The sequence below is a fragment of the Anolis carolinensis genome, chromosome 1 (genome assembly GCF_035594765.1).
Source record: "Anolis carolinensis isolate JA03-04 chromosome 1, rAnoCar3.1.pri, whole genome shotgun sequence".
NCBI lineage: Eukaryota > Metazoa > Chordata > Lepidosauria > Squamata > Dactyloidae > Anolis > Anolis carolinensis.
In genome coordinates, this window is record NC_085841.1 from 202455463 (window position 1) to 203608895 (window position 1153433).

Sequence of the window (1153433 nt, forward strand, 5' to 3'; positions counted from 1 at the left end):
TGACATCCTGGTTGTGACATTCACCCTCTGGGATAATATTCTCTATGGAACTCATCACAAAAGACTGGGATTCACTACACATCTTGGCAAATCCAGTGGGGCCCAATGTGGGGCATGGAAAACTTGTCACCCCACACCCAGCAAGCCAGGCAGGCTTCCCCCTCATCCCACTCCATGGGGGGAGGCATTTGCTGCTCAGCTTCCCCCCATTGTTGAAGTCTCCCATGTTGCCGCCATTGTGGCTTATAGCACTACCTCTTCACTTGTGCCACAGAGCCCTGCCAGAAGTAGATCTATATTGCTGGATGAGAGCTGGTAGCCTCAGTGCCACAAGTGAAGAGGAGGCATCATTACCGCAGCGTTTGACACCGTTGACAACGATCTAATGATTCACCATCTCATCATGTCCGGAGTTTGCGGTCAGACCCTCAATTGGTTCAACTCATTTCTGCGAAACCGGAGCCAGTGCGTGGAGTTTATGGATCAAGTCTCTGACAGATCTCCTCTCCTATGTGGGGTACCCCAAGGTGCAATTCTCTCCCCTCTTCTCTTCAACATGTACGTTAGACCCCTTGCTAGTTTGGCTCGGAGTTTCGGCCTAGACTGCTATCAATATGCGGACGACACCCAACTCCTTCTGCGCTTGGAGCCTGGAGCAACGTCAATACCAGACAATTTCACCTTACGTCTGGAGGCTCTGTCGAACTAGCTACGTGCTAGTAGACTGAAGGTGAACCCAGCGAAGACTGAGATTCTCTGGCATAGGCTGGACTATTGCAACGCCCTGTATGTTGGCCTTCCGATGTCCACGACCCGAAAGCTCTGTATTGTTCAGAATGCGGCAGCCAGGCTACTCACAAGAACACCCATGAAATGCCACATAACACCAGTGCTGCACCATCTGCATTGGCTTCCAACTGATTACCGTGGTCTATACAAGATACTAGTTCTGACCTTTAAAACTCTTTACGGCCAGGGCCTATCGTACCTTAGGGACCGTCTCTCCTTCTCCCATCATCGGAGGTCGCAACGACCATCCCAATGAGACCTTTATGTACCGGGTCCTAGAGAAGTGCACTTGGAAAGGACCAGACACAGAGCTTTTTCTATTTCTGTCCCTGCCTTATGGAATGCCTTGCCGCCCTATATGAGAGCCATGTGTGAGTTAGGGCCTTTTACCCTAGCACTCAGGACCTGGCTCTTTACTAGAGCTTTTAATCTATGTTAATTTTATCAATATTTGTATGTATGTATTTTTATCCTTTACAATTTTATCTTGTAAATCGCCTAGAGCATCGTGGATGAAGGGCGATTAATAAGTAATTAAATGATGATGATGATGATGATGATGATGATCATACAATGGGCAATTTTGCCTGTCTGATGAAGTTGAAAGTAAAGATGTACAATTTGGCCAAAAGGCATGCCATTTTGGGGTCCATTTTTGGCTAACCCCTCATTCTGTTTTCCAGGAAGTTACTCGAATTGGGAGAAGTGATGCCATTTTCATTCGGCAAAGATTCATTCCATTGGCTATAATGAGAAACTTTAAAGGCTCAATCCTCAGTCATTTTAAGGTCTATCTGCATGAAACCTACCTCCGTTTTCAACCCCATTTACAACTGCAAGCCTGCCAAGTTTCAGAACAATTCACCAATCTACTGAAGTTTTAGAATTATTTTAAGTCTTTACCATAACATTTTTAAAATAAGACAAACTGCAAGAGGGGGTTCTTGGAATTGCCATCGCCAGCTGTGGCAATTCTCAGCCATTCAGAACATGGACATAACCAGTAGGCTTGTGCATTTCGGGTAAATCACAATCCGTTTCAGTGTCTCAGATTTTGGTGGGAGCACCAATCCATTTTTGGGATGGCAGATATCTGTTTTTGCTCTGGGGTGCCAAATGATTTGTTTTCTATACAGCCCATTATTGGGGGGGGGGGCTCCCAGGCTCCCCTTCGACTTATTTTAGGCATTTAAGTTGTTTCTAACTCTAGAGGAGAAACGCTGCAGGCATGAGCACATGCTTTAAGGAGGCTTTTTACCTGTTTAGAGAAGAGGAGTTGCAGGCAGGCATGTACGTACTTTCTCTCCTGGGCCTCTGCACCACTCTTTCCAAGGCATTTTAAGGAGGTTTTCCCCACTTCCATGTAAGGAAGAGCGATGACTTCCTGGAGCTATCCTCCCTGAGCTTCCTTTAAAAACCCCTCTTTTTTCCTGGCACACTTCAATCTCCTTTCTGCTTTGGATGTAATGATTCCTTACAGCTGTTTCTACTAGTTTCTACTCTAGAGGAGAGGTAACTGGTAGGGGTTTTCAGGGTAGTTTGTTGGGACTAATAAAAAAAGATTAAACTGTGATGCCGAATAGGGGAGGAGGAGCCGAGATCAGCTCCCACTTGCTATTGTTGTGGGCGGTTTTTCATACTGGGAGGGCCCTTGCCGTTATGGGCTCTTGAAGGTATAAAAAGTACCAGAGGAAATTGAAAAAACAATTTTGCAACAAGTCTAACAACCAAATTTTTTATTGGCTGAGAAACAGAGAGAAAAAAAACTTCAACTCCCATCATACTCCAAGAGGATCTCAGAGACATTTCAATGTCCACCCCATGCAAGTACTGATGGGAAACTGAGTTCCCAGCAGGACCCTCTCTGGAGAATGAGCCTAGGGAACTTTTCTGCTGCTGGGGAAGGAGATCTTTTCCAGGAGCCCTGTAGCAGACCTCTGACTCAGGTATAATGCATACTTAACCCCGTTCTCGCCAGTAGCTGATAAATTAATCTCTCTTGATCCATTTTGCCGAGCTTTTCGGTTTCCTCCTCTCCGTTCTGTTTTCGGGTATTACACGAAATGTACCACCAAATATTACAAATCACTTTCAGTCAAACTGATTCGGGCTTAAGTCTAGCTGAAAGTACTATCAAGTTTCTAATCAATTTTGCTCATAAAAGAATGCTATTCATTCAATCAGTCAGTCAGCCAACTGATAATTTATACCTTGCTTTTTCCCAATATGGGGCCTACTCAAAGTGGCTTACAGCATATCAAAATAGAAATATAGCTAGAATCTCATTTTGCATATCTTTTATAAACAACAATCTTCAAAAGTATTACATATAACTAAGTAACCTCTCCAGGTCAACTCACCCATTCTCCAATTATCAGTAAATTAGATCTCCTTTCCCCATGCAAGTGATGGTCAGTAAAGTAGGTAGTGGTAGTAGTTACAATTGTGGCAACAGTGTCAAAAGCTTGAGAGTTACAGACAAGTAAATCCAAATAACTGTTCCACGTTTGTGATTGTTACTTACAGTGATAACTTCTCATGAAACCTACTTTATTGAGCATCACCTGCATGGGAAGAAGGGGATCCATTCTGCTGCTGATCAAAGCATGGGTAAATGACATTTCCATTAGGAATTGGGAAGCAAGGTGGAATTGGGGCAGAAGAAGTTAGTTAGGTAAACTAAGTAGCTGATATAGAATCTTCAATGGTAGTGATAAAAACAAGTTTAAAAATGGATTAAACATAATTGACAATATACAAAATAAAACCACAATACACCAATTTCAACACCTTTCAACTGACAATCAGGTGATATTCATGATTGTCCATATCACAAAGGAAAGAGAAATTGGTGTTTCAGGGAGAGAAACAGGCAGATGCTGGAGAACACAAACCTTGTGCCCTTAGGTGTGATTTACAGTGATTCCCAAATTTTAATCTTCCAAGTATCAAATGTATCAGCTCTCAAAAACCCAAGTTAACTTGGCCAACAAACAGGTAGAAGATGCTTTTCCTTCAGTATTCCTGTAAAATTCATCTCACACTGGGGTCTGCTTCTCCATATGGAACTGTTTGGAGCTATGGAGAATACTTTTTTCCCCTTGGGCATCAAAATATCTTGGGCCAACACAAAATATTGAAATGCTTTTTTAAAAAGACTAGTTTAACAAATGAGAACCTGATCTTTCAGGAAAAATTTACAAAAGTTTGAGGCAGGGTGTGTGTGCCGTCCGCCGGACAATAAAAAACTATAAAACTGAAACGTGCTGTCCTTTATCCGGGCGAACTGCAAATCCCTATAAGCTGTCCTATAGATATTGAACGACTGAGTCTGGATAACTTCAAAAAAGGATGTTTATTCATACAAGGTTGTAAACCTGGCACAGATCTTAAAGTTGCAGAAAATGAAACAAATTTCTATAGGTTTTAGTCACAGAATTATCCCTGGTTCCAGAAGGCAAAGGTGATTATAAAACCACTATACCCTAATCACGCTGCCTATATTAGAAGGAGAAACTCTTTCCTTCCCTATCTTTACAGCAAAGATTAGTTCTAGAAGCGATGGAATAACTCTGCTCCTCTAACTAGATTTCCTATTCCAGATCAATATAATTCAATACTTATCTAATTTGGATAGGCTTAGATTGGCCTGGTTTTGAGGATGATTTGTCCCAGTTAGCCTTGCACAGCTCCAGCACGTTGGAAGACTATAGCCAGAATGAAACTCTAAAATGGAGACTAGACCCTGGTAAAAAGGGCGGTCCTAAGATGTTGTACTCTTTGACCAATCATTGCAAAGAAAACTGCAGCCAGCTCTTGCAGACTTCAAGCCACCTTTCCTGGGCTTTTGCAGCCAGAGGCTGAAACAAAATGCAAAGGAGGGAAAACAAACAAACGACCAATAAGTAAGGCAAACCATCGTCCTGGGGGACGGAACACTCCCCGCTTAAATTCCCAGGATGTGGGAATTTACCACTCAAAAACATACAAACACCTTTGCACATATGACAATACGAACACTAGAACTTTAAACATCTCCAATAAGCAACACGAGGTCACTAATTGGTCTGTCCAAAATGGACACTTTGTCTCTGTTGCAAGTCTTTAATTGAACTTTCCTGACCTTACCATCCGGGCAAGGAAAGGTCTTTAATACAATGCCCATGGGCCACGCATGGCGGGGCAAGTCTTTGTCCTTTAACAACACAACGTTGTTAACCTCAATGTTGTCCTGTGGGCTTTGCCAGATTCTTCTAGCTTGAAGCTGGCTTAAGTACTCAGCTTTCCACCTTTTCCAAAAGTGGTTGGCCAAGGACTGCACCTGTTTCCACAGGGCACGGTGAGTTCCGTCCGGAACTGGCAACATGATGTCCTTCCATCCTGGCACCTTTTGTGTCAAAATAAGTGCAGGAGTCAGTGGTTGTAAGTTCTCAGGGTCACTGGTAAGGGGAACCAGCGGCCGGTTGTTGATAATTGCGGTAACTTCCGCCATAAGTGTCACCAAAACATCATGCGTCAATGACCTATGACTCAAAAACATGGCATTAAGGATTTTGCGACTAATACCAATCATCCTCTCCCAAACACCACCCATGTGGGAGGCGTGAGGAACATTGAAAGTCCACATAATTTGTTCAGTATTCGTAAAGTTCTGAACCTTTGGGTCTCTCCCAAACCTAGACACACAATTGAGTTCTTTGGTCGCACCTACAAAATTGGTGCCACAGTCCGACCGAATTGACTTAATTGGCCCTCTGAGGGCTATGAACCTTTTTAATGCGTTTAAAAATGATGAAGTGTCCATCCCTTCTATGACTTCTATATGGACAGCTCGTATTACTAAACAAGTAAACAAAACTGCCCACCTCTTGTTATTTACAACACCACCCCTGGTTTTCCTAGTGACAACCTCCCAAGGACCAAACACATCGATTCCCACATGGGAAAAGGGTGGGTCTGTCAAAGTCCTATCCTGAGGTAGTTCTGCCATCAACTGACTTTGACAGTTTCGCCTAAGGCGCCTGCATTTAACACATTTGAAAATACAACTGTTGACCAACCTTTTGGCATTAACTACCCACAGACCTTCATTTCTAAGGGCTGCCTCAGTTAGAGTTCTACCCTGATGATGGATCCTTTCATGGTGATGCCGAACGAGCAGCAATGCAGTGTGACTATTAGGGGGTATGATGATGGGGTTTTTTATGCACGCCTTGAGTTTAGCTTTGGCTAACCTTCCTCCAACTCTCAAAATACCCTCCTTGTCTAGAAATGGGTTTAACTCATTTAGAAGACTTTGATTAGGGATGTTGAGCCCTTGCTCTAGCCTAGCTATTTCCTGCTTGAAAGCAGATCTCTGTACTGACTTGAATGACGCTCTTAGCCTTTATCATATCCTGGACCTGTAAAGGCTCACTATCTTTGCAAGCTAAACGATGTATAAGCCTAGCAACTGCTCTAAGAAGACTGTGCCACTCCGAAAAACATTCAAAACGGTGTGGTTCCAGGCAAGATCTTTGGCCCATCTTGATTTCTGTGGTCATCTTGCAAACTTTCACCTCTGCACTTCGTGAGACTTGAGCATTCATAATGTCCGAAAACCTTTGCTCATCTTTCGAGAGCGCTGTGGCTTCGTCTCTCTCAGAGACTTTGAAGATGGAGGAATACTCTGGAGTTATTGCTTGGCAGTAGACCGAGATATGACTTAGGCAACTGCGCACAAGTGTAGGACGTCCACCTTTAAGCACCTGTGCTTGATTGGAGTCCAACGACGATGGTGGGTGCATCTTGTTTATGCACACTGGGCCTATGACTGTCCAGCCTAATGGCAATTGTTGTGCGATAGGTGCACCTGGAGGTCCTTTAACTTGGTCGTTCACACAGAACAAGCTCGGGCAGTCCGAGCCAAGCAAAAGGGCAATGTCCACATCTGGCCGAAAGGCTGGTATAGCATTCTTTAACCGTCGCAAATGTGGATGAGCCTCCACAACTTCTCTAGTTACAATTTGTTTTCTGTTCCGAGGGATGGAGGAACACTCAATCAGGTCTGGCAACTTGAACTGTCTCTTCTGGTCGCAAGAGGAGACAACAAAGCCAGATGCTATGCGACCCTGCAACTTCTTTTTTCCTGCACACGTAGTCATAGTGTAGTCGACCATCTTGGTTTTAAGGTCAAACATGCGGAAGAACTCTGGAGTAGCCAGGGAGGCATCGCTCTGTGAATCTAGGGCCACATAGAGTCTCTTTTTAAGCCAAGGGCTCTTGGATGGATATACATCCGCTAGGCAGATAGGATGACAGACTCTGAACTGGTGCACGTTAGAGCATAGTTCAGTGCAGGCGACCGATGGAGCATCCTCCTGCATCCGTGACGCGGCCTGCATGTTGGTGGCTTCAGTAGATGACCCTTCTTTGGAAAACGTGTCCCCTTTGGCGTGGGAGACAGCGTCAGAGTTGTGCATCGCGGTGCAATGCTTAAGGCTGTTACACCTTGCGCATTTGACATCCTCTTTGCAGTTGGATGCAAAGTGAAGAGTTGCTCCACAGCACCTAAAACATATGCCCAGCTTCTGTACAATCTGTTGTCTTTCTTTATAAGGCTTCTTGCCAAATTCCCGGCAGTTGGCCAAACTGTGAGGCTTTTGGTGAATGGGGCAGAGCACCTCCTTCACCTCTGACTTGGATTCGTTGGCCCTGTGCTGAGTTTCAACAGCCTTAACACTAACCGGTCTTTTGGCCTCTCTGGATGGTTTTTTCTCCACTTTAGGTGCCTTCTCTGGCTGGGTCCCTTGGTATAAGGTGGGGAGGCCCGTCTGCGGATCATTCCTTTCTCTGGCCGCCCTGGTGATGAACTGGACCAAATGTGAAAATGGAGGGTATGCCTGGGAGTGGGCCTCCTTGTAGTTGAAGACCTCCTGTCCCCAGCGTTCTTGCAAAGTGAAGGGCAGCTTGGTCAAGATCTGCCTCTGGGACAGGTGCTGATCGAGGCACTTCAAACCGGGCAGTTCTGGATTCTCCTTGGCCGACTCTAATTCCGTAAGGAGATCGCTGAGGTCCCACAAGAGTTTGAAGTCTTTGAGTTTCAAAGCTGGGAACCTTTGGAGCTTGTCCATAAGAGATGCTTCAATCTCTGTGCTGGCCCCATACCTCTGCTGCAACCTGGCCCAGGCCTTTTCCAGGGCTTTGTCGGGATCGGCTACGTGGGCTGCGTAGATCTTCTTAACTTGTGAGGATGAGGCTGGGCCCAACCATGCAGCCAGAAGAGTCAGTTCTTCCTCAGGCAATAACTTTAAGTCTCTGATTGCTCTCTGGAAGGTGGCCTTCCAGAGAAGAAATTCCTCAGGCTTGTCCGAAAACTTTTCGACACCCTTGTCCTTAAGATCTCTTCTGGGGCTTCTGATGATGGAGACAAGCTGGGACTCTGGCGTCGAAGGGAACAATTGAGGAGTTTGCTGTTGTGGAGTGGACTCCCACCGTGCACCTTGCGTCAACCTTTGGCCTCTTGGAGGGATGACATCGACCACTGACGAATCGGTGGCTCCCTGTGCAGCTGTCTGTAAGGGCCAACTAGCACTTGGCCTTGAGGCCCTGATTGACTGACCTAGGGATTTAGCAGGAGGCAAAGGTAGCTCGGGCAAGGGTGAGCTCCCCGCTATGACGCTCTGCTCTGCAGGAAACTCAAAAGTGACTTTGGGGCCCTGCTCTGGGTAAGGAGAGAAGTCTTCCTGTTCCTCATCCGAAAACTGGCTGTTTAAGCTATTAAGATGCACAAGCACCTTGGAAGAAGGGTCCTGCTTCGGCAACTGACTTACATTTTCTTCTGTGAGTGGCTCAATTAGGGCCTTGGCCAAAGTCTCAGCCCTTACCTTTTTGGCAGTAGCATCCATCCTTATTCTAAGCATTTCTATTTCACCTTGCCTTTGGGCCTGTTCCATTTGCATTTCGCTTTGTCTACGGGCCTGTTCTATTTGCATTCGTTGCTCTTCTTCTTTAAAGGGAAGGGTGAGATCAGCTGCCTTAGCATCAGCCTCCGCCCCCGCTACCTTGCTCTTTAGCTCTAGACGTGCAGCCTCCTTAATGTGCAAGGCAGCTAGGGAAGAGATGGCACTCCCAGCAGCAGAAGACTTGCTAGAGTGGCTATGTTTAGATGATGCACACTCCCTTAGCTTAGATACCTGGCTAGAGCGGTTGGACTTAAGACTAAGTGCCACAGCAGGTGATTTTAAAAGATTGGTCTCATGGCTGCATAAGGAAGACTGATTTCCTTTTGGCTCAGACCTTAGATTAACAGATGGAGAACTAAATTCCAAGGCATCTAGAATTGCCCTCACCTTATTTTCTTTCTCATTAGTGTCAGCTAAGACACTCACTATTTCTAACTCTGAATCCTTGGCGTTAATGCGCTCGAGGACCTGGACTATCTTAGACACCAAACCCCTCCAAATACCGAAGGTCTCTTCAAGGTCTATCTGTAATATGGATGGCACCCTTGTAATACCCAAGCTCTCAATTCTGTCCATTAATGTTACAATTCGCTCCCATGCCGAACCTAACCTCACATGGAGGAGCTCCTTTTCATCTATTAGATGGGCTAGCATCTTGGCTGAAGGGTGCTTTATCCTTTGGGGCCTTTCATTCCTACTTTCAGCCTCAGAAGGAGGTATACCATCTGCATCATCTTGAAATTGCATAGACATTATGTATTCTTAATAGCAAGTAAATTTACAACAAAGGCAAATGCAATATACCTGCAAGTAAATTTACAATAAAAGCAAATTCAATATATAATACAATTCACAGCACTTAACCATAGCAATATATATCACTAAGTAACTATACTTTACAAAGATTGTGACCTTTGGCGCCAAACTTTGGTAGGCAAGCTGCAAAATGCCAACTGACAGCAACTTGCCACTTGATACCTCCCTTGCCCGAGTGACGTAAACTGCCAAAATGGCGACTTCGCCAAATTTTCAAGCACCTTGTGCTCCGCGGCTCGAGGCCTGCCGCCGAAGGAGCACCGAGGCTGGCTTTGGAAAGGAGGAGAGAAGAGACGCCTCCTCCCCGCTGTGAAGGGAGGTCACCACCGCAGGACGATGAGACAGGTCACCACCGCAGGTCAATGAGGCAGGTCACCACCGCAGGATGATGAGACAGGTCACCGCCGCAGGTCAATGAGGCAGGTCACCACCGCAGGATGATGAGGCAGGTCACCACCGCCGGACCATGAGGCAGGTCACCACCGCCGGGCGACTGTCCCGGCCGAGATCCTAGCCACTGTGAAGACTCAGCCAGAACTTTCTTTTGGAGTTGCCAGGCTTATCTGGGTCCCGGCCTGGTGCTTCTGGACTCACCACCTCTGTGTGAGCCCAAAGACTGCTGCTGGAGCTCCGCGGCTCGATACCTGCCACCGAAGGAGCTCGGGGTAGATTGCTGGGTTTTGCACAGCCGTGCAATTGCAGAAACAGCCGCAGCTGAAGAGCAGGATACTGCAGAGGCTGAAGGAATGGCAGCAAGCTTCACTGCAACAGACCAACAAAATCAAAGTCTCTATGGCCGTGCAGGCTAGCTCAAGCGGAAAACCGCTGATCGTCCTCAAAACTGTGCCGTCCGCCGGACAATAAAAAACTATAAAACTGAAACGTGCTGTCCTTTATCCGGGCGAACTGCAAATCCCTATAAGCTGTCCTATAGATATTGAACGACTGAGTCTGGATAACTTCAAAAAAGGATGTTTATTCATACAAGGTTGTAAACCTGGCACAGATCTTAAAGTTGCAGAAAATGAAACAAATTTCTATAGGTTTTAGTCACAGAATTATCCCTGGTTCCAGAAGGCAAAGGTGATTATAAAACCACTATACCCTAATCACGCTGCCTATATTAGAAGGAGAAACTCTTTCCTTCCCTATCTTTACAGCAAAGATTAGTTCTAGAAGCGATGGAATAACTCTGCTCCTCTAACTAGATTTCCTATTCCAGATCAATATAATTCAATACTTATCTAATTTGGATAGGCTTAGATTGGCCTGGTTTTGAGGATGATTTGTCCCAGTTAGCCTTGCACAGCTCCAGCACGTTGGAAGACTATAGCCAGAATGAAACTCTAAAATGGAGACTAGACCCTGGTAAAAAGGGCGGTCCTAAGATGTTGTACTCTTTGACCAATCATTGCAAAGAAAACTGCAGCCAGCTCTTGCAGACTTCAAGCCACCTTTCCTGGGCTTTTGCAGCCAGAGGCTGAAACAAAATGCAAAGGAGGGAAAACAAACAAACGACCAATAAGTAAGGCAAACCATCGTCCTGGGGGACGGAACAGTGTGTTTTTATTTTTGTTTAGAAAAGAAAATAGTTTCATACTTACAGAGAATAAAAATAAATATGGAGAGTGCTAGCCCTTGATATATAAAAAAGATTCTTTTTACCATAAACTACATTATCTTACTGAGACCCATGTTTATATTAGTAATCTCTGGACATGTGTAACATTGTTAACTTAAGGACACATCCTTGAGAATATTTCTAGACAATGTAATTGCAGGGTTTCTATTTTCCAATTTCATTTAACAATTGAAATATCTTTGGCACGTTTTATTGAAGATTGACTACATGACTGCAGAATGAACTTATGTTCCTAAGAAAATATGAAATTCTATTGAATGACCATTGTTTGTCATTTATTGGACTGAGAGTGTGGATAGCAGTTGTTTAGAAAATATTTTCATGAAACAATTGTCAATGAATTGCGTATACCGTTACTGTATAGTTGCATTTGCATCTATGTGTTTTTTTTAGTGGACATTTTCCAGTAGATGAAGCACAGAGAGCAGACCTACATAAAAATCATTTTCTCCTGTCATTTATACAACTCACATAATCCCTAGTCATTGGCCGTGCTGATTGAAGATGATGGAAATAACGTCTGCATGATCACATTTCCCCCTTCTGAAAAAGTCCATGTCATTATTTATGTATTTACTTCATTTATATATTTATTGCAAAATTGTTAAGTAGTAGGAACATAGCATTCATATTTCAGTTGTAATGCCCAATTGCCCTTCATTTTGCAAGTAATGCAGTTTGAATGCAGATTAATCATACTTCATTCCAGTAGCTTCATACACACATTAGACCAGGAAAGGATAGTTTCACTGAAATAACGCCTCATGGCCATTTTGTTCCTCATGAACAGGATCACAAAAGCATGAGGCTATGCTCTAATATACTCAGATAGAAACTATTGACACCATCCATGGAAAGTTAACTAAACCTCACTGATTCTAAGTAGGTAATATCTATGTCTGGCAATGGGGACACAGCCAGAAGCTTCCCTGGTCTCATTCTCCAGCAGCAAAGGAATAGTGTTCTGTCACGCGCTGGGCCTATAACTGATTGTCTATTGTATAGGACGTACACTTTATGCCCAGCGGGAAGCCAGGGTGCCTAAAGAAAGGTTGTTGAGGATTTCCTTGAAAAGATGGCCTTTGAGTCTTTAATGATATACCAAAGTCTTTATTGATAAACAAATAATAACTCTTCAAGGAGTCTTGTCCCCAAGGGACAGGCGATTGGCTTTGAATAACTGTGAAAACCCTCTTATAACCTCTCCCAGGCTGTCTATTATCTGGGCCTAGCTGATCTGGGACCCACTGCCGACTCCAAATGCGTCTGGGTATCGAGTGGACCTACCAGCCAAAGCTTGCAGATGTTTCAACTGGGGTTCCGTGGATCTGTGCTGCTGTTCTCTCTTTGAATCTTCAGAAACTTGGGGCTGTTTCCCTCAGGAGCTGTGAGGCTGAGAGGCTGCGAGCTCTCAGCCAGAGCTTTTGGGACCTTTCCCCTGGAATTCCTGTCTCTGATTTCTCGGATGTTCTGTATCCCCGGACGGTCTTGAAATATGAAGCTTTTCTACGGGACGAGCTGGTCTACGTCCTATAGCTGAGCTTCCTAAGTGAGACTAACTTAAAAATGGCTCCTTCCCTCCCAGAGCCCTGAACAAGGGGCAGAACCAAACTTAATGGTGATTGACAGGTGGCCTGTCCTATGATTGCAAACATTTGCAGCAAGAAAATGAAGTTTCTAGTACAGCTGTACCAGCACAAATAGTCATTATCACTAAGTCCTCTGATGTTGTTAGGAAAGATGTAGTATGCTCTTCATGTTGAACTCTTACATTATGGTCAACATTGTGGGATCTCAGCAATATCTTATCTGAAATTCCAAAATTCAAAATACTAAAAAATCCAAAAATTGTCCACCTGGGTGGCTGAAATAGTGACACTTTTGCTTTCTGATAGTTCAATGTATACACACTTTGTTTCATGCACAAAATTATTCAAAATATTATCTCAAATTACTGTTCAGCTATGTGTATAAAGTATATATGAAATATATATTAATTTCATGTCCTATTTCCAAGATATTTCACTATGTATAAGCAAGTATTCCAAAATCCAAAGGATCTGAAGTATGGAACCCTTCAAGTTCCAAATATTTTGGATGAGGAATAGTGAGTGTGTATTGTGTTATTTCTATGATGCACACCACCTTCTATTACTAGACAAAAAAGGTGAGATGTAAATATCACAACTGGCCATTATTTCCGAGGTCAATGTTGGGATCTAAAAGTTCATGAATTGGATAAGGCTGTTCTAGAAGGACGAGTCAAATTGCAACAATTTCAAGCCACTGTCATGATTCCCAGCCTGAGAGAAAAGCGGGTTACAAATAAAGTGGCATATGATAAGTTGCCACCTGTTTTTTTTCCCTCTTGCAGATCAGAATATACGCATGGATGAGCAGGTCAGGATATTAATTCTATGCCTCAGTTAACAAACTAGATGTGTTTCAGGGTATTTTTTTTCTTCAACAGGAAGGTTGATACCAGAGGAAGAGGTGGCTTGGAAAAAGGTGAAATATATTCCTACATTGCAAAAAAGAAAGGCACTTCAAAGATATTTCAACAAAGCTTTTAATTCAAAACTAACGGTATGCATATGTGAAATGAATCAACCCCATCAGGTAAGCCTTGCATAAGGAAATAAAAACATTTTGGACCTTCCAAAGACTACTTGAAGGCTTCTTCCAAAATTCACAAAGCAATCTTTCACTAATTATACATTTTTGTTACGGTTTCCAAGTTTAGTGGCCAAACATGCATCTTAAAGTAGATATTAAGGACTGCTGTTGAGACAGACTTATTGGCTCTTTCCTTTTGTCTCTGATATTCTGTTCATGAATTGTAAGGAACATCTGTTGTTGGCTTTGACTGGTGTAGGTAGGCACAACATATGAAAACAAGATTTACTAAAACAGAATTGTGACTTCTCACCTCAAGCTTTGTTTAATGCATTGCTTACTACAGATATGCTGCTGCAAACTGACCCTAAATTCTGTATTTACCCAGCCCTCCTTCAATGCTGATGCTGCTAAAATTCTTCCAGGTAAAAAGAAAACGAGGAGGGGAAAGGGCTGAGTTAGTGTAAAAAGACTTTGTCAATGGATTTGTAACTAAAGTTAGTCTGTATTTTAAAATACTTTTGTATATTCATATTATTTTTATTCTTATTATTTTGAAATAACTTATTTCCCACATTAACTCACTTTGAATCACTGAGGATGTCAGGTGAAAAAAATATCAATTAATAAAGTTTTGTTGGCTTGTTCCTACTTAATGAAATCTGCTCCAGAGGATTGTACATCATGAGAATACAGTTTCTTTTCAGAAGGAGGGCAATGAAATGGCATAATACATTTACAGCTTTTCTCTTCTTCATGTGTTATGATGAACTGTAGTGTGATTAAATATTTGGGCATCTCTCCAAATATGTTCTAATCTCATTTTTTTATGATGAACAGCAAAAAATATGAAGCCATACCCACCCCTTCTGTGACATATAACGCATACAAAGACTACATTAACACTGTTTATTTGCTTTTACTTAAGTCAAATACTCCTAATCAGTCTTTGCTCAAATTATCTGGATGCCTGGAGCAGAATCACAAATTATTACCTCCCCGCACTTTTAGTTCCAGTACTGCACCCTACAAATAGTTCTGAAAGTTTTTGTTTATTTTTCAAGTTCTTCCATTGTATGGCCTTTTTGTGAAAAATTAGCTTCCTGCAAAATGCAATTTGTGTAAACACCAAGTTTTATACAGAAAGCCTTGTCATTTCTATAAGAGGAGCTGCTTTTTGCAGAAAGCTATTTGTTAAAAAATAAAAATCCTCAACCAGAAATATCTTGATACAGTTGGCCATTTCTTTTCAGCAGAGTCTCTTGATAAGTCAAAGCACCCTTGTAGAGAATGAGAAATGTACACATATTTTTCATATCTCTATATGCCATTATTGCTTTAAAAATCCTATTGTGTTCAACAGGACTTTCTGCCAGGCAAATATGAATCAAATCTTGTAACTTAGAAACATTATTCCCACTCACATCCTTATTGTCTCTTTAAAATATTAGAATATCTAATTGAGCATTGTGGACATGATACTCTTCAGTTACCTTCTTTCCCAGTTCGCTTAAACATGTACCTTCCTTACTATCTTTTCATAAGCTGGTAAAAATATTTATTTTCCTTACTACATTTATATCCTGCCCTCAATCACCCCAATGGGGACTCAGAGGGGCTTACAATTTGACAAAATTCAAAATTCAATGCCGCATACAAATAACATTAACTAAATCAATAACATATAAATATGAATTAAAACTATTAAAACATTATAATACAGTAGAGTCTCGCTTATCCAACGTAAACGGGCCAGCAGGATGTTGGACAAGCGAATATGTTGGATAATAAGGAGAGATTAAGGAAAAGCCTATTAAACATCAAATTAGGTTATGATTTTACAAATTAAGCATCAAAACATTATGTTATACAACAAATTTGACAGAAAAAGTAGTTCAATACATAGTAATGTTATGTAGTAATTACTGTATTTAGCACCAAAATATCACGATGTATTGAAAACATTGACTACAAAAATGCGTTGGATAATCCAGAATGTTGGATAAGCGAGTGTTCGATAAGTGAGACTCTATAAACATCATGACATAGAACATATTAAACATTTTCTGCTTTAGTAGATCTTTGGAGACTCTTTTGATCTCATTGCACTCACTAAACTGTTTCACTCAAAAGAAATGATTTATGTCTCACAAGAAGTAGCTACAATTGTATCAGAACTGGCAGATATTAATCTCTACAGGGCAATGGCATATTCTGTCAACTAATCCTCTCCTTTTTGTTGTTGAAGCACATATTCAGATGCTTTCCAGAAAGACACTGTATTGATAAAGACACTGTTGTGATAAAATGCTATGGGATGTATTTGAAATAAATGATTGTAACTGTTAAATAATCATTACCATATTTTTCATACAGTCATTGCTCCTGGTTCATAAACTAGTGCTTGTGCAAGCAAATGCTTGTCTGGTTTCCAATCTATATATATATAAAAGAGTGATGGCATCAGGGCAGCGGACAAAACAACAAAACTAAAGGCCCCCCAACCTCGAAATTTGACAACACAACCCATCATTCACGGCTCTAGGTTGATACAACAAAAAGGAAAAGAAAAATAAAGTCCCAATTACAGGGAGAGGAATAATAGTTTTTATCCAATTGCTGCCAGTTTGAAGGCTAAGCTCCGCCCACTTGGTCTCCTAGCAACCTACTCAGCCCAGGGGACAGGCACAGTTAGGCCTCACTTAGGCCTCTTCCACAGATTATCAGATTTTAACTGGATTATATGGCAATGTAGACTCAAGGCTCTTCCACACAGCTATATAACCTATTTAGAATCTTATATTATCTGCTTTGAACTGGATTATCTTGACTCCACACTGCCATATAATACACTTCAGTGTGCATACTAAACATAAAGACAACCATAAAACAGACATTCAATACCACCACTACCTCAACAATTTCTCACCAACACCATCAGACATCGCCACAGCAACACATGGCCGGGCACAGCTAGTATGCATATAAAGGTCCTATGCCATCTTATGCTTTGAAGACTGATGGCTGTTGGAGGCAGAAGAGTGAATATACATTTCATAGGTTTCTTCACTGGGAAAGATACATTGAACGGAAGATCTAACTCAACTGAATTAACATTACATATATGCAGCTGACAACCAATACCATGCACATAAAATGAGAGAGAGAGGAAAGGAGTCAGTATATCTATTGTTGGGATTCCATTCAACCTTGATGGAACATAAAGCTTAGCTGATGTATATTTGCTAAGTTTTTCCTTCATCCTGTGCACAACCTTCACTTGAAGAACCAGACGGAATGCCTTCAACCATCAACAGCTGGAGGATATGGAGTTCTTAGCTAACACTCAGTTACAATGAGTGTCACAAGCAAGGGGGATGTCTTGTGCAAGTAAATGTTGAGTGTGTCATTCAGCAAGAAGTGAGAAGTCAAGTGTGTTGCTCCAATGGTTACTGTTACCTGCTTTGAGTCCTTATATCAGAAGAAAGGTGGGATAAAAATAAAGTATGTAAATAAATAAGTATGCCACGAACATAATACCTAGAATTGCATAAAGATGTGTAATACAAATTTCCAACATTTTGCAGCTAGAGTAAAAACAGAAAGCTTTTGGAACAACATATTAAGTGAAATAGTTTTTAATTAATTGAGGGTACTATATTTTATTTATATGAATATTTTCCCAATAAGTCACCTATCTTATTTATTTATTTATTTATTTTATATATTGCTCTTCTCCCCCAGGGGGACCCATATTTATTAGGAATGCACAATTTTGCACAGGTCAAAGACCAGGGGTCCGAGCAGGAATCTTCCAACTTCACCAACTGGGTATGATGAGTTGGCTGCGAGCGAGTAGACTAAAAGTGAATGCCGCAAAAACTGAGATACTCTGGCCCGGCCAGCCACCAGAGTTAATCCAGTCACTGCCTGATTTTGATGGGGAAGTTCTGGTTCCATCTGCTACTGTTAAAAGCCTTGGGGTTGTGTTGGACTCATCGCTGACGATGGAGGCCCAGATCACTGCCATAAGTAAGCAGGCTTTTTTTCATCTTCGCCAGGCAAGGAAATTGGCATCCTACCTTTCGACAGAAGCATTGGCAATGGTAATCCATGCAGCAGTCAACACTAGGTTGGATTATTGTAATGCCTTATACGCCAGCCTTCCGAAGACAAAAACCCAGAAAATCCGAATGGTCCAAAATGCGGCGGCCAGGCTGCTAGTGGGATCATCTATAAGATCCCATATTACACTGATTCTGAAACAACTGCATTGGCTACCAATAGAACATTGGATCTCTTACAAGATAATGATCCTGACATTTAGAGCTCGAAATGGCCAAGGACCATTATATCTTAGGGACCGCCTCATTCCTTTTTTTCATCAGTGGTCACCTCGATCCTCCCAGGAAAATCTCCTATACGTACTGGGACCTAGGGAGGTACACCTGGAAGCTACAAGGCATAGAGCCTTTTCGAGCTATGCTCCAATTCTGTGGAACTCTGTCTCCATATGTTAGAGCAATGTTGGAGTTGCGACCTTTTGTAAAAGCGCTCAAGACTTGGCTGTTTGGCTGTGCATTTAAGTAAATCAGATCTAATTTGCCAAATAGTCACTGTTGAATGTTTTTATGTTGAATGTTTTTATTTTGTGGAATGATATTTTAAATTGTAAGTCGCTCGGAGCACTCTGGTCTAGAGCGACTAATTAAGAAATAAAGTGAAGTGAAGTGAAGAAGTGAAGGTACAACCCTCCGGGAAGGAGTGGAGCCACTACAGAGCCAAGCTCCCAATACCCATTCTAATTTTTTTAATACAATTTTTTTATTTTTTTAAAACACAAAAAATATATACCATAGACATACAAAACATTTACAATACCCACCACCAACACGAGGATTGTTTTCTTTTTACATATTCGTTTCTTTGTGAGACAATCTTTATATCTTTATTTTTATCCATTTCCATCCTATTGTCACGACCCAGGCTGCAGAGCACCAATAACCATACACAGAGGCCAGAATCTATCTAATATCTTTATTAAGGGAATAAGTAAAGGAAATAAAAATAAGTGTAGAATATAGTTCAGAAGAAGACCTTTCAGGAAAGGTCAATTATAGTCCAGGAAAACAATGTCCAATATAAAATATTAAGGTCCAAAGTTGTAATCCAGTAACCGAAACACTCACTTTGCCAAGCAAAGTGAGGGGAGATGACAAGGTTCTTAGTCCAAGGAACTTGATGTAAGGCTAGGAAGTAAACTTGATTCTTGGAACACAAGGCTTGATACAAGGTAACAAGGAACGAGGAACAGGGACAAGATCCGTGGTAAATACTTGGCAAGGTCCGGGAAGCAAGGCAAGGTCCTGGAAAGCAAGGCTGAGTCCTAGGTAGCAAGGCAAGGTCCGTGAAGCAAAACAAGGCTGGAAACAGGAACGAAGGCTTGGAAACGGGAACGAAGGCTTGGAAACGGGAGTAGCGCTGTCCACACACAACCTACTCCGGTAGCTGACGAATTGACTCCGCAAGATTCCTACAGGGCAAAGAACCTAAATAGGGTCTCGTTTTCCCACCAAAGAACACTTCTCTGGGGAACCAGAACCGAAAGTCAATCTCTGTGTCCAGATGCATGACTCCCTAAAGTTTCTCATGAAAGCAGTCTTAATCAGCTGAATGCCTGGCTGCGATTCTCAGGCTTCTGCGATTAGCCTGTTGAACTCCTTTTTGTTGTTGATAATAATTACGGCGAGAAAATGGGGGAGATTTTGACTCAGGGCTTGTTTGGCAGATTTCTGGAAGACAAACCTCCTGCAGGTGCAAAGGCTCCAATTCAGGCTGGGAAAGTTCCAATTCTGGCTGAAACAGTGGAAAACCCAAGTTTTCCTCTTCATCTGTCACAACAGCGCTAGGAACGGGACTACATGGCCCATGAGTCATCACACCTATATACTATATAACATTTGTATCTTATTTCTTATGGGTTGATCTCCAGATTGATTCATGATATAGTTCTTTACCCTTGTACATCTTTCTTCAATTTCTCTTGTTCTATTTTCATTAGTTTTTACATTTAGTTTCACATCCCCAATACCCATTCTAGAGAGCCATCCCAATTGTGTTTTTATTTTAAAAATATTCTAATTTTCCCTGACAGGTTAGAATTCACAAAAACAAAAAATGAAATTCAAATGTGGGTAAACGTATTCCTGACAGGTTTGCCCATTTCTCATAGTGATTTGCTGGGATTTCATTTCAAACTGTTCAAAGAATGTCACCTCAAGAGAAAAAAGATTCCTTGTTTCTATGAGCCAGAGACCAAACAAAACGATCTGAGTGGTTTCAAATGAAGAAGGATCTATTTGCAGTTTTCAAAGAATAGTGCCTCTCCTCAAGAAGGAGGGGGACCCTGAAAAAGTGTTATACTTTTTGTTGGCTGGGATTTGTCTATTGACTAATGGGATTTGTCTATTGACTAATGGCTGGGATTTGTCTATTGACTAATGACTAATACATACATTCATCACTCTTTGCCATCGTGATGCAGACAGTGATGCTTTGTTGTTGTAACATGTAATTTCTGCAGATACACTGATACACAAGGAAGGGGTCATGCAGAGGAGAGGCAAACTGCATAAACCCTGTATGCACCCTGTTATCATTTGGGAGTCAGGCCCCTGAAACAGTCTTGCTTACAGGAATACAGTTTGTAGTTCAGGTCTCCCAAGAATGTAACAAACATGTGCAAACTTTGAATGGGGATGAAAGTAAATCTGGCACATATACTATGCTGATCTCTGTTCTTGCCTGGCACATTGAAATAAACATTACATCTCATTTGACCAAGGACACAGAGTTACGAATGGACGAGGTTGAGACATCGTCTGAACCAACAAAACTTGATCAATATCTTTGTATACAATCTAAACATACTATCCAGTTAGATTAATCCGCACATTGTATTAATGAACAATATACTCATAATTATCAAAGTTCTTGAAGATATCCAATTGTACTGCACAAAAAGTGTGGTCATTCCTTTTTCCATTTTTAAATAGAGGCATAAGAAAAAGAAAATGCATTTATTGGCTTTTGCCTTCTTAGCACTGTAATGCATAAAACAAAAGCTCTGCAGATGAAACATGCAATAAAACATTTTAAAATGCTAATAAAATGAAATTGCCTAGCTTGTAAGGAAATATTTATTTTACTGGAGAAATTCATGACTAGCATTAGAATGATTTAGTTAATGTTTGAAAATGGGAGTGCTGATTATAAAGTATAAAGAAATTAATGTTCACCAAACTGCCAAATTTATGATGTTAGATTTGAATGGAGATTTGCTTAAAATTTCAGGCTATTGCATAGTTAAAGTATTCAAAATATCTATCATAGTTCAGACTAACCAATAGGAGTTCGACGATAGTGTGGTAGAGACATCAATATTATGTTGGCATTCTTTTCATTAGTCTTAACTAATTTTTTCAATCAAGTGTTGACTATTGAGCTGACACATAGCTAAATCTAATTGATTCAATGGGTTTACTTTATTCAGGACTAACAAAATAGTTTAGTAGAGATGAGAGAAAGAGAGAGGGGGGGAATGACCAAGTAGAGTGGGTGTTATGTTTGCATTTTGTATTCTCATTGTTTAAAACAACGTGTTGTAACTGAATGCACAAATTAATGCTTTTCTAACTATTGCATTTATACTGTAAATAAATTGCATTGATTCCTTTTTTTCTTAAGGGAAAACTTTATTGAGCATTTCGATAACAAAACGTGATTTTATGACCTGGGCCTCTCCTTTTTGCCTTTGTACAAGACTAGTTAGAGAAACATTTGCTACTTTGACAACCTTGAAACAAACTCCAGGAATGTCACCAACAGCATAGAATCATAGAATCATAGAATGGTAGAGTTGGAAGAGACCTCATGGGCCATCCAGTCCAACCCCCTGCCAAGTAGCAGGAAATCGCATTCAAAGCACCCCCGACAGGTGGCCATCCAGCCTCTGCTTAAAAGCCTCCAAAGAAGGAGCCTCTACCACAGTCCGGAGCAGAGAGTTCCACTGCTGAACAGCTCTCACAGTGAGGAAGTTCTTCCTGATGTTCAGGTGGAATCTCCTTTCCTGTAGTTTGAAGCCATTGTTCCGTGTCCTAGTCTGCAGGGCAGCAGAAAACAAGCTTGCTCCCTCCTCTCTATGAATTCCCTTCACATATTTGTACATGGCTATCATGTCTCTGCTCAGCCTTCTCTTCTGCAGGCTAAACATGCCCAGTTCTTTAAGCCACTTCTCATAGGGCTTGTTCTCCAGACCCTTGATCATTTTAGTTGCCCTCCTCTGGACGCTTTCCAGCTTGTCAACATCTCCCTTTAAATGTGGTGCCCAGAATTGGACACAGTATTCTAGGTGTGGTCTGACCAAGGCAGAATATAGGGGTAGCATGACTTTCCTGGATCTAGATACTATACCCCTATTTATGCAGGCCAGAATCCCATTGGCTTTTTTTGCAGCCACATCACATTGCTGGCTCATGTTTAACTTGTTGTCCACGAGGACTCCAAGATCCTTTTCACGTGTACTGCTATCGAGCCAGGCGTCCCCCATTCTGTATATTTGCATTCCATTTTTTCTGCCGAAGTGGAGTATCTTGCATTTGTCCCTGTTAAAAGCATGATCCTTTCGACCAAAGCCAGCAACCAGGACCTCATCATTCTCCTCAATGAAGTTTTAACAACCATACTTAGGAACAAAGGCTGTTATCTTCTTGCCATTCTTGATAAGCTGGACTCGGACACACTTCCTGATGGAAGAATTTGGCTGCTTAGCTTCTACACCAACTTTTTCCAGGACAATGCCTTTGTCATGAGAAGCTCCTCCAAAAGAGTTGGACTTCAGAGCAGTATCCAAATGGGCCTTCTTATGCCATTTCTGGTCACGGCGGTGATTACGCAGTTTCCTGGCTGTATGAAGCCCACAACACTTACACATCATGCCGCTCTCACGCCGAGGAGGAAAGAAAGAAATTATATTGATTCCTGTTCAGGAAAAAAGTGGGATTATATCTCTTTCTTTGTGTATGAATCACTAATGGCCACTTTCCCTGGAAAGGTTTGTCTCTTGCCTGGAGGGCATCTTTTGTTCAAATGAGACAAACCTTTCCAATGCTAATTAAGGTGATTAATTGCAACATTCACACTGACTTCCAACTGACAAAGAACCCGTCTCACACCCTGGACTCTCCACAGATATATATTAACCTTCCTTGCCTAGTTTCTCCATGCCTCACAACCTCTGAGGATGCCTGCCATAGATGTGGGTGAAACGTCAGGAGAGAATACTTCTAGAATATGGCCATACAGCCTGGAATACATACAACAACCCAATGCCTCTGCTGTTCTCCAGCTTCAGGACTTCAATGTGATGAGGTTCAAGAAAATGAGCCCCAAGATACCCATCTGGCTTTAAGAATACAAACATTTGTGGTCAGGGAAGAAAGGAAAAATTGCAATAGGTGGGAAATACCAACAAATATATGGTGAAAAGAGAACTTGAAAATAAAAACACAAATCATAGCAATGAAATCTGCAATGCTCCAACACATTTGGCCAGTCTGAATGAGTGAATTCTCTTTCTCTCTCTCAATCGGTTTCTCTTTTAAATGGAATCACTTTCTACTTACCCAAATGTCATTTTGGTGATATGACTGTTTTGTTACTCCACACAAATTTCGCACATGGATTACAACAAATAAAAGCAAAGGAAGGCATTTTAATTGTTCACTGTGGTTTTAAAATGGGCATCTGTTAACAGCAACTATGCTGCTTAGCCGTCCCGACAATGGAGTGAAACTACAAGGCATCACACGTAAACAGGAATCAATGTTGAAATGAGTGTCATCTGCTTGTGACTGACCTGCACCAAGCTGGCTGCCTTTTTTGTGCTTGTAGAATTACACATAGGGTATCGTATCAAGTGTCAAACAAAGCCTGGTTGCCTTAAGTCAATCAAAATAAATATTAAAAAGCATCAGATAGGAGCACCTTGCTGCTCTGTTTTGGTAGCAGGATTCTGTGTTTTTGGTTCTGTTTAAGTGACGTTTATTTAATAATGAAAAGTGGGCAGAATGATGAATGGACTGTATCGTGTCTCTGTAGAAATGGGTTTATAAACAAGCACCTGCAATAAATCACCAAAACAGCTTTGTCAAAAGTAACTAGGGGCCAGATGCATCTTTATAATTACCTGTGACATCCTCTGTCCCACTTTCATATCCACCACTTGTCACTCAAAACATTTCTTTTTATTTCACTTTTGGTTTGCATGATACCCATTTTGTCTTGAAATGACTTAATATCAAAGCAAACATACAGGGCAAACCATTAAAATTGCATTAAAGTAGGGAGAGGGTGGATATGTTCATTTTGGCTAAAGGGCAGAAGCATTTCTTCTGTAGTATCGAATGTAGATATATACAGACACAGATTTGGTTAAAAACAGCCACATATGCACACTGAAATATCATCTTGATGCACATAGTGGCTGTGAAATGTAGAAGAAAAATCTGATACTAATGAGAACCAGAATGTGGCCACTCCAGAGGGGAAAGGTTCAATGTTTTAATCTCATTATCTTTGTGACGCTATCAATGTCTCACTGTATCAGATTGGAATACTTCAAGCTCGAAACAAACTTCCTGATATAATATTCTGCTATATATCAAGCTGAAAAGACCTCACATTATATTTTTATGTAGTGAATGAAGGTAGTGCAGTTTGAAAAGGAACTAGGCAAGTACCTACTGGTGGGATCCTTTCTATATCCACAAACTCCTATTTACTAGTGGCACTAAGGGTCACCTTCCTCTCATCTTAGCACTCAAACTTGGCACAATAGCTCTCAGACTCCCTAATCTCAATGAGATATGTAGTCCAAAACTCTACCTCTCCAGATTCTAAGTCACAGTTATGGGTAGGCAAATCTGTCAGCTTTGCTTTCAGTCACAATCAAATAGTGTGCATTAGAGCAAAAGGACAGACAAATTTCTTATTTTTACTTCCTTTCATATTAAATGTTGCATTGTTTTCACATTGTCAGGCTCTACACTATAGAAACTGACACAGTTTGGCACCACTTTAATTGCAATGGGATCCTAGAATTTGTAGTTTGGTGAGGAAGCAGCACTCTTTGTCAGAGAAGGCTTTGTAAAACATTTTGTGAACCTTGTGATTCCATAGTATTAAGCTATGGCAGATGCTGTGGTCAAGCTGCATTAATTCTATGGTGTAGATGCACCCATTACTAGAAAAAATAACTGAAGCAAAAGTCATCGCCAGATCCAGGTGCCCAGAGATGGTTCAGCATCAGCAACTAGCTTAATGATTTGTACAACCCAGGTTCTGTGGCTCTGGCAGTTGTGCAACAATGGAAGTCCTGACTGAAGTCATCTTGTGTTAGTCTGAAACACGTGGAGAGCAATGATAGCTTTGGGTGGGTTGACGGGGAGAGTGAGAGAAGAATATCTGATGCTTTTATGTGCAGATGTCCCCTATTCACATTCCTTTAAACTAGGGGAAACCATGAAACGGGATTAATGGCATCTGTGCTATTAATCCACTTTCCCTTGGAGACATTTAATATTTTTGTTTAAGAAAAGGAAAGTAGCATGTGGACACCAGGATCCCATTTCCCATCCCAAAGCCCCTACTACAAAACCATCTGAACCTATCTGAAATGCTGTCCTGTCCACCTCAATCTGAAATTGTGCTAAATTTCATCATCTGATGGTGTATATACAAGTGTCATGCCACCAGGCCAAACCAGCTTGTAAACAACACATCCTCCCACTATAGCCATTTCCATGTTGTTCAGAAAACAATGGCAACAATGGCAACAATATTCTCCAAAGTGAGATCCCTGAAGTTAATATCTTTATTTAAATGCTTGTGCAGTGGATTGAGGTGAGAGGGTTGAATAGAACATAATTCCAATCTCCATAGCAAATAAAAAAGTTTGTTGCAATTTTAAGAGCATACTTAGGAGCACCATTTCCCTCTGAAGACCCTGGCACTTGCCCTCTCTTCTTCCAGGATTAAATCTTGAGGTTTAGAAAAGTGAAACTCACTGCTGTGCAATAAAACATTATGACTAGAAAACATGGGAAGTATATTTATCTGAGAGGCATAAGGAACTGCAATATACATACTCCTTACTTCCCACCTCCTGTAGAAAATGATTCTTTTCCAAGAACATAAAAGGAATACCGTTCCAGTTATGGTGGTTTTAGGAAAGTAATTTTCCACTTCCCTTTTCAGAGGGAGCGGGTTTTGCTTGAGAATGGGCCAAGGAAGAAAACCTTTAGAGTATCCTTAGAGAAAACTCAACATTTGTTCCCAAGCGTTTTCCAATAAAGACAGAAACCCAAGACACTTTGAAGGTGATCTGAAAGGGATCCATCCAATACAGTAGAGTCTCACTTATCCAACATAAATGGGCTGGCTGAACGTTGGATAAGCGAATATGTTGGATAATAAGGAGGGATTAAGGAAAAGCCTATTAAACATCAAATTAGGTTATGATCTTACAAATTAAGCACCAAAACATCATGTTATACAACAAATTTGATAGAAAAAGTAGTTCAATACGCAGTAATGTTATGTAGTAATTACTATATTTATGAATTTAGCAACAAAATATCATGATGTATTGAAAACATTGACTACAAAAATGCGTTGGATAATCCAGAACGTTGGATAAGTGAGACTCTACTGTACTTAGATTTGTTGAGCAACCCACTGCTTTAAGCTGTTACTCTTTATTTTATATTCTTTTTATAAATACATACATACATACATCATTTTGCATTTGTCAGAGGTAATTGGTTGAAACAAGGGTTATGCATCTACAAACAACAAACGGTATTATTTGTGGAAGCAATTATTTTATTTTATCAGCAATTATTTTATCAGGAGGTGATTTCTATTTTGAGTTGCACCAGGCTAGATTATTAATTTACACTGACTTGTGGTCATCTGATAATTTGCCTTCTCTGTGCTGTTATCAGGAGATGGCATTACTGAGAACAATACTTGATTTCAAATATGCCTCATACAGGGAGAGGAAGAAAGAGATTAAAAGAAAACAAAATATAACAGCTTGAAAGTACAAGGTGATTGAGCTTGACTTTTTACAAATATATTTATATTTCCAACTGTGCTTTCCCTACTTTAATTGATGCTTAATCACAATGCCCGCATGCTTTCCTATTGCTGGGTTATTGGGGAGGGAAAATCTTTGCAGTAAGTCTGGAACAGAGAGCACTGAGATAGACAATAAATGCATCTGCACTCAGGTCAGCCCATTTAATTTCCCTTTCAAATCCAATTGTTCGCCCGCTGTGCTTATTAGATACAAGGATACTGTCTGTGTTTGAATGCACCGTCTGTGCTACTTTGGCACTGTTTACCTGCTGCCTTTGCCATTGCAGCTGCATGTGCCTCTGCTCAGCTGAGCTGTACATGTTTGACTATGGCACATGTAAACACAGAAATCCATTTTGGCCCACATAAGTGCAACATAGACACGCACACTCACAAACTCTAAATCACTTCTGACCTCACTGACTACTTTGCCAAATGACATTGCAAGAAGCACACTAAGTGAGATATAGCCTTGAAATGTTAGTCTTCCAGTTAGTCTTAATATCCATAGATTCTGTATCCATAGATTCAACCATCCTGCCAACCTAGCAGTTCAAAAACATGCCAATGTGAGTAGATCAATAGGTGCCGCTCCGGCGGGAAGGTAACGGTGCTCCATGCAGTCATGCTGGCCACATGACCTTGGAGGTGTCTACGGACAATGCCAGCTCTTTGGCTTAGAAATGGAGATGAGCACCAAGCCCCAGAGTCAGACATGACTGGACTTAACGTCAGGGGAGACCTTTACCTTTACCTTACTGCAACCAAAGCTCAGCAGGCCTACTGTACACATAACTCAAGGCATCTTAGTTAAATTGTAAAATATGAAAAATATATATGTTAGTGTTATTAACAATCCCTACTAGCATGTCCAGGAAGGTGAAATTTGGTTCACACGGAATTCAAAGGTGCACACTCCTTTTCTGGCATTCATTATCCATGCAATCATCCTTGCAATCCAATGTAGGAGGAAAGTGAGTCTGTGTTCATGGGCTCTATCCCTTTCATTGATTTTTGAACATATAACTTCATTATCACTTTACACACCGGAGGAGTAATTTTTGAAGCTCCCAATCTTCTCTTGAACTGATCAGAGTGCTGATTAAATTAAAAAAGCGGGGGGACTGAGGAAGGGCAACAGTTTGGCAAAATGAGGTTATTAGTGCATGTGAAAATATGATCATTAGTCCATGAATTAGTGAACTGGTGCAACTGTGTGACTGAAGAGTGATGTGATATTGAAGGTGCTCAACATGGTATGTATCTATCAATGATAATGCAACTACTGGAATAGAGGGCTCATGAGATAAAGTCCTGAGGCTCAGGGTCAGGTCGTATGATTCTTCTCTAAGACTGCAACAATTTTCTGCTTGCTGTGAGAAAGTCTTTGAAGGCTATGTACTATTTGGAACTTATTCAGCCACCAACTCCCATTTGCTTGTTTGTTTTCTGTCCAGGACAAAAACCTTTTCTGTGTGAAAATTGGATTTCAATACAGAAATACTGCTTTCTCTTGTTGCTACTAGAGGTTTACAATAGGCTTTTTCTAAGTAACAGGGAGGATCAGAACCTTTTCTGTTACAGCTGCCACAAGTTAATTGGGTGTGTTATCAACTTCTGCATAAAACAAAGCTTTATGCTTTGCATTTGGCTTAGCTTGATGGCTCATTGAGAGCTGAAGCAGCTGTTGCTGGGAGTGGTTATGCAGTGTCCTGAGCAAGAAGCTGTTTGGAGTGCCAAGGAAGGCAAGATAAGAACATTCTCCAAAAAACAAAGTTGCAGTTTGTTTGCATGCTGCCGTTTGAAGACGGAGACTCAGCAGAGATATTGTTTGTTATTGGTGAGAACAACTCTTCTGTTTTGTTTTGTGTTTTTGTACAGTGAATAGAACTAAATTTTCTTTTCTACTTTAAAGCAACAGACTCACGTGTATTTTTGAGTTCTTTTATCACACTAAGAGTTAAAAAGGTCTGAGATATTATGTGGGCTGCTATCATTATCCTGACACCTCTGTAGTAAGTCCTGTAATTGGAGAATTAGTTGATGTAAAATTAACACATGGCTAATTTGCGTACAAAACAGCATTTTCTATGCAGGAATTAATATTTCTTCATGGAAACACATTTTCCTCACTGTAAAGCAGTGAAGGTGGGGTAAATCAATTTGGTGGCATCCAGGAATGGCCAGAAAGCATTATATTGTAAGTATAGGGCCCCTGGTGGTGGGCGCAGTGTGTTAAAGCGCTGAGCTTGCAGACCGAAAGGTCCCAGGTTCAAATCCTGGGAGCGGAATGAGCGCCTGCTGTTAGCCCCAGCTCCTGCCAACCTAGCAGTTCAAAAACATGTAAATGTGAGTAGATCAATAGGCACTGCTCCGGCGGGAAGGTAATGGCGCTGCATGCTGTTGGAGGTGTCTACAGAAAACGTCGGCTCTTCGGCTTAGAAATTGACATGAGCACCAACCCCCAGAGTCGATCACGACTAGACTTAATGTCAGGGGAAAACCTTTACCTTTACCTATGGGGTGAGGGACATGGCCTGTGTAGTGTATTTAAGTTAACTATGCCCTCTCATCTTCCTCTTCGTCCCACCCACCTGCCTCCTTTCTCAGTGTAGTATGGTGTAGCCTCCTCAGGGGCTGGATAGGAATTTGTTTCCCTCTTTTGGTTGTTTTTTCCCCCACCTACCCTACACTGTCATGGAGATTAAACAATTAACTTTGAGTGATGTCGAGTAAAAAGGTTTCTTCCTAGCATGCATTTAGGGACTTACACCCTTTGATTAGCTTTTCAGTATATGAACTGGACCTTTTAGCCACCATGTTAATCAGGGATTGCTCTTAGGGGCTTTGCCCACTGGGGTAAGGGGTGAATGATTGCCCAAGCTGCTCCCATATCAGATTGCTCTCCCAAATAGTTATTGGCTATCTACAAGAAACAGCATAAAATAGATAACTAGTTAATAAAAGTTGCCCTTAGTTCAATCCACTACTGTTGTCTGGTCTCTTATTTATCTGGTTTGTCAGCAAAAGGCTGTTTCGTGTGCATAAAATACTGATTTCTGCACACACAAAACCCGCTAGTGAATTTTATGCAGTATATGTTCTGGCCTGAGAAGATTATTGTAAGACAAGGACTTTTCTCCTTAAAGTTTTTCAACACTCAAAAAGCACGTTTTTAAAAATCTTTTGAATATTCATTTCATCCCTAGAAGTTACCTCTCTAAAAGAGGCTTGCAAATGATACTCCCAAATTTGCCCCTTCTTGATCAGAGAGACTGAAAATATTGAGGCATCCTATTGAAAATAAATTTGCCAAGTACTCTGAAATATATTTTATACAAACATTTTGAGTTTCTTTTTGGTAAAAAAAATGTGTGCACAAAAATTTATTTTATATGAAAGATTATTTTTGTGCAAAAATATTTGCCTTTGCAAACCCAAACATGTCATTTAAAAAAAAAAAGCTCAGAAATTGAGAAGGAGGAAGAGGAGAGCAAAATTTATTAACTGTTCCTGCTCCCAGGGAGGATTTTTTTTTTTCGTGTCAGGAGCAACTTGAGTCGCTTCTGGAGTGAGAGAATTGGCCGTCTGCAAGGACGTTGCCCAGGGGACGGCCGGATGTTTTTGATGTTTTTACCATCCCTGTGGGAGGCTTCTCTCATGTCCCCGCATGAAGCTGGAGCTGATAGAGGGAGCTCATCCGCACTCTCCCCGGGTGGAATTCGAACCTGGAAGCTTTCAGGTCAGCAACCCATCCTTCAAGTCACTTAGTCTACTATGCCATCTGGGGGCTCCTTTAAAAATCATTCAACCTATCTTACTGTAGCATTCTGGGTTTGTTACTTAGGGGTATTTTACAGAATTTCTATGCCATTGATCTTTAAAAAAAGCATTTTAGATGGCATTTCAGCACAGGGCAAACTTTTGGAATAGAGCAGTTGTTTACAAAGAAGACAGGAGACAAAGCAATGAGTTGCTTTGGAGAGTTGGGAGCTTTTATGTTACTTCTACTTCAAGCACACAATTTTTTTCCTTTATGCGTTCATTGCTGTATTGAGTTGTTTTCATATACTTTGTTTCCTCCAAATACCCTGATCCTGTTAACTGTCGGAACAACTCAGCTTCAGCTTATAAGAAAATTCTAGCAGTATATTGTTTTCAGGAAAAACCCAAATCACTATGATTTCAATCCCCACATCCAGAAAGACTTATTCTACTGTGCAATTGTCTTAGTGACTGTTAATGGAATCAATTTCCATAGCCGAATATGAAAATACTGGTAACTTGTTGGTTTTGATATTCTTGATTCCTCTTTCCAAGAATACATTTGTGAACCTCATTCTGTTTAGTGGATTAATTTCTTTTTGGTCATAGAATCAAAGACTCATAGAATTGGAAGAATTGCTGTAGTAGATTTTTTAAAATGTTATTGGTAAAAACTTTTTAAAATTCCCAAAAATCAGTGGATTAGCAAAATGTTCTGAAATATACGTGGCTTACAATTGTTAAAGTTTCCTAAAAGAATAGCAAGTTTCATCCTGATAGCCCTAAAATTCTGGAGAATACGTGAGAGGGCTGTGTGGACCGCCCCCTCAGAAGATCCAGAATGTAGGGGTTTTCAAGATAGTGGCCATACTGGATTAGTCCTGGATCTTTCAGGAAGACCTGGGTCTAATTGAGGACCTAATTTTAATTAGGGTTTTCCTGTTTTGTGCTGAATTAATTTGCTTTTACTTTAGGCATTGTTTGGATGCCCAGGTAAAAGTGTAGGAGCTTGTGCTTTTTGTGAGCTGTCTGGATGCTCCCTGAGTCCCTTTCCAATGTAGCCAGTAGGCTTGAGCGATCCATGAAAAATTTGATTCTAAACTCGCTTCAAAAGTAGGGGGCGCTAGCGTTTCGTTTCTGATGTCATTTCCGAATTTTGCCTTCAAAAATTTCAAAATTTAACAAAAATTAGTTAATTTCAAAAGTAATTCGTTAATGGTGGACATGCATGCGCAGTGGCCAAAAAAAAAAAAACAGCACCGGGGGGGGGGGGGGGGACTTTACAGGACTCTCCCACCCTCATTTTTTGAGCTATCTTCTTAAAACTTGGTACAGCCAGTAATTCACCCAGTAATTGAATCCTGCAAAGTACCTGTCCCAGTACAGGTTGAGTATCCCTTATTAAAATGTTTTGGGCTAGAAGTGTTTTGGCTTTGGGGTGGAATTGGGGGAGGTGGATTTTGGAATTGCTTTTTTTGCATATACATACATAAAAAGATATCTTGGGGATAGGACCCAAGCTGAAATACAAAATTCATTTATGTTTCATGTACACCTTATTCACATAACCTGAAGGCAATTTTATACAATTTAAATACTTTTATACATGATACAAAATTTTTGTACATTGAACCACAACAACAATAACAGCAACAACAACAACATCAACAACATATATTACAGTCTATAGACCCATCAGAAAATGAAAACGAACCACCAAAAATCAAAGGTGTCACTTTCTCATTCAACCATTTGTAAAATTTTGTACTTTAGAATATGTCGGATATCAAAATTCTGGATAAGGAATTCTCAGTCTGTAGTATGATACCTGCTGATTGAATGGTGTGGGCCAGAGGAATCCTATTGCTTGCTATCCAGACGTTGACTGGCCAGAAACATCTCAGGAAAGTCTGTATAACGCTTTCTCAGATCTTGTGGAATAAGACCCTTTTTTGCTATGTGTGCTGCTTACCCAGTTGGGGAGAAGACAATGTGGATGCCATACCAGACACAATCACACTGGACAGATCACACATAGTATTAGACATGTGACAGGGCAGATGAAAGCCACTGTGGGCTCCTTATTGTGATAAAATTGAAATATAAATCAACTAAATTAAATTTTAAATAATCTGTCAATAGAATGACATCAGTGACTAGACACTGACCATTCTTTGGCCCATTGTTCAATAAAAAGATTTTGATGAGCTCAAGTCCAAAGCTTGAAATTACAGAGTTTCAACTAGCTCACTGAGCTCAATAGTACACTTGAAGGGTTCACCTACTCATCACCATGGTTTCCTTTAATAGTATTCCAGCAGTGTATAAAAATGCCTGGCCATCTGATTTGCCTGTTGTATGTATTTATGTCAATAGTAAGAATCTTCTTGCACCCTGAGCTGTAAAACAAAGAACCAAGGTAGACGAGATAATTGTGATTTTCATATAGATGTGTTGTATTGCAACTGGAAACATATTGTTATGATTGAGCCTCATGGCTCTGTTACTGACAGACGTGGGTGTAAGACTCCTCGAGAGTCAGATACTCTCGAGGAGCGAGAAAGAAAAAGACTGCGAGACATTTTTGCAGCACCATCTGACGAAGAGTCTTTTGAGGGGTTTACGGAGAGAATGGAGGAGGGGCTGGTTAGCTCGGAGGAGGATGAGATGGATTGGACTCGGGTAAGGGAGGAATTGGGTGCCACTGGTCATGATGGGATAGAAGATGAATGGGGACCTTCAGGATTAGACCCATGGCTTAGCTGGAGGGATGGGACGGGATCCACAGCTGGAGATGCTGTGGGGCGTAGTCAGAGGTGTTCCAGCTCTGATGAGGAAAGTGATGAGGAAACGCCCGGGTTAAGGAGGACAGCTGACAGTGATGAGGATTTGTAACTGGCATAAAATGGGGCTTGGGAGCAATTGCAAATTGCGTTGGGCAAGGTAATCTGGACAAACGCTTGGGATCTGTGTGGGACGCTTTCCTGAAGACTGGTGTGTTTTCCTGTGCTGAGACGTAAGTTGTTTTGGAATTCAGGGTCAGACGGCGGGAGGAATTGTGTGGGCATTTGTTTGTGCAAACCTGTGCTTACTCTTATTAGCTTGACCTTCCGTCGTCTTCTTGACGGACGCCATCTCCTGCTTTGAAAACTCGGACTGAACTGACCACGGCTTGTCTTCCCCCCTTCTTGGACTTGGAATCTACAAACGTCTGCTTCTGGCTTTGATCTACGGAAAGGAACTGGGTCTACTCTACTGCTACAATCCTTGGCTGATCTGTTCGTGTTGGAAATCCTGTCTGCTGTGTGTGTGGGAGCGACGCAAGTTACTCTAAGCACAGTGTTGGCAGCAGAGAGGAATCTGCTGCCAATTAGTTGCATTCTTTTGTATCTTTTGTTCCTCGGCTTTTGTTTTGTTTATCTCCAGGCTGAAGCAAGCAGTTTGTTTTTACCCGGATTAAACTCCGGTTTAATCCGGTTTATCTTTTGAACGTTTTTCCTTGTCCCTTTTTGCTCCTAAAGGCTAATACTGCCTGGCCCTTGTATTTTACGGGCATTTTTGAGTTCTGTAATCCAATAAACTCTGTTATCTTGAACCTTGTGGCGTTCTGTCCTTGACAGATTGCCCAACGCCCATAAAAAGTTTATTGCAGCAATAAACCCGTCAGGAAGACGATGGAGGAGTTAAGGGCCAAATTTGACCAATTACAAACGGCTTTTACCGTCAGCCAAGCAGCTCATGCTGTGAAAGGACATGTTTTGACTCCTGAACGCTTTGACGGAACCAGGTGCAAGTTGCCAACCTTTTTGGCACAAGTGGAGCTTTATTTTTCCCAGCTCAGTGCTCATGCTTTTCCTACAGACACTAGCAAGGTGGCATTTATTTTGAGTTTGTTGACCGGTCCCGCAGGACAATGGGCCACTAATTTAATTTTGGGAAATGACCCAGTCAAGGACAATTTGAATAATTTCAAACAGTTATTAATTGACACTTTTGGGGATCCTCTCCGCACGGAGAATGCTGGGTGGGCTCTGTATCGGTTGAAACAGGGAAAGGGGACTGTTTTGGATTACTTAAATAAGTTTAACTTGTATCGCCACCAGCTGGATTGGGGGGAAAATGCATTCATGCTTTTATTTACTGCCGGGTTAAGTGATATGCTCCAGGATGAATTAGCACGCTTGGAGCCGGCTGAAAATTGGGACGCCTTAGTAGCTAAGGTGCTGCGTTTAGACGCAAGGTTCGAGGCTCGTAAACACTCGAAAGCAATGTGTGCGCCACCCATGCATATTACCAGGGCACCTGTGGTGATGGGGGAAGAGCCTATGGAGCTTGGGGTCTTTAAAAAGCTGTCTACAGAGGAAAAGAGCCGTAGGAGGCAGCTGGGGTTGTGTTTGTACTGTGGGAATGCGGGGCATTTTGCCAAAAACTGTAATGTGAAACCTTCTCAGCTTTCGGGAAAAGGCCAGCCCTAGTGCGACGTGAGTCCAACGCACTAGGGCTCCTCAAGCAGTCAACTGAGGGGAGGAAGCATGTTTTCGTACCCATTACATTATCTGTTGGGGGAAGGGAACTTGTTTCTACTTTGGCACTGCTGGACTCAGGGGCTACGGTCTCTTATGTAGATATTGAGTTTGCTAAGAAGCATGGCATTCCTAGAGTGCGCAAGGCATGCGACGTGTGGGTGGAAGGAGCAGATGGGAGACTGCTGGAGACTGGGGTGGTTAACCATGAAACCTCAGCAGTAATGTGGGAGGTGCAGGGAGTAACGGGAACGTTTGTGTGGGATATTACGAGCTTGCCTAGATATGATGTGATCCTGGGGATGGATTGGCTAGCTGTAGTAAACCCACAAGTAGATTGGGCGACACGTAAAGTGATCTTAAAGAGGCAGGATTGTTGCACTCTGAATGTTACTCAATCTGATATGGAGGGAGTGCCTGCTGAGTATGGGGAGTTCTCTGATGTATTTTGTAAAAGAGAAGCGGACAAATTACCACTGCACAGGCCATATGATTGCGCCATCAAGTTAGCAGAAGGTGCGAAATTGCCAGCAGGAAGGCTGTATGCCTTGACTGTACCGGAAAGGCAAGCTTTGCGGGAGTTTCTAGATGAAAATTTAGCCAAGGGGTTTATTCGCCCATCTAGCTCTCCAACTGCGGCACCAGTATTCTTTGTGGCCAAGAAGACTGGGGAACTTAGGCTGGTCTGCGACTATCGGATCCTAAACAAATACACCATTCGGGATAGGTACCCGCTACCTTTAATCTCGGAACTGTTATCAAGGGTGCAAGGGGCTAAGGTCTTTACCAAGCTTGACCTGCGGGGGGCATATAACTTAATCCGTATACGGGAAGGGGATGAATGGAAGACGGCATTTAACACCTGTTTCGGATGCCACGAGTTCCGAGTCATGCCTTTCGGACTTTGCAACGCTCCTGCGGTCTTCCAGAGGTTCATGAACGATGTGTTCAGGGACCTAATTGACCAATTTTTAGTGATTTATTTGGATGATATCTTGATTTTTTCTAAGGACGAGAAAGAACATCGTCAACATGTCAAGCAGGTTCTGCACCGTCTGCGGGCTAATGGGCTTTTCGCCAAGGCTTCCAAGTGCGTCTTTCATGTGCCTGAAGTGGAATTCCTAGGTCATGTAGTGTCAGGTAGGGAACTTAAAATGGATCCACATAAGGTCGACGCCGTCAACTCATGGCAGGAGCTAAAGACTAAGAAGGATGTACAAAGGTTCTTAGGTTTTGCTAATTACTACCGGGAGTTTATTCCGAATTTTGCAAAGCTCACGGTACCTTTGACGCAGCTCCTGCGTAAGAAACAGCCATTTGTGTGGGGACGGGAAGCTCACGATGCGTTTCTACAACTTAAGTCTAGTTTTCAATCGGACAACATACTAACACATCCTGATGTTGACAAACCGTTCGTGGTAGAAGCGGACGCTTCTAGCTACGCGTTGGGGGCTGTATTGTCTCAGAAGGATTCCTCAGGGACCTTGCGTCCCTGTGGATTTTACTCGCGGCAACTAACACCCTTCGAGCAGAACTATACCATATGGGAGAAGGAGTTGTTGGCGATTAAGGTGGCGTTTGAGGTGTGACGGCACTGGCTTGAAGGGGCACGGCACCAGATTGTGGTCAGATCTGATCACAAGAATTTAGAGCACTTACAAACAGCAAAGAAGTTAAACCAGCGTCAAATCCGATGGGCTTTGTTTTCTCCAGGTTTAACTTCAAGGTGCAGTTCGTGGAGGGGAAAGCAAACTTGCGGGCCGATGCTTTATCCCGCAAGCCGGAGTTTAAGACCAATGAGCAGGTAGTATGTCAGACCATCTTGCCTACTGCCTCTCTATGTGTTGTAGATAATGAGCTCGGGTTACATGACCAGATCCTTGAGGCTCAGAGGGATGATGTGTGGACTCAGGAGCAACTGATGCTGCTATCAGCAGGTAACCGTACAATACTGATCAATACTGATCTACAAGATCAAGACGGAGTATTGGTACGCAGGGGGCAGGTCTACGTACCAGTGGGGGCCCTCAGGTTGGAGGTGATTAGAGCCCACCATGACGAACCCATGGCTGGGCACTTTGGCAGGTTCAAGACCGTACAGCTTATCACCAGGAGCTACTGGTGGCCAAAGATGCGGCAAGACATTCTGCGCTTTTGTGACAGCTGCGCTGTTTGCCAGCAGAGTAAGACGCCTGTTGGGCGCCCTAGAGGGTTGCTGTCGTCTCTACCTGTTCCGGAGAGGCCATGGCAAATCATTTCCATGGATTTTATTTCAGATTTGCCTAAGTCTGGGGGTTATACTTGTATTTGGGTGGTGGTGGATTTATTTAGCAAACTGGCTCATTTTATTCCTTGTTCAACCATTCCGGCGGCCCCTACGTTGGCCTTACTATTTACTAAGCACATCTATCGTTTGCACGGAGCACCCGAGGTGATTATTTCAGATAGGGCTCCGCAATTTGTGTCACGCTTTTGGAAACATTTCCATGAGTGCTTAGGGACTAAGTTAAACGTTTCTTCAGCCTTTCATCCGCAGACGGATGGACAGTCGGAACGGGTTAATGGGCTCTTAGAGCAGTATTTGCGTTGTTTTTGTTTAGATCAACCCACGGCTTGGGTGAAGTGGTTACCGGTGGCGAAGTTCGCTTACAATAATGCGGTGCACACGTCTAGTCAGCATACGCCATTTGAGCTAACTTATGGTTTTCACCCACGGGGAGGTGTGGCGCCGTCGACCAATGTGGTCTCTTCGGACCCTGTATACCGCTCTTCGGAAATGGCTGCACTGCATGATGTTGCCCGTCGCTTACTGTTGGAAGCTAAGGCAACGCAAAAGACTCAGGCTGACCGCCACAGGCAGGCAGGGGAGGAGTTGGAAGAAGGGGATTTGGTGTGGTTATCTTCCAAACATATTAAACAGGCTGGGGGAAAGTTTGCGCCGCGATATTTGGGTCCCTTTCCTATCGTTAAAAAGATTTCTTCCGTTGCGTTTCGTTTGCGTTTACCGTCTAGTTTAAAGGTCCATCCAGTCTTTCATCGTTCGCTGTTGAAACTAGATACCTCTAGTCGTCGTGGTGCTATAGCGGAGGGTATCACTGCCACTTCTCCGCCATCGGGGGAGGAGGCCTTTGTGAGAGGGGATAGTGTTATGATTGAGCCTCATGGCTCTGTTACTGACAGACGTGGGCGTAAGACTCCTCGAGAGTCAGATACGCTCGAGGAGCGAGAAAGAAAAAGACTGCGAGACATTTTTGCAGCACCATCTGACGAAGAGTCTTTTGAGGGGTTTACGGAGAGAATGGAGGAGGGGCTGGTTAGCTCGGAGGAGGATGAGATGGATTGGACTCGGGTAAGGGAGGAATTGGGTGCCACTGGTCATGATGGGATAGAAGATGAATGGGGACCTTCAGGATTAGACCCATGGCTTAGCTGGAGGGATGGGACGGGATCCACAGCTGGAGATGCTGTGGGGCGTAGTCAGAGGTGTTCCAGCTCTGATGAGGAAAGTGATGAGGAAACGCCCGGGTTAAGGAGGACAGCTGACAGTGATGAGGATTTGTAACTGGCATAAAATGGGGCTTGGGAGCAATTGCAAATTGCGTTGGGCAAGGTAATCTGGACAAACGCTTGGGATCTGTGTGGGACGCTTTCCTGAAGACTGGTGTGTTTTCCTGTGCTGAGACGTAAGTTGTTTTGGAATTCAGGGTCAGACGGCGGGAGGAATTGTGTGGGCATTTGTTTGTGCAAACCTGTGCTTACTCTTATTAGCTTGACCTTCCGTCGTCTTCTTGACGGACGCCATCTCCTGCTTTGAAAACTCGGACTGAACTGACCACGGCTTGTCTTCCCCCCTTCTTGGACTTGGAATCTACAAACGTCTGCTTCTGGCTTTGATCTACGGAAAGGAACTGGGTCTACTCTACTGCTACAATCCTTGGCTGATCTGTTCGTGTTGGAAATCCTGTCTGCTGTGTGTGTGGGAGCGACGCAAGTTACTCTAAGCACAGTGTTGGCAGCAGAGAGGAATCTGCTGCCAATTAGTTGCATTCTTTTGTATCTTTTGTTCCTCGGCTTTTGTTTTGTTTATCTCCAGGCTGAAGCAAGCAGTTTGTTTTTACCCGGATTAAACTCCGGTTTAATCCGGTTTATCTTTTGAACATTTTTCCTTGTCCCTTTTTGCTCCTAAAGGCTAATACTGCCTGGCCCTTGTATTTTACGGGCATTTTTGAGTTCTGTAATCCAATAAACTCTGTTATCTTGAACCTTGTGGCGTTCTGTCCTTGACACATATCATATTGCCATTTTAGGACTAAGGCATTCATATCACTGACACATGTAATTCTTCTTTGGACTTCTATTTGCTCCAAAATATTTTGCACAATATTCTGAAATGTGTGGAATGAACACATAACAAGATACTATAAACATTGTGCATTGCACATAAACACTTGACATTAAAGCAAAGCCTGCTTTCATCCATGTTGTCCTTTCCTGATGAGCCAAGGAGCTGGGCTATGACATTTTTGCAGTAGATTAAGTGCTCAATGCATGTATTTCATTTATAAGATGTATTTTATATGATGCATTTAATTCAGGATCCATGTTTCTTTTGGATTGGGGTCATTAAGAAAGTGATGCTATCATTCATGGAGGCATGCCATTTGTGACAAATGACAGACATTAGACAAATGGGCAAGACGCTAGAACATAAGCATAAAATCTGTCTCCTTCTTCTATGCTTCTGCTCCTTTGTAGCCTCTTTCACAAAAATGTCCATTTTTATTAGGGTTTGGACTAGAAGGAATGCAGTTATTGAAAAAACTCAAAGTGCAGTCATTTGGAAAGGATTAGAAAATTACTCGAGGAGCTCAGTATGTGTGAAGCAGAGTTCACTCTAATTTTTGCAGAGTTTGAGGATTAAGCTGCATGGTAGATTATTCAGCTGAGTCTGAATAATATTGAGAAAGTGATATAAATGGTATAGGTAAGTAGGATTTTATTATTAACTGAGAAAATTTCATTGGTGTACATAGTGATTTACAGGCTATAGTGACTCACCACATCCCCCCTCAATAAAAATAAAGATAGATGATAATCTAACCTTGTTCAAAGAAGGAAACAAGAAGACTTGTTAGGCAAAGTGTAGCTCTGAGGACACATACAATAAATACTATTTAAATAAATGTAGCTATGAGGAAAAGGAATATTCTTACTACCAAACACTACACTATCAATGTCAATTTAATAATTTATATAAGGCCCATTCATACTGTTTTAGTTGGGAACTCTCAATAGGATTCAGGACCAGATATCTTGGATGAAAGCAGCCAGGAAGGTCTTCTTGGCTGCCTGCATTACATCCGCAGTCAGTAGACTGGCAGAGTTGTTTTGGGTGGTCGGGAAGCTCCTCCATCCTCCTGAAGGTGGGGGGATTCCCAACCATCCAACAACTCGATGTGGTGAGTTCACTCATCATTTTGTGGACAAAGTCGCTCGGATACGTTGACTTAGACACCCACCTTGGAGCAGAGCCAAGTGATGTAATAAATGCACATGTTTGTCCAGTTTTGATGGATTCATTTCAGCTTGTTCAGCCTTATGGCATTGACAAGATCCTTGGGGCTGTTAGGGCAACTGCCTGTGTGTTAGAGCCTGGCTTATCAAATTTACCAGCAGGGGATTAGTAGATTGGTTTGTGAGGAATATAGATGGTCCAAGAACAATTTCCATCCAGGCAACTTAAACAGGCAATTTTAAGACCAATCCTGAAATATGCGTCCCTGGACTCTTTGGTTCTTAACAACTACTGGCCTGTCTCTAATTTCCATCTTTTTGGCAAGGTTCTGGAGTGGGTGGTGTTCTCTCAGATCCAGGGGTTCTTGGAAGAAACTGACCATTTACATCCATCACAGTCTGGCTTCAGGTCTGGTCACAACACAGAGATGGCTTTCGTCGCCTTGGTGGATGACCTCTGCACAGAGCTTGACAGGGGGAGTGTGTCCCTGTTGGTTATCTTGGATATCTCAGCAGCTTTCAATACTATCGACCATGGTATCCTTGTGGGGAAGCTTTCCGGAATGGGCCTACGGGGCACTGCATTGCAGTGGCTCCGCTCCTTCATGGCGGGTTGCACCCAGTCGGTGAAGCTGGGGGACACTTGCTCGGATCTGCTGGCACTTGACCTGTGGGGCACCGTAAGGTTCTATTCTATCCCCTATGCTTTTCAACATCTACATGAAACTTCTGGGTGAGGTCATCCCGAGTTTTGGAGTTCGGTGCCATCTCTATGCAGATGACACTCAACTTTACTACTCTTTTCCACCAAATTCCAAGAGAGCCCCCAGTGCCTGGCTGCTGTGAAGGGCTGGATGAGGACTAACAAGCTGAAGCTTAATCCTGACAAGTCAGAGATTTTCCAGGTCAGTCACGCGGTGGATCGGAGTTACACTACCCTGAAGACATAGATCCACAGTCTGGGGGTCTTCTTGGACTCAGCACTGATGCTTGATGCTTGATGCTTAGATATCAGCGGTGGCTGGGAGGGCTTTTGCACAGCTAAAACTTGTGCGCCAGCTGCGACCAGACTTCGAGAAGTCTGTCTTGGCCATGGTGGTCCACACATTGGTTACATCAAGACTGGACTACTGCAATGTACTTTACATGGGGCTGCCTTTGAAGACGGTCCAGAAAATGCAATTGGTGCAAAGGTCAACAGCCAGGTTGTTAACAGGATCTAGTTACAGAGAGCGTACTATGCCTCTCCTGAAGCAACTCCACTGGCTGCTAATAAGTTTCCAGGACCAATTCAAAGAGCAGGTTATAACTCACAAAGCCCTAAATGGTTCGGGTCCTGCTTATCTTCATGATCATATCTCTCCCTATGAACCAGTGCAAGTGCTAAGATCTGCCAGGGAGGCCCTTCTCTTGCTCCCTCCACAGTCACAGGCATGGTTGGTGGGGATGGGGGAAAGGTCCTTCTTGGTGGTGGCCCTCTGGCTCTGGAACTCTCTCCCCAGGGATATCAGATTAGCACTCATCCTGGCCACATTCCATAAAGACTTGAAAACATGGATGTTTCAATGTGCTTTTGAATAAATAAGCTTGCACTATCACCGTACAGTCCTAATTTACTTTTGTTCGTGTTACGACCCAGGGTAGCATGAGCACTGTAAACCAGACAGCGACCAATAAACATCTTATATCTTTATTAAAACAATAATCCAGGAATGAATAGGGGATAAGGTTGAGCAGAAGACAGTCCCTTATGAATAGATAGGAATAAGTTCAAAAAGTTGAAGGGAATTGTCCAATATTATTGTCCAAAGTCTAGAAACCGAAACATACTCAAAACTGTTGGACAGTTTCTGAGCGGGGAAAAATCAAGGAAGCAATGCTAAATAACAAAGTCCAAAGTCACTAGACAGTCTTCATATCTAGGCAGAAACGTGATGAAGCTGATGCAAAACTTGGTTCAGGAACAAGGCTAGAAAATGGACTTAATCCGGGTCTACTCGGGAGTCGCAGCTCAGCTTGGCCGCCAGGATCAGGAAACTTGGAGCTAGAGACGGTGTCCCTTTCTCAGGAAATGGCAATGTTGAGACTGCGAAGTGCCCACGGTGCAAAGCACTTTTATGGAACTTAGATTGATCACAACAAGGAAAGCCAAACTCCTTAAAGTTTCCCAAGGGGAAAACCTTCTATCCATTATCCCCTCGAGATGCCAAGCGGTTACTCCTGCAGAGTTCTTGCTTCTCAGATCTCTGGCGATACAGAAACTCCCTTCTGTTGAAGGACATATTCTCTGGAGAACTGAGAACACCTGGCTCCTCCGTGGGAGTATTTTTACTTTCTCTCCCAATTAAGGAATCATCCGAGCTATCAACAGCTGGAAGCTGTAATTGGAGAGATCTCTGTGAACTAGGTAAAAAGTCAGAATAAGCTCCATCCTGGTCATAGTTCATTTCTGGATCAGGTTCAGGGGGCAATGGTGGCTGGGGTATGACAGTTCAGTTCCCAGCACCTTATCCTGCTTCTGGTCCTTGAACTTGAAGGAGCTGGGGATGGCCTCAGCTGACAGGGAGCTCTGGCGTGGGCTGGTCCATGAGGTCATGAAAGTCAGAAGTGACTGAACAAATAAACAACAGGAACTTTCAAAGTGGGGATGGGAGAAGGAAATATTGATTAATGATGTGTGTAATTATCCATGTTTAGACCGAATCTACCTTAAATACAATCCAGCATTATTTTTCCTGTTTTTTTTCATGTATTATAATTAGCAAACACTCCCCGCCGCCCCATGTTTTCCCCTAATTTTTCTCTCTCCAGGAAAGCCATCTCTCAGGTCTTCCATTTGCCTCTTGACATTTATTTTGCCCTTTCCACCAATTCTATGGAGAAATTCTAGTCCTAATGAAACTCTTGTATGGTACTATTTTTTCAAATACAGCTCCCCAGGCATCTTTGTTCTGGTAGACAGAGGAGTAGTCTAGTATGACAGCAATAAATTTGGCCTCTACTGCTTCAGCAATCTAGCCTTTTGTAGAATTCCTCTCTAGGGCTCTCTTAAAAGCTGTCACACATGTTCTTGCGCCCCCATTATCTCCTGGATGATATGCAGCATCTCCGATATGCTTCAGTACATTCAATTTTTAAAAAACCCACCAGAAATTGTCCTTCACCCACAGATATATACCAAGAAATTATGTATTAAGATGCTCTGGGAATGTATTCATCCAAAGGGTTATTCTCACTATAAAAGTAAAACGAATGCACTGTGAATGAACTAAAGTATCAGCCACACTATTTGCTGTAACAGTTGCTGTGACAACTGCAATGGCAGGTTTCTTGCCACAAGGCCCTGTCATAGGACCTTTTCATGTCACACAATTATAGTGCTATGATTCAAATTTAATTGTCATGGAAAGATTCTATGGTATCCTGGGATATGTTGGGGGATGAGGGCAAGCCTGTAGCTGTGTGGGGGGGGGAGGGGGGGCGTTAGGGGTTTAACCCCTCATTTTTCAGGTTAAATAGACCTGGTTTACTCATGAATTTTAACTGGTTAACCAAATCCCTATTCTAGAGATGCAAAAAATTAAGAGTCCTTCCAGAACTGCAAGCATTATTCCAAACAAATGTTGACAATTTATTCTCAGTCATTGCCTATCTTTCCACCAATTTACATTGCAATAGCAGGAACAGCATATAGTGGAAGCAACCAAGTTGGCCCACCTACAACTGGCAGGCAAAGCCTAAGTCACATGAGGGAATGTGTAGGCCCCATGAAGGAGACCAGACTTGATGGAGGTGGTTAACAGGGGCAGAGCTGCAGTTAAGACTACTCCACCCCGCTTTTTTTTTTTCGTGACAGGAGTAACCAGAGTTGCTTCTGGAGTGAGAGAATTGGCCGTCTGCAAGGACGTTGCCCAGGGGACGCCCAGATGTTTTGATGTTTTACCATCCTTGTGGGAGGCTTCTCTCATGTCCCCGCATGGAGCTGGAGCTGATAGAGGGAGCTCACCCGTGCTCTCCCCGGGTGGGATTCGAACCTGGCAGCCTTCAGATCAGCAACCCAACCTTCAAGTCACAAGGCTTTTATCCCCTAGGCCACCGGAGGCTCCTAGGTGAAGGTGGTTAACAGGGGCAGAGCTGCAGTTAAGACTACTCCACCCCCACTGATGGTTCTCTTTGCTTCAGTTTAAGGTAGGAGACAGGTTTATAATGGGGGATTAGGCCTTTTCCTCCTTGCTCCCTCCCTGCCTCTTTTACAGAAGATTATAGTGTTCCCATTGACATGCCTTTGCCTTGGGAATTCACCCTACAATTTGGGTAGTTTCTGCCCTTGGCATTTATTGGCAGGGATTTCCCAGCAGAAGTTGCCTAAACGTATATCAAAGCAAATGAATGTTTTTGAGTTCATGGCAAACAAGAAAAAAAGCCAAATACATCAAAAGACTGTTTAAGATCTTACATAAATATCCACAACCTGAAGAAGGACTTCCCGAAACGAGGCATTGTACCCGGGATTACTTGTTGTTGCATAGTTTTGTTTGTATACACACAATAGTTGTGGACTGTTTTCCTTTGAGATTGATGTATGCTTTGTTGCATAGTTTTGTTTGTATACACACAATAGTTGTGGACTGTTTTCCGTTGAGATTGATGTATGCTTTGCTTTATATGTTACATAATAAGGTTGTATAATTGTACTTGTATATACACCATATTTGTGGACTGTTTTCAGTTGGAGATTGATGTGTGTTTTGCTTTATATGTTACATAATAAGATAGTACCCAGTTGGGACTGTAAAGAAAATACTCAACAATACTAGCACACTAATTACACACGTTAAAACCTGCATGAGAGTATATACATTTAAGTTGTTGTTATATATATATATACACACATACCACTCTTATAGCATTTTGATATAGATATCTGTGCCCTACTGAAACAAGAAAAAAAGCCAAATATTGAAGACTAAGAAGGCAGCAGTTTGAGAACCATTAAAGCAGCTGGTACTGGAGAAGACCCAGAACATTCATACTTGGATTGAGGTGAAAAGTGAGGAAACTGTGGAAACCGAGTACCACAGATTCATCTAATTCAAGCACTGCCAAAGTAATTATGGAATAGGAGCAAAGACAAGAAGCTGTGTCATTGTTAGACTTTGGATTTATATGAATAAGATTGTTTCTGATGACCAAGTGAAAGCTCAATTAGTGCAAAATCCACAGACTCTATTGCCAGGATATGTATTTCCTGTGGACAAGAAGAAGCAGGAGCCCAAGGGGCAAAGTGCATTAAAGCGCTGAGCTGCTGAACTTGCAGACCGAAAGATCCCAGGTTCAAATCCCGGGAGCGGCTTGAGCACCCGCTGTTAGCTCCAGCTCCTGCCAACCTAGCAGTTCGAAAACATGATAATGTGAGTAGGTACTGCTCCGGCGGGAAGGTAACGGCGCTCCATGCAGTCATGCCGGCCACATGACCTTGGAGGTGTCTACGGACAACACCAGCTCTTCGGCTTAGAAATGGAGATGAACATCAACCCCCAGAGTCAGACATGACTGGACTTAACATCAAGGGAAACCTTTACCTTTACCTAAGAAGAGGCATCTTTCACAGAATCTGTGAAAGAATTTCAAAAGATCTTTGGCACAGCAAGACTAGTGATGGAGTCTATGGGTGGAGAAATTATGATTCCTCACATCTGTTGAAGGCAATCTTGTAAAAGCATCATCCAGGCAGCTTCAACAGAACATTATAGGCTAAATGTGTACATCTCATTTCTGGACTTTTTCTGCAGTCAGTTTAAAGAAAGGCTTACAAGGCACAGGGAAGTAGTTCAGGAACCTCAAGTGTTCCTCTCTATTAATTGTAGCCATTTAAAATCCAACTTGAATAAGTGCACATCACTTTTCAACGAATTCCTTCACAATACTGACACACTGATGGAAGAATTTGACCTGTGGTGTAGAAAATGGAAAATGATTGCACCTGCAGAAAAACCATCAAATGCACTGGAAGCATATCTTGTCTGTTGTAGACAGTTTTTTCTGAATGTGAAGAAACTTATTCAGATTTCTGCAACATTGCCAGTGTCAACAGCTACAAATAAAAGATTGTTTTCAACTCTGAAACATCATACATAAGAAACACAATGGGGCAAGAAAGACTGACTGGATTTATAGATTTCTATCAAAGTATATTGACACTGTTTTCAAGTGTTTCCAACAGATGTTGGGGTATTCTTTTGTAACCATAAATTACCAATTAAGAGTAATCTTAAGTTTTTTAAGACTTGAAACTTTGTAACAAAAATAGAAATTTTATTTCATGAAGTCTATATAAAATATAGAATGACTCATATAATTTAAATTGATTTGTGTTTACCTACTCTTCATGATTCACTTAAAATGTTCAAACCCCCCCCCCCCCATTTCTTCTACAGGCAATCCCCTTGTTATGAACAAGATAGGTTCTGTAGATTTGTTCTTAAGTTGGATTTGTTTGTAAGTTGGAATAGGTACTTTTTAAGTGTAACTCCAGCCATACACACACACACACACACATACATATGTACAGAGAGAGAGAAAGAGAAAGAGAGATAGCACATGGAAGGGTTAACACTCCTGTGGTGTTTGTTTTGTTGTCTGTGCCCCTGAACATTTCCTCTCACTTTCTGTTTCAGTGATAATTGTATTTTGAAAAATGTGGCTTATTGTAGAAGGAAGGATTGGTGAGAAAGCTTCAGTTGAGCCACTTTTCCCCCATGATAATTCTTTCAGGAGTAAATTTTCCTTCCGAGTGCTAGATTTTTCTTACTTCCTGTTGTCTCACTCCTGTTCTTAACTAGAAGTCATTTGTAAGTTGGATGTTTTTAACTTGGGGACTGTCTGTACAAACCATGGAAGAATTTCACAGAAGGCAGCTATGACAATTATTTATTTATTTATAGCATTTATATTCTGCCCTTCTCACCCTGAAAGGGACTCAGGGCAGATCACATTACACATATAGGCAAACATTCAATGCCTTTTAACATTGAACAAAGATAGACAAACATAGGCTCCGAGCGGGCCTCGAACTCATGACCTCCTGGTCAGAGTGATTCATTGCAGCTGCTCTCCAGCCTGCGCCACAGCCCGAGCCTAGTGGAATCATAGTGCTATAACTGTGTAATGTGAAAGGTTTCGTAAAGTCATTGAAGCAAAGAATTGGAAAGGACGTTAGTGTCTTCTAGTCCAGCTCCCCTACCATGCAAGAATATATATTAATAAAGGATTCTCAAAAGACAGTAATCCAGAAATGAAATCTTTTAAAATTTCTACGTCTTTAAAATAAAATGACAAAAGGAGGAAACAAGGAAATGTAGAATAAAACATCTTCTCCAAATAGTGACCTTTAGAGACAAAATAAGAGCGAATAAATAATAATAATAATAATAATAATAATAATAATAATAATAATAATCTTTATTTATATCCCACCCCTTCGTCCTGAGGGGACTTGGGAAGGTATACAGATCTTCTGAGAAAAGTTTGGAGTAGGCCCATATACAAGTGCTAATCTGTGAACATAGGCATTGTCTAGGTAGATCTAGTCTTGACAATCATTTTCTGAATCACTGGCATCAAATCTGAGATTTTTTACTTCTCATAAAACCTATCAAAGTAGTACAAGCATGGGAATTACTTTTTAGAGAAAACAGTTTAGCTAAGACATTCATCAAGGTAAACAGGTTATGAAAAAGAAAGAATTTCCCCAGTAATCTTCAGCAGGAAATTCCTCAACAATCTTTCATTCCAAATTTCATAAAGCATATTTAAAGCTCTCCTGATTTTATGTTTCCACTTCGTTATTTATGAATATTATTTCAGGATGGCAACTCAATATTGCTCAGAAATATTTCTGGGTAAGCCAACACCAACAACTCTTTATAAAATGCTTTTGTTCTTTTAAAAAAAAATGCTTGCATTCTTGTTATCTCCCATTCCAGCTTCTTTATGTGAGCTGGCCAAGGGAAACTCTTAAAACAGAATGTTTTTCTGGATCACATCCCAGACTATGAAAAACACTAAGGGAACACTAAACCACCACTGTGATGCCCTCCAGAAGTTAGAGCAACTTTCTTATCAGTAGCAACAGCAGAAAATGAAGCTATAAAAAAAGGGAGGGGAAAACTATTTTAACAAATAGAGCACATTAAGTCTGAACTTTCCCTGTTATCCAGCCAAATATACAAGTAATTCACATCCAGTTTGTCCTTCCACAGGGAAGAGAGGTGTTCTTCCATATTTTGAAATATGTATTTCTTAGTGAAAGGTTTGTTTGAAGTAGATCTTTTTATTCTGTTTGCCTTCCGTGAAGCTCACTTTCTTCTGGAACAAGATCTGCCTTGGGTGCTTTAAATAAATTTGGATAAATACCTAATACTAGTTCTATCATTAGGAAAAGTGAGGTGCTCTGGAGTTGGTGGTGTCACCAAACAAGAAAAAATACATCACCCCAATATGTGACACACATTGGGGGTGGGGGAAACATCATATTACCCTGGCATTTAGTCCTGTTACATTAAAAAGTGAATCGTATTATTTATCACTACCCATCACATGGTGTCGTTTGCCTTTTCTCCCAAAATTATCAATTCTTGGATTTGTCCCATGACCGAGTGCAGGCAGGCACCATTTCTCTCCATGGGCTTCATCGTTCTTTATATTTTAAACATTTCCGACTTGTTATTTTAAACTGTTTATGGTTCAGCAGATTCTCTGTTATAATATAATCTCCATATTCATAGTAGATATGTTTCGAGATCCCCTCATGGACTGCAGAGCAGAAAAATCTGATATTTTAGAAAGTTATATATATATATTTATTTGTGTGTGTGTGTGTGTGTGTGTGTATATATATATATATATATATATATATATATATATATTTACAGGAGCCCCGGTGGCGAAGTGTGTTAAAGCACTAAGCTGGAGACCGAAAGGTCCCAGGTTCAAACCCTGGGAGCGGTGTGAGCGGCCACTGTTAGTTCCAGCTCCTGCCAACCTAGCAGTTCGAAAACATGTCAATGTGAGTAGATCAATAGGTACCGCTCTGGCGAGAAGGTAACGGCGCTCCATGCAGTCATGCTGGCCACATGACCTTGGAGATGTCTATGGACAACACTGGCTCTTCGGCTTAGAAATGGAGATGAGCACCAACCCCCAGAGTTGGTCACGACTGGACTTAATGTCAGGGGAAACCTTTACCTTATTTATTTACAGCATTTATACCCTGCCCTTCTCACCTGAGGGAACTGTTGTCATGCAGGACATAGAACATTCCTAGAAATGTATTCCCTTGAGGAATTTGCTATGTTCTCCAAAATGACTCCACGATAATGTCTGGCAGAATGGAGGACCAAGAAAATTGATAGACATTTTATATTTTTTCAGATACAGGAAGGCAAAACTGTGAATACCAGTCCAGCAAATACAGTGTTTGTACTGTACCTGTGGAAAATTAGTTGCAAAATAAATCTCCTAGGGACAGTTTATACACAAATGTCTATAGAAAACATGCACATGGAAACATAAACTTAATCCAAATCTTATTCCCATTGAATGAACAGGATTTATGTAATTATTATGATTATCATGTTCAGTCCATATATCATATGTTAACATGAACAAATGAATTTCTTGGTACTAAATTGTGAAGAGGAAATATGTGTACTAATTTGTTAGGTTAATTATTATTAGCACATTAATAATACAGTCATTAATATTTTTAAAAATAGCCAAAAACCATCTTTCACGCCTTCCATTTAACCCCTGAGAGTTGTAATTGAAGTTAGCCTACAATATGATTTTTTAGTCTGAGGTTAACATTTTTGGTGTTTAGCAATTTAAAAAACTACATTTTATATTAGATATTGAAATGTTTAATGAATTACTATTAACATTTGGACATCAGCAAAAACCCTTTATGCACATGAAACTACCACATCCATTTAGTCCATGCTATCTGTTCCAAATGGAGAGACAGTTTCTACATGATCCAAAGTAGAACCACCTGAAGTCCTTTTAATCATTTTAAATTATGAGATAAATAAAAAATGGGTCTACTAATAACATTTTACTATTTATTTATTTTAAAAAATATCAATATCAGGGGGGAGGGGGAGGGGGAGGACTCACTCATCCTTGACCATAAATCTACCCTAAGAATTTCCTGACTCCTTTTTAATATCTTGCAGAGAGCATTGTATTTCTTACAGACCGATGAAATGTTACTTCTCTTCTAGTCCTAGGGTTGCAGCAGGGCTTGCAATGATATGATCTGTGAGTTGCATGTGGCTTCTGCAAGGCCAAAAAAAATTCTTTAAAAAAAAGAGTCATGGGATACCATTCTGAATTTTTTTTTAGCTCTTTGGACCATCTAAGTCCGAGGAGAGAGAATTTTCCACCAAATAATATCCTAGGGCCCCCTGGTGGTGCTGTGGATTAACCTGCCGAGCTGCTGAACTTGCTGACCAAAAGGTCAGCAGTTGGAATTCAGGGAGCAGGGTGAGCTCCTGCTGTTAGCCCCAGCTTCTGCCAACCGAGCAGTTCGAAAACATGCAAATGTGTGTAGATCAATAGGTACCACCTTTGTGGGAAGGTAAGTCACGCTGGCCTCATGACCTTGAAGGTGTCTACAGACAATGCCGGCTTAGAAATGGAGATGAGCACCAACCCCCAGAGTCAGACACGATTAGACTTAATGTCAGGAGAAATCTTTACCTTTACTAATGTCTTAGAGGTTGTCCCAAAAAAACCCAGAATTTAAAGACATTCCCTCCTGTGTCTCCTAAGTAGGATTTATTTGGGGGGGGGGGCATTTTGAGAGTTGTGGTTCTGCAATATCTCCTGCTGGATCAATATATCCCTGAACCACCAACAGTTCCCTAATACTGCATTATAGTAACCATGAAGAAGAGACTCCAGTGATTATATTCCATGGAAAAGTCAGACTTCTAATAATACTGAATCTTCCTTGTGTGGTCATTCACTTCCAATTCTGAAGCTCAACTGTTCATTCTGAGAATGTTGCAGTTCTTACAGGTATAAGGGCTGCATAGAGTGGTAGAACAGTCTGTACACTTCAGCACTTAAAAGACAAGAACAGTGTTTGAGTCACGGTTAGATTAGAGGTTCCATTTTCAGGAAAGATGAGAAAGCTTGAAACCCCTGTGGTTATCAACAATCTTCTAGAATTATGCAAAATTGTGGGTGGATGGATATTATCCTCACTTTCCTGTTGAAACTTGAGCTGTCATTGTGACTAGTACTTACCAACCTAAGCTTCTTGGTTTTTCTAGGGATGTGGAACTGCTCAGTCTTTGGGCAAATATCCAAAACCCTGAAGGCTCCTTTTACAGGAGCTGAAAAGATAGTTTTCAGACTAAGGTTTCTGAAATTGGAACCTGACATTGTAGGGGATTTTATTTCCTATTTTGCAATGTAGCTCTCAGCTTAACAAAAGAAGCAAAAGTACACCAACATGCATATTTTGGAATTGATAATAATAATACTAAAAAGTAGCAGTAGTACCCTGTTTCCCTGAAAATAAGACATTCCCAGAAAATAAGACCTAGTAGAGGTTTTGCTGAATTGCTAAATATAAGCCCTCCCCCAAAAGTAAGACGTAGTAAAGTTTTTGTTTGGAAGCATGCAGGATCGGTAAATGTACATACCATAGATCAGGGGTCCTCAAACTTTTGAAGCAGAGGGCCGGTCCACAACCCTTCAGACTGTGGAGGGGCCAAATTATCATTTGAAAAAAAACCCCGAACAAATTCCTATGCACACTGCACATGTCTTATTTGTAGTGCAAAACAGCAACAACAATGAAAGAACAATACAATATTTAAAAATGAAAATAATTGTAACCAACATAAACCTATCAGGATTTCAATGGGAAGTGTGGGCCTGCTTCTGGCCAATGAGATAGTCAAGTTAATTAGGATTGTTGTTGTTGTGTGCCTTCAAGTCATTTCAGACTTTGGGCGAGCCTAAGTCTAAAATTATTTATTTATTCATTTACTACATTTATTTACTACATTTATATCCCACCCTTCTCACCCCGAAGGGGACTCAGAGCAACTGTATGTACATACAATATATGTTATGGTTGAGCCTTCGGGCTCCGGTAATGAAAGAAGGGGTCGTAAGACTCCTCGAGAGTCAGACACTCTCGAGGAGCGTGAAAGGAAACTGCTCCAGGATTTGTTTGCAGAGCCGACAGATGAGGACTCATTTGAGGGTTTTTCTCAGGGTTTGGAGGAAGAGATGGCCAGCTCGGAGGAGGATGATATGGAATGGACTCGTGTGAGGGAGGATTTGGGTGTTGGGGAAACAGGCAATGAAAGCATGGGAGGTGATTGGCGGGTTGCAGGATCAGACCCATGGACTGGTTGGAGGGATGGAACGGGATCCACAGCTGGGGATGCTGTGGGGCGTAGTCGAAGGTGCTTAAGCTCTGATGAGGATAATGATGTTGGGGCGTCTGGAATTGGGATGGCAGCTGACAGCGATGATGAGCTTGAACTGTAATAAAATGGGGTTTGGGACCAATGTCTAATTGTGTTGGGCAAGGTAATCTGGACGGACGCTTGGGCTCTTGCTGGGGAATTTCCTGAAGACGGGTGTGATTCATTACTGGATACGTAAGTTTACCAAGGACACTGGGCATTGACGGCGGGAGGAACTGTGCGGGGTTTTTCTCTGTGCAACTTGTGTTTAATCTTGATAGCTTGGACCTCCGTCGTCTTTTTGACGGGCAATACCTACTTTCACTGGATTGACGCTGGACTGACTGACTACGATTCCGGATTAACCCTTCTGCTGGCTATCGGTGTGACCTTTGGATTCCTTGACGACTACGCTTGGCTATTGATCTTCTGGACCGGATTGGGACCCTGCTGACTGCCGTTACCCTAAACCTGAATCTTGACTACGACCACGCTTTCGTTCGCTGCAGGAAGGAGTAAACAAGCCTAGTTTACTCCCCTGCTGTTCCTCAGTAGCAGAGAGGAATCTGCCGCCAGTCTTTTGTTTACATTCCAACTCCTGTTGTTCCTCTTTTGTTTGCATTGTTTGCCAAACTGAAGTAAGCTCTTTGATTTAATCCGGATTATACTCCTGTTTAACCCGGTTTTTCCCTTTGAACTGTTTAAGCTCAAACTGAGCTGCTTTTTGTTATTTAGCACACTGAAGTCAAGTGTTTGCCCTGTTCTTTGTTTCTTACGGGCGTTTTTAGTTCTGTAACCTCAATAAACTGAGTTTTGTTTTACTTGCTGGCGTTCTGTCTCTGACAATATATTATTAGCATAGCACAATATTAGCATTATACATTACTATATTGAACTATACCACTATACTGTAATATTATATGTAATATATAACATATAATCATTATTATATGGTATTATTATTAGTATTATATTGTATAACATTAAAATATTATTATAAATATTATATGTATATACTATATATTATATTATTTAAAATGATATAAAATATTATATTATAAAACTGAGGGCGGGGGCCAGGTAAATGACCTTGGAGGGCCGCATCCGGGTCCCGGGCCTTAGTTTGGGGACCCCTCCCATAGGTAGTAACAAGAAATAATAATATAATAATAACTTTATTCTTGTATCCCACCTCCATCTCCCAGAAGGGACTCAGGGCAGCTTACACAGGGACAAACCCAACAACAACATAAATGTACATGCGAACAGAAATTTAAAACAGTAATTTAAAAACAATATAGCAATAAAATATAATATAGAAATTCTTGAAAGGATTCACAGTTTGGTTATGCTGGTTTGTGATGATAACTACTGTACAGTAGATAATAAATTTTCATTTTTTAAAAAAATTCAACCATAAATCTGAATTCTTCTTTGTGGAAAAATAAGACATCCCCTGAAAATAAGACCTAGCGCATCTTTGGGAGCAAAAATTAATATAAGACACTGTCTTATTTTCGGGGAAACAGGGTAGTAGTATTTTATTTCTTACACGATTCCTCTTGTGGCTCAAGGCAGGTTACAACATAGCTAAAACACATAATCATTATATAAATACACATCATAATAATAATAATAATAATAATAATAATAATAATAATAATAATGAGGAGGAGGAGGAGGAGGAGGAGGAGAAGGAGAAGGAGGAGGTACTCAGGGCAGATTCCAGCATACACAAACACAAAGGCAAACATTCAATGCCAAGAGACAATGAAACATAGATAAAACCCATACATTAAACATATATTAAAACCTACTTCTACAAAATACATACACTGTATTAAAATACACAGAATAATTATTAAACTATAGTGGACACAAGACACATGTTTAAAATTCATGATTAAAACTGGCTGGGTAGGCCTGCCAGAAAAGATGGGTCTTCAATTGTGTTTTAAATTTCGATAGCTCATTTAGCAAGCTTTTCTGGCAGTTCATTCCCCAGCCTTGGGGCAGCCGGGTTCTGGCAGGCAGAAGTTGCCACCCCACAGAGGAACTCAGTGTTCAGGGAAGATTGTACAGGAGAAGGCAATCTTGTAGGTAACCTGAACCCAAACCATGTAGGGCTTTAAAGGTCAAAACCAATACTTTGTACTTTGCCCAGAAACTAATTTGCAACCAGCGGGGTGACTTTAGTATGGGTGTAATATGCTTACTCCTGGATGTTCCCGTAACCAATCTGGCTGCCATATTTTGAAACAGCTGAGTTTCCAAATTGGGTACAATTATAAAGTCCAACCTTGAGGTTTCCAGCACATGCAGTGCCATCTTTAGATCCCCCAAATCTAAGAAGGGTGCAGCTGGCGTATCAGCTGAAGCTGGTAGTAAGCACTCCTGACTGTCACTTCTTCCTGGGCTGACATTTGGAGAGACTGATCCAGGAGCACTCCCAAGCTGCAAACACAGTCTTTCGGGAGGAGTGTAACCCCATCCAGAACTGGCTGACACACCTCCATCCCTAGATTAGGACCCTTGATACACATCTGTTTTGTCTGGATTCAGTTTCAGTTTGTTTTCCCTCATCCAACCCATTACCTCCTTCAGGCATTCATTCGAGAAGACACAGTATCCTTAACTGAGGTTGTTTGTGAAGGCATAGAGAATATATTTGGGTGTCATCAGCATACTGATAACACCCCGCCCCATGCCTCTGGATGATCTCTCCCAGCGGTTTCATGAAAACATTGAAAGGCATTGGGGATAGAATGGTGCACTATAGGATGCCACATGACAGATCCTTTCTTGAGGAGCAACTATCCCCAAGCATCACCATCTGGAACCCGCCTGAGAGGTATGACTGGAGTAGCACAGTGCCTCCGATTCCCAGCCCCTCCAAGCATTCCAAAAGGATATCATGATCAATGGTATTGAAAGCTGCTGAGAGGTCTATCAGCACCAAAAGGGACATACTCTTCCTGTCGGTGTTGACATGGAGATCATCCACTAAGGATACCATAGGAGTCCCAACTCCATATCCTGCTCTGAAGTTGGTTTGAAATGGGTCAAGAAATTGTGTGTCATCCAAGACTGCCTGGAGGGCAACTGCCTTCTCAATAATTTTTAAAAATGCATACATTTAGATAATGTACTTTTTAAATATTATGTTTTAAGGAAATAAATATTCAAAAATACATATGTAATAATATAAATGTGAATCTGGATTTAAAAAATTAGAATGTAACAAACTTATATATATATATAGCCATGAAAGTGAGTGTTTTAGCCTGTTGGGCTGTGGCGCAGGCTGGTTAGCAGCCAGCTGCAACAAATCACTCTGACCAAGAGGTCACGAGTTCGAGGCCAACCCGTGCCTGCGTCTGTCTCTGTCTCTGTTCTATGTTGTGGCATTGAATGTTTGCCTTATATGTGTGCAATGTGATCTGCCCTGAGTCCCCTTCGGGGTGAGAAGGACGTAATATAAATATTGCAAATAAATAAATAAATAAATAATCCACCTCAATGCAAAGTCCCCATGATACAGATCATTCTTCACTGGCATGGCTCTGTACTGGAACTGTCATGGAATCTCACCAGAAAGTGTGGCTCTCTCTGATGGTCAAAATATTCATTTACTGGTTTAGAAGGAGTGGTCATCTTCAGCAGATGGGGCATTTGACTGGGACGGCCCACATTGGAAAAAAATAGAAAAAGGAATACACATTTTTTTAATTTAAAAAATAGACAACATTTTTAAATGTTGCAGTTTCTATTGGGGGAGGGACACAAAATAGCCTTAAAGCCATATATGGCCTTAAGGTTGTACATTATTGCCCTTGGTTTTGTCTTAAGTGATCCATTTATACGCTGCCTCTTTAAAACTTCAGGACTTTGGAGATAGTCACAGGTGTCAGAGAGGCAAAGAGCAGTGAAAACACTGGCAGGAAGGAGCAAGTCTTTCCTCCTGAGACATTATTCTGGAGAACAACATGTTTGTGTTACTGGGAGGAGCAACTGAGACAGGTTAAGGAGACACCTATATGCCCTGACAATCTCTGAAAATCACTTAAACAAAAATCAAAATCCCAGGAATAGGATCAAGTGGTACATTTCGAATTCTCCCCGACTGGTATTATTTTCATGTTCAACAGTACAGGGATGACCTAAAGGATACATTATTATAATTGTGGAATCACAGAGTTAGATGGCAGAGAGGTGGGCCATCCAGTCCAACTCTCTGCCATACAGGAAAAGCACAAACAAAAGCCACCCAGCTTCTGTTTCAAAGCTTCCTAAGAAGGAGGTTCCACTAGATCCCGAGGCAGAGAGCTCTACTCTTGAACAGCTTTCATGATCATGAAGTTCTTCCTAATGTTCAGGTGGAATCTCCTTTCCTGTAATATGAACTCATTGCTCTGAGTCCAAGTCTCCAGGGCAGCAGGAAACAAAACTGTTCTCTCTCCCTTCATATAGTTGAATGTGTCAAGGAACACTAATTGACCCACTCTTCCTCCTTCTCCTTCTCCTCTTCTTCCCAAAAAAGCAGCCTCCTGATTCTGAACATATAAAAGGCTTAAAAAATCATTCTTGGGAAGGACCATATGCAAATACAGTTTAATCAAAGCAACACTGCCTCTTTTTCCCTTTCTTTTTTGCATTTTACTTTGTATCAAGCAAGGTGTTTCAGGATGTGAAAGAAGAAGTCATAGTGTAAAATATTAAATATCAGACTGTTGAGTTGTTGTTATAATTCTTAAGCCCTTGAGGTATTTTGAATATACTTACAGGAAACTTTACTTCTCAGCAGGTGAAAGCACTGGAGTACAAGATTATAGCATGGTATAGAGCAAAGGAATTACTTGTAAGTGTATGGTATGAAATGGAAATTTTGAGACCTCACTGCACATTACATAATAATAATGCATCAATGTATTCAGTAGCAAGCATAATAACCAAGGCAGTAGAGTCGTCATGATTCCACAGATGTGGGAAATTTATCAGAAAAAAGCATGGATTTTTACATCTGTGAAGTTTGCATGAGCAATTGTATGAATGGCTGGATATATAGGTGAAAAATATACATTGAGTGCAATAAGAATTTATGGGCAATGAGAACTATCCTGAGAGGAGACATGATAGCCATGTACAAATACGTGAGGGGAAGTCATAGGGAGGAGGGAGCAAGCTTATTTTCTGCTGCCCTGCAGACTAGGACGCGGAACAATGGCTTCAAACTACAGGAAAGGAGATTCCACCTGAACATTAGGAAGAACTTCCTCACAGTGAGGGCTGTTTGGCAGTGGAACTCTCTCCCCCAGACTGTGGTGGAGGCTCCTTCTTTGGAAGCTTTTAAGCAGAGGCTGGATGGCCATCTGTCGGGGGTGCTTTGAATGCGATTTCCTGCTTCTTAGCGGGGGGTTGGACTAGATGGCCCATGAGGTCTCTTCGAACTCTACTATTCTATGATTCTATGATTCTATGAATTTGGATTACTTTCCATAAATAGTTTCTCAGTAATTAAATATTTCTGTGAAAATTTTTCTCATGTTCCATAGATTTCCTTTGGAATCAAGTATAGGGAAAATATATAATTCAAGCCTACTCACAGTTACAGATTTTGAGTTCATCTCAAAATGCTCTTAACATTTCACAGAAAAAAGAAAGAAAAAGGAAGGGGGCAAACTTTTATACAGGGTCTCAAATTTTGTTTGGTGCCTGCTTCAACAACTGAGATCCCAACATGATTTGGTCAAACTAGTCTTGTGCTCAAAATAATCTGATCTTAAATACAATTACTGAATCTCAACCAAAACTGGACAATCTTAATCTACAGTTCTGCCCCATGACACTGAAATCTAACCCATATGTCAGCTAGCAGGATAATCAAGGGTATCTTGTTAATGCTATTACATTAGTTCCTATGTTGGCTGCCTGTTTAAATTTAGTTGAAACAATTTGCATTTTTCTATAGAGCAAAAATTTCTATACATAGAACAGAGCAGATTTTTTCTTATGAATGCTTGTATTTTCAAATGATTATGTTAAAGCACCAATAAGGATTACCACTTTTGTTGTAAAGTTACAGCTCTATTAAATTACTGGCATTTGTAATCTTGATCTAGATTAGGTATTCATGATTTTTCAAGAGAAAATTATTTAAAGATATAATGAATTCCCAGCTAATTTTCCTCACAATGATGCTATTTTTTGTGGTGTGTGAGCTCAGCTGGGTTCAGCTTTGGTTACTGAGACTAATTCAGTTTAAAACAGATTTGATTAAAATAAATGGTGGGGTTTATTTCATGTAATGTACGATTTGTGCAAAGCAATGTTGATTAAAGTGTCACTGGCATTATAAAACACACCCCTGTGGTTTGATCCTTATAAGATATAACAGGATGAAGTTTGCTTTTAATAGATGAGAGGGAAGGAAGGAAGGGAGGGAGAGAGGAAGGGAGGCTTTTTAACATCTGCTTTTAATGGTCACTACTGGTTGGGGCCCATGGTGGCACAGTGTGTTAAAGCGCTGAGCTGCTGAACTTGCGGACCAAAAGGTCCCAGGTTCAAACCCCGGGAGTGCAATGAGCGCCCACAGTTAGCCCCAGCTCCTGCCAACCTAGCAGTTCGAAAACATGGAAATGTGAGTAGATCAATAGGTACCGCTCTAGCAGGAAGGTAACAGTGCTACATGCAGTCATGCCAGCCACATGGCCTTGGAGGTGTCTATGGACAACACCGGCTCTTCAGCTTAGAAATGGAGATGAGCATCAGCCCCCAGAGTCGGTTATGGCTGGATTTAACGTCAGGGAAAACTTTTACCTTTACCTTTAATGGTCATCTTGGCTTATTAGCTTGTATTATCTTGAACTCTGCTCTTGCCTGGATGAATTATTTCCGGTTATCATCTGTTCTGTTTACACAATAAAGAGGCAGCCTACAAAATGTTCTGAAATGAATGCAGGTTGTCTGGATAAAAGCACTCCAGATGCCATTACACATAAAAACACAATTTGGATCTAGCCAGTCTTTGGTTGCATCTACCTGGGCTAAATAAAATGGACTCATGTTTCAATGCTGTGGGAAGTCCACATGGTTTACAGTTTGATTTGCAGCAAAAGCCCTGCATACAGGCATTAATCTAGCACAAGGGAGAATGGGATTTCAGTGATCCCAATATTTTGAGGATGTTGACAGCTGGATCTGGATAGATTTGGCTTGACCTGATCCAGTACCCACACATCCAACTGATCCACTGCAGCATTGTTGGCCAGAAGAAGTTTCCTGTCAGACACTTGCTGGCAACACTACTTCAGGTAAGGCCACAAGAGAGAGCCCAGTCATGTGGCCAGGAGGAGCAATATCACCAGTAAGCCTCTGCAAGGGAATTGAATTGACTGAATTGACTGTTGCATAGTCAGCAGTGCCAATGCACCCGTCCCATACGGTGGTTGTGGTTCAGCCAGATGAAGATGAGGGGATTGTGGTTTCAAAGCTTGGGAAAATGATAAACGGCTCTTTAGATGAGGCAAAGGAGGGGATTTCAGAGCAAGATGGAGATGGAGTTTGAAAGTGGAACTGTTTTGGAAGAGGACCTTTCACCCACATGGAGTTTAGCAACCCATGATAATAACTTGAAAGATAGCTCATTTGAGGGAGCAGCTGGGTTAGACAGAGATACCAGGCTGCTTCTGAGGGGGGAGAACCTTACGCACAGGAAATCTGAAAGAATCAGTGAGAAAGAAATGCAGCAGAAGAGACCTCATGGTCAAATACATGCTTTCATGTTTTGCAACTCTCAAATCAGTGTGTCCCATTGAGATTTTAGATCAGGCAACGTCCCTGAACGAGTGAGGATCTCAAGTCTTGTTTCCAATTCATACCTTGTCCAAGATTCAAGGTTATGGATGCATAGTATAAGAGGTTATTATAGTCTGGCTTTTGGATTCATGTTCATGTTTTGATCCTTGTTTTCTGGATTTACTCTCATTTTGGATTTTGAGATTTGTGTCCTTTGTTCCCTGAAACAGCTTTGAACTGTTTGAATTATTACCTTTGGATTGTATTCCTGCTGCTAGTTTGGTCTGGCTTATTGCTTGTATGACTATTTTTCCTCATTATCTCATGAATTTTGCCTTTCCCATTTCCTATGGTGATTTTCCCTTTTTATATGTGGTTTTATCAATAAACTGTTTTACTATTACATTTGTATTTCTGGTTGGTGTTGAAGGCAAGGTGAACTACTGCTGGGGTGCAATGAAAATAATTAAAGGTTTGGAGACCACGCCTTATGAGGAGTGTCTTAAAGAACTGGGCATGTTTAGTCTTCAGAAGAGAAGGTTGAGAGGAGACATGATCGCCATGCATAGGAAGAAGAAGATTTGTTTTCTGCTTCCCTAGGAACTTGGACTTGGAGCAATGGGTTCAAATTACATTAAAGGAGATTACAACTGAACATTAGGAAGGACTACCTGATTTTAAGAGATATTCAGCAGTGGAACTCTCTGCCTGTGTGGTGGAACATTTTCCTTGGAAGCTTTTAAACAAAGGCTGAATGGCCATCCATCAGGGGTACTTTGATTGTGCTTTTCCTGCATGGCAGGGGGTTGGACAAGATGGCTCATGTGGTCTCTTCCAACTCTATTATTCTATAATTCATGATTCTATGATTTCCTTCCCTGGCTTGGAGAAATATATGTTATAATCAGAACATTTTATCATGGTTTTCAAAAGGAAATGACCTTCAGAGTATGCAAATTACCTCAATCAAGTAGATATATGTAAGAGTGTGTAACAACTAAGCATTATTTGAGACTCATTGAGATGCAACATATCATCATTCCCATTGTTAGTTCCTAGCCTGTTTGCACTCCCTGTGGCATTTCTTTTATCTCCTGCAGTCTCTGTTTCCTATGATTTATCTCTGTTTTGTTGTTTTATCTTTGTTACTGTCAATCAGTCTGACAATAATGTACATGAAGGTATTAAAGAACCAAAGAGTTATAAGGGCATCTGTTGGACTGATAACTAAAGAAGGGGGAGGGCTATATCTTTCTGTAATTCACTGACAACATAATTAAGAGTGTCTTCTTAGACTCCAGGCTTTGGAAGGAACAATAAGCTTCTGTTTAAAAGTACCAGACAATGGAGCTAGAAAATAAAGGTGCCGAAACCCAAAATATCTTGAAAGGTCATACAAATGTGTGGACATTCAAACATAGAAAATATTAAGAGGCTACTTTATGTGAAAAGCAATAAGTTTTGAGTTTTCCTTGCCCTACCCCCATGATGTGCTGTGATTAATTTACCATTTATCTAACAAGGTTATAGAAGATCAGAAGACATTCACTTTGCCAAACAATTTTTGTGCAAGTAGATGGTGTCAAAAAGTTTGGAATATTCAAAGTGAGTACATACAGAGAACACAATGTCTACTTCAGTGTTTCCGAAACATTGGTTTTCCAGATGTATTGGTCTTCAGCTCCAAGAATTCCTGACTGTTGGTCAAGCTGGCTGGTGCTTCTGGGAGTCAATCTCCAAAACACCTGGAGGATCAAAGTTTAGGAACCATTGGTCTACTTGTGTGTAAGTTGGCATAGAATCCCCTTCAGACAGTTAATCTCTAATGCACGTGTATTATATAAGCTAAAATCAATCTTCACAGTTATCAGAGTCACATTTGATGTAATGGATAACAGTCACATTGATGGCAATGGATGGATTGGTCTGGAACATCCCTAAAGTCCACCTTCATGTACTTTTCATGTGAGAGTTTATCTAACCTCACCTTCCATTACAAATAGGTGTTTCGGGAACGGGGGTAGCTTTAAAATTCATTTTCCTTTCAGTCCATTTCAGGCAAGACGTGAGTCCCTTGAGGCAATGATTCATGTTGGTTTTCCAAATGTTCAGGTACCTCCGTCATCAATGACTGCATGAAACCTGTCACTGTCAACATGAATGGCAATTCTTTGGAAGGTTCCTATCATGGTAGCAGTTGGAAAGGGAAATAAAAGCTGTATCTTCCAAAAGTGATTAGGTATGCCAAGCCTATGAGCAATAGTATTTGTAATGAAGTATGAGTTTTGTATTCATGTTTGTTGTGTTTAACTATGTGCTTGTGGTTTGGTTGGGTAGAGGTGAGATGGCAGCAGCCATTTAGTGGCTCTCCTCTGAGGCAGTTGCCATGGAGATGTGGGCGGAGCCATCTGCCAAAGGGAGGAGAAGTGAAGTGGTTTTTAAAAGTGAAGCCTCAGTCTGTGCTCTGTTGAGGCACAGGGAAGATTGATTCAAGGTTGATGGGATCAAGGAGACTCAATTGTTCATTTTGAGTTGGTTTCAAATAAATTTGGTGACTTATTTAATGTAGTGTCCTGGAAAGGCACAGAGGATCTGTGATAGTATATCACAGGGGTGACTGTGATTTGAAGTCACTGGATAGTCCAAGTTTCAGACTTTGGGAACCAATCCCAGCTGGACTCACAGAAATCCATTGAAGTAACAGTTTTAAAGGAGCAGAAGAAGAAGTTTTAACTACTTTAAGTAAAAAAAAGTGATACTTTAGAGAGTTTGATTCATCTCATTCTAGTATTGTAACTGTTAATAAGAATACCTCTAAGTGAAACATCTTTTGTAACCACCAAGCTTGTGCCTGAATAAACTTGATATTGTTCTTTTTACATCAAAGCCTCTGTTGTCTATAGACTCCCTCAGCACAATTGCGCTACCATTTTAACACTGAATAAAGTAAAAAGCTTCCTCTGAGCTATTGGGTGGTTGAGCACTTTTATAATCTAAAGGTGTCTCTCCACACAGTGGTGGCTGCATTTCCACTAATTGGTGGCAGTTATCCTTTATTATTTGGGACATCTATTCATTATTAATTGGGTCTTCTACGCTACCCTCTTTTACAGTATTCTTTCCAGGGGTGAGTTTTCTACTATATTCTTCAAACAACCATTTGCCTTATTAACAAAAAGCATATGTTTCACTTAACTAGGATCAGTGTCCATCCATTTGTCCTTATTCTGGGCCATATTTCATACTTCATCATCCACAAAATCATATTTATACTTTTATACTTTTGCACCAGACAAAATCTGTTAAAATAATGTACTGCTACCTTGGGAATACATATATACAGACCTGAAGACATTTTAAGCGGTGCAGGGCTATGATGTGATATTCTGCCATTATTGATATGCTCCTGCATTTAAATGTGACATTAAGAGTAGAATTACACCAGTCCAGAAGGAGAAATCTTAAATATGGATATGCTCCCCAAACACTATAACTGAGAAAAGAAAATGAGATTACCTGAACTGTAAATGCTGTACTTTATTTCAGTATTGTTACACTAACTCATAGTAACTAGAGTAGTGACTGCAGAATACAATGCAACCATATTTTCCTATTCTTATTTACAGGTTTCCATTTGTTTATGAAATGAAGATTATAAATTTCTGGGGCTTGGAATTCTCAATTAAAAATACCCCAAATTTGTAGCCTGAAATATACAACTGGAAATTATGCAAGTTAGACACATTTGCATAAATGTATAGCAGTTGTAGACTATACATTATGAGATGTGAACGGGATGAGAGACAATGTAATTGAAATTATATTCTATATTTGTAAAGAGGGAGAAGAATGTGTAATGTGTAGGATACAGACAATAGGGGTAGATGGTTGCATTTGAAAAAGAGCCTGAACTCAAATAAATATCATGGGGATTCTGGGAACCATAGCCAATAGGCATGTGTGATCCATTAAAAATGGTACTTACAAAACTAGGGGGCTCTGGTGCTTCATTTCTAAAGTGTTTCTAAAGTTTTGGAGGTGAAAAATTCATAACTCCAACGAGACTAGTGAAATATCATTATTATTTTGTTAATGGCAATTGTACATGCACATTAATGCAATAATTACCATTGGGGAAAATTTAGGGGCTCCTATCTCCCTCATTTTTAAAACTATTGAGGTGAAACTTGCTACAATAGTAGAACACATTTACCACTGTTATTCCAGCAAATTTCAGAATGTTTGACTTATCCATAGGTATTTGGGGAATTTTCAAACTTTTTATAAAAAAAACATTTTGAAATAATAAAGAAAATTTGTTTCTGGTTTGAAAGTGTTATTTCCTGTTTCATTATGTGGTCTTTATTCTGAAAATAGTTGTTCTACTCCAGAAACTTTGTTTTTGTGGCAGAAACTTTGTTCAATTGGTTGAGCTATTGGGGTGAAACTTGCTACAATAGTAGAAGAAATTTACCACTCATTGCCCATCAAGTTTCATAATGTTTCACTTACTCTTGGATTTTTGGGAATGTTCAAAGTTTTTTAAACAGCATTTTTTGTTAAAAAAAACAAACCTACAAGACCTACCTCCTTTAATTTTCTATCCAATGACACAAGATAACAGGAGATAATACCCCCCAACTTTTAGAAATACTCACCCATCTACTAATTTTAGGGAATTTTTAAAAGTTTTGATTAAAAACTGACTGTTTTGGGAGGGACAAATCTCTCTCTTCTCTCCTGATTGGTCCTTTCTCATTCTGATGCATACTGGGAAATGTAGTTTAGGGCAGAGCCTTTTGAATTCTTTGGCATAGGGTAGGGCTCCTCCCCTTCCCAAATTAAAAGGCAATGTGGTGGCAGTTCCGCCTTCCCCTCCCTCCTCTGTCAGCCCTGATTGGTTGAGAGGCATGCTATAATAAAATGGCGGCAGGGATGAATCTTTTTTATAATATCCCACCGCGTCCACCAATATAATAGACTGAGCGATGCAGAGAGGAAAGAGAGGCTGGAGAGGTTACTTCATCAGGCAGGGGGGGAAATCTTTTATAATCCCACCTCTGCCACCAATATAACGAAAGGAGCTGAGACACCAAATATAACGTACCCACTCTACTCATGCTCACGCAAGCACACATATGTGAGAGGCGAGGATATACCGTTTGATTTTAGATTTTCTTTTAAAATGGTAGCTGCCACCAACCTAAAATGTCTTTACGATTTTTGTTGTTAAATGTGTCTGAGGCAAGCTTCTCCCATTTCCTGCCCTCACTGTTTCCACCCCTGACTCCCAAACTGATGTTCACTATGAGGCTTTTCTGTGGTATTTTATTGTTGTATTGTTGGAACTTTTATTAAGGCTTCTCGATGGAAATATACACTGTGGAGGCTCTTGAATGTTGAAAATAGAATAAAAATTTATTTTCTTAAAAACAGGCAAATGATTACTTCAGAGAGGTTCATAAGCTTAATCGGTTACAGACGTTCTTCAGCTTAACTTAGTTGTATCGTTCAGATTACTTCACTTAGTTTCAAACAGTTCCAACCAACCAAATTATCTATTGGTCACAAAAACTCTCGCTCTATTTGCTGAGAATAGACACGGGTTCCCCTGGGTTGTTAATTAACTCTAACCTAGAGTCCTTCTATTAACCAGCCCAGTAGTGAGAGTCAATCCCTTGAGTTATCTTCCTCTCAAGAGATCCAAACTGCCTGACTTAGCCTGTCAGTTTCCACAGCTTCCAGTTCTCTCTCACACACACACTCTAAACTCTAAAACTGAACTGCTCTCTTCAAACCCTAAAACAGAACTCTCTGGAGCTCTTTTTTTTCTCTGCACTCTAAGACTTGGCTCCTCCCCTCTGCTCTGGTTGGCCAATCCTAGGAGTCTCTCTCTAAGCTCCTCCCCCTTTCTAACCACACTCAAGATGGCTGCCTGGCATTCCTCTACAAAATGGATGCCTGCCCCACTCACTGTTACCCAGGCTTCATCCAAGGCCTAATAGGTAAGGTTCACTACACATGTCAACAGATTTGGCTTTGCCTCTCAGCAGGGCTTGGAATACACGTTGTAAGTACAAAACATATGAAATAGATCCGAGTTACGATGAAATCCAATATATTTGCACACCTCTAATAGCCAAACTTCTGGTAGAAGCACCAGAATTAGATTTCTCAGTCCTTGGTGGTTTGTTAATTTATCACAAGTAACTTGTTGAACTGATTTTCAGCAGATTTGTAAGATCTGTTTGGAACGGCTTGATTAACATGTAGGTTATGCTGCCCTGGGAAGTACCCAAATTGTTTCTTCACTCGCACAGAATAATGTATTTGACAGCTGATTTTAGAGGCCAGCTTTGTCAAGAACAATTGTGGCTGATTCACGATGTGAAGAACATATGAAAGAGATGGCAGTCATCTTCCACAATGGTTGAAGCTGAGTGATTATTAATGATAGTTAATGATTCTCCTAAGAAATGCTTGGTGCTAAGGGTAGTATAGATAAGACTGTGTATCCTTGACTGCAACAGTCCTTGTTGCTGAAGAGGAAGTCAATTAGTGAAGGAGAATCATGGGTTTTCTCTCTGTTAAGCACTGCAATGATAATCAGAAGCAAAACGCAAGCTGAGCATGAGGTTCTTTTATCAGGACCAAACTCAGAATGCTGAAAACGGTTCTAGCCACTGAAACATAGGGGATGTTTTCCTACTATGGCCCCATCTATATTGCCATACAACGCAGTCTCAAATGTCACTCCCTCTTTCAATGTATATTCATATAATGCAGCTTAACTGCATTGAATTGCATTATATAAGTCTACACTGATTATATAATGAAGTTTGAAATTGCACATGGTTGTGTAGATGGGGCCTATAAGAGTAAAGTAATAAATCCACCAGAGTAATGGAAACTGAACAGTCATTTACAATGGTTAATAATTTCCCTGAACAATGCTGGATGTTACAGCTAGTATACTAATATATTCATAATTAAGAAGACTATTTAATATTTTAAAATCTTGATAGATATGTTATACTGAAATATTAGATCTATGATGGATTGGAAGAAATAAGAACATCAGTCCAGCCAAATTACCCATGGAGTAGGACAAGGATATTTTGTTCTGTTAGCTGTTTGAAACATTTGTTTCTTAGATTGGCTAGATCCAATTTTATGTTTTCCTACAACTAGGAAATATTTATTTACCAAAGTAAAAATTTCATTGCAAAATTTCATAGCCTAGGAATTAAGGCTATCATTATATTTGTTAGCTCAGTGCATCATAAAAGGTTTGATTTTTTCAATAAAACTCTTTTGTTCTCTGCCTTTCATCTTGTAACTTATAAGAGATTAGTTTATTGGTAAAATCTATGGACCATTTCCCTTGAAATTATTTAATTATAATGGGTGCAGTTTGCGTGTATGTTTGTTTCATAACAGCTGAGCAAATCTTCATGGCAGTTGAAAAAAATTAATCAGTATTCATTCTAGATCTTCAATGGTGACTATTTCTTTTAAGCAGCTCAGTGGGTACCATGTACAAATGAGAATTAGATACCTACCTTTTTCCATTAACAGACTTACAATCTAGATCAAAAATACCTTGCTAAGATGTAAGAAGACTAAATAAAATGTCAAAAAATCATTTGTTAAAATGTATGAATTTTTCCACCCATTCAGTTATCAAATAGTGAAATTAGATGGTAAAAATGCTGCTGTAAGATTTAACAATGTTTAGTATCACATTAAAAACAGGCAAACCCATTTTCATTCATTCTCAATGTCTTCTGATCCTTATCATCTGCTAGGAGGCTGGTGATGGCACACATGCTTTTTAGTGGCACCAAGGTCAGGGAAATCTTTGCTGTAAACATCTAATTCCTTTATTTTCTTTCTTCCACTTAACTGTGATTTTTTCAACTGGATACATTTGCATATTAACTATTTTGGAGTTTGGTTTTGGGAGGGGAGCATTGCATTGTTTTAATTTCTTGGTTAGGTCTCATCTTGTTATTGGCTGATCAGTTTTACAGTGGGTTTTTTTCCCTTCTGTATTGGTATGTTCATAATATTAATTGGTTTGGTTTTGTTTCTGTCTCCCACTCTGTGTAATACATATAAATGAATAGATGATGAACAGATATACATTTATATCTATTCATCACTTTGATACCTATGTGTAATGAAGTATGAGTTTTGTATTCATGTTTGTTGTGTTTAACTATGTGCTTGTGGTTTGGTTGGGTAGAGGTGAGACGGCGGCAGCCATTTAGTGGCTCTCCTCTGAGGCAGTTGCCATGGAGATGTGGGCGGAGCCATTTGCCGAGGGGAGGAGAAGTGAAGAGGTTGTTAAGAGTGAAGCCTCAGTCTGTGCTCTGTTGAGGCACAGGGAAGATTGATTCCAGGTTGATGGGATCAAGGAGACTCAATTGTTCATTTTGAGTCGGTTTCAAATAAATTTGGTGACTTATTTAATGTAGTCTGTGTCCTGGAAAGGCACAGAGAATCTGTGATAGTATATCACAGGGGTGACTGTGGTTTGAAGTCACTGGATAGTCCAAATTTCAGAATTTGGGAACCAGTCTCAGCTGGACTCACAGAGATCCATTGAAGTAACAGTTTAAAATGAGCAGAGGAAGAAATTTTAACTACTTTAAGTAAAAGAAGTGATACTTTAGAGAGTTTGATTCATCTCATTCTAGTGTTTTAACTGTTAATAAGAATAACTCTAAGTAAAACATCTTTTGTAACTACCAAGCTTGTGCCTGAATAAACTTGATATTGTTCTTTTTACATCAAAGCCTCTGTTGTCTATAGACTCCCTCAGCACAATTGCGCTACCATTTTAACACCGAATAAAGTAAAAGGCTTCCTCTGAGCTATTGGGTGGTTGAGCACTTTTATAATCTAAAGGTGTCTCTCCACACAGTGGTGGCTGCATTTCCACTAATTGGTGGCAGTTATCCTTTATTATTTGGGACATCTATTCGTTATTAATTGGGTCTTCTACGCTACCCTCTTTTACACAATGCATGTCCAAAAATGTTTATATATAAAAATATAACTAACACATGCTTATTTTTAATATAACTCATCCATTCCCCTATATAGTTTTTCCCAACTATGTTTTCTTCCAAACTTAGTAGGCAAGTCTTTCCTGGTAAACTTTTGGTCCCCCCCCCCCCCCCACAGTTCTCACTACTGAAATTTGAGAGTTTTCTCTCTCATTCTCTTTGTATTTTACACATGTTAGCAAAAATGTATTGTGCCATGTTAAACAATCAGCAGCAACATCATATTCAGTGAAAAAAAATCATGAAGAGAAAAATAGTTTTAAAACCAGCTTGTTTATTTCATGAAGAAGGACAAAGCAGCTATTGGTGCTACTTCAGGAAACAAAAGCATATAGAATATATTTGTGGTAGGATAACGGTATATAGAGGTTAACATCTGCAGTGGAAAGGCTCTTCTTAAAGTGCCTTTTATGTTCTGTGAGACAATGCATAGAGGAAGAGAGACAATGCACAAAATTGTTTACTATGAGATGAAATTTAAAGAATATTTTATCATGTAATTAAGTTTCCTCCCTCAGATACCCCAATAACTGTTCAAGAGAATTGGAAGATAAGAAATAGAACATTGGGGGGCTCAAAGGGGGAAGAGGATAAAAGAGAAGTCTGCTCATACAATATTGGGTACAGCGTGTATATTTTTACACATTATAATTGTGTTATCTCTTCGCAACGCCCACCTGCCAAGCCTTTCTTCACACGGTGTCTATTTAATCATCTATGCATGATTAGTAATGTGAAATAAAGTAGTTGACATTTGGCTTACCCATATCCTCCACTAGAAAAATGGAACAAAGAAAACAAGTTTTAGAACAAAATAATATGTTTTAAATTCTGAATTATTCATTGCACCCTGAGAAGGATGGAGTTCAGCACTTTGAAAAGCCTGAATTAAATGGAAGTTTTAATGCAAAACTGCACAGAATTGCAGAGATCAGTCTCATTTAGAATCAGATTATTGGTAGCTTTTCAACTTTCCATAAGGTCACCTTGTAATAAATGACCATTTGAGTTGTAAGTGCCACTTGAGGTAATGTGACAGTCACATATAAGTGTTATGACATTAATTCAAGAGTTGGTTGACTGGCCAGATGCTTTACAGGCAAGAGAGAGAGAGAAAGAGAGAGCGAAGAAAGGAAGGAAAAACTAAAGACTAAATTGTGTTTAAAAGGTCACAAAATGTGGGAAATAACTCAAAAGATGGTTTCTAACCATTAATGAAGAGAGTTTTAAAAGCCCATTCTGGCCGATCCACCTGGAAAATATGATATAAAGGTGTTGCCATATTAATGTGAGAAACGGCGTTTATTTAGACACCACTGGTACACCACTGGAAACCAAGCCTAGTTATATTGTGGTGATTAACTGAACTGTATTTATACACTGGATGAAATATGATAAAAGATAATATTTTCATCAGCATGTAAATGGCAGAGCATATGCTGACCAAAAATTTAACTTATGACCTCATTAGAAGGGGCCGCCATACGTTTGTTCTCCCCTTTCAGGACGAAGCCCATTACACGATGCAAATGTACTTCTGGCCAGGCTTCACCCAGAAAGGAGAGAACAAGCAGCCTACGTGTGATGTCTCATGGGTCTCAGAGTTCTGATCCTAGCGCCATCATGGATAATGATGACGAAAACATGGGTTTTCTGCCGTTTCAGCAGGAGACGGATTTCTTCCAGATGCCTGTTGTTGACGAATCTACCCAGGACTTAATTAAAAGGGACCTTGAACAGGTTTCTCCCAGTGCCTCTCCTCCCTTTTCGAGAAAAGATTCCTATGCTGCGAGTCGGGGCCAGAAAGAAATAACAAGGAGAAGCCTCAGATTAGCAGCCAAACAAGACATTAATTAGCTAAGTTAATTAGCTAATTAGGGAGGAGGGAGCAAGCTTGTTTTCTGCTGCCCTGCAGACTAGGACACGGAACAATGGCTTCAAACTACAGGAAAGGAGATTCCACCTGAACATCAGGAAGAACTTCCTGGACTTCCGGTGAGCGTTTGATGGCGGCGGACGTGGTGTACCAGGCTCCTGGTAACCGTCTCGATGTCGCGTTAAGGGGTCACTAAAACCCCTCTCCCTACCGTGGATCGAAGCGGAGGGAGATTGCAGAACCCAGCTAGACACCCGATGGCCCCGGTAGCGTTCCTCCCCTCAAGGTGGGATTGCTGAGTGGGTCCGGGAAGGAAAGCTGGTGGCAGACGCGACACGGGGAGCGGTAGATCGACCGCACAAGCCAACCGTCCCGCTCACTTAAAAGCTAGAAAAGGATGTTTCCACAAGAAAGAAGCCGGTCTAGGGGGGACCGACGGTGAAACGTAAGTTTCCATAAATCTTCTGTTATTCCAGTGGGAGAAAGAGAAATGGAGAGGAGAAAGAAGGAAGGAGTGGGTGGTAGAAAGGAGGGGTTATCCCCCACAAAACTCGGAGACGAAAGATTTGGCTGGAAGAGCGGAGAGTAAGAAAGGAGGTCTCGGGAGAGAGTTATCCTTGCAAACCATATAAATACTCTGGAGGCTTATTCAAAAGATCAACTCTCACCGTCAGCCCAGCCAGTTACGTAATAAATAAAAGGAGGAAAAAAAAAAAGACGGAAGAATTAAAAATCTGGATTTGGCAAACGGGAGACTTCAGAGAGGCAGAAACTAAGTATACACAACGATATAAAGTCTGCAGCAACCGCGGATCGTGGATCTGGGAGTTATGGAAAGGACAATTTGAAAATTTGTATAGCGGTGGATTAACTACAAAATATTAAATGTTATGGAAGTAGAAATGATAAGTGGATTGAGTTATAAATAAATTAACAAGAGGAAGGGCAAAAGGGAAAAACCAACATTGACCTTGGAACTACATGTGGTGTCTCCAGAGCAGATAGCGCGAGGGGGAGGTAACCCCCGCAGTTGCAAGAAAGGCTGAGGCCAAGACGTGGTGGCCTTGGAGGATAGGATAAACGACAACCCGAGGGGAAGCTTTTACAGGGGACACCATCAATAGAGATGGCAGCATAGAAGGGTCAAACTTCCAGAACAAGAGAGGCCCTTTAAGAAAACGGTCCAGGAGGACTAATACACAGAGAAAACAGGACTGGAACTAAAATTACAGAAGGAAGAAGGAGGAGGAGGAGGAAGCGAAGGAGGAGGAGGAAGCGAAGAAAAGAAAACAGAAGAATTGAGAAAATAAGAAGTAGGCTGAACAGGGGAAAGAAAGAAACTCTGGAGGCCTCTAGAGAAAAATAAGGAGGTAGGAAATAAGAAAAAGAGAAGGACCAGCAAGACTGGCATAGCAGAATGAGTGAATCCAGAAAGTGAAAATTAATTATAGTTTTATATATAAACCCTTTCTCATCGCTTCCCTTATTTTACATATATTATACAATCAAATATAATCAAATCTTTGGGAATTAATAAATTAATAATTACTTAATTAATTGGAAATATCAGAAATTAATTGGAGACGAAGACAATAATTAATTAATTAATGAGAACTAATTACACAGAGACACCTATTGACTTATTGGAAGGAACTTCAAGCAGCTAAGTATTAAGTGGAATAAGGATAGGAGTAAAACAAACAACATCACCCATCGATATCAAAGTTAGGGAAATAAAGAAATAAACAAAACAAAACAAAATAAAAAAGGGGGAAAAAATAACACAAAATAATAAGCAAAGGGATGAATACACCAAAATCAAGAATAGAAAAAGAACCGAAAGATTGGAGGACAATGACAAGGAGAAATTCATTAAATGATGACGTCAATTTAAAAGATCTTTTACGGGAATTACAGAATATCTCCAACAAACAGGACACTTTACAAAGAGAAGTGAGGAACATTGCGACTAGTCAAGATGCATTACAGAAAGAAGTTCAAGCTATAGCAGCGAGCCAAGAACAACAGAAAAAATTATTACAAGAAGAAATGATGGAATTAAAAAAAGAAATGAGAGAAGAACTGGGTTCTATGAGAAAAGAACTGGCACAAAATTCAAAGGACATAAACACACTGAAAATGGAAAAAAAGACAATAGACAAGTCTCAATCAAAAATACAAAAAAAATGGAAGATTTGGATTTTAAAAATACAAAATTAGAAAAAATACAAGAAAAATTGGAACAGAGCGAATTAGAATATCAATTAAGATTTAGAAACGTCCAGGAAGAAACAAGAGAGAACATCAATGTAGTGATCACTCAAATAATTGCAAAGATATTACATTGCACAGAAGAAGAAGCAATTGGACAACTGGACAGAGTATATAGAATACAGACATACTTTTCAAAACAAAACCGAGGAATCAGAGATGTCATAGTACACTTTGTGAAGAAAAGTACCCGAGATGAAGTTTTGCGAAAAAATGTGTCCAACCCAGTGCTCTACAAAGAAAGAAGAATAGTAATTCTGAAGGAAGTTTCTCAATCAATAATGAACAGAAGGAAAAAATATTATTTCCTAACGGATGAATTGAAGAGACGTAACATCCGATTTAGATGGGAAAAGTATGAGGGAATAATGACGACATATAATGGGGAAAAGTTCTGGCTGACGACGGAGGAAAAGGCGAGGGACTTCTATAAAAAACTAAGGAAAGACCGCGAACCAGGATTACCAGAAACTTCCCCGGAAGAGATGAAAAATCCGAAACAAACAAAGAAAAGAAGATTTGACTCACCAAGAGAAACATCAAGAGAAACTGAAGAAGCATCAGGACACCAATCAAAGGATGAGGAACAAGACGGAATGACAGAGGAAGAAGAGGTGGAGGAGGAGGAAGGAGAAGATATCTTGGCAGATGAGTAATTTCACACAATCAATAAAATGTTTTTCCAATAATATTAACGGTCTAAATGAACCCAGTAAAAGGAAAAGATTATTTAACTATTTAAGAAAAGGGAGATACAGTATAATAGCATTACAAGAAACACATATAGCCCAGAAACATGCAAAATATCTAATTAATAACCAATTAGGACAAGAATACTATTCACTAGACCAAGGAAAAAAAAGAGGGGTAGTACTTTATATAGACAAGAAATTTAAATCAGAAGAATCATTTAAAGATAAAGAAGGAAGGATAATAGCGGTAAAAATCGATCTAGGAGGTAAAAAGATTCTCTTTTGTAATATCTACGTACCGAACGGCCCCAAAACAAAATTCATTAAATTGTTAAAGGAAAAATTAAATCAATCAGAATGCGATCAATTAGTGATTATGGGAGATTTTAATGGAATATTAGACAAAAATTTGGATAAAACTTAGAAAAAGGAAAGTAAAAAGAATTCTGGCCTCCTTCCCAAAAATTTTATATCTTTAAAAAAAGAATTTGACATGCAAGATGCATGGAGAGAACACAACCCTAACCAGAAAGACTATACCTTCTTTTCAAATCGGCATAGCATATGGTCTAGGATCGATATGATCTGGACTTCGAAAACAATTACAACCAAAATCAGTAAAATCCAAATATTGCCAAGAGATCTTTCTGACCACTGCCCAATAATTATGGAGATAAACAATAATAGATATCCAAGAACATGGAGGCTAAACGATAATCTACTAAAACAGGAGGAGGATATAAAGAAACTTAAATTGGTGACACGTGAATTTTTTATGATAAATAACACCCCGGAAGTCAAACCACAAGTAATATGGGACACATTTAAAGCAGTAGCAAGAGGGTTTTTCATCCAACAAGAGGCGATTAAAAATAAGAGGAAACACAAAGAGCTAGATAATTTGAAGAAAGAAATTGAAAGGAAGGAAAAGGATTTGAAAGCAAACCCAAACAATCAAAAAGTGAAAAGGAGTCTGGAATTACTTAAAAAAAATAAAAATAATTGGGAATTGGAGAAACTAGCCAAGCAAATGAAGTGGGTTAAACAAAACCATTTTGAGAATGCAAACAAACCGGGTAGATGGTTAGCTAGACTAATAAGGAAAAAAAGACAAAGCCAACAAATTACAAGGATCAGAACAAAGGATAAAATTGCAGTAAGAGAAGAAGAAATAAGAGAGGAATTTAAGGACTTTTACCAAAAATTATATATTGGGGACAATATTAAAATGGAGGAAATAGTATCTTATATTAGTAAACAAGGTTTAGAAAAGATAACGGAGGAACAAAGGCAAAATTTAAATAAAGAAATCACAGTTGAAGAAATCCAAAAAGTGATTAAAGAATTAAAGGTCAATAAATCCCCCGGACCTGATGGCCTAATAGCGGGCTTCTATAAAGTACTGCAAAATGATATAGTCAACTTTCTGAAAAAGATAATGAATCTGGCTTTAATAAACGGAAGCATCCCAGAATCATGGAAAGAGGCAGAAATTACAATGATCTATAAAGAAGATACAAACCCAGAGGAAGTACAAAACTATAGACCCATCTCGCTACTAAACAATGATTATAAAATATTTACAAAAATATTAGCAAATCGCTTTAAAGACTTCCTGAAAGATTGGGTATCAGAAGAACAGACAGCGTTTCTACCCAACCGAAGTATAAGAGATAATGTTAGAACAATAATTGATACGTTAGAATACTATGAAGTTAATCAACAAAAAGAATTGGGACTATTATCATTGGATGCGGAAAAGGCTTTCGATAAATTGAATTGGGATTTTTTTAAAGTATTGCTGCAGGAATTGGATGTAGGGTGGCAGTTCCAAAATGGTATCAAGGCTATATATAATGAGCAATCAGCTAAAATTCGGATTAACGGTCAAACAACGGAAACCCTATCAATAAATAAAGGGACTAGACAAGGTTGTCCCCTCTCTCCCCTTATATTTATTTTTGCGTTGGAAATACTAATCCGCAACTTAAAAGAGGACAAAAACCTAAAAGGATTGAGAATAGATAAGCAAGAATTCAAGGTACGGGCTTTTGCGGATGATATAATTTGTATTATAGAAAACCCCAAACATAATATTCAAAAATGGCTAGATAAGATAGAAGATTTTGGGAAAGTAGCGGGATTTAAAATTAACAAAAAGAAGACAAAGCTCTTAACAAAAAATATGACAAGAAGCAGCAAGGATGAATTGAAAGAAGAATCAGGATTAGAGACTCCCTCAAAAATAAAATATTTAGGAATTTGGATTTCAGCCAGAAATAACCAATTATTAGAACTAAATTACATCACAAAATGGAAGGAAATAAGGAAAGATTTAGACGTGTGGAAAAATCTAAACTTGTCTCTTTTAGGAAGAGTAGCCACAATTAAGATGATCGTTTTGCCTAAGATTCTCTACCTTTTTCAAAACATACCCATAATAAGGAATAACAACATATTTAAAGAATGGCAACGGGACATTTCTAGATTTATATGGAACAACAAAAGACCCAGGATTAAACACAGTACGATGATTACCCCTAAAACTAAAGGAGGTGTAGGGCTCCCAGACTTAAGATTGTATCACGAGGCCTGTGTTTTAGACTGGATAAAAGACTGGACAAATCTCCAAAAAATAAAAATTCTAACTTTGGAAGGCCATGATCTACGTAGAGGATGGCACGGATACCTGTGGTACAACAAAGTGAGTGTGGAAAAGAATTTCCGAAACCACTTTGTGAGGTCCTCCCTGATAAAAGTCTGGGACAAATATAAAAACTATCTATACACAAAAACACCACTGTGGCTTTCCCCCTTAGAAGCCAATCAGAGAAGGCTGCTAGGGTGGACAGAGTGGCCGACTTACAAGGAGATCCTAAAGAAAGACAGTCTAATTCAAAAATCCCCTCAAATTAAGGAGTTGAGTGAAATACAACAAATTAATAAAAATGTTTCATGGTTCCAATATTTGCAAATTAAAGAAGCTTTTAAAATGATATAAAGATAGGCTTTACAATGGATAATGGTTTTTGGGATATTGTGACCCAAAGAAAGAACAAAGTAGTATCAATAATATATAAAAAATTATTAGAATGGGAAACGGCAGACGCAGAGATTACTAACTCAATGACAAAATGGGCCCAAAACATAGGTAGATCAATAAAATTACATGAATGGGAAGAAATCTGGACAAAAAAAATGAAATACACATATGCAACAGATCTTAAAGAAAATTGGTTAAAAGTAATTCACAGATGGTATCTGACTCCAAAAAAAATAGGTCTAATGTGGAAAAATGCAAATAATAACTGCTGGAGATGTAAAGAACAAGTCGGTTCCTATTTCCATATGTGGTGGAATTGCAAAAAAGTAACTAGTTATTGGAAGGTAATACAAAAAGAATGTAATAAAATCTTAAAATTAAATTTGGAGCTGAAGCCAGAAATCTTCCTATTAGGCCTTGTAGATTCAAAAGAAAAATTGGACACAAACAAAGATAAACTTTTCACTTATTTTATAACTGCAGCGAGAATCATAATCGCCAAATATTGGAAATCAGATTCTCCACCTACAAAAGATCTGTGGATAGATAAAATTGTAGAGATAAAAGACATGGACAGATTAACCTTTTTAGTTAAAGAAAATACAGATAATAGAATGAAGAAAACTGACTGGACGGATCTAGAAGATTATCTAAAGGAAAACTATACGTAAGAGAAACCAGAAAACTGGAAGAAAGAAGAAAGGAAGTCAACCCCCCCCCCCTAATACACCCCAACCATTAGTTTACCCCTCCTCTCCCCCCTTTCCTTCAAACTACATACCTTAGGGACCTACCCTCTCCCCACTCCCCCCTCACCCAGCACCCATTCCCCCCCTTCCCTAGTCGTAGGTTAACCTCCCTCCCTCGGACGATCCTTTCCCAACTTTCCTATAGGGCCTCCTATGTAACTTAAAAGCATCAATAAAAAGTATCAAAATAGGAAGAACTTCCTCACTGTGAGAGCTGTTCGACAGTGGAACTCTTTCCCCAGGGCCGTGGTGGAGGCTCCTTCTTTGGAGGCTTTTAAGCAGAGGCTGGATGGCCATCTGTCGGGGGTGCTTTGAATGCAATTTCCTGCTTCTTAGCAGGGGGTTGGACTGAATGGCCCATGTGGTCTCTTCCAACTCTACTATTCTATGATTCTATGATTCTATGATTTTAAGTTTCTCTTGGGAAATTGCAGGGAGGAATGCAGCTGCAGGAAGATGTGTTTCGCTTCTCTTTCCCTTGGGAAAGGAAGCTTTGGACACCTGCTTTGCAGGAAGATTGAAGCTCTTAAAAATTACCCACACAGGGAAATCCGTGCGGAGTCAACTGATCAACTTCAGGAGTAACTTCGGCTCCATTTCTAGTGTGGACTGCGTTAAGTCTGCAAATCCAGTTACCTTGCCTTGCTGTGCCTTGATTTGCCTTGTCAAGTTTTCAAGAACTATCTAGTCTCTTTTCCAGCCTTGGATTTTGTCTCAAGTATCTAGCCTTGTTTCCAGTTCTTGCTTTGGACTTATTTTGAACTTGGAATTACTTTGGATGTTTCCCCACTCTACTGCTTTGGAAGTAAAGTGTGTTTCGGTTTTGGGATTACAACTTTGAACTCTAATATTATATATTGGACAAAATATTTCTGGACTATATTTGACCTTATCTGAAAGGTCTATTGCTGGACTACATTTTCTACTTGTTTTTATTCTACTATAATATTTCTTTAATAAAGATATTAGATTGTATTTGGCCTCCGTGTCTGGTTCTTAGTGTTCCACTGCCTGGGCGTGACACTACGCTACTGCTGCAGCAACACGGGAATCTTCCTGTGTTGCCTTCCCAGCAATAGGGGAAGCAGAGGGGATGCTTTCCCCTGTGGGATAATGTGATACGGGGCATGTAACAACTGGTTCTCCACACCCCTGACTGGGAGCCCATGGATTTGTCATGATACATAGTGAATCCATGGGCCTTTGTGATTCTTACACTGACACAATTCAACAAAGCCACAAAAGAACACAGATATCAACCACGCCATCACTCTTTTAGTAGGCCGTATCCATAGTTTCTGCATACATGGATTCAACTATTCATGGTTTAAAAATAAATGTTGATCTTGCCATTTTATATAAAATACACTATTTTACCAAGGCATTGTATGTAATAGGACTTGAGCATTCAGGCTGGGGGTGGGGTGGGCTTGAAACCAAACTTCTGTGGATACCAAGGGCCCAGTAGAACAGAGAATTAAAAAGATCTCTAGAGGGTTATTCAATATGGAGAACTTGCTTTAAAGCATTGGTTCTCAACCTGGGTCCCCCAGATGTTTTTGGCCTTCAACTCCCAGAAATCCGAACAGCTGGTAAACTGGCTGAGATTTCTGCAAGCTGTAGGCCAAAAACATCTGGGGACTCCAGGTTGAGAACCACTGCTTTAAAGGATCTCTGTAGTATCCAATGAAATGATTTGGTAGTTTGTAAAGGGGCCGGGCTGTGGCGCAGCTGTTGAGCAGCTGCCTTAAATCACTCTGACCATGAGGTCATGAGTTCAAGGCCAGCCCGTGGCGGGGTGAGCACCCGTCAATTAAAAATAAAAAATAGCCCCTGCTCGTTGCTGACATAGCAACCCGAAAGATAGTTGCATCTATCAAGTAGGAGATAAGGTACCACTTATAAAGTGGGGAGGCAAGATTAACTAATTTACGACCTGGAATGAGGAAGTGCCGTCAGTGTGGATGATGAAGCAGCTGCTCCCCCCTGTGGCCAGAATCGAACATCCCCTCAGAAGAAGGTTAACTTGCCTCTGCGTGTGTCTCTCAGTCTCTGTTTGATGTGTTTATGGGCATTGAATGTTTGTGTATTATAATGTGATCCGCCCTGAGTCCCCTTCGGGGTGAGAAGGGCGGAATATAAATACTGTAAATAAATAAATAGACACAAAGAGTTGACCTTCAGGAGTGGACATTTTCTACAGAAGGGACTATTTTACTGTTGCGGTAGAAAATTATCCTGTGATTATCCAAGGTCTTCCAGAAAAATTTCTTAGCATTTTTCATCCCAAATATCCATATGCATTTTCAGTTGAAAATACTAATGCTAGTATTTTCAGTTGAAAATACTAATGCTAGACAAGTGGAGTGCCGCAGGGCTCCGTCCTGGGCCCGGTTCTGTTCAACATCTTTATTAACGACTTAGACAAAGGGTTAGAAGGCACGATCATCAAGTTTGCAGATGACACCAAACTGGGAGGGATAGCTAACACTCCAGAAGACAGGAGCAGAATTCAAAATGATCTTGACAGACTAGAGAGATGGGCCGAAACTAACAAAATGAAGTTCAGCAGGGACAAATGCAAGATACTTCACTTCGGCAGAAAAAATGGAAATCAAAGATACAGAATGGGGACGCCTGGCTTGACATCAGTGTGTGCGAAAAAGACCTTGGAGTCGTTGTGGACAACAAGTTAAACATGAGCCAACAATGTGATGCGGCAGCTAAAAAAGCCAACGGGATTCTGGCCTGCATCAATAGGGGTATAGCGTCTAGATCCAGGGAAGTCATGCTCCCCCTCTATTCTGCCTTGGTCAGACCACACCTGGAATACTGTGTCCAATTTTGGGCACCGCAGTTGAAGGGAGATGTTGACAAGCTGGAAAGCGTCCAGAGGAGGGCGACTAAAATGATTAAGGGTCTGGAGAACAAGCCCTATGATGAGCGGCTTAAAGAGCTGGGCATGTTTAGCCTGCAGAAGAGAAGGCTGAGAGTAGACATGATAGCCATGTACAAATACATGAAGGGAAGTCATAGGGAGGAGGGAGCAAGCTTGTTTTCTGCTGCCCTGCAGACTAGGATACGGCTTCAAACTACAGGAAAGGAGATTCCACCTGAACATCAGGAAGAACTTCCTCACTGTGAGAGCTGTTTGACAGTGGAACTCTTTCCCCCGGGCCGTGGTGGAGGCTCCTTCTTTGGAGGCTTTTAAGCAGAGGCTGGATGGCCATCTGTCGGGGGTGCTTTGAATGCGATTTCCTACTTCTTAGCAGGGGGTTGGACTGGATGGCCCATGAGGTCTCTTCCAACTCTACTATTCTATGATTCTATGATTCTATGGTCATTTCCAGTTGGAAATGTGAATAATAGTGTTTTTAGGATATAAACATTATATCGTTTGTCTGCTTTTGTAGAAAAACAACTCTGTCATCTACTCAAAGAAAATGTGAACATATATTTTCTGGCTCTGGTTGCCTAGGTATTGTGAAATACCCTTCATTCGGTACACATAAATATTTTTTTCTGGACATTGGACATTTATATCCCCTTAAATACACTAGGGACCTCTTAACATGGCCTTTTGGGCTGTGCTGTTGCATTGACAACCGCCAGCTAAAAGGAAGGCATGTGCATCCTTCTACCTCCCCTCATCACACAGAGGGGTGGGAAAGGGTGTTTTGGCACCCTTTCCCTCCTCTCATCAGATGGCAGAAAGTTCAGCAATACTCAGCAATGTGCATTGACCTACCGCCTTTTCTGCCATCACATGGGGATTTGGGGAAGAAAGTATGGGTAGCTCCGTATGGGAAAGTATGGGAGCTACCCGAACAACACTTTCCTCCCTGTGGTGGAGGACACAGTGCTTCACCTCCACTTTAGGAGGTAAGTGGGCAGGACTTTCCATGCATTATTTATTTATTTATTTACAGTATTTATATTCTGCCCTTCTCATCCCAAAGGGGACTCAGGGCGGATCACATTATACACACATAGGGCAAACATTCAATGCCCATAAACACATCAAACCGAGACCGAGACAGACAGACGCAGAGGCAATTTAACCTTCTTCTGAGGGGATGTTTGATTCTGGCCACAGGGGGGAGCAGCTGCTTCATCATCCACTCTGACGGCACTTCCTCATTCCAGGTCGTAAATTAGTTAAACTTGCCTCCCCACTTTTATAAGTGGTACCTTATTTTCTACTTGATAGATGCAACTATCTTTCGGGTTGCTAGGTCAGCAACGAGCAGGGGCTATTTTTTATTTTTAATTGATGGGTGCTCACCCTGCCACGGGCTGGCCTCGAACTCATGACCTCATGGTCAGAGTGATTTATTGCCTCTGCTCAACAGCCTGCACCACAGCCCAGCCCCCCTGTGATGATGGCGCACAGCAGGCACTGTTCAAGCCACAAAATAAAGCAGCAAAACAGGCCATTTTTGACCTGTGTTTAGAGGTCCTAGGATTCCCATGGGGTCAAAAAACATTCTAGATGTTGCTCAGTTATAATAATAATAATAATAATAATAATAATAATAATAATAATAATAACTTTATTTATATCCCGCCGCCATCTCCCTGCAGGGACTCGGGGCGGCTCACAATGTTACAAAAGTAACAGCGCAAATACATTAACAATATACACAGTTTAAAACACAAGAAGATGATAAAACAGAAGTTAAAACAAAGGTTTATACAACAGTAATAATATCAAACAACCACCAATGCAATTCAGTCAACTTCAAAGGTGTGTGTGTGTGGGGGGGGGGGGGGGGGGGAACTATAGCAGCAATATAAGATAAAATCATTAGATTATAATACCCCTATGAAAGGAACCTAATAACATTCAGAATAGAATTATAATGAGGCTGGTCATCCAATAGCTGTCTCTCCAAAGGCCAGCCCAAACATCCAGATTTTCAATTGTTTCTTAAATAATAATAATAATAATAATAATAATAATAATAATAATAATTGTCATGGAACCAAGTCCCAGGGCTGAATTTCCAAGCCCTGGACTTGGAGTCATAACATAAATAATCCTGGAAGCACCTGGCAGAAGAAGATAGAAGAGCCTGGGAACTCGGGGTTGAAAGTATAAACAATTATAATTGGTAGAGTGTGTGGGAATAGTAGAAATGTAATACAGGGGGTGGGGTTTGATGATGATATTTACGTGTGGTGTTACGTTGCATCAGAGGTGATAAAAATGATTGTATGTAAACATTAGGTCATTCTCGACTTTTTCCAAAGTCATGTATTCTTCAATAAAGATTGGATTTGAGAGCAGCTATCTTTGATCTGCGTTCAGACTAGTCCTTTGTAGTGAGCCTGACAAATAAAAATAATAATAATTTGGACAGAAAAACAAGAAAACTCATGACCATTCATTATTCACTGCACCCTCGCAGTGATGTTGACCGGCTGTATCTGCCTCGAAGATCAGGGGGCAGAGGACTCTTACAAGTAAAACAAGCAGTCAAAGAAGAAGAACATGCCCTGGCAGAATATGTAAAGCAAAGTGAAGAACCTGCTTTGATTGAAGTCAAAAATCAGAAACTCCTTAAAGCACAGCAGACAAAAAACCAGTACAAGAAAGCCACACTACAAACTAGAGCTGACAGCTGGCACAACAAAACATTGCATGGAAAGTTCCTTGACAAAATTGAAGGAAAAGCTGAAAAGGAGAAGACCTGGCTCTGGCTCACAAATGGGACCCTGAAGAAGGAGACAGAAGGCCTGATCCTTGCAGCCCAGGAGCAAGCCATCAGAACAAATGCAGCAAGGCCAAGATCGAAAAATCAGCTGATGATCAAAAAATGCAGACTGTGCAAGGAAACCGATGAAACCATTGATCATATCCTCAGCTGCTGTAAGAAAATTGCACAGACAGACTACAAACAGAGGCACAACTATGTGGCCCAAATGATTCATTGGAACTTATGCCTCAAGTACCACCTGCCAGCAGCAAAGAACTGGTGGGATCACAAACCTGCAAAAGTATTGGAAAATGAGCATGCAAAGATACTGTGGGACTTCCGAATCCAGACTGACAAAGTTCTGGAACACAACACACCAGCCATCACAGTTGTGGAAAAGAAAAAGGGTTGGATCATTGATGTTGCCATCCCAGGTGCCAGCCGCATTGACGAAAAACAACAGGAAAAACTCAACCGCTATCAGGACCTCAAGATTGAACTCCAAAGACTCTGGCAGAAACCAGTGCAGGTGGTCCCAGTGGTGATGGGCACATTGGGTGCCGTGCCAAAAGATCTCAGCCAGCATTTGGAAACAATAGACATTGACAAAATTACGATCTGCCAGCTACAAAAGGCCACCCTGCTGGGATCTGCACGCATCATCCGAAAATACATCACACAGTCCTAGACACTTGGGAAGTGTTCGACTTGTGATTTTGTGATATGAAATCCAGCATATCTATCTTGTTTGCTGTGTCATAATAAAATAATAATAATAATAATAATAATAATAATAATAATAATAATAATAAAAAAAGAACTGGTGGGATCACAAACCTGCAAAAGTATTGGAAAATGAGCACGCAAAGATACTGTGGGACGAATCTAGACTGACAAAGTTCTGGAACACAACACACCAGACATCACAGTTGTGGAAAAGAAAAAGGTTTGGATCATTGATGTCGCCATCCCAGGTGACAGTCGCATTGACAAAAAACAACAGGAAAAACTCAGCCACTATCAGGACCTCAAGATTGAACTTCAAAGACTCTGTCAGAAACCAGTGCAGGTGGTCCCGGTGGTGATGGGCACACTGGGTGCCGTGCCAAAAGGTATTTGGAAACAATAGACATTGACAAAATTACGATCTGCAAGCTGCAAAAGGCCACCCTGCTGGGATCTGCGCGCATCATCCGAAAATACATCACACAGTCCTAGACACTTGGGAAGTGTTCAACTTGTGATTTTGTGATACGAAATACAGCATATCTATCTTGTTTGTTGTGTCATAATAAAATAATAATAATAATAATAATAATAATAATAATAATAATAATAATAATAATAATAATAATAATAAACTTTATTTATACCCCGCCACCATCTCCCCAATGGGGACTCGGGGCAGCTTACATGGGGCCATGCCCAGAACAATACAATATAACAGAATATAAAAAGAACAACAAATCATAACACATTGAACAATACAATAAATGATAATATACATTACAACGCAAAATCAGAAGAACAATAAAAACAAGGGCGGGCCACATGAACACTAAGTTAAAACTCGGGGTGAGAAAAGAAATAAGAATAAAAACCACAAAGAACAGGGTCATAAAATAAAGGACGGTAGGGAGGGCGCCAACCAAATCTCCCTAGGGAGGGAGTTCCAGAGCCGAGGGGCCACAGCCAAGAAGACCCTCTCAGTTCAATTTAAAGAAGTACTTATGGAAATTCAAAACCACATACCACCTGTTGACATACGAGGCCATTATGTCAGTTATTTGACATTTTTGCAACTCACACACACATCCAGGACCTCACTACATTTCATTTTCCAGTGGCAATAGCTGAAGATGTAACAGCAAATGATCTCAAGTCACTATTGCAGCAAGGTTTTTATTGGGATTGTTTGGTTTTTTTTTTTTTTTTGCTCTAACAGCTTTCTATAGGATCCCAGTTCCAGCTCTTCTCTCTCTCAATCTCTCTCTCTCTCTCTCTCTCTCCCTTCTCCCCTCCTCTCTTCCTTGTCACCCATAATAATGTGCATCCCTGACATTTTATGAAGAGAAAACAAACATTTTGCTGCATAATGTGCAGTTGCAGCTTGCTTTTTAGAAATGGCACCAACACAGAAAAGGTCAATAAGCACGAAGTACTCTGCATTCAAATCATGTGTATATGTGAATTTTATGTGGGAGCCTCATTAATTAAGATCTGATAGACAATTTTTATGCTTCTCACAAATTAACCTAATGTGCTACCTTTTAACAAATGGAGATGTGTGTATATGTGTGTTCTCTCCAATATAGGAAGATATTAAGTGAAATGTTTTTTCCCATTAACAAATAAAATTTCACAGCAGAAGGAGGAAGCATTTATAGCCCTATGTCCTTTTCAAAATGAGATATATGTCACTGAAGGCCTTCAAAACAGATGGATGAAATCAAAGAGGAAGTTTTAAAAGTGCATCTAATATATTAGAAATATAATTTTATTATTACTGTTATTGACCAAATAGGCTTTTAGCTAGTCCTTCATTCCAAACTGGGTTTTTTTCCTGAAGGTTTCTGATAGTTTTTTATACTTGAGGTTTGTTTCTAATATTGAAGGACTTTGATGATATGGAATGGCTTGTGATTTTGCTTTAAAACTGTATTCTGTTCTCTTTATTTTTAAATGTTGTTTTATGATTTCATATGCAGTTTATCTAGGTAAAAGGTAAAGGTTTTCCCCTGATGTTAAGTCCAGTCGTGACCGACTCTGGGGGTTGGTGCTCATCTCCATTTCTAAGCCGAAGAGCCAGAGTTGTCCATAGACACCTCCAAGGTCATGTGGTCGGCATGACTGCATGGAGCGCCATTACCTTCCCGCCGGAGCGGTACCTATTGATCTACTCACCTATGCATGTTTTCGAACTGCTAGGTTGGCAGAAGCTGGGGCTAACAGCGGGCGCTCATTCCACTCCCGGGATTTGAACCTGGGACCTTTCAGTCTGCAAGTTCAGTAGCTCAGCGCTTTAACACACTGCGCCACTACCAGGGGCCCATGCAATTTATCTAAGATGTCTAAAATGTACCCTTGGACCTACAGGTTGGGGCAACCAGCATGTTGTTGCTATTTTTACACAGTACTTTTGCTACCCAAATGCATAGAGCCATTTCTCCTTTTATTTGCTTAAAAGAAAAGCTGCAGTGCTGAAATAAATCTGTAGGAAGGGGAGCCAATTGCCTTCCAGTGACCAAACTGGTAAAGATGGGCTTTCTCACAACAGTTAATCTTTAGTAGCACAACATCACTCTCAGTTCAGGTCATGAGGGATATTACCCCACTGACTCACTGTAGATTGGTAGAAAGAAGTTGTAGAAGCTTTCATAGACTGAGAGGTTGTTTGCATGGACCAATTAGATGCCCAGTTTACCTGTCCGAACGCATCTCCCTCTATGAACCACCGCGGAAATTAAGATCTTCCGAGGAGGCCTTGCTTTCAGTCCCACCACCGTCACAGCCGCGATTGGCAGAGACGACAGACAAGGTCTTGTCAGTGATCCCCTCCCCCCCCCCCCCCCCCGCCGGCTAGACAAAACTACGGTTAGGTGGATCTGTAATTGGCTAAGTGAACGAACCCAAAGGGTGCTCACCAATGCATCTTCTTCATCTTGGAAAGAAGTCACGAGTGGAGTGCCACAGGGTTCTGTCCTGGGTCCGGTTTTGTTCAACATCTTTATTAACGACTTGACGAAGGGTTAGAAGGCATGATCATCAAGTTTGCAGATGACACCAAATTGGGAGGGATAGCTAACTCTCCAGAAGACAGGAACAGAATTCAAAATGATCTTGACAGACTAGAGAGATGGGCTGAAACTAACAAAATGAAGTTCAACAGGGATAAATGCAAGATACTCCACTTCGGTAGAAAAAATGGAATGCAAAGATACAGAATGGGGGACGCCTGGCTCGACAGCAGTACACATGAAAAAGACTTTGGAATCCTCTTGGACAACAAGTTAAACATGAGCCTACAATGAGCCTACAATGTGATGCGGCTGCTAAAAAAGCCAATGGGATTTTGGCCTGCATAAATAGGGGCATAGCATCTAGATCCAGGGAAGTCAGGCTACCCCTCTATTCTGCCTTGGTCAGACCACACCTGGAATACTGTGTCCAATTCTGGGCATCTCAATTGAAGGGAGATGTTGACAAGCTGGAAAGCGTCCAGAGGAGGGCAACTAAAACGATCAAATGTCTGGAAAACAAGCCCTATGAGGAGCGGCTTAAAGAACTGGGCATGTTTAGCCTGCAGAAGAGAAGGCTGAGAGGAGACATGATAGCCATGTACAAATATGTGAGGGGAAGTCATAGGGAGGAGGGAGCAAGCTTGTTTTCTGCTGCCCTGCAGACTAGGACGTGGAACAATGGCTTCAAACTACAGGAAAGGAGATTTCACCTGAACATCAGGAAGAACTTCCTCACTGTGAGAGCTATTCGGCAGTGGAACTCTCTGCCCCGGACTGTGGTGGAGGCTCCTTCTTTGGAGGCTTTTAAGCAGAGGCTGGATGACCATCTGTCGGGGGTGCTTTGAACTTGATTTCCTGCTACTTGGCAGGGGGTTGGACTGTTTGGCCCATGAGGTCTCTTCCAAATCTACTATTCTATGATTCTATGGAACTCCCTCCCTGGCGAGATTAGATCAGCTCCCTCCCTCCTGTCCTTTAGAAAGATGGTAAAGACTTGGTTGTTGAACCAAGCCTTTGGAGCAATGCAATAATTGCAGCAATAGGAAATTTCCCCTGCTGACCAGATACGATGCGGCTGACTTGTGATGGTTTTAAATAATGGTTTTAATGTGAAGATGACTGATTTTAGTGTTTATGTATATTTATGGTTTATTTTATGTTATGACATTGAATGTTTGCCTTATATATGTCCCCTTCGGGGTGAGAAGGGTGGAATATAAATGTTTTAAATAAACAAATAAATAAATGTGCTCACCATGAATTTTTTTTTTTTCGTGTCAAGAGCAACCGGAGTTGCTTCTAGAGTGAGAGAATTGGCCATCTGCAAGGACGTTGCCCAGGGGACGCCCGGATGTTTTTGATGTTTTACCATCCTTGTGGGAGGCTTCTCTCCTGTCCCCGCATGGAGCTGGAGCTGAAAGAGGGAGCTCATCCACGCTCTCCCCGGGTGGGATTCGAACCTGGCAGCTTTCAGGTCAGCAACCCAACCTTCAAGTCACGAGGCTTTTATCCCCTAGGCCACCGGAGGCTCCTCTCACCATGAATGAACCTCTGACAAGCTTTAGCTTCTAGTGAGTATCTCAGGCTTTGTGAAGGTACACTGGCTTCAAGCATAGTTGAGGAATACTCCCCCTACTGCCGCCAAAAAATAGCCAGCGGTGAAAGATGGGAGGCATCCAGTCTTCCCTTAGACATCTACTGGGAGAAACAGTTGCCTGGCACTTCCCTCAATGTGATGAGGTAGCAGGGAAGCCAGGACGGTGTGGGACAAGGGGTAACAGGATCCCACTCCCCCATGGTGGGCACTGCCATAGTCACCACAATACACGTCGATTCTGGCAGCGCGTGTGAGGAGCTCCATGGTCACTGCATGCAGACAGCTTCTGGTCATTGATGCAGGCGAACCCTGAGTCTACTTCTCCAGATGCATGGTGTAAACAATAATCTAGAACAGGGGTCCCCAAACTAAGGCCCGGGGGCCAGATGCGGCCCTCCAAGGTCATTTACCTGGCCCCCGCCCTCAGTTTTATAATATAATATATTGTATATACATATAATATTGATAATAATATTATAATGTAATACAATATAACACTAATAATAATACCATATAATAATATTAATTATATATTCTATATTACATATAATATTACTAATAATATTACAATATAGTGGTATAGTTCAATATAGTAATATATAATGCTAATATTGTGCAATGCTAATAATATAATATATTGTGTGTACATATAATTTGTAAGCCACTCTGAGTCCCCTTTGGGGTGAGAAGGGTGTGATACAAATGTAGTAAATAAAGGCAGTAAATAAATAAATAATAAATAAATACATTTTAGACTTAGGCTCACCCAAAGTCTGAAATGACTTGAAGGCACACAACAACAACCAACAACAACAACAACAATCTTAATTAACTTGACTATCTCATTGGCCAGAAGCAGGACCACACTTCCCATTGAAATCCTGATAAATGTATGTTGGTTAAAATTGTTTTTATTTTTAAATATTGTATTGTTCTTTCATTGTTCTTGTTGTTGTTGTTGTTGTTGTTGTTTTTGCACTACAAATAAGACATGTGCAGTGTGCATCAGAATTTATTTGTTTTTGTTTTTTCAAATGATAATCCTGCCCCTCAACAGTCTGAAGGATTGTGGACCGGCCCTCGGCTTAAAAAGTTTGAGGACCCCTGATCTAGAAGGTAAAAAGGTAAAGGTTTTCCCCTGATGTTAAGTCCTGTCGTAACCGACTCTGGAGGTTGGAGCTCATCTCCATTTCTAAGCTGAAGAGCCGGCGTTGTCCATAGACACCTCCAAGGTCATGTGGCCGGCATGACTGCATGGAGCGCTGTTACCTTCCTGCTGGAGTGGTACCTATTGATCTACTCACATTTGCATATTTCCAACTGCTAGGTTGGCAGGAGCTGGGGCTAACAGTGGGCGCTCATTCAGCTCCCAGGGTTTGAACCCGGCACCTTTTGGTCTGCAAGTTCAGCAGCTTAGCGCTTTAACACACTGTGCCACCAGGGGACCCATCATCTAGAAACAGGCCATTAATTATAGGCAAACTGTAGGTTTAGCATAGAAATACAAAACTTGCATTGGAAATAGCAACCTTCTTCAAGCCTCCACTAGTAATTTGTTTTGTATATGAATCTGTTTGCTTACTGTATTGTATATGTATGTTTTGATATGCAGCTTTATTTTTATGTTTCTTCAGGTTGTGGGAGGGGCTGCAGACCACATGATCAGCTATGAGACTGCTCAGATCTCAGACTCCATTTTAAAACACACAGATGCCATGAGACTTTGGACTGTTAAGAGCAAACTCATGTTGCTGTGCATTGTAAGAAAGATGCCCTGTGTTATCTGAAACCACTTCAAATCTACCTGTAACTGGATTGACAAGTTATCCATACAGGTATGCTGAATACATGAAGGCTGTGAGTAAACCAAATATGTTACTTTTAACAATGTCTATTTTTGTATCTTGAGAGCATGATATAGAAACAAGGTATTTTATGGGAAAATAGATGTTTTTGGGCACTGAAAAGAACATTTCTGAAGAACTGCTATATTTTGTGCATTGGCATAATCTCTGTTCCTAACAGATCAGAGACAACTAGGTTATCAGTCTAACAACTCAAAACCAAATTGTTTTGCATAAGTACATGTGTTTATATACCACTGAATAGAAGATTTTTCTCAAATGAGTTTTTTGGCTCTTCTCTGGAAGATCACACTTTTACAAAAGATTCTAATTTTCAAATGGTTGTGAATGCCATTTTTCTCTAAGAGGTTATGGAGATTCTGGTTTTCCAAAAACTTGTTGGTAATAATAATAATAATAATAATAATAATAATAATAATAATAATAATAATAATGACCATTCATCATTCACTGCACCCTCGCAGTGATGTTGACCGGCTATATCTGCCTAGAAGATCAGGGGGCAGAGGACTCCTACAAGTAAAACAAGCAGTCAAAGAAGAAGAACATGCCCTGGCAGAATATGTAAAGCAAAGTGAAGAACCTGCTTTGATTGAAGTCAAAAATCAGAAACTCCTCAAAGCACAGCAGACAAAAAACCAGTACAAGAAAACCACACTACAAACTAGAGCTGACAACTGGCACAACAAAACATTGCATGGAAAGTTCCTTGACAAAACTGAAGGAAAAGCTGATAAGGAGAAGACCTGGCTATGGCTCACGAATGGGACCCTGAAGAAGGAGACACTAGGCCTGATCCTTGCAGCCCAGGAGCAAGCCATCAGGACAAATGCAATTAAGGCCAAGATCGAAAAATCAGCTGATGACCCAAAATGCAGACTGTGCAAGGAAACCGATGAAACCATTGATCATATCCTCAGCTGCTGTAAGAAAATTGCACAGACAGACTACAAACAGAGGCACAACTATGTGGCCCAAATGATTCATTGGAACTTATGCCTCAAGTACCACCTGCCAGCAGCAAAGAACTGGTGGGATCACAAACCTGCAAAAGTATTGGAAAATGAGCACGCAAAGATACTGTGGGACTTCCGAATCCAGACTGACAAAGTTCTGGAACACGATACACCAGACATCACAGTTGTGGAAAAGAACAAGGTTTGGATCATTGATGTTGCCATCCCAGGTGACAGTCGCATTGACGAAAAACAACAGGAAAAACTCAGCCGCTATCAGGACCTCAAGATTGAACTGCAAAGACTCTGGCAGAAACCAGTGCAGGTGGTCCCGGTGGTGATGGGCACACTGGGTGCCGTGCCGAAAGATCTCAGCCGGCATTTGGAAACAATAGACATTGACAAAATCACGATCTGCCAACTGCAAAAAGCCACCCTGCTGGGATCTGCACGCATCATCCGAAAATACATCACACAGTCCTAGACACTTGGGAAGTGTTCGACTTGTGATTTTGTGAAACGAAACCCAGCATATCTATCTTGTTTGCTGTGTCATACAACGTCGTTGTGTCAATAATAATAATAATAATAATAATAATAATAATAATAATAATAATAATAACTTTATTTTTATACCCCGCCCCATCTCCCCGAAGGGACTCGGGGCGGCTTACATGGGGCCTAGCCCGATAAAACAATCAAATATCAATGATACAACAATAAAACATACCAATAAAACATCAATTATCAGTAAAACAATCGATAAAATCGACATAAAACATACAATATTAAAACAGGAGACTAGTTCATAAAACCCAGTACAGAATGTATGGTGATGAGATGACAAGTGGTATGGTGATGAGATGACAAGTTCAGTTTTAATTATGATCATTAGGAAACAAAGGCAGGGGGGAAATGTTGCCCAAAGGCAAGCTGATTACATGACCACTTGAATAGTGGAGGGAGAATTGAAATGTGGTATGATGCTGGCTAAAAATCAGAAAGGGGGTGTGGTAAACTGGCCAATGGGAATCTCATGAGTTTGGGATATTATCTAATGTTGTGTTGCATAGTGTTTCAGAAAGTATTTCATTGTCTATGGACTGGAGTTTATGGATATATTCCAATCCCGCTGTCTCTTTTTCCAATCTTCCTTTGTAGTTTTTTTCTTTTTGTGACAGCTGTTCTAAGGTCAGAGATAGAATTCTGTCATGCTGTGTTTTCTTTGTATATGTTTCTTTTACAGAGAAGAAACATGAAGAATGAAAGAAGGAACAGTCTCCAAACAGTATAACTAACCACAATTACAGGATAGCCATTTTGTAACTGGGTAGGCAGTCCCACCATCTCATAGAAGTGTTCATTCTCCCAGGACCCTATCCAAGCTTAAATTTAAATGTAATATAATCATAAGGAGAAGTATACCCCCCCCCCCAAAAGAAATAGGGACATGGCAAAAAGTGTAGAGGGGGTCAGCACTTCTTTTAGGTTCTCCTGGGATGGACCAAGGTTTTGCCACTCTAATATGTTGATCCAGGTTTTTGGGGGGCAACATTATGTATACATATGCATATACATGCACTAGGGCTGTGCAATTCGGTTAAACCCCATGTCATTTTTGGTGTCCAGATTTCAGTGTCCCCTCTCCGATCCATTTTTCAGGAGCCTCCCAAATTCCATGTTTTGATCTGGCAGCTGAAAGATCCATTTTCGTCCCAGGAAGTTCCAATCCACTGGTGACAATGGGGGAATGTTAGAGGCTCCCCTTTCCGTCATTTAAGGGCATCAGTCTTAAGAAACCATTTTTTTCTGGGATTGTTTCCCCTAATATCCTTTAAGTAGATCTGGGTTAAGGCATCAGACTCAAGAAACCACCTTTTTTGGGGTCGTCTCCCCTCATATACTTCAACTAGAACTGGGTTAAGGTATCAGACTTAAGAAACCACTTATTCTGGGGCTATCTCCCCTAATATCCTAGTATACCTCGGTTAAGCCATCATTATCAAGAAACCACTTTTTCTGGAGTCGTCTCCCCTCATATCCTTCAACTAGACTTGGAGAGGAATTACATTCTCCCTGTGGGGACTCAAGGGAGTCAGGCTATCCCTTCTCTTCAGTAAACCACCCCAATATTTAAACACCCCCCATGCCCTTTCACAGTCCCCCCCCAAACGCACACCCACCCTCACTTCCCTAGCAAAATAGTAAAAAAAAGAAGGAATGAAAGATATTAAACTAAGAAAAATAAATGAAATTGCCAAAGGGAAAGATTTGAATTGAGTCCAAAAGCAAGCAAATTGATCTTAAGAGCAGCGATGGCATTGAAATGGAATATGGAGCATGTGAGTGTCTTTCTTCTTCTGATTGACTCAGGCAGGCAGCAGGGCTCACAGTGAAACCCATGTGGGTGCATGGCTGCTTCTCCACATGTAGTTGAAAAAAATGGAAAACAGACATTTTCAGCAGCCACATGGTCTGTTGCGGCCGAAAAAAATGGTGGTGGTGGCCGTGTTGTTATGGCTGGCTGAAAGAGCCAAAGGAGCCAAAAGAGTCGAAACAGCCAGAACCCATTTAAAAAACAGGTCCATGCACAGCCCTAATATACACACACATACAGTGTTGGTTGGCATTTTACAAGTGTATTGCCTTGACCATTGGTTAAAGTGGAGATCAAATATTCAAATTATTTTGATATAGGCAATTTGCCTGTACTAATATAAAAAACAAAGCATCTGCTTGCTGGGCCTTTTTCTTCCATACATATATGGCTGCTCTATTTCTATCCATATTCATTCAGCAAAAGATAAGATTCTGATATCACTCATTGAAAAGAAAAAAGTCATCAGATGCTGACCTTCCTTTGTCATTCTCCCATGACAAAGGCATTTTTGTGAATGTAACTCCTCCGGGTCAGATTTATAGTTTATTGCATCTGGAAGAAAGGTACATGCTGATAACTTCTCAGAACATAACTAAATATAAATCTGACTCAATGGAATTGAATTCACAGGAAAAATTCACCTTGGGATGGGTGAAAAAAGGTCAACATGTGGTGACCTTTTACTGTCATAAAGTATTGTATCACGTTGCCCTTTTAGCTGAACAGCACCTTGTCACAAACAACACAAAAAGTGGGCATAAATCCACTGTACCACTCCATAGGGAGACATAACTAATCAAGAAAGTTAAAATATGTTCTACAGACTATATATCTGAATGAGACATAATTACTAATTTTTACCTAATTAAGAGCAATCACATTCTGTAGAGAGTCACACTTTTGTTGCTTAGTTGTTTCTTTGAAAAATTATGGACCACCATAAGAACTTGTGTAAGTCCACGCAGAACTATCTTTATCTGATAGGGATGTACATGGATGGGAAGATGTTCATCAGATGCTTTGGGAAGCAGACCTTGATAAGGTTACCCTTTGGACCGCAATTCCCACAACATCTATGATTCTCTCCTGACTGGGGCTTTCTGGGAGTTAGGATCTAACAAAAGAAACTTTTCAATGTTACAAAGCAGCATGGGCTAATTTGGAGAATTTCATTTTATCTAGTGTCCAAAACCCAACTGAAAATTCAAAAATCAGATTGGTTTTTCCTGCATGTGATTACTTTAAGGAATTAGAAAGATGTTGCAGCATGTCCTCTTTCTTTGCCATCCTATTAGAAGTAACTTTTCATGTTTAGCAGGCTAGGATTTGTAGACATGTTTGTATAGAGTGTATACAGATAGAATCATAGAGTTGGAAGAGACCTTGCGGATCATCCAGGCCAACTCCCTGCCAAGAAGCAGGAAATAGCATTCAAAACACGCCCGACAAATGGCCATCCAGCCTCTGCTTAAAAGCTTCCAGAGAAGGTGTCTCCACCACAGTCTGGGGCAGAGAGATCCACTGCCAAACAGCTCTCACAGTGAGGAAGTTATTCCTAATGTTCAGGTGGAATCTCCTTTCCTGAAGTTTAAAGTCATTGGTCTGCTTCCTAGTCTCCAGGGCAGCAGAAAACAAGCTTGATCCCTGTGACTTTCCTTCACACATTTATACATGGCCCTCATAATGTCTTCTCTCAGCCTTCTCTTCTGCAGGCTAAGAGAAAGCTCTTCTGTCCAACTCTTTCAGCCGCTCCTCGTAGGGCTTGTACTCCAGACCCTTGATCATTTTAGTTGCCATCCTCTAGACACATTCCAGCTTGTCAACATCTCCCTTCAATTGAGATGCCCAGAATTGGACACAGTATTCCAGGTGTGGTCTGACCAAGGCAGAATAGAGGGGTAGCCTGACTTCCCTGGATCTAGACACTAGACTCCTATTGAAGCAGGCCTAAATCCCCTTGGCTTTTTTAGCTGCCACATCACATTGTTGGCTTATGTTTAACTTGTCCATGAAGACTCCAAGATCTTTTCCACATGTATTGCTGTCGAGCCAGGCATCCCCATTCTGTGTCCTTGCATTTTGTTCTTTCTGCCTAAGTGAAGTATCTTGCATTTGTCCCTCATGAACTTCATTTCATTAGTTTTGGCCCATCTCTAATCTGTTAAGATTGTTTTGAATTCTTCTCATGATCGGGGGTGTCTCTCTCAGGGATATAGTTTCATTGTATTCAACTGTTGAGACTCAGTGCTTTGATGTATCAATTATTTCAAGGTGGAGGAATATAAGTGGAGCTCCCATGTCCTCAGAGAACTTCTCCTGTTTTACTTGGTCAACACCAAATGTATTTTTTGCTTAATGTACACTTTTCCCCATTATTTTTTCCATTGAGGGTGTTTGGATACATATTTATTTAATCATGCACATGCTGCTTATAATTCAAAAAGGGAAAATGATTTTTTTTTTGTCCTCACTTTCCTCTTTGCAGGGAAGGGAAGCCACAAAATATGTGTTCATTTTTGTAATGGAGCTTTCATAACACAAATTGGAATAAGTCCATTAAAACAATTTCAATTAATATCAGTTTATTTTCCAAGCCTTGGTTCATCTCCCCGCCCCCCAAAATATCATAGGTAAAGGTAAAGGTTTCCCCTGACGTTAAGTCCAGTCATTTCTGACTCTGGCGGTTGGTGCTCATCTCCATTTCTAAGCCAAAGAGCCGGCGTTGTCCGTAGACACCTCCAAGGTCATGTGGCTGGCATGACTGCATGGAGTACCATTACCTTCCCACCGGAGCAGTAACTATTGATCTACTCACATTGGCATGTTTTCAAACTGCTAGGTTGACAGAAGCTGGAGCTAACAGCGGGCACTCACTGCGCTCCCGAGATTTGAACCTGGGACCTTTCGGTCTACAAGTTCAGCAGCTCAGTGCTTTAACACACTTCACCACCAGGGCTCCTACATAACATAAAAGTATCATACATAACATAAAAAATTATAATTCCCTATTAGCTAACACATATTAGGCAGATGATGAAAAATGTTGATGCCACAAAGGAATGTTCTCACTTGAGTTTGGCTCAATCTTTGCAAATTCCCCCTTTAATTTTTTTTTGTTATAATCTGATGTGAATCTGATATGAATATGATATTATAAATTATACATTTATAAATAACACTATGTAACAAAATTTGAAAAAAAAGTCTGTTCCTGGTTTGGAAGTGTAATTTCCTGTTTAATTGTGAAGTACTTTGAAAGTAGTTGTTCTACTCCAGAATCCTTGGTTTTTTGGATGCCACAAACTATACTAAGACTCAATGAAATATTCATTGAAAAACTATAGCAAAATGTGTTGCAAAATGTCCCTCAAAGACAAAATTATTGCAGTTCAAGAAGCCTTTTCCTTGTTCTTATGATAGAACCATTTAAGAAATGACATTTATAACCTAGGAATTGGAATTTTTAATTTGTTATTTGTTTATATTATTTTATTTTTACTTTATTTTAATTGTTACGTCGACATCGTTTTTACTACTGATGCTTCTTATTTATTATGCTTTGTTTCATTTTTGGGCTTGGCCCCATGTTAGCCACCCCGAGCCCCTTCGGGGAGATGGTTGGAGGGATAGAAAAATAAAGTATTATTATTTTATTATGACACAGCAAACAAGATAGGTATGCTGGATTTCATATCACAAAATCACAAGTTGAACACTTCCCAAATGGCTAGGACTGTGTGATGTATTTTCGGATGATGCGCGCAGATCCCAGCAGGGTGGCCTTTTGCAGATCGTAATTTTGTCAATGTCTATTGTTTCCAAATGCCGGCTGAGATCTTTTGGCACGGCACCCAATGTGCCCATCACCACAGAGGATATAATTATAATATTTATAATATTTATAATATGTATATTTATATTTATATTATAATATTTATAATAATTATATTATATTATTATTATTATTATTATTATTATTATTATTATTATTATTATTATTATTATTATTAGGAACAAAAATTGTGTTACATAGTGTAATATATTATGCCATTTTATGGTAGTTTTAATAATATTAATTACATGACTTAGTAGCACATAGGTAAAGATTTTAGATGAAAGCTTCAAATATTAGTTGTTGTTTGTGAGTAATAGATAACATGAAATGAAATATTTTATCTTACATATACACTTGTGGGAACATTTGTTATTATTCCAACTTATGACAATCCTAAGGCAAATCTGTTGTGAGATTTTCTTGACAAGGCTTGTTTAGTGGGGTTGTCATTGGCTTCTTCTAAGACAGAGAGTGTGTGGCTTGCGAAGTATCACACAGTGACCTCCTATGGCTGAGTAGAAATCTAATCCTAGACCAACATTTTATGTTTTCATATACTGATAGCATTTTAAAAAAAATTCTTTGTGAGCATTAAAATTAAAAAAATAGTTATGCTTTTATGAGTTATGCCTACAGTAAACTATTTAATATACAGCTATTGGAATCATTTATAAGACTAAAGAGACATACTTTGGTAGGTAAAATGATAGAAGTGATCATTAAAATGCCATAAAAGCAGGATTCTGGCAAGTGGGTGGGGGTTAAATTTGACCTTATAAAGATGTTAGCTGAAGGTTGGATACATAAACATGTCTGAGAGAGTTTATATATAGTAGATAGTTATACACCTCAATTTCCACAATACTGGGATTCAATCTTTAGCTCCACAAGCTCAATGGCTTGTCTTTGCCAGCCCTAAAACCTGAAGTGGATCAGTAGTCACTCCTGGATGTTCAAATAAAATTTGTGTCATATAGGCAGCTCATTTTTGTTAGTGGGAACCAAATACAAAAATGAGACGACACGAATAAAACTACACAAAACGAACAGCAATTCCATACAAAAGCACAACACTACTGCCTGTACTCCACAGTTTTCTGATCTCAGAAGACAACCAAGGATCATTTTGGTTGGCAAAAAAGTACCCAATCCTAAACCTTTACTGTTATCACATCTTTGATTCAGTATTGCATTTTATAGATAAGCAACTGTGATGCTTTGATGTATCAGTGGTGTTGGAGAGTTATCTGGCTTCATTCAGGTACTATTTTTTGCAAAACACCATTATATCACTTTTTATAGCCTGGAACTAAGGAGAACTGTCTTTTAACATTGATTTTTCTCAGCTTTGACACATGTGTTTTTAAATGATGAAGTGTATGAGCTAGTGACATGTGCAGCTCTTACAATGATAAAGGCTTACGTGACATTTTAAAAAGGACATTCACTCAAGGACAAAAATAATAAAAAGAAAACTAGATCTTTATAGGTGTCTGTCACTTCTTCATAGTAAAGGTTTCATGTTTTGTCTTTCAAGGATCAAAAAGCCATACTTTTTGTAATAGCGTAAATCCTTATGGAGCTCAACAATCACAGGCATGTAAATACAGAAAGCATTTTATTAGGCTAACTGCAGTATCTATACATAAGGTAAAGGTTTCCCTTGACGGTAAGTCCAGTCATGTCTGACTCTGGGGGCTGGTGCTCATCTCCATTTCTAAGCCAAAGAGCCAGCGTTGTCCGTAGACACCTCCAAGGTCATGTGGCCGGCATGACTGCATGGAGTGCCATTACCTTTCCGCCGGAGCGGTACCTATTGATCTACTCACATTGGCATGTTTTCGAACTGCTAGGTTGGCAGATGCTGGAGCTAACAACGGGCTTCCACTCCTCTCCTGGGATTTGAACCGGGGACCTTTCGGTCTGCAAGTTCAGCAGTTCAGTACTTTAACACACTTCACTACCGGGGCTCTATACATATGTGCATACATATAAAGGAGAAATTTAGCCCAATAGAAATATGCATGCTGTCTGAAATTTGATGGTCCAATTGGATATTAGTAAGAATGGGTTAATGTCTGTTGTAGATAGTTTTGCTTGTGTATTTCTCCATGGCACAGGGTTGGATTAGATGCAGTTTCTTGCAGAATCTATGTTTCTTTAAAAAAACAAATAAAACATGACTTCTTTTTGTCTTGACAGTTTCTTCGTTTAAAATATAGCTTACAGCATGTGTTATTCATTATCAATCTCCCATCCAAGTACTTACCTTCCATGCTTAGCTTCCATGCTACTTGCATTTAATTCATTTCCCCAGAAAGAAAACTATAACATTACATTGCAGTAGCATGCCTATAACTTTTCAGTTACTTTTACAGGTATGGACTATGGTCTCATTAAATGGTATTTATTTATTTATTTACAGTATTTATATTCCGCCCTTCTCACCCCGAAGGGGACTCAGGGCGGATCACATTACACATATAAGGCAAACATTCAATGCCTTTAACATAGAACAAAGACAAGACAAACATAGGCTCCGAGCTGGCCTCGAACTCATGACCTCTTGGTCAGAGTAATTTGTTGCAGCTGGCTGCAGCTGGCTGGCTGCTCACCAGCCTGCACCTAGAGGAATAACTTCAAATGGTTCAGGTGCTTTCTATAATATCATTGTCCATTGTTCTGTTGGAAATGTTGAGGTGGTGAAAAGGTGAATGGTAGCAGAGTGTGTCTTGTACTACAGATCATCAGCTTATAGCATTGAGCTGTGTGTGTGCTTTTAAAGGAAAGAAAAATATAATTATAAAGATATCAAACTGTGCCTGGGTACCTTGGAATTTCAAAAGGAACTAATTATTTCTAAAGTAACTTTTCAAGGTTTTGAAAAGGTAGTAACTATGGGTGCATCTACACTAAAATTAATGCAATGTAGCCACTTAAGTGCCATGGCTCTATGCTATGGAATGATGGGAATTGTAGACTGATGAAGCACGAGAACTTTTTGGCAAAGAAGGCTAAAGACCTTGTAAATCTACAATTCCCATGATTTCATAGCATTGAACGCTGACAGTTAAAGTGGTATCAAACTGCAGTAATGCTATTGTGTAGATGCACCTCAGTCACACCTCTGTGGTCTCTTGAGTCAGCCTTGCAGCAATAGAAACCAATAGATGTGTGTTGGAACTACAGTACATACATAGCACTATCTGGTTTCTTGCACATTCCTCTGTACATTTTTGTCACATTCTCAGTCTACCACCCAACAATACAGGCTGAAGTGTTTTGTTTTGCTCTGAATGTGACATTACCAATAATGTTTTACTGTGTATGGCTCCATAGGGGTCATCCAATTAGACTGCAAGTTGTGTTGATGCAATCCATAAGACTTTGCAGAATACTATCTGCAAATGGATCAGAATAACCCCATAGGCAATTGTTTCCCCTTGATTGGAAATTTATTTATATCGATTGGAGATTTCACCCGGTGTCATGTTCCCTACAAGGACAGGAGGGCCAATGTCGATCAATAATCAACTTTAGATGTCTAGGCAGTTTACACTATGAATAATATTCTTCCCCTCACCTAAATATGCATGCAATCAAGATAGAGAGAAAATAGACAAAATGAGCTCATTTACAAAGAGTATTGTGTGATTGTCCAAATTAGTGTCCATCCTTCACTATAACTTTGAAATACTTAGTTTAAATACTTCAAGAGAAAATCTGTGCACAACACATTCCTATTTTTAGACATTTTATAGCTAAGGTAGGCAAACTTTATGCAAGGTGGTGAAATCTTACACCTAAAAAAGAGATTTCAGCTTTTCTGGATCACTGTCCTAAATGGATTCTTGGAACACAACAATGATATTTTTAAATTCACTGTTTATTCTATTCTTGGTGAAAAGAAAAGTGGGCATACAAAAACCAACAACAAATGGAATGGAATTATTTGGAGATAAGTAATTTTTTTGAATCATTCTCTAACCAGTACTTAGACAAATTACCTTTTGGACTACAACTCACAGAATCCTTCAGTCAGACTGTTGCTCCTGTTAGTTGGAGGATTTTGGTTGGTCTAATCCCCAGATTCATATTCCCATGTTTTGGTCTGTGCCTATTTTTCATTTCCCTGCTTCTCCATACTTTGCTTAATATAGGTGTCTAGAAAACAGGAAATTTGAATTATCCTCTTTCTTCATTTTTCACAGGGGTCAACATATAACTGAGCATGCAGAAAAATATAATTAGAGTGATTGTGGTTGGGTCGGCTTAATTAGGGACAACAGCTATGGTTCATTCTCTGATGTTAAATTTGCAAAATGTTCAGCTTTTTCAAAAATACAACAGAAAGATTAAAGCAAACTGAATGCATGGGGAAAAAGAGAAAGATCTACCCAGGCAGAGAACTATCAATATTAATTTAAAGGCTTAGCTTTCCATTCCTATATATTCCACTATATTTTTGATGGTGACATATCTGGTGCCACACTCTTTTCTCTGAGTCTTAATCTTAAAATTGAAGATACACTTTTGTTTCTCCATCTGGGAATAGTTCTTAATTTGGCCAATGCATATGGTTGAAAAATAATGCCAGCCTAGTTCTTTTATAATGATAAGAACCATAGAGTTGGACGGCACCCCACAAGCAACTGAGTCCAACTCTCTCTCATAACAGGAACTCTGTCCAGAGTATTCACCAGAAGATAGCTGGCAATCTCTTTTGGAAGATGTCCAGAGAAAGAAACCCCACTACTATTTGAGGTTATTGGCTTTATCGCCAAACTGCCAAACCATTCTCACCACCAAGAAGAAAAATATGTTAGAGTATTGTAGCGCAGCAGCAGTAGTATGAAAAGCAATGGAGTGCAGAATGAAGCAACACTTCGAGACGTCAGTAAAAGCAATATACAAAGCTTTACTGAATGAAGCAGTAAACAGCACAAACAGACTCTTGCAGACGACAAACAAAACACAGGACTGATCTGTTCTCCAACAGATCTCAAACTCGACTCGAACTCAAGACAGACTGAACTGATGCAATAGATATGCACATACTCTTGTGTCTGAATCCTCCCTAGTTCCAGCCACACACCAAGGTCATCATAGCTCATTAGTGATTAACTCTTTACACACTATCACACACTCTGGATGATGCAATCTGACTGCAATACAAGCATGGCACAAATTACATTTAAACACTCTCATTACACAAATCTCACATTGACAGAATCCCCAATTTTGGTTTACAAATTTTATGAAAATTGTTTCCTCCCCTGTGTATGTGGGAAAAATCAAAATTGACAGGTCCATCCATCACTATCCCTTTAGCTGATGTACAACAATGTTTTGAAGGGGTGGATGAATCATCATGACAAAGAAGCCACTGGAGCAAGCTCTCAATGGAGTCAACAGAACTACATTTTGTTTCCATATTCTGCCCACTAAAAGTGTGCACAAGAGAAAGAGGCTGGGAGAGAAGAAAAAAGATGAAAAAAAGAGAGGGACATAGGTAGAGAAAGAGAGAAACCACAGCAGGGCAGCAATATAAATAGCAACATGAAGTACCTTGGGAGAAAAAGGTAATTTAGCTTCTTTGATAAAAAATGAGGATGATCTGAATTTCAAGCTCCATTTCCCTCTCACTGCCTCAGGCTTTCATAGTAGGTACTCTCAGCTGAAGTAGGGAGTTTTGCTGGGACCGAAACACATCTTTGCCAAGTTTATCTGTAGTAATGTAGGAACAGCATTATGTTCTACTTTTATAACTATTGCAATCAACTATAAAATAAGCACTACAGGACAGAATCTCTGCATTGCTGCAGGCATGGTGTACTTACAATAGCAGCATCATATAAAAGATGTGGGAAGTTCTGATCTATCTTGGAGCCACAATGCTACAACAACCAACCAAGGAGATCACACCACTGGAGAAAATATGAAGTGATATTTCCCGTGCTTGTCATTGTCTGTTGAATTTTAATTAATGTAATGCTGAATATTTTAAAAATGAAGAAGAATACAAAATTCAATATGTACTTATCTTTACAGCAAAATTGTGACAGTGATAAGAAAGTAAAGGATTAATGGAAATAGAATACATGCCACTAGTCCCAGTGGCAGTTGGTCTGGCTACCATGGGAGTAGAACAATTAAATTATATTTGGTACTGAAGGAGCTATCCGCGATGCGGAATTCTTTTACTAAGATAGGTTCAGAAATTGGATAGTTCCTTGATTTCAGATTAAGCTTCACAATTCACTATTTATTTATTTATTTACAGTATTTATATTCCACCCTTCTCACCCCGAAGGGGACTCAGGGCGGATCACAATATATATACATATAGGGCAAACATTCAGTGCCCATCAACACATCGAACAGAGACACAGACAGACAGATGCAGAGGCAATTTAACCTTCTCCTGAGGGGATGTTCGATTCTGGCCACCGGGGGGAGCAGCTGCTTCATCATCCACTCTGATAGCACTTCCTCACTTCCTCATTCCAACGTTGTAAATTAGTTCCATTGCCATAGGCGATATCAGTCATCATTGACAAATACTAGTAGAAAATAGAATGATCAAGAATTTCAGTAATAGCAGAAAAATGATTATGTTTTGAGTTTTATAGCAATGTCATTCTTGAAGGAAGCAGAGAGTGATTTTAGAAAATTTCTTCCCTCTGCGAGATATTTTTCAAACATTGTGTAATTTGTAACAGTGACCATTCAGGAATCATTATGTCCAAAAATTCAAAGCATTTTCAGTGCAGCAAACAGCATTTTTCACCATGTGAAAATTCTGTACCAAAAAAGTCCAGATCTGCACACAGTTTCTCCACACTAAAATCTCCCAGTACTAGAGGAACACATTTTTGTAAATTAAAATTAATATACTACCCATCCTAGTTTTTATTGTAGTAGTGGCTTCAGTCCAGAAGACACTGTTAAAATCCTTGTTCAATCACAGAAACCCACTAGGTTAACCCCCTCTTAAGAAATCCTGCAATGAAAATTCAGTGATAGGTCACTTTGGGTCACCATGGAGGCATCTACATTATAGGATTAATGCAGTTTGACACCATTTTAATGGCTCAGTGCTGTGGAATCTTGGGATTTGTAGAATGCAGTGATACTAGTACTTTTGGCAGAGAGAATTAAAATACAAAATACAACTCCCATGATTCCATATCATAAAGCCATGGCAAGTAAAGTGGTTTCAAACAATACCCCTAGAAATTGGGTTGTGTTTAGCAGGTCTCCAGTCCATAACAATACTTTATTAGAAACGTGTGTATCAAAGTTAAAGTTGTGTCAGACTGCATTAATTTTACAGTGTAGATGCCCTCTAAGGTTAAGGGTGGGAAATTACAAGGTTTGTGTCTGCTACATTTTGTGAAAGGCAACTTTATATGTTGTTTTTTTCCCCCCAGAGTGGATTAGACTCTCTATCACATCACTATAAAATACATTACTGAGCATAATTTACATTATTCCCTCAATCATAACCCTGTGGTTTAATTTTCTACCTTCTTTCTCACCATAATGAACACTTTGCTAAATTCCCTAAGAAAAAAGAACAGAGGAGGGAGACCATCAATGAGACGAAACTTGTGAAGCAAAAAAGTCACAACAAAAGGAAATGGTTGTGTTTGTTCCTATTGATAAAACAAGCTTCTGTCATCCTCAGAAGTCAGCCACAGGCTTTCTTTTTGTGAGACTGTGTGGGTAACACAAACAGCAAGTCTTTTTTTGTGATAACACATCAGCGGGAAAGAGGACAGCAATATACCTGGCGGCATCAAGCGCTTAGGTTGCACATAGGTTGGTGGGAAGGGTGGCTCAGGGAGATAGGGAATGAGGTTGTTTATTGGGGAAGGAAATGCTTGTGTCAGGTGCAAAAGTCATCTAATGATGGAAATACTTGTTACATTAACAAGCTTTACTGACAGACTCCATCTGTGTCTTAGCCACCAAACAAGGTCACTCAGTCGGAACCTTAGAAGCCTAATGAGCAAAATGCCAAGTCTCCAGAGTGATAATGGAGGTTTGCTCTGATTCACGCCTGAGGCAGAAGCAATATTTTCGTGCAGGGGGAAAAAAATTAAAAAGATGGGGTGCAGGAGGTCATAATTTTTATCAAGTTACTTCACCTTCAGAGATATCAAGTGTGTTTGTCTGAGATTTGTGCTCTCCATGATTCACGTCTTGTTTTTTTCCTCTTTCTTTCCACTGTACCTGAACATTTTCAGTCACTCAGTTGCAAGAACCTTCTACCATATACACACCTCTTGGCCAGAAGAACCTGTCTTTACTCCATGTCAAGGGGCACATTAAGTGTAAAGATTACTATTCTAATGGAAATAGTGAGTAGCTGAACATCATTCTTATTCATTATTAAATTCATTCAGATTTTCACCTCACAGATGTTGTTTTATGTGTTGTCGAAGGCTTTCATGGCCGGGATCACAGGGTTGTTGTATGTCTTTCGGGCTGTGTGGCCATGTTCCAGAAGTATTCTCTCCTGACGTTTCGCCCACATCTATGGCAGGCATCCGCAGAGGTTGTGAGATATGGATAAACTAAGTAAGGAAAGGAAAGAATATATATCTGTGTAGAGTCCAGGGTGTGGCAAGAGTCCTTTGTCACTGGGAAGCCAGCATTAATGTTTCAGTTAATCACCCTAATTAGCATTTGTCTCTTGCCTGGGGGCATCCTTTGTTCAGTCATTAGCTGTCCTCTGAGGGACATAGATGTGGGTGAAACGTCAGGAGAGAATACTTCTGGAACATGGCCACACAGCCTGAAAGACATACAACAACCCTCAGATGTTGTTTTAGTTGCAGACATATCTAAGACACTACCATCCTGCTTTGATACTATTCTTCTCCAGTATCTCAAACAAATGTGTTTCTCAACTTTGCAACACTTAAGAGAGAATTGAGATAGTGATACCACAGAAGCTATTTTTCTGAGAAGGTTCTCTTGCACACTCTTCCCCAAAGGACACCTTCCAAAAGTTTCACTGAAGCCCCCCCACCATTTTTGTGTGTGTGTGTGTGTGTGTCAGGAGCAACCGGAGTTGCTTCTGGAGTGAGAGAATTGGCCGTCTGCAAGGATATTGCCCAGGGAACGCCTGGATGTTTTGATGTTTTACCATCCTTGTGGGAGGCTTCTCTCATGTCCCCGCATGGAGCTGGAGCTGATAGAGGGAGCTCATCCGCGCTCTCCCTGGGTGGGATTCGAACCTGGCAGCCTTCAGGTCAGCAACCCAACCTTTAAGTCACAAGGCTTTTATCCCCCTATGCCATCAGATGATTATCATCCTTTGATGATGCTAGCTATCTCACTTGGCTGCCTATTCAATGTTCTGGGATCAAATTTATGGATGCAGCATTTCACAGGACACAACATGGTGTCCTGGGGCACTTTCACACTATACAATTTTAGCACTATAATGTCATTTTAAGTGCTATGAAAACAACCTATAGGATTTTGGAACTGGAAATTTATGGAGATGAATTTAAAATCCTCAGCTGGAAACACTGTGGTATCTCTCACTGTACAACATACCTCAAAATTTAAATAAAAAGGGATCCTGACACTATAATGATGCAATGTTTATTTATTTTGTGCCAAAAGCATTGCATACTAAATAAGTTTAAAAGTGATAAAATAAAGGAATTACAAGCAGCTAAATGGTTTTAGACCAAAAGCGGATAACAGCGACCGCATTGTCCATAGCTTTAAACAACTCCTCCTCCGTACATGAGGCAGGACGTTGTGGGCAAGCATACATATGCGGAGTTGTTCGTTCTTCTCCACAGTCACAAGGTGGAGGATTTCTCCAGGTAGTGCCATTTTGCCAGGTTGTTTTTTGATCTGTCACTCCACTTCTGAGTCTTTTTAGGGACTTCCAAGTTGACCATTCTTGGTTTGCCCCTGGAGGCAGACCCTCATGGAATTGCATGGTTTTGCTGCCCAGAGGGATACTCTTGCTATTGTTGGGGAAACATTAAGATTGTTCACATGATGCAATGTGAACAATCTCTAGGTTGTCCAATGGTGTCCAGTTACTGCTCTGGTTAGTCATTTATGGTCACAGGAAAAACAAGAAAAAAAAACATGGAAATAGAAAGGAACTATGCTATTTCCCCCTCATTTTCTCTGTGTGGAATCTGAGAGGCCTTTTGTGCATAGCACCTTTGAAGTAGGTATTTCTCCTTCCACTTGCATCTAAATAACTGGACACCATGGTGGAAGCTGCAGATACACCCTTTGTCTACTTTTTGAAGCATGAAGCATACAATAACGTTATGGTTATTGTTGATTAGGAGGAAAGCCTGTTGAATCTTACAAAATACCATAACAGGAGCCAAATTAATCTAGAACGTTGGGCCTTATCAAAATCTAGTGTGCATATTTGGATGACATTTCTGAATTTCACTATGTCCTGATCCAAAAATATATGTTGTTCTCATCCATTACATCAACTAAATTCAACATGCATAACTATTCAAAGCATGGAGAGGGTTCTGTTTTATCTTGTATTAAGTCAACCTGAACAACCCTGTTCCCTGTGTCTTCTGCATCTATCTACCCATCCATCCTGATGTCTGTCCATCCAGTCATCCATCCATCCATCCATCCATCTGCGTTCATCCATCTGGCTGGCTGGCTGGCTGCCTATCCTAGCCTGGGCTGTGGCGCAAGCTGGTGAGCAGCCAGCTGCAGCCAGCTGAGAGCAATCACTCTGACCAAGAGGTTATGAATTCGAGGCCAGCTCAGAGCCTGCGTTTGTCTTCTGTCTTTGTTCTATGTCAAGGCATTGAATGTTTGCCTTATATGTGTAATGTGATCTGCCCTGAGTCCCCTTCGGGGGTGAGAAGGGCGGAATATAAATACTGTAAATAAATGAATAAGTAAATAAATAAATATATCCATCCATCCATCAATCCTCCATCCATTTTTCCACCTGTGTCTGTTCATCCATCCATCCATTTGTCCATCTGTCTGCCCATCCATCAGCTCATCCATCCATCTGATCATACATTTATCCTTTTGCTATGCAAATGTTAAAGATCCAGAGATTAATTTTAAAAGCCTAAGATACTGTTTCACAATAGTTAAGTGCTCTAATATAGAACCACAAACCTGGTCGAAGGCATCAAAATATCACTCATTTTTCTAAGGATTATATACTCAAAAGTCTTTGCCTAGAATAATATCTGTCCATTCATAGCACTATGATAAGGGCAGCATGAGATGTCACAGTAAAAAGTTTTACTGACAAAATTGCTTCTAAGTTATCCAGCTTATCTATTTAGAAAGTTTTGTTTCATTGAATATTTTTATATTAATACAATCCTCATTAACAGAAAGTGCCAGTTGAGAGGAGTCTTTAATGTCTTTGGTCTTCAATTAACAGTAGTGTTTTTAGTGGTCACAGCTGATGTTTATAGCTAGCTAGCAACAAACATTAATTGCTATGATGCCTGTCAACCAATTAAAGGTGTTTGGTCAATTAACTGTTGTGCTTTTTAAACTATAAATTGAACTAATTAATACATTAAAATATTACAGTATGCTAATTATGTTTTATTTGAAGATATTGAGCATTTCTCTCAACTGAATATGAATATACTTTGTGAACAATTTCCATGTATTGCTCTGGTGAGTGATATGTTTCCATAGGGTAGGCAACTGTCAAGCTTGCTCCTTAAAATAAGGCATTTATTTATGCCCTTTTAGGAATCTTTTTGGTCACTGTCCTGATATATTCATGGTGACATAATTCATTTTCAGCCACCATGACAACTGCACTCTTGTAGAGGTTGTTAAAGGCAATGCTTATATCTATAAATAATATCCCAAATACTCTCTGTTAATTGCTGTCTTCTGTTTACACTGAGTTATAACACCTGTCACCCCACTGGTGCTTTAAACCAATGTGCTTGAAACAGGACAGCATGTTCTAAAATAATTGCTTCTTTTCCTGCTTAAATTATCTGCTTCCCCACCTCATTTTTCTGTCACTTTATGGTGGGTTGGAATATACCAGACCAAAATGATTAGTTGGCCATTTGGGAAATGGCAGTCAGTCTCACATGGATAGGGTCACTGTCCATTTTGCCTCTAAATGATGTAGAAAGAGTGATCAAATGCTGACGGTGATGTGAACATGTCATCAGAATTCATCTGTGTTTATTTATTGAGGTTTCCTTCAGACATCTAAGATACTTCCAACATATCCACAGAGGTTTGGTTCAAGGATTCTCCACCACCATGGGTACCAAGATCCATGGATGTTCAAGTCCCATTATACACAATGTCATAGAAAAAATGTGTCCCTTATAAAATATCAAGGTAACTGCGCTCCATGCAGTCATGCCGGCCACATGACCTTAGAGGTGTCTACAGACAACGCCGGCTCTTCAGCTTAGAAATGGAGATGAGCACCAACCCCCAGAGTTAGACATGACTGGACTTAATGTCAGGAGAAACCTTTACCTTTTTTATAAATTATCAATATTTGCTTTTGAGATTTGTTGAAAGCCATGGATGTTTCCACAATTACAGAATCCTTGGATAAGGAGGGCTGACCGTATACACATTAAAATACAAGTGAACCGGTCAAAACCTTAAACCATACAATTAAAATAGCTTTTAAAACTTATTACAGTAGCGTCTCACTTATCCAACACTCGCTTATCCAACATTCTGGATTATCCAACACATTTTTGTAGTCAATGTTTTCAATACATCGTGATATTTTGGTGCTAAATTCGTAAATACAGTAATTACTACATAGCATTACTGTGTATTGAACTACTTTTTCTGTCAAATTTGTTGTATAACATGATGTTTTGGTGCTTAATTTGTAAAATCATAACCTAATTTAATGTTTAATAAGCTTTTCCTTAATCTTTCCTTATTATCCAACATATTCGTTTATCCAACGTTCTGCCGGCCCATTTATGTTGGATAAGCGAGACTCTACTGTAATAACACTAAATAGCATTAAAATTTTAAAAGATCCACATGTCCATTCCAGACTCTAATCCATATCAATAGCTGAAAGCCTCCTGAATAGAAATGGCTTGCTTCTTCAATTCTTCCATTCTTACATGCTGGAATAAAGATTTCAAAAACAAATGTAGAATCATCAGATATTTGTGTTGATATCCTCAGATGATTACAACTTCAGATGATGATATGCCACCCTTACTATATTGTCCCTTTCTATTGCCAGCAGGGAAAGCCACAACAATAGGCACAGTCGAACTTTCCCATGTATTGCTAACTGATGACATTACCAATTATATTATGCTCAACTTGTGAAGTTCTCAAGTTATTATAAAAGTTCACTGGGATTCTTGGGATTCATCATCACAATATTCAGGGTCATAAAATTTGGACCACTCACAGCAAAGCAATGCTCAATTTTAGTATGGTAATTAATGATAAATAGTTTGTTATTTTGATTCCACAGGTCTTTATGTGAAAAGCCCATTCAAATGCATTTGCTGAATTCTAGTTTGGAAAAGTTCAGTATGGTGAAAAAAGTCAATCAACCCCCATAGGCATTGAGTCAGATCTGGAAGATTTTGTAGAAAAATATTAAAAGTTAGCTAATGTGTATTACAACTGTGTTAATGGGATGTTAGCCTGCATTGGGCTAATGTGTATCATCCAATCATATGTTTTGGATTCAATTCCCATCCTTTGTTCCCTGCCTTCCCATGGTCCCATGTGTTTTAATCTCATGTTTGGTTAAAATGTATTTTCAATTGGAGCAGAAAGCTGCCAATATTAAACTAAACTTAAAAACTAGGGGACAACTATCAGCTGAACGGAATGTCTAGAAAAATGCAGACACTCAATAATTGCCACTTCCACTAAAAATTGCAACATTTTTATTTTGTCTTTTAAATGCTAACATTTGATCCAGGGATTTTCAAGCCTAGCTATGAAAGACAAGTGAGTGACTTGATGAAATCCCATGGAAGTACTTCCTTTGTAAATATACACTCTGCTCTCTTCGTATAAGGGGCATAAAGGGAATTACAGACTCAGATGGAGCCATTTTGACATACATGCTATAAAATACTTTAATTAAATTGTGGACAGAACTATTTCCTCCAGGATTTTATTTAGTTTTCAACAGGGTAATTGTTTACGAGTAGACAAGACAAAGAGGCAACTGTACCTCTCTGAGCTGAAGCCTGCCAAAAATGCTTGGAAAACAGTCCTCCATGGGATTGGCCTAAGGATTTCAGAAGCAAAATTGTGTTGGGTTGCTTCTGATTGGCATTTGTTTTTGTTTTGTTTTTTCAAAATAAATGCTTCCCTGATGGCACTAATTTGAAGCTTTGCACCCCTGACTTCCACATTTTGAGTTGCTTTGTCTGGAAGCTCTTAACATCAACCATCAGGTGGAAGTATACACAGAGCCTTGAATCCTTGGGGTTGATTGGAATTAGATTAAACAAATGGAAGCAAAACATGGAAAACATCTTTTCACTAGAGTGCTAAGTTACTTGAAATGACTCCCCTGTGAGCACTCACCTTCTCACCTAATATTGCTGGCCTTAGTATAGTGGTTACTGGTACAGTAGAGTCTCACTTATCCAACGTTCTGGATTATCCAACGCATTTTTGTAGTCAATGTTTTCAATGCATTGTGATATTTTGGTGCTAAATTCGTAAATACAGTAATTACTACATAGCATTAATGTGTAATGAACTACTTTTTCTGTCAAATTTGTTGTATAACATGATGTTTTGGTGCTTAATTTGTAAAATCATAACCTATTTTGATGTTTAATAGGCTTTTTCTTAATCTCTCCTCATTATCCAACATATTCACTTAACCAGTGTTTTGCCGGCCCGTTTATATTGGATAAATGAGACTCTACTGTATTCAATCTGTTCTGGAGTTTGGATTGTGCTTCAAAGAAGCTTGAGAATATGGTTTATCAGCTTGGATGAATCTTTTAAAGTTCAGGAATACAAACAGAATGGATTAACTGCTGTACAGTCACCACTGCTGTTGGGTTCATACCACAGTGTAGGAACCAAATGGGCCCTCTAATTCACTCTTCCTTTCTTTTTCTCTTCTCTTTTCTCACAATGCTGCAGTCTATAATGTTCCTGTTTATTGGAAGAGGTATCAATCTCTTCTACACCATCCCTTACACTGGTAACAATGCTACAATTATGTGCCCCAGGTTATGCGTTTTCTCAATATGTGTCTAAGGCTCCTTCTACACTGCCATATAGTCCAGATTATCAAAGCAGATGATGTACATCATCTACTTTGAACTGGGTTATATGAGTCTACACTACCATATAATCCAGTTCAAATCAGATAATCTGGATTTTATATGGCAGTGTAAAAGGAGCCTAAGACAAATGTGTAGTGAGTGCTGTTCGCCATCTTCCAACCGGTTTCTGAGCCTAAAAATGTGTGTGTTTTCTGAGAATTTTCTGAGAATTTAATGCTGACAGTATTTCACTCACCAGAAAGATTTAAATATTCTAAATTCAGTGGTGCAAAGTCCCCTTTCTTGTAAAAATCACCACCACTGGAGCAGCACCAAAGACAGTATGCATTGGTCCCTTGTATGTTTGTCTGGAAGAGCTCTTTTGGGGATGATATTGGAAAGGGCCAATTGGAGTGATGTGAGGAGGAGACCACTCATAGACAGACAGATATAGACATTCAGGCCCCTTCTACACTGTCATATAAAATCCAAATTATCTGCTTAGAATGCAATTATATGGTAGTGTAGAAGGGGACACAGACACTTTAACTAAAAGTAAAGTAAACTCGGTGGAGTGCGTAAAAGCACTGAGCTGGAGACGGAAAGGTCCCAGGTTCAAACCCCAGGAGCGGCAGGAGGTGTCTATGGACAACGCCGGCTCTTCGGCTTAGAAATGGAGATGAGCACCAACCCCCAGAGCCAGACATGACTGGACTTAACGTCAGGGGAAAACCTTTACCTTTACCTAAACCCTTTTAAGTTAAATTAATTTCAAGAAGCCTTAGTCTGTTTGCTTTATACACCACCTTCCATGTGGATTAGGACATGGAAGTCAATGGTTTCCCCACTGAAGCACGATTACAAATTCAACTACCCTGATACTTCTTAGTCCCAAACCATTATGTATCTCCCAACAATTCAGCCTTCCTATCTCTTTCTTGATTCACAGGTTCAGGAAAGAAGCAAGGCCTTTCAAGCTCTCTTTCTACATGACAGGGAATCTCAAATTGTGTTAAGGTCAGAGGTGGGTAATAAGATTTTGCGCTGTTCTCATGACTCTAGGCCCATCCAGACAGCCCAAAAATAGGCTCTCCAGATGATGTTTCTGGAAACCATGAATTAATTTGCCACAAGCCAGGAAAACCCTAGTTTGTGGCGAATTTATAATGAGTGATCCATGCAAAACAGCTGACGTTTTTGTGCCAAGTAATTCAACACGAGCAGATTTAAATCAAACACCACCACCACCAGTATTAAGACACCATCTTAGATCCCCGCTTCAATTCTATGTGTGATCTCAGTGTCAAGTGTTGCGTACAATGATAATTGGTTCTGAGCTCAAGATTAATGCTATTTCTGAGGGATTGATATAGAGGCTGGAAGATCACAAGGTGACCCTGATGATAGCTGCAACACCAGGCAGAGGCTCAGATTTGCATTGATAATGTTGACAGAGAGATCAACAATGGTGTGAGGTGGGTTGACAACATGGGCCTTTATGATCCCATATCATGATCTCTGGCACCGGACATGATAGCAGATATTCTATGGCCTGGTGGGAATCTTTTTTCCCTTTTAAATAAAAGGCAAATTGATGAATTTATTCATATATATATATATACAGTAGAGTCTCACTTATCCAACATAAACTGGCCGGCAGAATGTTGGATAAGCAAATATGTTGGATAATAAGGAGGCATTAAGGAAAAGCCTATTAAACATCAAATTAGGTTATGATTTTACAAATTAAGCACCAAAACATCATGTTATACAACAAATTTGGCAGAAAAAGTAGTTCAATACGCAGTAATGCTATGTAGTAATTATTGTATTTACGAATTTAGCACCAAAATATCACAATGTATTGAAAACATTGACTACAAAAATGTGTTGGATAATCCAGAATGTTGGATAAGCGAGTGTTGGATAAGTGAGACTCTACTGTGTGTGTGTGTATATATATATATATATATATATATATATATATATATATATATATATATATATCTCATCAATGTTCTGTTTAATACATCTGTCCTTGAGTGAAGGATGTGCAAAATATACAGACTTATTCTCTTTGAAGCTTACATAATAGTGGGAGGCATTGTCTTATGCCATTTATCCTTACAAAACTCCTCTTATGTAAGACCATTACTGTTCCTAGTGTTGGAAAATGCAAAAACGCTTAGCACTGAAGAATGAAAAATATCTATTTAGGAACAGTAGTAATAGGGTTAGATAACTGAGTAACTTAAAGTGTCTTCCATCAACATCTACCTATCTTAACTCCTCTGTGATATAAACTGATACTCTTAAGGGATGTTTCCCCTTCTTCCTACAAGTCCTCTCTTGACCTTGTGAGATAGAGCTGGGTTAGATCAGGACTCCGAGTAACTTTTCTATTTTAGTTTGGCTTTCTTTCCCCAATGGCTTAGAAAAATAAAGCTTAGTTTGAGTTTCTTTATCCAAGCCATTGGTGTGTTTACTCCTTAAATCAAGATTTCTAATGGCTGCAACACCTAGTTCACAGATGGAGAGGTACATCAAAGCCATGGCTTGGTTTGCCTTTTCAGGCTTTGTTTCAGGTGAACTCAAATGTTAGCACAACATTCTTCAAGGAAGTCATGTAAACAAACATTTAAGCTTCTAGACATGTAATTAACACTGAAGGGGGCGTTTCTTCACCATAACTGACCTAAGGCCAAGAAAAAGAAAATTTTCATGTTGACAGGGCATCTCATGATTCCCCAATTCTATGGGTGAACAACCAAACATGTCCTTGTTATGGATGCAAGTCAGAAAACATATGCTGCATTTTTAGTAGTAGATTTTCTTTTATAAAGTGTTTAAAGTCAAGTTGTACAGATTGTGTAGCTTTTTATATCTGGCTCTTCTAGTCTATCCCCATCTTGTACAACTTTTAAAAATGTAATTAATGCTGCCCCATCTGTTAAGACAACTACAAATCTCTACTCTTTCTTTTTGATTGATTGTGAAGTGGGAGCCTCAACTACCCTTTCTCCATTTACCAAACTGAACAACAAAGCTAGGTAAGACATTGGACATTCTGGCAAGTAGCATCATGAATTCACTTGTCTGTCCCCAAAGTGGAGCAGATAACCTCATAGCTGAGATCTGCAAATCTCTGTCTGTTCATCTCTCACTCTGATTTGTGCTTCTCTGACTTGTGATGTCGTCTAGACCTTTCTTTGTGCTGAGGCCAGCTGGCTAGGTATTGCGCAGCTAATGACATTTTTGGCTCACAGTCTTGTACTTTATCTTGACATAAATGTGGAAAGTGGATAAATGTGGACAGTGATGCTGTATCTTAATCCATACTTATGAAAGCTGACATGGAAGACAAGATATATAGAACATGTAAACATAGAAACATGGAAAATATTTGTTGAATTCTTGGAGCTAATATAGATTAGTCAATTATTCTTTTCATCTTGAACTAATTGTTATTCATTCAATCCGTCAGACTTCATCCTGGGACATGGCAAGTTTTTCATTACAGAATTTTGGCAAATGAATTTTTTTAATTGCCTTCTATAGTCCTGTTGCTACATTCTCTATAGCAATGATGGGCAACCTTTTGCGCTTGGTGTGTCAAAATTCACCAAAAACCTAGCATGACTTGGGTGGTGTGTCACTTTGAGAAAAAAACATAATTTCACAATATATATATATATAGTTTAAATAACAAAAATATATAATTGTAATATATAACTGTATTCAATAAATCAAAAGCTATTTACTACCATTATTTCCATGTACAACAATCTATGGTACCTCTTGCAGTTTCCATGCTGATTTCTCTCTATTCTAGTTTCAATGTAGTCATGAGCAATGAATAATATAATAATAATATAATAGCAATAATATGATAATATACTACAATAATAGTAGAATAATAATAGAAATTATATATATATTATATATATATATATAAATATAATGTGCATAATTCCCATGGAGTAAACAACAAAACCACTGGACCAAATCACACCAAATTTGGCCACAAAAGACATAGTCATCCAATCAATCTGCATGCAGCAGCGTGTCAGCAAAAATGGCTAGGCGTGTCAGTGCTGACACGTGTGTCACAGGTTGGCCATCACTGCTCTATAGTTTTCATTGGGTGAATTCTGATAAACATCCACAAATGATAAACTAGTGTTTGGAATGTTTCCTTTAAGATGTAATTCATTCCTCTTATCCATTGCAAACTCTGAAAGTAACTTAGGAATAAAGAAGGAACTAATTGCACTACTTATAACATTACTCAATTGTTTTGGAACAAGAGGATTGTTACCAGTTGTAGCTGGTAACCCATTGCTTCCATATCTGTGGGTCTGTGAATCTCCTTTGAGGTTTCATCTGACCTTTAAAGGAGTTATTCAAAGTGGTAAATCTGTGAGGAGAAATTGGGTTCAGTACCTTGGATAGCTCCTACAGTGAATTTTAAAGGAGGGGTTATCCAAGGTGTTAAACCTGGGAGGGATTGGGTTCATTGCCTTCAAAGGCTCTTTTCACTGTACTTAAAAGAAACTACCTCCTAAGCAGAATTGTGTTCAGCAGCCTGGATAGCATCTTCAATTAAAAGGAGTGGAATCAACTTCCAGCTTACATAGCAGCCTTCAGCTACCACTTATTGTCCCTACTAAATTGGTCTGGTGCAGATGGTTCTCATTTTTAAAGATGAACATTGCAAAACTTGTCAAGTTTCTTCATAAACAGGAGAGAAAGAACTTCATTTTAAGGGGTGAGGGATAAAGCAAAACTGGCAGATCTGTTCCTCCTGAATGACAAATAGTTTTAGCTCAGATCTATGTGTCACAGACTATCTTGTTGGCAAAAGAAAAGGGAACAAATTCAGACATGTCGAACTGACATACAATGGTGTCATTAAAAAAAGGAAATATTTTGTTATCTTTTTGTCCATCATGGTTCTATGTGGGTATCCATAGGATTGTATAGATAGTTATGCACACAATCTTATCTAATCCTGACGTGCCAGGTTTAGCTTAAAGAATAAATAAGTTTCATGACAGTGTTGCCAAGCTGAACCAATTTGATCTTGAGAGCCAGTGGAAACTTAAGGCACCCCCTTCCTCATTAGCTGGGAACTTTCTGAGAAGGAAACATGATGTGGGGAGCTCATTAGCAGCAGCCTTCCTGTATCTGAAGGTGTACACAGTGACAGGCTGACATAGGCGACAAAAGAGAGAGACTGCAGTGATGCATGTCAAGATATCCCTTCCAGCACCACTGTAAAATATTAATTTGACTAACAGAGTTCTCAAAATCAGTTATGTTGAATTAGTGTAGGAATGAGATGATTATTTAATGCATTTTTGCAAAAGTAATATGTCCTTGGTGGCTCCTCTGCCACAATGAACTGAAGTGACATTTTGAATATGATTTCCTTTGATTAGCGACCTCGTCACACTCACCAAATTCAGTGTCCTAGGATGCTTCCAAAATGTCTTGGGGGGGAAAAAGCCCCACACCTGTAACACTCCTAAGCGGCACGAACACTGGGAACCAACACAACAGCCAATAACAATATAATATCTTTATTAAAGCAATAAAAGTTCCAAATGGAAATAAGCAGTTATATAGAAGTAGCAATTGACCTTCCAGGAAAGATCAATTTTAGTCCAATAATATAAAGTCTTATGTCCGGTATTAGAGTTCAAAATCCAATATCCGAAACACACTCAAACTCCGTCTGAGTTTTGAGTGGGGAAACAAGCAGAGCAAGAAGAGTCCTTTAGAAGTAATGTTCCAAACAGGGTTTCAAGGCAAGACAAGATGTAAGTTCAGGAGCTGAAATGAAGTCCCATCATGGCAAGAAGGTGAACCAACACCCGGTCTACTCCAGAGTAAGCGCACCGTCAGGCCACTTGGAAAATCAGGAACGAGAGACGATGCTACTTCTTAGTCCAAAGTTAAGTTGCCATCGCACAGAAGATTCTCCACGCACAACTTTTATTGAAGTTCATAGCTTCCCCAAACCAGGTGTTAAACTCCCCAAAACTTCCCAAGAGAACTGGACCTCCAAAACATCATGCCAGGTGCCTGCCTCCCTAATTCTTCCCAAGAGAACTGGGTTCAGCCACAATCGCCTCGCTCTGCTAATCTGACACTTCTCCTTACAGATTGCCTTAGAGAGAGGTCTGTTTTCAAAAAAGCCCTTCTATCAAACAGTAACTCCTCCGGAGAGCTGGGAAGAGCCGGCTCCTCCTCAAGGCCATCTTTAATTGGCTCTGGCGTGGAAATGTCAACAGAAGGCATCTGGAAAGGAACTGAATCCTGCTCACTTGGGAAAAAACCCAAATCCTCTTCATTTTAGACAGCAATGGCTGCGGGGTCAGGGGCCAAAGGTGCCTGAGACATCACAACACCGGCCATCACACAATGTCATGTGACTTCTGATGGATCCACCCCCAATCAGGCTTCTTGTGTTGTGCTGGCTCCAATGGGCAACACTTCCCATGTGTTATGGGAGAAGCGTTGCCCCTCTCTTTCCTCCACGAAGGTTATGTGATTAGGTTGTATGAATGCATGTTTGATTATGATGATGACTGAACTATGTGCATTCATTATAGGATGTTTCTTGGAAAAGTGTAAAGTGTAAGTGTAGTTGTCAAGAAAAGTAATGCATGCCTAATTGTAAAACTAGCTTGTACAGTTCATTGTCCTAATAAACCAAAAGGGTGGGCAGAGCTTAAAAGATTATTTAATTGTTACAATTACAGTTCTATATTATCAGATTAATTGATTACTATTATGGGTACAGTTTTAAATATCAACAATTTATTTTCTGTTTTTTAAAAAGAACTACTGTATATACTCAAGTATAAGCCTAGTTTTTCAGCCCTTTTTTTAAGACTGAAAAAGCCCCCCTCGGCTTATACACGGTTGAGGGTACTGGTTGGCTTATATTTGGGTCAGCTTATACTCAAGAATATATGGTACATTTATTATTTTTCTCTATTATTATTGATATTATTACATTTATTATTTTTCTCTATTATTGTTGCTACTATTACATTTATTTTACTCTATTATTATTATTATTATTATTATTATTATTATTATTATTATTATTTTATGACACAGCAAACAAAATAGATATGCTGGATTTCGTATCACAAAATCACAAGTTGAACACTTCCCAAGTGTCTAGGGCTGTGTGATGTATTTTCAGATGATGCGTGCAGATCCCAGTAGGGTGGCCTTTTGCAGTTGGCAGATCGTAATTTTGTCAATGTCTATTGTATCCAAATGCCGGCTGAGATCTTTTGGCATGGCACCCAGCGTGCCCATGACCACCTGGACCACCTGCACTGGTTTCTGCCAGAGTCTATGAAGTTCAATCTTGAGGTCCTGATAGTGGCTGAGTTTTTTCTATTGTTTTTCGTCAATGCAACTGTCACCTGGTTGTTGTTGTTGTTGTTGTTGTTGTTGTTGTTGTTGTTGTTGTTATTATTATTATTATTATTATTATTATTATTATTATTAATACATTTATTATTTCACTCTGATCTTATTATTATTATTGCATTTATTATTTACTCTATTTATTATTACATGTATTATTTTACTCTATTACAGTAGAGTCTCACTTATCCAACGTTCTGGATTATCTAACGCATTTTTGTAGTCAATGTTTTCAATATATCGTGATATTTTGGTGCTAGATTCGTAAATACAGTAATTACTACATAGCATTAATGTGTAATGAACTATTTTTTCTGTCAAATTTGTTGTGTGACATGATGTTTTGGTGCTTAATTTGTAAAATCATAACCTATTTTGATGTTTAATAGGCTTTTTCTTAATCTCTCCTTATTATCCAACATATTTGCCTATCCAACGTTCTGCCAGCCCGTTTATGTTGGATAAGTGAGACTCTACTGTATTATTAAAAGGATACATAAGCACATTTACATTGAAGAAGATGAGGATAATGATTTGATCAGAGTTGGACAGTCTTATCTTAAATTTGAACTTTATGTAAATATTCAAAAACATTTAACCTACTGATTCCTCAATTAATATAATTTTATTGGTATCTATTTGTATTTCTGAAATTTACCATCGTCGGTTTATACTGGAGTCAATGTTTTCCCAGGTTTTTTTGTGGTAAAATTAGGTGCCTCGGCTTATATTCGGGTCGGCTTATACTCGAGTATATACGGTAAAATAGATACAATGCTAAAAGCTATTGGCTTGTATCAAGACATTCTTCTCTCATTCACATCTTTTTGATATCAACTCCTGCTGTCCTGCATAACACAATCCAGTGATTGGCTCATGTTAGATTTCTCCTACAAGATTTGGTGAGGCCAGATCCCATTAATTATACTTTAATGTTGTCAAAGCTTTGTAGGACTCCTTTTTTGGACTAAAATTCCCAGACTGCCCTTGGAACAATATAATTCCAGCTAATATAATTAACCATAACCTTTTCAATTTTGAACATTGTTGTTCCTTCTTTTAATTAATTGTAAATACAGTAGAGTCTCACTTATCCAACACTCGCTTATCCAACGTTCTGGATTATCCAACGCATTTTTGTAGTCAATGTTTTCAATAAATCGTGATATTTTGGTGCTAAATTCGTAAATACAGTAATTACTACATAGTATTATTTTGTACTGAACTACTTTTTCTGTCAAATTTGTTGTATAACATGATGTTTTGGTGCTTAATTTGTAAAATCATAACCTAATTTGATGTTTAATAGGCTTTTCCTTAATCCCTCCTTATTATCCAACATATTCACTTATCCAACGTTCTGCTGGCCCGTTTATGTTGGATAAGTGAGACTCTACTGTAAATAGATATTTGTAAGAAGTTCCTTCCAAACTATGAATGAGAGTTTGTGGTAGTGGATTACATTCATGGATGTTGTGATCATCAACAAGACAAGTGCCTCTAAATCTATCTGGGCAAAACATTTTCTTTTCTCTAATGTTCCAAAGCCTGGTACATGAATGCCCATTGGTTACAATTTTGATGTTGTTGCTATTGTTGTATTTCCTGGAAAAGTCACAAAAAAGTGGTAGACATTGATTTTTGGACCAGCACTGAAGTACAGACCACTGCCTTGAGTTGAACTGCACTAGAATTACCATTTAATAACATTTGTAAATATAGGTGTGTCACAAATTAACACAATAAAAGTGAGAGGCTTTTTATCACACTTGTGATTTTGTCATGCAATATTGTTCATCCAATGATGTCCCTGCCTATTATTATCACCCTACTAGGATAAAACAGCATGAGCCCATGTTAAGTGAACTCCCAATATGGAGACCTCACCTAAATATAGTATTTCCTAGACTCATCTGCAAAAATTACCTTGCCACAGATCTTAGTATTTAAACAGGAATTGATGCAGGGGGAAGCTGAACTCAAGCTGGAGATTCAAACTGCCCAATTCTGTGTTTGGGAGGGAAACAGTTACATAATTTTCACTTTCCTTTTTAAATTGGAACAAGTACAATTTGAATATATGCTTAAACTTTACCTATTAAGTTTTGTAAGATTAGTAGACAGTTAATAAGTACTAACAGATTTTTAAACACTGCTAAAGAATGCTTAAGTAACAATAATGCAATGGTAGAAAATGAAGCCAAGGAGAAGCAGAAAATTAAGACACTGAAGGTTAATTAGAACAAACGTTTTGGTAATAGTGTGGGAAAATGGGATCATGTTTTTCACAAATGAACTAGCATTTTCTACTTGTTCAGTTTCAGAAGAGAAGAGCTTTACATTTGGTATTTAAAGTAGCATTTAAGGCTGAAAAAAGCTATGATCACATATCTAGGAATTAGTTGTATTGATTTCAATTAGACATCCCTCTGAATTGTCATACTGTATCTTCCCATTTTAACCTACCTAATGTCTTTGAGAGGGGCCTCCAGTGGCTCAGTGTGTTAAAGCGCTGAGCTGCTGAACTTGCGGACCAAAAGGTTCGAATCCGGGGAGCGGAATGAGCACCTGCTATTAGCCCCAGCTCCTGCCAACCTAGAAGTTCGAAAACATGCCAATGTGAGTAGATCAATACTTCCGGCGGGAAGGTAACGGCGCTCCATGCAGTCATGCTGGCCACATGACCTTGGAGGTGTCTACAGCCAACGCCGGCTCTTTGGCTTAGAAATTGAGATGAGCACCAACCCCTCAGAGTCAGACATGACTGGACAACATCAGGGGAAACCTTTACCTTTTAATGTCTTTGAGAGGCACTGCTCTCGATCCCACAATCTTTGTAGGCTTGTTTGGTGGGAACACAAGATAAGGCCTTTTCTATGGTTATATCCATGATTTGAAATTCTTATTTGAGGAAAGCTTATTTTTTTTGTTATTTTTCTTTAGTAACTGGTGAAGATCTTTTTATTCCAGAAAGCTTTTGGGAATGTATCATTTTACAAGAGAGAGGCTTTTATGGTGTGGTAGTGCTTTTAATTTTGATGTTAGGTTAATACAGTCAACCCTCCCCACAGAACACATATTGGGCAAACATTCAATGCCAGCTGTACAGTGACAAGACAGACAACAGATTATATTATATTGGCTTTCCTCCAATCTTTTCAGCATCTTTGGAGGCTGTGCTCACTTCCAGCCACTGGGGCGGGGGTGTCTCTCCATCTTCTTGCCAAAGAGCTTTTTCTTTGTTCATAAACTTTTCTTCCTTATTTGCTGTGTCTAATATACCTCCCCACTTTTAATGTGGTTCCTATTTGTAAAGGTGCTAAGAACAACTGAGGTTCTATCAGGCAAGGGAGGAATCTTTTTATCCCACCGCTGCCACCAATTTGTAATGATTTTATAACGACTGCCACCAATTTGTAAAGAACTAATATCGACCAACACCAATTTGGAAAGATGCAAACCACCAAAGACTCAGGGAAGAGACCTTTTACTTTAAAGGGTAGTGTAACTTGGTTTAGAATATATGCGACAGAGGCTTAGATGTTGGAAGAAAAATAACAAGTTTATTCAGGCACAGAGCTTAGTGGTTACAATGTTGTTTCTCACGTAGAGGTATTCTTATTAACAGTTACAATACTAGAATGAGATGAATCAAACTCTCTAAAGTATCACTTCTTTTGCTTAAAGTAGTTAAAACTTCTTCCTCTGCTACTTTTAAACCGTAACTCCAATGGATCTCTGTGAGTCCAACTGGGATTCGTTCCCAAAATCTGAAACTTGGACTATCCAGTGACTTCAAACAACAGTCACCCCTGTGATATACTATCACAGATTTTCTGTGTCTTATCAGGACACAGACTACATTAAATAAGTCACCAAACTTATTTAAAACCGACTCAAAATGAACAATTGAGTCTCATTGATCCCATCAACCTGGAATCAATCTTCCCTGTGCTTCATCAGAGCACAGACTGACTTTCTTTTTTAAACTCTGCACTTCTTCAACTAAACGGCAGTTGGCTCCGCATACTTCTCCATGGCAACCAGCCTCTGAGTGCTGAGATGCAATAACTGTAATACTTATCGTTTAAAAACATAAACACACAATTAAACATAACATGTGTAAACCAGAATTCGTACTTCATTACACTATTTATCTACTTACATTGCTGTTTTCAATCCACTAGGTGGGCGGGGAGCTGGGCTAATGGTCAGGAGCTCACCCTGACCCAGCTTTCAATTGTCAACCTTTTGGTTGGCAAGATTTACTGCAGCTGCAGCTGGTGATTAACCTGCTGTGCTAATTTTTTTTACTTTTAAAGGCTTTTTGGGGGAGTTTTTCTTGCTGTCCAGATGCCCTGCTGGACGGTCTGGCAGGGCATCTGGACACCTCCACTAGGAAAGCGTGTGTTTTCTGCTAATGTGGGGTCAGAAGACCGGAGTTTTCCCGTGTGAAACTGGACTGTGGAAAAAACACACATTTAAAAAGCTTGAGATTTCTAGGAGAGTTGATCGCAGTAGGAATCTCCAGGTTCTCTTGCACAACTCTACCTGAAATTGAACATAAAATCACACTGGAACACCCAGAAATTCTTAGCAAGACCATATTAGCTAAATCTGCAAAATTTAGACTCGCAAATGTGAAGTTCCAACTGTACTGTTGCCATCCCAAATTTTGAAAGCTTTTATCTGAATATGTTTTTCCTTGCAATTTTCTTTCTTTTCTTTTCTTTTTTGTAAACTGGCTTGGGCACCAATTTGGGAGAGGGTAGAATATAAATTAAGAAATAGTTTAATGGATTTGTTTTTCGTGTCAGGAGCAACCAGAGTTGCTTCTGGAGTGAGAGAATTGGCCGTCTGCAAGGACATTGCCCAGGGGACGCCCAGATGTTTTTGTTTTTCTTTTTATGTTTTACCATCCTTGTGGGAGGCTTCTCTCATGTCCCCGCATGGAGCTGGAGCTGATAGAGGGAGCTCATCCGCGCTCTCCCCGGGTGGGATTCGAACCTGGCAGCTTTCAGGTCAGCAACCCAACCTTCAAGTCACGAGGCTTTTATCCCCTTGGCCACCGGAGGCTCCTAGTTTAATGGATGGAGTCCATGGATGGATGAAAGTGTCCTGTAGCATTGGTGTCCATCACAGAATCTGTGTGTTTGTGGAAAAATCAAAGTTTAGAGAAAAATCATTCAATCCTTATAACAATAAAATGTCTGGATGCCAATGATATTTCTTTAGGATGTATTCATGATCTGTTGAGGAGTTTGATACAAAATCAGAATGGCTCAAAGTGGAATAATAAATCAATGGAGAGGGAGGGTAGTAGTGATAATGTATTAAATGAGCTTTAGAGTTTTAAACATGCTGTAACAACTGGCTAAAGTTGGGATTTGTAGCTGGTGTCAAACTGCATTCATGTATTTGGAGAATACACAAAAAAGTATAGACTTACTACAAAAGAGACAAAACTTCAGTTCCTGAGTATACTAAAGCTATCAAATATTAGAATTAGGGAAGGCAATAGAGTGTGTTCCAAGGCTATAGTAATGAGCTTCATCCTGCAGTGAGAGAAAGCCAGGAAACTCTCATGGCACGAACAGAGTCTCCCTTTTGCTTCTCTGGATCCACCTTAATTATATTTAGCTGGATGAATGATGTGTGTGTTACCTGACTGTGGATACCTGTAGCAAGCTACCTTTGTAAACACAATTACTGAAGATGTAGATGATACCTATTCTCCAAAATGGTATTGGTGCTGAAATGAGTTCAGTTCATTTCTTGGGAAACCGGTTTAGGATAATGATACAAAATATTGCACCATATCCTGAAGGAACATCAAATAAACTTTCACACTACAGAGTCTTGTGGAGCTCTAGTTGCTGGATAGTGGCATAGGGAAAAAAGACTTGTGACAAAGGATTGATGTATGAAAGGAAGTGAAAATGCTGCCTTAATAATCAGATTGGGCAAACTAAGAAAAAAAGGAAGGCTTTGTCACACACAAATACATAAGTAATTATATTCTGAGGAAGGCTGACATTTCAAATGGAAAATAAGATGACCCAAGGAAATAACGTTTTGTGAGGTTAATAAGAAATGTCTACAGTTAGTTTGATTTTAAAGAGAATAATTTCCCTAGACCAATTATTTTCTGCCAAACCTTTGCCATACGTAGAGAGAGGGAAGAGAAGAGAAGAAGCAATGCATTTTCTTAAAAGATTCTACTTTGCAGCTGGAATAACTGATTAAAACAAATGCTTTGCACTAACAATGTTGAAAATGCTGCAATTAATTTCCCTTTTGTAGTATGAGCTTTTGAGGCTCAATATAAGCATCTCTTTCAAAAGAAAGTGTGATACAGATTGAAAATCCCTTATCTGGAATATTGTAACCCAGAATATTCCAAAATTCCAAATTGCCCACATGGGTGGCTTAAATATTGACACACCTTTGGTTTCTGATATTTTATTGTACACAGATTTTGTTTCAGGCAAGAAATTGTTTAAAATATTATATTAAATTACTTTTGGGCTATATGCATAAGGTGCGCATGAAATATAAATGAATTTTATGTGTAGACTTTGGTCTCATCTACAAGATATCTCATTATGTACATATATGCAAATACATGTCTTCTGAAATGAAACAAAATCAAAATTCAAAACATTTCTAGTTCAAAGCATTTCAGTTAAGGGTAACTCAACTTGTATATTTATATACAAGAAATCAATCCTTGTTGGACTAAATTCCATTAGTCTTAATGCACGGATGAGCAATTATAAAAGGCTTGGTGAACCTCAAGAGCCTACAGAAAACCTTGTAGGGCAGCAAGTCTTTCACTACACCTACTCTCACAAAAAAGTTACTTAAATCAATAGGGTTGTCCAAATATTCATTATGTTTCTCGTTTCGTAATTATTTCGGATTGTTCTCATTTTTTGAAAAGAGTATTGAAACGTTTTCCCTGGGAGCAACTGGCAATGTAATTCGAACCATCGTTGGCCCATTCTCTAATTGTTTCTTAAAATTTTCGTTAAATTTTTTCCTTCCAATTTTTTTTTAAATATTTTTTTAAAAAAAATGTTTTAATTTTTTTTTGTTTCTGCAACCTAACATGAATGGGAGCCTAGCGCAGCCTAACATGGCTACCGCTCCCTGGCCAATCAGAGACTTCCACAATGGCTGAAAAAGGTGGGGGCTAGCGTCCTCCACGTCCACGTGGAGGATCTCTATAAAAATCCCCTCCCCAACTGAGCCAAGCCATTCTGGGTTGGGATACCGAGGAGAGAGGGTGTTTCACGCGCGCTGGGAAGCTGCTTGCTTGCTTGGGGGAGAGAGGGCTAAGTGACTGGGAGTAGAGTGTTTCTGTTGTTGCTGGTTCGATATTGTGTTTTTTGGGGGGGAAATTGGCTGGGGGCTTGGGGCAGAGTCCTTGCTGTGGCTGGCTTTAGGGAACTTTTTTTTCCCAAAGGACGTCTGCGTCCCTGCTAGTGCTGAGCTTGGGGTGCTTTCCATCTACTCCCGAGGGAGACCTTTTGCCTTTCTGTTTTCTTTTTTGGAATTTAGCAATCACCACATCAGCCCTTCTTTGCAATCCTGAAAGGGGGGGACTTGAAAATAATAGTTTCCAAAGGACGTCTGCGTTCCTGCAAGTGCATTGCTTCCCTCCTGCTCCGTTTGTAATCCCAAGCCCCCGGGCTGAGTGTTATTGCAGCAATCACAAAGACACACATTGTTTTCAAACCTAAAGGGTACATTGGAAGAAATAGTTTCCAAAGGACGTGGGGCACCCGCCAAGGCATTGCTTCCCTCACGCTCCATTTCTATTCCCAAGCCTTGGGCTGAGTTTTATTTCTGCAATCACAAAGTCAGACATTGATTTGATTCAATAGAGAGTCCACAGCAATTTATAGTTTCCAAAGGACGTTGCCAATCCTGTCAAGGCATTGCTTGGCGTGTGCTGCATTTCTAATCCAAAGTCCTCAGCCAGAGTTTCATTTTTGCAATCACTAGGTCAGCCAGTGGCACCATTGATCAAAAGGTTCAAAGGCAATTTATAGTTTCCAAAGGACGTTGCTTGGCGTGTGCTGCATTTCTAATCCAAAGTCTACACAAGTAGAAGAGGGACTTTTACAGTGATAAGAACCCAATTGAACAGGAAATAAGACTTTCAAACCAGGAACAGGTTTCTTCAAATATTGAAAAATAGTGTATTATTAAAAGTTATGAAAATTCGCCAAAAATCATAGGAGACAGGAAATATTCTGCAATTTGTTGAGCAAAGAGTGTGGAATGTGTTCTCCCACTGTACCAAATTTGATGAGAATAGCTCAAGAAATGAGGGCGGGAGACCCCCAGAAAAGTCCCCCCCGGTTTCCTGTTTTTTGGCGATTGCGCATGCGTGTCTGCCATTTTAGAAACATTTTAGAAACATTACGAATTTTCGGAAATATCCGAAAATTTTGGGTGAAACATTAAGAAATAATTTCTATATCGAAGAGCCAGCACCCCCTACTTTAGAAACGAGAATTGAAACATTTTTTCCATCGATCGGACAAGCCTATAAATCAATAAATGCCCACAAGCACCTGAAGAATTCCCACTTTAGACCCAGGAGAGGCCTGTTGAAATATATTTCCATCCATTCATGCCAACCTTTGTTGTCAACCAAATCAGAACATGGGTGTTCAAAAGATTTCACAGACCACTTATTGATTCAACAAGTCAGCATCCAGAATGGTACTTGCCAGCTGAATAATGAAGAATGCTTCTTCATTAACAAACCAAGACAGCCTATCTTTTCTCAATAACTCCTTTCCTTTTTTTTCATGTCAGGAGCAACTGGAGTTGCTTCTGGAGTGAGAAAATTGACCGTCTGCAAGGACGTTGCCCAGGGAACGCCCGGATGTTTTTGATGTTTTACCATCCTTGTGGGAGGCTTCTCTCATGTCCCCGCATGGAGCTGGAGCTGATAGAGGGAGCTCATCCGCGCTCTCCCCAGGTGGGATTTGAACCTGGCAGCCTTCAGGTCAGCAACCCAACCTTCAAGTTGCGAGGCTTTTATCCCCTAAGCCACCGAAGGCTCCTACTCCTTTCCTTATCCACATTCTTTCTCTAACATTGCTTCTACTTAAAATCAGTCACTCATTCCTCTTTTACAAGTAAAATTTCAAAGAAAAAAATATTATAAGACACATACTGTGTATGTGCACGATAGGATTGAAGTGGTTTACTCAGTTACAATTACTACTCATGCGTAGAGATGGGAAGGTCTGGGGAAAAAACCCCAGAAAAAATGGGGAAAAAACAGGGTTTTTCTCATTTTTTCCAAAGCCATTTTCCCAGAAAAAAACTGAAATAATGTGTAGAAACAAAAAGTACCAGAAATATTGCATTTGAGTAGATCAGATCTAGTTTGCCAAATAGTCACTGTTGAATGTTTTTATGTTGAGTGGAATGATATTTTAAATTGTAAGTCGCTCGGAGCACTCTGGTGGAGAGCGACTAATTAAGAAATAAAGTGAAGTGAAGTGAAATATTTCATTAAGATTTTCATGTTATATAATTTGAATACCATGCCATAGATATATTATTTATCATTGAAAAAGAACATAATATACACACTTTTCAATTTTTCCACAAAAAATGGCTATGAAAAGAAAAACAAAAAAACCCAGAAAAAATGGTGGAAAATCTATGGAAAATCCCATCTCTACTTGTGTTTCATTAATTTAGTTATCCACTCTTCCAGAATAAAAGCCATGCCTGCATGCCAGTCTAGGTTACTCTCAAAGGTTAGGTTTATCAAGGCTAACCAAATGTTCTACCTTGAATCAGATGCCAGAAGTGGAAATCAAGAAGCTATTTTAATGTGGGCAAATGGATTTTGTTTTTGGGATATGTAACCTTGAAATTACTCGGAGTGGAGGACAGATACTGTTTTAGCAAGATTAGTGATTCTTATGTAGGTGTTATTTCACACATCATCATGAATATAAACTATACATATCAGGAAGGGGATACGTTTTTGCTAAAAGCTTTGAAAGTTGATAGGAGCCTTTATTCATGAATGGTCATGCAAGTACAATAGAACCCTCATACATGCAGGACTGGCATCTGCAGTTTCACCTACCTGTATCTCACAAAAGATGTCTTCCCTAGGATTTTTCTAGGTTCTCCGGGTGTTTCTATTGTATGCTTCTGCAGAAATTACCATAGGCCTGCCATATAGTCATCCTGGACAATCTAGCAAATTCATAGGGAGGAAATTTCTCCAGGAATTTTCCAGATCCTTCAAGGCACCTTTATGGTAACTTCTATCATTTCTATAGGATTCGCTGTTTCCTGTTTTCATCTTAAGTTCACATTTTCCTGTTTTCATCTTAAGTTCAGGAAAAGGGATGTATGGATATTTGGGTAATAGACCTACTGTGGAAATAATGAATTGATGACATGTCAGGGTGCAACAAAGAACAGCATCATCAAAGCTGGTCTTCTCGCAACCTGACTACAAGAGGACAGAGGAAGGAGACCATTTGGCGGGATAGGCTGATTTATGACAGGGTCTGGTCTTCAAACGTGGGAAAGGACAAAAGGAAAGGGAGGTGTGGATGGAGAAGGAGGAGGGGGGAGGCAACAACCCCATATACTGAGGGGAAAAGCGGAAGAGGGTCAGTAAAAGCTTTTGCAGTCATCTTGGCAAGGCGGATTCAATAAAGTTTTCCATTGCGACCAGCGGTGTGAGCCTATTTCTTGGGTCCTACACCTTCCAGGAACGGACATTAAGCTTTTACTCCCTTTTTTTTTTTCGGCTCATCCCGTGAGGAAAGGTCTCTCCGGTGAGAGCATGAACCCTGATGGAGGAGAAACCATGAAGGAATTCCTCTTCCTGGAAGAAGAACAGGCAAACCCTCGAGGTGCCGAGGAGTTGAGAGAGGAAAGGAACCCATCGCCAGCGTTGAGCGAAGGGGGGACAGACCCCTCGGACCCGTCGTGGAAGCCGCTGACCTCCACCCAGTTACCCGCAGGAAGGGGAGTGACGGTGAGACGGAAGATCCAGATGGGAGGAGATTGGCAGCGAGACGGAGAGGGAGCCCCGGAGATGAGAAGGATGGAGAGGAGATTAGATGTGATGGAGAAAATGTTTGAAACTTTCTCTCGACAGATGGATCTGATGCAGCGGCAGGTAAACGAGTCCTGGAGGGCGACAGTCGAGCAAAGGGAGCAGAGGAGAGGGCTGCCCGGGAGAGGCACTGGACCCCGTCCCTTTGCCGGGGAGGGTCCACAGGACTATGAGGATGAGATGCCTCAGCAGGGGACATCAGTTTTCCCCACGGGCCTGTCAGGAAGGAGCCAAATGCCTGGGAAGGGAGAATTTCGGGTGAAGTTCAACGGGGACCCCAAACAGCTGTCTTATTTCATTACAAACGTAAGACACTTCATGGAGGATTTTGGGGACCACTTCCCTTCAGAAAGCGCAAAAATCCACACGGTGGGGGCAAACTTGAAAGAAGCAGCTGCAGACTGGCTAATGCAGATGTATGATACTGGTGCCCGGGAGCTGGCCTGCCTGGAGGATTTCCTAAGAGCCCTCCGTGAGAGATTCGAAGACCCTTTGGCAGAGGAGAGGGCGAAGGCCCAACTCAAAAGGATATACCAGGGAGGAAGGACGGTGTCAGAATACGCCCTGGAATTTAAAGCCACAGCGGGGAAGATTAGGGACTGGTCCGACACCACCAAACTGGAATATTTCAGGGCTGGTTTACGCTCTGAGGTGCTCGAGTGGGCTTTACACAGAGGAAATCCAAGAGACTTGGAGGACTGGATTTTGTTAGCGGGGCGCGTGGAGGTGGACCAACAGCAAATCTCTCGTCGTCCAAGGGAGAGCAACAGAATCAAACCCCCGACAGCAGCAACACGGCGCTTCTCCCCTCGTCGCGGAAGGTCGACCAGCAGGGAGAGGAGAGCAGGGAGGGGGGCCTGCTTCGCTTGCGGCCGCGAGGGACATCGAGCGGCAGAGTGTCCGAAAGGGACAGGCGTGGAGACAAAAGGAGAGAGGCTTCACAGCCAGAAGCCGCCCCACCAGAACTCCAAACTAGCAAAAGGGAAAGCTGCCATGGCAACGGAAACGGCTTTAGCCCCAGGGCAGCTTCAGGCAGAAGAGATGGAGGAAGCGGAGGACCTGGAGTTACCGGGAAACGACTGGGATCTGTTTTGAACGCCCGGAAACAGATCGAACCACCAGAGGGCGAAGGGGGTGAGTTGAGAAGAGTAAATTGTGACATTGTGAGAGTCAGAGTGAGGCTGTTGAACCCAGAGACAGGGATTCAGGTAGAGGCAGATGCTATGTTGGACTGTGGGTGCACGAGATGCCTAATTACTCCCGAACTAGCAAACAGGTTGGGGGTGGAGCCAAACCCACTAAAGACACCAGTAGTCTTCGCACAATTGGATGGAAGCCCAGCATACGGAGTCCCAGTAACAGAAAAAACAGGGTTTTTAAGAATGACTATGGGTTCTCATGCTGAGACATTGCAATTTGTGATTTCAACAATGGCACATCAGCCAGTCATTTTGGGCGTTCCTTGGCTGAGATGGCAAAACCCTCAGATTGACTGGAAAAGGGAGACATTTACTTTCTGGGATGGGAATTGCAATTTTGAGAGTACCCCGAAAGACATAGAGGTACTGGAGCCAGAGGGGGCGATAGCAGCCATGTCACAGGGGGTACCATTGGAAAGCGTTCCCAGAGTCTACCATGAATTCGCAGAGGTGTTCAGTGAGAAGGAGTGTGACCAGTTGCCCCCTCATAGGAAGACGGACTGTGCAATTGAAATAGACCCCAATGCCAAACTACCTAAGCCAAAACTCTATGCAATGTCGGAACCAGAGAAAAGGGCACTCAGAGAATTTATTGACAAAAATATAGAGAGAGGCTTCATCGAGCCATCTCAGTCCCCCATGGCAGCGCCAGTATTTTTCAGGCCAAAAGCAGACGGCCTAAGATTGGTCGTGGATTATAGAGGTCTTAACGCAATATCCACCACAAACCAATACCCGCTTCCCCTAATGTCAGAGATGTTGGCGCAATTGGGCGAGGCACGCATCTTTACCAAACTGGACTTGCGGGAGGCTTTTTATAGGATTCGAATCAAAGATGAAGACTGTTGGAAGACGGCTTTTAATTGTCACCTTGGGCAGTACCATTTTAAAGTTTTACCTTTTGGCTTGTGCGGAGGTCCAAAGGTGTTCATGCAGTTCATAAATGAGACCTTTCGTGACATGCTATATAAGGGGGTTATTATATATCTCGATGACATCCTTTTGTACAGTAAATCACTGGCTGAACACATTAGGCTGACTCGAGAAGTCTTGCGGAGATTAAAGGAGAATCAGCTTTATGCCAAACTCTCCAAGTGTGAATTCCACAAAACGGAGTTAGACTACTTGGGGTTCCGCATTTCCACAAAAGGCATAGCTATGGACCCCGCCAAGGTGCAGGATGTATTGGCGTGGGAGCCTCCAAGGACTCGAAGACAGCTGCAGGGATTCCTAGGCTTTGCAAATTTCTATAGACAGTTCATCAAAGACTTTGCCAAGCTGTCTTTGCCTTTGACAGAATTACTAAAGACTAAGGGAGTGGGGGAGACTCGTAAGACTAAGACTCCGGGTGCAAAACTGAACTGGACGCCTGAGTGCCAAGAGGCGTTTGAGGAATTAAAAAGGAGGTTCACAAGTCAACCCATATTAGTTCATGCCCAACGGGACAAACCTTTCGTGGTTCATTGTGATGCATCAGAGGCGGCCTATGGAGCAATACTGTTGCAGGCCGATTGTCACGACCCAGGCTGCAGAGCACCAATAACCATACACAGAGGCCAGAATCTATCTAATATCTTTATTGAAGGAATATATAAAGTTAATAAAAACAAGTGTAGAAAATAGTTCAGAATTAGACCCTTCAGGAAAGGTCAGAATTAGTCCAAAAAAGCAATGTCCAATAAGAAATATTAAGGTCCAAAGTTGTAATCCAATAACCGAAACACTCACTTTGCCAAGCAAAGTGAGGGGAGATGACAAGGTCCTTTAGTCCATGAAACTTGAGCGAGGCTAGGAAATAACTTGATACTTGAAACAAGGCTTGAACGTGGAACAAGGTAACTAAGAACAAGAACAAGGTCCGTGGAATAACTTGATAAATCCGTGGAACAAGGCAAGGATTGATCCTGGGAAACAAGGCAAAGTCCGTAGATAAACAAGGCTGGGAAGCAAGGCGAAGGCTGGATAGCAAGGCAAGGCTTGAGCAGGAGCGAGGCTTGAATCGGAGCGCGCTGTCCAGACACAACTCGCTCCGAAGGCTGACGAATTGACTCCGCGAAGTTACTACGCGGGTAAAACACCTAAATAGAGTCTAGCTTTCCCGCCGAAGCAGTTCTCTGGGAATCAGAACCGAAAGCTAACTCTGAGACCAGATGTGAGACTCCCCAAAGATTCTCACGAGAAGCAGTCTTAATTGGCCACATTCTTAGCTGCAATCCTCGCACTCCTGCACGAAGCTGAATCCAAACTTCTCTGTTGTTTACAAAACTCCCGGCGCAAGAATACGGGAGAAGTAGGCTCTGGGCTTGTTTGACATACTTCTGGGAGACAACTTTCTTGCAGGTGCAAGGTTCCCAGATCTGCCTGGGAAAGATCTGGCTGAGAGGAATCCAGTTCAGACTGGGAAGGTAAAAAACTCAAGTTTTCATCTTCATCAGGAATTACAATGTCCTGAGCAGGACTACAAGGCCCATGGGTCATCACACTATCCCCCTCCTCAAGGCCCCTCCCAAACTGGGGCCCTCTCCCCGAGGCGCGAGGTCGTGGTTTGGTGGGATAGGTCTGATGAAAGCGACGGGTTAGATCAGGAGCATGGACTGTGGAGGCGTCTTCCCAAGAGCGTTCCTCAGGGCCAAAACCCACCCAGTCAATGAGATATTGTAGGCGGCGGCGGTGAAAGCGAGAATCCAAAATGTCCTCAACCTCGAACTCCTCCTCCCCATTCATCAAAACAGGAGGGGGGGCCGGTTGGTCTGTATCAGGTCGCACACCATCCGCCGGAAGGAGCAGGGAACGGTGAAACACTGGGTGAATGCGCATTGAACGCGGAAGTTGGAGTTTGAAAGTCACGGGGTTTAATTGCGCCACCACTGGATAGGGACCAATGAAACGGGCATCTAACTTCCGGCAAGGGCGGTGGGAGGGCAGAAAGCGAGTGGACAGGAAAACCCGATCTCCTACCTTGATTTCGGGGCCCGGCTGGCGATGTTTGTCAGCGTGGCGTTTATAGTCCTCCTTGGCTTGATCCAGTTGCTGGAGCAAAAGTTGTTGCACCGCTGTGAGTTCCTGCAGCCAATCCTCTGCTGCGGGAACCTCTGAAGTTTCAATGACGGGGGGGAAGAAACGTGGATGGAAGCCGTAGTTTGCAAAGAACGGCGTTTCTTTTGTAGAAGCTTGAACTCCATTGTTGTAGGCAAACTCAGACAGTGGTAACAGAGAAGCCCAATTGTCCTGTTGATAGTTTACATAACAGCGAAGATACTGCTCCAAAGTGGCATTGGTGCGCTCCGTTTGCCCATCTGTTTGGGGATGATGAGCTGAAGATAAGCGAGAGTCTATGCCCAATAGTTTTTGTAGTGCCTTCCAAAAACGAGAGGTGAATTGAGATCCACGGTCTGTGACTAAACTCTTGGGCAATCCATGTAGTCTGAAAACATGTTGAAGAAATAGATCCGCAGTTTCCTTGGCCGTGGGGAGGCCTTCGCAGGGAATGAAATGGGCTAACTTGGTGAATAGGTCCACCACCACTAAGATCGTGGTGAATCCACAGGAAGGTGGTAGGTCAGTGATGAAATCCGCGGAAATTATTTCCCATGGGCGAGATGGGGTAGGAAGGGGGTGTAAAAGCCCTGAGGGCTTCTCCCTTCGTATCTTGGAGCGCTGGCATACTGGGCAGGTGTTGACATATTTTTCCACATCCTTGCGGATCTTGGGCCACCAAAAATCCCTTAGGATCAAATGCATGGTTTTAAATAGTCCGAAGTGTCCTGCTGGTTTGCAGTCATGACACAGACGAAGCGCTTTTTCCCTGCCCGGTCCGGGTGGGATATAAACATGATTTCTATAGCAGAGCAGCCCATCTTTAAGCGAAAAGGGGAAATGCAGACCTTGGCGAAGTTGGTCCTGCGCCCAGGCATCTGCTTGCTGACTAGCCCTGATTTCTTGAGCACAGATGGGTCCTGGAGTAGGGGAAGTTGAACCAATGGGAATGGATTTGGTGTTCCCCACCGTGAGCGTGGCAAAGTTCTCAGGTTGTAGCAGTTGGGATTCAAAGGTCTCCTTGCGTCCTGCAGCGTATTCCGGTTTACGTGACAGGGCGTCTGCTTGCTTGGTTTGGGCTGGGGTCACATAATGGATCTGGAAGTTGAAACGTTCAAAGAATAAAGCCCAACGTTGCTGCCTCTGATTTAGTTTGCGGGCAGTTCTTAGATGTTCTAGATTACGATGATCAGTGTGGACCTCAATGGGAAATTTGGCCCCTTCTAGCCAATGTCTCCAAGTTTCAAAGGCTGCCTTTATGGCCAGTAGTTCTTTTTCCCAAATGGTGTAATTCCTCTCTGGTGTGGTTAGTTGACGAGAATAAAAGGCACAGGGGTGGAGGTGATCTCCCACCGGTTGTAAGAGTACAGCCCCAATTGCCACATCAGAAGCGTCCGCTTGCACCACAAAAGGGGTTCCAGGATTTGGGTGCTGTAGAATTGGCTGGGAGGTGAATAGTTTCTTTAGTTGCTGGAACCCTTTCTCTGCTTGATCAGTCCAGCGGAAAGGCTGCTTTCCACGGATGCAGCTAGTGATGGGGTCGGACCAGCGGGCAAAATCTGGAATGAACTTGCGGTAGTAGTTCGCGAACCCCAAGAAACGCTGCACCTCTTTCTTGTTAGTTGGCGCCCGCCATTCCAATACTGCTGAAACTTTGGCTGGATCCATGGAAAGCCCTAGAGGCGAGATGCGGTAACCAAGGAAATCTACCTCTTGTAGATCAAAAGCGCATTTTTCCAGCTTGGCATAAAGTCCATGATCCCGCAATCGTTGTAACACCATTTTGACGTGGTTCTCATGTTCTGATTGTGATCTGGAAAACACCAAAAAATCGTCCAGGTAGATTATCAAGAACCTGTCTAGATAGTCCTGAAAAATGTCATTGACAAAATGCTGGAACGTTGCGGGGGCTCCGCATAAACCGAAATTCATAACTCGGGACTCAAATAATCCGAATTTGGTCTGGAAGGCGGTCTTCCACTCGTCCCCTTCCCTGATGCGAACTAAGTTGTAAGCCCCCCGAAGATCCAGCTTGGTGTAAACCTTGGCTCCTCGAAGCCGATCCAGTAGATCCGAGATTAAGGGCAGGGGATAGCTGTTCCGCTTGGTGATATTGTTCAATGCTCTGTAGTCCACCACCAAGCGTAGTTCCCCTGACTTCTTCTTCACAAACATCACTGGGGAGGCGGCTGGGGATTGAGAGGGTCTGATGAATCCCTTGCGAAGGTTTGTCTCTAGGAATTCCCTGAGAGCTTCTTGCTCTGGTTCAGTCAGGGAGTAGAGATGCCCTCGCGGGATCGGGGCCCCCTCCACCAAGTCAATGGCACAGTCATAAGGTCTATGTGGGGGTAATTTTTCGGCTTCTTTCTCATTGAATACATCCCAATACTCGGAGTACTTCTTTGGCAAGGTGATGATGGGCTCGGTGTCTGTGGCATGGCATACCTTGGCTACGAGGCAATGGTTTTGGCAATACGGTGAAGCAAACTGCAGTTCTCTGTTGGACCAGGAGATGTTAGGGTCGTGGAGAGTCAGCCATGGAATTCCCAAAATCACAGGGAAATGGGGAACCTCGGTAACAAAGAAGGAAATCTCTTCCATATGTTCCCTTATCCACATCCTGGTGGGTTCCGACCACTGACTTACGGGGCCCGTCTTGAGGGGACGGCCGTCTATGGCTTGCACCACACGGGCATTCTTGAAATCATGATTTTGTAATCCCAGAGAGTCGGCATACTCTCTATCGATGAAATTGTTGGTAGCTCCAGAGTCTATCATGGCGTGGATCATGACGGGTCCCCTTTTTGCTGACCATAATGTGACCACGAGAAGGAACAGGACCCCGGTTGGCGGCTCTTGGATGGATTTTTTGACCGGGTTGGCGAGCCTCTCTACACCCGGTCGTTGGCTTCCCCCGCCGGCTGTGTGCCAGTCGGCTCAGACGCCTTCGTCTCCGTGGAGGACGCCGCCGCAAGACGGGCGGCAGGCTTCCCTTTGGCTGGGCACTCTCTGGCGAAGTGGCCCCCGTTCCCGCAGTACCAGCAGAGGTTTAAGCGTTGACGACGGGCCTTCTCGGCGGCATCTAGTCTGGGACGCACATTGCCCAACTGCATCGGCACCTCCTCGCCTCCTCTGGGGTATGGGGTTGGCGGTGGGGGTCTCCACACCGGACGTGGCTGAACGCTGGCGGGAGCGGGGGGTTTTGCCCCGGCTCTACTGCCCTGGCCTCGAACCCACTGTTTCCTGTTGGCAATCATGACTTCAGCCCGTAAACATTGATCAATGAGTGCCTCGAGGGTCTGGGGAGGATCCACCTTGGAGATTTCTTCCAGCATTTCAATGTTGAGACCCTCCCGGAATTGTCCCCTGAGGGCTACATCGTTCCAGCCGGTGTTGTGGGCCAGCACTCGGAACTCGGCTATATACTGAGACATAGGTCTGTCTCCTTGGAAAAGGCGACGGAGTTTGTGACCGGCTGCCTCCAAATTGTCCTCGATTCCCCAAGTCTCCTTGAGGTGGTCCAAGAAGTGTTGCGCTGATCTTAGGTGTGGAGAGGCTTGGTCGAACAGTGCCGTCGCCCAGCTGGCCGCTGGCCCGTCTAGAAGACTGTAAACCCATGCCACTTTGATGTCTTCTTGGGGAAACTCGGCAGCACGGGCCTCCAGATAAGCTTGACATTGGCGACGGAAGACATGAACCTTAGAAGCTTCTCCAGTAAACTTGGTTGGCAACGCCATGGCCGGAAGACGAACTCCGCGTTCCTTCAAACCCCTTATTTCTCCATCCTGTGCATTGAGCTTATCACGGATTCGGTCCACCTCTTCCTTGTCGATGGTGTAGGTAATCGGCTGGCCGCTCGGCCCAGGTACGACTCCGGTAGACATTCTGGCCGAGGTTAATTGGTGCTTAGGGTGGCGGAGTCAAACTGTCACGACCCAGGCTGCAGAGCACCAATAACCATACACAGAGGCCAGAATCTATCTAATATCTTTATTGAAGGAATATATAAAGTTAATAAAAACAAGTGTAGAAAATAGTTCAGAATTAGACCTTTCAGGAAAGGTCAGAATTAGTCCAAAAAAGCAATGTCCAATAAGAAATATTAAGGTCCAAAGTTGTAATCCAATAACCGAAACACTCACTTTGCCAAGCAAAGTGAGGGGAGATGACAAGGTCCTTTAGTCCATGAAACTTGAGCGAGGCTAGGAAATAACTTGATACTTGAAACAAGGCTTGAACGTGGAACAAGGTAACTAAGAACAAGAACAAGGTCCGTGGAATAACTTGATAAATCCGTGGAACAAGGCAGGGATTGATCCTGGGAAACAAGGCAAAGTCCGTAGATAAACAAGGCTGGGAAGCAAGGCGAAGGCTGGATAGCAAGGCAAGGCTTGAGCAGGAGCGAGGCTTGAATCGGAGCGCGCTGTCCAGACACAACTCGCTCCGAAGGCTGACGAATTGACTCCGCGAAGTTACTACGCGGGTAAAACACCTAAATAGAGTCTAGCTTTCCCGCCGAAGCAGTTCTCTGGGAATCAGAACCGAAAGCTAACTCTGAGACCAGATGTGAGACTCCCCAAAGATTCTCACGAGAAGCAGTCTTAATTGGCCACATTCTTAGCTGCAATCCTCGCACTCCTGCGCGAAGCTGAATCCAAACTTCTCTGTTGTTTACAAAACTCCCGGCGCAAGAATACGGGAGAAGTAGGCTCTGGGCTTGTTTGACATACTTCTGGGAGACAACTTTCTTGCAGGTGCAAGGTTCCCAGATCTGCCTGGGAAAGATCTGGCTGAGAGGAATCCAGTTCAGACTGGGAAGGTAAAAAACCCAAGTTTTCATCTTCATCAGGAATTACAATGTCCTGAGCAGGACTACAAGGCCCATGGGTCATCACAATCTCCCTCGTCCTCCTCTCCTGCTAATCTACTTATCTCCCATCGCGTCTGTTGTTCTTTAAACGCCAGGCTCTTCCCTCTCCAATCTACTTCAGGGTTTGCCTGTTCAAGCCACGGTATCCCTAGTATCACGTGGTATGAGGCAATAGGGGCTATCACAAAGGATATTCTCCCTTCCCATTTGCCTATTTTACATGGGACCCCTTGCATTTCCTTTGTAGATACTTCCCCAGCAGCAACTGATCCATCTAGCTGCGAAAATGCAATTGGGGAGTCAAGAAATGTCTGCTGGCATTTCAGTGCTTCTGCTAGTTCCGGAGTTATAATGTTCCTAGAGCAACCGCAATCCACGAATGCCCTGCAGGTGGCCCGATTCTCTAGCCCCGATAGGCAGATTGGCACTACTAGCATGCGTTTGTCTCGACTCACCAGCCTCTCCGGAGATTCTGGGGCTCGCACCTCCTCCTCCGCTCGCCTCCCGACTGCTGGCTTGGGCTTTGAGGGTTTTGGCGGCTCCCCCTTCCGGGCCCAACATTCTGCTGCTCGATGGCCCGTCTTCCCACATACAAAGCACCCCGGTTTGGGTTTGTTATCATCTCCTTTGAAGGGAATCCCCGGCCTTGCTCCGGGCCTTTCCTGCTTCCTCGTTTCTCCTCGACCTCTCGCCGTCGGTCTTTGCTGGCCGCTGCCGCCCCTGAAACGCTTCACTTGGGCTAGGGTGGATTCAACGCGCCCCGCTAGTTGTATCCAGCCCCTTAGTGTTTCTGGGTCGTCTCTATGTGCCGCCCAACTAAAAATCTCGGGGCGTAGTCCCTCCTTGAATATTTCCACTTTGGTCACTTCAGACCACTCTGGTACCTTTTCTGCGAGATGGAGGAATTCCTCTGCGTACTCAGGCACCGTTTTGTCCCTCTGCTTTATTCCTTTAAGCTGGTCTCGAGCCCTCAATTGCTCCAGCCGGTCTCGGAACCGGTTTTCCAGCGCGGCGAGGAAGCGGGGCACTGACCTCAGGCACGGGTCGCTTCTGGCATGTAGTTGTACATACCAGCTGGCCGCTCCTCTCTTTAGTGTGTTGCCGATGGCCCGAACCATGCTTGCTTCAGAGGGGAATGTGTGTGCATTGTCTTCTATATATCCTCTGACGCTAATGAGGAAAAAGTTCAGTTCAGATGATTCCCCTCCGTATTCCAGTTTGAGATCTTCCCTCCTTTGCATCCATTCTACGGCCCGCTGCTGCTGTCTGGGAGGCATGGGGAAGGGTTGCATCGGGTTTCCTTGGACGGCTCCTTTTAACACGCCGCGCCCCACTCCGGCGGTCGTCCTGCGCGGCTCCCGAAATTCTGCCGCTGCTGTCGGTCCTTCCACCCACCCGAACTCGGGCCTCGCTGTAGCCCCCGCATCTCGCCGTTCCTCGCCGTACGGCACATTCTCCTCCCCTTCCTGGATCTCCGGCTCCTCTCCGCCTTCATCTGCTAATCCACTGGACCCAATTCCTCGCCCCAGTGGTCTTTCCACCCCGACGCCCATCCGGGGGGTTGGAAGCTGGACAGGAAGTTCTATTGGAGTCGGTGGTCTCAGAGTTCCCCGAGCGTGCTGGTGCTCCACTTCGCGCGCCATTCTGTCCCGGAACTCCAGTTCCTGCCAGTATTCTTCATCCTCTTCACTCCTCGCCGCCATGGGACTCTGCGTTGAGGCGCGCTGGCCTCTTTGGCTCCAAACTCCTTCCTTACGTGGCTCTGTCTTGGTGCCATATCGGGTGGGTTCCTTCTGGAGATTTTCTTCCAACAGTGGCACCAACCTCCCCACGGTTTCCGACAGCCTGGATAAATTCGTTTCCAGGATGGATAACCGCAGGGCCACGGTCTCCGGCATGCTTCCTCCAGATCCCCAACTGGTTTCCGCCGCCGCCGGAACGCCTCTTCCTCCTCTGGGAATCCTCTGGGTCACGCCGTCCGGCTTGGGGTACCCCGTAGAGGAAGCTATGGCTTGCAACGTCTCTTCCGCCAACGGCCGAGCTCCTAGCAAAGGCCTCTCTGCTCCGTCATGGCTTTGATCTCCTTCTCCACTCATTATCACTTCACTGCGAATTCGCAGGAGGGTGAGAACGGGATTCTTGACTTAATTGTCCTGCTCACTTCAAAGGATCAGTCTGAACGCAGATCAGAGATAGCTGCTCTCAAATCCAATCTTTATTGAAGAACACATGACTTTGGAAAAGTCAAGAATGACCCAATGTTTACATACAATCATTTTTATCACCTCTGATGCTACGTAACACCACACGTAAATATCATCATCAATTCCCACCCCCAATATCACATTACTACCATTTTCACACACTAGACCAATTATAATTGTTTATATTTTCAACCCCAAGTTCCCAGGCATATTCTATCTTCTTCTGCCAGGTGCTTCTAGGATTGTTTATGTTATGACTCCCAGTTCAGGGCTTGGTAATTCAGCCCTGTAACTGGGTTCCATGACAAACAGATTTCTGCAATTATTAAAATGGTTTCTTATATAAGCTATGTAAATCCGTCAAAAATCAGAGGATAAGGGAAATGTTCTGAATTTTGGTGAGCTAGCAGTGTTAAATGTGTTCCACCACTGTACCAAGTTTGAAGAGGATAGGTCAAAAAATTAGGGTGGGAGATTCCTGTAAATTTCCCCCCAGTGCTGTTTTTGGCATGCGCCTCTGCCATTAACAAATTAATTATGAATATTCATAATATCTGTTAAGTTGCAAAAAAAAATTGGGTCAAAATTTGGAAGTAGTTTCAGAAATGAAGCACCAGTGCCCCCTACTTTAGAAGCGAGTATTGAACCATTTTTTCATGGACTGCACATGCCTAGTAGCTGGGACATCTCTGTCATTCCATTAAGTGAAAAAAGAAGATTTTGAAAATCATTTTACCAACTCAGTATAAGCAGCTGTGGGACATGTTCAATGTTTCTGGCAGTCAGTGTCCAAAACTAGATTGATGTAGTTACATAGGAAAAAATATGTAGGCTGGGAAATTTTGAGATATCTTGAAGGACAGTGGAAGGCTATTTTATGGTGGTTGTCCATGCTAGACTATGGCAAGATATGAATGACAGAAGAGAAAGTGAAAAGACCAAAGAGGGTCATCTACTTGGGACTGTGGTGCTTTGGAGCAAGAGATGGCAATGGGATAACAACCTTGTTATCCTCCTGGTGTGACTCTTGGGTAGATTGGCAACATATGATCCTTCTTTATGCATTCTGAACTGCCATGTGCAAAAGATGCTTAACTTGGCTTCTGCACAAGCTAGTTCAGCAGCAAACCAGACATATTTGAAATATTTGAGCATTGGCACCAAAGAGTACTATCACGCTAAAAAATTAAATTGGCACATTTCATTTTAATAGTCATGATTCCATCCTATGGGTTACTCGGGTTTGCAGTTTGGTGGAGTCCTAGAATTCCCTGTCTGAAAATTCTAAATTTTCCTTAAACCCAGAATGCCATGGGATGCAGACAGGACAGTTCAAAAGACAGTTCATAACATTATTGCAATTATGTAGAGTGAAAGGGTCACAGTTATTTCACAATAATTTGAAAAATCTAGTCTTTGAGAGTTCTTGCTTGATTAGATTTGTGAGCTGGATTCTATAAATCAAGAATTCATAACCAGGGAGATTCCAGATGTTGTTGCACTTCCAACTCCAGGTTTCTCTGATCATTAGTTATTCTGGCCTCCAACACCTGCAGATTCCTGGTTGATCAATACTATGATATGTCTTTATTCAAAACCAGCAGCTATCCCATGAGCAGAGAGCTGCTGTCATGAGAAGTGAGCACACATATAAGGGACCAGCTGTATGTGTTGTTCTATGTCAGAACCAGCACCTGCTGCAGAGGCAATAAGCCTATGGTGGAGGGAGAGATAAGATATCTATAAAGACCCTATAAAAGTATTTTGTGTGGGACACAGCATCTGTTAGGCATATAATCTTGAGGAAAATCTTACTGTGACCCTATGGTCAACCATCCAGGGAAAATAATACCATCCTCCTCAGAGTATTTATTTCCCCTTCCACATTTCTTTCACTACATTAAAGAGCTACAATATAGACAGGAGTGCTTGTTAAGTTGAATTGCAAATGAAATTTCAGAACAGTGCCATGAAGAATTTAAGTATCATCTTCTTTCCACAAAACTCACACCTGTGATGATGATAGTAATGACGATCTTTTATGTCACTCAGTTGCTCTAAGAACACTCTATCAATAAAATGAAAATACAATTTGGGAAATCTAATGAATTAAATGGCATAGTATAATCCAATAAGATTTTTTATTAAAACTATCTAATGAAATAATTAAACAGTAGGGATTTCCACTTAGGTATTAGCACCTGTTTCATGAACTCTCTTCAGATCAAATCCTGAATCCTAAGATACTTTATAATGCTTTCATTGCTGTTTATCAAAATGTCGAGATTTCAAATTATAAAATAATATTGAATGGTCCTGTTGTTCTCTACCCTGCAGGTGCTTTTTATTATATAAAATATTGCACTATAGTTTTTTCTGAGGTTTTGAGCTATTATCAGGAAGGCTTACATCTCTTTTCTGATTTCTGCACTTTTTTGACTTTATCAGGAGAAAATGTATTTTAACTTGCTTTTGTGTCAATGCCAGAAGATGCCAATTTTGAAGACATTATAATGTCTCCTAACTGGACTCAATTCAAAGTCAATTTTTAAATTCAATGTACTGCTTCCATGTACTATGCTTTGCATAGTGTCCCTTCACTCCTATCCTTGTACAAATTTATTTCTTCATTTATTCATTCATTCATTCATTTATTCATTTATTTACAGTATTTATATTCCGCCCTTCTCACCCCGAAGGGAACTCAGGGCGGATCACATTACACATATAAGGCAAACATTCAATGCCATAACATAGAACAGAGACAGAGACAGACGCAGGCACCAGGCTGGCCTTGAACTGAGGACCTTTTGGTCAGAGTGATTTGTTGCAGCTGGCTGCTAACCAGCCTGCGTCACAGCCCGGCCTTGTACACAGTGCATTTCCCATCTTTCCCAGATGATGGAAATACCACACCTAAATACCACTACTGCTGCTGCTGCTGCTGCTGCTGCTACTACTAACAATAATAATAATGAATGTATTACCCTCCTCTCCCTACAGCTCGAGGTGGGATGCAACATCATTAAAACAAGAGATGAAACACTATTAAAATACATACAATACAGTTAAAATACAAGTTAATATCTACTAATGAAATGCAAAATTCATAGTGAAAATTAAAAATTGACCAGGTAGGTCTGCCAGAAGAGATGGTTCTTAAATGCCAACAGCTGATCTAGCTCTTGAATCTCTTCCAGTAGGTTGTTCCACAGACTTGGAGCAGCTGATGAAAAGGTCCTCTGGGTTATACAGTTTGACACATTCTATGCCATACCCAAAAAATAGCTAATTCTGTGTTCACATTTCCCCTTCCCCTAGGATGTTCGTTCACATGTAACATATGTAATCAAAATAGTCCAGAGCAAAGTTATATTTATACTTTTGTATGGATCTTAAAGGTAAAGGTTGCCCCTGACATTAAGTCCAGTCATGTCTGACTCTGGGGGTTGGTGCTCATCTCCATTTCTAAGCCGAAGAGCTGGGATTGTCCGTAGACACCTCCAAGGTCATGTGGCCAGCATGACTGCATGGAGCGCCGTTACCTTCCCGCTGGAGCGGTACCTATTGATCTACTCACATTTGCATGTTTTCAAACTGCTAGGTTGGCAGGAGCTGGAGCTAACAGCGGCCGCTCACGCCGCTTCCGGGGCTTGAACCTGGGACCTTTCGGTCTGCAGCTCAATGCTTTAACACACTTTGCCACCGGGGCTCCTTGTATGGATCTTAGCTGTGCATTTATAAAGATTTTCAATTCATGGATGTGGTACCAGCCAAATTTCTGCATTCCATTCTTGATGGTCCCTCTCAAAACATGAACTTTGGTTCTACACCAGCTACTGCATTAATTGGAATCTTACTCCTGCTGGTTAATTGTCTCTGACTTTAATTGTCTACTTTTCCTGTGATATGGATAAGAACAAAGATCTAAAATGGAGTCTGATAAATCCACATACACAAAAAGGATGGGCTGTCTCGAGACAGCTCTAGCTATCCTCAATTACATGCCTTGTCTATTAGATGATATTATTAGGTAATTTCCATAGTTAGAAAACAGGAAATGATGAGACCAAGCAAAGCCATACCCTTTCCCCTCTCATTGGCCAAAAAGGTTGTTTGATGTGGCTAACTAGTTGATAGAGATAAGATGAACTAGAAAGCTATAATTCTAAATGACATCAGGGTCCTTCCTATATGAGACGGCATGCATGTGATTTGGTTTTTTTTTCTTTTTCCTTTTGTTTTTTTTTCTTCTCCTTAAGCCTAAATGAACTCTTTTCTGTTGATCCAAGAAACACCTGTGTCATTTTACCTGTCCTTGAACTGGGGAACTGTTTTTCCTGCCTGATGGGTAACAGGCAAAGAGCACAATTCAAGGTGCTGGCTTTAGCCTATAAAGCTCTAAACGGTTCCGGTCCAGCTTATCTGTCTGAACGTGTCTCCCTCTACGACCCACCTTGAAGCTTAAGATCATCAGATGAGGCCCTGCTCACGGTCCCATCAGCCTCACAGGTGCGGCTGGCGGGGACGAGAGACAGGGCCTTTTCAGTAGTGGCTCCCCACCTATGGAATGCCCTCCCCATTGAAGTCAGGCAGGCTCCCTCCCTCCTATCCTTCCGTAGGAAGGTTAAAACTTGGTTGTGGGGCCAGGTCTTTGAATAAGAATCAGCAGCATTAATTACTATTATGTACGCTGGAACTCAATTGACAGACCCAGTCTTTTAAACTTGAACACGCCTATCTGTATTTTATAATGCATTTTATGAATGTTTTATGTAAGTTAATTTATAGTGTATTGTACAGGTTTTATATGTGTGTTTTATTGTAAGTCGCCCTGAGTCCCCTGTTGGGTGAGAAGGGCGGGATATAAATATTGTAATAAATAAATAAATAAATAAATAAATGTTTTTTTCTTTTCTTTTTGGCTTGAAGCCTTCTAGGGTCAAAGTGAAAATCAACCAAAATTTCTGGGGCATATATGATCAGTGAAGCTGAACAGGCTTCCCTTCAAGAGGGCATCCAGAGGAGCTGCACCATGAGTTACCTCACTAGGAGACAACTAATGATATCACTGGCAAGAAGTTATCCAGAACCTCCTTGTGCAAATGTTTCTTCCCAGTTGCCCAACAGTTATTAGACATCTGCTGGGAAGAGCACTAGCCTACTGCCACCAAAAGCGCAGATATGCCATGGAGAGGGGTAGCAGGAAGTATCAATTCATGTCTCTTATCTTCTTGGCAGCTTCTTCCATTTTAAATGTCTGCCTTAAAGAAGCTCCACCAAAAATATTCCTGGGCAAGATAGATAGATAGATAGATAGATAGATAGATAGATAGATAGATAGATAGATAGATAACCCATGTCTTGAAAGGCAAAAAAGCATAGCTTTCTCCAGGTCAAAAGGCACTGCTGTTTTCCCTCTCCATTGCTGGTATTTAATGCCAGCCTTGCCTGGAAACAAGTAAGCAACTGTAATATGAATTTCCCCTCCAGCTACCTTGAAAAAATAATGTTGCCTCCCAAGATAGAATCAACAGCATCTGATCTGCTATAACTGAAGATTCAGGCTCAGACTGTTTTTGCTTCTAGATGTGATTGATTATTATTTATTTATTGAGTGCTATTCTCTTTTTTTCTGCCAAATAAAATTTCTTTCTCAGGTCTTTCCTTTTGCAATAGAAATGAACCTAATGCCACAGGCCCTTCCCTGCCCCCTTTTTCCTATGTCACATTTTTCCCAAATCTGCACATTTTCACGGTTCTACTCCTTCTTTTCCCTGAGGAAAAGAAAAAAAATGATGTTTTTTAATGTTATCTCTCATTTATTTTCTGACTTTCCATCACTGAATGCTAATGTGATATTTTGCTGTCATTTTCTGGTTCTTGAACAGTCTATCTTTCAGGCAGAGCTTGCTTCATGAAATAAATTCTAACTGTGCCAAAGAGGCCTCAGATCTTATGGGCATAGCTAGTTTCTGCTGACTAAAGGAGCCTCACAACAATTGAGGCCTGAGGCTGTGTGCATTCATCTCAGGAGACAGGAGCAGGGGAAAAATGAACCCCAAATGCTCTTTCTATCTGCTTTCTCAAGTTGGCCCAAGATGAAAATAATTCTTGATCTCAAATTAACAGACATCAAAATAGAAGGCTTTGCTCTGCTTGCAGCAATCAACAATGGGAATGGATATCTAATTATATTGTTGCTTAGCAACATCTGGGAAAGTTGGGGGTCTGTCAGCAGTTTCCCAATTCTGCTTTCTTGGCTAGTTTCAACTTTATCATTGGAAGATATAAAATCAAAAGTTTTGGCAAATATTAAGTCACAGGCATACAAACCTCCTTACATTTGTATCTTGCCTTTCATCCAAGCACTAGGCATAGCTCTCCACTATTATAACCACTTCGTGAAGTAGATTAGGCTATGATATTGTACTGGGAAGAAGGTTACATCACTGGGAATAAATTCCATTGAATCCAATGGAGCATACCTCTGAGTGGAGACACAAATATACAGCCAGTACACTCATGACTTTGATATGAAGTTGTATAACATCAAAGTGCTAGGGCCCTTTCACACTACACCATCTTAGCATTGTAATTCCACTTTACTTTCTTACGAAATTAAGGGATTGGCAATATAGAGAAGTGGATTTGCAATCCTCATCCAAGGAGTTCCTCTGGTTCCAAAAAACAAACCCCAGGAATCCACTGCAGATCATGTGGCATACATTCCCTGGGCAAAATCTGCACCTCAGTCTGCCAAATATTGGGTCTTTCTTAGCAAAATGTTCCAGTCTCTATCCCTTTCTAAATGTGTTCTTCCTTAGCATAATTGTCTCCATGTGCTATCATGATATTTTCTAAAGGCACAAGTCCAACACAATGTTTAGGACAGTGGTTCTCAACCAGTTTGCCAGCTGTTAGGATTTCTGGGAGTTGAAGGCCAAAAACATCTGGGGACCCCAGGTTGAGAATTTATTTATTTACAGTATTTATATTCCGCCCTTCTCACCCCAAAGGGGACTCAGGGCAGATCACATTATGTACATATAGAGCAAACCTTCAATGCCCATAAACACATCGAGACAGAGACAACAGACAGACAGATGCAGAGGCAATTTAACCTTCTCCTGAGGGGATGTTCGATTCTGGCCACAGGGGGGAGCAGCTGCTTCATCATCCACTCTGATGGCACTTCCTCACTTCCTCATTCCAATGTTGTAAATTAGTTAAACATGCCTCCCCACTTTTTATAAGTGGTACCTTATTTCCTACTTGATAGATGCAACTATCTTTTGGGTTGCTAGGTCACCAACAAGCAGGGGCTATATTTTATTTTTAATTGATGGGTGCTCACCCCGCTGGCCTCGAACTCATGACCTCATGGTCAGAGTGATTTATTGCAGCAGCTGTTTACCAGCCTGCACCACAGCCCAACCCCAGAAGCACTGGTTTAGGAAGTGGTAGCCAGTGTCACTAGTACAGTTCCATCATTAAAGTGCTGAACCAAAATCCCTTTTATGTTATACAATTACAGCACTGCATGATTCTATTTGAACTGTCATGGCTACCTTAACATTTGTCCAAGTGAGGTATTCATCTCAGGTAGGAGATGCAGGATTAATATGGGAGTGTGTGTTATGTGGCATGCCACAAAACTTGAGTTACCCTGCTTCATTCAGATAGAGTGGAGCACATTGTTTCATTGCACAAATCAAAGAAAAATTCAGTTGATCATATTTGTTTTCATAGAAGATGTGCCATCCACTTCAACTGGTAGTCCCATGTTGGGTTTTTGTGTGTGTGTGTGTGTGTGTCAGGAGCAACCAGAGTTGCTTCTGGAGTGAGAGAATTGGCCATCTGCAAGGACATTGCCCAGGGGACACCCAGATGTTTTTGATGTTTTACCATCCTTGTGGGAGGCTCTCATGTCCCCGCATGGAGCTGGAGCTGATAGAGAGAGCTCATCCATGCTCTCCCCGGGTGGGATTCGAACCTGGCAGCTTTCAGGTCAGCAACCCAACCTACAAGTCACAAGGCTTTTATCCCCTAGGCCACCGGAGGCTCCATGTCCCATGTTGGTGAGGCATAACATTAACCTGAACTTTAGAAGAGTTGCCCATAATGCTGAATACAATTTAGAGATAGGGTTTAGCACATTGGCTAGTTTGGAAGTTATTGTTCAGCACCTTGGAGAGCTCCTTTAATTTGTATTGGAAAACCTAGACTAAGGGCTGACCTAGAATGGAATGCTGGCTGTCTTAATGACACACAGCTATTGCCAGTATAGTGGGGTTTTCTGGTTTAAACTGACTTTCCCTGTTTCAGGGAAAGTCAGTTTGTTTTGTTTTTGAAACTCTCAAGTATCCCATAGCTTTGGGGCAAACTGGACAGTTGAACTGAGTTTGATTTGGCTTGATCTGCTGTCCAAACTGAACACCAGAACTATTACACTTGCTCTGTTCTTGTCAGCACAGGGAAAGGGGATGGATTATGGCTGTGTTACTGCTTCTCCTAGCTGGCCACAAAACTGTGTGTGAGCTCTGACCATCAAGTAATATGTGCTGATATCAGAATATTGTACCTATGCAACTAGCGTGAAAGGAGGGGATGCTCATGTGACCAAGCAGTCTCACCACCTTACACCTGGTCATCTGCCAATATCAGAATGAGGCATGCACCTCTATTGATATCAGAATGGGACCCGCACTATCAAGAAGAAGAAGCAGGGATTGCCTCTCTCTTCTCCATACTGGTTAGTCAGACACTCCATTCTGCCATTCCCTCTCCTTCTCTCTGGTTATGCAGGTGACCTATTCTGTCATTGACAAAAGTGCCTATGACTGTCAAGAGCTTGCATGGATCTCTGTGTCTAGTTAGAAGTGGCATCAACACAACGAAGATAAGATTCACACCACCCTAGCAGAGTGGGTGCACTCCTCAGCTGTGGAAACAACGTTTCAGAGCTGTTCTGGGTATATTAACACTGGGTTGAATTACCTAGTGTAGCTGAATCCTATATTCCCCACTTCTCTGGCATAAGAGTCATCAGAAACTTCTGCCATCTGGGCAATCATCTCAGGTAGCAATGTTTTGGTTCACCCCTCTTTGTGTAAAGGACTCTTCTACACCCTCAGAGTGCTCCAAGTCAACAAATTAGAGAGTCATTGAACCTAAAATGCAACTATCTGATGGCAAAATCTGCAAAATCAATAACACACCAATGTTTTAGTAAGGTTTCTAATATTTTCTGGTTTCAGCACTGTTGCTTTTTGATTTATTGGCATAATGCAAGAGCAATATTAAAATCTAACCTTCTATATGAGAATGCAGAAACTGAATGACAAGGCGAAGCAGGGGGAAAAAAGCACACTTTGTCTATGCTACAGTTTGATCACATAGATAAAAATCTTGCAAGTATGCACTTGGATTGATTTTTGGCTTATGCCTTTTGTTTTGACACAAAACATGCCTATACCTTTGTTCAGAAAATGGAGTTCTTATTCTAGTTTCTGCTTGATGGCACCTAATCTTAACAGAGAAAGAAAGGGAGTGGCAATACTATGTGGTTCTTTTTGTGATAGGTGTTTTTGTTTTAACCTACCTCATTTCAGTGTCATAACTGCTGCTTTGTTCTCCCAAAACAAAGCAGGGGGAAAATCTCACTGACAATTTGAGATGGGCTAAATCCACAGAGATTTCCCTGTTGCCTGTATTCTATATTCACTCAGTAAAAGGTAAAGGTAGGTAAAGGTTTTCCCCTGATGTTAAGTCCAGTCGTGACCGACTCTGGGGGTTGGTGCTCATCTCCAGTTCTAAGTCGGAGAGCCGGCGTTGTCCATAGACACCTCCAAGGTCATGTGGCCAGCATGACTGCATGGAGCGCCGTTTCCTTCCCGCCGGAGCGGTACCTATTGATCTACTCACATTTGCATATTTTCGAACTGCTAGGTTGGCAGGAGCTGGGACTAACAGCGGGCGCTCATTCTGCTCCCAGAATTTGAACCTGGGACCTTTCTGTCTGCAAGTTCAGCAGCTCAGCGCTTTAACACACTGCATCACCACCAGGGGCCCACTCACTCAGAACACCACTAAAAGCATATATTATGCATATCGCTGTTTTCCTACAATTATGAGTTCTTTTGTGTCGTTATTGCTGATCCTGTGTTCAAGTTTATATTATTGTGCTTAGTTTTTCATTGAAAAGTACAAACCTAATTTATTTGTGGATTGTAAATAGTGAATGGGGGGGAGTACAAAAATGTATCCTGTCATTCAATAATAACGTATAGTGTGGTATTAGATATGTGAGTGCTACTTCTGTTGAATCCAATTGCAGCATCTCTCTACAGCTACGTTAAGGGTGGGCGAGTATTTCATTTCAGATAATTTTGATCAAAGTTTACGAAAATTCAAATGAGAGAGAAGAGCAAATTGGCAGCTTTGTCCAGTCTTAAGGATAGTTAATAATTTTTCCCAGTTCATTGTTAATTATAATTCACCAAAGTAAGAAAAATTGAATATGGGAGAAAGCATGTGCATCCATTCTTATGGATTGCTCTGTTTGGCACACCTGCCTGGTTTCTTTCTTATTTTAATTACTTTTCTGAATGAAAAAGAGATGCACTCCTTGCGACTTCTGTTCAATGGTCAGTAGTTCCAAAAATGGATAGCAATATTTTCAGTAACCCTTTTCATTGCTTTCAGTACAGCTGAAGCTATCTGTACTGTCATGGATACTACCATACAATCTTGTGTGCACTAATTACTTCTGATTTAGAAGCCAAAAAGAATTGGATCTGGTTGATGTTGGGGTGAGAAATCAGCAATCTCCAGTTAGAGTCTGGACAGATCTTTCCATAGCCCTAGAGAGCTAGGCTAGGCTAGATTAAATAGCAGCCTGACTCAGTATGACAGCTTCTGTACTTCCTATAATACAGCTTTTTTCTGTAGCAGCAAGCAGTGGAAGTATCATTTCTACTAGAAGCAGTCATTTTATTTAGCTAGAATAACCTAGAGGCTGCTGTCTGTGCCCAGCCCTCTGTTTTGTGCAGACATCATTTTAAGCACAGTTGGCTTGAGGAATAAGAATGGCAGAAACCAAGTGCTACTTCCATGGAAAACATTTTTGCTATCCTCTGACCACAGGCCCCGGCGAACAACTTTTTAAAAGAGAATAAAGACAAAGAGGAAGAACAGAAGTATGAGCATTAAGTTGAATAAAACATACAGCAATAATTTAAAAAAGATATGATGAGAGTACCAGGAGAAACAAATGAAATCAAAAAATGAAATGCTCCTGGATTTTTTTCAGTTCTCCCCCACCCAACCGTATTCTTAACTGGAAAGTTCTTGAATTCTCCCACTACTTTTGGCTGGGGACTTAACATTATGATCAGTTTTAAGTTAAATTAGGACTGTGTATCAGGCTTGAGGAGCCCCTGGTGGCGCAGCAGGTTAAACCACTGAGCTGCTGAATTTGCTGATCAAAAGATTGGTGGTTCAAATCCCAGGAGCAGGGTGAGCTCACACTGTTAGCCCCAGATTCTGCCAACCTAGCAGTTCGAAAACATGCAAATATAAGTAGATCAATAGCTATCACTCCAGCAGAAAGGTAATGGTGCTCCATGCAGTCATGCTGGCCACATGACCTTGGAGGTGTCTATGGAGAATGGCAGCTCTTCAGCTTAGAAATGGAGATGAGCACCAACCTCCAGAGTCAGACACAACTATATATAATGTCAGCGGAAAACCTTTACCTTTACCTTATCAGCCTTGATCAAAAAAAGTATAGACTTGGCACACTTTCCAATACATTGTTTAATTGTGTGAGAAAACGGAATGTGATGTTCTGATGCTCTTTCCTCCACAGCTCAGATTATGGATCTTTATTCTGACATACGGGAATGTTTGGGTTGATATTTTTATACGTTGCATTGCAAACGTTTCTCTTCTAAACAGATGCTGCTTCCCATTTCATAAGCTAAAGAGCAGCAAGAGGCATTGCTTTTGGAAAGTCAGCTCGCTCCACATCTATCAGCATTCAGCAGTGAGGATCCAGAAAAAAAACTGTAAAACTGTGTCCACTGATATGGCAAATTTCTCTCCTCCCGTTGCTTCCCGTGTTTTAACATCATCAAAGGCTCGGCTTTCCTTTTCAAAGACTTCCGGGCCTATTTTTCTCCTTTCAAATCCTCAAGTCAATGCACCAGCTTAGCAGCTCTTGATAAGACAAACGTCTCTTTCATATGTGTGTAGCATGAATGAAATGCAGCCATTCAATTTCCTAGAGATCCTGACACTTTATTCTTTCCCAGTCTTTAAAAGAAAAGTGCTATAGCGCTGGAGGGGAATGTGGCCTTATACACCAGCTGGAATGTTGCTTATAATTGATTCAATTGTCTTGAAGTATTACCAGGAAATGTCAACATAAGTGATGCTGTGGTGTTGTGGAACTCTGGAGGCCACATTTAAACCTGACCAATGCTTAAGCCAACAGAACTTTTCTACACTTAAATCCCAATTGCAGAAATGAGTATTGAAAGCTGGAAACTAGGCTACGTCTGATGGATTTTAAACTACGCATCCCCAGTGAATGGTCTCTTGCAAGGATTTGGAGGCAGCCATCCATCTAAATCCTGGTAAATCTGCCAATTTTAAGGAATTAATAATGGATCAGTTTGGGTCACTGAAGCTGAAAGCTAAAAGACACTATGTACAATCTGAATGCTATCTACATAGTATTTTGCAGTGAAGCTTCAGTGGTGGTAACTGCAGTTTATGGCATCATACATTTGGGATAGGAGGAGAGGTTTAAAACTTCTGTCATTAATGTCTATGGGGCAACTATCACTTGAGGTCAATGTAACGTTAATGGCACTCAGAGACACAAATCACATTTGCTGTATTATATGCTACTTCCAGGCAAAGAAGTGAAGGAAGGTTGCATTTTAATACAAAATGGGTTTTAACGACAAGGACTGGAGCCTCCGGTGGCCTAGGGGATAAAAGCCTCATGACTTGAAGGTTGGGTTGCTGATCTGAAAGCTGCCAGGTTCGAATCCCACATGGGGAGAGCGTGGATGAGCTCCCTCTATCAGCTCCAGCTCCGTGCGGAGACATGAGAAAAGCCTCCCACAAGGATGGTAAAACATCAAAACATCCGGGCGTTCCCTGGGCAATATCCTTGCAGATGGCCAATTCTCTCACTCCAGAAGCAACTCCGGTTGCTCCTGACACGAAAAAAACAAAACAAAAAAACCGACAAGGACATTTTCTGGTATAAAGTGCTCCTCATGGATAAGAAGAATATAACATGCATCTCCGACAAATTATTAGAATGGTCCAGTGAAACGGAATTAGTAAAAAATTTGCATGATTAAGTGGGCCACATACATTGGGAGGCCCATAAGTTTAAAGGAATGGGACCAGATGTGGAATAGGAAATTGAAATGTACATATGCAAAAGATCTACAAGAAAATTGGTATAAGATGTTTTACCAATGGTACATCACTCCACAGAAACTAGGTAATATGTATAAGAAAACACAGAACAAATGCTGAAAGTGCAAAACCACGGTCATTTTACCGTATGTGGTAGACTCGTAAAAAAGCAAGAAATTATTGGAAAATGATACAGGACGCATGCCAGAAGATTTTGAAAATAAAAATTCCAATGAAACCTGAATATTTTTATTAGGGCTGACAGATAGTGATTTGGATACAAATAAAGACATCTTGTTTATCTATCTGACAACAGCAGCAAAGATGCCATATGCATGGCCCTGTAAAATGTAAGAAATACCAACAGAAGATCACTGGTTAGACAAAATCATGAAAATAATGGACATGGATAGACTAACATTTTAATTAAGAAACATACAAGAAGACCCACAAAGGTAACCGACTGGAAGCCATTGAAGGACTATATGAATTTGCAAATATAAATCTAAAGAAGACGGAAACAAAAGGTCCCTCAAAATGGACTAAGATAAGGGGAAAGACAATTTTAAAAAAATACAAAAAGAATTAAAAATATAAAATAATGCAAAGAAGAAGACTGGAAGACAAAAAAAATCCCCTTCTTTTTTCCCTTTCCCCCCCCCCCCCTATGTACTCACACCTTCCCCTTTTCTCATCCTTTTTTAAAACCTTTTTTCACATTTTTTCCTACCTTCCCTTTCCCAAACCAACACCCCCCTTCCCAACCTCCTGTACCTTTTAATTATACCTGGTTCAAAAACTTTCAATAAAGATTTTTTTAAAAATAGAATAGGGAACTTTTAGATGTATAGATTTAAAAAAAAACAAAAAAAAAACACCTGGCGACTGGGCAGATTGGCATGGAGTGATGGGATTTCCTTAATATCAAGGTCAGAGGGCTCATATATTCTGAAGTCCCATTTTGAAAATGACTTATAACTTTACTAGCTGTGCCCGGCCATGCGTTGCTGTGGCGAAGTATGGTGGTATGGGAAATAAAGTATTGAGGAATTGGTGGTAGTTAAGGTAAAGGGTCCCTTGGGCTGAGTGGGTTGCAAGGAGACCAAGTGAGCGGAGCTAAGCCTTTTAACTGGCAGCAATTGGATAAAAACAATTATTCCTCTCCCTCTAATTAGGACTTTATTTTTCTTTTCTTTTTGTTGTATCAACCTAGAGGCATGGATGAGGGGTTGTGATGTCAATTTTCAAGGTTGTGGGGTGTTTACTTATGTTGTTTTGTCCGCTGCCGTGATGCCATCATTCTTTTATATATATAGATAATGACTTCTAAAAGACATGGTGTAAAGAAGTGTGTGTTTTATTTTGATTTATGGATGACATGTTTATTTGATTTTGTTTAAACAGTCAGGTTTGGCTAAGTTTAAAATGGTATGTATTGGAGTTGATAATACAGGAAGGTAACCATCTTAGCATTCTAAGGCAGGTTACCCTAGCAACGGGGGCAGAGCCAACCGCTGTTTGAAGGAAAAAGGAGGGAACATTTTAAAAACCCAGTCAGTCAGTGAGAGTCTGTAATGGTGAAATTACAGTGAGGACTGATTCTCAAGTGGAGGATCAGGGTGGCTCAAATGAGGGAATTTGAGTCAATTCTAAAATAAGGTGACTTATTTTAGGGAGTCTGTGATTTCTAGTCACAGGGAACAGACTGGTTTCAGATAAGGAAACCAGGGAGGCAGACCTCTAGTAGGCCAGACTAAGCAAGTTAGGTGACTTGTTTAGGGTTATTTATAGAGGCTGTGGATTAGGGGAAGCTAATCCCAGTGGATCCAAGAGGATCAGGTTTTAGTTTAGTCTTGAGTAACGGAAGTATTTTGAAAGTTGGAACACCTCACATCTATTTGTAACCGTTAATCTAAGTGCCTTTAAGAAGTTATTGAAACCACTAAGCTCTGTACATGCAATAAACTTGTTTTGATTTTTATTCCATCTAAGTCTCTGTCACAATCATATTCTAAGTTAAGTAACATCACCTTCTGAAGTAAATAAAGCATAAAAAGAATAAGTGCCATCTGCCTGACATCTCCATTTGGTGGCAGAGAAGATAATTAAATATATAATAATATAATTAACATCATCAACAAGACATCTTTATAATTGGTGGTAACTGTGTGTGGTGGGATCAAAAGGGATTCATCTCTGTCACACACCAGTACACATGGTATTAAAGGCACAAGGTAAGCAAAGAGATAGTCTAGCAAATAGAGGTACGAAGTCTTGGAGGAGAAAAGTTGGAAATAGTCAGGTCAAGGGAAAGACCTCCACATCTCACTTTTTCCTCAGACAAATGCAAATGTGGAGAGTTATGGGAGGATATGACATTAGGGGTTCCTGCTATCTTTTGTTACAGAATTTATACAGATGCACACCTAAAAGTAATTTCAAATATACCTCAGCAAACTCAGGCCATCTTATGTTGATGATTTTTCCTTCTCATTCTCTGTGCTGAGAGAAGAAAGTGTGTCAGCCTTTCATAGATAGTACAGCCAGGATGTCAGCTCTGCAAGTCTTTATTCCCATGTAATCTTTACCCAGTGACTCGTTTAAGTGACCCGCTGGAAAACCAACAATATAGCAAAAGCAAATCTCTTCCTGCATTTGCTTCAGCGGGAACAGTATGCATATAACACACTCTTTAATCTAGACCTCTACAATGCTTTTTCCTTTCCCTAAGCAGTGACGAATGGCATACAACCAATATAGTTTTGGCCAAAGGCAACAGAAATGTTGAACTCGACATTGCAAAAGCAGGGATGATGAAAACCGACATTACAATAGGTTTTGAACATAGGGCACTATGTAAAATAAATAAAACAGAATCTGCCTGGAATTATGGAATAAAGGTGGTAACAGATGGGATGAATCAAGGTGTTCTGCCACCTTTTCTGAGACAAACTGTCTTTGAATCACTCCCACCAACCATAAGGCATTTGCCTGTGGCGCCATCGTCCCGGGGGCACCATCGTCCTGGGAGGAGGGCACCACTCTCCACCTCCTTCTCTTTCGGGCCTTCCGGCCAGCGCAGACCCACCTTCGCACCATGCAAGCCCACCTTTGTGGCCTTCAGAGATTGTGAGGTCTGTAGGAACTTGGAAGCTAGGCATGTGGGGTTTATATATCTGTAGAAGGTCCAGGGTGGGAGAAAGAACTTTTCTTTGAAGCAGGTGTGAATGTTGTAATTAATCACCTTGATTAGCATTTAATGGCCCTGTGGCTTCAAGGCCTGGCTTCTTCTTCTTCAACTATTTCTACACATGAAATAATTTTCAATCTCTTATTATTCATATAAGCAACTTTCAGCAAAAGCATAACTTTTCTGCAATAAGATTCGGCAAAGTAGTAGTTCACTGCCCACTCTGCGTTTGTCCATATCTAACCTAGTCAATTTACAACAACCAATAAGTTCACCACCATTCCATCTATATGGGACTGAATCCCACCCTATAACAAGGCTGAATCAGAAAGTATATATTATAGTAAATGTAACCATGGGTGAAATATATATTCAAAATATTTCTATTTACTTCAGTTCATGAAATTTAGAGTAAAATTTAAGTAAGGAAGAAAGCATGATTGCCTAATCTAACGATCTTTATTAAAACAATAATAAATTCAGGAAAGGATAAGTGGAAAGGATGAGTAAGCAATAGTCCTTTTAGGAATGGTATGAATTAGTCCAAAGAGTTGAAGAAATATGTCCAATATTATTGTCCGAAGTCCAGAACCGAAACACGCTCAAAACTGTTGAGCAGTTCTTGAGTGGGGAAACAACAAGGAAGCAGGAGTGGATAACAAGGTCCAAAGTCACTAGGAAGTCTTGGATTTCAAGGCAGGCAGAAGACGAAGCTAAAAGCAATCTGGATTCAGGAACAAGGCAAGGACGTGAATTCACTCCGGATTAAACCGGGAGTTGCTGCTCAGCTTGGCCGCCTGGAACAGGAGACTCAGCTTGGTGAAATCAGGGAACTGGAAACGATGAAGTCACTACGTTGACACCACAACTTGTTCACAGTGCAAGACATTTTTATAGAAGTTCGATCTAATAACAGCGAAGGGAAAGCAACTCCCCAAAGGTTCCCAAGGCAATCTGCTATCCAGTATCCCCTCTAGATACCAATAGTTGACTCCTTCGAAGCTGCTGTGTCTGAGATCTCTGTTGCTGCAAAAACTGCCTTCTGTTAAAGGATATATTCCCTGGGAGCTCAGAACATCTGGTTCTTCCACGGGAGTAATGTTATCAGTATCTCTCCCAATTAATGACAGCTCGGAGCTATCCACAGCTGGGGTCTGTAATTGGAAGGAACTCGGAGGGGAACTGGGTGAAAAGTCAGAGTAAGCTTCATCCTGGTCAAAGTTCATTTCTGAACCAGGTTCAGAACCCAAAGGTGGCTGGGATATAACACCGGTAGAGCTACTCATGTTTTTTGGGCTTTCCCCCATCTGATGGGGGAAATGGAAATGCACCAAGGCATCTTGCCATGCTTTCCCCTGTCTGGTTGGAAAAGGGACAGGGCACCAATGCTTCCATGTGATAGGGGAAGGAGGGAGGGTGCATAGCTTGCCGCAAGGTGCTATGCATGCCTTCCATTTTGCAGGTTATTGCTGGTGAAACAGGACAATAAGTTCATCAGTATGATGGGGTCACAAGACTGCATATCCTTTTGAAGAAAATACCATTTCACTTGAGACTGTTCATTGTAAATGATAGCTCACTGATTCTAAATTAGGATTGGGAGTGGAGAACAGAAAAGGACTGAGGAGGATTTGCGGAGTTGTGGCTCACAAAATCAACCAAACAAGGAAATCATTCAAAGTCTATACCCGCCAACATCTCACAAATGAAAACCAGGACTAGGGTGGCCAAGCAATATCAGAATGTGCTCAGAATGGCAAACGTTACTCATGAAGAAGAACACAGAGAAGGTTGGAGAGACTGCAGCAGTTTGCTTTTGCCTGAATTTACTGGTCTACTTCTTCTTCTCTCCCTTTCCTTGCTGTGCTGAGTGCAAACTTCTGTTGTTTTGAACTCACAGCTGGAAAAAGTAGAGGACAAAGGGGGGAAGTGGAAGAGGAATAAAAAGAATTAGGACATTTTAAAAGCAGCTGAAAATGTGGGGTGATAGGCAGGGGTTTTGAAATTTTGGGGGGGGGGGGTTGAACCCCTAGCACGCACCCCTCCCCACTACAAACCTGTCAATATCTGCTTGAGATAGTGCCTGGAGGGACTCTTAATGTTTTGCATCTCATAGACTTAGCATGGGGATTTGGTTAACCAGTTAAAATTCATGAGTAAACCAGATTTTTTTTATAACCTGAAAAATTTCGGGGGGGGGGGTTGAACCCCCAAAACCACCCCCTCGTTACAGGCCTGGTGATAGGATTAATCAGGACTGTCCTTGCCAAGCTGAGAAAATCTCTCACCTCATCTTTACTTTAAAACTGAACAAGATTACAGAATGAAGAAAAAGAGAAAGGACTCTTCTCTCTTTCACAGAGATTAAACTCTCTGGTTTGGAAGGAAGGCGTAATCTTTGACTGCTAGGGCCTATATATGCTGCTAGCTGATGGGCTTACACTCCTTCATGCATACAGACCCTTATTTACCCAACTAATTTTGTACTAACAGGGAAGTTTAAATCCCTTCCCACCCAGTGGAAGTGGTAAGATTGAAGGGGCAAGGGTTTCTTCCATCTCCCAGTGATCTGGAACAAAACAAAAACAAGAACATCTGCTACATTGAGATCATGGGGGTGGGGATAATGCTTTCCCATTCCACAGCAATTCTAATCAAGATTTCTGTTCTGGTTTTGCTAGTAAAAATAGCTGCTCCATCAAGTTGTGATGCTCCATGAGCATCACAGTCCACTTGAAGGCCCCAACAGGCTAAATAAACAAAATAAAGATAAACAAAATAAAAATGATTTAAATGAACTTTCTCATGCTCCTGTTTTTGTAGAATGTTTTATAGTATTTGTGTGTCTTTGACTGTGTTGCGACCTGCTTTGAGCCATGGGGAGAGGTGAGTAAAAAAATAAAATTATTATTATATTATTATAAAATCTAGCCAATACATAGGAAATTTTTATAAGACTTCCAAAAGCCATAGAAACTAACAAATGAATAGGGAAGGCTTCTTGATATGCAAGGGATAGTTACATAGTGCTAGTCACCAAGAGCATCTTTCTCCATGTCTTTTGCTGTTTGAAGTTGGCATATGCATAATATAGACAAGGAAACCCTACTGGATAATGTTATAATAGAAAGATGTGGGAGATAGATTTGTAGGGCTCAGACTATTGAAGAATTTGTAGTTGAAGCCAACCCAGCAGCTTGAATTGTAATAATAGGAAACAATACAGGTACTGGGGTTCATATTTATTAATCTCTTTGGCAACTTAACTCTGGCAGTAAGTGGACTACATCACCTGGTATTTCAGTGCTGTATAAAAGGATAACTTTGTTTTACCTGTGTACTATTATTTGCATTTGATTTTATGTTTGAAATGTATATTTTTAATTCATAATGTATTTTAATAGTTTTAACTGTTTTATGTGTTGTTTTATATTGGTTTGTATGGGCATCTAATTGTTGCCACTGTTGTAAGCCGCCCTGAGTCCCTTCGGGTGAGAAGGGCAGGATATAAATGTGAGAAATAAATAAGGCCATATTTGGGGAAGTAGACCTTCCTTGCTCTTTGCCCAAATCGTTTTAGTCCTGAAGCGAAGGAGGGGAAGTGAAGGAAGAGGATTGGAGAAAAGTCTGACATACTCTGCCACAGAGAGGCCTTTAGTTAACAATCAAAGTGGTTTTGATCCTGCATCAGTATTGCATTACACAATGATGCTTACAACCCTTGTATTTAATTGCAATGCTGCACAATGGTATCATATGTGCAATACATTTTCTGTAGCCTGAAATTAAATACAGATGAAAATTTCCAACGATTTCCATCAGGAAAATTATGCCAGCAAAACAGGATTCCAGACCCAGTTTCTTGCCCGCCTCCCTTTTCCTTTTCTCTCTCTTTGCTCCTTGAGGAGTGGTGCTTTTGCCCTTTAATAGCTAACATTACTTCTTGACCTTGCAGGTCAGACAGATCCTGAGAATTCAAGCTGCCTTAAAGTGGAAAACATCCCTAAAATAAGTCATGTGTGACATTCAGTCATTGTTATTCTGCTGTTTAATTCAAAAAGAGAAAGAAAAGGTCTCCAAATGCCTACAATGAGTTACGTGAGATACCTCTAGAGATTTTTTTGCCCTTTCTAGAAGCAAACCTTAAAAGAAAGTGTTGAAAGATATCACCTTCTTTTCTCCATTAGATTTTTCAGTCTAAGGGCAAGCAATCTCTGTGCTGGTAATCTTCTGTGGATTTGAACCTGAAGTCTTCTGGATAAATAGGATATCATGTTTGAGCGAGTATATCCAGTCCCTGTGGATATTCATTCTCTTGTTTTCCGTTAAGTGAACCAGGCTTGTATGGATGCTATTGTTGTTACTTCCTGATTTTGTGCCTTTACTTCAGAGTATGTCAGCCATTGTTACAACAGAGGTATGCATGTATAGATTCTATATCTTTTATCATTCATTTTGTTTACCATGTACTTAGGAAAAATAATACATTAGAAGCAGAATGTGCTCTGTGTATAAGCAAAATAAAAGGGCAGATGTAAACTTTAAACAACAACAGTAATTCTAAAAAAAGTCTTTGTGGTCAGAAATGGAAAAGGTGCAGTGTCTAAGAAATGGGCCAACCTTTTGCATGTACCAAAAAGTTCATATTCTTGGAAAAATAGAAACAGATCAAAGCTGCAAACTAAGGTCATGTAGCTAGAAATAATCTCTGTCTAACTCAGTGAGCTAGTTGCAATTATGTCATTGCACTAGTCCAAAGCCTGTTGTCCTAATAGTGGCATGTGACCAGAAATACTACATGAGTGTTGCATAAACAGTTTTCCAAGGCAGTTGTATAGCCAGCAGAAAAGTCTCCCACATCCTCTTGCATAGTATTTTTGCAACAGTTTACATCACCACTTCTGCAAAGGTGTTGTACAGCAAAAAGACATTATTTTGTGCGAAGAAACTTTGCAGAAATTACAGGTAAACAATTAAAAATTGCATTTTTCTCATTTTTGTGCAGGAGGCAAATCCCTGAGCTGTTTTGCAAAAACACAACCTCTCAGAGAACATCACCCTCTCCAATAAAAATGAGGACCACACCTGGATGGGATACAAACCATTAAGAGTATCAGTCTGAATGAGGTCACAGCAGATCTGTACTCTGTCATTTTGGGGAATAACATTTATCTCGAAGTCAATGTGAATGGAGCCACAGCATGGAAACATTTTCGTAACTTCTGTAAACAGTGCTTCCTCAATATATTCATTCAACAACCTATTCTCTATTGATGACATTTTGATGGCATTTTTCTCTTTGGCCAGATGGAAAGCAAACACTTGAGAAGTTTCATTAGGATTTCAACAACTTCCACCTGATCCTGAAACAATTTACACAATGAATTTACTTCCTTGATTCCACTATGTAACTGAACAATAGACTCTACCAAAAACCCACTGAATGCCATACTTACATACAGTAGAGTCTCACTTATCCAACATAAACAGGCCGGCAGAACATTGGATAAGTGAATATGTTGGATAATAAGGAGAGATTAAGGAAAAGCCTATTAAACATCAAATTAGGTTATGATTTTACAAATTAAGCACCAAAACATCATGTTATACAACAAATTTGGCAGAAAAAGTAGTTCAATATGCAGTAATGCTATGTAGTAATTACTGTATTTACGAATTTAGTACCAAAATATCACGATGTATTAAAACATTGACTACAAAAATGTGTTGGATAATCCAGAACGTTGGATAAGCGAGTGTTGGATAAGTGAGACGCTACTGTACATACATGCCTCCACTTTCCACCCAGAACACACTATCAAATTTATAACTTACATCCAAGACTTCTGATACAACTGCATTGGCCCAGGGCCACAAAACACAGATTCAAAACTCCTGGATTTGCCACAGGCATTTCTCAAGCTATGGTACATACCAAAGGATCTGAAGAAACAAGATTAATACCCCAGAACTATTTACACTAAAATGACAGAACACTATTAGTGGTCACAGTCCACAGCCGAAACTTCTCAAACGCATGATCACTGAGCACCGATTTTGGAGAATAACACAACCCTTTTTAAAAAGTCTGCATATATGTTTCATATATTGATTTTTTTCTGTCAATAGCAAAGAATGAGAGAATCAAAAGAAGGAGGCAGACCTGCAGTGGAATGTGCATGGCATGTGATAGGGTGTTCTGCCTCCATGCTTAACTAAATGAACTGAAAGGACCCATAGCACGAAGGACAGATTGGAAACTGTAGTTGGTGAAAAAATATTTTATTAATAGACAAAATTGATCTCTTTTCCTCTTGTTGCCACTATGAAGTCTCTTGTGAGGAAAGAAATCTTTACGTCTATGCAGTTCTGGATAGATATTGCCACAGAGTATAAAGTCTTGGAATGATTGGATTCTTTGTATCTTTGAGATGACTTCAATGCAATGTTGACATGACTTTCTCTATTGCTGTAGTCTATGGCTTTTTAATCTAATTTGAATACAGTTCCAACGTGACGTGAATTTCTGTGATCCTTTTACTTCCTACACTTCCTTCCAATGCCTCACCAACTGACAAAATTCTAACTGACAAAAAATAACTGCCATTTCAGGCTGGCAGGAGCCAAGGCTAAGCTCCGCCCCTTTGGAACCTTAAAGAGACATGGCAGCAGGTAATGTTTTGCCTGCTCGTGGCATGACACTCCCCACCTAAAACTTATTAAGTTTTACCCCCTTATTAATAACAAATAACTAACACAAAATATCAACTATTAACTAATATAATGCAGATTATAGTCACACTAGCAAATAACTAACACAAAATATCAACTATTAACTAATCTAATGCAGATTATAGTCACACTAGCTTATGGGTTCATTCCTGTGAAACATTAATACAAGGTCTGTGATCGGCCTCTCTAAGATTCTGGATCCTGTTGTCTTTGTAGTCTTCACTCTTACCTTACGTACCTGATGGTCTCCACCTGGAATTACCTGGGTTATTACTGCCAATGACCACTTCCTTCTAGGCGTGTCCTTTTCCTTCATCAAAACTATATCGCCTATGCGAAGGTTCTCTTGGACTTGCTCCCACTTGGATCTTCTTTGAAGTAGAGGCAGATATTCTCTTTTCCATCGTTTCCAAAATGTATTGGCTAATGATTGCACTTGCTGCCACTGTTTACGATGGATGTTCTTCAGCTCTGCTGCAATAGTAATGTCCTTCCATTCTGGTGTCTTGAAGGTCAACAAGGTCGCTGGTGTCAACACATTTGGATCCTCTGGATCTGTTGATATTGGTGTTAGAGGACGGCTGTTAATTATAGACATCACTTCTGCCATAAGGGTGACGAGAATCTCGTGAGTAAGAATGGTAATATTTAACAACATGGCATCAAGAATTCTTCTGACGATACCTATCATCCTTTCCCATGCTCCCCCCATGTGAGATGCATGTGGAGGATTGAATAGCCATTTGCAACCTTCTTGCTTGAGGAATACTTGAATATCTGGATCTAACATAGACCTCTCTGGACATTCTAGATCTTTACATGCGCCTTTAAAATTCGTACCACAGTCCGATCTCAGAAGTTTCACTGGACCTCTGATTGCGAAAAAACGTTGTAGAGCATAAATGAATGATGTTGAATCCATGGATTCTACAAGTTCGATGTGAACAGCTCGTAAGGATAGACAAGTAAACATTACTGCCCACCTTTTGTTGCTTACTACTCCTCCTCTTGTTCTTCTAGTTACTATTTCCCATGGACCAAAAATGTCGACACCAACATTGGTGAATGGTGGTTGTATAGTGACACGATCCCTTGGTAAGTCAGCCATGATTTGATGGGGATGTTCAGCCCTAAGTCTTTTACAAATAACACAGTCATTAACAACTTTAGTGATCAACCTTTTCATTCCCACTATCCAAATTCCAGCACTTCTCACTGCTCCTTCTGTGAAGTGTCTGCCTTGGTGATATATTTTAGCATGATAATGTCTTATGAGGAGTAGTGAGATATGATGTTTAGCCGGCAGTATGTAAGGATGTTTCTCTCCCAACTTAAGTTTGGCCTGGGCTAAGCGACCCCCAACCTTTATTAGACCGGAACTGTCCAAAAAGGGGTTGAGATACCTTAAGGTACTTGACTTTGGTATAGGCCTGTGATGTCTAAGGCACTGTAGTTCACTTTTGTACACTTCTGACTGCACAATCTGGATAATCTTTGATTCTGCTTCTTTTCTATCCTCTACAGAAGTAGGTTCGTTGTTTTTATAGTTGACGAAGTGTAAGATCTTAGCTATACTTATAACTAGTCGTTTCCAGGATGAGAATTTAATGAATCTTCTTGAGAACAGATCTTCCTGAGACTTTGATATGTTGGTGCTAAGTGTTCTTATCTCTTTATCTTCTTCTGGGTTACAGAGTTTGAATACTTGGTCCTTTGGAGGCACATATTTTGGATCCTTTAAAAAGTCAGGACCTTTCAACCAATGCGAATTCATAAGCTCGTGAGCATAAATCTCTCTTGTGGCTTGGTCTGCTGGATTTGATTCTGAAGATATGTAGCACCACTGATTAGGTTTAGTTATCTGGAGTATTTGGTCTACTCTATTGCTAACGTATACATGGAATCTTCGTTGGGTGTTATATATATAACCCAAAACAATTTTACTATCTGTATATAGTGTGATATCACTGAAAGATAAGTCTATTTCTCTTTTAATTATTTCTACAAGTTGTGTAGCTAACACTGCTGCACACAGTTCTAATCGTGGCATTGTATGACCATGTAATGGTGTCAACTTGGCTTTTCCCATTACAAATCCTAAATAGGGCTGGTCTCCTTGCAACACTCTAAGATAAGCTACAGCGGCAATTGCTTTGTTGGAAGCATCCGAAAAAACATGAAGCTGTTTTAAGTTGCCTGAGACAGGCACATATTTCCTAAGGACTCCAACTTGTTCTAAAGCTATAAGAGAAGACGTCCACTTTTCCCATATAGACCTCTCTTTTTCTGAAAGAGGTTGATCCCAATGTTTCACTGCATGGGTTAATTCTCTCATCAGGCATTTTCCTTTAATAACGACTGGTGCAGCAAAACCAAGTGGATCATAGATGCTGTTTATGACAGATAATATACCTCTGCGTGTAAAGCTCTTTTGGGTGTTTGGTACTCGAAAGATGAATTTATCTTCCAGGATGTGCCAACATAAGCCTAGACTTCTTTGAACTGGCATAAACTCTTGTCCCAGTTCTAGTGTTTCCATCCCCTTTGCTCTATCTTCTTTGGGAAAGGCTAATAAAACTTCGAGGCAGTTCGAAACTATTTTATGTAATTTTATGTTGGCTGTGGCTAACATTTGTTTGGCTTTCTTAAGAAGGTAGATTGCTTCTTGAGGAGTAGATGTTGACTTTAAAGCATCATCTACATAGAAATCTCTACAAACAAACTCACATACTTCTGATCCATATTCATGTTCTAAGAGTTGAGCTGTTCTTTTTAGCGCATAGTTCGCTATGGCTGGTGATGGACTATTACCAAAGACATGAACACACATCCGGTATTCCTGTATTTCAGACATTTGCTGGGGGTCCTTGAACCACAGGAAACGAAGAAAGTCTCTATGGTCATTTCTGACCCAAAAGGAATAGAACATTTGTTGGATGTCTGCCATAATTGCAACTGCTTCTTTCCTAAAACGTAGAAGTACGCTAAGAAGATTGTTGATTAAATCTAGGCCTGTCAATAGAACTTTATTTAGAGATGTTCCTTTAAATAGGGCACTAAAGTCAAACACTACTCTGACTTGTTGGGGCTTTTGTGGATGGTACACCCCAAAGAACGGTAGGTACCAACATTCTTGCTGCTCTTTGAGGTTAGGAGCCCTCTCTGCATGACCTCTATCTATCATAGTGTTAATGAATGCAATAACATCTTTCTTTAATTGAGGTTTTTTCTCCATGTTCCTCTGGAGAGCATTGAGGCGTTGCATCGCCATGATGCGATTATTAGGCAGTCTGTTTCTATCCTCTTTGAGGGGTAAGGGTGCAACCCAGTTACCTTTTTTATCTCGAACACATTCTTTCTCCATTATGTCTAGGAAACGCCGGTTTTCTTTGGACAAAGCTATTAGGTTGTCATGAACTGTAGTCCTAAATACTGAAGATTCTGAACTCTCGGTGTTTTGGAAACGTATTTGGATGTGATTCGGACAATCTAACATCTGTGTAGGACGTCCATTTGGCATGAAGCCTGTGCAAAAGGTTCGAGCATGAGAAGGCAACCTTTTGCGGTTTAAACATACTGGACCTAGGATAGTCCAGCCTATCTCTAGTTCTTGAGCTATTGGTGCTCCTGGTCGACCTTTTATTTGCTTTTTAACTGAAAACAGGTCTGGACAGTCTATACCAATAAGCAAAAGAATCTTTGCGCCAGGGTCGAATCTTGGTAACTTATGTGCCATGGATCTTAGGTGTGCATGACTCATAGCTATTTCTCTTGTAGGGATTTGTCTTTCATCTTTAGGTATATTTTGGCATTCTATGAACGTTGGTAACCTAAATTGTTTCATGCCATCAATAGTCCGGAGGATGAATCCAGATGCTACTCTCCCCACCATGACCTGATCTCCACCACAAGTAGTCATAACGTATTCTACCTCTTTTGATTGAATTTGAAAGATGTTAAAGAATTCAGGTGTTGCTAGGGAGGTGTCACTTTGAGAATCTAAGGCAACGTACATGCGTTTAACTTGATCTGGAGAGTTTTCAGGGTAGACATCTACCAAGCAAATAGGATGACATGTTCGTTCTTTTCCTGCTTCTCCACACAAAGCTGTGCAAGTTGATGTTGCTATCTTAATCTCCTTAGGTTGTGGTGTTTCCACAAGAATACATTCTGACTTTTCAGAGTTCTTTCCTTTCTGATGAAGTGTTGTTTCGCGGTGTAGTGCAGAGCAGTGTTTTTCACTAAAGCATTCTTGACATTTCACTTTTCTCCTGCACTCCTTGGCTATGTGGTTTCTAAAAGTACCACATTTAAAACAAAGTCTTTGATCTCTGGCAAAGGTTAAACGCTCTTCATAAGGTTTGCTCCTGAATTCTTTGCAGTTATTCAAATCATGTGCTATTTGGTGTACTGGACATATTACTCCTGCTGATGTCTTTGTGTGATGTTCAACTGATTTGACCTTGGTTTCAGTTTTTCTAACTGTGACTTGTGGTTTGCTTTTGGTTTCTATGAAATGTTTCTGATCCTTTTTATTACTTTGATATAAAAGAGGAAACCCCGTTTGCAAATCATTCTTCTCTCTAGCTGATCTTAAGAGAAACTTCACGAGATGTGTAAATGGTGGGTATTTCCGTTGATGAGTTTCTTTATAAGAGAAAACTTCCCGGCCCCATACCTCCTTCAGTGAGAAAGGCAGTTTATCAATAATCTCTTGTTGTGTTAAATATTGATCTAAACATGCAAGCCCTGGTAAATCTGGATTTCCCTTAGCTGCTTCCAATTCTTCAAGCAAATCTGCACAATCCCATAATTTCTCATATTCCCCTTTTGTAAATGCAGGAAATGATTTAAGCTTTTGCAGAAGCAACATTTCTATCTGTGCAGATGATCCATAACATTCATTGAGACGGTCCCACACTCGATTTAAAGCTGCATGTGGGTTATTTATGTTTGATGCATAAATTCTCTTCACCTGTATGGAAGAAGCAGGTCCCAACCAGGCAATCAATAAATTTAACTCTTCCTCTACAGGCAATTTTAGTTGCTTGAGAGCTGACTGAAATGTATTCTTCCACAACATATAATCTTCTGGCTTATCAGAGAATTTTTGAATGCCTCTGTCTGCTAAGTCTCTTCTTGGGTTTCTATAGAAGGTGTAATTTAAAATATCAAGTGGGACTGAGGACTGTTGCAAAGCTGGTTCAGAGTTAGTTTGGATCTGGGGGTTCTCTGGAACCCAACTAGCTGCTTTGGGATTGAGACTGAATGCAGTTGTTGGCATTGTGTAGTATTGAGTCCTGTGTATCTACTGGAAGGCTGTGCTCTAACTTGGTTTGAGATATATCATGCAATGGAACTGCTGCTTGACTTGTTACTTCTGCATACGGCAAATAATGTTCTTTGGGTGCAGAAACCTCTATGATTTCTGGTTGTGACACAAAAGAATTATTTGCTACTGCACTTTCTCTTGTTAGCACAGGAGGGGCTGCGATATTGATAATTTGGGTATTTAAATAAGAATCCACCTTTGTGACAGGATCTTCTGTTGTAACATCTGGAGGGGATGTATTTCCTAAGAGACCTTGCTCTAGGACTGAGGCCTTTATTTGTAACACCTCAGCCTTTGCAACCTGTGCTAACGTTGCTAAAGCAGCTTCTGTTTTAACTTGACGGGCCTTATTTTCTGCATCCAGCCTTGCTTGTTTGGTGGCAGCTGTGGCTTCCATTTCTGCCTTCTTGGCAGCGGCTGCGGCTTCCATTTCTGCCTTCTTGGCAGCGGCCAAGGCATCAAGTTCTGCCTTCTCTGCAACAATTTGCTGTCTTTTCTTAAGAAACTCTATTTGTTTTACTGCGGCAGCTGCCTCGGCCCTAGCCTTTATGACCAGACTAAGGGATTGGCCAGAAGAACCACTATGAACAGAAGTCCCTCTTGTTCTTTCTGTTCTATGGGATGTGTAAGATGATCTTGATTTGCCTGCTAATGTACACACAGACCTGTTTGACTTTGTATCTGTGTCTTTACTAAACATGTGTTGCACTTGTTCTTCATCAACAGTTTCCATAAGGGAGGCAGGGTCTTCTTCTGCCTGACCTTCTGATATTTTGTTAGATAAATCATTCATGATGGTATCAAATTCTAGTTCCCTTCTCTCTCTCTCTGACAACATTTCTTCCTTATTACTTAAAGATTCTGATGTTTTCATATGCTCAAGCAAAGAGATTATATTATCTGAATATGTTATCCATTCACAGTATTGATGTTGTAATCTTTCCTTACAATCTAATTTCTTTCTGCTGCCTGAAGCGATGGCTTGCTTGACTCATATCTAAGATTCTCTGCCATGACTTCTGATATTTAGGTTTCAAGGAATCTAGTTTATCTTGCCAGAAGGACAACATTTTTGAGGTAGGTTTAGATATTCTGCTCTTTTGTGAGGAAGAAGCAGACATCTATAAGTCTTCTGAAGTTTGTGTCACTCTATATTAGACTGAATTGCTTTTGGACAGAAAGGACTGAATAGCCTATTCTCCGTAACTTTGGAATGTAGGTCTTTTATTCTCCTGTTGCTGTCCGTTACTAATAGTCCCTTAAATAAAGTGATCACTAACTTTTAAGATTCTCAGTCCTTTTACTGAGACTTAAAGCTTTTTAGACTTAAAAATAACTATTGTGGTCCTGAAAGCCACATTTTCCTCCGAAAGGGCTTCCCTCAGGTTCCTTCAAAATGGCGCTGCCCTCTATGACTGCACTCTCTCTACAGTCAAAATGGCTGCTTAACTCCTTCTTCTTCTGAGGTAGTTTTCACTTCTCAGGAAGGTCAAAAGAAAGAAATCAACTGCTACTTGGGAAGCTTAAAGAAAAGAAATTCACTTTTACTGGGGAAGCTCAAAGGAAAATAAATTCACTTTTATTCAGGAAGCTTGAAGGAAAGAAATTCACTTTTACTTGGGAAGGTCAAAGGAAAGAAATTCACTTTTACTTGGGAAGGTCAAAGGAAAGCTATGATCTTGCAATTCCAATTCTCTGTCTCTGTTCTAGAGATGTGAAAAATCTCATTAATTGTCTGGTTTTCATTGTCTCATTGACAACCTACTGAGAAATGGCTAGCTAGTTTTCAAAGAAGTAATTTCCCACCCACAACAAAATAATGAGCCAAGATAACTCTGTTGGGGTAACTATGGGCAACTTTTATTAATTGATATCTATTTAAGCCTTCTTTGTGAACTACAACTGACTGTAAGTGGGTTTGTACTTGATGTTGCATAAGCTGAAGCAGTGGTCCTACCAGACATACTCCTCAGCTAACTTGGGCAAGACACATGAGTTCCCTGCATAACTCACCTGAGTTGTAACCAGGGAACTACTTGGGAAACTGCATGGAATATTCAAATCCCCAGTTGAGAGACTTCCAGGATTAGAATTCCCATACAGTTCCAAGGCCATTTCTTTTTGCTCTTACATCAGTTGACCGAACTAACAGGTGAGGGTTCCCATTCCTCCACTTCACCAAAATTGCCTTATGTTCACACTGAGATGTTAAATTACATCCTTGTTACCCGCATGAAAACCTATTTAAGGCAACACCCAATGCAAATTTCCCAGAAACCTCAACAGTGTAGTAGAAATAAACTCTCTGAAGCGGGGACAAAATTTCTACCCAATCTCAAAGTGACCCCCCAAATATCAGGGTACACTGCTATAGAGTGGGATTGAGGGTCAGTAGAGTCTCATTTATCCAACACTCGCTTATCCAACGTGCTGGATTATCCAATGTATTTTTGTAGTCAATGTTTTAAATACATCATGCTATTTTGGTACTAAATTCATAAATACAGTAATTACTACATAGCATTACTGCGTATTGAACTACTTTTTCAGTCAAATTTGTTATATGATGTTTTGGTGCTTAATTTGTAAAATCATAATGTAATTTGATGTTTAATAGGTTTTTCCTTAATCCCTCCTTCTTATCCAACATATTTGCTTATCCAACATTCTGCCAGCCCGTTTATGTTGGATAAGTGAGACTCTACTGTATTTTCTGTTTATTTTATATTTTACATAAATATTTCCCTTTTTTGTTTCTCAAGGCCAAAACTGCAAAATAAAATATTGTACTTGCAGTGGAATAGTGGGTTCGTGCAATAAAGTCCAGGGGAGAAAAAAAACCTGGTCTCTGGTGAGTGTAATTTTATTTGTATAGTTAAATCGTCCTCTTTATTGTTGATTTATTCTTAGCCATATTAGTATATTTCATGCTATCGTGGATGGCATGAAGGAAACTGTGTTTCTTTATATGAAAAAACAAATGCTTCTAAGTCATGAATACAACTAAAACAAATTAGACAAGACTATATAAGCTTTCCTATTCTGTTACACAGGAAGATCTGACCATAAATTCATCTAAAATTCTGTATGAGCTGCTACAACAGAATTGGGAGCAAAATCATTCCTCTGACAGCCTCTACCTTTGTTTCAGAAAGCTGACAATATTGCTGGGTTTTCTGTTGATCACATAAGCATTTGCTTATCCTTCTGGGTATTTCCAGGTGCAATTCAGAGAATGTGTGTGGAGAGATAGCAGCAGATCTATTTCCCATTGCTGGGCAATATGTGTTACGTTATCTGATGAAGAGGATGAGGAAAAGTGGTGGGAGGAAATGAACTGGGGCCAATTGAGTTGATCAAAGATAGCATCAGTCACATTGGTCCATGTAAATATTCTTGTCATCAATATACAGGATGCAGAAAGAGATGAGTTTTTTTTCTTTCATCTTGGATGTCACCTACAGGTAGTTGTGCATGGGTGTGCACAGATACACACACACATACACACACGAGATTATCACACAAAACTGTTGTCTTGCAAACAGTGATTTTTCTGTAAATATAAATATTCAATCAAAGATAGTATTCCCATCTTTGCAATACATATGTATCAGTGCTGCTTTGGTGCTGTGTGCTAAAATTACTAGTCCCCTCCATTGCTCCCTTTCCTCCATCTTCCTAAGTATGATTGATGGTGGGCATTTGATTTTTATTTATTTTTGGAGTGAGATACTGTGATCGTACAATTCCTATAGTATGAGCTGTCACCCCACAAGAAGATTCATTTACTCTGTGACAATGAGTAGGTCCCAAGCAAACAGCCTTTTGGACATTTTGATACAAAGCTGGGTGACATCCCAGTGGGGCTGATGTGGTCCTTATCTGTTTGTACCACATAAACTCCATCCATCTCTTCATCATGTGTATGCTAGATCGAGAGCTTCTTCAGGGCAGATATCCACCGGGGTAACTTGCACAGTGTAAAAATGTCCTGAGATAAGTCATATTTCATCATACAGTTGATAGCTTGCAAAGTAAATTTGGGTGGGATGAATTATGCTTGTGGCAATAGTTTCCCAATCATTTCAAGGAGCAACCATGAATACTGAACTGTTATAGATGAGTAAATTTAGACAACTCTTTTGTATTCACAATTTCTACTTGGCGTGATTGTAATACTGTTGCCACAATTACATATCCCATCCTAAACCTATTTTACTGACCTAATTTGCATTGGGAGAAGGAGATCCAATCTGGGGAAAAATATTTTAATCAAGTTTGTGGAGTTTAGCCCACAAAGAGCTTTATATACGCTGATGACCTTGGCCTAACAATACAAGCAAAGAAATTGAAACAGTTGAAAACCAACTTACTAATGCCCTGGAAGATCTCTCCAGCTACTACAAAGTCAATCACCTGAACTCTAACCCTACCAAGACACAAGTGTGTGCTTTCTATCTTTGTAATCGTGAAGCCAACAGAAAACTGAAGGTTACCTGGGAATGCCAAGAGCTTGAACACTGTACCCACCCTAAGTATCTCGGCATCAACTTAGATGGAACGTTAACATTTAGGAAGCACTGTGAAAACACCAAACACAAAGTAGCTGCATGCATTAACATCCTGCGGAAACTTACTAATATTGCATGGGGTGCAGAGCCAAAATTAATAAGAACATCAGCCCTGACCTTGTCTTACTCAACTGTTGAGTATTTCTGCCCTTTCTGGCATAAATCTGCTTATGTGAAGCAGGTGAATATAGCACTGAATGAGACATGTAAAATAATCACAGGATGTCTTAAATTGACATTGATAAACTATTGATAAACTCTATAAGCTTGCTGGCATTGCCCCCCCCCCCCATTATGTGTGATGGGAAGTTGCTGCCAATTGCAAGAGAAATAAGGTTGAACATTCTATGGCTATCAGCCTCCTCACAGTAGATTCAAATCAAGGAAAAGTTCCATGAGAACCACCACTCTTCTAAATGTTCCTCCAGCAACAGCAAGAATATCCCTGTGGGCAGCTAAACCAGGAATACCAACTGCATGCCCCCCCCCCCCCCAGGTCTTCCTCCAGGGGAAAACCAAGAATGTGCAACTTGGAAGTCCCTGAACAGACTCAGAAGTGTAGTTGCCAGATCAAAAGACAATCTGGCAAAATGGGACTATCTAGAAAAATCCTCCACCATGTGTGACTGTGGAGCAGAACTAAAAAATCAGTATCGGTATGCTTGTCCACAATGCCCTGCCTCATGCAGTGGAAGAACTGTTTAAAGCTACAGACAATGCAGTTGCTGTTGCCTGTTTTGGGTCTAAAACAATTTAGCAGCTTGTGATCCCTTTATTTGTGAGTTTTAAACTTATTTATTTATGCAATGCTTTTGACACGAAATAAAAATAACGCCCAGAATATTTCAGCCAGCCATCGGTATGGTCATGGCCTGACAATTTATCTTTATTCATTCATCAACTGTTTACTATGAAGGTATATAGCGAGCCTGAGATCCCTCACATTGCAGTTTTATCAAACGGAGCCCCCAGTGGCGCAATGGGTTAAACCCTTGTGTCAGCAGGAGTGCTGACTTGAAGGTTGGGTTGTGGACCTGAAGGCTGCCAGACCAAAGCCACCCCGGGGCGAACATGGATGAGCTCCTCCTGTCAGCTCCAGCTCCATGCAGGGACATGAGAGAAGCCTCCCACATCAAAATCATCCGGGCGTCCCCTGGGCAACGTCCTTGTAGACAGCCAATTCTTTCACACCGGAAGTGACTTACAATTTCTCAAGTCACTCCTGACACAAAAAAGTCTTGTCAAACAATGTTTTGTCTTCTTTGTTATGACTCAGGTTATGTCTACACTGGATAGGAATGGAGCAGCACCTAACACATCCATCCTGAATCTTGGTGTGCCCAGACCACACTTTCCCTCCTTGACTGTCACCTTGTCTTCTATGTCACCATTGCTGCTCATCCCATTAGCCATGGAGCTTGCTGTGAATGCCACAACATCATCTGTTGCACTTGCTGATGTCAGAATGGGAAACTCAAGTGACTATCATCATCATCATCATCATCATCATCATCATCATCATCATCATCATTTAATTACTTATTAATCGCCCTCCATTCAAGATGCTCTAGGTGATTTACAAGATAAAATTGTAAAGGATAAAAACATACATGCATACAAATATTGATAAAATTAACATAGATCGAAAGCAATAGTAAAGAGCTTTCTAGAAAAAAGGAGGCTATTCTTGAGCTGCATGGCTGGTGGGGACTGGTAGTGTTCCGTCCCCCAGGACGATGGTTTGCCTTACCTATTGGTCGTTTGTTTGTTTTCCCTCCTTTACATTTTGTTTGAGCCTCTGGCTGCAAAAGCCTAGGAAAAATGGCTTGGAATCTGCAAGAGCTGGCTGCAGTTTTCTTTGCAGTGATTGGTCAAAGAATGCAACATCTTAGGACCGCCCTTTTTACCAGGGTCTAGTCTCCATTTTGGAGCTTCATTCTGGCTATAGTCTTCCAACGTGCTGGAGCTGTGCAAGGCTAACTGGGACAAATCATCCTCAAAACCAGGCCAATCTAAGCCTATCCAAATTAGATAAGTATTGAATTATATTGATCTGGAATAGGAAATCTAGTTGGAGGAGCAGGGTTATTCTGTCGCTTCTAGAACTAATCTTTGCTGTAAAGATAGGGAAGGAAAGAGTTTCTCCTTCTAATATAGGCAGCGTGATTAGGGTATAGTGGTTTTATAATCACCTTTGCTTTCTGGAACCAGGGATAATTCTGTACCTAAAACCTATAGAAATTTGTTTCATTTTCTGCAACTTTAAGATCTGTGCCAGGTTTACAACCTTGTATGAATAAACATCCTTTTTTGAAGTTATCCAGACTCAGTCGTTCAATATCTATAGGACAGCTTATAGGGATTTGCAGTTCGCCCGGATAAAGGACAGCACGTTTCAGTTTTATAGTTTTTTATTGTCCGGCGGACGGCACAGTTTTGAGGTAGATCAGCGGTTTTTCCGCTTGAGCTAGCTTGCACGGCTTATAGTTTTTTATAGTTTAGGAAGTTTAGTTTAGGCCGCGGCTTTTCCGCCTGAGCTCAGTCTGCATACCTAAAGACTCTACCAGCGTCTGAGGCAGTGGAGCCCGCTCTCAGACCTGAAGGAGTCAAATAGTGGGGCTCTATTTCCTTGCTATTTGGCTCGCGTGTGCGCACGTGGCCCAGTGGCTTTCTGGGTTTGCACAGGCTGTGCAGTTCCCAGCAACGTCCAGGGCTCCCTCGGCGGTAGACCTCGAGCCGCGGAGCACCAGCGACAGTTCTTTGGCTGGCTCTGAGGCGTGAAGCCCACCAGAACCAGGCTAGAACCTGGACAGGCCTGGCAACGCTGCTGCGAGTTCGGCCGGAGCACTCGGCCGGCTTCGACCTACCTCATCGTCCTGCGGTGGTGACCTGCCTCATCGTCCTGCGGTGGTGACCTGCCTCATCGCCTGGCGGTGGTGACCTGCCTCATCGTCCTGCGGTGGTGACCTGCCTCATCGTCCTGCGGTGGTGACCTGCCTCATCGTCCTGCGGTGGTGACCTGTTTCATCGACCTGCGGTGGTGACCTCCCTTCACAGCGGGGAGGAGGCGTCTTTTCTCTCCTCCTTTCCAAAGCCAGCCTCGGTGCTCCTTCGGCGGCAGGCCTCGAGCCGCAGAGCACGAGGTGCTTGAAAATTTGGCGAAGTCGCCATTTTGGCAGTTTACGTCACTCGGGCAAGGGAGGTATCAAGTGGCAAGTTGCTGTCAGTTGGCATTTTGCAGCTTGCCCACTAAAATCTGGCGCCAAAGGTCACAATCTTTGTAAAGTATAGTTACTTAGTGATATATATTGCTATGGTTAAGTGTTGTGCATTGTATTATATATTGCATTTGCTTTTATTGTAAATTTACTTGCTGGTATGTTGTATTTGCTTTTGTTGTAAATTTACTTGCTATTAAGAATACATAATGTCTATGCAATTTCAAGATGATACAGATGGTATACCTCCTTCTGAGGCTGAAAGTAGGAATGAAAGGCCCCAAAGGATAAAGCACCCTTCAGCCAAGATGCTAGCCCATCTAATAGGTGAAAAGGAGCTCCTCCATGTGAGGTTAGGTTCGGCATGGGAGCGAATTGTAACATTGATGGACAGAATTGAGAGCTTGGGTATTACAAGGGTGCCATCCATATTACAGACCGACCTTGAAGAGACCTTCGGTATTTGGAGGGGTTTGGTGTCTAAGATAGTCCAGGTCCTCGAGCGCATTAACGCCAAGGATTCAGAGTTAGAAATAGTGAGTGTCTTAGCTGACACTAATGAGAAAGAAAATAAGGTGAGGGCAATTCTAGATGCCTTGGAATTTAGTTCTCCACCTGTTAATCTAAGGTCTGAGCCAAAAGGAAATCAGTCTTCCTTATGCAGCCATGAGACCAATCTTTTAAAATCACCTGCTGTGGCACTTAGTCTTAAGTCCAACCGCTCTAGCCAGGTATCTAAGCTAAGGGAGTGTGCATCATCTAAACATAGCCACTCTAGCAAGTCTTCTGCTGCTGGGAGTGCCATCTCTTCCCTAGCTGCCTTGCACATTAAGGAGGCTGCGCGTCTGAAGCTAAAGAGCAAGGTAGCGGGGGCGGAGGCTGATGCTAAGGCAGCTGATCTCACCCTTCCCTTTAAAGAAGAAGAGCAACGACTGCAAATAGAACAGGCCCGTAGACAAAGCGAAATGCAAATGGAACAGGCCCAAAGGCAAGGTGAAATAGAAATGCTTAGAATAAAGATGGATGCCGCAGCCAAAAGGGTAAGGGCTGAGACTTTGGCCAAAGCCCTAATTGAGCCACTCACAGAAGAAAATGTAAGCCAGTTACCAATACAGGATCCTTCTGCCAAAGTGTTTGCGCACCTTGGCAGCATGAACAGCCAGTTTTCGGATGAGGAACAGGAAGACTTCTCTCCTTACCCAGAGCAGGGCCCCAAAGTCACTTTTGAGTTTCCTGCAGAGCAGAGCGTCATAGCGGGGAGCTCACCCTTGCCCGAGCTACCTGTGCCTCCTGCTAAATCCCTAGGTCAGTCAATCAGGGCCTCAAGGCCAAGTGCTAGTTGGCCCTTACAGACAGCTGCACAGGGAGCCACCGATTCGTCAGTGGTCGATGTCATCCCTCCAAGAGGCCAAAGGTTGACGCAAGGTGCACGGTGGGAGTCCACTCCACAACAGCAAACTCCTCAATTGTTCCCTTCGACGCCAGAGTCCCAGCTTGTCTCCATCATCAGAAGCCCCAGAAGAGATCTTAAGGACAAGGGTGTCGAAAAGTTTTCGGACAAGCCTGAGGAATTTCTTCTCTGGAAGGCCACCTTCCAGAGAGCAATCAGAGACTTAAAGTTATTGCCTGAGGAAGAACTGACTCTTCTGGCTGCATGGTTGGGCCCAGCCTCATCCTCACAAGTTAAGAAGATCTACGCAGCCCACGTAGCTGATCCCGACAAAGCCCTGGAAAAGGCCTGGGCCAGGTTGCAGCAGAGGTATGGGGCCAGCACAGAGATTGAAGCATCTCTTATGGACAAGCTCCAAAGGTTCCCAGCTTTAAAACTCAAAGACTTCAAACTCTTGTGGGACCTCAGCGATCTCCTTGCGGAATTAGAGTCGGCCAAGGAGAATCCAGAACTGCCCGGTTTGAAGTGCCTCGATCAGCACCTGTCCCAGAGGCAGATCTTGACCAAGCTGCCCTTCACTTTGCAAGAACGCTGGGGACAGGAGGTCTTCAACTACAAGGAGGCCCACTCCCAGGCATACCCTCCATTTTCTCATTTGGTCCAGTTCATCACCAGGGCAGCCAGAGAAAGGAATGATCCACAGACGGGCCTCCCCACCTTATACCAAGGGACCCAGCCAGAGAAGGCACCTGAAGTGGACAAGAAACCACCTAGAGAGGCCAATAGACCTGTCAGCGTAAAGGCAGTCGAAACTCAACTCAAGACTGACGAACCCAGGTCGGAGGTAAAAGAGTTGCTTTGCCCTATTCACCAAAAGCCTCACAGCTTGGCCAACTGCAGGGAGTTTAGTAGAAAGTCATACAAAGAAAGGCAACAGCTAGTTCAAAAGCAGGGAATCTGCTTTAGATGCTGTGGAGCAACTCCACACTTTGCGTCCAACTGCAAAGAAAACGTCAAGTGTGAGAAATGCAACAGCCTCAAGCATTGCACCGCAATGCACAACTCCAGTGTCATCTCCCACCCCAAAGGGAACGTTTCACCAAAAGAAAAGTCAGCAGTCGAAGACACCGACAAGCCAGTCGTACCAGAGATGCAGGTGGAGGTTTCAGCAGTCGCCTGTACAGAGCTGTGTTCTGACTCGCACCAGTACAGAGTTTGTCATCCTATCTGCCTAGCGGATGTATATCCAGCCAAGAGCCCTTGGCTTAGAAAGAGACTCTATGTGGCCCTGGATTCACAGAGCGACGCCTCCCTGGCTACTCCAGAGTTCTTCCGCATGTTTGACCTTAAAACCAAGATGGTTGACTACACTATGACTACGTGTGCAGGAAAAAAGAAGTTGCAGGGTCGCATAGCATCTGGCTTTGTTGTCTCCTCTTGCGACCAGAAGAGGCAGTTCAAGTTGCCAGACCTGATTGAGTGTTCCTCCATCCCTCGGAACAAAAAACAAATTGTAACTAGAGAAGTTGTGGAGGCTCATCCACATTTGCGACGATTAAAGAATGCCATACCTGCTTTCCGTCCAGATGTGGACATTGCCCTTCTGCTTGGTGCGGACTGTCCGAACTTGTTCTATGTGAACGACCAAGTTAAGGGACCTCCAGGGGCGCCCATTGCTCAGCTGCTACCACTAGGCTGGACAGTTACAGGCCCAGTGTGCATAAACAAGATGCACCCACCATCGTCGTTGGACTCCAATCAAGCACAGGTGCTTAAAGGTGGACGTCCTACACTTGTGCGCAGTTGCCTAAGTCACATCTCAGTCTACTGCCAAGCAATAACTCCAGAGTATTCCTCCATCTTCAAAGTCTCTGAGAGAGACGAAGCCACAGCGCTCTCGAAAGATGAGCAAAGGTTTTCGGACATTATGAATGCTCAAGTCTCACGAAGTGCAGAGGTGAAAGCCTGCAAATCAACCACAGAAATCAAGATGGGCCAAAGATCTTGCCTGGAACCACACCGTTTTGAATGTTTTTCGGAGTGGCACAGTCTTCTTAGAGCAGTTGCTAGGCTTATACATCGTTTAGCTTGCAAAGATAGTGAGCCTTTACAGGTCCAGGATATGATAAAGGCTAAGAGCGTCATATTCAAGTCAGTACAGAGATCTGCTTTCAAGCAGGAAATAGCTAGGCTAGAGCAAGGGCTCAACATCCCTAATCAAAGTCTTCTAAATGAGTTAAACCCATTTCTAGACAAGGAGGGTATTTTGAGAGTTGGAGGAAGGTTAGCCAAAGCTAAACTCAAGGCGTGCATAAAAAACCCCATCATCATACCCCCTAATAGTCACACTGCATTGCTGCTCGTTCGGCATCACCATGAAAGGATCCATCATCAGGGTAGAACTCTAACTGAGGCAGCCCTTAGAAATGAAGGTCTGTGGGTAGTTAATGCCAAAAGGTTGGTCAACAGTTGTATTTTCAAATGTGTTAAATGCAGGCGCCTTAGGCGAAACTGTCAAAGTCAGTTGATGGCAGAACTACCTCAGGATAGGACTTTGACAGACCCACCCTTTTCCCATGTGGGAATCGATGTGTTTGGTCCTTGGGAGGTTGTCACTAGGAAAACCAGGGGTGGTGTTGTAAATAACAAGAGGTGGGCAGTTTTGTTTACTTGTTTAGTAATACGAGCTGTCCATATAGAAGTCATAGAAGGGATGGACACTTCATCATTTTTAAACGCATTAAAAAGGTTCATAGCCCTCAGAGGGCCAATTAAGTCAATTCGGTCGGACTGTGGCACCAATTTTGTAGGTGCGACCAAAGAACTCAATTGTGTGTCTAGGTTTGGGAGAGACCCAAAGGTTCAGAACTTTACGAATACTGAACAAATTATGTGGACTTTCAATGTTCCTCACGCCTCCCATATGGGTGGTGTTTGGGAGAGGATGATTGGTATTAGTCGCAAAATCCTTAATGCCATGTTTTTGAGTCATAGGTCATTGATGCATGATGTTTTGGTGACACTTATGGCGGAAGTTACCGCAATTATCAACAACCGGCCGCTGGTTCCCCTTACCAGTGACCCTGAGAACTTACAACCACTGACTCCTGCACTTATTTTGACACAAAAGGTGCCAGGATGGAAGGACGTCATGTTTCCAGTTCCGGACGGAACTCACCGTGCCCTGTGGAAACAGGTGCAGTCCTTGGCCAACCACTTTTGGAAAAGGTGGAAAGCTGAGTACTTAAGCCAGCTTCAAGCTAGAAGAATCTGGCAAAGCCCACAGGACAACATTGAGGTTAACAACGTTGTGTTGTTAAAGGACAAAGACTTGCCCCGCCATGCGTGGCCCATGGGCATTGTATTAAAGACCTTTCCTTGCCCGGACGGTAAGGTCAGGAAAGTTCAATTAAAGACTTGCAACAGAGGCAAAGTGTCCATTTTGGACAGACCAATTAGTGACCTCGTGTTGCTTATTGGAGATGTTTAAAGTTCTAGTGTTTGTATTGTTGTGTATACAAAGGTGTTTGTATGTTTTTGATTGGTAAATTCCCATATCCTGGGAATTTAGCGGGGAGTGTTCCGTCCCCCAGGACGATGGTTTGCCTTACCTATTGGTCGTTTGTTTGTTTTCCCTCCTTTACATTTTGTTTGAGCCTCTGGCTGCAAAAGCCTAGGAAAAATGGCTTGGAATCTGCAAGAGCTGGCTGCAGTTTTCTTTGCAGTGATTGGTCAAAGAATGCAACATCTTAGGACCGCCCTTTTTACCAGGGTCTAGTCTCCATTTTGGAGCTTCATTCTGGCTATAGTCTTCCAACGTGCTGGAGCTGTGCAAGGCTAACTGGGACAAATCATCCTCAAAACCAGGCCAATCTAAGCCTATCCAAATTAGATAAGTATTGAATTATATTGATCTGGAATAGGAAATCTAGTTGGAGGAGCAGGGTTATTCTGTCGCTTCTAGAACTAATCTTTGCTGTAAAGATAGGGAAGGAAAGAGTTTCTCCTTCTAATATAGGCAGCGTGATTAGGGTATAGTGGTTTTATAATCACCTTTGCTTTCTGGAACCAGGGATAATTCTGTACCTAAAACCTATAGAAATTTGTTTCATTTTCTGCAACTTTAAGATCTGTGCCAGGTTTACAACCTTGTATGAATAAACATCCTTTTTTGAAGTTATCCAGACTCAGTCGTTCAATATCTATAGGACAGCTTATAGGGATTTGCAGTTCGCCCGGATAAAGGACAGCACGTTTCAGTTTTATAGTTTTTTATTGTCCGGCGGACGGCACAGGTAGTAGTTGTGACATTGGGTCAAGCCATTCCCTCTGTCATGGTATTACTAACGTTGCTGGTTTCCTTCTACCTCTAACCTAAAGAATCAAACCCAAACCAAATGGCTCAGTAGCAAATAAAAGTTTTACTGGTTCTTCTATGTGGATATCAATGAACATCAATTCCCATTATGCTTCACCATTGTTCAAGCTAGTTGTGCCTAGTGGCAGTTGCAGACTGAAAACATGTGGGGTCCATGGCCCTATTGTGTTATGTCTTGCAATCTTTTAATAAAAGCATAATGATCATGGCAAGCAGAATCCTTTTTTCTTTTGCATATTGTTTGAGAAGAGAATGAGAAATGATATATTTACAAAACTTTCTTGTGCATTTCTGAAACTTCTTTATCTACATTCCTTTAGCTGTGTAGCTTCAGTAACTATTTGTCAAACAGTTTGTGTGTAATAGGATACTGAGTGAACAGATACAAGGAAACATTTTGTGTCCTCGGGGAACTAATTTTTCAAATGAATATGCAGAGAGTTGCACTGGAGAGATGAAATACAAATTGGCATGTGTATAGTGCAGATGGAGAATATTGGTGATGATGGCAGGCTTTTCAGAAATAATTGTCATGTATTTCAAGTCAAGATTAGGAGGAAGAGAATGCAAACCTGATTGACAAGAAGTGCTATAAGGAAGCAGACACAGAATGAGGAAGCATTGGAAATGATGATGCTAGGTTAGTGTGAGAGAAAGAGAATAAAACCAGAAAGATTGGAGTTTTGCATGTCTGCTTTCCTATCAGAAGAAAAGTCTCTTCTCTCATAAGGGATGAGACCCTCAAAAGCTTCTTTTTAACTTCTGCTCTAGGTTTTGAGATGATTTAAATGTCTCCTATGGCAGTTGCCATTTCAGAGTGAGATGGGCACTCATGGGACTGAAATAAATAGATATCATCTTCAATAAAGAAAACTAGAAAGTCAGGAGAAGGCTTCATAGTCATGTGATAGCAATTCAGACAAAGTTTTGCGTGCTGATATTGATTCTTGAGTTGCACCCCAGAGGTAGAGCACATCTTTTTCCCCTTCACATGCAGAAGATTCAGTGTTGAACCCCAGACATCTTCAGCTGTCTTTCACAATATGTCAGGTTGTGAAAGATGTCTTTAGAAAATCTTCCTCCTTCTTGCTGGTTGTGTGGGCACTCCATTCTAAGACGTGATCATAATAGACAGCCATTCCATTGGGGAGGAATGGCAATGACATTGGGATGACATCTATTTCCTCTACACTGATCAGCACAAGATGTTGGTGGCAGTGATGTCTATATGGACAGTGGAACAGGCAAAAATGGAACTGGTCCAGTTGCCCTGATGGGGTGCAAACCCATGAATACTTACTTTGTATTTCAAAGTAAGTCTCTTTCTGTGTGTATGTGTGAAGCTGCAAGGATTCAGGCGGCTTGTCAAGAATATGATCAAACAATACGTCTAAGCCATTTTTTCAAAAGAGTTTTTTTAGTTACCTGTCAATTTGGAGAACTAGCTTCCTGGGCTGCCATCTTTATTACAGCACATCCAAAACATAACAAGAACCAAACAGCAATTAAGGAGACATGTGTCAGAGCCTGTCCCTTATTTTGGAGTGCCACATATGATGATACTACTGCTTCTGCATGTGAATTCAAAAAGATTCCAAGATACTGCCATAACACTCTCATGAGGATAAGCAGTATGTTATCATAGCAGCAGGGTGAGAAGAGGGAAAATGATGACCTTGCGAGCACTAGAAGAATGAACAAAACTACAGTAGAGTCTCACTTATCCAAGCTAAACGGGCCAGCAGAAGCTTGCATAAGCGAATATCTTGGATAATAAGGAGGGATTAAGGAAAAGCCTATTAAACATCAAATTAGGTTATGATTGTACAAATTAAGAACCAAAACATCATGTTTTACAACAAATTTGATAGAAAAAGCAGTTCAATACGCAGTAATGTTATGTTGTAATTACTGTATTTACGAATTTATCACCAAAATATGATATATTGAAAACATTGACTAAAAAAATGGCTTGGATAATCCTGAAACTTGGATAAACGAGGCTTGGATAAGTGAGACTCTACTGTACTATGGTTATGAATTCATGCACACTGATATACAATGAAACTTCCTTTGCAGTTATTGAGGAAAATATATCCCTAAATAAATCTGAATATTTAGCATAGGAATTTTCAAACTGTGTCTCAAGATACAGTAAAACAAGGTGGGAAACCTGTGGCTCTTTATATCTTGCTAAACGAAAACAATAGTCAACTCCATGGTTGGTGAGAACTGAAATCCAGAGTTTGCTGGAGGATGATACGCATTGTTTAGAAGCCTCTCCGTGATTCCTCAAAGAGAATGATTCAAATCTCTGCATAAAATGAACTCTGTGGGCCATGTGCACCCAAGACCCCATTTTTTTCTACTGATGATGATCATATGTTACCTTAGAGATAATGTAATTCAGAACATGAATGGGTAAGATATTTGAAATAGGGTTTTCCAAGTGGGAAACGTGGCAGGGACAATGCAGGAGTGGTGGAGGTGGAAAAGGGCTGCAAGGTATTTATTTATTTAAAACTTTTAAAATTCTACCCTTCTCACCCGAAGGGGACTCAAGGTGGAGCACAACATATATATGGAAAACATTCAATGCTGGAACATAAAATAAACGATAAATATGCACACACACACCCAACTTTTCAGCATTCCTCTCATCAGTGGCAGACCTACCACTTCCCATCCACCCCATCCATGAGCCATGAGTGGAATCCAAAAGAAAAGAGGAAAGAGGTGAGATGCTCCTTAGCCCAACCAGGTTGCAGAAGCTGGAGGGCCTAACAAAGGGAGACTGACTACAGCACAGCCTGTTTGTGCCCAAAGTCCAGTTGCAAATGGCCAACCATAATTTTGCAGGCTTGTATTTATTTATTTATTTATTTATTTACAGTATTTATATTCCGCCCTTCTCACCCTGAAAGGGACTCAGGGCGGATCACATTATACACACATAGGGCAAACATTCAATGCCCATAAACACATCAAACAGAAACAGACAGACACAGAGGCAATTTAACCTTCTCCTGAGGGGATGTTCGATTCTGGCCACAGGGGGGAGCAGCTGCTTCATCATCCACTCTGATGGCACTTCCTCATTCCAAGTCGTAAATTAGTTAAACTTGCCTCCCCACTTTTATAAGTGGTACCTTATTTCCTACTTGATAGATGCAACTATCTTTCGGGTTGCTAGGTCAGCAACGAGCAGGGGCTATTTTTTTTATTTTTAATTGACGGGTGCTCACCCCGCCACGGGCTGGCCTCGAACTCATGACCTCATGGTCAGAGTGATTTATTGCAGCAGGCTGCTCAACAGCCTGCGCCACAGCCCGGCTCCCCCATCTCAAGTCCTTAGGAAGTCCTATAAGATTTGGATTCACATGAGACTCCACACAAGATTCAGCATAAGATTCACACTGCATCTCATTCTGAAGTTCCACAATGGGACAAACTCAGGTTAGCATAGCTTGAGTGAGATGGTGCTGACCTAGAGGCTCAGCACAACATGCCCCCTCTGTGAAGGTGTAAGGCTGCTTCAGTATAGCAAGGGAAATGAAAAATGCTAATTTTTAGATTCAGACTTGATCCTATGGCCATTCATCTGGGAATGAGAATAATTATTGAGTTAATATGCACAGGATAGCAGCCTTAGGCTATACTGAGGCTGATTTAAACCATTCGTGGCAGTAGCTATTATATAGCAACTCCACTCATTTGGAGAGGATTATAACAAAAGCACCTTCTTTTCCTCCATTACAAGCCTCTTGGATGTCTGCATTGACACACACAAAAATAACTTGCCCAACACTATCAGAAGTGGGTCTTCAAAATCACTGTCATGTGGAGGATTTTCTGTGTACCTACATAGGAACAATGGGGCCCCTGGTGGCACAGTGTGTTAAAGCACTGAGCTGCTGAACTTGCAGACCAAAAGGTCCCAGGTTCAAATCCTGGGAGCGGAATGAGCACCTGCTGTTAGCCCCAGCTCCTGCCAACCTAGCAGTTCGAAAACATGCAAATGTGAGTAGATCAATAGGTACCATTCAGTCGGGAAGGTAATGGCACTCCATGCAGTCATGCTGGCCACATGACCTTGGAGGTGTCTATGGACAATGCCAGCTCTTCAGCTTAGAAATGGAGATGAGCACCCACCCCCAGAGTCGGTCACGACTGGACTTAACGTCAGGGGAAACCTTTACCTTTACGTAGGAACAACTACTGATATCCATAGACAGAAAAAAAACCCTCTAACATGCACATTATTCAATTTCAGGTTATTACTACATAAAGAATACAGTTTTGGATAGATGAATATTATCCAGTAGCATATATGACCAATCAAATAGGCATCTGTTTTAGTAAAAAGTACCAACAATGAGAAGATGGGTTGAGATAATAAATTTATGGCATGCTCATGGTAAGAGGTGAAAGCAATTGTTGCCAACTTACTTATGAGGTTTTTTTTTGGGGGGGGGGTTATGGTACCTGAGCATCCCGCTAAGTAGCCAGGTCACTCTGGGGACAACCTGTACTCTCAAAAATTCCTCTCATATTTTCATTGAGGACCTGGGTGTCATAGAATCATAGAATAGTAGAGTTGGAAGAGACCTCATGGGCCATCCAGTCCAACCTCCTGCCAAGAAGCAGGAAATCACATTCAAAGCACCCCCGACAGATGGCCATCCAGCCTCTACTTAAAAGCCTCCAAAGAAGGAGCCTCCACCACACTGCGGGGCAGAGAGTTCCACTGTTGAATAGCTCTCACAGTGAGGAAGTTCTTCCTGATGTTCAGGTAGAATCTCCTTTCTTGTCACCCCGGATCATTATTTTCCTTACTCATAACTTTATTAAATTATTTAAATATTAAGTAAAAATTACCCGTAAGCCCAAAAACTTGTTAGAAATAACTGACAGAAAATTATGAAAGAAGCCACAACTAATCATCCTTTGTTTCAGAATACTTAACCAGTATTTTGATCATGTTAAATAACCCTGGGAAATGAATCTGCAAGAGCATCAGGGAGTAGGGTGACAATATGACACACTGGAAACTGAGGCCTTCACTTTCTGATAGCAGCTTCAGACATGGACTACTGATTCCTCTATGTTGGATGAGGAGTGATGCTGAGATGGACAAAACTGAGTCTCTAAGCTCAACTTACCTGGTATACACAAGACTCTTTTAATATTTCTGTGGCATATACTGGCTCCATCAGTTCATAGCAATGGTGTATCAAGAATCCTGTATTTCCTTACCACAAGATCTCAAAAAATGTGTAAATTAGGCATGACCAGAACAGTACCGTGCCAATTCCTTATTCTCAACTGGCCATTAGCAGCAACCCTTTCACTTATGGAAAGCTGTTCTGGCCACCTTCTGATGAGGCTGCTTCCTCCCAATGTTAGTTGATATGGACCTTTCAATTGTGATGGTTGAGTACTATCTTCTGTTTCACCTCCATAGTTGTACTTTCTTCTAGTCCAGGAGATGTAAAAGTTCAAAAGAATTTCCAGATTGGCAACCTTATCAACAATCTGATCTCTGTAATAGTATTGTTTCCTTAAACATTTCAAAAAACCTTTCAGTAAAGTCCATTTACCTTGTAGGTTTAGAAATTGTGGAATTTGTCACTCCTGGTCTCTGCACAAAATCCTCTACAATCCTAAATAAGGGTGTTGGTATTTGCCGTGTTAAAAGTGAAGAGATGATGGCAATGATAGTGATGATTTGCAGAAATGCTTAGGTTTTCCAGTAGAGAAATCCATGAAGATTGGTTTTTTTTTAGAGACAACTCATTAACAAGTGTAAAGAAGTATGAATTTTAGTTTACAGATGCCATGTTTAATTGTGTGGTTATGTTTTAAAAGGGTAAGTATTATTGTTATTGCATGAAGGGAATAGCCACCTCAGCACTCAGAGGCTGGTTGCCATGGAGAAGGGGGCGGAGCCAACTGGGTTAGCTGAAGAGAAAGCAGAATTTGGAGGGAAACTCAGTCTGTGGTCAGAGAACCACAGGGAAGGTTGATTTTAGAGTCTGTGTTCTTATGAGACACAGGGAAGGCTGATTTTCAGTTGTTTGATTTTTGAGTCTATTTAAAATAAGTTTGGTGACTTATTTTAAGGTAGTCTGTGTTCTGTTGAAGCACAAGGAAGGCTGATTCTCAGTTGGAGAATCAGGGTGGCTCAAAGGTTGGATTTTGAGTCAAGTTTAAAGTAAGTTTGGTGACTTATTTTAAGGTAGTCTGTTTCCAGATAAGGAACAGATAGTCTGTGACTGAAATTCACAGGGTGACTGCAGGTTAAAGCAGTGGAGAAAGAAGTGACATTTTAGGAAGTTTGAATCACCTCATTCTAGCTTTGCAACTGTCAATCAAAGTGCCTTTAAGTGAGAATTGTAACATGTTATTGTTCTCTCAAACATCTCAGTCTCTGTCATATATACACACATCAAGAATAAACAAGAAGAAGAAAGAAAAAATAAAATTTTAAAAGTCTCATCTCTAAGTAGCCAGTGGCTAAATATTACTATAGTGGTGGCAAGAATTGATGATTCCCTTAACATTTGGTGGCAGCTTTTAAATAAAAACATCTTTAATAACTGCTGGCAGGGGATATAACAATAATAATATAATATATAATTAAAAACAACCTCCATCTCCACATGTCCGCAAATTGGTGTCAGAGGTGTGATTTAAAAAGATTCCCCTCTGCCTGAGTTCTTTACAAATTGGTGGCAGCGGTGGGATTTAAAAAATCCCCCCGTCCCCCCCCCCCCCCCGCCTGAAAGAACCTCAGTCATTCTTAGATCATTACAACAAGCAAATAAGAAGGATCTTTTTGTGTTATACCTGGCAGTTCAACTTATTCAGCTTGTTGTTTCCATCACTAGATAACAAAATGCCCTCAGAATCAGACAAGCAAATGCACAAAGTGGAGGCTTTCCACCTTCATGGGTGTTAGGGGGCAGGGCCCTCATGAAAGTGGGAAAGCCACTTTTTAACAAAAAAAAATTATTTTCTAATCAAAGGACCTCATCATACAGGGCTTGGAAAGCATCCTAGAATGCTTCCCAAGCAATCCAGCAATGGATGAGCACACAACCCAATCCCATGACATCACTGGACATCCAGTGAAGGCCCTGACCACAACTGGAATGGAAGTGCTGTATGACTCTTCCCTCCCAATACAGGAGCTTGCCCATGTTGTGCTACCTTTAATGGAGCCAGCATGGATCCTTGCCACTTGGGCGATGCTTCCCAAATGTGATGGGGAAATGTCGCCATGAGGGAGCGACACAAGGGAACAGTGCCAGGTAGTGGCGTGTGGGGCAACTGATTTGCCCTGCTTCTTCTTTGTTTGTCAGCAAAGCCAGGCAAAGCGTGACACTTCACCTGTCTCATTTGGAAGATTGTAAGAATCACTAGGTACTCTACCATGACTTTATGGTCAACTTCTCATAAAGAAGATATTAATCAAATCTGCAAATAATCAAATCTACAAATGTAAATTCACCAATGGGGAGAGCCAACGGTACTTGATAATTGAAAGCAGGCAACCCACAGTGATATGCTTTTTAAAATAGCTTTAATCACAGCTTGTTTGGAGCATGATTCTAAGTATAAACAACTTACTAGATGCATTTTTTCTATATAGAGGCAGATTTTCAAAGTTTTTAATGCACAAGGGATTTCTTATTTACATCTCTCTGCATGTTCTTGAATGTCAAGTCTTATAATTGCAGTTTCCACCAGGCTTTTCCTTCTAAAAGATATATAGATAGAAGGGAACATAGGCATACACATAAAAAATTAAATGTTGCAGCTGATGACTTTGTGTACAAAGCTCATCATATTTTGGGACATTCAATTAGTGGGTTTTCAGAACAACCAGAAATGGCACATAGTAAATAAACATTAACTCTTTTTTTCCTTATCTTTCTTTGCAAACATTACGCTGCATTTTGTTGAAACTGCTCATAATAGCAACATGTTCCAGTGATGTTGAAATTACATTTCCTAACTGACTATATTAAACTATTCTACTGGAACATGGTTGTACAAATGCAACATGATTAAAGTCTTGATGCAGATGAAAGGGAAGTTGAAGTGACAGAGAATATTTATGTGTGACTGTTAAACAGGGATGCATGCAGCACGAACGAGAATGTAATTATATTTAGAGCAGCAATTGCTGTTGCTCCTTGTTTCTGGGTACTGTATTATGTCGCTCTGGAAGAGACATGGGAGTTTGAAAGAAAATGGAGGAGCTGGTTATAAATGAATTGAAACTCCACTTGCAAAGAGGAATTACCGTATAGCTTGCTCTTTCTCAAATTACTCCCATGCTGCCTTATTATCTTTATGCTTGTTTTGTACTAGTACTAGGTTATATTTATACTACTTTGTACCTCTTAACATGGAACCTCTGCCTTTTGCTAGGCCAATTTTTTGCTGATAATAGTATATAATACCTCTTGTGTAGATTTCCATGTCTGCATCCATCTGGAGCCCCAGTGGTCCTGCAGATTAAAATGCTGACCAAAATGCTTTTGCTGACCAAAATGTTGGCGATTTGAATCTGGGAAGCAGGGTGAGCACCCACTGTTAGCCCCAGCTTCTGCCAACATAGCAAGTTCGAAAACATGCAAATGTGAGTAGATCAATAGATACTCAGGTAACAGTAGAAGGTAACAGCGCTCCATGCAGTCATGCCAGCCACATGACCTTGGAGGTTTTTTATTTGTATTTGCATTTAGTATATGACAAAAATGTTTGGGATTGTTTTTGTGCATGTGTCTGTGTTTTCAAGAAAGATATTTTTAAAAAATAAAAGAAAAGTAAATTCTCTGTTTTCCCTTTTTATTGTCTTGTTCTGCTTTTGAGATGACAACTTCTAGAATCCACAGCAGTGCTAAATTAGGATTGTTACTTCTAACATACACATATACATGATCTTAACTGTCCAGATAATTTGTAAATGCAACACAGGCCTTCCTATGCTAGAGAAAGCTATATGTGTTTGGAATGTGACTAAACGTGGGAGAATTTTGTGTCACTCTCTTTTCAGAAACTTATCAAAATTTACATGCTTAATATTCAGGACAGAAAGTGGACTAAGTGACTTGAAGGTTGGGTTGCTGACCTGAAAGCTGCCAGGTTCGAATCCCACCTGGGGAGAGTGTGGATGAGCTCCCTCTATCAGCTCCAGCTCCATGCGGGGCCATGAGAGAAGCCTCCCACAAGGATGGTAAAAACATCAAAACATCCGGGCGTCCCCTGGGCAACGTCCTTGCAGACGGCCAATTCTCTCACTCCAGAAGCAACTCCGATTGCTCCTGACACGAAAAAAAAAGTGACTGGTGAGAGAAAGCAAAACTGTCAGATTTTTCCCTCCCTGCATAGAGGTTATCAAATACTAATTTGAAATTCAAAGCAAATTTCAACTTAGATGTTTTTGCTTGACCAAAGCAGTAGCTCTCCAAATTCAAACACATAACATGTTTTTCAGGCCAGTTCCTTAATATTTCTATTTAGGCAGCAATGCAGTAGATTAGTTGTTCTATTTTCTATTTTCAGGGCATGCATTTTGGCCTTGAACTCTGTCCCACTCTATTGATTTTTAATGGATCTGAGTGATAATTACATTTTGCTAGGTTTTGGTTGCTAGACATGGAACTTAGCCATACATTCCATTCCACTTAGATTTGCCTCTGTCCAGCACAGTGTGATAGCCTTATAGAAACAGATGTTATCTTGTACATGGAAATCACAACACAATCTAAACTAGAGACTATTTCTATAGCACCTGAAAGAACAAGCTAGCATATACAGGCCTGATTGTGGATGAGTATTATCCTTTGAATTCTTGCATTGCAAATACCATTTGTGCTACCAAAATAACTTTTGTTTTTCTAATTATCTCATCCTTAAAAACTGTAAGACTGGCAGGTAGAACATTACCTTTTGCATGTTGTGTCAAGCTTCTGAATTGAATTTGACTTTGGCACTAATTATTTCAATCAAGTTTAATTTTATGTCTGTGTCTTTTAATATATGTGTTTTATTTTTTGTGCACTAGTGTATATACCAAGCGTTTCCTGGATGTCAGAGGGGCTGCTGTTTCTCTCTTCCACGGCTCTGAGAAGGCCTACCTCACACAATTCCTCCATGGCAATGCTTTGGCAATGTTGGGAAGGTTCTCTTTCTTCCTTCCTTCCCTCCCTCCTTCCTTCCTTCCTTCCTTCCTTCCTTCCTTCCTTCCTTCCTTCCTTCCTTCCTTCCTTCCTTCCTTCCTTCCTTCCCCGCTTCTTCCTTCCTTCCTTCCTTCCTTCCTTCCTTCCTTCCTTCCTTCCTTCCTTCCTTCCTTCCTTCCTTCCCCGCTTCTTTCTTTCTCTTTCTTTCTCTTCTTTCTTTCTTTCTTTCTTTCTTTCTTTCTTTCTTTCTTTCTTTCTTTCTTTCTTTCTTTCTTTCTCTCTCCTTCCTTCCTTCCGTCCTTCCTTCCTTCCTTCCTTCCTTCCTTCCTTCCTTCCTTCCTTCCTTCCTTCCTTCCTTCCTTCCTTCCTTCCTTTCCCACTTGCCTCTTTCGTTCTTTCTTTCTTTCTTTCTTTCTTTCTTTCTTTCTTTCTTTCTTTCTTTCTTTCTTTCTCCTTCCTTCCTTCCTTCCTTCCTTCCTTCCTTCCTTCCTTCCTTCCTTCCTTCCTTTCTTCCTTCCTTCCTTCCTTCCTTCCTTCCTTCCCCGCTTCTTTCTTTCTCTTTCTTTCTTTCTTTCTTTCTTTCTTTCTTTCTTTCTTTCTTTCTTTCTTTCTTTCTTTCTTTCTTTCTCCTTCCTTCCTTCCTTCCTTCCTTCCTTCCTTCCTTCCTTCCTTCCTTCCTTCCTTCCTTCCTTCCTTCCTTTCCCACTTGCCTCTTTCTTTCTTTCTTTCTTTCTTTCTTTTCTTTCTTTCTTTCTTTCTTTCTTTCTTTCTCTTTCATCATTTCCTTTCCCTCATACACTTTCCTTCCTCCTTTTTCTTCCTTTCTTTTTCTCTCTTCTCTCCCCATACCTTTCCCCTTTCCTTCCCTCCTTCTGTCCTCCTTTCTTTCCCCCTCATTTCCTTCCTTTTCCTTTCTTACTTCTTTTTCCTTGCCTTCATATACAGTAGAGTCTCACTTATCCAACACTCGCTTATCCAACATTCTGGATTATCCAACACATTTTTGTAGTCAATGTTTTCAATACATCGTGATATTTTGGTGCTAAATTCGTAAATACAATAATTACTACATAGCATTACTGCGTATTGAACTACTTTTTCTGTCAGATTTGTTGTATAACATGATATTTTGGTGCTTAATTTATAAATTTATAAAATCATAACCTATTTTGATGTTTAATAGGCTTTTCCTTAATCTCTCCTTATTATCCAACATATTCGCTTATCCAACGTTCAGCCAGCCCGTTTACGTTGGATAAGCGAGAATCTACTGTACATATCACCTGGCAGCATCCAAGCCACTTCACTGTCACTTTCCCAGTGACATCACAAATGGCTCCTTCACCTAGTTACAGCCAATCTGCTTTGCTCCTTTTCTTTTCCTTTGTTATAGGCCTGAAAGGGGTATCTGTTTGTTTGTTTAGTTTGAACACCTCAGTTATGTTATGCTGGATAATGAAGAATGTGTGCACCCATTTTGATCCAGATCTATCAAGCCATGTGGTACAAACCAATAACCATGCATACATGCTATGACTTTTTATATCTAGATTTTAACTACGTTGTCCTCTGTCTCAAGACTTGAAAAGAGATGGGTACGAAATTATTATTATTTTATTATGACACAGCAAACAAGATAGATATGCTGGATTTTGTATCATAGAATCACAAGTCGAACACTTCCCAAGTGTCTAGGACTGTGTGATGTATTTTCGGATGATGCGCGCAGATCCCAGTAGGGTGGCCTTTTGCAGTTGGCAGATTGTAATTTTGTCAATGTCTATTGTTTCCAAAATGCTGGCTGAGATCTTTTGGCATGGCAAAAATATCTTAACCCAACTGCCTTCATCACTGCTGTAGAAAGAAATATCATTTCTTTTGTCTTTGAACGTAGGAAAAGAAAAATTGATTCCCTCACCCAGGTATCTCAAATCCTCATTAATACTCTCTATCCTGTAGCACTTTTAAGCATCCCTTTTGGTGGAAAGCTAGGGTAAACATTTATGACCTCATCAGACAGGTTTTTTTTCCTATACTAGCAAATTGCCAGCATGCTACCCGGGATGCAGGGCTACTTCCAGTGGGGCTCTGTTGGGTTCCATGTTGGCAGCAAGCTGACTAAGAGGGAGCCCTGAGGATATGGTTGACTACCCGTATGCTCAGGGAAGAAGCCCGGGACAGCACGGGAGGAAGCCTGGGATAGTCGGGACACATCGTGGGATGACAGCCCATGACCAACTACAGTAAGGGGACGAAGTTGGGCAATGCCCTACAGTTTCCCCCACTGTCCCCCGGCTTTTGGGCCTCCATGTGATGAGGTCCTAAATTAAGTAAATAATAAATTTGACACCTAAAGCACTCCCCTTTCTGCTGAATATCAGGGCCAGCTTTGTTGACCCAAAAGTGAATTCTACAGTTGGCTTCATAACATCCCTGATCTATGGATCCTCATGCATGTGGCCACATTATGCTCTTGCTTATGTCTTTTGAAGTCTAATCTTGAATACATCTAATTTTCACTAATTTTACTCTCACCTCTGAAATTTGTATCACACTCCTGGATCTTGGACTGATCAGGGGAAATGATTATATACATAAAAATCATTGTCTGTCTGCTCTTGGACTTGGGGAGCATCTTAATGAAAGATGTTACTGTTTCTCAGTAAACCAGATGTGGCATTCATGGAACACCGTAAGATAACAAAGGCTACTCTATCTTGGCTGTAAATTCCCCCTCCTTTCCTGTCAAGAAAGAACTGATGACTCTGTGGATGAGGTATTTGTAAGATTAATTTCACACCTTGCATCTGTGCTAGAAATTTATAGTGCATGCTGTGCAGACAAATTCTTTACAGAAAACTGGAGAACACCTTCCAAAGTGCAAACCGATTTATACCAGTGTAAAAAAAAAAAAAAAGTGAAAAATACAAAATGGCCATAGTAGCAATTGATGCTACTTTGATCTCCAGGCCATGATACAATAATGCTGAGAAAAATAGCTGGGTAGGATTAGCTATCTCTCTATATATAAAAGAGTAATGAAATTTCATCCTAGGACAAAGCAACAAAACTACACATCCCAGAAACACTAAACTTGGCAGCATAACCCCTCATCCATGCCTCTACGTTCATACAGAAAAATAAAGTCCTAATTAGAGGGAGAGGAATAATTGTCTTTATCCAATTGCTGCCAGTTAGAAGACTAAGCTCCGCCCACTTGGTCTCCTAGCAACCCACTCAGCCCAGGGGATAGGCAGTTAGGCCTCACTTAGGCCTCTTCCACACTGTCTATCAAATACAGATTATCTGATTTTAACTGTGATTTTAACTTGATTATATGGCAGTGTAGACTCAAGGCCCTTCCACACAGCTATATAACCCATTTATAATGGACTTAATGTAACTTTACCCTTTACCTTAACTACCACCAGTTCCTCAATACTTTATTTCCCATACCACAGCAACGCGTGGCCGAGCACAGCTAGTTATCTATATAAATAACATATTTAAAGTCTCTATGCTATCTATCTGTATTATAATCTTTATTATATGTCTAATGGGTGTGATACAGTTCATGACCCACAGACCCTGGGTTGGCGATTTCATCACTCACCTATCATTCACCTGATTTTATTTCCCAACTCTAATTTATATATTGATAATACTTGCATGCTGACTCAATGTGCCAACTCTCTAATCAGGTTGCAGCTAATAAAGGTGAGGCATTAGTCCATGTGCAGAGCCTTAGTACAAAGTTGCAATTCTCACAACTAAGGATGGAAATTTTGCTTCTTTTCAGTCATCATGTCAATTCTATCTGATTTCCATATTAATGTGTTTTTGAATGCAAAATATTTATATCTAAATATGTACTTACAGATGCTTTTTATCTAAATGTATTCATTTCCAAATGTAATATATGCTGAAGAGTGCATTTTAAAATCTATGTACCATAAATAGACTAAATCATCCACCTCTAGTTAGAAAGCTAGCACAGGAGAAAAGAGAAAGAAAGCAACTTACAATTCCAAGCTATAATCATATGCACACTTACTTGGGAATATGCCTAGTAAAGGTAAAGGTTTCCCCTGACGTTAAGACCAGTCATGACCGACTGGGATTGGTGCTCATCTCCATTTCTAAGCCAAAGAGCCGGCGTTGTCCATAGACACCTCCAAGGTCATGTGGCCGGCATGACTGCATGGAGCACCGTTACCTTCCCGCCGGAGCGGTACCTATTGATTTACTCACATTGGCATGTTTTCGAACTGCTAAGTTGGCAGGAGCTGGGTCTAACAGCGGGCGCTCAAGCCGCTCCCGGGATTTGAACCTGGGACCTTTCGGTCTGCAAGTTCAGCAGCTCAGCACTTTAACACACTGTGCCACCAGGGGCCCCGTAATATATGATATATAATTAATATTATTATATTGTATTATTAGTATTATATTGTATTACATTATAATATTATTATCAATATTATATGTACATACAATATATTAATTATTATTTATTATTGTATATTATATTGTATATTACATACAATATTATATATACATATATACATATGTGTACAGTGTTCGCTCACTACTTCGTGGTACACTTTTTGTGGATTTGCAATTTTCGTGGTTTTTCAATAAACTCTCAAAGTCTATTAGAAATCATAAAAAATTACAATTTACAGCCTAAGGAAGGGAGGAAGGAGAAGCCAAAGGGAGAGAAAAGAAGCCCAAGCGGCAACAGTAGGAGAAGGAGGCGATTTATCAACACATAATTGGTTGATAAAGACTTAAAATAGTGTATAACTATTAAAATAATGTAGAAATATTAAAATACATATAGCGTCCCTACTTAGACAAAATCCCCATTATAATTATCTTTTCCGTTACACCATACATTTTTGCAGTTCTTGGAATGTCCTTAAATTTAAAGGTATTTTAACAGCAGGGAAGTTAAATTGTATCTCTAAATCACTCTAATCTCTAATTGTAGGTAAGAACAGTTTTCCCGTTTGAACTGCATTATATGAGTCTACACTGGCATATAACATACTTCCATGTGGTTAAACTGCATTATGAAACTATATTGTAGGGGAGTGTAGATGAGGCCGAGGTCACTGTCCCATGGTCTTTTTTCTTTTCTTTTCTTTTCTTTTCTTTTTCTTTCTTTCTTTTTTTTTTTTTTTTTTTTTTGCAGAAATTCAAGCTTGTCACCCAAGACCTCTCCAAGTGACTGCCCTGTTATTCTGGAACTCCCTGCCCAGGGAAGTCAGAATTGCTTCTTCCCTGCCACCCTCTTCATGGTAGGCTTAAACTTTTCTTTATCAGGCAGACTTTTAAAGAAAAAAAGCTTTTTAAGAATGAGCTTGCGGGGCAGGAGATTATGTAGTTATTATTATCTTTATTTATCCCTCGCCTTTGTCCCTATGGGGACTCAAGGTGGCTAACAATCCCACACTTAGGGAAAAAAGCACAATACAAAAGTTTAAAAACAATTAAATAGTTACAGTGTAACAGATTAAAATACAATAAATGCACTTAGTTTTGTGATGATCCTAATTGAAAAACTTCATAGTACCACCTATATCTTACCCATGGGTCCCATAGCAATAGAGTGCAGACCTCTAGTATGGCTCATCATATCTTATTGGCACATGTGAACATTATGATTCTCCTGTTTCCATGTCCCAGCACATTCCCACCTAACAGTGGACAAATTAATCTATTTTACAATGGCCACCAAGGTAGGAACTAACCAGACCTAAAGAAAGCTGTGCACAGTTTTTAAAACACATACTGTACACCCAGCCTAAAAGGGGGGACATAAATTCCTTGGAAACCTCCAAAAAGACAGCTTGCACAAATCTGAAAAAGGAAGCAAATGGAGTGATTGAATAAAGAGGTGACTGCTAAAATAACTTGAGATTAAATAACCTACGACTGTCCTCTGACATGTAAATGAGACATGTGAAAGCGCTGGAAGCAACCTTGTCTCCTTTTGGTCTGCCACAAATCGTGTTCCTCTGCTCAGTCTGGTTTGACAGGTGTAGGATAGTAATGTGTACAAGAAAGGAAAAAACACTCTTTCTAAAGGTTCTTGCCAGGAAGACCCCATGATAGGGATAGGGCCTTAAGGTTGCCATAAGTCAGAAAGGACTTGATTGCACACAACTGCATATCTGAGCAATGCCTTTTCATCTGGGCTTCTTTGCATGGAGACTCAGACATAAGTAGTAACCACAGAAGATGCATTATGACAGCATCCAAAATATGTCTAATGTACCTTAAAATTCTTTTTTATATGGAATTGATAACTACCAATCATATCCTGGAAGTTGTTGTTTCATCTTCTCTTTTCATAATGTTTTGACTGAAATGTCTGTCTGAACCTACCTGACATGTCTTGACATATTTTTTGTTTAGCTAGTTAGTTTCTGAGTGACATAGCCTACTTAAGGATGGTGAATATGTCACAAAAGGTGAATCATTTAGATTTGAACTATTCTGACCTGGTCTGCTAAACATATCCATTAAAGAAGACTCTATGGTGAATTTAAGGAAACCTGATAGAGAGAAGTTCATTGACCCTTCTGAGACCTTTTGTACCTGGTGATAATCACTAACCTCCTTTTATTTAATTCTTCCATTTTATAAATGAAATTAATTGTCTCTTAGAGTACAAGATGAGAATGGGCTGTGGGAAAACTTAGATTCATTTTAACAACTCTAAATGTCTCCTAATTCAGGTGTGTCTGCAAGAGGAAGAAAGACGGAGCGATCAGGTAGGGGAGAAGAAAGAAACTGAGACTCTGGCCCATGAATAAAAATGAGGAAAGGGGATTATATGGTTTCATAAAAGTGGAACGGAAAAGTTCAGTGCGAGATTTTACAGAAGAGGGGAATAAATTACACTTTTACTAAAAAAAGAAAAAAGTTTTAAATGGTCTACAGTGACTTGTTGAATCTGCAGATGCTCAGAGTTCCTTGGAATGTGTTCGAAAAGAGTCAAACATTGCAGAAGGATTGTGGGACTCTAAAATCAGAATAAACTATACTGGATTGTTACATTACTTTTAAGACATGAAAAAGTGACTACAAAAGTGAGTTTTGTGTAGAGATTGGGATAAGATAATAATTCATTAACTAAGTCACCGCTTCATCACATTAGGCAGGGAAGTGTGTCGCAGAAAAGAGCTCAGTCTTACTCGGTTTTTTTTTATATATAATGAAAGGGATGTCTTCTCAACATTCTATCACACTGTTAAATGTCTCAGTTTCCTTTCCATATTATTTCACTACAGTTTCCTTCACACTGCAGAGATTTGACCCCACTCACCATTCTTCTCCCAGCTCATTGTTGGAAAAAAAAAACCCTCCTCTCTTTGAAATCCCTACTAACACGAGATCACATAGGCGAGATCTGAGAAGTTCTGAGCATGCTCAGTCTGTACAAACACTACATGCTGCCAAAGGAAGGAACATGAGAACAATGCATGCCATCACACTACACATTTGGCAAACCATCTGTATCATTGAGAGAAATCCACTTCCACACCACATCCTGAAACGTTGGAAAAGAATGCTGGCACCCACACTTAAAAATATGCAAAGGATGCTGTACCCTACACTTGAACTGAAACTAATGTGATAAACATCATGAGCAACCGAATTTTAAATGTAGGATTCCTTGGAATTTAATTAATGTGATGAAGTAGTCAGTATTGATGGTTTCTCTGTCTCCCAGTGCAAAGGATTCTTCTTCCTGCTTTCCAAAGTTGCTAAGGTTCCTTCCACACAGCTGAATAAAATCCCACATTATCTGCTTTGAACTGGAATATATGGTAGTGTGGACTCATATAACCCAGTTCAAAGCAGATATTGTGGGATTTTCTGCCTTGGTGTTCTAGGTTATATGGCTGTATTTGAAGGGTCATGAGAAGCATCCCCAGTTAAGAGTAGGCATGCAATTTCTTTTGCTAAATTAGTTCTTGAAGGAAGCAATGAACTATTTTTGCCATTTTCTTTCCAGTATAAGAAGATTTGCAGAAACAACACAGTTTTCAAAGACTATTTGCAATTTGAGACTTGCATGTTTTTTCGAGAAAAGCAGCATTTTCTGAGAAGGAAGCATCATGTTCTGCACAGAAAATACTATTTTTGCACGGGGGGGGGGGGGGGGTTGTTCAGGGTATGTTCTGAACTATGAAATCTCTCTCTCTCTCTCTAGGATTCTTCTTAGCAGGGTTTCCTAGAACTGAAGAACTAGTATTTTTCGACAATATTTTAACTTTTTCAGAATATTCTTTTTGTCTCTACTTGAGAGGTTGCATGTTCCAGAGCTCTAACATAAAGAAACAAGCAAGACTGACCCTAATGTTGTCCAGATTGAGGCAACAAGTTGAAAATGTTGAAGGACAGTATCAGCAGACCTTTGGTAGTTTCTCCTAGCTTTTCTGTCCATTATCCAATTCTTTGTTGGATAAAAGAGCTGTTTATGCCCTACAGCCTATAACACCATGTAACACATTTTTTGTTTCTGGGTTATAAATGTCATTTTCTAATTGTATCTATCATAAAAACATGGAAAATTTTTATACACAGCAAAAACTTTGCTTTTGTGGGACATCCTACAGCACATTTTGCTAGAGTTTTTCAATGAATATCTCATAGAGCCTCAACCAATTCAACATAATTTGTGGCAGCCACAAAAACAAAGTTTCTGGAGTAGAACAACTACTTTCAAATTTTGGTATGTACTGTTATATTCTTTTAACCTGGCCTTGTAGTAGTCTCTCGCTAGTGTTCAGGTGGCAGATGCTGGAGCAGGGAGGGCACAATCTTGTGTGTCTCAGGCAACATTCTCGGACCCTAAAAGATTACATTGTGCAGCTTTTTTTTAAAAAGGAAACCCTTACAAAATATAAGGTGCTGATTATTATTCTGACTGATCCCTGTAAATATAGTTGCCAGGAAACTGAGATATTGAAAGCTCAAAGAACAAGCTCCATAGATGTAGCATTTTTCCACTTGAATTGTTTTAGCAATGACCTAGATGATACAGATCTATAGTATGTCACTTTGTACAAGCAATGATTACTTTTAAATGGACCATACAAGAAAAAGAACACACTGTGAGAGGATATATATGGGGAAGTGAACTGCTGATGGATTTTCATAGCAGTGCTTACGTGGTTAAGAACATTTTCTGGTTGGAACTGTGTTGCCGCTGATTCATATCTATCCACGCGATTTGTTGATGGAGATGTATGTAAGTTATCACTGGTATTTGGGGAGAGATCTCTGGTTTTTCTGTGTGCTAACAGCAATGTCATATAGACATATATTTATTTTTATTTTTGTCTTATTTGACTTTCATTTATTTTTCTTTGGAAAGAAAATTGCTTCTCTACCCTCCAGGAAGCATTATATGCATTGATGAGTTAATGTGAACCACTTTAAGCACTGTTTAGGCACGGACATCATTTACTATAGGAAAGTAGCCTGTAAATAAATTAAATTCACATTTTAAATTGAATTTCACATTGGCACTTCCTGGAAAGTAGCATCTAATGAAGTAGTATGGGAAGTCCCAGGGGTTGAGTCATGCCTTTTACTGTCCCCTTCCTTCATCTTGCAGCAGAGGGAATAATATATAGTTAGGTGGAGTCACAAATATTTGGGCTTCACTAGACACAGTAGCTTCAACATTGGAAAAGTCAGAACTGAACATTTCAGTGGTCTGGTTTTTGGGACACATAAAAACAATATCAAGCATTTGAACCAAAAGTCAAGGCTTCAGCTTTTGAGGAGTCTCAAAATCCAGAGGAAAATTCTTATTTTTGAGGGGGCCCTCTTATTCGCTATGAGGCTGGTGTCCGCCAGCTATGCCTCCATGTAACTCTGCAGGAAACAAGAGATTCGGGTCCATTAAAAGTTATAGGTAAAGGTAAAGGTAAAGGTTTCCCCTGATGTAAAGTCCAGTCGTGACCGACTCTGGGGGTTGGTGCTCATCTCCATTTGTAAGCTGAAGAGCCACCGTTGTCCGTAGATACCTCCAAGGTCATGTGGCCGGCATGACTGCATGGAACGCCGTTACCTTCCCGCCGGAGCTGTAACTATAGATCTACTCATATTTGCATGTTTTTGAACTGCTAGGTTGGCAGAAGCCAGAGCTAACAGCGGGCGTTCATTCCACTCCCTGGGTTTGAACCTGGGACCTTTCGGTCTGCAAGTTCAGCAGCTCAGTGCTTTAACACACTGAGCCACTGGAGGCTCCATTAAAAGTTATACTGTTTGAAAAAACTGGGTGTTGCACATCCTCAGGGTTCAGATGGTATGCATTCAAAATTTGAAGTGTCTTGGAAGACACACAGTTCTATTTTAATAGATGGTACTATTTTACTGCAAAGGAGATGAAAAAAGTGTCTGTTGGATTTTCTACCTCAAGTGCCAAAATAACTTGTGTGGCTTTAGATGCTCCCCTCAGTTTGGGAGCATGTGCAGAGGATATAACCATTTGCTTTACTTCCCTAGTAACAAAATTTAATGTAGCAGCATAGTTTGGGAAGATATTTTTACGAGAACTGCCCTCAAAACAACAGCAGTCAATTGCAGAACTCAATGGAGTTGCCTCTTAGAGTATCAATCTTAAGTTTATTTTCAGGGCAAAATTATGAATTTTGCTTTGACCTATGGATCAGTGGAGGGTAAAACTCAAGAGGATATTAAAAATGGACAACTGCAGAGAAGCATCAGCAAAAAAAAAAAAAACTATGCCCATCTTAACAATGCCGCTGTTCTTGAGTTCACTTCAAATTAGGTACTTCAAATTGCGGGGGAGGTATTTTACAACATCATAAATAACAAGACTAGAAATGCGGTGACCAAGAGGAAGGTGGAAGGAGGAAGTCCTGATAGCTCTTCGTCATAGAGAATGGAGCAACAGCACCCCCTGTGACTGAATCTGAGTGCAACCTCAACCTCCAAGCCACTAAAAAACTGGACTTCAAGGCTACATATCTCCTTCTGTCTGCCATGTTCTGTCCTGTCCTGTCTCCAAATGGCACTGAATGTCTCCTGTGTATATGTACTGTGATCTGCCCTGAGTCCCCTTGGGGAGATAGGGTGGAATATAAATAAATTGGTATCATCATCATCATCATCATCATCATCATCATCATCATCATCATCCTGACCCCTTCCCAGTTCTAATGTGAAGGTAGTACTTGAGTACAGCTGTTGGAAATCATCTACATTCTGCACAAGTTTATATTCATTTTTTAAAAAGACAGATGAGTTAGCATGTAGAGAAAGCCCTTCCCACACTGCCCTCTGTGTTTGTCTCTCTCCTCCTATCTCATTATAAGGTAGACTGATTGTCTCAGGTTTCACCTACTGGTTTAACAGTTTTTCTGACCTCATGGTCTGTATGCTGCGGTCTTTTCTTCTCTTTTCTTCTCCTAGATGAAAGATGGAGACATCATGGCGATCGTCTCCAAAGTGATAGTCAAAAGCTAGATAGACCTTAACTTTCCTATCTAGAAATGTAGTTCTTTCCAATAAATCCTTTTGTAACTTTAAGGTTTACTGTGCTCCTGTGATTGCCAAAACCAATTGCTCCTCTGCAAACTCTGATACCTCCTACTTTGTACCCTGTTTCCCCTAAAATAAGACATCCCCAGAAAATAAGACCTAGTAGAAGTTTTGCTGAATTGCTAAATATAAGGCTTCCCCCGAAAGTAAGACCTAGCAAAGTTTTTGTTTGGAAGTATTCCCGCCAAACAGAACACCAGAGCATGCAGGATCTGTAAATGTATGTACCATAGAGTGTTTTACATGGAAATAATGGTAGTAACAAGAAACTCTTGATTCTTCACAGTTTGTCTGGTCATGCTGGTTTGTGATGACAACTACTGTACAGTATATAATAAATGTTCATTTTTTTGTTCAACAATAAATGTGAATTCTTTTTCATGGAAAAATAAGACATCCCCTGAAAATAAGACCTAGAGCATCTTTGGGAGCAAAAATTAATATAAGACACTTATTTTCGGGAAAACACGGTAAGTGAATCTGCCATTTAGTTCCTGCTTTGTTTTGTAAAAGCTTTTTTCCTTTCGGGAAATTACTCCAACAACAGCCACATGACAAAAAATCTTGACCTCATCTGGATCCCTGGCCAAACTGCTAGGAAAAAACCAATTTCTAGAAAAGTTGCTTAAGGACAAAATAGGCACATGACATGTGGATCTTCATGAACATCATGTGGCAGAACAGCAACCACTCTAACATGAGCATGAATTTTTAAATCAATGTAGACTGGCTGTGGGACATTGAAAAGGTGGAATTGTAAAGGAGTGATTGGGATTGTCCCTGCCAAATTAAGACAACTAGACGGTATGAACTGTGGGTTTTTGTACCATGTCTAAAAATTGCAACCACATTTGAACATGCATGATAATGAAATGGGTGTACGTGCTGCATTTAACTCTCAACTTTCCTAAAAATTGAGCAGCTAGTTTAGCATTGCCCTATATTATTTTAGCCAATATTATTCGAAGTCTCTGTAAATTCAAGCAATTGGCTATTCAACAACTTCATGTTCATAATCTCTTGGTTTTTCCATCTGCCAAGGGAATGCACCTTAGCAAAATGTCTTTCTTTCACTTGCAGGTCTCATCATAAGCTACCAAAAGATACTGCAACTGAATCAAAGCATGTCTGGAAGGAATGAAATAAAAGAACACATTGAAAGGAAAAGAAAAATGCTTTGGGGGAGAAAATGTAGATTCCACTATGCACTGACAACTCACATGTGGATTTATTCTTTTCTTTTTCTTTTTTAAAGAAAAAAGAGGGAATGAGGATAAAAAAAAATACTGATATGCATCACAATATCGTAACGTAAAATCAAATGCCACAAAGCTTTCTGAAAGGCAATTTAAGATAAAAGCTCTATAACTTGTAAGGTCCGCAGACACACTAAAGGAAAATATGCTTTCAACTGTTCTTCCTTTCAAACAAAATGTTCAGCTTTGTTCAGACAGTTTTGAAAGCTGAAAATATTTTGATGCAGATCACTCTGTCCATCTGTATGTCTTATAGTTAGAAAAATACCCTGTGTTTCAGCAGCTAAGTGGCCAGAGCCATTTTGGAGTAGGCAGGCTGGCCATGATAAAAGAACTTCATAGGCTTTATTTCCTTTTTTTCTCATGTAATTCTGCTTCAAATGTCAAAGAGAAAAAACCCATGTTCCATTTCAAAGTTGCTTGCCTCTTTAGCAACAATTATTGCAGCTAAGATTTATTATTTAAATTACAGTAGAGTCCCATTTATCCGACATAAATGGGCCGGCAGAACGTTGGATAAGCAAATATGTTGGATAATAAGGAGAGATTAAGAAAAAGCCTATTAAACATCAAAATAGGTTTTGATTTTACAAATTAAGCACCGAAACATCATGTTATACAACAAATTTGACAGAAAAAGTAGTCCATTACACATCAATGCTATGTAGTAATTACTGTATTTACAAATTTAGCACCAAAATATCACAATGCATTGAAAACATTGACTACAAAAATGTGTTGGATAATCCAGAACGTTGGATAAGTGAGACTCTACTGTAGCTATAATACCTAGCATTGTTCAGGAGAATTAATGACCATTGTTAAGCATTCTTCAGTTTTAGCTGATCGGCAGGATAACTGTATATCTTTTTGAATACTTGTACATTTTACAGTCTCAGGATGCATCAACACTACTGAATGAATGCAGTTTGTGTTGAAGTCATAAAAGGATTAAAATGCACCAGGGACTGTCTAGAGCAGTGGTTCTCAACCTCAGGTGTCTAGATGTTTTGGCCTTCAACTCCCAGAAATCAGAACAGCTGGTAAACTGGGTGGGATTTCTGGGAGTTGTAGGCCAAAAACATCTGGGGATCTCAGGTTGAGAACCTCTGGTCTAGAGAAGACCAAACCTCTGGTTAAGGCAGGTCATTTCCGGAGGTGTGGAATGCTGAAAAGGGTCTGTTATAAGCTGAGACTATGTGGTCACTCAGCCTCATTTACCATCAATCTCCTGCTGTGACTGTATTTCCCTTAGCAGAGAAAGTCAGTGGTCAAGCATGATTTTTGATTCACATACAAGTTGCAAGGGGTTGCTTGTAATTGCCAGATAGGAAGGGAATCTAGTTCCACTGGTTTTTGGGGACTCCCCTTCACAGTTTGACATCCCATGGAGTTCTGTGATTTGTCGTTTAATGAGACACCAGCACTCTTTCACAGAGAAGGCTAAAGAACTTGTAAAACTACAACTTCCAGGATTCCATAGCAATCAAACTGCATTCACTCTATAGTGTAGATGCACTCTCAACTGCCTATACAAATTGACCATCAATTTGCTATGAATAAAAAAATAGTCATGGTGGCCTCCAGCACTCCTCATTGATTGACATACACACCTATATACACTTTTATGTTGAGTCAGGTAATCCCAAATATCACCTCCAAATATAGAAAAAAACCATCCAGCTATTTGTGTGTGACACAGTAACCAATAGACACTTTAAGATACTTATTGTTACCCATATAATGCAATCAAAGTGTCAACAAGACAATCTATAAACTCGGTTCATAGTAGTGTTCAACAACAACAACAACAATAATGGTCTTAGATCTCTCATCTTCAGTATGCAACCTATATTTTAAGTGAAACCACTGCATATATTCCATCCAAATTAGACCAAAATCCTGTGAAACAAATAATAAGAACTGGGGTACCCACTGGGACCCTTGATATTATTACTGATGTATTAACTCTTGTTTTATTACCTTATTGTGTTTTAACCTGTGTAAATTGTGCTAATGTATTCATGTTGTTCCTTTTTTGAACTATGTTGATTGAGCCTTGCCCCATGTGAGCTGCCCCGAGTCCCCGTGGGGAGATGGTGGTGGGGTATAAATAAAGTTTTATTATTTTATTATTATTGAGCAAATTTCATGCATGTTATTATTTCATTTAAACCAGACCATCCCAAATTTGCGCTCCAACGTTGGCGAAAATCTGGCCAGCACTTTTCACTTCATGCAGTTAGAAAAAGATCCTTACTGTTATTTATGTAGTTGACCAGAAAAACTGTGAAACATTAAACAGAGAAATACCCAAAGAAGGATGTTTAACTACAAGCATTGACATTCAAATGAAATAGACTTGCACAAGTTATTTCCAAATGTTATGTTATTAAGGGGAAAATTATTCAAAGCAAAACAGAATGGGCCTGGCCACATGCAACTCTGTCTCACTTCTTCAGGTCGCATCTATGAATCTCATAATAGGCTTGCGTAAGATTGTAGTTCTCTTCTGTTGAATCAAAATTTTAAGATGACCCCATACTACTAGATGAAAATAGCAAAGATTTGGAATGATGACTGATGAAAGTCAAAGAAGAAAGTGCAAACCTAAAGTAGAGAAAACAATAACTTTTAATAGGCCATGAAATTATTGAGATAGCCAAAGTTTTAGTGTACATTTAGTGCACAGCCATTAATCAGAATGAAGAGTACAGTCAAGCAACCAGAAGGGGACTGCGACTTGAAAGACAGATATGTAGAAACTAGAGAAGATGAGGATATAAATGTGTGTGCGTGTGCGTTTTAAAAATATCAGGATCATTCATGTATTCATGATTACTGTGTATCATGATTGTGAAAGCTGAAAAGTGAAAAAGCTGAGAGAAAAAGAACCAATTCATTTGAACTGTGGTGCTGTAGAAGAATTCTACAGACACTATGGACTGTCAAAAAACAAATACATGCGTCCAAGAGCAAATAAAACCTGAACTTTCCCTAGAAGCCAAAATTAATAAGCTGAGACTTGTAATTTGGTCATTTAATTAGAAAGCCTGACTCGTTAGAAAAGTTAATCATACTTGGTAAGGTATAACAGTAGGAAAAGAGGAATAACAATCTTATTTAAAATATCTATTTCAGAAGAAAATCTAAACACATTCCAATAGATTACACAGAGTGATCAGTTTGGGAAAATAACATTTGGGTTATTACTCCCAGAATCCACAGTGGATGAGAGATTCTGGGAGTTGAAGTCTTAAAAGTAACCATACCAAAGTCAGATTGGCTTAAGTGTTGTGATATGAACTTTAATAGACAACAGTCATCTTAATCAGATTCTTTGCAAGTTTTCTCTTCCATCCCCATATGGTATGCAGAGAAGCAGACTCAAGATGAATACTGTAAATGAGAATAATGTACTCAAGATAGAAATCCTGTGATGTTCGGTTGCAATTATAGTGATGCATTAAAAGGTTTTTTGCCCTCTGGGGTATTCCTGGCAAGTAAAACGGAAGTTAAGTGTTCCTCCTACTGTGAATTGGAAGTCTACTGGGGAAATTTTGCATCGCTGTTGTTAGGGGGCAAGGACACCAATATTAACCAGATGGTTCCTGCTATTTGAAAAGGGTTGCATTTATGGCAAGCATTTCCAGTTTACAGCTAATGATGAAACATTTCAGTCAAAGGAGAATAGGGAATGTTAAAGCTGTTCACTCTCTTTGCTGCGACAATGTGCAGCTTTTAACATAATCTTTTCTGAAGCACTGTAAGAATGCTTTAACATTAAAAAAGGTAATTGCTCAGTGCTGATTATTCAACTGCTGGAGGCATGGTGGTAGGTTTAAAGTTTATATCAAGGCTGAGTTACAAAAGGGAAACAGGGAAGATATAAATTCCCTGTTATAGTGCTATCACTCCTCTGTTCCTGGTGGGCCATTCAAAGAGCTGATTATGACCTAGAAAGCCCTATACAGTTTGGGTCCATGTTATCTAAAAGACTGCATCTCTTTACATAAGGATCCCAGATGAGAACTTTTGCTCAGCCCTACTGAGTCCTACTGAGGCCAAGATTCAGCCACCCACCAGGTTGTGGTCCAGTGCCCAGCACACACCACTACTTTGAGAACCAGATTAACTCACAAACTGGGTTTGAAGGCAAAAGGAACAGAGGTTTATTATGTTCAGGCCTGGAAGGATGTCAGATATAGTCTGCACTCAAAGGGATTGGACATAAAGCATGCAGCACAATAGTAAAAGGTAAAGGTTTCCCCACAATACAAGACATTTTATTCTCTTTGACAGCCACTCAAAATACATGCACCCTCCCCTGATTGGTCAGAAAACCAGACTGGGTTCAATCTGGGCTGCTGTTGGCCAGGGATTGCTCCTGAGATTGTTGAGGTTTCCTTAGTGGCAGGAAAAACAAACAGCTGTAATTTTCTAGTTTGAAGCAAGAGTCATTTGGAAGGTCCACTATGGAAAAGGGGTGGACCGCTAAAATGAGTTGAGGCATTATGTAAAACAGTCTATAATGAGATTATTTGCCAAGTCTGGTTTGCACAAAAGGTGATCCTCAGAGAACACAGTGGGCTGTTTTGTAAATAGGAACAGTACAATGTAAAGTAAAGGGATGTAATCTATATGCTGCTAATGTCTGATGATGCTTCATCTCCAGATTCTCTCGGGAAATTGGAATATCTGATGGAATTAAATTCCCAAGTTAGCATTGTCTTTTCCTGATGAATGTGTCTTACAATAGATGGGGAGCCGGAAAAGTCCCAAGGAGCAAGCACTGGACTTCATAAGCTTAGATATGATTCCTCACTCCAGTGCATCTTTATTACATAACATATATGTGGAGGTCCCAAAGGGTTTTGACCATCTACATTTTATAACTGATTTCTTCACTGTGTCTGGTTGTAATCCCCAGGTTGTGCCAGTCAGCTTTCGTATGATGTATTACTAGCACCCACTTTTTCCTTGATAGTCAAGCAGTGCTTCCTATAAGTCAGAGCATGGTCCAGGGTAACTCCCAAGTATTTTGGTGTGCTGCAATGCTCCAGTGGGGTTCCTTCCCAGGTAATCCTCAGAGCTCGAGATGCTTCTCTGTTCTTAAGGTGGAAAGCACATGTCTGTGTTTTAGATGGATTAGGGATCAGCTGGTTTTCCCTGTAGTAGGCAGAAAGAGCACCTAAAGCTTCTGGGAGCGTCTGTTCAACCATTTCAAACTCCCTGCTTGGGCAGTGATGGCATGATCGTCAGTGGCTGGTCACTGCTTGGGCAGTGATGTCCCTTCTGGCAGTGGCTGGTCATTTGTGTAAATGTTAAACATTGATGGAGCAAGCACGGCCCCCAGAGGGAGGCTGTTCTTCTGTTTTCACCATCAGGGGCCGGGCTGTGGCGCAGGCTGTTGAGCAGCTGCAATATATCACTCTGACCATGAGGTCATGAGTCCGAGGCCAGCCCGTGGCGGGGTGAGCACCCGTCAATTAAAAATAATTAAAAAATAGCCCCTGCTCGTTGCTGACTAGCAACCCGAAAGATAGTTGCGTCTATCAAGTAGGAAATAAGGTACCACTTATAAAAAAGTGGGGAGGCAAGTTTAACTAATTTACAACCTGGAATGAGGAAGTGCTGTCAGAGTGGATGATGAAGCAGCTGCTCCCCCCTGTGGCCAGAATCGAACATCCCCTCAGGAGAAGGTTAAATTGCCTCTGCGTCTATCTGTCTTGGTCTCTGTTTGAAGTGTTTATGGGCACTGAATGTTTGCCCTATGTGATCCACCCTGAGTCCCCTTCGGGGTGAGAAGGGTGGAATATAAATACTGTAAATAAATAAATAAATAAATAAATAAAATCTGCTTCTCTGACCCTGGAATTCAACAAAAAAGCTCCTGTTTTGTAGCAGATTTCCTATGAAGCGGGTAAGGTGGTAGTCCTTTGTGATATTATAGATTTTTCTCAGGAGGAGGCGATGATTTACAGCAGGGGTCCCCAAACTAAGGCCCGGGGGCCGGATGCGGCCCATCGAAACCATTTATCCGGCCCCCACGGCACAAGGGCAGAAGGGGGTTGGGCTAAATGACCCAAGGGGTCTCTTCTTCTCTTACAACCCTTATTATTATTATTATTATTATTATTATTATTATTATTATTATTATTATTATTAACATTGAGGCTGGGTGGACATCTGTCAGGGGCAATACTAATGGCTTTTGGTGCACAAAGGCAGAAGGGGATAGAACTAAATGGCCCAAGGGGTCTCTTCCAACCCTCTTTATTATTATTATTATTATTATTATTATTATTATTATTATTATTATTAACATTGAGGCTGGGTGGCCATCTGTCAGGGATGTTTTGCTTGTGCTTTTGGTGCACAAAGGCAGAAAGGGATTGGACTCAATGGCCCAAGGGGTCTCTTCCAACCCTCTTTATTATTATTATTATTATTATTATTATTATTATTATTATTATTAACATTGAGGCTGGGTGGCCATCTGTCAGGGATGTTTTGCTTGTGCTTTTGGTGCACAAAGGCAGAAAGGGATTGGACTCAATGGCCCAAGGGGTTTCTTCCAACCCTCTTTATTATTATTATTATTATTATTATTATTATTATTATTATTATTATTATTATTAACATTGAGGCTGGGTGGCCATCTGTCAGGGATGTTTTGCTTGTGCTTTTGGTGCACAAAGGCAGAAAGGGATTGGACTCAATGGCCCAAGAGGTCTCTTCCAACCCTCTTTGTTATTATTATTATTATTATTATTATTATTATTATTATTATTATTATTATCATTGAGGCTGGGTGGCCATCTGTCAGGGATGCTTTGCTTGTGCTTTCGGTGCACAAAGGCAGAAGGGGATTGGACTCAATGGCCCAAAGGGTCTCTTCCAACCCTCTTTTTTATTATTATTATTGTTATTGTTGCTGTTGTTGTTGTTATTATTATTATTATTATTATTATTAATTATTATTGCTCGGTGGCCAACTATAGTCCGGCCCTCCAACGGTCCGAAAGATCATGAACTGGCCCCCTGTTTAAAAAGTTTGGGGACCCCTGATTTACAGTGTCATAAGCTGCTGACAGGTCTATGAAGACAGCTCCTGTAATCTGCTGCCTTTCAAACCCATCTATGTGCTAAGTCAGATTCAACACTTGTGATGTGCAGCTTTTGCTTTTCCTGAAGCCAGCTTGCTCCAGAATCAATCATGAGTCTATTTTTTGCATAATTCTATTTAAAACAAGTCTCTCCAGAACTTTGTAAAGATGGCACAACAAGGTCTGTAGTTTTTTGGTCATTAAGGTCTTTATCTGGTTTCAAGATGGCTATGATTCTTGCTTTCCACCAGATTTTGGGAATCTGACAGGATGCAATGCAGTTGTTTATCAGCTTCAGCAGCCAGTACCTTCTTTTGCTTATTCAGTTAAAAGGAAGTAGTTGGCTCTATCTGTGCTGCTCCCCCTGCTCTCCAACCATGGGGGGGGGGGGGGTGCTGCTGCTGAAAAAGTTGGACTTGAAGGGGATTTAGGATGGTGCACTCATAACAAAATGCCAGCCTCTGAAATGATCAGACAGTAGATTGTGTATGTGTGTCTATGTGCCTTCAATGTTGCCTGTAGACGTATGATGACCCCATGCATATCACATGGGTTTCTTAGACTAAGAATACTCATATAGGGTTTTTGCCAGTTCCTTCTTCTAGGCACCTACAGCATTGTTAGTGGTCTCCCATACAAGCACTAAACCGGGTGGATCCTGCTTAGATTCCAAAATCAGGAAAATGGATTACAGTGATATAATGTTATATGTGTGGTGTGTGTGTGTGTGTGTGTGTGTGTGTATGGCATCAAATTGTTGCCTGTTGTAAGGCTGCCCTGAGTCCCCTTCAGGATGAGAAGAGCGGGGTACAAATGTGGCAAATAAATAAATAAATAAATAATATTTACACTGTCTGAATCCATTTGATGGGGTGAGCTCCCATCTGTCAGCCCTAGCTTCCCATGTGGGGACATGAGAGAAGCCTCCCAGCAGGATGGTAACACATCCGGGCATTCCCTGGGCAACGTCTTTGCAGATGGCCGATTCTCTCACACCAGAAGCAATTTGCAGTATGTTAGCTTCTGACACAATAAAAAATGCACTAAAAGAATGTCAACTTATATAAAAAGGTAAAGGTTTCCCTTGACGTTAAGTCCAGTCATGTCTGACTCTGGGGGTTGGTGCTCATCTCCATTTCTAAGCCGAGGAGCCGGCTCCATCAGCTTATATATTTTAAAATAAATACACACAAAGTACATGTTTGTGGAAAAAAATGTACTTAAAATATGCCTGTTAGAAATATGAAGGACATACACACAGTGGAAACAGTACCAAAACACTATGCATTTTCATGTGAGAAGAAAAGTACAAACTAAAATACACATTTCTATCCATCCCAATATGGAATGACAGAAAGATAGAAAAAAGATGGGGCATAGACAAATATAATGAAATCAAGAATGAGAGGATTTCCGCATAAGATATGACAAATCTGGACTGTGAGACACCAAGGCCATTATTTGCCTTTTAATTACTTGCAGGTCGAAGGATCAAGTCATCTGAAGCCACCTCTGATCTTTAAATAATCTGGGGGATTTCATACTCCTTGGCAGGATACATTCTTTGCTGGAGAAGAACCTCTGCCCTTCTTGTGTTTGATAGATGGTTCTTGTTTCTATCTCGGATGCATCCAGGGAAGACTTTAGTCCAAGTGGTTTATTAGGAAGTGAGCACAACTGAGCAACAAGTACACATTGTCTAACCATGCCAATGCTTCCCCTTCTCCCCTGAGAATTGGCATATATAAATGGGGAAAGAAGAAAAGGCAATTATTTCTGAACTCTGTTGGACCAACTGCTGATCAATAATATGTTTGATTTAAATTCTTGGGCTTCCTTCCTTCCTTCCTTCCTGAAATAATATTGCTAATTAGGACTGCCAGGTTGTAAAACAGAGAACAAGCTTTTAGCTTTAAGTGCCCCAATAAAGTGGAAGATGAGAAAGCCATGGTTGTTCTAATTATACACTGGCAAAGCGAGTTTCTTCTTAAATGCATCTTTTGACAGAAGCTCTACAGGCAAAATGAATGGGAGAACAGCATTTGCGATCTCTTTGTGTCAGACTGTAACATTTAGTACCAATCGTCTCTAGGTTTGTCTGGTTTGCCCTTAACCGAGCCAACCCCACTTCTTCTGCGTGGAATAAAATTACAGCAGTAAAGAAAACAGTTTTGATTTTAAAGGACTTTGATGGCAGTGCACTTACTGGGTCGGTAGCATTTGATATGCAGTGAGAAAAGGCTGGGGGTACTTTATGTTTAATCAAATTCTCATTCTCAAATACATAAATAAATGGCCTCTCTTCCCTTCCTAGTGCAACTGATCAACACTGCCTAATGAATATGACATTATTTCAATTATGTTGCTTTTATGGTTTATAGAGTTGGCTTGCTTGCTGCACTTTCCTGAAATCTGTTTTATTTTTATTTTGCCAGTATATTTTTATGGCCTTATTATTAGAATCATGTAGTTAGGAGAAAACTACTGAAGTACATTCTCGGTGAGGAAGAAGGTGGCTGCCACAAGAAGTTGGGAGATGTGTGGGCCATGAATTCCAATGGGAAGCAAGAAATGTAGACTTGAAAGATGTTTCCCAGTGAATACAATCATATATGAACTTTGCTTGAAGAGGCAGCCATTGGCTTCCATGGAAAGCATGAAATGAATCCATTCTGAATTTGAGTCCATCCCTTTTAGTAATAATCCAAGTTTATAAAGCAAAATGTCTGGCATAGAACACATTGGGAATTTGCCACAATCATGGCATAGAAATCTCTGGCTACTTTGCACAAGGAGACAAATATCAGAGAAGCAAGGGGGATTGTTGGTCCAGATAGATATCTACTGAAAGTATGCACTAAAAACAGGACACTGAGTTTTCCATATAGTATGCATCACCACTATTGCACATTTGTCACAGCATTGATGGTTATAATCTTCATCATACCCAAACATGTTATGTTTTTGATAAGAGACCTCTTAAACCCAGATGAGACAATTAAGGACTGAGAAATGATAAAAGACATTTGTGGGCAAAATAACTGGCTTCTTTGGAGTAGACTGAAACAAAGGATTATGAATTGGAAGAAAAAGGAAGGTCCAGAAACAGATTTTGACCAAATTTTAAAATGCAAATTAGAAAAGGAAAAAGGCCTGATGGGTTATATATATAAGAAATTAATTGAAAAACAATATAAATTGAAATAAACATTGGCCGAGATAAGGAAAGCGGACTTGAACATTAATGACTCTGACACAAAATACTGGATCAATTCAATTAAAAAAATCAAGCAGATAAGTGTCATGGGGCCAATTCCCAGAGCTGAGTCTGCAAGCTCTGGAAATTGGAGCCATAACAAAGAGCACTCCTTGACGGCTCACGAAAACACCTGGCAGCAGAGCATGGGAACTTGTGGGGTGAAAATGAAAACAATTATAATGAGTAGTTTGTGTGAAAATGGTAGAAATGTGATACAGGGGGTGGGGTTTTGGTGATGATATTTACGTGTGATGTGACGTAGTAGCAAAGGTAATAAAATTGATTGTATGTAAACATTATGTCATTCTCGACTTTTCCCAAGTCGTGTATTCTTCAATAAAGATTGGTTTTGATAGCAGCTGCCTTTGATCTGCGTTCATGCTGATCGCTTGAAGTGAGCGTGACATTAAGTCGAGAATCCCCATTCTCACCCTCCTGCGGAGTCGCAGTGAAGTGACAATGAGTGGAGGGGGCGACCAGAGCCCGAAGGGGGCAGAGGGGCCCCTGCCAGATGTTCGGCCGATGGGTGAGGAAACGCTACAGGCCATCGCTTCCTCTACCGGCTACCCCAGACTGAATGGAGTGACCCAGAGAATCCCCAGAGGAGGGAGAGGCGTCTCAGCGGCTGCAGAGACCAGTTGGGGGTCCGGAGGGAGCATGCCGGAGACCGTGGCCCTACGGTTATCCATCTTGGAGACCAACTTATCCAGGCTGTTGGAAACCGTGGGAAGATTGGTGCCGTTGTTGGAGGAGAATCTCCAGAGGGAGCCCACTCAATACGGTGCAGAAAGAGAGCCGAGTAAGGATGAGGCTTGGGGCCAAAGGGGCCAGCGTGCATCGACGCAGAGCCCAGCGGCAGCAGGCGGCGACGGAGACGAGGAGTACTGGCAGGAGCTGGAGTTCCGAGAAAGGATGGCGTACGCCAGCAAGGTGGATCGCCAGCAAGCCTTGGGAACTCTGAGGCCGCCAACTCCAACAGGACTCCCAACCCCCCGAATGGGTGTCGGGGTTGAAAGGCCGCTGGGACCAGGGATCGGGTCCAGTGGGTTGGCGGAGGAAGGCGAAGAGGAGCCGGAGATCCATGGAGATGGGGAGGACGCGCCGTACGACGAAGGAGGGCGAAGTGCGGGGGCTACAGCAGGGCCCGCATTCAGATGGGTGGAAGGGCTGACGGCAGCGGCAGAATTTCGAGGGCCGGGCTGGGGCGCGGCGTGGTCAAAGGGTCAGCTCAAGGGAACCCGATGCAACCCCTCCCCAGACCACCCATGCAGAGGCAACGGGCCACAGAATGGATGCCTAGGAGAGAGGAGCTCAAATTGGAATACGGAGGGGAATCATCCGAGCTGAACTTTTTCCTCATTGGCATCAGAGGATACATAGAGGACAATGCGCACACATTCCCCTCCGAAGGAAGCATGATTTGGGCCATTGGTAATACCCTAAAAAGGGGGGCGGCCAGCTGGTATGTGCAATTACATGCCAGACGCGACCCGTGCTTGAGGTCAGTGCCCCAATTCCTGGCCGCGCTAGAGAACCGTTTCAGAGACCCGCTGGAGCAATTAAGAGCTCGCGATCAACTAAAGGTCATAAAACAAAGGGACAAAACGGTGCCCGAGTATGCAGAAGAATTCCTCCATCTCGCGGAAAGGGTACCAGAGTGGTCCGAAGTGACCAAAGTGGAGATATTCAAAGAAGGACTGCGCCCCGAGATATTCAGCTGGGCGGCGCACAGAGATGACCCGGAGTCATTACAGGGATGGATTCAACTGGCAGGGCGCGTTGAATCCACCCTGTCCCAAGTAAGGCGCTTTCGGAGCGGCGGCGCCCAGCAGCGACCGGCAGCGAGGGGTCGGGGAGAAACGCGGAAGCAGGAGCGACCAGGAGGGCGGCCCGGGATCCCCTCCAAAGGAGACGACAACAAACCCAAGCCAGGATGCTTTGTGTGTGGGAAGACGGGCCATCGGGCGGCGGAATGTTGGGCCCGGAATGGGGAACCGCCCAAAGCCACAAAACCCACGCCAGCAGCCGGGAGACGAGCGGAGGAGGAGGTGCGAGCCCCAGAACCTCCGGAGCGGCTGGTGAGTCAAGACAAACGCATGATAGTAGTGCCTATCTGCCTATCGGGGCTAGAGAATCGAGCCACCTGTAGAGCATTCGTGGATTGCGGCTGCTCTAGGAACATTATAACTCCAGAATTAGCGGAGGCGCTAAAATGCCAGCAAACTGCACTTAAAGCTCCGATTGCGTTCGCGCAATTGGACGGGTCGGTTGCTGCTGGGGAGGCATCCACGAAAGAAATACAGGGGATCCCGTGTAAAATAGGCAAATGGGAGGGAACAATATCCTTTGTGGTAGCCCCTATTGCCACGTATAATGTAATACTTGGGATCCCGTGGCTGGAGCAGGCGAACCCCGAAGTAGATTGGAGGGGAAAGAGCATGTCATTTAAAGAGCAACAAACACAATGGGAGATAAGCAAGATAGCAGAAGAAGAGAGCGAGGGAGATGAACCGGAGGAAATAAACCAAGAACTATTGCCCCCTGAATACAGAGACTTTGTGGATGTGTTCAATCAGAAAGAAGCAAGTAAATTACCTCCCAAAAGGAATATAGAAGTGGGAATCGAAATAACCCCAGGGGCAAACTTACCAAAACCAAAGGTTTACCCCATGTCTGTTCAGGAGAAGGAGGAATTGAGGAAATATATTGATAAAAACCTGGCGCGGGGCTTCATTAAGCCATCCAGCTCCCCTTTGGGAGCCCCCGTATTATTTAGGAGAAAGAAAGACAACTCTTTAAGACTGTGCATTGACTATCGAAATTTAAATGCAATTACAAAGGACAATAAATACCCTATGCCATTAGTAAAAGATCTGATTACCGTGTTAAAGAAAGGGAGCATATTTACCAAACTGGATTTAATCGAAGCTTATCATAAATTAAGAATCAAACCCGAGGATACTTGGAAAACTGCATTTTCCTGCGCATTCGGACTTTTTGAATATTTAATTTTGCCTTTTGGATTAAAAAATGGAGGCTCTTGCTTTAAGCAGCTTATAAATGAAATCTTGCACCCACTGTTGTACCGAGGAGTATTCATATTTTTGGATGATATCCTTATCGTAAGCGAGAACAGAGAGCAACACGTGGAACTGGTCCGGGAAGTTTTGCAAAAACTAAGGGAAGCAAAACTGTATGCAAAACTTTCCAAATGTGAATTCAACAAGACACAAATTGACTTTTTGGGGTATCGGATATCTCCGGATGGGTTAGCTATGGACCCGTCTAAAGTATCAGACATAAAGGAATGGGGAGTACCTCAAACAAGGAGGCAATTGCAATCATTTCTGGGATTTGCGAATTTTTATAGATCGTTCATAAAGGGCTTTGCGCAAATAACCGCACCCCTTACAGAACTTTTAAAAACAAAGGGGAAAGGGGAGACGGCGAAAGTGAGAGCCCCTGGCGCCAAACTGAGTTGGACGCCAGAATGCCAAAAGGCTTTTGAAACCCTAAAAGAACGCTTTACGGAAGAACCTGTCCTAAAGCACCCCGACATCCAGAGTCCTTTCATAATCCATTGTGATGCTTCGGATTGTGCATATGGGGCAGTATTATTGCAAAAGGATCAAAATGGGAATTTGAAACCTTGTGGATATTTATCACGAAAATTTAGCGAAACTGAGAAATGCTGGCCCATATGGGAAAAAGAAGCATTAGCTATATTAAAGGCATTGGAATGCTGGCGGCACTTCCTCGAAGGAAGCGAAATCCCATTTGAAGTCTGGTCTGATCATAAGAACCTCCAGTACTTAAAGTCCCCACGAAAATTATCCCCCAAACAAATTAGATGGGCACAATACTTCAGCAGGTTCAATTTCCAATTGAAATTTTTCCAAGGAAAACAGAATGTTTTGGCCGATGCCCTTTCACGCATGCCTCAACACGAGGATGTAGCCGCAGCAAAGGAAGGAACTTTGTTTTCCGAAAGGCAATGGGGTTTAGCTGTCAGTACAAGGGCACAAGCTCAAAGGGAGAGCACGGCCGCTGTCAAATTTGACGAAGGAGATAGTTGGGAAAAGGAGCTGATACAGTCATATGAAAGGGATCAGTGGATTTTATCCAACGCAGAAAAAGGGGAGCAGAAGGGGGGATTTTGGTTTGTGAAAAAGAAACTGTATATTCCAGCAATATTGAGGACTAAGATTTTGCATCGTTTTCATAATAACCAGAGTGCTGGTCATATGGGGATTACAAAGACGACGAAGACGATAGCGAAACATTGTTGGTGGCCAGGGATGAGAAAAGACATAAAAAATTATATTACCCAATGTGATGACTGTGCCATGAATAAATCGAGGGGAGGGAAGCCAATGGGACTATTACAACCGGTGGCAGAACCTACCAGACCTTGGGAATGTGTAGCCATGGACTTTGTGGGGGAATTGCCTGTCAGCAAAGGACATCGCTATATATGGACAGTTTTAGACCTGTTTTCCAAACAGGCTCACTTCATAGCACTTGCGAAATTACCATCAGCAGAGAAACTGGCTGAATTATACATAAACCACATTTACAAACTTCATGGATGTCCTAGTAGAGTGGTCAGTGATAGGGGTGTTCAATTTAAGGCAAAATTCTGGGGGAAATTCTTGGAAATGCTAGGAGCCGAAAGGAGCCTAAGTTCTGCTTTCCACCCCATGACAAACGGGGCTGTATAACGTACCCAACAGACACTTGGGCAGTTCCTTCGCATATACTCTAATATGAGACAAAACGATTGGTCTAAGTGGCTAGCCTTCGCTGAACTAGCCTTTAATTCTACTATCCATTCTGCAACAAATAAAACCCCATTCGAAGTAGTTTATGGATATGAGGTCCAGCCTCTCCCCCAATTGCCAAGGTGGGCAGAGAATGAAGAAACAGGGGCAGGGAAATGGAAAGCCCAAATGCTAGAATGTTGGGGTCAGGTGAATGCATCCTTAAAGGAAGCGCACAAAAATTATAAAACATTCGCAGACAAGAAAAGGATGGAAGGCGATAAACTGGAGGAGGGGGACTTAGTGTGGCTAAGCACACAGAACATCAAACTGGGTCTACCTTCAAAAAAGCTGGGCCCCAAGTTCACTGGACCCTTCAGAATACAGAAAGTCATAAACTAAGTGACTTTCCAATTATTCTTGCCGAAAAGTCTGGGGAAAATACATCCTGTATTCCATCGCAGCTTGTTAAAAAAGTATATGGGTACTTTGGATAAAATGGACGGGGAGAGCACAGAAGAAGAGGTTGGCGAAAGGGGGGGCGCCATGTCATGGGGCCAATTCCCAGAGCTGAGTCTGCAAGCTCTGGAAATTGGAGCCATAACAAAGAGCACTCCTTGACGGCTCACGAAAACACCTGGCAGCAGAGCATGGGAACTTGTGGGGTGAAAATGAAAACAATTATAATGAGTAGTTTGTGTGAAAATGGTAGAAATGTGATACAGGGGGTGGGGTTTTGGTGATGATATTTACGTGTGATGTGACGTAGTAGCAAAGGTAATAAAATTGATTGTATGTAAACATTATGTCATTCTCGACTTTTCCCAAGTCGTGTATTCTTCAATAAAGATTGGTTTTGATAGCAGCTGCCTTTGATCTGCGTTCATGCTGATCGCTTGAAGTGAGCGTGACAGATAAGGATTAGAGAAACCCAAAGGAAAATACTGACCAAATGGTACAGAATCCCAATCCAATTAGCTTATATAACTAAAACAACCACAAAATTGTGTTGGCACGGATGTGGGAAAACTGGCTCATATATTCATATGTGGTGGGAATGTGATAAAGTACAAAAATTTTATAGCAAGGTAAAGAAGGAAATCAAAGATTTAACAGGACATAAATTGGTTTTGAAAAATAAAGAATTCCAGAAATTAGATAAGAACAAAACAAAAACAAAAGAAAAACAAAACCAGTAGACATAAGTGGGAGATAAAGGTGGAATTAGCAAGTGTAATGTTACTGTGAATATATAATTGGATGTGTATATTGAAATGGTGATGGATTTTGTTATTATTCCATTGTATTTACAATAAAAACATATTTAAAAAAACACTATTGCACATTTGTCACAGCATTGATGGTTATAATCTTCATCATACCCAAACATGTTAAGTTTTTGTTTGGTGTCATGGGCATTGATTTTTTTGAACACAAAGGCATCCAGTCATTTGCATTATCATCGAAAGCAGCCAGAGAGAAGTTGACATCTTTTAGAATTAGATTGTTTTGGAAAAGTAAATCATCTGTTAAATCTGAGCTCTAATAAGAAACCACATTTTTCCATAGACCAATCTGGCACCACAGAAAAATCTCTCATGGTGGTGTTGCAAGCCAATGGCCAAGATTTTACATTGGGATGAAATATAATAGGTAGAGTCATGTAGATACACAACTGCTTGTGTGTCTGCAGTTATTCCAGTACAAACTTCCATTGTAAAACATCAAATGCAAAGAAATGCATTAAAATTGATATTGCTCTTCAATTTACAGTGATTAATAAGTATTGACTACTTGACAACTGGTTACACACAGGAAAAACTGATTGCATCATCACTAACTGAATACTGTGTAATGAGCACATTCACTGGGCTATGTCATGAATGGCATTCTGGTTGTTGTGATGAAAGTGTGTGTACATGTGTGTATATATGCATCTCTCCCAAACTAACATACAAATTTCCCTCCCCACACTCCACGTGTAACCAAAAGAAAACAAAAGCAGCCATTTTTTGACAGCCATTGTTCTGTTATGACCAAAAAAATGGCATCAGACCCATGCTGTTATGGGCGTCTGATCTAACTGAACCAAAGACCATTTTTGAAAACAGATCTATGCACAAGTCTACTAAATAGGAAGGAGATTGGATCTCTTTACTAGTATTATCTTATTTGCAGAGGGGAGGAATAGAACAAAGAAATCTATAACAGCCAGAAAATGTGTTATATGAGACAGAAAAAGAGATAATGCTCCTTCCACCAGTCAAGGTACCCAAGGCACCCAAAGCTATCCAGGTTATTTTATTTCATGGTAGCTCATAACACTTGCTGATGGCAGTTAATTTTGTCTATTGGCAAGACTGTTTACTCATAAGGAGATGTGTTATGAAACAGACCAAAAGTGTAATAAAGGACATTCTGTTTCCCAAGTGCAACTACTTGTCTCTAGGAAGGTCACAAGATGATATAAACATAGGACTATTTCCAACTGATGTTATTAATCACCAGGACAAACCCTAACATGAGGGCAAGGATCATTCACCAAAGGCCTGTTGGAAGAGCTAAGTTTTTAGGCTCTTCCTAAAAGTTAGAAGGGTAGGGGCTTGCCTAATCACCCTAGGGAGAGAGTTTCAGAGCTGGGGGGCCACTATGGAGAAGGCCCTCACCAACTGCGATTGTGAAGTTGGTGGGAGCAAGAGGAGGGCTTCCCCCGACAATTAAAGTGGCCGTGCAGGTTCATAGGGGGAAATGTGGTCATGAAGGTAGGTGAGTCCTGAACTGTTTAGGGCTTTGTAGGTGATTACCTGCACCTTGAACTGGGCTCGGAAAATAAATGGCAGCCAATGGAGCTCCTTAAACAGAGGGGTAGACTGCTCCCTGTAGTTCGCTCCAGTTAATAATCTGGTTGCCAAACGCTGGACCAGTTGTAGTTTCTGGGCCATATTCAAGGGCAGCCCCACATAGAGAGCATTGCAACAATCCAATGTAGAGGTAACCAAGGCATGGACCATCATGGCCAGATCCGACTTCATGAGGTATGGTTGCAGCTGGCGCACGTGTTTTAGCTATGCAAAGGCCCTACCAGCCACTGCTGACACCTGAGCCTCAAGCATCAGCACTGAGTCCAAGAGGACCCCCAAGCTGTGGACCTGTGTCTTCAGGGGGATGCGACCCCGTCGAGCACAGGTTGCCACCCTATACCCCGATCAGACATTTGACTGACTTGGATGACCCTTGTCTTGTTAAGATTGAGCTTCAGCTTGTTTGCCCTCATCCAGGCCAACACAGCAGCCAGACACTGGTCCAATATCCAAGGGGCTTCCTTGGATTTCAGTGGAAAAGAGTAGTAGAGTTCGGTGTCATCCGCGTAGAGATGGCACTGAAATCCAAAACTCCAGATGACCTCGCCCAGCAGTTTCATGTAGATGTTAAAGAGCATGGGGGATAGAATATAGCCTTGCAGGACCCCACAGGTCAATGGCCAGAGGTCCGAGCAGTTGTCCCCCAGCTTCACCAACTGGGAACGAACCTCCAGGAAGGACTGGAGCCACAGCAAAGCCGTATCCCCAAGGCCCATTCCAGAGAGCCAAAAAGAACGACTCAGTGTGTGTTGTCTTGTATTTTAGTAGTTCATGCAGCAAGGAACACAAATGGGGCTCTCCCACCACACAGAGAATTTTAAATGAGAATCAAGGACTCTAGTATTTAAGAGACTACAGCAAAACTGTCCGTTCCTGGAAGGTGTAGGACCCAAGAAATAGGCTCACACCGCTGGTCGCAATGGAAAACTTTATTGAATCCGCCTTGCCAAGATGACTGCAAAAGCTTTTACTGACCCTCTTCCGCTTTTCCCCTCAGTATATGGGGTTGTTGCCTCCCCCCTCCTCCTTCTCCATCCACACCTCCCTTTCCTTTTGTCCTTTCCCACGTTTGAAGACCAGACCCTGTCATAAATCAGCCTATCCCGCCAAATGGTCTCCTTCCTCTGTCCTCTTGTAGTCAGGTTGCGAGAAGACCAGCTTTGATGATGCTGTTCTTTGTTGCACCCTGACATGACTCCCCCCTTCGGACGACGACCCTGCGGGGAGAGACAAAGTTCCGACAAGCTAAGGACAACAGCAGCAGAAAAAGCCAGGAGAAGGAAAGAAGAAGGAGAGAGAGAGTCCAACCCCCCCCCCCTTTTCGGGATCATGGTCCAGGTTTATGGGGAAACTTTGTGTGAAACTGTTTTCTCAACTTTGGGGCTTTAACATGCTCTGCTGCTACCCATTCCGGGTGTAAGGTCTGTGAAGACCATTGGACCAAGTAGTACAGCTTCCCCCGAGACTTCTTGGAGTCCAGGATATCCTTGATTTCAAAATGGGTGTGTGCCCCCACCATAATGGGGACCGGATCTGCCCCCGGTTTACTCCATCTGTGAGTGTTTGGCGCTGGTTTCAGCAGGCTAACATGAAACACTGGGTGCACCTTGCGCCATCTATGAGGCAATTGTAACCGTACTGTCACTGGGTTCACAACGGCCGAAATGGGAAAGGGACCAACATATCGTGGGCTCAGCTTCCGGGATGGTTGTGTGGATTTCAGGTGCTTTGTCGACAAGTACACCAACTCCCCCACTTTGTAGTCCGGTGGTGCTGTTCTCTTTCTATCTGCATATTTCTTGTAATCCACTTTGGCGGTGCGCAAGGCCTCCTGAACTGAAGGCCAAGCGGCAGCGATCTTCTCGCCCCAATTCCCTGGCTTCTCGTCAGAAGGCAACTCCTTTTGCAGTGCGGGGAATGGCGGAAAATCTCTGCCGTTCACAACTTTAAACGGCGAGACCCCAGTGGACGCGTGATCCGAATTATTAATGCAATATTCGGCAAGTGGTAGCATCGAGGACCATTGATCTTGCTGGTACGTGCTGTAGCAACGGAGGAACTGCTGAAGGGTCTTCTGAACCCGTTCAGTAGCTCCGTCTGTTTCTGGATGGAAGGCCGTGCTCAGGGCCCTTTCAGTTCCTAAAATACCCAGGAAAGACTTCCAAAACCTCGATGTGAACTGAGAGCCCCTGTCACTTATGATCCGCTTGGGACACCCGTGCAGGCGGAACACGTGTTGCAGAAACAATTTGGCCAACTCGGGTGCCGTTGGAAGTCTCTTAAGGGCCACGAAGTGAGCTTGTTTGGAGAACAGGTCAATTATAGTCCAGATTGTGTTGAAACCATTGCTGTTGGGCAGGTCTACCACAAAGTCCATAGCTATATCCGTCCACGGTCTCGAGGGGTCTGCTACTGATTGCAACAATCCTTCCGGTCTGCCCACCTTTTGTTTTGCCATAGCGCACACTGGGCATTCCTGCAAATAACCCTTTACATCCTTGCGTATGGTTGGCCACCAGAATTGTCTATTCAACAGTTTCAGAGTTTTTGTAAACCCAAAATGACCAGCGAGCTTGGAGTCGTGTGCTTGGGCCAGCACCCTCCCCCGAAGTTCCTCCGGTACATAGTATTTGGAACCGTGAGTCCACAATCCCCCTGTTTGAGACAGTTCATCCCTATGAGACTGGAGCCAGGGGTCTGCATCTGCAGCTAGCCTCAATTCCTGGGACAGTTCGTGTGGTTGGCCACTAGGTGGGGGCTTTTCCTTCGCTGTGGCTCTTGTCTGCACCATCAAACCCAGTTGTTCTTTCGTGAACACAGTTCCGACTTCCCCCAGGGCCGAATAGTTTGCATCGGGCATTCGAGATAGGGCATCTGCCATCCTGTTCTGGGTCCCCGGAAAGAACTTCAGCTTAAAATTGAAACGGTTAAAGAACTGTGCCCATCGCAGTTGTTTTGCATTCAGCCTTTGAGGGGTACGTAAAGCTTGCAGATTCTTGTGATCAGTCCATACCTCAAATTGGGCCTCGGTTCCCTCCAAGAAATGCCTCCAATGGGATAGGGCAGCCTTCACTGCGAAGGCCTCCTTCTCCCACACCCGCCAATTCCGTTCCGTTTCCGTGAACTTTCTTGATAAATAAGCACACGGTCTTAGAGCACCCTCATCATCGGTGTGATGACCCATGGGCCTTGTAGTCCTGCTCAGGACATTGTAATTCCTGATGAAGATGAAAACTTGAGTTTTTTACCTTCCCAGTCTGAACTGGATTCCTCTCAGCCAGATCTTTCCCAGGCAGATCTGGGAACCTTGCACCTGCAAGAAAGTTGTCTCCCAGAAGTATGTCAAACAAGCCCAGAGCCTACTTCTCCCGTATTCTTGCGCCGGGAGTTTTGTAAACAACAGAGAAGTTTGGATTCAGCTTCGCGCAGGAGTGCGAGGATTGCAGCTAAGAATGTGGCCAATTAAGACTGCTTCTCGTGAGAATCTTTGGGGAGTCTCACATCTGGTCTCAGAGTTAGCTTTCGGTTCTGATTCCCAGAGAACTGCTTCGGCGGGAAAGCTAGACTCTATTTAGGTGTTTTACCCGCGTAGTAACTTCGCGGAGTCAATTCGTCAGCCTTCGGAGCGAGTTGTGTCTGGACAGCGCGCTCCGATTCAAGCCTCGCTCCTGCTCAAGCCTTGCCTTGCTATCCAGCCTTCGCCATGCTTCCCAGCCTTGTTTATCTACGGACTTTGCCTTGTTTCCCAGGATCAATCCTTGCCTTGTTCCACGGATTTATCAAGTTATTCCACGGACCTTGTTCTTGTTCTTAGTTACCTTGTTCCACGTTCAAGCCTTGTTTCAAGTATCAAGTTATTTCCTAGCCTCGCTCAAGTTTCATGGACTAAAGGACCTTGTCATCTCCCCTCACTTTGCTTGGCAAAGTGAGTGTTTCGGTTATTGGATTACAACTTTGGACCTTAATATTTCTTATTGGACATTGCTTTTTTGGACTAATTCTGACCTTTCCTGAAGGGTCTAATTCTGAACTATTTTCTACACTTGTTTTTATTAACTTTATATATTCCTTCAATAAAGATATTAGATAGATTCTGGCCTCTGTGTATGGTTATTGGTGCTCTGCAGCCTGGGTCGTGACAGTTTGACTCCGCCACCCTAAGCACCAATTAACCTCGGCCAGAATGTCTACCGGAGTCGTACCTGGGCCGAGCGGCCAGCCGATTACCTACACCATCGACAAGGAAGAGGTGGACCGAATCCGTGATAAGCTCAATGCACAGGATGGAGAAATAAGGGGTTTGAAGGAACGCGGAGTTCGTCTTCCGGCCATGGCGTTGCCAACCAAGTTTACTGGAGAAGCTTCTAAGGTTCATGTCTTCCGTCGCCAATGTCAAGCTTATCTGGAGGCCCGTGCTGCCGAGTTTCCCCAAGAAGACATCAAAGTGGCATGGGTTTACAGTCTTCTAGACGGGCCAGCGGCCAGCTGGGCGACGGCACTGTTCGACCAAGCCTCTCCACACCTAAGATCAGCGCAACACTTCTTGGACCACCTCAAGGAGACTTGGGGAATCGAGGACAATTTGGAGGCAGCCGGTCACAAACTCCGTCGCCTTTTCCAAGGAGACAGACCTATGTCTCAGTATATAGCCGAGTTCCGAGTGCTGGCCCACAACACCGGCTGGAACGATGTAGCCCTCAGGGGACAATTCCGGGAGGGTCTCAACATTGAAATGCTGGAAGAAATCTCCAAGGTGGATCCTCCCCAGACCCTCGAGGCACTCATTGATCAATGTTTACGGGCTGAAGTCATGATTGCCAACAGGAAACAGTGGGTTCGAGGCCAGGGCAGTAGAGCCGGGGCAAAACCCCCCGCTCCCGCCAGCGTTCAGCCACGTCCGGTGTGGAGACCCCCACCGCCAACCCCATACCCCAGAGGAGGCGAGGAGGTGCCGATGCAGTTGGGCAATGTGCGTCCCAGACTAGATGCCGCCGAGAAGGCCCGTCGTCAACGCTTAAACCTCTGCTGGTACTGCGGGAACGGGGGCCACTTCGCCAGAGAGTGCCCAGCCAAAGGGAAGCCTGCCGCCCGTCTTGCGGCGGCGTCCTCCACGGAGACGAAGGCGTCTGAGCCGACTGGCACACAGCCGGCGGGGGAAGCCAACGACCGGGTGTAGAGAGGCTCGCCAATCCGGTCAAAAAATCCATCCAAGAGCCGCCAACCGGGGTCCTGTTCCTTCTCGTGGTCACATTATGGTCAGCAAAAAGGGGACCCGTCATGATCCACGCCATGATAGACTCTGGAGCTACCAACAATTTCATCGATAGAGAGTATGCCGACTCTCTGGGATTACAATATCATGATTTCAAGAATGCCCGTGTGGTGCAAGCCATAGACGGCCGTCCCCTCAAGACGGGCCCCGTAAGTCAGTGGTCGGAACCCACCAGGATGTGGATAAGGGAACATATGGAAGAGATTTCCTTCTTTGTTACCGAGGTCCCCCATTTCCCTGTGATTTTGGGAATTCCATGGCTGACTCTCCACGACCCTAACATCTCCTGGTCCAACAGAGAACTGCAGTTTGCTTCACCGTATTGCCAAAACCATTGCCTCGTAGCCAAGGTATGCCATGCCACAGACACCGAGCCCATCATCACCTTGCCAAAGAAGTACTCCGAGTATTGGGATGTATTCAATGAGAAAGAAGCCGAAAAATTACCCCCACATAGACCTTATGACTGTGCCATTGACTTGGTGGAGGGGGCCCCGATCCCGCGAGGGCATCTCTACTCCCTGACTGAACCAGAGCAAGAAGCTCTCAGGGAATTCCTAGAGACAAACCTTCGCAAGGGATTCATCAGACCCTCTCAATCCCCAGCCGCCTCCCCAGTGATGTTTGTGAAGAAGAAGTCAGGGGAACTACGCTTGGTGGTGGACTACAGAGCATTGAACAATATCACCAAGCGGAACAGCTATCCCCTGCCCTTAATCTCGGATCTACTGGATCGGCTTCGAGGAGCCAAGGTTTACACCAAGCTGGATCTTCGGGGGGCTTACAACTTAGTTCGCATCAGGGAAGGGGACGAGTGGAAGACCGCCTTCCAGACCAAATTCGGATTATTTGAGTCCCGAGTTATGAATTTCGGTTTATGCGGAGCCCCCGCAACGTTCCAGCATTTTGTCAATGACATTTTTCAGGACTATCTAGACAGGTTCTTGATAATCTACCTGGACGATTTTTTGGTGTTTTCCAGATCACAATCAGAACATGAGAACCACGTCAAAATGGTGTTACAACGATTGCGGGATCATGGACTTTATGCCAAGCTGGAAAAATGCGCTTTTGATCTACAAGAGGTAGATTTCCTTGGTTACCGCATCTCGCCTCTAGGGCTTTCCATGGATCCAGCCAAAGTTTCAGCAGTATTGGAATGGCGGGCGCCAACTAACAAGAAAGAGGTGCAGCGTTTCTTGGGGTTCGCGAACTACTACCGCAAGTTCATTCCAGATTTTGCCCGCTGGTCCGACCCCATCACTAGCTGCATCCGTGGAAAGCAGCCTTTCCGCTGGACTGATCAAGCAGAGAAAGGGTTCCAGCAACTAAAGAAACTATTCACCTCCCAGCCAATTCTACAGCACCCAAATCCTGGAACCCCTTTTGTGGTGCAAGCGGACGCCTCTGATGTGGCAATTGGGGCTGTACTCTTACAACCGGTGGGAGATCACCTCCACCCCTGTGCCTTTTATTCTCGTCAACTAACCACACCAGAGAGGAATTACACCATTTGGGAAAAAGAACTACTGGCCATAAAGGCAGCCTTTGAAACTTGGAGACATTGGCTAGAAGGGGCCAAATTTCCCATTGAAGTCCACACTGATCATCGTAATCTAGAACATCTAAGAACTGCCCGCAAACTAAATCAGAGGCAGCAACGTTGGGCTTTATTCTTTGAACGTTTCAACTTCCAGATCCATTACGTGACCCCAGCCCAAACCAAGCAAGCAGACGCCCTGTCACGTAAACCGGAATACGCTGCAGGACGCAAGGAGACCTTTGAATCCCAACTGCTACAACCTGAGAACTTTGCCACGCTCACGGTGGGGAACACCAAATCCATTCCCATTGGTTCAACTTCCCCTACTCCAGGACCCATCTGTGCTCAAGAAATCAGGGCTAGTCAGCAAGCAGATGCCTGGGCGCAGGACCAACTTCGCCAAGGTCTGCATTTCCCCTTTTCGCTTAAAGATGGGCTGCTCTGCTATAGAAATCATGTTTATATCCCACCCGGACCGGGCAGGGAAAAAGCGCTTCGTCTGTGTCATGACTGCAAACCAGCAGGACACTTCGGACTATTTAAAACTATGCATTTGATCCTAAGGGATTTTTGGTGGCCCAAGATCCGCAAGGATGTGGAAAAATATGTCAACACCTGCCCAGTATGCCAGCGCTCCAAGATACGAAGGGAGAAGCCCTCAGGGCTTTTACACCCCCTTCCTACCCCATCTCGCCCATGGGAAATAATTTCCGCGGATTTCATCACTGACCTACCACCTTCCTGTGGATTCACCACGATCTTAGTGGTGGTGGACCTATTCACCAAGTTAGCCCATTTCATTCCCTGCGAAGGCCTCCCCACGGCCAAGGAAACTGCGGATCTATTTCTTCAACATGTTTTCAGACTACATGGATTGCCCAAGAGTTTAGTCACAGACCGTGGATCTCAATTCACCTCCCGTTTTTGGAAGGCACTACAAAAACTATTGGGCATAGACTCTCGCTTATCTTCAGCTCATCATCCCCAAACAGATGGGCAAACGGAGCGCACCAATGCCACTTTGGAGCAGTATCTTCGCTGTTATGTAAACTATCAACAGGACAATTGGGCTTCTCTGTTACCACTGTCTGAGTTTGCCTACAACAATGGAGTTCAAGCTTCTACAAAAGAAACGCCGTTCTTTGCAAACTACGGCTTCCATCCACGTTTCTTCCCCCCTGTCATTGAAACTTCAGAGGTTCCCGCAGCAGAGGATTGGCTGCAGGAACTCACAGCGGTGCAACAACTTTTGCTCCAGCAACTGGATCAAGCCAAGGAGGACTATAAACGCCACGCTGACAAACATCGCCAGCCGGGCCCCGAAATCAAGGTAGGAGATCGGGTTTTCCTGTCCACTCGCTTTCTGCCCTCCCACCGCCCTTGCCGGAAGTTAGATGCCCGTTTCATTGGTCCCTATCCAGTGGTGGCGCAATTAAACCCCGTGACTTTCAAACTCCAACTTCCGCGTTCAATGCGCATTCACCCAGTGTTTCACCGTTCCCTGCTCCTTCCGGCGGATGGTGTGCGACCTGATACAGACCAACCGGCCCCCCCTCCTGTTTTGATGAATGGGGAGGAGGAGTTCGAGGTTGAGGACATTTTGGATTCTCGCTTTCACCGCCGCCGCCTACAATATCTCATTGACTGGGTGGGTTTTGGCCCTGAGGAACGCTCTTGGGAAGACGCCTCCACAGTCCATGCTCCTGATCTAACCCGTCGCTTTCATCAGACCTATCCCACCAAACCACGACCTCGCGCCTCGGGGAGAGGGCCCCAGTTTGGGAGGGGCCTTGAGGAGGGGGATAGTGTGATGACCCATGGGCCTTGTAGTCCTGCTCAGGACATTGTAATTCCTGATGAAGATGAAAACTTGGGTTTTTTACCTTCCCAGTCTGAACTGGATTCCTCTCAGCCAGATCTTTCCCAGGCAGATCTGGGAACCTTGCACCTGCAAGAAAGTTGTCTCCCAGAAGTATGTCAAACAAGCCCAGAGCCTACTTCTCCCGTATTCTTGCGCCGGGAGTTTTGTAAACAACAGAGAAGTTTGGATTCAGCTTCGCGCAGGAGTGCGAGGATTGCAGCTAAGAATGTGGCCAATTAAGACTGCTTCTCGTGAGAATCTTTGGGGAGTCTCACATCTGGTCTCAGAGTTAGCTTTCGGTTCTGATTCCCAGAGAACTGCTTCGGCGGGAAAGCTAGACTCTATTTAGGTGTTTTACCCGCGTAGTAACTTCGCGGAGTCAATTCGTCAGCCTTCGGAGCGAGTTGTGTCTGGACAGCGCGCTCCGATTCAAGCCTCGCTCCTGCTCAAGCCTTGCCTTGCTATCCAGCCTTCGCCTTGCTTCCCAGCCTTGTTTATCTACGGACTTTGCCTTGTTTCCCAGGATCAATCCCTGCCTTGTTCCACGGATTTATCAAGTTATTCCACGGACCTTGTTCTTGTTCTTAGTTACCTTGTTCCACGTTCAAGCCTTGTTTCAAGTATCAAGTTATTTCCTAGCCTCGCTCAAGTTTCATGGACTAAAGGACCTTGTCATCTCCCCTCACTTTGCTTGGCAAAGTGAGTGTTTCGGTTATTGGATTACAACTTTGGACCTTAATATTTCTTATTGGACATTGCTTTTTTGGACTAATTCTGACCTTTCCTGAAAGGTCTAATTCTGAACTATTTTCTACACTTGTTTTTATTAACTTTATATATTCCTTCAATAAAGATATTAGATAGATTCTGGCCTCTGTGTATGGTTATTGGTGCTCTGCAGCCTGGGTCGTGACAGAGATGAAGCGGGCGAAATAGACCCACAGCTATTGCCGCCAGAATACAGAGACTTTGTGGATGTTTTCAATCAGAAAGAGGCGAGTAAATTACCCCCCAAGAGGAATGTAGAAGTAGAAATTGAAATAACCCCAGGAGCAACCTTACCGAAACCAAAAGTATATCCCATGTCTGTTCAGGAGAAGGAGGAATTGAGGAAATATATTGATAAGAACCTGGCGCGAGGCTTCATTAAGCCATCCAATTCTCCTCTCGGAGCCCCAGTGTTATTTAGGAGAAAGAAAGACAACTCCCTAAGATTGTGCATTGACTATAGAAATTTAAATGCAATTACTAAGGACAATAAATACCCTATGCCCTTAGTAAAGGATCTAATTACCGTATTGAAGAAAGGGAGCATATTTACTAAACTTGATTTAATTGAAGCATATCATAAATTAAGAATCAAACCTGAGGATACTTGGAAAACTGCATTTTCCTGCGCATTCGGCCATTTTGAATATAAAATTTTGCCATTCGGATTAAAAAATGGCGGCGGTTGCTTTATGCAGCTCATAAATGAAATACTGCACCCATTATTATATCGAGGGGTATTCATATTTCTTGATGATATCTTGATCGTAACTGAAGATAAAGAAAAGCACGTAGAATTGGTCCGGGAAGTTTTACAAAGACTAAGGGAAGCGAAGCTGTATGCAAAATTATCCAAGTGTGAATTTAATAAGACTCAAATTGACTTTCTGGGATATCGGATATCTCCAGAAGGATTAGCTATGGACCCGTCTAAAGTATCAGACCTAAAAGAATGGGGAGTACCTCAAACAAGGAGGCAGTTGCAATCGTTTCTGGGATTTGCAAATTTTTATCGATCCTTTATAAAAGGCTTCGCACAAATAACCGCGCCACTTACTGAACTTTTAAAAACAAAAGGAAAAGGGGAGACAGCCAAAGTGAAAGCTCCTGGCGCCAAACTGAGTTGGACGCCGGAATGCCAAAAGGCATTTGAAACCCTAAAAGGATGCTTCACAGAAGAACCCATCCTAAAACACCCCGATATCAAAAGCCCTTTCATAATCCATTGCGATGCTTCAGACTTTGCATACGGGGCAGTACTATTGCAAAAGGATCAAAATGGGAACTTAAAACCTTGTGGATATTTGTCCCGGAAGTTCAGTGAAACTGAAAAATGTTGGCCCATATGGGAAAAAGAGGCATTAGCCATATTAAAAGCCTTAGAATGCTGGCGACACTTCCTCGAAGGGAGCGGAATCCCATTTGAAATTTGGTCTGACCATAAGAATCTCCAGTATTTAAAATCTCCTCGAAAATTGTCCCCCAAACAAATTAGATGGGCGCAATACTTCAGCAGGTTCGATTTCCAATTAAAGTTTTTCCAGGGAAAGCAAAATGTCTTGGCAGATGCTCTTTCACGCATGCCTCAACACGAAAGCCTGGCCGCAGCAAAAGAGGGGACAATATTCTCTGATAAACAATGGGGTTTAGCGGTCAGGACAAGAGCGCAAACACAAAAAGAGAACACTGCTATTCTTGAACTCGACGGGGAAAATAATTGGGGAAAAGAACTGAAACAGTCTTATGAGGGAGATCAGTGGATCGCATCCAATTCGGAAAAGGGGGAGCAGAAGAGGGGGTTTTGGTTCGTGAACAAGAAACTATATGTCCCAGCAATATTAAGGATTAAAATTTTGGAGCGTTTTCACAATAACCAGAGCGCTGGTCATCCGGGAATCACAAAAACAACAAAGGCAATAGCAAAACATTGTTGGTGGCCAGGAATGAGGAAGGATATAAAGAATCATGTTGTTCAATGTGATGATTGTGCCAGAAATAAATCGAGAGGAGGGAAGCCAATGGGATTGTTACAAACAGTAGTGGAACCTACCAGACCTTGGGAATGTGTAGCTATGGACTTTGTAGGGGAACTGCCGGTCAGCAAAGGACATCGTTATATTTGGACAGTATTAGATTTATTTTCTAAACAGGCCCACTTTATACCACTGACGAAATTACCATCAGCGGAGAAACTAGCTGAATTATACATAAATCATATTTACAAACTTCATGGATGTCCCAGTAGAGTGGTCAGTGACAGAGGAGTTCAATTCACAGCCAGATTTTGGGAAAAATTTTTGGAAATGCTGGGAGCAGAAAGGAGTCTAAGTTCTGCTTTCCACCCCATGACAAACGGAGCAGTGGAACGTACTCAGCAGACACTTGGGCAGTTCCTTCGAATGTATTCTAACATGAGACAAAATGACTGGTCTAGGTGGTTGGCTTTTGCAGAACTAGCTTTTAATTCGACTATACATTCAGCAACAAATAAAACTCCCTTTGAAATAGTTTACAGGTATGAAATACAACCTCTGCCCCAGTTGCCAAAATGGACAGAGAATGAGGAAACAGGGGCAGGGAAATGGAAAAATCAAATGTTAGAATGCTGGGATCAAGTGACTGCATCATTAAAGGAAGCACACAAAAAGTATAAAACGTTCGCAGACAGAAAAAGGGTGGAAGGCGATAAATTGGAGAAAGGAGATCTAGTATGGTTAAGTACCCAAAACATCAAATTGGGGCTACCTTCGAAAAAATTGGGCCCTAAATATATTGGACCATTCAGAATACAGGGTGTTATCAACGAGGTGACTTTCCAGTTGGCATTGCCAAAAAGTTTAGGGAAAATACACCCTGTATTCCATCGTAGCTTACTGAAAAAGTATAAGGGTACTTTGGACAAAATGGACACATAGAATTATTGTTTGGTTTGTTTCAGATTTGTGATGAAAGAAGAACCGAAGAGGAGGACGAAGAAAAGGAGGGCACCATGTCATGGAACCCAGTTACAGGGCTGAATTACCAAGCCCTGAACTGGGAGTCATAACATAAACAATCCTAGAAGCACCTGGCAGAAGAAGATAGAATATGCCTGGGAACTTGGGGTTGAAAATATAAACAATTATAATTGGTCTAGTGTGTGAAAATGGTAGTAATGTGATATTGGGGGTGGGAATTGATGATGATATTTACGTGTGGTGTTACGTAGCATCAGAGGTGATAAAAATGATTGTATGTAAACATTGGGTCATTCTTGACTTTTCCAAAGTCATGTGTTCTTCAATAAAGATTGGATTTGAGAGCAGCTATCTCTGATCTGCGTTCAGACTGATCCTTTGAAGTGAGCAGGACACTGTTCCTGGTTTGAAAGTCTTATTTCCTGTTTCATTGAGTTGTCTTTACTTTGAAAGTCATTGTTCTATTTCAGAAACTTTGTTTTCATGGCTGAAACTCAGTGAAATTGGTGGACACCCAGCAAACCATAATGTGTTATCATAGCACCATGTCCCCTGCACAAAGACAAAGTTTTGTCAGTGTAATAAAGTTTAGCCATGTTTCTATGACAGAAACAATTAGGAAATGACATTTATCACCCAGGAACAGAAATCATAGTACACCATCAAATCACTCCTGATAGATGGCCATCAACCTCTGAATAAGGAAATCTGTTCCTGGTTAGAAAGTGTTATTTCCTGTTTCATTGGCTTTTCTGGGGCTGAGAGAGTGTGACTTGCCCAAGCGGGTTTCCATGGCTGAGTGGGGAATCAAGCCACAATCTGAGTCCAACTCTCAAACCTCTCCCTCCCTCCCTCCCTCTCTCCCTCCCTCCCCCCTCCTAAACTTCTCATACCTTCTAAGAATTCACATATGAAAGTTTGGTCAGGATGGTCATGTGAGGACAAAAGGGGGTGGGGAATGTCAAGAGCGTATAGCATATGGCTTCTCACTTCCCAGTAAATAAAGGGAAAATTCAGAGGCTCTGTTCTCGTTCATTTTTAAAGCTATTGGGGTGAAATTTGCTACAATCTCAGAAAATATTTACCACTCTTTGCCTATCAAGTTTCATAATGTTTCACCTATCCACTGATTTTTTTTTGGGGGGGGGGGGAATTTTCATTTTTTTAAAAAACATTTTTTTAAAAAAGGCCCTCGCCTCTCCCTCCCTCTTCCTTCAGCCCTAATTGGCTTAGCCCAAGGCTTCTGGGAAATGTAGTTTACTGCCAGCGTGACGTCTCCTCGCTTCCCAATAAATAAATGGGGAAGATTCATAGGCTTCGTTCGCCTTCATTTTTAAAGCTATTGGGGTGAAATTTGCTACAATCGTAGAAAATATTCACCACTCTTTGCCTATCAAATTTCATAATGTTTCACCCATCCACTGATTTTTTTGGAAATTTTCAAAATTTGTTAAAACAACTTTTAAAAAAAAGGCCACTGCCTCTCCCTCTCTAATTGGCTGAGAGGCATGGCAACATGTTTGGCTTCACCTCTCAGTGGGGCTTGGTCACAGCTACATCCGAAGACATTTGAGAAAGAAGAAACAAAGGTGCCTTTTGATTCAAATTCGTAATATTGGGAAGGCATTGAGCAGGTGCATCGTAACCCGCTTCAAAAGTTCTTTAGATCCTAATTTGATACGAATTTAACGAGCATATGAAAAATTCACCCAACCCTACCAGCTACCCATTGATGATTATTTTGAAGTCTAGCTAATTGGCTTCATTGGGAAGCAATAAACGTGACTAAGGACCTCATCACATTAACTTCTTGGAAGTCTAGCACTAAGCCAGGACATAGCCCGCTGGAGCCTATCACATGACACAGGGCTACTTCTGCTGGGGCTTCATCCTGGAAGCTTCCCGTGTTCTCATTACTTAGAACAGCGTCAGCCTAGGGAAAACTGAGCAGTGCCGCTTCCCCCATGTAATGCGGAAAGCAGCCATGCGAGACATGAGGCCACGGTTTTCTCTGCTGCTCTATGGATTTGGTACACTACTTGGCGAATCCTCTCACTGTCACCCACATTTTGGATCTCAGTGTGATGAAATCCTTCATGGGTCTTTATGATTCAGCCTCCCCCACCACCCTTTCCTGGTTCTCATGATATTAAATCAGTATGATCCAAATATGTAACTGTCAATGTAAATGCCAGTTTAGATTGTGCCATAATGTGCACATCTATTGACTGCGTTTTTTAGATGTCAAAACATATATGACACACTTTTATTATGGTTATTTTGTGATCAAATATGAGCCTAAAATATTGCTATTCACAAGGACATAATTCATATTATAATATTATCCAAGTACACTCTTATACTCTCAGTAGGGAGATGTCAGCCACCAGCCTGTTTAATAGAATTTTGTTCTTGTAAGTTTGAATCTGCCCAAACTTATGTTACACCCCCTCCCATAGTCAATTTAAGTGAATATAAATCTTCTTGTTCCACTCCAGGAAACATCAGCTGATCCTGTAGCTACAGCTAATAATGAAATTGTATATCATTTGAAGTTAATTATCTGAGGTGCTGTTGAGATGCCAATTATCTCTCTACTGTGTCTGTCCGCCCAGCATCAGGCACACCTCTCTGTGATGTTTATTGATTTGATTACTTAGTTAGTCAGATATGAAAAGGTGTTCACAAAGGACACCGTGTCTAGATAAGGACAAATGAGCCTAAAACACTGTGGCCAAATACACCCACAGCTACAACTACGGTGCTCCCCCAGAATAGTGATGATGTTACACTACACATAAAAAGATGAACCAAGGCCATAGTGAATAGGCTGTTTTGAGAGCTGGACCAACAGCATCTCTCCAGCCTGAGAGATTTTTATTTTACTATTTTGCATCACAGAATGGAGCCCATGTTCTGGCAAGAGACTTGTCTAACTAAGGGTGCATCCAGGCTGTAGAATTAATGCAGTTGGGCATCACTTTAACTGCCATGGCTCAATGCAACTGAATCATGGGAGTTGTCATCTTACAAGGTCTTTAGCCTTCTCTGTCAAAGAGTGCTGGTGCCTCACCAAACCAGCAATCCCAGTAGTATTCCATAGCACTGAGCTATGGCAGTTAAAGTGATATCAAGCTGCATTAATCCTACAGTAATTGTACCCTAAAACTGTACTCCTATTGATGCACTTTCTTGACACATTTTGAGAAGCAAGATAAAAAAAACATCATAGACAGATCTAATTAGTAGGCTTGGGCCCGAATCCGTTTGAATGAAGATGATTTGTAATATTTGGTGGTCTATTTAATATAATCTCTGAAAATAGAACAGGGAGGAAAGGACTGAAAAGCTGACCAAAATGGGTTAAGAGAGCCAGATTTTATTGGCTACTGGAGAGGAAGAAGTTAAGTCTGCAATATATCTGAGGCAAGGGTCTGCGGCAGGAGTCCTGGAGAAGATGCAGCAGCATCCGTCCATTACTTTTTGGAGTTTCCTAGGCTCCACCTCCAGAGAGGGCCCTGCTGGGAATTCACTTTCCCAGCAGCACTTGCATGGGGTAGGCACCTAAAAGTCCCTGCGTTCCTCTCAGAACATGATGGAAATTGAAGTTTTTCTCTCTGTCTGTTTCTCAGATAAAAAGCCTGGTTGTATCTATATTCTGATTGGTTGAGAATGGACACAACCAATTCTCAGGACCCTTTCTTGCGGTTTGTCTTATTTTAAAAAATGTTATGGTAAAAACTCAAAATAATTATAAAAAATCAGTAGATTGGAGAATTGTTTTGAAGCCTGGCAGGCCTGCAGTTGTAAATGTGGTCTAAAACTGAGATAGGCTTCATGCAGATATGCCTTAAAATGACTGAGGATTGAGTCTTTATAGCCAATGGGCTGAATCTTTGCCAAATGAAAAGGACAACAACCCTTTCGATTTGAGTAACTTCCTGGTAAACAGAATGAGGGGTGAGCTGAAAATGGACCCCGAAACGGCATGCCCTTTGGCCAAATTGCACACCTCTACTAGTTAGAGTTGGTGGGGAGAAACTCCTGTTCATTTCTATGGATACATGAGAATTTTAAACTTTGCAAGTTCCATTACAAACTAACCTAATGAGCACCTTTTCAAATCATTGGACAAAATAAAGCTCAGGTGTCCACTAGTTTTTTGCAGTGATGTAAAATGTTATATATTTGTTGACAATGCAACTATATCAAAGTATATTAAAGTGCTTCCACTTTTATCACTGACTGAGAGGCAAAGTGGCTCACATTTGAAAAGTTTTATATATGTGTAAAGACATTTCTGGCTAAAGCAGAAGCTTGGTCCCCCAGATTCAACACTGAGTCCAGGAGTACCCTAAAACCTATGTCTTCAGGAGGAGTGTAATCCAGCTTGAAATAGATCCCTGTTCCCTGATCAGTATTCTGACCGATCAGGGACACCTCTATCTTATGTGGATTAAGTTTCAATTTGCTTGCCCTCATCCAGTTCATATTGACATGCCAGTGCATATTTGAAAGAAATGTGTGAGCCAGCATGGTGTAGTGGCTTGAACATTGGCTGAGCTCCATCTCTAATGACCAAATTTTTACTCAGCCATGGAAACCCACTGGGCAAACTTTGGCAAGCCACACTCAGCCTCAGAGAAACACAAAGGCAAATTCCCTCTGAACAAATCTTGCCAAGGAAACTCTATGATGATAAGTTCATCTTAGAGTTTCCATAGGCCAAAAATGATTTGAAGCCACAGGGCAACACAGTGTACACGAGAGAAAGGACATTTAGAAATGTACATTTAGAAAATAAGTGTGGACATTTAAAAATCCAGACTGATGCAGAAATTAAGCAACATCCATTTATGGATGAACATAAATATAAATACTGGCTAATTACATTTTGCTGTGTGGGAGGGTGTAAGATGGCATCCCAGCTAGGCTTGTGCACAGATCTGTTTTCAAAAAAAGTCTCCACCTGGTCCGGTTGGTTCAGAGGCCCGTAACGGCATTTTCTCCACTGTCAATATTTTGGCCGCAACAGAACAGCAGCTGTTGAAATCTGGCTGCATTTGGTTTCTTTGGAGTGCAGCCTCTAATAAGGAAAAGATCCCAGAAAGGATCGCAGGAAGGGGGGGGGGGTATTAGGCCCTTGCCTTTAATGTAGGTGTTGTGGCTCAACCATCATGGCCCAGTTTTCAACGAGAGTTGGAGCCAGAAACAGATGAGGAGGCGGAATTCGAAGACATTCCTGCTCAGAATTCAGGTCCCATGGCCTTGTGCCAGAAATCAGGGATCCGCTAATTGGGAAACATTCCGAATTCTCTCCAGTGTTCACCACACCGATGGTATAGACTTTGGAGAGAATGGAAGTTTTAATCGGAGAGATTTAGTTACCAGAGATAGAAGTAAAAAACAGGGGCTGAGAAGAACTCAAAGACTCGCTCTCAAACTAGTTAATGATTAGTTTTCCCATGAGAATTTTTCGTGGGCCCTGTACTCCCTAATTCTTACAGACTTGGGATTCTGTTAAAAGTACTCTGCACTGTATTTTCATTGTGGTGTCAACATTGCTTTTCCTCGGAAGAGGTTCCAGTTTCCAGCTCCTTGCCTTGACTTCTGAATCCGTGCCGAGTTTCCAGTTCCAGGAGAGCCGCGCCGAGCTGAGACTCTCGAGTAGACCTTGCCTTGTTACTGCGACTTCCTTGTTCCTGAATCGAGATTGACTTCGCTTTATTTACCTTGCTCCTCTGACTTTGCTATGGGACTTTCCAAGTGGATTTGCAGTGTTTGTTTTCCACTATTGTTTCATGGACAAATTTTGATATCTAAGGGAAGCTATCGAGCTTCACTTGTGGATTACAAATTGGACATTGATGAACTCTTTCTGAATTACAATAGACTATTTATTATGGACTATTTCTTACTTTGACTTTCCACCTTAAATGCACATAGACCTATATATTTACTCTGCTTCAATAAACAGCTTGTGTGTTATATTGGCTCCTGCCTGGTTTTCGAGTGTTCGCGCTGCCTTGGGGTGCAACATTAGGTCTCCTCTAAAGGGAGACTGGAAAAGATAGCAGGAAGGGGGAAATCTTAAGCCCTTGTCTTTAACCTGAGAAGCCCCCCCCCCCGCCCCGCCGCCCCCAATTGCCACCAATAGGTCGAATTGAAAATGATCTTTCAGCTTCTTGGATCAAAAACAGATTTCAGTCCTCCCAAATTTGAGAGGCTCCCAAAAAATGGATCGGGGCCCCACTGAAATCCAAGACACCGAAACTAATCAAGATTTACCCGGATTACACAAGCCGGTTTTAATGTAATTGTATCTTAATTGCTTTCAGAGTATATGTTGTAATGTTTTATTCATGTTTTAGTTTATTATATCTTATTGGATTGTTTCTGTTTCATTTTCATTTCAATGCTTAATTCTTCTGTTGTAAGTTTACAGTTGTTACTGTGAATTATCTTGCTTTATTTTTTTATTTGTTTGTACTCATTTGAGGCATTAAATGTCATGCCTTTTTTGTGTCTGTAAACTGCCTTGAGTCACTTTGGGGAGAGAGGGCAGTCTAGAAATATTATTATTTATAATAAAATTATTATTATTATTATTATTATTATTATTATTATTATTATTGACACAATGACATTATATGACACAGCAAACAAGATAGATATGCTGGATTTTGTATCACAAAATCACAAGTTGAACACTTCCCAAGTGTTTAGGACTGTGTGATGTATTTTCGGATGATACGTGCAGATCCCAGTAGGGTGGCCTTTTGCAGGTGACAGATCATAATTTTGTCAATGTCTATTGTTTCCAAATGCCGGCTGAGATCTTTTGGGACTGCACCCAATGTGCCAATCACCACCGGGACCATCTGTACTGGTTTCTGGCAGAGTCTTTGAAGTTCAGTCTTGAGGTCTTGATAGCGGCTGAGTTTTTCCTGTTGTTTTTCATCAATCCGACTGCCACCTGATATGGTGATATCAATGATCCAAACCTTTTTCTTTTCCACAACTGTGATGTCTGGTGTATTGTGTTCCAGAACTTTGTCAGTCTGGATTCGGAAATCCCACAGTATCTTTGCGTGTTCATTTTCCATTACCATTGCAGGTTTGTAATCCCACTGGTTCTTTACTGCTGGGAGATGGTACTTGAGGCATAAGTTCTAATGAATCATTTGGGCCACATAGTTGTGCCTCTGTTTATAGTCAGTCTGTGCGATTTTCTTAAAGCAGCTGACGATATGATCAATGGTTTCATCAGCTTCCTTGCACAGTCTGCATTTTGGGTCATCAGCTGATGATGATGATGATGATGATGATGATGATGATGATGATGATTATTATTATTATTATTATTATTATTATTATTATTTTTATCCCAGCATATCTCATGGCTACTGTTTATAAGAGAACATCATATACTACACAGGCCAACTCAATGGGTAGTGGACAAGTCAAGTGACAAATACCTCAATTCCAACCTCTTGCTATCATGTCCCAACATCTGCTTCCTGAGAGCACTGCCACTTTCTGCCTAAATCTAGTCAGGGCAAGGCATAATGTGCATTAAGGAAACACAGACCAGCAACAGACTGATTTTACAATTTCTACTCCTCTTGGCTCCCATTATCTTAAAACAAATATATGACTTTGAAAAATTGTTCATTTTCTCATGCTTTCACCCTAAAGCATAGGAATTAATGGCTATTCGAATCCATCTGTTTTTAGGTAAGCTCTTTATTATTACATAGCTCTGTGTGCTTTCTTGGATGACAGCCAGAATCTTATGACTGTTCAGAATTACTTTTATTTTCTTTCTATATTAAAGTGTGTGTGTGGAGACAGAGGAAGCGCTAGGCAGCAGTTCTTGGAAAAGATAAATTAACAGGCGGTGGAGGGAGGAGAGGGCTCCATTCATCTAACAGTTAGCAGGTTACAAAGAGACGGAAGGCTGCTTTGATGAAAGGAATCTGGGAAAATGAATGAACTAGGACAATTGCTGTATAAAAGATAACAGTCAGTCTTCGTCTTGCTTCTTTTGACCATGCATAAACATACTCACAAGCGGAACTGCAATGAACGATTTCAAGCTATACTTCTGATCAAAGGGAGGGTGATTTTTTTAAAGGCAGTTCTCAAGGGAGAAAAATGTTAATATCTTGTGGCATCTTGTTCTTGAACAAGTAAATTAAAATGGTAAAATTGAGGTATGTATGCATGAATGTGGTTTAAGGACTATAGGTAACACAGGCATAGGGCAGGAAGGGCAAACTGAGGGCATGGAAAAACAAATGAGCAGTGTGACTCTTTCCAATGAAAATTTTCTTTAATCTCCAAACTGCAGTAATTTTAAATTTCAGTTGAGCATTTAGAAATACAACTTATAAATGCATAGCAAATATAAAAGCCCCAGCTGAGAACAGTTATCAGTGCCCGCCTCTCTCAATGCTAGAAATTGAAATGAAAATTTCACGGGGACGCAAAATCCTACTGGGGGTAGTATTGCCCTTCTTTTGCCCTCCATAGCTCCAAGATTGATAGAAGCTTTGAATGTTAACTATCTTTTGCAGATGCTATTTTAATTGGGGTGTGTTATAATTCTTATTCTTATTATATTTTAAATATCTTTCAAAACTTGTTTTAAATTACTGTTTTAATATAATTTCTTATTTAAGTAAAAAAAACTTTGAACAATTAGGAATGGGTGCAATTCAAAAACTTTTTTTAAATGATTTTTTTTTCGCATCAGGAGCAACCGGAGTTGCTTCTGGAGTGAGAGAATTGGCCATCTGCAAGGACGTTGCCCAGGGGACACCCGGATGTTTTTGATGTTTTACCATCCTTGTGGGAGGCTTCTCTCATGTCCCCGCATGGAGCTGGAGCTGATAGAGGGAGCTTCCCAGGTGGGATTCGAACCTGGCAGCCTTCAGGTCAGCAACCCAACCTTCAAGTCACAAGGCTTTTATCCCCTAGGCCAGCGGAGGCTCCTTTTAAAATGATAAAAATGCTTTGTTAAGTGTTGGGGAAAGTTTGACAAGAATAATGCTGTCCTGATGAGAACCTTTTCAGTTTGTTATTCACAAACCTGAAAGATTAACCCCTCTGCAGACAATGCTGTTTTCTGTGCAGAAAATGCTGTAATTGGGGATTTGGCCTGTACAAAATTCACAAATGGTTGATTTGCACACACACAAAAAAACAGCATTTTCTATGCAGGAATGAATAATTATGCATTTAAATATTATTTTCCATGCAGAAAATGTTGTTTTCTGTTCACACGAATACACGTCAATATTGTGAAGAATAAGTACCAGGTTGTGAATATTCTTCAAATATTAGGGGAAAACATTCCCAAATGTATCCAGTATTACCTTCAAGAAGAAATGGTGGGTGTATCTATACTGGAAGCAGTTTGGCAAAAACTGGTTTTGCTGCATTGGTAATCGGATTGCCACATCTAGAACCAGTTTGAGGCCAGTACATTTCCTAAAGAAGTAAAAGGTAAAGGTTTTCCCCTGACATTAAGTCCAGTCGTGACTGACTCTGGGGGTTGGTGCTCATCTCCATTTCTAAGCCAAAGAGCCAGCATTGTCCGTAGACATCTCCAAGGTCATGTGGCCGGCATGACTGCATGGAGCTCCATTACCTTCCCGCTGGAGCGGTACCTATTGATCTACTCACATTTGCATGTTTTCAAACTGCTAGGTTGGCAGGAGCTGGGGCTAACAGCGGGCACTCATTCCGCTCCCAGGATTTGAACCTGGCACCTTTTGGTCCACAAGTCCAGAAGCTCAGGGGTTTAATGCACTGTGCCACCAGGGGCCCCTAAAGAAAGCTGCCTCAAATCCCTGTGCAGGTTTTTCCCATTTCCTGTAGATATATGTGTTAGCACATTGGTGGGATATGAGGTGGGAAAAAGGGAAAATGACAGTCAAGAGCAAAGGTAATCAATTGCCCATCCCAGAGGTCAGTTGTTGCCCAGCCATGCCCTTGGGGCATTTTTCAAATTCTGCCATTCAGGATTCTGTAATGCACTCCAGCAGGAAACTGCATTTACATTTCCCAGATCCAATTTTGCCCAGCATATATTAGGATCCACTACAACAAATTATAGGACTAGTTTTGATCTTTCCTGTGACTTTTTTTAATGTTCTGTATCACCTTTAATGCATCAGCAGCATGCATTGGCAGCATGTATGGGAGCGTATGATGCCTCTTCTGAAGCAGCTCTATTGGCTGTCAATAATTTTCTGGTTCCAATTCAAAGTGCAGGTTATGAACTACAAAGCCCATAACGGTTTGGGTCCTGCTTATCTTCATGACTGTGTCTCTCCCTATTAACCGGGGTGAGCTCTCAGATCTGCCGGGGAGGCCCTTCTATCACTCCCGTTTCTGTCACAAGCGCGGTTGTTGGGGACGAGGGACAGGGCCTTCCCAGTGATGGCCCCCTGGCTCTGGATCTCTCTCCCCAGGGAGATCAGACTAGCCCCCACCCTGTCCACATTCCATAAAGAGTTGAAGACATGGATGTTTCAACGTGCCTTTGAACAATAGATCAGCTCATAATCTGCCCAGTCCAAATTGTTTACTGTCTGGGCTTCCAGCACTTTATTCCAATTCCTGGTTCTATTGCCTTGCATTTTGCACAAGCCCTGCCCTTTCCCTTCCAATTTTATTTATCCCACTTTTCTATCTTTTGGTGCTCATTGATGTATTTTTGATGCTTTTATTCTGTGGTTTTAATTTTTTATTTAATTTTTTTATTCTGTGCTTTTAATTATATTGTTTGTTATCCATTTCATTTTATATCTTGTACATTGTTTTTTGGCATTGGTCCCCATGTAAGCCATCCTGAGTCCCCTCAAGGAGATGGAGGAGAGTTATAAGGATAAAGTTTTTGTTTTGTTTTTTCGTGTCAGGAGAAACTGGAGTTGCTTCTGGAGTGAGAGAATTGGCCGTCTGCAAGGACGTTGCCCAGGGGACGCCCGGATGTTGTTGTTTTTTTAATGTTTTACCGTCCTTGTGGGAGGCTTCTCTCATGTCACCGCATGGAGCTGGAGCTGAAAGAGAGAGCTCATCCATGGGATTAGAACCTGGCATCTTTCAGGTCAGCAACCCAACCTTCAAGTCATGAGGCTTTTATCCCCTAGGCCACCGGAGGCTCCTAGGATTAATTATTATTAATATTTATTATTATTATTAAAGTTCTAAACCAGCCTTGCAGCATAACTCTACCCATGTCCTGCTCAAAAGTAAGTTTTATTGGGTTTAGTGAGGTTACTTTCATTTCAACTTAAAATTTCAACCTAATATGTTAAAAGCCTTCTGAAAGAATGAGATATAACAACATCATCTTTGAAAAAATAAACCTCTAGTGACTGCCCGGAAGGAAGGAGTGCAACTACACCTTGAGTGAGCATTTAATCCATCCTTTCCTGTTACATTTCTAATTGAGTGGGGATTTGCAATCACAGTTCTGTGTCATCATGGCTGTTCTTTGTCCTTATAAATTGCTATGAGATTTTAAACTCAAATATTGATTGTTTTCATTTGATGTTTTTCTATTTTAAGAAAGGCATTTATTGATGTATTTTTGCCTTTTACTTTAGTTGCTTTGAAGAGGTTCAGAAAGTTCTATGGTATAATTAGTTACATTTCATAGCGCCAATTAACCATATTATTACGTTCCCATTCTTATTTAGCAGGAGCCCCAGTAGTGAAGTGTGTTAAAGCACTGAGCTGCTGAACTTGCAGACCGAAAGGTCCCAGGTTCAAATCCCGGGAGCGGAGTGAGCGCCCGCTGTTGCTCCAGCTTCTGCCAACCTAGCAGTTCGAAAACATGCAAATGTGAGTAGATCAATAGGTACCGCTCCGGCGGGAAGGTAACGGCGCTCCATGCAGTCATGCCAGCCACATGACCTTGGAGGTGTCTACGGACAACGCCAGCTCTTCGGCTTAGAAATGGAGATGAGCACCAACCCCCAGAGTCAGACATGACTGGACTTAACATCAGGGGAAACCTTTACCTTTACCTACTTATTTACCTTTACCTACTTATTTACCTACTTATCACCTATTTAGTACAACTGAATTTTATCTTACATGCCCAATCTTATGAAACTTAAGGGACTTGCCAGCCATATAAGGTCATCTCAGTTACAGGTAAAGATAAGACGGCACCACCTCCATTGCATGACCAGAGTGGCAACTGAAACTTCTTTCAACACTGGTTGTAGTAGATTTTTTTTTCCTAATACTAGTATCAAGGATACAAACTGCTTTAGTGTTCAGAACAGACTACACACAAAGTACTGATCTCACATAGAACAGAAAAGTCATGGTACATTGGAGAAATCAAAAGGAAAGGGAGAAACTGACATTATTATTCTGCAGTGTCTTCAGTCTGATGTAACTGCTTTAATCTGCCTAATATTAAGACCAATTCTGCAGACATAGATCCTGGTTGTGGGAGAAAAACTACCATTCTATTACACAATGTGACACATATTTCAAAATAAATAGATAGAAAGAAAACAGATGTAACTAACTTAGTCTCTACAATAATAATAGAATTCCTCAAATATATTACAAAAAGATCAATGGAAGTTATATATCATCCATACCTCTAAAATCTCTGTGTTCATTAGTCATACGTCACACTAAAACACCATCACACAAAATGGCAAAAGTTTTGGACGGAAAAAGATTCCCTGAGTATTCATTAACATAGTTAATAAATGGATAAGCTTTTGTAGATATTATTTATTTATTTATTTATTTATTTATTTACAGTATTTATATTCCGCCCTTCTCACCCCGAAGGGGACTCAGGGCGGATCACATTATATACACATAGGGCAAACATTCAATGCCCATAAAAACATCAAACAGAGACAGAGACAGACAGACACAGAGGCAATTTAACCTTCTCCTGAGGGGATGTTTGATTCTGGCCACAGGGGGGAGCAGCTGCTTCATCATCCACTCTGATGGCACTTCCTCATTCCAAGTCGTAAATTAGTTAAACTTGCCTCCCCACTTTTATAAGTGGTACCTTATTTCCTACTTGATAGATGCAACTATCTTTCGGGTTGCTAGGTCAGCAACGAACAGAGGCTATTTTTTATTTTTTATCACCCCGCCATGGGCTGGCCTCGAACTCATGACCTCATAGTCAGAGTGATTTATTGCAGCAGGCTGCCCAACAGCCTGCGCCACAGCCCGGATTGTGGCTTACTTGTATCTTTTATATATTTTTAGCTCATCCATCAAAGCTAATGTACATCCTCAAGATCTTCATTTCTCCATCATAAAATTGCATGAGCCCTTCCAAACGAAATCAATTTCTAATCTGGCAATTAGGCATTTATGGCAATGCGGTCCTTTAGTTGTTGAGCATTGTCATCCACAAAGGCTAGAATTTTATGTAATCTCAATCATCTGCCCTGCTATTTTATCTACTTGCCATATGTATACAAGACCCCCCCCCCCCCATTTTAAACTGAATTTTGGATTAATATTTGAAAAACAGAACAGAATGCTTTCTATTCTGTACCTGATGGATCATTAAATTTGCAGTCATCTTCCCATGGTTACATGGACAATGCAATAAGTTGTCATTTGAGGAATTTCGGTTCCTCGTTTGATGAAAGAAGTGGCAATCATATCCTCAGTATGGAAATAATGATTAAGATATTTTCTTAGCAATAACTTAACAGTAGTAGTTCATGGGAACACAACATAGGCCATTATTTATTTATTATTCATTTATTTATTTACAGTATTTATATTCCACCCTTCTCATCCCGAAGGGGACTCAGGGTGGATCACATTATACACACATAGGGCAAACATTCAATGCCCATAAACACATCATACAGAGACTGAGACAGACAGATGCAGAGGCAATTTAACCTTCTCCTGAGGGAATGTTCGATTCTGGCCACAGGGGGAGCAGCTGCTTCATCATCCACTCTGACAGCACTTCCTCATTCCAGGTCGTAAATTAGTTAACTTTGCCTCCCCACTTTTTTTTATAAGTGGTACGATATTTCCTACTTGATAGATGCAACTACCTTTCGGGTTGCTAGGTCAGCAACGAGCAGAGGCTATTTTTTATTTTTTATCACCCCGCCATGGGCTGGCCTCGAACTCATGACCTCATGGTCAGAGTGATTTATTGCAGCTGCTCAACAGCCTGCGCCACAGCCCGGCCCCTAATGAGTTGTTTTTTGCTATTGGTTTCTAGAACAGGTTTAGGAGATAACCAGAGCAAGAATTTCCCACATCTTTGATCCATTCTGAGGCTGTAATGGAAGTCCATAATAACAACCAGACTGCCATGGATGGATTAACAATGTAATATGTTACTGCTTGTGCACTGCCTATATATCTGAGGAAATCCTCCCATGAGCACAAGACAGTGACTGCACTTATTTTATTTATTTATTTATTTATTTATTTATTTATTTATTTACAGCATTTATATTCCACCCTTCTCACCCCGAAGGGGACTCAGGGCAGATCACATTACACATATAGGCTCTTTTAACATAGAACAAAGACAAGACAAACATAGGCTCCGAGCGGGCCTCGAACTCATGACCTCCTGGTCAGAGTGATTCATTGCAGTTAATTGCAGCTGGCTTGCTCTCCCGCCTGCGCCACAGCCCGGGCCCACTTGGACTTCTTGTGCTCCCTCTCCACCAGTGTCCAGCATACACCAGATAAAACCTCTTTTTAAGCTTCATTGATAGGGCTTTGAGGTTCAGCAGTGAGAACTATTGCTGCAAAAGAAAGAAACATCAAAGAAGAGCATGAATATGTATGTTCCTTGAGCACTGTGGCTGCAATATCACTACTATTGTGGAGGAAAAAAAAACTCTTATCAACTGCTTCAGTGATCACAATGGCCGAAAGGAGATAACGCTGTGTCAGGAGTCAATAGCTCATCCTGTCATAGGCTTCCCAGGCAAGAACTAGCACTTCTACTTCTATCCAGAAAAGCCAGTGCAGGTCCCATGTAAGTTCAGATAAGGCACTCTTTGACAGAAAGAAATTAGGTCAGAGAAAGAAGGAAAGTAAATCTTAAATGTCAATGAAGAGTCTGAAAGCATTGCCCTGTACCCCTAGAGCAGACATATAGTATGAATAAATGAGTTGATTCTGCAGCTTTCAGCTAAGTGAAGTAGTGCAACAGAAAGAAGCCAAATATTAGAATAAAGAAACATGAATTGGATCTCACCTGGCTCAAAGAAATAACCCAAGTAAACTGTAAAGCAACCGAAATCAAAAGTGGCCACAGAAAATTGGAACACAGGAAACAGAAATAAGGAAGGAAGAGAAAAGACATCAAGCTTTTGAAATCAGTCTGGAGCAGTGAAAGGAACAAATGCTATGCTCTTTTTGTTTATAAAAGTAAGACTGTGTGGAGTGTCAAAAAGAGGAGCATCATGAAGACATGATAAGGCATGTACTTTTTAACCAGGAAGTCCAAGTCCAGTCTTTGGAATTTGTGGCCAATGATCACATGAGAGCTAATCTGGGAATTGAGACTCTTCAGGCTTGCAATAGTGGCTTAAATTGACCAGGACACCTTCCATGTAAAATGGAATCTGGTCCAGTATCAAGAGAAAGCACTCCTATGACATCTTTAAAAGAAATGCTTATTATACAGTAGAATCTCACTTATCCAACATTCGCTTATCCAATGTTCTGGATTATCCAACGCATTTTTGTAGTCAATGTTTTCAATACATCATGATATTTTGGTGCTAAATTTGTAAATACAGTAATTATTACGTAGCATTACTGCATATTGAACTACTTTTTCTGTCAAATTTGTTGTATAACATGATGTTTTGGTGCTTAATTTGTAAAATCATAACCTATTTTGATGTTTAATAGGCTTTTTCTTAATCTCTCCTTATTATCCAACGTATTTGCTTATCCACCGTTCTGCCGGCCCGTTTATGTTGGATAAGTGAGACTCTACTGTATTACAAATAGACTAAAGCCGACTTCATCTGATACATTAATTGTTATGACATTAGCTTTTTAAAAGTTTTGTGTTAACCTTGCTGTACTAAGAAGCTGTTAGTGTGCAGATCTTTGTAGTTGAGACATAACATGAATTCATGTAATGTCCCATTACTTGGTCCTACGATGGCCTTTCTTATTCTGCATCAGTAAGTCTGCAGTTATGCTTAGTCTGTTCACCCATATTGTAGTATTTTGTATTCTTGTTTCTCTCCATGCTTGAAGATCACACATTACAGACCCTTTCACCATGAGATATGAAATTTTGGTATCTGTAAGTAGCCCTTCTTTATGTGTGTCTATCAGTCCATGCTGATGTTATTTCTTTTGTGAGAAAGAGAGTTAGAATATGAGAGGGAGGTGAATAGTGATAGGGTATAGGTTGTTGCTCACCATGTATATGAAAATACTAATTATTTTATTTATGAAATACATTATTATTTGAAACACAACAAGATGAGTCCACAGCAGACACCCTGTTGGCTGTTGTATTGGACCACACGTCGGACACTTCCCAAGTGTCTAGGACTCTGTGATGTAACGGCGAATAATGCGTGCAGATTCCAGTAAGGTGGCCTTCTGCAGCTGGCAGGTGGTAATTTTGTCATCGCCAATTGTGTTTAAGTGCAGGCCAAGGTCTTTAGGCACTGCACCCAGTGTGCCGATCACCACTGGGACCATTATTATTATTATTATTATTATTATTATTATTATTATTATTATTATTATTATTTTATCATGACACAGCAAACAAGATAGATATGCTGGATTTCGTATCACAAAATCACAAGTCGAACACTTCCCAAGTGTCTAGGACTGTGTGATGTATTTTCGGATGATGTGTGCAGATCCCAGTAGGGTGGCCTTTTGCAGTTGGCAGATCATAATTTTGTCAATGTCTATTGTTTCCAAATACTGGCTGAGATCTTTTGGCACAGCACCCAATGTGCCGATCACCACCGGTACCACCTGCACTGGTATCTGCCAGAGTCTTTGAAGTTCAATCTTGAGGTCCTGAGTTTTTCCTGTTGTTTTTCATCAATGCATCATGTCACCTGGGATGGCAATATCAATGATTCAAACCTTTTTCTGTTCCACCACTGTGATGTCTGGTGTGTTGTGTTCCAGAACTTTGTTAGTCTGGATTCGGAAGTCCCACAGTATCTTTGCATGCTCATTTTCCAATACTTTTGCAGGTTTGTGATCCCACCAGTTCTTTGCTGCTGGCAGGTGGTACTTGAGGCATAAGTTCCAATGAATCATTTGGGCCACATAGTTGTGCCTCTGTTTGCAGTCTGTCTGTGCAATTTTCTTACAGCAGCTGAGGATATGATCAATGGTTTCGTCGGTTTCCTTGCACAGTCTGCATTTTGGTTCATCAGCTGATTTTTCGATCTTAGTCTTAATTGCATTTGTTTTGATGACTTGCTCCTGGGCTGCAAGGATTATTATTATTTCTTATCTACCTCTCCCCAAGGCTAGAGGCAAGTTATAATAACTTAAAACATAAACCATTTAAAACATGTAGATATTGGACCTCATCACATTGCTGTGGTCCTCCATGCCGTTTTGCCAGCCTCTGTGTCGAATCAGCTGGGCAACGGGTCAATCCCAGTGCCTTCACCATGCCTGGCCAGCAACAATGTCACACGTGGGGAAGCATAGCCACGTGACTTCCCCCACATTAGCCCCATTGTTCCTAATGGAACACAAGGAGGCCCCCGTGTTGGCGACACAGCATCCTAGGAAGCTGCCACCCCAGTTGAGCAATGGAGCCCCACCTGACGTGAGACTACATTGTGTAATGGGCAGTGTGGTGCTCCATCACTCAACTGGAGCAGAAGCGTCCTAGGACACTAATTTCTTTCATGTGATGAGGTCTTAAAAGACATTGACAAAAGATTAAAACAGACATTGCAATCAAACCCATAAGATGTATAGTTTAAAATTGACTGGATATGCCTGTCTGTCACATTCCCCCCTACAACTTCAAAATTCCCCCAGACAGCACAGCCAGTGCCTTTTCCAAGGTTTGGTATGTATTTCTATGCAAATACACTTATGTACAATGAACTTAGATTAAAGCAGCGTTTGGGCATTATGTCTGAACAAGATGTACAAGTATGTAGAAAAGCGACAGGGTTGTATATGTTGGTCCTGCTCTCAGCATCCCCAACTTCCAGCATAAAATTGTACGTCAGGCAGTGTGTCATCCCTTTTCCATTTTAATTGTGTATGAAATAACTCCTTTGCTGAATATTTCATCTTTGAGCCTCTGAATATCTTGTCTCATCTCTAATCTTCTCTATGCATGACTTCTAATCTTCTACACACGCACTCTCACACACACACATTTGCCTAATGAAACAACTGGACTAAATTGTGCTGGTTGTTAAACAGGAGTGAGAAATCCTATTTAACTGTTATATCTGATTCCTCATGTGTAATGTTAACAATTAACCTTTGTGTGTGTGTGCACTAAGAAAGACGTGGTGTAGAAGAAGTGGCACAAGGAGCAAGATGGTGCTGTTAAATAAAAGCTGCTCTTGGGGCAAATTAGTATCTCAGAAGATAATAGCCTTAGCTTGTTTGGTTGTCATCTCGTCCTGAAGTACAGAGTCAGTACGGTGGAAATCTTTTCATTAACTTAACATGTATAAGAGCTTCCTTGCCATTTTATTAGCAACTAGCTGTGCCCGGCCACGCGTTGCTGTGGCTTAGTCTGGTGGTGTTGGTCAGTCTACATTAGGTTGTATTTATGCTGTGACCTCCACCCTTCTTTATAGTCACATTAGTAGTAGTATTTGAAGTCTGTTACCTTCTTCAATTTTTGTGTTGATTGATAATTGCTTGAGATACTTGTTGTCTTTTGTTTGTTGTTAATCGTGATGTCTGATTCTGCTGAGTGTGGTTTACATCTTATTGTGGTACAATAGTCTTTTTTTTGTTTTGCCTGTGCAGGTGTTTATTATTGTTGTTGTTATAGTGGTCATGAAGGCTGGATAAGTTAGATGGTACTGTATTGTTTTTTGGAGGCCCAGTGTAGCACTGACTGGCCTCTCAGCCTCAGTGCTTGGCTGCTTCTTGCTTATGATGGTGTAGATTCTTATTGTTGTTGTTGTCATTGTTATTATTGTAATTGTTTTTTTGGAGGCCAAGTGTGAATGTAGGGATTGGGGAGGTGGATGAGCACTGAATGGCCTTGTAGACTCAGTGCATGGCTGATTCTTGCCTGTGTAGGTGTTTATTATTAGTGGGTGAGTGGATGGATAGATGAGTGGATGGATAGATAGAGTGGGTGCTCTCCTTGTTTCCTTTATTCCTATGCTGTTCCCTTTCTCTGCTCCGATCCTGAGCTCACTGATAAGAACACACTGGTCAGAAAGGAGGGTAAATATAACCGGATCAATGGTCTTTCTCTCCCTTTTGCCCTTGGCCTTCCGGTCAGAGAGGGAGGGCTCTTGTACTTGACGTTCCTTCGCTTCCCTTCCCTCTCTCCTTCCTTCGTTCTATCCGTCCCAGCCTTTCCTGCCTGCGGATCCATGGAACTGGGTCAATGGGTTGGATGGCGGGGAAAGGGAGAAGGAAGAGGCCTCTAATTGAAATGCATGGACTCCATGCCATGGGGTGCTGGAATTTGTAGTTTGCATCCAGTCCAACCCTTTTCTTTCTTTTTGTCATGGAGGAAGAACCCATCCAAACTTCTCAGACAGATGGCCATCCGGTTTAGTTGTGTTGTTATAGTCACAATGTGTTGTTGTGAGTTTTTTGGGTCCAGATTGTGGTTTTGTGGTGTGGTTGTGTTCTTACAACTGGGAGGCAAGGCTTTTGTGTTGTGTTGTCAAATTTTGTATTTCTGGGGCGTTTAGTTGTGTTGTTATAGTCACGATGCATTGTTGTGAGTTTTGTGGGTCCAGATTGCGGTTTTGTGGTTTGGTTGTGTTGTTACAACTGGGAGGCAAGGCTTTTGCGTTGTGTTGTCAAGTTTTGTATTTCTGAGGCGTTTAGTTGTGTGCCAAGTTTCGTATTTCTGGGGCGTTTAGTTGTGGTGTTATAGTCACGATGCATTGTTGTGAGCTTTGTGGGTCCAGATTGTGTTTTGTGGTGTGATTGTGTTGTTACAACCGGGAGGCAAGGCTTTTGCATTGTTTTGCCAAGTTTCGTATTTCTGGGGCGTTTAGTTTTGTTGTTATAGTCATGATGCGTTGTGAATTTTGTGGGTCTGGATTGTGGTTTTGTGGTGTGATTGTGTTGTTACAACTGGGAGGCAAGGCTTTTGCGTTGTTTTGTCAAATTTTGTATTTCTGGGGCATTTAGTTGTGTTGTAATAGTCACGAAGCGTTGTTGTGAATTTTGTGGGTCCGGATTGTGGTTTTGTGGTGTGGTTGTGTCGTTACAACCAGGAGGAAAGGCTTTTGCATTGTGTTGTCAAGTTTTGTATTTCTGGGGCATTTAGTTGTGTGCCAAGTTTCGTATTTCTGGGGCGTTTAGTTGTGTTGTTATAGTCACGATGCTTTGTTGTGAGCTTTGTGCATCCGGATTGTGGTTTTGTGCAGTGGTTGTGTTGTTACAACCAGGAGGCAAGGCTTTTGCATTGTGTTGTCAAGTTTTGTATTTCTGGGGCATTTAGTTGTGTGCCAAGTTTCGTATTTCTGGGACATTTAGTTGTGTTGTTATAGTCACGATGCATTGTTGTGAGTTTTATGGGTCCGGAGTATGGTTTTGTGGTGTGGTTGTGTTGTTACAACCGGGAGGGAAGGCTTTTGCATTGTGTCGCCAAGTTTCGTATTTCTGGGGCGTTTAGTTGTGTTGTTATAGTCACGATGCGTTGTTGTGAGTTTTGTGGGTCCAGTGTGGTTTTGTGGTGTGATTGTGTTGTTACAACCGGGAGGCAAGGCTTTTGTGTTGTGTTGCCAAGTTTTGTATTTCTAGGGCATTTAGTTGTGTTGTTATAGTCATGATGTGTTGTTGTGATTGTTGTGCGTCCGGATTGTGGTTTTGTGGTGTGGTTGTGTTGTTGTAACCGGGAGGCAAGGCTTTTGCATTGTGTTGCCAAGTGTCAAGACCCAGGCTGCAGAGCACCAATAACCATACACAGAGGCCAGAATCTATCTAATATCTTTATTGAAGGAATATATAAAGTTAATAAAAACAAGTGTAGAAAATAGTCCAGAATTAGACCTTTCAGGAAAGGTCAGAATTAGTCCAAGAAAGCAATGTCCAATAAGAAATATTAAGGTCCAAAGTTGTAATCCAATAACCGAAACACTCACTTTGCCAAGCAAAGTGAGGGGAGATGACAAGGTCCTTTAGTCCATGAAACTTGAGCGAGGCTAGGAAATAACTTGATACTTGAAACAAGGCTTGAACGTGGAACAAGGTAACTAAGAACAAGAACAAGGTCCGTGGAATAACTTGATAAATCCGTGGAACAAGGCAAGGATTGATCCTGGGAAACAAGGCAAGGTCCGTAGATAAACAAAGGCTGGGAAGCAAGGCGAAGGCTGGATAGCAAGGCAAGGCTTGAGCAGGAGCGAGGCTTGAACCGGAGCGCGCTGTCCAGACACAACTCGCTCCGTAGGCTGACGAATTGACTCCGCGAAGTTACTACGCGGGTAAAACACCTAAATAGAGTCTAACTTTCCCGCCGAAGCAGTTCTCTGGGAATCAGAACCGAAAGCTAAACTCTGAGACCAGATGTGAGACTCCCCAAAGATTCTCACGAGAAGCAGTCTTAATTGGCCACATTCTTAGCTGCAATCCTCGCACTCCTGCGCGAAGCTGATTCCAAACTTCTCTGTTGTTTACAAAACTCCCGCCGCAAGAACACGGGAGAAGTAGGCTCTGGGCTTGTTTGACATACTTCTGGGAGACAACTTTCTTGCAGGTGCAAGGTTCCCAGATCTGCCTGGGAAAGATCTGACTGAGAAGAATCCAGTTCAGACTGGGAAGGTAAAAAACCCAAGTTTTCATCTTCATCAGGAATTACAATGTCCTGAGCAGGACTACAAGGCCCATGGGTCATCACACTATCCCCCTCCTCAAGGCCCCTCCCAAACTGGGGCCCTCTCCCCGAGGCGCGAGGTCGCGGTTTGGTGGGATAGGTCTGATGAAAGCGACGGGTTAGATCAGGAGCATGGACTGTGGAGGCGTCTTCCCAAGAGCGTTCCTCAGGGCCAAAACCCACCCAGTCAATGAGATATTGTAGGCGGCGGCGGTGAAAGCGAGAATCCAAAATGTCCTCAACCTCGAACTCCTCCTCCCCATTCATCAAAACAGGAGGGGGGGCCGGTTGGTCTGTATCAGGTCGCACACCATCCGCCGGAAGGAGCAGGGAACGGTGAAACACTGGGTGAATGCGCATTGAACGCGGAAGTTGGAGTTTGAAAGTCACGGGGTTAAGTTGCGCCACCACTGGATAGGGGCCAATGAAACGGGCATCTAACTTCCGGCAGGGGCGGTGGGAGGGCAGGAAGCGAGTGGACAGAAAAACCCGATCTCCTACCTTGATTTCGGGGCCCGGCTGGCGATGTTTGTCAGCGTGGCGTTTATAGTCCTCCTTGGCTTGGTCCAGTTGCTGGAGCAAAAGTTGTTGCACCGCTGTGAGTTCCTGCAGCCAATCCTCTGCTGCGGGAACTTCTGAAGTTTCAATGACAGGGGGAAAGAAACGTGGATGGAAGCCGTAGTTTGCAAAGAACGGCGTTTCTTTTGTAGAAGCTTGAACTCCATTGTTGTAGGCAAACTCAGACAGTGGTAACAGAGAAGCCCAATTGTCCTGTTGGTAGTTTACATAACAGCGAAGATACTGCTCCAAAGTGGCATTGGTGCGCTCCGTTTGCCCATCTGTTTGGGGATGATGAGCTGAAGATAAGCGAGAGTCTATGCCCAATAGTTTTTGTAGTGCCTTCCAAAAACGAGAGGTGAATTGAGATCCACGGTCTGTGACTAAACTCTTGGGCAATCCATGTAGTCTGAAAACATGTTGAAGAAATAGATCCGCAGTTTCTTTGGCCGTGGGGAGGCCTTCACAGGGAATGAAATGGGCTAACTTGGTGAAAAGGTCCACCACCACCAAAATCGTGGTGAATCCACAGGAAGGTGGTAGGTCAGTGATGAAATCCGCGGAAATTATTTCCCATGGGCGAGATGGGGTAGGAAGGGGGTGTAAAAGCCCTGAGGGCTTCTCCCTTCGTATCTTGGAGCGCTGGCATACTGGGCAGGTGTTGACATATTTTTCCACATCCTTGCGGATCTTGGGCCACCAAAAATCCCTTAGGATCAAATGCATAGTTTTAAATAGTCCGAAGTGTCCTGCTGGTTTGCAGTCATGACACAGACGAAGCGCTTTTTCCCTGCCCGGTCCGGGTGGGATATAAACATGATTTCTATAGCAGAGCAGCCCATCTTTAAGCGAAAAGGGAAAGTGCAGACCTTGGCGAAGTTGGTCCTGCGCCCAGGCATCTGCTTGCTGACTAGCCCTGATTTCTTGAGCACAGATGGGTCCTGGAGTAGGGGAAGTTGAACCAATGGGAATGGATTTGGTGTTCCCCACCGTGAGCGTGGCAAAGTTCTCGGGTTGTAGCAGTTGGGATTCAAAGGTCTCCTTGCGTCCTGCAGCGTATTCCGGTTTACGTGACAGGGCGTCTGCTTGCTTGGTTTGGGCTGGGGTCACATAATGGATCTGGAAGTTGAAACGTTCAAAGAATAAAGCCCAACGTTGCTGCCTCTGGTTTAGTTTGCGGGCAGTTCTTAGATGTTCTAGATTACGATGATCAGTGTGGACTTCAATGGGAAATTTGGCCCCTTCTAGCCAATGTCTCCAAGTTTCAAAGGCTGCCTTTATGGCCAGTAGTTCTTTTTCCCAAATGGTGTAATTCCTCTCTGGTGTGGTTAGTTGACGAGAATAAAAGGCACAGGGATGGAGGTGATCTCCCACCGGTTGTAAGAGTACAGCCCCAATTGCCACATCAGAGGCGTCCGCCTGCACCACAAAAGGGGTTCCAGGATTTGGGTGCTGTAGAATTGGCTGGGAGGTGAATAGTTTCTTTAGTTGCTGGAACCCTCTCTCTGCTTGATCAGTCCAGCGGAAAGGCTGCTTTCCACGGATGCAGCTAGTGATGGGGTCGGACCAGCGGGCAAAATCTGGAATGAACTTGCGGTAATAGTTCGCGAACCCCAAGAAACGCTGCACCTCCTTCTTGTTAGTTGGCGCCCGCCATTCCAATACTGCTGAAACCTTGGCTGGATCCATGGAAAGCCCTAGAGGCGAGATGCGGTAACCAAGGAAATCTACCTCTTGTAGATCAAAGGCGCATTTTTCCAGCTTGGCATAAAGTCCATGATCCCGCAATCGTTGTAACACCATTTTGACGTGGTTCTCATGTTCTGATTGTGATCTAGAAAACACCAAAAAATCGTCCAGGTAGATTATCAAGAACCTGTCTAGATAGTCCTGAAAAATGTCGTTGACAAAATGCTGGAACGTTGCGGGGGCTCCGCATAAACCGAAATTCATAACTCGGGACTCGAATAATCCGAATTTGGTCTGGAAGGCGGTCTTCCACTCGTCCCCTTCCCTGATGCGAACTAAGTTGTAAGCCCCCCGAAGATCCAGCTTGGTGTAAACCTTGGCTCCTCGAAGCCGATCCAATAGATCCGAGATTAAGGGCAGGGGATAGCTGTTCCGCTTGGTGATATTGTTCAATGCTCTGTAGTCCACCACCAAGCGTAGTTCCCCTGACTTCTTCTTCACAAACATCACTGGGGAGGCGGCTGGGGATTGAGAGGGTCTGATGAATCCCTTGCGAAGGTTTGTCTCTAGGAATTCCCTGAGAGCTTCTTGCTCTGGTTCAGTCAGGGAGTAGAGATGCCCTCGCGGGATCGGGGCCCCCTCCACCAAGTCAATGGCACAGTCATAAGGTCTATGTGGGGGTAATTTTTCGGCTTCTTTCTCATTGAATACATCCCAATACTCGGAGTACTTCTTTGGCAAGGTGATGATGGGCTCGGTGTCCGTGGCGTGGCATACCTTGGCTACGAGGCAATGGTTTTGGCAGTACGGTGAAGCAAACTGCAGTTCTCTGTTGGACCAGGAGATGTTAGGGTCGTGGAGAGTCAGCCATGGAATTCCCAAAATCACAGGGAAATGAGGAACCTCGGTAACAAAGAAGGAAATCTCTTCCATATGTTCCCTTATCCACATCCTGGTGGGTTCCGACCACTGACTTACGGGGCCCGTCTTGAGGGGGCGGCCGTCTATGGCTTGCACCACACGGGCATTCTTGAAATCATGATATTGTAATCCCAGAGAGTCGGCATACTCTCTATCGATGAAATTGTTGGTAGCTCCAGAGTCTATCATGGCGTGGATCATGACGGGTCCCCTTTTTGCTGACCATAATGTGACCACGAGAAGGAACAGGACCCCGGTTGGCGGCTCTTGGATGGATTTTTTGACCGGGTTGGCGAGCCTCTCTACACCCGGTCGTTGGCTTCCCCCGCCGGCTGTGTGCCAGTCGGCTCAGACGTCTTCGTCTCCGTGGAGGACGCCGCCGCAAGACGGGCGGCAGGCTTCCCTTTGGCTGGGCACTCTCTGGCGAAGTGGCCCCCGTTCCCGCAGTACCAGCAGAGGTTTAAGCGTTGACGACGGGCCTTCTCGGCGGCATCTAGTCTGGGACGCACATTGCCCAACTGCATCGGCACCTCCTCGCTCCCTCTGGGGTATGGGGTTGGCGGTGGGGGTCTCCAGACCGGACGTGGCTGAACGCTGGCGGGAGCGGGGGGTTTTGCCCCGGCTCTACCGCCCTGGCCTCGAACCCACTGTTTCCTGTTGGCAATCATGACTTCAGCCCGTAAACATTGATCAATGAGTGCCTCGAGGGTCTGGGGAGGATCCACCTTGGAGATTTCTTCCAGCATTTCAATGTTGAGACCCTCCCGGAATTGTCCCCTGAGGGCTACATCGTTCCAGCCGGTGTTGTGGGCCAGCACTTGGAACTCGGCTATATACTGAGACATAGGTCTGTCTCCTTGGAAAAGGCGACGGAGTTTGTGACCGGCTGCCTCCAAATTGTCCTCGATTCCCCAAGTCTCCTTGAGGTGGTCCAAGAAGCGTTGCGCTGATCTTAGGTGTGGAGAGGCTTGGTCGTACAGTGCCGTCGCCCAGCTGGCCGCTGGCCCGTCTAGAAGACTGTAAACCCATGCCACTTTGATGTCTTCTTGGGGAAACTCGGCAGCACGGGCCTCTAGATAAGCTTGACATTGGCGACGGAAGACATGAACCTTAGAAGCTTCTCCAGTAAACTTGGTTGGCAACGCCATGGCCGGAAGACGAATTCCGCGTTCCTTCAAACCCCTTATTTCTCCATCCTGTGCATTGAGCTTATCACGGATTCGGTCCACCTCCTCCTTGTCGATGGTGTAGGTAATCGGCTGGCCGCTCGGCCCAGGTACGACTCCGGTAGACATTCTGGCCGAGGTTAATTGGTGCTTAGGGTGGCGGAGTCAAACTGTCAAGACCCAGGCTGCAGAGCACCAATAACCATACACAGAGGCCAGAATCTATCTAATATCTTTATTGAAGGAATATATAAAGTTAATAAAAACAAGTGTAGAAAATAGTCCAGAATTAGACCTTTCAGGAAAGGTCAGAATTAGTCCAAGAAAGCAATGTCCAATAAGAAATATTAAGGTCCAAAGTTGTAATCCAATAACCGAAACACTCACTTTGCCAAGCAAAGTGAGGGGAGATGACAAGGTCCTTTAGTCCATGAAACTTGAGCGAGGCTAGGAAATAACTTGATACTTGAAACAAGGCTTGAACGTGGAACAAGGTAACTAAGAACAAGAACAAGGTCCGTGGAATAACTTGATAAATCCGTGGAACAAGGCAAGGATTGATCCTGGGAAACAAGGCAAAGTCCGTAGATAAACAAAGGCTGGGAAGCAAGGCGAAGGCTGGATAGCAAGGCAAGGCTTGAGCAGGAGCGAGGCTTGAACCGGAGCGCGCTGTCCAGACACAACTCGCTCCGTAGGCTGACGAATTGACTCCGCGAAGTTACTACGCGGGTAAAACACCTAAATAGAGTCTAACTTTCCCGCCGAAGCAGTTCTCTGGGAATCAGAACCGAAAGCTAAACTCTGAGACCAGATGTGAGACTCCCCAAAGATTCTCACGAGAAGCAGTCTTAATTGGCCACATTCTTAGCTGCAATCCTCGCACTCCTGCGCGAAGCTGATTCCAAACTTCTCTGTTGTTTACAAAACTCCCGCCGCAAGAACACGGGAGAAGTAGGCTCTGGGCTTGTTTGACATACTTCTGGGAGACAACTTTCTTGCAGGTGCAAGGTTCCCAGATCTGCCTGGGAAAGATCTGACTGAGAAGAATCCAGTTCAGACTGGGAAGGTAAAAAACCCAAGTTTTCATCTTCATCAGGAATTACAATGTCCTGAGCAGGACTACAAGGCCCATGGGTCATCACACCAAGTTTCGTATTTCTGGGATGTTTAGTTTTGTTGTTATAGACACTGCGCCCGCAACTTTATCCTTTTATATATATAGATGTGTCTCTTATATACACACTTGAGGGTAAATCGAGACTTTGAAGGTACCATACATGAACTGCTGTACTATTATGTCAGTTTGGCCACGCAGAACTTTCGAACTACAACTCCCGTGCTTGCATACCATATACTAAGCTGGATAAAAATGAGAGGAATGTGATGTAAATCTAGAAGTTCCCTATCCCTATTGATAGTAATGATGGTATTGTATATACTGTTTGAAAATCATCAGCAAAAATCCTAAAATCCTTATGTTCATTAGCTGATCAGGAAATACAAGTTGACGTCAACTTGTCTTCTGGCATCTGAAGAGTTGGACACAGAGAAATCAGATAGCTAAGAATTGAGGGCTTCAGATAACAGTGGTCTCTCTGAATCTGAATTGCTAAAGATTGAAACAGTTGTAGGACCATCTCAACTCAGAAGAGCTTGACAGATGCCAAGGACGTACCCTCTTTCTTTAAAGTTTGCCAAAGGGATAAGCAGAAGCAAATAGAAAGTGCTGGCACATTAAGCATCTGGCAACCAAAGGCAGCTGCCTATACAAGTCCTAGAAAATCTGCACTTTATTCCTCTGCCCCAAAGCATCTTAGAATATAACATTGTATTTTAGTTCTAGTGGTCCCTCCAGGCCATCCTCTCCTCCATCCCAGTGGTCTTTTTTCTTTTCAGATTCATATGTTATTTGAGTGATTATATTCCTTCTGTTTATGTGATTGTTTTAGTCAATTGTTATGTTTTGTTTTTGTTTTTAATTCTTATAGCGTTTTATAGTGTTTTCAGTCTTTTATTGTGCAATGTTTTATGCTGATTTTATATTGGAAACTGCCCTGAGTCCCTTTCGGGAGAGAGGGCGGTATTCAAATAAACTTTTACTTACTACTTACTTACTTCGGAATCTTTGTTGCTTGCAACTGTTCTATCTTTGTGGCTGTGTTTGTGTGATGATCATTCATAACTTTTGGACTGCCTACAATTAACAACTCTGTTGTCTTCTCATTCTTTAGATTGACTCATCTGGACTACTGGTCTGGCTTAACTATTCCTAGACTGGCTGAATACCTTCTTTTTGGTCCTCTTTTCATCCTGCTCTGAAAAACTTATCTACTCTATAGCTCTTTGCTTTACAAAGGCAAATCCCAACTACAGACCTCATGGATTACACAATTGACAAATTATATAAGAAGCTGCGGCCTTCCTGTCTCCTGCGCCTTAAATGATCAAGTAAAAAAGAGCGCCAGACAAATATTTTTGGACATAGAAGCACAGAAAGATATAGCTACTCTCAGTGGGGTCGCCAACGTAAAATGGCTGAGCCAATATAAATGTACCTTCCAAATTGCCAACTATTTAAAAATCCAAATGCCAAAACACTTTAGGGAGGTATTTACTCAAGCTAGATTTGATCAGCTTGATACAATGGTTAGATATGGGAGATTCAACAACATCCCTTATAATGAACTATTCTGTATCTGTGGAGCACCTGAAATTGAGGATTTAGCACATATATTATTTGACTGTAAATTGTATCAGAAGGTGAGAGATTTGTTTCTTGGTCCATATATCAAACAGACAATGCACTGGGAATCGCACATCAGAACAACGTATTTTATGTGCGGTCAAGATCCAAAAATAACATATAAAACGGCTCTTTACTTGAGCAAAACAATACGATTGAGATCCACATATGTGGGGCTGATTGGGGTAAACTGTAGGGGTAACAATGACATATGATGTACACACTCAGTTTTGTTATATTTATTTATTGTATGATTACAAGTGTTTTATTTAATATTTGTATAGAATGTAACCAGGTCTTTTCGAGCCTGGTTGTTTGGCTTGGAACTTTGATATGGCCTAAGGGCTAATCAATAAAATGTTGTTGTTGTTGTTGTTGTTCTTCCTCCTCCTCCTCCTCCTCCTCCTCCTCTTCTTCTTCTTCTTCTTCTCCTCCTCCTTCTTCTTCTTCTTCTTCTTCTTCTTCTTCTTCTTCTTCTTCTTCTTCTTCTTCTTCTTCTTCTTTGCCTTACAATTACCTGTTTCTCAGTTAGAGATGGTGTGCATGAAGAAAAAATCAGTGTATTTCAATCCATGTTGAGGAGCTTGGGAAGGCATATTGGATCCAATGCAAGTACACTTTCTCTTCTTGCTCCTTTGTCAGTCATATGGCATGGACCAAGGAAATACTAAGCAGCAGGTAGGTCTTGGACTTTCTGTAATTGGCAGCTGCAGGATGGTGGAGTGGGTGGCAGTTGGACCTTTGTGGTGCTGAACTGGCTTTGGTGAGCAGCAGAAACACTCAAACCACTGAGGAGGTTCAGGGTACTCTTCTCAGGCTACAACGTGGGCTGGAACCTGTGTTTTAGATACCAGTTATAACTTGCATTATGTGTTTGTGTAAAACCGCCCAGTGTCTCTTGCTTCTGGTTAGACCTTTGTACCACTTTCCAGATTTCTTTCCCTATTTTATTGAATACACTTTGTACTAGCCTCCCTGACCTTAGCTTTTCTTTTTTTTGTGCTCTCCAAACCACTTGGGAACACAATGGCTGGCCCATCTCCCAGATACATCAACAATATACAAAACCACAATATCAAATCTGTCCTTTTCCCCTAAACTGTTGATCTGAAGTTCTTTTGTATGTCTTTAAAACATGCAATATGACCCCCATATTCACTGGGGATACTTTTCCAAATTTCACGTGGATATATGAAACTGCAGATAATAGTGGATTCTTATTTCCAATGGGATAAATGATGGAGATGCCAAGAAGAATAGCTTGTACAACAGACCTTATGTATATTGGTTCATGGATATAAGGATTGTACTATACTTGCAATTTCTAAACAAAGAGATAGGAAACACAAATGCATCCTTTACAGCCACAAGTGGCTGAAATAAAAAAGAAATGGAGATATGAGTCTTATACACATACATTGTATACAGAGGCGGTTCAACCACCAGGCCAACTAGGCAGTTGCCTATGGCACCATCTTGTTGGGGGCGCCATCAAGGCAAATCCTATCTCCTGCGGCCTGCCTCCGCAAGGTACTGAACTGCTTTTTCTGTTGATTTGTTGTAAAACATGATGTTTTAGTGCTTAATTTGTAAAATCTTAATGTAATTTGACGTTTAATAGGCTTTTCCTTAATCCCTCCTTATTATCAAATATTTTCGCTTATCCAACGCTTTTATTTTTCAGTGATTGGTTTGGGGGGGGGGCGCCAAAATTCTGTTCGCCTACACTTAAAAAATACCTAGGGCCAGCTCTGATTGTATAGAGTAGGAAGTGTCAACAACAACACCCAATCCTAGTTTCTGGAATGAGTTTTATTCACTGCAGGATGATATAAGCAAGATTATTGAAAGGTCCCGGGTAACATGTCTATTTTGTCCTATGACTTTCAACTCCCCCCTATCTTGCCTTGCAGAAGAGAACTGAGCACTTTAGCTCAAGGGTAATAAATTCCCTTGCAAAAGTAGCTGCATCAGCTTCAGTCGACAACACATTGTAGCTGCATCAGTTTCAGTCTGGTGTTAATCCTGGGTTTGGGTACACAAATGGCTTTAACAACCCAATGGCTGATCTGTCTTAAATGAGGCAAAATTTTGGCTCTTCTTGCTCTCCCAAAGTCAGCTTTGATATCCTTACTGACAGGCTCTTCTGGACAGACTTAGCCTAATCATGACAAATTATCCATGTTACCCCAAGGAATTTTTCAATCACATGTAGCTCAGCTCTATACATCCTTGGTCAAAGGAAAGCTACAATTCGCTAGAACATATTTTCAAGCAAACCTGAAACGCTTTAAAATCAAAGTAAAGTTGCAATCCAATGCAATCTCCCATAGCAAAAAAATCTCCCTGAACTCCATAGGATGGCTGTTCAAAGGATTGGATTGAAAATGACTGGCCTAATCCCAACCGCAGTTAATATTTTAATCACCATGCCTCATCCATTAAACATCTATAGAGTTTTCTATACATTTCTAACTATTCCATGTGACACTGTGATTTAAGAAGTCCACAGTAATGTTGCATCCGGGAATTATTTTTGAAGAATTAGATTCAATTCAAAAGATATTATTAACGTACAAAGGTGTTGAAAATGGAGGGTGTCTGAACAAAGAGATAAGGGTGTCTAATCACAGGGTTTAAAGTCATTTATGAGAAACTAGTTTTGATGCAAATTATAAATGGAATTTGAAGTGTCAAAACTAGAGCATTAGGTGTGAAAATGATGCATTAAGAGTTCTAAGGAAAGCAAATTCCTTTGATCTGAGAAGGTTAGTGGATTTTCCTTGTCTTCAGACAAAGCATCAGTTTGGAAGGATTAGGGAAATGGTAATGAGATGGATTTGCCTTTATTGTCATATTTTCTGCATTTTCAAAAAAAGCTGAAGAATGTCTTTTAATCATTCAATGGCTGTCCTATTACAGCAATTATGGGCTATGTTGTGACACAGGTTTTTTTCTTAAGACACTGAGTATTCCGAAAGTAAATGTTAGGATAAAAGCTCAGTATTGTCATTTAATAAGTTATTAATTTATCACATTTGAACTTTTTTTAAAAATTATTTTTTAGTTACTGAAGGTGTGAGTTGTCTTTTTACTTGATATTTGCATCTGATTTCTCTTTTTCTTTTCCTTTCCCCACATTTTAGCAGAGAAGATCTACAGGAATAGTGTAGTAGCTATATATATTTTTTTGTGTCAGGAGCAAGCAGGGTTGCTTCTGGAGTGAGAGAATTGGCTGTCTGCAAGGACGTTGCCCAGGGGATGCCCGGATGTTTTACCATCCTTGTGGGAGGCTTCTCTCATGTCCCCGCATGGAGCTGGAGCTGAAAGAGGGAGCTCATCCGTGCTCTCCCTGGATGGGATTTGAACCTGGCAGCTTTTAGGTCAGCAACCCAACCTTCAAGTCATGAGGCTTTTATCCCCTAGGCCACCGGAGGCCTAGTAGCTATAATGATGATCTTGGAGTCCCTGCTTCAGTTCTTCCTAAGAAAGCAATCCCATCCTTAGTGTGTGATTGGAATAATATATATGTGTGTGTGTGTGTCTGTATGCTGTTTGTTTGTAGGAACAGGCAAATCACACCAAATTTGGCCACAAAACTAATCACTTTCCAAGGAGTGACCATCAAAAGAAAAAAACATAGACAAGGTCAGAAAAATTTCCCAAAATAAAAAAGCACTATGTGCGTGCACAACAACTCTCCCGCTTCTGACGGCAACCCCATCCGCCATCTTGAAAGCAACCACTATTAGCCAAGCTCCCAGGCCAGCCAAGGCGAAGAGGCAATGTGGACAACACAGAGAAAAGCTTGTTCCCTTTGCTATGGGGCGGGCACAGGTGAAGGATCTGTTTCAGCAAGAGGAAGGCTTCTCCCCCACTAAATCCATGACCTCCTTACCGGGCTCCATCCTCGCTGCCATGGCCTTCCTCCTCCAAGTTGCCTCCATCACCCTTTCTTTCCCCCTTTTCCTCCTTCTCCTCTTTGCCTTCTTCACTGTGCTGCTCTCAGGGACACATCCTCCATCTGCACTGTCCACAGGAAAGGGAACACACCTCCTTCCTCCACTCGGGGAGAAGGCTCGGATGGGGCGCCAAAAGAATAGGAGGAGGAGGAGAAGGAGGAGGAGGAGGAAGAGAAAGAACGGAAGGGGTTGCCCCCGAAACAGCAGCAGCCCCTGTCCCAACAGAAGAGAACCTTGCTCCCTGCAACATCTTTCCTGGAAGAGCTACTATGACAAGTTTTCAGTGCTCTTTGGATGCGGGTGAACTACAACTCCCATATGCCACTCACTACAATCCACTCCCGTTAACAACCTGGCCTCCGCCCGTTGTACTAATTGGAGTTTCCGGGCTGTCTTCAAAGGTAGCCCCACATAGAGTGCATTGCAGTAATCCAGGCCTTCTCTCTTGTCCCTGAAAGATCTTAAGGTCTGTGCCGGTTCATAGGGGAAAATGTGGATTCCATAGGGGAGTGACTGCTATTATTTATTTATTTATTTATTTACAGTATTTATATTCCGCCCTTCTCACCCCGAAGGGGACTCAGGGCGGATTACAATGAACACATATATGGCAAACATTCAATGCCAACAGACAAACAACATACATTAGACAGAGTGAGAGGCATTTTTAACATTTTTCCAGCTTCACGATTCCGGCCACAGGGGGAGCTGTTGCTTCACTGTCCAGTAGTGGCTGTACTTCCTCATTCCTTTCCTCGTGTTTTGCTGACAGTTTTATGGTGTTGTAAATTAGCCTCCCACATAAAGCGCCCTAAATTTCCCTAATTGACAGGTGCAACTGTCTTTCGGGGCTGCATAGGTCAACAGTAAGCCGGGGCTATTAATGGTCGGAGGCTTAACCCGACCCGGGATTTGAACTCATGACCTCTCGGTCAGTAGTGATTTATAGCAGCTGGTTACTAGCCAGCTGCACCACAGCCCGGCCCCCGCCACAGCCCGGCCCCGACTGCTACACCCAGAGTTTTGCTGGTTTGCTGCAGCAAGATATGGTGAAGGCTTTTCAGTAAGAGTTTCCATGTGAACATTTGGATCTCATCACACTTACCTATTTAAGCATCCTAAGATGCTTGCCAGCCAGTTGAAAGATGAATGGGCATACAGCCCATCACATGACATATTTAAACTTCTGTCAAAGGCCCCGCCCCCCAACCAGCATGGAGAAAGTAACTGCTTGCAAACAATGAGTTAAGGTAAAGGTAAAGGTTTTCCCCTGACGTTAAGTCCAGTTGTGACTGACTTTGGGGTTGGTTCTCATCTCCATTTCTAAGCCGAAGAGCCGGCGTTGTCCGTAGACACCTCCAAGGTCATGTGGCCGACATGACTGCATGGAGCGCCATTACCTTCCCGCCGGAGTGGTACCTATTGATCTACTCACATTTGCATGTTTTCGAACTGGGGCTAACAGCGGGCACTCATTCCGCTTCCGGGATTTGAACCTGGGACATTTTGGTCTGCAAGTTCAGCAGCTCAGCACTTTAACACACTGCGCCACCACCAGGGGCCCTGAGATTAATTACAATGAGTTACTTGTAATTAACTCCTCATCCCAAAAAGAAAGGATAATTACTTTATAGTGGATGGTAGTTGCAACTTAACAAGAGATAAGTTCAGTATTTTTGAAAATGTAGCCACAAATTTCACTTACTTTGGTTGTTATGGTGGTTGTGACCCCACTAAACTTTGGAAGGCAAACATCACATGAATAAAGTTTTGGCTTAGACTGAGCCCCATTCTACAAAATCATGCTCAGTTGTGGGCATTGTGTAGGTGGAAAGTATTTTTTACTACAGCAAGAAGCTTGCCACACTTTGATATATTTTAAATTAACTTAAAAATAGACTATTTTAGGTACTTTTGAAAAATGGAAGTAAAGAATAAACTTTAAAAATGAAGTGTAAAATGCTTAGCATAAGGAAAAGTGTTACAAAAAAGTGGTTTATTCTGAGTAAAAAATTGCTTCCAGACTCTATGGGGCAGCTTTTTTTAGCTTGTACTTTTTAATGTTGATGCAAGTTATACACAATTCCAACTTCTTCCAGAAATGTACTTATTAAGGTCATAGATAATAAATAATGCTCATTTTGAGCACGAGTGTGACAATTAATGCACTACTCCCACTGCATCTAAGCTTCAATTTACCATCCTGAAAATTGCTTTCCAGCAAGAGAAGATTGTTTCCAAGTGACAATATAAGAGGAGCATTCAAAAAACATCTCACTCCCTCTCTCTGCACAAAAGATTGGCCCATAAACTATCTTCGCCCCGACTCTCCCTTGCATAAAGTGTGATGTATAGTTTAATGACATGCCTGAATTCCATTAAACTGCAGAATGATCTACATTCATTTGTAGCAGAGAGGGGCAAGGTGTTATTTGTTGGAGTGACATCTTTGCAGACTAGCAAAAGGCAGCAAAATAGATGAGAGCTTGTATGTAAATGCACTTGAATTTTAATTCTGAGCAAATATGGAGATTGCTAACCCATATAGGATAATGAGAGCTCACAACATCAACATCACTTCATTTGTCCTGTGTGTGCTTTTGGCTTGGGGAAATAAGGAGAGCGGAAATGAGTATTTCCCATGAAGTTTGATGCTCACGGAACTGTGCTTATGTTCAGCAATATTTCACCAGCGAGCAAATTGGAAAACTAAGCACTGAGAGGCAACCTGGATCATTGCAACCTGGTGAGTTTAAGAGGCTGCCATCTTTCCTCATTTTGCCTACAGAGGCCAGAAAATTCACAGTTTGATTCCAAATACTCCAAGATAGGGACATTTGAAGGTAGGAGCTTGGAAGTCACTAACTACAAACAACTAGTAATTCATCTATTTGTCAATAATGAGGCTATAACTGCATTATGTTACTATTATAAGTTAATACAGATGATCACCCTCCTTTGGTGGTATTACTCTAACTTCTAAGTTATTTTACAGTTATTGTGTGCATGCCTCACTAAGGCCTGATCGACACTGTCTTATAGCCAGTTTAAAACTGCATATGATACAGTTAAACTGCATTGAACTGCATTATATAAGCCTATATTGACCACATTATGCAGTTTCAAACTGGATTATATGGCAGTGTAGATGGGGACATTATGATAGAGGAGCAATATCATATGATAAAAGTATTGGCTTCGGAGGTGTTTAATGCTCAGTGATTAGTGTCAAGGCAACAACAAGGTGAACATAATTGTTCCCTACTGCAGTGACTTGGACTGTACAAAATTTTAAAACACTAACCAAAATTTACCTATTTGATTTCCTTTTTTTAAAATGAAATAGTTTTTTGTTTTTTTTTTTTGTTTCAGGAGCAACTTGAAAAACTGCAAGTCACTTCTGGTGTGAGAGAATTGGCCATCTGCAAGGATGTTGTCCAGGGTTTGTTGTCCAATTTTTTTTTTGATGTTTTACTATCCTTGTGGGAGGCTTCTCTTATGTCCCTACATGGGGAGCTGGAGCTGATAGAAGAAGCTCATCCTCACTCTCGACGGATTCGAACCTGCAACCTTCAGGTCAGCAACCCAACCTTCAGGTCAGCAGTTCGGTCAGCATAAGGGTTTAAGATACACGTGGTATTATGTTATTGTTATTTTTGAAACATCAATTATGTTATTGCACGACAGGTCTATTGTTTATATACAAAATATACAGGTAAAACTTATCTCTATCCTAAACAAATGTCCTTATTTATATAGATTTCAAATGTGAGACATCAATCTCATCTAAATAAGCACAACAGTCCAATACATTGATAAAATGTCTGATAATTTAAAAAGGCGCTTATAAGTATTTTGAAGGACCATACGTGGCATCCGAGATTGTGATTGTGTGAGAGAAGAGTTCTACTCGGTGACCAAGGTTACAACAAGATGTCCCGGGTCATATCCCTTGTTTCGGTGTTTGGAACACCTTCTTCGGGTAGTTAATTCTTCTCTGTGCCTTATTACTTAGTACTCCAGTAGAAAATAAGTCTCTGGCACTATATTTACATGTATAAAAAGAACAACATACATACATAAAATAAGCAATAGCACCCCTATTAGTGCACTATATTATCATTAAATCAATACATAACTGAATACAAAACTGATCACACTTTCAGTTTAGTGAACCACCTCATAGACAACTCTTCTCAACCCATACATTGCCCCTTGTTGGCTATGCCATTGCTATTTAGTTAGTTTTACAGGAAGAACTCCAAACACATGAAATATACATGAGATAATAAAAATGTACTTTACAATTCCTAGCCTTTTCCTCATTGGCATATTCTAAAATGGGGTGGTGTAGTAATCATTGCCAAACATTGTTTGGGAGTGCAGTATCTAGTAGAAGCAAAAAAATTTGCTAGCATGTATCTGAACATAAATATTTATGAACATGGGGAATCCATAAGGATGCCAGGGATAAATGGCAAAACTTTGACTGGATCAGACACTACTCTATATCCCAAGATCTGACCCCAAATTATCTGCTTTAAACTGAATTATATGGGTCTACACTGCCAGATAATCTGGGATAAGCAGATAGTCTGGGATCAGATCCTGGGATATAGGGCAGTGTTGATCCAAACTGAGTGATTACCTTGAATGTTTATTTAAAGAAAGTAAACAGAATCAGAGTGGAAAGTTATGGCTGTGCAGCCGGAAGTCTTGTGTCAGTTCGCCAGAAGTTAAATGGGAACAGTGAAGTGAAGTGAAGGAAAGTAATGCCCACAACAATAAGTATCTTCCCAAACTCAGTACAACACTTCTGATCTATCACACCAATGCCAACATTTTGCACTTGCTATCAAATTTTGAAACAAATGTGAAGTTTCTTACTTCGCAGAAACACTGAAGGAATGTGGTGAAAGCAGGTCCTGGTACACACGTGAGAGCTGTGCAAGAAAAAAAACTCTTACAATATCTCGGCTCAGTCTCAAGGACTTTTTCTTTATTCTTCAAGATTAGTTTTCTGCCTATTGAACTGTAAATATACACACACACTCTTTTCAGACAGAAACAACTATGAGTCTATACATCAAATTAAGTCCCAATGTTCAATGGGACTTACTTTCAAGTCAGTATAAATGAGTCTGCTACAGTATTTAGTGTAGTTGCACTTTACCATTCTTTTAATTAGCTCAGAATAGTGTTTAGTATTTATTCTTCAGAATGATCATATTTATTAGCATAAACAATTATTATGAGTGGAGCAGAGTCATACAAGTGAGCTTCACAGCTGAGGGTGAAATTGCATTGGACGTTTAACAGGCAGTTTGCTTTCTTTTTTTCTGAAGGCAAACAGTTACTTGTAATGCATAATAAAGAAATAACTATATTACATTGCAACTCCTAATTTTATTTGGCCGCATAACATTTTTTTAAACACCACAAACACACACACACTATAAATGTGTGTGTATGTATAGTAGCCAGCGAGACTAGATAGTAGAAGTAATAGGACATGGTTTGTACATTGCCTCATGCTGTGCTGAGGTGCGAGTGTTGAGATAAAGGAATTGTCTGGTAGGAGACTACTTTATATCCCAGGATGGCATCTTGTGTTCTCAAAATTTTATTTAGTTTATTTATTTATTTAGTTTGGAAAAATGACAAAAACACAAAGAGAGATTAAAAGTTAATTACTATAAAGTAAAACAATTTTATACATGTAATTGTAATTGGTTACTTTTTTTTTAAAGTACCGTATATACTCGAAGATAAGCCGAGTTTTTTTATCTCTTTTTGGGGTCTGAAAAAGCCTCCCCCGTTTATAATCGGGTCAAGGTCAAGCCTGGAGGCCACAGTATATTTTCTTTTCCAAAACCTCCCTTCTCCGCTTCTCCTCCCAGGCTGGAGTTATCTTATTTTTTAAGAGTGAAAGAGACAAGGGAATGTTTTCAAAAGCAAAAGGAGAGTGAGTGAGAGCCTCTTGCAAGCCAGGAAGAAGAAAAACATTGCATGGATGGAAGGGGGGGGGGGGGAGAGAGAGACTTGCAAATTTGCAGGATTTATTATTATTACTATTATTGCAAGAACGTTTGAGTCCAAAGGGAGGGAGGGAGGGAAAGAAGAGCAACAGAAGGTGTGTATTTCTTTTTATTCCTAAGGAAACAAAAATGGGGTGGGTTTTTTGGGAGAGGAAGGGAAGTTTTAAAAAGCCTTTTCTGGCTACTTTTAGAGTTTGAAAAAGGATAAATAAAAGAGGTGGGAAAGGCGAGGAGAAAAGAGGCCAAAGTTGTTTTTAGGAGGGTTTTTGCTTGCATTTCTTCCTTGGGCAAATGCATGCCCCAAAGCTTGTAAATAATATATAGATTTCCCCCTACAAATACATTAATTTAATATATGAATTTTCCCCTCATATGTTTGCAAGTCTCTGCAAGTCCTATAAAGATATAATTCTCTATATATAGAGCAATATCTAGCCTTTTAAATATGCGCGCGCACACACACACACACACACACAGATGTCTAGATAGATGTAAACATAGATAAATGGGACTTGCAAATGTTGCAGGAGGGAAATGTACAGAGGATTTCCAAACTTTTCAGTGGGGAAATGCACATGTGAAATTAATATATATAATTATAGAGCTATATCTAGCTCTGCATTGATTATATAGGCACTGAATGTTTGCCTTTTACTATGTTGGAAGCCAGCCTGAGTCCCCATGGGAAGATAGATAGAGCAGGATACAAAGGAAGTTGTTGTTATTGTTGATGATGATGATAATGATGATGATTATTTTGAAGTTATTGTTGATACCATATTGTTTTTGTTGACCCTACTTATGCACTTACAGAATTAGCTTACTGTTTTTCTTTGAAATACAGTAAATATTCAAAAAACATTTACCCCACTTATGCCTCAGTTAATGTAATTTTATTGGTATCTATTTTTATTTTGAAATTTACCCATAGCTGCTGCATTTCCCACCTTCGGCTTATACTTCAGTCAATAAGTTTTCCCAGTTTTTTGTGGTAAAATTAGGTGCCTCGGCTTATATTCGGGTCGGCTTATACTCGAGTATATATGGTAACTTTAAAAGCACTGAACAGATCTGTATCAGGTTCACAGGTCCATAGCTCATGGGTAAAGGTGGCTTAAGTCTTCCTTCCAGCTGTAATTTCTCTTCTAATCCTCACTCATTCAATCAGGGGAAACATGAAATTACATTGCCCCCTGTGGACAACATTCGGCTTACTCCCCATTGGGGAATGGGTGCAATTTAGTGAAAATAAATAGCTGCTAGAACTGTGTAAAATTTGAAAAGTGGTTAGTAAGTCTCATTAATTTTGGAAAATCCGTATTTAACGATATGACTAATTAACTTGAACTTGAGCCCCCAAAATCCAGACAGAAAGAAACAAGGCTCATTTTGGAAAGGATTGTAAGTTTTTAATAATCTATCCCATATTTATTATGATTTTACCATTTATGTGTTTTAAATGCAGTTTTTTATCCTGTATTTTTGTTTTAATTGATATATTGTATTACTGTTTTATCTTTTTATAGTGTGATTTGTATTATGTTGCTTATATTTTGTCCTATGTTGTTTGGGCCTCTGCCCCATGTAAGCCGCCCCGAGTCCCTGTGGGGAGATGGTGGTGGGGTATAAATAAAGTATTATTATTATTATTATTATTATTATCTCATTAGTATTCTATATATTCTCCTGTCTATTCTTTCTGACCATTTCTTTTGCAATGGTCTGCAGGAAACATCGCCGGGGACCTGTTCAGGATTGACATGGGTCCTGCCAAAAGTACCAGCAGCTTTCTTTGTCCAGGAAGAGAGCTGGGCACCATGTTGAGCCCTCCTAAGCCTCTTCCTCCTCATCATCACTGGGAACCAGCTGTTGGCTGAGGAAGCCACCAGCCTGGCAGAATGGGGTCAGACACAAGCCAGGGTTGGTTGAGGGAGCAAGAAGGAGGAAGCAGCCATGATGGTGGGATGGCGCTGCCTCCACTTTTGGTGCCCGGGGAGTCTTCCTATCCTGGGAAGCCATTCAAATTGTGGACTGGCCACCATGAGCAGCAGAAGCCATTGCCACTTCAGCAGCAAGAGCCACAACAGGCGATGGTGCAAGGGCCAGAAGTCGCCTGGGCCGAGGTAAGGGGCGGGCTCTCTCTTTTCCCAATCTGGTTCCCTTCTCCAGTAAAAATGAGCCTTTCATGTTCCCCCATTGCCACCAATGAAACAAAACTACCAAAACAAGACTTTCAAAATTTGGACTCCAAACAAAACAGATCCCTTAAGATTGTTTAGAAACACTTACGAGACAAAACAGGGGACATATGAATTTTATATTTCAAAACTAAACAGATTTTTTGTGTTTTGCACACCTCTACTAACTGCAGGAAAGGTTCAATTCCCTTTTAGGTCTTTACACACTTCCAAGTAAAGCCGAACAATGGCTCAAAACCTATTGCTAATTCTAACTAGATCAAATATTGAATCAATGGGATTTACTTATACGTTGGAGCCTCCGGTGGCCTAGGGGATAAAAGCCTTGTGACTTGAAGGTTGGGTTGCTGACCTGAAGGCTGCCAGGTTTGAATCCCACCCAGGGAGAGCGCGGATGAGATCCCTCTATCAGCTCCAGCTCCATGCAGGGACATGAGAGAAGCCTCCCACAAGGATGGTAAAACATCAAAACATCAGGGCATTCCCTGGGCAACGTCCTTGCAGACGGCCAATTCTCTCACTCCAGAAGCAACTCCGGTTGCTCCTGACACGAAAAAAAAAAAAACTTATATGTTGATTCACAATTGGTTTAGTTTTTCTATTCTAGTTGGGACTGATCAATGGAATTCAGATCAGTGTTTATGTTTAACTGTATGAACCCAGCATTCATTTTAATCCTAATTAGAACAAAAATAAAAATATGTTACCAGTTACAATATACTTTCCGTCTATAACGCCATGCTGACCTCTATGGCACTGTCTTCTCTTGCTTCAGCTCTGTGCTATAACACTGCATTTTCCAAATCTGTGGCACTTTCCAAAACATGGGGAAATTTGTTTTTAAATTCATTCTTTTTTTAATTTCCTTAACCTTCCATTGAACATTATGGTACTGGATGAAAGGGACTTGAACCCATGATCTCTAACATCTCTTTGTAATTCCATGATTCTATGATTTGGTACTGCAACCAAATGTCAACATTATGTTTTTGTGCTTTGTTCATCACCCATCTCATTTTGTTAGGTTCAAACCCTCAGTCTGTATTGAATTTTCTTGGATTCTTTTGTGTACTCTGTAATACTTTTTATTGAATTATTGACCAAAGTAGCTTGTATTCATTAGATCATCAGATCCCATTGCTACTCTGTATAAAGTTGGGTATTAGTTACTATGCAGTAGCAATTTCATCTGTGACCTTAACATTGTTTTTCTCTTTGTGACACTGTCTTATTTTGCATTACCCACTGTACCTCAGCCTCTCATTTTCTAATATCAGACTCTGCGAACCATTAAGAAGTAAATCAGAAAGCCATGAAAGAATCAATAAGGGGATATTTGCAATATAGTGCAGAGTATTCACTGACTGATAAGCAACATGTGTTTAGAGACCATGCTTAAAAACTAATAATCTTTTTTTTAATGTAATAACTGATCCAGGAGATAAATGTAAAGATGTTGCGATTATATAAACATGAGCTCTACTGAAAACAGAGATAAACATGGGAAATGATTTTTAAATTGAAATCTTCGATGTGACTTGTATTGCCCGATTCAACAAGCATTTACCAGAAGTATGGCCTAATAGGAACAGTTCAATTTACTCCCTCTTGCAGGGTTTTGCAGTACAATAGTTTACTCCTTAGGCATATTTACTCCAAAATAAGTGTAATCTAGGATACTCTTTGCATACATCTTCAATTTGTTCTTTAGGGAGTTTAAAGCTTTTATTTAAGCCCCTATTCTATTTCACACACTCTCAAGCTTTCCTCATTTCCTCCTACATAGATTGTAATAATAATAATAATAATAATAAGAAGAAGAAGAAGAAGAAGAAGAAGAAGAAGAAGAAGAAGTACAAGAAAACCGCACTACAAACTAGAGCTGACAGTTGGCACAACAAAACATTGCATGGAAAGTTCCTTGACAAAATTGAAGGAAAAGCTGATAAGGAGAAGACCTGGCTATGGCTCATGAATGGGACCCTGAAGAAGGAGACAGAAGGCCTGATCCTTGCAGCCCAGGAGCAAGCCATCAGAACAAATGCAATTAAGGCCAATTCAGCTGATGACCCAAAATGCAGACTGTGCAAGGAAACCGATGAAACCATTGATCATATCCTCAGCTGCTGTAAGAAAATCGCACAGACAGACTACAAACAGAGGCACAACTATGTGGCCCAAATGATTCATTGGAACTTATGCCTCAAGTACCAGCTCCCAGCAGCAACTGGTGGGATCACAAACCTGCAAAAGTATTGGAAAATGAGCACACAAAGATACCATGGGACTTCCGAATCCAGACGGACAAAGTTCTGGAACACAACACACCAGACATCACAGTTGTGGAAAAGAAAAAGATTTGGATCATTGATGTCGCCATCCCAGGGCATTGACGAAAAACAACAGGAAAAACTCAGCCGCTATCAGGACCTCAAGATTCAACTTCAAAGACTCTGGCAGAATCCAGTGCAAGTGGTCCTGGTGGGGATGGGCACACTGGGTGCCGTGCCAAAAGATCTCAGCCGGCATTTGGAAACAATAGACATTGACAAAATTATGATCTGCCAACTGCAAAAGGCCACCCTACTGGGATCTGCTCGCATCATCCGAAAATACATCACACAGTCCTAGACACTTGGGAAGTGTTTGACTTGCGATTTTGTGAAACGAAATCCAGCATATCTATCTTGTTTGCTGTGTCATAATAAAATAATAATTTATTTATATACCACCCTATCTTCCAGAAGGTACTCAGGGTGGTTTACAACAGAGATACAGACATACAATACACAACAATAAAAAAACACATTATTACATAAAAAATGAAATTTACATTAAAATAACAATCAGTAAAATCACAGCAGCTTCCAATTGGGGTCAATAATGTTTTAGGTAACATAGACCGTGATCAGGAAAAGATGAGACTGTACAGTATATTTCATGCCAAGTCGGTGGAATAGCCAGAATGGAATTCATTCAAACACCTGCTGAAACCACCAGGTTTTGAGCTCCTTACGGAAAATATGTAGAGTCAGCCTAATCTCCTTAGGGAGAGCATTGTAATGAATGATCATCAATAAGCAATTGAAATTCCCAGGTGTCTATGATCCTTTTTCTTCCTACCATTCTGACTCTCTCTCTTCCTCTCTCTCTCCAGGGGTTTTGCACCTAAACTGTGTGAAATGGCAGGAGCAGGGTCCATATTGTCCAGCCAGGCTGGACCCAGATCAGCCCAGATGGACAGTCCCTTTTACCTGTGTCACTTTTCATCACCATAGAAGTCACTATGAACCATGGGGAAAGTAGGGTGGCCACTGGTCACACATACTCTGAAGTGCAGAGGTGCTTCAGAGCTTAAGGGAAGCTTTGGAGAATTCTCTTTTTTTGCCTAATGCACAGCACAATGGCCTCATGTGGCTATATCCCACATTAAGAGAGAGATTGATCAGTGCATCATGTATATGCCACAGAGTCCATTCTCACTCTCAGAGTAAATTCTCATGTAGATACCCCCCCCCCCATTCTTCCTTCAAAAATGCTAGAGTTCCTCTAGCAATCAAATCTTTATTTTAGCTAGCTCGAACCCACCTAAAATATCCCAATGGCACCAGATCCCATCTGATCTTAGAAGCTAAGAAATGCCCGGTTTATCCATGCCTCACAACCTCTGAGGATGCCTGCCATAGATGTGGGTGAAACGTCAGGAGAGAATACTTCTGAAACGTGGCCAGCCCGAAAGACATACAACAACCTAATGTTTGTTCTGTTTAGTACTTGGATGGGAGACCAACACTAGGTGCTGTACATTGAATTTCAGATTAAGGGACTGGCAAAACAGTTCTTTTAAGTATTATTTTCCTCAATCAGCATATGATGTGAAGAGACCAGGAATACAATTCTTCACCAAGAAATCTCAGAAGTTTTCTTGTATAGTCATGCATAAATATGTGAAGTCATAGGGAGGAGGGAGCAAGCTCGTTTTCTGCTGCCCTGGAGACTAGGACATGGAACAATGGTTTCAAACTCTAAGAAAGGCGATTCCACCTGAACATTAGGAAGAACTTACTCACTGTGAGAGCTGTTCAGCAGTGGAACTCTCTTTCTACCCCAGGGTGTGGTGGAGGTTCCTTCATTGGAGACTTTCAAACAGAGGCTGGATGGCCATCTGTCGGGGGTGCTTTGAATGCGATTTCCTGCTTCTTGGCAGAGGGTTGGACTGGGTGGCCCATGAGGTCTTTTCCAACTCTACAATTCTGTGATTCTATGATTCTTCCTGCTTCAAGAAAATCTTAAAACCTACAGTTTCAAAAATGATTCACGATTCTGGTTTTGTCCTGTGCAAAAACATGATTGTTTTGCATGGAAACCAATATTTCCTATGCATGAAATGACATTTTCAACATGAAAAATAATATTTCAATATAAACATATTAATTCCCATGCAGAAAAAAATTCTAGTCAGAAAAAGCTATAATTTAGGATTTGTTCTGTGCTAATTTTGCATATGCTTGTGCAGAAAATAGCATTTCCTACAAAGGATACGGCATTTCTCCATGAAAAATAATACTTCAATGCAGAAATAAAAATGTCAGTGTTGAACTATTATTTCCCATGCCCAAAATGCCAATTTTTGCACAGAATAATTCTGCAGTAAACGGATTCTTGTCAGTTCCAGAATTCTTCTCATCAGTTTTGTTTGATACTCAAATACATATTTAGACCATTTTAGAATATTCTTTCTATCCCTAGAAGGCATGCATACACACAATTATGTATTCCATGCATATACGTATATTCAGAATGTATGCTTCAATGTGATTAGTAAACTTTTCAATTATCAAACTTTAATGTTACCTGTTTGCCTTGCTCTACTGAAGTTAGTCTCTGAGGACCATGTAAGAAATTCAGAATATTTTTTGTGCAAATTTCACTAAAGGAGACTCTTTCTCTCAATTATACTGCTTTTTATATTTCTCAAAGAGAGCTAACTCCCCAGAAAAGTATCCCTAATCCAACAGTGCTAAAATCTGGCTAAATTATTTTATCACATGGGATAGAAAATCCCACAAGTACTTTCCCCCATTCCTGTAAAGAAAAACAAACAACAGACAGCAATTATAATGTGTTAAATAATTTAATTTTCTTTCATGGCAGCCAGATGTGCTCCTCAACTTACCTCTGCCTAATATTAAGTCCTTACCTTTGTTTTATTCATTCTCTAACTGGTAGGATGAGATTCGAATGAGGATATAATGTCCAGCATTCATAACTATATGTAGAAATAGTAAAGGTAAAGGTTTCCCCTGACATTAAGTCCAACTCTGGGGGTTGGTGCAGGGGAAACCTTTACCTTTACCTATGTGCAACATTATATCTCCATGGAAAGTGACCATGTCAACATTATTTGATATGGCTGGAAATATCAATAAACAAAGACTTATGCAGATGCTTAGCCTGTTTACATAAAGGTTAAAAGTGAGATGATGATCGGATATAGCCACAAAGTTCCCATCATATCCTGCTTTTCATTCTTGCCAGCTTAGGAGTTGAAGCCTCAGCATAACCAGGAACCTTGTTTTATTTGGACTTTTCTTCTAGAGGCTTTTTACTCATGTTTCAGGTGAGAAAGGCTAGCTTAAGTCACATTTCTATATAGAAGTATTCATGTTCGATCTCCTGAGAAATACGGAATACAGTTTTCTGAGGCCCATGATAATTTTCAAAAAAAAAAACTACAAACAAAATGTGTGTGTATATTTAAATTCAATATATATCCGTCCATAAGTGCATGCAACTGTGCTTCAGTTCAGGGAAAAATGTACACACAAATAAGCACATTAGAAAAAAAAAGGCATAAAATATGTGTGCATTGGGCGGGGTGTTACACATAAAGTATGTACATTTCCAAATAAAATGGAAAGCGTATTACAACTTCTTATGGAAACAGAAGAAGAATGTGAGGGAGGCATTGCCATGGACATCAGCAGAAGACCTAGAGCCCAGCAGTGAACAGCAGCTACTTCAGCCATGCCCTGAAGTAACATAGAATCATAGAATAGTAGAGTTGGAAGAGACCTCATGGGCCATCCAGTCCAACCCCCTGCCAAGAAGCAGGAAATCGCATTCAAAGCACCCCCGACAGATGGCCATCCAGCCTCTGTTTAAAAGCCTCCAAAGAAGGAGCCTCCACCACAGTCGGGGGCAGAGAGTTCCACTGCTGAACAGCTCTCACAGTCAGGAAGTTCTTCCTGATGTTCAGGTGGAATCTCCTTTCCTGTAGTTTGAAGCCATTGTTCCACGTCCTAGTCTGCAGGGCAGCAGAAAACAAGCTTGCTCCCTCCTCCCTATGACTTCCCCTCACATATTTGTACATGGCTATCATGTCTCCTCTCAGCCTTCTCTTCTGCAGGCTAAACATGTCCAGCTCTTTAAGCCGCTCCTCATAGGGCTTGTTCTCCAGACCTTTGATCATTTTAGTTGCCCTCCTCTGGACACATTCCAGTTTGTCAACATCTCCCTTCAACCGTGGTGCCCAGAATTGGACGCAGTATTCCAGGTGTGGTCTGACCAAGGCAGAATAGAGGGGGAGCATGACTTCCCTGGATCTAGACGCTATACCCCTATTGATGCAGGCCAAAATCCCATTGACTTTCTTAGCAGCCGCATCACATTGCTGGCTCATGTTTAACTTGTTATCCACAAGGACTCCAAAATCTTTTTCACACGTACTGCTGGCTAGCCAGGTGTCCCCCATTCTGTATCTTTGCATTCCATTTTTTCTGCTGAAGTAAAGTATCTTGCATTTGTTCCTGTTGAACTTCATTTTGTTAGTTTCGGCCCATCTCTCTAGTCTGTCAAGATCGTTTTGAATTCTGCTCCTGTCTTCTGGAGTGTTAGCTATCCCTCCCCAGTTTGGTGTCATCTGCAAACTTGATGATCGTGCCTTCTAACCCTTCGTCTAAGTCGTTAATAAAGATGTTAAAAAGAACCGGGCCCAGGACGGAACCCTGCGGCACTCCACTCGTGACTTCTCTCCAAGATGAAGACAACGCATTGGTGAGCACCCTTTGGGTTCATTTGCTTAGCCAATTACAGATCCACCTAATCGTAGTTTTGTCCAGCCCACATTTCACCAGCTTGTTTGCCAGAAGGTCATGAGGGACTTTGTCGGAGGCCTTACTGAAATCTAGGTACACTACATCCACGGCGTTCCCTGTATCAACCCAACTCATAACTCTATCAAAAAAAGAGATCAGATTAGTCTGGCATGACTTGTTTTTAGTAAATCCGTGTTGACTATTAGCAATGACTGCATTTGTTTCTAAGTGTTCACAGACCACTTCCTTAATGATCTTTTCCAGAATCTTGCCTGGTATCGACGTGAGGCTGACATATATGGAAGGAGCGACTCCTCAGCCCACTGACCAAATGCAACATACTTCTTCTGAGCAGGCAGAGGAGGAGTTAACTGTTCCTGCTTTAAGAAAAAAAAGGTCTCAGTTTTGAAGGTCATTGAGGCTAGCTGAGAAGAGTTCCTGCAACAGGTAACACTTGTGAATTTAGAATTTAAGGGATTGACTATTGTTACCAGGCTGCTGGCTTCAACATTAGGGCTTGAGCCCACTATTGTTCTCTCATGCTCCCTGAACCTTGGTGTACCCTTGGATGTCGGCTTTGGACTTTGACTCAACTTTGTATCTTGGACATTTCTGGTAATTGACTCCTGACCATGGAATTGACATTTGGACTTCTCACTCAATGTTCCTGTGATTGATTGGCATCTCTGTGGATTTATCAGCTTGACCTGGGACTGCTTATACATGTTCTGCTTGTATTTGGGGGTCAAGGTTTGACAGAAATTGAGAAACCCGAGGAGTAAAATAAAGTAGATGGATTTCCACATTTTTGCTTTTAGGTTCACATACACTTATTACATCTGATCACTGCATCTATCTCTGCACTTGGCTTTGTACTTGTTTTATGGACCTTCATATGGTTCAAAGAGCTATGAGCCACTACAACCTATTTAATGTTCATATGTGTGTGTATGTGTATGCTTTAAAACACCTACAATTATTTTATATTGCAAATCTGCACCAAAACTACTATCTGTCTCTGGCTTTTGTTCCTCATTAATCACCTAAGACGACAATAATTTATTGTCTAAATGCCACCAGCTCTGTTGCAGCATGTGATGTATGACTCTCTCACAGTCAATAGGACCCCTACAGAAAATGGATTGCCTATTGACTTCTGTTCTTTCTACCTGTCAGCTTACTGAGTTTTTCTCTCCTATATTTTCCATTGGCATACGTGATCTGTGACTGCCCTGAGGGAGTAGAAAAACTAGTACTTCCCCATGCTTTATTGAGCTGACACACTGTATATACTAAACTCTTGAAATTGATTATTAAGTCCTGAGGGGTTGAATCCAATCTAAATCAAGTTCTTAGTTCTAACTAGAGTAGAACTATTGAATCAATTGAATGTTGACTTAGTAAGTTCCACATGGTTCAGTAGATCTGCAATGGGGTTTAGGACACAGTTACCCTTGGAGCAGATCCAGGATCATTTCAGTTGCTTCCACACGATTACTAGTAAACAATAAAGTCCTTATCTTCAGCAAGATGCCACAGTCTTGTTCTTCAGATGTTGCAGTAACAATGCACCTCCGGCAACTCCAACTTGGACAAATCAGCTCCAGCTCAGCATTCAAACTCTCTCCAATCTCCATCCTCAAGCACCAACCTCAAACCTCAAGCACCAACCTCAAACCTCTAACCTCTTTCCAACCTCGAGTAAAATAATGTGCTTAGTCTCTATTAGTAGTACTCCAACTCTCGCAGGTGGCTTGATTGTTGCTGGCCATACAGTGATTGGTCATGATCCTTACAATCACTTACCCATTTTCACTTAAGAAATGATATAAAACTCTGACATGACAAGGTGATAAATACATACAGTAAAAAAACCAAAAAACAAATGCTTTCAGTTAGCTATCCAAAACGATCACTACTAGAGGACCCCTATGTGGAAGAGGAGTATTATTTATTTATTTATTATTTGCAGTATTTATATTCCGCCCTTCTCACCCCGAAGGGGACTCAGGGCGGATCACATTATATACATATAGGGCAAACATTCAATGCCCATATACACATCGAACCGAGACAGAGACAGATGCAGAGGCAATTTAACCTTCTCCTGAGGGGATGTTCGATTCTGGCCACAGGGGGGAGCAGCTGCTTCATCATCCACTGTGACGGCACTTCCTCATTCCAACATCGTAAATTAGTTAAATTTGCCTCCCCACTTTATAAGTGGTACCTTATTTCCTACTTGATAGATGCAACTATCTTCCAGGTTGCTAGGTCAGCAATGAGCAGGGGCTATTTTTTTTAAAAAAAATAATTGATGGGTGCTCACCCCACCATGAGCTGGCCTCGAACTCATGACCTCATGGTCAGAGTGATTTATTGCAGCAGGCTGCTCACCAGCCTGCACCACAGCCCGGCCCCATAGTATCTGCTATGAGAGTGCCAAATAATCCAAATAAACATCTGTGGACACAAACCAGCTGGTTTAGCCATCAAATATCTTCCACAGTTATAGGATGGCTGATGGACCTCAGTGTGTGGGGCAGATTGTACTCTCTATCTGTTGGAGAAGAAGCAATGTAAGCAAAATGCTCATTGGGGTAAATAGTGTTCTTCCCCAGCAGATAACAGCATCAGCTATTTTAACTACTCATTTCTGTCTTCCTGGATATTAAACCTAGAAAAAACCTGGAAAGTAAATGTTAGTAGGATGTGGGATTATGAATCATATTATGTTTTTCCTTATGTGACTTTCTCTATTTTGAAAATGTGCTACTTCTCAATTACAGTGGAATTTGTCCTGGATGAGCACGATTTGCTGCAAAAGCAGTGGTAGCAGCAAGAAAGACATACCTACAGTACATACAGTACTTTAGGAGCCTCCAGTGGTCTAGGAGATAAAAGCCTTGTGACTTGAAGGTTGGGTTGCTGACCTGAAGGCTGCCAGGTTTGAATCCCACCCAGGGAGAGGGCGGATGAGCTCCCTCTATCAGCTCCAGCTCCATGCAGGGACATGAGAGAAGCCTCCCACAAGGATGGTAAAACATCAAAACATCCGGGCATCCCCTGGGCAACGACCTTGTAGACGACCAATTCTCTCACTCCAGAAGCAACTCCGGTTGCTCCTGACACGAAAAAAAAAAATACAGTACTTGCATATATAAGAGGGAGCCATGAGGACAGTTCCATCTTGTCTTTTTACATCAGCTGAGGCCCCTCCCACCATCTCCAACTGACTCTCGGGTGCCAGAGCTAAGAGGGAGCCATGAGGACAGTTCCATCTTGTCTTTTAACATCAGCTGAGGCCCCTCCCTCCATCTCCAACTGACGCTCGGGTGCCAGAACTAAGAGGGAGCCATGAGGACAGTTCCATCTTGTCTTTTTACATCAGCTGAGGCCCCTCCCACCATCTCCAACTAATGCTCGGGTGCCAGAGCTAAGAGGGAGCCATGAGGACAGTTCCATCTTGTCTTTTTACATCAGCTGAGGCCCCTCCCACCATCTCCAACTGACGCTCGGGTGCCAGAACTAAGAGGGAGCCATGAGGACAGTTCCATCTTGTCATTTTACATCAGCTGAGACCCCTCCCACCATCTCCAACTAACGCTCGGGTGCCAGAGCTAAGAGGGAGCCATGAGGACAGTTCCATCTTGTCTCTTTACATCAGCTAGAGGCCCCTATCCGCAATAACATGCTATGCTAGTTTTATATCTGGAGCATAATGAAGAAGGCGGGGCCGGGAAGACATCTTTCCACCATGTCTCCTGTATCAATTTAATGATATAATGATATATAATAATATTATACTATACTAATATTATAATACATTGTATATACATGTAATATTAATAATAATATTATGATGTAATACAACGTAATAATAATTATAATTCACTATTATAATTGTATATTTATATTACATGCAATATTACTAATAATATTGCAATATAGTTGTATAATATAATAGATTGTATGTATATATACTTGTAAACCGCCCTGAGTCCCCTTCGGGGTGAGAAGGGCGGTATATAAATGTCACAAATAAATAAATAATATATATATATATATATATATAGAGAGAGAGAGAGAGAGAGAGAGAGAGAAACAATAGGATATCTTCTGCTGCAATCTTCTTTCTCAAGTTTCTTTAAGCCTGACTTTAAAAGCAAAAGGTCACTGAAAAAGGCAGATGTCCAAGTGTCATATATCACAGAACATCTGTACCCAGAGATTTCACAGTTTGTCACTCACCCAGAGCTTTAGCATTCCAGGACAGTTGCCCATTAAATCATATATGAAATTGCCTTATTGACCTTCAAAGCACTGTGGTGACTTGATCTCACTACTTCACAGAACTGCTGTGTAATTATCTTACAAGTTGCTCCCCAGGGTCAAGCAAAGCTTGCTCTCCTGTCATTTGAACTGAAATCTTTGGCTAGGATGACTTTATAAATTGTGCTCCATTTTTAGAGTTCATTACCCAAGAACTGTTAACAAGGGGTGGGGTCAAGCATAGGAAGTGTTCCTGTCTGACAATCATTGGCTATAAAACAGTCTGTTACAGCCTAATGGTAAAACTAATGGCATTACAGGTCAGACTGAAAAAAAAGTATGTCTTTCACTCTCAAGGTGCTATGCCTCCCATGACTTGAATCAAAGTTGTATACCAGGCATGAGAGTAATGAGAGAAACTGTGGAGTTCTGCAGAATCTATTGCAATAGATCCAGTCCAGGGGTGTGAATAGTTCTTTATTTCATACTCACATGCAGAAAAAAATGATAATTTCAAATGTTTCCTTCCTGCAGGGTGAGATTATAAGAATATTCAGTGTATTTCTTTCTTTATCAAAAAAAAACTTATTTGGATTTTTTTTGCAGGGGGAAAACATTTGCAAAAAAGTGCATAAAAGAAGAACTCGGTATTCTACATCACCTATATACAGTAGAGTCTCACTTATCCAACCTAAATGGGCCGGCAGAATGTTGGATAAGCATATATGTTGGATAATAAGGAGGATTAAGGAAAAGCCTATTAAACATCAAATTAGGTTATGATTTTACAAATTAAGCACCAAAATATCATGTTATACAACAAATTTGACAGAAAAAGTAGTTCAGTATGCAGTAATGCTATGTAGTAATTACTGTATTTACAAATTTAGCACCAAAATATGATGTATTGAAAACATTGACTACAAAAATGCGTTGGATAATCCAGAACGTTGGATAAGCGAGTGTTGGATAAGTGAGACTCTACTGTAGTTAAATATATACTTAACTAAGTAATCCCAGTTCTCCTAAATAAAGAACATCATTCACCGTTGTTCTGACTGAGCATAGCATGGATCTCTTTCTACTTGTTCAGCTAATACTCAGTAACATTGGGGTGTGTGGGTGTGTGTATGTTACAGTTATGGCAATAATGTCACAACCATGAGTAAATACAGTAGAGTCTCACTTATCCAAGCTAAACGGGCTGGCAGAAGCTTGGATAAGTGAGGCTTGGATAAGTGAGACTCTACTGTAGCAATTATGAATACAAAACAGTTGTGGATAAGTAAATTTAGCTACATTTTCTGACCTCCTCGGGAAAAGCTACAGTGACCCACTGTATCTACAGTAGTTCGGTTCAGCACAGATTCAAAAAGTAGATTATGTCCCATATTATTAAATGGTGGCAGTGTGAATGCACAAAAATAGCAGTTCATGTGACTGCTATTTACTAATGTGATGATCTATGGCAGGGGTCCCCAAACTAAAGCCCGTGGGCCCGATGTGGCCCTCTAAGGTCATTTACCTGGCCCCTGCCTTCCATTTGAAGGCACACAACAACAACAATCCTAATTAACTTGACTGTCTCATTGGCCAGAAGCAGGCCCAAACTTTCCATTGAAATCCTGATAGGTTTATGTTGGTTAAAATTGTGCTTTTTAAAAATATTGTATTGTTCTTTCATTGTTATTGGGGGGTTTTTGCACTGCAATAAGACATGTGCGGTATGCATAGGAATTTGTTAAGGTAAAGGTAAAGATTTTCCCCTGACGTTAAGTCCAGTCGTGACTGACTCTGGGGGTTGGTGCTCATCTCCATTTCTAAGCCGAAGAGCCGGCGTTGTCTGTAGACACCTTTGAGGTCATGTGGCTGGCATGACTGCATGGAGCGCCGTTACCTTCCTGCCGGAGCGGTACCTATTGATCTACTCACATTTGCATGGTTTCGAACTGCTAGGTTGGCAGGAGCTGGGGCTAACAGCGGACGCTCATTCCACTCCCGGGATTTGAACCTGGGACCTTTCAGTCTGCAAGTTCAGCAGCTCAGCGCTTTAACACACTGTGCCACCACCAGGGGCCCCAGAAATTTGTTAGTATTTTTAAAATAATGGTAATTCGCCCCCCGCGATAGTCTGAAGGATTGTGGACTGGCCCTCTGCTTAAAAAGTTTGGTCACTGGAAATTGTGGATCCTGGAGGAAATTGTGGATCCTGTAGCTCATACTGGCCACTGTCTTTTCACAGAATCAACTATTTTCTAGAGAGGAAGAGAATCAGTGACTAACACAAATCTGCAACTAACACAAAATCTGCAAGCAGACATAAAAAGCAGGAATACAAATCATACCGTGTTTCCCCGAAAATAAGACAGTGTCTTATATTAATCTTTACTCCCAAAGATGTGCTAGGTCATATTTTCAGGGGATGTCTTATTTTTCCATGAAGAAGAATTCACATTTATTGTTGAACAAAAAATTGAATGTTTATTATATACTGTACAGTAGTTGTCATCACAAACCAGCATAACCAGACAAACTGAGAATTCTATCAAGAATTTCTTGTTACTACCATTATTTACATGTACATTTACCGATCCTGCATGCTCTGGTGTTCTGTTTGGTGGACATGCTTCAAAATAAAACCTTTGCTAGGTCTTACTTTCAGGGGAGGCCTTATATTTAGCAATTCAGCAAAACCCCTACTAGGTCTTATTTTCAGGGGATGTCTTATTTTCAGAGAAACAGGGTAAGACAAAATACAAAGACCAAAAAAGTAGAAATACATTTTTCTAACATAAGACCCACTACTATTACAACCGCTAAACATGTTACCTTACCCCACCCCAGTCTCGCCCCAGTTTCTTACCATCTTCATACACTGGCAAAATGGATTCCCACGGCCATCCCATGATGCACAGCACCTTCTGGCAGCCTTGCATGGAAATCCATCCTGTCAACATGCAATGATGGTCAGAAGACTTCATTTTCAGGAGTTCCCTGATTCCTGATTGAAGACAGCAGTGGGAAGTGGAGGAAAACCAAAAAAAAGACAAGGAAACATTGTATGTACCTGTCCGGTGTTGGAAAAGTGTCATCCTGCACTGCTTAAGTCTCTATGGTTAGATAGGAAGCCTAGAAAAGAGTTAGGGACACCTTCCCAGTTCCATGCATGCTCTGATTAGGCTTTATTATTGTTTCCTCCTTCCTGTCCTATTTAGGTCAACCCACCCTTTGATGCTTTAGAAATGAGATCTCTCCTAGGGTTGATGTAACTTCCCAATTTGGCCTTTGGAATGTTTATGGCCCTAGAGAAGAAGCAACCCAAGAGATTTGGTCGCCATCCCATCTTCCTGCTTTGTTCCAGAGAGGATGCGCTCTGTCCGCTCCTATTAGTCAAGATGTAGCTATCTAGATCTTTGTTATTTTAATCCGTCTATTTGTATTAGAACAGGATTAGATTAGATAGTTACCTCAGAACCTTTTCTATCCATCAATGGATTTCTTTTTACCTCAATAAATGCTTTTAAACTTTAAAGCTAACTTTGCATTCCTTTGACTTCCTGAAGACACAGAGGCCTTCCGAAACTCACACCGTGCGTAAGTCTCAGTGCTGCATTTTACTCTGCTATTTTAATGGGAATTTACCTCATAAAGAGGGTGATTAGAGCTCAACGGCTCATCAATTCCCAACACCCGGGCCCTGAGATCTTCAGGAGAGGCCCTTCTCTTGGTCCCACCTTCATCTCAAGCTCAGGAATGGTGGGAATGAGCAGGTGGGCCTTCCTTCTCGGTGGCTGCCCCTCAACTCTGAAACTCCCTTCTTCCCATGGAAGCCAGAATGGCCCCCTCCCTGCTATTCTTCCAGCGGTAGGCTAAAACCTTTTTATTCAGGCAGGCTTTTAAAGATTAAGGTATTTAAGACCATCAAAGGCTGCTGTGATTTTGTGATGTGATTTTATATGCTTTAGGTATTTAACCTGGATTGTTTTTAATATTAATGTTGTTTAATACTGTTTTAATATTTGTATATTTTAAGTTGTATTGTGAGCCACTGAGTCTCCGTATGGAGATAAAAAGTCTAATATAAATAAACATAATAATAAATAAATGTTGTGGGATGGCTGGCTATCCCTGAAGATGGACCTTACCAAAGTATATTGGGTTCCCACTCTTAAGAACACTTTCCCTTACTTTCCTCCCCACATGTGATTACATACAAATCTAACCTAATCTAAGGTCTTGACATTCTCTGCCCTGGACCAATTGCAGTTTCTGGACACCTTTTAAGGGCAGTCCCACATGGAGCGCATTGCAGTAGTCCAAACAGTGCATGTACTACCGTAGCCAAGTTACAGTAGTACATACGTGGTTCTCCCTTTGTGGCTGGATTGCAACTCCAATCAGATACACGTGAATCCTACCCATGGTGGATCTGGAACACACTTAGTACACTACACATACTCTTCATGATCCAACTTAACATGCTGATGGGGTTTAGGGGCCCTCATCTGTATTCTCTAATGATGGGAGTTGTAGTCCAGCTACATCCAGAGAGCCTTGTGATTCCCATTCACAACCGAAGGTGCAGCTTTTGTGTGTGTGTAGGCACAACCTACTTATTAAGCTGCATCTCCTAACATCCTTACCCATTCACTAGGCTGGCTGGGGAACATTGGAGTTCCAACTCATCAAGAAGGCTGAGAAGTCAAACCAAGTAGGCGGAGAGCTATGAATTCCAGCCCAATCAGATCTGGGGATGATAGGAATTACAGCTGCTCAGATCTGGGGATGATGGGAGTGGCAGATGTGATGTGAGCCTGATGGGAGTTCCAACCCGCAAGATCTGGAACTTTAGATTTTGATCAGTTTATATTGTGATTTTGATTTGTTACTATATTGTGATATTTTAAAAAATGAAAAAGAAAGCTCAGTGGTGAACTGCTCTGTAATTAAAAGCTGAGAGATGAAGTTACTTCCTCTCTTGGCTATCAGAAAGCCACCAAATTGCACGGTCTTCTGGGGCTGAACTATTGCTGAATAAGGGTATGAAACCTCATTGAGACACACATCGCTGTTTCCAGCCTGACAGTACTTCTGACAAAGAGATGGCAAATTCAAAGTTTTTTATTTGATGATGATGATGATGATAATAATAATAATAATAATAATAATAATAATAATAATAATAATTTATACCCCGCCTCTATCTCCCCAAAGGGAACTCAGGGCGGCTTACATGGGGCCAAGCCTGAATAAAATCAATAGCTATATAAAACACAACAATAGACAAGAGACATGCACAATTTTAAAAATGTAAACATTACCCAATAAAAATAAAGGACAAAAACTAACAAAACCATGGATTAAAACAGAGAGGTTGTAAAAGTAGACTGGGTAAAGTGTACCATATAAATATTATTTGATGGACTTTTGAAAGATGCTCCATCACAGTATCATCCCAGACTTTGTTCTTATCCCTGGACTTTTATGGCTGAGTTCACATTGAATAGCTTCAGTCACTAGAGACATCTCTCCTGAAAAGCACCTGTCAACAAACAGTGCCCATTTTCTTCCAGCCCCTCTTGTCCTTCTCATAACATTTGTGAATTCACATTTCCGTGGTCTGATTGTTAAAAGGCTTTGAAGGAGATGAAATTCTGTAGCTCTCTGCCAGGTCTTTCCCTTTGTATTCCGATAAAATTAATTGGCTCATTTGGGGAGGGGGACATACCTGCTGAGGAAAACGAGAAATGAGAGAAAATACATCTTTGGAACTTGAATAGAGAACAACTACAGGGCAGCAGGTAGGCACTGGGCCGTTCTTTAATTTCACACTCTAGTATTTTCTTTGCATGAAACGTTCATCTGAAATAGTCTTGTTTTTTAGAAATGCAGTTATTACACACTCCAAGTAATCAAACTCAACTGTTAATCAAAATTTGTTTGATTCCGTTGGATCTAATTCACTCAGCAACACATATACACATACTATTCAGAATGGTTTATTTTTTTGTGAGCTGGTTCTTAGGTTCTCCCACAATGATGTCTCATTATTGTAAACACAGAAGTAATTAACAGGCAGCTTGAGGTTATAATTTCTATTTTATCATAGGGAAAAATAATCAACCTTGAAACAAATCTGAAGCTGTGGTTTTTCACACTGAACATTTACCATCACTCATCCATTGGTATATCAGTGGTAGTACTATCACTGTCCCAGAGCAGACACAGTTTGTTAAGAAAATACTCAAATTTCCCACCCTTAATTTCAAAACATACAGATGTTCCCACTTATACCCTTTATATGTATAAAAAACCAGCTAGGAAAAGAAACAAAAGTGTCTATCCATGAACAAAGCTACTAATATTCATTCATGAAACCTGAAATTTTGTAATGGAATTCAGAAAAAGATTTGATTGCTCTATTTTTGTTACTTTATTACCTGCAAATCAAGTGTAACTAAGCTTGCAACCTGCAGTCTCATTTAAAGTCGAAATCTTCCATTTGTGCTACTTTATTCCAGTTCTGTAACTGTTACCAGACTGTGGCTTTAAGGATGAGGTGTATGGTGGTGGTTCTCAACCTGGGGCCCCCAGATGTTTTTGGCCTACAACTCCCAGAAATCCCAGCCAGTTTACCAGCGGTTAGGATTTCTGGGAGTTCAAGGCCAAAAACATCTGGGGACCCCAGGTTGAGAACCACTGGTGTATGGAAATGAGAGCAATGACCTTCTTGAATAAGAATTTCCCCCTCTAGCATCACAGCCGAGGAAATTTCCCTTTAGTACCCAAAAGTCTAGCATTGCACAGCATAAAACATTGGAATGTTTTAATTTAGCCATGCTGGAAACTTGGGAACTGACGAGAAAAAAAAAACAATTTGTGGGAAAATATTCTTATTAGGATGACATTTTTTATTGTGTCAGATGCGACTTGAGGACATACTGCAAGTCGCTTCTGATGTGAGAGAATTGGCCATCTACAGAGACGTTGCCCAGGGGATGCCCAGATGTATTACCATCCCGCTGGGAGCCTCTCTCATGTCCCTGCAAGCTGGAACTGACAGACGGGAGCTCACCCCATCTTGCAGATTCGAACTGGTAATCTTCAGGTCAGCAACCCAAACTTCAGGTCAGCAGTTTAGTCGGCACATGGGTTTAACCCATTGTGCCACTGCAGCTCCACTTTCTGTGAATCCAAAGATCCTCTATAACAGTGGTTCTCAACCCGAGATGTTTTGGCCTTCAACTCCCAGAAATCCTAACAGCTGGTAAACTGGCTAGGATTTCTAGGAGTTGTAGAACAAAATACCTGGGGATCCACAGGTTGAGAACCACTTCTGTATAACTATCATGACTAACAGCAATTCATTATCAGCTATCAGTGCAATTTTATCCATGTGTATTCATATGGATACACTAATGGAACCTAGTCATAGGTGAGTAGACATCAGCAGTCTTTATTACATTTTAGTTTATCAGCCTTATTTTAAATTTAGTTTTTTAAAAAAATGCCAGTTGTAACCTGTTTTATTGCACATTCAAGCTTAGAGAACCAAGAATTCTGTTATTAAAACTCCAAACCTTCAAACCAGTGTATTTTCCTCTTATCACCCACACAATGAATGTGTTTACACACATCTCAAAAATGTCATTTACTTCCCCAGGCCTGCTCCTCATTCGAGATGTGTCACTCTGTATCTCTCCAAATGAAGAGGTACCTGGGTTGTATGATTTGCCAAAAAGCAACATTATCATCCCATGTGGGCATATGGCATGGATTGCATGTGATAACAGCTCAAAAATGGCATTCAGTTAACAGGAATGACATCACATTACCATTAATAGACACTGAGTAGCTGTAGAAGGTGTCAAATGTATTTTCTCATAACCAAAGCCACTAGATGAAGTGTTGCTACAAATGGAGGCATTGTGCTCATATCGATTATATGACATCCTTCTTCACAGAACAGGTAAGGTCTTGAATAGAACATCTCAATGCTTAACAGATAAACAGGAATCTGTTACCAGGTGGGATGCAGTATCAGTCAGGGCTTCACACACAACAAGACATTTTAAATTATCTAGTCCAGTGGTTTCAAACATGTGGCCATGGGACCTGAAGTTTTGAACTTCAGCTCCCAGAGTTCCTGACCATTGAACAAGCTGGCTAGTGCTTTGGGAAGTTGGAAGCCCAAGCACATAGCGGGCCACAAGACTGAAACCACTGCTCTAGTTCCCTATATAAATAAATGTGTGGGCTATTTCCAAACAAAATATTTGGATGCTGGACAAAAAAAATACCTTAAATGTTCAGATAAAAATTCATCTCCCATTTCAGTAAAGCTTGTATCAGCTTGCAGAGCAATCAGGTAAACTTAGTGAAATGTGAATGTGAAGATCAGAACTTTAATGTAAGCTAAAGCTTACATTACCTCCTAATACTCTTGCATAGTTCTGTGCTCAGACTATGTATCAAACTATGTTTCAAAACATCTAATGTTAGCAAACAATGTATTTTGCACATTGAAAGCCAATGTTGTCAGGATTAAAATGAATATTAATATGGGAATTAGACATATCTCGTTTATGTGTGATGTGACACAGACCAGAAATAGACTGATTTGTTTATCATTAATCATTGTTCTCTGAGATTATGCTTTCCTGAATGCTCACAAATACAATTCTAATATGTAGCCTGAAAGCAGACTCATTCATTAGAAAGCATTGGAATCATGAGGAAATTCTCTTTCTTTGCAGTGCCATTTCTGAATAAGCTAATATCTGAAGGTACTGTACTCCTGACTCAGAAAAATAAAAACAAAACAAAACTTGTCCTCTCAAATTACCATTTTGTGAATGACAAACTAACACCTTCACTTTCCAGTCCTCCCAACAGAAACATGCAACTTTTAAAAAAGCATTATTTTAAAATTTAGCTTACTCATCATGCATTAATTTCACTTATGTTTATGGATTACGTTCCAATTTTCTGTTTGTATTTGGCATGTGAGTAAACCTATTCAACATATATTCTTGAAGGAAGACTGCATAGAGTTCAGTATCTCCTGGGTAATCATGAAGGACAGAAGGTTTCAGAATACAGATGTGCCAAATTTATTGGACTTTAGTCAAACATTTGCAGCAGAGAAAGTGAGTTAGTTCTCTGACAAATGTGAATTGTTGGCACAATGCTTATTCATCTTGTCAATATTTCACAAACAGAGCTTTTCTCCCTAATGGCTACTAGCCACAATTTAATATTATTACTATTTATTATTTTATAAAGCAACACAGGAAGAGAAATTTAGAGATAGCTAGTATTCCTAAAGCAAGTATTACCCAACTGAAAGGATAATTGTTTTCTAGAAATGCAGGAAGGAATAAGAATGGGAGTTGACATTTTTGCATCTTGTAGGAATAGCTGTGGAGCTCCAGTGGCACAGTGTGTTAAAGTGCTGAGCTGCTGAACCTGCAGGCCGAAAGGTCCCAGGTTCGAATCTGGGGAGCAGAGTGAGCACCCGCTGTTAGCTCCATCTTCTGCCAACCTAGAAGTTCAAAAACATGCAAATGTGAGTAGATCAATAGGTACCACTCTGGCTGGAAGGTAACGGCGCTCCATGCAGTCATCCTGGCCACATGACCTGGAGGTGTCTACGGACAACGCCGGCTCTTCGGCTTAGAAATGGAGATGAGCACCAACCCCCAGAGTCGGACACAACTGGACTTAACGTCAGGGGAAACCTAAAAAATCAAAACATCCGGGCGTCCCCTGGGCGTCCTTGCAGACGGCCAATTCTCTCACTCCAGAAGCAACTCCGGTTGCTCCTGACACGAAAAAAAAAAATCACCAGTGTATCAGTTACAGCAGTTGCACCCAGAGGCTGACATCTGATGTTCTTCTGGTATTCTTCTTCTTTCAGCAGCTTGGTGACCCTCGCTGATCATAACATTATATAACTCAAGAACTATGAAGCAGCCTGTCATAAGGAGGTATGAATAAGAGAGAAATTAGCCTCTAGGTAAAAGAAATGTCTTCTACAGCAGACTTTTGTTTATAACAAGATTGTCAAGTTGACAAAACAGCATTGCTCTGCTCAGAGACACCAAGGAAACTCTGGCTGACTGCAAAACCAAACTGCAGAAGTCAGCTAGAAATAGGAATGGAAAATCTACTTGCTTCTCTCTTCCCCATATCCGTACATTTAAAAAACTTATATATGTCCCAAATGAATTTTGGTACGTTCCTCAAAAAGGAACCAAAACAAAACCACTCATTTGCACTGGAAACTTTCAATGGTTTGTTTGTTTTATTCAAGAAGAAGACCTCTTTGTAGCTGCCTTTGGTGTCTATATACAACACTATATATAACACTTGGGTTTTCTATTTTTAAAAATGGGACAATGAACACAAATCCGTATCTTTCTTCTTATTAGCCATCCCAGGTATGGCTCCACGTGCAACAGTCACTAGATTGAAAAAATGCATGCCCTGATAATGTCTAATTTAAATTATTGCAAACGTCTTTTTATGAATTTCAGCTTAAGGTTTTACCCTGAGAATATTATTATTATTTATAGTATTATTTATAATATTATTATTTATTATTACTAATAATATTACAATATATTGATACAGTACAATATAGTAATTTATTACCAGTATTGTACTATGCTAATATTATATTGTATGTAAATTTAATTTGTAAGCCGCTCTGAGTCCCCTTCAGGGTGAAAAGGGCAGCATATAAATGTAGCTAATAAATAAATAAATAAATAAATTTCAAGCCCATTTTTGTTTACTTCCCCTTGGACCTGGTTTTTATACCATCCTGCCTGATGAAGAGATCTAGACAGCTAAAAAGCTTGCATATTTTCAAATATTTCAGTGGGTCAAGCTACTCATCGATAATTGATCCAACATAGATATCAGTGGGTTTTAAGACAAACCACCTTGAATTAGATTGACATATTAAGTTTTCCTTGCATAACACCCAAATCCAATGTGTATTGATCCATTATGTATTTCAAGCTGACTGCATTTAAAACGATATGGATCCTAGCAAAGACATCCAACCCCTATAATGCTGTATTGAAAATACAATTAGAGTCCAGCTGGAGATTGCCGAAATGCCCCCAGAATCCATGTGGAGCAAGTATAAGCCTTGTTCTATTTTGAGACGTCTTCGCAAGATCACCTTGTAGCAACAGCTGTTGAGAGAGATGGGACTGGTGTGAATTCCTCCTCTACAGCTTGGCAAGCTTTAATGTTGTAATACATTTTCAGTTCATTTTAGGCCCACATATTCCCATGAGCAATCTCCCTCCTGTTCATCAAAAAGAAACAAGATGCTAGGATTGCACAGTAGAGATTTAGAGAAAACTTAGACACAAGCTGCTCTCAGTTGGAACCCTCGGCCGGGGGGTTTTATTGTGAAAGAGCCATGCATTACATGATCGGCTGCTAAATTAGCCAGAATAAACACTCTGAGGTGCAAGCCTAATGCCAAGCCACTTGTTTCATAACTGACAAGTGGGTTGGCAGTAGGCCTGAGTAGAAGCCTGAGCAAACAAGGACTAATTCACTAAGCAGTATTCCTAGTAGTGATTTACTAACCTGTGATCTCAGCTGGCAGCAGGAAGCCAGCCTGGCTTAAGCTACTTTTCTTGGAGTTGCCTTAGAGAAAACTGTTGTTTTGCATGAAACATGGTCTGCATGCTAATTTTGTTGAGATGAACAATGCACTCAGTGGATCAAAGCAAGATCTGCTGGGTTATTGTGTGCTTCCTACACATTGCTCTTAACACAAATGGTAATAAGATATTACCACTATGTTGCTTTGATGCTGAGCTCAGCCCTTTCGCCCCAACTGAAAGATAATGCTGCTTCAACCATAGAAAAAAAATTGGTCAAAATGTAAATGAACCTAATGAACTTTTCCCAGAATTTCATAGGAGGCTGTTTGGTTCTGTTTTGGTTCTGTTTTGGCCTTCCAGCATTTTGTTTCAGCAGTTTGTATCTACAAATCGCCAAATTTGGTCAAATTCCGAATCAACTGCCATAATTCTGCACACCTCTACTGTCTTATATTATGTTCTGCATCTATATATATAAAAGAGTGATGGAATCATGGCAGCGGACAAAACAACAAAACTAAATACCCCACAACCTCAAAAACTCACAGCACAACCCTTCATCCACGCCTCTAGGTTGATACAACAAAAACTACCACCAATTCCTCAATACTTTATTTCCCATACCACCATACTTCGCCACAGCAATGCGTGGCCGGGCACAGCTAGTAGTAACATATATTAGCAACTTCAGATGGGCCATTAATCAGAAATGACAGGAATATCATATGTTATGGACTGGAGTAGAGTGCAATATATGTCTCGATATGATGAACTTGAATGTATAGTGTAGTTGTTTTTCTTAATCCGTTTATCCTATTATGTTTATATTATTGATGTACTCTGATTGTTGTTTATGTGATTTTAATATGTTGTAAGTCACTTTGGGTCCCATGCGGGAGAAAAGTGAATATAAAGATTTGTTGTTGCTGTTGTTGTGGTTATTATTATTATTATTATTATTATTATTATTATTATTTTATTATGACACAGAAAACAAGATAGATATGCTGGATTTCGTATCACAAAATCACAAGTCGAACACTTCCCAAGTGTCTAGGACTGTGTGATGTATTTTCGGATGATGCGTGCAGATCCCAGTAGGGTGGCCTTTTGCAGTTGGCAGATCGTGATTTTGTCAATGTCTATTGTTTCCAAATGCCGGCTGAGATCTTTTGGCATGACACCTAGTGTGACCATCACCACCAGGACCACCTGCACTAGTTTCTGCCAGAGTCTTTGAAGTTCAATCTTGAGGTCCTGATAGTGGCTGAGTTTTTCCTGTTGTTTTTCGTCAATCCGGCTGTCACCTGGGATGGCAACATCAATGATCCAACCCTTTTTCTTTTCCACAACTGTGATGTCTGGTGTGTTGTGTAACGGAACTTTGTCAGTCTGGATTCAGAAGTCCCACAGTATCTTTGCGTGCTCATTTTCCAATACTTTTGTGTCAGCTCACCACAGCCGCTCCTGAATGAACACACGAGACTCTCTGTGATATCACCAGAAACTTTTACTGTAGGAAACATGAACATCAAAAAAGCCAAGAATGGGAGGCTCCGGCCAACCATCCTTTATATACCCTCCCCCTCATTTGAAAAGTCTCTTCCCGCTCAGCAAAACCCCGCGCAAATTCCCCGCCAAGTCCAGCAGCCGTTTCTTCTCCGAGTCCTGAGCCGCAGGTGTCTTATCAATGTCAGTGACCCTGAAACTCAGAGCCACATCCAGGCTCTAGTAGCAGGGTTCTGACATGGCGTCCTCCTCCCCTTCGTCCTGGAAGGAAAAGATTAAACACAACTATTGTTCTCCGCTGTCCAGAGTTCCTTTATACTTTTTTAACAGGCTGCAATGGAATACCGGGTGTACCTTTCCTAGGTCCTTGGGTAGCCTCAGCTCATAGGTCACTTCGTTTATTCTTTTTGCTACCCTGAACGGCCCTATATAGCGTGGAGCCAATTTTTTAGATGGGAACCCCAATTTCAGGTTTTTGGTGCTCAGCCAAACCAGATCCCCTTCGCCCAATTTGTCCCCCTCTCGGCGCCTACGATCTGCAAAGAGCTTGTACTTCTTTTGTGTTTCCCGCAATGCCTCCACCACGGTCTGCCACCCTTGCTTAATTTTGGCCGGCCATTCCTTGTCGGTCTGGCCCTCTCCTTCCTTCCACTCGGGTAGCCTGGGGAAAGGTGCCACCTCCTGTCCGTATACTATTTCGAATGGGGCACGACCTGTGGCCGAATGTACGGCCCCGTTAAACGCCATCTCAGCAAACGGTAGAAGGTCCGCCCAATCATCCTGTCTATAATTGGTGTACATCCTCAAGAATTGGCACAGTGTTTGTTGGGTGCGTTCAACTCCCCCGTTGGTTGCGGGATGAAAAGCCGAGCTCAGGTTCCTTTCTGCTCCTAACAGCTGTAAGAATTTTCCCCAAAATTTTGCAGTAAATTGGACTCCCCGGTCGCTAATTATTTTGTCGGGACACCCATGTAGGCGATATACATGCTTCACATACAAATCAGCAAGTTTTTCAGCTGAGGGGAGTTTTGGCAGGGCCACAAAGTGTGCCTGTTTTGAGAATAGGTCCAATATTGTCCAAATGTATCTGTGGCCTCTGCTGGGGGGTAGTTCGCCTACAAAATCCATGGCCACGCATTCCCATGGCCTCATGGGCTCCACCACCTTCTGCAATAGCCCCTGGGGCTTCCCCGGTGGTGTTTTTCCCTCTGCACATAATTCACACTGCGTGACGTACCCCCTGGCGTCTTTCCTCATTCCGGGCCACCAGCATTGTTTGGCCAACAGTTTAATAGTCCTGGTGGGGCCTAGATGACCCGCACCCTTGTTATCGTGGCACTTCCTTAACATTTCTCGTCTTAAACATTCAGGAATATACAATTTCTTATTTACAAACACCAAATCCCCACACAATTCTCCCTTTTCTTTGTTAGTTTGTAACCATGTGTCCATTCCATACGCTCGCTTCAACTCTTCCTCCCATATTTCTCCTCCCCCCGTGGAAAGGGCAGTACGTTTGTTTTCTTTGGCCGCTTGTGCTCGAGTTAGTACTGCCAGGCCCCACTGCTTATCTAGGAACAGGCTCCCTTCAGATTCCTGAATTCCTCCCCCGTGCTGAGGCATCCGAGAGAGAGCGTCAGCGAGTATGTTATGTTTCCCCTGGAAGAATCTGAGTCTGAAATCAAAACGGCTGAAATATTGGGCCCATCTAATTTGCTTCGCTGATAGTTTACGAGGGGATCTTAGATACTGTAAATTTCTATGATCAGTCCACACCTCAAACGGTGTTCCACTTCCTTCCAAAAAGTGTCTCCAGCACTCTAGTGCTTTTAGAATCGCTAAGGCTTCTCTCTCCCAAATCGGCCAGTTTTTTTCTGTATCGCTAAACTTTTTTGACAGATAGCCACATGGCTTCAGGTTCCCCCCCTCGTCTTTCTGCAGCAGAACTGCCCCATATGCCCGGTCTGACGCATCGCAATGTAGTACAAAGGCCTTAGACATATCAGGGTGCTGTAGGACAGGTTCCTCAGTAAAACGCTTTTTTAGGGCTTCGAAAGCTTCCTGGCATTCTATTGTCCATGTCAGTTTGGCCCCTGGGGCCTTCACTTTGGCTGTTTCTCCCCTGCCTTTAGTTTTTAACAAATCCGTTAATGGCAAAGTGAGGCGCGCAAAGTCCTTGATAAATGTTCTATAGAAGTTTGCGAACCCTAGGAAGGATTGCAGCTGCTTCCGTGTTTTGGGGGCTTCCCACCCCCTCACGTCTTCCACCTTCGCAGGGTCCATCGCCACTCCCTGGGAGGAAATCCTATACCCCAGAAAGTCTATCTGGTCTTTATTGAACTCGCACTTGGCAAGCTTCGCATACAGTTTCGCTTCCCTCAACTTTTGTAGGACTTCCCTGACTAGTTCTACGTGTTGCTCCTTAGTTCGAGACATTATCAATATGTCATCTAAAAAAATAAAGACTCCCTTGTACAACAATGGATGCAATACTTCGTTGATTAATTGCATGAACGCGGCCCCTCCCCCGCACAAACCGAAGGGGAGCACACGATAATTGAATAATCCGAATGCGCAGGAGAAGGCCGTCTTCCACCTGTCCTCTGGTTTGATCTGCAATTTGTGGTAGGCCTCAATTAAGTCCAATTTAGTGAATATCTGTCCTTCCGATAACTGGGCGATCAAGTCCTTCACTAAGGGTAGGGGGTATTTATTTACAGTACTGATTGCATTTAGGCCCCTGTAGTCAATGCAGAGCCTCAGCGTTTGGTCCTTTTTCTGCCTGAACAACACAGGCGCCCCTAGAGGGGAATTTGAAGGCTCTATGAAACCCCTCGCTAGGTTTTTATCAATGTATTTTCTCAGTTCCTCCTTTTCCCTAGCTGACATCGGGTATATTTTTGCCTTGGGAAGCTCTGCTCCTGGGACTAGCTCTATTTTCACTTCAACTCTCCGCTTCGGTGGGAAATTGTCTGCTTCCTTCTCATCAAACACGTCCACAAAATCCCGATACTCTGGGGGTAATTTATCTGCCAGTTCTGCTATTCTGATAGAGTCTTCCTCCCCCCTTTTCCCTGGCTCCCTCTCAACTTCCTGGCTCCCTTCTTCCAAATTCATCCTGAAGATCATGCTCTTATCCTCCCAGTTGATTTGCGGGTTGGCCTGCCCCAGCCACGGCATGCCTAGTATAACATTATAGCTGGCTATTTGTGATATCACAAATGACACCTTTCCTTCCCAACTCCCTATCTTACACTTTACATCTTCGGCACTGTACTTAGCTAACGATCCCGATGCTGTGGATCCGTCCAACTGCGAAAAAGCTATTGGGGATTCTAGGTTCGTTCTTTCGCATCCCAATCCCTCGGCTAATTCAGGGGAGATGATGTTCCTGGAACATCCACAATCCACAAATGCTTTGCAGGTTGCTTGTTTGCTGCCATTTTCAAGCTGAATGGGGACCACTATCATAGCTTTGTCCTGACTTACCAACCCCCCCGAGTGGTGCCTCATCGGTGGTTCTTCCTCGGCGCGTTTTCCTGCCACGGCTCTGGGTTTGGGCTGGCCTCCGCCTTCCCCTTTTCTCTGCCAGCACTCGGCAGCCCTGTGGCCCAACCGGCCGCACACGAAGCAGCCACTCCTGCTGGCTCTCACGTTCCCTGTCGGCTCCGCTCTCCTCCCGGCTGGGGCTGATCCCTCCTTCCGGCTCCCCTCTTTCATCTGCGGCCGCTGCTGTAGCCCTCCTCGGTGCCTCCTCGCCTGGGCCAGCGATGTCTCGACGCGCCCCGCCAGCTGAATCCATCCGCGCAGTGTGTCAGGCTCATCACGATGCACCGCCCAGGAGAGGATCTCCCGCCTGAGACCCTCTTTGAAGAGTTCTATCTTTGTTACTGCAGACCATTCCGGCACCTTTTCGGCGAGGCATTGGAACTCCTCCGCATACTCAGATACCGACCTCTGCCCCTGGGAGACGGTCTTCAACTTCTCCCTCGCCCGGATCTGCTCCAGTGGATCTCGGAAACGGGTCTCCAGGGCCCCCATAAAGCGTCGGAGTGACCCCAGACATGGGTCGCGCCGCGCGTGCAGCTGAACGTACCAGCTGGCCGCTCCCCTCTTCAACACTGCACCAATGGCCCGTATCCGGCTGGATTCCGTTCTAAAAGTGTGAGCATTGTCCTCCATATAGCCCCTCACCGTGGTCAGGAAAAAATCCAGTTCAGAGGACTCTCCCCCAAACTCGATCCTTAGTTCCTCTCGTCTCGGTAGGGGTCCCTGTGGTGGCAATCCCCAATTCTCCGCCCGTCGCAAGCCCCCTTGCGGACCAGTGGGCCCCGCTGCTGCTTCTCTTGGCCCTGTGCCACGCCCGGCATTCACCAGGGGCACCAGGGTCTCAGCTGGGAGCGTAGCTGGGATTCTCGGAGGTTTTTCCCCTTCGTCGTCACTCTCCTCCACCCGCGTCAGGCTTGTTTGGGTCTTGGGCCGGGCGCCGGGCTCCTTTCGCATTTCCCTTCCCTTCGGTGCTGGGAGGTCTGCAAAGCCCTGGCTGCTTCCCACGCTCACGTCCCACATTGAGCCAGCCCGAAGTTCCCTTCCTCTCTCTGGCTCCGCCAAAAACGCCAGGCGCTCCATCGCCCTCGACATCACTGCCAGGGTGGTCTCCATCGCCGACATCCTCTCCTCCAGAAACACCATCCTTTGTGGGCCTGGGGAAGGTGAACCTTCCTCTCCTCCGGTGCTGTCTCCCCGCACCACTCCACGCCTCTGGGTTACCCCATTTGGCTGGGCATAAGCGGTGGATGACGCCAGGGCCGCCAGCTGGTGGAACTCAGCGTCCGGCTCGGGAGTGGCCCTTTCCGACCTTCCTCCTCCTGCGCCCAAGAGCACTTCATCCTCCACTTGCATGTTACACCTCACCGCTACAGCGGGATGGTGTCCGTATTCTTGGCTTAGTGTCAGCTCACCACAGCCGCTCCTGAATGAACACACGAGACTCTCTGTGATATCACCAGAAACTTTTACTGTAGGAAACATGAACATCAAAAAAGCCAAGAATGGGAGGCTCCGGCCAACCATCCTTTATATACCCTCCCCCTCATTTGAAAAGTCTCTTCCCGCTCAGCAAAACCCCGCGCAAATTCCCCGCCAAGTCCAGCAGCCATTTCTTCTCCGAGTCCTGAGCCGCAGGTGTCTTATCAATGTCAGTGACCCTGAAACTCAGAGCCACATCCAGGCTCTAGTAGCAGGGTTCTGACACTTTTGCAGGTTTGTGATCCCACCGGTTCTTTACTGCTGGGAGGTGGTACTTGAGGCATAAGTTCCAATGAATCATTTGGGCCACATAATTGTGCCTCTGTTTGAGAGGCCTCAGCTGAGGAGTGGAATCAAGTGCACCTAACCCATTAGCATTATGGAGAATCAAACCAAAACAAAGTCTATACTGGCTCGGTCGTCGCCCAGGATAAAAAGGACCACGGTGGATGCTGCTGATTCTGGACATCCATCGACAAGTGGGCTACGGAATCAAAATACAAATGAACAGTCACAGAAGCGGCAAAAATATACAATGCCAGAAAACTGCACTATTGTTGTTGTTGTTGTTGTTGTTGTTGCCCTCAAATGTGTTGCAGCCAATTTATCACTGATGCTGTTTAAAGGTAACGTCATTAAGTTGACAATTTCTAACCATGCATTTAATTTTTTCCCTTTACTTTATAGTAGTGACACATTGCAAAATCTTTTTTAAAAACTTTCCTCAAAAACTACATGGCTGGGTTTAATATCTAGTATCTACCTGTCTATATTTTAAAGGGGAAAATTTTGCATAATTGCTTGTTGCTTGTAACTGGCCTGTATATTATAAAGATAAATATACTTAAAACATTCTCTCTACTTTATTTTCAACTGGCTTTCAGAATTTTGAGTTTCCTGTTATTCCGTGTTTTTTTCACTCTGTCCCAAAACAGTCATTGAAACATTTTTTTTTATCCGTAGACTTTTTTTTGCACCATAGTGTATCATTTAGAACTACTGGTTTCTCTGGCCATGTTTGCAATTCACTCACAGCAAGCTTGTAACAAGAGAGAATGTGTGATTTCTTTCCACCCTTTTTCCAATATAACCTGCCATCAGCCAGCTGGATCCTGCAAACATGTTTATGAATGTGAATACAGTAGGTGCTCACACCTTGATACTCAGTAGGATTCATCATCATCCTTGCAAAACCATATCACACTCGTGCACTGTAAAAAGCTTCTGATAATGGAAAGGTTACATCTGATGGCATTGAAACAATCCATTGTAGTGTCAGTTTCTTCCCTTGTGATTGCTGAGCCACCCGTAACTTGTGTTAGTTTCAGTAAAGAAAGAAGAAGCAAAGCTTCTTCTCCCAAAGTGTGGGAAGCTTATTTCCATTCCAATTGAAAATTGCATGCTCAGGAAGCTCTAAATTCTCTGCCTCTATCTATCTCTATCTCCATAGCAAGATCAACTGTTCCAGCACCACATCAGTCAGGAACTGGAATGCTGCTGCTCTCTCCCCAGTAGCACCATCTCTCCGAGGGCAAATGGCATTGAATCATCATTTAGGATAACTACCTTTCTTAAGAGCTTTCATCTTGGTGAGAAATTATACAAGATACCCAGAAGTGTAGCAACAGAAATAATTTTCTTCCCCATTGAAATTTTCCTTCAGTCCCCAAATTTCTAGCATTGCACAAAGGAGGAAAGCATAAAACCATGCACACACTTCTTACTCCCTTGGTCATGTTGCCTGTCCTTTTTCTTTTGATGCTTTAACTGTATTTCTAAGTAGCCTGGTGAAGATTTAAATTATTATAATTCTAAAAATTTGGAGACTGAGAGAAACTTTCATAAGGTGCAGAATCTCTATGGGAGGTAATGTCCTTATTTTTCCTCCTCTCCCCATAATGTATACATCTGGCCTTCTTTAGCCACCTGCCCCAGTGGCGAAGTGCATTAAAACCGAATGGTCCCAGGTTCAAACCCTGGGAGCGGCGTGAGTGGCCACTGTTAGCTCCAGCTCCTGGCAACCTAGCAGTTCGAAAACATGCCAATGTGAGTAGATCAATAGGTACCGCTCCGGCAAGAAGGTAACAGCGCTCCATGCAGTCATGCCAGCCACCTGACCTTGGAGGTGTCTACAGACAACGCCGGCTCTTCGGCTTAGAAATGGAGATGAGCACCAAACCCCCAGAGTCGGACACGACTGGACTTAACGTCAGGGGAAACTTTTACCTTTACTTCACATTCCATGCATTCAACCATCCATGGCTTGAAAAAAATATTTTTAAAAGATCCAAAATGCAAACCTTGATTTTGCCATTTGATATTAGAGACACCATTTTACTATACTATTATATATAATGGGACTTGAGCATCCACAGGTTTTGGTACCTGGGGCGGGTGGTGTCCTAGTACCAAATTCTAGTGAATACTAAGGGATCACTATATAAAATATATGAAGTAAGTATGAAGTGTATAAGAATGCATGTTCATAAACTGATGCACTTGTGAATGTGTACATACAGCTCTTTGGCAGGTCGCCAGCCAGAAGAGATTATAGCTCTGGGTTAGAGATTCCATAGGATAAAGATTTCCTCATCAGATTTATTTTGTGATCCAAATAATTGTATTGATGCTTTCAACATATAAATAAAATCACACCACCCTATGAGAGGATGGGGGAGGGGGGTGAGGGGAGGATCCGACATTGTGAGGGGAAATAAAGAAAGGAAGAGTACATATATATACATAAATATAAAAGAGAAAGAAAGAAAAAAAAGGGAGAAAATAGAGATATACAAAGGCATGTGTACAGAATTATACTTAAAAATTGACTTCCATCTTAGCACAGTGTCCTATACAAATTTTTGTTCCTTCAACCATTTCCATCTAGTGTCCTTACTATATATTTTCCCATTTATAATCATATACTACTCCTTTGTGAGACTTTTATTCCTATCTAACTAATTACCTTGTGTCCTATTTCTTTCAAGTATTTTATTACCAGTTCCCAGTTTGTCTGTTTTTTTGGTCTCCCTTGATTGTTTTGTAGCAAATAGGTTAGTCTGACCATATTCATCACATCCCAGATTTTTGTTAACCAACAGCTTACATCCGGTACCTCTTTATTTTTCCAGGCTTTGGCAAAGTTCATTCTCGCAGCAGTAGTGAGATAATTAAAAAGGATCTCCTTGTTCTTATCTTTTCCTATATTTAACATCCCCAAGAGGAAGTATTTCGGATTCAGATCAATTCTAATCTGCAACATCTTTTGAATTCTTTGGTGCACTTCTCTCCAGTAGAGCATTGCCTTTTTACATGTCCACCAACAATGAAAAAGGTCCCTACTTCCTCCCCACACTTCCAGCATTTATTTGATGTTTTATTATAGAATTTTGCAATTTTTTGTGGTGTCCAGTACCATCTGTAGAACATCTTTATCCAATTTTCCTTCAGATCCGTGGCGTATGTAAATTTGAGTCTCATGTTCCAGCTTTTTTCCCATTCAGCCAATTGTATTGGTTCCCCAAGATTTTTTGCCCATTCTGTCATACACGTCTTGATCGGTTCTGTTTCTGTTTCCCATTCCAGTAATTTTTTATAAATTTTCGATATTATCTTTTTTTCCGATTGCATTACCTTATCCCAGAAACTCTCTTTGTCCTCAAATCCTAATTTTTTATCTTTATTATAATAGTCTTTTATTTGAATGTATTGGAGCCAACCTATGTTTTTAAATTCTGTATGTAAGTCTTCCTGATTTTTCAATTTGTAAGAGTCGTTTTCCCTGATTAATATATCTTTATATCTTGGCCAGTTTTCCACGCCCAGTTCCCTTCTCTGGCACGCCTCTAACGGGGATATCCATAACGGTGTTTTTAAATATAGTCTCCTCTTGTATTTATCCCATATTTTCAACAGTGATGATCGAATAAAATGATTCCCAAAATTTTTCTCTATTGATTTCTTGTTATACCATAAGTAAGCGTGCCACCCTGATCTTAAATCTGCCCCTTCTAATGCTATAATTTTTGTTTTTTGGAGGGTGGCCCAGTCTTTTACCCACATTAATCCGCAGGCATCATGATAAAGTTGGAGGTTTGGGAAGCCTAGCCCCCCCCCTATTTTTTCCGTCCATCAAATATATTCTTTTAATTCTTGGTTTCTTCCCCCTCCATATGAATTTACTCAAATCTTTATTCCATTTTTTGAATCTTAGAGAATTTCTTATAATTGGGATGTTTTGGAAGAGAAAAATCATTTTTGGCAGTATGGTCATTTTTACTGCGGCCACCCTCCCTAATAATGATAAATTTAAGTGTTTCCATTTTTCTAAATCTTTTTCAATTTCCTTCCACTTGGTATCGTAATTATTTTCTAAAAGCTGGGAGTTTTTAGCAGTTAGAATAATTCCTAAATATTTGATTTTTTTCCTAACTTGGATACCTGTTAATTCTGTTAATTCTCTTTGTCTTGTATTAGTCATATTTTTTGTTAATATCATTGTTTTATCTAGGTTTATTTTTAATCCTGATATCTTTCCGAATTCTTTAAATTTGTCTAGCCAGATATTCATTGTTTTAATTGGGTCTTCAATTATACATATCAAATCGTCAGCGAATGCTCTGATTTTGTATTTATGTTTTCTGATACTTGCTCCTTTTAATTGGGGGTCCTTTCTAATGTTCTTTAGTAACAGTTCCAATGCAAAGATAAATAGAAGAGGAGACAGTGGGCAACCCTGTCTTGTTCCTTTCTGGATTTTAAAGTTTTTAGATTCCAAAGAGTTTATTTTTATTTTAGCTTCTTGTTGGTCGTAAATTTGGTTGATCGCGTTAGTAAATCTGTATCCCATGTCCAATTCCTTTATCATTAGTTTAATAAGGTCCCAATTTAGGTTATCAAAAACTTTTTCCATGTCTACCGCCAGTAATGCCAATTCTTCCTTTTTTGTACCCTCGTAATATTCAATTATATTTATGATTTCCCTCACATTATCTCTCATTTGTCTTCTGGGCAGGAAACCTGTTTGATCTTCCCCTATCCAATCAGACAAAAATTCCTTCAATCTTTCTGCTAGTATATTTGAGAAAATTTTGTAGTCCGAATTTAACAAGGATATGGGTCTATAATTCTTCACTAATCTTGGGTCTTGCCCGTCTTTTGGGATAACTGTTATCGTTGCGTAGTGCCATGAGTCTGGCACTTTTTTATTTTCTAAAATCTCATTCATGATTTTTTTTAAGAGTGGGGTCAGTTCTTCCGCGAATGTCTTGTAATACAGCCCATTTAGTCCATCAGGACCTGGCGCCTTATTACTCTCCATGTTGTTAATTGATCTTTGGATTTCTTTTTCCGTTATTTCTTTGTTTAAAAATTCCCTCTGTTTTTCTGATATTTTGGGTATTTTTTGAATACTAAGAAATTCCCCTATCTTATCCTTTCTAATATTATCTTTGGAGTATAATTTACTGTAGAATTTATTAAATTGATCCGCTATCTCATGCTCTGTTGTATATCTTTTCCCGTCCAAATTTATTTCTGTTATTGTTCTGGCCTTTTTTTCCTTTCTAATTTTCCAGGCTAGCCATTTTCCTGGTTTATTGGCGTTTTGAAAGTGCTGTTGTTTCAGAAATTTTAGTTTGTTGGCCATCTCTTCTAAGTCTATAGAGGTCAATTGTTTCCTCAGGTTTTCCAAATCTTGTTTTACTTTACTATCGTTCGGGTCCTGTTTCAGTTTGTTTTCATTCCGTTTAATTTCTTCTTTTAAATTGGCTCTAATCTTATTCTTAATTTTGTTTTTCTGGGCATTTTGTTGAATAAAATGTCCACGCATAAATGCTTTGCTCGCATCCCAGATTACTTGTGGGGAGACCTCAGTCGTGTTGTTTATCTCAAAGTATTCCTGGAGAATTTTTTTTATTTTTTGTAATATCTCCTTCTGATTTGATGAGATTCCCGTTTAATCTCCAATTATAGTTTCTTTGTTTCCTGTTGATTATGAATTCTATTGGGCAGTGGTCTGAGATATACCGGGGCAAGATATTTATTTTAGACACTTTAAGGATCATTGGGGAGGTCATCCAGACCATATCTATCCTCGTCCAGGTATGATGTCTGTTGGAGAAGTAAGTGAAGTCCCTTTGTTTGTCATGGTGAGTCCTCCACGCATTTTTTAATTCCCAATCTTGTAGGTCCTTCACAAATTTCGTTGGTAATAGGCCTGATCTTGTTCTTACCTTTTTTTTTATTTGTACCACCTCCCTTTTTGTCTATCTCTGGGTCGATTATTCCATTAAAGTCTCCCAATATTATTAGTTCATCGAATTCTTGTTCATCTATTTTCTTTTTTAATTTTTCTAGGAATATTGTTTTTGGACCATTCGGAGCGTAGATATTGCAAATTAGAATTGTCTGATTATCTGTCCTAATCTTTGCACCCACCCATCTGCCATCTTCGTCCTTGAATGCTAATTCTGGGTTCAATTTCTCATTTATATATAACACTACCCCCCTTTTTTTCTCATTAGCTGTTGATGAAAATACCACCCCTAAACCCTTGTGGGATAGTAATGCGTCATGTCTATGGCAGATATGTGTTTCTTGAAGGGCTATTAAATCAAATCTCGACTTCTTTAGATGGTTGAATAATCTATTTCTTTTATTAGGGGAATTTAATCCGTTAATATTGTTTGAGTGACATTTTATTTCCATATTGTTGTCTTAATCTTCTTTTGCTTCCTTTTCCTCTAAATCTATCAAATTTGGGAGTTGTGCGATGGGCTTGATAGCGTGGGTCTCTGGGGAAATGGCTCTGGCTCTTTTCTTATCTCTTTCCAGTTCTTCTTCTAGGGGGTTAATATTTGGATTTGGTTTAGTTTTTTCTTTCATTAGAAATTTGTAAAAATCCTTCACCTTGTCCTCTGTTGTGATCCAGTGCTGTTCTTGTTTGTAGGTGGCCATGATTCCTTCTCTTCTTTCCCATCTAAATCTAATGTTTCTTTTATTTAATTCTTCCGTGAGGAAGAGATATTTCTTCCTTCTTTGCATAGTGCTTGTCGGGTGTTCCCTAAGGATTGTTACTTTTAAACCTTTAAATCTGATAGTATTTTTTTTACTTAGTCTCAATACTTCCTCTCTGGTTTTCCTTCTCTCAAAATGGACCACCACATCTCTTGCTACTTTATTTTGCTTTGAGAAGTTTGTTGTCACTCTGAAGGCTTTTTCTATGTTCTCTTCCATTTCTTCATCTTGTACTTGTAGCAGATCCGCTAAGATTTGAGTTACTATCTGCTTCACATTTTCTCTTGGCTCTTCTACTATATTTCTTATTCTCACTTGGAACTCTAATTCTTTCCTTTCTAGTCTTTCTTGCCTTTCTTCTAATTTGGCGTTTCTCGATTCCAACTTTTCTAATTTTGTCTTGAAATTATCTTGTGTTTTTTCCAGTTTTTTATTGTCTTCCTTTATATCTTTGATGTCTTCCTGCAAGCCTTTCATTTCTTTTTTAATGTCTGTAAACTCTTCAGTTAGGTCCTTTTTCATTGTTGTCAACTGGTCTTGAAACATTCTTTGGTTCTCTGCAATCCTCTGGAGTTCTCTCATTATATCTTTCAGATTCACCTCCTCCGAGATTGATCCTTTTCTTGCAGGGACTTTCTTGTCTTCTATCTTCATTTTTGGGGTAGTCATCTTCAGTGGATTTGTTTTCCGTTTTACTTATTCTGGGATTCTCTTTTCCCGGCAAGGGTCAACGTCACACTCTATCGGCCTTTCCCTCTCCTCTCCAACCTTCATTTAAATTATATTAATCTTCTTTGTCTCTCTTTAATGAGGGGGGGTACCTTATATCCTTGATCTTCTTTGTTCTTCTTTTGTTCTTTTTTATAATCGTCCGACACCAGATCTCTCAACACTGTACTCCGATCCTCTCTCTTGCGATCCTTCGATCAATCTTCAATCTTCCCTAAAGTTTCTTTATATTTGGAAGTGCGGCCGGCGGCTGTACTGGGTCCCTTTTGGGTCCCTCTGCACTCTCCTGACCTGCTACCACCTCCCTTGCCGAACCTCCTGGACGTTCTCCTTGAGGGAGAGCGCCTCTCGGGTCTCTTGGCTAAGGGTCTGGGATGGTTGGCTGTCTCCGGAGCTCAATCCGTCCTGGAGCAGGGGTGTACTCGACCCCAAATTGGTCCTTGAAGAGGCCAGCGCCCGAGAGCACTCAGGACGCTCGACCAGCCGCCATGCTGCCACACCCGGAAGCCTCATCAGATTTATTTTAATCTGAATTATAGCAGCATTGGAAGAAGGGGCTCCCAAGTTAATCTCTCATTTCAAGCCAGCACTACCCATTTCCTTCCCCAAAACCCCTGTTATTCTACTATATGAATATTGGTACTTTGCCTGACATTAGGATCGACAAACACTTGGACACTCACCAGGGGACACTTATAGACTACCCAATTTATGTTTGGGGTTCAGTGAAAAAAATGTTAGAATTCAATGATATATCTTTACATTTTAAAATTTTGTCTTGTTTCTTCATAACTACCTTTACAAGTACTAATCTTTTGTTTTATTGCTTGTTTTTCTTGTCCTTTATTCTTAGTCCCCATATGGCCAAGAAGGGGAGTGGCCTCTCCTGGCATTGAAATCCTTCCAGATCATCTTAATTGACAATGGAGTAACTTCTGAGAAAAAATGTAGACTCTTGACTCTAACATTGTCACCTTTCTTCTCCTGCAAGATTTCTAACATCTTTGCCTGATTAAGAAACCAGTGACTGTCCAAAAGCTTGCATGAGGAATCCTTTGCTTTAGAGTTGGGTCAATAGAGGTATCACAGCTTTGTGGATTTCAGATTTTATGGTATTTTATGTTAATGTAAGATTAATGTACTGTGAATGTTTAAATGTAATTTTGTGCAATGCTTGTGAATGTAATCTGATCGCATTAGCAGAGAGTGTATTGACACTGAAAGGGTTAATCAGTCAAGACTCTAATGAACTGTGAAGATGTGACCCTGAATGTGCCTGGAATGCATAGGGAGGATTTATTTATTTTATTTATTTACAGCATTTATATTCCGCCCTTCTCACCCCGAAGGGGACTCAGGGCGGATCACATTACACATATAGCAAACATTCAATGCCTTTTAACATAGGACAAAGACAAACAACATAGCTCCGAGCGGGCCTCGAACTCATGACCTCCTGGTCAGAGTGATTCATTGCAGTTAATTGCAGCTGGTTTGCCCTCCCGTCTGCGCCACAGCCCCGGGATTCAGAGATAAGATTTTGTTCGTTCCTCTTACTTCAGTGTCTTTTGTTTTGTTTCTGTCTGTTAGGTTGGATGTCAATGCTAGTGTGTACTGTATATTTGCTCTACTCAGTAAAGCCATATGTTTGCTTTTACTGAAGTCTCAAAGTGTCCATTCTTCTGTGCTACAAAGCTTCAAAGCTTCTGCCACACTCTGACATTTTACTCTCTCAGTGGAAGGACTTCATCAGTTTGCCACCGGAATTGTGATGGGTTGTGGCAAATCCAGCGGCACTAAGTGTGGGGAATCTGTCACCCTATGCCCTGCATTGCCCAGCTTCTTCTTACTCCATCCCACTGGGGAAACATCCACCACTCAGCTTCCCCAAGTTGATCCTAATGCAACACGAGAAGCCTCCTGTGTTGCTGCAGCAGTGGCATCCACCAGTTCTTCTTCAGTTTTGCCATAGAGAACTGCCAAAAATTAAATGTATGTCGTGGGATGGCAGCCAGCATTCTCTGTGGCAAAACTGAAGAACAACGGGCCTGCACTGCTGAATTTCGGCCATCTGATGAGGTTGTAAGACATTGAATCACTTCAAATAAGACTAGGTGCTCCAACAGGGATTAACAGAATCCTATATGTCTAGTCCTTCTTCCCTATTAAGTAGGTGCACGGGTGGACATAAGCATAGATAGGCCACTACATTTCATGAGTTCCTTCAAATGCCGGAAAAGTACTGTTTAACTGCAATCTCAATAATTCCATAGCATTTCTAGGGTTGCAAGAGGAAAGGGAAACTTTCCCAAGCTTTAAATCAATTAATCTTAAGCAATTTAACACACTGTGTGGAAAACAGACTGGATGGAATATGGAAGATATGAACAATCTCCCATTTCCTGAAATTATCCTGCCAGTGGCAACATCTATGTACTTGTACAATTGAAGAAAAAGCAGAAAGAGGAGACAGAGCTAGGACATGTCAATGGCCGGGCTGTGGCACAGGTTGTCCGGGAACTTGATCCGGAGCTCCTGGTTCTTGTAGGACCTCTTCTCAAAAGTGAGGATCATTTTCTTCACTGAGCTTTCGTCCAGGGGTTCGTCCTGGAGAAAGAGACATTTCACGCAATGTTCCTTCACTCTCATCACGCAGAAAGGCATGGTTCCCCGTTCCCAGGTCTTGCGAGCCTAGAACTGCCTATCACATCCGCTTTGTGCAATTATCCACCCGTTGGGTTTACTATGGAGGGACATTCAGAGAAGTGTGTCCTGCTCCAAACATCTAAACCGCTCACTCCATCAGCAAGGATTGGACTGCATGGTCCATGAGGTCTCTTCCAACTCTATGATTCTACGAAAAACGTCTCCAAAGTTTATTCATTCTTACTCCAAAAGTGTGACAATGAAGCCCTGAAGCCACGGGGAACCCTCAAAAGTTGTTTTTGTGACCCTTGGGGCCGCTGGTCCCCATGCAGCTCCCACTTTCTGGGCAAAACCAGGAAAAATAAATGTTCTCTAAGCCTACAGGAACTTCGGGCTCCAAGTTAGCAGAAAAATGACTATGAGAGCCTGGTACGTAGACATCCTTCTGCTCTCCATAAGAGTATAGACATATGTACATACATACATATTAGACATATATACTGTATTTCTTCGATTCTAAAACACTTATTTTCCTATATAAACATCTTTAGAAATGGAGTGCATCTTGGAATCACAGGTTTATCTTATGTATTTCTGTAAGTTGATAATGGTGGTGCTGAAATTAGGGCGCGTATTACAATCGATGGTGTACAAGTGAAGAAATACATGTGTATGTGCTACACATACACACACACACACACACACACACACACACACATATCTCCTGCCTTTCTCCTGCAAACATGGGCAAACTTTGGTATTTTGGACTTTAACTCCCAAAATTCCTAATGGGCAGTAAGCTGGCTGGGATTTCTGGTAGTTGGAATCCAAAACACCTGGAGGGCCAAACTTTGCTCATGCCTTGCGATATAGTGACTCCCAGAGGTTAGCATGAGACAACACAATTTTTTTAAAGCAAATAAATAAATCACTCTGACCATGAGGTCATGAGTTCGAGGCCAGCCCATGGCGGGGTGAGCACCCGTCAATTAAAAATAAAAATATAGCCCCTGCTCGTTGCTGACCTAGCAACCCGAAAGATAGTTGCCTCTATCAAGTAGGAAATAAGGTACCACTTATAAAAAGTGGGGAGGCAAGTTTAACTAATTTACAACATTGGAATGAGGAAATGAGGAAGTGCCATCAGAGTGGATGATGAAGCAGCTGCTCCCCCTTGTGGCCAGAATCGAACATCCCCTCAGGAGAAGGTTAAATTGCTTCTGCGTCTGTCTGTCTGTCTGTCTGTCTGTCTCTGTTCGATGTGTTTATGGGCATTGAATGTTTGCCTTATATGTACATAATGTGATCCGCCCTGAGTCCCCTTCGGGGTGAGAAGGGCGGAATATAAATACTGTAAATAAATAAATAAATAAATAAATAATGTATCTATTTTGGGGTGACTTTGCAAGCGCTATTCTAAGCAAAGGCAAAGGCACTGTAGCAATACTCAAAATACTCAATACTCAAGAAATCAATACTTAATATTACTCAGTACTTAAATAGATTGGATCCTATACATTTGCATCGGTATACATTAGTATTATCTAATCATATATCTATGTTTAAGGCAATGGTTGCCACCCAGCAATTTGAAAAAAAAAATAGGTCAAAGAAAGTTTTACAAAGAGCACATTTTCAATGTGGGAGGTACAGTAAGTGAATATAGGGGGTTTTTTTTTCCTTCAGAAGCAAACATGAATAATCCACTCTTGCTGACAAAGATTTGATTCTATGCCTCTCTGGATCACATCAATTTCCTTCTCGTTACAATGATTGACTTTCTTTCACTAACAGCTTAAAATTATCCAACAGACATAATCCTGCAAAAGGAAATATTGAAACTTTTATTGGAAACCAGTAGATATTCATGGGCTGGATTCCTGCCATAAATGTGGGAGGGCATATTTCATAAAAGTTTTTCAACTCTATGATTACTTCTGCAGCTAAATAATTAGCATGAACCATCATGGTTAATTTGGAAACGGATCAAACAAATGTATTTCTTGGTAAGCAGAAGGCACAGTTCTGTACGCGCACACATTCCTCGTGGGCAAAGCCTAAGATTGACCCCTATGTAAACAAATGAACGAGTAAAAATCACTTGAAGCTATTAATATGTTTTTAATAACCATATGTATTAACTTTAACGGCTGTTCAGATACTCCCATATAAGAAAAATTATACAGTATACACTACTGCAATTTTTGAGGTTTTTATTCATAGGGTCACCAAAATTTGATAATTGCTCTCAAAATCAACTTGAGAGGAATTATCAACAACAACAACTCCTGTTGGAAAGAAAAAAAACTTAGGGTAACCAAAAAATACTTGTTTCTCAAACATATAAAACAGACAGACATGGACTGAGAAGGCAGAGACCATGCATACCAGTAGCCATACACCCCTAACTATATGCCACAGAAGGCAATCATTTTTGTACCAACTTATTATCAATGTTTGGATCACAGGCAATTTTCATACAAAACAAATGACTACAAGCAACATGGAGTTGTAGTTTTTCAAGGTCTTTAGGCTTTTCTGCAAAGAATCCTGGTACCTCACCAAACAATAACTCCCAGGATTTCATAGTATTGAGCAATGGAAGTTAAAGTCACAATACATTATTTATTCAGTGTAGATGCACCCTAAAGTAATTATAAACATTAATAGGATGAAAACACCCAAATATAAATAAAATTAGCTAAGAACATCCTCAAAACACTCAATTGTAAAGTCATTCATAAATCTTTTCCACATTGTCATTGCTTCTATGGCAAAAAGAAAAACCTTATGAGTTTTTGTAGTTAGTATCAGACAGGCGGTAGAAAATATTTTCTGGAACACTATCTAAGTGTAGGCATAACAGAATAGATTCCAAACAATATTTCCTGGTTATGCATATAATGAACAAAAAATAGTTATGAGGAAACTACACAATTTCTGGAACTCCACAAATGTGCAAATGAAAGTCCAACACGTCACCAATCAGCGCTGTAGGCATAATTTGAAAGTGAAGAACTGCAAAACCTTACTCAAGTTTAGGAAATGTCCTTTGATGATACAAATTTGAGAAATTAGAACTATTAATAGACTGTCTGTCAAGATGTATACTAGAGCCAAAATATATTCATGGAGCTTCTCTTTTGATTTCAGGATTAAAAATTGTCAATAACAAAAACTTTATTTGTATTCCAGTGTGATGCCTCATGGGCCTTGTAGTCCCGCTCCTAGTGTCACTGTGGCTGACGAAGATGAAAACATGGGGTTTTCTCCGGAACAACAACAGCCGGAATCCTTCCAGATGCCTGATGTTGATGTTCTTGCCCAAGAGCCCATTAAAACAGGCCTTGAACAGCTCTCACCTCCCTTCGCTAGGAGACAGTCCTTTGCTGCAGACAGGGGAGTGAAAGAGCGGGTTCGCAGGAGTTTAAGAATTGCAGCCAAACAAGACACTGATTAGCCATGTTTCCCCTGGGAAAATCCAGGGAGTCTCACATCTGGAAAGTTGGGTTTTGCTTCCCGTTCTCTAGGGAAAGAGAACGCTGGACACCTGTTTGGCGGGAAAACGAGACCCAGTTAAAGGTGCCTGGCACGGTTGATTCCGTGCGGAGACAACAGAGCAGCTTCAGGAGTGAAATCGTGTTCCAGCCTTGTGTGGACTTCGCAAAGTCCGCAAATCCAGTTTCCTTGCCTTGCTTATTCAAGTATTCAAGAATTGCCTTGCCTTGTTCATAGTCACGGACCTTGTTCCTAGAATCAAGTTTTGTTTCCAGCCTTGTTGAAGATTTTACCTTGGACCTTGAAAGACCTTGGACAATTCCCCACACTATTGCTTGGCAATAGTGTGTGTTTCGGTTTATTGGATTTTATCTTTGGACTCTAATATCATTTATTAGATGGGCGGCCAGGACAAATGGGCGGCCAGGACTGGGATGGACCGAGTTATGAGCTCTCAGGCAGGGCTGAGCTTCTACCCCTGTCCTGCAGTGCCTGCCAGGACACAGGGGGTGGGGCTAGAAGAGGGCGCTGGGCGTCTTCCTAAGTGCCTGACAGGGCTGAACCTCTATACCCCGCCCCTGTGTTCTAACAACTGCCTCAGGGGAGGTATACAGAGGCTCAGCCCTGTCTTGGGAAGAGGCTCCACCCCTAAGTCCTAAAAGGCCTCCCAGGAAAGGTATAGAGGCTCAGTCCTGTCTCGGGCTCTTGGAAGGAGGCCCTGCCCCCTTCCCTAGCTCCGCCCTCTGTGTCCCAACAAGCACCTCAGGAGAGGTATAGATTCTTAGCCCTGTCTCGGGCTCTTGGGAAGAATCCACGCCCACTCCTCTACACTGCCCCCTGTGTCCTAACAGGCACATCAGGTGCTCATCCCTGTCTCCGGCACTGGGAAAGAGGCCCTGTCCCTCCCCTGGCACCACCCCCATCTCCTAATAGGTGCCATCACCACCCCGCTGGATCGCTGCAGCACCCACCAGAGGGCGGTAGCGCCCACTTTGGGAATCACTGCTCTAACTGAACCAAAGTGTCAGGTTGAAAAGTATAAAGTTTCTTAAGAAATGTATTCTGAAACACATCCAGTTTAATCATTCTCAGAGAGCAAGATCACACAATATTTGGACAACTTTGCCCTGGAATCATTCTAGAGATGGAACAACTAGGAATCTCTTCACATGGGGTTTTTATGGCCCCTTTTTCCTCTTCAGGATGGGGTCTGCTGAGCACCATCAAATGAAGCTGGCTTGACTTCGCCTCCATTTCTCCCGAAGTGAAGGGGAAGAGTTGCAAGACACTTTCTGTGTCATGACAGAAAGAAAGGTGTTTTTGTTTCTGACAGAGCTACTACCCACATTTTCATCTCCTTTACTCTCCTTTTGCTGCCCTTTCACTTATCTGATGGGAAGAGGGGAATAGTGCCTTGTCCCATCCCTACCATATGATGGGAAAGGAGGGAGGTGCACAGGACGGCACGAGGCACCTGCGTACTTACCTTTTTGCCAGCAACTGCCAGGGAAATGACAAAGTGTGTGAAGAGGTCCTAAGTGATGCCTTTCATTATTGACAATTTAAGGATAGATCTTAAGGCCAGTGCTCTAGTAGCTTCTACTTGATGCTTCCAGGAAATAATTTTTGAAAAATGAATGCTAGGTTATTTTCATACTTGATAGTGTTTTAACTAGTGACCATCCAACAGGAGAGTGCTGTTTTCTGAACACAATCTCTTTAGTTCTAGAATAGATAATGTCCAGCTTTTCTTAAGAAAAAAAAATATTACCAGCCTTCTTAGATTTACACAAATAAGTCATCAGCATATAAAGGGACATAAGTATTTTTGACTCAACTGAAGACAGGAAAAATTCTGGACCAGACCTTTGTTCGGGTATAAATTGAAAAGTGATGGTAGCAACCAGAGCCGGCCCTAGGTAATTTTCAAGAGTAGGCGAACAGAATTTTGGCGCCCCCCCCCCCCCCCCCGAATTTTGGGGCCTCCACACAAACCAATCACTCAATAAAAATAATAAAACTAATATGTGCACAGACAAATATTAATAATATATCACAACAACAATATACAATTATTATTAACACATTCATAATATATTATCACTAATAGTAGTACTATATTCATATTCATAATACTAATAACAGTACATGAGACTATTATGAATAATATATTATTATTTACAATAATACACTATTATTATTAACACAGTATGCACATGTGTGCATGTGGGTCTGCATGTGTGTGTGGATATATAATGTGTGTAGATATAGAATGTCTATATGTGTATCAATAGCAATATGTGGGACTACATCTGTGGACATACTAGATAGACAGTAGGCTTGATCGATCCACGAAAAATTTGATTCTAAACTCGTTTCAAAACTAGAGGGGGGCAGCTTTTCGTTTCTGAAGGTATTTCCGAATTTGGCCCCCCAAAAAATTCAAAATTAACGAAAATTCGTTATTTTCTAAATTGATTCGTTAATGGCGGACGCGCATGCGCAATTCCCAAAAACAGCACAGAGGGAGAGGACTTTACAGGACTCTCCCACCCTCATTTTTTGAGTGATCTTCTTCCAACGTGGTACAGTGGTAGAACACCTTTAACACTGATAGCTCACCAAAATTTGGAACGTTTCCCTTATCCTCTGATTTTTGGCGAATTTTCATAGCTTTTATAATAAACCATTTTTTAATAATTGCAGAAATCTGTTCCTGGTTTGAAAGTCTTATTTCCTGTTAAATTGGGTTGTCTTTACTGTGAAAGTCATTGTTCTACTTCAGAAACTTTGTTTTTGTGGCTGAAACTTTGTTAAATTGGTGTGTGTGTGAAATATACTGTGTATATATATAATATATATATAGTCCCTGCATAATGTGTGTGTGTGTGTGTGTGTGTGTGTGTGTGTGTGTGTATAGGTAAAGGTAAAGGTATCCCTTGACGTTAAGTTCAGTCATGTCTGACTCTGGGGGTTGGTGCTCATCTCCATTTCTAAGCCCAAGAGCCAGTGTTGTCCATAGACACCTCCAAGGTCATGTGGCCGGCATGACTACATGGAGTGCCATTACCTTCCCGCCACAGCGGTACCTATTGATCTACTCACATTGGCATGTTTTCAAGCTGCTAGGTTGGCAGAAGCTGGAGCTAACAGCGGGCACTCACTCTGCTCCCAGGATTTGAACCTGGGACCTTTCGGTCTGCAAGTTCAGCAGCTCAGTGCTTTAACACACTTCGCCATCGGGGCTCATGTATATATAATATACATACACATACACACAATGTGGAGAATATGTGGAAAGGTAGATAGATAAGTTGGGAGCCACAGCGAAGGCACCTTCCTGGGAGCAAGGTCTAATAATAATAATAATAATAATAATAATAATAATAATAATAATAATAAATCCCTTACAATATCCAAGATGGCTCACTGCTACAGAATCTTGGGAGGTTTAGTTTGATATGGTACCATTATTGGCAGAGAAAGCTAAGCTGTAGGAGTTGAAATCCAATCATTTATCCTCCCTATAGAATCAATTTTATATGCATTTTTAGCTACAGAAAAGCTAAAATCAGGACAGTAAAAGAACAACACCCAGAAAATGGGAATTCCAGACAGGAAACAATCAGGGCCAGCTAATACCTCCCAACAAAGGATTCCCACAGGTAGGAAGCAGCCAGGCTTTGAAGCTATTCAATGCTATTCAATGCTAATCAAGGTGACCAATTGCAACATTCACACTTGCCTCCCACAGACAAGAGTTCTTTCTCCCACCCTGGACCTTCCACAGATATATAAACCCCACTTGCCTAGCTTCGCACAGACGTCAAAACCTCTGAGTATCAGGCCTGAGCTGAGGAAAGGCGGCGGCGGCCATTTCCCCCCTCCGTCTTCCTCCTCCTCCTCGGCCTCCTTCCCCCTCACCCCCCTCCCATTGGCTGAGCCCGTGACGCCCCTTTTGCTGAGGGGCAAAAGGAAAGGGCCTGAATGGTGGGAGTTTGGGTGATTTGCAAAAGCTGTTTTTTCCTAACGAAAAAAACGACGACATAACGAAAAACGGCCTCTCGCGATTCGAAACCGCGATATCCAGACGTGTGGACAACCAATGCTTCAAAATTGCTTCAAAACAAAACGAAAATAACGAATTAATAACGGTTAACGGGGAAAACGAATTATTTGAGCAAGCCTAATAGACAGAGTGTATATGAGTATATATAGAGAAAATATAAGTGTCCTGCCCCCCCCAAACTAATTACTGAAAAATAAAAGTGTTGGATAAGCAAAAGTGTTGGATAATAAGGAAGGATTAAGAAAAAGCCTATTAAGTGCCAAATTACATTATGATTTTTACAAATTAAGCACCCAAACATCATGTTTTACAACAAATTGACAGAAAAAGCAGTTCAATACATGGTAATGTTATGCAGTAATTACTATATTTACGAACTTTGCACCAAACATTGCAATGTATTGAAAACATTGACTACAAAAAATTGGCTATTAACAAATTGACTGCAAATAAAGATAGAATTGCATAAAATAAACTTGCAGTAACAACATTGTCAGAAGTCAAATCCTTCAGTCCTTGCTGCCTAAAGAAATAGCTGTGGATCCGGGTGGGAGGCTGAATGTGTTGGATAATCCAGAACGTTGGATAAGTGAAGGTTGGATAAGCAATACTCTACTGTACTAACTATGGCTGACTCTGCTTAGCTTCCAAAATCAGATGGGAGTTGGTACTTTTATGGTACTAAGGTCCTAAAATGTATATATCACCCTCAGTTACCAAGAGTAAAATAAATACAAATTAAAAGTTTAGAAAGCCAGAGTCAATACAAAGAAACACTAATGGGGGGAATTAACATTTTGAAAAAGCAGTGTATTTTTTTGATTGTTGTAGGTTTTTCGGGCTGTAGGTTCTTCCCCAGTCTCCAACAGACCTCAACCTCTGAAGATGCCTGCCATAGATGTGGGCGAAACTTCAGGAGAGAATGCTTCTGGAACATGGCCATACAGCTCGGAAAACTCACAGCAACGCAGTGATTCTGGCCATGAAAGCCTTTGACAACACATTATTATTATTATTATTATTATTATTATTATTATTATTATTATTATTATTTTCTGCCAAAGAGTACTGGGATCTCATCAAACCACAGCTCCATTGATTCCATAGCATTAAGCCACAGCAGTTAAAATGGGGTCAAACTGCATTAATCCTACAGTGTAGATGTCCCCAAAGAGAGAGAGAAAGAAAGAAGAGGCAGAAGGGATGGATAAACTGGTTTTTGGAAAATGCTGTGTGTCTCTGTACAAAGAGAGAAGTCATGTTTAATAATCAGGTATGTTTAATGATAAGTCTTTCTACAAACCTGTCTGTTGGTTTTAAGTGACCCATGCTCTGCTAGCCTTGGCTGCAATGCGGTGATTTTAATCCTTGCCTACTCTTCCACCTAGCTGTATAACCCAGAATATCAAAGCAGATAATCCACAATATCAGCTTTGAACTGGATTATCTGATTCCACGCTGCCATATAATCCAGAGCTGGGCATGTTTAGCCTGCAGAAGAGAGGGCTGAGAGGAGACATGATAGCCATGTATAAAGATGTAAGGGGAAGTCATAGGGAGGAGGGAGCAAGTTTGTTTGCTGCTGCCCTGCAGACTAGGACGCAGAACAATGGCTTCAAACTTCAGGAGGGGAGATTCCACCTGAACATCAGGAAAAACTTTCTCACTGTGAGAGCTGTTCAGGAGTGGAACTCTCTGCCCTGGGGTGTGATGGGGGCTTCTACTTTGGAGGCTTTTAAGCAGAGCCTGGATGGCCATCTGTTGGGGGTGCTTTGAATGAGATTTTCCTGCTTCATAGAATCATAGAATAGTAGAGTTGGAAGAGACCACATGGGCCATCCAGTCCAACCCCCTGCTAAGAAGCAGGAAATCGCATTCAAAGCACCCCCGACAGATGGCCATCCAGCCTCTGCTTAAAAGCCTCCAAAGAAGGAGCCTCCACCACGGCCCCGGGGAGAGAGTTCCACTGTCGAACAGCTCTCACAGTGAGGAAGTTCTTCCTGATGTTCAAGTGGAATCTCCTTTCCTGTAGTTTGAAGCCATTGTTCCGTGTCCTAGTCTGCAGGGCAGCAGAAAACAAGCTTGCTCTCTCCTCCCTTTGACTTCCCTTCACGTATTTGTATATGGCTATCATGTCTCCTCTCAGCCTTCTCTTCTGCAGGCTAAACATGCCCAGCTCTTTAAGCCGCTCCTCATAGGGCTTGTTCTCCAGACCCTTAATCATTTTAGTCGCCCTCCTCTGGACGCTTTCCAGCTTGTCAACATCTCCCTTCAACTGTGGTGCCCAAAATTGGACACAGTATTCCAGGTGTGGTCTGACCAAGGCAGAATAGAGGGGGAGCATAACTTCCCTGGATCTAGACGCTATTCCCCTATTGATGCAGGCCAGAATCCCATTGACTTTTTTAGCAGCCGCATCACATTGTTGGCTCATGTTTAACTTGTTGTCCACAAGGACTCCAAGGTCTTTTTCGCACACACTGCTGTCAAGCCAGGCGTCCCCCATTCTGTATCTTTGATTTCCATTTTTTCTGCCGAAGTGAAGTATTTTGCATTTGTCCCTGTTGAACTTCATTTTGTTAGTTTCGGCCCATCTCTCTAGTCTGTCAAGATCGTTTTGAATTCTGCTCCTGTCTTCTGGAGTGTTAGCTATCCCTCCCAGTTTTGTGTCGTCGAATTGACTGGATGGCCCAAGAGGTCTCTTCCAACTGTAGGATTCTATTTATTTTTTACTAATTGCTTATTATTGATTGATGTTGATTTTATATTGCATTTGTTGTTGATTGTTGTTGGTTTTATTTTGCATTTAATTGCATTATAACAAGCTGGAAGCCGCTTTGGGTCCCTTTATGAGAAAAGCGGGATATAAATAAAGGGTTATTATTTTATTATTATAACATTACCATTATATTATCACATTGTTATATTATATTGTTATTATATTATTATAAATGATATAATATTATGATATTATAGTATTATATATTATTATACATTATATTATTATAATATTACCATTATATTATTATTATTATTATTATTATTATTATTATTATTATTATTATTATACTGTTATACTATATTATGATATTATATATTATATAATATTATATGGTGTTATTATATTATAATATATAATTAAGAATCCCTGCGGGGAGATAGGGTGGAATAAAAATAAAGTTCTATTATTATTATTGTTGTTGTTGTTGTTGTTGTTGTTATTGTTTTATTTTATGGTAATATTATTATATACTATATTATTATATTATTATATATTATAATTATACATTATATTATTATTATATCATCATCATTATTATCATCATTATTATAGAAGGGGCCTGAGTCAAAACAGGGAAAATGCCATACTTTTGAAATGCATATATATGATTGGCAGGGTGTGCTCTATGGCAGGAAGTGGGGGTGAAGGTGGAATGTCCCAGGTGGAGTGTCCAGGCCCCAAAGAGTACCTCCCTCCCCCTCTGCCCATGCTCAGAGGCATGCCCTTGCCTACCTTCTCCTCCTCGTCCTCTCTCTCTCTCCCCTTCCTTCTTCTCTTCCTTTCTTCCCTCAGTCCTCTTTTCAGTGCAGGCGGGCAGGGTCCGGGAGCACATGCGCGGTTGAGGGAGGGAGGGGAGGAAGCAGTTTCTGAGAGCTTTCTCGCCCATAGAAGCAGGCATCCGCTCCTATGGGCTGCAAAGCTCAGAGAAAGGGCTTCCTTTTCGTCAGGAAGCAGTTTCTGGGAACTTTCCAGCCCATAGAAGCAGGCATCCGCTCCTATGGGCTGCAAAGCTCCGAGAAAGGGCTTCCTTTTCGTCAGGTCTTCAAAGCACAGAACGCCTTCCTAGCGGAGCCAGGATTTGCCTGTGGCGCCCTCCACAAGATGGCGCCACAGGCAAATGTCTCCTTTGCCTGGTGAGTGAACCGCCTCTGGTACCAACAGACATCTCATTTTATTCCTTTATTAGTGAGGATAGGAACTTAATGAGCCAGAAATACTTTTATTCTAGCACTCGTGTTGGAGCTTAATTTTTAAATTAAAAACAACAGGCAATTATCTGTATTAGTGGTGCCCAGTTTTTGCTACAATCAGTTTCTATCAATTTAATTAAAAGGTGCAGCTAAGTCAACAAAGGAAATATATAGGTGTTTGATAGGACCAGCAATTTTTTGTTTGGTTAAAAACTAAATAGTCAAATCCTTGCCACAAAGGTGGATATCATGTTCAAAAAAATCCCCATCATCCAATTTATTTACTTAATAATTATTATAGAATTTAGAATCGATGTCCAGAAGATTAGTAACCTAATAATTCTTGGGATCTTGCATATTACTCTTCTTGTAAATAGGGATAACTCAACTTTGTTTCCAACTCATTGGAATTACACCTGTGCTTCTAATTTGAGTAAACACTTTGGCTAATATGAAGGTCCAACACTCAGGAAACACTTCAATATTTTGAAGGCATCATGTTTTCTCCTGGTTTTTTTCTGAAGCAAAAGTTATAATCAGCGTCTTTGTCTCTAACACCAACAGAAGAGATCAATACAGTTGGCCCTCCATACCCATGGATTATGTGTGCAGAGATCCAATCATTCATGGCTTCAAAATATTCAAAATAAATAAATAAATGCATTTCAAAGTGTGAACTTTGATCTTGTATATAAGGGACATCATTTTATTATGATATTACATATAATAGAACTTGAGCTTCCACAAATTTTGAGATCCAAGGGGTCCATTGTAATTTATTTGAGTCAATCATCTGATATATGAAGTACAATGTTTGGAAAGACCTTGGGTAGAACTGTACACCCCACTCCCTTTCTTTCCATAATATCATACAAGTTTTTTTTACACAATCTCTCACATACAATCATATATATATATATATATATATATATATATATATATATATATATATAAATTTTAAATGAACTGACACTAGGAAACCCACTTCAGCTCAGAGTTTGGCTTTCAATTAAATCCAGTGTAAATCTCTAACATGTGCATGCATGAAGGTTTGTGAGAGCATGTGCATACGATCAGCTTCTCCTGACTAAACACATCCGCCTGCATATTTTTTCAATTAAGATCTTTTCATAATTTGTATTTTGAAAACCACATGTTTAATGTTATTATCAAAGCTAGCAAAATCATGTATCCTGATGGATAATTCTATGTACAAATTCAGTAAATATCAATTGATGTTCAAAAACTTAACTTGGAGAAGGGATGATCAAGGAGAGTTATTAGACCCAATTTCAGGGTGGAATATGCCCAATGATTACAGATCTAACAGGATGGATAGCACTAGCAATGTATACAATATCCCAAAACTACTTGTTTTTTTCAGTCCCAGATAAAGGAGAATTGTGATTTAGTATATATGTCTTTTTATCTGTTTTAAAAGTACAGTAGAGTCTCACTAATCCAAGCTAAACGGGCCGGCAGAAGCTTGGATAAGCGAATATCTTGGATTATAAGGCAATCTGTGAGTGAGATTTTCTGGTCACAGCAGTGCTTGGTTTGGCTAACCACAAACTGTCCAGTGCAGCATCTTGTGTGACTTTCTCCCCAAATCTTGGATGGCTTTTTATTTTATACCTTTTTTCCAGATTTCCCTTTTCTCCTGTGAGTGAATAAAAGAAGAGAATTGTTCCAAACGCATGGCTGAGATGTGGTTTCCCATAGCAACAGTCGGTGCAAGCTCCTCTTATAACTTTATCTTCTTGCAATCAGCTAACAGTTTGAGTATTTGTTTCTGGATTTTATCTCAGCTAATGTCATTTCTAATACATCTATGTATGACTCCAGGAAGGAACTGTGTTGTTATGCCAGAGGAAAACCTAGTTTACAACATCTCTGAATTATTTTTAGAAGATTTTTAAACACAGGTTTCTGTCAACACCATGCCACTACAGTTGTATTTTCATATTCAATTTCCTCCTTGTGGAATGACATGATATGTTCAGTTGGAAGCTTCTGGGTGCCTTCCTTCCTTCCTTCCTTCCTTCCTTCCTTCCTTCCTTCCTTCCTTCCTTCCTTCCTTCCTTCCTTTCTTCACCACTAACCTATAAACTATACAATTAGAAATTACTTAAAATGTATGCACTAGAACGTTAAAAAATAAAAACCATCAAAAAACCAATGTACCGGTTTCAGCATGGATTACAACTCTAGACACTGGGGTTCGATTCACTGCTCAGCCATAAAACTAACTAGGTGACCCTAGGCAAGTGATTCTCTCTTGAGACCTTATCACATTCACCACCTGATACTCTTTTCAGTAGGCAGGTTGTGGCTTTTGAGGATATAATACATAGATACATTCAGACCCCATCACACTCACAATTCCCTCTTTTCCATATCTATTGAAGTAATGTGCTTTTGACTGATCATTCGGCAGATAATGACTCCTCCCAATCAATTGAATGATCCCCCATGTCACTGTCTTCTTTTGGGGGTGAGGGCAGGTCTTTCACCATCACGCAAGTCCGTGACCTCTGTCCAAATGGAGAAATGGGAAAACATATTTTTGGTCATGTTGGGCATGTTTAGCCTGCAGAAGAGAAGGCTGAGAGGAGACATGATATCCATGTACAAATATATGAGGGGAAGTCATAGGGAGGAGGGAGCAAGCTTATTTTCTGCTGCCCTGCAGACTAGGACGCGGAACAATGGCTTCAAACTACAGGAAAGGAGATTCCACCTGAACATCAGGAAGAACTTCCTCACTGTGAGGGCTGTTCGGCAGTGGAACTCTCTCCCCCAGGCTCCTTCTTTGGAGGCTTTTAAACAGAGGCTGGATGGCCATCTGTCGGGGGTGCTTTGAATACGATTTCCTGCTTCTTGGCAGGGGGTTGGACTGGATGGCCCATGAGATCTCTTCCAACTCTACTATTCTATGATTCTATGGTCCTATGAAGCTGTGCAATGCAAATGATCTGCTAATCCACTTATTTCAATTGTCAGGTTCTGAGTCCCCTTTGAATAAACACAGCTCACAATGTTCAGGGACACTAGATACTCTTTATTCTTGATAGAAAACAAACAAGACGGTTCTAACCTACCATCACCATGGCAGCTTTTATATTCTCCACACAAGCCCCCCTTCTCCGTACTCTACTTTCGATTCTCCCAACCTGACTCTCAAAACATCAGCCTGGCCAGATGGCCTTTTCAACTTTCTACTTCTTTTCCCTGCATTCTGACATGTCAGAATGACCCAAACAGCCTATTCCTCAAGGCCAGTGTGTGGCATCCTGACATCAATGGGAAACCTAGGATCTGCTAAACTAATTCAAGACAAGCAAACCTCACAATCAGCTAATTCACTAGTTTCAATGGGAAACCCATGATCTGTTAACAGAATACAGGCTCCAAAAAAAATTGAGGATGGGTGTCAGAGGCACCTCAAATGTTGTGCCTCCGACACATGTGGAGAAAAAGGATCTGTGAAAATTATTGGAATTCTGTCTTACAAAATGTATGGTCTACAAGACCTTTGCATATGATTTCCTAAGGGTTACTCATAAATAGACATTGAGATGTGATGGGACCCATAGGAACCAGTATGCATGCAAAGGCTGTCAGAGATGAAGTATTTTACTATGTGATAAGGTCCTCAGTCTCAGAAGAAGACAAAGGCAAACTCCCTCTGAATAAATCTTGCCAAGAAAACCCCATGATAGATTGTCCTTAGAGTGCCTTAAATAACTTGAAGGCACACAACACAGCAACAAAACTTCATCAGTTCTACAAAGCCCATTACAATGATGATGTCTTTGCCAACCAATGGAAGCACATTAAGGAGAAGCCTATTCCAGCTTCCCTATTAAGGGAGTTTGAGAGTGTAGGAGCAACCACTGAGAAGGTATTTGGAATGACTAAGCCTGGTTAAAGAGAGAAAAATAGAAAAAGACATAAGAAAAATGCAAAAGATATATACAAGTGAGGTATAAATTGACTAGAAGAGAAGGTCATCTTTACAAAAGGCATCTGAAATATACACCTTATAACGTGAAGTATTTCCTGACTCACTGAATTCTAGTACCACCCACTAACCAGAGAAAATCGAGCAAGCATACGGTAAACAAAAATACTTCACATCTTATTTTCTGTATCATGGCTCACTTAGTTTTCATCTTTCATGCTTGTGACCATGTATCAACACTGAGAAAAATGGACCAATGACCCGATTTAGTATCATAATTTTGCTCCCGGGGATTTTTTTTGGCTGATTTTTTAGAGTGAAATGACAGGATAGAATCTTTCTGGAACATGACCATACAGCCCAGAAAACTGACAGCAACCCGGTGATTCCGGCCATGAAAGCCTTCAACAACACAATGATGTAGACATTTATCAACTTTGAGATGAATGAATCAAAACAGTCTGGTTTTAAGTGTGCTAACTTTATGGTTTCAAGAGAGTTGATTAGAGATACTAAACAGGAGATACATAATGTTTTTGTAATAGTTTTGTAGTTATGGTATAGTTGTGTAGTCTTGGTAATTTTATTTATCCAAAATGTCCATTTGTGCACTTCATTTTGAGTTTTTCTTTCTGTTGGGGATCAGCCTAACTTTGATAGGGTTCTGAAGACACAGTCTTGATGATGGAGTTCTGTTGTCATAGTTATGGATCTAAAAAAAATTGCCTTCATGTAATTCATCACAAGGGAGCCCCGGTGGCGAAGTACGTTAAAGCACTGAGCTGGAGACCAAAAGGTCCCAGGTTCAAACCCCGGGAACGGCATGAGCAGCCGCTGTTAGCTCCAGCTCCTGCCAACCTAGCAGTTTGAAAACATGCCAATGTGAGTAGATCAATAGGTACCGCTCTGGTGGGAAGGTAACGGGGCTCCATGCAGTCATGCCGGCCACATGACCTTGGAGGTGTCTATGGACAACGCCGGCTCTTCGGCTTTGATGAGCACCAACCCCCAGAGTCAGACATAACTGGACTTAACATCAGGGGAAACCTTTACCTTTACCTTAATTCATCACAAACCTGTAATTTCCAACTACAGATTATATCCAGTTTTGGATGCTTAGTCTAGGAATGCAAATACAGCTAAATCAATTCTTTTTAAAAAAGTGAATTTTGCACACATATTTGTACTTTTTGTATCATCTATGCTTGGTGTGGGTAAAATGGAGCATTATGCAGTAAACATGCAAACTGTGAAGTACAGCCACCCATGTTTTGAAAAACACCAGTCAATCAGAATTCTCAATGGTTTATTATTATCCCTTCTGCATACTGCCATTCAGTATCTCCCAGGTTTCTCACATAATTTACACATTTTTAAAAACTAAAATAACCGTTATAATATACTGTAACAAATAGTAACTAGCATTAAGCATGAACACATACTTGCAGAGGCACGTTTACTATGCTAATACACATTTATCATATTTATTAAGGAAAAAATGGTGTAGTATATACCAAAAAATGGTCCATAATGTGAGCAGCCACTTGTAATAAATTAGGGTCCCCCGGCTTATTCTCCAAGAAATTCCATTTAGTGACTTGCCCCCATCTGCTCCCAAAACCAGTCAGTCATGACATGATTAAATTGTCACAGTGACCTAAATGAAGTCAAGAGTTTTAAAATGTCTGTGCCAGGTCTCTCACTATTCCTGGAGAGGTTATAATAAATCATTATAGTGTGTTCAAAAATAAATTCAGTCTGGCTTTGTTTGTCGGCTTCTTCATAGATTGACGACTTATTTCTCAAAATAAATCAGCAGGTTTAATTCAGTATTCAGTTCATAATTTGATCTATTCAATATGTGTTTCTTTCTCAGCGAACACATTCATGTGCGATTGTCCACGTGATTCTACATACAAACAAACAACAGTAATAATTCAAATGTGGAAAAAGCTGAAAATAATGAGTCAATGCTTTAAAAAAGTATGTATCTGGTAATTGTCCATATTCCATCGTTACACCAGCAAGTCTTGACAATGCCCATCAGATGGCTGTCAGTGTCCACTGTCAGTGATTTATTTTCATGTATTTCTGGGCACTTGTCAGGGGCAGATGGCATTCCCAGCATAGATCCTAACAATTGCAACCATGTATACACATTTGTGCATTCACTGTAAAATGTATCACAAACGTAGCAGACAGATGGATATGCTTACGTATTTTACTTTATTGCACAGAGAAGACAAAGTGGCATTGAACAGAACTGTAAACCCTATCACACACTGCCATGCACATCCTGTTGTCAACCTGCCTTATCCCTGTAATACACCTATCCACTACTATTGATGGTAAAAACTGTCAATACCTGCAGATCACATTATGTTCCCATCACCTGCTTCTGTGCCAGCATGCCAGCAATAAGGTGGCATCGATGGCAGTATTTTCCTCCTTTCCCACTGTCCCCTTCACTATTCCCAAAGGAGCAATTATAAAGGGCTTTCTTGGATTTTTTTTATTGTATTACTTTATTATGAAATTGTTTTTAAAATGGTTAAGAAATTACAGAGTAATATAAGTGTGGGATAGTGGGTTTCTGGGGTTATGTGAAAATAGGAGTGCAGGACCACATAATGAAGAATTTGTGCAGTTGCACAAATATAAATACTTGCAATAGGGCTTATTAGGTGATCCCTCATAGCTCGAGGAGGATTGTCTTCCATCTCTGGTGTCTTGGGGTGGGTTCTTAGGTGGCTGAAGAGATGTATTCTTAATCCGCATGTTCTCCCGCAGTGAGGACATCAGTTTCCAGGTGATAAGCGTTTCCAGTCAGGGTTGGCTTGATGGGCCTTCCTCTTGGCACGTTTCTCCCTTAAGCCCTCCATTCGTGCCTCTTCGAACTCCGCAGCACTGCTGGTCACAGCTGACCTCCAATTAGAGCGCTCAAGGGCCAGGGCTTCCCAGTTCTCAGTGTCTATGCCACAGTTTTTAAGGTTGGCTTTAAGACCATTTTTAAATCTCTTTTCCTGCCCACCAACATTACATTTCCCGTTCTTGAGTTCGGAGTAGAGTAGCTGCTTTGGGAGACAGTGATCGAGCATTCGGACAATGTGGCCAGTCCAGCGGAGTTGATGGCGTAGGAGCATCGCTTCAGTGCTGGTGGTCTTTGCTTCCTCAAGCATGCTGACATTTGTCCGCCTGTCTTCCCAAGAGATTTGCAGAATTTTTCTGAGGCAACGCTGATGGAAACGCTCTAGGAGTTGAGTGTGATGTCTGTAGACCATCCACGTTTCGCAGGCATAGAGCAGGGTTAGGAGGACAATGGCTTTGTAAACAAGCACCTTGGTATCTCTATGGATGTTCCGATCATCAAACACTCTCTGCTTCATTCTGAAAAATGCTGCACTCGCAGAGCTCAGGCAGTGTTGTATTTCAGTGTCGATGTTGTCTTTTGTGGAGAGGTGGCTGCCAAGGTAGCGGAAATGGTCAAAGTTTTCTAATTAAGTTGTATTCCTGGCATTGCAGAGGGATTAGCTGGTGCCTGTTGGAAGAGCACTTTGGTTTTCTCGATGTTCAATGAGAGTCCGAGCTTCTCGTATGCTTCTGCGAAGGTACAGTAGTGAGGGTGCTTACACCAGTATGTTGCTGCTATCAGGAATCACATGACGGCCATGTTCTAGCGCTGGCTTGTTTAACCTGTTTAACAATTTTAAAAGACCCTCCAAATGAAGGATTATTTAAGAGAGGACGCGGGGGGCAGATATCATGAAATTATTCATGTACATTATTTTGCTCATCTGTTATTATTGTGTTAGCATATTTCAATGTGTGGGAAAAGACAATTCCTCTTCTTCCCATGTGGCCCAGGGAAGCAAAAATGTTGGACACCTCGGTATGGATGCTTCATGCAATAAAGTCCATTGAACTATGATGTTATTTCGTTGAATCATCATTATCAAACTCATTGCCATTTTTAAGAAGTATTACTAGGAAAAAAACTCATGGTATCTAGAAAAGTGCAGCATGAAGCTGGTGTCTAACATACACTGTGTGGATTCAAAGTAGAAATTTACTTCTCCAGTATGCAGTCTTCACCTGTAGTATGAATTAATCATGTCTGGTTGATTTCAAGAGTTTCCCCTCCCTGCACACTAATATACAGTTCGCACTCATTGATCAAGCTTTATTGAAATTCTAGAGGGAGTAAAATCCCAATTCCTGTTAGTGTGAAATCCTGGCTGCCAAAACCTTCTTTGACTATTGCAGATGTTCAGGGTTTTCCTTGAAAAGTTCTGGAGGCAGCATATCTTCTCCAGGTGCTTTCTTAGGTTTCAAGGATGCAATTAAAGACTTTACCTCTCCACTAGAGACTGCATCCCACTCAGGTAAAGTAGAGAGGTCATTGACATTATCTAGCCCTGCCACTTCCGATGTGCTTGTCTTCGGGCAGAAGATGCTGGAGAAGTGCTTGATCCATGTGGAGGCAGTGATTGAGGCTTCCGATGTATATCTTACTCCTTGAATTCCTCTGGTGACAAGTTCCCAAAATTTGTCTTCTTTCCGTTCTGTAAGAGCTTGTTCCAGTTCCTGCCACTTGGATTTTGCATGTCTTTCTTGTTTTTGAGTAGGTTCTATATTTTGCCCTACATTTGGTAACGTTTTCTATGTTTTTACTAGATGGTTTTTGGCGAGATTCTCTTATTTTATTTGCCAGTTCTCTTTTGGCTGCCCTACATTCTGCGTCAAACCATCCATACATTGTGGTCTGAGGGTTATTGTATGTAAAAGTTGTTACGCATGGTCTAAGCTTGTTTATAATTTGTTGAAAGAGCTCTAGGTGGTTTGTCGACTTGTTACAGAGATTTTGATGTATGCTCATCAGATAATTACTGTGTAGTTTCTCTATTATAGAACTTCTTAGTTCAATTGACCACTTTACCCTCCTTTCTCCCAGCAATTCTCCAGTTAAGTTTTCTGTTCTTGATAATTCTGTCTGTTCAAAGATCGGACCTAAGGAAAACCCTGAATGGTGGAGCCCCTTCCTTGCAAGCCTGTTTACCAGCATAAACAGCTCAGGACAAATGCCAGGTGGGTGGAAAATGAGCATTATAGTTCCAATCTACAAGAAAGGTGGTAGAAACGACCCACAAAACTACCGCCCAATCAGCTTACTTAATATCACCTCAAAGCTATACGCACAACATTTGCTACAGAAACTGACAGAATGGCTACAAGAAAGACAAATTGTACATGAAGAACAGGCTGGTTTCCGTAATGGATACAGCACTATAGACCAATGCTTTACTCTAAACCATATCATAAGGAAATACACAAAGCAAAACAACAGCTATGTATTTGCTGCTTTCATTGACCTGTCTGCTGCTTTCGACTCCATTAACAGAAACAGATTATGGGGAAAGTTACAAAACTCTGATATAGATCGCAGACTGCTGAGACTGATCCAGGAACTATACACCAACATAGAAATGAGAGTCAGAGTTGGCAGAAATGGGTCGCTGACAGAAGCCTTCTCTACAACAAGCGGAGTAAAACAGGGATGTTTATTGGCTCCCACCCTTTTCAACATCTATGTGAACGATTTAGTGCCATGTTTAGCCAAAATTGACTCACCCTCAATCAGGAACAGAAAGATTTTTGTCCTGATGTATGCAGATGATGTAGTGCTCTTATCCCTTTCTCGCCTGGGTCTCAAAAATCTTCTAAAGGCTTTCAGTAAATACTGCCAAGAAGAATATCTATCGATAAACTACTCCAAGACCAAGGTGATGGTTTTTGGAAGACACTGTCCCAGATACAAATGGACTTCAGACCAACATGACATAGAGCAAACCCACTTATTTAAATATTTGGGAATTGTTTTCAGTGAATCCCTCTCCTGGAAACACCACAGGGATGCAGTGAAGCTGAAAGCCGAGAAAACAATAGGAGCCCTAATGAAATTCTTCTATACACAAGGCGGCCAGCTAATTGAACCCGCCCAAAAAATTTTCAGCAATCAAGTGCTGGCACAAATTCTCTATGGCGCAGAAATCTGGGGCTTAGATACCAACATTTGTAAAACCCTGGAGATTTTGCAGAACAAGTTCTTACGTAAACTTTATTCTCTTCCATCTGGAACGCCTGCAGCTCTGCTGTGCACTGAATCTGGTTGGCCAACAGTAAAAGCAAAAGTAGATTGTGCCCAGTTAAGATACCTCAAGCGAATTGCTACTCTCCATAACGACCGTCTCCCAGCATTGTGCTTTGAGGAAATGAGGATTTGGCAACACAAGAAATTTGGCCTAGAAAACCTCCTACTCAACTACAATCTTCCTGAATTGAATTCTGCCCTGAACATGAATAAGAGGCAACTAAGAGACTGGCTATTTTGGATTGATTCAAGAAGGACTTTGCAATCAACCAGGAATTCAAAATTCTCCCTGTGGTTCCCTTTTTTAAAAAACTGAACATTTCAGAGCCAGATATCTGATTAAGCTCAAGCCACCATCCTTAAGAATTGCCTTTACTGAGCTGCGATTCCAAGTAATGCCTACTGCAGTGTTAGATGGTCGCTATCATAATGTGCCATGGGAAAATAGACTATGTATCTGTGGCCAAAGTCAGGTAGAAGACATTGTGCATTACATGTTAGTTTGTCCATTGTATAGTGCCCCAAGAGAAAGACACCTGGAACCCCTGCTGACTCATGGTAAAGGGAATTGCTTAGCAGAAACTATGCATTTTCTGCTGAGTGACACAAACAACTATGTAACTCACAAAGTAGCCCTGTTTGCTCTATCTGCAAAAAATATCAGAAAGATAGAATTAGATAAAATTGCCATCAACTGCCGAGGAGACTCAAAGGATTAAGTGGACTCACAATATGCATCTATTTCGCAATTTTTTAAAAATTTTTTACTGTTAAATGGCATTGTTTTAACTCCTTGCAGGAGCACGATTATGGCTTCTGCTCAGCATCATTGGAGTCTATTGCTCCGAGGGTACTATTGTGTGCATGCGTTGTTTTTTGTCATGGCCTTGGGCCCATACAATAAACTATTTTGATTGATTGATATTGCTGATGTTTCTGATGCCAAGTTCTTGTTTCACTTCCATGGAGTAGTCTATTTTAGAATCTCATTTTGGGGAAAGGCTTTCTAGGAGTGTCTGCTAGTCCAAAGCAATTTTAATCATTGTGAGCTCTGATCGTTACTTTGAATTTCACCTGACAGTTAATTGGCAAATGATGGGGAAAGCAAGGTAACACCAGCCAGCTGCACTGAAAGATAGAACAGCTGGAAGCATTTCATGCCAAATTGCTATCTTGCTAAGAATCATATACTATCTGGTTCAAAAGGCAAAAGTAGCTACAACAGAAGGACAATTCATTGGTCAGGGATCCAACTCTGCCACTTGCTGAATAGGGATACTAAGCTTTATAACAGGAGTACTCAAGCTTTATAAAGAGAGGGCTAGTTCACAAACCCTTAGACTGTTGGCCAGAGTATATTTTTCTTAAAAGGAACAAATTCCTATGCACACTGCATATATCTTATTTGTGGTGCAAAAAATCATGAATGAACAATACAATGTTTAAAATGAAGAACATAATGAACATAAGATTACCAGTATTTGAATGGGTAGTAGGGCCTGCTTTTGGCTGATGAGATAGTCAAGTTAATTAGGATTGTTGTTGTGTGTCTTCAAGTCATTTCAGACTTAGGCCAACCCTAAGCCTTAAGTTTAGGGCAGGGGGTAAGTAAATGATTGCACCTGGCCCACAGGTCTTAGTTTGGAGACTTCTGCTTTATAATCTAAAATAATGGAATGTTTCTTCTGCTGTTTCTTCAACCTGGGAGTTGAAGGCCAACTAAGCTTATTCCAGTGATGAATGTCAGTTCTATATATCACACAATGCATTACAGAGCCCTAAAATTACAGCAAGTTACAGGGCAAAAACTCCTTGCCACATCTCTACCACCCTCCCTCATGTATATAACACCCATCATTTCCAATACTTTCTCTTGGCTATGAAAGAATTGCAGCAGCCATTCTCCATCATAGTAAAATCACTAAATCTGGGCAACAGTGTGGAAGCACCTTACCACCTCTTCTTCTATGGTCACTGCTGTTTCCATGCAAGCAATGAAGAAAAAGGAGAGGAAGGAATAGGGTTTGGGATAGTAGAGAATGCTCAAATATCCCATTTAAAGTAATTGGCAGCAGACACAATCTCCTGGAAAAAGTAGGCATTAGTCATTTTAATGAATACTTTAATGAATTTTGAAGGATAGTGTGGTTAAGCAGAACCAAGAAGAATAACCTTGTTCCTTCACCATCGGACCGCTCAAAAATGTACCCATGAGCAAACACATTGGGAGTGTGGGGTGGAATCTTTTGTCTAGAGCTGATTCAAAGATGTTGCTGAGAATCACAGTCTTCATTCATCTTCTCAGTCTATTTGGAAAGCCTCCAAATTCTCACCCCTTTCTCCACTACGCTGCCTTTATTTCTCATCAGTAAGGGCCCTTCCAGACAGGGCCTATATCCCAGGATCTGATCCTAGGTTTTCTGTTTATTACATATTATCTGGCAGTGAGGAGTCATATAATCCAGTTTAAAGCAGAAAACCTGGGATCAAATCCTGGGATAAAGGGTCTGTCTAGAAGGGCCCTAAGAGGCAGGATGGGTTTGCCAAGAATGAATCCTGCCAAACTAATCTTGTATTTATTTTAAAAAAAATCAGATTGTTAAATTAGTAGATGGTGGGGATGCTGTGACTGTCATATATCTGGATTATTTTTAAAAAGGCATTTGATAAAGTCCTTGATAATATTTTGATTAGCAATCTGATTAAATATGGAATAGATTGAAATAGCATAAGATGGATCCATTCTTCATGGGAAAGCTATCAATGGTCATGCTTCAAACTGAAAGGAGGTTTTGAGTGGAGTGCTCTGTCTTAGGGCCGTTACTTTTCAACATTATTAATGGTGAATTAAACAATGGGGTGGAAAGAATTCTTAACAAGTTTTCAGATGATATGAAATTAGCTAATACACTGAAATACGGGAATAGAATTTAAATGGACTTTGATTAATGAGATGTCAGCAAAATTGATAAAATGAAATTCAGTAGAGACAAAGCAAAATTCTATATATTTAAAGTAAGGTAAAAGGTAAAGGTTTTCCCCTGACATTAAGTCTAGTCGAGTCCGACCCTGGGGATTGGTGCTCATCTTCGGCATTTATAAGCCGAAGAACCAGCATTTTCCGTAGACACCTCCAAGGTCATGTGGCTAGCATCAGGGCCGTAGCCAGAAAAGAAATTCGGGGGCGGGAGTTGAAATTTGGGGGGGGGTGAATCCCTAGCACCCCCCACCCCCCGCTACAAACCTGTCAATATCTGCTTGAGATAGTGCCTGGAGGGACTCTTAATGTTTTGTGTCTCATAGACTTAGCATGGGGATTTGGTAAACCAGTTAAAATTCATGAGTAAACCAGGTTTTTTTTTTATAACCTGAAAAATTTCGGGGGGGTTTGAACCCCTAACCCCCCTCCCCCTCGCTACAGGCCTGGCTGGCATGACTACATGGAGCGCTGTTACCTTCCTGCCAATAGGAGTAGTACCTATTGATCTATTCACAATTTCAAACTGCTAGGTTAGCAGAAGCTGTGGCTAACAGCAGGAGCTCACCCCGCTCCCCAGATTCGAACCACCAATCTTTCGGTCATCAGGTTCAGCAGCTCAATGGTTTAACCCACTGCGCCACTGGGTTACATGTTTAATTCATAATTAATATTTAAATGTCTATTGATTTTATTTAATTGTTTTATGTATTGTTGTTGTATGTATATTGTGGCATTTTGCCAATTGTAAGCCACTCTGAGTCCCTCTTGTGGTGAGGCAGAGTGGGATAGAAATATAGCAAATAAGAAATAAATACATACATAAATAAATACATTTAGCTGACAAACACAAATGTACATGTACAGACAGAGTATTGTTGATCATAAGTGAGTATGAACCAGCAGTGTGAAGGTGGAAGCTTTTTTTTAACCTGCATTAATAAAAGCATAGTTTCTTTAACATAGTTGAAGTAATAGGCCCACTATTCTGTGCTGGCCAAACCTCATCTGGAGTACGGCCTCATTTTAAAAAGGATAGAGGTGAGTTGGAGCAGTTTTGGAGAGTGGTGATGAAGATAAGGGTTATGAAGAACAAAATATAAAAGCAAATTTTGAAGGAGCTTCGCCTTTTCAGTTTAGTGACAAAAGAACTGCGGAGTGATATGACTGCATGACTGAAATACCTCAAAGAGGAGAATACAGACTTGTACTCGGCTGCTTCAGACATACCTAGGACCAGGTGTAATGGTTTTAAATTATAGGAAACTAGATCTTCATTAATCTTTAGAAGGAACTTTTTAATGGCAAGAGCAGCTCAGCAATAGAACCCATGGCTTAGAGAGGTGATGGGCTCTCCTTCTCTGGACATCTTCATAAAGAGGCTGCAGAGCATTTTTTTTTCCGTGTCAGGAGCAACCAGAGTTGCTTCTGGAGTGACAGAATTGGCCGTCTGCAAGGACGTTGCCCAGGGGACGCCCAGATGTTTTTGATGTTTTACCATCCTTGTGGGAGGCTTCTCTCATGTCCCCGTATGGAGCTGGAGCTGATAGAGGGAGCTCATCCGCACTCTCCCCGGGTGGGATTTGAACCTGGCAGCTTTCAGGTCAGCAACTTTTTTATGTTGAATGTTTTTATGATGAATGTTTTTATATTGTGGAATGATATTTTAAATTGTAAGTCGCTCGGAGCACTCTGGTGGAGAGCGACTAATTAAGAATTAAAGTGAAGTGAAGTGAAGCAACCCAACCTTCAAGTCACAAGGCTTTTATCCCCTAGGCAACCGGAGGCTCGCTGCAGAGCTACCTGCTGGGGATGCTTTTGCTGGAGATTCTGCATCGAGAAAGGATTTAGACCTAATGGCCCTTCCAGCTTTATGATTCTGTGAAATAGTTCTGAAACTGTCATATGAGTATCTTCATTCATCTTGCTTCTGCTGAAACATGCTTCTTCCAACGTCTACCTCATTCTGTTTGCTTCCCCCTTTTTCGCCTTCAGTTCCTCACATCCTGATCAATTGTTTCTTATTTATCTGCCTCCCCACTGAATGTTGATGTGCTAATAAAGAAGTCGACACTGCACTAACTTTCTGCTCTACAGTCTTCCTGGCTAGATATACCAGTGGGAATAACACATTCATTTTTGAAACAGATAGAGTAATTGCTATCACAGCAGAGTTCAGTTCATGTCACATTTATCATTCGCATACACACAAGCACACACACTTCCCATCTCCATTTACTCCCGTGATTCTATAAATGCATTCCGGAAACTCAGTCACTGCCTGATTATTTGCAAAGACGAATACAAGGCAATTCAGTTTGACATGTAATTAATGTGATAAAAAGAAGTAATTTCCATTTTGGATATAGCATATATGAGTGCAGGCTAATGACACCTGACAGGCAGAGAAGCTGACAGATTGTTCCACAAAGAGCTGGCAAAATCCTCAGACGTAAACCTGATGGAGATGGATGATGGTATTGTTATTATTCATGTTATTATCATTATCATTATTATTATTACCACATACTATTATTTGAGCCTCCGGACACAACTCAACTTAATGTCAGGGGAAAAGCTTTACCTTTACCCTAAACACACACATACAATTTTTATATAATGACATGTTGTGTGTCTGGCAAAGTATTTGATACCAATGATTTGTTTTCTGAGAATGGCAGTTTTGTGAATCTGGGCTGCCATCCTCTGGAAAAAGAATCCGTCTTCATTTTATTTCACAAATGTGGCATTTTACACATTCAACTAATGTAAATTAATTTATCTCTACAATGGCCAGATGGAAGAGAGTTCAAAACAAATAAGACATCTCCTGTTCACTCTTGTTTGTGTGGCAAATAAAAAGGATAGCATGACTCACTTGTTTATTGAATTTAATCCATTTCCTATATGTTCATGTAAATCAATCACGAATAAAAGGAATGGCAGATTTCATATAGAAAAGCCATATTATTATTTACTTCTGTGGTTGGGATGCAGTTTTATGCACAATTTTCATAAATATACAACAAGCACCAAGATTATTTTTTGGCTAGAGCCTTCCCAATGATAACCACCCTCATTCAATTTTGGAAGGCATGACATCAGCTTCTATCAACTCCACTATTTATCTTTAAAATAGTATTTAAAATATTTCTCTTCCAAGATGAGCTGGTAGCTGATTTACACACTGAATGTGGTACTGGGACTTAATTCTTATCCAAACAATTTCATCCCCATTTTTTAGTTGCCCTTTACATTTACTTTGACTTTCTAAAAGTATTTCAGAAATATTTCATAGGAAAGAAAAAAGGAAAATGAAAAAGTGTCCTGACTTTCATTTTGCAATAATTTCTCCAGCAGTCTGCAGTTTTTGAACTTGTGCAAAACCTGTTCTCAAAGTCTGCATCAAGTCTTTTATTATCTTTTGAAAATATATCTGCAATTTAAAAGGGAAGTGCAATATCCTTTGCCTTTTCTGCCTCTTCTTTCTATGGCATATCTTTTCCTTTTTCCTTACCAAGCAGCTCTCAGATTGGGACCCCATCTGCACTGCAATATATTGTGGTTTGAAATGGCGTTGTATGGTCACTACAGATTCATATCATGTGGTTAACTGTATTGAACTGCATTATATGAGTCTGCACTGACCTATCAGTGCAGTTTCAAACTTTATTACAGTAGAATCTCACTTATCCAACGTTCTGGATTATCCAACGCATTTTTGTAGTCAATGTTTTCAATATAACGTGATATTTTGGTGCTAATTTTGTAAATACAGTAATTACAACATAACATTACTGCATATTGAACTACTTTTTCTGTCAAATTTGTTGTATAACATGAAGATTTGTAAAATCATAACCTATTTTGATGTTTAATAGGCTTTTTCTTAATCTCTCCTTATTATCCAACATATTTGTTTATCCAACATTCTGCCGGCTCGTTTATGTTGGATAAGTGAGACTCTACTGTATATGGCATTGTAAGATGGGACTCAGCCTGGATTGAGACAGTAGCACTTTCCACCCTGAGTAGAACATCTGTTTACCCAACAAACAATATTCTAATTTTATTAAAATTATTTAAATAGGTTAGAGGCAAGTAGTTAGAACTTGGCTGACATATCCCACTTCCTCCATATTGAATGGTACAACTAAGAGTTTTTTGCCCAATCATGAAATGAAAAGTAACTTTCATTTAATTAATTAAAAATAGCTAATGCTATTTTTATTCTAATTCTTCAAATTTTCCCTTGTTCTACTTCATCGTTTCCTCTTTCACATCTTCCAAAATAACTAGGACAATGAAGCATTAAGAAATTCCATTTCCTTCCATTTATTTCTTGCTGTTCTCAACATATGCTCACTTGGTGAGGCAATTAAAAGCTCCATAGCTATATCAGATATATTTGTCTTATCATGGGGAGCTTACTAAATTATTTCCAGGACCAACCAAAGTTTTAAGAAAGAACTTGCCTTCATAGCATTATTTTTGTCACACATTCTAGACAACCCAGGGACATACTCTGGCCCAAGGATGCAGTGTTTTGAAATGTGTGAGGTGGTACACTGCTGGGGTTGTCAAATAGCTTGAAACATTTCATACAATGAAAAGTTGTTCATTCAAATGTTCCCCTGTGTGAAAGATTCCCTGTCCCGGAGTGGATTAGGTTTTCAAATATATAATTTTCAACATGTGGTCTTTTTACACTATAGTGCTGTATTGAGTTTTAACTGCCACAACAACCTCCCATCTGTTTTTTTTGTAATTTGAGGCACCAAATTCACTCAACTGATAATTCCAGGATTCCATAGTATGTTGGCATGGCAGTGAAAGTGAATCATAGCATTACAATTACCATACACTACAAGTCTGGTGGTTCCCATGCCAAAGGGATTGTCAATCCAGGTTATAGTCTAAATTTTAAACTAATTGTCATGTATAGTGCAACTGATGAGTTGCACCTTTACCTTTCCACAATGGTGGGAGTACATGCTTCTCAGATGCAAGAGCCTATGCTTTTTTTCATGTCAGAAGTGACTTGACAAACTGCAAGTCAATTTTGGTGTCGGAGAATTGGCCGGCTGCAAGGATACTGCCCAGGGGATGCCCAGATGTTTTTACCATCCTTGTGGGAGGCTTCTCTCATGTCCCCGCATGGAGCTGAAGCTGATAGAGGGAGCTCATCTGTACTCTCCTTGGGTTGAATTTGAACCAGCAACCTTCAGGTCAGCAACCCAACCTTCAAGTCAGCAGTCCTGACTTTACACACTCCACCACCAGGGCCTCCAGCCTATGCTGATGATAGCAGTAGTGCTAGTAAGGTATCTCATAGGGTTGTGCATTTTGGTTAAGCCCCAATAATAATAATAATAATAATAATAAATTAAATAAAACTTTATTTATATACCGCCCTATCTCCTGGATGGGACTCAGGGCGGTTTACAGTCATAAAAGCAACACAAACATTACATAACAACATAATAACACATTATTAAACAAAGTAAAATAATACAATTATAACAATAAATAACACTTACATGACCAGATCAAGGGGACGGGAACCATAAACCCAATATATTAAAATGCATCATTTTAGGCTTGGGAAATCTTGTGCAATATTTTCAGTGTCCTGAATTTCAGTGTGGCTTCTGATCCATTTTCGGGAGCTTCTGGAATTTGGCAGGATGATAATCAGTTTTCCCTTACGACAACCGAAAGATCAGTTTTTGATCCGGCCCATTGGCAGCAATGGGGAAGTTACAAGGCTCCCCGTTCTGTCATTTTTAGTGCCAGGGCTTAAGAAACCCAGTTTCTTATGATCCTTTCCCTTCTTTCTTTCAAGGACACCTGGGTTTAAGACAAGGGTTTAAGAAATCCCCTTTGGTGTTGTCGAAGGCTTTCATGGCCAGAATCACTGGGTTGCTGTGAGTTTTCCGGGCTGTATGGCCCTGTTCTAGAAGCATCTCTCCTGACATTTCACCCATATCTATGGCAGGCATACCTCTTTCTGTGATCCTTTCCCTTCTATCTTTAGAGGAGAACTGGGTCTCAGGCAACAGGCTTAAGAAACCACTAGACATGTGCAAAAAATTATTTTTGCATCAAATGCTTTGTTAAAGCTGTTTCTAGAGGAGACAGGAGCCACGAGTGGAGTGTACTCATCACTATCCCTGCAGGAGGCAGTTTTCCAAGGCATTTTAGTGGGGTTTCCGAGGGAAGGAAAAAGAATCGATCTGGAGATATTGTACCCTGAGCTTCCATTAAAAGGTCCTCCCTTCTCTCTTGATTTGGAGGTGCCAGAAAGGATAACTGGTACCTTGCTTAGAATGTCTCCCCCCCCCCCCGTCATGATTCAATTCTGCCTCCAAATTAAGGGAGATTGGAGGGCTTAACAAATCCTGCTTCTTGCAATCCTTTCCCTTCTAGCAGCTGCCTCTCTTCCTGCAACAGCAGGAAATAAACCAACAGCAGCCAGTTTTTGATAGCCACTGTTCTGTTGTGACTGGGAAAAAATGATGGCAGAACCCATGCTATTATGGGTATCCAAACCAGCTGAACTAGCCAAAGACCATTTTTGAAAATGGATCCAAGCACAAGTTTAATATTCCATATTAAACATACTAATAGCCTTATCACATGGGGCAAGAAAAGTGTCCTAGGATGATCTGCCCCAGTTCACCCATGGAGCCCCACGTCACCCATCAGATTATGTATGGTGACTTTCGGTGGGTCTCTATGGGTGAACTGGAATGGCAGCATGGAAGTATTCTGCCACCACAAAGTCTGTGGAGCCATTTATATGCCTTTGCTTTGGCTGAGAATTCTATATGGTTATTTTCTATTTTATATATTTCCATCCTTTGCAAACCCCATAGGATGGATACATCATATGGCAATTAAAGTGAAATAGTAATGCTACAATTACATTTTGTGGAAGGCTTCCCAGGATATGGAATGATGTAAATTATTTTCATGAGAAGCTAAACAATACACGTTACTCTGTTTGTGCATGTGGCTCTGGAGCATATACACACACAAAGCCTTTACTGGCATACAGCAACAAAATTGGCATACAAAACAGGTATGTACAACAAGAGGAAGTCACAGATAAAAAGAAAACATACTTAAAAATTATTAATCTCAACAATAAAATTTGCCACAGTTTCACAGAAGAATGCATCAGTGTTGTTCAGAAGATATGAAATTTTATAACATCTTTACCATTCAGAACACTGTGAAAGAATGGAATTCCTGTATTTCATCTGTATATTATCATATTTGAGGCAAACAAAATAATAATAATAATAATAATAATAATAATAATAATAATAATAATAATAATTTTATTTTTATACCCCGCCCCATCTCTCCAAGGGGACTCGGAGCGGCTTACATGGGGCCAAGCCCAGGCAAAACAGACAATATAAAACACAATAATAAAACAAATCAATCAACAATAAAGCAAGTCATAAAACAAATAAGATCATATAAAACAAACATGCTTGATAAAATCCTGGGTTGGTTCCTAAAATGAACTGGGCCATAAAAGTGCTAGTAGTGTGAGATACAGTCGGGGAGAGGATGATACAAAACCATTATCCCATTAAAGTGCTGGGAAAGGCATAAACAAAGGAGACTATGGCCGGCTAAAAGAATAAAGTGCAGTAAAAATAAAAATGGGCAACAGGTCAATCCTTTACTATGGAAGTCAATCGCCAAAGGCCTGTTGGAAGAGCCAGGCTTTCAGGCTCTTCCAAAAAGTAAGGAGGGTAGGGAATGTTGAAGTGTTCTCACAGAGACCAAGTCGCAAGAACAAACTCTTTTGGAAGGTTTCACTTTTTTATGTCTCCCATCCAAAAGAGCTGATGACAACACATTACATCTTGCAGTTGCCAAAGCTCTCCTCTGAGTGGGATTAATTAAAATGTGAATATATACTGCCATGACTCCACACTCGCATGGAATTCATGATGTGGTAGAGGAATAAGTTGTCTTTGCTGCAAGAGTCAGATTATGGAAGTCAACATCCAAAACTCTGCTGATTTGCAGGCTTCCATATTTGTGAGCAGTAAGCATGCTTTCAAAAACAGGCAAATTACTTCAATCTTTCTGAGAATCATTCTGAAATTTAAAAAAAATGTCTCAGGAGCAACTTGAGAAACTGCTAATCACTTCTGGTGTGAGAGAATTTGCACTCTGCAAGGATGTTGCCCAGGGGACGCCTGGATGTTTTGATGTTTTTGCCAAACCTGTGGGAGGCTTCCCTCATGTCGCCACCTGGGGAGCTATTGCTGACAGACGGGAGCTCACCCCTCTCTCCAGAGGGTTTAACCCATTTCACCACCAGGGGCTCCAATTGAAATAAAATGATCTGATTACAGAGAGAGAATATAGCTATCAGGTCTGCTTGAAAATGTATATGCAACCCAAATTTTATAGCTCTCAATCCATGCCAAGATTTCATACTTCCAATAGACTGTAATTTCAAGAGATATTCTATACACTTGATGTCATCAACAGAGGATCTCAAAGAATCAAAAGAACTTTTGGTCAAGGTTTTTTCTAGAATAAGCTTTTCAATACCTGTGAAGTCTTAAAAGATATATTAACCAATATTATTTTGTAAAGGTTGAATGTGTTTATATTATGTTGGTTGCCAAATCCAATTGGAGTCTTTAGAAACTGTTTAAATAGTGGAGACTACTTGATATGTTTTGACTTTAGTCCACATTTAAGCCTTGATAATTACAGTTTCCTTTAAACATTACAGTCTGGAAGATATTACTGTGAATTACAACAGTTGACTATACTTATTCTTTTCATTATTGTTGTAATAATGTTTGTACATGATGCTCTAAATTACATAGTGCATTTTATGTTTTGAACCGTTATAGTATTTGCTTATCTTTTTCACATAGAAAGAAAATAGCTCTATACTCAGAGAGGCCTGACTATTTCTGTGGCCTTTACATGTCACATCTCTTTTTATGTTTTGAACCTTTATAGTGTTTGCTTATCTCTTCGACATTGTATAGACATTTGTGTGTATTTATCATTATCACACAATTAGGGAGCCCTATTAGTTTCCAGAGAAATGTGGAATGTGGTGTATTGAATGATTTATTGATTGCAGAAATCCAAATAGAGGAGCCATACAGTAATAGAGAAGTAATCCTAGCCTCAAAAACCTTGAGAGCAGCAGGTATATATTGGTTACCCTTACAGCAGAAGAAATTATATATTGCTGAAATGTTGGTATGTTTAGGAGCCATTATGACTTTTTGCACTGAGAGCCATGACAGGTTATATCTATAGCAAATACCAAGATATCGAAAATATTTGATCTGTTCAATTTTGTGGCCCATGATCTGCCAAGACATGCACTTCCACTTTTTGGCAAAAAATGATAATTCTGGATTTAACATAGCTAAAATTATAATTTTTGCCAAAAAAAAGTGGAAGCATACAAAGAAACATCATATGGTTGTGTTTTTAGCAGCCATTATCCATCTTTGATTGAGATACACAAGTGCCGCTTTTAGTAAATCTCCATAAAACACTAACAGTGTTTACTGCTGCTCAGTGGGAATATGCGGCACTTAAAAACAAAGGAATTAAAAGTAGTCTTCCTGTTACCCAAAGCATGCTCAGCATATTGCTTTTAAAAATGGCTCTGTGGTACAGATCACAGATACATTATGAGACCTATTTAATTCAGGCGGGTTGCCAAGAAGCAGCAATGATGCTGCTTACAGTTTATTAATACTGAATAAAAGGAAATTATATTCAATTTCTGCATCTGGAGGACATGGTTTACAAAAAGGTTAGACAATTAAAAGCCTGACCAGGTTCCACAGAATAGAGAAGTGGAGAGACTCTGACCCAGAGGACCGCAATAACAGTATTAAGGGAGGATGTAATTGAAAGGCATCTGATGCAAAATGTTTATCCTCTTGCAAATTGCTGCATCACATCCCATCTCATGTAAATTAATTTGAGCAATGGCATTTTCTGAGCCAGACTTTGGAGGGCTGCATACCAGAAAACTGTGCTTGGAAGAATGACAATTTCTTAAAAGCAAACATTGACACGCCAGACCCCCAAATTACATCTAGACAGCTTGGCAGAGCAAGAGTTCAAGAAAATGGGGGATTCATTTAAACAACCCAATTCTCAGAGGTAACATTACAGCTATGTCTGAAAATATCTACCTACAGTCTAGACTGCTGATGAGTTTGCTATGTGACTGGAGCGTACAACATGAAAGGTAGACACACACAGCAAATAAAACACCCCTTTGAGTCTTCAAAGGCAATTAACATCAAGAGAGTGTTTAAGTTTTGATTTTAGTCATGTGCACAGTTATACATTTATTGGAGTCATTGGGCTTTGGCACAGGGTTGCAATCTAGGGGACTAAGAGGTAAGAGATGCTTCACACCATCACAAAATTATTGAGTACACTGCATATCCTTCTGAACGTGTTGCATGGTGGTGGTTCCAAATCTTTGTTTTTCCCTTTGGTTTTAGTCCCCATGTGGTAATCTGTTGAAAACTACGAACCCTGTTCCCATAACATGGTCACACAAGGGTGTCTGTCCATTATGTGAATATAAACAGTAATGAGACTCAGTGAAAGAGAAAGATCTCGGGTGCTAAAAGCTGCAGTGAGTGATTGAAGGAATACTTTAATAACACAGTTTGACCAAAAAATAATTTACAACAACAATTTTAAGCTGACAAGAAGGAAACTGGAGAGGAAAGCACATTTTTGTCCTCAATTCATGGACCCCTGAAGTTCATTTCTGGATATTAGAGAGTCAGGGAGCTGATGTATGCATATATTTTGATTGCAGTAGGGCTATCTGTACACATTACAGTGACTAAAAAATGTGTGAACATCCTGCAACTCCTCCACGATGACATGATGGCAACTCCCAATGACCCATTTAAGGTGGAATCAGGTGTTAAACAGGGATGTGTTATTGCCCCAACATTATTTTCCATCTTTATCGCTATGATACTTCATTTTGTTGATGAGAAGCTTCCCACCAGAGTGGAAATCATCTATTGGACAGATGGCAAGCTGTTTAGCCTCAGCAGACTGAAAGCCAAAACCAAGGTCACAACAACATCTGTTATAGAACTCCAATATGCCGATGACAATGTAGTCTGTGCGCACTCAGAAGAAGACCTACAATCCAATCTAAACACCTTTGCAGAAGCATACGACAAGTTCAGCCTCTCATTGAACATGGAGAAAACCAAAGCGCTCTTCCAACAGGCACCAGCCAATCCATCTGCAAGGCCAGAAATACAGCTTAATGGTGTAACATTAGAAAATGTCGACCGTTTCCGCTACCTTGGCAGCCACCTCTCCACAAAAGTCAACATTGACACTGAAATACAACACCGCATGAGCTCTGCAAATGCAGCATTTTTTTTTGAATGCGTGAAAATAGGGACATCCATAGAGATACCAAGGTTCTTGTTTATAAAGCCATTGTCCTCCCAACCCTACTATATGCCTGCAAAACGTGGACTGTCTACAGATGTCACACTCAACTCCTGGAGCAACTACATCAGTGTTGCCTCCGAAAAATCCAGCAAATTTCTTGGGAAAACAGGCGGACAAATGTCAGTGTGCTGGAAGAAGCAAAGACTACCAGCACTGAAGTGATGCTCCTACGCCATCAACACCGCTGGACTGACCACATTGTCCGAATGCCTGATCACTGTCTCCCAAAGCAGTTACTATACTCCCACCTCAAGAACGGGAAATGTAATGTTGGTGGACAGAAAAAGATATTTAAAGACGGGCTCAAAGCCAATCTTAAAAGCTGTGGCATAGACACTGAGAACTGGGAAGCCCTGGCCCTTGAGCTCTCTAACTGGAGGTCAGCTGTTGCCAACAGTGCTGCGGAGTTCGAAGAGGTACGAATGGAGGGCTTAAGAGAGAAATGTGCAAAGAAGAAGGTGAGTCAAGCCAACCCTGACCGGGACAGGCTTCCATCTGGAAACTGATGTCTTCGCTGTAGGGGAACATAATGATCAAGAATAAGTCTCTTCGGCCACCTATGGACCCACCCCAAGAGGACCATCATCCTCAGTCTACGAGGGATCGCCTAAGGACAGTGACTTAGGATATGTTCCTAAATTCATTATTTGATTTACATATAATATAAACCACACATGTCAAACTCAAGGCCCATGGTCACCATGTCCTTTTATGTGGCCTTTCAGTTGCTGGACCATAGCTCCTGTATTCCTCATCATTAGACAGCCTGACTAGAGCTGATGGGAGTTGTCATACAGTAACATCTGGAAAACTGCAGTTTGTTTTGTTAGTCAGGATAGTGTGTTTGGATTTAAATACAAAGCTTGTGGATATGATGTCTGACTTTCAAATGTCCTTTAACTTTTCCCCAACCTCACAGCTACAGGTGCTGTTGGGTTATAATTCCCATTATCCCCAGGTTGCATGGTGGATAATGGAAAGTGATGGGAGTTGTCATTCAACTTTACCCAAACCGGGTAAACACGATGTAAAAAAAAAACCCCTATAGTTGGCCATCAGTATCCATGGATTCTCCATCCATGGATTCAATGGCCCTTTAAAGTCAACCATAAGACTGATGTGGCCCTCAAGGAAAATGAGTTTGATACCTTTGATCTAAACAATAGGTTATATTTGCACATTATGCTCCTCATTTTATTTGTATCAGATTTATTTCATGGAAGTGAGGATAACAGACAGTCTCACAGGCAAACACTGGTCATGCAGAGACATTTCAGCTTAAACTAGATATCATTCTGACATGAGCTACAATTATGTGACATGAAAGACTATATCATATGAGGGAGGCAAAAGAGCATTGAAGCTGGTGTGCATCCCACTGTCAGTCTGATAATGTGCATTTTGACACTATGTGACTCTTGCTGCATATCTACCTCCTTCCCATGACTCTCCCATCCCTAGCTATTAACAGAAAAAACTGTCAAAACTCACAATCCCGCAACACTCCTGTCACCTAACTGGGTACAGTGAATCCCTTCCATTTCTGTGCCATCACAATGCATAAAGTATTTTATATTTGTCTATTTTAAAATGCTGGAATTGTGCAATTGTACAAAAAATAAAATTAATAATTAATAAATAAGGAACAATAATAATGTGGGAAGGATGGGGTTACAAGGGTGTGTAGAAGTATGATTCTGGGACCATGGAGTGACAAATCCGTGCAATGGTACTAATGAAGAGAAGTGCAACATTGAGGGTGCTCAACATAGTATGTATCCACCGTCAATAATAATGTGCCTCTGGTGGCACAGTGTGTTAAAGCTCTGAGCTGCTGAACTTGTGGACCAAAAGGTGCCAGGTTCAAATCCTGGGAGCGGAGTGAGCATCCGCTGTTAGCCCCAGCTCCTGCCAACCTAGCAGTTCGAAAACATGCCAATGTGAGTAGATCAATAGGTACCGCTCTGGCCGGAAGGTAACGGCGCTGCATGCAGTCATGCCGGCCACATGACTTTGGAGGTGTCTACAGACAACACCGGCTCTTCGGCTTAGAAATGGAGATGAGCACCAACCCCCAGAGTCGGTCACGACTGGACTTAACATCAGGGGAAAACCTTTAACTTTACCTTAGAGAAATAGAAAGCTAATGTGATAAAGACCTTATTTCCATATAATTGGTACCACCTAAATTGCGCACCTCTGCAGATGGTAGACACCTAAGAATAGGACACCAGCCTGAATCAACAACAGCTAAAGGAAGCTTAGAAAGTATCCAGCACTTGATATTTACTCTGAAATTTAAGGTAAATGCACAGAGCAATCCCTGTATTTATAGAGAATACTTTCCTTAACTTTGAGTGAATACGCAAAGCCACAGATAACAGCAAATCCCATTGAAATGAAGGACATCTAGCCCCAAAATACCATCTTGTATCGGAGAACCTAGAAAATGCCCAGAAATACCATATTTACTGTATATACTGGAGTATAAGCCTGGTTTTTCAGCACTTTTTTTAAGACTTAAAAAGCCCCCTTCGGCTTATATTCGGGTGAGGGTCCTGGTTGGCTTATATTTGGGTCAGCTTATACTCGAGAATATATGGTATATTTATTATTTTTCTCTATTATTGTCACTACTATTACATTTATTTTACTCTATTATTATTATTATTATTATTATTATTATTATTATTATGACACAGCAAACAAGATAGATATGCTGGATTTCGTTTCACAAAATCACAAGTCGAACACTTCTCAAGTGTCTAGGACACTTTTTATTATTATTTATTATTTTTATTATTATTAATACATTTATTATTTCACTCTGATCTGATTATTATTATTATTATTGCATTTATTATTTTACTCTATTTATTATTACATGTATTTTTCCTATATTTATTATTATTATTATTATTATTATTATTACATGTATTATTTTATTATTATTAAAAGGATACATAAGCACATTTACATTGAAGAAGATGAGAATAATGATTTGATCAGAGTTGGACAGTCTTATCTTAAATTTGAGCTTTATGTAAATATTCAAAAACATTTAACCTACTGATAGCTCAATTAATGTAATTTTATTGGTATCTATTTTTATTTGTGAAATTTACCACCCTCGGCTTATACTGGAGTCAATGTTTTCCCAGTTTTTTTGTGGTAAAATTAGGTGTCTCAGCTTATATTCGGGTTGGCTTATACTAGAGTATATACTGTCAAGAGTCAGACGCCAATTAGCGAACAAAAATAGAGTTTATTCAGCAGATAAGCCAAAAAGTAATGTTAACACAGAAAAAACCTTGAAACACTTCACTATCAGTGCTTCAAGAGCAGTTCAAACAAAAATATAATTCAGCAACACAAGCAGGTAAAAACAAAGCTAAACAAACTTAGTGCAAACTGCACTTTCTGAGTCCAAGCCCTGCCAGCCGGCTCTGTAGTTTTCAAAGGAACAGTTCCCAAAAGAAAACACCAAATTGGTCAGGAAACAAACAAACAAACTAAGAATGCAGTAGACTGCTTCCACAATGTGGATAAAGCCGAAGGCTCCAAAAGGATGGTGAAAAGACGTCGTCCGGGATTCCAAGGTCAGGTCAGGAGATAACAGCGGTGTCCAAAGAGCAAGCCAGGAGTCAAAAGCCGATAGTAGTCATCAATCACAGGGCGAAGGCAGTAGCAAGGTCAAATTCCGGTCCAAGGTCTGAAGAGGGTGCAGTCATCCAAAACAGGTCCACGATAAGACACAGCGAGAGCCAAGCTAGGTGATAACAGCAGATTCAAATCATAGTCCAAGTCCAGTCTTCATGGAAACACAGAGATCCCAATGGCGCCTCAGCAACACCTTGCCACACGCAAAGTGCAGTGCCCAAACATTCCCATTTTATTCCCCTTCCTCCTGGGTGACCAAACACTCACACCCAAACACCAGGTGTCCCAAATCTACTCAAAGTCTGAGCTTCACACAGCTAGAGCTCGTGGATCTGGAGTACCTAGCAATTCGTCGGAGTCCCAATCATCCTGCCCACACTTAGCCCCATGAACACTTAAAGAACCATCCTCCCTTCTCCAAGCATCCCAATTGGGATCAGCTCCTGCAGAAACCCCAGGTTCAGAAGTATCCATAGACCCCAAATCCCCAGACATCAGTGCCCGCTTCCCCAGCCACCCGCTTCAGTGCCCGCTTCCCCAGCCACCACCTGTTCCTCAGCATCCATCTCCCCATCTGAATCTTCCTCAGAAGATCCCCCATATAACTCTCTAAGTCGCTTCCTGCACAACTCCTCCAGTGAACCCTCATCACGAGAGTTTTTTCTTCCTCTTCGAATTCCATCCCCATCAACCATAATCCCCGAAGACACAGTCACAACATATACGGTAGTTAGAAGTGGATAAATGAAACCATAGATACAGTACTTGTCTGGTGGATATGAGGATCATACTGTATAGATTCCAGTCTATATCTAATTCCAACTAGAATAGATATTTTGAAATAAATGGGACTTGTTAATCACTACTTATAAAAGACCTACTGGTTTCAATAAGTCTAATTTAGTTGGAGCTGCCATTATATTCTCCTCCTACCGGATTTGGTTGACGTATGTTAAAGTTTTTATGTTCTAGGTCTAAATAATAGAATTAGATCAAGAGACAGGAAATCTATCAGTTTTCCCTTCTTCTGTATTAGATTTTTTGAAACTATAGGTTATTTTGTACTACCAATGAAACCACTGAATTCAATAAATTCTTTAAACATAAACAGAAAGAAAACTCTCATCTATCAGCACCCACCAAATCAATAGCTACAGCTGTTCCCAGCATAGAGACACCTATATTGCACCTACCTGCCAAATAGGCATTAGATGAGAAGCTTCTCAGGAGAAAAAGGTGCCAGCCAAATCCATTTTTAACACTGGTTTGTTCAAAGCTGATTTCAAAAAAATCTCTCAAGTTCTTTATGAAGATTTTTTTCTTTTTTTGAAAATTTTAAAATTGCAATAAAACTTTTACACATTCTCAGGTGTAGCCAAAAAATCAGAAGCAGAATAAAAATAGGAAATGATTACTGGTTTTTATTACCTTAAGAGTTCATTAACTCCACCAGCAAACAATTATCCTCTCACTTATGGATACAGAGAAAAGTATGTGGTGTGTCCCAAAAGTAATGAGAATTATTTAAAATATTGAACATACATGCAATTACAATGTATTCCCTTCAAAATAGGCTCCTTCTGATAATCCAATACTCAAAGCCAAACCTGCCCAGAGGATCAATAAAAGCAGAAAGTAGTCAGGACAGCCAAAGGTTATAAACATAAGAGCTCTTCTGAATATAATACAAGTCCAATACCAATTGGTTTACCAAAGAGAAATACTCCTAGGAGCAAGTTAAAGATCTGAAATTATAGGGCAAGGAATGTGTAATGGTTCTAGATATTTTAAAGTAGTTTATAGAAAAGGAATTACCTATTCCATGCTTCTCTATAGCTAGTAGGCATGTGCGATCCATGAAAAAAATGGTTCAATACTAGCTTCTAAAGTAGGGAGCGCTGGCACATCGTTTCTGAAACTACTTCCAAATTTTGACGCAATTTTTTTGAAACTTAATGAATATTCAGAATATTCGTAATTCATTTGTTAATGGCAAAGGCGCATGCGCAGTGGCCAAAAACAGCACCAAGGGGGAAATTTACAGGAGTCTCCCGCCCTCAACTTTTGAGCTATCCTTTTCAAACTTGGTACAGTGGTAGAACACATTTAATATCAAAATTCAGAATGTTTCCCTTATCTCTGATTTTTGGTGAATTTTCATAGCTTATACAAGAAACAATTTTTTAATAATTGCAGAAATCTGTTCCTGGTGTGAAAGTGTTATTTCCTGTTTCAGTGGGTTGTCTTTACTTTGAAAGTCATTGTTCTACTTCAGAAACTTTGTTTTTGTGGCTGAAACTCAGTGAAATTGGTGGACACCCAGCAAAAAATAATGTGCTATCATAGCACCATGTCCCTTGCGCAAAGACAAAGTCTTGGCAGTGTAATAAAGTTTAGCCATGTTTCTATGACAGAATCAATTAGGAAATGACATTTATCACCCAGGAACAGAAATCATAGTACACCATCAAATCACTCCTGACAGATGGCCATCAGCCTCTGAATAAGGAAATCTGTTCCTGGTTTGAAAGTGTTATTTCCTGTTTCATTGGCTTCTCTGGGGCTGCTTCCCCTTAAATAAATGGGGAAATTCAGAGGCTCCATTCTTTTCCATTTTTAAAGTTATTGGGGTAAAATTTGCAAAGATATTTACCACTCTTTGCCTATCAAGTTTCATAATGTTTCACCCATCCACTGATTTTGGGGAATTTTCAAAGTTTTTTAAAACAACATTTTTTAAAAAGGTTACAAGAATGATGGCCCTACCTCTCCCTCCCTCTTCTGTCAGCCCTGATTGGCTTAGCCCAAGGCTTCTGGGAAATGTAGTTTAGTGCCAGCGCGGCATCTCCTTGCTTCACAGTAAATAAAGGGAAAATGCAGATGCTCCATTCTCCTCCATTTTTAAAGCTATTGGGGTGAAATTTGCCACAATCACAGAAAATATTTACCACTCTTTGCCTATCAAGTTTCATCATGTTTCACCCATCCACTGATGTTTTGGGAATTTTCAAAGTTTTTTAAAACAATATTTTTAAAAGGCTACAAGAACTATTGCCCCGCTTCTCCCTCCCTCTTCTGTCAGCCCTGATTGGCTGACAGGCATGCCAACATGTTTGGCTTCACCTCTCAGCGGGGCTTGGTCACAGCTACATCCGAAGACATCTGAGACTGAAGAAATGAAGGTGGCTTTTGATTCAAATTCTTAGTATTGGGAAGGTAGTGAGCAGGTGCGTCGGAACCCGCTTCAAAAGTGCTTTAGATCCAAATTTGATACGAATTTAAGGGGCATACGAACAATTCGCCCAACCCTAATAGCTAGCATGTGTTGCTTAAGTATGTTAAATCAGTGAGAAAACCCCAGTTCTGCAACTCCATCTCCCATATAGAGAATGTAACAGATCTGCATTGGAGAGCTTCCCATATGCATGGAAATTCTCCATCAGATTTTGAAGTCTGATTTTGGCTGGATCTACACTGCCCTATATCCCAGGATATAATGCCAGATTATCTGTTTATCCCAGATTATCTGGCAGTGTAGTCTATATGATCCAATTCAAAGCAGATAATCTGGGATTAGATCCTGGGATATAGGGCAGTGTAGTTCCAGCCCTAGACTTGTGGAGCATACACACGGGTAGGGAAAGCTCTCCTATTTAGATATATTATTCTGCCGTTGAGGACAGCAATAGAACTAGAGGTAAATAAATAGGTGACTAGTAGCTAGAGACACGATAGTCCATTTTGCAAAAAAAAGCACAAGAGAAGAAGTTTTCAGAAGCTCCAGACATCAACCAACGATATACAAAGAAAGTAAAATCATGGTGTACAAAGAATTCCCACAATCGACATTAAACAACAGGAGGAAATATCTTTTCCTAACGGATGAATTGAAACGACTTCAAATTAAATTTAGATGGGAAAGACAAGAAGGATTGATGCTAACGTATAAGGAGGAGAGAGTCTGGATAAAAAGCGAGGAGAAAGCTGATGAATTCTACAGGAAATTAAAAAAGGACATATCACAAAAAACCAAGCAACAACCACCTAGCCTGGAAAAGAATCCAAAGCAGGCAAAGAAAAGAAGACAAGACTCTCCCAAAGAGGTACAGACAGCCCTATTCAGTGAAGATATTGAAGATAATCCAGAGGAAGATGGGGAGGAGGAGGAAGAAGGCGCAGTGAGTGATATATATTTCGATGACTAATTTATTAGGTGCAATAACAATCTTCACAAACAATGTAAACGGTTTAAATTCAAAAATTAAAAAAAAAAGATTATTTAACAACCTAAGGAAGAATAATTATGACATCGTAGCGCTCCAGGAGACACATATAGCCGTTAAAAATGCTAATTATCTAACAAACAATAGTTTAGGGAAAGCCTTCCACTCCTTAGACAAAAAAAAAAACGGGGAGTAACTCTATATATAGCAGAAAAATTTAACCCGGTGGAAGAATTCAGGGACCATGAAGGTAGGATCATCGCAGTTAAAATATTAATGGGTAAAGAATCCATCTTAATATGTAATATTTATATGTCAAACGGCCCAAAACAGAATTTTATCAAACAATTAAGAACTAAGATCAACGAGATAGAATTTGATCACCTACTGATAATGGGTGATTTTAATGGGGTCATTGACTTTAAACTGGACAAATCATCACACAATAAGAACAACAAAAAAAATATTAAAAACTCTCTTCCGAGAAACCTATTTCAACTCATGAACGAATTCGATTTATGGGACATTTGGAGACTAAAGAACCCCAATCAAAAAGACTATACATATTACTCGAGCAGACATCAGATATGGACCAGAATTGATATGATCTGGGCCTCCAAAAGCCTAGCGCCCAAAATAGAAGAAATAAAAATACAGGCAAGGGATCTCTCGGACCACTGCCCTATAACGATGTCAATAAATAAGAAAAATCATAGAGCAAATTGGAGATTAGATAATAATTTGATTAAACAGAAGCAAGATATTGAAAACTTAAAACAATTAACTAAAGAATACTTCCAGTTAAATGACAATGAAAATGTCACCCCACAAACTGTGTGGGACGCATATAAGGCGGTGGCAAGAGGCTTCTTTATACAACAAAAAGCTAGGAGAAACAAAATTAAAAACCAAAAATTACAATCACTCCAAGAAGAACTAGAGAAACTCGAGCAAAGATTAAAAATAAACCCTAAGGAAACCAACATACTCGCAAAAATAAAACGATTACAAAAAGAAAGGACCAATATACAATTAGAAACCCTAGCCAATCAATTAAAATGGACGAGACAAAATTCATTTGAAAATGCAAATAAACCGGGGAAATGGCTTGCTAGAATAATTAGGAAAAAGAAAAATAAACAACAAATTATTAAAATCAGTGCAATGGAAAAAGAGGTATTTACGGACGATGAAATTAAAATGGAATTCCTGAATTATTATAAGAATTTATACAAAAAAGAAATAGTTAACCCAGAAGAGATAACAAGTTACATATGCAGTCAAAAACTACAAAAAATATCCGATACCCAAAGATTAAACCTGAATAAAGATATTACCGAAGTAGAAATTAAAAAAGCCATCCAGGACTTAAAATCAGGCAAATCACCAGGCCCAGACGGCTTTACAGCCGAATTCTATAAAATTGAACAAATAGAAGTAATCCATTTTTTAAAGAAAATTATGAATACAGCATTAAAGGAAGGTAAAATCCCTGATTCATGGAAACAAGCAGAAATAATTCTAATTCATAAAGACGGAACAGACTCGAGTAATGTAAGGAATTATCGGCCCATATCATTATTGAATAACGATTATAAAATCTATACGAAAATCCTCGCTGGAAGATTCACAAATTTTTTGAGAGACTGGATCTCAGAAGACCAAGCAGGTTTCTTACCTAACCGCAGTACTAAAGATAATATCAGAATTATTCTGGATGCTATAGAATATTATGATCAAAACCATCAAAAGGAAGTGGGATTTTTATCATTAGATGCGGAGAAAGCCTTCGACAACGTCAATTGGGAGTTTTTCAAATTCTTATTTGCAGAGTTAGACATGGGAATCTTCTTCCAAAATGGGATAAATGCAATTTACTCTGATCAATTTGCAAAAATTAAAGTCAATAATGTATATACTGATAATTTTGTAATACAAAAGGGAACAAGGCAAGGCTGTCCGCTTTCCCCCTTAATTTTTATATTCACTCTAGAAATTCTGATGAGAGCAATAAAAGAGGATAAAAACTTAAAGGGCATCAAAATTGGAAATCAAGAGTTAAAATTACGCGCCTTTGCCGACGATGTTATATGCATATTAGAGAACCCCAACGAGACTATAAAGGATTGGCTAAGAAAGATAGAGGAATTTGGTGTATTGGCGGGTTTCAAAATAAATAGCAACAAGACAACAATACTTACAAAAAACATGACAAAAAAGAAACAACACGAATTAAAAGCGACTGCGGGATTAGAAATCGTCAATAAAATCAAATATTTAGGTATCTGGATTACAAATAGAAATAACCAACTATTAGAATTAAATTATAGGACAAAATGGCAAGAGATAAAAAGAGATATTGAGGACTGGAAACATTTAAAGATATCACTCATGGGAAGAATAGCTATAATTAAAATGAACATTCTGCCCAAACTACTATACTTGTTTCGTAATATCCCTATTATTAGAGGGAAAAAATTATTTATCGAATGGAACCGGGAAATTAACAAATTTATTTGGCAAAATAAAAAGCCAAGAATCAAATTTTCTACTATGATCACACCCAAAGAAAGAGGGGGCTTTGATGTACCAAGTCTACAATTATATCACGATGCCTGCGCGCTAGAATGGACAATAGATTGGGTAAAATTAGAAAAAATTAAATTACTAACAATAGAGGGATTTAACCTGCGCTGGGGCTGGCATGGATACCTATGGCAAGAAAAGGAAAAAGTAGATAAACAATTTGGAAACCATTTCGTAAGATCAGCCCTAATTGGAACCTGGAAAAAATACAAGAGATATCTATACGAAAAAACTCCCCTCTGGTTCGCTCCTCTAGAAGCAATCCAACGCAGACTACTAGGTTGGCAAAAATGGCCTACGTACGGAGAAATTATTAAAATAGGTAACATGACGAGTGACGCTCCCCCCTTAAAGGACATAGAGGAAATTAAAAAACACTATAAGAACATTACATGGCTCCAATACTATCAATTAAAAGAGTGTTATAAAATAGATAAGGAAGTTGGCTTTAACACAAACACAAATTTCTGGGATATCTTACTTAAAAGAGAAAAAAAAATTATAACAGCAATTTACAATAAAATACTAGATTGGAATACAGAAACGAACATAATCAAAGATTCGATGTTAAATTGGTCTAGAAATATTGGTAGGCCGATAATGTTGGACGAATGGGAAACTATTTGGAATAAGAACACGAAACTATGCTACTCTATTGAATTAAAGGAGAACTGGCTAAAAACTACACACAGGTGGTATCTAACACCTAAAAAATTAGGTCTTATGTATAAAGATAGTAACAAGAATTGCTGGCATTGTGGCAAACAAGTGGGCTCATATTTCCACATGTGGTGGGGCTGTAAGATAATTAAAAAATTTTGGCTAACAATCCATAGAGAATGTAAAAGAATCTTTAAAGTTAATTTTGAATGTAAACCCGAATACTTCCTTTTAGGCCTATACAATTTTAAAACAGAGAAAATTGATAACCCAGAAGTAGGGAAAAATAACAAACAGAAATTATTTATTTACGTTACCACTGCAGCTAGAATAGTTATAGCCAGGAATTGGAAAGATGGAAAAAACCTCAGCAAAGAAGAATGGATGGAAAAATTATTGGACATCAGAAACATGGACAGACTGACTTTTCTGCTTAAAAAATCGACGGGGCAACCAATGAAGGAAACAAACTGGACACTCTTAGACAACTACCTACAAGAGACAACGCTCTGATGTGGAACACGGACTGGAAGTTAGAAGATCGGAAGTCTCCCTCCAATCTCCCCCCCTCCATACCCCCTCCATACCCCCCCCTCTCCTCCCATCCCACCTTTCCCCCCAACAGATCCCTTTCATCCCTTTCCCCCCCTTTTTGTCTCTACTACCCCTACTCCTACACCTGCCCCCCCCTTCCCATATTTTCCCATGTCCTCCTCTTATGGAAACCTTGTCCTTTCAACCCACCCTCCCTCCCCGCCCCCCTCCCACTCTTTTGCCTCCCCCCCATGTCGATGTTAACCACCAAAACTTAATAAAAATCATTTTTAAAAAAAAAAAAAAATAGGTGACTAGACTACTTATTTATAAGTAGGTGATTCAACCGTTTTTTCAAGTGTTGAATCAACATGCATAAGGATTAAATAAAGATTAAATGTTTATTCATATTTATTTACCACAAACCTGCCTAGGAAGATTATGTTATTTAATCTGCATCTAAAGTTTTACATGTAAATTGAATTTTTATTAAATAATGAGCTGTGTGAATAGCAAGCGTAAACTCCAGTACATTTGATGAATGAAAGTCATGCTAGACATAGACACAGCCTTCTTCTTTTTCTGCACCAAATCTGATGTGAGAAAATCTTTGTGACAGCTTTTCCTCCCAGTTTTTATCTGAAGGTAGCCGAGAGTTTGTCTTTCATGGCAAACCAGCTGTGGCTTTCTTCCCTTCAATCAATAAAAACCACAGACAACTGAAACCTACCATGCTCATTTGAAATCAATATGAGAAAGCTTCCTTTATTTCTGAGAGGAAATGATCTCAGGCTCAGTATTTAACAGAAGAAACAAGAACTCTAATTTAGTTTTCCTTGAAACTTAATTAGCATTTTGGAAGCCATTTCGGCATGGTGCGTTTTTCTTAATACAATATGATCTATATTTCCTTATTTGATTTGATGGACCTTGAACTTGGCTTTGCTTACCAGTTCTATCACAAAGCTAAGGCATAGATTGAGCTTCAGCAGGAAAGCCACGGAGGCTGTGTGTCAAATTGCAAAGAAAGTAAAGCCAATGTTTGTTCTATGAAAATAACTGAGTTAAATCACAAGTACTTTTCTGTAATATTATTATTTCCTATCCTGTCTTTGTCCCAAATGAAACTCAGGGCAGCCCAGGCCCCTTCTGCACAGCTGAATAAAATCCCACATTATCTGCTTTGAACTGGAATATATGGCAGTGTGGACTCTGCCCAGTTCAAAGCAGATAATGTGGGATTTTCTGCCTTGATATTCTGGGTTATATGGCTGTGTGGAAGGGTCCTCACAACATGAATTAAAACAAGTACAAAATTAAAGTTGAATCGTATTTTTTAAACAAACACACTATGACAAACATTAATACTTTTAAAGAATTTGCAATAATTTAAAAACATGCCATGAACAATAAAAATGCAGCAGTGAATACCTTTCCATAGAGCCCATTAATCACTAAATGCTTATTCTAAAAAAAAATTTTTTTTTTACCTGTTAGCAGAAGATCAAAGATGAGGGCAGTCTAATGTCCCATAAAAGTTCCCTTTTTCACTGAGAAGGGAATCAGGCCTAATGGAGGCTTCCTGTGGATAATCTTCAACAATATTTACTTTTTCTGTGGCAAATTTTATAGGTGTTGTGGAGAGGGGACGCATATATTTGAGGGCCCTTCCACACAGCCATATAACCCAGAATAACAAAGCAGAAAATCTCACAATATCTGTTTTGAACTGGGATATCTGAATCCACGCTGCCATATATTCCAGTTCAAAGCAGATAATGTGGGATTTTATTCACTTGTGTGGAAGAGGCCAAAGTTATCTCATTTCTTCTATCAGTTTGTGGTGAGATTCTCTCACTGGCAGAGTGTCATGTAAAATCCAAACCAATAGTTTTTGAGATATTCCATGATGAAGGTAGGCCAGGGCCGGGCTGTGGCGCAGGCTGTTGAGCAGCTGCAATAAATCACTCTGACCATGAGGTCATGAGTTCGAGGCCAGCCCGTGGCGGGGTGAGCACCTGTCAATTAAAAATAAAAATAGGCCCTGCTCGTTGCTGACCCAGCAACCCGAAAGATAATTGCATCTATCAAGTAGGAAATAAGGTACCACTTATAAAAGTGAGGAGGCAAGTTTAACTAATTTATGACCTGGAATGAGGAAGTGCCGTCAGAGTGGATGATGAAGCAGCTGCTCCCCCCTGTGGCCAGAATCGAACATCCCCTCAGGAGAAGGTTAAATTGCCCCTGCGTCTGTCTCTCTCTCTCTGTTTGATGTGTTTATGGGCATTGAATGTTTGCCCTATGTGTGCATAATGTGATCCGCCCTGAGTCCCCTTCGGGGTGAGAAGGGCGGAATATAAATCCTGTAAATAAATAAAAATAAAATAAATAAATAAGGTATCTTGGTCAACTGATAGGGGAATTCCTGTGGTGATGTATTCTTATCTGCCTCAGGGCCTGTTGTAGTAGATCCTGTGAGTAATGTTACAAACAGTAGTATGGGTGCCAGAAGGGGAAAAAGGGTTACCCAGGAGCTGGAATCTGATGACAAGCAGCAGAGAAAGAGGATCCGGGACATACTTACAGCATCTACAGATGAGGAATCGTTTGAGGGATTCTCTAGGGATAATAATGTCACAGACAGTAGTATGGGTGTCAGAAGGGGAGAAAAGGGTTACTCGGGAGCAAGAATCTGATGATGAGCAGCAGAGAAAGAGGATCCGGGACATACTTACAGCACCTACAGATAAAGAGTTGTTTGAGGGATTCTCTGGGGATGATGGGTCAATGAGTGAAAGAGAAGAAGGAGACACCATGGATTGGACTAAGATAAGAGAAGTGCAAGCTATTTGTGAGGCACCAACAACTAGTGATACCTTTATGGGGTTCTCTGGGAGTGAAGACTGGCAATCAGGGGATCCAACTGATTCTTGGGGGATCTAAGTCTTGACAGGAGATGGAAGAATTGGAGGGAGAATCAAGGGAATTCTGGGAGTGAAGAGCTGGGAGCATCATCCCGGTGATGGGGCAGTGGTCAATCCATCTTCTGATGGTGATTTGTAGATAAAAGTGGGTTCAGGGATGAGGAGTCTTTGCAGAAGGCAAGGTGTTGATGTGCATTCGTGTGCTGGGTGCTGTGTATTGGGAAAGTTTCATGTAGTCTTGCTGCTGCCCATTTCATCTTCAGCGTTGGACTTGGATCTGCAGTTTGGACCTGAACCGGTTTGGCTAAAAACGCTGCTTCTGAGGACACTGGAGCAACGCTGTTTGGGATTCCTCCTGCTTCGACCTTGGACTTCAACTGATGACGCTTCTCTTCTTGCAACTCCCTTTGTTAACCATTTGTGTACTGTGCCTTAGAGCACTTTGTTTGACTTGTTGCTCTTGCATCCAGTTAATCTGGATTACATTTCTGTTTACCTTTTGGACCAGGTCTGGTTTGGCTTTTTGAGTTTTGGCCAGTGGCACTGCATTTAAGTATCTCTGTGTCCTTTTTTTTTTTTGTTTCAATAAACTCTGTTTTGAAGTCACTTTTAAGTCTGGCCCTTTAAGGCATCTGTGATTCCAACAGGGCCCTTCCACACAGCCCTATATCCCAGAATAACAAGGCAGAAAATGCCACAATATCTGCATTGAACTAGGTTATCTCAGTCCACACTCAGATAATGTGGGATTTTCTGTCTTGATATTCTGAGATATAAGGCTGTGTGGAAGGGCCATCATATGCCAAAACAAGACCTGGGCAAAGTGTAGGTTTATGTAAGCAGGGATGAAAACCATCACTTATTTCATTGTTGCATACATACCAGAACGAAGAATTTCTGGCATTTTTCCATTTTTTAATGAGATTACAAGAGATTTTTGTGCATTTTCAATTACTTTTCATGTTTCATGTCTTTTTGTGAAACCATGTTTGTAGGACCATTGTTAGTTCAATTCATGGGTGCAGAATGTGCGAAAATGGAAGGTTGACTGTATGAAAACCTCTCTTGTGTTTTATTTTAAATAATGTTGTCTGGGAAATATATATCCCAAATTCAGAGGGGACACTATCTGAAGCCTTACTAGAATGAAATACAAGCTGCTGAATCTTTCAGCTAAATTCGGGAAAATTGGTTGATTAGGAGTTATTTTTTAATCATTAGTGTTCTGATCATTTGTTTGTTTTGCAAACACAAGCAGCAATCTCTCTTTGGTGGGGACGATAGGGCTGAGCAGCGAGCACAGCCACACCTGCATTTCTCAACCACTTGGAGGGTTGGTTCAGTCCAGTCTACTCCCCTCTTGTGACACCCTGTTTTGGATTTTAAATCCCAGAAATCCCTATTGTAGTTATTTTTTAAAAATGTTATTAGTAAAAAATATAAAATTTCCCAAAAATCAGTGGATTAACAAAATGTTCTGAAACTTGAGGGACTTATGGTCATTAATGTGTCCTACAAGTGTGTCAAGTTTCATCCTGATAGGCCTAAAATGACAGAGAAACCAGCCTCTAAAGCTTCCCCATTGGTGCTAATGGACCAAATCTTTCCGAAACAAAAACAGAACTTAGGGTTCTGAATTATGAATCGGAACGCCCCCCCGGTAATCTCCCAGAAACTTCCCAAAAACAGAACAGGGAGGGTCACCCAAAATTCAAAATGAAAACAGAACAGATTTCTGCCGTTTCGTACACCCCTATTAAAGAGATGTCAGAGGATATGATTTTCCTCTCCCATTCTCCACCTTCCTCCCTCAGTATTCCTGAACTATTTATTTCATATGTAATTGTTATGTTTGTCCTTTAAAATATTACCTATTTCTGGAACTGCAAACTAAATATGGAGCAGTGGAAGCACGGGAAAATGGGGTTATGTAGAAGTACGATTGCAATACTACCAATTGGTAATTTGGCCCAATTACACAAATGAAAAGAGATGGGATAATAAAAGTGTTCATCCAGGGAAGTATTGATGATTGCACAACTACTTTGGAATAGCACCTTTGTGCAATAAAAGTCTTCATATTAGCCAATGCTTGATTAGTAGAAGAGCCCTTCAGGTAAAGCAGAGTGTTAGATTAACTCTTTTCTATGCCAAGGAGCACCTAATGGTGCAGCGGGTTAAACCATTGAGCTTCTGAACTTGCTGACCAAAAGGTTGGCAGTTCAAATCTGGGGAGCGGGGTGAGCTCCCACTGTTAGCCCCAGCTTCTGCCAACCTAGCAGTTCAAAAACATGCAAATGTGAGTAGATCAATAGGTACTGCTCCAGCTAGAAGGTAATGACGATGAATGCAGTCATGCTGGCCACATGACCTTGGAGGTGTCTATGGACAACGCCAGCTCTACGGCTTAGAAATGGTGATGAGCACCAACCCCAGAGTCGAACGATTAGACTTAATGTCAGGGGAAAACCTTTACCATTACCTTATGTAAAGATTTCTGGGTAGAGTCCTTGACATCCAGATAGGACTAGGATAGACTAAAACACAGCCAGTATGAATTATCATGTTGTGACTTGTAACATGGCAGCTTCCCACATACCTAAATCTATTGACAGAATATTAACAATGTACAACAAATAACTAAAGCAAAGACGGAGATGCAACATCTCTGCTTGGGTCTAGCTGTTCACCTGCTTGAATATTTGTAAAACCACATGGGAAAAAACAAAGGAAACAAATCCTTCTCCCCCAAACATCTAACAAAACCACGTGAACACATCTCGAAGCAAATGTATTATTTAAGAGCACAGTATTATCACAGATGCATTGCCATAGGTTTAGATTTCATAAGCAGATAAAAAAGCAATTCTGAGGGGGTGTTCTGACAGCTCAATATTTATAATTCATTTATCCCTAGGTGTATCGCTGTATCTGTTATATCTTTTTTCTATGGATGTTAATGGTTATTTAAATGCTGACTTTCAAATAAGATATAGCAAAGAAAAAATTCCACATGCTGTGTGCTCTAAAAAGACCATTGAAAGGGAGATTGTTAATTGGAAGAAAAAGAGGTGAGATAAAAGTTGAGGCACAGTTACTGGCATGTAAAAAAGTGGACTGATTTGACACTAATTACAGGAAGAATTTAATTTGTGGTATAGACACCAAATGCTTAATTATTGCTAGAGATCAACAATGATAAAGGGCCCCAAATTTCTAAAGGAATCGACCCTTTATTCAGAAGATTTTTAGCAGACGGAAACTATAGCTGATTATGATCTCAAAGTGTAATGTGACAAAGCTGGAAAATGGATTTGGCACACCCTTAAAGAACAAAAGACAACTTTTCTATGAAAAGAGTGTGGGTTGGTAGCAACAATAGCAAAGATCTGCTTTTGGACTTCATACATGTGTACATGTGTGTATTTATTTATTTATTACAATATTTATATCCCGCCCTTCTCACCCAACAGGGGACTCAGGGCGGCTTACAATAAAACACATACATAAAAATTGTACAATCTATATATATAAAGGAGTAATGGTGTCTGTTCCTCCCACTAAACAACAAAAGTACAAGCCCCAGAACCTAGAAATTTGGCAACACAACCCACCATCCTTGCCCCTAGGTTCCGACAACAAAAAGAAAAGAAAAATAAAGTCCTAATTAGAGGGAGAAAAATAATTGTTTTTATCCAATTGCTGCCAGTTAGAAGGCTAAGCTCCGCCCACTTGGTCACCTAGCAACCCACTCAGTCCAGTTTTAATAAAAGAATAAAATATAAAATAAATACAAATAATACAATAAAAATAATAAAAAACACTAAAAAATTAATACAATAAAATACTATAATAACAAAATAACTAAAAATAATACAACAAAATAATAAAATATAATAAATAAAAAGATAAGTTACAATAAAATTAATTAAAAATACAAATAACGTCAAATAAAAATTCCACAACAATTTTTAACCAATACCACCACCACTTTGCCACAGCAACGCGTGGCCGGGCACAGCTAGTACACTATAAATCAGTATAAAAATTAACTTACATCGGACATTCATAAAAGTGTATGCAAGGTCCACAACAAAGATCAAGATCTGCTCCAGGTATACTCCACATGAAGCTGCCAGATTAAAATATTTTAAGAACATTTGTTATGGTTGCTTTGAAAGCTTCATTCTAACCATTTGGGTTGTGCAGTCGATGAAAAAAAGTTTCAAAACTCATTACAAAATTAGGCATGCTGGCATTTTGTTTTTAAAGTGTTTCTAAAATGCCATTAGTTAAAATGTTATTACTATAATAGGAGTAACAAAATTTCATTACTTTTTGTTATAGTAATTGTGCAAGTGGGGTTCCTTTTCCCCTTATTTTTACAGCTATTGGTATGAAACTTGCTACAATTGTTGAACACATTTACCACTGTTAGCTCATCAAGTTTCAGAAGGTTTCACTTATCCACAAAGCTTTGGGGAAATTTCAAAGCTTTTATAAACAACATTAAAAAAGAAAAGAAAATTCTCCTTGAATTTTCTATACAACGACACAAGCTAATGGGATCATCCCCCCCTCCCCCTCAAACTTTCAGAAATATTCATACATCTACTGATTTTGGGGAAAAATTTGTAAATTTTGACAATAACTAAAAAAAGCCGCAACAGCAATCTCATTGAATGTCTCTCATAGAACTTCCATTTAGGGTTTTTTTCCCAGCCCAGCACAGAGATTTACTTACTAGAAGTATTAGTCAGTGCTCCTCTTTCCAGATTCAACAATTTATTAGAACTCTGGCTGCTGCTACGGAGGAACAAATCTCTCCCCTCTCCTGATTGGGGCTTTCTGATGCAAGCAGAAAGATGTTCTTTAGAACAGGGTCTTTTGAATTTTCTGGCATAGGGTTTCCTCGCCTTCCCAAACTACATTTCCCAGAATTCTGTGTGTTCTCAGTCTCTTTCCCAGTAAACTTTGCTTTCTCCCTGCTGCTTCCCTCTCCTAATTCCAAGGGGCCACTAATTTAAACAGAAATAGCAGCCTTTTCAACTTGGCTTGCTTGCACTAAACATGAAACTGACTTTGGGAGGCTTCTGAAATTTACAAAATGAAAATGAAAAAGTATTGGGTATGTGTTGTCGAAGGCTTTCATGGCCGGGATTACAAGGTTGTTGTATGTCTTTCGGGCTGTGTGGCCATGTTCCAGAAGTATTCTCTCCTGACGTTTCGCCCACATCTATGGCAGGCATCTTCAGAGGTTGTGAGGCATGGATAAACCCTTCCTTGCATAGTTTATCCATGCCTCACAACCTCTGAGGATGCCTGCCATAGATGTGGGCGAAACGTCAGGAGAGAATACTTCTGGAACATGGCCACACAGCCCGAAAGACATACAACAACCCTATTGGGTATGTTTCAGTTCTAAAGTTTTTGCTGCCCACATGTCGGATATCACATGCTAAGTATTAATTTAACTAATTTGATCCATCTTACAAGGACTAACGATAATTTTGCATAGCTTTAATAGATATGAGTTAGGATTAAAATAATTGTATGCCTCCTGATCTGAAATATATGGGTGTGAGGGAGAAATCATAATCATTCTATATACAAATAACAAAATCATTCTTGGAGATTAGATTCTGGCAGAGCTAAACTGCCATCACCCTTACATGGCAGTTAAGTACAATAGAGTCTCACTTATCCAACACTCGCTTATCCAATGATCTGGATTACCCAACACATTTTTGTAGTCAATGTTTTCAATATATTGTGATATTTTGGTGCTAAAATCGTAAATACAGTAATTACTACATAGCATTATTGCGTATTGAACTACTTTTTCTGTCAAATTTGTTGTATAACATGATGTTTTGGTGCTTAATTTGTAAAATCTTAACCTAATTTGATGTTTAATAAGCTTTTTCTTAATCTCTCCTTATTATCCAACATATTCGCTTATCCAACATTCTGCTGGCCCGTTTACGTTGGATAAGTGAGACTCTACTGTACTATGATTGTGCCATGTGAAAGAACTCCTGGAATTATGTAGAAGACATGCAAAGCAAAGTTTACAAGCTGAGTTTATGATAGGATTTTAAAAGTATTTTTTTTTTAGAAAAATAATTACAATACATATTTTAGTACATCTGCAGATTTGACACCGTACACCTTAAAACTGACATGGTTTGATCCTTCCTAGTATCTTAATTTGGTCCCAAAATGGCACCAAAATGCACTCATGTGTATTTAGGTATAGGTCTTAACTACTGTATATACTCGAGTATAAGCCTAGTTTTTCAGCCCTTTTTTAGGACTGAAAAAGCCCTTCCTGGCTTATACTCGAGTGAGGGTCCTGGCTGGCTTATACTTGAGTATATATGGTACATTTATTATTTTTCTCTATTTTTATTGTTATTATTACATTTATTTTAGTCTATTATTGTTAGTATTACATTTATTTACTCTGTTTTTATTATTAATAATACATTTATTATTTCACTCTGACCTTATTATTATTACTATTATTATTATTACATGTATTATTTTACTCTGTTATTATTAAAAGGATACATTAGCACATTTACATTGAAGAAGATGAGTATAATGATTTAATCAGAGTTGGACAGTCTTATCTTAAATCTGAGCTTTATGTAAATATTCAAAAACATTTAACCTATTGATGCCTCGATTAATGTAATTTTATTGGTTTCTAATTTTATTTCTGAAATTTACCACCCTCGGCTTATACTTGAGTCAATGTTTTCCCAGTTTTCTTGTGATAAAATTAGGTGCCTCGGCTTATATTCGGGTTGGCTTATACTCAAGTATATATGGTACTAGCTGTGCCCGGCCACGCGTTGCTGTGGCTAGGACTTAATTTTTCTTTTCTTTTTGTTGTATGAACGTAGAGGCATGGATGAGAGGTTGTGCTGTCAATTTTTGAGGTTGTGGGGCGTTTAGTTTAGTTGTTTTGTCCGGTGCCGTGATTCCATTACCCTTTTATATATATAGATATAGAATATTGAATACTATACCTGATGGTGGGCCCACAAGGAGGCCTCATTGTTCCCTTTAGGGAACATAGCAGGAGTAGGCTTACTCAATCTTGTTAAACAGCCACTCCCAGTATTCAACACCATTAGCAACTATGTTTACCAACACCACTATCTTGAAGGTTATGTACTCCCCAACCCTGCCTCACATCATCCCTTATGACTTGCAAGGACCCTCCATTTCCCTTCCCCAACATGCCCTACTGAGATATTATTAATCTTCCCCATTTTTTTTCATTGCCATGCCTTTCAGTCAGCTCACTCTCTTTTTATTTCTTGACATTTCAATGTCTTCCGGGAACAAGCATCATTTGAAATGTTAATTGAGAAAGAATGGCAGATAGTGCACACCATCATTTGGCACTGTGCAGTAGACATACCACAGATCAAGGGATCGGTATGTAAAGCAAGTTTTCCTGGGCCAAATGTCAGAACAAATGATCTAAGGCAAACTTGGGAGCACTAATAGAATTGCCCTTTTCTTCTTCCCTTGCCCATAGTGTGAGGGGGGCGGGATTCAATTGGTTTGTATATAACTTCATACTTTATTGAGGAATACTTTTATTTTTGAAATCTAAATACAGTAGAGTCTCACTTATCCAACACTCGCTTATCCAACGTTCTGGATTATCCAACGCATTTTTGTAGTCAATGTTTTCAATATATCATGATATTTTGGTGCTAAATTCATAAATACAGTAATTATTACATAGCATTACTGTGTATTGAACTACTTTTTCTGCCAAATTTGTTGTCTAACATGATGTTTTGGTGCTTAATTTGTAAAATCCTAACCTAATTTGATGTTTAATAGGCTTTTCCTTAATGCCTCCTTATTATCCAACATATTCGCTTATCCAACATTCTGCTGGCCCGTTTATGTTGGATAAGTGAGACTCTACTTAGAAACCACGTTTGGCATTTTCATGCCAAAAACTTTATGTATTTTCATAATAATCTCCTATATCCAAAATGCTTGAAACCAGAAATATGTTGATTTTTTATATTTAGAGGATTTTGGAATACCTGTATTTGTGTACATTATTAGATACTGTATAGGTGGGGCCCAAGTCTAAACACAAAGTTCATTTACTTTAAATACACTTTATACACTTAACCTAAAGCTAATTTTTATAGATTTTTCAAATAATAATTTTGTTCATGAAACAAAGTTGGGATACATTGAGTCATCTGAAGCTACCTACATAGACAGTTTTTCAGAATATTGGATTTTTGAATTTTAGGGGTGCTTAACCTGCAATCCTCCTCCTCCAGTGAAGTAGTAAACTCAGGTTTTAGTATAAATTTTAATGCAGCTGTTCCTAGGGCTGAACCATTTGAAGTACAGTAGAGTCTCACTTATCCAACACTCGCTTATCCAACGTTCTGGATTATCCAACGCATTTTTGTAGTCAATGTTATTATTATCAGGACCCAGGCTGCAGAGCACCAATAACCTTACACAGAGGCCAGAATCTATCTAATATCTTTATTAAAGAAATATATAAAGTCAATAAAAACAAGTGAAGAATATAGTTCAGAAGCAGACCTTTCAGATGAGGTCAAATATAGTCCAGAAATGTATTGTCCAATATAAGATATTAGAGTTCAAAGTTTTAATCCACTTGACCGAAACACACACTTTGCCAAGCAATAGTGTGGGGAAATGACAGAGTCTTTAAAGTCCAATGTAGCTTGACAACAAGGCTGGAAAATAAACTTGATTCTTGGCTAGATCAAAGACTTGAAACGAGGCAAACATGAAGCATGAAACAAGGTCCGTGGCAAAACGTGAAACAAGGCAGGCTTGAAACTTGATCCGGGAAGCAAGGAACTGGGGTTACGAAGTCCACACACGATCTCTCTCCTCAAGCTGATCAATTGACTCCGCAAAGTTCCCCTTGCGACAAACACCTATATTGGGTCTCGTTTTCCCGCCAACAGAACACTTTCCCTAGAGAACGAGAAGCGAAACCCAACTCTGTCCAGATGCATGACTCCTTAGAATTTCCCAAGGGAAGCAGACCTAATCAGCTAGTTTGTTTGGCAGCGATTCTCAGGCTCCGGCGATTAGCCTCTCTGACTCCTCTATCTCTAGTATAATTGTCCCTCCGGGAAAACGGGGGGGAGTTCTGCCCAAGGCCTGTTTGGCTGAATTCTTGAGGGCAAACATCCTCCAGGTGGAGAGGCTCCGGCTCTGGCTGAACCGGCGAAAATCCCATGTTTTCCTCTTCGTCTGCCACAATATTACTAGGAACAGGACTACAAGGCCCATGAGTCATCACAATTATGATATTTTAGTGCTAAATTTGTAAATACAGTAATTACAACATAACATTACTGCGTATTGAATCCTTTATCTGTCAAATTTGTTGTATAACATGATGTTTTGGCGCTTAATTTGTAAAATCATAACCTAATTTGATGTTTAATAGGCTTTTCCTTAATCCTTCCTTATTATCCAAGATATTTGCTTATCCAAGATTCTGCCAGCCTGTTTAGCTTGGATTAGTGAGACTCTACTGTATATGGTTCAGCACCTTGAACAGGTATTTCAGATTTAGAATAAAACTCAAAGAGGACTAACTTGCCACCATCAGCCACAGCATTCCTTTCCAAAATGCACTATTAAGATGCTGCCCAATTCCAGTTAGTTCTTTCCTTTCATAAGCCCAAACAGAGGCTCCTTCTTCTTCTTTGTTTCTCAATTCCACTGATTTCATGCCCACATTAATAATGATATTTCCCTACTAATCTTGAGTTATGAATAGAAATGCATATGGACTATTCAGTCTTCATGAATTCACATACAAGATAATCCACACTTCCCAGACAAATATGTAGATGAGTCTTTGTTGTTCTCCAATCATTAGTGCAATTTTTGGCTCAAGTATGCTCTGCAAAATAATAATAAAAATGTATTTTTAAGAGAAATTGCATTTCAAGATGTGGGTGCTTAAAAAGTGTGATTTGACAGAAAATATTTAAAAGGCATATCTGAGTTTCCAAAATATGTATTTAAAACACATCTGTGTATGGTTTAGAAGCAGATATAAATGGTCTAAAATGAATATAGAAATACCGTGTTTCCCCAAAAATAAGACAGTGTCTTATATTAATTTTTGCTCCCAAAGATGCTCTAGGTCTTATTTTCAGGGGATGTCTTATTTTTCCATGAAGAAGAATTCACATTTATTGTTGAACAAAAAAATGAACATTTATTATATACTGTACAGTAGTTGTCATCAAAAAACCAGCATAACCAGACAAACTGTGAATCCTATCAAGAATTTCTTGTTACTACCACTTTTTCCATGTACAACACTATGGTACGTACATTTACCGATCCTGCATGCTCTGGTGTTCTGTTTGGCGGGCATGTTTCCAAACAAAACTTTGCTAGGTCTTACTTTTGGGGGAGGCCTTATATTTAGCAATTCAGCAAAACCTCTACTAGGACTTCGTTTCTGGGGATGTCTTATTTTAGGGGAAACAGGGTAGAACAGATCTATAGAAATACATGTAAACGATTAAAAAGGTAAAGGTTTCCCCTGACATTAAGTCCAGTCATGTCTGACTCTGGGGGTTGGTGCTCATCTCCATTTCTAAGCCGAAGAACCGGCGTTGTCTGTAGACACCTCCAAGGTCATGTGGCCGGCATGACTGCATGGAGCGCCGTTACCTTCCCGCCTGAGAGGTATCTATTGATTAGGACACAATTTATTCATATACATTACTATCCCGTATCTATGCGGGATATATTTCAAGACTTCCTGTGGATACATGAAACCAGAAATAATAGTGAGCCCTACATTTTGACTACATTTGGACTGAGGACCTAGAGAGGCCCACAAACACTTCCAGGAGGGATTTGCTTTGGAAGTATGGAGAAGTGAAACCATAGATATTGACTCCACAAAGAAGTGGGTCATAATGTATTTGACCAAAGGAATCTTAGAGGATTTTATATGCACAGTAAGTGGAGCATTAAACTTTAAAAATAAAATACTCTATACACAGACATTCTATATCAGAAGTTGCTTTTGAGGATGCTTCTCAAAAATTATCTTTCTTTTTGGTCTCAGGGACTGGTCTTTGTGGAAAGGTCACGCAAAGCATTTTGGTACATGGAACTATTTTAATGGGTCTTTGAATTCTTTTCTCCTATCTCCCATATGTCAGTTTTTTTTATTTAAAAAACTTGAAAATGTCATCCGTGTTTAAGTGCATCATAAAATTTAAGATGATGATGATGATAATGATGATAGAATTGAATGGCATTGATGCAGTTTGACACCACTTTAACTGATATGGCTTAATGCTGTGGAATCTGGAGAGTTGTACTTTTACAAAGAGTGCTGGTGCTTCCCATAATAAATCCAAAGCAGTGGTGTCAAACTGCATTAATTCTATAGTGCAATGAAATCCTAGTGAACTCGGTTTACATCTGATGTCTATAAAGAGAGAAACAACAAGGCAAGTGTGGAACAGCTTGGTGAGAAAGCAAAATAAGAATGTATCACCCTCTTGGATGCACTTCTGAAGCTATTCCAGTACATCCATCTCCAGCCATTATAAAGCCATCCAACTAGAGTTAGCTCCAAGCATCTGAAAATTTGAGAAATACCATCTCAGAATATGAAGATAGTGATACAGTTTGTCTTGATGCATTTATCATGGCTGATTACCATAAACAAAACTTCTCGTCAGAGCTTAACTGTGGTGGGTTTTTTCCTCCCGAAATGTGTTTAGTAGACTGGGGCCACCTTCCCAATGGCAATTTTACAAGGATTTCTGTAAAAGAGATGAACGCAGTCATCCACTCAGACAGTATCTACCTAAATATTCAATTTGAAGGAAACAGTATTCCTGATTGACGAGAATCAACCTTGTGACCAGCTCAGGAGGAATGGCTCTTATTCTAAACTAGCTTCATTTCTTCTCACTGATGCAAATATATCATTTAATAGTTTGGTGTTATTGTAATATTCCATGCACTATATGATTCTTGATTGGCTGGGATCTGTTTCTGAAGGTGAAAGAAAGCCCAACAAAGGAAATAGAATTCTGATGCAGTACAATAAAGGACGGAGCAGAAAGGATTGAAAATAAGGCAAGGTTTTCAGTAATTATGGGCAGTGTCAAGGAATTTATAACGATTAGAACATTCATGTTCTTGCATGCAGTGCAGTTTTAATTCCCATCATAGCTGTGATCCAGATATGGTTGAATCTAATGAAATAGATACACTGCAAGACAGTAGTTGTATCAAAGCTTTGAAAACAAATGGCAACCATATTCCCATTCATGTTCACAATAACAATGGATACCTTACATCTGGATCTCCATTATTCCCATCTGCATGTACAGGCAGTCCCTGTGATGAAATCTTCTGAACAGGGGCACAGACAGCAAAACAAACCCCACAGGGATGCTAACTTTTCCCGATTAATAATATGAATAATACAGTAGAGTCTCACTTATCCAAGCTTCATTTATCCAACGTTCTGGATTATCAAACGCCTTCTGCCTCACGCCTGGATCCACAGCTTTTTCTCTAGGCAGCAAGGACTGAACTTTTTACGAATTTAACTCCCGACAATGTTGTTACTGTAAATTCATTTTATGCAATTCTATCTTTAGTTGTAGTCAATTTATTAGTAGCCAATGTTTTGTAGTCAATGGAATCATAGAATCATAGAATAGTAGAGTTGGAAGAGACCTCATGGGCCATCCAGTCCAACCCCCTGCCAAGAAGCAGGAAATCGCATTCAAAGCACCCCCGACAGATGGCCATCCAGCCTCTGCTTTAAAGCCTCCAAAGCCTCCCCCACAATCCGGGGGAGAGAGTTCCACTGCCGAAGAGCTCTCACAGTCAGGAAGTTCTTCCTGATGTTCAGGTGGAATCTCCTTTCCTGTAGTTTGAAGCCATTGTTCCACGTCGTAGTCTGCAGGGCAGCAGAAAACAAGCTTGCTCCCTCCTCCCTATGACTTCCCCTCACATATTTGTACATGGCTATCATGTCTCCTCTCAGCCTTCTCTTCTGCAGGCTAAACATGCCCAGTTCTTTAAGCTGCTCCTCATAGGGCTTCTTCTCCAGACCTTTGATCATTTTAGTTGCCCTTCTCTGGACACTTTCCAGCTTGTCAACATCTCCCTTCAACTGTGATGCCCAGAATTGGACACAGTATTCCAGGTGTGGTCTGACCAAAGCAGAATAGAGGGGGAGCATGTTTTTAAATACACGGTGATGTTTTGGTGCTAATTTAGTAAATGCAGTAATTACTACATAACGTTATTCATGTATTGAACTTCTTTTTCTGTTGATTTGTTGTAAAACATGATGTTTTGGTGCTTAATTTGTAAAATCATAACGTAATTTGATGTTTAATAGGCTTTTCCTTAACCCTTCCTTATTGTCCAACATTTTCGCTTATCCAATGTTCTGCCAGCCCGTTTATGTTGGATAAGCGAGACTCTACTATAATAATATATTTTATTTATATTCTCCTCTATCTCCTCGAGGGGACTCAGAGCGGATTATAGAGTATATATATGGCAAACATTCAATGCCATTATACAACTGACAATAAAGATAGACAGTACATAAACAGATGCAAGGCTTCTCTCTTTTTTCATCTCTGGCATCTGCAGGCTGTGCTTGACTCATCCATAGGGAGGTGCTTTTGTTTCATTTTTCTATGCCGAGGATCCTGCTGTCCATGGACGCCTTCATGATCAAATTTCTGGCATGCTTTCCAGAGAGCTTTCTGCTTCCCTGCCAAAGTGGTACCTATTTATCTACTCACATTGCTGTTTTCAAACTGCTAGGTAAGTGGAAGCTAGGGCCAATGGTGGGAACTCACCCCAACCCGTGGCTTGAACTGTCAACTTTCCAGTCAGCAAGATCTTCTGTAGCCGGCGCTTCAACCTGCGGCACTTCAACCTGCTTCAACCTGCTGTGCTAGCTTTTATTTTATCAAACGTTTTTCTATCTATATCTATATCTACATCTACATCTACATCTATATGACTCAAGTTACACTTACATATGTACCTTTTCTGACTCGCATACAAATTCAACTTAAGAACAAACATGTAGAGTCTATCTTGTTTGTAGCTTGGGGACTGCCTGTATTTTCTTCTTGCTTGCTTTCCTCCAGTGTCTCTGTGTGGGCATGTATCTATCCCTGAGTTGTTGTTTTTTTATAAGAAGCGAACCATGTTTCTCTTCACTATGTTCACACTGTTCACGATTTAATAAACCTCTTATTGTGTCTACTCTAGCCAAACAATTTAATTTGAGTTTGGGAAAATCCAACCAAAATTTTCCTGCTCAGGTTGCTAAATTGGAAAGCTAAATACAAGCTGGAGAGTCTCTGCTTTTTTGCAGCCAAAATCTTGTCACAAACAGGACACACAGAGGTGGCTTTTTCCATTTGTGGAAGTCATCCCAAAATTGTTGTAAGCCATGAAGCTGGAGCACAAACTGGAAGCTGTCTGAGGACTCAGAGAATATTTTATGTTTGTTTCCAGCTGCTCATGTTTATAAATTTCAGTGCCACGGAAGATGTAGAAGCTTCACTTAGCTTTAAAAAAAGACTATTGCTAGAAATGCATGCATACACACAAGAAAAGCCCACTTTGTAACATCTATTTATTTATTTACCTTATTTCTGCCCTGTCTTTCTCTACCCTGAAGGGAACTCAAGGTGGCTTATATATGGCAATGATTTGATGCCTTAAAGATACATACAGCAGAGACTAAAAGATCAGTTAACATTTAGAATTAATACACATTAAACATTTAAAAATATCACATTTAAAATTAAAATCACATCATCTGAAAATCATAATCCAAGGTTGTTCCATCATCAATTATACATTATTCCAAGTCTATTATTGCACTATACTAATTACAATTCTCTCACACCAAAAGCCACTTGGACTATGTTCTCAAGCCAGGTGAGCTCCCATCTGTCAGCTCTAGCTCATGGAGCCCCCGGTGGAGTAGTGGGTTAAAGCCTTGTGATTTGAAGGTTGGGCTGCTGATCTGCAAGTTGCCAGGTTCGAATCCCACCCAGGGAGAGCATGGATGAGCTCCCTCTATCAGCTCCAGCTCCATGCAGGAACATGAAAGCCTCCCACAAGGATGGTAAAACATCAAAAAACATCCAGGCGTCCCTTGGGCAACGTCCTTGCAGACGGCCAATTCTCTCACTCCAGAAGCGACTTGCAGTTTCTCAAGTCGCTCCTGACACGAAAAAAAAAACCCTGAAAGCATGATCCCAAAGCCATGTTTTTACTTTCCTTCTGAAAGCTAGAAGGGAGGGGACTGATCTGATGTTGCTGGGGAGGGAGTTCCACAGCTGAGGTGCCACCACTGAGAAGGCCCTGTCTCTCATCCCCACCAGCCATACTTGTAAGTCAGGTGGGACCAAGAGCAGGGCTTCGCAGATGATCTTAATTTCCAAAGTGGCTCATAGGGGAAGATATATTTGGACAATAAACTGGGCCAGAACCAGAATCTAGATGTGACTCTAAATATTTTTCTATTATTTCAGAAAGATTGTAAATTTTCAAGGAATAAACTTTAAACTATAAGATATGTTAGCATTATGAAATGCCTTCAGCCAGGATATGACTACTATATGATGAATAACTGAATATATACAAATATTTATTTAGTCTTGGTAACACTGTTTTCTTTCTCATTGGATTAATTTTCCCTCCATTTCCATCTCAGAGCCAGCAGAGAATATTTATTTATTTATTTATTTGCAGTATTTATATTCCGCCCTTCTCACCCCGAAGGGGACTCAGGGCGGATCACATTACACATATAAGGCAAGCATTCAATGCCTTTAACATAGAACAAAGACAAGACAAACATAGGCTCCGAGCTGGCCTCAAACTCATGACCTCTTGGTCAGAGTGATTTGTTGCAGCTGGCTGGCTGCTCACCAGCCTGCGCCACAGCCCGGGCAAGAATACACTTGCCTAATTGGGTTTCCTCTTCCAGTCATGCCTAGAAGGAGAGGGCTATTTACCCACCCCATTGAAGAGACCAAGTAAAGGGAGCAGAGCACAGCAGTGAACATTGACCAATCCTCCCACCCTACAGCAGTGTACCAAGGGGTCACTTTGGGGCCAAGTAGGATTTTTTCCCCCTGAATAGGGTTTTATTTTTGTCTACCCTATACTGTTGAGGTTAATGGGTTGATTGACATTAGGTGGTGTCATTAAATAGGCTGTCATGTGGAGAGCAAGCCAGCTGCAACCAGCTGCAATGAATCACTCTGACCAGGAGGTCATGAGTTCGAGGCCCGCTCGGAGCCTATGTTTGTCTTGTCTTTGTTCTATGTTAAAAGGCATTGGATGTTTGCCTATAGGTGTAATGTGATCCGCCCTGAGTCCCCTTAGGGGTGAGAAGGGCAGAATATAAATGCTGTAAATAAATATAAATGCTGTAAATAAAAAGGGGATACCAGAGAGAAGAAAGAAATAAGAAGGGAAAAACTTAATACGACAAATGCTTTTTTTGAATCAGACACAGCTGTTGCTTGTCATTTCCTGTACTGACTGATAGGCAAACTCACAGAGGGCAGTTCGTGGCTGTAAAATGAAATGTCTACAGCCAGATGAAAAGACTGAAGATGGCCCTTAAATCCCATTAATGCCAGAAACAGGATTCACAGCCTCTTCTGTATGGGGCTAACTACCACTGCAAAATGTTATCTAATATAATGACTCATTTTTATTACCTAAATAAGATGGAGTAACCTTCTAAATCTGCTGCGTTTTAACAAAAAAAAAAAGAGAGAGGGAAGTACATGAAATGAAATATTACAGACTTGGGTTTTTGAAAAAATAGAGATCTGAAAGGTCAAGAAGGGTAAGCAGATGGTGAGCTGCAGAATTGATGGTGCTTTTAGCCATTATTTGGTCCTGCCAGGCAAATTTCAGCTACCTTACAAGATTGTAAAATCCAATGACCCCGCATTAGAAGGGGGAGATGCTGATGGCAGGCAGGCAGCTTCAGCTATCACATTGATCATCCATTTACTACCTGTCAGAAAGACAGAAGATGTTGCAGGATTGAAACCATTCCACTGTAATTTTTACTATTTCCTGCCTTTCCCAAACTCTCCTCCTACCCTGCAGCCCCTGGGAAATACTCTGTGTGTGTGTTTATGCAGATTGTAGGAGAGAAAAGCAGCTGAGCTTGTGCTGATGAAGGAAACACGATAGTTTTGCAAAGGAAAATGATTTCCCCATCATTATTTTTATTCACATTTGCAACTAATAAAGTTTTACAAGGGACATAAAGAAAGGTCTACTTAGCACGAAATAGCAAACACACACACACTGAGCAACTTGGGTAATCAGCAGCAATGTCCTAATGTAGATCAAGGACAGCTGACTATGTTGTAAAACAGCATGCATATTATTAGGTGATTAGAAACTGAAGGTTTTCCAGCCAACCTTGCCCCCCCCCCCCAACCTTATTTTTTTGGCTTGGCTTTGCAATAGGTTCACCATTCACTGGAAATGACTTTAAGGTACAATACAGCAACAATGCAGTTTGGTTTTAATAGTTTTGCATAAATTTGAAAATTATGTTGAAATATTTCTGCATTAGACTGGCTTCTTCAAGAAATGTGTACAGCAATTTTCGTCAACAGGATAATTACCGCTGCACTCCTTGGGGTAATTTGTTTACAATTGCTCTTTGCCTCGTTCTATATATGGTATTTCTTTTTAGGTTCATTCAGTTCTATGTATGGAGTTTCCTCATCAAATGAGCAGTTAGCTAAATGCTAATTAAAACTGGCATGCAACTTTAGCAAGCACAGCAGGAACTAGAGCAAAAGAGCATTTTCCAGAATAAATGTTTGTTTCCATTGCTTCTTTTAAAAGCTTGCAAAAATGTTTGATCAATTGATCTCACTGCAATGGACCATGTTATAGTCAAGTGTGATTTCCTTGTTACCTGAATCATTGGAAGGATTTTGTTGTAAATGGCAATGAAATATTTGTACTGGCAGTAGAAATGTTTCTTGAATTTCTTGCACATAGGCACCATAATAGGATTTTTAAAATTCAGAAAATGGTTCAGTTATGTCAGTAGTTCTCAACCTGGTGTCCCCAGATGTTTTTGGCCTACAACTCCCAGAAACCCCAGCCAGTTTACCAGCTGTTAGGATTTCTGGGAGTTGAAGACCAAAAACATCTGGGGACCCCAGGTTGAGAGCCACATGAGTTATGTCATGTGTTCAAGGTATTCCATATTGCTTTGTCGAAGGCTTTCATGGCCGGGATCACAGGGTTGTTGTATGTCTTTCAGGCTGTGTGGCCATGTTCCAGAAGTATTCTCTCCTGACGTTTCACCCACATCTATGGCAGACATCCTCAGAGGTTGTGAGGTATGGATAAACTAAGTAAGGAAAGGAAAGAATATATATATCTGTGGAGAGTCCAGGGTGTGGCAAGAGTCCTTTGTCACTGGGAAGCCAGCGTTAATGTTTCAGAGGGCAGCTAAAGACTAAACAAAGAATGCCCCCAGGCAAGAGACAAAACCTTTCCAATGCTAATTAAGGTGATTAACTGAAACATTAATGCTGGCTTCCCAGTGACAAAGTACTCTTGCCACACCCTGGACTCTCCATAGATATAAATTCTTTCTTTTCCTTACTTAGTTTATCCATACCTCACAACCTCTGAGGATGCCTGCCATAGATGTAGGCGAAACGTCAGGAGAGAATACTTCTGGAACATGGCCACAAAGCCAGAAAGACATACAACAACCCTGTATTCCATATTATTTGTTGTTATGTGCTTGCAAGTTGTTTCTGACTCATGCCTTCTCTAAAATAACCCTATCTTGGGATTTTCTTGCCAAGCTTTGTTCAGAGGGGGATTGTGTTTTGCCGTCTTCTGAGTCTGAGGATCTCACCCTGTGAGGGAGGGAAAGTAGCAAGAATCATCTTCTTACCATAGCATTTCATTCCATTGTATTTATAAGTAAAATGGAGATTAAATTCACCCCATCACATATGATGTACTTTTGTAAATTTCTACAGCTATTCTTCACATTTTCAGCTATCACATGGGTAAGTGTAGTCCCTGCCCATAGTGCTTTCTTTTTTTCTTTTTAATTAAAAAAGGGAAACCTCAGAATTGCTAAAGTCTGAAATCTAGATCTTAAAAGGGGGAAATATAAGTGATGATATATCAAAATTGCACTATTTCTAACAAATAAATTATTTTTTAAAAAATCACCATAAAAGGATCATGCAGGAGGATTACTGGTGAAAAAAAATAATGTCAATGCTCATTTGGAGACCATCCACAGGAACTCCAATGTCACTCTTCAATGTCACTAAAGTGATCTAACATGGGCAAATCTGACAGATCCCACCATATGTTAAATTAAGTGTCTTCAGCCGTTTCTGCAAAAATCAGAAGCTCTTAAGATGATTGCTCCCTGACTCCGTAATCTTCTGTTTCTATACAACTTTGAAACAGTTTGCAAATGGAGCCCCACAGGCAACAGGTGGAAGTAGTTTTGTGTCATATGATGGGCTTTGTGGGACTCCATCTGTAAACTGTTTCAAAAGTGTGTATAAATGGAGGGAATCCTGTGTCTCATGGGGAAATATCTATTTGAAGGGCTTATAGGTATGTTTTCATTTTTTTAGGACGCTTCCTGAATTCAGGAGGAGCTCCTGTTTTCATGACAAAAAGATTCCATCAATTTCTGCCAACAGGCAAAATTCAGAGGCTCGTTTCTCCTTCATTTTTAGGTCTATCGGCATGAAACTCACCTCACTTGTAGACCACATTTACTTCTGCAAGCCTGCCAACTTTCAGAACATCTCACCAATCTACTGATGTTTTGGAAATTTTTAAAGTTTTTACCATAACATTGTTTTTTTAAAAAAACCCAAAGTCCCAAATGCATGCCACAAGAGGGGAGGAGAATGAACACAGTTGATGATTCACTTGGAATTGCAATTCATGTTTAATGCCTGAGAACTTTAATCGGATGCACAAAAACCCTTATTTTTTTACCCTGCAGTTTCCTGGAAGATTTAGGGATTTTAGCATGCGGTTAAGCCTCTGAGGTGGCATCACTATGGAGTTAATGGTGGGCAGAAGGGGTTGATGGGGAGTTGTTCAAGCCATCTTACTTATGAGAATGCAGATCTGTGGCAAAAATATGTATTTCTTCATCCATAGGGAATTGGAGAGAGAGAGAGAGAGAGAAAGCGGAGTAGTGATGGCTATCTGACCAAAAATAATGTGAAGAATTGGAGATTTCCCCCTTGCACTGAAGTAAGTTTGCCAGGGTGAAATATGTTGCCAGTCATGCCGATCTGTCCATAATTTGTGTGAAAATAACAGGATCACTGTTGTCCAGAAAAAGATTATGTGAAACAGATTTCTTTTTGTTAGTAGAAATACACCCATACAGAGCTGAATTTTAGCAAAATATGTAAGTTACCAGCATCAAGAACTGCAAAGGCTTATATCCCAAAAGAGCAGAAGTCAAGGACTGGCTGTCTGTCTGACTGTTTAAACTTTAGGTGTCCATGTACTCGGTCTTACAAAATCACTTTTAAAGCATTGACTAATGTGCTAAGGCCCTGAGGCTTCTCAATGTTTGGAAAAATATAGAAAATGTTAACATGTTTGCTTCTTCAATCTCAGCCATCAGGAAAACAATGTGATGAAATTAAGGGGGAGGTTTGTTGAATTGAGGGAACAGTGTATTTTGTAATCACTATATTTCCCACAAATCTTCAAACCATGAATATTTTATTGTTAAATACATGCAATGTACTCCAACAGCCCTGCATCACATGATGTATCTTGACTTTTGCATAAATGTTTTTCACTTTACAAACCCAGAATAATGTATAACTGTACTACATATGTAGCTCAATCTGGGCACATTTTTTTGGGTAAAGTGTGTGTGTATATCATTTAGTTCATAGTTTTATATATATACACACAGAGAGAGCAATCTTTGTAATTTGACTGTTTTCTGTGTAGAAAATGCTGGAATTTTGGGATGATTCTGTGTGAATTACACCTGTGATGATTTTGCATATAAAACAGCATTTTTGTGCAAGAATCAGTTTTTTTCTGTGCAAGAATCAGCATTTTCTTTTAAAATTGCTATTTCCTGCACAGAAAATACAGCCAACCCTTTTTTGTGAGAACAATTGCAGTTCTTTTGCCCAGTCTATCTTGATCTTGCCCAGTTATTTTCATTAAACTATTTAATTTACTTTTTAAACAAAGCCCTTCCCTGTTTTCACATTGAACAGCTCTTGCTCATTCATTAAAAGGCTACCCACTACAGAATCGATTAATTTAAAGAAATTTCTATAATCCTTGTTTCCTCTGTAAAAAACAATGTCACCCATTTCATTGGAGTTTATGGCAGACAGACCTATTATCATTGCAGAGGATTCTCAAGAGAGGAGCAACAGCAAACGTAATAGCTGTATTTGTTTCCCATTTTGCAGTTAACCGCATCAGTGGCACGAAAAGGGATTTATTCATGACACACAGCTGAATGTGTTTTCCACAGATGAAATGCCTAAACCCGGATAGGAGTTGTAGAGATACATCCAAAGTCAGAGTGTCCTTAATAACATGGGTCCCTGTTTGGGAGCTGAGCAACTGTGAAATGGAAAGCTAGACTTATTGTATTATTTACTACTATATTGCAAGTTCATTGATGACCAGGACCTATTTTTGTGCATCATTCTAATCTCCATATTGATTTGGAGAGAAGGGTAGACAAAAGACTTTGATAATTTAGCAAACCTTTAGCTTTGATTAATGTAATGAAACATTTAATTCGTCCACAACCTCAGCAACATGGAGTGGATGAAGGATATGGGGAAATCCAACCCCAAATAGGGAAAGAACACATCCAGGATTACCTGGCCGCTCTAAACAAATTCAAGTCCCCAGGGCCAGATCAACTACATCCTAGAGTATTGAAGGAACTAGGGGAAGTTATTTCAAAACCACTGGCAATCATCTTTGAGAGTTCTTGGAGAATGGGAGAAGTTCCAGCAGATTGGAGGAGGGCAAATGTGGTCCCTATCTTCAAGAAGGGGAAAAAAAGGACGACCCAAACAATTACCATCTGGTCAGCCTCACATCGATACCAGGCAAGATTCTGGAAAAAATCGTTAAGGAAGTGGTCTGCAAACACTTAGAAACAAATGCGGTCAATCACTAATAGTCAACACGGATTTATCAAAAACAAATCATGCCAGACTAATCTGATCTCTTTTTTGATAGAGTTACGAGCTGGGTAGATGCAGGGATGCATCTGGGTAGATGCAGGGATGTAGCATATCTGCATTTCAGTAAGGCCTTCAATAAGGTCCCCCATGACCTTCTGGCAAACAAACTAGTCAAATGTGGGCTAGGCAAAACTACGGTTAGGTGGATCTGTAATTGGCTAAGGGAACAAACCGAAAGGGTGCTCACCAATGCGTCTTGTTCATCATGGAAAGAAGTGACAAGTGGAGTGCTGCAGGGTTTTGTCCTGGGCCCAGTTCTGTTCAACAACTTTATTAACAACTTAGACGAAGGCTTAGAAGGCACAATAATCAAGTTTGCAGATGACACCAAACTAGGAGGGATAGCTAATAGGCTTGAGCGATCCATGAAAAAATTGATTCTAAACTCGTTTCAAAAGCAGGGGGCGCCAGCGTTTTGTTTCTGATGTCATTTCCGAATTTTGCCCCCCAAAAAATTCGAAATTAACGAAAATTCATTATTTTCGAAATTATTTCGTTAATGGCGGACGCGCATGCACAGTGGCCAAAAAAAAACAGCACGAGGGGAGATTTTACAGGACTCTCCCACCCTCATTTTTTGAGTGATCTTCTTCAAACTTGGTACAGTGGTAGAACACATTTAACACTGATAGCTCACCAAAATTTGGAAAGTTTCCCTTATCCTCTGATTTTTGGCGAATTTTCATTGCTTTTATAATAAACAATTTTTTAATAATTGCAGAAATCTGTTCCTGGTTTGAAAGTCTTATTTCCTGTTAAATTGGGTTGTCTTTACTGTGAAAGTCATTGTTCTACTTCAGAAACTTTGTTTTTGTGGCTGAAACTTTGTTAAATTGGTGTGTGTGTGATATATACTGTGTGTATATGTATATATATATATATATATATATATATATATATATATATATATATAGTCCCTGCATATGTGTGTGTGTGTGTGTGTGTGTAGGTAAAGGTAAAGGTATCCCTTGACGTTAAGTTCAGTCATGTCTGACTCTGGGGGTTGGTGCTCATCTCCATTTCTAAGCCCAAGAGCCAGTGTTGTCCATAGATACCTCCAAGGTCATGTGGCCGGCATGACTACATGGAGTGCCATTACCTTCCCGCCACAGTGGTACCTATTGATCTACTCACATTGGCATGTTTTCAAGCTGCTAGGTTGGCAGAAGCTGGAGCTAACAGCGGGCACTCACTCTGCTCCCGGGATTTGAACCTGGGACCTTTCGGTCTGCAAGTTCAGCAGCTCAGTGCTTTAACACACTTCGCCATCGGGGCTCATGTATATATAATATACATACACATACACACAATGTGGAGAATATGTGGAAATGTAGATAGATAAGTTGGGAGCCACAGCGAAGGCACCTTCCTGGGAGCAAGGTCTAATAATAATAATAATAATAATAATAATAATAATAATAATAATAACAACAACAATAATAATAATAATAATAATCCCTTACAATATCCAAGATGGCTCACTGCTACAGAATCTTGGGAGGTTTAGTTTGGTATGGTACCATTATTGGCAGAGAAAGCTAAGCTGTAGGAGTTGAAATCCAATCATTTATCCTCCCTATAGAATCAATTTTATATGCATTTTTAGCTACAGAAAAGCTAAAATCAGGACAGTAAAAGAACAACACCCAGAAAATGGGAATTCCAGACAGGAAACAATCAGGGCCAGCTAATACCTCCCAACAAAGGATTCCCCCAGGTAGGAAGCAGCCAGGCTTTGAAGCTGCAAGGCTATTCAATGCTAATCAAGGTGACCAATTGCAACATTCACACTTGCCTCCCACAGACAAGAGTTCTTTCTCCCACCCTGGACCTTCCACAGATATATAAACCCCACTTGCCTAGCTTCGCACAGACGTCAAAACCTCTGAGTATGTCTGCCACAGATGTGGGTGAAACGTCAGGAGAGAATGCTTCTGGCACATGGCCATAGAGCCCGGAATACATACCACAACAGTGTGATCCCGGCCATGAAAGCTTTCGACAACACAACCACAGTATCCATTCAAGTTCATGTAGCGTGGTATGGAGACCTGTATTGGGGGGAGGGAGGGTGCGAATCTGGGCCCCTGGGAGTCGTAGTCCTCCCTCCCTCCCCGGGAGCAGCCGAGGACGGGCCTGGCCCACACCCCCTCACATCCCGGGCCTCTTCCTCCTCACCGCCGGGCCCCTCTCTGTCTCTCTCGGTCTCTCCATTCCCGGCTCCATCCGCCGCCTTCCCGCCTCACAGAGAGACACCAGGCCTGAGCTGAGGCGAGGCGGCGGCGACGGCGGCCATTTCCCCCCTCCGTCTTCCTCCTCCTCCTCGGCCTCCTTCCCCCTCGCCCCCTCCCATTGGCTGAGCCCGTGACGCCCCTTTTGCTGAGAGGCAAAAGGAAAGAGCCTGAATGGTGGGAGTTTGGGTGATTTGCAAAAGCTTTTTTTCCTAACGAAAAAAACGACGACATAACAAAAAACGACCTCTCACGATTCGAAACCGCAATATCCAGACGTGTGGACAATCAAGGTCGTATATTGCTTCAAAACAAACGAAAGTAACGAATTAATAACGGGTAACGGAGAAATCGAATTATTTGAGCAAGCCTAATAGCTAATACTCCACAAGACAGGAGCAGAATTCAGAACTTTCTTAACAGACTAGAGAGATGGGCTGAAACTAACCAAATGAAGTTTAGCAGGGATAAATGCAAGATACTTCACTTCGGCAGAAAAAATGAAATGCAAAGATACAGAATGGGGGATGGCTGGCTTGACAGCAGTACGTGTTAAAAAGATCTTGGAGTCCTTATGGACAACAAGTTAAACATGAGCCGACAATGTGATGCATCAGCGAAAAAAGCCAATGGGGTTTTGGCCTGAACATCAGGAAGAACTTCCTCACTGTGAGAGCTGTTCGACAGTGGAACTCTCTGCTGAAGAGTGTGGTGGAGGCTCCTTCTTTGGAGGCTTTTAAGCAGAGGCTGCATGGCCATTTATCAGGAGTACTTTGAATGTGATTTTCCTGCTTCTTGGCAGGGGGTTGGATTGGATGACCCATGAGGTGTCTTCCAACTCATGATTCTATGAAAGCAAATGACCTGATAAAAATGTGATAGCATATAATTCTGCAAGTTGTGAATGACACAGAATGTAAACACATGGCTATTAATTATAAGATAGAGAGTGACTGTTATATATCCACATTAATTTACTGCTGTGAATCAGAAAAAATAATGCTGAAAGGTCAGAAATGTTGATTTAAAAAAAAAGTATAGAACACAAAGAATGCTGATCTCATACTGTCTTCCCTTCCCTTGAGATTTACTTTGGGGTAAAAATTAATAGAATAAGGCTTCAAGGTTCCTGGTAATTTGAGTCAACCATAGAATTGTAGAATTGAAAAGACCCTAGGACCATCTTTGACCTCATCAGATGAGATACTTTTCGGCGGCATACGCCAATTCATCTTTACTTTTACAGTGAAGTCCAGTGTGGCGGCAACACGGGAGGCTTCCTGTGTTGTATTGAAACAATGAGAAATCAGTTTTTTATATGATCTTCTTAGGGTTACCAAATCATTCTAGCCAGGCAGCCTTCCTATCTCAATTCAAAACCCCCCGAGAAAGGTCAAAGAAGTCAATTTTATAGTTGAACATTTCCTTTCTTTTTTAAAAAATAGTTTTTATTAAAGCAAAACAATACAATAAAATCATAGGTAGAGGGCAATTCTTCTGAACACTTCAGTGGAATCACCCTTCTTGTAACCTGAATCCATTGATTCTCATCTTATGTCCAGAGTAGCAGAAAATAAACTTACTCCATCTTCCACATGGCAGTTCTTCAGAATTTTAGAAATGGGTGCCATATCACCTGTCCATCTTCTCTTCTTCAGGCTAAATGTATCTCACTCAATGTGCCTCTTAAGAATTGCTCGGGGCTTTTTTTAGCATGTTAGTTGTTTTTCTGGCTGCATTCCAGCTTGCCAATATTTTCTTAAATTATGCTCGGAAGTGGAAAGAGTACTCCATGTGCGGTCTGATCAAATAGGGCAGAATAGTGTTATTCCCTTGATATGGACTTGTGTTGATGAAATTGAATATTGGAATGGGTTTCTGCTGGCATATCACATGGTTGATTTGTGTTCAGCTTCTGATTGTCTACCAATTATTTTTGGGGGTAATTCTAAGACATCAGCATGGCATACTTTTCAGCAAACATAGAAGATTGAGGGTCAGAGGAAAAAAATGATTAAAAATAGATTTGGGTAGAAATTACTGTTCAGGTCAACTCTAAGGTGCAACAACCACATCAATTTGGGAGAATGCCAATAATAATAATAATAATAATAATAATAATAATAATAATAATAATAAAAAATAACAACAACAACTTTATTTTTCTATCTCCCTGCATGGATTCAGGGCGGCTAACACAGGGCAAAGCCCAAAAACAATAGAACAGAGTAAAACGGATAAAACAGCATATTCAAATAAGAAAGACACAATTAAATCAGGCATGAATACAAATGCAATACCACAACAGTAAAAACCAATTTAAAACATGAAATGATGAGATAAAAAGACCACCAATTTGGAGAAAGGAGTAACATTGGAGGGCAATTAAAACAAAAGTGCATTGATGCACTTTATAATGTGCCTTTGGGACGAAGAAGACAAAGTGTGAGCATTCTCAACATTGGAGTGAGGTAGGACGTCCACTTGCTTGGGCAAGTTCATCTCTCTGATTACATCTTATAGATTTTGGGATTTTTTTTTGGTTTTTTAGCAAAATGTATTCAGACACCTTTGACCCTGGTGTGATCTGATTGAGAATTCCAAATGCTGCTCCCTACACTGCAATTCCCAGCACCATCTTAGCTCTTACATATAAATGAAGTTATTGAATACCTGTTTTATATGAATCATTCCCATTTTTCATAGGCCTCTCATAAGTCTCACCTCTCCTCCCTCATTCTGAATTGTTTCACGCATTTGCCTAATCCCCAACTGAGGTGTTAAACCTGTCTCTTGACTGTTGAAGCTATTTTGAGTTCAAACTGCAGGTGGTGGGGGAAAAGAGGAAAAATATATGTGCAGAACACTAGCTGGGACAATATTACACTCCTAAAACTTTCTCTGACATGCTCATTTCCTCCATTTCTTTTTTCATTTCTTTTTTGTATAGAAGAGCAAACTGCTATGTGGTAAGAGCTCTCACCTTCAGCCCCAGCACCAATGTAGTCCAGTCACACTGCTACCACTTTGTCTGTTGATATGACAACTTAGCCTGATGCCCTACTTAGTGTGTCTACATCTAGGAATATGTGAGAAATATGTTACAGATCATTAAGAGGGTGCATTTCAAAGGCCTATCACCACAGAACTCCAGGAGAAACAAGTTTTATAGGTGCACACAAACTCTACGTACCACTGTCTCTCCACACTTGTGAGTGTATATTTGGTCTCACATTTGTGGACCTCCACTGTTGTGGATTTAATTATTGGTGGATTTGATTAACATGTTATCTCTAGGAATCTCTAGGTCTTCCAGGGTAACCCAATGGTCAACTGCTCGTGGAAACTGATCATAGAGTCATGCAGGAGGACCCAGTTATTCCAAATTAGGAGACCTCACTAGAAATCCCTAGGTCCTCCAGAGTGATTCTATAGTAAAATAGCAAGAGAAGGGTTATTTGTGTGTGTGTGGGGGGGGGGGGGGGGTGTTTTGTTTTGTTAGAGTTCTGTTCTTCCTTTGGCTATACTGGTTTTAAGTTTTGTTTATTTTTAAATTGCATTTAGCATTTATTATATGTCAAGTTGTTGTTGAATCTTGCTTAGGAACTACAACTGAAAAAAGTGACGCCCAGATTGCTTGCTTGTATATTTCACCGACTAACTATACCACTCAAACCTCAATAGGTCTTGATTCCACTTTGGCCCCATCTACATTGCCATATAATACAGTTTGAAACTGCATTATATAGTAACTGTAGACTCACATAATGTAGTTTGAGAGCATTGAACTGAATTATATTAATTTTTTTCGTGTCAGGAGCAATCGGAGTTGCTTCTAGAGTGAGAGAATTGGCCGTCTGCAAGGACCTTGCCAAGGGGACACCCGGATGTTTTGATGTTTTACCATCCTTGTGGGAGGCTTCTCTCATGTCCCCGCATGGAGCTGGAGCTGATAGAGGGAGCTCATCCGCGCTCTCCCCGGGTGGGATTCGAACCTGGCAGCTTTCAGGTCAGCAACCCTTCAAGTCACAAGGCTTTTATCCCCTAGGCCATCGGAGGCTCCTAATTATATTAGTCTGATCATATAATTCAGTTTTAAAGTGCATTGGCTATGCAAATGGGGCCGCAGTTATAAAAGTGCTGGATCTTATGTATAAAGCAGCAGGGCAATCATGAACTGCCAGATGTTGTCTGCCTTCAACTTCCATAATCCCTCAGCATTGTCCTGGCTATGGCTGATGATGGGACTTGTAATCCAAAGACACTTTTGGAAGACCACATCTTTTTCAATCTTGAGATAAATAATTTGAGGGCAGAGGAATATATGAATACCACAGCCTATCAGATGAACATGAATGCAGGCATAAGTGTATGTTTCTCACAAATATAGTCTAGCCACATTCCTGGGAAATCAAAGCAGTACCCTTTCTATGTCAATATGAATTTCCTCTTTGGAGAACAGATATGGGACCATTCTTTGTTCATTTTCAGGAAAGTAATAGATACCTTGGTTGACGCACATGTTGACAAGCTGGAATGTGTACAGAGAAGGGCAACCAAACTGGGAAAAAGGGTCTAGAAGCCAAGCCCTATGAGAAGCGGCTTAGGGAGTGAGGTATGTTTAGTTTGGAGATGAAAAGATTAAAGAGTGGCATAATAGCCATATATAAATATTTGAAAGAATGTCATATCAAAGAAAGAGAAAGTTTGATTTCTGCTGCTCCAGAGACTAGGACATGGAGCAATTGATTAAAATTGCAGGAGAAGAGATTCAACCTAACCAGAAAAAAATTCACGTGGTAAGAGCTCCTTAACAATGGAATACACAGCTACCTTGGAGACTCCTCCTCTGGAAATTTTGAAACAGAAGCTGGATGGCCATCAGTCAAGGCCTAGGGGATAAAAGCCTTGTGACTTGAAGGTTGGGTTGCTGACCTGAAGGCTGCCAGGTTCGAATCCCACCCGGGGAGAGCACAGATGAGCTCCCTCTTTCAGCTCCAGCTCCATGCGGGGACATGAGAGAAGCCTCCCACAAGGATGGTAAAACATCAAAACATCCGGGCATCCCCTGGGCAACATCCTTGCAGACGGCCAATTCTCTCACTCCAGAAGCAGCTCCGGTTGTTCCTGACACACACAAAAAAAGTCAGGAGCATAGATTATATATTCTCATAATGCAGGGGTGGAACTGGATGGCCCTTGGGGTCTCTTCCAGCTCTATAATTCTATGAGTCTACATTTCTGCTTCATGAAGATTTTGGTAGTTTGTAATATAGTATTTATTCTACTCTCAGGGCTTGAATAAAGATGCTATTGTTAATCTGAGCTGTTATTCTGAATTTGTCTGAAATACTTTTTTACCTTTTTATGCATATATTTGAGATTAGAAAGTGGTTGTAAATATTTGTATAAATAAAGGCAAGAAAATGCAGAAACACTCTACAGTAATCAGTATCAAGAAACAAGTACGGAATACAAAGCTTTTCTTTCAGAACTAAGTAGCTGCTAGAATACAACCTAGTGGTAAGGAATGGAAATGAATTAATTGTCTCCCCAAAAAAAGCCAAACATCCCACCCATGACATGTTCATTTGAAAGCCATGACAGAAGTACATCATGGGGCTTCGCTGATGAACCTTTTCTTTCCCCCCTGTCACAGCTGGAAGAGCTTGATGTATTTATTCAATATATCAGTCAGAGGCTTTCCTCGGGGGGGGGGGGGGGGGTTGTTTAGTGTGAGCTTATTTAGTTTGAAAGGAAATGAAATTCAGTATGACTTGTGCTCTCTCTCTCTCTCTTCTTTGCAAGTAAGGAAAGATTAACACATCCTCCTCTTTCATGTTTATTCAACTGAAAGTGATAGCTCATGGGAGACCCACAGATTCAAAAGGTTTGCTGTAAGAGATTGTTTGAGGAAACAAAATACCCTCAATACTGGCTCTTCCCTGCAGGTAATACAACCGACAGGTGAACACTAACTCCGTGCTGTATGTCAGGCATTTTATTGAAAAAAAAAACATTTTTGATTTTTCCATTTAAAAATGAAAACATTCAAAAGCAATGCTTGCCTACAGGTTATGACATTTATAGACAGATGGATGGATGGATGGATGATGATAGATAGATAGATAGATAGATAGATAGATAGATAGATAGATAGATAGATAGATAGATAGATAGATATTCTTTCAGATGCTTTTTAAGAGCTGAACATCATCATCATCATCATCATCAAGCAACTGTTTGGGGGCTGACATACCTTCAATGTTAATTGAGATTATTGTCATACTTGGTCCTGAAAAGGTCTGTCTTTTTGGTTGATTGCATACTGCAAGTCACTCATGGTATGAGAGAATTGGTCATCTACAAAGATATTGCCCAGGGGACGACCGGATGTGTTATCAAGAACCTCAATAAGTGACTGATGAGAAACTCCTTTCTGGGCACACAGAAGATTGGGAGACTGGGAAGGCACTCAACACAAGATGCAGAGAAATGGGGCTTCAAAGTGGAGTTCACGACATGCATTGTGGAGTGTGGAGAAGAGCAAACCACAGACCACTTATTGCAAGTCTGAGCCCTGCCACATGCACAATGGAGGACCTTCTTATAGCAACACCAGAGGCACTCCAAGTGGCCAGCTTCTTGTCAAAAGATATTTAGTACAATGCCAAGTTTGTAACTTTGTGGTATTTAAATACATTTTGACTGTATTTACAATTTGCTTCTGACATGATAAATCATCATAATCATAGAATTCTAGAGTCAAGAATTAAAATCATCAAGTTGGAAGAAGCCTCATGGGCCGTCACATCCAACACTCTGTTTAATGAAGGATCTCCAGGTAAATCATACCCTGCCAGTAGCTACCCATTCTGTTTCTGAAGAAATCCAAAGAAGGAGACCCCACCACTTCCTTACACAATTGGTTCCATTTTTAAAAAAAATAGTCTTTATTCGTTTTTTGTTTTTTTGTTTTTTTGGGTGACATTAAAAGAAGCACAAAAGGGTGAAGACAGGGTGAGGACTGGTGTTGGGTCTGGGTGGGTTGGGACTGTGATCGGGGAGGGTGGGGGGCTCATGGTAAGGAGGTGAGGAGGTTACGGGGGGGGGGGGGGAAGAGATTAAAATATTGACTTCCGAGTTGCATCCGAGGAGGTATTCACTAAATTCGATGTCTTCCTCTGTAGTCTTCATTCGTTTCTTCGGTTTCTTTGGGTCTCAGGATAGTTCTTTCCCTTTTGATTCTTACTATTCACTATCATTCTACTCTAGATTTTCCATTTTTGAACTGCTCACACCATCAAGAAATTCCTTCTCATATTCATTTGGAATCTACCCTCCTGTAACTTCAACCCATTTGTTTATTGGGGCAGAAGAACGAGACCTTCCCATAAATAGGCAGATGAGGCAAAGTAGAGCCCTTGAGCTGCATTGGACCTGCAGAGCTTCTCATGACAACTTCCTCCCTCCCTCACATACACATTATTTTTTTAAAAAAATTAAAGATCTTATTGGGCCCTGTAAAGAATTTGTAACAATTGCCACCAAATTGTAACGATGCAACCACCAAAGATGCAGGGAGGAGACCTTTTACTTTAAAGGGTAGCGTAACTTGGTTTAGAATATATGCGACAGAGGCTTGGATGTTGAAAGAACAATAACAAGTTTATTCAGGCACAGAGCTTAGTGGTTTCAATGTAGTTTCTCACTTAGAGTTACACTTTCTTCAACAGTTGCAATTATAACATATGATGAATCCACTTTCAAAATAATTTCTCCTTTCCTTGAGCAGTTTAAAACTTTTTCTTCTCTTACAACCGATGCTATCAACTGATCACTTTGGATCTAACTGGGGTTGCTTCCCCTTACCACTCAAACTCTACCAATAAACCCAAAGTCACTTTACTTGCTTAATATGACACAACTAGAGATCTGAGCTTCCCTGGTTTTCCTAACCTGGAACCAGTCTATTCCCTGTGACTCTCAGATCACAAACTGAGATTTGAACTTCCCTGTGATTCCCCTGATCATAGACTGAACTCTCTTCCAAATTCTGCTCTCTTTTCCAAGTGGCAGTTGGCTCCGCCTACGTTTCTATGGCAACCTGCCTCAGAACGCTAAGGTGGCTATTCCCTTCATGTAATAACTATAATACCTACCCTTTTAAAACACAAACACACAATCAAATGTAACATCTGTAAACCAAAATTCATACTTCATTACAGGCCCTCTAGGAAATTTCATAATATCCCAGCTGCTTTTTGTGGGGACTTTTTCGAAAATCAGAAGTAGCTTTTCTCACACCCAAATCAATTTAGAGGCAGGGACAAAAACATGACAAAACTCACCCCCACCTCTTTGAGGGGTATGTCTAGTGTGGCTCTCCAAGGTCCATGAAAGGCTAGTAGATGCCTCAAACCTTGGGAATTATCTATTGATCACACTACTGCTTGGCCAATTTTATCACCATTTATTCATTTAACCAGAATGCACTTATTTAGTTAAAATGTGTATACGCCACCTTCTAGGACAAACCATTCTAAGATTATATATAAGGCACAAAACAGATTAAAACAATAAGAGCGATAAGGAGTTACAAACCATGTCAAACAAAAGATTCCCTAGTATCCACTTGAAGACTGATGAAGATGGAGCCAATGAGAAGTAATGATTTGAGAACTGGACTATGACACTGGAGATGAGGGTTCAAATACCACTGAAATTCCCTGGGTTACCTTGGGCAAGTCACACTTTCTCAGCATCAGACAAAGGCAATGGCAAATCTCTTCTGAACAAATCTTGCTAGGAAAGCCCTATGATATGTTTGGCTTGAGGTTACCATCTTTTGGAAATGACTTAAAGTTACACAAAAACAAGAATCACAACAGTAGTAATCACAACTGCTGTATTCTCATAGACATCAACTAGAACAGAGTTTCAGTAGTGGTTGGAAATTAACAAGAAAATGTGTTCTTTTTTGTGCAGCAACTTAATTGCTCCTACCGATAGATAATTAAATAAGGTGTGCAGACTAGTTGGTCTGGATTAGAGTTGGAAAAGCAGCTTGCTTCCTTGGCATATAATGGCAGTTTGAAAATTCAGAATTTTCAGAATTTTCAGTGTATTGAATGATGTTAACAATCAGTTACATTCATTACTTTGGGAAGCCACTTTAATAGAATTGTAATACACAGTTCAATGTTCAAAGTGTTGTTATTTATTAAGCTTGTTTTGTATGGTTTAGGCCAAAATGTTTTTGCTTATTGTTTATTTGTTTTGGTTGGGGGAATGATGTTGTGCTTGTATCATGTAATTTCTGTTTTTTAACCATTTGTTTGCCACTTTGAGTCCCGACTATGGGAGAAAAGTGGAATAAAATAAATAAATAATATACATGCCAATCAGAAATTCCATCAAGTTCAGTGGATCTATAAGTATGTCTACACTGTATTTATTTATTTACAGCATTTATATTCCGCCCTTCTCACCCCGAAGGGGACTCAGGGCGGATCACATTACACATATAGGCAAACATTCAATGCCTTTTAACATAGAACAAAGACAAGACAAACATACACTCCGAGCGTGCCTCGAACTCATGACCTCCTGATCAGAGTGATTCATTGCAGTGATTCATTGCAACTGGTCTCCAGCCTGCGCCACAGCCCGAGCCAGTACAGTTATTGGATTATGATTCCATTTGAAGTGCCATGGCTCCATCCTATGAAATCCAGGAATGTATAGTCTGATGAGGTATACTTACAACTCTACTAAAGTGAGCTCTAATTTAATTCCCTCCCAAGTTGTACTGCGCTAAATCTCTCTCTAACAGAGCATTCTGAATATACTTCATTAAATTGCAAATTCCAGCATTCTAAAGGTAAAAACCATGCCAGAAAGGTATTTAAAGAGTATTTTAGTATACTTTTAACCCCCACCCCAAAATGGCCTAGTGTTGCAACCTAAGATATGTTTACAGGTCTGTTAAGAAAAACAAAACATACACAGGTTTTTAAAAAACCTACCAAGCATTTTGCCATTTCAAAATAATTTAAGCAAGGCAGGTTAAGTTAGCTATTTCATTTTAAATTACCATTCAGCTATCTGATTATTTTCTAATTTAGTTCTATGTTCCCTACTAGGAAGGTCTCTAGTTTAAACTGCCTTCTTTCCCCTATGGATTGGTTTCCCCCTCTTTTTTTAACCTATGTACTTGAAACGGCATGGCAAATTTCAAGACAATTTAGTGAGAAATAAATTGGAGTCATGCTTACATCAATTTCTCTTCAGGATAATTAAGAAGAACATCTTGGCTAGCTATTGTATCTTGTTTTTTGGAATGTTGTTGGAATGTTTGGCAGCGGTACCAATGGCTGTAAGGCAGTTTTTGAGCAGTTCTTGTTGCAGGCTTGGCAGATGAGGGGCTAATTTTAGCACCAGAGGTGGTTGCCATCAGGAGCTGGAGCTAGTATTGTAATACACCATTGGACACCTGGCCACTTTGGAAAAAGGCAATGAATTAGTCAGTTACTCACAATGTGGTCATTTGGGAATAGACATTAAGAATTCTGGCAGGTAGATGCTTTGTAGATAGAAACAGCATCTGTAGTACCAGGACTTTGTCACTCCAACCCAGTTTTCTCATATAATCTCCTTAGCATAGATAATGGACCCATACTGGGTTGAGCACCTTTGATATTGCACTTCACTTTGGTAGCACAATTATCCCAAAAGGTCCCAGGTTCAAATCCCAGGAGTGGAATGAGCGCCCGCTGTTAGCCCCAGCTCCTGCCAACCTAGCAGTTCGAAAACATGCAAATGTGAATAGATCAATAGGTACAGCTCCGGCGGGAAGGTAACGGCACTCCATGCAGTTATGCTGGCCACATGACCTTGGAGGTGTCTATGGACAACGCCGGCTCTTTGGCTTAGAAATGGAGATGAGCACCAACCCCCAGAGTCGGTCACCACTGGACTTAACGTCAGGGAAAACCTTTACATTTACCTAATAATATATAATGTCCTGCGATCATGCCCCTGCACACCCTCATAACCTCACCTGACTGCAATACCTTTATTTATTTATTTAGAACAATTGTACAATTACAGCATTAAAAACAAAAAAGAAAAACACACACATAAACATACATTACATTACATAAAAGAAAAGAAAATGGGCTGCTTGGGAATAGCAAGAAAGATTACAAGTATAGAAGAGGACAATCCCATGTCCTCATATCATGTTGCTGCTGGCATGCTGGCATAGAAAGAAGAACACTATCACATCAAGACAGAAGATGGGAACATTGCAGGACTGAACTTTGTTGAAAGGTTTTAACTGTTGATAGCTAGGGATGGGAGAATCACAGTGGGGAACGGAGGAACAAACTGTTAGCAAGAACGCTCACATTTGGTGGTGCAATGCCTGTTTGATTGCCTTGTGTGATAAAGTCCTTAGACAGTTTATTGAAAACATCCAAGAAATTGGAGGTGAAGATTCATGGTTCATACAGGTTATCCTGATGGTGACTGGTAGAACAGATCAACTGACTATACAGTAAGGATGGTGAGAGTATTTGAATATGCTTACAATTTTTAAAAAAATATATTGCTAACCTTGAGGAGAAGAGTTTTGGAGTAATTAGAATTTTCAGTTTGGAATTTAAGCACAGTTTGCAAAATTCACACTTTTTTACATTGGAAACACTTCAGCACAGAGAAAATAATACTTCCATGCAGATTTCTTTAAACAAAAAGGCTGCTTCTTGCATAAAATGGTACATTTGGGCATTTATTCTGCATTAAATTTCTGCATGGTGGTTTTGTGCAGAAACAGTATGATTAAATGAGCACCAAATGTTAGGCATAACATAGAACTAGATAAATGAGGACAAATGTGGACTATTGGCTTCAAGAAAATTTGGTGTTACGATGTGAGAGAAAAAAATATATAAAATGACTAGCTGTGCTCGGCCACGTGTTACTGTGGTGAGGTATGGTGGTATGGGAAATAAAGTATTGAGGAATTGGTGGTAGCTAAGGTCAAGGGTCAAGGTTTTTCCCTGACATTAAGTCCAATATAAATGGGTTATATAGCTGTGTGGAAGGGCCTTGAGTCTACACTGCCATATAATCCAGTTCAAATCAGATAATCTGTATTTTATAGGCAGTGTGGAAGAGGCCTAAGTGAGGCCTAACTCTGCCTGTCTCCTGGGCTGAGTGGGTTGCTAGGAGACCAAATGGGCAGAGCTTAGCCTTCCAACTGGCAGCAATTGGATAAAAACAATTATTCATCTCCCTCTAATTAGGAATTCATTTCTCTTTTCTTTTTGTTGTATGAACGTAGAGGCATGGATGAGGGGTTGTGCTGGCAAGTTTAGTGTTTCCAGGATGTGTAGTTTTGTTGTTTTGTCCTAGGGCGAAATTTCATTACCCTTTTATATATAGAGATGAACCAATGGTGCCTGACTCGAGCAAAACTAGATTAATAGTGTCTATGATCATTCACTTGAAGAACTTAATTTCTGTGTCAACACAGACATAGAAAAGGTCCTCAACTTCAGAAGCATCAAGACTCTCTGAGCTGTTTATGATACTTTCCATTGCTTCTAGTCCTTGTCTTTCTAGGTACAACATTACTGTTCTTAACTCCTCACCTTTATCCTCATCATTCTCCATGACTGAGCGGGCCCATACATGTGCTTTGTACAGTTTATGTCTCCGGTCTGGTTTTTCCTGGAACCAGGGAACTTTTTTCACAGGATCACTACAACCCAAACTAGGTGACTGAATATTTGGTACAAATTTCACATTGTCAACAAAGATGAAAGGCTTAAATATGGACCTTGATGGGTCTGGTGGGCCTGTGAAATAATGGATGCACACGGAACTAAGGTTCTGATACCATGCTTTCTGTAGTAAGAAATGTAAAGTACAAAAAGGAACTATCTTCCATATGTGGTGGACTTGTGAAGAATCAAGAGAATTCTGGGGCAAGGTACAAAAAACATTGCAAGAAATTCTGTCACTTCTGGTGTGAGAGAATTGGCCATCTACAAAGGCGTTGCTAAAAGGATGCCCAGATGTGTAACCATCCTGCTGTGAGGCTTCTCTCATGTACTAGGGTGAGAGACAATCAAACAATATGTGAAAAGCAAGTACTTGTTCTATAAAATGAAGGCCATGAGTGAAAAAAAACCTTTTGATTCTTATATATAAAAATTGTGGCAAAATGATTGGCATAAAGAGTATAAGAGTGCTTGGAGAGTGTTAAGGAGCATAAAGTGGTGGGCATTTCTATTAAAATATATAATCTTGAAACCATTTTTTCATGCACTGCAGTATATCCATGGCTTGATGAAATGGATCGAGCATATGCTTCCAATATGATAAGATATGTGTGTGTGTGTGCCAGTGTGTGTAAGCACCCATATCTTAGGTTGCCATGCATCTACTGCAGTACAGGGAAATTTCATTTTGAGATGAAAAAGTAAGAGACTATAATGGAAGGAAAAAGGAAGAGGGGCTGACCAAGGGCAAGATAGATGGATGGTATCCTTGAAGTGACTGGCCTGATCTTGAAGGAACTCGGCGTGGCAACGGCTGACAGAAAGCTCTGGCGTGGACTGGTCCATGAGGTCACAAAGAGTCGGAAATGACTGAATGAATAAACAACAAGCACAAAGTAACAGTCTCCAAAAATTGCACAGTTTTGAATTACTTTATCCAAATCCTTCACTACTAAAAATAAAATAAAAAACCATCAGAGCTGGATATTTAACCACTAGATAAAATCCCAATCATCTGTTATAGAACTCCAGTATGCCGATGACAACATAGTCTGTGCGCACTCAGAAGAAGGCCTACAAGCCACTCTAAACATCTTCACAGAAGCATACGAGAAGCTCAGACTCTCATTGAACATCGAGAAAACCAAAGCGCTCTTCCAACAGGCACCAGCTAGTCCCTCTGCAATGCCAGGAATACAACTTAATGGTGTCACATTAGAAAATGTTGACCATTTCCGCTACCTTGGCAGCCACCTCTCCACAAAAATCAACATCGACACTGAAATACAACACCGCCTGAGCTCTGCGAGCGCAGCATTTTTCAGAATGAAGCAGAGAGTGTTTGATGACCGGGAAATCCGTAGAGATACCAAGGTGCTTGTTTATAAAGCCATTGTCCTCCCAACCCTGCTCTACGCCTGCGAAACGTTTCCATCAGCGTTGCCTCAGAAAAATCCTGCAAATCTCTTGGGAAGACAGGCGGACAATGTCAGCGTGCTGGAAGAAGCAAAGACCACTAGCACTGAAGTGATGCTCCTACGCCATCAACTCCGCTGGACTGGCCACGTTGTCTGAATGCGCGATCACCATCTCCCAAAGCAGTTACTCTACTCTGAACTCAAGAACAGGAAACGTAATGTTGGTGGGCAGGAAAAGAGATTTAAAGATGGGCTTAAAGCCAACCTTAAAAACTGTGGCATAGACACTGAGAACTGGGAAGCCCTGGCCCTTGAGCGCTCTAACCAGCAGTGCTGTGGAGTTCGAAGAGGCACAAATGGAGGGCTTAAGGGAAAAACGTGCCAAGAGGAAAGCCCGTCAAGCCAACCCTGATCGGGAATGCCTTCCAACTGGAAACCGATGTCCTCACTGCAGGAGAACATGCAGATCAAAAATAGGTCTCTTCAGCCATCTACGGACACCCCCCCCAAGACAACAGAAATGGAAGACAATTGTCCTCGAACTATGAGGGATCGCCCAAGTAAGTAAAATCCCAATGAAGTAGAAAAGTTTGGGACTTATTACAGCAATGTTTGCATGTGATGAAACTATTTTCTGTATAAAATAACCATGTATGGCATATGTATAGAATTTCAACTGTGGATTCTCATCAACTCATAATTCCTCTCATCACAGTTTTTCAAAACTATGGAGGCATGGTTAAGCTATTATTTCGATATTTTCAAACATTCTTCTCATCTTTACTAACAATAATGATTCCTCCTTAAACTATAGAAACAATACTCTAAATGACACTAAAGTGCAATTGATAAATGAGGATGCTAAATGTTTAGATTATTATTTTGATCAGCGGACTAAGTGGTTAAAAAAAAATCTGGTCAAGCCATTAAATGAAAAAGTTAATAAGGAGATAGAACTATCTCACACTTCATAAAATAGAACAGCAAAATATAATTTTTCAAGTCTTTGCAATTACGTTGCCTATTGCACCATTACTGATATAATGGGAAGCTAATAAGCCAAGTAATTAGATGCACTAGATCAGTTTTCACCTTAGCATTTGAAGGGTACTACAGAGACAATACCGTATAATATGCAGCATATACCCCTAGCAGCAAGAAATAGAATATAAATGAAGAACCCCTTGGTGTGGGGAGGCAGCAAGATCTTGGAACTGTTTTTGATTATTATATTCACTTACAACCTGAGTCCAGGAAATAATTTCCTAGGCTACCGGCACATATACTTTTCAACAGATACATTGCTCTGTGTTCCCACTGCCAAAACCATAATTTGCCAAGCAGTACCAACATGAAATCATGATATAACAAGATGGGTTCAGTTGCTGGATGTATTGTCATGTTTAATTCAGCTTTTCAAAGCCCAAGTATCATTCGAGTAATGTTTTGTTTTCAGTTTATAGAACACCAATTGACAGATTTCTAATTGAAGAATTCTGGAACATTGATAGGGAAGCACTTTGCCAAAAGCTGATGAATGCATCTTTTTCTGCACCCATTTTTATGATATCCAGCTTTGAAGGAATAATAATAATAATAATAATAATAATAATAATAATAATAATAATAATAATAATAATAAAATAAACTTTATTTATATACCGCCCTATCTCCTCTAGGGACTCAGAGCAGTTTCCAACATAATGGAAAACCATACAACAACTTAAAGTCATACAACAATTAAACATAATGCAATAATAAACATAAATACATAAGACATACAAATCAATCAGACTTAAAAACTAATAACAGAATACCTCCAGGATTAAAAACTGAGACTATGGTCCCATCTACACTGACCTTTTAAGGCAGTTTCAAAGAGGCATTGAAGAAAGTGGTTTCACTGTACAGATGATTACATAGGATATCCTAAAACCAGTTTGAGGACCTGATGGTGACTGATTACACAAACCCCAGAGCACTGATGCTCATTATGGGGTTGTTTTGCATGTTTTTGTGGGAGTTGGTTGCTGCAATTGGAAGCTAGCCTTGAACTACATTAAATGTTCAGTGCAGATGGGGCCCACATCTATTAAACAATCACAAACCTGGAAGAATGCCTTTGTATTACATGGACTTCCCCAGAACTGAATCAACTCGTTTCCTGGTAACTTTGATTCCAATACGATAATAATAAGTACAATCTACATATTGATGTGAGTTTTGAAAGAGCTATCCAAGGTGCTGAAAGAGTTCAGCATTTCTGGATAGCATCTTTAAAATCAAACTAAAATCCAAAATGTTTCAGAGACACCAGATGCCACTGATAACAAACTTAACTTGTTAGCACCCTTGCTACCTTCCTTCAGGAAACAGTTAAAGACCTGGATGTTTCGGTTGGCCTTTGGTTAGCCAGTCATTCGATATTTAGCCCCAGATGGTATTATTCTATCCTGTATTTTATTAGGTCCTTACTGTCTATGCACTTAATTTATCATTCTATTCTTGCATTGCTGCTCCAGTTTCTCCACCTAAGTAGATGATAGAACTGCGCCTGGTGGTTGATTGATACTATCAACTCTTTTATTCTTGTTTTACATTGTATTTCTGTTTTTATCTTTTATACTGTGAATTGTATTGATATTGTTGTTTATTCTGCCAATGTTGTTTGGGTCTTTGTTCCATGTAAGCCGCCCCGAGTCCCCACAGAGAGATAGTGGAGTAGTATAAATAAAGTTTTATTATTATTTATTATTGTGGCTGTGCTGTAGCTTTTCCATGGTTTCAGATTATGCAAGTAGTGAATACATACAAAAAGACAACAAAACACCCACGTTAGACCACAAGCAGACATCAGAGATGAGTTAGGAAATAGAAACGAGGAGGCAAACGAAGGGCAAAGATCAAGTCAAAATTAAAGGCTGAACCAGGAGCAAACTCCATGACCATGCCAGAATTTAGGATTAAATAGTAATCTATTGTTTCAGAAAAAATACTAATGCCCAAGAATTCCTGGCTCCAGCTCGCAAGAGATCTAAAGTGGCCATATCAGCAGATTTTCATAAAGTAGATTTTTTTTCTCACCTAATACTAACGTGAGCAATGAACACCTTTGCTTCTCCATCAGCCAAATCTAAAATGATTCCCCATCATCCAATGAGGTTTTATTCAAGTATTATCCTATTTTGTATTCACTTGAAAGAGCGGCTGATTAGTAGGTATGTCCAAAAAATCGTTTTGAATCTTATATCAGATTGATATCGGAGTGTTCTCGCTTTTTGAGACGCATTCCGATACGTTGTCTCACGGTGTGATGCCTCATGGGCCATGTAGTCCTGTTCCTAGTGTCATCATGGCAGATGAAGACGAAAACATGGGGTTTTCGCCGGTTCAACATGAGCCGGAATCTTTTCACCTGCCGGATGTTGATGTTTGTAACCAAGAATTCAGTAAAACAGACCTTGGGCATTCCTCGCCTCCGTTTCCCAGGAGGGAATCCTACTCTAGAGACAGAGGAGTCAGAGAACAGAATCGCAGGAGTTTACGGATTGCTGCCAAACAACAGGCTGATTAGGCCTACTTCCCTTGGGAAATTCTAAGGAGTCTTGCATCTGGACAGAGTTGGGTTTCGCTTCTCGTTCTCTAGGGAAAGAGATTGTTGGCGGGAAAACGAGACCCCAATATAGGTGCTTGACGCGGGAGAATCTTTGCGGAGTCAACAGAGCAGCTTCAGGAGTAAGATCGTGTGTGGACTTCGTAACCCCAGTTCCTTGCTTCCCGTATTGAGTGCTCAGGACTTGCCTCGCCTTGCTTTTAACCACGGACCTTGTTCTAAGAATCACTGTTTGCCTTGTATCCAGCCTTGTATCCAGCCTTGTATCTAGCCTTGTTTCCTGCCTTGTTGTCAAGCTACCTTGGACTTCAAAGACTCAGACATTTCCCCACACTATTGCTTAGCAATAGTGTGTGTTTCGGTATTGGATTAAAAAACTTTGAACTCTAATATCATTTATTGGACAATACATTTTTGGACTATATTTGACCTCATTTGAAAGGTCTGCTTCTGAACTATATTCTGCATTTGCTTTTATTACTTTTATACATTTTATTAATAAACATATTAGATAGAGACTGGCCTCCGTGTATGGTTCTTGGTGCCCTTGCTGCCAGGGGTCTGACACACGGCGCAACGGGCAATGTATTTTGAACCATTGTTGGCCCATTCTCTAATTGTCTCTTAATGTTTCGTTAATTTTTTTCCCAATTTTTTTAAAATATATTTTTAAAAATATTTTTTAATTTTTTTTGTTTCTGCAACCTACCTTGAATGGGAGCTTAGTGCAGCCTAACATGGCTGCCGCTCCCTGGCCAATCAGAAACTTCCACGATGGACGCAAAGGTGGGGGCTAGGGTCCTCTGCATCCACATGGAAGATTGCCATAGAAACCCGTTGTGTAGCCCGGGGCGAGCCATTCTGGCTGGGCTTTGCACAGAGAGGGTGGTGGTCTGCAAACGGAGAGCAAGCAAGCCTCTTGAGGGAGCGAGAGGGTGAAGGGGCCCTGTCTGGCTGTTCCCACAGAGGGGTTTGGAGAAAGGGTTAGGGTTTTGTTGCTGGTTCTTTCTTTTAGCAAGAGAATTTCAAGTTTTCAAAGTATCTTTGCACTCCTTGCCAGGGCATTGCTTGGCGTGGTGGTCACTGGTCCATTTCTAATTGAAGGCATTGAGTTGAGGCTTGTGGGATCACATAGCCAGAGACAACATTGATTTCCAGTGTCCTTCTTGCTTACAAATATAGCAAGGGAATTTCTAGTTTTCAAAGTATCTTTGCACAACTTGCAAGGGCATTGCAAATTTGATGAGAATAGCTCAAGAAGTGAGGGCAGGAGAGCCCTGTAAAAGTCTCCCCCCCCCCCCCGGGTTCCTTTTTTTTGTGATTGCGCATGGGCATCCACCATTTTAGAAACATTTAGAATCATTACGAATTTTCTTAAATATCTGAAATTTTTGGATGAAAAATTCGGAAATACTTTCTATATTGAAGCACCAGTGCCCCCTACTTTAGAAACAAGAATTGAAACATTTTTTTCATCTATCGGACATGCCTACTGATTAGTTCAAGGTCACCCTATGAACTTATACATTGGACGGTGACATGCCTCCTCAGTTGATTCCTAGTGGTTTATACAGGGTGTTTGAAAAAGAACTCCCTAGTTTTAAGTATAAACACATTAAAACTAGGGAGTTCTTTTTCAAACACCCTATACTATACATCACAGTAGTTAATAATATACTCACTTAAATGAAAAGAAATAAATATGATGCTTCAAACTATAAATCCATGGGCAACAACAGTATGTAAATCAAAATATTTTTTTAAATGATAAAAAAGCAAAAAGGCCATTATTCTTTCAGTAAATTAGTGAGAGGTAGATTAATATATATTCTGTACTATGAACACATGCAAAGGGGCCGTCCAGTCAAAAAAGGTTACCATATGGTATCAGCAGTACACCTGCAGTGTTTGCTGAAGATGATGGATCAGGAGCTCTAGCTGCTAAGAGCATCACAATGTCTAAGAAATAAAACTTCCTTAAACTTCCCTAATAAAAGCCTTCTGTGTCTATTTTTCAAGGCATCACTTTTTTCAAGAGTATCTTAACCCTCCTCAGGTAAACAGTGTCATTCTTCTTGTCATATGCAATTCATCTTAGTCCTATCACTCCAATGAGGTTCTGAAACTATATAGTAGCCTCTTTTGCAGAATGTGGGGCCCACTCCATGATGATTCCGTGAATTTCCTGGGGTTTTATTCGGCTACGATAAGACTATTCATTGCTGGAGATGGGGGGGAGGGTGCCATTTCCGTTCTCTGAAATAGAGCCAGTAGCAACTGGTCTGTCATGCAAGGAACTAACTTGGGCTTACCCTGTTTAGCTTTGCTTCCAATGTCAGACTAGTTGCAGTTCCTTTAGTCTATTTACCATTTCTGAATGTTCAATGCCGACACATTGACAATTGGATCACAAGTCATTACCCCATCTCACCCTGACCAATTTTTCTATGCTTGGATTGAACTCTGTAACAGTGCTTAGTTTTCAGGGCAGGCTTTGAATGTAAGTTATCAATGCAATTCTGATACTACACTGGGGCTTGGTTTCCCCCCTGTGCTGATTGGACTCCAGTTCCTGTTGTGAGACTGTTTCCTTTTGCTCCTGCAGCTCTTGCTGTTTTCCGCAGCTATAAATATTTGTTGCTGTTCTTATATTTGTGTCTGTGTGATTCCTTTGACTTCCATTCTTTCTCTTTCTTCCTGACCTCTGCTGTCACCTAGAACTGGCAAACTGTTTGTTTCATGTTTTACTTGGGTTGCTCACAATAAATAATGGAATATAAGATTTTCACCCACCAGGAACTTTCTCAGTGCTGTTTTTTTTCCCATCTCTTTTATCAATCTCAATTTTGATCAAATCCTATGTTTTAAATTTACAAAATTGGGCAGTAAGAATAAGGATACTAGAACTATATAACTGCCTCAAAGGGACTATGAGCAAAAAGCAAACAGCCTTAAGAAATCCATAGGAAAGGGGACATAGAATGGACAATTTATAGAAATTTTGGGGTTCTAAGTTTCATCAACCATTTCCAATATAACCAGTGGTTAAAAATGATACAACATTCCAATAATATATAAAGTGACACAGAAGTTTCCTCCTGCTGTTGTATAAAGTGAAACTGCAGGATAATTGCTTTTTATTGTAACTTAGGTTTGTCCTATCAGCTGCCAGTTGAAAAATAACCAAAGGAAAAACAGTGTGAAAAAATATTATGCATTCCCCAATGGATAATATGCTAATTTGACTTTGAAATCGATTCAACTGCATCTATATTTATGACCTACATCTCTATGTGGTGCACTTTGCATTTGTGTCATAGTCATGATTTTATTTAAAAAAGAGAAAAGCAAAGAATAGCAAACACAAACTATTTTTGAGTAGTAGGAAGATGAAGAGGAAGACGAAGAAGAGGAGGAGCTACTACTACTATTGCTATTTCCACAGCCGAGGGGACATCACTGAAAAGGTCCTGTCTCTCATCCACACCAGTTGCTCTTGTGAGGGCAGTGGGACCAAGAGCAGGACCTCTTCAGCCAATCTTAATGCTCTAGCTGTCTCATAAAGGGAAATAAGTTCAGATATTAAGTTGGACTAGAACCATTTAGGAATTTATAGGCGAAAGCCAGCACTTTGAATTGTGCTTGGTAGCAAAACGGCAGGCAGTGGAGCTGGCTCAACAGGGGGGTTGTATGCTCCCTGTGTGTCGCTCCAGTTAGAAATCAGTTCAAGCAATGTGTCCCATCCTCCTGATCTTGGTGAAGTATGGAGTTTTTTTGTCTACTCCATGTTTCCTACTGAGTATTATTCATAAACATGAAGTCATTTGACAGGTAACTGGGAGGAGGGGGTTAAGAGTTTGGTGTTCCCTCTGGAATGGCTTTTGTGGACCTTAAGATGGGGGTGGGGTGGGAAAATGTCTACCCTTGAGACAGATCTTGGTATTTCAATCTCATTTATCAGGTCTTGCAATTGGAAGTACTTTCCAGGAAGTGGCCAGTCAAGGAACAACCCAAATATTGGACTTCCCTTGAGGTTCAAGTGCCAAGGAAAGGCTGTGGCAGTTATCTTGGAATAGATGCTTGAGTACAGGTGACCTGCATCAGGCGGTTCTCTCCTCTTGTGCTTTTCAGCTTCAAATATCAGAACCTTTATTAAACCCAAACTCTGTATCTTGTCTTGTTAATCAAATGGATGGAGCTTCCGGTGGCCTAGGGGATAAAAGCCTCATGACTTGAAGGTTGGGTTGCTGACCTGAAAGCTCCCAGGGAGAGTGCGGATGAGCTCCCTCTATCAGCCCCAGCTTCATGCGGGGACATGAGAGAAGCCTCCCACAAGCATGGTAAAACATCAAAACATCTGGGCGTCCCCTGGGCAACGTCCTTGCAGACGACCAATTCACTCACTCCAGAAGCAACTCTGGTTGCTCCTGACAAAAAAAAAAATCAAATGGATGTTGCCACAATCCCGTATTAGTTTTTGAATATGTTATTTCTGAAGGTTGGCACTCTGGAGCAGCCCAGTGGCTTTGAGCTTGTGAAAGAATTTTCCCTTGCCGATGGCCTGGGAGTTCCTCTCTCTTAAAAAACGTTGTAGATTAGGAGGCAGGACCCTGGTTTCACCCTCTTTCAGGCTTAATTTACATTCCATATATCATTGAAATAGCACTGATTAACCCAAATCTTTGTGTACGACTTTTTATTTCATTCGTTATCAACAATTCTATCTTTTAGCTTTTGCCATGCTCCGAAGTGCAATGTATTTATACAGGGATGGCTTTTTGAGGTGCCTCCATTTGCTGTGTAGCATCTCACCACTACATGTGTATTTTTAAAATTACCCGGAAGCCTTTGTTTTCTTTTTAATCATTAAAAAAGCATTACCAGCTCTGAATGGCAGCCATAGTAGGATTTCTTTCCTACGCCAGAACACAGGAAAGTATGGCTCGACAGCAGTACGTGTAAAAAAGATCTTGGAGTCCTTGTGGACAACAAGTTAAACATGAGCCTACAATGTGATGCGGTGGTGAAAAAAGCCAACGGGATTCTGGCCTGCATAAATAGGGGTATAGCATCTAGATCCAGGGAAGTCATGCTACCCCTCTGTGGCCATCTGTCGGGGGTGCTTTGAATGAGATTTTCCTGCTTCTTGCAGGGGGTTGGACTGGATGGCCCGTGAGGTCTCTTCCAACTCTACGATTCTATGAGTCTAAGCAGGTCTGACCTTGCATAGCATATGAAATCAGGAGAGATCATAGGTATTCAGGCTGGTATGAGGTCATTACTGTAACTGTACCAGATATACAATTCTACACAAATTCTGATGTGCAAGGTGTTCAATTTTAAGCTTGGACAGTGATCAAGAGTTGCACATTCAATGGGCATGGCTTAAATGGAAGGGGCAAAGCTCAGCAGGCTTTCTAATGAACACAAATGAGATAAGATAGACTAATTTTCTAATTTTATGCCATTTCAGTTCTTTGTATTTTCATTTCATGAAAATATAAAATCCTCCCTAAACTAATAAAATGATGACCCACTGATATTTCTAGCTCATTAACTGACTAATATTTGTGTGTAAATAACCTTTATATGCTCTTCAACTGGCCTTTATGGAAAGTATAACCATCATATTGACTGTTAAATATGATACTGAATTCTGATTTTGGTTAAAAGGCTGTGTGTAAGTTAACAGTAATTTTCACAATCCTTCATCATGTTGTGTATACAGTCTGTAATGTGATCTAATCCCTGAAGGTAAAGGTAAAGGTTTTCCCCTGACGTTAAGTCCAGTCATGTCTGACTCTGGGGGTTGGTGTTCATCTCCATTTCTAAGCCGAAGAGCTGGCATCGTCTGTAGACACCTGTGGCCGGCATGACTGCATGGAGTGCCGTTACCTTCCTGCCGGAGCAGTACCTATTGATCTACTCACATTTGCATGTTTTCAAACTGCTAGGTTGGCAGGAGCTGGAGCTAACAGCGGGCGTTCAAGCCGCTCCCGGGATTTGAACCTGGGACTTTTCGGTCTGCAAGTTCAGCAGCTCAGCGCTTTAACGCACTGAAGATCACCTTAAAATTTAGGCAAATGCACTGAGGGATGGAGTTCTAAAAGATGACACATGATGTCCCCGCACAACCAATGAGTGGTGGTTTGACCCCTGCAGACTCCAATCACAACTCCTTATTGCACCACCATTTACAGCATTATCATGAGATGAACTATTGTGATATGATGCTCCTGGTGAAGGAAGGAAAGGAGATGTTTTTCAAACATCCTTTCCATTCATCCTTCCTCATGAAATTCCTTGCACCTCTGAAAAACTTCCAGAGAATTATGGATCCTTAAAACAAAATGTCATGATGGACTGGAAGTGAAATATGACCTTCCTCATGTCTAACAGGCACAACTAACTCTTCTGTTAGCAGAAGAAATAGTCTGGATACAACCTTTTGTATGTAGATGCAGAGCCGGTCCAACAATGAGGCAAATTAAGCGGTCGCTTGGGGCGCAAAACATATGGGGGCACAGTCGAGACTGCTTTTTCTGTTGATTTGTTGTAAAACATGATGTTTTGGTGCTTAATTTGTAAAATCTTAATGTAATTTGATGTTTAATAGGCTTTTCCTTAATCCCTCCTTATTATCCAACATTTTCACTTATCGAATGCTTTTATTTTTCAGTGATAGGTTTTTTTGGGGGGGGTGCCAAAATTCTGTTCGCCTACACTTGAAAAATACCTAGGGGTGGCTCTGTGTAGATGACACATGCGACATACCACAATAGGCTCTTCTTCCTGTGTATGACAAGGAAAGAGAAAGCATCTTCCAAAAATGAACAAGACATCCAATTTTTTAAAAAAAAATCATTTTTATTTAGAGTAAATAGACATAGGATACAAAAGCTTTTTCTACAATAAAAGTGGGGGAACATATAAATTCAAGAATAGTAGGGAAAAAAGGAAAAAAAGAGGAAAAAAGAGACATCAATTTTTAGTAGCTATCAAGCACATGATACAAACTCTCAAAACTGATACCACCATAACAATATTATCTCCCTGTGTATGAGAGGGACAGAATCAAGAGTTGCACATCTGGAAAAACCTCTAGGTCAGTGGTTATCAATGTGGGTTCCCCAGATGTTTTTGGCCTTCAACTCCCAGAAATCCTAACAGCTGATAAACTGGTTGGAATTTCTGGGAGTTGTAGGCCAAAAACATCTGGGGACCCCAGATTCTGTATCAGTAAAAGTTGCCAATTGCCATCCAATAAAATAGTTTTACCTTTGTTAAAGGTCAAAAAAAAAACTCAGAATGATGTCCCAAACCATTGCCTCTTCCAGCACAATGATATGAGACATGACCAACTTTGCAAAGGAAAAGTATTTAGGGACAACTTTTCAGGAAAACAACATATGAAATTAGAAGTCTGTTCAAAAATATGAAGCACCTCTGAATTGTCCCTTACTTCTATTTGTTATGAACTGAATGAAAATAAACGCATTAATTACTTCAATAAATGTATATGACTTTATAATCCATGAAGGAATGGAATAAATATATATTCCCACTGTAGTTTGCAAGACGCCATCATAACTACTAAATAAATAAGAAATGCAATTGATATAATAGCTTCTGATTCCAGAATGGGATTTTCCCTATTCACCATTCATAGAATTGTTAGAGGGAGATGAAAAGATAAGTTTATTCATATTTTTACCGTGTATAGTATTATCTGCTTTCACATCTGAATAGCAATTTTTCTATATGCGTTTGTTTTTAACCAGATTTTCTTTGGTGTGTTTATGTGTGCATGCATGTGGCAAGCGGTAGAAATCTAATGAAAAGCTCTGCTATTAGAGTTTGCAGAAATTAAACCTCACCAATTCTAAAATCATATGCAGAAATTAGCATGAAAAGAATATGATCAGAGCTTCAGCCTTTTGGAGTTTTAGTTCATAAATATGCTCTTTGATGGAAGAAATGCAGACCTCTTTTATGTCATTTGAATGTCATCAAGGATATATTCTCATGCTAATTATTACAATTCCTGGCTGCACAGTTCAGAGATAATAAAAGAAAGAAAGCTATGCTTATGTTCTTAATGCTCTATTTTTTGAAAGTTTTGCTAACTAGATTTTCCACTAGCTTTTGCCATTAGGGTACAACTAAGAAGCAACTTTAGAAAGATGAAATGTTTAGTTTTAAGTGTCTGTAAATGAGTGATTAAATATGCAGTTGCCTTTAAAAAAAGAGTGAGGTACAAGATTAAAACCGGTATAATGCTGCCAAACTAATCTCAGCACATGATGAGTTCCACTTAGGCATGACTGCAGTTCCTGGCACCCTTATATCCTCAATTAATTTGCAGTTTTCTGTTTCTCCTGCTAATTCTGTAAGTATGTGACACTTCCAACTTAACCACATGGAACGTTGCACCTGCTAAAGGATTGATGCCGAGGAGGGGAGCAAGGAACTCATAGAAGGGCTTTATACAAATTGTTCAGGTGCCTTGCAGTGATTTTACCTCTAGCCTTCAGATAACTAATCTGAGTATCTAAAGGTAATCTTTAAAAATTAGTGTGTGTGTAAGGGGGGGGGGGGGAAGAGTGGTTGCTATTCTACACACAATCTGGCCTGGGAACAAGACAAGGAGCAAGGTATTGGAACATAGATACTTCTTCCATGTTTGGCAAAGTTGACACCACAATGAGAACAGGAAGCGAGGCACCTTCAAGGAGTTCTCAAGGCTACAAGGACAGTGAGAATTAGGACCCGCAGAATTTCACATGGGAAAGTTACTCATTAGTGCGCCTGAAAGCCAAGCGCCAACTTCATCTCACACCCTCCCTTCAACTCCTTTCCTTCGTGAAAGATTCTCTCTGATCAAAAGCAACATCCTCCCCTGCAACTATATCTGGTGAAACCAACCTTGACTGAGCTTCAGAATGTTCTCCAATTAACGGATCTTCTGTAAACCCAACTTCGGGCACCTGAAAAGCCATTGGGCTTTGGTCCAAGTCCTGGATGAAATCCGAATCTGACTCTGATTCAAACTCCGTCTCCTGGGGGGCAGATCATGATGTCTGAGCTACAACATGCAGTGACAGACAGCAGTATGGTGGGTTTAGAATAGACATGGGAAACTTTTTTGCATTGGGGCTGCATTGTGGGCCCAGCTGAGAGGGCTGGGCCAGGAGGGAGGACAGCCGGGCACATGCTGAGTGGGACAGGCCCAGGAAGGGGAGGGCCTGGGGAAGGACAGGGCCAGGAGAGGGTGTGGCAAGGCAGGGCCCAAGTCATCCTCAAGTTGTCCTCCTGGCATTAAGGTGGAGCTGCTCGCCCTATCCTTATGTTGGGAGGAAAACGAGACATGTGGTGACTGCCCCAATCCTCCTCTCCCGGTCTTTGGGCTGTCCTCTTGGCATTATGGCAGAAGGAGGGTGAGACAGGTGATGGCCAAGATCACTCCAGAAGGCTCTCAGCTGCTACATGCCTTCCTTGGGTCAACCTTTCAGGATGGGGTTGCTCATACCGTCCTTATGCTGGGAGGAGGGCAAGATATTCAGTGACTAAGAGCGCTCCAGAGGGATCTCAGCTGCTGCATGTCTTCCTCCCCCATTTTTTCTGCATAAGCATGTGGCAGGCCACCACGTCCTTATGCCAAAAGGACAGGGAAAATGAGGAGAGCCTGAGGAGAGCCGCATCTGCCCCCCAGGCCCTAGTTTGCCCATGCCTGGTCTAGAAGTATCTCCACTTCTGATACCTCCACCTCCAGCACCACCAGTTGCCTTACAGCACCATCACTGGAGCCAGAGTTTGCCTGGGAACTACATACACAACATGTGAACAAAACAAAAAAGAAAAAGAAAAAGAAACTTCCTTAAGTATAACATAAGAAATCCTTCATTCCCCCCCCCCCCCCCAAGGAAAAAATGCTACAATACTGATAAAAGGCTTATTGAATGCTGATAATTGTGGTGACATGTATAGGTTTTTGTGATTTTAATTGTGAGTAGCTTCCACCAGAAGGAAATCTACAAGAGTCCCCAATACATTCAGAATGTGAGAAAGTTACCGTAAATCCTTTTGTATATACGTATGTAAAACTATGCAAATAATCCTTCAAACCAATAAAATACATGGTGAATGCTAGACCTAAAGATTCATTTTCTCATGCCTTGGGGAGAAAACTATCAGCATCATTCATCTTTGCATGGGAAGATAGAATAATCAAAAGTATACATCACTGGTAAACAGAAGTTTATCCATTACACATCATTACAGATGTTTAAAATTCAAACAAAAAACCTTCTCAAAAATCTGTATTTCTAAACGTTTAACTCCTCAAACTACACATTTCAATACCTTGAGAGTTAAACTGGATCTTCACTGCCATATAATTCAGTTTGATATTGCATTATATACTCTGTGTAGACTCATATAATGCTATTCTATGCAGTTAAACTGCCTTATATGGGTCTACAGTGTAGATCCAGCTTTAGTTTATTAGTTTTTATCACTTCTGCTTTTTTAAAAAGCCGAAATGGCTAAATTTTGTTATTTTTTGAACAGTGAACTGCTTAGTAAATTTAAGAAGCATAAAATTGGATGGATAAACATATTCCAATTTGTAGATTGTTCCAGTGCAAATCAATTCAGTTTATATAAGAAATAAAGAAGATTGAATTCCTCAAGCATTCCTGTTTAAAAGTAAGATCAACTTTGTTCAGTGAAGCCTGTTGTGTGGTGAAAACTGGAGCCTTAGAGAAGCTACATATTCTGTTGACATGCAGTTGCAAAAATCCATAGACTGGAGTTTTTAAGAGAGTGGTTGGAGAGCATTTTTGTTTGCATGTACTGTTGCATGTACCTCAGGCAGCTCTAGTCAAACACAGCTGTTGTTTTTAAACAATACCCAGACAAGCAAACCCTTTATACCAGAGGTGAAAACTGAACGAATGTACGCACACCAAACCACAATCCCTCTTTCAAACCACCTTCAACATTTTAAATGCAACCAGCTATTTCCAGTCCCAAAGACCAACTGCAGGAATACATTCTGAAAGAAAATTGGTCCTACATCTGTAGCAGTAGGATTTCTTTCCCTGCTCTGTTTGGATTGTTCCTGGCATGTTCTTCCAAATCTTCAGCTTTCATAATTTTGAAGAAAAGACCATTTAAGTCAATAGAAACAAAGAGTTTCACAACCGTTTAATATTCCTCTTGGTCCCATAGATTGTCTTCTTCACTTCATGATCTTACTCTTCACTTAAACTTGTATTATATCCTCATCACATGAAAGACCTCATCACATGAAAGTGGAGAAAAGCGGAGTTAATCGTCGACTTTCATTCCCTGCCATCGAGGTCCCGTGCCTTTCCATCTTCAGGGATGGAAGACATCCCACATCCTTTTCCCACTTTTCCCCACTTCTATCTGGATTCTCTCCAACTTCTGTCAGTTGGAGTCAGGTAGCATAAAACTCTTGGAAACACACACTTCCCTCTGTTTCCCTGAGCTGCCACAACGGAGTCCCACAGGCAACCACCGAATGTGGCTTTGCATCATGTGATGGCCTCCATAGGACTCTGTTTCAGCAGGGCAAAGAAACATTAAGAAAATGAAGACAAGACTGCATGGAATGAAGTCCTAAGTCCTAAGTACAAAAGGAGTAAGGCTCCTTATGAATACATTTAGTGACATCACTGGATGCAACATGTGCCCGCCAGCTTGTTGCCTTGCACCAAGTAAACAAATGTCTCTAGCCTCATACTATCTGCACAGTTTTGGATGTGGATTTCAAAACCCTTAACATAGAATCATAGCATTATAGAGTTGGAAGAGACCACATGGTTCATCTGATCGAACCCCTTGCCATGCAGGAAAAGCACAATCAAACTGACTATAATCAGATTACCTTAAAGTTCACATACCTTCCCATGGAAAGCTTTTGGAGATAAGCTACAGAATTTAACTTTGATTAAACCTCTGTGGCATTCATTCAAAATAACTTCTGTGCTACAGACAAAAAAGTCTTCCCTGTTGGGTATAATTTGGACCAAACTGTCTAGTGAAGTGAGGAAGGTTTGCTTGCTGGCCTCAAAGAAAGAAGAGGCCCAGCCTTAATTAAGAAGATAGTAATGAATCCTATTGAATGAACAACTTCGAGTGGAGACATATTTATTTATTTATTTACCATACTTATGCCCCACCTTTCTCACCTCAGAGGGGACTCAAGGCGGCCTTACAACAGGCAACAATTTGATGCCATACACATGTATATTAAATTACATACCATAGCCCAGTGGTTCCCAACCTGTGGGTCCCCAAATGTTTTGGCCTTCAACTCCCAGAAATCCTAACAGCTAGTAAACTGGATGGGATTTCTGGGAGCTGTAGGACAAAACACTTGGAGACCCACAGGTTGAGAACCACTGCCACAGACTCTCACTGGAGAACGTAGGGAATGCCTGGAGAAGATACCTCTCTAGGTCCTCCAGTACTTCTTGATTATTAATTTTCAGCAGGCATTAACCCAGCTCTGCTGTAATATCTAGAAATTGCTTAGAAAGAACATATTTTATCAGATGTAGGTAAATGAAACTCTATAGGTTCTAATCTCATGGATATGGTGGTTGCACTGTCTTTGGTGATTATGTGAAGAAAGCAAAGGAGGACTAATGCTGAAGGAAACTTCAAGAAATCTTGTTGAGTATTTATGATTACCATATCCCAGATGTGGCATGAAAATCAAGGACCAAGCTTAAATAGACAACAAATTTGGATTTAGGAATGGTTTTTCAGTTTTGCTGTCTTGGATCCATACTGAGAGAAAGGCAGGATATGCATTAATTAAATAAATGCCAGTTATTGGAATATTTATATAGAGTTGGGGTGTTAGAATACTCTTAATGTTAAACATAAAAATAATATGATGTCAAAACAACACAAATAAACATGGCTCATCTGAACAATACTCTTCGATTCCTTGTTTAGTTTCACTCTGACTTTTCTAATTCCTGCTTATTCACCAGCCACTTCTCAGCCCTGAGACAATCATAAAGTCTTGCCAAGTTTCCTTATTCCCTCGCCCCTTACATTTTCAGCTTTGTGAGCTTATTGACTCTCTCTCTCTCTCTCTCTCTCTCTCTCTCTCTCTATATATATATATATATATATATATATATATATATAGTAAAGGTAAAGGTTTCCCCTGATGTTAAGTCCAGTTATGTCTAGGGGTTGGTGCTCATCTCCATTTCTAAGACAAAGAGCTGGCGTTGTCCATAGACACCTCCAAGGTCATGTGGCCAGCATGACAGCATGGAGCGCTGTTACCTTCCCGCCGGTGCGGTACCTATTGATCTACTCACATTGGCAGGTTTTTGAACTGCTAGGTTGGCAGAAGCTGGAGCTAACAGCGGGTGCTCACTCCGCTCCCCGGGTTTGAACCTGGGACCTTTCGGTCTGCAAGTTCAGCAGCTCAGCGCTTTAACACACTGAACCACTGCAGGCTCCTAATACACACACACACACACACACTGTATATAAATCCTTTTTCAATATCCTAGAATTAACCAATTCCAAAAGGAAAGCAATCCGTTTATAACCAGCTCCTATCTGGTTTCTTTGCAACTAAGAACCAAGTTTAATTCATGTGTTAGATGCACTAAAACATATGTAAGAAACAGTTTTAAATCCCAAATAAAGTTGACATTTCATATTTTGCCTTCCACTTTAAAGATAAAATCATGGATGTCAGAATGCTACCCGTGTTACATAAGCTGCTTAAGCATCTGGATGATACAAGCCTTCCTTATCTCTGGAAGTATACAAGATATTGCATATTTCAGACACCTGACAGAATGAGGCAATCACCTTTGCTAACATAGGCAACAGCAAGATGTTGGAAGAGAAAACTGTGGTCCCTGAAGTGTGCTTCCTTGGGTATGTAGGTCCAACAGAGTTGAGACTGGTTCAGCCCCACTGGAATATCATCTTACCTTCCCTGTTGCCATTCTGGAAGAGCCCTGAACAGCAGTTTGTGCACACTGTGGCAACTCAACTTGTCCTAATTCGGACAGGTCTGCTGTTTACATGAGCTGCTGACACAACCACCTCCTTTCCCCTGCAATCATTAGTGCAGAGAAAGGGGGACAGATCCAATCTAGCATATGGCTGCAGAGCACTGAGAGAGCTCCTGACTGTTGCCAATGCCTTCTTCTGCTGGCTGGTGCCCCATGCTAACATTAACAGGGGAATTCATACAACAAGGGAGAAGGAGGGGGGAATTGTCTGCTCCTTCTCCTTAGTTAATAGGCACCTCTGCTGGTGTGTTTGTGATGGCCCAGAGTTTCAAGCAAACCTTTCCTTAAAGAAGGGCTAAACCAGGTTAAACTCAAAACAGTTCTAGAATAATAGATCATAAAGTTGGAAGAGGCCTCACGGGACATCCAGTCCAACATCCTGCCAAGAAGTAGGAAAAGCGCATTCACCCCTGAAAGATGGCCATCCAGCCTCTGCTTTAAAGCCTCCAAAGAAGGGGCCTCCACCACACTCCAAGGCAGAGAGTTCCACTGCTGAACAGTTCTCACATTGAGGAAATTCTTCCTAATGTTCAGGTGAAATCTCCTTTCCTGTAGTTTGAAGCCATTGTTCCGTGTCTCCAGGGCAGCAGAAAACAAGCTTGCTTCCTCCTCCCTATGACTTCCCCTCACATAGCTATCGTGTCTCCTCTCAGCCTTCTCTTCTGCAGGCTAAACATGCCCAGTTCTTTAAGCCATCCCTCATAGGACTTGTTCTCCAGACCCTTGATCATTTTAATCCCCCTCCTCTGGACACATTCCAGCTTGTCAACATCTCCCTTCAATTGTGATGCCCACTATTGGACACAGTGTGACTCCAGGTGTGGTCTGACCAAGATGGAATAGAGGGGCAGCATGACTTCCCTGGATCTAGACACTAGACTCCTATTTAAAAAGGTAAAGGTTTCCCCTGATGTTAAGTTCAGTCGCATCTGACTCTGGGGGTTGGTGCTCATCTCCATTTCTAAGCCAAAGAGCCAACGTTGTCCATAGACACCTCCAAGGTCATGTGGCCAGCATGACTGCATGGAACACCGTTACCTTCCTGCCGGAGCGGTACCTATTGATCTACTCACATTTGCATGTTTTCAAACTGCTAGATTGGCAGGAGCTGGGGCTAACAGCGGGCGCTCACTCCACTCTCCGGATTTGAACCTGGGACCTTTCGGTCTGCAAGTTCAGCAGCTCAGCGCTTTAACACACTGAGCCACCGGAGGCTCCAGACTCCTATTTATGCAGGCCAAAATCCCATTGGCTGTGTTAGCTGCCACATTACATTGTTGGCTCATGTTTAATTTGTTGTCCACGAGGACTCCAAGATCTTTTTCACATGTACTGCTGTTGAGCCAGGTATTCCCCATCTTTTTTTCTACACTGACAAATAAAGTAAGCTGGAACCAGCATGTGAGCTGTGCACTCCAAAAGGAACTTGCAAAGAGGGGAGGGGGTGGGAGAGGCCTGAGGGATGTGGGTTGGCATAGGGACAGTTGCAGCTGGTTCCACTTAGGAACCTACTGTAGCTATCTGGACAACCCTAACTCAGCGAAGAAACTGAATTCTGGTGCAGCTTTTCCTGAGTTAATGCGAATCAGACCCCTTTCATTTTGTAGCCACCTACAGGCTAATCTGACCGTACACTGACCTAAATGGTCAGTGTAGATGTGCCCCAGTTTACTTTGTAATAAGGACTGGTAGCCCTTGGACTTCACATATACAGCCAAGAGTGACTTCTCGGTCAGTGTTGCTGCTTATTGAGACCATCTAAACAAGTTTCCAGTCAGAATAAACAGGACTGAGTTCTATGGAGTTATGGTTTGAGGGTCCAATCTAAATCCATTCTTAATTCCCACTGTATCTCCTCTTTGAATACAATAGAATTTCTTTCTATTAATTGTTAGACCTAATGATCTTCAAGAATATAATTCTGTTTTCTTTCTTTTAAAAAAAGAACTCATTTCTTATTCCTTGCCTACCTAACAGTTTGAACAAACAGTCTTCAGTAAAGTTGTGATGGGATATTCTGAAACTAGCCTGGGAGATCTCCAGTTGGCACTAGTTCACATATCCTCCAGGTGTTCAGTGACAGGAGCGAGTGGAGACAGCAACAAAACTTGAGAGAAATATGGGGGCAGTTTCACAGAAGCGTAGAGATTGTCGTTCAAGAAAATCCTAAACTTCTTGTGGACTTTTTTTTAAAAAAGAAAAATGGTTGCAAGAACAAAGGTGCCACTGCGAAGTTCTGAAAAGTGAGATTCAAACTGAAGGTTCATAGTCTCCCTTGCTAAGTGTCTTCAGACTCATATATTATTTACACCTGCAAGCAATAGCATCAGTGCACATAATAGCATTTACTCCTTGATTTCTGTTTTTCTGAAGCTGCCAGTTCCATTTCTTGGGACCTTTGCTCTGCCAATTTGAGGCATGCATCTCAGAGAGTAGCTGAAATGTGCATAAGTGTGTAACAGTAAATGTCAGATTTACAGGTCATTGGGCTTGCACAAAATAAACAGGAAAAATCCTTTTTGTCTGTAAAAGGGCAACAGAAGAATTGACAGGTAGAATCTATAGAAGAATTGTTTGTTTGTTGTTAATTATGCCAGCACGTACTAGACTAACTTGAGTTATTTCGTTTTTCACTTTTACAGACTCGATCCAATACTTTTTCTCCCCAATATCAAAAATTTCCAAAATGAGGAATCGATCTCCAAGAGTTTGGTTCCCAGAATACTTCTCCCATTCAACCATTTCTGCAACAGAGGAGAAGTATGAATGAGGAAAGTTTTATATTTGTGACTAAGACTAATCTCTCCATCATGTTCTTTATTGAAAGAAAACAGCGAGATGATAGTGCAGAGAAGAGGGAATGCAGTATTGTGACTGGCAGCTCCAGTCTGACAAAACTATGGTGAATGGTTTTGTCAGGATTTTCTAATCAGCACTTTGAGGGAGAAATGATATAGTAACATCATAAGACTGATTTAGTATTCAGTGGGTTTTTTAATTCTCTCTTTGACATTTTGGCAGAATCTCTGTCATCTCAGAAAGTATTAAATATTTGCCTGTGAAATGTTCAATGTTCCAGATCTTTTTTCTCTACTGCTATATACTCCTAATCTGTTACATAGCAGCAGTCTATTTCATTTATTTTGATTATAGAGGCAATTGGGCAGAAAACAAAACCCATGAGCTGTGGTGGCGCAATGGGTTAAACTCTTGTACTGGCTGGACTGCTGACCTGAAGGTTGGGTTGTTGACCTGAAGGTTTCCCATTCAAATCTGTGAGATGGGGTGAGCTACCATCTGTCAGCTCTAGCTTGCAGGGATAAGAGAGAAGCCTCCCAGCAGGATGATAACACATCCGTGTCCCCTGGGCAACGTCTCTGTAGACGGCCAATTCTCTCACACCAGTAGTGACTTGCAGTATATTCTCAAGTCGCTTCTGACACAATTAAAAAACTGTTTTAAATATTTTCCCAATAAATACGTAGTGCTGTTTGGATGGGCTGGAATGTCACAAAATTGGAGATGGGCGATTCCTGAAAAGGTTAAATATGTTGGAATGGTGTTGGGGAAGCATTTGACTATGATTTTGAACATCTTGCAATGTATGCAAATTCAGTTTTTATAGTTATCTGTATTGGTGTGTTTGGAACAGTCAGCAGGCTCAAACCACAAGATAATGTTTTGTTGCCTATCCCATTCTTATGAGGTTATTTTTTTATCAATGTGATATGTAAACATGATGTGTTTGGACATGTTTTGAGGTTCTCTTGATCATAGGGATGTATTCCCTGCCTTGCAAGGAGTTTCTTTTCTTTTTTCTTTTAAAAAAAAATACATTAGGATTTCTGCATATGATGTGGAGGGGGGAGAAGTGGCTGGTGGTTTTGCTTTGAAAGTGTTCTGGAGTTGAGGGATGGTAATGTTATACTTATTTATTCGGTACAAGTTGCCATTTGAGTATGGATCTGGACATGTTCCATTGTTTTTGAATGTATATTTTCTTATTGTATATTGGATTGTTTGTGGCAAAAAATTAATAAAAGGGTTTTTTTTAAAGAAAAAAACTGTTTTGCATTCATCATACATCTTCAGTCCAGTATGCTTATGATAGTGTTCAGGTTCCTTGCCTTAGATACATTTCTAGAAATATATTTTCAGAGCTTGCTTCACAATCCATGGATTGGGTTAGGTCACAGTGGGTCCCAACCTGTGGTCCCCAGGTGTTTTGACCTACAACTCCCAGAAATCCAAGCCAGTTTACCAGCTGTCAGGATTTCTGGGAGTTGAAAGCCAAAACATCTGGGGACCCACAAGTTGAGAATCACTGGGTTAGGAGAAGCAAACCAACCCACTGCATAATTTCAATATTTCCTATTCTGCCTCTTTCTCCTGAAATATTACAGTAAGATTGTTCTTGGACCAATCCCTCTTCTGCAGTTGAATAAGCCTGGTATTCTTCTGAACTAGAAATGTTATTTAATTCCATTAATGTTTTTTTTTAAGGAGCAGCTTCTTCTTTATGAAAGTGTATTAACATTTTAAAATGTATAGCACCTGCTTGTCTGAAGTATGACAGGAATAATCTCCTTTTGTTGGGGTAATATGCCTACACATGTAATCTAATTGGTATAACACAACTTTAATTGGGCTGAAATCCAATTAGTTGTCAATTACTGTTATTTTCTTTCAGACTAGTGATACATTACAATAGGACACTTGGATCATTTTTCACCCACACTCAAGAAGGACTCACCAGCATCCTCAATGTCTTTAGAAGCAATGTCGTATCTTGTTCAGTTTCATTTTTGTTTGATTGTCAGTTACTACTGGGGGTTTGAGGTAATGAGGACCAAATTCTTTGCATTTGATGGAGCATATATTACGGTTTGAGAACAATGAAAATACTGGAGGTTTGGAGGAATTTGGAAGGTTTCAAATGATTCAGGATCAGGCTCTGAGGGTCATATCTAGCAGATGGCTGACACCTGCATTAAAGGAAAGGTATAAAATATGTAATTTATTAAAGGATCTGATCAATAGACTCCAACATCGAGATATGCATGCAAAAAATTGGCCTTATGAGACAATTAGATTTTAAAAGCCAACATAGGAAGAGCCATGTTAGATTTATTTATTTACAGTATTTATATTCTGCCCTTCTCACCTCGAAGGGGACTCAGGGCGGATCACATTACACATATAAGGCAAACATTCAATGCGTTAACATAGAACAAAGACAAGACAAACACGGGGCTCCGAGATGGCCTCGAACTCATGACCTCTTGGTCAGAGTGATTTGTTGCAGCTGGTTGCTCAACAGCCTGCACCACAGCCCGGCTGTTAGATTAGACCAAAGCCCTAATTGATGCAGCATTCTATTGTCAGTGAGCCTATAGAAAGACCACAATTAGGACACGCCATCTTACCCATGATACTCTACAAGTTGTAGTTGACGGTTTGCTGCTTCTAATATGAAGGGTAGTTACACAGAAAGCAATACTAGGAGCCATTGGTCGTCTTGTCCTCCTTGAATTTTTCTAATCTCTTTGTAAAGCCATTCAGATCTGCAATGGTGCTGCTCCTTCTTGGAGGATCACACCCAGTTGGTGAAGCTGGGAGATTCCTGCTCGGACCTTTGGCCTTTGACCTGTGGGGTCCCACAAGGTTCCATTCTATCTCCTATGCTCTTCAATATCTACACAAAACCACTGGGCGAAGTCATTTGGAGTTTTGGAGTTAGTTGCCATCTCTACGCAGATGACACACAACTCTACTACTCTTTTCCACCAAATTCCAAGGAAGCCCCGTAAATCCTGGACCAATGCCTGGCCGCTGTGGTGGACTGGATGGGCTAACAAACTGAAGCTTAATCCTGACAAGACAGAGGTCCTCCAGGTCATTCATGTGGCCGATCGGGGTATAGGTTGGCAACCTGTGCTCGATGGGGTTACACTCCCTTAAGGATGGAGATCTGCACTTTGAAGGTCCTCCTGGACTCAGCACTGACGCTTGATGTCAGGTGTCAGTGGTGGTCGGGAGGGCCTTTGCACAACTAAAACTTGTAAACTTGTGTGCCAACTGCAGCCATACCTCATGAAGTCTGATTTCACCATGGTGGTCCATGCCGTAGTTATGTCTAGATTGGACTACTGTAATGCACTCTTCATGGGGCTGCCTTTGAAAACGGTTCGGAAATTGTAGTTGGTATGTGCTGTTGCGCCTGGGGCTATAACTTTAGCGAAAGAGGCATGGACGTGACATCTTTCCCCAGGGGATTGCTTCTTGCCCTCCGTTAGGGAAGCTGGAACTCCCAAGGATCAAAACACTGTCGATAACTCAAAACTGGTTTTATTGTTTCAAAAGGTTATCCCTTTAAGGCAATAAGCTGGAAGTTTCAAAGGGGTAAAGGAAAATATACATTAGTCTCTGATTGTTTTAAGTCCAAGGAGCTCTGCAGCTGAGAAGCTTTTCCAGGTCCCTCTTTCTCAATGGCTGTGAATGCCGAAGCAATCCTCAACCCTGGTCCAAATGGCCTATGCTTGAAGACACTGTTTTCCTCTGGTGCCAAAGAACTGATCTGAAGGCGCTTGAGACTCCTCAACGTCATCCAGGTTGGTTTGAACATGAAGCATAAGTCTCAAGGGTAAGAACCTCACAATTGGTGCTGAGAGGTAACTTAATCAAGGGTTTTTAGAGCCAAGTCTCTCTCTCACGTCCATCCAGAGCCAGCCCTAGGTAATTTTCAAGAGTAGGCGAACAGAATTTTGGCGCCCCCCCCCCGAATTTTGGTGCCTCCCCCCAAACCAATCACTCAATAAAAATAATAAAACTAATATGTGCACAGACAAATATTAATAATATATCACAACAACAATATACAATTATTATTAACACATTCATAATATATTATCACTAATAGTACTATATTCATATTCATAATACTAATAACAGTACATGAGACAATTATGAATAATATATTATTATTTACAATAATACACTATTATTATTAACACAGTATGCACATGTGTGCATGTGGGTCTACATGTGTGTGTGGATATATAATGTGTGTAGATATAGAATGTCTATATGTGTATCAATAGCAATAGGTGGGACTACATCTGTGGACATACTAGATAGACAGAGTGTATATGAGTATATATAGAGAAAATATAAGTGTCCTGCCCCCCCCCCCAAACTAATTACTGAAAAATAAAAGTGTTGGATAAGCAAAAGTGTTGGATAATAAGGAAGGATTAAGAAAAAGCCTATTAAGTGCCAAATTATATTATGATTTTTACAAATTAAGCACCCAAACATCATGTTTTACAACAAATTGACAGAAAAAGCAGTTCAATACATGGTAATGTTATGCAGTAATTACTATATTTACAAACTTTGCACCAAACATTGCAATGTATTGAAAACATTGACTACAAAAAATTGGCTATTAACAAATTGACTGCAAATAAAGATAGAATTGCATAAAATAAACTTGCAGTAACAACATTGTCAGAAGTCAAATCCTTCAGTCCTTGCTGCCTAAAGAAATAGCTGTGGATCCGGGTGGGAGGCCGACTGTGTTGGATAATCCAGAACGTTGGATAAGTGAAGGTTGGATAAGCAACAATCTACTGTACTAACTATGGCTGACTCTGCTTAGCTTCCAAAATCAGATGGGAGTTGGTACTTTTACGGTACTAAGGTCCTAAAATGTATATATCACCCTCAGTTACCAAGAGTAAAATAAATACAAATTAAAAGTTTAGAAAGCCAGAGTCAATACAAAGAAACACTAATGGGGGGAATTAACATTTTGAAAAAGCAGTGTATTTTTTTGATTGCTGTAGGTTTTTCGGGCTGTAGGTTCTTCCCCAGTCTCCAACAGACCTCAACCTCTGAAGATGCCTGCCATAGATGTGGGCGAAACGTCAGGAGAGAATGCTTCTGGAACATGGCCATACAGCTCGGAAAACTCACAGCAACGCAGTGATTCTGGCCATGAAAGCCTTTGACAACACATTATTATTATTATTATTATTATTATTATTATTATTATTATTTTCTGCCAAAGAGTACTGGGATCTCATCAAACCACAGCTCCATTGATTCCATAGCATTAAGCCACAGCAGTTAAAATGGGGTCAAACTGCATTAATCCTACAGTGTGGATGTCCCCAAAGAGAGAGAGAAAGAAAGAAGAGGCAGAAGGGATGGATAAACTGGTTTTTGGAAAATGCTGTACAAAGAGAGAAGTCATGTTTAATAATCAGGTATGTTTAATGATAAGTCTTTCTACAAACCTGTCTGTTGGTTTTAAGTGACCCATGCTCTGCTAGCCTTGGCTGCAATGCGGTGATTTTAATCCTTGCCTACTCTTCCACCTAGCTGTATAACCCAGAATATCAAAGCAGATAATCCTCAATATCAGCTTTGAACTGGATTATCTGATTCCACGCTGCCATATAATCCAGAGCTGGGCATGTTTAGCCTGCAGAAGAGAGGGCTGAGAGGAGACATGATAGCCATGTATAAAGATGTAAGGGGAAGTCATAGGGAGGAGGGAGCAAGTTTGTTTGCTGCTGCCCTGCAGACTAGGATGCAGAACAATGGCTTCAAACTTCAGGAGGGGAGATTCCACCTGAACATCAGGAAAAACTTTCTCATTGTGAGAGCTGTTCAGGAGTGGAACTCTCTGCCCTGGAGTGTGATGGGGGCTTCTACTTTGGAGGCTTTTAAGCAGAGCCTGGATGGCTATCTGTTGGGGGTGCTTTGAATGAGATTTTCCTGCTTCTTGGCCGAATTGACTCGATGGCCCAAGAGGTCTCTTCCAACTGTAGGATTCTATTTATTTTTTACTAATTGCTTATTATTGATTGATGTTGATTTTATATTGCATTTGTTGTTGATTGTTGTTGGTTTTATTTTGCATTTAATTGCATTATAACAAGCTGGAAGCCGCTTTGGGTCCCTTTATGAGAGAAAAGCGGGATATAAATAAAGGGTTATTATTTTATTATTATAACATTACCATTATATTATCACATTGTTATATTATATTGTTATTATATTATTATAAATGATATAATATTATGATATTATAGTATTATATATTATTATACATTATATTATTATAATATTACCATTATATTATTATTATTATTATTATTATACTGTTATACTATATTATGATATTATATATTATATAATATTATATGGTGTTATTATATTATAATATATAATTAAGAATCCCTGCGGGGAGATAGGGTGGAATAAAAATAAAGTTCTATTATTATTATTATTATTATTATTATTGTTGTTGTTGTTGTTGTTGTTTTATTTTATGGTAATATTATTATATACTATATTATTATATTATTATATATTATAATTATACATTATATTATTATTATATCATCATCATTATTATTATCATTATTATAGAAGGGGCCTGAGTCAAAACAGGGAAAATGCCATACTTTTGAAATGCATATATATGATTGGCAGGGTGTGCTCTATGGCAGGAAGTGGGGGTGAAGGTGGAGTGTCCCAGGTGGAGTGTCCCGGCCCCAAAGAGTACCTCCCTCCCCCTCTGCCCATGCTCAGAGGCATGCCCTTGCCTACCTTCTCCTCCTCTTCCTCTCTCTCTCTCCCCTTCCTTCTTCTCTTCCTTTCTTCCCTCAGTCCTCTTTTCAGTGCAGGCGGGCAGGGTCCGGGAGCACATGCGCGGTTGAGGGAGGGAGGGGAGGAAGCAGTTTCTGAGAGCTTTCTCGCCCATAGAAGCAGGCATCCGCTCCTATGGGCTGCAAAGCTCAGAGAAAGGGCTTCCTTTTCATCAGGAAGCAGTTTCTGGGAACTTTCCAGTCCATAGAAGCAGGCATCTGCTCCTATGGGCTGCAAAGCTCAGAGAAAGGGCTTCCTTTTCGTCAGGTCTTCAAAGCACAGAACGCCTTCCTAGCGGAGCCAGGATTTGCCTGTGGCGCCCTCCACAAGATGGCGCCACAGGCAAATGTCTCCTTTGCCTGGTGGGTGAACCGCCTCTGCGTCCATCTGATAGAAAGCTTGATGGTGGAATGAAAAAGGAAACACTGACCCACTCCAGAAAAGGGTGGAGTCAAACAATTGAGCTGAGGGAGCAATATAACTGGTGCAAACAACATTGATTGACAGCTATAAATAACCAATCAATCCAACTACATTTTACAGGGTAAGGGCAAAATCAGGCATGATACAACAATTCAAAGCTTGCAACTTACTGTTCGACATATAGATGGTGCCACTCGCGCCGTCACATGGTACAAAGGTCAACTGCCAGGTTATTAACTGGAGCAAATTACAGGGAGCAGTCAACCCCCCTGTTTAAACACTGGCTGCTGATAAGCTTCCAGGCCCAATTCACGGTACAGATTATTAGCTCCAAAGCCCTAAATGGTTCAGGGAATGCCTATCTTCGCGATCGCATCTTCCCCTATAAACCCACACAGGCTCTAAGACAGGGGTCCTCAAACTTTTTAAGCAGAGGGCCGGTCCACAATCCTTCAGACTGTTGAGGGGCCAAATTATCATTTGAAAAAAAAAACCAACAAATTCCTATGCACACTGCACATATCTTATTTCTAGTGCAAAACAACAACAGTAACAATGAAAGACCAATACAATATTTAGAAATGAAAATAATTTTAACCAACATAAACCTATCAGGATTTCAATAGGAAGTGTGGGCCTGCTTCTGGCCAATGAGATAGTCAGCTTAATTAGGATTGTTGTTGTTGTTATTGTGTGTCTTCAAGTCAATTCAGACTTTGGGTGAGCCTAAGTCCAAAATTATTTATTTATTTATTCATTTACTACATTTATTTACTACATTTATATCCCACCCTTCTCACCCCGAAGGGAACTCAGAGCAGCTGTATGTACATACAATATATTATATTATTAGCATAGCACAATATTAGCATTATATATTACTATATTGAACTATATCACTATACTGTAATATTATATGTAATATAGAACATATAATTAATATTACTATATGGTATTATTATTAGTATTATATTGTATAACATTATAATATTATTATCAATATCATATGCATATACAATATATTATATTATTAAAACTGATATAAAAATATTATATTATAAATGAGGGCGGGGGCCAGGTAAATGACCTTGGAGGGCCGCATCCGGCCCCCGGGCCTTAGTTTGGGGACCCCTGCTCTAAGATCTGCAGGGGAGGTCCTTCTCTCATTTCCACCAGCATCTCAAGCATGTTTGGTGGGGACAAGGGAGAGGGCTTTCTCTGTGGTGGCCCTCCAGCTCTGGAACTCTCTCCCCAGGGAGATTAGACTGGCACCCACCTTGTCCATGTTCCGCAAAGATTTAAAAATGTGGCTGTTCCGTTGTGCTTTCGATTAAACTGTTCACAGGAAATTCGGCCCCAACTATAACTACCATCAGTCCTTGCACTTTATCCCTGTCCTTCATCCTATAGGACACTGCTACTTCAATTCTAATTTATTATTGCCCTTGCATTTTGCCCACCAGTCCTATATTGCACAAGTTCCTTCCCGTCAAATTCCAGTACTCATTACGGTTCAGACTATTGGTTGTTGTTGATGCTGTTTTTTATGTTATTGTCTTCTGTAATGTGTTTGATTTTATTGAGTTATTTTTTAATCTATGATTGGTTTTAATCTCTGTTGGTTTGGGCTTGTTCCCCATGTAAGCCACCTTGCGTCCCTTCGCGGAGATGGAGGCAGGATATAAAAATAAAGTTATTGTTATAAACAAAGTTATATTCATGTTGGAAGTGTTCTTGTACATGCTCAGTAAAGGAGGCCCTCTATTCTGAACTTTCCACCATTTAACTTTATGAAATGTAATATAATATCATCAATATTGCACATGACTTCACAATACTTATTGGGGAAGATATAGGCAAAGGAGAATTGGTGGGAGTCTAGCCAGTTGAACTTTGTTGAAAATCAACAGCCCCCTTACTCATCTTTTTTCCTAGCACATGTAAGTTTGTCCAGACACTATCCAGTTCTTTCATGATGCTACTGAGAAACTGCAGGAATCTATAGAGACATGGGCACAGTCAAGCACAAGGTTAAACTATAGGGTTGTCAGAAAACACTATCATCAAACAACTCAGTTGAATAAAATTGATTTAAATCCATTTAATATCATTACATTCCACACTGAGGCTAAATATTTAGTTCAAAAAGGCTCTATTAGAACCAGGCAATGACTGGGCAAAGTTCATAAGAAGAAAGAACATACTATGGAGGTATTTTCTGAGCTTGATAACGGAAATTGCCACATCAGAAGTTCTCATTTCTTTCCTTTTAAATAGAAGCCTTCTCTTTAAATAATAAGGATTTTTCAAAATTAAACTGCTATCTTCCAAATACTGGGTACTCTTCAACTATTCTACCATCCAACTATGGAAAGTAAAACAGAAATAAAGTTTTGAATAGGAGCCTAGACTGGAATGGAAGATAAGGATTCAATAACATTGAAAAGACACAGAGAATAGAAAACTCTTATAAATGATTTATGCCCCAGAAACAGGAGGTTAGTAAGGCAGAAGCTTAAATGTTCTTTCATGCAAGAATGTCAAATCATTGATCTAACTAAAGTATTTGACAGTGAGCTGGTTTTAAAAGTGCATATTTATTGTTCAGTTTGTATGAGCTCTTCCAATAAGGTATAAAATGATCTTAGCATGTTTAGTTGGACCTTTAGGATTTTCTAGGATTGAATGCAATATTTGGAGAGTTTGAGTTATTAAGTAATTTACAAGTAGATAGGGCTTTTAAAAATGTACTGTACCTTGGAATCGCTCTGTTCAAATCTATAATGGCAGCTCTCCTACCAGTTATTTTTTGTGTTTCTTTCAACAAGAATCTCTTGAGTTTTTGCAAGACTATTTATTTGACAAAATGCTGAAGCAACTGAGTCAGTCTGGCTTGAACAGAAGGGGGTTAATGGAGAACACGCTGAGAGTTTTCAAATATTTAAGGGGAAAATAGTATATCTATTTTAATTCAGTGAAAAGGAAAGACTTTCAACTAAGGACTTCTTAGCTTATGTTACTGTTTAGATATATAAAGTTTATCTTTTTAATGATACAAAAATAAAATGGATAACAGATGCTTGAAAATGCATGTATTTAGAAAGGTACACATTATCAGACAACTGAGCTTGCCTGCAAGTTGCCCATATATTCACACTAGAGCTTTGCTCTTAATAGTTGTTTACTACCAACGCTTTATTCCTTTTTAAATATATATATATATATATATATATATATATATATATATATATATATATAGAGAGAGAGAGAGAGAGAGAGAGAGAGAGAGAGAGAGAGAGAGATGGTTTTAGTGTATACATAAAAAGTGGGAAAACATGTTTAGAAGGATAGAAAAGAATAAGATGATAGAAGTAGAAGAAGAAGAAGAAGAAGAAGAAAAAAAGACCCCATACCCAACATGAACACTGTTCCACTTCCAGATCCTCTGCATTGCATTATATATTTTCTTTTAAAAATTCAATATTTCTCAGCAAGCAACCGTATATGACCTGAAGCCTAGGAATTCCTGTAAGCGTAAATCATATAAGCTCAATATTCCTTCTTGACAAATATTGTCTCAGTTTGTTCCAGTCGGTCCATTGTTGGTGAAATGTTCTGTGATATCTTTTGTGTTAATAAATCCATATTTTTAATGTCAATTAATTTCAACATCCATTTTTCTATTGTGGGAATTTCTTGCGTTTTCTATACTTTGGCTATGCATATCCTGGCAGCTGTTACATATATATGAAAAGTTTTTTCCATGTTGGAGTCCATTCAAAAGTCTACCATACCTAAAAGAAAGTACTCTAGTTTTGAATCGAATTTGATTTGGAGTATTTTCTCCAATTCTTTGTTAATTTCCTGCCAAAACCTTTTTATTTTTCTACATCCCCACCACATATGCATAAAATCTCCGTTATGTTTCTCGCATTTCCAGCATTTCCCATCCCCTTTACCTTTACTGAACTTCGCAAGCCTTTCCGGTGTGATTACCATCTATAAAAGACCTTAAACCAGTTCTCCTTTAATTCTATTGCATATATTAGTTTTTGATTCTTTCTCCATATCTTCTCCCAATCTGCTAGGTTGATCGTATGACCTATTTCCCTTGCCCATTTTACCATCACCACTTTTACCTGTTCATCTTCTCTGTCCCATACCAACAGTTGTTGGTATAATATTTTTATTATTTTTGTTTCTGTTTTTAATATTCTGTCCCAGCATGTTTCATTTAATTCAAAGTCTATTTTTAATTCTCTTTGAAGATAAGGGGAATGGTTAATTTAACCATGTCGGAGGCCGGGCTGTGGCACAGGCTGGTAAGCAGCTGCTGCAATAAATCACTCTGACCATGAGGTCATGAGTTCGAGGCCAGCCCGTAGCGAGGTGAGCACCCGTCATTTAAAAATAAAATATAGCCCCTGCTCGTTGCTGACCTAGCAACCCGAAAGATAGTTGCATCTATCAAGTAGGAAATAAGGTACCACTTATAAAAGTGGGAGGCAAATTTAACTAATTTACAACATTGGAATGAGGAAGTGGCGTCAGAGTGGATGATGAAGCAGCTGCTCCCCCCTGTGGCCAGAATCGAACATCCCCTCAGGAGAAGGTTAAATTGCCTCTGCGTCTGTCTGTCTGTCTCTGTTTGATGTGTTTATGGGCATTGAATGTTTGCCTTATATGTGCATAATGTGATCCGCCCTGAGTCCCCTTTGGGGTGAAAAGGGCGGAATATAGTGTAAATAAAATTAATAAAAATGTCATTGTGGGTTCCATTTTTTAAATCTCTTCGTATGGTTTAAGACTGATCTCTTGATTTTCCACGCTTTATTCCTAAAGGCCACATTTTCCAGTCATCCAAGGTCATAATGGCTGGGCATTTCTGGAGTTGTAGTCCCAAAAACTACGTCTATCTTATACTGTAAAATTTTGGATGCCTGTGGGTGGAAGTGCTGGAAGGACTGGATGCATTGGTTTGCAGTCCCAGCTATAACAAAACCCCTGGTTTTCTCTTCTGATACATTAATACTCTGCCCAATGTAATGGGCGGAAATGTTGCGGTGACAGGGTGCCCACCCAGCTGTCATAGCGTGGGAGGGGGCTTCTTCCCAGAAGCCTCCTTGGTGGTGGGAGAGGCAGTCCCTGCTTTCCACCTGATTGGCAGGGTCGGCTTCCCCCATGAGGATCAGGCAGCCTTAAAAGGTTGCAGAAGGCTGCGCCAAAGCAGCATGCCTTTCCTGTGTGGACTGGGTGACTGCAGGATGCATTGCAGACACCATGTGGACCACCCAGTGGTACCGGATTTCCCGGGGATGGTGACGGATTTATTTGCTAGACCACTTTGAGGAATATAGGGAACAGGAGATTTGTTGGTCACAGATGAGCAAGGTTGGCAGCAGGGAGAGTGGCAGCTCCCACCCACCCCCTTTTGTGGCATGTGGCATGGGCCCTCGATCTGGCTTGCCTATTTCCCCAACCCCCACATTGGAGGGGGGGGACATCCAGTAGTTCTCCAGGGGTGCAATGGTGTCAGCAACACGGTATTGTGCCCGTTGGTAACAGCAGTACCTCCTGGAGCAGTTAAGAGGTTTCGAACCTTTGTGCACAAAGGGACATACTTACATCTATGGTGGGAATGCCCCCAGTTGAAAAGATTTTGGAACAATATATTTATAGAAATCAGTAACATTATAGGAACAAACATCACTCCGGATGCTATGTTAGCATCATTAATGGATGCCACAAGGTTGAATTTAGAAATGGAAAAGAAAGAATTGGTGATTATCTTACAGTGGCGAGACTTACAATTGCAAGGAATTGGAAGATAGTAACCAATCTCACACCGGAAGCATGGTATGGGGAGGTATGGAATGTAGACTTAAATGATAAATTATCAGTAGAAATGAGGGTGTTTGGGGGGGGGGGGACTAATAGATCTGATTTTGATTTATACTGGTCAGCTATTATTAAATATGTTCTAGAAAGTGAAAAAGGAAAACAATACAATCATGTTGGTCAGGAATTTTGGATATGACATTTGTTTTATGGTTGACTTATAAATCTTATGGTAAAGGAAATGATATTTGTTTGGGCCTTGGTGGTGGGGTTATGTGTTTGTAAAATGTTCATTGCTTTTATGTTTTGTTTTACTGAAAGTTGTTAATGTATGTAAATAAAATTAATGAATTATTTTTTAAAAAAGAGGTTTCGAACAGCAACAGGCTATCCAATCCTCAGATCCAGGACCCATGCAGGACTGCCAACCCTGATTCTCTTCTGTAAGCAATAAACAAGTTGTGGCCATTTGTTATCCCAATACAGTGTCTCTTCATTTGCTGGTGGGAGGCTTTAGTCACTCATGCCCACGCAAATGAATTCAAGTGATGTCAAACTGCATTCATTCTATGTGTAGATGCAGCCTAGGTTTTAACAATTTTGCCCAATGAAGGAGCCAGTTAACTTCAAAGGTTTTCTTGATGCATTATGCACCTTTCTGGTTGGCCTGATAAAGATATCAATGCCATGTGATATTTTGGATTTTGCTTTATACAGTAGTGTCATGGGACCAATTCCCAGGGCTGAATTTGCAAGCCCTGGAATTGGAGCCATAACATCAACACTCCTGAATGTCTCATGAAACCACCTGGCAGCAGAGCATGGACACTCGGGGGTGAAAATCATAACAATTATAATGAGTAGTTTGTGTGGGAATAGTAGAAATGTGATACAGGGGGTGGGGTTTGGTGATGATATTTACGTGTGGTGTTACGTTGCAACCAAGGTGATAAAATTGCTTGTATGTAAACATTATGTCATTCTCGACTTTTTCCAAGTCGTGTGTTCTTCAATAAAGATCGGTTTTGATAGCAGCTGTCTTTGATCTGCGTTCATGCTGGTTGTTTGAAGTGAGCAGGACACAGTAGAGTCTCACTTATCCAAGCCTCGCTTATCCAAGCTTCTGGATTATCCAAGCCTTTTAGTCAATGTTTTCAATATATCATGATATTTTGGTGCTAAATTCACAAATACAGTAATTACAACATAACATTACTGCACATTGAACTATTTTTTCTGTCAAATTTGTTGTCTAATATGATGTTTTGGTGCTTAATTTGTAAAATCATAACCTAATTTGATGTTTAATAGGCTTTTCTTTAATCCCTTCTTATTATCCAAGATATTCGCTTATTCAAGCTTCTGCCAGCCCGTTTAGCTTGGATAAGTGAGATTCTACTGTATTTGTATTTTTCCCACTAAGACAGTTCTGCTCTTGGGTGAAGAGAGAAAGCTGCTGCAAGTACCAGTGGTTGCCTTACAGCTACTTCTGTTTACACTTTGTTCTTTTATTCAAAGTATAAATCTTTAGTTTTAAAGAAGCCACATAAAAAGGAGTAGGCTATAGGTGTTTTTCTAGGGCAGAACAGATCCAGGGATATTTTCCCTCTGAACATTGTCATGGGCCTTGAAGACCTTTCTGAAACTGAATGCTGCGCTGAAGCATTCAGTCACCTGAAAAAGCTTAAACCAAGGAGGTAGCATGCCCTTTCCTTCACAGCTGCAGAGTAAGCTTTCAGGGAATGAAATCTCCCAGGAAAGCATCATAGCATTTGAAGAACAAATGAGAAAGTTTAGTTATCTGTAAAACCTAATAAAGTGGTGTTTTTCTTCTCGCCTTCAACTGTCTGTGCTGTAGAAACAGGTGGGCTGTAATGTCACGCAGGCACTATTCTAATTAGAATTCTCTGAAAGTTAAAAACCAGAGAACAAGGAGAGTAAGAGAGAAAGAGAAGCTGATTTCTGTTTGAGGGGGAAAATGTTCAAAGCGGAAAGCCTTTTCACAGAAGCTCCTGAAACTCTTTTGAAAGTACAAAGTACAATTCATTAAGCCAAGAGCTTATTTATTTTCCTGCAGTGAGAAGTAGGAGGCGATGACAATGAAGCAGATGCAAGAGTTCAAAAAAAAAAATTCCCCCCGCTACTTGTTGTGCAGGGAAGAACAAAACAAGGAAGTAATTAGAAGGTCAAAAATAGCAATAATAATAATAATAATAATAATAATAATAATAATAATAATAATAATAATAATAATCCAGCATATCTATCTTGGTTGCTGTGTCATACAATAAAATAATAATAATAATAAGCCCAGGAGCAAGACATCAGAACAAATGCAATTAAGACCAAGATTAAAAAAATCAGCTGATGACCCAAAATGGAGACTCTGCAAGGAAGCTGACAAAACCATTGATCATATCCTCTGCTACTGTAAGAAAATCGCACAGACAGACTACAAACAGAGGCACAACTATGTGGCCCAAATGATTCATTGGAACTTATGCCTCAAATACCACCTCCCAGCAGTAAAGAACTGGTGGGATCACAAACCTGCAAAAGTATTGGAGAATGAGCATGCAAAGATACTGTGGGACTTCCGAATCCAGACTGACAAAGTTCTGGAACACAACACACCAGACATCACAGTTGTGGAAAAGAAAAAGGTTTGGATCATTGATGTCGCCATCCCAGGTGACAGTCGCATTGACGAAAAACAACAGGAAAAACTCAGCCGCTATCAGGACCTCAAGATTGAACTTCAAAGACTCTGGCAGAAACCAGTGCAGGTGGTCCCGGTGGTGATCAGCACATTGGGTGCTGTGCCAAAAGATCTCAGCCAGCATTTGGAAACAACAGACATTGACAAAATCATGATCTGTAAACTGCAAAAGGCCACCCTACTGGGATCTGCACACATCATCTGAAAATACATCACACAGTCCTAAACACTTGGGAAGTGTTCGACTTGTGATTTTGTGATATGAAATACAGCATGTCTATCTTGTTTGCTGTGTAATAATAATAAGAAGAATAAGAATAAGAATAACAATAATAATAAATCCAGCATGTCTATATTGTTTGCTGTGTCATACTGTGTTGTTGTGTCAATAATAATAATAATAATACTTTGAAATTATGGAGGGAGACATGGGAGGGTCCCAGGTGTTTCAGTGTATTTACTGTTCTTCGTCACTACAGCTGTGTGCAACCAGGTAGAAGATTCATTTGGGGATTAACTGCATGGAAAGATGACATCTTTGATTATGAAGATTCATTGCAGTGCAGTGCAGAGAACGTTGTCTTCATGACATGACCAATTGGTGTGTGTGTATGTATAGCATTTGTAATTCATGAAGCAAAAGGACCAGCCTTATGGGACCATAGAGTTGGAAGGAACCACAATGGCCACATAATTCACCCTTTTGCTATGCAGGGCTAAAGACCTCTAAAGATGAAAAGATGAACACCATCCAAGGTAGTCCATTCCCCTCTCAAATAACTCTTACATTTCAAAAAATCTTACTGATGTCTGACCTCTTTCCTTATAATTTGCATCCATTGGTTTTCTGTTCTAGTCTCGAGCAACAGAGAACAAGGCTGATTCATCTTCTTCATGACATCCCTTCTTATATTTATATTTGTATTTGTAGTCCAATTTGTAGTCCAATTTCTACTCTACACTTCATGTGTTTTGTTTGCACTGTTCCTTGGGGAGATGGGGAGGGATATAAATAAAAATTATTATATTTAGTAGTAGTAGTAGTAGTAGTATATTTAATGCCATCTTTCAGTCTTCCCTTCTGCAAGCTAAATCATACTTAACTCCTTCATTCATTCCTCATTTGACTTGGTTTTCAGACCTTTGATAATCTTGGTTGCTCTTCTCTGGACAGTTTCCTATTTGTTAGCATCTTTCTTGAACTATGATGCCCAGAACTAGATACAGTATTATAGATGAGGAACCTGCCCACCTTTTTTCCATAAGGAAGTGCCCATTGAATTTTATTTCCACACCTTCTTGAATGCAACAATGAAATAAGTGAAGTTTTACTTCCCTTATTTAGAGACCATGCTTCCTTTCAATCTGAAGAGAATTCAATGCGAAATGGCAAGAAAGGTTGAATTAAGCCAAAACATCCTTGGAGTTAGGAAGAATTTAATGATGTTGCTCACATCTAAAGGATATCAAATTATATAGGGCTGTTCTAAAACTTCTCACCACTTGAAAAACGTAAAAACTTTTATAGATATATTAATGCCATCAATATAAGAATTACACAGATATATGAGGGCTATCCAGAAAGTAGGTTACGTTTTGGATTTTAAAAAGGGCAAAGTATAGCATAAATCATTTACCATATGCAGCTGAAAGACACATCCCAAAACTATAATCTCATGTAATCCCCATTGAAATTTAGCCACGTTTCATATAGATAAATGAGTTTGAAAAGTACTGCCCCAATAAATTTGCCGCCTCTCTCCTCCATTTCCAACAATGGGGGCGTGGCTGGCAGCGCAGTGTTTTGGCTACACTGCAGGAAGGGAGAAGGGGGAAGAGCTGAGGACACAAATGGGGAATTTACTGGAGCAGTACTTTTCAAACTCATTTATTTATATGAAATGTGGCTAAATTTCAATGGGGATTACATGAGATTGTAGTTTTGGGATGTGTCTTTCAGCTGCATATGGTAAATGATTTCTCCTATACTTTGTCCTTTTTAAAATCCAAAACATAACCTACTTTCTGGATAGCCCTCGTACATAAACAAACAAAAACATGTGTAGCAAGGAGGGTGAAAGGCAAAATCCATGCTCCAAATTGCATTGAGTCAAAGCTTCAACAGAAGGAAAAATAGAAAGGGTAAGAATTAAAACAAGAATCATGAGGTATGGGTGAAGCAGATGCAGTTATTTTTATGTAGATAATATGTATGAGAATAAATGGCTAAGCCAAATGTCCTGCAAAAGAGGTGGTATTTTATACCTGCCATGGAGCCATTAAAAGCACAAAGTCTAAATCCATAAAACAAAAGACGAAGCACCACAACTTGTATTGGCATCTGTATTTAGGTCTCTAACATTTGTATTAGGTTATTAGACACTGCAAGGGACAAAAGCCAATATGAATTAGAGTTGAAGATTTGAGCACAGATATAAATATTGCAGCCTTCTGCTGTTTTCTTCACCCTTCCTGTAATTTCCATCACTGTTGGTGACTAGCTGCCTCAGTTTTAAAACATGCATAAATACATGTAGAAAGAGTCACACCATGTAAATGCATTCCTGATTCAGAGTGGCTTTTTATTATATATCTGCAGGTGCTAATATTATTTCACTATGTAATAAGGCCCCTGATTCAAACAGGATCTTCATAGCAAAAGGAGAAAGATAAGGAACTGGTTAATAATGCAGAATGGGTGAATTACTTTTGCCATGAGCAGTGGTCCAGGAAGGATTAGAGATGTGCTAGGCATCAATAGATTTTGAATTATTTAAGACAAGGGACCTCATGGGGGGGGGGGGGTCTTCCTTTTAGCACAATAACCCATCATATGACACAGGGCTACTCCCAGTGGGGCTTTGTTGCTAAAAGGAAGAAAAGTGGATATGGGTGACTACCCGTATCCTCACTGACAAAGCCAGGGACAACACATGAGGAAGCCGGGGATAGCCAGGAAACATCGTGGGATGGCAGCCCGTGATCAACCATGGTAAGGGGACAAAGCTGGGCACCGCCTCACCATTTTATCTACTGTCCCTTAGCTTTTGGGCCTCCATCTGATGAGGTCCAATGATGGGGTATCTTCTACCCTCCTGATTTTCTTGAACTACAGTTCTCATCATCTGTCATCATGGACTGTGTTGGCCAAAACTGATTAAAGTGGCTATCTAAGGGGCTATAGGTTGCCTAGTCTTGAAGTGGAAATTCAGATGAAATAAAATCACATTATCCACAAGTACAGTTGAAGGAGGAAGGAAAGCAGATCTGTAGTTATCTATTATCATTAGAAAGCCTTCCAGTAATTATTGCTTCACTTAACTCATCAAAACAGCATTTCCATTACAAACTACAGTAGAGTCTCACTTATCCAACATTCTGGATTATCCAACGTATTTTTGTAGTCAATGTTTTCAATATATCATGATATTTTGGTGCTAAATTCGTAAACACAGTAATTACTACATAGCATTAATGTGTAATGAACTACTTTTTCTCTCAAATTTGTTGTATAACATGATGTTTTGGTGCTTAATTTGTAAAATCATAACCTATTTTGATGTTTAATAGGCTTTTCCTTAATCTCTCCTTATTATCCAACATATTCACTTATCCAACATTCTGCCGGCCCGTTTATGTTGGATAAGTGAGACTCTACTGTATTTCTTAATTTTAAAACAAGAAAAATACTCTGTTTGATATCCACTGAAATTAAAAGGTGGGTTCCTAATCTCTTGTAAAAGTTTCCTCTAAGATTACTCTTAGACTCTTATACTATTCTACTAATATGTGCAAAAAAAATTAACCACATGTTTGAAAGCTATCATTTTTTACAATTGGATCAATTTGCCATATTCCAGTAAAAGTTGAAATGGTCAAGCAGTTGTAACCCCATAACTCTACCCTCCCGCAATTTCACAATTTCAGAAAATTTCAGTTATTTAAAAATTGCAAATGTAACTTGAAATCAACCCCTTACTGTCTAAAGAATAGTGAAGGGGAGAAGAAAAAAAATCTTGACTCCAGACATGCCTACATTCCCCATCACACCAGGTAAGTAATGGGAATCTGGGGCTATTGGCTGGTTTTCCCATCAGTAGCAGGAAACAGGTTCATCACAGGAAGAAGGCAGATTGGCAATAGGATGTACATGGCATTATGTGACAGAGACCATCACCAAAGCTGACAGTTTTCCTTCAGTACTGTTTTCCCTCCTTCCTGTACAAGTCCTAAATGGTTTAAAGCCATATTTGTTTACAGAAATAATTCTAGCCCCATAGTTTTGACTTGGTGCCAAAATGCAACCAGCATTGACTCCAAATGGACCTGTAAAAGTGTTGCCATTTTGAGATGTGTAGACTCATCAAGAAAGCAGGATGTAGTGCATATCCACAGTGAGCCACTCAAAGAATTACACCTTAAGTAATTTCTAGTTTGGAATGACCACAGCTCTAGTGGATAGCAGCCCATTCAACTGTGTCTGGAAAGATCATTTATCAACTCTAAAATAGCTGGCACCATTAGAAACAATTGTTCACATTTTACCAGACAGGACAGAGAACTTTTAAAACTTCTACCACATGATGTTTTTATATCAACCACTCAATCAGACTCAACATAAAACGGCATGAGTCTGTTCATTAAGGGAATAAAAGGTTGTCTGGAACAGGAAATGAAAACAGCATGGTTTAATTATAGCCCCTTGGGATATCTGTTTGAGCTGCATTATGAACTCAGATGGTCTTCTCCAACAATAACAGTTGGAATGATTTGAAATAGTTTGATCTTCCAACTTGTACTGACCAAAGAATCCCTTTTCTTCTGTGTCTTTTGGAAGAAATAAATCATGTCATTTCACAGCATCCATTTTAGAACCAGTTAAAGCAACCTTCTCCAACCCAGTGCCCTGCTGCTGCATGAGATTAAATTTGACCACTCTCTATGGCAACAATGATATTAACATCTCTCACATCTGGAAGCTGAAAGCTTAGGAAAGTTTAAATAAAATAAAACTTTTTTTTCATTTAAGAACTATTAATGGACATATTAAGTCATTTTTTTTAATTTGATCAATTACAAAAGGCCTATATCAGTGGTTCCCACCAGTAGTCCCCAAGAACTAACATATGGTCTGCAGCCTCACAGTTACTACGCAGCTGCAACAAAAGCAACTGGTCTCATGAAACCCTCTTATAGTGCAATGGGGATGTCAGGAGGAGATAAGGTTATTACCCACAAAAGGCTCGACAACAAGCCTTCTGACTGATGCTTCTCCTCCTCCCTCCCTCCCCCTGAGTGGAACCATTCCATTTGGCACCTGGAAGTAGGGGCGCCTTGGTGTCTTTCTTTTTTAGGCCTGTCCCTGGGTTACTTGGGGTGCTGATTCAGAAATTTGCATTGGATTGACCACATCAGCTCTACATTATTAAATATGGTTTTCTGTGGGCGAGCAGATGACAACTACTGGATGACATATGTTCTCTATCAAAAACAAGAGATGATGTGGTCTATCAAATGCAATTTTCTGAATCAGCACCCCAAATATTCAGATCAAATCTAAAGGTAACCAAAAACTAATTTGTAAGCCTTTTGGTACTAATGTTGAAGAGTGGTCCCTGGTCAAAAAAAGGTTGGGAACCACTGGTTCAGGTATTCATTTTCTTGGATCTCAAGTGGAGGTCCACAGATCATTTAATTCACTTCACTTCACTTCACTTCACTTCATTTCTTAATTACTCGCGCTCCACCAGAGTGTTCCGAGCGACTTACAATTTAAAATATCATTCCACAATATAAAAACATTCAACATAAAAACATTCAACCTAAAAACATTCAACAGTGACTATTTGGCAAATTAGATCTGATTTACTTAAATGCACAACCAAAAAGCGCTTTTACAAAAGGTCGCAACTCCGACATTGCTGTAACATATGGAGGCAATGAGTTCCACAGAATTGGAGCATCGGCCGAAAAGGCTCTATGCCTTGTGGCTTCCAGGTGTACCTCTCTAGGGCCCGGTACGTATAGGAGATTTTCCTGGGAGGATGGAGGTGACCACTGATGGAAGAAAGGAATGAGGCGGTCCCTAAGATATAATGGTCCTTGGCCATTTTGAGCTTTAAATGTCAGGATCAGTATCTTGTAAGAGATCCGATGTTCTATTGGTAGCCAATGCAGTTGTTTCAGAATCGGTGTAATATGGGATCTTATAGATGATCCCGCTAGCAGCCTGGCCGCCGCATTTTGGACCATTCTGATCTTCTGGGTTTTTGACTTTGAAAGGCCAGTGTATAAGGCGTTACAATAATTAGCTATAGAAGTAATTTAAACCAGCAATTTCTGTCTACAAAGGATATGCTGTTCCCTGAACTATGGTGAGTCCTCAGTAAAAAGTAATTGATCAGGAGCATAATGTGTGACTGCTACTTATTTACTTAGGATCCTCTCACTAAATGAGAATCTTTTGGGTGAAGGCAATGGACAGGCTCACACAAAAAAATCAGTGGTATCCAACAAGTATTGTTATTGAGTGTGTGGAAACCTGGCAGATAGTGTTCAAAGCATTTGCTCTCACAATGACAAAAGGAAACTTTTTTTATCCATCTGGACTACCATACCATTTTGAATCTTGACAACAGAAGGAAAAGTACTTTAAAAATCTTTCAAGGATGGTTGTATGACTTAATGCTAACTAAGATGGAAGTTCATTTGCTACTGCTTAGCAACCACACAACAACAAAAAAACATATCAAAAGAAGAATACTTCAAGACTTGTTAATGCTGCAGCATTATCAATGAGAGTGAGAGAAAGCATAAAAAGAGGATTTGCATGTCTGAGTGCAGACATTATAGCTGCATTACTTAAAATCCAGTATTCCTCACCAGTTCAACCAGAACAATCTAAGAATCCCAAGATGACATGGAACAACAAACTTATAATACTTAGTTCTTCATTACTACATCTCTGTGCAAAAATATTTTCTGTGTGAAAAATGCTGTTTCTTACCATGTGAGAATTTTGTACAGAATATGTCTAAAATTCTCCTCATATGAATACTTGATACTTGAAAACATGTTTATCGTCCTTTAAAATATTTACCAATGTTATTTCCATTCCCATGGTAAAACAATGAAACAACTTATTTATTTATTTATTTATTTATTTATTGTGTCAGAAGCAAATTGAGGATACAATTATAATACATTAAAAAACACAAAGTTAAAAACTTAGCATTAAGCTAAATTTACTTTAACCAGAAGCTGGCCACTTGAAGTGCCTCTGGTGTCACTGTAAGAAGGTCCTCCATTGTGCATGTGGCAGGCTCAGGTTGCATTGTAGTAAGTAGTTTGTAGTTGCACATGATACAGCGCCAATCTTAAGAAATGGGGCTACATATTGGAGTCCACGACATGTGAGTTAATGATTAACCTATAGGAAATTAATGATTAACTTAATGATTAACCTATAGGAAATTTCTTTGGCTATATTACCATATATATTAGGGCTGAGCAATCAATGAAAAAAATGTTTCAATGCTCATTACTAGAATGGGGAGGAGGGGGAATCTTTTTTTGAGGGTGTATCCAAAGTTATGGACCTAAAAAAAATTATAACTATAATGAAGTAATGATTTTGCTACTTTTTTGGTTAAGTAGTTGAACCGGTGAGGAAATTTCAGGGGCTTATTTCTCCCTCATTTTTAGAGCTATCATGATGACACTTGCTATAATTGTACCACACACTCTCCAATGTTGGCCCACCAAATTTCAGAACATTGCACTTATCCACTAATTTTTGGGAAATGTTTGAATTTTTACAAACAATTTTTTTTAAAAAAACTACAAGAGCTATCTACTTGAATTTTATAAACAACACACAAGATAACCAGGGCATCAATCCCTGGAAGTTTCAGAAAGATTCACACATCTACTGTTTTTTTAAAATATATATTTTATTAATATTATCTTATATTTCATGTTGTGAGTAGCTTGCACATTTAATACATACAAACATACCTACACATCATTTATCTATTATCACATTTCTCCACCCTATTCCATTTTATATTGTTTACTCACTTATCTACTATATCATCATTCTATTCATTTTTTTCCCTTCCCTCCCCCTCCCCTCCCCCCCACCCCTACCCCATACCACAATTTCATCAGAACTTTAACTCCATCCATGAACACGTCTACTGGTTTTGAGTAATTTTAAAAAGTTTAGTCAAAAACATTTATCCCAAATAGCCACAACAGCCATCCCCATGATTTTCAGTCTAAGAGTGTGTCTATATGACACACAATTAACCATAGAACGTCAACTTAGCAAAGAAAAAGCTCTTATCTTTTGCCACTCTATTCAGAAAAGGAAAATGGTTCCTTTTTAAAATAAGAAATAAAGGATAATACTACTCACTCTGACCCACGGATAAATTTACCCAAGTTTTTGAGCATGATTTTTGACTAAAATTTCTAGACTTATACATGAGTATATAGGATAGATCAAATTTTAAACACAATGTAGCAGAAGTTCTTCCATTTGTGGATAAAACGTTAGCACAAATATCTAGAAGAGGAAGAGGTCAAGAAATAACAACTATAAATCCTTCGAAAGAGGACTGCTCTCTGAACACCATTAAAGAAATAGAGAACACTGCAAAAATCCTACTAAATAAGTCTCTCTTGAAAACCACAGTCATATGAAGAGTCCAAGCATAATCAATTCAAAACAATGAACATATTTCTCAAATCATGATTTTCAGCAATGACACTACATTCCTAATTGAAGAATAAGATATAGAAAGAGTAAACAAAGTTATTTCAGTTTTAGAAACAAGGAAGCTATCATGGCCAAGGATTACAGTTTGTCGCACCCCAAGGCTGCATGGACACCTTGTAAACCACATTGGAGCCCAGAATATAAGCAATCAAGCTGTTTATTGGATAATATAAGTAACCACAAGCAAATATAGTTCAACGTCAGTAGGGTGGATGAACCACCAAGCAATGTACTTATCTGTCCTTTAACAGAAGTCCACGATTATAGTCCAAACTGGAACTGTGCTTAATCCCACAGGAAGTATCAGGAGTAGTCCACACAAAGTTCACTTCCTAAACAGGAAACAACAGGAAGCCACAAGAAACAAGAACCAAACTCAAGGTAATCCAAGGAAATTGTAATCCACATGGCAAGGAATTAGAAAGTCTCAACAGGAAACAAGGTACAGCAAGGCAAGGGATAATTATAATCCACAAGGCAGAATCTTGGCTTGAAAGTCACGGATGCAGGAACACGAAGACAGAGATCTTTCTCACTTGAATTGCAAAGTTGACACCTCTGCAGTGCAGAGAAAGCAATAAGTATTTAAGGAGATTTCAAGACTATTTTTCCTAAGGAGAGCTATCCTTCTCATGGGAAAGCTGGTCATTAGAGTGTCTCTGAACAGACGTTGACTCCTTCACACACATTCCCTCTGGCTCCGTTCTTGGGTAAACAGCTCCCTTCTGTCAAAACCATCCTCCTCCTCCTCCAGGGTTCTAAGCCCATCTGCCCTTTGCTGACCTGGCCTTGACTGAGCAGAGGAATGCTTAGCTCTAGTTTCAGAATCCTCTGCTGAAACCAATTCAGGCAAAGGTAGCTGAATTTCAGGCATTTCAGGCCTAGAATCAAAGTCTTGAATGGGGCCAAAGTCTGGCTCCATCTCAGGCTGAACTACAACACAGTCATTTGTGATTTAACTTTTTCAGACTTAGTTATTCATGAAGATGATTAATATGTTCTCTATAGGAATCTTTCAGTCTTCTAATATGACTCTTTGGTCAACATCACACGGGAAAGCAGATACCTCAGTGTTCTCTTCAGTTAAAAATTTTGTTTTTTTTTTCATTTTTGTAATGGTCCTCTAGCCATAATCCCATGAAAGTGTAGGGTCTACTATATGACATTTGGTTGATATATACAAAATAAGCATTTCCTTGAACTCTTTAGCAATTCAAAACATATTTATTCAAATGTATCTGCTGGGCTTTGGTTACAGGACCCCTTTTGTGAATATCAAAATACATAAATGTTCAAGTCCATTATATACATAGTAAAATGTTGTCCCTTGTATAAAGTGACAAAATCAAGATGGGGGTGGGGCTGAAACCAAACTCCAGTGTATAATTAAAACAGTAACAGTCACAGTCACAAAACATAATATATACATAGCATTAAAACAATGCAGACAACTAAATTTGTTCATGAACTCACTTAAAAAGGGTTTCTGTGGTAATTAAGGATCAGTATTTTGCAAATCAGAATTGTGTAGTGGGAAGCTCTATAAGTAGATGCTATGTTTGTGACTTGTTTAGAACAGAATTGGAGAATGTGGAGCCACCCAAATTAAGTTGGATTGCAACTCCCATCAGTCCCATAGCAAATGGTGAGGAGTGAGTGGAATTGGTGTACAACACATCTGGAAGGGCATATATCCTCCAACTATGAACTTGAATATGCTCCACATTTTTGGTAGGTAAGATGTTAAGTCTGAAGGTTTTATTATTACATATGAACAGCCAAACAGAGAAGTGCAACTTTCTCCCTTTGGCTCTTATCCAGACAGTATGTTTCAAAGGCTCAGCAGTAGCATTTTGAAGACAACGACCCTTGGGTTCATTTGTCATATGTTTAACAGTTTTTGGGCATGAGATCACTGGAGCTGGAAGCAAAGGTACCCCATAGATTATATCTACTGATATTTGAAAGGAGCTTTTGCATGTAAAAAAATAATGGGTGGTACAGGGTGGCTTCCTCTGTCAAAGGAGTGCTGCACAAAAATAGGTTTATTTTCCTCTAGTAGTGATTTGAAAGTATATCTTCAGTTCTTTATACTATTGCCATTTTTTCTCAAAGTGGTTCCAATATAATTCTATCATACTGCTGCCTTAAAATGTGCTGTTAAAAATGGATACTTGTAGGAAAGACCCTTTAGTAGTTCATGCCCTTTAGAGCAGAGGCCAAACCAGGATCCCATAAATATAAACTTCAGTGGCCCATGTGATTGCAACAGGGGTGAGAATCATGCTGTCCTCCTGATGTTGTTCGACTGCAACTCCCATCAGCCCTATGATGTAAAATACTGTGTGCTACAATTCAATCTATATATATAAAAGGATAAAAAAAATCGGCCTAGGACAAAACAACAAAACTACACATCCCAGAAACACTAAACTTGGCAACACAACCCCTCATCCATGCCTCTACGTTCATACAACAAAAGAAAAGAAAAATAAAGTCCTAATTAGAGGGAGAGGAATAATTGTTTTTATCCAATTGCTGCCAGTTAGAATGCTAAGCTCTGCCCACTTGGTCTCCTAGCAACCCACTCAGCCTAGGGGACAGGCAGAGTTAGGCCTCTTCCACACTGCCTATAAAATACAGATTATCTTATTTTCACTGGATTATATGGCAGTGTAGACTCAAGGCCCTTCCACACAGCTATATAACCCATTTAGAATCTTATATTATCTGCTTTAAACTGGATTATCTTGAGTCCACACTGCCATATAATCCACTTCAGTGTGCATTTTATCCAGCTGTGTAGAAGGGGCCTCATATAATCCAGTTCTAAGCAGATAATATAAGATTATAAATATACACACTTATACAACATAAACAGGCTGGCAGAATGTTGGATAAGTGAATATGTTGGATAATAAGAAGGGATTCAGGCCGATTAAACATCAAATTAGGTAGATTCCCCTAGGTAGCAAGCAGACAGGCTTCGAAGTAATGAGGCTATTCATTGCAATTCTAGCAGCCCCTAGAACGCAAGTACCCAGCCTTCCAGCAGCAAGTCTATTCCTTTGTATTCCAGCTCATCAAACAAAGATTCCTATAAGAAGAAAATGGCCAGGCTTTGAGGCTGCAAGGCTATTCACTGCTATTCCACCTGGCCAACAAAGCATTTCCATAAGCCACAGCAACGCGTGGCCGGGCACAGCTAGTAATATCTAAAGGACTTCACAATTCCCACTACAGCTTTATGACATGTGCACAATGTTGTTTTGGTGTACAATGTTTGGGGGATTCAGGTGATTCAGCTGCCGAATTCCTGAAAATAGGCCTGGCGGGTGGCAGCCAAAGCCTTAGTCGATAAGGATCAAAGCAGCCAGATCGTTTCAGGTAACGGGGCTGAGCGGCACTCTATCTGAGGCAGAGGTGGCAGGTGGGCAGCCTCACAAATCAGGTAAAAGTGGGCAATGATGGAGAAATGAGCCTGTAAAGTTTCCCCATTGGTGCCAACAGACTGAATCTTATCAGCAGAAAAACGGAACCCCCTCCCGATTTTGGGTATTTCCCAATAAATGGGAACAAAAACGGCACAGTTTTTTGCCAAGTTGCATATCCCTAATATGAACACATAGGCAATGCTATTTCTCCACAAAAAGTAAGTTTTTTCCTAAGCTGAATCCAATTAGATCAGCAACAACATACCAAGTCAACTGTACTGAAGAGGAATCCATTCCCCTAGTAACTTCAAGGAAAATTAGAAGGTGAATTGAGCATCCAACATTACTGAAAGAAATACATAGTCATCTCACACTCCAAGGGGGTATGCACACTGCAGAATTGGTGTGAGTTGATATAACTTTTAACTGCAATGGGTCGATGCTATGGAACCATGGCATGTGTTGTTTGGTGAGGTACCTGCACGCTTCAGCAGACTAAATACCTTTAAAAACCACAACTCTTGGGACTTCCGGTGAGCACTCATGGCGGTGGACATGCTTCCCCAGGGCTCTGGGAGAAGCACCCGATGTTGCGCCTAGTGTGAGCCCTAGGCTCATCCTCACCACGCGGATCGAAACGGGTGAGGTTGCCAAGTCAGCCAGCATCCCGACGACCCCAAAAACCGTCTGCCCCTCAAGGGTAGAGGGTCAAGTGGGTCCGGGAGCCTGACGAAGCAAGGAGCAACTCGAGAAGCAGAAGAGGGCTTCTGCACAAGCCGGACGCCACGCTCATCTCAATGAAAGAATAAAAGCGAGTGAGGAAGAGAAAGCGATCCTGGAGAACGGGGGCTCCAGGATCCAGGAACGTAAGTTCCCTAATGGGATAATTGAACCTTCTTCTTCTAATAAAGGAGATAAGAAATAAAAGAGAAAGCAAAAGGGGGGTCGAGTAGACCAGTTCGTTATGCTTTGGGGAAGCCACCGACGGTTGGCAAAGCTCGATTAATGTGTATTAACGAGCATTAGGGAAAAGATTAAGGAAAAGAAAGAAAGAAAAGCAATAACTTTGAAATAAGGGAGGGCAATAATACCTCTCTTTATAACATCCTTTACGGACAGATTGAAACAGAAAAGTCTGATTATATTAAGGGAGACTGGTTTTTGGCAATACTGTTGGAAGCAATAATTAAAGGATTAAAGGATATTTACCAACGGAAGGTGATCTCTTCGAAGGAAAGGGGGAGTTTTGAAAAGACGCCCGCCATATTAGCGAGCCTACAAGCCTGTAACGACCTTGAAAATAGAGGATTGTTGTGTCTACGAAGCCTCGGCCACAGAGCCTAGCGAAGTTTGGGGAGGAGTCCGCAATCAGAGCTGGCTGAGTGGCATGACACGCTTCCTGTGAAACAGGAAGCAGAAGGGACTAAATATTAAGAGGCACACACCAAAGAGTCCTGACGAAAGGCGGCTAGAAGGGCATTAATAAAGAAACTCCACTAAGCATTTGGATTGAAACCTTCTAACACCCTCATTAAGCACGAAGATTATAAGAGAAATATTAGAAGACTCTCCTGAATGAACTTGCCTACATAAAGGAGCGAGAGAAAAAATAAAAAGGGGGCAAGAAGTAGGAATCAAGAGAAAAACCATTGCAGTTTAAAAGAATATTTTATTTAAGTGTATCTACACCAAGGAAAATGGACTTCAAAACAATGATTCCCAGAGGAAAAACAGAAAAGGAAGTAAGAGACCCTAAGATGTTGCAAAGACGAAACTCCATCCCTGAAGATATCGGGATCCGAGAATTATTAAAAGAGATGCAGAAAATCTCAGATAAACAAGACTTACTGCAAAAAGAGATCCATGAGATCGCAATAAAACAGGACCTACAACAAAAAATACTGCAAGAAGATATGGCTACACTAAAGAAGGAAATAAAAGAGGAAATTTGTTCTATTAAAATGGAAGTGGCAAAAAATATACAAGAAATCCAAGAAGTCAAAACAGATAATATAAGAATAGAGAAGACACAATTAAAATTACAACAAAAGGTGGACTTTATGGAATCTAGAAATACCAAATTGGAAAAAATGCAGGAAAAAATTGAACAGAACGAAACGGAACATCAATTAAGATTCCGGAACATAGAAGAAGAACCCAATGAAAACATCAAACAGATTGTAGCTAAAATAATTGCTGAAATCATACAATGTACTGAGAGAGAGGCAGTGGAACAAATAGACAGTGTCTACAGAATACATACAAATTATGCCAAAAAAAACAAAGTGGCCAGAGATGTCATCACACATTTTGTTAAAAAAAAATTTAGAAATGAAATATTATATAGCTCCAGATCAAAATCAATCACCTACAACACAAAAAGAATCATGATCCTCAAAGAATTTCCACTTACTACCATCAACAAAAGGAAAAAGTACTTCTTTTTAACAGATGAATTGAAATGCCTTCAAATCAGATTTCGTTGGGAGAAACAAGAGGGCCTTATGTTAACCTATAAAGGTGAAAAAACTTGGATTAAATCAGAAGAAAAGGCTGATCAATTCTATAGGAAATTAAAAAAAGACCTGGCACAAAAACTAACGCCTCAACCATTGAGTGATGAGAAAAATCCCAAAAAGTCAAAGAAAAGAAGGCACGAGTCACCAAAAGATGTTCTGGAAGAGCAGGCTACTCCTATTTTTGGCGAGGAACAAGAAGTCTTAACAGAAGAGGAAGAGGAAGGAGAGAAAACTGAAGAAGTTCTTAATGAATAGTTTTACACATCCAATAAAGATTTTTTTCCAACAACATTAACGGACTGAACTCGCCCTTTAAGAGACGCAGAATCTATAATAATTTAGGTAAGAGAAATTATAATATTATTGGCCTCCAAGAAGTTCATATAGCCCAGAAACATTCAAAGTACTTAATAAACAGTAAGTTAGGAAAAGTATATTACTCTCTGGATAAAAAGAAAAAACGTGGAGTAGCGTTATACATAGATGAAAAATTCAAGTCTGAAGAGGAGTTTAAAGATCAGGAAGGAAGGTTAATAGCAGTAAAAGTTGATCTAGGTCTCGAAAAACTATTAATTTGTAACATCTATGTCCCAAACGGCCCTAAACGAAAATTTGTTAGATTATTAAGAACCCAAATTGAGAAAACGGAATTTGATCATATTGTAATTATTGGAGACTTTAATGGAGTACTAGATAATAATCTGGACAAATCAACAAAGAAACGGAAAAAAACTAATAATTCCCTCCCAAAAAACTTTCTCCAATTAAAAGAAGAATATGATTTAGATGATATTTGGAGAATCCGCAACCCTAAATTAAAAGATTACACATTCTATTCTAATCGCCACAATTCATGGTCCAGAATAGATATGATCTGGACATCTAAAAGTATGGAACCCAAAGTAGAAGAAATAAAAATTCTAGCACGAGACCTATCAGACCACAGTCCATTGACTATGAATATAAATTATAAAAAGAAACCTCTAAATTGGAGGTTAGATAATAATTTAATGAAACAAGAAATTGATATTAAAAAGATCAAAATGATGACTAAAGAATATTTCCAATTTAATGATATTCAAGAGACGAGCCCACAAATAACCTGGGACGCTTATAAAGCAGTAGCCAGGGGCTATTTTATACAACAAAAAGCACGAAAAAACAGAATCAAAAATCAAAAATTACAAGATCTACAAAAAGAAATTGATATAGAGGAATCACATTTAAAAAGAAAACCAGGAGATGGTAAGGTTAGGAAAAAACTTGAAATATTACATAAACAAAAAAGAAATTTAGAACTGGAGCACATAGCCAACCAGTTGAAATGGATAAAACAGAATTCATTTGAGAACGCAAACAAGCCAAGGAGGTGGTTGGCCAGAGTGATAAGAAAAAAGAAAAATAAGCAACAAATCACAAAAATAAAAATAAATGGGAAAGAGATATACACAGACTATGAGATAAACACGATATTCGAAAGTTTTTATAGTAATTTATATAAAAAGGATAAAATAAGTCTAGATCTAATTGGTGAATATTTAAGTACACAAAAATTACAAAAAATCACAGAGGAACAAAGATTAAACTTAAACAAGGAAATTTCAGAAAATGAAATAAGAACGGCCATCAAATCCTTAGACGCTAATAAATCTCCAGGCCCTGATGGATTTACGGCGGGTTTCTATAAAATACAACAAGATGAAATAACCCATTATTTGAAAAAAATAATGAATGAAGCTTTAACTAAAAAAGTCATCCCAGAGACTTGGAAAAAAGCGGAAATCATTTTAATACATAAAGTAGGAACAGATCCAAGTAATGTGACAAACTACCGCCCCATTTCGCTACTAAATACTGATTATAAAATCTACACTAAAGTTTTAGCCAACAGATTTACCAAATTTTTAAAAGAATGGATTTCGGACGACCAAACGGGATTTCTTCCCAATCGCAGTACCAAAAATAATGTTAGATTAATATTAGACTCCATAGAATACTTCGAAGTAAATCATCAAAAAGAAGTGGGCTTTTTAGCGGTGGACGCGGAAAAAGCCTTTGACAACCTTAACTGGGACTTCTTTAAATTATTATTAAAGGAACTAGACATAGGAATCCAATTTCAAAATGGAATTAATGCAATATACAATCAGCAAAGTGCAAAAGTTAGAGTGAACAATCAATTAACAAAGGAATTTGAAATAACCAAAGGAACGAGACAAGGATGCCCCTTGTCGCCGTTAATTTTTATTTTTGCATTAGAGATTATGTTAAAATCAATTCAAAGGGACGAAAATTTAAGGGGCATCAAATTGGACAAACAAGAATTAAAGATTAGGGCATTTGCCGACGACGTAATTTGCATAATTGAAAACCCAAAAGAAAAGATAAAAGATTGGCTAAAAAAAATAGAGGAATTTGGGAATTCGGCAGGTTTCAAATTAAACAAAAAGAAAACAGTAATTCTCACAAAAAATATGTCTATAAGAAGTCAAAGGGAGCTGAAAGAGTTGTCGGGCTTGGAAATAGTGAAAAAAATGAAATACTTAGGGATCTGGATTGCAAACAAAAATAATCAATTGCTAGATCTCAACTATGGGACAAAATGGAAGGAAATAAAAAAAGATCTAGAGAATTGGACAAACTTAAATATATCACTTATGGGGAGAATTGCGGTTATTAAAATGAATGTCCTGCCAAAATTGTTATATTTGTTCAGGAATATTCCAATTATCAGAGGGGCTAGGATATTTAAAGATTGGAATAAAGAGCTATCAAAATTTATTTGGAAAAATAAAAAACCACGAATAAAATATAGTATGATGATCACTCCACAGATGAGAGGAGGTTTTGGTCTACCTGACCTACAACTCTATCACGATGCGTGTGCATTGGAATGGGTAATTGACTGGGTTAAATTGGAAAATAAAAAAATACTGACAATTGAAGGATTCAATCTGCGATGGGGATGGCATGGATATCTATGCTATGATAAAGTGAAAATTGATAAGAATTTTGGAAACCATTTCGTGAGGTCTTCTCTGATCAAAATATGGGCAAAATATAAAAGATATTTATATGTGAAAACACCACTTTGGCTCTCCTCTCTAGAAGCAAACCAACGTAGATTACTTGGTTGGAATAATTGGCCGACATATAAAGAAATCATTAAAAAAACAAACCCAATGTTAGGAAATGCAAGCATTAAAGAATTAGAGGAAATCCAAAAAAGCTACAAGAATATATCCTGGTTTCAGTATCATCAAATAAAAGAAAGTTACAATAGAGATAAAGGAACCGGTTTCAATTTGGATAATAATTTTTGGGATAATTTACTCCAGAAAAATAAGAAATTAATAACGATTCTATATAATAAACTAATAGAATGGCATACAGAATCAGAAATAATCAAGGATTCAATGATAAAGTGGTCAAGAAATATAGGCAGATCTATAACTATGGCTGAATGGGAAAATATTTGGAATAAAAAAATAAAATACTGTTACTCAACTGATCTGAAAGAAAACTGGCTAAAAACCATCCACAGATGGTATTTAACCCCCAAAAAACTGGGATTAATGTATGAAAATAGAGACAATAAATGTTGGCGCTGCAAAGAACAAATAGGGTCATATTTCCATATGTGGTGGAATTGTAAAAATATTAAAAGCTACTGGAAATCAATCCATTTAGAATGTAAGAAGATTTTAAAAATCGATTTGGAATATAAACCTGAATACTACCTGTTAGGGTTACTTGAAATGCAAAATCAAGATAAATTAGACCCTTCTAAGGAAAAAGAAAATAAGATAAAGATTTTTACATATGCAGTAACAGCTGCAAGATTAGTCATAGCTAAAAACTGGAAAAACCCCGAGAGCCCCACAGTAACAATGTGGTTGGAAAAATTATTAGACATAAAAAATATGGACAAATTAACTTATTTGATAAAAAGAAATACAGGAAAAGCAATGAAACAAACGGACTGGTCGGACTTGGAAGATTACCTGCAGGAAGAACTGAAAGGAAAATGAAATATAAGAATACGAAAGGAAGAAAGAAGAGTGGAAGTCCATCTCCCCCAACCCCCCTCCCATTTTAGATAGGGATCCAACCCGGGAGCTGATTTCCGACTCCCTTCCCCGTTCCTTTCCCTAGGGTTTCCCTGTTTCCCTACCTTTCCAGAACCATACCCCTGTCCCACTCGAAACATCCCTCACATCCCCAAACCCACGATAGGGCTATTCCCTTATTCCCCCATCCCTCCCATTCCCATCTATCCTGATTTTTCCTACCCCATCCTTCCCTTTAGATAGATAAATGTAATATTGGAAGAAATCTCAATAAAGATTATATTTAAAAAAAAAAAAACCACAACTCTTATGATTCCATAGCACTGAGCGATAGCAGTTAAAGGGGTGCCAAACTCCATTAAGTGTATAGTATCGACACACTGAATCTGAACAGAATGGGTTCAGCACTCATATAGTCCAATATACATAGAATCATAGAATCGTAGAGTTGGAAGAGACCTCACAGGCCAGCCAGTCCAACCCCCTGCCAAGAAGCAGGAAAATCTCATTCAAAGCACCCCCGACAGATGGCCATCCAACCTCTGCTTAAAAGCCTCCAAAGAAGGAGCCTCCACCACTGTCCAGGAGAGAGAGTTCTTCTGCCAAACAGCTCTCACAGTGAGAAAGTTCTTCCTGATGGTGCTAAGTTACTTTATATTATGTGTCTGCCAGAGTAACTTTGCTTCCAACTAAGTTACCTGTCTAGAGATGTTTAGGCAATCCACTAGACTTTGTGAAGCTAAACCTGCCTATGTATCAGAAGGAAGGGCAATCTGACTCCCCTCTTCCCCACAAGTATAATATTTCAGTGAAGGTCTTTTAATGTTGCTGACATTATTCTGCAGAATCTCTGACTACTTGCATGTCAGTGGAATTGTGAAGCCATCTTTGGTTTCAGCAATTTCAAAGAGGTCTCCAAGGTGTTGAACCTTTGCAGTGGTTCTTTACAATTCAGACTCAATCCCAGATCAGGTGCATTGCCCTATCCTTCACTGTACATCTCTTTCTAGTCAGCAAAGGCTAGTGCAGCTACTCAGTAGAGCAAGGCAGTTGCTGGATGTAATGAGGAGAGGTTCTGAGGCATTGGTGTGCCAAACTCCAGCTTTCTTTCTGGAACACAGACAATTACCTGCCTTTTAATGGGCTGAAGGAAACTGTCCTGTGATCAGTGCTGAAGCAAGATTCAACTACCAGTCTTGTTGACTTTCTTACATTGAATTGGTATGGCAGAGAACTTTTCTCTGGATAAAGACAGCTGTTCACTGTTAACACAATCTTTTGTTTATGTAGGCCACTTTCAGTGAATTTGGTAGGACTCACAAAGATTGCAGTCTGAATCACCAATGGCTGTTGAGAAGTAAGTCCCATTGAGTCCAATGAGTGGCACACAGGTATGTTGTATCCAGACGTGCAATTGGAAAACAAAATACAATTAGCTGGACCAACAACATTGTTGCAATTATTTTCACTAACGAAAAGTAACCTGAATCCATCTTCTTTAAAATACATTGGTTTAGAACCAGTTATGTTGGCACAGAATGTATCCACACTGCAGAATTGTCGCAGTTTGACACCACTTTAGCTGCCGTGGCACAATGCTATGGAATCCTAATTTGCACTTCCAAGAATTTGCAGCACTTTATCAGTCACCTCGTGTTTACAATACAGTAGAGTCTCACTTATCCAACACTCGCTTATCCAAGCTTCTAGATAATCCAAGCCAATTTTTTAGTCAATGTTTTCAATATATTGTGATATTTTGGTGCTAAATTCGTAAATACAGTAATTACTACATAGCATTACTGCATATTGAACTACTTTTTCTGCCAAATTTGTTGTCTAACATGATGTTTTGGTGCTTCACTTGTAAAATCATAACCTAATTTGATGTTTAATAGGCTTTTCCTTAATGCCTCCTTATTATCCAACATATTCGCTTATCCAACATTCTGCCGGCCCGTTTATGTTGGATAAGTGAGACTCTACTGTATTTATATGGTGCACCTTACCCAGTCTACTTTTACAACCTCTCCATTTTAATCCATGTTTTTATTAGTTCTTGTCATTTGTTTTTAATGGCTAATGTTAAATTTTTTTAATTGTGCATGTCTTTTGTCTATTGTTGTGTTTTATATTGCTATTGTTTTTATTCGGGCTTGGCCCCATGTAAGCCGCCCTGAGTCCCCTTTGGGGAGATAGAGGCGGGGTATAAAAATAAAGTTATTATTATTATTATTATTATTATTATTATTATTATTATTATTATTATTATTATTATTAGATTTTTCCTTTTCCCTGTGATAATTTCTGTAGTGTGGATGGTCTTGATATCCAAAGTCCTGCTCAGTTTTGTTCAGTTTAGTGTTCATCTACACCCTTCTGCCAAACTGAAAAGGATCCTGTTGTTGCTTATTATGCAACAAATATTTGTACCTCTAGGAGGTATAATAAAATTCCATTTGCGATTGTTGCTAGCCTTGCTTTTGTGAAATGGAGTCTCATTCAGGACTGATCTTATATCAGCAGAGGAGGACAGCTCAGTTAGCATGCATCATCTGTCAAGAGGGAGGTTGTCTTCACAAATGCAAACTTCTTTGGCTCAAATCTGCTTTTCCACTTCACAAGATTTGTTTAGCTCCTCACGCTGTGTTGCGAAAGGTGGCATTTATTCTAATTCTTTGCTCACCCTCACCCCATTAAGCTTCCATTTTCAATCATCAGCTATTGAAGCACTTCGCTGCACTGCTAAGCAAGTCACTGTGGGTTTTATGCTACAGCTGTGCTGTATCCCTCCTTTATCAGTTCACTGATACTCGGCTGATAAAACTTATCTGTTTCAGAGACTAATGCTAAGGAAGGCTCTTCAGCATTTAAAATAAAAAAGAATGAAAGATAAAAAAAATCTTCTGGGTTTAAAGATAGCTTTGTTCATCGACAGGTAAGCAAATCTTTAATCCAGCACAGAAATGCCATCAGTTGAGGACCAGCTTCAGGACTTAAGGACAATGTGTGCTTTGTATTTGTTTGATATTAAAGCACCACAGAGAAGGCAGGGATGTGAAAAGCTGTCAGTTTAATTTTTGTTGCCTTTTCTCACAATCTCACCAACAGCCTCACTCTGTCAATGTTCTGTTATCAGATCTGGAGGATTCCTTCTTTCCACTTGGAAAATAATATGTATTTTAGGACATACTTTTCCTAATGTACACATTTTGACACATTTCCCCACCTAATATTTGCCATGTTACAAATTTTTACCATTGAGGAAAGCATATCAATGCAGATTTTTTTTGTTGGGGGAAGAATGCCTAGTCCTCACATTCTCCTCCCAGTGATTGGAAACAGAAAAGAAATTCTTTATATATTCAATGTATAAGTCAACCTCATGTGTAAGCCAAAACTATGGATTTTAATATGATCAATGGATAAGTCAAGAGTGATTCTGAAGACAAAGGAAAGCCCCAATGCTGACCCATTGGCCAGACACTCCTGACCTGTGCTGCCATTTCTCCACCCAGGCACTCAAACAGTCCAAAAGCAACACTATGGTGGAGAGATTCCAGATGCATGATAGTAATGTAGCATTATTATTTTATTATGACACAGCAGAAAAGATAGATAGGCTGGATTTCATATCACAAAATCACAAGTCGAACACTTCCCAAGTATCTAGGACTGTGTGATGTATTTTTGGATGATGCTTGCAGATCCCAGTAGGGTGGTCTTTTGCAGTTGGCAGATCATGATTTTGTCAATGTCTATTGTTTCCAAATGCCGGCTGAAATCTTTTGGCAATGGCACCCAATGTGCCAATCACCACCGGGACCACCTGTACTGGTTTCTGCCAGAGTCTTTGATGTTCAATCTTAAGGTCCTGATAGCGGCTGAGTTTTTCCTGTTGTTTTTCGTCTATGTGACTGTCACCTGGGATCGCAACATCAATGATCCAAACCTCACAACTGTGATGTCTGGTGTGTGTGTTCCAGAACTTTGTCAGTCTGGATTCAGGTCCCACAGTATCTTTGCGTGCTCATTTTCCAATACTTTTGCAGGTTTGTGATCCCATCAGTTCTTTGCTGCTGGCAGGTGGTACTTGAGGCATAAGTTCCAATGAATCACTTGGGCCACATAGTTGTGCCTCTGTTTGTAGTCTGTCTGTGCAATTTTCTTACAGCAGCTGAGGATATGATCAATGGTTTCGTCAGCTTCCTTGCACAGTCTGCATTTTGGGTCATCAGCTGATTTTTCGATCTTGGCCTTAATTGCATTTGTTCTGATGGCTTGCTCCTGGGCTGCAAGGATCAGGCCTTCTGTCTCCTTCTTCAGGGTCCCATTCGTGAGCCAGAGCCAGGTCTTCTCCTTATCAGCTTTTCCTTCAATTTTGTCAAGGAACCTTCCATGCAATGTTTTGTTGTGCCATCTGTCAGCTCTAGTTTGTAGTGCGGTTTTCTTGTACTGATTCTTTGTCTGCTGTTCTTTGAGGAATTTCTGATTTTTGACTTCAACCAAAGCAGGTTCTTCACTTTGCTTTACATATTCTGCCAGGGCATGATCTTCTTCTTTGACTGCTTGTTTTACTTGTAAGAGTCCTCTGCCCCCTGATCTTCTAGGCAGATATAGCCGGCCAACATCACTGCGGGGGTGCAGTGAATGATGAATGGTCATGAGATTTCTTGTTTTTCTGTCCAAATTGTCCAGTTCCACCTGTGTCCAGTTTATGATGCCAGCAGTATATCTTATGACAGGTATGGCCCAGGTGTTTATGGCCTTGATGGTGTTGCCTCCATTGAGCTTGCTTTTGAGAATTTTTCTGACCCTTTGTATTTATTCACAGTTTTGACATGTTCATGCTTGATGTTGTCCATCTGTAATATGCCCAGGTATTTATAGGCCTCTGGCTGGTGACACTTTATTGTTTGGCTATTATTATTATTATTATTATTATTGTTGTTGTTGTTGTTGTTGTTGTTGTTGTTATTGTTATTATTATTTCCTGTTTTTTCTCAGAATTGAGAACCAGTTGTACATGATGACACATGAAAGAATAACAGATGCTAGGCATTACAGAAGGGGTTATAAAAAGTAGATATACAAGAGTCAGAAGAAAGCTTGTGTATATCATGAAATTTTGCACTGACCTCAGAATTTAGTCTAGCTGAAGAAATTTAGCCACCTTGTAAATACTCCATAATAACTTGAATGTGTTGTACCTCTGGAAGTATCTTTCCAACAGAAGCTAATAAAACATCACAGAAAACAGGCTTCTTCTACAGACTTATTCTGGAACTGCAGAATTTTATTTAATTACTTTCAAATCAAGACTATGTCAGATTTATATTTCTTTTTGGTCCTGTATTGAAAAAAATATTCTACAGGGAAGAAACTGCAGTGATCAGTGGCCAACCATGAGGATTTTGAAAGCATGGTTTATTTGTGCTTAATATTTCATATGGCCAGTTAAATCAGTTGTACAGACAGGGCATTAAGTTCTGAGCTAAGTAGGGAATTTTCTGCCTCTTTGAAATGTAATGTACCTGCCACTTCATCTTCAGTCTTTGCATGCTCTGTGGACTTTTGCAGATAGCACAGCCAGGTTTTTCTTTCTAAAATGTACCGTGTGCTTTTTTAGAGGGATGGGGGTAGCTGATTCAAACACATCATTTATCAAAAATCAGTGCATATAATGTCAATTTCTTCATTTTCATAATTCTTATGAGATCACTGTTTGAACTGTCTGATATTATTTGTCATGAATCTAGAAGAGAATTCTTAGCTCTTCACATTGGAATAGGAGCCTCCGATGGCCTAGGGGATAAAAGCCTTGTGACTTGAAGGTTGAGTTGCTGACCAAAAGCTGCCAGGTTCGAATTCCACCCGGGGGAGAGTGCGGATGAGCTCCCTCTATTAGCTCCAGCTCCATGTGGGGACATGAGAGAAGCCTCCCACAAGGATGGTAAAAACATTAAAACATCCAGGCATCCCCTGGGCAACGTCCTTGCAGACGGCCAATTCTCTCACTCCAGAAGCAACTCCAGTTGCTCCTGACACGAAAAAAAATGGCAGGAATGTTTATGATTGCTCCATGTGTCAGCTCTTATTGTGGCATTACATCAAAAGTCATGGATTCTTGAACTAAGCAATGTTAAGACCTTCAATTCTATATTTTGACCATCCTGCTGTATTTGCTTCACTCTTTAATTCCCTGCTTTATTGCTATGATTTAACAACACTGGAGTGGGGAGGGATCCATCAAAGCACCAAATACCATCTTAGAGGTCATATGAAAGACATCACTCCCTGTGAGCATTTTGAAGTAAAGAAATGTATAGAATGAGAAAGAGGGCAATGTTTTCTTTGAACTCTGCATCATCCAATGATTATGTTCTAAAAGTAAGGTTGGCAACTCATGATAGCAAAGTGATCCATATCATTGTGACCAATATGTTTTCAAAAATCACAGTCCCCAAAGAATGGCTGAAAATCTTAAAATAAAGAACTGAAGAAGGCAAATAAAATTCACAGCAGCAAAGTATGGAATCTTGCAAATTTGAGATAAACTAGAGCAAAATTGAGCAAAATTGAAAGTCACTAACATTTCCAGCTTTGAATGTAGACAGTCAATGCAAGTATGCATTTTTAACTTTTTTAATATGGGAAAATAAAACACATGTATATGATTGAAGTTGCCATAAGTTGGAAAACTGACCTACTGGTGAAAAGGGCCGTAGCATTATCACAGTACAAACATGTGTCTATAGTTCAATTCTTGTATTAATACAGTAGAGTCTCACTTATCCAAGCCTCGCTTATCCAAGCTTCTAGATAATCCAAGCCAATTTTTTAGTCAATGTTTTCAATATATCGTGATATTTTGGTGCTAAATTCGTAAATACAGTAATTACAACATAACATTACTGCATATTGAACTACTTTTTCTGTCAAATTTGTTGTATAACATGATGTTTTGGTGCTTAATTTGTAAAATCATAACCTAATTTGATGTTTAATAGGCTTTTCCTTAATCCCTCCTTATTATCCAAGATATTCGCTTATCCAAGCTTCTGCCGGCCCGTTTAGCTTGGATAAGTGAGACTCTACTGTATAACCATAGCCCTGATGCAGGAAATATCAGTCAAGATATGTCACAGTTATGTTCATTTGTATGTGCCAAACTTTTAGAAGAAGACATTGTAGTCCAGGGGCCTCTAGTAGATTTCATGCCAACAGGACAGTGAATCTACCCAAGACAACCCTGTGAGTTTTCTGGGCTGTATGGACATGTTCCAGAAGCATTCTCTCCTGATGTTTTGCCCACATCTATGGCAGGCATCCTCAGAGGTTGTTGGAAACTAGGCAAGGGAGGTGTATATATCAGTGAAAGTTCCAGGGTGGGAGGAAGAACTCTTGTCTGGAAGCAGATGCGAATATTGTAATTAATCACCTTGATTAGTATTTGATGGCCCTGCAGGCTCCAGACCTGGCTTTTTCCTGTCTGGGGGAATCCTTTGTTTGGAGGTGTTAGCTGCCCCTGATTGTTTCATGTCTGGAATTTCCTTTGATTTCGGCCATGAAAGCCTTCAACAATACACTACTCAAGACAAATTATACACCATTGATATAAACACAATGGAAAAGTGGTCCCTCTGAAAATGGACAGGAATGTGTAAAACAAGGCATAGAAGGAAAAGCTGAAGGCAGTATGTTTAGAGAATGGAAGACAATGGACAGGGGTGTGAAAATGATAGCGATCTTTATTATTACTTTTCTTTCTTTTTTCTTTTTTAAATATATTTATTGGGCTTTTAATCTTATAAACTAAAATAAGTTTACAATGAAAGAGTGAGAACGTTTTGGTTGTATAGAAAGTAGGAATACAAGGGAAAAGAGGCTAAGAGAGAGAGAAAAAGGAAAAAAGAGAAAAAAGATATATGCATGTATATATTTAAAAAGGAGATTATAACAATAGTGAATTCTAAAAGAAAAAAAGAAGAAAAAAGAAAATATTTTTTAAAAATTAAAAAAAATTGTTGACTTCCTTCTTACTTTGATAGTCCTATAATTTAAATCCAGTCCATATATTCTCGTTTCAGTTCTACTTCCCCACTGTCTTCTTCTATTCCTTGAGATTGCATACTTTCAACAAATAAGATCTATCTTCATCTGTTTCAGATAATCTTTTACAAGGTCCCAATTAGTTTCTTTCTTGGGTAAGCTGTGGTTGGGCGTTAACCAATATGTAAGTCGGTCCATATTCATAATCTCTAGCACTTTGTGTAACCAGTCTTCTTTTTTCTGTGTTTTTGTTTGTCTCCAGTTCCTGGCATAAACTATTCTAGCTGCAGTAGCCAGGAAATTAAATAGAATCTCCTTGTTTTTGTCTTTTTCTATATCTAGCATCCCTAGTAAGAAGTATTCCGGTTCTCTCTGAATTTTCAGTTTGAGTATTTTCTGAATGCCTTCATTTATTTCTCTCCAATAATGTTGTGCTTTTGGACAAGACCACCAAGTGTGGAAAAAGGTGCCCGTCTGTTGGCCACATTTCCAACATTTGTTGGAGACATTTTTGAAACATTTTGAAATTTTATAAGGTGTAATATACCATCTATAGTGCATTTTAAACCAGTTTTCTTTCATGTCATATGAATAGGTATATTTAAGTCTTTGGTTCCAGGTCTTTTCCCACTGTTTGAGTTCAATTTCGTGGCCAATATTCTGGGCCCATTTAATCATAGTCTTTTATTTGTTCCTTTACCATTGTCCACTCTAGTAATTACTTTTCTTTCTTAGATGCCCCAATTAGGCTGCCCATCATCAGTAGTGTTGAGTTTTATAGATTTCTTTAACATAAAAACCAAGGCACTGTTCCTGCATATAAAAGTTATTCTCATTCCTTATAGCAGAGCTTTGCCTATACTGATCCATCAAGAGGGGTATAAAAATAACCTAGTGATCCACATGATCAGAGCTTCCATGGTTAACCTCTTAGTGTAAATCTCAATAGTAAGACTTTTAACATAAAAAATAAGGCTGCCATTGATATAATATATGAGCTGGTCTTTAGTTTTCCAACTCAGCACTTACAATTCTTTCAATAGCTGGCATTACCAAGAAACAAACAACCCCCCCCCCCCCCCATAAAGCCAAATGGTGAACATGGCAAGCCAGAATTGTTCACAAAATGACACTCTAGGGGACTTTATTTTGAAATCAATGTAATTGGAGAACCTCTTGCTGAAGCATTACAAATCTTTGACAAATCCAGCAAAAGCAAGAGATTTCATTTTGAGGAAAGTAAGAGTGAATGCTTTAGTGGAACACCAGTCTGACTGTGATTCAAAATAGTCTCTATCTATTATGAAAACTTCATTCATCTTCACTTTATTTATTTATTTAAACATGCAGAAGTGAAGGGTAGAAGAGAGGGCAAACTTTTTCAGCCAGTGGTGTTACGCTTTGTGAGTCTTCACAGCAAGAAGACTATAATTAAACAGGGGATATTCAAAGGCATTGCAAGTCATCAGGCTTCAAAGAGAGAAAAACATATTTTGCATCATTAGACTCACAGTTGTTTGTCATTTGAAATGTCAGTGAAGTTGAAGGAGTGTGGTTTGCACCAGACTAAAATTTTTCCTCATAGTAAAGTGCATTGTTGAAAAAGAAGGAAAGAAGGAAGGACAAAACCATGAAGATCTCTTTCTTGTTTAACTTAATGCCAATGAAATAGTTTAGCACTCCCTTTTTACACATGAAACACCAAACATATAGCAATATATAAAAATAAGGGGTTTTTTTTGCATAATCCAGCCATAAGTAAAGGTAAAAGTAAAGATTTTCCCTTGACATTAAGTCTAGACGTGTCCGACTCTGAGGGTTGGTGCTCATCTCCATTTCTAAGCCGAAGAGCCGGCATTGTCCGTAGGCACCTCCAAGGTCATGTGGTCGGCATGACTGCATGGAGTGCCATAACCTTCCCACCAGAGCGGTATCTACTGATATACTCACATTTGCATGTTTTCAAACTGCTAGGTTGGTAAAAGCTGGGGCTAACAGTGGGAGCTCATCCCACTCCCCGGATTCAAACCGCCAATGCCAACCTTTCAGTCAGCAAGTTCAGCAGATCGGCGGTTCAATCCACTGTGCCTCCGAGGGCTCCTCATATTCAAATACTAAAAAATAAACCATGTTACAAAAAGTTGGACAACTTGCAACATTCCAGATGTTCTTGAATCACTATTCCTATCAGTCCTGTCCAATAAAGCCCCTGGTGAGGGATGAGTGAAATGCAGCAACATCTCAAAAGTGATCACATGAGATAAAAAATCAAAGGTATTATAATTGACACATATTGCCATACTTTAGAGATCTCATTCTTCACACATTTCCTTCTCAAAGGAAGCCAGAAATAATTTTAGCACATTTTCCATTGCAAGAAAGTCTTCAAACACTGCATAGTTTTCAAATACTTGTTGCAGCTTGAGACTTATTCTGTGCAAATGTGCATCATTCATTTAACACATTAGTGAGAAAGCTACACACTGGCTACTGACATGATGCCCTGTACTAAAGAAACTCATGATAATATTTGGAGAACAAGTTTAATTCAAACATGCAATCAACGTGGAAACCAGAAACGATGCTGGAGGTTTATGACGTTCCAAGATCTCAATGTTGCTCCATGGTGTGCAGACAAATAGGCTAAATTCTATTCTCATCCATGCTGCCATAAAATGGAAGCAGGTAATCCGTCTTCACAATTGCGATTAACGCTGCCTGTTAATGAAGGCATGATCTGATGCCAGTAAAACTGTTAGTAAAAATCTTGATTCCATTCTGCTTTTGTATGTATTACACAAACACAGATGCATCACATCCTTTTCCAGAGATCTGACATGCATAATGTAAATTTAACAGTGCATCTCAAACAAATATGAAATTCACTCAAGTTTACCCTCTAACACTTGCCTTTCCCTTCCAAAAAAAGTCCCATAAAGATTAGTAGCGAAAAAATATTAAGGAGATGAAATATGGTTTGTGAGTTGAGTGGGTGCAAGGAAATCATAAGACAGCGTTTGAGAGACTAATATTATTATTGTTGTTATTATTATTATTAATTTCATACACAACAAGATTAGTACACAGCAAACAAGATCACTATGCTGGTTATTGTATTGGATCACACGTCGGACACTTGCCAGGTTTCAAGAACTATGTGATGTATTGACGAATAATAATAATAATATCATCATCATCATCATCATCATCGTCATCATTTGCTGTTACGCCTTTGAGTTAATTTCAGCTTATGGAAACCCTCTCATTGGATTTTCTTAGCAACATTTCCTCAAAGGAAGTTTTCTATTGGCTTCTACTTAGGCTCTGGTTGAAGAGAATTTGATCCATGGTCTCCCAGACCTGGTCTAGCATTCAAACCACATGGGCTCTATAAATCTAAGTGAAACTAGGAATATGGAAACACCTTCATCTTGATTTTGTTGTGGTTTTTTTTAATTTCCTCTTCTATTTTGGCACTGATTTAAGACATTGTTTTTTCTTCCCATGTGTAAATTCAAACAATAATAATAATAATAATAACAACAACAACAACAACAACAACGACTATTTATATTTCACCCTATCTCCCCAAGGGGACTCAGGGTAGATCACAGTACACATACACGACAAAAATTAAATGTCATTTGGACAGACAGAACAGATAGAAAGGAGGTATGTTTTGTTTGAAGTCCAGCTTCTGTGTCTTGAAGGTTGTGCTCGGAGGTTGTGTCTTGGAGGTTGTGCACAGATTCAACCAAAGGTGGGTGCTGCTGCTCCATTCTCTATGACGAAGAGCCATCAGGACTTCCTCCTTCCTTTTCAGTCACCATCATTTTATGGTGTCGTAAAATACCTCCTCCGCTTAATTAGAGGTACCTAATTTCTCTACTTACAGCTCTAAGCTGTTTTCAAACTACTTAGGTAAACTGTGAACAGGGCTTGGCAGTTGGGTGCTCACCCCAACTGGATTTCAAACTGGCCACCTTTCGGTTGACAAATTTTATTACTGCTGGTGATTTACCAGCTGTGCTAAAGCCCAGTATACTCTAAAACTTTTAAGATATTTATACAGCAAATATTCAATACCTATGAAGAACTAAAAACAGAATACTGCACTTTCCTATACATTTTTCTTTATATACATTTCTCACTATTGACCAAAGTTTTCATTTCCCAAAGAAACTGAGAGACAGGAAGGCAGAAGTTCTTGGTACAAAAGACTGCTCAGGAAATGTTTTTGTCTGTTGAACTATCTTGAGGTTTTAGTGCTTGAGGCCATAGATGAGCAATACATGTTCAACCAGTAACATACAGATCTCTGGATGGTTTCTATGGACTCTAGTGGAACGCTTTTTGCTGTATAGCCTAACAAATTACAGAAGAACCATGGTGATAGAAAGGTAAAACTAAACACATTTTCTCACTAAAACAAAGCCTTTTGAAACAAACAGCTTGCTTTAAATGGAACTGCACATTTTGAAGCCTTAAGCAAATATCATTTTACTCTTTAAAAACGCATGTACTGTGGGATGGAGAAAAAGAATGTGTGATCCATTTGATCATTCAAAGCAATAGCTCTAACATGAGCATTTTTTCTTGGTGGATATTTGTGTTTAAGAGCAAGTGAGTCAAAATAATGGCTGGTCCATCTTTGCAAACCATGCCCTCATGTAACAATACCAGGTCATGTTAGTGCCAAATGCTAGCAATTCATTTTTGGAATTGGATGAGAAGATTGCATGTGCATCGGTCTTTGCACACAAGCACATTATGAGAGCTATGCTAGCAAGGCATCAAGATCAAGGAGGTGAATGAGGAACATCGCATTGACATGCATCTGAATGAACTGCCATGCCTATTAGCCTATCTCTGAAACACGGTTCATTCTTTTTGCATTGTGTTCTTTGTGCAAAGCCTTCTCTCTTTGAACACACTGACATTTCTCTTCTGTTCTCATGATGACTCACAGCATTCCACTTATAATGTGAGCCGCCATTCTCCTACCACAGGGGTCACTGTGGAGAATAGATTGCTGCAAATTTCATCCATGGAAGGTCATTCCATTCAGAAACAGAGAGAGAGTGGTTGCCAAAGGGTAATCCCATCTCATTTTATCAGTCAGCGGTCTGATGAGTTCAAATGGTGACATTAAAAGTGTGTCACAGGATGGCTGCAATACAGCTACACTGTAGAAATACCCAAAACATGTGAACTGCATCCCCATAGAGTATTTGAAAAAAAGAACAAAACATTGCATTTAGTATTAATACTGTATTTGCAAAAGAACATATCCTGATTGCTAGTGGCAAACTCAATGTACAGCCTGCACCCCTGTGTTTCATTATAATTTTTATTTTATTTTTTTCATGTCAGGAGCAACCGGAGTTGCTTCTGGAGTGAGAGAATTGGCCGTCTGCAAGAACATTGCCAAGGGGACACCCGGATGTTTTGATGTTTTACCATCCTTGTGGGAGGCTTCTCTCATGTCCCCGCATGGAGCTGGAGCTGATAGAGGGAGCTCATCCACACTCTCCCTGGGTGGGATTCGAACCTGGCAGCCTTTAGGTCAGCAACCCAACCTTCAAGTCACAAGGCTTTTATCCCCTAGGCCATCGGAGGCTCCATTATAATGTAGCACTGTCACATCAGGTCATACTGCCTTTGGGCTGAATTGGACATATTTGGATTTCTTCCTCCTCTTGTGCATTTCATTCTCAATTTGAAAATGACACATGAGTTCTTTCCTATCTTCCATTCAATGGAAGATGAGTCACATAGGAATATTGGCAAGTTTCTTGGGAAAAAAACCATTTAATTCTGGTGTGGATGTGCGTGGTATTTGTTTCCTTCGTTTCCTTTGTGCATTCGTTTCATGTCGATCATTCGTCGACACGAAACGAATGATGACATTTTCGTACGAAACGTATGGTGACATGAAAATGAAAACCGCACAGTCTTCGTGCTTGCTTTTGCTTTCTGGCTTCCATGCCTGCAATCACTTCCTCATGTGTCAGAGGAGGCGGGGAGGAGGTGATCCTTGGCCAATCAGAGTCCAAGAAATCACTGAAATGGGCTAGGCAAGGAGGGTATATAAGGGAGGACTGCCCCGAAAGCAGCCATTGCTGCTGCTACTGGGTGTTGGGACTGGGTTGCTGTTGCCGTGTCTCTGTTTGGCTTGGCTTGCCTTGCCTTTTGCCTTTGAGGAACATTTTATTACCCCCCACGCCAAAGGATGAGCAAAAAAGAAGCACAATCAAAGCCCTGACAGACTGTGCACAAAGAATCTGCGAACCTCACCTCCTCCAAGGTGAACTAAACCACCTAAACTGGGCTCTACAGGCCAATTGATACTCCACCACAGACATCAGAAGAGCTGCAAGGCCAAGAACAAGCCATGAGAGTCAAGACAAAGATCCACCCAGAGGAAAGGTGTTCTTGCCATACCTCAAGGGAACCACTGACCGCATAGGCAAACTGATGAAGAAGCACAACCTACAAGCTATCTACAGACCCACAAAGAAAATCCAACAAATGCTACGGTCAGCGAAAGACAAGAGGGATCCTCTCTCCTCTGCAGGAGTCTACCGGATACCATGCAGCTGTGGACAAGTCTACATAGGGACCACCAAACGCAGCGCCCAAACATGAGTCAAAGAACATGAAAGGCTCTGCAGACTAACTCAACCAGAGAAATCAGCCATAGCAGAGCACTTGATGAACCAACCTGGACACAGTATATTATTTGAGAACACAGAAATACTTGACCACTCCAACAGCTATCATGTCAGACTACACAGAGAAGCCATTGAAATCCACAAGCATGTGGACAACTTCAACAGAAAGGAGGAAACCATGAAAATGAACAAAATCTGGCTACCAGTATTAATGACTCTGAACAAAGGATGACCCTCAGGCAAGAGACTAACCTTTCCAATGCTAATTAGGGCGATTAACTGCAACATTCACGCTGGCTTCCAACTGACAAAGAACTCTTCTCACACCCTGGACTTTCCACAGATATATATAAACCTTCCTTGCTTAGTTTCTCCATACCTCACAACCTCTGAGGATGCCTGTGGGCGAAACATCAGGAGAGAATACTTCTGGAACATGGGCATACAGCCCGGAATACATACAACACCCCAGTTTTTGAAGGAGTTGTTGGATGGTGTAATATTTTTATTAAGAAGTGAAATCTTGGGGCTAGGAAACACTGTGTGTTTGTGTGGAGCATCTTTCCCATTTGGCTGGCTGGCAGATCCCCTGGCCCTCCTTCTGCTGTTGCAGAAGTTAAGAGGGCCAGCTAGATGGGAGGAAAAGGGAATGCTTTTATAGGGGATTTTATTTATAAATAGGAAAAAATTGCTACAAATTGGGGGGAAACCCAAACATTTTCAACGTTGGTGGGCTAAAAGGGGTCCATATGCTCTCTGTGTGTGGCACTTTTCACCCCTCTATCCCTAAATCTGAGCAAGGGGTGAGCCTTGGAAGCCCTTCCATTGCCGCCAATGGCACTAAAATTTGCATTTTTTTTCATAAGTGAGACGAAAATTCTATTTGTTGAGGTGCCCTGTTTTCGGAAATGGGGACAAATACAAAAATGAGACAAAACCAATGAAACTAAACAAAACGAACAGCAATTCCATGCAAATGCACAACACTAGTGTCAGATCATTCAATACCATCAGATAAACAACATACAGTATAGACACACACAGAGGCAATATAACATTTCCAGCTTCATGAGGTTATGTTCGATTCTGGCCACAGCAGGAGCTGTTGCTTCACCGTCCACTAGTTATACCAAGTACTGTACTTCCTCATTCCTTTCTGCATGCTGCTGGCAGTTTTATGGTGTTGTAAATTAGTTAAATTAGCCTCCCGCATAAAGCGTACCTAAATTTCCTAGTTGACAGATGCAACTGTCTTTTGGGCTGTTTACCTAAACAGCAAACTGGGCTATTTAATGGTCGGGGGCTTAACCCAACCCGGGCTTCGAACTCATGACCTCTTCGTCAATAGTGATTTATTGCAGTTAGTTACTAGCCAGCTGCACCACAGCCTGGCCCGGTTAGGTTTTGTACATGGAAGAGGGAAAGACACCATCTTGTCATTCATCTCAGGCAAAAGTTATAAAGTTACTTTTAAAAGAAACTTTTAGAGTGTTTTAAAAGTATCTTTGTTTTTGCTGTCTTGATGATGCTCAAAAAGTAGTAGTCTGTGTTACTCATTGTTTGTGATGTTTAATTACTTTTATAAAAAAAATCCCTTAGATTTGTTAAGAAAATGGAATAAAATGTGAAAAAGTCCTGTCAAAATATGTCTAAAAATGTTCTCAAAATGTTTTTTTAAAACAAATAGACTGTCAGTTTTTGCACTGATAAGATAACTTCATTCTCTCTTTGTGAAAGCATTTAGGAAGTGCGAAACTGATTTTCAAAATAATCATTCATTCAAAAAATGAGTTCAATTAATACCAGAACCCACAAATCTTTTTTAAAAGAAAAAACTTAGATATAAATAAATATGATCATCTCTCAAGTATACACATTCCAGTGACATTCTGGAACACTTTGGAATATTGAAATGTTGGACAGTTTGTCGGACATGTACACTGCTTCCTAAAGTTGAAAGAGCTAACTGAAAGGGAAGGGACACCTGAAACCAACCCTGGCTATAAGCATACATTAGAAATGCATCTTTTTATTGTCTGCTGAGGGCTTTTCCACACAACCATATAACTCAGAATATTAAAACAGATAATCCACACTCTGCTGCTGAATATGCATGCCCAGTGTGGAATACATCTCACCACGTTAAAACAGTGGATGTGGCTCTTAATAAGACATGCCGCATTATCACAGTATGTCTACGTCCTACACCACTGGAGAAATTATACTGTTTAGCCGGCATTGCACCACCTGACATACGCCTGGAAATAGCAGCCAGCATTGAAAGGACCAAGGCATTGACATCTCCGGCCCTCCCGTTCGGGTATCAGCCAGCATGCCAATGCCTTAAATCAAGATATAGTTTTCTAAGATCTACAGAGATTCTCACAAGAACACTTCAGCAAGTGAGAGTCCAAAAGTGGCAGGCTAAAACCCGGAATCTCAATCAGTGGCTGACGCCAGATGAGAGACTCCCTCCTGGGCTCACAGAAGACTGGGCGACTTGGAAGGCACTGAACAGACTGCGTTCTGGCACCACGAGATGCAGCGCCAACCTTAAGAAATGGGGCTACAAAGTGGAGTCCACAGCATGCGAGTGTGGAGAAGAGCAAACCACAGACCACCTATTACACTGCAGTCTGAGCCCTGCCACATGAACAATGGAGGACCTTCTTCAGAAACACCAGAAGCACTCTCAGTGGTCAACTACTGATCAAAGGACATTTAGTATAATGCCAAGGTTTTTTTTAACTTTGTGTTTTCAAATACATTACAACTTGTACCCTCGATTCGCTTCTGACACGATAAATAAATATCCACAATATCTGCTTTGAACTGGGTTTTCTGATTCCACATTGCCATATAATCAAGTTCAATGTGGATTTTATACAGTGGTGTGGGAGGGGCCAAAATCATCACCTCACCACCCATTCACCGCTAGTTTAAAGAAAGACATGTGAAGAAAAATATAGGAATGAGTTCTAGTATTTCAAGCAAGCATCCATCCATACCCTCTGACTTTCCTGATTTGGCAGAGACAGCCCCAATTAAACATCAGTCACCATACTTTTTCAGCTGCTTTTAAAATGTCCCATTTCTCTTTTCCGCCCACTTGTCCCCTGCAGAATCTTGCTCTTCCCAGGAGACTCAGGCAAATTTCTTTGACCACACTTTGATGTTGCTTCCCAATTTTCATTTGTGAAATGTTGGAGGATGTCTCAAGCCATCTTACAAAATATTTCATTATCTTATTCCTCTCTACCCCAATTTTCTGTTCTTCCAACAACAAATATTCAGTATTGTGTAAATAGTTGGCTTATTCAGTTTTTATTGGGTATTTTTTGTTTCTTTCACTATTTTTAAAAAAAGCTTTTTCCCTCCCTACTCCTCTGGTTTAGCTGACCACTTGGGTATCTTCTTCCTTTTTTCAGTGTCCCTGTCTTATATAAAAATCCCACGAACATGCATCATCTGAACAAGTTATTAGAAGAATATTTAATACCACCTTATTTTAGACCTTGACTTTTCTAAATCTAATGTCCTTAAACTTTCAAGGACTGCAGAGATTATATACAGCTTGTAGATGGCTACAAATAGAGAAAGCATTTGCTTAATATACCCGTGCATCCAAAAGGGATTGCTTTAGGAATCATTGTGCTGAAACTTAGACTCCTTCTACGCTGCCATATAAAATCCAGTTTATCAACTTTGAACTGAATTATATAGCAGTGTAGATGCATTTAGGCCCCTTCCACACAGCTAGATAAAATCCCACATTATCTGCTTTGAACTGGAATATATGGCAGTGTGGACTCAGATAATGATCAAGGGTCTGGAGAACATGCCCTACAAGGAGCAGCTGAAAGAGCTGGGCATGTTTAGCCTGCAGAAGAGTAGGCTGAGAAGAAACATGATAGACATGTATAAATATGAGCAGGGAAGTCATAGGGAGGAGGGAGCAAGCTTGTTTTCTGCTGCCCTGGAGACTAGGACACGGAACAATGGCTTCAAACTACAGGAAAGGAGATTCCACCTGAACATCAGGAAGAACTTCCTCACTGTGAGAGCTGTTCAGCAGTGGAACTCTCTGCCCCAGAGTGCGGTAGAGGCTCCTTCCTTGGAGGCTTTGAAGCAGAGGCTGGATGGCCATCTGTCTGGGGTGCTTTGAATGCGATTTCCTGCTTCTTGGCAGGGGGTTGGACTGGATGGCCCATGAGGTCTCTTCCAACTCTAAGATTGTATGATTCTAACCCAGTTCAAAGTAGATATTGTGTTATTTTCTGTCCTGATATTCTGGGTTATAGGGCTGTGTGGAAAGGCCCATTATCCATTTCAAAGCAGATAATGTGGATTATCTTTTTTGATAATCTGGATAATGTGGCAGTGTAGAAGGGGCCTTAGAAGGGATGTTGGTGTTATTCCCAAGGAAAGAGACACAGAGGGTGCTATTAGAATCATAGAATCATAGAATAGTAGAGTTGGAAGAGACCACATGGGCCATCTAGTCCAACCCCCTGCTAAGAAGCAGGAAATCGCATTCAAAGCACCCCCGACAGATGGCCATCCAGCCTCTGCTTAAAAGCCTCCAAGGAAGGAGCCTCCACCACGGCCCCGGGGAGAGAGTTCCACTGTCGAACAGCCCTCACAGTGAGGAAGTTCTTCCTGATGTTCAGGTGGAATCTCCTTTCCTGTAGTTTGAAGCCATTGTTCCGTGTCCTAGTCTGCAGGGCAGCAGAAAACAAGCTTGCTCCCTCTTCCCTATGACTTCCCTTCACGTATTTGTACATGGCTATCATGTCTCCTCTCAGCCTTCTCTTCTGCAGGCTAAACATGCCCAGCTCTTTAAGCCGCTCCTCATAGGGCTTGTTCTCCAGACCCTTAATCATTTTAGTCGCCCTCCTCTGGACGCTTTCCAGCTTGTCAACATCTCCCTTCAACTGTGGTGCCCAAAGTTGGACACAGTATTCCAGGTGTGGTCTGACCAAGGCAGAATAGAGGGGGAGCATAACTTCCCTGGATCTAGACGCTATTCCCCAATTGATGCAGGCCAGAATCCCATTGGCTTTTTTAGCTGCCGCATCACATTGTTGGCTCATGTTTAACTTGTTGTCCACGAGGACTCCAAGGTCTTTTTCGCACACACTGCTGTCAAGCCAGGCGTCCCCCATTCTGTATCTTTGATTTCCATTTTTTCTGCCGAAGTGAAGTATCTTGCATTTGTCCCTGTTGAACTTCATTTTGTTAGTTTTGGCCCATCTCTCTAGTCTGTCAAGATCGTTTTGAATTCTGCTCCTGTCTTCTGGAGTGTTAGCTATCCCTCCCAGTTTTGTGTCGTCTGCAAACTTGATGATCGTGCCTTCTAACCCTTCGTCTAAGTCGTTAATAAAGATGTTGAACAGAACCGGGCCCAGGACGGAGCCCTGCGGCACTCCACTTGTCACTTCTTTCCATGATGAAGACGACGCATTGGTGAGCACCCTTTGGGTTCGTTCGCTTAGCCAATTACAGATCCACCTAACCGTAGTTTTGTCTAGCCCACATTTTACTAGTTTGTTAGCCAGAAGGTCGTGGGGGACTTTGTCGAAGGCCTTACTGAAATCCAGGTACGCTACATCCACAGCATTCCCTGTATCGACCCAACTCGTAACTCTATCGAAAAAAGAGATCAGATTAGTCTGGCATGACTTGTTTTTGGTAAATCCGTGTTGACTATTAGCAATGACCGCATTTGTTTCTAAGTGTTCGCAGACCACTTCCTTAATGATCTTTTCCAGAATTTTGCCTGGTATTGATGTGAGGCTGACCGGACGGTAATTATTTGGGTCGTTCTTTTTTCCCTTCTTGAAGATAGGGACCACATTCGCCCTCCTCCAATCTGCTGGGACTTCTCCCGTTCTCCAAGAACTCTCGAAGATAATTGCCAGTGGTTCTGAAATAACTTCCGCTAGTTCCTTCAGTACTCTTGGGTGTAGCTGATCTGGCCCTGGGGACTTGAATTCGTTTAGAGAGGCCAGGTGTTCCTGGACAACGTGTCTCCCTATTTGGGGTTGGATTTCCCCCAATCCTTCGTCCATTCCGTGTTGCTGAGGTTGAAGATGGCTTTCTTTTTCTGAGAAGACCGAGGCAAAGAAGGCATTGAGCAGTTCTGCCTTTTCCCTGTCCCCTGTCGCCATCACCCCATCTTCTCCTTGCAATGGCCCTATCGCCTCCTTTTTCTTCCTTTTTCTACCAACGTAAGCAAAAAAGCCTTTTTTGTTGTTTTTTATGTCCCTGGCAAGCCTGAGCTCATTTTGCGCTTTAGCCTTGCGAACCTTTTCCCTACAGGTGTTGGCTATACGTTTGAATTCTTCTTTGGTGATTTCTCCCCTTTTCCACTTCGTGTGCATGTCACTTTTGAGCTTTAGCTCAGTTAGAAGTTCTTTGGACATCCATTCTGGCTTCTTTGCACTTGTCTTATTTTTCTTCTTTGTTGGCACTGTTTGCATTTGCGCCTTGAGTATTTCACTTTTGAAAAACTCCCATCCATCCTTAACTCCCTTGTTTTTTAATATCGGCGTCCATGGAATGCCGCTCAGTAATTCCTTCATTTTTTGGAAGTCAGCTCTCTTAAAGTCCAGAATGCGTGTTTGACTTGTCTTAGTTTCAGCATTCCTTTGTATTGCAAACTGCAGGAGCACATGGTCACTTGCCCCTAAGGATCCAACCACTTCAACTGTATTGATCAGGTCTTCCACATTTGTTAAGATTAGATCAAGAGTTGCTGATCCCCTTGTTGCCTCTTCTACCTTCTGGACCATAAAATTATCTGCAAGGCAAGTGAGGAATTTGTTGGACTTTGTACTCTTGGCTGAGTTTGTTTTCCAGCAGATATCGGGATAATTGAAATCGCCCATGACTACTATATCTCTTCTATGTGCCTGTTTGGTCAGCTGTTGACAGAAGGCTTCATCAAGTCCTTCATCCTGACTCGGAGGTCTGTAGTAGACACCCACGACAAGATCTTTTTGAGTCCCGGTTCCCTTGATTCTTATCCAGATGCTTTCAAGCTGGTTTCCCGGATTACAGTCTTGCATTTCTTCTGCAACGTAACTGTTTTTGACATATAAAGCTACTCCCCCTCCTCTCCCCTTTGTTCTATTTCTGTGAAAGAGGTTATAGCCCTCAATTGTTAAATTCCAGTGATGGGAGTCATCCCACCAGGTTTCAGTGATGCCTATGACATCGTATGTGTGGTGCTGTGCTAGGAGTTGGAGTTCGTCTTGCTTATTTCCCATGCTCTGAGCATTAGTGTAAAGACATGTAAGCCTCTGTGACCTCCTCTCGAACTGTTTATTTGGGATTATTGTGCTCTCTGTACTTGGTCCTTGCTGTGTTTGTGCAGCCCTCCGTTTAGCCTTTCGGCGGTTCCCTGTGGTCGTGGGTAATATATTGTTCACCAGGCTGTTGTTCCCCTCCCCCAGTGGATCTAGTTTAAAGTGCGCCTGATGAGGTTTGTGAGTCTGTGTGCAAAAAGATGTTTTCCTACTTGTGTGAGATGCACCCCATCACTTGCCAGTAGTCCATCCTATTGAGGAAACCTTACCTGCCTAGGGCTATTTAACAAGTTCATGGATGATATGCTATTTGAATTGCAGAATTCTCACTTCCCTCCCTAGAATGCCAAATTATATCAACTCAAATTATACTCTAATCTTCATATATGTTACCCACTATGGTCCATATATATAACCCATGTAGTTTATGGCTGATGTGTGTAAAAAGAACAGCATGAACCAAACTATCTTCAAGATAGAATGATGGCACCCATATTTTTCCACACATGATATTTTGAATCTTACCTGAGCAAGTTCCCCTCCCAGCCTCCAGTGTATGAAAAGCAACATGATGCAGTTTTGAAAGCATCAAAAGTTCTGGGTGTTGACACTTGAGGAAAGAAGCTAGTTTCTTAGATGTTGGAGATGGAAATGTATTTTACTTACTGTTCCTTATCACAGGCTGAAAGAGATTTTTTCACAAGCACAGAACTAGTTTCATCTGATTCTTCAATCATGTGATTTTAGACACACATAAGCAGTAAAACACAAGCGAAGAGGGCACAATGCAAAGAAATGTATAAATAAGAAACATGCCATTCATCTTTTTCTAGAATTTCTATTTTCCAACACAAGAAAAAGGCTTGCATACAGCATGCAGACCTTTTTAATAATGACAGGTCTTTTTCATGAGAGACACCTAATGGAAAAATTTGGGAAGAAGTATATCCTCACTAAACTATCAATGCATTTCTCTCACTTTGAACAGTTGGCCAGCTCAAGAATTTGGCCACTTGCCTCTGGTGGGACTCTGTGCAAGGGACACCAGACAATATGCAATTTTCTGAACTAGGTGCAAACTATGTTTCTACTTTGAAATGCAGCAGTGGAAGCAAGCCAATGACGAATTTTTTTTCATGTCAGAAGCAACCGGAGTTGCTTCTGGAGTGAGAGAATTGGCCGTCTGCAAGGACATTGCCCAGGGGACGCCCGGATGTTTTTGATGTTTTACCATCCTTATGGGAGGCTTCTCTTATGTCCCCGCATGGAGCTGGAGCTGATAGAGGGAGCTCATCCACACTCTTCCTGGGTGGGATTCGAACCTGGTAGCCTTCAGGTCAACAACCCAACCTTCAAATCACAAGGCTTTTATCCCCTAGGCCACCGGAGGCTCCAATGACCAAGTTGAGAAGAGGGATGAGTAGAGAAACACAGGGACTTCTAAAAATAGCTGAGAACTTGATTACTGTATTTACTCGATTCTAATGTTCATCTAAATTGCCTTCCCAAAATTAGGGTCCATATTAGATTCACACATTAGGGCAAATATTTTTTTGGGTTTCAGGGTTTCGAAAGTTGAGATGTGCATTAGATTTGATGATACATTAGACTCAAGTAAATATGGGCAATTAGGACTGTCCCAGATAGACTGGGATAGTTGGAGAATATGATATGACTCCCATATGGGATATGTTCCCCAAACCCTACTAAGATGAAGATGTTCTGATCCAGGAATACTATTGAATTGTGCTGGAGGACCTAGAAAATGCAGAGAAAGAACATATTTTGTTGGATGTGCATAAATGAGATCAAGGGGACCAGTACTGCAGATGTGGAAGTCAGAGTATAATTTAAAACAACTACCATCCAGAGACAGGAAGAATTTGTAAAATACTTAATAGAGTATTCTTCTCTCCATTTGTTTCCTATATCATGCCATCATGTCAGGCTCAAGTCAAGTCTGATTGTCTTCCAAGTGTAGAGTCTTGACAGTGGGTCCATAAGTGACTGTAGAGACCTATTTTGGATCTGGATGGTCTTTTGCAGGGAGGACATACATTTCAAGGTGGAAAGTGGGCCCAACAAGGATTTGCTTGATGCACCTTCCTCTTGGCACATTTCTCTCTTTCATCCTCTATTTTTGCTTCTTCAAAATCCACAACACTCTTGGTAACAGCTTCCTCCAGTTACAATGCTCGAGAGCCAGGGCTTCCCAGTTTTCAGTGTTCATTCCTTTCTTTAGGTTAGCTTTAAGCTCATCTTTAAATCTCTTTTGGTGTCCATCAACATTCTGTTTTCAGTTCTTGAGCTGAGAATAAAGTAATTGCTTTGGGTCGGTTATTGGGCATTCAGACAATGTAGAGAGTACAGCAAAGTTGATGGCAGAAGATCATTGCTTCAGTGCTGGTGGTCTTTGCTTCTTCCAGAATATTGACAATCCAGTGATGGGAGGCTATATTAAGTACACTAAAACATTCTCTCTGTTTCTTACAAGCAGAGGCATAAGTAATCCTATAATCCTATATTCACCTAGTACGTTTGACATTGAACAAATAAAGAATTGTGTATGGCTCATGCATTCTATTTGCCTTCTGGCTGGCCCCTTAGCTCTGACCTCCCCTTTGGCAATTGCCTACGGCTCAGTCCTGACAATCAATGATGGTTAACCATGTTAACTGAACATAGTCTCCAAGTTTGAAGAGACTGTGGTGTTCTGAATATGAACTGCCTTTGTACTCAACCTGTGGGCTTTTCAAAGTATAGCTGGGAAAGATGATAGTAGACTAGAAAAACCTTGTGATCTGATCCACAGCTTGCAACCTTACTTTAAAAAAATTAGATAGCTCATTATAAAAAGCCATTTATACCATATTAACTCTTTTCTGTTCATATTCACTTGTGGCATTACATATTGCTTTGTGTCTTTTTGGGAGAACTTAGGTTGGATGAGAATATGAGATATGTGCTTAATTGAATTACTAGCTCAGCATTGTCAGGAATGACAGGATTCTGCTTTGGGACCTGTGAATTCACTGGTAATCTTCCATCCCAATAATAATCAAGCCTAATTAGCTTTCAAACTCAGATCATATGTGTTCAGGTTAATATGAGGGTGACAGATTTCTTATTGTTACCCCTAAATTCCAATAGTTATATCAGCTTTATAAAAAAAGGAGGGAGGGAGGGGGAATGACTTTTATTAAAACGTGATTTTTGTGTGGATAGTACAAACTCACTTTTTCAGATATAGTATATAATGCTGATGCTTCTGCCAACCTAGCAGTTCGAAAACATGCCAATGTGAGTAGATCAATAGGTACCGCTCCGGCGGGAAGGTAATGGCTCTCCATGCAGTCATGCCGGCCACATGACCTTGGAGGTGTCTACAGACAATGCCGGCTCTTCAGCTTAGAAATGGAGATGGGCACCAACCCCCAGAGTCAGACATGACTGGACTTAATGTCCGGGGAAACCTTTACCTTTACCTATATAATGCTGATGCCTTCAAGCTGACAGTCATCTTATGGTGACCGGATACATTTCTATAATGTTTTCTTAGGCAATGGCTGACACTATTTAGCTTCCAAGATCTGACAAGATCTGGTAGGTAAAGGTAAAGGTTTTCCTTTGACATTAAGTCTAGTCATTCCTAACTCTGAGGATTAATGCTCATCTTCATTTCTAAGCCGAAGAACTGGCATTGTCTGTAGATGCCTCCAAGGTCATTTAGTCGGCATGACTTCATGGAGTGCTGTTACCTTCCCACCGGAGTGGTACCTATCGATCTACTCACATTTGCATGTTTTTGGACTGCTAGGTTGGCAGAAACTGGGGCTAACAGCGGGAGCTTGATCTGCTCTCCGGATTCGAACCGCTGACCTTTTGGTCAGCAAGTTCAGCAGTTCAGCGGTTTAACCTGCTGTGCCAGTTCTGGTATCTGTAATGTATTTAGACAGTAATAAGATTGAGCACCAAGTGAAATAAAGGCCTTGGGTATAAAGCATATTTCTATAGTTCTGGGAGAAGAGTAGAATTTAATAGGAATCATAAAGATACAAATTATGTCCCTCTTCCTAACCTTTCAAAGGCCTGGGTGAAAGGGATACAAGTCTTTCAGAGGTCACTTAGTGTTGATGTGTGAGAGCAATAGATCTGCTTAGCAAACATCAGTCTCTGTGAGTTCAAAATTCTCTCTGAGAAGATGGGAATTCCATGTTCTATGTCAATTCAACTGAAAGTCTCACCTATTCTGTACATGGAGAGATGCCATAACAGTTGAACTGTCATAAAAATAATCACAGTTCTACCGTTCCTATATAAATATAACTAGCTTTGCCCGGCCACGCGTTGCTGTGGCTTATGGGAATCCTTTGTTGGCCAGATGGAATAGCAGTGAATAGCCTTGCAGTCTCAAAGCCTGGCCGTTTTCTGGAGTAGCTGGAGCTTTTTATTGTATGAACGTAGAGGCATGGATGAGGGGTTGTGCTGCTAAGTTTGGTGTTTCTGGGATGTGTAGTTTTGTTGTTTTGTCCTAGGCCGAAATTTCATTACCCTTTTATATATATAGACTAGCTGTGCCCGGCCACGCGTTGCTGTGGCTTAGTCTGGTGGTGTTGGTCAGTCTACATTAGGTTGTATTGATGCTGTGACCTCCACCCTTCTTTATACTCACATTAGTAGTAGTATTTGAAGTCTGTTACCTTCTTCAATTTTTGTGTTGATTGATAATTGCTTGAGATCCCTGTTGTCTTTGGTTTGTTGTTAATTGTAATGTCTGATTCTGCTGAGTGCGGTTTATATTTTTATTGTGGTACAATAGTCTTTTTTTTGTTTTGCCTGTGTGTTTATTATTATTGTTCTTGTAGTGATTATGAAGGTTGGATAAGTTAGATGCTACTGTATTGTTTTTTGGAGGCCCAGTGTAGCACTGACTGGCCTCTCAGCCTCAGTGCCTGGCTCTTTCTTGCCTGTGATGGTGTTGATTCTTATTGTTGTTGTTGTTGTCATTGTTATTATTGTAATTGTTTTTTTGGAGGCCAAGTGTGAATGTAGGGATTGGGGAGGTGGATGAGTTGTGTTGTCAAATGTTGTATTTGTTATAGTCACAATGCGTTGTTGTGAGTTTTGTGGGTCTGGATTGTGGTTTTGTGGTGTGGTTGTGTTGTTATAACTGAGAGACAAGGCTTTTGTGTTGTGTTGCGAAGTTTTGTATTTCTGGGTCGTTTAGTTGTGTGCCAAGTTTTGTATTTCTGGGGCGTTTAGTTGTGTTGTTATAGTCACGATGCATTGTTGTGAGTTTTGTGGGTCCGGATTGTGGTTTTGTGGTGTGGTTGTGTTGTTACAATCGGGAGGGAATGCTTTTGTGTTGTGTTGCCAAGTTTCGTATTTCTGGGGCGTTTAGTTGTGTTGTTATAGTCATGATGCGTTGTTGTGAGTTTTGTGGGTCCGGTGTGGTTTTGTGGTGTGGTTGTGTTGTTACAACCGGGAGGCAAGGCTTTTGCATTGTTTTGCCAAGTTTTGTATTTCTGGGGCGTTTAGTTGTGTTGTTATAGTCACGATGCATTGTTGTGAGTTTTGTGGGTCCGGATTGTGGTTTTGTGGTGTGGTTGTGTTGTTACAATCGGGAGGGAATGCTTTTGTGTTGTGTTGCCCAGTTTCGTATTTCTGGGGCGTTTAGTTGTGTTGTTATAGTCATGATGCGTTGTTGTGAGTTTTGTGGGTCCGGTGTGGTTTTGTGGTGTGGTTGTGTTGTTACAACCGGGAGGCAAGGCTTTTGCATTGTTTTGCCAAGTTTTGTATTTCTGGGGCGTTTAGTTGTGTTGTTATAGTCATGAGGCGTTGTTGTGAGTTTTATGGGTCCAGATTGTGGTTTTGTGGTGTGGTTGTGTTGTTACAACCGGGAGGCAAGGCTTTTGCATTGTTTTGCCAAGTTTTGTATTTCTGGGGCGTTTAGTTGTGTTGTTATAGTCATGATGCGTTGTTGTGAGTTTTGTGCGTCCGGATTGTGGTTTTGTAGTGTACTTGTGTTGTTACAACCGGGAGAAAAGGCTTTTGTGTTGTGTTGTCAAGTTTTGTATTTCTGGGGCATTTAGTTGTGTGCCAAGTTTCGTATTTCTGTGGCGTTTAGTTGTGTTGTTATAGTCACAATGCATTGTTGTGAGTTTTGTGGGTCCGGATTGTGGTTTTGTGGTGTGGTTGTGTTGTTACAACCGGGAGGCAAGGTTTTTGCGTTGTGTTGTCAAGTTTTATATTTCTGGGGTGTTTAGTTGTGTGCCAAGTTTCGTATTTCTGGGACGTTTAGTTGTGTTGTTATAGTCACGATGCATTGTTGTGAGTTTTGTGGATCCGGATTGTAGTTTTGTGGTGTGGTTGTGTTGTTACAACCGGGAGGCAAGGCTTTTGCGTTGTGTTGTTAAGTTTTATATTTCTGGGGCGTTTAGTTGTGTGCCAAGTTTCGTATTTCTGGGGCATTTAGTTGTGTTGTTATAGTCACGATGCATTGTTGTGAGTTTTATGGGTCCGAATTGTGGTTTTTTTGGTGTGGTTGTGTTGTTACAACCTGGAGGGAAGGCTTTTGCGTTGTGTTGCCAAGTTTTGTATTTACGGGGCGTTTAGTTGTGTTGTCATAGTCACGATGCGTTGTTGTGAGTTTTGTGGGTCCTGTGTGGTTTTGTGGTGTGGTTGTGTTGTTACAACTGGGAGGCAAGGCTTTTGCATTGTGTTGCCAAGTTTTGTATTTCTGGGGCGTTTAGTTGTGTTGTTATCGCATGATGCGTTGTTGTGAGTTTTGTGGGTCTGGATTGTGGTTTTGTGGTGTGGTTGTGTTGTTGTAACCTGGAGGCAAGCCTTTTGCATTGTGTTGCCAAATTTCGTATTTCTGGGATGTTTAGTTTTGTTGTTATAGTCACTGCGCAAACAACTTTATCATTTTATATATATAGATGTACATACATTCTGAAGTTGACATAGACACACAAATTGAGTGACTCTTGATCTTTGATGTGATAAATCTTTGGCCCTCCCAGTATTTTGATTTAAAGCAGCCAGTAGCTCCAACCAGCATGTCCAATAGTATGGGATTGGGATTCAAAATATATGTAGAGTGAAAGGTTCCTCATATCTCTTTCAGGATTTAGCAGATGCTGCAGCAATAGGAAAATTAGATTTTCAGCTCTACACATCTGGATAAAAGGTACACATTTTTCTTTCCACACTTTTCAAATCAAAGCCAATGTTACCAAGGCTTACAGCAATGATTGTAAATAACACAAAGGTATTTTATATGCAAAACCCTTTCATTGTTGTTGGAGGCCTCAAATAAATTGGGGCTATCTTGGATTTGAAAAGATGCTTCTTCGAGCCTGGAGTAGCTGTGTTTTCTTAGGGTATCTAAAGTTCTGTCATTGTCAATCTTTCACAAAGCTAATTAATAACACTACTCTTCTCACTCTACTTCCCAAACATGGAATCAATATAAAAACACATTCGGATATAAATATGACAAGCATAATTAGTGGAGAAGCTTACACACAGGTTGTTTGCCTATTGTTTTAAATATGAGGAAATGACATTAAAAATACTATTGATAGACAGATCACTTTTCAGCAACAGAATGATAGAATAAGGCAAAAAGAATAATATAATTGTGGAGGAGACTTATCGTATATACTCGAGTATAAGCCTAGTTTTTCAGCCCTTTTTTAGGGCTGAAAAAGCTCCCCTCAGCTTATACTCGAGTGAGGGTCCTGGCTGGCATATGTTTGGGTCGGCTTATACTCGAGTATATAGGTAATCAGACAGTCTTATCTTATTAAAGTCTTATAATTATTATCATAAATTACATTTTTATGTAAACATTCAAAAACATTTAACCTATTGATGCCTCAAATAATGTAATTTTATTAGTATTTATATTTATTTTTATTTTTGAAATTTGCCAGTAGCTGCTGCATTTCCCAACCTCATCTTATACTCGAGTCAATAGGTTTTCCCAGTTTTGTGATAAAATTAGGTGCCTCGGCTTATATTCAGGTCGGCTTATACTTGAGTATATATGGTAATACCCTTGTTGGTGAATTGAATGTTGGGAGTAAAGCAATGTTATTACTTCAACATCACAATTATGGCTGTAGTACTGTGAGCAGTGCAGACTGAAAACTGTTCTCTCTAGAAGGAAAACTGGGCCCTACACAAATCACATTATACTTCAGAAAGCAGATATCTTTCCTCCCCACATAGTATATTTTTAGGTTTCGTTTTATGAAACTGCTGAAGGTTGAGAGAGAAAAGGTATTAATGCAATGGGTCTGAGTGACTCACCGGTCCAACTTCTAATTGTAAGGCACAATTTAAGATGCGGTCTGCTAGCACAGTGCTTTGTAGAGCGGATGTAAATAATTGTGGGTTTCTTCTTTCTTCATTTGCTTGGTTATTCTGTAGCAATTATTTCCCCCCAGATGAATTGAGGACATTCAGGTTGCATTTCTTTATGATCAAAGTTCTATTCTTTTTTTCTCACTTTCTATAAACATTTCTGAGGAGTATGTTATTTCTGAGGGATTTTTTTCTACAGTGAAAAATAATTCCTTATTTAGGTAAAAGTTTCCCCTGACTTAAGTCCAGTCATGTCTGACTCTGGGGGTTGGAACTCATCTCCATTTCTAAGCCAAAGAGATGATATCTACGTTGTCCGTAGATACCTCCAAGGTCATGTGGCCGGCATGACTGCATGGAGCACCGTTACCTTCCCGCCAGAGCAGTACCTATTGATCTACTCACATTTGCATATTTTTGAACTGCTAGGTTGGCAGGGCTAACAGTGGGCACTCATTCCGCTACCGGGATTTGAACCTGGCACCTTTTGTTCTGCAAGTTCAGCAGCTTGATGCTTTAATGCACTGTGCCACCAGGGGCCCCCAATTCCTTATTTAGAATGCTGCTATTTTATTTTCATAGTCTCTTGCAATGTGTTTGGCTTCATTTTGTAAATTTGACAATCCATCCTTTTTTTTCCCTTGCTAGTAACAAAAAATCACTAATTTTGGGCTGTGGGGTTAAGGATGTATGTGTGTATGTTTGTATATGCATGCTCTATTAAATACATATCAGTACAGTCCATTTCTTGTATCCTTCCAAATTTGGTAACCTTAGGCATGGATCCCCCAGTGATTGATTGATTGATTTATTTATTTATTTATTTATTTATTTATTTATTTATTTATTTATTTATTTATAGTATTTATATTCTGCCCTTCTCACCCTGAAGGGGACTCAGGGTGGATCACATTACACATATAAGGCAAACATTCGATGCCTTTAACATAGAGCAAAGACAAGACAAACATAGGCTCCGAGCTGGCCTCGAACTCATGACCTCTTGGTCAGAGTAATTTGTTGCAGCTGGCTGGCTGCTCACCAGCCTGCGCCACAGTAGGTTAAACCCTTGTGCCGGCAGGACTGATGACTTGAAGGTTGCGTTGCTGACCTGAAGGTTGCTGGCTCGAATCCAATCCAGGGAGAGTGCAGATGAGCTCCCTCTGTCAGCTCCAGCTGCATGCAGGGACATGAGAGAAGCCTCCCACAAGAGTGGTAAAAACATCAAAACATCTGAGTGTCCCCTGGACACCTTCCTTACAGATGGCCAATTCTCTCACACCAAAAGCAACTTGCAGTTTCTCAAGTCGCTCATGACATGAGAAAAAAGCAACCTTAGGTTAAGGTTTGGATTGAAGTTTGGTTTGTATCAATACTCACTGTTAGGCTCTCTTCATTAACATACCTAGAATCTCAGACTATATCTACATGTAGGTCAAATAATGTGAACTCCCTTCTCCGTTTCTATAGGGAGTCCAGATAGATAGGTACATGGATTCATTTGTTACTTCTGCTTGAGATGAAATGGGATTTATTCCTAGAAGTTCCAAAGTTTTGGGAGGGTGGGCAGCTGGATCGGGTTGTATCCAGCCAGATCCACTGCCCATACATTCAAAGGATCAACCAATGTGTCACTAGCCACAAGTGACACCCTTGCTGGTGAGCACTTTTTGTGAGATTACATTGGAGTGTCCATCCTTCTGACTGGGGTGAATGCAACGTCATCAGCAAGCCTCTACTCTGGTTGTGGTTAGTGATGCCATGGTGACAACAGTCTCATTTCTCATTTAGGACAGCCCCAAAGGTCTCTAGGGATGCCCCTGAGTTGCATTAGGGAGGCTTCAGAGCTATTTAATTCATTGACTGACTGTAAATGTAGCCTTAGGTTATCTTCGGCAAGCCTCTTCCAACTGCTAGTGTCAAATAAAGTTAGATAGCTCAGAAGATCTTCTGAGGTGTGGCACATGGAACCTAATACTACAGTGCCACACTTTTCTTCTTCCCCAGATATTTTGGCTTTGTATATGTTAGGAGCCCCTGGTGGCGCAGTGGGTTAAACCGCTGAGCCACTGAACTTGCTGACCAAAAGGTTGATGGTTCGAATTTGTGGAGCGGGATGAGCTCCCGCTGTTAGCCCCAGATGGTTCGAATTTTGGGAGTGGGATGAGCTCCCACTGTTAGCCCCAGCTTCTGCCAATCTAGCAGTTCGAAAACATGCAAATGTGAGTAAATCAATAGGTACCGTTCCCGGGGGAAGATAACGGCACTCTATGCAATCATGCTGGCCACATGACTTTGGAAGTGTCTACGGACAACACCGGATCTTCAGCTTAAAAAATGGAGATGAGCACCAACCCTCAGAGTCGGACACTACTAGACTTGTTGTCAGGGGAAAACCTTAACCTTTACTTATATGTTGATTAAAAAATCTTTAAGACCTTCAAATTTAAAATATACGAGGGCTATCCAGAAAGTAGGTTAAGTTTTGGATTTTAAAAAGGACAAAGTATAGAATAAATCATTTACCATATGCAGCTGAAAGGCACATTCCAATACTACAATCTCACATAATCCCCACTGAAATCTAGGCACGTTCTGTATAGATAAATGAGTTTGAAAAGGTCTGCCCCAATAAATTTGCCGCCTCTCTCCTCCATTTCCAACAATGGGGGTGTGGCTGGCAGCGCAGCGTTTTGGCTACGCTGCAGGAAGGGAGAAGTGGGAAGAGCTGAGGACACAAGCGGGGAATTTACTGCAGCAGTACTTTTCAAACTCATTTATCTATATGAAACGTGCCTAAATTTCAATGGGGATTACATGAGATTGTAGTATTGGAATGTGTCTTTCAGCTGCATATGGTAAATGATTTATCCTATACTTCATCCTTTTTAAAATCCAAAACGTAACCTACTTTCTACAAAGGCAACAAAACACTGTATGAATATCAGAGAGCCTTCTGTGTGGGTGTATATGAATAGCAATAAATTAAGATATATGTCTTTGCAGAACAGTGATAATTGGTAAGCAATTATTTCTTCAAAGATTCAAATGGATTCCTCATTCCTAAAGACTAAAGACTTAAGGGGTGTTTGGTTTTTTAAAAAATATTTTGCAAATATGTGATGAATTATCCAACTGAAGGTGAACATGCATTAACATCAGAAGAAAACATACTGAAGACTAGGAATGTTGCCATCGAATAGTAATAGATGGCTTATAAAAATATTGGGATCGTCCAAATTTTCCTCATAGACATATGGTTGTAACCTAAGGGTGCTTCTCCATGGTTAGAGAAGCAAGCATTTGTATGAATAGTTGACTTGGCTTTCTGTTTCAGCTCATGACATTTACACTTAGGGTGCATCTATGCTGTAGAATGAATACAATTTGCTACCACTTTAAATGTCATGAATCAATACTGTAAAATTACAGGACTCATAGTATGACAAGGCCTTTAGCCTTCTCTGTCAGAATTTTGGTGTCTCACCAAACTACAGCTCCCATGATTCCATAACGTTAAGTCATGATAGTTAAAGTGGTGTCAAACTACATTCATTGTATTAAGGCAGGAATGAAGGGGTAGGAGGAAATGGCCATATAAGGAGGTACGAGCAGGCCAGGAACACAGCCGATGGGTTATCACATGGTTTCCCTGAAATCATGTGTTTTGAGAGAAACGAAAGTAATGAAATGTAATACTGCACCACAAATATGCACCAATGGTTTGATATGTGGGCGGTCGTAAACTGAACCCACTGAATTGTATAAATAGACACTCGACCCTGTCTGCGGGGTTCTCCCTTTTCAGCATCTAGTTGTGCGTGGGATGAACCTCTGCAGCTGCAGGAACTCTAGTAAACTGCTTTCTTTGGAAGAAAAAGAAAAAACCTCCAGTTGTCTGTCTCCTACTTCCACTGCGTCCGCACAAGACACACGACAAGCTGAGAAAAGGGGAAGTCTGGCTTCCGCTACATTTTCTGGTGACCCCGACGTGATTCCACAATAAGACGGGCCAGGAGATCGGAGACGGATCCCGTTGGCGGGACGGTCCCAACTCGGCGGTGGGGGCCAGAGGCAACTACCGTGAGACGAGAAGGGGCCCCTGAATATTGTAAGACCGGCTGCGGTACTTGCCTCTGATGCCAACGCCGGCCGACGGTGGGAGCCGCAACGACAGCGAGGTTCCAAAGAAACCAGGCAGGGAAAAGGATCCAGGGAAAAGTCCAGGGGCGAAGGTTGGTCCGACGTCTACAGCAATCTGGCAAGTATAGTGGTTAAATGAGACACTAAGGGAACAGCGCCGGGAGGGACACAAAGGTTCCCAGGGAGGTATAAAAAAGGGTTCTGTCTTGTGATTCCTGACACACACCGTTGAGTGTCCAGGTGCCCAGTCCAAGGCAGTCCCCTCTATTAGGCAGGATGGGAGGCAGTGGGTTCAAATCCACCACCCCATTACAGTGTATGTTAGACAATTTCGGCTCAGTTGCAAGTAGAGCCGTAGAAGGAATTCCCCAGAGAACAAGACTTGTGAGGGTGCCCCAAGACCAAGTCGTGCAGGGCTCATGAGGAGTCGCAACTCCCGGGGAAAGGAAAAAAAAACTGTTTGATTTCTTTGTCATGTGTGGGGAATAATGAGTTTCAAGTTCTGCATGTTTCGTGGTAATATTGAAGTGAAAATGAAAAATGAGTCTATAGATTTACACAAAAAATGTTGAGCACAAATATCTAGAAATGTTTTATTACGGTTGAAAAAATCTGATTCGAAGAGGGTCTGTGTTAGTTTGCTTTTGCTGACAAGCTGCAGAGAGGCGAGAAAAAGGGAGGGAGGCTGTTAAAGTGGTGTCTTTCAAAGGAGTTTTCCTTGTTATTTCTGAGGAACAAAAGCTGTTTTCTTAAAAAGTTTTCCTTTGCACCTGGGCCTCATGCCAAAAAGATAGTGGGAAAATCTTGGCAGACAGTCCAAGGTAAAAACGCCCTGTCATTCTGGTTAAACTCAGGCGAAATGCCCAGAGAAAGATAATGGAATTCCAGTGGACAGCCAAGGTCAATGAAAGCCGCTGTGAACTAGTGAAGTTTTAAAAATGTAATGTGAATCTAATATGAAAAAAAAAAAGAAAGAAAATGATGATGTAAATGTGTATATATATATATATATATATATATAATATTTTGGGGTTCTGTCTTTCACCTGGATCTTAAATCCTTGCTTTGGACTTATTTTGGGACAACTGGGTGAGAATGTTTCATGAGCTGAGAGAGAGTGTGTGATTTTATCTAAACAACTAACCACTAATCAGAATTCCTGTGGACCTTGTGTGAATGAGATGTATGTGTTGAATTCAAAATGCATAAAGAGTTATAAACAATGTTAGTAGATTTGTTCAGAAGCAATTCGGAAGCTGTAGATATTTTTTTGGGGGGGGGAAAAAAATGGTCTTAGGCTTGAAAAAAAAAATTCCTTGTTTTGAAAGAACAATGCTTCAGTGTTTTTAGAGAACATGGTGATACAACAGATAAGAGCTGGACATCTGCCCAGAAATTGAATCTCAAGGAAAAAAAAAAATGAGCCTGAACAAGTGCACTTTTGAAAACTCAAGCCTCTGTGGGCTACTCCCCCTTTTCCTGTTCTACAGACTTAAAACCCCTTACAGGTTATAGGGAAATGTTGGAGGTTCTTTTTTTTTTTGCAGCACTTTGGAATACAGGTGATCTTGGTGAGTCAAGAAGAAGGAGAAGGAATGTGAATGAATGTTTTGGAAAGGAGAATGCTGGAGGGTTTACATTTTTGATGGACTTTATTTTCTTACTGCGTTCTCCTACATAATAAAGGTGTTTAAAGTTTGAATTTTTAAAAGCATCTTAAAATGTGTATAACTACAGAGAATAAAGATTATGTTTATTAAGAAAAAAAATAAAAATAAATTATTTTTGAAAAAAAAAAAAATTGACCCCATATTCCTGACACAGAAGGATTAAGAACTGACATTGATTTTTAAATTTTTGATTGACATTTTATTCAAAAAGGGAGCTAGTGCCCAAGTGATAAAAAGTTATCCTTTTGAGAACCAAAGACATGATATAATTGGCTACGTCTCATGTTGCTTCATAATAATTTTGTGAGATTTGGATTCTGGACTTTGTGATTTTGGCCCAACTCTTTCTAAAGGTTACGGAAAGGAAGGACTAGGACTTTTGTAAACGGGACATTAGATCATGCAAATAGGGGCATTTTTTCCATCGCCCCCAGCCTGGATTTTGCCAGATTTGAGAAGCGGCAGGAGGCTTTTCAACGTGTGTTACTAACAAATTTTGAGCTGTTCAACGAGTCGGTGTAAAAGGGGAATTGAGTAAGTTTAACACTGCAGCAGGACTGGAGTGGAAGATTGCATTGCAGCAAGTGGATACACGATTGTTAAATCGTTTGCGGAAAGGAAAAGAAAAAGATGCGGAGAAGAAAGATTTTGTTGGATTTCAAGACAGATGAGTGTGTTGTCAAAGGCACAACCTCTGAGGAGGCCTGCCGTGGATGTGAGCGAAACGACTAGAGAGAGTGCTTCAAGAGCCATACAGCCTGGAAGGATGAGTATTTCCCTCCCCTTCTTTTCCCTCTCATTGTTTTTTGCTACAGGTCCTGAACTCCTGTATGGGATAAACCCAGAAGTCTATGAGACATGTTTATTGAGAGGCCTGGGAGGGCCTATAGGTGTTGCTGAGTGTTAAGGCTGTGATGGAGTGTGGCATCAGGCTGGAGGCTGTAAGGGCTGACCAACTCAACAACATACAATTTTCTATTTTGAACCAACTCTCCTGGATAGGACCTTTTGTAATGGGACATTGCAAATAATTCGGATTTTTGACGGATTTGAGAGACAATGAGGGACTTTTTCATATGCCATCTAACAACCTTGCTTTTTAAGCCAAAAGGAGGATATAGCACGGAGACAATGTGACAAAGAATAAAATAAGTTAACCATTGCAGCAGGACCAGAGTAAAAAGGATTACTGCAGATCGCGAAAGAAGGCCCATGGAGGAATCATTTCTCAAGAGGCCATGGAGGGGTCGTTTGGGAGCTGAATAGTGGCCTACCTGCCCCACCCGTGGAGAGACAAGGGATTTCAACAAGATTGGCTGAGACAAAAGTGATGCCGAACAGGATGATCGACAGATGGGTAATCCGTTCCCCCTCCCCCATTCTCTCTCACTGTCTTCCTGCTTTCTTTTTCAGCTTTTTGGACTCCTGTTCCTAAATTGGAGATCCATAAGGCATTGTTACTGAGAGGCCTGTTTTCCAAAATGGAGATCCATAAGGCATTATTACTGGAAGGCCTGTTTTGGAATCCAAAACCCGTAGGAGTTTAAGTCTACCCCACGCCACACATACTGGGTATGACAGCTAAAGCCCTGTGAGAGATGGAGATTTTCTTTATAGACTTTTCTTTACACAGAGACAATTCTTAGAGACTAGAGACTTGATTGGACAAAGAGACTTTCTTCAAATTAACTGAACATTATTCCTTTGATCAAGGAAGAGGAAACACACCCCCAGTTTGACTTTATGCCAAAGACTGAAAAGACCTGAAAGTTGGACATGTATGTGAATGGCCACCTCTGGCCATAGCAACAAATCCATCATCGGAAGAAGCCAAATGACTGGGCTAGATCAGAATTCTACTGTGGACTATGTCCTTTCTAAAACCTGATTAATATTTTTAATCCTCATGTGTTGTTTACCTCTGGTGATGAAACTATGTACAAATGCTATTCTGCGCTCATTTTCCACTGAAAAGATAGCTTGGCTGCAAGCTAGAAGGGTTTGGAGGGACCCATAAGTCTGCTCATTTAGTTTGCTTCAGCTTTTGTATACACGCTTCGCAAAAAAAAAAAAAAATGGGGGAATAAGGCAGGAATGAAGGGGTAGGAGGAAATGGCCATATAAGGAGGTACGAGCAGGCCAGGAACACAGCCGATGGGTTATCACATGGTTTCCCTGAAATCATGTGTTTTGAGAGAAACGAAAGTAATGAAATGTAATACTGCACCACAAATATGCACCAATGGTTTGATATGTGGGCGGTCGTAAACTGAACCCACTGAATTGTATAAATAGACACTCGACCCTGTCTCCCTTTTCAGCATCTAGTTGTGCGTGGGATGAACCTCTGCAGCTGCAGGAACTCTAGTAAACTGCTTTCTTTGGAAGAAAAAGAAAAAACCTCCAGTTGTCTGTCTCCTACTTCCACTGCGTCCGCACAAGACACACGACAAGCTGAGAAAAGGGGAAGTCTGGCTTCCGCTACAGTATGGTGTAGATGAGGAGCGGCTTAAAGAACTGGGCATGTTTAGCCTGCAGAAGAGAACCCTGGGAGGAGACATGATAGCCATGTACAAATATGTGAGGGGAAGTCATAGGGAGGAGGGAGCAAGCTTGTTTTCTGCTGCCCTGCAGACTAGGACGTGGAACAATGGCTTCAAACTACAGGAAAGGAGATTCCACCTGAACATCAGGAAGAACTTCCTCACAGTGAGGGCTGTTCAGCAGTGGAACAGACTGTGTTCAGACTGTGGTGGAGGCTCCTTCCTTGGAGGCTTTTAAGCAGAGGCTGGATGGCCATCTGTCAGGGGTGCTTTGAATCCGATTTCCTGCTTCTTGGCAGGGGGTTGGACTAGATGGCCCATGAGGTCTCTTCCAACTCTACTATTCTATGATTCTATGATTAGTTCGGTAATTTCAAGATACTCTTCTAAGAGGCTCTTCTGAATGATTTCTGTCAATCCCTTCTCTGATGATTAATGTGGCTTCTAGCTATTTCCTCTTCAATGAATGCTACATTTTCTAAGAATGTTAGTATCATGCTTTATAAAGGCATTTTGATTAATTTGTGGGTGTCTGTTAATTACTTGGATTGAGATGTTAGCTCTGGGTGTATCTAATCTCTTCACCTCGCCTTATTTGTCATTCTGTTTTCTGGCACCCGCTATTAGCCCCAGCTCCTGCCAACCTAGCAGTTCGAAAACATGCAAATGTGAGTAGATCAATAGGTACCGCTCTGGCAGGAAGATAATGGCGCTCCATGCAGTCATGCCGGCTGCATGACCTTGGAGGTGTCTACAGACAACGCTGGCTCTTCGGCTTAGAAATGGAGATGAGCACCAACCCCCAGAGTCAGACATGACTGGACTTAACGTCAGGGAAAACCTTTATCTTTACCTTTTAGGGTGACTGCATCGGATTATAAAAATGACTGAACATTTTGTAGGTAAAAACGGAAAACATAAAAATTTTAAAATGCATGAAAATTAGCTCTGTACAAACTCTTAAAATTTTAATTCTAGCAACGTGCAGCATTAAAAATCTAACCTTTAAATGAAAAACGAACTCCCCCTCTTCCTGTGTCCCTTCCTCTTTAAATGGACAGTCATTTCTGTGTTCTTGAAGGGAAGGAAGTGCAGGCTGAATTCATGAAGTAATATAATCTAGAGAAATCCACTCATTTCATTGTTTTTTAGATGAACACAAGTAGAAACAGATTCTGGTCCTGATGATGGAAGCATACAGATAGGCTAGAAGAAACATTTAGTTTAGCTTCTTACCTTCTGAAGAGAGCATGGGATAATCAGGAGTATGTGCCATCTACTTTCTGCACAAGGTTGCTATGGAAAAGCAATAACAGTTCCATGCTAACATTTGCAAAATGGCTAGCACCTGCAAGCTGAATTTTCTTGCATAAAAGGAAACTATGTTAATGAAGATCGAGGTGGAATTATCGGTCACATTGATATTGAACAAAGTGGCAATTGTACCAGCACATAAATGCTAATGAAGTTTTGTAAGTCTTTAGTTCTCTTAAAAGAGCAAAAGTTCCATTGATGCCTCATTATTTTTCAGTCATGTTTCTTCTCTTAAGGAAAGAGGGTGTAGAATATGGGTGTGTATTAAGGTCTATGGAAGTGGAGCTTTCTATATGGCCCTGATCTAGGTAAAGGTAAAGGTTTTCCCCTGACGGTTTTCTCCAGTCGTGACCGACTCTGGGGGTTGGTGCTCATCTCCATTTCTAAGCCGAAGAGCCAGCATTGTCCGTAGACACCTCCAAGGTCATGTGGCTGGCATGACTGCATGGAGCGCTGCTACCTTCCCACCGGAGCGGTACCTATTGATCTATTCACATTTGCATGTTTTTGAACTGCTAGGTTGGCAGGAACTGGGGCTAATTTAATCTAATTTCGGAAGGACTTACATTTATTTTGCTAGTCAGGTAATTGAATATTGTTAATGCAGAAGAAACTGTGTCATCCAGACCTTATTCTAAAATAAGTAAACAGCCTGGTGGAGAAGTCAACATGAACACCCCTCCCCCCCAAAAAAGACTAATATTACATATAAGAATAGCCTAGATTTGTGATCTAGATACCAGAATGCACAAGAATGGAAAGAAAGATGAGAACTTCCATGCAAAAGCTAATAAATATGTTGTGACCATGGTATGGAGATTAAAACTATTGCTATTTGACACCTATTGGTTAAGACATCCTTGTAAAAAAGGCTGAATCTGGGTTGCTGTGAGTCTGTATGGCCATGTTCCAGAAGCATTCTCTCCTGATGTTTCACCCACATTTATGGCAGGCATCCTTAGAGGTTGAGGATGCCTATCATAGAAGTGAGTGAAACATCAGGCTTTGGTCGCCTTGGTGGATGACCTCCGCAGAGAGCTGGACAGGGGGAGTGTGTTGGTTCTCCTGGACATCTCAGCGGCTTTCGATACCATCGACCATGGTATCCTTCTGGGAAGGCTCTCCGGGATGGGCCTTGGGGGTACTGCTTTGCAGTGGCTCCAGTCCTTCCTGGAGGGTCGTTCTCAGATGGTGAAGCTGGGGGACTCCTGCTCGGACCCCTGGCCATTGACCTGTGGGGTCCCACAAGGTTCTATTTTGTCCCCCATGCTTTTTAATATCTACATGAAACCGCTGGGAGAGGTCATCCGGAGTTTTGGAGTGCGGTGCCATCTCTACGCAGATGACACCCAACTCTACTACTCCTTTCCACCTAAATCCAAGGAAGCCCCTTGGATACTGGACCAGTGTCTGGCCGCTGTGTTGGCCTGGATGAGGGTTGGGTTAGTGGAAGAAAGGAGAGAGGTTTTCCATGCAGGAGTCAGAGAAAGGGATACAAAGTAACCACTGGAGAGAGTTTCAAGATAAAAGAGGATACTTTTATTGGGGGATTAGTTACAATGTTAGGGTTGGGGGGGGGGGGGAAGTGATAAAAGAAATCAATAATAATTCGTTGTGGTCCGCGCACTTTCCCCCTTCTACACAGCCATATAATACCTAGATTATCTACTTTAAACTGGCTTATATGGCAGTGTCGATTTATATAATCCAGTTCAAAGCAAATAATGTGGATTATCTGCTTTAATAATCCTATGGCAGTGTAGAAGAGGCCTTTGTCAGTGTTTATCATGATACTTCAATTCTGTTTAAAATACCTCCTAATAATAATGCCATTTAACGCTACATCTGAACATATACATTAGTATATGCAGTTTTATGCAAATTCCCCTATCTGGGCGACACTCTGTCAGCTGATATCATTTAATCTCTCTCTATATGTACCGTGTTTCCCCGAAAATAAGACAGTGTCATATTAATTTTTGCTCCTAAAGATGCGCTAGGTCTTATTTTCAGGGGATGTCTTAGTTTTCCATGAAGAAGAATTCACATTTATTGTTGAACAAAAAAATGAGCATATATTATATACTGTACAGTAGTTATCACAAACCAGCATAACCAGACAAACTGTGAATCCTATCAAGAATGTCTTGTTACTACCATTATTTCCATGTACAACTATGTACTATGTACTATGTTATGTACTATGTTATGTACATTTACCGATCCTGCACGCTCTGGTGTTCTGTTTGGCGGGCATGCTTCCAAACAAAAACTTTACTAGGTCTTACTTTCAGGGGAGGCCTTATATTTAGCAATTCAGCAAAACCTCTACTAGGTCTTATTTTCTGGGGATGTCTTATTTTAGGGGAAACAGGGTATGTTTGATCATAGAATCATAGAATTGGAAGAGACCTCATGGGCCATCCAGTCCAACCCCCTGCCAAGAAGCAAGAAAGTCACATTCAAAGCACCCCCAACAGATGGCCATCCAGTCTCTGCTTAAAAGACTCCCAAAAAGGAGCCTCCACCATACAGAGAGTTCCACTGCCGAAAAGCTCTCACAGTGAGGAAGTTCTTCCTAATGTTCAGGTGAAATCTCCTTTCCTGTAGTTTGAAGCCATTGGTCTGTGTCCTAGTCTCCAGGGCAGCAGGAAACAAGCTTGCTCCCTCCTCCCTATGACTTCCCCTCACATCTTTATACATGGCTATCATGTCTCCTCTCAGCCTTCTCTTCTGCAGGCTAAACATGCCCAGCTCTTTAAGCCGCTCCTCATAGGGCTTGTTCTCCAGACCCTTGATCATTTTAGTTGCCCTCCTCTGGACACATTCCAGCTTGTCTACATCTCCCTTCGAAGACTCCTACATGTCTTGATGGATGTGGACCAAACTTGGCACATATACCCTTTATTGTCCAACTTAAAATACTGGTCAGCTTTCAATTTTAAAAAAAACACCCCTTTTCAGTCTTGGACCTCAAAATAAAAAGATATGTCTATATGTATGCACAACCAGATGCAACCACAAGTGGGCAGTGTATTGATAAAAAGGATTGGGTTGCTGTGGCCATGTTCCAGAAGCATTCTCTCCTGACGTTTCACCCACATCTATGGCAGGTATCTTCAGAGCTTGTGAGGTTTGTTGGAAACTAGGCAAGTGGGATTTATATATTTATGGAAGGTCCAGGGTGGGAGAAAGAACTCTTGTATGTTTGAGGCAAGTGTGAATGTTGCAATTAATCACCTTGATTAGTCTTTAATGGCCTTGCAGCTTCAAAGCCTGACAGCTTCCTATCTAGGGAATCCTTTGTTGAGAGGTATTAGTTGGCCCTGTTTGTTTCATGTCTGGATTTCCCCTGTCTTCTGAGTATTGTACTTTATTTACTATCTTGATTTTAGAGGTTTTTTTAATACAGGTAACCAGATTTTGTTCATTTTCATGGTTTCCTTCTTTCTGTTGAAATTGTCCCCATGCTTATGGATTTCAATGGCTTCTCTATGTAGTCTGACATGGTGGTTGTTAGAGTGGCCAAGCATTTCTGAGTTCTCAAATAATATGCTGGGTCCAGGCTGGTTCATCAAGTGTTTTGCAATGGCTGACTTCTCTGGTTGAATTAGTCGGCAGTGCCTTTCATGTTCCTTGATTCGTGTTTGGGCACTGTTGGGTTATCTAAGCCATCATGCATGCATTTTCAATGTGGGATGGTTTATGTAGTTAGTTATGTTTGTTGCTTAGTAACCTGAGCCAAGCTGCATTCCAGAGTTAAAGCCACCAGGGGGGTTTTGCATATGAAATGGGAAATGGGAGTATCCTTTCTGGGGACACACAGGAAGTGATGTACAGATGCCTCTTCCTGTCTCTTCCTCTTCGCTCCTGACCATGCCATGCTGATGTTCCTGTTTGTTAAGAGATATGTAGTATCCTGAACTGTTTTTGCCTGTATGACCATCATCATACAAGATTGTGAGTAAACATATTTTTGCTATTTTATTTGATGTCTCTGATGCTTATTTTATGCACATGACTTTTTAAAGGGAAAGGGAGGCTGGATATTTTGTCTTATTGTTTATTTTCTTTTTACCTCTGCTCACATAAACCCCTAGTCTTCTGCGTTTTTACTGCTCTGCACCAATATTTAACCATATTGGCATCATCATCTTAACAGGTTATGAATATATATATATTTCTATTAATATTTCTGCACAGATACACACTGCTGCCATCTTAAGTAAATTTATGAAGGTACTTTGTTTCCTTTGTTCAATGATTCATCGCTCAGTGGAGCCCAAGACATTTTAAATAATATTATAGTTGTGTGCACCAGGAGCCCCCAGTGGTGCAGCATGTTAAACTGCTGAGCTGCTGAACTTGCTGTCTGAAAGGTTGGCAGTTTGAATCCTGGGAGCAGGGCTAGCGCCCGCTGTTAGCCCCAGCATCTGCCAACCTAGCAATTTGAAAACAGGCAAATGTGAGTAGATCAATAGGTACTGCTCCGACAGGAAGGTAACAACACTCCATGCAGTCATGCCAACCACATGGGCTTGGAGGTGTCTACGAACAACGCTGGCTCTTCAGCTTAGAAATGGGGATGAGCACAAACCCCCAGAGTCGGAAACAACTAGAATTAATATCAGGGAAAAACCTTTACCTACTTTACCTGTGAGTCCAAATGCACGAACAGTCCTAGTGGACACCCAGTGAAGACAAACAAATACATCAAATTTAATTGGTCAATGGAAAAACAAATTCAGAATAGAAACTGATTGGAACATAGAGGCACATTGCACAAGAATTGTTAGGGTTTTTACATATCCCCATCATCCTTCATCAAATCTATCTCTTGTATATTGTGATGTGTGTAAGGAAGCCATCATACGTTCACAGACCAAGGTGAGATGGTGTTCATTTCAGATGTGAGGGGAAGAAGCATATCCTTGGATGCATCTACACTCTGTCGAATGAATGTGGCGTGACACTACTTTAACTGCCATGGCTCAGTAATATGAAATCCTGGGAGTTGTGAGATACCAGCATTTCAAGCTTGTAATGTGGTGAAACACCAGGCCCAGTGTGATGTAGTGGTTTCAGTACTGGACTACAGCATTGGGAGATTAGGAGATTAGAATTGCATCTACAATATAAAATTGATTCAGTTTGACATCACTTTGTCATGGCTCAATGCTATGGAATCACGAGAGTCATCGTTTCACAAGGCCTTTAGCCTCTTCCATAGCATTGAGCCATTGCAATTAAAATGGCATCAAAGTAAATTAATTCTGCAGTATGGATGCACCTCTTATTTCTCCTTCACTGCAGCTGCAGGTGGTTGCTTTTTGGGCCTCACTTTCTCACAATCAGTGAATAGCTGAAGTACCACAACTGACACCCTTTAACTTGACTGCTGGAATTGCAAAAAATATATTAGGATGTGCAGCCGGTCTGCTCATACCCATTTCTCAAGGATCATTTTGCTGCTCACACTTAAAAGGAATGTTCATTTCCAGATTTACCAAGATCTGCTTTGGCTTCTTACAACAGCATGTATCAGCGCAGTTTAGGAATACACAACTGGCTGACCTAATGAGTTACACCAAGCAACAAAAAAATAGCAAAGCCAACGGACCTGATGGGATCCCTGCCAAAGTCTTCAAAGAGGGTGGACCTGAACAGACACAACAACTTCACGGGCTCATTGAAAAAGTGTGAAATAAATAGTACTCATGTGAATATTCTATACTTTATTCATTAAAATCATATTTTCAATAAGAACAAATGGTAAAACATATAACAACCTTGTTAAATTACTTTATTTACTTTTACTGTGTGTTCTTATGTACACCTGTACATAAGAACACACAGTAAAAGTAAATAAAGTAATTTACAGTCTTTATTATTCCCTCCTCCTCATGAGATATGCAAAGAGTTAAGGAAAATCCATGCTCAAACTCACAAAGTCCTGAGTCCTTCCAGGCAGTTTTATTTCAGAACAAATCTCCCAGATATATAAACCAGGGTATCAGAAGTCCACTGGATATTTCACTACTTGTTATATGACTACAGAAGGCTGAAAGTATATAGAATCATAGAATCATAGAATAGTAGGGTTGGAAGAGACCTCGTGGGCCATCCAGTCCAACCCCCTGCCAAGAAGCAGGAAATCGCATTCAAAGCACCCCTGACAGATGGCCATCCAGCCTCTGCTTTAAAGCCTCCAAAGAAGGAGCCTTCACCACAGCCCGGGGGAGAGAGTTCCACTGTCGAATAGCCCTCACAGTGAGGAAGTTCTTCCTGATGTTCAGGTGGAATCTCCTTTTCCTGTAGTTTAAGGAAGGAAGGTGTGGCAGGATGATTCTCTGGAAAAGATGAGCTACTTTTCACATCTGGGCAAGGCATATACTTCTGTACCAAATGGTTCAGCTCAGGTCTTCTGGGTTTAAGCCATGGGGAGGGGAGCAGAGGGGAAGGGATGACAGGGGGAGGGTGAAATGAGGGGGGGGGGGGAGAAAGGAAAGGGGAGGGGACGGGAAGGGAAGGGAAGACAAATGGGGAAAGGAGGGGGAAAGGAGTGAAGGGGAGGGGAGTGGGAGAGGGAAAGGAAGGGGAACTGAAGAGACTTTCTAGTCTACAGGAACCAGGAAACGTTTCCATACATAGACTTTGGGATTTCAAACTGCTGGGAAGTATTTAATAAAGAGGAAAAGAGAAGACGGTTGAACTCTGGAAAATGTGTTTTTTGATTACAGTCTCTGTAACCTGCAGAGGCCTTCACAATTCTTATCCTTAGTCTAAATTCTTTCCTTTTCCAATATAAGCTTTTCAATGAACCAGAGAAGGAAATGCAAAGACCAGTGGACAAGAAGGACTGCTGGAACAAATTGTGTATCATGCTGCATTTGACTCACATGTAGGAACAACTGCTGAGGAACAAGGGGCGAGCAAGAAGCTCTGATTTCATTTTGAAGCTACGTGCCATCTTCTCCTGGTGAAGTCCTACCGTGTTTCCCCGAAAATAAGAAAATGTCTTTTATTAATTTTTGTTCCCAAAGATGCTCTAGGTCTTATTTTCAGGGGATGTCTTATTTTTCCATGAAGAAGAATTCACATTTATTGTTGAACAAAAAAAATGAACATTTATTATATACTGTACAGTAGTTGTCATCATAAACCAGCATAACCAGACACACTGTGAATCCTATCAAGAATTTCTTGTTACTACCATTATTTCCATGTACAACACTCTATGGTACATACATTTACTGATCCTGCAAGGTCTGCTATTCTGTTTGGTGGGCATGCTTCCAAACAAAACCTTTGCTAGGTCTTAATTCAGGGGAGGCCTTAAATTTAGCAATTCAGCAAAACTTCTACTAGGTCTTATTTTTTGGGGGATGTCTTATTTTAGGGGAAACAGGATACGTGGTGAGGCTTCACATAAATACCAGGAGCTGCTGCTGAGTGCTCAAAGAGTCCAGCGGAACCAACGTCAACATAGAGTCCGAGATCCAAGGAGACTGTAGTCAGGACTTTGCTCACAGAAGAGACGGAGGGATGAGTTTTGTTTCAGAGCTGGGAAGGCATTTAAATCTTTACCAAATGCCTAAGCTCAGGCCTTCCCAGATTACTTCACATGATGAAAAGGGGAGCAAAGGGAATGGGGAGAAGAGGGAAAGGAGGAAGGGAGCAGAGAGGGGAGGGGAAGGGGTGGAGGAGGAGTGAGGGGAAGGGGGGACGGAAGGGAGGAGGGGAGGAAGGGGAGGGGGGGAAGGGGAGGGGAAGGGAGGGGAGGAGGGAGGGGAGGGGAAGGGAGGGGGAGGGGAGGAGGGAGGGGAAGGGAGGGGGAGGGGAGGAGGAGAGGGGAAGGTGAGGAGGGAGGGGAGGGGAGGAGGGAGGGGAGGGGGAGAGGAGGAGGGAGGGGAAGTGGAGAGGGAAGGGGAGGGAAGGGGGAGGAGGAGGGGGAGGAGGAAGAATAGAAGAGAGTGAAGAGGAGAAACAAAAATAGAAGAAAGAAAAACGGAGAAAGAGAAAGCAATGTAGAAGGAGGAAAGAAAAGAATAAAGGAAAAGAAAAAGGGATGAGAGAAGAGGAAAAAGAAGAGAAAATTAGGAGAGAAGAGAAAAAGAAGAAACCATGAGAAATAGAAGAAAAGAGATAGAAAAAAAGAGAAAGGAAGACGCAAAGAGATAGAAATAAAAAGGAAGAAAAGAGATGACATGAAAAGGGAGATATAAGATAGATGCATTGTGTGAAATGTGCCTGGTATATGTGATATGTGTGGTGTGTGAGATGTATGTGGTGTGTGAGATGTGTGGTGCATGTGAGATGTACGTGGTGTGTGAGATGTACGTGGTGTGTGAGATGTATGTGGTATGTAAGATATATGTGGTGTGTGATATGTGTGGTGCATGTGAGATGTGAGGTGTGTGTTTGCAGTGTGAGGTATGTGTAGTGTACAATGTATGTGTTCTATGTGATGTGTGAGTGTTGTAGTGTGAGATGTAGGGAGGTGGGAAGGAATGGAATGGGAGGGGAGAAGGGGGAGGGAGAGGGGGAGGGAGGGGGAGGGAGGGAGAAGGGGAGGGGAAGGAGGGAGGGGGAGGGAGGGAGGGGAGGGAGGGAGAGGGGGAGGGAGGGAAGGGGAGGGAGGGGAGGTTGAGGGAGGGGAAGGGGAGGGGGATGGGGAGGGGAGGGAGGAGGGGGAGGGGAGGGGGAAGGAGAGGGGAGGGAGGGGGAGGGAGAACGGGAGGGGAGGGGGAAGGGAGGAAGGACGGGAGAGGGAGCGGGGGAGGGTAGAGGAGAGGATCGGAGGGAAAGGGAGGAGGGAGGGGAGGGGAAAGGGAGGGGTGGGAAGGAGATACTCCACCACAGACATCAGAAGAGCTGCAAGGCCAAGAACAAGCCATGAAAGTAAAGACAAAGATCCACCCAGAGGAAAGGTGTTCTTACCATCAAGGTTCCCTGACTGCACAGGGAAGCTGATGAAGAAATACAGCCTATCTACAAACTATCTACAGACCCACTAAGAAAATCCAACAAATGCTACGGTCAGAGAAAGACAAGAGGGATCCTCTCTCCACTGCAGGAGTCTACTGTATACCAGGGAGCTGTGGACAAGTTTACATAGGGACAACCAAACGCAGCATTGCCCAAACATGAATCAAGGAACATGAAAGGCACTGCAGACTAACTCAAACCAGAGAAATCAGCCATAGCAGAGCACTTGATGAATCAACCTGGACACAGTATATTATTTGAGAACACAAAAATGCTGCACCACTCTAACAACCACCGTCAGACTACGCAGAGAACCCATTGAAATCCACAAGCATGTTTGACAATTTCAACAGAAAGGAGAAAACCATGAAAATCTGGCTACCAATATTAAAAAAAACCTCTAAAATCAGGACAATAAATAAAGAAAAACACTCAGAACACAGAAGAATTCCAGACATGAGTCAATCAGGGGCAGCCAACACCTCTAAACAAAAGTTTTTCCCAGGTAGGAAGAAGCCAGGAAATGAATCTGGCAAGGCCATTAATGCTAATCAAGGTGATTAATTAAAACATTCCCACTGGCCTCCAACAGACCAGAGTTCCTTCTGCCACCCTGGACCTTCTACAGACATATAAACCTTCCTTGCTTAGTTTTTCTGATATATCTCACAACCTCTGAGGATGCCTGCCATAAATGTGGTGAAACGTCAGGAGCGAATGCCCAGAAAACATACAACAACTCAATGATAAATCCATTTTAATTTTCTCTAAACTAGATAGTTTTGAAGTAATTTCAGGTATCATTTTCATCCCTGGAATTAGAAGAATAACTAAATCTAATAACAGGTTCATGTGATTCTTTTGTACAGCTGAAAATAACAGTCTCATGACATGAAAAACAAAATGTTGTACTCAGTAAACAAAATGAAATGCTGATTACAATACAAAACAAGTTCCCCAAAGGGTGTATAATAATTTATCTGTGAATGTTTACTCAAAGATGAACAAAAGGTGAACCCAATGGATAAAACACTTTCCCATTTAATGTTTGTCAAGCTGTCGAAAGGTGACTGCATTAAGGAAACTGAGAAGAAGCTGATTGCAGCGAAAATATGTTCTGCGGAAACATTTCAAAACTGAAATTAAATTACATGAATTGAAAATATGTATTAATACTGCCAAGAATAGACATTACAAGTTCCTGTGTTTAACAATAATTTCAACCATGATTGAGTTTAAACATACAGTTTGACACGACGCAAACAGAAAAGGAAAGGCCACTTTCAAGGATCAGGGCTCCTTGGCATGACCATTCCCCACTCATGTGGCTAATAAAATTTTATTTATATAACATAAGAGCAGTTTGATACCACTTTAGTTAGAGCTGCCAGGCTACAAGCATACCAGGCCCTAACATTTCCAGAGCAAAAATTATCCCTAGCTATGTTTTCTCCAGCAATATTCTATTTGGGTTGCTTTGACTTTTCCAGGCTTATGGCCATGTTCCAGAAGCATTCTCTCCTGATGTTTTGCCCACATCTATGGCAGGTGTCCTCAAAGGTTGTGAGGTAAACATTCTATTTATTTATTTCCTTCCTTAATTTTTATTCCACCTTTCTTCTAATATAGGGAATCAAAGCAGTAAACAGCAATCATGGCACAATACAATGCAAACAGTATGAATGGATTGAGATATGGATATACAGTAGAGTCTCACTTATCCAACACTTGCTTATCCAACATTCTGGATTATCCAACACATTTTTGTAGTCAATGTTTTCAATATATCGTGATATTTTGGTGCTAAATTCGTAAATACAGTAATTACTACATAGCATTACTGCATATTGAACTACTTTTTCTGTCAAATTTGTTGTATAACATGATGTTTTGGTGCTTAATTTGTAAAATCATAAACTAATTTGATGTTTAATAGGCTTTTCCTTAATGCCTCCTTATTATCCAACATATTTGCTTATCCAATGGTCTGCCAGCCCGTTTATGTTGGATAAGTGAGACTCTACTGTATATATATATATTTAAATGATTACATATTTTGTATCATGGAAGCAAGAATAAAATACATTTAAATTACATTTAAAAGGTACATTCCTATACACGCTGCACATATCTTATTTGTAGTGCAAAAAAAAAACCCACATGAAAAGACAATACAATATTTAAAATGAACAATTTTAATGGTCAAAAATGATCTCTGTTGGTTGTATTTTAAAGATTAGGTGATTTTAGTCATAAATATGAATAAGGGTGATTCTTGGTGCAAAATTGAGTGAATTATGAATGAAAATGCATGCTGGGGGTGGGCAATTCGGCAATTCAGCCATATCGCGGTTTGTCTAAGGACAAGGAGGAAATTCAGATTCCCTCCGGTTTTAAAGGGAAGGAAAAAACCCAGGTTTTTCTGTAATATAACACATATAAAAGGGAAATATATGAGTCTGGGGGTCTTCCAGGGAACACACAGACTAAGTTACATCTGGCTAAACAGTTAATAAAGAATTGATTCCAATATTTCATAAACATATAAGCATATAGTTCATGAAAAGTTCATAAGCAGCTCAGGTTGATTTCTATCCTTGGGAATCCAGCAAGAGTATATGAATGAGGAATCCGTTCATTCATAAAAATGAATGAACGAGCCGAAGAAATCCATCTGGAAGCTCCTGCTGCCGTTGAAATCACAGCTGGTCCTTGGAGAAACTACATCTCCCTCTCAGGGAGGGTGGCAGTCCACCACCAGCAGCCCTGGGAGAAACTTGTGTCCCCGAAAAGGCATCCTGCCAGCCGCGGGAGCCGAGAAGCGGTGCGGGGCTGCAAAGAGCAATTGGAACTGGCTTTTTGACAGTCAGCTGTTTCGAAGTTTTAAAATGGACCAATCCTGGCGCTGTTGGTTATCCCAGAACCAGGAGCCTTAAAAAGTGTTAGATATAAAAGATAGGCATGCTTGGAATATTTTTGAGGAAGTTATGGGTTAAATTGTTCCGTCTGCCATTCCACTCAATGGCGGTTGGGTTAGTGGAAGAAAGGAGAGAGGTTTTCCATGCAGGAGTCAGAGAAAGGAACTGAAGAGACTTTCTAGTCTACAGGAACCAGGAAACGTTTCCATACATAGACTTTGGGATTTCAAACTGCTGGGAAGTATTTAATAAAGAAGAAAAGAGAAGACGGTTGAACTCTGGAAAATGTGTTTTTTGATTACAGTCTCTGTAACCTGCAGAGGCCTCTGCAATTCTTATCCTTAGTCTAAAATCTTTCCTTTTCCAATATAAGCTTTTCAATGAACCAGAGAAGGAAATGCAAAGACCAGTGGACAAGAAGGACTGCTGGAACAAATTGTGTATCATGCTGCATTTGACTCACATGTAGGAACAACTGCTGAGGAACAAGGGGCGAGCAAGAAGCTCCGATTTCATTTTGAAGCTACGTGCCATCTTCTCCTGGTGAAGTCCTACCGTGTTTCCCCGAAAATAAGACAGTGTCTTATATCAATTTTTGCTCCCAAAGATGCTCTAGGTCTTATTTTCAGGGGATGTCTTATTTTTCCATGAAGAAGAATTCACATTTATTGTTGAACAAAAAAATGAACATTTATTATATACTGTACTTTAATAATTTTAACCAACAAATATTTACCAGTATTTTAATGGAAATGATAGCGGAGACCCCCGCTTATCTGACCTGCTGCGGGGAGTTCCACAGATCCGGATCACCAACGGAGCGGGAAAGTGCGCGGACCACAACGAATTATTATTGATTTCTTTTATCCACATCTGGGCAAGGCATATAGTTCTGTACCAAATGGTTCAGCTCAGGTCTTCTGGGTTTAAGCCATGGGAAGGGGAGCAGAGGGGAAGGGATGGCAGGGGGAGGGTGAAATGAGGGGGGGAGAGAAAGGAAAGGGGAGGGGACGGGAAGGGAAGACAAATGGGGAAAGGAGGGGGAAAGGAGTGAAGGGGAGGGGAGTGGGAGAGGGAGAGGAAGGGGAAAGAAAATAAACAATAAGACAAAACTAACGAACTAATCCCCCAATAAAAATATCCTCTTTTATCTTGAAACTCTCTCCAGTGGTTACTTTGTATCCCTTTCTCTGACTCCTGCCAAAGTCTTCAAAGAGGGTGGATCTGAACCGACACAACAACTCCACGGGCTCATTGAAAAAGTGTGACCCTGACTTGTTACAAGTATATGCTCGAAATCGTATGGGAACCGGTTCTGACTTGATGTATTGTTATTATTTGAAAGTAACTTCTTTTCTCTGGAACAACTCTTTTCCCAAACATCAGCATTTTCTCTCAAGTGCAGGCCTTCCTCAAATATAGGCCTGTTGGCTTTGCTATTTTTATGTTGCTTGGTGTAACTCATTAGGTCAGCCAGTTGTGTATTCCTAAACTGCGCTGATACATGCTGTTGTAAGAAGCCAAAGCAGATCTTGGTAAATCTGGAAATGAACATTCCTTTTAAGTGTGAGCAGCAAAATGATCCTTGAGAAATGGGTATGAGCAGACCGGCTGCACATCCTAATATATTTTTTGCAATTCCAGCAGTCAAGTTAAAGGGTGTCAGTTGTGGTACTTCAGCTATTCACTGACTGTGAGAAAGTGAGGCCCAAAAAGCGACCACCTCCAGCTGAGTGAAGGAGAAATAAGAGGCCCTTAACACATGGACTGCACTGTTAGCTGAGAACAAAGTGAAAATAAAGCAAGGTGGCACTGGTCGGCTTCTAAATTTGCTAGATAATTCCAATGTTTAATTCATTAGGTAAAGAACGCAGTTTAGTCCAGGTACGGTCATAAATAAATAGTGTAAACTTCCAGTGGAGAAAAATATCCAAAATAGAGCTTTTCACTTGCAGAAACTATCATAAATCATCATATGGACTTGAATGGACAATTTCTGGGTTTTAATTAACATTTCCTTTGTATCTTTGCAGAACTAAGGGAAGGGGAAAGGTCAAATGCTGAAATGTAATTTGTGGTGAAAAAAACAAGAATGTCATTAGAAAGCAATTGCATTCCCTTTCTTTGGTTTCTAAGGTAAAGCTTCTATTTCTAGGGTAAATATTACATTTAACTCTAAAATATAACACAAAAGAGAAAGTCCCCTCCTCAAATGCATCTACTCAGTTGAGGCATGTCTTTAGAAAACAGAGGGGAAATGGGAGAGAGTTTTATATGTGCACCCTATTCTGTTTATCCTTTGAAAGATCTCATTTAACTGTGTTTTTATCTTTTTGGTTACTAGAACCTCTGACATTTATATTGTGCCTTTCCCCCCAAGTACATATACCTATCCATCATAGACTGAGATATTGTGCCCAGCCTGAAGCTCATGAGCATCATAACTGGAAAATTTGGGCCTAGACCTCCATAGTTTGAGTCCAAAAGTCTATTTGAACACTTTACTAATTTTTTTTATTTTTGTCTTTTTGTCTTTTGAAATATATCTGGATTATATCTGGATATCTGCCAGAAATTGTTTTCTATCTTCTTACAATACGAATGGCACACTTGTATAATTAAGGACAATTTATATTTATATCATGATCATGATCCTTTGGTGAATCCAGTAGCCATTGTCCACTGGTGTCTGATGGTTTCCATGTCTGTGCAGTGAAGCCACTCTGCATTTTAGTCAGAATTTTAAAAGCTCAATTTATGGTGCTGAGTCCTATTCACAGAGTAAGATAGCCCTTTAAAATTCAGACCAAAACCCAAGAAGATTCATTGTCCACGCTTTGGACACCTCTTTGCATCTCCCACTGCCTGGGACCTGCTGTAGATTCATCCCCAATGAGTCTAAAATCCATATTCATTTTTTTATTTCTGTCTGTATTAAAATAAGGCATGCAGAGGCTCACCTTGACCTATAAACCAACTAAAATATTATTCTGATCAAGAAGACAAATTAAACCAATGCACCACAGAATCATATCTAATAGTGAACATTATAATCTTTAGTTAAATGCTTTAGATGATATTTTCCTGGTGTTAAATGTCTCAGGAGATAAAATTCTATGCATCTTTCTCCTGGTAATCAAATATTTAGCCACTGTAAGCAGAGAGTTTTCAATGAAGTTCTACACATTGGAGGAAGATTAATTTGGAAGTAATTTACAAACCTATTCTCAAACTATATATGGCTTCAAAGTTTGAAATTTTGCACTGTCCTCCAATAGAGACAAGGAGCCAGTGAAGGTATTCCAACTGGGGAAATACGTCCCCTCAAGCCAGATCTAATCAAGAGCTGTAATTTGAACTAACTCGGTGTTTCCCAAACTTCCTGATCAGTAGCCAAGGTAGCTAATGCTTTCGGAAATTGAAGTCCAAGAAATCAGAAAAACTAGAGTTTGGGACTCACTGAACTAACTACCAAATTTACTTAAATGTGATGTGCATTATTACTTAACCAAAATGGAGATGCACATTGCGTTCAATGGCACATTAGAATTGCATACTAAAAAAGTGCTTTTTCATCAGGCTCGGGCTAGCTACGGCTTTCTAACTGGCCTCATTCGTATCAGTTGGCAAGCCACACACCTCTGTCAAGCCAAACTTGCTGGCCTCTGTTTGGCAGAAGGGCGCCGCTTCACTTTGCCTCTCTGGCAAATCCTTTTTTTTTTTTGTAATACCCACCTCACAATTGAAGTGCATATTATAACTGATAGACCACTAGGTAAAGGTAAAGGTTTCCCCTGACGTTAAGTCCAGTCATGTCTGACTTTGGGGGTTGGTGCTCATCTCCATTTCTAAGCCGAAGAGCCGGTGTTGTCCGTAGACACCTCCAATGTCATGTGGCCGGCATGACTGCATGGAGTGCCATGATAGACCACTAGACTAAAATAAATACAGTAGTCTTTAAAGCAGTTAAGTAATCTAACCAATATGTTATCAGGAAACTGCTGTGGGTAAAGCAGTGGCCAGATTATTTCAATCCAAGATAGAAGGATCCACATCTCGTCCACATTTCTCAGGACTCCTTGTTTTAAATGGCAGGCTACTTGTATGTGAGGGCCTCAACTAACACAGAGAAGCAGAAATGAACAGATGGTGCATGTGGTGCGGAATACGAGGGTACCTTTCCCGTCTCCTCCCTCGTCTGGTGCGTACCTTCCAAAGCTTTGCTTGTTTATAATGGTATTTTAATTATTATTTAATTAATAATTAATTATTAAGGAGTGCTTTGCTAGTGCTTTTGGTGCACAGGCAGAAGGGGGTGGACTAAATGGCCCAAGGGGTCTCTTCCAACCCTCTTTATTATTTTTATTATGATTATGAATAACATTGAGACTGTATTTATTCCTTTTTTTTGCTTCAAAATAAGATATGTGCAGTGTGCACTGCATAGGAATTTGTTCATATTTTAAAAAAACAAACAAACTATAGTCCGGCCCTCCAATGGTCTAAGGGACGGTGAACTGGCCCTCTGTTTCAAAAGTTTGGGGACCCCTGGTTTAATATATACATGAAACCACTGATAGAACTCATCCAGAGTTTTGGGTGTGGTGCCATCTATATACAAATAACACCTAATTCTGCTACTGTGCCAACTGCACCATTTCCTATAGATACCAGATCTGGTCACAGTGGTATATGCCCTAGTTACATCCCATTTGGATTACTGTAATGCACCACCACCCTGGTGGTGGCGCAGTGTGTTAAAGCGCTGAGCTGCTGAACTTGCAGACTGAAAGGTCCCAGGTTCAAATCTCGGGAGTGGAATGAGCGCCCGCTGTTAGCCCCAGCTCCTGCCAACCTAGCAGTTCGAAAACATGCAAATGTGAGTAGATCAATAGGTACCACTCCGGCAGGAAGGTAACGGCGCTCCATGCAGTCATGCTGGCCACATGACCTTGGAGGACGATGCCAGCTCTTCGCCTTAGAAATGGAGATGAGCACCAACCCCAGAGTCGGTCATGACTGGACTTAACGTCAGGGGAAAACCTTTACCTTTAAAAATGCACTCTACTTGGGATTGCCTTTGAAAAGTATTCAGAAACTTTGGCTAGTCCAAAGAGCTGCACCCAGTTTGTTATCCAGGGCTTCCCACAAAGAGGACACAACCTCCTTTTGCAACAGCTTCACTGGCCGCCAGTTTGTTTCTGGTCACAAAGTCCTGGTCATGACCTATAAAGTCCTATATGACTCAGATCCAGACTATTTGGATGATTGCATATCCCTGTTCAAACCTTCCCAGTCCCTAAGATTCCCAGGAGAGGCCCTTATTTCAGTTCCACCAACATTGCAAGCATATTGGCCGGGATGTGTGAGAGAGCCTCCTTGGTGGCAGCCCCTTGACTCAGGAACTCCCTCTCCTAGCAAAGCGAGAATGGTCTCCTCCATGCTATCCTTCTAGCAGCAGGATAAAGCCTTTCTTTTCAATCAGACTTTTAAATAATTTAAAAAATGAGTTCAGGTGCTGTGTAGAATTATGTGTTTTAATAGTTTTTAAATCTTTAGTCAGATTTTTACATGTTATTTTTACATGTTACGTTTTAAATTATAAATTGTATTGTTTTTGTGGTCGTTGTGTCTTTTTCCAGACTGTATGGCCATGTTCCAGAAATATTCTCTCCTGACGTTTCGCCCATATCTAGGGCAGGCATCCTCAGAGGTTGTGAGATACATGTATTGTTTTTAGCATTGTTAGATGCTTTGAGTATCTTTTGGGAGATGAAAGTAGAATAATAATAATAATAATAATAATAATAATAATAATAATAATAATAACAAAATCCAACATATCTATCTTGTTTGCTGTGTCAGACAATAATAATAATAATAATAATAATAATAATAATAATAATATCATCAACATAAAACATACAGCAAGACTTGTGACAACAGTATAGCAATGGTGAATAGAAAAGAAATAACATCAGCTTATTTCATTCAGTTTCCTTCTTATCTCTTTCTGTTTCTACAAAGCAAGATCTAAAAATGGGGCTCAGTGGGGTTTTCTTCTAAGTAGACATGTCCAAGAGTACACTGTTAATTGATCGTTCATGATGTTATTTTATGTATTCTTTCTTTGTGGAAGACTTTAGCTTGATATGCATGAAAATGCCTACATGCTCCATTGGGAGTACCTGTGGCTTTTGTTCTTCTGTTCAAAACCCAACGGTATGTACTAGAAGATTGTTGTCATAGTTTTTACCATGAATTGGAAGAAGTTTTATTCATTATAGCTCCAGCTTTTCCAAAGGAAAAGTAAGCAAAATGAACAATTAGATGAATAGCCCTTAAATAATATACTTGCCAGCAACACAATATTTCGTAGAAAGGTATTTTAATAAGCTTAAAAATCTAGTTCAACAGTGTTTAAACTAGAAGGGAAAATGTAACTAGTTTTGTATTACATTTTACATGCAAATTATGCTGGCATTAAAAGCCTTCCCTAAATAAAGCCAAACAATGTCATCTTTAATTTCACTTCTGCTCTCTCTATGAAGACAGAAGAGAAGGATCAATGGGAAGCTATATTAATTTTTGAAAATTTCTTTTCTTCTCCACCCCACCCCCTCTTCCTTCTGCTTTTTTTGTCCCTTGTATTTTCAACAGCCTCCTTTTTAAAAAGTTGTTTACCAGGAAGATCCCAGCAAGAGTTCCAGGATTAAAAGCTTTAAAGCTCAGTTTCCCAAAACAGATAAAGAGGTTCTATGTAATGTCCAGTGTAGAACACATATAGATAATTCATACAAGGATCTTGTGACCTAATTTTTGTAATTCCTCAGCTCTGGAAGGCTAACCAAAAAAAAAAAAAGCAAGAATCAGTTTTGCAAAAAAATGAGAGCTAGACTCTTGGTGAAGAACAAGCTGGGAAATGTGACATTTGTTGGCAATTTAGAGCTTCCTTTCATATAATTCATTAATATCTTAAGTATGGGATTTGGTTAATGCTGACATTCCATTTTAAGTAATCACATTCGTTTAAAATGAAAATGGACCTTTTCTTTTAAAAAAATCCAACTTAATATCATAATTGGTTTTAACTAGTTAATTCCTGTTTCTGGCATCTGGTGATAGGGGGACCCTAGAAGGGGGCAGAAGAAGAAATGATCAACTTTTAATGTGACCAGAAAGCAAGCATTCCATCTTTTCAAATGCAGGTTTGATGATGTCTTCACATGTATCAAATCAAAATCTTTATTACGGTCATAAACCAACCTAAGTGGGGTACAGTCTCATAGAAGCATTGTACATTAAAATCTAAAAGGCTAAAAAACAAAGGTATGTTGAAGACTAAAGAGAAGGTAAGGGACTAAAAAGGGATGTCTTCACGTGTATATTAAATCTGGTTTTTCTGCTCCTCTACTGTTTATTACTATTTTTCTTGTTTCCTACTATAGAGTAGCTGATACTGTTTATAATATTGCCCGTCACTGAACGTTTCCTTAACTCTCCAGAGAGGACAATGCCAGCCTTTCTCCCTTCTACTCACATTTAACACTTTTCTCTCCGACATCTTGCCTCTCTGCTGCTTCTCGCTTTTCTCCTCAGGACCGCTTTTACAGCTCCGCTCCGCCTCCTCTCTCCCCATTGGCCGTTGGATCTGTTTTCTACATCTCTATTGGTTGGCATGGCAGTCTGTTACTCATCTCCTCGTACTATTGGCTGAGGAGAGCGTCTGTCAAAAGCGTACGCTCCTCCTCAATTGCTGTACGTGAGGCTCTTCTCACGGCCACTTCCTCGCTTTAACAGCTCCGCCCCGCCTCCTCTCTCCCTATTGGCCGCCGGATCTGTTTTCCGCATCTCTATTGGTTGACACGGCAGTCTGTTACTCGTCTCCTCATACTATTGGCTGAGAAGAGCGTCTGTCAAAAGCGTACGCTCCTCCTCAACTACTATGTGAGGCGGTGTGTCCTTCCTAAAAGTGGCCCGATGCTGCGACGAAAGCTACCGCTCCTTTGGTTCCGGGATTAAAAGGAGTTGGGTTTTCTATGTGTGAGAATGTTCTGCGTTGAGTAATAATAATAATAATAGTAATAATAGTAATAATAATAGTAATAGTAATAATAGTAATAATAATAGTAATAATAGTAATAATAATAGCAATAATAGTAATAATAATAATAATAGTAGTAATAATAGTAATAATAATAGTAGTAACAATAATAGTAATAATAGTAATACTGTAATAATAATAGTAGTAATAATAATAGTAATAGTAATAATAATAATAATAATAATAATAATAATAATAATAATAATAATAATAATAAATGTTGTCGAAGGCTTTCATGGCCAGAATCATTGGATTATTGTGCAGTTTCCGGGGTTTAAATCCATGTTCCAGAAGCATTCTCTCCTGACGTTTTGCCCACATCTATGGCAGGCATCCTCAGAGGTTGTGAGATATATATATCATCATCATCAATATCATTGCCATCATAACAACGATAATAACAGTCATAATTATTATTGTCATCATAGTGTAGCGGAACCTTTGTGCTACGGTCCTTGTTGAGCGCAGTGGAGGGATTGGAGACAGACAACTGGAGTAATTCCAAGAAAGCAGTTTTATTTGGCTAGTGGCCACTAGGGTTCCCCCTCGCACAAAATAAGTGCTTTTCCCAGGGAGAACCCCCAGTGGCGGGCTGAGTAAATATTTATACACACTACAGGGTTCGGGTTATGCCCGCCCACAAGCAAATTCATTGGCTTAGAGTTGTGTCGCTGCCTGACTTGGACCCAATCAGTGCTGACCAGCGGTCCGGCCGCACTCTTTCTGTGCCGTGTTCACAATCATTCAGAGCGCCTGCGTGCGCATGCGCTGTTTGTTTATCTTTAGCTTTCATTTCTTCAGAAACACATGATTTCCCAGAAATCACATGTTTCTGTGAGTTTATGCACCCGGGTCGCTAGCCGTCGCCATCTCTGCCCATATATGGTATTTCCTGGGGTTCTTTAACCTCCTGCCTCACTCCCCCATTTTCTTTTTGCGAAGCGCATGTACAAAAGCTGAAGCAAAGCATTATGGTTCCATCCAATCCCGCTTGGCTTGGAGTATGGCTATCTTTTCTCCAGGTAAAGATTGTGTGACACACCTAGTACACATTTGCATCATTATTGGAGTGCAGCACATAACTATGAGAACAATGAACAATCCTAAAATCCCTACAAACAATATGTCCTTCAACCATTCTACTGAGGGTAACCAGCTAGTCACCCAGGAGAAGGGAGACCAACCTTCTACCTCCTGGACATTATTGTAAATTAACTTTTGTAATGACTCGATGTCATCTTCAATAGTACTATTCAAGTTATGAAATTTCACTACACAACGCCCTCTGACCATGGCGCATAAACCCCCCCGGCCGCCAGTAGGTAGTCAAGGGCCAGCTTATGCTGTAGGGCCATCTGGCTGATTTCTTCTACTTCAGACTGGATTTCCCGGAAAATTTTGCCAGTGGCATTTATGGACTTTTCAAGACGGCAAGTCGGGCCTAGAACACTTCTACGATTTGCTTGAGCTACAATCCCTGGGTAGGCACCCAGGGTCAACAAGCCTGTGATCAGGCCTCCTCCTACACGGGAGGCTTCTGAACCTGACAGGGCCTTGTTAATAATGACCTCATCCGAGCATTCTGGTCCTAGAGGGCCTGTTTGCACAATGTCCCGTTTCAGGCGCTGATGCCTTTTGTGTAAGACCTGAACTTGGAATGTCAAATAACCCACACCGACACACTGGTAGTTTCCGGGGTGATAATTTGTGGCCCATTTATCAAAGAAAAACCATAGATTTAGATCCCTAATTTGCCATAACGGACAGAGGCTTTGACCTAGGCTCAGTTGGGTTAATTGTTGCAGTATGTTCATATAAGATTTTAGGCCCTCAATAGAATCATTCACACTAAATGTAGGATAATCTGGATACATGCTAGCCCACTCGGTTGCGGTTAGATTTAATCGCGAGACATAAGATGTATTAAATCGTCCATGTAGATAGAACCGGTCTCGACAATGGGAGTAATTGCCTAATCGGGAAAAGAACGCCTGCCTAGTTCCCCAGTGTCTCCACTCAGAATTCCATATTCCCGATCCTCCACAACAGAAGCACAAACCCCTGGTGGAGGTATGGTATCTAAGCCGTCGAAACCGAGTTTGATTTATTTCTTGCGGTATGCTAGAAAACACAGTAGGTGGACCCTCCTGAGCCTTGGACAACCCCTCCAACATAATCTGTGGTTCATCAATTAAATCGGGAAGAAATGAAAAATCTCCTATGGTGAGGGGGTGTTCATATATTAATGCTACCTCTTTCCCGTGCTGCTCAAACATATAATTGGCATGTCTTTTTATCCAATTGGCACGTACCCCGTTCAAAAAGGAAACAAAACTTAACACAAACAATATACCAAACACAGTATGCTTTCCTCCCCTCCTCATAACTTGTCTCCCACTTTTTCCTCTCAAAATGTCTAGCCACCATCTCCCAGAGAGCGCCTTTGTTGGGCCATGCTGCGACATACTTGACCACCGACGCTCCGTTGCACCCGAAGGGATCAGCTTCATGGCCTTGTTGACCCCTCAGGGAGTTGCCGGATGATCCTGAGTCTCAGGTCCTCACCAGGAACTCGCTCCGTCCGCCACTCCTCAGGCGCTAGTTTTACACGAGTGTAATGTATCCACGGCTTAATCTCCTTCACCTTCACTGCAGTGGGGGTAGACAGGAGCACAACATAGGGTCCTCGCCACTTGGGTCCCAATGGCTCAATCTTCCAATCCTTGACCAAAACCTCGTCACCTGGTGAAAAACAATGTAGAGGTGTGGTAGGGAATGGTGGGTTCAATTCAGAAATGTATTTTTCTAACTGCTGCATTTGTCTGCCCAAAGCTTGAACCTGGGCCAATGTCTGCTTCTCTCCTATGAGGTGTTGCTCAGCTCCTGTCTCTAAGGCTCCCTTCAAGTTCAAAGGGGGTCGTCCATAGAGTCTTTCAAAAGGGGAGAGTCCTGTCCGTTTGTGTGGTGTACATCTGATTCCTAATAATGCCATGGGCAAAACCACCGTCCACGGCAATCCTGTCTCTTGGCAAAGTTTCCCAAGCTGAGCCTTTAATGTCCTATTCATTCTTTCCACTTTTCCAGAAGATTGGGGTCTATATGCACAATGTAACTTCCATTTTATGCCCAAAATTCTACATAATCCTTGCACGGCCTGTTGAATATATGCGGGGCCATTATCTGATCCAATTTCTAAGGGTATGCCAAATCTAGGAATAACATCTTTCATTAGAGCTCTTGAAACCTCCACAGCCTTCTCAGTCCTTGTAGGGTAAGCCTCCACCCATCCTGTGTATGTGTCCATGAACACCAGTAAATATTTGTATCCTTTGTATGGGGGCATTTCTGTAAAGTCAGTGACTAAAGCTTCAAAGGGTACCCCACCCACATGTTGGACTCCTGGTGGCTTGAGGGGTCCTTCTCTGGGGTTATTTTTTATACATGTCCAGCATCTTCGGGCTGCTGCTGCCGTTAGGCTATGTAATCCATCGATATACAACTGTCGTCCTAGCAGATTTGCCAATGCCATTTTTCCTAAATGTGTGTTTTGGTGCATGTGTTGGACTAAGTGCCATGCCAAGTCCTTAGGGACGTAGACACGGGCGTCTGGCATCACTATGAGTTCTCCTGACCACTGACCCTTCTCCTTTAAGGCCCATTCTTCTTCCTCTGGTGTATATGTAATGTTATGTTCAGTTAATTCTACCTGTAGGGCCATTACCTGATGTTCAATATAGGGCAGCCTAGCTGCCTCTTTGGCTGCCAGATCAGCCTGCCTATTTCCTTGCACTACGGGATCGTCTCCACGTTGGTGCCCTTTACAATGCATCACAGCCACCTGCCTTGGCTTCCAAACCGCCTCCAGGAGATCCACAATCTCTCCAGCATGTTTCACGCACTTTCCTCCAGACGTGAGGAGCCCGCGCTCCTTGTACAGTGCTCCGTGTGCGTGGAGGGTAGTGAAGGCATATTTTGAGTCTGTGTAGACGTTAACCCGCTTTCCGCTTGACAATTCCAACGCTCGGGTCAGGGCAATCAATTCGGCCTTCTGGGCAGAAGTCCCCGGGGGCAGTGACCCTGCTTCCAGCGTCTCTCCCCCCCACCGGACAACCGCATAACCTGAGTGTCTTTGATTATTTTCCATAAAGGAGCTTCCATCTGTGAACAGAGTGTCGTCCACCTTAGTCAGTGGCACATCCTTCAAATCCGGTCGACTGGAGAATACCTCATCCATCACCTGGGCACACTGATGGATCTTGGTGTCTCCTGGAGTCGGGAGCAAGGTGGCCGGATTCAGAGTGGAGCAAGTCTCCAGGGTCACCAGTGGGTTGTCACACAACAATCCCTCGTATTTCATTAACCTCTCACTTGTGAGCCAGCGCGGTCCCTTAGTGTCTAACAGTGCCTTAACGCTATGGGGCACCTTAACTGTCAGTGGCTGTCCTAGGGTCAATTTATTCGCTTCTTTGATTAAATCTACTGATGCTGCCACAGCCCTCAGGCAAGGTGGCAATCCACGAGCCACTGTGTCCAATTGCTTTGACAAGTAGGCAATTGGCCTTTGCCATGACCCTAGTGGTTGGGTCAATACTCCAACCGCTGTTCCTTCCCGCTCTGCAGCGAACAGAGTGAATGGTTTTTCCAAATCGGGCAGTCCTAATGCTGGAGATGACATCAATGCTTCTTTCAATGCCTTAAACGCCTGTTGACATTCTTCTGTCCACTCAAACGGATCTTCTCTTCCACCTCTCGTAGCCTGGTACAGCGGCTTAGCCAACACGGCGTAGTTGGGGATCCACTGTCTGCAATATCCTGCTGATCCCAAAAATTCCCGCACCTGTCGCCGGGTACTGGGAGTGGGGATGGCACACACAACTTCCTTTCTTTCAGCTCCTAACATCTTCTTTCCTTCGGTCAGATGGAACCCCAAATATTTCACTGTGGGACAGCACAACTGGGCCTTTTTCTTTGACACTTTGTAACCCTTCTCTTCCAATTTCTTGAGTAATCTCAAAGTATGCTCTCTAGTGCCCCCTAGTGTCCGGCAAGCGATAAGCAGATCATCTACGTACTGAAGCCAAATTCCTTCTTCTTTAGGTATTACAAAATCCTGTAAGTCTTTGGCCAGGGCTTGACCAAAAATGGTCGGGCTGTCCCGGAATCCCTGAGGAAGGCGTGTCCAAACATACTGGGTCCTTTGCCCTGACTGCTGAGATTCCCATTGGAAAGCAAAGATCGGTTGGGATACAGGGGCCAATCGAATGCAAAAGAATGCATCCTTTAAATCCAATACAGTAAACCATTTGGCAAATGCTGGTACTAGACTCATCATGATGTATGGATTTGGCACTACCGGGGTTAGGGGAACGGTGGCTTGATTTACAGCCCACAAATCTTGAACTGGGCGATATTCTCCTTGTCCTCCAGGTTTCTTGACTGGGAGCAGGGGCGTGTTCCACGGGAAACTGCATGGTACCAATATCCCATGCTGCAGAAGTCGCTCTAGATGCTTTCTGATCCCCTGCACCGCCTCTCGACTGACGGGATACTGTGGCTTACATATGGGTCCCATTCCTCTTTTCACTTCCACCACCACCGGTGGAACATATTTAGCTAATCCTGGAGGATTATCTTCTGCCCACACTAAAGGAGTCTCATGCCATGGCCATTGTATTTCTTCAGTAAAAATCCTAACTTGAAACAGTCTCCATTCCTCTTCCATGGGAAATGATATTTCCATTTGTCCATTCTTCATGAACTGGAGTTGTGCTTGTAATTTTGATAAAATGTCCCTTCCCAACAAAGGGACTGGGCAGTCTGGAAGATATAACATCTTATGCTTGACCTGATGTCCGGCCAGAATGCAGGTGCGTTCCTTGAGGAAGGGGCACTTCTGGGTCTTCCCAGACACCCCTATTACTTTCGTAGTTTCCCGAGTTGGTGGACTAATTTTTGTATTTACTACTGATTTTTCGGCACCTGTGTCCACTAAAAAGTCCAATTGTTGGTCCCCGATTTCAAGTGTGACCATCGGCTCCCCGGGGTCCAACAAAACAAGAGCCTGGCTTCCTCATTCCTCTCCTCCATCCATATCTTCCCATTCTTCTTCCATCACAGCTGCTGCAGCTATCACCTCTCTCGCAGGAAAAGGTACGTAGTTTCCACGTCCTCTTCCCCTTCCTGGGTTTCTTCCTCTCTCAGGCCTTCCTCTTTCTCTCAGTCCTTCCTGACTTCCTTCTCTTCCTTCTGGGCATTCACCTTTCCAGTGTCCAAACTTCTTACATTTAGCACATTGGTCTCGACCTAACCTCCGAGGGGGCCCTCTTCTTCCTCCTTGTCCCCCTCTGGCATATCCTCCTCTTCCTCTCTGTCCACTTGCACTCTGTTCCATCATGGTAACTAATGCTTGGTATTCCTGCTTCTTCTTCCTGTCCTTCTTCTCTTCTTCTACCTGGTCCCTTGCCATATAAACTTGATCTGCGAGTGCCAACAATTCATTCATAGTCTTTCCTAGAAATCCTGGTTGCTTTTGAATCTTTCTCCGGATGTCAGGAGCCGCTTGACTGATAAAAGACTGTTGAATCGCCCTCCTACCGTTTTCATCCTCCAAATTATACGGGCTATACTTTCTATATGCTGCCTCCAGCCTTTCCAAAAAGGCTGTTGGTGACTCAGATTTTTCCTGTACCACTCCTTGAATTTTTATAATGTTGACGGGTCACGGCGGGCCCCTCTTTACCGCTTCTACCAATATACGCTGGAATCCTTTCAGTCTCTGCAAATGTCCTTCTTCTGCGGTGTCCCATTGGGGATCTATTTCCACAGGAAACCTCTGTGCTCCCCACTCGGCTGCATCACCATCTTGTGGGGCTCCAACCTGGGCTATGGCTACCCCATTATTCAACACTGCTCTTCTCTCTTCTGATGTGAACAACATATTCAACAATTGTCTGCAATCTTGCCAGGTGGGATTATGGGTTGCCATAATCCCTTCCAATAGCCTAGCCATAGCTTGGGGTTCTTCACTATAAGGTGGAGTATTATTCTTCCAATTCAGAATATCACTACTACTGAAAGGCACTACTTGGTATGCTTGAACTATCTCATTCCTGTTGTTCATCACAGGCACCGTTCTCAAGGGCATCTGGAGGGCCGGTCCGGTCGGTGAATCACCAGGCCACACCGGAGCTCCATGTCTCCGAGTTTGTGCCGGAGAAGCATCACTGGGCATCCGTTGTGACCTCTTCTTTTCCTTTGTTTCCTCCTGATATTTTTCTAGGCTAGGATAGTGTTTCTTGGCTGCTTCGGTTGACTCTGGAGAGTAGGGTGGGGGTCTCGTTCCTAGTGTAGGTGCACCGGGGCTGTTCCCTGGGGTGGGGGCGGTGGCAAGGGTGGCGGCAATAATTCCTGTTGTCTAGCCTGTACACTCAACTGTAAATCTGGGTAGTCCTCCTCATTGGATTGGAAAACTTCCTTCTTTTTCCCTTCCTTCTTCACCACCATACATTTGCCATTCCTGCACTGTCGAACCCAACCTGGATCTTCTCTAACTACCCGTTCCCAAATAGCAATATAGACCCACTGGTTCGGATGATTCACAGCACAATATTCTTCCACTGTTCGGATCAGTTTCAGATCCCACGTTCCTTCTACTTGCCAACCTAACCCAAACTCTGGCCATTCTCCCTGACACAAATTCCTCAGTCTATAATCTCTCAGGTCCCTTGGATTGCCTGCTACGGCTCTGATAGCAAAAGAGCCAAAATTATCTAAGATGCATTGTAAGGGAGTGGAGCTCTTTGAATTTTTCCCTCCCATCCTGCCTAATAGAGGGGACTGTCTTGGCCTGGGCACCCGGACACTCAACGGCATGCGTCAGGAAACACAAGACAGAGCCCCTTTCTACCTCCCTGGGAACTTTTTTGTGTCCCTCCCGGCGCCGGTGTTCCCTTAATGTCTCATGCAACCACTATACTTGCCAGATTTCTGTAGACGTCGGACCAACCTTCGCCCCTGGACTTTTTCCCTGGATCCTTTTCCTCCTGGCTGGTTTCTATGGAACCTCGCTGGTGTTGCAGCTCCCACCGTCAGTCGGCGTTGGCATCAGAGGCAAGCACCGCAGCCGGTCTTGCAATATTCAGGGGCCCCTTCTCGTCTCACGGTAGTTGCCTCCGGCCCCCACCGCTGAGTTGGGACCGTCCCGCCAACGGGATCCGTCTCCGACCTCCTGGCCCGTCTTATTGTGGTATCACGTCGGGGTCACCAGAAAATGTAGCGGAACCTTTGTGCTACGGTCCTTGTTGAGCGCAGTGGAGGGATTGGAGACGGACAACTGGAGTAATTCCAAGAAAGCAGTTTTATTTGGCTAGTGGCCACTAGGGTTCCCCCTCGCACAAAATAAGTGCTTTTCCCAGGGAGAACCCCCAGTGGCGGGCTGAGTAAATATTTATACACACTACAGGGTTCGGGTTATGCCCGCCCACAAGCAAATTCATTGGCTTAGAGTTGTGACGCTGCCTGACTTGGACCCAATCAGTGCTGACCAGCGGTCCGGCCGCACTCTTTCTGTGCCGTGTTCACAATCATTCAGAGCGCCTGCGTGCGCATGCGCTGTTTGTTTATCTTTAGCTTTCATTTCTTCAGAAACACATGATTTCCCAGAAATCACATGTTTCTGTGAGTTTATGCACCCGGGTCGCTAGCCGTCGCCATCTCTGCCCATATATGGTATTTCCTGGGGTTCTTTAACCTCCCGCCTCAATAGTAACAACAACAATATATTTTATTTTATTTAGAAGCATTCTCTCCTGACGTTTCGCCCACATCTATGGCAGGCATCCTCAGAGGTTGTGAGATATATATAATAATAATAATCATCATCATCATTAATATCATTGCCATCATAACAACAACAATAGTTGTCATCACAACAACAACAACAACAACATATTTTATTTTATTTAGAAGCATTCTCTCCTGGCGTTTCACCCACATCTATGACAGGCATCCTCAGAGGTTGTGATATATATATAATAATTATAATCATCATCATCATCATCAATATCATTGCCATCATAACAATGATAATAACAGTCATAATTATTATTGTCATCATAGTAACAACAACAACAATATATTTTATTTTATTAAGAAGCGTTCTCTCCTGGCGTTTCACCCACATCTATGGCAGGCATCCTCAGAGGTTGTGATATATATATAATAATTATAATCATCATCATTATCATCATGATTAATATCATTGCCATCATAACAACAATAGTCATAATCATTGTCATCACAACAACAAAAACTATATTATATATAACTAGCTGTGCCCGGCCACGCATTGCTGTGGCAAAGTCTGGTGGTCTGGGAAATAAAGTATTGAGGAATTGGTGGTAGTTAAGGTCAAGGGTAAAGGTTTTCCCCAGACATTAAGTCCAGTCGTGTCTGACTCTGGGGGTTGGTGCTCATCTCCATTTCTAAGCCGAAGAGCCGGCGTTGTCCGTAGACTCCTCCCAAGGTCATGTGGGATGACTGCATGGATCGGCGTTACTTTCCCGCCGGAGCAGTACCTATTGATGCACTTACATTTGCATGTTTTCGAACTTCTGGGTTGGCAGAAGCTGGGGCTAACAGTGGGGGCTCTCTCCGCTCCCCCAATTCAAATCTGGCAATAATTCGGTCCAGAAGTTCAGCAGCTCAGCGCTTTAACACGCTGCGCCATCAGGGGATATTATTTCCTAAAGGTTGTGAATATACAATATTTCTGATTGTTTTTTTCTGTTGGAGGCAAGTATGAATGCTGCAATTAGGAAAAATGATTAGGATGTAATGGCCTTGCAGCTTTAAAGCCTGGCTGTTTCCTCCCTGAGTGAGTTTTTTGTTGGGAGGTGTTAGCTGGCCCTGATTGTTTCCTGTCTGGAATTCCCCTGTTTATTTACTGTCCTGGTTTTAGAGATTATATTGTTCTGCATTATTCTATCCCAGTCATTATTTCATATTAAAGTAGAATCTCACTTATCCAACATTTACTTATACAATGTTCTGGATTATCCAACCCAGTCTGCCTTTTCATAATCAATGTTTTTGTAGTCAGTGTTTTAAATTCATTGTGATATTTTAGTGGTAAATTTGTAAATACAGTACAGTAGAGTCTCACTTATCCAACATAAACAGGCTGGCAGAATGTTGGATAAGCGAATATGTTGGATAATAAGGAGGCATTAAGGAAAAGCCTATTAAACATCAAATTAGGTTATGATTTTACAAATGAAGCAGCAAAATATCATGTTAGACAACAAATTTGGCAGAAAAAGTAGTTCAATACACAGTAATGCTATGTAGTAATTACTGTATTTATGAATTTAGCACCAAAATATCACGATATATTGAAAACATTGACTACAAAAATGCATTGGATAATCCAGAACATTGGATAAGCGAGTGTTGGATAAGTGAGACTCTACTGTAATTACTACATAGCATTACTGTGCATGGAACTACTTTTTCTGTCAAATTTGTTGTATAATATGATGTTTTGGTGCTTAATTTGTATAACGATTACCTAATTTGATGTTTAATAGGCTTTTCCTTAATCCCTTCTTATTATCCAACATATTCACTTATCCTGCCGGCCTGTTTATGTTGGATAAGTGAGAGTCTACTGTATATTGATAATCTTATATTATCTTCTTAGAACTGGATTATATGAGGCCCCTTCTTCACAGCTGTATAAAATGCACACTGAAGTGGATTATATGGCAGTGTGGAGTCAAGATAATCCAGCGCAAAGCAGATAATGTAAGATTATAAATGGGTTATATAGCTGTGTGGAAGGGCCTTGAGTCTACACTGCCATATAATCCAGTGCAAATTAGATAGCTTAAGTCTGCCTGTCCCCTAACTGAACCCTGGCTGTCCCTTGGCTTGCTAGGAGTTGGTTGCTAGGAGACGAAGTGGGCAGAGATTAGCCCTCTAAACTGGCAGCAATTGGCTAAAAAAAATTATTGCTCTCCCTCTAATTAGGATTTTGTTTTTCTTTTCTTTTTCTTGTATCAACCTGGAGGCATGGATGATGGGTTGTGTTGTCAAATTTCGAGGTTGCAGGGCCTGTACTTTTGTTGTTTTGTAAGTCACCGTGATGCCATCACTCTTTTATATATATAGACTAGCTGTGCCCGGCCACGCGTTGCTGTGGCGAAGTCTGGTGGTCTGGGAAATAAAGTATTGAGGAATTGGTGGTAGTTAAGGTAAAGGGTAAAGGTTTTCCCCAGAGATTAAGTCCAGTCGTGTCTGACTCTGGAGGTTGGTGCTCATCTCCATTTCTAAGCCGAAGAGCCGGCGTTGTCCGTAGACTCCTCCAAGGTCATGGGGGATGACTACGTGGAGCGGCGTTACCTTCCCGCCGGAGCAGTACCTATTGATGCACTCACATTTGCATGTTTTTGAACTTCTGGGTTGGCAGAAGCTGGGGCTAACAGTGGGGGCTCTCTCCGCTCCCCCAATTCAAACCTGTGGCCTTTTGGTCCAGAAGTTCAGCAGCTCAGCGCTTTAACACGCTGCGCCATCAGGGGATATTATTTCCTAAAGGTTGTGAATATACAATATTTCTGATTGGTTTTTTTTTTTTTGTTGGAGGCAAGTATGAATGCTGCAATTAGGAAAAATGATTAGGATGTAATGGCCTTGCAGCTCTAAAGCCTGGCTGTTTCCTCCCTGAGTGAATTTTTTGTTGGGAGGTGTTAGCTGGCCCTGATTGTTTCCTGTCTGGAATTCCCTTGTTTTCAGAGTGGTGTTGTTTGCGATATTTTATGTGCTTCTACTGTCTGTGGCCCTGAGAAAACAGGATTTGCCAGACTTTAATGATGGGAATACTTTGTTGGGAGGTGTTAGCTGGACCTGATTGTTTCCTGTGTGGAATTCCCCTGTTTATTTACTGTCCTGGTTTTAGAGATTATATTGTTCTGCATTATTCTATCCCAGTAATTATTTCATATTAAAGAAGAATCTCACTTATCCAACATTCGCTTATACAATGTTCTGGATTATCCAACGCAGTCTGCCTTTTCATAATCAATGTTTTTGTAGTCAGTGTTTTAAATTCATTCTGATATTTTAGTGGTAAATTTGTAAATACAGTACAGTAGAGTCTCACTTATCCAACATAAACGGGCTGGCAGAACGTTGGATAAGTGAATATGTTGGATAATGAGGAATTAAGGATAACCCTATTAAACATCAAATTAAGTTATGATTTTACAAATTAAGCACTCAAACATCATGTTAGACAACAAATTTGTCAGAAAAAGTAGTTCAGTACACAGTAATGCTATGTAGTAATTACTGTATTTATGAATTTAGCACTAAAATATCACGATATATTGAAAGCATTGACTACAAAAATGCATTGGATAATCCAGAACGTTGGATAAGCGAATGTTGGATAAGTGAGACTCTACTGTAATTACAACATAGCATTACTGCGCATGGAACTACCTTTTCTGTCAAATTTGTTGTATAATATGATGTTTTGGTGCTTAATTTGTATAACGATTACCTAATTTGATGTTTAATTGGCTTTTCCTGAATCCCTTCTTATTATCCAACATATTCACTTATCCTGCCGGCCTGTTTACGTAGGATAAGTGAGACTCTACTGTATATTGATAATCTTATATTATCTGCTCAGAACTGGATTATATGAGGCCCCTTCTTCACAGCTGTATAAAATGCACACTGAAGTGGATTATATGGTAGTGTGGAGTCAAGATAATCCAGTGCAAAGCAGATAATATAAGATTATAAATGGGTAATATAGCTGTGTGGAAGGGCCTTGAGTCTACACTGCCATATAATCCAGTGCAAATTAGATAATCTGTGGAAGAAGTCTAAGTGAGGCCTAAATCTGCCTGTCCCCTCACTGAAGCCTGGCTGTCCCTTGGCTGGTTGCTAGGCAACCAAGTGGGCAGAGATTAGCCCTCTAAACTGGCAGCAATTGGATAAAAAAATTATTGCTCTCCCTCTAATTAGGACTTTATTTTTCTTTTCTTTTTGTTGTATCAACCTTGAGGCGTGGATGATGGGTTGTGTTGTCAAATTTTGAGGTTGGGGGGCCTGTACTTTTGTTGTTTTGTGAATTGCCGTGATGCCATCACTCTTTTATATATATAGATTATATTATATTATATTATATTATATTATATTATTTTATATTATATTATATTATATTATATGATATTATATTATATTATATCACTAGCTGTGCCCGGCCACGCGTTGCTGTGGCTTAGTCTGGTGGTGTTGGTCAGTCTGCATTAGGTTGTATTGATGCTGTGACCTCCACCCTTCTTTATACTCACATTAGTAGTAGTATTTGAAGTCTGTTACCTTCTTCAATTTTTGTGTTGATTGATAATTGCTTGAGATCCCTGTTGTCTTTGGTTTGTTGTTAATTGTAATGTCTGATTCTGCTGAGTGCGGTTTATATTTTTATTGTGGTACAATAGTCTTTTTTGTTTTGCTTGTGTAGGTGTTTATTATTATTGTTGTTGTAGTGATTATGAAGGTTGGATGTTAGATGCTACTGTATTGTTTTTTGGAGGCCCAGTTTAGCACTGACTGGCCTCTCAGCCTCAGTGCCTGGCTGTTTCTTGCCTGTGATGGTGTTGATTCTTATTGTTGTTGTTGTTGTCATTGTTATTATTGTAATTGTTTTTTTGGAGGCCAAGTGTGAATGTAGGGATTGGGGAGGTGGATGAGTTGTGTTGTCAAATGTTGTATTTGTTATAGTCACAATGCGTTGTTGTGAGTTTTGTGGGTCTGGATTGTGGTTTTGTGGTGTGGTTGTGTTGTTACAACTGAGAGGCAAGGCTTTTGTGTTGTGTTGCCAAGTTTCGTATTTCTGGGGCGTTTAGTTGTGTTGTTATAGTCAAGATGCGTTGTTGTGAGTTTTGTGGGTCCGGTGTGGTTTTGTGGTGTGGTTGTGTTGTTACAACTGGGAGGCAAGGCTTTTGCATTGTTTTGCCAAGTTTTGTATTTCTGGGGCGTTTAGTTGTGTTGTTATAGTCATGATGCGTTGTTGTGAGTTTTGTGGGTCCGGATTGTGGTTTTGTGTTGTGGTTGTGTTCTGACAACTGGGAGGCAAGGCTTTTGCATTGTGTTGTCAAATTTTGTATTTCTGGGGCGTTTTGTTGTGTTATAGTCACGATGGGTTGTTGTGAGTTTTGTGGGTCCGGATTGTGGTTTTGTGGTGTGGTTGTGTTGTTACAACCGGGAGGCAAGGTTTTTGCGTTGTGTTGTCAAGTTTTATATTTCTGGGGCGTTTAGTTGTGTGCCAAGTTTCGTATTTCTGGGACGTTTAGTTATGTTGTTATAGTCACAATGCATTGTTGTGAGTTTTATGGGTCCGGATTGTGGTTTTGTGGTGTGGTTGTGTTGTTACAACCTGGAGGGAAGGCTTTTGCGTTGTGTTCCCAAGTTTCGTATTTCTGGGGCGTTAGTTGTGTTGTTATAGTCACGATGCGTTGTTGTGAGTTTTGTGGGTCCTGTGTGGTTTTGTGGTGTGGTTGTGTTGTTACAACTGGGAGGCAAGGCTTTTGCATTGTGTTGCCAAGTTCTGTATTTCTGGGGCGTTTAGTTGTGTTGTTATCGCATGATGCGTTGTTGTGAGTGTTGTGGGTCTGGATTGTGGTTTTGTGGTGTGGTTGTGTTGTTGTAACCTGGAGGCAAGCCTTTTGCATTGTGTTGCCAAATTTCGTATTTCTGGGATGTTTAGTTTTGTTGTTATAGTCACTGCGCCCGCAACTTTATCCTTTTATATATATAGACTAGCTGTGCCCGGCCACGCATTGCTGTGGCTTAGTCTGGTGGTGTTGGTCAGTCTACATTAGGTTGTATTTATGCTGTGACCTCCACCTTCTTTATACTCACATTAGTAGTAGTATTTGAAGTCTGTTACCTTCTTCAATTTTTGTGTTGATTGATAATTGCTTGAGATCCCTGTTGTCTTTGGTTTGTTGTTAGTTGTAATGTTTGATTCTGCTGAGTGCGGTTTATATTTTTATTGTGGTACAATAGTCTTTTTTTTGTTTTGCCTGTGTAGGTGTTTATTATTATTGTTGTTGTAGTGGTCATGAAGGTTGGATAAGTTAGATGCTACTGTATTGTTTTTTGGAGGCCCAGTGTAGCACTGACTGGCCTCTCAGCCTCAGTGCCTGGTTGTTTCTTGCCTGTGATGGTGTTGATTCTTATTGTTGTTGTTATTGTCATTGTTATTATTGTAATTGTTTTTTTGGAGACAAGTGTGAATGTAGGGATTGGGGAGGTGGATGAGTTGTGTTGTCAAATTTTGTATTTGCTATAGTCACAATGCATTGTTGTGAGTTTTGTGGGTCCAGATTGTGGTTTTGTGGCGCGGTTGTGTTGTTACAACTGAGAGGCAAGGCTTTTGTGTTGTGTTGCCAAGTTTTGTATTTCTGGAGCGTTTAGTTGTGTGCCAAGTTTTGTATTTCTGGGGCATTTAGTTGTGTTATTATAGTCACGATGCACTGTTGTGAGTTTTGTGGGTCCGGATTGTGGTTTTGTGGTGTGGTTGTGTGTCAGCTCACCACAGCCGCTCCTGAATGAACACACGAGACTCTCTGTGATATCACCAGAAACTTTACTGCAGGAAACATAAACATCCGAAAAGCCAAGAATGGGAGACTCCGGCCAACCATCCTTTATATACCCTCCCCCTCATTTGAAAAGTCTCTTCCCGCTCAGTAAAACCCCGCGCAAATTCCCCGCCAAGTCCAGCAGCCGTTTCTTCTCCGAGTCCTGAGACGCAGGTGTCTTATCAATGTCAGTGACCCTGAAACTCAGAGCCACATACAGGCTCTAGTAGCAGGGTTCTGACATGGCGTCCTCCTCCCCTTCGTCCTGGAAGGAAAAGATTAAACACAACTATTGTTCTCCGCTGTCCAGAGTTCCTTTATACTTTTTTAACAGGCTGCAATGGAATACCGGGTGTACCTTCCCTAGGTCCTTGGGTAGCTTCAGCTCATAGGTCACTTCGTTTATTCTTTTCGCTACCCTGAACGGCCCTATATAGCGTGGAGCCAATTTCTTAGATGGGAACCCCAATTTCAGGTTTTTTGTGCTCAGCCAAACCAGATCTCCTTCGCCCAATTTGTCCCCCTCTCGGCGCCTACGATCTGCAAAGAGCTTGTACTTCTTTTGTGTTTCCCTCAATGCCTCCACCACGGTCTGCCACCCTTGCTTAATTTTGGCCGGCCATTCCTTGTCGGTCTGGCCCTCTCCTTCCTTCCACTCGGGTAGCCTGGGGAAAGGTGCCACCTCCTGTCCGTATACTATTTCGAATGGGGCACGACCTGTGGCCGAATGTACGGCCCCGTTAAAAGCCATCTCAGCAAACGGAAGAAGGTCCGCCCAATCGTCCTGTCTATAATTGGTGTACATCCTCAAGAATTGGCACAGTGTCTGTTGGGTACGTTCGACCCCCCCGTTGGTTGCGGGATGAAAAGCCGAGCTCAGATTCCTTTCCGCTCCTAACAGCTGTAAGAATTTCCCCCAAAATTTTGCAGTGAATTGGACTCCCCGGTCGCTAATTATTTTGTCGGGACACCCATGTAGGCGATATACATGCTTCACATACAAATCAGCGAGCTTTTCAGCCGAGGGGAGTTTTGGCAGGGCCACAAAGTGTGCCTGTTTTGAGAATAGATCCAATATTGTCCAAATGTATCTGTGGCCTCTGCTGGGGGGTAGTTCGCCTACAAAATCCATTGCCACGCATTCCCATGGCCTCATGGGCTCCACCACCTTCTGCAATAGCCCCTGGGGCTTCCCAGGTGGTGTCTTGCCCTCTGCACATAATTCACACTGCGTGACGTACCCCCTGGCGTCTTTCCTCATTCCGGGCCACCAGCATTGTTCGGCCAACAGTTTAATAGTCCTGGTGGGGCCTAGATGACCTGCACCCTTGTTATCGTGGCATTTCCTTAACATTTCTTGTCTTAAACATTCAGGAATATACAATTTCTTATTAACAAACACCAAATCCCCACACAGTTCTCCCTGTTCTTTGTTCGTTTGTAACCATTTGTCCATTCCATATGCCCGCTTCAACTCTTCCTCCCATATTTCTCCTCCCCCCGTGGAAATGGCAGTGCGTTTGTTTTCTTTGGCTGCTTGTGCTCGAGTCAGTACTGCCAGGCCCCATTGCTTATCTAGGAAAAGGCTCCCCTCAGATTCCTGAATTCCTCCCCCGTGCTGAGGCATCCGGGAGAGAGCGTCAGCGAGTATGTTGTGTTTCCCCTGGAAGAACTTGAGTCTGAAATCAAAACGGCTGAAATATTGGGCCCATCTAATCTGCTTCGCTGATAGTTTACGAGGGGATCTCAGATACTGTAAATTTCTATGATCAGTCCACACCTCAAACGGTGTTCCACTTCCTTCCAGGAAGTGTCTCCAGCACTCTAGTGCTTTCAGAATCGCTAAGGCTTCTCTCTCCCAAATCGGCCAGTTTTTTTCTGTATCGCTAAATTTTTTCGACAGATAGCCACATGGCTTCAGGTTCCCCACCTCGTCTTTCTGCAGCAGAACTGCCCCATATGCCCGGTCTGACGCATCGCAATGTAGTACAAAGGCCTTAGACATATCAGGGTGCTGTAGGACAGGCTCCTCGGTAAAACGCTTTTTTAGGGCTTCGAAAGCTTCCTGGCATTCTATTGTCCAGGTCAGTTTGGCCCCTGGGGCCTTCACTTTGGCTGTTTCTCCCCTGCCTTTAGTCTTTAACAAATCCGTTAATGGCAAAGTGAGGCGCGCAAAGTCCTTGATAAATGTTCTATAGAAGTTTGCGAACCCCAGGAAGGATTGCAGCTGCTTCCGTGTTCTGGGGGCTTCCCACCCCCTCACGTCTTCCACCTTCGCAGGGTCCATCGCCACTCCCTGGGAGGAAATCCTATACCCCAGAAAGTCTATCTGGTCTTTATTGAACTCGCACTTGGCAAGCTTCGCATACAGCTTCGCTTCCCTCAACTTTTGTAGGACTTCCCTGACTAGTTCTACGTGTTGCTCCTTGGTCCGAGACATTATCAATATGTCATCTAAAAAAATAAAGACTCCCTTGTACAATAATGGATGCAACACTTCGTTGATTAATTGCATGAACGCGGCCCCTCCCCCGCATAAACCGAATGGGAGCACACAATAATTGAATAATCCGAAGGCGCAGGAGAAGGCCGTCTTCCACCTGTCCTCTGGGTTGATCTGCAATTTATGGTAAGCCTCAATTAAATCCAATTTAGTGAATATCTGTCCCTCCGATAACTGGGCGATCAAGTCCTTCACTAAGGGTAGAGGGTATTTATTTACAGTACTGATTGCATTCAGGCCCCTGTAGTCAATGCAGAGCCTCAGCGTTTGGTCCTTTTTCCTCCTAAACAACACAGGGGCCCCTAAAGGGGAGTTCGAAGGTTCTATGAAACCTCTCGCTAGGTTTTTATCAATGTACTTTCTCAGTTCCTCCTTTTCCCTAGCCGACATCGGGTATATCTTTGCCTTGGGAAGCTCTGCTCCTGGGACTAGCTCTATTTTCACTTCAACTCTCCGCTTCGGTGGGAAATTGTCTGCTTCCTTCTCGTCAAACACGTCCACAAAATCCCGATACTCTGGGGGTAATTTATCTGCCAGTTCTGCTATTCTGATAGAGTCTTCCTCCCCCCTTTTCCCCGGCTCCCTCTCAACTTCCTGGCTCCCTTCTTCCAAACTCATCCCGAAAATCATGCTCTTATCCTCCCAGTTGATTTGCGGGTTGGCCTGCCCCAGCCACGGCATGCCTAGTATAACATTATAGCTGGCTATTTGTGATATCACAAATGACACCTTTCCTTCCCAACTCCCTATCTTACACTTTACATCTTCGGCACTGTATCTAGCTAACGATCCTGATGCTGTGGATCCGTCCAACTACGAAAATGCTATTGGGGATTCTAGGTTCGTCCTTTCGCATCCTAATCCCTCGGCTAATTCAGGGGAAATGATGTTCCTGGAACATCCACAATCCACAAACGCTTTGCAGGTTGCTTGTTTGCTGCCATTTTCAAGCTGAATGGGGACCACTATCATAGCTTTGTCCTGACTTACCAACCCCCCCGAATGGTGCCTCATCGGTGTTTCTTCCTCGGCGCGTTTTCCTGCCACGGCTCTTGGTTTGGGCTGGCCTCCGCTTTCCCCTTTTCTCTGCCAGCACTCGGCAGCTCTGTGGCCCAACCGGCCGCACACAAAGCAGCCACTCCTGCTGGCGCTCACGTTCCCTGTCGGCTCCGCTCTCCTCCCGGCTGGGGCTGATCCCTCCTTCCGGCTCCCCTCTTTCATCTGCGGCCGTTGCTGTAGCGCTCCTCGGTGCCTCCTCGCCTGGGCCAGCGATGTCTCGACGCGCCCCGCCAGCTGAATCCATCCGCGCAGTGTGTCAGGCTCATCACGATGCACCGCCCAGGAGAGGATCTCCCGCCTGAGCCCCTCTTTGAAGAGTTCCATCTTTGTCACTGCAGACCATTCCGGCACCTTTTCGGCGAGGCATTGGAATTCCTCCGCATACTCAGATACCGACCTCTGCCCCTGGGAGACGGTCTTCAACTTCTCCCTCGCCCGGATCTGCTCCAATGGATCTCGGAAACGGGTCTCCAGGGCCCCCATAAAGCGTCGGACTGACCCCAGACATGGGTCGCGCCGCGCGTGCAGCTGAACGTACCAGCTAGCCGCTCCCCTCTTCAACACTGCACCAATGGCCCGGACCCGGCTGGATTCCGTTCTAAAAGTGTGAGCATTGTCCTCCATATAGCCCCTCACCGTGGTAAGGAAAAAGTCCAGTTCAGAGGACTCTCCCCCAAACTCGATCCTTAGTTCCTCTCGTCTCGGTAGGGGTCCCTGTGGTGGCAATCCCCAATCCTCCGCCCGTCGCAAGCCCCCTTGCGGACCAGTGGGCCCCGCTGCTGTTTCTCTTGGCCCTGTGCCACGCCCGGCATTCGCCAGGGGCACTAGGGTCTCAGCTGGGAGCGTAGCCGGGATTCTCGGAGGCTTTTCCCCTTCGTCGTCACTCTCCTCCACCAGGCTTGGTTGGGTCTTGGGCCGGGCGCCGGGCTCCTTTCGCATTTCCCTTCCCTTCGGTGCTGGGAGGTCTGCAAAGCCCTGGCTGCTTCCCACGCTCACGTCCCACATTGAGCCAGCCCGAAGTTCCCTTCCTCTCTCTGGCTCCGCCAAAAACGCCAGGCGCTCCATCGCCCTCGACATTACTGCCAGGGTGGTCTCCATCGCCGACATCCTCTCCTCCAGAAACACCATCCTCTGTGGGCCTGGGGAAGGTGAACCTTCCTCTCCTCCGGTGCTGTCTCCCCGCACCACTCCACGCCTCTGGGTTACCCCATTTGGCTGGGCATAAGCGGTGGATGACGCCAGGGCCGCCAGCTGGTGGAACTCAGCGTCCGGCTCGGGAGTGGCCCTTCCCGACCTTCCTCCTCCTGCGCCCAAGAGTTCTTCATCCTCCACTTGCATGTTACACCTCACCGCTACGGCGGGATGGTGTCTATATTCTTGGCTTAGTGTCAGCTCACCACAGCCGCTCCTGAATGAACACACGAGACTCTCTGTGATATCACCAGAAACTTTACTGCAGGAAACATAAACATCCGAAAAGCCAAGAATGGGAGACTCCGGCCAACCATCCTTTATATACCCTCCCCCTCATTTGAAAAGTCTCTTCCCGCTCAGTAAAACCCCGCGCAAATTCCCCGCCAAGTCCAGCAGCCGTTTCTTCTCCGAGTCCTGAGACGCAGGTGTCTTATCAATGTCAGTGACCCTGAAACTCAGAGCCACATACAGGCTCTAGTAGCAGGGTTCTGACAGTTGTGTTGTTACAATCGGGAGGGAATGCTTTTGTGTTGTGTTGCCAAGTTTCGTATTTCTGGGGCGTTTAGTTGTGTTGTTATAGTCATGATGCGCTGTTGTGAGTTTTGTGGGTCCAGTGTGGTTTTGTGGTGTGGTTGTGTTGTTACAACTGGGAGGCAAGGCTTTTGCATTGTTTTGCCAAGTTTTGTATTTCTGGGGCGTTTAGTTGTGTTGTTATAGTCATGATGCGTTGTTGTGAGTTTTGTGGGTCCGGATTGTGGTTTTGTGGTGTGGTTGTGTTGTTACAATCGGGAGGGAATGCTTTTGTGTTGTGTTGCCAAGTTTCGTATTTCTGGGGCGTTTAGTTGTGTTGTTATAGTCATGATGCGCTGTTGTGAGTTTTGTGAGTCCAGTGTGGTTTTGTGTTGTGGTTGTGTTCTTACAACCGGGAGGCAAGGCTTTTGTGTTATGTTGTCAAATTTTGTATTTCTGGGGCGTTTAGTTATATTATAGTCACGATACGTTGTTGTCAGTTTTGTGGGTCCGGATTGTGGTTTTGTGGTGTAGTTGTGTTGTTACAACCGGGAGAAAAGGGTTTTGTGTTGTGTTGTCAAGTTTTGTATTTCTGGGGCGTTTAGTTGTATGCCAAGTTTCGTATTTCTGGGCCGTTTAGTTGTGTTGTTATAGTCACGATGCATTGTTGTGAGTTTTGTGGGCCTGGATTGTGGTTTTGTGGTGTGGTTGTGTTGTTACAACCGGGAAGCAAGGCTTTTGCGTTATGTTGTCAAGTTTTATATTTCTGGGGCGTTTAGTTGTGTGCCAAGTTTCGTATTTCTGTGGCGTTTAGTTGTGTTGTTATAGTCACGATGCATTGTTGTGAGTTTTGTGGGTCCGGATTGTGGTTTTGTGGTGTGGTTGTGTTGTTACAACCGGGAGGCAAGGCTTTTGTGTTGTGTTGCCAAGTTTTATATTTCTGGGGCGTTTAGTTGTGTGCCAAGTTTCGTATTTCTGCGGCGTTTAGTTGTGTTGTTATAGTCACGATGCGTTGTTGTGAGTTTTATGGGTCCGGATTGTGGTTTTGTGGTGTGGGTGTGTTGTTACAACCTGGAGGGAAGGCTTTTGTGTTGTGTTGCCAAGTTTCGTATTTCTGGGGCGTTTAGTTGTGTTGTTATAGTCATGATGCGTTGTTGTGAGTTTTGTGGGTCCGGTGTGGTTTTGTGGTGTGGTTGTGTTGTTACAACTGGGAGGCAAGGCTTTTGCATTGTTTTGCCAAGTTTTGTATTTCTGGGGCGTTTAGTTGTGTTGTTATAGTCATGATGCATTGTTGTGAGTTTTGTGGGTCCGGATTGTGGTTTTGTGTTGTGGTTGTGTTCTGACAACTGGGAGGCAAGGCTTTTGCATTGTGTTGTCAAATTTTGTATTTCTGGGGCGTTTTGTTGTGTTATAGTCACGATGCGTTGTTGTGAGTTTTGTGGGTCCGGATTGTGGTTTTGTGGTGTGGTTGTGTTGTTACAACCGGGAGGCAAGGTTTTTGGATTGTGTTGTCAAGTTTTATATTTCTGGGGCGTTTAGTTGTGTGCCAAGTTTTGTATTTCTGGGACGTTTAGTTATGTTGTTATAGTCACAATGCATTGTTGTGAGTTTTATGGATCCGGATTGTGGTTTTGTGGTGTGGTTGTGTTGTTACAACCTGGAGGGAAGGCTTTTGCGATGTGTTGCCAAGTTTCGTATTTCTGGGGCGTTAGTTGTGTTGTTATAGTCACGATGCGTTGTTGTGAGTTTTGTGGGTCTGGATTGTGGTTTTGTGGTGTGGTTGTGTTGTTGTAACCTGGAGGCAAGCCTTTTGCATTGTGTTGCCAAATTTCGTATTTCTGGGATGTTTAGTTTTGTTGTTATAGTCACTGCGCCCGCAACTTTATCCTTTTATATATATAGACTAGCTGTGCCCGGCCACGCATTGCTGTGGCTTAGTCTGGTGGTGTTGGTCAGTCTACATTAGGTTGTATTTATGCTGTGACCTCCACCTTCTTTATACTCACATTAGTAGTAGTATTTGAAGTCTGTTACCTTCTTCAATTTTTGTGTTGATTGATAATTGCTTGAGATCCCTGTTGTCTTTGGTTTGTTGTTAGTTGTAATGTTTGATTCTGCTGAGTGCGGTTTATATTTTTATTGTGGTACAATAGTCTTTTTTTTGTTTTGCCTGTGTAGGTGTTTATTATTATTGTTGTTGTAGTGGTCATGAAGGTTGGATAAGTTAGATGCTACTGTATTGTTTTTTGGAGGCCCAGTGTAGCACTGACTGGCCTCTCAGCCTCAGTGCCTGGCTGTTTCTTGCCTGTGATGGTGTTGATTCTTATTGTTGTTGTTATTGTCATTGTTATTATTGTAATTGTTTTTTTGGAAGACAAGTGTGAATGTAGGGATTGGGGAGGTGGATGAGTTGTGTTGTCAAATTTTGTATTTGCTATAGTCACAATGCATTGTTGTGAGTTTTGTGGGTCCAGATTGTGGTTTTGTGGCGCGGTTGTGTTGTTACAACGGAGAGACAAGGCTTTTGTGTTGTGTTGCCAAGTTTTGTATTTCTGGAGCGTTTAGTTGTGTTATTATAATCACGATGCACTGTTGTGAGTTTTGTGGGTCCGGATTGTGGTTTTGTGGTGTGGTTGTGTTGTTACAATCGGGAGGGAATGCTTTTGTGTTGTGTTGCCAAGTTTCGTATTTCTGGGGCGTTTAGTTGTGTTGTTATAGTCATGATGCGCTGTTGTGAGTTTTGTGGGTCCAGTGTGGTTTTGTGGTGTGGTTGTGTTGTTACAACTGGGAGGCAAGGCTTTTGCATTGTTTTGCCAAGTTTTGTATTTCTGGGGCGTTTAGTTGTGTTGTTATAGTCATGATGCGTTGTTGTGAGTTTTGTGGGTCCGGATTGTGGTTTTGTGGTGTGGTTGTGTTGTTACAATCGGGAGGGAATGCTTTTGTGTTGTGTTGCCAAGTTTCGTATTTCTGGGGCGTTTAGTTGTGTTGTTATAGTCATGATGCGCTGTTGTGAGTTTTGTGAGTCCAGTGTGGTTTTGTGTTGTAGTTGTGTTCTTACAACCGGGAGGCAAGGCTTTTGCGTTCTGTTGTCAAATTTTGTATTTCTGGGGCGTTTAGTTATATTATAGTCACGATACGTTGTTGTCAGTTTTGTGGGTCCGGATTGTGGTTTTGTGGTGTAGTTGTGTTGTTACAACCGGGAGAAAAGGGTTTTGTGTTGTGTTGTCAAGTTTTGTATTTCTGGGGCGTTTAGTTGTATGCCAAGTTTCGTATTTCTGGGCCATTTAGTTGTGTTGTTATAGTCACGATGCATTGTTGTGAGTTTTGTGGGCCTGGATTGTGGTTTTGTGGTGTGGTTGTGTTGTTACAACCGGGAAGCAAGGCTTTTGCGTTATGTTGTCAAGTTTTATATTTCTGGGGCGTTTAGTTGTGTGCCAAGTTTCGTATTTCTGTGGCGTTTAGTTGTGTTGTTATAGTCACGATGCATTGTTGTGAGTTTTGTGGGTCCGGATTGTGGTTTTGTGGTGTGGTTGTGTTGTTACAACCGGGAGGCAAGGCTTTTGTGTTGTGTTGCCAAGTTTTATATTTCTGGGGCGTTTAGTTGTGTGCCAAGTTTCGTATTTCTGCGGCGTTTAGTTGTGTTGTTATAGTCACGATGCGTTGTTGTGAGTTTTATGGGTCCGGATTGTGGTTTTGTGGTGTGGGTGTGTTGTTACAACCTGGAGGGAAGGCTTTTGTGTTGTGTTACCAAGTTTCGTATTTCTGGGACGTTTAGTTGTGTTGTTATAGTCACGATGCGTTGTTGTGAGTTTTGTGGGTCCTGTGTGGTTTTGTGGTGTGGTTGTGTTGTTACAACTGGGAGGCAAGGCTTTTGCATTGTGTTGCCAAGTTTTGTATTTCTGGGGCGTTTAGTTGTGTTGTTATCGCATGATGCGTTGTTGTGAGTTTTGTGGGTCTGGATTGTGGTTTTGTGGTGTGGTTGTGTTGTTGTAACCTGGAGGCAAGCCTTTTGCATTGTGTTGCCAAATTTCGTATTTCTGGGATGTTTAGTTTTGTTGTTATAGTCACTGCGCAAACAACTTTATCATTTTATATATATAGATAATCACCATCATCATTATCACCATCGTCATTAATATCATTGCCATCATAACAACAACAACAATATATTTTATTTGTTAGCCACCTCTTCTCTCCTCAAGGTACAATATAGTTAAAATACATAACATAAGACCATTCAAAGACCATTAAAAGGCCACTTTTCTGCCAGTAGACCATTCGATCCCTCCCGGCAGATGGCCATCCAGCCTCATTGAAGGTTCATAGAGATATAAGGCTATAAAATTATAGAATCACTAGCTGTGCCCGGCCATGCGTTGCTGTGGCAAAGTGGTGGTGGTATTGGTTAAAAATTGTTGTGTAATTTTAATTTGATGTTATTTGTATTTTTTAAATTAATTTTATTGTAAGTTATCTTTTTATTTATTATATTTTATTATTTTCTTGTATTATTTTTAGTTATTTTCTGTTATTATAGTATTTTATTGTATTAATTTTAAGTGTTTTTTATTATTTTTATTGGGTTGCTAGGAGACCAAGTTGGAGGAGCTTAGCCTTCTAACTGGCAGCAATTGGATAAAAGCAACTATTCCTCTCTAATTAGGACTTTATTTTTCTTTTCTTTTTGTTGTATCAACCTAGAGGCGTGGATGATGGGTTGTGTTGTCAAATTTCGAGGTTGGGGGGCCTGTAGTTTTGTTGTTTTGTGGGTCGCCGTGATGCCATCACTCTTTTATATATATAGATAGTTAGAAGAGACTCCCAAAAGTCATCCAATGCTATTATTCCAGGCAGGAAGACACCATCCAAGCCCTCCAGACAGATGGCCTTCCAGTTATGATCCGTCACTCCAAGCTGTTCCAGAGGCTGGGGAACTCCAAGCGCTGTATTCGCCATTGTCGAGAAAATCCTTGGCTGCCACTTGGACGTAGTACGTTGCTCCGGAACGGATCCCGGTCAAGACGAAGGAGGTTTGCTCTGTCGGCCTGATCTGAAAAGGTCACAGGGATCAGAACCACGGATTATTTACACCATTGAAGCCCTCCTGACAGATGACCATCCAGTCCAATGCTCTGCTACTTAGGATGATATCATGAAGCCCTCTCAACAGATGGCCATCCAGTCCAATGCCTTGCTATATAGGAAGATATGAAAGCCTTCCCGACAGATAGCCATCCAGTCCAATGCCCTGCTATGTAGAAAGATATCATGAAAGCCCTCCCGACAGATGGCCATGAAAATGGCTTTCAAAGGCCCAACTCTGAATTAACTTAACAAGGGGGTGGTTTTTTTTCTCACCGACTTTCGGCCGTGAGATCCCTCCCGCCAATAACGGATTGTGTATTTCAACGGGAAATATTCAGGGAATCTCCATGAAAGAGGTGGCTTCCATTCCAAAAGGAGTTTCTTCTTCTCGCCTCGGATTGGGGAGACCGTCACTGCTTCCGGAGGGTCGGGTTTGACTAGGAAAACAACAGAATAAAGGTGAATTCTCCCCAATCCTCTCTAGTATGTTCACTTGCTGATCAATTCCTCTGTTTATATTTTCACTTTAGATAGAGTATTACTTTATATAGTTATATTTATTTATATACCTATACATATAAAAGGGTAATGAAATTTCGGCCTAGGACAAAACAACAAAACTACACATCCCAGAAACACTAAACCTGGCAGCGCAACCCCTCATCCATGCCTCTACGTTCATACAACAAAATGAAAAGAAAAATAAAGTTCTAATTAGAGGGAGAGGAATAATTGTTTTTATCCAATTGCTGCCAGTTAGAAGGCTAAGCTCCACCCACTTGGTCTCCTAGCAACTCACTCGGCCTACGGGACAGGCAGAGTTCGGCCTCACTTAGGCCTCTTCCACACTGCCTATAAAATACAGATTATCTTATTTTAACTGGATTATATGGCAGTGTAGACTCAAGGTCCTTCTGATAGCGGAGACCCCCGCTTTTAAATTCATCTGACCTGCTGCGGGGAGTTCCACAGATCCGGATCACCAACGGAGCGGGAGAGTGTGCGGACCACAACAAATTATTATTGATTTCTTTTATCACTTCCCCCCCCCCAACCCTAACATTGTAACTAATCCCCCAATAAAAGTATCCCCTTTTATCTTGAAACTCTCTCCAGTGGTTACTTTGTATCCCTTTCTCTGACTCCTGCATGGAAAACCTCTCTCCTTTTATCCACTAACCCAGCCGCCGTTCCAACCCTGGCGGGGAGCCTTCCGCGCTCTCCATGCCATTGAGTAACATAGGGGACGGAACAATTTGACCCATAACTTTCTCAAAAATATTCCAGGCATGCCTATCTTTTACATTTAACACTTTTTAAGACCCCTGGTTCTGGGACAACCAACAGCGCCTGGATTGGTCCATTCTAAAACTTCGAAACAGCTGACTGTCAAAAAGCCGGTTCCAATTGCTCTTTGCAGCCCCGCGCCACTTCTCGGCTCTCGCGGCTGGCAGGATGCCTTTTCGGGGACACAAGTTTCTCCCAGGGCTACTGGTAGGGGGCTGCCATTCCCTGGGAGAGAAATGTAGTTTCTTCAAGGACCAGCTGCGATCCCCAAAATTGCAAAGACTCCCAGGCGGACTTCTTCGGTTCGTTCATTCATTTTTATGAATGAACAGGATTCCTCATTCATATACTCTTGTTGGACTCCCAAGGACAGAAATCAACCTGAACTGCTTATGAACTATATGCTTATATGTTTATGAAATATTGGAATCAATTCCCCCAGACTTATATATTCCCCTTTTATATATGTTATATTATAGAAAAAACCTGGTTTTTTTTCCTTCCCTTTAAAACCGGAGGGAATCTGAATTCTCTCCTTGTCCTTAGACAAACCGTGATATTGAATTGCCTACCCCCAGCATGCATTTTCATTCGTAACTCACTCAATTTTGCACCAAGAATCACTCCAATTCATATTTATGACTAAAATCGCCTAATCTTTAAAATACAACCAACAGAGATCATTTTTGACCATTTTTTCTCTGATCATCAGCTGATTGTCAAACTGCGTTCTTTGCCTAAATAGCCTCCCGCTTTGCGCTATTAGCGTAGGAATGGAAAATAAGCTATAAATGTTAATATTTAGTACTTTTTTCGGTAATTTTGGGTGGAAATGGATAAGATATGATTCTCTATATTCCCTAGTATGTTTTAATTAATAAAGGCATAGCCTGAACTCTAGTTAACCCCAGAAATTCCTGCCTTCCCTCACCCTAGATTCTGGGCTTCACACATATAAGAAGGTAAACTATCACCATAAAGATTTAATCTATGCTGCATCTGCATGGCCCATAGCCAGGGATTGACCCCCCTAGATCGGAGCAGTCCCCGGGGTGAAAAAATCTCATCTGGTAATGTTGATCACAATCCCATCCTGGACCCCTGGGGAGCCAAAGGAAGACTTCCTGCTGGTCCTGCCACCATAATCCCATAGTGTCGATATTTGCTGTCATCTCCGTCACACCTTAAGGTGTTCATGAACTGTGTACGTGCGTAAAGGACCCCGGACATCCCAAATGACCCTATTCAAAACAGCGATAATCTTAAGATTATCTTAGAAAGCGCTAGCCTTGGGTTATCACTTTGCATAAGATAACTCCAAATGAGTCATTCACCAGAACCCATTGTCTAGCTGACTCCCGCCTTCCGCAACCTGATTGGCCCTGGTAGAGGCGAAGGTTGTTCTTCATTGGCCAAGGTGCGGGGCGGGAAATCAAGCTCCCGCCTAGTGCGGCGCCCTCGACCTATCAGCAGCCAGATGGGCGGAGGGACAGGGCGGGAGATTCAAGCAGACTTCAAACTTAGAAATGTATAAAATGGATTTATTTTCATCAAAATGTTACATCTCGCATGTCGATCTATCGCAGCGGATGTCCTTTTCAGCTGAATTGCTTTAATAAACGCCTTGGCAGTTTTTCCTTCAACTTGGCAGAGTCTTTTCCTTTCGGTCTCAGGTAAATGTATATTCCGGGTTATTTTCTGCTTCCCTGACGGCTCGCCAAGGTTCATTCTCTCATCGGAGGAGCGGTCGGATCTCCCTCACAGGGCAGATCCCTGCTCTATCGCGGTCTCGATAACACTTCTGTGGTCGAACCAAGGCAACCACCTGCGTTTAGCCTGATTTGACCTGCAGCCGTGAGTTCCGCAGGTTTAGAAGGAACCATGCTGAAATTAATCCGGCCGTACACACATGCCCCAACAGCAGTTTAAAGAATGACCGAGACCTGACCTTGGAATTAAATGGACAAGTTGCAACACACCCCAGAGGGAGATAATTCCTCACATCAGGAAACTGTCAGATTCCTCTTGCATGGACAATAGATTAGGTTTTTTTCCCATTAAGACATTGGAGCAGGGCCATCTTTTGGGAAATCAGCCGTCCGGATTCTGGGACCACTTAACAACAGGGACAATATCACCTCGGTTATCAACATGGACATGACACCTTTAAAAAAAAAAATACAGCCTATCTGACTCACCACGGTCTGGTGAGTAAAATGTATATTGACACCCCAAGAAGCAGTCTAGAAACCCCTTCTGGACATTTACTCAATGACTCAATCATAATTCCTCATTAATCCCCGGCAAATCCATTGATCCTAGATACAGAGGACGAGGAAGAGCCATTCTCCCCCTGGCTGCCAGTCAGAAGGGTAGGCCCGCCCCCTTCATGTCATAGCAACCACCTCAGCCACAATGGTGCCCGGGGGGACAGACTTCTTCGACACTGACTATAAAATACAGGAAATAACATATACTAACTACCACCAATTCCTCAATACTTTATTTCCCATACCACCACAATGCATGGCCGGGCACAACTAGTTATTTTATATTATTTTATATTATTTTATTATTTATATAATTTTTGTAGTATTACTATATATTGTTATTATTTTATATTATTGTTTGTTTGTTTATATTTTGGCCCCCAATCGGGTCAAAAAATATCTCTGAAAAGTTCTTCCTCTTAAGCTGATTCAATGTATCTCCCTTCGTACTACAAAGTCCCAAAACCAGGGAAAAGACATCGTCCCAGTGAGCTACACGGATGTACATTTGTGATTAGCTCTCTTTGGCTAAAGACTTGAAAGAACTACAACTCCCAGGGCAGCTAATGTGGTATCAAACCCATTCAAACTCATCCGAATCAACCCAAAGTAATCGAACTCACGGATCTGCTCCAGGAAGATGGGAAAGAGGCGCGTCGCCGACCCCAAAGGGTTTGCGGCCGTCACATTGAGCACATAGGGATCGATGGTGAACATCTGGATGTTGGGGATGGAGCAGAGGTTGGCCTCGGCGACGGACAGGATGCATTCGTATTCTTGACCTTCCAGGCCATGCCTAGTATGCAGAGAGGCACAGGGTTAGCATGAAATTTCTGTCAGAGTCATGGTTTGTGTTTGTTCACTCATTGTTTAAAGCAAGTGTGTGCAATGCTTCGGTAAACATTCCAGTAGAGGTGGGTTTTTTTTCGCAGACGGCCAATTCTCTCACTCCAGAAGCAACTCAAGTTGCTCCTGACACGGAAAAAAAAAGTAGAGGTGGTTAAACGCATAGAGTTAGGATTTACTGCTAGATTGACATTTAGTAGCTTTTGTTATGGAAAGGAATGTGGGCAGTGACAAGTTTTACTGATAAGTTTCTTCACCGGTCGCCATTAATCTTGCCGGACATATGTGTTTGTGTCTCCGGCTGCACTTGTGTATATAGCTACTGTTGTAACCCAGCAGCCACAGGCTAGCCAGAGTCAAGATGAGGAAGGGGATTTTGGATTTCAGATTCAAGAGCCAGCAGTGTCAGAAGTTGATGGCTGGAGAATTGCAGTTTGAGCAGAATGAACTGTTGACCCCAGAAACTATAGATTTCCCATGGGAAATAATGAGCGAGAGAATTCTCAAGTCCTGGTTAATGAGCGGGAGAGCTCAGCTCCATCTCAGGTGCAAGATAATGATAGTATAAGCATTGATTTATCTAGGAAGGACCGTCTATCTTGGAGGGGTTCTCAGGTCCGAAGAAGTGAGAGACTGGCGGGAAAGAAAGAGGCCAGTTCTGGAAAAGGAATGCCTTTCTGGGTTGCTTTTAAATGTGTGTTTTGCAGATAGCTCTTTGTCAAAGCAAATCCTCGCTTCATCTGTGTGGATGTTCTCGTTTCATGCCTAAGAAGAGTGTTCTTGGATCTTTGTATTTTTGGGCCTTTGGTTCTTGGGATCTACTGCCTTGCTTCATGGATTATTACTATTGACTATTGCCTTGCCTCATGGATTATTAGTTTTGCTGAGTTTTATGGACTTATAGACCTTTCATGACTTATGATGTATTTGGATTCTTATTGACTTTCCTTGCAACTTTGAAAACCTTTTTCAACTGCCTGCTTTGATTTATATTACTGCTTTGCTTAATAAACTTACAAAAGACTTCCTTCTGTGTCTGACTGGATATCTATAGCAAGGTGAACTATTCTGAGGTGCAACAGCTACAAATTAGAGCAATAAAAGTTCTGAACTGCCGGGCCCGGCAGACAGCTATGTTTGTTTATGCATCTAAGCAGATGCTAGATTGCCAACAGAGGGGAGATTGAGATGGAGAGCTGTGTGTGTCTCAATTCCACCCTCACAATGACAATGTCCTGCCCTGACGCTGGCACAAATGGGGATTCCTGTTGGTGCATTTTGGTGAGTGTGTGAAATGTTGAATCAAGTGTTTTGCTGTTGGTGTTTTGCAACTGTGTATTCCGGCATGCTTTACAGCAGCACAAGGGTTAATCACAAGCCAGCTTGATTGATAGGCTGCAGAGCCAATAGGTCAAGCCTTCCAGTTTCAACAGCTTGGACGGAACATTCGTCATCAGGAATGGAATGTGGGAGTCACCTGCTTGAGTGCTTCGCAGATGCTTGGCAAAGAGAGAGGACATGCTTTACCCTTGCTGGGGAAAGCATGAGTCCTAAGAGCGATGGACTTTGTAATTGTATATAGATGTATATAAACCACAGAGATCAGCAGAATTATGACTGTGTTGTCGTTTGTCAGTGCTGCTTTCGCTGGAGAGGAGTTGGTGAGAGTCCAGACTCACCGATAAATCAGGGTGTTTCGGTTTTAATTAACCCACCCTGACATGATTGAGACAGAGAGCTATGTGTGTCTCAATTCAACCCTCACGACGACAATTTCCTGCCCCAACGCTGCCACAAATGGGGGTTCCATCAATACTATGGGAAAGAAAATGAGGCACAAACTCAATCTTAATACCTGTAAGTGGAGAAGAAAACGGTGGGCAGGTGAGTCTCAGTTGGCAGAGCCCAATTGCAACTGGCCGCCGGGTAACTGGCCGACCAGCATCGGACATCGGGCTTCTCAGGTGGGTCTGAGAAAAAAGAGACAGAAAAGACATTGGATTACACAAATCTATAAACAAGAAAGCAAAAACTTTGAGGCTTGAGTATGTTAGAGTGCAGAGGCCAATGCTAGGAGTTAGAGAAGACGTTGGGGCTTGAGTATGTTTGCAGAAGTCATGTTAGTAATTAGAAGACTTTGAGGCTTGAGTCTGAACCCAGTGTTAGGAGTTAGAGAAGTTGAGGCTTCATGTCTGTTAGAATACAGAAGCCAACGTTAGGAGTTAGAAGACGTTGAGGCTTGAGTATGTTAGAGTGCAGAAACCATGTTAATAGTTAGAGTGCAGAAGCCATGTTAGTAGTTAGAAGATGTTGGGGCTTGAGTCTATTAGAGTGCAGAAGCCAGGAGATGATAGAGTGAAGATGCTCCGAGGTATTTCCTTGTCTTTGGACTCACAACCCAGCTTCAGGTGGATCCTTCTCAGGGGCAGTCCGGCCTCTGAGTCCCGGCAACTGTACTCCCCGCTTTGTGCCAGAGTCACGTTCCGCAGGATCAAGCTTCCATCTTTCCTCGCCGCTTCAGGCACCGCTTTGCCGTTGAGGAACCATTGCGCTGCGGATGTGTTTCCCGAGATGGGGCAGAACAGGATCACTTGGGGGGCCCCGAGGTTGGCGTAATGCTGGGATACCGAGCCATCCATGGTCCCTATCAAAGAATAGGTCCTTATGAAAGAGACTCTCAATTAACCGGCACTTATAGTCGATACGTGATCAATATATTCCTCCCCATTTCCTACCTCTCTCTTCTTTGAGCAAAGTAGCATCTTCGCCCGAACTGGTTGACAGGAGGACTGCAAGCACCAACGTGCACAGCATCTTTGAGAGAAAGAATCACATAGAATCAGGGAGCTGTAGAAGGGAGCCCCAAAGGGCATCCAGTCCAACCCCATTGCGGGAAGGCACCATCAAAACACTCCCAACAGATGGCCATCCAGCATCGTAGAGAAATGCATTGAGAAGTAGGTCTATAGAATCACAGAATCTCAGAGTTCGAAGGGACCTCCAAAGGCCATCCAGGCAGGAAGACACCATCCAATCCCTCCTGACAAATGGCCATCTACACAACCCCATAGGGAGTCATAGTTTCCAGACCTTTGATCCTTTGTTTGTTTATGTCCACGTTCCAGCTAGTCCATATCCTTTTTTGAATCGGAACTGGACACCATATTATTCCCGGTGACCAAAGCAGAAGAGGACTATGACTTCCACCGACTCCTATTGATGCCTAGACGCCTAGGATCGCATTGGCCCTTTTCGCTGCTGCATCACGCTCTCGGCTCTATTGTCAAGCCAAGTGTCACCCATCCTATATCTACCTAGTTCATTTTTTCTGCCTTGTCGCAATGCATTGAGGGAGCGGGCCCCGCTCTGAAATCTAGGAAAGCCATTGATAAACATACAACAATACAATTAAAAACTCACTTGAAGGAATGCGTTCCCCATCCCGGGCAAGGAAGAAAGGCCCTGAGAAAGGCTGATTGTGTCGTGTTTTCTCACATCCTCAAAGCCGGGCTCGAAAAGTCCCTTCCTTTCCCATCCTGAGGGACAATTCCCGAAGGTCAGCTGCAACCTTTCGACTTGGAAATTCCTTTGCTGTCACAACACACAAACAAAGCCATTTCCCTCGAATGACACAACCGTAAGGCACGGATCCAAATGCGCCCAGGGACTTTGCCCCCACCCCACCCACCATGGCATCTGCCATGATAACAAACGCTGCAGGCATGTAATGTATGAGTAGAGAGGCTGGATCTACACAGCTTGAGATGAGTAGAGTCCTGGGAGTTGTCTTTTCAAAAACTATATTGCTTTGTACAACCCTCTTTAATAACAATCTACTTCCAAAGAAACTTGCGCCTCAACTCTTTTTTTCTAACTCCTAACTCCTTCTAACTGTCCTCTGCCCTCTAACAGACTCATGCTTCAACATCTTCTGACTCCTAACACTGGCTTCTGCACTCTGACGGACTCATGCCTCAATGCCTTCTAACTCCTAACACTGGCTTCTGCTCACCAACAGATTTAAGCCTCAACGTCTTCTAACGGTGAGGCTTGAATCGGTTAGAGTGCAGAAGCCAGTATTAGGAGACAGAAGATGGTGAGGCTTGAATCGGTTAGAGTGCAGAAGCCAGTATTAGGAGACAGAAGAGGTGAGGCTTGAGTCGGTTAGAGTGCAGAAGCCAGTATTAGGAGACAGAAGACGGTGAGGCTTGAATCGGTTAGAGTGCAGAAGCCAGTATTAGGAGACAGAAGATGGTGAGGCTTGAGTCGGTTAGAGTGCAGAAGCCAGTATTAGGAGACAGAAGACGGTGAGGCTTGAATCGGTTAGAGTGCAGAAGCCAGTATTAGGAGACAGAAGATGGTGAGGCTTGAGTCGGTTAGAGTGCAGAAGCCAGTATTAGGAGACAGAAGACGGTGAGGCTTGAATCGGTTAGAGTGCAGAAGCCAGTATTAGGAGACAGAAGATGGTGAGGCTTGAGTCGGTTAGAGTGCAGAAGCCAGTATTAGGAGACAGAAGACGGTGAGGCTCGAATCGGTTAGAGTGCAGAAGCCAGTATTAGGAGACAGAAGATGGTGAGGCTTGAGTCGGTTAGAGTGCAGAGGCCAGTATCAGGAGACAGAAGAGGTGAGGCTTGAGTCTGTTAGAGTGCAGAGGCCAGTATTAGGAGACAGAAGACGGTGAGGCTGTTACATTGCAGAAGGCATTATTAGAAAACTGTGAGACTTGAGTCGGTTGGAGTGTGCAGAGGCAGATGAGGCTTGAGTCTAGTAGAGAGCTGAAGCAAGTGTTAGGAGTTAGAGAATATGTTGAGTATGTTGGAGTGCAGAAGTCATGTTAGTAATTAGAAGATGTTGAGTCTTGAGTCTGTTAGAGTGCAGAGGCCAGTGTAAGGAGATTGAAAACGTTGAAGCTTGAGTCTTTTAGAGTGCAGAAGTCATGTTAGTAGTTAGAAAATGTTGAGTTCAGAAGCTAGTGTTAGGAGTTAGAGAAGACATTGAGGCTCGAGTATGTTAAGTGCAGAAGCCAGTGTTAGAAGGCGTTGAGGCTTGAGTCTGTTAGAGTGCAGAAGCCAGTGTTAGAAGGCGTTGAGGCTTGAGTCTATTAGAGTGCAGAAGCCAGTGTTAGGAGATAGATGTTGAGGCTTGAGTCTGTTAGAGTGCAGAAGCCAGTGTTAGGAGATAGAAGACGTTGAAGCTTGAGTCTGTTAGAGTTCAGAAGCCAGTGTTAGAAGATGTTGTGGCTTGAGTCTGTTAGAGTGCAGAAGCCATTGTTAGGCGATAGAAGATGTTGAGGCTTGAGTCTGTTAGAGTTCAGAAGCCAATGTTAGGCGATAGGAGATTTTGAGGTTTGAGTCTGTTAGAGTGCAGAAGCTAGGATATGATAGAGTGAAGATGCTCCCAGGTGTTTCCTAGTCTTTGGACTCACAGCCCAGCTTCAGGCAGATCCTTCTCAGGGGCAATCCGGCCTCCGAGTCACAGCAACTGTACTCCCCGCTTTGTGCTTCAACATCTTCTGAGTCCTAGCACTGGTTTCTGCACTCTGACGGACTCATGCCTCAACACCTTCTCCTAACACTGGCTTCTGCGCACCAACAGACTTAAGCCTCAAAGTCTTCTAATTCTAGCTTCTGCACTCTAACAAGCTCAAGCCTCAACGTCTTCTAACTCCTAACACTGGCTTCTGCACTCTAACAAGCTCAGCTTCAACGTCTTCTAACTCCTAATACTGGCTTCTGCACTCTAACAAGCTCAGCTTCAACGTCTTCTAACTCCTAATACTGGCTTCTGCACTCTAACAAGCTCAAGCCTCAATGTCTTCTAACTCCTAACACTGGCTTCTGCACTCTAACAAGCTCAAGCCTCAACGTCTTCTAACACTGGCTTCTGCACCCTAACAGACTCAAGCCTCAATGTTTTCTGACTACTAACACTGGCTTCTGCACTCTGACAGACTAAGCCTCAACGCCTTCTAACTACGAACACTGGCTTCTGAACTCTGACGGACTAAGCCTCAACGCCTTCTAACTACTAACACTGGCTTCTGCACTCTAACTGACGTAAGACTCAAGGTCTTCTAAATTACTAACATGGCTTCTGAACTCTAACAAGCTCAAGCCTCAACATCTTCTGACTCTGGCTTCTGCATTCTAACAGACTCAAGCCTCAACATCTTCTGTCTCCTAACGCTGGCTTCTGCACTCCAACAGACTCAAGCCTCAACGTCTTCTGTCTCCTAACACTGGCTTCTACACTCTAACAGACTCAAGCCTCAACGTCTTCTGTCTCCTATCACTGGCTTCTGCACTCTAACAGACTCAAGCCTCAACGTCTTCTGTCTCCTAACACTGGCTTCTACACTCTAACAAACTCAAGCCTCAACGTCTTCTGTCTCCTATCACTGGCTTCTACACTCTAACAGACTCAAGCCTCAACGTCTTCTGTCTCCTATCACTGGCTTCTGCACTCTAACATACTCAAGCCTCAACGTCTTCTGTCTCCTAACACTGGTTTCTACACTCTAACAGACTCAAGCCTCAACGTCTTCTGTCTCCTATCACTGGCTTCTACACTCTAACAGACTCAAGCCTCACACAGTGGCTTTATCAATATCTTTATTTCTCCAAGCGGCCACATTTTTTAAAGCAGATAGATAGATATATAGAGCCGGAGAGTTGGAATGAGACACTCATCTATGCTAACAATCGTGCCATCACTGCTCAAGCAGAGAGCTTTGAAATGGTTGAACAGAAGCTCTCCAAAGCTCTTACTGATAGATAGATAGATAGATAGATAGATAGATAGATAGATAGATAGATGGATGTTGTTTCAGGTTCAGGAAAAATTAGTTCTTGGTTCCGCCTGTTAGAGGGTGGGATAACTGGCCTGATTGGCCACACCGCAGTGCTTGCCAGCTCCTTTGACCAATCGCATGTAGCCCCCTTCAGCCCAGTTCTCCGTCCAGCTGCGGAAGAAACAGAAGAAGGAAAGTTTCAGTTAGGGAGCGTCTGCACTGTCGGATTAATGTGCATTAAAGGGCAGGATCCTGGGAGTTGTAGTTTGGCAGAGAAGGGCTAAGACATTGCGAAACGGTTCTGGCCGAGCTTACTTATTCGAACACATGCCCCTCTATAAACCTCTGCAGAGATTAAGATCTTTTGGGGAGGCCCTACTCTCGATCTCACCTCCGTCACAGGTGCGACTGGTGGAGACGAGAGGCAGGGCCTTCTCAGTGGTGGTAGTAGTTAGAAGACATTGAGACTTGAGTCTGTTAAGCGCAGAAGCCAGTGTTAGGAGTTAGAGAAGATGTTGGGTTTTACAGAAGCAACCACTTACAATCAAAGAATGGTCCCTAATGATCACAATGCTACGTACTGGGCTTTACAGAATTAACCTCTTGCAATGAAAGCAAGATCCAAATGAACAGAATGCCATGCACTGGGCTTTACAGAATCAACCATTTGCAATACAATAAGGTTCCACAAAGGTCACAATGGTATGTACTGGGCTTTACAGAATCAACCACTAGCAATGAGAGAAGGGTCCATAATGAACACATGCTACGTACTGGTCTTTACAGAATGAACATCTTGCAATTAAAGCAAGATCCAAATGAACAGAATGCCATGCACCGAGCTTTACAGTATGAACCACTTGCAATGAAAGTAGGATCCACAATGAACATAATGCCATGCACTGGGCTTTACAGAATTAACCACTTGCAATGCAATAAGGTTCCACAAAGGTCACTATGGTACATACTGGGCTTTAGAGAATCAACCACTAGCAATGAAAGAAGGGTCCATAATGAACATATGCTATGTACTGGGCTTTACAGAATAAACCAGTTACAATGAAATAAGGTTCCACAAAGGTCACAATGGTTCATACTGGGCTTTTCAGAATGAACCACGTGCAATGCAATAAGGTTCCACAAAGGTCACAATGGTTCGTACCGGACTTTAGAGAATCAACCACTAGCAAAGAATGAAGGGGCCCTTCTAATCAAAATGCTATGTACTGGGCTTTACAGAATTAACCACTTGCAATGAAAGCAAGATTCAAATGAATAGAATGCCATGCACTGAGCTTTACATTATGAACCACTTGCAATGAAAGTAGGATCCACAATGAACATAATGCCATGCACTGGGCTTTACAGAATTAACCACTTGCAATGCAATAAGGTTCCACAAAGGTCACAATGGTTTGTACTGGGCTTTACAGAATCAACCATTTGCAATACAATAAGGTTCCCCAAAGGTCACAATGGTATGTACTGGGCTTTAGAGAATCAACTGCTAGCAATGAGAGAAGGGTCCATAATGAACACATGCTACGTACTGGTCTTTACAGAATGAACCTCTTGCAATGAAAGCAAGATCCAAATGAACAGAATGCCATGCACTGAGCTTTACAGTATGAACAACTTGCAATGAAAGTAGGATCCACAATGAACATAATGCCATGCACTGGGCTTTACAGTGTGAACCACTTGCAATTCAATAAGGTTCCACAAAGGTCACAATGGTACGTATTGGGCTTTAGAGAATCAACCACTAGCAATCAGAGAAGGGTCCATAATGATCACATGCTACGTACTGGGCTTTACAGAATGGACCTCTTGGAATGAAAGCAAGATCGAAATGAACATAATGCTTTGAACTGGGCTTTACAGAATCAACCTCTTGCAATGCAATAAGGTTCCACAAAGGTCACAATGGTACGTACTGGGCTTTACAGAATCAACCACTAGCAATCAGAGAAGGGTCCATAATGAACACATGCTACGTACTGGTCTTTACAGAATTAACCAATTGCAATGGAAGCAAGATCCAAATGAACATAATGCCATGCACTGAGCTTTACAGTATGAACCACTTGCAATGCAATAAGGTTCCACAAAGGTCACAATGGATCGTACTGGGCTTTACAGAATCAACCACTAACAATGAAAGAAGAGTCCATAATGAACACATGCTACGTACTGGGCTTTACAGAATGAACCTGTTGCAATGAAATAAGGGTCCACAATCATCACAATGGTATTTAATGGGCTTTGAAGATTGAACCAGTTGCAAAGAAATAAGGTTCCACAAAAGTCACAATGCTACGTACTGGACTTTACAGCATCAACCACTTGCAATGCAGTAAGGTTCCACAAAGGTCACAATGGTACATACTGGGCGTTAGAGAATCAACCACTAGCAATCAGAGAAGGGTCCATAATGAACACATGCTACCTACTGGTCTTTACAGAATGAACCTCTTGCAATGAAAGCAAGATCCAAATGAACAGAATGCCAAGCACTGAGCTTTACAGTATGAACCACTTGCAATGAAAGTAGGATCCACAATGAACATAATGCCATGCACTGTGCTTTACAGAATTAACCACTTGCAATGCAATAAGGTTCCACAAAGGTCACAATGGTTCGTACTAGGCTTTAGAGAATGAACCAGTTGCAATGAAATAAGAGTCTACAATCATCAGAATGGTATTTAATGGGCTTTGAAGATTGAACCAGTTGCAAAGAAATAAGGTCCGACAAAGGTCACAATGCTACGTACTGGACTTTACAGAATTAACCACTTGCAATGCAATAAGGTTCCACAAAGGTCACAATGGTATGTACTGGGCTTTAGAGAAACAACCACTAGCAAGGAAAGAAGGGTCCATAATGAACATATCCTACGTACTGGGCGTTACAGAATGAACCAGTTGCAATGAAATAAGGTTCCACAAAGGTCACAATGCTACATACTGGGATTTAGAGAAACAACCACTAGCAATCAGAGAAGGGACCATAATGATTACATGCTACCTAGTGGTCTTTACAGAATGAACCTCTTGCAATGAAAGGAAGATCGAAATGATCACAATGCTATTTACTGGGCTTTACAGAATCAACCATTTGCAATGCAATAAGGTTCCACAAAGGTCACAATGGTACGTACTGGCCTTTAGAGAATCAACCACTAGCAATCAGAGAAGGGTCCATAATGAACACATGCTACGTACTGGTCTTTACAGAATGAACCTCTTGCAATGAATGTAGGATCCACAATGAACATAATGCCATGCACTGGGCTTTACAGAATTAACCACTTGCAATGCAATAAGGTTCCACAAAGGCCACAATGGATCGTACTCGGCTTTAGAGAATCAACCACTAGCAATCAGAGAAGGGTCCATAATGAATACATGCTACGCACTGGGCTTTACAGAATTAACCAGTTGCAATGAAATAAGGGTCCACAATCATCAGAATGGTATTTAATGGGCTTTGAAGATTGAAACAGTTGCAATGAAATAAGGTTCCACAAAGGTCACAATGCGACGTACTGGACTTTAAAGAATCAACCACTAGCAATGAAAGCAAGACCCAAATGAACAGAATGCCATGCACTGAGCTCTACAGTATGAACCACTTGCAATGAAAGTAGGATCCACAATGAACATAATGCCATGCACTGGGCTTTACAGAATTAACCACTTGCAATGCAATAAGGTTCCACAAAGGTCACAATGGTACGTAGTGGGCTGTACAGAATCAACCACTAGCAATCAGAGAAGGGTCCATAATGATTACATGCTACCTACTGGTCTTTACAGAATGAACCTCTTGCAATGAAAGCAAGATCCAAATGAACAGAATGCCATGCACTGAGCTTTACAGTATGAACCACTTGCAATGAAAGTAGTATCCACAATGAACATAATGCCATGCACTGGGCTTTACGGAATCTACCACTTGCAATGCAATAAGGTTCCACAAAGGACACAATGGTACGTACTGGGCTTTACAGAATCAACCACTTGCAATCAAAGAGCGGTCCCTAATGATCACAATGCTATGTACTGGGCTTTACAGCATTAACCACTTTCAATGCAATAAGGTTCCACAAAGGTCACAATGGTTCGTACTGGGCTTTAGAGAATGAACCAGTTGCTGTCAAGGACAGAACACCACAAGGTTCAAGATAACAGAGTTTATTGGATTACAGAACTCAAAAATGCCCGTAAAATACAAGGGCCAGGCAGTATTAGCCTTTAGGAGCAAAAAGGGGCAAGGAAAAACGTTCAAAAGATAAACCGGATTAAACCGGAGTTTAATCCGGGTAAAAACAAACTGCTTTCTTCAGCCTGGGGATAAACAAAACAAAAGTCGAGGAACAAAAGATACAAAAGAATGCAACTAATTGGCAGCAGATTCCTCTCTGCTGCCAACACTGTGCTTAGAGTAACTTGCGTCGCTCCCACACACACAGCAGACAGGATTTCCAACACGAACAGATCAGCCAAGGATTGTAGCAGTAGAGTAGACCCAGTTCCTTTCCGTAGATCAAAGCCAGAAGCAGACGTTTGTAGATTCCAAGTCCAAGAAGGGGGGAAGACAAGCCGTGGTCAGTTCAGTCCGAGTTTTCAAAACAGGAGATGGCGTCCGTCAAGAAGACGACGGAAGGTCAAGCTAATAAGAGTAAGCACAGGTTTGCACAAACAAATGCCCACACAATTCCTCCCGCCGTCTGACCCTGAATTCCAAAACAACTTACGTCTCAGCACAGGAAAACACACCAGTCTTCAGGAAAGCGTCCCACACAGATCCCAAGCGTTCGTCCAGATTACCTTGCCCAACGCAATTTGCAATTGCTCCCAAGCCCCATTTTATGCCAGTTACAAATCCTCATCACTGTCAGCTGTCCTCCTTAACCCGGGCGTTTCCTCATCACTTTCCTCATCAGAGCTGGAACACCTCTGACTACGCCCCACAGCATCTCCAGCTGTGGATCCCGTCCCATCCCTCCAGCTAAGCCATGGGTCTAATCCTGAAGGTCCCCATTCATCTTCTATCCCATCATGACCAGTGGCACCCAATTCCTCCCTTACCCGAGTCCAATCCATCTCATCCTCTTCCGAGCTAACCAGCCCCTCCTCCATTCTCTCCGTAAACCCCTCAAAAGACTCTTCGTCAGATGGTGCTGCAAAAATGTCTCGCAGTCTTTTTCTTTCTCGCTCCTCGAGAGTATCTGACTCTCGAGGAGTCTTACGCCCACGTCTGTCAGTAACAGAGCCATGAGGCTCAATCATAACACTATCCCCTCTCACAAAGGCCTCCTCCCCCGATGGCGGAGAAGTGGCAGTGATACCCTCCGCTATAGCACCACGACGACTAGAGGTATCTAGTTTCAACAGCGAACGATGAAAGACTGGATGGACCTTTAAACTAGACGGTAAACGCAAACGAAACGCAACGGAAGAAATCTTTTTAACGATAGGAAAGGGACCCAAATATCGCGGCGCAAACTTTCCCCCAGCCTGTTTAATATGTTTGGAAGATAACCACACCAAATCCCCTTCTTCCAACTCCTCCCCTGCCTGCCTGTGGCGGTCAGCCTGAGTCTTTTGCGTTGCCTTAGCTTCCAACAGTAAGCGACGGGCAACATCATGCAGTGCAGCCATTTCCGAAGAGCGGTATACAGGGTCCGAAGAGACCACATTGGTCGACGGCGCCACACCTCCCCGTGGGTGAAAACCATAAGTTAGCTCAAATGGCGTATGCTGACTAGACGTGTGCACCGCATTATTGTAAGCGAACTCCGCCACCGGTAACCACTTCACCCAAGCCGTGGGTTGATCTAAACAAAAACAACGCAAATACTGCTCTAAGAGCCCATTAACCCGTTCCGACTGTCCATCCGTCTGCGGATGAAAGGCTGAAGAAACGTTTAACTTAGTCCCTAAGCACTCATGGAAATGTTTCCAAAAGCGTGACACAAATTGCGGAGCCCTATCTGAAATAATCACCTCGGGTGCTCCGTGCAAACGATAGATGTGCTTAGTAAATAGTAAGGCCAACGTAGGGGCCGCCGGAATGGTTGAACAAGGAATAAAATGAGCCAGTTTGCTAAATAAATCCACCACCACCCAAATACAAGTATAACCCCCAGACTTAGGCAAATCTGAAATAAAATCCATGGAAATGATTTGCCATGGCCTCTCCGGAACAGGTAGAGACGACAACAACCCTCTAGGGCGCCCAACAGGCGTCTTACTCTGCTGGCAAACAGCGCAGCTGTCACAAAAAAGCAGAATGTCTTGCCGCATCTTTGGCCACCAGTAGCTCCTGGTGATAAGCTGTACGGTCTTGAACCTGCCAAAGTGCCCAGCCATGGGTTCGTCATGGTGGGCTCTAATCACCTCCAACCTGAGGGCCCCCACTGGTACGTAGACCTGCCCCCTGCGTACCAATACTCCGTCTTGATCTTGTAGATGCGGCAGTATTGTACGGTTACCTGCTGATAGCAGCATCAGTTGCTCCTGAGTCCACACATCATCCCTCTGAGCCTCAAGGATCTGGTCATGTAACCCGAGCTCATTGTCTACAACACATAGAGAGGCAGTAGGCAAGATGGTCTGACATACTACCTGCTCATTGGTCTTAAACTCCGGCTTGCGGGATAAAGCATCGGCCCGCAAGTTTGCCTTCCCCTCCACGAACTGCACCTTGAAGTTAAACCTGGAGAAAAACAAAGCCCATCGGATTTGACGCTGGTTTAACTTCTTTGCTGTTTGTAAGTGCTCTAAATTCTTGTGATCAGATCTGACCACAATCTGGTGCCGTGCCCCTTCAAGCCAGTGCCGCCACACCTCAAACGCCACCTTAATCGCCAACAACTCCTTCTCCCATATGGTATAGTTCTGCTCGAAGGGTGTTAGTTGCCGCGAGTAAAAACCACAGGGACGCAAGGTCCCTGAGGAATCCTTCTGAGACAATACAGCCCCCAACGCGTAGCTAGAAGCATCCGCTTCTACCACGAACGGTTTGTCAACATCAGGATGTGTTAGTATGTTGTCCGATTGAAAACTAGACTTAAGTTGTAGAAACGCATCGTGAGCTTCCCGCCCCCACACAAATGGCTGTTTCTTACGCAGGAGCTGCGTCAAAGGTACCGTGAGCTTTGCAAAATTCGGAATACACTCCCGGTAGTAATTAGCGAAACCTAAGAACCTTTGTACATCCTTCTTAGTCTTTAGCTCCTGCCATGAGTTAACGGCGTCGACCTTATGTGGATCCATTTTAAGTTCCCTACCTGACACTACATGACCTAGGAACTCCACTTCAGGCACATGAAAGACGCACTTGGAAGCCTTGGCGAAAAGCCCATTAGCCCGCAGACGGTGCAGAACCTGCTTGACATGTTGACGATGTTCTTTCTCGTCCTTAGAAAAAATCAAGATATCATCCAAATAAATCACTAAAAATTGGTCAATTAGGTCCCTGAACACATCGTTCATGAACCTCTGAAAGACCGCAGGAGCGTTGCAAAGTCCGAAAGGCATGACTCGGAACTCGTGGCATCCGAAACACGTGTTAAATGCCGTCTTCCATTCATCCCCTTCCCGTATACGGATTAAGTTATATGCCCCCCGCAGGTCAAGCTTGGTAAAAACCTTAGCCCCTTGCACCCTTGATAATAGTTCCGAGATTAAAGGTAGCGGGTACCTATCCCGAATGGTGTATTTGTTTAGGATCCGATAGTCGCAGACCAGCCTAAGTTCCCCAGTCTTTTTGGCTACAAAGAATACTGGTGCCGCAGTTGGAGAGCTAGATGGGCGAATAAACCCCTTGGCTAAATTTTCATCTAGAAACTCCCGCAAAGCTTGCCTTTCCGGTACAGTCAAGGCATACAGCCTTCCTGCTGGCAGTTTCGCACCTTCTGCTAACTTGATGGCGCAATCATATGGCCTGTGCGGTGGTAATTTGTCCGCTTCTCTTTTACAAAATACATCAGAGAACTCCCCATACTCAGCAGGCACTCCCTCCATATCAGATTGAGTAACATTCAGAGTGCAACAATCCTGCCTCTTTAAGGTCACTTTACGTGTTGCCCAATCTACTTGTGGGTTTACTACAGCTAGCCAATCCATCCCCAGGATCACATCATATCTAGGCAAACTCGTAATATCCCACACAAACGTTCCCGTTACTCCCTGCACCTCCCACATTACTGCTGAGGTTTCATGGTTAACCACCCCAGTCTCCAGCAGTCTCCCATCTGCTCCTTCCACCCACACGTCGCATGCCTTGCGCACTCTAGGAATGCCATGCTTCTTAGCAAACTCAATATCTACATAAGAGACCGTAGCCCCTGAGTCCAGCAGTGCCAAAGTAGAAACAAGTTCCCTTCCCCCAACAGATAATGTAATGGGTACGAAAACATGCTTCCTCCCCTCAGTTGACTGCTTGAGGAGCCCTAGTGCGTTGGACTCACGTCGCACTAGGGCTGGCCTTTTCCCGAAAGCTGAGAAGGTTTCACATTACAGTTTTTGGCAAAATGCCCCGCATTCCCACAGTACAAACACAACCCCAGCTGCCTCCTACGGCTCCTTTCCTCTGTAGACAGCTTTTTAAAGACCCCAAGCTCCATAGGCTCTTCCCCCATCACCACAGGTGCCCTGGTAATATGCATGGGTGGCGCACACATTGCTTTCGAGTGTTTACGAGCCTCGAACCTTGCGTCTAAACGCAGCACCTTAGCTACTAAGGCGTCCCAATTTTCAGCCGGCTCCAAGCGTGCTAATTCATCCTGGAGCATATCACTTAACCCGGCAGTAAATAAAAGCATGAATGCATTTTCCCCCCAATCCAACTGGTGGCGATACAAGTTAAACTTATTTAAGTAATCCAAAACAGTCCCCTTTCCCTGTTTCAACCGATACAGAGCCCACCCAGCATTCTCCGTGCGGAGAGGATCCCCAAAAGTGTCAGTTAATAACTTTTTGAAATTATTCAAATTGTCCTTGACTGGGTCATTTCCCAAAATTAAATTAGTGGCCCATTGTCCTGCGGGACCGGTCAACAAACTCAAAATAAATGCCACCTTGCTAGTGTCTGTAGGAAAAGCATGAGCACTGAGCTGGGAAAAATAAAGCTCCACTTGTGCCAAAAAGGTTGGCAACTTGCACCTGGTTCCGTCAAAGCGTTCAGGAGTCAAAACATGTCCTTTCACAGCATGAGCTGCTTGGCTGACGGTAAAAGCCGTTTGTAATTGGTCAAATTTGGCCCTTAACTCCTCCATCGTCTTCCTGACGGGTTTATTGCTGCAATAAACTTTTTATGGGCGTTGGGCAATCTGTCAAGGACAGAACGCCACAAGGTTCAAGATAACAGAGTTTATTGGATTACAGAACTCAAAAATGCCCGTAAAATACAAGGGCCAGGCAGTATTAGCCTTTAGGAGCAAAAAGGGGCAAGGAAAAACGTTCAAAAGATAAACCGGATTAAACCGGAGTTTAATCCGGGTAAAAACAAACTGCTTGCTTCAGCCTGGGGATAAACAAAACAAAAGTCGAGGAACAAAAGATACAAAAGAATGCAACTAATTGGCAGCAGATTCCTCTCTGCTGCCAACACTGTGCTTAGAGTAACTTGCGTCACTCCCACACACACAGCAGACAGGATTTCCAACACGAACAGATCAGCCAAGGATTGTAGCAGTAGAGTAGACCCAGTTCCTTTCCGTAGATCAAAGCCAGAAGCAGACGTTTGTAGATTCCAAGTCCAAGAAGGGGGGAAGACAAGCCGTGGTCAGTTCAGTCCGAGTTTTCAAAACAGGAGATGGCGTCCGTCAAGAAGACGACGGAAGGTCAAGCTAATAAGAGTAAGCACAGGTTTGCACAAACAAATGCCCACACAATTCCTCCCGCCGTCTGACCCTGAATTCCAAAACAACTTACGTCTCAGCACAGGAAAACACACCAGTCTTCAGGAAAGCGTCCCACACAGATCCCAAGCGTTCGTCCAGATTACCTTGCCCAACGCAATTTGCAATTGCTCCCAAGCCCCATTTTATGCCAGTTACAAATCCTCATCACTGTCAGCTGTCCTCCTTAACCCGGGCATTTCCTCATCACTTTCCTCATCAGAGCTGGAACACCTCTGACTACGCCCCACAGCATCTCCAGCTGTGGATCCCGTCCCATCCCTCCAGCTAAGCCATGGGTCTAATCCTGAAGGTCCCCATTCATCTTCTATCCCATCATGACCAGTGGCACCCAATTCCTCCCTTACCCGAGTCCAATCCATCTCATCCTCCTCCGAGCTAACCAGCCCCTCCTCCATTCTCTCCGTAAACCCCTCAAAAGACTCTTCGTCAGATGGTGCTGCAAAAATGTCTCGCAGTCTTTTTCTTTCTCGCTCCTCGAGAGTATCTGACTCTCGAGGAGTCTTACGCCCACGTCTGTCAGTAACAGAGCCATGAGGCTCAATCATAACACTTGCAATGAAATAAGGTTCCACAAAAGTCACAATGGTTCGTACTGGGCTTTAGTGAATCAACCAGTTGCAATGAAATAAGGGTCCACAATAATCAGAATGGTATTTAATGTGCTTTGAAGACTGAAACTGTTGCAATGAAATAAGGTTCCACAAAGGTCACAATGCTACGTACTAGACTTTACAGCATCAACCACTAGCAATGAAAGGTCCATAATGAACACATGCTACGTACTGGGCTTTACAGAATCAACCACTAGCAATGAGAGAAGGGTCCCTAATGATCACAATGCTATGTACTGGGCTTTAAAGAATTAACCACTTGCAATGAAAGCAAGACCCAAATGAACATAATGCCATGCACTGAGCTTTATATTATGAAAAACTTGCAATGAAAGCAAGATCGAAATGAACATAATGCTTTGAACTGGGCTTTACAGAATCAACCACTTGCAATGCAATAAGGTTCCACAAAGGTCACAATGGTTCGTAATAGGCTTTAGAGAATCTACCACTAGCAATGAGAGAAGGGTCCATAATGAACACATGCTACGTACTGGTCTTTACAGAATGAACCTCTTGCAATGAAAGCAAGATCGAAATGAACATAATGCTATGTACTGGGCTTTACAGAATTAACCACTTGCAATGAAATAAGGGTCCACAATAATCAGAATGGTATTTAATGGGCTTTGAAGATTGAACCAGTTGCAAAGAAATAAGGTTCCACAAAGGTCACAATGGTACATACTGGGCTTTAGAGAATCAACCACTAGCAATCAGAGAAGGGTCCATAATGATCACATGCTACCTACTGGTCTTTACAGAATGAACCTCTTGCAATGAAAGCAAGATCGAAATGAACATAATGCCATGCACTGGGCTTTACAGAATCAACCACTTGCAATGAAAGAAGGGTCCCTAATGATCACAATGCTATGTACTGGGTTTTAGAGAATGAACCAGTTGCAATGAAATAAGGTTCCACAAAGGTCACAATGGTTCGTACTGGGCTTTAGAGAATCAACCACTAGCAATGAGAGAAGGGTCCCTTATGATCACAATGCTATGCACTGGGCTTTACAGAATTAACCACTTGCATTGAAAGCAAGACCCAAATGAACAGAAAGCCATGCACTGAGCTTTACAGTAGGAACCACTTGCAATGAAAGTAGGATCCACAATGAACATAATGCCATGCACTGGGCTTTACAGAATTAAGCACTTGCAAAGCAATAAGGTTCCACAAAGGTCACAATGGTTCGTACTGGGCTTTAGAGAATGAACCAGTTGCAATGAAATAAGGTACCACAAAGGTCACAATGCTACATACTGGGCTTTACACCATCAACCACTTGCAATGAAAGAAGGGTCCCTAATGATCACAATGCTATGTACTGGGCTTTACAGAATTAGCCACTTGCAATGCAATAAGGTTCCACAAAGGTCACAATGGTACATACTGGGCTTTAGAGAATCAATCACTAGCAATCAGAGAAGGGTCCATAATGATTACATGCTACCTACTGGTCTTTACAGAATGAACTTCTTGCAATGAAAGCAAGATCGAAATGAACATAATGCTTTGAACTGGGATTTACAGTATGAACCACTTGCAATGAAAGTAAGAAGGGTCCCTAATGATCACAATGCTATGTACTGGGCTTTACAGAATCAACCACTTGCAATGCAATAAGGTTCCGCAAAGGTCACAATGGTACGTACTGGGCTTTACAGAATCAACCACAAGCAATCAGAGAAGGGTCCATAATGATCACATGCTACGTACTGGGCTTTACAGAATCAACCAGTAGCAATCAGAGAAGGGTCCATAATGAACACATGCTACGTACTGGGCTTTACAGAATCAACCAGTAGCAATCAGAGAAGGGTCCATAATGAGCACATGCTACGTACTGGGCTTTACAGAATCAACCAGTAGCAATCAGAGAAGGGTCCATAATGAACACATGCTACGTACTGGGCTTTACAGAATCAACCAGTAGCAATCAGAGAAGGGTCCATAATGAACACATGCTACGTACTGGGCTTTACAGAATCAACCAGTAGCAATCAGAGAAGGGTCCATAATGAGCACATGCTACGTACTGGGCTTTACAGAATCAACCAGTAGCAATCAGAGAAGGGTCCATAATGAACACATGCTACGTACTGGGCTTTACAGAATGAACCTCTTGCAATGAAAGAATGATCCCTAATGATCACAATGCTATGTACTCGGCTTTACAGAATTAACCACTTGCAATGCAATAAGGTTCCACAAAGGTCACAATGGTTCGTACTGGGCTTTAGAGAATCAACCACTAGCAATCAGAGAAGGGTCCATAATGATTACATACTGGTCTTTACAGAATGAACCTCTTGCAATGAAAGCAAGATCGAAATGAAAATAATGCTTTGAACTGGGCTTTACAGAATCAACCACTTGCAATGAAAGCAAGATCCAAATGAACAGAATGCCATGCACTGAGCTTTACAGTATGAACCACTTGCAATACAAGTAAGAAGGGTCCCTAATGATCACAATGCCATGTACTGGGCTTTACAGAATCAACCACTTGCAATGCAATAAGTTTCCACAAAGGTCACAATGGTACGTACTGGGCTTTACAGAATCAACCACTTGCAATGAAAGCAAGACCCAAATGAACAGAATGCCATGCACTGAGCTTTACAGTATGAACCACTTGCAATATAAGTAGTATCCACAATGAACATAATGCCATGCACTGGGCTTTACAGAATGAACCACTTGCAATGCAATAAGGTTCCACAAAGGTCACAATGGTACGTACTGGGCTTTACAGAATCAACCACTAGCAATCAGAGAAGGGTCTATAATGATCACATGCTACGTACTGGGCTTTACAGAATGAACCTCTTGCAATGAAAGCAAGATCCAAATGAACAGAATGCCATGCACTGAGCTTTACAGTATGAACCACTTGCAATGAAAGAATGATCCCTAATGATCACAATGCTACGTACTGGGCTTTACAGAATTAACCACTTGCAATGCAATAAGGTTCCACAAAGGTCACAATGGTTCGTACTGGGCTTTACAGAATGAATCACGTGCAATGCAATAAGGTTCCACAAAGGTCACAATGGTACGTACTGGGCTTTAGAGAATCAACCACTAGCAATGAGAGAAGAGTCCATAATGATCACATGCTACGTACTGGGCTGTACAGAATCAACCACTAGCAATCAGAGAAGCATAATGATCATATGCTACCTACTGGTCTTTACAGAATGAACCTCTTGCAATGAAAGCAAGATCGAAATGAACAGAATGCCATGCACTGAGCTTTACAGTATGAACCACTTGCAATGAAAGTAGGATCCACAATGAACATAATGCCATGCACTGGGCTTTACAGAATTAACCACTTGCAATGCAATAAGGTTCCACAAAGGTCACAATGGTTCGTACTGGGTGTGGGGACTTGATGTGGCAGAGAATGGAATCCCTTCAGATCCCACCGCTGCCACCAATTTATGTAGGGAGCTGAGGTGGCAGAGGATGGAATCCCTCTTTGAATCCCCTCAGCTTTGCCACCAATATTGTACAGAGGTGAGGTGTCTGACAGGAATGTGTGTCAGAGATGGAACCCTTTTTAATCTCACACACACACACACACACAGATACCACCACCTAATAAAGATGTTTTATAAGAGATTATGTTAATTAATTATTTGTTTGATTATCTTCTTCGCTGCCACCAATGGAGACGTCAGGCAGATGGTACTGGTTCTTATAAGCTTTCTCTATTTGTTCCACTTCAGGTGTTGATGTTACTTAACTTAATATGAGAGTATGACAGAGGCTTGATTTGAATAAAATCAAAACAAGTTTATTGCAGGTACAGAGCTTGATGGTTTCAGATAACTTGGTAAAGGCACTTCGCTTAATGGTTACAAACGGTTATGAGGTGGTTAAACTTTCAAAAATACTTCTTTCTCTGGATTACACTAAACCCTGATCCTACTGGATCCCCTGGGATTAATGTTCTCTAATCCACAGACTCTACAACTGACCCTAGACAAATCACCAAACTTGCCTAGTCTGGTCTAACCTAAATCTGACTCAAATCTTTCTATTTAAGCCAGTCTGATTCTCCACACAAGGATCAGATCCTTCTCTGTGACTGGAAAATCACCAACTCCTAAAATAAATCCTTTTATTTTAGGCCTGACTCAAATTCTTCTGAGTCACCCTGATTATCTACCTGAGAATCAGTTCCTTCACTGTGGATGGAAATCACAGACTGCTGGGTTTTAAAACATCCCCCGTTTCCTTTCAAAGCGGCGGTTGGCTCCGCCCCTGTTGCTATGGTAACCTGTTCTAGCATTCTAAGATGGCTACCTTCCCTCATACATATCAATTCAAATACTCACCATTATAAACATAGCCAAACCTGGCTGTTTAACCAAAATCAAATACACATATCATCTATAAACAAAATATAATTATACACTTCTTCACACTGGGCTTTAGAGAATCAACCACTAGCAATCAGAGAAGGGTCCATAATGATCACATGCTACCTACTGGTCTTTACAGAATGAACCTCTTGCAATGAAAGCAAGATCGAAATGAAAATAATGCCTTGAACTGGGTTTTACAGAATCAACCACTTGCAATGCAATAAGGTTCCACAAAGGTCACAATAGTTCGTACTGGGCTTTAGAGAATCAACCACTAGCAATGATGGAAGGGTCCATAATGAACACATGCTACGTACTGGTCTTTACAGAATGAACCTCTTGCAATGACAGCAAGATCCAAATGAACAGAATGCCATGCACTGAGCTTTACAGAATCAACCACTTGCAATGAAAGAAGGGTCCCTAATGGTCACAATGCTATGTACTGGGCTTGAAAGAATCAACCACTAGCAATCAGAGAAGGGTCCATAATGATCACATGCTACGTACTGCGCTTTAGAGAATGAACCTCTTGCAATGAGAGAACGGTCCATAATGATCACAATGCTACATACTGGGCTTTACAGCATCAACCACTAGCAATGAAAGGTCCATACTGAACACATGCTACGTACTGGGCTTTACAGAATCAACCACTTGCAATGAAAGCAAGATCGAAATGAACATAATGCCATGCACTGGGCTTTACAGTGTGAACCACTTACAATGAAAGTAGGATCCACAATGAACATAATGCCATGCACTGGGCTTTACAGTGTGAACCACTTGCAATGCAATAAGGTTCCACAAAGGTCACAATGGTTCGTACTGGGCTTCAGAGAATCAACCACTAGCAATGAGAGAACGGTCCATAATGATCACAATGCTATGTACTGGGCTTTACAGAATTAACCACTTGCAATGAAAGCAAGATCCAAATGAACAGAATGCCATGCACTGAGCTTTATAGTATGAACCACTTGCAAAGAAAGTAGTATCCACAATGAACATAATGCCATGCACTGGGCTTTACAGTGTGAACCACTTGCAATGAAAATAGGATCCACTATGAACATAATGCCATGCAATGGGCTTTACAGAATGAACCAGTTGCAATAAAATAAGGTTCCACAAAGGTCACAATGGTTCGTACTGGGCTTTATAGAATCAACCACTAGCAATCAGAGAAGTGTCCATAATGATCACATACTACGTACTGCGCTTTAGAGAATGAACCTCTTGCAATGAGAGAACGGTCCATAATGATCACAATGCTACATACTGGGCTTTACAGCATCAACCACTAGCAATGAAAGGTCCATACTGAACACATGCTACGTACTGGGCTTTACAGAATCAACCACTTGCAATGAAAGAAGGGTCCCTAATGGTCACAATGCTATGTACTGGGCTTGAAAGAATCAACCACTAGCAATCAGAGAAGGGTCCATAATGATCACATGCTACGTACTGCGCTTTAGAGAATGAACCTCTTGCAATGAGAGAACGGTCCATAATGATCACAATGCTACATACTGGGCTTTACAGCATCAACCACTAGCAATGAAAGGTCCATACTGAACACATGCTACGTACTGGGCTTTACAGAATCAACCACTTGCAATGAAAGCAAGATCGAAATGAACATAATGCCATGCACTGGGCTTTACAGTGTGAACCACTTACAATGAAAGTAGGATCCACAATGAACATAATGCCATGCACTGGGCTTTACAGTGTGAACCACTTGCAATGCAATAAGGTTCCACAAAGGTCACAATGGTTCGTACTGGGCTTCAGAGAATCAACCACTAGCAATGAGAGAACGGTCCATAATGATCACAATGCTATGTACTGGGCTTTACAGAATTAACCACTTGCAATGAAAGCAAGATCCAAATGAACAGAATGCCATGCACTGAGCTTTATAGTATGAACCACTTGCAAAGAAAGTAGTATCCACAATGAACATAATGCCATGCACTGGGCTTTACAGTGTGAACCACTTGCAATGAAAGTAGGATCCACAATGAACATAATGCCATGCACTGGGCTTTACAGAATGAACCAGTTGCAATAAAATAAGGTTCCACAAAGGTCACAATGGTTCGTACTGGGCTTTAGAGAATCAACCACTAGCAATGAGAGAAGGGTCCATAATGAACACATGCTACGTACTGGGCTTTACAGAATCAACCACTAGCAATCAGAGAAGTGTCCATAATGATCACATACTACGTACTGCGCTTTAGAGAATGAACCTCTTGCAATGAGAGAAGGGTCCATAATGACCACAATGCTACATACTGGGCTTTACAGCATCAACCACTAGCAATGAAAGGTCCATAATGAACACATGCTACGTACTGGGCTTTACAGAATCAACCACTAGCAATCAGAGAAGGGTCCATAATGATCACATGCTACGTACTGGGCTTTACAGAATCAACCACTTGCAATGGAATATGGTTCCACAAAGTTCACAATGGTTCGTACTGGGCTTTAGAGAATCAACCACTAGCAATGAAGGTAAGAAGGGTCCCTAATGATCACAATGCTATGTACTGGGCTTTACAGAATTAACCACTTGCAATGAAAGCAAGATCCTAATGAACAGAATGCCATGCACCGAGCTTTACAGTATAAACCACTTGCAATGAAAGTAGGATCCACAATGAACATAATGCCACGCACTGGGCTTTACAGAATTAACCACTTGCAATGCAATAAGGTTCCACAAAGGTCACAATGCTACGTACTGGGCTTTAGAGAATCAACCACTAGCAATGAGAGAAAGGTCCATAATGAACACATGCTACGTACTGGGCTTTACAGAATCAACCACTAGCAATCAGAGAATGGTCCATAATGATTACATGCTACCTCCTGGTCTTTACAGAATGAACCTCTTGCAATGAAAGCAAGATCCAAATGAACAGAATGCCATGCACTGAGCTTTACAGTATGAACAACTTGCAATGAAAGTAGGATCCACAATGAACATAATGCCATGCACTGGGCTTTACAGTGTGAACCACTTGCAATTCAATAAGGTTCCACAAAGGTCACAATGGTACGTATTGGGCTTTACAGAATTAACCACTTGCAATGCAATAAGGTTCCACAAAGGTCACAATGGTTCGTACTGGGCTTCAGAGAATCAACCACTAGCAATGAGAGAACGGTCCATAATGATCACAATGCTATGTACTGGGCTTTACAGAATGAACCACTTGCAATGAAAGTAGGATCCACAATGAACATAATGCCATGCACTGGGCTTTACAGAATGAACCAGTTGCAATAAAATAATGTTCCACAAAGGTCACAATGGTTCGTACTGGGCTTCAGAGAATCAACCACTAGCAATGAGAGAAGGGTCCATAATGAACACATGCTACGTACTGGGCTTTAGAGAATCAACCACTAGCAATCAGAGAAGTGTCCATAATGATCACATACTACGTACTGCGCTTTAGAGAACGAACCTCTTGCAATGAGAGAAGGGTCCATAATGATCACAATGCTACATACTGGGCTTTACAGCATCAACCACTAGCAATGAAAGGTCCTTAATGAACACATGCTACGTACTGGGCTTTACAGAATCAACCACTTGCAATAAAAGAAGGGTCCCTAATGATCACAATGCTATGTACTGGGCTTGAAAGAATCAACCACTAGCAATCAGAGTCCATAATGATCACAATGCTATGTACTGGGCTTTACAGAATTAACCACTTGCAATGAAAGTAGGATCCACAATGAACATAATGCCATGCACTGGGCTTTACAGAATTAAGCACTTGCAAAGCAATAAGGTTCTACAAAGGTCACAATGGTACCTACTGGGCTTTAGAGAATCAACCGCTAGCAATGAGAGAAGGGTCCATAATGAACAAACACATGCTATGTACTGGTCTTTACAGAATGAACCTCTTGCAATGAAAGCAAGATCCAAATGAACAGAATGCCATGCACTGAGCTTTACAGTATGAACCACTTGCAATGCAAGTAGTATCCACAATAACATAATGCCATGTACTGGGCTTTACAGAATGAACCACTTGAAATGCTATAAGGTTCCACAAAGGTCACAATGGTACGTACTGGACTTTACAGAATCAACCACTAGCAATCAGAGAAGGGTCCGTAATGATCACATGCTACGTACTGGTCTTTACAGAATGAACCTCTTGCAATGAAAGTAGGATCCACAATGAACATAATGCCATGCACTGGGCTTTACAGTGTGAACCACTTGCAATGAAAATAGGATCCACTATGAACATAATGCCATGCAATGGGCTTTACAGAATGAACCAGTTGCAATAAAATAAGGTTCCACAAAGGTCACAATGGTTCGTACTGGGCTTTATAGAATCAACCACTAGCAATCAGAGAAGTGTCCATAATGATCACATACTACGTACTGCGCTTTAGAGAATGAACCTCTTGCAATGAGAGAACGGTCCATAATGATCACAATGCTACATACTGGGCTTTACAGCATCAACCACTAGCAATGAAAGGTCCATACTGAACACATGCTACGTACTGGGCTTTACAGAATCAACCACTTGCAATGAAAGAAGGGTCCCTAATGGTCACAATGCTATGTACTGGGCTTGAAAGAATCAACCACTAGCAATCAGAGAAGGGTCCATAATGATCACATGCTACGTACTGGGCTTTACAGAATCAACCACTTGCAATGGAATATGGTTCCACAAAGTTCACAATGGTTCGTACTGGGCTTTAGAGAATCAACCACTAGCAATGATAGTAGGGTCCATAATGAACACATGCTACGTACTGGGCTTTACAGAATGAACCTCTTGCAATGAAAGCCAGATCCAAATGAACAGAATGCCATGCACTGAGCTTTACAGTATGAACCACTTGCAATGAAGGTAAGAAGGGTCCCTAATGATCACAATGCTATGTACTGGGCTTTACAGAATCAACCACTTGCAATGAAAGCAAGATCCAAATGAACAGAATGCCATGCACTGAGCTTTACAGTATGAACCACTTGCAATGAAAGAATGATCCCTAATGATCACAATGCTACGTACTGGGCTTTACAGAATTAACCACTTGCAATGCAGTAAGGTTCCACAAAGGTCACAATGTTTCGTACTGGGCTTTAGAGAATCAACCACTAGCAATGATAGAAGGGTCCATAATGAACACATGCTATGTACTGGGCTTTACAGAATTAACCACTTGCAATGAAAGCAAGATCCAAATGAACAGAATGCCATGCACTGAGCTTTACAGTATGAACCACTTGCAATGAAAGTAAGAAGGGTCCCTAATGATCACAATGCTATGTACTGGGCTTTACAGAATCAACCACTTGCAATGCAATAAGTTTCCACAAAGGTCACAATGGTACGTACTGGGCTTTAGGGAATCAACCACTAGCAATGAGAGAACGGTCCATAATGATCACAATGCTATGTACTCGTCTTTACAGAATGAACCTCTTGCAATGAAAGCAAGATCCAAATGAACAGAATGCCATGCACTGAGCTTTACAGTATGAACCACTTGCAATGCAAGTAGTATCCACAATAACATAATGCTATGTACTGGGCTTTACAGAATGAACCACTTGCAATGCTATAAGGTTCCACAAAGGTCACAATGGTACATACTGGGCTTTACAGAATCAACCACTAGCAATCAGAGAAGGGTCCGTAATGATCACATGCTACGTACTGGGCTTTACAGAATCAACCAGTAGCAATTAGAGAAGGGTCCATAATGAACACATGCTACGTACTGGGCTTTACAGAATGAACCTCTTGCAATGAAAGCAAGATCGAAATGAACATAATGCTTTGAACTGGGCTTTTCAGTATGAACCACTTGCAATGAAAGTAGTATCCACAATGAACATAATGCCATGCACTGGGCTTTACTGTATTGACCACTTGCAATGCAATAAGGTTCCCCAAAGGTCACAATGGTACGTACTGGGCTTTAGAGAATCAATCGCTAGCAAAGAGAGAAGGGTCCATAATGAACACATGCTACGTACTGGGCTTTACAGAATGAAACTCTTGCAATGAAAGCAAGATCCTAATGAACAGAATGCCATGCACTGAGCTTTACAGTATGAACCACTTGCAATGAAAGTAAGAAGGGTCCCTAATGATCACAATGCTATGTACTGGGCTTTACAGAATCAACCATTTGCAATGAAAGCAAGATCCAAATGAACAGAATGCCATGCACTGAGCTTTACAGTATGAACCACTTGCAATGAAAGTAGTATCCACAATGAACATAATGCCATGCACTGGGCTTTACAGAATGAATCACTTGCAATGCAATAAGGTTCCACAAAGGAAACAATGGTACGTACTGGGCTTTACAGAATCAACCACTAGCAATCAGAGAAGGGTCCATAATGATCACATGCTACGTACTGGGCTTTACAGAATCAACCAGTAGCAATCAGAGAAGGGTCCATAATGAACACATGCTACGTACTGGGCTGTACAGAATGAACCTCTTGCAATGAAAGCAAGATCCAAATGAACAGAATGCCATGCACTGAACTTTACAGTATGAACCACTTGCAATGAAAGAATGATCCCTAATGATCACAATGCTATGTACTGGGCTTTACAGAATTAAACACTTGCAATGCAATAAGGTTCCACAAAGGTCACAATGGTTCGTACTGGGCTTTATTGAATGAACCACGTGCAATGCAATAAGGTTCCACAAAGGTCACAATGGTACATACTGGGCTTTAGAGAATCAACCACTAGCAATGATAGAAGGGTCCATAATGAACACATGCTACGTACTGGTCTTTACAGAATGAAACTCTTGCAATGAAAGCAAGATCCTAATGAACAGAATGCCATGCACTGAGCTTTACAGTATGAACCACTTGCAATGAAAGTAAGAAGGGTCCCTAATGATCACAATGCTATGTACTGGGCTTTACAGAATCAACCACTTGCAATGAAAGCAAGATCCAAATGAACAGAATGCCATGCACTGAGCTTTACAGTATGAACCACTTGCAATGAAAGTATTATCCACAATGAACATAATGCCATGCACTGGGCTTTACAGAATGAATCACTTGCAATGCAATAAGGTTCCACAAAGGTCACAATGGTTCGTACTGGGCTTTACAGAATGAACCACGTGCAATGCAATAAGGTTCCACAAAGGTCACAATGGTACGTACTGGGCTGTACAGAATCAACCACTAGCAATCAGAGAAGGGTCCATAATGATTACATGCTACCTACTGGTCTTTACAGAATGAACCTCTTGCAATGAAAGCAAGATCGAAATGAAAATAATGCCATGCACTGGGCTTTACAGAATTAACCACTTGCAATGCAATAAGGTTCCACAAAGGTCACAATGGTTCGTACTGGGCTTTAGAGAATCAACCACTAGCAATGATAGAAGGGTCCATAATGAACACATGCTACGTACTGGGCTTTACAGAATCAACCAGTAGCAATCAGAGAAGGGTCCATAATGAACACATGCTACGTACTGGGCTGTACAGAATGAACCTCTTGCAATGAAAGCAAGATCCAAATGAACAGAATGCCATGCACTGAACTTTACAGTATGAACCACTTGCAATGAAAGAATGATCCCTAATGATCACAATGCTATGTACTGGGCTTTACAGAATTAACCACTTGCAATGCAATAAGGTTCCACAAAGGTCACAATGGTTCGTACTGGGCTTTAGAGAATCAATCGCTAGCAAAGAGAGAAGGGTCCATAATGAACACATGCTACGTACTGGTCTTTACAGAATGAAACTCTTGCAATGAAAGCAAGATCCTAATGAACAGAATGCCATGCACTGAGCTTTACAGTATGAACCACTTGCAATGAAAGTAAGAAGGGTCCCTAATGATCACAATGCTATGTACTGGGCTTTACAGAATCAACCACTTGCAATGAAAGCAAGATCCAAATGAACAGAATGCCATGCACTGAGCTTTACAGTATGAACCACTTGCAATGAAAGTATTATCCACAATGAACATAATGCCATGCACTGGGCTTTACAGAATGAATCACTTGCAATGCAATAAGGTTCCACAAAGGAAACAATGGTACGTACTGGGCTTTACAGAATCAACCACTAGCAATCAGAGAAGGGTCCATAATGATCACATGCTACGTACTGGGCTTTACAGAATCAACCAGTAGCAATCAGAGAAGGGTCCATAATGAACACATGCTACGTACTGGGCTTTAAAGAATGAACCTCTTGCAATGAAAGCAAGATCCAAATGAACAGAATGCCATGCACTGAGCTTTACAGTATGAACCACTTGCAATGAAAGAATGATTCCTAATGATCACAATGCTATGTATTGGGCTTTACAGAATTAACCACTTGCAATGCAATAAGGTTCCACAAAGGTCACAATGGTTCGTACTGGGCTTTACAGAATGAACCACGTGCAATGCAATAAGGTTCCACAAAGGTCACAATGGTACGTACTGGGCTGTACAGAATCAACCACTAGCAATCAAAGAAGGGTCCATAATGATTACATGCTACCTACTGGTCTTTACAGAATGAACCTCTTGCAATGAAAGCAAGATCGAAATGAAAATAATGCCATGCACTGGGCTTTACAGAATTAACCACTTGCAATGCAATAAGGTTCCACAAAGGTCACAATGGTTCGTACTGGGCTTTAGAGAATCAACCACTAGCAATGATAGAAGGGTCCATAATGAACACATGCTACGTACTGGGCTTTACAGAATCAACCAGTAGCAATCAGAGAAGGGTCCATAATGAACACATGCTACGTACTGGGCTGTACAGAATGAACCTCTTGCAATGAAAGCAAGATCCAAATGAACAGAATGCCATGCACTGAACTTTACAGTATGAACCACTTGCAATGAAATAATGATCCCTAATGATCACAATGCTATGTACTGGGCTTTACAGAATTAACCACTAGCAATAAAAGGTCCATAATGAACACATGCTACATACTGGGCTTTACAGAATCAACCACTTGCAATGAGAGAAGGGTCCCTAATGATCACAATGCTATGTACTGGGCTTTACAGAATTAACCACTTGCAATGAAAGCAAGATCCAAATGAACAGAATGCCATGCACTGAGCTTTACAGTATGAACCACTTGCAATGAAAGTAGGATCCACAATGAACATAATGCCATGCACTGGGCTTTACAGTATGAACCACTTGCAATGCAATAAGGTTCCACAAAGGTCACATGCTACGTACTGGGCTTTACAGAATCAACCACTAGCAATCAGAGAAGGGTCCATAATGATCACATGCTACGTACTGGGCTTTACGGAATCAACCACTTGCAATGCAATAAGGTTCCACAAAGGTCACAATGGTTCGTACTGGGCTTTAGAGAATCAACCACTAGCAATGATAGTAGGGTCCATAATGAACACATGCTACGTAATGGTCTTTACAGAATGAACCTCTTGCAATGAAAGCAAGATCCCAAATGATCACAATGCTATGTACTGGGCTTTACAGTGTGAACCACTTGCAATGCAATAAGTTTCCACAAAGGTCACAATGGTAAGTACTGGGCTTTAGAGAATCAACCACTAGCAATGAGAGAACGGTCCATAATGATCACATGCTACGTACTGGGCTTTACAGAATGAACCTCTTGAAATGAAAGCAAGATCCAAATGAACAGAATGCCATGCACTGAGCTTTACAGTATGAACCACTTGCAATGAAAGAAGGGTCCCTAATGATCACAATGCTATGTACTGGGCTTGAAAGAATCAACCACTAGCAATCAGAGAAGGGTCCATAATGATCACATGCTACGTACTGGGCTTTACAGAATGCACTGAACTTTACAGTATGAACAATGGTACGTACTAGGCTTTAGAGATTCAACCACTAGCAATCAGAGAAGGGTCCATAATGATTACATGCTACCTACTGGTCTTTACAGAATGAACCTCTTGCAATGAAAGCAAGATCGAAATGAAAATAATGCCATGCACTGGGCTTTACAGAATTAACCACTTGCAATGCAATAAGGTTCCACAAAGGTCACAATGGTTCGTACTGGGCTTTAGAGAATCAACCACTAGCAATGATAGAAGGGTCCATAATGAACACATGCTATGTACTGGTCTTTACAGAATGAACCTCTTGCAATGAAAGTAGGATCCACAATGAACAGAATGCCATACACTGGGCTTTACAGTGTGAACCACTTGCAATGAAAGTAGGATCCACTATGAACAGAATGCCATGCAATGGGCTTTACAGAATGAACCAGTTGCACTAAAATAAGGTTCCACAAAGGTCACAATGGTTCGTACTGGGCTTTACAGAATCAACCACTAGCAATCAGAGAAGTGTCCATAATGATCACATACTACGTACTGCGCTTTAGAGAATGAACCTCTTGCAATGAGAGAACGGTCCCTAATGATCACAATGCTACATACTGGGCTTTACAGCATCAACCACTAGCAATGAAAGGTACTGGGCTACGTACTGGGCTTTACAGAATCAACCACTTGCAATGCAATAAGGTTCCACAAAGGTCACAATGGTTCGTACTGGGCTTTAGAGAATCAACCACTAGCAATGATAGAAGGGTCCATAATGAACACATGCTATGTACTGGGCTTTACAGAATTAACCACTTGCAATGAAAGCAAGATCCAAATGAACAGAATGCCATGCACTGAGCTTTACAGTATGAACCACTTGCAATGAAAGTAAGAAGGGTCCCTAATGATCACAATGCTATGTACTGGGCTTTACAGAATCAACCACTTGCAATGCAATAAGTTTCCACAAAGGTCACAATGGTACGTACTGGGCTTTAGAGAATCAACCACTAGCAATGAGAGAACGGTCCATAATGATCACAGTGCTATGTACTGGGCTTTACAGAATTAACCAATTGCAATGAAAGCCAGATCCAAATGAACAGAATGCCATGCACTGAGCCTTACAGTATGAACCACTTGCAATGAAAGTAGGATCCACAAGGAACATAATGCCATGCACTGGGCTTTACAGTGTGAACCACTTGCAATGAAAGTAGTATCCACAATGAACATAATGCCATGCACTGGGCTTTACAGAATTAACCAGTTGCAATGCAATAAGGTTCCACAAAGGTCACAATGGTACGTACTAGGCTTTAGAGATTCAACCACTTGCAATCAGAGAAGGGTCCATAATGAACACATGCTACGTACTGGGCTTTACAGAATCAACCAGTAGCAATCAGAGAAGGGTCCATAATGAACACATGCTACGTACTGGGCTGTACAGAATGAACCTCTTGCAATGAAAGCAAGATCCAAATGAACAGAATGCCATGCACTGAACTTTACAGTATGAAACACTTGCAATGAAAGAATGATCCCTAATGATCACAATGCTATGTACTGGGCTTTACAGAATTAACCACTTGCAATGCAATAAGGTTCCACAAAGGTCACAATGGTTCGTACTGGGCATTACAGAATGAACCACGTGCAATGCAATAAGGTTCCACAAAGGTCACAATGGTACATACTGGGCTTTAGAGAATCAACCACTAGCAATGAGAGAACGGTCCATAATGATCACAGTGCTATGTACTGGGCTTTACAGAATTAACCAATTGCAATGAAAGCCAGATCCAAATGAACAGAATGCCATGCACTGAGCCTTACAGTATGAACCACTTGCAATGAAAGTAGGATCCACAAGGAACATAATGCCATGCACTGGGCTTTACAGTGTGAACCACTTGCAATGAAAGTAGTATCCACAATGAACATAATGCCATGCACTGGGCTTTACAGAATTAACCAGTTGCAATGCAATAAGGTTCCACAAAGGTCACAATGGTACGTACTAGGCTTTAGAGATTCAACCACTTGCAATCAGAGAAGGGTCCATAATGAACACATGCTACGTACTGGGCTTTACAGAATCAACCAGTAGCAATCAGAGAAGGGTCCATAATGAACACATGCTACGTACTGGGCTGTACAGAATGAACCTCTTGCAATGAAAGCAAGATCCAAATGAACAGAATGCCATGCACTGAACTTTACAGTATGAAACACTTGCAATGAAAGAATGATCCCTAATGATCACAATGCTATGTACTGGGCTTTACAGAATTAACCACTTGCAATGCAATAAGGTTCCACAAAGGTCACAATGGTTCGTACTGGGCATTACAGAATGAACCACGTGCAATGCAATAAGGTTCCACAAAGGTCACAATGGTACATACTGGGCTTTAGAGAATCAACCACTAGCAATGAGAGAAGGGTCCATAATGATCACATGCTACGTACTGGGCTTTACAGAATGAACCTCTTGCAATGAAAGCAAGATCGAAATGAAAATAATGCCATGCACTGGGCTTTACAGAATGAACCACGTGCAATGCAATAAGGTTCCACAAAGGTCACAATGGTACATACTGGGCTTTAGAGAATCAACCACTAGCAATCAGAGAAGGGTCCATAATGATTACATGCTACCTACTGGTCTTTACAGAATGAACCTCTTGCAATGAAAGCAAGATCGAAATGAAAATAATGCCATGCACTGGGCTTTACAGAATTAACCACTTGCAATGCAATAAGGTTCCACAAAGGTCGCAATGGTTCGTACTGGGCTTTAGAGAATCAACCACTAGCAATGATAGAAAGGTCCATAATGAACACATGCTATGTACTGGGCTTTACAGAATTAACCACTTGCAATGAAAGCAAGATCCAAATGAACAGAATGCCATGCACTAAGCTTTACAGTATGAACCACTTACAATGAAAGTAGGATCCACAAGGAACATAATGCCATGCACTGGGATTTACATTGTGAACCACTTGCAATGAAAGTAGGATCCACAATGAACATAATGCCATGCACTGGGCTTTACAGAATCAACCACTACCAATCAGAGAAGGGTCCATAATGATCACATGCTACGTACTGGGCTTTACAGAATCAACCAGTAGCAATCAGAGAAGGGTCCATAATGAACACATGCTACGTACTGGGCTTTACAGAATGAACCTCTTGCAAAGAAAGCAAGATCCAAATGAACAGAATGCCATGCACTGAACTTTACAGTATGAACCACTTGCAATGAAAGAATGATCCCTAATGATCACAATGCTATGTACTGGGCTTTACAGAATTAACCACTTGCAATGCAATAAGGTTCCACAAAGGTCACAATGGTTCGTACTGGGCATTACAGAATGAACCACGTGCAATGCAATAAGGTTCCACAAAGGTCACAATGGTACATACTGGGCTTTAGAGAATCAACCACTAGCAATGAGAGAAGGGTCCATAATGATCACATGCTACGTACTGGGCTTTACAGAATGAACCTCTTGCAATGAAAGCAAGATCGAAATGAAAATAATGCCATGCACTGGGCTTTACAGAATGAACCACGTGCAATGCAATAAGGTTCCACAAAGGTCACAATGGTACATACTGGGCTTTAGAGAATCAACCACTAGCAATCAGAGAAGGGTCCATAATGATTACATGCTACCTACTGGTCTTTACAGAATGAACCTCTTGCAATGAAAGCAAGATCGAAATGAAAATAATGCCATGCACTGGGCTTTACAGAATTAACCACTTGCAATGCAATAAGGTTCCACAAAGGTCGCAATGGTTCGTACTGGGCTTTAGAGAATCAACCACTAGCAATGATAGAAAGGTCCATAATGAACACATGCTATGTACTGGGCTTTACAGAATTAACCACTTGCAATGAAAGCAAGATCCAAATGAACAGAATGCCATGCACTAAGCTTTACAGTATGAACCACTTACAATGAAAGTAGGATCCACAAGGAACATAATGCCATGCACTGGGATTTACATTGTGAACCACTTGCAATGAAAGTAGGATCCACAATGAACATAATGCCATGCACTGGGCTTTACAGAATCAACCACTACCAATCAGAGAAGGGTCCATAATGATCACATGCTACGTACTGGGCTTTACAGAATCAACCAGTAGCAATCAGAGAAGGGTCCATAATGAACGCATGCTACGTACTGGGCTTTACAGAATGAACCTCTTGCAAAGAAAGCAAGATCCAAATGAACAGAATGCCATGCACTGAACTTTACAGTATGAACCACTTGCAATGAAAGAATGATCCCTAATGATCACAATGCTATGTACTGGGCTTTACAGAATTAACCACTTGCAATGCAATAAGGTTCCACAAAGGTCACAATGGTTCGTACTGGGCTTTACAGAATGAACCACGTGCAATGCAATAAGGTTCCACAAAGGTCACAATGGTACGTACTGGGCTGCACAGAATCAACCACTAGCAATCATAGAAGGGTCCATAATGATTACATGCTACCTACTGGTCTTTACAGAATGAACCTCTTGCAATGAAAGCAAGATCGAAATGAAAATAATGCCATGCACTGGGCTTTACAGAATTAACCACTTACAATGAAAGCAAGATCTAAATGAACAGAATGCCATGCACTAAGCTTTACAGTATGAACCACTTGCAATGAAAGTAGGATCCACAAGGAACATAATGCCATGCACTGGGCTTTACATTGTGAACCACTTGCAATGAAAGTAGGATCCACAATGAACATAATGCCATGCACTGGGCTTTACAGAATCAACCACTACCAATCAGAGAAGGGTCCATAATGATCACATGCTACGTACTGGGCTTTACAGAATCAACCAGTAGCAATCAGAGAAGGGTCCATAATGAACACATGCTACGTACTGGGCTTTACAGAATGAACCTCTTGCAAAGAAAGCAAGATCCAAATGAACAGAATGCCATGCACTGAACTTTACAGTATGAACCACTTGCAATGAAAGAATGATCCCTAATGATCACAATGCTATGTACTGGGCTTTACAGAATTAACCACTTGCAATGCAATAAGGTTCCACAAAGGTCACAATGGTTCGTACTGGGCTTTACAGAATGAACCACGTGCAATGCAATAAGGTTCCACAAAGGTCACAATGGTACGTACTGGGCTGTACAGAATCAACCACTAGCAATCAGAGAAGGGTCCATAATGATCACATGCTACGTACTGGGCTTTACAGAATGAACCTCTTGAAATGAAAGCAAGATCCAAATGAACAGAATGCCATGCACTAAGCTTTACAGTATGAACCACTTACAATGAAAGTAGGATCCACAAGGAACATAATGCCATGCACTGGGCTTTACATTGTGAACCACTTGCAATGAAAGTAGGATCCACAATTAACATAATGCCATGCACTGGGCTTTACAGAATCAACCACTACCAATCAGAGAAGGGTCCATAATGATCACATGCTACGTACTGGGCTTTACAGAATCAACCAGTAGCAATCAGAGAAGGGTCCATAATGAACACATGCTACGTACTGGGCTTTACAGAATGAACCTCTTGCAAAGAAAGCAAGATCCAAATGAACAGAATGCCATGCACTGAACTTTACAGTATGAACCACTTGCAATGAAAGAATGATCCCTAATGATCACAATGCTATGTACTGGGCTTTACAGAATTAACCACTTGCAATGCAATAAGGTTCCACAAAGGTCACAATGGTTCGTACTGGGCTTTACAGAATGAACCACGTGCAATGCAATAAGATTCCACAAAGGTCACAATGGTACGTACTGGGCTGTACAGAATCAACCACTAGCAATCAGAGAAGGGTCCATAATGATTACATGCTACCTACTGGTCTTTACAGAATGAACCTCTTGCAATGAAAGCAAGATCGAAATGAAAATAATGCCATGCACTGGGCTTTACAGAATTAACCACTTACAATGAAAGCAAGATCTAAATGAACAGAATGCCATGCACTAAGCTTTACAGTATGAACCACTTGCAATGAAAGTAGGATCCACAAGGAACATAATGCCATGCACTGGGCTTTACATTGTGAACCACTTGCAATGAAAGTAGGATCCACAATGAACATAATGCCATGCACTGGGCTTTACAGAATCAACCACTAGCAATCAGAGAAGGGTCCATAATGATCACATGCTACGTACTGGGCTTTACAGAATCAACCAGTAGCAATCAGAGAAGGGTCCATAATGAACACATGCTACGTACTGGACTGTACAGAATGAACCTCTTGCAATGAAAGCAAGATCCAAATGAACAGAATGCCATGCACTGAGCTTTACAGTATGAACCACTTGCAATGAAAGTAGGATCCACAATGAACAGAATGCCATGCACTGGGCTTTACAGTGTGAACCACTTGCAATGAAAATAGGATCCACAATGAACATAATGCCATGCACTGGGCTTTACAGAATTAACCATTTGCAATGCAATAAGGTACCACAAAGGTCACAATGGTACGTACTGGGCTTTAGAGATTCAACCACTAGTAATCAGAGAAGGGTCCATAATGAACACATGCTACGTACTGGGCTTTACAGAATCAACCAGTAGCAATCAGAGAAGGGTCCATAATGAACACATGCTACGTACTGGGCTGTACAGAATGAACCTCTTGCAATGAAAGCAAGATCCCAATGAACAGAATGCCATGCACTGAACTTTACAGAATGAACCTCTTGCAATGAAAGCAAGATCGAAATGAAAATAATGCCATGCACTGGGCTTTACAGAATCAACCACTTGCAATGAAAGAAGGGTCCCTAATGATCACAATGCTATGTACTGGGCTTGAAAGAATCAACCACTAGCAATCAGAGAAGGGTCCATAATGATCACATGCTACGTACTGGGCTTTACAGAATGCACTGAACTTTACAGTATGAACAATGGTACGTACTAGTCTTTAGAGATTCAACCACTAGCAATCAGAGAAGGGTCCATAATGATTACATGCTACCTACTGGTCTTTACAGAATGAACCTCTTGCAATGAAAGCAAGATCGAAATGAAAATAATGCCATGCACTGGGCTTTACAGAATTAACCACTTGCAATGCAATAAGGTTCCACAAAGGTCACAATGGTTCGTACTGGGCTTTAGAGAATCAACCACTAGCAATGATAGAAGGGTCCATAATGAACACATGCTATGTACTGGTCTTTACAGAATGAACCTCTTGCAATGAAAGTAGGATCCACAATGAACAGAATGCCATGCACTGGGCTTTACAGTGTGAACCACTTGCAATGAAAGTAGGATCCACTATGAACAGAATGCCATGCAATGGGCTTTACAGAATGAACCAGTTGCAATAAAATAAGGTTCCACAAAGGTCACAATGGTTCGTACTGGGCTTTACAGAATCAACCACTAGCAATCAGAGAAGTGTCCATAATGATCACATACTACGTACTGCGCTTTAGAGAATGAACCTCTTGCAATGAGAGAACGGTCCATAATGATCACAATGCTACATACTGGGCTTTACAGCATCAACCACTAGCAATGAAAGGTCCATAATGAACACATGCTACGTACTGGGCTTTACAGAATCAACCACTTGCAATGCAATAAGGTTTCACAAAGGTTACAATGGTTCGTACTGGGCTTTAGAGAATCAACCACTAGCAATGATAGAAGGGTCCATAATGAACACATGCTATGTACTGGGCTTTACAGAATTAACCTCTTGAAATGAAAGCAAGATCCAAATGAACAGAATGCCATGCACTAAGCTTTACAGTATGAACCACTTACAATGAAAGTAGGATCCACAAGGAACATAATGCCATGCACTGGGCTTTACATTGTGAACCACTTGCAATGAAAGTAGGATCCACAATTAACATAATGCCATGCACTGGGCTTTACAGAATCAACCAGTAGCAATCAGAGAAGGGTCCATAATGAACACATGCTACGTACTGGGCTTTACAGAATGAACCTCTTGCAAAGAAAGCAAGATCCAAATGAACAGAATGCCATGCACTGAACTTTACAGTATGAACCACTTGCAATGAAAGAATGATCCCTAATGATCACAATGCTATGTACTGGGCTTTACAGAATTAACCACTTGCAATGCAATAAGGTTCCACAAAGGTCACAATGGTTCGTACTGGGCTTTACAGAATGAACCACGTGCAATGCAATAAGATTCCACAAAGGTCACAATGGTACGTACTGGGCTGTACAGAATCAACCACTAGCAATCAGAGAAGGGTCCATAATGATTACATGCTACCTACTGGTCTTTACAGAATGAACCTCTTGCAATGAAAGCAAGATCGAAATGAAAATAATGCCATGCACTGGGCTTTACAGAATTAACCACTTACAATGAAAGCAAGATCTAAATGAACAGAATGCCATGTACTAAGCTTTACAGTATGAACCACTTGCAATGAAAGTAGGATCCACAAGGAACATAATGCCATGCACTGGGCTTTACATTGTGAACCACTTGCAATGAAAGTAGGATCCACAATGAACATAATGCCATGCACTGGGCTTTACAGAATCAACCACTAGCAATCAGAGAAGGGTCCATAATGATCACATGCTACGTACTGGGCTTTACAGAATCAACCAGTAGCAATCAGAGAAGGGTCCATAATGAACACATGCTACGTACTGGGCTGTACAGAATGAACCTCTTGCAATGAAAGCAAGATCCAAATGAACAGAATGCCATGCACTGAGCTTTACAGTATGAACCACTTGCAATGAAAGTAGGATCCACAATGAACAGAATGCCATGCACTGGGCTTTACAGTGTGAACCACTTGCAATGAAAATAGGATCCACAATGAACATAATGCCATGCACTGGGCTTTACAGAATTAACCATTTGCAATGCAATAAGGTACCACAAAGGTCACAATGGTACGTACTGGGCTTTAGAGATTCAACCACTAGTAATCAGAGAAGGGTCCATAATGAACACATGCTACGTACTGGGCTTTACAGAATCAACCAGTAGCAATCAGAGAAGGGTCCATAATGAACACATGCTACGTACTGGGCTGTACAGAATGAACCTCTTGCAATGAAAGCAAGATCCCAATGAACAGAATGCCATGCACTGAACTTTACAGAATGAACCTCTTGCAATGAAAACAAGATCGAAATGAAAATAATGCCATGCACTGGGCTTTACAGAATCAACCACTTGCAATGAAAGAAGGGTCCCTAATGATCACAATGCTATGTACTGGGCTTTACAGAATGCACTGAACTTTACAGTATGAACAATGGTACGTACTAGGCTTTAGAGATTCAACCACTAGCAATCAGAGAAGGGTCCATAATGATTACATGCTACCTACTGGTCTTTACAGAATGAACCTCTTGCAAAGAAAGCACGATCGAAATGAAAATAATGCCATGCACTGGGCTTTACAGAATTAACCACTTGCAATGCAATAAGGTTCCACAAAGGTCACAATGGTTCGTACTGGGCTTTAGAGAATCAACCACTAGCAATGATAGAAGGGTCCATAATGAACACATGCTATGTACTGGTCTTTACAGAATGAACCTCTTGCAATGAAAGTAGGATCCACAATGAACAGAATGCCATGCACTGGGCTTTACAGTGTGAACCACTTGCAATGAAAGTAGGATCCACTATGAACAGAATGCCATGCAATGGGCTTTACAGAATGAACCAGTTGCAATAAAATAAGATTCCACAAACGTCACAATGGTTCGTACTGGGCTTTACAGAATCAACCACTAGCAATCAGAGAAGTGTCCATAATGATCACATACTACGTACTGCGCTTTAGAGAATGAACCTCTTGCAATGAGAGAACGGTCCATAATGATCACAATGGTACATACTGGGCTTTACAGCATCAACCACTAGCAATGAAAGGTCCATAATGAACACATGCTACGTACTGGGCTTTACAGAATCAACCACTTGCAATGCAATAAGGTTCCACAAAGGTTACAATGGTTCGTACTGGGCTTTAGAGAATCAACCACTAGCAATGATAGAAGGGTCCATAATGAACACATGCTATGTACTGGGCTTTACAGAATTAACCACTTGCAATGAAAGCAAGATCCAAATGAACAGAATGCCATGCACTGAGATTTACAGTATGAACCACTTGCAATGAAAGTAAGAAGGGTCCCTAATGATCACAATGCTATGTACTGGGCTTTACAGAATTAACCACTTGCAATGCAATAAGTTTCCACAAAGGTCACAATGGTTCGTACTGGGCTTTAGAGAATCAACCACTAGCAATGATAGAAGGGTCCATAATGAACACATGCTATGTACTGGTCTTTACAGAATGAACCTCTTGCAATGAAAGCAAGATCGACATGAACATAATGCTTTGAACTGGGCTTTACAGTATGAACCACTTGCAATGAAAGAATGATCCCTAATGATCACAATCCTATGTACTGGGCTTTACAGAATTAACCACTTGCAATGCAATAAGGTTCCACAAAGGTCACAATGGTACATACTGGGCTTTAGAGAATCAACCACTAGCAATGAGAGAAGGGTCCATATTGATCACATGCTACGTACTGGGCTGTACAGAATCAACCACTAGCAATCAGAGAAGGGTCCATAATGATTACATGCTACCTGGTGGTCTTTACAGAATGAACCTCTTCCAATGAAAGCAAGATCGAAATGAAAATAATGCCATGCACTGGGCTTTACAGAATTAACCACTTGCAATGCAATAAGGTTCCACAAAGGTCACAATGGTTCGTACTGGGCTTTAGAGAATCAACCACTTGCAATGCAATACGGTTCCACAAAGGTCACAATGGTACGTACTGGGCTGTACAGAATCAACCACTAGCAATCAGAGAAGGGTCCATAATGATTAAATGCTACCTACTGATCTTTACAGAATGAACCTCTTGCAATGAAAGCAAGATCGAAATGAAAATAATGCCATGCACTGGGCTTTACAGAATTAACCACTTGCAATGCAATAAGGTTCCACAAAGGTCACAATGGTTCGTACTGGGCTTTAGAGAATCAACCACTAGCAATGATAGAAGGGTCCATAATGAACACATGCTACGTACTGGGCTTTACAGAATCAACCAGTAGCAATCAGAGAAGGGTCCATAATGAACACATGCTACGTACTGGGCTGTACAGAATGAACCTCTTGCAATGAAAGCAAGATCCAAATGAACAGAATGCCATGCACTGAACTTTACAGTATGAACCACTTGCAATGAAAGAATGATCCCTAATGATCACAATGCTATGTACTGGGCTTTACAGAATTAACCACTTACAATGCAATAAGGTTCCACAAAGGTCACAATGGTTCGTACTGGGCTTTACAGAATGAACCACGTGCAATGCAATGTTCCACAAAGGTCACAATGGTTCGTACTGGGCTTTAGAGAATCAACCACTTGCAATGATAGAAGGGTCCATAATGATCACATGCTACGTACTGGGCTGTACAGAATCAAACACTAGCAATCAGAGAAGGGTCCATAATGATTACATGCTACCTACTGGTCTTTACAGAATGAACATCTTGCAATGAAAGCAAGATCGAAATGAAAATACTGCCATGCACTGGGCTTTACCAGAATTAACCACTTGCAATGCAATAAGGTTCGACAAAGGTCACAATGGTTCGTACTGGGCTTTAGAGAATTAACCACTTACAATGAAAGCAAGATCCAAATGAACAGAATGCCATGCACTAAGCTTTACAGTATGAACCACTTGCAATGAAAGTAGGATCCACAAGGAACATAATGCCATGCACTGGGCTTTACATTGTGAACCACTTGCAATGAAAGTAGGATCCACAATGAACATAATGCCATGCACTGGGCTTTACAGAATCAACCACTAGCAATCAGAGAAGGGTCCATAATGATCACATGCTACGTACTGGGCTTTACAGAATCAACCAGTAGCAATCAGAGAAGGGTCCATAATGAACACATGCTACGTACTGGGCTTTACAGAATGAACCTCTTGCAAAGAAAGCAAGATCCAAATGAACAGAATGCCATGCCCTGAACTTTACAGTATGAACCACTTGCAATGAAAGAATGATCCCTAATGATCACAATGCTATGTACTGGGCTTTACAGAATTAACCACTTGCAATGCAATAAGGTTCCACAAAGGTCACAATGGTTCGTACTGGGCTTTACAAAATGAACCACGTGCAATGCAATAAGGTTCCACAAAGGTCACAATGGTACGTACTGGGCTGTACAGAATCAACCACTAGCAATGAGAGAAGGGTCCATAATGATTACATGCTACCTACTGGTCTTTACAGAATGAACCTCTTGCAATGAAAGCAAGATCGAAATGAAAATAATGCCATGCACTGGGCTTTACAGAATAAACCACTTGCAATGCAATAAGGTTCCACAAAGGTCACAATGGTTCGTACTGGGCTTTAGAGAATCAACCACTAGCAATGATAGAAGGGTCCATAATGAACACATGCTACGTACTGGGCTTTACAGAATCAACCAGTAGCAATCAGAGAAGGGTCCATAATGAACACATGCTACGTACTGGGCTGTACAGAATGGACCTCTTGCAATGAAAGCAAGATCCAAATGAACAGAATGCCATGCACTGAACTTTACAGTATGAACCACTTGCAATGAAAGAATGATCCCTAATGATCACAATGCTATGTACTGGGCTTTACAGAATTAACCACTTACAATGCAATAAGGTTCCACAAAGGTCACAATGGTTCGTACTGGGCTTTACAGAATGAACCACGTGCAATGCAATGTTCCACAAAGGTCACAATGGTTCGTACTGGGCTTTAGAGAATCAACCACTTGCAATGATAGAAGGGTCCATAATGATCACATGCTACGTACTGGGCTGTACAGAATCAAACACTAGCAATCAGAGAAGGGTCCATAATGATTACATGCTACCTACTGGTCTTTACAGAATGAACATCTTGCAATGAAAGCAAGATCGAAATGAAAATACTGCCATGCACTGGGCTTTACCAGAATTAACCACTTGCAATGCAATAAGGTTCGACAAAGGTCACAATGGTTCGTACTGGGCTTTAGAGAATTAACCACTTACAATGAAAGCAAGATCCAAATGAACAGAATGCCATGCACTAAGCTTTACAGTATGAACCACTTGCAATGAAAGTAGGATCCACAAGGAACATAATGCCATGCACTGGGCTTTACATTGTGAACCACTTGCAATGAAAGTAGGATCCACAATGAACATAATGCCATGCACTGGGCTTTACAGAATCAACCACTAGCAATCAGAGAAGGGTCCATAATGATCACATGCTACGTACTGGGCTTTACAGAATCAACCAGTAGCAATCAGAGAAGGGTCCATAATGAACACATGCTACGTACTGGGCTTTACAGAATGAACCTCTTGCAAAGAAAGCAAGATCCAAATGAACAGAATGCCATGCCCTGAACTTTACAGTATGAACCACTTGCAATGAAAGAATGATCCCTAATGATCACAATGCTATGTACTGGGCTTTACAGAATTAACCACTTGCAATGCAATAAGGTTCCACAAAGGTCACAATGGTTCGTACTGGGCTTTACAAAATGAACCACGTGCAATGCAATAAGGTTCCACAAAGGTCACAATGGTACGTACTGGGCTGTACAGAATCAACCACTAGCAATGAGAGAAGGGTCCATAATGATTACATGCTACCTACTGGTCTTTACAGAATGAACCTCTTGCAATGAAAGCAAGATCGAAATGAAAATAATGCCATGCACTGGGCTTTACAGAATAAACCACTTGCAATGCAATAAGGTTCCACAAAGGTCACAATGGTTCGTACTGGGCTTTAGAGAATCAACCACTAGCAATGATAGAAGGGTCCATAATGAACACATGCTACGTACTGGGCTTTACAGAATCAACCAGTAGCAATCAGAGAAGGGTCCATAATGAACACATGCTACGTACTGGGCTGTACAGAATGGACCTCTTGCAATGAAAGCAAGATCCAAATGAACAGAATGCCATGCACTGAACTTTACAGTATGAACCACTTGCAATGAAAGAATGATCCCTAATGATCACAATGCTATGTACTGGGCTTTACAGAATTAACCACTTGCAATGCAATAAGGTTCCACAAAGGTCACAATGGTTCGTACTGGGCTTTAGAGAATCAACCACTAGCAATGATAGAAGGGTCCATAATGAACACATGCTATGTACTGGTCTTTACAGAATGAACCTCTTGCAATGAAAGTAGGATCCACAATGAACAGAATGCCATGCACTGGGCTTTACAGTGTGAACCACTTGCAATGAAAGTAGGATCCACTATGAACAGAATGCCATGCAATGGGCTTTACAGAATGAACCAGTTGCAATAAAATAAGATTCCACAAACGTCACAATGGTTCGTACTGGGCTTTACAGAATCAACCACTAGCAATCAGAGAAGTGTCCATAATGATCACATACTACGTACTGCGCTTTAGAGAATGAACCTCTTGCAATGAGAGAACGGTCCATAATGATCACAATGCTACATACTGGGCTTTACAGCATCAACCACTAGCAATGAAAGGTCCATAATGAACACATGCTACGTACTGGGCTTTACAGAATCAACCACTTGCAATGCAATAAGGTTCCACAAAGGTTACAATGGTTCGTACTGGGCTTTAGAGAATCAACCACTAGCAATGATAGAAGGGTCCATAATGAACACATGCTATGTACTGGGCTTTACAGAATTAACCACTTGCAATGAAAGCAAGATCCAAATGAACAGAATGCCATGCACTGAGATTTACAGTATGAACCACTTGCAATGAAAGTAAGAAGGGTCCCTAATGATCACAATGCTATGTACTGGGCTTTACAGAATTAACCACTTGCAATGCAATAAGTTTCCACAAAGGTCACAATGGTTCGTACTGGGCTTTAGAGAATCAACCACTAGCAATGATAGAAGGGTCCATAATGAACACATGCTATGTACTGGTCTTTACAGAATGAACCTCTTGCAATGAAAGCAAGATCGACATGAACATAATGCTTTGAACTGGGCTTTACAGTATGAACCACTTGCAATGAAAGAATGATCCCTAATGATCACAATGCTATGTACTGGGCTTTACAGAATTAACCACTTGCAATGCAATAAGGTTCCACAAAGGTCACAATGGTACATACTGGGCTTTAGAGAATCAACCACTAGCAATGAGAGAAGGGTCCATAATGATCACATGCTACGTACTGGGCTGTACAGAATCAACCACTAGCAATCAGAGAAGGGTCCATAATGATTACATGCTACCTGGTGGTCTTTACAGAATGAACCTCTTGCAATGAAAGCAAGATCGAAATGAAAATAATGCCATGCACTGGGCTTTACAGAATTAACCACTTGCAATGCAATAAGGTTCCACAAAGGTCACACTGGTTCGTACTGGGCTTTACAGAATGAACCACTTGCAATGCAATACGGTTCCACAAAGGTCACAATGGTACGTACTGGGCTGTACAGAATCAACCACTAGCAATCAGAGAAGGGTCCATAATGATTAAATGCTACCTACTGATCTTTACAGAATGAACCTCTTGCAATGAAAGCAAGATCGAAATGAAAATAATGCCATGCACTGGGCTTTACAGAATTAACCACTTGCAATGCAATAAGGTTCCACAAAGGTCACAATGGTTCGTACTGGGCTTTAGAGAATCAACCACTAGCAATGATAGAAGGGTCCATAATGAACACATGCTACGTACTGGGCTTTACAGAATCAACCAGTAGCAATCAGAGAAGGGTCCATAATGAACACATGCTACGTACTGGGCTGTACAGAATGAACCTCTTGCAATGAAAGCAAGATCCAAATGAACAGAATGCCATGCACTGAACTTTACAGTATGAACCACTTGCAATGAAAGAATGATCCCTAATGATCACAATGCTATGTACTGGGCTTTACAGAATTAACCACTTGCAATGCAATAAGGTTCCACAAAGGTCACAATGGTTCGTACTGGGCTTTACAGAATGAACCACGTGCAATGCAATGTTCCACAAAGGTCACAATGGTTCGTACTGGGCTTTAGAGAATCAACCACTTGCAATGATAGAAGGGTCCATAATGATCACATGCTACGTACTGGGCTGTACAGAATCAAACACTAGCAATCAGAGAAGGGTCCATAATGATTACATGCTACCTACTGGTCTTTACCGAATGAACATCTTGCAATGAAAGCAAGATCGAAATGAAAATACTGCCATGCACTGGGCTTTACCAGAATTAACCACTTGCAATGCAATAAGGTTCCACAAAGGTCACAATGGTTCGTACTGGGCTTTAGAGAATTAACCACTTACAATGAAAGCAAGATCCAAATGAACAGAATGCCATGCACTAAGCTTTACAGTATGAACCACTTGCAATGAAAGTAGGATCCACAAGGAACATAATGCCATGCACTGGGCTTTACATTGTGAACCACTTGCAATGAAAGTAGGATCCACAATGAACATAATGCCATGCACTGGGCTTTACAGAATCAACCACTAGCAATCAGAGAAGGGTCCATAATGATCACATGCTACGTACTGGGCTTTACAGAATCAACCAGTAGCAATCAGAGAAGGGTCCATAATGAACACATGCTACGTACTGGGCTTTACAGAATGAACCTCTTGCAAAGAAAGCAAGATCCAAATGAACAGAATGCCATGCCCTGAACTTTACAGTATGAACCACTTGCAATGAAAGAATGATCCCTAATGATCACAATGCTATGTACTGGGCTTTACAGAATTAACCACTTGCAATGCAATAAGGTTCCACAAAGGTCACAATGGTTCGTACTGGGCTTTACAAAATGAACCACGTGCAATGCAATAAGGTTCCACAAAGGTCACAATGGTACGTACTGGGCTGTACAGAATCAACCACTAGCAATGAGAGAAGGGTCCATAATGATTACATGCTACCTACTGGTCTTTACAGAATGAACCTCTTGCAATGAAAGCAAGATCGAAATGAAAATAATGCCATGCACTGGGCTTTACAGAATTAACCACTTGCAATGCAATAAGGTTCCACAAAGGTCACAATGGTTCGTACTGGGCTTTAGAGAATCAACCACTAGCAATGATAGAAGGGTCCATAATGAACACATGCTACGTACTGGGCTTTACAGAATCAACCAGTAGCAATCAGAGAAGGGTCCATAATGAACACATGCTACGTACTGGGCTGTACAGAATGAACCTCTTGCAATGAAAGCAAGATCCAAATGAACAGAATGCCATGCACTGAACTTTACAGTATGAACCACTTGCAATGAAAGAATGATCCCTAATGATCACAATGCTATGTACTGGGCTTTACAGAATTAACCACTTGCAATGCAATAAGGTTCCACAAAGGTCACAATGGTACGTACTGGGCTTTAGAGAATCAATCACTAGCAAAGAGAGAAGGGTCCATAATGAACACATGCTACGTACTGGTCTTTACAGAATGAAACTCTTGCAATGAAAGCAAGATCCTAATGAACAGAATGCCATGCACTGAGCTTTACAGTATGAACCACTTGCAATGAAAGTAGTATCCAAAATGAACATAATGCCATGCACTGGGCTTTACAGAATTAACCACTTGCAATGCAATAAGGTACCACAAAGGTCACAATGGTACGTACTGGGCTTTAGAGAATCAACCACTAGCAATGAGAGAAAGGTCCATAATGATCACATGCTACGTACTGGGCTTTACAGAATCAACCACTTGCAATGCAATAAGGTTCCACAAAGGTCACAATGGTTCGTACTGGGCTTTAGAGAATCAACCACTAGCAATGATAGTAGGGTCCATAATGAACACATGCTACGTACTGGTCTTTACAGAATGAACCTCTTGCAATGAAAGCAAGATCCAGATGAAGAGAATGCCATGCACTGAGCTTTACAGTATGAACCACTTGCAATGAAAGTAGGATCCACAATGAACATAATGCCATGCACTGGGCTTTACAGAATTAATCACTTGCAATGCAATAAGGTACCACAAAGGTCACAATGGTACGTACTGGGCTTTAGAGAATCAACCACTAGCAATGAGAGAAAGGTCCATAATGATCACATGCTATGTACTGGGCTTTACAGAATCAACCACTAGCAATCAGAGAAGGGTCCATAATGATCACATGCTACGTACTGCGCTTTAGAGAATGAACCTCTTGCAATGAGAGAACGGTCCATAATAATCACAATGCTGCATACTGGGCTTTACAGCATCAACCACTAGCAATGAAAGGTCCATAATGAACACATGCTACGTACTGGGCTTTACAGAATCAACCACTTGCAATAAAAGAAGGGTCCCTAATGATCACAATGCTATGTACTGGGCTTGAAAGAATCAACCACTAGCAATCAGAGAAGGGTCCATACTGAACACATGCTACGTACTGGGCTTTACAGAATGAACCTCTTGCAATGAAAGCAAGATCGAAATGAACATAATGCTTTGAACTGGGCTTTACAGTATGAACCACTTGCAATGAAAGTAGTATCCACAATGAACATAATGCCATGCACTGGGCTTTACTGAATTAACAACCTGCAATGCAATAAGGTTCCACAAAGGTCACAATGTTTCCTACTGGGCTTTACAGAATGAACGACTTGCAATGCAATAAGGTTCCACAAAGGTCACAATGGTACGTACTGGGCTTTACAGAATCAACCACTAGCAATCAGAGAAGGGTCCATAATGATTACATGCTACGTACTGGGCTGTACAGAATCAACCACTAGCAATCAAAGAAGGGTCCATAATGATTACATGCTACCTGCTGGTCTTTACAGAATGAACCTCTTGCAATGAAAGCAAGATCGAAATGAAAATAATGCTTTGAACTGGGCTTTACAGAATCAACCATTTGCAATGCAATAAGGTTCCACAAAGGTCACAATGGTTCGTACTGGGCTTTAGAGAATCAACCTCTAGCAATGATAGTAGGGTCCATAATGAACACATGCTACGTACTGGTCTTTACAGAATGAACCTCTTGCAATGAAAGCAAGATCCAAATGAACAGAATGCCATGCACTGAGCTTTACAGTATGAACCACTTGCAATGAAAGTAAGAAGGGTCCCTAATAATCACAATGCTATGTACTGGGCTTTACAGAATCAACCACTTGCAATGCAATAAGTTTCCACAAAGGTCACAATGGTACGTACTGGGCTTTGCAGCATCAACCACTAGCAATGAAAGGTCCATAATGAACACATGCTACATACTGGACTTTACAGAATCAACCACTTGCAATGAGAGAAGGGTCCCTAATGATCACAATGCTATGTACTGGGCTTTAGAGAATTAACCACTTGCAATGAAAGCAAGATCCAAATGAACAGAATGCCATATACTGAGCTTTACAGTATGAACCACTTGCAATGAAAGTAGGATCCACAATGAACATAATGCCATGCACTGGGCTTTACAGTATGAACCACTTGCAATGCAATAAGGTTCCACAAAGGTCACAATGCTACGTAATGGACTGTACAGCATCAACCACTTGCAATGCAATAAGGTTCCACAAAGGTCACAATGGTACGTACTGGGCTTTATAGAATCAACCACTAGCAATCAGAGAAGGGTCCATAATGATTACATGCTACCTACTGGTCTTTACAGAATGAACCTCTTGCAATGAAAGCAAGATCGACATGAACATAATGCTTTGAACTGGGCTTTACAGTATGAACCACTTCCAATGAAAGTAGTATCCACAATGAACATAATGCCATGCACTGGGCTTTACTGAATTAACCACTTGCAATGCAATAAGGTTCCACAAAGGTCACAATGGTATGTACTGGGCTTTAGAGAATCAACCACTAGCAATGATAGTAGGGTCCATAATGCACACATGCTACGTACTGGGCTTTACAGAGTCAACCACTAGCAATCAGAGAAGGGTCCATAATGATCACATGCTATGTATTGGGCTTTACAGAATCAACCACTAGCAATCAGAGAAGGGTCCATAATGATCACATGCTACGTACTGGGCTTTACAGAATCAACCACTTGCAATGCAATAAGGTTCCACAAATGTCACAATGGTTCGTACTGGGCTTTAGAGAATGAACCAGTTGCAATGAAATAAGGTACCACAAAGGTCACAATGCTATGTACTGGTCTTTACAGAATGAACTTCTTGCAATGAAAGCAAGATCGAAATGAACATAATGCTTTGAACTGGGCTTTACAGTATGAACCACTTGCAATGAAAGTAGGATCCACAATGAACATTATGCCATGCACTGGGCTTTACTGAATTAACCACTTGCAATGCAATAAGGTTCCACAAAGGTCACAATGGTACATACTGGGCTTTAGAGAATCAACCACTAGCAATCAGAGAAGGGTCCATAATGATTACATGCTACGTACTGGGCTGTACAGAATCAACCACTAGCAATCAGAGAAGGGTCCATAATGATTACATGCTACCTACTGGTCTTTACAGAATGAACCTCTTGCAATGAAAGCAAGATCGAAATGAAAATAATGCTTTGAACTGGGCTTTACAGAATCAACCATTTGCAATGCAATAAGGTTCCACAAAGGTCACAATGGTTCGTACTGGGCTTTAGAGAATCAACCACTAGCAATGATAGTAGGGTCCATAATGAACACATGCTACGTACTGGTCTTTACAGAATGAACCTCTTGCAATGAAAGCAAGATCCAAATGAACAGAATGCCATGCACTGAGCTTTACAGTATGAACCACTTGCAATGAAAGTAAGAAGGGTCCCTTATAATCACAATGCTATGTTCTGGGCTTTACAGAATCAACCACTTGCAATGCAATAAGTTTCCACAAAGGTCACAATGGTACGTACTGGGCTTTACAGCATCAACCACTAGCAATGAAAGGTCCATAATGAACACATGCTACATACTGGACTTTACAGAATCAACCACTTGCAATGAGAGAAGGGTCCCTAATGATCACAATGCTATGTACTGGGCTTTAGAGAATTAACCACTTGCAATGAAAGCAAGATCCAAATGAACACATGCTACGTACTGGTCTTTACAGAATGAACCTCTTGCAATGAAAGCAAGATCCAAATGAACAGAATGTCATGCACTGAGCTTTACAGTATGAACCACTTGCAATGAAAGTAGGATCCACAATGAACATAATGCCATGCACTGGGCTATACAGTATGAACCACTTGCAATGCAATAAGGTTCCACAAAGGTCACAATTCTACGTAATGGACTGTACAGCATCAACCACTTGCAATGCAATAAGGTTCCACAAAGGTCACAATGGTACGTACTGGGCTTTATAGAATCAACCACTAGCAATCAGAGAAGGGTCCATAATGATTACATGCTACCTACTGGTCTTTACAGAATGAACCTCTTGCAATGAAAGCAAGATCGACATGAACATAATGCTTTGAACTGGGCTTTACAGTATGAACCACTTGCAATGAAAGTAGTATTCACAATGAACATAATGCCATGCAATGGGCTTTACAGAATGAACCAGTTGCAATAAAATAAGGTTCCACAAAGGTCACAATGGTTCGTACTGGGCTTTACAGAATCAACCACTAGCAATCAGAGAAGTGTCCATAATGATCACATACTACGTACTGCGCTTTAGAGAATGAACCTCTTGCAATGAGAGAACGTTCCATAATAATCACAATGCTACATACTGGGCTTTACAGCATCAACCACTTGCAATGAAAGGTCCATAATGAACACATGCTACGTACTGGGCTTTACAGAATCAACCACTTGCAATAAAAGAAGGGTCCCTAATGATCACAATGCTATGTACTGGGCTTGAAAGAATCAACCACTAGCAATCAGAGAAGGGTCCATACTGAACACATGCTACGTACTGGGCTTTACAGAATCTACCACTTGCAATGAAAGAAGGGTCCCTAATGATCACAATGCTATGTACTGGGCTTGAAAGAATCAACCACTAGCAATCAGAGAAGGGTCCATAATGATCACATGCTACGTAGTGGGCTTTACAGAATCAACCACTAGCAGTCAGAGAAGGGTCCGTAATGAACACATGCTACATGCTGGTCTTTACAGAATGAACCTCTTGCAATGAAAGCAAGATCGAAATGAAAATAATGCTTTGAACTGGGCTTTACAGAATGAACCAGTTGCAATAAAATAAGGTTCCACAAAGGTCACAATGGTTCGTACTGGGCTTTACAGAATCAACCACTAGCAATCAGAGAAGTGTCCATAATGATCACATACTACGTACTGCGCTTTAGAGAATGAACCTCTTGCAATGAGAGAACGGTCCATAATAATCACAATGCTGCATACTGGGCTTTACAGCATCAACCACTAGCAATGAAAGGTCCATAATGAACACATGCTACGTACTGGGCTTTACAGAATCAACCACTTGCAATAAAAGAAGGGTCCCTAATGATCACAATGCTATGTACTGGGCTTGAAAGAATCAACCACTAGCAATCAGAGAAGGGTCCATACTGAACACATGCTACGTACTGGGCTTTACAGAATGAACCTCTTGCAATGAAAGCAAGATCGAAATGAACATAATGCTTTGAACTGGGCTTTACAGTATGAACCACTTCCAATGAAAGTAGTATCCACAATGAACATAATGCCATGCACTGGGCTTTACTGTATTGACCACTTGCAATGCAATAAGGTTCCACAAAGGTCACAATTGTACGTACTGGGCTTTAGAGAATCAACCACTAGCAATGATAGTAGGGTCCATAATGAACACATGCTACGTACTGGGCTTTACAGAATGAACCTCTTGCAATGAAAGCCAGATCCAAATGAACAGAATGCCATGCACTGAACTTTACAGTATGAACCACTTGCAATGAAGGTAAGAAGGGTCCCTAATGATCACAATGCTATGTACTGGGCTTTACAGAATCAACCACTTGCAATGAAAGCAAGATCCAAATGAACAGAATGCCATGCACTGAGCTTTACAGTATGAACCACTTGCAATGAAGGTAAGAAGGGTCCCTAATGATCACAATGCTATGTACTGGGCTTTACAGAATCAACCACTTGCAATGAAAGCAAGATCGAAATGAACAGAATGCCATGCACTGAGCTTTACAGTATGAACCACTTGCAATGAAAGTAAGAAGGGTCCCTAATAATCACAATGCTATGTACTGGGCTTTACAGAATCAACCACTTGCAATGCAATAAGTTTCCACAAAGGTCACAATGGTACGTACTGGGCTTTGCAGCATCAACCACTAGCAATGAAAGGTCCATAATGAACACATGCTACATACTGGACTTTACAGAATCAACCACTTGCAATGAGAGAAGGGTCCCTAATGATCACAATGCTATGTACTGGGCTTTAGAGAATTAACCACTTGCAATGAAAGCAAGATCCAAATGAACAGAATGCCATATACTGAGCTTTACAGTATGAACCACTTGCAATGAAAGTAGGATCCACAATGAACATAATGCCATGCACTGGGCTTTACAGTATGAACCACTTGCAATGCAATAAGGTTCCACAAAGGTCACAATGCTACGTAATGGACTGTACAGCATCAACCACTTGCAATGCAATAAGGTTCCACAAAGGTCACAATGGTACGTACTGGGCTTTATAGAATCAACCACTAGCAATCAGAGAAGGGTCCATAATGATTACATGCTACCTACTGGTCTTTACAGAATGAACCTCTTGCAATGAAAGCAAGATCGACATGAACATAATGCTTTGAACTGGGCTTTACAGTATGAACCACTTCCAATGAAAGTAGTATCCACAATGAACATAATGCCATGCACTGGGCTTTACTGAATTAACCACTTGCAATGCAATAAGGTTCCACAAAGGTCACAATGGTACGTACTGGGCTTTAGAGAATCAACCACTAGCAATGATAGTAGGGTCCATAATGCACACATGCTACGTACTGGGCTTTACAGAGTCAACCACTAGCAATCAGAGAAGGGTCCATAATGATCACATGCTATGTATTGGGCTTTACAGAATCAACCACTAGCAATCAGAGAAGGGTCCATAATGATCACATGCTACGTACTGGGCTTTACAGAATCAACCACTTGCAATGCAATAAGGTTCCACAAATGTCACAATGGTTCGTACTGGGCTTTAGAGAATGAACCAGTTGCAATGAAATAAGGTACCACAAAGGTCACAATGCTATGTACTGGTCTTTACAGAATGAACTTCTTGCAATGAAAGCAAGATCGAAATGAACATAATGCTTTGAACTGGGCTTTACAGTATGAACCACTTGCAATGAAAGTAGTATCCACAATGAACATAATGCCATGCACTGGGCTTTACTGAATTAACCACTTGCAATGCAATAAGGTTCCACAAAGGTCACAATGGTACATACTGGGCTTTAGAGAATCAACCACTAGCAATCAGAGAAGGGTCCATAATGATTACATGCTACGTACTGGGCTGTACAGAATCAACCACTAGCAATCAGAGAAGGGTCCATAATGATTACATGCTACCTACTGGTCTTTACAGAATGAACCTCTTGCAATGAAAGCAAGATCGAAATGAAAATAATGCTTTGAACTGGGCTTTACAGAATCAACCATTTGCAATGCAATAAGGTTCCACAAAGGTCACAATGGTTCGTACTGGGCTTTAGAGAATCAACCACTAGCAATGATAGTAGGGTCCATAATGAACACATGCTACGTACTGGTCTTTACAGAATGAACCTCTTGCAATGAAAGCAAGATCCAAATGAACAGAATGCCATGCACTGAGCTTTACAGTATGAACCACTTGCAATGAAAGTAAGAAGGGTCCCTTATAATCACAATGCTATGTTCTGGGCTTTACAGAATCAACCACTTGCAATGCAATAAGTTTCCACAAAGGTCACAATGGTACGTACTGGGCTTTACAGCATCAACCACTAGCAATGAAAGGTCCATAATGAACACATGCTACATACTGGACTTTACAGAATCAACCACTTGCAATGAGAGAAGGGTCCCTAATGATCACAATGCTATGTACTGGGCTTTAGAGAATTAACCACTTGCAATGAAAGCAAGATCCAAATGAACACATGCTACGTACTGGTCTTTACAGAATGAACCTCTTGCAATGAAAGCAAGATCCAAATGAACAGAATGTCATGCACTGAGCTTTACAGTATGAACCACTTGCAATGAAAGTAGGATCCACAATGAACATAATGCCATGCACTGGGCTATACAGTATGAACCACTTGCAATGCAATAAGGTTCCACAAAGGTCACAATTCTACGTAATGGACTGTACAGCATCAACCACTTGCAATGCAATAAGGTTCCACAAAGGTCACAATGGTACGTACTGGGCTTTATAGAATCAACCACTAGCAATCAGAGAAGGGTCCATAATGATTACATGCTACCTACTGGTCTTTACAGAATGAACCTCTTGCAATGAAAGCAAGATCGACATGAACATAATGCTTTGAACTGGGCTTTACAGTATGAACCACTTGCAATGAAAGTAGTATTCACAATGAACATAATGCCATGCAAGGGCTTTACAGAATGAACCAGTTGCAATAAAATAAGGTTCCACAAAGGTCACAATGGTTCGTACTGGGCTTTACAGAATCAACCACTAGCAATCAGAGAAGTGTCCATAATGATCACATACTACGTACTGCGCTTTAGAGAATGAACCTCTTGCAATGAGAGAACGTTCCATAATAATCACAATGCTACATACTGGGCTTTACAGCATCAACCACTTGCAATGAAAGGTCCATAATGAACACATGCTACGTACTGGGCTTTACAGAATCAACCACTTGCAATAAAAGAAGGGTCCCTAATGATCACAATGCTATGTACTGGGCTTGAAAGAATCAACCACTAGCAATCAGAGAAGGGTCCATACTGAACACATGCTACGTACTGGGCTTTACAGAATCAACCACTTGCAATGAAAGAAGGGTCCCTAATGATCACAATGCTATGTACTGGGCTTGAAAGAATCAACCACTAGCAATCAGAGAAGGGTCCATAATGATCACATGCTACGTAGTGGGCTTTACAGAATCAACCACTAGCAGTCAGAGAAGGGTCCGTAATGAACACATGCTACATGCTGGTCTTTACAGAATGAACCTCTTGCAATGAAAGCAAGATCGAAATGAAAATAATGCTTTGAACTGGGCTTTACAGAATGAACCAGTTGCAATAAAATAAGGTTCCACAAAGGTCACAATGGTTCGTACTGGGCTTTACAGAATCAACCACTAGCAATCAGAGAAGTGTCCATAATGATCACATACTACGTACTGCGCTTTAGAGAATGAACCTCTTGCAATGAGAGAACGGTCCATAATAATCACAATGCTGCATACTGGGCTTTACAGCATCAACCACTAGCAATGAAAGGTCCATAATGAACACATGCTACGTACTGGGCTTTACAGAATCAACCACTTGCAATAAAAGAAGGGTCCCTAATGATCACAATGCTATGTACTGGGCTTGAAAGAATCAACCACTAGCAATCAGAGAAGGGTCCATACTGAACACATGCTACGTACTGGGCTTTACAGAATGAACCTCTTGCAATGAAAGCAAGATCGAAATGAACATAATGCTTTGAACTGGGCTTTACAGTATGAACCACTTCCAATGAAAGTAGTATCCACAATGAACATAATGCCATGCACTGGGCTTTACTGTATTGACCACTTGCAATGCAATAAGGTTCCACAAAGGTCACAATTGTACGTACTGGGCTTTAGAGAATCAACCACTAGCAATGATAGTAGGGTCCATAATGAACACATGCTACGTACTGGGCTTTACAGAATGAACCTCTTGCAATGAAAGCCAGATCCAAATGAACAGAATGCCATGCACTGAACTTTACAGTATGAACCACTTGCAATGAAGGTAAGAAGGGTCCCTAATGATCACAATGCTATGTACTGGGCTTTACAGAATCAACCACTTGCAATGAAAGCAAGATCCAAATGAACAGAATGCCATGCACTGAGCTTTACAGTATGAACCACTTGCAATGAAGGTAAGAAGGGTCCCTAATGATCACAATGCTATGTACTGGGCTTTACAGAATCAACCACTTGCAATGAAAGCAAGATCGAAATGAACAGAATGCCATGCACTGAGCTTTACAGTATGAACCACTTGCAATGAAAGTAAGAAGGGTCCCTAATAATCACAATGCTATGTACTGGGCTTTACAGAATCAACCACTTGCAATGCAATAAGTTTCCACAAAGGTCACAATGGTACGTACTGGGCTTTGCAGCATCAACCACTAGCAATGAAAGGTCCATAATGAACACATGCTACATACTGGACTTTACAGAATCAACCACTTGCAATGAGAGAAGGGTCCCTAATGATCACAATGCTATGTACTGGGCTTTAGAGAATTAACCACTTGCAATGAAAGCAAGATCCAAATGAACAGAATGCCATATACTGAGCTTTACAGTATGAACCACTTGCAATGAAAGTAGGATCCACAATGAACATAATGCCATGCACTGGGCTTTACAGTATGAACCACTTGCAATGCAATAAGGTTCCACAAAGGTCACAATGCTACGTAATGGACTGTACAGCATCAACCACTTGCAATGCAATAAGGTTCCACAAAGGTCACAATGGTACGTACTGGGCTTTATAGAATCAACCACTAGCAATCAGAGAAGGGTCCATAATGATTACATGCTACCTACTGGTCTTTACAGAATGAACCTCTTGCAATGAAAGCAAGATCGACATGAACATAATGCTTTGAACTGGGCTTTACAGTATGAACCACTTCCAATGAAAGTAGTATCCACAATGAACATAATGCCATGCACTGGGCTTTACTGAATTAACCACTTGCAATGCAATAAGGTTCCACAAAGGTCACAATGGTACGTACTGGGCTTTAGAGAATCAACCACTAGCAATGATAGTAGGGTCCATAATGCACACATGCTACGTACTGGGCTTTACAGAGTCAACCACTAGCAATCAGAGAAGGGTCCATAATGATCACATGCTATGTATTGGGCTTTACAGAATCAACCACTAGCAATCAGAGAAGGGTCCATAATGATCACATGCTACGTACTGGGCTTTACAGAATCAACCACTTGCAATGCAATAAGGTTCCACAAATGTCACAATGGTTCGTACTGGGCTTTAGAGAATGAACCAGTTGCAATGAAATAAGGTACCACAAAGGTCACAATGCTATGTACTGGTCTTTACAGAATGAACTTCTTGCAATGAAAGCAAGATCGAAATGAACATAATGCTTTGAACTGGGCTTTACAGTATGAACCACTTGCAATGAAAGTAGTATCCACAATGAACATAATGCCATGCACTGGGCTTTACTGAATTAACCACTTGCAATGCAATAAGGTTCCACAAAGGTCACAATGGTACATACTGGGCTTTAGAGAATCAACCACTAGCAATCAGAGAAGGGTCCATAATGATTACATGCTACGTACTGGGCTGTACAGAATCAACCACTAGCAATCAGAGAAGGGTCCATAATGATTACATGCTACCTACTGGTCTTTACAGAATGAACCTCTTGCAATGAAAGCAAGATCGAAATGAAAATAATGCTTTGAACTGGGCTTTACAGAATCAACCATTTGCAATGCAATAAGGTTCCACAAAGGTCACAATGGTTCGTACTGGGCTTTAGAGAATCAACCACTAGCAATGATAGTAGGGTCCATAATGAACACATGCTACGTACTGGGCTTTACAGAATGAACCTCTTGCAATGAAAGCAAGATCGAAATGAACATAATGCTTTGAACTGGGCTTTACAGTATGAACCACTTCCAATGAAAGTAGTATCCACAATGAACATAATGCCATGCACTGGGCTTTACTGTATTGACCACTTGCAATGCAATAAGGTTCCACAAAGGTCACAATTGTACGTACTGGGCTTTAGAGAATCAACCACTAGCAATGATAGTAGGGTCCATAATGAACACATGCTACGTACTGGGCTTTACAGAATGAACCTCTTGCAATGAAAGCCAGATCCAAATGAACAGAATGCCATGCACTGAACTTTACAGTATGAACCACTTGCAATGAAGGTAAGAAGGGTCCCTAATGATCACAATGCTATGTACTGGGCTTTACAGAATCAACCACTTGCAATGAAAGCAAGATCCAAATGAACAGAATGCCATGCACTGAGCTTTACAGTATGAACCACTTGCAATGAAGGTAAGAAGGGTCCCTAATGATCACAATGCTATGTACTGGGCTTTACAGAATCAACCACTTGCAATGAAAGCAAGATCGAAATGAACAGAATGCCATGCACTGAGCTTTACAGTATGAACCACTTGCAATGAAAGTAAGAAGGGTCCCTAATAATCACAATGCTATGTACTGGGCTTTACAGAATCAACCACTTGCAATGCAATAAGTTTCCACAAAGGTCACAATGGTACGTACTGGGCTTTGCAGCATCAACCACTAGCAATGAAAGGTCCATAATGAACACATGCTACATACTGGACTTTACAGAATCAACCACTTGCAATGAGAGAAGGGTCCCTAATGATCACAATGCTATGTACTGGGCTTTAGAGAATTAACCACTTGCAATGAAAGCAAGATCCAAATGAACAGAATGCCATATACTGAGCTTTACAGTATGAACCACTTGCAATGAAAGTAGGATCCACAATGAACATAATGCCATGCACTGGGCTTTACAGTATGAACCACTTGCAATGCAATAAGGTTCCACAAAGGTCACAATGCTACGTAATGGACTGTACAGCATCAACCACTTGCAATGCAATAAGGTTCCACAAAGGTCACAATGGTACGTACTGGGCTTTATAGAATCAACCACTAGCAATCAGAGTAGGGTCCATAATGATTACATGCTACCTACTGGTCTTTACAGAATGAACCTCTTGCAATGAAAGCAAGATCGACATGAACATAATGCTTTGAACTGGGCTTTACAGTATGAACCACTTCCAATGAAAGTAGTATCCACAATGAACATAATGCCATGCACTGGGCTTTACTGAATTAACCACTTGCAATGCAATAAGGTTCCACAAAGGTCACAATGGTACGTACTGGGCTTTAGAGAATCAACCACTAGCAATGATAGTAGGGTCCATAATGCACACATGCTACGTACTGGGCTTTACAGAGTCAACCACTAGCAATCAGAGAAGGGTCCATAATGATCACATGCTACGTACTGGGCTTTACAGAATCAACCACTTGCAATGCAATAAGGTTCCACAAATGTCACAATGGTTCGTACTGGGCTTTAGAGAATGAACCAGTTGCAATGAAATAAGGTACCACAAAGGTCACAATGCTATGTACTGGTCTTTACAGAATGAACTTCTTGCAATGAAAGCAAGATCGAAATGAACATAATGCTTTGAACTGGGCTTTACAGTATGAACCACTTGCAATGAAAGTAGGATCCACAATGAACATAATGCCATGCACTGGGCTTTACTGAATTAACCACTTGCAATGCAATAAGGTTCCACAAAGGTCACAATGGTACATACTGGGCTTTAGAGAATCAACCACTAGCAATCAGAGAAGGGTCCATAATGATTACATGCTACGTACTGGGCTGTACAGAATCAACCACTAGCAATCAGAGAAGGGTCCATAATGATTACATGCTACCTACTGGTCTTTACAGAATGAACCTCTTGCAATGAAAGCAAGATCGAAATGAAAATAATGCTTTGAACTGGGCTTTACAGAATCAACCATTTGCAATGCAATAAGGTTCCACAAAGGTCACAATGGTTCGTACTGGGCTTTAGAGAATCAACCACTAGCAATGATAGTAGGGTCCATAATGAACACATGCTACGTACTGGTCTTTACAGAATGAACCTCTTGCAATGAAAGCAAGATCCAAATGAACAGAATGCCATGCACTGAGATTTACAGTATGAACCACTTGCAATGAAAGTAAGAAGGGTCCCTTATAATCACAATGCTATGTTCTGGGCTTTACAGAATCAACCACTTGCAATGCAATAAGTTTCCACAAAGGTCACAATGGTACGTACTGGGCTTTACAGCATCAACCACTAGCAATGAAAGGTCCATAATGAACACATGCTACATACTGGACTTTACAGAATCAACCACTTGCAATGAGAGAAGGGTCCCTAATGATCACAATGCTATGTACTGGGCTTTAGAGAATTAACCACTTGCAATGAAAGCAAGATCCAAATGAACACATGCTACGTACTGGTCTTTACAGAATGAACCTCTTGCAATGAAAGCAAGATCCAAATGAACAGAATGTCATGCACTGAGCTTTACAGTATGAACCACTTGCAATGAAAGTAGGATCCACAATGAACATAATGCCATGCACTGGGCTATACAGTATGAACCACTTGCAATGCAATAAGGTTCCACAAAGGTCACAATTCTACGTAATGGACTGTACAGCATCAACCACTTGCAATGCAATAAGGTTCCACAAAGGTCACAATGGTACGTACTGGGCTTTATAGAATCAACCACTAGCAATCAGAGAAGGGTCCATAATGATTACATGCTACCTACTGGTCTTTACAGAATGAACCTCTTGCAATGAAAGCAAGATCGACATGAACATAATGCTTTGAACTGGGCTTTACAGTATGAACCACTTGCAATGAAAGTAGTATTCACAATGAACATAATGCCATGCAATGGGCTTTACAGAATGAACCAGTTGCAATAAAATAAGGTTCCACAAAGGTCACAATGGTTCGTACTGGGCTTTACAGAATCAACCACTAGCAATCAGAGAAGTGTCCATAATGATCACATACTACGTACTGCGCTTTAGAGAATGAACCTCTTGCAATGAGAGAACGGTCCATAATAATCACAATGCTACATACTGGGCTTTACAGCATCAACCACTTGCAATGAAAGGTCCATAATGAACACATGCTACGTACTGGGCTTTACAGAATCAACCACTTGCAATAAAAGAAGGGTCCCTAATGATCACAATGCTATGTACTGGGCTTGAAAGAATCAACCACTAGCAATCAGAGAAGGGTCCATACTGAACACATGCTACGTACTGGGCTTTACAGAATCAACCACTTGCAATGAAAGAAGGGTCCCTAATGATCACAATGCTATGTACTGGGCTTGAAAGAATCAACCACTAGCAATCAGAGAAGGGTCCATAATGATCACATGCTACGTAGTGGGCTTTACAGAATCAACCACTAGCAGTCAGAGAAGGGTCCGTAATGAACACATGCTACATGCTGGTCTTTACAGAATGAACCTCTTGCAATGAAAGCAAGATCGAAATGAAAATAATGCTTTGAACTGGGCTTTACAGAATGAACCAGTTGCAATAAAATAAGGTTCCACAAAGGTCACAATGGTTCGTACTGGGCTTTACAGAATCAACCACTAGCAATCAGAGAAGTGTCCATAATGATCACATACTACGTACTGCGCTTTAGAGAATGAACCTCTTGCAATGAGAGAACTGTCCATAATAATCACAATGCTGCATACTGGGCTTTACAGCATCAACCACTAGCAATGAAAGGTCCATAATGAACACATGCTACGTACTGGGCTTTACAGAATCAACCACTTGCAATAAAAGAAGGGTCCCTAATGATCACAATGCTATGTACTGGGCTTGAAAGAATCAACCACTAGCAATCAGAGAAGGGTCCATACTGAACACATGCTACGTACTGGGCTTTACAGAATGAACCTCTTGCAATGAAAGCAAGATCGAAATGAACATAATGCTTTGAACTGGGCTTTACAGTATGAACCACTTCCAATGAAAGTAGTATCCACAATGAACATAATGCCATGCACTGGGCTTTACTGTATTGACCACTTGCAATGCAATAAGGTTCCACAAAGGTCACAATTGTACGTACTGGGCTTTAGAGAATCAACCACTAGCAATGATAGTAGGGTCCATAATGAACACATGCTAACGTACTGGGCTTTACAGAATGAACCTCTTGCAATGAAAGCCAGATCCAAATGAACAGAATGCCATGCACTGAACTTTACAGTATGAACCACTTGCAATGAAGGTAAGAAGGGTCCCTAATGATCACAATGCTATGTACTGGGCTTTACAGAATCAACCACTTGCAATGAAAGCAAGATCCAAATGAACAGAATGCCATGCACTGAGCTTTACAGTATGAACCACTTGCAATGAAGGTAAGAAGGGTCCCTAATGATCACAATGCTATGTACTGGGCTTTACAGAATCAACCACTTGCAATGAAAGCAAGATCGAAATGAACAGAATGCCATGCACTGAGCTTTACAGTATGAACCACTTGCAATGGTTGAATGATCCCTAATGATCACAATGCAACGTACTGGGCTTTACAGAATTAACCACTTGCAATGCAATAAGGTTCCACAAAGGTCACAATGGTACGTACTGGGCTTTAGAGAATCAACCGCTAGCAATGATAGAACGGTCCATAATGATCACAATGCTATGTACTGGTCTTTACAGAATGAACCTCTTGCAATGAAAGCAAGATCCAAATGAACAGAATGCCATGCACTGAGCTTTACAATATGAACCACTTGCAATGCAAGTAGTATACACAATAACATTATGCTATGTACTGGGCTTTACAGAATGAACCACTTGCAATGCTATAAGGTTCCACAAAGGTCAAAATGGTACATACTGGGCTTTACAGAATCAACCACTAGCAATCAGAGAAGGGTCCGTAATGATCACATGCTACGTAGTGGGCTTTACAGAATCAACCACTAGCAGTCAGAGAAGGGTCCATAATGATTACATGCTACCTACTGGTCTTTACAGAATGAACCTCTTGCAATGAAAGCAAGATCGAAATGAAAATAATGCTTTGAACTGGGCTTGAAAGAATCAACCACTAGCAATGCAATAAGGTTCCACAAAGGTCACAATGGTTCGTACTGGGCTTTAGAGAATCAACCACTAGCAATGATAGAAGGGTCCATAATGAACACATGCTATGTACTGGTCTTTACAGAATGAACCTCTTGCAATGAAAGCCAGATCCAAATGAACAGAATGCCATGCACTGAACTTTACAGTATGAACCACTTGCAATGAAGGTAAGAAGGGTCCCTAATGATCGCAATGCTATGTACTGGGCTTTACAGAATCAACCACTTGCAATGAAACCAAGATCCAAATGAACAGAATGCCATGCACTGAGCTTTACAGTATGAACCACTTGCAATGAAAGTAAGTATGGTCCCTAATGATCACAATGCTATGTACTGGGCTTTACAGAATCAACCACTTGCAATGAAAGCAAGATCCAAATGAACAGAATGTCATGCACTGAGCTTTACAGTATGAACCACTTGCAATGAAAGTAAGAAGGGTCCCTAATAATCACAATGCTATGTACTGGGCTTTACAGAATCAACCACTTGCAATGAAAGCAAGATCGAAATGAAAATAATGCCATGCACTGGGCTTTACAGAATTAACCACTTGCAATGCAATAAGGTTCCACAAAGGTCACAATTGTACGTACTGGACTTTAGAGAATCAACCACTAGCAATGATAGTAGGGTCCATAATGAACACATGCTACGTACTGGGCTTTACAGAATCAACCACTTGCAATGCAATAAGGTTCCACAAATGTCACAATGGTTCGTACTGGGCTTCAGAGAATGAACCAGTTGCAATGAAATAAGGTACCACAAAGGTCACAATGCTACATACTGGGCTTTACAGCATCAACCACTTGCAATGAAAGAAGGGTCCCTAATGATCACAATGCTATGTACTGGTCTTTACAGAATGAACCTCTTGCAATGAAAGCAAGATCGAAATGAACATAATGCTTTGAACTGGGCTTTACAGTATGAACCACTTGCAATGAAAGTAGGATCCACAATGAACATTATGCCATGCACTGGGCTTTACTGAATTAACCACTTGCAATGCAATAAGGTTCCACAAAGGTCACAATGGTTCGTACTGGGCTTTACAGAATCAACCACTAGCAATCAGAGAAGTGTCCATAATGATCACATACTACGTACTGCGCTTTAGAGAATGAACCTCTTGCAATGAGAGAACGGTCCATAATAATCACAATGCTACGTACTGGGCTTTACAGAATCAACCACTTGCAATAAAAGAAGGGTCCCTAATGATCACAATGCTATGTACTGGGCTTGAAAGAATCAACCACTTGCAATGAGAGAAGGGTCCATACTGAACACATGCTACGTACTGGGCTTTACAGAATCAACCACTTGCAATGAAAGAAGGGTCCCTAATGATCACAATGCTATGTACTGCGCTTGAAAGAATCAACCACTAGCAATCAGAGAAGGGTCCATAATGACCACATGCTACGTAGTGGGCTTTACAGAATCAACCACTAGCAATCAGAGAAGTGTCCATAATGATCACATACTACGTACTGGGCTGTACAGAATCAACCACTAGCAATCAAAGAAGGGTCCATAATGATTACATGCTACCTGCTGGTCTTTACAGAATGAACCTCTTGCAATGAAAGCAAGATCGAAATGAAAATAATGCTTTGAACTGGGCTTTACAGAATCAACCATTTGCAATGCAATAAGGTTCCACAAAGGTCACAATGGTTCGTACTGGGCTTTAGAGAATCAACCACTAGCAATGATAGAAGGGTCCATAATGAACACATGCTATGTACTGGGCTTTACAGAATTAACCACTTGCAATGAAAGCAAGATCCAAATGAACAGAATGCCATGCACTGAGCTTTACAGTATGAACCACTTGCAATGAAAGTAAGAAGGGTCCCTAATAATCACAATGCTATGTACTGGGCTTTACAGAATCAACCACTTGCAATGCAATAAGTTTCCACAAAGGTCACAATGGTACGTACTGGGCTTTGCAGCATCAACCACTAGCAATGAAAGGTCCATAATGAACACATGCTACATACTGGACTTTACAGAATCAACCACTTGCAATGAGAGAAGGGTCCCTAATGATCACAATGCTATGTACTGGGCTTTAGAGAATTAACCACTTGCAATGAAAGCAAGATCCAAATGAACAGAATGCCATATACTGAGCTTTACAGTATGAACCACTTGCAATGAAAGTAGGATCCACAATGAACATAATGCCATGCACTGGGCTTTACAGTATGAACCACTTGCAATGCAATAAGGTTCCACAAAGGTCACAATGCTACGTAATGGACTGTACAGCATCAACCACTTGCAATGCAATAAGGTTCCACAAAGGTCACAATGGTACGTACTGGGCTTTATAGAATCAACCACTAGCAATCAGAGAAGGGTCCATAATGATTACATGCTACCTACTGGTCTTTACAGAATGAACCTCTTGCAATGAAAGCAAGATCGACATGAACATAATGCTTTGAACTGGGCTTTACAGTATGAACCACTTCCAATGAAAGTAGTATCCACAATGAACATAATGCCATGCACTGGGCTTTACTGAATTAACCACTTGCAATGCAATAAGGTTCCACAAAGGTCACAATGGTACGTACTGGGCTTTAGAGAATCAACCACTAGCACTGATAGTAGGGTCCATAATGCACACATGCTACGTACTGGGCTTTACAGAGTCAACCACTAGCAATCAGAGAAGGGTCCATAATGATCACATGCTATGTATTGGGCTTTACAGAATCAACCACTAGCAATCAGAGAAGGGTCCATAATGATCACATGCTACGTACTGGGCTTTACAGAATCAACCACTTGCAATGCAATAAGGTTCCACAAATGTCACAATGGTTCGTACTGGGCTTTAGAGAATGAACCAGTTGCAATGAAATAAGGTACCACAAAGGTCACAATGCTACATACTGGGCTTTACAGTATCAACCACTTGCAATGAAAGAAGGATCCCTAATGATCACAATGCTATGTACTGGTCTTTACAGAATGAACCTCTTGCAATGAAAGCAAGATCGAAATGAACATAATGCTTTGAACTGGGCTTTACAGTATGAACCACTTGCAATGAAAGTAGGATCCACAATGAACATTATGCCATGCACTGGGCTTTACTGAATTAACCACTTGCAATGCAATAAGGTTCCACAAAGGTCACAATGGTACATACTGGGCTTTAGAGAATCAACCACTAGCAATCAGAGAAGGGTCCATAATGATTACATGCTACGTACTGGGCTGTACAGAATCAACCACTAGCAATCAGAGAAGGGTCCATAATGATTACATGCTACCTACTGGTCTTTACAGAATGAACCTCTTGCAATGAAAGCAAGATCGAAATGAAAATAATGCTTTGAACTGGGCTTTACAGAATCAACCATTTGCAATGCAATAAGGTTCCACAAAGGTCACAATGGTTCGTACTGGGCTTTAGAGAATCAACCACTAGCAATGATAGTAGGGTCCATAATGAACACATGCTACGTACTGGTCTTTACAGAATGAACCTCTTGCAATGAAAGCAAGATCCAAATGAACAGAATGCCATGCACTGAGCTTTACAGTATGAACCACTTGCAATGAAAGTAAGAAGGGTCCCTAATAATCACAATGCTATGTTCTGGGCTTTACAGAATCAACCACTTGCAATGCAATAAGTTTCCACAAAGGTCACAATGGTACGTACTGGGCTTTACAGCATCAACCACTAGCAATGAAAGGTCCATAATGAACACATGCTACATACTGGACTTTACAGAATCAACCACTTGCAATGAGAGAAGGGTCCCTAATGATCACAATGCTATGTACTGGGCTTTAGAGAATTAACCACTTGCAATGAAAGCAAGATCCAAATGAACAGAATGTCATGCACTGAGCTTTACAGTATGAACCACTTGCAATGAAAGTAGGATCCACAATGAACATAATGCCATGCACTGGGCTGTACAGTATGAACCACTTGCAATGCAATAAGGCTCCACAAAGGTCACAATGCTACGTAATGGACTGTACAGCATCAACCACTTGCAATGCAATAAGGTTCCACAAAGGTCACAATGATACGTACTGGGCTTTATAGAATCAACCACTAGCAATCAGAGAAGGGTCCATAATGATTACATGCTACCTACTGGTCTTTACAGAATGAACCTCTTGCAATGAAAGCAAGATCGACATGAACATAATGCTTTGAACTGGGCTTTACAGTATGAACCACTTGCAATGAAAGTAGTATCCACAAAGGTTCCACAAAGGTCACAATGGTACGTACTGGGCTTTACAGAATCAACCACTAGCAATCAGAGAAGGGTCCATAATGATCACATGCTACGTACTGGGCTTTACAGAATCAACCACTTGCAATGCAATAAGGTTCCACAAAGGTCACAATGGTTCGTACTGGGCTTTAGAGAATCAACCACTAGCAATGATAGTAGGGTCCATAATGAACACATGCTACGTACTGGTCTTTACAGAATGAACCTCTTGCAATGAAAGCAAGATGAACAGAATGTCATGCACTGAGCTTTACAGTATGAACCACTTGCAATGAAAGTAGGATCCACAATGAACATAATGCCATGCACTGGGCTGTACAGTATGAACCACTTGCAATGCAATAAGGTTCCACAAAGGTCACAATTCTACGTAATGGACTGTACAGCATCAACCACTTGCAATGCAATAAGGTTCCACAAAGGTCACAATGGTACGTACTGGGCTTTATAGAATCAACCACTAGCAATCAGAGAAGGGTCCATAATGATTACATGCTACCTACTGGTCTTTACAGAATGAACCTCTTGCAATGAAAGCAAGATCGAAATGAACATAATGCTTTGAACTGGGCTTTACAGTATGAACCACTTGCAATGAAAGTAGTATCCACAATGAACATAATGCCATGCAATGGGCTTTACAGAATGAACCAGTTGCAATAAAATAAGGTTCCACAAAGGTCACAATGGTTCGTACTGGGCTTTACAGAATCAACCACTAGCAATCAGAGAAGTGTCCATAATGATCACATACTACGTACTGCGCTTTAGAGAATGAACCTCTTGCAATGAGAGAACGGTCCATAATAATCACAATGCTACATACTGGGCTTTACAGCATCAACCACTTGCAATGAAAGGTCCATAATGAACACATGCTAGGTACTGGGCTTTACAGAATCAACCACTTGCAATAAAAGAAGGGTCCCTAATGATCACAATGCTATGTACTGGGCTTGAAAGAATCAACCACTAGCAATCAGAGAAGGGTCCATACTGAACACATGCTACGTACTGGGCTTTACAGAATCAACCACTTGCAATGAAAGAAGGGTTCCTAATGATCACAATGCTATGTACTGGGCTTGAAAGAATCAACCACTAGCAATCAGAGAAGGGTCCATAATGATCACATGCTACGTAGTGGGCTTTACAGAATCAACCACTAGCAGTCAGAGAAGGGTCCGTAATGAACACATGCTACATACTGGTCTTTACAGAATGAACCTCTTGCAATGAAAGCAAGATCGAAATGAAAATAATGCTTTGAACTGGGCTTTACAGAATGAACCAGTTGCAATAAAATAAGGTTCCACAAAGGTCACAATGGTTCGTACTGGGCTTTACAGAATCAACCACTAGCAATCAGAGAAGTGTCCATAATGATCACATACTACGTACTGCGCTTTAGAGAATGAACCTCTTGCAATGAGAGAACGGTCCATAATAATCACAATGCTACATACTGGGCTTTACAGCATCAACCACTAGCAATGAAAGGTCCATAATGAACACATGCTACGTACGGGGCTTTACAGAATCAACCACTTGCAATAAAAGAAGGGTCCCTAATGATCACAATGCTATGTACTGGGCTTGAAAGAATCAACCACTAGCAATCAGAGAAGGGTCCATACTGAACACATGCTACGTACTGGGCTTTACAGCATCAACCACTAGCAATGAAAGGTCCATAATGATCACAATGCTACGTACTGGGCTTTACAGAATCAACCACTTGCAAGGCAATAAGGTTCCACAAAGTTCACAATGGCTCGTACTGGGCTTTAGAGAATCAACCACTAGCAATGATAGTAGGGTCCATAATGAACACATGCTACGTACTGGTCTTTACAGAATGAACCTCTTGCAATGAAAGCCAGATCCAAATGAACAGAATGCCATGCACTGAACTTTACAGTATGAACCACTTGCAATGAAGGTAAGAAGGGTCCCTAATGATCACAATGCTATGTACTGGGCTTTACAGAATCAACCACTTGCAATGAAAGCAAAATCCAAATGAACAGAATGCCATGCACTGAGCTTTACACTATGAACCACTTGCAATGAAGGTAAGAAGGGTCCCTAATGATCACAATGCTATGTACTGGGCTTTACAGAATCAACCACTTGCAATGAAAGCAAGATCGAAATGAACAGAATGCCATGCACTGAGCTTTACAGTATGAACCATTTGCAATGGTTGAATGATCCCTAATGATCACAATGCAACGTACTGGGCTTTACAGAATTAACCACTTGCAATGCAATAAGGTTCCACAAAGGTCACAATGTTTCGTACTGGACTTCAGAGAATCAACCACTAGCAATGATAGAAGGGTCCATAATGAACACATGCTACATACTGGTCTTTACAGAATGAACCTCTTGCAATGAAAGCAAGATCCAAATGAACAGAATGCCATGCACTGAGCTTTACAATATGAACCACTTGCAATGCAAGTAGTATACACAATAACATAATGCCATGCACTGGGCTTTACAGAATTAACCACTTGAAATGCAATAAGGTTCCACAAAGGTCACAATGGTTCGTACTGGGCTTTAGAGAATCAACCACTAGCAATCAGAGAAGGGTCCGTAATGATCACATGCTACGTACTGGGCTTTACAGAATCAACCAGTAGCAATTAGAGAAGGGTCCATAATGAACACATGCTACGTACTGGGCTTTACAGAATGAACCTCTTGCAATGAAAGCAAGATCGAAATGAACATAATGCTTTGAACTGGGCTTTACAGTATGAACCACTTCCAATGAAAGTAGTATCCACAATGAACATAATGCCATGCACTGGGCTTTACTGTATTGACCACTTGCAATGCAATAAGGTTCCACAAAGGTCACAATTGTACGTACTGGGCTTTAGAGAATCAACCACTAGCAATGATAGTAGGGTCCATAATGAACACATGCTACGTACTGGGCTTTACAGAATCAACCACTTGCAATGCAATAAGGTTCCACAAATGTCACAATGGTTCGTACTGGGCTTTAGAGAATGAACCAGTTACAATGAAATAAGGTACCACAAAGGTCACAATGCTACATACTGGGCTTTACAGCATCAACCACTTGCAATGAAAGAAGGGTCCCTAATGATCACAATGCTATGTACTGGTCTTTACAGAATGAACCTCTTGCAATGAAAGCAAGATCGAAATGAACATAATGCTTTGAACTGGGCTTTACAGTATGAACCACTTGCAATGAAAGTAGGATCCACAATGAACATTATGCCATGCACTGGGCTTTACTGAATTAACCACTTGCAATGCAATAAGGTTCCACAAAGGTCACAATGGTTCGTACTGGGCTTTACAGAATCAACCACTAGCAATCAGAGAAGTGTCCATAATGATCACATACTACGTACTGCGCTTTAGAGAATGAACCTCTTGCAATGAGAGAACGGTCCATAATAATCACAATGCTACATACTGGGCTTTACAGCATCAACCACTAGCAATGAAAGGTCCATAATGAACACATGCTACGTACTGGGCTTTACAGAATCAACCACTAGCAATGAAAGGTCCATAATGAACACATGCTACGTACTGGGCTTTACAGAATCAACCACTTGCAATAAAAGAAGGGTCCCTAATGATCACAATGCTATGTACTGGGCTTGAAAGAATCAACCACTTGCAATGAGAGAAGGGTCCATACTGAACACATGCTACGTACTGGGCTTTACAGAATCAACCACTTGCAATGAAAGAAGGGTCCCTAATGATCACAATGCTATGTACTGGGCTTGAAAGAATCAACCACTAGCAATCAGAGAAGGGTCCATAATGATCACATGCTACGTAGTGGGCTTTACAGAATCAACCACTAGCAGTCAGAGAAGGGTCCATAATGATTACATGCTACCTACTGGTCTTTACAGAATGAACCTCTTGCAATGAAAGCAAGATCGAAATGAAAATAATGCTTTGAACTGGGCTTTACAGAATCAACCACTTGCAATGCAATAAGGTTCCACAAAGGTCACAATGGTTCGTACTTGGCTTTAGAGAATCAACCACTTCCAATGATAGGTCCATAATGAACACATGCTACGTACTGGTCTTTACAGAATCAACCACATGCAATGAGAGAAGGGTCCATAATGATTACATGCTACATACTGGGCTTTACAGAATCAACCACTAGCAATCAGAGAAGTGTCCATAATGATTACATGCTACCTACTGGTCTTTACAGAATGAACCTCTTGCAATGAAAGCAAGATCGAAATGAACATAATGCTTTGAACTGGGCTTTTCAGTATGAACCACTTGCAATGAAAGTAGTATCCACAATGAACATAATGCCATGCACTGGGCTTTACTGTATTGACCACTTGCAATGCAATAAGGTTCCACAAAGGTCACAATGGTACGTACTGGGCTTTAGAGAATCAATCGCTAGCAAAGAGAGAAGGGTCCATAATGAACACATGCTACGTACTGGTCTTTACAGAATGAAACTCTTGCAATGAAAGCAAGATCCTAATGAACAGAATGCCATGCACTGAGCTTTACAGTATGAACCACTTGCAATGAAAGTAAGAAGGGTCCCTAATGATCACAATGCTATGTACTGGGCTTTACAGAATCAACCATTTGCAATGAAAGCAAGATCCAAATGAACAGAATGCCATGCACTGAGCTTTACAGTATGAACCACTTGCAATGAAAGTAGTATCCACAATGAACATAATGCCATGCACTGGGCTTTACAGTATGAACCACTTGCAATGCAATAAGGTTCCACAAAGGTCACAATGGTTCGTACTGGGCTTTACAGAATCAACCACTAGCAATCAGAGAAGTGTCCATAATGATCACATGCTACGTACTGCGCTTTAGAGAATGAACCTCTTGCAATGAGAGAACGGTCCATAATAATCACAATGCTACGTACTGGGCTTTACAGAATCAACCACTTGCAATAAAAGAAGGGTCCCTAATGATCACAATGCTATGTACTGGGCTTGAAAGAATCAACCACTTGCAATGAGAGAAGGGTCCATACTGAACACATGCTACGTACTGGGCTTTACAGAATCAACCACTTGCAATGAAAGAAGGGTCCCTAATGATCACAATGCTATGTACTGGGCTTGAAAGAATCAACCACTAGCAATCAGAGAAGGGTCCATAATGATCACATGCTACGTAGTGGGCTTTACAGAATCAACCACTAGCAGTCAGAGAAGGGTCCATAATGATTACATGCTACCTACTGGTCTTTACAGAATGAACCTCTTGCAATGAAAGCAAGATCGAAATGAAAATAATGCTTTGAACTGGGATTTACAGAATGAACCAGTTGCAATAAAATAAGGTTCCACAAAGGTCACAATGGTTCGTACTGGGCTTTACAGAATCAACCACTAGCAATCAGAGAAGTGTCCATAATGATCACATACTACGTACTGCGCTTTAGAGAATGAATCTCTTGCAATGAGAGAACGGTCCATAATGATCACAATGCTACATACTGGGCTTTACAGCATCAACCACTAGCAATGAAAGGTCCATAATGAACACATGCTACGTACAAGGCTTTACAGAATCAACCACTTGCAATGAAAGAAGGGTCCCTATTGATCACAATGCTATGTACTGGGCTTGAAAGAATCAACCACTAGCAATCAGAGAAGGGTCCATAATGAACACAATGCTACGTACTGGGCTTTACAGAATCAACCACTTGCAATGCAATAAGGTTCCACAAAGGTCACAATGGTTCGTACTGGGCTTTAGAGAATCAACCACTAGCAATGATAGAAGGGTCCATAATGAACACATGCTATGTACTGGGCTTTACAGAATTAACCACTTGCAATGAAAGCAAGATCCAAATGAACAGAATGCCATGCACTGAGATTTACAGTATGAACCACTTGCAATGAAAGTAAGAAGGGTCCCTAATGATCACAATGCTATGTACTGGGCTTTACAGAATTAACCACTTGCAATGCAATAAGGTTCCACAAAGTTCACAATGGTTCGTACTGGGCTTTAGAGAATCAACCACTAGCAATGATAGAAGGGTCCATAATGAACACATGCTATGTACTGGTCTTTACAGAATGAACCTCTTGCAATGAAAGCAAGATCGACATGAACATAATGCTGTGAACTGGGCTTTACAGTATGAACCACTTGCAATGAAAGTAGTATCCACAATGAACATAATGCCATGCACTGGGCTTTACCTAATTAACCAGTTGCAATGCAATAAGGTTCCACAAAGGTCACAATGGTACGTACTAGGCTTTATGGATTCAACCACTAGCAATCAGAGAAGGGTCCATAATGAACACATGCTACGTACCGGGCTTTACAGAATCAACCAGTAGCAATCAGAGAAGGGTCCATAATGAACACATGCTACGTACTGGGCTGTACAGAATGAACCTCTTGCAATGAAAGCAAGATCCAAATGAACAGAATGCCATGCACTGAACTTTACAGTATGAACCACTTGCAATGAAAGAATGATCCCTAATGATCACAATGCTATGTACTGGGCTTTACAGAATTAACCACTTGCAATGCAATAAGGTTCCACAAAGGTCACAATGGTTCGTACTGGGCTTTACAGAATGAACCACGTGCAATGCAATAAGGTTCCACAAAGGTCACAATGGTACATACTGGGCTTTAGAGAATCAACCACTAGCAATGAGAGAAGGGTCCATAATGATCACATGCTACGTACTGGGCTGTACAGAATCAACCACTAGCAATCAGAGAAGGGTCCATAATGATTACATGCTACCTACTGGTCTTTACAGAATGAACCTCTTGCAATGAAAGCAAGATCGAAATGAAAATAATGCCATGCACTGGGCTTTACAGAATTAACCACTTGCAATGCAATAAGGTTCCACAAAGGTCACAATGGTTCGTACTGGGCTTTACAGAATGAACCACGTGCAATGCAATAAGGTTCCACAAAGGTCACAATGGTACGTACTGGGCTATACAGAATCAACCACTAGCAATCAGAGAAGGGTCCATAATGATTACATGCTACCTACTGGTCTTTACAGAATGAACCTCTTGTAATGAAAGCAAGATCGAAATGAAAATAATGCCATGCACTGGGCTTTACAGAATTAACCACTTGCAATGCAATAAGGTTCCACAAAGGTCACAATGGTTCGTACTGGGCTTTACAGAATGAACCACCTGCAATGCAATGTTCCACAAAGGTCACAATGGTACATACTGGGCTTTAGAGAATCAACCACTAGCAATGAGAGAAGGGTCCATAATGATCACATGCTACGTACTGGGCTGTACAGAATCAAACACTAGCAATCAGAGAAGGGTCCATAATGATTACATGCTACCTACTGGTCTTTACAGAATGAACCTCTTGCAATGAAAGCAAGATCGAAATGAAAATAATGCCATGCACTGGGCTTTACAAAATTAACCACTTGCAATGCAATAAGGTTCCACAAAGGTCACAATGGTTCGTACTGGGCTTTAGAGAATTAACCACTTACAATGAAAAGATCCAAATGAACAGAATGCCATGCACTAAGCTTTACAGTATGAAACACTTGCAATGAAAGTAGGATCCACAAGGAACATAATGCCATGCACTGGGCTTTACATTGTGAACCACTTGCAATGAAAGTAGGATCCACAATGAACATAATGCTATGTACTGGGCTTTACAGAATTAACCACTTGCAATGCAATAAGGTTCCACAAAGGTCACAATGGTTCGTACTGGGCTTTACAGAATGAACCACGTGCAATGCAATAAGGTTCCACAAAGGTCACAATGGTACATACTGGGCTTTAGAGAATCAACCACTAGCAATGAGAGAAGGGTCCATAATGATCACATGCTACGTACTGGGCTGTACAGAATCAACCACTAGCAATCAGAGAAGGGTCCATAATGATTACATGCTACCTACTGGTCTTTACAGAATGAACCTCTTGCAATGAAAGCAAGATCGAAATAAAAATAATGCCATGCACTGGGCTTTACAGAATTAACCACTTGCAATGCAATAAGGTTCCACAAAGGTCACAATTGTTCGTACTGGGCTTTAGAGAATCAACCACTAGCAATGATAGAAAGGTCCATAATGAACACATGCTATGTACTGGGCTTTACAGAATTAACCACTTGCAATGAAAGCAAGATCCAAATGAACAGAATGCCATGCACTGAGCTTTACCGTATGAACCACTTGCAATGAAAGTAGGATCCACAATGAACATAATGCCATGCACTGGGCTTTACGAATTAACCACTTGCAATGCAATAAAGTTCCCCAAAGGGAACTATGGTACATACTGGGCTTTAGAGAATCAACCACTAGCAATCAGAGAAGGGTCCATAATGATCACATGATACGTACTGGGCTTTACAGAATCAACCAGTAGCAGTCAGAGAAGGGTCCATAATGATCACATGCTACGTTCTGGGCTTTACAGAATCAACCACTTGCAATGCAATAAGGTTCCACAAAGGTCACAATGGTTCGTACTGGGCTTTACAGAATCAACCACTTGCAATAAAAGAAGGGTCCCTAATGATCACAATGCTATGTACTGGGCTTGAAAGAATCAACCACTAGCAATGATAGTAGGGTCCATAATGAACACATGCTACGTACTGGGCTTTACAGAATCAACCACTAGCAATCAGAGAAGGGTCCATAATGATCACATGCTACGTACTGGGCTTTACAGAATCAACCACTTGCAATGCAATAAGGTTCCACAAAGGTCACAATGGTTCGTACTGGGCTTTAGAGAATCAACCACTAGCAATGATAGTAGGGTCCATAATGAACACATGCTACGTACTGGTCTTTACAGAATGAACCTCTTGCAATGAAAGCAAGATCCAAATGAACAGAATGTCATGCACTGAGCTTTACAGTATGAACCACTTGCAATGAAAGTAGGATCCACAATGAACATAATGCCATGCACTGGGCTGTACAGTATGAACCACTTGCAATGCAATAAGGTTCCACAAAGGTCACAATTCTACGTAATGGACTGTACAGCATCAACCACTTGCAATGCAATAAGGTTCCACAAAGGTCACAATGGTACGTACTGGGCTTTATAGAATCAACCACTAGCAATCAGAGAAGGGTCCATAATGATTACATGCTACCTACTGGTCTTTACAGAATGAACCTCTTGCAATGAAAGCAAGATCGACATGAACATAATGCTTTGAACTGGGCTTTACAGTATGAACCACTTGCAATGAAAGTAGTATCCACAAAGGTTCCACAAAGGTCACAATGGTACGTACTGGGCTTTAGAGAATCAACCACTAGCAATGATAGTAGGGTCCATAATGAACACATGCTACGTACTGGGCTTTACAGATTCAACCACTAGCAATCAGAGAAGGGTCCATAATGATCACATGCTACCTACTGGGCTTTACAGAATCAACCACTTGCAATGCAATAAGGTTCCACAAAGGTCACAATGGTTCGTACTAGGCTTTAGAGAATCAACCACTAGCAATGATAGTAGGGTCCATAATGAACACATGCTACTTACTGGTCTTTACAGAATGAACCTTTGCAATGAAAGCAAGATCCCTAATGATCACAATGCTATGTACTGGGCTTTACAGTGTGAACCACTTGCAATGCAATAAGTTTCCACAAAGGTCACAATGGTAAGTACTGGGCTTTAGAGAATCAACCACTAGCAATGAGAGAACTGTCCATAATGATCACAATGCTATGTACTTGCAATGAAAGCAAGATCCAAATGAACAGAATGCCATGCACTGAGCTTTACAGTATGAACCACTTGCAATGAAAGTAGGATCCACAATGAACATAATGCCATGCAATGGGCTTTACAGAATGAACCAGTTGCAATAAAATAAGGTTCCACAAAGGTCACAATGGTTCGTACTGGGCTTTACAGAATCAACCACTAGCAATCAGAGAAGTGTCCATAATGATCACATACTACGTACTGCGCTTTAGAGAATGAACCTCTTGCAATGAGAGAACGGTCCATAATAATCACAATGCTACATACTGGGCTTTACAGCATCAACCACTTGCAATGAAAGGTCCATAATGAACACATGCTACGTACTGGGCTTTACAGAATCAACCACTTGCAATAAAAGAAGGGTCCCTAATGATCACAATGCTATGTACTGGGCTTGAAAGAATCAACCACTAGCAATCAGAGAAGGGTCCATACTGAACACATGCTACGTACTGGGCTTTACAGAATCAACCACTTGCAATGAAAGAAGGGTCCCTAATGATCACAATGCTATGTACTGGGCTTGAAAGAATCAACCACTAGCAATCAGAGAAGGGTCCATAATGATCACATGCTACGTAGTGGGCTTTACAGAATCAACCACTAGCAGTCAGAGAAGGGTCCGTAATGAACACATGCTACATACTGGTCTTTACAGAATGAACCTCTTGCAATGAAAGCAAGATCGAAATGAAAATAATGCTTTGAACTGGGCTTTACAGAATGAACCAGTTGCAATAAAATAAGGTTCCACAAAGGTCACAATGGTTCGTACTGGGCTTTACAGAATCAACCACTAGCAATCAGAGAAGTGTCCATAATGATCACATACTACGTACTGCGCTTTAGAGAATGAACCTCTTGCAATGAGAGAACGGTCCATAATAATCACAATGCTACATACTGGGCTTTACAGCATCAACCACTAGCAATGAAAGGTCCATAATGAACACATGCTACGTACTGGGCTTTACAGAATCAACCACTTGCAATAAAAGAAGGGTCCCTAATGATCACAATGCTATGTACTGGGCTTGAAAGAATCAACCACTAGCAATCAGAGAAGGGTCCATACTGAACACATGCTACGTACTGGGCTTTACAGCATCAACCACTAGCAATGAAAGGTCCATAATGATCACAATGCTACGTACTGGGCTTTACAGAATCAACCACTTGCAATGCAATAAGGTTCCACAAAGTTCACAATGGTTCGTACTGGGCTTTAGAGAATCAACCACTAGCAATGATAGTAGGGTCCATAATGAACACATGCTACGTACTGGTCTTTACAGAATGAACCTCTTGCAATGAAAGCCAGATCCAAATGAACAGAATGCCATGCACTGAACTTTACAGTATGAACCACTTGCAATGAAAGTAAGAAGGGTCCCTAATGATCACAATGCTATGTACTGGGCTTTACAGAATTAACCACTTGCAATGCAATAAGGTTCCACAAAGTTCACAATGGTTCGTACTGGGCTTTAGAGAATCAACCACTAGCAATGATAGAAGGGTCCATAATGAACACATGCTATGTACTGGTCTTTACAGAATGAACCTCTTGCAATGAAAGCAAGATCGACATGAACATAATGCTGTGAACTGGGCTTTACAGTATGAACCACTTGCAATGAAAGTAGTATCCACAATGAACATAATGCCATGCACTGGGCTTTACCTAATTAACCAGTTGCAATGCAATAAGGTTCCACAAAGGTCACAATGGTACGTACTAGGCTTTATGGATTCAACCACTAGCAATCAGAGAAGGGTCCATAATGATCACAATGCTACATACTGGGCTTTACAGCATCAACCACTAGCAATGAAAGGTCCATAATGAACACATGCTACGTACAAGGCTTTACAGAATCAACCACTTGCAATGAAAGAAGGGTCCCTATTGATCACAATGCTATGTACTGGGCTTGAAAGAATCAACCACTAGCAATCAGAGAAGGGTCCATAATGAACACAATGCTACGTACTGGGCTTTACAGAATCAACCACTTGCAATGCAATAAGGTTCCACAAAGGTCACAATGGTTCGTACTGGGCTTTAGAGAATCAACCACTAGCAATGATAGAAGGGTCCATAATGAACACATGCTATGTACTGGGCTTTACAGAATTAACCACTTGCAATGAAAGCAAGATCCAAATGAACAGAATGCCATGCACTGAGATTTACAGTATGAACCACTTGCAATGAAAGTAAGAAGGGTCCCTAATGATCACAATGCTATGTACTGGGCTTTACAGAATTAACCACTTGCAATGCAATAAGGTTCCACAAAGTTCACAATGGTTCGTACTGGGCTTTAGAGAATCAACCACTAGCAATGATAGAAGGGTCCATAATGAACACATGCTATGTACTGGTCTTTACAGAATGAACCTCTTGCAATGAAAGCAAGATCGACATGAACATAATGCTGTGAACTGGGCTTTACAGTATGAACCACTTGCAATGAAAGTAGTATCCACAATGAACATAATGCCATGCACTGGGCTTTACCTAATTAACCAGTTGCAATGCAATAAGGTTCCACAAAGGTCACAATGGTACGTACTAGGCTTTATGGATTCAACCACTAGCAATCAGAGAAGGGTCCATAATGAACACATGCTACGTACCGGGCTTTACAGAATCAACCAGTAGCAATCAGAGAAGGGTCCATAATGAACACATGCTACGTACTGGGCTGTACAGAATGAACCTCTTGCAATGAAAGCAAGATCCAAATGAACAGAATGCCATGCACTGAACTTTACAGTATGAACCACTTGCAATGAAAGAATGATCCCTAATGATCACAATGCTATGTACTGGGCTTTACAGAATTAACCACTTGCAATGCAATAAGGTTCCACAAAGGTCACAATGGTTCGTACTGGGCTTTACAGAATGAACCACGTGCAATGCAATAAGGTTCCACAAAGGTCACAATGGTACATACTGGGCTTTAGAGAATCAACCACTAGCAATGAGAGAAGGGTCCATAATGATCACATGCTACGTACTGGGCTGTACAGAATCAACCACTAGCAATCAGAGAAGGGTCCATAATGATTACATGCTACCTACTGGTCTTTACAGAATGAACCTCTTGCAATGAAAGCAAGATCGAAATGAAAATAATGCCATGCACTGGGCTTTACAGAATTAACCACTTGCAATGCAATAAGGTTCCACAAAGGTCACAATGGTTCGTACTGGGCTTTACAGAATGAACCACGTGCAATGCAATAAGGTTCCACAAAGGTCACAATGGTACGTACTGGGCTATACAGAATCAACCACTAGCAATCAGAGAAGGGTCCATAATGATTACATGCTACCTACTGGTCTTTACAGAATGAACCTCTTGTAATGAAAGCAAGATCGAAATGAAAATAATGCCATGCACTGGGCTTTACAGAATTAACCACTTGCAATGCAATAAGGTTCCACAAAGGTCACAATGGTTCGTACTGGGCTTTACAGAATGAACCACCTGCAATGCAATGTTCCACAAAGGTCACAATGGTACATACTGGGCTTTAGAGAATCAACCACTAGCAATGAGAGAAGGGTCCATAATGATCACATGCTACGTACTGGGCTGTACAGAATCAAACACTAGCAATCAGAGAAGGGTCCATAATGATTACATGCTACCTACTGGTCTTTACAGAATGAACCTCTTGCAATGAAAGCAAGATCGAAATGAAAATAATGCCATGCACTGGGCTTTACAAAATTAACCACTTGCAATGCAATAAGGTTCCACAAAGGTCACAATGGTTCGTACTGGGCTTTAGAGAATTAACCACTTACAATGAAAAGATCCAAATGAACAGAATGCCATGCACTAAGCTTTACAGTATGAAACACTTGCAATGAAAGTAGGATCCACAAGGAACATAATGCCATGCACTGGGCTTTACATTGTGAACCACTTGCAATGAAAGTAGGATCCACAATGAACATAATGCTATGTACTGGGCTTTACAGAATTAACCACTTGCAATGCAATAAGGTTCCACAAAGGTCACAATGGTTCGTACTGGGCTTTACAGAATGAACCACGTGCAATGCAATAAGGTTCCACAAAGGTCACAATGGTACATACTGGGCTTTAGAGAATCAACCACTAGCAATGAGAGAAGGGTCCATAATGATCACATGCTACGTACTGGGCTGTACAGAATCAACCACTAGCAATCAGAGAAGGGTCCATAATGATTACATGCTACCTACTGGTCTTTACAGAATGAACCTCTTGCAATGAAAGCAAGATCGAAATAAAAATAATGCCATGCACTGGGCTTTACAGAATTAACCACTTGCAATGCAATAAGGTTCCACAAAGGTCACAATTGTTCGTACTGGGCTTTAGAGAATCAACCACTAGCAATGATAGAAAGGTCCATAATGAACACATGCTATGTACTGGGCTTTACAGAATTAACCACTTGCAATGAAAGCAAGATCCAAATGAACAGAATGCCATGCACTGAGCTTTACCGTATGAACCACTTGCAATGAAAGTAGGATCCACAATGAACATAATGCCATGCACTGGGCTTTACGAATTAACCACTTGCAATGCAATAAAGTTCCCCAAAGGGAACTATGGTACATACTGGGCTTTAGAGAATCAACCACTAGCAATCAGAGAAGGGTCCATAATGATCACATGATACGTACTGGGCTTTACAGAATCAACCAGTAGCAGTCAGAGAAGGGTCCATAATGATCACATGCTACGTTCTGGGCTTTACAGAATCAACCACTTGCAATGCAATAAGGTTCCACAAAGGTCACAATGGTTCGTACTGGGCTTTACAGAATCAACCACTTGCAATAAAAGAAGGGTCCCTAATGATCACAATGCTATGTACTGGGCTTGAAAGAATCAACCACTAGCAATGATAGTAGGGTCCATAATGAACACATGCTACGTACTGGGCTTTACAGAATCAACCACTAGCAATCAGAGAAGGGTCCATAATGATCACATGCTACGTACTGGGCTTTACAGAATCAACCACTTGCAATGCAATAAGGTTCCACAAAGGTCACAATGGTTCGTACTGGGCTTTAGAGAATCAACCACTAGCAATGATAGTAGGGTCCATAATGAACACATGCTACGTACTGGTCTTTACAGAATGAACCTCTTGCAATGAAAGCAAGATCCAAATGAACAGAATGTCATGCACTGAGCTTTACAGTATGAACCACTTGCAATGAAAGTAGGATCCACAATGAACATAATGCCATGCACTGGGCTGTACAGTATGAACCACTTGCAATGCAATAAGGTTCCACAAAGGTCACAATTCTACGTAATGGACTGTACAGCATCAACCACTTGCAATGCAATAAGGTTCCACAAAGGTCACAATGGTACGTACTGGGCTTTATAGAATCAACCACTAGCAATCAGAGAAGGGTCCATAATGATTACATGCTACCTACTGGTCTTTACAGAATGAACCTCTTGCAATGAAAGCAAGATCGACATGAACATAATGCTTTGAACTGGGCTTTACAGTATGAACCACTTGCAATGAAAGTAGTATCCACAAAGGTTCCACAAAGGTCACAATGGTACGTACTGGGCTTTAGAGAATCAACCACTAGCAATGATAGTAGGGTCCATAATGAACACATGCTACGTACTGGGCTTTACAGATTCAACCACTAGCAATCAGAGAAGGGTCCATAATGATCACATGCTACCTACTGGGCTTTACAGAATCAACCACTTGCAATGCAATAAGGTTCCACAAAGGTCACAATGGTTCGTACTAGGCTTTAGAGAATCAACCACTAGCAATGATAGTAGGGTCCATAATGAACACATGCTACTTACTGGTCTTTACAGAATGAACCTTTGCAATGAAAGCAAGATCCCTAATGATCACAATGCTATGTACTGGGCTTTACAGTGTGAACCACTTGCAATGCAATAAGTTTCCACAAAGGTCACAATGGTAAGTACTGGGCTTTAGAGAATCAACCACTAGCAATGAGAGAACTGTCCATAATGATCACAATGCTATGTACTTGCAATGAAAGCAAGATCCAAATGAACAGAATGCCATGCACTGAGCTTTACAGTATGAACCACTTGCAATGAAAGTAGGATCCACAATGAACATAATGCCATGCAATGGGCTTTACAGAATGAACCAGTTGCAATAAAATAAGGTTCCACAAAGGTCACAATGGTTCGTACTGGGCTTTACAGAATCAACCACTAGCAATCAGAGAAGTGTCCATAATGATCACATACTACGTACTGCGCTTTAGAGAATGAACCTCTTGCAATGAGAGAACGGTCCATAATAATCACAATGCTACATACTGGGCTTTACAGCATCAACCACTTGCAATGAAAGGTCCATAATGAACACATGCTACGTACTGGGCTTTACAGAATCAACCACTTGCAATAAAAGAAGGGTCCCTAATGATCACAATGCTATGTACTGGGCTTGAAAGAATCAACCACTAGCAATCAGAGAAGGGTCCATACTGAACACATGCTACGTACTGGGCTTTACAGAATCAACCACTTGCAATGAAAGAAGGGTCCCTAATGATCACAATGCTATGTACTGGGCTTGAAAGAATCAACCACTAGCAATCAGAGAAGGGTCCATAATGATCACATGCTACGTAGTGGGCTTTACAGAATCAACCACTAGCAGTCAGAGAAGGGTCCGTAATGAACACATGCTACATACTGGTCTTTACAGAATGAACCTCTTGCAATGAAAGCAAGATCGAAATGAAAATAATGCTTTGAACTGGGCTTTACAGAATGAACCAGTTGCAATAAAATAAGGTTCCACAAAGGTCACAATGGTTCGTACTGGGCTTTACAGAATCAACCACTAGCAATCAGAGAAGTGTCCATAATGATCACATACTACGTACTGCGCTTTAGAGAATGAACCTCTTGCAATGAGAGAACGGTCCATAATAATCACAATGCTACATACTGGGCTTTACAGCATCAACCACTAGCAATGAAAGGTCCATAATGAACACATGCTACGTACTGGGCTTTACAGAATCAACCACTTGCAATAAAAGAAGGGTCCCTAATGATCACAATGCTATGTACTGGGCTTGAAAGAATCAACCACTAGCAATCAGAGAAGGGTCCATACTGAACACATGCTACGTACTGGGCTTTACAGCATCAACCACTAGCAATGAAAGGTCCATAATGATCACAATGCTACGTACTGGGCTTTACAGAATCAACCACTTGCAATGCAATAAGGTTCCACAAAGTTCACAATGGTTCGTACTGGGCTTTAGAGAATCAACCACTAGCAATGATAGTAGGGTCCATAATGAACACATGCTACGTACTGGTCTTTACAGAATGAACCTCTTGCAATGAAAGCCAGATCCAAATGAACAGAATGCCATGCACTGAACTTTACAGTATGAACCACTTGCAATGAAGGTAAGAAGGGTCCCTAATGATCACAATGCTATGTACTGGGCTTTACAGAATCAACCACTTGCAATGAAAGCAAGATCCAAATGAACAGAATGCCATGCACTGAGCTTTACAGTATGAACCACTTGCAATGAAGGTAAGAAGGGTCCCTAATGATCACAATGCTATGTACTGGGCTTTACAGAATCAACCACTTGCAATGAAAGCAAGATCGAAATGAACAGAATGCCATGCACTGAGCTTTACAGTATGAACCACTTGCAATGGTTGAATGATCCCTAATGATCACAAAGCAACGTACTGGGCTTTACAGAATTAACCACTTGCAATGCAATAAGGTTCCACAAAGGTCACAATGGTTCGTACTGGACTTTAGAGAATCAACCACTAGCAATGATAGAAGGGTCCATAATGAACACATGCTATGTACTGGGCTTTACAGAATTAACCACTTGCAATGAAAGCAAGATCCAAATGAACAGAATGCCATGCACTGAGCTTTACAGTATGAACCACTTGCAATGAAAGTAAGAATGGTCCCTAATGATCACAATGCTATGTACTGGGCTTTACAGAATCAACCACTTGCAATACAATAAGTTTCCACAAAGGTCACAATGGTACGTACTGGGCTTTAGAGAATCAACCGCTAGCAATGATAGAACGGTCCATAATGATCACAATGCTATGTACTGGTCTTTACAGAATGAACCTCTTGCAATGAAAGCAAGATCCAAATGAACAGAATGCCATGCACTGAGCTTTACAATATGAACCACTTGCAATGCAAGTAGTATACACAATAACATAATGCTATGTACTGGGCTTTACAGAATGAACCACTTGCAATGCTATAAGGTTCCACAAAGGTCACAATGGTACATACTGGGCTTTACAGAATCAACCACTAGCAATCAGAGAAGGGTCCGTAATGATCACATGCTACGTACTGGGCTTTACAGAATCAACCAGTAGCAATTAGAGAAGGGTCCATAATGAACACATGCTCCGTACTGGGCTTTACAGAATGAACCTCTTGCAATGAAAGCAAGATCGAAATGAACATAATGCTTTGAACTGGGCTTTACAGTATGAACCACTTCCAATGAAAGTAGTATCCACAATGAACATAATGCCATGCACTGGGCTTTACTGTATTGACCACTTGCAATGCAATAAGGTTCCACAAAGGTCACAATTGTACGTACTGGGCTTTAGAGAATCAACCACTAGCAATAATAGTAGGGTCCATAATGAACACATGCTACGTACTGGGCTTTACAGATTCAACCACTAGCAATCAGAGAAGGGTCCATAATGATCACATGCTACCTACTGGGCTTTACAGAATCAACCACTTGCAATGCAATAAGGTTCCACAAAGGTCACAATGGTTCGTACTAGGCTTTAGAGAATCAACCACTAGCAATGATAGTAGGGTCCATAATGAACACATGCTACTTACTGCTCTTTACAGAATGAACCTTTGCAATGAAAGCAAGATCCCTAATGATCACAATGCTATGTACTGGGCTTTACAGTGTGAACCACTTGCAATGCAATAAGTTTCCACAAAGGTCACAATGGTAAGTACTGGGCTTTAGAGAATCAACCACTAGCAATGAGAGAACTGTCCATAATGATCACAATGCTATGTACTTGCAATGAAAGCAAGATCCAAATGAACAGAATGCCATGCACTGAGCTTTACAGTATGAACCACTTGCAATGAAAGTAGGATCCACAATGAACATAATGCCATGCAATGGGCTTTACAGAATGAACCAGTTGCAATAAAATAAGGTTCCACAAAGGTCACAATGGTTCGTACTGGGCTTTACAGAATCAACCACTAGCAATCAGAGAAGTGTCCATAATGATCACATACTACGTACTGCGCTTTAGAGAATGAACCTCTTGCAATGAGAGAACGGTCCATAATAATCACAATGCTACATACTGGGCTTTACAGCATCAACCACTAGCAATGAAAGGTCCATAATGAACACATGCTACGTACTGGGCTTTACAGAATCAACCACTTGCAATAAAAGAAGGGTCCCTAATGATCACAATGCTATGTACTGGGCTTGAAAGAATCAACCACTAGCAATCAGAGAAGGGTCCATACTGAACACATGCTACGTACTGGGCTTTACAGCATCAACCACTAGCAATGAAAGGTCCATAATGATCACAATGCTACGTACTGGGCTTTACAGAATCAACCACTTGCAATGCAATAAGGTTCCACAAAGTTCACAATGGTTCGTACTGGGCTTTAGAGAATCAACCACTAGCAATGATAGTAGGGTCCATAATGAACACATGCTACGTACTGGTCTTTACAGAATGAACCTCTTGCAATGAAAGCCAGATCCAAATGAACAGAATGCCATGCACTGAACTTTACAGTATGAACCACTTGCAATGAAGGTAAGAAGGGTCCCTAATGATCACAATGCTATGTACTGGGCTTTACAGAATCAACCACTTGCAATGAAAGCAAGATCCAAATGAACAGAATGCCATGCACTGAGCTTTACAGTATGAACCACTTGCAATGGTTGAATGATCCCTAATGATCACAAAGCAACGTACTGGGCTTTACAGAATTAACCACTTGCAATGCAATAAGGTTCCACAAAGGTCACAATGGTTCGTACTGGACTTTAGAGAATCAACCACTAGCAATGATAGAAGGGTCCATAATGAACACATGCTATGTACTGGGCTTTACAGAATTAACCACTTGCAATGAAAGCAAGATCCAAATGAACAGAATGCCATGCACTGAGCTTTACAGTATGAACCACTTGCAATGAAAGTAAGAATGGTCCCTAATGATCACAATGCTATGTACTGGGCTTTACAGAATCAACCACTTGCAATACAATAAGTTTCCACAAAGGTCACAATGGTACGTACTGGGCTTTAGAGAATCAACCGCTAGCAATGATAGAACGGTCCATAATGATCACAATGCTATGTACTGGTCTTTACAGAATGAACCCCTTGCAATGAAAGCAAGATCCAAATGAACAGAATGCCATGCACTGAGCTTTACAATATGAACCACTTGCAATGCAAGTAGTATACACAATAACATAATGCTATGTACTGGGCTTTACAGAATGAACCACTTGCAATGCTATAAGGTTCCACAAAGGTCACAATGGTACATACTGGGCTTTACAGAATCAACCACTAGCAATCAGAGAAGGGTCCGTAATGATCACATGCTACGTACTGGGCTTTACAGAATCAACCAGTAGCAATTAGAGAAGGGTCCATAATGAACACATGCTCCGTACTGGGCTTTACAGAATGAACCTCTTGCAATGAAAGCAAGATCGAAATGAACATAATGCTTTGAACTGGGCTTTACAGTATGAACCACTTCCAATGAAAGTAGTATCCACAATGAACATAATGCCATGCACTGGGCTTTACTGTATTGACCACTTGCAATGCAATAAGGTTCCACAAAGGTCACAATTGTACGTACTGGGCTTTAGAGAATCAACCACTAGCAATAATAGTAGGGTCCATAATGAACACATGCTACGTACTGGGCTTTACAGAATCAACCACTTGCAATGCAATAAGGTTCCACAAATGTCACAATGGTTCGTACTGGGCTTTAGAGAATGAACCAGTTGCAATGAAATAAGGTACCACAAAGGTCACAATGCTACATACTGGGCTTTACAGCATCAACCACTTGCAATGAAAGAAGGGTCCCTAATGATCACAATGCTATGTACTGGTCTTTACAGAATGAACCTCTTGCAATGAAAGCAAGATCGAAATGAACATAATGCTTTGATCTGGGCTTTACAGTATGAACCACTTGCAATGAAAGTAGGATCCACAATGAACATTATGCCATGCACTGGGCTTTACTGAATTAACCACTTGCAATGCAATAAGGTTCCACAAAGGTCACAATGGTTCGTACTGGGCTTTACAGAATCAACCACTAGTTGATTCTGTAAAGAGAAGTGTCCATAACGATCACATACTACGTACTGCGCTTTAGAGAATGAACCTCTTGCAATGAGAGAACGGTCCATAATAATCACAATGCTACGTACTGGGCTTTACAGAATCAACCACTTGCAATAAAAGAAGGGTCCCTAATGATCACAATGCTATGTACTGGGCTTGAAAGAATCAACCACTTGCAATGAGAGAAGGGTCCATACTGAACACATGCTACGTACTGGGCTTTACAGAATCAACCACTTGCAATGAAAGAAGGGTCCCTAATGATCACAATGCTATGTACTGGGCTTGAAAGAATCAACCACTAGCAATCAGAGAAGGGTCCATAATGATCACATACTACATAGTGGGCTTTACAGAATCAACCACTAGCAGTCAGAGAAGGGTCCATAATGATTACATGCTACCTACTGGTCTTTACAGAATGAACCTCTTGCAATGAAAGCAAGATCGAAATGAAAATAATGCTTTGAACTGGGATTTACAGAATGAACCAGTTGCAATAAAATAAGGTTCCACAAAGGTCACAATGGTTCGTACTGGGCTTTACAGAATCAACCACTAGCAATCAGAGAAGTGTCCATAATGATCACATACTACGTACTGCGCTTTAGAGAATGAATCTCTTGCAATGAGAGAACGGTCCATAATGATCACAATGCTACATACTGGGCTTTACAGCATCAACCACTAGCAATGAAAGGTCCATAATGAACACATGCTACGTACAGGACTTTACAGAATCAACCACTTGCAATGAAAGAAGGGTCCCTATTGATCACAATGCTATGTACTGGGCTTGAAAGAATCAACCACTAGCAATCAGAGAAGGGTCCATAATGAACACAATGCTACGTACTGGGCTTTACAGAATCAACCACTTGCAATGCAATAAGGTTCCACAAAGGTCACAATGGTTCGTACTGGGCTTTAGAGAATCAACCACTAGCAATGATAGAAGGGTCCATAATGAACACATGCTATGTACTGGGCTTTACAGAATTAACCACTTGCAATGAAAGCAAGATCCAAATGAACAGAATGCCATGCACTGAGATTTACAGTATGAACCACTTGCACTGAAAGTAAGAAGGGTCCCTAATGATCACAATGCTATGTACTGGGCTTTACAGAATTAACCACTTGCAATGCAATAAGGTTCCACAAAGTTCACAATGGTTCGTACTGGGCTTTACAGAATCAACCAGTAGCAGTCAGAGAAGGGTCCATAATGATCACATGCTACGTACTGGGCTTTACAGAATCAACCACTTGCAATGCAATAAGGTTCCACAAAGGTCACAATGGTTCGTACTGGGCTTTACAGAATCAACCACTTGCAATAAAAGAAGGGTCCCTAATGATCACAATGCTATGTACTGGGCTTGAAAGAATCAACCACTAGCAATGATAGTAGGGTCCATAATGAACACATGCTACGTACTGGGCTTTACAGAATCAACCACTAGCAATCAGAGAAGGGTCCATAATGATCACATGCTACGTACTGGGCTTTACAGAATCAACCACTTGCAATGCAATAAGGTTCCACAAAGGTCACAATGGTTCGTACTGGGCTTTAGAGAATCAACCACTAGCAATGATAGTAGGGTCCATAATGAACACATGCTACGTACTGGTCTTTACAGAATGAACCTCTTGCAATGAAAGCAAGATCCAAATGAACAGAATGTCATGCACTGAGCTTTACAGTATGAACCACTTGCAATGAAAGTAGGATCCACAATGAACATAATGCCATGCACTGGGCTGTACAGTATGAACCACTTGCAATGCAATAAGGTTCCACAAAGGTCACAATTCTACGTAATGGACTGTACAGCATCAACCACTTGCAATGCAATAAGGTTCCACAAAGGTCACAATGGTACGTACTGGGCTTTATAGAATCAACCACTAGCAATCAGAGAAGGGTCCATAATGATTACATGCTACCTACTGGTCTTTACAGAATGAACCTCTTGCAATGAAAGCAAGATCGACATGAACATAATGCTTTGAACTGGGCTTTACAGTATGAACCACTTGCAATGAAAGTAGTATCCACAAAGGTTCCACAAAGGTCACAATGGTACGTACTGGGCTTTAGAGAATCAACCACTAGCAATGATAGTAGGGTCCATAATGAACACATGCTACGTACTGGGCTTTACAGATTCAACCACTAGCAATCAGAGAAGGGTCCATAATGATCACATGCTACCTACTGGGCTTTACAGAATCAACCACTTGCAATGCAATAAGGTTCCACAAAGGTCACAATGGTTCGTACTAGGCTTTAGAGAATCAACCACTAGCAATGATAGTAGGGTCCATAATGAACACATGCTACTTACTGGTCTTTACAGAATGAACCTCTTGCAATGAAAGCAAGATCCCTAATGATCACAATGCTATGTACTGGGCTTTACAGTGTGAACCACTTGCAATGCAATAAGTTTCCACAAAGGTCACAATGGTAAGTACTGGGCTTTAGAGAATCAACCACTAGCAATGAGAGAACTGTCCATAATGATCACAATGCTATGTACTTGCAATGAAAGCAAGATCCAAATGAACAGAATGCCATGCACTGAGCTTTACAGTATGAACCACTTGCAATGAAAGTAGGATCCACAATGAACATAATGCCATGCAATGGGCTTTACAGAATGAACCAGTTGCAATAAAATAAGGTTCCACAAAGGTCACAATGGTTCGTACTGCGCTTTAGAGAATGAACCTCTTGCAATGAGAGAACGGTCCATAATAATCACAATGCTACATACTGGGCTTTACAGCATCAACCACTTGCAATGAAAGGTCCATAATGAACACATGCTACGTACTGGGCTTTACAGAATCAACCACTTGCAATAAAAGAAGGGTCCCTAATGATCACAATGCTATGTACTGGGCTTGAAAGAATCAACCACTAGCAATCAGAGAAGGGTCCATACTGAACACATGCTACGTACTGGGCTTTACAGAATCAACCACTTGCAATGAAAGAAGGGTCCCTAATGATCACAATGCTATGTACTGGGCTTGAAAGAATCAACCACTAGCAATCAGAGAAGGGTCCATAATGATCACATGCTACGTAGTGGGCTTTACAGAATCAACCACTAGCAGTCAGAGAAGGGTCCGTAATGAACACATGCTACATACTGGTCTTTACAGAATGAACCTCTTGCAATGAAAGCAAGATCGAAATGAAAATAATGCTTTGAACTGGGCTTTACAGAATGAACCAGTTGCAATAAAATAAGGTTCCACAAAGGTCACAATGGTTCGTACTGGGCTTTACAGAATCAACCACTAGCAATCAGAGAAGTGTCCATAATGATCACATACTACGTACTGCGCTTTAGAGAATGAACCTCTTGCAATGAGAGAACGGTCCATAATAATCACAATGCTACATAGTGGGCTTTACAGCATCAACCACTAGCAATGAAAGGTCCATAATGAACACATGCTACGTACTGGGCTTTACAGAATCAACCACTTGCAATAAAAGAAGGGTCCCTAATGATCACAATGCTATGTACTGGGCCTGAAAGAATCAACCACTAGCAATCAGAGAAGGGTCCATACTGAACACATGCTACGTACTGGGCTTTACAGCATCAACCACTAGCAATGAAAGGTCCATAATGATCACAATGCTACGTACTGGGCTTTACAGAATCAACCACTTGCAATGCAATAAGGTTCCACAAAGTTCACAATGGTTCGTACTGGGCTTTAGAGAATCAACCACTAGCAATGATAGTAGGGTCCATAATGAACACATGCTACGTACTGGTCTTTACAGAATGAACCTCTTGCAATGAAAGCCAGATCAAAATGAACAGAATGCCATGCACTGAACTTTACAGTATGAACCACTTGCAATGAAGGTAAGAAGGGTCCCTAATGATCACAATGCTATGTACTGGGCTTTACAGAATCAACCACTTGCAATGAAAGCAAGATCGAAATGAACAGAATGCCATGCACTGAGCTTTACAGTATGAACCACTTGCAATGGTTGAATGATCCCTAATGATCACAAAGCAACGTACTGGGCTTTACAGAATTAACCACTTGCAATGCAATAAGGTTCCACAAAGGTCACAATGGTTCGTACTGGACTTTAGAGAATCAACCACTAGCAATGATAGAAGGGTCCATAATGAACACATGCTATGTACTGGGCTTTACAGAATTAACCACTTGCAATGAAAGCAAGATCCAAATGAACAGAATGCCATGCACTGAGCTTTACAGTATGAACCACTTGCAATGAAAGTAAGAATGGTCCCTAATGATCACAATGCTATGTACTGGGCTTTACAGAATCAACCACTTGCAATACAATAAGTTTCCACAAAGGTCACAATGGTACGTACTGGGCTTTAGAGAATCAACCGCTAGCAATGATAGAACGGTCCATAATGATCACAATGCTATGTACTGGTCTTTACAGAATGAACCTCTTGCAATGAAAGCAAGATCCAAATGAACAGAATGCCATGCACTGAGCTTTACAATATGAACCACTTGCAATGCAAGTAGTATACACAATAACATAATGCTATGTACTGGGCTTTACAGAATGAACCACTTGCAATGCTATAAGGTTCCACAAAGGTCACAATGGTACATACTGGGCTTTACAGAATCAACCACTAGCAATCAGAGAAGGGTCCGTAATGATCACATGCTACGTACTGGGCTTTACAGAATCAACCAGTAGCAATTAGAGAAGGGTCCATAATGAACACATGCTCCGTACTGGGCTTTACAGAATGAACCTCTTGCAATGAAAGCAAGATCGAAATGAACATAATGCTTTGAACTGGGCTTTACAGTATGAACCACTTCCAATGAAAGCAGTATCCACAATGAACATAATGCCATGCACTGGGCTTTACTGTATTGACCACTTGCAATGCAATAAGGTTCCACAAAGGTCACAATTGTACGTACTGGGCTTTAGAGAATCAACCACTAGCAATAATAGTAGGGTCCATAATGAACACATGCTACGTACTGGGCTTTACAGAATCAACCACTTGCAATGCAATAAGGTTCCACAAATGTCACAATGGTTCGTACTGGGCTTTAGAGAATGAACCAGTTGCAATGAAATAAGGTACCACAAAGGTCACAATGCTACATACTGGGCTTTACAGCATCAACCACTTGCAATGAAAGAAGGGTCCCTAATGATCACAATGCTATGTACTGGTCTTTACAGAATGAACCTCTTGCAATGAAAGCAAGATCGAAATGAACATAATGCTTTGAACTGGGCTTTACAGTATGAACCACTTGCAATGAAAGTAGGATCCACAATGAACATTATGCCATGCACTGGGCTTTACTGAATTAACCACTTGCAATGCAATAAGGTTCCACAAAGGTCACAATGGTTCGTACTGGGCTTTACGGAATCAACCACTAGTTGATTCTGTAAAGAGAAGTGTCCATAACGATCACATACTACGTACTGCGCTTTAGAGAATGAACCTCTTGCAATGAGAGAACGGTCCATAATAATCACAATGCTACGTACTGGGCTTTACAGAATCAACCACTTGCAATAAAAGAAGGGTCCCTAATGATCACAATGCTATGTACTGGGCTTGAAAGAATCAACCACTTGCAATGAGAGAAGGGTCCATACTGAACACATGCTACGTACTGGGCTTTACAGAATCAACCACTTGCAATGAAAGAAGGGTCCCTAATGATCACAATGCTATGTACTGGGCTTGAAAGAATCAACCACTAGCAATCAGAGAAGGGTCCATAATGATCACATGCTACGTAGTGGGCTTTACAGAATCAACCACTAGCAGTCAGAGAAGGGTCCATAATGATTACATGCTACCTACTGGTCTTTACAGAATGAACCTCTTGCAATGAAAGCAAGATCGAAATGAAAATAATGCTTTGAACTGGGATTTACAGAATGAACCAGTTGCAATAAAATAAGGTTCCACAAAGGTCACAATGGTTCGTACTGGGCTTTACAGAATCAACCACTAGCAATCAGAGAAGTGTCCATAATGATCACATACTACGTACTGCGCTTTAGAGAATGAATCTCTTGCAATGAGAGAACGGTCCATAATGATCACAATGCTACATACTGGGCTTTACAGCATCAACCACTAGCAATGAAAGGTCCATAATGAACACATGCTACGTACAGGGCTTTACAGAATCAACCACTTGCAATGAAAGAAGGGTCCCTATTGATCACAATGCTATGTACTGGGCTTGAAAGAATCAACCACTAGCAATCAGAGAAGGGTCCATAATGAACACAATGCTACGTACTGGGCTTTACAGAATCAACCACTTGCAATGCAATAAGGTTCCACAAAGGTCACAATGGTTCGTACTGGGCTTTAGAGAATCAACCACTAGCAATGATAGAAGGGTCCATAATGAACACATGCTATGTACTGGGCTTTACAGAATTAACCACTTGCAATGAAAGCAAGATCCAAATGAACAGAATGCCATGCACTGAGATTTACAGTATGAACCACTTGCACTGAAAGTAAGAAGGGTCCCTAATGATCACAATGCTATGTACTGGGCTTTACAGAATTAACCACTTGCAATGCAATAAGGTTCCACAAAGTTCACAATGGTTCGTGCTGGGCTTTAGAGAATCAACCACTAGCAATCAGAGAAGGGTCCATAATGATCACATGATACGTACTGGGCTTTACAGAATCAACCAGTAGCAGTCAGAGAAGGGTCCATAATGATCACATGCTACGTACTGGGCTTTACAGAATCAACCACTTGCAATGCAATAAGGTTCCACAAAGGTCACAATGGTTCGTACTGGGCTTTACAGAATCAACCACTTGCAATAAAAGAAGGGTCCCTAATGATCACAATGCTATGTACTGGGCTTGAAAGAATCAACCACTAGCAATGATAGTAGGGTCCATAATGAACACATGCTACGTACTGGGCTTTACAGATTCAACCACTAGCAATCAGAGAAGGGTCCATAATGATCACATGCTACCTACTGGGCTTTACAGAATCAACCACTTGCAATGCAATAAGGTTCCACAAAGGTCACAATGGTTCGTACTGGGCTTTAGAGAATCAACCACTAGCAATGATAGTAGGGTCCATAATGAACACATGCTACGTACTGGGCTTTACAGAATCAACCACTTGCAATGAAAGAAGGGTCCCTATTGATCACAATGCTATGTACTGGGCTTGAAAGAATCAACCACTAGCAATCAGAGAAGGGTCCATAATGAACACAATGCTACGTACTGGGCTTTACAGAATCAACCACTTGCAATGCAATAAGGTTCCACAAAGGTCACAATGGTTCGTACTGGGCTTTAGAGAATCAACCACTAGCAATGATAGAAGGGTCCATAATGAACACATGCTATGTACTGGGCTTTACAGAATTAACCACTTGCAATGAAAGCAAGATCCAAATGAACAGAATGCCATGCACTGAGATTTACAGTATGAACCACTTGCAATGAAAGTAAGAAGGGTCCCTAATGATCACAATGCTATGTACTGGGCTTTACAGAATTAACCACTTGCAATGCAATAAGGTTCCACAAAGTTCACAATGGTTCGTACTGGGCTTTAGAGAATCAACCACTAGCAATCAGAGAAGGGTCCATAATGATCACATGATACGTACTGGGCTTTACAGAATCAACCAGTAGCAGTCAGAGAAGGGTCCATAATGATCACATGCTACGTACTGGGCTTTACAGAATCAACCACTTGCAATGCAATAAGGTTCCACAAAGGTCACAATGGTTCGTACTGGGCTTTACAGAATCAACCACTTGCAATAAAAGAAGGGTCCCTAATGATCACAATGCTATGTACTGGGCTTGAAAGAATCAACCACTAGCAATGATAGTAGGGTCCATAATGAACACATGCTACGTACTGGGCTTTACAGAATCAACCACTAGCAATCAGAGAAGGGTCCATAATGATCACATGCTACGTACTGGGCTTTACAGAATCAACCACTTGCAATGCAATAAGGTTCCACAAAGGTCACAATGGTTCGTACAGGGCTTTAGAGAATCAACCACTAGCAATGATAGTAGGGTCCATAATGAACACATGCTACGTACTGGTCTTTACAGAATGAACCTCTTGCAATGAAAGCAAGATCCAAATGAACAGAATGTCATGCACTGAGCTTTACAGTATGAACCACTTGCAATGAAAGTAGTATCCACAAAGGTTCCACAAAGGTCACAATGGTACGTACTGGGCTTTAGAGAATCAACCACTAGCAATGATAGTAGGGTCCATAATGAACACATGCTACGTACTGGGCTTTACAGATTCAACCACTAGCAATCAGAGAAGGGTCCATAATGATCACATGCTACCTACTGGGCTTTACAGAATCAACCACTTGCAATGCAATAAGGTTCCACAAAGGTCACAATGGTTCGTACTAGGCTTTAGAGAATCAACCACTAGCAATGATAGTAGGGTCCATAATGAACACATGCTACTTACTGGTCTTTACAGAATGAACCTCTTGCAATGAAAGCAAGATCCCTAATGATCACAATGCTATGTACTGGGCTTTACAGTGTGAACCACTTGCAATGCAATAAGTTTCCACAAAGGTCACAATGGTAAGTACTGGGCTTTAGAGAATCAACCACTAGCAATCAGAGAACTGTCCATAATGATCACATTGCTATGTACTTGCAATGAAAGCAAGATCCAAATGAACAGAATGCCATGCACTGAGCTTTACAGTATGAACCACTTGCAATGAAAGTAGGATCCACAATGAACATAATGCCATGCAATGGGCTTTACAGAATGAACCAGTTGCAATAAAATAAGGTTCCACAAAGGTCACAATGGTTCGTACTGGGCTTTACAGAATCAACCACTAGCAATCAGAGAAGGGTCCGTAATGATCACATGCTACGTACTGGGCTTTACAGAATCAACCAGTAGCAATTAGAGAAGGGTCCATAATGAACACATGCTACGTACTGGGCTTTACAGAATGAACCTCTTGCAATGAAAGCAAGATCGAAATGAACATAATGCTTTGAACTGGGCTTTACAGTATGAACCACTTCCAATGAAAGTAGTATCCACAATGAACATAATGCCATGCACTGGGCTTTACTGTATTGACCACTTGCAATGCAATAAGGTTCCACAAAGGTCACAATTGTACGTACTGGGCTTTAGAGAATCAACCACTAGCAATAATAGTAGGGTCCATAATGAACATGCTACGTACTGGGCTTTACAGAATCAACCACTTGCAATGCAATAAGGTTCCACAAATGTCACAATGGTTCGTACTGGGCTTTAGAGAATGAACCAGTTGCAATGAAATAAGGTACCACAAAGGTCACAATGCTACATACTGGGCTTTACAGCATCAACCACTTGCAATGAAAGAAGGGTCCCTAATGATCACAATGCTATGTACTGGTCTTTACAGAATGAACCTCTTGCAATGAAAGCAAGATCGAAATGAACATAATGCTTTGAACTGGGCTTTACAGTATGAACCACTTGCAATGAAAGTAGGATCCACAATGAACATTATGCCATGCACTGGGCTTTACAGAATCAACCACTTGCAATGCAATAAGGTTCCACAAAGGTCACAATGGTTCGTACTGGGCTTTACAGAATCAACCACTTGCAATAAAAGAAGGGTCCCTAATGATCACAATGCTATGTACTGGGCTTGAAAGAATCAACCACTAGCAATGATAGTAGGGTCCATAATGAACACATGCTACGCACTGGGCTTTACAGAATCAACCACTAGCAATCAGAGAAGGGTCCATAATGATCACATGCTACGTACTGGGCTTTACAGAATCAACCACTTGCAATGCAATAAGGTTCCACAAAGGTCACAATGCTTCGTACAGGGCTTTAGAGAATCAACCACTAGCAATGATAGTAGGGTCCATAATGAACACATGCTACGTACTGGTCTTTACAGAATGAACCTCTTGCAATGAAAGCAAGATCCAAATGAACAGAATGTCATGCACTGAGCTTTACAGTATGAACCACTTGCAATGAAAGTAGGATCCACAATGAACATAATGCCATGCACTGGGCTGTACAGTATGAACCACTTGCAATGCAATAAGGTTCCACAAAGGTCACAATTCTACGTAATGGACTGTACAGCATCAACCACTTGCAATGCAATAAGGTTCCACAAAGGTCACAATGGTACGTACTGGGCTTTATAGAATCAACCACTAGCAATCAGAGAAGGGTCCATAATGATTACATGCTACCTACTGGTCTTTACAGAATGAACCTCTTGCAATGAAAGCAAGATCGACATGAACATAATGCTTTGAACTGGGCTTTACAGGATGAACCACTTGCAATGAAAGTAGTATCCACAAAGGTTCCACAAAGGTCACAATGGTACGTACTGGGCTTTAGAGAATCAACCACTAGCAATGATAGTAGGGTCCATAATGAACACATGCTACGTACTGGGCTTTACAGATTCAACCACTAGCAATCAGAGAAGGGTCCATAATGATCACATGCTACCTACTGGGCTTTACAGAATCAACCACTTGCAATGCAATAAGGTTCCACAAAGGTCACAATGGTTCGTACTAGGCTTTAGAGAATCAACCACTAGCAATGATAGTAGGGTCCATAATGAACACATGCTACTTACTGGTCTTTACAGAATGAACCTCTTGCAATGAAAGCAAGATCCCTAATGATCACAATGCTATGTACTGGGCTTTACAGTGTGAACCACTTGCAATGCAATAAGTTTCCACAAAGGTCACAATGGTAAGTACTGGGCTTTAGAGAATCAACCACTAGCAATGAGAGAACTGTCCATAATGATCACAATGCTATGTACTTGCAATAAAAGCAAGATCCAAATGAACAGAATGCCATGCACTGAGCTTTACAGTATGAACCACTTGCAATGAAAGTAGGATCCACAATGAACATAATGCCATGCAATGGGCTTTACAGAATGAACCAGTTGCAATAAAATAAGGTTCCACAAAGGTCACAATGGTTCGTACTGGGCTTTACAGAATCAACCACTAGCAATCAGAGAAGTGTCCATAATGATCACATACTACGTACTGCGCTTTAGAGAATGAACCTCTTGCAATGAGAGAACGGTCCATAATAATCACAATGCTACATACTGGGCTTTACAGCATCAACCACTTGCAATGAAAGGTCCATAATGAACACATGCTACGTACTGGGCTTTACAGAATCAACCACTTGCAATAAAAGAAGGGTCCCTAATGATCACAATGCTATGTACTGGGCTTGAAAGAATCAACCACTAGCAATCAGAGAAGGGTCCATACTGAACACATGCTACGTACTGGGCTTTACAGAATCAACCACTTGCAATGAAAGAAGGGTCCCTAATGATCACAATGCTATGTACTGGGCTTGAAAGAATCAACCACTAGCAATCAGAGAAGGGTCCATAATGATCACATGCTACGTAGTGGGCTTTACAGAATCAACCACTAGCAGTCAGAGAAGGGTCCGTAATGAACACATGCTACATACTGGTCTTTACAGAATGAACCTCTTGCAATGAAAGCAAGATCGAAATGAAAATAATGCTTTGAACTGGGCTTTACAGAATGAACCAGTTGCAATAAAATAAGGTTCCACAAAGGTCACAATGGTTCGTACTGGGCTTTACAGAATCAACCACTAGCAATCAGAGAAGTGTCCATAATGATCACATACTACGTACTGCGCTTTAGAGAATGAACCTCTTGCAATGAGAGAACGGTCCATAATAATCACAATGCTACATAGTGGGCTTTACAGCATCAACCACTAGCAATGAAAGGTCCATAATGAACACATGCTACGTACTGGGCTTTACAGAATCAACCACTTGCAATAAAAGAAGGGTCCCTAATGATCACAATGCTATGTACTGGGCTTGAAAGAATCAACCACTAGCAATCAGAGAAGGGTCCATACTGAACACATGCTACGTACTGGGCTTTACAGCATCAACCACTAGCAATGAAAGGTCCATAATGATCACAATGCTACGTACTGGGCTTTACAGAATCAACTACTTGCAATGCAATAAGGTTCCACAAAGTTCACAATGGTTCGTACTGGGCTTTAGAGAATCAACCACTAGCAATGATAGTAGGGTCCATAATGGACACATGCTACGTACTGGTCTTTACAGAATGAACCTCTTGCAATGAAAGCCAGATCCAAATGAACAGAATGCCATGCACTGAACTTTACAGTATGAACCACTTGCAATGAAGGTAAGAAGGGTCCCTAATGATCACAATGCTATGTACTGGGCTTTACAGAATCAACCACTTGCAATGAAAGCAAGATCCAAATGAACAGAATGCCATGCACTGAGCTTTACAGTATGAACCACTTGCAATGAAGGTAAGAAGGGTCCCTAATGATCACAATGCTATGTACTGGGCTTTACAGAATCAACCACTTGCAATGAAAGCAAGATCGAAATGAACAGAATGCCATGCACTGAGCTTTACAGTATGAACCACTTGCAATGGTTGAATGATCCCTAATGATCACAATGCAACGTACTGGGCTTTACAGAATTAACCACTTGCAATGCAATAAGGTTCCACAAAGGTCACAATGGTTCGTACTGGACTTTAGAGAATCAACCACTAGCAATGATAGAAGGGTCCATAATGAACACATGCTATGTACTGGGCTTTACAGAATTAACCACTTGCAATGAAAGCAAGATCCAAATGAACAGAATGCCATGCACTGAGCTTTACAGTATGAACCACTTGCAATGAAAGTAAGAATGGTCCCTAATGATCACAATGCTATGTACTGGGCTTTACAGAATCAACCACTTGCAATGCAATAAGTTTCCACAAAGGTCACAATGGTACGTACTGGGCTTTAGGGAATCAACCACTAGCAATGAGAGAACGGTCCATAATGATCACAATGCTATGTACTCGTCTTTACAGAATGAACCTCTTGCAATGAAAGTAAGATCCAAATGAACAGAATGCCATGCACTGAGCTTTACAGTATGAACCACTTGCAATGCAAGTAGTATCCACAATAACATAATGCTATGTACTGGGCTTTACAGAATGAACCACTTGCAATGCTATAAGGTTCCACAAAGGTCACAATGGTACATACTGGGCTTTAGAGAATGAACCAGTTGCAATGATAGTAGGGTCCATAATGAACACATGCTACGTACTGGGCTTTACAGAATCAACCACTTGCAATGCAATAAGGTTCCACAAATGTCACAATGGTTCGTACTGGGCTTTAGAGAATGAACCAGTTGCAATGAAATAAGGTACCACAAAGGTCACAATGCTACATACTGGGCTTTACAGCATCAACCACTTGCAATAAAAGAAGGTTCCCTAATGATCACAATGCTATGTACTGGGCTTGAAAGAATCAACCACTAGCAATCAGAGAAGGGTCCGTAATGATCACATGCTACGTACTGGGCTTTACAGAATCAACCAGTAGCAATTAGAGAAGGGTCCATAATGAACACATGCTACGTACTGGGCTTTACAGAATGAACCTCTTGCAATGAAAGCAAGATCGAAATGAACATAATGCTTTGAACTGGGCTTTACAGTATGAACCACTTCCAATGAAAGTAGTATCCACAATGAACATAATGCCATGCACTGGGCTTTACTGTATTGACCACTTGCAATGCAATAAGGTTCGACAAAGGTCACAATTGTACGTACTGGGCTTTAGAGAATCAACCACTAGCAATGATAGTAGGGTCCATAATGAACACATGCTACGTACTGGGCTTTACAGAATCAACCACTTGCAATGCAATAAGGTTCCACAAATGACACAATGGTTCGTACTGGGCTTTAGAGAATGAACCAGTTGCAATGAAATAAGGTACCACAAAGGTCACAATGCTACATACTGGGCTTTACAGCATCAACCACTTGCAATGAAAGAAGGGTCCCTAATGATCACAATGCTATGTACTGGTCTTTACAGAATGAACCTCTTGCAATGAAAGCAAGATCGAAATGAACATAATGCTTTGAACTGGGCTTTACAGTATGAACCACTTGCAATGAAAGTAGGATCCACAATGAACATTATGCCATGCACTGGGCTTTACTGAATTAACCACTTGCAATGCAATAAGGTTCCACAAAGGTCACAATGGTTTGTACTGGGCTTTACAGAATCAACCACTAGCAATCAGAGAAGTGTCCATAATGATCACATACTACGTACTGCGCTTTAGAGAATGAACCTCTTGCAATGAGAGAACGGTCCATAATAATCACAATGCTACATACTGGGCTTTACAGCATCAACCACTAGCAATGAAAGGTCCATAATGAACACATGCTACGTACTGGGCTTTACAGAATCAACCACTTGCAATAAAAGAAGGGTCCCTAATGATCACAATGCTATGTACTGGGCTTGAAAGAATCAACCACTTGCAATGAGAGAAGGGTCCATACTGAACACATGCTACGTACTGGGCTTTACAGAATCAACCACTTGCAATGAAAGAAGGGTCCCTAATGATCACAATGCTATGTACTGGGCTTGAAAGAATCAACCACTAGCAATCAGAGAAGGGTCCATAATGATCACATACTACGTAGTGGGCTTTACAGAATCAACCACTAGCAGTCAGAGAAGGGTCCATAATGATTACATGCTACCTACTGGTCTTTACAGAATGAACCTCTTGCAATGAAAGCAAGATCGAAATGAAAATAATGCTTTGAACTGGGATTTACAGAATGAACCAGTTGCAATAAAATAAGGTTCCACAAAGGTCACAATGGTTCGTACTGGGCTTTACAGAATCAACCACTAGCAATCAGAGAAGTGTCCATAATGATCACATACTACGTACTGCGCTTTAGAGAATGAATCTCTTGCAATGAGAGAACGGTCCATAATGATCACAATGCTACATACTGGGCTTTACAGCATCAACCACTAGCAATGAAAGGTCCATAATGAACACATGCTACGTACAGGACTTTACAGAATCAACCACTTGCAATGAAAGAAGGGTCCCTATTGATCACAATGCTATGTACTGGGCTTGAAAGAATCAACCACTAGCAATCAGAGAAGGGTCCATAATGAACACAATGCTACGTACTGGGCTTTACAGAATCAACCACTTGCAATGCAATAAGGTTCCACAAAGGTCACAATGGTTCGTACTGGGCTTTAGAGAATCAACCACTAGCAATGATAGAAGGGTCCATAATGAACACATGCTATGTACTGGGCTTTACAGAATTAACCACTTGCAATGAAAGCAAGATCCAAATGAACAGAATGCCATGCACTGAGATTTACAGTATGAACCACTTGCACTGAAAGTAAGAAGGGTCCCTAATGATCACAATGCTATGTACTGGGCTTTACAGAATTAACCACTTGCAATGCAATAAGGTTCCACAAAGTTCACAATGGTTCGTACTGGGCTTTAGAGAATCAACCACTAGCAATCAGAGAAGGGTCCATAATGATCACATGATACGTACTGGGCTTTACAGAATCAACCAGTAGCAGTCAGAGAAGGGTCCATAATGATCACATGCTACGTACTGGGCTTTACAGAATCAACCACTTGCAATGCAATAAGGTTCCACAAAGGTCACAATGGTTCGTACTGGGCTTTACAGAATCAACCACTTGCAATAAAAGAAGGGTCCCTAATGATCACAATGCTATGTACTGGGCTTGAAAGAATCAACCACTAGCAATGATAGTAGGGTCCATAATGAACACATGCTACGTACTGGGCTTTACAGAATCAACCACTAGCAATCAGAGAAGGGTCCATAATGATCACATGCTACGTACTGGGCTTTACAGAATCAACCACTTGCAATGCAATAAGGTTCCACAAAGGTCACAATGGTTCGTACTGGGCTTTAGAGAATCAACCACTAGCAATGATAGTAGGGTCCATAATGAACACATGCTACGTACTGGTCTTTACAGAATGAACCTCTTGCAATGAAAGCAAGATCCAAATGAACAGAATGTCATGCACTGAGCTTTACAGTATGAACCACTTGCAATGAAAGTAGGATCCACAATGAACATAATGCCATGCACTGGGCTGTACAGTATGAACCACTTGCAATGCAATAAGGTTCCACAAAGGTCACAATTCTACGTAATGGACTGTACAGCATCAACCACTTGCAATGCAATAAGGTTCCACAAAGGTCACAATGGTACGTACTGGGCTTTATAGAATCAACCACTAGCAATCAGAGAAGGGTCCATAATGATTACATGCTACCTACTGGTCTTTACAGAATGAACCTCTTGCAATGAAAGCAAGATCGACATGAACATAATGCTTTGAACTGGGCTTTACAGTATGAACCACTTGCAATGAAAGTAGTATCCACAAAGGTTCCACAAAGGTCACAATGGTACGTACTGGGCTTTAGAGAATCAACCACTAGCAATGATAGTAGGGTCCATAATGAACACATGCTACGTACTGGGCTTTACAGATTCAACCACTAGCAATCAGAGAAGGGTCCATAATGATCACATGCTACCTACTGGGCTTTACAGAATCAACCACTTGCAATGCAATAAGGTTCCACAAAGGTCACAATGGTTCGTACTAGGCTTTAGAGAATCAACCACTAGCAATGATAGTAGGGTCCATAATGAACACATGCTACTTACTGGTCTTTACAGAATGAACCTCTTGCAATGAAAGCAAGATCCCTAATGATCACAATGCTATGTACTGGGCTTTACAGTGTGAACCACTTGCAATGCAATAAGTTTCCACAAAGGTCACAATGGTAAGTACTGGGCTTTAGAGAATCAACCACTAGCAATGAGAGAACTGTCCATAATGATCACAATGCTATGTACTTGCAATGAAAGCAAGATCCAAATGAACAGAATGCCATGCACTGAGCTTTACAGTATGAACCACTTGCAATGAAAGTAGGATCCACAATGAACATAATGCCATGCAATGGGCTTTACAGAATGAACCAGTTGCAATAAAATAAGGTTCCACAAAGGTCACAATGGTTCGTACTGCGCTTTAGAGAATGAACCTCTTGCAATGAGAGAACGGTCCATAATAATCACAATGCTACATACTGGGCTTTACAGCATCAACCACTTGCAATGAAAGGTCCATAATGAACACATGCTACGTACTGGGCTTTACAGAATCAACCACTTGCAATAAAAGAAGGGTCCCTAATGATCACAATGCTATGTACTGGGCTTGAAAGAATCAACCACTAGCAATCAGAGAAGGGTCCATACTGAACACATGCTACGTACTGGGCTTTACAGAATCAACCACTTGCAATGAAAGAAGGGTCCCTAATGATCACAATGCTATGTACTGGGCTTGAAAGAATCAACCACTAGCAATCAGAGAAGGGTCCATAATGATCACATGCTACGTAGTGGGCTTTACAGAATCAACCACTAGCAGTCAGAGAAGGGTCCGTAATGAACACATGCTACATACTGGTCTTTACAGAATGAACCTCTTGCAATGAAAGCAAGATCGAAATGAAAATAATGCTTTGAACTGGGCTTTACAGAATGAACCAGTTGCAATAAAATAAGGTTCCACAAAGGTCACAATGGTTCGTACTGGGCTTTACAGAATCAACCACTAGCAATCAGAGAAGTGTCCATAATGATCACATACTACGTACTGCGCTTTAGAGAATGAACCTCTTGCAATGAGAGAACGGTCCATAATAATCACAATGCTACATAGTGGGCTTTACAGCATCAACCACTAGCAATGAAAGGTCCATAATGAACACATGCTACGTACTGGGCTTTACAGAATCAACCACTTGCAATAAAAGAAGGGTCCCTAATGATCACAATGCTATGTACTGGGCCTGAAAGAATCAACCACTAGCAATCAGAGAAGGGTCCATACTGAACACATGCTACGTACTGGGCTTTACAGCATCAACCACTAGCAATGAAAGGTCCATAATGATCACAATGCTACGTACTGGGCTTTACAGAATCAACCACTTGCAATGCAATAAGGTTCCACAAAGTTCACAATGGTTCGTACTGGGCTTTAGAGAATCAACCACTAGCAATGATAGTAGGGTCCATAATGAACACATGCTACGTACTGGTCTTTACAGAATGAACCTCTTGCAATGAAAGCCAGATCCAAATGAACAGAATGCCATGCACTGAACTTTACAGTATGAACCACTTGCAATGAAGGTAAGAAGGGTCCCTAATGATCACAATGCTATGTACTGGGCTTTACAGAATCAACCACTTGCAATGAAAGCAAGATCCAAATGAACAGAATGCCATGCACTGAGCTTTACAGTATGAACCACTTGCAATGAAGGTAAGAAGGGTCCCTAATGATCACAATGCTATGTACTGGGCTTTACAGAATCAACCACTTGCAATGAAAGCAAGATCGAAATGAACAGAATGCCATGCACTGAGCTTTACAGTATGAACCACTTGCAATGGTTGAATGATCCCTAATGATCACAAAGCAACGTACTGGGCTTTACAGAATTAACCACTTGCAATGCAATAAGGTTCCACAAAGGTCACAATGGTTCGTACTGGACTTTAGAGAATCAACCACTAGCAATGATAGAAGGGTCCATAATGAACACATGCTATGTACTGGGCTTTACAGAATTAACCACTTGCAATGAAAGCAAGATCCAAATGAACAGAATGCCATGCACTGAGCTTTACAGTATGAACCACTTGCAATGAAAGTAAGAATGGTCCCTAATGATCACAATGCTATGTACTGGGCTTTACAGAATCAACCACTTGCAATACAATAAGTTTCCACAAAGGTCACAATGGTACGTACTGGGCTTTAGAGAATCAACCGCTAGCAATGATAGAACGGTCCATAATGATCACAATGCTATGTACTGGTCTTTACAGAATGAACCTCTTGCAATGAAAGCAAGATCCAAATGAACAGAATGCCATGCACTGAGCTTTACAATATGAACCACTTGCAATGCAAGTAGTATACACAATAACATAATGCTATGTACTGGGCTTTACAGAATGAACCACTTGCAATGCTATAAGGTTCCACAAAGGTCACAATGGTACATACTGGGCTTTACAGAATCAACCACTAGCAATCAGAGAAGGGTCCGTAATGATCACATGCTACGTACTGGGCTTTACAGAATCAACCAGTAGCAATTAGAGAAGGGTCCATAATGAACACATGCTCCGTACTGGGCTTTACAGAATGAACCTCTTGCAATGAAAGCAAGATCGAAATGAACATAATGCTTTGAACTGGGCTTTACAGTATGAACCACTTCCAATGAAAGTAGTATCCACAATGAACATAATGCCATGCACTGGGCTTTACTGTATTGACCACTTGCAATGCAATAAGGTTCCACAAAGGTCACAATTGTACGTACTGGGCTTTAGAGAATCAACCACTAGCAATAATAGTAGGGTCCATAATGAACACATGCTACGTACTGGGCTTTACAGAATCAACCACTTGCAATGCAATAAGGTTCCACAAATGTCACAATGGTTCGTACTGGGCTTTAGAGAATGAACCAGTTGCAATGAAATAAGGTACCACAAAGGTCACAATGCTACATACTGGGCTTTACAGCATCAACCACTTGCAATGAAAGAAGGGTCCCTAATGATCACAATGCTATGTACTGGTCTTTACAGAATGAACCTCTTGCAATGAAAGCAAGATCGAAATGAACATAATGCTTTGAACTGGGCTTTACAGTATGAACCACTTGCAATGAAAGTAGGATCCACAATGAACATTATGCCATGCACTGGGCTTTACTGAATTAACCACTTGCAATGCAATAAGGTTCCACAAAGGTCACAATGGTTCGTACTGGGCTTTACAGAATCAACCACTAGTTGATTCTGTAAAGAGAAGTGTCCATAACGATCACATACTACGTACTGCGCTTTAGAGAATGAACCTCTTGCAATGAGAGAACGGTCCATAATAATCACAATGCTACGTACTGGGCTTTACAGAATCAACCACTTGCAATAAAAGAAGGGTCCCTAATGATCACAATGCTATGTACTGGGCTTGAAAGAATCAACCACTTGCAATGAGAGAAGGGTCCATACTGAACACATGCTACGTACTGGGCTTTACAGAATCAACCACTTGCAATGAAAGAAGGGTCCCTAATGATCACAATGCTATGTACTGGGCTTGAAAGAATCAACCACTAGCAATCAGAGAAGGGTCCATAATGATCACATGCTACGTAGTGGGCTTTACAGAATCAACCACTAGCAGTCAGAGAAGGGTCCGTAATGAACACATGCTACATACTGGTCTTTACAGAATGAACCTCTTGCAATGAAAGCAAGATCGAAATGAAAATAATGCTTTGAACTGGGCTTTACAGAATGAACCAGTTGCAATAAAATAAGGTTCCACAAAGGTCACAATGGTTCGTACTGGGCTTTACAGAATCAACCACTAGCAATCAGAGAAGTGTCCATAATGATCACATACTACGTACTGCGCTTTAGAGAATGAACCTCTTGCAATGAGAGAACGGTCCATAATAATCACAATGCTACATAGTGGGCTTTACAGCATCAACCACTAGCAATGAAAGGTCCATAATGAACACATGCTACGTACTGGGCTTTACAGAATCAACCACTTGCAATAAAAGAAGGGTCCCTAATGATCACAATGCTATGTACTGGGCTTGAAAGAATCAACCACTAGCAATCAGAGAAGGGTCCATACTAAACACATGCTACGTACTGGGCTTAACAGCATCAACCACTAGCAATGAAAGGTCCATAATGATCACAATGCTACGTACTGGGCTTTACAGAATCAACCACTTGCAATGCAATAAGGTTCCACAAAGTTCACAATGGTTCATACTGGGCTTTAGAGAATCAACCACTAGCAATGATAGTAGGGTCCATAATGAACACATGCTACGTACTGGTCTTTACAGAATGAACCTCTTGCAATGAAAGCCAGATCCAAATGAACAGAATGCCATGCACTGAACTTTACAGTATGAACCACTTGCAATGAAGGTAAGAAGGGTCCCTAATGATCACAATGCTATGTACTGGGCTTTACAGAATCAACCACTTGCAATGAAAGCAAGATCCAAATGAACAGAATGCCATGCACTGAGCTTTACAGTATGAACCACTTGCAATGAAGGTAAGAAGGGTCCCTAATGATCACAATGCTATGTACTGGGCTTTACAGAATCAACCACTTGCAATGAAAGCAAGATCGAAATGAACAGAATGCCATGCACTGAGCTTTACAGTATGAACCACTTGCAATGGTTGAATGATCCCTAATGATCACAAAGCAACGTACTGGGCTTTACAGAATTAACCACTTGCAATGCAATAAGGTTCCACAAAGGTCACAATGGTTCGTACTGGACTTTAGAGAATCAACCACTAGCAATGATAGAAGGGTCCATAATGAACACATGCTATGTACTGGGCTTTACAGAATTAACCACTTGCAATGAAAGCAAGATCCAAATGAACAGAATGCCATGCACTGAGCTTTACAGTATGAACCACTTGCAATGAAAGTAAGAATGGTCCCTAATGATCACAATGCTATGTACTGGGCTTTACAGAATCAACCACTTGCAATACAATAAGTTTCCACAAAGGTCACAATGGTACGTACTGGGCTTTAGAGAATCAACCGCTAGCAATGATAGAACGGTCCATAATGATCACAATGCTATGTACTGGTCTTTACAGAATGAACCTCTTGCAATGAAAGCAAGATCCAAATGAACAGAATGCCATGCACTGAGCTTTACAATATGAACCACTTGCAATGCAAGTAGTATACACAATAACATAATGCTATGTACTGGGCTTTACAGAATGAACCACTTGCAATGCTATAAGGTTCCACAAAGGTCACAATGGTACATACTGGGCTTTACAGAATCAACCACTAGCAATCAGAGAAGGGTCCGTAATGATCACATGCTACGTACTGGGCTTTACAGAATCAACCAGTAGCAATTAGAGAAGGGTCCATAATGAACACATGCTCCGTACTGGGCTTTACAGAATGAACCTCTTGCAATGAAAGCAAGATCGAAATGAACATAATGCTTTGAACTGGGCTTTACAGTATGAACCACTTCCAATGAAAGTAGTATCCACAATGAACATAATGCCATGCACTGGGCTTTACTGTATTGACCACTTGCAATGCAATAAGGTTCCACAAAGGTCACAATTGTACGTACTGGGCTTTAGAGAATCAACCACTAGCAATAATAGTAGGGTCCATAATGAACACATGCTACGTACTGGGCTTTACAGAATCAACCACTTGCAATGCAATAAGGTTCCACAAATGTCACAATGGTTCGTACTGGGCTTTAGAGAATGAACCAGTTGCAATGAAATAAGGTACCACAAAGGTCACAATGCTACATACTGGGCTTTACAGCATCAACCACTTGCAATGAAAGAAGGGTCCCTAATGATCACAATGCTATGTACTGGTCTTTACAGAATGAACCTCTTGCAATGAAAGCAAGATCGAAATGAACATAATGCTTTGAACTGGGCTTTACAGTATGAACCACTTGCAATGAAAGTAGGATCCACAATGAACATTATGCCATGCACTGGGCTTTACTGAATTAACCACTTGCAATGCAATAAGGTTCCACAAAGGTCACAATGGTTCGTACTGGGCTTTACAGAATCAACCACTAGTTGATTCTGTAAAGAGAAGTGTCCATAACGATCACATACTACGTACTGCGCTTTAGAGAATGAACCTCTTGCAATGAGAGAACGGTCCATAATAATCACAATGCTACGTACTGGGCTTTACAGAATCAACCACTTGCAATAAAAGAAGGGTCCCTAATGATCACAATGCTATGTACTGGGCTTGAAAGAATCAACCACTTGCAATGAGAGAAGGGTCCATACTGAACACATGCTACGTACTGGGCTTTACAGAATCAACCACTTGCAATGAAAGAAGGGTCCCTAATGATCACAATGCTATGTACTGGGCTTGAAAGAATCAACCACTAGCAATCAGAGAAGGGTCCATAATGATCACATACTACGTAGTGGGCTTTACAGAATCAACCACTAGCAGTCAGAGAAGGGTCCATAATGATTACATGCTACCTACTGGTCTTTACAGAATGAACCTCTTGCAATGAAAGCAAGATCGAAATGAAAATAATCTTTGAACTGGGATTTACAGAATGAACCAGTTGCAATAAAATAAGGTTCCACAAAGGTCACAATGGTTCGTACTGGGCTTTACAGAATCAACCACTAGCAATCAGAGAAGTGTCCATAATGATCACATACTACGTACTGCGCTTTAGAGAATGAATCTCTTGCAATGAGAGAACGGTCCATAATGATCACAATGCTACATACTGGGCTTTACAGCATCAACCACTAGCAATGAAAGGTCCATAATGAACACATGCTACGTACAGGACTTTATAGAATCAACCACTTGCAATGAAAGAAGGGTCCCTATTGATCACAATGCTATGTACTGGGCTTGAAAGAATCAACCACTAGCACATGCTACTTACTGGTCTTTACAGAATGAACCTCTTGCAATGAAAGCAAGATCCCTAATGATCACAATGCTATGTACTGGGCTTTACAGTGTGAACCACTTGCAATGCAATAAGTTTCCACAAAGGTCACAATGGTAAGTACTGGGCTTTAGAGACTCAACCACTAGCAATCAGAGAACTGTCCATAATGATCACATTGCTATGTACTTGCAATGAAAGCAAGATCCAAATGAACAGAATGCCATGCACTGAGCTTTACAGTATGAAGCACTTGCAATGAAAGTAGGATCCACAATGAACATAATGCCATGCAATGGGCTTTACAGAATGAACCAGTTGCAATAAAATAAGGTTCCACAAAGGTCACAATGGTTCGTACTGGGCTTTACAGAATCAACCACTAGCAATCAGAGAAGGGTCCATAATGAACACAATGCTACGTACTGGGCTTTACAGAATCAACCACTTGCAATGCAATAAGGTTCCACAAAGGTCACAATGGTTCGTACTGGGCTTTAGAGAATCAACCACTAGCAATGATAGAAGGGTCCATAATGAACACATGCTATGTACTGGGCTTTACAGAATTAACCACTTGCAATGAAAGCAAGATCCAAATGAACAGAATGCCATGCACTGAGATTTACAGTATGAACCACTTGCAATGAAAGTAAGAAGGGTCCCTAATGATCACAATGCTATGTACTGGGCTTTACAGAATTAACCACTTGCAATGCAATAAGGTTCCACAAAGTTCACAATGGTTCGTACTGGGCTTTAGAGAATCAACCACTAGCAATCAGAGAAGGGTCCATAATGATCACATGATACGTACTGGGCTTTACAGAATCAACCAGTAGCAGTCAGAGAAGGGTCCATAATGATCACATGCTACGTACTGGGCTTTACAGAATCAACCACTTGCAATGCAATAAGGTTCCACAAAGGTCACAATGGTTCGTACTGGGCTTTACAGAATCAACCACTTGCAATAAAAGAAGGGTCCCTAATGATCACAATGCTATGTACTGGGCTTGAAAGAATCAACCACTAGCAATGATAGTAGGGTCCATAATGAACACATGCTACGTACTGGGCTTTACAGAATCAACCACTAGCAATCAGAGAAGGGTCCATAATGATCACATGCTACGTACTGGGCTTTACAGAATCAACCACTTGCAATGCAATAAGGTTCCACAAAGGTCACAATGGTTCGTACAGGGCTTTAGAGAATCAACCACTAGCAATGATAGTAGGGTCCATAATGAACACATGCTACGTACTGGTCTTTACAGAATGAACCTCTTGCAATGAAAGCAAGATCCAAATGAACAGAATGTCATGCACTGAGCTTTACAGTATGAACCACTTGCAATGAAAGTAGTATCCACAAAGGTTCCACAAAGGTCACAATGGTACGTACTGGGCTTTAGAGAATCAACTACTAGCAATGATAGTAGGGTCCATAATGAACACATGCTACGTACTGGGCTTTACAGATTCAACCACTAGCAATCAGAGAAGGGTCCATAATGATCACATGCTACCTACTGGGCTTTACAGAATCAACCACTTGCAATGCAATAAGGTTCCACAAAGGTCACAATGGTTCGTACTAGGCTTTAGAGAATCAACCACTAGCAATGATAGTAGGGTCCATAATGAACACATGCTACTTACTGGTCTTTACAGAATGAACCTCTTGCAATGAAAGCAAGATCCCTAATGATCACAATGCTATGTACTGGGCTTTACAGTGTGAACCACTTGCAATGCAATAAGTTTCCACAAAGGTCACAATGGTAAGTACTGGGCTTTAGAGAATCAACCACTAGCAATCAGAGAACTGTCCATAATGATCACATTGCTATGTACTTGCAATGAAAGCAAGATCCAAATGAACAGAATGCCATGCACTGAGCTTTACAGTATGAACCACTTGCAATGAAAGTAGGATCCACAATGAACATAATGCCATGCAATGGGCTTTACAGAATGAACCAGTTGCAATAAAATAAGGTTCCACAAAGGTCACAATGGTTCGTACTGGGCTTTACAGAATCAACCACTAGCAATCAGAGAAGGGTCCGTAATGATCACATGCTACGTACTGGGCTTTACAGAATCAACCAGTAGCAATTAGAGAAGGGTCCATAATGAACACATGCTACGTACTGGGCTTTACAGAATGAACCTCTTGCAATGAAAGCAAGATCGAAATGAACATAATGCTTTGAACTGGGCTTTACAGTATGAACCACTTCCAATGAAAGTAGTATCCACAATGAACATAATGCCATGCACTGGGCTTTACTGTATTGACCACTTGCAATGCAATAAGGTTCCACAAAGGTCACAATTGTACGTACTGGGCTTTAGAGAATCAACCACTAGCAATAATAGTAGGGTCCATAATGAACACATGCTACGTACTGGGCTTTACAGAATCAACCACTTGCAATGCAATAAGGTTCCACAAATGTCACAATGGTTCGTACTGGGCTTTAGAGAATGAACCAGTTGCAATGAAATAAGGTACCACAAAGGTCACAATGCTACATACTGGGCTTTACAGCATCAACCACTTGCAATGAAAGAAGGGTCCCTAATGATCACAATGCTATGTACTGGTCTTTACAGAATGAACCTCTTGCAATGAAAGCAAGATCGAAATGAACATAATGCTTTGAACTGGGCTTTACAGTATGAACCACTTGCAATGAAAGTAGGATCCACAATGAACATTATGCCATGCACTGGGCTTTACAGAATCAACCACTTGCAATGCAATAAGGTTCCACAAAGGTCACAATGGTTCGTACTGGGCTTTACAGAATCAACCACTTGCAATAAAAGAAGGGTCCCTAATGATCACAATGCTATGTACTGGGCTTGAAAGAATCAACCACTAGCAATGATAGTAGGGTCCATAATGAACACATGCTACGCACTGGGCTTTACAGAATCAACCACTAGCAATCAGAGAAGGGTCCATAATGATCACATGCTACGTACTGGGCTTTACAGAATCAACCACTTGCAATGCAATAAGGTTCCACAAAGGTCACAATGGTTCGTACAGGGCTTTAGAGAATCAACCACTAGCAATGATAGTAGGGTCCATAATGAACACATGCTACGTACTGGTCTTTACAGAATGAACCTCTTGCAATGAAAGCAAGATCCAAATGAACAGAATGTCATGCACTGAGCTTTACAGTATGAACCACTTGCAATGAAAGTAGGATCCACAATGAACATAATGCCATGCACTGGGCTGTACAGTATGAACCACTTGCAATGCAATAAGGTTCCACAAAGGTCACAATTCTACGTAATGGACTGTACAGCATCAACCACTTGCAATGCAATAAGGTTCCACAAAGGTCACAATGGTACGTACTGGGCTTTATAGAATCAACCACTAGCAATCAGAGAAGGGTCCATAATGATTACATGCTACCTACTGGTCTTTACAGAATGAACCTCTTGCAATGAAAGCAAGATCGACATGAACATAATGCTTTGAACTGGGCTTTACAGGATGAACCACTTGCAATGAAAGTAGTATCCACAAAGGTTCCACAAAGGTCACAATGGTACGTACTGGGCTTTAGAGAATCAACCACTAGCAATCAGAGAAGGGTCCATAATGATCACATGATACGTACTGGGCTTTACAGAATCAACCAGTAGCAGTCAGAGAAGGGTCCATAATGATCACATGCTACGTACTGGGCTTTACAGAATCAACCACTTGCAATGCAATAAGGTTCCACAAAGGTCACAATGGTTCGTACTGGGCTTTACAGAATCAACCACTTGCAATAAAAGAAGGGTCCCTAATGATCACAATGCTATGTACTGGGCTTGAAAGAATCAACCACTAGCAATGATAGTAGGGTCCATAATGAACACATGCTACGTACTGGGCTTTACAGAATCAACCACTAGCAATCAGAGAAGGGTCCATAATGATCACATGCTACGTACTGGGCTTTACAGAATCAACCACTTGCAATGCAATAAGGTTCCACAAAGGTCACAATGGTTCGTACAGGGCTTTAGAGAATCAACCACTAGCAATGATAGTAGGGTCCATAATGAACACATGCTACGTACTGGTCTTTACAGAATGAACCTCTTGCAATGAAAGCAAGATCCAAATGAACAGAATGTCATGCACTGAGCTTTACAGTATGAACCACTTGCAATGAAAGTAGTATCCACAAAGGTTCCACAAAGGTCACAATGGTACGTACTGGGCTTTAGAGAATCAACCACTAGCAATGATAGTAGGGTCCATAATGAACACATGCTACGTACTGGGCTTTACAGATTCAACCACTAGCAATCAGAGAAGGGTCCATAATGATCACATGCTACCTACTGGGCTTTAGAGAATGAATCTCTTGCAATGAGAGAACGGTCCATAATGATCACAATGCTACATACTGGGCTTTACAGCATCAACCACTAGCAATGAAAGGTCCATAATGAACACATGCTACGTACAGGGCTTTACAGAATCAACCACTTGCAATGAAAGAAGGGTCCCTATTGATCACAATGCTATGTACTGGGCTTGAAAGAATCAACCACTAGCAATCAGAGAAGGGTCCATAATGAACACAATGCTACGTACTGGGCTTTACAGAATCAACCACTTGCAATGCAATAAGGTTCCACAAAGGTCACAATGGTTCGTACTGGGCTTTAGAGAATCAACCACTAGCAATGATAGAAGGGTCCATAATGAACACATGCTATGTACTGGGCTTTACAGAATTAACCACTTGCAATGAAAGCAAGATCCAAATGAACAGAATGCCATGCACTGAGATTTACAGTATGAACCACTTGCAATGAAAGTAAGAAGGGTCCCTAATGATCACAATGCTATGTACTGGGCTTTACAGAATTAACCACTTGCAATGCAATAAGGTTCCACAAAGTTCACAATGGTTCGTACTGGGCTTTAGAGAATCAACCACTAGCAATCAGAGAAGGGTCCATAATGATCACATGATACGTACTGGGCTTTACAGAATCAACCAGTAGCAGTCAGAGAAGGGTCCATAATGATCACATGCTACGTACTGGGCTTTACAGAATCAACCACTTGCAATGCAATAAGGTTCCACAAAGGTCACAATGGTTCGTACTGGGCTTTACAGAATCAACCACTTGCAATAAAAGAAGGGTCCCTAATGATCACAATGCTATGTACTGGGCTTGAAAGAATCAACCACTAGCAATGATAGTAGGGTCCATAATGAACACATGCTACGTACTGGGCTTTACAGAATCAACCACTAGCAATCAGAGAAGGGTCCATAATGATCACATGCTACGTACTGGGCTTTACAGAATCAACCACTTGCAATGCAATAAGGTTCCACAAAGGTCACAATGGTTCGTACAGGGCTTTAGAGAATCAACCACTAGCAATGATAGTAGGGTCCATAATGAACACATGCTACGTACTGGTCTTTACAGAATGAACCTCTTGCAATGAAAGCAAGATCCAAATGAACAGAATGTCATGCACTGAGCTTTACAGTATGAACCACTTGCAATGAAAGTAGTATCCACAAAGGTTCCACAAAGGTCACAATGGTACGTACTGGGCTTTAGAGAATCAACCACTAGCAATGATAGTAGGGTCCATAATGAACACATGCTACGTACTGGGCTTTACAGATTCAACCACTAGCAATCAGAGAAGGGTCCATAATGATCACATGCTACCTACTGGGCTTTACAGAATCAACCACTTGCAATGCAATAAGGTTCCACAAAGGTCACAATGGTTCGTACTAGGCTTTAGAGAATCAACCACTAGCAATGATAGTAGGGTCCATAATGAACACATGCTACTTACTGGTCTTTACAGAATGAACCTCTTGCAATGAAAGCAAGATCCCTAATGATCACAATGCTATGTACTGGGCTTTACAGTGTGAACCACTTGCAATGCAATAAGTTTCCACAAAGGTCACAATGGTAAGTACTGGGCTTTAGAGAATCAACCACTAGCAATCAGAGAACTGTCCATAATGATCACATTGCTATGTACTTGCAATGAAAGCAAGATCCAAATGAACAGAATGCCATGCACTGAGCTTTACAGTATGAACCACTTGCAATGAAAGTAGGATCCACAATGAACATAATGCCATGCAATGGGCTTTACAGAATGAACCAGTTGCAATAAAATAAGGTTCCACAAAGGTCACAATGGTTCGTACTGGGCTTTACAGAATCAACCACTAGCAATCAGAGAAGGGTCCGTAATGATCACATGCTACGTACTGGGCTTTACAGAATCAACCAGTAGCAATTAGAGAAGGGTCCATAATGAACACATGCTACGTACTGGGCTTTACAGAATGAACCTCTTGCAATGAAAGCAAGATCGAAATGAACATAATGCTTTGAACTGGGCTTTACAGTATGAACCACTTCCAATGAAAGTAGTATCCACAATGAACATAATGCCATGCACTGGGCTTTACTGTATTGACCACTTGCAATGCAATAAGGTTCCACAAAGGTCACAATTGTACGTACTGGGCTTTAGAGAATCAACCACTAGCAATAATAGTAGGGTCCATAATGAACACATGCTACGTACTGGGCTTTACAGAATCAACCACTTGCAATGCAATAAGGTTCCACAAATGTCACAATGGTTCGTACTGGGCTTTAGAGAATGAACCAGTTGCAATGAAATAAGGTACCACAAAGGTCACAATGCTACATACTGGGCTTTACAGCATCAACCACTTGCAATGAAAGAAGGGTCCCTAATGATCACAATGCTATGTACTGGTCTTTACAGAATGAACCTCTTGCAATGAAAGCAAGATCGAAATGAACATAATGCTTTGAACTGGGCTTTACAGTATGAACCACTTGCAATGAAAGTAGGATCCACAATGAACATTATGCCATGCACTGGGCTTTACAGAATCAACCACTTGCAATGCAATAAGGTTCCACAAAGGTCACAATGGTTCGTACTGGGCTTTACAGAATCAACCACTTGCAATAAAAGAAGGGTCCCTAATGATCACAATGCTATGTACTGGGCTTGAAAGAATCAACCACTAGCAATGATAGTAGGGTCCATAATGAACACATGCTACGCACTGGGCTTTACAGAATCAACCACTAGCAATCAGAGAAGGGTCCATAATGATCACATGCTACGTACTGGGCTTTACAGAATCAACCACTTGCAATGCAATAAGGTTCCACAAAGGTCACAATGGTTCGTACAGGGCTTTAGAGAATCAACCACTAGCAATGATAGTAGGGTCCATAATGAACACATGCTACGTACTGGTCTTTACAGAATGAACCTCTTGCAATGAAAGCAAGATCCAAATGAACAGAATGTCATGCACTGAGCTTTACAGTATGAACCACTTGCAATGAAAGTAGGATCCACAATGAACATAATGCCATGCACTGGGCTGTACAGTATGAACCACTTGCAATGCAATAAAGGTTCCACAAAGGTCACAATTCTACGTAATGGACTGTACAGCATCAACCACTTGCAATGCAATAAGGTTCCACAAAGGTCACAATGGTACGTACTGGGCTTTATAGAATCAACCACTAGCAATCAGAGAAGGGTCCATAATGATTACATGCTACCTACTGGTCTTTACAGAATGAACCTCTTGCAATGAAAGCAAGATCGACATGAACATAATGCTTTGAACTGGGCTTTACAGGATGAACCACTTGCAATGAAAGTAGTATCCACAAAGGTTCCACAAAGGTCACAATGGTACGTACTGGGCTTTAGAGAATCAACCACTAGCAATCAGAGAAGGGTCCATAATGATCACATGATACGTACTGGGCTTTACAGAATCAACCAGTAGCAGTCAGAGAAGGGTCCATAATGATCACATGATACGTACTGGGCTTTACAGAGTCAACCAGTAGCAGTCAGAGAAGGGTCCATAATGATCACATGCTACGTACTGGGCTTTACAGAATCAACCACTAGCAATCAGAGAAGGGTCCATAATGATCACATGATACGTACTGGGCTTTACAGAATCAACCAGTAGCAGTCAGAGAAGGGTCCATAATGATCACATGCTACGTACTGGGCTTTACAGAATCAACCACTTGCAATGCAATAAGGTTCCACAAAGGTCACAATGGTTCGTACAGGGCTTTAGAGAATCAACCACTAGCAATGATAGTAGGGTCCATAATGAACACATGCTACGTACTGGTCTTTACAGAATGAACCTCTTGCAATGAAAGCAAGATCCAAATGAACAGAATGTCATGCACTGAGCTTTACAGTATGAACCACTTGCAATGAAAGTAGTATCCACAAAGGTTCCACAAAGGTCACAATGGTACGTACTGGGCTTTAGAGAATCAACCACTAGCAATGATAGTAGGGTCCATAATGAACACATGCTACGTACTGGGCTTTACAGATTCAACCACTAGCAATCAGAGAAGGGTCCATAATGATCACATGCTACCTACTGGGCTTTAGAGAATGAATCTCTTGCAATGAGAGAACGGTCCATAATGATCACAATGCTACATACTGGGCTTTACAGCATCAACCACTAGCAATGAAAGGTCCATAATGAACACATGCTACGTACAGGGCTTTACAGAATCAACCACTTGCAATGAAAGAAGGGTCCCTATTGATCACAATGCTATGTACTGGGCTTGAAAGAATCAACCACTAGCAATCAGAGAAGGGTCCATAATGAACACAATGCTACGTACTGGGCTTTACAGAATCAACCACTTGCAATGCAATAAGGTTCCACAAAGGTCACAATGGTTCGTACTGGGCTTTAGAGAATCAACCACTAGCAATGATAGAAGGGTCCATAATGAACACATGCTATGTACTGGGCTTTACAGAATTAACCACTTGCAATGAAAGCAAGATCCAAATGAACAGAATGCCATGCACTGAGATTTACAGTATGAACCACTTGCAATGAAAGTAAGAAGGGTCCCTAATGATCACAATGCTATGTACTGGGCTTTACAGAATTAACCACTTGCAATGCAATAAGGTTCCACAAAGTTCACAATGGTTCGTACTGGGCTTTAGAGAATCAACCACTAGCAATCAGAGAAGGGTCCATAATGATCACATGATACGTACTGGGCTTTACAGAATCAACCAGTAGCAGTCAGAGAAGGGTCCATAATGATCACATGCTACGTACTGGGCTTTACAGAATCAACCACTTGCAATGCAATAAGGTTCCACAAAGGTCACAATGGTTCGTACTGGGCTTTACAGAATCAACCACTTGCAATAAAAGAAGGGTCCCTAATGATCACAATGCTATGTACTGGGCTTGAAAGAATCAACCACTAGCAATGATAGTAGGGTCCATAATGAACACATGCTACGTACTGGGCTTTACAGAATCAACCACTAGCAATCAGAGAAGGGTCCATAATGATCACATGCTACGTACTGGGCTTTACAGAATCAACCACTTGCAATGCAATAAGGTTCCACAAAGGTCACAATGGTTCGTACAGGGCTTTAGAGAATCAACCACTAGCAATGATAGTAGGGTCCATAATGAACACATGCTACGTACTGGTCTTTACAGAATGAACCTCTTGCAATGAAAGCAAGATCCAAATGAACAGAATGTCATGCACTGAGCTTTACAGTATGAACCACTTGCAATGAAAGTAGTATCCACAAAGGTTCCACAAAGGTCACAATGGTACGTACTGGGCTTTAGAGAATCAACCACTAGCAATGATAGTAGGGTCCATAATGAACACATGCTACGTACTGGGCTTTACAGATTCAACCACTAGCAATCAGAGAAGGGTCCATAATGATCACATGCTACCTACTGGGCTTTACAGAATCAACCACTTGCAATGCAATAAGGTTCCACAAAGGTCACAATGGTTCGTACTAGGCTTTAGAGAATCAACCACTAGCAATGATAGTAGGGTCCATAATGAACACATGCTACTTACTGGTCTTTACAGAATGAACCTCTTGCAATGAAAGCAAGATCCCTAATGATCACAATGCTATGTACTGGGCTTTACAGTGTGAACCACTTGCAATGCAATAAGTTTCCACAAAGGTCACAATGGTAAGTACTGGGCTTTAGAGAATCAACCACTAGCAATCAGAGAACTGTCCATAATGATCACATTGCTATGTACTTGCAATGAAAGCAAGATCCAAATGAACAGAATGCCATGCACTGAGCTTTACAGTATGAACCACTTGCAATGAAAGTAGGATCCACAATGAACATAATGCCATGCAATGGGCTTTACAGAATGAACCAGTTGCAATAAAATAAGGTTCCACAAAGGTCACAATGGTTCGTACTGGGCTTTACAGAATCAACCACTAGCAATCAGAGAAGGGTCCGTAATGATCACATGCTACGTACTGGGCTTTACAGAATCAACCAGTAGCAATTAGAGAAGGGTCCATAATGAACACATGCTACGTACTGGGCTTTACAGAATGAACCTCTTGCAATGAAAGCAAGATCGAAATGAACATAATGCTTTGAACTGGGCTTTACAGTATGAACCACTTCCAATGAAAGTAGTATCCACAATGAACATAATGCCATGCACTGGGCTTTACTGTATTGACCACTTGCAATGCAATAAGGTTCCACAAAGGTCACAATTGTACGTACTGGGCTTTAGAGAATCAACCACTAGCAATAATAGTAGGGTCCATAATGAACACATGCTACGTACTGGGCTTTACAGAATCAACCACTTGCAATGCAATAAGGTTCCACAAATGTCACAATGGTTCGTACTGGGCTTTAGAGAATGAACCAGTTGCAATGAAATAAGGTACCACAAAGGTCACAATGCTACATACTGGGCTTTACAGCATCAACCACTTGCAATGAAAGAAGGGTCCCTAATGATCACAATGCTATGTACTGGTCTTTACAGAATGAACCTCTTGCAATGAAAGCAAGATCGAAATGAACATAATGCTTTGAACTGGGCTTTACAGTATGAACCACTTGCAATGAAAGTAGGATCCACAATGAACATTATGCCATGCACTGGGCTTTACAGAATCAACCACTTGCAATGCAATAAGGTTCCACAAAGGTCACAATGGTTCGTACTGGGCTTTACAGAATCAACCACTTGCAATAAAAGAAGGGTCCCTAATGATCACAATGCTATGTACTGGGCTTGAAAGAATCAACCACTAGCAATGATAGTAGGGTCCATAATGAACACATGCTACGCACTGGGCTTTACAGAATCAACCACTAGCAATCAGAGAAGGGTCCATAATGATCACATGCTACGTACTGGGCTTTACAGAATCAACCACTTGCAATGCAATAAGGTTCCACAAAGGTCACAATGGTTCGTACAGGGCTTTAGAGAATCAACCACTAGCAATGATAGTAGGGTCCATAATGAACACATGCTACGTACTGGTCTTTACAGAATGAACCTCTTGCAATGAAAGCAAGATCCAAATGAACAGAATGTCATGCACTGAGCTTTACAGTATGAACCACTTGCAATGAAAGTAGGATCCACAATGAACATAATGCCATGCACTGGGCTGTACAGTATGAACCACTTGCAATGCAATAAGGTTCCACAAAGGTCACAATTCTACGTAATGGACTGTACAGCATCAACCACTTGCAATGCAATAAGGTTCCACAAAGGTCACAATGGTACGTACTGGGCTTTATAGAATCAACCACTAGCAATCAGAGAAGGGTCCATAATGATTACATGCTACCTACTGGTCTTTACAGAATGAACCTCTTGCAATGAAAGCAAGATCGACATGAACATAATGCTTTGAACTGGGCTTTACAGGATGAACCACTTGCAATGAAAGTAGTATCCACAAAGGTTCCACAAAGGTCACAATGGTACGTACTGGGCTTTAGAGAATCAACCACTAGCAATCAGAGAAGGGTCCATAATGATCACATGATACGTACTGGGCTTTACAGAATCAACCAGTAGCAGTCAGAGAAGGGTCCATAATGATCACATGCTACGTACTGGGCTTTACAGAATCAACCACTTGCAATGCAATAAGGTTCCACAAAGGTCACAATGGTTCGTACTGGGCTTTACAGAATCAACCACTTGCAATAAAAGAAGGGTCCCTAATGATCACAATGCTATGTACTGGGCTTGAAAGAATCAACCACTAGCAATGATAGTAGGGTCCATAATGAACACATGCTACGTACTGGGCTTTACAGAATCAACCACTAGCAATCAGAGAAGGGTCCATAATGATCACATGCTACGTACTGGGCTTTACAGAATCAACCACTTGCAATGCAATAAGGTTCCACAAAGGTCACAATGGTTCGTACAGGGCTTTAGAGAATCAACCACTAGCAATGATAGTAGGGTCCATAATGAACACATGCTACGTACTGGTCTTTACAGAATGAACCTCTTGCAATGAAAGCAAGATCCAAATGAACAGAATGTCATGCACTGAGCTTTACAGTATGAACCACTTGCAATGAAAGTAGTATCCACAAAGGTTCCACAAAGGTCACAATGGTACGTACTGGGCTTTAGAGAATCAACCACTAGCAATGATAGTAGGGTCCATAATGAACACATGCTACGTACTGGGCTTTACAGATTCAACCACTAGCAATCAGAGAAGGGTCCATAATGATCACATGCTACCTACTGGGCTTTAGAGAATGAATCTCTTGCAATGAGAGAACGGTCCATAATGATCACAATGCTACATACTGGGCTTTACAGCATCAACCACTAGCAATGAAAGGTCCATAATGAACACATGCTACGTACAGGGCTTTACAGAATCAACCACTTGCAATGAAAGAAGGGTCCCTATTGATCACAATGCTATGTACTGGGCTTGAAAGAATCAACCACTAGCAATCAGAGAAGGGTCCATAATGATCACAATGCTACGTACTGGGCTTTACAGAATCAACCACTTGCAATGCAATAAGGTTCCACAAAGGTCACAATGGTTCGTACTGGGCTTTAGAGAATCAACCACTAGCAATGATAGAAGGGTCCATAATGAACACATGCTATGTACTGGGCTTTACAGAATTAACCACTTGCAATGAAAGCAAGATCCAAATGAACAGAATGCCATGCACTGAGATTTACAGTATGAACCACTTGCAATGAAAGTAAGAAGGGTCCCTAATGATCACAATGCTATGTACTGGGCTTTACAGAATTAACCACTTGCAATGCAATAAGGTTCCACAAAGTTCACAATGGTTCGTACTGGGCTTTAGAGAATCAACCACTAGCAATCAGAGAAGGGTCCATAATGATCACATGATACGTACTGGGCTTTACAGAATCAACCAGTAGCAGTCAGAGAAGGGTCCATAATGATCACATGCTACGTACTGGGCTTTACAGAATCAACCACTTGCAATGCAATAAGGTTCCACAAAGGTCACAATGGTTCGTACTGGGCTTTACAGAATCAACCACTTGCAATAAAAGAAGGGTCCCTAATGATCACAATGCTATGTACTGGGCTTGAAAGAATCAACCACTAGCAATGATAGTAGGGTCCATAATGAACACATGCTACGTACTGGGCTTTACAGAATCAACCACTAGCAATCAGAGAAGGGTCCATAATGATCACATGCTACGTACTGGGCTTTACAGAATCAACCACTTGCAATGCAATAAGGTTCCACAAAGGTCACAATGGTTCGTACAGGGCTTTAGAGAATCAACCACTAGCAATGATAGTAGGGTCCATAATGAACACATGCTACGTACTGGTCTTTACAGAATGAACCTCTTGCAATGAAAGCAAGATCCAAATGAACAGAATGTCATGCACTGAGCTTTACAGTATGAACCACTTGCAATGAAAGTAGTATCCACAAAGGTTCCACAAAGGTCACAATGGTACGTACTGGGCTTTAGAGAATCAACCACTAGCAATGATAGTAGGGTCCATAATGAACACATGCTACGTACTGGGCTTTACAGATTCAACCACTAGCAATCAGAGAAGGGTCCATAATGATCACATGCTACCTACTGGGCTTTACAGAATCAACCACTTGCAATGCAATAAGGTTCCACAAAGGTCACAATGGTTCGTACTAGGCTTTAGAGAATCAACCACTAGCAATGATAGTAGGGTCCATAATGAACACATGCTACTTACTGGTCTTTACAGAATGAACCTCTTGCAATGAAAGCAAGATCCCTAATGATCACAATGCTATGTACTGGGCTTTACAGTGTGAACCACTTGCAATGCAATAAGTTTCCACAAAGGTCACAATGGTAAGTACTGGGCTTTAGAGAATCAACCACTAGCAATCAGAGAACTGTCCATAATGATCACATTGCTATGTACTTGCAATGAAAGCAAGATCCAAATGAACAGAATGCCATGCACTGAGCTTTACAGTATGAACCACTTGCAATGAAAGTAGGATCCACAATGAACATAATGCCATGCAATGGGCTTTACAGAATGAACCAGTTGCAATAAAATAAGGTTCCACAAAGGTCACAATGGTTCGTACTGGGCTTTACAGAATCAACCACTAGCAATCAGAGAAGGGTCCGTAATGATCACATGCTACGTACTGGGCTTTACAGAATCAACCAGTAGCAATTAGAGAAGGGTCCATAATGAACACATGCTACGTACTGGGCTTTACAGAATGAACCTCTTGCAATGAAAGCAAGATCGAAATGAACATAATGCTTTGAACTGGGCTTTACAGTATGAACCACTTCCAATGAAAGTAGTATCCACAATGAACATAATGCCATGCACTGGGCTTTACTGTATTGACCACTTGCAATGCAATAAGGTTCCACAAAGGTCACAATTGTACGTACTGGGCTTTAGAGAATCAACCACTAGCAATAATAGTAGGGTCCATAATGAACACATGCTACGTACTGGGCTTTACAGAATCAACCACTTGCAATGCAATAAGGTTCCACAAATGTCACAATGGTTCGTACTGGGCTTTAGAGAATGAACCAGTTGCAATGAAATAAGGTACCACAAAGGTCACAATGCTACATACTGGGCTTTACAGCATCAACCACTTGCAATGAAAGAAGGGTCCCTAATGATCACAATGCTATGTACTGGTCTTTACAGAATGAACCTCTTGCAATGAAAGCAAGATCGAAATGAACATAATGCTTTGAACTGGGCTTTACAGTATGAACCACTTGCAATGAAAGTAGGATCCACAATGAACATTATGCCATGCACTGGGCTTTACTGAATTAACCACTTGCAATGCAATAAGGTTCCACAAAGGTCACAATGGTTCGTACTGGGCTTTACAGAATCAACCACTAGTTGATTCTGTAAAGAGAAGTGTCCATAACGATCACATACTACGTACTGCGCTTTAGAGAATGAACCTCTTGCAATGAGAGAACGGTCCATAATAATCACAATGCTACGTACTGGGCTTTACAGAATCAACCACTTGCAATAAAAGAAGGGTCCCTAATGATCACAATGCTATGTACTGGGCTTGAAAGAATCAACCACTTGCAATGAGAGAAGGGTCCATACTGAACACATGCTACGTACTGGGCTTTACAGAATCAACCACTTGCAATGAAAGAAGGGTCCCTAATGATCACAATGCTATGTACTGGGCTTGAAAGAATCAACCACTAGCAATCAGAGAAGGGTCCATAATGATCACATGCTACGTAGTGGGCTTTACAGAATCAACCACTAGCAGTCAGAGAAGGGTCCATAATGATTACATGCTACCTACTGGTCTTTACAGAATGAACCTCTTGCAATGAAAGCAAGATCGAAATGAAAATAATGCTTTGAACTGGGATTTACAGAATGAACCAGTTGCAATAAAATAAGGTTCCACAAAGGTCACAATGGTTCGTACTGGGCTTTACAGAATCAACCACTAGCAATCAGAGAAGTGTCCATAATGATCACATACTACGTACTGCGCTTTAGAGAATGAATCTCTTGCAATGAGAGAACGGTCCATAATGATCACAATGCTACATACTGGGCTTTACAGCATCAACCACTAGCAATGAAAGGTCCATAATGAACACATGCTACGTACAGGGCTTTACAGAATCAACCACTTGCAATGAAAGAAGGGTCCCTATTGATCACAATGCTATGTACTGGGCTTGAAAGAATCAACCACTAGCAATCAGAGAAGGGTCCATAATGAACACAATGCTACGTACTGGGCTTTACAGAATCAACCACTTGCAATGCAATAAGGTTCCACAAAGGTCACAATGGTTCGTACTGGGCTTTAGAGAATCAACCACTAGCAATGATAGAAGGGTCCATAATGAACACATGCTATGTACTGGGCTTTACAGAATTAACCACTTGCAATGAAAGCAAGATCCAAATGAACAGAATGCCATGCACTGAGATTTACAGTATGAACCACTTGCAATGAAAGTAAGAAGGGTCCCTAATGATCACAATGCTATGTACTGGGCTTTACAGAATTAACCACTTGCAATGCAATAAGGTTCCACAAAGTTCACAATGGTTCGTACTGGGCTTTAGAGAATCAACCACTAGCAATCAGAGAAGGGTCCATAATGATCACATGATACGTACTGGGCTTTACAGAATCAACCAGTAGCAGTCAGAGAAGGGTCCATAATGATCACATGCTACGTACTGGGCTTTACAGAATCAACCACTTGCAATGCAATAAGGTTCCACAAAGGTCACAATGGTTCGTACTGGGCTTTACAGAATCAACCACTTGCAATAAAAGAAGGGTCCCTAATGATCACAATGCTATGTACTGGGCTTGAAAGAATCAACCACTAGCAATGATAGTAGGGTCCATAATGAACACATGCTACGTACTGGGCTTTACAGAATCAACCACTAGCAATCAGAGAAGGGTCCATAATGATCACATGCTACGTACTGGGCTTTACAGAATCAACCACTTGCAATGCAATAAGGTTCCACAAAGGTCACAATGGTTCGTACAGGGCTTTAGAGAATCAACCACTAGCAATGATAGTAGGGTCCATAATGAACACATGCTACGTACTGGTCTTTACAGAATGAACCTCTTGCAATGAAAGCAAGATCCAAATGAACAGAATGTCATGCACTGAGCTTTACAGTATGAACCACTTGCAATGAAAGTAGTATCCACAAAGGTTCCACAAAGGTCACAATGGTACGTACTGGGCTTTAGAGAATCAACCACTAGCAATGATAGTAGGGTCCATAATGAACACATGCTACGTACTGGGCTTTACAGATTCAACCACTAGCAATCAGAGAAGGGTCCATAATGATCACATGCTACCTACTGGGCTTTACAGAATCAACCACTTGCAATGCAATAAGGTTCCACAAAGGTCACAATGGTTCGTACTAGGCTTTAGAGAATCAACCACTAGCAATGATAGTAGGGTCCATAATGAACACATGCTACTTACTGGTCTTTACAGAATGAACCTCTTGCAATGAAAGCAAGATCCCTAATGATCACAATGCTATGTACTGGGCTTTACAGTGTGAACCACTTGCAATGCAATAAGTTTCCACAAAGGTCACAATGGTAAGTACTGGGCTTTAGAGAATCAACCACTAGCAATCAGAGAACTGTCCATAATGATCACATTGCTATGTACTTGCAATGAAAGCAAGATCCAAATGAACAGAATGCCATGCACTGAGCTTTACAGTATGAACCACTTGCAATGAAAGTAGGATCCACAATGAACATAATGCCATGCAATGGGCTTTACAGAATGAACCAGTTGCAATAAAATAAGGTTCCACAAAGGTCACAATGGTTCGTACTGGGCTTTACAGAATCAACCACTAGCAATCAGAGAAGGGTCCATAATGAACACAATGCTACGTACTGGGCTTTACATAATCAACCACTTGCAATGCAATAAGGTTCCACAAAGGTCACAATGGTTCGTACTGGGCTTTAGAGAATCAACCACTAGCAATGATAGAAGGGTCCATAATGAACACATGCTATGTACTGGGCTTTACAGAATTAACCACTTGCAATGAAAGCAAGATCCAAATGAACAGAATGCCATGCACTGAGATTTACAGTATGAACCACTTGCAATGAAAGTAAGAAGGGTCCCTAATGATCACAATGCTATGTACTGGGCTTTACAGAATTAACCACTTGCAATGCAATAAGGTTCCACAAAGTTCACAATGGTTCGTACTGGGCTTTAGAGAATCAACCACTAGCAATCAGAGAAGGGTCCATAATGATCACATGATACGTACTGGGCTTTACAGAATCAACCAGTAGCAGTCAGAGAAGGGTCCATAATGATCACATGCTACGTACTGGGCTTTACAGAATCAACCACTTGCAATGCAATAAGGTTCCACAAAGGTCACAATGGTTCGTACTGGGCTTTACAGAATCAACCACTTGCAATAAAAGAAGGGTCCCTAATGATCACAATGCTATGTACTGGGCTTGAAAGAATCAACCACTAGCAATGATAGTAGGGTCCATAATGAACACATGCTACGTACTGGGCTTTACAGAATCAACCACTAGCAATCAGAGAAGGGTCCATAATGATCACATGCTACGTACTGGGCTTTACAGAATCAACCACTTGCAATGCAATAAGGTTCCACAAAGGTCACAATGGTTCGTACAGGGCTTTAGAGAATCAACCACTAGCAATGATAGTAGGGTCCATAATGAACACATGCTACGTACTGGTCTTTACAGAATGAACCTCTTGCAATGAAAGCAAGATCCAAATGAACAGAATGTCATGCACTGAGCTTTACAGTATGAACCACTTGCAATGAAAGTAGTATCCACAAAGGTTCCACAAAGGTCACAATGGTACGTACTGGGCTTTAGAGAATCAACCACTAGCAATGATAGTAGGGTCCATAATGAACACATGCTACGTACTGGGCTTTACAGATTCAACCACTAGCAATCAGAGAAGGGTCCATAATGATCACATGCTACCTACTGGGCTTTACAGAATCAACCACTTGCAATGCAATAAGGTTCCACAAAGGTCACAATGGTTCGTACTAGGCTTTAGAGAATCAACCACTAGCAATGATAGTAGGGTCCATAATGAACACATGCTACTTACTGGTCTTTACAGAATGAACCTCTTGCAATGAAAGCAAGATCCCTAATGATCACAATGCTATGTACTGGGCTTTACAGTGTGAACCACTTGCAATGCAATAAGTTTCCACAAAGGTCACAATGGTAAGTACTGGGCTTTAGAGAATCAACCACTAGCAATCAGAGAACTGTCCATAATGATCACATTGCTATGTACTTGCAATGAAAGCAAGATCCAAATGAACAGAATGCCATGCACTGAGCTTTACAGTATGAACCACTTGCAATGAAAGTAGGATCCACAATGAACATAATGCCATGCAATGGGCTTTACAGAATGAACCAGTTGCAATAAAATAAGGTTCCACAAAGGTCACAATGGTTCGTACTGGGCTTTACAGAATCAACCACTAGCAATCAGAGAAGGGTCCGTAATGATCACATGCTACGTACTGGGCTTTACAGAATCAACCAGTAGCAATTAGAGAAGGGTCCATAATGAACACATGCTACGTACTGGGCTTTACAGAATGAACCTCTTGCAATGAAAGCAAGATCGAAATGAACATAATGCTTTGAACTGGGCTTTACAGTATGAACCACTTCCAATGAAAGTAGTATCCACAATGAACATAATGCCATGCACTGGGCTTTACTGTATTGACCACTTGCAATGCAATAAGGTTCCACAAAGGTCACAATTGTACGTACTGGGCTTTAGAGAATCAACCACTAGCAATAATAGTAGGGTCCATAATGAACACATGCTACGTACTGGGCTTTACAGAATCAACCACTTGCAATGCAATAAGGTTCCACAAATGTCACAATGGTTCGTACTGGGCTTTAGAGAATGAACCAGTTGCAATGAAATAAGGTACCACAAAGGTCACAATGCTACATACTGGGCTTTACAGCATCAACCACTTGCAATGAAAGAAGGGTCCCTAATGATCACAATGCTATGTACTGGTCTTTACAGAATGAACCTCTTGCAATGAAAGCAAGATCGAAATGAACATAATGCTTTGAACTGGGCTTTACAGTATGAACCACTTGCAATGAAAGTAGGATCCACAATGAACATTATGCCATGCACTGGGCTTTACAGAATCAACCACTTGCAATGCAATAAGGTTCCACAAAGGTCACAATGGTTCGTACTGGGCTTTACAGAACCAACCACTTGCAATAAAAGAAGGGTCCCTAATGATCACAATGCTATGTACTGGGCTTGAAAGAATCAACCACTAGCAATGATAGTAGGGTCCATAATGAACACATGCTACGCACTGTTCTTTACAGAATCAACCACTAGCAATCAGAGAAGGGTCCATAATGATCACATGCTACGTACTGGGCTTTACAGAATCAACCACTTGCAATGCAATAAGGTTCCACAAAGGTCACAATGGTTCGTACAGGGCTTTAGAGAATCAACCACTAGCAATGATAGTAGGGTCCATAATGAACACATGCTACGTACTGGTCTTTACAGAATGAACCTCTTGCAATGAAAGCAAGATCCAAATGAACAGAATGTCATGCACTGAGCTTTACAGTATGAACCACTTGCAATGAAAGTAGGATCCACAATGAACATAATGCCATGCACTGGGCTGTACAGTATGAACCACTTGCAATGCAATAATGTTCCACAAAGGTCACAATTCTACGTAATGGACTGTACAGCATCAACCACTTGCAATGCAATAAGGTTCCACAAAGGTCACAATGGTACGTACTGGGCTTTATAGAATCAACCACTAGCAATCAGAGAAGGGTCCATAATGATTACATGCTACCTACTGGTCTTTACAGAATGAACCTCTTGCAATGAAAGCAAGATCGACATGAACATAATGCTTTGAACTGGGCTTTACAGGATGAACCACTTGCAATGAAAGTAGTATCCACAAAGGTTCCACAAAGGTCACAATGGTACGTACTGGGCTTTAGAGAATCAACCACTAGCAATCAGAGAAGGGTCCATAATGATCACATGATACGTACTGGGCTTTACAGAATCAACCAGTAGCAGTCAGAGAAGGGTCCATAATGATCACATGCTACGTACTGGGCTTTACAGAATCAACCACTTGCAATGCAATAAGGTTCCACAAAGGTCACAATGGTTCGTACTGGGCTTTACAGAATCAACCACTTGCAATAAAAGAAGGGTCCCTAATGATCACAATGCTATGTACTGGGCTTGAAAGAATCAACCACTAGCAATGATAGTAGGGTCCATAATGAACACATGCTACGTACTGGGCTTTACAGAATCAACCACTAGCAATCAGAGAAGGGTCCATAATGATCACATGCTACGTACTGGGCTTTACAGAATCAACCACTTGCAATGCAATAAGGTTCCACAAAGGTCACAATGGTTCGTACAGGGCTTTAGAGAATCAACCACTAGCAATGATAGTAGGGTCCATAATGAACACATGCTACGTACTGGTCTTTACAGAATGAACCTCTTGCAATGAAAGCAAGATCCAAATGAACAGAATGTCATGCACTGAGCTTTACAGTATGAACCACTTGCAATGAAAGTAGTATCCACAAAGGTTCCACAAAGGTCACAATGGTACGTACTGGGCTTTAGAGAATCAACCACTAGCAATGATAGTAGGGTCCATAATGAACACATGCTACGTACTGGGCTTTACAGATTCAACCACTAGCAATCAGAGAAGGGTCCATAATGATCACATGCTACCTACTGGGCTTTACAGCATCAACCACTAGCAATGAAAGGTCCATAATGAACACATGCTACGTACAGGGCTTTACAGAATCAACCACTTGCAATGAAAGAAGGGTCCCTATTGATCACAATGCTATGTACTGGGCTTGAAAGAATCAACCACTAGCAATCAGAGAAGGGTCCATAATGAACACAATGCTACGTACTGGGCTTTACAGAATCAACCACTTGCAATGCAATAAGGTTCCACAAAGGTCACAATGGTTCGTACTGGGCTTTAGAGAATCAACCACTAGCAATGATAGAAGGGTCCATAATGAACACATGCTATGTACTGGGCTTTACAGAATTAACCACTTGCAATGAAAGCAAGATCCAAATGAACAGAATGCCATGCACTGAGATTTACAGTATGAACCACTTGCAATGAAAGTAAGAAGGGTCCCTAATGATCACAATGCTATGTACTGGGCTTTACAGAATTAACCACTTGCAATGCAATAAGGTTCCACAAAGTTCACAATGGTTCGTACTGGGCTTTAGAGAATCAACCACTAGCAATCAGAGAAGGGTCCATAATGATCACATGATACGTACTGGGCTTTACAGAATCAACCAGTAGCAGTCAGAGAAGGGTCCATAATGATCACATGCTACGTACTGGGCTTTACAGAATCAACCACTTGCAATGCAATAAGGTTCCACAAAGGTCACAATGGTTCGTACTGGGCTTTACAGAATCAACCACTTGCAATAAAAGAAGGGTCCCTAATGATCACAATGCTATGTACTGGGCTTGAAAGAATCAACCACTAGCAATGATAGTAGGGTCCATAATGAACACATGCTACGTACTGGGCTTTACAGAATCAACCACTAGCAATCAGAGAAGGGTCCATAATGATCACATGCTACGTACTGGGCTTTACAGAATCAACCACTTGCAATGCAATAAGGTTCCACAAAGGTCACAATGGTTCGTACAGGGCTTTAGAGAATCAACCACTAGCAATGATAGTAGGGTCCATAATGAACACATGCTACGTACTGGTCTTTACAGAATGAACCCCTTGCAATGAAAGCAAGATCCAAATGAACAGAATGTCATGCACTGAGCTTTACAGTATGAACCACTTGCAATGAAAGTAGTATCCACAAAGGTTCCACAAAGGTCACAATGGTACGTACTGGGCTTTAGAGAATCAACCACTAGCAATGATAGTAGGGTCCATAATGAACACATGCTACGTACTGGGCTTTACAGATTCAACCACTAGCAATCAGAGAAGGGTCCATAATGATCACATGCTACCTACTGGGCTTTACAGAATCAACCACTTGCAATGCAATAAGGTTCCACAAAGGTCACAATGGTTCGTACTAGGCTTTAGAGAATCAACCACTAGCAATGATAGTAGGGTCCATAATGAACACATGCTACTTACTGGTCTTTACAGAATGAACCTCTTGCAATGAAAGCAAGATCCCTAATGATCACAATGCTATGTACTGGGCTTTACAGTGTGAACCACTTGCAATGCAATAAGTTTCCACAAAGGTCACAATGGTAAGTACTGGGCTTTAGAGAATCAACCACTAGCAATCAGAGAACTGTCCATAATGATCACATTGCTATGTACTTGCAATGAAAGCAAGATCCAAATGAACAGAATGCCATGCACTGAGCTTTACAGTATGAACCACTTGCAATGAAAGTAGGATCCACAATGAACATAATGCCATGCAATGGGCTTTACAGAATGAACCAGTTGCAATAAAATAAGGTTCCACAAAGGTCACAATGGTTCGTACTGGGCTTTACAGAATCAACCACTAGCAATCAGAGAAGGGTCCGTAATGATCACATGCTACGTACTGGGCTTTACAGAATCAACCAGTAGCAATTAGAGAAGGGTCCATAATGAACACATGCTACGTACTGGGCTTTACAGAATGAACCTCTTGCAATGAAAGCAAGATCGAAATGAACATAATGCTTTGAACTGGGCTTTACAGTATGAACCACTTCCAATGAAAGTAGTATCCACAATGAACATAATGCCATGCACTGGGCTTTACTGTATTGACCACTTGCAATGCAATAAGGTTCCACAAAGGTCACAATTGTACGTACTGGGCTTTAGAGAATCAACCACTAGCAATAATAGTAGGGTCCATAATGAACACATGCTACGTACTGGGCTTTACAGAATCAACCACTTGCAATGCAATAAGGTTCCACAAATGTCACAATGGTTCGTACTGGGCTTTAGAGAATGAACCAGTTGCAATGAAATAAGGTACCACAAAGGTCACAATGCTACATACTGGGCTTTACAGCATCAACCACTTGCAATGAAAGAAGGGTCCCTAATGATCACAATGCTATGTACTGGTCTTTACAGAATGAACCTCTTGCAATGAAAGCAAGATCGAAATGAACATAATGCTTTGAACTGGGCTTTACAGTATGAACCACTTGCAATGAAAGTAGGATCCACAATGAACATTATGCCATGCACTGGGCTTTACAGAATCAACCACTTGCAATGCAATAAGGTTCCACAAAGGTCACAATGGTTCGTACTGGGCTTTACAGAATCAACCACTTGCAATAAAAGAAGGGTCCCTAATGATCACAATGCTATGTACTGGGCTTGAAAGAATCAACCACTAGCAATGATAGTAGGGTCCATAATGAACACATGCTACGCACTGGGCTTTACAGAATCAACCACTAGCAATCAGAGAAGGGTCCATAATGATCACATGCTACGTACTGGGCTTTACAGAATCAACCACTTGCAATGCAATAAGGTTCCACAAAGGTCACAATGGTTCGTACAGGGCTTTAGAGAATCAACCACTAGCAATGATAGTAGGGTCCATAATGAACACATGCTACGTACTGGTCTTTACAGAATGAACCTCTTGCAATGAAAGCAAGATCCAAATGAACAGAATGTCATGCACTGAGCTTTACAGTATGAACCACTTGCAATGAAAGTAGTATCCACAAAGGTTCCACAAAGGTCACAATGGTACGTACTGGGCTTTAGAGAATCAACCACTAGCAATGATAGTAGGGTCCATAATGAACACATGCTACGTACTGGGCTTTACAGATTCAACCACTAGCAATCAGAGAAGGGTCCATAATGATCACATGCTACCTACTGGGCTTTACAGAATCAACCACTTGCAATGCAATAAGGTTCCACAAAGGTCACAATGGTTCGTACTAGGCTTTAGAGAATCAACCACTAGCAATGATAGTAGGGTCCATAATGAACACATGCTACTTACTGGTCTTTACAGAATGAACCTCTTGCAATGAAAGCAAGATCCCTAATGATCACAATGCTATGTACTGGGCTTTACAGTGTGAACCACTTGCAATGCAATAAGTTTCCACAAAGGTCACAATGGTAAGTACTGGGCTTTAGAGAATCAACCACTAGCAATCAGAGAACTGTCCATAATGATCACATTGCTATGTACTTGCAATGAAAGCAAGATCCAAATGAACAGAATGCCATGCACTGAGCTTTACAGTATGAACCACTTGCAATGAAAGTAGGATCCACAATGAACATAATGCCATGCAATGGGCTTTACAGAATGAACCAGTTGCAATAAAATAAGGTTCCACAAAGGTCACAATGGTTCGTACTGGGCTTTACAGAATCAACCACTAGCAATCAGAGAAGGGTCCGTAATGATCACATGCTGCGTACTGGGCTTTACAGAATCAACCAGTAGCAATTAGAGAAGGGTCCATAATGAACACATGCTACGTACTGGGCTTTACAGAATGAACCTCTTGCAATGAAAGCAAGATCGAAATGAACATAATGCTTTGAACTGGGCTTTACAGTATGAACCACTTCCAATGAAAGTAGTATCCACAATGAACATAATGCCATGCACTGGGCTTTACTGTATTGACCACTTGCAATGCAATAAGGTTCCACAAAGGTCACAATTGTACGTACTGGGCTTTAGAGAATCAACCACTAGCAATAATAGTAGGGTCCATAATGAACACATGCTACGTACTGGGCTTTACAGAATCAACCACTTGCAATGCAATAAGGTTCCACAAATGTCACAATGGTTCGTACTGGGCTTTAGAGAATGAACCAGTTGCAATGAAATAAGGTACCACAAAGGTCACAATGCTACATACTGGGCTTTACAGCATCAACCACTTGCAATGAAAGAAGGGTCCCTAATGATCACAATGCTATGTACTGGTCTTTACAGAATGAACCTCTTGCAATGAAAGCAAGATCGAAATGAACATAATGCTTTGAACTGGGCTTTACAGTATGAACCACTTGCAATGAAAGTAGGATCCACAATGAACATTATGCCATGCACTGGGCTTTACTGAATTAACCACTTGCAATGCAATAAGGTTCCACAAAGGTCACAATGGTTCGTACTGGGCTTTACAGAATCAACCACTAGTTGATTCTGTAAAGAGAAGTGTCCATAACGATCACATACTACGTACTGCGCTTTAGAGAATGAACCTCTTGCAATGAGAGAACGGTCCATAATAATCACAATGCTACGTACTGGGCTTTACAGAATCAACCACTTGCAATAAAAGAAGGGTCCCTAATGATCACAATGCTATGTACTGGGCTTGAAAGAATCAACCACTTGCAATGAGAGAAGGGTCCATACTGAACACATGCTACGTACTGGGCTTTACAGAATCAACCACTTGCAATGAAAGAAGGGTCCCTAATGATCACAATGCTATGTACTGGGCTTGAAAGAATCAACCACTAGCAATCAGAGAAGGGTCCATAATGATCACATGCTACGTTGTGGGCTTTACAGAATCAACCACTAGCAGTCAGAGAAGGGTCCATAATGATTACATGCTACCTACTGGTCTTTACAGAATGAACCTCTTGCAATGAAAGCAAGATCGAAATGAAAATAATGCTTTGAACTGGGATTTACAGAATGAACCAGTTGCAATAAAATAAGGTTCCACAAAGGTCACAATGGTTCGTACTGGGCTTTACAGAATCAACCACTAGCAATCAGAGAAGTGTCCATAATGATCACATACTACGTACTGCGCTTTAGAGAATGAATCTCTTGCAATGAGAGAACGGTCCATAATGATCACAATGCTACATACTGGGCTTTACAGCATCAACCACTAGCAATGAAAGGTCCATAATGAACACATGCTACGTACAGGGCTTTACAGAATCAACCACTTGCAATGAAAGAAGGGTCCCTATTGATCACAATGCTATGTACTGGGCTTGAAAGAATCAACCACTTGCAATGCAATAAGGTTCCACAAAGGTCACAATGGTTCGTACTGGGCTTTAGAGAATCAACCACTAGCAATGATAGAAGGGTCCATAATGAACACATGCTATGTACTGGGCTTTACAGAATTAACCACTTGCAATGAAAGCAAGATCCAAATGAACAGAATGCCATGCACTGAGATTTACAGTATGAACCACTTGCAATGAAAGTAAGAAGGGTCCCTAATGATCACAATGCTATGTACTGGGCTTTACAGAATTAACCACTTGCAATGCAATAAGGTTCCACAAAGTTCACAATGGTTCGTACTGGGCTTTAGAGAATCAACCACTAGCAATGATAGTAGGGTCCATAATGAACACATGCTACGTACTGGTCTTTACAGAATGAACCTCTTGCAATGAAAGCCAGATCCAAATGAACAGATTGCCATGCACTGAACTTTACAGTATGAACCACTTGCAATGAAGGTAAGAAGGGTCCCTAATGATCACAATGCTATGTACTGGTCTTTACAGAATCAACCACTTGCAATGAAAGCAAGATCCAAATGAACAGAATGCCATGCACTGAGCTTTACAGTATGAACCACTTGCAATGAAGGTAAGAAGGGTCCCTAATGATCACAATGCTATGTACTGGGCTTTAGAGAATTAACCACTTGCAATGAAAGCAAGATCCAAATGAACAGAATGTCATGCACTGAGCTTTACAGTATGAACCACTTGCAATGAAAGTAAGAAGGGTCCCTAATAATCACAATGCTATGTACTGGGCTTTACAGAATCAACCACTTGCAATGAAAGCAAGATCGAAATGAAAATAATGCCATGCACTGGGCTTTACAGAATTAACCACTTGCAATGCAATAAGGTTCCACAAAGGTCACAATTGTACGTACTGGGCTTTAGAGAATCAACCACTAGCAATGATAGTAGGGTCCATAATGAACACATGCTACGTACTGGGCTTTACAGAATCAACCACTTGCAATGCAATAAGGTTCCACAAATGTCACAATGGTTCGTACTGGGCTTTAGAGAATGAACCAGTTGCAATGAAATAAGGTACCACAAAGGTCACAATGCTACATACTGGGCTTTACAGCATCAACCACTTGCAATGAAAGAAGGGTCCCTAATGGTCACAATGCTATGTACTGGTCTTTACAGAATGAACCTCTTGCAATGAAAGCAAGATCCAAATGAACATAATGCTTTGAACTGGGCTTTACAGTATGAACCACTTGCAATGAAAGTAGGATCCACAATGAACATTATGCCATGCACTGGGCTTTACTGAATTAACCACTTGCAATGCAATAAGGTTCCACAAAGGTCACAATGGTTCGTACTGGGCTTTACAGAATCAACCACTAGCAATCAGGGAAGTGTCCATAATGATCACATACTACGTACTGCGCTTTAGAGAATGAACCTCTTGCAATGAGAGAACGGTCCATAATAATCACAATGCTACATACTGGGCTTTACAGCATCAACCACTAGCAATGAAAGGTCCATAATGAACACATGCTACGTACTGGGCTTTACAGAATCAACCACTTGCCATAAAAGAAGGGTCCCTAATGATCACAATGCTATGTACTGGGCTTGAAAGAATCCACCACTTGCAATGAGAGAAGGGTCCATACTGAACACATGCTACGTACTGGGCTTTACAGAATCAACCACTTGCAATGAAAGAAGGGTCCCTAATGATCACAATGCTATGTACTGGGCTTGAAAGAATCAACCACTAGCAATCAGAGAAGGGTCCATAATGATCACATGCTACGTAGTGGGCTTTACAGAATCAACCACTAGCAGTCAGAGAAGGGTCCATAATGATTACATGCTACCTACTGGTCTTTACAGAATGAACCTCTTGCAATGAAAGCAAGATCGAAATGAAAATAATGCTTTGAACTGGGATTTACAGAATGAACCAGTTGCAATAAAATAAGGTTCCACAAAGGTCACAATGGTTCGTACTGGGCTTTACAGAATCAACCACTAGCAATCAGAGAAGTGTCCATAATGATCACATACTACGTACTGCGCTTTAGAGAATGAATCTCTTGCAATGAGAGAACGGTCCATAATGATCACAATGCTACATACTGGGCTTTACAGCATCAACCACTAGCAATGAAAGGTCCATAATGAACACATGCTACGTACAGGGCTTTACAGAATCAACCACTTGCAATGAAAGAAGGGTCCCTATTGATCACAATGCTATGTACTGGGCTTGAAAGAATCAACCACTTGCAATGCAATAAGGTTCCACAAAGGTCACAATGGTTCGTACTGGGCTTTAGAGAATCAACCACTAGCAATGATAGAAGGGTCCATAATGAACACATGCTATGTACTGGGCTTTACAGAATTAACCACTTGCAATGAAAGCAAGATCCAAATGAACAGAATGCCATGCACTGAGATTTACAGTATGAACCACTTGCAATGAAAGTAAGAAGGGTCCCTAATGATCACAATGCTATGTACTGGGCTTTACAGAATTAACCACTTGCAATGCAATAAGGTTCCACAAAGTTCACAATGGTTCGTACTGGGCTTTAGAGAATCAACCACTAGCAATGATAGTAGGGTCCATAATGAACACATGCTACGTACTGGTCTTTACAGAATGAACCTCTTGCAATGAAAGCCAGATCCAAATGAACAGAATGCCATGCACTGAACTTTACAGTATGAACCACTTGCAATGAAGGTAAGAAGGGTCCCTAATGATCGCAATGCTATGTACTGGGCTTTACAGAATCAACCACTTGCAATGAAAGCAAGATCCAAATGAACAGAATGCCATGCACTGAGCTTTACAGTATGAACCACTTGCAATGAAGGTAAGAAGGGTCCCTAATGATCACAATGCTATGTACTGGGCTTTAGAGAATTAACCACTTGCAATGAAAGCAAGATCCAAATGAACAGAATGTCATGCACTGAGCTTTACAGTATGAACCACTTGCAATGAAAGTAAGAAGGGTCCCTAATAATCACAATGCTATGTACTGGGCTTTACAGTATGAACCACTTGCAATGAAAGTAAGAAGGGTCCCTAATAATCACAATGCTATGTACTGGGCTTTACAGAACTAACCACTTGCAATGCAATAAGGTTCCACAAAGGTCACAATTGTACGTACTGGGCTTTAGAGAATCAACCACTAGCAATGATAGTAGGGTCCATAATGAACACATGCTACGTACTGGGCTTTACAGAATCAACCACTTGCAATGCAATAAGGTTCCACAAATGTCACAATGGTTCGTACTGGGCTTTAGAGAATGAACCAGTTGCAATGAAATAAGGTACCACAAAGGTCACAATGCTACATACTGGGCTTTACAGCATCAACCACTTGCAATGAAAGAAGGGTCCCTAATGATCACAATGCTATGTACTGGTCTTTACAGAATGAACCTCTTGCAATGAAAGCAAGATCGAAATGAACATAATGCTTTGAACTGGGCTTTACAGTATGAACCACTTGCAATGAAAGTAGGATCCACAATGAACATTATGCCATGCACTGGGCTTTACTGAATTAACCACTTGCAATGCAATAAGGTTCCACAAAGGTCACAATGGTTCGTACTGGGCTTTACAGAATCAACCACTAGCAATCAGAGAAGTGTCCATAATGATCACATACTACGTACTGCGCTTTAGAGAATGAACCTCTTGCAATGAGAGAACGGTCCATAATAATCACAATGCTACATACTGGGCTTTACAGCATCAACCACTAGCAATGAAAGGTCCATAATGAACACATGCTACGTACTGGGCTTTACAGAATCAACCACTTGCAATAAAAGAAGGGTCCCCAATGATCACAATGCTATGTACTGGGCTTGAAAGAATCAACCACTTGCAATGCAATAAGGTTCCACAAAGGTCACAATGGTTCGTACTGGGCTTTAGAGAATCAACCACTAGCAATGATAGAAGGGTCCATAATGAACACATGCTATGTACTGGGCTTTACAGAATTAACCACTTGCAATGAAAGCAAGATCCAAATGAACAGAATGCCATGCACTGAGATTTACAGTATGAACCACTTGCAATGAAAGTAAGAAGGGTCCCTAATGATCACAATGCTATGTACTGGGCTTTACAGAATCAACCACTTGCAATACAATAAGTTTCCACAAAGGTCACAATGGTACGTACTGGGCTTTAGAGAATCAACCGCTAGCAATGAGAGAACGGTCCATAATGATCACAATGCTATGTACTGGTCTTTACAGAATGAACCTCTTGCAATGAAAGCAAGATCCAAATGAACAGAATGCCATGCACTGAGCTTTACAATATGAACCACTTGCAATGCAAGTAGTATACACAATAACATAATGCTATGTACTGGGCTTTACAGAATTAACCACTTGCAATGCTATAAGGTTCCACAAAGGTCACAATGGTACATACTGGGCTTTACAGAATCAACCACTAGCAATCAGAGAAGGGTCCGTAATGATCACATGCTACGTACTGGGCTTTACAGAATCAACCAGTAGCAATTAGAGAAGGGTCCATAATGAACACATGCTACGTACTGGGTTTACAGAATGAACCTCTTGCAATGAAAGCAAGATTGAAATGAACATAATGCTTTGAACTGGGCTTTACAGTATGAACCACTTCCAATGAAAGTAGTATCCACAATGAACATAATGCCATGCACTGGGCTTTACTGTATTGACCACTTGCAATGCAATAAGGTTCCACAAAGGTCACAATTGTACGTACTGGGCTTTAGAGAATCAACCACTAGCAATGATAGTAGGGTCCATAATGAACACATGCTACGTACTGGGCTTTACAGAATCAACCACTTGCAATGCAATAAGGGTCCACAAATGTCACAATGGTTCGTACTGGGCTTTAGAGAATGAACCAGTTGCAATGAAATAAGGTACCACAAAGGTCACTATGGTACATACTGGGCTTTAGAGAATCAACCACTAGCAATCAGAGAAGGGTCCATAATGATCACATGCTACTTACTGGTCTTTACAGAATGAACCTCTTGCAATGAAAGCAAGATCAAAATGACCATAATGCTTTGAACTGGGCTTTACAATATGAACCACTTGCAATGAAAGTAGTATCCACAAAGAACATAATGCCATGCACTGGGCTTTACTGAATTAACCACTTGCAATGCAATAAGGTTCCACAAAGGTCACAATGGTTCGTACTGGGCTTTAGAGAATCAACCACTTGCAATGATAGGTCCATAATGATTACATGCTACGTACTGGGCTTTACAGAATCAACCACTAGCAATGAGAGAAGGGTCCATAATGATTACATGCTACCTACTGGTCTTTACAGAATGAACCTCTTGCAATGAAAGCAAGATCGAAATGAACATAATGCTTTCTACTGGGCTTTACAGTATGAACCACTTCCAATGAAAGTAGTATCCACAATGAACATAATGCCATGCACTGGGCTTTACTGTATTGACCACTTGCAATGCAATAAGGTTCCACAAAGGTCACAATTGTACGTACTGGGCTTTAGAGAATCAACCACTAGCAATGATAGTAGGGTCCATAATGAACACATGCTACGTACTGGGCTTTACAGAATCAACCACTTGCAATGCAATAAGGTTCCACAAATGTCACAATGGTTCGTACTGGGCTTTAGAGAATGAACCAGTTGCAATGAAATAAGGTACCACAAAGGTCACAATGCTACATACTGGGCTTTACAGCATCAACCACTTGCAATGAAAGAAGGGTCCCTAATGATCACAATGCTATGTACTGGTCTTTACAGAATGAACCTCTTGCAATGAAAGCCAGATCCAAATGAACAGAATGCCATGCACTGAACTTTACAGTATGAACCACTTGCAATGAAGGTAAGAAGGGTCCCTAATGATCACAATGCTATGTACTGGGCTTTAGAGAAATCTCCACTTGCAATGAAAGCAAGATCCAAATGAACAGAATGTCATGCACTGAGCTTTACAGTATGAACCACTTGCAATGAAAGTAGGATCCACAATGAACATGCCATGCACTGGGCTGTACAGTATGAACCACTTGCAATGCAATAAGGTTCCACAAAGGTCACAATGCTACGTAATGGACTGTACAGCATCAACCACTTGCAATGCAATAAGGTTCCACAAAGGTCACAATGGTTCGTACTGGGCGTTAGAGAATGAACCAGTTGCAATGAAATAAGGTACCACAAAGGTCACAATGCTACATACTGGGCTTTACAGCATCAACCACTTGCAATGAAAGAAGGGTCCCTAATGATCACAATGCTATGTACTGGTCTTTACAGAATGAACCTCTTGCAATGAAAGCAAGATCGAAATGAACATAATGCTTTGAACTGGGCTTTACTGAATTAACCACTTGCAATGCAATAAGGTTCCACAAAGGTCACAATGGTTCGTACTGGGCTTTACAGAATCAACCACTAGCAATCAGAGAAGTGTCCATAATGATCACATACTACGTACTGCGCTTTAGAGAATGAACCTCTTGCAATGAGAGAACGGTCCATAATAATCACAATGCTACATACTGGGCTTTACAGCATCAACCAATAGCAATGAAAGGTCCATAATGAACACATGCTACGTACTGGGCTTTACAGAATCAACCACTTGCAATAAAAGAAGGGTCCCTAATGATCACAATGCTATGTACTGGGCTTGAAAGAATCAACCACTTGCAATGCAATAAGGTTCCACAAAGGTCACAATGGTTCGTACTGGGCTTTAGAGAATCAACCACTAGCAATGATAGAAGGGTCCATAATGAACACATGCTATGTACTGGGCTTTACAGAATTAACCACTTGCAATGAAAGCAAGATCCAAATGAACAGAATGCCATGCACTGAGATTTACAGTATGAACCACTTGCAATGAAAGTAAGAAGGGTCCCTAATGATCACAATGCTATGTACTGGGCTTTACAGAATCAACCACTTGCAATACAATAAGTTTCCACAAAGGTCACAATGGTACGTACTGGGCTTTAGAGAATCAACCGCTAGCAATGAGAGAACGGTCCATAATGATCACAATGCTATGTACTGGTCTTTACAGAATGAACCTCTTGCAATGAAAGCAAGATCCAAATGAACAGAATGCCATGCACTGAGCTTTACAATATGAACCACTTGCAATGCAAGTAGTATACACAATAACATAATGCTATGTACTGGGCTTTACAGAATTAACCACTTGCAATGCTATAAGGTTCCACAAAGGTCACAATGGTACATACTGGGCTTTACAGAATCAACCACTAGCAATCAGAGAAGGGTCCGTAATGATCACATGCTACGTACTGGGCTTTACAGAATCAACCAGTAGCAATTAGAGAAGGGTCCATAATGAACACATGCTACGTACTGGGTTTACAGAATGAACCTCTTGCAATGAAAGCAAGATTGAAATGAACATAATGCTTTGAACTGGGCTTTACAGTATGAACCACTTCCAATGAAAGTAGTATCCACAATGAACATAATGCCATGCACTGGGCTTTACTGTATTGACCACTTGCAATGCAATAAGGTTCCACAAAGGTCACAATTGTACGTACTGGGCTTTAGAGAATCAACCACTAGCAATGATAGTAGGGTCCATAATGAACACATGCTACGTACTGGGCTTTACAGAATCAACCACTTGCAATGCAATAAGGTTCCACAAATGTCACAATGGTTCGTACTGGGCTTTAGAGAATGAACCAGTTGCAATGAAATAAGGTACCACAAAGGTCACTATGGTACATACTGGGCTTTAGAGAATCAACCACTAGCAATCAGAGAAGGGTCCATAATGATCACATGCTACTTACTGGTCTTTACAGAATGAACCTCTTGCAATGAAAGCAAGATCAAAATGACCATAATGCTTTGAACTGGGCTTTACAATATGAACCACTTGCAATGAAAGTAGTATCCACAAAGAACATAATGCCATGCACTGGGCTTTACTGAATTAACCACTTGCAATGCAATAAGGTTCCACAAAGGTCACAATGGTTCGTACTGGGCTTTAGAGAATCAACCACTTGCAATGATAGGTCCATAATGATTACATGCTACGTACTGGGCTTTACAGAATCAACCACTAGCAATGAGAGAAGGGTCCATAATGATTACATGCTACCTACTGGTCTTTACAGAATGAACCTCTTGCAATGAAAGCAAGATCGAAATGAACATAATGCTTTGTACTGGGCTTTACAGTATGAACCACTTCCAATGAAAGTAGTATCCACAATGAACATAATGCCATGCACTGGGCTTTACTGTATTGACCACTTGCAATGCAATAAGGTTCCACAAAGGTCACAATTGTACGTACTGGGCTTTAGAGAATCAACCACTAGCAATGATAGTAGGGTCCATAATGAACACATGCTACGTACTGGGCTTTACAGAATCAACCACTTGCAATGCAATAAGGTTCCACAAATGTCACAATGGTTCGTACTGGGCTTTAGAGAATGAACCAGTTGCAATGAAATAAGGTACCACAAAGGTCACAATGCTACATACTGGGCTTTACAGCATCAACCACTTGCAATGAAAGAAGGGTCCCTAATGATCACAATGCTATGTACTGGTCTTTACAGAATGAACCTCTTGCAATGAAAGCCAGATCCAAATGAACAGAATGCCATGCACTGAACTTTACAGTATGAACCACTTGCAATGAAGGTAAGAAGGGTCCCTAATGATCACAATGCTATGTACTGGGCTTTAGAGAAATCTCCACTTGCAATGAAAGCAAGATCCAAATGAACAGAATGTCATGCACTGAGCTTTACAGTATGAACCACTTGCAATGAAAGTAGGATCCACAATGAACATGCCATGCACTGGGCTGTACAGTATGAACCACTTGCAATGCAATAAGGTTCCACAAAGGTCACAATGCTACGTAATGGACTGTACAGCATCAACCACTTGCAATGCAATAAGGTTCCACAAAGGTCACAATGGTTCGTACTGGGCGTTAGAGAATGAACCAGTTGCAATGAAATAAGGTACCACAAAGGTCACAATGCTACATACTGGGCTTTACAGCATCAACCACTTGCAATGAAAGAAGGGTCCCTAATGATCACAATGCTATGTACTGGTCTTTACAGAATGAACCTCTTGCAATGAAAGCAAGATCGAAATGAACATAATGCTTTGAACTGGGCTTTACTGAATTAACCACTTGCAATGCAATAAGGTTCCACAAAGGTCACAATGGTTCGTACTGGGCTTTACAGAATCAACCACTAGCAATCAGAGAAGTGTCCATAATGATCACATACTACGTACTGCGCTTTAGAGAATGAACCTCTTGCAATGAAATAAGGTACCACAAAGGTCACAATGCTACATACTGGGCTTTACAGCATCAACCACTTGCAATGAAAGAAGGGTCCCTAATGATCACAATGCTATGTACTGGTCTTTACAGAATGAACCTCTTGCAATGAAAGCCAGATCCAAATGAACAGAATGCCATGCACTGAACTTTACAGTATGAACCACTTGCAATGAAGGTAAGAAGGGTCCCTAATGATCACAATGCTATGTACTGGGCTTTAGAGAAATCTCCACTTGCAATGAAAGCAAGATCCAAATGAACAGAATGTCATGCACTGAGCTTTACAGTATGAACCACTTGCAATGAAAGTAGGATCCACAATGAACATGCCATGCACTGGGCTGTACAGTATGAACCACTTGCAATGCAATAAGGTTCCACAAAGGTCACAATGCTACGTAATGGACTGTACAGCATCAACCACTTGCAATGCAATAAGGTTCCACAAAGGTCACAATGGTTCGTACTGGGCTTTAGAGAATGAACCAGTTGCAATGAAATAAGGTACCACAAAGGTCACAATGCTACATACTGGGCTTTACAGCATCAACCACTTGCAATGAAAGAAGGGTCCCTAATGATCACAATGCTATGTACTGGTCTTTACAGAATGAACCTCTTGCAATGAAAGCAAGATCGAAATGAACATAATGCTTTGAACTGGGCTTTACTGAATTAACCACTTGCAATGCAATAAGGTTCCACAAAGGTCACAATGGTTCGTACTGGGCTTTACAGAATCAACCACTAGCAATCAGAGAAGTGTCCATAATGATCACATACTACGTACTGCGCTTTAGAGAATGAAACTCTTGCAATGAGAGAACGGTCCATAATAATCACAATGCTACATACTGGGCTTTACAGCATCAACCACTAGCAATGAAAGGTCCATAATGAACACATGCTACGTACTGGGCTTTACAGAATCAACCACTTGCAATAAAAGAAGGGTCCCTAATGATCACAATGCTATGTACTGGGCTTGAAAGAATCAACCACTTGCAATGAGAGAAGGGTCCATACTGAACACATGCTACGTACTGGGCTTTACAGAATCAACCACTTGCAATGAAAGAAGGGTCCCTAATGATCACAATGCTATGTACTGGGCTTGAAAGAATCAACCACTAGCAATCAGAGAAGGGTCCATAATGATCACATGCTACGTAGTGGGCTTTACAGAATCAACCACTAGCAGTCAGAGAAGGGTCCATAATGATTACATGCTACCTACTGGTCTTTACAGAATGAACCTCTTGCAATGAAAGCAAGATCGAAATGAAAATAATGCTTTGAACTGGGATTTACAGAATGAACCAGTTGCAATAAAATAAGGTTCCACAAAGCTCACAATGGTTCGTACTGGGCTTTACAGAATCAACCACTAGCAATCAGAGAAGTGTCCATAATGATCACATACTACGTACTGCGCTTTAGAGAATGAACCTCTTGCAATGAGAGAACGGTCCATAATGATCACAATGCTACATACTGGGCTTTACAGCATCAACCACTAGCAATGAAAGGTCCATAATGAACACATGCTACGTACAGGGCTTTACAGAATCAACCACTTGCAATGAAAGAAGGGTCCCTATTGATCACAATGCTATGTACTGGGCTTGAAAGAATCAACCACTAGCAATCAGAGAAGGTTCCATAATGAACACATGCTATGTACTGGGCTTTACAGAATTAACCACTTGCAATGAAAGCAAGATCCAAATGAACAGAATGCCATGCACTGAGATTTACAGTATGAACCACTTGCAATGAAAGTAAGAAGGGTCCCTAATGATCACAATGCTATGTACTGGGCTTTACAGAATTAACCACTTGCAATGCAATAAGGTTCCACAAAGTTCACAATGGTTCGTACTGGGCTTTAGAGAATCAACCACTAGCAATGATAGAAGGGTCCATAATGAACACATGCTATGTACTGGGCTTTACAGAATTAACCACTTGCAATGAAAGCAAGATCCAAATGAACAGAATGCCATGCACTGAGATTTACAGTATGAACCACTTGCAATGAAAGTAAGAAGGGTCCCTAATGATCACAATGCTATGTACTGGGCTTTACAGAATTAACCACTTGCAATGCAATAAGGTTCCACAAAGTTCACAATGGTTCGTACTGGGCTTTAGAGAATCAACCACTAGCAATGATAGTAGGGTCCATATTGAACACATGCTACGTACTTGTCTTTACAGAATGAACCTCTTGCAATGAAAGCCAGATCCAAATGAACAGAATGCCATGCACTGAACTTTACAGTATGAACCACTTGCAATGAAGGTAAGAAGGGTCCCTAATGATCACAATGCTATGTACTGGGCTTTACAGAATCAACCACTTGCAATGAAAGCAAGATCCAAATGAACAGAATGCCATGCACTGAGCTTTACAGTATGAACCACTTGCAATGAAGGTAAGAAGGGTCCCTAATGATCACAATGCTATGTACTGGGCTTTAGAGAATTAACCACTTGCAATGAAAGCAAGATCCAAATGAACAGAATGTCATGCACTGAGCTTTACAGTATGAACCACTTGCAATGAAAGTAAGAAGGGTCCCTAATAATCACAATGCTATGTACTGGGCTTTACAGAATCAACCACTTGCAATGAAAGCAAGATCGAAATGAAAATAATGCCATGCACTGGGCTTTACAGAATTAACCACTTGCAATGCAATAAGGTTCCACAAAGGTCACAATTGTACGTACTGGGCTTTAGAGAATCAACCACTAGCAATGATAGTAGGGTCCATAATGAACACATGCTACGTACTGGGCTTTACAGAATCAACCACTTGCAATGCAATAAGGTTCCACAAATGTCACAATGGTTCGTACTGGGCTTTAGAGAATGAACCAGTTGCAATGAAATAAGGTACCACAAAGGTCACAATGCTACATACTCGGCTTTACAGCATCAACCACTTGCAATGAAAGAAGGGTCCCTAATGGTCACAATGCTATGTACTGGTCTTTACAGAATGAACCTCTTGCAATGAAAGCAAGATCCAAATGAACATAATGCTTTGAACTGGGCTTTACAGTATGAACCACTTGCAATGAAAGTAGGATCCACAATGAACATTATGCCATGCACTGGGCTTTACTGAATTAACCACTTGCAATGCAATAAGGTTCCACAAAGGTCACAATGGTTCGTACTGGGCTTTACAGAATCAACCACTAGCAATCAGGGAAGTGTCCATAATGATCACATACTACGTACTGCGCTTTAGAGAATGAACCTCTTGCAATGAGAGAACGGTCCATAATAATCACAATGCTACATACTGGGCTTTACAGCATCAACCACTAGCAATGAAAGGTCCATAATGAACACATGCTACGTACTGGGCTTTACAGAATCAACCACTTGCCATAAAAGAAGGGTCCCTAATGATCACAATGCTATGTACTGGGCTTGAAAGAATCCACCACTTGCAATGAGAGAAGGGTCCATACTGAACACATGCTACGTACTGGGCTTTACAGAATCAACCACTTGCAATGAAAGAAGGGTCCCTAATGATCACAATGCTATGTACTGGGCTTGAAAGAATCAACCACTAGCAATCAGAGAAGGGTCCATAATGATCACATGCTACGTAGTGGGCTTTACAGAATCAACCACTAGCAGTCAGAGAAGGGTCCATAATGATTACATGCTACCTACTGGTCTTTACAGAATGAACCTCTTGCAATGAAAGCAAGATCGAAATGAAAATAATGCTTTGAACTGGGATTTACAGAATGAACCAGTTGCAATAAAATAAGGTTCCACAAAGGTCACAATGGTTCGTACTGGGCTTTACAGAATCAACCACTAGCAATCAGAGAAGTGTCCATAATGATCACATACTACGTACTGCGCTTTAGAGAATGAATCTCTTGCAATGAGAGAACGGTCCATAATGATCACAATGCTACATACTGGGCTTTACAGCATCAACCTCTAGCAATGAAAGGTCCATAATGAACACATGCTACGTACAGGGCTTTACAGAATCAACCACTTGCAATGAAAGAAGGGTCCCTATTGATCACAATGCTATGTACTGGGCTTGAAAGAATCAACCACTAGCAATCAGAGAAGGGTCCATAATGATCACAATGCTACGTACTGGGCTTTACAGAATCAACCACTTGCAATGCAATAAGGTTCCACAAAGGTCACAATGGTTCGTACTGGGCTTTAGAGAATCAACCACTAGCAATGATAGAAGGGTCCATAATGAACACATGCTATGTACTGGGCTATACAGAATTAACCACTTGCAATGAAAGCAAGATCCAAATGAACAGAATGCCATGCACTGAGATTTACAGTATGAACCACTTGCAATGAAAGTAAGAAGGGTCCCTAATGATCACAATGCTATGTACTGGGCTTTACAGAATTAACCACTTGCAATGCAATAAGGTTCCACAAAGTTCACAATGGTTTGTACTGGGCTTTAGAGAATCAACCACTAGCAATGATAGTAGGGTCCATAATGAACACATGCTACGTACTGGTCTTTACAGAATGAACCTCTTGCAATGAAAGCCAGATCCAAATGAACAGAATGCCATGCACTGAACTTTACAGTATGAACCACTTGCAATGAAGGTAAGAAGGGTCCCTAATGATCGCAATGCTATGTACTGGGCTTTACAGAATCAACCACTTGCAATGAAAGCAAGATCCAAATGAACAGAATGCCATGCACTGAGCTTTACAGTATGAACCACTTGCAATGAAGGTAAGAAGGGTCCCTAATGACCACAATGCTATGTACTGGGCTTTAGAGAATTAACCACTTGCAATGAAAGCAAGATCCAAATGAACAGAATGTCATGCACTGAGCTTTACAGTATGAACCACTTGCAATGAAAGTAGGATCCACAATGAACATAATGCCATGCACTGGGCTGTACAGTATGAACCACTTGCAATGCAATAAGGTTCCACAAAGGTCACAATGCTACGTAATGGACTGTACAGCATCAACCACTTGCAATGCAATAAGGTTCCACAAAGGTCACAATGGTTCGTACTGGGCTTTATAGAATGAACCAGTTGCAATGAAATAAGGTACCACAAAGGTCACAATGCTACATACTGGGCTTTACAGCATCAACCACTTGCAATGAAAGAAGGGTCCCTAATGATCACAATGCTATGTACTGGTCTTTACTGAATGAACCTCTTGCAATGAAAGCAAGATCGAAATGAACATAATGCTTTGAACTGGGCTTTACAGTATGAACTACTTGCAATGAAAGTAGGATCCACAATGAACATTATGCCATGCACTGGGCTTTACTGAATTAACCACTTGCAATGCAATAAGGTTCCACAAAGGTCACAATGGTTCGTACTGGGCTTTACAGAATCAACCACTAGCAATCAGAGAAGTGTCCATAATGATCACATACTACGTACTGCGCTTTAGAGAATGAACCTCTTGCAATGAGAGAACGGTCCATAATAATCACAATGCTACATACTGGGCTTTACAGCATCAACCACTAGCAATGAAAGGTCCATAATGAACACATGCTACGTACTGGGCTTTACAAAATCAACCACTTGCAATGCAATAAGGTTCCACAAAGGTTACAATGGTTCGTACTGGGCTTTAGAGAATCAACCAGTTGCAATGAAATAAGGTACCACAAAGGTCACAATGCTACGTACTGGGCTTTACAGAATCAACCACTTGCAATGAAAGAAGGGTCCCTAATGATCACAATGCTTTGTACTGGGCTTGAAAGAATCAACCACTTGCAATGAGAGAAGGGTCCATACTGAACACATGCTACGTACTGGGCTTTACAGAATCAACCACTTGCAATGAAAGAAGGGTCCCTAATGATCACAATGCTATGTACTGGGCTTGAAAGAATCAACCACTAGCAATCAGAGAAGGGTCCATAATGATCACATGCTACGTAGTGGGCTTTACAGAATCAACCACTAGCAGTCAGAGAAGGGTCCATAATGATTACATGCTACCTACTGGTCTTTACAGAATGAACCTCTTGCAATGAAAGCAAGATCGAAATGAAAATAATGCTTTGAACTGGGATTTACAGAATGAACCAGTTGCAATAAAATAAGGTTCCACAAAGCTCACAATGGTTCGTACTGGGCTTTACAGAATCAACCACTAGCAATCAGAGAAGTGTCCATAATGATCACATACTACGTACTGCGCTTTAGAGAATGAACCTCTTGCAATGAGAGAACGGTCCATAATGATCACAATGCTACATACTGGGCTTTACAGCATCAACCACTAGCAATGAAAGGTCCATAATGAACACATGCTACGTACAGGGCTTTACAGAATCAACCACTTGCAATGAAAGAAGGGTCCCTATTGATCACAATGCTATGTACTGGGCTTGAAAGAATCAACCACTAGCAATCAGAGAAGGTTCCATAATGAACACATGCTATGTACTGGGCTTTACAGAATTAACCACTTGCAATGAAAGCAAGATCCAAATGAACAGAATGCCATGCACTGAGATTTACAGTATGAACCACTTGCAATGAAAGTAAGAAGGGTCCCTAATGATCACAATGCTATGTACTGGGCTTTACAGAATTAACCACTTGCAATGCAATAAGGTTCCACAAAGTTCACAATGGTTCGTACTGGGCTTTAGAGAATCAACCACTAGCAATGATAGAAGGGTCCATAATGAACACATGCTATGTACTGGGCTTTACAGAATTAACCACTTGCAATGAAAGCAAGATCCAAATGAACAGAATGCCATGCACTGAGATTTACAGTATGAACCACTTGCAATGAAAGTAAGAAGGGTCCCTAATGATCACAATGCTATGTACTGGGCTTTACAGAATTAACCACTTGCAATGCAATAAGGTTCCACAAAGTTCACAATGGTTCGTACTGGGCTTTAGAGAATCAACCACTAGCAATGATAGTAGGGTCCATATTGAACACATGCTACGTACTTGTCTTTACAGAATGAACCTCTTGCAATGAAAGCCAGATCCAAATGAACAGAATGCCATGCACTGAACTTTACAGTATGAACCACTTGCAATGAAGGTAAGAATGATCACAATGCTATGTACTGGGCTTTACAGAATCAACCACTTGCAATGAAAGCAAGATCCAAATGAACAGAATGCCATGCACTGAGCTTTACAGTATGAACCACTTGCAATGAAGGTAAGAAGGGTCCCTAATGATCACAATGCTATGTACTGGGCTTTAGAGAATTAACCACTTGCAATGAAAGCAAGATCCAAATGAACAGAATGTCATGCACTGAGCTTTACAGTATGAACCACTTGCAATGAAAGTAAGAAGGGTCCCTAATAATCACAATGCTATGTACTGGGCTTTACAGAATCAACCACTTGCAATGAAAGCAAGATCGAAATGAAAATAATGCCATGCACTGGGCTTTACAGAATTAACCACTTGCAATGCAATAAGGTTCCACAAAGGTCACAATTGTACGTACTGGGCTTTAGAGAATCAACCACTAGCAATGATAGTAGGGTCCATAATGAACACATGCTACGTTCTGGGCTTTACAGAATCAACCACTTGCAATGCAATAAGGTTCCACAAATGTCACAATGGTTCGTACTGGGCTTTAGAGAATGAACCAGTTGCAATGAAATAAGGTACCACAAAGGTCACAATGCTACATACTGGGCTTTACAGCATCAACCACTTGCAATGAAAGAAGGGTCCCTAATGGTCACAATGCTATGTACTGGTCTTTACAGAATGAACCTCTTGCAATGAAAGCAAGATCCAAATGAACATAATGCTTTGAACTGGGCTTTACAGTATGAACCACTTGCAATGAAAGTAGGATCCACAATGAACATTATGCCATGCACTGGGCTTTACTGAATTAACCACTTGCAATGCAATAAGGTTCCACAAAGGTCACAATGGTTCGTATGAATGAAATGAAAGGTCCATAATGAACACATGCTACGTACAGGGCTTTACAGAATCAACCACTTGCAATGAAAGAAGGGTCCCTATTGATCACAATGCTATGTACTGGGCTTGAAAGAATCAACCACTAGCAATCAGAGAAGGTTCCATAATGAACACATGCTATGTACTGGGCTTTACAGAATTAACCACTTGCAATGAAAGCAAGATCCAAATGAACAGAATGCCATGCACTAAGCTTTACAGTATGAACCACTTGCAATGAAAGTAGGATCCACAATGAACAGAATGCCATGCACTGAGATTTACAGTATGAACCACTTGCAATGGTTGAATGATCCCTAATGATCACAATGCTATGTACTGGTCTTTACAGAATGAACCTCTTGCAATGAAAGCCAGATCCAAATGAACAGAATGCCATGCACTGAACTTTACAGTATGAACCACTTGCAATGAAGGTAAGAAGGGTCCCTAATGATCACAATGCTATGTACTGGGCTTTAGAGAAATCTCCACTTGCAATGAAAGCAAGATCCAAATGAACAGAATGTCATGCACTGAGCTTTACAGTATGAACCACTTGCAATGAAAGTAGGATCCACAATGAACATGCCATGCACTGGGCTGTACAGTATGAACCACTTGCAATGCAATAAGGTTCCACAAAGGTCACAATGCTACGTAATGGACTGTACAGCATCAACCACTTGCAATGCAATAAGGTTCCACAAAGGTCACAATGGTTCGTACTGGGCGTTAGAGAATGAACCAGTTGCAATGAAATAAGGTACCACAAAGGTCACAATGCTACATACTGGGCTTTACAGCATCAACCACTTGCAATGAAAGAAGGGTCCCTAATGATCACAATGCTATGTACTGGTCTTTACAGAATGAACCTCTTGCAATGAAAGCAAGATCGAAATGAACATAATGCTTTGAACTGGGCTTTACTGAATTAACCACTTGCAATGCAATAAGGTTCCACAAAGGTCACAATGGTTCGTACTGGGCTTTACAGAATCAACCACTAGCAATCAGAGAAGTGTCCATAATGATCACATACTACGTACTGCGCTTTAGAGAATGAACCTCTTGCAATGAGAGAACGGTCCATAATAATCACAATGCTACATACTGGGCTTTACAGCATCAACCACTAGCAATGAAAGGTCCATAATGAACACATGCTACGTACTGGGCTTTACAGAATCAACCACTTGCAATAAAAGAAGGGTCCCTAATGATCACAATGCTATGTACTGGGCTTGAAAGAATCAACCACTTGCAATGCAATAAGGTTCCACAAAGGTCACAATGGTTCGTACTGGGCTTTAGAGAATCAACCACTAGCAATGATTGAACGGTCCATGATGATCACAATGCTATGTACATGCAATGAAAGCAAGATCCAAATGAACAGAATGCCATGCACTGAGATTTACAGTATGAACCACTTGCAATGAAAGTAAGAAGGGTCCCTAATGATCACAATGCTATGTACTGGGCTTTACAGAATTAACCACTTGCAATGCAATAAGGTTCCACAAAGTTCACAATGGTTCGTACTGGGCTTTAGAGAATCAACCACTAGCAATGATAGAAGGGTCCATAATGAACACATGCTATGTACTGGGCTTTACAGAATTAACCACTTGCAATGAAAGCAAGATCCAAATGAACAGAATGCCATGCACTGAGATTTACAGTATGAACCACTTGCAATGAAAGTAAGAAGGGTCCCTAATGATCACAATGCTATGTACTGGGCTTTACAGAATCAACCACTTGCAATACAATAAGTTTCCACAAAGGTCACAATGGTACGTACTGGGCTTTAGAGAATCAACCGCTAGCAATGAGAGAACGGTCCATAATGATCACAATGCTATGTACTGGTCTTTACAGAATGAACCTCTTGCAATGAAAGCAAGATCCAAATGAACAGAATGCCATGCACTGAGCTTTACAATATGAACCACTTGCAATGCAAGTAGTATACACAATAACATAATGCTATGTACTGGGCTTTACAGAATTAACCACTTGCAATGCTATAAGGTTCCACAAAGGTCACAATGGTACATACTGGGCTTTACAGAATCAACCACTAGCAATCAGAGAAGGGTCCGTAATGATCACATGCTACGTACTGGGCTTTACAGAATCAACCAGTAGCAATTAGAGAAGGGTCCATAATGAACACATGCTACGTACTGGGTTTACAGAATGAACCTCTTGCAATGAAAGCAAGATTGAAATGAACATAATGCTTTGAACTGGGCTTTACAGTATGAACCACTTCCAATGAAAGTAGTATCCACAATGAACATAATGCCATGCACTGGGCTTTACTGTATTGACCACTTGCAATGCAATAAGGTTCCACAAAGGTCACAATTGTACGTACTGGGCTTTAGAGAATCAACCACTAGCAATGATAGTAGGGTCCATAATGAACACATGCTACGTACTGGGCTTTACAGAATCAACCACTTGCAATGCAATAAGGTTCCACAAATGTCACAATGGTTCGTACTGGGCTTTAGAGAATGAACCAGTTGCAATGAAATAAGGTACCACAAAGGTCACTATGGTACATACTGGGCTTTAGAGAATCAACCACTAGCAATCAGAGAAGGGTCCATAATGATCACATGCTACTTACTGGTCTTTACAGAATGAACCTCTTGCAATGAAAGCAAGATCAAAATGACCATAATGCTTTGAACTGGGCTTTACAATATGAACCACTTGCAATGAAAGTAGTATCCACAAAGAACATAATGCCATGCACTGGGCTTTACTGAATTAACCACTTGCAATGCAATAAGGTTCCACAAAGGTCACAATGGTTCGTACTGGGCTTTAGAGAATCAACCACTTGCAATGATAGGTCCATAATGATTACATGCTACGTACTGGGCTTTACAGAATCAACCACTAGCAATGAGAGAAGGGTCCATAATGATTACATGCTACCTACTGGTCTTTACAGAATGAACCTCTTGCAATGAAAGCAAGATCGAAATGAACATAATGCTTTGTACTGGGCTTTACAGTATGAACCACTTCCAATGAAAGTAGTATCCACAATGAACATAATGCCATGCACTGGGCTTTACTGTATTGACCACTTGCAATGCAATAAGGTTCCACAAAGGTCACAATTGTACGTACTGGGCTTTAGAGAATCAACCACTAGCAATGATAGTAGGGTCCATAATGAACACATGCTACGTACTGGGCTTTACAGAATCAACCACTTGCAATGCAATAAGGTTCCACAAATGTCACAATGGTTCGTACTGGGCTTTAGAGAATGAACCAGTTGCAATGAAATAAGGTACCACAAAGGTCACAATGCTACATACTGGGCTTTACAGCATCAACCACTTGCAATGAAAGAAGGGTCCCTAATGATCACAATGCTATGTACTGGTCTTTACAGAATGAACCTCTTGCAATGAAAGCCAGATCCAAATGAACAGAATGCCATGCACTGAACTTTACAGTATGAACCACTTGCAATGAAGGTAAGAAGGGTCCCTAATGATCACAATGCTATGTACTGGGCTTTAGAGAAATCTCCACTTGCAATGAAAGCAAGATCCAAATGAACAGAATGTCATGCACTGAGCTTTACAGTATGAACCACTTGCAATGAAAGTAGGATCCACAATGAACATGCCATGCACTGGGCTGTACAGTATGAACCACTTGCAATGCAATAAGGTTCCACAAAGGTCACAATGCTACGTAATGGACTGTACAGCATCAACCACTTGCAATGCAATAAGGTTCCACAAAGGTCACAATGGTTCGTACTGGGCGTTAGAGAATGAACCAGTTGCAATGAAATAAGGTACCACAAAGGTCACAATGCTACATACTGGGCTTTACAGCATCAACCACTTGCAATGAAAGAAGGGTCCCTAATGATCACAATGCTATGTACTGGTCTTTACAGAATGAACCTCTTGCAATGAAAGCAAGATCGAAATGAACATAATGCTTTGAACTGGGCTTTACTGAATTAACCACTTGCAATGCAATAAGGTTCCACAAAGGTCACAATGGTTCGTACTGGGCTTTACAGAATCAACCACTAGCAATCAGAGAAGTGTCCATAATGATCACATACTACGTACTGCGCTTTAGAGAATGAACCTCTTGCAATGAGAGAACGGTCCATAATAATCACAATGCTACATACTGGGCTTTACAGCATCAACCACTAGCAATGAAAGGTCCATAATGAACACATGCTACGTACTGGGCTTTACAGAATCAACCACTTGCAATAAAAGAAGGGTCCCTAATGATCACAATGCTATGTACTGGGCTTGAAAGAATCAACCACTTGCAATGCAATAAGGTTCCACAAAGGTCACAATGGTTCGTACTGGGCTTTAGAGAATCAACCACTAGCAATGATAGAAGGGTCCATAATGAACACATGCTATGTACTGGGCTTTACAGAATTAACCACTTGCAATGAAAGCAAGATCCAAATGAACAGAATGCCATGCACTGAGATTTACAGTATGAACCACTTGCAATGAAAGTAAGAAGGGTCCCTAATGATCACAATGCTATGTACTGGGCTTTACAGAATCAACCACTTGCAATACAATAAGTTTCCACAAAGGTCACAATGGTACGTACTGGGCTTTAGAGAATCAACCGCTAGCAATGAGAGAACGGTCCATAATGATCACAATGCTATGTACTGGTCTTTACAGAATGAACCTCTTGCAATGAAAGCAAGATCCAAATGAACAGAATGCCATGCACTGAGCTTTACAATATGAACCACTTGCAATGCAAGTAGTATACACAATAACATAATGCTATGTACTGGGCTTTACAGAATTAACCACTTGCAATGCTATAAGGTTCCACAAAGGTCACAATGGTACATACTGGGCTTTACAGAATCAACCACTAGCAATCAGAGAAGGGTCCGTAATGATCACATGCTACGTACTGGGCTTTACAGAATCAACCAGTAGCAATTAGAGAAGGGTCCATAACGAACACATGCTACGTACTGGGTTTACAGAATGAACCTCTTGCAATGAAAGCAAGATTGAAATGAACATAATGCTTTGAACTGGGCTTTACAGTATGAACCACTTCCAATGAAAGTAGTATCCACAATGAACATAATGCCATGCACTGGGCTTTACTGTATTGACCACTTGCAATGCAATAAGGTTCCACAAAGGTCACAATTGTACGTACTGGGCTTTAGAGAATCAACCACTAGCAATGATAGTAGGGTCCATAATGAACACATGCTACGTACTGGGCTTTACAGAATCAACCACTTGCAATGCAATAAGGTTCCACAAATGTCACAATGGTTCGTACTGGGCTTTAGAGAATGAACCAGTTGCAATGAAATAAGGTACCACAAAGGTCACTATGGTACATACTGGGCTTTAGAGAATCAACCACTAGCAATCAGAGAAGGGTCCATAATGATCACATGCTACTTACTGGTCTTTACAGAATGAACCTCTTGCAATGAAAGCAAGATCAAAATGACCATAATGCTTTGAACTGGGCTTTACAATATGAACCACTTGCAATGAAAGTAGTATCCACAAAGAACATAATGCCATGCACTGGGCTTTACTGAATTAACCACTTGCAATGCAATAAGGTTCCACAAAGGTCACAATGGTTCGTACTGGGCTTTAGAGAATCAACCACTTGCAATGATAGGTCCATAATGATTACATGCTACGTACTGGGCTTTACAGAATCAACCACTAGCAATGAGAGAAGGGTCCATAATGATTACATGCTACCTACTGGTCTTTACAGAATGAACCTCTTGCAATGAAAGCAAGATCGAAATGAACATAATGCTTTGTACTGGGCTTTACAGTATGAACCACTTCCAATGAAAGTAGTATCCACAATGAACATAATGCCATGCACTGGGCTTTACTGTATTGACCACTTGCAATGCAATAAGGTTCCACAAAGGTCACAATTGTACGTACTGGGCTTTAGAGAATCAACCACTAGCAATGATAGTAGGGTCCATAATGAACACATGCTACGTACTGGGCTTTACAGAATCAACCACTTGCAATGCAATAAGGTTCCACAAATGTCACAATGGTTCGTACTGGGCTTTAGAGAATGAACCAGTTGCAATGAAATAAGGTACCACAAAGGTCACAATGCTACATACTGGGCTTTACAGCATCAACCACTTGCAATGAAAGAAGGGTCCCTAATGATCACAATGCTATGTACTGGTCTTTACAGAATGAACCTCTTGCAATGAAAGCCAGATCCAAATGAACAGAATGCCATGCACTGAACTTTACAGTATGAACCACTTGCAATGAAGGTAAGAAGGGTCCCTAATGATCACAATGCTATGTACTGGGCTTTAGAGAAATCTCCACTTGCAATGAAAGCAAGATCCAAATGAACAGAATGTCATGCACTGAGCTTTACAGTATGAACCACTTGCAATGAAAGTAGGATCCACAATGAACATGCCATGCACTGGGCTGTACAGTATGAACCACTTGCAATGCAATAAGGTTCCACAAAGGTCACAATGCTACGTAATGGACTGTACAGCATCAACCACTTGCAATGCAATAAGGTTCCACAAAGGTCACAATGGTTCGTACTGGGCGTTAGAGAATGAACCAGTTGCAATGAAATAAGGTACCACAAAGGTCACAATGCTACATACTGGGCTTTACAGCATCAACCACTTGCAATGAAAGAAGGGTCCCTAATGATCACAATGCTATGTACTGGTCTTTACAGAATGAACCTCTTGCAATGAAAGCAAGATCGAAATGAACATAATGCTTTGAACTGGGCTTTACTGAATTAACCACTTGCAATGCAATAAGGTTCCACAAAGGTCACAATGGTTCGTACTGGGCTTTACAGAATCAACCACTAGCAATCAGAGAAGTGTCCATAATGATCACATACTACGTACTGCGCTTTAGAGAATGAAACTCTTGCAATGAGAGAACGGTCCATAATAATCACAATGCTACATACTGGGCTTTACAGCATCAACCACTAGCAATGAAAGGTCCATAATGAACACATGCTACGTACTGGGCTTTACAGAATCAACCACTTGCAATAAAAGAAGGGTCCCTAATGATCACAATGCTATGTACTGGGCTTGAAAGAATCAACCACTTGCAATGAGAGAAGGGTCCATACTGAACACATGCTACGTACTGGGCTTTACAGAATCAACCACTTGCAATGAAAGAAGGGTCCCTAATGATCACAATGCTATGTACTGGGCTTGAAAGAATCAACCACTAGCAATCAGAGAAGGGTCCATAATGATCACATGCTACGTAGTGGGCTTTACAGAATCAACCACTAGCAGTCAGAGAAGGGTCCATAATGATTACATGCTACCTACTGGTCTTTACAGAATGAACCTCTTGCAATGAAAGCAAGATCGAAATGAAAATAATGCTTTGAACTGGGATTTACAGAATGAACCAGTTGCAATAAAATAAGGTTCCACAAAGCTCACAATGGTTCGTACTGGGCTTTACAGAATCAACCACTAGCAATCAGAGAAGTGTCCATAATGATCACATACTACGTACTGCGCTTTAGAGAATGAACCTCTTGCAATGAGAGAACGGTCCATAATGATCACAATGCTACATACTGGGCTTTACAGCATCAACCACTAGCAATGAAAGGTCCATAATGAACACATGCTACGTACAGGGCTTTACAGAATCAACCACTTGCAATGAAAGAAGGGTCCCTATTGATCACAATGCTATGTACTGGGCTTGAAAGAATCAACCACTAGCAATCAGAGAAGGTTCCATAATGAACACATGCTATGTACTGGGCTTTACAGAATTAACCACTTGCAATGAAAGCAAGATCCAAATGAACAGAATGCCATGCACTGAGATTTACAGTATGAACCACTTGCAATGAAAGTAAGAAGGGTCCCTAATGATCACAATGCTATGTACTGGGCTTTACAGAATTAACCACTTGCAATGCAATAAGGTTCCACAAAGTTCACAATGGTTCGTACTGGGCTTTAGAGAATCAACCACTAGCAATGATAGAAGGGTCCATAATGAACACATGCTATGTACTGGGCTTTACAGAATTAACCACTTGCAATGAAAGCAAGATCCAAATGAACAGAATGCCATGCACTGAGATTTACAGTATGAACCACTTGCAATGAAAGTAAGAAGGGTCCCTAATGATCACAATGCTATGTACTGGGCTTTACAGAATTAACCACTTGCAATGCAATAAGGTTCCACAAAGTTCACAATGGTTCGTACTGGGCTTTAGAGAATCAACCACTAGCAATGATAGTAGGGTCCATATTGAACACATGCTACGTACTTGTCTTTACAGAATGAACCTCTTGCAATGAAAGCCAGATCCAAATGAACAGAATGCCATGCACTGAACTTTACAGTATGAACCACTTGCAATGAAGGTAAGAAGGGTCCCTAATGATCACAATGCTATGTACTGGGCTTTACAGAATCAACCACTTGCAATGAAAGCAAGATCCAAATGAACAGAATGCCATGCACTGAGCTTTACAGTATGAACCACTTGCAATGAAGGTAAGAAGGGTCCCTAATGATCACAATGCTATGTACTGGGCTTTAGAGAATTAACCACTTGCAATGAAAGCAAGATCCAAATGAACAGAATGTCATGCACTGAGCTTTACAGTATGAACCACTTGCAATGAAAGTAAGAAGGGTCCCTAATAATCACAATGCTATGTACTGGGCTTTACAGAATCAACCACTTGCAATGAAAGCAAGATCGAAATGAAAATAATGCCATGCACTGGGCTTTACAGAATTAACCACTTGCAATGCAATAAGGTTCCACAAAGGTCACAATTGTATGTACTGGGCTTTAGAGAATCAACCACTAGCAATGATAGTAGGGTCCATAATGAACACATGCTACGTACTGGGCTTTACAGAATCAACCACTTGCAATGCAATAAGGTTCCACAAATGTCACAATGGTTCGTACTGGGCTTTAGAGAATGAACCAGTTGCAATGAAATAAGGTACCACAAAGGTCACAATGCTACATACTGGGCTTTACAGCATCAACCACTTGCAATGAAAGAAGGGTCCCTAATGGTCACAATGCTATGTACTGGTCTTTACAGAATGAACCTCTTGCAATGAAAGCAAGATCCAAATGAACATAATGCTTTGAACTGGGCTTTACAGTATGAACCACTTGCAATGAAAGTAGGATCCACAATGAACATTATGCCATGCACTGGGCTTTACTGAATTAACCACTTGCAATGCAATAAGGTTCCACAAAGGTCACAATGGTTCGTACTGGGCTTTACAGAATCAACCACTAGCAATCAGGGAAGTGTCCATAATGATCACATACTACGTACTGCGCTTTAGAGAATGAACCTCTTGCAATGAGAGAACGGTCCATAATAATCACAATGCTACATACTGGGCTTTACAGCATCAACCACTAGCAATGAAAGGTCCATAATGAACACATGCTACGTACTGGGCTTTACAGAATCAACCACTTGCCATAAAAGAAGGGTCCCTAATGATCACAATGCTATGTACTGGGCTTGAAAGAATCCACCACTTGCAATGAGAGAAGGGTCCATACTGAACACATGCTACGTACTGGGCTTTACAGAATCAACCACTTGCAATGAAAGAAGGGTCCCTAATGATCACAATGCTATGTACTGGGCTTGAAAGAATCAACCACTAGCAATCAGAGAAGGGTCCATAATGATCACATGCTACGTAGTGGGCTTTACAGAATCAACCACTAGCAGTCAGAGAAGGGTCCATAATGATTACATGCTACCTACTGGTCTTTACAGAATGAACCTCTTGCAATGAAAGCAAGATCGAAATGAAAATAATGCTTTGAACTGGGATTTACAGAATGAACCAGTTGCAATAAAATAAGGTTCCACAAAGGTCACAATGGTTCGTACTGGGCTTTACAGAATCAACCACTAGCAATCAGAGAAGTGTCCATAATGATCACATACTACGTACTGCGCTTTAGAGAATGAATCTCTTGCAATGAGAGAACGGTCCATAATGATCACAATGCTACATACTGGGCTTTACAGCATCAACCACTAGCAATGAAAGGTCCATAATGAACACATGCTACGTACAGGGCTTTACAGAATCAACCACTTGCAATGAAAGAAGGGTCCCTATTGATCACAATGCTATGTACTGGGCTTGAAAGAATCAACCACTAGCAATCAGAGAAGGGTCCATAATGATCACAATGCTACGTACTGGGCTTTACAGAATCAACCACTTGCAATGCAATAAGGTTCCACAAAGGTCACAATGGTTCGTACTGGGCTTTAGAGAATCAACCACTAGCAATGATAGAAGGGTCCATAATGAACACATGCTATGTACTGGGCTATACAGAATTAACCACTTGCAATGAAAGCAAGATCCAAATGAACAGAATGCCATGCACTGAGATTTACAGTATGAACCACTTGCAATGAAAGTAAGAAGGGTCCCTAATGATCACAATGCTATGTACTGGGCTTTACAGAATTAACCACTTGCAATGCAATAAGGTTCCACAAAGTTCACAATGGTTTGTACTGGGCTTTAGAGAATCAACCACTAGCAATGATAGTAGGGTCCATAATGAACACATGCTACGTACTGGTCTTTACAGAATGAACCTCTTGCAATGAAAGCCAGATCCAAATGAACAGAATGCCATGCACTGAACTTTACAGTATGAACCACTTGCAATGAAGGTAAGAAGGGTCCCTAATGATCGCAATGCTATGTACTGGGCTTTACAGAATCAACCACTTGCAATGAAAGCAAGATCCAAATGAACAGAATGCCATGCACTGAGCTTTACAGTATGAACCACTTGCAATGAAGGTAAGAAGGGTCCCTAATGACCACAATGCTATGTACTGGGCTTTAGAGAATTAACCACTTGCAATGAAAGCAAGATCCAAATGAACAGAATGTCATGCACTGAGCTTTACAGTATGAACCACTTGCAATGAAAGTAGGATCCACAATGAACATAATGCCATGCACTGGGCTGTACAGTATGAACCACTTGCAATGCAATAAGGTTCCACAAAGGTCACAATGCTATGTAATGGACTGTACAGCATCAACCACTTGCAATGCAATAAGGTTCCACAAAGGTCACAATGGTTCGTACTGGGCTTTAGAGAATGAACCAGTTGCAATGAAATAAGGTACCACAAAGGTCACAATGCTACATACTGGGCTTTACAGCATCAACCACTTGCAATGAAAGAAGGGTCCCTAATGATCACAATGCTATGTACTGGTCTTTACTGAATGAACCTCTTGCAATGAAAGCAGGATCGAAATGAACATAATGCTTTGAACTGGGCTTTACAGTATGAACTACTTGCAATGAAAGTAGGATCCACAATGAACATTATGCCATGCACTGGGCTTTACTGAATTAACCACTTGCAATGCAATAAGGTTCCACAAAGGTCACAATGGTTCGTACTGGGCTTTACAGAATCAACCACTAGCAATCAGAGAAGTGTCCATAATGATCACATACTACGTACTGCGCTTTAGAGAATGAACCTCTTGCAATGAGAGAACGGTCCATAATAATCACAATGCTACATACTGGGCTTTACAGCATCAACCACTAGCAATGAAAGGTCCATAATGAACACATGCTACGTACTGGGCTTTACAGAATCAACCACTTGCAATGCAATAAGGTTCCACAAAGGTTACAATGGTTCGTACTGGGCTTTAGAGAATCAACCAGTTGCAATGAAATAAGGTACCACAAAGGTCACAATGCTACGTACTGGGCTTTACAGAATCAACCACTTGCAATGAAAGAAGGGTCCCTAATGATCACAATGCTTTGTACTGGGCTTGAAAGAATCAACCACTTGCAATGAGAGAAGGATCCATACTGAACTCATGCTACGTACTGGGCTTTACAGAATCAACCACTTGCAATGAAAGAAGGGTCCCTAATGATCACAATGCTATGTACTGGGCTTGAAAGAATCAACCACTAGCAATCAGAGAAGGGTCCATAATGATCACATGCTACGTAGTGGGCTTTACAGAATCAACCACTAGCAGTCAGAGAAGGGTCCATAATGATTACATGCTACCTACTGGTCTTTACAGAATGAACCTCTTGCAATGAAAGCAAGATCGAAATGAAAATAATGCTTTGAACTGGGATTTACAGAATGAACCAGTTGCAATAAAATAAGGTTCCACAAAGCTCACAATGGTTCGTACTGGGCTTTACAGAATCAACCACTAGCAATCAGAGAAGTGTCCATAATGATCACATAACTACGTACTGCGCTTTAGAGAATGAACCTCTTGCAATGAGAGAACGGTCCATAATGATCACAATGCTACGTACAGGGCTTTACAGAATCAACCACTTGCAATGAAAGAAGGGTCCCTATTGATCACAATGCTATGTACTGGGCTTGAAAGAATCAACCACTAGCAATCAGAGAAGGGTCCATAATGAACACATGCTATGTACTGGGCTTTACAGAATTAACCACTTGCAATGAAAGCAAGATCCAAATGAACAGAATGCCATGCACTGAGATTTACAGTATGAACCACTTGCAATGAAAGTAAGAAGGGTCCCTAATGATCACAATGCTATGTACTGGGCTTTACAGAATTAACCACTTGCAATGCAATAAGGTTCCACAAAGTTCACAATGGTTCGTACTGGGCTTTAGAGAATCAACCACTAGCAATGATAGAAGGGTCCATAATGAACACATGCTATGTACTGGGCTTTACAGAATTAACCACTTGCAATGAAAGCAAGATCCAAATGAACAGAATGCCATGCACTGAGATTTACAGTATGAACCACTTGCAATGAAAGTAAGAAGGGTCCCTAATGATCACAATGCTATGTACTGGGCTTTACAGAATTAACCACTTGCAATGCAATAAGGTTCCACAAAGTTCACAATGGTTCGTACTGGGCTTTAGAGAATCAACCACTAGCAATGATAGTAGGGTCCATATTGAACACATGCTACGTACTTGTCTTTACAGAATGAACCTCTTGCAATGAAAGCCAGATCCAAATGAACAGAATGCCATGCACTGAACTTTACAGTATGAACCACTTGCAATGAAGGTAAGAATGATCACAATGCTATGTACTGGGCTTTACAGAATCAACCACTTGCAATGAAAGCAAGATCCAAATGAACAGAATGCCATGCACTGAGCTTTACAGTATGAACCACTTGCAATGAAGGTAAGAAGGGTCCCTAATGATCACAATGCTATGTACTGGGCTTTAGAGAATTAACCACTTGCAATGAAAGCAAGATCCAAATGAACAGAATGTCATGCACTGAGCTTTACAGTATGAACCACTTGCAATGAAAGTAAGAAGGGTCCCTAATAATCACAATGCTATGTACTGGGCTTTACAGAATCAACCACTTGCAATGAAAGCAAGATCGAAATGAAAATAATGCCATGCACTGGGCTTTACAGAATTAACCACTTGCAATGCAATAAGGTTCCACAAAGGTCACAATTGTACGTACTGGGCTTTAGAGAATCAACCACTAGCAATGATAGTAGGGTCCATAATGAACACATGCTACGTACTGGGCTTTACAGAATCAACCACTTGCAATGCAATAAGGTTCCACAAATGTCACAATGGTTCGTACTGGGCTTTAGAGAATGAACCAGTTGCAATGAAATAAGGTACCACAAAGGTCACAATGCTACATACTGGGCTTTACAGCATCAACCACTTGCAATGAAAGAAGGGTCCCTAATGGTCACAATGCTATGTACTGGTCTTTACAGAATGAACCTCTTGCAATGAAAGCAAGATCCAAATGAACATAATGCTTTGAACTGGGCTTTACAGTATGAACCACTTGCAATGAAAGTAGGATCCACAATGAACATTATGCCATGCACTGGGCTTTACTGAATTAACCACTTGCAATGCAATAAGGTTCCACAAAGGTCACAATGGTTCGTATGAATGAAATGAAAGGTCCATAATGAACACATGCTACGTACAGGGCTTTACAGAATCAACCACTTGCAATGAAAGAAGGGTCCCTATTGATCACAATGCTATGTACTGGGCTTGAAAGAATCAACCACTAGCAATCAGAGAAGGTTCCATAATGAACACATGCTATGTACTGGGCTTTACAGAATTAACCACTTGCAATGAAAGCAAGATCCAAATGAACAGAATGCCATGCACTGAGATTTACAGTATGAACCACTTGCAATGAAAGTAAGAAGGGTCCCTAATGATCACAATGCTATGTACTGGGCTTTACAGAATTAACCACTTGCAATGCAATAAGGTTCCACAAAGTTCACAATGGTTCGTACTGGGCTTTAGAGAATCAACCACTAGCAATGCAATAAGGTTCCACAAAGGTTACAATGGTTCGTACTGGGCTTTAGAGAATCAACCAGTTGCAATGAAATAAGGTACCACAAAGGTCACAATGCTACGTACTGGGCTTTACAGAATCAACCACTTGCAATGAAAGAAGGGTCCCTAATGATCACAATGCTTTGTACTGGGCTTGAAAGAATCAACCACTTGCAATGAGAGAAGGGTCCATACTGAACACATGCTACGTACTGGGCTTTACAGAATCAACCACTTGCAATGAAAGAAGGGTCCCTAATGATCACAATGCTATGTACTGGGCTTGAAAGAATCAACCACTAGCAATCAGAGAAGGGTCCATAATGATCACATGCTACGTAGTGGGCTTTACAGAATCAACCACTAGCAGTCAGAGAAGGGTCCATAATGATTACATGCTACCTACTGGTCTTTACAGAATGAACCTCTTGCAATGAAAGCAAGATCGAAATGAAAATAATGCTTTGAACTGGGATTTACAGAATGAACCAGTTGCAATAAAATAAGGTTCCACAAAGCTCACAATGGTTCGTACTGGGCTTTACAGAATCAACCACTAGCAATCAGAGAAGTGTCCATAATGATCACATACTACGTACTGCGCTTTAGAGAATGAACCTCTTGCAATGAGAGAACGGTCCATAATGATCACAATGCTACATACTGGGCTTTACAGCATCAACCACTAGCAATGAAAGGTCCATAATGAACACATGCTACGTACTGGGCTTTACAGAATCAACCACTTGCCATAAAAGAAGGGTCCCTAATGATCACAATGCTATGTACTGGGCTTGAAAGAATCCACCACTTGCAATGAGAGAAGGGTCCATACTGAACACATGCTACGTACTGGGCTTTACAGAATCAACCACTTGCAATGAAAGAAGGGTCCCTAATGATCACAATGCTATGTACTGGGCTTGAAAGAATCAACCACTAGCAATCAGAGAAGGGTCCATAATGATCACATGCTACGTAGTGGGCTTTACAGAATCAACCACTAGCAGTCAGAGAAGGGTCCATAATGATTACATGCTACCTACTGGTCTTTACAGAATGAACCTCTTGCAATGAAAGCAAGATCGAAATGAAAATAATGCTTTGAACTGGGATTTACAGAATGAACCAGTTGCAATAAAATAAGGTTCCACAAAGCTCACAATGGTTCGTACTGGGCTTTACAGAATCAACCACTAGCAATCAGAGAAGTGTCCATAATGATCACATACTACGTACTGCGCTTTAGAGAATGAATCTCTTGCAATGAGAGAACGGTCCATAATGATCACAATGCTACATACTGGGCTTTACAGCATCAACCACTAGCAATGAAAGGTCCATAATGAACACATGCTACGTACAGGGCTTTACAGAATCAACCACTTGCAATGAAAGAAGGGTCCCTATTGATCACAATGCTATGTACTGGGCTTGAAAGAATCAACCACTAGCAATCAGAGAAGGGTCCATAATGATCACAATGCTACGTACTGGGCTTTACAGAATCAACCACTTGCAATGCAATAAGGTTCCACAAAGTTCACAATGGTTTGTACTGGGCTTTAGAGAATCAACCACTAGCAATGATAGTAGGGTCCCTATTGATCACAATGCTATGTACTGGGCTTGAAAGAATCAACCACTAGCAATCAGAGAAGGTTCCATAATGAACACATGCTATGTACTGGGCTATACAGAATTAACCACTTGCAATGAAAGCAAGATCCAAATGAACAGAATGCCATGCACTGAGATTTACAGTATGAACCACTTGCAATGAAAGTAAGAAGGGTCCCTAATGATCACAATGCTATGTACTGGGCTTTACAGAATTAACCACTTGCAATGCAATAAGGTTCCACAAAGTTCACAATGGTTTGTACTGGGCTTTAGAGAATCAACCACTAGCAATGATAGTAGGGTCCATAATGAACACATGCTACGTACTGGTCTTTACAGAATGAACCTCTTGCAATGAAAGCCAGATCCAAATGAACAGAATGCCATGCACTGAACTTTACAGTATGAACCACTTGCAATGAAGGTAAGAAGGGTCCCTAATGATCGCAATGCTATGTACTGGGCTTTACAGAATCAACCACTTGCAATGAAAGCAAGATCCAAATGAACAGAATGCCATGCACTGAGCTTTACAGTATGAACCACTTGCAATGAAGGTAAGAAGGGTCCCTAATGACCACAATGCTATGTACTGGGCTTTAGAGAATTAACCACTTGCAATGAAAGCAAGATCCAAATGAACAGAATGTCATGCACTGAGCTTTACAGTATGAACCACTTGCAATGAAAGTAGGATCCACAATGAACATAATGCCATGCACTGGGCTGTACAGTATGAACCACTTGCAATGCAATAAGGTTCCACAAAGGTCACAATGCTACGTAATGGACTGTACAGCATCAACCACTTGCAATGCAATAAGGTTCCACAAAGGTCACAATGGTTCGTACTGGGCTTTAGAGAATGAACCAGTTGCAATGAAATAAGGTACCACAAAGGTCACAATGCTACATACTGGGCTTTACAGCATCAACCACTTGCAATGAAAGAAGGGTCCCTAATGATCACAATGCTATGTACTGGTCTTTACTGAATGAACCTCTTGCAATGAAAGCAAGATCGAAATGAACATAATGCTTTGAACTGGGCTTTACAGTATGAACTACTTGCAATGAAAGTAGGATCCACAATGAACATTATGCCATGCACAGGGCTTTACTGAATTAACCACTTGCAATGCAATAAGGTTCCACAAAGGTCACAATGGTTCGTACTGGGCTTTACAGAATCAACCACTAGCAATCAGAGAAGTGTCCATAATGATCACATACTACGTACTGCGCTTTAGAGAATGAACCTCTTGCAATGAGAGAACGGTCCATAATAATCACAATGCTACATACTGGGCTTTACAGCATCAACCACTAGCAATGAAAGGTCCATAATGAACACATGCTACGTACTGGGCTTTACAGAATCAACCACTTGCAATGCAATAAGGTTCCACAAAGGTTACAATGGTTCGTACTGGGCTTTAGAGAATCAACCAGTTGCAATGAAATAAGGTACCACAAAGGTCACAATGCTACGTACTGGGCTTTACAGAATCAACCACTTGCAATGAAAGAAGGGTCCCTAATGATCACAATGCTTTGTACTGGGCTTGAAAGAATCAACCACTAGCAATCAGAGAAGGGTCCATAATGATCACATGCTACGTAGTGGGCTTTACAGAATCAACCACTAGCAGTCAGAGAAGGGTCCATAATGATTACATGCTACCTACTGGTCTTTACAGAATGAACCTCTTGCAATGAAAGCAAGATCGAAATGAAAATAATGCTTTGAACTGGGATTTAGAGAATGAACCAGTTGCAATAAAATAAGGTTCCACAAAGGTCACAATGGTTCGTACTGGGCTTTACAGAATCAACCACTAGCAATCAGAGAAGTGTCCATAATGATCACATACTACGTACTGCGCTTTAGAGAATGAACCTCTTGCAATGAGAGAACGGTCCATAATGATCACAATGCTACATACTGGGCTTTACAGCATCAACCACTAGCAATGAAAGGTCCATAATGAACACATGCTACGTACAGGGCTTTACAGAATCAACCACTTGCAATGAAAGAAGGGTCCCTATTGATCACAATGCTATGTACTGGGCTTGAAAGAATCAACCACTAGCAATCAGAGAAGGGTCCATAATGATCACAATGCTACGTACTGGGCTTTACAGAATCAACCACTTGCAATGCAATAAGGTTCCACAAAGGTCACAATGGTTCGTACTGGGCTTTAGAGAATCAACCACTAGCAATGATAGAAGGGTCCATAATGAACACATGCTATGTACTGGGCTTTACAGAATGAACCTCTTGCAATGAAAGCAAGATCCAAATGAACAGAATGCCATGCACTGAGATTTACAGTATGAACCACTTGCAATGAAAGTAAGAAGGGTCCCTAATGATCACAATGCTATATACTGGGCTTTACAGAATTAACCACTTGCAATGCAATAAGGTTCCACAAAGTTCACAATGGTTCGTACTGGGCTTTAGAGAATCAACCACTAGCAATGATAGTAGGGTCCATAATGAACACATGCTACGTACTGGTCTTTACAGAATGAACCTCTTGCAATGAAAGCCAGATCCAAATGAACAGAATGCCATGCACTGAACTTTACAGTATGAACCACTTGCAATGAAGGTAAGAAGGGTCCCTAATGATCGCAATGCTATGTACTGGGCTTTACAGAATCAACCACTTGCAATGAAAGCAAGATCCAAATGAACAGAATGCCATGCACTGAGCTTTACAGTATGAACCACTTGCAATGAAGGTAAGAAGGGTCCCTAATGATCACAATGCTATGTACTGGGCTTTACAGAATCAACCACTTGCAATGAAAGCAAGATCCAAATTAACAGAATGTCATGCACTGAGCTTTACAGTATGAACCACTTGCAATGAAAGTAGGATCCACAATGAACATAATGCCATGCACTGGGCTGTACAGTATGAACCACTTGCAATGCAATAAGGTTCCACAAAGGTCACAATGCTACGTAATGGACTGTACAGCATCAACCACTTGCAATGCAATAAGGTTCCACAAAGGTCACAATGGTTCGTACTGGGCTTTAGAGAATGAACCAGTTGCAATGAAATAAGGTACCACAAAGGTCACAATGCTACATACTGGGCTTTACAGCATCAACCACTTGCAATGAAAGAAGGGTCCCTAATGATCACAATGCTATGTACTGGTCTTTACAGAATGAACCTCTTGCAATGAAAGCAAGATCGAAATGAACATAATGCTTTGAACTGGGCTTTACTGAATTAACCACTTGCAATGCAATAAGGTTCCACAAAGGTCACAATGGTTCGTACTGGGCTTTACAGAATCAACCACTAGCAATGATAGAAGGGTCCATAATGAACACATGCTATGTACTGGTCTTTACAGAATGAACCTCTTGCAATGAAAGCAAGATCGAAATGAACATAATGCTTTGAACTGGGCTTTACTGAATTAACCACTTGCAATGCAATAAGGTTCCACAAAGGTCACAATGGTTCGTACTGGGCTTTACAGAATCAACCACTAGCAATCAGAGAAGTGTCCATAATGATCACATACTACGTACTGCGCTTTAGAGAATGAACCTCTTGCAATGAGAGAACGGTCCATAATGATCACAATGCTACATACTGGGCTTTACAGCATCAACCACTAGCAATGAAAGGTCCATAATGAACACATGCTACGTACAGGGCTTTACAGAATCAACCACTTGCAATGAAAGAAGGGTCCCTATTGATCACAATGCTATGTACTGGGCTTGAAAGAATCAACCACTAGCAATCAGAGAAGGTTCCATAATGAACACATGCTATGTACTGGGCTTTACAGAATTAACCACTTGCAATGAAAGCAAGATCCAAATGAACAGAATGCCATGCACTGAGATTTACAGTATGAACCACTTGCAATGCAATAAGGTTCCACAAAGGTCACAATGCTACGTAATGGACTGTACAGCATCAACCACTTGCAATGCAATAAGGTTCCACAAAGGTCACAATGGTTCGTACTGGGCTTTAGAGAATGAACCAGTTGCAATGAAATAAGGTACCACAAAGGTCACAATGCTACATACTGGGCTTTACAGCATCAACCACTTGCAATGAAAGAAGGGTCCCTAATGATCACAATGCTATGTACTGGTCTTTACAGAATGAACCTCTTGCAATGAAAGCAAGATCGAAATGAACATAATGCTTTGAACTGGGCTTTACTGAATTAACCACTTGCAATGCAATAAGGTTCCACAAAGGTCACAATGGTTCGTACTGGGCTTTACAGAATCAACCACTAGCAATGATAGAAGGGTCCATAATGAACACATGCTATGTACTGGTCTTTACAGAATGAACCTCTTGCAATGAAAGCAAGATCGAAATGAACATAATGCTTTGAACTGGGCTTTACTGAATTAACCACTTGCAATGCAATAAGGTTCCACAAAGGTCACAATGGTTCGTACTGGGCTTTACAGAATCAACCACTAGCAATCAGAGAAGTGTCCATAATGATCACATACTACGTACTGCGCTTTAGAGAATGAACCTCTTGCAATGAGAGAACGGTCCATAATGATCACAATGCTACATACTGGGCTTTACAGCATCAACCACTAGCAATGAAAGGTCCATAATGAACACATGCTACGTACAGGGCTTTACAGAATCAACCACTTGCAATGAAAGAAGGGTCCCTATTGATCACAATGCTATGTACTGGGCTTGAAAGAATCAACCACTAGCAATCAGAGAAGGTTCCATAATGAACACATGCTATGTACTGGGCTTTACAGAATTAACCACTTGCAATGAAAGCAAGATCCAAATGAACAGAATGCCATGCACTGAGATTTACAGTATGAACCACTTGCAATGAAAGTAAGAAGGGTCCCTAATGATCACAATGCTATGTACTGGGCTTTACAGAATTAACCACTTGCAATGCAATAAGGTTCCACAAAGTTCACAATGGTTCGTACTGGGCTTTAGAGAATCAACCACTAGCAATGATAGTAGGGTCCATATTGAACACATGCTACGTACTTGTCTTTACAGAATGAACCTCTTGCAATGAAAGCCAGATCCAAATGAACAGAATGCCATGCACTGAACTTTACAGTATGAACCACTTGCAATGAAGGTAAGAAGGGTCCCTAATGATCACAATGCTATGTACTGGGCTTTACAGAATCAACCACTTGCAATGAAAGCAAGATCCAAATGAACAGAATGCCATGCACTGAGCTTTACAGTATGAACCACTTGCAATGAAGGTAAGAAGGGTCCCTAATGATCACAATGCTATGTACTGGGCTTTAGAGAATTAACCACTTGCAATGAAAGCAAGATCCAAATGAACAGAATGTCATGCACTGAGCTTTACAGTATGAACCACTTGCAATGAAAGTAAGAAGGGTCCCTAATAATCACAATGCTATGTACTGGGCTTTACAGAATCAACCACTTGCAATGAAAGCAAGATCGAAATGAAAATAATGCCATGCACTGGGCTTTACAGAATTAACCACTTGCAATGCAATAAGGTTCCACAAAGGTCACAATTGTACGTACTGGGCTTTAGAGAATCAACCACTAGCAATGATAGTAGGGTCCATAATGAACACATGCTACGTACTGGGCTTTACAGAATCAACCACTTGCAATGCAATAAGGTTCCACAAATGTCACAATGGTTCGTACTGGGCTTTAGAGAATCAACCACTAGCAATGATAGTAGGGTCCCTATTGATCACAATGCTATGTACTGGGCTTGAAAGAATCAACCACTAGCAATCAGAGAAGGTTCCATAATGAACACATGCTATGTACTGGGCTATACAGAATTAACCACTTGCAATGAAAGCAAGATCCAAATGAACAGAATGCCATGCACTGAGATTTACAGTATGAACCACTTGCAATGAAAGTAAGAAGGGTCCCTAATGATCACAATGCTATGTACTGGGCTTTACAGAATTAACCACTTGCAATGCAATAAGGTTCCACAAAGTTCACAATGGTTTGTACTGGGCTTTAGAGAATCAACCACTAGCAATGATAGTAGGGTCCATAATGAACACATGCTACGTACTGGTCTTTACAGAATGAACCTCTTGCAATGAAAGCCAGATCCAAATGAACAGAATGCCATGCACTGAACTTTACAGTATGAACCACTTGCAATGAAGGTAAGAAGGGTCCCTAATGATCGCAATGCTATGTACTGGGCTTTACAGAATCAACCACTTGCAATGAAAGCAAGATCCAAATGAACAGAATGCCATGCACTGAGCTTTACAGTATGAACCACTTGCAATGAAGGTAAGAAGGGTCCCTAATGACCACAATGCTATGTACTGGGCTTTAGAGAATTAACCACTTGCAATGAAAGCAAGATCCAAATGAACAGAATGTCATGCACTGAGCTTTACAGTATGAACCACTTGCAATGAAAGTAGGATCCACAATGAACATAATGCCATGCACTGGGCTGTACAGTATGAACCACTTGCAATGCAATAAGGTTCCACAAAGGTCACAATGCTACGTAATGGACTGTACAGCATCAACCACTTGCAATGCAATAAGGTTCCACAAAGGTCACAATGGTTCGTACTGGGCTTTAGAGAATGAACCAGTTGCAATGAAATAAGGTACCACAAAGGTCACAATGCTACATACTGGGCTTTACAGCATCAACCACTTGCAATGAAAGAAGGGTCCCTAATGATCACAATGCTATGTACTGGTCTTTACTGAATGAACCTCTTGCAATGAAAGCAAGATCGAAATGAACATAATGCTTTGAACTGGGCTTTACAGTATGAACTACTTGCAATGAAAGTAGGATCCACAATGAACATTATGCCATGCACTGGGCTTTACTGAATTAACCACTTGCAATGCAATAAGGTTCCACAAAGGTCACAATGGTTCGTACTGGGCTTTACAGAATCAACCACTAGCAATCAGAGAAGTGTCCATAATGATCACATACTACGTACTGCGCTTTAGAGAATGAACCTCTTGCAATGAGAGAACGGTCCATAATAATCACAATGCTACATACTGGGCTTTACAGCATCAACCACTAGCAATGAAAGGTCCATAATGAACACATGCTACGTACTGGGCTTTACAGAATCAACCACTTGCAATGCAATAAGGTTCCACAAAGGTTACAATGGTTCGTACTGGGCTTTAGAGAATCAACCAGTTGCAATGAAATAAGGTACCACAAAGGTCACAATGCTACGTACTGGGCTTTACAGAATCAACCACTTGCAATGAAAGAAGGGTCCCTAATGATCACAATGCTTTGTACTGGGCTTGAAAGAATCAACCACTAGCAATGAAAGAATGATCCCTAATGATCACAATGCTACGTAGTGGGCTTTACAGAATCAACCACTAGCAGTCAGAGAAGGGTCCATAATGATTACATGCTACCTACTGGTCTTTACAGAATGAACCTCTTGCAATGAAAGCAAGATCGAAATGAAAATAATGCTTTGAACTGGGATTTAGAGAATGAACCAGTTGCAATAAAATAAGGTTCCACAAAGGTCACAATGGTTCGTACTGGGCTTTACAGAATCAACCACTAGCAATCAGAGAAGTGTCCATAATGATCACATACTACGTACTGCGCTTTAGAGAATGAACCTCTTGCAATGAGAGAACGGTCCATAATGATCACAATGCTACATACTGGGCTTTACAGCATCAACCACTAGCAATGAAAGGTCCATAATGAACACATGCTACGTACAGGGCTTTACAGAATCAACCACTTGCAATGAAAGAAGGGTCCCTATTGATCACAATGCTATGTACTGGGCTTGAAAGAATCAACCACTAGCAATCAGAGAAGGGTCCATAATGATCACAATGCTACGTACTGGGCTTTACAGAATCAACCACTTGCAATGCAATAAGGTTCCACAAAGGTCACAATGGTTCGTACTGGGCTTTAGAGAATCAACCACTAGCAATGATAGAAGGGTCCATAATGAACACATGCTATGTACTGGGCTTTACAGAATGAACCTCTTGCAATGAAAGCAAGATCCAAATGAACAGAATGCCATGCACTGAGATTTACAGTATGAACCACTTGCAATGAAAGTAAGAAGGGTCCCTAATGATCACAATGCTATATACTGGGCTTTACAGAATTAACCACTTGCAATGCAATAAGGTTCCACAAAGTTCACAATGGTTCGTACTGGGCTTTAGAGAATCAACCACTAGCAATGATAGTAGGGTCCATAATGAACACATGCTACGTACTGGTCTTTACAGAATGAACCTCTTGCAATGAAAGCCAGATCCAAATGAACAGAATGCCATGCACTGAACTTTACAGTATGAACCACTTGCAATGAAGGTAAGAAGGGTCCCTAATGATCGCAATGCTATGTACTGGGCTTTACAGAATCAACCACTTGCAATGAAAGCAAGATCCAAATGAACAGAATGCCATGCACTGAGCTTTACAGTATGAACCACTTGCAATGAAGGTAAGAAGGGTCCCTAATGATCACAATGCTATGTACTGGGCTTTACAGAATCAACCACTTGCAATGAAAGCAAGATCCAAATTAACAGAATGTCATGCACTGAGCTTTACAGTATGAACCACTTGCAATGAAAGTAGGATCCACAATGAACATAATGCCATGCACTGGGCTGTACAGTATGAACCACTTGCAATGCAATAAGGTTCCACAAAGGTCACAATGCTACGTAATGGACTGTACAGCATCAACCACTTGCAATGCAATAAGGTTCCACAAAGGTCACAATGGTTCGTACTGGGCTTTAGAGAATGAACCAGTTGCAATGAAATAAGGTACCACAAAGGTCACAATGCTACATACTGGGCTTTACAGCATCAACCACTTGCAATGAAAGAAGGGTCCCTAATGATCACAATGCTATGTACTGGTCTTTACAGAATGAACCTCTTGCAATGAAAGCAAGATCGAAATGAACATAATGCTTTGAACTGGGCTTTACTGAATTAACCACTTGCAATGCAATAAGGTTCCACAAAGGTCACAATGGTTCGTACTGGGCTTTACAGAATCAACCACTAGCAATGATAGAAGGGTCCATAATGAACACATGCTATGTACTGGTCTTTACAGAATGAACCTCTTGCAATGAAAGCAAGATCGAAATGAACATAATGCTTTGAACTGGGCTTTACTGAATTAACCACTTGCAATGCAATAAGGTTCCACAAAGGTCACAATGGTTCGTACTGGGCTTTACAGAATCAACCACTAGCAATCAGAGAAGTGTCCATAATGATCACATACTACGTACTGCGCTTTAGAGAATGAACCTCTTGCAATGAGAGAACGGTCCATAATGATCACAATGCTACATACTGGGCTTTACAGCATCAACCACTAGCAATGAAAGGTCCATAATGAACACATGCTACGTACAGGGCTTTACAGAATCAACCACTTGCAATGAAAGAAGGGTCCCTATTGATCACAATGCTATGTACTGGGCTTGAAAGAATCAACCACTAGCAATCAGAGAAGGTTCCATAATGAACACATGCTATGTACTGGGCTTTACAGAATTAACCACTTGCAATGAAAGCAAGATCCAAATGAACAGAATGCCATGCACTGAGATTTACAGTATGAACCACTTGCAATGCAATAAGGTTCCACAAAGGTCACAATGCTACGTAATGGACTGTACAGCATCAACCACTTGCAATGCAATAAGGTTCCACAAAGGTCACAATGGTTCGTACTGGGCTTTAGAGAATGAACCAGTTGCAATGAAATAAGGTACCACAAAGGTCACAATGCTACATACTGGGCTTTACAGCATCAACCACTTGCAATGAAAGAAGGGTCCCTAATGATCACAATGCTATGTACTGGTCTTTACAGAATGAACCTCTTGCAATGAAAGCAAGATCGAAATGAACATAATGCTTTGAACTGGGCTTTACTGAATTAACCACTTGCAATGCAATAAGGTTCCACAAAGGTCACAATGGTTCGTACTGGGCTTTACAGAATCAACCACTAGCAATGATAGAAGGGTCCATAATGAACACATGCTATGTACTGGTCTTTACAGAATGAACCTCTTGCAATGAAAGCAAGATCGAAATGAACATAATGCTTTGAACTGGGCTTTACTGAATTAACCACTTGCAATGCAATAAGGTTCCACAAAGGTCACAATGGTTCGTACTGGGCTTTACAGAATCAACCACTAGCAATCAGAGAAGTGTCCATAATGATCACATACTACGTACTGCGCTTTAGAGAATGAACCTCTTGCAATGAGAGAACGGTCCATAATGATCACAATGCTACATACTGGGCTTTACAGCATCAACCACTAGCAATGAAAGGTCCATAATGAACACATGCTACGTACAGGGCTTTACAGAATCAACCACTTGCAATGAAAGAAGGGTCCCTATTGATCACAATGCTATGTACTGGGCTTGAAAGAATCAACCACTAGCAATCAGAGAAGGTTCCATAATGAACACATGCTATGTACTGGGCTTTACAGAATTAACCACTTGCAATGAAAGCAAGATCCAAATGAACAGAATGCCATGCACTGAGATTTACAGTATGAACCACTTGCAATGAAAGTAAGAAGGGTCCCTAATGATCACAATGCTATGTACTGGGCTTTACAGAATTAACCACTTGCAATGCAATAAGGTTCCACAAAGTTCACAATGGTTCGTACTGGGCTTTAGAGAATCAACCACTAGCAATGATAGTAGGGTCCATATTGAACACATGCTACGTACTTGTCTTTACAGAATGAACCTCTTGCAATGAAAGCCAGATCCAAATGAACAGAATGCCATGCACTGAACTTTACAGTATGAACCACTTGCAATGAAGGTAAGAAGGGTCCCTAATGATCACAATGCTATGTACTGGGCTTTACAGAATCAACCACTTGCAATGAAAGCAAGATCCAAATGAACAGAATGCCATGCACTGAGCTTTACAGTATGAACCACTTGCAATGAAGGTAAGAAGGGTCCCTAATGATCACAATGCTATGTACTGGGCTTTAGAGAATTAACCACTTGCAATGAAAGCAAGATCCAAATGAACAGAATGTCATGCACTGAGCTTTACAGTATGAACCACTTGCAATGAAAGTAAGAAGGGTCCCTAATAATCACAATGCTATGTACTGGGCTTTACAGAATCAACCACTTGCAATGAAAGCAAGATCGAAATGAAAATAATGCCATGCACTGGGCTTTACAGAATTAACCACTTGCAATGCAATAAGGTTCCACAAAGGTCACAATTGTACGTACTGGGCTTTAGAGAATCAACCACTAGCAATGATAGTAGGGTCCATAATGAACACATGCTACGTACTGGGCTTTACAGAATCAACCACTTGCAATGCAATAAGGTTCCACAAATGTCACAATGGTTCGTACTGGGCTTTAGAGAATCAACCACTAGCAATGATAGTAGGGTCCCTATTGATCACAATGCTATGTACTGGGCTTGAAAGAATCAACCACTAGCAATCAGAGAAGGTTCCATAATGAACACATGCTATGTACTGGGCTATACAGAATTAACCACTTGCAATGAAAGCAAGATCCAAATGAACAGAATGCCATGCACTGAGATTTACAGTATGAACCACTTGCAATGAAAGTAAGAAGGGTCCCTAATGATCACAATGCTATGTACTGGGCTTTACAGAATTAACCACTTGCAATGCAATAAGGTTCCACAAAGTTCACAATGGTTTGTACTGGGCTTTAGAGAATCAACCACTAGCAATGATAGTAGGGTCCATAATGAACACATGCTACGTACTGGTCTTTACAGAATGAACCTCTTGCAATGAAAGCCAGATCCAAATGAACAGAATGCCATGCACTGAACTTTACAGTATGAACCACTTGCAATGAAGGTAAGAAGGGTCCCTAATGATCGCAATGCTATGTACTGGGCTTTACAGAATCAACCACTTGCAATGAAAGCAAGATCCAAATGAACAGAATGCCATGCACTGAGCTTTACAGTATGAACCACTTGCAATGAAGGTAAGAAGGGTCCCTAATGACCACAATGCTATGTACTGGGCTTTAGAGAATTAACCACTTGCAATGAAAGCAAGATCCAAATGAACAGAATGTCATGCACTGAGCTTTACAGTATGAACCACTTGCAATGAAAGTAGGATCCACAATGAACATAATGCCATGCACTGGGCTGTACAGTATGAACCACTTGCAATGCAATAAGGTTCCACAAAGGTCACAATGCTACGTAATGGACTGTACAGCATCAACCACTTGCAATGCAATAAGGTTCCACAAAGGTCACAATGGTTCGTACTGGGCTTTAGAGAATGAACCAGTTGCAATGAAATAAGGTACCACAAAGGTCACAATGCTACATACTGGGCTTTACAGCATCAACCACTTGCAATGAAAGAAGGGTCCCTAATGATCACAATGCTATGTACTGGTCTTTACTGAATGAACCTCTTGCAATGAAAGCAAGATCGAAATGAACATAATGCTTTGAACTGGGCTTTACAGTATGAACTACTTGCAATGAAAGTAGGATCCACAATGAACATTATGCCATGCACTGGGCTTTACTGAATTAACCACTTGCAATGCAATAAGGTTCCACAAAGGTCACAATGGTTCGTACTGGGCTTTACAGAATCAACCACTAGCAATCAGAGAAGTGTCCATAATGATCACATACTACGTACTGCGCTTTAGAGAATGAACCTCTTGCAATGAGAGAACGGTCCATAATAATCACAATGCTACATACTGGGCTTTACAGCATCAACCACTAGCAATGAAAGGTCCATAATGAACACATGCTACGTACTGGGCTTTACAGAATCAACCACTTGCAATGCAATAAGGTTCCACAAAGGTTACAATGGTTCGTACTGGGCTTTAGAGAATCAACCAGTTGCAATGAAATAAGGTACCACAAAGGTCACAATGCTACGTACTGGGCTTTACAGAATCAACCACTTGCAATGAAAGAAGGGTCCCTAATGATCACAATGCTTTGTACTGGGCTTGAAAGAATCAACCACTAGCAATCAGAGAAGGGTCCATAATGATCACATGCTACGTAGTGGGCTTTACAGAATCAACCACTAGCAGTCAGAGAAGGGTCCATAATGATTACATGCTACCTACTGGTCTTTACAGAATGAACCTCTTGCAATGAAAGCAAGATCGAAATGAAAATAATGCTTTGAACTGGGATTTAGAGAATGAACCAGTTGCAATAAAATAAGGTTCCACAAAGGTCACAATGGTTCGTACTGGGCTTTACAGAATCAACCACTAGCAATCAGAGAAGTGTCCATAATGATCACATACTACGTACTGCGCTTTAGAGAATGAACCTCTTGCAATGAGAGAACGGTCCATAATGATCACAATGCTACATACTGGGCTTTACAGCATCAACCACTAGCAATGAAAGGTCCATAATGAACACATGCTACGTACAGGGCTTTACAGAATCAACCACTTGCAATGAAAGAAGGGTCCCTATTGATCACAATGCTATGTACTGGGCTTGAAAGAATCAACCACTAGCAATCAGAGAAGGGTCCATAATGATCACAATGCTACGTACTGGGCTTTACAGAATCAACCACTTGCAATGCAATAAGGTTCCACAAAGGTCACAATGGTTCGTACTGGGCTTTAGAGAATCAACCACTAGCAATGATAGAAGGGTCCATAATGAACACATGCTATGTACTGGGCTTTACAGAATGAACCTCTTGCAATGAAAGCAAGATCCAAATGAACAGAATGCCATGCACTGAGATTTACAGTATGAACCACTTGCAATGAAAGTAAGAAGGGTCCCTAATGATCACAATGCTATATACTGGGCTTTACAGAATTAACCACTTGCAATGCAATAAGGTTCCACAAAGTTCACAATGGTTCGTACTGGGCTTTAGAGAATCAACCACTAGCAATGATAGTAGGGTCCATAATGAACACATGCTACGTACTGGTCTTTACAGAATGAACCTCTTGCAATGAAAGCCAGATCCAAATGAACAGAATGCCATGCACTGAACTTTACAGTATGAACCACTTGCAATGAAGGTAAGAAGGGTCCCTAATGATCGCAATGCTATGTACTGGGCTTTACAGAATCAACCACTTGCAATGAAAGCAAGATCCAAATGAACAGAATGCCATGCACTGAGCTTTACAGTATGAACCACTTGCAATGAAGGTAAGAAGGGTCCCTAATGATCACAATGCTATATACTGGGCTTTACAGAATTAACCACTTGCAATGCAATAAGGTTCCACAAAGTTCACAATGGTTCGTACTGGGCTTTAGAGAATCAACCACTAGCAATGATAGTAGGGTCCATAATGAACACATGCTACGTACTGGTCTTTACAGAATCAACCACTTGCAATGAAAGCAAGATCCAAATTAACAGAATGTCATGCACTGAGCTTTACAGTATGAACCACTTGCAATGAAAGTAGGATCCACAATGAACATAATGCCATGCACTGGGCTGTACAGTATGAACCACTTGCAATGCAATAAGGTTCCACAAAGGTCACAATGCTACGTAATGGACTGTACAGCATCAACCACTTGCAATGCAATAAGGTTCCACAAAGGTCACAATGGTTCGTACTGGGCTTTAGAGAATGAACCAGTTGCAATGAAATAAGGTACCACAAAGGTCACAATGCTACATACTGGGCTTTACAGCATCAACCACTTGCAATGAAAGAAGGGTCCCTAATGATCACAATGCTATGTACTGGTCTTTACAGAATGAACCTCTTGCAATGAAAGCAAGATCGAAATGAACATAATGCTTTGAACTGGGCTTTACTGAATTAACCACTTGCAATGCAATAAGGTTCCACAAAGGTCACAATGGTTCGTACTGGGCTTTACAGAATCAACCACTAGCAATGATAGAAGGGTCCATAATGAACACATGCTATGTACTGGTCTTTACAGAATGAACCTCTTGCAATGAAAGCAAGATCGAAATGAACATAATGCTTTGAACTGGGCTTTACTGAATTAACCACTTGCAATGCAATAAGGTTCCACAAAGGTCACAATGGTTCGTACTGGGCTTTACAGAATCAACCACTAGCAATCAGAGAAGTGTCCATAATGATCACATACTACGTACTGCGCTTTAGAGAATGAACCTCTTGCAATGAGAGAACGGTCCATAATGATCACAATGCTACATACTGGGCTTTACAGCATCAACCACTAGCAATGAAAGGTCCATAATGAACACATGCTACGTACAGGGCTTTACAGAATCAACCACTTGCAATGAAAGAAGGGTCCCTATTGATCACAATGCTATGTACTGGGCTTGAAAGAATCAACCACTAGCAATCAGAGAAGGTTCCATAATGAACACATGCTATGTACTGGGCTTTACAGAATTAACCACTTGCAATGAAAGCAAGATCCAAATGAACAGAATGCCATGCACTGAGATTTACAGTATGAACCACTTGCAATGAAAGTAAGAAGGGTCCCTAATGATCACAATGCTATGTACTGGGCTTTACAGAATTAACCACTTGCAATGCAATAAGGTTCCACAAAGTTCACAATGGTTCGTACTGGGCTTTAGAGAATCAACCACTAGCAATGATAGTAGGGTCCATATTGAACACATGCTACGTACTTGTCTTTACAGAATGAACCTCTTGCAATGAAAGCCAGATCCAAATGAACAGAATGCCATGCACTGAACTTTACAGTATGAACCACTTGCAATGAAGGTAAGAAGGGTCCCTAATGATCACAATGCTATGTACTGGGCTTTACAGAATCAACCACTTGCAATGAAAGCAAGATCCAAATGAACAGAATGCCATGCACTGAGCTTTACAGTATGAACCACTTGCAATGAAGGTAAGAAGGGTCCCTAATGATCACAATGCTATGTACTGGGCTTTAGAGAATTAACCACTTGCAATGAAAGCAAGATCCAAATGAACAGAATGTCATGCACTGAGCTTTACAGTATGAACCACTTGCAATGAAAGTAAGAAGGGTCCCTAATAATCACAATGCTATGTACTGGGCTTTACAGAATCAACCACTTGCAATGAAAGCAAGATCGAAATGAAAATAATGCCATGCACTGGGCTTTACAGAATTAACCACTTGCAATGCAATAAGGTTCCACAAAGGTCACAATTGTACGTACTGGGCTTTAGAGAATCAACCACTAGCAATGATAGTAGGGTCCATAATGAACACATGCTACGTACTGGGCTTTACAGAATCAACCACTTGCAATGCAATAAGGTTCCACAAATGTCACAATGGTTCGTACTGGGCTTTAGAGAATGAACCAGTTGCAATGAAATAAGGTACCACAAAGGTCACAATGCTACATACTGGGCTTTACAGCATCAACCACTTGCAATGAAAGAAGGGTCCCTAATGGTCACAATGCTATGTACTGGTCTTTACAGAATGAACCTCTTGCAATGAAAGCAAGATCCAAATGAACATAATGCTTTGAACTGGGCTTTACAGTATGAACCACTTGCAATGAAAGTAGGATCCACAATGAACATTATGCCATGCACTGGGCTTTACTGAATTAACCACTTGCAATGCAATAAGGTTCCACAAAGGTCACAATGGTTCGTACTGAGCTTTACAGAATCAACCACTAGCAATCAGGGAAGTGTCCATAATGATCACATACTACGTACTGCGCTTTAGAGAATGAACCTCTTGCAATGAGAGAACGGTCCATAATAATCACAATGCTACATACTGGGCTTTACAGCATCAACCACTAGCAATGAAAGGTCCATAATGAACACATGCTACGTACTGGGCTTTACAGAATCAACCACTTGCAATAAAAGAAGGGTCCCTAATGATCACAATGCTATGTACTGGGCTTGAAAGAATCCACCACTTGCAATGAGATAAGGGTCCATACTGAACACATGCTACGTACTGGGCTTTACAGAATCAACCACTTGTAATGAAAGAAGGGTCCCTAATGATCAAAATGCTATGTACTGGGCTTGAAAGAATCAACCACTAGCAATCAGAGAAGGGTCCATAATGATCACATGCTACGTAGTGGGCTTTACAGAATCAACCACTAGCAGTCAGAGAAGGGTCCATAATGATTACATGCTACCTACTGGTCTTTACAGAATGAACCTCTTGCAATGAAAGCAAGATCGAAATGAAAATAATGCTTTGAACTGGGATTTACAGAATGAACCAGTTGCAATAAAATAAGGTTCCACAAAGGTCACAATGGTTCGTACTGGGCTTTACAGAATCAACCACTAGCAATCAGAGAAGTGTCCATAATGATCACATACTACGTACTGCGCTTTAGAGAATGAATCTCTTGCAATGAGAGAACGGTCCATAATGATCACAATGCTACATACTGGGCTTTACAGCATCAACCACTAGCAATGAAAGGTCCATAATGAACACATGCTACGTACAGGGCTTTACAGAATCAACCACTTGCAATGAAAGAAGGGTCCCTATTGATCACAATGCTATGTACTGGGCTTGAAAGAATCAACCACTAGCAATCAGAGAAGGGTCCATAATGATCACAATGCTACGTACTGGGCTTTACAGAATCAACCACTTGCAATGCAATAAGGTTCCACAAAGGTCACAATGGTTCGTACTGGGCTTTAGAGAATCAACCACTAGCAATGATAGAAGGGTCCATAATGAGAACATGCTATGTACTGGGCTATACAGAATTAACCACTTGCAATGAAAGCAAGATCCAAATGAACAGAATGCCATGCACTGAGATTTACAGTATGAACCACTTGCAATGAAAGTAAGAAGGGTCCCTAATGATCACAATGCTATGTACTGGGCTTTACAGAATTAACCACTTGCAATGCAATAAGGTTCCACAAAGTTCACAATGGTTCGTACTGGGCTTTAGAGAATCAACCACTAGCAATGATAGTAGGGTCCATATTGAACACATGCTACGTACTGGTCTTTACAGAATGAACCTCTTGCAATGAAAGCCAGATCCAAATGAACAGAATGCCATGCACTGAACTTTACAGTATGAACCACTTGCAATGAAGGTAAGAAGGGTCCCTAATGATCACAATGCTATGTACTGGGCTTTACAGAATCAACCACTTGCAATGAAAGCAAGATCCAAATGAACAGAATGCCATGCACTGAGCTTTACAGTATGAACCACTTGCAATGAAGGTAAGAAGGGTCCCTAATGATCACAATGCTATGTACAGGGCTTTAGAGAATTAACCACTTGCAATGAAAGCAAGATCCAAATGAACAGAATGTCATGCACTGAGCTTTACAGTATGAACCACTTGCAATGAAAGTAGTATCCACAATGAACATAATGCCATGCACTGGGCTGTACAGTATGAACCACTTGCAATGCAATAAGGTTCCACAAAGGTCACAATGCTACGTAATGGACTGTACAGCATCAACCACTTGCAATGCAATAAGGTTCCACAAAGGTCACAATGGTTCGTACTGGGCTTTAGAGAATCAACCACTAGCAATGATAGTAGGGTCCATAATGAACACATGCTACGTACTGGTCTTTACAGAATGAACCTCTTGCAATGAAAGCAAGATCCAAATGAACAGAATGTCATGCACTGAGCTTTACAGAATGAACCTCTTGCAATGAAAGCCAGATCCAAATGAACAGGATGCCATGCACTGAACTTTACAGAATGAACCACTTGCAATGAAGGTAAGAAGGGTCCCTAATGATCACAATGCTATGTACTGGGCTTTACAGAATCAACCACTTGCAATGAAAGCAAGATCCAAATGAACAGAATGCCATGCACTGAGCTTTACAGTATGAACCACTTGCAATGAAGGTAAGAAGGGTCCCTAATGATCACAATGCTATGTACTGGGCTTTACAGAATCAACCACTTGCAATGAAAGCAAGATCGAAATGAACAGAATGCCATGCACTGAGCTTTACAGTATGAACCACTTGCAATGAAAGAATGATCCCTAATGATCACAATCCAACGTACCACTTGCAATGCAAGTAGTATACACAATAACATAATGCTATGTACTGGGCTTTACAGAATGAACCACTTGCAATGCTATAAGGTTCCACAAAGGTCACAATGGTACATACTGGGCTTTACAGAATCAACCACTAGCAATCAGAGAAGGGTCCGTAATGATCACATGCTACGTACTGGGCTTTACAGAATCAACCAGTAGCAATTAGAGAAGGGTCCATAATGAACACATGCTACGTACTGGGCTTTACAGAATGAACCTCTTGCAATGAAAGCAAGATCGAAATGAACATAATGCTTTGAACTGGGCTTTACAGTATGAACCACTTCCAATGAAAGTAGTATCCACAATGAACATATGCCATGCACTGGGCTTTACTGTATTGACCACTTGCAATGCAATAAGGTTCCACAAAGGTCACAATTGTACGTACTGGGCTTTAGAGAATCAACCACTAGCAATGATAGTAGGGTCCATAATGAACACATGCTACGTACTGGGCTTTACAGAATCAACCACTTGCAATGCAATAAGGTTCCACAAATGTCACAATGGTTCGTACTGGGCTTTAGAGAATGAACCAGTTGCAATGAAATAAGGTACCACAAAGGTCACAATGCTACATACTGGGCTTTACAGCATCAACCACTTGCAATGAAAGAAGGGTCCCTAATGATCACAATGCTATGTACTGGTCTTTACAGAATGAACCTCTTGCAATGAAAGCAAGATCGAAATGAACATAATGCTTTGAACTGGGCTTTACAGTATGAACCACTTGCAATGAAAGTAGGATCCACAATGAACATTATGCCATGCACTGGACTTTACTGAATTAACCACTTGCAATGCAATAAGGTTCCACAAAGGTCACAATGGTACATACTGGGCTTTAGAGAATCAACCACTAGCAATCAGAGAAGGGTCCATAATGATTACATGCTACGTACTGGGCTGTGCAGAATTAACCACTAGCAATCAGAGAAGGGTCCATAATGATTACATGCTACCTACTGGTCTTTACAGAATGAACCTCTTGCAATGAAAGCAAGATCGAAATGAAAATAATGCTTTGAACTGGGCTTTACAGAATCAACCATTTGCAATGCAATAAGGTTCCACAAAGGTCACAATGGTTCGTACTGGGCTTTAGAGAATCAACCACTAGCAATGATAGTAGGGTCCATAATGAACACATGCTACGTACTGGTCTTTACAGAATGAACCTCTTGCAATGAAAGCAAGATCCAAATGAACAGAATGCCGTGCACTGAGCTTTACAGTATGAACCACTTGCAATGAAAGTAAGAAGGGTCCCTAATAATCACAATGCTATGTACTGGGCTTTACAGAATCAACCACTTGCAATGCAATAAGTTTCCACAAAGGTCACAATGGTACGTACTGGGCTTTACAGCATCAACCACTCGCAATGAAAGGTCCATAATGAACACATGCTACATACTGGACTTTACAGAATCAACCACTTGCAATGAGAGAAGGGTCCCTAATGATCACAATGCTATGTACTGGGCTTTAGAGAATTAACCTCTTGCAATGAAAGCAAGATCCAAATGAACAGAATGTCATGCACTGAGCTTTACAGTATGAACCACTTGCAATGAAAGTAGGATCCACAATGAACATAATGCCATGCTTTACAGTATGAACCACTTGCAATGCAATAAGGTTCCACAAAGGTCACAATGCTACGTAATGGACTGTACAGCATCAACCACTTGCAATGCAGTAAGGTTCCACAAAGGTCACAATGGTACGTACTGGGCTTTATAGAATCAACCACTAGCAATCGGAGAAGGGTCCATAATGATTACATGCTACCTACTGGTCTTTACAGAATGAACCTCTTGCAATGAAAGCAAGATCGACATGAACTTAATGCTTTGAACTGGGCTTTACAGTATGAACCACTTGCAATGAAAGTAGTATCCACAAAGGTTCCACAAAGGTCACAATGGTACGTACTGGGCTTTAGAGAATCAACCACTAGCAATGATAGTAGGGTCCATAATGAACACATGCTACGTACTGGGCTTTACAGAATCAACCACTAGCAATCAGAGAAGGGTCCATAATGATCACATGCTATGTACTGGGCTTTACAGAATCAACCACTTGCAATGCAATAAGGTTCCACAAAGGTCACAATGGTTCGTACTGGGCTTTAGAGAATCAACCACTAGCAATGATAGTAGGGTCCATAATGAACACATGCTACGTACTGGTCTTTACAGAATGAACCTCTTGCAATGAAAGCAAGATCCAAATGAACAGAATGTCATGCACTGAGCTTTACAGTATGAATCACTTGCAATGAAAGTAGGATCCACAATGAACATAATGCCATGCACTGGGCTGTACAGTATGAACCACTTGCAATGCAATAAGGTTCCACAAAGGTCACAATGCTACGTAATGGACTGTACAGCATCAACCACTTGCAATGCAATAAGGTTCCACAAAGGTCACAATGGTACGTACTGGGCTTTATAGAATCAACCACTAGCAATCAGAGAAGGGTCCATAATGATTACATGCTACCTACTGGTCTTTACAGAATGACCCTCTTGCAATGAAAGCAAGATCGACATGAACATAATGCTTTGAACTGGGCTTTACAGTATGAACCACTTGCAATGAAAGTAGTATCCACAAAGGTTCCACAAAGGTCACAATGGTACGTACTGGGCTTTAGAGAATCAACCACTAGCAATGATAGTAGGGTCCATAATGAACACATGCTACGTACTGGGCTTTACAGAATCAACCACTAGCAATCAGAGAAGGGTCCATAATGATCACATGCTACGTACTGGGCTTTACAGAATCAACCACTTGCAATGCAATAAGGTTCCACAAAGGTCACAATGGTTCGTACTGGGCTTTAGAGAATCAACCACTAGCAATGATAGTAGGGTCCATAATGAACACATGCTACGTACTGGTCTTTACAGAATGAACCTCTTGCAATGAAAGCAAGATCCAAATGAACAGAATGTCATGCACTGAGCTTTACAGAATGAACCTCTTGCAATGAAAGCCAGATCCAAATGAACAGAATGCCATGCACTGAACTTTACAGAATGAACCACTTGCAATGAAGGTAAGAAGGGTCCCTAATGATCACAATGCTATGTACTGGGCTTTACAGAATCAACCACTTGCAATGAAAGCAAGATCCAAATGAACAGAATGCCATGCACTGAGCTTTACAGTATGAACCACTTGCAATGAAGGTAAGAAGGGTCCCTAATGATCACAATGCTATGTACTGGGCTTTACAGAATCAACCACTTGCAATGAAAGCAAGATCGAAATGAACAGAATGCCATGCACTGAGCTTTACAGTATGAACCACTTGCAATGAAAGAATGATCCCTAATGATCACAATCCAACGTACTGGGCTTTACAGAATTAACCACTTGCAATGCAATAAGGTTCCACAAAGGTCACAATGGTTCGTACTGGGCTTTAGAGAATCAACCACTAGCAATGATAGAAGGGTCCATAATGAACACATGCTATGTACTGGGCTTTACAGAATTAACCACTTACAATGAAAGCAAGATCCAAATGAACAGAATGCCATGCACTAAGCTTTACAGTATGAACCACTTGCAATGAAAGTAGGATCCACAAGGAACATAATGCCATGCACTGTGCTTTACATTGTGAACCACTTGCAATGAAAGTAGGATCCACAAGGAACATAATGCCATGCACTGAACTTTACAGTATGAACCACTTGCAATGAAAGAATGATCCCTAATGATCACAATGCTATGTACTGGGCTTTGCAGAATTAACCACTTGCCATGCAATAAGGTTCCACAATGATCACATGCTACGTACTGGGCTGTACAGAATCAACCACTAGCAATCAGAGAAGGGTCCATAATGATTACATGCTACCTACTGGTCTTTACAGAATGAACCTCTTGCAATGAAAGCAAGACCGAAATGAAAATAATGCCATGCACTGGGCTTTACAGAATTAACCACTTGCAATGCAATAAGGTTCCACAAAGGTCACAATCGTTCGTACTGGGCTTTACAGAATGAACCACGTGCAAGGCAATAAGGTTCCACAAAGGTCACAGTGGTACATACTGGGCTTTAGAGAATCAACCACTAGCAATGAGAGAAGGGTCCATAATGATCACATGCTACGTACTGGGCTGTACAGAATCAACCACTAGCAATCAGAGAAGGGTCCATAATGATTACATGCTACCTACTGGTCTTTACAGAATGAACCTCTTGCAATGAAAGCAAGATCGAAATGAAAATAATGCCATGCACTGGGCTTTACAGAATTAACCACTTGCAATGCAATAAGGTTCCACAAAGGTCACAATGGTTCGTACTGGGCTTTAGAGAATCAACCACTAGCAATGATAGAAGGGTCCATAATGAACACATGTCCATAATGAACACATGCTTTACAGAATTAACCACTTACAATGAAAGCAAGATCCAAATGAACAGAATGCCATGCACTAAGCTTTACAGTATGAACCACTTGCAATGAAAGTAGGATCCACAAGGAACATAATGCCATGCACTGGGCTTTACATTGTGAACCACTTGCAATGAAAGTAGGATCCACAATGAACATAATGCCATGCACTGGGCTTTACAGAATCAACCACTAGCAATCAGAGAAGGGTCCATAATGATCACATGCTACGTACTGGGCTTTACAGAATCAGCCAGTAGCAATCAGAGAAGGGTCCATAATGAACACATGCTACGTACTGGGCTTTACAGAATGAACCTCTTGCAATGAAAGCAAGATCCAAATGAACAGAATGCCATGCACTGAACTTTACAGTATGAACCACTTGCAATGAAAGAATGATCCCTAATGATCACAATGCTATGTACTGGGCTTTACAGAATTAACCACTTGCAATGCAATAAGGTTCCACAAAGGTCACAATGGTTCGTACTGGGCTTTACATAATGAACCATGTGCAATGCAATAAGGTTCCACAAAGGTCACAATGGTACATACTGGGCTTTAGAGAATCAACCACTAGCAATGAGAGAAGGGTCCATAATGATCACATGCTACGTACTGGGCTGTACAGAATCAACCACTAGCAATCAGAGAAGGGTCCATAATGATTACATGCTACCTACTGGTCTTTACAGAATGAACCTCTTGCAATGAAAGCAAGATCGAAATGAAAATAATGCCATGCACTGGGCTTTACAGAATTAACCACTTGCAATGCAATAAGGTTCCACAAAGGTCACAATAGTTCGTACTGGGCTTTAGAGATTCAACCACTAGCAATCAGAGAAGGGTCCATAATGAACACATGCTACGTACTGGGCTTTAGAGAATCAACCAGTAGCAATCAGAGAAGGGTCCATAATGAACACATGCTACGTACTGGGCTGTACAGAATGAACCTCTTGCAATGAAAGCAAGATCCAAATGAACAGAATGCCATGCACTGAACTTTACAGTATGAACCACTTGCAATGAAAGAATGATCCCTAATGATCACAATGCTATGTACTGGGTTTTACAGAATTAACCACTTGCAATGCAATAAGGTTCCTCAAAGGTCACAATGGTTCATACTGGGCTTTACAGAATGAACCACATGCAATGCAATAAGGTTCCACAAAGGTCACAATGGTAAATGCTGGGCTTTAGAGAATCAACCACTAGCAATGAGAGAAGGGTCCATAATGATCACATGCTACGTACTGGGCTGTACAGAATCAAACACTAGCAATCAGAGAAGGGTCCATAATGATTACATGCTACCTACTGGTCTTTACAGAATGAACCTCTTGCAATGAAAGCAAGATCGAAATGAAAATAATGCCATGCACTGGGCTTTACAGAATTAACCACTTGCAATGCAATAAGTTTCCACAAAGGTCACAATGGTTCGTACTGGGCTTTAGAGAATTAACCACTTACAATGAAAGCAAGATCCAAATGAACAGAATGCCATGCACTAAGCTTTACAGTATGAACCACTTGCAATGAAAGTAGCATCCACAAGAAACATAATGCCATGCACTGGGCTTTACAGAATCAACCACTAGCAATCAGAGAAGGGTCCATAATGATCACATGCTATGTACTGGGCTTTACAGAATCAACCAGTAGCAATCAGAGAAGGGTCCATAATGAACACATGCTACGTACTGGGCTTTACAGAATGAACCTCTTGCAAAGAAAGCAAGATCCAAATGAACAGAATGCCATGCACTGAACTTTACAGTATGAACCACTTGCAATGAAAGAATGATCCCTAATGATCACAATGCTATGTACTGGGCTTTACAGAATTAACCACTTGCAATGCAATAAGGTTCCACAAAGGTCACAATGGTTCGTACTGGGCTTTACAGAATGAACCACGTGCAATGCAATAAGGTTCCACAAAGGTCACAATGGTACGTACTGGGCTGTACAGAATCAACCACTAGCAATCAGAGAAGGGTCCATAATGATTACATGCTACCTACTGGTCTTTATAGAATGAACCTCTTGCAATGAAAGCAAGATCGAAATGAAAATAATGCCATGCACTGGGCTTTACAGAATTAACCACTTGCAATGCAATAAGGTTCCACAAAGGTCACAATGGTTCGTACTGGGCTTTAGAGAATCAACCACTAGCAATGATAGAAGGGTCCATAATGAACACATGCTACGTACTGGGCTTTACAGAATCAACCAGTAGCAATCAGAGAAGGGTCCATAATGAACACATGCTACGTACTGGGCTGTACAGAATGAACCTCTTGCAATGAAAGCAAGATCCAAATGAACAGAATGCCATGCACTGAACTTTACAGTATGAACCACTTGCAATGAAAGAATGATCCCTAATGATCACAATGCTATGTACTGGGCTTTACAGAATTAACCACTTGCAATGCAATAAGGTTCCACAAAGGTCACAATGGTTCGTACTGGGCTTTACAGAATTAACCACGTGCAATGCAATAAGGTTCCACAAAGGTCACAATGGTACATACTGGGCTTTAGAGAATCAACCACTAGCAATGAGAGAAGGGTCCATAATGATCACATGCTACGTACTGGGCTGTACAGAATGAACCTCTTGCAATGAAAGCAAGATCGAAATGAAAATAATGCCATGCACTGGGCTTTACAGAATTAACCACTTGCAATGCAAAAAGTTTCCACAAAGGTCACAATGGTTCGTACTGGGCTTTAGAGAATCAACCACTAGCAATGATAGAAGGGTCCATAATGAACACATGCTATGTACTGGGCTTTACAGAATTAACCACTTACAATGAAAGCAAGATCCAAATGAACAGAATGCCATGCACTAAGCTTTACAGTATGAACCACTTGCAATGAAAGTAGGATCCACAATGAACATAATGCCATGCACTGGGCTTTACAGAATCAACCACTAGCAATCAGAGAAGGGTCCATAATGATCACATGCTACGTACTGGGCTTTACAGAATCAACCAGTAGCAATCAGAGAAGGGTCCATAATGAACACATGCTACGTACTGGGCTTTACAGAATGAACCTCTTGCAAAGAAAGCAAGATCCATATGAACAGAATGCCATGCACTGAACTTTACAGTATGAACCACTTGCAATGAAAGAATGATCCCTAATGATCACAATGCTATGTACTGGGCTTTACAGAATTAACCACTTGCAATGCAATAAGGTTCCACAAAGGTCACAATGGTTCGTACTGGGCTTTACAGAATTAACCACGTGCAATGCAATAAGGTTCCACAATTGCATTCAATAAGGTTCCACAAAGGTCACAATGGTACGTACTGGGCTGTACAGAATCAACCACTAGCAATCAGAGAAGGGTCCATAATGATTACATGCTACCTACTGGTCTTTACAGAATGAACCTCTTGCAATGAAAGCAAGATCGAAATGAAAATAATGCCATGCACTTTACAGAATCAACCACTTGCAATGCAATAAGGTTCCACAAAGGTCACAATGGTTCGTACTGGGCTTTAGAGAATCAACCACTAGCAATGATAGAAGGGTCCATAATGAACACATGCTATGTACTGGGCGTTACAGAATTAACCACTTGCAATGCTATAAGTTTCCACAAAGGTCCCAATGGTAAGTACTGGGCTTTAGAGAATCAACCACTAGCAATGAGAGAACGGTCCATAATGATCACAATGCTATGTACTGGGCATACAGAATTAACCACTTGCAATGAAAGCAAGATCCAAATGAACAGAATGCCATGCATTGAGCTTTACAGTATGTACCACTTGCAATGAAAGTAGGATCCACAATGAACATAATGCCATGCACTGGGCTTTACAGTGTGAACCACTTGCAATGAAAGTAGGATCCACTATGAACATAATGCCATGCACTGGGCTTTACAGAATTAACCACTTGCAATGCAATAAGGTTCCACAAAGATCACAATGGTTCGTACTGGGCTTCAGAGAATCAACCACTAGCAATGAGAGAAGGGTCCATAATGAACACATGCTATGTACTGGGCTTTACAGAATGAACCTCTTGCAATGAAATCAAGATCCAAATGAACATAATGCTTTGAACTGGGCTTTACAGTATGAACCACTTGCAATGAAAGTAGTATCCAAAATGAACATAATGCCATGCACTGGGCTTTACTGAATTAACCACTTGCAATGCAATAAGGTTCCACAAAGGTCACAATGGTACGTACTGGGCTTTAGAGAATCAACCACGAGCAATGAGAGAAGGGTCGCTAATGATCACAATGCTATGTACTGGTCTTTACAGAATGAACCTCTTGCAATGAAAGCAAGATCCAAATGAACAGAATGCCATGCACTGAGCTTTACAGTATGAACCACTTGCAATGAAAGTAGTATCCAAAATGAACATAATGCCATGCACTGGGCTTTACAGTATGAACCACTTGCAATGCAATAAGGTTCCACAAAGGTCAAAAATGCTACGTAATGGACAGTACAGCATCAACCACTTGCAATGCAATAAGGTTCCACAAAGGTCACAATGGTACGTACTGGGCTTTAGAGAATCAACCACTAGCAATGATAGTAGGGTCCATAATGAACACATGCTACGTACTGGGCTTTACAGAATCAACCACTAGCAATCAGAGAAGGGTCCATAATGATCACATGCTACGTACTGGGCTTTACAGAATCAACCACTTGCAATGCAATAAGGTTCCACAAAGGTCACAATGGTTCGTACTGGGCTTTAGAGAATCAACCACTAGCAATGATAGTAGGGTCCATAATGAACACATGCTACGTACTGGTCTTTACAGAACGAACCTCTTGCAATGAAAGCAAGATCCCTAATGATCACAATGCTATGTACTGGGCTTTACAGTGTGAACCACTTGCAATGCAATAAGTTTCCACAAAGGTCACAATGGTAAGTACTGGGCTTTAGAGAATCAACCACTAGCAATGAGAGAACGGTCCATAATGATCACAATGCTATGTACTTGCAATGAAAGCAAGATCCAAATGAACAGAATGCCATGCACTGAGCTTTACAGTATGAACCACTTGCAATGAAAGTAGGATCCACAATGAACATAATGCCATGCAATGGGCTTTACAGAATGAACCAGTTGCAATAAAATAAGGTTCCACAAAGGTCACAATGGTTCGTACTGGGCTTTACAGAATCAACCACTAGCAATCAGAGAAGTGTCCATAATGATCACATACTACGTACTGCGCTTTAGAGAATGAACCTCTTGCAATGAGAGAACGGTCCATAATAATCACAATGCTACATACTGGGCTTTACAGCATCAACCACTAGCAATGAAAGGTCCATAATGAACACATGCTACGTACTGGGCTTTACAGAATCAACCACTTGCAATAAAAGAAGGGTCCCTAATGATCACAATGCTATGTACTGGGCTTGAAAGAATCAACCACTAGCAATCAGAGAAGGGTCCATACTGAACACATGCTACGTACTGGGCTTTACAGCATCAACCACTTGCAATGAAAGAAGGGTCCCTAATGATCACAATGCTATGTACTGGTCTTTACAGAATGAACCTCTTGCAATGAAAGCAAGATCGAAATGAACATAATGCTTTGAACTGGGCTTTACAGTATGAACCACTTGCAATGAAAGTAGGATCCACAATGAACATTATGCCATGCACTGGACTTTACTGAATTAACCACTTGCAATGCAATAAGGTTCCACAAAGGTCACAATGGTACATACTGGGCTTTAGAGAATCAACCACTAGCAATCAGAGAAGGGTCCATAATGATTACATGCTACGTACTGGGCTGTGCAGAATTAACAACTAGCATACAGAGAAGGGTCCATAATGATTACATGCTACCTACTGGTCTTTACAGAATGAACCTCTTGCAATGAAAGCAAGATCGAAATGAAAATAATGCTTTGAACTGGGCTTTACAGAATCAACCATTTGCAATGCAATAAGGTTCCACAAAGGTCACAATGGTTCGTACTGGGCTTTAGAGAATCAACCACTAGCAATGATAGTAGGGTCCATAATGAACACATGCTACGTACTGGTCTTTACAGAATGAACCTCTTGCAATGAAAGCAAGATCCAAATGAACAGAATGCCATGCACTGAGCTTTACAGTATGAACCACTTGCAATGAAAGTAAGAAGGGTCCCTAATAATCACAATGCTATGTACTGGGCTTTACAGAATCAACCACTTGCAATGCAATAAGTTTCCACAAAGGTCACAATGGTACGTACTGGGCTTTACAGCATCAACCACTCGCAATGAAAGGTCCATAATGAACACATGCTACATACTGGACTTTACAGAATCAACCACTTGCAATGAGAGAAGGGTCCCTAATGATCACAATGCTATGTACTGGGCTTTAGAGAATTAACCTCTTGCAATGAAAGCAAGATCCAAATGAACAGAATGTCATGCACTGAGCTTTACAGTATGAACCACTTGCAATGAAAGTAGGATCCACAATGAACATAATGCCATGCACTGGGCTTTACAGTATGAACCACTTGCAATGCAATAAGGTTCCACAAAGGTCACAATGCTACGTAATGGACTGTACAGCATCAACCACTTGCAATGCAGTAAGGTTCCACAAAGGTCACAATGGTACGTACTGGGCTTTATAGAATCAACCACTAGCAATCGGAGAAGGGTCCATAATGATTACATGCTACCTACTGGTCTTTACAGAATGAACCTCTTGCAATGAAAGCAAGATCGACATGAACATAATGCTTTGAACTGGGCTTTACAGTATGAACCACTTGCAATGAAAGTAGTATCCACAAAGGTTCCACAAAGGTCACAATGGTACGTACTGGGCTTTAGAGAATCAACCACTAGCAATGATAGTAGGGTCCATAATGAACACATGCTACGTACTGGGCTTTACAGAATCAACCACTAGCAATCAGAGAAGGGTCCATAATGATCACATGCTACGTACTGGGCTTTACAGAATCAACCACTTGCAATGCAATAAGGTTCCACAAAGGTCACAATGGTTCGTACTGGGCTTTAGAGAATCAACCACTAGCAATGATAGTAGGGTCCATAATGAACACATGCTACGTACTGATCTTTACAGAATGAACCTCTTGCAATGAAAGCAAGATCCCTAATGATCACAATGCAACGTACTGGGCTTTACAGAATTAACCACTTGCAATGCAATAAGGTTCTACAAAGGTCACAATGGTTCGTACTGGGCTTTAGAGAATCAACCACTAGCAATGATAGTAGGGTCCATAATGAACACATGCTACGTACTGGTCTTTACAGAATGAACCTCTTGCAATGAAAGCAAGATCCAAATGAACAGAATGTCATGCACTGAGCTTTACAGTATGAATCACTTGCAATGAAAGTAGGATCCACAATGAACATAATGCCATGCACTGGGCTGTACAGTATGAACCACTTGCAATGCAATAAGGTTCCACAAAGGTCACAATGCTACGTAATGGACTGTACAGCATCAACCACTTGCAATGCAATAAGGTTCCACAAAGGTCACAATGGTACGTACTGGGCTTTATAGAATCAACCACTAGCAATCAGAGAAGGGTCCATAATGATTACATGCTACCTACTGGTCTTTACAGAATGACCCTCTTGCAATGAAAGCAAGATCGACATGAACATAATGCTTTGAACTGGGCTTTACAGTATGAACCACTTGCAATGAAAGTAGTATCCACAAAGGTTCCACAAAGGTCACAATGGTACATACTGGGCTTTAGAGAATCAACCACTAGCAATGATAGTAGGGTCCATAATGAACACATGCTACGTACTGGGCTTTACAGAATCAACCACTAGCAATCAGAGAAGGGTCCATAATGATCACATGCTACGTACTGGGCTTTACAGAATCAACCACTTGCAATGCAATAAGGTTCCACAAAGGTCACAATGGTTCGTACTGGGCTTTAGAGAATCAACCACTAGCAATGATAGTAGGGTCCATAATGAACACATGCTACGTACTGGTCTTTACAGAATGAACCTCTTGCAATGAAAGCAAGATCCAAATGAACAGAATGTCATGCACTGAGCTTTACAGAATGAACCTCTTGCAATGAAAGCCAGATCCAAATGAACAGAATGCCATGCACTGAACTTTACAGAATGAACCACTTGCAATGAAGGTAAGAAGGGTCCCTAATGATCACAATGCTATATACTGGGCTTTACAGAATCAACCACTTGCAATGAAAGCAAGATCCAAATGAACAGAATGCCATGCACTGAGCTTTACAGTATGAACCACTTGCAATGAAGGTAAGAAGGGTCCCTAATGATCACAATGCTATGTACTGGGCTTTACAGAATCAACCACTTGCAATGAAAGCAAGATCGAAATGAACAGAATGCCATGCACTGAGCTTTACAGTATGAACCACTTGCAATGAAAGAATGATCCCTAATGATCACAATCCAACGTACTGGGCTTTACAGAATTAACCACTTGCAATGCAATAAGGTTCCACAAAGGTCACAATGGTTCGTACTGGGCTTTAGAGAATCAACCACTAGCAATGATAGAAGGGTCCATAATGAACACATGCTATGTACTGGGCTTTACAGAATTAACCACTTACAATGAAAGCAAGATCCAAATGAACAGAATGCCATGCACTAAGCTTTACAGTATGAACCACTTGCAATGAAAGTAGGATCCACAAGGAACATAATGCCATGCACTGTGCTTTACATTGTGAACCACTTGCAATGAAAGTAGGATCCACAAGGAACATAATGCCATGCACTGAACTTTACAGTATGAACCACTTGCAATGAAAGAATGATCCCTAATGATCACAATGCTATGTACTGGGCTTTGCAGAATTAACCACTTGCCATGCAATAAGGTTCCACAATGATCACATGCTACGTACTGGGCTGTACAGAATCAACCACTAGCAATCAGAGAAGGGTCCATAATGATTACATGCTACCTACTGGTCTTTACAGAATGAACCTCTTGCAATGAAAGCAAGACCGAAATGAAAATAATGCCATGCACTGGGCTTTACAGAATTAACCACTTGCAATGCAATAAGGTTCCACAAAGGTCACAATCGTTCGTACTGGGCTTTACAGAATGAACCACGTGCAAGGCAATAAGGTTCCACAAAGGTCACAGTGGTACATACTGGGCTTTAGAGAATCAACCACTAGCAATGAGAGAAGGGTCCATAATGATCACATGCTACGTACTGGGCTGTACAGAATCAACCACTAGCAATCAGAGAAGGGTCCATAATGATTACATGCTACCTACTGGTCTTTACAGAATGAACCTCTTGCAATGAAAGCAAGATCGAAATGAAAATAATGCCATGCACTGGGCTTTACAGAATTAACCACTTGCAATGCAATAAGGTTCCACAAAGGTCACAATGGTTCGTACTGGGCTTTAGAGAATCAACCACTAGCAATGATAGAAGGGTCCATAATGAACACATGCTATGTACTGGGCTTTACAGAATTAACCACTTACAATGAAAGCAAGATCCAAATGAACAGAATGCCATGCACTAAGCTTTACAGTATGAACCACTTGCAATGAAAGTAGGATCCACAAGGAACATAATGCCATGCACTGGGCTTTACATTGTGAACCACTTGCAATGAAAGTAGGATCCACAATGAACATAATGCCATGCACTGGGCTTTACAGAATCAACCACTAGCAATCAGAGAAGGGTCCATAATGATCACATGCTACGTACTGGGCTTTACAGAATCAGCCAGTAGCAATCAGAGAAGGGTCCATAATGAACACATGCTACGTACTGGGCTTTACAGAATGAACCTCTTGCAATGAAAGCAAGATCCAAATGAACAGAATGCCATGCACTGAACTTTACAGTATGAACCACTTGCAATGAAAGAATGATCCCTAATGATCACAATGCTATGTACTGGGCTTTACAGAATTAACCACTTGCAATGCAATAAGGTTCCACAAAGGTCACAATGGTTCGTACTGGGCTTTACATAATGAACCACGTGCAATGCAATAAGGTTCCACAAAGGTCACAATGGTACATACTGGGCTTTAGAGAATCAACCACTAGCAATGAGAGAAGGGTCCATAATGATCACATGCTACGTACTGGGCTGTACAGAATCAACCACTAGCAATCAGAGAAGGGTCCATAATGATTACATGCTACCTACTGGTCTTTACAGAATGAACCTCTTGCAATGAAAGCAAGATCGAAATGAAAATAATGCCATGCACTGGGCTTTACAGAATTAACCACTTGCAATGCAATAAGGTTCCACAAAGGTCACAATAGTTCGTACTGGGCTTTAGAGATTCAACCACTAGCAATCAGAGAAGGGTCCATAATGAACACATGCTACGTACTGGGCTTTAGAGAATCAACCAGTAGCAATCAGAGAAGGGTCCATAATGAACACATGCTACGTACTGGGCTGTACAGAATGAACCTCTTGCAATGAAAGCAAGATCCAAATGAACAGAATGCCATGCACTGAACTTTACAGTATGAATCACTTGCAATGAAAGAATGATCCCTAATGATCACAATGCTATGTACTGGGTTTTACAGAATTAACCACTTGCAATGCAATAAGGTTCCTCAAAGGTCACAATGGTTCATACTGGGCTTTACAGAATGAACCACGTGCAATGCAATAAGGTTCCACAAAGGTCACAATGGTAAATGCTGGGCTTTAGAGAATCAACCACTAGCAATGAGAGAAGGGTCCATAATGATCACATGCTACGTACTGGGCTGTACAGAATCAAACACTAGCAATCAGAGAAGGGTCCATAATGATTACATGCTACCTACTGGTCTTTACAGAATGAACCTCTTGCAATGAAAGCAAGATCGAAATGAAAATAATGCCATGCACTGGGCTTTACAGAATTAACCACTTGCAATGCAATAAGTTTCCACAAAGGTCACAATGGTTCGTACTGGGCTTTAGAGAATTAACCACTTACAATGAAAGCAAGATCCAAATGAACAGAATGCCATGCACTAAGCTTTACAGTATGAACCACTTGCAATGAAAGTAGCATCCACAAGAAACATAATGCCATGCACTGGGCTTTACAGAATCAACCACTAGCAATCAGAGAAGGGTCCATAATGATCACATGCTACGTACTGGGCTTTACAGAATCAACCAGTAGCAATCAGAGAAGGGTCCATAATGAACACATGCTACGTACTGGGCTTTACAGAATGAACCTCTTGCAAAGAAAGCAAGATCCAAATGAACAGAATGCCATGCACTGAACTTTACAGTATGAACCACTTGCAATGAAAGAATGATCCCTAATGATCACAATGCTATGTACTGGGCTTTACAGAATTAACCACTTGCAATGCAATAAGGTTCCACAAAGGTCACAATGGTTCGTACTGGGCTTTACAGAATGAACCACGTGCAATGCAATAAGGTTCCACAAAGGTCACAATGGTACGTACTGGGCTGTACAGAATCAACCACTAGCAATCAGAGAAGGGTCCATAATGATTACATGCTACCTACTGGTCTTTATAGAATGAACCTCTTGCAATGAAAGCAAGATCGAAATGAAAATAATGCCATGCACTGGGCTTTACAGAATTAACCACTTGCAATGCAATAAGGTTCCACAAAGGTCACAATGGTTCGTACTGGGCTTTAGAGAATCAACCACTAGCAATGATAGAAGGGTCCATAATGAACACATGCTACGTACTGGGCTTTACAGAATCAACCAGTAGCAATCAGAGGTCCATAATGAACACATGCTACGTACTGGGCTGTACAGAATGAACCTCTTGCAATGAAAGCAAGATCCAAATGAACAGAATGCCATGCACTGAACTTTACAGTATGAACCACTTGCAATGAAAGAATGATCCCTAATGATCACAATGCTATGTACTGGGCTTTACAGAATTAACCACTTGCAATGCAATAAGGTTCCACAAAGGTCACAATGGTTCGTACTGGGCTTTACAGAATTAACCACGTGCAATGCAATAAGGTTCCACAAAGGTCACAATGGTACATACTGGGCTTTAGAGAATCAACCACTAGCAATGAGAGAAGGGTCCATAATGATCACATGCTACGTACTGGGCTGTACAGAATGAACCTCTTGCAATGAAAGCAAGATCGAAATGAAAATAATGCCATGCACTGGGCTTTACAGAATTAACCACTTGCAATGCAAAAAGTTTCCACAAAGGTCACAATGGTTCGTACTGGGCTTTAGAGAATCAACCACTAGCAATGATAGAAGGGTCCATAATGAACACATGCTATGTACTGGGCTTTACAGAATTAACCACTTACAATGAAAGCAAGATCCAAATGAACAGAATGCCATGCACTAAGCTTTACAGTATGAACCACTTGCAATGAAAGTAGGATCCACAAGGAACATAATGCCATGCACTGGGCTTTACATTGTGAACAGAGTGCAATGAAAGTAGGATCCACAATGAACATAATGCCATGCACTGGGCTTTACAGAATCAACCACTAGCAATCAGAGAAGGGTCCATAATGATCACATGCTACGTACTGGGCTTTACAGAATCAACCAGTAGCAATCAGAGAAGGGTCCATAATGAACACATGCTACGTACTGGGCTTTACAGAATGAACCTCTTGCAAAGAAAGCAAGATCCATATGAACAGAATGCCATGCACTGAACTTTACAGTATGAACCACTTGCAATGAAAGAATGATCCCTAATGATCACAATGCTATGTACTGGGCTTTACAGAATTAACCACTTGCAATGCAATAAGGTTCCACAAAGGTCACAATGGTTCGTACTGGGCTTTACAGAATGAACCACGTGCAATGCAATAAGGTTCCACAAAGGTCACAATGGTACGTACTGGGCTGTACAGAATCAACCACTAGCAATCAGAGAAGGGTCCATAATGATTACATGCTACCTACTGGTCTTTACAGAATGAACCTCTTGCAATGAAAGCAAGATCGAAATGAAAATAATGCCATGCACTTTACAGAATCAACCACTTGCAATGCAATAAGGTTCCACAAAGGTCACAATGGTTCGTACTGGGCTTTAGAGAATCAACCACTAGCAATGATAGAAGGGTCCATAATGAACACATGCTATGTACTGGGCGTTACAGAATTAACCACTTGCAATGCTATAAGTTTCCACAAAGGTCCCAATGGTAAGTACTGGGCTTTAGAGAATCAACCACTAGCAATGAGAGAACGGTCCATAATGATCACAATGCTATGTACTGGGCATACAGAATTAACCACTTGCAATGAAAGCAAGATCCAAATGAACAGAATGCCATGCATTGAGCTTTACAGTATGTACCACTTGCAATGAAAGTAGGATCTACAATGAACATAATGCCATGCACTGGGCTTTACAGTGTGAACCACTTGCAATGAAAGTAGGATCCACTATGAACATAATGCCATGCACTGGGCTTTACAGAATTAACCACTTGCAATGCAATAAGGTTCCACAAAGATCACAATGGTTCGTACTGGGCTTCAGAGAATCAACCACTAGCAATGAGAGAAGGGTCCATAATGAACACATGCTATGTACTGGGCTTTACAGAATGAACCTCTTGCAATGAAATCAAGATCCAAATGAACATAATGCTTTGAACTGGGCTTTACAGTATGAACCACTTGCAATGAAAGTAGTATCCAAAATGAACATAATGCTGAAGGGGTCACTTGGCCTTGGCCAAAGTGACTCCATTTTAGAATGCCTGTCTGCTTTAAAAATCCAGGGATCAGTCTGTCCCCCATAAGTATAAAGTTTGCAAACTTGCTGTCTTAGGACATCATGTGTTTATGTTTAAGCAAGAATTCAGTTGTGGTCAGCCGATTCTGAGAAATGTATGCAATATATAAATTACATGTGTTTTGCTTGCACCTGTCGAAAGTTGTGGTTAGAAGTTGTTGACAACTCAGGAAATTCTAGCTCACCACAAACTGAACTGGGAATTTCCAGTAAAATTTAGTTCAGAAAGAGGAACTAGAAATCTGTAAACAACCAGGGTATAAAAAGGACCCCAGAGCTTGAGTCGGGGGAGACGATCTTTACTGACCCCACCACTACGTGTGGTCATCGTCTACCTGTAGCTACAAATAAAGGTGTTTTTGTCCTCAACCTTTGGACTCCGAGTGATGACTCATAACAGCTTGGTAAGAACCCGGCAATTTATAGAGTGATTGGGGGGAATTCCCAAATCACCCCTTTCATTTCTGGCGCCCAACGTGGGGCCCGGAATTTTGGGATTTGTAGTTTTGCCAAGACTCTGTTGAAGTCCACTCGGAGTTGCTCTTGGGAGCAAGGCGTGCTCCCTCCCCTTCCAGGGTGCTGCGTACGGTCCGCACCGAGACGTGGCCACGGCCTCTTAATAGAGGTAAAGACCGGTGGTTCCCTTCACATCACCCGAGGTAAGGGAAGGCGTGCTCTCCTCCAAAACAGAAGTTGTGAGACAACCACCACTCGTGGAAAGGCGGCCGCCGCGGGACGGGACGAAAATTAGGCAAGTATACCTCTTGAACCGCTTGTTGTTGTTGTTGGGTTGATCTTTCACACCCCAGTGGGTGGGAAAGAAGAAGCTTTGCGGGGAGGGAAGTTTTAAATTGTAAAGATAGTTCCAGGTCCCGTAGGAATCCCTTGGGAACCAAGAGAACCCCATAGGGAGAAAAGAGCTCTAGGGAAGACCTGAAAAGGGAGATCCAATCGGGTCTAGGAGGCAAACCCTAGTAACAAGACGTGCACGGGTGATCCAAACACGGTCCGGGGGCATACTCCATTAGGAAATTGGTTTTTTTACATACCACCATGGGTGGGAAAGAATCAAAAGAATCGGGAGGGTCCATGACCCCCCTCCAATGTATGTTAAATAATTTTGAGCAATTTAAGAAGTACACTACTGAGAAAGGAATGAGGCCAAATAAGTTGCGTGCGTTGTGTGAGTTAGAATGGGTCTCATTTCCCCTCACTCCCCAGTGGCCTTCCAAAGGTTCACTCGATCCTGTTCTGATTTTAAGTGTTTATAGATTTGTTGCAGACGTGCATCCAAATCAGTTCAAATACATCTCTGCTTGGTATGATGTGGTGCGAAAACAACCTGAATGGTTGGGAGAATGTGAATGCATGAATGTGGATGATGTGATGACCGAGAGGAAGAGAGGAGTTGGTTCAGGTGATTCCCAAAGGGAAATTGACACCCCAATGGGAAAGAAATGGGGAAGGCAGTACCTCCCCTATCCAAATTCAGGGGATCCGGCCCATGAACCTATGCCGGCTCGCCCATATACACCTGCCCTCTATCCTCCACTGTCACCACTTAAAGGGGGAGGTGCAATGGGGAGATTCCACCCCACTGCAGCTGCTAGAGTCCCTGTGCGGGAGCCTGTGATGGGTTCTAGCCTCGGACCATACCTACCCCCGGAAGAAAGTGAATGGAATCTGAATGGAGCAAAAGCACAGGCACTTGAGGAATTGGAGCAAATGAGAAGGGCTCGTAGGTATGGAAAGTTAAGTGAAGTTGAGTCACCACAGCTGGTGCCCATTTCTCCAGATGATCAAGGGAACCATAGGTTTGGAACTAGGAATCTGTTTCAGTATAAACCCTTCACCTCTCTAGATATTTTGAATATCAAAAAGGCCCGCCCCGCTTGGACAGAAGATCCAAGGGGCATGGCAAATCTGGTTGAAGGTATCATTCTGACACATAATCCTAGTTGGATGGATTTGAAGCAGTTGATAGAAATGTTGCTGACCGCAGAAGAAAGAGTGTTGTTGACTCAAGTAGGTAGACAAGAGGCTGTGAGAGAACATGCAAACTCAAATAGTTTAGATGCTGTTGATGTATACCAGGAAAAAGTGTTCCCAGTGAGAGTAGACCCTCGATGGGATCCAAATACAGCAAATGGTAGGGATTCTTTGAGATTGTACCAGAAGTTAATTGTTTGTGCTTTGAAGAAAGGAACTCCAAGAGTTCCCAATGTAAGAAGGATTTACCAGATGGAACAGGAGCAGGATGAAAGTCCGGTGGCATTTTTGGAGAGGCTTAGAGAAGCATTTGAGAAGTTTTCTCCTTATGATATGAAGGATTGGAATGATCATGCCGATGGAAAGATAGTGTTGAAAAGTGTTTTCATCAGCCAATGTTGGCCAGACATACGGAGAGAGTTGCAGAAGGAGGTGGGGTTGGCCCACCTGACATTAGAAAGGATATTGGAAATTGCAAATCAGGTTTATTTGTCTCGAGAGGCTATGCAAGTGAAACGGGAGGAGGCGAGAGCGTCTCATAGAGCCAAGGTTTTGGCTGCTGTGTTCCAGGGAGACCAGCCCAGTTGGGGCCCGGTTGCAGCCGGGCTAGTGGACCCAGCCCTGGATGTTTATGGGCTGGCGTCTTGTTGTTAAAATGTAATTCTTTAAGTCCTTAGTAGTTGATTTCGCCGAAGATGCCAAGGGTCTAGAGTTTTGTGATTATATACTCAGGGTGGGGGTGCCAACCACTGCTGAGAGAGTTGTAGAGGTCAGGCGTGCCATGTCAAGGGATGCAATCCCTAGGTACGGGATGCTCTACACATTGGGGTTGACAATGGCCTAGCCATTTGTTCACCAGGTGGCAAAGGCTCTGCCTTTGTGCACCAGGTCCTTGGGTGCCTAACTCAGTTGTTAGGAACCGCTTGGAAGTTGCATTGTGTTATTGACCTTAGTCTTCGAGGAAAGAACGAACAGGGCTCTGAAGGGAAGTCCAATCTCTGGACATGTTGTTAAAATAAACTATATAAGTATGCTGGTGTCATCCCTTTTCCCGTTACTGCGCTACATTTTTTTCTTACCAGGAGACCAGGGTTGGCTGAAAAATTGGCAGTGTAATCCCCTCGGCTAAGGTGGAAAGAACCACTGGAGGCGTTCGACCACTGGAGGTGGTCCTGATAACTCCTACTACTGTGAAGTTAAGAGATGTGAAGCCGGGGTACATTACACTTGCATCAAAAAGGGACTACACCACCAAAGATCCTGACTCCTGGAAGGTAAACCTGCATAAGGACAATCCACTCAAACTCACACACCCTAAGGGTCAAGCTACCAAGAGCTGCCCTGAAGAGGAGGGGCCCGAAGCTACCTAGAGCTAACCCCAGAGGTCAGGTTACCAAGAACCGCCTTGAAGAAGGAAGGAGGGTACACTTCCGAGAGTGTCCCAAAAGACCGAATGGACACTTGGGTTTGGGTGTGGGGAATTGTGGGTACCTGTGTGGGTTGTATTCTGTTTCTGTGTTGGCTAAAGTGTTGTAATATTGAGGACAAACACAAGGGTAAAGATGAGGACACAATTGTGCTTTTTAATGTTGATCATGATGCCGTTGGTGCAGGCACATATGGGTTGGGACAGGAACATGTTCCACCAACTAATTAAAGATATAGTAAAGGAAGCAGAAGTAAAAGACTGCTGGGTTTGTGCCCATAGCCCTCGTTCCCAATATGAGGGTTGGGTCATGAAAGCAGGTCCATTGCTGGATCTAAGTGGATGGAAACTGTTCACCCCTTGGACATACGCTGACCATGAGGGGTTGACTGATTCAGCTCAATTTATGTTGGCCCATGATGAATCTGCACCAACCGCATCAGCTTGTTTGACACGATCAAAAGATGGGATCTCAGAGATTGAACATAAGAATTATCCCCAAGCCACCCTTATAGAGGTAGGAGATTACCCCCATTGTAATTTCTCTCTCCCTGTATACTATGACAATATACACCATAGAGTTAAACAGCCACAACCACAAAGATTAAGAAGGCAAGCTTCCTCGCCAGAGGGTGATGACAAGACACCACCCTCTCGTCCGGCACGTAATGGGAAAGCAAATAATCCCCCTAAGATGTATGTGGTTAAGCCCGGGTCGGAGCTGCCTCAGGCAGCAATTCAGCCACCTGTGGCGGGAGCGGCGGCTCCACCACAACTGCCTGTGGGTGGTGCTGAACCTTCACCACGATCACCAGTGGCGAGAGCTGCACCCCCACCGCGGCAAGATCTGGTCCGGACACGAGGAAACTTCCCAATGGAATATCAAATTCCTGGTAGGCCAAGGCCCGGTATTTTGCTTGACAACCATGCCATGGGAGGATTGCCTCCGGGATATTTCTGGATATGTGGGAAGTGGGGAGGTAAAGTCTTGCCCCCACTGTGGGTTGGTACCTGCACCATTGGTACCCTAGTCCCCACCAATATTGAGATACACCCGCGAGAGCAGCCCCTGCAAGCATTGGGAGCAACTGACCGGTGGAACAGGCCTAAAAGATCATATGATGAAAAACGTGGCTACAATCCTGATAATACGTACCTAAATGAGGGAGAACGATTTGGAGCAATTCTGTTTCCTTGGGTGGGAGCTGCCCTAAATGTTAAACAACTGAGAAGGATTTCCGCACAGCTGGAAATTATGGCTAATCAGACTGTCTTTGGCATAAAAGCACTCCAGACCGAAATTGATTCATTGACAGGAGTTCTCATGCAACACAAGATGGCGCTAGATTACCTTTTGGCGGCAGAAGGCGGTTTATGTGTATGGTTAAATATAACCTGCTGCCATTACATCAATGAGTCTGGAGTTATTGAATCTGATGTGGCCAAGATTAACAGCGTTGTCTTCACCATAAGGGCTAAATACACCCCAAAGGGAACCGGCTGGATTGATTGGCTTTTGAATTTTTTTCCGGATATCTGGTGGCTGAGGGACCTCATCAAAATATTGTTTGTAATTTTGCTGATTGTAATTCTTGCCTTGCTTTTTCTGCCATGTATCATGTTGTGCTTGAGAAACATGGTTGCCAGACTGATCACTGATATTTTCACTCAGCGCAGGGAAGTTCAGCGTGTCATGTACATGCAGTTAAACACCATGGAACAAGACACCACCCCACTGTAATTGGGAAGGTGAAATAGCCTGTGTAACCAAGAAAATGTCTTCCTTGGTTACAAGAAAAAACGGGGGAATGAAGGGGTCACTTGGCCTTGGCCAAAGTGACTCCATTTTAGAATGCCTGTCTGCTTTAAAAATCCAGGGATCAGTCTGTCCCCCATAAGTATAAAGTTTGCAAACTTGCTGTCTTAGGACATCATGTGTTTATGTTTAAGCAAGAATTCAGTTGTGGTCAGCCGATTCTGAGAAATGTATGCAATATATAAATTACATGTGTTTTGCTTGCACCTGTCGAAAGTTGTGGTTAGAAGTTGTTGACAACTCAGGAAATTCTAGCTCACCACAAACTGAACTGGGAATTTCCAGTAAAATTTAGTTCAGAAAGAGGAACTAGAAATCTGTAAACAACCAGGGTATAAAAAGGACCCCAGAGCTTGAGTCGGGGGAGACGATCTTTACTGACCCCACCACTACGTGTGGTCATCGTCTACCTGTAGCTACAAATAAAGGTGTTTTTGTCCTCAACCTTTGGACTCCGAGTGATGACTCATAACAGCTTGGTAAGAACCCGGCAATTTATAGAGTGATTGGGGGGAATTCCCAAATCACCCCTTTCAATGCCATGCACTGGGCTTTACTGAATTAACCACTTGCAATGCAATAAGGTTCCACAAAGGTCACAATGGTACGTACTGGGCTTTAGAGAATCAACCACGAGCAATGAGAGAAGGGTCGCTAATGATCACAATGCTATGTACTGGTCTTTACAGAATGAACCTCTTGCAATGAAAGCAAGATCCAAATGAACAGAATGCCATGCACTGAGCTTTACAGTATGAACCACTTGCAATGAAAGTAGTATCCAAAATGAACATAATGCCATGCACTGGGCTTTACAGTATGAACCACTTGCAATGCAATAAGGTTCCACAAAGGTCACAATGCTACGTAATGGACTGTACAGCATCAACCACTTGCAATGCAATAAGGTTCCACAAAGGTCACAATGGTACGTACTGGGCTTTAGAGAATCAACCACTAGCAATGATAGTAGGGTCCATAATGAACACATGCTACGTACTGGGCTTTACAGAATCAACCACTTGCAATAAAAGAAGGGTCCCTAATGATCACAATGCTATGTACTGGGCTTGAAAGAATCAACCACTTGCAATGAGAGAAGGGTCCATACTGAACACATGCTACGTACTGGGCTTTACAGAATCAACCACTTGCAATGAAAGAAGGGTCCCTAATGATCACAATGCTATGTACTGGGCTTGAAAGAATCAACCACTAGCAATCAGAGAAGGGTCCATAATGATCACATGCTACGTAGTGGGCTTTACAGAATCAACCACTAGCAGTCAGAGAAGGGTCCATAATGATTACATGCTACCTACTGGTCTTTACAGAATGAACCTCTTGCAATGAAAGCAAGATCGAAATGAAAATAATGCTTTGAACTGGGATTTACAGAATGAACCAGTTGCAATAAAATAAGGTTCCACAAAGGTCACAATGGTTCGTACTGGGCTTTACAGAATCAACCACTAGCAATCAGAGAAGTGTCCATAATGATCACATACTACGTACTGCGCTTTAGAGAATGAACCTCTTGCAATGAGAGAACGGTCCATAATGATCACAATGCTACATACTGGGCTTTACAGCATCAACCACTAGCAATGAAAGGTCCATAATGAACACATGCTACGTACAGGGCTTTACAGAATCAACCACTTGCAATGAAAGAAGGGTCCCTATTGATCACAATGCTATGTACTGGGCTTGAAAGAATCAACCACTAGCAATCAGAGAAGGGTCCATAATGAACACATGCTATGTACTGGGCTTTACAGAATTAACCACTTGCAATGAAAGCAAGATCCAAATGAACAGAATGCCATGCACTGAGATTTACAGTATGAACCACTTGCAATGAAAGTAAGAAGGGTCCCTAATGATCACAATGCTATGTACTGGGCTTTACAGAATTAACCACTTGCAATGCAATAAGGTTCCACAAAGTTCACAATGGTTCGTACTGGGCTTTAGAGAATCAACCACTAGCAATGATAGTAGGGTCCATATTGAACACATGCTACGTACTTGTCTTTACAGAATGAACCTCTTGCAATGAAAGCCAGATCCAAATGAACAGAATGCCATGCACTGAACTTTACAGTATGAACCACTTGCAATGAAGGTAAGAAGGGTCCCTAATGATCACAATGCTATGTACTGGGCTTTACAGAATCAACCACTTGCAATGAAAGCAAGATCCAAATGAACAGAATGCCATGCACTGAGCTTTACAGTATGAACCACTTGCAATGAAGGTAAGAAGGGTCCCTAATGATCACAATGCTATGTACTGGGCTTTAGAGAATTAACCACTTGCAATGAAAGCAAGATCCAAATGAACAGAATGTCATGCACTGAGCTTTACAGTATGAACCACTTGCAATGAAAGTAAGAAGGGTCCCTAATAATCACAATGCTATGTACTGGGCTTTACAGAATCAACCACTTGCAATGAAAGCAAGATCGAAATGAAAATAATGCCATGCACTGGGCTTTACAGAATTAACCACTTGCAATGCAATAAGGTTCCACAAAGGTCACAATTGTACGTACTGGGCTTTAGAGAATCAACCACTAGCAATGATAGTAGGGTCCATAATGAACACATGCTACGTACTGGGCTTTACAGAATCAACCACTTGCAATGCAATAAGGTTCCACAAATGTCACAATGGTTCGTACTGGGCTTTAGAGAATGAACCATTTGCAATGAAATAAGGTACCACAAAGGTCACAATGCTACATACTGGGCTTTACAGCATCAACCACTTGCAATGAAAGAAGGGTCCCTAATGGTCACAATGCTATGTACTGGTCTTTACAGAATGAACCTCTTGCAATGAAAGCAAGATCCAAATGAACATAATGCTTTGAACTGGGCTTTACAGTATGAACCACTTGCAATGAAAGTAGGATCCACAATGAACATTATGCCATGCACTGGGCTTTACTGAATTAACCACTTGCAATGCAATAAGGTTCCACAAAGGTCACAATGGTTCGTACTGGGCTTTACAGAATCAACCACTAGCAATCAGGGAAGTGTCCATAATGATCACATACTACGTACTGGGCTTTACAGAATGAACCTCTTGCAATGAGAGAACGGTCCATAATAATCACAATGCTACATACTGGGCTTTACAGCATCAACCACTAGCAATGAAAGGTCCATAATGAACACATGCTACGTACTGGGCTTTACAGAATCAACCACTTGCAATAAAAGAAGGGTCCCTAATGATCACAATGCTATGTACTGGGCTTGAAAGAATCCACCACTTGCAATGAGATAAGGGTCCATACTGAACACATGCTACGTACTGGGCTTTACAGAATCAACCACTTGTAATGAAAGAAGGGTCCCTAATGATCAAAATGCTATGTACTGGGCTTGAAAGAATCAACCACTAGCAATCAGAGAAGGGTCCATAATGATCACATGCTACGTAGTGGGCTTTACAGAATCAACCACTAGCAGTCAGAGAAGGGTCCATAATGATTACATGCTACCTACTGGTCTTTACAGAATGAACCTCTTGCAATGAAAGCAAGATCGAAATGAAAATAATGCTTTGAACTGGGATTTACAGAATGAACCAGTTGCAATAAAATAAGGTTCCACAAAGGTCACAACGGTTCGTACTGGGCTTTACAGAATCAACCACTAGCAATCAGAGAAGTGTCCATAATGATCACATACTACGTACTGCGCTTTAGAGAATGAATCTCTTGCAATGAGAGAACGGTCCATAATGATCACAATGCTACATACTGGGCTTTACAGCATCAACCACTAGCAATGAAAGGTCCATAATGAACACATGCTACGTACAGGGCTTTACAGAATCAACCACTTGCAATGAAAGAAGGGTCCCTATTGATCACAATGCTATGTACTGGGCTTGAAAGAATCAACCACTAGCAATCAGAGAAGGGTCCATAATGATCACAATGCTACGTACTGGGCTTTACAGAATCAACCACTTGCAATGCAATAAGGTTCCACAAAGGTCACAATGGTTCGTACTGGGCTTTAGAGAATCAACCACTAGCAATGATAGAAGGGTCCATAATGAGCACATGCTATGTACTGGGCTATACAGAATTAACCACTTGCAATGAAAGCAAGATCCAAATGAACAGAATGCCATGCACTGAGATTTACAGTATGAACCACTTGCAATGAAAGTAAGAAGGGTCCCTAATGATCACAATGCTATGTACTGGGCTTTACAGAATTAACCACTTGCAATGCAATAAGGTTCCACAAAGTTCACAATGGTTCGTACTGGGCTTTAGAGAATCAACCACTAGCAATGATAGTAGGGTCCATATTGAACACATGCTACGTACTGGTCTTTACAGAATGAACCTCTTGCAATGAAAGCCAGATCCAACTGAACAGAATGCCATGCACTGAACTTTACAGTATGAACCACTTGCAATGAAGGTAAGAAGGGTCCCTAATGATCACAATGCTATGTACTGGGCTTTACAGAATCAACCACTTGCAATGAAAGCAAGATCCAAATGAACAGAATGCCATGCACTGAGCTTTACAGTATGAACCACTTGCAATGAAGGTAAGAAGGGTCCCTAATGATCACAATGCTATGTACAGGGCTTTAGAGAATTAACCACTTGCAATGAAAGCAAGATCCAAATGAACAGAATGTCATGCACTGAGCTTTACAGTATGAACCACTTGCAATGAAAGTAGTATCCACAATGAACATAATGCCATGCACTGGGCTGTACAGTATGAACCACTTGCAATGCAATAAGGTTCCACAAAGGTCACAATGCTACGTAATGGACTGTACAGCATCAACCACTTGCAATGCAATAAGGTTCCACAAAGGTCACAATGGTTCGTACTGGGCTTTAGAGAATCAACCACTAGCAATGATAGTAGGGTCCATAATGAACACATGCTACGTACTGGTCTTTACAGAATGAACCTCTTGCAATGAAAGCAAGATCCAAATGAACAGAATGTCATGCACTGAGCTTTACAGAATGAACCTCTTGCAATGAAAGCCAGATCCAAATGAACAGAATGCCATGCACTGAACTTTACAGAATGAACCACTTGCAATGAAGGTAAGAAGGGTCCCTAATGATCACAATGCTATGTACTGGGCTTTACAGAATCAACCACTTGCAATGAAAGCAAGATCCAAATGAACAGAATGCCATGCACTGAGCTTTACAGTATGAACCACTTGCAATGAAGGTAAGAAGGGTCCCTAATGATCACAATGCTATGTACTGGGCTTTACAGAATCAACCACTTGCAATGAAAGCAAGATCGAAATGAACAGAATGCCATGCACTGAGCTTTACAGTATGAACCACTTGCAATGAAAGAATGATCCCTAATGATCACAATCCAACGTACCACTTGCAATGCAAGTAGTATACACAATAACATAATGCTATGTACTGGGCTTTACAGAATGAACCACTTGCAATGCTATAAGGTTCCACAAAGGTCACAATGGTACATACTGGGCTTTACAGAATCAACCACTAGCAATCAGAGAAGGGTCCGTAATGATCACATGCTACGTACTGGGCTTTACAGAATCAACCAGTAGCAATTAGAGAAGGGTCCATAATGAACACATGCTACGTACTGGGCTTTACAGAATGAACCTCTTGCAATGAAAGCAAGATCGAAATGAACATAATGCTTTGAACTGGGCTTTACAGTATGAACCACTTCCAATGAAAGTAGTATCCACAATGAACATATGCCATGCACTGGGCTTTACTGTATTGACCACTTGCAATGCAATAAGGTTCCACAAAGGTCACAATTGTACGTACTGGGCTTTAGAGAATCAACCACTAGCAATGATAGTAGGGTCCATAATGAACACATGCTACGTACTGGGCTTTACAGAATCAACCACTTGCAATGCAATAAGGTTCCACAAATGTCACAATGGTTCGTACTGGGCTTTAGAGAATGAACCAGTTGCAATGAAATAAGGTACCACAAAGGTCACAATGCTACATACTGGGCTTTACAGCATCAACCACTTGCAATGAAAGAAGGGTCCCTAATGATCACAATGCTATGTACTGGTCTTTACAGAATGAACCTCTTGCAATGAAAGCAAGATCGAAATGAACATAATGCTTTGAACTGGGCTTTACAGTATGAACCACTTGCAATGAAAGTAGGATCCACAATGAACATTATGCCATGCACTGGACTTTACTGAATTAACCACTTGCAATGCAATAAGGTTCCACAAAGGTCACAATGGTACATACTGGGCTTTAGAGAATCAACCACTAGCAATCAGAGAAGGGTCCATAATGATTACATGCTACGTACTGGGCTGTGCAGAATTAACCACTAGCAATCAGAGAAGGGTCCATAATGATTACATGCTACCTACTGGTCTTTACAGAATGAACCTCTTGCAATGAAAGCAAGATCGAAATGAAAATAATGCTTTGAACTGGGCTTTACAGAATCAACCATTTGCAATGCAATAAGGTTCCACAAAGGTCACAATGGTTCGTACTGGGCTTTAGAGAATCAACCACTAGCAATGATAGTAGGGTCCATAATGAACACATGCTACGTACTGGTCTTTACAGAATGAACCTCTTGCAATGAAAGCAAGATCCAAATGAACAGAATGCCGTGCACTGAGCTTTACAGTATGAACCACTTGCAATGAAAGTAAGAAGGGTCCCTAATAATCACAATGCTATGTACTGGGCTTTACAGAATCAACCACTTGCAATGCAATAAGTTTCCACAAAGGTCACAATGGTACGTACTGGGCTTTACAGCATCAACCACTCGCAATGAAAGGTCCATAATGAACACATGCTACATACTGGACTTTACAGAATCAACCACTTGCAATGAGAGAAGGGTCCCTAATGATCACAATGCTATGTACTGGGCTTTAGAGAATTAACCTCTTGCAATGAAAGCAAGATCCAAATGAACAGAATGTCATGCACTGAGCTTTACAGTATGAACCACTTGCAATGAAAGTAGGATCCACAATGAACATAATGCCATGCACTGGGCTTTACAGTATGAACCACTTGCAATGCAATAAGGTTCCACAAAGGTCACAATGCTACGTAATGGACTGTACAGCATCAACCACTTGCAATGCAGTAAGGTTCCACAAAGGTCACAATGGTACGTACTGGGCTTTATAGAATCAACCACTAGCAATCGGAGAAGGGTCCATAATGATTACATGCTACCTACTGGTCTTTACAGAATGAACCTCTTGCAATGAAAGCAAGATCGACATGAACTTAATGCTTTGAACTGGGCTTTACAGTATGAACCACTTGCAATGAAAGTAGTATCCACAAAGGTTCCACAAAGGTCACGATGGTACGTACTGGGCTTTAGAGAATCAACCACTAGCAATGATAGTAGGGTCCATAATGAACACATGCTACGTACTGGGCTTTACAGAATCAACCACTAGCAATCAGAGAAGGGTCCATAATGATCACATGCTACGTACTGGGCTTTACAGAATCAACCACTTGCAATGCAATAAGGTTCCACAAAGGTCACAATGGTTCGTACTGGGCTTTAGAGAATCAACCACTAGCAATGATAGTAGGGTCCATAATGAACACATGCTACGTACTGATCTTTACAGAATGAACCTCTTGCAATGAAAGCAAGATCCCTAATGATCACAATGCAACGTACTGGGCTTTACAGAATTAACCACTTGCAATGCAATAAGGTTCTACAAAGGTCACAATGGTTCGTACTGGGCTTTAGAGAATCAACCACTAGCAATGATAGTAGGGTCCATAATGAACACATGCTACGTACTGGTCTTTACAGAATGAACCTCTTGCAATGAAAGCAAGATCCAAATGAACAGAATGTCATGCACTGAGCTTTACAGTATGAATCACTTGCAATGAAAGTAGGATCCACAATGAACATAATGCCATGCACTGGGCTGTACAGTATGAACCACTTGCAATGCAATAAGGTTCCACAAAGGTCACAATGCTACGTAATGGACTGTACAGCATCAACCACTTGCAATGCAATAAGGTTCCACAAAGGTCACAATGGTACGTACTGGGCTTTATAGAATCAACCACTAGCAATCAGAGAAGGGTCCATAATGATTACATGCTACCTACTGGTCTTTACAGAATGACCCTCTTGCAATGAAAGCAAGATCGACATGAACATAATGCTTTGAACTGGGCTTTACAGTATGAACCACTTGCAATGAAAGTAGTATCCACAAAGGTTCCACAAAGGTCACAATGGTACGTACTGGGCTTTAGAGAATCAACCACTAGCAATGATAGTAGGGTCCATAATGAACACATGCTACGTACTGGGCTTTACAGAATCAACCACTAGCAATCAGAGAAGGGTCCATAATGATCACATGCTACGTACTGGGCTTTACAGAATCAACCACTTGCAATGCAATAAGGTTCCACAAAGGTCACAATGGTTCGTACTGGGCTTTAGAGAATCAACCACTAGCAATGATAGTAGGGTCCATAATGAACACATGCTACGTACTGGTCTTTACAGAACGAACCTCTTGCAATGAAAGCAAGATCCCTAATGATCACAATGCTATGTACTGGGCTTTACAGTGTGAACCACTTGCAATGCAATAAGTTTCCACAAAGGTCACAATGGTAAGTACTGGGCTTTAGAGAATCAACCACTAGCAATGAGAGAACGGTCCATAATGATCACAATGCTATGTACTTGCAATGAAAGCAAGATCCAAATGAACAGAATGCCATGCACTGAGCTTTACAGTATGAACCACTTGCAATGAAAGTAGGATCCACAATGAACATAATGCCATGCAATGGGCTTTACAGAATGAACCAGTTGCAATAAAATAAGGTTCCACAAAGGTCACAATGGTTCGTACTGGGCTTTACAGAATCAACCACTAGCAATCAGAGAAGTGTCCATAATGATCACATACTACGTACTGCGCTTTAGAGAATGAACCTCTTGCAATGAGAGAACGGTCCATAATAATCACAATGCTACATACTGGGCTTTACAGCATCAACCACTAGCAATGAAAGGTCCATAATGAACACATGCTACGTACTGGGCTTTACAGAATCAACCACTTGCAATAAAAGAAGGGTCCCTAATGATCACAATGCTATGTACTGGGCTTGAAAGAATCAACCACTAGCAATCAGAGAAGGGTCCATACTGAACACATGCTACGTACTGGGCTTTACAGCATCAACCACTTGCAATGAAAGAAGGGTCCCTAATGATCACAATGCTATGTACTGGTCTTTACAGAATGAACCTCTTGCAATGAAAGCAAGATCGAAATGAACATAATGCTTTGAACTGGGCTTTACAGTATGAACCACTTGCAATGAAAGTAGGATCCACAATGAACATTATGCCATGCACTGGACTTTACTGAATTAACCACTTGCAATGCAATAAGGTTCCACAAAGGTCACAATGGTACATACTGGGCTTTAGAGAATCAACCACTAGCAATCAGAGAAGGGTCCATAATGATTACATGCTACGTACTGGGCTGTGCAGAATTAACCACTAGCAATCAGAGAAGGGTCCATAATGATTACATGCTACCTACTGGTCTTTACAGAATGAACCTCTTGCAATGAAAGCAAGATCGAAATGAAAATAATGCTTTGAACTGGGCTTTACAGAATCAACCATTTGCAATGCAATAAGGTTCCACAAAGGTCACAATGGTTCGTACTGGGCTTTAGAGAATCAACCACTAGCAATGATAGTAGGGTCCATAATGAACACATGCTACGTACTGGTCTTTACAGAATGAACCTCTTGCAATGAAAGCAAGATCCAAATGAACAGAATGCCATGCACTGAGCTTTACAGTATGAACCACTTGCAATGAAAGTAAGAAGGGTCCCTAATAATCACAATGCTATGTACTGGGCTTTACAGAATCAACCACTTGCAATGCAATAAGTTTCCACAAAGGTCACAATGGTACGTACTGGGCTTTACAGCATCAACCACTCGCAATGAAAGGTCCATAATGAACACATGCTACATACTGGACTTTACAGAATCAACCACTTGCAATGAGAGAAGGGTCCCTAATGATCACAATGCTATGTACTGGGCTTTAGAGAATTAACCTCTTGCAATGAAAGCAAGATCCAAATGAACAGAATGTCATGCACTGAGCTTTACAGTATGAACCACTTGCAATGAAAGTAGGATCCACAATGAACATAATGCCATGCACTGGGCTTTACAGTATGAACCACTTGCAATGCAATAAGGTTCCACAAAGGTCACAATGCTACGTAATGGACTGTACAGCATCAACCACTTGCAATGCAGTAAGGTTCCACAAAGGTCACAATGGTACGTACTGGGCTTTATAGAATCAACCACTAGCAATCGGAGAAGGGTCCATAATGATTACATGCTACCTACTGGTCTTTACAGAATGAACCTCTTGCAATGAAAGCAAGATCGACATGAACTTAATGCTTTGAACTGGGCTTTACAGTATGAACCACTTGCAATGAAAGTAGTATCCACAAAGGTTCCACAAAGGTCACAATGGTACGTACTGGGCTTTAGAGAATCAACCACTAGCAATGATAGTAGGGTCCATAATGAACACATGCTACGTACTGGGCTTTACAGAATCAACCACTAGCAATCAGAGAAGGGTCCATAATGATCACATGCTACGTACTGGGCTTTACAGAATCAACCACTTGCAATGCAATAAGGTTCCACAAAGGTCACAATGGTTCGTACTGGGCTTTAGAGAATCAACCACTAGCAATGATAGTAGGGTCCATAATGAACACATGCTACGTACTGATCTTTACAGAATGAACCTCTTGCAATGAAAGCAAGATCCCTAATGATCACAATGCAACGTACTGGGCTTTACAGAATTAACCACTTGCAATGCAATAAGGTTCTACAAAGGTCACAATGGTTCGTACTGGGCTTTAGAGAATCAACCACTAGCAATGATAGTAGGGTCCATAATGAACACATGCTACGTACTGGTCTTTACAGAATGAACCTCTTGCAATGAAAGCAAGATCCAAATGAACAGAATGTCATGCACTGAGCTTTACAGTATGAATCACTTGCAATGAAAGTAGGATCCACAATGAACATAATGCCATGCACTGGGCTGTACAGTATGAACCACTTGCAATGCAATAAGGTTCCACAAAGGTCACAATGCTACGTAATGGACTGTACAGCATCAACCACTTGCAATGCAATAAGGTTCCACAAAGGTCACAATGGTACGTACTGGGCTTTATAGAATCAACCACTAGCAATCAGAGAAGGGTCCATAATGATTACATGCTACCTACTGGTCTTTACAGAATGACCCTCTTGCAATGAAAGCAAGATCGACATGAACATAATGCTTTGAACTGGGCTTTACAGTATGAACCACTTGCAATGAAAGTAGTATCCAGAAAGGTTCCACAAAGGTCACAATGGTACGTACTGGGCTTTAGAGAATCAACCACTAGCAATGATAGTAGGGTCCATAATGAACACATGCTACGTACTGGGCTTTACAGAATCAACCACTAGCAATCAGAGAAGGGTCCATAATGATCACATGCTACGTACTGGGCTTTACAGAATCAACCACTTGCAATGCAATAAGGTTCCACAAAGGTCACAATGGTTCGTACTGGGCTTTAGAGAATCAACCACTAGCAATGATAGTAGGGTCCATAATGAACACATGCTACGTACTGGTCTTTACAGAATGAACCTCTTGCAATGAAAGCAAGATCCAAATGAACAGAATGTCATGCACTGAGCTTTACAGAATGAACCTCTTGCAATGAAAGCCAGATCCAAATGAACAGAATGCCATGCACTGAACTTTACAGAATGAACCACTTGCAATGAAGGTAAGAAGGGTCCCTAATGATCACAATGCTATGTACTGGGCTTTACAGAATCAACCACTTGCAATGAAAGCAAGATCCAAATGAACAGAATGCCATGCACTGAGCTTTACAGTATGAACCACTTGCAATGAAGGTAAGAAGGGTCCCTAATGATCACAATGCTATGTACTGGGCTTTACAGAATCAACCACTTGCAATGAAAGCAAGATCGAAATGAACAGAATGCCATGCACTGAGCTTTACAGTATGAACCACTTGCAATGAAAGAATGATCCCTAATGATCACAATCCAACGTACTGGGCTTTACAGAATTAACCACTTGCAATGCAATAAGGTTCCACAAAGGTCACAATGGTTCGTACTGGGCTTTAGAGAATCAACCACTAGCAATGATAGAAGGGTCCATAATGAACACATGCTATGTACTGGGCTTTACAGAATTAACCACTTACAATGAAAGCAAGATCCAAATGAACAGAATGCCATGCACTAAGCTTTACAGTATGAACCACTTGCAATGAAAGTAGGATCCACAAGGAACATAATGCCATGCACTGTGCTTTACATTGTGAACCACTTGCAATGAAAGTAGGATCCACAAGGAACATAATGCCATGCACTGAACTTTACAGTATGAACCACTTGCAATGAAAGAATGATCCCTAATGATCACAATGCTATGTACTGGGCTTTGCAGAATTAACCACTTGCCATGCAATAAGGTTCCACAATGATCACATGCTACGTACTGGGCTGTACAGAATCAACCACTAGCAATCAGAGAAGGGTCCATAATGATTACATGCTACCTACTGGTCTTTACAGAATGAACCTCTTGCAATGAAAGCAAGACCGAAATGAAAATAATGCCATGCACTGGGCTTTACAGATTTAACCACTTGCAATGCAATAAGGTTCCACAAAGGTCACAATCGTTCGTACTGGGCTTTACAGAATGAACCACGTGCAAGGCAATAAGGTTCCACAAAGGTCACAGTGGTACATACTGGGCTTTAGAGAATCAACCACTAGCAATGAGAGAAGGGTCCATAATGATCACATGCTACGTACTGGGCTGTACAGAATCAACCACTAGCAATCAGAGAAGGGTCCATAATGATTACATGCTACTTACTGGTCTTTACAGAATGAACCTCTTGCAATGAAAGCAAGATCGAAATGAAAATAATGCCATGCACTGGGCTTTACAGAATTAACCACTTGCAATGCAATAAGGTTCCACAAAGGTCACAATGGTTCGTACTGGGCTTTAGAGAATCAACCACTAGCAATGATAGAAGGGTCCATAATGAACACATGCTATGTACTGGGCTTTACAGAATTAACCACTTACAATGAAAGCAAGATCCAAATGAACAGAATGCCATGCACTAAGCTTTACAGTATGAACCACTTGCAATGAAAGTAGGATCCACAAGGAACATAATGCCATGCACTGGGCTTTACATTGTGAACCACTTGCAATGAAAGTAGGATCCACAATGAACATAATGCCATGCACTGGGCTTTACAGAATCAACCACTAGCAATCAGAGAAGGGTCCATAATGATCACATGCTACGTACTGGGCTTTACAGAATCAGCCAGTAGCAATCAGAGAAGGGTCCATAATGAACACATGCTACGTACTGGGCTTTACAGAATGAACCTCTTGCAATGAAAGCAAGATCCAAATGAACAGAATGCCATGCACTGAACTTTACAGTATGAACCACTTGCAATGAAAGAATGATCCCTAATGATCACAATGCTATGTACTGGGCTTTACAGAATTAACCACTTGCAATGCAATAAGGTTCCACAAAGGTCACAATGGTTCGTACTGGGCTTTACATAATGAACCACGTGCAATGCAATAAGGTTCCACAAAGGTCACAATGGTACATACTGGGCTTTAGAGAATCAACCACTAGCAATGAGAGAAGGGTCCATAATGATCACATGCTACGTACTGGGCTGTACAGAATCAACCACTAGCAATCAGAGAAGGGTCCATAATGATTACATGCTACCTACTGGTCTTTACAGAATGAACCTCTTGCAATGAAAGCAAGATCGAAATGAAAATAATGCCATGCACTGGGCTTTACAGAATTAACCACTTGCAATGCAATAAGGTTCCACAAAGGTCACAATAGTTCGTACTGGGCTTTAGAGATTCAACCACTAGCAATCAGAGAAGGGTCCATAATGAACACATGCTACGTACTGGGCTTTAGAGAATCAACCAGTAGCAATCAGAGAAGGGTCCATAATGAACACATGCTACGTACTGGGCTGTACAGAATGAACCTCTTGCAATGAAAGCAAGATCCAAATGAACAGAATGCCATGCACTGAACTTTACAGTATGAACCACTTGCAATGAAAGAATGATCCCTAATGATCACAATGCTATGTACTGGGTTTTACAGAATTAACCACTTGCAATGCAATAAGGTTCCTCAAAGGTCACAATGGTTCATACTGGGCTTTACAGAATGAACCACGTGCAATGCAATAAGGTTCCACAAAGGTCACAATGGTAAATGCTGGGCTTTAGAGAATCAACCACTAGCAATGAGAGAAGGGTCCATAATGATCACATGCTACGTACTGGGCTGTACAGAATCAAACACTAGCAATCAGAGAAGGGTCCATAATGATTACATGCTACCTACTGGTCTTTACAGAATGAACCTCTTGCAATGAAAGCAAGATCGAAATGAAAATAATGCCATGCACTGGGCTTTACAGAATTAACCACTTGCAATGCAATAAGTTCCCACAAAGGTCACAATGGTTCGTACTGGGCTTTAGAGAATTAACCACTTACAATGAAAGCAAGATCCAAATGAACAGAATGCCATGCACTAAGCTTTACAGTATGAACCACTTGCAATGAAAGTAGCATCCACAAGAAACATAATGCCATGCACTGGGCTTTACAGAATCAACCACTAGCAATCAGAGAAGGGTCCATAATGATCACATGCTACGTACTGGGCTTTACAGAATCAACCAGTAGCAATCAGAGAAGGGTCCATAATGAACACATGCTACGTACTGGGCTTTACAGAATGAACCTCTTGCAAAGAAAGCAAGATCCAAATGAACAGAATGCCATGCACTGAACTTTACAGTATGAACCACTTGCAATGAAAGAATGATCCCTAATGATCACAATGCTATGTACTGGGCTTTACAGAATTAACCACTTGCAATGCAATAAGGTTCCACAAAGGTCACAATGGTTCGTACTGGGCTTTACAGAATGAACCACGTGCAATGCAATAAGGTTCCACAAAGGTCACAATGGTACGTACTGGGCTGTACAGAATCAACCACTAGCAATCAGAGAAGGGTCCATAATGATTACATGCTACCTACTGGTCTTTATAGAATGAACCTCTTGCAATGAAAGCAAGATCGAAATGAAAATAATGCCATGCACTGGGCTTTACAGAATTAACCACTTACAATGAAAGCAAGATCCAAATGAACAGAATGCCATGCACTAAGCTTTACAGTATGAACCACTTGCAATGAAAGTAGGATCCACAAGGAACATAATGCCATGCACTGGGCTTTACATTGTGAACCACTTGCAATGAAAGTAGGATCCACAATGAACATAATGCCATGCACTGGGCTTTACAGAATCAACCACTAGCAATCAGAGAAGGGTCCATAATGATCACATGCTACGTACTGGGCTTTACAGAATCAGCCAGGAGCAATCAGAGAAGGGTCCATAATGAACACATGCTACGTACTGGGCTGTACAGAATGAACCTCTTGCAATGAAAGCAAGATCCAAATGAACAGAATGCCATGCACTGAACTTTACAGTATGAACCACTTGCAATGAAAGAATGATCCCTAATGATCACAATGCTATGTACTGGGCTTTACAGAATTAACCACTTGCAATGCAATAAGGTTCCACAAAGGTCACAATGGTTCGTACTGGGCTTTACATAATGAACCACGTGCAATGCAATAAGGTTCCACAAACGTCACAATGGTACATACTGGGCTTTAGAGAATCAACCACTAGCAATGAGAGAAGGGTCCATAATGATCACATGCTACGTACTGGGCTGTACAGAATCAACCACTAGCAATCAGAGAAGGGTCCATAATGATTACATGCTACCTACTGGTCTTTACAGAATGAACCTCTTGCAATGAAAGCAAGATCGAAATGAAAATAATGCCATGCACTGGGCTTTACAGAATTAACCACTTGCAATGCAATAAGGTTCCACAAAGGTCACAATAGTTCGTACTGGGCTTTAGAGATTCAACCACTAGCAATCAGAGAAGGGTCCATAATGAACACATGCTACGTACTGGGCTTTAGAGAATCAACCAGTAGCAATCAGAGAAGGGTCCATAATGAACACATGCTACGTACTGGGCTGTACAGAATGAACCTCTTGCAATGAAAGCAAGATCCAAATGAACAGAATGCCATGCACTGAACTTTACAGTATGAACCACTTGCAATGAAAGAATGATCCCTAATGATCACAATGCTATGTACTGGGTTTTACAGAATTAACCACTTGCAATGCAATAAGGTTCCTCAAAGGTCACAATGGTTCATACTGGGCTTTACAGAATGAACCACGTGCAATGCAATAAGGTTCCACAAAGGTCACAATGGTAAATGCTGGGCTTTAGAGAATCAACCACTAGCAATGAGAGAAGGGTCCATAATGATCACATGCTACGTACTGGGCTGTACAGAATCAAACACTAGCAATCAGAGAAGGGTCCATAATGATTACATGCTACCTACTGGTCTTTACAGAATGAACCTCTTGCAATGAAAGCAAGATCGAAATGAAAATAATGCCATGCACTGGGCTTTACAGAATTAACCACTTGCAATGCAATAAGTTTCCACAAAGGTCACAATGGTTCGTACTGGGCTTTAGAGAATTAACCACTTACAATGAAAGCAAGATCCAAATGAACAGAATGCCATGCACTAAGCTTTACAGTATGAACCACTTGCAATGAAAGTAGCATCCACAAGAAACATAATGCCATGCACTGGGCTTTACAGAATCAACCACTAGCAATCAGAGAAGGGTCCATAATGATCACATGCTACGTACTGGGCTTTACAGAATGAACCTCTTGCAAAGAAAGCAAGATCCAAATGAACAGAATGCCATGCACTGAACTTTACAGTATGAACCACTTGCAATGAAAGAATGATCCCTAATGATCACAATGCTATGTACTGGGCTTTACAGAATTAACCACTTGCAATGCAATAAGGTTCCACAAAGGTCACAATGGTTCGTACTGGGCTTTACAGAATGAACCACGTGCAATGCAATAAGGTTCCACAAAGGTCACAATGGTACGTACTGGGCTGTACAGAATCAACCACTAGCAATCAGAGAAGGGTCCATAATGATTACATGCTACCTACTGGTCTTTATAGAATGAACCTCTTGCAATGAAAGCAAGATCGAAATGAAAATAATGCCATGCACTGGGCTTTACAGAATTAACCACTTGCAATGCAATAAGGTTCCACAAAGGTCACAATGGTTCGTACTGGGCTTTAGAGAATCAACCACTAGCAATGATAGAAGGGTCCATAATGAACACATGCTACGTACTGGGCTTTACAGAATCAACCAGTAGCAATCAGAGGTCCATAATGAACACATGCTACGTACTGGGCTGTACAGAATGAACCTCTTGCAATGAAAGCAAGATCCAAATGAACAGAATGCCATGCACTGAACTTTACAGTATGAACCACTTGCAATGAAAGAATGATCCCTAATGATCACAATGCTATGTACTGGGCTTTACAGAATTAACCACTTGCAATGCAATAAGGTTCCACAAAGGTCACAATGGTTCGTACTGGGCTTTACAGAATTAACCACGTGCAATGCAATAAGGTTCCACAAAGGTCACAATGGTACATACTGGGCTTTAGAGAATCAACCACTAGCAATGAGAGAAGGGTCCATAATGATCACATGCTACGTACTGGGCTGTACAGAATGAACCTCTTGCAATGAAAGCAAGATCGAAATGAAAATAATGCCATGCACTGGGCTTTACAGAATTAACCACTTGCAATGCAAAAAGTTTCCACAAAGGTCACAATGGTTCGTACTGGGCTTTAGAGAATCAACCACTAGCAATGATAGAAGGGTCCATAATGAACACATGCTATGTACTGGGCTTTACAGAATTAACCACTTACAATGAAAGCAAGATCCAAATGAACAGAATGCCATGCACTAAGCTTTACAGTATGAACCACTTGCAATGAAAGTAGGATCCACAAGGAACATAATGCCATGCACTGGGCTTTACATTGTGAACAGAGTGCAATGAAAGTAGGATCCACAATGAACATAATGCCATGCACTGGGCTTTACAGAATCAACCACTAGCAATCAGAGAAGGGTCCATAATGATCACATGCTACGTACTGGGCTTTACAGAATCAACCAGTAGCAATCAGAGAAGGGTCCATAATGAACACATGCTACGTACTGGGCTTTACAGAATGAACCTCTTGCAAAGAAAGCAAGATCCATATGAACAGAATGCCATGCACTGAACTTTACAGTATGAACCACTTGCAATGAAAGAATGATCCCTAATGATCACAATGCTATGTACTGGGCTTTACAGAATTAACCACTTGCAATGCAATAAGGTTCCACAAAGGTCACAATGGTTCGTACTGGGCTTTACAGAATGAACCACGTGCAATGCAATAAGGTTCCACAAAGGTCACAATGGTACGTACTGGGCTGTACAGAATCAACCACTAGCAATCAGAGAAGGGTCCATAATGATTACATGCTACCTACTGGTCTTTACAGAATGAACCTCTTGCAATGAAAGCAAGATCGAAATGAAAATAATGCCATGCACTTTACAGAATCAACCACTTGCAATGCAATAAGGTTCCACAAAGGTCACAATGGTTCGTACTGGGCTTTAGAGAATCAACCACTAGCAATGATAGAAGGGTCCATAATGAACACATGCTATGTACTGGGCGTTACAGAATTAACCACTTGCAATGCTATAAGTTTCCACAAAGGTCCCAATGGTAAGTACTGGGCTTTAGAGAATCAACCACTAGCAATGAGAGAACGGTCCATAATGATCACAATGCTATGTACTGGGCATACAGAATTAACCACTTGCAATGAAAGCAAGATCCAAATGAACAGAATGCCATGCATTGAGCTTTACAGTATGTACCACTTGCAATGAAAGTAGGATCCACAATGAACATAATGCCATGCACTGGGCTTTACAGTGTGAACCACTTGCAATGAAAGTAGGATCCACTATGAACATAATGCCATGCACTGGGCTTTACAGAATTAACCACTTGCAATGCAATAAGGTTCCACAAAGATCACAATGGTTCGTACTGGGCTTCAGAGAATCAACCACTAGCAATGAGAGAAGGGTCCATAATGAACTCATGCTACGTACTGGTCTTTACAGAATCAACCACTTGCAATGAAAGCAAGATCCAAATGAACAGAATGCCATGCACTGAGCTTTACAGTATGAACCATTTGCAATGAAAGTAGGATCCACAATGAACATAATGCCATGCACTGGGCTTTACAGAATTAATGACTTGCAATGCAATTAGGTTCCACAAAGATCACAATGGTTCTTACTGGGCTTCAGAGAATCAACCACAAGCAATGAGAGAAGAGTCCATAATGATCACAATGCTATGTACTGGGCTTTACAGAATCAACCACTAGCAATCAGAGAAGGGTCCATAATGAACACATGCTACATACTGGTCTTTACAGAATGAACCTCTTGCAATGAAAGCAAGATCGAAATTAAAGTAATGCTTTGAACTGGGCTTTACAGAAGCAACCACTTGCAATGCAATAAGGTTCCACAAAGGTCACAATGGTAAGTTCTGGGCTTTAGAGAATCAACCACTAGCATTCAGAGAAGGGTCCATAATGAACTCATGCTACGTACTGGTCTTTACAGAATGAACCTCTTGCAATGAAAGCAAGATCCAAATGAACAGAATGGCATGCAATGAGCTTTACAGTATGAACCACTTGCAATGAAAGAATGATCCCTAATGATCACAATGCTACGTACTGGGCTTTACAGAATTAACCACTTGCAATGCAATAAGGTTCCACAAAGGTCACAAAGGTACATACTGGGCTTTACAGAATCAACCACTAGCAATGAGAGAAGGGTCCATAATGATTACATGCTACCTACTGGTCTTTACAGAATGAACCTCTTGCAATGAAAGCAAGATCGAAATGAAAATAATGCTTTGAACTGGGCTTTACAGAATCAACCACTTGCAATGCAATAAGGTTCCACAAAGGTCACAATGGTTCGTACTGGGCTTTAGAGAATCAACCACTTGCAATGATAGGTCCATAATGAACACATGCTACGTACTGGTCTTTACAGAATGAACCTCTTGCAATGAAAGCAAGATCCCTAATGATCACAATGCTATGTACTGGGCTTTACAGTGTGAACCACTTGCAATGCAATAGGTTTCCACAAAGGTCACAATGGTAAGTACTGGGCTTTAGAGAATCAACCACTAGCAATGAGAGAACGGTCCATAATGATCACAATGCTATGTACTTGCAATGAAAGCAAGATCCAAATGAACAGAATGCCATGCACTGAGCTTTACAGTATGAACCACTTGCAATGAAAGTAGGATCCACAATGAACATAATGCCATGCAATGGGCTTTACAGAATGAACCAGTTGCAATAAAATAAGGTTCCACAAAGGTCACAATGGTTCGTACTGGGCTTTACAGAATCAACCACTAGCAATCAGAGAAGTGTCCATAATGATCACGTACTGCGCTTTAGAGAATGAACCTCTTGCATTGAGAGAACGGTCCATAATAATCACAATGCTACATACTGGGCTTTACAGCATCAACCACTAGCAATGAAAGGTCCATAATGAACACATGCTACGTACTGGGCTTTACAGAATCAACCACTTGCAATAAAAGAAGGGTCCCTAATGATCACAATGCTATGTACTGGGCTTGAAAGAATCAACCACTAGCAATCAGAGAAGGGTCCATAATGATCACAATGCTATGTACTGGGCTTTACAGAATCAACCACTTGCAATGCAATAAGTTTCCACAAAGGTCACAATGGTACATACTGGGCTTTAGAGAATCAACCACTAGCAATGAGAGAACGGTCCATAATGATCACAATGCTATGTACTGGGCTTTACAGAATTAACCACTTGCAATGAAAGCGAGATCCAAATGAACAGAATGCCATGCACTGAGCTTTACAGTATGTACCACTTGCAATGAAAGTAGGATCCACAATGAACATAATGCCATGCACTGGGCTTTACAGAATTAACCACTTGCAATGCAATAAGGTTCTACAAAGGTCACAATGGTACCTACTGGGCTTTAGAGAATCAACCGCTAGCAATGAGAGAAGGGTCCATAATGAACACATGCTATGTACTGGTCTGTACAGAATGAACCTCTTGCAATGAAAGAGGATCCACAATGAACATAATGCCATGCACTGGGCTTTACAGTGTGAACCGCTTGCAATGAAAATAGGATCCACTATGAACATAATGCCATGCAATGGGCTTTACAGAATGAACCAGTTGCAATAAAATAAGGTTCCACAAAGGTCACAATGGTTCGTACTGGGCTTTATAGAATCAACCACTAGCAATCAGAGAAGTGTCCATAATGATCACATACTACGCACTGCGCTTTAGAGAATGAACCTCTTGCAATGAGAGAACGGTCCATAATGATCACAATGCTATGTACTGGGCTTGAAAGAATCAACCACTAGCAATCAGAGAAGGGTCCATAATGATCACATGCTACGTACTGGGCTTTACAGAATCAACCACTTGCAATGCAATAAGGTTCCACAAAGTTCACAATGGTTCGTACTGGGCTTTAGAGAATCAACCACTAGCAATGATAGTAGGATCCATAATGAACACATGCTACGTACTGGTCTTTACAGAATGAACCTCTTGCAATGAAAGCCAGATCCAAATGAACAGAATGCCATGCACTGAGCTTTACAGTATGAACCACTTGCAATGAAGGTAAGAAGGGTCCATAATGATCACCATGCTATGTACTGGGCTTTACAGAATCAACCACTTGCAATGAGAGCAAGATCCAAATGAATAGAATGCCATGCACTGAGCTTTACAGTATGAACCACTTGCAATGAAAGTAAGAAGGGTCCCTAATAATCACAATGCTATGTACTGGGCTTTACAGAATCAACCACTTGCAATGCAATAAGTTTCCACAAAGGTAACAATGGTACGTACTGGGCTTTACAGCATCAACCACTAGCAATGAAAGGTCCATAATGAACACATGCTACATACTGGACTTTACAGAATCAACCACTTGCAATGAGAGAAGGGTCCCTAATGATCACAATGCTATGTACTGGGCTTTAGAGAATTAACCACTTGCAATGAAAGCAAGATCCAAATGAACAGAATGCCATGCACTGAGCTTTACAGTATGAACCACTTGCAATGAAAGTAGGATCCACAATGAACATAATGCCATGCACTGGGCTTTACAGTATGAACCACTTGCAATGCAATAAGGTTCCACAAAGGTCACAATGCTACGTAATGGACTGTACAGCATCAACCACTTGCAATGCAATAAGGTCACAATGGTAGGTACTGGGCTTTATAGAATCAACCACTAGCAATCAGAGAAGGGTCCATAATGATTACATGCTACCTACTGGTCTTTACAGAATGAACCTCTTGCAATGAAAGCAAGATCGACATGAACATAATGCTTTGAACAGGGCTTTACAGTATGAACCACTTGCAATGAAAGTAGTATCCACAAAGGTTCCACAAAGGTCACAATGGTACGTATTGGGCTTTAGAGAATCAACCACTAGCAATGAAAGGTCCATAATGAACACATGCTACATACTGGACTTTACAGAATCAACCACTTGCAATGAGAGAAGGGTCCCTAATGATCACAATGCTATGTACTGGGCTTTAGAGAATTAACCACTTGCAATGAAAGCAAGATCCAAATGAACAGAATGCCATGCACTGAGCTTTACAGTATGAACCACTTGCAATGAAAGTAGGATCCACAATGAACATAATGCCATGCACTGGGCTTTACAGTATGAACCACTTGCAATGCAATAAGGTTCCACAAAGGTCACAATGCTACGTAATGGACTGTACAGCATCAACCACTTGCAATGCAATAAGGTCACAATGGTAGGTACTGGGCTTTATAGAATCAACCACTAGCAATCAGAGAAGGGTCCATAATGATTACATGCTACCTACTGGTCTTTACAGAATGAACCTCTTGCAATGAAAGCAAGATCGACATGAACATAATGCTTTGAACAGGGCTTTACAGTATGAACCACTTGCAATGAAAGTAGTATCCACAAAGGTTCCACAAAGGTCACAATGGTACGTATTGGGCTTTAGAGAATCAACCACTAGCAATGATAGTTGGGTCCATAATGAACACATCCTACGTACTGGGCTTTACAGAATCAACCACTAGCAATCAGAGAAGGGTCCATAATGATCACATGCTACGTACTGGGCTTTACAGAATCAACCACTTGCAATGCAATAAGGTTCCACAAAGGTCACAATGGTTCGTACTGGGCTTTAGAGAATCAACCACTAGCAATCAGAGAAGGGTCCATAATGATCACACGCTACGTACTGGGCTTTACAGAATCAACCACTTGCAATGCAATAAGGTTCCACAAAGGTCACAATGGTTCGTACTGGGCTTTAGAGAATCAACCACTAGCAATGATAGTAGGGTCCATAATGAACACATGCTACGTACTGGTCTTTACAGAATGAACCTCTTGCAATGAAAGCAAGATCCCTAATGATCACAATGCTATGTACTGGGCTTTACAGTGTGAACCACTTGCAATGCAATAAGTTTCCACAAAGGTCACAATGGTAAGTACTGGGCTTTAGAGAATCAACCACTAGCAATGAGAGAACGGTACATAATGATCACAATGCTATGTACTTGCAATGAAAGCAAGATCCAAATGAACAGAATGCCATGCACTGAGCTTTACAGTATGGACCACTTGCAATGAAAGTAGGATCCACAATGAACATAATGCCATGCAATGGGCTTTACAGAATGAACCAGTTGCAATAAAATAAGGTTCCACAAAGGTCACAATGGTTCGTACTGGGCTTTACAGAATCAACCACTAGCAATCAGAGAAGTGTCCATAATGATCACATACTACGTACTGCGCTTTAGAGAATGAACCTCTTGCAATGAGAGAACGGTCCATAATAATCACAATGCTACATACTGGGCTTTACAGCATCAACCACTAGCAATGAAAGGTCCATAATGAACACATGCTACGTACTGGGCTTTACAGAATCAACCACTTGCAATAAAAGAAGGGTCCCTAATGATCACAATGCTATGTACTGGGCTTGAATGAATCAACCACTAGCAATCAGAGAAGGGTCCATAATGATCACAATGCTATGTACTGGGCTTTACAGAATCAACCACTTGCAATGCAATAAGTTTCCACAAAGGTCACAGTGGTACGTACTGGGCTTTAGAGAATCAACCACTAGCAATGAGAGATCGGTCCATAATGATCACAATGCTATGTACTGGGCTTTACAGAATTAACCACTTGCAATGAAAGCGAGATCCAAATGAACAGAATGCCATGCACTGAGCTTTACAGTATGTACCACTTGCAATGAAAGTAGGATCCACTATGAACATAATGCCATGCACTGGGCTTTACAGAATTAACCACTTGCAATGCAATAAGGTTCTACAAAGGTCACAATGGTACCTACTGGGCTTTAGAGAATCAACCGCTAGCAATGAGAGAAGGGTCCATAATGAACACATGCTATGTACTGGTCTGTAAAGAATGAACCTCTTGCAATGAAAGCTAGATCCAAATGAACAGAATGCCATGCACTGAGCTTTACAGTATGAACCACTTGCAATGCAAGTAGTATCCACAATAACATAATGCTATGTACTGGGCTTTACAGAATGAACCACTTGCAATGCTATAAGGTTCCACAAAGGTCACAATGGTATGTACTGGGCTTTACAGAATCAACACTAGCAATCAGAGAAGGGTCCGTAATGATCACATGCTACGTACTGGTCTTTACAGAATGAACCTCTTGCAATGAAAGTAGGATCCACAATGAACATAATGCCATGCACTGGGCTTTACAGTGTGAACCACTTGCAATGAAAATAAGATCCACTATGAACATAATGCCATGCAATGGGCTTTACAGAATGAACCAGTTGCAATAAAATAAGGTTCCACAAAGGTCACAATGGTTCGTACTGGGCTTTATAGAATCAACCACTAGCAATCAGAGAAGTGTCCATAATGATCACATAATGCCATGCACTGGGCTTTACAGAATTAACCACTTGCAATGAAGGTAAGAAGGGTCCCTAATGATCACAATGCTATGTACTGGTCTTTACAGAATCAACCACTTGCAGTGAAAGCAAGATCCATATGAACAGATTGCCATGCACTGAGCTTTAAAGCGCTTTACAGTATGAACCACTTGTAATGAAAGTAGGATCCACAATGAACATAATGCCATGCACTGGGCTTTACGAATTAACCACTTGCAATGCAATAAAGTTCCACAAAGGTCACAATGGTACGTACTGGGCTTTAGAGAATCAACCACTAGCAATCAGAGAAGGGTCCATAATGAACACATGCTACATAGTGGGCTTTACAGAATCAACCACTAGCAGTCAGAGAAGGGTCCATAATGAACACATGCTACGTACTGGGCTTTACAGAATCTACCACTTGCAATGAAAGAAGGGTCCCTAATGATCACAATGCTATGTACTGGGCTTGAAAGAATCAACCACTAGCAATCAGAGAAGGGTCCATAATGATCACATGCTACGTACTGGGCTTTACAGAATCAGCCACTTGCAATGGAATATGGTTCCACAAAGTTCACAATGGTTCGTACTGGGCTTTAGAGAATCAACCACTTGCAATGCAATAAGGTTCCACAAAGGTCACAATGGTTCGTACTGGGCTTTACAGAATGAATCACGTGCAATGCAATAAGGTTCCACAAAGGTCACAATGGTTCGTACTGGGTTTTAGAGAATCAACCACTTGCAATGATAGAAGGGTCCATAATGATTACATGCTACGTACTGGGCTTTACAGAATCAACCACTAGCAATCAGAGAAGGGTCCATAATGATTTCATGCTACCTACTGGTCTTTACAGAATGAACCTCTTGCAATGAAAGCAAGATCGAAATGAACATAATGCTTTGAAATGGGCTTTACAGTATGAACCACTTGCAATGAAAGTAGTATCCACAATGAACATAATGCCATGCACTGGGCTTTACAGAATGAACGACTTTCAATGCAATAAGGTTCCACAAAGGTCACAATGGTTCGTACTGGGCTTTACAGAATCAACCACTTGCAATGGAATATGGTTCCACAAAGTTCACAATGGTTCGTACTGGGCTTTAGAGAATCAACCACTTGCAATGCAATAAGGTTCCACAAAGTTCACAATGGTTCGTACTGGGCTTTAGAGAATCAACCACTAGCAATGATAGAAGGGTCCATAATGATTACATGCTACGTACTGGGCTTTACAGAATCAACCACTAGCAATCAGAGAAGGGTCCATAATGATTACATGCTACCTACTGGTCTTTACAGAATGAACCTCTTGCAATGAAAGCAAGATCGAAATGAAAATAATGCTTTGAACTTGTCTTTACAGAATCATCCACTTGCAATGAGAGAAGGGTCCATAATGATTACATGCTACGTACTGGGCTTTACAGAATCAACCACTAGCAATCAGAGAAGGGTCCATAATTATCACATGCTACGTACTGGGCTTTACAGAATCAACAACTTGCAATGCAATAAGGTTCCACAAAGGTCACAATGGTACGTACTGGGCTTTAGAGAATCAACCACTAGCAATGAGAGAAGGGTCCATAATGATCACATGATACGTACTGGGCTTTATAGAATCAACCACTAGCAATCAGAGAAGGGTCCATAATTATCACATGCTACGTACTGTGCTTTACAGAATCAACAACTTGCAATGCAATAAGGTTCCACAAAGGTGACAATGGTTCGTTCTGGGCTTTAGAGAATCAACCACTAGCAATGATAGAAGGGTCCATAATGAACACATGCTACATACTGGTCTTTACAGAATGAACCTCTTGCAATGAAAGCAAGATCGAAATTAAAGTAATGCTTTGAACTGGGCTTTACAGAAGCAACCACTTGCAATGCAATAAGGTTCCACAAAGGTCACAATGGTACGTACTGGGCTTTACAGAATCAACCACTAGCAATGAGAGAAGGGTCCATAATGAACACATGCTATGTACTGGGCTTTACAGAATGAACCAGTTGCAATGAAAGGTCCATAATGAACACATGCTATGTACTGGGCTTTACAGAATCAACCACTTGCAATGAAAGAAGGGTCCCTAATGATCACAATGCTATGTACTGGGCTTGAAAGAATCAACCACTAGCAATGAGAGAAGGGTCCATAATGATCACATTCTACGTACTGGGCTTTACAGAATCAGCCACTTGCAATGGAATATGGTTCCACAAAGTTCACAATGGTTCGTACTGGGCTTTAGAGAATCAACCACTTGCAATGAAATAAGGTTCCACAAAGGTCACAATGGTTCGTACTGGGCTTTAGAGAATCAACCACTAGCAATGATAGAAGGGTCCATAATGATTACATGCTACGTACTGGGCTTTACAGAATCAACCACTAGCAATCAGAGAAGGGTCCATAATGATTACATGCTACCTACTGGTCTTTACAGAATGAACCTCTTGCAATGAAAGCAAGATCGAAATGAACATAATGCTTTGAAATGGGCTTTACAGTATGAACCACTTGCAATGAAAGTAGTATCCACAATGAACAGAATGCCATGCACTGGGCTTTACAGAATGAACCACTTTCAATGCAATAAGGTTCCACAAAGTTCACAATGGTTCGTACTGGGCTTTACAGAATCAACCACTAGCAATCAGAGAAGGGTCCATAATGATCACATGCTACGTACTGGGCTTTACAGAATCAACCACTAGCAATCAGAGACGGGTCCATAATGATTACATGCTACCTACTGGTCTTTACAGAATGAACCTCTTGCAATGAAAGCAAGATCGAAATGAACATAATGCTTTGAACTGGGCTTTTCAGAATCAACCACTTTTAAGGCAATAAGGTTCCACAAAGGTCACAATGGTTCATACTGGGCTTTAGAGAATGAACCAGTTGCAATGAAATAACGTTCCACAAAGGTCACAATGGTTCATACTGAGCATAGAGAATCAACCACTAGCAATGAGAGAAGGGTCCATAATGATCACATGATACGTACTGGGCTTTACAGAATCAACCACTAGCAATCAGAGAAGGGTCCATAATTATCACATGCTACGTACTGGGCTTTACAGAATCAACAACTTGCAATGCAATAAGGTTCCACAAAGGTGACAATGGTTCGTACTGGGCTTTAGAGAATCAACCACTAGCAATGAGAGAAGGGTCGCTAATGATCACAATGCTATGTACTGGTCTTTACAGAATGAACCTCTTGCAATGAAAGCAAGATCCAAATGAACAGAATGCCATGCACTGAGCTTTACAGTATGAACAACTTGCAATGAAAGTAAGAAGGGTCCCCAATGATCACAATGCTATGTACTGGGCTTAACAGAATCAACCACTTGCAATGCAATAAGTTTCCACAAAGGTCACAATGGTAAGTACTGGGCTTTAGAGAATCAACCACTAGCAATGATTGAACGGTCCATGATGATCACAATGCTATGTACATGCAATGAAAGCAAGATCCAAATGAACAGAATGCCATGCACTGAGCTTTAAAGTATGAACCACTTGCAATGAAAGTAGTATCCACAATGAACATAATGCCATGCACTGGGCTTTACAGAATGAACCACTTTCAATGCAATAAGGTTCCACAAAGGTCACAATGGTTCGTACTGGGCTTTACAGAATCAACCACTAGCAATCAGAGAAGGGTCCATAATGATCACATGCTACGTACTGGGCTTTACAGAATCAACCACTAGCAATCAGAGACGGGTCCATAATGATTACATGCTACCTACTGGTCTTTACAGAATGAACCTCTTGCAATGAAAGCAAGATCGAAATGAACATAATGCTTTGAACTGGGCTTTACAGAATCAACCACTTTTAAGGCAATAAGGATCCACAAAGGTCACAATGGTTCATACTGGGCTTTAGAGAATCAACCACTAGCAATGAGAGAAGGGTCCATAATAATCACATGATACGTACTGGGCTTTACAGAATCAACCACTAGCAATCAGAGAAGGGTCCATAATTATCACATGCTACGTACTGGGCTTTACAGAATCAACAACTTGCAATGCAATAAGGTTCCACAAAGGTGACAATGGTTCGTACTGGGCTTTAGAGAATCAACCACTAGCAATGAGAGAAGGGTCGCTAATGATCACAATGCTATGTACTGGTCTTTACAGAATGAACCTCTTGCAATGAAAGCAAGATCCAAATGAACAGAATGCCATGCACTGAGCTTTACAGTATGAACAACTTGCAATGAAAGTAAGAAGGGTACCTAATGATCACAATGCTATGTACTGGGCTTAACAGAATCAACCACTTGCAATGCAATAAGTTTCCACAAAGGTCACAATGGTAAGTACTGGGCTTTAGAGAATCAACCACTAGCAATGACTGAACGGTCCATGATGATCACAATGCTATGTACATGCAATGAAAGCAAGATCCAAATGAACAGAATGTCATGCACTGAGCTTTACAGTATGAACCACTTGCAATTAAAGTAGGATCCACAATGAACATAATGCCATGCACTGGGCTTTACAGAATTAACCACTTGCAATGCAATAAGGTTCCACAAAGTTCACAATGGTTCGTACTGGGCTTTAGAGATTCAACCACTAGCAATGATAGTAGGGTCCATAATGAACACATGCTACGTACTGGTCTTTACAGAATGAACCTCTTGCAATGAAAGCCAGATCCAAATGAACAGATTGCCATGCACTGAGCTTTACAGTATGAACCACTTGCAATGAAAGTAGGATCCACAATGAACATAATGCCATGCACTGGGCTTTACGAATTAACCACTTGCAATGCAATAAAGTTCCACAAAGGTCACAATGGTACGTAGTGGGCTTTAGAGAATCAACCACTAGCAATCAGAGAAGGGTCCATAATGAACGCATGCTACATACTGGTCTTTACAGAATGAACCTCTTGCAATGAAAGCAAGATCGAAATTAAAGTAATGCTTTGAACTGGGCTTTACAGAAGCAACCACTTGCAATGCAATAAGGTTCCACAAAGGTCACAATGGTTCGTACTGGGCTTTAGAGAATCAACCACTAGCAATCAGAGAAGGGTCCATAATGATCACATGCTACGTACTGGGCTTTCCAGAATCAACCAGTAGCAGTCAGAGAAGGGTCCATAATGATCACATGCTACGTACTGGGCTTTACAGAATCAACCACTTGCAATGCAATAAGGTTCCACAAAGGTCACAATGGTTCGTACTGGGCTTTACAGAATGAATCACGTGCAATACTATAAGGTTCCACAAAGGTCACAATGGTTCGTACTGGGCTTTAGAGAATCAACCACTAGCAATGATAGTAGGGTCCATAATGAACACATGCTATGTACTGGTCTTTACAGAATGAACCTCTTTCAATGAAAGCAAGACCCAAATGAACAGAATGCCATGCATTGAGCTTTACAGTATGAACCACTTGCAATGAAGGTAAGAAGGGTCCCTAATGATCACAATGCTATGTACTGGGCTTGAAAGAATCAACCACTAGCAATGAGAGAAGGGTCCATAATGATCACATGCTACGTACTGGGCTTTACAGAATCAACCACTTGCAATGAGAGAAGGCTCCATAATGATTACATGCTACGTACAGGGCTTAAGGTTCCACAAAGGTCACAATGGTTCGTACTGGGCTTTACAGAATGAATCACGTGCAATGCAACAAGGTTCCACAAAGGTCACAATGGTACATACTGGGCTTTAGAGAATCAACCACTAGCAATCAGAGAAGGGTCCATAATGATTACATGCTACCTACTGGTCTTTACAGAATGAACCTCTTGCAATGAAAGCAAGATCGAAATGAAAATAATGCTTTGAACTGGCCTTACAGAATCAACCACTTGCAATGCAATAAGGTTCCACAAAGGTCACAATGGTTCGTACTGGGCTTTAGAGAATCAACCACTTGCAATGATAGAAGGGTCCATAATGAACACATGCTACGTACTGGTCTTTACAGAATCAACCACTTGCAATGAGAGAAGGGTCCATAATGATTACATGCTACGTACAGGGCTTTACAGAATCAACCACTAGCAATCAGAGAAGGGTCCATAATTATCACATGCTACGTACTGGGCTTTACAGAATCAACAACTTGCAATGCAATAAGGTTCCACAAAGGTCACAATGGTACGTACTGGGCTTTAGAGAATCAACCACTAGCAATGAGAGAAGGGTCCATAATGATCACATGATACGTACTGGGCTTTACAGAATCAACCACTAGCAATCAGAGAAGAGTCCATAATTATCACATGCTACGTACTGTGCTTTACAGAATCAACAACTTGCAATGCAATAAGGTTCCACAAAGGTGACAATGGTTCGTACTGGGCTTTAGAGAATCAACCACTAGCAATGATAGAAGGGTCCATAATGAACACATGCTACATACTGGTCTTTACAGAATGAACCTCTTGCAATGAAAGCAAGATCCAAATGAACAGAATGCCATGCACTGAGCTTTACAGTATGAACAACTTGCAATGAAAGTAAGAAGGGTCCCTAATGATCACAATGCTATGTACTGGGCTTAACAGAATCAACCACTTGCAATGCAATAAGTTTCCACAAAGGTCACAATGGTAAGTACTGGGCTTTAGAGAATCAACCACTAGCAATGATTGAACGGTCCATGATGATCACAATGCTATGTACATGCAATAAAAGCAAGACCCAAATGAACAGAATGCCATGCACTGAGCTTTACAGTATGAACCACTTGCAATGAAAGTAGGATCCACAATGAACATAATGCCATGCACTGGGCTTTACAGAATTAACCACTTGCAATGCAATAAGGTTCCACATAGTTCACAATGGTTCGTACTGGGCTTCAGAGAATCAACCACTAGCAATGAGAGAAGAGTCCATAATGATCACAATGCTATGTACTGGGCTTTACAGAGTTAACCAATTGCAATGAAAGTAAGATCCAAATGAACAGAATGCCATTCATTGAGCTTTACAGTATGAACCACTTGCAATGTAAGTAGGATCCACAATAAACATAATGCCATGCACTGGGCTTTACAGAATTAACCACTTGCAATGCAATAAGGTTCCACAAAGTTCACAATGGTTCGTACTGGGCTTTAGAGATTCAACCACTAGCAATGATAGTAGGGTCCATAATGAACACATGCTACGTACTGGTCTTTACACAATGAACCTCTTGCAATGAAAGCCAGATCCAAATGAACAGAATGCCATGCACTGAGCTTTACAGTATGAACCACTTGCAATGAAAGTAGGATCCACAATGAACATAATGCCATGCACTGGGCTTTACGAATTAACCACTTGCAATGCAATAAAGTTCCACAAAGGTCACATTGGTACGTACTGGGCTTTAGAGAATCAACCACTAGCAATCAGAGAAGGGTCCATAATGAACACATGCTACGTAGTGGGCTTTACAGAATCAACCACTAGCAGTCAGAGAAGGGTCCATAATGAACACATGCTACGTACTGGTCTTTACAGAATGAACCTCTTGCAATGAAAGCAAGATCGAAATTAAAGTAATGCTTTGAACTGGGCTTTACAGAAGCAACCACTTGCAATGCAATAAGGTTCCACAAAGGTCACAATGGTACGTACTGGGCTTTACAGAATCAACCACTAGCAATGAGAGAAGGGTCCATAATGAACACATGCTATGTACTGGGCTTTACAGAATGAACCAGTTGCAATGAAAGGTCCATAATGAACACATGCTATGTACTGGGCTTTACAGAATCAACCACTTGCAATGAAAGAAGGGTCCCTAATGATCACAATGCTATGTACTGGGCTTGAAAGAATCAACCACTAGCAATGAGAGAAGGGTCCATAATGATCACATTCTACGTACTGGGCTTTACAGAATCAGCCACTTGCAATGGAATATGGTTCCACAAAGTTCACAATGGTTCGTACTGGGCTTTAGAGAATCAACCACTTGCAATGCACTAAGGTTCCACAAAGGTCACAATGGTTCGTACTGGGCTTTAGAGAATCAACCACTAGCAATGATAGAAGGGTCCATAATGATTACATGCTACGTACTGGGCTTTACAGAATCAACCACTAGCAATCAGAGAAGGGTCCATAATGATTACATGCTACCTACTGGTCTTTACAGAATGAACCTCTTGCAATGAAAGCAAGATCGAAATGAACATAATGCTTTGAAATGGGCTTTACAGTATGAACCACTTGCAATGAAAGTAGTATCCACAATGAACAGAATGCCATGCACTGGGCTTTACAGAATGAACCACTTTCAATGCAATAAGGTTCCACAAAGGTCACAATGGTTCGTACTGGGCTTTACAGAATCAACCACTAGCAATCAGAGAAGGGTCCATAATGATCACATGCTACGTACTGGGCTTTAGAGAATCAACCACTAGCAATCAGAGAAGGGTCCATAATGATTACATGCTACCTACTGGTCTTTACAGAATGAACCTCTTGCAATGAAAGCAAGATCGAAATGAAAATAATGCTTTGAACTGGCCTTACAGAATCTACCACTTGCAATGCAATAAGGTTCCACAAAGGTCACAATGGTTCGTAATGGGCTTTAGAGAATCAACCACTTGCAATGATAGAAGGGTCCACATGAACACATGCTACGTACTGGTCTTTACAGAATCAACCACTTGCAATGAGAGAAGGGTCCATAATGATTACATGCTACGTACAGGGCTTTACAGAATCAACCACTAGCAATCAGAGAAGGGTCCATAATTATCACATGCTACGTACTGGGCTTTACAGAATCAACAACTTGCAATGCAATAAGGTTCCACAAAGGTCACAATGGTACGTACTGGGCTTTAGAGAATCAACCACTAGCAAAGAGAGAAGGGTCCATAATGATCACATGATACGTACTGGGCTTTGCAGAATCAACCACTAGCAATCAGAGAAGAGTCCATAATTATCACATGCTACGTACTGTGCTTTACAGAATCAACAACTTGCAATGCAATAAGGTTCCACAAAGGTGACAATGGTTCGTACTGGGCTTTAGAGAATCAACCACTTGCAATGATAGAAGGGTCCATAATGAACACATGCTACGTACTGGTCTTTACAGAATCAACCACTTGCAATGAGAGAAGGGTCCATAATGATTACATGCTACCTACTGGTCTTTACAGAATGAACCTCTTGCAATGAAAGCAAGATCGAAATGAAAATAATGCTTTGAACTGGGCTTTACAGAATCAACCACTTGCAATGCAATAAGGTTCCACAAAGGTCACAATGGTTCGTACTGGGCTTTAGGGAATCAACCACTTGCAATGATAGGTCCATAATGAACACATGCTACGTACTGGTCTTTACAGAATCAACCACTTGCAATGAGAGAAGGGTCCATAATGATTACATGCTACGTACTGGGCTTTACAGAATGAACCTCTTGCAATGAAAGCAAGATCGAAATGAATATAATGCTTTGAACTGGGCTTTACAATATGAACCACTTGCAATGAAAGTAGTATCCACAAAGAACATAATGCCATGCACTGGGCTTTACTGAATTAACCACTTGCAATGCAATAAGGTTCCACAAAGGTCACAATGGTACGTACTGGGATTTAGAGAGTCAACCACTAGCAATGAGAGAAGGGTCCATAATGATCACATGCTACGTACTGGGCTTTACAGAATCAACCACTTGCAATGCAATAAGGTTCCACAAAGGTCACAATGGGTCGTACTGGGCTTTAGAGAATCAACCACTAGCAATGATAGTAGGGTCCATAATGAACACATGCTACGTACTGGTCTTTACAGAATGAACCTCTTGCAATGAAAGCAAGAACCAAATGAACAAAATGCCATGCATTGAGCTTTACAGTATGAACCACTTGCAATGAAGGTAAGAAGGGTCCCTAATGATCACAATGCTATGTACTGGGCTTTACAGAGTCAACCACTTGCAATGAAAGCAAGATCCAAATGAACATAATGCCATGCACTGGGCTTTTCTGAATTAACCACTTGCAATGCAATAAGGTTCCACAAAGGTCACAATGGTACGTACTGGGCTTTAGAGAATCAACCACTAGCAATGAGAGAAGGGTCCATAATGATCACATGCTACGTACTGGGCTTTACAGAATCAACCACTTGCAATGCAATAAGGTTCCACAAAGGTCACAATGGTTCGTACTGGGCTTTAGAGAATCAGCCACTAGCAATGATAGTAGGGTCCATAATGAACACATGCTACGTACTGGTCTTTACAGAATGAACCTCTTGCAATGAAAGCAAGATCCAAATGAACAGAATGTCATGCAATGAGCTTTACAGTATGAACCACTTGCAATGAAAGAATGATCCCTAATTATCACAATGCTACGTACTGGGCTTTACAGAATTAACCACTTGCAATGCAATAAGGTTCCACAAAGGTCACAATGGTTCATACTGGGCTTTACAGAATGAACCACGTGCAATGCAATAAGGTTCCACAAAGGTCACAAAGGTACATACTGGGCTTTACAGAATCAACCACTAGCAATGAGAGAAGGGTCCATAATGATTACATGCTACCTACTGGTCTTTACAGAATGAACCTCTTGCAATGAAAGCAAGATCGAAATGAAAATAATGCTTTGAACTGGGCTTTACAGAATCAACCACTTGCAATGCAATAAGGTTCCACAAAGGTCACAATGGTTCGTACTGGGCTTTAGAGAATCAAACACTTGCAATGATAGGTCCATAATGAACACATGCTACGTACTGGTCTTTACAGAATCAACCACTTGCAATGAGAGAAGGGTCCATAATGATTACATGCTACGTACTGGGCTTTACAGAAACAACCACTAGCAATGAGAGAAGGGTCCATAATGATTACATGCTACCTACTGGTCTTTACAGAATGAACCTCTTGCAATGAAAGCAACATCGAAATGAAAATAATACTTTGAACTGGGCTTTACAGAATCAACCACTTGCAATGCAATAAGGTTCCACAAAGGTCACAATGGTTCGTACTGGGCTTTAGAGAATCAACCACTTGCAATGATAGGTCCATAATGAACACATGCTACGTACTGGTCTTTACAGAATCAACCACTTGCAATGAGAGAAGGGTCCATAATGATTACATGCTACGTACTGGGCTTTACAGAATCAACCACTAGCAATCAGAGTAGGGACCATAATGATTACATGCTACCTACTGGTCTTTACAGAATGAACCTCTTGCAATGAAAGCAAGATCGAAATGAACATAATGCTTTGAACTGGGCTTTACAATATGAACCACTTGCAATGAAAGTAGTATCCACAAAGAACATAATGCCATGCACTGGGCTTTACTGAATTAACCACTTGCAATGCAATAAGGTTCCACAAAGGTCACAATGGTACGTACTGGGATTTAGAGAATCAACCACTAGCAATGAGAGAAGGGTCCATAATGATCACATGCTATGTACTGGGCTTTACAGAATCAACCACTTGCAATGCAATAAGGTTCCACAAAGGTCACAATGGGTCGTACTGGGCTTTAGAGAATCAACCACTAGCAATGATAGTAGGGTCCATAATGAACACATGCTACGTACTGGTCTTTACAGAATGAACCTCTTGCAATGAAAGCAAGACCCAAATGAACAGAATGCCATGCATTGAGCTTTACAGTATGAACCACTTGCAATGAAGGTAAGAAGGGTCCCTAATGATCACAATGCTATGTACTGGGCTTTACAGAGTCAACCACTTGCAATGAAAGCAAGATCCAAATGAACATAATGCCATGCACTGGGCTTTTCTGAATTAACCACTTGCAATGCAATAAGGTTCCACAAAGGTCACAATGGTACGTACTGGGCTTTAGAGAATCAACCACTAGCAATGAGAGAAGGGTCCATAATGATCACATGCTACGTACTGGGCTTTAAAGAATCAACCACTTGCAATGCAATAAGGTTCCACAAAGGTCACAATGGTTCGTACTGGGCTTTAGAGAATCAGCCACTAGCAATGATAGTAGGGTCCATAATGAACACATGCTACGTACTGGTCTTTACAGAATGAACCTCTTGCAATGAAAGCAAGATCCAAATGAACAGAATGCCATGCAATGAGCTTTACAGTATGAACCACTTGCAATGAAAGAATGATCCCTAATGATCACAATGCTACGTACTGGGCTTTACACAATTAACCACTTGCAATGCAATAAGGTTCCACAAAGGTCACAATGGTTCGTACTGGGCTTTACAGAATGAACCACGTGCAATGCAATAAGGTTCCACAAAGGTCACAAAGGTACATACTGGGCTTTACAGAATCAACCACTAGCAATGAGAGAAGGGTCCATAATGATTACATGCTACCTACTGGTCTTTACAGAATGAACCTCTTGCTATGAAAGCAACATCGAAATGAAAATAATGCTTTGAACTGGGCTTTACAGATTCAACCACTTGCAATGCAATAAGGTTCCACAAAGGTCACAATGGTTCGTACTGGGCTTTAGAGAATCAACCACTAGCAATGATAGAAGGGTCCATAATGAACACATGCTATGTACTGGGCTTTACAGAATTAACCACTTGCAATGAAAGCAAGATCCAAATGAACAGAATGCCATGCACTGAGATTTACAGTATGAACCACTTGCAATGAAAGTAAGAAGGGTCCCTAATGATCACAATGCTATGTACTGGGCTTTACAGAATTAACCACTTGCAATGCAATAAGGTTCCACAAAGGTCACAATCGTTCGTACTGGGCTTTACAGAATGAACCACGTGCAAGGCAATAAGGTTCCACAAAGGTCACAGTGGTACATACTGGGCTTTAGAGAATCAACCACTAGCAATGAGAGAAGGGTCCATAATGATCACATGCTACGTACTGGGCTGTACAGAATCAACCACTAGCAATCAGAGAAGGGTCCATAATGATTACATGCTACCTACTGGTCTTTACAGAATGAACCTCTTGCAATGAAAGCAAGATCGAAATGAAAATAATGCCATGCACTGGGCTTTACACAATTAACCACTTGCAATGCAATAAGGTTCCACAAAGGTCACAATGGTTCGTACTGGGCTTTAGAGAATCAACCACTAGCAATGATAGAAGGGTCCATAATGAACACATGCTATGTACTGGGCTTTACAGAATTAACCACTTACAATGAAAGCAAGATCCAAATGAACAGAATGCCATGCACTAAGCTTTACAGTATGAACCACTTGCAATGAAAGTAGGATCCACAAGGAACATAATGCCATGCACTGGGCTTTACATTGTGAACCACTTGCAATGAAAGTAGGATCCACAATGAACATAATGCCATGCACTGGGCTTTACAGAATCAACCACTAGCAATCAGAGAAGGGTCCATAATGATCACATGCTACGTACTGGGCTTTACAGAATCAGCCAGTAGCAATCAGAGAAGGGTCCATAATGAACACATGCTACGTACTGGGCTTTACAGAATGAACCTCTTGCAATGAAAGCAAGATCCAAATGAACAGAATGCCATGCACTGAACTTTACAGTATGAACCACTTGCAATGAAAGAATGATCCCTAATGATCACAATGCTATGTACTGGGCTTTACAGAATTAACCACTTGCAATGCAATAAGGTTCCACAAAGGTCACAATGGTTCGTACTGGGCTTTACATAATGAACCACGTGCAATGCAATAAGGTTCCACAAAGGTCACAATGGTACATACTGGGCTTTAGAGAATCAACCACTAGCAATGAGAGAAGGGTCCATAATGATCACATGCTACGTACTGGGCTGTACAGAATCAACCACTAGCAATCAGAGAAGGGTCCATAATGATTACATGCTACCTACTGGTCTTTACAGAATGAACCTCTTGCAATGAAAGCAAGATCGAAATGAAAATAATGCCATGCACTGGGCTTTACAGAATTAACCACTTGCAATGCAATAAGGTTCCACAAAGGTCACAATAGTTCGTACTGGGCTTTAGAGATTCAACCACTAGCAATCAGAGAAGGGTCCATAATGAACACATGCTACGTACTGGGCTTTAGAGAATCAACCAGTAGCAATCAGAGAAGGGTCCATAATGAACACATGCTACGTACTGGGCTGTACAGAATGAACCTCTTGCAATGAAAGCAAGATCCAAATGAACAGAATGCCATGCACTGAACTTTACAGTATGAACCACTTGCAATGAAAGAATGATCCCTAATGATCACAATGCTATGTACTGGGTTTTACAGAATGAACCACGTGCAATGCAATAAGGTTCCACAAAGGTCACAATGGTAAATGCTGGGCTTTAGAGAATCAACCACTAGCAATGAGAGAAGGGTCCATAATGATCACATGCTACGTACTGGGCTGTACAGAATCAAACACTAGCAATCAGAGAAGGGTCCATAATGATTACATGCTACCTACTGGTCTTTACAGAATGAACCTCTTGCAATGAAAGCAAGATCGAAATGAAAATAATGCCATGCACTGGGCTTTACAGAATTAACCACTTGCAATGCAATAAGTTTCCGCAAAGGTCACAATGGTTCGTACTGGGCTTTAGAGAATTAACCACTTACAATGAAAGCAAGATCCAAATGAACAGAATGCCATGCACTAAGCTTTACAGTATGAACCACTTGCAATGAAAGTAGCATCCACAAGAAACATAATGCCATGCACTGGGCTTTACAGAATCAACCACTAGCAATCAGAGAAGGGTCCATAATGATCACATGCTACGTACTGGGCTTTACAGAATCAACCAGTAGCAATCAGAGAAGGGTCCATAATGAACACATGCTACGTACTGGGCTTTACAGAATGAACCTCTTGCAAAGAAAGCAAGATCCAAATGAACAGAATGCCATGCACTGAACTTTACAGTATGAACCACTTGCAATGAAAGAATGATCCCTAATGATCACAATGCTATGTACTGGGCTTTACAGAATTAACCACTTGCAATGCAATAAGGTTCCACAAAGGTCACAATGGTTCGTACTGGGCTTTACAGAATGAACCACGTGCAATGCAATAAGGTTCCACAAAGGTCACAATGGTACGTACTGGGCTGTACAGAATCAACCACTAGCAATCAGAGAAGGGTCCATAATGATTACATGCTACCTACTGGTCTTTATAGAATGAACCTCTTGCAATGAAAGCAAGATCGAAATGAAAATAATGCCATGCACTGGGCTTTACAGAATTAACCACTTGCAATGCAATAAGGTTCCACAAAGGTCACAATGGTTCGTACTGGGCTTTAGAGAATCAACCACTAGCAATGATAGAAGGGTCCATAATGAACACATGCTACGTACTGGGCTTTACAGAATCAACCAGTAGCAATCAGAGGTCCATAATGAACACATGCTACGTACTGGGCTGTACAGAATGAACCTCTTGCAATGAAAGCAAGATCCAAATGAACAGAATGCCATGCACTGAACTTTACAGTATGAACCACTTGCAATGAAAGAATGATCCCTAATGATCACAATGCTATGTACTGGGCTTTACAGAATTAACCACTTGCAATGCAATAAGGTTCCACAAAGGTCACAATGGTTCGTGTTCCGTCCCCCAGGACGATGGTTTGCCTTACCTATTGGTCGTTTGTTTGTTTTCCCTCCTTTACATTTTGTTTGAGCCTCTGGCTGCAAAAGCCTAGGAAAAATGGCTTGGAATCTGCAAGAGCTGGCTGCAGTTTTCTTTGCAGTGATTGGTCAAAGAATGCAACATCTTAGGACCGCCCTTTTTACCAGGGTCTAGTCTCCATTTTGGAGCTTCATTCTGGCTATAGTCTTCCAACGTGCTGGAGCTGTGCAAGGCTAACTGGGACAAATCATCCTCAAAACCAGGCCAATCTAAGCCTATCCAAATTAGATAAGTATTGAATTATATTGATCTGGAATAGGAAATCTAGTTATAGGAGCAGGGTTATTCTGTCGCTTCTAGAACTAATCTTTGCTGTAAAGATAGGGAAGGAAAGAGTTTCTCCTTCTAATATAGGCAGCGTGATTAGGGTATAGTGGTTTTATAATCACCTTTGCTTTCTGGAACCAGGGATAATTCTGTACCTAAAACCTATAGAAATTTGTTTCATTTTCTGCAACTTTAAGATCTGTGCCAGGTTTACAACCTTGTATGAATAAACATCCTTTTTTGAAGTTATCCAGACTCAGTCGTTCAATATCTATAGGACAGCTTATAGGGATTTGCAGTTCGCCCGGATAAAGGACAGCACGTTTCAGTTTTATAGTTTTTTATTGTCCGGCGGACGGCACAGTTTTGAGGATGATCAGCGGTTTTTCCGCTTGAGCTAGCTTGCACGGCTTATAGTTTTTTATAGTTTAGGAAGTTTAGTTTAGGCCGCGGCTTTTCCGCCTGAGCTCAGTCTGCATACCTAAAGACTCTACCAGCGTCTGAGGCAGTGGAGCCCGCTCTCAGACCTGAAGGAGTCAAATAGTGGGGCTCTATTTCCTTGCTATTTGGCTCGCGTGTGCGCACGTGGCCCCGTGGCTTTCTGGGTTTGCACAGGCTGTGCAGTTCCCAGCAACGTCCAGGGCTCCCTCGGCGGTAGACCTCGAGCCGCGGAGCACCAGCGACAGTTCTTTGGCTGGCTCTGAGGCGTGAAGCCTACCAGAACCAGGCTAGAACCTGGACAGGCCTGGCAACGCTGCTGCGAGTTCGGCCGGAGCACTCGGCCGGCTTCGACCTGCCTCATCGTCCTGCGGTGGTGACCTGCCTCATCGTCCTGCGGTGGTGACCTGCCTCATCGCCTGGCGGTGGTAACCTGCCTCATCGTCCTGCGGTGGTGACCTGCCTCATCATCCTGCGGTGGTGACCTGCCTCATCGTCCTGCGGTGGTGACCTGCCTCATTGACCTGCGGTGGTGACCTCCCTTCACAGCGGGGAGGAGGCGTCTCTTCTCTCCTCCTTTCCAAAGCCAGCCTCGGTGCTCCTTCGGCGGCAGGCCTCGAGCCGCGGAGCACAAGGTGCTTGAAAATTTGGCGAAGTCGCCATTTTGGCAGTTTACGTCACTCGGGCAAGGGAGGTATCAAGTGGCAAGTTGCTGTCAGTTGGCATTTTGCAGCTTGCCTACCAAAGTTTGGCGCCAAAGGTCACAATCTTTGTAAAGTATAGTTACTTAGTGATATATATTGCTATGGTTAAGTGCTGTGAATTGTATTATATATTGAATTTGCTTTTATTGTAAATTTACTTGCAGGTATATTGCATTTGCCTTTGTTGTAAATTTACTTGCTATTAAGAATATATAATGTCTATGCAATTTCAAGATGATACAGATGGTATATCTCCTCCTGAGGCTGAAAGTAGGAATGAAAGGCCCCAAAGGATAAAGCACCCTTCAGCCAAAATGCTAGCCCATCTAATAGACGAAAAGGAGTTCCTCCATGTGAGGTTAGGTTCGGCATGGGAGCGCATCACAACATTGATGGGCAGAATAGAGAGCTTGGGTATTACAAGGGTGCCATCCATATTACAGACAGACCTCGAAGAGACCTTCGGTCTTTGGAGGGGTTTAGTGTCTAAGATAGTCCAGGTCCTCGAGCGCATTAACGCCAAGGATTCAGAGTTAGAAATAGTGAGTGTTTTAGCTGACACTAATGAGAAAGAAAATAGGGTGAGGGCAATCCTAGCTTCCTTATGCAGCCATGAGACCAATCTTTTAAAATCACCTGCTGTGGCACTTAGTCTTAAGTCCAACCGCTCTAGCCAGGTATCTAAGCTAAGGGAGCGTGCATCGTCTAAACACAGCCACTCTAGCAAGTCTTCTGCTGCTGGGAGTGCCATCTCTTCCCTAGCTGCCTTGCACAGTAAGGAGGCTGCACGTCTGGAGCTACAGAGCAAGGTTGCGGAGGCGGAAGCTGATGCAAAAGCAGCTGACCACACTTTCCACCTTAAAGAGGAGGAACAGCGACTCCAAATAGAACAGGCCCAAAGGCAATGTGAAATAGAAATGCTTAGAATAAGGATGGATGCTACTGCCAAAAAGGTAAAAGCTGAGACTTTGGCCAAGGTCCTAAGTGGGCAACTCACAGAAGAAAATGTAAGTCAGTTGCCAATGCAGGACCCTTCCTCCAAGGTGCTTGTGCACCTTAATAGTTTAAACAGCCAGCTTTCTGACGAGGAACATGAAGACTTCTCTCTTCGGTCAGAACAGGGCCCTAAAGTTGCCTTCGGGTTGCCTAAAGTTCAGAGCATCATAGCGGGGAGCTCGTCTTTGCTCAGGTTGCCTGTGCCTCCTACTAAGATTCCTGAGCAGTCAGCCAAACCATCAAAGCCTATCACCAATTGGGCCCTACAAGCAAGTCCAAAAGGAACCATCTGTCCGTCTACAGACGATGCCTTCCCTCCAAAGGGTCAAAGGTCGACACCAGGAGCACGGGATTTCTCCCTGCAGCAGCCAACGCCACATAAGACACCGTCAACACCAGAATCCCAACTCGTCTCGATCCTTAGAAGTCCCAAAAGAGACCTCAAGGACAAGGGAGTCGAAAAGTTTTCAGACAAGCCTGAAGAGTTCCTTCTCTGGAAGGTTACCTTCAAGAGGGCAATTAGAGACTTAAAGTTGTTGCCTGAAGAAGAGCTGACCCTGCTAGGCGCCTGGTTGGGTCCAGCATCATCTTCTCAAGTTAAGAGAATATATTCAGCCCATGTAGCTGATCCCGACAAAGCCTTGGAAAAGGCCTGGGACAGATTACATCAGCGGTATGGAGCTAGCACGGAGATTGAAGCATCTCTAATGGACAAGCTGCAAAGGTTCCCAACCTTAAAGCTCAAGGACTGCAAGCTCTTGTGGGACCTCAGTGATCTTCTTGCAGAGTTAGAGTCGGCCAAGGAGAATCCAGAGTTGCCTGGACTGCAGTGCCTCGATCAGCATCTGTCCCAGCGGCAGATTCTGGACAAACTTCCCTTTGCCCTGCAGGAAGACTGGGGGAAACAGGTTTTTAACTACAAGGAGGCCCATTCTCAGGCGTACCCACCGTTTTCCCATCTGGTCCAGTTCATCACCAGAGCGGCCAGGGAAAGGAATGATCCACAGACGGGCCTGCCCACCTTATATCAAGGGAACCATACAGGGAAGGCGCCTGAAGTGGACAAGAAACCACCTAGAGAGGCCAATAGACCTGTCAGCGTAAAGACAGTCGAAACTCAACACAAGACTGACAAAACCAGGTCAGAAGTAAAGGAGGTGCTTTGCCCTATCCACCAAAAGCCTCACAGCTTGGCCAACTGCAGGGAGTTTAGTAGAAAGTCATACAAAGAAAGGCAACAGCTAGTTCAAAAGCAGGGAATCTGCTTTAGATGCTGTGGAGCAACTCCACACTTTGCGTCCAACTGCAAAGAAAACGTCAAGTGTGAGAAATGCAACAGCCTCAAGCATTGCACCGCAATGCACAACTCCAGTGTCATCTCCCACCCCAAAGGGAACGTTTCACCAAAAGAAAAGTCAGCAGTCGAAGACACCGACAAGCCAGTCGTACCAGAGATGCAGGTGGAGGTTTCAGCAGTCGCCTGTACAGAGCTGTGTTCTGACTCGCACCAGTACAGAGTTTGTCATCCTATCTGCCTAGCGGATGTATATCCAGCCAAGAGCCCTTGGCTTAGAAAGAGACTCTATGTGGCCCTGGATTCACAGAGCGACGCCTCCCTGGCTACTCCAGAGTTCTTCCGCATGTTTGACCTTAAAACCAAGATGGTTGACTACACTATGACTACGTGTGCAGGAAAAAAGAAGTTGCAGGGTCGCATAGCATCTGGCTTTGTTGTCTCCTCTTGCGACCAGAAGAGGCAGTTCAAGTTGCCAGACCTGATTGAGTGTTCCTCCATCCCTCGGAACAAAAAACAAATTGTAACTAGAGAAGTTGTGGAGGCTCATCCACATTTGCGACGATTAAAGAATGCCATACCTGCTTTCCGTCCAGATGTGGACATTGCCCTTCTGCTTGGTGCGGACTGTCCGAACTTGTTCTATGTGAACGACCAAGTTAAGGGACCTCCAGGGGCGCCCATTGCTCAGCTGCTACCACTAGGCTGGACAGTTACAGGCCCAGTGTGCATAAACAAGATGCACCCACCATCGTCGTTGGACTCCAATCAAGCACAGGTGCTTAAAGGTGGACGTCCTACACTTGTGCGCAGTTGCCTAAGTCACATCTCAGTCTACTGCCAAGCAATAACTCCAGAGTATTCCTCCATTTTCAAAGTCTCTGAGAGAGACGAAGCCACAGCGCTCTCGAAAGATGAGCAAAGGTTTTCGGACATTATGAATGCTCAAGTCTCACGAAGTGCAGAGGTGAAAGCCTGCAAATCAACCACAGAAATCAAGATGGGCCAAAGATCTTGCCTGGAACCACACCGTTTTGAATGTTTTTCGGAGTGGCACAGTCTTCTTAGAGCAGTTGCTAGGCTTATACATCGTTTAGCTTGCAAAGATAGTGAGCCTTTACAGGTCCAGGATATGATAAAGGCTAAGAGCGTCATATTCAAGTCAGTACAGAGATCTGCTTTCAAGCAGGAAATAGCTAGGCTAGAGCAAGGGCTCAACATCCCTAATCAAAGTCTTCTAAATGAGTTAAACCCATTTCTAGACAAGGAGGGTATTTTGAGAGTTGGAGGAAGGTTAGCCAAAGCTAAACTCAAGGCGTGCATAAAAAACCCCATCATCATACCCCCTAATAGTCACACTGCATTGCTGCTCGTTCGGCATCACCATGAAAGGATCCATCATCAGGGTAGAACTCTAACTAAGGCAGCCCTTAGAAATGAAGGTCTGTGGGTAGTTAATGCCAAAAGGTTGGTCAACAGTTGTATTTTCAAATGTGTTAAATGCAGGCGCCTTAGGCGAAACTGTCAAAGTCAGTTGATGGCAGAACTACCTCAGGATAGGACTTTGACAGACCCACCCTTTTCCCATGTGGGAATCGATGTGTTTGGTCCTTGGGAGGTTGTCACTAGGAAAACCAGGGGTGGTGTTGTAAATAACAAGAGGTGGGCAGTTTTGTTTACTTGTTTAGTAATACGAGCTGTCCATATAGAAGTCATAGAAGGGATGGACACTTCATCATTTTTAAACGCATTAAAAAGGTTCATAGCCCTCAGAGGGCCAATTAAGTCAATTCGGTCGGACTGTGGCACCAATTTTGTAGGTGCGACCAAAGAACTCAATTGTGTGTCTAGGTTTGGGAGAGACCCAAAGGTTCAGAACTTTACGAATACTGAACAAATTATGTGGACTTTCAATGTTCCTCACGCCTCCCACATGGGTGGTGTTTGGGAGAGGATGATTGGTATTAGTCGCAAAATCCTTAATGCCATGCTTTTGAGTCATAGGTCATTGACGCATGATGTTTTGGTGACACTTATGGCGGAAGTTACCGCAATTATCAACAACCGGCCGCTGGTTCCCCTTACCAGTGACCCTGAGAACTTACAACCACTGACTCCTGCACTTATTTTGACACAAAAGGTGCCAGGATGGAAGGACGTCATGTTGCCAGTTCCGGACGGAACTCACCGTGCCCTGTGGAAACAGGTGCAGTCCTTGGCCAACCACTTTTGGAAAAGGTGGAAAGCTGAGTACTTAAGCCAGCTTCAAGCTAGAAGAATCTGGCAAAGCCCACAGGACAACATTGAGGTTAACAACGTTGTGTTGTTAAAGGACAAAGACTTGCCCCGCCATGCGTGGCCCATGGGCATTGTATTAAAGACCTTTCCTTGCCCGGACGGTAAGGTCAGGAAAGTTCAATTAAAGACTTGCAACAGAGGCAAAGTGTCCATTTTGGACAGACCAATTAGTGACCTCGTGTTGCTTATTGGAGATGTTTAAAGTTCTAGTGTTTGTATTGTTGTGTATACAAAGGTGTTTGTATGTTTTTGATTGGTAAATTCCCATATCCTGGGAATTTAGCGGGGAGTGTTCCGTCCCCCAGGACGATGGTTTGCCTTACCTATTGGTCGTTTGTTTGTTTTCCCTCCTTTACATTTTGTTTGAGCCTCTGGCTGCAAAAGCCTAGGAAAAATGGCTTGGAATCTGCAAGAGCTGGCTGCAGTTTTCTTTGCAGTGATTGGTCAAAGAATGCAACATCTTAGGACCGCCCTTTTTACCAGGGTCTAGTCTCCATTTTGGAGCTTCATTCTGGCTATAGTCTTCCAACGTGCTGGAGCTGTGCAAGGCTAACTGGGACAAATCATCCTCAAAACCAGGCCAATCTAAGCCTATCCAAATTAGATAAGTATTGAATTATATTGATCTGGAATAGGAAATCTAGTTATAGGAGCAGGGTTATTCTGTCGCTTCTAGAACTAATCTTTGCTGTAAAGATAGGGAAGGAAAGAGTTTCTCCTTCTAATATAGGCAGCGTGATTAGGGTATAGTGGTTTTATAATCACCTTTGCTTTCTGGAACCAGGGATAATTCTGTACCTAAAACCTATAGAAATTTGTTTCATTTTCTGCAACTTTAAGATCTGTGCCAGGTTTACAACCTTGTATGAATAAACATCCTTTTTTGAAGTTATCCAGACTCAGTCGTTCAATATCTATAGGACAGCTTATAGGGATTTGCAGTTCGCCCGGATAAAGGACAGCACGTTTCAGTTTTATAGTTTTTTATTGTCCGGCGGACGGCACAGTTCGTACTGGGCTTTACAGAATTAACCACGTGCAATGCAATAAGGTTCCACAAAGGTCACAATGGTACATACTGGGCTTTAGAGAATCAACCACTAGCAATGAGAGAAGGGTCCATAATGATCACATGCTACGTACTGGGCTGTACAGAATGAACCTCTTGCAATGAAAGCAAGATCGAAATGAAAATAATGCCATGCACTGGGCTTTACAGAATTAACCACTTGCAATGCAAAAAGTTTCCACAAAGGTCACAATGGTTCGTACTGGGCTTTAGAGAATCAACCACTAGCAATGATAGAAGGGTCCATAATGAACACATGCTATGTACTGGGCTTTACAGAATTAACCACTTACAATGAAAGCAAGATCCAAATGAACAGAATGCCATGCACTAAGCTTTGCAGTATGAACCACTTGCAATGAAAGTAGGATCCACAAGGAACATAATGCCATGCACTGGGCTTTACATTGTGAACAGAGTGCAATGAAAGTAGGATCCACAATGAACATAATGCCATGCACTGGGCTTTACAGAATCAACCACTAGCAATCAGAGAAGGGTCCATAATGATCACATGCTACGTACTGGGCTTTACAGAATCAACCAGTAGCAATCAGAGGAGGGTCCATAATGAACACATGCTACGTACTGGGCTTTACAGAATGAACCTCTTGCAAAGAAAGCAAGATCCATATGAACAGAATGCCATGCACTGAACTTTACAGTATGAACCACTTGCAATGAAAGAATGATCCCTAATGATCACAATGCTATGTACTGGGCTTTACAGAATTAACCACTTGCAATGCAATAAGGTTCCACAAAGGTCACAATGGTTCGTACTGGGCTTTACAGAATGAACCACGTGCAATGCAATAAGGTTCCACAAAGGTCACAATGGTACGTACTGGGCTGTACAGAATCAACCACTAGCAATCAGAGAAGGGTCCATAATGATTACATGCTACCTACTGGTCTTTACAGAATGAACCTCTTGCAATGAAAGCAAGATCGAAATGAAAATAATGCCATGCACTTTACAGAATCAACCACTTGCAATGCAATAAGGTTCCACAAAGGTCACAATGGTTCGTACTGGGCTTTAGAGAATCAACCACTAGCAATGATAGAAGGGTCCATAATGAACACATGCTATGTACTGGGCGTTACAGAATTAACCACTTGCAATGCTATAAGTTTCCACAAAGGTCCCAATGGTAAGTACTGGGCTTTAGAGAATCAACCACTAGCAATGAGAGAACGGTCCATAATGATCACAATGCTATGTACTGGGCATACAGAATTAACCACTTGCAATGAAAGCAAGATCCAAATGAACAGAATGCCATGCATTGAGCTTTACAGTATGTACCACTTGCAATGAAAGTAGGATCCACAATGAACATAATGCCATGCACTGGGCTTTACAGTGTGAACCACTTGCAATGAAAGTAGGATCCACTATGAACATAATGCCATGCACTGGGCTTTACAGAATTAACCACTTGCAATGCAATAAGGTTCCACAAAGATCACAATGGTTCGTACTGGGCTTCAGAGAATCAACCACTAGCAATGAGAGAAGGGTCCATAATGAACACATGCTATGTACTGGGCTTTACAGAATGAACCTCTTGCAATGAAATCAAGATCCAAATGAACATAATGCTTTGAACTGGGCTTTACAGTATGAACCACTTGCAATGAAAGTAGTATCCAAAATGAACATTTTGTAGGATCCACAATGAACATAATGCCATGCAATGGGCTTTACAGAATGAACCAGTTGCAATAAAATAAGGTTCCACAAAGGTCACAATGGTTCGTACTGGGCTTTACAGAATCAACCACTAGCAATCAGAGAAGTGTCCATAATGATCACATACTACGTACTGCGCTTTAGAGAATGAACCTCTTGCAATGAGAGAACGGTCCATAATAATCACAATGCTACATACTGGGCTTTACAGCATCAACCACTAGCAATGAAAGGTCCATAATGAACACATGCTACGTACTGGGCTTTACAGAATCAACCACTTGCAATAAAAGAAGGGTCCCTAATGATCACAATGCTATGTACTGGGCTTGAAAGAATCAACCACTAGCAATCAGAGAAGGGTCCATACTGAACACATGCTACGTACTGGGCTTTACAGAATCAACCACTTGCAATGAAAGAAGGGTCCCTAATGATCACAATTCTATGTACTGGGCTTTACAGAATCAACCACTTGCAATGAAAGCAATATCGAAATGAACAGAATGCCATGCACTCAGCTTTACAGTATGAACCATTTGCAATGAAAGAATGATCCCTAATGATCACAATGCAACGTACTGGGCTTTACAGAATTAACCACTTGCAATGCAATAAGGTTCCACAAAGGTCACAATGGTTCGTACTGGGCTTTAGAGAATCAACCACTAGCAATGATAGAAGGGTCCATAATGAACACATGCTATGTACTGGGCTTTACAGAATTAACCACTTGCAATGAAAGCAAGATCCAAATGAACAGAATGCCATGCACTGAGCTTTACAGTATGAACCACTTGCAATGAAAGTAAGAATGGTCCCTAATGATCACAATGCTATGTACTGGGCTTTACAGAATCAACCACTTACAATGCAATAAGTTTCCACAAAGGTCACAATGGTACGTACTGGGCTTTAGAGAATCAACCGCTAGCAATGAGAGAACGGTCCATAATGATCACAATGCTATGTACTGGTCTTTACAGAATGAACCTCTTGCAATGAAAGCAAGATCCAAATGAACAGAATGCCATGCACTGAGCTTTACAGTATGAACCACTTGCAATGCAAGTAGTATACACAATAACATAATGCTATGTACTGGGCTTTACAGAATGAACCACTTGCAATGCTATAAGGTTCCACAAAGGTCACAATGGTACATACTGGGCTTTACAGAATCAACCACTAGCAATCAGAGAAGGGTCCGTAATGATCACATGCTACGTACTGGGCTTTACAGAATGAACCTCTTGCAATGAAAGCAAGATCGAAATGAACATAATGCTTTGAACTGGGCTTTACAGTATGAACCACTAGCAATGAAAGCAAGATCGAAATGAACATAATGCTTTGAACTGGGCTTTTCAGAATCAACCACTTTTAAGGCAATAAGATTCCACAAAGGTCACAATGGTTCATACTGGCCTTTAGAGAATGAACCAGGTGCAATGAAATAAGGTTCCACAAAGGTCACAATGGTTCATACTGAGCTTTAGAGAATCAACCACTAGCAATCAGAGAAGGGTCCATAATGATCACATGATACGTACTGGGCTTTACAGAATCAACCACTAGCAATCAGAGAAGGGTCCATAATTATCACATGCTACGTACTGGGCTTTACAGAATCAACAACTTGCAATGCAATAAGGTTCCACAAAGGTCACAATGGTTCGTACTGGGCTTTAGAGAATCAACCACTTGCAATGAGAGAAAGGTCCATAATGATCACATGCTATGTACTGGGCTTTACAGAATCAACCACTAGCAATCAGAGAAGGGTCCATAATGATCACATGCTACGTACTGGGCTTTACAGAATCAACCACTAGCTATCAGAGAAGTGTCCATAATGATTACATGCTACCTACTGGTCTTTACAGAATGAACCTCTTGCAATGAAAGCAAGATCGAAATGAACATAATGCTTTGAACTGGGCTTTACAGTATGAACCACTTGCAATGAAAGTAGTATCCACAATGAACATAATGCCATGCACTGGGCTTTACTGAATTAACAACCTGCAATGCAATAAGGTTCCACAAAGGTCACAATGGTTCCTACTGGGCTTTACAGAATGAACCTCTTGCAATGAAAGCAAGATCGAAATGAAAATAATGCTTTGAACTGGGCTTTACAGAATCAACCATTTGCAATGCGATAAGGTTCCACAAAGGTCACAATGGTTCGTACTGGGCTTTAGAGAATCAACCACTAGCAATGATAGTAGGGTCCATAATGAACACATGCTACGTACTGGTCTTTACAGAATGAACCTCTTGCAATGAAAGCAAGATCCAAATGAACAGAATGCCATGCACTGAGCTTTACAGTATGAAGCACTTGCAATGAAAGTAAGAAGGGTCCCTAATAATCACAATGCTATGTACTGGGCTTTACAGAATCAACCACTTGCAATGCAATAAGTTTCCACAAAGGTCACAATGGTACGTACTGCGCTTTACAGCATCAACCACTAGCAATGAAAGGTCCATAATGAACACATGCTACATACTGGACTTTACAGAATCAACCACTTGCAATGAGAGAAGGGTCCCTAATGATCACAATGCTATGTACTGGGCTTTAGAGAATTAACCACTTGCAATGAAAGCAAGATCCAAATGAACAGAATGCCATGCACTGAGCTTTACAGTATGAACCACTTGCAATGAAGGTAAGAAGGGCCCTAATGATCACTGGGCTTTACAGAATCAGCCACTTGCAATGGAATATGGTTCCACAAAGTTCACAATGGTTCGTACTGGGCTTTAGAGAATCAACCACTTGCAATGCAATAAGGTTCCACAAAGGTCACAATGGTTCGTACTGGGCTTTACAGAATGAATCACGTGCAATGCAATAAGGTTCCACAAAGGTCACAATGGTTCGTACTGGGCTTTAGAGAATCAACCACTTGCAATGATAGAAGGGTCCATAATGATTACATGCTACGTACTGGGCTTTACAGAATCAACCACTAGCAATCAGAGAAGGGTCCATAATGATTACATGCTACCTACTGGTCTTTACAGAATGAACCTCTTGCAATGAAAGCAAGATCGAAATGAACATAATGCTTTGAAATGGGCTTTACAGTATGAACCACTTGCAATGAAAGTAGTATCCACAATGAACATAATGCCATGCACTGGGCTTTACAGAATGAACCACTTTCAATGCAATAACGTTCCACAAAGGTCACAATGGTTCGTACTGGGCTTTACAGAATCAACCACTAGCAATCAGAGAAGGGTCCATAATGATCACATGCTACGTACTGGGCTTTACAGAATCAACCACTAGCAATCAGAGACGGGTCCATAATGATTACATGCTACCTACTGGTCTTTACAGAATGAACCTCTTGCAATGAAAGCAAGATCGAAATGAACATAATGCTTTGAACTGGGCTTTTCAGAATCAACCACTTTTAAGGCAATAAGGTTCCACAAAGGTCACAATGGTTCATACTGGGCTTTACAGCATCAACCACTAGCAATGAAAGGTCCATAATGAACACATGCTACATACTGGGCTTTACTGAATTGACCACTTGCAATGCAATAAGGTTCCACAAAGGTCACAATTGTACGTACAGGGCTTTAGAGAATCAACCACTAGCAATGATAGTAGGGTCCATAATGAACACATGCTACGTACTGGATTTTACAGAATCAACCACTTGCAATGCAATAAGGTTCCACAAATGTCACAATGGTTCGTACTGGGCTTTAGAGAATGAACCAGTTGCAATGAAATAAGGTACCACAAAGGTCACAATGCTACATACTGGGCTTTACAGCATCAACCACTTGCAATGAAAGAAGGGTCCCTAATGATCACAATGCTATGTACTGGTCTTTACAGAATGAACCTCTTGCAATGAAAGCAAGATCGAAATGAACATAATGCTTTGAACTGGGCTTTACAGTATGAACCACTTGCAATGAAAGTAGGATCCACAATGAACATTATGCCATGCACTGGGCTTTACAGAATCAACCACTTGCAATACAATAAGTTTCCACAAAGGTCACAATGGTTCGTACTGGGCTTCAGAGAATCAACCACTAGCAATGAGAGAAGGGTCCATTATGATTACATGCTACGTACTGGGCGTTACAGAATCAACCACTTGCAATGCAATAAGTTTCCACAAGGGTCACAATGGTAAGTACTGGGCTTTAGAGAATCAACCACTAGCAATGATTGAACAGTCCATGATGATCACAATGCTATGTACATGCAGTGAAAGCAAGATCCAAATGAACAGAATGCCATGCACTGAGCGTTACAGTATGAACCACTTGCAATGAAAGTAGGATCCACAATGAACATAATGCCATGCACTGGGCTTTACAGAATTAACCACTTGCAATGCAATAAGGTTCCACAAAGTTCACAATGGTTCGTACTGGGCTTTAGAGATTCAACCACTAGCAATGATAGTAGGGTCCATAATGAACACATGCTACCTACTGGTCTTTACAGAATGAACCTCTTGCAATGAAAGCCAGATCCAAATGAACAGATTGCCATGCACTGAGCTTTACAGTATGAACCACTTGCAATGAAAGTAGGATCCACAATGAACATAATGCCATGCACTGGGCTTTACGAATTAACCACTTGCAATGCAATAAAGTTCCACAAAGGTCACAATGGTACGTACTGGGCTTTAGAGAATCAACCACTAGCAATGAGAGAAGGGTCCATAATGATCACATGATACATACTGGGCTTTACAGAATCAACCACTTGCAATGAGAGAAGGGTCCATAAAGATTACATGCTACGTACTGGGCTTTACAGAATCAACCACTAGCAATCAGAGGTCCATAATGATTACATGCTACCTACTGGTCTTTACAGAATGAACCTCTTGCAATGAAAGCAAGATCGAAATTAAAGTAATGCTTTGAACTGGGCTTTACAGAAGCAACCACTTGCAATGCAATAAGGTTCCACAAAGGTCACAATGGTTCGTACTGGGCTTTAGAGAATCAACCACTTGCAATGATAGGTCCATAATGAACACATGCTACGTACTGGTCTTTACAGAATCAACCACTTGCAATGAGAGAAGGGTCCATAAAGATTACATGCTACGTACTGGGCTTTACAGAATCAACCACTAGCAATCAGAGGTCCATAATGATTACATGCTACCTACTGGTCTTTACAGAATGAACCTCTTGCAATGAAAGCAAGATCGAAATGAACATAATGCTTTGAACTGGGCTTTACAATATGAATCACTTGCAATGAAAGTAGTATCCACAATGAACATAATGCCATGCACTGGGCTTTACTGAATTAACCACTTGCAACGCAATAAGGTTCCACAAAGGTCACAATGGTACGTACTGGGCTTTAGAGAATCAACCACTAGCAATGAGAGAAGGGTCCATAATGATCACATGCTACGTACTGGGCTTTACAGAATCAACCACTTGCAATGCAATAAGGTTCCACAAAGGTCACAAGGGTTCGTACTGGGCTTTAGAGAATCAACCACTAGCAATGATAGTAGGGTCCATAATGAACACATGCTACGTACTGGTCTTTACAGAATGAACCTCTTGCAATGAAAGCAAGACCCAAATGAACAGAATGCCATGCATTGAGCTTTACAGTATGAACCACTTGCAATGAAGGTAAGAAGGGTCCCTAATGATCACAATGCTATGTACTGGGCTTTACAGAGTCAACCACTTGCAATGAAAGCAAGATCCAAATGAACAGAATGCCATGCACTGAGATTTACAGTATGAACCACTTGCAATGAAAGTAGGATCCACAATGAACATAATGCCATGCACTGGGCTTTACAGAATTAACCACTTGCAATGCAATAAAGTTCCACAAAGGTCACTATGGTACATACTGGGCTTTAGAGAATCAACCACTAGCAATCAGAGAAGGGTCCATAATGATCACATGCTACGTACTGGTCTTTACAGAATCAACCACTTGCAATGCATAAAGGTTCCACAAAGGTCACAATGGTTCGTACTGGTCTTTACAGAATGAACCTCTTGCAATGAAAGCAAGACCCAAATGAATAGAATGCCATGCATTGAGCTTTACAGTATGAATCACTTGCAATGAAGGTAAGAAGGGTCCCTAATGAACACAATGCTATCTACTGGGCTTTACAGAATCAACCACTTGCAATGAAAGCAAGATCCAAATGAACAGAATGCCATGCACTGAGCTTTACAGTATGAACCATTTGCAATGAAAGTAGGATCCACAATGAACATAATGCCATGCACTGGGCTTTACAGAATTAATGACTTGCAATGCAATTAGGTTCCACAAAGATCACAATGGTTCTTACTGGGCTTCAGAGAATCAACCACAAGCAATGAGAGAAGAGTCCATAATGATCACAATGCTATGTACTGGGCTTTACAGAATCAACCACTAGCAATCAGAGAAGGGTCCATAATGAACACATGCTACGTAGTGGGCTTTACAGAATCAACCACTAGCAGTCAGAGAAGGGTCCATAATGAACACATGCTACATACTGGTCTTTACAGAATGAACCTCTTGCAATGAAAGCAAGATCGAAATTAAAGTAATGCTTTGAACTGGGCTTTACAGAAGCAACCACTTGCAATGCAATAAGGTTCCACAAAGGTCACAATGGTAAGTACTGGGCTTTAGAGAATCAACCACTAGCATTCAGAGAAGGGTCCATAATGAACTCATGCTACGTACTGGTCTTTACAGAATGAACCTCTTGCAATGAAAGCAAGATCCAAATGAACAGAATGGCATGCAATGAGCTTTACAGTATGAACCACTTGCAATGAAAGAATGATCCCTAATGATCACAATGCTACGTACTGGGCTTTACAGAATTAACCACTTGCAATGCAATAAGGTTCCACAAAGGTCACAAAGGTACATACTGGGCTTTACAGAATCAACCACTAGCAATGAGAGAAGGGTCCATAATGATTACATGCTACCTACTGGTCTTTACAGAATGAACCTCTTGCAATGAAAGCAAGATCGAAATGAAAATAATGCTTTGAACTGGGCTTTACAGAATCAACCACTTGCAATGCAATAAGGTTCCACAAAGGTCACAATGGTTCGTACTGGGCTTTAGAGAATCAACCACTTGCAATGATAGGTCCATAATGAACACATGCTACGTACTGGTCTTTACAGAATGAACCTCTTGCAATGAAAGCAAGATCCCTAATGATCACAATGCTATGTACTGGGCTTTACAGTGTGAACCACTTGCAATGCAATAAGTTTCCACAAAGGTCACAATGGTAAGTACTGGGCTTTAGAGAATCAACCACTAGCAATGAGAGAACGGTCCATAATGATCACAATGCTATGTACTTGCAATGAAAGCAAGATCCAAATGAACAGAATGCCATGCACTGAGCTTTACAGTATGAACCACTTGCAATGAAAGTAGGATCCACAATGAACATAATGCCATGCAATGGGCTTTACAGAATGAACCAGTTGCAATAAAATAAGGTTCCACAAAGGTCACAATGGTTCGTACTGGGCTTTACAGAATCAACCACTAGCAATCAGAGAAGTGTCCATAATGATCACGTACTGCGCTTTAGAGAATGAACCTCTTGCATTGAGAGAACGGTCCATAATAATCACAATGCTACATACTGGGCTTTACAGCATCAACCACTAGCAATGAAAGGTCCATAATGAACACATGCTACGTACTGGGCTTTACAGAATCAACCACTTGCAATAAAAGAAGGGTCCCTAATGATCACAATGCTATGTACTGGGCTTGAAAGAATCAACCACTAGCAATCAGAGAAGGGTCCATAATGATCACAATGCTATGTACTGGGCTTTACAGAATCAACCACTTGCAATGCAATAAGTTTCCACAAAGGTCACAATGGTACGTACTGGGCTTTAGAGAATCAACCACTAGCAATGAGAGAACGGTCCATAATGATCACAATGCTATGTACTGGGCTTTACAGAATTAACCACTTGCAATGAAAGCGAGATCCAAATGAACAGAATGCCATGCACTGAGCTTTACAGTATGTACCACTTGCAATGAAAGTAGGATCCACAATGAACATAATGCCATGCACTGGGCTTTACAGAATTAACCACTTGCAATGCAATAAGGTTCTACAAAGGTCACAATGGTACCTACTGGGCTTTAGAGAATCAACCGCTAGCAATGAGAGAAGGGTCCATAATGAACACATGCTATGTACTGGTCTGTACAGAATGAACCTCTTGCAATGAAAGAGGATCCACAATGAACATAATGCCATGCACTGGGCTTTACAGTGTGAACCGCTTGCAATGAAAATAGGATCCACTATGAACATAATGCCATGCAATGGGCTTTACAGAATGAACCAGTTGCAATAAAATAAGGTTCCACAAAGGTCACAATGGTTCGTACTGGGCTTTATAGAATCAACCACTAGCAATCAGAGAAGTGTCCATAATGATCACATACTACGCACTGCGCTTTAGAGAATGAACCTCTTGCAATGAGAGAACGGTCCATAATGATCACAATGCTATGTACTGGGCTTGAAAGAATCAACCACTAGCAATCAGAGAAGGGTCCATAATGATCACATGCTACGTACTGGGCTTTACAGAATCAACCACTTGCAATGCAATAAGGTTCCACAAAGTTCACAATGGTTCGTACTGGGCTTTAGAGAATCAACCACTAGCAATGATAGTAGGATCCATAATGAACACATGCTACGTACTGGTCTTTACAGAATGAACCTCTTGCAATGAAAGCCAGATCCAAATGAACAGAATGCCATGCACTGAGCTTTACAGTATGAACCACTTGCAATGAAGGTAAGAAGGGTCCATAATGATCACCATGCTATGTACTGGGCTTTACAGAATCAACCACTTGCAATGAGAGCAAGATCCAAATGAATAGAATGCCATGCACTGAGCTTTACAGTATGAACCACTTGCAATGAAAGTAAGAAGGGTCCCTAATAATCACAATGCTATGTACTGGGCTTTACAGAATCAACCACTTGCAATGCAATAAGTTTCCACAAAGGTAACAATGGTACGTACTGGGCTTTACAGCATCAACCACTAGCAATGAAAGGTCCATAATGAACACATGCTACATACTGGACTTTACAGAATCAACCACTTGCAATGAGAGAAGGGTCCCTAATGATCACAATGCTATGTACTGGGCTTTAGAGAATTAACCACTTGCAATGAAAGCAAGATCCAAATGAACAGAATGCCATGCACTGAGCTTTACAGTATGAACCACTTGCAATGAAAGTAGGATCCACAATGAACATAATGCCATGCACTGGGCTTTACAGTATGAACCACTTGCAATGCAATAAGGTTCCACAAAGGTCACAATGCTACGTAATGGACTGTACAGCATCAACCACTTGCAATGCAATAAGGTCACAATGGTAGGTACTGGGCTTTATAGAATCAACCACTAGCAATCAGAGAAGGGTCCATAATGATTACATGCTACCTACTGGTCTTTACAGAATGAACCTCTTGCAATGAAAGCAAGATCGACATGAACATAATGCTTTGAACAGGGCTTTACAGTATGAACCACTTGCAATGAAAGTAGTATCCACAAAGGTTCCACAAAGGTCACAATGGTACGTATTGGGCTTTAGAGAATCAACCACTAGCAATGAAAGGTCCATAATGAACACATGCTACATACTGGACTTTACAGAATCAACCACTTGCAATGAGAGAAGGGTCCCTAATGATCACAATGCTATGTACTGGGCTTTAGAGAATTAACCACTTGCAATGAAAGCAAGATCCAAATGAACAGAATGCCATGCACTGAGCTTTACAGTATGAACCACTTGCAATGAAAGTAGGATCCACAATGAACATAATGCCATGCACTGGGCTTTACAGTATGAACCACTTGCAATGCAATAAGGTTCCACAAAGGTCACAATGCTACGTAATGGACTGTACAGCATCAACCACTTGCAATGCAATAAGGTCACAATGGTAGGTACTGGGCTTTATAGAATCAACCACTAGCAATCAGAGAAGGGTCCATAATGATTACATGCTACCTACTGGTCTTTACAGAATGAACCTCTTGCAATGAAAGCAAGATCGACATGAACATAATGCTTTGAACAGGGCTTTACAGTATGAACCACTTGCAATGAAAGTAGTATCCACAAAGGTTCCACAAAGGTCACAATGGTACGTATTGGGCTTTAGAGAATCAACCACTAGCAATGATAGTTGGGTCCATAATGAACACATCCTACGTACTGGGCTTTACAGAATCAACCACTAGCAATCAGAGAAGGGTCCATAATGATCACATGCTACGTACTGGGCTTTACAGAATCAACCACTTGCAATGCAATAAGGTTCCACAAAGGTCACAATGGTTCGTACTGGGCTTTAGAGAATCAACCACTAGCAATCAGAGAAGGGTCCATAATGATCACACGCTACGTACTGGGCTTTACAGAATCAACCACTTGCAATGCAATAAGGTTCCACAAAGGTCACAATGGTTCGTACTGGGCTTTAGAGAATCAACCACTAGCAATGATAGTAGGGTCCATAATGAACACATGCTACGTACTGGTCTTTACAGAATGAACCTCTTGCAATGAAAGCAAGATCCCTAATGATCACAATGCTATGTACTGGGCTTTACAGTGTGAACCACTTGCAATGCAATAAGTTTCCACAAAGGTCACAATGGTAAGTACTGGGCTTTAGAGAATCAACCACTAGCAATGAGAGAACGGTACATAATGATCACAATGCTATGTACTTGCAATGAAAGCAAGATCCAAATGAACAGAATGCCATGCACTGAGCTTTACAGTATGGACCACTTGCAATGAAAGTAGGATCCACAATGAACATAATGCCATGCAATGGGCTTTACAGAATGAACCAGTTGCAATAAAATAAGGTTCCACAAAGGTCACAATGGTTCGTACTGGGCTTTACAGAATCAACCACTAGCAATCAGAGAAGTGTCCATAATGATCACATACTACGTACTGCGCTTTAGAGAATGAACCTCTTGCAATGAGAGAACGGTCCATAATAATCACAATGCTACATACTGGGCTTTACAGCATCAACCACTAGCAATGAAAGGTCCATAATGAACACATGCTACGTACTGGGCTTTACAGAATCAACCACTTGCAATAAAAGAAGGGTCCCTAATGATCACAATGCTATGTACTGGGCTTGAATGAATCAACCACTAGCAATCAGAGAAGGGTCCATAATGATCACAATGCTATGTACTGGGCTTTACAGAATCAACCACTTGCAATGCAATAAGTTTCCACAAAGGTCACAGTGGTACGTACTGGGCTTTAGAGAATCAACCACTAGCAATGAGAGATCGGTCCATAATGATCACAATGCTATGTACTGGGCTTTACAGAATTAACCACTTGCAATGAAAGCGAGATCCAAATGAACAGAATGCCATGCACTGAGCTTTACAGTATGTACCACTTGCAATGAAAGTAGGATCCACTATGAACATAATGCCATGCACTGGGCTTTACAGAATTAACCACTTGCAATGCAATAAGGTTCTACAAAGGTCACAATGGTACCTACTGGGCTTTAGAGAATCAACCGCTAGCAATGAGAGAAGGGTCCATAATGAACACATGCTATGTACTGGTCTGTAAAGAATGAACCTCTTGCAATGAAAGCTAGATCCAAATGAACAGAATGCCATGCACTGGGCTTTACAGAATGAACGACTTTCAATGCAATAAGGTTCCACAAAGGTCACAATGGTTCGTACTGGGCTTTACAGAATCAACCACTTGCAATGGAATATGGTTCCACAAAGTTCACAATGGTTCGTACTGGGCTTTAGAGAATCAACCACTTGCAATGCAATAAGGTTCCACAAAGTTCACAATGGTTCGTACTGGGCTTTAGAGAATCAACCACTAGCAATGATAGAAGGGTCCATAATGATTACATGCTACGTACTGGGCTTTACAGAATCAACCACTAGCAATCAGAGAAGGGTCCATAATGATTACATGCTACCTACTGGTCTTTACAGAATGAACCTCTTGCAATGAAAGCAAGATCGAAATGAAAATAATGCTTTGAACTTGTCTTTACAGAATCATCCACTTGCAATGAGAGAAGGGTCCATAATGATTACATGCTACGTACTGGGCTTTACAGAATCAACCACTAGCAATCAGAGAAGGGTCCATAATTATCACATGCTACGTACTGGGCTTTACAGAATCAACAACTTGCAATGCAATAAGGTTCCACAAAGGTCACAATGGTACGTACTGGGCTTTAGAGAATCAACCACTAGCAATGAGAGAAGGGTCCATAATGATCACATGATACGTACTGGGCTTTATAGAATCAACCACTAGCAATCAGAGAAGGGTCCATAATTATCACATGCTACGTACTGTGCTTTACAGAATCAACAACTTGCAATGCAATAAGGTTCCACAAAGGTGACAATGGTTCGTTCTGGGCTTTAGAGAATCAACCACTAGCAATGATAGAAGGGTCCATAATGAACACATGCTACATACTGGTCTTTACAGAATGAACCTCTTGCAATGAAAGCAAGATCGAAATTAAAGTAATGCTTTGAACTGGGCTTTACAGAAGCAACCACTTGCAATGCAATAAGGTTCCACAAAGGTCACAATGGTACGTACTGGGCTTTACAGAATCAACCACTAGCAATGAGAGAAGGGTCCATAATGAACACATGCTATGTACTGGGCTTTACAGAATGAACCAGTTGCAATGAAAGGTCCATAATGAACACATGCTATGTACTGGGCTTTACAGAATCAACCACTTGCAATGAAAGAAGGGTCCCTAATGATCACAATGCTATGTACTGGGCTTGAAAGAATCAACCACTAGCAATGAGAGAAGGGTCCATAATGATCACATTCTACGTACTGGGCTTTACAGAATCAGCCACTTGCAATGGAATATGGTTCCACAAAGTTCACAATGGTTCGTACTGGGCTTTAGAGAATCAACCACTTGCAATGAAATAAGGTTCCACAAAGGTCACAATGGTTCGTACTGGGCTTTAGAGAATCAACCACTAGCAATGATAGAAGGGTCCATAATGATTACATGCTACGTACTGGGCTTTACAGAATCAACCACTAGCAATCAGAGAAGGGTCCATAATGATTACATGCTACCTACTGGTCTTTACAGAATGAACCTCTTGCAATGAAAGCAAGATCGAAATGAACATAATGCTTTGAAATGGGCTTTACAGTATGAACCACTTGCAATGAAAGTAGTATCCACAATGAACAGAATGCCATGCACTGGGCTTTACAGAATGAACCACTTTCAATGCAATAAGGTTCCACAAAGTTCACAATGGTTCGTACTGGGCTTTACAGAATCAACCACTAGCAATCAGAGAAGGGTCCATAATGATCACATGCTACGTACTGGGCTTTACAGAATCAACCACTAGCAATCAGAGACGGGTCCATAATGATTACATGCTACCTACTGGTCTTTACAGAATGAACCTCTTGCAATGAAAGCAAGATCGAAATGAACATAATGCTTTGAACTGGGCTTTTCAGAATCAACCACTTTTAAGGCAATAAGGTTCCACAAAGGTCACAATGGTTCATACTGGGCTTTAGAGAATGAACCAGTTGCAATGAAATAACGTTCCACAAAGGTCACAATGGTTCATACTGAGCATAGAGAATCAACCACTAGCAATGAGAGAAGGGTCCATAATGATCACATGATACGTACTGGGCTTTACAGAATCAACCACTAGCAATCAGAGAAGGGTCCATAATTATCACATGCTACGTACTGGGCTTTACAGAATCAACAACTTGCAATGCAATAAGGTTCCACAAAGGTGACAATGGTTCGTACTGGGCTTTAGAGAATCAACCACTAGCAATGAGAGAAGGGTCGCTCATGATCACAATGCTATGTACTGGTCTTTACAGAATGAACCTCTTGCAATGAAAGCAAGATCCAAATGAACAGAATGCCATGCACTGAGCTTTACAGTATGAACAACTTGCAATGAAAGTAAGAAGGGTCCCTAATGATCACAATGCTATGTACTGGGCTTAACAGAATCAACCACTTGCAATGCAATAAGTTTCCACAAAGGTCACAATGGTAAGTACTGGGCTTTAGAGAATCAACCACTAGCAATGATTGAACGGTCCATGATGATCACAATGCTATGTACATGCAATGAAAGCAAGATCCAAATGAACAGAATGCCATGCACTGAGCTTTAAAGTATGAACCACTTGCAATGAAAGTAGTATCCACAATGAACATAATGCCATGCACTGGGCTTTACAGAATGAACCACTTTCAATGCAATAAGGTTCCACAAAGGTCACAATGGTTCGTACTGGGCTTTACAGAATCAACCACTAGCAATCAGAGAAGGGTCCATAATGATCACATGCTACGTACTGGGCTTTACAGAATCAACCACTAGCAATCAGAGACGGGTCCATAATGATTACATGCTACCTACTGGTCTTTACAGAATGAACCTCTTGCAATGAAAGCAAGATCGAAATGAACATAATGCTTTGAACTGGGCTTTACAGAATCAACCACTTTTAAGGCAATAAGGATCCACAAAGGTCACAATGGTTCATACTGGGCTTTAGAGAATCAACCACTAGCAATGAGAGAAGGGTCCATAATAATCACATGATACGTACTGGGCTTTACAGAATCAACCACTAGCAATCAGAGAAGGGTCCATAATTATCACATGCTACGTACTGGGCTTTACAGAATCAACAACTTGCAATGCAATAAGGTTCCACAAAGGTGACAATGGTTCGTACTGGGCTTTAGAGAATCAACCACTAGCAATGAGAGAAGGGTCGCTAATGATCACAATGCTATGTACTGGTCTTTACAGAATGAACCTCTTGCAATGAAAGCAAGATCCAAATGAACAGAATGCCATGCACTGAGCTTTACAGTATGAACAACTTGCAATGAAAGTAAGAAGGGTACCTAATGATCACAATGCTATGTACTGGGCTTAACAGAATCAACCACTTGCAATGCAATAAGTTTCCACAAAGGTCACAATGGTAAGTACTGGGCTTTAGAGAATCAACCACTAGCAATGACTGAACGGTCCATGATGATCACAATGCTATGTACATGCAATGAAAGCAAGATCCAAATGAACAGAATGTCATGCACTGAGCTTTACAGTATGAACCACTTGCAATTAAAGTAGGATCCACAATGAACATAATGCCATGCACTGGGCTTTACAGAATTAACCACTTGCAATGCAATAAGGTTCCACAAAGTTCACAATGGTTCGTACTGGGCTTTAGAGATTCAACCACTAGCAATGATAGTAGGGTCCATAATGAACACATGCTACGTACTGGTCTTTACAGAATGAACCTCTTGCAATGAAAGCCAGATCCAAATGAACAGATTGCCATGCACTGAGCTTTACAGTATGAACCACTTGCAATGAAAGTAGGATCCACAATGAACATAATGCCATGCACTGGGCTTTACGAATTAACCACTTGCAATGCAATAAGGTTCCACAAAGGTCACAATGGTTCATACTGGGCTTTACAGAATGAACCACGTGCAATGCAATAAGGTTCCACAAAGGTCACAAAGGTACATACTGGGCTTTACAGAATCAACCACTAGCAATGAGAGAAGGGTCCATAATGATTACATGCTACCTACTGGTCTTTACAGAATGAACCTCTTGCAATGAAAGCAAGATCGAAATGAAAATAATGCTTTGAACTGGGCTTTACAGAATCAACCACTTGCAATGCAATAAGGTTCCACAAAGGTCACAATGGTTCGTACTGGGCTTTAGAGAATCAAACACTTGCAATGATAGGTCCATAATGAACACATGCTACGTACTGGTCTTTACAGAATCAACCACTTGCAATGAGAGAAGGGTCCATAATGATTACATGCTACGTACTGGGCTTTACAGAAACAACCACTAGCAATGAGAGAAGGGTCCATAATGATTACATGCTACCTACTGGTCTTTACAGAATGAACCTCTTGCAATGAAAGCAACATCGAAATGAAAATAATACTTTGAACTGGGCTTTACAGAATCAACCACTTGCAATGCAATAAGGTTCCACAAAGGTCACAATGGTTCGTACTGGGCTTTAGAGAATCAACCACTTGCAATGATAGGTCCATAATGAACACATGCTACGTACTGGTCTTTACAGAATCAACCACTTGCAATGAGAGAAGGGTCCATAATGATTACATGCTACGTACTGGGCTTTACAGAATCAACCACTAGCAATCAGAGTAGGGACCATAATGATTACATGCTACCTACTGGTCTTTACAGAATGAACCTCTTGCAATGAAAGCAAGATCGAAATGAACATAATGCTTTGAACTGGGCTTTACAATATGAACCACTTGCAATGAAAGTAGTATCCACAAAGAACATAATGCCATGCACTGGGCTTTACTGAATTAACCACTTGCAATGCAATAAGGTTCCACAAAGGTCACAATGGTACGTACTGGGATTTAGAGAATCAACCACTAGCAATGAGAGAAGGGTCCATAATGATCACATGCTATGTACTGGGCTTTACAGAATCAACCACTTGCAATGCAATAAGGTTCCACAAAGGTCACAATGGGTCGTACTGGGCTTTAGAGAATCAACCACTAGCAATGATAGTAGGGTCCATAATGAACACATGCTACGTACTGGTCTTTACAGAATGAACCTCTTGCAATGAAAGCAAGACCCAAATGAACAGAATGCCATGCATTGAGCTTTACAGTATGAACCACTTGCAATGAAGGTAAGAAGGGTCCCTAATGATCACAATGCTATGTACTGGGCTTTACAGAGTCAACCACTTGCAATGAAAGCAAGATCCAAATGAACATAATGCCATGCACTGGGCTTTTCTGAATTAACCACTTGCAATGCAATAAGGTTCCACAAAGGTCACAATGGTACGTACTGGGCTTTAGAGAATCAACCACTAGCAATGAGAGAAGGGTCCATAATGATCACATGCTACGTACTGGGCTTTAAAGAATCAACCACTTGCAATGCAATAAGGTTCCACAAAGGTCACAATGGTACGTACTGGGATTTAGAGAATCAACCACTAGCAATGAGAGAAGGGTCCATAATGATCACATGCTATGTACTGGGCTTTACAGAATCAACCACTTGCAATGCAATAAGGTTCCACAAAGGTCACAATGGGTCGTACTGGGCTTTAGAGAATCAACCACTAGCAATGATAGTAGGGTCCATAATGAACACATGCTACGTACTGGTCTTTACAGAATGAACCTCTTGCAATGAAAGCAAGACCCAAATGAACAGAATGCCATGCATTGAGCTTTACAGTATGAACCACTTGCAATGAAGGTAAGAAGGGTCCCTAATGATCACAATGCTATGTACTGGGCTTTACAGAGTCAACCACTTGCAATGAAAGCAAGATCCAAATGAACATAATGCCATGCACTGGGCTTTTCTGAATTAACCACTTGCAATGCAATAAGGTTCCACAAAGGTCACAATGGTACGTACTGGGCTTTAGAGAATCAACCACTAGCAATGAGAGAAGGGTCCATAATGATCACATGCTACGTACTGGGCTTTAAAGAATCAACCACTTGCAATGCAATAAGGTTCCACAAAGGTCACAATGGTTCGTACTGGGCTTTAGAGAATCAGCCACTAGCAATGATAGTAGGGTCCATAATGAACACATGCTACGTACTGGTCTTTACAGAATGAACCTCTTGCAATGAAAGCAAGATCCAAATGAACAGAATGCCATGCAATGAGCTTTACAGTATGAACCACTTGCAATGAAAGAATGATCCCTAATGATCACAATGCTACGTACTGGGCTTTACACAATTAACCACTTGCAATGCAATAAGGTTCCACAAAGGTCACAATGGTTCGTACTGGGCTTTACAGAATGAACCACGTGCAATGCAATAAGGTTCCACAAAGGTCACAAAGGTACATACTGGGCTTTACAGAATCAACCACTAGCAATGAGAGAAGGGTCCATAATGATTACATGCTACCTACTGGTCTTTACAGAATGAACCTCTTGCTATGAAAGCAACATCGAAATGAAAATAATGCTTTGAACTGGGCTTTACAGATTCAACCACTTGCAATGCAATAAGGTTCCACAAAGGTCACAATGGTTCGTACTGGGCTTTAGAGAATCAACCACGTGCAATGCAATAAGGTTCCACAAAGGTCACAAAGGTACATACTGGGCTTTACAGAATCAACCACTAGCAATGAGAGAAGGGTCCATAATGATTACATGCTACCTACTGGTCTTTACAGAATGAACCTCTTGCAATGAAAGCAAGATCGAAATGAAAATAATGCTTTGAACTGGGCTTTACAGAATCAACCACTTGCAATGCAATAAGGTTCCACAAAGGTCACAATGGTTCGTACTGGGCTTTAGAGAATCAAACACTTGCAATGATAGGTCCATAATGAACACATGCTACGTACTGGTCTTTACAGAATCAACCACTTGCAATGAGAGAAGGGTCCATAATGATTACATGCTACGTACTGGGCTTTACAGAATCAACCACTAGCAATGAGAGAAGGGTCCATAATGATTACATGCTACCTACTGGTCTTTACAGAATGAACCTCTTGCAATGAAAGCAACATCGAAATGAAAATAATACTTTGAACTGGGCTTTACAGAATCAACCACTTGCAATGCAATAAGGTTCCACAAAGGTCACAATGGTTCGTACTGGGCTTTAGAGAATCAACCACTTGCAATGATAGGTCCATAATGAACACATGCTACGTACTGGTCTTTACAGAATCAACCACTTGCAATGAGAGAAGGGTCCATAATGATTACATGCTACGTACTGGGCTTTACAGAATCAACCACTAGCAATCAGAGTAGGGACCATAATGATTACATGCTACCTACTGGTCTTTACAGAATGAACCTCTTGCAATGAAAGCAAGATCGAAATGAACATAATGCTTTGAACTGGGCTTTACAATATGAACCACTTGCAATGAAAGTAGTATCCACAAAGAACATAATGCCATGCACTGGGCTTTACTGAATTAACCACTTGCAATGCAATAAGGTTCCACAAAGGTCACAATGGTACGTACTGGGATTTAGAGAATCAACCACTAGCAATGAGAGAAGGGTCCATAATGATCACATGCTATGTACTGGGCTTTACAGAATCAACCACTTGCAATGCAATAAGGTTCCACAAAGGTCACAATGGGTCGTACTGGGCTTTAGAGAATCAACCACTAGCAATGATAGTAGGGTCCATAATGAACACATGCTACGTACTGGTCTTTACAGAATGAACCTCTTGCAATGAAAGCAAGACCCAAATGAACAGAATGCCATGCATTGAGCTTTACAGTATGAACCACTTGCAATGAAGGTAAGAAGGGTCCCTAATGATCACAATGCTATGTACTGGGCTTTACAGAGTCAACCACTTGCAATGAAAGCAAGATCCAAATGAACATAATGCCATGCACTGGGCTTTTCTGAATTAACCACTTGCAATGCAATAAGGTTCCACAAAGGTCACAATGGTACGTACTGGGCTTTAGAGAATCAACCACTAGCAATGAGAGAAGGGTCCATAATGATCACATGCTACGTACTGGGCTTTAAAGAATCAACCACTTGCAATGCAATAAGGTTCCACAAAGGTCACAATGGTTCGTACTGGGCTTTAGAGAATCAGCCACTAGCAATGATAGTAGGGTCCATAATGAACACATGCTACCAGGGCCGGCCCCACTCATGCGGCAGCTGACGCCGCCGCCTCGGGCGCAGGCCCGGGGGGGCGCCGTCAGGCTGGGCGGGAGGCGGGGCACCGCCCTGACGGTGCCCCGCCTCCCGCCCAGTGCGCCCTGGCCCGTCTGGCCTGCTAGAAAAGGCCAGACGGGCGAGCGGGGGTAACGTGGGAGGCGGGGCCAGCTCTGACGCCGCCCCCCCGCCCAGCGTGCCCTGGCCCCGCCTCCCACGTTGCGTGGGGCAGGGCCAAGGCACGCTGGGCGGGGGGGGGGGAGCGGCGTCAGAGCTGGCCCCGCCTCCCACGTTACCCCCGCTCGCCCGTCTGGCCTGCTACACAAGGCCAGACGGGCGAGCGGGGGTAACGTGGGAGGCGGGGCCAGCTCTGACGCCGCCCCCCCGCCCAGCGTGCCCTGGCCCCGCCTCCCACGTTGCGTGGGAGGCAGGGCCAAGGCACGCTGGGCGGGGGGGGGGAGCGGCGTCAGAGCTGGCCCCGCCTCCCACGTTACCCCCGCTCGCCCGTCTGGCCTGCTACACAAGGCCAGACGGGCGAGCGGGGGTAACGTGGGAGGCGGGGCCAGCTCTGACGCCGCCCCCCCCGCCCAGCGTGCCCTGGCCCCGCCTCCCACGTTGCGTGGGAGGCAGGGCCAAGGCACGCTGGGCGGGGGGGGGGAGCGGCGTCAGAGCTGGCCCCGCCTCCCACGTTACCCCCGCTCGCCCGTCTGGCCTGCTACACAAGGCCAGACGGGCGAGCGGGGGTAACGTGGGAGGCGGGGCCAGCTCTGACGCCGCTCCCCCGCCCAGCGTGCCCTGGCCCCGCCTCCCACGTTGCGTGGGAGGCAGGGCCAAGGCACGCTGGGCGGGGGGGGGGGAGCGGCGTCAGAGCTGGCCCCGCCTCCCACGTTACCCCCGCTCGCCCGTCTGGCCTTTTGTAGCAGGCCAGACTCAGCGGAGGTTCCTCCAGGCCGCAATCGCGGCCTGGAGAAACCTCCGCTGAGTCTGGCCTGCTACACAAGGCCAGACGGGCGAGCGGGGGTAACGTGGGAGGCCGGGCCAGCTCTGACGCCGCCCCCCCCGCCCAGCGTGCCCTGGCCCCGCCTCCCACGCTGCGTGGGAGGCGGGGCCAGGGCACGGGGGGCGGGGCCAACTCTGGCCCCGCCCCCTCACTATTCGCCCTGGCCCCGCCTCCCACGCTGCGTGGGAGGCGGGGCCAGGGCACGCTGGGCGGGGCCAGGGCGCCGGTGGCGGGGGCGCTTTTCAGCGCCCCCGCTTTACATCAAAAAATATCTCCGGCCGGCCCTGCATGCTACGTACTGGTCTTTACAGAATGAACCTCTTGCAATGAAAGCAAGATCCAAATGAACAGAATGCCATGCAATGAGCTTTACAGTATGAACCACTTGCAATGAAAGAATGATCCCTAATGATCACAATGCTACGTACTGGGCTTTATACAATTAACCACTTGCAATGCAATAAGGTTCCACAAAGGTCACAATGGTTCGTACTGGGCTTTACAGAATGAACCACGTGCAATGCAATAAGGTTCCACAAAGGTCACAAAGGTACATACTGGGCTTTACAGAATCAACCACTAGCAATGAGAGAAGGGTCCATAATGATTACATGCTACCTACTGGTCTTTACAGAATGAACCTCTTGCTATGAAAGCAACATCGAAATGAAAATAATGCTTTGAACTGGGCTTTACAGATTCAACCACTTGCAATGCAATAAGGTTCCACAAAGGTCACAATGGTTCGTACTGGGCTTTAGAGAATCAACCACTTGCAATGATAGGTCCATAATGAACACATGCTACGTACTGGTCTTTACAGAATCAACCACTTGCAATGAGAGAATGGTCCATAATGATTACATGCTACGTACTGGGCTTTAAGGAATCAACCACTAGCAATCAGAGAAGGGTCCATAATGATTACATGCTACCTACTGGTCTTTACAGAATGAACCTCTTGCAATGAAAGCAAGATCGAAATGAACATAATGCTTTGAACTGGGCTTTACAATATGAACCACTTGCAATGAAAGTAGTATCCACAATGAACATAATGCCATGCACTGGGCTTTACTGAATTAACCACTTGCAATGCAATAAGGTTCCACAAAGGTCACAATGGTACGTACTGGGCTTTAGAGAATCAACCACTAGCAATGAGAGAAGGGTCCATAATGATCACATGCTACGTACTGGGCTTTACAGAATCAACCACTTGCAATGCAATAAGGTTCCACAAAGGTCACAATGGTTCGTACTGGGCTTTAGCGAATCAACCACTAGCAATGATAGTAGGGTCCATAATGAACACATGCTACGTACTGGTCTTTACAGAATGAACCTCTTGCAATGAAAGCAAGACCCAAATGAACAGAATGCCATGCATTGAGCTTTACAGTATGAACCACTTGGAATGAAGGTAAGAAGGGTCCCTAATGATCACAATGCTATGTACTGGGCTTACGTACTGGGCTTTACAGAATCAACCACTTGCAATGGAATATGGTTCCACAAAGTTCACAATGGTTCGTACTGGGCTTTAGAGAATCAACCACTTGCAATGCAATAAGGTTCCACAAAGTTCACAATGGTTCGTACTGGGCTTTAGAGAATCAACCACTAGCAATGATAGAAGGGTCCATAATGATTACATGCTACGTACTGGGCTTTACAGAATCAACCACTAGCAATCAGAGAAGGGTCCATAATGATTACATGCTACCTACTGGTCTTTACAGAATGAACCTCTTGCAATGAAAGCAAGATCGAAATGAAAATAATGCTTTGAACTTGTCTTTACAGAATCATCCACTTGCAATGAGAGAAGGGTCCATAATGATTACATGCTACGTACTGGGCTTTACAGAATCAACCACTAGCAATCAGAGAAGGGTCCATAATTATCACATGCTACGTACTGGGCTTTACAGAATCAACAACTTGCAATGCAATAAGGTTCCACAAAGGTCACAATGGTACGTACTGGGCTTTAGAGAATCAACCACTAGCAATGAGAGAAGGGTCCATAATGATCACATGATACGTACTGGGCTTTATAGAATCAACCACTAGCAATCAGAGAAGGGTCCATAATTATCACATGCTACGTACTGTGCTTTACAGAATCAACAACTTGCAATGCAATAAGGTTCCACAAAGGTGACAATGGTTCGTTCTGGGCTTTAGAGAATCAACCACTAGCAATGATAGAAGGGTCCATAATGAACACATGCTACATACTGGTCTTTACAGAATGAACCTCTTGCAATGAAAGCAAGATCGAAATTAAAGTAATGCTTTGAACTGGGCTTTACAGAAGCAACCACTTGCAATGCAATAAGGTTCCACAAAGGTCACAATGGTACGTACTGGGCTTTACAGAATCAACCACTAGCAATGAGAGAAGGGTCCATAATGAACACATGCTATGTACTGGGCTTTACAGAATGAACCAGTTGCAATGAAAGGTCCATAATGAACACATGCTATGTACTGGGCTTTACAGAATCAACCACTTGCAATGAAAGAAGGGTCCCTAATGATCACAATGCTATGTACTGGGCTTGAAAGAATCAACCACTAGCAATGAGAGAAGGGTCCATAATGATCACATTCTACGTACTGGGCTTTACAGAATCAGCCACTTGCAATGGAATATGGTTCCACAAAGTTCACAATGGTTCGTACTGGGCTTTAGAGAATCAACCACTTGCAATGAAATAAGGTTCCACAAAGGTCACAATGGTTCGTACTGGGCTTTAGAGAATCAACCACTAGCAATGATAGAAGGGTCCATAATGATTACATGCTACGTACTGGGCTTTACAGAATCAACCACTAGCAATCAGAGAAGGGTCCATAATGATTACATGCTACCTACTGGTCTTTACAGAATGAACCTCTTGCAATGAAAGCAAGATCGAAATGAACATAATGCTTTGAAATGGGCTTTACAGTATGAACCACTTGCAATGAAAGTAGTATCCACAATGAACAGAATGCCATGCACTGGGCTTTACAGAATGAACCACTTTCAATGCAATAAGGTTCCACAAAGTTCACAATGGTTCGTACTGGGCTTTACAGAATCAACCACTAGCAATCAGAGAAGGGTCCATAATGATCACATGCTACGTACTGGGCTTTACAGAATCAACCACTAGCAATCAGAGACGGGTCCATAATGATTACATGCTACCTACTGGTCTTTACAGAATGAACCTCTTGCAATGAAAGCAAGATCGAAATGAACATAATGCTTTGAACTGGGCTTTACAGAATCAACCACTTTTAAGGCAATAAGGATCCACAAAGGTCACAATGGTTCATACTGGGCTTTAGAGAATGAACCAGTTGCAATGAAATAACGTTCCACAAAGGCCACAATGGTTCATACTGAGCTTTAGAGAATCAACCACTAGCAATGAGAGAAGGGTCCATAATGATCACATGATACATACTGGGCTTTACAGAATCAACCACTAGCAATCAGAGAAGGGTCCATAATTATCACATGCTACGTACTGGGCTTTACAGAATCAACAACTTGCAATGCAATAAGGTTCCACAAAGGTCACAATGGTACGTACTGGGCTTTAGAGAATCAACCACTAGCAATGAGAGAAGGGTCCATAATAATCACATGATACGTACTGGGCTTTACAGAATCAACCACTAGCAATCAGAGAAGGGTCCATAATTATCACATGCTACGTACTGGGCTTTACAGAATCAACAACTTGCAATGCAATAAGGTTCCACAAAGGTGACAATGGTTCGTACTGGGCTTTAGAGAATCAACCACTAGCAATGAGAGAAGGGTCGCTAATGATCACAATGCTATGTACTGGTCTTTACAGAATGAACCTCTTGCAATGAAAGCAAGATCCAAATGAACAGAATGCCATGCACTGAGCTTTACAGTATGAACAACTTGCAATGAAAGTAAGAAGGGTACCTAATGATCACAATGCTATGTACTGGGCTTAACAGAATCAACCACTTGCAATGCAATAAGTTTCCACAAAGGTCACAATGGTAAGTACTGGGCTTTAGAGAATCAACCACTAGCAATGACTGAACGGTCCATGATGATCACAATGCTATGTACATGCAATGAAAGCAAGATCCAAATGAACAGAATGCCATGCACTGAGCTTTACAGTATGAACCACTTGCAATGAAGGTAAGAAGGGTCCCTAATGATCACAATGCTATGTACTGGGCTTTACAGAGTCAACCACTTGCAATGAAAGCAAGATCCAAATGAACAGAATGCCATGCACTGAGATTTACAGTATGAACCACTTGCAATGAAAGTAGGATCCACAATGAACATAATGCCATGCACTGGGCTTTACGAATTAACCACTTGCAATGCAATAAAGTTCCACAAATGTCACTATGGTACATACTGGGCTTTAGAGAATCAACCACTAGCAATCAGAGAAGGGTCCATAATGATCACATGCTACGTACTGGTCTTTACAGAATGAACCTCTTGCAATGAAAGCAAGATCGAAATGACCATAATGCTTTGAACTGGGCTTTACAATATGAACCACTTGCAATGAAAGTAGTATCCACAAAGAACATAATGCCATGCACTGGGCTTTACTGAATCAACCACTTGCAATGCAATAAGGTTCCACAAAGGTCACAATGGTTCGTACTGGGCTTTAGAGAATCAACCACTTGCAATGATAGAAGGGTCCATAATGATTACATGCTACGTACTGGGCTTTACAGAATCAACCACTAGCAATCAGAGAAGGGTCCATAATGCTTACATGCTACCTACTGGTCTTTACAGAATGAACCTCTTGCAATGAAAGCAAGATCGAAATGAACATAATGCTTTGAAATGGGCTTTACAGTATGAACCACTTGCAATGAAAGTAGTATCCACAATGAACATAATGCCATGCACTGGGCTTTACAGAATGAACCACTTTCAATGCAATAAGGTTCCACAAAGGTCACAATGGTTCGTACTGGGCTTTACAGAATCAACCACTAGCAATCAGAGAAGGGTCCATAATGATCACATGCTACGTACTGGGCTTTACAGAATCAACCACTAGCAATCAGAGAAGGGTCCATAATGATTACATGCTACCTACTGGTCTTTACAGAATGAACCTCTTGCAATGAAAGCAAGATCGAAATGAACATCATGCTTTGAACTGGGCTTTTCAGAATCAACCACTTTTAAGGCAATAAGGTTCCACAAAGGTCACAGTGGTTCATACTGGGCTTTAGAAAATGAACCAGTTGCAATGAAATAAGGTTCCACAAAGGTCACAATGGTTCATACTGAGCTTTAGAGAATCAACCACTAGCAATGAGAGAAGGGTCCATAATGATCACATGATACGTACTGGGCTTTACAGAATCAACCACTAGCAATCAGAGAAGGGTCCATAATTATCACATGCTACGTACTGGGCTTTACAGAATCAACAACTTGCAATGCAATAAGGTTCCACAAAGGTCACAATGGTACGTACTGGGCTTGAGAGAATCAACCACTAGCAATGAGAGAAGGGTCCATAATGATCACATGATACGTACTGGGCTTTACAGAATCAACCACTAGCAATCAGAGAAGGGTCCATAATTATCACATGCTACGTACTGGGCTTTACAGAATCAACAACTTGCAATGCAATAAGGTTCCACAAAGGTCACAATGGTTCGTACTGGGCTTTAGAGAATCAACCACTAGCAATGAGAGAAGGGTCCATAATGAACACATGCTACGTACTGGTCTTTACAGAATGAACCTCTTGCAATGAAAGCAAGATCCAAATGAACAGAATGCCATGCACTGAGCTTTACAGTATGAACAACTTGCAATGAAAGTAAGAAGGGTCCCTAATGATCACAATGCTATGTACTGGGCTTAACAGAATCAACCACTTGCAATGCAATAAGTTTCCACAAAGGTCACAATGGTAAGTACTGGGCTTTAGAGAATCAACCACTAGCAATGATTGAACGGTCCATGATGATCACAATGCTATGTACATGCAATGAAAGCAAGATCCAAATGAACAGAATGCCATGCACTGAGCTTTACAGTATGAACCACTTGCAAAGAAAGTAGGATCCACAATGAACATAATGCCATGCACTGGGCTTTACAGAATTAACCACTTGCAATGCAATAAGGTTCCTCAAAGTTCACAATGGTTCGTACTGGGCTTTAGAGATTCAACCACTAGCAATGATAGTAGGGTCCATAATGAACACATGCTACGTACTGGTCTTTACAGAATGAACCTCTTGCAATGAAAGCCAGATCCAAATGAACAGATTGCCATGCACTGAGCTTTACAGTATGAACCACTTTCAATGAAAGTAGGATCCACAATGAACATAATGCCATGCACTGGGCTTTACGAATTAACCACTTGCAATGCAATAAAGTTCCACAAAGGTCACAATGGTACGTACTGGGCTTTAGAGAATCAACCACTAGCAATCAGAGAAGGGTCCATAATGAACACATGCTACGTAGTGGGCTTTACAGAATCAACCACTAGCAGTCAGAGAAGGGTCCATAATGAACACATGCTACATACTGGTCTTTACAGAATGAACCTCTTGCAATGAAAGCAAGATCGAAATTAAAGTAATGCTTTGAACTGGGCTTTACAGAAGCAACCACTTGGAATGCAATAAGGTTCCACAAAGGTGACAATGGTTCGTACTGGGCTTTAGAGAATCAACCACTAGCAATCAGAGAAGGGTCCATAATGAACTCATGCTACGTACTGGTCTTTACAGAATGAACCTCTTGCAATGAAAGCCAGATCCAAATGAACAGAATGCCATGCAATGAGCTTTACAGTATGAACCACTTGCAATGAAAGAATGATCCCTAATGATCACAATGCTACGTACTGGGCTTTACAGAATTAACCACTTGCAATGCAATAAGGTTCCACAAAAGTCACAATGGGTCGTACTGGGCTTTAGAGAATCAACCACTAGCAATAAGAGAAGGGTCCATAATGAACACATGCTACGTACTGGTCTTTACAGAATGAACCTCTTGCAATGAAAGCAAGATCCAAATGAATAGAATGCCATGCAATGAGTTTTACAGTATGAACCACTTGCAATGAAAGAATGATCCCTAATGATCACAATGCTACGTACTCGGCTTTACAGAATTAACCACTTGCAATGCAATAAGGTTCCACAAAGGTTACAATGGTTCGTACTGGGCTTTACAGAATGAACCACGTGCAATGCAATAAGGTTCCACAAAGGTCACAAAGGTACATACTGGGCTTTACAGAATCAACCACTAGCAATGAGAGAAGGGTCCATAATGATTACATGCTACCTACTGGTCTTTACAGAATGAACCTCTTGCAATGAAAGCAGGATCGAAATGAAAATAATGCTTTGAACTTGGCTTTACCGAATCAACCACTTGCAATGCAATAAGGTTCCACAAAGGTCACAATGGTTCGTACTGGGCTTTAGAGAATCAACCACTTGCAATGATAGGTCCATAATGAACACATGCTACGTACTGGTCTTTACAGAATCAACCACTTGCAATGAGAGAAGGGTCCATAATGATTACATGCTACGTACTGGGCTTTACAGAATCAACCACTAGCAATGAGAGAAGGGTCCATAATGATTACATGCTACCTACTGGTCTTTACAGAATGAACCTCTTGCAATGAAAGCAAGATCGGAACGAAAATAATGCTTTGAACTGGGCTTTACAGAATCAACCACTTGCAATGCAATAAGGTTCCACAAAGGTCACAATGGTTCGTACTGGGCTTTAGAGAATCAACCACTTGCAATGATAGGTCCATAATGAACACATGCTACGTACTGGTCTTTACAGAATCAACCACTTGCAATGAGAGAAGGGTCCATAATGATTACATGCTACGTACTGGGCTTTACAGAATCAACCACTAGCAATGAGAGAAGGGTCCATAATGATTACATGCTACCTACTGGTCTTTACAGAATGAACCTCTTGCAATGAAAGCAAGATCGAAATGAACATAATGCTTTGAACTGGGCTTTACAATATGAACCACTTGCAATGAAAGTAGTATCCACAAAGAACATAATGCCATGCACTGGGCTTTACTGAATTAACCACTTGCAATGCAATAAGGTTCCACAAAGGTCACAATGGTACGTACTGGGCTTTAGAGAATCAACCACTAGCAATGAGAGAAGGGTCCATAATGATCACATGCTACGTACTGGGCTTTACAGAATCAACCACTTGCAATGCAATAAGGTTCCACAAAGGTCACAATGGGTCGTACTGGGCTTTAGAGAATCAACCACTAGCAATGATAGTAGGGTCCATAATGAACACATGCTACGTACTGGTATTTACAGAATGAACCTCTTGCAATGAAAGCAAGACCCAAATGAACAGAATGACATGCATTGAGCTTTACAGTATGAACCACTTGCAATGAAGGTAAGAAGGGTCCCTAATGATCACAATGCTATGTACTGGGCTTTACAGAGTCAACCACTTGCAATGAAAGCAAGATCCAAATGAACATAATGCCATGCACTGGGCTTTACTGAATTAACCACTTGCAATGCAGTAAGGTTCCACAGAGGACACAATGGTACGTACTGGGCTTTAGAGAATCAACCACTAGCAATGAGAGAAGGGTCCATAATGATCACATGCTACGTACTGGGCTTTACAGAATCAACCACTTGCAATGCAATAAGGTTCCACAAAGGTCACAATGGTTCGTACTGGGCTTTAGAGAATCAACCACTAGCAATGATAGTAGGGTCCATAATGAACACATGCTACGTACTGGTCTTTACAGAATGAACCTCTTGCAATGAAAGCAAGATCCAAATGAACAGAATGCCATGCAATGAGCTTTACAGTATGAACCACTTGCAATGAAAGAATGATCCCTAATGATCACAATGCTACGTACTCGGCTTTACAGAATTAACCACTTGCAATGCAATAAGGTTCCACAAAGGTCACAATGGTTCGTACTGGGCTTTACAGAATGAACCACGTGCAATGCAATAAGGTTCCACAAAGGTCACAAAGGTACATACTGGGCTTTACAGAATCAACCACTAGCAATGAGAGAAGGGTCCATAATGATTACATGCTACCTACTGGTCTTTACAGAATGAACCTCTTGCAATGAAAGCAAGATCGAAATGAAAATAATGCTTTGAACTGGGCTTTACAGAATCAACCACTTGCAATGCAATAAGGTTCCACAAAGGTCACAATGGTTCGTACTGGGCTTTAGAGAATCAACCACTTCCAATGATAGGTCCATAATGAACACATGCTACGTACTGGTCTTTACAGAATCAACCACATGCAATGAGAGAAGGGTCCATAATGATTACATGCTACATACTGGGCTTTACAGAATCAACCACTAGCAATCAGAGAAGGGTCCATAATGATTACATGCTACCTACTGGTCTTTACAGAATGAACCTCTTGCAATGAAAGCAAGATCGAAATGAAAATAATGCTTTGAACTGGGCTTTACAGAATCAACCACTTGCAATGCAATAAGGTTCCACAAAGGCCACAATGGTTCGTACTGGGCTTTAGAGAATCAACCACTAGCAATCAGAGAAGGGTCCATAATGATTACATGCTACCTACTGGTCTTTACAGAATGAACCTCTTGCAATGAAAGCAAGATCCAAATGAACAGAATGCCATGCACTGAGCTTTACAGTATGAACCACTTGCAATGAAAGTAGGATCCACAATGAACATAATGCCATGCACTGGGCTTTACAGAATTAACCACTTGCAATGCAATAAGGTTCCTCAAAGTTCACAATGGTTCGTACTGGGCTTTAGAGATTCAACCACTAGCAATGATAGTAGGGTCCATAATGAACACATGCTACGTACTGGTCTTTATAGAATGAACCTCTTGCAATGAAAGCCAGATCCAAATGAACAGATTGCCATGCACTGAGCTTTACAGTATGAACCACTTGCAATGAAAGTAGGATCCACAATGAACATAATGCCATGCACTGGGCTTTACGAATTAACCACTTGCAATGCAATAAAGTTCCACAAAGGTCACAATGGTACGTACTGGGCTTTAGAGAATCAACCACTAGCAATCAGAGAAGGGTCCATAATGAACACATGCTACGTAGTGGGCTTTACAGAATCTACCACTAGCAGTCAGAGAAGGGTCCATAATGAACTCATGCTACGTACTGGTCTTTACAGAATGAACCTCTTGCAATGAAAGCAAGATCCAAATGAACAGAATGCCATGCAATGAGCTTTACAGTATGAACCACTTGCAATGAAAGAATGATCCCTAATGATCACAATGCTACGTACTGGGCTTTACAGAATTAACCACTTGCAATGCAATAAGGTTCCACAAAGGTCACAATGGTTCGTACTGGGCTTTAGAGAATCAACCACTTGCAATGATAGGTCCATAATGAACACATGCTACGTACTGGTCTTTACAGAATCAACCACTTGCAATGAGAGAAGGGTCCATAATGATTACATGCTACGTACTGGGCTTTACAGAATCAACCACTAGCAATCAGAGAAGGGTCCATAATGATTACATGCTACCTACTGGTCTTTACAGAATGAACCTCTTGCAATGAAAGCAAGATCGAAATGAAAATAATGCTTTGAACTGGGCTTTACAGAATCAACCACTTGCAATGCAATAAGGTTCCACAAAGGTCACAATGGTTCGTACTGGGCTTTAGAGAATCAACCACTTGCAATGATAGGTCCATAATGAACACATGCTACGTACTGGTCTTTACAGAATCAACCACTTGCAATGAGAGAAGGGTCCATTATGATTACATGCTAAGTACTGGGCTTTACAGAATCAACCACTTACAATGCAATAAGTTTCCACAAAGGTCACAATGGTAAGTACTGGGCTTTAGAGAATCAACCACTAGCAATGATTGAACGGTCCATGATGATCACAATGCTATGTACATGCAGTGAAAGCAAGATCCAAATGAACAGAATGCCATGCACTGAGCTTTACAGTATGAACCACTTGCAATGAAAGTAGGATCCACAATGAACATAATGCCATGCACTGGGCTTTACAGAATTAACCACTTGCAATGCAATAAGGTTCCACAAAGTTCACAATGGTTCGTACTGGGCTTTAGAGATTTAACCACGAGCAATGATAGTAGGGTCCATAATGAACACATGCTACGTACTGGTCTTTACAGAATGAACCTCTTGCAATGAAAGGCAGATCCAAATGAACAGATTGCCATGCACTGAGCTTTACAGTATGAACCACTTGCAATGAAAGTAGGATCCACAATGAACATTATGCCATGCACTGGGCTTTACGAATTAACCACTTGCAATGCAATAAAGTTCCACAAAGGTCACAATGGTACGTACTGGGCTTTAGAGAATCAACCACTAGCAATCAGAGAAGGGTCCATAATGAACACATGCTACGTAGTGGGCTTTACAGAATCAACCACTAGCAGTCAGAGAAGGGTCCATAATGAACATATGCTACATACTGGTCTTTACAGAATGAACCTCTTGCAATGAAAGCAAGATCGAAATTAAAGTAATGCTTTGAACTGGGCTTTACAGAAGCAACCACTTGCAATGCAATAAGGTTCCACAAAGGTCACAATGGTTCGTACTGGGCTTTAGAGAATCAACCACTAGCAATCAGAGAAGGGTCCATAATGAACGCATGCTACGTACTGGTCTTTACAGAATGAACCTCTGGCAATGAAAGCAAGATCCAAATGAACAGAATGCCATGCAATGAGCTTTACAGTATGAACCACTTGCAATGAAAGAATGATCCCTAATGATCACAATGCTACGTACTGGGCTTTACAGAATTAACCACTTGCAATGCAATAAGGTTCCACAAAGGTCACAATGGTTCGTACTGGGCTTTACAGAATGAACCACGTGCAATGCAATAAGGTTCCACAAAGGTCACAAAGGTACATACTGGGCTTTACAGAATCAACCACTAGCAATGAGAGAAGGGTCCATAATGATTACATGCTACCTACTGGTCTTTACAGAATGAACCTCTTGCAATGAAAGCAAGATCGAAATGAACATAATGCTTTGAAATGGGCTTTACAGTATGAACCACTTGCAATGAAAGTAGTATCCACAATGAACATAATGCCATGCACTGGGCTTTACAGAATGAACCACTTTCAATGCAATAAGGTTCCACAAAGGTCACAATGGTTCATGCTACATACTGGTCTTTACAGAATGAACCTCTTGCAATGAAAGCAAGATCGAAATTAAAGTAATGCTTTGAACTGGGCTTTACAGAAGCAACCACTTGCAATGCAATAAGGTTCCACAAAGGTCACAATGGTTCATACTGGGCTTTAGAGAATCAACCACTAGCAATCAGAGAAGGGTCCATAATTATCACATGCTACGTACTGGGCTTTACAGAATCAACAACTTGCAATGCAATAAGGTTCCACAAAGGTCACAATGGTACGTACTGGGCTTTAGAGAATCAACCACTAGCAATGAGAGAAGGGTCCATAATGATCACATGATACGTACTGGGCTTTACAGAATCAACCACTAGCAATGCAATAAGTTTCCACAAAGGTCACAATGGTAAGTACTGGGCTTTAGAGAATCAACCACTAGCAATGATTGAACGGTCCATAATGATCACAATGCTATGTACATGCAATGAAAGCAAGATCCAAATGAACAGAATGCCATGCACTGAGCGTTACAGTATGAACCACTTGCAATGAAAGTAGGATCCACAATGAACATAATGCCATGCACTGGGCTTTACAGAATTAACCACTTGCAATGCAATAAGGTTCCACAAAGTTCACAAAGGTACATACTGGGCTTTACAGAATCAACCACTAGCAATGAGAGAAGGGTCCATAATGATTACATGCTACCTACTGGTCTTTACAGAATGAACCTCTTGCAATGAAAGCAAGATCGAAATGAAAATAATGCTTTGAACTGGGCTTTACAGAATCAACCACTTGCAATGCAATAAGGTTCCACAAAGGTCACAATGGTTCGTACTGGGCTTTAGAGAATCAACCACTTCCAATGATAGGTCCATAATGAACACATGCTACGTACTGGTCTTTACAGAATCAACCACATGCAATGAGAGAAGGGTCCATAATGATTACATGCTACGTACTGGGCTTTACAGAATCAACCACTAGCAATCAGAGAAGGGTCCATAATGATTACATGCTACCTACTGGTCTTCACAGAATGAACCTCTTGCAATGAAAGCAAGATCGAAATGAAAATAATGCTTTGAACATAATGATTACATGCTACCTACTGGTCTTTACAGAATGAACCTCTTGCAATGAAAGCAAGATCCAAATGAACAGAATGCCATGCACTGAGCTTTACAGTATGAACCACTTGCAATGAAAGTAGGATCCACAATGAACATAATGCCATGCACTGGGCTTTACGAATTAACCACTTGCAATGCAATAAAGTTCCACAAAGGTCACAATGGTACGTACTGGGCTTTAGACAATCAACCACTAGCAATCAGAGAAGGGTCCATAATGAACACATGCTACGTAGTGGGCTTTACAGAATCAACCACTAGCAGTCAGAGAAGGGTCCATAATGAACACATGCTACATACTGGTCTTTACAGAATGAACCTCTTGCAATGAAAGCAAGATCGAAATGAACATAATGCTTTGAACTGGGCTTTACAGAAGCAACCACTTACAATGCAATAAGGTTCCACAAAGGTCACAATGGTTCGTACTGGGCTTTAGAGAATCAACCACTAGCAATCAGAGAAGGGTCCATAATGAACTCATGCTACGTACTGGTCTTTATAGAATGAACCTCTTGCAATGAAAGCCAGATCCAAATGAACAGATTGCCATGCACTGAGCTTTACAGTATGAACCACTTGCAATGAAAGTAGGATCCACAATGAACATAATGCCATGCACTGGGCTTTACGAATTAACCACTTGCAATGCAATAAAGTTCCACAAAGGTCACAATGGTACGTACTGGGCTTTAGAGAATCAACCACTAGCAATCAGAGAAGGGTCCATAATGAACACATGCTACGTAGTGGGCTTTACAGAATCAACCACTAGCAGTCAGAGAAGGGTCCATAATGAACACATGCTACATACTGGTCTTTACAGAATGAACCTCTTGCAATGAAAGCAAGATCGAAATGAACATAATGCTTTGAACTGGGCTTTACAGAAGCAACCACTTGCAATGCAATAAGGTTCCACAAAGGTCACAATGGTTCGTACTGGGCTTTAGAGAATCAACCACTAGCAATCAGAGAAGGGTCCATAATGAACTCATGCTACGTACTGGTCTTTACAGAATGAACCTCTTGCAATGAAAGCAAGATCCAAATGAACAGAATGCCATGCAATGAGCTTTACAGTATGAACCACTTGCAATGAAAGAATGATCCCTAATGATCACAATGCTACGTACTGGGCTTTACAGAATTAACCACTTGCAATGCAATAAGTTTCCACAAAGGTCACAATGGTTCGTACTGGGCCTTTCAGAATGAACCACGTGCAATGCAATAAGGTTCCACAAAGGTCACAAAGGTACATACTGGGCTTTACAGAATCAACCACTAGCAATGAGAGAAGGGTCCATAATGATTACATGCTACCTACTGGTCTTTACAGAATGAACCTCTTGCAATGAAAGCAAGATCGAAATGAAAATAATGCTTTGAACTGGGATTTACAGAATGAACCACTAGCAATCAGAGAAGGGTCCATAATGATCACATGCTACGTACTGGGCTTTACAGATTCAACAACTTGCAATGCAATAAGGTTCCACAAAGGTGACAATGGTTCGTACTGGGCATTAGAGAATCAACCACTAGCAATGAGAGAAGGGTCGCTAATGATCACAATGCTATGTACTGGTCTTTACAGAATGAACCTCTTGCAATGAAAGCAAGATCCAAATGAACAGAATGCCATGCACTGAGCTTTACAGTATGAACAACTTGCAATGAAAGTAAGAAGGGTCCCTAATGATCACAATGCTATGTACTGGGCTTAACAGAATCAACCACTTGCAATGCAATAAGTTTCCACAAAGGTCACAATGGTAAGTACTGGGCTTTAGAGAATCAACCACTAGCAATGATTGAACGGTCCATGATGATCACAATGCTATGTACATGCAATGAAAGCAAGATCCAAATGAACAGAATGCCATGCACTGAGCTTTACAGTATGAACCACTTGCAATGAAAGTAGGATCCACAATGAACATAATGCCATGCACTGGGCTTTACAGAATTAACCACTTGCAATGCAATAAGGTTCCACAAAGTTCACAATGGTTCGTACTGGGCTTCAGAGAATCAACCACTAGCAATGAGAGAAGAGTCCATAATGATCACAATGCTATGTACTGGGCTTTACAGAATTAATCACTTGCAATGAAAGCAAGATCCAAATGAACAGAATGCCAAGCATTGAGCTTTACAGTATGAACCACTTGCAATGTAAGTAGGATCCACAATAAACATAATGCCATGCACTGGGCTTTACAGAATTAACCACTTGCAATGCAATAAGGTTCCACAAAGTTCACAATGGTTCGTACTGGGCTTTAGAGATTCAACCACTAGCAATGATAGTAGGGTCCATAATGAACACATGCTACATACTGGTCTTTACACAATGAACCTCTTGCAATGAAAGCCAGATCCAAATGAACAGAATGCCATGCACTGAGCTTTACAGTATGAACCACTTGCAATGAAGGTAAGAAGGGTCCCTAATGATCACAATGCTATGTACTGGTCTTTACAGAATCAACCACTTGCAATGAAAGCAAGATCCATATGAACAGATTGCCATGCACTGAGCTTTACAGTATGAACCACTTGCAATGAAAGTAGGATCCACAATGAACATAATGCCATGCACTGGGCTTTACGAATTAACCACTTGCAATGCAATAAAGTTCCACAAAGGTCACAATGGTACGTACAGGGATTTAGAGAATCAACCACTAGCAATCAGAGAAGGGTCCATAATTAACACATGCTACGTAGTGGGCTTTACAGAATCAACCACTAGCAGTCAGAGAAGGGTCCATAATGAACACATGCTACATACTGGTCTTTACAGAATGAACCTCTTGCAATGAAAGCAAGATCGAAATTAAAGTAATGCTTTGAACTGGGCTTTACAGAAGCAACCACTTGCAATGCAATAAGGTTCCACAAAGGTCACAATGGTTCGTACTGGGCTTTAGAGAATCAACCACTAGCAATCAGAGAAGGGTCCATAATGAACTCATACTACGTACTGGTCTTTACAGGAATGAACCTCTTGCAATGAAAGCAAGATCCAAATGAACAGAATGCCATGCAATGAGCTTTACAGTATGAACCACTTACAATGAAAGAATGATCCCTAATGATCACAATGCTACGTACTGGGCTTTACAGAATTAACCACTTGCAATGCAATAAGTTTCCACAAAGGTCACAATGGTTCGTACTGGGCCTTTCAGAATGAACCACGTGCAATGCAATAAGGTTCCACAAAGGTCACAAAGGTACATACTGGGCTTTACAGAATCAACCACTAGCAATGAGAGAAGGGTCCATAATGATTACATGCTACCTACTGGTCTTTACAGAATGAACCTCTTGCAATGAAAGCAAGATCGAAATGAAAATAATGCAATGAAAGTAGGATCCACAAAGAACATAACGCCATGCACTGGGCTTTACAGAATTAACCACTTGCAATGCAATAAGGTTCCACAAAGTTCACAATGGTTCGTACTGGGCTTTAGAGATTCAACCACTAGCAATGATAGTAGGGTCCATAATGAACACATGCTACGTACTGGTCTTTACAGAATGAACCTCTTGCAATGAAAGCCAGATCCAAATGAACAGATTGCCATGCACTGAGCTTTACAGTATGAACCACTTGCAATGAAAGTAGGATCCACAATGAACATAATGCCATGCACTGGGCTTTACGAATTAACCACTTACAATGCAATAAAGTTCCACAAAGGTCACAATGGTTTGTACTGGGCTTTACAGAATGAATCACGTGCAATGCAATAAGCTTCCACAAAGGTCACAATGGTTCGTACTGGGCTTTAGAGAATCAACCACTTGCAATGATAGAAGGGTCCATAATGATTACATGCTACGTACTGGGCTTTACAGAATCAACCACTAGCAATCAGAGAAGGGTCCATAATGATTACATGCTACCTACTGGTCTTTACAGAATGAACCTCTTGCAATGAAAGCAAGATGGAAATGAACATAATGCTTTGAAATGGGCTTTACAGTATGAACCACTTGCAATGAAAGTAGTATCCACAATGAACATAATGCCATGCACTGGGCTTTACAGAATGAACCACTTTCAATGCAATAAGGTTCCACAAAGGTCACAATGGTTCGTACTGGGCTTTACAGAATCACCCATAGCAATCAGAGAATGGTCCATAATGATCACATGCTACGTACTGGGCTTTACAGAATCAACCACTAGCAATCAGAGAAGGGTCCATAATGATTACATGCTACCTACTGGTCTTTACAGAATGAACCTCTTGCAATGAAAGCAAGATCGAAATGAACATAATGCTTTGAACTGGGCTTTTCAGAATCAACCACTTTTAAGGCAATAAGGTTCCACAAAGGTCACAATGGTTCATACTGGGCTTTAGAGAATGAACCAGTTGCAATCAAATAAGTTTCCACAAAGGTCACAATGGTTCATACTGAGCTTTAGAGAATCAACCACTAGCAATGAGAGAAGGGTCCATAATGATCACATGATACGTACTGGGCTTTACAGAATCAACCACTAGCAATCAGAGAAGGGTCCATAATTATCAGATCTTACGTACTGGGCTTTACAGAATCAACAACTTGCAATGCAATAAGGTTCCACAAAGGTCACAATGGTACGTACTGGGCTTTAGAGAATCAACCACTAGCAATGAGAGAAGGGTCCATAATGATCACATGCTACGTACTGGGCTTTACAGAATCAACCACTTGCAATGAAAGCCAGATCCAAATGAACAGATTGCCAAGCACTGAGCTTTACAGTATGAACCACTTGCATTGAAAGTAGGATCCACAATGAACATAATGCCATGCACTGGGCTTTACGAATTAACCACTTGGAATGCAATAAAGTTCCACAAAGGTCACAATGTTACGTACTGGGCTTTAGAGAATCAACCACTAGCAATCAGAGAAGGGTCCATAATGAACACATGTTACGTAGTGGGCTTTACAGAATCAACCACTAGCAGTCAGAGAAGGGTCCATAATGAACACATGCTACATACTGGTCTTTACAGAATGAACCTCTTGCAATGAAAGCAAGATCGAAATTAAAGTAATGCTTTGAACTGGGCTTTACAGAAGCAACCACTTGCAATGCAATAAGGTTCCACAAAGGTCACAATGGTTCGTACTGGGCTTTAGAGAATCAACCACTAGCAATCAGAGAAGGGTCCATAATGAACTCATGCTACGTACTGGTCTTTACAGAATGAACCTCTTGCAATGAAAGCAAGATCCAAATGAAGAGAATGCCATGCAATGAGCTTTACAGTATGAACCACTTGCAATGAAAGAATGATCCGTAATGATCACAATGCTACGTACTGGGCTTTACAGAATTAACCACTTGCAATGCAATAAGGTTCCACAAAGATCACAATGGTTCGTACTGGGCTTTACAGAACGAACCACGTGCAATGCAATAAGGTTCCACAAAGGTCACAAAGGTACATACTGCGCTTTAGAGAATCAACCACTAGCAATGAGAGAAGGGTCCAAAATGATTACATGCTACCTACTGGTCTTTACAGAATGAACCTCTTGCAATGAAAGCAAGATCGAAATGAAAATAATGCTTTGAACTGGGCTTTACAGAATCAACCACTTGCAATGCAAAGGTTCCACAAAGGTCACAATGGTTCGTACTGGGCTTTAGAGAATCAACCACTTGCAATGATAGGTCCACAATGAACACATGCTACGTACTGGTCTTTACAGAATCAACCACTTGCAATGAGAGAAGGGTCCATAATGATTACATGCTACGTACTGGGCTTTACAGAATCAACCACTAGCAATGAGAGAAGGGTCCATAATGATTACATGCTACCTACTGGTCTTTACAGAATGAACCTCTTGCAATGAAAGCAAGATCGAAATGAAAATAATGCTTTGAACTGGGCTTTACAGAATCAACCACTTGCAATGCAATAAGGTTCCACAAAGGTCACAATGGTTCGTACTGGGCTTTAGAGAATCAACCACTTGCAATGATAGGTCCATAATGAACACATGCTACGTACTGGTCTTTACAGAATCAACCACTTGCAATGAGAGAAGGGTCCATAATGATTACATGCTACGTACTGGGCTTTACAGAATCAACCACTAGCAATCAGAGAAGGGTCCATAATGATTACATGCTACCTACTGGTCTTTACAGAATGAACCTCTTGCAATGAAAGCAAGACCCAAATGAACAGAATGCCATGCATTGAGCTTTACAGTATGAACCACTTGCAATGAAAGTAAGAAGGGTCCCTAATGATCACAATGCTATGTACTGGGCTTAACAGAATCAACCACTTGCAATGCAATAAGTTTCCACAAAGGTCACAATGGTAAGTACTGGGCTTTAGAGAATCAACCACTAGCAATGATTGAACGGTCCATGATGATCACAATGCTATGTACATGCAATGAAAGCAAGATCCAAATGAACAGAATGCCATGCACTGAGCTTTACAGTATGAACCACTTGCAATGAAAGTAGGATCCACAATGAACATAATGCCATGCACTGGGCTTTACAGAATTAACCACTTGCAATGCAATAAGGTTCCACAAAGTTCACAATGGTTCGTACTGGGCTTTAGAGATTCAACCACTAGCAATGATAGTAGGGTCCATAATGAACACATGCTACGTACTGGTCTTTACAGAATCCACAATGAACATAATGCCATGCACTGGGCTTTACGAATTAACCACTTGCAATGCAATAAAGTTCCACAAAGGTCACAATGGTACGTACTGGGCTTTAGAGAATCAACCAGTAGCAATCAGAGAAGGGTCCATAATCAGGGCCGGCCCAAGGAAATTTTCAAGTGTAAGCGAAACAGGATTTTGGTGCCCCCCCCCTCAAAAAAAACCCAATCACCGAGAAATAAAAGGTAGAAGGTAGAGGTGAATAGAATGGATAAAAGAGTTTACCTTACAACCGGAAGTTTATTAACAACATTATGGTCATATAGTAACATTACATAGAATTAACACCAATCTTGCATTTTAATAAATAAATATTTTAATAAACTTTGCAACAATTTTAATTTTTTTGTTATTTCTAGTCTACAAGTACTACACAAAGGTTTCCTGGTCATGATATCTCTTCAGAAGATTTTTCAGACTTCGGACTACCTTCAGATCAGTTTTGTTTGGGAGAACGGAGCCCCAGGAGAATAGACACTTCCTTTCTCAGGAAGTGAACTCTTGTCCTTCAGAAGTGCCACGCCAGCGTGGACCATTGTAATGGGTGTAGCAAAGCAGGGGAAATCCAGTCATGAATCAATCAGGGCCAGCTAACACCTCCCAACAAAGTATTCCCATCATCAAAGTCTGGTAAATCCTCTGTTTTCTCACGGCCACAGACGGCAGAAGCACATATCATATCCCAAAGAACACCACTCTGAAAACGGGAATTCCAGACAGGAAACAATCAGGGCCAGCTAACACCTCCCAACAAAAAATTCACTCAGAGAGGAAACAGCCTGGCTGTAAATCTGCAAAGCCATTACATCCTTATCATTTTTCCTAATTGCAGCATTCATACTTGCCTCTAACAGACAAAAAAAAAAAACAATCAGAAATATTGTATATTCACAACCTTTAAGAAATAATATCCCCTGATGGCACAGCATGTGAAAGCGCTGAGCTGCTGAAATTCTGGACTGAAAGGCCGCAGCAGATTTGAATTGGGGGACCAGAGTGAGCCCTCACTGTTAGCCCCAGCTTCTGCCAACCCAGAAGTTCAAAAACATGCAAATGTGAGTGCATCAATAGGTACTGCTCCAGCGGGAAGGTAACGCTGCTCCATGCAGTCATCCCACATGACCTTGGAGGAGTCTACGGACAACGCTGGCTCTTTGGCTTAGAAATGGAGATGAGCACCAAACCCCAGAATCAGACATGACTGGACTTAATGTCAGGGGAAAAACATTTACCCTTTAGGGTTGTTGTATGTCTTTCAGGCTGTGTGGCCATGTTCCAGAAGTATTCTTTCCTGACGTTTCGCCCACATCTATGGCAGGCATCCTCAGAGGTTGTGAGGTATCCATACCTCACAACCTCTGAGGATGCCTGCCATAGATGTGGGTGAAACGTCAGGAGAGAATACTTCTGGAACATGGCCACACAGCCCGAAAGACATACAACAACCCTGTGATCCCGGCCATGAAAGCCTTCGACAACATGTTTACCCTTTACCTTAACTACCACCAGTTCCTCAATACTTTATTTCCCATACCACCATACTTCGCCACAACAAAGCGTGGTCGGGCACAACTAGTATATATAATATATAATTATTAAAACTATAAATCCCAGCAACTACAACTCCCTACTCAATTAATTAATTAACAAAACATTCAGTCACCAACTACTACTCCCAAAACAAGGGATTAAACATTAAACATGTACAGTAGAGTTTCACTTATCCAACATAAGTAGGCCAGCAGAACGTTGGATAAGCAAATATGTTGGATAATAAGGAGAGATTAAGAAAAAGCCTATTGAACATCAAAATAGGTTATGATTTTACAAATTAAGCACCAAAACATCATGTTGGACAACAAATTTGACAGAAAAAGTAGTTCCATGCATAGTAATGCTATGTAGTAATTACAGTGGAGTCTCACTTATCCAACACTCGCTTATCCAATGTTCTGGATTATCCAACGCATTTTTGTAGTCAATGTTTTCAATATATCGTGAGAGGGCCAGCTAACACCTCCCAACAAAGTATTCCCATCATCAAAGTCTGGTAAATGCTCTGTTTTCTCACGGCCACAGACGGCAGAAGCACATAACATATCGCATAGAACACCACTCTGAAATCAGGGGAATTCCATACAGGAAACAATCAGGGCCAGCTAACACCTCCCAACAAAAAATTCACTCAGGGAGGAAACAGCCAGGGTTTAAAGCTGCAAGGCCTTTACATCCTTATCATTTTTCCTAATTGCAGCATTCATACTTGCCTCTAACAGACAAAAAAAAACAATCAGAAATATTGTATATTCACCTTTAGGAAATAATATCCCCTGATGGCACAGCGTGTGAAAGCGCTGAGCTGCTGAAATTCTGGTCTGAAAGGTCGCAGCAGATTTGAATTGGGGGACCAGAGTGAGCCCTCACTGTTAGCCCCAGCTTCTGCCAACCCAGAAGTTCAAAAATATGCAAATGTGAGTGCATCAATAGGTACTGCTCCAGCGGAAAGGTAACGCCGCTCCATGCAGTCATTCCACATGACCTTGGAGGAGTCTACGGACAACGCTGGCTCTTTGGCTTAGAAATGGAGATGAGCACCAAACCCCAGAATCAGACATGACTGGACTTAATGTCAGGAGGAAAACATTTACCCTTTAGGGTTGTTGTATGTCTTTCGGGCTGCGTGGCCATGTTCCAGAAGCATGCTCTCCTAACGTTTCACCTACATCTATGGCAGGCATCCTCAGAGGTTGTGAGGTCTGTTGGAAACTAGGCATGTAGAGTTTACATATCTGTGGAATGTTCAAGGGTGGGAGAAAGAACTCTTGTCTGTTGGAGGCAAGTGTGAATGTTGCAATTAATCATCTTGATTAGCAGTGAAAAGCCTTGCAGCTTCAAGGTCTGGCTGATTCCTACCTGTGGGAATCCTTTGTTGGGAGGTGTTACCTGGTTGTTTCATGTCTGGAATTCCCGTTTTCACAGTTTGTTTCTTTATTTACTGTCCTGATTTTAGAGTTTTAAAATGCTGTTTGCCAGATTTTGTTCATTTTCATGGTTTCCTCCTTTCTGTTGATATTGTCCACTTGCCTCCTCCTTGCTCAATTCTCCCTTCCTGGACATGGCCACAGGTCGCCAGGGCGAGCTGCGGCCACGTCCAGGAACTAAGGGAGGATTGGGCGATCTCTGCTGCTAATATCAAGGGCTGGAAAAGACCCCTTGGGCTACTTAGTCCAGCCCTCTTCTGCCTTTGTCCACCACAAGCAAAGCACCCCTGGCAGATGGCCACCCAACCTCAATGTTAGTAATAATAACAATAAAAATAATATCAAGGGCTGGAAAAGACCCCTTGGGCCATTTAGTCCAGCCCTCTTCTGCCTTTGTCCACCACAAGCAAAGCACCCCTGGCAGATGGTCACCCAGCCTCAATGTTAGTAATAATAACAATAAAAATAATATCAAGGGCTGGAAAAAACCCCTTGGGCCATTTAGTCCAGCCCTCTTCTGCCTTTGTCCACCACAAATTAAATAATAATTATAATACCTTTGTAAACACAAGCAAAACTCCAACTCCAGGCAGGCACAGGGCGAGGAAGGAGGCAGGAAAGGCTTGTGCAGGGAGAGGGAGGAGCCAGGAATGGCTGCAAATGCTTTTGCCGGGAGAGGTCAGAAAGGGCTGCAAAGGCTTGTGCAGGGAAAGGACAGCAGCGGCATGCACCTTCTTCGAGGCAGGAGGAGGAAGCCACTGCTGTGGGGGCCGGATAGATGCCGGTCGCCAGGGCAAGCTGCGGCCGCGTCCAGGAACGAAGGGAGGTTTGGGCGATCTCTGCTGTGTGCGTGCACACAGCAGAGATCGCCCAATTCTCCCTTCCTGGACGCGGCCGCAGGTCGCCAGGGCGAGCTGCGGCCGCGTCCAGGAACGAAGGGAGGTTTGGGCGATCTCTGCTGTGTGCGTGCACACAGCAGAGATCGCCCAATTCTCCCTTCCTGGACGCGGCCGCAGGTCGCCAGGGCGAGCTGCGGCCGCGTCCAGGAACGAAGGGAGGTTTGGGCGATCTCTGCTGTGTGCGTGCACACAACAGAGATCACCCAATTCTCCCTTCCTGGACGCGGCCGCAGGTCGCCAGGGCGAGCTGCGGCCGCGTCCAGGAACGAAGGGAGGCTTGGGCGATCTCTGCTGTGTGCATGCACACAGCAGAGATCGCCCAATTCTCCCTTCCTGGACGCGGCCGCAGGTCGCAAGGGCGAGCTGCGGCCGCGTCCAGGAACGAAGGGAGAATTGGGCAATCTCTGCTGTGGCGCTATGGGCGGCTGTGGACGCCTCGACAGCGCCCCTAGCGGCCAGCGCCCGAGGCCGCCGCTTCAGCAGCCTCATATGTCCAACCGGCCCTGTCCATAATGAACACATGCTACGTAGTGGGCTTTACAGAATCAACCACTAGCAGTCAGAGAAGGGTCCATAATGAACACATGCTACATACTGGTCTTTACAGAATGAACCTCTTGCAATGAAAGCAAGATCGAAATTAAAGTAATGCTTTGAACTGGGCTTTACAGAAGCAACCACTTGCAATGCAATAAGGTTCCACAAAGGTCACAATGGTTCATACTGGGCTTTAGAGAATCAACCACTAGCAATGAGAGAAGGGTCCATAATGATCACATGCTACGTACTGGGCTTTACAGAATCAACCTCTTGCAATGAAAGCAAGACCCAAATGAACAGAATGCCATGCATTGAGCTTTACAGTATGAACCACTTGCAATGAAGGTAAGAAGGGTCCCTAATGATCACAATGCTATGTACTGGGCTTGAAAGAATCAACCACTAGCAATGAGAGAAGGGTCCATAATGATCACATGCTACGTACTGGGCTTTACAGAATCAACCACTTGCAATGGAATATGGTTCCAGAAAGTTCACAATGGTTCGTACTGGGCTTTAGAGAATCAACCACTAGCAATGAGAGAAGGGTCCATAATGATCACATGATACGTACTGGGCTTTACAGAATCAACCACTAGCAATCAGAGAAGGGTCCATAATTACCACATGCTACGTACTGGGCTTTACAGAATCAACAACTTGCAATGCAATAAGGTTCCACAACGGTGACAATGGTTCGTCCTGGGCTTTAGAGAATCAACCACTAGCAATGAGAGAAGGGTCGCTAATGATCACAATGCTATGTACTGGTCTTTACAGAATGAACCTCTTGCAATGAAAGCAAGATCCAAATGAACAGAATGCCATGCACTGAGCTTTACAGTATGAACAACTTGCAATGAAAGTAAGAAGGGTCCCTAATGATCACAATGGTATGTACTGGGCTTAACAGAATCAACCACTTGCAATGCAATAAGTTTCCACAAAGGTCACAATGGTAAGTACTGGGCTTTAGAGAATCAACCACTAGCAATGATTGAACGGTCCATGATGATCACAATGCTATGTACATGCAATGAAAACAAGATCCAAATGAACAGAATGCCATGCACTGAGCTTTACAGTATGAACCACTTGCAATGAAAGTAGGATCCACAATGAACATAATGCCATGCACTGGGCTTTACGAATTAACCACTTGCAATGCAATAAAGTTCCACAAAGGTCACAATGGTACGTACTGGGCTTTAGAGAATCAACCACTAGCAATCAGAGAAGGGTCCATAATGAACACATGCTACGTAGTGGGCTTTACAGAATCAACCACTAGCAGTCAGAGAAGGGTCCATAATGAACACATGCTACATACTGGTCTTTACAGAATGAACCTCTTGCAATGAAAGCAAGATCGAAATTAAAGTAATGCTTTGAACTGGGCTTTACAGAAGCAACCACTTGCAATGCAATAAGGTTCCACAAAGGTCACAATGGTTCGTACTTTAGAGAATCAACCACTAGCAATGAGAGAAGGGTCCATAATGAACACATGCTACGTAGTGGGCTTTACAGAATCAACCACTAGCAGTCAGAGAAGGGTCCATAATGAACACATGCTACATACTGGTCTTTACAGAATGAACCTCTTGCAATGAAAGCAAGATCGAAATTAAAGTAATGCTTTGAACTGGGCTTTACAGAAGCAACCACTTGCAATGCAATAAGGTTCCACAAAGGTCACAATGGTTCATACTGGGCTTTAGCGAATCAACCACTAGCAATGATAGTAGGGTCCATAATGAACACATGCTACGTACTGGTCTTTACAGAATGAACCTCTTGCAATGAAAGCAAGACCCAAATGAACAGAATGCCATGCATTGAGCTTTACAGTATGAACCACTTGCAATGAAGGTAAGAAGGGTCCCTAATGATCACAATGCTATGTACTGGGCTTGAAAGAATCAACCACTAGCAATGAGAGAAGGGTCCATAATGATCACATGCTACGTACTGGGCTTTACAGAATCAACCACTTGCAATGGAATATGGTTCCACAAAGTTCACAATGGTTCGTACTGGGCTTTAGAGAATCAACCACTTGCAATGCAATAAGGTTCCACAAAGGTCACAATGGTTCGTACTGGGCTTTACAGAATGAATCACGTGCAATGCAATAAGGTTCCACAAAGGTCACAATGGTACATACTGGGCTTTAGAGAATCAACCACTAGCAATCAGAGAAGGGTGCATAATGATTACATGCTACCTACTGGTCTTTACAGAATGAACCTCTTGCAATGAAAGCAAGATCGAAAGGAAAATAATGCTCTGAACTGGCCTTACAGAATCAACCACTTGCAATGCAATAAGGTTCCACAAAGTTCACAATGGTTCGTACTGGGCTTCAGAGAATCAACCCCTAGCAATGAGAGAAGAGTCCATAATGATCACAATGCTAGGCTTTACAGAATTAACCACTTGCAATGAAAGCAAGATCCAAATGAACAGAATGCCAAGCATTGAGCTTTACAGTATGAACCACTTGCAATGTAAGTAGGATCCACAATAAACAAAATGCCATGCACTGGGCTTTACAGAATTAACCACTTGCAATGCAATAAGGTTCCACAAAGTTCACAATGGTTCGTACTGGGCTTTAGAGATTCAACCACTAGCAATGATAGTAGGGTCCATAATGAACACATGCTACGTACTGGTCTTTACACAATGAACCTCTTGCAATGAAAGCCAGATCCAAATGAACAGAATGCCATGCACTGAGCTTTACAGTATGAACCACTTGCAATGAAGGTAAGAAGGGTCCCTAATGATCACAATGCTATGTACTGGTCTTTACAGAATCAACCACTTGCAATGAGAGAAGGGTCCATAATGATTACATGCTACGTACTGGGCTTTACAGAATCAACCACTAGCAATCAGAGAAGGGTCCATAATTATCACATGCTACGTACTGGGCTTTACAGAATCAACAACTTGCAATGCAATAAGGTTCCACAAAGGTCACAATGGTACGTACTGGGCTTTAGAGAATCAACCACTAGCAATGAGAAAAGGGTCCATAATGATCACATGATACGTACTGGGCTTTACAGAATCAACCACTAGCAATCAGAGTAGGGTCCATAATTATCACATGCTACGTACTGTGCTTTACAGAATCAACAACTTGCAATGCAATAAGGTTCCACAAAGGTCACAATGGTACGTACTGGGCTTTAGAGAATCAACCACTAGCAATGAGAAAAGGGTCCATAATGATCACATGATACGTACTGGGCTTTACAGAATCAACCACTAGCAATCAGAGTAGGGTCCATAATTATCACATGCTACGTACTGTGCTTTACAGAATCAACAACTTGCAATGCAATAAGGTTCCACAAAGGTCACAATGGTACGTACTGGGCTTTAGAGAATCAACCACTAGCAATGAGAAAAGGGTCCATAATGATCACATGATACGTACTGGGCTTTACAGAATCAACCACTAGCAATCAGAGTAGGGTCCATAATTATCACATGCTACGTACTGTGCTTTACAGAATCAACAACTTGCAATGCAATAAGGTTCCACAAAGGTCACAATGGTACGTACTGGGCTTTAGAGAATCAACCACTAGCAATGAGAAAAGGGTCCATAATGATCACATGATACGTACTGGGCTTTACAGAATCAACCACTAGCAATCAGAGTAGGGTCCATAATTATCACATGCTACGTACTGTGCTTTACAGAATCAACAACTTGCAATGCAATAAGGTTCCACAAAGGTGACAATGGTTCGTACTGGGCTTTAGAGAATCAACCACTAGCAATGAGAGAAGGGTCGCTAATGATCACAATGCTATGTACTGGTCTTTACAGAATGAACCTCTTGCAATGAAAGCAAGATCCAAATGAACAGAATGCCATGCACTGAGCTTTACAGTATGAACAACTTGCAAAGAAAGTAAGAAGGGTCCCTAATGATCACAATGCTATATACTGGGCTGAACAGAATCAACCACTTGCAATGCAATAAGGTTCCACAAAGTTCACAATGGTTCGTACTGGGCTTCAGAGAATCAACCACTAGCAATGAGAGAAGAGTCCATAATGATCACAATGCTATGTACTGGTCTTTACACAATGAACCTCTTGCAATGAAAGCCAGATCCAAATGAACAGAATGCCATGCACTGAGCTTTACAGTATGAACCACTTGCAATGAAGGTAAGAAGGGTCCCTAATGATCACAATGCTATGTACTGGTCTTTACAGAATCAACCACTTGCAATGAAAGCAAGATCCATATGAACAGATTGCCATGCACTGAGCTTTACAGTATGAACCACTTGCAATGAAAGTAGGATCCACAATGAACATAATGCCATGCACTGGGCTTTCCGAATTAACCACTTGCAATGCAATAAAGTTCCACAAAGGTCACAATGGTACGTACTGGGCTTTAGAGAATCAACCACTAGCAATCAGAGAAGGGTCCATAATGAACACATGCTACGTAGTGGGCTTTACAGAATCAACCAGTAGCAGTCAGAGAAGGGTCCATAATGAACACATGCTACGTACTGGTCTTTACAGAATGAACCTCTTGCAATGAAAGCAAGATCGAAATTAAAGTAATGCTTTGAACTGGGCTTTACAGAAGCAACCACTTGCAATGCAATAAGGTTCCACAAAGGTCACAATGGTACGTACTGGGCTTTACAGAATCAACCACTAGCAATGAGAGAAGGGTCCATAATGAACACATGCTATGTACTGGGCTTTACAGAATGAACCAGTTGCAATGAAAGGTCCATAATGAACACATGCTACGTACTGGGCTTTACAGAATCAACCACTTGCAATGAAAGAAGGGACCCTAATGATCACAATGCTATGTACTGGGCTTGAAAGAATCAACTACTAGCAATGAGAGAAGGGTCCATAATGATCACATTCTACGTACTGGGCTTTACAGAATCAGCCACGGGCAATTGAATATGGTTCCACAAAGTTCACAATGGTTCGTACTGGGCTTTAGAGAATCAACCACTTGCAATGCAATAAGGTTTCACAAAGGTCACAATGGTTCGTACTGGGCTTTAGAGAATCAACCACTAGCAATGATAGAAGGGTCCATAATGATTACATGCTACCTACTGGTCTTTACAGAATGAACCTCTTGCAATGAAAGCAAGATCGAAATGAACATAATGCTTTGAAATGGGCTTTACAGTATGAACCACTTGCAATGAAAGTAGTATCCACAATGAACATAATGCCATGCACTGGGCTTTACAGAATGAACCACTTTCAATGCAATAAGGTTCCACAAAGGTCACAATGGTTCGTACTGGGCTTTAGAGAATCAACCACTTGCAATGATAGAAGGGTCCATAATGAACACATGCTACGTACTGGTCTTTACAAAATCAACCACTTGCAACGAGAGAAGGGTCCATAATGATTACATGCTACGTACTGGGTTTTACAGAATCAACCACTAGCAATCAGAGAAGGGTCCATAATTATCACATGCTACCTACTGGTCTTTACAGAATGAACCTCTTGCAATGAAAGCAAGATCGAAATGAAAATAATGCTTTGAACTGGCCTTACAGAATCAACCACTTGCAATGCAATAAGGTTCCACAAAGGTCACAATGGTTCGTACTGGGCTTTAGAGAATCAACCACTTGCAATGATAGAAGGGTCCATAATGAACACATGCTACGTACTGGTCTTTACAAAATCAACCACTTGCAATGAGAGAAGGGTCCATAATGATTACATGCTACGTACTGGGCTTTACAGAATCAACCACTAGCAATCAGAGAAGGGTCCATAATTATCACATGCTACCTACTGGTCTTTACAGAATGAACCTCTTGCAATGAAAGCAAGATCGAAATGAACATAATGCTTTGAACTGGGCTTTTCAGAATCAACCACTTTTAAGGCAATAAGGTTCCACAAAGGTCACAATGGTTCATACTGGGCTTTAGAGAATGAACTAGTTGCAATGAAATAAGGTTCCACAAAGGTCACAATGGTTCATACTGAGCTTTAGAGAATCAACCACTAGCAATGAGAGAAGGGTCCATAATGATCACATGATACGTACTGGGCTTTACAGAATCAACCACTAGCAATCAGAGAAGGGTCCATAATTATCACATGCTACCTACTGGGCTTTACAGAATCAACAACTTGCAATGCAATAAGGTTCCACAAAGGTCACAATGGTACGTACTGGGCTTTACAGAATCAACCACTAGCAAAGAGAGAAGGGTCCGTAATTATCACATGATACGTACTGGGCTTTACAGAATCAACCACTGGCAATCAGAGAAGGGTCCATAATTATCACATGCTACGTACTGGGCTTTACAGAATCAATAACTTGCAATGCAATAAGGTTCCACAAAGGTGACAATGGTTCGTACTGGGCTTTAGAGAATCAACCACTAGCAATGAGAGAAGGGTCGCTAATGATCACAATGCTATGTACTGGTCTTTACAGAATGAACCTCTTGCAATGAAAGCAAGATCCAAATGAACAGAATGCCATGCACTGAGCTTTACAGTATGAACAACTTGCAATGAAAGTAAGAAGGGTCCCTAATGATCACAATGCTATGTACTGGGCTTAACAGAATCAACCACTTGCAATGCAAAAAGTTTCCACAAAGGTCACAATGGTTCGTACTGGGCTTTAGAGAATCAACCACTAGCAATGAGAGAACGGTCCATGATGATCACAATGCTATGTACATGCAATGAAAGCAAAATCCAAATGAACAGAATGCCATGCACTGAGCTTTACAGTATGAACCACTTGCAATGAAAGTAGGATCCACAATGAACATAATGCCATGCACTGGGCTTTACAGAATTAACCACTTGCAATGCAATAAGGTTCCACAAAGTTCACAATGGTTCGTACTGGGCTTTAGAGATTCAACCACTAGCAATGATAGTAGGTTCCATAATGAACACATGCTACGTACTGGTCTTTACAGAATGAACCTCTTGCAATGAAAGCCAGATCCAAATGAACATAATGCCATGCACTGGGCTTTACGAATTAACCACTTGCAATGCAATAAAGTTCCACAAAGGTCACAATGGTACGTACTGGGCTTTAGAGAATCAACCACTAACAATCAGAGAAGGGTCCATAATGAACACATGCTACGTAGTGGGCTTTACAGAATCAACCACTAGCAGTCAGAGAAGGGTCCATAATGAACACATGCTACATACTGGTCTTTACAGAATGAACCTCTTGCAATGAAAGCAAGATCGAAATTAAAGTAATGCTTTGAACTGGGCTTTACAGAAGCAACCACTTGCAATGCAATAAGGTTCCACAAAGGTCACAATGGTTCGTACTGGGCTTTAGAGAATCAACCACTTGCAATGCAATAAGGTTTCACAAAGGTCACAATGGTTCGTACTGGGCTTTAGAGAATCAACCACTAGCAATGATAGAAGGGTCCATAATGATTACATGCTACGTACTGGGCTTTACAGAATCAACCAATCAGAGCAATCAGAGAAGGGTCCATAATGATTACATGCTACCTACTGGTCTTTACAGAATGAACCTCTTGCAATGAAAGCAAGATCGAAATGAACATAATGCTTTGAAATGGGCTTTACAGTATGAACCACTTGCAATGAAAGTAGTATCCACAATGAACATAATGCCATGCACTGGGCTTTACAGAATGAACCACTTTCAATGCAATAAGGTTCCACAAAGGTCACAATGGTTCGTACTGGGCTTTACAGAATCAACCACTTTTAAGGCAATAAGGATCCACAAAGGTCACAATGGTTCATACTGGGCTTTAGAGAATGAACCAGTTGCAATGAAATAACGTTCCACAAAGGCCACAATGGTTCATACTGAGCTTTAGAGAATCAACCACTAGCAATGAGAGAAGGGTCCCTAATGATCACATGATACGTACTGGGCTTTACAGAATCAACCACTAGCAATCAGAGAAGGGTCCATAATTATCACATGCTACGTACTGGGCTTTACAGAATCAATAACTTGCAATGCAATAAGGTTCCACAAAGGTGACAATGGTTCGTACTGGGCTTTAGAGAATCAACCACTAGCAATGAGAGAAGGGTCGCTAATGATCACAATGCTATGTACTGGTCTTTACAGAATGAACCTCTTGCAATGAAAGCAAGATCCAAATGAACAGAATGCCATGCACTGAGCTTTACAGTGTGAACAACTTGCAATGAAAGTAAGAAGGGTCCCTAATGATCACAATGGTATGTACTGGGCTTAACAGAATCAACCACTTGCAATGCAATAAGTTTCCACAAAGGTCACAATGGTAAGTACTGGGCTTTAGAGAATCAACCACTAGCAATGATTGAACGGTCCATGATGATCACAATGCTATGTACATGCAATGAAAGCAAGAGCCAAATGAACAGAATGCCATGCACTGAGCTTTACAGTATGAACCACTTGCAATGAAAGTAGGATCCACAATGAACATAATGCCATGCACTGGGCTTTACAGAATTAACCACTTGCAATGCAATAAGGTTCCACAAAGTTCACAATGGTTCGTACTGGGCTTCAGAGAATCAACCACTAGCAATGAGAGAAGAGTCCATAATGATCACAATGGGATGTACTGGGCTTTACAGAATTAACCACTTGCAATGAAAGCAAGATCCAAATGAACAGAATGCCAAGCATTGAGCTTTACAGTATGAACCACTTGCAATGTAAGTAGGATCCACAATAAACATAATGCCATGCACTGGGCTTTACAGAATTAACCACTTGCAATGCAATAAGGTTCCACAAAGTTCACAATGGTTCGTACTGGGCTTTAGAGATTCAACCACTAGCAATGATAGTAGGGTCCATAATGAACACATGCTACGTACTGGTCTTTACACAATGAACCTCTTGCAATGAAAGCCAGATCCAAATGAACAGAATGCCATGCACTGAGCTTTACAGTATGAACCACTTGCAATGAAGGTAAGAAGGGTCCCTAATGATCACAATGCTATGTACTGGTCTTTACAGAATCAACCACTTGTAATGAAAGCAAGATCCATATGAACAGATTGCCATGCACTGAGCTTTACAGTATGAACAACTTGCAATGAAAGTAGGATCCACAATGAACATAATGCCATGCACTGGGCTTTCCGAATTAACCACTTGCAATGCAATAAAGTTCCACAAAGGTCACAATGGTACGTACTGGGCTTTAGAGAATCAACCACTAGCAATCAGAGAAGGGTCCATAATGAACACATGCTACGTAGTGGGCTTTACAGAATCAACCAGTAGCAGTCAGAGAAGGGTCCATAATGAACACATGCTACGTACTGGTCTTTACAGAATGAACCTCTTGCAATGAAAGCAAGATCGAAATTAAAGTAATGCTTTGAACTGGGCTTTACAGAAGCAACCACTTGCAATGCAATAAGGTTCCACAAAGGTCACAATGGTTCGTACTGGGCTTTACAGAATCAACCACTAGCAATCAGAGAAGGGTCCATAATTATCACATGCTACCTACTGGTCTTTACAGAATGAACCTCTTGCAATGAAAGCAAGATCGAAATGAACATAATGCTTTGAACTGGGCTTTTCAGAATCAACCACTTTTAAGGCAATAAGGTTCCACAAAGGTCACAATGGTTCATACTGGGCTTTAGAGAATGAACTAGTTGCAATGAAATAAGGTTCCACAAAGGTCACAATGGTTCATACTGAGCTTTAGAGAATCAACCACTAGCAATGAGAGAAGGGTCCATAATGATCACATGATACGTACTGGGCTTTACAGAATCAACCACTAGCAATCAGAGAAGGGTCCATAATTATCACATGCTACCTACTGGGCTTTACAGAATCAACAACTTGCAATGCAATAAGGTTCCACAAAGGTCACAATGGTACGTACTGGGCTTTACAGAATCAACCACTAGCAAAGAGAGAAGGGTCCGTAATGATCACATGATACGTACTGGGCTTTACAGAATCAACCACTGGCAATCAGAGAAGGGTCCATAATTATCACATGCTACGTACTGGGCTTTACAGAATCAATAACTTGCAATGCAATAAGGTTCCACAAAGGTGACAATGGTTCGTACTGGGCTTTAGAGAATCAACCACTAGCAATGAGAGAAGGGTCGCTAATGATCACAATGCTATGTACTGGTCTTTACAGAATGAACCTCTTGCAATGAAAGCAAGATCCAAATGAACAGAATGCCATGCACTGAGCTTTACAGTATGAACAACTTGCAATGAAAGTAAGAAGGGTCCCTAATGATCACAATGCTATGTACTGGGCTTAACAGAATCAACCACTTGCAATGCAAAAAGTTTCCACAAAGGTCACAATGGTTCGTACTGGGCTTTAGAGAATCAACCACTTGCAATGCAATAAGGTTTCACAAAGGTCACAATGGTTCGTACTGGGCTTTAGAGAATCAACCACTAGCAATGAGAGAACGGTCCATGATGATCACAATGCTATGTACATGCAATGAAAGCAAAATCCAAATGAACAGAATGCCATGCACTGAGCTTTACAGTATGAACCACTTGCAATGAAAGTAGGATCCACAATGAACATAATGCCATGCACTGGGCTTTACAGAATTAACCACTTGCAATGCAATAAGGTTCCACAAAGTTCACAATGGTTCGTACTGGGCTTTAGAGATTCAACCACTAGCAATGATAGTAGGTTCCATAATGAACACATGCTACGTACTGGTCTTTACAGAATGAACCTCTTGCAATGAAAGCCAGATCCAAATGAACATAATGCCATGCACTGGGCTTTACGAATTAACCACTTGCAATGCAATAAAGTTCCACAAAGGTCACAATGGTACGTACTGGGCTTTAGAGAATCAACCACTAACAATCAGAGAAGGGTCCATAATGAACACATGCTACGTAGTGGGCTTTACAGAATCAACCACTAGCAGTCAGAGAAGGGTCCATAATGAACACATGCTACATACTGGTCTTTACAGAATGAACCTCTTGCAATGAAAGCAAGATCTTAATTAAAGTAATGCTTTGAACTGGGCTTTACAGAAGCAACCACTTGCAATGCAATAAGGTTCCACAAAGGTCACAATGGTTCGTACTGGGCTTTAGAGAATCAACCACTTGCAATGCAATAAGGTTTCACAAAGGTCACAATGGTTCGTACTGGGCTTTAGAGAATCAACCACTAGCAATGATAGAAGGGTCCATAATGATTACATGCTACGTACTGGGCTTTACAGAATCAACCAATCAGAGGAATCAGAGAAGGGTCCATAATGATTACATGCTACCTACTGGTCTTTACAGAATGAACCTCTTGCAATGAAAGCAAGATCGAAATGAACATAATGCTTTGAAATGGGCTTTACAGTATGAACCACTTGCAATGAAAGTAGTATCCACAATGAACATAATGCCATGCACTGGGCTTTACAGAATGAACCACTTTCAATGCAATAAGGTTCCACAAAGGTCACAATGGTTCGTACTGGGCTTTACAGAATCAACCACTTTTAAGGCAATAAGGATCCACAAAGGTCACAATGGTTCATACTGGGCTTTAGAGAATGAACCAGTTGCAATGAAATAACGTTCCACAAAGGCCACAATGGTTCATACTGAGCTTTAGAGAATCAACCACTAGCAATGAGAGAAGGGTCCCTAATGATCACATGATACGTACTGGGCTTTACAGAATCAACCACTAGCAATCAGAGAAGGGTCCATAATTATCACATGCTACGTACTGGGCTTTACAGAATCAATAACTTGCAATGCAATAAGGTTCCACAAAGGTGACAATGGTTCGTACTGGGCTTTAGAGAATCAACCACTAGCAATGAGAGAAGGGTCGCTAATGATCACAATGCTATGTACTGGTCTTTACAGAATGAACCTCTTGCAATGAAAGCAAGATCCAAATGAACAGAATGCCATGCACTGAGCTTTACAGTGTGAACAACTTGCAATGAAAGTAAGAAGGGTCCCTAATGATCACAATGGTATGTACTGGGCTTAACAGAATCAACCACTTGCAATGCAATAAGTTTCCACAAAGGTCACAATGGTAAGTACTGGGCTTTAGAGAATCAACCACTAGCAATGATTGAACGGTCCATGATGATCACAATGCTATGTACATGCAATGAAAGCAAGATCCAAATGAACAGAATGCCATGCACTGAGCTTTACAGTATGAACCACTTGCAATGAAAGTAGGATCCACAATGAACATAATGCCATGCACTGGGCTTTACAGAATTAACCACTTGCAATGCAATAAGGTTCCACAAAGTTCACAATGGTTCGTACTGGGCTTCAGAGAATCAACCACTAGCAATGAGAGAAGAGTCCATAATGATCACAATGGGATGTACTGGGCTTTACAGAATTAACCACTTGCAATGAAAGCAAGATCCAAATGAACAGAATGCCAAGCATTGAGCTTTACAGTATGAACCACTTGCAATGTAAGTAGGATCCACAATAAACATAATGCCATGCACTGGGCTTTACAGAATTAACCACTTGCAATGCAATAAGGTTCCACAAAGTTCACAATGGTTCGTACTGGGCTTTAGAGATTCAACCACTAGCAATGATAGTAGGGTCCATAATGAACACATGCTACGTACTGGTCTTTACACAATGAACCTCTTGCAATGAAAGCCAGATCCAAATGAACAGAATGCCATGCACTGAGCTTTACAGTATGAACCACTTGCAATGAAGGTAAGAAGGGTCCCTAATGATCACAATGCTATGTACTGGTCTTTACAGAATCAACCACTTGAAATGAAAGCAAGATCCATATGAACAGATTGCCATGCACTGAGCTTTACAGTATGAACAACTTGCAATGAAAGTAGGATCCACAATGAACATAATGCCATGCACTGGGCTTTCCGAATTAACCACTTGCAATGCAATAAAGTTCCACAAAGGTCACAATGGTACGTACTGGGCTTTAGAGAATCAACCACTAGCAATCAGAGAAGGGTCCATAATGAACACATGCTACGTAGTGGGCTTTACAGAATCAACCAGTAGCAGTCAGAGAAGGGTCCATAATGAACACATGCTACGTACTGGTCTTTACAGAATGAACCTCTTGCAATGAAAGCAAGATCGAAATTAAAGTAATGCTTTGAACTGGGCTTTACAGAAGCAACCACTTGCAATGCAATAAGGTTCCACAAAGGTCACAATGGTACGTACTGGGCTTTACAGAATCAACCACTAGCAATGAGAGAAGGGTCCATAATGAACACATGCTATGTACTGGGCTTTACAGAATGAACCAGTTGCAATGAAAGGTCCATAATGAACACATGCTACGTACTGGGCTTTACAGAATCAACCACTTGCAATGAAAGAAGGGTCCCTAATGATCACAATGCTATGTACTGGGCTTGAAAGAAGCAACTACTAGCAATGAGAGAAGGGTCCATAATGATCACATTCTACGTACTGGGCTTTACAGAATCAGCCACGTGCAATTGAATATGGTTCCACAAAGTTCACAATGGTTCGTACTGGGCTTTAGAGAATCAACCACTTGCAATGCAATAAGGTTTCACAAAGGTCACAATGGTTCGTACTGGGCTTTAGAGAATCAACCACTAGCAATGATAGAAGGGTCCATAATGATTACATGCTACGTACTGGGCTTTACAGAATCAACCAATCAGAGCAATCAGAGAAGGGTCCATAATGATTACATGCTACCTACTGGTCTTTACAGAATGAACCTCTTGCAATGAAAGCAAGATCGAAATGAACATAATGCTTTGAAATGGGCTTTACAGTATGAACCACTTGCAATGAAAGTAGTATCCACAATGAACATAATGCCATGCACTGGGCTTTACAGAATGAACCACTTTCAATGCAATAAGGTTCCACAAAGGTCACAATGGTTCGTACTGGGCTTTAGAGAATCAACCACTTGCAATGAGAGAAGGGTCCATAATGATTACATGCTACGTACTGGGCTTTACAGAATCAACCACTAGCAATCAGAGAAGGGTCCATAATTATCACATGCTACCTACTGGTCTTTACAGAATGAACCTCTTGCAATGAAAGCAAGATCGAAATGAAAATAATGCTTTGAACTGGCCTTACAGAATCAACCACTTGCAATGCAATAAGGTTCCACAAAGGTCACAATGGTTCGTACTGGGCTTTAGAGAATCAACCACTTGCAATGATAGAAGGGTCCATAATGAACACATGCTACGTACTGGTCTTTACAAAATCAACCACTTGCAATGAGAGAAGGGTCCATGATGATTACATGCTACGTACTGGGCTTTACAGAATCAACCACTAGCAATCAGAGAAGGGTCCATAATTATCACATGCTACCTACTGGTCTTTACAGAATGAACCTCTTGCAATGAAAGCAAGATCGAAATGAACATAATGCTTTGAACTGGGCTTTTCAGAATCAACCACTTTTAAGGCAATAAGGTTCCACAAAGGTCACAATGGTTCATACTGGGCTTTAGAGAATGAACTAGTTGCAATGAAATAAGGTTCCACAAAGGTCACAATGGTTCATACTGAGCTTTAGAGAATCAACCACTAGCAATGAGAGAAGAGTCCATAATGATCACATGATACGTACTGGGCTTTACAGAATCAACCACTAGCAATCAGAGAAGGGTCCATAATTATCACATGCTACGTACTGGGCTTTACAGAATCAACAACTTGCAATGCAATAAGGTTCCACAAAGGTCACAATGGTACGTTCTGGGCTTTAGAGAATCAACCACTAGCAATGAGAGAAGGGTCGCTAATGATCACAATGCTATGTACTGGTCTTGACAGAATGAACCTCTTGCAATGAAAGCAAGATCCAAATGAACAGAATGCCATGCACTGAGCTTTACAGTATGAACAACTTGCAATGAAAGTAAGAAGGGTCCCTAATGATCACAATGGTATGTACTGGGCTTAACAGAATCAACCACTTGCAATGCAATAAGTTTCCAAAAAGGTCACAATGGTAAGTACTGGGCTTTAGAGAATCAACCACTAGCAATGATTGAACGGTCCATGATGATCACAATGCTATGTACATGCAATGAAAGCAAGATCCAAATGAACAGAATGCCATGCACTGAGCTTTACAGTATGAACCACTTGCAATGAAAGTAGGATCCACAATGAACATAATGCCATGCACTGGGCTTTACAGAATTAACCACTTGCAATGCAATAAGGTTCCACAAAGTTCACAATGGTTCGTACTGGGCTTTAGAGATTCAACCACTAGCAATGATAGTAGGGTCCATAATGAACACATGCTACGTACTGGTCTTTACAGAATGAACCTCTTGCAATGAAAGCCAGATCCAAATGAACAGATTGCCATGCACTGAGCTTTACAGTATGAACCACTTGCAATGAAAGTAGGATCCACAATGAACATAATGCCATGCACTGGGCTTTACGAATTAACCACTTGCAATGCAATAAAGTTCCACAAAGGTCACAATGGTACGTACTGGGCTTTAGAGAATCAACCACTAACAATCAGAGAAGGGTCCGTAATGAACACATGCTACGTAGTGGGCTTTACAGAATCAACCACTAGCAGTCAGAGAAGGGTCCATAATGAACACATGCTACATACTGGTCTTTACAGAATGAACCTCTTGCAATGAAAGCAAGATCGAAATTAAAGTAATGCTTTGAACTGGGCTTTACAGAAGCAACCACTTGCAATGCAATAAGGTTCCACAAAGGTCACAATGGTTCGTACTGGGCTTTAGAGAATCAACCACTAGCATTCAGAGAAGGGTCCATAATGAACTCATGCTACGTACTGGTCTTTACAGAATGAACCTCTTGCAATGAAAGCAAGATCCAAATGAACAGAATGCCATGCAATGAGCTTATAGTATGAACCACTTGCAATGAAAGAATGATCCCTAATGATCACAATGCTACGTACTGGGCTTTACAGAATTAACCACTTGCAATGCAATAAGGTTCCACAAAGGTCACAATGGTTCGTACTGGGCTTTAGAGAATGAACCACGTGCAATGCAATAAGGTTCCACAAAGGTCACAAAGGTACATACTGGGCTTTACAGAATCAACCAATAGCAATGAGAGAAGGGTCCATAATGATTACATGCTACCTACTGGTCTTTACAGAATGAACCTCTTGCAATGAAAGCAAGATCGAAATGAAAATAATGCTTTGAACTGGGCTTTACAGAATCAACCACTTGCAATGCAATAAGGTTCCACAAAGGTCACAATGGTACGTACTGGGCTTTACAGAATCAACCACTAGCAATGAGAGAAGGGTCCATAATGAACACATGCTATGTACTGGGCTTTACAGAATGAACCAGTTGCAATGAAAGGTCCATAATGAACACATGCTACGTACTGGGCTTTACAGAATCAACCACTTGCAATGAAAGAAGGGACCCTAATGATCACAATGCTATGTACTGGGCTTGAAAGAATCAACTACTAGCAATGAGAGAAGGGTCCATAATGATCACATTCTACGTACTGGGCTTTACAGAATCAGCCACGTGCAATTGAATATGGTTCCACAAAGTTCACAATGGTTCGTACTGGGCTTTAGAGAATCAACCACTTGCAATGCAATAAGGTTTCACAAAGGTCACAATGGTTCGTACTGGGCTTTAGAGAATCAACCACTAGCAATGATAGAAGGGTCCATAATGATTACATGCTACCTACTGGTCTTTACAGAATGAACCTCTTGCAATGAAAGCAAGATCGAAATGAACATAATGCTTTGAAATGGGCTTTACAGTATGAACCACTTGCAATGAAAGTAGTATCCACAATGAACATAATGCCATGCACTGGGCTTTACAGAATGAACCACTTTCAATGCAATAAGGTTCCACAAAGGTCACAATGGTTCGTACTGGGCTTTAGAGAATCAACCACTTGCAATGATAGAAGGGTCCATAATGAACACATGCTACGTACTGGTCTTTACAAAATCAACCACTTGCAACGAGAGAAGGGTCCATAATGATTACATGCTACGTACTGGGTTTTACAGAATCAACCACTAGCAATCAGAGAAGGGTCCATAATTATCACATGCTACCTACTGGTCTTTACAGAATGAACCTCTTGCAATGAAAGCAAGATCGAAATGAAAATAATGCTTTGAACTGGCCTTACAGAATCAACCACTTGCAATGCAATAAGGTTCCACAAAGGTCACAATGGTTCGTACTGGGCTTTAGAGAATCAACCACTTGCAATGATAGAAGGGTCCATAATGAACACATGCTACGTACTGGTCTTTACAAAATCAACCACTTGCAATGAGAGAAGGGTCCATAATGATTACATGCTACGTACTGGGCTTTACAGAATCAACCACTAGCAATCAGAGAAGGGTCCATAATTATCACATGCTACCTACTGGTCTTTACAGAATGAACCTCTTGCAATGAAAGCAAGATCGAAATGAACATAATGCTTTGAACTGGGCTTTTCAGAATCAACCACTTTTAAGGCAATAAGGTTCCACAAAGGTCACAATGGTTCATACTGGGCTTTAGAGAATGAACTAGTTGCAATGAAATAAGGTTCCACAAAGGTCACAATGGTTCATACTGAGCTTTAGAGAATCAACCACTAGCAATGAGAGAAGGGTCCATAATGATCACATGATACGTACTGGGCTTTACAGAATCAACCACTAGCAATCAGAGAAGGGTCCATAATTATCACATGCTACCTACTGGGCTTTACAGAATCAACAACTTGCAATGCAATAAGGTTCCACAAAGGTCACAATGGTACGTACTGGGCTTTACAGAATCAACCACTAGCAAAGAGAGAAGGGTCCGTAATTATCACATGATACGTACTGGGCTTTACAGAATCAACCACTGGCAATCAGAGAAGGGTCCATAATTATCACATGCTACGTACTGGGCTTTACAGAATCAATAACTTGCAATGCAATAAGGTTCCACAAAGGTGACAATGGTTCGTACTGGGCTTTAGAGAATCAACCACTAGCAATGAGAGAAGGGTCGCTAATGATCACAATGCTATGTACTGGTCTTTACAGAATGAACCTCTTGCAATGAAAGCAAGATCCAAATGAACAGAATGCCATGCACTGAGCTTTACAGTATGAACAACTTGCAATGAAAGTAAGAAGGGTCCCTAATGATCACAATGCTATGTACTGGGCTTAACAGAATCAACCACTTGCAATGCAAAAAGTTTCCACAAAGGTCACAATGGTTCGTACTGGGCTTTAGAGAATCAACCACTTGCAATGCAATAAGGTTTCACAAAGGTCACAATGGTTCGTACTGGGCTTTAGAGAATCAACCACTAGCAATGAGAGAACGGTCCATGATGATCACAATGCTATGTACATGCAATGAAAGCAAAATCCAAATGAACAGAATGCCATGCACTGAGCTTTACAGTATGAACCACTTGCAATGAAAGTAGGATCCACAATGAACATAATGCCATGCACTGGGCTTTACAGAATTAACCACTTGCAATGCAATAAGGTTCCACAAAGTTCACAATGGTTCGTACTGGGCTTTAGAGATTCAACCACTAGCAATGATAGTAGGTTCCATAATGAACACATGCTACGTACTGGTCTTTACAGAATGAACCTCTTGCAATGAAAGCCAGATCCAAATGAACATAATGCCATGCACTGGGCTTTACGAATTAACCACTTGCAATGCAATAAAGTTCCACAAAGGTCACAATGGTACGTACTGGGCTTTAGAGAATCAACCACTAACAATCAGAGAAGGGTCCATAATGAACACATGCTACGTAGTGGGCTTTACAGAATCAACCACTAGCAGTCAGAGAAGGGTCCATAATGAACACATGCTACATACTGGTCTTTACAGAATGAACCTCTTGCAATGAAAGCAAGATCGAAATTAAAGTAATGCTTTGAACTGGGCTTTACAGAAGCAACCACTTGCAATGCAATAAGGTTCCACAAAGGTCACAATGGTTCGTACTGGGCTTTAGAGAATCAACCACTTGCAATGCAATAAGGTTTCACAAAGGTCACAATGGTTCGTACTGGGCTTTAGAGAATCAACCACTAGCAATGATAGAAGGGTCCATAATGATTACATGCTACGTACTGGGCTTTACAGAATCAACCAATCAGAGCAATCAGAGAAGGGTCCATAATGATTACATGCTACCTACTGGTCTTTACAGAATGAACCTCTTGCAATGAAAGCAAGATCGAAATGAACATAATGCTTTGAAATGGGCTTTACAGTATGAACCACTTGCAATGAAAGTAGTATCCACAATGAACATAATGCCATGCACTGGGCTTTACAGAATGAACCACTTTCAATGCAATAAGGTTCCACAAAGGTCACAATGGTTCGTACTGGGCTTTACAGAATCAACCACTTTTAAGGCAATAAGGATCCACAAAGGTCACAATGGTTCATACTGGGCTTTAGAGAATGAACCAGTTGCAATGAAATAACGTTCCACAAAGGCCACAATGGTTCATACTGAGCTTTAGAGAATCAACCACTAGCAATGAGAGAAGGGTCCCTAATGATCACATGATACGTACTGGGCTTTACAGAATCAACCACTAGCAATCAGAGAAGGGTCCATAATTATCACATGCTACGTACTGGGCTTTACAGAATCAATAACTTGCAATGCAATAAGGTTCCACAAAGGTGACAATGGTTCGTACTGGGCTTTAGAGAATCAACCACTAGCAATGAGAGAAGGGTCGCTAATGATCACAATGCTATGTACTGGTCTTTACAGAATGAACCTCTTGCAATGAAAGCAAGATCCAAATGAACAGAATGCCATGCACTGAGCTTTACAGTGTGAACAACTTGCAATGAAAGTAAGAAGGGTCCCTAATGATCACAATGGTATGTACTGGGCTTAACAGAATCAACCACTTGCAATGCAATAAGTTTCCACAAAGGTCACAATGGTAAGTACTGGGCTTTAGAGAATCAACCACTAGCAATGATTGAACGGTCCATGATGATCACAATGCTATGTACATGCAATGAAAGCAAGATCCAAATGAACAGAATGCCATGCACTGAGCTTTACAGTATGAACCACTTGCAATGAAAGTAGGATCCACAATGAACATAATGCCATGCACTGGGCTTTACAGAATTAACCACTTGCAATGCAATAAGGTTCCACAAAGTTCACAATGGTTCGTACTGGGCTTCAGAGAATCAACCACTAGCAATGAGAGAAGAGTCCATAATGATCACAATGGGATGTACTGGGCTTTACAGAATTAACCACTTGCAATGAAAGCAAGATCCAAATGAACAGAATGCCAAGCATTGAGCTTTACAGTATGAACCACTTGCAATGTAAGTAGGATCCACAATAAACATAATGCCATGCACTGGGCTTTACAGAATTAACCACTTGCAATGCAATAAGGTTCCACAAAGTTCACAATGGTTCGTACTGGGCTTTAGAGATTCAACCACTAGCAATGATAGTAGGGTCCATAATGAACACATGCTAAGTACTGGTCTTTACACAATGAACCTCTTGCAATGAAAGCCAGATCCAAATGAACAGAATGCCATGCACTGAGCTTTACAGTATGAACCACTTGCAATGAAGGTAAGAAGGGTCCCTAATGATCACAATGCTATGTACTGGTCTTTACAGAATCAACCACTTGAAATGAAAGCAAGATCCATATGAACAGATTGCCATGCACTGAGCTTTACAGTATGAACAACTTGCAATGAAAGTAGGATCCACAATGAACATAATGCCATGCACTGGGCTTTCCGAATTAACCACTTGCAATGCAATAAAGTTCCACAAAGGTCACAATGGTACGTACTGGGCTTTAGAGAATCAACCACTAGCAATCAGAGAAGGGTCCATAATGAACACATGCTACGTAGTGGGCTTTACAGAATCAACCAGTAGCAGTCAGAGAAGGGTCCATAATGAACACATGCTACGTACTGGTCTTTACAGAATGAACCTCTTGCAATGAAAGCAAGATCGAAATTAAAGAAATGCTTTGAACTGGGCTTTACAGAAGCAACCACTTGCAATGCAATAAGGTTCCACAAAGGTCACAATGGTACGTACTGGGCTTTACAGAATCAACCACTAGCAATGAGAGAAGGGTCCATAATGAACACATGCTATGTACTGGGCTTTACAGAATGAACCAGTTGCAATGAAAGGTCCATAATGAACACATGCTACGTACTGGGCTTTACAGAATCAACCACTTGCAATGAAAGAAGGGTCCCTAATGATCACAATGCTATGTACTGGGCTTGAAAGAAGCAACTACTAGCAATGAGAGAAGGGTCCATAATGATCACATTCTACGTACTGGGCTTTACAGAATCAGCCACGTGCAATTGAATATGGTTCCACAAAGTTCACAATGGTTCGTACTGGGCTTTAGAGAATCAACCACTTGCAATGCAATAAGGTTTCACAAAGGTCACAATGGTTCGTACTGGGCTTTAGAGAATCAACCACTAGCAATGATAGAAGGGTCCATAATGATTACATGCTACGTACTGGGCTTTACAGAATCAACCAATCAGAGCAATCAGAGAAGGGTCCATAATGATTACATGCTACCTACTGGTCTTTACAGAATGAACCTCTTGCAATGAAAGCAAGATCGAAATGAACATAATGCTTTGAAATGGGCTTTACAGTATGAACCACTTGCAATGAAAGTAGTATCCACAATGAACATAATGCCATGCACTGGGCTTTACAGAATGAACCACTTTCAATGCAATAAGGTTCCACAAAGGTCACAATGGTTCGTACTGGGCTTTAGAGAATCAACCACTTGCAATGAGAGAAGGGTCCATAATGATTACATGCTACGTACTGGGCTTTACAGAATCAACCACTAGCAATCAGAGAAGGGTCCATAATTATCACATGCTACCTACTGGTCTTTACAGAATGAACCTCTTGCAATGAAAGCAAGATCGAAATGAAAATAATGCTTTGAACTGGCCTTACAGAATCAACCACTTGCAATGCAATAAGGTTCCACAAAGGTCACAATGGTTCGTACTCGGCTTTAGAGAATCAACCACTTGCAATGATAGAAGGGTCCATAATGAACACATGCTACGTACTGGTCTTTACAAAATCAACCACTTGCAATGAGAGAAGGGTCCATGATGATTACATGCTACGTACTGGGCTTTACAGAATCAACCACTAGCAATCAGAGAAGGGTCCATAATTATCACATGCTACCTACTGGTCTTTACAGAATGAACCTCTTGCAATGAAAGCAAGATCGAAATGAACATAATGCTTTGAACTGGGCTTTTCAGAATCAACCACTTTTAAGGCAATAAGGTTCCACAAAGGTCACAATGGTTCATACTGGGCTTTAGAGAATGAACTAGTTGCAATGAAATAAGGTTCCACAAAGGTCACAATGGTTCATACTGAGCTTTAGAGAATCAACCACTAGCAATGAGAGAAGGGTCCATAATGATCACATGATACGTACTGGGCTTTACAGAATCAACCACTAGCAATCAGAGAAGGGTCCATAATTATCACATGCTAGGTACTGGGCTTTACAGAATCAACAACTTGCAATGCAATAAGGTTCCACAAAGGTCACAATGGTACGTACTGGGCTTTAGAGAATCAACCACTAGCAATGAGAGAAGGGTCGCTAATGATCACAATGCTATGTACTGGTCTTTACAGAATGAACCTCTTGCAATGAAAGCAAGATCCAAATGAACAGAATGCCATGCACTGAGCTTTACAGTATGAACAACTTGCAATGAAAGTAAGAAGGGTCCCTAATGATCACAATGGTATGTACTGGGCTTAACAGAATCAACCACTTGCAATGCAATAAGTTTCCAAAAAGGTCACAATGGTAAGTACTGGGCTTTAGAGAATCAACCACTAGCAATGATTGAACGGTCCATGATGATCACAATGCTATGTACATGCAATGAAAGCAAGATCCAAATGAACAGAATGCCATGCACTGAGCTTTACAGTATGAACCACTTGCAATGAAAGTAGGATCCACAATGAACATAATGCCATGCACTGGGCTTTACAGAATTAACCACTTGCAATGCAATAAGGTTCCACAAAGTTCACAATGGTTCGTACTGGGCTTTAGAGATTCAACCACTAGCAATGATAGTAGGGTCCATAATGAACACATGCTACGTACTGGTCTTTACAGAATGAACCTCTTGCAATGAAAGCCAGATCCAAATGAACAGATTGCCATGCACTGAGCTTTACAGTATGAACCACTTGCAATGAAAGTAGGATCCACAATGAACATAATGCCATGCACTGGGCTTTACGAATTAACCACTTGCAATGCAATAAAGTTCCACAAAGGTCACAATGGTACGTACTGGGCTTTAGAGAATCAACCACTTGCAATGCAATAAGGTTTCACAAAGGTCACAATGGTTCGTCCTGGGCTTTAGAGAATCAACCACTAGCAATGATAGAAGGGTCCATAATGATTACATGCTACGTACTGGGCTTTACAGAATCAACCAATCAGAGCAATCAGAGAAGGGTCCATAATGATTACATGCTACCTACTGGTCTTTACAGAATGAACCTCTTGCAATGAAAGCAAGATCGAAATGAACATAATGCTTTGAAATGGGCTTTACAGTATGAACCACTTGCAATGAAAGTAGTATCCACAATGAACATAATGCCATGCACTGGGCTTTACAGAATGAACCACTTTCAATGCAATAAGGTTCCACAAAGGTCACAATGGTTCGTACTGGGCTTTAGAGAATCAACCACTTGCAATGATAGAAGGGTCCATAATGAACACATGCTACGTACTGGTCTTTACAAAATCAACCACTTGCAATGAGAGAAGGGTCCATAATGATTACATGCTACGTACTGGGCTTTACAGAATCAACCACTAGCAATCAGAGAAGGGTCCATAATTATCACATGCTACCTACTGGGCTTTAAAGAATCAACCACTAGCAATCAGAGAAGGGTCCATAATTATCACATGCTACGTACTGGGCTTTACAGAATCAACAACTTGCAATGCAATAAGGTTCCACAAAGGTCACAATGGTACGTACTGGGCTTTAGAGAATCAACCACTAGCAATGAGAGAAGGGTCCGTAATGATCACATGATACGTACTGGTCTTTACAGAATCAACCACTAGCAATCAGAGAAGGGTCCATAATTATCACATGCTACGTACTGGGCTTTACAGAATCAATAACTTGCAATGCAATAAGGTTCCACAAAGGTGACAATGGTTCGTACTGGGCTTTAGAGAATCAACCACTAGCAATGAGAGAAGGGTCGCTAATGATCACAATGCTATGTACTGGTCTTTACAGAATGAACCTCTTGCAATGAAAGCAAGATCCAAATGAACAGAATGCCATGCACTGAGCTTTACAGTATGAACAACTTGCAATGAAAGTAAGAAGGGTCCCTAATGATCACAATGGTATGTACTGGGCTTAACAGAATCAACCACTTGCAATGCAATAAGTTTCCACAAAGGTCACAATGGTAAGTACTGGGCTTTAGAGAATCAACCACTAGCAATGATTGAACGGTCCATGATGATCACAATGCTATGTAAATGCAATGAAAGCAAGATCCAAATGAACAGAATGCCATGCACTGGGCTTTACAGAATTAACCACTTGCAATGCAATAAGGTTCCACAAAGTTCACAATGGTTCGTACTGGGCTTTAGAGATTCAACCACTAGCAATGATAGTAGGGTCCATAATGAACACATGCTACGTACTGGTCTTTACAGAATGCCAGTACTGGTCTTTACAGAATGCCAGTATGAACCACTTGCAATGAAAGTAGGATCCACAATGAACATAATGCCATGCACTGGGCTTTACAGAATTAACCACTTGCAATGCAATAAGGTTCCACAAAGTTCACAATGGTTCGTACTGGGCTTTAGAGATTCAACCACTAGCAATGATAGTAGGGTCCATAATGAACACATGCTACGTACTGGTCTTTACAGAATGAACCTCTTGCAATGAAAGCCAGATCCAAATGAACAGATTGCCATGCACTGAGCTTTACAGTATGAACCACTTGCAATGAAAGTAGGATCCACAATGAACATAATGCCATGCACTGGGCTTTACGAATTAACCACTTGCAATGCAATAAAGTTCCACAAAGGTCACAATGGTACGTACTGGGCTTTAGAGAAGCAACCACTAACAATCAGAGAAGGGTCCATAATGAACACATGCTACGTAGTGGGCTTTACAGAATCAACCACTAGCAGTCAGAGAAGGGTCCATAATGAACACATGCTACATACTGGTCTTTACAGAATGAACCTCTTGCAATGAAAGCAAGATCGAAATTAAAGTAATGCTTTGAACTGGGCTTTACAGAAGCAACCACTTGCAATGCAATAAGGTTCCACAAAGGTCACAATGGTTCGTACTGGGCTTTAGAGAATCAACCACTTGCAATGCAATAAGGTTTCACAAAGGTCACAATGGTTCGTCCTGGGCTTTAGAGAATCAACCACTAGCAATGATAGAAGGGTCCATAATGATTACATGCTACGTACTGGGCTTTACAGAATCAACCAATCAGAGCAATCAGAGAAGGGTCCATAATGATTACATGCTACCTACTGGTCTTTACAGAATGAACCTCTTGCAATGAAAGCAAGATCGAAATGAACATAATGCTTTGAAATGGGCTTTACAGTATGAACCACTTGCAATGAAAGTAGTATCCACAATGAACATAATGCCATGCACTGGGCTTTACAGAATGAACCACTTTCAATGCAATAAGGTTCCACAAAGGTCACAATGGTTCGTACTGGGCTTTAGAGAATCAACCACTTGCAATGATAGAAGGGTCCATAATGAACACATGCTACGTACTGGTCTTTACAAAATCAACCACTTGCAATGAGAGAAGGGTCCATAATGATTACATGCTACGTACTGGGCTTTACAGAATCAACCACTAGCAATCAGAGAAGGGTCCATAATTATCACATGCTACCTACTGGGCTTTAAAGAATCAACCACTAGCAATCAGAGAAGGGTCCATAATTATCACATGCTACGTACTGGGCTTTACAGAATCAACAACTTGCAATGCAATAAGGTTCCACAAAGGTCACAATGGTACGTACTGGGCTTTAGAGAATCAACCACTAGCAATGAGAGAAGGGTCCGTAATGATCACATGATACGTACTGGTCTTTACAGAATCAACCACTAGCAATCAGAGAAGGGTCCATAATTATCACATGCTACGTACTGGGCTTTACAGAATCAATAACTTGCAATGCAATAAGGTTCCACAAAGGTGACAATGGTTCGTACTGGGCTTTAGAGAATCAACCACTAGCAATGAGAGAAGGGTCGCTAATGATCACAATGCTATGTACTGGTCTTTACAGAATGAACCTCTTGCAATGAAAGCAAGATCCAAATGAACAGAATGCCATGCACTGAGCTTTACAGTATGAACAACTTGCAATGAAAGTAAGAAGGGTCCCTAATGATCACAATGGTATGTACTGGGCTTAACAGAATCAACCACTTGCAATGCAATAAGTTTCCACAAAGGTCACAATGGTAAGTACTGGGCTTTAGAGAATCAACCACTAGCAATGATTGAACGGTCCATGATGATCACAATGCTATGTAAATGCAATGAAAGCAAGATCCAAATGAACAGAATGCCATGCACTGGGCTTTACAGAATTAACCACTTGCAATGCAATAAGGTTCCACAAAGTTCACAATGGTTCGTACTGGGCTTTAGAGATTCAACCACTAGCAATGATAGTAGGGTCCATAATGAACACATGCTACGTACTCGTCTTTACAGAATGAACCTCTTGCAATGAAAGCCAGATCCAAATGAACAGATTGCCATGCACTGAGCTTTACAGTATGAACCACTTGCAATGTAAGTAGGATCCACAATGAACATAATGCCATGCACTGGGCTTTACGAATTAACCACTTGCAATGCAATAAAGTTCCACAAAGGTCACAATGGTACGTACTGGGCTTTAGAGAATCAACCACTAGCAATCAGAGAAGGGTCCATAATGAACACATGCTACGTAGTGGGCTACAGAATCAACCACTAGCAGTCAGAGAAGGGTCCATAATGAACACATGCTACATACTGGTCTTTACAGAATGAACCTCTTGCAATGAAAGCAAGATCGAAATTAAAGTAATGCTTTGAACTGGGCTTTACAGAAGCAACCACTTGCAATGCAATAAGGTTCCACAAAGGTCACAATGGTTCGTACTGGGCTTTAGAGAATCAACCACTAGCATTCAGAGAAGGGTCCATAATGAACTCATGCTACGTACTGGTCTTTACAGAATGAACCTCTTGCAATGAAAGCAAGATCCAAATGAACAGAATGCCATGCAATGAGCTTATAGTATGAACCACTTGCAATGAAAGAATGATCCCTAATGATCACAATGCTACGTACTGGGCTTTACAGAATTAACCACTTGCAATGCAATAAGGTTCCACAAAGGTCACAATGGTTCGTACTGGGCTTTACAGAATGAACCACGTGCAATGCAATAAGGTTCCACAAAAGTCACAAAGGTACATACTGGGCTTTACAGAATCAACCAATAGCAATGAGAGAAGGGTCCATAATGATTACATGCTACCTACTGGTCTTTACAGAATGAACCTCTTGCAATGAAAGCAAGATCGAAATGAAAATAATGCTTTGAACTGGGCTTTACAGAATCAACCACTTGCAATGCAATAAGGTTCCACAAAGGTCACAATGGTTCGTACTGGGCTTTAGAGAATCAACCACTTGCAATGATTGGTCCATAATGAACACATGCTACGTACTGGTCTTTACAGAATCAACCACTTGCAATGAGAGAACGGTCCATAATGATTACATGCTACGTACTGGGCTTTACAGAATCAACCACTAGCAATGAGAGAAGGGTCCATAATGATTACATGCTACCTACTGGTCTTTACAGAATGAACCTCTTGCAATGAAAGCAAGATCGAAATTAACATAATGCTTTGAACTGGGCTTTACAATATGAACCACTTGCAATGAAAGTAGTATCCACAAAGAACATAATGCCATGCACTGGGCTTTACTGAATTAACCACTTGCAATGCAATAAGGTTCCACAAAGGTCACAATGGTTCGTACTGGGCTTTAGAGAATCAACCACTAGCAATGATAGTAGGGTCCATAATGAACACATGCTACGTACTGGTCTTTACAGAATGAACCTCTTGCAATGAAAGCAAGACCCAAATGAACAGAATGCCATGCATTGAGCTTTACAGTATGAACCACTTGCAATGCAGGTAAGAAGGGTCCCTAATGATCACAATGCTATGTACTGGGCTGTACAGAGTCAACCACTTGCAATGAAAGCAAGATCCAAATGAACAGAATGCCATGCACTGACATTTACAGTATGAACCACTTGCAATGAAAGTAGGATCCACAATGAACATAATGCCATGCCCTGGGCTTTACAGAATTAACCACTTGCAATGCAATAAAGTTCCACAAAGGTCACTATGGTACATACTGGGCTTTAGAGAATCAACCACTAGCAATCAGACAAGGGTCCATAATGATCACATGCTACGTACTGGGCTTTACAGAATCAACCAGTAGCAGTCAGAGAAGGGTCCATAATGATCACATGCTACGTACTGGGCTTTACAGAATCAACCACTTGCAATGCATTAAGGTTCCACAAAGGTCACAATGGTTCGTACTGGTCTTTACAGAATGAACCTCTTGCAATGAAAGCAAGACCCAAATGAATAGAATGCCATGCATTGAGCTTTACAGTATGAACCACTTGCAATGAAAGTAGGATCCACAATGAACATAATGCCATGCACTGGGCTTTACAGAATCTACCACTTGCAATGCAATAAGGTTCCACAAAGGTGACAATGGTTCGTACTGGGCTTTAGAGAATCAACCACTAGCAATGATAGAAGGGTCCATAATGAACACATGCTACGTACTGGTCTTTACAGAATGAACCTCTTGCAATGAAAACAAGATCCAAATGAACATAATGCCATGCACTGAGCTTTACAGTATGAACAACTTGCAATAAAAGTAGTATCCACAATGAACATAATGCCATGCACTGGGCTTTACAGAATCTACCACTTGCAATGCAATAAGGTTCCACAAACGCCACAATGGATCGTACTGGGCATTAGAGAATCAAACACTAGCAATGAGAGAAGAGTCCATAATGATCACAATGCTATGTACTGGGCTTTACAGAATCAACCAGTAGCAATCAGAGAAGGGTCCATAATGAACACATGCTACGTACTGGGCTTTACAGAATGAACCTTTTGCAATGAAAGCAAGATCCAAATGAACAGAATGCCATGCACTGAGCTTTACAGTATGAACCACTTCCAATGAAAGTAGGATCCACAATGAACAGAATGCCATGCACTGGGCTTTACAGTGTGAACCACTTGCAATGAAAGTAGGATCCACAATGAACATAATGCCTTGCACTGGGCTTTACAGAATTAACCACTTGCAATGCAATAAGGTTCCTCAAAGGTCACAATGGTACGTACTGGGCTTTAGAGAATCAACCACTAGTAATGAGAGAAGGGTCCATAATGATTACATGCTACCTACTGGTCTTTACAGAATGAACCTCTTGCAATGAAAGCAAGATCCAAATGAACAGAATGCCTTGCACTGAGCTTTACAGTATGAACCACTTGCAATGAAAGTAAGAAGGGTCCCTAATGATCACAATGCTATGTATTGGGCTTTACAGAATCAACCACTTGCAATGCAATAAGGTTCCACAAAGGTCACAATGGTACGTACTGGGCTTTACAGCATCAACCACTAGCAATGAAAGGTCCATAATGAACACATGCTACATACTGGGCTTTACGGAATTAACCACTTGCAATGAAAGTAGGATCCACAATGAACATAATGCCATGCACTTGGCTTTACAGTGTGAACCACTTGCAATGAAAGTAGAATCCACTATGAACATAATGCCATGCAATGGGCTTTACAGAATTAACCACTTGCAATGCAATAAAGTTCCACAAAGGTCACAATGGTACGTACTAGGCTTCAGAGAATCAACCGCTAGCAATGAGAGAAGGGTCCATAATGATCACATGCTATGTACTGGTCTTTAGAGAATGAACCTCTTGCAATGAAAGTAGGATCCACAATGAACATAATGCCATGCACTTGGCTTTACAGTGTGAACCACTTGCAATGAAAGTAGGATCCACTATGAACATAATGCCATGCACTGGGCTTTACAGAATTAACCACTTGCAATGGAATAAAGTTCCACAAAGGACACAATTGTACGTACTGGGCTTTAGAGAATCAACCGCTAGCAATGAGAGAAGGGTCCATAATGAACACATGCTACGTAGTGGGCTTTACAGAATCAACCACTAGCAATCAGAGAAGGGTCCATAATGATCAGATGCTACGTACTGGGCTTTACAGAATCAACCAGTAGCAATCAGAGAATGGTCCATAATGATTACATGCTACCTACTGGTCTTTACAGAATGAACCTCTTCCAATGAAAGTAGTATCCGCAATGAACATAATGCCATGCACTGGGCTTTACTGAATTAACCACTTGCAATGCAATAAGGTTCCACAAAGGTCTCAATGCTACATACTGGGCTTTACATCATCAACCACTTGCAATGAAAGAATGATCCCTAATGATCACAATGCTATGTACTGGGCTTTACAGAATTAACCACTTGCAATGCAATAAGGTTCCACAAAGGTCACAATGGTACGTACTGGGCTTTAGAGAATCAACCACTAGCAATCAAAGAAGTGTCCATAATGATCACATGCTACCTACTGGTCTTTACAGAATGAACCTCTTGCAATGAAAGCAAGATCGAAATGAAAGTAATGCTTTGAACTGGGTTTTACAGAATCAACCACTTGCAATGCAATAAGGTTCCACAAAGGTCACAATGGTTCGTACTGGGCTTCAGAGAATCAACCACTAGCAATGAGAGAACGGTCCATAATGATCACAATGCTATGTACTGGGCTTTACAGAATGAACCACTTGCAATGAAAGTAGGATCCACAATGAACATAATGCCATGCACTGGGCTTTACAGAATGAACCAGTTGCAATAAAATAATGTTCCACAAAGGTCACAATGGTTCGTACTGGGCTTCAGAGAATCAACCACTAGCAATGAGAGAAGGGTCCATAATGAACACATGCTACGTACTGGGCTTTAGAGAATCAACCACTAGCAATCAGAGAAGTGTCCATAATGATCACATACTACGTACTGCGCTTTAGAGAATGAACCTCCTGCAATGACAGCAAGATAAAAATGAAAGTAATGCTTTGAACTAGGTTTTACAGAATCAACCACTTGCAATGCAATAAGGTTCCACAAAGGTCACAATGGTTCGTATTGGGCTTTAGAGAATCAACCTCTAGCAATGAGAGAACGGTCCATAATGATCACAAAGCTATGTCCTGGGCTTTACAGAATTAACCACTTGCAATGAAAGTAAGATCCAAATGAACAGAATGCCATGCACTGAGCTTTACAGTATGTACCACGTGCAATGAAAGTAGGATCCACAATGAACATAATGCCATGCACTGGGCTTTACAGTGTGAACCACTTGCAATGAAAGTAGGATCCACTATGAACATAATGCCATGCCCTGGGCTTTACAGAATTAACCACTTGCAATGCAATAAGGTTCCACAAAGGTCACAATGGTACGTACTGGGCTTTAGAGAATCAACCACTAGCAATGAGAGAATGGTCCATAATGATCACATGCTACGTACTGGGCTTTACAGAATCAATAACTTGCAATGCAATAAGGTTCCACAAAGGTCACAATGGTTCGTACTGGGTTTTAGGGAATCAACCACTAGCAATGATAGTAGGGTCCATAATGAACACATGCTACGTACTGGTCTTTACAGAATCAACCACTTGCAATGAAAGCAAGATCCAAATGAACAGAATGCCATGCACTGAGCTTTACAGTATGAACAACTTGCAATGAAAGTAAGAAGGGTCCCTAATGATCACAATGGTATGTACTGGGCTTAACAGAATCAACCACTTGCAATGCAATAAGTTTCCACAAAGGTCACAATGGTAAGTACTGGGCTTTAGAGAATCAACCACTAGCAATGATTGAACGGTCCATGATGATCACAATGCTATGTAAATGCAATGAAAGCAAGATCCAAATGAACAGAATGCCATGCACTGGGCTTTACAGAATTAACCACGTGCAATGCAATAAGGTTCCACAAAGTTCACAATGGTTCGTACTGGGCTTTAGAGAATCAACCACTAGCAATGATAGTAGGGTCCATAATGAACACATGCTACGTACTGGTCTTTACAGAATGAACCTCTTGCAATGAAAGCAAGACCCAAATGAACAGAATGCCATGCATTGAGCTTTACAGTATGAACCACTTGCAATGAAGGTAAGAAGGGTCCCTAATGATCACAATGCTATGTACTGGGCTGTACAGAGTCAACCACTTGCAATGAAAGCAAGATCGAAATGAACAGAATGCCATGCCCTGGGCTTTACAGAATTAACCACTTGCAATGCAATAAAGTTCCACAAAGGTCACTATGGTACATACTGGGCTTTAGAGAATCAACCACTAGCAATCAGACAAGGGTCCATAATGATCACATGCTACGTACTGGGCTTTACAGAATCAACCAGTAGCAGTCAGAGAAGGGTCCATAATGATCACATGCTACGTACTGGGCTTTACAGAATCAACCACTTGCAATGCATTAAGGTTCCACAAAGGTCACAATGGTTCGTACTGGTCTTTACAGAATGAACCTCTTGCAATGAAAGCAAGACCCAAATGAATAGAATGCCATGCATTGAGCTTTACAGTATGAACCACTTGCAATGAAGGTAAGAAGGGTCCCTAATGATCACAATGCTATGTACTGGGCTTTACAGAATCAACCACTTGCAATGAAAGCAAGATCGAAATGAACAGAATGCCATGCACTGAGCTTCACAGTATGAACCACTTGCAATGAAAGTAGGATCCACAATGAACATAATGCCATGCACTGGGCTTTACAGAATCTACCACTTGCAATGCAATAAGGTTCCACAAAGGTGACAATGGTTCGTACTGGGCTTTAGAGAATCAACCACTAGCAATGATAGAAGGGTCCATAATGAACACATGCTACGTACTGGTCTTTACAGAATGAACCTCTTGCAATGAAAACAAGATCCAAATGAACAGAATGCCATGCACTGAGCTTTACAGTATGAACAACTTGCAATAAAAGTAGTATCCACAATGAACATAATGCCATGCACTGGGCTTTACAGAATCTACCACTTGCAATGCAATAAGGTTCCACAAACGCCACAATGGATCGTACTGGGCTTTAGAGAATCAAACACTAGCAATGAGAGAAGAGTCCATAATGATCACAATGCTATGTACTGGGCTTTACAGAATCAACCAGTAGCAATCAGAGAAGGGTCCATAATGAACACATGCTACGTACTGGGCTTTACAGAATGAACCTTTTGCAATGAAAGCAAGATCCAAATGAACAGAATGCCATGCACTGAGCTTTACAGTATGAACCACTTCCAATGAAAGTAGGATCCACAATGAACAGAATGCCATGCACTGGGCTTTACAGTGTGAACCACTTGCAATGAAAGTAGGATCCACAATGAACATAATGCCTTGCACTGGGCTTTACAGAATTAACCACTTGCAATGCAATAAGGTTCCTCAAAGGTCACAATGGTACGTACTGGGCTTTAGAGAATCAACCACTAGTAATGAGAGAAGGGTCCATAATGATTACATGCTACCTACTGGTCTTTACAGAATGAACCTCTTGCAATGAAAGCAAGATCCAAATGAACAGAATGCCATGCACTGAGCTTTACAGTATGAACCACTTGCAATGAAAGTAAGAAGGGTCCCTAATGATCACAATGCTATGTATTGGGCTTTACAGAATCAACCACTTGCAATGCAATAAGGTTCCACAAAGGTCACAATGGTACGTACTGGGCTTTACAGCATCAACCACTAGCAATGAAAGGTCCATAATGAACACATGCTACATACTGGGCTTTACGGAATTAACCACTTGCAATGAAAGTAGGATCCACAATGAACATAATGCCATGCACTTGGCTTTACAGTGTGAACCACTTGCAATGAAAGTAGAATCCACTATGAACATAATGCCATGCAATGGGCTTTACAGAATTAACCACTTGCAATGCAATAAAGTTCCACAAAGGTCACAATGGTACGTACTAGGCTTCAGAGAATCAACCGCTAGCAATGAGAGAAGGGTCCATAATGATCACATGCTATGTACTGGTCTTTAGAGAATGAACCTCTTGCAATGAAAGTAGGATCCACAATGAACATAATGCCATGCACTTGGCTTTACAGTGTGAACCACTTGCAATGAAAGTAGGATCCACTATGAACATAATGCCATGCACTGGGCTTTACAGAATTAACCACTTGCAATGGAATAAAGTTCCACAAAGGACACAATTGTACGTACTGGGCTTTAGAGAATCAACCGCTAGCAATGAGAGAAGGGTCCATAATGAACACATGCTACGTAGTGGGCTTTACAGAATCAACCACTAGCAATCAGAGAAGGGTCCATAATGATCAGATGCTACGTACTGGGCTTTACAGAACCAACCAGTAGCAATCAGAGAATGGTCCATAATGATTACATGCTACCTACTGGTCTTTACAGAATGAACCTCTTGCAATGAAAGTAGTATCCGCAATGAACATAATGCCATGCACTGGGCTTTACTGAATTAACCACTTGCAATGCAATAAGGTTCCACAAAGGTCTCAATGCTACATACTGGGCTTTACATCATCAACCACTTGCAATGAAAGAATGATCCCTAATGATCACAATGCTATGTACTGGGCTTTACAGAATTAACCACTTGCAATGCAATAAGGTTCCACAAAGGTCACAATGGTACGTACTGGGCTTTAGAGAATCAACCACTAGCAATCAAAGAAGTGTCCATAATGATCACATGCTACCTACTGGTCTTTACAGAATGAACCTCTTGCAATGAAAGCAAGATCGAAATGAAAGTAATGCTTTGAACTGGGTTTTACAGAATCAACCACTTGCAATGCAATAAGGTTCCACAAAGGTCACAATGGTTCGTACTGGGCTTCAGAGAATCAACCACTAGCAATGAGAGAACGGTCCATAATGATCACAATGCTATGTACTGGGCTTTACAGAATGAACCACTTGCAATGAAAGTAGGATCCACAATGAACATAATGCCATGCACTGGGCTTTACAGAATGAACCAGTTGCAATAAAATAATGTTCCACAAAGGTCACAATGGTTCGTACTGGGCTTCAGAGAATCAACCACTAGCAATGAGAGAAGGGTCCATAATGAACACATGCTACGTACTGGGCTTTAGAGAATCAACCACTAGCAATCAGAGAAGTGTCCATAATGATCACATACTACGTACTGCGCTTTAGAGAATGAACCTCCTGCAATGACAGCAAGATAAAAATGAAAGTAATGCTTTGAACTAGGTTTTACAGAATCAACCACTTGCAATGGAATAAGGTTCCACAAAGGTCACAATGGTTCGTATTGGGCTTTAGAGAATCAACCTCTAGCAATGAGAGAACGGTCCATAATGATCACAAAGCTATGTACTGGGCTTTACAGAATTAACCACTTGCAATGAAAGTAAGATCCAAATGAACAGAATGCCATGCACTGAGCTTTACAGTATGTACCACGTGCAATGAAAGTAGGATCCACAATGAACATAATGCCATGCACTGGGCTTTACAGTGTGAACCACTTGCAATGAAAGTAGGATCCACTATGAACATAATGCCATGCCCTGGGCTTTACAGAATTAACCACTTGCAATGCAATAAGGTTCCACAAAGGTCACAATGGTACGTACTGGGCTTTAGAGAATCAACCACTAGCAATGAGAGAATGGTCCATAATGATCACATGCTACGTACTGGGCTTACAGAATCAACCACTTGCAATGCAATAAGGTTCCACAAAGGTCACAATGGTTCGTACTGGGTTTTAGGGAATCAACCACTAGCAATGATAGTAGGGTCCATAATGAACACATGCTACGTACTGGTCTTTACAGAATCAACCACTTGCAATGAAAGCAAGATCCAAATGAACAGAATGCCATGCACTGAGCTTTACAGTATGTACCACTTGCAATGAAAGTAGGATCCACTATGAACATAATGCCATGCACTGAGCTTTACAGTATGAACCACTTGCAATGAAAGCAAGAAGGGTCCCTAATGATCGCAATGCTATGTACTGGGCTTTACAGAATCAACCACTTGCAATGAAATCAAGATCCAAATGAACAGAATGCCATGCACTGAGCTTTACAGTATGAACCACTTGCAATGCAAGTAGTATCCACAATGAACATAATGCCATGCACTGGGCTTTACAGAATTAACCACTTGCAATGCAATAAGGTTCCACAAAGGTCACAATGGTACGTACTGGGCTGTACAGAATCAACCACTAGCAATCAGAGAAGGGTCCATAATGATCATATGCTACGTACTGGGCTTTACAGAATCAACCAGTAGCAATCAGAGAAGGGTCCATAATGAACACATGCTACGTACTGGGCTTTACAGAATGAACCTTTTGCAATGAAAGCAAGATCCAAATGAACAGAATGCCATGCACTGAGCTTTACAGTATGAACCACTTCCAATGAAAGTAGGATCCACAATGAACAGAATGCCATGCACTGGGCTTTACAGTGTGAACCACTTGCAATGAAAGTAGGATCCACAATGAACATAATGCCATGCACTGGGCTTTACAGAATTAACCACTTGCAATGCAATAAGGTTCCTCAAAGGTCACAATGGTACGTACTGGGCTTTAGAGAATCAACCACTAGTATTGAGAGAAGGGTCCATAATGATTACATGCTACCTACTGGTCTTTACAGAATGAACCTCTTGCAATGAAAGCAAGATCCAAATGAACAGAATGCCATGCACTGAGCTTTACAGTATGAACCACTTGCAATGAAAGTAAGAAGGGTCCCTAATGATCACAATGCTATGTATTGGGCTTTACAGAATCAACCACTTGCAATGCAATAAGGTTCCACAAAGGTCACAATGGTACGTACTGGGCTTTACAGCATCAACCACTAGCAATGAAAGGTCCATAATGAACACATGCTACATACTGGGCTTTACAGAATCAACCACTTGCAATGAGAGAAGGGTCCCTAATGATCCCAATGCTATGTACTGGGCTTTAGAGAATTAACCACTTGCAATGAAAGCAAGATCCAAATGAACAGAATGCCATGCACTGAGCTTTACAGTATGAACCACTTGCAATGCAATAAGGTTCCACAAAGGTCACAATGCTACGTAATGGACTGTACAGCATCAACCACTTGCAATGCAATAAGGTTCCACAAAGGTCACAATGGTACGTACTGGGCTTTAGAGAATCAACCACTAGCAATGAGAGAAGGGTCCATAATGATCACATGCTACGTACTGGGCTTTACAGAATCAACCACTAGCAATGAGAGAACGGCCCATAATGATCACAACGCTATGTACTGGGCTTTACAGAATTAACCACTTGCAATGAAAGTAGGATCCACAATGAACATAATGCCATGCACTTGGCTTTACAGTGTGAACCACTTGCAATGAAAGTAGAATCCACTATGAACATAATGCCATGCAATGGGCTTTACAGAATTAACCACTTGCAATGCAATAAGTTTCCACAAAGGTCACAATGGTAAGTACTGGGCTTTAGAGAATCAACCACTAGCAATGAGAGAACGGTCCATAATGATCACAATGCTATGTACTGGGCTTTACAGAATTAACCACTTGCAATGAAAGCGAGATCCAAATGAACAGAATGCCATGCACTGAGCTTTACAGTATGAACCACTTGCAATGAAAGTAGTATCCACAATGAACATAATGCCATGCACTGGGCTTTACAGAATTAACCACTTGCAATGCAATAAGGTTCCACAAAGGTCACAATGGTACGTACTGGGCTTTAGAGAATCAACCGCTAGCAATGAGAGAAGGGTCCATAATGAACACATGCTATGTACTGGTCTTTACAGAATGAACCTCTTGTAATGAAAGTAGGATCCACAATGAACATAATGGCATGCACTGGGCTTTACAGAATTAACCACTTGCAATGCAATAAGGTTCCACAAAGGTCACAATTCTACGTAATGGACTTTACAGCATCAACCACTTGCAATGCAAAAAGGTTCCACAAAGGTCACAATGGTACGTAGTGGGCTTTAGAGAATCAACCACTAGCAATCAGAGGTCCATAATGATCACATGCTATGTACTAGGCTTTACAGAATCAACCACTAGCAATCAGAGAAGGGTCCATAATGATCAGATGCTACGTACTGGACTTTACAGAATCAACCAGTAGCAATCAGAGAATGGTCCATAATGATTACATGCTACCTACTGGTCTTTACAGAATGAACCTCTTGCAATGAAAGCATGATCAAAATGAACATAATGCTTTGAACTGGGCTTTACAGTATGAACCACTTGCAATGAAAGTAGTATCCGCAATGAACATAATGCCATGCACTGGGCTTTACTGAATTAACCACTTGCAATGCAATAAGGTTCCACAAAGGTCTCAATGCTACATACTGGGCTTTACATCATCAACAACTTGCAATGAAAGAATGATCCCTAATGATCACAATGCTATGTACTGGGCTTTACAGAATTAACCACTTGCAATGCAATAAGGTTCCACAAAGGTCACAATGGTACGTACTGGGCTTTAGAGAATCAACCACTAGCAATCAAAGAAGTGTCCATAATGATCACATGCTACCTACTGGTCTTTACAGAATGAACCGCTTGCAATGAAAGCAAGATCGAAATGAAAGTAATGCTTTGAACTGGGTTTTAAAGAATCAACCACTTGCAATGCAATAAGGGTCCACAAAGGTCACAATGGTTCGTACTGGGCTTCAGAGAATCAACCACTAGCAATGAGAGAACGGTCCATAATGATCACAATGCTATGTACTGGGCTTTACAGAATGAACCACTTGCAATGAAAGTAGGATCCACAATGAACATAATGCCATGCACTGGGCTTTACAGAATGAACCAGTTGCAATAAAATAATGTTCCACAAAGGTCACAATGGTTCGTACAGGGCTTTAGAGAATTCTACGTAATGGACTTTACAGCATCAACCACTTGCAATGCAAAAAGGTTCCACAAGGTCAAAATGGTACGTACTGGGCTTTAGAGAATCAACCACAAGCAATCAGAGAAGGGTCCATAATGATCACATGCTACGTACTGGGCTTTACAGAATCAACCACTAGCAATCAGAGAAGGGTCCGTAATGATCACATGCTACGTACTGGGCTTTACAGAATCAACCAGTAGCGATTGGAGAAGGGTCCATAATGAACACATGCTACGTACTGGGCTTTACAGAATGAACCTCTTGCAATGAAAGCAAGATCGAAATGGACATAATGCTTTGAACTGGGCTTTACAGTATGAACCACTTGCAATGAAAGTAGTATCCACAATGAACATAATGCCATGCACTGGGCTTTACAGAATTAACCACTTGCAATGCAATAAGGTTCCACAAAGGTCACAATGGTACGTACTGGGCTTTAGAGAATCAACCACTAGCAATGAGAGAATGGTCCATAATGATCACATGCTACGTACTGGGCTTACAGAATCAACCACTTGCAATGCAATAAGGTTCCACAAAGGTCACAATGGTTCGTACTGGGTTTTAGGGACTCAACCACTAGCAATGATAGTAGGGTCCATAATGAACACATGCTACGTACTGGTCTTTACAGAATGAACCTCTTGCAATGAAACCAAGATCCAAATGAAGAGAATGCCATGCACTGAGCTTTACAGTATGAACCACTTGCAATGAAAGCAAGATCCACAATGAACATAATGCCATGCACTGGGCTTTACAGAATTAACCACTTGCAATGCAATAAGATACCACAAAGGTCACAATGGTACGTACTGGGCTTTACAGAATTAACCACTTGCAATGCAATAAGATACCACAAAGGTCACAATAGTACGTACTGGGCTTTAGAGAATCAACCACTAGCAATGAGAGAAGGGTCCATAATGATTACATGCTACCTACTGGTCTTTACAGAATGAACCTCTTGCAATGAAAGCAAGATCGAAATGAACATAATGCTTTGAACTGGGCTTTACAGTATGAACTACTTGCAATGAAAGTAGTATCCACAATGAACATAATGCCATGCACTGGGCTTTACTGAATTAACCACCTGCAATGCAATAAGGTTCCACAAAGGTCACAATGGTTCGTACTGGGCTATAGAGAATCAACCACTAGCAATGATAGAAGGGTCCATAATGAACACATGCTACGTACTGGGCTTTACAGAATGAACCTCTTGCAATGAAAGCAAGATCCAAATGAACAGAATTCCATGCACTGAGCTTTACAGTATGAACCACTTGCAATGAAAGTAAGAAGGGTCCCTAATGATCACAATGCTATGTACTGGGCTTTACAGAATCAACCACTTGCAATGAAAGCAAGATCCAAATGAACATAATGCCATGCCCTGGGCTTTACAGAATTAACCACTTGCAATGCAATAAGGTTCCACAAAGGTCACAATGGTACGTACTGGGCTTTAGAGAATCAACCACTAGCAATGAGAGAATGGTCCATAATGATCACATGCTACGTACTGGGCTTACAGAATCAACCACTTGCAATGCAATAAGGTTCCACAAAGGTCACAATGGTTCGTACTGGGTTTTAGGGAATCAACCACTAGCAATGATAGTAGGGTCCATAATGAACACATGCTACGTACTGGTCTTTACAGAATGAACCTCTTGCAATGAAAGCAAGATCCAAATGAACAGAATGCCATGCACTGAGCTTTACAGTATGAACCACTTGCAATGAAAGTAGGATCCACAATGAACATAATGCCATGCACTGGGCTTTACTGAATTAACCACCTGCAATGCAATAAGGTTCCACAAAGGTCACAATGGTTCGTACTGGGCTTTAGAGAATCAACCACTAGCAATGATAGAAGGGTCCATAATGAACACATGCTACGTACTGGGCTTTACAGAATGAACCTCTTGCAATGAAAGCAAGATCCAAACCAACAGAATTCCATGCACTGAGCTTTACAGTATGAACCACTTGCAATGAAAGTAAGAAGGGTCCCTAATGATCACAATGCTATGTACTGGGCTTTACAGAATCAACCACTTGCAATGAAAGCAAGATCCAAATGAACATAATGCCATGCCCTGGGCTTTACAGAATTAACCACTTGCAATGCAATAAGGTTCCTCAAAGGTGAAAATGGTACGTACTGGGCTTTAGAGAATCAACCACTAGCAATGAGAGAATGGTCCATAATGATCACATGCTACGTACTGGGCTTACAGAATCAACCACTTGCAATGCAATAAGGTTCCACAAAGGTCACAATGGTTCGTACTGGGTTTAAGGGACTCAACCACTAGCAATGATAGTAGGGTCCATAATGAACACATGCTACGTACTGGTCTTTACAGAATGAACCTCTTGCAATGAAAGCAAGATCAAAATGAACAGAATGCCATGCACTGAGCTCTACAGTATGAACCACTTGCAATGAAAGTAGGATCCACAATGAACATAATGCCATGCACTGGGCTTTACAGAATTAACCACTTGCAATGCAATAAGGTTCCACAAAGGTCACAATGCTACGTAATGGACTTTACAGCATCAACCACTTGCAATGCAATAAGATTCCACAAGGTCAAAATGGTACGTACTGGGCTTTAGAGAATCAACCACTAGCAATTAGAGAAGGGTCCGTAATGATCACATGCTACGTACTGGGCTTTACAGAATCAACCAGTAGCAATTAGAGAAGGGTCCATAATGAACACATGCTACGTACTGGGCTTTACAGAATGAACCTCTTGCAATGAAAGCAAGATCGAAATGAACATAATGCTTTGAACTGGGCTTTACAGTATGAACCACTTGCAATGAAAGTAGTATCCACAATGAACATAATGCCATGCACTGGGCTTTACTGAATTGACCACTTGCAATGCAATAAGGTTCCACAAAGGTCACAATTGTACGTACTGGGCTTTAGAGAATCAACCACTAGTAATGAGAGAATGGTCCATAATGATCACATGCTACGTACTCGGCTTTACAGAATCAACCAATTGCAATGCAATAAGGTTCCACAAAGGTCACAATGGTTCATACTGGGCTTTAGAGAATCAACCACTAGCAATGATAGTAGGGTCCATAATGAACACATGCTACGTACTGGTCTTTACAGAATGAACCTCTTGCAATGAAACCAAGATCCAAATGAAGAGAATGCCATGCACTGAGCTTTACAGTATGAACCACTTGCAATGAAAGTAAGAAGGGTCCCTAATGATCACAATGCTATGTACTGGGCTTTAGAGAATCAACCACTTGCAATGAGAGAATGGTCCACAATGATCACATGCTACGTACTGGGCTTACAGAATCAACCACTTGCAATGCAATAAGGTTCCACAAAGGTCACAATGGTTCGTACTGGGTTTTAGGGACTCAACCACTAGCAATGAGAGAACGGTCCATAATGAACACATGCTACGTACTGGGCTTTAGAGAATCAACCACTAGCTATCAGAGAAGTGTCCATAATGATCACATACTACGTATTGCGCTTTAGAGAATGAACCTCCTGCAATGACAGCAAGATAAAAACGAAAGTAATGCTTTGAACTAGGTTTTACAGAATCAACCACTTGCAATGCAATAAGGTTCCACAAAGGTCACAATGGTTCGTATTGGGCTTTAGAGAATCAACCTCTAGCAATGAGAGAACGGTCCATAATTATCACAAAGCTATGTACTGGGCTTTACAGAATTAACCACTTGCAATGAAAGTAAGATCCAAATGAACAGAATGCCATGCACTGAGCTTTACAGTATGTACCACGTGCAATGAAGGTAGGATCCACAATGAACATAATGCCATGCACTGGGCTTTACAGTGTGAACCACTTGCAATGAAAGTAGTATCCACTATGAACATAATGCCATGCCCTGGGCTTTACAGAATTAACCACTTGCAATGCAATAAGGTTCCACAAAGGTCACAATGGTACGTACTGAGCTTTACAGTATGAACCACTTGCAATGAAAGTAGGATCCACAATGAACATAATGCCATGCACTGGGCTTTACAGAATTAACCACTTGCAATGCAATAAGGTTCCACAAAGGTCACAATGCTACGTAATGGACTTTACAGCATCAACCACTTGCAATGCAATAAGGTTCCACAAGGTCAAAATGGTACGTACTGGGCTTTAGAGAATCAACCACTAGCAATTAGAGAAGGGTCCATAATGATCACATGCTACGTACTGGGCTTTACAGAATCAACCACTAGCAATCAGAGAAGGGTCCGTAATGATCACATGCTACGTACTGGGCTTTACAGAATAAACCAGTAGCAATTAGAGAAGGGTCCATAATGAACACATGCTACGTACTGGGCTTTACAGAATGAACCTCTTGCAATGAAAGCAAGATCGAAATGAACATAATGCTTTGAACTGGGCTTTACAGTATGAACCACTTGCAATGAAAGTAGTATCCACAAAGGTTCCACAAAGGTCACAATGGTACGTACTGGGCTTTAGAGAATCAACCACTAGCAATGATAGTAGGGTCCATAATGAACACATGCTACGTACTGGGCTTTACAGATTCAACCACTAGCAATCAGAGAAGGGTCCATAATGAACACATGCTACGTACTGGTCTTTACAGAATGCCAGTACTGGTCTTTACAGAATTCCAGTATGAACCACTTGCAATGAAAGTAGGATCCACAATGAACATAATGCCATGCACTGGGCTTTACAGAATTAACCACTTGCAATGCAATAAGGTTCCACAAAGTTCACAATGGTTCGTACTGGGCTTTAGAGATTCAACCACTAGCAATGATAGTAGGGTCCATAATGAACACATGCTACGTACTCGTCTTTACAGAATGAACCTCTTGCAATGAAAGCCAGATCCAAATGAACAGATTGCCATGCACTGAGCTTTACAGTATGAACCACTTGCAATGTAAGTAGGATCCACAATGAACATAATGCCATGCACTGGGCTTTACGAATTAACCACTTGCAATGCAATAAAGTTCCACAAAGGTCACAATGGTACGTACTGGGCTTTAGAGAATCAACCACTAGCAATCAGAGAAGGGTCCATAATGAACACATGCTACGTAGTGGGCTACAGAATCAACCACTAGCAGTCAGAGAAGGGTCCATAATGAACACATGCTACATACTGGTCTTTACAGAATGAACCTCTTGCAATGAAAGCAAGATCGAAATTAAAGTAATGCTTTGAACTGGGCTTTACAGAAGCAACCACTTGCAATGCAATAAGGTTCCACAAAGGTCACAATGGTTCGTACTGGGCTTTAGAGAATCAACCACTAGCATTCAGAGAAGGGTCCATAATGAACTCATGCTACGTACTGGTCTTTACAGAATGAACCTCTTGCAATGAAAGCAAGATCCAAATGAACAGAATGCCATGCAATGAGCTTATAGTATGAACCACTTGCAATGAAAGAATGATCCCTAATGATCACAATGCTACGTACTGGGCTTTACAGAATTAACCACTTGCAATGCAATAAGGTTCCACAAAGGTCACAATGGTTCGTACTGGGCTTTACAGAATGAACCACGTGCAATGCAATAAGGTTCCACAAAAGTCACAAAGGTACATACTGGGCTTTACAGAATCAACCAATAGCAATGAGAGAAGGGTCCATAATGATTACATGCTACCTACTGGTCTTTACAGAATGAACCTCTTGCAATGAAAGCAAGATCGAAATGAAAATAATGCTTTGAACTGGGCTTTACAGAATCAACCACTTGCAATGCAATAAGGTTCCACAAAGGTCACAATGGTTCGTACTGGGCTTTAGAGAATCAACCACTTGCAATGATTGGTCCATAATGAACACATGCTACGTACTGGTCTTTACAGAATCAACCACTTGCAATGAGAGAACGGTCCATAATGATTACATGCTACGTACTGGGCTTTACAGAATCAACCACTAGCAATGAGAGAAGGGTCCATAATGATTACATGCTACCTACTGGTCTTTACAGAATGAACCTCTTGCAATGAAAGCAAGATCGAAATTAACATAATGCTTTGAACTGGGCTTTACAATATGAACCACTTGCAATGAAAGTAGTATCCACAAAGAACATAATGCCATGCACTGGGCTTTACTGAATTAACCACTTGCAATGCAATAAGGTTCCACAAAGGTCACAATGGTACGTACTGGGCTTTAGAGAATCAACCACTAGCAATGAGAGAAGGGTCCATAATGATCACATGCTACGTACTGGGATTTACAGAATCAACCACTTGCAATGCAATAAGGTTCCACAAAGGTCACAATGGTTCGTACTGGGCTTTAGAGAATCAACCACTAGCAATGATAGTAGGGTCCATAATGAACACATGCTACGTACTGGTCTTTACAGAATGAACCTCTTGCAATGAAAGCAAGACCCAAATGAACAGAATGCCATGCATTGAGCTTTACAGTATGAACCACTTGCAATGCAGGTAAGAAGGGTCCCTAATGATCACAATGCTATGTACTGGGCTGTACAGAGTCAACCACTTGCAATGAAAGCAAGATCCAAATGAACAGAATGCCATGCACTGAGATTTACAGTATGAACCACTTGCAATGAAAGTAGGATCCACAATGAACATAATGCCATGCCCTGGGCTTTACAGAATTAACCACTTGCAATGCAATAAAGTTCCACAAAGGTCACTATGGTACATACTGGGCTTTAGAGAATCAACCACTAGCAATCAGACAAGGGTCCATAATGATCACATGCTACGTACTGGGCTTTACAGAATCAACCAGTAGCAGTCAGAGAAGGGTCCATAATGATCACATGCTACGTACTGGGCTTTACAGAATCAACCACTTGCAATGCATTAAGGTTCCACAAAGGTCACAATGGTTCGTACTGGTCTTTACAGAATGAACCTCTTGCAATGAAAGCAAGACCCAAATGAATAGAATGCCATGCATTGAGCTTTACAGTATGAACCACTTGCAATGAAAGTAGGATCCACAATGAACATAATGCCATGCACTGGGCTTTACAGAATCTACCACTTGCAATGCAATAAGGTTCCACAAAGGTGACAATGGTTCGTACTGGGCTTTAGAGAATCAACCACTAGCAATGATAGAAGGGTCCATAATGAACACATGCTACGTACTGGTCTTTACAGAATGAACCTCTTGCAATGAAAACAAGATCCAAATGAACATAATGCCATGCACTGAGCTTTACAGTATGAACAACTTGCAATAAAAGTAGTATCCACAATGAACATAATGCCATGCACTGGGCTTTACAGAATCTACCACTTGCAATGCAATAAGGTTCCACAAACGCCACAATGGATCGTACTGGGCATTAGAGAATCAAACACTAGCAATGAGAGAAGAGTCCATAATGATCACAATGCTATGTACTGGGCTTTACAGAATCAACCAGTAGCAATCAGAGAAGGGTCCATAATGAACACATGCTACGTACTGGGCTTTACAGAATGAACCTTTTGCAATGAAAGCAAGATCCAAATGAACAGAATGCCATGCACTGAGCTTTACAGTATGAACCACTTCCAATGAAAGTAGGATCCACAATGAACAGAATGCCATGCACTGGGCTTTACAGTGTGAACCACTTGCAATGAAAGTAGGATCCACAATGAACATAATGCCTTGCACTGGGCTTTACAGAATTAACCACTTGCAATGCAATAAGGTTCCTCAAAGGTCACAATGGTACGTACTGGGCTTTAGAGAATCAACCACTAGTAATGAGAGAAGGGTCCATAATGATTACATGCTACCTACTGGTCTTTACAGAATGAACCTCTTGCAATGAAAGCAAGATCCAAATGAACAGAATGCCTTGCACTGAGCTTTACAGTATGAACCACTTGCAATGAAAGTAAGAAGGGTCCCTAATGATCACAATGCTATGTATTGGGCTTTACAGAATCAACCACTTGCAATGCAATAAGGTTCCACAAAGGTCACAATGGTACGTACTGGGCTTTACAGCATCAACCACTAGCAATGAAAGGTCCATAATGAACACATGCTACATACTGGGCTTTACGGAATTAACCACTTGCAATGAAAGTAGGATCCACAATGAACATAATGCCATGCACTTGGCTTTACAGTGTGAACCACTTGCAATGAAAGTAGAATCCACTATGAACATAATGCCATGCAATGGGCTTTACAGAATTAACCACTTGCAATGCAATAAAGTTCCACAAAGGTCACAATGGTACGTACTAGGCTTCAGAGAATCAACCGCTAGCAATGAGAGAAGGGTCCATAATGATCACATGCTATGTACTGGTCTTTAGAGAATGAACCTCTTGCAATGAAAGTAGGATCCACAATGAACATAATGCCATGCACTTGGCTTTACAGTGTGAACCACTTGCAATGAAAGTAGGATCCACTATGAACATAATGCCATGCACTGGGCTTTACAGAATTAACCACTTGCAATGGAATAAAGTTCCACAAAGGACACAATTGTACGTACTGGGCTTTAGAGAATCAACCGCTAGCAATGAGAGAAGGGTCCATAATGAACACATGCTACGTAGTGGGCTTTACAGAATCAACCACTAGCAATCAGAGAAGGGTCCATAATGATCAGATGCTACGTACTGGGCTTTACAGAATCAACCAGTAGCAATCAGAGAATGGTCCATAATGATTACATGCTACCTACTGGTCTTTACAGAATGAACCTCTTGCAATGAAAGTAGTATCCGCAATGAACATAATGCCATGCACTGGGCTTTACTGAATTAACCACTTGCAATGCAATAAGGTTCCACAAAGGTCTCAATGCTACATACTGGGCTTTACATCATCAACCACTTGCAATGAAAGAATGATCCCTAATGATCACAATGCTATGTACTGGGCTTTACAGAATTAACCACTTGCAATGCAATAAGGTTCCACAAAGGTCACAATGGTACGTACTGGGCTTTAGAGAATCAACCACTAGCAATCAAAGAAGTGTCCATAATGATCACATGCTACCTACTGGTCTTTACAGAATGAACCTCTTGCAATGAAAGCAAGATCGAAATGAAAGTAATGCTTTGAACTGGGTTTTACAGAATCAACCACTTGCAATGCAATAAGGTTCCACAAAGGTCACAATGGTTCGTACTGGGCTTCAGAGAATCAACCACTAGCAATGAGAGAACGGTCCATAATGATCACAATGCTATGTACTGGGCTTTACAGAATGAACCACTTGCAATGAAAGTAGGATCCACAATGAACATAATGCCATGCACTGGGCTTTACAGAATGAACCAGTTGCAATAAAATAATGTTCCACAAAGGTCACAATGGTTCGTACTGGGCTTCAGAGAATCAACCACTAGCAATGAGAGAAGGGTCCATAATGAACACATGCTACGTACTGGGCTTTAGAGAATCAACCACTAGCAATCAGAGAAGTGTCCATAATGATCACATACTACGTACTGCGCTTTAGAGAATGAACCTCCTGCAATGACAGCAAGATAAAAATGAAAGTAATGCTTTGAACTAGGTTTTACAGAATCAACCACTTGCAATGCAATAAGGTTCCACAAAGGTCACAATGGTTCGTATTGGGCTTTAGAGAATCAACCTCTAGCAATGAGAGAACGGTCCATAATGATCACAAAGCTATGTCCTGGGCTTTACAGAATTAACCACTTGCAATGAAAGTAAGATCCAAATGAACAGAATGCCATGCACTGAGCTTTACAGTATGTACCACGTGCAATGAAAGTAGGATCCACAATGAACATAATGCCATGCACTGGGCTTTACAGTGTGAACCACTTGCAATGAAAGTAGGATCCACTATGAACATAATGCCATGCCCTGGGCTTTACAGAATTAACCACTTGCAATGCAATAAGGTTCCACAAAGGTCACAATGGTACGTACTGGGCTTTAGAGAATCAACCACTAGCAATGAGAGAATGGTCCATAATGATCACATGCTACGTACTGGGCTTTACAGAATCAATAACTTGCAATGCAATAAGGTTCCACAAAGGTCACAATGGTTCGTACTGGGTTTTAGGGACTCAACCACTAGCAATGATAGTAGGGTCCATAATGAACACATGCTACGTACTGGTCTTTACAGAATCAACCACTTGCAATGAAAGCAAGATCCAAATGAACAGAATGCCATGCACTGAGCTTTACAGTATGAACAACTTGCAATGAAAGTAAGAAGGGTCCCTAATGATCACAATGGTATGTACTGGGCTTAACAGAATCAACCACTTGCAATGCAATAAGTTTCCACAAAGGTCACAATGGTAAGTACTGGGCTTTAGAGAATCAACCACTAGCAATGATTGAACGGTCCATGATGATCACAATGCTATGTAAATGCAATGAAAGCAAGATCCAAATGAACAGAATGCCATGCACTGGGCTTTACAGAATTAACCACGTGCAATGCAATAAGGTTCCACAAAGTTCACAATGGTTCGTACTGGGCTTTAGAGATTCAACCACTAGCAATGATAGTAGGGTCCATAATGAACACATGCTACGTACTCGTCTTTACAGAATGAACCTCTTGCAATGAAAGCCAGATCCAAATGAACAGATTGCCATGCACTGAGCTTTACAGTATGAACCACTTGCAATGTAAGTAGGATCCACAATGAACATAATGCCATGCACTGGGCTTTACGAATTAACCACTTGCAATGCAATAAAGTTCCACAAAGGTCACAATGGTACGTACTGGGCTTTAGAGAATCAACCACTAGCAATCAGAGAAGGGTCCATAATGAACACATGCTACGTAGTGGGCTTTACAGAATCAACCACTAGCAGTCAGAGAAGGGTCCATAATGAACACATGCTACATACTGGTCTTTACAGAATGAACCTCTTGCAATGAAAGCAAGATCGAAATTAAAGTAATGCTTTGAACTGGGCTTTACAGAAGCAACCACTTGCAATGCAATAAGGTTCCACAAAGGTCACAATGGTTCGTACTGGGCTTTAGAGAATCAACCACTAGCATTCAGAGAAGGGTCCATAATGAACTCATGCTACGTACTGGTCTTTACAGAATGAACCTCTTGCAATGAAAGCAAGATCCAAATGAACAGAATGCCATGCAATGAGCTTATAGTATGAACCACTTGCAAGGAAAGAATGATCCCTAATGATCACAATGCTACGTACTGGGCTTTACAGAATTAACCACTTGCAATGCAATAAGGTTCCACAAAGGTCACAATGGTTCGTACTGGGCTTTACAGAATGAACCACGTGCAATGCAATAAGGTTCCACAAAGGTCACAAAGGTACATACTGGGCTTTACAGAATCAACCAATAGCAATGAGAGAAGGGTCCATAATGATTACATGCTACCTACTGGTCTTTACAGAATGAACCTCTTGCAATGAAAGCAAGATCGAAATGAAAAAAATGCTTTGAACTGGGCTTTACAGAATCAACCACTTGCAATGCAATAAGGTTCCACAAAGGTCACAATGGTTCGTACTGGGCTTTAGAGAATCAACCACTTGCAATGATTGGTCCATAATGAACACATGCTACGTACTGGTCTTTACAGAATCAACCACTTGCAATGAGAGAACGGTCCATAATGATTACATGCTACGTACTGGGCTTTACAGAATCAACCACTAGCAATGAGAGAAGGGTCCATAATGATTACATGCTACCTACTGGTCTTTACAGAATGAACCTCTTGCAATGAAAGCAAGATCGAAATGAACATAATGCTTTGAAGTGGGCTTTACAATATGAACCACTTGCAATGAAAGTAGTATCCACAAAGAACATAATGCCATGCACTGGGCTTTACTGAATTAACCACTTGCAATGCAATAAGGTTCCACAAAGGTCACAATGGTACGTACTGGGCTTTAGAGAATCAACCACTAGCAATGAGAGAAGGGTCCATAATGATCACATGCTACGTACTGGGATTTACAGAATCAACCACTTGCAATGCAATAAGGTTCCACAAAGGTCACAATGGTTCGTACTGGGCTTTAGAGAATCAACCACTAGCAATGATAGTAGGGTCCATAATGAACACATGCTACGTACTGGTCTTTACAGAATGAACCTCTTGCAATGAAAGCAAGACCCAAATGAACAGAATGCCATGCATTGAGCTTTACAGTATGAACCACTTGCAATGAAGGTAAGAAGGGTCCCTAATGATCACAATGCTATGTACTGGGCTGTACAGAGTCAACCACTTGCAATGAAAGCAAGATCGAAATGAACAGAATGCCATGCCCTGGGCTTTACAGAATTAACCACTTGCAATGCAATAAAGTTCCACAAAGGTCACTATGGTACATACTGGGCTTTAGAGAATCAACCACTAGCAATCAGACAAGGGTCCATAATGATCACATGCTACGTACTGGGCTTTACAGAATCAACCAGTAGCAGTCAGAGAAGGGTCCATAATGATCACATGCTACGTACTGGGCTTTACAGAATCAACCACTTGCAATGCATTAAGGTTCCACAAAGGTCACAATGGTTCGTACTGGTCTTTACAGAATGAACCTCTTGCAATGAAAGCAAGACCCAAATGAATAGAATGCCATGCATTGAGCTTTACAGTATGAACCACTTGCAATGAAGGTAAGAAGGGTCCCTAATGATCACAATGCTATGTACTGGGCTTTACAGAATCAACCACTTGCAATGAAAGCAAGATCGAAATGAACAGAATGCCATGCACTGAGCTTCACAGTATGAACCACTTGCAATGAAAGTAGGATCCACAATGAACATAATGCCATGCACTGGGCTTTACAGAATCTACCACTTGCAATGCAATAAGGTTCCACAAAGGTGACAATGGTTCGTACTGGGCTTTAGAGAATCAACCACTAGCAATGATAGAAGGGTCCATAATGAACACATGCTACGTACTGGTCTTTACAGAATGAACCTCTTGCAATGAAAACAAGATCCAAATGAACAGAATGCCATGCACTGAGCTTTACAGTATGAACAACTTGCAATAAAAGTAGTATCCACAATGAACATAATGCCATGCACTGGGCTTTACAGAATCTACCACTTGCAATGCAATAAGGTTCCACAAACGCCACAATGGATCGTACTGGGCTTTAGAGAATCAAACACTAGCAATGAGAGAAGAGTCCATAATGATCACAATGCTATGTACTGGGCTTTACAGAATCAACCAGTAGCAATCAGAGAAGGGTCCATAATGAACACATGCTACGTACTGGGCTTTACAGAATGAACCTTTTGCAATGAAAGCAAGATCCAAATGAACAGAATGCCATGCACTGAGCTTTACAGTATGAACCACTTCCAATGAAAGTAGGATCCACAATGAACAGAATGCCATGCACTGGGCTTTACAGTGTGAACCACTTGCAATGAAAGTAGGATCCACAATGAACATAATGCCTTGCACTGGGCTTTACAGAATTAACCACTTGCAATGCAATAAGGTTCCTCAAAGGTCACAATGGTACGTACTGGGCTTTAGAGAATCAACCACTAGTAATGAGAGAAGGGTCCATAATGATTACATGCTACCTACTGGTCTTTACAGAATGAACCTCTTGCAATGAAAGCAAGATCCAAATGAACAGAATGCCATGCACTGAGCTTTACAGTATGAACCACTTGCAATGAAAGTAAGAAGGGTCCCTAATGATCACAATGCTATGTATTGGGCTTTACAGAATCAACCACTTGCAATGCAATAAGGTTCCACAAAGGTCACAATGGTACGTACTGGGCTTTACAGCATCAACCACTAGCAATGAAAGGTCCATAATGAACACATGCTACATACTGGGCTTTACGGAATTAACCACTTGCAATGAAAGTAGGATCCACAATGAACATAATGCCATGCACTTGGCTTTACAGTGTGAACCACTTGCAATGAAAGTAGAATCCACTATGAACATAATGCCATGCAATGGGCTTTACAGAATTAACCACTTGCAATGCAATAAAGTTCCACAAAGGTCACAATGGTACGTACTAGGCTTCAGAGAATCAACCGCTAGCAATGAGAGAAGGGTCCATAATGATCACATGCTATGTACTGGTCTTTAGAGAATGAACCTCTTGCAATGAAAGTAGGATCCACAATGAACATAATGCCATGCACTTGGCTTTACAGTGTGAACCACTTGCAATGAAAGTAGGATCCACTATGAACATAATGCCATGCACTGGGCTTTACAGAATTAACCACTTGCAATGGAATAAAGTTCCACAAAGGACACAATTGTACGTACTGGGCTTTAGAGAATCAACCGCTAGCAATGAGAGAAGGGTCCATAATGAACACATGCTACGTAGTGGGCTTTACAGAATCAACCACTAGCAATCAGAGAAGGGTCCATAATGATCAGATGCTACGTACTGGGCTTTACAGAACCAACCAGTAGCAATCAGAGAATGGTCCATAATGATTACATGCTACCTACTGGTCTTTACAGAATGAACCTCTTGCAATGAAAGTAGTATCCGCAATGAACATAATGCCATGCACTGGGCTTTACTGAATTAACCACTTGCAATGCAATAAGGTTCCACAAAGGTCTCAATGCTACATACTGGGCTTTACATCATCAACCACTTGCAATGAAAGAATGATCCCTAATGATCACAATGCTATGTACTGGGCTTTACAGAATTAACCACTTGCAATGCAATAAGGTTCCACAAAGGTCACAATGGTACGTACTGGGCTTTAGAGAATCAACCACTAGCAATCAAAGAAGTGTCCATAATGATCACATGCTACCTACTGGTCTTTACAGAATGAACCTCTTGCAATGAAAGCAAGATCGAAATGAAAGTAATGCTTTGAACTGGGTTTTACAGAATCAACCACTTGCAATGCAATAAGGTTCCACAAAGGTCACAATGGTTCGTACTGGGCTTCAGAGAATCAACCACTAGCAATGAGAGAACGGTCCATAATGATCACAATGCTATGTACTGGGCTTTACAGAATGAACCACTTGCAATGAAAGTAGGATCCACAATGAACATAATGCCATGCACTGGGCTTTACAGAATGAACCAGTTGCAATAAAATAATGTTCCACAAAGGTCACAATGGTTCGTACTGGGCTTCAGAGAATCAACCACTAGCAATGAGAGAAGGGTCCATAATGAACACATGCTACGTACTGGGCTTTAGAGAATCAACCACTAGCAATCAGAGAAGTGTCCATAATGATCACATACTACGTACTGCGCTTTAGAGAATGAACCTCCTGCAATGACAGCAAGATAAAAATGAAAGTAATGCTTTGAACTAGGTTTTACAGAATCAACCACTTGCAATGGAATAAGGTTCCACAAAGGTCACAATGGTTCGTATTGGGCTTTAGAGAATCAACCTCTAGCAATGAGAGAACGGTCCATAATGATCACAAAGCTATGTACTGGGCTTTACAGAATTAACCACTTGCAATGAAAGTAAGATCCAAATGAACAGAATGCCATGCACTGAGCTTTACAGTATGTACCACGTGCAATGAAAGTAGGATCCACAATGAACATAATGCCATGCACTGGGCTTTACAGTGTGAACCACTTGCAATGAAAGTAGGATCCACTATGAACATAATGCCATGCCCTGGGCTTTACAGAATTAACCACTTGCAATGCAATAAGGTTCCACAAAGGTCACAATGGTACGTACTGGGCTTTAGAGAATCAACCACTAGCAATGAGAGAATGGTCCATAATGATCACATGCTACGTACTGGGCTTACAGAATCAACCACTTGCAATGCAATAAGGTTCCACAAAGGTCACAATGGTTCGTACTGGGTTTTAGGGAATCAACCACTAGCAATGATAGTAGGGTCCATAATGAACACATGCTACGTACTGGTCTTTACAGAATCAACCACTTGCAATGAAAGCAAGATCCAAATGAACAGAATGCCATGCACTGAGCTTTACAGTATGTACCACTTGCAATGAAAGTAGGATCCACTATGAACATAATGCCATGCACTGAGCTTTACAGTATGAACCACTTGCAATGAAAGCAAGAAGGGTCCCTAATGATCGCAATGCTATGTACTGGGCTTTACAGAATCAACCACTTGCAATGAAATCAAGATCCAAATGAACAGAATGCCATGCACTGAGCTTTACAGTATGAACCACTTGCAATGCAAGTAGTATCCACAATGAACATAATGCCATGCACTGGGCTTTACAGAATTAACCACTTGCAATGCAATAAGGTTCCACAAAGGTCACAATGGTACGTACTGGGCTGTACAGAATCAACCACTAGCAATCAGAGAAGGGTCCATAATGATCATATGCTACGTACTGGGCTTTACAGAATCAACCAGTAGCAATCAGAGAAGGGTCCATAATGAACACATGCTACGTACTGGGCTTTACAGAATGAACCTTTTGCAATGAAAGCAAGATCCAAATGAACAGAATGCCATGCACTGAGCTTTACAGTATGAACCACTTCCAATGAAAGTAGGATCCACAATGAACAGAATGCCATGCACTGGGCTTTACAGTGTGAACCACTTGCAATGAAAGTAGGATCCACAATGAACATAATGCCATGCACTGGGCTTTACAGAATTAACCACTTGCAATGCAATAAGGTTCCTCAAAGGTCACAATGGTACGTACTGGGCTTTAGAGAATCAACCACTAGTATTGAGAGAAGGGTCCATAATGATTACATGCTACCTACTGGTCTTTACAGAATGAACCTCTTGCAATGAAAGCAAGATCCAAATGAACAGAATGCCATGCACTGAGCTTTACAGTATGAACCACTTGCAATGAAAGTAAGAAGGGTCCCTAATGATCACAATGCTATGTATTGGGCTTTACAGAATCAACCACTTGCAATGCAATAAGGTTCCACAAAGGTCACAATGGTACGTACTGGGCTTTACAGCATCAACCACTAGCAATGAAAGGTCCATAATGAACACATGCTACATACTGGGCTTTACAGAATCAACCACTTGCAATGAGAGAAGGGTCCCTAATGATCCCAATGCTATGTACTGGGCTTTAGAGAATTAACCACTTGCAATGAAAGCAAGATCCAAATGAACAGAATGCCATGCACTGAGCTTTACAGTATGAACCACTTGCAATGCAATAAGGTTCCACAAAGGTCACAATGCTACGTAATGGACTGTACAGCATCAACCACTTGCAATGCAATAAGGTTCCACAAAGGTCACAATGGTACGTACTGGGCTTTAGAGAATCAACCACTAGCAATGAGAGAAGGGTCCATAATGATCACATGCTACGTACTGGGCTTTACAGAATCAACCACTAGCAATGAGAGAACGGCCCATAATGATCACAACGCTATGTACTGGGCTTTACAGAATTAACCACTTGCAATGAAAGTAGGATCCACAATGAACATAATGCCATGCACTTGGCTTTACAGTGTGAACCACTTGCAATGAAAGTAGAATCCACTATGAACATAATGCCATGCAATGGGCTTTACAGAATTAACCACTTGCAATGCAATAAGTTTCCACAAAGGTCACAATGGTAAGTACTGGGCTTTAGAGAATCAACCACTAGCAATGAGAGAACGGTCCATAATGATCACAATGCTATGTACTGGGCTTTACAGAATTAACCACTTGCAATGAAAGCGAGATCCAAATGAACAGAATGCCATGCACTGAGCTTTACAGTATGAACCACTTGCAATGAAAGTAGTATCCACAATGAACATAATGCCATGCACTGGGCTTTACAGAATTAACCACTTGCAATGCAATAAGGTTCCACAAAGGTCACAATGGTACGTACTGGGCTTTAGAGAATCAACCGCTAGCAATGAGAGAAGGGTCCATAATGAACACATGCTATGTACTGGTCTTTACAGAATGAACCTCTTGTAATGAAAGTAGGATCCACAATGAACATAATGGCATGCACTGGGCTTTACAGAATTAACCACTTGCAATGCAATAAGGTTCCACAAAGGTCACAATTCTACGTAATGGACTTTACAGCATCAACCACTTGCAATGCAAAAAGGTTCCACAAAGGTCACAATGGTACGTAGTGGGCTTTAGAGAATCAACCACTAGCAATCAGAGGTCCATAATGATCACATGCTATGTACTAGGCTTTACAGAATCAACCACTAGCAATCAGAGAAGGGTCCATAATGATCAGATGCTACGTACTGGACTTTACAGAATCAACCAGTAGCAATCAGAGAATGGTCCATAATGATTACATGCTACCTACTGGTCTTTACAGAATGAACCTCTTGCAATGAAAGCATGATCAAAATGAACATAATGCTTTGAACTGGGCTTTACAGTATGAACCACTTGCAATGAAAGTAGTATCCGCAATGAACATAATGCCATGCACTGGGCTTTACTGAATTAACCACTTGCAATGCAATAAGGTTCCACAAAGGTCTCAATGCTACATACTGGGCTTTACATCATCAACAACTTGCAATGAAAGAATGATCCCTAATGATCACAATGCTATGTACTGGGCTTTACAGAATTAACCACTTGCAATGCAATAAGGTTCCACAAAGGTCACAATGGTACGTACTGGGCTTTAGAGAATCAACCACTAGCAATCAAAGAAGTGTCCATAATGATCACATGCTACCTACTGGTCTTTACAGAATGAACCGCTTGCAATGAAAGCAAGATCGAAATGAAAGTAATGCTTTGAACTGGGTTTTAAAGAATCAACCACTTGCAATGCAATAAGGGTCCACAAAGGTCACAATGGTTCGTACTGGGCTTCAGAGAATCAACCACTAGCAATGAGAGAACGGTCCATAATGATCACAATGCTATGTACTGGGCTTTACAGAATGAACCACTTGCAATGAAAGTAGGATCCACAATGAACATAATGCCATGCACTGGGCTTTACAGAATGAACCAGTTGCAATAAAATAATGTTCCACAAAGGTCACAATGGTTCGTACAGGGCTTTAGAGAATTCTACGTAATGGACTTTACAGCATCAACCACTTGCAATGCAAAAAGGTTCCACAAGGTCAAAATGGTACGTACTGGGCTTTAGAGAATCAACCACAAGCAATCAGAGAAGGGTCCATAATGATCACATGCTACGTACTGGGCTTTACAGAATCAACCACTAGCAATCAGAGAAGGGTCCGTAATGATCACATGCTACGTACTGGGCTTTACAGAATCAACCAGTAGCGATTGGAGAAGGGTCCATAATGAACACATGCTACGTACTGGGCTTTACAGAATGAACCTCTTGCAATGAAAGCAAGATCGAAATGGACATAATGCTTTGAACTGGGCTTTACAGTATGAACCACTTGCAATGAAAGTAGTATCCACAATGAACATAATGCCATGCACTGGGCTTTACAGAATTAACCACTTGCAATGCAATAAGGTTCCACAAAGGTCACAATGGTACGTACTGGGCTTTAGAGAATCAACCACTAGCAATGAGAGAATGGTCCATAATGATCACATGCTACGTACTGGGCTTACAGAATCAACCACTTGCAATGCAATAAGGTTCCACAAAGGTCACAATGGTTCGTACTGGGTTTTAGGGACTCAACCACTAGCAATGATAGTAGGGTCCATAATGAACACATGCTACGTACTGGTCTTTACAGAATGAACCTCTTGCAATGAAACCAAGATCCAAATGAAGAGAATGCCATGCACTGAGCTTTACAGTATGAACCACTTGCAATGAAAGCAAGATCCACAATGAACATAATGCCATGCACTGGGCTTTACAGAATTAACCACTTGCAATGCAATAAGATACCACAAAGGTCACAATGGTACGTACTGGGCTTTACAGAATTAACCACTTGCAATGCAATAAGATACCACAAAGGTCACAATAGTACGTACTGGGCTTTAGAGAATCAACCACTAGCAATGAGAGAAGGGTCCATAATGATTACATGCTACCTACTGGTCTTTACAGAATGAACCTCTTGCAATGAAAGCAAGATCGAAATGAACATAATGCTTTGAACTGGGCTTTACAGTATGAACTACTTGCAATGAAAGTAGTATCCACAATGAACATAATGCCATGCACTGGGCTTTACTGAATTAACCACCTGCAATGCAATAAGGTTCCACAAAGGTCACAATGGTTCGTACTGGGCTATAGAGAATCAACCACTAGCAATGATAGAAGGGTCCATAATGAACACATGCTACGTACTGGGCTTTACAGAATGAACCTCTTGCAATGAAAGCAAGATCCAAATGAACAGAATTCCATGCACTGAGCTTTACAGTATGAACCACTTGCAATGAAAGTAAGAAGGGTCCCTAATGATCACAATGCTATGTACTGGGCTTTACAGAATCAACCACTTGCAATGAAAGCAAGATCCAAATGAACATAATGCCATGCCCTGGGCTTTACAGAATTAACCACTTGCAATGCAATAAGGTTCCACAAAGGTCACAATGGTACATACTGGGCTTTAGAGAATCAACCACTAGCAATGAGAGAATGGTCCATAATGATCACATGCTACGTACTGGGCTTACAGAATCAACCACTTGCAATGCAATAAGGTTCCACAAAGGTCACAATGGTTCGTACTGGGTTTTAGGGAATCAACCACTAGCAATGATAGTAGGGTCCATAATGAACACATGCTACGTACTGGTCTTTACAGAATGAACCTCTTGCAATGAAAGCAAGATCCAAATGAACAGAATGCCATGCACTGAGCTTTACAGTATGAACCACTTGCAATGAAAGTAGGATCCACAATGAACATAATGCCATGCACTGGGCTTTACTGAATTAACCACCTGCAATGCAATAAGGTTCCACAAAGGTCACAATGGTTCGTACTGGGCTTTAGAGAATCAACCACTAGCAATGAGAGAACGGTCCATAATGATCACAATGCTATGTACTGGGCTTTACAGAATTAACCACTTGCAATGAAAGCGAGATCCAAATGAACAGAATGCCATGCACTGAGCTTTACAGTATGAACCACTTGCAATGAAAGTAGTATCCACAATGAACATAATGCCATGCACTGGGCTTTACAGAATTAACCACTTGCAATGCAATAAGGTTCCACAAAGGTCACAATGGTACGTACTGGGCTTTAGAGAATCAACCGCTAGCAATGAGAGAAGGGTCCATAATGAACACATGCTATGTACTGGTCTTTACAGAATGAACCTCTTGTAATGAAAGTAGGATCCACAATGAACATAATGGCATGCACTGGGCTTTACAGAATTAACCACTTGCAATGCAATAAGGTTCCACAAAGGTCACAATTCTACGTAATGGACTTTACAGCATCAACCACTTGCAATGCAAAAAGGTTCCACAAAGGTCACAATGGTACGTAGTGGGCTTTAGAGAATCAACCACTAGCAATCAGAGGTCCATAATGATCACATGCTATGTACTAGGCTTTACAGAATCAACCACTAGCAATCAGAGAAGGGTCCATAATGATCAGATGCTACGTACTGGACTTTACAGAATCAACCAGTAGCAATCAGAGAATGGTCCATAATGATTACATGCTACCTACTGGTCTTTACAGAATGAACCTCTTGCAATGAAAGCATGATCAAAATGAACATAATGCTTTGAACTGGGCTTTACAGTATGAACCACTTGCAATGAAAGTAGTATCCGCAATGAACATAATGCCATGCACTGGGCTTTACTGAATTAACCACTTGCAATGCAATAAGGTTCCACAAAGGTCTCAATGCTACATACTGGGCTTTACATCATCAACAACTTGCAATGAAAGAATGATCCCTAATGATCACAATGCTATGTACTGGGCTTTACAGAATTAACCACTTGCAATGCAATAAGGTTCCACAAAGGTCACAATGGTACGTACTGGGCTTTAGAGAATCAACCACTAGCAATCAAAGAAGTGTCCATAATGATCACATGCTACCTACTGGTCTTTACAGAATGAACCGCTTGCAATGAAAGCAAGATCGAAATGAAAGTAATGCTTTGAACTGGGTTTTAAAGAATCAACCACTTGCAATGCAATAAGGGTCCACAAAGGTCACAATGGTTCGTACTGGGCTTCAGAGAATCAACCACTAGCAATGAGAGAACGGTCCATAATGATCACAATGCTATGTACTGGGCTTTACAGAATGAACCACTTGCAATGAAAGTAGGATCCACAATGAACATAATGCCATGCACTGGGCTTTACAGAATGAACCAGTTGCAATAAAATAATGTTCCACAAAGGTCACAATGGTTCGTACAGGGCTTTAGAGAATTCTACGTAATGGACTTTACAGCATCAACCACTTGCAATGCAAAAAGGTTCCACAAGGTCAAAATGGTACGTACTGGGCTTTAGAGAATCAACCACAAGCAATCAGAGAAGGGTCCATAATGATCACATGCTACGTACTGGGCTTTACAGAATCAACCACTAGCAATCAGAGAAGGGTCCGTAATGATCACATGCTACGTACTGGGCTTTACAGAATCAACCAGTAGCGATTGGAGAAGGGTCCATAATGAACACATGCTACGTACTGGGCTTTACAGAATGAACCTCTTGCAATGAAAGCAAGATCGAAATGGACATAATGCTTTGAACTGGGCTTTACAGTATGAACCACTTGCAATGAAAGTAGTATCCACAATGAACATAATGCCATGCACTGGGCTTTACAGAATTAACCACTTGCAATGCAATAAGGTTCCACAAAGGTCACAATGGTACGTACTGGGCTTTAGAGAATCAACCACTAGCAATGAGAGAATGGTCCATAATGATCACATGCTACGTACTGGGCTTACAGAATCAACCACTTGCAATGCAATAAGGTTCCACAAAGGTCACAATGGTTCGTACTGGGTTTTAGGGACTCAACCACTAGCAATGATAGTAGGGTCCATAATGAACACATGCTACGTACTGGTCTTTACAGAATGAACCTCTTGCAATGAAACCAAGATCCAAATGAAGAGAATGCCATGCACTGAGCTTTACAGTATGAACCACTTGCAATGAAAGCAAGATCCACAATGAACATAATGCCATGCACTGGGCTTTACAGAATTAACCACTTGCAATGCAATAAGATACCACAAAGGTCACAATGGTACGTACTGGGCTTTACAGAATTAACCACTTGCAATGCAATAAGATACCACAAAGGTCACAATAGTACGTACTGGGCTTTAGAGAATCAACCACTAGCAATGAGAGAAGGGTCCATAATGATTACTTGCTACCTACTGGTCTTTACAGAATGAACCTCTTGCAATGAAAGCAAGATCGAAATGAACATAATGCTTTGAACTGGGCTTTACAGTATGAACTACTTGCAATGAAAGTAGTATCCACAATGAACATAATGCCATGCACTGGGCTTTACTGAATTAACCACCTGCAATGCAATAAGGTTCCACAAAGGTCACAATGGTTCGTACTGGGCTATAGAGAATCAACCACTAGCAATGATAGAAGGGTCCATAATGAACACATGCTACGTACTGGGCTTTACAGAATGAACCTCTTGCAATGAAAGCAAGATCCAAATGAACAGAATTCCATGCACTGAGCTTTACAGTATGAACCACTTGCAATGAAAGTAAGAAGGGTCCCTAATGATCACAATGCTATGTACTGGGCTTTACAGAATCAACCACTTGCAATGAAAGCAAGATCCAAATGAACATAATGCCATGCCCTGGGCTTTACAGAATTAACCACTTGCAATGCAATAAGGTTCCACAAAGGTCACAATGGTACGTACTGGGCTTTAGAGAATCAACCACTAGCAATGAGAGAATGGTCCATAATGATCACATGCTACGTACTGGGCTTACAGAATCAACCACTTGCAATGCAATAAGGTTCCACAAAGGTCACAATGGTTCGTACTGGGTTTTAGGGAATCAACCACTAGCAATGATAGTAGGGTCCATAATGAACACATGCTACGTACTGGTCTTTACAGAATGAACCTCTTGCAATGAAAGCAAGATCCAAATGAACAGAATGCCATGCACTGAGCTTTACAGTATGAACCACTTGCAATGAAAGTAGGATCCACAATGAACATAATGCCATGCACTGGGCTTTACTGAATTAACCACCTGCAATGCAATAAGGTTCCACAAAGGTCACAATGGTTCGTACTGGGCTTTAGAGAATCAACCACTAGCAATGATAGAAGGGTCCATAATGAACACATGCTACGTACTGGGCTTTACAGAATGAACCTCTTGCAATGAAAGCAAGATCCAAACCAACAGAATTCCATGCACTGAGCTTTACAGTATGAACCACTTGCAATGAAAGTAAGAAGGGTCCCTAATGATCACAATGCTATGTACTGGGCTTTACAGAATCAACCACTTGCAATGAAAGCAAGATCCAAATGAACATAATGCCATGCCCTGGGCTTTACAGAATTAACCACTTGCAATGCAATAAGGTTCCTCAAAGGTGAAAATGGTACGTACTGGGCTTTAGAGAATCAACCACTAGCAATGAGAGAATGGTCCATAATGATCACATGCTACGTACTGGGCTTACAGAATCAACCACTTGCAATGCAATAAGGTTCCACAAAGGTCACAATGGTTCGTACTGGGTTTAAGGGACTCAACCACTAGCAATGATAGTAGGGTCCATAATGAACACATGCTACGTACTGGTCTTTACAGAATGAACCTCTTGCAATGAAAGCAAGATCAAAATGAACAGAATGCCATGCACTGAGCTCTACAGTATGAACCACTTGCAATGAAAGTAGGATCCACAATGAACATAATGCCATGCACTGGGCTTTACAGAATTAACCACTTGCAATGCAATAAGGTTCCACAAAGGTCACAATGCTACGTAATGGACTTTACAGCATCAACCACTTGCAATGCAATAAGATTCCACAAGGTCAAAATGGTACGTACTGGGCTTTAGAGAATCAACCACTAGCAATTAGAGAAGGGTCCGTAATGATCACATGCTACGTACTGGGCTTTACAGAATCAACCAGTAGCAATTAGAGAAGGGTCCATAATGAACACATGCTACGTACTGGGCTTTACAGAATGAACCTCTTGCAATGAAAGCAAGATCGAAATGAACATAATGCTTTGAACTGGGCTTTACAGTATGAACCACTTGCAATGAAAGTAGTATCCACAATGAACATAATGCCATGCACTGGGCTTTACTGAATTGACCACTTGCAATGCAATAAGGTTCCACAAAGGTCACAATTGTACGTACTGGGCTTTAGAGAATCAACCACTAGTAATGAGAGAATGGTCCATAATGATCACATGCTACGTACTCGGCTTTACAGAATCAACCAATTGCAATGCAATAAGGTTCCACAAAGGTCACAATGGTTCATACTGGGCTTTAGAGAATCAACCACTAGCAATGATAGTAGGGTCCATAATGAACACATGCTACGTACTGGTCTTTACAGAATGAACCTCTTGCAATGAAACCAAGATCCAAATGAAGAGAATGCCATGCACTGAGCTTTACAGTATGAACCACTTGCAATGAAAGTAAGAAGGGTCCCTAATGATCACAATGCTATGTACTGGGCTTTAGAGAATCAACCACTTGCAATGAGAGAATGGTCCACAATGATCACATGCTACGTACTGGGCTTACAGAATCAACCACTTGCAATGCAATAAGGTTCCACAAAGGTCACAATGGTTCGTACTGGGTTTTAGGGACTCAACCACTAGCAATGAGAGAACGGTCCATAATGATCACAATGCTATGTACTGGGCTTTACAGAATGAACCACTTGCAATGAAAGTAGGATCCACAATGAACATAATGCCATGCACTGGGCTTTACAGAATGAACCAGTTGCAATAAAATAATGTTCCACAAAGGTCACAATGGTTCGTACTGGGCTTTAGAGAATCAACCACTAGCAATGAGAGAAGGGTCCATAATGAACACGTGCTACGTACTGGGCTTTAGAGAATCAACCACTAGCTATCAGAGAAGTGTCCATAATGATCACATACTACGTATTGCGCTTTAGAGAATGAACCTCCTGCAATGACAGCAAGATAAAAACGAAAGTAATGCTTTGAACTAGGTTTTACAGAATCAACCACTTGCAATGCAATAAGGTTCCACAAAGGTCACAATGGTTCGTATTGGGCTTTAGAGAATCAACCTCTAGCAATGAGAGAACGGTCCATAATTATCACAAAGCTATGTACTGGGCTTTACAGAATTAACCACTTGCAATGAAAGTAAGATCCAAATGAACAGAATGCCATGCACTGAGCTTTACAGTATGTACCACGTGCAATGAAGGTAGGATCCACAATGAACATAATGCCATGCACTGGGCTTTACAGTGTGAACCACTTGCAATGAAAGTAGTATCCACTATGAACATAATGCCATGCCCTGGGCTTTACAGAATTAACCACTTGCAATGCAATAAGGTTCCACAAAGGTCACAATGGTACGTACTGAGCTTTACAGTATGAACCACTTGCAATGAAAGTAGGATCCACAATGAACATAATGCCATGCACTGGGCTTTACAGAATTAACCACTTGCAATGCAATAAGGTTCCACAAAGGTCACAATGCTACGTAATGGACTTTACAGCATCAACCACTTGCAATGCAATAAGGTTCCACAAGGTCAAAATGGTACGTACTGGGCTTTAGAGAATCAACCACTAGCAATTAGAGAAGGGTCCATAATGATCACATGCTACGTACTGGGCTTTACAGAATCAACCACTAGCAATCAGAGAAGGGTCCGTAATGATCACATGCTACGTACTGGGCTTTACAGAATAAACCAGTAGCAATTAGAGAAGGGTCCATAATGAACACATGCTACGTACTGGGCTTTACAGAATGAACCTCTTGCAATGAAAGCAAGATCGAAATGAACATAATGCTTTGAACTGGGCTTTACAGTATGAACCACTTGCAATGAAAGTAGTATCCACAATGAACATAATGCCATGCACTGGGCTTTACTGAATTGACCACTTGCAATGCAATTAGGTTCCACAAAGGTCACAATTGTACGTACTGGGCTTTAGAGAATCAACCACTAGCAATGAGAGAATGGTCCATAATGATCACATGCTACGTACTCGGCTTTACAGAATCAACCAATTGCAATGCAATAAGGTTCCACAAAGGTCACAATGGTTCATACTGGGCTTTAGAGAATCAACCACTAGCAATGATAGTAGGGTCCATAATGAACACATGCTACGTACTGGTCTTTACAGAATGAACCTCTTGCAATGAAACTAAGATCCAAATGAAGAGAATGCCATGCACTGAGCTTTACAGTATGAACCACTTGCAATGAAAGCAAGATCCACAATGAACATAATGCCATGCACTGGGCTTTACAGAATTAACCACTTGCAATGCAATAAGGTACCATAAAGGTCACAATGGTACGTACTGGGCTTTAGAGAATCAACCACTTACAATGAGAGAAAGGTCCATAATGATCACGTGCTATGTACTGGGCTTTACAGAATCAACCACTAGCAATCAGAGAAGCGTCCATAATGATCACATGCTACGTACTGGGCTTTACAGAATCAACCACTAGCAATGAGAGAAGGGTCCATAATGATTACATGCTACCTACTGGTCTTTACAGAATGAACCTCTTGCAATGAAAGCAAGATCGAAATGAACATAATGCTTTGAACTGGGCTTTACAGTATGAACTACTTGCAATGAAAGTAGTATCCACAATGAACATAATGCCATGCACTGGGCTTTACTGAATTAACCACCTGCAATGCAATAAGGTTCCACAAAGGTCACAATGGTTCGTACTGGGCTTTAGAGAATCAACCACTAGCAATGATAGAAGGGTCCATAATGAACACATGCTACGTACTGGGCTTTACAGAATGAACCTCTTGCAATGAAAGCAAGATCCAAATGAACAGAATTCCATGCACTGAGCTTTACAGTATGAACCACTTGCAATGAAAGTAAGAAGGGTCCCTAATGATCACAATGCTATGTACTGGGCTTTACAGAATCAACCACTTGCAATGAAAGCAAGATCCAAATGAACAGAATGCCATGCACTGAGCTTTACAGTATGTACCACTTGCAATGAAAGTAGGATCCACTATGAACATAATGCCATGCACTGAGCTTTACAGTATGAACCACTTTCAATGAAAGCAAGAAGGGTCCCTAATGATCACAATGCTATGTACTGAGCTTAACAGAATCAACCACTTGCAATGAAATCAAGATCCAAATGAACAGAATGCCATGCACTGAGCTTTACAGTATGAACCACTTGCAATGCAAGTAGTATCCACAATGAACATAATGCCATGCACTGGGCTTTACAGAATGAACCACTTGCAATGCAATAAGGTTCCACAAAGGTCACAATGGTACGTACTGGGCTTTACAGAATCAACCACTAGCAATCAGAGAAGGGTCCATAATGATCACATGCTACGTACAGGGCTTTACAGAATCAACCAGTAGCAATCAGAGAAGGGTCCATAATGAACACATGCTACGTACTGGGCTTTACAGAATGAACCTTTTGCAATGAAAGCAAGATCCAAATGAACAGAATGCCATGCACTGAGCTTTACAGAATGAACCACTTGCAATGAAAGTAGGATCCACAATGAACATAATGCCATGCACTGGGCTTTACAGAATGAACCAGTTGCAATAAAATAATGTTCCACAAAGGTCACAATGGTTCGTACTGGGCTTTAGAGAATCAACCACTAGCAATGAGAGAAGGGTCCATAATGAACACATGCTACGTACTGGGCTTTAGAGAATCAACCACTAGCTATCAGAGAAGTGTCCATAATGATCACATACTACGTATTGCGCTTTAGAGAATGAACCTCCTGCAATGACAGCAAGATAAAAACGAAAGTAATGCTTTGAACTAGGTTTTACAGAATCAACCACTTGCAATGCAATAAGGTTCCACAAAGGTCACAATGGTTCGTATTGGGCTTTAGAGAATCAACCTCTAGCAATGAGAGAATGGTCCATAATTATCACAAAGCTATGTACTGGGCTTTACAGAATTAACCACTTGCAATGAAAGTAAGATCCAAATGAACAGAATGCCATGCACTGAGCTTTACAGTATGTACCACGTGCAATGAAGGTAGGATCCACAATGAACATAATGCCATGCACTGGGCTTTACAGTGTGAACCACTTGCAATGAAAGTAGTATCCACTATGAACATAATGCCATGCCCTGGGCTTTACAGAATTAACCACTTGCAATGCAATAAGGTTCCACAAAGGTCACAATGGTACGTACTGAGCTTTACAGTATGAACCACTTGCAATGAAAGTAGGATCCACAATGAACATAATGCCATGCACTGGGCTTTACAGAATTAACCACTTGCAATGCAATAAGGTTCCACAAAGGTCACAATGCTACGTAATGGACTTTACAGCATCAACCACTTGCAATGCAATAAGGTTCCACAAGGTCAAAATGGTACGTACTGGGCTTTAGAGAATCAACCACTAGCAATTAGAGAAGGGTCCATAATGATCACATGCTACGTACTGGGCTTTACAGAATCAACCACTAGCAATCAGAGAAGGGTCCGTAATGATCACATGCTACGTACTGGGCTTTACAGAATCAACCAGTAGCAATTAGAGAAGGGTCCATAATGAACACATGCTACGTACTGGGCTTTACAGAATGAACCTCTTGCAATGAAAGCAAGATCGAAATGAACATAATGCTTTGAACTGGGCTTTACAGTATGAACCACTTGCAATGAAAGTAGTATCCACAATGAACATAATGCCATGCACTGGGCTTTACTGAATTGACCACTTGCAATGCAATTAGGTTCCACAAAGGTCACAATTTTACGTACTGGGCTTTAGAGAATCAACCACTAGCAATGAGAGAATGGTCCATAATGATCACATGCTACGTACTCGGCTTTACAGAATCAACCAATTGCAATGCAATAAGGTTCCACAAAGGTCACAATGGTTCATACTGGGCTTTAGAGAATCAACCACTAGCAATGATAGAAGGGTCCATAATGAACACATGCTACGTACTGGGCTTTACAGAATGAACCTCTTGCAATGAAAGCAAGATCCAAATGAACAGAATTCCATGCACTGAGCTTTACAGTATGAACCACTTGCAATGAAAGTAAGAAGGGTCCCTAATGATCACAATGCTATGTACTGGGCTTTACAGAATCAACCACTTGCAATGAAAGTAGGATCCACAATGAACATAATGCCATGCACTGGGCTTTACAGAATGAACCAGTTGCAATAAAATAATGTTCCACAAAGGTCACAATGGTTCGTACTGGGCTTTAGAGAATCAACCACTAGCAATGAGAGAAGGGTCCATAATGAACACATGCTACGTACTGGGCTTTACAGAATGAACCTCTTGCAATGAAAGCAAGATCCAAATGAACAGAATTCCATGCACTGAGCTTTACAGTATGAACCACTTGCAATGAAAGTAAGAAGGGTCCCTAATGATGACAATGCTATGTACTGGGCTTTACAGAATCAACAACTTGCAATGAAAGCAAGATCCAAATGAACAGAATGGCATGCACTGAGCTTTACAGTAAGTACCACTTGCAATGAAAGTAGGATCCACTATGAACATAATGCCATGCACTGAACTTTACAGTATGAACCACTTTCAATGAAAGCAAGAAGGGTCCCTAATGATCACAATGCTATGTACTGAGCTTAACAGAATCAACCACTTGCAATGAAATCAAGATCCAAATGAACAGAATGCCATGCACTGAGCTTTACAGTATGAACCACTTGCAATGCAAGTAGTATCCACAATGAACATAATGCCATGCACTGGGCTTTACAGAATGAACCAGTTTCAATAAAATAATGTTCCACAAAGGTCACAATGGTTCGTACTGGGCTTTAGAGAATCAACCACTAGCAATGAGAGAAGGGTCCATAATGAACACATGCTACGTACTGAGCTTTAGAGAATCAACCACTAGCTATCAGAGAAGTGTCCATAATGATCACATACTACGTATTGCGCTTTAGAGAATGAACCTCCTGCAATGACAGCAAGATAAAAACGAAAGTAATGCTTTGAAGTAGGTTTTACAGAATCAACCACTTGCAATGCAATAAGGTTCCACAAAGGTCACAATGGTTCGTATTGGGCTTTAGAGAATCAACCTCTAGCAATGAGAGAACGGTCCATAATTATCACAAAGCTATGTACTGGGCTTTACAGAATTAACCACTTGCAATGAAAGTAAGATCCAAATGAACAGAATGCCATGCACTGAGCTTTACAGTATGTACCACGTGCAATGAAGGTAGGATCCACAATGAACATAATGCCATGCACTGGGCTTTACAGTGTGAACCACTTGCAATGAAAGTAGTATCCACTATGAACATAATGCCATGCCCTGGGCTTTAGAGAATCAACCACTAGCAATGATAGAAGGGTCCATAATGAACACATGCTACGTACTGGGCTTTACAGAATGAACCTCTTGCAATGAAAGCAAGATCCAAATGAACAGAATTCCATGCACTGAGCTTTACAGTATGAACCACTTGCAATGAAAGTAAGAAGGGTCCCTAATGATGACAATGCTATGTACTGGGCTTTACAGAATCAACCACTTGCAATGAAAGCAAGATCCAAATGAACAGAATGCCATGCACTGAGCTTTACAGTATGTACCACTTGCAATGAAAGTAGGATCCACTATGAACATAATGCCATGCACTGAACTTTACAGTATGAACCACTTTCAATGAAAGCAAGAAGGGTCCCTAATGATCACAATGCTATGTACTGAGCTTAACAGAATCAACCACTTGCAATGAAATCAAGATCCAAATGAACAGAATGCCATGCACTGAGCTTTACAGTATGAACCACTTGCAATGCAAGTAGTATCCACAATGAACATAATGCCATGCACTGGGCTTTACAGAATGAACCAGTTGCAATAAAATAATGTTCCACAAAGGTCACAATGGTTCGTACTGGGCTTTAGAGAATCAACCACTAGCAATGAGAGAAGGGTCCATAATGAACACATGCTACGTACTGGGCTTTAGAGAATCAACCACTAGCTATCAGAGAAGTGTCCATAATGATCACATACTACGTATTGCGCTTTAGAGAATGAACCTCCTGCAATGACAGCAAGATAAAAACGAAAGTAATGCTTTGAACTAGGTTTTACAGAATCAACCACTTGCAATGCAATAAGGTTCCACAAAGGTCACAATGGTTCGTATTGGGCTTTAGAGAATCAACCACTAGCAATGAGAGAAAGGTCCATAATGATCACGTGCTATGTACTGGGCTTTACAGAATCAACCACTAGCAATCAGAGAAGGGTCCATAATGATCACATGCTACGTACTGGGCTTTACAGAATCAACCACTAGCAATGAGAGAAGGGTCCATAATGATTACATGCTACCTACTGGTCTTTACAGAATGAACCTCTTGCAATGAAAGCAAGATCGAAATGAACATAATGCTTTGAACTGGGCTTTACAGTATGAACTACTTGCAATGAAAGTAGTATCCACAATGAACATAATGCCATGCACTGGGCTTTACTGAATTAACCACCTGCAATGCAATAAGGTTCCACAAAGGTCACAATGGTTCGTACTGGGCTTTAGAGAATCAACCACTAGCAATGATAGAAGGGTCCATAATGAACACATGCTACGTACTGGGCTTTACAGAATGAACCTCTTGCAATGAAAGCAAGATCCAAATGAACAGAATTCCATGCACTGAGCTTTACAGTATGAACCACTTGCAATGAAAGTAAGAAGGGTCCCTAATGATCACAATGCTATGTACTGGGCTTTACAGAATCAACCACTTGCAATGAAAGCAAGATCCAAATGAACAGAATGCCATGCACTGAGCTTTACAGTATGTACCACTTGCAATGAAAGTAGGATCCACTATGAACATAATGCCATGCACTGAGCTTTACAGTATGAACCACTTTCAATGAAAGCAAGAAGGGTCCCTAATGATCACAATGCTATGTACTGAGCTTAACAGAATCAACCACTTGCAATGAATTCAAGATCCAAATGAACAGAATGCCATGCACTGAGCTTTACAGTATGAACCACTTGCAATGCAAGTAGTATCCACAATGAACATAATGCCATGCACTGGGCTTTACAGAATGAACCACTTGCAATGCAATAAGGTTCCACAAAGGTCACAATGGTACGTACTGGGCTTTACAGAATCAACCACTAGCAATCAGAGAAGGGTCCATAATGATCACATGCTACGTACTGGGCTTTGCAGAATCAACCAGTAGCAATCAGAGAAGGGTCCATAATGAACACATGCTACGTACTGGGCTTTACAGAATGAACCTTTTGCAATGAAAGCAAGATCCAAATGAACAGAATGCCATGCACTGAGCTTTACCGTATGAACCACTTCCAATGAAAGTAGGATCCACAATGAACAGAATGCCATGCACTGGGCTTTACAGTGTGAACCACTTGCAATGAAAGTAGGATCCACAATGAACATAATGCCATGCACTGGGCTTTACAGAATGAACCAGTTGCAATGCAATAAGGTTCCACAAAGGTCACAATGGTACGTACTGGGATTTAGAGAATCAACCACTGGCAATGAGAGAAGGGTCCATAATGATTACATGCTACCTACTGGTCTTTACAGAATGAACCTCTTGCAATGAAAGCAAGATCCAAATGAACAGAATGCCATGCACTGAGCTTTACAGTATGAACCACTTGCAATGAAAGTAAGAAGGGTCCCTAATGATCACAATGCTATGTACTGGGCTTTACAGAATCAACCATTTGCAATGCAATAAGGTTCCACAAAGGTCACAATGGTACGTACTGGGCTTTACAGCATCAACCACTTGCAATGAGAGAAGGGTCCCTAATGATCACAATGCTATGTACTGGGCTTTAGAGAATTAACCACTTGCAATGAAAGCAAGATCCAAATGAACAGAATGCCATGCACTGAGCTTTACAGTATGAACCACTTGCAATGCAATAAGGTTCCACAAAGGTCACAATGCTACGTAATGGACTGTACAGCATCAACCACTTGCAATGCAATAAGGTTCCACAAAGGTCACAATGGTACGTACTGGGCTTTATAGAATCAACCACTAGCAATCAGAGAAGTGTCCATAATGATTACATGCTACCTACTGGTCTTTACAGAATGAACCTCTTGCAATGAAAGCAAGATCGACATGAACATAATGCTTTGAACTGGGCTTTACAGTATGAACCACTTGCAATGAAAGTAGTATCCACAATGAACATAATGCCATGCACTGGGCTTTACTGAATTAACCACTTGCAATGCAATAAGGTTCCACAAAGGTCACAATGGTTCATGCTACATACTGGTCTTTACAGAATGAACCTCTTGCAATGAAAGCAAGATCGAAATTAAAGTAATGCTTTGAACTGGGCTTTACAGAAGCAACCACTTGCAATGCAATAAGGTTCCACAAAGGTCACAATGGTTCATACTGGGCTTTAGAGAATCAACCACTAGCAATCAGAGAAGGGTCCATAATTATCACATGCTACGTACTGGGCTTTACAGAATCAACAACTTGCAATGCAATAAGGTTCCACAAAGGTCACAATGGTACGTACTGGGCTTTAGAGAATCAACCACTAGCAATGAGAGAAGGGTCCATAATGATCACATGATACGTACTGGGCTTTACAGAATCAACCACTAGCAATCAGAGAAGGGTCCATAATTATCACATGCTACGTACTGGGCTTTAGAGAATCAACAACTTGCAATGCAATAAGGTTCCACAAAGGTGACAATGGTCCGTACTGGGCTTTAGAGAATCAACCACTAGCAATCAGAGAAGGGTCCATAATTATCACATGCTACGTACTGGGCTTTACAGAATCAACCACTTGCAATGCAATAAGGTTCCACAAAGGTCACAATGGGTCGTACTGGGCTTTAGAGAATCAACCACTAGCAATGATAGTAGGGTCCAGAATGAACACATGCTACGTACTGGTCTTTACAGAATGAACCTCTTGCAATGAAAGCAAGATCCCTAATGATCACAATGCTATGTACTGGGCTTAACAGTGTGAACCACTTGCAATGCAATAAGTTTCCACAAAGGTCACAATGGTAAGTACTGGGCTTTAGAGAATCAACCACTAGCAATGAGAGAACGGTCCATAATGATCACAATGCTATGTACTGGGCTTTACAGAATTAACCACTTGCAATGAAAGCGAGATCCAAATGAACAGAATGCCATGCACTGAGCTTTACAGTATGAACCACTTGCAATGAAAGTAGGATCCACAATGAACATAATGCCATGCACTGGGCTTTACAGAATTAACCACTTGCAATGCAATAAGGTTCCACAAAGGTCACAATGGTACGTACTGGGCTTTAGAGAATCAACCACTAGCAATCAGGGAAGGGTCCATAATGATCACATGCTACGTACTGGGCTTTACAGAATCAACCACTAGCAATCAGAGAAGGGTCCATAAAGATCACATTCTACGTACTGGGCTTTACAGAATCAACCAGTAGCAATTAGAGAAGGGTCCATAATGAACACATGCTACGTACTGGGCTTTACAGAATCAACCACTAGCAATCAGAGAAGGGTCCATAATGATCACATGCTACGTACTGGGCTTTACAGAATCAACCAGTAGCAATTAGAGAAGGGTCCACAATGAACACATGCTACGTACTGGGCTTTACAGAATGAACCTCTTGCAATGAAAGCAAGATCGAAATGAACATAATGCTTTGAACTGGGCTTTACAGTATGAACCACTTGCAATGAAAGTAGTATCCACAATGAACATAATGCCATGCACTGGGCTTTACTGAATTGACCACTTGCAATGCAATTTGGTTCCACAAAGGTCACAATTGTACGTACTGGGCTTTAGAGAATCAACCACTAGCAATGAGAGAATGGTCCATAATGATCACATGCTACGTACTCGGCTTTACAGAATCAACCAATTGCAATGCAATAAGGTTCCACAAAGGTCACAATGGTTCATACTGGGCTTTAGAGAATCAACCACTAGCAATGATAGTAGGGTCCATAATGAACACATGCTACGTACTGGTCTTTACAGAATGACCCTCTTGCAATGAAACTAAGATCCAAATGAAGAGAATGCCATGCACTGAGCTTTACAGTATGAACCACTTGCAATGAAAGCAAGATCCACAATGAACATAATGCCATGCACTGGGCTTTACAGAATTAACCACTTGCAATGCAATAAGGTACCATAAAGGTCACAATGGTACGTACTGGGCTTTAGAGAATCAACCACTTACAATGAGAGAAAGGTCCATAATGATCACGTGCTATGTACTGGGCTTTACAGAATCAACCACTAGCAATCAGAGAAGCGTCCATAATGATCACATGCTACGTACTGGGCTTTACAGAATCAACCACTAGCAATGAGAGAAGGGTCCATAATGATTACATGCTACCTACTGGTCTTTACAGAATGAACCTCTTGCAATGAAAGCAAGATCGAAATGAACATAATGCTTTGAACTGGGCTTTACAGTATGAACTACTTGCAATGAAAATAGTATCCACAATGAACATAATGCCATGCACTGGGCTTTACTGAATTAACCACCTGCAATGCAATAAGGTTCCACAAAGGTCACAATGGTTCGTACTGGGCTTTAGAGAATCAACCACTAGCAATGATAGAAGGGTCCATAATGAACACATGCTACGTACTGGGCTTTACAGAATGAACCTCTTGCAATGATAGCAAGATCCAAATGAACAGAATTCCATGCACTGAGCTTTACAGTATGAACCACTTGCAATGAAAGTAAGAAGGGTCCCTAATGATGACAATGCTATGTACTGGGCTTTACAGAATCAACCACTTGCAATGAAAGCAAGATCCAAATGAACAGAATGCCATGCACTGAGCTTTACAGTAAGTACCACTTGCAATGAAAGTAGGATCCACTATGAACATAATGCCATGCACTGAACTTTACAGTATGAACCACTTTCAATGAAAGCAAGAAGGGTCCCTAATGATCACAATGCTATGTACTGAGCTTAACAGAATCAACCACTTGCAATGAAATCAAGATCCAAATGAACAGAATGCCATGCACTGAGCTTTACAGTATGAACCACTTGCAATGCAAGTAGTATCCAAAATGAACATAATGCCATGCACTGGGCTTTACAGAATGAACCAGTTGCAATAAAATAATGTTCCACAAAGGTCACAATGGTTCGTACTGGGCTTTAGAGAATCAACCACTAGCAATGACAGAAGGGTCCATAATGAACACATGCTATGTACTGAGCTTTAGAGAATCAACCACTAGCTATCAGAGAAGTGTCCATAATGATCACATACTACGTATTGCGCTTTAGAGAATGAACCTCCTGCAATGACAGCAAGATAAAAACGAAAGTAATGCTTTGAACTAGGTTTTACAGAATCAACCACTTGCAATGCAATAAGGTTCCACAAAGGTCACAATGGTTCGTATTGGGCTTTTTACAGAATCAACCTCTAGCAATGAGAGAACGGTCCATAATTATCACAAAGCTATGTACTGGGCTTTACAGAATTAACCACTTGCAATGAAAGTAAGATCCAAATGAACAGAATGCCATGCACTGAGCTTTACAGTATGTACCACGTGCAATGAAGGTAGTATCCACAATGAACATAATGCCATGCACTGGGCTTTACAGTGTGAACCACTTGCAATGAAAGTAGTATCCACTATGAACATAATGCCATGCCCTGGGCTTTAGAGAATCAACCACTAGCAATGATAGAAGGGTCCATAATGAACACATGCTACGTACTGGGCTTTACAGAATGAACCTCTTGCAATGAAAGCAAGATCCAAATGAACAGAATTCCATGCACTGAGCTTTACAGTATGAACCACTTGCAATGAAAGTAAGAAGGGTCCCTAATGATGACAATGCTATGTACTGGGCTTTACAGAATCAACCACTTGCAATGAAAGCAAGATCCAAATGAACAGAATGCCATGCACTGAGCTTTACAGTATGTACCACTTGCAATGAAAGTAGGATCCACTATGAACATAATGCCATGCACTGAACTTTACAGTATGAACCACTTTCAATGAAAGCAAGAAGGGTCCCTAATGATCACAATGCTATGTACTGAGCTTAACAGAATCAACCACTTGCAATGAAATCAAGATCCAAATGAACAGAATGCCATGCACTGAGCTTTACAGTATGAACCACTTGCAATGCAAGTAGTATCCACAATGAACATAATGCCATGCACTGGGCTTTACAGAATGAACCAGTTGCAATAAAATAATGTTCCACAAAGGTCACAATGGTTCGTACTGGGCTTTAGAGAATCAACCACTAGCAATGAGAGAAGGGTCCATAATGAACACATGCTACGTACTGGGCTTTAGAGAATCAACCACTAGCTATCAGAGAAGTGTCCATAATGATCACATACTACGTATTGCGCTTTAGAGAATGAACCTCCTGCAATGACAGCAAGATAAAAACGAAAGTAATGCTTTGAACTAGGTTTTACAGAATCAACCACTTGCAATGCAATAAGGTTCCACAAAGGTCACAATGGTTCGTATTGGGCTTTAGAGAATCAACCTCTAGCAATGAGAGAACGGTCCATAATTATCACAAAGCTATGTACTGGGCTTTACAGAATTAACCACTTGCAATGAAAGTAAGATCCAAATGAACAGAATGCCATGCACTGAGCTTTACAGTATGTACCACGTGCAATGAAGGTAGGATCCACAATGAACATAATGCCATGCACTGGGCTTTACAGTGTGAACCACTTGCAATGAAAGTAGTATCCACTATGAACATAATGCCATGCCCTGGGCTTTACAGAATTAACCACTTGCAATGCAATAAGGTTCCACAAAGGTCACAATGCTACGTAATGGACTTTACAGCATCAACCACTTGCAATGCAATAAGGTTCCACAAGGTCAAAATGGTACGTACTGGGCTTTAGAGAATCAACCACTAGCAATTAGAGAAGGGTCCATAATGATCACATGCTACGTACTGGGCTTTACAGAATCAACCACTAGCAATCAGAGAAGGGTCCGTAATGATCACATGCTACGTACTGGGCTTTACAGAATCAACCAGTAGCAATTAGAGAAGGGTCCATAATGAACACATGCTACGTACTGGGCTTTACAGAATGAACCTCTTGCAATGAAAGCAAGATCGAAATGAACATAATGCTTTGAACTGGGCTTTACAGTATGAACCACTTGCAATGAAAGTAGTATCCACAATGAACATAATGCCATGCACTGGGCTTTACTGAATTGACCACTTGCAATGCAATTAGGTTCCACAAAGGTCACAATTGTACGTACTGGGCTTTAGAGAATCAACCACTAGCAATGAGAGAATGGTCCATAATGATCACATGCTACGTACACGGCTTTACAGAATCAACCAATTGCAATGCAATAAGGTTCCACAAAGGTCACAATGGTTCATACTGGGCTTTAGAGAATCAACCACTAGCAATGATAGTAGGGTCCATAATGAACACATGCTACGTACTGGTCTTTACAGAATGAACCTCTTGCAATGAAACTAAGATCCAAATGAAGAGAATGCCATGCACTGAGCTTTACAGTATGAACCACTTGCAATGAAAGCAAGATCCACAATGAACATAATGCCATGCACTGGGCTTTACAGAATTAACCACTTGCAATGCAATAAGGTACCATAAAGGTCACAATGGTACGTACTGGGCTTTAGAGAATCAACCACTTACAATGAGAGAAAGGTCCATAATGATCACGTGCTATGTACTGGGCTTTACAGAATCAACCACTAGCAATCAGAGAAGCGTCCATAATGATCACATGCTACGTACTGGGCTTTACAGAATCAACCACTAGCAATGAGAGAAGGGTCCATAATGATTACATGCTACCTACTGGTCTTTACAGAATGAACCTCTTGCAATGAAAGCAAGATCGAAATGAACATAATGCTTTGAACTGGGCTTTACAGTATGAACTACTTGCAATGAAAGTAGTATCCACAATGAACATAATGCCATGCACTGGGCTTTACTGAATTAACCACCTGCAATGCAATAAGGTTCCACAAAGGTCACAATGGTTCGTACTGGGCTTTAGAGAATCAACCACTAGCAATGATAGAAGGGTCCATAATGAACACATGCTACGTACTGGGCTTTACAGAATGAACCTCTTGCAATGAAAGCAAGATCCAAATGAACAGAATTCCATGCACTGAGCTTTACAGTATGAACCACTTGCAATGAAAGTAGTATCCACTATGAACATAATGCCATGCCCTGGGCTTTAGAGAATCAACCACTAGCAATGATAGAAGGGTCCATAATGAACACATGCTACGTACTGGGCTTTACAGAATGAACCTCTTGCAATGAAAGCAAGATCCAAATGAACAGAATTCCATGCACTGAGCTTTACAGTATGAACCACTTGCAATGAAAGTAAGAAGGGTCCCTAATGATGACAATGCTATGTACTGGGCTTTACAGAATCAACCACTTGCAATGAAAGCAAGATCCAAATGAACAGAATGCCATGCACTGAGCTTTACAGTATGTACCACTTGCAATGAAAGTAGGATCCACTATGAACATAATGCCATGCACTGAACTTTACAGTATGAACCACTTTCAATGAAAGCAAGAAGGGTCCCTAATGATCACAATGCTATGTACTGAGCTTAACAGAATCAACCACTTGCAATGAAATCAAGATCCAAATGAACAGAATGCCATGCACTGAGCTTTACAGTATGAACCACTTGCAATGCAAGTAGTATCCACAATGAACATAATGCCATGCACTGGGCTTTACAGAATGAACCAGTTGCAATAAAATAATGTTCCACAAAGGTCACAATGGTTCGTACTGGGCTTTAGAGAATCAACCACTAGCAATGAGAGAAGGGTCCATAATGAACACATGCTACGTACTGGGCTTTAGAGAATCAACCACTAGCTATCAGAGAAGTGTCCATAATGATCACATACTACGTATTGCGCTTTAGAGAATGAACCTCCTGCAATGACAGCAAGATAAAAACGAAAGTAATGCTTTGAACTAGGTTTTACAGAATCAACCACTTGCAATGCAATAAGGTTCCACAAAGGTCACAATGGTTCGTATTGGGCTTTAGAGAATCAACCTCTAGCAATGAGAGAACGGTCCATAATTATCACAAAGCTATGTACTGGGCTTTACAGAATTAACCACTTGCAATGAAAGTAAGATCCAAATGAACAGAATGCCATGCACTGAGCTTTACAGTATGTACCACGTGCAATGAAGGTAGGATCCACAATGAACATAATGCCATGCACTGGGCTTTACAGTGTGAACCACTTGCAATGAAAGTAGTATCCACTATGAACATAATGCCATGCCCTGGGCTTTACAGAATTAACCACTTGCAATGCAATAAGGTTCCACAAAGGTCACAATGGTACGTACTGAGCTTTACAGTATGAACCACTTGCAATGAAAGTAGGATCCACAATGAACATAATGCCATGCACTGGGCTTTACAGAATTAACCACTTGCAATGCAATAAGGTTCCACAAAGGTCACAATGCTACGTAATGGACTTTACAGCATCAACCACTTGCAATGCAATAAGGTTCCACAAGGTCAAAATGGTACGTACTGGGCTTTAGAGAATCAACCACTAGCAATTAGAGAAGGGTCCATAATGATCACATGCTACGTACTGGGCTTTACAGAATCAACCACTAGCAATCAGAGAAGGGTCCGTAATGATCACATGCTACGTACTGGGCTTTACAGAATCAACCAGTAGCAATTAGAGAAGGGTCCATAATGAACACATGCTACGTACTGGGCTTTACAGAATGAACCTCTTGCAATGAAAGCAAGATCGAAATGAACATAATGCTTTGAACTGGGCTTTACAGTATGAACCACTTGCAATGAAAGTAGTATCCACAATGAACATAATGCCATGCACTGGGCTTTACTGAATTGACCACTTGCAATGCAATTAGGTTCCACAAAGGTCACAATTGTACGTACTGGGCTTTAGAGAATCAACCACTAGCAATGAGAGAATGGTCCATAATGATCACATGCTACGTACACGGCTTTACAGTATCAACCAATTGCAATGCAATAAGGTTCCACAAAGGTCACAATGGTTCATACTGGGCTTTAGAGAATCAACCACTAGCAATGATAGTAGGGTCCATAATGAACACATGCTACGTACTGGTCTTTACAGAATGAACCTCTTGCAATGAAACTAAGATCCAAATGAAGAGAATGCCATGCACTGAGCTTTACAGTATGAACCACTTGCAATGAAAGCAAGATCCACAATGAACATAATGAACATTCTGTATGGTCACAATGGTACGTACTGGGCTTTAGAGAATCAACCACTTACAATGAGAGAAAGGTCCATAATGATCACGTGCTATGTACTGGGCTTTACAGAATCAACCACTAGCAATCAGAGAAGCGTCCATAATGATCACATGCTACGTACTGGGCTTTACAGAATCAACCACTAGCAATGAGAGAAGGGTCCATAATGATTACATGCTACCTACTGGTCTTTACAGAATGAACCTCTTGCAATGAAAGCAAGATCGAAATGAACATAATGCTTTGAACTGGGCTTTACAGTATGAACTACTTGCAATGAAAGTAGTATCCACAATGAACATAATGCCATGCACTGGGCTTTACTGAATTAACCACCTGCAATGCAATAAGGTTCCACAAAGGTCACAATGGTTCGTACTGGGCTTTAGAGAATCAACCACTAGCAATGATAGAAGGGCCAATGCCATGCACTGAGCTTTACAGTATGTACCACGTGCAATGAAGGTAGGATCCACAATGAACATAATGCCATGCACTGGGCTTTACAGTGTGAACCACTTGCAATGAAAGTAGTATCCACTATGAACATAATGCCATGCCCTGGGCTTTAGAGAATCAACCACTAGCAATGATAGAAGGGTCCATAATGAACACATGCTACGTACTGGGCTTTACAGAATGAACCTCTTGCAATGAAAGCAAGATCCAAATGAACAGAATTCCATGCACTGAGCTTTACAGTATGAACCACTTGCAATGAAAGTAAGAAGGGTCCCTAATGATGACAATGCTATGTACTGGGCTTTACAGAATCAACCACTTGCAATGAAAGCAAGATCCAAATGAACAGAATGCCATGCACTGAGCTTTACAGTATGTACCACTTGCAATGAAAGTAGTATCCACTATGAACATAATGCCATGCCCTGGGCTTTAGAGAATCAACCACTAGCAATGATAGAAGGGTCCATAATGAACACATGCTACGTACTGGGCTTTACAGAATGAACCTCTTGCAATGAAAGCAAGATCCAAATGAACAGAATGCCATGCACTGAGCTTTACAGTATGAACCACTTGAAATGCAAGTAGTATCCACAATGAACATAATGCCATGCACTGGGCTTTACAGAATGAACCAGTTGCAATAAAATAATGTTCCACAAAGGTCACAATGGTTCGTACTGGGCTTTAGAGAATCACCCACTAGCAATGAGAGAAGGGTCCATAATGAACACATGCTACGTACTGGGCTTTAGAGAATCAACCACTAGCTATCAGAGAAGTGTCCATAATGATCACATACTACGTATTGCGCTTTAGAGAATGAACCTCCTGCAATGACAGCAAGATAAAAACGAAAGTAATGCTTTGAACTAGGTTTTACAGAATCAACCACTTGCAATGCAATAAGGTTCCACAAAGGTCACAATGGTTCGTATTGGGCTTTAGAGAATCAACCTCTAGCAATGAGAGAACGGTCCATAATTATCACAAAGCTATGTACTGGGCTTTACAGAATTAACCACTTGCAATGAAAGTAAGATCCAAATGAACAGAATGCCATGCACTGAGCTTTACAGTATGTACCACGTGCAATGAAGGTAGGATCCACAATGAACATAATGCCATGCACTGGGCTTTACAGTGTGAACCACTTGCAATGAAAGTAGTATCCACTATGAACATAATGCCATGCCCTGGGCTTTACAGAATGAACCAGTTGCAATGCAATAAGGTTCCACAAAGGTCACAATGGTACGTACTGAGCTTTACAGTATGAACCACTTGCAATGAAAGTAGGATCCACAATGAACATAATGCCATGCACTGGGCTTTACAGAATTAACCACTTGCAATGCAATAAGGTTCCACAAAGGTCACAATGCTACGTAATGGACTTTACAGCATCAACCACTTGCAATGCAATAAGGTTCCACAAGGTCAAAATGGTACGTACTGGGCTTTAGAGAATCAACCACTAGCAATTAGAGAAGGGTCCATAATGATCACATGCTACGTACTGGGCTTTACAGAATCAACCACTAGCAATCAGAGAAGGGTCCGTAATGATCACATGCTACGTACTGGGCTTTACAGAATCAACCAGTAGCAATTAGAGAAGGGTCCATAATGAACACATGCTACGTACTGGGCTTTACAGAATGAACCTCTTGCAATGAAAGCAAGATCGAAATGAACATAATGCTTTGAACTGGGCTTTACAGTATGAACCACTTGCAATGAAAGTAGTATCCACAATGAACATAATGCCATGCACTGGGCTTTACTGAATTGACCACTTGCAATGCAATTAGGTTCCACAAAGGTCACAATTGTACGTACTGGGCTTTAGAGAATCAACCACTAGCAATGAGAGAATGGTCCATAATGATCACATGCTACGTACACGGCTTTACAGTATCAACCAATTGCAATGCAATAAGGTTCCACAAAGGTCACAATGGTTCATACTGGGCTTTAGAGAATCAACCACTAGCAATGATAGTAGGGTCCATAATGAACACATGCTACGTACTGGTCTTTACAGAATGAACCTCTTGCAATGAAACTAAGATCCAAATGAAGAGAATGCCATGCACTGAGCTTTACAGTATGAACCACTTGCAATGAAAGCAAGATCCACAATGAACATAATGAACATTCTGTATGGTCACAATGGTACGTACTGGGCTTTAGAGAATCAACCACTTACAATGAGAGAAAGGTCCATAATGATCACGTGCTATGTACTGGGCTTTACAGAATCAACCACTAGCAATCAGAGAAGCGTCCATAATGATCACATGCTACGTACTGGGCTTTACAGAATCAACCACTAGCAATGAGAGAAGGGTCCATAATGATTACATGCTACCTACTGGTCTTTACAGAATGAACCTCTTGCAATGAAAGCAAGATCGAAATGAACATAATGCTTTGAACTGGGCTTTACAGTATGAACTACTTGCAATGAAAGTAGTATCCACAATGAACATAATGCCATGCACTGGGCTTTACTGAATTAACCACCTGCAATGCAATAAGGTTCCACAAAGGTCACAATGGTTCGTACTGGGCTTTAGAGAATCAACCACTAGCAATGATAGAAGGGCCAATGCCATGCACTGAGCTTTACAGTATGTACCACGTGCAATGAAGGTAGGATCCACAATGAACATAATGCCATGCACTGGGCTTTACAGTGTGAACCACTTGCAATGAAAGTAGTATCCACTATGAACATAATGCCATGCCCTGGGCTTTAGAGAATCAACCACTAGCAATGATAGAAGGGTCCATAATGAACACATGCTACGTACTGGGCTTTACAGAATGAACCTCTTGCAATGAAAGCAAGATCCAAATGAACAGAATTCCATGCACTGAGCTTTACAGTATGAACCACTTGCAATGAAAGTAAGAAGGGTCCCTAATGATGACAATGCTATGTACTGGGCTTTACAGAATCAACCACTTGCAATGAAAGCAAGATCCAAATGAACAGAATGCCATGCACTGAGCTTTACAGTATGTACCACTTGCAATGAAAGTAGTATCCACTATGAACATAATGCCATGCCCTGGGCTTTAGAGAATCAACCACTAGCAATGATAGAAGGGTCCATAATGAACACATGCTACGTACTGGGCTTTACAGAATGAACCTCTTGCAATGAAAGCAAGATCCAAATGAACAGAATGCCATGCACTGAGCTTTACAGTATGAACCACTTGAAATGCAAGTAGTATCCACAATGAACATAATGCCATGCACTGGGCTTTACAGAATGAACCAGTTGCAATAAAATAATGTTCCACAAAGGTCACAATGGTTCGTACTGGGCTTTAGAGAATCACCCACTAGCAATGAGAGAAGGGTCCATAATGAACACATGCTACGTACTGGGCTTTAGAGAATCAACCACTAGCTATCAGAGAAGTGTCCATAATGATCACATACTACGTATTGCGCTTTAGAGAATGAACCTCCTTCAATGACAGCAAGATAAAAACGAAAGTAATGCTTTGAACTAGGTTTTACAGAATCAACCACTTGCAATGCAATAAGGTTCCACAAAGGTCACAATGGTTCGTATTGGGCTTTAGAGAATCAACCTCTAGCAATGAGAGAACGGTCCATAATTATCACAAAGCTATGTACTGGGCTTTACAGAATTAACCACTTGCAATGAAAGTAAGATCCAAATGAACAGAATGCCATGCACTGAGCTTTACAGTATGTACCACGTGCAATGAAGGTAGGATCCACAATGAACATAATGCCATGCACTGGGCTTTACAGTGTGAACCACTTGCAATGAAAGTAGTATCCACTATGAACATAATGCCATGCCCTGGGCTTTACAGAATGAACCAGTTGCAATGCAATAAGGTTCCACAAAGGTCACAATGGTACGTACTGAGCTTTACAGTATGAACCACTTGCAATGAAAGTAGGATCCACAATGAACATAATGCCATGCACTGGGCTTTACAGAATTAACCACTTGCAATGCAATAAGGTTCCACAAAGGTCACAATGCTACGTAATGGACTTTACAGCATCAACCACTTGCAATGCAATAAGGTTCCACAAGGTCAAAATGGTACGTACTGGGCTTTAGAGAATCAACCACTAGCAATTAGAGAAGGGTCCATAATGATCACATGCTACGTACTGGGCTTTACAGAATCAACCACTAGCAATCAGAGAAGGGTCCGTAATGATCACATGCTACGTACTGGGCTTTACAGAATCAACCAGTAGCAATTAGAGAAGGGTCCATAATGAACACATGCTACGTACTGGGCTTTACAGAATGAACCTCTTGCAATGAAAGCAAGATCGAAATGAACATAATGCTTTGAACTGGGCTTTACAGTATGAACCACTTGCAATGAAAGTAGTATCCACAATGAACATAATGCCATGCACTGGGCTTTACTGAATTGACCACTTGCAATGCAATTAGGTTCCACAAAGGTCACAATTGTACGTACTGGGCTTTAGAGAATCAACCACTAGCAATGAGAGAATGGTCCATAATGATCACATGCTACGTACACGGCTTTACAGAATCAACCAATTGCAATGCAATAAGGTTCCACAAAGGTCACAATGGTTCATACTGGGCTTTAGAGAATCAACCACTAGCAATGATAGTAGGGTCCATAATGAACACATGCTACGTACTGGTCTTTACAGAATGAACCTCTTGAAATGAAACTAAGATCCAAATGAAGAGAATGCCATGCACTGAGCTTTACAGTATGAACCACTTGCAATGAAAGCAAGATCCACAATGAACATAATGCCATGCACTGGGCTTTACAGAATTAACCACTTGCAATGCAATAAGGTACCATAAAGGTCACAATGGTACGTACTGGGCTTTAGAGAATCAACCACTTACAATGAGAGAAAGGTCCATAATGATCACGTGCTATGTACTGGGCTTTACAGAATCAACCACTAGCAATCAGAGAAGCGTCCATAATGATCACATGCTACGTACTGGGCTTTACAGAATCAACCACTAGCAATGAGAGAAGGGTCCATAATGATTACATGCTACCTACTGGTCTTTACAGAATGAACCTCTTGCAATGAAAGCAAGATCGAAATGAACATAATGCTTTGAACTGGGCTTTACAGTATGAACTACTTGCAATGAAAGTAGTATCCACAATGAACATAATGCCATGCACTGGGCTTTACTGAATTAACCACCTGCAATGCAATAAGGTTCCACAAAGGTCACAATGGTTCGTACTGGGCTTTAGAGAATCAACCACTAGCAATGATAGAAGGGCCAATGCCATGCACTGAGCTTTACAGTATGTACCACGTGCAATGAAGGTAGGATCCACAATGAACATAATGCCATGCACTGGGCTTTACAGTGTGAACCACTTGCAATGAAAGTAGTATCCACTATGAACATAATGCCATGCCCTGGGCTTTAGAGAATCAACCACTAGCAATGATAGAAGGGTCCATAATGAACACATGCTACGTACTGGGCTTTACAGAATGAACCTCTTGCAATGAAATCAAGATCCAAATGAACAGAATTCCATGCACTGAGCTTTACAGTATGAACCACTTGCAATGAAAGTAAGAAGGGTCCCTAATGATGACAATGCTATGTACTGGGCTTTACAGAATCAACCACTTGCAATGAAAGCAAGATCCAAATGAACAGAATGCCATGCACTGAGCTTTACAGTATGTACCACTTGCAATGAAAGTAGGATCCACTATGAACATAATGCCATGCACTGAACTTTACAGTATGAACCACTTTCAATGAAAGCAAGAAGGGTCCCTAATGATCACAATGCTATGTACTGAGCTTAACAGAATCAACCACTTGCAATGAAATCAAGATCCAAATGAACAGAATGCCATGCACTGAGCTTTACAGTATGAACCACTTGCAATGCAAGTAGTATCCACAATGAACATAATGCCATGCACTGGGCTTTACAGAATGAACCAGTTGCAATAAAATAATGTTCCACAAAGGTCACAATGGTTCGTACTGGGCTTTAGAGAATCAACCACTAGCAATGAGAGAAGGGTCCATAATGAACACATGCTACGTACTGGGCTTTAGAGAATCAACCACTAGCTATCAGAGAAGTGTCCATAATGATCACATACTACGTATTGCGCTTTAGAGAATGAACCTCCTGCAATGACAGCAAGATAAAAACGAAAGTAATGCTTTGAACTAGGTTTTACAGAATCAACCACTTGCAATGCAATAAGGTTCCACAAAGGTCACAATGGTTCGTATTGGGCTTTAGAGAATCAACCTCTAGCAATGAGAGAAGGGTCCATAATTATCACAAAGCTATGTACTGGGCTTTACAGAATTAACCACTTGCAATGAAAGTAAGATCCAAATGAACAGAATGCCATGCACTGAGCTTTACAGTATGTACCACGTGCAATGAAGGTAGGATCCACAATGAACATAATGCCATGCACTGGGCTTTACAGTGTGAACCACTTGCAATGAAAGTAGTATCCACTATGAACATAATGCCATGCCCTGGGCTTTACAGAATTAACCACTTGCAATGCAATAAGGTTCCACAAAGGTCACAATGGTACGTACTGAGCTTTACAGTATGAACCACTTGCAATGAAAGTAGGATCCACAATGAACATAATGCCATGCACTGGGCTTTACAGAATTAACCACTTGCAATGCAATAAGGTTCCACAAAGGTCACAATGCTACGTAATGGACTTTACAGCATCAACCACTTGCAATGCAATAAGGTTCCACAAGGTCAAAATGGTACGTACTGGGCTTTAGAGAATCAACCACTAGCAATTAGAGAAGGGTCCATAATGATCACATGCTACGTACTGGGCTTTACAGAATCAACCACTAGCAATCAGAGAAGGGTCCGTAATGATCACATGCTACGTACTGGGCTTTACAGAATCAACCAGTAGCAATTAGAGAAGGGTCCATAATGAACACATGCTACGTACTGGGCTTTACAGAATGAACCTCTTGCAATGAAAGCAAGATCGAAATGAACATAATGCTTTGAACTGGGCTTTACAGTATGAACCACTTGCAATGAAAGTAGTATCCACAATGAACATAATGCCATGCACTGGGCTTTACTGAATTGACCACTTGCAATGCAATTAGGTTCCACAAAGGTCACAATTGTACGTACTGGGCTTTAGAGAATCAACCACTAGCAATGAGAGAATGGTCCATAATGATCACATGCTACGTACACGGCTTTACAGAATCAACCAATTGCAATGCAATAAGGTTCCACAAAGGTCACAATGGTTCATACTGGGCTTTAGAGAATCAACCACTAGCAATGATAGTAGGGTCCATAATGAACACATGCTACGTACTGGTCTTTACAGAATGAACCTCTTGCAATGAAACTAAGATCCAAATGAAGAGAATGCCATGCACTGAGCTTTACAGTATGAACCACTTGCAATGAAAGCAAGATCCACAATGAACATAATGCCATGCACTGGGCTTTACAGAATTAACCACTTGCAATGCAATAAGGTACCATAAAGGTCACAATGGTACGTACTGGGCTTTAGAGAATCAACCACTTACAATGAGAGAAAGGTCCATAATGATCACGTGCTATGTACTGGGCTTTACAGAATCAACCACTAGCAATCAGAGAAGCGTCCATAATGATCACATGCTACGTACTGGGCTTTACAGAATCAACCACTAGCAATGAGAGAAGGGTCCATAATGATTACATGCTACCTACTGGTCTTTACAGAATGAACCTCTTGCAATGAAAGCAAGATCGAAATGAACATAATGCTTTGAACTGGGCTTTACAGTATGAACTACTTGCAATGAAAGTAGTATCCACAATGAACATAATGCCATGCACTGGGCTTTACTGAATTAACCACCTGCAATGCAATAAGGTTCCACAAAGGTCACAATGGTTCGTACTGGGCTTTAGAGAATCAACCACTAGCAATGATAGAAGGGCCAATGCCATGCACTGAGCTTTACAGTATGTACCACGTGCAATGAAGGTAGGATCCACAATGAACATAATGCCATGCACTGGGCTTTACAGTGTGAACCACTTGCAATGAAAGTAGTATCCACTATGAACATAATGCCATGCCCTGGGCTTTAGAGAATCAACCACTAGCAATGATAGAAGGGTCCATAATGAACACATGCTACGTACTGGGCTTTACAGAATGAACCTCTTGCAATGAAATCAAGATCCAAATGAACAGAATTCCATGCACTGAGCTTTACAGTATGAACCACTTGCAATGAAAGTAAGAAGGGTCCCTAATGATGACAATGCTATGTACTGGGCTTTACAGAATCAACCACTTGCAATGAAAGCAAGATCCAAATGAACAGAATGCCATGCACTGAGCTTTACAGTATGTACCACTTGCAATGAAAGTAGGATCCACTATGAACATAATGCCATGCACTGAACTTTACAGTATGAACCACTTTCAATGAAAGCAAGAAGGGTCCCTAATGATCACAATGCTATGTACTGAGCTTAACAGAATCAACCACTTGCAATGAAATCAAGATCCAAATGAACAGAATGCCATGCACTGAGCTTTACAGTATGAACCACTTGCAATGCAAGTAGTATCCACAATGAACATAATGCCATGCACTGGGCTTTACAGAATGAACCAGTTGCAATAAAATAATGTTCCACAAAGGTCACAATGGTTCGTACTGGGCTTTAGAGAATCAACCACTAGCAATGAGAGAAGGGTCCATAATGAACACATGCTACGTACTGGGCTTTAGAGAATCAACCACTAGCTATCAGAGAAGTGTCCATAATGATCACATACTACGTATTGCGCTTTAGAGAATGAACCTCCTGCAATGACAGCAAGATAAAAACGAAAGTAATGCTTTGAACTAGGTTTTACAGAATCAACCACTTGCAATGCAATAAGGTTCCACAAAGGTCACAATGGTTCGTATTGGGCTTTAGAGAATCAACCTCTAGCAATGAGAGAACGGTCCATAATTATCACAAAGCTATGTACTGGGCTTTACAGAATTAACCACTTGCAATGAAAGTAAGATCCAAATGAACAGAATGCCATGCACTGAGCTTTACAGTATGTACCACGTGCAATGAAGGTAGGATCCACAATGAACATAATGCCATGCACTGGGCTTTACAGTGTGAACCACTTGCAATGAAAGTAGTATCCACTATGAACATAATGCCATGCCCTGGGCTTTACAGAATTAACCACTTGCAATGCAATAAGGTTCCACAAAGGTCACAATGGTACGTACTGAGCTTTACAGTATGAACCACTTGCAATGAAAGTAGGATCCACAATGAACATAATGCCATGCACTGGGCTTTACAGAATTAACCACTTGCAATGCAATAAGGTTCCACAAAGGTCACAATGCTACGTAATGGACTTTACAGCATCAACCACTTGCAATGCAATAAGGTTCCACAAGGTCAAAATGGTACGTACTGGGCTTTAGAGAATCAACCACTAGCAATTAGAGAAGGGTCCATAATGATCACATGCTACGTACTGGGCTTTACAGAATCAACCACTAGCAATCAGAGAAGGGTCCGTAATGATCACATGCTACGTACTGGGCTTTACAGAATCAACCAGTAGCAATTAGAGAAGGGTCCATAATGAACACATGCTACGTACTGGGCTTTACAGAATGAACCTCTTGCAATGAAAGCAAGATCGAAATGAACATAATGCTTTGAACTGGGCTTTACAGTATGAACCACTTGCAATGAAAGTAGTATCCACAATGAACATAATGCCATGCACTGGGCTTTACTGAATTGACCACTTGCAATGCAATTAGGTTCCACAAAGGTCACAATTGTACGTACTGGGCTTTAGAGAATCAACCACTAGCAATGAGAGAATGGTCCATAATGATCACATGCTACGTACACGGCTTTACAGAATCAACCAATTGCAATGCAATAAGGTTCCACAAAGGTCACAATGGTTCATACTGGGCTTTAGAGAATCAACCACTAGCAATGATAGTAGGGTCCATAATGAACACATGCTACGTACTGGTCTTTACAGAATGAACCTCTTGCAATGAAACTAAGATCCAAATGAAGAGAATGCCATGCACTGAGCTTTACAGTATGAACCACTTGCAATGAAAGCAAGATCCACAATGAACATAATGAACATTCTGTATGGTCACAATGGTACGTACTGGGCTTTAGAGAATCAACCACTTACAATGAGAGAAAGGTCCATAATGATCACGTGCTATGTACTGGGCTTTACAGAATCAACCACTAGCAATCAGAGAAGCGTCCATAATGATCACATGCTACGTACTGGGCTTTACAGAATCAACCACTAGCAATGAGAGAAGGGTCCATAATGATTACATGCTACCTACTGGTCTTTACAGAATGAACCTCTTGCAATGAAAGCAAGATCGAAATGAACATAATGCTTTGAACTGGGCTTTACAGTATGAACTACTTGCAATGAAAGTAGTATCCACAATGAACATAATGCCATGCACTGGGCTTTACTGAATTAACCACCTGCAATGCAATAAGGTTCCACAAAGGTCACAATGGTTCGTACTGGGCTTTAGAGAATCAACCACTAGCAATGATAGAAGGGCCAATGCCATGCACTGAGCTTTACAGTATGTACCACGTGCAATGAAGGTAGGATCCACAATGAACATAATGCCATGCACTGGGCTTTACAGTGTGAACCACTTGCAATGAAAGTAGTATCCACTATGAACATAATGCCATGCCCTGGGCTTTAGAGAATCAACCACTAGCAATGATAGAAGGGTCCATAATGAACACATGCTACGTACTGGGCTTTACAGAATGAACCTCTTGCAATGAAATCAAGATCCAAATGAACAGAATTCCATGCACTGAGCTTTACAGTATGAACCACTTTCAATGAAAGCAAGAAGGGTCCCTAATGATCACAATGCTATGTACTGAGCTTAACAGAATCAACCACTTGCAATGAAATCAAGATCCAAATGAACAGAATGCCATGCACTGAGCTTTACAGTATGAACCACTTGCAATGCAAGTAGTATCCACAATGAACATAATGCCATGCACTGGGCTTTACAGAATGAACCAGTTGCAATAAAATAATGTTCCACAAAGGTCACAATGGTTCGTACTGGGCTTTAGAGAATCAACCACTAGCAATGAGAGAAGGGTCCATAATGAACACATGCTACGTACTGGGCTTTAGAGAATCAACCACTAGCTATCAGAGAAGTGTCCATAATGATCACATACTACGTATTGCGCTTTAGAGAATGAACCTCCTGCAATGACAGCAAGATAAAAACGAAAGTAATGCTTTGAACTAGGTTTTACAGAATCAACCACTTGCAATGCAATAAGGTTCCACAAAGGTCACAATGGTTCGTATTGGGCTTTAGAGAATCAACCTCTAGCAATGAGAGAACGGTCCATAATTATCACAAAGCTATGTACTGGGCTTTACAGAATTAACCACTTGCAATGAAAGTAAGATCCAAATGAACAGAATGCCATGCACTGAGCTTTACAGTATGTACCACGTGCAATGAAGGTAGGATCCACAATGAACATAATGCCATGCACTGGGCTTTACAGTGTGAACCACTTGCAATGAAAGTAGTATCCACTATGAACATAATGCCATGCCCTGGGCTTTACAGAATTAACCACTTGCAATGCAATAAGGTTCCACAAAGGTCACAATGGTACGTACTGAGCTTTACAGTATGAACCACTTGCAATGAAAGTAGGATCCACAATGAACATAATGCCATGCACTGGGCTTTACAGAATTAACCACTTGCAATGCAATAAGGTTCCACAAAGGTCACAATGCTACGTAATGGACTTTACAGCATCAACCACTTGCAATGCAATAAGGTTCCACAAGGTCAAAATGGTACGTACTGGGCTTTAGAGAATCAACCACTAGCAATTAGAGAAGGGTCCATAATGATCACATGCTACGTACTGGGCTTTACAGAATCAACCACTAGCAATCAGAGAAGGGTCCGTAATGATCACATGCTACGTACTGGGCTTTACAGAATCAACCAGTAGCAATTAGAGAAGGGTCCATAATGAACACATGCTACGTATTGGGCTTTACAGAATGAACCTCTTGCAATGAAAGCAAGATCGAAATGAACATAATGCTTTGAACTGGGCTTTACAGTATGAACCACTTGCAATGAAAGTAGTATCCACAATGAACATAATGCCATGCACTGGGCTTTACTGAATTGACCACTTGCAATGCAATTAGGTTCCACAAAGGTCACAATTGTACGTACTGGGCTTTAGAGAATCAACCACTAGCAATGAGAGAATGGTCCATAATGATCACATGCTATGTACACGGCTTTACAGAATCAACCAATTGCAATGCAATAAGGTTCCACAAAGGTCACAATGGTTCATACTGGGCTTTAGAGAATCAACCACTAGCAATGATAGTAGGGTCCATAATGAACACATGCTACGTACTGGTCTTTACAGAATGAACCTCTTGCAATGAAACTAAGATCCAAATGAAGAGAATGCCATGCACTGAGCTTTACAGTATGAACCACTTGCAATGAAAGCAAGATCCACAATGAACATAATGAACATTCTGTATGGTCACAATGGTACGTACTGGGCTTTAGAGAATCAACCACTTACAATGAGAGAAAGGTCCATAATGATCACGTGCTATGTACTGGGCTTTACAGAATCAACCACTAGCAATCAGAGAAGCGTCCATAATGATCACATGCTACGTACTGGGCTTTACAGAATCAACCACTAGCAATGAGAGAAGGGTCCATAATGATTACATGCTACCTACTGGTCTTTACAGAATGAACCTCTTGCAATGAAAGCAAGATCGAAATGAACATAATGCTTTGAACTGGGCTTTACAGTATGAACTACTTGCAATGAAAGTAGTATCCACAATGAACATAATGCCATGCACTGGGCTTTACTGAATTAACCACCTGCAATGCAATAAGGTTCCACAAAGGTCACAATGGTTCGTACTGGGCTTTAGAGAATCAACCACTAGCAATGATAGAAGGGCCAATGCCATGCACTGAGCTTTACAGTATGTACCACGTGCAATGAAGGTAGGATCCACAATGAACATAATGCCATGCACTGGGCTTTACAGTGTGAACCACTTGCAATGAAAGTAGTATCCACTATGAACATAATGCCATGCCCTGGGCTTTAGAGAATCAACCACTAGCAATGATAGAAGGGTCCATAATGAACACATGCTACGTACTGGGCTTTACAGAATGAACCTCTTGCAATGAAATCAAGATCCAAATGAACAGAATTCCATGCACTGAGCTTTACAGTATGAACCACTTGCAATGAAAGTAAGAAGGGTCCCTAATGATGACAATGCTATGTACTGGGCTTTACAGAATCAACCACTTGCAATGAAAGCAAGATCCAAATGAACAGAATGCCATGCACTGAGCTTTACAGTATGTACCACTTGCAATGAAAGTAGGATCCACTATGAACATAATGCCATGCACTGAACTTTACAGTATGAACCACTTTCAATGAAAGCAAGAAGGGTCCCTAATGATCACAATGCTATGTACTGAGCTTAACAGAATCAACCACTTGCAATGAAATCAAGATCCAAATGAACAGAATGCCATGCACTGAGCTTTACAGTATGAACCACTTGCAATGCAAGTAGTATCCACAATGAACATAATGCCATGCACTGGGCTTTACAGAATGAACCAGTTGCAATAAAATAATGTTCCACAAAGGTCACAATGGTTCGTACTGGGCTTTAGAGAATCAACCACTAGCAATGAGAGAAGGGTCCATAATGAACACATGCTACGTACTGGGCTTTAGAGAATCAACCACTAGCTATCAGAGAAGTGTCCATAATGATCACATACTACGTATTGCGCTTTAGAGAATGAACCTCCTGCAATGACAGCAAGATAAAAACGAAAGTAATGCTTTGAACTAGGTTTTACAGAATCAACCACTTGCAATGCAATAAGGTTCCACAAAGGTCACAATGGTTCGTATTGGGCTTTAGAGAATCAACCTCTAGCAATGAGAGAACGGTCCATAATTATCACAAAGCTATGTACTGGGCTTTACAGAATTAACCACTTGCAATGAAAGTAAGATCCAAATGAACAGAATGCCATGCACTGAGCTTTACAGTATGTACCACGTGCAATGAAGGTAGGATCCACAATGAACATAATGCCATGCACTGGGCTTTACAGTGTGAACCACTTGCAATGAAAGTAGTATCCACTATGAACATAATGCCATGCCCTGGGCTTTACAGAATTAACCACTTGCAATGCAATAAGGTTCCACAAAGGTCACAATGGTACGTACTGAGCTTTACAGTATGAACCACTTGCAATGAAAGTAGGATCCACAATGAACATAATGCCATGCACTGGGCTTTACAGAATTAACCACTTGCAATGCAATAAGGTTCCACAAAGGTCACAATGCTACGTAATGGACTTTACAGCATCAACCACTTGCAATGCAATAAGGTTCCACAAGGTCAAAATGGTACGTACTGGGCTTTAGAGAATCAACCACTAGCAATTAGAGAAGGGTCCATAATGATCACATGCTACGTACTGGGCTTTACAGAATCAACCACTAGCAATCAGAGAAGGGTCCGTAATGATCACATGCTACGTACTGGGCTTTACAGAATCAACCAGTAGCAATTAGAGAAGGGTCCATAATGAACACATGCTACGTACTGGGCTTTACAGAATGAACCTCTTGCAATGAAAGCAAGATCGAAATGAACATAATGCTTTGAACTGGGCTTTACAGTATGAACCACTTGCAATGAAAGTAGTATCCACAATGAACATAATGCCATGCACTGGGCTTTACTGAATTGACCACTTGCAATGCAATTAGGTTCCACAAAGGTCACAATTGTACGTACTGGGCTTTAGAGAATCAACCACTAGCAATGAGAGAATGGTCCATAATGATCACATGCTACGTACACGGCTTTACAGAATCAACCAATTGCAATGCAATAAGGTTCCACAAAGGTCACAATGGTTCATACTGGGCTTTAGAGAATCAACCACTAGCAATGATAGTAGGGTCCATAATGAACACATGCTACGTACTGGTCTTTACAGAATGAACCTCTTGCAATGAAACTAAGATCCAAATGAAGAGAATGCCATGCACTGAGCTTTACAGTATGAACCACTTGCAATGAAAGCAAGATCCACAATGAACATAATGCCATGCACTGGGCTTTACAGAATTAACCACTTGCAATGCAATAAGGTACCATAAAGGTCACAATGGTACGTACTGGGCTTTAGAGAATCAACCACTTACAATGAGAGAAAGGTCCATAATGATCACGTGCTATGTACTGGGCTTTACAGAATCAACCACTAGCAATCAGAGAAGCGTCCATAATGATCACATGCTACGTACTGGGCTTTACAGAATCAACCACTAGCAATGAGAGAAGGGTCCATAATGATTACATGCTACCTACTGGTCTTTACAGAATGAACCTCTTGCAATGAAAGCAAGATCGAAATGAACATAATGCTTTGAACTGGGCTTTACAGTATGAACTACTTGCAATGAAAGTAGTATCCACAATGAACATAATGCCATGCACTGGGCTTTACAGAATTAACCACTTGCAATGCAATAAGGTTCCACAAAGGTCACAATGCTACGTACTGGGCTTTAGAGAATCAACCACTAGCAATGAGAGAAAGGTCCATAATGAACACATGCTACGTACTGGGCTTTACAGAATCAACCAGTAGCAGTCAGAGAAGGGTCCATAATGAACACATGCTACGTACTGGTCTTTACAGAATGAACCTCTTGCAATGAAAGCAAGATCGAAATTAAAGTAATGCTTTGAACTGGGCTTTACAGAAGCAACCACTTGCAATGCAATAAGGTTCCACAAAGGTCACAATGGTACGTACTGGGCTTTACAGAATCAACCAGTAGCAATTAGAGAAGGGTCCATAATGAACACATGCTACGTACTGGGCTTTACAGAATGAACCTCTTGCAATGAAAGCAAGATCGAAATGAACATAATGCTTTGAACTGGGCTTTACAGTATGAACCACTTGCAATGAAAGTAGTATCCACAATGAACATAATGCCATGCACTGGGCTTTACTGAATTGACCACTTGCAATGCAATTAGGTTCCACAAAGGTCACAATTCTACGTACTGGGCTTTAGAGAATCAACCACTAGCAATGAGAGAATGGTCCATAATGATCACATGCTACGTACTCGGCTTTACAGAATCAACCAATTGCAATGCAATAAGGTTCCACAAAGGTCACAATGGTTCATACTGGGCTTTAGAGAATCAACCACTAGCAATGATAGTAGGGTCCATAATGAACACATGCTACGTACTGGTCTTTACAGAATGAACCTCTTGCAATGAAACTAAGATCCAAATGAAGAGAATGCCATGCACTGAGCTTTACAGTATGAACCACTTGCAATGAAAGCAAGATCCACAATGAACATAATGCCATGCACTGGGCTTTACTGAATTAACCACCTGCAATGCAATAAGGTTCCACAAAGGTCACAATGGTTCGTACTGGGCTTTAGAGAATCAACCACTAGCAATGATAGAAGGGTCCATAATGAACACATGCTACGTACTGGGCTTTACAGAATGAACCTCTTGTAATGAAAGCAAGATCCAAATGAACAGAATTCCATGCACTGAGCTTTACAGTATGAACCACTTGCAATGAAAGTAAGAAGGGTCCCTAATGATCACAATGCTATGTACTGGGCTTTACAGAATCAACCACTTGCAATGAAAGCAAGATCCAAATGAACAGAATGCCATGCACTGAGCTTTACAGTATGTACCACTTGCAATGAAAGTAGGATCCACTATGAACATAATGCCATGCACTGAGCTTTACAGTATGAACCACTTGCAATGAAAGCAAGAAGGGTCCCTAATGATCACAATGCTATGTACTGGGCTTAACAGAATCAACCACTTGCAATGAAATCAAGATCCAAATGAACAGAATGCCATGCACTGAGCTTTACAGTATGAACCACTTGCAATGCAAGTAGTATCCACAATGAACATAATGCCATGCACTGGGCTTTACAGAATGAACCACTTGCAATGCAATAAGGTTCCACAAAGGTCACAATGGTACGTACTGGGCTTTACAGAATCAACCACTAGCAATCAGAGAAGGGTCCATAATGATCACATGCTACGTACTGGGCTTTACAGAATCAACCAGTAGCAATCAGAGAAGGGTCCATAATGAACACATGCTACGTACTGGGCTTTACAGAATGAACCTTTTGCAATGAAAGCAAGATCCAAATGAACAGAATGCCATGCACTGAGCTTTACCGTATGAACCACTTCCAATGAAAGTAGGATCCACAATGAACAGAATGCCATGCACTGGGCTTTACAGTGTGAACCACTTGCAATGAAAGTAGGATCCACAATGAACATAATGCCATGCACTGGGCTTTACAGAATGAACCAGTTGCAATGCAATAAGGTTCCACAAAGGTCACAATGGTACGTACTGGGCTTTACAGCATCAACCACTTGCAATGAGAGAAGGGTCCCTAATGATCACAATTCTATGTACTGGGCTTTAGAGAATTAACCACTTGCAATGAAAGCAAGATCCAAATGAACAGAATGCCATGCACTGAGCTTTACAGTATGAACCACTTGCAATGCAATAAGGTTCCACAAAGGTCACAATGCTACGTAATGGACTGTACAGCATCAACCACTTGCAATGCAATAAGGTTCCACAAAGGTCACAATGGTACGTACTGGGCTTTATAGAATCAACCACTAGCAATCGGAGAAGTGTCCATAATGATTACATGCTACCTACTGGTCTTTACAGAATGAACCTCTTGCAATGAAAGCAAGATCGACATGAACATAATGCTTTGAACTGGGCTTTACAGTATGAACCACTTGCAATGAAAGTAGTATCCACAATGAACATAATGCCATGCACTGGGCTTTACTGAATTAACCACTTGCAATGCAATAAGGTTCCATAAAGGTCACAATGGTACGTACTGGGCTTTAGAGAATCAACCACTAGCAATGAGAGAAGGGTCCATAATGATCACATGCTACGTACTGGGCTTTACAGAATCAACCACTTGCAATGCAATAAGGTTCCACAAAGGTCACAATGGTTCGTACTGGGCTTTAGAGAATCAACCACTAGCAATGATAGTAGGGTCCAGAATGAACACATGCTACGTACTGGTCTTTACAGAATGAACCTCTTGCAATGAAAGCAAGATCCCTAATGATCACAATGCTATGTACTGGGCTTAACAGTGTGAACCACTTGCAATGCAATAAGTTTCCACAAAGGTCACAATGGTAAGTACTGGGCTTTAGAGAATCAACCACTAGCAATGAGAGAACGGTCCATAATGATCACAATGCTATGTACTGGGCTTTATAGAATTAACCACTTGCAATGAAAGCGAGATCCAAATGAACAGAATGCCATGCACTGAGCTTTACAGTATGAACCACTTGCAATGAAAGTAGGATCCACAATGAACATAATGCCATGCACTGGGCTTTACAGAATTAACCACTTGCAATGCAATAAGGTTCCGCAAAGGTCACAATGGTACGTACTGGGCTTTACAGAATCAACCACTAGCAATCAGGGAAGGGTCCATAATGATCACATGCTACGTACTGGGCTTTACAGAATCAACCACTAGCAATCAGAGAAGGGTCCATAATGATTACATGCTACCTACTGGTCTTTACAGAATGAACCTCTTGCAATGAAAGCAAGATCGAAATGAACATAATGCTTTGAACTGGGCTTTTCAGAATCAACCACTTTCAATGCAATAAGATTCCACAAAGGTCACAATGGTTCATACTGGGCTTTAGAGAAAGAACCAGTTGCAATGAAATAAGGTTCCACAAAGGTCACAATGGTTCATACTGGGCTTTAGAGAATGAACCAGTTGCAATGAAATAAGAGTCCACAATCATCAGAATGGTATCCAATGGGCCTTGAAGACTTATGGGCCTTGAAGACCACTTTACAGCATCAACCACTAGCAATGAAAGGTCCATAATGAACACATGCTACGTACTGGGCTTTACAGAATCAACCACTAGCAATGAGAGAAGGGTCCTTAATGATCACAATGCTATGTACTGGGCTTTACAGAATTAACCACTTGCAATGAAAGCAAGACCCAAATGAACATAATGCCATGCACTGAGCTTTATAGTATGAACCACTTGCAATACAATAAGGTTCCACAAAGGTCACAATGGTACGTACTGGGCTTTACAGAATTAACCACTTGCAATGCAATAAGGTTCCAGAAAGGTCACAATGGTACCTACTAGGCTTTAGAGAATCAACCACTAGCAATCAGAGAAGGGTCCATAATGATCACATGCTATGTACTGGGCTTTAGAGAATCAATTGCTCGCAATGAGAGAAGGGTCCATAATGAACACATGCTACGTACTGGTCTTTACAGAATGAACCTCTTGCAATGAAAGCAAGATCCAAATGAACAGAATGCCATGCACTGAGCTTTACAGTATGAACCACTTGCAATACAATAAGGTTCCACAAAGGTCACAATGGTACGTACTGGGCTTTACAGAATTAACCACTTGCAATGCAATAAGGTTCCACAAAGGTCACAATGGTTAGTACTGGGCTTTAGAGAATCAACCACTAGCAATGAGAGAAGGGTCCATAATGAACATATCCTACGTACTGGTCTTTACAGAATGAACCTCTTGCAATGAAAGCAAGAACCAAATGAACAGAATGCCATGCACTAAGCTTTACAGTATGAACCACTTGCAATGCAATAAGGTTCCACAAAGGTCACAATGGTACGTACTGGGCTTTACAGAATTAACCACTTGCAATAAAAGTAGGATCCACAATGAACATCATGCCATGCACTGAGCTTTACAGTATGAACCACTTGCAATAAAAGTAGGATCCACAATGAACATAATGCCATGCACTGGGCTTTACAGAATTAACCACTTGCAGTGGAAAAAGGTTCCACAAAGGTCACAATGGTTCGTACTGGCATTACAGAATCAACCACTAGCAATGAGAGAAGGGTCCATAATGAACACATGCTACGTACTGGGCTTTAGAGAATCAACCACTAGCAATCAGAGAAGGGTCCATAATGATTACATGCTACCTATTCGTCTTTACAGAATGAACCTCTTGCAATGAAAGCAAGATCGAAATGATCACAATGGTATTTACTGGGTTTTACAGAATCAACCATTTGCAATGCAGTAAGATTCCAGAATGGTCACAATGGTTCGTACTGGGCTATAGAGAATGAACCAGTTGCAATGAAATAACGGTCCACAATAATCAGAATGGTATTTAATGGGTTTTGAAGATTGCACCAGTTGCAATGAAATAAGGTTCCACAAAGGTCACAATGGTACGTACTGGGCTTTAGAGAATCAACCACTAGCAATCAGAGAAGGGTCCATAATGATCACATGCTATGTACTGGGCTTTAGAGAATCAATTGCTCGCAATGAGAGAAGGGTCCATAATGAACACATGCTACGTACTGGTCTTTACAGAATGAACCTCTTGCAATGAAAGCAAGATCCAAATGAACAGAATGCCATGCACTGAGCTTTACAGAATTAAGCACTTGCAATGCAATAAGGTTCCACAAAGGTCACAATGGTACGTACTGGGCTTTAGAGAATCAACCACTAGCAATCAGAGAAGGGTCCATAATGATCACATGCTACGTACTGGGCTTTACAGAATCAACCAGTAGCAATCAGAGAAGGGTCCATAATGAACACATGCTACGTACTGGGCTTTACAGAATGAACCTTTTGCAATGAAAGCAAAATCCAAATGAACAGAATGCAATGCACTGAGCTTTACAGTATGAACCACTTCCAATGAAAGTAGGATCCACAATGAACAGAATGCCATGCACTGGGCTTTACAGTGTGAACCACTTGCAATGAAAGTAGGATCCACAATGAACATAATGCCATGCACTGGGCTTTACAGAATTAACCACTTGCAATGCAATAAGGTTCCACAAAGGTCACAATGGTACGTACTGGGCTTTAGAGAATCAAGCACTAGCAATGAGAGAAGGGTCCATAATGATTACATGCTACCTACTGGTCTTTACAGAATGAACCTCTTGCAATGAAAGCAAGATCCAAATGAACAGAATGCCATGCACTGAGCTTTACAGTATGAACCACTTGCAATGAAAGTAAGAAGGGTCCCTAATGATCACAATGCTATGTACTGGGCTTTACAGAATCAACCACTTGCAATGCAATAAGGTTCCACAAAGGTCACAATGGTACGTACCGGGCTTTACAGCATCAACCACTTGCAATGAGAGAAGGGTCCCTAATGATCACAATGCTATGTACTGGGCTTTAGAGAATTAACCACTTGCAATGAAAGCAAGATCCAAATGAACAGAATGCCATGCACTGAGCTTTACAGTATGAACCACTTGCAATGCAATAAGGTTCCACAAAGGTCACAATGCTACGTAATGGACTGTACAGCATCAACCACTTGCAATGCAATAAGGTTCCACAAAGGTCACAATGGTACGTACTGGGCTTTATAGAATCAACCACTAGCAATCAGAGAAGTTTCCATAATGATTACATGCTACCTACTGGTCTTTACAGAATGAACCTCTTGCAATGAAAGCAAGATCGACATGAACATAATGCTTTGAACTGGGCTTTACAGTATGAACCACTTGCAATGAAAGTAGTATCCACAATGAACATAATGCCATGCACTGGGCTTTACTGAATTAACCACTTGCAATGCAATAAGGTTCCATAAAGGTCACAATGGTACGTACTGGGCTTTAGAGAATCAACCACTAGCAATGAGAGAAGGGTCCATAATGATCACATGCTACGTACTGGGCTTTACAGAATCAACCACTAGCAATCAGAGAAGGGTCCATAATGATCACATGCTACGTACTGGGCTTTACAGAATCAACCACTTTCAATGCAATAAGGTTCCACAAAGGTCACAATGGTACGTACTAGGCTTTAGAGAGTCAACCACTAGCAATGAGAGAAGGGTCCATAATGATCACATGCTTCCTACTGCTATTTACAGAATGAACCTCTTGCAATGAAAGCAAGATCGAAATGAATATAATGCTTTGAACTGGGCTTTACAGAAGCAACCACTTGCAATGCAATAAGGTTCCACAAAGGTCACAATGGTTCGTACTGGGATTTAGAGAATGAACCAGTTGCAATAAGGTTCCACAAAGGTCTCAATGCTACATACTGGGCTTTACATCATCAACCACTTGCAATGAAAGAATGATCCCTAATGATCACAATGCTTTGTACTGGGCTTTACAGAATTAACCACTTGCAATGCAATAAGGTTCCACAAAGGTCACAATGGTACGTACTGGGCTTTAGAGAATCAACCACTAGCAATCAGAGAAGGGTCCATAATGATCACATGCTACCTACTGGTCTTTACAGAATGAACCTCTTGCAATGAAAGCAAGATCGAAATGAAAGTAATGCTTTGAACTGGGTTTTACAGAAATAACCACTTGCAATGCAATAAGGTTCCACAAAGGTCACAATGGTTCGTACTGGGCTTAGGAGAATCAACCACTAGCAATGAGAGAACGCTCCATAATGATCACAATGCTATGTACTGGGCTTTACAGAATGAACCACTTGCAATGAAAGTAGGATCCACAATGAACATAATGCCATGCACTGGGCTTTACAGAATGAACCAGTTGCAATAAAATAAGGTTCCACAAAGGTCACAATGGTTCGTACTGGGCTTTAGAGAATCAACCACTAGCAATGAAAGAAGGGTCCATAATGAACACATGCTACGTACTGGGCTTTACAGAATCAACCACTAGCAATCAGAGAAGTGTCCATAATGATCACATACTACGTACTGCGCTTTAGAGAATGATCCTCCTGCAATGACAGCAAGATCAAAATGAAAGTAATGCTTTGAACTAGGTTTTACAAAATCAACCACTTGCAATGCAATAAGGTTCCACAAAGGTCACAATGGTTCGTACTGGGCTTTAGAGAATCAACCACTAGCAATGAGAGAAGGGTCCATAATGATCACATGCTACGTACTGGGCTTTAGAGAATCAACCACTAGCAATGAGAGAAGGGTCCATAATGATTACATGCTACCTACTGGTCTTTACAGAATGAACCTCTTGCAATGAAAGCAAGATCCAAATGAACATAATGCTTTGAACTGGGCTTTACAGAATCTACCACTTGCAATGCAATAAGGTTCCACAAAGGTCACAATGGTACGTACCGGGCTTTACAGCATCAACCACTTGCAATGAGAGAAGGGTCCCTAATGATCACAATGCTATGTACTGGGCTTTAGAGAATTAACCACTTGCAATGAAAGCAAGATCCAAATGAACAGAATGCCATGCACTGAGCTTTACAGTATGAACCACTTGCAATGCAATAAGGTTCCACAAAGGTCACAATGCTACGTAATGGACTGTACAGCATCAACCACTTGCAATGCAATAAGGTTCCACAAAGGTCACAATGGTACGTACTGGGCTTTATAGAATCAACCACTAGCAATCAGAGAAGTTTCCATAATGATTACATGCTACCTACTGGTCTTTACAGAATGAACCTCTTGCAATGAAAGCAAGATCGACATGAACATAATGCTTTGAACTGGGCTTTACAGTATGAACCACTTGCAATGAAAGTAGTATCCACAATGAACATAATGCCATGCACTGGGCTTTACTGAATTAACCACTTGCAATGCAATAAGGTTCCATAAAGGTCACAATGGTACGTACTGGGCTTTAGAGAATCAACCACTAGCAATGAGAGAAGGGTCCATAATGATCACATGCTACGTACTGGGCTTTACAGAATCAACCACTAGCAATCAGAGAAGGGTCCATAATGATCACATGCTACGTACTGGGCTTTACAGAATCAACCACTTTCAATGCAATAAGGTTCCACAAAGGTCACAATGGTACGTACTAGGCTTTAGAGAGTCAACCACTAGCAATGAGAGAAGGGTCCATAATGATCACATGCTTCCTACTGCTATTTACAGAATGAACCTCTTGCAATGAAAGCAAGATCGAAATGAATATAATGCTTTGAACTGGGCTTTACAGAAGCAACCACTTGCAATGCAATAAGGTTCCACAAAGGTCACAATGGTTCGTACTGGGATTTAGAGAATGAACCAGTTGCAATAAGGTTCCACAAAGGTCTCAATGCTACATACTGGGCTTTACATCATCAACCACTTGCAATGAAAGAATGATCCCTAATGATCACAATGCTTTGTACTGGGCTTTACAGAATTAACCACTTGCAATGCAATAAGGTTCCACAAAGGTCACAATGGTACGTACTGGGCTTTAGAGAATCAACCACTAGCAATCAGAGAAGGGTCCATAATGATCACATGCTACCTACTGGTCTTTACAGAATGAACCTCTTGCAATGAAAGCAAGATCGAAATGAAAGTAATGCTTTGAACTGGGTTTTACAGAAATAACCACTTGCAATGCAATAAGGTTCCACAAAGGTCACAATGGTTCGTACTGGGCTTAGGAGAATCAACCACTAGCAATGAGAGAACGCTCCATAATGATCACAATGCTATGTACTGGGCTTTACAGAATGAACCACTTGCAATGAAAGTAGGATCCACAATGAACATAATGCCATGCACTGGGCTTTACAGAATGAACCAGTTGCAATAAAATAAGGTTCCACAAAGGTCACAATGGTTCGTACTGGGCTTTAGAGAATCAACCACTAGCAATGAAAGAAGGGTCCATAATGAACACATGCTACGTACTGGGCTTTACAGAATCAACCACTAGCAATCAGAGAAGTGTCCATAATGATCACATACTACGTACTGCGCTTTAGAGAATGATCCTCCTGCAATGACAGCAAGATCAAAATGAAAGTAATGCTTTGAACTAGGTTTTACAGAATCAACCACTTGCAATGCAATAAGGTTCCACAAAGGTCACAATGGTTCGTACTGGGCTTTAGAGAATCAACCACTAGCAATGAGAGAAGGGTCCATAATGATCACATGCTACGTACTGGGCTTTAGAGAATCAACCACTAGCAATGAGAGAAGGGTCCATAATGATTACATGCTACCTACTGGTCTTTACAGAATGAACCTCTTGCAATGAAAGCAAGATCCAAATGAACATAATGCTTTGAACTGGGCTTTACAGAATCTACCACTTGCAATGCAATAAGGTTCCACAAAGGTCACAATGGTTCGTACTGGGCTTTAGAGAATCAACCACTAGCAATGATAGAAGGGTCCATAATGAACACATGCTACGTACTGGTCTTTACAGAATGAACCTCTTGCAATGAAAGCAAGATCCAAATGAACAGAAAGCCATGCACTGAGCTTTACAGTATGAACCACTTGCAATGAAAGTAGGATCCACAATGAACATAATGCCATGCACTGGGCTTTACAGAATTAACCACTTGCAATGCAATAAGGTTCCACAAAGGTCACAATGGTACATACTGGGCTTTAGAGAATCAGCCACTAGCAATGAGAGAAGGGTCCATAATGATCAGAATGGTATTTAATGGGCTTTGAAGATTGAACCAGTTGCAAAGAAATAAGGTTCCACAAAGGTCATAATGCTACGTACTGGACTTTACAGCATCAAACACTTGCAATGCAATAAGGTTCCTCAAAGGTGAAAATGGTACGTACTGGGCTTTAGAGAATAAACCACTACCAATCAGAGAAGGGTCCATAAAGATCACATGCTACGTACTGGGCTTTTCAGAATCAACCACTAGCACTCAGGGAAGGGTCCATAATGATCACATGCTACGTACTGGGCTTTACAGAATCAACCACTAGCAATGCAATAAGGTTCCACAAAGGTCACAATGGTTCGTACTGGGCTTTAGAGAATCAACCACTAGCAATCAGAGAAGGGTCCATAATGAACACATGCTACGTACTGGGCTTTACAGAATCAACCACTAGTAATGCAATAAGGTTCCACAAAGGTCACAATGGTTCGTACTGGGCTTTACAGAATCAACCACTAGCAATGCAATAAGGTTCCACAAAGGTCACAATGGTTCGTACTGGGCTTTAGAGAATGAACCAGTTGCAATGAAATAAGGTCCCACAAAGGTCGTAATGCTACGTACTGGACTTTACAGCATCAACCACTTGCAATGCAATAAGGTTCCACAAAGGTCACAATGGTTCGTACTGGGCTTTAGAGAATGAACCACTTGCAATGAGAGAAGTGTCCATAATGATTACATGCTACCTACTGGTCTTTACAGAATGAACCTCTTGCAATGAAAGCAAGATCCAAATGAACATAATGCTTTGAACTGGGCTTCACAGAATTAACCACTTGCAATGCAATAAGGTTCCACAAAGGTCACAATGGTACGTACTGGGCTTTACAGAATCAACCACTAGCAATCAGAGAAGGGTCCATAATGAACACGTGCTACGTACTGGTCTTTACAGAATTAACCACTTTCAATGAAAGCAAGATCCAAATGAACATAATGCCACTGGGCTTTAGATCCAAATGAAGAGAATGCCCAGTACGTAGCATGTGTTCATTGTTCATTGTGGATCCTACTTTCATTGCAAGTGGTTCATACTGTAAAGCTCAGTGCATGGCATTCTCTTCATTTGGATCTAAAGCCCAGTACATACCATTGTGACCTTTGTGGAACCTTATTGCATTGAAAGTGGTTCATCCTGAAAAGTCCAGTGCATGGCATTATGTTCATTGTGGATACTACTTGCATTGCAAGTGGTACATACTGTAAAGCTCAGTGCATGCCATTCTGTTCATTTGGATCTTGCTTTCATTGCAAGTGGTTGATTCTGTAAAGCCCAGTACATAGCATTGTGATCATTAGGGACCCTTCTTACTTTCATTGCAAGTGGTTCATACTGTAAAGCTCAGTGCATGGAATTCTGTTCATTTGGATCTTGCTTTCATTGCAAGAGGTTCATTCTGTAAAGCCCAGTACGTAGCATGTGTTCATTATGGACCCTTCTCTCATTGCTAGTGGTTGATTCCCTGAAGCCCAGTACGAACCATTGTGACCTTTGTGGAACCTTATTGCATTGCAAGTGGTTAATTCTGTAAAGCCCAGTGCATGGCATTATGTTCATTGTGGATCCTACTTTCATTGCAAGTGGTTCATACTGTAAAGCTCAGTGCATGGCATTCTGTTCATTTGGATCTCGCTTTCATTGCAAGTGGTTAATTCTGTAAAGCCCAGTACATAGCATGTGATCATTATGGACCGTTCTCTCATTGCTAGTGGTTGATTCTCTAAAGCCCAGTACTTACCATTGTGACCTTTGTGGAAACTTATTGCATTGCAAGTGGTTCACACTGTTAAGCTCAGTACATAGCATTGTGATCATTAGGGATCTTGCTTTCATTGCAAGAGGTTCATTCTGTAAAGACCAGTAGGTAGCATGTAATCATTATGGACCCTTCTCTCATTGCTAGTGGTTGATTCTGTAAAGCCCAGTACGTAGCATGTGATCATGATGGACCCTTCTCTCATTGCTAGTGGCTGATTCTCTAAAGCCCAGTATGTACCATTGTGACCTTTGTGGAACCTTATTGCATTGCAAGTGGTTAATTCTGTAAAGCCCAGTGCATGGCATTATGTTCATTGTGGATCCTACTTTCATTGCAAGTGGTTCATACTGTAAAGCTCAGTGCATGGCTTTCTGTTCATTTGGGTCTTGCTTTCCTTGCAAGTGGTTAATTCTGTAAAGCCCAGTACATTACATTGTGATCATTATGGACCCTTCTCTGATTGCTAGTGGTTGATTCTGTAAAGCCCAGTACGTAGCATGTGATCATTATGGACCCTTCTCTGATTGCTAGTGGTTGGTTCTCTAAAGCCCAGTACGTACCATTTTGACCTTTGAGGAACCTTATTGCATTGCAAGTGGTTGATGCTGTAAAGTCCAGTACGTAGCATTATGACCTTTGTGGAACCTTATTTCTTTGCAAGTGGTTCAATCTTCTTAAGCCCATTAAATACCATTCTGATTATTGTGGACCCTTATTTCATTGCAACTGGTTCATTCTCTAAAACCCAGTACGAACCATTGTGACCTTTGTGGTACCTTATTGCACTGCAAGTGGTTCATACTGTAAAGCCCAGTGCATGGCATTATGTTCATTGTGGATCCTACTTTCATTGCAAGTGGTTCATACTGTAAAGCTCAGTGCATGGCATTCTGTTCATTTGGGTCTTGCTTTCATTGCAAGTGGTTAATTCGGTAAAGCCCAGTACATAGCATTGTGATCATTACGGTCCCTTCTCTCATTGCTAGTGGTTAATTCTGTACAGCCCAGTACGTAGCATGTGTTCATTATGGACCTTTCATTGCTAGTGGTTGATGCTGTAAAGTCCAGTACGTAGCATTTTGACCCTTGTGGAACCTTATTTCATTGCAACTGGTTCATTCTGTAAAGCCCAGTACATAGCATTGTGATCATTACGGTCCCTTCTCTCATTTCTAGTGGTTAATTCTGTACAGCCAGTTCGTAGCATGTGTTCATTATGGATTCTCTAAAGCCCAGTACGAACCATTGTGACCTTTGTGGAACCTTATGTCATTGCAACTGGTTCATTCTCTAAAGCCCAGTACGAACCATTGTGACCTTTGTGGAACCTTATTGCATTGGCATTATGTTCATTGTGGATCCTACTTTCATTGCAAGTGGTTCACACTGTAAATTCCAGTGCATGGCATTATGTTCATTGTGGATACTACTTTCATTGCAAGTGGTTCATACTGTAAAGCTCAGTGCATGGCATTCTGTTCATTTGGATCTTCCTTTCATTGCAAGTGGTTGATTCTGTAAAGCCCAGTACATAGCATTGTGATCATTAGGGACCCTTCTTACTTTCATTGCAAGTGGTTCATACTGTCAAGCTCGGTGCATGGCATTCTCTTCATTTGGATCTAAAGCCCAGTACGTACTAAAGCCCAGTACGTACCATTGTGACCTTTGTGGAACCTTATTGCATTGCAAGTGGTTCATTCTGTAAAGTCCAGTGCATGGCATTATGTTCATTGTGGATCCTACTTTCATTGCAAGTGGTTCATACTGTAAAGCTCAGTGCATGGCTTTCTGTTGGTTCATACTGGGCTTTAGAGAATCAACCACTAGCAATCAGAGAAGGGTCCATAATGATAACTTGCTACGTACTGGGCTTTTCAGAATCAACCACTAGCAATCAGAGAAGGGTCCATAATGATTACATGCCACCTACTGGTCTTTACAGAATAAACCTCTTGCAATGAAAGCAAGATCGAAATGAACATAATGCTTTGAACAAGCTTTACAGAAGCAACCACTTGCAATGAAAGAAGGGTCCCTAATGATCACAATGCTATGTACTGGGCTTTACAGAATTAACCACTTGCAATGAAAGCAAGACCCAAATGAACAGAAAACCATGCACTGAGCTTTACAGTATGAACCACTTGCAATGAAAGTAGGATCCACAATGAACATAATGCCATGCACTGGACTTTACAGAATGAACCACTTTCAATGCAATAAGGTTCCACAAAGGTCACAATGGTATGTACTGGGCTTTAGATCCAAATGAAGAGAATGCCATGCACTGAGCTTTACAGTATGAACCACTTGCAATGAAAGTAGGATCCACAATGAACATAATGCCATGCACTGGGCTATACAGAATTAACCACTTGCAATGCAATAAGGTTCCACAAAGGTCACAATGGTACGTACTGGGCTTTAGATCCAAATGAAGAGAATGCCATGCACTGAGCTTGACAGTATGAACCACTTGCAATGAAAGTAAGAAGGGTCCCTAATGATCACAATGCTATGTACTGGGCTTTACAGAATCAACCACTTGCAATGAAAGGAAGATCCAAATGAACAGAATGCCATGCACTGAGCTTTACAGTATGAACCACTTGCAATGAAAGTAGGATCCACAATGAACATAATGCCATGCACTGGGCTTTACAGAATGAACCACTTGCAATGCAATTAGGTACCACAAAGGTCACAATGGTTCGTACTGGGCTTTAGAGAATGAACCAGTTGCAATGACATAAAGTTCCACAAAGGTCACAATGGTACGTACTAGGCTTTAGAGAGTCAGCCACTAGCAATCAGAGAAGGGTCCATGATGATCACATGCTACCTACTGGTTTTTACAGAATGAACCTTTGCAATGAAAGCAAGATCGAAATTAAAATAATGCTTTGAACTGGGTTTTACAGAATCAACCAATTGTAACGCAATAAGGTTCCACAAATGTCACAATGGTTCGTATTGGGCTTTAGAGAATCAACCACTAGCAACGATAGAAGGGTCCATAATGAACACATGCTACGTACTGGTCTTTACAGAATGAACCTCTTGCAATGAAAGCAAGATCCAAATGAACAGAATGCCATGCACTGAGCTTTACAGTATGAACCACTTGCAATGAAAGTAAGAAGGGTCCCTAATGATCACAATGCTATATACTGGGCTTTACAGAATCAACCACTTGCAATGAAAGCAAGATCGAAATGAACATAATGCCATGCACTGGGCTTTACAGTGTGAACCACTTGCAATGCAATAAGGTTCCACAAAGGTCCCAATGGTTCGTACTGGGCTTCTGAGAATCAACCACTAGCAATGAGAGAACGGTCCATAATGATCACAATGCTATGTACTGGGCTTTACAGAATTAACCACTTGCAATGAAAGCAAGATCCAAATGAACAGAATGCCATGCACTGAGCTTTATAGTATGAACCACTTGCAATGATGGTAGTATCCACAATGAACATAATGCCATGCACTGGGCTTTACAGAATCAACCACTTGCAATTCAATAAGGTTCCACAAAGGTCACAATGGTTCGTACTGCGCTTTAGAGAATGAACCTCTTGCAATGAGAGAAGGGTCCATAATGATCACAATGCTACATACTGGGCTTTACAGCATCAACCACTAGCAATGAAAGGTCCATAATGAACACATGCTACGTACTGGGCTTTACAGAATCAACCACTTGCAATGAAAGAAGGGTCCCTAATGATCACAATGCTACGTACTGGGCTTTACAGAATCAACCACTAGCAATGAAACGTCCATAATGAACACATGCTACGTACTGGGCTTTACAGAATCAACCACTAGCAATGAGAGAAGGTTCCCTAATGATCATAATGCTATGTACTGGGCTTTACAGAATTAACCATTTCCAATGAAATAAGGGCCCACAATAATCAGAATGGTATTTAATGGGCTTTGAAGATTGAACCAGTTGCAAAGAAATAAGGTTACACAAAGGTCACAATGGTACGTATTGGGCTTTAGAGAATCAACCACTAGCAATCAGAGAAGGGTCCATAATGATTACATGCTACCTACAGGTCTTTACAGAATGAACCTCTTACAATGAAAGCAAGATCGAACTGAACATAATGCTTTGAAATGGGCTTTACAGAAGCAACCACTTGCAATGAAAGAAGGGTCCCTAATGATCACAATGCTATGTACTGGGCTTTAAAGAATCAACCATTTGCAATGCAATAAGGTTCCACAAAGGTCACAATGGTACGTACTGGGCTTTACAGAATCAACCACTAGCAATGAGAGAAGGGTCCATAATGAACACATGCTATGTACTGGGCTTTACAGAATGAACCAGTTGCAATGAAAGCAAGACCCAAATGAACATAATGCCATGCACTGAGCTTTACAGTATGAACCACTTGCAATGAAAGTAGGATCCACAATGAACATAATGCCATGCACTGGGCTTTACAGAATTAACCACTTGCAATGCAATAAGTTTCCACAAAGGTCACAATGGTACGTACTGGGCTTTAGAGAATCAACCACTAGCAATGAGAGAAGGGTCCATAATGAACACATGCTAAGTACTGGGCTTTAGATCACATGCTACCTACTGGTCTTTACAGAATGAACCTCTTGCAATGAAAGCAAGATCCAAATGAACAGAATGCCATGCACTGAGCTTTACAGTATGAACCACTTCCAATGAAAGTAAGAATGATCACAATGCTATGTACTGTGCTTTACAGAATCAACCACTTGCAATGCAATAAGGTTCCACAAAGGTCACAATGGTTCGTACTGGGCTTCAGGGAATCAACCACTAGCAATGAGAGAACGGTCTATAATGATCACAATGCTATGTACTGGGCTTTACAGAATGAACAACTTGCAATGAAAGTAGGATCCACAATGAACATAATGCCATGCACTGGGCTTTACAGAATGAACCAGTTGCAATAAAATAAGGTTCCACAAAGGTCACAATGGTTCGTACTGGGCTTTAGAGAATCAACCACTAGCAATGAGAGAAGGGTCCATAATGAACACATGCTACGTACTGGGCTTTACAGAATCAACCACTTGCAATGAAAGAAGGGTCCCTAATGATCACAATGCTATGTACTGAGCTTTAAAGAATCAACCACTAGCAATCAGAGAAGGGTCCATAATGATCACATGCTACGTACTGGGCTTTACAGAATCAACCACTTGCAATGGAATATGGTTCCACAAAGTTCACAATGGTACGTACTGGGCTTTAGAGAATCAACCACTAGCAATCAGAGAAGGGTCCGTAATGATCACATGCTATGTACTGGGCTTTAGAGAATCAATTGCTCGCAATGAGAGAAGGGTCCATAATGAACACATGCTACGTACTGGTCTTTACAGAATGAACCTCTTGCAATGAAAGCAAGATGAACAGAATGCCATGCACTGAGCTTTACAGTATGAACCACTTGCAATGCAATAAGGTTCCACAAAGGTCACAATGGTACGTACTGGGCTTTACAGAATTAACCACTTGCAATAAAAGTAGGATCCACAATGAACATAATGCCATGCACTGAGCTTTACAGTATGAACCACTTGCAATAAAAGTAGGATCCACAATGAACATAATGCCATGCACTGGGCTTTACAGAATTAACCACTTGCAATGCAATAAGGTTCCACAAAGGTCACAATGGTTAGTACTGGGCTTTAGAGAATCAACCACTAGCAATGAGAGAAGGGTCCATAATAAACATATGCTATGTACTGGTCTTTACAGAATGAACCTCTTGCAATGAAAGCAAGATCCAAATGAACCGAATGCCATGCACTGAGCTTTACAGTATGAACCACTTGCAATGAAAGTAGGATCCACAATGAACAGAATGCCATGCACTGGGCTTTACAGTGTGAACCACTTGCAATGAAAGTAGGATCCACAATGAACATAATGCCATGCACTGAGCTTAACAGTATGAACCACTTGCAATAAAAGTAGGATCCACAATGAACATATGCCATGCACTGGGCTTTACAGAATTAACCACTTGCAATGCAATAAGGTTCCACAAAGGTCACAATGGTTCGTACTGGCTTTACAGAATCAACCACTAGCAATGAGAGAAGGGTCCATAATGAACACATGCTACGTACTGGTCTTTACAGAATGAACCTCTTGCAATGAAAGCAAGATCCAAATGAACAGAATGCCATGCACTGAGCTTTACAGTATGAACCACTTGCAATGAAAGTAGTATCCACAATGAACATAATGCCATGCACTGGGCTTTACAGAATGAACCACTTTCAATGCAATAAGGTTCCACAAAGGTCACAATGGTTCGTACTGGGGTTTACAGAATCAACCACTAGCAATCAGAGAAGGGTCCATAATGATTACATGCTACCTACTGGTCTTTGCAGAATGAACCTCTTGCAATGAAAGCAAGATCGAAATGAACATAATGCTTTGAACTGGGCTTTTCAGAATCAACCACTTTCAATGCAATAAGGTTCCACAAAGGTCATAATGGTTCATATTGGGCTTTAGAGAATGAACCAGTTGAAATGAAATAAAGTTCCACAAAGGTCACAATGGTTCATACTGGGCTTTAGAGAATGAACCAGTTGCAATGAAATAAGAGTCCACAATCATCAGAATGGTATTTAATGGGCCTTGAAGACTTATGGGCCTTGAAGACCACTTTACAGTATCAACCACTAGCAATGAATGGTCCATAATGAACACATGCTACGTACTGGGCTTTACAGAATCAACCACTAGCAATGAGAGAAGGGTCCTTAATGATCACAATGCTATGTACTGGGCTTTACAGAATTAACCACTTGCAATGAAAGCAAGACCCAAATGAACATAATGCCATGCACTGAGCTTTATAGTATGAACCACTTGCAATGAAAGCAAGATCGAAATGAACGTAATGCTTTGAACTGGGCTTTACAGAATTAACCACTTGCAATGCAATAAGGTTCCACAAAGGTCACAATGGTACGTACTGGGCTTTAGAGAATCAACCACTAGCAATCAGAGAAGGGTCCATAATGATCACATGCTATGTACTGGGCTTTAGAGAATCAATTGCTCGCAATGAGAGAAGGGTCCATAATGAACACATGCTACGTACTGGTCTTTACAGAATGAACCTCTTGCAATGAAAGCAAGATCCAAATGAACAGAATGCCATGCACTGAGCTTTACAGTATGAACCACTTGCAATGCAATAAGGTTCCACAAAGGTCACAATGGTACGTACTGGGCTTTACAGAATTAACCACTTGCAAAAAAAGTAGGATCCACAATGAACATAATGCCATGCACTGGGCTTTACAGTGTGAACCACTTGCAATGAAAGTACTATCCACTATGAACATAATGCCATGCACTGGGCTTTACAGAATTAACCACTTGCAACCCACAGTGGACTGTCATTGGACTGTGACTTTCCTTTCTCTGTCATCACCAACACTGTCAGATTCTACAGAGTTTCAGGAGAGCACCTGACCATCATAGAGATGCCTGGGTGATGTGGCCACTTGAGTGTCTCTGCTGGTGTCAGCATGGGGCACCTACTATATAGCCAGGAATCTTCCTAGAGCTCTACAGCCTTCCAGTAGCTGCAGTAATGATATGAGCCTGGTCTATTCCTTTTTCATTGCACTGATGGGTGCAAGAAAAAGGGGATAATGGCAGCAGCCCAAGTGGACAGCAGACCAGTCTGTATCATATCCAGTTGCACTGTCCAAACTGCAAAAAGTTGGGGACTGCTCCAGAGTTTTGCCCAAACTCTGGAGTGTTCCTCAACTTTCCTTAACCCCGTTTTCTACATAATAGGGACTGGAGATCCCTGGACAACATGTAGGCATCCAGAAGCAACTTCTCACTCACTAAAAGATAGACAAGCTATTCACTATCTATTCTGCATTCACCTGTGCTTCCAGAAATATACATTGAAAGCTAGATCATCGGGGAACTTCAGAAGAAAGAAGAAAATGCCAAAAACAGTCTATACCTCATTTCTACTAAAGAGATCTTCCTCTGTATAGAACTCTTGTTCATGAGCAGATGGGGTGCTTCTATTCCCATTCACCAATGCCTGTTATTTTGTCATATCTACTTATCATGCTTAATATGATCATAGAAATAGCACAACATGTACTCACACAAAACGCGCAGAAAAATATTTTGCAAAGTGCCACCTTTTTTGTGCAAGATCGAAGACTGGGAGGAAATAGTCATTTTCTTCATAGGAAGGGCTAAACTGTAGAGATTATTCAACCATAGTTGTGAAGATGAAATAATGAAATATTTACATCCCTAAAAGCAACACAAAAGGCCTTAACCTTTGTTCTCTTCTTGTTCCTACAGGCGAGCCACTGTCAGGAAAATAATAATAACTTTTTTGTCTTTCTGATTCATCCCTTAGGCTCTTTATGTCTCAAACTATAGGTGCTTTAAAATTTATAAAATAAGGTTGTACAGAAATGTCCACAAGCTTGTGCTATCCAAGAAAGACAACTTGGGACTTTAAAACTGGAGCTGTGATGTGCTATAATAGTGCAGGCAGAATATAAGAAAAGCAGTAAACAAATAATAAGTCAGAGCTGAGGGTATTCAGTTGCATTCTTTTTTTCTTTTTCTTTGCTCTTACAAAAATAGACAGAATAGACACATGGACAGCATTCTGATGACACTGGCAATGATTTGAGAAAGCAGCAGAGAGTCTATGTGGAATGTAAGAGGTTGTTATCCTACCATTCTAAATAAATGAATGGTAGGATAACAAGGTCTTTTTAGAGGCTCACAAAAAGGGCTACAAAAAGAGAGAAGGAGCTGAAAAATCAACCCTGATCTCACCCACCAGTAGACGACAGAATATTTTGTTCATTAAAGTTTGAACAGTTCCCAAAAGAAAAAAGTTAAATTCGATATAAAAACATGAAATCTGGGAAATGTAGTTCGCAGTGAATGTTTTAAGAACAAGACCACAATGGTGACTGAAAGTTGTTTCTCAAAGTTTCTTTAAGTGCTGTATTAATGCTCACTTTTTTTGTCAACAGTTAATCATTTGTCACAGGTCTCATCAGCAGTTCATGATTACAGTTCATGAATTGTAGTTGTTTTCCAGGCCTTATTCCTTAGGATAGTATCTTCAGCCCAATTCATACACCTTTCATACAATCTCACCTAAACCATACATAATATATTTCAAAACATTATACATTTCATGACAGTTTGTATGTTATTTTAGCATTCTGGCCAGCCAATAAAAGTGTAGTTTTTTATATAAGGATCTCAGTATGTCTTTTGTATAATGTATCATCTGAGGTATTGGTTTCTTTCTTTCTTATACAAGTTACAGCTAAACAGTACATGTGTGTGTTGTCGAAGGCTTTCATGGCCGGGATCACAGGGTTGTTGTATGTCTTTCGGGCTGTGTGGCCATGTTCCAGAAGTATTCTCTCCTGACGTTTCACCCACATCTATGGCAGGCATCCTCAGAGGTTCTGAGGTATGGATAAACAGCTGATGACTGAACAAAGGATGCCCCCAGGCAAGAGACAAAACCTTTCCAATGCTAATTAGGGTGATTAACTGAAACATTAATGCTGGCTTCCCAGTGACAAAGGACTCTTGCCACACCCTGGACTCTCCACAGATATATATTCTTTCCTTTCCTTACCTAGTTTATCCATACCTCACAACCTCTGAGGATGCCTGCCATAGATGTGGGCAAAACGTCAGGAGAGAATACTTCTGGAACATGGCCACACAGCCCGAAAGACATACAACAACCCAGTACATGTGTGATGTCTTCTACCTCTGTCACTCCATGGATACAAAATCATTCATTATATGGGACTTGGTTAAACCTTCCGTTATAATTATTTGAACTTGCCCACCTGGTAAATTTCTATACTATAACTCAAGCACACTGTTATGTGTAAAACACTTTCTCCTGCCTTGTATTTCTAGATGGGACTGGATTGGTGGTGTGGTGGCATCTGATCATTAAACTCAGTGGTTCAAACTAAATCAGTCCGCTTCCAAACACACGGTGGAATCTCTCCAGTTTATCCCAAGCAATCTGGGCAGAACCCAGAGGAAAAGAGTTTGCCCATCACAATTTGCTAGTAAAAATAAACACCTAAGGAGTATCATAGGAGTACCCCATGATTATTTTCCCATGCAATCAGCCTTACAAAAGATGTCCTGGCAATTTTGAAAGGCCTTACTGATGAAGCACTGATTGAAAAACATTTGGAGAAACAGCCTCTAAAGGGAAAAGCAAATGTATATATAAATAAATCGGAATTGCAAATGTCAGAGGGAGAAGGGAAGAAAAGCAGAGAATTTTTTTATCCTAAGAGTTTCTGGTGACAGAGGTAACTTCTGGATAAAGGCAATTTAAAATATTAAGACTGACATCTTTGCCCTTTGAATGAATAATGAACCTTCTCCCTGGTGCATTCCACAGTGTCAGAAAGAATATTGGTTCACAAGCAACAACACCAGTCCATTATCTGGAAACTTGTTAATCCAAATAGCAGCCAATGAGCCCTTATTGTTTTGGCTTGGAGCCTTCTCCCAAACAGCGATCCTTCGGTTTTCCATTTCTGATCTGCTTAAGCTAATCAGCCAGTGCATTGGCATGTGGATGCCTGCCAAAGTAAAACAGAAATAAAAATCACTATGTAGGGACCCCTTGCAATATAAGTATGCAGGAAGAGAGATGTATCATGCCTTGCTAAATGCAAACAACAATTTACTGGACTTGTCACGTCTGATCATTGTATGCTGTAGAGGGGGAGGCAGTGCAAAGGATGAAACATTGTCGCTCCAGCACAACAAGCGAGTAGAGGCAACATTATTGATATTCCGCTAGGTCTGCAGATCTAAGATTTATTAGAAAATATATTACTCAAGTACGATCATGTCTAGCAAGATAATGAAACACTATCTGATATATGTGATGGCGCTGTATGTATAAAGCTTGAGCAAGAGAAAGCAAGATCAACAGCGAGGAGCTTTTCTTATCATAACATTTCACGGTTATGAGGCTCCTATATTTGTATTTCCAACACAGAGACTGCCTGGTATAAAATAATAACAACCCTCCCGCCCCATCACTCTCACAGCCCTGGCTGGTTTCTGACATTTGGTTTCATATGACCAGCCACCAGTGGAAATTGCAACAGAAAACAGCAGAAAACAGAGCCTTGAAAACAAAAATAAAAATACATTGACCTGTTTGCAACGGTCATACAACATCATCTTCCATGCCAGCAACCCACTAAGGATTGTGGAGTGACAAAACCTGATATGATTAGGGGTTTTTGCACATGGTATAGCTGTACATAAAGCCCTAACTTCCTTATGCAGAGATTGTCACAGATAGAAGATGGTAAAGGACAGACTGCTTTTCAGTAGTGTCCATTTGCACACTTGGTCCTCTGGTGTTGCCTGTACTATCAAAAAAATTCTGCTTCATCTTGCATTTTTGTAGTGACTATATTAACACTACACACACACATTATTAAACTGAAGTGAGTGCAGTATTACCAGCCACATATTTCCCCTATGAAAGCACACTTCAGTGTTAAAGAGTGGTCCTGAAATAATTGTATGTCCTATACTTCACACTGGAGTCCCTGGTGATGCAGCAGATTAGACCACTGAACTGCTGAACTTGCTGACTGAAAGGTCAGTGGTTCGAATCCGGGGAGAGGGGTGAGCTCCCGCTTTTAGCCCCAGCTTCTGCCAACCTAGCAGTTCAAAAACATGCAAATGTGAGTAGATCAATAGATACTGCTCCAGTAGTAAGGTAACGGCGCTCCATGCAGTCATGCCACCCACATGATCTTGGAGGTGTCTAGGGACAACGCCAGCTCTTCAGCTAAGAAATGGAGATGAGCACCAACCCCCAGAGTTGGACACGACTAGACTTAATGTCAGGAGAAAACCTTTACCTTTACCTTATATTTCATACTATTTTCAGCCACATGGCCATAGTCACTCCTTTTTTACCCTTTGTCCTGCAAATATATCTATGTTAATATTAAATATGATAGGGGTTTGGCTGTATTCAGTGAAGTGGATGGTATTTAAATGCTGATAGATGAAGGTGCACCAATACCGATATGAAATTAGCTGCACAAATCCCCCTTCAAAACAATTAAATAAAGGTGATTACAAGCCAGCACAATGGAAATGAGTAATGTTTCATGGTGGTAAGGATCAGGGGACACTTACCTCCTGTGCTCATCACCACTGCTGATTTGGATTGTGGGCATATGTAAAAAGTAACCAATCCCACAGTCATCAAGCAATGGGGTTGTTGTATGTCTTTCGGGCTGTGTGGCCATGTTCCAGAAGTATTCTGTCCTGACGTTTCACCCACATCTATGGCAGGCATCCTCAGAAGCTGTGAGATAATGCAATGGTTAGTTGATATATTAGTAAAGGTAAAGGTTTTCCCTGACGTTAACTCCAGTCATGTTGACTCTGGGAGTTGGTGCTCATCTCCATTTCTAGGCCGAAGAGCTGGCATTGTCCGTAGACACCTCCAAGATCATGTGGCCGGCATGACTGCATGGAGCGCCGTTACCTTCCCGCCAGAGCGGTACCTATTGATCTACTCACATTGGCATGTTTTCAAACTGCTAGGTTGGCAGAAGCTGGAGCTTACTCCGCTCCCGGGATTTGAACCTGGGACCTTTCGGTCTGCAAGTTTAATAGCTCAGTGCTTTAGCCACCCCATTTATGCGAAGTTTTATTGGTTTTTTCCTAAAGTACTTTCTCAAATTATTTCTTATTTTTCAATCATTTTAAAAATAAGTCTGCATTTGGTCATTGCTCAGACAAGAGGCCGTATAAATCTAGTTGTGTGTGAATGCTTCAACACAACATGACTCTGAGGTAGCACAATGGATATGAGTCAGAGGCAGCAAAGTGTAAAGTAGTATATCATAGTCTAGACTGGATATTACCAGGGTATAAAAAGCATAGTAATACACTGATTACAGTACAATATTCTATCAAAAACCCTATTTGAGCAACCTGGAATGCTTTCACCTTCAGCTATTCCAAGGCAGACTATTCTAGAATTGTATAGCCCTGATAATCTCCTTCTAGATTCTTTGATTTGCCAATGGCTCAATGATTTGCCCATTTGTAGCTGCTGGCTCTTACAAAAAGAGCTGCCTTTAATCTAAGTAGTTGCATGTCTCTTCTATATTACCATATTTACAACTATAATTCTCCCTCTGAGATTTCTGGGTTTTTTTTGTCCCTGAGCTCTTTTAATCTATCCTCATTAAATTCTCCACTCCTATGATTATCTTAATTGCTCCTTCTTGCACCTGTTTCTGCTTAAATCTATTATCTGGGATAGTTGAGCAAGTCAACATACTACATTTCAAATGTGGCTTTGCCAGCAGCCATAGAGGAAGTTTCAGAGCCGACCCTAGGTATTTTTCATGTGTAGGCAAACAGAATTTTGGTGCCCCCCCCCCACCCAAACCAATCACTGAAAAATAAAAGCGTTGGATAAGCGAAAATGTTGGATAATAAGGAGGGATTAAGGAAAAGCCTATTAAACATCAAATTACATTAAGATTTTACAAATTAAGCACCAAAACATAATGTTTTACAACAAATCAACAGAAAAAGTAGTTTCGACTGCGCCCCCATATGTCTTGCACCCAAAGCGACCGCTTAATTTGCCTCATTGTTGGACCGGCTCTGGGAAGTTTGGAAGTGAGTCTTTATTGGGCAAATGTGTGAACTAACACAGGGATGAAGAACATGTGGCATTCCAGATGCTGTTTAACTACACTCCTTTGAACTTGTACTACTGCCCGTGCCCCATCTGGGAGACACAGTAGAGTTGATATTTTAGTCCAATCTGAGAATATAATCCAATAACATCTGGAGGTTACACCTTCACCACCTCTGGCCTAACACATTTATTAATGTCTCTTCCTCACTATGAGAGAGTTACAATCACCTTGTGTTACCAATTCTCGTTCCGCCACAGTTTTTTCAGTTCATGGTAAAACTAGACAGTTTTGTTATTTGTCTCTTCCTCCTTTGCCGTGTATTTGTTGATTGAAATATGTATGTTATTTTTTGACTCTAGGGCCTTCAAGCAGTTCAAAAACATCAGTTCAGACATGCAGTCAGTAGAGAAATTAGAAGCAAACAACTAAATAAATTGAATCCAAAAAATCCAGTTCATGGAAGTGAGGTCATTACTGCTCTAATGTACGTTCCAGTTAGCTCCAGCTTGTGGTGGTCCTCTCCTAGGTTTTTCATGGTGAAATTTATTCAGGGGAGACTGAATAATGTCATCAAATTGCTCTGATGCTGAGAGTGTGTGACCCGTCCACTTAAACACCACAACACACTGGCTCCTAAGATAATTCTGCATCATCACAGAAGGGTTTTGCTTGAAATCAACATTTGTCAAATTGATATTGTGTACATTCAGACATTTAGTAATAACTAGCTGTGCCCGGCCACGCGTTGCTGTGGCGAAGTATGGTGGTATGGGAAATAAAGTCTTGAGGAATTGGTGGTAGTTAAGGTAAAGGGTAAAGGTTTTCCCCTGACATTAAGTCCATTATAAATGGGTTATACAGCTGTGTGGAAGGGCCTTGAGTCTACACTGCCATATAATCCAGTTAAAATCAGATAATCTGTATTTTATAGGCAGTGTGGAAGAGGCCTAAGTGAGGCCTAACTGTGCCTGTCACCTGGGCTGAGTGGGTTGCTAGGAGACCAAGTGGGCGGAGCTTAGCCTTCTAACTGGCAGCAATTGGATAAAAACAATTATTCCTCTCCCTCTAATTAGGACTTTATTTTTCTTTACTTTTGTTGTATGAATGTAGAGGCATGGATGAGGGGTTGTGCTGCCAAGTTTAGTGTTTCTGGGATGTATAGTTTTGTTGTTTTGTCCTAGGCTGAAATTTCATTACCCTTTTATATATATAGATGGGTACAAGTTACAAGGATACATCTTAATGCAGAAGGGGCATGGGGAAGTTATCAGTGTGTTCATGTTCTGGAGTTCCATTTGATACGTAAAACATGTCAGAAACTGGGTGTCCAGAGACACGAGCAGCATCACTCATGACTTGAATGTCCTCTTCAAACCTTCATGTTCAGCACCAAGGTTGGGGTGGACATCTTCAAAGAGATGCTGAGATAGAACTAGGAGCTAAGCTTCATTTCTTTGGTTCCATATGAATGAATGCCATTCATGTGAATATCTTAGGCACAGAGTTCCTGTCTTCTTGGTAATGTCAAGTTTATGACAACATCATTGGCTATTCCTTATATCTTCACATCAATTCACTGTCAGTGATGGAAAGCAGCAAAAGGCACATTGGCATCAAGAGAGGGAAACACAAAAGCATGGTAACTTAGAACTCTGTAAGCCGCTCTGAGTCCCCTTCAGGGTTGAGAAGAGCAGGGAACAAATAGAGTAAGTAAAAGTAAATAAATAAAACTCTTATAAATGGGTAGAAGGAAAGCACCATGAAGTTCTTTTCTTTTCTGATCTCTTGGGGATTCATGAAGCCCTGGGTATTGTTTGGTTTGTCTGAATGACAACTAAAAACAAGTAAATAATTCTCATATTAATTTTAAAAATTAGTTCAGAAATTGATGACCTGCTGCTGTTACTTAAAGAGTGAGCACCATGCAACTAATCCAGAAGTAGTCAGAATTTCTACTTTTGTTGTCTTGACATTTATAAATTGTGGCACACTTTTGCTTTCACTTGACAGTGTCGCTTCAACCTCCTTAAGGAGATATTTTCTTTCCCAGTGCGTCTACAGTTCCACACTGGATACATCATCGTATTAGTCTTAATGCTTCATGGAATCTGGCGAACCCTTTTGTTTTTCCAGCCATACACTCATTGCTTGAAATGATTTATCACTCATGGTAAAAGAAGTATATATATACACACAGTGTAATTTTCTGCCAGCCAGTCATTTCAGATACAACTTGAAAATAACTAATAAGCTTTGTTATAGACACAGAAGGATACTTAGTACATCACATTTGGCAGCTTGTGGCATTTGTGGGAATTCTTCCAGGGTGTCCATGAGTAATGCAATATATCAATGGGAGCCTCGATGATGTTCTGGGTATATTTTCAGTCAATCATAGAGGTTGATAGCTTTGTGGACTACAAAGGTAACATACAGTAGAGTCTCACTTATCCAACATTCGCTTATCCAACGTTCTGGATTATCCAACGCATTTTTGTAGTCAATGCTTTTAATACATTGTGATATTTTGGTGCTAAATTCGTAAATACAGTAGTTACTACGTAGCATTACTGCATATTGAACTACTTTTTCTGTCAAATTTGTTGTATAACATGATGTTTTAGTGCTTAATTTGTAAAATCATAACCTAATTTGATGTTTAACAGGCTTTTCCTTAATCCCTCATTATCCAACATGTTCGCTTATCCAACGTTCTGCCGGCCCATTAATGTTGGATAAGTGAGACTCTACTGTACTAAGAAACTTACCTATACTCTTGGGTAAGTAGAGCTTGGAAAAGTTACTTTTGGGCTAGATCTCTCAGGTAACATGGATATTTACCCTTGTAACTCAACTAACAATTTTTAAAAAATCAATCTGGAAAATTAATTTATCTGACCTAAGAATGTATGTCAACAGCAAGGAAAAGAACAATATTCAGTGTTATTAATTTCCCAACCAAAGCATAGTTTTCTGATCCTTTGGAAAGTCGATCTGGAAGAACACAGCAGCAAGACTTTTGGTCAATATTCTTCCTGTGTTCTAAGTGTTCAGAGCTATAATTATTCACAGAAACCTTTTTTCTGCACAAAAATCCCACAGGTACTTCTATGTAAAACAAATTCCCATAACACTTTGGAATATGCAAATATAGGGAGAATATGGCACATAAATATTTGTGTTCTCTTATAGTGAATTATTTCTGTAGTTTTTTTCTCACTATAAGAGAACACAAAATACAGACTTTTCTGAATAATATTTCAATGAATACAATTTTCTGTCCAGAAAATGCTGTGCAAAATGTGAATTTTGAATAAAGCATGTATATTATTGCAGACCGAAAGGTCCCAGGTTCAAATCCCGGGAGCAGAATGAGCACCCGCTGTTAGCCCCAGCTCCTGCCTACCTAGCAGTTCGAAAACATGCAAATGTGAGTAGATCAATAGGTACCGCTCCGGCGGGAAGGTAACGGCGCTCCATGCAGTCATGCTGGCCACATGACCTTGGAGGTGTCTACGGACAACGCCGGCTCTTCGGCTTAAAAATGGAGATGAGCAGCAACCCCCAGAGTCAGTCATGACTGGACTTAACGTCAGGGGAAAGCCGTTACCTATTATTCAAAAACTGCACAGTTTCAAGGTGTTTCTCAGAGTGGTAAAAAAAATTGCTAAAATTTCTCCATGCGTCTTTTGAGAACAATGTTAATGAACAATTACATCCTTTATTATTACCCACATTAGGTGCCTATTTTGCTATACAAAGCAAAAATAAAAATAAATGAACAATTGGGGTTCTATGTATTGTCGAAGACTTTCATCGTAATCACTGTAGTTTTGTGTTGTTTACAGGCTGTATGACTGTGTTCTAGTAGCATTTTCTCCTGAAAATGCCAGCCACAGATGTAGTTGAAATGTCAGGAGAAAATGCTGCTAGAACATACAAGCTGGAAACCACTCAACACTCAAATAGGGGTTCTATTTATTCATTTAGGAAAAAGGTAAACTATTGTTACAAATGCTGTTACAGGAGGAGTGAGAACCAGTCAGTGGTGGTATAGTCTTTTTATGTCTTTATGTCAGAGTAGTTATACTGGCGGACCTCCTTTTTCTGCCTTTGAATAAGGAAATAAACTAGTAATGTTTTGGCTAGTAATCCTCCCTCCCCTAATCCAAACGACCACTAACTGGAATTGATATTTGCTCCAGGTATTAATGACTTTCATACAGATCTTTCTGGGGGCACTTCCACACAGTACCTATAATTCAGGAGACAATGGGTTAAAAGGGGGGTGGTCAGATGATGTCTGTGCTAAATGCACGCTCAATTGCAACAATTTAGGAAAAACCAGACTCAAAAAGGTTCTCCTTTATCCCAGTTCTGGGCTAAAAAAGTGGATTTCCTCATGGCTGTGTGGCCCTACAATCATGTAAAGTTTGGTATTTCCCTCTTTACCCCTGTGGAGACTGCTTCCTGCCTGTGCTGGTTTTAAAAAGCCCGAAAGAGTGGATCAGCTGTTTGGGCTCCCATAGAGACACAGCTCAGTTCCAGCTGGTTTCAAGAGAGGAGAACCAGAGAACCATTAGAGGACTATGAAATATTAGAGGTCTTTATAATATTAATTAAGCAATTTGGAAAAGAAAGAAATCCAGGAGCATTTTTAAAAAATCCTGCCATTATGCACTGATGCATATATATTGCACATAGGAATTTCCCCATATTTGTATTAGGACATGCTTCGCCTCAGTCGTTTAGTCATCTCCGAGTCTTCGTGACCTCTTGGACCAGTCCACACCAGAGCTCCCTGGAGGCAGACGACTCTTACAAGTAAAATAAGCAGTCAAAGAAGAAGAACATGCCCTGGCGTCGGCGTCGGCGTCGTCTCACTCGTTCAGTCGTTTTCGACTCTTCGTGACCTCATGGACCAGTCCACGCCAGAGCTCCCTGTCGGCCGTCACCGCCCCCAGTTCCTTCAAGGTCAAGCCAGTCACTTCAAGGATACCGTCCATCCATTTTGCCCTTGATCGGCCTCTCTTCCTTTTTCCTTCCATTTTCCCCAGCATCATGATCTTTTCCAAGCTTTCCTGTCTCCTCATGATGTGGCCAAAATACTTCAGCGTTACCTCTAATATCCTTCCCTCCAGTGAGCAGCCGGGCATTATTTCCTGGAGGATGTACTGGTTGGATCTTCTTGCAGTCCAAGGCACTCTCAGGATTTTCATCCAGCCTCAGAGTTCAAAAGCGTCTATCTTCCTTCACTCAGCCTTCCTTATGGTCCAGCTCTCGCATCCATAGGTTACTATGGGGAATACCATTGCTTTGACTATGCGGACCTTCGTTGCTAGTGTGATATCTCTACTCTTCACTATTTTGTCAAGGTTGGCCATTGCTCTCCTCCCAAGAAGTAAATGTCTTCTGATTTCCTGGCTTCACGCAAGTGATCTTCACGCCTAGAAATATAAAGTCTATCACTGCCTCCACGTTTCCTCCCTCTATTTGCCAGTTATCAATAGGTGTAGTTGCCATGATCTTGGTTTTCTTGACATTTAACTGCAACCCAGATTTTGCACTTTCTTTTTTTTATATAAAATATTCTTTATTAACTTTTTTATTATTTACAGATAAAAACTGGGGGTTAAGGGGGGGAGAAGGGGGAAAGGTAGGATGGGGGTTGTGAGGATAGGTATGGTGGGTGTGTAGGGGGGTGGTTGATGGTGTGTACTTCCGGGTCTGTTCCGGAGTCATTTGGTTTTTTTTTTCCCTTCTCCTTTTCCTTTCTTCTTATCAGGTTCCTTCATTTGTTTCTTCTCTGATTCCGATCCATTGTCTATTTTTTTAATTTACATATTTATTTATTTATTTATTTATTACCCTTATTAGTTCTTCCCCATATGTTATGCAATTTTCTTTATTTTTAGAAAGCTCTCTACTTTATTCCAATCCGTTTCCTTTCTTGGTCTTCCTTGTTGTTTGGCCAATAGGTAAGTTAGTCTATCCATGTTTTTGATTTCCGCTACTTTTATTAACCACTCTTCAATTGTAGGGCCTTTATTCTGTCTCCAATATCTAGCATACACTATTCTGGCTGCTGTCGAGAGGTATGTTAAGATCTTTTCATAGTTCGATCCTGCTTGAATTTTTGATATATTCAACAAAAATATTTCCGGTAATTTAGGAAGCTTATTGCCTAGTATTTTTTGAGTATATTCGTGAATCTTTATCCAAAATTCCTTTGCAATTCTACATGTCCACCACATGTGATGGTACGTTCCTTCTGCCTCTCCGCATTTCCAGCATTTTGTGCTATTATTTTTGTTTATTAATCCTAGTTTGTTGGGGATAAAGTGCCACATGTACTGCATCTTCAACCAATTTTCCTTCATACTATAAGAGTAGGTGAATTTGATTTTTCTATTCCAACAATCCTCCCATTCTGCCATTAATATGCTCCTTCCAATGTTTTTGGCCCATTTAATCATGCTGTTCTTTACTATTTCTGTTTCTGTATTCCATTCGTTCAACAGTTCATAGATTTTTGAAATAATTCTATCTTGCGAGGACCAGATTCTGTCCCAAGTGTTCTCTTTGTCCATGACTTTTGTCCCTATTAAAAAATTCTTTTAGTTGCCAATATTGTAACCATGTAAGGTTGCTATACTTATCTTTTATTTCTTGTTGTGATAGTAGTTCGTATTCTTGTCCTTCTTTCTTTATTATTTCTTCATAGCTAGGCCAATCCGTCCAACCGAGGAGTCTTCTCTGGGATGCTTCCAAGGGGGAGAGCCATCTGGGGGTTCTATTATACATTCTCATCTTATATTTACTCCAAGTTTTTATAAGCGATGATCTAAGGAAGTGATTATTGAAGTTCTTCTTTTTTCAAACCATATGTATGAGTGCCAGCCAGAGCGGAGGTCCCAACCTTCCAAATTCAATATTTTTTTGTTTTTTCAAGAGTATCCAATCTTTTGTCCAAATTAAATTACTAGCTTCATAGTATATTTTTAAGTCTGGCATCGCAAATCCCCCTCTTCTCTTGTCATCTACTAAGTTTTTCATTTTTATTCGAGGTTTTTTCCCCTGCCAAATAAATCTGCTTAAGTCTTTTTTCCAATCTTCAATACATCTGTTAGATCTCAGTATGGGAAGACATTGGAAAAGGAATAACATTCTTGGAAGAATTTTCATCTTCACCGTTGCAATTCGGCCTAGTAATGATAATTTCTGTGTTTTCCAATTCTCTAGGTCTTTTTTATTTTTTCCAGGGTCTTCGATAATACAAACAATATTGTCTGCATACGCTCGCACCTTATAGCTTATGCTTTGTATATTTGCGCCTTTGAGTTCATTATTTTCTCTAATATTATTTAGTAATATTTCCAATGACATTATGAAAATGAGAGGTGACAAGGGGCAGCCTTGTCTCGTGCCTTTTCTGATATTTATTTTTTCCGTGTTTTGCTGGTTAATTGAAATTTTTGCTGTTTGATCTTGATAAATTGCTTCTATATAATTTTTGAAGTAGTACCCCATATCTAATTCCTCTATTAATAATTTGAAAAAATCCCACTTGATCCTATCAAAGGCTTTTTCTGCGTTGATAGCTAGAAATAGTACTTCTTTCTCTATGTTTATGTCGTAGTATTCTATTAAGTCCAGAATGGTTCGTACGTTGTCTTTAAGGTGTCTGTTTGGGAGGAAGCCCACTTGGTCATCTTTTATCCAATTCTTTAAGAAATTTTTCAATCTCTCAGCTAAAATACTTGTAAAGATCTTGTAGTCAACATGAAGGAGAGATATTGGCCTATAATTCCTGGCGTCTTCTGGATCTGTTCCGTCTTTGTGAATTATTATAATTTGGGCTTCCTTCCAGGATTCGGGTATTTGTTGTTGTTCTTTAATATTATTCATTATTTTTTGTAGGTGGGGGGTTAGTTCTTTTTCAAATGTCCTATAATATACCACTGAAAAGCCGTTTGGGCCCGGGGCCTTATTTGCGTCTAGCTTTCTAATAGCCTTCTGGATTTCCTTTTCTGAGATTTCCTTATTGAGGGCTTCCCTTTCATCTTCAGAGAGTTTTTGTAATTTGGATTTCCCTAAGTATAAATTGATTTTTTCCTTCTCTATATGTTCATTCTCGTATAATAGGCTATAGAATATTTGAATTGCTTCTTAATATCTTCTTCCGAATTGAAGTATTTCTCTCCTACTTTAATTCTGTTTATATATGTTGCTTCTTTTTTCTTTCTTAATCTTCTGGATAGCCATCTCCCTGGTTTGTTGGCATTCTCAAAGTGTAGTTGTTTAATAAATTTTAGTTGATTTGCTCTGTTTTCTAATTCCAAACATTCTCTCCACTTCTGTTTTAGAGTTAATTCAGTGAATAACTTTTGATCTTTTGAGTTGGTTTTAAGTTTCTTTTCTATTTCTTCAATCTGTGTCATCACTTCTTTGATTTGTTCTTGTTTCTTCCTTTTCCTTCTCGACCCCTGTTGGATGAGGTAGCCTCTCATAGTTGCTTTACTTGCCTCCCAAACTATATGTAGCGGAGTCTCTTGATTGCTATTCAATTCAAAGAATTCTTTAATTAATTTTTTGTTTCTTTCGATATCTTCTTTATTTTTGAGTAGGTTTCCGTCTAGTCTTCACTGCCAGCTTTTCTTGGTTTGGTTTATTACTAGCTCTAGGGGACAATGATCCGAATCCATTCTTGGTAAAATCCCAACTCTTTTAATTTTTGAGTTTAATGAATTCGATGTCCAGATCATGTCTATTCTCGACCAGGACTCATGCCTGGTCGAGTAGAACGTGTAATCTTTTTCATCCTCGTGGAATAAACGCCATGCGTCTTTTAAGTTAAATTATTCTTTTAAGTCCTTAAAGGCCTTTGGTAGGTTTCCTTTGTGTTTCCCTTTCCTCTTTCTTTTACCTTCACTCTTATCTTTTGAACTATTAAGAATTCCATTAAAGTCATCCATTATAATCAAACTATCAAATTCCTTGTCCATAATTGCTTTTTTCAATGCTTTTACAAACGATGATTTTGCATCATTTGGTGCATAGATATTACAAATTAATATTTTTGAATTTTCAATTACAATTGTAACCCCGACCATCCTCCCCTCTGTGTCTCTGAAAGTTAATTGCGCTGGAAATTTATTATTTATATATGTTACTATAAAGACTTTTTCTTTTTATCTAAGGAGTAGTATTCTTGGCCCAGGCCTCTTTGTTCCAAGTATTTTGCTTGGAGTTGTGTGATATGCGTTTCCTGTAATGAAATCACATCGTATGCATTTTTCTTGATTCTGTTAAATATTTTATTACGTTTATAGGTTGAATTTAAACCGTTAACATTGTTGCTATAAAATTTCAGTTGTCTCTTCATATTTTATTTCCTTCATTTTCACTCTCCACTTGGCTCTCTCCCTCGTCTCTTTCCTCCTCTTCCTCTTCTGTTACTCCTTCATCGTCTGTCTTCCCCATCGCTGAGGGATCTTCTCTCTCCCCTGAGCTTGTAGATAAATGGGGCAGGGTCATGTCTTTCCTGTTCTGTGCTGTTGCTCTTAATCTTTTTTTTTCCCCGCTTGCGTCTTTTTTAAAGCTTCGTATTCTTCATTGTCCTGGTTTTCCGTGTCCCCTTTTATTCTTTGGAAGAAGGCTTTAGCCTTTTCTTCAGATGTGATCCAGAATTTTTGATCTTGATATGTTGCCATTAAGCCTTCTGGTCTTTCCCATCGGAACCTAATGTTGAGTTTTTTTAGTTCCTCTACTAAAAATAAATACTTTCTTCTTCTGTTTATCACTTCATTCGGAAATTCTCTCAAAATGGCGATCTTCTTCCCTTTGTACATTGTTGGTTGACCACTATTCATTCTAAGGACTTCATCCCTGTATATCTTCTATGTAAAGTTCACAATTGTATCTCTGGCCGTTTTATTCCTTTTTGCAAAATTTGTATTTATTCTGTGCACTCTATCCATCTTGTCTTCTACTTCTTCTCCTGAACATTGAAGAAGGTTAGATATTATCTCAATCATTTTTTCCCTTATATTCTGTTTTGGATCTTCATATACATTTCTAAATCTTAATTGGTATTCTAATTCTTTAGCTTCCAACCTTTCTTGCTTTTCTTCCATTTTGTTACTTTTAGATTCTAATACTTTTACTTCTTCTTGGAATTTCTTGTGTGCTTTCTTGAGTTCTTTTTTATCGCTTTTCAGGTATTTCAGTTCCTGATTTAATGCACTTATGTCCTGTTTCACTTCTTTTAATTCTTCTTTTATTTCCCTCTTAAAGTCCAGCATTTGTTCTTGCGCTAGCTTTTGGTACGCATCTTGTTTTTCTTGCATCCGCTGAAGTTCCCTAAGAATGGTCTCCATCATTTCTTTATTTTGAATGTCTTCTGAAATTGATGCTCTCTTCTGGAAACCTCTATTGTCCTTCAGGTCTCTCTCTCTTAATTTGTATGTCATCTTCCTCTCTTGTCTAGGGTTTATCTGTGTTACCCTTTTATTTGCACTTGTCCTATATTTTTGAGGACTTCGTTATTGTTAGTATTCTTTGAGTTAGTTCGATTGAAATAATATTTCTTGAGGAAAAAGGGGGGGAAGTGAAATTAAAGAGGTGGAGAACAATGGTTGTCCAAAGAGCCTTCCTTTTTTATTGTTAATTTTATTGTTTATTGTTAATTAATTGTTTATTGTGAAGAGAGAGTTTAAAATTTGTATTATATTTTATATTTTATATTCTTCTAAATCTTCCTCTATTGTCCACCTTTAATATGAATGAAGGTTTCACTAACTTCTTCTTTCAATTATAATTTTTTCTACTATCTCTGTTTTACACCCCTCTAGTTCTTGAAGATAACCAGAAATTTTTATTATTATTATTATTATTATTATTACCCCGAATAATTCAATATCCCAACCCCCTTCCTGTATCAATAAATCTTATCACTCCTTTAAATCAGGAGCACAGGTTACTCCACTCTGGTTGCGCAGTCCGAAATTACTTTATTTGTTTTCTTGTTTATGTTCCTTCAACTCACAGTCAGATCTATGGTTGCCTCTGCGTTCGCTTTTTGTGCGTCTGTCTTCTCATCTTCACAGCTTCTCTCATTGACAGCCTCAGCCACTTCACACTGCTGTTCGCGATCCCGCGATTTTAGCAGTTTCTTCTGAGACTTCCTGCTCTCTACAGAGGAGGGCAAGTCTCACTTCTTCTCATGTGTCTGGTCAATACTCCTCCCGCCTCCATCTTGGATGTTATCCAGATCTCCCACGCCTGTGTGCTCCAGCACACAGTTCCTCCTTCCTTATCAATCACTCCAGGCTGTGACTTCTAGCAATCACCAGGGCAACCGTCTCCTTATTGGCAAAGTCAGCATCTCCAAGGTCGGACTTTTTATGTCTTTATGGCGCCATTATTCTCCCTCCCTTCCCCGGGGGGCTATCCCTTTCATTCTTCATTCCTTTTGTCCTCGTATTTATTTGGCCTTATTGTTATTATTATTCATGGAAGGAGTAGAACCAGAACTCTTTCTGTTTGGTGTAATATATATATATATATATGTTACTTGTTTCCGGAACAGAGGTCTATCTGTCTTAATCAAATCTTAAGCATAAAGAAAATCAAATGAAGCGCTCTTACCGCCTTCACAGTCCCACTCTTGAGTGCCGTTTTGTTTGGTAGTGATTTCTCGTAGCCTTTTAAACGTGTGTGTGGCCGGTGCAGCCCGTCCGCCTAGTCATGACTCGCCATACCCTGTGGCGTTTTCCTGGACCTTTTTAGAGGTCCCCCCTTGAGGAGGGGACCTCTCTATAGGCCATCGGGTAACACCTTGGGTTACGCAGTCTCCTCGTATCTGTCCACGGAGGAGAGGGAGCTATAGCTCTACCCAGTCGTGTAACAGGCTGATCTGCTGGAGGAGCTTCAGCAGATCCAACTCACCGCCATTGGGCATACACCGGAAGTTCGATTTTGCACTTTCTTCTTTCACCTTGGTGATAAGGCTCCTCAGCTTTCGGCCATCAGAGTGGTATCATCTGCATACCTAAGGTTGTTAATGTTAATGTTAATGAAAACTATATGGATTAGGACATAATTGAGTGATTTTTTTAAAAATTCTGGTGGTTGTCCCCCATCCACACTCCATTTTATCCTGAGAAACAGAAGCCCGGGCCAGCAGGTCTGTGTGGGGACCTGTTTATTTATTTGTTTGTTTACAGTATTTATATTCTGCCCTTCTCACCCCGAAGGGGACTCAGGGCGGATTACATTATAAACACATAGGGCAAACATTCAATGCCCATAAACATATCGAACCGAGATAGAGACAACAGACAGACAGACGCAGAGGCAATTTAACCTTCTCCTGAGGGGATGTTCAATTCTGGCCACAGGGGGGAGCAGCTGCTTCATCATCCACTCTGATGGCACTTCCTCATTCCAACGTTGTAAATTAGTTAAACTTGCCTCCCCACTTTTATAAGTGGTACCTTATTTCCTACTTGATAGATGCAATCTTTCGGGTTGCTAGGTCAGCAACGAGCAGAGGCTATATTTTATTTTTAATTGACGGGTGCTCACCCCGCCACGGGCTGGCCTCGAAGTCATGACCTCATGGTCAGAGTGATTTATTGCCTCTGCTCAACAGCCTGCGCCACAGCCCGGCCCCGTGGATCAAAAGCTCTAGTAAAAAGCCAGGTCTTAAATGCTAGTGAGGCCCTGGGTTTGTTTAGCCCACATATTAATCCTGCATTTTGACACTGTCTGAAAGCACCCTATAAGTTCAGTTGTAGACATTTTTGCCCCCACCAACATCAAATAAAGTCTCAACCATGGTATTCATGTACATACATCTCCTTTACACACTTCCTACATTTCACATAAAAGTTGGCAGAATACTGTTATTTCAGGATTTTTATTCCTAATTTTTTGAAACCAGGAATAGCATCACCTCCAATTTCAGTGTTGCCTTTTGATCTCCAACAGATGTAGACATTCCTTGTATGTCAATATATAAAGCGTCTAATATGGAAAAAAAATTAAAAAAAGATTAACCCCAAACTCACTCCTACCTCCAAAATACTGGATTTATGTTTCTTTAGATTTGATAACCCTCACCTATCAAGCAGGTTGAAAACGTTATTTTATTTTTTTAGAAGGCAGTAATCCCTTGCCACAGTTAATCCAATACAATGAAAAGGCAAATATCATACTAAACTGGTAAGCATCATTTAAGAGATCAGTGAAAGCCATGTCTTAATTTGCCAGTAAAATATAATTACTTGATAAAAATAATAACCTGCATAAGTAGTTTCACATCCAGTAAAGGGATTTGGTTATTTGCTATTAATTCACAGACTGGTTTCAGATGTGAAGATTCTTCATTCCCTCCAAGAAGATGCAATATATAAAAACTTTCTGTGTTGAATTGCAAATTATACTGACAGAAATGCTACTTTCATTGCTTCATTCAAACCATCTTTTTCTTAGTGTGAACCTGGTGATTTCCTAAACATGCTTCTGAGATTATCTGAACGTAGATTTTCATCTCCCAACATTCATTCTTGGTTCACCTTCTTTGGGCTAAAATTTGAAAAGATTTCATTTACCTGTTCCCTTTTCTTTTCTTCAAGACATTCTTTTGTGATGGGAAAAGGCACTTTTTGCTCAGCCTTGGATTTTTCTGTCAGATAACTAGATGACCACAGCCTTTAGTCATTCATTTTCTACACCTCGTATTGGTGAAGCTATCCTTTTGTGGATGCTTCTTTGGTTTCCAATCAAATGCTTGCTTTCTTCTTCCAGCTGTAGTGAATGAAATATGCTTCTTTTGCAGGGCAGATCTTTATCAGCTAGTTATTATTGGCTGTAATATAAAGGGCTTTTTATCCCACATTTATGGGATATGAATTTGATAGCTTTCACACGTGCACTCACCATACATTTTATTTATTGCAAACACCTTATCTTTTATTTCCATCCACTACAAAAATGTGCATTGTTTGCTCACAGTAGCTCTGTTGCTAAGGGTTGCAGGAGCTTTACAGCTTCTTCTTCAACTGATGTTTCATCGTAACACTTGTCAGCTCAGTCAGTAAGAACAAAGCAAAAGATATATATATACACACACACACACACACACACACACACACACACACACACACATATATATATACATACACACACACACACACATATATATATACACACACACACACATTCTGGCATCACATGAAGCTTTTTCAAGGGTACAAACGCCAAAGAGTGTATTCTCTTGTCACTTATACTCCTTGCCTCTCCTATTTTCACAGAAAGTAAATGAAGTATAATGCCAGTTTCTCAAGGAAAATTATGTGCAGTGGTTTTATGAGACCACACTTGACCACTGAAAAGTAAAGGTGCTGAAAAGGAGAGATATATCCTACCAACTGAAGGTCAATACTAGAAATGGGTAGCTAGCTAGGCATGTGCAAAGGAACCAGTTCTCAGAGTGTTCATTCCTACAGCTGTCATTGTTTTAAAATCTAGATTCATGCAGAGTTGCATTTGTCGAAGCCCAGATTCTGATACTAAAAAAGATACTGGTTTAAACATGGACATTTCATTAAAAATGGGCCCGGGCTGTGGCGCAGGCTGTTGAGCAGCCAGCTGCAACAAATCACTCTGACCAAGAGGTCATGAGTTCAAAGCCAGCTCGGAGCCCGTGTTTGTCTTTGTCTTTGTTCTATGTTAAGGCATTGAATGTTTGCCTGATATTTGTAATGTGATCTGCCCTGAGTCCCCTTCAGGGTGAGAAGGGCAGAATATAAATACTGTAAATAATAAATAAATCAATCAATAAAAATTAAAACCACAACGATTCCCTTCTACTTAGAATCATAGAATCATAGAATAGTAGAGTTGGAAGAGACCTCATGGGCCATCCAGTCCAACCCCCTGCCAAGAAGCAGGAAATCACATTCAAAGCACCCCCGACAGATGGCTATCCAGCCTCTGCTTAAAAGCCTCCAAAGAAGGAGCCTCCATCACGGCCCGGGGGAGAGAGTTCCACTGCCGAACAGCCATCACTTGATGATCGTGCCTTCTAACCCTTCGTCTAAGTCGTTAATAAAGATGTTGAACAAAACAAAACAGGACGGAGCCCTGCGGCACTCCACTCGTGACTTCTTTCCAAGATGAAGACGACGCATTGGTGAGCACCCTTTGGGTTTGTTCGCTTAGCCAATTACAGATCCACCTAACCGTAGTTTTGTCTAACCCACATTTTACTAGTTTGTTTGCCAGAAGGTCATGAGGCACTTTATCGAAGGCCTTACTGAAATCCAGGTAGGCTACATCCACGGCATTCCCTGTATCGACCCAACTCGTAACTCTATCGAAAAAAGAGATCAGATTAGTCTGGCATGACTTGTTTTTGGTAAATCCGTGTTGACTATTAGCAATGACCACATTTGTTTCTAAGTGTTCGCAGACCACTTCCTTAATGATCTTTTCCAGAATCTTGCCTAGTATCGATGTGAGGCTGACCGGACGGTAATTGTTTGGGTCGTTCTTTTTTCCCTTCTTGAAGATAGGGACCACATTCGCCCTCCTCCAATCTTCCGGGACTTCTCCTGTTCTCCAAGAACTCTTGAAGATAATTGTCAGTGGTTCTGAAATAACCTCAGCTAGTTCCTTCAATACTCTTGTATGTAGCTGGTCTGGCCCTGGGGACTTGAATTCGTTTGGATATTGTTTTAAATACGATCTTGGTTTCCATTTCCATAAGACAAAATGTTGATCCCTTTATTACTGGATTTTTTTTCCTCTGCCTTCTCATATGTCAATGTGATTCTGATGTTTACATAATCATCAGAAACATTTTGTTTCCTAATTTTAATCACCGAACCTTTGGTTAGTGTGGCATATGAGATGTCTTACTTTCCTATTGCCAGTTCCCTCAAGGAAGTACCTGTGTATTCCAGCGATATGCACAATGGTAATCCATGGTCCATAGAGCATTTTCTGGAAAGAAGCAGTCAGAGGCAATGGGAATAACTATGGCACATTGGGAAGAAACCCTGCTGGTCCACCACATTAAATACAGTAGAGTCTCACTTATCCAAGCTAATTGGGCCAGCAGAAGCTTGGATAAGCGAATATCTTGGATAATAAGGAGGGATTAAGGAAAAGCCTATTAAACATCAAATTAGGTTATGATTTTACAAATTAAGCACCAAAACATCATGTTATACAACAAATTTGACAGAAAAATTAGTTCAATACGCAGTAATGTTATGTTGTAATTATTGTATTTACCAATTTAGCACCAAAATATCATGATATATTGAAAATGGACTACAAAAATGGCTTGGATAATCCAGAAACTTGGATAAGTGAGGCTTGGATAAGTGAGACTAGAGTAGCTTAAAAGTATTGATCTCCTGTGTTCTATGGTTGGTTTCATATCCCCCTACTTTTTATGTGGTAGAACCCATCTTTTTCCTCCTCAAAATGATGAAAGCTACCATCTCAAAGGTCTTGAGGACCAGAGTCAAATCTTCAGCCATTATATCACTTTCATAAGAGTTTAGGAAAGAATTGTTGTATGTTTTGTTCCAGAAGTATTCTCTCCTGACGTTTCGCCCACATCTATGGCAGGCATCCTCTGAGTCGTGACCGACGCTGGGGGTTGGTGCTCATCTCCATTTCTAAGCCGAAGAGCCAGCGTTGTCTATAGACACCTCCAAGGTCATGTGGCTGGCATGACTGCATGGAGCGCCGTTACCTTCCCTCCGGGGCAGTACCTATTGATCTACTCACATTTGCATGTTTTCGAACTGCTAGGTTGGCAGGAGCTGGGGCTAACAGCGGGCGCTCATTCCGCTCCCGGGATTTGAACCTTTGAAAATTCAGCCGCTCAGCACTTTAACACACTGTGCCACCAGGGACCCCAGACAGGGTTTAGCACCCTTTAAAATTTGCACCAAACCATGCAGCAGGATAAACCCTCCACTGACATAGGAACCAGGGGGCACAATTACTTCAAAGGGATTCAAATCAGACAGGATGATTTAAAGTTGAAGATTAAACTTTTAGTATCTTCTACCCACAAACTCTCCTCTGGTGCCTCTGCAAACCCCAGGATTCCTCAAGAGGTAAGACGCAGTCATGGCAATCAAAGGGAATCAAAGAACAATACTTCTATAATGTGAAAGAGCTGTCTCTGTTCAACTCCTTATTGCTATAGATTTGAAGAAAACTTAGCACTATAGTGACAGCTAACCAGACAGTTGTTGTTCAGGTTTCTTTCAACTCATGATTAAGAAGATTCAAGGAACGAGAACAACATTCAGAGTTACACTGAAATATTGTTCCATTTCTAGTCCTGTATTTGCTCTACCTCTGATTCTTAACACAATGAATATTTGAGCCAAAGTCTTGGGACATTAGGTTTTGAATACATTTCAGGATTTCAGAGGGATTAGAAAGCTAATTGGAAAAGGGTGATTAAGATGATTTTTCTTCTCTTATTCATGGCATAAACCAGAAAAACCAGTTGGAGGCTTACAATGTCCCCTCTGTTTCTGGTTTAAATATGAGGCATCTTTCATCATTGCATTTATTTGAATGCTTTTTACATACCATTCTAAGCAACATTAGCCTGAGAGTCCTTTTGTGCATCTGAAAATAAATAAAACTTTCCACCACAAGCACCATTATAATTAGATATACATGTGCTCCCTTACATGGAATTATGTGGTATTTAGATCAGCTGGGCTTTCTATTCTGTTTTAAGCAAAATAAATCCTCTTTATTCACCTGATTCAATAGAGTCTGAGTAAAGGTCATTTAAATAGATCTCTCCCACTTATCTCTCATGTGTTTATTCTATAATTTCACCTCCCATTGTGCAAGAGAGGAAGGGGAGAAGAGAGAGATAGATGCATTCTTTCTCTTATCGGTTTTTGGCTTGCAGACAAATCATAATCTTTTATTAAGCTGCTCCATTCCAGCTCTCCTCTAAATCCCTAGTATCCCTAAAATTCTCCCCAGGCTTTGAGAAAATGACTAATTAAATAAATGTTATGTGGATGGGGGAGGGATGTTTTAGAGAGCTCACAGTTAATGATCCTTGACAAATATGTTTTCCAGAACAGAAAAATTGTATTTATTGGTCATAAGAAACATTCATTTAAAAATAACCCCAAAGTTTGTGAAAGTTACATTTTTAAAAATAGGTTTCCAGGACCCCTCGGTCAACACGGTCCATTTCAGGAAGCCTGTAGCAGTCTTGGATCATAGAATCATAGAATAGTAGAGTTGGAAGAGACCTCATGGGCCATCCAGTCCAACCCCCTGCCAAGTAGCAGGAAATCGCGTTCAAAGCACCCCCGACAGATGGCCATCCAGCCTCTGCTTAAAAGCCTCCAAAGAAGGAGCCTCCACCACAGTCCGGGGGAGAGAGTTCCACTGCCGAACAGCCATCACAGTGAGGAAGTTCTTCCTGATGTTCAGGTGGAATCTCCTTTCCTGTAGTTTGAAGCCATTGTTCCGTGTCCTAGTCTGCAGGGCAGCAGAAAACAAGCTTGCTCCCTCCTCCCTATGACTTCCCTTCACGTATTTGTACATGGCTATCATGTCTCCTCTCAGCCTTCTCTTCTGCAGGCTAAACATGCCCAGTTCTTTAAGGCTCTCCTCATAGGGCTTGTTCTCCAGACCCTTGATCATTTTAGTTGCCCTCCTCTGGACACCTTCCAGCTTGTCAACATCTCCCTTCAATTGCGGTGCCCAAAATTGGACGCAGTATTCCAGGTGTGGTCTGACCAAGGCAGAATAGAGGGGGAGCATGACGTCCCTGGATCTAGATGCTATGCCCCTATTTATGCAGGCCAGAATCCCATTGGCTTTTTTAGCAGCCGCATCACATTGTAGGCTCATGTTTAACTTGTTGTCCACGAGGACTCCAAGGTCTTTTTCACATGTACTGCTGTCGAGCGAGGTGTCCCCCATTCTGTATCTTTGATTTCCATTTTTTCTGCCGAAGTGAAGTATCTTGCATTTGTCCCTGTTGAACTTCATTTTGTTAGTTTTGGCCCATCTCTCTAGTCTGTCAAGATCATTTTGAATTCTGCTCCTGTCTTCTGGAGTGTTAGCTATCCCTCCCAATTTGGTGTCATCTGCAAACTTGATGATTGTGCCTTCTAACCCTTTGTCTAAGTCATTAATAAAGATGTTGAACAAAACCGGGCCCAGGACGGAGCCTTGTGGCACTCCACTCATGACTTCTTTCCAAGATGAAGACAACGTATTGGTGAGCACCCTTTGGGTTCGTTCGTTTAGCCAATTACAGACCCACCTAACCATAGTTTTGTCTAGCCCACATTTTACTAGTTTGATTGCCAGAAGGTCATGGGGGACGAGCCTGGGAAAGATCTGAAAAGGGAGTAATTTTCTCAAGCTCTGTTTGCTAAAATATAAACTGGAGTCTCAAATAATCTGATTCAAGTTATATTAGTCAAGAAGTGACAAGTGATCCCACACAAGTTGTTTTTCTCTTATGCAAGAAAGTGGCCACCATGTGGTCTTGTGTCAATGTCAGTAACAGAGCAAGAGGTAAAGACCACCACAGAAAACTAAACAATTTGCACCAACATTGAAGAAATTCTGGAGGAGTCTGGAAGAATTCCAAGCCATAGGGGAAGTTGATAATGTACACCTGAGTAATTGGGAGGAATGGGTCATGAGAGTGTGGGGCTGGGGAAGAAGGACTGAAACGGGAAATACCTAGGGCTGAAGGGGAAGAGACGATACAGAAAGATGAGAGGATTTAGAGCCATTTCTTTTGCTCTTCGACTTAGCTGCCAAGAAGCAATAATAAATATTTTTCGCTGAGTATTTGCCAACCTGACAGGTATTGTTTGCTGACTCTTTGCCAGAGAACTGTTAACCCCAGTTTCACCTATAGTTTAGAGGAAACAGAGTTTTTAATTTGCCAAATCTACTGAAAAACTAGCTGTTTGTTTTCTTTATCAGGCTTTTTTTTGGGAGAAGTAAATACAATGCAAGGAGAGGTTTATCAGGTTACCCTTCCCAGGGAAGTGTCAAACTGTGACAGTGTTCTATTCGTATCATGGAGGATCTCCTCAAAATCTAACTTCCCTTTAAAACTTATTTTGCACCAAATCCTCATGTTGGTGGAGGCAATGAACACTCTACATGCATGAGGGTGAGAAGCGGCATCATCTCTATCAATCCCAACCCCTCAGTAAGACTATGGTATTTGTGGAGGATTGTAATGAAGTATGAATTTTTGGTTTACAGATGTTATGTTTAATTGTGTGTTTGTGTTTTAAAAGGGTGAGTATTGCAGTTATTCTTTCTCTGCACTCAGAGGCTGGTTGCCATGGAGAAGTAGGTGGAGCCAACTGCTGTTTTGTTGAAGAAGTGCAGTGTTTAAAAAAGGGATTCAGTCTGTGCTCTGATGAGGCACAGGGAAGATTGATCTTAGGTTGAGGGGATCAAGGGAGACTCAATTGTTCATTTTGAGTCGGTTCAAAATAAGTTTGGTGACTTATTTTATGTAGTCTGTGTCCTGGTAAGGAACAGAGAATCTGTGATCATATATCACAGGGATGACTGCGGGTTTAATAGTAGCAGAGGATGAAGTTCTAACTACTTTAAGTAAAAGAAGTGACACTTTAGGGAGTTTGACTCACCTCATTCTAGTGTTGTAACTGTTAATAAAAGTGCCTCTAAGTGAGAATTGTAACCACTAAGCTCTGTGCCTGAATAAACTTGTTATTGTTCCTCCAACATCTAAGCCTCTATCGCATATATTATAAACTAAGTTACGCTACCATCTAAAGTGAAGAAGTAGAAAGAAAAAAAGTAAGAGGTCTCCTCTCTGAGTCTTTGGTGGTTGCATCTTTGCAAGGATACATTCCATTTTCTAGCTGGACCACAGGTATGTGAAAACAGAAGTGGTCAAACACCATCAAATTATCTCTGGGTATTATTTCTGGGGATACATTGCAATGGATGCCTTTGGTGTCTAAAAATGACCTTCCTTATTTAGCCTTAGCTAGATGATTGTACAGCTAATGCAGGAAGAGAACACAATTGCAGAAGTTGGGACTGCATGCAAATTTTATGCCTTATTTGTTTTTCTTTTTTCCTGAAACATAGATATATATTCTGCAGCTAATTAAAATGTGTTGTAGAAGTTAATACAAAATATGTTGTAGTGGGTTGCATATTTTCTCACTCTTAGCAAAGACAGGGTATCTTGACATATCAATACATCTCCCTGAAAGTAGTACCAAACACCACAAGATCAGGATGAGGATGAAGATGAGGGCTGGAATGATTTTATAAATCAGCAAGAGTGAATGAGCAACACTTCTTTTGTTTTGTTTGAATGTGCGCAAAAAATATTGAAAGTCTTACAAAAGAAATACCGAAAATTGGGGAGAGGATAATAAAAAATGAAGATTGGTGCATTCTTGTAATTTTTCTTAGCAGGGAGAAATATTTTGATTCATTCTCATATGTGGAAATGAAATTAGGTAAGCTTTATATCCCTACTACAGCTACAGGTTGGATCCAGATTTAATCCTGCTTAAGGCTAAAACCTTGAAATCTGTGTAGTTTAAGATTAAAAGCAGCAAAATAACTGTAAGGGTGATCCAGCCCAAAATAGATTGTCAAGGCCATCCAGCCCAAAACTCCCTGCCATGCAGGACTATTCAAATAAAGCACTCCTGAGAGGTGGAAATCTAACTTCTGCTTAAAGACCTCCAAATATGGAAAGTCCAACATCCTCTGAGAAAGCCTATTCCACTCACAAACAGTTCTTGCATTTTTTCTGATGTACAGATGAAATGTCTCTCTTTGCAATTTGAATTGACTGTGTTCTAGTCTCCAGAGCAGCAAGCTGACCTTGTTTTCAGAAGCTCAGTTATCTACTCTAAAGTTACATGTTTTCTGGAAAACTGAGCTTATGAAAACAAACTCAGTTTTGCAGAAAACATGTAACTTCTCTTGAGAACTGTACAGACTTTACTAAACCATGCAGTTTCATCATGGAAAGGTAATGGCACAACATTCCAATGGCATGGCTTGCACAAAAACATTTCCTGACATATGCATGTATTTGTGCAAGACTACTGGCCTCTATGTAAAGAACCAGCAATCTTGCATGACAAAAATCTTGCACAAAAGAAATCCTGCTATTTTTTGTGAAGATTGTTGGGCTTTACAGGACAGTCTTCATCTGTTGTTGTTGTTGTGCAAAATTGCTGTTTTTTATGTAGAGAACAGTAACTGAAACTTCAGTTTCAATTGAAACTGACTGAAACTTCAGTCATCCTGACTTTCTTTTCCTGATGCACAATATTTGGGATGGACAACAGTGAGACTGAAAAAGTCACAATGCCGAACCCTTCACCACATTGTTTGTATGGTAGTATATTTTGCAGTATAGTTTTCCCAATTACATAGTGAAAAGCATTGTAGGGTGGACTTTTAGGGTGGACTTATTTCTCAGAAAGTGACCTGGTTTTCTGTGAGTAGTGAAAAGTCTGAGAACATATTTTTTTTTTTACTGCAGAGCTGAATGGCTTCTCAAATTCTTTCACAGTGTTCAAAAAAAGTGGGCAGTTTATGTTATGCCAGGAATTAATCAAAGGTTCCCACAATTTGCAGGAACCTTTTAGTGTGTGATTTTTGTTTTCTTGTTTTTTTCCTGTATAATTTTACTGTGTAATTTTGTGGTTCTTCTGGAACTCCAAATCTGACCACAATTAGGAAATTGAAGAATTTCCATTCCATCACTGATAAATACCAAATACACTTCACAAAGTATAATTCCATAAGGTGATAGGTTATGAATTAAGTCTCCATAGCAATTTAACAGGAATTTACCAATTTGCTTTTATATATAGAAATCAGATGCATAGAAGCAGAGTCCCTCCGGAATTCTAATCATTTGGGATCACCAAGGTAAACATAGCAGAGTAGCCATGTAAAACTTCCACCACAGGCTGACTAAATCTCCAGTTTGAACTGTCCAGTTCTTTGCACTCGGGATATAGTTGATAGGTCCCAGGCATTACCAAAAATACATTATTGATGTAGTGCATTTGTTTTGTCAGACCACAACTGGTGCATCTCTGACTTCAATGAACAGTATTATTCTACACATGATTAATTCTTATTTACCATTTTGTTTCAGACCATCAGTTTGCTCTTGATGGTCTTTTGCGGAATAAATCCTAACTTTGTATAAATGTAATCTGTTAGTTTAGGGGAAAAAACACCACATTTCTACTTCACTTCATTTCTATACAAAAAAGAGAGCAATATTTTATATCGGTCATTGTCAGATGGAAAGCAGGACTGGAAAATAGTTCAAGAACCCATTATTTCCCAAGAGAATTTTTGTGAGAAGTTAGAAATGCAAAATGAAAGGTTGCACTCTGTCACATTTTCAAGGCGAAGTAACCAACCATGATGATTTGCAAATGAAATCTTTCAGAGTGCTTATCAACCTGCTCTGCTTCAGTTGATGCATCTCCCTACCCTGCCCCTAGAAAAGTAGATCACTGTATCTGTAACTGAAGAAGGAGAACCATGATCTGGCAATGATATATGGTTGAAGTTCCATATTTTTTTTAAGGCATGCCTTGAAAATGAAGGATTTGATGCACATTTCAAGCCGTATCTGATAGTGCTGTTTCACAGGCAGGATGGTGGGATACAACAGATCCAGGAGGGGAAGATTCCTGTCCTAAATACAGTTCCTGTTCACTGCTCAGACTGGATCTGGAAGCAAAGCTACACTGAGGACAGAACAGAGGACGGATGTTCCACTGTTAAGAGCTGAATGTTGGATTTAGCCCTTAAACAGCATAGATTCTATACAATCAAGAGTAATGTGAGATGCACTACAGGAATACTTGGGGGGTGTTATGTAGAAGATGGAATATGCAGATTTCGATGCAAGCTGTGCAGCTTTCATGGAAAAGTGCCATTTCTAACTACATGGGGGGAAAACAGAATATTCTGAAGTTTGGGATGAAAAAGTGTTTCAGTGTTTCCAATGCCCATACAGACTTGGAAAAATCAAGATTTACCATTCCTTTTTGTTATTAAACCCAATTAATGTGCATATGTATATTCATGTTCTGCTCCTATCATTTATCCACTAGTAACTTAAAGCGTGAATAATGTCATTTAATGCATACAATATCACTTCTGTTCCCCTTGGCTGAACTACTTATGAGCTGCACATGAAACTTAAAAGAACTTCATAAAAATACCCAGGAGCTACAAACATGTGAACAATCCAAATAACCTAAGACTATCAGAAGCTATCGGGAGCCCCGGTGGCGAAGTGCGTTAAAGCGCTGAGCTGCTGAACTTGCAGACCGAAAGATCCCAGCTCCAAATCCCGGGAGCGGCTTGAGCGCCCGCTGTTAGCTCCAGGTCCTGCCAACCTAGCAGTTCGAAAACATGCAAATGTGAGTAGATCAATAGGTACCGCTCCGGCAGGAAGGTAATGGCGCTCCATGCAGTCATGGTGGTCACATGACCTTGGAGGTGTCTATGGACAACGTCGGCTCTTCGGCTTAGAAATGGAGATGAGCACCAACCCCCAGAGTCAGACATGACTGGACTTAACGTCAGGGGAAACCTTTACCTTTACCTTATCAGAAGCTATCATAGTCTGGGTAAGCCAATTTATCTAATTCCACAGTATTGTCTATTGTGATTGACAGCAGCTTTCCAGGGTCTCAATCCAAGGCTTTACACATTACATAAGTGAGGATTAAATCTAAGGACCTTGGGAATAAAAATAATATATTATACCCCTAACTAATTGTCCCTTTCCTCAATATGTGCAATCGCTTCTATGGGGAGGAACTGGGAGATAGAAAATTGTGTATAACATCTATGTATGGCAACAAAGTTCCTTGAACTCAGATTTCAGGAGAAATACCCTTTTCACACCACTTGGGACTGCCCATGGAATGCAAAGCATTTTGTTTCAGAAATCTATACATTTACAAGGGTATAAATGTGTTTAGCAGTGGTGAATACACTAAAAAATTGCATGCATTTCAAAAATACACATGACTAAAATGAGTGCATCAGGAAGGGGAGCGCACTTCATAATGTGTGTATGCAGTCAATTCGTATATCAGTTTATGGCAAACCCATTAATTTCATAAGTTTTTCTTATTCAAGGAATATTTAGAAAATAGAAATGGTTTTGCCAGTTCCATCCCTTCAAATATAGGCAAGGGCACAGCTTCTTAAACTCTGCGTCCTGATCCCGGATGGAGTCTCCTTAGCTCAATGTTGGAGCCTTGAAAAATTTGGAATCAGTAAAAGTTTTCTGAACATTACCCAGTGGGTCGTTGTATGTTTTCCGGGCTGTATGGCCATGTTCCAGAAGTATTATCTCCTGACGTTTCACCCACATCTATGGCAGGCATCCTCAGAGGTTGTGAGGTCAGGAGAGAATACTTCTGGAACATGGCCATACAGCCCAGAAAACATACAACAACCCTGTGATCCCGACCATGAAAGGTAGTGGGTAGTGGCTTTTTAGACGTGTAAATGAATCTGTTGTGCAGTGTTTACAGTAGACTCTGCAGAAGGTGCTTCAGCTGTACTTCATAAAAAGGAAAACAAGCCTGTTTAGAAAGCTTTGCAAATGCTGATTTGTTTGTTTTTATACCTATATTATATACCTATATACCCGGGGTCTGCATAAACATGTCTTGGGCTGAAAGGGGTCCCAAGTGGAAAAGTTTAAGAAGCCTTGGCCAAGGGCACCTAGTGTTCATTGATAGTCTCCCATCCAAACACTTAACAGGGCTGACCCTGCTTGGCATCCAAGATCAGTGAGGATCTGGTACCTTTAGGGCTATCTGGTACAAAAATTAGAACAGAGCAAGACCACTGATGAGAAACTAAGAAGCCAATTGAGAATGAGAGGGACACATTTCTTATAATTTGTATAGTTCTATTTGCCAAACCAACTTATTAGAGATTGTCTCAGTGGAATCCAAGGACATAGTTAGTTACTGTATATCATGGCTGTAAAATGTAATATGAGAATTGTTGTAATAAGATTTCATTATTTTATCCAATGAGAAGTTCAGAACACAGGCCGAGTAATTTGGGAATGGGATAGTATGCCAAATGACCAAGTTATCTTTCTAATCTCTGTTACTTACTTACTTAGGCGATCCCTCGTAGCTCGAGGAGGATTGTATTCCGTCTCTGGTGTCTTGGGGGTGGGTTCTTAGGTGGCTGAAGAGACCTATTCTTGATTTGCATGTTCTCCCGCAGTGAGGACATTGGTTTCCAGGTGGAAGGCGGTCCCGGTCAGGGTTGGCTTGACGGGCCTTCTTCTTGGCATGTTTCTCCCTTAAGCCCTCCATTCGTGCCTCTTCGAACTCCGTAGCACTGCTGGTCACAGTTGACCTCCAATTAGAGCGCTCAAGGACCAGGGCTTCCCAGTTCTCAGTGTCTATGCCACAGTTTTTAAGGTTGGCTTTAAGCCCATCTTTAAATCTCTTTTCCTGCCCACCAACATTACGTTTCCCGTTCTTGAGTTCGGAGTAGAGTAGCTGCTTTGGGAGATGGTGATTGGGCATTCGGACAACGTGGCCAGTCCAGCGGAGTTGATGGCATAGGAGCATCACTTCAATGCTGGTGGTCTTTGCTTCCTCAAGCACACTGACATTTGTCCGCCTGTCTTCCCAAGATATTTGCAGGATTTTTCTGAGGCAACGCTGATGGAAACATTCCAGGAGTTGAGTGTGACGTCTGTAGACCGCCCAAATTTTGCAGGCATAGAGCAGGGTTGGGAGGACAATGGCTTTGTCAGCAAGCACCTTGGTATCTCTACGGATGTTTTGATCATCAAACACTCTCTACTTCATTCTGAAAAATGCTGCACTTGCAGAGCTCAGGCGGTGTTGTATTTCAGTGTCGATGTTGACTTTGTGGAGAGGTGGCTGCCAAGGTATTTGATCAACGTTTTTTAATCTCTGTACTGCATATTAGAAGGAGTAAGACCCTAAAAGCAGGTAGCATAACTGCTGATCTTCTATTAGATACCTCCAAATAAATTGTCATATTTCATTATTGGAATATAGACTTTGCTGCAATAATTTCTTACTTCTTTGAGGAGTCAACAGTTTGCCCAGAGGGATGGAAGCAGACAATGTTTTTCCCTTTCTTTTGAGTCTCCTGTGTATTTTGTGGTCATGGATAAGTTAGGCTACTGAAACTGGATCATCCTTGAGAGGGCCATGAGCCACTTGACCAAGATAATTCAGTTGTCTTGGATAAAGAAATTAGCCATTTCTACTGCATAGTGATTTAGATATTTGTGACCTTTTCTGCCCATCCATTCTTTTCTTAATCACGTTGCCAGTTTAACCACCAGAGATGCCTTGGCAAAGTTCAGAGGAAAGGGGCCTCACTGAGTAGTAGAGCACATGATTTGTGTGCAGAAGATCCCCAGCATCTTCAAGGAGAGGTGGGAAAGAATTTCACCTGAGGAAAACCAGTGCCGGACCATTATCAAAACAATACTGAATGAGACAGACCAAAGATCTGTCTTGATATAAGGTAGTTTTCTGTGTCACTGACTCATGCTTGAGCAACCTACAATTTTGTGTCAATCAAATACTACAAAAACACTACCTTTCTCTGAGAACTTCATAGTGGAATAAAAAAATGTGTCTCCTTTTGACTTGATGGAGTCATTGTTGCCTTTGCGGCATTAGCATTTACACTGCTAATGCCTTTCCTCATCTCATGCCTTTTATAACTACTTACCAGCATTTCACACACAAAACTAGAAGGCAAAGCAAATGGTCAAAAGCAAATATGTACAACAGCTGACAAAACTACTTTGTTTACATGCTCACCAATTGGTGGGCACTTCCCCAGTTTTTCAATATTCTCTGCAGCATAATTAGCAAAGACTTCTTACCGATAAAAAGGTAACAGGTTCAGAAATGCACCTGGCTTTTTCAGTGCTTGTTTCTCTTTTAGCATTAAATTGTTGTCTAGCAGGGCACAGAAGGGATCGTTTTTGACATCCCCATGACTGTCAGCTTATACTATGCAGCTTTCTTAACTTGCCAAAAATTGGTTCGCAACATTGCTTTGAGTGCAGGAAAAATGTTTTTAACGTTATTTGAAATACTTAACTTGCACAAGAGAATATTTCACAATTGTAGTTAAAGTGAGTTTTCCAATATAATCAGTGAAGTGTTGGCAAAAGCACCACAGTAAAGGTTTGCAACTTGGACAGTTTTGCTCACAGCATCAATGGCCTTCTGGCTTTATGTGGTGATTCAGTGACCATCTGCCAGTCAAGAACTTTGGCAAGGCATGTCTATTGCTTTGATCAAAGATATGTTCCTCTAACAAAATGTGCCAATTATTATTTTGATGATGGAGCCCTCTTTGTCATGCAAAATTGTTTGTGACTGATTAAAGTAGCAATTTCAAAATGAAAATGAAAAGTGACTTCATTGTATAAAAGGCCTTTCACAGATACATTAAGCTGGCAATCTACGGGTTTTAAAATTCATAATTCTTTTCTCAAGAATGATCGGCTGATCCAAAGTCTTATTATTCCAGCACAAAAGAGCTTTGAATGATGTAAATCAATGGAGTAATCAATTAGAGTAATGTCACAAAACCTGGCATTCTTTAAATATTATATAAAGAATAAAGCTATTCTGGCATCCCAGACAAATATTCTTTTGATAGATCTGATGCTAAAAAACATAAATGAGACTCTTCAAACTCAATTTATTTTAAAGATGCAGAAATAAATCTTTTTCCGGGTCATGTTGTTTGTGTATGTGTTCACCCATAGATTCATCACATTTGTACAATATTTACTGATGTATAAAGGAAAAAAAGCTCACAAAATAATATGAAATCCACAATCCTTGAAAATGTTGTTCATTCATGTCTTTATTTTACTTCATCTTCTTCCTTTCTATAAAAACTTCAAAGTAGCATACATGGTTCCCCGCATATTTATCCCAAATGCCTTATGAAGTGGGCTATGCTTTGAGGAAACCTGAATGTGAATGCATACAAGTGCGAAGCTAACAGATAGGTCAGAATATAGTTATCACATGCTTTGCACATTGCTCCCAATTTTGTAACTTCAGAATCTGAGGAAGTGGACATGGACATGAAAGCCTTGAATTGACTCCTTGCTGTACTTACCACTTTCCTGTATACCTTGAATTTATCTAGTTTAAACTGACTTTTGCACTCCTTCTGGTAAAGCCAGGAAAAGTTACCTTGAAATTCTGGAGTTTCTTGCAGCTTTGCAGTGTGACATCTGGATTGGATCCAGTTTGAACCAGTTCATTCTCCACATGGGACACCACTTCCATCACCCTTTCCCTGCATTCATCAGTACAGAAAAAGGTGATGGATCATGACAATATTGTTGTCATCATTGCTCACAGCTGGTCATAGAGGTCCATGTGAGCCCATGACAGTTGTGTGCATGCCAGTCTGACATCAATAAAGGTGACTGTAAGATCAGGAAGGAGAAGAAAATATTGACTTCTTTTTTCCAGTCATTCTGATGTCAGAATGGGGCAGTCATGATGTGTCACAGCTTGCATGGATCTCTATTGCTGATTGGGAAGAGTAATGATGACACAGAAGTGGAGATGACAGCATCAGGGACCTCATCACATTGAGGTCAGTAAGACAGGTGATAGCAGGGGATTTTGTCAGAGTAATTTGCAGCGCAGCAGTAGTTGGATGGAATCAGTGGAACGCAGAACGAAGAGACATCCAGAGACTTAGGTAAAACTATATACAAGTTTTACTGAAAGCAGTAATAAAGACAAACAGACTTGCAGACAATGGAAACAGCACTCAGCAGACAGCACTCGACTCAACTCAGAACAGAACTGAACTGATGCAATCAGTAATGCACCACACACTTGTGTCTGGACACTCCCCAGTGCCAGCCACACATCAAGGTCATCACAGCTTCTCAGCAATTAACTCTTTCCAGACTATGTTACACTCTGGATGATGCAATCAGTATGCAATACAGGCAAGACACAAATTTCATTTAAACACTATCAATACACAAATCCCACATTAACAGATTTGCCATGGAACCCATCACCCTGCTTTACCGACATCACCCCTTACTTCATCCCACGGGGGAAAACCTTGTCTCCCCAGCATCCCCCACTGTTCTCTATGAGAATACAGGAAGCCTCCTGTGTTCTCACTGCTACCTCTTAAGACAGTTTCACCTAACATCAGGGTTGGAACCCCGCTGGAAGTACATCTACATCATCTGGTGGGATCCGACGGGCTCCATCCCTGAAGTGAGGTTAAACTGTTGTATGACAGGCAATTTTACCATGTGATGAAGTCGTAACATAGTCACAACTCTGAAGTATTACCTGTATTATTACCATTTTTCTGGGGGCTTTTTAAAAATTGTGGTACCATGCAGAAAAGTAATGGTATCAATTTACAAGTGAACATATGATATTGAGATAGGGAGAGGGAGGGAGGAGGAAAGAGAATGGAGGAAAAGAGAGAGACTGTTAATTATTATAATAATAAAACTTTATTTATACCCCGCCACCATCTCCCCGCGGGGACTCTGGGTGGCTTACATGGCCCAAACAACATAGGACAAAATATAGACAACATAATACAAATCACACTATAAAAAGATAAAACAGTAATACAATATATCAATTAAAACAAGAATACAGGATAAAAAATTGCATTTAAAACACATAAATGGTAAAATCATAATAAATACAGGATAGATGATTAAAAACCCTCTGGGGCTGTTTAATTAATGACTGTATCTCCAAAGGCCTGCCGAAAGATCCAAGTCTTCAGTTGTTTCCTGAAGGAAGGTAGAGAGGGAACCAACCTAATCTCCCTGGGGAGGGAGTTCCAGAGTCGGGGAGCCACGGCCGAGAATTATACCTGTAAGCAGGCATAATTATGTACATCTATATTATAATAGTAAACTTGCCCTTTTATTGTGAACAAGACCTATCTAAAGTAGCCTAATTGTTTTAAGTGGTTGCTACAACACAAGAGAAACTCATAAAGTGATGTCTGGACCAGCTTCACACTTTTTTGCAATATGAGCTAGACACTATGGGATTGAGAGGGGGAGATGTGAGACCTCTGCTTTTGGTCCACTCCATAATGTCTATGCCCAGCTTCAAATATACTCTTAAAACCTAATAGTTAAGGCAGTTTGAAGGGTATATTTTTGTGGCACCCAAATGAGCGTTAAACAACATGTAGCCCTTCAAAAGTTCTCAAACTGCAACTCCCATCAGCTTTAACCAGCACAGATAGTATGATGTATGATGTGAGTTCTAACCCAACATCTAGAGGATCATACATTCTCCAATCCAGATCTGAACAGATGCAGCATTTTGAAACCTAGCATGTGGACAAGTACTAATGGTTAATTTTTTCAGAAAATTGCATTCAGAAATGGATGTGCATTTCTGTTCTGAGTTTCTTGCAGGTGACTCAAACAATGGGAGCACATTTTCTGAATGTTTTAGTCCCTACTGTTTTTTTTAATGAGTTCAAACAATGAAACCTGTTTTAAAAGTTTTCATGGGAAGCACAAAGAGAGATGTGACATAGAAACATCTTCCTGATCTACTCGCGTTTGCACTTCACCCTCCACCTACACACAGCTCTCTAATACTGCAGGGATAGAGAAAATATAACAGTGATGTCAGCTTGAGGCTTACAAAACCATGAGTCAAAACCCACCCACGCAATGACTTCCTTGTTAAAAGTTTTCATATTTTACTTCACTTGCAATCACCACAGACATTTATTCCTCACAAAATATATTGTGCAGCTATTGTCATTACATCACAGCACACAGGGTTTTCTACATAATCTTGATGTTTAACATAACAAGTCAGCTAACAAATTTGTATATAAGAAAGTGGGAGTTGCCAGAGGGCAGGGGTCCACTGTTTAGGTTGGCTAAGTGTTTGAGGCTCACATTTTAAAATGTTTTAAAAATTAAAAATACTGAAATAGTACTTACAAACAGACTTAAAAGTAATGCTTCATTAAATATGGTAAGCATTCATCAAGGTTTCGCTTCCTTATTGACAAATAAATTCCCTCATTCGTATTTATTATTAACTGCATATTGATAAGTACATTTAAAATGTATCAAAATGACTTTAATGACTAGAATATCAACTAGTAATACTGATCACAGCTTGAGCATCCCTTATTTACAATTCCAAAATTCGAAATATTCCAAAATTTTCCATATGGAGTCTGTGAGATCTTTGCTTTTTGATGACTAATCTTACATAAGCTTTGTTTCAGGCACAAAATTATTAAAACATTGGATGTGTATAAGGTCTATATGAAACAAAAAAATATGTTTAAATGTGGATCACATCTCCAAGATATTACTTTTTGTGCATATATGCAAAAAGAGGTTTTTCAAAATTTGAAGGAAAAAAGCCCCAGTATGATCCCAAGATAAAGGCTATTCAATCTGTACTAGTTGTTGGCATCAGGAGCAAAAGATGGAAAAGTTATCTCCACAGAAAACAACAAGATCAGGACTGGATTGTGGCATAGATCAGAAACTGCTTAAAACAAAATTTGGCTCTGGGAGCATAGAGTTAGAACTTTGTTCCTGCCCTCAGGGTCTAGAATAGCAAAAGGCAAGATACCTCAGGCTAGAAAGGTTGTTGGTAGACTGGTTCCATGGGTTCTGAGTTTATGGCTGAAAAGGTCTCAATGAACATCTCACTTAGGCTCCATATCTTACAGAATTTGTTCCCATATCTTGTTAGTCACAATAGACATAGTGAACTATATGAGTCATGTTTCACTGGATATAGCTTCAGTGATATTTTCTAGTTTCAACTGCATGATTTCTGCAACACCAGTGTGATGACTCATGGGCCATGTAGTCCCGTTCCTAGTGCTGTTGTGACAGATGAAGAGGAAAACTTGGGTTTTCCACCATTTCAGCCAGAAAGGGAACTTTCCCAGCCAGAATTGGAGCCCTTGCACCTGCAGGAGGTTTGCCTTCCAGAAATCTGCCAAACAAGCCCTGAGTCAAAATCTCCCCCATTTTCTCGCCGTAATTATTATCAACAACAAAAAGGAGTTCAGCAGGCTAATCGCAGAAGCCTGAGAATTGCAGCAAAGCATTCAGATGATTAAGCCTGCTTCCATGAGAAATTTTAGGGAGTCATACATCTGGACACAGAGATTGACTTTCGGTTCTGGTTCCCCAGAGAAGTGTTCTTTGGCGGGAAAACGAGACCTATTTAGGTTCCTTGCCCTTTAGGAATCTTGCGGAGTCAATTCGTCAGCTACTGGAGTAGTGTGTGTGGACAGCTACTCCCGCTTCCAAGCCTTTGTTCCTATTCCAAGCCTTCGTTCCCAACCTTGTTTTGCTCCACGAATCCTGCCTTGCTTCCCAGGACTCAGCCTTGCCTTGTTTCCCGGACCTTGCCAAGTAATTACCACGGATCTTGTTCTTGCTCCTCGTTTCTTGTTGCCTTGAATCAAGCCTTGTTTTTCCGAGAATCAAGTTACTTCCTAGCCTCGCTCAAGTTTCATGGACTAAAGGACCTTGTCATCTCCCCTCACTTTGTTTGGCAAAGTGAGTGTTTCGGTTATTGGATTACAACTTTGGACCTTAATATTTCATATTGGACATTGTTTCTTGGGACTAATTTTGACCTTTCCTGAAAGGTCTACTTCTGGACTATTTCCTACACTTGTTTTTATTAACTTTATATATTTCCTCAATAAAGATATTAGATAGATTCTGTGTATGGTTATTGGTGCTCTGGCAGCCTGGGTCGTGACAGTTTGACTCCGCCACCCTAAGCACCAATTAACCTAGGCCAGAATGTCTACCGGAGCCGGACCGGGTGGCCAGCCACTCAGCTACACCATCGACAAGGACGAAGTGGACCGCATCCGTGATAAGCTCAATGCGCAGGATGGGGAAATAAGGGGTTTGAAGGAACGCGGAATCCGTCTCCCGGCCATGGCGTTGCCAACCAAGTTTTCTGGAGAAGCTTCTAAGGTTCATGTTTTCCGTCGCCAGTGCCAGGCTTATCTAGAGGCCCGTAACGCCGAGTTTCCCCAAGAAGACACCAAGGTGGCATGGATTTACAGTCTCCTAGACGGGCCAGCGGCCAACTGGGCGACGGCACTGTTCGATCAAGGCTCCCCACATCTAAGATCAGCGCAACACTTCTTGGACCACCTTAAGGCGACTTGGGGGATCGAGGACAATTTGGAGGCTGCCGGCCACAAACTCCGGCGCATCTCCCAAGGGGACAGACCCTTGTCCCAGTACATAGCCGAGTTCCGAGTGCTGGCCCATAACACCGGCTGGAACGATGTAGCCCTCAGAGGACAATTTCGGGAGGGTCTCAACATCGAGATGCTGGAGGAAATCTCCAAGGTGGATCCTCCACACTCTCTTGAAGCACTCATTGATCAATGTTTACGAGCTGAAGTCATGCTTGCCAACAGAAGGCAATGGATCCGAGGACAGAGCGGTAGGACTGGAGCAAAACCTCCCGCTCCCACCGGCGTCCAGCCGCGTCCAGTGTGGAGACCCCCCCCACCAGCCCCATACCCCAGAGGAAGCGAGGAGGTGCCGATGCAGTTGGGCAATGTGCGTCCCAAATTAGATGCCGCCGAGAAGGCCCGCCGCCAACGCCTAAATCTCTGTTGGTACTGCGGAAACGGGGGCCACTTTGCCAGAGAGTGTCCAGCCAAAGGGAACCCCGCCGCTCGTCTGGCGGCGGCGTCCTCCACGGAGACGAAGACGTCTGAGGCGGCTGGCGCACAGCCGGCGGGGGAAGCCAGCGACCGGGCGTAGAGAGGCTCGCCAACCCGGTCAAAAACCCCACTCAAGAGCCGACAACCGGGGTCCTATTTCTCCTAGTGGTCACCTTGTGGTCAGTGAAAAAAGGACCCGTCATGGTCCATGCCATGATAGACTCAGGAGCCACGAACAATTTCATTGATAGAGAGTATGCCGACTCTCTGGGATTACAATATCATGACTTCAAGAACGCCCGTGTGGTGCAAGCCATCGATGGCCGCCCCCTCAAGACAGGTCCAGTAAGCCAGTGGTCGGAACCCACCAGGATGTGGATAAGGGAACACATGGAAGAGATTTCCTTCTTTGTTACCGAGGTTCCCCACTTCCCTGTGATTTTGGGAATTCCATGGCTGACACTCCACGACCCAAGCATCTCCTGGTCCAACAGAGAACTGCAGTTTGCTTCAAAATATTGCCAAAACCATTGCCTTGTAGCCAAGGTCTGCCATGCCACAGACGCTGAACCCATCATCACCTTGCCCAAGAAGTACTCAGAATATTGGGATGTATTCAATGAAAAGGAAGCCGAGAGACTACCCCCACATAGACCTTATGACTGTGCCATTGACTTGGTGGAGGGGGCCCCGATCCCGCGAGGACACCTCTACTCCCTGACTGAACCAGAGCAAGAAGCTCTCAGGGAGTTCTTAGAGACAAACCTCCGCAAGGGGTTTATCAGACCCTCTCAATCCCCAGCCGCTTCCCCAGTGATGTTTGTGAAAAAGAAGTCAGGGGACCTACGCTTGGTGGTGGACTATAGAGCATTGAACAATATCACTAAGCGAAACCGGTATCCCCTGCCTTTGATCTCGGACCTCTTAGACCGGCTTCGAGGGGCTAAGGTTTACACCAAACTGGATCTTCGAGGAGCTTATAATCTAGTTCGCATCAGGGAAGGGGACGAGTGGAAGACTGCCTTCCAGACTAAATTCGGTTTATTCGAAACCCTGGTCATGAATTTCAGTTTATGTGGAGCTCCCGCAACGTTCCAGCATTTTGTCAACGATATCTTTCAGGATTATCTAGACCGGTTCTTGATTATCTACCTGGACGATTTTTTGGTGTTTTCTAGATCACAATCAGAACATGAGAACCACGTCAGAATGGTGTTACAACGATTGCGGGACCACGGACTTTATGCCAAGCTGGAAAAATGCGCTTTTGATCTACAAGAGGTAGATTTCCTGGGATATCGTGTCTCGCCACTAGGGCTCACCATGGACCCGGCAAAGGTTGCAGCAGTATTGAAATGGCGGGCGCCAACCAACAAGAAAGAGGTGCAATGCTTCTTGGGGTTCGCGAACTACTACCGCAAGTTCATTCCAGACTTTGCCCGCTGGTCTGACCCAATCACCAGCTGCATCCGTGGGAAACAGCCTTTCCGCTGGACAGAACAAGCAGAGAAAGGGTTCCAGCAACTAAAGAAATTATTCACGTCCCAGCCAATCCTTCAGCACCCAGATCCTGAAACCCCTTTTGTCGTGTAGGCGGACGCCTCCGATGTGGCGATTGGGGCTGTACTCCTACAACCAGTGGGAGATCATCTTCACCCTTGTGCCTTCTACTCCCGTCAACTGACCGCACCAGAGAGAAATTACACTATTTGGGAAAAGGAACTTTTGGCCATAAAGGCAGCCTTTGAAACTTGGAGACATTGGTTAGAAGGGGCCAAATTTCCCATTGAAGTCCATACTGATCATCGGAATCTAGAGCATCTAAGAACTGCCCGCAAGCTAAATCAGAGGCAACAACGCTGGGCTTTATTCTTTGAACGTTTTGACTTCCAAATCCATTATGTAACCCCAGCCCAGACCAAGCAAGCAGATGCTCTGTCACGGAAACCGGAATATGCTGCAGGGCGCAAAGAGACCTTTGAGTCCCAACTGCTACAGCCCGAGAACTTTGCCACGCTCACAGTGGGAAACACCAAATCCACTCCCATTGAATCAACTCCCTCTACTTCAGGGCCCCTTTGTGCTCAGGAAATCAGGGCTAGTCAGCAAGCAGATGCCTGGGCACAGGACCAACTTCGCCAAGGACTACATTTCCCCTTTTCGCTTAAGGATGGGCTACTTTGCTATAGAAATCGTGTCTACATCCCTCCAGGACCGGGCAGGGAAAAAGCACTTCGTCTGTGTCATGACTGCAAGCCAGCAGGGCATTTCGGACTATTTAAAACCATGCATTTGATCCTAAGAGATTTCTGGTGGCCCAAGATCCGCAAGGATGTGGAAAAATATGTCAACACCTGCCCAGTATGCCAGCGCTCCAAGACAAGAAGGGAAAAGCCCTCAGGGCTTCTGCATCCCCTCCCTACCCCATCTCGCCCATGGGAAATAATCTCTGCGGATTTCATCACTGATCTACCACCTTCCTGTGGATTCACCACGATCCTAGTGGTGGTGGACCTTTTTACCAAGTTAGCCCATTTCATTCCCTGCGATGGCCTTCCCACGGCCAAAGAGACTGCAGATTTATTCCTTCAACATGTTTTCAGATTGCATGGATTGCCCAAGAGTTTGGTCACAGACCGTGGGTCCCAATTCACCTCTCGTTTCTGGAAAGAACTACAAAAACTATTGGGCATAGACTCTCGTTTATCTTCGGCTCACCATCCCCAAACAGATGGGCAAACTGAGCGCACCAATGCCACTTTGGAACAATACCTTCGCTGTTATGTGAACTACCAGCAGGACAATTGGGCTTCCCTGTTACCGCTGTCAGAGTTTGCCTACAACAATGGTGTCCAGGCTTCAACTAAAGAAACCCCGTTCTTTGCAAACTACGGCTTCCATCCACGTTTCTTTCCTCCTGTCATTGAAACCTCGGAAGTTCCCGCAGCAGAGGACTGGCTGCAGGAACTCACAGCGGTGCAACAACTTTTGCTCCAGCAACTAGACCAAGCCAAGGAGGACTATAAACGTCACGCGGACAAACATCGCCAGCCGGGCCCCGAAATCAAGGTAGGAGACCGGGTTCTTCTGTCCACTCGCTTTTTGCCCTCCCATCGCCCTTGCCGGAAGTTAGATGCCCGTTTCATTGGCCCCTATCCAGTGGTGGCGCAACTTAACCCCGTGACTTTCAAACTTCAACTCCCGCGCTCTATGCGCATTCATCCAGTGTTTCATTGCTCACTGCTCCTTCCGGCGGATGGTGTGCGCCCTGACGTAGACCGGCCGGCCCCCACTCCTGTTTTGGTGGATGGGGAGGAGGAATTCGAGGTTCAGGACATTTTGGATTCTCGCTTTCACCGCCGCCGCCTTCAATATCTCATTGACTGGGTGGGTTTTGGCCCCGAGGAACGCTCTTGGGAAGACGCTTCCACAGTCCATGCCCCCGATTTAACCCGCCGCTTCCATCAGACCTATCCCGCCAAGCCGCGGCCTCGCGCCTCGGGGAGAGAGCCCATTTTTGAGAGGGGGCTTGAGGAGGGGGATAGTGTGATGACTCATGGGCCATGTAGTCCCGTTCCTAGTGCTGTTGTGACAGATGAAGAGGAAAACTTGGGTTTTCCACCATTTCAGCCAGAAAGGGAACTTTCCCAGCCAGAATTGGAGCCCTTGCACCTGCAGGAGGTTTGCCTTCCAGAAATCTGCCAAACAAGCCCTGAGTCAAAATCTCCCCCATTTTCTCGCCGTAATTATTATCAACAACAAAAAGGAGTTCAGCAGGCTAATCGCAGAAGCCTGAGAATTGCAGCAAAGCATTCAGATGATTAAGCCTGCTTCCATGAGAAATTTTAGGGAGTCATACATCTGGACACAGAGATTGACTTTCGGTTCTGGTTCCCCAGAGAAGTGTTCTTTGGCGGGAAAACGAGACCTATTTAGGTTCCTTGCCCTTTAGGAATCTTGCGGAGTCAATTCGTCAGCTACTGGAGTAGTGTGTGTGGACAGCTACTCCCGCTTCCAAGCCTTTGTTCCTATTCCAAGCCTTCGTTCCCAGCCTTGTTTTGCTCCACGAATCCTGCCTTGCTTCCCAGGACTCAGCCTTGCCTTGTTTCCCGGACCTTGCCAAGTAATTACCACGGATCTTGTTCTTGCTCCTCGTTTCTTGTTGCCTTGAATCAAGCCTTGTTTTTCCAAGAATCAAGTTACTTCCTAGCCTCGCTCAAGTTTCATGGACTAAAGGACCTTGTCATCTCCCCTCACTTTGTTTGGCAAAGTGAGTGTTTCGGTTATTGGATTACAACTTTGGACCTTAATATTTCATATTGGACATTGTTTCTTGGGACTAATTTTGACCTTTCCTGAAAGGTCTACTTCTGGACTATTTCCTACACTTGTTTTTATTAACTTTATATATTTCCTCAATAAAGATATTAGATAGATTCTGGCCTCTGTGTATGGTTATTGGTGCTCTGGCAGCCTGGGTCGTGACAACCAGTAGGCCTTTTAGCACAGAGATGTAGGAATAGTTGAACTCTTAATGTTTGTTTCATAGTTCAGTCAATTGACTAGCTGCTACCCAAAGTCCAAGGCTTTGTTACTACTCAGTCTTTTGAATGTTGAGAGGTCAGCCTGTCTCATCCTCTCTCAGTTGTCTGAGAAGCCTACAACAATAAATAGTGACCTCACCATCTAGTCTGCTTTGAGAAGGTTTTGACTTCTTGCATTGTAAAATATGGTGTGTGTGAGAAAACCTTGGAAATCCTTAAGATAGTAAAACAATTACTGAATCAAACAAAGCTATTAGTAAAAATACAGCAACTGTTTATAGTATGCCCTTTTGTTCTATGTAAGTTAGGAATGCAGAACCCTTACAAAAATGGCTACCTGAAAGTACACTTTTCTAGGTATCTCTAGGTTGGTGATTCACAATCTTTGGTCCTCCAGGTGTTTTCGACTTCAAGTCCCAGAATTCTTGGGCACTAGACAAGCTTGTTTGGGTTTCTGGGAATTGGAGTCCCAAACACTTGGAGGGCCACAGGTTATGTACCACTTCTCTAGGTCCTTCTGGGCAACTCTATGGTCAACCTCCATCAGAAATTGACCATAGAATCACACTGAAGAACCCACAGATTCTTAGAGAAGTGTTTTCTCTAGGAATCCCCAGGTCCTCTAATGTGACTCTATGATCAACTTCTGATGGAGGATCTAGATCTTAAAGGATCTAGAGATTTCTGGAGACAACATACAGAATTGGTGAAATCCGCAAATAATTTAAATCTCTAGAAGTTAAACCAACAACAGTGGAAAGTTGACTGTAACATGCACTGATCATACATACACACATCATTAGCTGATTCCCCCTGCAGGCTTTTAACATAACCTGTTTTTGAAACTGGAATTGGGCTAAAACCAAAACTAATCAGCAAGACTTTTGAGTTAGATCACAGATACCTTTGTAGATAAGGAATTCCCAAAGTCTGCTGAGATTAATAACCAAATCTCTAAGCTCTTTGTAATAGTAAATCTATTTTAATTTATAGGTGTGGGAGACAAGTTTGAACTTGCACCCTTCTTTAATTTTGCATAGCCATTTATAAAAGGCAGGGAAGCTCTGTAGTTACAGTGGTTTAACTAAAACCATCAGATTTAAAGCACAGAGCTTACAAGACTTACCTTTATTTAAAAAAATAAATATTTTCTTCATTTACAAGAAAAAAGCTGGCAATACATTTCAATTGATAGTGCACCTGCTGCCCAAGCAACCAACTGAAATCCTTATGTGCCACATAATATTTCAATGACAATCTTATTCCCAGAAAATTTTGTTGGGAGAAGAAATCATAGTTGAGCAGTTTGATACATTTCTTCATTACACAGTTTTGCATTTTCTCCTTTCTGCTTCCAAATCAGAGCAAGCATTAGATACAGCAGCTATTTCAGTTGTGCAGCAATGGTTTGTCTCCATTCCCAATATCACGTGAATATAACAGAGCTCAGCCTCTTATTCTCTTCTATAAATTAGAATAACTGTGGGAATATTATTATACTGTAATTTTATTTGGAATAATGTTAGTGATATACTCAATTTTAGCCTTCAGCACTTAAGATTTATGTTCAAAACATACTTATGGTTTTATCATGATATTAAGTTCTGCATAAGCAAAAATCCTATTTTTCTTTAGAGGACTATGGGAGATTTATTTCTATAAATACAGTCAGCTACATGTTTTCATACTGCCCTGCTGGTTGTTCGCTGCTCCTGCCTCATGATGTCTTCATTGAAATAATCTGCAATGCTAGCTTTTATGCAAAATTGGGGTTAGGGGGTTGCCACACACAAGAAAATACTGGTTGTATCATGACTACACATAGTAAAATGTCTTATCATCTGGGCCTATCTGATATCAAATAGAATGAATATCTTCTTTTTTTCTTTTGTGTAGGTCATTCCTCTTCAGAGACAAATTGAATTTTTGTGCAAAATTTAAATTGTATGTGTGAGGCTTAGTTCGCTTGGCAGAGTGTCATTAACTCCATTTGGCTAATTAGAGATCAAATAATACAAGTCCACCCCACCCTATCCCACCCCATTTCTGTTAATTTTTCCTATCATATATTTAGATTGTCTTGCCTTTTTGTGAAAGCAGACACACCACCGACCTAACTTGTTGGTTTTGTTTTTTGCATTTTAAGGAAAGCAATGACCTATTTAAACCCAGTTAGGGTGTCCTCCTCTCACCTCTTCCCTCCGGCAATTATTTTAAGTATTTGAAGTCAACGAGAGTAATAGCAATACATCTAAAAGATGGAGCAGCACTTATTGTCTTTTCTCACACTATCAAGTCAGTGTACCTTTGCTTTCTTTCATAAGCTTCCAAATCAAGGATGACTTTTGGTGACCTTATCATAGGTGTGGTTTTTTTTGGCAAGATATATTCAGATAATATTTGATTTTGATTTTCTCAGTAACTGAGACAATATAACTAGCCCAAGAACATCCAGTAGATTTCTATGGCAATTGAGAATGCCGATGGGGAAGCCATTCACAATCCTTTCCTCATAATGTTTCACCCCAGTTTGAGGTCAGATCCTTCCCCATTTGAACTGAGACAAACTCAAAATGCATGACAAACACCACTCCACTGATGCCTTTTCCAACCTGACCTCTTAACTTTCCTGAACAAAAAGGCCATCTCTTGGGAAGTAAGTCACGACATTTACATAAAACAGAGAACTCACCAAAATTGAAGACATTCAACAAATCTTATCCTTAGCTGAAAATTCTGTTACTTTCTGCTGGGAAAGAAATCAAATGTTTGAAAGATTATTTGTGTAAAAGAGAAGGAAATATTTAAGGTACAGACTTGAAGTCACATTGCTGAAGAGATAAAGAATATTGTTTCCCAGAAATACCATACCCAGACAATAGATAAAACAATTTGTTGCCAAGGCTTTCATGGCTGGAATCAGAGAGTTGTTGTATGTTTTCCGGGCTGTATAGCCATGTTCCAGAAGCATTCTCCCCTGATGTTTCACCCACATCTATGAAAGGCATCCTCAGAAGTTGCGAGCAGAGGCGGTTCAACCACCAGACCAACGAGGCAGTTGCCTGTGGCACTATCTTGTTGGGGGCGCCATCGGGGCAACTCCTGTCTCCTGCGGCCTGCCTCCGCAAGATATTGAACTGCTTTTTCTGTTGATTTGTTGTAAAACATGATGTTTTAGTGCGTAATTTGTAAAATCTTAATGTAATTTGATGTTTAATAGGCTTTTCCTTAATCCCTCCTTATTATCAAACATTTTCGCTTATCCAATGCTTTTATTTTTCAGTGATTAGTGGGGGGGGGGGGTGGTGCCAAAATTCTGTTCACCTACACTTGAAAAATATCTAGGGCCGGCTCTGGTTGTGAGATATATTGGAAAAAATAAGCAAGGTTTATATATCTGTGGAAGGTCCAGGGTGGAAGAAGGAACTGTTGTCTGTTGGAGGCCAGTGTGAATGTTTTAATTAATCACCTTGATTAGCATTAATGACCTTGCCAGATTCATTTCCTGGCTTCTTCCTGCCTGGGGGAATCTATTGTTCAGAGGTGTTGGTTGCCCCTGATTGACTCATGTCTGAAATTCCTCTGTTTTCAGTGTTGTTCCTTATTAATTGTTTGCAACCTTGGGAGTTCAGGAAACCAAAAAGGTACAGACTTGAAGTCACATTGCTGAAGAGATAAAGAATATTGTTTCCCAGAAATACCATACCCAGACAATAGATAAAACAATTTGTTGCCAAGGCTTTCATGGCCAGAATCACAGGGTTTGCTCTTGGCCTTACGGTTCTTCTGATGTCCATGGTGGAGTATCCATTGGCCTGTAGAGCCCAGTTTAGGTGGTTTATTTCACCTTGGAGGTTCTTCTCTCACCCTGGACTTTCCACAGATATATATATATACACACACACACACACACACACACACACACACACACACCTTCCTTGCTTAGTTTCTCCATACCTCACAACCTCTGAGGATGCCTGCCATAGATGTGGGTGAAACGTCAGGAGAGAATACTTCTGGAACATGGCCATACAGCCCGGAAAACATACAACAACCCTGTGATCCCGGCCATGAAAGCTTTCGACAACACATCAAACTTTTAATAAACACAATTAATTTTTGTTTTACTCTATGTCTCACGACTCTATCATAAATATTCCTACAAGGTGAAAGAAGTAGTACAACTCCACTCCTGTCCACATTACACATTATTGTATGTAATGTGGTCAGTCTAAAATTTGTTGCTGTAAATTATTTGGTTTCATTGTTTATCTTTTCATTTGCCACAGTTATGTAAAGATTCAGTTATCTCAGATAAGATGTTCTTCTACTAGATCAGGCTTATATCTCAGCAAGAGGTTAACAACATCTTTGTTTTGACTAGAAGACAAAAATGCCAAGCACCTGTCTGAATAAAAAACAGCTTTGCTGTTACTATCAGAAAACTGACATCCTGCGAAAATATTAACCAGTAAAGATGACACAATTCTATGAAGTAGTCAGATTTCAAGTATAAACCAATGAATGGATTCTAAAGGTATCACCACACAAATAATTTGTTTATCTCGTAACCATCCTATAAGAATCATATAAGCCTTTCTATATAAAAAAGAGCAAAACCTTTAACTAATCAATAGTTTTCTGCTGTTTTTACAAGAATGCCCATTTCTTACATCACTTCTTGCCTTTTAATGCTCTTTGACTCTGTTTCCCACCACTTCCTCCATTAAATCTAGAAAAGGCATAAACCACATGATATGGAACAATTTCTATCAATGCATTATATGCACTGACTGACCCAACTTCTTCTGGGGAGAATTTCTTTAGAAAACACACATTTCATAAAAAACATGCAAGAGGGATTGTATGGGGAAGAAAATAAAAAATAATGAGGTAATAATGGCAGGTTTAGATGCTAGGAAACAGTTCCCTGTGGGCTTAGCTTGCCTCATTGTGTAGATTATATATGGCTTCATTACGAACAAAAAAACAATTTACTGTAGAACGGTTTTTGGAAGGCCATTTTATGCATCATATACCTTGCTGACAGTTTACAGCCATTTTTAACCTGTATAAAATTAATTGTATTTATAGATGACATCCAAATGAACCTCAGCATGTTGAAAATTGTGTCACACATATACACACACACACCCTCCCTCCACACACAATTTTCTGCAATACTCAATAAGCGGATCAAGACAGGAAAGAAAAAATGGATGGCGTCTTACATCTTTGGACTTCTGAAATGATTTGTTTGGTTGCTGTTGTTTTCCCGAAGTTGGTGAAATAGCTGGGAACATTTCATGCTTGTTAATCATCAAGGGGTGATTCGTCTTGCAGTTGCAAGCAACTATTCTCTTTTAAAAACAGATGGCTCTGGATGCAAATACATATCCTTTTTGCATGAAAAAATTCAAATGGCTATGTGCTATCAGCAAGAACAGAAGACCTATGTGAATAAATCCCTCTTGAAGAAGACACAGGCACCATCTTTAATTTTTTAGTATATTAAGGCCAGAAAAAATTTAGGGCACCAAGACAATGTAATTATAGGTTACATAAACAGTTACACTTATTACATCTATATATATAAAAGAGTGATGGAATCCTGGCGACCAACAAAACAACAAAACTACAGGCCCCCCAACCTCGAAATTTGACAATACAATCCATCATCCACGCCTCTAGGTTGATACAACAAAAAGAAAAGAAAAATAAAGTCCTAATTAGAGGGAGAGGAATAATTGTTTTTATCCAATTGCTGCCATTTAGAAGGCTAAGCTCTGCCCACTTGGTCTCCTAGCAACCCACTCAGGTAGGCCTCTTCCACACTGCCTATAAAATACAGATTATCTGATTTTAACTGGATTATATGGCAGTGTAGACTCAAAGCCCTTCCACAGAGCTATATAACACATTTATAATCTTATATTATCTACTTTGAACTGGATTATATTGACTCCATACTGCCATATAGTCCACTTCAGTGTACATTTTATCCAGCTGGGTAGAAGGGGCCTCATATAATCCAGTTCTAAGCAGATAATATAAGATTATAAATATACAGTACAGTCTCACTTATCCAACATAAACAGGCTGGCAGAACATTGGATAAGTGAATATGTTGGATAATAAGAAGGGATTCAGGAAAAGCTGATTAAACATCAAATTAGGTAATGATTATACAAATTAAGCATCAAAACATCATGTTATACAACAAATTTGACAGAAAAAGTAGTTCCATGTGCAGTAATGCTATGTAGTAATTACTGTATTTACAAATTTACCACCAAAATATCACAATGAATTTAAAACACTGACTACAAAAACATTGACTACTAAAAGGCAGACTGCGTTGGATAATCCAGAACATTGGATACGTGAATGTTGGATAAGTGAGATTCTACTATAATATGAAATAATTACTGTGATACAATAATACAGAACAATATAATCTCTAAAACCAGGACAGTAAATAAAGAGCAACACTCTGAAAGCAGGAAAATTGGAAATTCCACACAAGAAACAATCAGGGCCAGCTAATACCTCCCAAGGAAGGATTCTTCCAGAAAGGAAGCTGACAATGGAGTGAAGCAGTGTGTATTACCAAAGTTGTTGTTGTTGTTATTATTATTATTATTATTATTATTATTATTATTATTATTATTATTATCATTAAGCCCATTCCTACCTTCTGTTTCAGTCCTGAAAATCTCCCGCAAACCCTCTTCCATCCTTTATATAGTGTTTCATGTAATAACAATATAGAAGCAAATATAGGGCTAGAAAACACATATTTCTCCAGTAGCCTCTGCTTAGGCTGTTACATAAATTCCCATCCCAAAATATATTGCAATATAGTCGTATAATATAATATTTTGTGTGTGTGTGTGTGTGTGTGTGTGTGTGTGTGTGTGTGTGTATATATATATATATATATATACTTGTAAACCGCCCTGAGTCCCCTTCGGGGTGAGAAGGACAGGATATAAATGTCGCTAATAAATAATAAATAAATAAAATCAAGTATTGTTTGAATGAGTGTGATAAAAATATCCATCATATAGGAGGTACCCACTGTGCTGATAAAACAAAATATCTCACAAGTGAAAGCTGCCTGCTGTAGAGTCTGAAATGCTATCCTGGGTGACCTTTTTGTTAAGATTATATTGATGGGGTAGACAGAGACAATATAGCCCAAAATATGGGATAATAATTCATGATAATACAATGACTTTCCAGAATGGGAAAATAATCTTGGTAGCATATTAAAGCAATCTATTTCGTTATAGCACATCAACAGCCCTAAGTATATCCAAAATCTCTGAGCCATGCCATGCTTAAGAATAATTGAAAGATAAGCTTCACAAAGGAAAATTGTTGTAGATTTGCCTATTGCGTTTTTTCAAGGAACTCTTAAAGATTTAATGCAAAGTCTTTGCAAAATCAAGCAATAGTCTAGAATTCATAAGGACATGAACATTTGCTAATGAATTCAGTCAGCAATACCCCCTAGATCAGGGGTCCCCAAACTAAGGCCCGGGGGCCGGATGAGGCCCATCAAAGCCATTTATCCGGCCCCCATGGCACAAGGGCAGAAGGGGGTTAGACTAAATGACCCAAGGGGTCTCTTCTTCTCTTAAAACCCTTGTTGTTGTTGTTGTTGTTGTTGTTATTATTATTAACATTGAGGCTGGGTGGCCATCTGTCAGGAGTGCTTTGCTAGTGCTTTTGATGCACAAAGGCAGAAGGGGGTTGGACTCAATGGCCCAAAGGGTCTCTTCCAACCCTCTGTATTATTATTATTATTATTATTATTATTATTATTATTATTAACATTGAGGCTGGGTGGCCATCTGTCAGGGGTGCTTTGTTTGTGCTTTTGGTGCACAAAGGCAAAAGGAGGTTGGACTTAATGGCCCAAGAGGTCTCCTCCAACCCTCTTTATTATTATTATTATTATTATTATTATTATTATTATTATTATTATTATTATTAACATTGAGGATGGGTGGCCATCTGTCAGAGGTGCTTTGCTTGTGCTTTCGATGCACAAAGGCAGAAGGGGATTGGACTTAATGGCCCAAAGGGTCTCTCAACCCTCTTTTTGATTGTTGTTGTTGTTGTTATTTTATTGTATGACACAGCAAACAAGATAGATATGCTGGATTTATTATTATTATTATTATTATTATTATTATTATTATTATTATTATTATTATTTCTTGGTGGCCAACTATAGTCTGGCCCTCCAACGGTCTGAAGGATCATGAACCGGCCCCCTGTTTAAAAAGTTTGGGGACCCCTGCCCTAGATAAAATTATTTAAATGAAATGTCTAGTTGTCTCACATTTATGCTCATTATGAAAACCAATGAATTAAAGCAGATCATATGTTAGATTTGACAAGATCTAGTCTTCACAAGTTGACTATCCAGAAAAATATTTTGCTGTGGCCCAAGGTACATCAACATTTTCCCTGATCTCCAGAGTCTAGTCCAGGCACAGGCAAACATCAGCCTTCCAGGTGTTTTGGACTTCAACTCCCACAATTACTAACATCTGGCAGGCCAATGTTTTCCCATGCCTGGTCTGGTCAATGAGAGATAACACTGGCTCATGAGAGATAGAATTTCATTGCAGTCCTTATATTTTTGCCTTCCTCCCTTCCCCTCCTCTCCTCCCTTCAATGAAACCTCCAGTGATTTCTTCTTTTCCCCCCACTGCCACTTTCTCTCTACTTACAAAAATGTATTAAAAAGGAACAACTGGCCAAACATTAAGTTGCATCAGTTTTTCTCAAATTGCACCCTGGCAACTGATTAATTTTGTGATTTAATACATATCAGAAGTTGTAAATAGCAGGAATTCAGGAGTTCAAATGATATCTATGAATGCAAAGAAACCATTTGATGTGTATGATAAGAATTCTACCAGGTACCTTTTGATGCCAAATATGAATGAGCTCACGCTTCGTTAAATGGCACATCAAACATATGAAAATGAAGCCATTAATCTATATTTCATGACATTCTTCTAACAATGCCTAAAAGAAGTGCACTCCATGTTGCAAAAAAAAAGAAGAAGTAGTAGAAGAAGTGAAAATGTTTTTCATCTTGTTTTAAAGAATAAGTGCAGTTGTAATTCACAAGAAACTGCCACTGAGGAACCAGCCATAGTGGCCATTTGAAGAAGACTTAACTCTTGCTGAACTACTGTAGCAACTACTGAGGATAGAAGTCTTGGGGATTTTTTAAAGGTAACTCTTTTGCAGAAATAATCAAACTTCAAAGAAAAAGAACCCACTTATATTCATTTCCATTAAGAAAACATTTCAAAATAGGATCACAATCACAAATAAATATGTTCCTTAAAAGAAAGAATTGTCCATGTTTAGGACTTCATCATCAATGTTGTCATCATTTAAAGAAGTTTGCATTGTTGTTCTGAGAAGTAACTGCAAGACTGTACAGTGCAGACACCGGAAACTTGATATAGATCGTAATGGCAGTGTAGCTCAGAATTATTTTAAAAGCATATTAATGTTAATAAATATGAATATTTGTGTTGTTGAAATTGAGCTGATGTTCCTGATTTGGTTCAAATCCTGGTTTGAAGATTCAGATCTGGGCAAAAATTAGTCTAGAGTGATCTGAACTCAATCTGTTCCAATCTTGTCCCCAAGCCAGATAAGAAATTCAGTAACCCAAATTACCAGTCTCCCTGCATTGACTTGGTTTAGGACTCAGCAATGCCAACTCAGATAACAATCAGTGCCTATCGAGGTACCATTATAGCTCTTTCAGGATCTGTTACTATAACAGAATTAAAAGTTACTCGTTATTTTATTTTTGCTTAACACTAACATGAAAAGAAGGTTAAGAATTAGAACAGATCTACACTGATCACTTATCCTGGGGTCAATCTGATGAATGTCAAATCATCCCCAAGATGGGTTAGACCAGTGATGGCCAACCTATGACACACGTGTCAGCACTGACACGCCTAGCCATTTTTGCTGACACACTGCAGATTGATTGGATGACTACATCTTTTGTGGCCAAATTTGGTGTGATTTCGTCCAGTGGTTTTGTTGTTTACTCCATGAGAATTATGCACATTTTATATATATATATATATATATATATATATATATATATATATATATGTATGTGTGTGTGTGTGTGTGTGTGTGTGTGTGTGTGTGTGTGTATATCATTCTATTATTATTCTATTATTATTGTAGTATATTATCATATTATTACTATTAAATTATTATTATATTATTCATTATTCATGACTACATTGAAACTACAATAGAGAGAAATCAGTGTGGAAACTGCAAGAGGTACAAAAGAAGGATTCCCTGAAATGCACAGGCAAGAGGCCACTACAGCTAGAAATGTAAACCAAAGATATGTACTATACAACAGTAATTAAACCAAAATATAATCCATGTGCTACCAACACATATACATTCATAGAAAGTAAAACTCTATATTCAGAGAAAGTAAAACTCTTATATTCAGAGTTTGTGAGTCCAATGCCCACCAGAGTTCATGTTCCATATGGAGGACTGTATCAATCTCTAATTGTGAGTCCAAATTTAATGTCCAATCCTTTTATGAAACCCGATGTTTTAAACAAGTCCAAGGTTGGTCACCATCCACGACCGATTTCGACTATGTAGTCTTCCTCAGGTGGTGGATATACAGGTATGGAAAACCTGGAGTAGTCAATTTCGGTCTTTGAGTATATAAATTCAATGTGTCATTATCAATGACGGAGTGGACCTACAGGGAATACATATGAGTGCCTAGAAACACTTGTACATGATAAAAAAAATACAAATTACAAAATATAGTAACAGCATTAAAGACAAGAGCATATATACTCACATAAACTCTCCTACAGAGGTGCTCTGCTACTGGTTTGATTCCTTAGGCAAGCACAGGAGAAGCAAGTAGAACTCACTGTATATAGAGAGAATTTTAAAGGGGCCCAGTATGGATATCCAGCCATTTGAAAGAAGTTTTAACAATATTGTGTATACAGTAGAGTCTCTCTTATCCAAGACTCGCTTATCCAAGGTTCTGGATTATCCAAGGCATTTTTGTAGTCAATGTTTTCAATAAATCATGATATTTTGGTGTTAAATTCGTAAATACAGTAATTAAAACGTAACATTACTGCGTATTGAACTACTTTTTCTGTCAAATTTGTTGTATAACATGATGTTTTGGTGCTTAATTTGTAAAATCATAACCTAATTTGATGTTTAATAGGCTTTTCCTTAACCCCTCCTTATTATCCAAGATATTCTCTTATCCAAGGTTCTGTTTAGCTTGGATAAGTGAGACTCTACTGTATTAACAAATGCCTCTTTAGTGGAAGAAACCAGATACCACACAACCACTGGAGAGATGCACATAGATCTTTTAGTCTGCAGTTACTTTTGCACATTTCTTTTAAAGCAAGAGCCAGATGCAATGGCCAGGTGCTACCCACTCTACTGATTTTTACAGAAAATTTCTGCACAACCACAACATGTTTTGAGTGTTGGGTATCACTCCAATGCCCAATATTGTGGATTTGGAGAAATATTGCAAACTTCTACACAGGTGGAACTATAATGTGGTTCTCCCTCGCCTGTCAATCCACTTTTTAAGCTGTTACCACAACCACCACTACTCCACCCCACCCCGTATGCTCTGAATAGCCCTCTATTGTTTTGGTGCCGACCCAGGATTTCATCATAGTATATTTACTGTATCTTGACCTATGACTTGTTTTATTGTTGATTGATTGTTTTATTGTTATGTTTTTATATTGTTTATGACCTGGGCTTGGCCCCATGTAAGCCGCCCCGAGTCCCTTCGGGCAGATGGGGCGGGGTATAAAAATAAAATAATAATAATAATAATAATAATAATAATAATAATAATAATAATAATAATTATATTGGCCAGTGGAGATTAGGGAGGGGGAAGAGTGGAAAACCATACAGCTGAATATTTTCCAGGAGTTCTCATGGATCCTCTAAAGCTAGGGACACAAACTAAGGCTTATGGGCAAGATCATTTATCCAGCTCCCACCCTAAACTTTAGATTTAAAGTCATGCAACAACAAGAGCAATCCACATGAATTTGACTATCTCATCAGCCAAAAAGTAGGCCCACACTTCCCATTGAAATACGGATAAATGTATGTTGGTTAAAATTGTACTTCATTTTAAATATTATATTGTCTTTCATGGTTTTTTGCACTACAAATAAGATATGTGTAGTGTGCATAGGAATTCATTCACTAAGTCTGAGAGACTGTGAACTGGCCCTCTCCTTTAAAAGCGTGAGGATCCATGATTTAAAGGTCTCTTTGTTGTTTTCTCACTTTTCACTGTCCAGTAAATGCCTACTTGGAGGCAGGATGTTCCAAGTCCTTAAAAAGTGGGTTTTGCAGGGAGCCTTGGTCATTGTATAGTCAGTAGAGAATTCTAAACTCAATAACAACCAGAACAAATGAGCTACACAAGCAGGTTGGACCTATGCCTTCATAAGTCACTAACAGGATGCCAAATATTGTCACATCAGAGACAGACGTGTTTGCTCCAAAATGTCTGTCTTCTTCATTCTCTCAGTCATGAACAGATTTCTTTCAAATACTTTGATACAGGACTCATTTTTGATATTTCAGTGTATCAAACAAACGTGCTATCTTTGAAGACAATATGATCGATTTCATGTTACTCATCTTCCAGCATAATTCCTCTGTGAATAATTCAACCAATCCAGATTCCTCTGTGAATACCTCAATGTCTTGTACAGAAATTGGAAACAGTTCTGTTTCCTCCCCACTCTTTTGCTCTTCTGAAGGTCAAAGGTTTAATTTGTATGCTCATCTCTCTTGTTCACTTTCCAACATATCCTTAATTGAAATTTGACACATCTACCCATTAGACGAATTTATTCTTTTTCCATGCTTCATTAACAATGCTCTTTGCTATACCGCAACGATAATGCTCTTCATAAAATGCTCCTTTATGCAGGCTAGTATAGATGATGATGGATGGTATCAAAGTAATACAAAATGAGAAGGTAAAATTTTACTTGCTAAAATGGAACACCATGTCATGAATTCTCAACAGTTTTATTGACCAGATCAGATCTCTGGTATTTCAGGGTAAAAGTAAGGTAATTTCACTCATACCAATGAATCTACTGTTGATGTTACACTGTCAGACAACAGCTCATTACGTTTTACTTGCAAATAGCAGAATAAGCTATAGGTTCCTGAACATCGCCACATAGTAGATTATTCATTAGCAATGTCAAATCTCATTTTCTTCTCTTTAAACAGTGTGCAGCCAGGGCCCTGTAAAGTTGGAAATCAATCCCTGATCTATACATGCAGATGAACTTTTCTTTTTCTTTTGAAATACTGATTTTTCATTCCGATATACAGTACATCATAATGTCCATGAAGCTTTGTCTCTTGGGAACATGACATTTCTCCCACAGTGCAGAAGTTTCTTTGGATTACCATGGAAACTGGCCTGCTCTATAACATCTTTCTGCACCTTGAGCGGAAGAATGGTTGTCATTTACATAGCATAACCCATACAAAGTTAAACTTTCCCAAGTACACTCTGATGACAATGAAATAAAATAGTGTAGAACTGAGAAATCTTTGGACAGGGTGGAAGGAAAAGAGGATCGTGCATTTAAAGGAGACACCTTGGCTTTGAACACGTTTTGCTTGATGTGCAAAGTACAATAGATGCCTTCCCCTGCTTTTATTAAGATGAAGCAAGAGAATCTTGTTCACAGTCTGAAGACACCCTTTTAACCATATGACTTGGGACTAGCTTCAAAGATTGCCTACAAGTTCAAAACCATGATATGTTTTAGCTCTAAGTGCCCTTTCACAATTCAGGCCAGAGGTGCCGTAGCAATAGGACTTAAGGGCACATGTCCAGGGCCCACTGAGCCAAATGAGCAGGAGGAAGTCAAAGGCAGCAGGGGTGGTATGATTCATTTTGAAGTAAGTGAAAGTAATATACATCATCATCTATTCAGGAAATAACCTATGAAAATAGTTGAACTAGGGTTTTAAATTATCTCTGTGTTTGAATAATCCCCTATATCAGTGGTTCTCAAAGTGTGCTCTGTGAAGCCCTTAGGGCTCTGCGAAGCATACTAAGAGACTCTGTGGTTCTCTCCTCCTCCTCCAAGCTTTCCCTCTTTTTCCCTCTCCTCCATCCCACCTCCCTCACAAAATATTTTTTCTTCATCTCCCTTGTCCCCAAAAGCCTTTTTTCCTCACCTTCCTCACCACCCAGATCCTTTCACCCTTGCCTTGCTTGCTTCCAAAACCCTATTTCCTTCCCTTCTCTCAGGGAGTGCTTTGATAGTGCTTTTCCTGCATGACAGAAAGGAGTTGAACTGAATGGCTCCTGGGGTTTCTGCTATCATCATCATCATCATCATCATCATCATCATCATCATCATCATCATCATCATCATCATGACACAGCAAACAAGATAGATATGCTGGATTTCATATCACAAAATCACAAATCGAACACTTCCCAAGTGTCTAGGACTGTGTGATGTATTTTTGGATGATGCATGCAGATCCCAGTAGGGTGGCCTTTTGCAGTTGGCAGATCGTGATTTTGTCAATGTCTATTGTTTCCAAATGCCGGCTGAGATCTTTTGGCACGGCACCCAATGTGCCCATCACCACCGGGACCACCTGCACTGGTTTCTGCCAGAGTCTTTGAAGTTCAATCTTGAGGTCCTGATAGCGGCTGAGTTTTTCCTGTTGTTTTTTGTCAGTGCGACTGTCACCTCAAACCAACATATTAACTAATACAGGTAAAAAATTGTGTCCAGAACATCCAATGAATATGATTTCCTTGCCTGTTCCTTTAAAGAATACAGTGTGATCCCCATGCCTGTGCGGCTAGTATCCACAGTTTCATTTCCACCTCTTTACAAACTGTGTCCTTTCTCAATCCTCCAGTATGGCTCTATGGTATTCTTGTACAGAAGTTTCAATAGAGCTTGCTATTATCCATAGTTTCATGTCTCCTGCAGGTTCAGTGCTTGTACTGTACATGAAAAAAAAAGTTTTGGAAGGGAACATTGTACATAGCTCAATATTTAAGTGCTACTATACTAATATAACAACGACACCATTGTTTCTAGACAGTTACATAGGCATTTTTCAGTGCTGACTTTTCATTTCTTTCATAGAATCTGTGCACTAGAAAAGACCGTAATTTGCAAGAGAAAGACTTCAGAAGGTTTTTTAAAAACACCAAGTAAATAAAGAATGCAGTCCCTGACTGTGTAACAACAGGAAAACAGGAATTGTTGAAATCTAGGCTAAAATTGTAATTGAGCATTTTTAGTTAAAGGAGAGCTAGATAATCTCCAGATAATCGTTTGAATTTAGGGCAGGAAGAAGAGGAGAAAGATTTCTCTCTGTCTAAATCACTCATTTGAACATCATGGTGTGCCTTAATCAAGACTATTTGTCTAGAAGAGGATTTTTGGCATGACTCTCGTTTGAAAAAACACATTATGTTTCCCTCTCTCTTCAAACTAAACCCGAACAGTCCTGTTTTGTATGACAGACAGGAACAAGTTGAGCTTTAAAGTATTTTGCCCTTCAGCGCTTGATAACTCTTGACACTGGCAAGAAATTTTCAGCATGGGGTTTTTCCTTTCACCTCCAATTTCTTTAAATATCTCAGTGAAGGTTCAGCTTGACTCAAGGAAAAGATTTTGTTCCAGCTTGCTAATAGCAGTGTCACACGCTACATTATGTGAGGAGAGCTGATGTCTAAGTTGGACTTTATGGGAACATCATATTCTGCTTCAGTTTGGAAAAACTCCCAACCAAGATGTTTCAACTGCAAAAGTTGTAGGTGTGTGGAAAGGTCACTCTTCTACTGAAACAGCCAATGGGTCTAGACACATGTAAATGATGTGCAAATATCTTACAAGGAAATCAAACACACTGAATGCCTGATGTTTGTAAAGACCCATAGGGGGAAAAAACCCTAAAAATATTGTTGCATTATGTGCAGCTCACAATGCATTCTATCGCTCTGCAATGCAGTCTTCCTCTTGCCATGTTCCCTTTGGAAACTGTCTTGTTGAAGGCTTTCATGGCCAGAATCACTGGGTTGCTGTGAGTTTTCCGAACTGTCTGGCCATGTTCAGAGGCATTCTCTCCTGACATTTTGCCCACATCTATGGCAGGCATCCTCTGGGGTTGTGAGGTCTGTTGGAAACTAAGCAAGTGGGGTTTATATATCTGTGGAATGATGTCCAGGGTGGGAGAAAGATCTGTTTGAGGCAGGGTGAATGTTTCAATTGGCCACCTTGATTAGCATTGAATTATCATTGAATGGCCTTTCAGTTTCAAGTTCTGGCTGTTTAGTGCCTGGGGGAATCCTTTGTTGGGAGGTGTTAGCTGTCCCTGATTGATTCATGTCTGGAATTCTAAATCGAAACAGTCCAATCGTTGTCTTGATAATATTCTCAAGATCTGTAGTAATATTGTTCAAGGTAAAATCATCCAGAGTAAACTAAAATGCAGTATAAATTCCTTGTATAAATTATAACAAAGTGGATTTACTGTTTCGATAATAAACAAATATATGAGTTTATACGGGATTTAAGACTAAAGACAGAATTAGCTTTAATCAGAATTCAAACCAGATGTGATGTTAACACTATTCCTTATTACTATATTGTATATATACAGACTGAGGGTTGAATAAACCACCTGGGCACTATATAGACAAATGGATCTAATTTACATATGTTTTAAATGTTATAATGTATTTTAATCATGAATTTTTATAGTTTTAATTGATGATATGTACTCTCTAGGAATTTTCTAGGTCCTCCAGGGTGATTCTACAGCAGTGGTTCTCAACCTGTGGGTCCCCAGGTGTTCTGGCTTACAACTCCCAGAAATCCCAGCCAGCTTACCAGTTGTTGGGATTTCTGGGAATTGAAGGCCAAAACATCTGGGGACTCACAGTTGAGAACCACTGCTCTACAGTAACTTCTAGGCAAGCCATACATTTCAATAAGGTTTTGTTATTATTTATAGTTTCCTGTTTATACTATAATTTCAGCACTTATCCTATTTCAATGTTGGCCATTCCTACATAACTTGAAATCAATAGGATACCTCACAACAATATTCAAGGTATATAAACAGCTCTGTTTTCCAACTGGCACCATCTGTCCTTCAGGACTGACCATTTGGTGGCTGCATCACTCTGCCTAAAGGCTGGGCTGCCCCTAAAGAAGACTAATTTAATGTAGATTTGATCCTATTCTTCATATATCTTTTATATTATATAGTGAGTCATTGGAGTATTTTATTATGATTATGTCCTTGCCATGACTTCTTGACTGACACAATAAAAACATGGAAAGTCCTAGGAAAAGCAAAATGAATCCCTCTTATGAGGCACTGACTCCAGAGCTAAAATACCATATTTTATCACTTAATAGTTGCCGCTACCCTGTTTCCCTGAAAATAAGACATCCCCAAAAAATAAGACCTAGTAGAGGGCTTGCTGAATTTCTAAATATAAGGCCTCCCCCGAAAGTAAGACCTAGCAAAGCTTTTGTTTGGAAGCATGCCTGGCATCCGCCAAACAAAAGACAATAGCATGCAGGATTGGTAAATGTACATACCAGTTGTACATGGAAATAATGGTAGTAACAAGAAATTCTTGACAGGAGTCACAGTTTGTCAGGTTTAGTTATGTTGGTTTGTGATGACAACTACTGTACAGTATAGAATAAATGTTCATCTTTTTGTTCAACAATAAATGTGAATTCTTCTTCATGGAAAAAAAAAGACATCTCCTGAAAATAAGACCTAGCGCATCTTTGGGAGTAAAAAATAATACAAGACACTGTCTTATTTTCGGGGAAACACGGTAGCTTATAGTTGCACACCTCTTTTTGGGACCTAAAATTTGTATCCTGGCTTTCTTTGGTTAATGGTCACATTAAAGCCAGCTGGGGTTCCTCTCTCCTTGGAAGTAAGGGAAAGAAAGTTCTAGCCAGCTCCCTTGTTTTGTTTTGTTTTTTTAAAAAAACAGATTAGACTGTAAGTTGGGCCGGGCTGTGGCGCAGCTGGTTAGTAGCCAGCTGCAATAAATCACTACTGACCAAGAGATCATAAGTTCGAAGCCAGCCCACGTTGGATTGAGTACCTGACAATTAAAAATAGCCCAGCTCATTGTTGACCTAAGCAATCTGAAAGATAGTTGCATCTATCAAGTAGGAAATTTAAGTACCATTTATGTGGGGAGGCTAATTTGACTAATTTACAACACCATAAAAACCATCCAGCAGTGTGTGGAAAGGAATGAGGACGTAATCCATCAAGGACTCAGTGTCACAGTGGATGATGAAGCAGCAACTCCCCCTTGGCCAGAATCGAGCATACCCTCATGAAGCCGGAAGCTGGAAAATGTTAAATTGCCTCTGTGTCTTCATCTCTGTCTCTGTCTGCCTATCGTATGGCATTGAATGCTTGCCATGTATATGTACATTGTGATCTGCCCTGAGTCCCCTTCAGGGTGAGAAGGGCAGAATATAGATACTGTAAATAAATACTGTAAATACATTGAGCTTTCCTTCTCTTATCTCCAAAGAGGGATGAGTCCCATCCAGCATGATTTTTTCTTCATGTAATGCTATTATTATGCAATGAAATACAGTACTAATTTAAAAGATGATCAAGACAATGCAATGTCTCTATGGACCCAATCTGGAAATTAAAGATTGTATAACACCACTGCAAAGCCAATCAGAATGAGCGTACAACTTTTCGCCCTCTTTCCAAGGGGCTTATAGGATTTAAAAAAATGGAAGCCACCAATCACCAGGTTTCTAGAAGTACCATAACCTCAACTGTCCCTGTCACAAAAGTGAGCAGCAGCAATGGAAACCAATGAGCTAGTATGGCTCCCAGAAATCATGCCTCTGGAACCACCAAATCTCAGCCCCAAAAGTTTGTTGCAGAACTCTCAGTTTTGCCTCAATGTATTGATACATCACAGTGAGAATTACTGGTTCTGCATGACAGTTTCCAGTTCTTCTCATCTATATTATGCCTTCCCTTAAGGGGTGAAATGAAGTTTCCATTTTCTTATATATCCATGTACAGATGGGGAATTATAGTTGTGGAAAACATTTTGTGGAATCTTTCAAATGCAAAGAATTCTAAGATAGAAAATCTCTAAGACATTCTTAAAATGGGAAAAAAGAGAATATGCAATCAATGTGCAAGTATAAAGAATAAACTGGCTATAAAACAGCCTTCTCTTAAAGCATTAAAAAAAGGAATGTGCCCTGAACAACAACATATATACTTTACATCTTTACTTTTCATTTCAGAGCATCTCTTCACTAATATAAATAAATAAATGCTCTATATAAAGGGGATCCTGATGCAAGGATAAAAAGAGTAGCGCAGAACAAGACATGCTTTTCTCAGAAATGTAGTCTCTGCCACTTGCAAGACAACCCCCTGAGGTTTCAGGAAAGGAGCTGTGAGTCACCTGTGTTTCATCTCTTGATGCTTCTTTTGAACATTCCTCTGAATGTTCTTCTGAAGAAACCTATACTAACTACTCTTCCCACATGCCACAAAAGAACACCTTTATCTGTTGGTAAAACTGCACAAACCATTGTGATAAATACAGTGATGGAGACAGCTTGAGAGAAAATCTGCACTGTAGTGAAGTTACAGTTCTGGTGACACCTTGTGTTGTTGTCCTGTAATAGTCCTCCAGGATGAAAGAAGAAGTGTTCTACTTTGCATTTGTGAATAAGTGGATGTGAAGTGGCCCAGCATAAGAAGCAGAATGGGTTTAAGGGATTCAGGAGTGAGAACAGCCTCTGTATGTAGCAAATTAAATCACCTTCATACACACACCAGTAGGGCTCATCTTCGGTTTGAACTAACCAGGGCTGAATAGCCCAACTTTCATAATTAACTAGCTTGGGGACCCAGCGATGCCCAGGTTATTTGATAAAGGCATTATTTGTCTTTGTTTGTTAGGTATTCTCAGTTTGGAGTGGGTGAACTACAATTCCCAGAATCGTGGATCAATCTTCCCCAAACTCTAAGCAGTGCGAACACTGGAAACCAACATGGAGGCCAATAAACAATCTAATATCTTTATTAAAGCAATAAAAATTCTAAACAAAAATAAGCAGAGTATATAGTCCAGCAGTTGACCTTTTAGAGAAGATCAAAATTAGTCCAATAAAATGAAGTTATATGTCCAGTATTAGAGTCCAAAGTCTATAATCCAAATAACTGAAAGGGGAGAGAGCAAGGTTTCACACGGAGATTCTTGAAGTAAAGTCCAGAACAAGGATTCAAGGCTAGGCAAGGTATTTCGTGGTGGATCTGAAACGCAGTCCAAACTTGACAAGGAGTGGAACGCAACTCCCGGTCTACTCGTGAGTAAGCGCACCGGAGGGCCACTTGGAAGCTCAGGAACAAGAGACGATGTTCTTCTATGAATAGTCACGTTGACACCGTGATAGGGAAAGCTCAGTGCAGAACTTTTATGGAAGTTCAAGAGCTCCCCCCAAGCAGGTGTTAAACTCCCCAAATCTTCCCAGAGAACGGAGCTGTTTCAACATCGTACCAGATGCCTGCCTCCCCAAAAGTTCCCAAGGGAAACGGTTTAGTCACAATCGTCTCTCTTCGCTAATCTCACGCTTCGCCTTAAAAACTGCTTTTGGGAGCGATGTGTTTTGAGAAAAGCCTTCCTATCAAACACCAAGCTTTCCGGAGAAACAGGCTCTGTTTCAAGGGCGTCCCTAATTGGCTCTGGCACGAAAATATCAACAGGAGACATCTGGAATGGAACAGAATCTTGCTGAGATGGAAAAAAGCCCAAATCCTCTTCAATTTGATCCATGATGGCTGTGGGGTCATGGGCCAAAGGTCCCTGAGACATCACACTCTGCCAGTATTCAAAGTTGGCCATTTTGGGTCTGTGTACCAAGTGTGGTCCAGATCTGTCATTGGCTGGTCATCGCTTGTCTGCAGTGCTCTGTGGATGGGGGTGAACTGCTACAACTCCCAGATTCCAGGGGGAATTGTCCCAAAAACATCTATCAGTATCCACAGCAGGCTATGTTTAGTCTATGTGCCAAGTTTGATCCAGATCCATTGTTGGCTGGGTTCAGTGCTCTTTGGATGCAGGTGAACTACAACTCCCAAAATCAAGGCCCATTCTCACAAACCCCTGCAGTATGTTCAGTTGGTGATGAGGCTTCTCTGTGCAAAGTTTGGTTCCGGCCCATTGTCGGTGGGGGTCACTGTTTCTCTGGATGCAGGTGAACTATAACTCCCTTTCCCCCAAACTTGTCCAATATGCTCTTTTGGTTATGGGGGCTCTGTGTGCCAAGTTTGGTCCTGGTCCATCATCTGAGGGGTTCGGAGTGCTCATTCATTGCAGGTGAACTATAAATCCCAGTACCCACTACTTCCAAATGTCCAGGCCAATTCCCCTCAAAACCCACCAGTATTCAAATCTGGGCATATCGGGGATGCATGGCAAGTTTGGCCCATTGTTTGGGTTCATAGCGTTCTGGGTGTAGGTGAACTACAACTCCTCTAAATTCCCCAGTAGGAGTCACAGTGCTCTGACTTGCTGCAGGGTGAGCTGCAATTTCAACCATGTAAAGTCAATCACCCAAAATCCTCCAGGAAGTGTAGTTGTGCTGTGTTTGCTCTGCAGACAGATTTGAAAGGGAAGGGCATTCAAATTTCACACCAATGGAGAACCCTGGGATGCCTGCCTGTGGTGGAGGAAAATGCAAAATCTAGGATGAAAAGGTCCCCAAACGAAAGCATTCCTTGGGTGGTGGACCATAGTGTTTGGGGAGGACATTGGCAGGGGTTGGGCCACATGTTCATGGCACTCGCTGTAACTGCAATGTCAGTGGAAAAGAGTGACTTGGTGGCTCCTCAGCACTGGGAACTGTAGCCTGTTTGTGGAGGCCAGAGGCTGTCTGTGTGAACACATACGGGTTTTCACTTTTATTATGGATATGGATGGATATGGATATAGATTTTAACGACAAAAATTATTCAGTCCTATTCATGGCAAAGAGAAGTGATGTCAAAATGAGAGTCAAACACAAGCAGCTGAGATGGAATTTGGAGGCAGAAGCATATTCTGGGGACAACAAGGTTTGTCCCAAGAGAGAAAATGCAATGCAACAAAAGGAAAGCAACAGGCCATGATTTGTAGCCATGGCATGTTGAGGCATTAAGGAAAAAAAGTAAACAGTGGTGTAGTTATTTGAGTGTTGAACTAGGACTCTGGAGACCTGGGTTTGAATACCTACTAAGTCATGGAAACCCAATGGGCAAACTGGGGCAAGTCACTTGCTCTCAGCCTAAGAGGAAGGCGGTGGCGAGCTCCTCCCAAACAACTGGAGGCCCATCTACACTACCATCTAATGCAGTTTGAAATTGCATTATATGGTCAGTGTAGACCAGACATGGGCAAACCTCCCTCCTCCAAATGTTTTGGACTACAACTCCCAGAAATCCTAGCCAGATTACCAGCTGTTAGGAATTGTGGGAGTTGAAATCCAAAACACCTGGAAGGCCAAAGTTTGCTCATGCCTGGTATAGACATATGGCAGTGTAGATGGGGCCTGATTAACTGAGATGCAAAATAGCAGTTATGAGAACATTGTGAGCCAGCATGGTGTGTGTCATACCCCAGCCACCTTTGGCTTCTGAACCTGATCCAGGAATGAACTTTGACCAGGATGAAGCTTATTCTGACCTTTTGCCCAGTTCTCCCAGCTCCTTTCAGTTACAGCTGCCGGCTGTTGATAGTTCAGATGCTTCCTTAATTGGGAGAGATACGGGAGATGTTACTCCTGTGGCTGAACCAGATGTCCAGAGTTCCCCAGAGAACGTGCCCTTCAACCGAAAGGAGTTTCTGTATCGCCAGAGATCAGAAAAACAAGAGCTTAGAAGGAGTAACCGCTTGGCATCTCGAGGGGATTGTGGATAAGAAGATTCCCTTGGGAACCTTTGGGGAGTTTGGTCTCCCTTTGTTGGGATCTGATCTTCGTTCCATAAAAGTGTCTTGCACTGCAAACATCTTGCGGTGTCAACGTAGCGTTTTCCTGAGAACACTTCACCGACTCCAGTTCCCTGATTTCACCAAGCCAAGCTTCCTGTTCCTGGCGGCCAAGCCGAGCCGCGACTCCTGATTTGAACCAGAGTAAATTCACTTCCTTGCCTTGTTCCTGAATCAAGATTGGTTTAACTCCGTCTTGTTCCTGCCTTGATATCAAAGACTACCTAGTGACTTTGGACCTTGTTCTTTGGGCCTTTCTCTTTGGACCTTGTTATTCACTCTTGCTTCCTTGTTGTTTTTCCCTGCTCAAGAACTTTCAAAACAGTTTTGAGCGTGTTTCAGTTTCTGGACTTTGGACAATAATATTGGACATTTCTCTTCAATTCTTTGGACTAATTCATACCTTTTCATAAAGGACTATTCCTCTCTCATCCCTTCCACTTATTCATTCCTGAATTTATTATTGTTTTAATAAAGATATTATATGATTATTGGTCTCTGTGTGGTTTCCAGTGCTCACGCTGCCTTGGGGTGCAACAGTGTGGGACCCTAACAGACCAAGATTAAATCACTGCTCAGTCATCAAAACCCATGAGAAATTCATAGGCAAATTGGACTCTCAGTCTCAGAAGAAGGCCACAGCAGGTTCTCCCCGAACAAATCTTGACAAGAAAACCCTGTGATAAAGGTAAAGGTAAATGTTTCCCCTGACATTAAGTCTAGTCATGACTGACTCTGGGGGTTGGTGCTCATCAGCATTTCTAAGCCAAAGAGCCGGCGTTGTCCATAGACACCTCCAAGGTCATGTGGCCAGCATGAGTGCATGGAGTTCACTTTAAGGTCTCCTTAAATCAGAAATTACATGAAAGCATGCAACAATAATATATACATTCAAGGCTTTTTGCAATTCCTAAAGCACCCATTAGCTGAGGCTTTTTTTCTTAGAACATGCATGCTGTCTTAGAAATTGTTCTGAACATGAGTAAACTGCAATCTATACTTATCACAGCCAGTCCCAAACTTTCTAACATGCAAGAGACATTTCTAAAGCATCAACAGTAGCTTACAACCATTGAATGGTTTTCATTTTAGAAGGGAGATTATAGTGCGCATCAATGAAGTTTGAGGGCAAGTAGACGGCATAATACCTATATAAGAATATCATGTGTTTAAATCTAATGAGGACTATCCTACATTTAAAGGACTATGCATAATCCAGCTCTGGTTGAAAGATAATGAATCATATGAAGGTCAAGTAGGACATTAAAATTTGACTTTCAGCACTAAACATCTGGATTGCAATCTGAGAAGCCAAGTATACAGGTCAGTGTAAGAAATAGGGTGGAGAATAATACCTGTCTCATTATCTTCTAAGGCAGCAGGAAACAATATCCTTACATCTTTTACCTGACAGCCCTACAGATATTTTAAAATGGGCGTGATATAATCTCTCCTAGGAGCCCCAGTGGCGAAGTGTATTAAAGCACTGAGCTGCTGAACTTGCAGACCGAAAGGTCCCAGGTTCAAACCCCGGGAACGGTGTGAGCAGCCGCTGTTAGCTCCAGCTTCTGCCAACCTAGCAGTTCGAAAACATGCCAATGTAAGTAGATCAATAGGTACCACTCCGGCGGGAAGGTAACGACGCTCCATGCAGTCATGCCGGCCACATGACCTTGGAGTTGTCTACGGATAACGCCGGCTCTTCAGCTTAGAAATGGAGATGAGCACCAACCCCCAGAGTCAGACATGACTGGACTTAACGTCAGGGGAAACCTTTACCTTTTTAAAAATCTCTCCATCTTTTATTTTCTAGGCTAAACATGCAGCCATTCGCAAAGGGTTTAGTTTCCAGATATTTTACTACTTACATATTCTATTGGCTCATATCCTTTTTGAATTGTGTTATCCAGAGGCAGGGCTATGGCCAAGGGAGGGTAGGGGTTCACCCCCCCCCCCCGAAACTTTTCAGATTTTTTTTTTAAAAAACTGGTTTACTCATGAATTTTAACTGATTAACCAAATCCCCATGAGTGTTCACTGATGTTTATATGTCTTGAGTGTCCACTGAAGTTTATTGATGGAGCCTGATTTCTGAATTATTTGCATTATGGAACTACTCTTCATGATTCACAAAAAAAATAAATCCCCGCCCCCAATTTTTTTTTTCTGGGTATGGCCCTGCTCAGAGATGGTCACATTATTCCAGCAAACATCTAACCAAACCAAATTAGACTAACACAATTGTTTCCTTTGATCTGCACACTATAATTCCATTGAAATCGTACTGGGGAACAGCAATAACAGCATATAGCAGTTTAATATGGTGACCTTATGACATACATAAATATTGGACACAATCCCAAATTCTATACCTTCAAGTCTCATCCATTTCACTAGAGAGGTATTTTGACACACGCTGAACTTCCCCATTGAAATGTAAGGAGCAGATAACTTTGACTGGATTGAATTCTATGTTAAGAAGAGCCTGTGGAGAGAAAAGCTCTAAATGAGGTACTGCACTTTCAAAATAACTTCGCATCCACCTGGCAGTTCATAAGGGATTGCATAAATCTGTTTACTGTTGGTGTTTAGTGAAATGCAGTGCTACATTAGCAAGCTGTCGCCGTACTTTAAGATAATTCTTGGCTGTGCATAAAGCAAGTACACGCCATTTCAATTTGTCACTTTACGGCTTTGTTTTGTTTGGTGGGGTTTTTTTTAACAGTTAAGAGAGACAACTTCAAACATTTCCATATTAAAATGCAGAATGTGAGATTTTTTTAAATATAAAAAATGAAATCAAATACCAGGTGCTTGTGAAATTTCTTCCACATTGTGAAGAAATGTTTTGACTGTTGATAAGATAAATGTTTAGGGTCTGGTTTGAGAAACCTAGACCAGCCTTTTTGAAGCTTAGATAACAGCTCTGTTTTAAGGCTGGGATGCACAAGGTTTTTATCTAATCTTGGTCATAGCAGCTGAATGATCAGACAAGCATGTCCGTTTTTACTGGCACCTGTGGTGTAACAAGTTAGGTATTTGATATTGTTTTAAGTCTTGAGCCTTAGATAAGACTGTAGAGCTGGGAGTGGATAAAGGTCCATTTCACTTTACAATTCAATACAGTGATGAATGGTGAAATTAGATCATTTTTGGCTATGGAATTCATAGTCATACTTTATTATCCAAATGCAGGGGGAGACATCATGGTCAAAATTGTGTTAAGGCATTATGCTTGTATAGGTAAAGTCATGTCTGACTCTGGGGTCCAGTCATGTCTGACTCTGGGGGTTGGTGCTGATCTCCATTTCTAAGCCGAAGAGCCAGAGTTGTCCGTAGACACCTCCAAGGTCATGTGGCCGGCATGACTGCATGGAGCGCCCTTACCTTCCCGCCGGAGCGGTACCTATTGATCTACTCACATTTGCATGTTTTCGAACTGCTAGGTTGGCAGGAGCTGGAGCTAACAGCAGGCGCTCAAGCCGCTCCAGGGATTTAAACCTGGGACCTTTCAGTCTGCAAGTTCAGCAGCTCAGCGCTTTAACACCCTTCGGGCAGTTGTACTCTATACACATTACCATAACAAGGTACCCATTAAAGATTGAGTTTCCCTTATCAGAAATCCTTGAGACCAGAAGTCTTCCATATTTTGGATGTTTTTGATTTTGGAATACTTGTGCATGCAAATTTAGTGATGGGACCCAGTCGAAACACAACATTCATTTATATTCCATATACACTCAATACACATGATCTAAATTGCACACTTGTTTTTAATAATTTTGTGTATGAAACAAAGTTTGTGTAGATTGAACCACCAGAAAGCAAAGGTGTCATTATCTCAGCCATCCACATGGACTAGGTTGGAATATTTTGAAATTCTAGATAAGGGATATTCAGTCTTTATCACCATAACACACATGGTTATGTTTCACCGTAACACACATGGTTCCTCATTCACCCACAGCCTCTGGAAAGAGAAGTCGTCATAACACTGAAAAAAAATTGACTTCTTCATATCATGAGCTCAGAGATTTTGATACATCTCCAGCCATCCATACATGTGTGGATTTGGGGATTCAAATTGTGTCAAGTCCTCAGCCATATAGGAAGTCTGGTATTGGAGAAAGTGTGCACCAAATTGTTGTATGTCTTTTGGGCTGTGTGGCCATGTTCCAGAAGTATTCTTTCCTGACGTTTCGCCCACATCTATGGCAGGCATCCTCAGAGGCTGTGAGGCATGCCTCACAGACTCTGAGGATGCCTGCCATAGATGTAGGCGAAACATCAGGAGAGATTACTTCTGGAACATGGCCACACAGCCCGAAAGACGTATAACAACTCTGTGATCCCGGCCATGAAAGCCTTCGATAACACTGTGCGCCAAATGTCCATTCAGGCAGATTCTTCACATCTCTCTAGTGCTGACTTAGATCAAAGTTTGAAATGTTTGCTCAAAACAAACAAAAGAACTTTTAAAATTATTTTTGCTCCTACACTGGTCATGACATGACAATAAGCATTAGTAGGCAAGGCAAAGTAAATTATTTTACACTGATGATTGTAAATGCTGTGTATGATAGCAGCTAACTATTTTGGAAAGAACTATGGCTGCATTAAAAAAAATAACTTCCCATGCTCTGCATTCTGATACTTCTGCTAATAACCTAATACATATTTCAGGGAAATAATTGCAATTGAAAAGTTCAGGCTTCCTGTTAGTCATAAACTAACAAACTGAAGAAAGTCTTTGGACCTTTATACTGTTTTTCTTCAAACAAGTAAGATACTATAGCCTTAATGAGGTTATTTTGGTTATACAAACATTAATAAATAGGATTGTGCATGCAGTGCTGCTGAAATTTGCATTCAAAGTAGATTGGTCTTATTTAATCTAATGCAAAATGAGTCCAGTTTGAACATTTTTGAGCCGACTTGGTTTTAGAGCTGGTCAAGTCTCTACAAAAGTGCTTCAGTGATAGACAGTCACGCCAGCATTTTCTGGAACCTCCAATGATAACACCTATGGTTTCAGTTTTTGTGCGAGATCACTGAAATGATACTCTCCTTATTTTGCACCCCCCTTCCATTTTATTAAGTTTGGATTGTGCTCGGGTGCTTCTCACAAACAGAGATTGAAAATGTTTCAACATTCATTTGTTATCTTATTTATTCATTGTTACTTTAGAGAGAAAAGGGTTTTTGTCATTCTATTGTTTGCATAAGAAAATGTCTAGGAGAGAAGATTGCTTCATTTTTCTTAGATTTACATTTTATTTAATGACTTTAGAGTTCATTATTTTTTATGAAATAACCACCTGTTTTCACTGAGAATGCATACAGGGACTTCAATGAGATACACAATGTTAGAATTCACATTTTAAAAAATTGTAATATTCATTAACACTGCTTATTTTTTGGTGCTTAAGTAAGTCCTTCTACTTTAAATCACTCTACATCTTCTTCCACATCTCCACTTCACTAGTCTGGGACCTGATTGTTAATGTCGAAATGCAGTTATAATACACAATGTGATAATTCTAAATGAAGGCATCAGTCAATAAACACAAAGACAGCCTTTATTTTCAATATATACACTAAATATATATGTTTTTATATGTTTCTTTGTGCTGTAAATTGTAAGTTTTAATTCATATAATCAATGCTGAGTTCTAGTAAAGGTAAAGGTTTCCCCTGACGTTAAGTCCAGTCATGTCTGACTCTGGGGTTGGTGCTCATCTCCATTGCTAAGCCGAAGAGCCGGCGTTATCCGTAGACACCTCCAAGGTCATGTGGCCAGCATGACTGCATGGAGCGCCGTTACCTTCCTGCCAGAGCTGTACCTATTGATCTACTCACATTGGCATGTTTTCGAACTGCTAGGTTGGCAGGAGCTGGAGCTAACAGCGGCTGCTCACGCCGCTCCCAGGGTTTGAACCTGGGACCTTTTGGTTCACAAGTTCAGCTGCTCAGGGCTTTAACGCACTTCCTCCAGCACCTTAATGGGATAATAGTCCCTGGTACCTACCTCTTTTCTATTCTGTACTGTATAAAACTATTTGCTCTTTTCTAGCTCACTACCCTTTTTAGGAGCCAACCCAGGTTTTTATCAAAGTGTGCTCATTGTTTATTGGAATATGTGATTTTATTTGTTTATGATTTGTTTTTTATTGCTGAGTTTTATATTGCTTGTTGCCTGGGCATGGCCCCATGTAAGCCGCCCCAAGTCCCCTCGGGGAGATGGGGTGGGGTATAAAAATAAAATAATAATAATAATAATAATAATAATAATAATAATAATAATAATAATTATTATTATTATTCGCCACCGGGGCTCCTATATGCTGAGTTCTAGGTCTCAGGAAAAAGAAGCTATGAGGGGAAAAATTCATAATCATTATCATCCTTCATCAGGAACTTCTCACCAGTAGCAGTGCTTAAAGGGCATTCTCATCTCATCCCTCAATGATTCTAAGTAGCTGAGATGCTGGAACAAGAAAACAAACAAATAAATAATACCTTGTATTCATCAGAAGAACAATGTTGTGTCTCTTGATATGCCTTTCTCCTGGATCCTACCAAAAACATCTACTATCTTCCTGCTGTCCACTGGTCATTTTGCTACCCTTGTTGATTTAGTGCAGTGGTTCCCAACCATTCAGCCTTCAGGTGTTTTGGACTTCAACTTCCAGAAATCCAGCCAGTTTACCAGCTGTTAGGAACTGTGGGAGCTGAAGTCCAAAACACCTGGAGGCCCAAAGGTTGGGAACCACTGATTTAGTTCAATTTTTCCACTGTGAAGATTATGATCCTTTTACACTGACCAATCCACGAGGGCCCAGATCAATCCAGTGTCTGGGATGTCAGATTGGGCTTGCATGGAGACACCCTAAACCCAAGGAATTCTTACTACCCAGTGCTGCTGAGCAGATAACAGGGTCCTTCCTGCTCCCCCATGTCACAGCTGTCACCAGATTATTGGATCATGATATAGAGCAGGCATGGGCAAACTTTAGTCCTCCAGGTGTTTTGGACTTCAGCTTCCACAATTCCTAACAGAGCCTTGCTTGGATTCTGGCTGGATAAAGTTGGAGCAGTTGGGTCATAATCCAAATTGATAGAATAAGCCACAAATTAGATTAGTAGCTCACGCACAGCACTAGAAATCACCAGGTCTATATTACAGTGAACCTCTCCTAGCATTTAAAGGAAAGTTTTAAATAATTTTTATAACAGCCAATTGTTGGAAAGCACAGTGGGTGCAATAAATTGGATCAAACCCAATAATATTGAGGTTCTTCTTGTGTATGTTTCCTAATTGAAAATCTGGCAAAATCCAAAGAAATTGGACCTAGATTTTATCAAAGCTTTTCCAGATCCAAGATTCATTAGGGATGATAAAAACGTTCCTACATGGCACTAATAAAAAAGTGGAATCAGGTTCTTAGATAACAGGACTGATGGATGAAAAAGCACATGAAAAGGCTGTCCCCTTTGAAATACACATTAAAACTAAGCCTATAGTGCCCAGGCCAATGGCAAGAAAAATCAGAATGGGATGACATGAAAAATTTGTTCACAGACAAGAGGGTTGGCGAAAATTTCAGTTCAGTCCATTTGTGTTTTGAGTTTATACCAAATTTATATAAATGTAAAAGAAAGTGAAGCTGACTAAGAACCCATCCAAACACTATCTTTATCCCAGAAGTTCCAGGTTCAAAATGGAGGGTGGCTAGATTACGTCAGCTGAAAATGTGGGAATAATTGCTACAAAGTCAAAAAAACCACGAGATAAAAATTGTGGGAATATCCAGCTTCTGGCCAGAAGATTCAGATCTTCAAATCTGCATGTCCCTGTACCCAGAAAATATGAGATTTTTTATATTGGTTTGTTCCCGGTTCCTCATTGCTTCTATTGTAAAAACATGGGGAAAATTGGTTACATGGCAAAAAAAGTGTGTGCCAAAACTTTGATAAATGGGTGGATGGCAATGTCTCTCTTGTCACGACAAACTTTTTGCCCTGTAATCAACTTTCACAACTTTTTTTTTATGATAGAATCAATGAGGAACCAACATGTATAACTCAGGAACAATACTTGTACGAATGATGCGCATATCTGTATCAACTCATTAAAAAAAATTAAGCTGCCAGAATTTCTGGTGGATATCATCCGATGGCCATCTTGCAGACTTCAAAATCTTGTAATGAAGCAGCAAATCTGGACATTGCAGGCACAAATCCCGGAACCAACAAGTCTATGTGTGGACCTGCTATCAAGTCCCAGAGTTTTTTTTGTTTTTGTTTTTTTGTTTTTTGCCCCTCATGTAAAACCTGAGATTTGGTGCTGTCTGGAAGCATCCCAAATTATCCTCAACAAAACACGTATCAATTTTCTCTACATGTGACAGAGATAGTACAAGTCAACAGATAGCTCCCATGTTGAAAAGTTCTGTCTTACCCAACTAAGACATTTTAAAATTATAACTTTTTCATGTTTTCTCAGAAATAAAACTCATTTATTCAATAGATTTACTCTTTCTAGGACCACAAACCAGAGTTAGGCTCATGATTATAACTAACTACTTCATAAAAGTTACTTTCCAAGCTATTAACAACATTTTTGATTTACCTTCTGCTGCATTTTTCTAGCCCTGGATCATTGGAAAGCGATGCTTAATGGGTGGTTGTCAAGTGAATTTTTCTTCCTCAAAGCTTCTTATGTACAGAAATTGACCTTTATGAATCTGGCAATACTTATTCACAAACACAGAACAACAACAAAGAGTAGGCTAATCTTTTGGCAATAGACAGGAACAGAATGGCACCAAGACAACTCTAAGGATTTATCATAAAGAGAAGTAAGGCTTTGCGAGAAATTGGACAGTTGAAGAAGACTGCACAAGAGTGTTGTAGAATTTCTCTAAATAGGATTTGCTTTACTTATTTTTTCCATGAAGCAAGGGAATATACCTTGTGGCATAACCTTGGTCTATTTTTAATTATTTAACCTATCCTAGAGGAATTACAGATATTAGTTCAACTAGCACTGTTGGCTGAAACACAAATTTAGGGGGGAAAGATATCTAATAGGGATAGAATGGATTATAAAATTTAGAAAAATGTTTGTGGAAGAGATCTTGTGGAACACCAGCCTAAGCACTATGAATTTTTGCCCTCTCATCTTATAAATGAATGCAAAATACTTTGCTTCCTGTCTCCATTTACCAAGATGTTTCTTAAGTATTCGTGCCACAATAGCTCTAAGTTAGAATACAGTTCAAGTTCTCTCTATCAAATTGGCAAGTGGTCATGAATTATAGCAGAGTGTAGCATTACAGAACATCACAGTTGCTCCCTGTCTGGGGACCAGTGTCAAAGTCATAAGTTTAGGACCTAGACATTTGATAATATGCTGTCTGGCCCGGAGCAGTGCAACATAAAAGCCACCATTCTGACTGGCTTGAGGAGTAGAACCAGCATATGATGGAGACCAATCTGCAGTTCTCATAGTGTACTTCCTCCTCTTATATATGCTAAGAAAATTGAATCCTGGCATAGTTCTCTAGCTTGGAAATTGTACATCACACATACATAGAGTATGAAGGAAGGCACCAAGATTTAGAGCTCCTCAACGTCTGTCCTTAGCTGAGAAATTTGAGAGTCTTCAAGCCTCATCCTTCTATTGTGTCCCAACTTCATGAATCTAATTCATGTCTGCACAACCTATGGCCTGGCCCTCCAGATGTTTGGGCCTCCAACTACCAGAAGCCCTAACCATATTGTTCAATTGCTAGGAATTGTGGGAGCTGTAGTCCAAAAAATCTAGAGGGCCACAGGTTGTGCAGACCTGATCTAGCTACTCATCTGTCTTGTTTATCTTGTCATCATGTGGCAGCCTCATAGGGCTGAACCTAAGGAGGATCTTTTCTCTATCAAGACTCCCTGTGAATATGGTCCAACATCTACTTACATTCCAGTAGAGACTCAGCTCATGCTATATCTACATCAGTGAGCCCTTGTATTTTCAGTAGGAAGTAGACAGGTGGGACTGATGTACTGTCAACAGTAAGGAGTCCATCAAAAACTGCAGTGGCTGGTTTGTTCAGAAGTAAGCAATAAAATATTACTGTGCAGTACATTTTGGTTTAGTGACCTAGCCTTTTTTTCCACTTCACTTCACTTCACTTCACTTCACTTCACTTCTTCACTTCACTTTATTTCTTAATTAGTCGCTCTCTACCAGAGTGCTCCGAGCCACTTACAATTTAAAATATCATTCCACAATATAAAAATATTCAACATAAAAACATTCAACAGTGACTATTTGGCAAATTAGATCTGATTTACTTAAATGCACAACCAAACAGCCAGGTCTTGAGCGCTTTTACAAAAGGTCGCAACTCCGACATTGCTCTAACATATGGAGGCAATGCGTTCCACAGAATTGGAGCATAGGTCGAAAAGGCTCTACGCCTTGTGGCTTCCAGGCATACCTCCCTTGGGCCCAGTACGTATAGGAGATTTTCCTGGGAGGATCGAGGTGACCACTGATGGAAAAAAGGAATGAGGCGGTCCCTAAGATATAATGGTCCTTGGCCATTTTGAGCTCTAAATGTCAGGATCAGTATCTTGTAAGAGATCCGATGTTCTATTGGTAGCCAATGCAGTTGTTTCAGAATCGGTGTAATATGGGATCTTATAGATGATCCTGCTAGCAGCCTGGCCGCCGCATTTTGGCCCATTCTGATCTTATGGGTTTTTGTCTTCGGAAGGCCAGCATATAAAGCAATAATAAATGGACAATAATCCAACCTAGTGGTGATGGTTGCATGGATTACTGTTGCCAATGCTTCTGTCGAAAGGTAGGTTGCCAATTTCCTTGCCTGGTGAAGATGAAAAAAGGCCTGCTTACTTATGGCAGTGATCTGGGCCTCCATTGTCAGCGATGAGTCCAACACAACCCCAAGGCTTTTAACAGTAGCAGACGGAACCAGAACTTCCCCATCAAAGTCAGGCAGTGACTGGATTAACTCTGGTGGCTGGCCGGGCCAGAGTATCTCAGTTTTTGCGGGATTCACTTTTAGTCTACTCGTTCGCAGCCAACTCATCACTGCTTCCAAACACAGCTTAAAGTTTTTTTTCAAGATGTTCCATCCCATTTTAAATCTACTCAGTATGATTTTGTCTTGCAACAGCTAGTAATTCTTTGATTGCTGTGTACTAAGGCTGTGCAAAATGATCATAACTCTTTATAAGTTGGATCAAATTTGTTAAATTCATACTAACGATGCGATATCCAGAATACGAGCATTGTCCACACCAAAAAAAATAAGAATCAAAACTTTAGCCTGGTAATTTTTTGTAAGTTGTGTAAATGTTGTAACTCTCTGTGATGCAGTTTTAATTCAAAGAGCAACCAAGCACTACTGGGAGGTGAAGCCAAAAATGTTGCCATGCCTTTCAGCCAATCAGGGCTGAAGGAGGGGGCAGGTGGAGCCACAACCATTGCTCTTTTTCCCTAGCACCTTGTTGCACCCTCCACCCATGCTCAGGAAGGGAAAGAGGAGCTCCACACCGGGTTAGCTATCCAGGGAGGCAGGCAGGCAGGCTTGGGGAACAGGTTGCACCGGAGAAGAGAGAGAAGGAGGCTCCATTAGCTATTACTTAGCTTATACCGTGTTTCCCCGAAAATAAGACAGTGTCTTATATTAATTTTTGCTCCCAAAGATGCACTAGGTCTTATTTTCAGGGGATGTCTTATTTTTCCATGAAGAAGAATTCACATTTATTATTGAACAAAACATGAACATTTTATATATATACTGTACAGTAGTTGTCATCACAAACCAGCATAACCAGACAAACTGTGAATCCTATCAAGAATTTCTTGTTACTACCAATATTTCCATGTACAACACTCTATGGTACGTACATTTACCGATCTTACATGCTCTGCTGTTCTGTTCAGTGGGCATGCTTCCAAACAAAAACTTTGCTAGGTCTTACTTTTGGGGGAGGCCTTATATTTAGCAATTCAGCAAAACATCTACTAGGTCTTATTTTCTGGGGATGTCTTATTTTAGGGGAAACAGGGTAGCTTACTGTAGCTGAGGCTGATTCCATGCTGGGGAAAGAGAAGGAGCAAGATGTTTTGCATGCTGTAGAGACACTGAGACAGGCACTGGCAGGCAGGAACTTGCTTATTCATTTTGAGGCAGGTGGGCACCTTTTGTCTTACGACTGTTCTATATTTTTGCTGCTTTGAGAGTTACTGCCTGGGCTACATTGCTCTTTGTATGCCATTTGTTTCACTGAGCCACAACTTGCCTACGCAGCATTTTCTAGCTCTAGTGTGATTTCTGTGTGCATAATTCAGCAAAAAAAGACCACAACCACGTGTTTAACTCTGGCACAAGTTATCTTAGTTGCATTTTCTATCACTAGTGTGATCTCTGTGTACATAATCCAGCAAAAAAAGAACACAACCATTGGTTGACCTCAGCAACAAGTCCAATCCTTTTTTTTGGGGGGGGGGGGCAAACTATAAAGATTTCCTGAGTTTTGGGAGACCTTGTTCTTACTTAATATAGTGCTTAAGAAATATCACCCCACTCCACTCCAGCCAGCCATAGCAACTATGCCCTGGTAATGTTGTGTAATTGTAAAGAAATTCCAGGACATAGCTCTTGGAGTTTGCTTTAAAAATTTTTTTTGTAAAAACCCAAAAAATCCCCCAAAATCAATAGATGAGTGAAATGTTCTGAAACTTGAGGGAGAGGGTTACAGTGTTAAATGTGTTCTATCATTGTAACAAGTTTAACCCCAATAGCTCAAAGATGAGGGAAAATGGAACCCATGCACGCAATTACTTTAACAAAATAGTAATGAAATTTCATTACTATCTTATTAGTAATGACAGTTTTACTAACAATACTTTAGAAACACTTCAGAAATGAAACACCGGTGCTCCCTGATTTTGTAATGACTTTTGAAACTTTTAAAAATTGATCGCACAGCCCTTCTGTGTATACCTAGTCTAGAATAGGTTGTTTCTGATCTCCTCATCCCCTTATCCCAAACCTATTCACTGGTGTTTTTTGTTTGTTTGTTTGTTTGTTTGTCTGATGACTGTTAAAAGGACAAGTCTTGGGCATTTCCTACATCTATTCGGATTTATCTATTGTAATGGAAGTGGTATTGTTTCAGTTGTGTATGTACTGGCAATTGAACAAGTTGTTATTAGATCAATAGATAGATAGATAGATAGAATAAATAAATAGCAATAATAAACTGTTTCAAAAGTATCAGAAAAAATATGCATGATCATGTAATACATATAGCCGTTAATCTTCAACTTTTCCACCTTTTCATGGTAACATTGTATTAAAGGAAATTAGGGTATTACCATATTCATTCTCAGTGCTCCTCTCTCACTTTTCCCCCTTACAAAGGTATGTTAACAAAACTAGCTATTTGCTTTTTGTTTACTTTTGAATCTACAAAGAAACAGTGGTTCCACACAATGTCATTGGATTGAAGCTCCCAATAGCCATGGCCAACATAATCAAAATTGAGGAATACTAGGGTATTTTGCAAAACTCAACTACAGGTAGTGAGAAAGAATGTTTTTATCTTTTTTTAGATCAAAATCTTCCATTTGCTATAAAATAGGATACATTCTTCTAATCAACATTACAAATGATTCTAATTAATTTTATAATTAACCTTAATAGTTTAAAGGGAAAAAGAGTGACCTTCATTCAGATTGTTTCAAACTGAGTTTCTGATTATGAGCAAATTCGTTTTAGATAATAAGGCCAATCAGACTGAAAATGTTGGGGTTGTAAGGTAAGAATTAATTAGTGAATTCAAATGAAATAGTACTCTTATTACACGTTATTGCCTCCCTCTATCTGTTGTTCTTTATGGGCTTCGTTCTGTGCTATCTAGAACAATATACAGTGGGGGGGGGGGGAAGTATTTAGTCAGATACCAATTGTACAAGTTCTCCCACTTAAAAAGATGAGAGAGGCCTGTAATTGACATCACAGATAGACCTCAACTATGAGAGACAACATGAGAAAACACATCCAGAAAATCACATTGTCTGATTTTTCACAAATTTATTTGCAAATTATGGTGGAAAATAAGTATTTGGTCACCAACAAACAAGCAAGATTTCTGGGTCTCACAGACCTGTAACTTCTTCTTGAAGAGGCTCATCTGTCCTCCACTCATTACCTGTAGTAATGGCACCTATTTGAACTTGTTATCAGTCTAAAAAATACCTGTCCACAACCTCAAGCAGTAACACTCCAAACTCCACTATGGTGAAAACCAAAGAGCTGTCAAAGGACACCAGAAACAAAATTGTAGCCCTGCACCAGACTGGGAAGACTGAATCTGCAATAGGCAAGCAGTTTGGTGTGAAGAAATCAATGGTGGGAGCAATAATTAGAAAATGGAAGAGATGCAAGACCACTGAGAATCTCCCTCAGTCTGGGGCTCCACACAAGGTCTCACCCTGTGGGATTAAAATGATCACAAGAATGGTGAGCAAAAATCCCATAACCACACGGGGGAACCTAGTGAATGACTTGCAGAGAGCTGGGACCAACATCACAAAGGCTACCATCAGTAACACACTACGCTGCCTGGGATTCAGATCCTGCAGTGCCAGACGTGTCCCCCTGCTTAAGCCAGTACATGTCCAGGGCTGACTGAAGTTTGCTAGAGAGCATTTGGATGATCCAGAAGAGTATTGGGAGAATGTCATATGGTCAGATGAAGCCAAAGTAGAACTGTTGGCAGAAACACAACTTGTCGTGTTTGGAGGGGAAAGAATGCAGAGAACACCCTACCTACTGTGAAGCATGGGGGTGGCAACATCATGCTTTGGGGCTGTTTCTCTGCAAAAGGACCAGGGTGACTGATCCGTATGCATGAAAGAATGAATGGGGCCATGTATCGTGAGATTTTGAGTGAAAACCTCCTTCCATCAGCAAGAGCACTGAAGATGAAACGTAGCTAGGTCTTTGAGCATGATAACAATCCCAAGCACACCACCAGGGCAATGAAGGAGTGGCTTCCTAAGAAGCATTTCAAGGTCCTGGAGTGGCCTAGCCAGTCTCCAGATCTCAACCCTATGGAAAACCTTTGGAGGGAGTTGAAAGTCTGTATTGCCCAGCGACAGTCCCAAATTATCACTGCTCTCGAGGACATCTGCATGGAGGAATGGGCCAACATACCAGGAACAGGGTGTGCCAACCTTGTAAGGACTTACAGAAAATGTTTGACTTCTGTCATTGCCAATAAAGGATATATAATAGAGTATTGAGATAAACTTTTGTTATTGACCAAATACTTATTTTCCACCATAATTTGCAAATAAATTCCTGAAAAATCAGACAATGTCATTTTCTGAATGTGTTTTCTCATGTTGTCTCTCATAGTTGAGGTCTACCTATGATGTCAATTACAGGCCTCTCTCATCGTTTTAAGTGGGAGAACTTGTACAATTGGTATCTGACTAAATACTTTTTCCCCACTGTATAATAAGGTATACACCATGGAAAGCAATAGCTTTTCCATTTGAAAGAGTGGTTAGTCTTAGGTTAGTTAAGGACTACATTTTGTAAAATTATTTGGACACAATTATAGCAAATTGTGGCATCCTGGCATCCTGGTTTGGATTCTGGGAAATGTAGTCCAAGCTATGAGCCCAGAATATTTTCTGAACGGAACCTTGCAGTAATAATCAACCAATCTCTAAAAATACTGTGTTAGACATGGAGAACCATCACATTTTAGTCAAGTTAAAAAATCTGTTTCCACTAAGCTTTCTAATATTTATCTTGTGTATTGCTGAGAGTGCTTTTGGTACATAAGATTTGGCACTCAGTTTGGAATACTGCTAAACAAGGGAATGATGAGACTGGGGGTGTTGTCCACCTAGACTTGCATTGACTTATCTACTTTTGTGAACAGAAGTCTCCATGTATAATCCACAACATTTGTGCTCTGCACTTTGGTTTAACTGATAGTAAATTATAGCCAACGGACCTGTCTCAATGCAAACTTTGTTTACCATGGCAGAGAGTTAAAAGGAAAGATATCAGAAAACAGAGGTACGAATTGGATGTAAGAAATAAAGGTAAATTTTCACATCCTCAATGAGGAAGAATATTTCAGCACATTGAGATAACCCAGTGAGAAAATGGCTGACCACCACAGGATTTCTTTTGTATTTGGAAACTTTTTTGTAGGAAATTATTTCAGGAAAACAACCTCTTTTGAGGGGGGACCTATTTTCAGCAGTATGTGTGTGTATGTTTATATATATACACACACACACACACACACACACATACAGTAGAGTCTCACTTATCCAACATAAACGGGCCGGCAGAACGTTGGATAAGTGAATATGTTGGATAATAAGAAGGGATTAAGGAAAAGCCTATTAAACATAAAATTAGCTTATGATTTTACAAATTAAGCACCAAAACATCATGTTATACAACAAATTTGAAAGAAATAGTAGTTCAATATGCAGTAATGCTATGTAGTAACTACTGTATTTACGAATTTAGCACCAAAATATCACGATGTTTTGAAAACATTGACTACAAAAATGCATTGGATAATCCAGAACGTTGGATAAGCAAGTGTTGGATAAGTGAGACTCTACTGTATATATATTCCAATGCAAAAAATTACTGTATTTTGAAGCAAATTACAAGTATTTTGCAGAGTTTTTTTGCATATAAAACCATCTTCAAATTAAAAATGTGCAAAAACTCCTTAATATTATCTAATGGGGGTAAAACATTTGACCTTCTTTCTTCCTGAATGCAATGAAATAAATCAAGAGTTATATCCTTACTTTGATGCGGATGATTTTATACAGTGGTACATGAATTGTTGGGTTGTTGGACTTAAGCAGGATCAGCAGGGACAAAGACACATTCAGGCTTCTGAATAAATGAAAAACCTGGAGGGAAAAACTTGGCCTGCTCTCACACAGCAGGAGGTGTAAAAAAACAGTGAGTGGAGTTTCTCACAGCATGAAAATAAACATTATCCCCTGCTACTATCTGACTGTTCAAAGCACAGTGACAGAGCCAGCTGAAAAGTTGGGAAGCCTACAAAGTCACTTGTGGGTGCTTAAAACTCTAGGCACATCAATATATTTAGATGCCTCATATTACTCCCTGAAACAATGCTTGTACATTCTCTTTTTGAAAAAAATTAAACCTTGAATCCCTTGGGGGATAAAGTAAAAAAGTAAAAGAGAGGATTTGACTTTCTGAATTGCTATTGCAGCCTATAAGCTCCTGCATTTAGCTATGTTTTTGTCCAAGAGCTTATTATCTCCTATTTTACTCACCTGAAAAGACTTGTGGCTGTTGCTAGGCAAAATTTTGATTTTTCTTGTGAAGTCAGATTCAGTTGAACTATTCATTTTTTCTGAGATTCTTCTGGGAAGAAAAGAATTGGAGGTGTCCAAAAATAGAGCATATTTAAACCATAGCAGTGATACAGGGTGCATCTACACTTTACAGTTAATGAAGTTTGACACAACTTTGTCAGGGAAGGCTGAAGATCTTGAAAAACTACAACTCCCAGGATTCCCTAGCATTGAGTTAAAGTGGCGTCAAACTACATTCATTCTAAAGCGTAGGTGCACCCTAGGAAATGGGACAATATCAACATGGGCTGGCAGATCATAACAATGCCCTTCCTATTGATGAAGGAAAAGTTTGGAGCAATATTACTTTGGTTTCATTTTCAACTAACCATGATGGTTGGACATCAGATTGTCCCAGATGGAACAGCCCTGCCTTGTGTGATTTATTTATTTATTTATTTATTTACTACATTTATATGCCGCTCTTCTCACCCCGAATGGACTCAGAGCAGCTTACAAATCAAATGTACATACAATATATTATTAACATAGCATAATATAAGCAATTAAATTACTATATTGTACTATATAATTTTATGGTAATACTAGCTGTGCCCGGCCACGCGTTACTGTGGCGAACTATGGTGGTATGGGAAATAAAGTATTGAGGAATTGGTGGTAGTTAAGCTAAAGGGTAAAGGTTTTCCCCTGTAGAGTAAAATGTCACTTATCCAACATTCGCTTATCCAATGTTCTGGATTATCCAATGCAGTCTGCCTTTTAGTAGTCAATGTTTTTGTAGTCAGTGTTTTAAATTCATTGTGATATTTTGGTGGTAAATTTGTAAATACAGTAATTACTACATAGCATTACTGTGCATGGAACTACTTTTTGTGTCAAATTTATTGTATAACATGATGTTTTGGTGCTTAATTTGTATAATGATTACTTAATTTGATGTTTAATCGGCTTTTCCTGAATCCCTTCTTATTATCCAACATATTCACTTATCCAACGTTCTGCCAGCCTGTTTATGTTGGATGAGTGAGACTCTACTGTATATTCATAATCTTATATTATCTGCTTAGAAATGGATTATATGAGCCCCCTTCTACACAGCTGTATAAAATGCACACTGAAGTGGATTATATGGCAGTGTGGAGTCAAGATAATCCAGTTCAAAGCAGATAATATAAGATTATAAATGGGTTATATAGTTGTGTGGAAGGGCCTGCCATATAATCCAGTTTAAATCTGCTAATCTGTAGTTTATAGGCAGTGGGGAATAGGCCTAAGTGAGGCCTAACTCTGCCTGTCCCCTGGGCTGAGTGGGTTGCTAGGAGAGCAACCCACTCAGCAAGTTAGCCTTCTAACTGGCAGCAATTGGATAAAAACAATTATTCCTCTCCCTCTAATTAGGACTTTATTTTTCTTTTCTTTTTGTTGTATGAACACAGAGGCATGGATGAGGGGTTGTGCTGCCAAGTTTAGTGTTTCTGGGATGTGTAGTTTTGTTGTTTTGTCCTAGGCCGAAATTTCATTACCCTTATATATATATAGATTATTAGTAATATTTCCCATCTTCCTAAAGTATATTCATGACAGTTATCACTTGTTTGGAAGGTTTGGGGACTAACAAATGCAAAAGGTTGTCATGGTACTGAAAGTGAGATTTTATTTAAATTTCATTACCCTTTTATATATATAGATTATTAGTAATATTTCCCATCTTCCTAAAGTATATTCATGACAGTTATCACTTGTTTGGAAGGTTTGGGGACTAACAAATGCAAAAGGTTGTCATGGTACTGAAAGTGAGACTTTGGAGAATATCATTTTGTCTGTTTGTTTCTCTCCAGTATAATAAACATGTCAAGGATTTGAAGTGAGTTTGCTTTTCTCTCTGAATTTTCAGTCTTGACAACAGGAGCTGGTGAAACAAAGGAAAGCATCAAAACAGTGTATGAGGCATAACGTATGAAATAAGAATGGATGGTATTGTCACACTCAGACTCCTCAAATTCTTTCCATCTGTTTTATGAAGAAACCTGTAAACTTTGGAAAGTTTGTACCAAGAATGGATCAAACTCACTGCAAGCAGCTATTTCCAAGGTGGATGTTGTTAAATATGGAAATCCTATCCTGTCATTTAATACGGCGTAGCAATGGTATTCGCTTGGTGTGTCCACACGCTGCACACAGGCTAATGTAATTGATCTCAAAGTAAACCAATTAACCCAGATTAATCCCGGGTTTAAAAAAAACTTGGAAAAACCTGGAAAGACTTGGACCTGCACAGTGAAGTAGAATGGGATGGCAATCTCTCCCCCCCCCCCCCCCCCCCAAAAAAAATACAGAAAAGCATCCTTTACCATCCCTGCAAGATCTATACTTCCTAACTCAGTGTCATTCTGGCAGTTTTCAATAAAGGGATGGAGCTTGCTGCTGTCTAAAGGACTGCATCTTTTGATAACTATCCAGACATTTAGATCTTCTACAGAGGACATTCTGCCCATCTCTCCAAACCCCCAGGCACATTTTATTTATTTATTTATTTATTTATTTATTTATTTATTTATTTATTTGCAGTATTTATATTCCGCCCTTCTTACCCCGAAGGGGGCTCAGGGCGGATCACAATGTACATATGCATGGCAAACATTCAATGCCATTAGACATATGACATATAGACAGACACAGAGGCAATTTAACATTCCAACTTCTGGCTTCATGAGGGTATGCTCAATTCCAGCCACATGACGTTAAGTCCAGTCATGTGGTGGCCGGCATGACTGCATGGAGCGCCGTTACCTTCCCGCCAGAGCGGTACCTATTGATCTACTCACATTGGCATGTTTTCGAACTGCTAGGTTGGCAGGAGCTGGAGCTCATGCCGCTCCCAGGGTTTGAACCTGGGACCTTTCGGTCTGCAAGTTCAGCAGCTCAGCGCTTTAACACACTTCGCCACCGGGGCATAAAGCGGTACCTAAATTTCCTCCTCAACAGATGCAACTGTCTTTCGGGCTGCATAGGCCAGGCGCTTACTCTGATCTGGGCTGGCTTTGAACTTATGACCTCTCGGTCAGTAGTGATTTATTGCAGCTGGCTACTATCCAGCTGCACCACAGCCCGGTCCAATAGGGGGGCAAAGGTGGCTCCTTTCTTGATCTCCTTCCACAGAGAAAAGAATACCTTTTTCTTCTGACAGTCTTTAAGAGACCATCAGCCAGGTATTTTAATGGTATGCTATTTTACTAATCTTAATAGGTCTTTGGGTTTTTGATGGGATCATTTTAATTGCTTTTAATGCTACCAGTAATATAATAATTTTCTATGCTTTTATTTCTGGCATTGTATATATCTTAACTGTGTTTGTTGTGATCTGTGTAAACCCTCTTGGGTCCAAGTACAGTAGAGTCTCACTTATCCAACATAAACGGGCCGGCAGAATGTTGGATAAGCGAATATGTTGGATAATAAGGAGAGATTGAGAAGCCTATTAAACACCAAATTAGGTTATGATTTTACAAATTAAGCACAGAAACATCATGTTATACAACAAATTTGACAGAAAAAGTAGTTCAATATGCAGTAATGCTACGTAGTAATTACTGTATTTACGAATTTAGCACAAAAATATCACAATGTATTGAAAACATTGACTACAAAAATGTGTTGGATAATCCAGAACGTTGGATAAGTGAATGTTGGATAAGTGAGACTCTACTGTAATAGAAAAAAAGTGGAGTGTGAATGAATTAGATAATGACAACAATGATGATGATAAGAACTAGAGGAGGAGGAGGAGGAGGAGGAGGAGGAGGAGGAAGAAGAAGAAGAAGAAGAAGAAGAAGAAGAAGAAGAAGAAGAACCACCACCACCACCACCACCACCACCACCTAGTTCCACCAGATCTGGGAATGTGGCCTTGTTCCATTTGCCTTTTGTTATGGAAAATATATGGCGTTCTTTCTCAGTTTTTGAACCTGCCCTGTTATATTCATTATCCTTAGAAATACACACAGCATTATTTACTTTTTTGTTTTATTCCCTCCATCATTTTGTCAAAACACTTTCATTCATGTTGGTCTTTTAATAGATGCAGCTGACATTCTGAGTTGTAGCTTTCTATAGCTGCTTGTCTTTTTTAGCTTAGATTGAAATCATGGTGCTTATTGTGCATTGCTTTGGGCTTATTTGCTTTTAAGAGAGTCATGTGAAATACATTTTATTATTAATGTTGAACAACACTAGTACATGATGACTAAAAGGAACTTCACTTTTGAGCACCAGTTTCTCAACTAGAAGCACCAACACACACATAAACAGGGCCCTCAATATCCACTGGGGTTTGATTCCAGGACCTCTCATGGATATCAAAATCATCTAGGTATGATATCCATTAGAGATGTATTTGCCATTACTGTAAATGTTAGAGGCTGGAGGCTTTCCATTCTTGCATTTGCTAAGTAGTCTTGGCTCAACTACGACCTCATCAGACGGGGCTGTTTTCAGCAGCATATGCCAGTTCCTTTGCAGTTTTGCAACAGCTCCAATCCCATGACGTAGAACTACTTCAGCCAGAGCTCCGTCGCAAAACCACAGAGGAACTGGTGGCAACATGGGAAGACGAAAACTTCTCCCTGTGGGATGAGGTAGGGGGAATCCAAGTGATGTGGGGCATGGGGTTCTGGGTTTTTCCCACCGGGCATCACTGGATTCACCATGATCCGTGGCAATTCTCACGGCATGTATAATAAGGTCCCTAAAGTAGCAATGCGTTCTTTTACTGTTTTAAAATAGGATCTTTCATACCCTTATGGATACATAGTTGTCCTATGTGTGACTCCAGGTCTGCATGTTGCCCTTAAAGCTGCTTTGCAACCCCAGACACCCCTCACAAACACCTCTACCATTTTTTCCAACAGAAATTAGGCAGGAGATGAATTGGTTGTCTCAGAAATTTCTAAAAATAGCTATTCACCTTTTCAAAAACAGAACTGGTTCCCTGACCCTTTCTCATTTGTTTGGGTTTTTCCTTTTGGAAGAATGCGATGATCTCAGGAACAACAAATGTACTGTATATACTCGAGTATAAGCCTAGTTTTTCAGCCCTTTTTTTAGGACCGAAAAAACCCCCCTTGGCTTATATTCGGGTGAGGGTCCTGGTTGGCTTATATTTGGGTCAGCTTATACTCGAGAATATATGGTACATTTATTATTTTTCTCTATTATTATTGGTATTATTACATTTATTATTTTTCTCTATTATTATTGGTATTATTACATTTATTATTTTTCTCTATTATTATTGCTACTATTACATTTATTTTACTCTATTATTATTATTAGGAGCCCCGGTGGCAAAGTGCATTAAAGCACTGAGCTTCAGACCGAAAGATCCCAGGTTCAAGCCCTGGGAGCAGCGTGAGCAGCCACGTTAGCTCCAGCTCCTGCCAACCAAGCAGTTCGAAAACATGCCAATGTGAGTAGATCATAGAATCATAGAATAGTAGAGTTGGAAGAGACCACATGGGCCATCTAGTCCAACCCCCTGCTAAGAAGCAGGAAATCGCATTCAAAGCACCCCCGACAGATGGCCATCCAGCCTCTGCTTAAAAGCCTCCAAGGAAGGAGCCTCCACCACGGCCCCGGGGAGAGAGTTCCACTGTCGAACAGCTCTCACAGTGAGGAAGTTCTTCCTGATGTTCAGGTGGAATCTCCTTTCCTGTAGTTTGAAGCCATTGTTCCGTGTCCTAGTCTGCAGGGCAGCAGAAAACAAGCTTGCTCCCTCTTCCCTATGACTTCCCTTCACATATTTGTACATGGCTATCATGTCTCCTCTCAGCCTTCTCTTCTGCAGGCTAAACATGCCCAGCTCTTTAAGCCGCTCCTCATAGGGCTTGTTCTCCAGACCCTTAATCATTTTAGTCGCCCTCCTCTGGACGCTTTCCAGCTTGTCAACATCTCCCTTCAACTGTGGTGCCCAAAATTGGACACAGTATTCCAGGTGTGGTCTGACCAAGGCAGAATAGAGGGGGAGCATAACTTCCCTGGATCTAGACGCTATTCCCCTATTGATGCAGGCCAGAATCCCATTGGCTTTTTTAGCAGCCGCATCACATTGTTGGCTCATGTTTAACTTGTTGTCCACGAGGACTCCAAGGTCTTTTTCGCACACACTGCTGTCAAGCCAGGCGTCCCCCATTCTGTATCTTTGATTTCCATTTTTTCTGCCGAAGTGAAGTATCTTGCATTTGTCCCTGTTGAACTTCATTTTGTTAGTTTTGGCCCATCTCTCTAGTCTGTCAAGATCGTTTTGAATTCTGCTCCTGTCTTCTGGAGTGTTAGCTATCCCTCCCAGTTTTGTGTCGTTTGCAAACTTGATGATCGTGCCTTCTAACCCTTCGTCTAAGTCGTTAGTGGCAAGATGGCGATTGCAGCAGAACGCCGAAGCTCCTGAAAAGAGCTCGGTGTTCTGACCTCTCCAAACACTCGAGAGAGCGTGGCTCTTTCCCTTCAAACTGCTGGACAAAGGCAGGAGGTGCAAAGCCGGAGATCCTGGGCACCAAGAGCGGTGATGGCGGGTGAGGCGGGCGAGTGTGGAGAAAGGTACCTTCCATCTGAAAGGGCAGAACGCCGCCACTATTTTAAATTGTAGAAACCCTGGGTAAGAATAACAAAGCAAAGAAAAAAGTGAAGCTGCTTTGCAACTGTGGGGTACCCGAGCAGGAATATTGGACTGAGAGATACCTTAGAGTGGAAATTTATTGGAAATCTAAAGTTGGAACTCAACGGAATTGATTGATTGAGAAAACTGGTGAATTTGGAAAAGGAAAGGTCGAATAAGGAGGAAGACAAAGGAAGAACTGGCAACACAAATCAAGAAAGAGAACAATGAGAGCTGCAGCTCACAGTCTTGGCCTTCAAGCCTGAAAAACTGTAAGGAGAAAGACTGTAATGTCACATTTGTAAAGTTAAAAATTAAAAGAAAGCTGCAGAAAACATAAAAGCAGGAGAAGAGCAACCCCAGGAATGGTGGAGGAAGGAGGGAGACTGCTTCACCTGAAATAACTGAGGCTGCAAGAAACAGGCATTGCTCCAGGGCGAAGGCTGTGATGATCGGGCTTTGCTCGGGTGGCATAGGCAAGGAGGACGGGGCATTGCTTCGACGGCGAGGAAGGAGAGGAGGCAGCGAGAGACGGGCCGCAGCTGGACGCTGAGGAAGGAGAGGAGAGAGGTTGGAACGCGACGAGGGAAGGAGAAAGAGAAGGCAGCAGCTGTGCGGGGCGCGGGTGCGCGTGCGCGCGTGCGCGTACGCATGCGCGGCGTGCGTGCGCGGTGTGCGTGCGCGTGCGTGCGCGGGCGCGGGTGTGAGCGGGGCGCGCGCGGCGTGCGTGCGGGCGAGTGCTAAAACACCAATATACCAAAGGAAAGATTTGAAGCCAAAACACAGTCTAGAGTTTGACAACTGAAAACAAAGCCATGGGAGAAGAAACAAAGACATGAAAGGCAGGTGTCTGGTCAATTGAAACAAAAGGCTGTATAATATGTTTGGCAGACATCAAAGGTTCTGTATGTAATGAAAGATATGAACTGGATGTAAGGCAAGGTATAACATGTTTAAGTATGTGTATAATGTATGTTCCATTGTATAATTGGCAGGAAAGGACAAAATAGTTGATTGGGTGAGGGAAAAAAGAGAGGGAAAAAAGAAAGAAGGTAATATCAGTTTGTTTAGTTTAAGTTCATCAAGGTATATACATTTGATTTGAAAGGAGGAGTTAAGAAGGGCTTATATAACGCTGAGAGGATGAGTGCAGTAAAGAACAAAATGGAGAAAGAGAAAGAAAAAGAAAAAAGAGGGGTTGGAAGAAAAGATTCACTCACGGATGACTATAGTCTAAAAGATGTAATGTTTGAAATTTTAAAATTACAAACGGAGGTAATTAAATTACAAGAGAAACAGGACATTCAATTTAACAAGGTAAAGGAAGAAATGACGAACATGAGGAAAGAACTGAAGGAAGAGATACAGACATTGGTCAAGGCAGAAATAAATAAATTGAAAGAGGAATTGGACATAACAAAACAAGAGGGATTGGTGAGAGCAGAAGAAAAGAAGGGGCTCTATAAAAATCAAAAAGAAATGAAGAAAGAATTGGGAAAAATTGATAAGGAGATAAAAGCAATTAAAACTCAACAGGAAATCACAGAAATAAAAGAAAAAGAGTCACAGTTAAGACTGCGCAATGTCCAGGAAATAGAAAATGAAAATACCAGAGAAATATGTGTTGAAATAATAGCTGAAATAATTAAAAAGACAAAGGATGAGACAGAAAATGAAATAGAGAGAGCATATAGGGTGTATTCTAAACATTCAAAAAAATATAGCACACCAAGAGACATTGTGGTTCTTTTCAGTAAGAAGAGGACAAGGGACGAAATTTTAACTTATAACTCTAGAATACCAACCATATACAAAGGGGGAAAAATAGCAATTCTGAAAGAATTCCCAATGTCAGTTTTGGACAGGAGGCGGAAATATTATTTTTTAACCGATGAACTGAGAAAAAGGAATATCAGATTCAGATGGGAAAGATTAGAGGGGCTAATGCTAACATGGGAAGGAAACAGGAAATGGATTACAAATGAGCAAAGTGCAAAAATCTTTTTTGAGAAATATCTGAAAAAAGACAACAAGGAGAATAGGAAGGAAGAGAGGAAAGAAGAAAGCCAAGGGCAAGGAAAGAGTGAGGATGAAGAAAGGAATGAGCAGCCCCGGAGTGATAAGGAGGAATTGGGGAGAATTAAAAAAAGATTCAGAGAAAAATCACCGGAGGATATCATAAATTTGTTAGCTTCATACAAGGACGCAAAGGAGGGAGGAGTAGAAACTAATCAAGAGGATGATGGTACAAAAGCTTAAAATATATTCTAACAATGTGAACGGTTTTAATTCACCGAATAAAAGAAAGAAAATTTGGCATCACATAAAAAAGAATAATTATAACATTATTTGTTTACAAGAAACTCATATTACACAAAGGCACGTGGCACATTTAACGCAAAATAGCTTAGGCAAAACATATTTTGCCTCAGGCCCGGAAAAAAAGGGGGGTTGTAACATATATAAGCGATAAGTTCTCATCGAATATGGTGTTCAAAGATCAGGAAGGGAGAATTTTAGGTACAATGATCAAAATAGGGAATAGACGAATACTAGTATGTAACATATACGCGCCGAATGGTTGCAAAACAGAATTCGTTAACAATTTACATCAAAAGATTCTAGAGCAAGAGTATGAAGACCTAATATTGTTGGGAGATTTCAACGGGGTCTTGGATGTTGACATAGACAAATCAAATCAGAAGGGGACAGGTGGAAAGATGGGACGCGGAAAATTACCGACAAGTTTCATACGGTTGAAGGAGGATTTAGGATTATTAGACATCTGGAGGCAGATACGGTAGGGAAAGGGATTATACGTTCCTCTCACATAGACACTCGACCTGGTCGCGGATCGATATGATCTGGGGGACAAAATTGATAACATCACAAGCAACTGTCATTAAGATCTTACCTAGGCTGTATTCCGATCACGCACCTATGGAAATTTTAATAGAGAATGAAAAGAACACAAGCAGAGAATACAGATGGAGGCTTAATGATTTGTTGATAAAAGATCCTTCAGAACAAGAGAGATACAGGGGAATACTGAGGGAATATTTCCAACTAAATAGAGAAGAAGATACGGACATAGCCTCCATATGGGAGGCGAGTAAAGCGTATATAAGAGGACATTTTATTCAACACAGTATAAGAAAAAACAAAGACAAAAGAGTAAAACAGAAGAAACTAACCGATATGGTAGCAAGCTTAGAAGAAAAATTAAAGATAAACTCAAAAGATAAAGAGGTTATTTTTAAATTGGATGCTCTAAAAAGATGTGTAGACGAACAAAACTTGGAAGAAATGGGAAAGAAATTGACATACGTAAGACAACAAAACTTTGAGAACGCAAACAAGGTAGGAAAATGGTTAGCGTGGAGGGTGAACAAAAGAAAACAGTCACAATGCATTGATAAAATTCAAGATGAAGATATCACATACTTCGATAGGAAAGGAATAGAAAATCAATTTGTGAATTACTACAAGAATCTATATTCAGAAGACAATATCCCAAAGGAGAGGGTAGTTCAATATTTAGGAGAGCAAGATATAAAAAAACTAACAGAAACTCAAAGAGAAATCTTAAACAAAAAAATAGAAATAGAAGAAATAGAGAGGGCAATAAAAAGATTAAAAGCTAATAAAGCACCAGGCCCGGATGGCCTAACAACTGCATATTATAAAACTTTTCAAGACATGTTAAGCATACCTTTACAAAAGGTTATGAACAGAATTTTAGAAGGAGAAAAGGTCCCACAAACATGGGAGAACGCCAATATAGTACTAATACCGAAAAAAAACACTGACAATGCTAAAGTCTCAAATTACAGACCAATCTCTTTGTTAAATGTAGATTACAAAATTTTTACTAGCGTCTTAGCAGAAAGGTTAAAAAAGGTATTGGCTGAGAGAATCAACGAAGACCAATGTGGCTTCCTACCTGGAAGACAACAAAAAGAAAACATAAGAATTTTATTGAATGCAATTGAGTATTACGAAAAGAACAGACAAAAAGAAATAGCCTTCCTATTCCTAGATGCTGAAAAAGCATTTGACAGTGTAAACTGGTTCTGCATGTTTGAAATTCTATCCGAAATGGATATAGGACACTACTTTCAAAATGCAATAAGAAACATCTACACCAAACAAAGGGCAAGAATTATTATAAATGGGCAGTTGTCGGACACTTTAGAAATAAAGAAAGGGACAAGGCAGGGGTGTCTCCTCTCACCTTTATTATTTATATTAACATTAGATATACTGATGGAAACAATAAGGAAAAACAGAGAGTTGAAAGGACTAAGCACTAAAAATAATAGTTATAAGACTCGCGCATACGCGGATGACATTGTCTGCATCATAGAGGAACCTACAGACAAGATTAAAAGGTGGCTCGACGTAATTGAGAAGTTTGGGGAGATAGCAGGTATAAAGATAAACAGGGGTAAAACCAAAATTCTGACGAAAAACATCTCACAATCACATAAAGAGGAGCTACAACAGAAAACAGGAATTGAGATAGTAAAAAAAGTCAAATATTTAGGGATTGAACTAACAGCAAGTAATGTTCAATTACAAAAAAATAATTATAGCAAAAAATGGAAGGAACTGAAAAAGAAAATGGCAAGATGGGATGCTCTACATCTTTCTCTATTAGGAAAAATAGCTGTTATAAAAATGAAGATTCTAGCGGAAATGCTATTCCTATTTAGGAACCTACCCATTCTAAATAACAAACTTTTTTTGAAGGAATGGCAGAGAGAGATTAATAAATTCATCTGGGGAAGAAAGCGAGCGAGGATAAAGTTTCAATATATGAGAGATGACATCCGGAGAGGAGGGTTGGGCGTTCCCGACATTCAGCTGTATTACGACGCTGCTGCATTGGAATGGGTAAAAGAGTGGGCTAACTTACGGAAGGCTAGGATATTGGCACTAGAAGGTCAGGACTTAAACAAAGGATGGCATGCATACTTATGGAAAAGAAAAGGCCACAAAGAGAGAAATTTTAACAACCATTATCTGAGGAAAGCATTATTAGCAACATGGGAGAAATATAAACACAGATTTTATAGGAAAACACCATTATGGCTCTCTCCCTTAGAGTCAGAACATATGAGAGAGATCCCTAGGGAAAGATGGCTAACCTACAAACAAATGGTGAAAATAGACAATCAGGGATCAGTGTTAAAATCATACGAGGAGATCAAACAAATAGAACCATCTATAACCTGGCTAAACTTTTGGCAGATCAGGGAAGGTTTTAAAATAGATAGTCAAATAGGATTTGAAAGGAACGAAACAGTATGGGACAAGATTTTAAATCTTGAAAAGAAAGTAATTAAAATTCTATATCAACAGTTGCTGATATGGGAAACAGAAGAGGTTCATGTAAAAGAAAACATGATTACATGGGCAAAAGAGTTTGGACATACTATAAGGTTTGAGGAATGGGAAAGATGCTGGCAAAAGAGACTAAAATACACATATTCAATATCGTTAAAGGAAAGCTGGTATAAAATTTACTTTAGGTGGTACATTACACCGGTAAAACTGACAAAAATTAACAAGGGCAAGAGTGGGGAAGAGTGTTGGAAATGTAAGAAAGAGAAGGGAGATTTATTCCATATGTGGTGGGGGTGCAAGAAGATAAAAAGGTTCTGGAGAACAATACAGAAAGAAATGGAGATTATATTACAAACAAAACTTGCACTAAAACCGGAATATTTTCTACTAGGGTTAACAGACTTTTTCATGGACGCAAATAATGAAAAACTGTTTATATTCATGATAAGCGCCGCCAGAATCATAATTGCAAAATTCTGGAAAACAATGGAGGTACCCTTGCTAGAACAATGGTTGCTGAAATTAATGGATATACGAAATATGGACACATTAACGCAGATAATCTCAAAAAGAATGGATGCAAAAACAGACTGGGATAAAGTAAACAGATATTTCAAGGAAAAAAGAGACTTGGAAATATAGAGGAAAATATTGTGTAAGAGCAGTTACTCTTGGGTTCGAAGATTATCGTTCGGGAAAGAAAGGGGAAAAGTAAGAAGTAACCGCAGAGCAGGGGAACTGGAAGACCACATGCAGGGGAGGGAGGGTCGCGGGGTAGTGGTAACTGTTGTTGAGGTTGTTTATTTTAGGTTTTTGGCATTTTGTTTGTTTGTTTGTTTGTTTTTGTTTTCTTTTGCTTGTTTTTGAGTGTGTGAGTGTGCGTATTCACATGCGGCTCTCTTCTTTTTATTGTATCATTATAATTATAAATAAAAGATTAAAAAAAAAATAAAGATGTTGAACAGAACCGGGCCCAGGACGGAGCCCTGCGGCACTCCACTTGTCACTTCTTTCCATGATGAAGACGACGCATTGGTGAGCACCTTTTGGGTTCGTTCGCTTAGCCAATTACAGATCCACCTAACCGTAGTTTTGTCTAGCCCACATTTTACTAGTTTGTTTGCCAGAAGGTCGTGGGGGACTTTGTCGAAGGCCTTACTGAAATCCAGGTAGGCTACATCCACGGCATTCCCTGTATCGACCCAACTCGTAACTCTATCGAAAAAAGAGATCAGATTAGTCTGGCATGACTTGTTTTTGGTAAATCCGTGTTGACTATTAGCAATGACCGCATTTGTTTCTAAGTGTTCGCAGACCACTTCCTTAATGATCTTTTCCAGAATTTTGCCTGGTATTGATGTGAGGCTGACCGGACGGTAATTGTTTGGGTCGTTCTTTTTTTCCCTTCTTGAAGATAGGGACCACATTCGCCCTCCTCCAATCTGCTGGGACTTCTCCCGTTCTCCAAGAACTCTCGAAGATAATTGCCAGTGGTTCTGAAATAACTTCCGCTAGTTCCTTCAGTACTCTTGGGTGTAGCTGATCTGGCCCTGGGGACTTGAATTCGTTTAGAGAGGCCAAGTGTTCCTGGACAACTTGTTTCCCTATTTGGGGTTGGATTTCCCCCAATCCTTCGTCCATTCCGTGTTGCTGAGGTTGAAGATGGCTTTCTTTTTCTGAGAAGACCGAGGCAAAGAAGGCATTAAGTAGTTCTGCCTTTTCCCTGTCTCCTGTCGCCATCACCCCATCTTCTCCTTGCAATGGCCCTATCACCTCCTTTTTCTTCCTTTTTCTACCAACGTAAGCAAAAAAGCCTTTTTTTGTTGTTTTTTATGTCCCTGGCAAGATCAATATGTACCGCTCCGGTGGGAAGATAACGGTGCTCCATGCAGTCATGCTGGCCACATGACCTTGGAGGTGTCTACGGACAATGCCGGCTCTTCGGCTTAGAAATGGAGATGAGCACCACACCCCAGAGTCAGACATGACCGGACTTAATGTCAGGGGAAAACCTTTACCTTATTATTATTATTATTATTATTATTATTATTATTATTATTATTATTATTATTACATTTATTATTTCACTCTGATATTATTATTATTATTATTATTATTGCATTTATTATTTTACTCTATTTATTATTACTTGTATTATTTTCCTGTATTTATTCTTATTCTTATTATATATATTAACTCACTCTATTATCATTAAAAGGATACATAAGCACATTTACATTGAAGAAGGTGAGAATAATGATTTGCTCAGAGTTGGACAGTCTTATCTTAAATTTGAGTTTATGTAAATATTCAAAAACAATTAACCTACTGATGCCTCAATTAATGGAATTTTATTGGTATCTATTTTCAGCATAGTAGGACACTTTCTCCGCAGCTGAGCCACAGAGCCCTGTACTGGCATTAGATGATGCGGGCTCACTTCCAGTGGAGCTCTGTTATTCAACTGGGGTGTAAGCATCCTATAACACTTGGCCCAGAACACAGTAGGCCTCCTGTGTTCTATTAGGTATCATGGGACCAGAACGGGGGGAAGCTGGGACCAGAATGGGGGTCGGGCTGTGGCGCAGGCTGGTAAACAGCTGCTGCAATAAATCACTCTGATCATGGGGTCATGAGTTCGAGGCCAGCACATGGTGGGGTGAGCACCCGTCAATTAAAAATAAAATATAGCCCCTGCTCGTTGCTGACCTAGCAACCCGAAAGATAGTTGCATCTATCAAGTAGGAAATAAGGTACCACTTATAAAAGTGTGGAGGCAAGTTTAACTAATTTACAACGTTGGAATGAGGAAGTGAGGAAGTGCCATCAGAGTGGATGATGAAGCAGCTGCTCCCCCCTGTGGCCAGAATCGAACATCCCCTCAGGAGAAGGTTAAATTGCCTCTGCGTCTGTCTGTCTGTTGTCTCTGTCTCGGTTCGATGTGTTTATGAGCATTGAATGTTTGCCCTATATGTACATAATGTGATCCGCCCTGAGTCCCCTTTGGGGTGAGAAGGGCGGAATATAAATACTGCAAATAAATAAATAAATACTGAGAATAAATAAATAAATACATGCAGTGACACTTCTCCACGCGTGATGGGGAAACGTTGATGCAGGCAAGACTCCGCAACCATCCAATTTGCCATGGAGGCTGGCAAATAGATCTGGGGGACTTTATCAATATGATGAGGTCCTTAGTGAAGGGTTCTTCAGACACTGTGTTTTAATAGGTAACAGGAGAAGCATAGCTTTGCTAAATTGGTATGCTGCAGGGTAATGAACCTGTAAAATCATTGTGCCCTCATTATTTTCATTCCACACTATAATTATTATTTATAGTATTTTTTTCCAAAATATTTTAGCCGAAAAAATGTTCTCAGAGCAGCTCTGTTTGTCGATAATAAGGCAATCTTATGGGAACTATAGAAAAATATATTTCTAAACATTAGGAAGAACTTCTTCATGGTAAGCATCGTTGGACAGTGGAATATGCCACTTCAGAGTGTGGTGGAATTTCTTTCTCTGGAAGTTTTTAGACAGAGATCAGATGGTCATCTATTAGGAGTGTTTTGGCTGTGTTTTTCTGTATGGCAAGGGGTTGTACTAGATGGCCCTTTTGTTCTCTTCCAATTCTATAGCCCCATCTACACTCCAAGTTAAAACTGTGGAAGCCACAAAATACATGCTGCCAATATATACCACAGTGCTTCTTCTTCTTCTTTACTCGTTCAGTCGTTTTCAACTCTTTGTGACTTCATGGACCAGTCCACGCCAGAGTTCCCTGTCGGCCATCACTGCCCCCAGCTCCTTCAAGGTCGAGCCAGTCACTTCAAGGATACTGTCCATCCATCTCACCCTTGGTCGGCCTCTCTTCCTTTTTCCTTCCATTTTCCCCAGCATCATGATCTTTTCCAATCTTTCCTGTCTTCTCATGATGTGGCCAAAATAATTCATCTTTGCCTCTAGTATCCTTCTCTCCAGTGAGCAGTCAGAATTATTTCCTGGAGGATGGACTGGTTGGATCTTCTTGCGGTCCAAGGCACTCTCAGGATTTTCCTCCAGTACCAGAGTTCAAAACCGTCTATCTTCCTTCACTCAGCCTTCCTTATGGTCCAGCTCTTGCAGCCATAGGTTACTATGGGGAATACCATTGCTTTCACTATGCGGACCTTCGTTGCCAGTGTGATGTCTCTGCTTTTCATTGTTTTATTGAGGTTGGCCATTGCTCCCCTCCCAATAAGTAGACGTCTTCTGATTTCCTGGTTGCAATCTAAATCTGCAGTGATCTTCGCACCTAGAAATATAAAGTCTGTCACTGCCTCCACGTTTTCTCCTTCTATTTGCCAGTTGTCAATCGGTCTGGTTGCCATGATCTTGGTTTTCTTGCAGATTACAGCATATACAGTATACAGTATTAAAGAAAATCACAGGAAAGTCCAAGTTAAGCCCTTTAATGCACTGCAGCAGATCCCAATGATTATTCGATTCAAGGGTGAAATGAACTCCACAGAATGTGAAACATATTATAGACATCTGCTCTTGCTGAAGTGCTTTGTGGGATTTGGGACAAGGGGGCAACAGGGCTACCAAAAAATGCCCCAAGGACATGGCTGGCTATTAGAGAGCTATTTGACCCCTGGGATGGGTAATTAATCATCTTCACTTCTAATTGTGACTCTGTCGCATTCCCCTTTTCTTTCATCTCCTATGTCTCCGGAGTGCTGGTGCACATCTCTCCTAGAAACGAAAAAAAAAACCCTGCAAATCAGTTCCATGGTTAATGCAGTCACCTTCCTGACCTCAAACCAGTTCAAGACATGTCAATCTAATCACTTACACAGCAAAACCGGTTTCTCCCTAATCAGTTCCAAGGTGTATGATAGTGTATCTGTGCCTTATGATTCTATGCTTCTCAGGATTACAATGAAAAAGACACACAAAAAAGGAAGAGGGCACATTCAAGCAGTGTCTCACCACAACTAATGCTTTGGTTTCTATTCCATTTTTCCTCTGACTGAGAACAAGATATAACAAAATGGAAATGAAGGTCGGACAATTAATCAGTCCATCTGATTTACAGTCTCAAACCTAACCACTGTTAACTGTCCCCTGCCATAAAGAGGGAGTAAGTCAATCTTTTTAGCTATTACTTCATTTTTGTTGCTAGGTGCCCTCCAATTTGTCAGTGTTAGAATGAACAAATTAAATTACTCAGATTTAAATAAGTATTTCAAACAAAGTTTCATCATAGTCATATTAACCCAATCTTGCTAGCCAGTTATATTCTGTTTCATATTTCTGTTTAATGCCATGTCCATCACAGGGAAATCTGGTTCTTTAGCCTTTATTAAATCAGTCAGCAAGCCTGTATCTGTTCATTTGCTTTAGATTCTCCAAAGAGTCTTTGTTGATTTTAAATATAAACCTGGGTGGGAATATCATTCATCACCCTCAGATATTTCGTTTGATTGGGTCATAGAATCATGAACAGAACCCATTTCTGAGTTGTACAAATCATGATCAGCCAATTTGAGAAAATCCTTCTGTATCTTCGCACTCACTCTTTCAAAGCTAAGACTTATGTCCGGACCCCAATACAGAGGTTGATAATTTATTTATTTATTTATTTACAGTATTTATATTCCGCCCTTCTCACCCCGAAGGGGACTCAGGGCGGATCACATTATATACATATAGGGCAAACATTCAATGCCCATAAACACATCGAACCGAGACAGAGACAGACAGAGAGGCAATTTAACCTTCTCCTGAGGGGATGTTCGATTCTGGCCACAAGGGGACTAGTTGCTTCATCATCCACTCTGACGGCACTTCCTCACTTCCTCATTCCAACCTCGTAAATTAGTTAAACTTGCCTCCTCACTTTTATAAGTGGTACCTTATTTCCTACTTGATAGACACAACTATCTTTTGGGTTGCTAGGTCAGCAACGAGCAGGGGCTTCTTTTAAAAAAAATTGACGGGTGCTCACCCCACCATGGGCTGGCCTCGAACTCATGACCTCATGGTCAGAGTGATTTATTGCAGCAGCTGCTCACCAGCCTGCGCCACAGCCCGGCCCCACCTACACCTTGTGAATTAAACTACACCTTGTGCATTTTTGTGTCTAGATGCCACAAGTATCCTTATACAAAATCCACATTAAAAAAACTTCTAAGTGTTTGATTTGTTTGAAGTATCTTTCAGACCCATCCACAAATCACCAGTATACACAGCCTTAGAAATATGTCTTTCTCTTGTATCACTTTTAGAAATAATGCAGGGATGGGGAGAGCAGGAAGCTTTTTGTCTGAAGCGTTTTATTCATTTTTCTGGAAAAAGATTCATTATTCATTTCCCCTCAAATTGTTCTGCAAAATAACACCATGAAAGTCTTCACACCTTTATTATGCATGCTGCAAGTGCCTAATATGTGAGTCCCAACTCATTTTCCAAAGCCTCCTTTTTGCACCTGTGTTTCACCCAACTTGTTTTCGTATTTCTTGTTTGGAGAATCACATAACTAACATTCTTGAACATGAAAACACAATGCTATATGAGGAAATGTTAACCCTTAAGCAAAGGATGTCAGATACTTGCAGACTTACTTAATACTGCAGTTTGCTAAATCGGACGGGCAAGGTGACTGAAGCAAAAAGGTGCCAGATGAAGAGAAATGACAGTTTTTAAAAGATGGTTACATGGCAGGTCTGTCCCCAATAAATAAGCCATGTATCAAGTGTAAGGGATATATTTGCACAAACACTGATACATATACTTCTATATATCACACGAATTGCCTTGTGAGCAAGAGAGATAAATCATCATTTTATGAGCAATCCAAGAAGGAATTACCTCTCATGATTTAAACGACATGTCAATAGGAAAGAAATGGCATGGGAAAATTGTAGAAGATTTTTCTCTGACGCATGCTCATATGCATACTCATTCTCTCATTTTTCTCTGTTTACTTGACACTTATTTTTGTTTTCCCCATTCACATAAGTAGGATTATAGATGTAGAGTAAAATTGGAAGAAATTCAGCTAAAACACCCACTTCTATGTTATCTTCTTCTTAAGTCTAGAAAGTCTGCTGCTATCCCCAGCATTCCTCACTCTTCATTTTTGTGTTGTCTTGATTGGTTCCATGACAATCTACTTCCATTGTCTCTTAATAGATTTCACAGTTATCATGGTAAATGAGCCTTTGTACTTGGAATAGAAAGAACAGCCTACTCCATATTACTTATGACTTTACATGTGTTCATTCTTCATCTGTACCATATCATTTTTTGAATCAACTTGTTATTTCTAAAAGAGAGAGATAGATAGATATAGATATATAAGCACGCTCAGGTTATTAATACCATTCACTGTGAGGAACATCTTTGACCAGACCACCTTGGACTATAAAGCCCTGGAACAAACTGAAAGGATTTAACAGTACAGGTGGCATTCTCACCAGTTCTACCAGTGAAAGATGGAGGGCCACACAAGAACAGAAAGGTACTACAGGGGCCGGGCTGTGGCACAGGCTGGTAAACAGCTGCTGCAATAAATCACTCTGACCATGAGGTCATGAGTTCAAGGCCAGCCCGTGCGGGGTGAGCACCCGTCAATTAAAAATAAAAAAATAGCCCCTGCTCGTTGCTGACCTAGCAACCCAAAAGATAGTTGCATCTATCAAGTAGGAAATAAGGTACCACTTATAAAAGTGGGGAGGTAAGTTTAACTAATTTACAACGTTGGAATGAGGAAGTGAGGAAGTGTCATCAGAGTGGATGATGAAGCAGCTGCTCCCCCCTGTGGCTAGAATTGAACATCCCCTCAGGAGAAGGTTAAATTGCCTCTGCGTCTGTCTGTCTGTTGTCTCTGTCTCGGTTCAATGTGTTTATGGGCATTGAATGTTTGCCCTGTATGTACATAATGTGATCCGCCCTGAGTCCCCTTCGGGGTGAGAAGGGCGGAATATAAATACTGTAAGTAAATAAATAAATAAATAATGACTGGAAATGCATTGGTGCTAGTGGGAGAGGTTTCTTTCTGGGAACATCATCTTCATTTCTTAGATGAAGGACTAGTAGCTACAGATGGGTTACACTTCGCAGAGACCAGGAAGAATCTCTTTGACAAAAAGACAGCAGATCTGATTAAGAAAGGTTTAAATCAATGGTTCCCAAAGTGGGTGCTACCGCCCCCTGGTGGGTGCTGCAGCGATCCAGGGGGGCAGTGATGGCCACAGTGCATTTGGGGGTGATGAATAACTGTAACGGGGCGGTGAAAGCATAAAAGAAAGAAGAAAAGATTTAGAGAAATTGATTTATGTATTCCACTCATAGCGCTTAATTTTTCTTTGAACAACGTACTGGACATTGGCTCGGTTCCCGCATACTTCCTCACTTGCATTGAGGCATGTGCAATCGCGCACTGCTACTGTTCACGTTGTGCCACTGAATTAATATTAATATTAATATTAATTTCCAGGGGGCGCTGTGTAATAATTTTTCAGGAAAGGGGGCAGTAGGCCAAATAAGTTTGGGAACCACTGGTTTAAATCCTTGAGCAAATGATAGCTCAAACATTGGTCCAAAAGCAAGCCCTAAATAAATACAAAGAAATCAATACAAAAGGAGATGCTGAGAGAGAGAACGGGAGCTATAATAAAAGTCACAGAACTAAACCAAGAAAAGATGGCAGGTGATACATTTCAGAAACAAATCTCAGAAATCTTAAAGATGCAAGAATTAGTCATTAGTAACTACCGTGTGTCCCCGAAAATAAGACAGTGTCTTATATTAATTTTTGCTCCCAAATAGGCGCTAGGTCTTATTTTCAGGGGATGTCTTATTTTTCCATGAAGAAGAATTCACATTTATTGTTGAACAAAAAAATGAACATTTATTATATACTAGCTTGGAGACCCGGCGATGCCCGGGTCATTTGAGAAAGGCCTTGTTTGCCTGTGTTCCAAGTGTAGGCTATATCCAATGTCAGCTGGGTTCAGTGGGTGCGGGTTAGCTCCAACTCCCATATGCAAGTCCCATCATCCAGTGTCATCCCTCTCCAAGTATGTATGCCAGTATGTAGAGTAGGTCATGGGGCTCCATGTACCATGTTTGGTCTTGATCAGTCATTTGTGTGGGTCACGGTGCTCTCAGGAAGTGAGTGAAGGTATTGCAAGTCCCATCGTGCATGGTCCATCATCCTCCAAACTGCACCTGGGTGTAGAGTGAGTCATGGGTGTTCTCTGTTTGAAGTTTGGTCTTGATGAGACATTGATGGGGGTGACAGTGGTCTCGGGAAGTGAATGAATATACTACAAGTCCCATCATCCAAGGTCCAAGCTGTTTCAAACCTCACCAAGATGTAGAGCGGGCCATGGTGGCTCTATGTGCCAAGTTTGGTCTTGATCAGTCATTGGTGGGGGTCACAGTAGTCCCAGGAAGTGAGTGAAGATAGTGCAAGTCCCATCATCCATGGTCCCTCCTGCCCCAAACTGCACCAGGATGTAAAGTGGGCTACCCTGCACGTGCGTGTCAAGTTTGATACAGTTTTGTCATTCATGGGCATCACAGTGGTTTGTGGGAGGTGAATTGGATGAATGTACTGCAAATCCCATAATCCTTGGTCCACCCTCCGTCAAAGTGCTGCAGCATGTGAAGTGTGTCATTTGGGATCTGTGTGCCTGGTTTGGTTCAGTTCTGTGATTTGTGGCAGTTGCTGTGGTCTCAAGAAGTGAGGGAAGGTACTGAAAATTCCATCATCCTTGGTCCATCCTGCCCCAATATACATCAGGACGTAAAGGGGTCCACAGGAGTTCTGTGTGCCAAGTTTGGTCCATTTCTATCATTGGTGGGCATTGCAGTAGTCTGTGGGAGTTAAAGTGTTTGAAAGTACTGCAAATCCCATCATCTGTGGTCCATCCTCCCCCAAATGGCAGCAGGTCATAAAGTGCATCGTGGGGATGAAGTGTGCCAAGTTTGGTGCAGATCCGTCATTCCTGTTGGTCTCAGTGGCCTGGGATAGTGGCGGCCAATCAAATCGCGAGCACATATTCCGCCAGGCCAATCAAAACGTTGATACATACTCCGATTTCACTTTTATTATATATATAGACTGTACAGTAGTTGTCATCACAAACTAGCATAACCAGATGAACTGTGAATCCTATCAAGAATTTCTTGTTACTACCAATATTTCCATGTACAACAATCTAAGGTACGTACATTTACCAATCCTGCATGCTTTGGTGTTCTGTTCAGCCGGCATGCTTCCAAACAAAAACTTTGCTAGGTTTTACTTTTGGGGGAGGCCTTATATTTAGCAATTCAGCAAAACCTCTACTAGATCTTATTTTCTGGGGATGTCTTATTTTAGGGGAAATAGGGTATGGGCGTGCAATTCGGCTAAACCCCGTGCCATTTTCGGTGTCCAGATTTCATTGGCCCCCTTGATTTTTCAGGAGCCTCCTGAATTTGGGTGGGCAAAATTCCTTTTTTCAATCCAGCAACAGAAAGATCTGTTTTTGCTCCAGGAAGATCCAGCCCATTGGCAGCAATGGGGGAACTTCCCAGGCTCTCTTTTCCAACATTTTTAGGGCATCAGACTTAAGAAATCACATTTTCTTGCATTGTTTCTCCTTAACACCCTTTCAATGAAGCTGAATTAAGGTATCCTTTTAAAACACTTATTTCAGTGGGTCACACCACCTGAAGGAGCATTAGCCATGATTAAATAATGATTTAAATTACCTCCTCATTTTATGATGGTTTTGGAAATTGCAAGATACCACTATCCCACATTTGAAGCTTGTGTCAAGTGAAGGGCACAATTGGTGGCAGTTTCTTAAGTGTGTAGAAAGTAAACTGCTTATTTATTGCTTTTTGAGTCAAAAAGCAAGTCAAGCCATGCAGAGCTGCAAGCGGCACTCTGTCTCTCTGAGAAGCCTGCTTGCAACAGAAAAATGGAAGTCCAGCTTGGCTAAAAGATACATCAGGCATGGGGCTGCCTCTCCACTCTCCACATGTAGCTGAATAAAGTGGAAAGTAGCCATGGTTGCCAGTCATGTATTCTGTTGGGACCAAAAAAAAATGGTGACAGCACCCGTGCCATTATGGCTAGCCAGAAGAGCCAAACCAGCCAGAGTCCGTTTTGAAAAGCTTATCTGCGCACAGCCCTATTAGTAATTGTTCTGTTCCTAGGTACTTCACCCTATACATCTGATCTGTAGACTTAATCCTATGAAAGATTGTGCTACCAAATTGTTTCTCTCAGTCTGAAGATGTTACAAGATCTCTTTTCAAACTTGGGTATCAGGAAAGCCAATTTTATCAAGCTCAAGGGAATATTCGGTAGAATTGCATGGCTCAGCATGGGTGGGATTTTATGAAGAAAGGGTTGGTTGCTAAAAGCACAATTAGAAACAATTCTGGGAAATTGTTCGTTCAGATGGGAAATGTCTGAAAAACATCTATGCGGCTTGAAAAGAAAGTGAAAAGAAAAAAGAACAGGTTTAAAGAATAGAAAAAAGTATGAACCACCAGGAAAAAATACAGATATGGAGTACAAGCTTGAAAGAAAGCTGTAAGGAAATCTAAAGCTAAAAATGAACAGAGTCTGGCTAGTGACAAGAAAGAACAAGAAGAGTTTGTTTTTCTGAACACATATGATGCAAGAGAATGATCCAAGAAATAGTGAGGTCGCTGCTAACTGATCACAGCAAAAAGGCAAAACAGCTCAATACCTATTTTGCTTGACCCCCCCTTATGTTTCCATATATCAGCAGTGACTTTGACAAGAGATCTAGAAAGAAAATCAGGATCAATAAGGAATTAGTTAGGAATCATCTAGTTCAAGAACAAGAGCCTCCGATGGCCTAGGGGATAAAAGCCTTGTGACTTGAAGGTTGGGTTGCTGACCTGAAAGCTGCCAGATTCGAATCCCACCCGGGGAGAGCGTGGATGAGCTCCCTCTATCAGCTCCAGCTCCATGCAGGGACATGAGAGAAACCTCCCACAAGGATGGTAAAAACATCAAAAACATCCGGGCGTCCCCTGGGCAATGTCCTTGCAGACGGCCAATTCTCTCACTCCAGAAGCAACTCCAGTTGGTCCTGACACGAAAGAAAAAGAACAATTGAAACACCAAAGAATTAGAGATGAATGAATACTGTCCCTCTCCTCAAAAAAGGCAAAAAGGAGGAGGAAGAGGAAAGACTAGTTAACCGTAACTCAATACCAAGAACAATCTTAGAACAGATTACACAGAAGTCTGTCTACAAGTCTGTCTACAAGACAAAGCAGTGATCAATAGGAGCCAACATGGGTTTGTCAAGAACAAATTAGCAATATTGTATGCAAAAAGGACCCTGGGATTATTGTTGATCAAAAACTGAATATGAGCCAGTAGTTTGATGCTGCAGCAAAGACGATGAATGCTATTATAGTGGGCATTTAAAAAAAAGCCTAGTTTCCAAGTTGAGGGAAGTAATATATTCTGTGCACTGATCAGGCATTACCTGGAGTACTGTACTCAGCTCTGAGCAGTTTCATTTTAGAAGGTGCTGGGCATGTTCAATTTTATAAAGAGAAAACTGAGAGGTTGACATGATGGCACCCCTTAAATATCTCAATAAAAGGTAAAGGTAAAGGTTTTCCCTGATGTTAAATCCAGTCGTGACCGACTCTGGAGGTTGGTGCTCATCTCCATTTCTAAGCCGAAGAGCCGGCATTGTCCATAGACATCTCCAAGGTCATGTGGCTGGCATGACTGCATGGAGTGCTGTTACCTTCCCGCCGGAGTGGTACCTATTGATCTACTCACATTGGCATGTTTTCGAACTGCTAGGTTGACAAGAGCTGGAGTTAACAGCGGCCGCTTACACCGCTCCTGGGGTTTGAACCTGGGACATTTCGGTCTCCAGCTCAGTGCTTTAACGCACTTCACCACCGGGGTTCCTATACATTCCTCAATTTTTTTCTCTTCTGTCTCCAAAGAATGAGTTTGCTTTAATGTTTTTCAGTTACAAAGGATAGATTTTGGTTTAACATCAGAATGAATTTCATGACAGTAAGAGTGGTTAGGCAATAGTAGCAAGGGCCTAGAGAACTGCTCGGATCTCTTTCTCTGGACATCTTCAAAAAGAGGCTCGACAACTACATGTTGAAGGTGCTTTGACTAGAAATCCTGAACTCAATGTCCCACAGGGCCCCTTCCAACTCTGCAGTCTAAAATTCTACTGCTGAAATACCATATGCATTTTTATATGCATTGTAACACTTCCGCCCCTAGCAATTTTTGTATTCAGCTTATCTAAACAGTCACTTCTGTATGCATTCTATCGTAGAAAACATACTTCATATGGATCTGGTATATATTTGAGAGCCAATCACTATATTGCAAAATTCAGAGAGATGCAAATACAGTAGAGTCTCACTTATCCAAGCTAAACGGGCTGGCAGAACATTGGATAAGCGAATATCTTGGATAATAAAGAAGCATTAAGGAAAAGCCTATTAAACATCAAATTAGGTTATGATTTTACAAATTAAGCACCAAAACATCATGTTATACAACAAATTTGATGGAAAAAGTAGTTCAATACGCAGTAATGCTATGTAGTAATTACTGTAGTTATGAATTTAGCACCAAAATATCACGATATAGTGAAAATATTGACTACAAAAATGGCTTGGATAATCCAGAAACTTGGATAAGCGAGGCTTGGATAAGTGAGACTCTACTGTACTGAAGAATTACTTCATTCTGGTATGCATATTAGCACAAAGAGTATGAAGAATTGTTTGCTTCCAAATCATTAATGGGTCAATGATGGAAATGATGAGAACTATTATTACTACTACTATTACTACAACAACAACAACTGTTTTGATTTGTACTTCTTCATCGCAAGAGCTCAGGGAGGTTGCAATCTACATAAAACACAGACCCTTAAGATTACAAATATCTACAATTGCAAAGGCAAAGATTGCAAATGTTTGTTATTGCAGAGTAGAGCAATGCAGTAAAGCCAAATTAATTCATTTTGATTCAGGGATGGGCAACACACGGACTTCCAGATGTTGTTGAGCTCTAGCCATCATTCCTCTTTGCCTATGCTAGTTAGGTCTTGTAGAATTCACCATCCAATACAGTTTATTTTTAGTCCTGGTTTAGTTTGTTTGGTCTATTAATACCCCCTAGCTTTTCTACAAAAAGTATTCAAAGCAGCTTACAATATAAAGGATAAAACACATGACAATACTTTTTTTAAAAAGAGAATTAAAACAAGTCAGTTCATACCAATAGATAATCCAGGATACAAGCCCAGGCATTAACATAGTCATAAACAGGAAATAGATGGCAATAAAAATGCAAAGCCAGCCACAGCATGGGAAAACATTATCATATTTTCAGAGCTGGTTGAAGCAGAACTTCAGTGTTTGTCTAAAAGCAAGAAAGAACGAAGCACAGCAAATCTCCACTGGCAAGAGCTCCCATCCTCTTGGCACTACGTTAGAAAACAATAAACAGGCCAACTCAATTAACAAAACCTCAAACACTGAAGCTTCTTTCTACCATGGCTTTTTATATGTGCCCAGCCCTCCTTTTTCTCCTTGTCCTTTGTCTAGCTGGAAGTTTGTGGTAACATTGCCATTAGGAGTGTGGTGAAGGAGGGCCAAAGAAACAGAGATTTTCAGTGTCTGCGGTAAACAACACAATACAGTTTGAGATGGGAAAGACTGGAGAACTCATCAGATGGGCAAAATTGCCTGTCCTATAACACTTTGACTACATTTGGGGCATGGCTTCCATCACACAACATTGTGCCTCAAGTGAAGTTGAGGTGTTGCAGGAGAAAGTGTCAGCAACACAGAAGGCTCCTTGTGCTGGTACAGCTGTACCAAAAGCTCCGACTTTATTTTCTTGCTGCAAATGTTTGCAATCATAGGACAGGCCACCTGTCAATCATCATTGTTTGGTTCTGCTCCTTGTTCAGGGCTCTGGGAGGGAAGGAGCCATTTTTAAGTCTGTCTCTCTTAAGGAAGCTAAGCTATAGGACGTAGACCAGCTCGTCCCATAGAAAAGCTTCATGTTTCAAGAACATCCAGGGATATAGAACATCTGAGGAAACAGAAACAGAAATTCCAGGGGGAAAGTCCCAAAAGCTCTGGCTGAGAGCTTACAGCTTCTCAGCCTTACAGCTCCTGAGGGAAACAGCCCTAAGTTTCTAAAGACTTAAAGAGAGAACAGCATCACAGATCCACAGAACCCCAGCTGAAACATCTGTAAGCCTTGGCTGGTAGGTCCACTCGATACCCAGACTCATTTGGAATAGGTAGTGGGTCCCACATCAGCTAAGCCCATATTGATAGACAGCCTGGGAAAGGTTATAAGAGGGTTTTCACAGTTATCCAAAGCCAATCGCCTGTCCCTTGGGGACAAGACTCAAAGGGCCAACAGTTTATTAAGGAAACCTTGAAGTGTTATTTGACTCCTTGAAGATTTATTATTTGTTCATCAATAAAGACTTTGTTATTTCATTAAAGACTCAATAGGCCATCCTTCTTCAGGGAAATCCTCAAGAACTTCTCTTTAGGTTCATAAAGTATACATCTTATACAAAAAGACAATAGTTACAGGCCCAGCGCATGACAGAACACTCCTCGTGTTGCATAGGAAACAATGGGGGGAAGCTGGGCGGTGACACTTCCCTCCATGATATGAGGTAAGGGTCAAGGTGAGTGACGCGAGGTGTGAGGAGATGGGTCCCCTATGTGCCTTCGCCAGGCCCTACCAGATTCACAAATATCTGTGGTGAATCTCCCCCCCCCCCCAATGTAATGAGGTCCATGAATTCCTAGCTACCCTACCTCTAAATGTTGTAAAATATCCTTATTCTTTCTCTGCTATTTTTTCATCTGGTACCAAATTTCTGATATGAAGTAATGTTTAGTTACACATCTGTTGGTTTTCACGGAGGGCGCTTCTATATATTCATTGTGGGGTTCTCATCAGCCCTTCGTGCATCCACACAATGATGTAATAATAATCAGGAGTAAGCTGCTAATGCAGCTGCACTCTGGGTTAAAAAAATAGGGGAAAGTTTGAATCCTGCTCCATGATTCAGAATTTCATCTATGTTGAGTGCGTTTGAACAGCCTTCCCAGATGCCTATGCAGGATCCAGGATCATGTACCCATAGTCATAATCACATGTTCCACAGGCTCAGGCAGCTTGGCGGGGCAGGGTGGCTGTTTCTCATACATCCAACTACCCCAGTGTAGCCTCCCAAATAATAATAATAATAATAATAATAATAATAATAATAATAATAATAATTATTATTATTTATACCCCGCCCCATCTACCCAAAGGGACTCGGGGTGGCTTACATGGGGCCAAGCCCGGTCATCAACAATATAAAAACAAGCAATAAAACAAGTCACAACAATAAAACAAGTCATAAAAAATCACATACAAAACATAATGATAAAATCCTGGATAAGATCTAGAGGAAACTGGGCCAAAAGTGCTAGTTATGTCAGTATCATCAGGGAGGGGTGGTTATCCAAATTGTCATAGCCATCAAAAATGCTAGGGGAGGTGTACATACGGGACTATTAATGGAAAGGCAACAGGTCGATCTTACTAGATCAGTTGTCAAAGGCCTGCTGGAAGAGCCATGTTTTCAGGGTCTTCCGAAAGAAGAGGAGGGTGGGGGCCTGCCTGATCTCCCTGGGGAGCGAGTTCCAGAGCCAGGGGGCCACAATAATAATAATAATAATAATAATAATAATAATAATAATAATAATAATAATAATAATAATTTTATTCTTATATCCCGCCCCATCTCCCTGGAGGGACTCGGGGCGGCTTACATGGGGCCATGCCCAGACACGACAGCACAAATCAGATAAAACATTAAACCGAGCAGTAAAACTTCAACATGATTAAAAACAGTCATAAAAGTCAATATACACAATAATATTAAAATCTCGATTTGGGTCAAAAGATCCAGGCCAAGGTGCAAAGCAATATCAAGTTATCAGGAAGGGATAATTATAAAGCAGGTGTAATACTTAAAGTGCTGAATGAATCCTAAAAACAATCCAGAGGGTCTACTGCTTAATAGGTAAATAACATGATCCCACAAGGATCAGTCAACTGCAAGGGTGGTGGGAGCGAGAGGAGGGCCTCCCCCAATGAACGAAGAGATTGCGCAGGTTCATAGAGGGAATGCGGTCTCGAAGGTAGGTGGGTCACAAAATTGTCACTTACCTTGGGCTCCATGCTCTTTACAGTCCCATATGACTGAGCAAGGCAGCTTGGGGGAGAATGGAGCATCATACATAAGGGACACTATTTTACTACACCACTGTATATAATGGGACTTGAGCATCCACAGATTTTGATATCCATGGAGTGTCATGGAGCCTCTGGTGGCTCAGTGTGTTAAAGCGCTGAGCTGCTGAACTTGCAGACCAAAAGGTCTCAGGTTCAAACCCGGGGAGTGGAGTGAGTGCCCGCTGTTAGCTCCAGCTTCTCCTAACCTAGCAGTTCGAAAACATGCAAATGTGAGTAGATCAATAGGTACCGCTCCAGCGGGAAGGTAACGGTGTTCCATGCAGTCATGCTGGCCACATGTCCTTGGAGGTGTCTACTGACAACACCGGCTCTTCGGCTTAGAAATGGAGATGAGCACCAACCCCAGAGTCGGACACGACTGGACTTAACGTCAGGGGAAACCTTTACCTTTACCTTAGAGTGTCATGGAACCAACCTCAATGGATGTCATATGCTCACTGTATCTGCAAATTTTAATTACGTTGTTTGAAATTCTGTTGGTTAGTTCCAACTAAAGTAGATACATTCAATGAATTCTTAAATGATAAGCCTATACATAGGTAAAACTATTGATTCAACAAGTCTACTTTAGGTAGGACTAGAAACAAAATCAAAGACATTGTCTTTTTAAAAGTATTGGAATCGCAATACCTGAATAGGAACAAATCATATTCTTGCATGCTCGCATGGCAAGTTCTGGGGGTGGGTCAGGAGTGCACATGTGATCAGCTCATGTAATTTGGGATAGTTCTAGCCATCCCTAAAAGCCATTCGTGTACCCCTTCTATCTCTCCTGGTGCCTTTTGTGAGCTCAAATGTCTGCAGTTGAATATGCAAACCTTCCTTTCATAGATTCCCCCCCCCCCCCAACACACACACGCACACACGCACACACAAGACCAGACATCTCAACAGGAGATAATAGAGACATTCATTGGACTCTTCACTGAACCTTCTCATGGATGTCCTCATTGAAGCCCACCCCCATATTTAGTTGTGTACAGAGCAATTGTGTTACCACAAAAATTCTGAGAGGAATATCTGAAGTAGCATGTGTTGATCTGTATCTCTTCCTCTGGAAGTTTTTTTAATGGAGGACTGTTAACCATAAAGCTTTGGTGGGTCCTCTAGTTCCATCTAGAAGGGTGGAACTGGAGGACCAAGTAGAAAACCGTCCAAAGAAACTATTGCCCTCTAAGTCAAGATACATACCCTGTTTCCCCAAAAATAAGACATCCCCGAAAAATAAGACCTAGTAGAAGTTTTGCTGAATTGCTGAATATAAGGCCTCCCCCGAAAGTAAGACCTAGCAAAGTTTTTGTTTGGAAGCATGCCTGCTGAACAGAACATCAGAGCATGCAGGATCGGTAAATGTACATACCAGTTGTACATGGAAATATTGGTAGTAACAAGAAATTCTTGATAGGATTCACAGTTTGTCTGGTTATGCTGGTTTGTGATGACAACTACTGTAGAGTATATAATAAATGTTCATTTTTTCGTTCAACAATAAATGTGAATTCTTCTTCATGGAAAAATAAGACATTCCCTGAAAATAAGACCTAGCACATCTTTGGGAGCAAAAATTAATATAAGACACTGTCTTATTTTCGGGGAAACACGGTAGCAGCAATCCTGATGTGAAATCCTCTGTATGCAGCTGCTACCTCACACTTTGCCCCTTTGTAGTGCCAGCCACTCGTCATACTTTCTCTCACTTAAAATAATCTCCAAATGTGATTGTGGAGTCACACCTAAGGCTACGAGGTGTTTTTCTTTGCAAACTCTGTCAGGTGTTCCACTCTTAGGTTTCTATTTTAATGAGAATGCTATTTTATGATGCATTGAGCAGCACTAGAAATCACTTTAAAATTACTATGGCTTGATAATCAGACTAGAATTTGAATAAAATTCTGTATTCGTGGGTTTTAAATAAAGTGTAATTCTTGTCAAAGATGCCATCTATTGTTCAAAACTGCAGAGAGCATGGAAATTAGAAGCGAGGAGCACTGTGGAGCACTGTTGAGAAATTACATTTTAAGAGAAGTTTTAACAGCACATACATGATGGTTGCCCATTAAATTTTTAGATGGTGTAGTAAAGCTGACCTAACAGAGATGGCTTGTCTCTAGGACTGTTGGATTTGGGCTGCAATATTTTACTGAGCATGGATGGTTTACCAGATATTTTACCAGAGATGGATGGTCCCCTGAGGTGGTATTGGGGCTTTCTCCTCTCCAAATAATGACCCTCGACTTATCCATGGCCATTTTTTTTTTCGTGTCAGGAGCAACCGGAGTTGCTTCTGGAGTGAGAGAATTGGCCGTCTGCAAGGACGTTGCCCAGGGGACGCCCAGATGTTTTGATGTTTTACCATCTTTGTGGGAGGTTTCTCTCATGTCCCCGCATGGAGCTGGAGCTGATAGAGGGAGCTTGTCCGCACTCTCTCCGGGTGGGATTCAAACCTGGCAGCTTTCAGGTCAGCAACCCAACCTTCAAGTCACAAGGCTTTTATCCCCTAGGCCACCGGAGGCTCCCATGGCCATATGAAAATCCATGACTTTCACTCCAGAAACTGCCATCAATGTATACATGAGATCAACATATACACAAATATATATGAAAATTCATTGTTAATAAGCTTTTTTTAAAAAAAATGTATATAAATACTTCAATATTGTAAGAGGACTTTGATGTATTAAGGGCTTTTATGGATATATAAAAAAAACTGCCATTGAAATGTAAGCTACATGCCTGCATTAAAAGCCAGGAACATGACTACACCAGTGTCAAGCTCAAAAATTCTATTTATGGTTTTACGCAGCCTTGAGCTTAGGAGAGAAGGAAATGACAGCATGCATTTTTTAAAACCACATCTCCTATCAACAGCACCAAAAATTCTTTTCTTGCTTTCATTTTCTCCATTCCTTATAATCTCACCTCCTTATCCTACCCTTTTCTTTAGCTTATTGATCCCCAGCAAAAGTACCGGGGTTAAGAGCTTGAAAATTCAATTTCCTGGGACAGATGGGTGGTCTATGCACTCGTATGCTGTAAAACATTGAGCGGATGCAAAGAAGACCTCCTTTCTAAGCTGCTCTTCTTACTGCTTGTTTAAAAATATTAAATGTGGAATTAACTAAGCTATCATATTCTAAGCCTGCACAAAAGGAAACAATTATTCCTATATCTGTTTTCAATTATTTAACCACCTGCTAGTGAAAAAAATGTCTTACATGCTTATATGTTTTTTTTTCAAAAACAGACACTTGATGAATTTTATTTTTTAATTCCCATTTAGAGGAAGTAGATTACGCACTTTCTGCCCTTTTAGCAAAGCAGCCAAGAAGGGAGGCAGTCTTTCATTTTCTCTGGACTGAATATAAGCAGTAACCACTCTGCACCCACCCCTCAGGCATTTCATGGAATCATAGAATCCTAGAGTTGGAAGAGACCTCATAGGCCATCCAGTCCAACCCCCTGCCAAGAAGCAGGAAAATTGCATTCAAAGCACCCTCAACAGATGGCCATCTAGCCTCTGCTTAAAAGCCTCCAAAGAGGAGCCTCCACCACACTCTGGAGCAGAGAGTTCCACTGCTGAACAGCTCTCACAGTTAGGAAGTCCTTCCTGATGTTCAGGTGAAATCTTCTTTCCTGAAGTTTGAAGCCATTATTCTGCATCCTAGTCTCCAGGTCAGCAAACAACAAGCTTGCTCCTTTCTCCCTATGACTTCCCCTCACATATTTATACATTCCCTTCTGCTTGATCCACTTTGCACTGCCATTAGTTTTAAACCTCTACAAAAAAGGGGAAGAAAGATGATCCAAGGGCCTACAAACTAATCAGGCTGATTTCAAATGCTTGCAAATGTCTACATGAGGATGTAATCATTATTAAGAGCCAACATGCATTTGTCAAGGAGTACATCTAAGGTAAAGGTAAAGGTTTCCCCTGACATTAAGTCTAGTTATGTCCGACTCTGGGGGTTGATGCTCATCTCCATTTTTAAGCCAAAGAGCCGGCATTGTCCAAATACACCTCCAAGATCATGTGACCGGTATGACTGCATGGAGCGCCATTACCTTCCCGCCGGAGCAGTATCTATTGATCTACTCACATTTGCATGTTTTCAAACTGCTAGGTTGACAGAAGCTGGCCCTAACAGTGAGAGATCACTCCGCTCCCCAGATTCAAACCTTTCGGTCAGCAAGTTCAATAGCTCAGTTGTTTAGCCTGCTGCGCCACCATCTACACTGTAGAATTAATGGAGTTTGACACCACTTTAACTGCCATGGCTCAATGCTATGGAATCATATAAGTTGTAGTTTTATACGATCTTTAGCCTTCTCTGCCAAAGAGTGCTTATGCTTCACCAAATTACAACTCCCAGGATTCCATAGCATTGAGACATGATTGTTAAAGAGGCATCAAACTGCATTAATTATAAAGTGTAGAACAAACCGGCTGAATTAATACCATATATATAACCAAGTCATTCATTTAATAATTGCCATTTATTTAGATTTCAGGAAAACACTTGATTAAGTCCATCGTACTTTTTGTTTAGCAAGAGTTATAGATGGGAACACTGTCAGATGGCTCCATAACTGTTTGGAAAACCATACTCAAAGAGTTGTCACCACTGGCTATGCTTCAAACTTGTGTCTCAAGTGAAGTGCCATAGAATCCTGTCTTGGGGCCAACATTCGTCAACATTTTCATCAAAGACTTAGAAGATCTGCCACTTTTTAACTGGATATGACAGGCATTGAGCCTGAGACCACCTGCAAAGCATGTGTCTCAGAATCCTTTGTATGACATTTCTGAAGACTTTCCTCGTCAGAAAATTTCCCCTGAAGACCAAACATTTCGAAGCCACTTCTGTGGCAGGATATATGATAATTCCTTATAATGGAAAGCTATGATAATGGAGGCGCTAGAAGGGCACAGATACAACCATGTGATATTTTCTTTTTAGTCTTGAGTCAATATTGTTTGAATGTATTTAGGCTGCCACCTAAGGCTAAGCACACATGAACTTTCAGAAAATTGTTTGTTCCGATATCAAAATCGCCTACATTCTTTGCGAGAAAAATTAAAAGACAAACGAGAACAAAAGAAAACCTTTTAAAGAAAGAATTGAAAATTGAATTCCAGAGAAAAAGACCCTAACAGATATTACCACTCTTTGCTATGATGGTGCCATGATTTGGAAGTTTTTCAGTATCCTGCCTTTTATAGAAGGTCACCACACTGTGCTCCTCAGCAAGGGTCAGAAAAGTGAAGAAGAGAAAGCCAATTCATGAAGAGGTTAATTTGGAATTCCCATTATTTTTTGTGGTATCATGGTGCCTATCACAACAAGGCACCATTAAATGCTTGAACCATATAAAATAAAAATACAAATTTGGCTTGCCTAACCATTTGCCTTGATAATTATGTTTTCATAGTTTTATGAGAACTTCATATTCTAATTATTCTTTATCATAAATCATTTTGTATCGGGTTTATATCTAGCATAACCAAGCACGGTCAGTTCTAAGACCTTATTCCATGTGTATGGGTTTTGGTTTTTTTTTTTTGCGGGGGGGGGGGGGTAGCTCCATCTAAGTGTGGTGTTTAGTTCTATGGTGTTGCAAATCGCTACATTCTGTATTCATAGCTTATCACATGTTGCCTGAATTTGATGGTTTATCTTTTATTATACACTAGCTTGGGGACCCGGCAGTGCCCGGGTTATTAGTAGAGGGCATTGAGCTGTTTTGGGATGTGAGAAAATATCACTTAAGTTTGGTCCAGATCCGTCATTGGCCAGGTTCAGTGCTGTCTGGATAAGCGTGAATTACAACTTCCAGATTCCCAGGACAATCACCCCCAAAGCAGGCCTGTATGCACAATTGGCCATGTTGGGTCTGTGCACCAAGTTTGTTCCAGATCCAAAGTCAGCTGGGTTCAGGGCTGTCTGTATAAGGGTGAACTACAACTCCCAGAGGCAAAGGACAATCGCCCCGAAACCCTGCCTGTGTGTACAGTTGGGCATGATGAGGCAGTATGCTAAGTATGGTCCAGATCTGAAGCAGGTTGGGTTCACTGCTGTCTGTATAAGGGTGAACTACAACTCCCAGAGCAAGAAGTGAGTGAAGCTACTTGGTCCATCCTCCCCCAATCTGGCCCAGGACTGAAAGGGTTTCATGGGGGTTCTGTGTGCCAAGTTTGGTCCAGTTCCGTCACTGGTGGGCATTGCAGTGGCCTGTGAGAGTTGTTGTGATTGAAAGTACTACAAATCCCATCACCCATGGACCATCGTCCCGCCAACGGCACCAGGTCGTAAAGGGTGTCACGGGGGATAACTGTGTGAAATTTGGGCCAGGTCCGTCATTCGTGACAGTCGTAGTTGTCCGTTTAAGTGGTGGCCAATCAGAAAGCTGGCACATACCCAGAAACATACAAACATACCCACATACAAACATTCACTTTTATTTTTTATATATATATATATATATATATATATATATATATATATATATATCCTTATCCCATGAGCAAATGAATTCCCAGCCCTCTCTCCTTTTAAAAAATTGTGTCTAACTTCGACATTGTGAAGGATCAAACTCTAACATTAAAGGCAAAGAAAAATACTCATCTAACAAAGCAGTATTTCTTAATTTAATTAAAAAACCCAAAAGGGATCTAGTGGCCGCATTATGGCAGAATACTGAGGACTCGCTGCTGGTTAGGAGACCGCCCAGTGGACAGTCCATTTTCCCACATCATTCTATTCGATTCAGCTTCCACTCCATGTGTTTTTGGTACTTTAGAAATTGAATATCACTGATCCTAATCTCCTGAGACGATCTCAGCTCGTCTTCTCCCTCTCCCTTTTTTGAGACTATTTTAGACACTTGCATTATGGAGTATGGCAGGTGCAGACAAGAAGTCCACCTGTGTTGTGGGATGTGCTCCGTCACTTGCCATTACCTAAATGTATTATAATTGTTTTAAAAGTGGGAGTGAGGTCATGGGATAAGGTGCTTAGTTATGACTTGTTTGGGAGATCACCAACAAATACCAGGTGCTGTAGGTTATATTTCAGAGAAAGGAACTGGCAAAACCAACTGGGTATTCTTTGACATAGGGCGCTTCCACACAGCCCTATATCCGAGAATATCAAGGCAGAAAATCCTGCAATATCTGCTTTGAACTGGGTTATTTGAGTCCACACTGTCATATATTCCAGTTCAAAGCAGATGTAGGATTTTATTCAGCTATGTGGAAGGGGCCTAAGAAAACCCTCTGAAATGTATGGGGTTTCCATTAATTGAAAAGCAACTTGAAGATCCTCACACACAATTATCATCACCACTGTTGCCATCAGTATCATGTTTCCCTGTATTTAGGGGCTGGGCTGTGGTGCAGGCTGGTGAGCAGCCTGCTGCAATGAATCACTCTGACCATGAGGTCATGGGTTCGAGGCCAGCCCGTGGCGGGTTGAGCACCCGTCAATTAAAAATAATAAAAAATAGCCCCTGCTCGTTGCTGACCTAGCAACCCGAAAGATAGTTGCATCTATCAAGTAGGAAATAAGGTACCACTTACAAAAGTGGGGAGGCAAGTTTAACTAATTTACGACGTTGGAATGAGGAAGTGCCATCAGAGTGGATGATGAAGCAGCTGCTCCCCCCTGTGGCCAGAATCGAACATCCGCTCAGGAGAAGGTTAAATTGCCTCTGTGTCTGTCTGTCTCTGTCTCGGTTTGATGTGTATATGGGCATTGAATGTTTGCCCTATGTGTGTATAATATGATCCGCCCTGAGTCCCCTTCGGAGTGAGAAGGGCGGAATATAAATACTGTAAATAATAAATAAATAAATAAATATTTTGCTGTGTATTACATATTTTGCAGCTTTATTTTACAAAAGAGCAGAACTATTTCTATCTCCTTTCTTCCCTGCAGAAATATATCACTGTTACAAGGATCCTCAATCCCATACTTTCCTATCAAGTCATTATTGGGAAACAGAGATAAAAACCCAATTGTACTCACTCACATATGACTTTTAATTGCGGGTTTGTCAAGTGCACTCTGAGGTTTTATCTCCTTTTGTTTCAAGGGTTGCAAACCTTCCAATTCATTTAATTTTATAAACAATGTTTCCACTATATTACATGCATGGATTATTAAGAGCACCTCCCGGTGGATGCCTGTTAATGTTTTGAGCATAATTAATAAAAAGCCTCAAAGTTGCCTTTTATCAAACTTCCCTGAGGTTTATAATATCAGAAATCTCTTTCTTTCTTTCTTTTAAAAAAAACCTCAATTTGGAGCAGAGGGCTCTGACTTATTCTAGTGAGGCAACAGTCTTTATTCTATGGAAGGGGGTTAAAAAGAAAGAAAAAAAGGATTAAAGCTTAAGCAAAAATCACCTAGGGCAGAATGTGGTTTCACTGATAACAGAATTATATTTCACAGTCAAGGAAGCCAAACCTGGGATCTAATTAACACACCGGCTCAGATAAAATAAGTCAAAGGAGAAAGCAACTCACCTTATAACTGTGGTTTTACCTGCGAAAGATTCAAAGTGGAAGTAATTACTGACCCCTAGCTGTTAATCTGCTTATAAATTACACACAGGATCTGGAGAAGGAGTTAAAGGAAGTACCACATTCTTGTAGTGTAGCTACAAAGACAAGGAGTTGAGTTAAACTGTATATTATCACCAGAAGTTGGGAGGAGGGGGAGGTCCACGCCTCTAAGTTCATCATCTCAATTCTCTGTATTTCACTCCGGTGGCGAAGTGTGTTAAAGCGCTGAGCTGCTGAACTTGCAGACCGAAAGGTCCCAGGTTCAAACCCGGGGAGCAGAGTGAGCTCCCACTGTTCGCTCCAGCTTCTGCCAACCTAGCAGTTCAAAAACATGCAAATGTGAGTAGATCAATAGGTACCGTTCCGGCGGGAAGGTAACGGCGCTCCATGCAGTCAAGCCGGCCACATGACCTTGGAGGTGTCTACTGACAACGCCGGCTCTTCAGCTTAGAAATGGAGATGAGCACCAATCCTCAGAGTCGGACACGACTGGATTTTAACGTCAGGGGAAACCTTTACCTTACCTTACACCTGATGAGTGCTAACTGAATACTGAGATTGATTCTATGGAAAAGTGCTGTGTATGTCTTAAGATGAAAAGTTGTATTTGTGTTTGATACATTTCAAGGAAACAAGTCTCTTCTAAATGCTGTCATGCACCCTAAAAAGTACACATCACAGTATCTCCATCATTCAATAGAGATTGGGCAACCTGTGGACACTAGATGTTAGCGGATACCAACAGGAGACAATTGTAACCATTGAAAGGAAGTGCCACGCAGCCATACCTGGAAAGCTACAACCTACTTATTCCTCTTTTAATACAAGTAATGCATCATAATGGGTGCCATTCTCATTTTCTATCTGGGAAGGATATAGCAATAGCCGAATAGCAAATCCTACTCCCTTGCTGTTCAAATAAAGCTTACAGTCATGCATAACTTTTCAAACAGTAAGACACAGAGCTATATTAAATGCTCTGTGATTGTCCTGTGAATATTTGCATTATGCTTAATGGGAAATTGAAATCACCATCCTAAAACACAGGTATGCAACTTTCTTCTGCCCAAGCCTGATACAATTACAGGAGTTTTGGGGTTTAAATTGATTCCCGTAGGAGATTCAATTTCAAACAGAAACCTCTATAGCTGCAAGTCGCTTCTGGAGTGAGAGAATTGGCCGTCTGCAAGGACGTTGCCCAGGGGATGTTTTACCATCCTTGTGGGAGGCTTTTATCATGTCCCTGCATGGACCTGGAGCTGATAGAGGGAGCTCATCCATGCTCTCCCCGGGTGGGATTCGAACCTGGCAGCTTGCAGATCAGCAGCCCAACCTTCAAGTCACAAGGCTTTAACCCACTACTCCACTGGGATTCTCAAGTTGCTCCTGACACGAAAAAAATCCTGTACAGTCTGAATCCTAATACTTAGTCCTAACTAGAGAAGACTTGTGGCTCAATGGGATTTATGTATGTGTTGGTAGACTATTCCCAATTTGATTCAGGGAAAATCCAGACTAATTTTGAGTTGACTCCTGACTGTCTTCGGAGCATGTTTGTACATCCAGTGAGTATTATGGGTTATATTGGGTTAAGTGGTTTTGTTCGACTTCAGGCAAAAGCGGTGGATGCTCCAGAGTTTGCTTAAACCTCTGATGTGTCCCATGACTTTGAGTCAGTGTTGACAGCTGGCAGAGCCAGTCCAACAATGAGGTGAATTAAGCGGTCGCTTCAGGCGCAAAACATACGAGGGCCCAGTCGAGACTCCTTTTTCTATTGATTTGTTGTAAAACATGATGTTTTGGTGCTTAATTTGTAAAATCTTAATGTAATTTGATGTTTAATAGGCTTTTCCTTAATCCTTCCTTATTATCCAACATTTTTGCTTATCCAACGCTTTTATTTTTCAGTGATTGGTTTGGGGGGGGGGGCAAAATTCTGTTCGCCTGCACTTGAAAAATACCTAGGGCCGGCTCTGACAGCTGGACTGGGTCTGATTCAGAGTTGTCATTCATCCATATGGGGCACCATCACCATCACCATTACCTTTGCCCTGCTCTCACCAGCACAGGGAAAGGGGAATGGATAATTCCCATGTAGCCCTTCCTTCTATCTGGTTACATGAGTGTCTCTGCTGATGTCAGAATAGGGCATGGGCAATGGTCCAGAGTTTTCATAGAGCTCTGTGAAAGACACAAGGTGACATGAAAGGTGATGTGATGGTTCAGCAGGGCCGATATAGCCCTTGCCCAACCAGACTATGTTGATGCAAACCCAGCAGATAACATGTAGCTACCTCCAGTACCAGTCTGGAGCTATTCTGATCTGGACTTATCCCAAACTTCCTAGCTAGGGTACACTCACCCTCAATGGAGCTCTAATTGGAGTCAAGGAATAAAAACCATAACTGAATGAATAAAAACTGCATAACATGCTTACTTTGTTTAGAATTGAAAGGAAAGTATTGTTTGCTCACAGCCAGTAATGAACTACATAACTGACCATTCAAATGCTTCTTGAAAACTTTCCTGAAAGCACATTCTGCAATAAGATACTGGACAGCTCACTCCATTTTTCCATAATTCTTACCTTATATACTGCTCTTGTTAGCTGTGACTACAATTTCAACTCATTTCAGATAACTCTGTTTTAGGGAAGACTACCACTGGAGCCCCGATGGCGAAGTGTGTTAAAGCACTGAGCTGCTGAACTTGCAGACTGAAAGGTCCCAGGTTCAAACTCCAAGAGCGGCGTGAGCAGCCATTCCGCTCCTGGGATTTGAACCTGGGACCTTTTGGTCCACACGTTCAGCAGCTCAGCGCCTTAACGCACTGTGCCACCAGGGAGTAGGATCATAGTATTATAATTTTGTCATGTGAAATTTTATTTCAAACACGGAGTTTCCCATGATCATAGGATTTTATAAGCAGGAGATAATGGGCTCTTTTCTATGATGCAGAACTATTGTCTGGCCCCTAAAGATTTAGAAGATCTTTGTTGTTGTGTGCCTTTGAGTCATTTTCCTCTTAGAGTGACCCTAAGGCAAGCTTATCAAAGGATTTTCTGGGACCGAGAATGTGTGACAGGTCCAGGGTCACCCACTGGGTTTCCATGGTTGAGTGAAGAATCAAATCTAGGTCTCAAGTGTAGTTTAGTGCTGAAACCATGACACCATGCTGGCTCTGGAACCCTTTGAAATCCATGACAAATAAAAACTGCATGCACAGTGTTTTATAACTTATGGATAGTGACCTTACATTACCCACAAATGCACACAATATAGAGGTTACATGATTCACTTAGGGAAATGCTCCATTCCTAAGTGGCTCAGTCCTTGGTACATTAGATGTCATTTGTTCATGCCTTGCAGCTCTTTATAATTTCATGCAGAAAATCTCATTAACCTATTTTACATCTTTATTTCTCTCCTAAATAGTCCAATTCTTCTCCCTTGCCCTGTGTTTCCAAATTTGTTCAGAAACAAGAGAGATAGGTACTAGAGGTCAAAGTCATTGTTATATTTCCATGTGTTAACCATTTCCTCTAGTTCAAATGTTCAAGTGTGAATGTTGTTGCTTTGGTATCCAAAGTCCTATTAATACCGCACAAGAAAAAGGGACTTCATTTGATCTGAAGGAACATCGAAGCTTCCAGACGTACAAAACAGAAACAAAAAGCAGCCAACCCTACTGTTGAAGTAAAGCCCCAGAACAGCCCATCAAAGTATAAAATGATACAATGATTAGAGACACTGATTGTCCCACAAAATGAATATTCATTTTTTTATTATATATATTTGTTTGTTTATTGAAAAATAGTTAGATACAACGAAAGAGTGAGAACAATTTTGATATAGAAAGTGCAGAAATTGAGATTAAGATAGTAGAGAAGAAGTTTAAAAAACTTAAAAGAGAAAAAAAAACGATCAAAAATATCAAAAAAAGAAAAAAAAGAAGAAGGACTTCCATCTTTGCCTTTGCGTTTCCCATTCTCCAGTCCCGAGGAAAAGGGTGATCTATATATACAAAACCATTATGGATCAGCCTCCGTCACCTTCGTAATAAAGGCAATCATTAAAAAAAAAAAGGAATAGATGATAGCCTTAAACAATGAATATTCATTTAGAACACTATTTGACTATTCCAGTTCTGTTACCCTTAAGAAGAATATATACCAGGGCCAGGTTTGAACAACTCGGTATTATGATGCAAACTGGTCACTACTGTAACATCCCAAGAAATGAGAGATTTTGTGTCTGGGGAGAACAAATAGTGGAAGATATCAAACATTTTTTGATTGACTGCCCAGCATATGCTGAACTTCGACACAGATATTTTCATCCATTACTATCTAATTTTAGGTCCTCCAACAGAAATGATCTTCTGACAGTCCTCTTGCAAGGACAAGAAAGATCCACCATAATCAGAGTAAGCCTTTTTATCCTGAAAACTATCAAGAAAAGAGCACATTTCCTGAAAGAAGAATCAGGAAAATAAGATTTCGATGGCAAACAGAAGGTCAGCTGCTGTCCTCCCATCCTTTTTGCCTTGTTTTTATTTATGTTGCACTTTGAAATGGTCTTATGGCTGGTCAAACAAATAAATAATAATAATAATAATAATAATAATAATAATAATAATAATAATAATAAATTACTATTATTTTATTGTATGGCACAGCAAACAAGATAGACATGCTGGATTTCATATCCCAAAATCACAAGTCGAACACTTCCCAAGCATTTAGGACTGTGTGATGTATTTTCGGATGATGCGCACAGATCCCAGTAGGGTGGCCTTTTGCAATTGACAGATCGTAATTTTGTCAATGTCTATTGTTTCCAAATGCCGTCTGAGATCTTTTGGCATGGCACCCAGTGTGCCGACCACCACCAGGACCACCTGCACTGGTTTCTGCCAGAGTCTTTGAAGTTCAATCTTGAGGTCCTGATAACGGCTGAGTATTATTATTATTATTATTATTATTATTATTATTATTATTATTATTATTACAGAGACACTGATTGATTGTTTTTGCAAAAAATAGAAAACCAACAGGAAGGGAGAATTGCATAACATATCTCAGAGTGGGGCATATCTGACAGAGAAATACATAAGAACATGCTACAATATTCTTTGCTAGATTTTAGATTATTCATTTTAAGCTTTAAAATCTAATTCCAGAGCAGTGAGGCTGAAAGAGGAATCTTTTTTAACATTAATTTTACATTGATGTTGAAACAGGTGTGTTTTGCCCAAATCCATCTCTTTGCTAAGAGGCTGAAGTTTCTTTGCCTTATGCTTGTCAACTTATTGTCAACAAGCATTATTATAGTTTTGTTAGAGTTTACCTTCATGATCGCATCCCCCTCCCATGCCCTCGTCCCATGTCTGCATCCTTTGGACTTATCCCATTCCCTTGCCCATTGTTTATAGCCTGGCCATGTTTACAGTAGCTTACCACAAGAAGAATGCAGTTTTAATTGAGGTTTAAGTTGTTGTTTTATATGTCTACTTGTTTTATTTAATTGCATTTTATATTATGGGTTTTTTTTGCTGTTTTTAGGCACTTTTGTGCCATATAAGCTGACTTGAGTCCCTTTGGGGAGATGGTGGCGGGATACAAGAAGAAAGTTATTATTATTATTATTATTATTATTATTATTATTATTATTATTATTATTATTATTTATTTATTTATTTCCAGTTGACTGAACTCCCAAGGTTGCAATTAGCATTATAATTGGTCCCCTGTGTCACAGATTCTGCAGCAACAGATTTGACCATGTCCATGTTGTGAATTAAAAAAAATATCCCAAAAGCAAACCTTGATGTTTGTCATTTTATATGAAGGGCATCCATCATTTTCTATTATTTCTTCCTTTCACACAAAGGCAGCCAATAGCTCAGCTGGTCCAACAGATAGAAAAGTCTTGCCCCTGTTCTTAAACTTGGTAACTTTAGGAAATTTATATGACAGGAGAATAAACATGCAGCTTTATAATTTTTCATATATTGAGAAAAACAATTAGCTTGTGCAATTACAGATTCCTTATGGTGGCTGATTACACTATATAACAAAACTTGAAATATTTTCTTCCTGGTTTGAAAGTGTTGTTTCCTGTTTAATTGTGCAGTACTTACTTTGAAAGTGGTTGTTATACTTCAAAAACTTCATTTTTTGTGTCTGCCACAAACTATGATGAATTGTTTGAGACTCAATGAGATTTTCATTGAAAAATTATAGCAAAATGTGTTGCAGGACATCCCACAAAAACAAAGTTTTTGTCCATATGGACAGTTTAACATATTTTTTGAAAACTCACCAAGATAAACCAAAAAAGCAACAGATTGAACTGTTTTTAAAGACTATTTAAAACAGGAAAAATTATGGTTACTATATAAGCATGGAGTGGACAAAAAGAGGAAAAGAAACAAAGAAAAACAAACAAATATAGACATTTAACCCAGATGAAGAAAAATTGGAAGTCAAACAACATATTTTCCATTTTTTTGTTTCTTCTTTCTTCTTTCTTTTTCATTTTTTCTTTTTTATTATTCTTTTTTTGGCATTTCTTTTTAACTTTTTATCTTATGTAAATAATGCTTCTTTCAACCCCTCTGAACCTACACCCCCTGAAATAAAATTTATTTGAAATAAATAATAAAAAAATATTTGAAAAAAACATTTTTTGCAGTTTAATAAACCTTTTCCATGTTTGTATGATATAATCAATTAGGAAATGGCATTTATAGCCCAGGAACAAAAATTGTGTTACACAGTATTACACTACAATTAACACACTCACTCTAGTCAGTTAGCATTCATAGAGATGGCACAGCCTAGGCACATTTATTTTGTAGACATACCATAGTCTCTTCATATTATTTTCTTATAAGGAGACCAGGGTAGGAATATCTGCTCAGACATGGAAATCAATTGGATGACTTTGGACAAGTTATATTCCATCAACTTCAGAGGACCCTCTGAAAAAATCTTGCCAAGAAAACCCTCTGAGGAGCTCATCTTAGACTCATCATAAGTCAGAAATGCCTTACAACAACATCAACTTACACAAATATTTCATCTGTTAGGAATTATCATATATATTTACATGAATTTCAATATTTGCCATTTACAGCATCTCACAATTCTTCCTCACTGTGGAATGTTCACATACTTTGCATTAACTCTGCTTTATTGTAATTCTTATTTGTCATCAAGATGACTTCAACTTATGAAGATCCTATGAATGAGGGATCATAAGATCATCAGTCACAACTGTCCTGCTCAGATATTGTAAACTTGTAACTCAGCTTAGCTATAATCATTGTTTCAGAGAATAAATACATAGAGACTATTTTTTTTTTAGCTCTGTCTGTTATCCCAGCTTCTTAATCAGAATATCGTCTAAAAATTCCTATCAATTCTGCATGCTACAAACATCATTTGTGTTTTTGGTTCAATTATGAAGTGATTGCCTTCAAACTGTTGCATTTTACCATTTTTGTAGAGAACCCTGACAGTTGTTTACTGCTTTCTCATCAAATTAGGGGATGGATTTAATGCTCTTCAAAATAATCTGGCTTCCTGCCCAATTTTGTTTCCATTTTTCGGTGGGTTTTTCTCTTACTCTTTGGGTCCTGTTTAGGGAGAAAAGCAAGATACAAATAAAGATGAATTATTATTATTATTATTATTATTATTATTATTATTATTATTATTATGTCTATTGGATGGCATGATTTTAATTGATTGTTAGGTTTTTAATGATATTGTTTAGCCTTAATTTTGTATATTTTTAATATATGTTGGATATGTGCTTTGTAGGTACTGAACAAGTGCCTGTGTTAGCCGCCTTGAGTCTCCTTCAGGGTTGAGAAAGACAGGCTACAAATGTGGTAAATAAATAAATATTATTACTACTACTACCACTACTACTACTACTACTCTTAGTCAAATGAGCTCATATAATTTTCTGCCTGTTCTTCTTTACTATGTCCAACTGATTCATTTTCTCCTCTCTTGTTTTAAACTGCTTGGCTTCAAGGGCAGGCACAAATGTCTGTAGATAGTATATTTCCCTTTAAACTCTTATATTCTAACATATCTTCACAATTAAGTCCAATATGCAGAGTGCATGACTGATTGAATTCCTACGACAGTGTTTACATCTATGCTATACTGCTATATTTAAACCTTTAGCAGAATAAAAACAAGACAACGGAAAAACACAGTGTCCAGGCACTGGGTAGGACAAACAGGGTAGGAAGCAAGGCAGTGAGAAGACTGATTGTTTAGAATCATAGCATTGGAGCCACCCAGTCCAGTCCAATCCATTGCCATGCAGGAAGACACAATCAAAGCCCTCCTGAAAGATGGCCCTCTTGCTTCTGTTAAAAATTCATCTCCTTTCATTCATAGCCAGCAGCTTCACAATGAAGGCATTCTTTCTATTCATTCACATTGGCAAGGATGACAGAAAAAACAAAACTTTAATAATCTCCCCAAGGGATTTCTGAAGCACCTCATTAAAGGCTTCTATGTCTCCATATCTGAATAATTTTAAATATGAGGAAGGTCATTTTTAGAACACACTGATCATGAACCAAAACACACTGATCATGAACTTAAAGATAACAGTCCAAGTCCCTTATTATAGATATTCCGATTTGCTGTTTACAGGCAAAGAAGTTATTTTACGTTAAATTCGTCCTAATTTCCCCAAATCCTACTCCGCATCGTTTTACAGCTACCATAACTGATTCCATTTAGGTTTTGCACTCTTTTATAATGCTCCTGAAAGATATAGCAGAGCAGTGGTTTGAGTGCTAAACTAGGACGCTGGGAGACCAAGACCTCACATGGACATGGAAACTCCTTAGCTAAAGTGGGGCAAAGCTGATTCAAGTCATCCCTGTCCCCATTCCTTCTAGTCATTTCATGCTTCCCATCACCTCTAGCCTTGTGTTTATGTTGGGGACAAGCAGCACATAAATAATTTGAAATACATTGAGTGGCAGTTCTGTATACAACACATCCATCGCATTTTCTCTGCATTCTCAGTGTTTCAAAAGATTTCTTTCCAAAAGTAGTTGTGACATTTGAACTACTGGGAGTTAATCTTCTGTGGGTTTAGAAGCTTCAAATGTTATACTTCATAAAGATCCATGCTGATTTGACTCACCATGATTCAGAATCCCTTTTCAACAAAGCTCAATCCACTCCTCAGATTACAAAACTGCAGTTTGTATAGTAGATGATGGCTAAGGTACGCAAAGATAGCCCAAGTTTATTTGGAAGTCTCTAATTTTAAGACTGAAGTTTGTTAACATGCTCAGTCAGCTGAATGGTCTTTCTGTTTGATTTAAGGAAACCATATCCCAACTGAGTGAGCCTATCTATGAATAAGCAATGGTCTGGTAACTTCAGTAGAGTGATGCAACCTGATTTACATTTGCTAAGAACATTTGGAGTTTGATGTACACTTTTATGAATCTGGGGGTGAGAGAGAATTAAACTACAGTCTCTGAATAGGATACAGGGGTGAGAATATTTAACCTCACACAAACATCTATACATGATTTAGAAGGGTTCACGATCCCATTCGCGAAGCACTCTCACCTACATAGAGCTCCTTATTTGAAAAAAAATATTAGCTGCTTTAGTATTTATGAATGAATAATTTCCTTCTGGTTCATCCAAAAGCCCACAAAGGTTAGTTTTAGTATTATTGTACAGAATAAACTTCCTCACCAAGTATAAATTGCAACTATGAGTTACAGTTATATCTTGTTTAAGACTCAAGACTGATAGAGTCATATGCATACAACAGGCTAAAACGTTGATGACATCTCTGTCTCTCTCTTTCATTTCTCTCTCTCTCTTCCCAATTTCACCCGTTTTAATTGGCCTATAATTATTTGAAGAATAACAACTGTTGAATATAACAAGAGCATCCTGCTTATATTTTGATTTTAGATTTTTCAGAATCTTGCTGTAAAGGGCATAACCCTTCCATTAATAAATATAAGTATAAAATGTATCGAACAGAGATATATAAATAGGAAGTGCTGCTGATCGTTGCTTTATCTGCTGTTACTCAGAGGCTTCTGCGGCCATTGATAATGTTACCTATTCTTCCAAGAAAGTTGGCAGAATGATATATTTCTGCTGTACTTATCTCTGTGAACCCTGGATCCAGCTGCACAATTAGGCAGAGTGAGCAAATTGTGGGTGTCATGAAAGGGCAGCAAATAATTGATAGGTGTTTTATTTCATTAGGCATGGCAGGAAGCACTTGTATTGTCTATCTTCTGTGTCAAAATATCTTGCCTTGATTTGGATATTATGGCCTGAATACTATTGGTATTCCCCTCTAAAAGTCATCAATTCTATGAATGGAATTAATGTAAGTTAATGCGTCATTTAACAATTTTTTTTCGTGTCAGGAGCAACTTGAGTCGCTTCTGGAGTGAGAGAATTGGCCATCTGCAAGGATGTTGCCTGAATGTTTTGATGTTTTACCATCCTTGTGGAATGCTTCTCTTATGTCCCCTCATGGAGCTGGAGCTGACAGAGGGAGCTCATCTGCTCTCTCCCCGGGTGGGATTCAAACCTGGCAGCCTTCAGATCAGCAACCCAACCTTCAAGTCACAATTGATTCAATGGCTCTCTTCTAGTAGTGGCCTACCAACAGGATAAAGGCTCTAAAAATCAACTTAGTGTAAGGGGAACAATTTTACCCTTTGCCTTGAGCAACACAAAGTCTTCTACTGGTCTTGGTAAATTTCTGTCAACATTCACCAAGAGCCTTTAATATTACACAATTATAGTGCTATAGAGCACTATAGAGCCTCCGGTGGCTCAGTGTGTTAAAGCGGAGTGAGCGCCCGCTGTTAAGCTCCAGCTTCTGCCAACCTAGCAGTTCGAAAACATGCAAATGTGAGTAGATCAATAGGTACCGCTCCAGCGGGAAGGTAACGGCATTCCATGCAGTCATGCTGGCCACATGACCTTGGAGGTGTCTATGGACAACGCCGGTTCTTCGGCTTAGGAATGGAGATGAGCACCAACCCCCAGAGTTGGTCACGACTGGACTTAACGTCAGGGGAAAACCTTTACCTATAGTGCTATTATTCCACTTCAACTGTCTTAGCTATATCTAATCAAATCCTGAGATTGGAAGCTTAGTGAGGAGCATTTAGGACCTTCGGACAGACTGCTCCATACCATACCATAGTAGACTCCATACCATGCTCCATACCATAGTAGACTAAACTAATAGTCTCTGGATTGCATTGAATGTAGACATGGCTGCTAAAGTGAAAACATTAAATATTATTGTATCTATCTGAAATGAAAGTGCCACGGGACTCTGATCAAATTTTTGTACTACTAATAATAATCCTGCTATCCTGTTATTTTTTGTTTTGTTTTAATTTGATATATTATCTACCTTGTTTATATTATCGATTATGTTTTATTTTATGATTATAAACCACTCCAAGTCCCTTTTTGGGAGGTGGGGTGGGGTATAAATAAAGTGTTGTTGTTGTTGTTACCTGATTTCCATGTTATATGAACTCTCTATAGATATTAGATCATAGGTCTTAGACTAGTTATAACCTGGATTCTGGAAGCTTACTGATTTCTAATGCCAGTCATAATCTCTTAATCTCCCAATGTTGTTATGAAGGCACATTGGTGATCTATAATATGCTCCAGGAGCCTGAAGAACTGAGAAGGCAATGGCACAAAGGCCAAGGGAGCAGGCTACCTGACCAATGCTATCTCAACCAGATTAAACCATCTGGACACCAGTGTAGTGCTCCGAAGGCCTCAGCTTGTTGCATGTGACCGCTATCTCAGTCAATTCAGAACCAGATCAGAGTTGGTATGGACTAGACCAGTAATTCCTGCACTTAACCTTCCAGAATTCCTGACTGTTGGTCAATCTGACTAGGGCTTCTCGAAGTTGAAGTCCAAAACAGCTGGAGTACCAAAGTTTGGGAACGCTGGATGGGCCTTTGTCACATTTTCATAGAATTGTCGCAGTCCCCAACCTGCTTTGCTAGGCCTCAACTGCATGGCCAGTAGGACATCTATTCTGCCAGCAATCAGAAAATGTCTGAATGATGTTTCTTTTATGAATGGAGGGTTCAAGACAAAACAGGTTAGTTAAATATGCCTGGTACCTGATATTGATACTTTAGTAACTTCTACCTCACTAAGTAGTTGATATCGAATACTAATAAATATGTATTGCAAAGATGTTGCTATTTATTCTGAGTGTTCAAGATTTGTATATTTCTACTCATACAAAAACTGGTGAATAAAATAACTGACCCTGACATTTAGCAGTAGTAGCTCACAGAAAAATGCTGTCAGAAAACTGTCTATATAGAGTCAATTGGGTTCATCCAAGTTTTATTTTTATTACGCATATCTATTAAGTTCAAACAAGTGTTTTCTGTATTTAAAAAACACAAACACACAACAAAGATTTAAGGATATCTTTATGACATTTAATCCCTCTCTTACAGTAGAGTTTTCTACAAGTAAGCTTCTGAACTTTTGTGTAATGATGAATGTTCCATGAAAATGATATCGATTTGACAGGAACAATGTATATATATGATGAAAATACATTGTGCAATGTCTAACAGAGCAAGAAGAGACACATAGAAGTCAATCACATTTGCAACATATGGTTGAATGCAGACAATTCTCATCAGACATACAGATTTGACAGGGGACGAGAGAACAGGGCTGTTCTTTGTGATCACTGAAGAATGTATTGCTGATGACTACCAGCGAATCCTGCTTGAGTATCCCAGATTCTTGAGACCAGAAGTCTTACGTATTTTGGATTGCTTTTACGGATTTCGGAAGACTTGCATATACATTATGAGATATCTTGGAGATGGGACCCAAGCCTAAATATGAAATTCATGCATGTTTCATATACACCTTATACGCATAGTGTAACAGTGATTTTATACACAATACTTTAAATAACTTTGACAAAGTTTGTGCACATAGAACCATCAGAAAGCAAAAAATGTCACAATCTCAGCCACCCACGTGGAAAATTTTGGAGTATATTGGATTTGAGGACTTTGGATAAGGGATGTTCTATTATATAAAATCACTAGCTGTGCCCGGCCACGCGTTGCTGTGGTGAAGTATGGTGGTATGAGAAATAAAGTATTGAGGAATTGGTGGTAGTTAAGGTAAAGGGTAAAGGTTTTCCCCTGACAAGTCCAGTTGTGTCCGACTGCACACTGAAGTGGATTATATGGCAGTGTGGAGTCAAGATAATCCAGTTCAAAGCAGATAATATAAGATTATAAATGGATTATATAGCTGTGTGGAAGGGCCTTGAGTCTACATTGCCATATAATCGAGTTCAAATCTGATAATCTGTATTTTATAGGCAGTGGGGAATAGGCCTAAGTGAGGCCTAACTCTTCCTGTCCCCTGGGCTGAGTGGGTTGCTAGGAGACCAAGTGGGCTTTTAACTGGCAGCAATTGGATGAAAACAATTATTCATCTCCCTCTAATTAGGACTTTATTTTTCTTTTCTTTTTGTTGTATGAACGTAAAGGCATGGATGAGGGGTTGTGCTGCCAAGTTTAGTGTTTCTGGGATGAGTAGTTTTGTTGTTTTGTCCTAGGCCAAAATTTCATTACCCTTTTATATATATAGAAAGGAGTGTACCATGTACAGTGGAGTCCACAGAACATAAGTATTTCAATTATGTGAGCAAGACAATGTGGAGCATTTGTGGGCTGTTTTTAAACTTTTTTTTTTCATAACGTTGAAGAAACTTTTCTCTTGTTCCCACAAAGAGCAACTGAGGTGATACATCTGCCTCATGTCAGACTGCATGTAGAGGCTGATGTAACAAAATGAAATCCTTTCCCTTGGGAAAAGGGAAAATATAAAGCTAGCATGAGAGGGGAAAGAGTATTCACCAAAGTATGGTTTACACAACTGCTAACAATTCTGTTTACGAAGCAAATACATCAATGGCCATAGAGACAATTGAAGGGCCTTTCCACGCAGCCATATAACCCAGAATATCAAGGCAGATAATCCACAATATAGGCTTTGAACTGGATTAGCTGAGTCCACACTGCCATATAATCCAGTTCAATGTGAATTTTATACAGCTGTGTGAAAGGGGCCTATGGCTTCCTTGTAAGGACTCCTTAAAAGCCAGGAAAGCTCTCTAAGGTGCATCTACACTGTAGAATTAATGCAGTTTGGCACACTTTAACTGCCATGGACCAATGCTAAGGAATCAAGGGAGATAATACTGAATCAAGATACTTTAGGTAGATCTGAGAGAATAGGAGCCCTTCCACACAGCCATATAACCCAGAATATTAAGACAGGAAATTCCACAATATATGCTTTGAACCCTGGAGCCCCGGTGGCGAAGTGCGTTAAAGCACTGAGCTGCTGAACTTGCAGACCGAAAGGTCCCATGTTCAAGCCCCGGGAGCGGCGTGAACACCCGCTGTTAGCTCCAGCTCCTGCCAACCTAGTAGTTCAAAAACATGCCAATGTGAGTAGATCAATAGGTACCGCTCCGGTGGGAAGGTAATGGCACTCCATGCAGTCATGCCGGCCACATGACCTTGGAAGTGTCTACGGACAACACCGGCTCTTCGGCTTAGAAATGGAGATGAGCACCACACTCCAGAGTCAGACATGACTGGACTTAACGTCAGGAAAACCTTTACTATGCTTTGAACTGGGTTATATGAGTCCACACTGCCATATATTCCAGTTCAAAGCAGATATTGTGGGATTTCCTACCTCAATATTCTGGGTTATATGGCTTTGTGGAAAGGCCCTAGGAGAGTGGGAATAAAAAATCACAAATAGTTTTGTTTTATTTCTTATAGAACTTAGGAAAGCAGGGCAAGAGTTTAGGAGACTTTGGGTCATGAAAACTAATTAACACCAACACAACTGCTCACAATAAGATTTTCTGACTTTTCAAGTGCTGAGTGTTATTGCATTTTCAATACTCCTCTCCATGTGCAGAGCCCATGACATATCATTATGAAGAAGCATTCAATTATCTGAGTTACATACTTGAAGCTGAAAGGGCAGGAACAAGGAAGCAAATGACAAAATGATGTTCCTCCAAGCCATATAAAAAGTTAGACAGGCCTTCAGTCTGAATCAAGTGTTCAGTTGCATCTACTGTTCATGAAAATTAGGTTTATGAGTGAGGGATGTATCAGAGAACTTGTGCTGGTCTTCACTAATCACTATATTTGTAGTGGGAAGGTACAGTAGAGTCTCACTTATCCAACATAAACGGGCCGGCAGAACGTTGGATAAGCGAATATGTTGGATAATAAGGAGGGATTAAGGAAAAGCCTATTAAACATCAAATTAGGTTATGATTTTACAAATTAAGCACCAAAACATCATGTTATACAACAAATTTGACAGAAAAAGTAGTTCAATGTGCGGTAATGCTATTAAGTAATTACTGTATTTACGAATTTAGCACCAAAATATCACAATGTATTGAAAACATTGATTACAAAAATGCATTGGATAATCCATAACGTTGGGTAAGTGAGTGTTGGATAAGTGAGACTCTACTGTATAAAGATAACATATGCTGTCCATGTGTAAACTGATCCAGATCTGTTACACAGTCTGGATAAACACACAGCTTTAGACTCAACTTTAGTAAAAACTTGACTCTTCACCTTGGATATGTATGTAGATTTAATGTTTCATCTCATATTATTAAAAACCGTTTGAGTACACAGCATAATTAAGAAGGGCTTTGCAACTTATAAAAGATGGCATTGCCAAAGGAGCCGGCAATTTGTTCAGAGGATCAGCGAGTATTACTTTTGAAATTAAATATATCTTTTCATCTAAAAAGGTTATGCTTATGTGTCATAGACCAAACCCTAAATCCATAGTGAATGATATTATACATAAACAAAAGAAACTTTTCATATTATTTCATATCATCTTAGCTCTAACTCAGTGTTTCTCAACCTGTGGGCCCCCAAACTCAATTGTGGGCAACCAAGCTAGCCAGTTTACTAGCTGTTAGGATTTCTGGGAGCTGACAGCCAAAAACATCTGGGGACTGACAGGTTGAGAACTACTGATCTAATGTCAGCCTTACCAAGCTGGCCTGCTCCAGATGTAATACACCACAACACCCATTTTCCCCAGTGAATACAGCCGCTGGCTTTTATATTCCTGATACATTAAAGCAAGGTAAAAGGTAAAGGTTTCCCCTGACGTTAAGTCCAGTCATGTCTGACTCTGGGGGTTGGTGCTCATATCCATTTCTAAGCCAAAGAGCCGGCGTTGTCTGTAGACACCTCCAAGGTCATGTTGCCGGCATGACTGCATGGAATGCCGTTACCTTCCTGCCGGAGTGGTACCTATTGACCTACTCTCATTTGCATGTTTTCAAACTGCTAGGTTGGCAGAAGCTGGAGCTAACAGCGGGCGCTCACTCCACTCCCGGGATTTGAACCTGGGACCTTTCTGTCTGCAAGTTCAGCGCTTTAACACACTTCACCACCGGGGTTCCTACATTAAAGCAAAGTCCACCTCAAATACATAATCACTTGTCAACTTAAAAAAAATACCCAGAGCATGTACATTTTAAACTTACTTAAATCATGTCATCAAAACAGAAGGAATCAAATGAGAGTTTGCTTCTGCTGTCACTGATGATAAATGCATTACTTTGAAAATAAGACCATTTTGTTGTAGAAAAGGATGACATATATTATAAATTAAGAATAATAGAAAGAGCATATGTAATCATTTGCACACTTGGTCAGCCTCCACTATAAAATATGTTGTTATTTTATAGCTACCTTATTTTCCTCCTTGTTTTCTATTCAAAATCAATCTGTCCAAAAATAAAGAGCAGGAAGGAAGAAAGAATTTGCGGTGGTAGCCCCCAGTAGTAGGTCATCAATACACATCACATACACATGTCATTTGTTAGGCAGTTACACATCACCAAAAAAATAGAAAATGTGTCTCAAATAGAGATAGAAACCCTTGCTCATTTAATTCTCACTGCCAATGAAACTCTTCAAATGTTTTCTCCATGCTGAGAATTACAACTAATTGCAACTAATTTTCCCAGCTTTTTAAACTTCTGCACATTTCATGCTTGCTCTCAGAAAATGTAGTTTGCAAAAAGTACATTCAAGTTCCGAGCAAAAACTATGTGCTAATGTAACATGTTTTTGTGGGGATTTTTTTAGCAGAAAAAAATACAATAATTATTGCAAATGAAAATTTCACCCAAAAGTTCCAAAATGAGAAAAGTTACTGGAAAATGCGCAAAACTCTTGTAATATGTTACAATGTGTCAATGTACACACATATGTCAAAATTGAGGAAATTTCCAAATTTGTTTGAATCCCTTCATGTACGAAAAGAGTCTTCAACCAAAGATTGTCCTCCAAGAAGATAGCGTACATGACTTTCATGGCTTTTTGGCTTTTTAGGTCCCAGCATACCCATACTGTCCCAGATTCTGAAATAAGACCTGCTTGTTTCTATCACCAAGACCTCCTACTCCCCACCATTACTACCTTGTTTTCCCCTGAAAATAAGCCGCTCCCGGAATTTGAACCTGGGACTTTTCGGTCTGCAAGTTCAGCAGCTCAGTGCTTTAACACACTTCGCCACCAAAGTATACAGACCCAAAATCTGATCTCTATAGAGAAATCAAACTGCTTTGTTTTCTTCTAAAGATGGATAATGGTTTCTTTGTTTTTCCAAATAAGCAACCATACAAATGTTTTTCATGACTTTTTCTTGTATTCATATAAAGGGTTTTTTGCACATGAAGCAGAACATTTATTGTTCATATATACAAGTAATGAACCTGCACTAGCCAAAGAAGGCTTTATAAAGTCAGTGTCTCTTCTTACTGAAAAAAATAACAAGATGTGATGGGCATTTATAAAACCTTTCCAAGAGCATTCAGCATCATTCTCACAGCTTCACTTAATTCCTTTGTAGAGATTGATTTTCCTCTGCCTCAGGAGGTGCCAAACCACTAGGCCTAGGAGAGCTGGATATTGTCTAGCCATTGACAAGATAAAACGTGAACAGTCCATCTCTGACCTAAACTCTCAACTGCATGCAGTGATTTCTCCACTTGCAAGAACTACCAGAGTTGTGTATCAACCTTATCACACTGAGCTGGAATTCATATTCTCTGAATTTACGGCAAGATATCAAGAACTTTTTTAAAAAATGCAAGGAAAATATGTTTCTTTATAAGGATAGAGCTGGGAGAAATGGGAGAAAGCAAGATAAATCATCTTCTTTGCATGTCTAAAACAGTTCCCTAATGAAACTCCGTGATGTTTTGTAAGGGAACTGGGGGAAAGGGGGTGACATGTGATGAGGTCCTAAAACTATATAAACTATAGGTGATTTTAAATGTGAAATTTTCATTCTGACTTAGGTCTAAAAATACGCCTTAGTATTTGCCATGGAAATCTGAAATCATTGTAAAGCTTTCTGATATACAGTTCCAGAACAATAGATTGACACAAAGATACATGTAATAGCAGCCTTGACCAAAACAAGGAGGCCACCAGAAAAAGAGAATTCCTGGGAAACATTATTTCACTACTTTGCGTTCCATACAATTATAGAATTCCATAAAGGAGCCCCTGGTGATGCAACAGGTTAAACTGCTGAGCTGCTGAACTTGCTGACTGAAAGGTGGCCAGTTCGAATCCGGGGATCAGGGTGAGCTCCCGCTGTTAGCCCCAGCTTCTGCCAACCTAACAGTCCAAAAACATGTCAATGTGAGTAGATCAATAGGTACCACTCCAGCAGGAAGGTAACGGCGCTCCATGCAGTCATGCCAGCCACATGACCTTGGAGGCATCTACGGACAATGCTGGCTCTTTGGCTTGGAAATGGAGATGAGCATCAACCCCCAGAGTTGGACACGACTAGACGTAATATTAGAGGAAAACCTTTACCTTTACCTAAAGTTTCATAGGGTCCCACAAAATCATAATATAGGCTCCATGAAAAGTCTTTAAAATCTCTTTCATTTTTTAAAAAAGTCCATGCCATAGTATGGACTTTTAAAAATTATTGACACAACGACGTTGTATGACACATTGAATTTTAATGTTTTTAGTTGATTATGTATTGATGTATATGTATCTGTGTTTTTAAACTTTTGTGCACTGCTTTGCATCTCACCCATGGGAAAAAGGGGGATAGAAATGAATTGATTAATAATAATAATAATAATAATAATAATAATAATAATAATAAATAATAATAATAATCAATTCATTTCTATCCCCCTTTTTCCCATGGGTGAGATGCAAAGCAGTGCACAAAAGTTTAAAAACACAGATACATATACATCAATACAAAGATACATAATCAACTAAAAACATTAAAATTCAATGTTGCCTCCCCTTGATTTCGACTGCATAGTACAGGCTGTGGCACAGGCTGGTGAGCAGCCTGCTGCAATAATTCACTCTGACCATGAGGTCATGAGTTCGAGGCCAGCCCGTGGTGGGGTGAGCACCCGTCAATTAAAAAAAATAAAAATAAAAAATAGCCCCTGCTCGTTGGTGACCTAGCAACCCGAAAGATAGTTGCATCTATCAAGTAGGAAATAAGGTACCACTTATAAAGTGGGGAGGCAAATTTAACTAATTTACGATGCTGGAATGAGGAAGTGCCATCACAGTGGATGATGAAGCAGCTGCTCCCCCCGTGGCCAGAATCGAACATCCCCTCAGGAGAAGGTTAAATTGCCTCTGCATCTGTCTCTGTCTCGGTTTTATGTGTATATGGGCATTGAATGTTTGCCCTATATGTATATAATGTGATCCACCCTGAGTCCCCTTCGGGGTGAGAAGAGCAGAATATAAATACTGTAAATAAATAAAATAATAAAGCTACCATTGTAATTCTGACATATATGCAAAAGGATTCCTGTGTACCTCTATCCAGTCCAGCACAAAGGCAAAATACTACCACATTAAATAATAATAATAATAATAATAATTTTATTCTTATATCCCGCCCCATCTCCCCGGAGGGACTCGGGGCGGCTTACATGGGGCCATGCCCAGACACGACAGCACAAATCAGATAAAACATTAAACTGAGCAGTAAAACTTCAACATGATTAAAAACAGTCATAAAAGTCAATATAGACAATAATATTAAAATCCCGATTTGGGTCAAAAGATCCAGGCCAAGGTGCAAAGCAATATCAAGTTATCAGGGAGGGATAATTATACAGCAGGTGTAATACTTAAAGTGCTGAATGAATCCTAAAAACAATCCAGAGGGTCTACTGCTTAATAGGTAAATAACATGATCCCACAAGGATCAGTCAACGAAGGCCTTCTGGAATAGCCAAGTTTTCAGGCTCTTCCTGAAAGAAAGTAGGGTAGGGGCCTGCCTAATCTCCCTGGGGAGCGAGTTCCACAGCCGGGGGGCCACGGCGGAGAAGGCCCTCTCCCTCGTCCCCACCAACCGCAACTGCGGTTGGTGGAAGCGAGAGGAGGGCCTCCCCCGACGAGCGAAGAGGTTGTGCGGGTTCATAGGGGGAAATGCGAAGGTAGGTGGGTCCCAAACCGTTTAGGCCTTTGTAGGTGATAACCTGCACCTTGAATTGGGCTCGGAAAATAAATAAATAAATAGGTAAGCATGTGTTCCCACTCATGATACAAAAATATGCTGCTCATGGAAGTCATTATATTCTGCCTAATGGCAAGGTCATCCTTGAGTAGGAACCAAGAAATACAAATACATTTGAAAATGCTCCAAACACAAGAGTATCTTTTTACTTCTGCAAGGTCTCATCCCCACAAAGAAGAAATTATTGCCGCCTCTTCCTGTCATGACAGCCAATCCCCGGCAGGGGTGGGTAGGACATGTCAAGAGCTAAAGCATTGGGGGAAAATGCTCCAGGATCTAGTTCAAATAGTTCACCATATGGGGCATTCACATCCAGAACTAGAACTTCGCAATTTCTAGCAATAGCGACTTTCCATAGATAGGAGCCAGTAAGTGTGCTCCCAATAATCCTCTCTCACCCGCAGCCACATATACACACATACAGATAAACCTTCACCTATGTTTTTCCCCTGTTGAAAATTCATATTGATTCAGAATCCACACAGTGATAGCACTACCTATGAGATGCTGGCAAGGTTTTTTGGATTGCATCCTGCATCACTTGCCATCAGTAGAAATGTGATTAGTGGTTAACATTGGACTGAAATTTGTCTTATTCAGATACATATACAGCAAGTTTAAAAAAAACTTTCAAGATGACTTTGAGTCAATTCCTTTCTCTGCTTCTTTCAACCAGACCTCCTCATCAGGTTGTTGTGAGGATAAATTGAGGAGGGGAAGAGCCATGAATGCCAGATTTAGTTCTTTGAAGAGAAACAGCATAATAACATAATAACTGTAAGTAATAAATGCAGTGTGTTTGATATAGAAGAGCAAGTACACCATTTTCCAGAAAAAACTTGCCTACTGTTATTAATTTTAGCAAAAAAATACTCATAAACTTGCCGCAAACCCCCAGGGTTCTTATCACAGTTTGAAAAATGCTGACACAGATGATGATCTTACAAAATTGTGAATGGAGAATGGTAGGAGTTAAATATTCATCAAATCCTGAGATGATGTGGCCTCTAAAAATCGAGCTTGTACCTCTTTAATGGGAAAATCAGTCCAGCAGATATTATTATTACTATTATTATTATTTCCCATTTTTATCTCTTGATTGAGACGCAAAGTAGTTGACAGCATTTAAAAACATGCAATTTAAAATCCACAACATACAAACATTAAAAAAGAAATATGAATACAAACGAATTATAAAAACCTAAAACATTTAAAAATTGTAAAATTATTAAAACACTAAACAGCACCCTTGATCCTTTTTATCTGGGCTCAGAGGACACTAAAATAGTAATGTTTCTGGCAACTGGGAACCTGGGAGGTGTAGGTAAAGATGTAGGTTTTCCCCTGACATTAAGTCTAGTCGTGTCTGACTCTGGGGGCTGGTGCTCATCTCCATATCTAAGCTGGAGTCGATGTTGTCCAAGGTTATGTGGCCAGCATGACTGCATGGAGCACCATTACCTTCCCGCCAGTGTGGTACCTATTGATCTACTCACATTTGCATGTTTTCGAACTGTTAGGTTGGCAGAAGCCGAGGCTAAAAGCAGGAGCTCCCCCTGCTCCCCCTATTCAAACTGCTGACCTTTCGGTCAGCAAGTTCAGCAGCTTAGCGGTTTAATCTGCTGGAGCACTGGGGCTCCTTTGAATTTTCCCCAAATATCTGACTCTTTTTGATCAGCAAGTTGAAAACTACAGATGCCTCTCAAGGCCTAAGCTGAGCTCTTAAAGATATGGTGGCCATTCATGGGTCATCATAAGTCAAAGTCAATGAGATAGCAGTTAACAACAACAAAACCCAGTTTGTTTATTCTGAAGTAAAAGATGCAGACATGAAAAGATGACCGAAGTACTGTTGCTGCATTTCCCCTTCAAGATCTTTCTCCTTACAAATAGGGCAACTGCCTGAAGGAGAGAACCTCCCTTCCACATGAAAGCAGTCCAAGGACCTCATCACATTAGATAATTTCCCCATTTCTAGACTCCCTCAGTTGCTATCACATGATACAAGCCTACTTCTGGTAGTCACAGATGGTCCCCGGTGCTTTCATTTAAAAACACACACACTGGAGATTCGACGAAGGAGTCAGGGGTATCAGTTTGGCCCTGGCACTGAGTTCCAAAAAGTCCCACATCAAATCAGTTTGGGACTTCATGGAATTCAGGCGGAACTATAGGTTAAGTGATGTTTTGCCAGTTCCTAATGACAATGTTTTACAATAATCTTTCTTCCTCAAGAGACAAGAACTTACCCCCAGGTTCATCCAGGCCAAAATATGTGATTCAGCCAAGATCACTTAGTGGATTTCTATGGCCAAGAAGATAATCAAACCTTAGTCCCTAGTGTTGTAGTTCAATGGTCAAACCACGACACAAAAATCAGGCTATAATTTTCCCTGAAACATATGGCAATAAATTATTAATGTGTACTTTCAAGTCATTTCAGATTTATGGTGACTATAAGGTGACCCTATCATTGAATTTTTTGGCAAAATTTGTTCAGAGGGATTGATGTTGCTTTCCTCTGAAAGAGTGTGACTTGCCCAAAGCCATGCAGTGGGTTTCCATGCTCAAGCAGAGATTCAGAGTCTAGTCTTCAGAGTAGTTGTCTAATACTGAAACCACTGCACCATGCTAGCATTCATATCCTTCCTCAACATGCCAACATGGCAATATTACTGTCATGCTAATATATACAGGGTATCCCATTCCTCTTAATTATATTTCATAATTTACTTATCTGACTGTGTGATGTATAAGAAAAGGAACGTGTGTGTGCATTTTCATGCCTGAGTCACACATACATCCTATTTATGACATGCACATGCACTATGATCCTGTTGGGGATAATGTCTATAATGCATAATGGAAGAAGTAAAATAAATGGACACATGGTATTGGCATACATTATCTTTTCTTCAAGCCAATGCAGACTTCTGAGGGGAGAAATGTGATATGCAAATCAACCGTTAACTGAAAGTAAGGGTGCAAGCTGACTTAATTTAAATTTAGATTGTTAGTAATGGTATTAGAGTTTCAGAAAGGCAAGGTGGAGCCTATTCACCCTTATCATCATGAACATTATCAGCTACATTATCACTTGCAGCCCTAGCATTATGTGATGATATGAGACAAAGAGAAAATAACTTCCAAAAAAGAAAAAAGAAATGCTCAAGCTGCATATGTGAAGAGAGCTTTGAAAAGGATCTTTTGACTTGTAAATTGAGCAAATTTGATATGAAATCACTGACAGAAGGATTATCCTCCAAGTTCTTTTCCTAGAACTTTATAAAAATCATGAATCGACTTTCAGGCCCACATTCAGTTTCTCCAGATGTTTGTCACCATGAAAAGCCTTGATGGTAATTGCTTTTTATGACAGAGTCTGCATACATTAATGTCTGCTTAAGCTAAAGTATGTTTGTCCCTAACAAATATCAAGTTTACAAACTTGGTTCAACTAACTAGCTCCTACCATACAGCAAAGACTAGGAGATAATTAGTGGAGGTCGAGGCTAAACAAGATACTACTTATGAAATAAAAATATTTCTGTCTACAATTCTAAACAAACTATATTGGCAGCCAAATTTGTAACAACTGGGCCAGTTCCATTCAATGTTATTATTTTTAAAGAACTATAATTTTGCCAAAACAAAGTGAGAAATGTATATTTTGTTATAACTTTGTCCCACCTTCACCCTGGGCAAAGAATACTGGCTCAAAAATGGTAAATATTACTCTTTTGGCGTATGCCTACCAGTATTCTCCAGTTACATGGCTATGTTGACTAATAAAACTCGGTGTATTGTTTTTTAAAAAACTGGAAGTCACATTCGTAGTTACAAAGCATAGATAATACATTTAACTGGTTTATAATCATAAACTCTATGTATTTGATAATGTAGGGGATATATAGGGATCATAAAGTAATCCAGTTTTTGACTGTCCGTGCAGCAGCCACTGCAGACAATGGGGATCTGTTCTCATGACAATTGGTGCACAAAACACTGACATTGCCACCTCACATCTGAGAGCAATTTCCAGTGTAACAGTCAGATGCAGGATCCCTGATATATTGCCTCCTAATGCCACAGATCACTCACAACAGAAGGTAGAAATGTCCATCAGCTATCTTCTTACTGAAAGGAGAACAGATCCCTGTTGCATGTAGCAGCTGCTGCCTGCTAAATCAGAAGGGTGGGGTACAAGTGTGGTAAATAAATAAATAGTTAAGTGTACTTAAACAATATACTTTTGCTGACAAGCCGGCTTACCCTTTCCCAGAATTGGAAAACCTAAAGATAGTAATGCATGCACTGGTAAACTCAAGGTTGGGCTTCTGTAATGCACTGTACATTGGGCTACCTCTGTACCATGTTCAGGAATTTTAGTTGGTTCAAAACATAGCTGCTAGATTGGTTACAGGTACATCTAGGAGTGAGCATTTCACACATATACTAAAATCACTTCACTGGTTGCCAGTTAGTTTCCGGGCAAAGTACAAAGTGTTGGTTATTATCTTTAAAGCCCTACATGGTTGGGGTCCAAGTTATCTATAGGATCACCTTCTCCCATACAATCCTTCCCTTAAGACACTTAGGTCCTCTGGGGACATTTAGTCCAACCAACCAGAACTTGATTGGCAACAGTCATTCAGTGGCCCTGTTCATTGGCCACTCCTACACTGTGAAGTGACCTATCAGAAGATATTCAACAGCTAAATGAGGTGCCAAAATGTAAAACACAATCTCTTTGGGCAGACCTACCCAGTCAATTTTAAACTACAAATTTCAAATTTACATTTTTAGTATTCTATGTTTAGTGTTCTTTTTTTAATCATCCTTTGTTTTACCTATGTATTTTAACTGTGTTGTACCCCACCTAGAGCCATGAGAAGAGATAATTAAAAATTATTATTATTATTATTATTATTATTATTATTATTATTATTATTATTTGAAACCCAACAAGATGAGTCCACAGCAGACACTCGGCTGCTTGTTGTTTTGGATCACACGTCGGACACTTCCCAAGTGTCTAGGACTGTATGATGTATCGGCAAATAATGCATACAGAACCCAGTAATGTGGTCTTCTGCAACTGGCAAGTGGTAATTTTGTCAGCGCCGATTGTGTTTAAGTGTAGGCCAAGGTCTTTAGACACTTATTATTATTATTAGTAGTAGTAGTAGTAGTAGTAGTATTTTATTGTATGACACAGCAAACAAGATAGACATGCTGGATTTCATATCACAAAATCACAAGTCAAACACTTCCCAAGTGTTTAGGACTGTGTGATGTATTTTTGGATGATGCGCGCAGATACCAGTGGGGTGGCCTTTTGCAGTTGGCAGATCGTAATTTTGTCAATGTCTATTGTTTCCAAATGCCGGTTGAGATCTTTTGGCACGGCACCCAATGTGCCAATCGCCACCGGGACCACCTGCACTAGTTTCTGCCAGACTTTGAAGTTCAATCTTGAGATCCTGATAGCGGCTGAGTTTTTCCTGTTGTTTTTCCTCAATGCGACTGTCACCTGGGATGGCAACATCAATGATCCAAACCTTTTTCTTTTCCACAACTGTGATGTCTGGTGTGTTGTGTTCCAGAACTTTGTCAGTCTGGATTCGGAAGTCCCACAGTATTTTTGCGTGCTCATTTTCCAATACTTTTGCAGGTTTGTGATTCCCACAAGTTCTTTGCTGCTGGCAGGTGGTACTTGAGGCATAAGTTCCAATGAATAATTTGGGCCACATAGTTGTGCCTCTGTTTGTAGTCTGTCTGTGCAATTTTCTTACAGCAGCTGAGGATATGATCAATGGTTTCGTCGGTTTCCTTGCACAGTCTACATTTTGGGTCATCAGCTGATTTTTCGATCTTGGCCTTAATTGCATTTGTTCTGATGGCTTGCTCCTGGGCTGCAAGGATCAGGCCTTCTGTCTCCTTCTTCAGTGTCCCATTTGTGAGCCAGAGCCAGGTCTTCTCCTTATCAGCTTTTCCTTCAATTTTGTCAAGGAACTTTCCATGCAATGTTTTGTTGTGCCAGCTGTCAGCTCTAGTTTGTAGTGCGTTTTTTTTTACTGATTTTTTGTCTGCTGTGTTTTGAGGAGTTTCTGATTTTTGACTTCAATCAAAGCAGGTTCTTCACTTTGCTTTACATATTCTGTCAGGGCATTATTATTATTATTATTATTATTATTATTATTATTATTATTATTATTATTATTATTGGAAAAATTATTGGCCAAGATTCTCAATCGGCTAAGTATAAGCATATTTCATGAAGAAACTTATCTATAATGTCAGCCAACAATTTTTCCAAGCTCTGCATTGACTGGGAAAAATATAGTGTAATAGCTAATTACCTTTTTCTTTCTTCATGCAGCTTTCCCTTTGGCATTGATGCGACCACAAAGGAAGGCCTTTTGTGTATCTGATATCCTGCTTCTGTCAGCATGAATGGGTGTTCAGTTCGTAAGGAGGATTACCACAGCATGCATCTGTAATAACCTCTGGCAGTACACAGGCTCTTATTTGGGTTGAGCTTTTGGAAGTACACATTTGTTCTCTAGAAACTCTCATTCACAGCATGCATCTCTCTTTATTAAGTCACTGTTTGTATCTAGACAGAGACAGTGTAGGAAAGTGTAAAGGGTCATCCAAAAAGAAAGGACACTGAGGGTGTGCCGTCGCGCCTGGGGCTGTAAACTCTTAGTGAAAGAGGCATGGACTTCCCCAGGGGATTGCTTCTTGCCCTCCTTTAGGGAAACTGGAACTCCCAAGGACCAAAACACTGAAGTTAACTCAAAAACTGGGTTTATTCTTCACAAAGGGGGTAAAAGAAAATATACATTACAGTCTTTGATTGTTTAAGTCCATGAAGCTTGTCCAGATCCCTCTTTCTCTGGCTGTGAATGCCGGAGCAAACTCAGCCTCAGTCCAATGACCTATATCTGAAGACAAGAGTCTTCCTCTGTTGCCAAAGGACTGATGTGAAGGTGCTTGAGACTTCTCAACGTTGTTCAGGTTGGCCCTGAACATGAAGTGTGAGTCCCAAGGGTAAGAACCTCAGAATTGGTGCTGAGAGGTAACTTTTGAAGGGCTTTTTGAGCCAAGCCTCTCTTTCACGTCCATCCGATAGATAACTTGCTGATGGAATGAAAAGGAGGAAACACAGTCCTACTCCAGGAAGAGGTGGAGCCAAACAGTTTTGCTGAGTGAGCAATATAACAGGTACAAACAACATTGATTGGCAGATATAAATAACCAATCCAACTACATTTACAGGGTAAGGGCAAAATCAGGCATGATACAACAATTCAAATCTTGAAACTTATAGTTCCAACATATAGATGGCGCCACTCGCGCCGTCACAGAGGGACACCAGAGAGAGCAGTGTAACACCAGAATCAATGCCTTTTTTTTTAAAGCAATACAATAGCTGTTGTTATTGGTATTATGTTATAATGGTTTTTGGTCTGACACCACATAGAGAGCTGTGGTCAATAAAAGAAAGGATGGCTCCAATGAACAATCTGTTCAGGGACCTCTTGCGATGATGGAAACAGAATGGAAGCCATTTGTTGATGTGTTACTTCCAATGTAGCCATAGAAGTGCTCCCAAAAAGTCATTGTGGTGTAGAGGTTTGAGTGTTATGCTAGGGCTGTGGGAGACCAAAGTTCAAATCCCACTCAGCCATGGAAACCCACTGTGTGATCTTTGACAAGTTTCATACTGACAGTCCAAGAGTAAGAGCCATGGCAAACATCCTCTCAAAATATCTGGCCAAGAAAACCCTATGAGAGGACCACCATGCATCAAAGTCAACTTGCAGGCACTTAACTACATTCCCCTGAAATACGAGGGGTCTTCAAAAAGTTTCCAAAATTTCTATATTTTTGTGTTCGAAAACATGCAAAATGTGAGTAGATCAATAGGTACTGCTCCGTTGGGAAGGTAACAGTGCTCCATGCAGTCATGCTGGCCACATGACCTTGGAGGTGTCTATGGACAACGCCGTCTCTTTGGCTTAGAAATGGAGATGAGCACAAACCCCCAGAGTCGGTCATGACTGGACTTTATGTCAGGGGAAACCTTTATTTATTTATTTATTTATTTATTTATTATTACAACATTTATATCCCGCCCTTCTCACCCAACAGGGGACTCAGGGCGGCTTACATGGGTCATGGGCCTTTCATGGGTCATGTTGAAGATGAAAATACCAAGAAGTGTAGCTGCGAAGGTCTCAAGGGCATGCACAGTTTGCAAAGGCCATCACAAATTCACAAATAAAAAGAAATGGATCCCGAGTCAGTCCTACTGAAACCCCTTCCACACAGCTGAATAAAATCCCACCTTTTTTGCTTCAAACTGGAATATATGGCAGTATGGACTCAGATATTCCAGTTCAGAGCAGATATTGTGGGTTATTCTGCCCCGACATTCTAGATTATATAGCTGTGTTGAAGAGCTTGAACTGCTATACAATCCAGTTCAAAGCAAAGAATGTTGAACTACTATACAATCCAGTTCGAAGAATAATCCTTGCGGCCCTTTCACATAGCCATATAACCCAGAATATCAAGGCAGAGTAACCCACAATATCTGCTTTGAGCTGGGTCATCCGAGTCCACACAGCCATATACCCCAGTTCGAACCAGAAAAGGTGGGATTCTATCCAGCTGTGCGGAAAGGCCTTAGCGCACTTCACCTTATATTTTTTACCTTATATTTTTTACCTTATATTTTTATGAGAAACTGTGAGGGTGGGAGGAGTAATAATTGGTATTGCCTGAGTCTGCAGTTTGACACAACTTTAAATGCCACGGCTCAAGCTACAGAAGCACAAGCATTCTTTGACAGAGAAGGCCAAAAACATTGTAAAACTACATCTCCCCTCACTCCACAAAGCATGGGCCCATGGCTGTTAAATTCATGTTGTGTCGAACTGCATGAATTCTACACTGTAGCTGTGCCCTAGAGTTCAGGAAAAATGGCAAGTGAGACTGGGAAATTTTTCCAAGTTCAGGAGAGATTGAATGTAAGAGCAGAAAAACAAGAAATCAAAACTGAAAGATGCCTCAGTCCATGATATCAAAGTGAGAAACTGCGGCTAAAGCATTTCTTCCCTGTCCTGGAAGTTGTCTGTTTTCTGACCACTGGGATAATATCTGGCATAGAGGCTCGTATACCACCCCTATAACATGGTAAAGACCCCTGCCCAAGATCACACAGAATATTTACCCACTATCCACATGGAAATCTGGCCACATCAGAGCAGTAGACTTACTCTATCTTCTACCAGGTGTTCTGTTTGATGGATCACAATGGCTTCATTATAATTAATGGCTATATCAAGTGATCACTATACAGGGGTTTATGTTTGAAATATATATTTAAGGTGCAGTATATTTCAGAAGAAAAACTTCTATAAGCGAGAATACTGACACTGTACAATGATGTATCAACAAATAGAAGGATAGAGAGTCAATTTATCACTAAAGTATGAGGAGACTAACATTAAACTGGTTAATGAGAGCATTACTCTAAATATCTAGGGCTCTGGAAACTAAAAGGGAAAGGATATATTTCCAGTATCATCTGATCTCTTAACTGAAATGGGTTTCCAGTGGCTTTTTGCATCTCATATATTAGAGCCTAGGGAACAGCGAGTTATTGCCTTCTTCACTCAAAATGCTCACATATTACAGTCTCTAAAGTTTTCATAATGGCCATGCTGAGGGCACAGTATTTTTGTCTACTTTTCAATTTAATTCCATGTAATCATAATAATTCGGTGTTAATGGCTAGATTTGTTATTTGCAATGAGAGCCAGGCATTAATGTTGTGGTTTCAATGCCACCCTTGAGCACATATTTCTCCTTAATTTTGTGTTTAGCTATTTCCATGATAGCATTTTGAGGATTTTCGTCCCCCAGATACTCAAATGTTACCCCTTTCACTGATTTTTTAGGTTTCTTATTCATGTTATATTTTCAGGGATTCTGTGAGAGATTCTGTGACAGAGATTCATGACAGGATGTATATTTCCATACAGAAGACCACTCAAGTTTCAGATGTGTGTGTGCCTTCAAGTCACCTGACAACTTATGGGTTTTCTTATGCACACAATACCCAGAGGTGGTTTTGCCCATTCCTTCTTCTGAAATATAGGGTATTTGTTAGTAGTCTCTCATCTGAGTACAAAGGCCCCTTCCACACAGCTGAATAAAATCCTACATTATCTGCTCTGAACTGGAATATATGGCAGTGTGGGCTCAGATAATCCAGTTCAAATCAGATATCATTGGATTTTCTGCCTTGATATTCTGGGTTATATGGCTGTGTGGAAGGATCCTAAGACAAGTCTCAAATAACTAGGCAAAAGGAGAACTCAGGAACTTGGAGAGCCAGTACACATCAAAAGAAACAGTTTGCACAAAAGCATTATTACAAAATGGAGAGATTTTTTGGCAGTGTTTAATGCTTGAATGATCCCCATCTACATCAACTTAAGTTCTTTTTAAAGTCATCCCATATCTACTCGCACACCTGTGCCATGGAACAATCGTTTTCATAGCTCACTGCAATTGCTCTATATTCGTGTTTTGATAAGGTGAATCTTCAAGATCAGTGTTTGCTCTTCCTAGCACATCTGCACTGCATTTTAACAGTATTTTTCTGTAACTGCTCAATTGCACAGTTTCAGTATTCTATTTTCCTTTATTTAATAATCTAGCAACTTTGGCAAAAGGAAACTATTATAGAATAAATAACAATGGAACAACAGTGACACTGCACAATAAGTCTCAACCATAAGTACTTTTATCCTCATGTGATAAAATCCTAGGACTTGAAATGTTTGCTATGAAGGAATTAAATAAGATCCTCAATGTTAAGGATATTGTAGTGAACCTTACCTATTAGGCCTGGGATGAAGCCTTGGTAACAGTGAGTGGGGCAGCCTCCATTTTGTTGAGGAATGCCAGGCAGCCATCTTGAGTGTAGTTAGAAAGGGGGAGAGGCTTAGGGAAAGATTCTTAGGATTGGCCAACCAGAGCAGATGGGAGGAGCCAAGTCTTAGAGTGCAGGAAAAAAAAGCTCCAGGGAGTTCTGTTTGAGGGTTTGAAGAGAGCAGTTTGGTTTTGGAGTTGGGAGTGTGTGTGTGTGAGAGAGAGAACTGAAAGCCATGGAAACTGACAGGCTAAGTCAGGCAGTTTGGATCTCTTGGGGGGAAAGATAACTCAAGGAATTGTCTCTCACTACTGGATTGGTTAATAGAAGGACTCTAGGTTAGAGTTAATTAACAACCCAGGGGAACTCGTGACTATTCTCAGCAAATAGAGCGAGGGTTTTGTGACCAATAGATAGATTGGTTGATTGGAACTGTTTGAAACTAAGTGAAGTAAATCTGAAACATACAACTAAGTTAAGCTGAAGAACGTCTGTAACCGATTACGCTTATGAACCTCTCTGAAGTAATCATTTACCTGTTTTTAAGAAAATAAATTGTTATTCTATTTTCAACTTTCAAGAGCCTCCACAGTGTATATTTTCCACCAAGAAGACTTAATAAAAGTTCCAGCAATACAACAATAAAATACCACAGAAAAGCCTCATAGTGAACATCAGTTTGGGAGCCAGGGGTAGAAACAGTGTGGGCAGGGATTGGGAGAAGTATGCCTCAGACACATTTAACAACAAAAATCCTAAAGACATTTTAAGTTGGTGGCAGCTACCATTTTAAAAGAAAATCTGTTATAATTAGCCTCTCCCTGCTCGCTCATTTCCTTTATTTATTTATTTACAGTATTTATATTCCACCCTTCTCACCTCGAAGGGGACTCAGGGCGGATCACATTACACATATAAGGCAAACATTCAATGTCTTAACATAGAACAAAGACAAAGACAAACACGGTGCTCCGAGCTGGCCTCAAACTCATGACCTCTTGGTCAGAGTGTTTTGTTGCACTGGCTACAGCTGGTTGCTCAGCAGCCTGCACCACAGCCCGGGTCCTTTATATTGGTGGCAGCGGTGGGATATTATAAAAGATTCCCCCTGCCCCATTTCCGTTATAGATATCATTAAACCCAAGTCAAAATAATGTATGACATAATATTTCCAATTTCTTTATACAGTTGTGGCAGCAAAACAGTGAAGAAAATACATGGATAGAAAATCAAGTCATTGTGCTGGACAGAGTCCCTATAAATAGAATGGGCTACCAAAAAGACAAATAAAAGGTAAGAGAACAAATCCAACCTGAACTCTCAGTGGAAGCCAAAATAATATATTGTGGCTATCATATACTGTATAGGGAATTTTATAAAATGGCATGACTTTCTGGAAAAGATAATATATTCACCAAGGTGGAAAGCAGTCGAAAAAGACCAAGACAAAATCACAGGGTATATCTTGTAAGGTAAAGGTTTGCCCTGACGTTAAGTCCAGTCATATCTGACTCTGGGGTTTGGTGCTCATCTCCATTTCTAAGCCAAAGAGCCGGCGTTGTCCGTAGATACCTCCAAGGTCATGTGGCCGGCATGACTGCATGGAGCCCCGTTACCTTCCCGCTGGACCTATTGATCTACTCACATTTGCATGTTTTCAAACTGCTAGGTTGGCAGGAGCTGGAGCTAACAGCGTCCGCTCCCGCCGCTCCCGGGGTTTGAACCTGGGACCTTTCAGTCTGCAAGTTCAGCAGTTCAGTGCTTTAATGCACTTGGCCACCGGGGCTCCAGAGGGTATATCTACACTGTCCAATTTTTGTAGTTTGACACTACTGTAACTATGACTCACTGCTGTGGAATCCTGGGATTTGTAGGGTTTTTTGAGCTACCCGCACTCTTTGTCACAGAAGGCAGAAGACCTTGTAAGAAAACAGCTCCCATGATTACATAACATTGAGCCATGGCAGTGAACGTGGTATCAAACGGCATTAAAGCAACAGTGTAGATGCACCCACAGATGAATTGAATCAATCAAAGATATAAGGCCCTGCTTTTGCAAGTCTAGAGCAGCATCTTCACCAGTAGTTCTCAACCTGTGGGTCCCCAGATGTTTTGGCCTTCAACTCCCAGAAATCCTAACAGCTGATAAACCGGCTGGGATTTCTGGGAGTTGTAGGCCAAAACACCTGGGGACCCACAGGTTGAGAATCACTGATCTACACAGAACTCTTTATTGCAGTTTCAAACCAGTATTAAAAATGGTTTTGCTGTGATTACACAAACTACAAAGCACTGATGCACATTATGGGCTTTCTTTCACATGCTTTTGGGGAAGTGTGTTAGATGACTGCCACAGTTTGAAGCTTCAAATGGTCAATATAGATGGGACCTAGAGCAGGATTATTGATGACGAGGATTCTTGAAGGTCTATCCTTCATTTCTTCTTCATTCACACAGTTGTCCCTGACTCTTTGTGAGCTCATGGACCAGTCCATGCCAAAGCTCCCTGTCGGCCATTGCCTCAGTTCCTTCAAGGTCAAGCCAGTCACTTCAAGGATACCATCCATCCATCTCGCCCTTGGTCAGCCTCTCTTCCTTTTTCCTTCCATTTTTCCCAGCATCATTATCTTTTCCAAGCTTTCCTGTCTTCTCATGATGTGGCCAAAATCATATCTTTGCCTCTAATATCCTTCCCTCCAGTGAGCAGCCGGGCATTATTTCTTGGAGGATGTACTGGTTGGATCTTCTTGTGGTCCAAGGCACTCTCAGGATTTTTCTCCAGCACCAGAGTTCAAAAGCATCTATCTTCCTTCTCTCAGGCTTCATTATGGTCCAGCTCTCGCATCCATAGGTTACTATGGGGAAATACCCAGGGCCGGCCGGAGATATTTTTTAATGGGAAGCGGGGGTGCTGAAAAGCGCCCCCGCCACCGGCCCCGCCTCCCGCGCCCTGGCCCCGCCTCCCACGCTGCGTGGGAGGCGGGGCCAGGGCGATTAGTGAGGGGGGCGGGGCCACAGTTGGCCCCGCCCCCCGCCCAGCGTGCCCTGGCCCCGCCTCCCACGCAGCGTGGGAGGCGGGGCCAGGGCACGCTGGGCGGGGGGGCGGGGCCAGAGTTGGCCCCGCCTCCCACGCTACTCCCGCTTGCCCGTCTGGCCTTTTCTAGCAGGCCAGAAAGCAGCGGAGGTCCCTCCAGGCCGCGATTGCGGCCTGGAGGGACCTCCGCTGCTTTCTGGCCTGCTAGGAAAGGCCAGACGGGCGAGCGGGAGTAGCGTGGGAGGCGGAGCCAGCTCTGACGCCGCTCCCCCCCCCCGCCCAGCGTGCCTTGGCCCTGCCTCCCACGCAGCGTGGGAGGCGGGGCCAGGGCACGCTGGGCGGGGGGGCGGCGCCAGAGCTGGCCCCGCCTCCCACGCTACTCCTGCTCGCCCGTCTGGCCTTTTCTAGCTGGCCAGACTGCAGCGGAGGTCCCTGTAGGCCGCGATTGCGGCCTGCAGGGACCTCCGCTGCATTCTGGCCAGCTAGAAAAGGCCAGACGGGCCAGGGCGCACTGGGCGGGAGGCGGGGCACCGTCAGGGCGGTGCCCCGCCACCCGCCCAGCCTGACGGCGCCCCCCCGGGCCTGCGCCCGAGGCGGCGGCGTCAGGGGCCTCAATAGTGGGGCCGGCCCTGGAAATACCATTGCTTTAACTATGTGGGCCTTTGTTGACAGTGTGATGTCTCTGCTTTTCAGTATTTTATCGAGGTTGGCCATTGCTCTCCTCCCAAGAAGTCTTTCATACATTCACCAAAGTCAAAGCTGACATGACAGCAACAAAAAGTAAAGATTAAGAATTTTCTGACATTTCTTGCTAGGCTTCTAAAATATTAAGGGTTAAAGGTAAATGTCAAAAATCTCAAAATCTCTAATGTTTTGTTTAACCTATAAAGTTTGTATGTGTGTGAAAGGGGTATCAATGCTTTTATGGGTGTACACACAAAGAGAAATATGTGTTCATCTTGGAAGTTATCTACAGTAGAGTCTCACTTAGCCAGCACTCGCTTATCCAAAGTTCTGGATTATCCAACACATTTTTGCAGTCAATGTTTTCAATATATTGTGATATTTTGGTGCTAAATTCATAAATACAGTAATTACTACATAGCATTACTGCGTATTGAACTACTTTTTCTGCCAAATTTGTTGTCTAACATGATGTTTTGGTGCTTCATTTGTAAAATCATAACCTAATTTGATATTTAATAGGTTTTTCCTTAATGCCTCCTTATTATCCAACATATTCGCTTATCCAACATTCTGCCGGCCAGTTTATGTTGGATAAGTGAGACTCTACTGTATTTATTAAAAGATATATAGAGGCAACCCAGAGGGCAAAAGAGGGACTTTCAAACTGGCTTCCAGAACCCATAAAACATGAATAATACACAATTAAAATCCAGTTAACAACTTCACAACTAATAAAAGTGGAGCCAGAAAAGTAAAATCCGGCAAATACAAACATGAAAGTCAATAAGGCACTAAAGCGAGTGAATTAAGACACTGCAGTAAAATAAAAAGCCTTTTCAGAGAAAAGCCTGAAATGAGATTCATTAAACCACACAAAAAGCTTCCCACTGAATTTCCCTCCTGCTTACTCTTTCTCCATCCCTATGAAGCAGCTTTATTCCCATTTATGTCACCAGGAGAGAAGACGACCATGCCATTAGGTGGACAGCCGCTTCATTTTTGGCAGAAGCCATTATGTGTAACAGCTGAAGGCTAAGTGCTGCTGACACACCCCCAATCTGTTTGTGCTCCTGATACAGTTGGAAACATGGCAGGAAAGCATTTTTACAAGCAGTGGAACATGAAAGGCTAAACTGTTTTTGTTTTTTTCCGGTCAAAATCATAGACAACTTTCCCCTACTTTTTAAGTGATAAGTAATTACTAGAAAATAAGTCAGACATTAATTAGTATTTGCTCCCTTTCCTTCTCCCATCCTTTAATTCATCTAACATTTGGGGGATTGGATTTTCAAACCTCAAAAGAAATACCGTGTATACTCGAGTATAAGCCGACCCGAATATAAGCTGAGGCACCTGATTTTACCACAAAAAAACTGGGAAAACATTGACTCCAGTATAAGCCAAGAGTGGTAAATTTCAGAAATAAAAATACATACCAATAAAATTACATTAATTGAGGCATCAGTAGATTAAATGTTTTTGAATATTTACATAAAGCTCAAATTTAAGATAAGACTGTCCAACTCTGATCAAATCATTCTCATCTTCTTCAATATAAATGTGCTTATGTATCCTTTTAATAATAATAGAGTAAAATAATACATGTAATAATAATAATAAATATAGGAAAATAATACATGTAATCATAAATACAGGAAAATAATAAATGCAATAATAATAATAATAATAATAATAATAATAATAATAATAATAATAATAAAACTAGTACCCTGTTTCCCCTAAAATAAGACATCCCCAGAAAATAAGACCTATTAGAGATTTTGCTGAATTGCTAAATATAAGGCCTCCCCTGAAAGTAAGACCTAGCAAAGTTTTTGTTTGGAAGCATGCCAGCCAAGCAAAACACCAGAGCATGCAGGATTGGTAAATGTACATACCATAGATTGCTGTACATGAAAATAATGGTAGTAACAAGAAATTCTTGATATGATTCACAGTTTGTCTGGTTATGCTGGTTTGTGATGATATCTACTGTACAGTATATAATAAATGTCCATTTTTTTGTTCAACAAGAAAAGTGAATTCTTCTTCATGGAAAAATAAGACATACCCTGAAAATAAGACCTAGAGCATCTTTGGGAGCAAAAATTAATATAAGACACTGTCTTATTTTCGGGGAAACACGGTAGTAGTAGTAAGATCAGAGTGAAATAATAAATGTATTATTAATAATAAAAATAGAGTAAAATAAAAGTAATAGTAGCAACAATAATAGAGAAAAATAATAAATGTAATAATACCAGTAATAATAGAGAAAAATAATAAATGTAATAATACCAGTAATAATAGAGAAAAATAATAAATGTACCATATATTCTCGAGTATAAGCTGACCCAAATATAAGCCAACCAGGACCCTCACCTGAGTATAAGCCGAGGGGGGCTTTTTCAGTCTTAAAAAAAGGGCTGAAAAACTAGGCTTATACTCGAGTATATACAGTACTTTCTTCTCATGTATTAGCTCACCTTTGATACAACCAAAAAAGTCATGGGGATCATATGCTTTGTCCATGATCTAAATCAAGTTGCATGTCCTAACTTGAGTGGGTCTTTAAATTAATGGGAGCTTTCTCTGACTGCCAGCAAAAGTGTACTGCCAGCCAATTCAGCCAATAGTTTGGTAAGAAAACACCATCACCCAAAACATAATCCATGGAGCATATCACTGGCATAGCTGATGAAATGCATGCGGGAGTAAGATCAAAAGCCACACCTCTGATGCGCACAGAGAAAAGGTCAACATGTGTAGATGATTTGGAATCTGTCTGACAAAAGCTACAGGCTACACACTTTTTGCATACAAATCCCTACGGGTTGCAGATGAAACAGGCAGTGTTTCATGTGTGATCATACCCTTAGGGACACATATGCAAAGGTTATATCTCTTTGTGATGAAGTCCTTGATGTTGCTCCAAAAGCCTTTCAACTTTTCAGTAGGAGCAGAAATTCACTTCACTTCACTTCACTTTATTTCTTAATTAGTCGCTCTCCACCAGAGTGCTCCGAGCGACTTACAATTTAAAATATCATTCCACAATATAAAAACATTCAACATAAAAAACATTCAACATAAAAACATTCAACAGTGACTATTTGGCAAATTAGATCTGATTTACTTAAATGCACAACCAAACAGCCAGGTCGCAACTCCGACATTGCTCTAACATATGGAGGCAATGAGTTCCACAGAATTGGAGCATAGGCCGAAAAGGCTCTACGCCTTGTTAACAACTTCACAAATTACAACCAGTGGCATGAATAAACACCCCCCGTATGTACAATATTCACAGTCAGCCCATTATATTCCTACCACAAACAATCTAGGCTTCAGTTTTGAAAATATAACTGGATTGAGTCCTTTTTTCTGAAAAATTCTATGAAAAATTATATTTTTCAGGCCCTACCACTGCCAAGAGCATTCCCCAAAATGCCCCCAACTTCCCCTGCAAATGAGTTTGAGATTTTCAGTTCTGACTATGGATTTACTCACATTTGTTGTTATTAAAGAATTAATGAATTGGATGTTCCTGTTCGCAGTGAGTTTTCCCTCTTAGCCCCTTACCTCCTTTCTGCACCAGTATGAACAAATAATAGTGTCATCCAATATTAAACAAGTTGACAATTTCTCCAAGTATTTCCTTTATTCTTAATGCTTGTCTTTCTTCAATATGTCACGGTGCTCTCCCTCTGAGCCTGTTCAAAGAAATCCTGCTTTCCCTATATCACCACCAGCAAATACAGCTGGAGAATTGGGGGGTAGCCTTTTCCTTTTCAGCTTTAGCTATTTAATAATAAAATAGCACTGTAAATCCATGTTCTTCAGAAACACTTCAGAAAACAGTCTTGCAATGTATATATGATCCCTTCAGTTATTTCATGCTGGCTCTTTATGCCAATCCATCCAGAGAAGTCTGACCGTTGGGTCTGGAAGTTGTGACTCAGCTTCAAATCCCACATCTGCTGTGTAGCTCAAGGCTGATTCAGGCATTACACAGTCAGCTGCAGCTGTGAGTGCTTGTGCTTCTGAAGCCTGAACGGCTACACGATCCTAACCCAAACATGGATCTAAATATCCCCAGACTTCATTTTAGGATAGTGGTGCATAAACATAATCTTTAGGTCATCTATACTCTTCCAAATACTTTTTTAAAAAGTTGAAATTTGATCTTAAAAATAGCCACTCCTGCAAAATTCCAGTCATGGAAATTTTCCATCAAAATAAGGCACAGTCTCCCCTATGTTTGGTTAACCACTTCCACAATAAAAAGGAGGTTTTGCTGGATAGTGTTTAGTTTTACTGTGTTTTAGACACAGAATGGCCTATACAGCGGGCCTCAAAGGCAGAAGATTGGTGCCTGATCCCTTTCGATTATGGCCACCCCTAGTTTAGAACATAGATCAGGGAAACATCTATTGAGTCATTTGCAACATGGAGACTATAGTGTAAGTCCAATTTTTTTCATTATACAAGGCTTATATTTAGTCCAGCATTAATTTCCCACAGTAGCCCATCAGATATCTTATGAGAAACCCAGAAGCAGGACAAGACTGAAGCTGCATACTCAGGCAATCTTAAGAGACGAACTCCTCAGAAACTGAAAGGAACATATAGCTATAATGACTTGTAAACTCTGATAGCCCCTCTTTCTTTAGGGCCTTTATAGTAAATGGGCTGTCGCTGACACCGATTTTGTTATATGAGCTATCGCTGACACCAATTTATAACATATGTGCCACCGCTCACCGGAATCAGCACGCAGAACCATCCGAAAATGGATGAAAACTCCGACTTATAGAGTGATGACTATATTGTTGTAAAGAAAGACACACTGAAAACCTGAGGTGATGTAAAAACAGAATCACGAAATTTATTTGAATATGAACAAAAAGGTTGCGTATTGGTTTCAAAAGATTAACAGACTGCTACTTTAAAAGAGAATGGTTTCTTAACTTGTTTTAGTCAGAACTATGTTCCCTCACAAACTGATTAATAAGGCTTCTCAAGAACCTTTCAGTCCTCCTTCCAGAAGCACTAAACATAACCACTCTATCCCTTAGAGGCTCTCTACAATATCTAGCACTTCTCTCTGAAGGCTATTTTAAACTTTTATCCTCAAAGAGGTTCTTTACTACCAGCTCCAAACTCTTCCCTCCTTTCTCCACACACTCCTTTCCCTGACCCCCTAACTCTCTGTCTAACTCTGACTGAATAATTGTTTCCCTCTCACTCTGGCAACGCCTACCTCCTGTTGCTAAGCAACATACTCATTCCATCCACCAATCAGACTCCATTACCATATATGGAACTGCCAATTCTCTCCTCCCTTTGCCTGGCTCTGCCTTTTTTCCCAAGGCCTAGAAATGTCTCTGCACACCTGCCTAGCAAGGTAGGCCCATTCCGTGACAGCTTTCATTCACAATAAAGTAGTGTGTAAAAGGAAATGTACCACATGTGCATCCTGGAAGGATCCTGGGCAAGCGTTCAACATTATTTTGCTCAAACACAACAGCTTTTGTCCAGTCCACGGCAGCAGATTCAGAACACTCAGGCTTTATCTACACTGCTCCATCTATACATAATGTAGCATAGGAAATTGATTAGTCTGGGATGTCCAAACAATGCTAATTCATTTAAGCCTCAGAACTGCAGTGCATCATTAAATATGCAAACTGTTGTCTTAAATTCCTTATGGCCCATCTACACTGACCATTTAATGCAATTCCAAGCTAGCTTCCATAAAAGAAACTACCACAAAAACAAACAAAAGAAAGCTTTTAATGTATATATTTGGATTGTGCAATTCGGCTGGAGAGCGATCCATTTTTAGTATCTGAATTTCATTGGGCGTTTTTAGGAACCTCCTGAAAATCGGCTAATAGAAGTATCT

General features: G+C 41.0%; 1 protein-coding gene and 2 long non-coding RNA genes across 3 annotated transcripts; 2 read left to right on the plus strand and 1 right to left on the minus strand.

Moving 5' to 3' along the window:
* The first annotated feature begins 51959 nt into the window (after positions 1 to 51959).
* On the plus strand, positions 51960 to 54120 carry LOC134294097 (uncharacterized). Its single transcript, XR_010001076.1, has 2 exons — positions 51960 to 53494; positions 53581 to 54120. It is a non-coding gene; the product is annotated as an uncharacterized LOC134294097 (long non-coding RNA).
* Positions 54121 to 197772: 143652 nt separating this feature from the next.
* On the plus strand, positions 197773 to 204224 carry LOC134294100 (uncharacterized). The gene is made up of 3 exons (XR_010001078.1): positions 197773 to 198058; positions 201658 to 201763; positions 203207 to 204224. It is a non-coding gene; the product is annotated as an uncharacterized LOC134294100 (long non-coding RNA).
* A 346597-nt stretch (positions 204225 to 550821) lies between these two features.
* LOC134294103 (interleukin-27 subunit beta-like) lies at positions 550822 to 560192 on the minus strand. Its single transcript, XM_062964023.1, has 6 exons — positions 558895 to 560192; positions 558555 to 558803; positions 558015 to 558129; positions 555937 to 556109; positions 552030 to 552193; positions 550822 to 551721 (listed from the first exon to the last, which is right to left on the minus strand). The coding sequence occupies exons 1-6, from the start codon at positions 558971 to 558973 to the stop codon at positions 551566 to 551568; spliced, it is 936 nt and encodes a 311-aa protein (XP_062820093.1). The 5' UTR covers positions 558974 to 560192; the 3' UTR covers positions 550822 to 551565.
* Positions 560193 to 1153433: the final 593241 nt, after the last annotated feature.

Excerpts from the sequence above, each read along its gene's own strand:
- LOC134294103 (XM_062964023.1), bottom strand. The coding sequence starts at position 558,973 with ATGCTGTGCACGTTGGTGCTTGCAGTCCTCCTGTCAACCAGTTCGGGC. Across the intron at positions 558,804-558,894 it reads TTTGCTCAAAGAAGAGAGAG|GGACCATGGATGGCTCGGTA; the intron begins GTAGGAAATGGG and ends ATTCTTTGATAG. Across the intron at positions 551,722-552,029 it reads GATCTCACGGCCGAAAGTCG|ATCAGGCCGACAGAGCAAAC; the intron begins GTGAGAAAAAAA and ends TGACCTTTTCAG.